This window comes from Lithobates pipiens, unplaced genomic scaffold (assembly GCF_037356315.1).
Source record: "Lithobates pipiens isolate NorthernLeopardFrog02 unplaced genomic scaffold, aLitPip1_a1.2 Scaffold_18, whole genome shotgun sequence".
Classification (NCBI taxonomy): domain Eukaryota; kingdom Metazoa; phylum Chordata; class Amphibia; order Anura; family Ranidae; genus Lithobates; species Lithobates pipiens.
The window spans coordinates 580439921-581448356 of NW_027507758.1; the positions used below are offsets into that span (position 1 = coordinate 580439921).

The following is a 1008436-nucleotide window of genomic DNA, read 5'->3' on the forward strand; positions in this document are numbered from 1 at the left end:
CTCCATGGCCAAGAGACAATATTTCATTAGCGCAAAAGGTGCCAGTGCCATGCTTACGCTGAGAGCTTTGGACTCGTTGAATCACCTGAATCAGGTTCAACTTCTCTTTGTGTGCGAAAGAAAGGCCTTTGGGCCCGCACGCAAGCAAATATCGATTGGCATAGGAAAGGGCAACGTAGCAGAGGATGGTTTCGATCCATCGACCTCTGGGTTATGGGCCCAGCACGCTTCCGCTGCGCCACTCTGCTCTTGTCGCTGACCAACCTCAACAACCACATGTGGATGTAGTTTGCCAGCGATTCCCACGGGGAGTGGGTCCATGTGGCAAAGTCACAATGTAGACGACTAGGCGTTTCCATTGATTTTCGACCAGCGAATCCCAAGTCAAGCGTGGGCGAGAGCTGGACTCTCCTAGACCAGCTGAGCGAGGGTGGTGGCAAGTGGCCCGGCGTGGAGCATTGGTGGTTCAGTGGTAGAATTCTCGCCTGCCACGCGGGAGGCCCGGGTTCGATTCCCGGCCAATGCAATTATGGGCTCTTTGTGTTTGCAGCGCTCTCCCCCAATTTCCAGCCCCGTGGAGTGCATCAAGGCACAAGGTGTTTCTTGTCGAGAATGTACTAGGCGGTGTGAGTGCTTTTTGAAACCAGCCTTCTCCCAATTACATCATTGAAACCCATGGGGCCATACCTCTGAAGGGGCTCAGTTGTCAAAGGTCGTAGGAGGGAAAAAAAAGGGGGGTGCAAACCTTCTACGCTAGGAAAGCGGGTGGCTCTCCTGGTGTCTAGCGGCCAGAGCAGGTTGTGGATTTCGCAAAACTGACTATATTTTACACATAGCCCAGGAGAGGACAGGGATCAGCCATAGCGCAAGCAACACACTCGAGCAAAGGGGGATTAGCTCAAGTGGCAGAGCGCTCGCTTTGCATGCGAGAGGTAGCGGGATCGATGCCCGCATTCTCCAAACGCAGCTTTCCTGGTTTCACGGGAGGCACCTTGCTTTTGTGTTTGATGTTGAAGCTTGGAACCGAGCGCCGTGAGCAACATGGGAAGCCGGAGTGCTCCTCATAACATGTGCCAAGGCATTGCCACGTTTTTGTGGTGGCATCTGTGGCTTCAGCCAAAGTCACGTAGGCAGTATTGGACAAAAGCAATCAATTAAAGAAAGCACGACCAGGCTTCCATGGCCAAGAGACAATATTCCATTAGGGGGAAAGGTGCCAGTGCCATGCTTACGCTGAGAGCTTTGGACTCGTTGAATCACCTGAATCAGGTTCAACTTCTCTTTGTGTGCGAAAGAAAGGCCTTTGGGCCCGCAAGCAAATATCGATTGGCATAGGAAAAGGCAACGTAGCAGAGGATGGTTTCGATCCATCGACCTCTGGGTTATGGGCCCAGCACGCTTCCGCTGTGCCACTCTGCTCTTGTCGCTGACCATCCTCATGGATTTCGACAAGCGAATCCCAAGTCAAGCGTGGGCGAGAGCTGGACTCTCCTAGGCCAGCTGAGCGAGGGTGGTGGCGCCTGGCCCGGCGTGGAGCATTGGTGGTTCAGTGGTAGAATTCTCGCCTGCCACGCGGGAGGCCCGGGTTCGATTCCCGGCCAATGCAATTATGGGCTCTTGGTGTTTGTAGCTCTCTCCCCCAATTTCCAGCCCCATGGAATGCCTCAAGGCACAAGGTGTTTCTTGTCGAGAATGTATTAGGCGGTGTGAGTGCTTTTTGAAACCACCTTCTCCCAATGACATCATTGAAACCCATGGGGCCATACTTCAGAAGGGGCTCAGTTGTCCAAGGTCTTGGGGGAGTGGCTCTCCTGGTGTCTAGCGGCCAGAGCAAGTTGTGGATTTAGCAAAACTGCCTATAGTTTACACATAGCCCAGGAGAGGACAGGGATCAGCCATAGCACAAGCAACAACCTCAAGCAAAGGGGGATTAGCTCAAATGGTAGAGCGCTCGCTTAGCATGCGAGAGGTAGCGGGATCGATGCCCGCATTCTCCAAATGCAGCTTTCCTGATTTGCCAGGAGACACCTTGCTTTTGTGTTTGATGTTGAAGCTTGGAACCGAGCGCCGTGAGCAACATGGGAAGCCGGAGTCCTCCTCATAACGCGTGCCAAGGCGTTGCCACGTTTTTGTGGTGGCAACTGTGGCTTCAGCCAAAGTCACGTAGGCAGTGTTGGACAAAAGCAATCTAGTAAACAAAGCACGAGCAGGCCTCCATGGCCAAGAGACAATATTTCATTAGCGCAAAAGGTGCCAGTGCCATGCTTACGCTGAGAGCTTTGGACTCGTTGAATCACCTGAATCAGGTTCAACTTCTCTTTGTGTGCGAAAGAAAGGCCTTTGGGCCCGCACGCAAGCAAATATCGATTGGCATAGGAAAAGGCAACGTAGCAGAGGATGGTTTCGATCCATCGACCTCTGGGTTATGGGCCCAGCACGCTTCCGCTGCGCCACTCTGCTCTTGTCGCTGACCAACCTCAACAACCACATGTGGATGTAGTTTGCCAGCGATTCCCACGGGGAGTGGGTCCATGTGGCAAAGTCACAATGTAGACGACTAGGCGTTTCCATTGATTTTCGACCAGCGAATCCCAAGTCAAGCGTGGGCGAGAGCTGGACTCTCCTAGACCAGCTGAGCGAGGGTGGTGGCAAGTGGCCCGGCGTGGAGCATTGGTGGTTCAGTGGTAGAATTCTCGCCTGCCACGCGGGAGGCCCGGGTTCGATTCCCGGGCAATGCAATTATGGGCTCTTTGTGTTTGCAGCGCTCTCCCCCAATTTCCAGCCCCGTGGAGTGCATCAAGGCACAAGGTGTTTCTTGTCGAGAATGTACTAGGCGGTGTGAGTGCTTTTTGAAACCAGCCTTCTCCCAATTACATCATTGAAACCCATGGGGCCATACCTCTGAAGGGGCTCAGTTGTCAAAGGTCGTAGGAGGGAAAAAAAAGGGGGGTGCAAACCTTCTACGCTAGGAAAGCGGGTGGCTCTCCTGGTGTCTAGCGGCCAGAGCAGGTTGTGGATTTCGCAAAACTGACTATATTTTACACATAGCCCAGGAGAGGACAGGGATCAGCCATAGCGCAAGCAACACACTCGAGCAAAGGGGGATTAGCTCAAGTGGCAGAGCGCTCGCTTTGCATGCGAGAGGTAGCGGGATCGATGCCCGCATTCTCCAAACGCAGCTTTCCTGGTTTCACGGGAGGCACCTTGCTTTTGTGTTTGATGTTGAAGCTTGGAACCGAGCGCCGTGAGCAACATGGGAAGCCGGAGTGCTCCTCATAACATGTGCCAAGGCATTGCCACGTTTTTGTGGTGGCATCTGTGGCTTCAGCCAAAGTCACGTAGGCAGTATTGGACAAAAGCAATCAATTAAAGAAAGCACGACCAGGCTTCCATGGCCAAGAGACAATATTCCATTAGGGGGAAAGGTGCCAGTGCCATGCTTACGCTGAGAGCTTTGGACTCGTTGAATCACCTGAATCAGGTTCAACTTCTCTTTGTGTGCGAAAGAAAGGCCTTTGGGCCCGCAAGCAAATATCGATTGGCATAGGAAAAGGCAACGTAGCAGAGGATGGTTTCGATCCATCGACCTCTGGGTTATGGGCCCAGCACGCTTCCGCTGCGCCACTCTGCTCTTGTCGCTGACCATCCTCATGGATTTCGACAAGCGAATCCCAAGTCAAGCGTGGGCGAGAGCTGGACTCTCCTAGGCCAGCTGAGCGAGGGTGGTGGCGCCTGGCCCGGCGTGGAGCATTGGTGGTTCAGTGGTAGAATTCTCGCCTGCCACGCGGGAGGCCCGGGTTCGATTCCCGGCCAATGCAATTATGGGCTCTTGGTGTTTGTAGCTCTCTCCCCCAATTTCCAGCCCCATGGAATGCCTCAAGGCACAAGGTGTTTCTTGTCGAGAATGTATTAGGCGGTGTGAGTGCTTTTTGAAACCACCTTCTCCCAATGACATCATTGAAACCCATGGGGCCATACTTCAGAAGGGGCTCAGTTGTCCAAGGTCTTGGGGGAGTGGCTCTCCTGGTGTCTAGCGGCCAGAGCAAGTTGTGGATTTAGCAAAACTGCCTATAGTTTACACATAGCCCAGGAGAGGACAGGGATCAGCCATAGCACAAGCAACAACCTCAAGCAAAGGGGGATTAGCTCAAATGGTAGAGCGCTCGCTTAGCATGCGAGAGGTAGCGGGATCGATGCCCGCATTCTCCAAATGCAGCTTTCCTGATTTGCCAGGAGACACCTTGCTTTTGTGTTTGATGTTGAAGCTTGGAACCGAGCGCCGTGAGCAACATGGGAAGCCGGAGTCCTCCTCATAACGCGTGCCAAGGCGTTGCCACGTTTTTGTGGTGGCAACTGTGGCTTCAGCCAAAGTCACGTAGGCAGTGTTGGACAAAAGCAATCTAGTAAACAAAGCACGAGCAGGCCTCCATGGCCAAGAGACAATATTTCATTAGCGCAAAAGGTGCCAGTGCCATGCTTACGCTGAGAGCTTTGGACTCGTTGAATCACCTGAATCAGGTTCAACTTCTCTTTGTGTGCGAAAGAAAGGCCTTTGGGCCCGCACGCAAGCAAATATCGATTGGCATAGGAAAGGGCAACGTAGCAGAGGATGGTTTCGATCCATCGACCTCTGGGTTATGGGCCCAGCACGCTTCCGCTGCGCCACTCTGCTCTTGTCGCTGACCAACCTCAACAACCACATGTGGATGTAGTTTGCCAGCGATTCCCACGGGGAGTGGGTCCATGTGGCAAAGTCACAATGTAGACGACTAGGCGTTTCCATTGATTTTCGACCAGCGAATCCCAAGTCAAGCGTGGGCGAGAGCTGGACTCTCCTAGACCAGCTGAGCGAGGGTGGTGGCAAGTGGCCCAGCGTGGAGCATTGGTGGTTCAGTGGTAGAATTCTCGCCTGCCACGCGGGAGGCCCGGGTTCGATTCCCGGCCAATGCAATTATGGGCTCTTTGTGTTTGCAGCGCTCTCCCCCAATTTCCAGCCCCGTGGAGTACATCAAGGCACAAGGTGTTTCTTGTCGAGAATGTACTAGGCGGTGTGAGTGCTTTTTGAAACCAGCCTTCTCCCAATTACATCATTGAAACCCATGGGGCCATACCTCTGAAGGGGCTCAGTTGTCAAAGGTCGTAGGAGGGAAAAAAAAGGGGGGTGCAAACCTTCTACGCTAGGAAAGCGGGTGGCTCTCCTGGTGTCTAGCGGCCAGAGCAGGTTGTGGATTTCGCAAAACTGACTATATTTTACACATAGCCCAGGAGAGGACAGGGATCAGCCATAGCGCAAGCAACACACTCGAGCAAAGGGGGATTAGCTCAAGTGGCAGAGCGCTCGCTTTGCATGCGAGAGGTAGCGGGATCGATGCCCGCATTCTCCAAACGCAGCTTTCCTGGTTTCACGGGAGGCACCTTGCTTTTGTGTTTGATGTTGAAGCTTGGAACCGAGCGCCGTGAGCAACATGGGAAGCCGGAGTGCTCCTCATAACATGTGCCAAGGCATTGCCACGTTTTTGTGGTGGCATCTGTGGCTTCAGCCAAAGTCACGTAGGCAGTATTGGACAAAAGCAATCAATTAAAGAAAGCACGACCAGGCTTCCATGGCCAAGAGACAATATTCCATTAGGGGGAAAGGTGCCAGTGCCATGCTTACGCTGAGAGCTTTGGACTCGTTGAATCACCTGAATCAGGTTCAACTTCTCTTTGTGTGCGAAAGAAAGGCCTTTGGGCCCGCAAGCAAATATCGATTGGCATAGGAAAAGGCAACGTAGCAGAGGATGGTTTCGATCCATCGACCTCTGGGTTATGGGCCCAGCACGCTTCCGCTGCGCCACTCTGCTCGTGTCGCTGGCCATCCTCATGGATTTCGACAAGCGAATCCCAAGTCAAGCGTGGGCGAGAGCTGGACTCTCCTAGGCCAGCTGAGCGAGGGTGGTGGCGCCTGGCCCGGCGTGGAGCATTGGTGGTTCAGTGGTAGAATTCTCGCCTGCCACGCGGGAGGCCCGGGTTCGATTCCCGGCCAATGCAATTATGGGCTCTTGGTGTTTGTAGCTCTCTCCCCCAATTTCCAGCCCCATGGAATGCCTCAAGGCACAAGGTGTTTCTTGTCGAGAATGTATTAGGCGGTGTGAGTGCTTTTTGAAACCACCTTCTCCCAATGACATCATTGAAACCCATGGGGCCATACTTCAGAAGGGGCTCAGTTGTCCAAGGTCTTGGGGGAGTGGCTCTCCTGGTGTCTAGCGGCCAGAGCAAGTTGTGGATTTAGCAAAACTGCCTATAGTTTACACATAGCCCAGGAGAGGACAGGGATCAGCCATAGCACAAGCAACAACCTCAAGCAAAGGGGGATTAGCTCAAATGGTAGAGCGCTCGCTTAGCATGCGAGAGGTAGCGGGATCGATGCCCGCATTCTCCAAATGCAGCTTTCCTGATTTGCCAGGAGACACCTTGCTTTTGTGTTTGCTTTTGTGTTTGATGTTGAAGCTTGGAACCGAGCGCCGTGAGCAACATGGGAAGCCGGAGTCCTCCTCATAACGCGTGCCAAGGCGTTGCCACGTTTTTGTGGTGGCAACTGTGGCTTCAGCCAAAGTCACGTAGGCAGTGTTGGACAAAAGCAATCTAGTAAACAAAGCACGAGCAGGCCTCCATGGCCAAGAGACAATATTTCATTAGCGCAAAAGGTGCCAGTGCCATGCTTACGCTGAGAGCTTTGGACTCGTTGAATCACCTGAATCAGGTTCAACTTCTCTTTGTGTGCGAAAGAAAGGCCTTTGGGCCCGCACGCAAGCAAATATCGATTGGCATAGGAAAGGGCAACGTAGCAGAGGATGGTTTCGATCCATCGACCTCTGGGTTATGGGCCCAGCACGCTTCCGCTGCGCCACTCTGCTCTTGTCGCTGACCAACCTCAACAACCACATGTGGATGTAGTTTGCCAGCGATTCCCACGGGGAGTGGGTCCATGTGGCAAAGTCACAATGTAGACGACTAGGCGTTTCCATTGATTTTCGACCAGCGAATCCCAAGTCAAGCGTGGGCGAGAGCTGGACTCTCCTAGACCAGCTGAGCGAGGGTGGTGGCAAGTGGCCCAGCGTGGAGCATTGGTGGTTCAGTGGTAGAATTCTCGCCTGCCACGCGGGAGGCCCGGGTTCGATTCCCGGCCAATGCAATTATGGGCTCTTTGTGTTTGCAGCGCTCTCCCCCAATTTCCAGCCCCGTGGAGTACATCAAGGCACAAGGTGTTTCTTGTCGAGAATGTACTAGGCGGTGTGAGTGCTTTTTGAAACCAGCCTTCTCCCAATTACATCATTGAAACCCATGGGGCCATACCTCTGAAGGGGCTCAGTTGTCAAAGGTCGTAGGAGGGAAAAAAAAGGGGGGTGCAAACCTTCTACGCTAGGAAAGCGGGTGGCTCTCCTGGTGTCTAGCGGCCAGAGCAGGTTGTGGATTTCGCAAAACTGACTATATTTTACACATAGCCCAGGAGAGGACAGGGATCAGCCATAGCGCAAGCAACACACTCGAGCAAAGGGGGATTAGCTCAAGTGGCAGAGCGCTCGCTTTGCATGCGATAGGTAGCGGGATCGATGCCCGCATTCTCCAAACGCAGCTTTCCTGGTTTCACGGGAGGCACCTTGCTTTTGTGTTTGATGTTGAAGCTTGGAACCGAGCGCCGTGAGCAACATGGGAAGCCGGAGTGCTCCTCATAACATGTGCCAAGGCATTGCCACGTTTTTGTGGTGGCATCTGTGGCTTCAGCCAAAGTCACGTAGGCAGTATTGGACAAAAGCAATCAATTAAAGAAAGCACGACCAGGCTTCCATGGCCAAGAGACAATATTCCATTAGGGGGAAAGGTGCCAGTGCCATGCTTACGCTGAGAGCTTTGGACTCGTTGAATCACCTGAATCAGGTTCAACTTCTCTTTGTGTGCGAAAGAAAGGCCTTTGGGCCCGCAAGCAAATATCGATTGGCATAGGAAAAGGCAACGTAGCAGAGGATGGTTTCGATCCATCGACCTCTGGGTTATGGGCCCAGCACGCTTCCGCTGCGCCACTCTGCTCGTGTCGCTGGCCATCCTCATGGATTTCGACAAGCGAATCCCAAGTCAAGCGTGGGCGAGAGCTGGACTCTCCTAGGCCAGCTGAGCGAGGGTGGTGGCGCCTGGCCCGGCGTGGAGCATTGGTGGTTCAGTGGTAGAATTCTCGCCTGCCACGCGGGAGGCCCGGGTTCGATTCCCGGCCAATGCAATTATGGGCTCTTGGTGTTTGTAGCTCTCTCCCCCAATTTCCAGCCCCATGGAATGCCTCAAGGCACAAGGTGTTTCTTGTCGAGAATGTATTAGGCGGTGTGAGTGCTTTTTGAAACCACCTTCTCCCAATGACATCATTGAAACCCATGGGGCCATACTTCAGAAGGGGCTCAGTTGTCCAAGGTCTTGGGGGAGTGGCTCTCCTGGTGTCTAGCGGCCAGAGCAAGTTGTGGATTTAGCAAAACTGCCTATAGTTTACACATAGCCCAGGAGAGGACAGGGATCAGCCATAGCACAAGCAACAACCTCAAGCAAAGGGGGATTAGCTCAAATGGTAGAGCGCTCGCTTAGCATGCGAGAGGTAGCGGGATCGATGCCCGCATTCTCCAAATGCAGCTTTCCTGATTTGCCAGGAGACACCTTGCTTTTGTGTTTGCTTTTGTGTTTGATGTTGAAGCTTGGAACCGAGCGCCGTGAGCAACATGGGAAGCCGGAGTCCTCCTCATAACGCGTGCCAAGGCGTTGCCACGTTTTTGTGGTGGCAACTGTGGCTTCAGCCAAAGTCACGTAGGCAGTGTTGGACAAAAGCAATCTAGTAAACAAAGCACGAGCAGGCCTCCATGGCCAAGAGACAATATTTCATTAGCGCAAAAGGTGCCAGTGCCATGCTTACGCTGAGAGCTTTGGACTCGTTGAATCACCTGAATCAGGTTCAACTTCTCTTTGTGTGCGAAAGAAAGGCCTTTGGGCCCGCACGCAAGCAAATATCGATTGGCATAGGAAAGGGCAACGTAGCAGAGGATGGTTTCGATCCATCGACCTCTGGGTTATGGGCCCAGCACGCTTCCGCTGCGCCACTCTGCTCTTGTCGCTGACCAACCTCAACAACCACATGTGGATGTAGTTTGCCAGCGATTCCCACGGGGAGTGGGTCCATGTGGCAAAGTCACAATGTAGACGACTAGGCGTTTCCATTGATTTTCGACCAGCGAATCCCAAGTCAAGCGTGGGCGAGAGCTGGACTCTCCTAGACCAGCTGAGCGAGGGTGGTGGCAAGTGGCCCAGCGTGGAGCATTGGTGGTTCAGTGGTAGAATTCTCGCCTGCCACGCGGGAGGCCCGGGTTCGATTCCCGGCCAATGCAATTATGGGCTCTTTGTGTTTGCAGCGCTCTCCCCCAATTTCCAGCCCCGTGGAGTACATCAAGGCACAAGGTGTTTCTTGTCGAGAATGTACTAGGCGGTGTGAGTGCTTTTTGAAACCAGCCTTCTCCCAATTACATCATTGAAACCCATGGGGCCATACCTCTGAAGGGGCTCAGTTGTCAAAGGTCGTAGGAGGGAAAAAAAAGGGGGGTGCAAACCTTCTACGCTAGGAAAGCGGGTGGCTCTCCTGGTGTCTAGCGGCCAGAGCAGGTTGTGGATTTCGCAAAACTGACTATATTTTACACATAGCCCAGGAGAGGACAGGGATCAGCCATAGCGCAAGCAACACACTCGAGCAAAGGGGGATTAGCTCAAGTGGCAGAGCGCTCGCTTTGCATGCGAGAGGTAGCGGGATCGATGCCCGCATTCTCCAAACGCAGCTTTCCTGGTTTCACGGGAGGCACCTTGCTTTTGTGTTTGATGTTGAAGCTTGGAACCGAGCGCCGTGAGCAACATGGGAAGCCGGAGTGCTCCTCATAACATGTGCCAAGGCATTGCCACGTTTTTGTGGTGGCATCTGTGGCTTCAGCCAAAGTCACGTAGGCAGTATTGGACAAAAGCAATCAATTAAAGAAAGCACGACCAGGCTTCCATGGCCAAGAGACAATATTCCATTAGGGGGAAAGGTGCCAGTGCCATGCTTACGCTGAGAGCTTTGGACTCGTTGAATCACCTGAATCAGGTTCAACTTCTCTTTGTGTGCGAAAGAAAGGCCTTTGGGCCCGCAAGCAAATATCGATTGGCATAGGAAAAGGCAACGTAGCAGAGGATGGTTTCGATCCATCGACCTCTGGGTTATGGGCCCAGCACGCTTCCGCTGCGCCACTCTGCTCTTGTCGCTGGCCATCCTCATGGATTTCGACAAGCGAATCCCAAGTCAAGCGTGGGCGAGAGCTGGACTCTCCTAGGCCAGCTGAGCGAGGGTGGTGGCGCCTGGCCCGGCGTGGAGCATTGGTGGTTCAGTGGTAGAATTCTCGCCTGCCACGCGGGAGGCCCGGGTTCGATTCCCGGCCAATGCAATTATGGGCTCTTGGTGTTTGTAGCTCTCTCCCCCAATTTCCAGCCCCATGGAATGCCTCAAGGCACAAGGTGTTTCTTGTCGAGAATGTATTAGGCGGTGTGAGTGCTTTTTGAAACCACCTTCTCCCAATGACATCATTGAAACCCATGGGGCCATACTTCAGAAGGGGCTCAGTTGTCCAAGGTCTTGGGGGAGTGGCTCTCCTGGTGTCTAGCGGCCAGAGCAAGTTGTGGATTTAGCAAAACTGCCTATAGTTTACACATAGCCCAGGAGAGGACAGGGATCAGCCATAGCACAAGCAACAACCTCAAGCAAAGGGGGATTAGCTCAAATGGTAGAGCGCTCGCTTAGCATGCGAGAGGTAGCGGGATCGATGCCCGCATTCTCCAAATGCAGCTTTCCTGATTTGCCAGGAGACACCTTGCTTTTGTGTTTGCTTTTGTGTTTGATGTTGAAGCTTGGAACCGAGCGCCGTGAGCAACATGGGAAGCCGGAGTCCTCCTCATAACGCGTGCCAAGGCGTTGCCACGTTTTTGTGGTGGCAACTGTGGCTTCAGCCAAAGTCACGTAGGCAGTGTTGGACAAAAGCAATCTAGTAAACAAAGCACGAGCAGGCCTCCATGGCCAAGAGACAATATTTCATTAGCGCAAAAGGTGCCAGTGCCATGCTTACGCTGAGAGCTTTGGACTCGTTGAATCACCTGAATCAGGTTCAACTTCTCTTTGTGTGCGAAAGAAAGGCCTTTGGGCCCGCACGCAAGCAAATATCGATTGGCATAGGAAAGGGCAACGTAGCAGAGGATGGTTTCGATCCATCGACCTCTGGGTTATGGGCCCAGCACGCTTCCGCTGCGCCACTCTGCTCTTGTCGCTGACCAACCTCAACAACCACATGTGGATGTAGTTTGCCAGCGATTCCCACGGGGAGTGGGTCCATGTGGCAAAGTCACAATGTAGACGACTAGGCGTTTCCATTGATTTTCGACCAGCGAATCCCAAGTCAAGCGTGGGCGAGAGCTGGACTCTCCTAGACCAGCTGAGCGAGGGTGGTGGCAAGTGGCCCAACGTGGAGCATTGGTGGTTCAGTGGTAGAATTCTCGCCTGCCACGCGGGAGGCCCGGGTTCGATTCCCGGCCAATGCAATTATGGGCTCTTTGTGTTTGCAGCGCTCTCCCCCAATTTCCAGCCCCGTGGAGTACATCAAGGCACAAGGTGTTTCTTGTCGAGAATGTACTAGGCGGTGTGAGTGCTTTTTGAAACCAGCCTTCTCCCAATTACATCATTGAAACCCATGGGGCCATACCTCTGAAGGGGCTCAGTTGTCAAAGGTCGTAGGAGGGAAAAAAAAGGGGGGTGCAAACCTTCTACGCTAGGAAAGCGGGTGGCTCTCCTGGTGTCTAGCGGCCAGAGCAGGTTGTGGATTTCGCAAAACTGACTATATTTTACACATAGCCCAGGAGAGGACAGGGATCAGCCATAGCGCAAGCAACACACTCGAGCAAAGGGGGATTAGCTCAAGTGGCAGAGCGCTCGCTTTGCATGCGAGAGGTAGCGGGATCGATGCCCGCATTCTCCAAACGCAGCTTTCCTGGTTTCACGGGAGGCACCTTGCTTTTGTGTTTGATGTTGAAGCTTGGAACCGAGCGCCGTGAGCAACATGGGAAGCCGGAGTGCTCCTCATAACATGTGCCAAGGCATTGCCACGTTTTTGTGGTGGCATCTGTGGCTTCAGCCAAAGTCACGTAGGCAGTATTGGACAAAAGCAATCAATTAAAGAAAGCACGACCAGGCTTCCATGGCCAAGAGACAATATTCCATTAGGGGGAAAGGTGCCAGTGCCATGCTTACGCTGAGAGCTTTGGACTCGTTGAATCACCTGAATCAGGTTCAACTTCTCTTTGTGTGCGAAAGAAAGGCCTTTGGGCCCGCAAGCAAATATCGATTGGCATAGGAAAAGGCAACGTAGCAGAGGATGGTTTCGATCCATCGACCTCTGGGTTATGGGCCCAGCACGCTTCCGCTGCGCCACTCTGCTCTTGTCGCTGGCCATCCTCATGGATTTCGACAAGCGAATCCCAAGTCAAGCGTGGCCGAGAGCTGGACTCTCCTAGGCCAGCTGAGCGAGGGTGGTGGCACCTGGCCCGGCGTGGAGCATTGGTGGTTCAGTGGTAGAATTCTCGCCTGCCACGCGGGAGGCCCGGGTTCGATTCCCGGCCAATGCAATTATGGGCTCTTGGTGTTTGTAGCTCTCTCCCCCAATTTCCAGCCCCATGGAATGCCTCAAGGCACAAGGTGTTTCTTGTCGAGAATGTATTAGGCGGTGTGAGTGCTTTTTGAAACCACCTTCTCCCAATGACATCATTGAAACCCATGGGGCCATACTTCAGAAGGGGCTCAGTTGTCCAAGGTCTTGGGGGAGTGGCTCTCCTGGTGTCTAGCGGCCAGAGCAAGTTGTGGATTTAGCAAAACTGCCTATAGTTTACACATAGCCCAGGAGAGGACAGGGATCAGCCATAGCACAAGCAACAACCTCAAGCAAAGGGGGATTAGCTCAAATGGTAGAGCGCTCGCTTAGCATGCGAGAGGTAGCGGGATCGATGCCCGCATTCTCCAAATGCAGCTTTCCTGATTTGCCAGGAGACACCTTGCTTTTGTGTTTGCTTTTGTGTTTGATGTTGAAGCTTGGAACCGAGCGCCGTGAGCAACATGGGAAGCCGGAGTCCTCCTCATAACGCGTGCCAAGGCGTTGCCACGTTTTTGTGGTGGCAACTGTGGCTTCAGCCAAAGTCACGTAGGCAGTGTTGGACAAAAGCAATCTAGTAAACAAAGCACGAGCAGGCCTCCATGGCCAAGAGACAATATTTCATTAGCGCAAAAGGTGCCAGTGCCATGCTTACGCTGAGAGCTTTGGACTCGTTGAATCACCTGAATCAGGTTCAACTTCTCTTTGTGTGCGAAAGAAAGGCCTTTGGGCCCGCACGCAAGCAAATATCGATTGGCATAGGAAAGGGCAACGTAGCAGAGGATGGTTTCGATCCATCGACCTCTGGGTTATGGGCCCAGCACGCTTCCGCTGCGCCACTCTGCTCTTGTCGCTGACCAACCTCAACAACCACATGTGGATGTAGTTTGCCAGCGATTCCCACGGGGAGTGGGTCCATGTGGCAAAGTCACAATGTAGACGACTAGGCGTTTCCATTGATTTTCGACCAGCGAATCCCAAGTCAAGCGTGGGCGAGAGCTGGACTCTCCTAGACCAGCTGAGCGAGGGTGGTGGCAAGTGGCCCGGCGTGGAGCATTGGTGGTTCAGTGGTAGAATTCTCGCCTGCCACGCGGGAGGCCCGGGTTCGATTCCCGGCCAATGCAATTATGGGCTCTTTGTGTTTGCAGCGCTCTCCCCCAATTTCCAGCCCCGTGGAGTGCATCAAGGCACAAGGTGTTTCTTGTCGAGAATGTACTAGGCGGTGTGAGTGCTTTTTGAAACCAGCCTTCTCCCAATTACATCATTGAAACCCATGGGGCCATACCTCTGAAGGGGCTCAGTTGTCAAAGGTCGTAGGAGGGAAAAAAAAGGGGGGTGCAAACCTTCTACGCTAGGAAAGCGGGTGGCTCTCCTGGTGTCTAGCGGCCAGAGCAGGTTGTGGATTTCGCAAAACTGACTATATTTTACACATAGCCCAGGAGAGGACAGGGATCAGCCATAGCGCAAGCAACACACTCGAGCAAAGGGGGATTAGCTCAAGTGGCAGAGCGCTCGCTTTGCATGCGAGAGGTAGCGGGATCGATGCCCGCATTCTCCAAACGCAGCTTTCCTGGTTTCACGGGAGGCACCTTGCTTTTGTGTTTGATGTTGAAGCTTGGAACCGAGCGCCGTGAGCAACATGGGAAGCCGGAGTGCTCCTCATAACATGTGCCAAGGCATTGCCACGTTTTTGTGGTGGCATCTGTGGCTTCAGCCAAAGTCACGTAGGCAGTATTGGACAAAAGCAATCAATTAAAGAAAGCACGACCAGGCTTCCATGGCCAAGAGACAATATTCCATTAGGGGGAAAGGTGCCAGTGCCATGCTTACGCTGAGAGCTTTGGACTCGTTGAATCACCTGAATCAGGTTCAACTTCTCTTTGTGTGCGAAAGAAAGGCCTTTGGGCCCGCAAGCAAATATCGATTGGCATAGGAAAAGGCAACGTAGCAGAGGATGGTTTCGATCCATCGACCTCTGGGTTATGGGCCCAGCACGCTTCCGCTGCGCCACTCTGCTCTTGTCGCTGGCCATCCTCATGGATTTCGACAAGCGAATCCCAAGTCAAGCGTGGGCGAGAGCTGGACTCTCCTAGGCCAGCTGAGCGAGGGTGGTGGCGCCTGGCCCGGCGTGGAGCATTGGTGGTTCAGTGGTAGAATTCTCGCCTGCCACGCGGGAGGCCCGGGTTCGATTCCCGGCCAATGCAATTATGGGCTCTTGGTGTTTGTAGCTCTCTCCCCCAATTTCCAGCCCCATGGAATGCCTCAAGGCACAAGGTGTTTCTTGTCGAGAATGTATTAGGCGGTGTGAGTGCTTTTTGAAACCACCTTCTCCCAATGACATCATTGAAACCCATGGGGCCATACTTCAGAAGGGGCTCAGTTGTCCAAGGTCTTGGGGGAGTGGCTCTCCTGGTGTCTAGCGGCCAGAGCAAGTTGTGGATTTAGCAAAACTGCCTATAGTTTACACATAGCCCAGGAGAGGACAGGGATCAGCCATAGCACAAGCAACAACCTCAAGCAAAGGGGGATTAGCTCAAATGGTAGAGCGCTCGCTTAGCATGCGAGAGGTAGCGGGATCGATGCCCGCATTCTCCAAATGCAGCTTTCCTGATTTGCCAGGAGACACCTTGCTTTTGTGTTTGATGTTGAAGCTTGGAACCGAGCGCCGTGAGCAACATGGGAAGCCGGAGTCCTCCTCATAACGCGTGCCAAGGCGTTGCCACGTTTTTGTGGTGGCAACTGTGGCTTCAGCCAAAGTCACGTAGGCAGTGTTGGACAAAAGCAATCTAGTAAACAAAGCACGAGCAGGCCTCCATGGCCAAGAGACAATATTTCATTAGCGCAAAAGGTGCCAGTGCCATGCTTACGCTGAGAGCTTTGGACTCGTTGAATCACCTGAATCAGGTTCAACTTCTCTTTGTGTGCGAAAGAAAGGCCTTTGGGCCCGCACGCAAGCAAATATCGATTGGCATAGAAAAAGGCAACGTAGCAGAGGATGGTTTCGATCCATCGACCTCTGGGTTATGGGCCCAGCACGCTTCCGCTGCGCCACTCTGCTCTTGTCGCTGACCAACCTCAACAACCACATGTGGATGTAGTTTGCCAGCGATTCCCACGGGGAGTGGGTCCATGTGGCAAAGTCACAATGTAGACGACTAGGCGTTTCCATTGATTTTCGACCAGCGAATCCCAAGTCAAGCGTGGGCGAGAGCTGGACTCTCCTAGACCAGCTGAGCGAGGGTGGTGGCAAGTGGCCCGGCGTGGAGCATTGGTGGTTCAGTGGTAGAATTCTCGCCTGCCACGCGGGAGGCCCGGGTTCGATTCCCGGCCAATGCAATTATGGGCTCTTTGTGTTTGCAGCGCTCTCCCCCAATTTCCAGCCCCGTGGAGTGCATCAAGGCACAAGGTGTTTCTTGTCGAGAATGTACTAGGCGGTGTGAGTGCTTTTTGAAACCAGCCTTCTCCCAATTACATCATTGAAACCCATGGGGCCATACCTCTGAAGGGGCTCAGTTGTCAAAGGTCGTAGGAGGGAAAAAAAAGGGGGGTGCAAACCTTCTACGCTAGGAAAGCGGGTGGCTCTCCTGGTGTCTAGCGGCCAGAGCAGGTTGTGGATTTCGCAAAACTGACTATATTTTACACATAGCCCAGGAGAGGACAGGGATCAGCCATAGCGCAAGCAACACACTCGAGCAAAGGGGGATTAGCTCAAGTGGCAGAGCGCTCGCTTTGCATGCGAGAGGTAGCGGGATCGATGCCCGCATTCTCCAAACGCAGCTTTCCTGGTTTCACGGGAGGCACCTTGCTTTTGTGTTTGATGTTGAAGCTTGGAACCGAGCGCCGTGAGCAACATGGGAAGCCGGAGTGCTCCTCATAACATGTGCCAAGGCATTGCCACGTTTTTGTGGTGGCATCTGTGGCTTCAGCCAAAGTCACGTAGGCAGTATTGGACAAAAGCAATCAATTAAAGAAAGCACGACCAGGCTTCCATGGCCAAGAGACAATATTCCATTAGGGGGAAAGGTGCCAGTGCCATGCTTACGCTGAGAGCTTTGGACTCGTTGAATCACCTGAATCAGGTTCAACTTCTCTTTGTGTGCGAAAGAAAGGCCTTTGGGCCCGCAAGCAAATATCGATTGGCATAGGAAAAGGCAACATAGCAGAGGATGGTTTCGATCCATCGACCTCTGGGTTATGGGCCCAGCACGCTTCCGCTGCGCCACTCTGCTCTTGTCGCTGACCATCCTCATGGATTTCGACAAGCGAATCCCAAGTCAAGCGTGGGCGAGAGCTGGACTCTCCTAGGCCAGCTGAGCGAGGGTGGTGGCGCCTGGCCCGGCGTGGAGCATTGGTGGTTCAGTGGTAGAATTCTCGCCTGCCACGCGGGAGGCCCGGGTTCGATTCCCGGCCAATGCAATTATGGGCTCTTGGTGTTTGTAGCTCTCTCCCCCAATTTCCAGCCCCATGGAATGCCTCAAGGCACAAGGTGTTTCTTGTCGAGAATGTATTAGGCGGTGTGAGTGCTTTTTGAAACCACCTTCTCCCAATGACATCATTGAAACCCATGGGGCCATACTTCAGAAGGGGCTCAGTTGTCCAAGGTCTTGGGGGAGTGGCTCTCCTGGTGTCTAGCGGCCAGAGCAAGTTGTGGATTTAGCAAAACTGCCTATAGTTTACACATAGCCCAGGAGAGGACAGGGATCAGCCATAGCACAAGCAACAACCTCAAGCAAAGGGGGATTAGCTCAAATGGTAGAGCGCTCGCTTAGCATGCGAGAGATAGCGGGATCGATGCCCGCATTCTCCAAATGCAGCTTTCCTGATTTGCCAGGAGACACCTTGCTTTTGTGTTTGATGTTGAAGCTTGGAACCGAGCGCCGTGAGCAACATGGGAAGCCGGAGTCCTCCTCATAACGCGTGCCAAGGCGTTGCCACGTTTTTGTGGTGGCAACTGTGGCTTCAGCCAAAGTCACGTAGGCAGTGTTGGACAAAAGCAATCTAGTAAACAAAGCACGAGCAGGCCTCCATGGCCAAGAGACAATATTTCATTAGCGCAAAAGGTGCCAGTGCCATGCTTACGCTGAGAGCTTTGGACTCGTTGAATCACCTGAATCAGGTTCAACTTCTCTTTGTGTGCGAAAGAAAGGCCTTTGGGCCCGCACGCAAGCAAATATCGATTGGCATAGAAAAAGGCAACGTAGCAGAGGATGGTTTCGATCCATCGACCTCTGGGTTATGGGCCCAGCACGCTTCCGCTGCGCCACTCTGCTCTTGTCGCTGACCAACCTCAACAACCACATGTGGATGTAGTTTGCCAGCGATTCCCACGGGGAGTGGGTCCATGTGGCAAAGTCACAATGTAGACGACTAGGCGTTTCCATTGATTTTCGACCAGCGAATCCCAAGTCAAGCGTGGGCGAGAGCTGGACTCTCCTAGACCAGCTGAGCGAGGGTGGTGGCAAGTGGCCCGGCGTGGAGCATTGGTGGTTCAGTGGTAGAATTCTCGCCTGCCACGCGGGAGGCCCGGGTTCGATTCCCGGCCAATGCAATTATGGGCTCTTTGTGTTTGCAGCGCTCTCCCCCAATTTCCAGCCCCGTGGAGTGCATCAAGGCACAAGGTGTTTCTTGTCGAGAATGTACTAGGCGGTGTGAGTGCTTTTTGAAACCAGCCTTCTCCCAATTACATCATTGAAACCCATGGGGCCATACCTCTGAAGGGGCTCAGTTGTCAAAGGTCGTAGGAGGGAAAAAAAAGGGGGGTGCAAACCTTCTACGCTAGGAAAGCGGGTGGCTCTCCTGGTGTCTAGCGGCCAGAGCAGGTTGTGGATTTCGCAAAACTGACTATATTTTACACATAGCCCAGGAGAGGACAGGGATCAGCCATAGCGCAAGCAACACACTCGAGCAAAGGGGGATTAGCTCAAGTGGCAGAGCGCTCGCTTTGCATGCGAGAGGTAGCGGGATCGATGCCCGCATTCTCCAAACGCAGCTTTCCTGGTTTCACGGGAGGCACCTTGCTTTTGTGTTTGATGTTGAAGCTTGGAACCGAGCGCCGTGAGCAACATGGGAAGCCGGAGTGCTCCTCATAACATGTGCCAAGGCATTGCCACGTTTTTGTGGTGGCATCTGTGGCTTCAGCCAAAGTCACGTAGGCAGTATTGGACAAAAGCAATCAATTAAAGAAAGCACGACCAGGCTTCCATGGCCAAGAGACAATATTCCATTAGGGGGAAAGGTGCCAGTGCCATGCTTACGCTGAGAGCTTTGGACTCGTTGAATCACCTGAATCAGGTTCAACTTCTCTTTGTGTGCGAAAGAAAGGCCTTTGGGCCCGCAAGCAAATATCGATTGGCATAGGAAAAGGCAACATAGCAGAGGATGGTTTCGATCCATCGACCTCTGGGTTATGGGCCCAGCACGCTTCCGCTGCGCCACTCTGCTCTTGTCGCTGACCATCCTCATGGATTTCGACAAGCGAATCCCAAGTCAAGCGTGGGCGAGAGCTGGACTCTCCTAGGCCAGCTGAGCGAGGGTGGTGGCGCCTGGCCCGGCGTGGAGCATTGGTGGTTCAGTGGTAGAATTCTCGCCTGCCACGCGGGAGGCCCGGGTTCGATTCCCGGCCAATGCAATTATGGGCTCTTGGTGTTTGTAGCTCTCTCCCCCAATTTCCAGCCCCATGGAATGCCTCAAGGCACAAGGTGTTTCTTGTCGAGAATGTATTAGGCGGTGTGAGTGCTTTTTGAAACCACCTTCTCCCAATGACATCATTGAAACCCATGGGGCCATACTTCAGAAGGGGCTCAGTTGTCCAAGGTCTTGGGGGAGTGGCTCTCCTGGTGTCTAGCGGCCAGAGCAAGTTGTGGATTTAGCAAAACTGCCTATAGTTTACACATAGCCCAGGAGAGGACAGGGATCAGCCATAGCACAAGCAACAACCTCAAGCAAAGGGGGATTAGCTCAAATGGTAGAGCGCTCGCTTAGCATGCGAGAGATAGCGGGATCGATGCCCGCATTCTCCAAATGCAGCTTTCCTGATTTGCCAGGAGACACCTTGCTTTTGTGTTTGATGTTGAAGCTTGGAACCGAGCGCCGTGAGCAACATGGGAAGCCGGAGTCCTCCTCATAACGCGTGCCAAGGCGTTGCCACGTTTTTGTGGTGGCAACTGTGGCTTCAGCCAAAGTCACGTAGGCAGTGTTGGACAAAAGCAATCTAGTAAACAAAGCACGAGCAGGCCTCCATGGCCAAGAGACAATATTTCATTAGCGCAAAAGGTGCCAGTGCCATGCTTACGCTGAGAGCTTTGGACTCGTTGAATCACCTGAATCAGGTTCAACTTCTCTTTGTGTGCAAAAGAAAGGCCTTTGGGCCCGCACGCAAGCAAATATCGATTGGCATAGGAAAGGGCAACGTAGCAGAGGATGGTTTCGATCCATCGACCTCTGGGTTATGGGCCCAGCACGCTTCCGCTGCGCCACTCTGCTCTTGTCGCTGACCAACCTCAACAACCACATGTGGATGTAGTTTGCCAGCGATTCCCACGGGGAGTGGGTCCATGTGGCAAAGTCACAATGTAGACGACTAGGCGTTTCCATTGATTTTCGACCAGCGAATCCCAAGTCAAGCGTGGGCGAGAGCTGGACTCTCCTAGACCAGCTGAGCGAGGGTGGTGGCAAGTGGCCCGGCGTGGAGCATTGGTGGTTCAGTGGTAGAATTCTCGCCTGCCACGCGGGAGGCCCGGGTTCGATTCCCGGCCAATGCAATTATGGGCTCTTTGTGTTTGCAGCGCTCTCCCCCAATTTCCAGCCCCGTGGAGTGCATCAAGGCACAAGGTGTTTCTTGTCGAGAATGTACTAGGCGGTGTGAGTGCTTTTTGAAACCAGCCTTCTCCCAATTACATCATTGAAACCCATGGGGCCATACCTCTGAAGGGGCTCAGTTGTCAAAGGTCGTAGGAGGGAAAAAAAAGGGGGGTGCAAACCTTCTACGCTAGGAAAGCGGGTGGCTCTCCTGGTGTCTAGCGGCCAGAGCAGGTTGTGGATTTCGCAAAACTGACTATATTTTACACATAGCCCAGGAGAGGACAGGGATCAGCCATAGCGCAAGCAACACACTCGAGCAAAGGGGGATTAGCTCAAGTGGCAGAGCGCTCGCTTTGCATGCGAGAGGTAGCGGGATCGATGCCCGCATTCTCCAAACGCAGCTTTCCTGGTTTCACGGGAGGCACCTTGCTTTTGTGTTTGATGTTGAAGCTTGGAACCGAGCGCCGTGAGCAACATGGGAAGCCGGAGTGCTCCTCATAACATGTGCCAAGGCATTGCCACGTTTTTGTGGTGGCATCTGTGGCTTCAGCCAAAGTCACGTAGGCAGTATTGGACAAAAGCAATCAATTAAAGAAAGCACGACCAGGCTTCCATGGCCAAGAGACAATATTCCATTAGGGGGAAAGGTGCCAGTGCCATGCTTACGCTGAGAGCTTTGGACTCGTTGAATCACCTGAATCAGGTTCAACTTCTCTTTGTGTGCGAAAGAAAGGCCTTTGGGCCCGCAAGCAAATATCGATTGGCATAGGAAAAGGCAACGTAGCAGAGGATGGTTTCGATCCATCGACCTCTGGGTTATGGGCCCAGCACGCTTCCGCTGCGCCACTCTGCTCTTGTCGCTGGCCATCCTCATGGATTTCGACAAGCGAATCCCAAGTCAAGCGTGGGCGAGAGCTGGACTCTCCTAGGCCAGCTGAGCGAGGGTGGTGGCGCCTGGCCCGGCGTGGAGCATTGGTGGTTCAGTGGTAGAATTCTCGCCTGCCACGCGGGAGGCCCGGGTTCGATTCCCGGCCAATGCAATTATGGGCTCTTGGTGTTTGTAGCTCTCTCCCCCAATTTCCAGCCCCATGGAATGCCTCAAGGCACAAGGTGTTTCTTGTCGAGAATGTATTAGGCGGTGTGAGTGCTTTTTGAAACCACCTTCTCCCAATGACATCATTGAAACCCATGGGGCCATACTTCAGAAGGGGCTCAGTTGTCCAAGGTCTTGGGGGAGTGGCTCTCCTGGTGTCTAGCGGCCAGAGCAAGTTGTGGATTTAGCAAAACTGCCTATAGTTTACACATAGCCCAGGAGAGGACAGGGATCAGCCATAGCACAAGCAACAACCTCAAGCAAAGGGGGATTAGCTCAAATGGTAGAGCGCTCGCTTAGCATGCGAGAGGTAGCGGGATCGATGCCCGCATTCTCCAAATGCAGCTTTCCTGATTTGCCAGGAGACACCTTGCTTTTGTGTTTGATGTTGAAGCTTGGAACCGAGCGCCGTGAGCAACATGGGAAGCCGGAGTCCTCCTCATAACGCGTGCCAAGGCGTTGCCACGTTTTTGTGGTGGCAACTGTGGCTTCAGCCAAAGTCACGTAGGCAGTGTTGGACAAAAGCAATCTAGTAAACAAAGCACGAGCAGGCCTCCATGGCCAAGAGACAATATTTCATTAGCGCAAAAGGTGCCAGTGCAATGCTTACGCTGAGAGCTTTGGACTCGTTGAATCACCTGAATCAGGTTCAACTTCTCTTTGTGTGCGAAAGAAAGGCCTTTGGGCCCGCACGCAAGCAAATATCGATTGGCATAGGAAAGGGCAATGTAGCAGAGGATGGTTTCGATCCATCGACCTCTGGGTTATGGGCCCAGCACGCTTCCGCTGCGCCACTCTGCTCTTGTCGCTGACCAACCTCAACAACCACATGTGGATGTAGTTTGCCAGCGATTCCCACGGGGAGTGGGTCCATGTGGCAAAGTCACAATGTAGACGACTAGGCGTTTCCATTGATTTTCGACCAGCGAATCCCAAGTCAAGCGTGGGCGAGAGCTGGACTCTCCTAGACCAGCTGAGCGAGGGTGGTGGCAAGTGGCCCGGCGTGGAGCATTGGTGGTTCAGTGGTAGAATTCTCGCCTGCCACGCGGGAGGCCCGGGTTCGATTCCCGGCCAATGCAATTATGGGCTCTTTGTGTTTGCAGCGCTCTCCCCCAATTTCCAGCCCCGTGGAGTGCATCAAGGCACAAGGTGTTTCTTGTCGAGAATGTACTAGGCGGTGTGAGTGCTTTTTGAAACCAGCCTTCTCCCAATTACATCATTGAAACCCATGGGGCCATACCTCTGAAGGGGCTCAGTTGTCAAAGGTCGTAGGAGGGAAAAAAAAGGGGGGTGCAAACCTTCTACGCTAGGAAAGCGGGTGGCTCTCCTGGTGTCTAGCGGCCAGAGCAGGTTGTGGATTTCGCAAAACTGACTATATTTTACACATAGCCCAGGAGAGGACAGGGATCAGCCATAGCGCAAGCAACACACTCGAGCAAAGGGGGATTAGCTCAAGTGGCAGAGCGCTCGCTTTGCATGCGAGAGGTAGCGGGATCGATGCCCGCATTCTCCAAACGCAGCTTTCCTGGTTTCACGGGAGGCACCTTGCTTTTGTGTTTGATGTTGAAGCTTGGAACCGAGCGCCGTGAGCAACATGGGAAGCCGGAGTGCTCCTCATAACATGTGCCAAGGCATTGCCACGTTTTTGTGGTGGCATCTGTGGCTTCAGCCAAAGTCACGTAGGCAGTATTGGACAAAAGCAATCAATTAAAGAAAGCACGACCAGGCTTCCATGGCCAAGAGACAATATTCCATTAGGGGGAAAGGTGCCAGTGCCATGCTTACGCTGAGAGCTTTGGACTCGTTGAATCACCTGAATCAGGTTCAACTTCTCTTTGTGTGCGAAAGAAAGGCCTTTGGGCCCGCAAGCAAATATCGATTGGCATAGGAAAAGGCAACGTAGCAGAGGATGGTTTCGATCCATCGACCTCTGGGTTATGGGCCCAGCACGCTTCCGCTGCGCCACTCTGCTCTTGTCGCTGGCCATCCTCATGGATTTCGACAAGCGAATCCCAAGTCAAGCGTGGGCGAGAGCTGGACTCTCCTAGGCCAGCTGAGCGAGGGTGGTGGCGCCTGGCCCGTCGTGGAGCATTGGTGGTTCAGTGGTAGAATTCTCGCCTGCCACGCGGGAGGCCCGGGTTCGATTCCCGGCCAATGCAATTATGGGCTCTTGGTGTTTGTAGCTCTCTCCCCCAATTTCCAGCCCCATGGAATGCCTCAAGGCACAAGGTGTTTCTTGTCGAGAATGTATTAGGCGGTGTGAGTGCTTTTTGAAACCACCTTCTCCCAATGACATCATTGAAACCCATGGGGCCATACTTCAGAAGGGGCTCAGTTGTCCAAGGTCTTGGGGGAGTGGCTCTCCTGGTGTCTAGCGGCCAGAGCAAGTTGTGGATTTAGCAAAACTGCCTATAGTTTACACATAGCCCAGGAGAGGACAGGGATCAGCCATAGCACAAGCAACAACCTCAAGCAAAGGGGGATTAGCTCAAATGGTAGAGCGCTCGCTTAGCATGCGAGAGGTAGCGGGATCGATGCCCGCATTCTCCAAATGCAGCTTTCCTGATTTGCCAGGAGACACCTTGCTTTTGTGTTTGATGTTGAAGCTTGGAACCGAGCGCCGTGAGCAACATGGGAAGCCGGAGTCCTCCTCATAACGCGTGCCAAGGCGTTGCCACGTTTTTGTGGTGGCAACTGTGGCTTCAGCCAAAGTCACGTAGGCAGTGTTGGACAAAAGCAATCTAGTAAACAAAGCACGAGCAGGCCTCCATGGCCAAGAGACAATATTTCATTAGCGCAAAAGGTGCCAGTGCCATGCTTACGCTGAGAGCTTTGGACTCGTTGAATCACCTGAATCAGGTTCAACTTCTCTTTGTGTGCGAAAGAAAGGCCTTTGGGCCCGCACGCAAGCAAATATCGATTGGCATAGAAAAAGGCAACGTAGCAGAGGATGGTTTCGATCCATCGACCTCTGGGTTATGGGCCCAGCACGCTTCCGCTGCGCCACTCTGCTCTTGTCGCTGACCAACCTCAACAACCACATGTGGATGTAGTTTGCCAGCGATTCCCACGGGGAGTGGGTCCATGTGGCAAAGTCACAATGTAGACGACTAGGCGTTTCCATTGATTTTCGACCAGCGAATCCCAAGTCAAGCGTGGGCGAGAGCTGGACTCTCCTAGACCAGCTGAGCGAGGGTGGTGGCAAGTGGCCCGGCGTGGAGCATTGGTGGTTCAGTGGTAGAATTCTCGCCTGCCACGCGGGAGGCCCGGGTTCGATTCCCGGCCAATGCAATTATGGGCTCTTTGTGTTTGCAGCGCTCTCCCCCAATTTCCAGCCCCGTGGAGTGCATCAAGGCACAAGGTGTTTCTTGTCGAGAATGTACTAGGCGGTGTGAGTGCTTTTTGAAACCAGCCTTCTCCCAATTACATCATTGAAACCCATGGGGCCATACCTCTGAAGGGGCTCAGTTGTCAAAGGTCGTAGGAGGGAAAAAAAAGGGGGGTGCAAACCTTCTACGCTAGGAAAGCGGGTGGCTCTCCTGGTGTCTAGCGGCCAGAGCAGGTTGTGGATTTCGCAAAACTGACTATATTTTACACATAGCCCAGGAGAGGACAGGGATCAGCCATAGCGCAAGCAACACACTCGAGCAAAGGGGGATTAGCTCAAGTGGCAGAGCGCTCGCTTTGCATGCGAGAGGTAGCGGGATCGATGCCCGCATTCTCCAAACGCAGCTTTCCTGGTTTCACGGGAGGCACCTTGCTTTTGTGTTTGATGTTGAAGCTTGGAACCGAGCGCCGTGAGCAACATGGGAAGCCGGAGTGCTCCTCATAACATGTGCCAAGGCATTGCCACGTTTTTGTGGTGGCATCTGTGGCTTCAGCCAAAGTCACGTAGGCAGTATTGGACAAAAGCAATCAATTAAAGAAAGCACGACCAGGCTTCCATGGCCAAGAGACAATATTCCATTAGGGGGAAAGGTGCCAGTGCCATGCTTACGCTGAGAGCTTTGGACTCGTTGAATCACCTGAATCAGGTTCAACTTCTCTTTGTGTGCGAAAGAAAGGCCTTTGGGCCCGCAAGCAAATATCGATTGGCATAGGAAAAGGCAACGTAGCAGAGGATGGTTTCGATCCATCGACCTCTGGGTTATGGGCCCAGCACGCTTCCGCTGCGCCACTCTGCTCTTGTCGCTGACCATCCTCATGGATTTCGACAAGCGAATCCCAAGTCAAGCGTGGGCGAGAGCTGGACTCTCCTAGGCCAGCTGAGCGAGGGTGGTGGCGCCTGGCCCGGCGTGGAGCATTGGTGGTTCAGTGGTAGAATTCTCGCCTGCCACGCGGGAGGCCCGGGTTCGATTCCCGGCCAATGCAATTATGGGCTCTTGGTGTTTGTAGCTCTCTCCCCCAATTTCCAGCCCCATGGAATGCCTCAAGGCACAAGGTGTTTCTTGTCGAGAATGTATTAGGCGGTGTGAGTGCTTTTTGAAACCACCTTCTCCCAATGACATCATTGAAACCCATGGGGCCATACTTCAGAAGGGGCTCAGTTGTCCAAGGTCTTGGGGGAGTGGCTCTCCTGGTGTCTAGCGGCCAGAGCAAGTTGTGGATTTAGCAAAACTGCCTATAGTTTACACATAGCCCAGGAGAGGACAGGGATCAGCCATAGCACAAGCAACAACCTCAAGCAAAGGGGGATTAGCTCAAATGGTAGAGCGCTCGCTTAGCATGCGAGAGGTAGCGGGATCGATGCCCGCATTCTCCAAATGCAGCTTTCCTGATTTGCCAGGAGACACCTTGCTTTTGTGTTTGATGTTGAAGCTTGGAACCGAGCGCCGTGAGCAACATGGGAAGCCGGAGTCCTCCTCATAACGCGTGCCAAGGCGTTGCCACGTTTTTGTGGTGGCAACTGTGGCTTCAGCCAAAGTCACGTAGGCAGTGTTGGACAAAAGCAATCTAGTAAACAAAGCACGAGCAGGCCTCCATGGCCAAGAGACAATATTTCATTAGCGCAAAAGGTGCCAGTGCCATGCTTACGCTGAGAGCTTTGGACTCGTTGAATCACCTGAATCAGGTTCAACTTCTCTTTGTGTGCGAAAGAAAGGCCTTTGGGCCCGCACGCAAGCAAATATCGATTGGCATAGGAAAGGGCAACGTAGCAGAGGATGGTTTCGATCCATTGACCTCTGGGTTATGGGCCCAGCACGCTTCCGCTGCGCCACTCTGCTCTTGTCACTGACCAACCTCAACAACCACATGTGGATGTAGTTTGCCAGCGATTCCCACGGGGAGTGGGTCCATGTGGCAAAGTCACAATGTAGACGACTAGGCGTTTCCATTGATTTTCGACCAGCGAATCCCAAGTCAAGCGTGGGCGAGAGCTGGACTCTCCTAGACCAGCTGAGCGAGGGTGGTGGCAAGTGGCCCGGCGTGGAGCATTGGTGGTTCAGTGGTAGAATTCTCGCCTGCCACGCGGGAGGCCCGGGTTCGATTCCCGGCCAATGCAATTATGGGCTCTTTGTGTTTGCAGCGCTCTCCCCCAATTTCCAGCCCCGTGGAGTGCATCAAGGCACAAGGTGTTTCTTGTCGAGAATGTACTAGGCGGTGTGAGTGCTTTTTGAAACCAGCCTTCTCCCAATTACATCATTGAAACCCATGGGGCCATACCTCTGAAGGGGCTCAGTTGTCAAAGGTCGTAGGAGGGAAAAAAAAGGGGGGTGCAAACCTTCTACGCTAGGAAAGCGGGTGGCTCTCCTGGTGTCTAGCGGCCAGAGCAGGTTGTGGATTTCGCAAAACTGACTATATTTTACACATAGCCCAGGAGAGGACAGGGATCAGCCATAGCGCAAGCAACACACTCGAGCAAAGGGGGATTAGCTCAAGTGGCAGAGCGCTCGCTTTGCATGCGAGAGGTAGCGGGATCGATGCCCGCATTCTCCAAACGCAGCTTTCCTGGTTTCACGGGAGGCACCTTGCTTTTGTGTTTGATGTTGAAGCTTGGAACCGAGCGCCGTGAGCAACATGGGAAGCCGGAGTGCTCCTCATAACATGTGCCAAGGCATTGCCACGTTTTTGTGGTGGCATCTGTGGCTTCAGCCAAAGTCACGTAGGCAGTATTGGACAAAAGCAATCAATTAAAGAAAGCACGACCAGGCTTCCATGGCCAAGAGACAATATTCCATTAGGGGGAAAGGTGCCAGTGCCATGCTTACGCTGAGAGCTTTGGACTCGTTGAATCACCTGAATCAGGTTCAACTTCTCTTTGTGTGCGAAAGAAAGGCCTTTGGGCCCGCAAGCAAATATCGATTGGCATAGGAAAAGGCAACGTAGCAGAGGATGGTTTCGATCCATCGACCTCTGGGTTATGGGCCCAGCACGCTTCCGCTGCGCCACTCTGCTCTTGTCGCTGACCATCCTCATGGATTTCGACAAGCGAATCCCAAGTCAAGCGTGGGCGAGAGCTGGACTCTCCTAGGCCAGCTGAGCGAGGGTGGTGGCGCCTGGCCCGGCGTGGAGCATTGGTGGTTCAGTGGTAGAATTCTCGCCTGCCACGCGGGAGGCCCGGGTTCGATTCCCGGCCAATGCAATTATGGGCTCTTGGTGTTTGTAGCTCTCTCCCCCAATTTCCAGCCCCATGGAATGCCTCAAGGCACAAGGTGTTTCTTGTCGAGAATGTATTAGGCGGTGTGAGTGCTTTTTGAAACCACCTTCTCCCAATGACATCATTGAAACCCATGGGGCCATACTTCAGAAGGGGCTCAGTTGTCCAAGGTCTTGGGGGAGTGGCTCTCCTGGTGTCTAGCGGCCAGAGCAAGTTGTGGATTTAGCAAAACTGCCTATAGTTTACACATAGCCCAGGAGAGGACAGGGATCAGCCATAGCACAAGCAACAACCTCAAGCAAAGGGGGATTAGCTCAAATGGTAGAGCGCTCGCTTAGCATGCGAGAGGTAGCGGGATCGATGCCCGCATTCTCCAAATGCAGCTTTCCTGATTTGCCAGGAGACACCTTGCTTTTGTGTTTGATGTTGAAGCTTGGAACCGAGCGCCGTGAGCAACATGGGAAGCCGGAGTCCTCCTCATAACGCGTGCCAAGGCGTTGCCACGTTTTTGTGGTGGCAACTGTGGCTTCAGCCAAAGTCACGTAGGCAGTGTTGGACAAAAGCAATCTAGTAAACAAAGCACGAGCAGGCCTCCATGGCCAAGAGACAATATTTCATTAGCGCAAAAGGTGCCAGTGCCATGCTTACGCTGAGAGCTTTGGACTCGTTGAATCACCTGAATCAGGTTCAACTTCTCTTTGTGTGCGAAAGAAAGGCCTTTGGGCCCGCACGCAAGCAAATATCGATTGGCATAGGAAAGGGCAACGTAGCAGAGGATGGTTTCGATCCATCGACCTCTGGGTTATGGGCCCAGCACGCTTCCGCTGCGCCACTCTGCTCTTGTCGCTGACCAACCTCAACAACCACATGTGGATGTAGTTTGCCAGCGATTCCCACGGGGAGTGGGTCCATGTGGCAAAGTCACAATGTAGACGACTAGGCGTTTCCATTGATTTTCGACCAGCGAATCCCAAGTCAAGCGTGGGCGAGAGCTGGACTCTCCTAGACCAGCTGAGCGAGGGTGGTGGCAAGTGGCCCGGCGTGGAGCATTGGTGGTTCAGTGGTAGAATTCTCGCCTGCCACGCGGGAGGCCCGGGTTCGATTCCCGGCCAATGCAATTATGGGCTCTTTGTGTTTGCAGCGCTCTCCCCCAATTTCCAGCCCCGTGGAGTGCATCAAGGCACAAGGTGTTTCTTGTCGAGAATGTACTAGGCGGTGTGAGTGCTTTTTGAAACCAGCCTTCTCCCAATTACATCATTGAAACCCATGGGGCCATACCTCTGAAGGGGCTCAGTTGTCAAAGGTCGTAGGAGGGAAAAAAAAGGGGGGTGCAAACCTTCTACGCTAGGAAAGCGGGTGGCTCTCCTGGTGTCTAGCGGCCAGAGCAGGTTGTGGATTTCGCAAAACTGACTATATTTTACACATAGCCCAGGAGAGGACAGGGATCAGCCATAGCGCAAGCAACACACTCGAGCAAAGGGGGATTAGCTCAAGTGGCAGAGCGCTCGCTTTGCATGCGAGAGGTAGCGGGATCGATGCCCGCATTCTCCAAACGCAGCTTTCCTGGTTTCACGGGAGGCACCTTGCTTTTGTGTTTGATGTTGAAGCTTGGAACCGAGCGCCGTGAGCAACATGGGAAGCCGGAGTGCTCCTCATAACATGTGCCAAGGCATTGCCACATTTTTGTGGTGGCATCTGTGGCTTCAGCCAAAGTCACGTAGGCAGTATTGGACAAAAGCAATCAATTAAAGAAAGCACGACCAGGCTTCCATGGCCAAGAGACAATATTCCATTAGGGGGAAAGATGCCAGTGCCATGCTTACGCTGAGAGCTTTGGACTCGTTGAATCACCTGAATCAGGTTCAACTTCTCTTTGTGTGCGAAAGAAAGGCCTTTGGGCCCGCAAGCAAATATCGATTGGCATAGGAAAAGGCAACGTAGCAGAGGATGGTTTCGATCCATCGACCTCTGGGTTATGGGCCCAGCACGCTTCCGCTGCGCCACTCTGCTCTTGTCGCTGGCCATCCTCATGGATTTCGACAAGCGAATCCCAAGTCAAGCGTGGGCGAGAGCTGGACTCTCCTAGGCCAGCTGAGCGAGGGTGGTGGCGCCTGGCCCGGCGTGGAGCATTGGTGGTTCAGTGGTAGAATTCTCGCCTGCCACGCGGGAGGCCCGGGTTCGATTCCCGGCCAATGCAATTATGGGCTCTTGGTGTTTGTAGCTCTCTCCCCCAATTTCCAGCCCCATGGAATGCCTCAAGGCACAAGGTGTTTCTTGTCGAGAATGTATTAGGCGGTGTGAGTGCTTTTTGAAACCACCTTCTCCCAATGACATCATTGAAACCCATGGGGCCATACTTCAGAAGGGGCTCAGTTGTCCAAGGTCTTGGGGGAGTGGCTCTCCTGGTGTCTAGCGGCCAGAGCAAGTTGTGGATTTAGCAAAACTGCCTATAGTTTACACATAGCCCAGGAGAGGACAGGGATCAGCCATAGCACAAGCAACAACCTCAAGCAACAACCTCAAGCAAAGGGGGATTAGCTCAAATGGTAGAGCGCTCGCTTAGCATGCGAGAGGTAGCGGGATCGATGCCCGCATTCTCCAAATGCAGCTTTCCTGATTTGCCAGGAGACACCTTGCTTTTGTGTTTGATGTTGAAGCTTGGAACCGAGCGCCGTGAGCAACATGGGAAGCCGGAGTCCTCCTCATAACGCGTGCCAAGGCGTTGCCACGTTTTTGTGGTGGCAACTGTGGCTTCAGCCAAAGTCACGTAGGCAGTGTTGGACAAAAGCAATCTAGTAAACAAAGCACGAGCAGGCCTCCATGGCCAAGAGACAATATTTCATTAGCGCAAAAGGTGCCAGTGCCATGCTTACGCTGAGAGCTTTGGACTCGTTGAATCACCTGAATCAGGTTCAACTTCTCTTTGTGTGCGAAAGAAAGGCCTTTGGGCCCGCACGCAAGCAAATATCGATTGGCATAGAAAAAGGCAACGTAGCAGAGGATGGTTTCGATCCATCGACCTCTGGGTTATGGGCCCAGCACGCTTCCGCTGCGCCACTCTGCTCTTGTCGCTGACCAACCTCAACAACCACATGTGGATGTAGTTTGCCAGCGATTCCCACGGGGAGTGGGTCCATGTGGCAAAGTCACAATGTAGACGACTAGGCGTTTCCATTGATTTTCGACCAGCGAATCCCAAGTCAAGCGTGGGCGAGAGCTGGACTCTCCTAGACCAGCTGAGCGAGGGTGGTGGCAAGTGGCCCGGCGTGGAGCATTGGTGGTTCAGTGGTAGAATTCTCGCCTGCCACGCGGGAGGCCCGGGTTCGATTCCCGGCCAATGCAATTATGGGCTCTTTGTGTTTGCAGCGCTCTCCCCCAATTTCCAGCCCCGTGGAGTGCATCAAGGCACAAGGTGTTTCTTGTCGAGAATGTACTAGGCGGTGTGAGTGCTTTTTGAAACCAGCCTTCTCCCAATTACATCATTGAAACCCATGGGGCCATACCTCTGAAGGGGCTCAGTTGTCAAAGGTCGTAGGAGGGAAAAAAAAGGGGGGTGCAAACCTTCTACGCTAGGAAAGCGGGTGGCTCTCCTGGTGTCTAGCGGCCAGAGCAGGTTGTGGATTTCGCAAAACTGACTATATTTTACACATAGCCCAGGAGAGGACAGGGATCAGCCATAGCGCAAGCAACACACTCGAGCAAAGGGGGATTAGCTCAAGTGGCAGAGCGCTCGCTTTGCATGCGAGAGGTAGCGGGATCGATGCCCGCATTCTCCAAACGCAGCTTTCCTGGTTTCACGGGAGGCACCTTGCTTTTGTGTTTGATGTTGAAGCTTGGAACCGAGCGCCGTGAGCAACATGGGAAGCCGGAGTGCTCCTCATAACATGTGCCAAGGCATTGCCACGTTTTTGTGGTGGCATCTGTGGCTTCAGCCAAAGTCACGTAGGCAGTATTGGACAAAAGCAATCAATTAAAGAAAGCACGACCAGGCTTCCATGGCCAAGAGACAATATTCCATTAGGGGGAAAGGTGCCAGTGCCATGCTTACGCTGAGAGCTTTGGACTCGTTGAATCACCTGAATCAGGTTCAACTTCTCTTTGTGTGCGAAAGAAAGGCCTTTGGGCCCGCAAGCAAATATCGATTGGCATAGGAAAAGGCAACGTAGCAGAGGATGGTTTCGATCCATCGACCTCTGGGTTATGGGCCCAGCACGCTTCCGCTGCGCCACTCTGCTCTTGTCGCTGGCCATCCTCATGGATTTCGACAAGCGAATCCCAAGTCAAGCGTGGGCGAGAGCTGGACTCTCCTAGGCCAGCTGAGCGAGGGTGGTGGCGCCTGGCCCGGCGTGGAGCATTGGTGGTTCAGTGGTAGAATTCTCGCCTGCCACGCGGGAGGCCCGGGTTCGATTCCCGGCCAATGCAATTATGGGCTCTTGGTGTTTGTAGCTCTCTCCCCCAATTTCCAGCCCCATGGAATGCCTCAAGGCACAAGGTGTTTCTTGTCGAGAATGTATTAGGCGGTGTGAGTGCTTTTTGAAACCACCTTCTCCCAATGACATCATTGAAACCCATGGGGCCATACTTCAGAAGGGGCTCAGTTGTCCAAGGTCTTGGGGGAGTGGCTCTCCTGGTGTCTAGCGGCCAGAGCAAGTTGTGGATTTAGCAAAACTGCCTATAGTTTACACATAGCCCAGGAGAGGACAGGGATCAGCCATAGCACAAGCAACAACCTCAAGCAAAGGGGGATTAGCTCAAATGGTAGAGTGCTCGCTTAGCATGCGAGAGGTAGCGGGATCGATGCCCGCATTCTCCAAATGCAGCTTTCCTGATTTGCCAGGAGACACCTTGCTTTTGTGTTTGATGTTGAAGCTTGGAACCGAGCGCCGTGAGCAACATGGGAAGCCGGAGTCCTCCTCATAACGCGTGCCAAGGCGTTGCCACGTTTTTGTGGTGGCAACTGTGGCTTCAGCCAAAGTCACGTAGGCAGTGTTGGACAAAAGCAATCTAGTAAACAAAGCACGAGCAGGCCTCCATGGCCAAGAGACAATATTTCATTAGCGCAAAAGGTGCCAGTGCCATGCTTACGCTGAGAGCTTTGGACTCGTTGAATCACCTGAATCAGGTTCAACTTCTCTTTGTGTGCGAAAGAAAGGCCTTTGGGCCCGCACGCAAGCAAATATCGATTGGCATAGAAAAAGGCAACGTAGCAGAGGATGGTTTCGATCCATCGACCTCTGGGTTATGGGCCCAGCACGCTTCCGCTGCGCCACTCTGCTCTTGTCGCTGACCAACCTCAACAACCACATGTGGATGTAGTTTGCCAGCGATTCCCACGGGGAGTGGGTCCATGTGGCAAAGTCACAATGTAGACGACTAGGCGTTTCCATTGATTTTCGACCAGCGAATCCCAAGTCAAGCGTGGGCGAGAGCTGGACTCTCCTAGACCAGCTGAGCGAGGGTGGTGGCAAGTGGCCCGGCGTGGAGCATTGGTGGTTCAGTGGTAGAATTCTCACCTGCCACGCGGGAGGCCCGGGTTCGATTCCCGGCCAATGCAATTATGGGCTCTTTGTGTTTGCAGCGCTCTCCCCCAATTTCCAGCCCCGTGGAGTGCATCAAGGCACAAGGTGTTTCTTGTCGAGAATGTACTAGGCGGTGTGAGTGCTTTTTGAAACCAGCCTTCTCCCAATTACATCATTGAAACCCATGGGGCCATACCTCTGAAGGGGCTCAGTTGTCAAAGGTCGTAGGAGGGAAAAAAAAGGGGGGTGCAAACCTTCTACGCTAGGAAAGCGGGTGGCTCTCCTGGTGTCTAGCGGCCAGAGCAGGTTGTGGATTTCGCAAAACTGACTATATTTTACACATAGCCCAGGAGAGGACAGGGATCAGCCATAGCGCAAGCAACACACTCGAGCAAAGGGGGATTAGCTCAAGTGGCAGAGCGCTCGCTTTGCATGCGAGAGGTAGCGGGATCGATGCCCGCATTCTCCAAACGCAGCTTTCCTGGTTTCACGGGAGGCACCTTGCTTTTGTGTTTGATGTTGAAGCTTGGAACCGAGCGCCGTGAGCAACATGGGAAGCCGGAGTGCTCCTCATAACATGTGCCAAGGCATTGCCACGTTTTTGTGGTGGCATCTGTGGCTTCAGCCAAAGTCACGTAGGCAGTATTGGACAAAAGCAATCAATTAAAGAAAGCACGACCAGGCTTCCATGGCCAAGAGACAATATTCCATTAGGGGGAAAGGTGCCAGTGCCATGCTTACGCTGAGAGCTTTGGACTCGTTGAATCACCTGAATCAGGTTCAACTTCTCTTTGTGTGCGAAAGAAAGGCCTTTGGGCCCGCAAGCAAATATCGATTGGCATAGGAAAAGGCAACGTAACAGAGGATGGTTTCGATCCATTGACCTCTGGGTTATGGGCCCAGCACGCTTCCGCTGCGCCACTCTGCTCTTGTCGCTGACCATCCTCATGGATTTCGACAAGCGAATCCCAAGTCAAGCGTGGGCGAGAGCTGGACTCTCCTAGGCCAGCTGAGCGAGGGTGGTGGCGCCTGGCCCGGCGTGGAGCATTGGTGGTTCAGTGGTAGAATTCTCGCCTGCCACGCGGGAGGCCCGGGTTCGATTCCTGGCCAATGCAATTATGGGCTCTTGGTGTTTGTAGCTCTCTCCCCCAATTTCCAGCCCCATGGAATGCCTCAAGGCACAAGGTGTTTCTTGTCGAGAATGTATTAGGCGGTGTGAGTGCTTTTTGAAACCACCTTCTCCCAATGACATCATTGAAACCCATGGGGCCATACTTCAGAAGGGGCTCAGTTGTCCAAGGTCTTGGGGGAGTGGCTCTCCTGGTGTCTAGCGGCCAGAGCAAGTTGTGGATTTAGCAAAACTGTCTATAGTTTACACATAGCCCAGGAGAGGACAGGGATCAGCCATAGCACAAGCAACAACCTCAAGCAAAGGGGGATTAGCTCAAATGGTAGAGCGCTCGCTTAGCATGCGAGAGGTAGCGGGATCGATGCCCGCATTCTCCAAATGCAGCTTTCCTGATTTGCCAGGAGACACCTTGCTTTTGTGTTTGATGTTGAAGCTTGGAACCGAGCGCCGTGAGCAACATGGGAAGCCGGAGTCCTCCTCATAACGCGTGCCAAGGCGTTGCCACGTTTTTGTGGTGGCAACTGTGGCTTCAGCCAAAGTCACGTAGGCAGTGTTGGACAAAAGCAATCTAGTAAACAAAGCACGAGCAGGCCTCCATGGCCAAGAGACAATATTTCATTAGCGCAAAAGGTGCCAGTGCCATGCTTACGCTGAGAGCTTTGGACTCGTTGAATCACCTGAATCAGGTTCAACTTCTCTTTGTGTGCGAAAGAAAGGCCTTTGGGCCCGCACGCAAGCAAATATCGATTGGCATAGAAAAAGGCAACGTAGCAGAGGATGGTTTCGATCCATCGACCTCTGGGTTATGGGCCCAGCACGCTTCCGCTGCGCCACTCTGCTCTTGTCGCTGACCAACCTCAACAACCACATGTGGATGTAGTTTGCCAGCGATTCCCACGGGGAGTGGGTCCATGTGGCAAAGTCACAATGTAGACGACTAGGCGTTTCCATTGATTTTCGACCAGCGAATCCCAAGTCAAGCGTGGGCGAGAGCTGGACTCTCCTAGACCAGCTGAGCGAGGGTGGTGGCAAGTGGCCCGGCGTGGAGCATTGGTGGTTCAGTGGTAGAATTCTCGCCTGCCACGCGGGAGGCCCGGGTTCGATTCCCGGCCAATGCAATTATGGGCTCTTTGTGTTTGCAGCGCTCTCCCCCAATTTCCAGCCCCGTGGAGTGCATCAAGGCACAAGGTGTTTCTTGTCGAGAATGTACTAGGCGGTGTGAGTGCTTTTTGAAACCAGCCTTCTCCCAATTACATCATTGAAACCCATGGGGCCATACCTCTGAAGGGGCTCAGTTGTCAAAGGTCGTAGGAGGGAAAAAAAAGGGGGGTGCAAACCTTCTACGCTAGGAAAGCGGGTGGCTCTCCTGGTGTCTAGCGGCCAGAGCAGGTTGTGGATTTCGCAAAACTGACTATATTTTACACATAGCCCAGGAGAGGACAGGGATCAGCCATAGCGCAAGCAACACACTCGAGCAAAGGGGGATTAGCTCAAGTGGCAGAGCGCTCGCTTTGCATGCGAGAGGTAGCGGGATCGATGCCCGCATTCTCCAAACGCAGCTTTCCTGGTTTCACGGGAGGCACCTTGCTTTTGTGTTTGATGTTGAAGCTTGGAACCGAGCGCCGTGAGCAACATGGGAAGCCGGAGTGCTCCTCATAACATGTGCCAAGGCATTGCCACGTTTTTGTGGTGGCATCTGTGGCTTCAGCCAAAGTCACGTAGGCAGTATTGGACAAAAGCAATCAATTAAAGAAAGCACGACCAGGCTTCCATGGCCAAGAGACAATATTCCATTAGGGGGAAAGGTGCCAGTGCCATGCTTACGCTGAGAGCTTTGGACTCGTTGAATCACCTGAATCAGGTTCAACTTCTCTTTGTGTGCGAAAGAAAGGCCTTTGGGCCCGCAAGCAAATATCGATTGGCATAGGAAAAGGCAACGTAGCAGAGGATGGTTTCGATCCATCGACCTCTGGGTTATGGGCCCAGCACGCTTCCGCTGCGCCACTCTGCTCTTGTCGCTGACCATCCTCATGGATTTCGACAAGCGAATCCCAAGTCAAGCGTGGGCGAGAGCTGGACTCTCCTAGGCCAGCTGAGCGAGGGTGGTGGCGCCTGGCCCGGCGTGGAGCATTGGTGGTTCAGTGGTAGAATTCTCGCCTGCCACGCGGGAGGCCCGGGTTCGATTCCCGGCCAATGCAATTATGGGCTCTTGGTGTTTGTAGCTCTCTCCCCCAATTTCCAGCCCCATGGAATGCCTCAAGGCACAAGGTGTTTCTTGTCGAGAATGTATTAGGCGGTGTGAGTGCTTTTTGAAACCACCTTCTCCCAATGACATCATTGAAACCCATGGGGCCATACTTCAGAAGGGGCTCAGTTGTCCAAGGTCTTGGGGGAGTGGCTCTCCTGGTGTCTAGCGGCCAGAGCAAGTTGTGGATTTAGCAAAACTGCCTATAGTTTACACATAGCCCAGGAGAGGACAGGGATCAGCCATAGCACAAGCAACAACCTCAAGCAAAGGGGGATTAGCTCAAATGGTAGAGCGCTCGCTTAGCATGCGAGAGGTAGCGGGATTGATGCCCGCATTCTCCAAATGCAGCTTTCCTGATTTGCCAGGAGACACCTTGCTTTTGTGTTTGATGTTGAAGCTTGGAACCGAGCGCCGTGAGCAACATGGGAAGCCGGAGTCCTCCTCATAACGCGTGCCAAGGCGTTGCCACGTTTTTGTGGTGGCAACTGTGGCTTCAGCCAAAGTCACGTAGGCAGTGTTGGACAAAAGCAATCTAGTAAACAAAGCACGAGCAGGCCTCCATGGCCAAGAGACAATATTTCATTAGCGCAAAAGGTGCCAGTGCCATGCTTACGCTGAGAGCTTTGGACTCGTTGAATCACCTGAATCAGGTTCAACTTCTCTTTGTGTGCGAAAGAAAGGCCTTTGGGCCCGCACGCAAGCAAATATCGATTGGCATAGGAAAGGGCAACGTAGCAGAGGATGGTTTCGATCCATTGACCTCTGGGTTATGGGCCCAGCACGCTTCCGCTGCGCCACTCTGCTCTTGTCACTGACCAACCTCAACAACCACATGTGGATGTAGTTTGCCAGCGATTCCCACGGGGAGTGGGTCCATGTGGCAAAGTCACAATGTAGACGACTAGGCGTTTCCATTGATTTTCGACCAGCGAATCCCAAGTCAAGCGTGGGCGAGAGCTGGACTCTCCTAGACCAGCTGAGCGAGGGTGGTGGCAAGTGGCCCGGCGTGGAGCATTGGTGGTTCAGTGGTAGAATTCTCGCCTGCCACGCGGGAGGCCCGGGTTCGATTCCCGGCCAATGCAATTATGGGCTCTTTGTGTTTGCAGCGCTCTCCCCCAATTTCCAGCCCCGTGGAGTGCATCAAGGCACAAGGTGTTTCTTGTCGAGAATGTACTAGGCGGTGTGAGTGCTTTTTGAAACCAGCCTTCTCCCAATTACATCATTGAAACCCATGGGGCCATACCTCTGAAGGGGCTCAGTTGTCAAAGGTCGTAGGAGGGAAAAAAAAGGGGGGTGCAAACCTTCTACGCTAGGAAAGCGGGTGGCTCTCCTGGTGTCTAGCGGCCAGAGCAGGTTGTGGATTTCGCAAAACTGACTATATTTTACACATAGCCCAGGAGAGGACAGGGATCAGCCATAGCGCAAGCAACACACTCGAGCAAAGGGGGATTAGCTCAAGTGGCAGAGCGCTCGCTTTGCATGCGAGAGGTAGCGGGATCGATGCCCGCATTCTCCAAACGCAGCTTTCCTGGTTTCACGGGAGGCACCTTGCTTTTGTGTTTGATGTTGAAGCTTGGAACCAAGCGCCGTGAGCAATATGGGAAGCCGGAGTGCTCCTCATAACATGTGCCAAGGCATTGCCACGTTTTTGTGGTGGCATCTGTGGCTTCAGCCAAAGTCACGTAGGCAGTATTGGACAAAAGCAATCAATTAAAGAAAGCACGACCAGGCTTCCATGGCCAAGAGACAATATTCCATTAGGGGGAAAGGTGCCAGTGCCATGCTTACGCTGAGAGCTTTGGACTCGTTGAATCACCTGAATCAGGTTCAACTTCTCTTTGTGTGCGAAAGAAAGGCCTTTGGGCCCGCAAGCAAATATCGATTGGCATAGGAAAAGGCAACGTAGCAGAGGATGGTTTCGATCCATCGACCTCTGGGTTATGGGCCCAGCACGCTTCCGCTGCGCCACTCTGCTCTTGTCGCTGACCATCCTCATGGATTTCGACAAGCGAATCCCAAGTCAAGCGTGGGCGAGAGCTGGACTCTCCTAGGCCAGCTGAGCGAGGGTGGTGGCGCCTGGCCCGGCGTGGAGCATTGGTGGTTCAGTGGTAGAATTCTCGCCTGCCACGCGGGAGGCCCGGGTTCGATTCCCGGCCAATGCAATTATGGGCTCTTGGTGTTTGTAGCTCTCTCCCCCAATTTCCAGCCCCATGGAATGCCTCAAGGCACAAGGTGTTTCTTGTCGAGAATGTATTAGGCGGTGTGAGTGCTTTTTGAAACCACCTTCTCCCAATGACATCATTGAAACCCATGGGGCCATACTTCAGAAGGGGCTCAGTTGTCCAAGGTCTTGGGGGAGTGGCTCTCCTGGTGTCTAGCGGCCAGAGCAAGTTGTGGATTTAGCAAAACTGCCTATAGTTTACACATAGCCCAGGAGAGGACAGGGATCAGCCATAGCACAAGCAACAACCTCAAGCAAAGGGGGATTAGCTCAAATGGTAGAGCGCTCGCTTAGCACGCGAGAGGTAGCGGGATCGATGCCCGCATTCTCCAAATGCAGCTTTCCTGATTTGCCAGGAGACACCTTGCTTTTGTGTTTGATGTTGAAGCTTGGAACCGAGCGCCGTGAGCAACATGGGAAGCCGGAGTCCTCCTCATAACGCGTGCCAAGGCGTTGCCACGTTTTTGTGGTGGCAACTGTGGCTTCAGCCAAAGTCACGTAGGCAGTGTTGGACAAAAGCAATCTAGTAAACAAAGCACGAGCAGGCCTCCATGGCCAAGAGACAATATTTCATTAGCGCAAAAGGTGCCAGTGCCATGCTTACGCTGAGAGCTTTGGACTCGTTGAATCACCTGAATCAGGTTCAACTTCTCTTTGTGTGCGAAAGAAAGGCCTTTGGGCCCGCACGCAAGCAAATATCGATTGGCATAGGAAAGGGCAACGTAGCAGAGGATGGTTTCGATCCATCGACCTCTGGGTTATGGGCCCAGCACGCTTCCGCTGCGCCACTCTGCTCTTGTCGCTGACCAACCTCAACAACCACATGTGGATGTAGTTTGCCAGCGATTCCCACGGGGAGTGGGTCCATGTGGCAAAGTCACAATGTAGACGACTAGGCGTTTCCATTGATTTTCGACCAGCGAATCCCAAGTCAAGCGTGGGCGAGAGCTGGACTCTCCTAGACCAGCTGAGCGAGGGTGGTGGCAAGTGGCCCGGCGTGGAGCATTGGTGGTTCAGTGGTAGAATTCTCACCTGCCACGCGGGAGGCCCGGGTTCGATTCCCGGCCAATGCAATTATGGGCTCTTTGTGTTTGCAGCGCTCTCCCCCAATTTCCAGCCCCGTGGAGTGCATCAAGGCACAAGGTGTTTCTTGTCGAGAATGTACTAGGCGGTGTGAGTGCTTTTTGAAACCAGCCTTCTCCCAATTACATCATTGAAACCCATGGGGCCATACCTCTGAAGGGGCTCAGTTGTCAAAGGTCGTAGGAGGGAAAAAAAAGGGGGGTGCAAACCTTCTACGCTAGGAAAGCGGGTGGCTCTCCTGGTGTCTAGCGGCCAGAGCAGGTTGTGGATTTCGCAAAACTGACTATATTTTACACATAGCCCAGGAGAGGACAGGGATCAGCCATAGCGCAAGCAACACACTCGAGCAAAGGGGGATTAGCTCAAGTGGCAGAGCGCTCGCTTTGCATGCGAGAGGTAGCGGGATCGATGCCCGCATTCTCCAAACGCAGCTTTCCTGGTTTCACGGGAGGCACCTTGCTTTTGTGTTTGATGTTGAAGCTTGGAACCGAGCGCCGTGAGCAACATGGGAAGCCGGAGTGCTCCTCATAACATGTGCCAAGGCATTGCCACATTTTTGTGGTGGCATCTGTGGCTTCAGCCAAAGTCACGTAGGCAGTATTGGACAAAAGCAATCAATTAAAGAAAGCACGACCAGGCTTCCATGGCCAAGAGACAATATTCCATTAGGGGGAAAGATGCCAGTGCCATGCTTACGCTGAGAGCTTTGGACTCGTTGAATCACCTGAATCAGGTTCAACTTCTCTTTGTGTGCGAAAGAAAGGCCTTTGGGCCCGCAAGCAAATATCGATTGGCATAGGAAAAGGCAACGTAGCAGAGGATGGTTTCGATCCATCGACCTCTGGGTTATGGGCCCAGCACGCTTCCGCTGCGCCACTCTGCTCTTGTCGCTGGCCATCCTCATGGATTTCGACAAGCGAATCCCAAGTCAAGCGTGGGCGAGAGCTGGACTCTCCTAGGCCAGCTGAGCGAGGGTGGTGGCGCCTGGCCCGGCGTGGAGCATTGGTGGTTCAGTGGTAGAATTCTCGCCTGCCACGCGGGAGGCCCGGGTTCGATTCCCGGCCAATGCAATTATGGGCTCTTGGTGTTTGTAGCTCTCTCCCCCAATTTCCAGCCCCATGGAATGCCTCAAGGCACAAGGTGTTTCTTGTCGAGAATGTATTAGGCGGTGTGAGTGCTTTTTGAAACCACCTTCTCCCAATGACATCATTGAAACCCATGGGGCCATACTTCAGAAGGGGCTCAGTTGTCCAAGGTCTTGGGGGAGTGGCTCTCCTGGTGTCTAGCGGCCAGAGCAAGTTGTGGATTTAGCAAAACTGCCTATAGTTTACACATAGCCCAGGAGAGGACAGGGATCAGCCATAGCACAAGCAACAACCTCAAGCAAAGGGGGATTAGCTCAAATGGTAGAGCGCTCGCTTAGCATGCGAGAGGTAGCGGGATCGATGCCCGCATTCTCCAAATGCAGCTTTCCTGATTTGCCAGGAGACACCTTGCTTTTGTGTTTGATGTTGAAGCTTGGAACCGAGCGCCGTGAGCAACATGGGAAGCCGGAGTCCTCCTCATAACGCGTGCCAAGGCGTTGCCACGTTTTTGTGGTGGCAACTGTGGCTTCAGCCAAAGTCACGTAGGCAGTGTTGGACAAAAGCAATCTAGTAAACAAAGCACGAGCAGGCCTCCATGGCCAAGAGACAATATTTCATTAGCGCAAAAGGTGCCAGTGCCATGCTTACGCTGAGAGCTTTGGACTCGTTGAATCACCTGAATCAGGTTCAACTTCTCTTTGTGTGCGAAAGAAAGGCCTTTGGGCCCGCACGCAAGCAAATATCGATTGGCATAGAAAAAGGCAACGTAGCAGAGGATGGTTTCGATCCATCGACCTCTGGGTTATGGGCCCAGCACGCTTCCGCTGCGCCACTCTGCTCTTGTCGCTGACCAACCTCAACAACCACATGTGGATGTAGTTTGCCAGCGATTCCCACGGGGAGTGGGTCCATGTGGCAAAGTCACAATGTAGACGACTAGGCGTTTCCATTGATTTTCGACCAGCGAATCCCAAGTCAAGCGTGGGCGAGAGCTGGACTCTCCTAGACCAGCTGAGCGAGGGTGGTGGCAAGTGGCCCGGCGTGGAGCATTGGTGGTTCAGTGGTAGAATTCTCACCTGCCACGCGGGAGGCCCGGGTTCGATTCCCGGCCAATGCAATTATGGGCTCTTTGTGTTTGCAGCGCTCTCCCCCAATTTCCAGCCCCGTGGAGTGCATCAAGGCACAAGGTGTTTCTTGTCGAGAATGTACTAGGCGGTGTGAGTGCTTTTTGAAACCAGCCTTCTCCCAATTACATCATTGAAACCCATGGGGCCATACCTCTGAAGGGGCTCAGTTGTCAAAGGTCGTAGGAGGGAAAAAAAAGGGGGGTGCAAACCTTCTACGCTAGGAAAGCGGGTGGCTCTCCTGGTGTCTAGCGGCCAGAGCAGGTTGTGGATTTCGCAAAACTGACTATATTTTACACATAGCCCAGGAGAGGACAGGGATCAGCCATAGCGCAAGCAACACACTCGAGCAAAGGGGGATTAGCTCAAGTGGCAGAGCGCTCGCTTTGCATGCGAGAGGTAGCGGGATCGATGCCCGCATTCTCCAAACGCAGCTTTCCTGGTTTCACGGGAGGCACCTTGCTTTTGTGTTTGATGTTGAAGCTTGGAACCGAGCGCCGTGAGCAACATGGGAAGCCGGAGTGCTCCTCATAACAGGTGCCAAGGCATTGCCACGTTTTTGTGGTGGCATCTGTGGCTTCAGCCAAAGTCACGTAGGCAGTATTGGACAAAAGCAATCAATTAAAGAAAGCACGACCAGGCTTCCATGGCCAAGAGACAATATTCCATTAGGGGGAAAGGTGCCAGTGCCATGCTTACGCTGAGAGCTTTGGACTCGTTGAATCACCTGAATCAGGTTCAACTTCTCTTTGTGTGCGAAAGAAAGGCCTTTGGGCCCGCAAGCAAATATCGATTGGCATAGGAAAAGGCAACGTAACAGAGGATGGTTTCGATCCATTGACCTCTGGGTTATGGGCCCAGCACGCTTCCGCTGCGCCACTCTGCTCTTGTCGCTGACCATCCTCATGGATTTCGACAAGCGAATCCCAAGTCAAGCGTGGGCGAGAGCTGGACTCTCCTAGGCCAGCTGAGCGAGGGTGGTGGCGCCTGGCCCGGCGTGGAGCATTGGTGGTTCAGTGGTAGAATTCTCGCCTGCCACGCGGGAGGCCCGGGTTCGATTCCCGGCCAATGCAATTATGGGCTCTTGGTGTTTGTAGCTCTCTCCCCCAATTTCCAGCCCCATGGAATGCCTCAAGGCACAAGGTGTTTCTTGTCGAGAATGTATTAGGCGGTGTGAGTGCTTTTTGAAACCACCTTCTCCCAATGACATCATTGAAACCCATGGGGCCATACTTCAGAAGGGGCTCAGTTGTCCAAGGTCTTGGGGGAGTGGCTCTCCTGGTGTCTAGCGGCCAGAGCAAGTTGTGGATTTAGCAAAACTGTCTATAGTTTACACATAGCCCAGGAGAGGACAGGGATCAGCCATAGCACAAGCAACAACCTCAAGCAACAACCTCAAGCAAAGGGGGATTAGCTCAAATGGTAGAGCGCTCGCTTAGCATGCGAGAGGTAGCAGGATCGATGCCCGCATTCTCCAAATGCAGCTTTCCTGATTTGCCAGGAGACACCTTGCTTTTGTGTTTGATGTTGAAGCTTGGAACCGAGCGCCGTGAGCAACATGGGAAGCCGGAGTCCTCCTCATAACGCGTGCCAAGGCGTTGCCACGTTTTTGTGGTGGCAACTGTGGCTTCAGCCAAAGTCACGTAGGCAGTGTTGGACAAAAGCAATCTAGTAAACAAAGCACGAGCAGGCCTCCATGGCCAAGAGACAATATTTCATTAGCGCAAAAGGTGCCAGTGCCATGCTTACGCTGAGAGCTTTGGACTCGTTGAATCACCTGAATCAGGTTCAACTTCTCTTTGTGTGCGAAAGAAAGGCCTTTGGGCCCGCACGCAAGCAAATATCGATTGGCATAGAAAAAGGCAACGTAGCAGAGGATGGTTTCGATCCATCGACCTCTGGGTTATGGGCCCAGCACGCTTCCGCTGCGCCACTCTGCTCTTGTCGCTGACCAACCTCAACAACCACATGTGGATGTAGTTTGCCAGCGATTCCCACGGGGAGTGGGTCCATGTGGCAAAGTCACAATGTAGACGACTAGGCGTTTCCATTGATTTTCGACCAGCGAATCCCAAGTCAAGCGTGGGCGAGAGCTGGACTCTCCTAGACCAGCTGAGCGAGGGTGGTGGCAAGTGGCCCGGCGTGGAGCATTGGTGGTTCAGTGGTAGAATTCTCGCCTGCCACGCGGGAGGTCCGGGTTCGATTCCCGGCCAATGCAATTATGGGCTCTTTGTGTTTGCAGCGCTCTCCCCCAATTTCCAGCCCCGTGGAGTGCATCAAGGCACAAGGTGTTTCTTGTCGAGAATGTACTAGGCGGTGTGAGTGCTTTTTGAAACCAGCCTTCTCCCAATTACATCATTGAAACCCATGGGGCCATACCTCTGAAGGGGCTCAGTTGTCAAAGGTCGTAGGAGGGAAAAAAAAGGGGGGTGCAAACCTTCTACGCTAGGAAAGCGGGTGGCTCTCCTGGTGTCTAGCGGCCAGAGCAGGTTGTGGATTTCGCAAAACTGACTATATTTTACACATAGCCCAGGAGAGGACAGGGATCAGCCATAGCGCAAGCAACACACTCGAGCAAAGGGGGATTAGCTCAAGTGGCAGAGCGCTCGCTTTGCATGCGAGAGGTAGCGGGATCGATGCCCGCATTCTCCAAACGCAGCTTTCCTGGTTTCACGGGAGGCACCTTGCTTTTGTGTTTGATGTTGAAGCTTGGAACCGAGCGCCGTGAGCAACATGGGAAGCCGGAGTGCTCCTCATAACATGTGCCAAGGCATTGCCACGTTTTTGTGGTGGCATCTGTGGCTTCAGCCAAAGTCACGTAGGCAGTATTGGACAAAAGCAATCAATTAAAGAAAGCACGACCAGGCTTCCATGGCCAAGAGACAATATTCCATTAGGGGGAAAGGTGCCAGTGCCATGCTTACGCTGAGAGCTTTGGACTCGTTGAATCACCTGAATCAGGTTCAACTTCTCTTTGTGTGCGAAAGAAAGGCCTTTGGGCCCGCAAGCAAATATCGATTGGCATAGGAAAAGGCAACGTAGCAGAGGATGGTTTCGATCCATCGACCTCTGGGTTATGGGCCCAGCACGCTTCCGCTGCGCCACTCTGCTCTTGTCGCTGACCATCCTCATGGATTTCGACAAGCGAATCCCAAGTCAAGCGTGGGCGAGAGCTGGACTCTCCTAGGCCAGCTGAGCGAGGGTGGTGGCGCCTGGCCCGGCGTGGAGCATTGGTGGTTCAGTGGTAGAATTCTCGCCTGCCACGCGGGAGGCCCGGGTTCGATTCCCGGCCAATGCAATTATGGGCTCTTGGTGTTTGTAGCTCTCTCCCCCAATTTCCAGCCCCATGGAATGCCTCAAGGCACAAGGTGTTTCTTGTCGAGAATGTATTAGGCAGTGTGAGTGCTTTTTGAAACCACCTTCTCCCAATGACATCATTGAAACCCATGGGGCCATACTTCAGAAGGGGCTCAGTTGTCCAAGGTCTTGGGGGAGTGGCTCTCCTGGTGTCTAGCGGCCAGAGCAAGTTGTGGATTTAGCAAAACTGCCTATAGTTTACACATAGCCCAGGAGAGGACAGGGATCAGCCATAGCACAAGCAACAACCTCAAGCAAAGGGGGATTAGCTCAAATGGTAGAGCGCTCGCTTAGCATGCGAGAGGTAGCGGGATCGATGCCCGCATTCTCCAAATGCAGCTTTCCTGATTTGCCAGGAGACACCTTGCTTTTGTGTTTGATGTTGAAGCTTGGAACCGAGCGCCGTGAGCAACATGGGAAGCCGGAGTCCTCCTCATAACGCGTGCCAAGGCGTTGCCACGTTTTTGTGGTGGCAACTGTGGCTTCAGCCAAAGTCACGTAGGCAGTGTTGGACAAAAGCAATCTAGTAAACAAAGCACGAGCAGGCCTCCATGGCCAAGAGACAATATTTCATTAGCGCAAAAGGTGCCAGTGCCATGCTTACGCTGAGAGCTTTGGACTCGTTGAATCACCTGAATCAGGTTCAACTTCTCTTTGTGTGCGAAAGAAAGGCCTTTGGGCCCGCACGCAAGCAAATATCGATTGGCATAGGAAAGGGCAACGTAGCAGAGGATGGTTTCGATCCATCGACCTCTGGGTTATGGGCCCAGCACGCTTCCGCTGCGCCACTCTGCTCTTGTCGCTGACCAACCTCAACAACCACATGTGGATGTAGTTTGCCAGCGATTCCCACGGGGAGTGGGTCCATGTGGCAAAGTCACAATGTAGACGACTAGGCGTTTCCAATGATTTTCGACCAGCGAATCCCAAGTCAAGCGTGGGCGAGAGCTGGACTCTCCTAGACCAGCTGAGCGAGGGTGGTGGCAAGCCCGGCGTGGAGCATTGGTGGTTCAGTGGTAGAATTCTTGCCTGCCACGCGGGAGGCCCGGGTTCGATTCCCGGCCAATGCAATTATGGGCTCTTTGTGTTTGCAGCGCTCTCCCCCAATTTCCAGCCCCGTGGAGTGCATCAAGGCACAAGGTGTTTCTTGTCGAGAATGTACTAGGCGGTGTGAGTGCTTTTTGAAACCAGCCTTCTCCCAATTACATCATTGAAACCCATGGGGCCATACCTCTGAAGGGGCTCAGTTGTCAAAGGTCGTAGGAGGGAAAAAAAAGGGGGGTGCAAACCTTCTACGCTAGGAAAGCGGGTGGCTCTCCTGGTGTCTAGCGGCCAGAGCAGGTTGTGGATTTCGCAAAACTGACTATATTTTACACATAGCCCAGGAGAGGACAGGGATCAGCCATAGCGCAAGCAACACACTCGAGCAAAGGGGGATTAGCTCAAGTGGCAGCGCGCTCGCTTTGCATGCGAGAGGTAGCGGGATCGATGCCCGCATTCTCCAAACGCAGCTTTCCTGGTTTCACGGGAGGCACCTTGCTTTTGTGTTTGATGTTGAAGCTTGGAACCGAGCGCCGTGAGCAACATGGGAAGCCGGAGTGCTCCTCATAACATGTGCCAAGGCATTGCCACGTTTTTGTGGTGGCATCTGTGGCTTCAGCCAAAGTCACGTAGGCAGTATTGGACAAAAGCAATCAATTAAAGAAAGCACGACCAGGCTTCCATGGCCAAGAGACAATATTCCATTAGGGGGAAAGGTGCCAGTGCCATGCTTACGCTGAGAGCTTTGGACTCGTTGAATCACCTGAATCAGGTTCAACTTCTCTTTGTGTGCGAAAGAAAGGCCTTTGGGCCCGCAAGCAAATATCGATTGGCATAGGAAAAGGCAACGTAGCAGAGGATGGTTTCGATCCATCGACCTCTGGGTTATGGGCCCAGCACGCTTCCGCTGCGCCACTCTGCTCTTGTCGCTGGCCATCCTCATGGATTTCGACAAGCGAATCCCAAGTCAAGCGTGGGCGAGAGCTGGACTCTCCTAGGCCAGCTAAACGAGGGTGGTGGCGCCTGGCCCGGCGTGGAGCATTGGTGGTTCAGTGGTAGAATTCTCGCCTGCCACGCGGGAGGCCCGGGTTCGATTCCCGGCCAATGCAATTATGGGCTCTTGGTGTTTGTAGCTCTCTCCCCCAATTTCCAGCCCCATGGAATGCCTCAAGGCACAAGGTGTTTCTTGTCGAGAATGTATTAGGCGGTGTGAGTGCTTTTTGAAACCACCTTCTCCCAATGACATCATTGAAACCCATGGGGCCATACTTCAGAAGGGGCTCAGTTGTCCAAGGTCTTGGGGGAGTGGCTCTCCTGGTGTCTAGCGGCCAGAGCAAGTTGTGGATTTAGCAAAACTGCCTATAGTTTACACATAGCCCAGGAGAGGACAGGGATCAGCCATAGCACAAGCAACAACCTCAAGCAACAACCTCAAGCAACAACCTCAAGCAAAGGGGGATTAGCTCAAATGGTAGAGCGCTCGCTTAGCATGCGAGAGGTAGCGGGATCGATGCCCGCATTCTCCAAATGCAGCTTTCCTGATTTGCCAGGAGACACCTTGCTTTTGTGTTTGATGTTGAAGCTTGGAACCGAGCGCCGTGAGCAACATGGGAAGCCGGAGTCCTCCTCATAACGCGTGCCAAGGCGTTGCCACGTTTTTGTGGTGGCAACTGTGGCTTCAGCCAAAGTCACGTAGGCAGTGTTGGACAAAAGCAATCTAGTAAACAAAGCACGAGCAGGCCTCCATGGCCAAGAGACAATATTTCATTAGCGCAAAAGGTGCCAGTGCCATGCTTACGCTGAGAGCTTTGGACTCGTTGAATCACCTGAATCAGGTTCAACTTCTCTTTGTGTGCGAAAGAAAGGCCTTTGGGCCCGCACGCAAGCAAATATCGATTGGCATAGAAAAAGGCAACGTAGCAGAGGATGGTTTCGATCCATCGACCTCTGGGTTATGGGCCCAGCACGCTTCCGCTGCGCCACTCTGCTCTTGTCGCTGACCAACCTCAACAACCACATGTGGATGTAGTTTGCCAGCGATTCCCACGGGGAGTGGGTCCATGTGGCAAAGTCACAATGTAGACGACTAGGCGTTTCCATTGATTTTCGACCAGCGAATCCCAAGTCAAGCGTGGGCGAGAGCTGGACTCTCCTAGACCAGCTGAGCGAGGGTGGTGGCAAGTGGCCCGGCGTGGAGCATTGGTGGTTCAGTGGTAGAATTCTCGCCTGCCACGCGGGAGGCCCGGGTTCGATTCCCGGCCAATGCAATTATGGGCTCTTTGTGTTTGCAGCGCTCTCCCCCAATTTCCAGCCCCGTGGAGTGCATCAAGGCACAAGGTGTTTCTTGTCGAGAATGTACTAGGCGGTGTGAGTGCTTTTTGAAACCAGCCTTCTCCCAATTACATCATTGAAACCCATGGGGCCATACCTCTGAAGGGGCTCAGTTGTCAAAGGTCGTAGGAGGGAAAAAAAAGGGGGGTGCAAACCTTCTACGCTAGGAAAGCGGGTGGCTCTCCTGGTGTCTAGCGGCCAGAGCAGGTTGTGGATTTCGCAAAACTGACTATATTTTACACATAGCCCAGGAGAGGACAGGGATCAGCCATAGCGCAAGCAACACACTTGAGCAAAGGGGGATTAGCTCAAGTGGCAGAGCGCTCGCTTTGCATGCGAGAGGTAGCGGGATCGATGCCCGCATTCTCCAAACGCAGCTTTCCTGGTTTCACGGGAGGCACCTTGCTTTTGTGTTTGATGTTGAAGCTTGGAACCGAGCGCCGTGAGCAACATGGGAAGCCGGAGTGCTCCTCATAACATGTGCCAAGGCATTGCCACGTTTTTGTGGTGGCATCTGTGGCTTCAGCCAAAGTCACGTAGGCAGTATTGGACAAAAGCAATCAATTAAAGAAAGCACGACCAGGCTTCCATGGCCAAGAGACAATATTCCATTAGGGGGAAAGGTGCCAGTGCCATGCTTACGCTGAGAGCTTTGGACTCGTTGAATCACCTGAATCAGGTTCAACTTCTCTTTGTGTGCGAAAGAAAGGCCTTTGGGCCCGCAAGCAAATATCGATTGGCATAGGAAAAGGCAACGTAGCAGAGGATGGTTTCGATCCATCGACCTCTGGGTTATGGGCCCAGCACGCTTCCGCTGCGCCACTCTGCTCTTGTCGCTGGCCATCCTCATGGATTTCGACAAGCGAATCCCAAGTCAAGCGTGGGCGAGAGCTGGACTCTCCTAGGCCAGCTGAGCGAGGGTGGTGGCGCCTGGCCCGGCGTGGAGCATTGGTGGTTCAGTGGTAGAATTCTCGCCTGCCACGCGGGAGGCCCGGGTTCGATTCCCGGCCAATGCAATTATGGGCTCTTGGTGTTTGTAGCTCTCTCCCCCAATTTCCAGCCCCATGGAATGCCTCAAGGCACAAGGTGTTTCTTGTCGAGAATGTATTAGGCGGTGTGAGTGCTTTTTGAAACCACCTTCTCCCAATGACATCATTGAAACCCATGGGGCCATACTTCAGAAGGGGCTCAGTTGTCCAAGGTCTTGGGGGAGTGGCTCTCCTGGTGTCTAGCGGCCAGAGCAAGTTGTGGATTTAGCAAAACTGCCTATAGTTTACGGAGAGGACAGGGATCAGCCATAGCACAAGCAACAACCTCAAGCAAAGGGGGATTAGCTCAAATGGTAGAGCGCTCGCTTAGCATGCGAGATGTAGCGGGATCGATGCCCGCATTCTCCAAATGCAGCTTTCCTGATTTGCCAGGAGACACCTTGCTTTTGTGTTTGATGTTGAAGCTTGGAACCGAGCGCCGTGAGCAACATGGGAAGCCGGAGTCCTCCTCATAACGCGTGCCAAGGCGTTGCCACGTTTTTGTGGTGGCAACTGTGGCTTCAGCCAAAGTCACGTAGGCAGTGTTGGACAAAAGCAATCTAGTAAACAAAGCACGAGCAGGCCTCCATGGCCAAGAGACAATATTTCATTAGCGCAAAAGGTGCCAGTGCCATGCTTACGCTGAGAGCTTTGGACTCGTTGAATCACCTGAATCAGGTTCAACTTCTCTTTGTGTGCGAAAGAAAGGCCTTTGGGCCCGCACGCAAGCAAATATCGATTGGCATAGAAAAAGGCAACGTAGCAGAGGATGGTTTCGATCCATCGACCTCTGGGTTATGGGCCCAGCACGCTTCCGCTGCGCCACTCTGCTCTTGTCGCTGACCAACCTCAACAACCACATGTGGATGTAGTTTGCCAGCGATTCCCACGGGGAGTGGGTCCATGTGGCAAAGTCACAATGTAGACGACTAGGCGTTTCCATTGATTTTCGACCAGCGAATCCCAAGTCAAGCGTGGGCGAGAGCTGGACTCTCCTAGACCAGCTGAGCGAGGGTGGTGGCAAGTGGCCCGGCGTGGAGCATTGGTGGTTCAGTGGTAGAATTCTTGCCTGCCACGCGGGAGGCCCGGGTTCGATTCCCGGCCAATGCAATTATGGGCTCTTTGTGTTTGCAGCGCTCTCCCCCAATTTCCAGCCCCGTGGAGTGCATCAAGGCACAAGGTGTTTCTTGTCGAGAATGTACTAGGCGGTGTGAGTGCTTTTTGAAACCAGCCTTCTCCCAATTACATCATTGAAACCTATGGGGCCATACCTCTGAAGGGGCTCAGTTGTCAAAGGTCGTAGGAGGGAAAAAAAAGGGGGGTGCAAACCTTCTACGCTAGGAAAGCGGGTGGCTCTCCTGGTGTCTAGCGGCCAGAGCAGGTTGTGGATTTCGCAAAACTGACTATATTTTACACATAGCCCAGGAGAGGACAGGGATCAGCCATAGCGCAAGCAACACACTCGAGCAAAGGGGGATTAGCTCAAGTGGCAGAGCGCTCGCTTTGCATGCGAGAGGTAGCGGGATCGATGCCCGCATTCTCCAAACGCAGCTTTCCTGGTTTCACAGGAGGCACCTTGCTTTTGTGTTTGATGTTGAAGCTTGGAACCGAGCGCCGTGAGCAACATGGGAAGCCGGAGTGCTCCTCATAACATGTGCCAAGGCATTGCCACGTTTTTGTGGTGGCATCTGTGGCTTCAGCCAAAGTCACGTAGGCAGTATTGGACAAAAGCAATCAATTAAAGAAAGCACGACCAGGCTTCCATGGCCAAGAGACAATATTCCATTAGGGGGAAAGGTGCCAGTGCCATGCTTACGCTGAGAGCTTTGGACTCGTTGAATCACCTGAATCAGGTTCAACTTCTCTTTGTGTGCGAAAGAAAGGCCTTTGGGCCCGCAAGCAAATATCGATTGGCATAGGAAAAGGCAACGTAGCAGAGGATGGTTTCGATCCATCGACCTCTGGGTTATGGGCCCAGCACGCTTCCGCTGCGCCACTCTGCTCTTGTCGCTGGCCATCCTCATGGATTTCGACAAGCGAATCCCAAGTCAAGCGTGGGCGAGAGCTGGACTCTCCTAGGCCAGCTGAGCGAGGGTGGTGGCGCCTGGCCCGGCGTGGAGCATTGGTGGTTCAGTGGTAGAATTCTCGCCTGCCACGCGGGAGGCCCGGGTTCGATTCCCGGCCAATGCAATTATGGGCTCTTGGTGTTTGTAGCTCTCTCCCCCAATTTCCAGCCCCATGGAATGCCTCAAGGCACAAGGTGTTTCTTGTCGAGAATGTATTAGGCGGTGTGAGTGCTTTTTGAAACCACCTTCTCCCAATGACATCATTGAAACCCATGGGGCCATACTTCAGAAGGGGCTCAGTTGTCCAAGGTCTTGGGGGAGTGGCTCTCCTGGTGTCTAGCGGCCAGAGCAAGTTGTGGATTTAGCAAAACTGCCTATAGTTTACACATAGCCCAGGAGAGGACAGGGATCAGCCATAGCACAAGCAACAACCTCAAGCAAAGGGGGATTAGCTCAAATGGTAGAGCGCTCGCTTAGCATGCGAGATGTAGCGGGATCGATGCCCGCATTCTCCAAATGCAGCTTTCCTGATTTGCCAGGAGACACCTTGCTTTTGTGTTTGATGTTGAAGCTTGGAACCGAGCGCCGTGAGCAACATGGGAAGCCGGAGTCCTCCTCATAACGCGTGCCAAGGCGTTGCCACGTTTTTGTGGTGGCAACTGTGGCTTCAGCCAAAGTCACGTAGGCAGTGTTGGACAAAAGCAATCTAGTAAACAAAGCACGAGCAGGCCTCCATGGCCAAGAGACAATATTTCATTAGCGCAAAAGGTGCCAGTGCAATGCTTACGCTGAGAGCTTTGGACTCGTTGAATCACCTGAATCAGGTTCAACTTCTCTTTGTGTGCGAAAGAAAGGCCTTTGGGCCCACACGCAAGCAAATATCGATTGGCATAGGAAAGGGCAACGTAGCAGAGGATGGTTTCGATCCATCGACCTCTGGGTTATGGGCCCAGCACGCTTCCGCTGCGCCACTCTGCTCTTGTCGCTGACCAACCTCAACAACCACATGTGGATGTAGTTTGCCAGCGATTCCCACGGGGAGTGGGTCCATGTGGCAAAGTCACAATGTAGACGACTAGGCGTTTCCATTGATTTTCGACCAGCGAATCCCAAGTCAAGCGTGGGCGAGAGCTGGACTCTCCTAGACCAGCTGAGCGAGGGTGGTGGCAAGTGGCCCGGCGTGGAGCATTGGTGGTTCAGTGGTAGAATTCTCGCCTGCCACACGGGAGGCCCGGGTTCGATTCCCGGCCAATGCAATTATGGGCTCTTTGTGTTTGCAGCGCTCTCCCCCAATTTCCAGCCCCGTGGAGTGCATCAAGGCACAAGGTGTTTCTTGTCGAGAATGTACTAGGCGGTGTGAGTGCTTTTTGAAACCAGCCTTCTCCCAATTACATCATTGAAACCCATGGGGCCATACCTCTGAAGGGGCTCAGTTGTCAAAGGTCGTAGGAGGGAAAAAAAAGGGGGGTGCAAACCTTCTACGCTAGGAAAGCGGGTGGCTCTCCTGGTGTCTAGCGGCCAGAGCAGGTTGTGGATTTCGCAAAACTGACTATATTTTACACATAGCCCAGGAGAGGACAGGGATCAGCCATAGCGCAAGCAACACACTCGAGCAAAGGGGGATTAGCTCAAGTGGCAGAGCGCTCGCTTTGCATGCGAGAGGTAGCGGGATCGATGCCCGCATTCTCCAAACGCAGCTTTCCTGGTTTCACGGGAGGCACCTTGCTTTTGTGTTTGATGTTGAAGCTTGGAACCGAGCGCCGTGAGCAACATGGGAAGCCGGAGTGCTCCTCATAACATGTGCCAAGGCATTGCCACGTTTTTGTGGTGGCATCTGTGGCTTCAGCCAAAGTCACGTAGGCAGTATTGGACAAAAGCAATCAATTAAAGAAAGCACGACCAGGCTTCCATGGCCAAGAGACAATATTCCATTAGGGGGAAAGGTGCCAGTGCCATGCTTACGCTGAGAGCTTTGGACTCGTTGAATCACCTGAATCAGGTTCAACTTCTCTTTGTGTGCGAAAGAAAGGCCTTTGGGCCCGCAAGCAAATATCGATTGGCATAGGAAAAGGCAACGTAGCAGAGGATGGTTTCGATCCATCGACCTCTGGGTTATGGGCCCAGCACGCTTCCGCTGCGCCACTCTGCTCTTGTCGCTGACCATCCTCATGGATTTCGACAAGCGAATCCCAAGTCAAGCGTGGGCGAGAGCTGGACTCTCCTAGGCCAGCTGAGCGAGGGTGGTGGCGCCTGGCCCGGCGTGGAGCATTGGTGGTTCAGTGGTAGAATTCTCGCCTGCCACGCGGGAGGCCCGGGTTCGATTCCCGGCCAATGCAATTATGGGCTCTTGGTGTTTGTAGCTCTCTCCCCCAATTTCCAGCCCCATGGAATGCCTCAAGGCACAAGGTGTTTCTTGTCGAGAATGTATTAGGCGGTGTGAGTGCTTTTTGAAACCACCTTCTCCCAATGACATCATTGAAACCCATGGGGCCATACTTCAGAAGGGGCTCAGTTGTCCAAGGTCTTGGGGGAGTGGCTCTCCTGGTGTCTAGCGGCCAGAGCAAGTTGTGGATTTAGCAAAACTGCCTATAGTTTACACATAGCCCAGGAGAGGACAGGGATCAGCCATAGCACAAGCAACAACCTCAAGCAACAACCTCAAGCAACAACCTCAAGCAAAGGGGGATTAGCTCAAATGGTAGAGCGCTCGCTTAGCATGCGAGAGGTAGTGGGATCGATGCCCGCATTCTCCAAATGCAGCTTTCCTGATTTGCCAGGAGACACCTTGCTTTTGTGTTTGATGTTGAAGCTTGGAACCGAGCGCCGTGAGCAACATGGGAAGCCGGAGTCCTCCTCATAACGCGTGCCAAGGCGTTGCCACGTTTTTGTGGTGGCAACTGTGGCTTCAGCCAAAGTCACGTAGGCAGTGTTGGACAAAAGCAATCTAGTAAACAAAGCACGAGCAGGCCTCCATGGCCAAGAGACAATATTTCATTAGCGCAAAAGGTGCCAGTGCCATGCTTACGCTGAGAGCTTTGGACTCGTTGAATCACCTGAATCAGGTTCAACTTCTCTTTGTGTGCGAAAGAAAGGCCTTTGGGCCCGCACGCAAGCAAATATCGATTGGCATAGGAAAGGGCAACGTAGCAGAGGATGGTTTCGATCCATCGACCTCTGGGTTATGGGCCCAGCACGCTTCCGCTGCGCCACTCTGCTCTTGTCGCTGACCAACCTCAACAACCACATGTGGATGTAGTTTGCCAGCGATTCCCACGGGGAGTGGGTCCATGTGGCAAAGTCACAATGTAGACGACTAGGCGTTTCCATTGATTTTCGACCAGCGAATCCCAAGTCAAGCGTGGGCGAGAGCTGGACTCTCCTAGACCAGCTGAGCGAGGGTGGTGGCAAGTGGCCCGGCGTGGAGCATTGGTGGTTCAGTGGTAGAATTCTCGCCTGCCACGCGGGAGGCCCGGGTTCGATTCCCGGCCAATGCAATTATGGGCTCTTTGTGTTTGCAGCGCTCTCCCCCAATTTCCAGCCCCGTGGAGTGCATCAAGGCACAAGGTGTTTCTTGTCGAGAATGTACTAGGCGGTGTGAGTGCTTTTTGAAACCAGCCTTCTCCCAATTACATCATTGAAACCCATGGGGCCATACCTCTGAAGGGGCTCAGTTGTCAAAGGTCGTAGGAGGGAAAAAAAAGGGGGGTGCAAACCTTCTACGCTAGGAAAGCGGGTGGCTCTCCTGGTGTCTAGCGGCCAGAGCAGGTTGTGGATTTCGCAAAACTGACTATATTTTACACATAGCCCAGGAGAGGACAGGGATCAGCCATAGCGCAAGCAACACACTCGAGCAAAGGGGGATTAGCTCAAGTGGCAGAGCGCTCGCTTTGCATGCGAGAGGTAGCGGGATCGATGCCCGCATTCTCCAAACGCAGCTTTCCTGGTTTCACGGGAGGCACCTTGCTTTGGTGTTTGATGTTGAAGCTTGGAACCGAGCGCCGTGAGCAACATGGGAAGCCGGAGTGCTCCTCATAACATGTGCCAAGGCATTGCCACGTTTTTGTGGTGGCATCTGTGGCTTCAGCCAAAGTCACGTAGGCAGTATTGGACAAAAGCAATCAATTAAAGAAAGCACGACCAGGCTTCCATGGCCAAGAGACAATATTCCATTAGGGGGAAAGGTGCCAGTGCCATGCTTACGCTGAGAGCTTTGGACTCGTTGAATCACCTGAATCAGGTTCAACTTCTCTTTGTGTGCGAAAGAAAGGCCTTTGGGCCCGCAAGCAAATATCGATTGGCATAGGAAAAGGCAACGTAGCAGAGGATGGTTTCGATCCATCGACCTCTGGGTTATGGGCCCAGCACGCTTCCGCTGCGCCACTCTGCTCTTGTCGCTGACCATCCTCATGGATTTCGACAAGCGAATCCCAAGTCAAGCGTGGGCGAGAGCTGGACTCTCCTAGGCCAGCTGAGCGAGGGTGGTGGCGCCTGGCCCGGCGTGGAGCATTGGTGGTTCAGTGGTAGAATTCTCGCCTGCCACGCGGGAGGCCCGGGTTCGATTCCCGGCCAATGCAATTATGGGCTCTTGGTGTTTGTAGCTCTCTCCCCCAATTTCCAGCCCCATGGAATGCCTCAAGGCACAAGGTGTTTCTTGTCGAGAATGTATTAGGCGGTGTGAGTGCTTTTTGAAACCACCTTCTCCCAATGACATCATTGAAACCCATGGGGCCATACTTCAGAAGGGGCTCAGTTGTCCAAGGTCTTGGGGGAGTGGCTCTCCTGGTGTCTAGCGGCCAGAGCAAGTTGTGGATTTAGCAAAACTGCCTATAGTTTACACATAGCCCAGGAGAGGACAGGGATCAGCCATAGCACAAGCAACAACCTCAAGCAAAGGGGGATTAGCTCAAATGGTAGAGCGCTCGCTTAGCATGCGAGAGGTAGCGGGATCGATGCCCGCATTCTCCAAATGCAGCTTTCCTGATTTGCCAGGAGACACCTTGCTTTTGTGTTTGATGTTGAAGCTTGGAACCGAGCGCCGTGAGCAACATGGGAAGCCGGAGTCCTCCTCATAACGCGTGCCAAGGCGTTGCCACGTTTTTGTGGTGGCAACTGTGGCTTCAGCCAAAGTCACGTAGGCAGTGTTGGACAAAAGCAATCTAGTAAACTAAGCACGAGCAGGCCTCCATGGCCAAGAGACAATATTTCATTAGCGCAAAAGGTGCCAGTGCCATGCTTACGCTGAGAGCTTTGGACTCGTTGAATCACCTGAATCAGGTTCAACTTCTCTTTGTGTGCGAAAGAAAGGCCTTTGGGCCCGCACGCAAGCAAATATCGATTGGCATAGGAAAGGGCAACGTAGCAGAGGATGGTTTCGATCCATCGACCTCTGGGTTATGGGCCCAGCACGCTTCCGCTGCGCCACTCTGCTCTTGTCGCTGACAGACCTCAACAACCACATGTGGATGTAGTTTGCCAGCGATTCCCACGGGGAGTGGGTCCATGTGGCAAAGTCACAATGTAGACGACTAGGCGTTTCCATTGATTTTCGACCAGCGAATCCCAAGTCAAGCGTGGGCGAGAGCTGGACTCTCCTAGACCAGCTGAGCGAGGGTGGTGGCAAGTGGCCCGGCGTGGAGCATTGGTGGTTCAGTGGTAGAATTCTCGCCTGCCACGCGGGAGGCCCGGGTTCGATTCCTGGCCAATGCAATTATGGGCTCTTTGTGTTTGCAGCGCTCTCCCCCAATTTCCAGCCCCGTGGAGTGCATCAAGGCACAAGGTGTTTCTTGTCGAGAATGTACTAGGCGGTGTGAGTGCTTTTTGAAACCAGCCTTCTCCCAATTACATCATTGAAACCCATGGGGCCATACCTCTGAAGGGGCTCAGTTGTCAAAGGTCGTAGGAGGGAAAAAAAAGGGGGGTGCAAACCTTCTACGCTAGGAAAGCGGGTGGCTCTCCTGGTGTCTAGCGGCCAGAGCAGGTTGTGGATTTCGCAAAACTGACTATATTTTACACATAGCCCAGGAGAGGACAGGGATCAGCCATAGCGCAAGCAACACACTCGAGCAAAGGGGGATTAGCTCAAGTGGCAGAGCGCTCGCTTTGCATGCGAGAGGTAGCGGGATCGATGCCCGCATTCTCCAAACGCAGCTTTCCTGGTTTCACGGGAGGCACCTTGCTTTTGTGTTTGATGTTGAAGCTTGGAACCGAGCGCCGTGAGCAACATGGGAAGCCGGAGTGCTCCTCATAACATGTGCCAAGGCATTGCCACGTTTTTGTGGTGGCATCTGTGGCTTCAGCCAAAGTCACGTAGGCAGTATTGGACAAAAGCAATCAATTAAAGAAAGCACGACCAGGCTTCCATGGCCAAGAGACAATATTCCATTAGGGGGAAAGGTGCCAGTGCCATGCTTACGCTGAGAGCTTTGGACTCGTTGAATCACCTGAATCAGGTTCAACTTCTCTTTGTGTGCGAAAGAAAGGCCTTTGGGCCCGCAAGCAAATATCGATTGGCATAGGAAAAGGCAACGTAGCAGAGGATGGTTTCGATCCATCGACCTCTGGGTTATGGGCCCAGCACGCTTCCGCTGCGCCACTCTGCTCTTGTCGCTGGCCATCCTCATGGATTTCGACAAGCGAATCCCAAGTCAAGCGTGGGCGAGAGCTGGACTCTCCTAGGCCAGCTGAGCGAGGGTGGTGGCGCCTGGCCCGGCGTGGAGCATTGGTGGTTCAGTGGTAGAATTCTCGCCTGCCACGCGGGAGGCCCGGGTTCGATTCCCGGCCAATGCAATTATGGGCTCTTGGTGTTTGTAGCTCTCTCCCCCAATTTCCAGCCCCATGGAATGCCTCAAGGCACAAGGTGTTTCTTGTCGAGAATGTATTAGGCGGTGTGAGTGCTTTTTGAAACCACCTTCTCCCAATGACATCATTGAAACCCATTGGGCCATACTTCAGAAGGGGCTCAGTTGTCCAAGGTCTTGGGGGAGTGGCTCTCCTGGTGTCTAGCGGCCAGAGCAAGTTGTGGATTTAGCAAAACTGCCTATAGTTTACACATAGCCCAGGAGAGGACAGGGATCAGCCATAGCACAAGCAACAACCTCAAGCAAAGGGGGATTAGCTCAAATGGTAGAGCGCTCGCTTAGCATGCGAGAGGTAGCGGGATCGATGCCCGCATTCTCCAAATGCAGCTTTCCTGATTTGCCAGGAGACACCTTGCTTTTGTGTTTGATGTTGAAGCTTGGAACCGAGCGCCGTGAGCAACATGGGAAGCCGGAGTCCTCCTCATAACGCGTGCCAAGGCGTTGCCACGTTTTTGTGGTGGCAACTGTGGCTTCAGCCAAAGTCACGTAGGCAGTGTTGGACAAAAGCAATCTAGTAAACAAAGCACGAGCAGGCCTCCATGGCCAAGAGACAATATTTCATTAGCGCAAAAGGTGCCAGTGCCATGCTTACGCTGAGAGCTTTGGACTCGTTGAATCACCTGAATCAGGTTCAACTTCTCTTTGTGTGCGAAAGAAAGGCCTTTGGGCCCGCACGCAAGCAAATATCGATTGGCATAGAAAAAGGCAACGTAGCAGAGGATGGTTTCGATCCATCGACCTCTGGGTTATGGGCCCAGCACGCTTCCGCTGCGCCACTCTGCTCTTGTCGCTGACCAACCTCAACAACCACATGTGGATGTAGTTTGCCAGCGATTCCCACGGGGAGTGGGTCCATGTGGCAAAGTCACAATGTAGACGACTAGGCGTTTCCATTGATTTTCGACCAGCGAATCCCAAGTCAAGCGTGGGCGAGAGCTGGACTCTCCTAGACCAGCTGAGCGAGGGTGGTGGCAAGTGGCCCGGCGTGGAGCATTGGTGGTTCAGTGGTAGAATTCTCGCCTGCCACGCGGGAGGCCCGGGTTCGATTCCCGGCCAATGCAATTATGGGCTCTTTGTGTTTGCAGCGCTCTCCCCCAATTTCCAGCCCCGTGGAGTGCATCAAGGCACAAGGTGTTTCTTGTCGAGAATGTACTAGGCGGTGTGAGTGCTTTTTGAAACCAGCCTTCTCCCAATTACATCATTGAAACCCATGGGGCCATACCTCTGAAGGGGCTCAGTTGTCAAAGGTCGTAGGAGGGAAAAAAAAGGGGGGTGCAAACCTTCTACGCTAGGAAAGCGGGTGGCTCTCCTGGTGTCTAGCGGCCAGAGCAGGTTGTGGATTTCGCAAAACTGACTATATTTTACACATAGCCCAGGAGAGGACAGGGATCAGCCATAGCGCAAGCAACACACTCGAGCAAAGGGGGATTAGCTCAAGTGGCAGAGCGCTCGCTTTGCATGCGAGAGGTAGCGGGATCGATGCCCGCATTCTCCAAACGCAGCTTTCCTGGTTTCACGGGAGGCACCTTGCTTTTGTGTTTGATGTTGAAGCTTGGAACCGAGCGCCGTGAGCAACATGGGAAGCCGGAGTGCTCCTCATAACATGTGCCAAGGCATTGCCACGTTTTTGTGGTGGCATCTGTGGCTTCAGCCAAAGTCACGTAGGCAGTATTGGACAAAAGCAATCAATTAAAGAAAGCACGACCAGGCTTCCATGGCCAAGAGACAATATTCCATTAGGGGGAAAGGTGCCAGTGCCATGCTTACGCTGAGAGCTTTGGACTCGTTGAATCACCTGAATCAGGTTCAACTTCTCTTTGTGTGCGAAAGAAAGGCCTTTGGGCCCGCAAGCAAATATCGATTGGCATAGGAAAAGGCAACGTAGCAGAGGATGGTTTCGATCCATCGACCTCTGGGTTATGGGCCCAGCACGCTTCCGCTGTGCCACTCTGCTCTTGTCGCTGACCATCCTCATGGATTTCGACAAGCGAATCCCAAGTCAAGCGTGGGCGAGAGCTGGACTCTCCTAGGCCAGCTGAGCGAGGGTGGTGGCGCCTGGCCCGGCGTGGAGCATTGGTGGTTCAGTGGTAGAATTCTCGCCTGCCACGCGGGAGGCCCGGGTTCGATTCCCGGCCAATGCAATTATGGGCTCTTGGTGTTTGTAGCTCTCTCCCCCAATTTCCAGCCCCATGGAATGCCTCAAGGCACAAGGTGTTTCTTGTCGAGAATGTATTAGGCGGTGTGAGTGCTTTTTGAAACCACCTTCTCCCAATGACATCATTGAAACCCATGGGGCCATACTTCAGAAGGGGCTCAGTTGTCCAAGGTCTTGGGGGAGTGGCTCTCCTGGTGTCTAGCAGCCAGAGCAAGTTGTGGATTTAGCAAAACTGCCTATAGTTTACACATAGCCCAGGAGAGGACAGGGATCAGCCATAGCACAAGCAACAACCTCAAGCAAAGGGGGATTAGCTCAAATGGTAGAGCGCTCGCTTAGCATGCGAGAGGTAGCGGGATCGATGCCCGCATTCTCCAAATGCAGCTTTCCTGATTTGCCAGGAGACACCTTGCTTTTGTGTTTGATGTTGAAGCTTGGAACCGAGCGCCGTGAGCAACATGGGAAGCCGGAGTCCTCCTCATAACGCGTGCCAAGGCGTTGCCACGTTTTTGTGGTGGCAACTGTGGCTTCAGCCAAAGTCACGTAGGCAGTGTTGGACAAAAGCAATCTAGTAAACTAAGCACGAGCAGGCCTCCATGGCCAAGAGACAATATTTCATTAGCGCAAAAGGTGCCAGTGCCATGCTTACGCTGAGAGCTTTGGACTCGTTGAATCACCTGAATCAGGTTCAACTTCTCTTTGTGTGCGAAAGAAAGGCCTTTGGGCCCGCACGCAAGCAAATATCGATTGGCATAGGAAAGGGCAACGTAGCAGAGGATGGTTTCGATCCATCAACCTCTGGGTTATGGGCCCAGCACGCTTCCGCTGCGCCACTCTGCTCTTGTCGCTAACCAACCTCAACAACCACATGTGGATGTAGTTTGCCAGCGATTCCCACGGGGAGTGGGTCCATGTGGCAAAGTCACAATGTAGACGACTAGGCGTTTCCATTGATTTTCGACCAGCGAATCCCAAGTCAAGCGTGGGCGAGAGCTGGACTCTCCTAGACCAGCTGAGCGAGGGTGGTGGCAAGTGGCCCGGCGTGGAGCATTGGTGGTTCAGTGGTAGAATTCTCGCCTGCCACGCGGGAGGCCCGGGTTCGATTCCCGGCCAATGCAATTATGGGCTCTTTGTGTTTGCAGCGCTCTCCCCCAATTTCCAGCCCCGTGGAGTGCATCAAGGCACAAGGTGTTTCTTGTCGAGAATGTACTAGGCGGTGTGAGTGCTTTTTGAAACCAGCCTTCTCCCAATTACATCATTGAAACCCATGGGGCCATACCTCTGAAGGGGCTCAGTTGTCAAAGGTCGTAGGAGGGAAAAAAAAGGGGGGTGCAAACCTTCTACGCTAGGAAAGCGGGTGGCTCTCCTGGTGTCTAGCGGCCAGAGCAGGTTGTGGATTTCGCAAAACTGACTATATTTTACACATAGCCCAGGAGAGGACAGGGATCAGCCATAGCGCAAGCAACACACTTGAGCAAAGGGGGATTAGCTCAAGTGGCAGAGCGCTCGCTTTGCATGCGAGAGGTAGCGGGATCGATGCCCGCATTCTCCAAACCCTGGTTTCACGGGAGGCACCTTGCTTTTGTGTTTGATGTTGAAGCTTGGAACCGAGCGCCGTGAGCAACATGGGAAGCCGGAGTGCTCCTCATAACATGTGCCAAGGCATTGCCACGTTTTTGTGGTGGCATCTGTGGCTTCAGCCAAAGTCACGTAGGCAGTATTGGACAAAAGCAATCAATTAAAGAAAGCACGACCAGGCTTCCATGGCCAAGAGACAATATTCCATTAGGGGGAAAGGTGCCAGTGCCATGCTTACGCTGAGAGCTTTGGACTCGTTGAATCACCTGAATCAGGTTCAACTTCTCTTTGTGTGCGAAAGAAAGGCCTTTGGGCCCGCAAGCAAATATCGATTGGCATAGGAAAAGGCAACGTAGCAGAGGATGGTTTCGATCCATCGACCTCTGGGTTATGGGCCCAGCACGCTTCCGCTGCGCCACTCTGCTCTTGTCGCTGGCCATCCTCATGGATTTCGACAAGCGAATCCCAAGTCAAGCGTGGGCGAGAGCTGGACTCTCCTAGGCCAGCTGAGCGAGGGTGGTGGCGCCTGGCCCGGCGTGGAGCATTGGTGGTTCAGTGGTAGAATTCTCGCCTGCCACGCGGGAGGCCCGGGTTCGATTCCCGGCCAATGCAATTATGGGCTCTTGGTGTTTGTAGCTCTCTCCCCCAATTTCCAGCCCCATGGAATGCCTCAAGGCACAAGGTGTTTCTTGTCGAGAATGTATTAGGCGGTGTGAGTGCTTTTTGAAACCACCTTCTCCCAATGACATCATTGAAACCCATGGGGCCATACTTCAGAAGGGGCTCAGTTGTCCAAGGTCTTGGGGGAGTGGCTCTCCTGGTGTCTAGCGGCCAGAGCAAGTTGTGGATTTAGCAAAACTGCCTATAGTTTACACATAGCCCAGGAGAGGACAGGGATCAGCCATAGCACAAGCAACAACCTCAAGCAAAGGGGGATTAGCTCAAATGGTAGAGCGCTCGCTTAGCATGCGAGAGGTAGCGGGATCGATGCCCGCATTCTCCAAATGCAGCTTTCCTGATTTGCCAGGAGACACCTTGCTTTTGTGTTTGATGTTGAAGCTTGGAACCGAGCGCTGTGAGCAACATGGGAAGCCGGAGTCCTCCTCATAACGCGTGCCAAGGCGTTGCCACGTTTTTGTGGTGGCAACTGTGGCTTCAGCCAAAGTCACGTAGGCAGTGTTGGACAAAAGCAATCTAGTAAACAAAGCACGAGCAGGCCTCCATGGCCAAGAGACAATATTTCATTAGCGCAAAAGGTGCCAGTGCCATGCTTACGCTGAGAGCTTTGGACTCGTTGAATCACCTGAATCAGGTTCAACTTCTCTTTGTGTGCGAAAGAAAGGCCTTTGGGCCCGCACGCAAGCAAATATCGATTGGCATAGAAAAAGGCAACGTAGCAGAGGATGGTTTCGATCCATCGACCTCTGGGTTATGGGCCCAGCACGCTTCCGCTGCGCCACTCTGCTCTTGTCGCTGACTAACCTCAACAACCACATGTGGATGTAGTTTGCCAGCGATTCCCACGGGGAGTGGGTCCATGTGGCAAAGTCACAATGTAGACGACTAGGCGTTTCCATTGATTTTCGACCAGCGAATCCCAAGTCAAGCGTGGGCGAGAGCTGGACTCTCCTAGACCAGCTGAGCGAGGGTGGTGGCAAGTGGCCCGGCGTGGAGCATTGGTGGTTCAGTGGTAGAATTCTCGCCTGCCACGCGGGAGGCCCGGGTTCGATTCCCGGCCAATGCAATTATGGGCTCTTTGTGTTTGCAGCGCTCTCCCCCAATTTCCAGCCCCGTGGAGTGCATCAAGGCACAAGGTGTTTCTTGTCGAGAATGTACTAGGCGGTGTGAGTGCTTTTTGAAACCAGCCTTCTCCCAATTACATCATTGAAACCCATGGGGCCATACCTCTGAAGGGGCTCAGTTGTCAAAGGTCGTAGGAGGGAAAAAAAAGGGGGGTGCAAACCTTCTACGCTAGGAAAGCGGGTGGCTCTCCTGGTGTCTAGCGGCCAGAGCAGGTTGTGGATTTCGCAAAACTGACTATATTTTACACATAGCCCAGGAGAGGACAGGGATCAGCCATAGCGCAAGCAACACACTCAAGCAAAGGGGGATTAGCTCAAGTGGCAGAGCGCTCGCTTTGCATGCGAGAGGTAGCGGGATCGATGCCCGCATTCTCCAAACGCAGCTTTCCTGGTTTCACGGGAGGCACCTTGCTTTTGTGTTTGATGTTGAAGCTTGGAACCGAGCGCCGTGAGCAACATGGGAAGCCGGAGTGCTCCTCATAACATGTGCCAAGGCATTGCCACGTTTTTGTGGTGGCATCTGTGGCTTCAGCCAAAGTCACGTAGGAAGTATTGGACAAAAGCAATCAATTAAAGAAAGCACGACCAGGCTTCCATGGCCAAGAGACAATATTCCATTAGGGGGAAAGGTGCCAGTGCCATGCTTACGCTGAGAGCTTTGGACTCGTTGAATCACCTGAATCAGGTTCAACTTCTCTTTGTGTGCGAAAGAAAGGCCTTTGGGCCCGCAAGCAAATATCGATTGGCATAGGAAAAGGCAACGTAGCAGAGGATGGTTTCGATCCATCGACCTCTGGGTTATGGGCCCAGCACGCTTCCGCTGCGCCACTCTGCTCTTGTCGCTGACCATCCTCATGGATTTCGACAAGCGAATCCCAAGTCAAGCGTGGGCGAGAGCTGGACTCTCCTAGGCCAGCTGAGCGAGGGTGGTGGCGCCTGGCCCGGCGTGGAGCATTGGTGGTTCAGTGGTAGAATTCTCGCCTGCCACGCGGGAGGCCCGGGTTCGATTCCCGGCCAATGCAATTATGGGCTCTTGGTGTTTGTAGCTCTCTCCCCCAATTTCCAGCCCCATGGAATGCCTCAAGGCACAAGGTGTTTCTTGTCGAGAATGTATTAGGCGGTGTGAGTGCTTTTTGAAACCACCTTCTCCCAATGACATCATTGAAACCCATGGGGCCATACTTCAGAAGGGGCTCAGTTGTCCAAGGTCTTGGGGGAGTGGCTCTCCTGGTGTCTAGCGGCCAGAGCAAGTTGTGGATTTAGCAAAACTGCCTATAGTTTACACATAGCCCAGGAGAGGACAGGGATCAGCCATAGCACAAGCAACAACCTCAAGCAAAGGGGGATTAGCTCAAATGGTAGAGCGCTCGCTTAGCATGCGAGAGGTAGCGGGATCGATGCCCGCATTCTCCAAATGCAGCTTTCCTGATTTGCCAGGAGACACCTTGCTTTTGTGTTTGATGTTGAAGCTTGGAACCGAGCGCCGTGAGCAACATGGGAAGCCGGAGTCCTCCTCATAACGCGTGCCAAGGCGTTGCCACGTTTTTGTGGTGGCAACTGTGGCTTCAGCCAAAGTCACGTAGGCAGTGTTGGACAAAAGCAATCTAGTAAACAAAGCACGAGCAGGCCTCCATGGCCAAGAGACAATATTTCATTAGCGCAAAAGGTGCCAGTGCCATGCTTACGCTGAGAGCTTTGGACTCGTTGAATCACCTGAATCAGGTTCAACTTCTCTTTGTGTGCGAAAGAAAGGCCTTTGGGCCCGCACGCAAGCAAATATCGATTGGCATAGGAAAGGGCAACGTAGCAGAGGATGGTTTCGATCCATCGACCTCTGGGTTATGGGCCCAGCACGCTTCCGCTGCGCCACTCTGCTCTTGTCGCTGACCAACCTCAACAACCACATGTGGATGTAGTTTGCCAGCGATTCCCACGGGGAGTGGGTCCATGTGGCAAAGTCACAATGTAGACGACTAGGCGTTTCCATTGATTTTCGACCAGCGAATCCCAAGTCAAGCGTGGGCGAGAGCTGGACTCTCCTAGACCAGCTGAGCGAGGGTGGTGGCAAGTGGCCCGGCGTGGAGCATTGGTGGTTCAGTGGTAGAATTCTCGCCTGCCACGCGGGAGGCCCGGGTTCGATTCCCGGCCAATGCAATTATGGGCTCTTTGTGTTTGCAGCGCTCTCCCCCAATTTCCAGCCCCGTGGAGTGCATCAAGGCACAAGGTGTTTCTTGTCGAGAATGTACTAGGCGGTGTGAGTGCTTTTTGAAACCAGCCTTCTCCCAATTACATCATTGAAACCCATGGGGCCATACCTCTGAAGGGGCTCAGTTGTCAAAGGTCGTAGGAGGGAAAAAAAAGGGGGGTGCAAACCTTCTACGCTAGGAAAGCGGGTGGCTCTCCTGGTGTCTAGCGGCCAGAGCAGGTTGTGGATTTCGCAAAACTGACTATATTTTACACATAGCCCAGGAGAGGACAGGGATCAGCCATAGCGCAAGCAACACACTCGAGCAAAGGGGGATTAGCTCAAGTGGCAGAGCGCTCGCTTTGCATGCGAGAGGTAGCGGGATCGATGCCCGCATTCTCCAAACGCAGCTTTCCTGGTTTCACGGGAGGCACCTTGCTTTTGTGTTTGATGTTGAAGCTTGGAACCGAGCGCCGTGAGCAACATGGGAAGCCGGAGTGCTCCTCATAACATGTGCCAAGGCATTGCCACGTTTTTGTGGTGGCATCTGTGGCTTCAGCCAAAGTCACGTAGGCAGTATTGGACAAAAGCAATCAATTAAAGAAAGCACGACCAGGCTTCCATGGCCAAGAGACAATATTCCATTAGGGGGAAAGGTGCCAGTGCCATGCTTACGTTGAGAGCTTTGGACTCGTTGAATCACCTGAATCAGGTTCAACTTCTCTTTGTGTGCGAAAGAAAGGCCTTTGGGCCCGCAAGCAAATATCGATTGGCATAGGAAAAGGCAACGTAGCAGAGGATGGTTTCGATCCATCGACCTCTGGGTTATGGGCCCAGCACGCTTCCGCTGCGCCACTCTGCTCTTGTCGCTGGCCATCCTCATGGATTTCGACAAGCGAATCCCAAGTCAAGCGTGGGCGAGAGCTGGACTCTCCTAGGCCAGCTGAGCGAGGGTGGTGGCGCCTGGCCCGGCGTGGAGCATTGGTGGTTCAGTGGTAGAATTCTCGCCTGCCACGCGGGAGGCCCGGGTTCGATTCCCGGCCAATGCAATTATGGGCTCTTGGTGTTTGTAGCTCTCTCCCCCAATTTCCAGCCCCATGGAATGCCTCAAGGCACAAGGTGTTTCTTGTCGAGAATGTATTAGGCGGTGTGAGTGCTTTTTGAAACCACCTTCTCCCAATGACATCATTGAAACCCATGGGGCCATACTTCAGAAGGGGCTCAGTTGTCCAAGGTCTTGGGGGAGTGGCTCTCCTGGTGTCTAGCGGCCAGAGCAAGTTGTGGATTTAGCAAAACTGCCTATAGTTTACACATAGCCCAGGAGAGGACAGGGATCAGCCATAGCACAAGCAACAACCTCAAGCAAAGGGGGATTAGCTCAAATGGTAGAGCGCTCGCTTAGCATGCGAGAGGTAGCGGGATCGATGCCCGCATTCTCCAAATGCAGCTTTCCTGATTTGCCAGGAGACACCTTGCTTTTGTGTTTGATGTTGAAGCTTGGAACCGAGCGCCGTGAGCAACATGGGAAGCCGGAGTCCTCCTCATAACGCGTGCCAAGGCGTTGCCACGTTTTTGTGGTGGCAACTGTGGCTTCAGCCAAAGTCACGTAGGCAGTGTTGGACAAAAGCAATCTAGTAAACAAAGCACGAGCAGGCCTCCATGGCCAAGAGACAATATTTCATTAGCGCAAAAGGTGCCAGTGCCATGCTTACGCTGAGAGCTTTGGACTCGTTGAATCACCTGAATCAGGTTCAACTTCTCTTTGTGTGCGAAAGAAAGGCCTTTGGGCCCGCACGCAAGCAAATATCGATTGGCATAGAAAAAGGCAACGTAGCAGAGGATGGTTTCGATCCATCGACCTCTGGGTTATGGGCCCAGCACGCTTCCGCTGCGCCACTCTGCTCTTGTCGCTGACCAACCTCAACAACCACATGTGGATGTAGTTTGCCAGCGATTCCCACGGGGAGTGGGTCCATGTGGCAAAGTCACAATGTAGACGACTAGGCGTTTCCATTGATTTTCGACCAGCGAATCCCAAGTCAAGCGTGGGCGAGAGCTGGACTCTCCTAGACCAGCTGAGCGAGGGTGGTGGCAAGTGGCCCGGCGTGGAGCATTGGTGGTTCAGTGGTAGAATTCTCGCCTGCCACGCGGGAGGCCCGGGTTCGATTCCCGGCCAATGCAATTATGGGCTCTTTGTGTTTGCAGCGCTCTCCCCCAATTTCCAGCCCCGTGGAGTGCATCAAGGCACAAGGTGTTTCTTGTCGAGAATGTACTAGGCGGTGTGAGTGCTTTTTGAAACCAGCCTTCTCCCAATTACATCATTGAAACCCATGGGGCCATACCTCTGAAGGGGCTCAGTTGTCAAAGGTCGTAGGAGGGGAAAAAAAGGGGGGTGCAAACCTTCTACGCTAGGAAAGCGGGTGGCTCTCCTGGTGTCTAGCGGCCAGAGCAGGTTGTGGATTTCGCAAAACTGACTATATTTTACACATAGCCCAGGAGAGGACAGGGATCAGCCATAGCGCAAGCAACACACTCGAGCAAAGGGGGATTAGCTCAAGTGGCAGAGCGCTCGCTTTGCATGCGAGAGGTAGCGGGATCGATGCCCGCATTCTCCAAACGCAGCTTACCTGGTTTCACGGGAGGCACCTTGCTTTTGTGTTTGATGTTGAAGCTTGGAACCGAGCGCCGTGAGCAACATGGGAAGCCGGAGTGCTCCTCATAACATGTGCCAAGGCATTGCCACGTTTTTGTGGTGGCATCTGTGGCTTCAGCCAAAGTCACGTAGGCAGTATTGGACAAAAGCAATCAATTAAAGAAAGCACGACCAGGCTTCCATGGCCAAGAGACAATATTCCATTAGGGGGAAAGGTGCCAGTGCCATGCTTACGCTGAGAGCTTTGGACTCGTTGAATCACCTGAATCAGGTTCAACTTCTCTTTGTGTGCGAAAGAAAGGCCTTTGGGCCCGCAAGCAAATATCGATTGGCATAGGAAAGGGCAACGTAGCAGAGGATGGTTTCGATCCATCGACCTCTGGGTTATTGGCCCAGCACGCTTCCGCTGCGCCACTCTGCTCTTGTCGCTGACCATCCTCATGGATTTCGACAAGCGAATCCCAAGTCAAGCGTGGGCGAGAGCTGGACTCTCCTAGGCCAGCTGAGCGAGGGTGGTGGCGCCTGGCCCGGCGTGGAGCATTGGTGGTTCAGTGGTAGAATTCTCGCCTGCCATGCGGGAGGCCCGGGTTCGATTCCCGGCCAATGCAATTATGGGCTCTTGGTGTTTGTAGCTCTCTCCCCCAATTTCCAGCCCCATGGAATGCCTCAAGGCACAAGGTGTTTCTTGTCGAGAATGTATTAGGCGGTGTGAGTGCTTTTTGAAACCACCTTCTCCCAATGACATCATTGAAACCCATTGGGCCATACTTCAGAAGGGGCTCAGTTGTCCAAGGTCTTGGGGGAGTGGCTCTCCTGGTGTCTAGCGGCCAGAGCAAGTTGTGGATTTAGCAAAACTGCCTATAGTTTACACATAGCCCAGGAGAGGACAGGGATCAGCCATAGCACAAGCAACAACCTCAAGCAAAGGGGGATTAGCTCAAATGGTAGAGCGCTCGCTTAGCATGCGAGAGGTAGCGGGATCGATGCCCGCATTCTCCAAATGCAGCTTTCCTGATTTGCCAGGAGACACCTTGCTTTTGTGTTTGATGTTGAAGCTTGGAACCGAGCGCCGTGAGCAACATGGGAAGCCGGAGTCCTCCTCATAACGCGTGCCAAGGCGTTGCCACGTTTTTGTGGTGGCAACTGTGGCTTCAGCCAAAGTCACGTAGGCAGTGTTGGACAAAAGCAATCTAGTAAACAAAGCACGAGCAGGCCTCCATGGCCAAGAGACAATATTTCATTAGCGCAAAAGGTGCCAGTGCCATGCTTACGCTGAGAGCTTTGGACTCGTTGAATCACCTGAATCAGGTTCAACTTCTCTTTGTGTGCGAAAGAAAGGCCTTTGGGCCCGCACGCAAGCAAATATCGATTGGCATAGAAAAAGGCAACGTAGCAGAGGATGGTTTCGATCCATCGACCTCTGGGTTATGGGCCCAGCACGCTTCCGCTGCGCCACTCTGCTCTTGTCGCTGACCAACCTCAACAACCACATGTGGATGTAGTTTGCCAGCGATTCCCACGGGGAGTGGGTCCATGTGGCAAAGTCACAATGTAGACGACTAGGCGTTTCCATTGATTTTCGACCAGCGAATCCCAAGTCAAGCGTGGGCGAGAGCTGGACTCTCCTAGACCAGCTGAGCGAGGGTGGTGGCAAGTGGCCCGGCGTGGAGCATTGGTGGTTCAGTGGTAGAATTCTCGCCTGCCACGCGGGAGGCCCGGGTTCGATTCCTGGCCAATGCAATTATGGGCTCTTTGTGTTTGCAGCGCTCTCCCCCAATTTCCAGCCCCGTGGAGTGCATCAAGGCACAAGGTGTTTCTTGTCGAGAATGTACTAGGCGGTGTGAGTGCTTTTTGAAACCAGCCTTCTCCCAATTACATCATTGAAACCCATGGGGCCATACCTCTGAAGGGGCTCAGTTGTCAAAGGTCGTAGGAGGGAAAAAAAAGGGGGGTGCAAACCTTCTACGCTAGGAAAGCGGGTGGCTCTCCTGGTGTCTAGCGGCCAGAGCAGGTTGTGGATTTCGTAAAACTGACTATATTTTACACATAGCCCAGGAGAGGACAGGGATCAGCCATAGCGCAAGCAACACACTCGAGCAAAGGGGGATTAGCTCAAGTGGCAGAGCGCTCGCTTTGCATGCGAGAGGTAGCGGGATCGATGCCCGCATTCTCCAAACGCAGCTTTCCTGGTTTCACGGGAGGCACCTTGCTTTTGTGTTTGATGTTGAAGCTTGGAACCGAGCGCCGTGAGCAACATGGGAAGCCGGAGTGCTCCTCATAACATGTGCCAAGGCATTGCCACGTTTTTGTGGTGGCATCTGTGGCTTCAGCCAAAGTCACGTAGGCAGTATTGGACAAAAGCAATCAATTAAAGAAAGCACGACCAGGCTTCCATGGCCAAGAGACAATATTCCATTAGGGGGAAAGGTGCCAGTGCCATGCTTACGCTGAGAGCTTTGGACTCGTTGAATCACCTGAATCAGGTTCAACTTCTCTTTGTGTGCGAAAGAAAGGCCTTTGGGCCCGCAAGCAAATATCGATTGGCATAGGAAAAGGCAACGTAGCAGAGGATGGTTTCGATCCATCGACCTCTGGGTTATGGGCCCAGCACGCTTCCGCTGCGCCACTCTGCTCTTGTCGCTGGCCATCCTCATGGATTTCGACAAGCGAATCCCAAGTCAAGCGTGGGCGAGAGCTGGACTCTCCTAGGCCAGCTGAGCGAGGGTGGTGGCGCCTGGCCCGGCGTGGAGCATTGGTGGTTCAGTGGTAGAATTCTCGCCTGCCACGCGGGAGGCCCGGGTTCGATTCCCGGCCAATGCAATTATGGGCTCTTGGTGTTTGTAGCTCTCTCCCCCAATTTCCAGCCCCATGGAATGCCTCAAGGCACAAGGTGTTTCTTGTCGAGAATGTATTAGGCGGTGTGAGTGCTTTTTGAAACCACCTTCTCCCAATGACATCATTGAAACCCATGGGGCCATACTTCAGAAGGGGCTCAGTTGTCCAAGGTCTTGGGGGAGTGGCTCTCCTGGTGTCTAGCGGCCAGAGCAAGTTGTGGATTTAGCAAAACTGCCTATAGTTTACACATAGCCCAGGAGAGGACAGGGATCAGCCATAGCACAAGCAACAACCTCAAGCAAAGGGGGATTAGCTCAAATGGTAGAGCGCTCGCTTAGCATGCGAGAGGTAGCGGGATCGATGCCCGCATTCTCCAAATGCAGCTTTCCTGATTTGCCAGGAGACACCTTGCTTTTGTGTTTGATGTTGAAGCTTGGAACCGAGCGCCGTGAGCAACATGGGAAGCCGGAGTCCTCCTCATAACGCGTGCCAAGGCGTTGCCACGTTTTTGTGGTGGCAACTGTGGCTTCAGCCAAAGTCACGTAGGCAGTGTTGGACAAAAGCAATCTAGTAAACAAAGCACGAGCAGGCCTCCATGGCCAAGAGACAATATTTCATTAGCGCAAAAGGTGCCAGTGCCATGCTTACGCTGAGAGCTTTGGACTCGTTGAATCACCTGAATCAGGTTCAACTTCTCTTTGTGTGCGAAAGAAAGGCCTTTGGGCCCGCACGCAAGCAAATATCGATTGGCATAGAAAAAGGCAACGTAGCAGAGGATGGTTTCGATCCATCGACCTCTGGGTTATGGGCCCAGCACGCTTCCGCTGCGCCACTCTGCTCTTGTCGCTGACCAACCTCAACAACCACATGTGGATGTAGTTTGCCAGCGATTCCCACGGGGAGTGGGTCCATGTGGCAAAGTCACAATGTAGACGACTAGGCGTTTCCATTGATTTTCGACCAGCGAATCCCAAGTCAAGCGTGGGCGAGAGCTGGACTCTCCTAGACCAGCTGAGCGAGGGTGGTGGCAAGTGGCCCGGCGTGGAGCATTGGTGGTTCAGTGGTAGAATTCTCGCCTGCCACGCGGGAGGCCCGGGTTCGATTCCCGGCCAATGCAATTATGGGCTCTTTGTGTTTGCAGCGCTCTCCCCCAATTTCCAGCCCCGTGGAGTGCATCAAGGCACAAGGTGTTTCTTGTCGAGAATGTACTAGGCGGTGTGAGTGCTTTTTGAAACCAGCCTTCTCCCAATTACATCATTGAAACCCATGGGGCCATACCTCTGAAGGGGCTCAGTTGTCAAAGGTCGTAGGAGGGGAAAAAAAGGGGGGTGCAAACCTTCTACGCTAGGAAAGCGGGTGGCTCTCCTGGTGTCTAGCGGCCAGAGCAGGTTGTGGATTTCGCAAAACTGACTATATTTTACACATAGCCCAGGAGAGGACAGGGATCAGCCATAGCGCAAGCAACACACTCGAGCAAAGGGGGATTAGCTCAAGTGGCAGAGCGCTCGCTTTGCATGCGAGAGGTAGCGGGATCGATGCCCGCATTCTCCAAACGCAGCTTTCCTGGTTTCACGGGAGGCACCTTGCTTTTGTGTTTGATGTTGAAGCTTGGAACCGAGCGCCGTGAGCAACATGGGAAGCCGGAGTGCTCCTCATAACATGTGCCAAGGCATTGCCACGTTTTTGTGGTGGCATCTGTGGCTTCAGCCAAAGTCACGTAGGCAGTATTGGACAAAAGCAATCAATTAAAGAAAGCACGACCAGGCTTCCATGGCCAAGAGACAATATTCCATTAGGGGGAAAGGTGCCAGTGCCATGCTTACGCTGAGAGCTTTGGACTCGTTGAATCACCTGAATCAGGTTCAACTTCTCTTTGTGTGCGAAAGAAAGGCCTTTGGGCCCGCAAGCAAATATCGATTGGCATAGGAAAAGGCAACGTAGCAGAGGATGGTTTTGATCCATCGACCTCTGGGTTATGGACCCAGCACGCTTCCGCTGCGCCACTCTGCTCTTGTCGCTGGCCATCCTCATGGATTTCGACAAGCGAATCCCAAGTCAAGCGTGGGCGAGAGCTGGACTCTCCTAGGCCAGCTGAGCGAGGGTGGTGGCGCCTGGCCCGGCGTGGAGCATTGGTGGTTCAGTGGTAGAATTCTCGCCTGCCACGCGGGAGGCCCGGGTTCGATTCCCGGCCAATGCAATTATGGGCTCTTGGTGTTTGTAGCTCTCTCCCCCAATTTCCAGCCCCATGGAATGCCTCAAGGCACAAGGTGTTTCTTGTCGAGAATGTATTAGGCGGTGTGAGTGCTTTTTGAAACCACCTTCTCCCAATGACATCATTGAAACCCATGGGGCCATACTTCAGAAGGGGCTCAGTTGTCCAAGGTCTTGGGGGAGTGGCTCTCCTGGTGTCTAGCGGCCAGAGCAAGTTGTGGATTTAGCAAAACTGCCTATAGTTTACACATAGCCCAGGAGAGGACAGGGATCAGCCATAGCACAAGCAACAACCTCAAGCAAAGGGGGATTAGCTCAAATGGTAGAGCGCTCGCTTAGCATGCGAGAGGTAGCGGGATCGATGCCCGCATTCTCCAAATGCAGCTTTCCTGATTTGCCAGGAGACACCTTGCTTTTGTGTTTGATGTTGAAGCTTGGAACCGAGCGCCGTGAGCAACATGGGAAGCCGGAGTCCTCCTCATAACGCGTGCCAAGGCGTTGCCACGTTTTTGTGGTGGCAACTGTGGCTTCAGCCAAAGTCACGTAGGCAGTGTTGGACAAAAGCAATCTAGTAAACAAAGCACGAGCAGGCCTCCATGGCCAAGAGACAATATTTCATTAGCGCAAAAGGTGCCAGTGCCATGCTTACGCTGAGAGCTTTGGACTCGTTGAATCACCTGAATCAGGTTCAACTTCTCTTTGTGTGCGAAAGAAAGGCCTTTGGGCCCGCACGCAAGCAAATATCGATTGGCATAGAAAAAGGCAACGTAGCAGAGGATGGTTTCGATCCATCGACCTCTGGGTTATGGGCCCAGCACGCTTCCGCTGCGCCACTCTGCTCTTGTCGCTGACCAACCTCAACAACCACATGTGGATGTAGTTTGCCAGCGATTCCCACGGGGAGTGGGTCCATGTGGCAAAGTCACAATGTAGACGACTAGGCGTTTCCATTGATTTTCGACCAGCGAATCCCAAGTCAAGCGTGGGCGAGAGCTGGACTCTCCTAGACCAGCTGAGCGAGGGTGGTGGCAAGTGGCCCGGCGTGGAGCATTGGTGGTTCAGTGGTAGAATTCTCGCCTGCCACGCGGGAGGCCCGGGTTCGATTCCCGGCCAATGCAATTATGGGCTCTTTGTGTTTGCAGCGCTCTCCCCCAATTTCCAGCCCCGTGGAGTGCATCAAGGCACAAGGTGTTTCTTGTCGAGAATGTACTAGGCGGTGTGAGTGCTTTTTGAAACCAGCCTTCTCCCAATTACATCATTGAAACCCATGGGGCCATACCTCTGAAGGGGCTCAGTTGTCAAAGGTCGTAGGAGGGAAAAAAAAGGGGGGTGCAAACCTTCTACGCTAGGAAAGCGGGTGGCTCTCCTGGTGTCTAGCGGCCAGAGCAGGTTGTGGATTTCGCAAAACTGACTATATTTTACACATAGCCCAGGAGAGGACAGGGATCAGCCATAGCGCAAGCAACACACTCGAGCAAAGGGGGATTAGCTCAAGTGGCAGAGCGCTCGCTTTGCATGCGAGAGGTAGCGGGATCGATGCCCGCATTCTCCAAACGCAGCTTTCCTGGTTTCACGGGAGGCACCTTGCTTTTGTGTTTGATGTTGAAGCTTGGAACCGAGCGCCGTGAGCAACTTTCAGCCAAAGTCACGTAGGCAGTATTGGACAAAAGCAATCAATTAAAGAAAGCACGACCAGGCTTCCATGGCCAAGAGACAATATTCCATTAGGGGGAAAGGTGCCAGTGCCATGCTTACGCTGAGAGCTTTGGACTCGTTGAATCACCTGAATCAGGTTCAACTTCTCTTTGTGTGCGAAAGAAAGGCCTTTGGGCCCGCAAGCAAATATCGATTGGCATAGGAAAAGGCAACGTAGCAGAGGATGGTTTCGATCCATCGACCTCTGGGTTATGGGCCCAGCACGCTTCCGCTGCGCCACTCTGCTCTTGTCGCTGACCATCCTCATGGATTTCGACAAGCGAATCCCAAGTCAAGCGTGGGCGAGAGCTGGACTCTCCTAGGCCAGCTGAGCGAGGGTGGTGGCGCCTGGCCCGGCGTGGAGCATTGGTGGTTCAGTGGTAGAATTCTCGCCTGCCACGCGGGAGGCCCGGGTTCGATTCCCGGCCAATGCAATTATGGGCTCTTGGTGTTTGTAGCTCTCTCCCCCAATTTCCAGCCCCATGGAATGCCTCAAGGCACAAGGTGTTTCTTGTCGAGAATGTATTAGGCGGTGTGAGTGCTTTTTGAAACCACCTTCTCCCAATGACATCATTGAAACCCATGGGGCCATACTTCAGAAGGGGCTCAGTTGTCCAAGGTCTTGGGGGAGTGGCTCTCCTGGTGTCTAGCGGCCAGAGCAAGTTGTGGATTTAGCAAAACTGCCTATAGTTTACACATAGCCCAGGAGAGGACAGGGATCAGCCATAGCACAAGCAACAACCTCAAGCAAAGGGGGATTAGCTCAAATGGTAGAGCGCTCGCTTAGCATGCGAGAGGTAGTGGGATCGATGCCCGCATTCTCCAAATGCAGCTTTCCTGATTTGCCCGGAGACACCTTGCTTTTGTGTTTGATGTTGAAGCTTGGAACCGAGCGCCGTGAGCAACATGGGAAGCCGGAGTCCTCCTCATAACGCGTGCCAAGGCGTTGCCACGTTTTTGTGGTGGCAACTGTGGCTTCAGCCAAAGTCACGTAGGCAGTGTTGGACAAAAGCAATCTAGTAAACAAAGCACGAGCAGGCCTCCATGGCCAAGAGACAATATTTCATTAGCGCAAAAGGTGCCAGTGCCATGCTTACGCTGAGAGCTTTGGACTCGTTGAATCACCTGAATCAGGTTCAACTTCTCTTTGTGTGCGAAAGAAAGGCCTTTGGGCCCGCACGCAAGCAAATATCGATTGGCATAGGAAAGGGCAACGTAGCAGAGGATGGTTTCGATCCATCGACCTCTGGGTTATGGGCCCAGCACGCTTCCGCTGCGCCACTCTGCTCTTGTCGCTGACCAACCTCAACAACCACATGTGGATGTAGTTTGCCAGCGATTCCCACGGGGAGTGGGTCCATGTGGCAAAGTCACAATGTAGACGACTAGGCGTTTCCATTGATTTTCGACCAGCGAATCCCAAGTCAAGCGTGGGCGAGAGCTGGACTCTCCTAGGCCAGCTGAGCGAGGGTGGTGGCGCCTGGCCCGGCGTGGAGCATTGGTGGTTCAGTGGTAGAATTCTCGCCTGCCACGCGGGAGGCCCGGGTTCGATTCCCGGCCAATGCAATTATGGGCTCTTGGTGTTTGTAGCTCTCTCCCCCAATTTCCAGCCCCATGGAATGCCTCAAGGCACAAGGTGTTTCTTGTCGAGAATGTATTAGGCGGTGTGAGTGCTTTTTGAAACCACCTTCTCCCAATGACATCATTGAAACCCATGGGGCCATACTTCAGAAGGGGCTCAGTTGTCCAAGGTCTTGGGGGAGTGGCTCTCCTGGTGTCTAGCGGCCAGAGCAAGTTGTGGATTTAGCAAAACTGCCTATAGTTTACACATAGCCCAGGAGAGGACAGGGATCAGCCATAGCACAAGCAACAACCTCAAGCAAAGGGGGATTAGCTCAAATGGTAGAGCGCTCGCTTAGCATGCGAGAGGTAGCGGGATCGATGCCCGCATTCTCCAAATGCAGCTTTCCTGATTTGCCAGGAGACACCTTGCTTTTGTGTTTGATGTTGAAGCTTGGAACCGAGCGCCGTGAGCAACATGGGAAGCCGGAGTCCTCCTCATAACGCGTGCCAAGGCGTTGCCACGTTTTTGTGGTGGCAACTGTGGCTTCAGCCAAAGTCACGTAGGCAGTGTTGGACAAAAGCAATCTAGTAAACAAAGCACGAGCAGGCCTCCATGGCCAAGAGACAATATTTCATTAGCGCAAAAGGTGCCAGTGCCATGCTTACGCTGAGAGCTTTGGACTCGTTGAATCACCTGAATCAGGTTCAACTTCTCTTTGTGTGCGAAAGAAAGGCCTTTGGGCCCGCACGCAAGCAAATATCGATTGGCATAGAAAAAGGCAACGTAGCAGAGGATGGTTTTGATCCATCGACCTCTGGGTTATGGGCCCAGCACGCTTCCGCTGCGCCACTCTGCTCTTGTCGCTGACCAACCTCAACAACCACATGTGGATGTAGTTTGCCAGCGATTCCCACGGGGAGTGGGTCCATGTGGCAAAGTCACAATGTAGACGACTAGGCGTTTCCATTGATTTTCGACCAGCGAATCCCAAGTCAAGCGTGGGCGAGAGCTGGACTCTCCTAGACCAGCTGAGCGAGGGTGGTGGCAAGTGGCCCGGCGTGGAGCATTGGTGGTTCAGTGGTAGAATTCTCGCCTGCCACGCGGGAGGCCCGGGTTCGATTCCCGGCCAATGCAATTATGGGCTCTTTGTGTTTGCAGCGCTCTCCCCCAATTTCCAGCCCCGTGGAGTGCATCAAGGCACAAGGTGTTTCTTGTCGAGAATGTACTAGGCGGTGTGAGTGCTTTTTGAAACCAGCCTTCTCCCAATTACATCATTGAAACCCATGGGGCCATACCTCTGAAGGGGCTCAGTTGTCAAAGGTCGTAGGAGGGAAAAAAAAGGGGGGTGCAAACCTTCTACGCTAGGAAAGCGGGTGGCTCTCCTGGTGTCTAGCGGCCAGAGCAGGTTGTGGATTTCGCAAAACTGACTATATTTTACACATAGCCCAGGAGAGGACAGGGATCAGCCATAGCGCAAGCAACACACTCGAGCAAAGTGGGATTAGCTCAAGTGGCAGAGCGCTCGCTTTGCATGCGAGAGGTAGCGGGATCGATGCCCGCATTCTCCAAACGCAGCTTTCCTGGTTTCACGGGAGGCACCTTGCTTTTGTGTTTGATGTTGAAGCTTGGAACCGAGCGCCGTGAGCAACTTTCAGCCAAAGTCACGTAGGCAGTATTGGACAAAAGCAATCAATTAAAGAAAGCACGACCAGGCTTCCATGGCCAAGAGACAATATTCCATTAGGGGGAAAGGTGCCAGTGCCATGCTTACGCTGAGAGCTTTGGACTCGTTGAATCACCTGAATCAGGTTCAACTTCTCTTTGTGTGCGAAAGAAAGGCCTTTGGGCCCGCAAGCAAATATCGATTGGCATAGGAAAAGGCAACGTAGCAGAGGATGGTTTCGATCCATCGACCTCTGGGTTATGGGCCCAGCACGCTTCCGCTGCGCCACTCTGCTCTTGTCGCTGACCATCCTCATGGATTTCGACAAGCGAATCCCAAGTCAAGCGTGGGCGAGAGCTGGACTCTCCTAGGCCAGCTGAGCGAGGGTGGTGGCGCCTGGCCCGGCGTGGAGCATTGGTGGTTCAGTGGTAGAATTCTTGCCTGCCACGCGGGAGGCCCGGGTTCGATTCCCGGCCAATGCAATTATGGGCTCTTGGTGTTTGTAGCTCTCTCCCCCAATTTCCAGCCCCATGGAATGCCTCAAGGCACAAGGTGTTTCTTGTCGAGAATGTATTAGGCGGTGTGAGTGCTTTTTGAAACCACCTTCTCCCAATGACATCATTGAAACCCATGGGGCCATACTTCAGAAGGGGCTCAGTTGTCCAAGGTCTTGGGGGAGTGGCTCTCCTGGTGTCTAGCGGCCAGAGCAAGTTGTGGATTTAGCAAAACTGCCTATAGTTTACACATAGCCCAGGAGAGGACAGGGATCAGCCATAGCACAAGCAACAACCTCAAGCAAAGGGGGATTAGCTCAAATGGTAGAGCGCTCGCTTAGCATGCGAGAGGTAGCGGGATCGATGCCCGCATTCTCCAAATGCAGCTTTCCTGATTTGCCCGGAGACACCTTGCTTTTGTGTTTGATGTTGAAGCTTGGAACCGAGCGCCGTGAGCAACATGGGAAGCCGGAGTCCTCCTCATAACGCGTGCCAAGGCGTTGCCACGTTTTTGTGGTGGCAACTGTGGCTTCAGCCAAAGTCACGTAGGCAGTGTTGGACAAAAGCAATCTAGTAAACAAAGCACGAGCAGGCCTCCATGGCCAAGAGACAATATTTCATTAGCGCAAAAGGTGCCAGTGCCATGCTTACGCTGAGAGCTTTGGACTCGTTGAATCACCTGAATCAGGTTCAACTTCTCTTTGTGTGCGAAAGAAAGGCCTTTGGGCCCGCACGCAAGCAAATATCGATTGGCATAGGAAAGGGCAACGTAGCAGAGGATGGTTTCGATCCATCGACCTCTGGGTTATGGGCCCAGCACGCTTCCGCTGCGCCACTCTGCTCTTGTCGCTGACCAACCTCAACAACCACATGTGGATGTAGTTTGCCAGCGATTCCCACGGGGAGTGGGTCCATGTGGCAAAGTCACAATGTAGACGACTAGGCGTTTCCATTGATTTTCGACCAGCGAATCCCAAGTCAAGCGTGCGCGAGAGCTGGACTCTCCTAGGCCAGCTGAGCGAGGGTGGTGGCGCCTGGCCCGGCGTGGAGCATTGGTGGTTCAGTGGTAGAATTCTCGCCTGCCACGCGGGAGGCCCGGGTTCGATTCCCGGCCAATGCAATTATGGGCTCTTGGTGTTTGTAGCTCTCTCCCCCAATTTCCAGCCCCATGGAATGCCTCAAGGCACAAGGTGTTTCTTGTCGAGAATGTATTAGGCGGTGTGAGTGCTTTTTGAAACCACCTTCTCCCAATGACATCATTGAAACCCATGGGGCCATACTTCAGAAGGGGCTCAGTTGTCCAAGGTCTTGGGGGAGTGGCTCTCCTGGTGTCTAGCGGCCAGAGCAAGTTGTGGATTTAGCAAAACTGCCTATAGTTTACACATAGCCCAGGAGAGGACAGGGATCAGCCATAGCACAAGCAACAACCTCAAGCAACAACCTCAAGCAAAGGGGGATTAGCTCAAATGGTAGAGCGCTCGCTTAGCATGCGAGAGGTAGCGGGATCGATGCCCGCATTCTCCAAATGCAGCTTTCCTGATTTGCCAGGAGACACCTTGCTTTTGTGTTTGATGTTGAAGCTTGGAACCGAGCGCCGTGAGCAACATGGGAAGCCGGAGTCCTCCTCATAACGCGTGCCAAGGCGTTGCCACGTTTTTGTGGTGGCAACTGTGGCTTCAGCCAAAGTCACGTAGGCAGTGTTGGACAAAAGCAATCTAGTAAACAAAGCACGAGCAGGCCTCCATGGCCAAGAGACAATATTTCATTAGCGCAAAAGGTGCCAGTGCCATGCTTACGCTGAGAGCTTTGGACTCGTTGAATCACCTGAATCAGGTTCAACTTCTCTTTGTGTGCGAAAGAAAGGCCTTTGGGCCCGCACGCAAGCAAATATCGATTGGCATAGAAAAAGGCAACGTAGCAGAGGATGGTTTCGATCCATCGACCTCTGGGTTATGGGCCCAGCACGCTTCCGCTGCGCCACTCTGCTCTTGTCGCTGACCAACCTCAACAACCACATGTGGATGTAGTTTGCCAGCGATTCCCACGGGGAGTGGGTCCATGTGGCAAAGTCACAATGTAGACGACTAGGCGTTTCCATTGATTTTCGACCAGCGAATCCCAAGTCAAGCGTGGGCGAGAGCTGGACTCTCCTAGACCAGCTGAGCGAGGGTGGTGGCAAGTGGCCCGGCGTGGAGCATTGGTGGTTCAGTGGTAGAATTCTCGCCTGCCACGCGGGAGGCCCGGGTTCGATTCCCGGCCAATGCAATTATGGGCTCTTTGAGTTTGCAGCGCTCTCCCCCAATTTCCAGCCCCGTGGAGTGCATCAAGGCACAAGGTGTTTCTTGTCGAGAATGTACTAGGCGGTGTGAGTGCTTTTTGAAACCAGCCTTCTCCCAATTACATCATTGAAACCCATGGGGCCATACCTCTGAAGGGGCTCAGTTGTCAAAGGTCGTAGGAGGGAAAAAAAAGGGGGGTGCAAACCTTCTACGCTAGGAAAGCGGGTGGCTCTCCTGGTGTCTAGCGGCCAGAGCAGGTTGTGGATTTCGCAAAACTGACTATATTTTACACATAGCCCAGGAGAGGACAGGGATCAGCCATAGCGCAAGCAACACACTCGAGCAAAGGGGGATTAGCTCAAGTGGCAGAGCGCTCGCTTTGCATGCGAGAGGTAGCGGGATCGATGCCCGCATTCTCCAAACGCAGCTTTCCTGGTTTCACGGGAGGCACCTTGCTTTTGTGTTTGATGTTGAAGCTTGGAACCGAGCGCCGTGAGCAACATGGGAAGCCGGAGTGCTCCTCATAACATGTGCCAAGGCATTGCCACGTTTTTGTGGTGGCATCTGTGGCTTCAGCCAAAGTCACGTAGGCAGTATTGGACAAAAGCAATCAATTAAAGAAAGCACGACCAGGCTTCCATGGCCAAGAGACAATATTCCATTAGGGGGAAAGGTGCCAGTGCCATGCTTACGCTGAGAGCTTTGGACTCGTTGAATCACCTGAATCAGGTTCAACTTCTCTTTGTGTGCGAAAGAAAGGCCTTTGGGCCCGCAAGCAAATATCGATTGGCATAGGAAAAGGCAACGTAGCAGAGGATGGTTTCGATCCATCGACCTCTGGGTTATGGGCCCAGCACGCTTCCGCTGCGCCACTCTGCTCTTGTCGCTGACCATCCTCATGGATTTCGACAAGCGAATCCCAAGTCAAGCGTGGGCGAGAGCTGGACTCTCCTAGGCCAGCTGAGCGAGGGTGGTGGCGCCTGGCCCGGCGTGGAGCATTGGTGGTTCAGTGGTAGAATTCTCGCCTGCCACGCGGGAGGCCCGGGTTCGATTCCCGGCCAATGCAATTATGGGCTCTTGGTGTTTGTAGCTCTCTCCCCCAATTTCCAGCCCCATGGAATGCCTCAAGGCACAAGGTGTTTCTTGTCGAGAATGTATTAGGCGGTGTGAGTGCTTTTTGAAACCACCTTCTCCCAATGACATCATTGAAACCCATGGGGCCATACTTCAGAAGGGGCTCAGTTGTCCAAGGTCTTGGGGGAGTGGCTCTCCTGGTGTCTAGCGGCCAGAGCAAGTTGTGGATTTAGCAAAACTGCCTATAGTTTACACATAGCCCAGGAGAGGACAGGGATCAGCCATAGCACAAGCAACAACCTCAAGCAAAGGGGGATTAGCTCAAATGGTAGAGCGCTCGCTTAGCATGCGAGAGGTAGCGGGATCGATGCCCGCATTCTCCAAATGCAGCTTTCCTGATTTGCCAGGAGACACCTTGCTTTTGTGTTTGATGTTGAAGCTTGGAACCGAGCGCCGTGAGCAACATGGGAAGCCGGAGTCCTCCTCATAACGCGTGCCAAGGCGTTGCCACGTTTTTGTGGTGGCAACTGTGGCTTCAGCCAAAGTCACGTAGGCAGTGTTGGACAAAAGCAATCTAGTAAACAAAGCACGAGCAGGCCTCCATGGCCAAGAGACAATATTTCATTAGCGCAAAAAGTGCCAGTGCCATGCTTACGCTGAGAGCTTTGGACTCGTTGAATCACCTGAATCAGGTTCAACTTCTCTTTGTGTGCGAAAGAAAGGCCTTTGGGCCCGCACGCAAGCAAATATGGATTGGCATAGAAAAAGGCAACGTAGCAGAGGATGGTTTCGATCCATCGACCTCTGGGTTATGGGCCCAGCACGCTTCCGCTGCGCCACTCTGCTCTTGTCGCTGACCAACCTCAACAACCACATGTGGATGTAGTTTGCCAGCGATTCCCACGGGGAGTGGGTCCATGTGGCAAAGTCACAATGTAGACGACTAGGCGTTTCCATTGATTTTCGACCAGCGAATCCCAAGTCAAGCGTGGGCGAGAGCTGGACTCTCCTAGACCAGCTGAGCGAGGGTGGTGGCAAGTGGCCCGGCGTGGAGCATTGGTGGTTCAGTGGTAGAATTCTCGCCTGCCACGCGGGAGGCCCGGGTTCGATTCCCGGCCAATGCAATTATGGGCTCTTTGTGTTTGCAGCGCTCTCCCCCAATTTCCAGCCCCGTGGAGTGCATCAAGGCACAAGGTGTTTCTTGTCGAGAATGTACTAGGCGGTGTGAGTGCTTTTTGAAACCAGCCTTCTCCCAATTACATCATTGAAACCCATGGGGCCATACCTCTGAAGGGGCTCAGTTGTCAAAGGTCGTAGGAGGGAAAAAAAAGGGGGGTGCAAACCTTCTACGCTAGGAAAGCGGGTGGCTCTCCTGGTGTCTAGCGGCCAGAGCAGGTTGTGGATTTCGCAAAACTGACTATATTTTACACATAGCCCAGGAGAGGACAGGGATCAGCCATAGCGCAAGCAACACACTCGAGCAAAGGGGGATTAGCTCAAGTGGCAGAGAGCTCGCTTTGCATGCGAGAGGTAGCGGGATCGATGCCCGCATTCTCCAAACGCAGCTTTCCTGGTTTCACGGGAGGCACCTTGCTTTTGTGTTTGATGTTGAAGCTTGGAACCGAGCGCCGTGAGCAACATGGGAAGCCGGAGTGCTCCTCATAACATGTGCCAAGGCATTGCCACGTTTTTGTGGTGGCATCTGTGGCTTCAGCCAAAGTCACGTAGGCAGTATTGGACAAAAGCAATCAATTAAAGAAAGCACGACCAGGCTTCCATGGCCAAGAGACAATATTCCATTAGGGGGAAAGGTGCCAGTGCCATGCTTACGCTGAGAGCTTTGGACTCGTTGAATCACCTGAATCAGGTTCAACTTCTCTTTGTGTGCGAAAGAAAGGCCTTTGGGCCCGCAAGCAAATATCGATTGGCATAGGAAAAGGCAACGTAGCAGAGGATGGTTTCGATCCATCGACCTCTGGGTTATGGGCCCAGCACGCTTCCGCTGCGCCACTCTGCTCTTGCCGCTGACCATCCTCATGGATTTCGACAAGCGAATCCCAAGTCAAGCGTGGGCGAGAGCTGGACTCTCCTAGGCCAGCTGAGCGAGGGTGGTGGCCCCTGGCCCGGCGTGGAGCATTGGTGGTTCAGTGGTAGAATTCTCGCCTGCCACGCGGGAGGCCCGGGTTCGATTCCCGGCCAATGCAATTATGGGCTCTTGGTGTTTGTAGCTCTCTCCCCCAATTTCCAGCCCCATGGAATGCCTCAAGGCACAAGGTGTTTCTTGTCGAGAATGTATTAGGCGGTGTGAGTGCTTTTTGAAACCACCTTCTCCCAATGACATCATTGAAACCCATGGGGCCATACTTCAGAAGGGGCTCAGTTGTCCAAGGTCTTGGGGGAGTGGCTCTCCTGGTGTCTAGCGGCCAGAGCAAGTTGTGGATTTAGCAAAACTGCCTATAGTTTACACATAGCCCAGGAGAGGACAGGGATCAGCCATAGCACAAGCAACAACCTCAAGCAAAGGGGGATTAGCTCAAATGGTAGAGCGCTCGCTTAGCATGCGAGAGGTAGCGGGATCGATGCCCGCATTCTCCAAATGCAGCTTTCCTGATTTGCCAGGAGACACCTTGCTTTTGTGTTTGATGTTGAAGCTTGGAACCGAGCGCCGTGAGCAACATGGGAAGCCGGAGTCCTCCTCATAACGCGTGCCAAGGCGTTGCCACGTTTTTGTGGTGGCAACTGTGGCTTCAGCCAAAGTCACGTAGGCAGTGTTGAACAAAAGCAATCTAGTAAACAAAGCACGAGCAGGCCTCCATGGCCAAGAGACAATATTTCATTAGCGCAAAAGGTGCCAGTGCCATGCTTACGCTGAGAGCTTTGGACTCGTTGAATCACCTGAATCAGGTTCAACTTCTCTTTGTGTGCGAAAGAAAGGCCTTTGGGCCTGCACGCAAGCAAATATCGATTGGCATAGGAAAGGGCAACGTAGCAGAGGATGGTTTCGATCCATCGACCTCTGGGTTATGGGCCCAGCACGCTTCCGCTGCGCCACTCTGCTCTTGTCGCTGACCAACCTCAACAACCACATGTGGATGTAGTTTGCCAGCGATTCCCACGGGGAGTGGGTCCATGTGGCAAAGTCACAATGTAGACGACTAGGCGTTTCCATTGATTTTCGACCAGCGAATCCCAAGTCAAGCGTGGGCGAGAGCTGGACTCTCCTAGACCAGCTGAGCGAGGGTGGTGGCAAGTGGCCCGGCGTGGAGCATTGGTGGTTCAGTGGTAGAATTCTCGCCTGCCACGCGGGAGGCCCGGGTTCGATTCCCGGCCAATGCAATTATGGGCTCTTTGTGTTTGCAGCGCTCTCCCCCAATTTCCAGCCCCGTGGAGTGCATCAAGGCACAAGGTGTTTCTTGTCGAGAATGTACTAGGCGGTGTGAGTGCTTTTTGAAACCAGCCTTCTCCCAATTACATCATTGAAACCCATGGGGCCATACCTCTGAAGGGGCTCAGTTGTCAAAGGTCGTAGGAGGGAAAAAAAAGGGGGGTGCAAACCTTCTACGCTAGGAAAGCGGGTGGCTCTCCTGGTGTCTAGCGGCCAGAGCAGGTTGTGGATTTCGCAAAACTGACTATATTTTACACATAGCCCAGGAGAGGACAGGGATCAGCCATAGCGCAAGCAACACACTCGAGCAAAGGGGGATTAGCTCAAGTGGCAGAGCGCTCGCTTTGCATGCGAGAGGTAGCGGGATCGATGCCCGCATTCTCCAAACGCAGCTTTCCTGGTTTCACGGGAGGCACCTTGCTTTTGTGTTTGATGTTGAAGCTTGGAACCGAGCGCCGTGAGCAACATGGGAAGCCGGAGTGCTCCTCATAACATGTGCCAAGGCATTGCCACGTTTTTGTGGTGGCATCTGTGGCTTCAGCCAAAGTCACGTAGGCAGTATTGGACAAAAGCAATCAATTAAAGAAAGCACGACCAGGCTTCCATGGCCAAGAGACAATATTCCATTAGGGGGAAAGGTGCCAGTGCCATGCTTACGCTGAGAGCTTTGGACTCGTTGAATCACCTGAATCAGGTTCAACTTCTCTTTGTGTGCGAAAGAAAGGCCTTTGGGCCCGCAAGCAAATATCGATTGGCATAGGAAAAGGCAACGTAGCAGAGGATGGTTTCGATCCATCGACCTCTGGGTTATGGGCCCAGCACGCTTCCGCTGCGCCACTCTGCTCTTGTCGCTGGCCATCCTCATGGATTTCGACAAGCGAATCCCAAGTCAAGCGTGGGCGAGAGCTGGACTCTCCTAGGCCAGCTGAGCGAGGGTGGTGGCGCCTGGCCCGGCGTGGAGCATTGGTGGTTCAGTGGTAGAATTCTCGCCTGCCACGCGGGAGGCCCGGGTTCGATTCCCGGCCAATGCAATTATGGGCTCTTGGTGTTTGTAGCTCTCTCCCCCAATTTCCAGCCCCATGGAATGCCTCAAGGCACAAGGTGTTTCTTGTCGAGAATGTATTAGGCGGTGTGAGTGCTTTTTGAAACCACCTTCTCCCAATGACATCATTGAAACCCATGGGGCCATACTTCAGAAGGGGCTCAGTTGTCCAAGGTCTTGGGGGAGTGGCTCTCCTGGTGTCTAGCGGCCAGAGCAAGTTGTGGATTTAGCAAAACTGCCTATAGTTTACACATAGCCCAGGAGAGGACAGGGATCAGCCATAGCACAAGCAACAACCTCAAGCAAAGGGGGATTAGCTCAAATGGTAGAGCGCTCGCTTAGCATGCGAGAGGTAGCGGGATCGATGCCCGCATTCTCCAAATGCAGCTTTCCTGATTTGCCAGGAGACACCTTGCTTTTGTGTTTGATGTTGAAGCTTGGAACCGAGCGCCGTGAGCAACATGGGAAGCCGGAGTCCTCCTCATAACGCGTGCCAAGGCGTTGCCACGTTTTTGTGGTGGCAACTGTGGCTTCAGCCAAAGTCACGTAGGCAGTGTTGGACAAAAGCAATCTAGTAAACAAAGCACGAGCAGGCCTCCATGGCCAAGAGACAATATTTCATTAGCGCAAAAGGTGCCAGTGCCATGCTTACGCTGAGAGCTTTGGACTCGTTGAATCACCTGAATCAGGTTCAACTTCTCTTTGTGTGCGAAAGAAAGGCCTTTGGGCCCGCACGCAAGCAAATATCGATTGGCATAGAAAAAGGCAACGTAGCAGAGGATGGTTTCGATCCATCGACCTCTGGGTTATGGGCCCAGCACGCTTCCGCTGCGCCACTCTGCTCTTGTCGCTGACCAACCTCAACAACCACATGTGGATGTAGTTTGCCAGCGATTCCCACGGGGAGTGGGTCCATGTGGCAAAGTCACAATGTAGACGACTAGGCGTTTCCATTGATTTTCGACCAGCGAATCCCAAGTCAAGCGTGGGCGAGAGCTGGACTCTCCTAGACCAGCTGAGCGAGGGTGGTGGCAAGTGGCCCGGCGTGGAGCATTGGTGGTTCAGTGGTAGAATTCTCGCCTGCCACGCGGGAGGCCCGGGTTCGATTCCCAGCCAATGCAATTATGGGCTCTTTGTGTTTGCAGCGCTCTCCCCCATTTTCCAGCCCCGTGGAGTGCATCAAGGCACAAGGTGTTTCTTGTCGAGAATGTACTAGGCGGTGTGAGTGCTTTTTGAAACCAGCCTTCTCCCAATTACATCATTGAAACCCATGGGGCCATACCTCTGAAGGGGCTCAGTTGTCAAAGGTCGTAGGAGGGAAAAAAAAGGGGGGTGCAAACCTTCTACGCTAGGAAAGCGGGTGGCTCTCCTGGTGTCTAGCGGCCAGAGCAGGTTGTGGATTTCGCAAAACTGACTATATTTTACACATAGCCCAGGAGAGGACAGGGATCAGCCATAGCGCAAGCAACACACTCGAGCAAAGGGGGATTAGCTCAAGTGGCAGAGCGCTTGCTTTGCATGCGAGAGGTAGCGGGATCGATGCCCGCATTCTCCAAACGCAGCTTTCCTGGTTTCACGGGAGGCACCTTGCTTTTGTGTTTGATGTTGAAGCTTGGAACCGAGCGCCGTGAGCAACATGGGAAGCCGGAGTGCTCCTCATAACATGTGCCAAGGCATTGCCACGTTTTTGTGGTGGCATCTGTGGCTTCAGCCAAAGTCACGTAGGCAGTATTGGACAAAAGCAATCAATTAAAGAAAGCACGACCAGGCTTCCATGGCCAAGAGACAATATTCCATTAGGGGGAAAGGTGCCAGTGCCATGCTTACGCTGAGAGCTTTGGACTCGTTGAATCACCTGAATCAGGTTCAACTTCTCTTTGTGTGCGAAAGAAAGGCCTTTGGGCCCGCAAGCAAATATCGATTGGCATAGGAAAAGGCAACGTAGCAGAGGATGGTTTCGATCCATCGACCTCTGGGTTATGGGCCCAGCACGCTTCCGCTGCGCCACTCTGCTCTTGTCGCTGACCATCCTCATGGATTTCGACAAGCGAATCCCAAGTCAAGCGTGGGCGAGAGCTGGACTCTCCTAGGCCAGCTGAGCGAGGGTGGTGGCGCCTGGCCCGGCGTGGAGCATTGGTGGTTCAGTGGTAGAATTCTCGCCTGCCACGCGGGAGGCCCGGGTTCGATTCCCGGCCAATGCAATTATGGGCTCTTGGTGTTTGTAGCTCTCTCCCCCAATTTCCAGCCCCATGGAATGCCTCAAGGCACAAGGTGTTTCTTGTCGAGAATGTATTAGGCGGTGTGAGTGCTTTTTGAAACCACCTTCTCCCAATGACATCATTGAAACCCATGGGGCCATACTTCAGAAGGGGCTCAGTTGTCCAAGGTCTTGGGGGAGTGGCTCTCCTGGTGTCTAGCGGCCAGAGCAAGTTGTGGATTTAGCAAAACTGCCTATAGTTTACACATAGCCCAGGAGAGGACAGGGATCAGCCATAGCACAAGCAACAACCTCAAGCAAAGGGGGATTAGCTCAAATGGTAGAGCGCTCGCTTAGCATGCGAGAGGTAGCGGGATCGATGCCCGCATTCTCCAAATGCAGCTTTCCTGATTTGCCAGGAGACACCTTGCTTTTGTGTTTGATGTTGAAGCTTGGAACCGAGCGCCGTGAGCAACATGGGAAGCCGGAGTCCTCCTCATAACGCGTGCCAAGGCGTTGCCACGTTTTTGTGGTGGCAACTGTGGCTTCAGCCAAAGTCACGTAGGCAGTGTTGGACAAAAGCAATCTAGTAAACAAAGCACGAGCAGGCCTCCATGGCCAAGAGACAATATTTCATTAGCGCAAAAGGTGCCAGTGCCATGCTTACGCTGAGAGCTTTGGACTCGTTGAATCACCTGAATCAGGTTCAACTTCTCTTTGTGTGCGAAAGAAAGGCCTTTGGGCCCGCACGCAAGCAAATATCGATTGGCATAGGAAAGGGCAACGTAGCAGAGGATGGTTTCGATCCATCGACCTCTGGGTTATGGGCCCAGCACGCTTCCGCTGCGCCACTCTGCTCTTGTCGCTGACCAACCTCAACAACCACATGTGGATGTAGTTTGCCAGCGATTCCCACGGGGAGTGGGTCCATGTGGCAAAGTCACAATGTAGACGACTAGGCGTTTCCATTGATTTTCGACCAGCGAATCCCAAGTCAAGCGTGGGCGAGAGCTGGACTCTCCTAGACCAGCTGAGCGAGGGTGGTGGCAAGTGGCCCGGCGTGGAGCATTGGTGGTTCAGTGGTAGAATTCTCGCCTGCCACGCGGGAGGCCCGGGTTCGATTCCCGGCCAATGCAATTATGGGCTCTTTGTGTTTGCAGCGCTCTCCCCCAATTTCCAGCCCCGTGGAGTGCATCAAGGCACAAGGTGTTTCTTGTCGAGAATGTACTAGGCGGTGTGAGTGCTTTTTGAAACCAGCCTTCTCCCAATTACATCATTGAAACCCATGGGGCCATACCTCTGAAGGGGCTCAGTTGTCAAAGGTCGTAGGAGGGAAAAAAAAGGGGGGTGCAAACCTTCTACGCTAGGAAAGCGGGTGGCTCTCCTGGTGTCTAGCGGCCAGAGCAGGTTGTGGATTTCGCAAAACTGACTATATTTTACACATAGCCCAGGAGAGGACAGGGATCAGCCATAGCGCAAGCAACACACTCGAGCAAAGGGGGATTAGCTCAAGTGGCAGAGCGCTCGCTTTGCATGCGAGAGGTAGCGGGATCGATGCCCGCATTCTCCAAACGCAGCTTTCCTGGTTTCACGGGAGGCACCTTGCTTTTGTGTTTGATGTTGAAGCTTGGAACCGAGCGCCGTGAGCAACATGGGAAGCCGGAGTGCTCCTCATAACATGTGCCAAGGCATTGCCACGTTTTTGTGGTGGCATCTGTGGCTTCAGCCAAAGTCACGTAGGCAGTATTGGACAAAAGCAATCAATTAAAGAAAGCACGACCAGGCTTCCATGGCCAAGAGACAATATTCCATTAGGGGGAAAGGTGCCAGTGCCATGCTTACGCTGAGAGCTTTGGACTCGTTGAATCACCTGAATCAGGTTCAACTTCTCTTTGTGTGCGAAAGAAAGGCCTTTGGGCCCGCAAGCAAATATCGATTGGCATAGGAAAAGGCAACGTAGCAGAGGATGGTTTCGATCCATCGACCTCTGGGTTATGGGCCCAGCACGCTTCCGCTGCGCCACTCTGCTCTTGTCGCTGGCCATCCTCATGGATTTCGACAAGCGAATCCCAAGTCAAGCGTGGGCGAGAGCTGGACTCTCCTAGGCCAGCTGAGCGAGGGTGGTGGCGCCTGGCCCGGCGTGGAGCATTGGTGGTTCAGTGGTAGAATTCTCGCCTGCCACGCGGGAGGCCCGGGTTCGATTCCCGGCCAATGCAATTATGGGCTCTTGGTGTTTGTAGCTCTCTCCCCCAATTTCCAGCCCCATGGAATGCCTCAAGGCACAAGGTGTTTCTTGTCGAGAATGTATTAGGCGGTGTGAGTGCTTTTTGAAACCACCTTCTCCCAATGACATCATTGAAACCCATGGGGCCATACTTCAGAAGGGGCTCAGTTGTCCAAGGTCTTGGGGGAGTGGCTCTCCTGGTGTCTAGTGGCCAGAGCAAGTTGTGGATTTAGCAAAACTGCCTATAGTTTACACATAGCCCAGGAGAGGACAGGGATCAGCCATAGCACAAGCAACAACCTCAAGCAAAGGGGGATTAGCTCAAATGGTAGAGTGCTCGCTTAGCATGCGAGAGGTAGCGGGATCGATGCCCGCATTCTCCAAATGCAGCTTTCCTGATTTGCCAGGAGACACCTTGCTTTTGTGTTTGATGTTGAAGCTTGGAACCGAGCGCCGTGAGCAACATGGGAAGCCGGAGTGCTCCTCATAACATGTGCCAAGGCATTGCCACGTTTTTGTGGTGGCATCTGTGGCTTCAGCCAAAGTCACGTAGGCAGTATTGGACAAAAGCAATCAATTAAAGAAAGCACGACCAGGCTTCCATGGCCAAGAGACAATATTCCATTAGGGGGAAAGGTGCCAGTGCCATGCTTACGCTGAGAGCTTTGGACTCGTTGAATCACCTGAATCAGGTTCAACTTCTCTTTGTGTGCGAAAGAAAGGCCTTTGGGCCCGCAAGCAAATATCGATTGGCATAGGAAAAGGCAACGTAGCAGAGGATGGTTTTGATCCATCGACCTCTGGGTTATGGGCCCAGCACGCTTCCGCTGCGCCACTCTGCTCTTGTCGCTGACCATCCTCATGGATTTCGACAAGCGAATCCCAAGTCAAGCGTGGGCGAGAGCTGGACTCTCCTAGGCCAGCTGAGCGAGGGTGGTGGCGCCTGGCCCGGCGTGGAGCATTGGTGGTTCAGTGGTAGAATTCTCGCCTGCCACGCGGGAGGCCCGGGTTCGATTCCCGGCCAATGCAATTATGGGCTCTTGGTGTTTGTAGCTCTCTCCCCCAATTTCCAGCCCCATGGAATGCCTCAAGGCACAAGGTGTTTCTTGTCGAGAATGTATTAGGCGGTGTGAGTGCTTTTTGAAACCACCTTCTCCCAATGACATCATTGAAACCCATGGGGCCATACTTCAGAAGGGGCTCAGTTGTCCAAGGTCTTGGGGGAGTGGCTCTCCTGGTGTCTAGCGGCCAGAGCAAGTTGTGGATTTAGCAAAACTGCCTATAGTTTACACATAGCCCAGGAGAGGACAGGGATCAGCCATAGCACAAGCAACAACCTCAAGCAAAGGGGGATTAGCTCAAATGGTAGAGCGCTCGCTTAGCATGCGAGAGGTAGCGGGATCGATGCCCGCATTCTCCAAATGCAGCTTTCCTGATTTGCCAGGAGACACCTTGCTTTTGTGTTTGATGTTGAAGCTTGGAACCGAGCGCCGTGAGCAACATGGGAAGCCGGAGTCCTCCTCATAACGCGTGCCAAGGCGTTGCCACGTTTTTGTGGTGGCAACTGTGGCTTCAGCCAAAGTCACGTAGGCAGTGTTGGACAAAAGCAATCTAGTAAACAAAGCACGAGCAGGCCTCCATGGCCAAGAGACAATATTTCATTAGCGCAAAAGGTGCCAGTGCCATGCTTACGCTGAGAGCTTTGGACTCGTTGAATCACCTGAATCAGGTTCAACTTCTCTTTGTGTGCGAAAGAAAGGCCTTTGGGCCCGCACGCAAGCAAATATCGATTGGCATAGGAAAGGGCAACGTAGCAGAGGATGGTTTCGATCCATCGACCTCTGGGTTATGGGCCCAGCACGCTTCCGCTGCGCCACTCTGCTCTTGTCGCTGACCAACCTCAACAACCACATGTGGATGTAGTTTGCCAGCGATTCCCACGGGGAGTGGGTCCATGTGGCAAAGTCACAATGTAGACGACTAGGCGTTTCCATTGATTTTCGACCAGCGAATCCCAAGTCAAGCGTGGGCGAGAGCTGGACTCTCCTAGACCAGCTGAGCGAGGGTGGTGGCAAGTGGCCCGGCGTGGAGCATTGGTGGTTAAGTGGTAGAATTCTCGCCTGCCACGCGGGAGGCCCGGGTTCGATTCCCGGCCAATGCAATTATGGGCTCTTTGTGTTTGCAGCGCTCTCCCCCAATTTCCAGCCCCGTGGAGTGCATCAAGGCACAAGGTGTTTCTTGTCGAGAATGTACTAGGCGGTGTGAGTGCTTTTTGAAACCAGCCTTCTCCCAATTACATCATTGAAACCCATGGGGCCATACCTCTGAAGGGGCTCAGTTGTCAAAGGTCGTAGGAGGGAAAAAAAAGGGGGGTGCAAACCTTCTACGCTAGGAAAGCGGGTGGCTCTCCTGGTGTCTAGCGGCCAGAGCAGGTTGGGGATTTCGCAAAACTGACTATATTTTACACATAGCCCAGGAGAGGACAGGGATCAGCCATAGCGCAAGCAACACACTCGAGCAAAGGGGGATTAGCTCAAGTGGCAGAGCGCTCGCTTTGCATGCGAGAGGTAGCGGGATCGATGCCCGCATTCTCCAAACGCAGCTTTCCTGGTTTCACGGGAGGCACCTTGCTTTTGTGTTTGATGTTGAAGCTTGGAACCGAGCGCCGTGAGCAACATGGGAAGCCGGAGTGCTCCTCATAACATGTGCCAAGGCATTGCCACGTTTTTGTGGTGGCATCTGTGGCTTCAGCCAAAGTCACGTAGGCAGTATTGGACAAAAGCAATCAATTAAAGAAAGCACGACCAGGCTTCCATGGCCAAGAGACAATATTCCATTAGGGGGAAAGGTGCCAGTGCCATGCTTACGCTGAGAGCTTTGGACTCGTTGAATCACCTGAATCAGGTTCAACTTCTCTTTGTGTGCGAAAGAAAGGCCTTTGGGCCCGCAAGCAAATATCGATTGGCATAGGAAAAGGCAACGTAGCAGAGGATGGTTTCGATCCATCGACCTCTGGGTTATGGGCCCAGCACGCTTCCGCTGCGCCACTCTGCTCTTGTCGCTGGCCATCCTCATGGATTTCGACAAGCGAATCCCAAGTCAAGCGTGGGCGAGAGCTGGACTCTCCTAGGCCAGCTGAGCGAGGGTGGTGGCGCCTGGCCCGGCGTGGAGCATTGGTGGTTCAGTGGTAGAATTCTCGCCTGCCACGCGGGAGGCCCGGGTTCGATTCCCGGCCAATGCAATTATGGGCTCTTGGTGTTTGTAGCTCTCTCCCCCAATTTCCAGCCCCATGGAATGCCTCAAGGCACAAGGTGTTTCTTGTCGAGAATGTATTAGGCAGTGTGAGTGCTTTTTGAAACCACCTTCTCCCAATGACATCATTGAAACCCATGGGGCCATACTTCAGAAGGGGCTCAGTTGTCCAAGGTCTTGGGGGAGTGGCTCTCCTGGTGTCTAGCGGCCAGAGCAAGTTGTGGATTTAGCAAAACTGCCTATAGTTTACACATAGCCCAGGAGAGGACAGGGATCAGGCATAGCACAAGCAACAACCTCAAGCAAAGGGGGATTAGCTCAAATGGTAGAGCGCTCGCTTAGCATGCGAGAGGTAGCGGGATCGATGCCCGCATTCTCCAAATGCAGCTTTCCTGATTTGCCAGGAGACACCTTGCTTTTGTGTTTGATGTTGAAGCTTGGAACCGAGCGCCGTGAGCAACATGGGAAGCCGGAGTCCTCCTCATAACGCGTGCCAAGGCGTTGCCACGTTTTTGTGGTGGCAACTGTGGCTTCAGCCAAAGTCACGTAGGCAGTGTTGGACAAAAGCAATCTAGTAAACAAAGCACGAGCAGGCCTCCATGGCCAAGAGACAATATTTCATTAGCGCAAAAGGTGCCAGTGCCATGCTTACGCTGAGAGCTTTGGACTCGTTGAATCACCTGAATCAGGTTCAACTTCTCTTTGTGTGCGAAAGAAAGGCCTTTGGGCCCGCACGCAAGCAAATATCGATTGGCATAGAAAAAGGCAACGTAGCAGAGGATGGTTTCGATCCATCGACCTCTGGGTTATGGGCCCAGCACGCTTCCGCTGCGCCACTCTGCTCTTGTCGCTGACCAACCTCAACAACCACATGTGGATGTAGTTTGCCAGCGATTCCCACGGGGAGTGGGTCCATGTGGCAAAGTCACAATGTAGACGACTAGGCGTTTCCATTGATTTTCGACCAGCGAATCCCAAGTCAAGCGTGGGCGAGAGCTGGACTCTCCTAGACCAGCTGAGCGAGGGTGGTGGCAAGTGGCCCGGCGTGGAGCATTGGTGGTTCAGTGGTAGAATTCTCGCCTGCCACGCGGGAGGCCCGGGTTCGATTCCCGGCCAATGCAATTATGGGCTCTTTGTGTTTGCAGCGCTCTCCCCCAATTTCCAGCCCCGTGGAGTGCATCAAGGCACAAGGTGTTTCTTGTCGAGAATGTACTAGGCGGTGTGAGTGCTTTTTGAAACCAGCCTTCTCCCAATTACATCATTGAAACCCATGGGGCCATACCTCTGAAGGGGCTCAGTTGTCAAAGGTCGTAGGAGGGAAAAAAAAGGGGGGTGCAAACCTTCTACGCTAGGAAAGCGGGTGGCTCTCCTGGTGTCTAGCGGCCAGAGCAGGTTGTGGATTTCGCAAAACTGACTATATTTTACACATAGCCCAGGAGAGGACAGGGATCAGCCATAGCGCAAGCAACACACTCGAGCAAAGGGGGATTAGCTCAAGTGGCAGAGCGCTCGCTTTGCATGCGAGAGGTAGCGGGATCGATGCCCGCATTCTCCAAACGCAGCTTTCCTGGTTTCACGGGAGGCACCTTGCTTTTGTGTTTGATGTTGAAGCTTGGAACCGAGCGCCGTGAGCAACATGGGAAGCCGGAGTGCTCCTCATAACATGTGCCAAGGCATTGCCACATTTTTGTGGTGGCATCTGTGGCTTCAGCCAAAGTCACGTAGGCAGTATTGGACAAAAGCAATCAATTAAAGAAAGCACGACCAGGCTTCCATGGCCAAGAGACAATATTCCATTAGGGGGAAAGGTGCCAGTGCCATGCTTACGCTGAGAGCTTTGGACTCGTTGAATCACCTGAATCAGGTTCAACTTCTCTTTGTGTGCGAAAGAAAGGCCTTTGGGCCCGCAAGCAAATATCGATTGGCATAGGAAAAGGCAACGTAGCAGAGGATGGTTTCGATCCATCGACCTCTGGGTTATGGGCCCAGCACGCTTCCGCTGCGCCACTCTGCTCTTGTCGCTGACCATCCTCATGGATTTCGACAAGCGAATCCCAAGTCAAGCGTGGGCGAGAGCTGGACTCTCCTAGGCCAGCTGAGCGAGGGTGGTGGCGCCTGGCCCGGCGTGGAGCATTGGTGGTTCAGTGGTAGAATTCTCGCCTGCCACGCGGGAGGCCCGGGTTCGATTCCCGGCCAATGCAATTATGGGCTCTTGGTGTTTGTAGCTCTCTCCCCCAATTTCCAGCCCCATGGAATGCCTCAAGGCACAAGGTGTTTCTTGTCGAGAATGTATTAGGCGGTGTGAGTGCTTTTTGAAACCACCTTCTCCCAATGACATCATTGAAACCCATGGGGCCATACTTCAGAAGGGGCTCAGTTGTCCAAGGTCTTGGGGGAGTGGCTCTCCTGGTGTCTAGCGGCCAGAGCAAGTTGTGGATTTAGCAAAACTGCCTATAGTTTACACATAGCCCAGGAGAGGACAGGGATCAGCCATAGCACAAGCAACAACCTCAAGCAAAGGGGGATTAGCTCAAATGGTAGAGCGCTCGCTTAGCATGCGAGAGGTAGCGGGATCGATGCCCGCATTCTCCAAATGCAGCTTTCCTGATTTGCCAGGAGACACCTTGCTTTTGTGTTTGATGTTGAAGCTTGGAACCGAGCGCCGTGAGCAACATGGGAAGCCGGAGTCCTCCTCATAACGCGTGCCAAGGCGTTGCCACGTTTTTGTGGTGGCAACTGTGGCTTCAGCCAAAGTCACGTAGGCAGTGTTGGACAAAAGCAATCTAGTAAACAAAGCACGAGCAGGCCTCCATGGCCAAGAGACAATATTTCATTAGCGCAAAAGGTGCCAGTGCCATGCTTACGCTGAGAGCTTTGGACTCGTTGAATCACCTGAATCAGGTTCAACTTCTCTTTGTGTGCGAAAGAAAGGCCTTTGGGCCCGCACGCAAGCAAATATCGATTGGCATAGGAAAGGGCAACGTAGCAGAGGATGGTTTCGATCCATCGACCTCTGGGTTATGGGCCCAGCACGCTTCCGCTGCGCCACTCTGCTCTTGTCGCTGACCAACCTCAACAACCACATGTGGATGTAGTTTGCCAGCGATTCCCACGGGGAGTGGGTCCATGTGGCAAAGTCACAATGTAGACGACTAGGCGTTTCCATTGATTTTCGACCAGCGAATCCCAAGTCAAGCGTGGGCGAGAGCTGGACTCTCCTAGACCAGCTGAGCGAGGGTGGTGGCAAGTGGCCCGGCGTGGAGCATTGGTGGTTCAGTGGTAGAATTCTCGCCTGCCACGCGGGAGGCCCGGGTTCGATTCCCGGCCAATGCAATTATGGGCTCTTTGTGTTTGCAGCGCTCTCCCCCAATTTCCAGCCCCGTGGAGTGCATCAAGGCACAAGGTGTTTCTTGTCGAGAATGTACTAGGCGGTGTGAGTGCTTTTTGAAACCAGCCTTCTCCCAATTACATCATTGAAACCCATGGGGCCATACCTCTGAAGGGGCTCAGTTGTCAAAGGTCGTAGGAGGGAAAAAAAAGGGGGGTGCAAACCTTCTACGCTAGGAAAGCGGGTGGCTCTCCTGGTGTCTAGCGGCCAGAGCAGGTTGTGGATTTCGCAAAACTGACTATATTTTACACATAGCCCAGGAGAGGACAGGGATCAGCCATAGCGCAAGCAACACACTCGAGCAAAGGGGGATTAGCTCAAGTGGCAGAGCGCTCGCTTTGCATGCGAGAGGTAGCGGGATCGATGCCCGCATTCTCCAAACGCAGCTTTCCTGGTTTCACGGGAGGCACCTTGCTTTTGTGTTTGATGTTGAAGCTTGGAACCGAGCGCCGTGAGCAACATGGGAAGCCGGAGTGCTCCTCATAACATGTGCCAAGGCATTGCCACGTTTTTGTGGTGGCATCTGTGGCTTCAGCCAAAGTCACGTAGGCAGTATTGGACAAAAGCAATCAATTAAAGAAAGCACGACCAGGCTTCCATGGCCAAGAGACAATATTCCATTAGGGGGAAAGGTGCCAGTGCCATGCTTACGCTGAGAGCTTTGGACTCGTTGAATCACCTGAATCAGGTTCAACTTCTCTTTGTGTGCGAAAGAAAGGCCTTTGGGCCCGCAAGCAAATATCGATTGGCATAGGAAAAGGCAACGTAGCAGAGGATGGTTTCGATCCATCGACCTCTGGGTTATGGGCCCAGCACGCTTCCGCTGCGCCACTCTGCTCTTGTCGCTGACCATCCTCATGGATTTCGACAAGCGAATCCCAAGTCAAGCGTGGGCGAGAGCTGGACTCTCCTAGGCCAGCTGAGTGAGGGTGGTGGCGCCTGGCCCGGCGTGGAGCATTGGTGGTTCAGTGGTAGAATTCTCGCCTGCCACGCGGGAGGCCCGGGTTCGATTCCCGGCCAATGCAATTATGGGCTCTTGGTGTTTGTAGCTCTCTCCCCCAATTTCCAGCCCCATGGAATGCCTCAAGGCACAAGGTGTTTCTTGTCGAGAATGTATTAGGCGGTGTGAGTGCTTTTTGAAACCACCTTCTCCCAATGACATCATTGAAACCCATGGGGCCATACTTCAGAAGGGGCTCAGTTGTCCAAGGTCTTGGGGGAGTGGCTCTCCTGGTGTCTAGCGGCCAGAGCAAGTTGTGGATTTAGCAAAACTGCCTATAGTTTACACATAGCCCAGGAGAGGACAGGGATCAGCCATAGCACAAGCAACAACCTCAAGCAAAGGGGGATTAGCTCAAATGGTAGAGTGCTCGCTTAGCATGCGAGAGGTAGCGGGATCGATGCCCGCATTCTCCAAATGCAGCTTTCCTGATTTGCCAGGAGACACCTTGCTTTTGTGTTTGATGTTGAAGCTTGGAACCGAGCGCCGTGAGCAACATGGGAAGCCGGAGTCCTCCTCATAACGCGTGCCAAGGCGTTGCCACGTTTTTGTGGTGGCAACTGTGGCTTCAGCCAAAGTCACGTAGGCAGTGTTGGACAAAAGCAATCTAGTAAACAAAGCACGAGCAGGCCTCCATGGCCAAGAGACAATATTTCATTAGCGCAAAAGGTGCCAGTGCCATGCTTACGCTGAGAGCTTTGGACTCGTTGAATCACCTGAATCAGGTTCAACTTCTCTTTGTGTGCGAAAGAAAGGCCTTTGGGCCCGCACGCAAGCAAATATCGATTGGCATAGGAAAGGGCAACGTAGCAGAGGATGGTTTCGATCCATCGACCTCTGGGTTATGGGCCCAGCACGCTTCCGCTGCGCCACTCTGCTCTTGTCGCTGACCAACCTCAACAACCACATGTGGATGTAGTTTGCCAGCGATTCCCACGGGGAGTGGGTCCATGTGGCAAAGTCACAATGTAGACGACTAGGCGTTTCCATTGATTTTCGACCAGCGAATCCCAAGTCAAGCGTGGGCGAGAGCTGGACTCTCCTAGACCAGCTGAGCGAGGGTGGTGGCAAGTGGCCCGGCGTGGAGCATTGGTGGTTCAGTGGTAGAATTCTCGCCTGCCACGCGGGAGGCCCGGGTTCGATTCCCGGCCAATGCAATTATGGGCTCTTTGTGTTTGCAGCGCTCTCCCCCAATTTCCAGCCCCGTGGAGTGCATCAAGGCACAAGGTGTTTCTTGTCGAGAATGTACTAGGCGGTGTGAGTGCTTTTTGAAACCAGCCTTCTCCCAATTACATCATTGAAACCCATGGGGCCATACCTCTGAAGGGGCTCAGTTGTCAAAGGTCGTAGGAGGGAAAAAAAAGGGGGGTGCAAACCTTCTACGCTAGGAAAGCGGGTGGCTCTCCTGGTGTCTAGCGGCCAGAGCAGGTTGTGGATTTCGCAAAACTGACTATATTTTACACATAGCCCAGGAGAGGACAGGGATCAGCCATAGCGCAAGCAACACACTCGAGCAAAGGGGGATTAGCTCAAGTGGCAGAGCGCTCGCTTTGCATGCGAGAGGTAGCGGGATCGATGCCCGCATTCTCCAAACGCAGCTTTCCTGGTTTCACGGGAGGCACCTTGCTTTTGTGTTTGATGTTGAAGCTTGGAACCGAGCGCCGTGAGCAACATGGGAAGCCGGAGTGCTCCTCATAACATGTGCCAAGGCATTGCCACGTTTTTGTGGTGGCATCTGTGGCTTCAGCCAAAGTCATGTAGGCAGTATTGGACAAAAGCAATCAATTAAAGAAAGCACGACCAGGCTTCCATGGCCAAGAGACAATATTCCATTAGGGGGAAAGGTGCCAGTGCCATGCTTACGCTGAGAGCTTTGGACTCGTTGAATCACCTGAATCAGGTTCAACTTCTCTTTGTGTGCGAAAGAAAGGCCTTTGGGCCCGCAAGCAAATATCGATTGGCATAGGAAAAGGCAACGTAGCAGAGGATGGTTTCGATCCATCGACCTCTGGGTTATGGGCCCAGCACGCTTCCGCTGCGCCACTCTGCTCTTGTCGCTGGCCATCCTCATGGATTTCGACAAGCGAATCCCAAGTCAAGCGTGGGCGAGAGCTGGACTCTCCTAGGCCAGCTGAGCGAGGGTGGTGGCGCCTGGCCCGGCGTGGAGCATTGGTGGTTCAGTGGTAGAATTCTCGCCTGCCACGCGGGAGGCCCGGGTTCGATTCCCGGCCAATGCAATTATGGGCTCTTGGTGTTTGTAGCTCTCTCCCCCAATTTCCAGCCCCATGGAATGCCTCAAGGCACAAGGTGTTTCTTGTCGAGAATGTATTAGGCGGTGTGAGTGCTTTTTGAAACCACCTTCTCCCAATGACATCATTGAAACCCATGGGGCCATACTTCAGAAGGGGCTCAGTTGTCCAAGGTCTTGGGGGAGTGGCTCTCCTGGTGTCTAGCGGCCAGAGCAAGTTGTGGATTTAGCAAAACTGCCTATAGTTTACACATAGCCCAGGAGAGGACAGGGATCAGCCATAGCACAAGCAACAACCTCAAGCAAAGGGGGATTAGCTCAAATGGTAGAGCGCTCGCTTAGCATGCGAGAGGTAGCGGGATCGATGCCTGCATTCTCCAAATGCAGCTTTCCTGATTTGCCAGGAGACACCTTGCTTTTGTGTTTGATGTTGAAGCTTGGAACCGAGCGCCGTGAGCAACATGGGAAGCCGGAGTCCTCCTCATAACGCGTGCCAAGGCGTTGCCACGTTTTTGTGGTGGCAACTGTGGCTTCAGCCAAAGTCACGTAGGCAGTGTTGGACAAAAGCAATCTAGTAAACAAAGCACGAGCAGGCCTCCATGGCCAAGAGACAATATTTCATTAGCGCAAAAGGTGCCAGTGCCATGCTTACGCTGAGAGCTTTGGACTCGTTGAATCACCTGAATCAGGTTCAACTTCTCTTTGTGTGCGAAAGAAAGGCCTTTGGGCCCGCACGCAAGCAAATATCGATTGGCATAGAAAAAGGCAACGTAGCAGAGGATGGTTTCGATCCATCGACCTCTGGGTTATGGGCCCAGCACGCTTCCGCTGCGCCACTCTGCTCTTGTCGCTGACCAACCTCAACAACCACATGTGGATGTAGTTTGCCAGCGATTCCCACGGGGAGTGGGTCCATGTGGCAAAGTCACAATGTAGACGACTAGGCGTTTCCATTGATTTTCGACCAGCGAATCCCAAGTCAAGCGTGGGCGAGAGCTGGACTCTCCTAGACCAGCTGAGCGAGGGTGGTGGCAAGTGGCCCGGCGTGGAGCATTGGTGGTTCAGTGGTAGAATTCTCGCCTGCCACGCGGGAGGCCCGGGTTCGATTCCCGGCCAATGCAATTATGGGCTCTTTGTGTTTGCAGCGCTCTCCCCCAATTTCCAGCCCCGTGGAGTGCATCAAGGCACAAGGTGTTTCTTGTCGAGAATGTACTAGGCGGTGTGAGTGCTTTTTGAAACCAGCCTTCTCCCAATTACATCATTGAAACCCATGGGGCCATACCTCTGAAGGGGCTCAGTTGTCAAAGGTCGTAGGAGGGAAAAAAAAGGGGGGTGCAAACCTTCTACGCTAGGAAAGCGGGTGGCTCTCCTGGTGTCTAGCGGCCAGAGCAGGTTGTGGATTTTGCAAAACTGACTATATTTTACACATAGCCCAGGAGAGGACAGGGATCAGCCATAGCGCAAGCAACACACTCGAGCAAAGGGGGATTAGCTCAAGTGGCAGAGCGCTCGCTTTGCATGCGAGAGGTAGCGGGATCGATGCCCGCATTCTCCAAACGCAGCTTTCCTGGTTTCACGGGAGGCACCTTGCTTTTGTGTTTGATGTTGAAGCTTGGAACCGAGCGCCGTGAGCAACATGGGAAGCCGGAGTGCTCCTCATAACATGTGCCAAGGCATTGCCACGTTTTTGTGGTGGCATCTGTGGCTTCAGCCAAAGTCACGTAGGCAGTATTGGACAAAAGCAATCAATTAAAGAAAGCACGACCAGGCTTCCATGGCCAAGAGACAATATTCCATTAGGGGGAAAGGTGCCAGTGCCATGCTTACGCTGAGAGCTTTGGACTCGTTGAATCACCTGAATCAGGTTCAACTTCTCTTTGTGTGCGAAAGAAAGGCCTTTGGGCCCGCAAGCAAATATCGATTGGCATAGGAAAAGGCAACGTAGCAGAGGATGGTTTCGATCCATCGACCTCTGGGTTATGGGCCCAGCACGCTTCCGCTGCGCCACTCTGCTCTTGTCGCTGGCCATCCTCATGGATTTCGACAAGCGAATCCCAAGTCAAGCGTGGGCGAGAGCTGGACTCTCCTAGGCCAGCTGAGCGAGGGTGGTGGCGCCTGGCCCGGCGTGGAGCATTGGTGGTTCAGTGGTAGAATTCTCGCCTGCCACGCGGGAGGCCCGGGTTCGATTCCCGGCCAATGCAATTATGGGCTCTTGGTGTTTGTAGCTCTCTCCCCCAATTTCCAGCCCCATGGAATGCCTCAAGGCACAAGGTGTTTCTTGTCGAGAATGTATTAGGCGGTGTGAGTGCTTTTTGAAACCACCTTCTCCCAATGACATCATTGAAACCCATGGGGCCATACTTCAGAAGGGGCTCAGTTGTCCAAGGTCTTGGGGGAGTGGCTCTCCTGGTGTCTAGCGGCCAGAGCAAGTTGTGGATTTAGCAAAACTGCCTATAGTTTACACATAGCCCAGGAGAGGACAGGGATCAGCCATAGCACAAGCAACAACCTCAAGCAAAGGGGGATTAGCTCAAATGGTAGAGCGCTCGCTTAGCATACGAGAGGTAGCGGGATCGATGCCCGCATTCTCCAAATGCAGCTTTCCTGATTTGCCAGGAGACACCTTGCTTTTGTGTTTGATGTTGAAGCTTGGAACCGAGCGCCGTGAGCAACATGGGAAGCCGGAGTCCTCCTCATAACGCGTGCCAAGGCGTTGCCACGTTTTTGTGGTGGCAACTGTGGCTTCAGCCAAAGTCACGTAGGCAGTGTTGGACAAAAGCAATCTAGTAAACAAAGCACGAGCAGGCCTCCATGGCCAAGAGACAATATTTCATTAGCGCAAAAGGTGCCAGTGCCATGCTTACGCTGAGAGCTTTGGACTCGTTGAATCACCTGAATCAGGTTCAACTTCTCTTTGTGTGCGAAAGAAAGGCCTTTGGGCCCGCACGCAAGCAAATATCGATTGGCATAGGAAAGGGCAACGTAGCAGAGGATGGTTTCGATCCATCGACCTCTGGGTTATGGGCCCAGCACGCTTCCACTGCGCCACTCTGCTCTTGTCGCTGACCAACCTCAACAACCACATGTGGATGTAGTTTGCCAGCGATTCCCACGGGGAGTGGGTCCATGTGGCAAAGTCACAATGTAGACGACTAGGCGTTTCCATTGATTTTCGACCAGCGAATCCCAAGTCAAGCGTGGGCGAGAGCTGGACTCTCCTAGACCAGCTGAGCGAGGGTGGTGGCAAGTGGCCCGGCGTGGAGCATTGGTGGTTAAGTGGTAGAATTCTCGCCTGCCACGCGGGAGGCCCGGGTTCGATTCCCGGCCAATGCAATTATGGGCTCTTTGTGTTTGCAGCGCTCTCCCCCAATTTCCAGCCCCGTGGAGTGCATCAAGGCACAAGGTGTTTCTTGTCGAGAATGTACTAGGCGGTGTGAGTGCTTTTTGAAACCAGCCTTCTCCCAATTACATCATTGAAACCCATGGGGCCATACCTCTGAAGGGGCTCAGTTGTCAAAGGTCGTAGGAGGGAAAAAAAAGGGGGGTGCAAACCTTCTACGCTAGGAAAGCGGGTGGCTCTCCTGGTGTCTAGCGGCCAGAGCAGGTTGTGGATTTCGCAAAACTGACTATATTTTACACATAGCCCAGGAGAGGACAGGGATCAGCCATAGCGCAAGCAACACACTCGAGCAAAGGGGGATTAGCTCAAGTGGCAGAGCGCTCGCTTTGCATGCGAGAGGTAGCGGGATCGATGCCCGCATTCTCCAAACGCAGCTTTCCTGGTTTCACGGGAGGCACCTTGCTTTTGTGTTTGATGTTGAAGCTTGGAACCGAGCGCCGTGAGCAACATGGGAAGCCGGAGTGCTCCTCATAACATGTGCCAAGGCATTGCCACGTTTTTGTGGTGGCATCTGTGGCTTCAGCCAAAGTCACGTAGGCAGTATTGGACAAAAGCAATCAATTAAAGAAAGCACGACCAGGCTTCCATGGCCAAGAGACAATATTCCATTAGGGGGAAAGGTGCCAGTGCCATGCTTACGCTGAGAGCTTTGGACTCGTTGAATCACCTGAATCAGGTTCAACTTCTCTTTGTGTGCGAAAGAAAGGCCTTTGGGCCCGCAAGCAAATATCGATTGGCATAGGAAAAGGCAACGTAGCAGAGGATGGTTTCGATCCATCGACCTCTGGGTTATGGGCCCAGCACGCTTCCGCTGCGCCACTCTGCTCTTGTCGCTGGCCATCCTCATGGATTTCGACAAGCGAATCCCAAGTCAAGCGTGGGCGAGAGCTGGACTCTCCTAGGCCAGCTGAGCGAGGGTGGTGGCGCCTGGCCCGGCGTGGAGCATTGGTGGTTCAGTGGTAGAATTCTCGCCTGCCACGCGGGAGGCCCGGGTTCGATTCCCGGCCAATGCAATTATGGGCTCTTGGTGTTTGTAGCTCTCTCCCCCAATTTCCAGCCCCATGGAATGCCTCAAGGCACAAGGTGTTTCTTGTCGAGAATGTATTAGGCGGTGTGAGTGCTTTTTGAAACCACCTTCTCCCAATGACATCATTGAAACCCATGGGGCCATACTTCAGAAGGGGCTCAGTTGTCCAAGGTCTTGGGGGAGTGGCTCTCCTGGTGTCTAGCGGCCAGAGCAAGTTGTGGATTTAGCAAAACTGCCTATAGTTTACACATAGCCCAGGAGAGGACAGGGATCAGCCATAGCACAAGCAACAACCTCAAGCAAAGGGGGATTAGCTCAAATGGTAGAGCGCTCGCTTAGCATACGAGAGGTAGCGGGATCGATGCCCGCATTCTCCAAATGCAGCTTTCCTGATTTGCCAGGAGACACCTTGCTTTTGTGTTTGATGTTGAAGCTTGGAACCGAGCGCCGTGAGCAACATGGGAAGCCGGAGTCCTCCTCATAACGCGTGCCAAGGCGTTGCCACGTTTTTGTGGTGGCAACTGTGGCTTCAGCCAAAGTCACGTAGGCAGTGTTGGACAAAAGCAATCTAGTAAACAAAGCACGAGCAGGCCTCCATGGCCAAGAGACAATATTTCATTAGCGCAAAAGGTGCCAGTGCCATGCTTACGCTGAGAGCTTTGGACTCGTTGAATCACCTGAATCAGGTTCAACTTCTCTTTGTGTGCGAAAGAAAGGCCTTTGGGCCCGCACGCAAGCAAATATCGATTGGCATAGGAAAGGGCAACGTAGCAGAGGATGGTTTCGATCCATCGACCTCTGGGTTATGGGCCCAGCACGCTTCCACTGCGCCACTCTGCTCTTGTCGCTGACCAACCTCAACAACCACATGTGGATGTAGTTTGCCAGCGATTCCCACGGGGAGTGGGTCCATGTGGCAAAGTCACAATGTAGACGACTAGGCGTTTCCATTGATTTTCGACCAGCGAATCCCAAGTCAAGCGTGGGCGAGAGCTGGACTCTCCTAGACCAGCTGAGCGAGGGTGGTGGCAAGTGGCCCGGCGTGGAGCATTGGTGGTTAAGTGGTAGAATTCTCGCCTGCCACGCGGGAGGCCCGGGTTCGATTCCCGGCCAATGCAATTATGGGCTCTTTGTGTTTGCAGCGCTCTCCCCCAATTTCCAGCCCCGTGGAGTGCATCAAGGCACAAGGTGTTTCTTGTCGAGAATGTACTAGGCGGTGTGAGTGCTTTTTGAAACCAGCCTTCTCCCAATTACATCATTGAAACCCATGGGGCCATACCTCTGAAGGGGCTCAGTTGTCAAAGGTCGTAGGAGGGAAAAAAAAGGGGGGTGCAAACCTTCTACGCTAGGAAAGCGGGTGGCTCTCCTGGTGTCTAGCGGCCAGAGCAGGTTGTGGATTTCGCAAAACTGACTATATTTTACACATAGCCCAGGAGAGGACAGGGATCAGCCATAGCGCAAGCAACACACTCGAGCAAAGGGGGATTAGCTCAAGTGGCAGAGCGCTCGCTTTGCATGCGAGAGGTAGCGGGATCGATGCCCGCATTCTCCAAACGCAGCTTTCCTGGTTTCACGGGAGGCACCTTGCTTTTGTGTTTGATGTTGAAGCTTGGAACCGAGCGCCGTGAGCAACATGGGAAGCCGGAGTGCTCCTCATAACATGTGCCAAGGCATTGCCACGTTTTTGTGGTGGCATCTGTGGCTTCAGCCAAAGTCACGTAGGCAGTATTGGACAAAAGCAATCAATTAAAGAAAGCACGACCAGGCTTCCATGGCCAAGAGACAATATTCCATTAGGGGGAAAGGTGCCAGTGCCATGCTTACGCTGAGAGCTTTGGACTCGTTGAATCACCTGAATCAGGTTCAACTTCTCTTTGTGTGCGAAAGAAAGGCCTTTGGGCCCGCAAGCAAATATCGATTGGCATAGGAAAAGGCAACGTAGCAGAGGATGGTTTCGATCCATCGACCTCTGGGTTATGGGCCCAGCACGCTTCCGCTGCGCCACTCTGCTCTTGTCGCTGGCCATCCTCATGGATTTCGACAAGCGAATCCCAAGTCAAGCGTGGGCGAGAGCTGGACTCTCCTAGGCCAGCTGAGCGAGGGTGGTGGCGCCTGGCCCGGCGTGGAGCATTGGTGGTTCAGTGGTAGAATTCTCGCCTGCCACGCGGGAGGCCCGGGTTCGATTCCCGGCCAATGCAATTATGGGCTCTTGGTGTTTGTAGCTCTCTCCCCCAATTTCCAGCCCCATGGAATGCCTCAAGGCACAAGGTGTTTCTTGTCGAGAATGTATTAGGCGGTGTGAGTGCTTTTTGAAACCACCTTCTCCCAATGACATCATTGAAACCCATGGGGCCATACTTCAGAAGGGGCTCAGTTGTCCAAGGTCTTGGGGGAGTGGCTCTCCTGGTGTCTAGCGGCCAGAGCAAGTTGTGGATTTAGCAAAACTGCCTATAGTTTACACATAGCCCAGGAGAGGACAGGGATCAGCCATAGCACAAGCAACAACCTCAAGCAAAGGGGGATTAGCTCAAATGGTAGAGCGCTCGCTTAGCATGCGAGAGGTAGCGGGATCGATGCCCGCATTCTCCAAATGCAGCTTTCCTGATTTGCCAGGAGACACCTTGCTTTTGTGTTTGATGTTGAAGCTTGGAACCGAGCGCCGTGAGCAACATGGGAAGCCGGAGTCCTCCTCATAACGCGTGCCAAGGCGTTGCCACGTTTTTGTGGTGGCAACTGTGGCTTCAGCCAAAGTCACGTAGGCAGTGTTGGACAAAAGCAATCTAGTAAACAAAGCACGAGCAGGCCTCCATGGCCAAGAGACAATATTTCATTAGCGCAAAAGGTGCCAGTGCCATGCTTACGCTGAGAGCTTTGGACTCGTTGAATCACCTGAATCAGGTTCAACTTCTCTTTGTGTGCGAAAGAAAGGCCTTTGGGCCCGCACGCAAGCAAATATCGATTGGCATAGAAAAAGGCAACGTAGCAGAGGATGGTTTCGATCCATCGACCTCTGGGTTATGGGCCCAGCACGCTTCCGCTGCGCCACTCTGCTCTTGTCGCTGACCAACCTCAACAACCACATGTGGATGTAGTTTGCCAGCGATTCCCACGGGGAGTGGGTCCATGTGGCAAAGTCACAATGTAGACGACTAGGCGTTTCCATTGATTTTCGACCAGCGAATCCCAAGTCAAGCGTGGGCGAGAGCTGGACTCTCCTAGACCAGCTGAGCAAGGGTGGTGGCAAGTGGCCCGGCGTGGAGCATTGGTGGTTCAGTGGTAGAATTCTCGCCTGCCACGCGGGAGGCCCGGGTTCGATTCCCGGCCAATGCAATTATGGGCTCTTTGTGTTTGCAGCGCTCTCCCCCAATTTCCAGCCCCGTGGAGTGCATCAAGGCACAAGGTGTTTCTTGTCGAGAATGTACTAGGCGGTGTGAGTGCTTTTTGAAACCAGCCTTCTCCCAATTACATCATTGAAACCCATGGGGCCATACCTCTGAAGGGGCTCAGTTGTCAAAGGTCGTAGGAGGGGAAAAAAAGGGGGGTGCAAACCTTCTACGCTAGGAAAGCGGGTGGCTCTCCTGGTGTCTAGCGGCCAGAGCAGGTTGTGGATTTCGCAAAACTGACTATATTTTACACATAGCCCAGGAGAGGACAGGGATCAGCCATAGCGCAAGCAACACACTCGAGCAAAGGGGGATTAGCTCAAGTGGCAGAGCGCTCGCTTTGCATGCGAGAGGTAGCGGGATCGATGCCCGCATTCTCCAAACGCAGCTTTCCTGGTTTCACGGGAGGCACCTTGCTTTTGTGTTTGATGTTGAAGCTTGGAACCGAGCGCCGTGAGCAACATGGGAAGCCGGAGTGCTCCTCATAACATGTGCCAAGGCATTGCCACGTTTTTGTGGTGGCATCTGTGGCTTCAGCCAAAGTCACGTAGGCAGTATTGGACAAAAGCAATCAATTAAAGAAAGCACGACCAGGCTTCCATGGCCAAGAGACAATATTCCATTAGGGGGAAAGGTGCCAGTGCCATGCTTACGCTGAGAGCTTTGGACTCGTTGAATCACCTGAATCAGGTTCAACTTCTCTTTGTGTGCGAAAGAAAGGCCTTTGGGCCCGCAAGCAAATATCGATTGGCATAGGAAAAGGCAACGTAGCAGAGGATGGTTTCGATCCATCGACCTCTGGGTTATGGGCCCAGCACGCTTCCGCTGCGCCACTCTGCTCTTGTCGCTGACCATCCTCATGGATTTCGACAAGCGAATCCCAAGTCAAGCGTGGGCGAGAGCTGGACTCTCCTAGGCCAGCTGAGCGAGGGTGGTGGCGCCTGGCCCGGCGTGGAGCATTGGTGGTTCAGTGGTAGAATTCTCGCCTGCCACGCGGGAGGCCCGGGTTCGATTCCCGGCCAATGCAATTATGGGCTCTTGGTGTTTGTAGCTCTCTCCCCCAATTTCCAGCCCCATGGAATGCCTCAAGGCACAAGGTGTTTCTTGTCGAGAATGTATTAGGCGGTGTGAGTGCTTTTTGAAACCACCTTCTCCCAATGACATCATTGAAACCCATGGGGCCATACTTCAGAAGGGGCTCAGTTGTCCAAGGTCTTGGGGGAGTGGCTCTCCTGGTGTCTAGCGGCCAGAGCAAGTTGTGGATTTAGCAAAACTGCCTATAGTTTACACATAGCCCAGGAGAGGACAGGGATCAGCCATAGCACAAGCAACAACCTCAAGCAAAGGGGGATTAGCTCAAATGGTAGAGCGCTCGCTTAGCATGCGAGAGGTAGCGGGATCGATGCCCGCATTCTCCAAATGCAGCTTTCCTGATTTGCCAGGAGACACCTTGCTTTTGTGTTTGATGTTGAAGCTTGGAACCGAGCGCCGTGAGCAACATGGGAAGCCGGAGTCCTCCTCATAACGCGTGCCAAGGCGTTGCCACGTTTTTGTGGTGGCAACTGTGGCTTCAGCCAAAGTCACGTAGGCAGTGTTGGACAAAAGCAATCTAGTAAACAAAGCACGAGCAGGCCTCCATGGCCAAGAGACAATATTTCATTAGCGCAAAAGGTGCCAGTGCCATGCTTACGCTGAGAGCTTTGGACTCGTTGAATCACCTGAATCAGGTTCAACTTCTCTTTGTGTGCGAAAGAAAGGCCTTTGGGCCCGCACGCAAGCAAATATCGATTGGCATAGGAAAGGGCAACGTAGCAGAGGATGGTTTCGATCCATCGACCTCTGGGTTATGGGCCCAGCACGCTTCCGCTGCGCCACTCTGCTCTTGTCGCTGACCAACCTCAACAACCACATGTGGATGTAGTTTGCCAGCGATTCCCACGGGGAGTGGGTCCATGTGGCAAAGTCACAATGTAGACGACTAGGCGTTTCCATTGATTTTCGACCAGCGAATCCCAAGTCAAGCGTGGGCGAGAGCTGGACTCTCCTAGACCAGCTGAGCGAGGGTGGTGGCAAGTGGCCCGGCGTGGAGCATTGGTGGTTCAGTGGTAGAATTCTCGCCTGCCACGCGGGAGGCCCGGGTTCGATTCCCGGCCAATGCAATTATGGGCTCTTTGTGTTTGCAGCGCTCTCCCCCAATTTCCAGCCCCGTGGAGTGCATCAAGGCACAAGGTGTTTCTTGTCGAGAATGTACTAGGCGGTGTGAGTGCTTTTTGAAACCAGCCTTCTCCCAATTACATCATTGAAACCCATGGGGCCATACCTCTGAAGGGGCTCAGTTGTCAAAGGTCGTAGGAGGGAAAAAAAAGGGGGGTGCAAACCTTCTACGCTAGGAAAGCGGGTGGCTCTCCTGGTGTCTAGCGGCCAGAGCAGGTTGTGGATTTCGCAAAACTGACTATATTTTACACATAGCCCAGGAGAGGACAGGGATCAGCCATAGCGCAAGCAACACACTCGAGCAAAGGGGGATTAGCTCAAGTGGCAGAGCGCTCGCTTTGCATGCGAGAGGTAGCGGGATCGATGCCCGCATTCTCCAAACGCAGCTTTCCTGGTTTCACGGGAGGCACCTTGCTTTTGTGTTTGATGTTGAAGCTTGGAACCGAGCGCCGTGAGCAACATGGGAAGCCGGAGTGCTCCTCATAACATGTGCCAAGGCATTGCCACGTTTTTGTGGTGGCATCTGTGGCTTCAGCCAAAGTCACGTAGGCAGTATTGGACAAAAGCAATCAATTAAAGAAAGCACGACCAGGCTTCCATGGCCAAGAGACAATATTCCATTAGGGGGAAAGGTGCCAGTGCCATGCTTACGCTGAGAGCTTTGGACTCGTTGAATCACCTGAATCAGGTTCAACTTCTCTTTGTGTGCGAAAGAAAGGCCTTTGGGCCCGCAAGCAAATATCGATTGGCATAGGAAAAGGCAACGTAGCAGAGGATGGTTTCGATCCATCGACCTCTGGGTTATGGGCCCAGCACGCTTCCGCTGCGCCACTCTGCTCTTGTCGCTGGCCATCCTCATGGATTTCGACAAGCGAATCCCAAGTCAAGCGTGGGCGAGAGCTGGACTCTCCTAGGCCAGCTGAGCGAGGGTGGTGGCGCCTGGCCCGGCGTGGAGCATTGGTGGTTCAGTGGTAGAATTCTCGCCTGCCACGCGGGAGGCCCGGGTTCGATTCCCGGCCAATGCAATTATGGGCTCTTGGTGTTTGTAGCTCTCTCCCCCAATTTCCAGCCCCATGGAATGCCTCAAGGCACAAGGTGTTTCTTGTCGAGAATGTATTAGGCGGTGTGAGTGCTTTTTGAAACCACCTTCTCCCAATGACATCATTGAAACCCATGGGGCCATACTTCAGAAGGGGCTCAGTTGTCCAAGGTCTTGGGGGAGTGGCTCTCCTGGTGTCTAGCGGCCAGAGCAAGTTGTGGATTTAGCAAAACTGCCTATAGTTTACACATAGCCCAGGAGAGGACAGGGATCAGCCATAGCACAAGCAACAACCTCAAGCAAAGGGGGATTAGCTCAAATGGTAGAGCGCTCGCTTAGCATGCGAGAGGTAGCGGGATCGATGCCCGCATTCTCCAAATGCAGCTTTCCTGATTTGCCAGGAGACACCTTGCTTTTGTGTTTGATGTTGAAGCTTGGAACCGAGCGCCGTGAGCAACATGGGAAGCCGGAGTCCTCCTCATAACGCGTGCCAAGGCGTTGCCACGTTTTTGTGGTGGCAACTGTGGCTTCAGCCAAAGTCACGTAGGCAGTGTTGGACAAAAGCAATCTAGTAAACAAAGCACGAGCAGGCCTCCATGGCCAAGAGACAATATTTCATTAGCGCAAAAGGTGCCAGTGCCATGCTTACGCTGAGAGCTTTGGACTCGTTGAATCACCTGAATCAGGTTCAACTTCTCTTTGTGTGCGAAAGAAAGGCCTTTGGGCCCGCACGCAAGCAAATATCGATTGGCATAGAAAAAGGCAACGTAGCAGAGGATGGTTTCGATCCATCGACCTCTGGGTTATGGGCCCAGCACGCTTCCGCTGCGCCACTCTGCTCTTGTCGCTGACCAACCTCAACAACCACATGTGGATGTAGTTTGCCAGCGATTCCCACGGGGAGTGGGTCCATGTGGCAAAGTCACAATGTAGACGACTAGGCGTTTCCATTGATTTTCGACCAGCGAATCCCAAGTCAAGCGTGGGCGAGAGCTGGACTCTCCTAGACCAGCTGAGCGAGGGTGGTGGCAAGTGGCCCGGCGTGGAGCATTGGTGGTTCAGTGGTAGAATTCTCGCCTGCCACGCGGGAGGCCCGGGTTCGATTCCCGGCCAATGCAATTATGGGCTCTTTGTGTTTGCAGCGCTCTCCCCCAATTTCCAGCCCCGTGGAGTGCATCAAGGCACAAGGTGTTTCTTGTCGAGAATGTACTAGGCGGTGTGAGTGCTTTTTGAAACCAGCCTTCTCCCAATTACATCATTGAAACCCATGGGGCCATACCTCTGAAGGGGCTCAGTTGTCAAAGGTCGTAGGAGGGAAAAAAAAGGGGGGTGCAAACCTTCTACGCTAGGAAAGCGGGTGGCTCTCCTGGTGTCTAGCGGCCAGAGCAGGTTGTGGATTTCGCAAAACTGACTATATTTTACACATAGCCCAGGAGAGGACAGGGATCAGCCATAGCGCAAGCAACACACTCGAGCAAAGGGGGATTAGCTCAAGTGGCAGAGCGCTCGCTTTGCATGCGAGAGGTAGCGGGATCGATGCCCGCATTCTCCAAACGCAGCTTTCCTGGTTTCACGGGAGGCACCTTGCTTTTGTGTTTGATGTTGAAGCTTGGAACCGAGCGCCGTGAGCAACATGGGAAGCCGGAGTGCTCCTCATAACATGTGCCAAGGCATTGCCACGTTTTTGTGGTGGCATCTGTGGCTTCAGCCAAAGTCACGTAGGCAGTATTGGACAAAAGCAATCAATTAAAGAAAGCACGACCAGGCTTCCATGGCCAAGAGACAATATTCCATTAGGGGGAAAGGTGCCAGTGCCATGCTTACGCTGAGAGCTTTGGACTCGTTGAATCACCTGAATCAGGTTCAACTTCTCTTTGTGTGCGAAAGAAAGGCCTTTGGGCCCGCAAGCAAATATCGATTGGCATAGGAAAAGGCAACGTAGCAGAGGATGGTTTCGATCCATCGACCTCTGGGTTATGGGCCCAGCACGCTTCCGCTGCGCCACTCTGCTCTTGTCGCTGACCATCCTCATGGATTTCGACAAGCGAATCCCAAGTCAAGCGTGGGCGAGAGCTGGACTCTCCTAGGCCAGCTGAGCGAGGGTGGTGGCGCCTGGCCCGGCGTGGAGCATTGGTGGTTCAGTGGTAGAATTCTCGCCTGCCACGCGGGAGGCCCGGGTTCGATTCCCGGCCAATGCAATTATGGGCTCTTGGTGTTTGTAGCTCTCTCCCCCAATTTCCAGCCCCATGGAATGCCTCAAGGCACAAGGTGTTTCTTGTCGAGAATGTATTAGGCGGTGTGAGTGCTTTTTGAAACCACCTTCTCCCAATGACATCATTGAAACCCATGGGGCCATACTTCAGAAGGGGCTCAGTTGTCCAAGGTCTTGGGGGAGTGGCTCTCCTGGTGTCTAGCGGCCAGAGCAAGTTGTGGATTTAGCAAAACTGCCTATAGTTTACACATAGCCCAGGAGAGGACAGGGATCAGCCATAGCACAAGCAACAACCTCAAGCAAAGGGGGATTAGCTCAAATGGTAGAGCGCTCGCTTAGCATGCGAGAGGTAGCGGGATCGATGCCCGCATTCTCCAAATGCAGCTTTCCTGATTTGCCAGGAGACACCTTGCTTTTGTGTTTGATGTTGAAGCTTGGAACCGAGCGACGTGAGCAACATGGGAAGCCGGAGTCCTCCTCATAACGCGTGCCAAGGCGTTGCCACGTTTTTGTGGTGGCAACTGTGGCTTCAGCCAAAGTCACGTAGGCAGTGTTGGACAAAAGCAATCTAGTAAACAAAGCACGAGCAGGCCTCCATGGCCAAGAGACAATATTTCATTAGCGCAAAAGGTGCCAGTGCCATGCTTACGCTGAGAGCTTTGGACTCGTTGAATCACCTGAATCAGGTTCAACTTCTCTTTGTGTGCGAAAGAAAGGCCTTTGGGCCCGCACGCAAGCAAATATCGATTGGCATAGGAAAGGGCAACGTAGCAGAGGATGGTTTCGATCCATCGACCTCTGGGTTATGGGCCCAGCACGCTTCCGCTGCGCCACTCTGCTCTTGTCGCTGACCAACCTCAACAACCACATGTGGATGTAGTTTGCCAGCGATTCCCACGGGGAGTGGGTCCATGTGGCAAAGTCACAATGTAGACGACTAGGCGTTTCCATTGATTTTCGACCAGCGAATCCCAAGTCAAGCGTGGGCGAGAGCTGGACTCTCCTAGACCAGCTGAGCGAGGGTGGTGGCAAGTGGCCCGGCGTGGAGCATTGGTGGTTCAGTGGTAGAATTCTCGCCTGCCACGCGGGAGGCCCGGGTTCGATTCCCGGCCAATGCAATTATGGGCTCTTTGTGTTTGCAGCGCTCTCCCCCAATTTCCAGCCCCGTGGAGTGCATCAAGGCACAAGGTGTTTCTTGTCGAGAATGTACTAGGCGGTGTGAGTGCTTTTTGAAACCAGCCTTCTCCCAATTACATCATTGAAACCCATGGGGCCATACCTCTGAAGGGGCTCAGTTGTCAAAGGTCGTAGGAGGGAAAAAAAAGGGGGGTGCAAACCTTCTACGCTAGGAAAGCGGGTGGCTCTCCTGGTGTCTAGCGGCCAGAGCAGGTTGTGGATTTCGCAAAACTGACTATATTTTACACATAGCCCAGGAGAGGACAGGGATCAGCCATAGCGCAAGCAACACACTCGAGCAAAGGGGGATTAGCTCAAGTGGCAGAGCGCTCGCTTTGCATGCGAGAGGTAGCGGGATCGATGCCCGCATTCTCCAAACGCAGCTTTCCTGGTTTCACGGGAGGCACCTTGCTTTTGTGTTTGATGTTGAAGCTTGGAACCGAGCGCCGTGAGCAACATGGGAAGCCGGAGTGCTCCTCATAACATGTGCCAAGGCATTGCCACGTTTTTGTGGTGGCATCTGTGGCTTCAGCCAAAGTCACGTAGGCAGTATTGGACAAAAGCAATCAATTAAAGAAAGCACGACCAGGCTTCCATGGCCAAGAGACAATATTCCATTAGGGGGAAAGGTGCCAGTGCCATGCTTACGCTGAGAGCTTTGGACTCGTTGAATCACCTGAATCAGGTTCAACTTCTCTTTGTGTGCGAAAGAAAGGCCTTTGGGCCCGCAAGCAAATATCGATTGGCATAGGAAAAGGCAACGTAGCAGAGGATGGTTTCGATCCATCGACCTCTGGGTTATGGGCCCAGCACGCTTCCGCTGCGCCACTCTGCTCTTGTCGCTGACCATCCTCATGGATTTCGACAAGCGAATCCCAAGTCAAGCGTGGGCGAGAGCTGGACTCTCCTAGGCCAGCTGAGCGAGGGTGGTGGCGCCTGGCCCGGCGTGGAGCATTGGTGGTTCAGTGGTAGAATTCTCGCCTGCCACGCGGGAGGCCCGGGTTCGATTCCCGGCCAATGCAATTATGGGCTCTTGGTGTTTGTAGCTCTCTCCCCCAATTTCCAGCCCCATGGAATGCCTCAAGGCACAAGGTGTTTCTTGTCGAGAATGTATTAGGCGGTGTGAGTGCTTTTTGAAACCACCTTCTCCCAATGACATCATTGAAACCCATGGGGCCATACTTCAGAAGGGGCTCAGTTGTCCAAGGTCTTGGGGGAGTGGCTCTCCTGGTGTCTAGCGGCCAGAGCAAGTTGTGGATTTAGCAAAACTGCCTATAGTTTACACATAGCCCAGGAGAGGACAGGGATCAGCCATAGCACAAGCAACAACCTCAAGCAAAGGGGGATTAGCTCAAATGGTAGAGCGCTCGCTTAGCATGCGAGAGGTAGCGGGATCGATGCCCGCATTCTCCAAATGCAGCTTTCCTGATTTGCCAGGAGACACCTTGCTTTTGTGTTTGATGTTGAAGCTTGGAACCGAGCGACGTGAGCAACATGGGAAGCCGGAGTCCTCCTCATAACGCGTGCCAAGGCGTTGCCACGTTTTTGTGGTGGCAACTGTGGCTTCAGCCAAAGTCACGTAGGCAGTGTTGGACAAAAGCAATCTAGTAAACAAAGCACGAGCAGGCCTCCATGGCCAAGAGACAATATTTCATTAGCGCAAAAGGTGCCAGTGCCATGCTTACGCTGAGAGCTTTGGACTCGTTGAATCACCTGAATCAGGTTCAACTTCTCTTTGTGTGCGAAAGAAAGGCCTTTGGGCCCGCACGCAAGCAAATATCGATTGGCATAGGAAAGGGCAACGTAGCAGAGGATGGTTTCGATCCATCGACCTCTGGGTTATGGGCCCAGCACGCTTCCGCTGCGCCACTCTGCTCTTGTCGCTGACCAACCTCAACAACCACATGTGGATGTAGTTTGCCAGCGATTCCCACGGGGAGTGGGTCCATGTGGCAAAGTCACAATGTAGACGACTAGGCGTTTCCATTGATTTTCGACCAGCGAATCCCAAGTCAAGCGTGGGCGAGAGCTGGACTCTCCTAGACCAGCTGAGCGAGGGTGGTGGCAAGTGGCCCGGCGTGGAGCATTGGTGGTTCAGTGGTAGAATTCTCGCCTGCCACGCGGGAGGCCCGGGTTCGATTCCCGGCCAATGCAATTATGGGCTCTTTGTGTTTGCAGCGCTCTCCCCCAATTTCCAGCCCCGTGGAGTGCATCAAGGCACAAGGTGTTTCTTGTCGAGAATGTACTAGGCGGTGTGAGTGCTTTTTGAAACCAGCCTTCTCCCAATTACATCATTGAAACCCATGGGGCCATACCTCTGAAGGGGCTCAGTTGTCAAAGGTCGTAGGAGGGAAAAAAAAGGGGGGTGCAAACCTTCTACGCTAGGAAAGCGGGTGGCTCTCCTGGTGTCTAGCGGCCAGAGCAGGTTGTGGATTTCGCAAAACTGACTATATTTTACACATAGCCCAGGAGAGGACAGGGATCAGCCATAGCGCAAGCAACACACTCGAGCAAAGGGGGATTAGCTCAAGTGGCAGAGCGCTTGCTTTGCATGCGAGAGGTAGCGGGATCGATGCCCGCATTCTCCAAACGCAGCTTTCCTGGTTTCACGGGAGGCACCTTGCTTTTGTGTTTGATGTTGAAGCTTGGAACCGAGCGCCGTGAGCAACATGGGAAGCCGGAGTGCTCCTCATAACATGTGCCAAGGCATTGCCACGTTTTTGTGGTGGCATCTGTGGCTTCAGCCAAAGTCACGTAGGCAGTATTGGACAAAAGCAATCAATTAAAGAAAGCACGACCAGGCTTCCATGGCCAAGAGACAATATTCCATTAGGGGGAAAGGTGCCAGTGCCATGCTTACGCTGAGAGCTTTGGACTCGTTGAATCACCTGAATCAGGTTCAACTTCTCTTTGTGTGCGAAAGAAAGGCCTTTGGGCCCGCAAGCAAATATCGATTGGCATAGGAAAAGGCAACGTAGCAGAGGATGGTTTCGATCCATCGACCTCTGGGTTATGGGCCCAGCACGCTTCCGCTGCGCCACTCTGCTCTTGTCGCTGACCATCCTCATGGATTTCGACAAGCGAATCCCAAGTCAAGCGTGGGCGAGAGCTGGACTCTCCTAGGCCAGCTGAGCGAGGGTGGTGGCGCCTGGCCCGGCGTGGAGCATTGGTGGTTCAGTGGTAGAATTCTCGCCTGCCACGCGGGAGGCCCGGGTTCGATTCCCGGCCAATGCAATTATGGGCTCTTGGTGTTTGTAGCTCTCTCCCCCAATTTCCAGCCCCATGGAATGCCTCAAGGCACAAGGTGTTTCTTGTCGAGAATGTATTAGGCGGTGTGAGTGCTTTTTGAAACCACCTTCTCCCAATGACATCATTGAAACCCATGGGGCCATACTTCAGAAGGGGCTCAGTTGTCCAAGGTCTTGGGGGAGTGGCTCTCCTGGTGTCTAGCGGCCAGAGCAAGTTGTGGATTTAGCAAAACTGCCTATAGTTTACACAGAGCCCAGGAGAGGACAGGGATCAGCCATAGCACAAGCAACAACCTCAAGCAAAGGGGGATTAGCTCAAATGGTAGAGCGCTCGCTTAGCATGCGAGAGGTAGCGGGATCGATGCCCGCATTCTCCAAATGCAGCTTTCCTGATTTGCCGGGAGACACCTTGCTTTTGTGTTTGATGTTGAAGCTTGGAACCGAGCGCCGTGAGCAACATGGGAAGCCGGAGTCCTCCTCATAACGCGTGCCAAGGCGTTGCCACGTTTTTGTGGTGGCAACTGTGGCTTCAGCCAAAGTCACGTAGGCAGTGTTGGACAAAAGCAATCTAGTAAACAAAGCACGAGCAGGCCTCCATGGCCAAGAGACAATATTTCATTAGTGCAAAAGGTGCCAGTGCCATGCTTACGCTGAGAGCTTTGGACTCGTTGAATCACCTGAATCAGGTTCAACTTCTCTTTGTGTGCGAAAGAAAGGCCTTTGGGCCCGCACGCAAGCAAATATCGATTGGCATAGGAAAGGGCAACGTAGCAGAGGATGGTTTCGATCCATCGACCTCTGGGTTATGGTCCCAGCACGCTTCCGCTGCGCCACTCTGCTCTTGTCGCTGACCAACCTCAACAACCACATGTGGATGTAGTTTGCCAGCGATTCCCACGGGGAGTGGGTCCATGTGGCAAAGTCACAATGTAGACGACTAGGCGTTTCCATTGATTTTCGACCAGCGAATCCCAAGTCAAGCGTGGGCGAGAGCTGGACTCTCCTAGACCAGCTGAGCGAGGGTGGTGGCAAGTGGCCCGGCGTGGAGCATTGGTGGTTCAGTGGTAGAATTCTCGCCTGCCACGCGGGAGGCCCGGGTTCGATTCCCGGCCAATGCAATTATGGGCTCTTTGTGTTTGCAGCGCTCTCCCCCAATTTCCAGCCCCGTGGAGTGCATCAAGGCACAAGGTGTTTCTTGTCGAGAATGTACTAGGCGGTGTGAGTGCTTTTTGAAACCAGCCTTCTCCCAATTACATCATTGAAACCCATGGGGCCATACCTCTGAAGGGGCTCAGTTGTCAAAGGTCGTAGGAGGGAAAAAAAAGGGGGGTGCAAACCTTCTACGCTAGGAAAGCGGGTGGCTCTCCTGGTGTCTAGCGGCCAGAGCAGGTTGTGGATTTCGCAAAACTGACTATATTTTACACATAGCCCAGGAGAGGACAAGGATCAGCCATAGCGCAAGCAACACACTCGAGCAAAGGGGGATTAGCTCAAGTGGCAGAGCGCTCGCTTTGCATGCGAGAGGTAGCGGGATCGATGCCCGCATTCTCCAAACGCAGCTTTCCTGGTTTCACGGGAGGCACCTTGCTTTTGTGTTTGATGTTGAAGCTTGGAACCGAGCGCCGTGAGCAACATGGGAAGCCGGAGTGCTCCTCATAACATGTGCCAAGGCATTGCCACGTTTTTGTGGTGGCATCTGTGGCTTCAGCCAAAGTCACGTAGGCAGTATTGGACAAAAGCAATCAATTAAAGAAAGCACGACCAGGCTTCCATGGCCAAGAGACAATATTCCATTAGGGGGAAAGGTGCCAGTGCCATGCTTACGCTGAGAGCTTTGGACTCGTTGAATCACCTGAATCAGGTTCAACTTCTCTTTGTGTGCGAAAGAAAGGCCTTTGGGCCCGCAAGCAAATATCGATTGGCATAGGAAAAGGCAACGTAGCAGAGGATGGTTTCGATCCATCGACCTCTGGGTTATGGGCCCAGCACGCTTCCGCTGCGCCACTCTGCTCTTGTCGCTGGCCATCCTCATGGATTTCGACAAGCGAATCCCAAGTCAAGCGTGGGCGAGAGCTGGACTCTCCTAGGCCAGCTGAGCGAGGGTGGTGGCGCCTGGCCCGGCGTGGAGCATTGGTGGTTCAGTGGTAGAATTCTCGCCTGCCACGCGGGAGGCCCGGGTTCGATTCCCGGCCAATGCAATTATGGGCTCTTGGTGTTTGTAGCTCTCTCCCCCAATTTCCAGCCCCATGGAATGCCTCAAGGCACAAGGTGTTTCTTGTCGAGAATGTATTAGGCGGTGTGAGTGCTTTTTGAAACCACCTTCTCCCAATGACATCATTGAAACCCATGGGGCCATACTTCAGAAGGGGCTCAGTTGTCCAAGGTCTTGGGGGAGTGGCTCTCCTGGTGTCTAGCGGCCAGAGCAAGTTGTGGATTTAGCAAAACTGCCTATAGTTTACACAGAGCCCAGGAGAGGACAGGGATCAGCCATAGCACAAGCAACAACCTCAAGCAAAGGGGGATTAGCTCAAATGGTAGAGCGCTCGCTTAGCATGCGAGAGGTAGCGGGATCGATGCCCGCATTCTCCAAATGCAGCTTTCCTGATTTGCCGGGAGACACCTTGCTTTTGTGTTTGATGTTGAAGCTTGGAACCGAGCGCCGTGAGCAACATGGGAAGCCGGAGTCCTCCTCATAACGCGTGCCAAGGCGTTGCCACGTTTTTGTGGTGGCAACTGTGGCTTCAGCCAAAGTCACGTAGGCAGTGTTGGACAAAAGCAATCTAGTAAACAAAGCACGAGCAGGCCTCCATGGCCAAGAGACAATATTTCATTAGTGCAAAAGGTGCCAGTGCCATGCTTACGCTGAGAGCTTTGGACTCGTTGAATCACCTGAATCAGGTTCAACTTCTCTTTGTGTGCGAAAGAAAGGCCTTTGGGCCCGCACGCAAGCAAATATCGATTGGCATAGGAAAGGGCAACGTAGCAGAGGATGGTTTCGATCCATCGACCTCTGGGTTATGGTCCCAGCACGCTTCCGCTGCGCCACTCTGCTCTTGTCGCTGACCAACCTCAACAACCACATGTGGATGTAGTTTGCCAGCGATTCCCACGGGGAGTGGGTCCATGTGGCAAAGTCACAATGTAGACGACTAGGCGTTTCCATTGATTTTCGACCAGCGAATCCCAAGTCAAGCGTGGGCGAGAGCTGGACTCTCCTAGACCAGCTGAGCGAGGGTGGTGGCAAGTGGCCCGGCGTGGAGCATTGGTGGTTCAGTGGTAGAATTCTCGCCTGCCACGCGGGAGGCCCGGGTTCGATTCCCGGCCAATGCAATTATGGGCTCTTTGTGTTTGCAGCGCTCTCCCCCAATTTCCAGCCCCGTGGAGTGCATCAAGGCACAAGGTGTTTCTTGTCGAGAATGTACTAGGCGGTGTGAGTGCTTTTTGAAACCAGCCTTCTCCCAATTACATCATTGAAACCCATGGGGCCATACCTCTGAAGGGGCTCAGTTGTCAAAGGTCGTAGGAGGGAAAAAAAAGGGGGGTGCAAACCTTCTACGCTAGGAAAGCGGGTGGCTCTCCTGGTGTCTAGCGGCCAGAGCAGGTTGTGGATTTCGCAAAACTGACTATATTTTACACATAGCCCAGGAGAGGACAGGGATCAGCCATAGCGCAAGCAACACACTCGAGCAAAGGGGGATTAGCTCAAGTGGCAGAGCGCTCGCTTTGCATGCGAGAGGTAGCGGGATCGATGCCCGCATTCTCCAAACGCAGCTTTCCTGGTTTCACGGGAGGCACCTTGCTTTTGTGTTTGATGTTGAAGCTTGGAACCGAGCGCCGTGAGCAACATGGGAAGCCGGAGTGCTCCTCATAACATGTGCCAAGGCATTGCCACGTTTTTGTGGTGGCATCTGTGGCTTCAGCCAAAGTCACGTAGGCAGTATTGGACAAAAGCAATCAATTAAAGAAAGCACGACCAGGCTTCCATGGCCAAGAGACAATATTCCATTAGGGGGAAAGGTGCCAGTGCCATGCTTACGCTGAGAGCTTTGGACTCGTTGAATCACCTGAATCAGGTTCAACTTCTCTTTGTGTGCGAAAGAAAGGCCTTTGGGCCCGCAAGCAAATATCGATTGGCATAGGAAAAGGCAACGTAGCAGAGGATGGTTTCGATCCATCGACCTCTGGGTTATGGGCCCAGCACGCTTCCGCTGCGCCACTCTGCTCTTGTCGCTGGCCATCCTCATGGATTTCGACAAGCGAATCCCAAGTCAAGCGTGGGCGAGAGCTGGACTCTCCTAGGCCAGCTGAGCGAGGGTGGTGGCGCCTGGCCCGGCGTGGAGCATTGGTGGTTCAGTGGTAGAATTCTCGCCTGCCACGCGGGAGGCCCGGGTTCGATTCCCGGCCAATGCAATTATGGGCTCTTGGTGTTTGTAGCTCTCTCCCCCAATTTCCAGCCCCATGGAATGCCTCAAGGCACAAGGTGTTTCTTGTCGAGAATGTATTAGGCGGTGTGAGTGCTTTTTGAAACCACCTTCTCCCAATGACATCATTGAAACCCATGGGGCCATACTTCAGAAGGGGCTCAGTTGTCCAAGGTCTTGGGGGAGTGGCTCTCCTGGTGTCTAGCGGCCAGAGCAAGTTGTGGATTTAGCAAAACTGCCTATAGTTTACACATAGCCCAGGAGAGGACAGGGATCAGCCATAGCACAAGCAACAACCTCAAGCAAAGGGGGATTAGCTCAAATGGTAGAGCGCTCGCTTAGCATGCGAGAGGTAGCGGGATCGATGCCCGCATTCTCCAAATGCAGCTTTCCTGATTTGCCAGGAGACACCTTGCTTTTGTGTTTGATGTTGAAGCTTGGAACCGAGCGCCGTGAGCAACATGGGAAGCCGGAGTCCTCCTCATAACGCGTGCCAAGGCGTTGCCACGTTTTTGTGGTGGCAACTGTGGCTTCAGCCAAAGTCACGTAGGCAGTGTTGGACAAAAGCAATCTAGTAAACAAAGCACGAGCAGGCCTCCATGGCCAAGAGACAATATTTCATTAGCGCAAAAGGTGCCAGTGCCATGCTTACGCTGAGAGCTTTGGACTCGTTGAATCACCTGAATCAGGTTCAACTTCTCTTTGTGTGCGAAAGAAAGGCCTTTGGGCCCGCACGCAAGCAAATATCGATTGGCATAGGAAAGGGCAACGTAGCAGAGGATGGTTTCGATCCATCGACCTCTGGGTTATGGGCCCAGCACGCTTCCGCTGCGCCACTCTGCTCTTGTCGCTGACCAACCTCAACAACCACATGTGGATGTAGTTTGCCAGCGATTCCCACGGGGAGTGGGTCCATGTGGCAAAGTCACAATGTAGACGACTAGGCGTTTCCATTGATTTTCGACCAGCGAATCCCAAGTCAAGCGTGGGCGAGAGCTGGACTCTCCTAGACCAGCTGAGCGAGGGTGGTGGCAAGTGGCCCGGCGTGGAGCATTGGTGGTTCAGTGGTAGAATTCTCGCCTGCCACGCGGGAGGCCCGGGTTCGATTCCCGGCCAATGCAATTATGGGCTCTTTGTGTTTGCAGCGCTCTCCACCAATTTCCAGCCCCGTGGAGTGCATCAAGGCACAAGGTGTTTCTTGTCGAGAATGTACTAGGCGGTGTGAGTGCTTTTTGAAACCAGCCTTCTCCCAATTACATCATTGAAACCCATGGGGCCATACCTCTGAAGGGGCTCAGTTGTCAAAGGTCGTAGGAGGGAAAAAAAAGGGGGGTGCAAACCTTCTACGCTAGGAAAGCGGGTGGCTCTCCTGGTGTCTAGCGGCCAGAGCAGGTTGTGGATTTCGCAAAACTGACTATATTTTACACATAGCCCAGGAGAGGACAGGGATCAGCCATAGCGCAAGCAACACACTCGAGCAAAGGGGGATTAGCTCAAGTGGCAGAGCGCTCGCTTTGCATGCGAGAGGTAGCGGGATCGATGCCCGCATTCTCCAAACGCAGCTTTCCTGGTTTCACGGGAGGCACCTTGCTTTTGTGTTTGATGTTGAAGCTTGGAACCGAGCGCCGTGAGCAACATGGGAAGCCGGAGTGCTCCTCATAACATGTGCCAAGGCATTGCCACGTTTTTGTGGTGGCATCTGTGGCTTCAGCCAAAGTCACGTAGGCAGTATTGGACAAAAGCAATCAATTAAAGAAAGCACGACCAGGCTTCCATGGCCAAGAGACAATATTCCATTAGGGGGAAAGGTGCCAGTGCCATGCTTACGCTGAGAGCTTTGGACTCGTTGAATCACCTGAATCAGGTTCAACTTCTCTTTGTGTGCGAAAGAAAGGCCTTTGGGCCCGCAAGCAAATATCGATTGGCATAGGAAAAGGCAACGTAGCAGAGGATGGTTTCGATCCATCGACCTCTGGGTTATGGGCCCAGCACGCTTCCGCTGCGCCACTCTGCTCTTGTCGCTGGCCATCCTCATGGATTTCGACAAGCGAATCCCAAGTCAAGCGTGGGCGAGAGCTGGACTCTCCTAGGCCAGCTGAGCGAGGGTGGTGGCGCCTGGCCCGGCGTGGAGCATTGGTGGTTCAGTGGTAGAATTCTCGCCTGCCACGCGGGAGGCCCGGGTTCGATTCCCGGCCAATGCAATTATGGGCTCTTGGTGTTTGTAGCTCTCTCCCCCAATTTCCAGCCCCATGGAATGCCTCAAGGCACAAGGTGTTTCTTGTCGAGAATGTATTAGGCGGTGTGAGTGCTTTTTGAAACCACCTTCTCCCAATGACATCATTGAAACCCATGGGGCCATACTTCAGAAGGGGCTCAGTTGTCCAAGGTCTTGGGGGAGTGGCTCTCCTGGTGTCTAGCGGCCAGAGCAAGTTGTGGATTTAGCAAAACTGCCTATAGTTTACACATAGCCCAGGAGAGGACAGGGATCAGCCATAGCACAAGCAACAACCTCAAGCAAAGGGGGATTAGCTCAAATGGTAGAGCGCTCGCTTAGCATGCGAGAGGTAGCGGGATCGATGCCCGCATTCTCCAAATGCAGCTTTCCTGATTTGCCAGGAGACACCTTGCTTTTGTGTTTGATGTTGAAGCTTGGAACCGAGCGCCGTGAGCAACATGGGAAGCCGGAGTCCTCCTCATAACGCGTGCCAAGGCGTTGCCACGTTTTTGTGGTGGCAACTGTGGCTTCAGCCAAAGTCACGTAGGCAGTGTTGGACAAAAGCAATCTAGTAAACAAAGCACGAGCAGGCCTCCATGGCCAAGAGACAATATTTCATTAGCGCAAAAGGTGCCAGTGCCATGCTTACGCTGAGAGCTTTGGACTCGTTGAATCACCTGAATCAGGTTCAACTTCTCTTTGTGTGCGAAAGAAAGGCCTTTGGGCCCGCACGCAAGCAAATATCGATTGGCATAGAAAAAGGCAACGTAGCAGAGGATGGTTTCGATCCATCGACCTCTGGGTTATGGGCCCAGCACGCTTCCGCTGCACCACTCTGCTCTTGTCGCTGACCAACCTCAACAACCACATGTGGATGTAGTTTGCCAGCGATTCCCACGGGGAGTGGGTCCATGTGGCAAAGTCACAATGTAGACGACTAGGCGTTTCCATTGATTTTCGACCAGCGAATCCCAAGTCAAGCGTGGGCGAGAGCTGGACTCTCCTAGACCAGCTGAGCGAGGGTGGTGGCAAGTGGCCCGGCGTGGAGCATTGGTGGTTCAGTGGTAGAATTCTCGCCTGCCACGCGGGAGGCCCGGGTTCGATTCCCGGCCAATGCAATTATGGGCTCTTTGTGTTTGCAGCGCTCTCCCCCAATTTCCAGCCCCGTGGAGTGCATCAAGGCACAAGGTGTTTCTTGTCGAGAATGTACTAGGCGGTGTGAGTGCTTTTTGAAACCAGCCTTCTCCCAATTACATCATTGAAACCCATGGGGCCATACCTCTGAAGGGGCTCAGTTGTCAAAGGTCGTAGGAGGGAAAAAAAAGGGGGGTGCAAACCTTCTACGCTAGGAAAGCGGGTGGCTCTCCCGGTGTCTAGCGGCCAGAGCAGGTTGTGGATTTCGCAAAACTGACTATATTTTACACATAGCCCAGGAGAGGACAGGGATCAGCCATAGCGCAAGCAACACACTCGAGCAAAGGGGGATTAGCTCAAGTGGCAGAGCGCTCGCTTTGCATGCGAGAGGTAGCGGGATCGATGCCCGCATTCTCCAAACGCAGCTTTCCTGGTTTCACGGGAGGCACCTTGCTTTTGTGTTTGATGTTGAAGCTTGGAACCGAGCGCCGTGAGCAACATGGGAAGCCGGAGTGCTCCTCATAACATGTGCCAAGGCATTGCCACGTTTTTGTGGTGGCATCTGTGGCTTCAGCCAAAGTCACGTAGGCAGTATTGGACAAAAGCAATCAATTAAAGAAAGCACGACCAGGCTTCCATGGCCAAGAGACAATATTCCATTAGGGGGAAAGGTGCCAGTGCCATGCTTACGCTGAGAGCTTTGGACTCGTTGAATCACCTGAATCAGGTTCAACTTCTCTTTGTGTGCGAAAGAAAGGCCTTTGGGCCCGCAAGCAAATATCGATTGGCATAGGAAAAGGCAACGTAGCAGAGGATGGTTTCGATCCATCGACCTCTGGGTTATGGGCCCAGCACGCTTCCGCTGCGCCACTCTGCTCTTGTCGCTGACCATCCTCATGGATTTCGACAAGCGAATCCCAAGTCAAGCGTGGGCGAGAGCTGGACTCTCCTAGGCCAGCTGAGCGAGGGTGGTGGCGCCTGGCCCGGCGTGGAGCATTGGTGGTTCAGTGGTAGAATTCTCGCCTGCCACGCGGGAGGCCCGGGTTCGATTCCCGGCCAATGCAATTATGGGCTCTTGGTGTTTGTAGCTCTCTCCCCCAATTTCCAGCCCCATGGAATGCCTCAAGGCACAAGGTGTTTCTTGTCGAGAATGTATTAGGCGGTGTGAGTGCTTTTTGAAACCACCTTCTCCCAATGACATCATTGAAACCCATGGGGCCATACTTCAGAAGGGGCTCAGTTGTCCAAGGTCTTGGGGGAGTGGCTCTCCTGGTGTCTAGCGGCCAGAGCAAGTTGTGGATTTAGCAAAACTGCCTATAGTTTACACATAGCCCAGGAGAGGACAGGGATCAGCCATAGCACAAGCAACAACCTCAAGCAAAGGGGGATTAGCTCAAATGGTAGAGCGCTCGCTTAGCATGCGAGAGGTAGCGGGATCGATGCCCGCATTCTCCAAATGCAGCTTTCCTGATTTGCCGGAGACACCTTGCTTTTGTGTTTGATGTTGAAGCTTGGAACCGAGCGCCGTGAGCAACATGGGAAGCCGGAGTCCTCCTCATAACGCGTGCCAAGGCGTTGCCACGTTTTTGTGGTGGCAACTGTGGCTTCAGCCAAAGTCACGTAGGCAGTGTTGGACAAAAGCAATCTAGTAAACAAAGCACGAGCAGGCCTCCATGGCCAAGAGACAATATTTCATTAGCGCAAAAGGTGCCAGTGCCATGCTTACGCTGAGAGCTTTGGACTCGTTGAATCACCTGAATCAGGTTCAACTTCTCTTTGTGTGCGAAAGAAAGGCCTTTGGGCCCACACGCAAGCAAATATCGATTGGCATAGGAAAGGGCAACGTAGCAGAGGATGGTTTCGATCCATCGACCTCTGGGTTATGGGCCCAGCACGCTTCCGCTGCGCCACTCTGCTCTTGTCGCTGACCAACCTCAACAACCACATGTGGATGTAGTTTGCCAGCGATTCCCACGGGGAGTGGGTCCATGTGGCAAAGTCACAATGTAGACGACTAGGCGTTTCCATTGATTTTCGACCAGCGAATCCCAAGTCAAGCGTGGGCGAGAGCTGGACTCTCCTAGACCAGCTGAGCGAGGGTGGTGGCAAGTGGCCCGGCGTGGAGCATTGGTGGTTAAGTGGTAGAATTCTCGCCTGCCACGCGGGAGGCCCGGGTTCGATTCCCGGCCAATGCAATTATGGGCTCTTTGTGTTTGCAGCGCTCTCCCCCAATTTCCAGCCCCGTGGAGTGCATCAAGGCACAAGGTGTTTCTTGTCGAGAATGTACTAGGCGGTGTGAGTGCTTTTTGAAACCAGCCTTCTCCCAATTACATCATTGAAACCCATGGGGCCATACCTCTGAAGGGGCTCAGTTGTCAAAGGTCGTAGGAGGGAAAAAAAAGGGGGGTGCAAACCTTCTACGCTAGGAAAGCGGGTGGCTCTCCTGGTGTCTAGCGGCCAGAGCAGGTTGTGGATTTCGCAAAACTGACTATATTTTACACATAGCCCAGGAGAGGACAGGGATCAGCCATAGCGCAAGCAACACACTCGAGCAAAGGGGGATTAGCTCAAGTGGCAGAGCGCTCGCTTTGCATGCGAGAGGTAGCGGGATCGATGCCCGCATTCTCCAAACGCAGCTTTCCTGGTTTCACGGGAGGCACCTTGCTTTTGTGTTTGATGTTGAAGCTTGGAACCGAGCGCCGTGAGCAACATGGGAAGCCGGAGTGCTCCTCATAACATGTGCCAAGGCATTGCCACGTTTTTGTGGTGGCATCTGTGGCTTCAGCCAAAGTCACGTAGGCAGTATTGGACAAAAGCAATCAATTAAAGAAAGCACGACCAGGCTTCCATGGCCAAGAGACAATATTCCATTAGGGGGAAAGGTGCCAGTGCCATGCTTACGCTGAGAGCTTTGGACTCGTTGAATCACCTGAATCAGGTTCAACTTCTCTTTGTGTGCGAAAGAAAGGCCTTTGGGCCCGCAAGCAAATATCGATTGGCATAGGAAAAGGCAACGTAGCAGAGGATGGTTTCGATCCATCGACCTCTGGGTTATGGGCCCAGCACGCTTCCGCTGCGCCACTCTGCTCTTGTCGCTGGCCATCCTCATGGATTTCGACAAGCGAATCCCAAGTCAAGCGTGGGCGAGAGCTGGACTCTCCTAGGCCAGCTGAGCGAGGGTGGTGGCGCCTGGCCCGGCGTGGAGCATTGGTGGTTCAGTGGTAGAATTCTCGCCTGCCACGCGGGAGGCCCGGGTTCGATTCCCGGCCAATGCAATTATGGGCTCTTGGTGTTTGTAGCTCCCTCCCCCAATTTCCAGCCCCATGGAATGCCTCAAGGCACAAGGTGTTTCTTGTCGAGAATGTATTAGGCGGTGTGAGTGCTTTTTGAAACCACCTTCTCCCAATGACATCATTGAAACCCATGGGGCCATACTTCAGAAGGGGCTCAGTTGTCCAAGGTCTTGGGGGAGTGGCTCTCCTGGTGTCTAGCGGCCAGAGCAAGTTGTGGATTTAGCAAAACTGCCTATAGTTTACACATAGCCCAGGAGAGGACAGGGATCAGCCATAGCACAAGCAACAACCTCAAGCAAAGGGGGATTAGCTCAAATGGTAGAGCGCTCGCTTAGCATGCGAGAGGTAGCGGGATCGATGCCCGCATTCTCCAAATGCAGCTTTCCTGATTTGCCAGGAGACACCTTGCTTTTGTGTTTGATGTTGAAGCTTGGAACCGAGCGCCGTGAGCAACATGGGAAGCCGGAGTCCTCCTCATAACGCGTGCCAAGGCGTTGCCACGTTTTTGTGGTGGCAACTGTGGCTTCAGCCAAAGTCACGTAGGCAGTGTTGGACAAAAGCAATCTAGTAAACAAAGCACGAGCAGGCCTCCATGGCCAAGAGACAATATTTCATTAGCGCAAAAGGTGCCAGTGCCATGCTTACGCTGAGAGCTTTGGACTCGTTGAATCACCTGAATCAGGTTCAACTTCTCTTTGTGTGCGAAAGAAAGGCCTTTGGGCCCGCACGCAAGCAAATATCGATTGGCATAGAAAAAGGCAACGTAGCAGAGGATGGTTTCGATCCATCGACCTCTGGGTTATGGGCCCAGCACGCTTCCGCTGCGCCACTCTGCTCTTGTCGCTGACCAACCTCAACAACCACATGTGGATGTAGTTTGCCAGCGATTCCCACGGGGAGTGGGTCCATGTGGCAAAGTCACAATGTAGACGACTAGGCGTTTCCATTGATTTTCGACCAGCGAATCCCAAGTCAAGCGTGGGCGAGAGCTGGACTCTCCTAGACCAGCTGAGCGAGGGTGGTGGCAAGTGGCCCGGCGTGGAGCATTGGTGGTTCAGTGGTAGAATTCTCGCCTGCCACGCGGGAGGCCCGGGTTCGATTCCCGGCCAATGCAATTATGGGCTCTTTGTGTTTGCAGCGCTCTCCCCCAATTTCCAGCCCCGTGGAGTGCATCAAGGCACAAGGTGTTTCTTGTCGAGAATGTACTAGGCGGTGTGAGTGCTTTTTGAAACCAGCCTTCTCCCAATTACATCATTGAAACCCATGGGGCCATACCTCTGAAGGGGCTCAGTTGTCAAAGGTCGTAGGAGGGAAAAAAAAGGGGGGTGCAAACCTTCTACGCTAGGAAAGCGGGTGGCTCTCCTGGTGTCTAGCGGCCAGAGCAGGTTGTGGATTTCGCAAAACTGACTATATTTTACACATAGCCCAGGAGAGGACAGGGATCAGCCATAGCGCAAGCAACACACTCGAGCAAAGGGGGATTAGCTCAAGTGGCAGAGCGCTCGCTTTGCATGCGAGAGGTAGCGGGATCGATGCCCGCATTCTCCAAACGCAGCTTTCCTGGTTTCACGGGAGGCACCTTGCTTTTGTGTTTGATGTTGAAGCTTGGAACCGAGCGCCGTGAGCAACATGGGAAGCCGGAGTGCTCCTCATAACATGTGCCAAGGCATTGCCACGTTTTTGTGGTGGCATCTGTGGCTTCAGCCAAAGTCACGTAGGCAGTATTGGACAAAAGCAATCAATTAAAGAAAGCACGACCAGGCTTCCATGGCCAAGAGACAATATTCCATTAGGGGGAAAGGTGCCAGTGCCATGCTTACGCTGAGAGCTTTGGACTCGTTGAATCACCTGAATCAGGTTCAACTTCTCTTTGTGTGCGAAAGAAAGGCCTTTGGGCCCGCAAGCAAATATCGATTGGCATAGGAAAAGGCAACGTAGCAGAGGATGGTTTCGATCCATCGACCTCTGGGTTATGGGCCCAGCACGCTTCCGCTGCGCCACTCTGCTCTTGTCGCTGACCATCCTCATGGATTTCGACAAGCGAATCCCAAGTCAAGCGTGGGCGAGAGCTGGACTCTCCTAGGCCAGCTGAGCGAGGGTGGTGGCGCCTGGCCCGGCGTGGAGCATTGGTGGTTCAGTGGTAGAATTCTCGCCTGCCACGCGGGAGGCCCGGGTTCGATTCCCGGCCAATGCAATTATGGGCTCTTGGTGTTTGTAGCTCTCTCCCCCAATTTCCAGCCCCATGGAATGCCTCAAGGCACAAGGTGTTTCTTGTCGAGAATGTATTAGGCGGTGTGAGTGCTTTTTGAAACCACCTTCTCCCAATGACATCATTGAAACCCATGGGGCCATACTTCAGAAGGGGCTCAGTTGTCCAAGGTCTTGGGGGAGTGGCTCTCCTGGTGTCTAGCGGCCAGAGCAAGTTGTGGATTTAGCAAAACTGCCTATAGTTTACACATAGCCCAGGAGAGGACAGGGATCAGCCATAGCACAAGCAACAACCTCAAGCAAAGGGGGATTAGCTCAAATGGTAGAGCGCTCGCTTAGCATGCGAGAGGTAGCGGGATCGATGCCCGCATTCTCCAAATGCAGCTTTCCTGATTTGCCAGGAGACACCTTGCTTTTGTGTTTGATGTTGAAGCTTGGAACCGAGCGCCGTGAGCAACATGGGAAGCCGGAGTCCTCCTCATAACGCGTGCCAAGGCGTTGCCACGTTTTTGTGGTGGCAACTGTGGCTTCAGCCAAAGTCACGTAGGCAGTGTTGGACAAAAGCAATCTAGTAAACAAAGCACGAGCAGGCCTCCATGGCCAAGAGACAATATTTCATTAGCGCAAAAGGTGCCAGTGCCATGCTTACGCTGAGAGCTTTGGACTCGTTGAATCACCTGAATCAGGTTCAACTTCTCTTTGTGTGCGAAAGAAAGGCCTTTGGGCCCGCACGCAAGCAAATATCGATTGGCATAGGAAAGGGCAACGTAGCAGAGGATGGTTTCGATCCATCGACCTCTGGGTTATGGGCCCAGCACGCTTCCGCTGCGCCACTCTGCTCTTGTCGCTGACCAACCTCAACAACCACATGTGGATGTAGTTTGCCAGCGATTCCCACGGGGAGTGGGTCCATGTGGCAAAGTCACAATGTAGACGACTAGGCGTTTCCATTGATTTTCGACCAGCGAATCCCAAGTCAAGCGTGGGCGAGAGCTGGACTCTCCTAGACCAGCTGAGCGAGGGTGGTGGCAAGTGGCCCGGCGTGGAGCATTGGTGGTTCAGTGGTAGAATTCTCGCCTGCCACGCGGGAGGCCCGGGTTCGATTCCCGGCCAATGCAATTATGGGCTCTTTGTGTTTGCAGCGCTCTCCCCCAATTTCCAGCCCCGTGGAGTGCATCAAGGCACAAGGTGTTTCTTGTCGAGAATGTACTAGGCGGTGTGAGTGCTTTTTGAAACCAGCCTTCTCCCAATTACATCATTGAAACCCATGGGGCCATACCTCTGAAGGGGCTCAGTTGTCAAAGGTCGTAGGAGGGAAAAAAAAGGGGGGTGCAAACCTTCTACGCTAGGAAAGCGGGTGGCTCTCCTGGTGTCTAGCGGCCAGAGCAGGTTGTGGATTTCGCAAAACTGACTATATTTTACACATAGCCCAGGAGAGGACAGGGATCAGCCATAGCGCAAGCAACACACTCGAGCAAAGGGGGATTAGCTCAAGTGGCAGAGCGCTCGCTTTGCATGCGAGAGGTAGCGGGATCGATGCCCGCATTCTCCAAACGCAGCTTTCCTGGTTTCACGGGAGGCACCTTGCTTTTGTGTTTGATGTTGAAGCTTGGAACCGAGCGCCGTGAGCAACATGGGAAGCCGGAGTGCTCCTCATAACATGTGCCAAGGCATTGCCACGTTTTTGTGGTGGCATCTGTGGCTTCAGCCAAAGTCACGTAGGCAGTATTGGACAAAAGCAATCAATTAAAGAAAGCACGACCAGGCTTCCATGGCCAAGAGACAATATTCCATTAGGGGGAAAGGTGCCAGTGCCATGCTTACGCTGAGAGCTTTGGACTCGTTGAATCACCTGAATCAGGTTCAACTTCTCTTTGTGTGCGAAAGAAAGGCCTTTGGGCCCGCAAGCAAATATCGATTGGCATAGGAAAAGGCAACGTAGCAGAGGATGGTTTCGATCCATCGACCTCTGGGTTATGGGCCCAGCACGCTTCCGCTGCGCCACTCTGCTCTTGTCGCTGACCATCCTCATGGATTTCGACAAGCGAATCCCAAGTCAAGCGTGGGCGAGAGCTGGACTCTCCTAGGCCAGCTGAGCGAGGGTGGTGGCGCCTGGCCCGGCGTGGAGCATTGGTGGTTCAGTGGTAGAATTCTCGCCTGCCACGCGGGAGGCCCGGGTTCGATTCCCGGCCAATGCAATTATGGGCTCTTGGTGTTTGTAGCTCTCTCCCCCAATTTCCAGCCCCATGGAATGCCTCAAGGCACAAGGTGTTTCTTGTCGAGAATGTATTAGGCGGTGTGAGTGCTTTTTGAAACCACCTTCTCCCAATGACATCATTGAAACCCATGGGGCCATACTTCAGAAGGGGCTCAGTTGTCCAAGGTCTTGGGGGAGTGGCTCTCCTGGTGTCTAGCGGCCAGAGCAAGTTGTGGATTTAGCAAAACTGCCTATAGTTTACACATAGCCCAGGAGAGGACAGGGATCAGCCATAGCACAAGCAACAACCTCAAGCAAAGGGGGATTAGCTCAAATGGTAGAGCGCTCGCTTAGCATGCGAGAGGTAGCGGGATCGATGCCCGCATTCTCCAAATGCAGCTTTCCTGATTTGCCAGGAGACACCTTGCTTTTGTGTTTGATGTTGAAGCTTGGAACCGAGCGCCGTGAGCAACATGGGAAGCCGGAGTCCTCCTCATAACGCGTGCCAAGGCGTTGCCACGTTTTTGTGGTGGCAACTGTGGCTTCAGCCAAAGTCACGTAGGCAGTGTTGGACAAAAGCAATCTAGTAAACAAAGCACGAGCAGGCCTCCATGGCCAAGAGACAATATTTCATTAGCGCAAAAGGTGCCAGTGCCATGCTTACGCTGAGAGCTTTGGACTCGTTGAATCACCTGAATCAGGTTCAACTTCTCTTTGTGTGCGAAAGAAAGGCCTTTGGGCCCGCACGCAAGCAAATATCGATTGGCATAGAAAAAGGCAACGTAGCAGAGGATGGTTTCGATCCATCGACCTCTGGGTTATGGGCCCAGCACGCTTCCGCTGCGCCACTCTGCTCTTGTCGCTGACCAACCTCAACAACCACATGTGGATGTAGTTTGCCAGCGATTCCCACGGGGAGTGGGTCCATGTGGCAAAGTCACAATGTAGACGACTAGGCGTTTCCATTGATTTTCGACCAGCGAATCCCAAGTCAAGCGTGGGCGAGAGCTGGACTCTCCTAGACCAGCTGAGCGAGGGTGGTGGCAAGTGGCCCGGCGTGGAGCATTGGTGGTTCAGTGGTAGAATTCTCGCCTGCCACGCGGGAGGCCCGGGTTCGATTCCCGGCCAATGCAATTATGGGCTCTTTGTGTTTGCAGCGCTCTCCCCCAATTTCCAGCCCCGTGGAGTGCATCAAGGCACAAGGTGTTTCTTGTCGAGAATGTACTAGGCGGTGTGAGTGCTTTTTGAAACCAGCCTTCTCCCAATTACATCATTGAAACCCATGGGGCCATACCTCTGAAGGGGCTCAGTTGTCAAAGGTCGTAGGAGGGAAAAAAAAGGGGGGTGCAAACCTTCTACGCTAGGAAAGCGGGTGGCTCTCCTGGTGTCTAGCGGCCAGAGCAGGTTGTGGATTTCGCAAAACTGACTATATTTTACACATAGCCCAGGAGAGGACAGGGATCAGCCATAGCGCAAGCAACACACTCGAGCAAAGGGGGATTAGCTCAAGTGGCCGAGCACTCGCTTTGCATGCGAGAGGTAGCGGGATCGATGCCCGCATTCTCCAAACGCAGCTTTCCTGGTTTCACGGGAGGCACCTTGCTTTTGTGTTTGATGTTGAAGCTTGGAACCGAGCGCCGTGAGCAACATGGGAAGCCGGAGTGCTCCTCATAACATGTGCCAAGGCATTGCCACGTTTTTGTGGTGGCATCTGTGGCTTCAGCCAAAGTCACGTAGGCAGTATTGGACAAAAGCAATCAATTAAAGAAAGCACGACCAGGCTTCCATGGCCAAGAGACAATATTCCATTAGGGGGAAAGGTGCCAGTGCCATGCTTACGCTGAGAGCTTTGGACTCGTTGAATCACCTGAATCAGGTTCAACTTCTCTTTGTGTGCGAAAGAAAGGCCTTTGGGCCCGCAAGCAAATATCGATTGGCATAGGAAAAGGCAACGTAGCAGAGGATGGTTTCGATCCATCGACCTCTGGGTTATGGGCCCAGCACGCTTCCGCTGCGCCACTCTGCTCTTGTCGCTGGCCATCCTCATGGATTTTGACAAGCGAATCCCAAGTCAAGCGTGGGCGAGAGCTGGACTCTCCTAGGCCAGCTGAGCGAGGGTGGTGGCGCCTGGCCCGGCGTGGAGCATTGGTGGTTCAGTGGTAGAATTCTCGCCTGCCACGCGGGAGGCCCGGGTTCGATTCCCGGCCAATGCAATTATGGGCTCTTGGTGTTTGTAGCTCTCTCCCCCAATTTCCAGCCCCATGGAATGCCTCAAGGCACAAGGTGTTTCTTGTCGAGAATGTATTAGGCGGTGTGAGTGCTTTTTGAAACCACCTTCTCCCAATGACATCATTGAAACCCATGGGGCCATACTTCAGAAGGGGCTCAGTTGTCCAAGGTCTTGGGGGAGTGGCTCTCCTGGTGTCTAGCGGCCAGAGCAAGTTGTGGATTTAGCAAAACTGCCTATAGTTTACACATAGCCCAGGAGAGGACAGGGATCAGCCATAGCACAAGCAACAACCTCAAGCAAAGGGGGATTAGCTCAAATGGTAGAGCGCTCGCTTAGCATGCGAGAGGTAGCGGGATCGATGCCCGCATTCTCCAAATGCAGCTTTCCTGATTTGCCAGGAGACACCTTGCTTTTGTGTTTGATGTTGAAGCTTGGAACCGAGCGCCGTGAGCAACATGGGAAGCCGGAGTCCTCCTCATAACGCGTGCCAAGGCGTTGCCACGTTTTTGTGGTGGCAACTGTGGCTTCAGCCAAAGTCACGTAGGCAGTGTTGGACAAAAGCAATCTAGTAAACAAAGCACGAGCAGGCCTCCATGGCCAAGAGACAATATTTCATTAGCGCAAAAGGTGCCAGTGCCATGCTTACGCTGAGAGCTTTGGACTCGTTGAATCACCTGAATCAGGTTCAACTTCTCTTTGTGTGCGAAAGAAAGGCCTTTGGGCCCGCACGCAAGCAAATATCGATTGGCATAGAAAAAGGCAACGTAGCAGAGGATGGTTTCGATCCATCGACCTCTGGGTTATGGGCCCAGCACGCTTCCGCTGCGCCACTCTGCTCTTGTCGCTGACCAACCTCAACAACCACATGTGGATGTAGTTTGCCAGCGATTCCCACGGGGAGTGGGTCCATGTGGCAAAGTCACAATGTAGACGACTAGGCGTTTCCATTGATTTTCGACCAGCGAATCCCAAGTCAAGCGTGGGCGAGAGCTGGACTCTCCTAGACCAGCTGAGCGAGGGTGGTGGCAAGTGGCCCGGCGTGGAGCATTGGTGGTTCAGTGGTAGAATTCTCGCCTGCCACGCGGGAGGCCCGGGTTCGATTCCCGGCCAATGCAATTATGGGCTCTTTGTGTTTGCAGCGCTCTCCCCCAATTTCCAGCCCCGTGGAGTGCATCAAGGCACAAGGTGTTTCTTGTCGAGAATGTACTAGGCGGTGTGAGTGCTTTTTGAAACCAGCCTTCTCCCAATTACATCATTGAAACCCATGGGGCCATACCTCTGAAGGGGCTCAGTTGTCAAAGGTCGTAGGAGGGAAAAAAAAGGGGGGTGCAAACCTTCTACGCTAGGAAAGCGGGTGGCTCTCCTGGTGTCTAGCGGCCAGAGCAGGTTGTGGATTTCGCAAAACTGACTATATTTTACACATAGCCCAGGAGAGGACAGGGATCAGCCATAGCGCAAGCAACACACTCGAGCAAAGGGGGATTAGCTCAAGTGGCAGAGCGCTCGCTTTGCATGCGAGAGGTAGCGGGATCGATGCCCGCATTCTCCAAACGCAGCTTTCCTGGTTTCACGGGAGGCACCTTGCTTTTGTGTTTGATGTTGAAGCTTGGAACCGAGCGCCGTGAGCAACATGGGAAGCCGGAGTGCTCCTCATAACATGTGCCAAGGCATTGCCACGTTTTTGTGGTGGCATCTGTGGCTTCAGCCAAAGTCACGTAGGCAGTATTGGACAAAAGCAATCAATTAAAGAAAGCACGACCAGGCTTCCATGGCCAAGAGACAATATTCCATTAGGGGGAAAGGTGCCAGTGCCATGCTTACGCTGAGAGCTTTGGACTCGTTGAATCACCTGAATCAGGTTCAACTTCTCTTTGTGTGCGAAAGAAAGGCCTTTGGGCCCGCAAGCAAATATCGATTGGCATAGGAAAAGGCAACGTAGCAGAGGATGGTTTCGATCCATCGACCTCTGGGTTATGGGCCCAGCACGCTTCCGCTGCGCCACTCTGCTCTTGTCGCTGACCATCCTCATGGATTTCGACAAGCGAATCCCAAGTCAAGCGTGGGCGAGAGCTGGACTCTCCTAGGCCAGCTGAGCGAGGGTGGTGGCGCCTGGCCCGGCGTGGAGCATTGGTGGTTCAGTGGTAGAATTCTCGCCTGCCACGCGGGAGGCCCGGGTTCGATTCCCGGCCAATGCAATTATGGGCTCTTGGTGTTTGTAGCTCTCTCCCCCAATTTCCAGCCCCATGGAATGCCTCAAGGCACAAGGTGTTTCTTGTCGAGAATGTATTAGGCGGTGTGAGTGCTTTTTGAAACCACCTTCTCCCAATGACATCATTGAAACCCATGGGGCCATACTTCAGAAGGGGCTCAGTTGTCCAAGGTCTTGGGGGAGTGGCTCTCCTGGTGTCTAGCGGCCAGAGCAAGTTGTGGATTTAGCAAAACTGCCTATAGTTTACACATAGCCCAGGAGAGGACAGGGATCAGCCATAGCACAAGCAACAACCTCAAGCAAAGGGGGATTAGCTCAAATGGTAGAGTGCTCGCTTAGCATGCGAGAGGTAGCGGGATCGATGCCCGCATTCTCCAAATGCAGCTTTCCTGATTTGCCAGGAGACACCTTGCTTTTGTGTTTGATGTTGAAGCTTGGAACCGAGCGCCGTGAGCAACATGGGAAGCCGGAGTCCTCCTCATAACGCGTGCCAAGGCGTTGCCACGTTTTTGTGGTGGCAACTGTGGCTTCAGCCAAAGTCACGTAGGCAGTGTTGGACAAAAGCAATCTAGTAAACAAAGCACGAGCAGGCCTCCATGGCCAAGAGACAATATTTCATTAGCGCAAAAGGTGCCAGTGCCATGCTTACGCTGAGAGCTTTGGACTCGTTGAATCACCTGAATCAGGTTCAACTTCTCTTTGTGTGCGAAAGAAAGGCCTTTGGGCCCACACGCAAGCAAATATCGATTGGCATAGGAAAGGGCAACGTAGCAGAGGATGGTTTCGATCCATCGACCTCTGGGTTATGGGCCCAGCACGCTTCCGCTGCGCCACTCTGCTCTTGTCACTGACCAACCTCAACAACCACATGTGGATGTAGTTTGCCAGCGATTCCCACGGGGAGTGGGTCCATGTGGCAAAGTCACAATGTAGACGACTAGGCGTTTCCATTGATTTTCGACCAGCGAATCCCAAGTCAAGCGTGGGCGAGAGCTGGACTCTCCTAGACCAGCTGAGCGAGGGTGGTGGCAAGTGGCCCGGCGTGGAGCATTGGTGGTTAAGTGGTAGAATTCTCGCCTGCCACGCGGGAGGCCCGGGTTCGATTCCCGGCCAATGCAATTATGGGCTCTTTGTGTTTGCAGCGCTCTCCCCCAATTTCCAGCCCCGTGGAGTGCATCAAGGCACAAGGTGTTTCTTGTCGAGAATGTACTAGGCGGTGTGAGTGCTTTTTGAAACCAGCCTTCTCCCAATTACATCATTGAAACCCATGGGGCCATACCTCTGAAGGGGCTCAGTTGTCAAAGGTCGTAGGAGGGAAAAAAAAGGGGGGTGCAAACCTTCTACGCTAGGAAAGCGGGTGGCTCTCCTGGTGTCTAGCGGCCAGAGCAGGTTGTGGATTTCGCAAAACTGACTATATTTTACACATAGCCCAGGAGAGGACAGGGATCAGCCATAGCGCAAGCAACACACTCGAGCAAAGGGGGATTAGCTCAAGTGGCAGAGCGCTCGCTTTGCATGCGAGAGGTAACGGGATCGATGCCCGCATTCTCCAAACGCAGCTTTCCTGGTTTCACGGGAGGCACCTTGCTTTTGTGTTTGATGTTGAAGCTTGGAACCGAGCGCCGTGAGCAACATGGGAAGCCGGAGTGCTCCTCATAACATGTGCCAAGGCATTGCCACGTTTTTGTGGTGGCATCTGTGGCTTCAGCCAAAGTCACGTAGGCAGTATTGGACAAAAGCAATCAATTAAAGAAAGCACGACCAGGCTTCCATGGCCAAGAGACAATATTCCATTAGGGGGAAAGGTGCCAGTGCCATGCTTACGCTGAGAGCTTTGGACTCGTTGAATCACCTGAATCAGGTTCAACTTCTCTTTGTGTGCGAAAGAAAGGCCTTTGGGCCCGCAAGCAAATATCGATTGGCATAGGAAAAGGCAACGTAGCAGAGTATGGTTTCGATCCATCGACCTCTGGGTTATGGGCCCAGCACGCTTCCGCTGCACCACTCTGCTCTTGTCGCTGGCCATCCTCATGGATTTCGACAAGCGAATCCCAAGTCAAGCGTGGGCGAGAGCTGGACTCTCCTAGGCCAGCTGAGCGAGGGTGGTGGCGCCTGGCCCGGCGTGGAGCATTGGTGGTTCAGTGGTAGAATTCTCGCCTGCCACGCGGGAGGCCCGGGTTCGATTCCCGGCCAATGCAATTATGGGCTCTTGGTGTTTGTAGCTCTCTCCCCCAATTTCCAGCCCCATGGAATGCCTCAAGGCACAAGGTGTTTCTTGTCGAGAATGTATTAGGCGGTGTGAGTGCTTTTTGAAACCACCTTCTCCCAATGACATCATTGAAACCCATGGGGCCATACTTCAGAAGGGGCTCAGTTGTCCAAGGTCTTGGGGGAGTGGCTCTCCTGGTGTCTAGCGGCCAGAGCAAGTTGTGGATTTAGCAAAACTGCCTATAGTTTACACATAGCCCAGGAGAGGACAGGGATCAGCCATAGCACAAGCAACAACCTCAAGCAAAGGGGGATTAGCTCAAATGGTAGAGCGCTCGCTTAGCATGCGAGAGGTAGCGGGATCGATGCCCGCATTCTCCAAATGCAGCTTTCCTGATTTGCCAGGAGACACCTTGCTTTTGTGTTTGATGTTGAAGCTTGGAACCGAGCGCCGTGAGCAACATGGGAAGCCGGAGTCCTCCTCATAACGCGTGCCAAGGCGTTGCCACGTTTTTGTGGTGGCAACTGTGGCTTCAGCCAAAGTCACGTAGGCAGTGTTGGACAAAAGCAATCTAGTAAACAAAGCACGAGCAGGCCTCCATGGCCAAGAGACAATATTTCATTAGCGCAAAAGGTGCCAGTGCCATGCTTACGCTGAGAGCTTTGGACTCGTTGAATCACCTGAATCAGGTTCAACTTCTCTTTGTGTGCGAAAGAAAGGCCTTTGGGCCCGCACGCAAGCAAATATCGATTGGCATAGGAAAGGGCAACGTAGCAGAGGATGGTTTCGATCCATCGACCTCTGGGTTATGGGCCCAGCACGCTTCCGCTGCGCCACTCTGCTCTTGTCGCTGACCAACCTCAACAACCACATGTGGATGTAGTTTGCCAGCGATTCCCACGGGGAGTGGGTCCATGTGGCAAAGTCACAATGTAGACGACTAGGCGTTTCCATTGATTTTCGACCAGCGAATCCCAAGTCAAGCGTGGGCGAGAGCTGGACTCTCCTAGACCAGCTGAGCGAGGGTGGTGGCAAGTGGCCCGGCGTGGAGCATTGGTGGTTCAGTGGTAGAATTCTCGCCTGCCACGCGGGAGGCCCGGGTTCGATTCCCGGCCAATGCAATTATGGGCTCTTTGTGTTTGCAGCGCTCTCCCCCAATTTCCAGCCCCGTGGAGTGCATCAAGGCACAAGGTGTTTCTTGTCGAGAATGTACTAGGCGGTGTGAGTGCTTTTTGAAACCAGCCTTCTCCCAATTACATCATTGAAACCCATGGGGCCATACCTCTGAAGGGGCTCAGTTGTCAAAGGTCGTAGGAGGGAAAAAAAAGGGGGGTGCAAACCTTCTACGCTAGGAAAGCGGGTGGCTCTCCTGGTGTCTAGCGGCCAGAGCAGGTTGTGGATTTCGCAAAACTGACTATATTTTACACATAGCCCAGGAGAGGACAGGGATCAGCCATAGCGCAAGCAACACACTCGAGCAAAGGGGGATTAGCTCAAGTGGCAGAGCGCTCGCTTTGCATGCGAGAGGTAGCGGGATCGATGCCCGCATTCTCCAAACGCAGCTTTCCTGGTTTCACGGGAGGCACCTTGCTTTTGTGTTTGATGTTGAAGCTTGGAACCGAGCGCCGTGAGCAACATGGGAAGCCGGAGTGCTCCTCATAACATGTGCCAAGGCATTGCCACGTTTTTGTGGTGGCATCTGTGGCTTCAGCCAAAGTCACGTAGGCAGTATTGGACAAAAGCAATCAATTAAAGAAAGCACGACCAGGCTTCCATGGCCAAGAGACAATATTCCATTAGGGGGAAAGGTGCCAGTGCCATGCTTACGCTGAGAGCTTTGGACTCGTTGAATCACCTGAATCAGGTTCAACTTCTCTTTGTGTGCGAAAGAAAGGCCTTTGGGCCCGCAAGCAAATATCGATTGGCATAGGAAAAGGCAACGTAGCAGAGGATGGTTTCGATCCATCGACCTCTGGGTTATGGGCCCAGCACGCTTCCGCTGCGCCACTCTGCTCTTGTCGCTGGCCATCCTCATGGATTTCGACAAGCGAATCCCAAGTCAAGCGTGGGCGAGAGCTGGACTCTCCTAGGCCAGCTGAGCGAGGGTGGTGGCGCCTGGCCCGGCGTGGAGCATTGGTGGTTCAGTGGTAGAATTCTCGCCTGCCACGCGGGAGGCCCGGGTTCGATTCCCGGCCAATGCAATTATGGGCTCTTGGTGTTTGTAGCTCTCTCCCCCAATTTCCAGCCCCATGGAATGCCTCAAGGCACAAGGTGTTTCTTGTCGAGAATCTATTAGGCGGTGTGAGTGCTTTTTGAAACCACCTTCTCCCAATGACATCATTGAAACCCATGGGGCCATACTTCAGAAGGGGCTCAGTTGTCCAAGGTCTTGGGGGAGTGGCTCTCCTGGTGTCTAGCGGCCAGAGCAAGTTGTGGATTTAGCAAAACTGCCTATAGTTTACACATAGCCCAGGAGAGGACAGGGATCAGCCATAGCACAAGCAACAACCTCAAGCAAAGGGGGATTAGCTCAAATGGTAGAGCGCTCGCTTAGCATGCGAGAGGTAGCGGGATTGATGCCCGCATTCTCCAAATGCAGCTTTCCTGATTTGCCAGGAGACACCTTGCTTTTGTGTTTGATGTTGAAGCTTGGAACCGAGCGCCGTGAGCAACATGGGAAGCCGGAGTCCTCCTCATAACGCGTGCCAAGGCGTTGCCACGTTTTTGTGGTGGCAACTGTGGCTTCAGCCAAAGTCACGTAGGCAGTGTTGGACAAAAGCAATCTAGTAAACAAAGCACGAGCAGGCCTCCATGGCCAAGAGACAATATTTCATTAGCGCAAAAGGTGCCAGTGCCATGCTTACGCTGAGAGCTTTGGACTCGTTGAATCACCTGAATCAGGTTCAACTTCTCTTTGTGTGCGAAAGAAAGGCCTTTGGGCCCGCACGCAAGCAAATATCGATTGGCATAGGAAAGGGCAACGTAGCAGAGGATGGTTTCGATCCATCGACCTCTGGGTTATGGGCCCAGCACGCTTCCGCTGCGCCACTCTGCTCTTGTCGCTGACCAACCTCAACAACCACATGTGGATGTAGTTTGCCAGCGATTCCCACGGGGAGTGGGTCCATGTGGCAAAGTCACAATGTAGACGACTAGGCGTTTCCATTGATTTTCGACCAGCGAATCCCAAGTCAAGCGTGGGCGAGAGCTGGACTCTCCTAGACCAGCTGAGCGAGGGTGGTGGCAAGTGGCCCGGCGTGGAGCATTGGTGGTTAAGTGGTAGAATTCTCGCCTGCCACGCGGGAGGCCCGGGTTCGATTCCCGGCCAATGCAATTATGGGCTCTTTGTGTTTGCAGCGCTCTCCCCCAATTTCCAGCCCCGTGGAGTGCATCAAGGCACAAGGTGTTTCTTGTCGAGAATGTACTAGGCGGTGTGAGTGCTTTTTGAAACCAGCCTTCTCCCAATTACATCATTGAAACCCATGGGGCCATACCTCTGAAGGGGCTCAGTTGTCAAAGGTCGTAGGAGGGAAAAAAAAGGGGGGTGCAAACCTTCTACGCTAGGAAAGCGGGTGGCTCTCCTGGTGTCTAGCGGCCAGAGCAGGTTGTGGATTTCGCAAAACTGACTATATTTTACACATAGCCCAGGAGAGGACAGGGATCAGCCATAGCGCAAGCAACACACTCGAGCAAAGGGGGATTAGCTCAAGTGGCAGAGCGCTCGCTTTGCATGCGAGAGGTAGCGGGATCGATGCCCGCATTCTCCAAACGCAGCTTTCCTGGTTTCACGGGAGGCACCTTGCTTTTGTGTTTGATGTTGAAGCTTGGAACCGAGCGCCGTGAGCAACATGGGAAGCCGGAGTGCTCCTCATAACATGTGCCAAGGCATTGCCACGTTTTTGTGGTGGCATCTGTGGCTTCAGCCAAAGTCACGTAGGCAGTATTGGACAAAAGCAATCAATTAAAGAAAGCACGACCAGGCTTCCATGGCCAAGAGACAATATTCCATTAGGGGGAAAGGTGCCAGTGCCATGCTTACGCTGAGAGCTTTGGACTCGTTGAATCACCTGAATCAGGTTCAACTTCTCTTTGTGTGCGAAAGAAAGGCCTTTGGGCCCGCAAGTAAATATCGATTGGCATAGGAAAAGGCAACGTAGCAGAGGATGGTTTCGATCCATCGACCTCTGGGTTATGGGCCCAGCACGCTTCCGCTGCGCCACTCTGCTCTTGTCGCTGGCCATCCTCATGGATTTCGACAAGCGAATCCCAAGTCAAGCGTGGGCGAGAGCTGGACTCTCCTAGGCCAGCTGAGCGAGGGTGGTGGCGCCTGGCCCGGCGTGGAGCATTGGTGGTTCAGTGGTAGAATTCTCGCCTGCCACGCGGGAGGCCCGGGTTCGATTCCCGGCCAATGCAATTATGGGCTCTTGGTGTTTGTAGCTCTCTCCCCCAATTTCCAGCCCCATGGAATGCCTCAAGGCACAAGGTGTTTCTTGTCGAGAATCTATTAGGCGGTGTGAGTGCTTTTTGAAACCACCTTCTCCCAATGACATCATTGAAACCCATGGGGCCATACTTCAGAAGGGGCTCAGTTGTCCAAGGTCTTGGGGGAGTGGCTCTCCTGGTGTCTAGCGGCCAGAGCAAGTTGTGGATTTAGCAAAACTGCCTATAGTTTACACATAGCCCAGGAGAGGACAGGGATCAGCCATAGCACAAGCAACAACCTCAAGCAAAGGGGGATTAGCTCAAATGGTAGAGCGCTCGCTTAGCATGCGAGAGGTAGCGGGATCGATGCCCGCATTCTCCAAATGCAGCTTTCCTGATTTGCCAGGAGACACCTTTCTTTTGTGTTTGATGTTGAAGCTTGGAACCGAGCGCCGTGAGCAACATGGGAAGCCGGAGTCCTCCTCATAACGCGTGCCAAGGCGTTGCCACGTTTTTGTGGTGGCAACTGTGGCTTCAGCCAAAGTCACGTAGGCAGTGTTGGACAAAAGCAATCTAGTAAACAAAGCACGAGCAGGCCTCCATGGCCAAGAGACAATATTTCATTAGCGCAAAAGGTGCCAGTGCCATGCTTACGCTGAGAGCTTTGGACTCGTTGAATCACCTGAATCAGGTTCAACTTCTCTTTGTGTGCGAAAGAAAGGCCTTTGGGCCCGCACGCAAGCAAATATCGATTGGCATAGGAAAGTGCAACGTAGCAGAGGATGGTTTCGATCCATCGACCTCTGGGTTATGGGCCCAGCATGCTTCCGCTGCGCCACTCTGCTCTTGTCGCTGACCAACCTCAACAACCACATGTGGATGTAGTTTGCCAGCGATTCCCACGGGGAGTGGGTCCATGTGGCAAAGTCACAATGTAGACGACTAGGCGTTTCCATTGATTTTCGACCAGCGAATCCCAAGTCAAGCGTGGGCGAGAGCTGGACTCTCCTAGACCAGCTGAGCGAGGGTGGTGGCAAGTGGCCCGGCGTGGAGCATTGGTGGTTCAGTGTTAGAATTCTCGCCTGCCACGTGGGAGGCCCGGGTTCGATTCCCGGCCAATGCAATTATGGGCTCTTTGTGTTTGCAGCGCTCTCCCCCAATTTCCAGCCCCGTGGAGTGCATCAAGGCACAAGGTGTTTCTTGTCGAGAATGTACTAGGCGGTGTGAGTGCTTTTTGAAACCAGCCTTCTCCCAATTACATCATTGAAACCCATGGGGCCATACCTCTGAAGGGGCTCAGTTGTCAAAGGTCGTAGGAGGGAAAAAAAAGGGGGGTGCAAACCTTCTACGCTAGGAAAGCGGGTGGCTCTCCTGGTGTCTAGCGGCCAGAGCAGGTTGTGGATTTCGCAAAACTGACTATATTTTACACATAGCCCAGGAGAGGACAGGGATCAGCCATAGCGCAAGCAACACACTCGAGCAAAGGGGGATTAGCTCAAGTGGCAGAGCGCTCGCTTTGCATGCGAGAGGTAGCGGGATCGATGCCCGCATTCTCCAAACGCAGCTTTCCTGGTTTCACGGGAGGCACCTTGCTTTTGTGTTTGATGTTGAAGCTTGGAACCGAGCGCCGTGAGCAACATGGGAAGCCGGAGTGCTCCTCATAACATGTGCCAAGGCATTGCCACGTTTTTGTGGTGGCATCTGTGGCTTCAGCCAAAGTCACGTAGGCAGTATTGGACAAAAGCAATCAATTAAAGAAAGCACGACCAGGCTTCCATGGCCAAGAGACAATATTCCATTAGGGGGAAAGGTGCCAGTGCCATGCTTACGCTGAGAGCTTTGGACTCGTTGAATCACCTGAATCAGGTTCAACTTCTCTTTGTGTGCGAAAGAAAGGCCTTTGGGCCCGCAAGCAAATATCGATTGGCATAGGAAAAGGCAACGTAGCAGAGGATGGTTTCGATCCATCGACCTCTGGGTTATGGGCCCAGCACGCTTCCGCTGCGCCACTCTGCTCTTGTCGCTGGCCATCCTCATGGATTTCGACAAGCGAATCCCAAGTCAAGCGTGGGCGAGAGCTGGACTCTCCTAGGCCAGCTGAGCGAGGGTGGTGGCGCCTGGCCCGGCGTGGAGCATTGGTGGTTCAGTGGTAGAATTCTCGCCTGCCACGCGGGAGGCCCGGGTTCGATTCCCGGCCAATGCAATTATGGGCTCTTGGTGTTTGTAGCTCTCTCCCCCAATTTCCAGCCCCATGGAATGCCTCAAGGCACAAGGTGTTTCTTGTCGAGAATGTATTAGGCGGTGTGAGTGCTTTTTGAAACCACCTTCTCCCAATGACATCATTGAAACCCATGGGGCCATACTTCAGAAGGGGCTCAGTTGTCCAAGGTCTTGGGGGAGTGGCTCTCCTGGTGTCTAGCGGCCAGAGCAAGTTGTGGATTTAGCAAAACTGCCTATAGTTTACACATAGCCCAGGAGAGGACAGGGATCAGCCATAGCACAAGCAACAACCTCAAGCAAAGGGGGATTAGCTCAAATGGTAGAGCGCTCGCTTAGCATGCGAGAGGTAGCGGGATCGATGCCCGCATTCTCCAAATGCAGCTTTCCTGATTTGCCAGGAGACACCTTGCTTTTGTGTTTGATGTTGAAGCTTGGAACCGAGCGCCGTGAGCAACATGGGAAGCCGGAGTCCTCCTCATAACGCGTGCCAAGGCGTTGCCACGTTTTTGTGGTGGCAACTGTGGCTTCAGCCAAAGTCACGTAGGCAGTGTTGGACAAAAGCAATCTAGTAAACAAAGCACGAGCAGGCCTCCATGGCCAAGAGACAATATTTCATTAGCGCAAAAGGTGCCAGTGCCATGCTTACGCTGAGAGCTTTGGACTCGTTGAATCACCTGAATCAGGTTCAACTTCTCTTTGTGTGCGAAAGAAAGGCCTTTGGGCCCGCACGCAAGCAAATATCGATTGGCATAGGAAAGGGCAACGTAGCAGAGGATGGTTTCGATCCATCGACCTCTGGGTTATGGGCCCAGCACGCTTCCGCTGCGCCACTCTGCTCTTGTCGCTGACCAACCTCAACAACCACATGTGGATGTAGTTTGCCAGCGATTCCCACGGGGAGTGGGTCCATGTGGCAAAGTCACAATGTAGACGACTAGGCGTTTCCATTGATTTTCGACCAGCGAATCCCAAGTCAAGCGTGGGCGAGAGCTGGACTCTCCTAGACCAGCTGAGCGAGGGTGGTGGCAAGTGGCCCGGCGTGGAGCATTGGTGGTTCAGTGGTAGAATTCTCGCCTGCCACGCGGGAGGCCCGGGTTCGATTCCCGGCCAATGCAATTATGGGCTCTTTGTGTTTGCAGCGCTCTCCCCCAATTTCCAGCCCCGTGGAGTGCATCAAGGCACAAGGTGTTTCTTGTCGAGAATGTACTAGGCGGTGTGAGTGCTTTTTGAAACCAGCCTTCTCCCAATTACATCATTGAAACCCATGGGGCCATACCTCTGAAGGGGCTCAGTTGTCAAAGGTCGTAGGAGGGAAAAAAAAGGGGGGTGCAAACCTTCTACGCTAGGAAAGCGGGTGGCTCTCCTGGTGTCTAGCGGCCAGAGCAGGTTGTGGATTTCGCAAAACTGACTATATTTTACACATAGCCCAGGAGAGGACAGGGATCAGCCATAGCGCAAGCAACACACTCGAGCAAAGGGGGATTAGCTCAAGTGGCAGAGCGCTCGCTTTGCATGCGAGAGGTAGCGGGATCGATGCCCGCATTCTCCAAACGCAGCTTTCCTGGTTTCACGGGAGGCACCTTGCTTTTGTGTTTGATGTTGAAGCTTGGAACCGAGCGCCGTGAGCAACATGGGAAGCCGGAGTGCTCCTCATAACATGTGCCAAGGCATTGCCACGTTTTTGTGGTGGCATCTGTGGCTTCAGCCAAAGTCACGTAGGCAGTATTGGACAAAAGCAATCAATTAAAGAAAGCACGACCAGGCTTCCATGGCCAAGAGACAATATTCCATTAGGGGGAAAGGTGCCAGTGCCATGCTTACGCTGAGAGCTTTGGACTCGTTGAATCACCTGAATCAGGTTCAACTTCTCTTTGTGTGCGAAAGAAAGGCCTTTGGGCCCGCAAGCAAATATCGATTGGCATAGGAAAAGGCAACGTAGCAGAGGATGGTTTCGATCCATCGACCTCTGGGTTATGGGCCCAGCACGCTTCCGCTGCGCCACTCTGCTCTTGTCGCTGGCCATCCTCATGGATTTCGACAAGCGAATCCCAAGTCAAGCGTGGGCGAGAGCTGGACTCTCCTAGGCCAGCTGAGCGAGGGTGGTGGCGCCTGGCCCGGCGTGGAGCATTGGTGGTTCAGTGGTAGAATTCTCGCCTGCCACGCGGGAGGCCCGGGTTCGATTCCCGGCCAATGCAATTATGGGCTCTTGGTGTTTGTAGCTCTCTCCCCCAATTTCCAGCCCCATGGAATGCCTCAAGGCACAAGGTGTTTCTTGTCGAGAATGTATTAGGCGGTGTGAGTGCTTTTTGAAACCACCTTCTCCCAATGACATCATTGAAACCCATGGGGCCATACTTCAGAAGGGGCTCAGTTGTCCAAGGTCTTGGGGGAGTGGCTCTCCTGGTGTCTAGCGGCCAGAGCAAGTTGTGGATTTAGCAAAACTGCCTATAGTTTACACATAGCCCAGGAGAGGACAGGGATCAGCCATAGCACAAGCAACAACCTCAAGCAAAGGGGGATTAGCTCAAATGGTAGAGCGCTCGCTTAGCATGCGAGAGGTAGCGGGATCGATGCCCGCATTCTCCAAATGCAGCTTTCCTGATTTGCCAGGAGACACCTTGCTTTTGTGTTTGATGTTGAAGCTTGGAACCGAGCGCCGTGAGCAACATGGGAAGCCGGAGTCCTCCTCATAACGCGTGCCAAGGCGTTGCCACGTTTTTGTGGTGGCAACTGTGGCTTCAGCCAAAGTCACGTAGGCAGTGTTGGACAAAAGCAATCTAGTAAACAAAGCACGAGCAGGCCTCCATGGCCAAGAGACAATATTTCATTAGCGCAAAAGGTGCCAGTGCCATGCTTACGCTGAGAGCTTTGGACTCGTTGAATCACCTGAATCAGGTTCAACTTCTCTTTGTGTGCGAAAGAAAGGCCTTTGGGCCCGCACGCAAGCAAATATCGATTGGCATAGGAAAGGGCAACGTAGCAGAGGATGGTTTCGATCCATCGACCTCTGGGTTATGGGCCCAGCACGCTTCCGCTGCGCCACTCTGCTCTTGTCGCTGACCAACCTCAACAACCACATGTGGATGTAGTTTGCCAGCGATTCCCACGGGGAGTGGGTCCATGTGGCAAAGTCACAATGTAGACGACTAGGCGTTTCCATTGATTTTCGACCAGCGAATCCCAAGTCAAGCGTGGGCGAGAGCTGGACTCTCCTAGACCAGCTGAGCGAGGGTGGTGGCAAGCGGCCCGGCGTGGAGCATTGGTGGTTCAGTGGTAGAATTCTCGCCTGCCACGCGGGAGGCCCGGGTTCGATTCCCGGCCAATGCAATTATGGGCTCTTTGTGTTTGCAGCGCTCTCCCCCAATTTCCAGCCCCGTGGAGTGCATCAAGGCACAAGGTGTTTCTTGTCGAGAATGTACTAGGCGGTGTGAGTGCTTTTTGAAACCAGCCTTCTCCCAATTACATCATTGAAACCCATGGGGCCATACCTCTGAAGGGGCTCAGTTGTCAAAGGTCGTAGGAGGGAAAAAAAAGGGGGGTGCAAACCTTCTACGCTAGGAAAGCGGGTGGCTCTCCTGGTGTCTAGCGGCCAGAGCAGGTTGTGGATTTCGCAAAACTGACTATATTTTACACATAGCCCAGGAGAGGACAGGGATCAGCCATAGCGCAAGCAACACACTCGAGCAAAGGGGGATTAGCTCAAGTGGCAGAGCGCTCGCTTTGCATGCGAGAGGTAGCGGGATCGATGCCCGCATTCTCCAAACGCAGCTTTCCTGGTTTCACGGGAGGCACCTTGCTTTTGTGTTTGATGTTGAAGCTTGGAACCGAGCGCCGTGAGCAACATGGGAAGCCGGAGTGCTCCTCATAACATGTGCCAAGGCATTGCCACGTTTTTGTGGTGGCATCTGTGGCTTCAGCCAAAGTCACGTAGGCAGTATTGGACAAAAGCAATCAATTAAAGAAAGCACGACCAGGCTTCCATGGCCAAGAGACAATATTCCATTAGGGGGAAAGGTGCCAGTGCCATGCTTACGCTGAGAGCTTTGGACTCGTTGAATCACCTGAATCAGGTTCAACTTCTCTTTGTGTGCGAAAGAAAGGCCTTTGGGCCCGCAAGCAAATATCGATTGGCATAGGAAAAGGCAACGTAGCAGAGGATGGTTTCGATCCATCGACCTCTGGGTTATGGGCCCAGCACGCTTCCGCTGCGCCACTCTGCTCTTGTCGCTGGCCATCCTCATGGATTTCGACAAGCGAATCCCAAGTCAAGCGTGGGCGAGAGCTGGACTCTCCTAGGCCAGCTGAGCGAGGGTGGTGGCGCCTGGCCTGGCCCGGCGTGGAGCATTGGTGGTTCAGTGGTAGAATTCTCGCCTGCCACGCGGGAGGTCCGGGTTCGATTCCCGGCCAATGCAATTATGGGCTCTTGGTGTTTGTAGCTCTCTCCCCCAATTTCCAGCCCCATGGAATGCCTCAAGGCACAAGGTGTTTCTTGTCGAGAATGTATTAGGCGGTGTGAGTGCTTTTTGAAACCACCTTCTCCCAATGACATCATTGAAACCCATGGGGCCATACTTCAGAAGGGGCTCAGTTGTCAAAGGTCGTAGGAGGGAAAAAAAAGGGGGGTGCAAACCTTCTACGCTAGGAAAGCGGGTGGCTCTCCTGGTGTCTAGCGGCCAGAGCAGGTTGTGGATTTCGCAAAACTGACTATATTTTACACATAGCCCAGGAGAGGACAGGGATCAGCCATAGCGCAAGCAACACACTCGAGCAAAGGGGGATTAGCTCAAGTGGCAGAGCGCTCGCTTTGCATGCGAGAGGTAGCGGGATCGATGCCCGCATTCTCCAAACGCAGCTTTCCTGGTTTCACGGGAGGCACCTTGCTTTTGTGTTTGATGTTGAAGCTTGGAACCGAGCGCCGTGAGCAACATGGGAAGCCGGAGTGCTCCTCATAACATGTGCCAAGGCATTGCCACGTTTTTGTGGTGGCATCTGTGGCTTCAGCCAAAGTCACGTAGGCAGTATTGGACAAAAGCAATCAATTAAAGAAAGCACGACCAGGCTTCCATGGCCAAGAGACAATATTCCATTAGGGGGAAAGGTGCCAGTGCCATGCTTACGCTGAGAGCTTTGGACTCGTTGAATCACCTGAATCAGGTTCAACTTCTCTTTGTGTGCGAAAGAAAGGCCTTTGGGCCCGCAAGCAAATATCGATTGGCATAGGAAAAGGCAACGTAGCAGAGGATGGTTTCGATCCATCGACCTCTGGGTTATGGGCCCAGCACGCTTCCGCTGCGCCACTCTGCTCTTGTCGCTGGCCATCCTCATGGATTTCGACAAGCGAATCCCAAGTCAAGCGTGGGCGAGAGCTGGACTCTCCTAGGCCAGCTGAGCGAGGGTGGTGGCGCCTGGCCTGGCGTGGAGCATTGGTGGTTCAGTGGTAGAATTCTCGCCTGCCACGCGGGAGGCCCGGGTTCGATTCCCGGCCAATGCAATTATGGGCTCTTGGTGTTTGTAGCTCTCTCCCCCAATTTCCAGCCCCATGGAATGCCTCAAGGCACAAGGTGTTTCTTGTCGAGAATGTATTAGGCGGTGTGAGTGCTTTTTGAAACCACCTTCTCCCAATGACATCATTGAAACCCATGGGGCCATACTTCAGAAGGGGCTCAGTTGTCCAAGGTCTTGGGGGAGTGGCTCTCCTGGTGTCTAGCGGCCAGAGCAAGTTGTGGATTTAGCAAAACTGCCTATAGTTTACACATAGCCCAGGAGAGGACAGGGATCAGCCATAGCACAAGCAACAACCTCAAGCAAAGGGGGATTAGCTCAAATGGTAGAGCGCTCGCTTAGCATGCGAGAGGTAGCGGGATCGATGCCCGCATTCTCCAAATGCAGCTTTCCTGATTTGCCAGGAGACACCTTGCTTTTGTGTTTGATGTTGAAGCTTGGAACCGAGCGCCGTGAGCAACATGGGAAGCCGGAGTCCTCCTCATAACGCGTGCCAAGGCATTGCCACGTTTTTGTGGTGGCAACTGTGGCTTCAGCCAAAGTCACGTAGGCAGTGTTGGACAAAAGCAATCTAGTAAACAAAGCACGAGCAGGCCTCCATGGCCAAGAGACAATATTTCATTAGCGCAAAAGGTGCCAGTGCCATGCTTACGCTGAGAGCTTTGGACTCGTTGAATCACCTGAATCAGGTTCAACTTCTCTTTGTGTGCGAAAGAAAGGCCTTTGGGCCCGCACGCAAGCAAATATCGATTGGCATAGGAAAGGGCAACGTAGCAGAGGATGGTTTCGATCCATCGACCTCTGGGTTATGGGCCCAGCACGCTTCCGCTGCGCCACTCTGCTCTTGTCGCTGACCAACCTCAACAACCACATGTGGATGTAGTTTGCCAGCGATTCCCACGGGGAGTGGGTCCATGTGGCAAAGTCACAATGTAGACGACTAGGCGTTTCCATTGATTTTCGACCAGCGAATCCCAAGTCAAGCGTGGGCGAGAGCTGGACTCTCCTAGACCAGCTGAGCGAGGGTGGTGGCAAGTGGCCCGGCGTGGAGCATTGGTGGTTCAGTGGTAGAATTCTCGCCTGCCACGCGGGAGGCCCGGGTTCGATTCCCGGCCAATGCAATTATGGGCTCTTTGTGTTTGCAGCGCTCTCCCCCAATTTCCAGCCCCGTGGAGTGCATCAAGGCACAAGGTGTTTCTTGTCGAGAATGTACTAGGCGGTGTGAGTGCTTTTTGAAACCAGCCTTCTCCCAATTACATCATTGAAACCCATGGGGCCATACCTCTGAAGGGGCTCAGTTGTCAAAGGTCGTAGGAGGGAAAAAAAAGGGGGGTGCAAACCTTCTACGCTAGGAAAGCGGGTGGCTCTCCTGGTGTCTAGCGGCCAGAGCAGGTTGTGGATTTCGCAAAACTGACTATATTTTACACATAGCCCAGGAGAGGACAGGGATCAGCCATAGCGCAAGCAAAACACTCGAGCAAAGGGGGATTAGCTCAAGTGGCAGAGCGCTCGCTTTGCATGCGAGAGGTAGCGGGATCGATGCCCGCATTCTCCAAACGCAGCTTTCCTGGTTTCACGGGAGGCACCTTGCTTTTGTGTTTGATGTTGAAGCTTGGAACCGAGCGCCGTGAGCAACATGGGAAGCCGGAGTGCTCCTCATAACATGTGCCAAGGCATTGCCACGTTTTTGTGGTGGCATCTGTGGCTTCAGCCAAAGTCACGTAGGCAGTATTGGACAAAAGCAATCAATTAAAGAAAGCACGACCAGGCTTCCATGGCCAAGAGACAATATTCCATTAGGGGGAAAGGTGCCAGTGCCATGCTTACGCTGAGAGCTTTGGACTCGTTGAATCACCTGAATCAGGTTCAACTTCTCTTTGTGTGCGAAAGAAAGGCCTTTGGGCCCGCAAGCAAATATCGATTGGCATAGGAAAAGGCAACGTAGCAGAGGATGGTTTCGATCCATCGACCTCTGGGTTATGGGCCCAGCACGCTTCCGCTGCGCCACTCTGCTCTTGTCGCTGGCCATCCTCATGGATTTCGACAAGCGAATCCCAAGTCAAGCGTGGGCGAGAGCTGGACTCTCCTAGGCCAGCTGAGCGAGGGTGGTGGCGCCTGGCCCGGCGTGGAGCATTGGTGGTTCAGTGGTAGAATTCTCGCCTGCCACGCGGGAGGCCCGGGTTCGATTCCCGGCCAATGCAATTATGGGCTCTTGGTGTTTGTAGCTCTCTCCCCCAATTTCCAGCCCCATGGAATGCCTCAAGGCACAAGGTGTTTCTTGTCGAGAATGTATTAGGCGGTGTGAGTGCTTTTTGAAACCACCTTCTCCCAATGACATCATTGAAACCCATGGGGCCATACTTCAGAAGGGGCTCAGTTGTCCAAGGTCTTGGGGGAGTGGCTCTCCTGGTGTCTAGCGGCCAGAGCAAGTTGTGGATTTAGCAAAACTGCCTATAGTTTACACATAGCCCAGGAGAGGACAGGGATCAGCCATAGCACAAGCAACAACCTCAAGCAAAGGGGGATTAGCTCAAATGGTAGAGCGCTCGCTTAGCATGCGAGAGGTAGCGGGATCGATGCCCGCATTCTCCAAATGCAGCTTTCCTGATTTGCCAGGAGACACCTTGCTTTTGTGTTTGATGTTGAAGCTTGGAACCGAGCGCCGTGAGCAACATGGGAAGCCGGAGTCCTCCTCATAACGCGTGCCAAGGCGTTGCCACGTTTTTGTGGTGGCAACTGTGGCTTCAGCCAAAGTCACGTAGGCAGTGTTGGACAAAAGCAATCTAGTAAACAAAGCACGAGCAGGCCTCCATGGCCAAGAGACAATATTTCATTAGCGCAAAAGGTGCCAGTGCCATGCTTACGCTGAGAGCTTTGGACTCGTTGAATCACCTGAATCAGGTTCAACTTCTCTTTGTGTGCGAAAGAAAGGCCTTTGGGCCCGCACGCAAGCAAATATCGATTGGCATAGGAAAGGGCAACGTAGCAGAGGATGGTTTCGATCCATCGACCTCTGGGTTATGGGCCCAGCACGCTTCCGCTGCGCCACTCTGCTCTTGTCGCTGACCAACCTCAACAACCACATGTGGATGTAGTTTGCCAGCGATTCCCACGGGGAGTGGGTCCATGTGGCAAAGTCACAATGTAGACGACTAGGCGTTTCCATTGATTTTCGACCAGCGAATCCCAAGTCAAGCGTGGGCGAGAGCTGGACTCTCCTAGACCAGCTGAGCGAGGGTGGTGGCAAGTGGCCCGGCGTGGAGCATTGGTGGTTCAGTGGTAGAATTCTCGCCTGCCACGCGGGAGGCCCGGGTTCGATTCCCGGCCAATGCAATTATGGGCTCTTTGTGTTTGCAGCGCTCTCCCCCAATTTCCAGCCCCGTGGAGTGCATCAAGGCACAAGGTGTTTCTTGTCGAGAATGTACTAGGCGGTGTGAGTGCTTTTTGAAACCAGCCTTCTCCCAATTACATCATTGAAACCCATGGGGCCATACCTCTGAAGGGGCTCAGTTGTCAAAGGTCGTAGGAGGGAAAAAAAAGGGGGGTGCAAACCTTCTACGCTAGGAAAGCGGGTGGCTCTCCTGGTGTCTAGCGGCCAGAGCAGGTTGTGGATTTCGCAAAACTGACTATATTTTACACATAGCCCAGGAGAGGACAGGGATCAGCCATAGCGCAAGCAACACACTCGAGCAAAGGGGGATTAGCTCAAGTGGCAGAGCGCTCGCTTTGCATGCGAGAGGTAGCGGGATCGATGCCCGCATTCTCCAAACGCAGCTTTCCTGGTTTCACGGGAGGCACCTTGCTTTTGTGTTTGATGTTGAAGCTTGGAACCGAGCGCCGTGAGCAACATGGGAAGCCGGAGTGCTCCTCATAACATGTGCCAAGGCATTGCCACGTTTTTGTGGTGGCATCTGTGGCTTCAGCCAAAGTCACGTAGGCAGTATTGGACAAAAGCAATCAATTAAAGAAAGCACGACCAGGCTTCCATGGCCAAGAGACAATATTCCATTAGGGGGAAAGGTGCCAGTGCCATGCTTACGCTGAGAGCTTTGGACTCGTTGAATCACCTGAATCAGGTTCAACTTCTCTTTGTGTGCGAAAGAAAGGCCTTTGGGCCCGCAAGCAAATATCGATTGGCATAGGAAAAGGCAACGTAGCAGAGGATGGTTTCGATCCATCGACCTCTGGGTTATGGGCCCAGCACGCTTCCGCTGCGCCACTCTGCTCTTGTCGCTGGCCATCCTCATGGATTTCGACAAGCGAATCCCAAGTCAAGCGTGGGCGAGAGCTGGACTCTCCTAGGCCAGCTGAGCGAGGGTGGTGGCGCCTGGCCCGGCGTGGAGCATTGGTGGTTCAGTGGTAGAATTCTCGCCTGCCACGCGGGAGGCCCGGGTTCGATTCCCGGCCAATGCAATTATGGGCTCTTGGTGTTTGTAGCTCTCTCCCCCAATTTCCAGCCCCATGGAATGCCTCAAGGCACAAGGTGTTTCTTGTCGAGAATGTATTAGGCGGTGTGAGTGCTTTTTGAAACCACCTTCTCCCAATGACATCATTGAAACCCATGGGGCCATACTTCAGAAGGGGCTCAGTTGTCCAAGGTCTTGGGGGAGTGGCTCTCCTGGTGTCTAGCGGCCAGAGCAAGTTGTGGATTTAGCAAAACTGCCTATAGTTTACACATAGCCCAGGAGAGGACAGGGATCAGCCATAGCACAAGCAACAACCTCAAGCAAAGGGGGATTAGCTCAAATGGTAGAGCGCTCGCTTAGCATGCGAGAGGTAGCGGGATCGATGCCCGCATTCTCCAAATGCAGCTTTCCTGATTTGCCAGGAGACACCTTGCTTTTGTGTTTGATGTTGAAGCTTGGAACCGAGCGCCGTGAGCAACATGGGAAGCCGGAGTCCTCCTCATAACGCGTGCCAAGGCGTTGCCACGTTTTTGTGGTGGCAACTGTGGCTTCAGCCAAAGTCACGTAGGCAGTGTTGGACAAAAGCAATCTAGTAAACAAAGCACGAGCAGGCCTCCATGGCCAAGAGACAATATTTCATTAGCGCAAAAGGTGCCAGTGCCATGCTTACGCTGAGAGCTTTGGACTCGTTGAATCACCTGAATCAAGTTCAACTTCTCTTTGTGTGCGAAAGAAAGGCCTTTGGGCCCGCACGCAAGCAAATATCGATTGGCATAGGAAAGGGCAACGTAGCAGAGGATGGTTTCGATCCATCGACCTCTGGGTTATGGGCCCAGCACGCTTCCGCTGCGCCACTCTGCTCTTGTCGCTGACCAACCTCAACAACCACATGTGGATGTAGTTTGCCAGCGATTCCCACGGGGAGTGGGTCCATGTGGCAAAGTCACAATGTAGACGACTAGGCGTTTCCATTGATTTTCGACCAGCGAATCCCAAGTCAAGCGTGGGCGAGAGCTGGACTCTCCTAGACCAGCTGAGCGAGGGTGGTGGCAAGTGGCCCGGCGTGGAGCATTGGTGGTTAAGTGGTAGAATTCTCGCCTGCCACGCGGGAGGCCCGGGTTCGATTCCCGGCCAATGCAATTATGGGCTCTTTGTGTTTGCAGCGCTCTCCCCCAATTTCCAGCCCCGTGGAGTGCATCAAGGCACAAGGTGTTTCTTGTCGAGAATGTACTAGGCGGTGTGAGTGCTTTTTGAAACCAGCCTTCTCCCAATTACATCATTGAAACCCATGGGGCCATACCTCTGAAGGGGCTCAGTTGTCAAAGGTCGTAGGAGGGAAAAAAAAGGGGGGTGCAAACCTTCTACGCTAGGAAAGCGGGTGGCTCTCCTGGTGTCTAGCGGCCAGAGCAGGTTGTGGATTTCGCAAAACTGACTATATTTTACACATAGCCCAGGAGAGGACAGGGATCAGCCATAGCGCAAGCAACACACTCGAGCAAAGGGGGATTAGCTCAAGTGGCAGAGTGCTCGCTTTGCATGCGAGAGGTAGCGGGATCGATGCCCGCATTCTCCAAACGCAGCTTTCCTGGTTTCACGGGAGGCACCTTGCTTTTGTGTTTGATGTTGAAGCTTGGAACCGAGCGCCGTGAGCAACATGGGAAGCCGGAGTGCTCCTCATAACATGTGCCAAGGCATTGCCACGTTTTTGTGGTGGCATCTGTGGCTTCAGCCAAAGTCACGTAGGCAGTATTGGACAAAAGCAATCAATTAAAGAAAGCACGACCAGGCTTCCATGGCCAAGAGACAATATTCCATTAGGGGGAAAGGTGCCAGTGCCATGCTTACGCTGAGAGCTTTGGACTCGTTGAATCACCTGAATCAGGTTCAACTTCTCTTTGTGTGCGAAAGAAAGGCCTTTGGGCCCGCAAGCAAATATCGATTGGCATAGGAAAAGGCAACGTAGCAGAGGATGGTTTCGATCCATCGACCTCTGGGTTATGGGCCCAGCACGCTTCCGCTGCGCCACTCTGCTCTTGTCGCTGGCCATCCTCATGGATTTCGACAAGCGAATCCCAAGTCAAGCGTGGGCGAGAGCTGGACTCTCCTAGGCCAGCTGAGCGAGGGTGGTGGCGCCTGGCCCGGCGTGGAGCATTGGTGGTTCAGTGGTAGAATTCTCGCCTGCCACGCGGGAGGCCCGGGTTCGATTCCCGGCCAATGCAATTATGGGCTCTTGGTGTTTGTAGCTCTCTCCCCCAATTTCCAGCCCCATGGAATGCCTCAAGGCACAAGGTGTTTCTTGTCGAGAATGTATTAGGCGGTGTGAGTGCTTTTTGAAACCACCTTCTCCCAATGACATCATTGAAACCCATGGGGCCATACTTCAGAAGGGGCTCAGTTGTCCAAGGTCTTGGGGGAGTGGCTCTCCTGGTGTCTAGCGGCCAGAGCAAGTTGTGGATTTAGCAAAACTGCCTATAGTTTACACATAGCCCAGGAGAGGACAGGGATCAGCCATAGCACAAGCAACAACCTCAAGCAAAGGGGGATTAGCTCAAATGGTAGAGCGCTCGCTTAGCATGCGAGAGGTAGCGGGATCGATGCCCGCATTCTCCAAATGCAGCTTTCCTGATTTGCCAGGAGACACCTTGCTTTTGTGTTTGATGTTGAAGCTTGGAACCGAGCGCCGTGAGCAACATGGGAAGCCGGAGTCCTCCTCATAACGCGTGCCAAGGCGTTGCCACGTTTTTGTGGTGGCAACTGTGGCTTCAGCCAAAGTGACGTAGGCAGTGTTGGACAAAAGCAATCTAGTAAACAAAGCACGAGCAGGCCTCCATGGCCAAGAGACAATATTTCATTAGCGCAAAAGGTGCCAGTGCCATGCTTACGCTGAGAGCTTTGGACTCGTTGAATCACCTGAATCAGGTTCAACTTCTCTTTGTGTGCGAAAGAAAGGCCTTTGGGCCCGCACGCAAGCAAATATCGATTGGCATAGGAAAGGGCAACATAGCAGAGGATGGTTTCGATCCATCGACCTCTGGGTTATGGGCCCAGCACGCTTCCGCTGCGCCACTCTGCTCTTGTCGCTGACCAACCTCAACAACCACATGTGGATGTAGTTTGCCAGCGATTCCCACGGGGAGTGGGTCCATGTGGCAAAGTCACAATGTAGACGACTAGGCGTTTCCATTGATTTTCGACCAGCGAATCCCAAGTCAAGCGTGGGCGAGAGCTGGACTCTCCTAGACCAGCTGAGCGAGGGTGGTGGCAAGTGGCCCGGCGTGGAGCATTGGTGGTTAAGTGGTAGAATTCTCGCCTGCCACGCGGGAGGCCCGGGTTCGATTCCCGGCCTATGCAATTATGGGCTCTTTGTGTTTGCAGCGCTCTCCCCCAATTTCCAGCCCCGTGGAGTGCATCAAGGCACAAGGTGTTTCTTGTCGAGAATGTACTAGGCGGTGTGAGTGCTTTTTGAAACCAGCCTTCTCCCAATTACATCATTGAAACCCATGGGGCCATACCTCTGAAGGGGCTCAGTTGTCAAAGGTCGTAGGAGGGAAAAAAAAGGGGGGTGCAAACCTTCTACGCTAGGAAAGCGGGTGGCTCTCCTGGTGTCTAGCGGCCAGAGCAGGTTGTGGATTTCGCAAAACTGACTATATTTTACACATAGCCCAGGAGAGGACAGGGATCAGCCATAGCGCAAGCAACACACTCGAGCAAAGGGGGATTAGCTCAAGTGGCAGAGCGCTCGCTTTGCATGCGAGAGGTAGCGGGATCGATGCCCGCATTCTCCAAACGCAGCTTTCCTGGTTTCACGGGAGGCACCTTGCTTTTGTGTTTGATGTTGAAGCTTGGAACCGAGCGCCGTGAGCAACATGGGAAGCCGGAGTGCTCCTCATAACATGTGCCAAGGCATTGCCACGTTTTTGTGGTGGCATCTGTGGCTTCAGCCAAAGTCACGTAGGCAGTATTGGACAAAAGCAATCAATTAAAGAAAGCACGACCAGGCTTCCATGGCCAAGAGACAATATTCCATTAGGGGGAAAGGTGCCAGTGCCATGCTTACGCTGAGAGCTTTGGACTCGTTGAATCACCTGAATCAGGTTCAACTTCTCTTTGTGTGCGAAAGAAAGGCCTTTGGGCCCGCAAGCAAATATCGATTGGCATAGGAAAAGGCAACGTAGCAGAGGATGGTTTCGATCCATCGACCTCTGGGTTATGGGCCCAGCACGCTTCCGCTGCGCCACTCTGCTCTTGTCGCTGGCCATCCTCATGGATTTCGACAAGCGAATGCCAAGTCAAGCGTGGGCGAGAGCTGGACTCTCCTAGGCCAGCTGAGCGAGGGTGGTGGCGCCTGGCCCGGCGTGGAGCATTGGTGGTTCAGTGGTAGAATTCTCGCCTGCCACGCGGGAGGCCCGGGTTCGATTCCCGGCCAATGCAATTATGGGCTCTTGGTGTTTGTAGCTCTCTCCCCCAATTTCCAGCCCCATGGAATGCCTCAAGGCACAAGGTGTTTCTTGTCGAGAATGTATTAGGCGGTGTGAGTGCTTTTTGAAACCACCTTCTCCCAATGACATCATTGAAACCCATGGGGCCATACTTCAGAAGGGGCTCAGTTGTCCAAGGTCTTGGGGGAGTGGCTCTCCTGGTGTCTAGCGGCCAGAGCAAGTTGTGGATTTAGCAAAACTGCCTATAGTTTACACATAGCCCAGGAGAGGACAGGGATCAGCCATAGCACAAGCAACAACCTCAAGCAAAGGGGGATTAGCTCAAATGGTAGAGCGCTCGCTTAGCATGCGAGAGGTAGCGGGATCGATGCCCGCATTCTCCAAATGCAGCTTTCCTGATTTGCCAGGAGACACCTTGCTTTTGTGTTTGATGTTGAAGCTTGGAACCGAGCGCCGTGAGCAACATGGGAAGCCGGAGTCCTCCTCATAACGCGTGCCAAGGCGTTGCCACGTTTTTGTGGTGGCAACTGTGGCTTCAGCCAAAGTCACGTAGGCAGTGTTGGACAAAAGCAATCTAGTAAACAAAGCACGAGCAGGCCTCCATGGCCAAGAGACAATATTTCATTAGCGCAAAAGGTGCCAGTGCCATGCTTACGCTGAGAGCTTTGGACTCGTTGAATCACCTGAATCAGGTTCAACTTCTCTTTGTGTGCGAAAGAAAGGCCTTTGGGCCCGCACGCAAGCAAATATCGATTGGCATAGGAAAGGGCAACGTAGCAGAGGATGGTTTCGATCCATCGACCTCTGGGTTATGGGCCCAGCACGCTTCCGCTGCGCCACTCTGCTCTTGTCGCTGACCAACCTCAACAACCACATGTGGATGTAGTTTGCCAGCGATTCCCACGGGGAGTGGGTCCATGTGGCAAAGTCACAATGTAGACGACTAGGCGTTTCCATTGATTTTCGACCAGCGAATCCCAAGTCAAGCGTGGGCGAGAGCTGGACTCTCCTAGACCAGCTGAGCGAGGGTGGTGGCAAGTGGCCCGGCGTGGAGCATTGGTGGTTAAGTGGTAGAATTCTCGCCTGCCACGCGGGAGGCCCGGGTTCGATTCCCGGCCAATGCAATTATGGGCTCTTTGTGTTTGCAGCGCTCTCCCCCAATTTCCAGCCCCGTGGAGTGCATCAAGGCACAAGGTGTTTCTTGTCGAGAATGTACTAGGCGGTGTGAGTGCTTTTTGAAACCAGCCTTCTCCCAATTACATCATTGAAACCCATGGGGCCATACCTCTGAAGGGGCTCAGTTGTCAAAGGTCGTAGGAGGGAAAAAAAAGGGGGGTGCAAACCTTCTACGCTAGGAAAGCGGGTGGCTCTCCTGGTGTCTAGCGGCCAGAGCAGGTTGTGGATTTCGCAAAACTGACTATATTTTACACATAGCCCAGGAGAGGACAGGGATCAGCCATAGCGCAAGCAACACACTCGAGCAAAGGGGGATTAGCTCAAGTGGCAGAGCGCTCGCTTTGCATGCGAGAGGTAGCGGGATCGATGCCCGCATTCTCCAAACGCAGCTTTCCTGGTTTCACGGGAGGCACCTTGCTTTTGTGTTTGATGTTGAAGCTTGGAACCGAGCGCCGTGAGCAACATGGGAAGCCGGAGTGCTCCTCATAACATGTGCCAAGGCATTGCCACGTTTTTGTGGTGGCATCTGTGGCTTCAGCCAAAGTCACGTAGGCAGTATTGGACAAAAGCAATCAATTAAAGAAAGCACGACCAGGCTTCCATGGCCAAGAGACAATATTCCATTAGGGGGAAAGGTGCCAGTGCCATGCTTACGCTGAGAGCTTTGGACTCGTTGAATCACCTGAATCAGGTTCAACTTCTCTTTGTGTGCGAAAGAAAGGCCTTTGGGCCCGCAAGCAAATATCGATTGGCATAGGAAAAGGCAACGTAGCAGAGGATGGTTTCGATCCATCGACCTCTGGGTTATGGGCCCAGCACGCTTCCGCTGCGCCACTCTGCTCTTGTCGCTGGCCATCCTCATGGATTTCGACAAGCGAATCCCAAGTCAAGCGTGGGCGAGAGCTGGACTCTCCTAGGCCAGCTGAGCGAGGGTGGTGGCGCCTGGCCCGGCGTGGAGCATTGGTGGTTCAGTGGTAGAATTCTCGCCTGCCACGCGGGAGGCCCGTGTTCGATTCCCGGCCAATGCAATTATGGGCTCTTGGTGTTTGTAGCTCTCTCCCCCAATTTCCAGCCCCATGGAATGCCTCAAGGCACAAGGTGTTTCTTGTCGAGAATGTATTAGGCGGTGTGAGTGCTTTTTGAAACCACCTTCTCCCAATGACATCATTGAAACCCATGGGGCCATACTTCAGAAGGGGCTCAGTTGTCCAAGGTCTTGGGGGAGTGGCTCTCCTGGTGTCTAGCGGCCAGAGCAAGTTGTGGATTTAGCAAAACTGCCTATAGTTTACACATAGCCCAGGAGAGGACAGGGATCAGCCATAGCACAAGCAACAACCTCAAGCAAAGGGGGATTAGCTCAAATGGTAGAGCGCTCGCTTAGCATGCGAGAGGTAGCGGGATCGATGCCCGCATTCTCCAAATGCAGCTTTCCTGATTTGCCAGGAGACACCTTGCTTTTGTGTTTGATGTTGAAGCTTGGAACCGAGCGCCGTGAGCAACATGGGAAGCCGGAGTCCTCCTCATAACGCGTGCCAAGGCGTTGCCACGTTTTTGTGGTGGCAACTGTGGCTTCAGCCAAAGTCACGTAGGCAGTGTTGGACAAAAGCAATCTAGTAAACAAAGCACGAGCAGGCCTCCATGGCCAAGAGACAATATTTCATTAGCGCAAAAGGTGCCAGTGCCATGCTTACGCTGAGAGCTTTGGACTCGTTGAATCACCTGAATCAGGTTCAACTTCTCTTTGTGTGCGAAAGAAAGGCCTTTGGGCCCGCACGCAAGCAAATATCGATTGGCATAGGAAAGGGCAACGTAGCAGAGGATGGTTTCGATCCATCGACCTCTGGGTTATGGGCCCAGCACGCTTCCGCTGCGCCACTCTGCTCTTGTCGCTGACCAACCTCAACAACCACATGTGGATGTAGTTTGCCAGCGATTCCCACGGGGAGTGGGTCCATGTGGCAAAGTCACAATGTAGACGACTAGGCGTTTCCATTGATTTTCGACCAGCGAATCCCAAGTCAAGCGTGGGCGAGAGCTGGACTCTCCTAGACCAGCTGAGCGAGGGTGGTGGCAAGTGGCCCGGCGTGGAGCATTGGTGGTTCAGTGGTAGAATTCTCGCCTGCCACGCGGGAGGCCCGGGTTCGATTCCCGGCCAATGCAATTATGGGCTCTTTGTGTTTGCAGCGCTCTCCCCCAATTTCCAGCCCCGTGGAGTGCATCAAGGCACAAGGTGTTTCTTGTCGAGAATGTACTAGGCGGTGTGAGTGCTTTTTGAAACCAGCCTTCTCCCAATTACATCATTGAAACCCATGGGGGCCATACCTCTGAAGGGGCTCAGTTGTCAAAGGTCGTAGGAGGGAAAAAAAAGGGGGGTGCAAACCTTCTACGCTAGGAAAGCGGGTGGCTCTCCTGGTGTCTAGCGGCCAGAGCAGGTTGTGGATTTCGCAAAACTGACTATATTTTACACATAGCCCAGGAGAGGACAGGGATCAGCCATAGCGCAAGCAACACACTCGAGCAAAGGGGGATTAGCTCAAGTGGCAGAGCGCTCGCTTTGCATGCGAGAGGTAGCGGGATCGATGCCTGCATTCTCCAAACGCAGCTTTCCTGGTTTCACGGGAGGCACCTTGCTTTTGTGTTTGATGTTGAAGCTTGGAACCGAGCGCCGTGAGCAACATGGGAAGCCGGAGTGCTCCTCATAACATGTGCCAAGGCATTGCCACGTTTTTGTGGTGGCATCTGTGGCTTCAGCCAAAGTCACGTAGGCAGTATTGGACAAAAGCAATCAATTAAAGAAAGCACGACCAGGCTTCCATGGCCAAGAGACAATATTCCATTAGGGGGAAAGGTGCCAGTGCCATGCTTACGCTGAGAGCTTTGGACTCGTTGAATCACCTGAATCAGGTTCAACTTCTCTTTGTGTGCGAAAGAAAGGCCTTTGGGCCCGCAAGCAAATATCGATTGGCATAGGAAAAGGCAACGTAGCAGAGGAAGGTTTCGATCCATCGACCTCTGGGTTATGGGCCCAGCACGCTTCCGCTGCGCCACTCTGCTCTTGTCGCTGGCCATCCTCATGGATTTCGACAAGCGAATCCCAAGTCAAGCGTGGGCGAGAGCTGGACTCTCCTAGGCCAGCTGAGCGAGGGTGGTGGCGCCTGGCCCGGCGTGGAGCATTGGTGGTTCAGTGGTAGAATTCTCGCCTGCCACGCGGGAGGCCCGGGTTCGATTCCCGGCCAATGCAATTATGGGCTCTTGGTGTTTGTAGCTCTCTCCCCCAATTTCCAGCCCCATGGAATGCCTCAAGGCACAAGGTGTTTCTTGTCGAGAATGTATTAGGCGGTGTGAGTGCTTTTTGAAACCACCTTCTCCCAATGACATCATTGAAACCCATGGGGCCATACTTCAGAAGGGGCTCAGTTGTCCAAGGTCTTGGGGGAGTGGCTCTCCTGGTGTCTAGCGGCCAGAGCAAGTTGTGGATTTAGCAAAACTGCCTATAGCTTACACATAGCCCAGGAGAGGACAGGGATCAGCCATAGCACAAGCAACAACCTCAAGCAACAACCTCAAGCAACAACCTCAAGCAAAGGGGGATTAGCTCAAATGGTAGAGCGCTCGCTTAGCATGCGAGAGGTAGCGGGATCGATGCCCGCATTCTCCAAATGCAGCTTTCCTGATTTGCCAGGAGACACCTTGCTTTTGTGTTTGATGTTGAAGCTTGGAACCGAGCGCCGTGAGCAACATGGGAAGCCGGAGTCCTCCTCATAACGCGTGCCAAGGCGTTGCCACGTTTTTGTGGTGGCAACTGTGGCTTCAGCCAAAGTCACGTAGGCAGTGTTGGACAAAAGCAATCTAGTAAACAAAGCACGAGCAGGCCTCCATGGCCAAGAGACAATATTTCATTAGCGCAAAAGGTGCCAGTGCCATGCTTACGCTGAGAGCTTTGGACTCGTTGAATCACCTGAATCAGGTTCAACTTCTCTTTGTGTGCGAAAGAAAGGCCTTTGGGCCCGCCCGCACGCAAGCAAATATCGATTGGCATAGGAAAGGGCAACGTAGCAGAGGATGGTTTCGATCCATCGACCTCTGGGTTATGGGCCCAGCACGCTTCCGCTGCGCCACTCTGCTCTTGTCGCTGACCAACCTCAACAACCACATGTGGATGTAGTTTGCCAGCGATTCCCACGGGGAGTGGGTCCATGTGGCAAAGTCACAATGTAGACGACTAGGCGTTTCCATTGATTTTCGACCAGCGAATCCCAAGTCAAGCGTGGGCGAGAGCTGGACTCTCCTAGACCAGCTGAGCGAGGGTGGTGGCAAGTGGCCCGGCGTGGAGCATTGGTGGTTCAGTGGTAGAATTCTCACCTGCCACGCGGGAGGCCCGGGTTCGATTCCCGGCCAATGCAATTATGGGCTCTTTGTGTTTGCAGCGCTCTCCCCCAATTTCCAGCCCCGTGGAGTGCATCAAGGCACAAGGTGTTTCTTGTCGAGAATGTACTAGGCGGTGTGAGTGCTTTTTGAAACCAGCCTTCTCCCAATTACATCATTGAAACCCATGGGGCCATACCTCTGAAGGGGCTCAGTTGTCAAAGGTCGTAGGAGGGAAAAAAAAGGGGGGTGCAAACCTTCTACGCTAGGAAAGCGGGTGGCTCTCCTGGTGTCTAGCGGCCAGAGCAGGTTGTGGATTTCGCAAAACTGACTATATTTTACACATAGCCCAGGAGAGGACAGGGATCAGCCATAGCGCAAGCAACACACTCGAGCAAAGGGGGATTAGCTCAAGTGGCAGAGCGCTCGCTTTGCATGCGAGAGGTAGCGGGATCGATGCCCGCATTCTCCAAACGCAGCTTTCCTGGTTTCACGGGAGGCACCTTGCTTTTGTGTTTGATGTTGAAGCTTGGAACCGAGCGCCGTGAGCAACATGGGAAGCCGGAGTGCTCCTCATAACATGTGCCAAGGCATTGCCACGTTTTTGTGGTGGCATCTGTGGCTTCAGCCAAAGTCACGTAGGCAGTATTGGACAAAAGCAATCAATTAAAGAAAGCACGACCAGGCTTCCATGGCCAAGAGACAATATTCCATTAGGGGGAAAGGTGCCAGTGCCATGCTTACGCTGAGAGCTTTGGACTCGTTGAATCACCTGAATCAGGTTCAACTTCTCTTTGTGTGCGAAAGAAAGGCCTTTGGGCCCGCAAGCAAATATCGATTGGCATAGGAAAAGGCAACGTAGCAGAGGATGGTTTCGATCCATCGACCTCTGGGTTATGGGCCCAGCACGCTTCCGCTGCGCCACTCTGCTCTTGTCGCTGACCATCCTCATGGATTTCGACAAGCGAATCCCAAGTCAAGCGTGGGCGAGAGCTGGACTCTCCTAGGCCAACTGAGCGAGGGTGGTGGCGCCTGGCCCGGCGTGGAGCATTGGTGGTTCAGTGGTAGAATTCTCGCCTGCCACGCGGGAGGCCCGGGTTCGATTCCCGGCCAATGCAATTATGGGCTCTTGGTGTTTGTAGCTCTCTCCCCCAATTTCCAGCCCCATGGAATGCCTCAAGGCACAAGGTGTTTCTTGTCGAGAATGTATTAGGCGGTGTGAGTGCTTTTTGAAACCACCTTCTCCCAATGACATCATTGAAACCCATGGGGCCATACTTCAGAAGGGGCTCAGTTGTCCAAGGTCTTGGGGGAGTGGCTCTCCTGGTGTCTAGCGGCCAGAGCAAGTTGTGGATTTAGCAAAACTGCCTATAGTTTACACATAGCCCAGGAGAGGACAGGGATCAGCCATAGCACAAGCAACAACCTCAAGCAAAGGGGGATTAGCTCAAATGGTAGAGCGCTCGCTTAGCATGCGAGAGGTAGCGGGATCGATGCCCGCATTCTCCAAATGCAGCTTTCCTGATTTGCCAGGAGACACCTTGCTTTTGTGTTTGATGTTGAAGCTTGGAACCGAGCGCCGTGAGCAACATGGGAAGCCGGAGTCCTCCTCATAACGCGTGCCAAGGCGTTGCCACGTTTTTGTGGTGGCAACTGTGGCTTCAGCCAAAGTCACGTAGGCAGTGTTGGACAAAAGCAATCTAGTAAACAAAGCACGAGCAGGCCTCCATGGCCAAGAGACAATATTTCATTAGCGCAAAAGGTGCCAGTGCCATGCTTACGCTGAGAGCTTTGGACTCGTTGAATCACCTGAATCAGGTTCAACTTCTCTTTGTGTGCGAAAGAAAGGCCTTTGGGCCCGCACGCAAGCAAATATCGATTGGCATAGGAAAGGGCAACGTAGCAGAGGATGGTTTCGATCCATCGACCTCTGGGTTATGGGCCCAGCACGCTTCCGCTGCGCCACTCTGCTCTTGTCGCTGACCAACCTCAACAACCACATGTGGATGTAGTTTGCCAGCGATTCCCACGGGGAGTGGGTCCATGTGGCAAAGTCACAATGTAGACGACTAGGCGTTTCCATTGATTTTCGACCAGCGAATCCCAAGTCAAGCGTGGGCGAGAGCTGGACTCTCCTAGACCAGCTGAGCGAGGGTGGTGGCAAGTGGCCCGGCGTGGAGCATTGGTGGTTCAGTGGTAGAATTCTCGCCTGCCACGCGGGAGGCCCGGGTTCGATTCCCGGCCAATGCAATTATGGGCTCTTTGTGTTTGCAGCGCTCTCCCCCAATTTCCAGCCCCGTGGAGTGCATCAAGGCACAAGGTGTTTCTTGTCGAGAATGTACTAGGCGGTGTGAGTGCTTTTTGAAACCAGCCTTCTCCCAATTACATCATTGAAACCCATGGGGCCATACCTCTGAAGGGGCTCAGTTGTCAAAGGTCGTAGGAGGGAAAAAAAAGGGGGGTGCAAACCTTCTACGCTAGGAAAGCGGGTGGCTCTCCTGGTGTCTAGCGGCCAGAGCAGGTTGTGGATTTCGCAAAACTGACTATATTTTACACATAGCCCAGGAGAGGACAGGGATCAGCCATAGCGCAAGCAACACATTCGAGCAAAGGGGGATTAGCTCAAGTGGCAGAGCGCTCGCTTTGCATGCGAGAGGTAGCGGGATCGATGCCCGCATTCTCCAAACGCAGCTTTCCTGGTTTCACGGGAGGCACCTTGCTTTTGTGTTTGATGTTGAAGCTTGGAACCGAGCGCCGTGAGCAACATGGGAAGCCGGAGTGCTCCTCATAACATGTGCCAAGGCATTGCCACGTTTTTGTGGTGGCATCTGTGGCTTCAGCCAAAGTCACGTAGGCAGTATTGGACAAAAGCAATCAATTAAAGAAAGCACGACCAGGCTTCCATGGCCAAGAGACAATATTCCATTAGGGGGAAAGGTGCCAGTGCCATGCTTACGCTGAGAGCTTTGGACTCGTTGAATCACCTGAATCAGGTTCAACTTCTCTTTGTGTGCGAAAGAAAGGCCTTTGGGCCCGCAAGCAAATATCGATTGGCATAGGAAAAGGCAACGTAGCAGAGGATGGTTTCGATCCATCGACCTCTGGGTTATGGGCCCAGCACGCTTCCGCTGCGCCACTCTGCTCTTGTCGCTGGCCATCCTCATGGATTTCGACAAGCGAATCCCAAGTCAAGCGTGGGCGAGAGCTGGACTCTCCTAGGCCAGCTGAGCGAGGGTGGTGGCGCCTGGCCCGGCGTGGAGCATTGGTGGTTCAGTGGTAGAATTCTCGCCTGCCACGCGGGAGGCCCGGGTTCGATTCCCGGCCAATGCAATTATGGGCTCTTGGTGTTTGTAGCTCTCTCCCCCAATTTCCAGCCCCATGGAATGCCTCAAGGCACAAGGTGTTTCTTGTCGAGAATGTATTAGGCGGTGTGAGTGCTTTTTGAAACCACCTTCTCCCAATGACATCATTGAAACCCATGGGGCCATACTTCAGAAGGGGCTCAGTTGTCCAAGGTCTTGGGGGAGTGGCTCTCCTGGTGTCTAGCGGCCAGAGCAAGTTGTGGATTTAGCAAAACTGCCTATAGTTTACACATAGCCCAGGAGAGGACAGGGATCAGCCATAGCACAAGCAACAACCTCAAGCAAAGGGGGATTAGCTCAAATGGTAGAGCGCTCGCTTAGCATGCGAGAGGTAGCGGGATCGATGCCCGCATTCTCCAAATGCAGCTTTCCTGATTTGCCAGGAGACACCTTGCTTTTGTGTTTGATGTTGAAGCTTGGAACCGAGCGCCGTGAGCAACATGGGAAGCCGGAGTCCTCCTCATAACGCGTGCCAAGGCGTTGCCACGTTTTTGTGGTGGCAACTGTGGCTTCAGCCAAAGTCACGTAGGCAGTGTTGGACAAAAGCAATCTAGTAAACAAAGCACGAGCAGGCCTCCATGGCCAAGAGACAATATTTCATTAGCGCAAAAGGTGCCAGTGCCATGCTTACGCTGAGAGCTTTGGACTCGTTGAATCACCTGAATCAGGTTCAACTTCTCTTTGTGTGCGAAAGAAAGGCCTTTGGGCCCGCACGCAAGCAAATATCGATTGGCATAGAAAAAGGCAACGTAGCAGAGGATGGTTTCGATCCATCGACCTCTGGGTTATGGGCCCAGCACGCTTCCGCTGCGCCACTCTGCTCTTGTCGCTGACCAACCTCAACAACCACATGTGGATGTAGTTTGCCAGCGATTCCCACGGGGAGTGGGTCCATGTGGCAAAGTCACAATGTAGACGACTAGGCGTTTCCATTGATTTTCGACCAGCGAATCCCAAGTCAAGCGTGGGCGAGAGCTGGACTCTCCTAGACCAGCTGAGCGAGGGTGGTGGCAAGTGGCCCGGCGTGGAGCATTGGTGGTTCAGTGGTAGAATTCTCGCCTGCCACGCGGGAGGCCCGGGTTCGATTCCCGGCCAATGCAATTATGGGCTCTTTGTGTTTGCAGCGCTCTCCCCCAATTTCCAGCCCCGTGGAGTGCATCAAGGCACAAGGTGTTTCTTGTCGAGAATGTACTAGGCGGTGTGAGTGCTTTTTGAAACCAGCCTTCTCCCAATTACATCATTGAAACCCATGGGGCCATACCTCTGAAGGGGCTCAGTTGTCAAAGGTCATAGGAGGGAAAAAAAAGGGGGGTGCAAACCTTCTACGCTAGGAAAGCGGGTGGCTCTCCTGGTGTCTAGCGGCCAGAGCAGGTTGTGGATTTCGCAAAACTGACTATATTTTACACATAGCCCAGGAGAGGACAGGGATCAGCCATAGCGCAAGCAACACACTCGAGCAAAGGGGGATTAGCTCAAGTGGCAGAGCGCTCGCTTTGCATGCGAGAGGTAGCGGGATCGATGCCCGCATTCTCCAAACGCAGCTTTCCTGGTTTCACGGGAGGCACCTTGCTTTTGTGTTTGATGTTGAAGCTTGGAACCGAGCGCCGTGAGCAACATGGGAAGCCGGAGTGCTCCTCATAACATGTGCCAAGGCATTGCCACGTTTTTGTGGTGGCATCTGTGGCTTCAGCCAAAGTCACGTAGGCAGTATTGGACAAAAGCAATCAATTAAAGAAAGCACGACCAGGCTTCCATGGCCAAGAGACAATATTCCATTAGGGGGAAAGGTGCCAGTGCCATGCTTACGCTGAGAGCTTTGGACTCGTTGAATCACCTGAATCAGGTTCAACTTCTCTTTGTGTGCGAAAGAAAGGCCTTTGGGCCCGCAAGCAAATATCGATTGGCATAGGAAAAGGCAACGTAGCAGAGGATGGTTTCGATCCATCGACCTCTGGGTTATGGGCCCAGCACGCTTCCGCTGCGCCACTCTGCTCTTGTCGCTGACCATCCTCATGGATTTCGACAAGCGAATCCCAAGTCAAGCGTGGGCGAGAGCTGGACTCTCCTAGGCCAGCTGAGCGAGGGTGGTGGCGCCTGGCCCGGCGTGGAGCATTGGTGGTTCAGTGGTAGAATTCTCGCCTGCCACGCGGGAGGCCCGGGTTCGATTCCCGGCCAATGCAATTATGGGCTCTTGGTGTTTGTAGCTCTCTCCCCCAATTTCCAGCCCCATGGAATGCCTCAAGGCACAAGGTGTTTCTTGTCGAGAATGTATTAGGCGGTGTGAGTGCTTTTTGAAACCACCTTCTCCCAATGACATCATTGAAACCCATGGGGCCATACTTCAGAAGGGGCTCAGTTGTCCAAGGTCTTGGGGGAGTGGCTCTCCTGGTGTCTAGCGGCCAGAGCAAGTTGTGGATTTAGCAAAACTGCCTATAGTTTACACATAGCCCAGGAGAGGACAGGGATCAGCCATAGCACAAGCAACAACCTCAAGCAAAGGGGGATTAGCTCAAATGGTAGAGCGCTTGCTTAGCATGCGAGAGGTAGCGGGATCGATGCCCGCATTCTCCAAATGCAGCTTTCCTGATTTGCCAGGAGACACCTTGCTTTTGTGTTTGATGTTGAAGCTTGGAACCGAGCGCCGTGAGCAACATGGGAAGCCGGAGTCCTCCTCATAACGCGTGCCAAGGCGTTGCCACGTTTTTGTGGTGGCAACTGTGGCTTCAGCCAAAGTCACGTAGGCAGTGTTGGACAAAAGCAATCTAGTAAACAAAGCACGAGCAGGCCTCCATGGCCAAGAGACAATATTTCATTAGCGCAAAAGGTGCCAGTGCCATGCTTACGCTGAGAGCTTTGGACTCGTTGAATCACCTGAATCAGGTTCAACTTCTCTTTGTGTGCGAAAGAAAGGCCTTTGGGCCCGCACGCAAGCAAATATCGATTGGCATAGGAAAGGGCAACGTAGCAGAGGATGGTTTCGATCCATCGACCTCTGGGTTATGGGCCCAGCACGCTTCCGCTGCGCCACTCTGCTCTTGTCGCTGACCAACCTCAACAACCACATGTGGATGTAGTTTGCCAGCGATTCCCACGGGGAGTGGGTCCATGTGGCAAAGTCACAATGTAGACGACTAGGCGTTTCCATTGATTTTCGACCAGCGAATCCCAAGTCAAGCGTGGGCGAGAGCTGGACTCTCCTAGACCAGCTGAGCGAGGGTGGTGGCAAGTGGCCCGGCGTGGAGCATTGGTGGTTAAGTGGTAGAATTCTCGCCTGCCACGCGGGAGGCCCGGGTTCGATTCCCGGCCAATGCAATTATGGGCTCTTTGTGTTTGCAGCGCTCTCCCCCAATTTCCAGCCCCGTGGAGTGCATCAAGGCACAAGGTGTTTCTTGTCGAGAATGTACTAGGCGGTGTGAGTGCTTTTTGAAACCAGCCTTCTCCCAATTACATCATTGAAACCCATGGGGCCATACCTCTGAAGGGGCTCAGTTGTCAAAGGTCGTAGGAGGGAAAAAAAAGGGGGGTGCAAACCTTCTACGCTAGGAAAGCGGGTGGCTCTCCTGGTGTCTAGCGGCCAGAGCAGGTTGTGGATTTCGCAAAACTGACTATATTTTACACATAGCCCAGGAGAGGACAGGGATCAGCCATAGCGCAAGCAACACACTCGAGCAAAGGGGGATTAGCTCAAGTGGCAGAGCGCTCGCTTTGCATGCGAGAGGTAGCGGGATCGATGCCCGCATTCTCCAAACGCAGCTTTCCTGGTTTCACGGGAGGCACCTTGCTTTTGTGTTTGATGTTGAAGCTTGGAACCGAGCGCCGTGAGCAACATGGGAAGCCGGAGTGCTCCTCATAACATGTGCCAAGGCATTGCCACGTTTTTGTGGTGGCATCTGTGGCTTCAGCCAAAGTCACGTAGGCAGTATTGGACAAAAGCAATCAATTAAAGAAAGCACGACCAGGCTTCCATGGCCAAGAGACAATATTCCATTAGGGGGAAAGGTGCCAGTGCCATGCTTACGCTGAGAGCTTTGGACTCGTTGAATCACCTGAATCAGGTTCAACTTCTCTTTGTGTGCGAAAGAAAGGCCTTTGGGCCCGCAAGCAAATATCGATTGGCATAGGAAAAGGCAACGTAGCAGAGGATGGTTTCGATCCATCGACCTCTGGGTTATGGGCCCAGCACGCTTCCGCTGCGCCACTCTGCTCTTGTCGCTGGCCATCCTCATGGATTTCGACAAGCGAATCCCAAGTCAAGCGTGGGCGAGAGCTGGACTCTCCTAGGCCAGCTGAGCGAGGGTGGTGGCGCCTGGCCCGGCGTGGAGCATTGGTGGTTCAGTGGTAGAATTCTCGCCTGCCACGCGGGAGGCCCGGGTTCGATTCCCGGCCAATGCAATTATGGGCTCTTGGTGTTTGTAGCTCTCTCCCCCAATTTCCAGCCCCATGGAATGCCTCAAGGCACAAGGTGTTTCTTGTCGAGAATGTATTAGGCGGTGTGAGTGCTTTTTGAAACCACCTTCTCCCAATGACATCATTGAAACCCATGGGGCCATACTTCAGAAGGGGCTCAGTTGTCCAAGGTCTTGGGGGAGTGGCTCTCCTGGTGTCTAGCGGCCAGAGCAAGTTGTGGATTTAGCAAAACTGCCTATAGTTTACACATAGCCCAGGAGAGGACAGGGATCAGCCATAGCACAAGCATCAACCTCAAGCAAAGGGGGATTAGCTCAAATGGTGGAGCGCTCGCTTAGCATGCGAGAGGTAGCGGGATCGATGCCCGCATTCTCCAAATGCAGCTTTCCTGATTTGCCAGGAGACACCTTGCTTTTGTGTTTGATGTTGAAGCTTGGAACCGAGCGCCGTGAGCAACATGGGAAGCCGGAGTCCTCCTCATAACGCGTGCCAAGGCGTTGCCACGTTTTTGTGGTGGCAACTGTGGCTTCAGCCAAAGTCACGTAGGCAGTGTTGGACAAAAGCAATCTAGTAAACAAAGCACGAGCAGGCCTCCATGGCCAAGAGACAATATTTCATTAGCGCAAAAGGTGCCAGTGCCATGCTTACGCTGAGAGCTTTGGACTCGTTGAATCACCTGAATCAGGTTCAACTTCTCTTTGTGTGCGAAAGAAAGGCCTTTGGGCCCGCACGCAAGCAAATATCGATTGGCATAGGAAAGGGCAACGTAGCAGAGGATGGTTTCGATCCATCGACCTCTGGGTTATGGGCCCAGCACGCTTCCGCTGCGCCACTCTGCTCTTGTCGCTGACCAACCTCAACAACCACATGTGGATGTAGTTTGCCAGCGATTCCCACGGGGAGTGGGTCCATGTGGCAAAGTCACAATGTAGACGACTAGGCGTTTCCATTGATTTTCGACCAGCGAATCCCAAGTCAAGCGTGGGCGAGAGCTGGACTCTCCTAGACCAGCTGAGCGAGGGTGGTGGCAAGTGGCCCGGCGTGGAGCATTGGTGGTTCAGTGGTAGAATTCTCGCCTGCCACGCGGGAGGCCCGGGTTCGATTCCCGGCCAATGCAATTATGGGCTCTTTGTGTTTGCAGCGCTCTCCCCCAATTTCCAGCCCCGTGGAGTGCATCAAGGCACAAGGTGTTTCTTGTCGAGAATGTACTAGGCGGTGTGAGTGCTTTTTGAAACCAGCCTTCTCCCAATTACATCATTGAAACCCATGGGGCCATACCTCTGAAGGGGCTCAGTTGTCAAAGGTCGTAGGAGGGAAAAAAAAGGGGGGTGCAAACCTTCTACGCTAGGAAAGCGGGTGGCTCTCCTGGTGTCTAGCGGCCAGAGCAGGTTGTGGATTTCGCAAAACTGACTATATTTTACACATAGCCCAGGAGAGGACAGGGATCAGCCATAGCGCAAGCAACACACTCGAGCAAAGGGGGATTAGCTCAAGTGGCAGAGCGCTCGCTTTGCATGCGAGAGGTAGCGGGATCGATGCCCGCATTCTCCAAACGCAGCTTTCCTGGTTTCACGGGAGGCACCTTGCTTTTGTGTTTGATGTTGAAGCTTGGAACCGAGCGCCGTGAGCAACATGGGAAGCCGGAGTGCTCCTCATAACATGTGCCAAGGCATTGCCACGTTTTTGTGGTGGCATCTGTGGCTTCAGCCAAAGTCACGTAGGCAGTATTGGACAAAAGCAATCAATTAAAGAAAGCACGACCAGGCTTCCATGGCCAAGAGACAATATTCCATTAGGGGGAAAGGTGCCAGTGCCATGCTTACGCTGAGAGCTTTGGACTCGTTGAATCACCTGAATCAGGTTCAACTTCTCTTTGTGTGCGAAAGAAAGGCCTTTGGGCCCGCAAGCAAATATCGATTGGCATAGGAAAAGGCAACGTAGCAGAGGATGGTTTCGATCCATCGACCTCTGGGTTATGGGCCCAGCACGCTTCCGCTGCGCCACTCTGCTCTTGTCGCTGACCATCCTCATGGATTTCGACAAGCGAATCCCAAGTCAAGCGTGGGCGAGAGCTGGACTCTCCTAGGCCAGCTGAGCGAGGGTGGTGGCGCCTGGCCCGGCGTGGAGCATTGGTGGTTCAGTGGTAGAATTCTCGCCTGCCACGCGGGAGGCCCGGGTTCGATTCCCGGCCAATGCAATTATGGGCTCTTGGTGTTTGTAGCTCTCTCCCCCAATTTCCAGCCCCATGGAATGCCTCAAGGCACAAGGTGTTTCTTGTCGAGAATGTATTAGGCGGTGTGAGTGCTTTTTGAAACCACCTTCTCCCAATGACATCATTGAAACCCATGGGGCCATACTTCAGAAGGGGCTCAGTTGTCCAAGGTCTTGGGGGAGTGGCTCTCCTGGTGTCTAGCGGCCAGAGCAAGTTGTGGATTTAGCAAAACTGCCTATAGTTTACACATAGCCCAGGAGAGGACAGGGATCAGCCATAGCACAAGCAACAACCTCAAGCAAAGGGGGATTAGCTCAAATGGTAGAGCGCTTGCTTAGCATGCGAGAGGTAGCGGGATCGATGCCCGCATTCTCCAAATGCAGCTTTCCTGATTTGCCAGGAGACACCTTGCTTTTGTGTTTGATGTTGAAGCTTGGAACCGAGCGCCGTGAGCAACATGGGAAGCCGGAGTCCTCCTCATAACGCGTGCCAAGGCGTTGCCACGTTTTTGTGGTGGCAACTGTGGCTTCAGCCAAAGTCACGTAGGCAGTGTTGGACAAAAGCAATCTAGTAAACAAAGCACGAGCAGGCCTCCATGGCCAAGAGACAATATTTCATTAGCGCAAAAGGTGCCAGTGCCATGCTTACGCTGAGAGCTTTGGACTCGTTGAATCACCTGAATCAGGTTCAACTTCTCTTTGTGTGCGAAAGAAAGGCCTTTGGGCCCGCACGCAAGCAAATATCGATTGGCATAGGAAAGGGCAACGTAGCAGAGGATGGTTTCGATCCATCGACCTCTGGGTTATGGGCCCAGCACGCTTCCGCTGCGCCACTCTGCTCTTGTCGCTGACCAACCTCAACAACCACATGTGGATGTAGTTTGCCAGCGATTCCCACGGGGAGTGGGTCCATGTGGCAAAGTCACAATGTAGACGACTAGGCGTTTCCATTGATTTTCGACCAGCGAATCCCAAGTCAAGCGTGGGCGAGAGCTGGACTCTCCTAGACCAGCTGAGCGAGGGTGGTGGCAAGTGGCCCGGCGTGGAGCATTGGTGGTTAAGTGGTAGAATTCTCGCCTGCCACGCGGGAGGCCCGGGTTCGATTCCCGGCCAATGCAATTATGGGCTCTTTGTGTTTGCAGCGCTCTCCCCCAATTTCCAGCCCCGTGGAGTGCATCAAGGCACAAGGTGTTTCTTGTCGAGAATGTACTAGGCGGTGTGAGTGCTTTTTGAAACCAGCCTTCTCCCAATTACATCATTGAAACCCATGGGGCCATACCTCTGAAGGGGCTCAGTTGTCAAAGGTCGTAGGAGGGAAAAAAAAGGGGGGTGCAAACCTTCTACGCTAGGAAAGCGGGTGGCTCTCCTGGTGTCTAGCGGCCAGAGCAGGTTGTGGATTTCGCAAAACTGACTATATTTTACACATAGCCCAGGAGAGGACAGGGATCAGCCATAGCGCAAGCAACACACTCGAGCAAAGGGGGATTAGCTCAAGTGGCAGAGCGCTCGCTTTGCATGCGAGAGGTAGCGGGATCGATGCCCGCATTCTCCAAACGCAGCTTTCCTGGTTTCACGGGAGGCACCTTGCTTTTGTGTTTGATGTTGAAGCTTGGAACCGAGCGCCGTGAGCAACATGGGAAGCCGGAGTGCTCCTCATAACATGTGCCAAGGCATTGCCACGTTTTTGTGGTGGCATCTGTGGCTTCAGCCAAAGTCACGTAGGCAGTATTGGACAAAAGCAATCAATTAAAGAAAGCACGACCAGGCTTCCATGGCCAAGAGACAATATTCCATTAGGGGGAAAGGTGCCAGTGCCATGCTTACGCTGAGAGCTTTGGACTCGTTGAATCACCTGAATCAGGTTCAACTTCTCTTTGTGTGCGAAAGAAAGGCCTTTGGGCCCGCAAGCAAATATCGATTGGCATAGGAAAAGGCAACGTAGCAGAGGATGGTTTCGATCCATCGACCTCTGGGTTATGGGCCCAGCACGCTTCCGCTGCGCCACTCTGCTCTTGTCGCTGGCCATCCTCATGGATTTCGACAAGCGAATCCCAAGTCAAGCGTGGGCGAGAGCTGGACTCTCCTAGGCCAGCTGAGCGAGGGTGGTGGCGCCTGGCCCGGCGTGGAGCATTGGTGGTTCAGTGGTAGAATTCTCACCTGCCACGCGGGAGGCCCGGGTTTGATTCCCGGCCAATGCAATTATGGGCTCTTGGTGTTTGTAGCTCTCTCCCCCAATTTCCAGCCCCATGGAATGCCTCAAGGCACAAGGTGTTTCTTGTCGAGAATGTATTAGGCGGTGTGAGTGCTTTTTGAAACCACCTTCTCCCAATGACATCATTGAAACCCATGGGGCCATACTTCAGAAGGGGCTCAGTTGTCCAAGGTCTTGGGGGAGTGGCTCTCCTGGTGTCTAGCGGCCAGAGCAAGTTGTGGATTTAGCAAAACTGCCTATAGTTTACACATAGCCCAGGAGAGGACAGGGATCAGCCATAGCACAAGCAACAACCTCAAGCAAAGGGGGATTAGCTCAAATGGTAGAGCGCTCGCTTAGCATGCGAGAGGTAGCGGGATCGATGCCCGCATTCTCCAAATGCAGCTTTCCTGATTTGCCAGGAGACACCTTGCTTTTGTGTTTGATGTTGAAGCTTGGAACCGAGCGCCGTGAGCAACATGGGAAGCCGGAGTCCTCCTCATAACGCGTGCCAAGGCGTTGCCACGTTTTTGTGGTGGCAACTGTGGCTTCAGCCAAAGTCACGTAGGCAGTGTTGGACAAAAGCAATCTAGTAAACAAAGCACGAGCAGGCCTCCATGGCCAAGAGACAATATTTCATTAGCGCAAAAGGTGCCAGTGCCATGCTTACGCTGAGAGCTTTGGACTCGTTGAATCACCTGAATCAGGTTCAACTTCTCTTTGTGTGCGAAAGAAAGGCCTTTGGGCCCGCACGCAAGCAAATATCGATTGGCATAGGAAAGGGCAACGTAGCAGAGGATGGTTTCGATCCATCGACCTCTGGGTTATGGGCCCAGCACGCTTCCGCTGCGCCACTCTGCTCTTGTCGCTGACCAACCTCAACAACCACATGTGGATGTAGTTTGCCAGCGATTCCCACGGGGAGTGGGTCCATGTGGCAAAGTCACAATGTAGACGACTAGGCGTTTCCATTGATTTTCGACCAGCGAATCCCAAGTCAAGCGTGGGCGAGAGCTGGACTCTCCTAGACCAGCTGAGCGAGGGTGGTGGCAAGTGGCCCGGCGTGGAGCATTGGTGGTTAAGTGGTAGAATTCTCGCCTGCCACGCGGGAGGCCCGGGTTCGATTCCCGGCCAATGCAATTATGGGCTCTTTGTGTTTGCAGCGCTCTCCCCCAATTTCCAGCCCCGTGGAGTGCATCAAGGCACAAGGTGTTTCTTGTCGAGAATGTACTAGGCGGTGTGAGTGCTTTTTGAAACCAGCCTTCTCCCAATTACATCATTGAAACCCATGGGGCCATACCTCTGAAGGGGCTCAGTTGTCAAAGGTCGTAGGAGGGAAAAAAAAGGGGGGTGCAAACCTTCTACGCTAGGAAAGCGGGTGGCTCTCCTGGTGTCTAGCGGCCAGAGCAGGTTGTGGATTTCGCAAAACTGACTATATTTTACACATAGCCCAGGAGAGGACAGGGATCAGCCATAGCGCAAGCAACACACTCGAGCAAAGGGGGATTAGCTCAAGTGGCAGAGCGCTCGCTTTGCATGCGAGAGGTAGCGGGATCGATGCCCGCATTCTCCAAACGCAGCTTTCCTGGTTTCACGGGAGGCACCTTGCTTTTGTGTTTGATGTTGAAGCTTGGAACCGAGCGCCGTGAGCAACATGGGAAGCCGGAGTGCTCCTCATAACATGTGCCAAGGCATTGCCACGTTTTTGTGGTGGCATCTGTGGCTTCAGCCAAAGTCACGTAGGCAGTATTGGACAAAAGCAATCAATTAAAGAAAGCACGACCAGGCTTCCATGGCCAAGAGACAATATTCCATTAGGGGGAAAGGTGCCAGTGCCATGCTTACGCTGAGAGCTTTGGACTCGTTGAATCACCTGAATCAGGTTCAACTTCTCTTTGTGTGCGAAAGAAAGGCCTTTGGGCCCGCAAGCAAATATCGATTGGCATAGGAAAAGGCAACGTAGCAGAGGATGGTTTCGATCCATCGACCTCTGGGTTATGGGCCCAGCACGCTTCCGCTGCGCCACTCTGCTCTTGTCGCTGGCCATCCTCATGGATTTCGACAAGCGAATCCCAAGTCAAGCGTGGGCGAGAGCTGGACTCTCCTAGGCCAGCTGAGCGAGGGTGGTGGCGCCTGGCCCGGCGTGGAGCATTGGTGGTTCAGTGGTAGAATTCTCACCTGCCACGCGGGAGGCCCGGGTTTGATTCCCGGCCAATGCAATTATGGGCTCTTGGTGTTTGTAGCTCTCTCCCCCAATTTCCAGCCCCATGGAATGCCTCAAGGCACAAGGTGTTTCTTGTCGAGAATGTATTAGGCGGTGTGAGTGCTTTTTGAAACCACCTTCTCCCAATGACATCATTGAAACCCATGGGGCCATACTTCAGAAGGGGCTCAGTTGTCCAAGGTCTTGGGGGAGTGGCTCTCCTGGTGTCTAGCGGCCAGAGCAAGTTGTGGATTTAGCAAAACTGCCTATAGTTTACACATAGCCCAGGAGAGGACAGGGATCAGCCATAGCACAAGCAACAACCTCAAGCAAAGGGGGATTAGCTCAAATGGTAGAGCGCTCGCTTAGCATGCGAGAGGTAGCGGGATCGATGCCCGCATTCTCCAAATGCAGCTTTCCTGATTTGCCAGGAGACACCTTGCTTTTGTGTTTGATGTTGAAGCTTGGAACCGAGCGCCGTGAGCAACATGGGAAGCCGGAGTCCTCCTCATAACGCGTGCCAAGGCGTTGCCACGTTTTTGTGGTGGCAACTGTGGCTTCAGCCAAAGTCACGTAGGCAGTGTTGGACAAAAGCAATCTAGTAAACAAAGCACGAGCAGGCCTCCATGGCCAAGAGACAATATTTCATTAGCGCAAAAGGTGCCAGTGCCATGCTTACGCTGAGAGCTTTGGACTCGTTGAATCACCTGAATCAGGTTCAACTTCTCTTTGTGTGCGAAAGAAAGGCCTTTGGGCCCGCACGCAAGCAAATATCAATTGGCATAGGAAAGGGCAACGTAGCAGAGGATGGTTTCGATCCATCGACCTCTGGGTTATGGGCCCAGCACGCTTCCGCTGCGCCACTCTGCTCTTGTCGCTGACCAACCTCAACAACCACATGTGGATGTAGTTTGCCAGCGATTCCCACGGGGAGTGGGTCCATGTGGCAAAGTCACAATGTAGACGACTAGGCGTTTCCATTGATTTTCGACCAGCGAATCCCAAGTCAAGCGTGGGCGAGAGCTGGACTCTCCTAGACCAGCTGAGCGAGGGTGGTGGCAAGTGGCCCGGCGTGGAGCATTGGTGGTTCAGTGGTAGAATTCTCGCCTGCCACGCGGGAGGCCCGGGTTCGATTCCCGGCCAATGCAATTATGGGCTCTTTGTGTTTGCAGCGCTCTCCCCCAATTTCCAGCCCCGTGGAGTGCATCAAGGCACAAGGTGTTTCTTGTCGAGAATGTACTAGGCGGTGTGAGTGCTTTTTGAAACCAGCCTTCTCCCAATTACATCATTGAAACCCATGGGGCCATACCTCTGAAGGGGCTCAGTTGTCAAAGGTCGTAGGAGGGAAAAAAAAGGGGGGTGCAAACCTTCTACGCTAGGAAAGCGGGTGGCTCTCCTGGTGTCTAGCGGCCAGAGCAGGTTGTGGATTTCGCAAAACTGACTATATTTTACACATAGCCCAGGAGAGGACAGGGATCAGCCATAGCGCAAGCAACACACTCGAGCAAAGGGGGATTAGCTCAAGTGGCAGAGCGCTCGCTTTGCATGCGAGAGGTAGCGGGATCGATGCCCGCATTCTCCAAACGCAGCTTTCCTGGTTTCACGGGAGGCACCTTGCTTTTGTGTTTGATGTTGAAGCTTGGAACCGAGCGCCGTGAGCAACATGGGAAGCCGGAGTGCTCCTCATAACATGTGCCAAGGCATTGCCACGTTTTTGTGGTGGCATCTGTGGCTTCAGCCAAAGTCACGTAGGCAGTATTGGACAAAAGCAATCAATTAAAGAAAGCACGACCAGGCTTCCATGGCCAAGAGACAATATTCCATTAGGGGGAAAGGTGCCAGTGCCATGCTTACGCTGAGAGCTTTGGACTCGTTGAATCACCTGAATCAGGTTCAACTTCTCTTTGTGTGCGAAAGAAAGGCCTTTGGGCCCGCAAGCAAATATCGATTGGCATAGGAAAAGGCAACGTAGCAGAGGATGGTTTCGATCCATCGACCTCTGGGTTATGGGCCCAGCACGCTTCCGCTGCGCCACTCTGCTCTTGTCGCTGGCCATCCTCATGGATTTCGACAAGCGAATCCCAAGTCAAGCGTGGGCGAGAGCTGGACTCTCCTAGGCCAGCTGAGCGAGGGTGGTGGCGCCTGGCCCGGCGTGGAGCATTGGTGGTTCAGTGGTAGAATTCTCGCCTGCCACGCGGGAGGCCCGGGTTCGATTCCCGGCCAATGCAATTATGGGCTCTTGGTGTTTGTAGCTCTCTCCCCCAATTTCCAGCCCCATGGAATGCCTCAAGGCACAAGGTGTTTCTTGTCGAGAATGTATTAGGCGGTGTGAGTGCTTTTTGAAACCACCTTCTCCCAATGACATCATTGAAACCCATGGGGCCATACTTCAGAAGGGGCTCAGTTGTCCAAGGTCTTGGGGGAGTGGCTCTCCTGGTGTCTAGCGGCCAGAGCAAGTTGTGGATTTAGCAAAACTGCCTATAGTTTACACATAGCCCAGGAGAGGACAGGGATCAGCCATAGCACAAGCAACAACCTCAAGCAAAGGGGGATTAGCTCAAATGGTAGAGCGCTCGCTTAGCATGCGAGAGGTAGCGGGATCGATGCCCGCATTCTCCAAATGCAGCTTTCCTGATTTGCCAGGAGACACCTTGCTTTTGTGTTTGATGTTGAAGCTTGGAACCGAGCGCCGTGAGCAACATGGGAAGCCGGAGTCCTCCTCATAACGCGTGCCAAGGCGTTGCCACGTTTTTGTGGTGGCAACTGTGGCTTCAGCCAAAGTCACGTAGGCAGTGTTGGACAAAAGCAATCTAGTAAACAAAGCACGAGCAGGCCTCCATGGCCAAGAGACAATATTTCATTAGCGCAAAAGGTGCCAGTGCCATGCTTACGCTGAGAGCTTTGGACTCGTTGAATCACCTGAATCAGGTTCAACTTCTCTTTGTGTGCGAAAGAAAGGCCTTTGGGCCCGCACGCAAGCAAATATCGATTGGCATAGGAAAGGGCAACGTAGCAGAGGATGGTTTCGATCCATCGACCTCTGGGTTATGGGCCCAGCACGCTTCCGCTGCGCCACTCTGCTCTTGTCGCTGACCAACCTCAACAACCACATGTGGATGTAGTTTGCCAGCGATTCCCACGGGGAGTGGGTCCATGTGGCAAAGTCACAATGTAGACGACTAGGCGTTTCCATTGATTTTCGACCAGCGAATCCCAAGTCAAGCGTGGGCGAGAGCTGGACTCTCCTAGACCAGCTGAGCGAGGGTGGTGGCAAGTGGCCCGGCGTGGAGCATTGGTGGTTCAGTGGTAGAATTCTCGCCTGCCACGCGGGAGGCCCGGGTTCGATTCCCGGCCAATGCAATTATGGGCTCTTTGTGTTTGCAGCGCTCTCCCCCAATTTCCAGCCCCGTGGAGTGCATCAAGGCACAAGGTGTTTCTTGTCGAGAATGTACTAGGCGGTGTGAGTGCTTTTTGAAACCAGCCTTCTCCCAATTACATCATTGAAACCCATGGGGCCATACCTCTGAAGGGGCTCAGTTGTCAAAGGTCGTAGGAGGGAAAAAAAAGGGGGGTGCAAACCTTCTACGCTAGGAAAGCGGGTGGCTCTCCTGGTGTCTAGCGGCCAGAGCAGGTTGTGGATTTCGCAAAACTGACTATATTTTACACATAGCCCAGGAGAGGACAGGGATCAGCCATAGCACAAGCAACACACTCAAGCAAAGGGGGATTAGCTCAAGTGGCAGAGCGCTCGCTTTGCATGCGAGAGGTAGCGGGATCGATGCCCGCATTCTCCAAACGCAGCTTTCCTGGTTTCACGGGAGGCACCTTGCTTTTGTGTTTGATGTTGAAGCTTGGAACCGAGCGCCGTGAGCAACATGGGAAGCCGGAGTGCTCCTCATAACATGTGCCAAGGCATTGCCACGTTTTTGTGGTGGCATCTGTGGCTTCAGCCAAAGTCACGTAGGCAGTATTGGACAAAAGCAATCAATTAAAGAAAGCACGACCAGGCTTCCATGGCCAAGAGACAATATTCCATTAGGGGGAAAGGTGCCAGTGCCATGCTTACGCTGAGAGCTTTGGACTCGTTGAATCACCTGAATCAGGTTCAACTTCTCTTTGTGTGTGAAAGAAAGGCCTTTGGGCCCGCAAGCAAATATCGATTGGCATAGGAAAAGGCAACGTAGCAGAGGATGGTTTCGATCCATCGACCTCTGGGTTATGGGCCCAGCACGCTTCCGCTGCGCCACTCTGCTCTTGTCGCTGGCCATCCTCATGGATTTCGACAAGCGAATCCCAAGTCAAGCGTGGGCGAGAGCTGGACTCTCCTAGGCCAGCTGAGCGAGGGTGGTGGCGCCTGGCCCGGCGTGGAGCATTGGTGGTTCAGTGGTAGAATTCTCGCCTGCCACGCGGGAGGCCCGGGTTCGATTCCCGGCCAATGCAATTATGGGCTCTTGGTGTTTGTAGCTCTCTCCCCCAATTTCCAGCCCCATGGAATGCCTCAAGGCACAAGGTGTTTCTTGTCGAGAATGTATTAGGCGGTGTGAGTGCTTTTTGAAACCACCTTCTCCCAATGACATCATTGAAACCCATGGGGCCATACTTCAGAAGGGGCTCAGTTGTCCAAGGTCTTGGGGGAGTGGCTCTCCTGGTGTCTAGCGGCCAGAGCAAGTTGTGGATTTAGCAAAACTGCCTATAGTTTACACATAGCCCAGGAGAGGACAGGGATCAGCCATAGCACAAGCAACAACCTCAAGCAAAGGGGGATTAGCTCAAATGGTAGAGCGCTCGCTTAGCATGCGAGAGGTAGCGGGATCGATGCCCGCATTCTCCAAATGCAGCTTTCCTGATTTGCCAGGAGACACCTTGCTTTTGTGTTTGATGTTGAAGCTTGGAACCGAGCGCCGTGAGCAACATGGGAAGCCGGAGTCCTCCTCATAACGCGTGCCAAGGCGTTGCCACGTTTTTGTGGTGGCAACTGTGGCTTCAGCCAAAGTCACGTAGGCAGTGTTGGACAAAAGCAATCTAGTAAACAAAGCACGAGCAGGCCTCCATGGCCAAGAGACAATATTTCATTAGCGCAAAAGGTGCCAGTGCCATGCTTACGCTGAGAGCTTTGGACTCGTTGAATCACCTGAATCAGGTTCAACTTCTCTTTGTGTGCGAAAGAAAGGCCTTTGGGCCCGCACGCAAGCAAATATCGATTGGCATAGGAAAGGGCAACGTAGCAGAGGATGGTTTCGATCCATCGACCTCTGGGTTATGGGCCCAGCACGCTTCCGCTGCGCCACTCTGCTCTTGTCGCTGACCAACCTCAACAACCACATGTGGATGTAGTTTGCCAGCGATTCCCACGGGGAGTGGGTCCATGTGGCAAAGTCACAATGTAGACGACTAGGCGTTTCCATTGATTTTCGACCAGCGAATCCCAAGTCAAGCGTGGGCGAGAGCTGGACTCTCCTAGACCAGCTGAGCGAGGGTGGTGGCAAGTGGCCCGGCGTGGAGCATTGGTGGTTCAGTGGTAGAATTCTCGCCTGCCACGCGGGAGGCCCTGGGTTCGATTCCCGGCCAATGCAATTATGGGCTCTTTGTGTTTGCAGCGCTCTCCCCCAATTTCCAGCCCCGTGGAGTGCATCAAGGCACAAGGTGTTTCTTGTCGAGAATGTACTAGGCGGTGTGAGTGCTTTTTGAAACCAGCCTTCTCCCAATTACATCATTGAAACCCATGGGGCCATACCTCTGAAGGGGCTCAGTTGTCAAAGGTCGTAGGAGGGAAAAAAAAGGGGGGTGCAAACCTTCTACGCTAGGAAAGCGGGTGGCTCTCCTGGTGTCTAGCGGCCAGAGCAGGTTGTGGATTTCGCAAAACTGACTATATTTTACACATAGCCCAGGAGAGGACAGGGATCAGCCATAGCGCAAGCAACACACTCGAGCAAAGGGGGATTAGCTCAAGTGGCAGAGCGCTCGCTTTGCATGCGAGAGGTAGCGGGATCGATGCCCGCATTCTCCAAACGCAGCTTTCCTGGTTTCACGGGAGGCACCTTGCTTTTGTGTTTGATGTTGAAGCTTGGAACCGAGCGCCGTGAGCAACATGGGAAGCCGGAGTGCTCCTCATAACATGTGCCAAGGCATTGCCACGTTTTTGTGGTGGCATCTGTGGCTTCAGCCAAAGTCACGTAGGCAGTATTGGACAAAAGCAATCAATTAAAGAAAGCACGACCAGGCTTCCATGGCCAAGAGACAATATTCCATTAGGGGGAAAGGTGCCAGTGCCATGCTTACGCTGAGAGCTTTGGACTCGTTGAATCACCTGAATCAGGTTCAACTTCTCTTTGTGTGCGAAAGAAAGGCCTTTGGGCCCGCAAGCAAATATCGATTGGCATAGGAAAAGGCAACGTAGCAGAGGATGGTTTCGATCCATCGACCTCTGGGTTATGGGCCCAGCACGCTTCCGCTGCGCCACTCTGCTCTTGTCGCTGACCATCCTCATGGATTTCGACAAGCGAATCCCAAGTCAAGCGTGGGCGAGAGCTGGACTCTCCTAGGCCAGCTGAGCGAGGGTGGTGGCGCCTGGCCCGGCGTGGAGCATTGGTGGTTCAGTGGTAGAATTCTCGCCTGCCACGCGGGAGGCCCGGGTTCGATTCCCGGCCAATGCAATTATGGGCTCTTGGTGTTTGTAGCTCTCTCCCCCAATTTCCAGCCCCATGGAATGCCTCAAGGCACAAGGTGTTTCTTGTCGAGAATGTATTAGGCGGTGTGAGTGCTTTTTGAAACCACCTTCTCCCAATGACATCATTGAAACCCATGGGGCCATACTTCAGAAGGGGCTCAGTTGTCCAAGGTCTTGGGGGAGTGGCTCTCCTGGTGTCTAGCGGCCAGAGCAAGTTGTGGATTTAGCAAAACTGCCTATAGTTTACACATAGCCCAGGAGAGGACAGGGATCAGCCATAGCACAAGCAACAACCTCAAGCAAAGGGGGATTAGCTCAAATGGTAGAGCGCTCGCTTAGCATGCGAGAGGTAGCGGGATCGATGCCCGCATTCTCCAAATGCAGCTTTCCTGATTTGCCAGGAGACACCTTGCTTTTGTGTTTGATGTTGAAGCTTGGAACCGAGCGCCGTGAGCAACATGGGAAGCCGGAGTCCTCCTCATAACGCGTGCCAAGGCGTTGCCACGTTTTTGTGGTGGCAACTGTGGCTTCAGCCAAAGTCACGTAGGCAGTGTTGGACAAAAGCAATCTAGTAAACAAAGCACGAGCAGGCCTCCATGGCCAAGAGACAATATTTCATTAGCGCAAAAGGTGCCAGTGCCATGCTTACGCTGAGAGCTTTGGACTCGTTGAATCACCTGAATCAGGTTCAACTTCTCTTTGTGTGCGAAAGAAAGGCCTTTGGGCCCGCACGCAAGCAAATATCGATTGGCATAGGAAAGGGCAACGTAGCAGAGGATGGTTTCGATCCATCGACCTCTGGGTTATGGGCCCAGCACGCTTCCGCTGCGCCACTCTGCTCTTGTCGCTGACCAACCTCAACAACCACATGTGGATGTAGTTTGCCAGCGATTCCCACGGGGAGTGGGTCCATGTGGCAAAGTCACAATGTAGACGACTAGGCGTTTCCATTGATTTTCGACCAGCGAATCCCAAGTCAAGCGTGGGCGAGAGCTGGACTCTCCTAGACCAGCTGAGCGAGGGTGGTGGCAAGTGGCCCGGCGTGGAGCATTGGTGGTTAAGCGGTAGAATTCTCGCCTGCCACGCGGGAGGCCCGGGTTCAATTCCCGGCCAATGCAATTATGGGCTCTTTGTGTTTGCAGCGCTCTCCCCCAATTTCCAGCCCCGTGGAGTGCATCAAGGCACAAGGTGTTTCTTGTCGAGAATGTACTAGGCGGTGTGAGTGCTTTTTGAAACCAGCCTTCTCCCAATTACATCATTGAAACCCATGGGGCCATACCTCTGAAGGGGCTCAGTTGTCAAAGGTCGTAGGAGGGAAAAAAAAGGGGGGTGCAAACCTTCTACGCTAGGAAAGCGGGTGGCTCTCCTGGTGTCTAGCGGCCAGAGCAGGTTGTGGATTTCGCAAAACTGACTATATTTTACACATAGCCCAGGAGAGGACAGGGATCAGCCATAGCGCAAGCAACACACTCGAGCAAAGGGGGATTAGCTCAAGTGGCAGAGCGCTCGCTTTGCATGCGAGAGGTAGCGGGATCGATGCCCGCATTCTCCAAACGCAGCTTTCCTGGTTTCACGGGAGGCACCTTGCTTTTGTGTTTGATGTTGAAGCTTGGAACCGAGCGCCGTGAGCAACATGGGAAGCCGGAGTGCTCCTCATAACATGTGCCAAGGCATTGCCACGTTTTTGTGGTGGCATCTGTGGCTTCAGCCAAAGTCACGTAGGCAGTATTGGACAAAAGCAATCAATTAAAGAAAGCACGACCAGGCTTCCATGGCCAAGAGACAATATTCCATTAGGGGGAAAGGTGCCAGTGCCTTGCTTACGCTGAGAGCTTTGGACTCGTTGAATCACCTGAATCAGGTTCAACTTCTCTTTGTGTGCGAAAGAAAGGCCTTTGGGCCCGCAAGCAAATATCGATTGGCATAGGAAAAGGCAACGTAGCAGAGGATGGTTTCGATCCATCGACCTCTGGGTTATGGGCCCAGCACGCTTCCGCTGCGCCACTCTGCTCTTGTCGCTGGCCATCCTCATGGATTTCGACAAGCGAATCCCAAGTCAAGCGTGGGCGAGAGCTGGACTCTCCTAGGCCAGCTGAGCGAGGGTGGTGGCGCCTGGCCCGGCGTGGAGCATTGGTGGTTCAGTGGTAGAATTCTCGCCTGCCACGCGGGAGGCCCGGGTTCGATTCCCGGCCAATGCAATTATGGGCTCTTGGTGTTTGTAGCTCTCTCCCCCAATTTCCAGCCCCATGGAATGCCTCAAGGCACAAGGTGTTTCTTGTCGAGAATGTATTAGGCGGTGTGAGTGCTTTTTGAAACCACCTTCTCCCAATGACATCATTGAAACCCATGGGGCCATACTTCAGAAGGGGCTCAGTTGTCCAAGGTCTTGGGGGAGTGGCTCTCCTGGTGTCTAGCGGCCAGAGCAAGTTGTGGATTTAGCAAAACTGCCTATAGTTTACACATAGCCCAGGAGAGGACAGGGATCAGCCATAGCACAAGCAACAACCTCAAGCAAAGGGGGATTAGCTCAAATGGTAGAGCGCTCGCTTAGCATGCGAGAGGTAGCGGGATCGATGCCCGCATTCTCCAAATGCAGCTTTCCTGGTTTGCCAGGAGACACCTTGCTTTTGTGTTTGATGTTGAAGCTTGGAACCGAGCGCCGTGAGCAACATGGGAAGCCGGAGTCCTCCTCATAACGCGTGCCAAGGCGTTGCCACGTTTTTGTGGTGGCAACTGTGGCTTCAGCCAAAGTCACGTAGGCAGTGTTGGACAAAAGCAATCTAGTAAACAAAGCACGAGCAGGCCTCCATGGCCAAGAGACAATATTTCATTAGCGCAAAAGGTGCCAGTGCCATGCTTACGCTGAGAGCTTTGGACTCGTTGAATCACCTGAATCAGGTTCAACTTCTCTTTGTGTGCGAAAGAAAGGCCTTTGGGCCCGCACGCAAGCAAATATCGATTGGCATAGGAAAGGGCAACGTAGCAGAGGATGGTTTCGATCCATCGACCTCTGGGTTATGGGCCCAGCACGCTTCCGCTGCGCCACTCTGCTCTTGTCGCTGACCAACCTCAACAACCACATGTGGATGTAGTTTGCCAGCGATTCCCACGGGGAGTGGGTCCATGTGGCAAAGTCACAATGTAGACGACTAGGCGTTTCCATTGATTTTCGACCAGCGAATCCCAAGTCAAGCGTGGGCGAGAGCTGGACTCTCCTAGACCAGCTGAGCGAGGGTGGTGGCAAGTGGCCCGGCGTGGAGCATTGGTGGTTAAGTGGTAGAATTCTCGCCTGCCACGCGGGAGGCCCGGGTTCGATTCCCGGCCAATGCAATTATGGGCTCTTTGTGTTTGCAGCGCTCTCCCCCAATTTCCAGCCCCGTGGAGTGCATCAAGGCACAAGGTGTTTCTTGTCGAGAATGTACTAGGCGGTGTGAGTGCTTTTTGAAACCAGCCTTCTCCCAATTACATCATTGAAACCCATGGGGCCATACCTCTGAAGGGGCTCAGTTGTCAAAGGTCGTAGGAGGGAAAAAAAAGGGGGGTGCAAACCTTCTACGCTAGGAAAGCGGGTGGCTCTCCTGGTGTCTAGCGGCCAGAGCAGGTTGTGGATTTCGCAAAACTGACTATATTTTACACATAGCCCAGGAGAGGACAGGGATCAGCCATAGCGCAAGCAACACACTCGAGCAAAGGGGGATTAGCTCAAGTGGCAGAGCGCTCGCTTTGCATGCGAGAGGTAGCGGGATCGATGCCCGCATTCTCCAAACGCAGCTTTCCTGGTTTCACGGGAGGCACCTTGCTTTTGTGTTTGATGTTGAAGCTTGGAACCGAGCGCCGTGAGCAACATGGGAAGCCGGAGTGCTCCTCATAACATGTGCCAAGGCATTGCCACGTTTTTGTGGTGGCATCTGTGGCTTCAGCCAAAGTCACGTAGGCAGTATTGGACAAAAGCAATCAATTAAAGAAAGCACGACCAGGCTTCCATGGCCAAGAGACAATATTCCATTAGGGGGAAAGGTGCCAGTGCCATGCTTACGCTGAGAGCTTTGGACTCGTTGAATCACCTGAATCAGGTTCAACTTCTCTTTGTGTGCGAAAGAAAGGCCTTTGGGCCCGCAAGCAAATATCGATTGGCATAGGAAAAGGCAACGTAGCAGAGGATGGTTTCGATCCATCGACCTCTGGGTTATGGGCCCAGCACGCTTCCGCTGCGCCACTCTGCTCTTGTCGCTGGCCATCCTCATGGATTTCGACAAGCGAATCCCAAGTCAAGCGTGGGCGAGAGCTGGACTCTCCTAGGCCAGCTGAGCGAGGGTGGTGGCGCCTGGCCCGGCGTGGAGCATTGGTGGTTCAGTGGTAGAATTCTCGCCTGCCACGCGGGAGGCCCGGGTTCGATTCCCGGCCAATGCAATTATGGGCTCTTGGTGTTTGTAGCTCTCTCCCCCAATTTCCAGCCCCATGGAATGCCTCAAGGCACAAGGTGTTTCTTGTCGAGAATGTATTAGGCGGTGTGAGTGCTTTTTGAAACCACCTTCTCCCAATGACATCATTGAAACCCATGGGGCCATACTTCAGAAGGGGCTCAGTTGTCCAAGGTCTTGGGGGAGTGGCTCTCCTGGTGTCTAGCGGCCAGAGCAAGTTGTGGATTTAGCAAAACTGCCTATAGTTTACACATAGCCCAGGAGAGGACAGGGATCAGCCATAGCACAAGCAACAACCTCAAGCAAAGGGGGATTAGCTCAAATGGTAGAGTGCTCGCTTAGCATGCGAGAGGTAGCGGGATCGATGCCCGCATTCTCCAAATGCAGCTTTCCTGATTTGCCAGGAGACACCTTGCTTTTGTGTTTGATGTTGAAGCTTGGAACCGAGCGCCGTGAGCAACATGGGAAGCCGGAGTCCTCCTCATAACGCGTGCCAAGGCGTTGCCACGTTTTTGTGGTGGCAACTGTGGCTTCAGCCAAAGTCACGTAGGCAGTGTTGGACAAAAGCAATCTAGTAAACAAAGCACGAGCAGGCCTCCATGGCCAAGAGACAATATTTCATTAGCGCAAAAGGTGCCAGTGCCATGCTTACGCTGAGAGCTTTGGACTCGTTGAATCACCTGAATCAGGTTCAACTTCTCTTTGTGTGCGAAAGAAAGGCCTTTGGGCCCGCACGCAAGCAAATATCGATTGGCATAGGAAAGGGCAACGTAGCAGAGGATGGTTTCGATCCATCGACCTCTGGGTTATGGGCCCAGCACGCTTCCGCTGCGCCACTCTGCTCTTGTCGCTGACCAACCTCAACAACCACATGTGGATGTAGTTTGCCAGCGATTCCCACGGGGAGTGGGTCCATGTGGCAAAGTCACAATGTAGACGACTAGGCGTTTCCATTGATTTTCGACCAGCGAATCCCAAGTCAAGCGTGGGCGAGAGCTGGACTCTCCTAGACCAGCTGAGCGAGGGTGGTGGCAAGTGGCCCGGCGTGGAGCATTGGTGGTTCAGTGGTAGAATTCTCGCCTGCCACGCGGGAGGCCCGGGTTCGATTCCCGGCCAATGCAATTATGGGCTCTTTGTGTTTGCAGCGCTCTCCCCCAATTTCCAGCCCCGTGGAGTGCATCAAGGCACAAGGTGTTTCTTGTCGAGAATGTACTAGGCGGTGTGAGTGCTTTTTGAAACCAGCCTTCTCCCAATTACATCATTGAAACCCATGGGGCCATACCTCTGAAGGGGCTCAGTTGTCAAAGGTCGTAGGAGGGAAAAAAAAGGGGGGTGCAAACCTTCTACGCTAGGAAAGCGGGTGGCTCTCCTGGTGTCTAGCGGCCAGAGCAGGTTGTGGATTTCGCAAAACTGACTATATTTTACACATAGCCCAGGAGAGGACAGGGATCAGCCATAGCGCAAGCAACACACTCGAGCAAAGGGGGATTAGCTCAAGTGGCAGAGCGCTCGCTTTGCATGCGAGAGGTAGCGGGATCGATGCCCGCATTCTCCAAACGCAGCTTTCCTGGTTTCACGGGAGGCACCTTGCTTTTGTGTTTGATGTTGAAGCTTGGAACCGAGCGCCGTGAGCAACATGGGAAGCCGGAGTGCTCCTCATAACATGTGCCAAGGCATTGCCACGTTTTTGTGGTGGCATCTGTGGCTTCAGCCAAAGTCACGTAGGCAGTATTGGACAAAAGCAATCAATTAAAGAAAGCACGACCAGGCTTCCATGGCCAAGAGACAATATTCCATTAGGGGGAAAGGTGCCAGTGCCATGCTTACGCTGAGAGCTTTGGACTCGTTGAATCACCTGAATCAGGTTCAACTTCTCTTTGTGTGCGAAAGAAAGGCCTTTGGGCCCGCAAGCAAATATCGATTGGCATAGGAAAAGGCAACGTAGCAGAGGATGGTTTCGATCCATCGACCTCTGGGTTATGGGCCCAGCACGCTTCCGCTGCGCCACTCTGCTCGTGTCGCTGGCCATCCTCATGGATTTCGACAAGCGAATCCCAAGTCAAGCGTGGGCGAGAGCTGGACTCTCCTAGGCCAGCTGAGCGAGGGTGGTGGCGCCTGGCCCGGCGTGGAGCATTGGTGGTTCAGTGGTAGAATTCTCGCCTGCCACGCGGGAGGCCCGGGTTCGATTCCCGGCCAATGCAATTATGGGCTCTTGGTGTTTGTAGCTCTCTCCCCCAATTTCCAGCCCCATGGAATGCCTCAAGGCACAAGGTGTTTCTTGTCGAGAATGTATTAGGCGGTGTGAGTGCTTTTTGAAACCACCTTCTCCCAATGACATCATTGAAACCCATGGGGCCATACTTCAGAAGGGGCTCAGTTGTCCAAGGTCTTGGGGGAGTGGCTCTCCTGGTGTCTAGCGGCCAGAGCAAGTTGTGGATTTAGCAAAACTGCCTATAGTTTACACATAGCCCAGGAGAGGACAGGGATCAGCCATAGCACAAGCAACAACCTCAAGCAAAGGGGGATTAGCTCAAATGGTAGAGTGCTCGCTTAGCATGCGAGAGGTAGCGGGATCGATGCCCGCATTCTCCAAATGCAGCTTTCCTGATTTGCCAGGAGACACCTTGCTTTTGTGTTTGATGTTGAAGCTTGGAACCGAGCGCCGTGAGCAACATGGGAAGCCGGAGTCCTCCTCATAACGCGTGCCAAGGCGTTGCCACGTTTTTGTGGTGGCAACTGTGGCTTCAGCCAAAGTCACGTAGGCAGTGTTGGACAAAAGCAATCTAGTAAACAAAGCACGAGCAGGCCTCCATGGCCAAGAGACAATATTTCATTAGCGCAAAAGGTGCCAGTGCCATGCTTACGCTGAGAGCTTTGGACTCGTTGAATCACCTGAATCAGGTTCAACTTCTCTTTGTGTGCGAAAGAAAGGCCTTTGGGCCCGCACGCAAGCAAATATCGATTGGCATAGGAAAGGGCAACGTAGCAGAGGATGGTTTCGATCCATCGACCTCTGGGTTATGGGCCCAGCACGCTTCCGCTGCGCCACTCTGCTCTTGTCGCTGACCAACCTCAACAACCACATGTGGATGTAGTTTGCCAGCGATTCCCACGGGGAGTGGGTCCATGTGGCAAAGTCACAATGTAGACGACTAGGCGTTTCCATTGATTTTCGACCAGCGAATCCCAAGTCAAGCGTGGGCGAGAGCTGGACTCTCCTAGACCAGCTGAGCGAGGGTGGTGGCAAGTGGCCCGGCGTGGAGCATTGGTGGTTCAGTGGTAGAATTCTCGCCTGCCACGCGGGAGGCCCGGGTTCGATTCCCGGCCAATGCAATTATGGGCTCTTTGTGTTTGCAGCGCTCTCCCCCAATTTCCAGCCCCGTGGAGTGCATCAAGGCACAAGGTGTTTCTTGTCGAGAATGTACTAGGCGGTGTGAGTGCTTTTTGAAACCAGCCTTCTCCCAATTACATCATTGAAACCCATGGGGCCATACCTCTGAAGGGGCTCAGTTGTCAAAGGTCGTAGGAGGGAAAAAAAAGGGGGGTGCAAACCTTCTACGCTAGGAAAGCGGGTGGCTCTCCTGGTGTCTAGCGGCCAGAGCAGGTTGTGGATTTCGCAAAACTGACTATATTTTACACATAGCCCAGGAGAGGACAGGGATCAGCCATAGCGCAAGCAACACACTCGAGCAAAGGGGGATTAGCTCAAGTGGCAGAGCGCTCGCTTTGCATGCGAGAGGTAGCGGGATCGATGCCCGCATTCTCCAAACGCAGCTTTCCTGGTTTCACGGGAGGCACCTTGCTTTTGTGTTTGATGTTGAAGCTTGGAACCGAGCGCCGTGAGCAACATGGGAAGCCGGAGTGCTCCTCATAACATGTGCCAAGGCATTGCCACGTTTTTGTGGTGGCATCTGTGGCTTCAGCCAAAGTCACGTAGGCAGTATTGGACAAAAGCAATCAATTAAAGAAAGCACGACCAGGCTTCCATGGCCAAGAGACAATATTCCATTAGGGGGAAAGGTGCCAGTGCCATGCTTACGCTGAGAGCTTTGGACTCGTTGAATCACCTGAATCAGGTTCAACTTCTCTTTGTGTGCGAAAGAAAGGCCTTTGGGCCCGCAAGCAAATATCGATTGGCATAGGAAAAGGCAACGTAGCAGAGGATGGTTTCGATCCATCGACCTCTGGGTTATGGGCCCAGCACGCTTCCGCTGCGCCACTCTGCTCTTGTCGCTGGCCATCCTCATGGATTTCGACAAGCGAATCCCAAGTCAAGCGTGGGCGAGAGCTGGACTCTCCTAGGCCAGCTGAGCGAGGGTGGTGGCGCCTGGCCCGGCGTGGAGCATTGGTGGTTCAGTGGTAGAATTCTCGCCTGCCACGCGGGAGGCCCGGGTTCGATTCCCGGCCAATGCAATTATGGGCTCTTGGTGTTTGTAGCTCTCTCCCCCAATTTCCAGCCCCATGGAATGCCTCAAGGCACAAGGTGTTTCTTGTCGAGAATGTATTAGGCGGTGTGAGTGCTTTTTGAAACCACCTTCTCCCAATGACATCATTGAAACCCATGGGGCCATACTTCAGAAGGGGCTCAGTTGTCCAAGGTCTTGGGGGAGTGGCTCTCCTGGTGTCTAGCGGCCAGAGCAAGTTGTGGATTTAGCAAAACTGCCTATAGTTTACACATAGCCCAGGAGAGGACAGGGATCAGCCATAGCACAAGCAACAACCTCAAGCAAAGGGGGATTAGCTCAAATGGTAGAGCGCTCGCTTAGCATGCGAGAGGTAGCGGGACCGATGCCCGCATTCTCCAAATGCAGCTTTCCTGATTTGCCAGGAGACACCTTGCTTTTGTGTTTGATGTTGAAGCTTGGAACCGAGCGCCGTGAGCAACATGGGAAGCCGGAGTCCTCCTCATAACGCGTGCCAAGGCGTTGCCACGTTTTTGTGGTGGCAACTGTGGCTTCAGCCAAAGTCACGTAGGCAGTGTTGGACAAAAGCAATCTAGTAAACAAAGCACGAGCAGGCCTCCATGGCCAAGAGACAATATTTCATTAGCGCAAAAGGTGCCAGTGCCATGCTTACGCTGAGAGCTTTGGACTCGTTGAATCACCTGAATCAGGTTCAACTTCTCTTTGTGTGCGAAAGAAAGGCCTTTGGGCCCGCACGCAAGCAAATATCGATTGGCATAGGAAAGGGCAACGTAGCAGAGGATGGTTTCGATCCATCGACCTCTGGGTTATGGGCCCAGCACGCTTCCGCTGCGCCACTCTGCTCTTGTCGCTGACCAACCTCAACAACCACATGTGGATGTAGTTTGCCAGCGATTCCCACGGGGAGTGGGTCCATGTGGCAAAGTCACAATGTAGACGACTAGGCGTTTCCATTGATTTTCGACCAGCGAATCCCAAGTCAAGCGTGGGCGAGAGCTGGACTCTCCTAGACCAGCTGAGCGAGGGTGGTGGCAAGTGGCCCGGCGTGGAGCATTGGTGGTTCAGTGGTAGAATTCTCACCTGCCACGCGGGAGGCCCGGGTTCGATTCCCGGCCAATGCAATTATGGGCTCTTTGTGTTTGCAGCGCTCTCCCCCAATTTCCAGCCCCGTGGAGTGCATCAAGGCACAAGGTGTTTCTTGTCGAGAATGTACTAGGCGGTGTGAGTGCTTTTTGAAACCAGCCTTCTCCCAATTACATCATTGAAACCCATGGGGCCATACCTCTGAAGGGGCTCAGTTGTCAAAGGTCGTAGGAGGGAAAAAAAAGGGGGGTGCAAACCTTCTACGCTAGGAAAGCGGGTGGCTCTCCTGGTGTCTAGCGGCCAGAGCAGGTTGTGGATTTCGCAAAACTGACTATATTTTACACATAGCCCAGGAGAGGACAGGGATCAGCCATAGCGCAAGCAACACACTCGAGCAAAGGGGGATTAGCTCAAGTGGCAGAGCGCTCGCTTTGCATGCGAGAGGTAGCGGGATCGATGCCCGCATTCTCCAAACGCAGCTTTCCTGGTTTCACGGGAGGCACCTTGCTTTTGTGTTTGATGTTGAAGCTTGGAACCGAGCGCCGTGAGCAACATGGGAAGCCGGAGTGCTCCTCATAACATGTGCCAAGGCATTGCCACGTTTTTGTGGTGGCATCTGTGGCTTCAGCCAAAGTCACGTAGGCAGTATTGGACAAAAGCAATCAATTAAAGAAAGCACGACCAGGCTTCCATGGCCAAGAGACAATATTCCATTAGGGGGAAAGGTGCCAGTGCCATGCTTACGCTGAGAGCTTTGGACTCGTTGAATCACCTGAATCAGGTTCAACTTCTCTTTGTGTGCGAAAGAAAGGCCTTTGGGCCCGCAAGCAAATATCGATTGGCATAGGAAAAGGCAACGTAGCAGAGGATGGTTTCGATCCATCGACCTCTGGGTTATGGGCCCAGCACGCTTCCGCTGCGCCACTCTGCTCTTGTCGCTGGCCATCCTCATGGATTTCGACAAGCGAATCCCAAGTCAAGCGTGGGCGAGAGCTGGACTCTCCTAGGCCAGCTGAGCGAGGGTGGTGGCGCCTGGCCCGGCGTGGAGCATTGGTGGTTCAGTGGTAGAATTCTCGCCTGCCACGCGGGAGGCCCGGGTTCGATTCCCGGCCAATGCAATTATGGGCTCTTGGTGTTTGTAGCTCTCTCCCCCAATTTCCAGCCCCATGGAATGCCTCAAGGCACAAGGTGTTTCTTGTCGAGAATGTATTAGGCGGTGTGAGTGCTTTTTGAAACCACCTTCTCCCAATGACATCATTGAAACCCATGGGGCCATACTTCAGAAGGGGCTCAGTTGTCCAAGGTCTTGGGGGAGTGGCTCTCCTGGTGTCTAGCGGCCAGAGCAAGTTGTGGATTTAGCAAAACTGCCTATAGTTTACACATAGCCCAGGAGAGGACAGGGATCAGCCATAGCACAAGCAACAACCTCAAGCAAAGGGGGATTAGCTCAAATGGTAGAGCGCTCGCTTAGCATGCGAGAGGTAGCGGGATCGATGCCCGCATTCTCCAAATGCAGCTTTCCTGATTTGCCAGGAGACACCTTGCTTTTGTGTTTGATGTTGAAGCTTGGAACCGAGCGCCGTGAGCAACATGGGAAGCCGGAGTCCTCCTCATAACGCGTGCCAAGGCGTTGCCACGTTTTTGTGGTGGCAACTGTGGCTTCAGCCAAAGTCACGTAGGCAGTGTTGGACAAAAGCAATCTAGTAAACAAAGCACGAGCAGGCCTCCATGGCCAAGAGACAATATTTCATTAGCGCAAAAGGTGCCAGTGCCATGCTTACGCTGAGAGCTTTGGACTCGTTGAATCACCTGAATCAGGTTCAACTTCTCTTTGTGTGCGAAAGAAAGGCCTTTGGGCCCGCACGCAAGCAAATATCGATTGGCATAGGAAAGGGCAACGTAGCAGAGGATGGTTTCGATCCATCGACCTCTGGGTTATGGGCCCAGCACGCTTCCGCTGCGCCACTCTGCTCTTGTCGCTGACCAACCTCAACAACCACATGTGGATGTAGTTTGCCAGCGATTCCCACGGGGAGTGGGTCCATGTGGCAAAGTCACAATGTAGACGACTAGGCGTTTCCATTGATTTTCGACCAGCGAATCCCAAGTCAAGCGTGGGCGAGAGCTGGACTCTCCTAGACCAGCTGAGCGAGGGTGGTGGCAAGTGGCCCGGCGTGGAGCATTGGTGGTTCAGTGGTAGAATTCTCGCCTGCCACGCGGGAGGCCCGGGTTCGATTCCCGGCCAATGCAATTATGGGCTCTTTGTGTTTGCAGCGCTCTCCCCCAATTTCCAGCCCCGTGGAGTGCATCAAGGCACAAGGTGTTTCTTGTCGAGAATGTACTAGGCGGTGTGAGTGCTTTTTGAAACCAGCCTTCTCCCAATTACATCATTGAAACCCATGGGGCCATACCTCTGAAGGGGCTCAGTTGTCAAAGGTCGTAGGAGGGAAAAAAAAGGGGGGTGCAAACCTTCTACGCTAGGAAAGCGGGTGGCTCTCCTGGTGTCTAGCGGCCAGAGCAGGTTGTGGATTTCGCAAAACTGACTATATTTTACACATAGCCCAGGAGAGGACAGGGATCAGCCATAGCGCAAGCAACACACTCGAGCAAAGGGGGATTAGCTCAAGTGGCAGAGCGCTCGCTTTGCATGCGAGAGGTAGCGGGATCGATGCCCGCATTCTCCAAACGCAGCTTTCCTGGTTTCACGGGAGGCACCTTGCTTTTGTGTTTGATGTTGAAGCTTGGAACCGAGCGCCGTGAGCAACATGGGAAGCCGGAGTGCTCCTCATAACATGTGCCAAGGCATTGCCACGTTTTTGTGGTGGCATCTGTGGCTTCAGCCAAAGTCACGTAGGCAGTATTGGACAAAAGCAATCAATTAAAGAAAGCACGACCAGGCTTCCATGGCCAAGAGACAATATTCCATTAGGGGGAAAGGTGCCAGTGCCATGCTTACGCTGAGAGCTTTGGACTCGTTGAATCACCTGAATCAGGTTCAACTTCTCTTTGTGTGCGAAAGAAAGGCCTTTGGGCCCGCAAGCAAATATCGATTGGCATAGGAAAAGGCAACGTAGCAGAGGATGGTTTCGATCCATCGACCTCTGGGTTATGGGCCCAGCACGCTTCCGCTGCGCCACTCTGCTCTTGTCGCTGACCATCCTCATGGATTTCGACAAGCGAATCCCAAGTCAAGCGTGGGCGAGAGCTGGACTCTCCTAGGCCAGCTGAGCGAGGGTGGTGGCGCCTGGCCCGGCGTGGAGCATTGGTGGTTCAGTGGTAGAATTCTCGCCTGCCACGCGGGAGGCCCGGGTTCGATTCCCGGCCAATGCAATTATGGGCTCTTGGTGTTTGTAGCTCTCTCCCCCAATTTCCAGCCCCATGGAATGCCTCAAGGCACAAGGTGTTTCTTGTCGAGAATGTATTAGGCGGTGTGAGTGCTTTTTGAAACCACCTTCTCCCAATGACATCATTGAAACCCATGGGGCCATACTTCAGAAGGGGCTCAGTTGTCCAAGGTCTTGGGGGAGTGGCTCTCCTGGTGTCTAGCGGCCAGAGCAAGTTGTGGATTTAGCAAAACTGCCTATAGTTTACACATAGCCCAGGAGAGGACAGGGATCAGCCATAGCACAAGCAACAACCTCAAGCAACAACCTCAAGCAACAACCTCAAGCAAAGGGGGATTAGCTCAAATGGTAGAGCGCTCGCTTAGCATGCGAGAGGTAGCGGGATCGATGCCCGCATTCTCCAAATGCAGCTTTCCTGATTTGCCAGGAGACACCTTGCTTTTGTGTTTGATGTTGAAGCTTGGAACCGAGCGCCGTGAGCAACATGGGAAGCCGGAGTCCTCCTCATAACGCGTGCCAAGGCGTTGCCACGTTTTTGTGGTGGCAACTGTGGCTTCAGCCAAAGTCACGTAGGCAGTGTTGGACAAAAGCAATCTAGTAAACAAAGCACGAGCAGGCCTCCATGGCCAAGAGACAATATTTCATTAGCGCAAAAGGTGCCAGTGCCATGCTTACGCTGAGAGCTTTGGACTCGTTGAATCACCTGAATCAGGTTCAACTTCTCTTTGTGTGCGAAAGAAAGGCCTTTGGGCCCGCACGCAAGCAAATATCGATTGGCATAGGAAAGGGCAACGTAGCAGAGGATGGTTTCGATCCATCGACCTCTGGGTTATGGGCCCAGCACGCTTCCGCTGCGCCACTCTGCTCTTGTCGCTGACCAACCTCAACAACCACATGTGGATGTAGTTTGCCAGCGATTCCCACGGGGAGTGGGTCCATGTGGCAAAGTCACAATGTAGACGACTAGGCGTTTCCATTGATTTTCGACCAGCGAATCCCAAGTCAAGCGTGGGCGAGAGCTGGACTCTCCTAGACCAGCTGAGCGAGGGTGGTGGCAAGTGGCCCGGCGTGGAGCATTGGTGGTTCAGTGGTAGAATTCTCGCCTGCCACGCGGGAGGCCCGGGTTCGATTCCCGGCCAATGCAATTATGGGCTCTTTGTGTTTGCAGCGCTCTCCCCCAATTTCCAGCCCTGTGGAGTGCATCAAGGCACAAGGTGTTTCTTGTCGAGAATGTACTAGGCGGTGTGAGTGCTTTTTGAAACCAGCCTTCTCCCAATTACATCATTGAAACCCATGGGGCCATACCTCTGAAGGGGCTCAGTTGTCAAAGGTCGTAGGAGGGAAAAAAAAGGGGGGTGCAAACCTTCTACGCTAGGAAAGCGGGTGGCTCTCCTGGTGTCTAGCGGCCAGAGCAGGTTGTGGATTTCGCAAAACTGACTATATTTTACACATAGCCCAGGAGAGGACAGGGATCAGCCATAGTGCAAGCAACACACTCGAGCAAAGGGGGATTAGCTCAAGTGGCAGAGCGCTCGCTTTGCATGCGAGAGGTAGCGGGATCGATGCCCGCATTCTCCAAACGCAGCTTTCCTGGTTTCACGGGAGGCACCTTGCTTTTGTGTTTGATGTTGAAGCTTGGAACCGAGCGCCGTGAGCAACACGGGAAGCCGGAGTGCTCCTCATAACATGTGCCAAGGCATTGCCACGTTTTTGTGGTGGCATCTGTGGCTTCAGCCAAAGTCACGTAGGCAGTATTGGACAAAAGCAATCAATTAAAGAAAGCACGACCAGGCTTCCATGGCCAAGAGACAATATTCCATTAGGGGGAAAGGTGCCAGTGCCATGCTTACGCTGAGAGCTTTGGACTCGTTGAATCACCTGAATCAGGTTCAACTTCTCTTTGTGTGCGAAAGAAAGGCCTTTGGGCCCGCAAGCAAATATCGATTGGCATAGGAAAAGGCAACGTAGCAGAGGATGGTTTCGATCCATCGACCTCTGGGTTATGGGCCCAGCACGCTTCCGCTGCGCCACTCTGCTCTTGTCGCTGGCCATCCTCATGGATTTCGACAAGCGAATCCCAAGTCAAGCGTGGGCGAGAGCTGGACTCTCCTAGGCCAGCTGAGCGAGGGTGGTGGCGCCTGGCCCGGCGTGGAGCATTGGTGGTTCAGTGGTAGAATTCTCGCCTGCCACGCGGGAGGCCCGGGTTCGATTCCCGGCCAATGCAATTATGGGCTCTTGGTGTTTGTAGCTCTCTCCCCCAATTTCCAGCCCCATGGAATGCCTCAAGGCACAAGGTGTTTCTTGTCGAGAATGTATTAGGCGGTGTGAGTGCTTTTTGAAACCACCTTCTCCCAATGACATCATTGAAACCCATGGGGCCATACTTCAGAAGGGGCTCAGTTGTCCAAGGTCTTGGGGGAGTGGCTCTCCTGGTGTCTAGCGGCCAGAGCAAGTTGTGGATTTAGCAAAACTGCCTATAGTTTACACATAGCCCAGGAGAGGACAGGGATCAGCCATAGCACAAGCAACAACCTCAAGCAAAGGGGGATTAGCTCAAATGGTAGAGCGCTCGCTTAGCATGCGAGAGGTAGCGGGATCGATGCCCGCATTCTCCAAATGCAGCTTTCCTGATTTGCCAGGAGACACCTTGCTTTTGTGTTTGATGTTGAAGCTTGGAACCGAGCGCCGTGAGCAACATGGGAAGCCGGAGTCCTCCTCATAACGCGTGCCAAGGCGTTGCCACGTTTTTGTGGTGGCAACTGTGGCTTCAGCCAAAGTCACGTAGGCAGTGTTGGACAAAAGCAATCTAGTAAACAAAGCACGAGCAGGCCTCCATGGCCAAGAGACAATATTTCATTAGCGCAAAAGGTGCCAGTGCCATGCTTACGCTGAGAGCTTTGGACTCGTTGAATCACCTGAATCAGGTTCAACTTCTCTTTGTGTGTGAAAGAAAGGCCTTTGGGCCCGCACGCAAGCAAATATCGATTGGCATAGGAAAGGGCAACGTAGCAGAGGATGGTTTCAATCCATCGACCTCTGGGTTATGGGCCCAGCACGCTTCCGCTGCGCCACTCTGCTCTTGTCGCTGACCAACCTCAACAACCACATGTGGATGTAGTTTGCCAGCGATTCCCACGGGGAGTGGGTCCATGTGGCAAAGTCACAATGTAGACGACTAGGCGTTTCCATTGATTTTCGACCAGCGAATCCCAAGTCAAGCGTGGGCGAGAGCTGGACTCTCCTAGACCAGCTGAGCGAGGGTGGTGGCAAGTGGCCCGGCGTGGAGCATTGGTGGTTCAGTGGTAGAATTCTCGCCTGCCACGCGGGAGGCCCGGGTTCGATTCCCGGCCAATGCAATTATGGGCTCTTTGTGTTTGCAGCGCTCTCCCCCAATTTCCAGCCCCGTGGAGTGCATCAAGGCACAAGGTGTTTCTTGTCGAGAATGTACTAGGCGGTGTGAGTGCTTTTTGAAACCAGCCTTCTCCCAATTACATCATTGAAACCCATGGGGCCATACCTCTGAAGGGGCTCAGTTGTCAAAGGTCGTAGGAGGGAAAAAAAAGGGGGGTGCAAACCTTCTACGCTAGGAAAGCGGGTGGCTCTCCTGGTGTCTAGCGGCCAGAGCAGGTTGTGGATTTCGCAAAACTGACTATATTTTACACATAGCCCAGGAGAGGACAGGGATCAGCCATAGCGCAAGCAACACACTCGAGCAAAGGGGGATTAGCTCAAGTGGCAGAGCGCTCGCTTTGCATGCGAGAGGTAGCGGGATCGATGCCCGCATTCTCCAAACGCAGCTTTCCTGGTTTCACGGGAGGCACCTTGCTTTTGTGTTTGATGTTGAAGCTTGGAACCGAGCGCCGTGAGCAACATGGGAAGCCGGAGTGCTCCTCATAACATGTGCCAAGGCATTGCCACGTTTTTGTGGTGGCATCTGTGGCTTCAGCCAAAGTCACGTAGGCAGTATTGGACAAAAGCAATCAATTAAAGAAAGCACGACCAGGCTTCCATGGCCAAGAGACAATATTCCATTAGGGGGAAAGGTGCCAGTGCCATGCTTACGCTGAGAGCTTTGGACTCGTTGAATCACCTGAATCAGGTTCAACTTCTCTTTGTGTGCGAAAGAAAGGCCTTTGGGCCCGCAAGCAAATATCGATTGGCATAGGAAAAGGCAACGTAGCAGAGGATGGTTTCGATCCATCGACCTCTGGGTTATGGGCCCAGCACGCTTCCGCTGCGCCACTCTGCTCTTGTCGCTGACCATCCTCATGGATTTCGACAAGCGAATCCCAAGTCAAGCGTGGGCGAGAGCTGGACTCTCCTAGGCCAGCTGAGCGAGGGTGGTGGCGCCTGGCCCGGCGTGGAGCATTGGTGGTTCAGTGGTAGAATTCTCGCCTGCCACGCGGGAGGCCCGGGTTCGATTCCCGGCCAATGCAATTATGGGCTCTTGGTGTTTGTAGCTCTCTCCCCCAATTTCCAGCCCCATGGAATGCCTCAAGGCACAAGGTGTTTCTTGTCGAGAATGTATTAGGCGGTGTGAGTGCTTTTTGAAACCACCTTCTCCCAATGACATCATTGAAACCCATGGGGCCATACTTCAGAAGGGGCTCAGTTGTCCAAGGTCTTGGGGGAGTGGCTCTCCTGGTGTCTAGCGGCCAGAGCAAGTTGTGGATTTAGCAAAACTGCCTATAGTTTACACATAGCCCAGGAGAGGACAGGGATCAGCCATAGCACAAGCAACAACCTCAAGCAAAGGGGGATTAGCTCAAATGGTAGAGCGCTCGCTTAGCATGCGAGAGGTAGCGGGATCGATGCCCGCATTCTCCAAATGCAGCTTTCCTGATTTGCCAGGAGACACCTTGCTTTTGTGTTTGATGTTGAAGCTTGGAACCGAGCGCCGTGAGCAACATGGGAAGCCGGAGTCCTCCTCATAACGCGTGCCAAGGCGTTGCCACGTTTTTGTGGTGGCAACTGTGGCTTCAGCCAAAGTCACGTAGGCAGTGTTGGACAAAAGCAATCTAGTAAACAAAGTACGAGCAGGCCTCCATGGCCAAGAGACAATATTTCATTAGCGCAAAAGGTACCAGTGCCATGCTTACGCTGAGAGCTTTGGACTCGTTGAATCACCTGAATCAGGTTCAACTTCTCTTTGTGTGCGAAAGAAAGGCCTTTGGGCCCGCACGCAAGCAAATATCGATTGGCATAGGAAAGGGCAACGTAGCAGAGGATGGTTTCGATCCATCGACCTCTGGGTTATGGGCCCAGCACGCTTCCGCTGCGCCACTCTGCTCTTGTCGCTGACCAACCTCAACAACCACATGTGGATGTAGTTTGCCAGCGATTCCCACGGGGAGTGGGTCCATGTGGCAAAGTCACAATGTAGACGACTAGGCGTTTCCATTGATTTTCGACCAGCGAATCCCAAGTCAAGCGTGGGCGAGAGCTGGACTCTCCTAGACCAGCTGAGCGAGGGTGGTGGCAAGTGGCCCGGCGTGGAGCATTGGTGGTTCAGTGGTAGAATTCTCGCCTGCCACGCGGGAGGCCCGGGTTCGATTCCCGGCCAATGCAATTATGGGCTCTTTGTGTTTGCAGCGCTCTCCCCCAATTTCCAGCCCCGTGGAGTGCATCAAGGCACAAGGTGTTTCTTGTCGAGAATGTACTAGGCGGTGTGAGTGCTTTTTGAAACCAGCCTTCTCCCAATTACATCATTGAAACCCATGGGGCCATACCTCTGAAGGGGCTCAGTTGTCAAAGGTCGTAGGAGGGAAAAAAAAGGGGGGTGCAAACCTTCTACGCTAGGAAAGCGGGTGGCTCTCCTGGTGTCTAGCGGCCAGAGCAGGTTGTGGATTTCGCAAAACTGACTATATTTTACACATAGCCCAGGAGAGGACAGGGATCAGCCATAGCGCAAGCAACACACTCGAGCAAAGGGGGATTAGCTCAAGTGGCAGAGCGCTCGCTTTGCATGCGAGAGGTAGCGGGATCGATGCCCGCATTCTCCAAACGCAGCTTTCCTGGTTTCACGGGAGGCACCTTGCTTTTGTGTTTGATGTTGAAGCTTGGAACCGAGCGCCGTGAGCAACATGGGAAGCCGGAGTGCTCCTCATAACATGTGCCAAGGCATTGCCACGTTTTTGTGGTGGCATCTGTGGCTTCAGCCAAAGTCACGTAGGCAGTATTGGACAAAAGCAATCAATTAAAGAAAGCACGACCAGGCTTCCATGGCCAAGAGACAATATTCCATTAGGGGGAAAGGTGCCAGTGCCATGCTTACGCTGAGAGCTTTGGACTCGTTGAATCACCTGAATCAGGTTCAACTTCTCTTTGTGTGCGAAAGAAAGGCCTTTGGGCCCGCAAGCAAATATCGATTGGCATAGGAAAAGGCAACGTAGCAGAGGATGGTTTCGATCCATCGACCTCTGGGTTATGGGCCCAGCACGCTTCCGCTGCGCCACTCTGCTCTTGTCGCTGGCCATCCTCATGGATTTCGACAAGCGAATCCCAAGTCAAGCGTGGGCGAGAGCTGGACTCTCCTAGGCCAGCTGAGCGAGGGTGGTGGCGCCTGGCCCGGCGTGGAGCATTGGTGGTTCAGTGGTAGAATTCTCGCCTGCCACGCGGGAGGCCCGGGTTCGATTCCCGGCCAATGCAATTATGGGCTCTTGGTGTTTGTAGCTCTCTCCCCCAATTTCCAGCCCCATGGAATGCCTCAAGGCACAAGGTGTTTCTTGTCGAGAATGTATTAGGCGGTGTGAGTGCTTTTTGAAACCACCTTCTCCCAATGACATCATTGAAACCCATGGGGCCATACTTCAGAAGGGGCTCAGTTGTCCAAGGTCTTGGGGGAGTGGCTCTCCTGGTGTCTAGCGGCCAGAGCAAGTTGTGGATTTAGCAAAACTGCCTATAGTTTACACATAGCCCAGGAGAGGACAGGGATCAGCCATAGCACAAGCAACAACCTCAAGCAAAGGGGGATTAGCTCAAATGGTAGAGTGCTCGCTTAGCATGCGAGAGGTAGCGGGATTGATGCCCGCATTCTCCAAATGCAGCTTTCCTGATTTGCCAGGAGACACCTTGCTTTTGTGTTTGATGTTGAAGCTTGGAACCGAGCGCCGTGAGCAACATGGGAAGCCGGAGTCCTCCTCATAACGCGTGCCAAGGCGTTGCCACGTTTTTGTGGTGGCAACTGTGGCTTCAGCCAAAGTCACGTAGGCAGTGTTGGACAAAAGCAATCTAGTAAACAAAGCACGAGCAGGCCTCCATGGCCAAGAGACAATATTTCATTAGCGCAAAAGGTGCCAGTGCCATGCTTACGCTGAGAGCTTTGGACTCGTTGAATCACCTGAATCAGGTTCAACTTCTCTTTGTGTGCGAAAGAAAGGCCTTTGGGCCCGCACGCAAGCAAATATCGATTGGCATAGGAAAGGGCAACGTAGCAGAGGATGGTTTCGATCCATCGACCTCTGGGTTATGGGCCCAGCACGCTTCCGCTGCGCCACTCTGCTCTTGTCGCTGACCAACCTCAACAACCACATGTGGATGTAGTTTGCCAGCGATTCCCACGGGGAGTGGGTCCATGTGGCAAAGTCACAATGTAGACGACTAGGCGTTTCCATTGATTTTCGACCAGCGAATCCCAAGTCAAGCGTGGGCGAGAGCTGGACTCTCCTAGACCAGCTGAGCGAGGGTGGTGGCAAGTGGCCCGGCGTGGAGCATTGGTGGTTCAGTGGTAGAATTCTCGCCTGCCACGCGGGAGGCCCGGGTTCGATTCCCGGCCAATGCAATTATGGGCTCTTTGTGTTTGCAGCGCTCTCCCCCAATTTCCAGCCCCGTGGAGTGCATCAAGGCACAAGGTGTTTCTTGTCGAGAATGTACTAGGCGGTGTGAGTGCTTTTTGAAACCAGCCTTCTCCCAATTACATCATTGAAACCCATGGGGCCATACCTCTGAAGGGGCTCAGTTGTCAAAGGTCGTAGGAGGGAAAAAAAGGGGGGTGCAAACCTTCTACGCTAGGAAAGCGGGTGGCTCTCCTGGTGTCTAGCGGCCAGAGCAGGTTGTGGATTTCGCAAAACTGACTATATTTTACACATAGCCCAGGAGAGGACAGGGATCAGCCATAGCTCAAGCAACACACTCGAGCAAAGGGGGATTAGCTCAAGTGGCAGAGCGCTCGCTTTGCATGCGAGAGGTAGCGGGATCGATGCCCGCATTCTCCAAACGCAGCTTTCCTGGTTTCACGGGAGGCACCTTGCTTTTGTGTTTGATGTTGAAGCTTGGAACCGAGCGCCGTGAGCAACATGGGAAGCCGGAGTGCTCCTCATAACATGTGCCAAGGCATTGCCACGTTTTTGTGGTGGCATCTGTGGCTTCAGCCAAAGTCACGTAGGCAGTATTGGACAAAAGCAATCAATTAAAGAAAGCACGACCAGGCTTCCATGGCCAAGAGACAATATTCCATTAGGGGGAAAGGTGCCAGTGCCATGCTTACGCTGAGAGCTTTGGACTCGTTGAATCACCTGAATCAGGTTCAACTTCTCTTTGTGTGCGAAAGAAAGGCCTTTGGGCCCGCAAGCAAATATCGATTGGCATAGGAAAAGGCAACGTAGCAGAGGATGGTTTCGATCCATCGACCTCTGGGTTATGGGCCCAGCACGCTTCCGCTGCGCCACTCTGCTCTTGTCGCTGACCATCCTCATGGATTTCGACAAGCGAATCCCAAGTCAAGCGTGGGCGAGAGCTGGACTCTCCTAGGCCAGCTGAGCGAGGGTGGTGGCGCCTGGCCCGGCGTGGAGCATTGGTGGTTCAGTGGTAGAATTCTCGCCTGCCACGCGGGAGGCCCGGGTTCGATTCCCGGCCAATGCAATTATGGGCTCTTGGTGTTTGTAGCTCTCTCCCCCAATTTCCAGCCCCATGGAATGCCTCAAGGCACAAGGTGTTTCTTGTCGAGAATGTATTAGGCGGTGTGAGTGCTTTTTGAAACCACCTTCTCCCAATGACATCATTGAAACCCATGGGGCCATACTTCAGAAGGGGCTCAGTTGTCCAAGGTCTTGGGGAGTGGCTCTCCTGGTGTCTAGCGGCCAGAGCAAGTTGTGGATTTAGCAAAACTGCCTATAGTTTACACATAGCCCAGGAGAGGACAGGGATCAGCCATAGCACAAGCAACAACCTCAAGCAAAGGGGGATTAGCTCAAATGGTAGAGCGCTCGCTTAGCATGCGAGAGGTAGCGGGATCGATGCCCGCATTCTCCAAATGCAGCTTTCCTGATTTGCCAGGAGACACCTTGCTTTTGTGTTTGATGTTGAAGCTTGGAACCGAGCGCCGTGAGCAACATGGGAAGCCGGAGTCCTCCTCATAACGCGTGCCAAGGCGTTGCCACGTTTTTGTGGTGGCAACTGTGGCTTCAGCCAAAGTCACGTAGGCAGTGTTGGACAAAAGCAATCTAGTAAACAAAGCACGAGCAGGCCTCCATGGCCAAGAGACAATATTTCATTAGCGCAAAAGGTGCCAGTGCCATGCTTACGCTGAGAGCTTTGGACTCGTTGAATCACCTGAATCAGGTTCAACTTCTCTTTGTGTGCGAAAGAAAGGCCTTTGGGCCCGCACGCAAGCAAATATCGATTGGCATAGGAAAGGGCAACGTAGCAGAGGATGGTTTCGATCCATCGACCTCTGGGTTATGGGCCCAGCACGCTTCCGCTGCGCCACTCTGCTCTTGTCGCTGACCAACCTCAACAACCACATGTGGATGTAGTTTGCCAGCGATTCCCACGGGGAGTGGGTCCATGTGGCAAAGTCACAATGTAGACGACTAGGCGTTTCCATTGATTTTCGACCAGCGAATCCCAAGTCAAGCGTGGGCGAGAGCTGGACTCTCCTAGACCAGCTGAGCGAGGGTGGTGGCAAGTGGCCCGGCGTGGAGCATTGGTGGTTCAGTGGTAGAATTCTCGCCTGCCACGCGGGAGGCCCGGGTTCGATTCCCGGCCAATGCAATTATGGGCTCTTTGTGTTTGCAGCGCTCTCCCCCAATTTCCAGCCCCGTGGAGTGCATCAAGGCACAAGGTGTTTCTTGTCGAGAATGTACTAGGCGGTGTGAGTGCTTTTTGAAACCAGCCTTCTCCCAATTACATCATTGAAACCCATGGGGCCATACCTCTGAAGGGGCTCAGTTGTCAAAGGTCGTAGGAGGGAAAAAAAAGGGGGGTGCAAACCTTCTACGCTAGGAAAGCGGGTGGCTCTCCTGGTGTCTAGCGGCCAGAGCAGGTTGTGGATTTCGCAAAACTGACTATATTTTACACATAGCCCAGGAGAGGACAGGGATCAGCCATAGCGCAAGCAACACACTCGAGCAAAGGGGGATTAGCTCAAGTGGCAGAGCGCTCGCTTTGCATGCGAGAGGTAGCGGGATCGATGCCCGCATTCTCCAAACGCAGCTTTCCTGGTTTCACGGGAGGCACCTTGCTTTTGTGTTTGATGTTGAAGCTTGGAACCGAGCGCCGTGAGCAACATGGGAAGCCGGAGTGCTCCTCATAACATGTGCCAAGGCATTGCCACGTTTTTGTGGTGGCATCTGTGGCTTCAGCCAAAGTCACGTAGGCAGTATTGGACAAAAGCAATCAATTAAAGAAAGCACGACCAGGCTTCCATGGCCAAGAGACAATATTCCATTAGGGGGAAAGGTGCCAGTGCCATGCTTACGCTGAGAGCTTTGGACTCGTTGAATCACCTGAATCAGGTTCAACTTCTCTTTGTGTGCGAAAGAAAGGCCTTTGGGCCCGCAAGCAAATATCGATTGGCATAGGAAAAGGCAACGTAGCAGAGGATGGTTTCGATCCATCGACCTCTGGGTTATGGGCCCAGCACGCTTCCGCTGCGCCACTCTGCTCTTGTCGCTGACCATCCTCATGGATTTCGACAAGCGAATCCCAAGTCAAGCGTGGGCGAGAGCTGGACTCTCCTAGGCCAGCTGAGCGAGGGTGGTGGCGCCTGGCCCGGCGTGGAGCATTGGTGGTTCAGTGGTAGAATTCTCGCCTGCCACGCGGGAGGCCCGGGTTCGATTCCCGGCCAATGCAATTATGGGCTCTTGGTGTTTGTAGCTCTCTCCCCCAATTTCCAGCCCCATGGAATGCCTCAAGGCACAAGGTGTTTCTTGTCGAGAATGTATTAGGCGGTGTGAGTGCTTTTTGAAACCACCTTCTCCCAATGACATCATTGAAACCCATGGGGCCATACTTCAGAAGGGGCTCAGTTGTCCAAGGTCTTGGGGGAGTGGCTCTCCTGGTGTCTAGCGGCCAGAGCAAGTTGTGGATTTAGCAAAACTGCCTATAGTTTACACATAGCCCAGGAGAGGACAGGGATCAGCCATAGCACAAGCAACAACCTCAAGCAAAGGGGGATTAGCTCAAATGGTAGAGCGCTCGCTTAGCATGCGAGAGGTAGCGGGATCGATGCCCGCATTCTCCAAATGCAGCTTTCCTGATTTGCCAGGAGACACCTTGCTTTTGTGTTTGATGTTGAAGCTTGGAACCGAGCGCCGTGAGCAACATGGGAAGCCGGAGTCCTCCTCATAACGCGTGCCAAGGCGTTGCCACGTTTTTGTGGTGGCAACTGTGGCTTCAGCCAAAGTCACGTAGGCAGTGTTGGACAAAAGCAATCTAGTAAACAAAGCACGAGCAGGCCTCCATGGCCAAGAGACAATATTTCATTAGCGCAAAAGGTGCCAGTGCCATGCTTACGCTGAGAGCTTTGGACTCGTTGAATCACCTGAATCAGGTTCAACTTCTCTTTGTGTGCGAAAGAAAGGCCTTTGGGCCCACACGCAAGCAAATATCGATTGGCATAGGAAAGGGCAACGTAGCAGAGGATGGTTTCGATCCATCAACCTCTGGGTTATGGGCCCAGCACGCTTCCGCTGCGCCACTCTGCTCTTGTCGCTGACCAACCTCAACAACCACATGTGGATGTAGTTTGCCAGCGATTCCCACGGGGAGTGGGTCCATGTGGCAAAGTCACAATGTAGACGACTAGGCGTTTCCATTGATTTTCGACCAGCGAATCCCAAGTCAAGCGTGGGCGAGAGCTGGACTCTCCTAGACCAGCTGAGCGAGGGTGGTGGCAAGTGGCCCGGCGTGGAGCATTGGTGGTTCAGTGGTAGAATTCTCGCCTGCCACGCGGGAGGCCCGGGTTCGATTCCCGGCCAATGCAATTATGGGCTCTTTGTGTTTGCAGCGCTCTCCCCCAATTTCCAGCCCCGTGGAGTGCATCAAGGCACAAGGTGTTTCTTGTCGAGAATGTACTAGGCGGTGTGAGTGCTTTTTGAAACCAGCCTTCTCCCAATTACATCATTGAAACCCATGGGGCCATACCTCTGAAGGGGCTCAGTTGTCAAAGGTCTTAGGAGGGAAAAAAAAGGGGGGTGCAAACCTTCTACGCTAGGAAAGCGGGTGGCTCTCCTGGTGTCTAGCGGCCAGAGCAGGTTGTGGATTTCGCAAAACTGACTATATTTTACACATAGCCCAGGAGAGGACAGGGATCAGCCATAGCGCAAGCAACACACTCGAGCAAAGGGGGATTAGCTCAAGTGGCAGAGCGCTCGCTTTGCATGCGAGAGGTAGCGGGATCGATGCCCGCATTCTCCAAACGCAGCTTTCCTGGTTTCACGGGAGGCACCTTGCTTTTGTGTTTGATGTTGAAGCTTGGAACCGAGCGCCGTGAGCAACATGGGAAGCCGGAGTGCTCCTCATAACATGTGCCAAGGCATTGCCACGTTTTTGTGGTGGCATCTGTGGCTTCAGCCAAAGTCACGTAGGCAGTATTGGACAAAAGCAATCAATTAAAGAAAGCACGACCAGGCTTCCATGGCCAAGAGACAATATTCCATTAGGGGGAAAGGTGCCAGTGCCATGCTTACGCTGAGAGCTTTGGACTCGTTGAATCACCTGAATCAGGTTCAACTTCTCTTTGTGTGCGAAAGAAAGGCCTTTGGGCCCGCAAGCAAATATCGATTGGCATAGGAAAAGGCAACGTAGCAGAGGATGGTTTCGATCCATCGACCTCTGGGTTATGGGCCCAGCACGCTTCCGCTGCGCCACTCTGCTCTTGTCGCTGACCATCCTCATGGATTTCGACAAGCGAATCCCAAGTCAAGCGTGGGCGAGAGCTGGACTCTCCTAGGCCAGCTGAGCGAGGGTGGTGGCGCCTGGCCCGGCGTGGAGCATTGGTGGTTCAGTGGTAGAATTCTCGCCTGCCACGCGGGAGGCCCGGGTTCGATTCCCGGCCAATGCAATTATGGGCTCTTGGTGTTTGTAGCTCTCTCCCCCAATTTCCAGCCCCATGGAATGCCTCAAGGCACAAGGTGTTTCTTGTCGAGAATGTATTAGGCGGTGTGAGTGCTTTTTGAAACCACCTTCTCCCAATGACATCATTGAAACCCATGGGGCCATACTTCAGAAGGGGCTCAGTTGTCCAAGGTCTTGGGGGAGTGGCTCTCCTGGTGTCTAGCGGCCAGAGCAAGTTGTGGATTTAGCAAAACTGCCTATAGTTTACACATAGCCCAGGAGAGGACAGGGATCAGCCATAGCACAAGCAACAACCTCAAGCAAAGGGGGATTAGCTCAAATGGTAGAGCGCTCGCTTAGCATGCGAGAGGTAGCGGGGTCGATGCCCGCATTCTCCAAATGCAGCTTTCCTGATTTGCCAGGAGACACCTTGCTTTTGTGTTTGATGTTGAAGCTTGGAACCGAGCGCCGTGAGCAACATGGGAAGCCGGAGTCCTCCTCATAACGCGTGCCAAGGCGTTGCCACGTTTTTGTGGTGGCAACTGTGGCTTCAGCCAAAGTCACGTAGGCAGTGTTGGACAAAAGCAATCTAGTAAACAAAGCACGAGCAGGCCTCCATGGCCAAGAGACAATATTTCATTAGCGCAAAAGGTGCCAGTGCCATGCTTACGCTGAGAGCTTTGGACTCGTTGAATCACCTGAATCAGGTTCAACTTCTCTTTGTGTGCGAAAGAAAGGCCTTTGGGCCCGCACGCAAGCAAATATCGATTGGCATAGGAAAGGGCAACGTAGCAGAGGATGGTTTCGATCCATCGACCTCTGGGTTATGGGCCCAGCACGCTTCCGCTGCGCCACTCTGCTCTTGTCGCTGACCAACCTCAACAACCACATGTGGATGTAGTTTGCCAGCGATTCCCACGGGGAGTGGGTCCATGTGGCAAAGTCACAATGTAGACGACTAGGCGTTTCCATTGATTTTCGACCAGCGAATCCCAAGTCAAGCGTGGGCGAGAGCTGGACTCTCCTAGACCAGCTGAGCGAGGGTGGTGGCAAGTGGCCCGGCGTGGAGCATTGGTGGTTCAGTGGTAGAATTCTCGCCTGCCACGCGGGAGGCCCGGGTTCGATTCCCGGCCAATGCAATTATGGGCTCTTTGTGTTTGCAGCGCTCTCCCCCAATTTCCAGCCCCGTGGAGTGCATCAAGGCACAAGGTGTTTCTTGTCGAGAATGTACTAGGCGGTGTGAGTGCTTTTTGAAACCAGCCTTCTCCCAATTACATCATTGAAACCCATGGGGCCATACCTCTGAAGGGGCTCAGTTGTCAAAGGTCGTAGGAGGGAAAAAAAAGGGGGGTGCAAACCTTCTACGCTAGGAAAGCGGGTGGCTCTCCTGGTGTCTAGCGGCCAGAGCAGGTTGTGGATTTCGCAAAACTGACTATATTTTACACATAGCCCAGGAGAGGACAGGGATCAGCCATAGCGCAAGCAACACACTCGAGCAAAGGGGGATTAGCTCAAGTGGCAGAGCGCTCGCTTTGCATGCGAGAGGTAGCGGGATCGATGCCCGCATTCTCCAAACGCAGCTTTCCTGGTTTCACGGGAGGCACCTTGCTTTTGTGTTTGATGTTGAAGCTTGGAACCGAGCGCCGTGAGCAACATGGGAAGCCGGAGTGCTCCTCATAACATGTGCCAAGGCATTGCCACGTTTTTGTGGTGGCATCTGTGGCTTCAGCCAAAGTCACGTAGGCAGTATTGGACAAAAGCAATCAATTAAAGAAAGCACGACCAGGCTTCCATGGCCAAGAGACAATATTCCATTAGGGGGAAAGGTGCCAGTGCCATGCTTACGCTGAGAGCTTTGGACTCGTTGAATCACCTGAATCAGGTTCAACTTCTCTTTGTGTGCGAAAGAAAGGCCTTTGGGCCCGCAAGCAAATATCGATTGGCATAGGAAAAGGCAACGTAGCAGAGGATGGTTTCGATCCATCGACCTCTGGGTTATGGGCCCAGCACGCTTCCGCTGCGCCACTCTGCTCTTGTCGCTGGCCATCCTCATGGATTTCGACAAGCGAATCCCAAGTCAAGCGTGGGCGAGAGCTGGACTCTCCTAGGCCAGCTGAGCGAGGGTGGTGGCGCCTGGCCCGGCGTGGAGCATTGGTGGTTCAGTGGTAGAATTCTCGCCTGCCACGCGGGAGGCCCGGGTTCGATTCCCGGCCAATGCAATTATGGGCTCTTGGTGTTTGTAGCTCTCTCCCCCAATTTCCAGCCCCATGGAATGCCTCAAGGCACAAGGTGTTTCTTGTCGAGAATGTATTAGGCGGTGTGAGTGCTTTTTGAAACCACCTTCTCCCAATGACATCATTGAAACCCATGGGGCCATACTTCAGAAGGGGCTCAGTTGTCCAAGGTCTTGGGGGAGTGGCTCTCCTGGTGTCTAGCGGCCAGAGCAAGTTGTGGATTTAGCAAAACTGCCTATAGTTTACACATAGCCCAGGAGAGGACAGGGATCAGCCATAGCACAAGCAACAACCTCAAGCAAAGGGGGATTAGCTCAAATGGTAGAGCGCTCGCTTAGCATGCGAGAGGTAGCGGGATCGATGCCCGCATTCTCCAAATGCAGCTTTCCTGATTTGCCAGGAGACACCTTGCTTTTGTGTTTGATGTTGAAGCTTGGAACCGAGCGCCGTGAGCAACATGGGAAGCCGGAGTCCTCCTCATAACGCGTGCCAAGGCGTTGCCACGTTTTTGTGGTGGCAACTGTGGCTTCAGCCAAAGTCACGTAGGCAGTGTTGGACAAAAGCAATCTAGTAAACAAAGCACGAGCAGGCCTCCATGGCCAAGAGACAATATTTCATTAGCGCAAAAGGTGCCAGTGCCATGCTTACGCTGAGAGCTTTGGACTCGTTGAATCACCTGAATCAGGTTCAACTTCTCTTTGTGTGCGAAAGAAAGGCCTTTGGGCCCGCACGCAAGCAAATATCGATTGGCATAGGAAAGGGCAACGTAGCAGAGGATGGTTTCGATCCATCGACCTCTGGGTTATGGGCCCAGCACGCTTCCGCTGCGCCACTCTGCTCTTGTCGCTGACCAACCTCAACAACCACATGTGGATGTAGTTTGCCAGCGATTCCCACGGGGAGTGGGTCCATGTGGCAAAGTCACAATGTAGACGACTAGGCGTTTCCATTGATTTTCGACCAGCGAATCCCAAGTCAAGCGTGGGCGAGAGCTGGACTCTCCTAGACCAGCTGAGCGAGGGTGGTGGCAAGTGGCCCGGCGTGGAGCATTGGTGGTTCAGTGGTAGAATTCTCGCCTGCCACGCGGGAGGCCCGGGTTCGATTCCCGGCCAATGCAATTATGGGCTCTTTGTGTTTGCAGCGCTCTCCCCCAATTTCCAGCCCCGTGGAGTGCATCAAGGCACAAGGTGTTTCTTGTCGAGAATGTACTAGGCGGTGTGAGTGCTTTTTGAAACCAGCCTTCTCCCAATTACATCATTGAAACCCATGGGGCCATACCTCTGAAGGGGCTCAGTTGTCAAAGGTCGTAGGAGGGAAAAAAAAGGGGGGTGCAAACCTTCTACGCTAGGAAAGCGGGTGGCTCTCCTGGTGTCTAGCGGCCAGAGCAGGTTGTGGATTTCGCAAAACTGACTATATTTTACACATAGCCCAGGAGAGGACAGGGATCAGCCATAGCGCAAGCAACACACTCGAGCAAAGGGGGATTAGCTCAAGTGGCAGAGCGCTCGCTTTGCATGCGAGAGGTAGCGGGATTGATGCCCGCATTCTCCAAACGCAGCTTTCCTGGTTTCACGGGAGGCACCTTGCTTTTGTGTTTGATGTTGAAGCTTGGAACCGAGCGCCGTGAGCAACATGGGAAGCCGGAGTGCTCCTCATAACATGTGCCAAGGCATTGCCACGTTTTTGTGGTGGCATCTGTGGCTTCAGCCAAAGTCACGTAGGCAGTATTGGACAAAAGCAATCAATTAAAGAAAGCACGACCAGGCTTCCATGGCCAAGAGACAATATTCCATTAGGGGGAAAGGTGCCAGTGCCATGCTTACGCTGAGAGCTTTGGACTCGTTGAATCACCTGAATCAGGTTCAACTTCTCTTTGTGTGCGAAAGAAAGGCCTTTGGGCCCGCAAGCAAATATCGATTGGCATAGGAAAAGGCAACGTAGCAGAGGATGGTTTCGATCCATCGACCTCTGGGTTATGGGCCCAGCACGCTTCCGCTGCGCCACTCTGCTCTTGTCGCTGGCCATCCTCATGGATTTCGACAAGCGAATCCCAAGTCAAGCGTGGGCGAGAGCTGGACTCTCCTAGGCCAGCTGAGCGAGGGTGGTGGCGCCTGGCCCGGCGTGGAGCATTGGTGGTTCAGTGGTAGAATTCTCGCCTGCCACGCGGGAGGCCCGGGTTCGATTCCCGGCCAATGCAATTATGGGCTCTTGGTGTTTGTAGCTCTCTCCCCCAATTTCCAGCCCCATGGAATGCCTCAAGGCACAAGGTGTTTCTTGTCGAGAATGTATTAGGCGGTGTGAGTGCTTTTTGAAACCACCTTCTCCCAATGACATCATTGAAACCCATGGGGCCATACTTCAGAAGGGGCTCAGTTGTCCAAGGTCTTGGGGGAGTGGCTCTCCTGGTGTCTAGCGGCCAGAGCAAGTTGTGGATTTAGCAAAACTGCCTATAGTTTACACATAGCCCAGGAGAGGACAGGGATCAGCCATAGCACAAGCAACAACCTCAAGCAAAGGGGGATTAGCTCAAATGGTAGAGCGCTCGCTTAGCATGCGAGAGGTAGCGGGATCGATGCCCGCATTCTCCAAATGCAGCTTTCCTGATTTGCCAGGAGACACCTTGCTTTTGTGTTTGATGTTGAAGCTTGGAACCGAGCGCCGTGAGCAACATGGGAAGCCGGAGTCCTCCTCATAACGCGTGCCAAGGCGTTGCCACGTTTTTGTGGTGGCAACTGTGGCTTCAGCCAAAGTCACGTAGGCAGTGTTGGACAAAAGCAATCTAGTAAACAAAGCACGAGCAGGCCTCCATGGCCAAGAGACAATATTTCATTAGCGCAAAAGGTGCCAGTGCCATGCTTACGCTGAGAGCTTTGGACTCGTTGAATCACCTGAATCAGGTTCAACTTCTCTTTGTGTGCGAAAGAAAGGCCTTTGGGCCCGCACGCAAGCAAATATCGATTGGCATAGGAAAGGGCAACGTAGCAGAGGATGGTTTCGATCCATCGACCTCTGGGTTATGGGCCCAGCACGCTTCCGCTGCGCCACTCTGCTCTTGTCGCTGACCAACCTCAACAACCACATGTGGATGTAGTTTGCCAGCGATTCCCACGGGGAGTGGGTCCATGTGGCAAAGTCACAATGTAGACGACTAGGCGTTTCCATTGATTTTCGACCAGCGAATCCCAAGTCAAGCGTGGGCGAGAGCTGGACTCTCCTAGACCAGCTGAGCGAGGGTGGTGGCAAGTGGCCCGGCGTGGAGCATTGGTGGTTCAGTGGTAGAATTCTCGCCTGCCACGCGGGAGGCCCGGGTTCGATTCCCGGCCAATGCAATTATGGGCTCTTTGTGTTTGCAGCGCTCTCCCCCAATTTCCAGCCCCGTGGAGTGCATCAAGGCACAAGGTGTTTCTTGTCGAGAATGTACTAGGCGGTGTGAGTGCTTTTTGAAACCAGCCTTCTCCCAATTACATCATTGAAACCCATGGGGCCATACCTCTGAAGGGGCTCAGTTGTCAAAGGTCGTAGGAGGGAAAAAAAAGGGGGGTGCAAACCTTCTACGCTAGGAAAGCGGGTGGCTCTCCTGGTGTCTAGCGGCCAGAGCAGGTTGTGGATTTCGCAAAACTGACTATATTTTACACATAGCCCAGGAGAGGACAGGGATCAGCCATAGCGCAAGCAACACACTCGAGCAAAGGGGGATTAGCTCAAGTGGCAGAGCGCTCGCTTTGCATGCGAGAGGTAGCGGGATCGATGCCCGCATTCTCCAAACGCAGCTTTCCTGGTTTCACGGGAGGCACCTTGCTTTTGTGTTTGATGTTGAAGCTTGGAACCGAGCGCCGTGAGCAACATGGGAAGCCGGAGTGCTCCTCATAACATGTGCCAAGGCATTGCCACGTTTTTGTGGTGGCATCTGTGGCTTCAGCCAAAGTCACGTAGGCAGTATTGGACAAAAGCAATCAATTAAAGAAAGCACGACCAGGCTTCCATGGCCAAGAGACAATATTCCATTAGGGGGAAAGGTGCCAGTGCCATGCTTACGCTGAGAGCTTTGGACTCGTTGAATCACCTGAATCAGGTTCAACTTCTCTTTGTGTGCGAAAGAAAGGCCTTTGGGCCCGCAAGCAAATATCGATTGGCATAGGAAAAGGCAACGTAGCAGAGGATGGTTTCGATCCATCGACCTCTGGGTTATGGGCCCAGCACGCTTCCGCTGCGCCACTCTGCTCTTGTCGCTGGCCATCCTCATGGATTTCGACAAGCGAATCCCAAGTCAAGCGTGGGCGAGAGCTGGACTCTCCTAGGCCAGCTGAGCGAGGGTGGTGGCGCCTGGCCCGGCGTGGAGCATTGGTGGTTCAGTGGTAGAATTCTCGCCTGCCACACGGGAGGCCCGGGTTCGATTCCCGGCCAATGCAATTATGGGCTCTTGGTGTTTGTAGCTCTCTCCCCCAATTTCCAGCCCCATGGAATGCCTCAAGGCACAAGGTGTTTCTTGTCGAGAATGTATTAGGCGGTGTGAGTGCTTTTTGAAACCACCTTCTCCCAATGACATCATTGAAACCCATGGGGCCATACTTCAGAAGGGGCTCAGTTGTCCAAGGTCTTGGGGGAGTGGCTCTCCTGGTGTCTAGCGGCCAGAGCAAGTTGTGGATTTAGCAAAACTGCCTATAGTTTACACATAGCCCAGGAGAGGACAGGGATCAGCCATAGCACAAGCAACAACCTCAAGCAAAGGGGGATTAGCTCAAATGGTAGAGCGCTCGCTTAGCATGCGAGAGGTAGCGGGATCGATGCCCGCATTCTCCAAATGCAGCTTTCCTGATTTGCCAGGAGACACCTTGCTTTTGTGTTTGATGTTGAAGCTTGGAACCGAGCGCCGTGAGCAACATGGGAAGCCGGAGTCCTCCTCATAACGCGTGCCAAGGCGTTGCCACGTTTTTGTGGTGGCAACTGTGGCTTCAGCCAAAGTCACGTAGGCAGTGTTGGACAAAAGCAATCTAGTAAACAAAGCACGAGCAGGCCTCCATGGCCAAGAGACAATATTTCATTAGCGCAAAAGGTGCCAGTGCCATGCTTACGCTGAGAGCTTTGGACTCGTTGAATCACCTGAATCAGGTTCAACTTCTCTTTGTGTGCGAAAGAAAGGCCTTTGGGCCCGCACGCAAGCAAATATCGATTGGCATAGGAAAGGGCAACGTAGCAGAGGATGGTTTCGATCCATCGACCTCTGGGTTATGGGCCCAGCACGCTTCCGCTGCGCCACTCTGCTCTTGTCGCTGACCAACCTCAACAACCACATGTGGATGTAGTTTGCCAGCGATTCCCACGGGGAGTGGGTCCATGTGGCAAAGTCACAATGTAGACGACTAGGCGTTTCCATTGATTTTCGACCAGCGAATCCCAAGTCAAGCGTGGGCGAGAGCTGGACTCTCCTAGACCAGCTGAGCGAGGGTGGTGGCAAGTGGCCCGGCGTGGAGCATTGGTGGTTCAGTGGTAGAATTCTCGCCTGCCACGCGGGAGGCCCTGGGTTCGTTTCCCGGCCAATGCAATTATGGGCTCTTTGTGTTTGCAGCGCTCTCCCCCAATTTCCAGCCCCGTGGAGTGCATCAAGGCACAAGGTGTTTCTTGTCGAGAATGTACTAGGCGGTGTGAGTGCTTTTTGAAACCAGCCTTCTCCCAATTACATCATTGAAACCCATGGGGCCATACCTCTGAAGGGGCTCAGTTGTCAAAGGTCGTAGGAGGGAAAAAAAAGGGGGGTGCAAACCTTCTACGCTAGGAAAGCGGGTGGCTCTCCTGGTGTCTAGCGGCCAGAGCAGGTTGTGGATTTCGCAAAACTGACTATATTTTACACATAGCCCAGGAGAGGACAGGGATCAGCCATAGCGCAAGCAACACACTCGAGCAAAGGGGGATTAGCTCAAGTGGCAGAGCGCTCGCTTTGCATGCGAGAGGTAGCGGGATCGATGCCCGCATTCTCCAAACGCAGCTTTCCTGGTTTCACGGGAGGCACCTTGCTTTTGTGTTTGATGTTGAAGCTTGGAACCGAGCGCCGTGAGCAACATGGGAAGCCGGAGTGCTCCTCATAACATGTGCCAAGGCATTGCCACGTTTTTGTGGTGGCATCTGTGGCTTCAGCCAAAGTCACGTAGGCAGTATTGGACAAAAGCAATCAATTAAAGAAAGCACGACCAGGCTTCCATGGCCAAGAGACAATATTCCATTAGGGGGAAAGGTGCCAGTGCCATGCTTACGCTGAGAGCTTTGGACTCGTTGAATCACCTGAATCAGGTTCAACTTCTCTTTGTGTGCGAAAGAAAGGCCTTTGGGCCCGCAAGCAAATATCGATTGGCATAGGAAAAGGCAACGTAGCAGAGGATGGTTTCGATCCATCGACCTCTGGGTTATGGGCCCAGCACGCTTCCGCTGCGCCACTCTGCTCTTGTCGCTGGCCATCCTCATGGATTTCGACAAGCGAATCCCAAGTCAAGCGTGGGCGAGAGCTGGACTCTCCTAGGCCAGCTGAGCGAGGGTGGTGGCGCCTGGCCCGGCGTGGAGCATTGGTGGTTCAGTGGTAGAATTCTCGCCTGCCACGCGGGAGGCCCGGGTTCGATTCCCGGCCAATGCAATTATGGGCTCTTGGTGTTTGTAGCTCTCTCCCCCAATTTCCAGCCCCATGGAATGCCTCAAGGCACAAGGTGTTTCTTGTCGAGAATGTATTAGGCGGTGTGAGTGCTTTTTGAAACCACCTTCTCCCAATGACATCATTGAAACCCATGGGGCCATACTTCAGAAGGGGCTCAGTTGTCCAAGGTCTTGGGGGAGTGGCTCTCCTGGTGTCTAGCGGCCAGAGCAAGTTGTGGATTTAGCAAAACTGCCTATAGTTTACACATAGCCCAGGAGAGGACAGGGATCAGCCATAGCACAAGCAACAACCTCAAGCAAAGGGGGATTAGCTCAAATGGTAGAGCACTCGCTTAGCATGCGAGAGGTAGCGGGATCGATGCCCGCATTCTCCAAATGCAGCTTTCCTGATTTGCCAGGAGACACCTTGCTTTTGTGTTTGATGTTGAAGCTTGGAACCGAGCGCCGTGAGCAACATGGGAAGCCGGAGTCCTCCTCATAACGCGTGCCAAGGCGTTGCCACGTTTTTGTGGTGGCAACTGTGGCTTCAGCCAAAGTCACGTAGGCAGTGTTGGACAAAAGCAATCTAGTAAACAAAGCACGAGCAGGCCTCCATGGCCAAGAGACAATATTTCATTAGCGCAAAAGGTGCCAGTGCCATGCTTACGCTGAGAGCTTTGGACTCGTTGAATCACCTGAATCAGGTTCAACTTCTCTTTGTGTGCGAAAGAAAGGCCTTTGGGCCCGCACGCAAGCAAATATCGATTGGCATAGGAAAGGGCAACGTAGCAGAGGATGGTTTCGATCCATCGACCTCTGGGTTATGGGCCCAGCACGCTTCCGCTGCGCCACTCTGCTCTTGTCGCTGACCAACCTCAACAACCACATGTGGATGTAGTTTGCCAGCGATTCCCACGGGGAGTGGGTCCATGTGGCAAAGTCACAATGTAGACGACTAGGCGTTTCCATTGATTTTCGACCAGCGAATCCCAAGTCAAGCGTGGGCGAGAGCTGGACTCTCCTAGACCAGCTGAGCGAGGGTGGTGGCAAGTGGCCCGGCGTGGAGCATTGGTGGTTCAGTGGTAGAATTCTCGCCTGCCACGCGGGAGGCCCGGGTTCGATTCCCGGCCAATGCAATTATGGGCTCTTTGTGTTTGCAGCGCTCTCCCCCAATTTCCAGCCCCGTGGAGTGCATCAAGGCACAAGGTGTTTCTTGTCGAGAATGTACTAGGCGGTGTGAGTGCTTTTTGAAACCAGCCTTCTCCCAATTACATCATTGAAACCCATGGGGCCATACCTCTGAAGGGGCTCAGTTGTCAAAGGTCGTAGGAGGGAAAAAAAAGGGGGGTGCAAACCTTCTACGCTAGGAAAGCGGGTGGCTCTCCTGGTGTCTAGCGGCCAGAGCAGGTTGTGGATTTCGCAAAACTGACTATATTTTACACATAGCCCAGGAGAGGACAGGGATCAGCCATAGCGCAAGCAACACACTCGAGCAAAGGGGGATTAGCTCAAGTGGCAGAGCGCTCGCTTTGCATGCGAGAGGTAGCGGGATCGATGCCCGCATTCTCCAAACGCAGCTTTCCTGGTTTCACGGGAGGCACCTTGCTTTTGTGTTTGATGTTGAAGCTTGGAACCGAGCGCCGTGAGCAACATGGGAAGCCGGAGTGCTCCTCATAACATGTGCCAAGGCATTGCCACGTTTTTGTGGTGGCATCTGTGGCTTCAGCCAAAGTCACGTAGGCAGTATTGGACAAAAGCAATCAATTAAAGAAAGCACGACCAGGCTTCCATGGCCAAGAGACAATATTCCATTAGGGGGAAAGGTGCCAGTGCCATGCTTACGCTGAGAGCTTTGGACTCGTTGAATCACCTGAATCAGGTTCAACTTCTCTTTGTGTGCGAAAGAAAGGCCTTTGGGCCCGCAAGCAAATATCGATTGGCATAGGAAAAGGCAACGTAGCAGAGGATGGTTTCGATCCATCGACCTCTGGGTTATGGGCCCAGCACGCTTCCGCTGCGCCACTCTGCTCTTGTCGCTGGCCATCCTCATGGATTTCGACAAGCGAATCCCAAGTCAAGCGTGGGCGAGAGCTGGACTCTCCTAGGCCAGCTGAGCGAGGGTGGTGGCGCCTGGCCCGGCGTGGAGCATTGGTGGTTCAGTGGTAGAATTCTCGCCTGCCACGCGGGAGGCCCGGGTTCGATTCCCGGCCAATGCAATTATGGGCTCTTGGTGTTTGTAGCTCTCTCCCCCAATTTCCAGCCCCATGGAATGCCTCAAGGCACAAGGTGTTTCTTGTCGAGAATGTATTAGGCGGTGTGAGTGCTTTTTGAAACCACCTTCTCCCAATGACATCATTGAAACCCATGGGGCCATACTTCAGAAGGGGCTCAGTTGTCCAAGGTCTTGGGGGAGTGGCTCTCCTGGTGTCTAGCGGCCAGAGCAAGTTGTGGATTTAGCAAAACTGCCTATAGTTTACACATAGCCCAGGAGAGGACAGGGATCAGCCATAGCACAAGCAACAACCTCAAGCAAAGGGGGATTAGCTCAAATGGTAGAGCGCTCGCTTAGCATGCGAGAGGTAGCGGGATTGATGCCCGCATTCTCCAAATGCAGCTTTCCTGATTTGCCAGGAGACACCTTGCTTTTGTGTTTGATGTTGAAGCTTGGAACCGAGCGCCGTGAGCAACATGGGAAGCCGGAGTCCTCCTCATAACGCGTGCCAAGGCGTTGCCACGTTTTTGTGGTGGCAACTGTGGCTTCAGCCAAAGTCACGTAGGCAGTGTTGGACAAAAGCAATCTAGTAAACAAAGCACGAGCAGGCCTCCATGGCCAAGAGACAATATTTCATTAGCGCAAAAGGTGCCAGTGCCATGCTTACGCTGAGAGCTTTGGACTCGTTGAATCACCTGAATCAGGTTCAACTTCTCTTTGTGTGCGAAAGAAAGGCCTTTGGGCCCGCACGCAAGCAAATATCGATTGGCATAGGAAAGGGCAACGTAGCAGAGGATGGTTTCGATCCATCGACCTCTGGGTTATGGGCCCAGCACGCTTCCGCTGCGCCACTCTGCTCTTGTCGCTGACCAACCTCAACAACCACATGTGGATGTAGTTTGCCAGCGATTCCCACGGGGAGTGGGTCCATGTGGCAAAGTCACAATGTAGACGACTAGGCGTTTCCATTGATTTTCGACCAGCGAATCCCAAGTCAAGCGTGGGCGAGAGCTGGACTCTCCTAGACCAGCTGAGCGAGGGTGGTGGCAAGTGGCCCGGCGTGGAGCATTGGTGGTTCAGTGGTAGAATTCTCGCCTGCCACGCGGGAGGCCCGGGTTCGATTCCCGGCCAATGCAATTATGGGCTCTTTGTGTTTGCAGCGCTCTCCCCCAATTTCCAGCCCCGTGGAGTGCATCAAGGCACAAGGTGTTTCTTGTCGAGAATGTACTAGGCGGTGTGAGTGCTTTTTGAAACCAGCCTTCTCCCAATTACATCATTGAAACCCATGGGGCCATACCTCTGAAGGGGCTCAGTTGTCAAAGGTCGTAGGAGGGAAAAAAAAGGGGGGTGCAAACCTTCTACGCTAGGAAAGCGGGTGGCTCTCCTGGTGTCTAGCGGCCAGAGCAGGTTGTGGATTTCGCAAAACTGACTATATTTTACACATAGCCCAGGAGAGGACAGGGATCAGCCATAGCGCAAGCAACACACTCGAGCAAAGGGGGATTAGCTCAAGTGGCAGAGCGCTCGCTTTGCATGCGAGAGGTAGCGGGATCGATGCCCGCATTCTCCAAACGCAGCTTTCCTGGTTTCACGGGAGGCACCTTGCTTTTGTGTTTGATGTTGAAGCTTGGAACCGAGCGCCGTGAGCAACATGGGAAGCCGGAGTGCTCCTCATAACATGTGCCAAGGCATTGCCACGTTTTTGTGGTGGCATCTGTGGCTTCAGCCAAAGTCACGTAGGCAGTATTGGACAAAAGCAATCAATTAAAGAAAGCACGACCAGGCTTCCATGGCCAAGAGACAATATTCCATTAGGGGGAAAGGTGCCAGTGCCATGCTTACGCTGAGAGCTTTGGACTCGTTGAATCACCTGAATCAGGTTCAACTTCTCTTTGTGTGCGAAAGAAAGGCCTTTGGGCCCGCAAGCAAATATCGATTGGCATAGGAAAAGGCAACGTAGCAGAGGATGGTTTCGATCCATCGACCTCTGGGTTATGGGCCCAGCACGCTTCCGCTGCGCCACTCTGCTCTTGTCGCTGGCCATCCTCATGGATTTCGACAAGCGAATCCCAAGTCAAGCGTGGGCGAGAGCTGGACTCTCCTAGGCCAGCTGAGCGAGGGTGGTGGCGCCTGGCCCGGCGTGGAGCATTGGTGGTTCAGTGGTAGAATTCTCGCCTGCCACGCGGGAGGCCCGGGTTCGATTCCCGGCCAATGCAATTATGGGCTCTTGGTGTTTGTAGCTCTCTCCCCCAATTTCCAGCCCCATGGAATGCCTCAAGGCACAAGGTGTTTCTTGTCGAGAATGTATTAGGCGGTGTGAGTGCTTTTTGAAACCACCTTCTCCCAATGACATCATTGAAACCCATGGGGCCATACTTCAGAAGGGGCTCAGTTGTCCAAGGTCTTGGGGGAGTGGCTCTCCTGGTGTCTAGCGGCCAGAGCAAGTTGTGGATTTAGCAAAACTGCCTATAGTTTACACATAGCCCAGGAGAGGACAGGGATCAGCCATAGCACAAGCAACAACCTCAAGCAAAGGGGGATTAGCTCAAATGGTAGAGCGCTCGCTTAGCATGCGAGAGGTAGCGGGATCGATGCCCGCATTCTCCAAATGCAGCTTTCCTGATTTGCCAGGAGACACCTTGCTTTTGTGTTTGATGTTGAAGCTTGGAACCGAGCGCCGTGAGCAACATGGGAAGCCGGAGTCCTCCTCATAACGCGTGCCAAGGCGTTGCCACGTTTTTGTGGTGGCAACTGTGGCTTCAGCCAAAGTCACGTAGGCAGTGTTGGACAAAAGCAATCTAGTAAACAAAGCACGAGCAGGCCTCCATGGCCAAGAGACAATATTTCATTAGCGCAAAAGGTGCCAGTGCCATGCTTACGCTGAGAGCTTTGGACTCGTTGAATCACCTGAATCAGGTTCAACTTCTCTTTGTGTGCGAAAGAAAGGCCTTTGGGCCCGCACGCAAGCAAATATCAATTGGCATAGGAAAGGGCAACGTAGCAGAGGATGGTTTCGATCCATCAACCTCTGGGTTATGGGCCCAGCACGCTTCCGCTGCGCCACTCTGCTCTTGTCGCTGACCAACCTCAACAACCACATGTGGATGTAGTTTGCCAGCGATTCCCACGGGGAGTGGGTCCATGTGGCAAAGTCACAATGTAGACGACTAGGCGTTTCCATTGATTTTCGACCAGCGAATCCCAAGTCAAGCGTGGGTGAGAGCTGGACTCTCCTAGACCAGCTGAGCGAGGGTGGTGGCAAGTGGCCCGGCGTGGAGCATTGGTGGTTCAGTGGTAGAATTCTCGCCTGCCACGCGGGAGGCCCGGGTTCGATTCCCGGCCAATGCAATTATGGGCTCTTTGTGTTTGCAGCGCTCTCCCCCAATTTCCAGCCCCGTGGAGTGCATCAAGGCACAAGGTGTTTCTTGTCGAGAATGTACTAGGCGGTGTGAGTGCTTTTTGAAACCAGCCTTCTCCCAATTACATCATTGAAACCCATGGGGCCATACCTCTGAAGGGGCTCAGTTGTCAAAGGTCGTAGGAGGGAAAAAAAAGGGGGGTGCAAACCTTCTACGCTAGGAAAGCGGGTGGCTCTCCTGGTGTCTAGCGGCCAGAGCAGGTTGTGGATTTCGCAAAACTGACTATATTTTACACATAGCCCAGGAGAGGACAGGGATCAGCCATAGCGCAAGCAACACACTCGAGCAAAGGGGGATTAGCTCAAGTGGCAGAGCGCTCGCTTTGCATGCGAGAGGTAGCGGGATCGATGCCCGCATTCTCCAAACGCAGCTTTCCTGGTTTCACGGGAGGCACCTTGCTTTTGTGTTTGATGTTGAAGCTTGGAACCGAGCGCCGTGAGCAACATGGGAAGCCGGAGTGCTCCTCATAACATGTGCCAAGGCATTGCCACGTTTTTGTGGTGGCATCTGTGGCTTCAGCCAAAGTCACGTAGGCAGTATTGGACAAAAGCAATCAATTAAAGAAAGCACGACCAGGCTTCCATGGCCAAGAGACAATATTCCATTAGGGGGAAAGGTGCCAGTGCCATGCTTACGCTGAGAGCTTTGGACTCGTTGAATCACCTGAATCAGGTTCAACTTCTCTTTGTGTGCGAAAGAAAGGCCTTTGGGCCCGCAAGCAAATATCGATTGGCATAGGAAAAGGCAACGTAGCAGAGGATGGTTTCGATCCATCGACCTCTGGGTTATGGGCCCAGCATGCTTCCGCTGCGCCACTCTGCTCTTGTCGCTGGCCATCCTCATGGATTTCGACAAGCGAATCCCAAGTCAAGCGTGGGCGAGAGCTGGACTCTCCTAGGCCAGCTGAGCGAGGGTGGTGGCGCCTGGCCCGGCGTGGAGCATTGGTGGTTCAGTGGTAGAATTCTCGCCTGCCACGCGGGAGGCCCGGGTTCGATTCCCGGCCAATGCAATTATGGGCTCTTGGTGTTTGTAGCTCTCTCCCCCAATTTCCAGCCCCATGGAATGCCTCAAGGCACAAGGTGTTTCTTGTCGAGAATGTATTAGGCGGTGTGAGTGCTTTTTGAAACCACCTTCTCCCAATGACATCATTGAAACCCATGGGGCCATACTTCAGAAGGGGCTCAGTTGTCCAAGGTCTTGGGGGAGTGGCTCTCCTGGTGTCTAGCGGCCAGAGCAAGTTGTGGATTTAGCAAAACTGCCTATAGTTTACACATAGCCCAGGAGAGGACAGGGATCAGCCATAGCACAAGCAACAACCTCAAGCAAAGGGGGATTAGCTCAAATGGTAGAGCGCTCGCTTAGCATGCGAGAGGTAGCGGGATCGATGCCCGCATTCTCCAAATGCAGCTTTCCTGATTTGCCAGGAGACACCTTGCTTTTGTGTTTGATGTTGAAGCTTGGAACCGAGCGCCGTGAGCAACATGGGAAGCCGGAGTCCTCCTCATAACGCGTGCCAAGGCGTTGCCACGTTTTTGTGGTGGCAACTGTGGCTTCAGCCAAAGTCACGTAGGCAGTGTTGGACAAAAGCAATCTAGTAAACAAAGCACGAGCAGGCCTCCATGGCCAAGAGACAATATTTCATTAGTGCAAAAGGTGCCAGTGCCATGCTTACGCTGAGAGGTTTGGACTCGTTGAATCACCTGAATCAGGTTCAACTTCTCTTTGTGTGCGAAAGAAAGGCCTTTGGGCCCGCACGCAAGCAAATATCGATTGGCATAGGAAAGGGCAACGTAGCAGAGGATGGTTTCGATCCATCGACCTCTGGGTTATGGGCCCAGCACGCTTCCGCTGCGCCACTCTGCTCTTGTCGCTGACCAACCTCAACAACCACATGTGGATGTAGTTTGCCAGCGATTCCCACGGGGAGTGGGTCCATGTGGCAAAGTCACAATGTAGACGACTAGGCGTTTCCATTGATTTTCGACCAGCGAATCCCAAGTCAAGCGTGGGCGAGAGCTGGACTCTCCTAGACCAGCTGAGCGAGGGTGGTGGCAAGTGGCCCGTCGTGGAGCATTGGTGGTTCAGTGGTAGAATTCTCGCCTGCCACGCGGGAGGCCCGGGTTCGATTCCCGGCCAATGCAATTATGGGCTCTTTGTGTTTGCAGCGCTCTCCCCCAATTTCCAGCCCCGTGGAGTGCATCAAGGCACAAGGTGTTTCTTGTCGAGAATGTACTAGGCGGTGTGAGTGCTTTTTGAAACCAGCCTTCTCCCAATTACATAATTGAAACCCATGGGGCCATACCTCTGAAGGGGCTCAGTTGTCAAAGGTCGTAGGAGGGAAAAAAAAGGGGGGTGCAAACCTTCTACGCTAGGAAAGCGGGTGGCTCTCCTGGTGTCTAGCGGCCAGAGCAGGTTGTGGATTTCGCAAAACTGACTATATTTTACACATAGCCCAGGAGAGGACAGGGATCAGCCATAGCGCAAGCAACACACTCGAGCAAAGGGGGATTAGCTCAAGTGGCAGAGCGCTCGCTTTGCATGCGAGAGGTAGCGGGATCGATGCCCGCATTCTCCAAACGCAGCTTTCCTGGTTTCACGGGAGGCACCTTGCTTTTGTGTTTGATGTTGAAGCTTGGAACCGAGCGCCGTGAGCAACATGGGAAGCCGGAGTGCTCCTCATAACATGTGCCAAGGCATTGCCACGTTTTTGTGGTGGCATCTGTGGCTTCAGCCAAAGTCACGTAGGCAGTATTGGACAAAAGCAATCAATTAAAGAAAGCACGACCAGGCTTCCATGGCCAAGAGACAATATTCCATTAGGGGGAAAGGTGCCAGTGCCATGCTTACGCTGAGAGCTTTGGACTCGTTGAATCACCTGAATCAGGTTCAACTTCTCTTTGTGTGCGAAAGAAAGGCCTTTGGGCCCGCAAGCAAATATCGATTGGCATAGGAAAAGGCAACGTAGCAGAGGATGGTTTCGATCCATCGACCTCTGGGTTATGGGCCCAGCACGCTTCCGCTGCGCCACTCTGCTCTTGTCGCTGGCCATCCTCATGGATTTCGACAAGCGAATCCCAAGTCAAGCGTGGGCGAGAGCTGGACTCTCCTAGGCCAGCTGAGCGAGGGTGGTGGCGCCTGGCCCGGCGTGGAGCATTGGTGGTTCAGTGGTAGAATTCTCGCCTGCCACGCGGGAGGCCCGGGTTCGATTCCCGGCCAATGCAATTATGGGCTCTTGGTGTTTGTAGCTCTCTCCCCCAATTTCCAGCCCCATGGAATGCCTCAAGGCACAAGGTGTTTCTTGTCGAGAATGTATTAGGCGGTGTGAGTGCTTTTTGAAACCACCTTCTCCCAATGACATCATTGAAACCCATGGGGCCATACTTCAGAAGGGGCTCAGTTGTCCAAGGTCTTGGGGGAGTGGCTCTCCTGGTGTCTAGCGGCCAGAGCAAGTTGTGGATTTAGCAAAACTGCCTATAGTTTACACATAGCCCAGGAGAGGACAGGGATCAGCCATAGCACAAGCAACAACCTCAAGCAAAGGGGGATTAGCTCAAATGGTAGAGCGCTCGCTTAGCATGCGAGAGGTAGCGGGATCGATGCCCGCATTCTCCAAATGCAGCTTTCCTGATTTGCCAGGAGACACCTTGCTTTTGTGTTTGATGTTGAAGCTTGGAACCGAGCGCCGTGAGCAACATGGGAAGCCGGAGTCCTCCTCATAACGCGTGCCAAGGCGTTGCCACGTTTTTGTGGTGGCAACTGTGGCTTCAGCCAAAGTCACGTAGGCAGTGTTGGACAAAAGCAATCTAGTAAACAAAGCACGAGCAGGCCTCCATGGCCAAGAGACAATATTTCATTAGCGCAAAAGGTGCCAGTGCCATGCTTACGCTGAGAGCTTTGGACTCGTTGAATCACCTGAATCAGGTTCAACTTCTCTTTGTGTGCGAAAGAAAGGCCTTTGGGCCCGCACGCAAGCAAATATCGATTGGCATAGGAAAGGGCAACGTAGCAGAGGATGGTTTCGATCCATCGACCTCTGGGTTATGGGCCCAGCACGCTTCCGCTGCGCCACTCTGCTCTTGTCGCTGACCAACCTCAACAACCACATGTGGATGTAGTTTGCCAGCGATTCCCACGGGGAGTGGGTCCATGTGGCAAAGTCACAATGTAGACGACTAGGCGTTTCCATTGATTTTCGACCAGCGAATCCCAAGTCAAGCGTGGGCGAGAGCTGGACTCTCCTAGACCAGCTGAGCGAGGGTGGTGGCAAGTGGCCCGGCGTGGAGCATTGGTGGTTCAGTGGTAGAATTCTCGCCTGCCACGCGGGAGGCCCGGGTTCGATTCCCGGCCAATGCAATTATGGGCTCTTTGTGTTTGCAGCGCTCTCCCCCAATTTCCAGCCCCGTGGAGTGCATCAAGGCACAAGGTGTTTCTTGTCGAGAATGTACTAGGCGGTGTGAGTGCTTTTTGAAACCAGCCTTCTCCCAATTACATCATTGAAACCCATGGGGCCATACCTCTGAAGGGGCTCAGTTGTCAAAGGTCGTAGGAGGGAAAAAAAAGGGGGGTGCAAACCTTCTACGCTAGGAAAGCGGGTGGCTCTCCTGGTGTCTAGCGGCCAGAGCAGGTTGTGGATTTCGCAAAACTGACTATATTTTACACATAGCCCAGGAGAGGACAGGGATCAGCCATAGCGCAAGCAACAAACTCGAGCAAAGGGGGATTAGCTCAAGTGGCAGAGCGCTCGCTTTGCATGCGAGAGGTAGCGGGATCGATGCCCGCATTCTCCAAACGCAGCTTTCCTGGTTTCACGGGAGGCACCTTGCTTTTGTGTTTGATGTTGAAGCTTGGAACCGAGCGCCGTGAGCAACATGGGAAGCCGGAGTGCTCCTCATAACATGTGCCAAGGCATTGCCACGTTTTTGTGGTGGCATCTGTGGCTTCAGCCAAAGTCACGTAGGCAGTATTGGACAAAAGCAATCAATTAAAGAAAGCACGACCAGGCTTCCATGGCCAAGAGACAATATTCCATTAGGGGGAAAGGTGCCAGTGCCATGCTTACGCTGAGAGCTTTGGACTCGTTGAATCACCTGAATCAGGTTCAACTTCTCTTTGTGTGCGAAAGAAAGGCCTTTGGGCCCGCAAGCAAATATCGATTGGCATAGGAAAAGGCAACGTAGCAGAGGATGGTTTCGATCCATCGACCTCTGGGTTATGGGCCCAGCACGCTTCCGCTGCGCCACTCTGCTCTTGTCGCTGGCCATCCTCATGGATTTCGACAAGCGAATCCCAAGTCAAGCGTGGGCGAGAGCTGGACTCTCCTAGGCCAGCTGAGCGAGGGTGGTGGCGCCTGGCCCGGCGTGGAGCATTGGTGGTTCAGTGGTAGAATTCTCGCCTGCCACGCGGGAGGCCCGGGTTCGATTCCCGGCCAATGCAATTATGGGCTCTTGGTGTTTGTAGCTCTCTCCCCCAATTTCCAGCCCCATGGAATGCCTCAAGGCACAAGGTGTTTCTTGTCGAGAATGTATTAGGCGGTGTGAGTGCTTTTTGAAACCACCTTCTCCCAATGACATCATTGAAACCCATGGGGCCATACTTCAGAAGGGGCTCAGTTGTCCAAGGTCTTGGGGGAGTGGCTCTCCTGGTGTCTAGCGGCCAGAGCAAGTTGTGGATTTAGCAAAACTGCCTATAGTTTACACATAGCCCAGGAGAGGACAGGGATCAGCCATAGCACAAGCAACAACCTCAAGCAAAGGGGGATTAGCTCAAATGGTAGAGCGCTCGCTTAGCATGCGAGAGGTAGCGGGATCGATGCCCGCATTCTCCAAATGCAGCTTTCCTGATTTGCCAGGAGACACCTTGCTTTTGTGTTTGATGTTGAAGCTTGGAACCGAGCGCCGTGAGCAACATGGGAAGCCGGAGTACTCCTCATAACGCGTGCCAAGGCGTTGCCACGTTTTTGTGGTGGCAACTGTGGCTTCAGCCAAAGTCACGTAGGCAGTGTTGGACAAAAGCAATCTAGTAAACAAAGCACGAGCAGGCCTCCATGGCCAAGAGACAATATTTCATTAGCGCAAAAGGTGCCAGTGCCATGCTTACGCTGAGAGCTTTGGACTCGTTGAATCACCTGAATCAGGTTCAACTTCTCTTTGTGTGCGAAAGAAAGGCCTTTGGGCCCGCACGCAAGCAAATATCGATTGGCATAGGAAAGGGCAACGTAGCAGAGGATGGTTTCGATCCATCGACCTCTGGGTTATGGGCCCAGCACGCTTCCGCTGCGCCACTCTGCTCTTGTCGCTGACCAACCTCAACAACCACATGTGGATGTAGTTTGCCAGCGATTCCCACGGGGAGTGGGTCCATGTGGCAAAGTCACAATGTAGACGACTAGGCGTTTCCATTGATTTTCGACCAGCGAATCCCAAGTCAAGCGTGGGCGAGAGCTGGACTCTCCTAGACCAGCTGAGCGAGGGTGGTGGCAAGTGGCCCGGCGTGGAGCATTGGTGGTTCAGTGGTAGAATTCTCGCCTGCCACGTGGGAGGCCCGGGTTCGATTCCCGGCCAATGCAATTATGGGCTCTTTGTGTTTGCAGCGCTCTCCCCCAATTTCCAGCCCCGTGGAGTGCATCAAGGCACAAGGTGTTTCTTGTCGAGAATGTACTAGGCGGTGTGAGTGCTTTTTGAAACCAGCCTTCTCCCAATTACATCATTGAAACCCATGGGGCCATACCTCTGAAGGGGATCAGTTGTCAAAGGTCGTAGGAGGGAAAAAAAAGGGGGGTGCAAACCTTCTACGCTAGGAAAGCGGGTGGCTCTCCTGGTGTCTAGCGGCCAGAGCAGGTTGTGGATTTCGCAAAACTGACTATATTTTACACATAGCCCAGGAGAGGACAGGGATCAGCCATAGCGCAAGCAACACACTCGAGCAAAGGGGGATTAGCTCAAGTGGCAGAGCGCTCGCTTTGCATGCGAGAGGTAGCGGGATCGATGCCCGCATTCTCCAAACGCAGCTTTCCTGGTTTCACGGGAGGCACCTTGCTTTTGTGTTTGATGTTGAAGCTTGGAACCGAGCGCCGTGAGCAACATGGGAAGCCGGAGTGCTCCTCATAACATGTGCCAAGGCATTGCCACGTTTTTGTGGTGGCATCTGTGGCTTCAGCCAAAGTCACGTAGGCAGTATTGGACAAAAGCAATCAATTAAAGAAAGCACGACCAGGCTTCCATGGCCAAGAGACAATATTCCATTAGGGGGAAAGGTGCCAGTGCCATGCTTACGCTGAGAGCTTTGGACTCGTTGAATCACCTGAATCAGGTTCAACTTCTCTTTGTGTGCGAAAGAAAGGCCTTTGGGCCCGCAAGCAAATATCGATTGGCATAGGAAAAGGCAACGTAGCAGAGGATGGTTTCGATCCATCGACCTCTGGGTTATGGGCCCAGCACGCTTCCGCTGCGCCACTCTGCTCTTGTCGCTGACCATCCTCATGGATTTCGACAAGCGAATCCCAAGTCAAGCGTGGGCGAGAGCTGGACTCTCCTAGGCCAGCTGAGCGAGAGTGGTGGCGCCTGGCCCGGCGTGGAGCATTGGTGGTTCAGTGGTAGAATTCTCGCCTGCCACGCGGGAGGCCCGGGTTCGATTCCCGGCCAATGCAATTATGGGCTCTTGGTGTTTGTAGCTCTCTCCCCCAATTTCCAGCCCCATGGAATGCCTCAAGGCACAAGGTGTTTCTTGTCGAGAATGTATTAGGCGGTGTGAGTGCTTTTTGAAACCACCTTCTCCCAATGACATCATTGAAACCCATGGGGCCATACTTCAGAAGGGGCTCAGTTGTCCAAGGTCTTGGGGGAGTGGCTCTCCTGGTGTCTAGCGGCCAGAGCAAGTTGTGGATTTAGCAAAACTGCCTATAGTTTACACATAGCCCAGGAGAGGACAGGGATCAGCCATAGCACAAGCAACAACCTCAAGCAAAGGGGGATTAGCTCAAATGGTAGAGCGCTCGCTTAGCATGTGAGAGGTAGCGGGATCGATGCCCGCATTCTCCAAATGCAGCTTTCCTGATTTGCCAGGAGACACCTTGCTTTTGTGTTTGATGTTGAAGCTTGGAACCGAGCGCCGTGAGCAACATGGGAAGCCGGAGTCCTCCTCATAACGCGTGCCAAGGCGTTGCCACGTTTTTGTGGTGGCAACTGTGGCTTCAGCCAAAGTCACGTAGGCAGTGTTGGACAAAAGCAATCTAGTAAACAAAGCACGAGCAGGCCTCCATGGCCAAGAGACAATATTTCATTAGCGCAAAAGGTGCCAGTGCCATGCTTACGCTGAGAGCTTTGGACTCGTTGAATCACCTGAATCAGGTTCAACTTCTCTTTGTGTGCGAAAGAAAGGCCTTTGGGCCCGCACGCAAGCAAATATCGATTGGCATAGGAAAGGGCAACGTAGCAGAGGATGGTTTCGATCCATCGACCTCTGGGTTATGGGCCCAGCACGCTTCCGCTGCGCCACTCTGCTCTTGTCGCTGACCAACCTCAACAACCACATGTGGATGTAGTTTGCCAGCGATTCCCACGGGGAGTGGGTCCATGTGGCAAAGTCACAATGTAGACGACTAGGCGTTTCCATTGATTTTCGACCAGCGAATCCCAAGTCAAGCGTGGGCGAGAGCTGGACTCTCCTAGACCAGCTGAGCGAGGGTGGTGGCAAGTGGCCCGGCGTGGAGCATTGGTGGTTCAGTGGTAGAATTCTCGCCTGCCACGCGGGAGGCCCGGGTTCGATTCCCGGCCAATGCAATTATGGGCTCTTTGTGTTTGCAGCGCTCTCCCCCAATTTCCAGCCCCGTGGAGTGCATCAAGGCACAAGGTGTTTCTTGTCGAGAATGTACTAGGCGGTGTGAGTGCTTTTTGAAACCAGCCTTCTCCCAATTACATCATTGAAACCCATGGGGCCATACCTCTGAAGGGGCTCAGTTGTCAAAGGTCGTAGGAGGGAAAAAAAAGGGGGGTGCAAACCTTCTACGCTAGGAAAGCGGGTGGCTCTCCTGGTGTCTAGCGGCCAGAGCAGGTTGTGGATTTCGCAAAACTGACTATATTTTACACATAGCCCAGGAGAGGACAGGGATCAGCCATAGCGCAAGCAACACACTCGAGCAAAGGGGGATTAGCTCAAGTGGCAGAGCGCTCGCTTTGCATGCGAGAGGTAGCGGGATCGATGCCCGCATTCTCCAAACGCAGCTTTCCTGGTTTCACGGAAGGCACCTTGCTTTTGTGTTTGATGTTGAAGCTTGGAACCGAGCGCCGTGAGCAACATGGGAAGCCGGAGTGCTCCTCATAACATGTGCCAAGGCATTGCCACGTTTTTGTGGTGGCATCTGTGGCTTCAGCCAAAGTCACGTAGGCAGTATTGGACAAAAGCAATCAATTAAAGAAAGCACGACCAGGCTTCCATGGCCAAGAGACAATATTCCATTAGGGGGAAAGGTGCCAGTGCCATGCTTACGCTGAGAGCTTTGGACTCGTTGAATCACCTGAATCAGGTTCAACTTCTCTTTGTGTGCGAAAGAAAGGCCTTTGGGCCCGCAAGCAAATATCGATTGGCATAGGAAAAGGCAACGTAGCAGAGGATGGTTTCGATCCATCGACCTCTGGGTTATGGGCCCAGCACGCTTCCGCTGCGCCACTCTGCTCTTGTCGCTGGCCATCCTCATGGATTTCGACAAGCGAATCCCAAGTCAAGCGTGGGCGAGAGCTGGACTCTCCTAGGCCAGCTGAGCGAGGGTGGTGGCGCCTGGCCCGGCGTGGAGCATTGGTGGTTCAGTGGTAGAATTCTCGCCTGCCACGCGGGAGGCCCGGGTTCGATTCCCGGCCAATGCAATTATGGGCTCTTGGTGTTTGTAGCTCTCTCCCCCAATTTCCAGCCCCATGGAATGCCTCAAGGCACAAGGTGTTTCTTGTCGAGAATGTATTAGGCGGTGTGAGTGCTTTTTGAAACCACCTTCTCCCAATGACATCATTGAAACCCATGGGGCCATACTTCAGAAGGGGCTCAGTTGTCCAAGGTCTTGGGGGAGTGGCTCTCCTGGTGTCTAGCGGCCAGAGCAAGTTGTGGATTTAGCAAAACTGCCTATAGTTTACACATAGCCCAGGAGAGGACAGGGATCAGCCATAGCACAAGCAACAACCTCAAGCAAAGGGGGATTAGCTCAAATGGTAGAGCGCTCGCTTAGCATGCGAGAGGTAGCGGGATCGATGCCCGCATTCTCCAAATGCAGCTTTCCTGATTTGCCAGGAGACACCTTGCTTTTGTGTTTGATGTTGAAGCTTGGAACCGAGCGCCGTGAGCAACATGGGAAGCCGGAGTCCTCCTCATAACGCGTGCCAAGGCGTTGCCACGTTTTTGTGGTGGCAACTGTGGCTTCAGCCAAAGTCACGTAGGCAGTGTTGGACAAAAGCAATCTAGTAAACAAAGCACGAGCAGGCCTCCATGGCCAAGAGACAATATTTCATTAGCGCAAAAGGTGCCAGTGCCATGCTTACGCTGAGAGCTTTGGACTCGTTGAATCACCTGAATCAGGTTCAACTTCTCTTTGTGTGCGAAAGAAAGGCCTTTGGGCCCGCACGCAAGCAAATATCGATTGGCATAGGAAAGGGCAACGTAGCAGAGGATGGTTTCGATCCATCGACCTCTGGGTTATGGGCCCAGCACGCTTCCGCTGCGCCACTCTGCTCTTGTCGCTGACCAACCTCAACAACCACATGTGGATGTAGTTTGCCAGCGATTCCCACGGGGAGTGGGTCCATGTGGCAAAGTCACAATGTAGACGACTAGGCGTTTCCATTGATTTTCGACCAGCGAATCCCAAGTCAAGCGTGGGCGAGAGCTGGACTCTCCTAGACCAGCTGAGCGAGGGTGGTGGCAAGTGGCCCGGCGTGGAGCATTGGTGGTTCAGTGGTAGAATTCTCGCCTGCCACGCGGGAGGCCCGGGTTCGATTCCCGGCCAATGCAATTATGGGCTCTTTGTGTTTGCAGCGCTCTCCCCCAATTTCCAGCCCCGTGGAGTGCATCAAGGCACAAGGTGTTTCTTGTCGAGAATGTACTAGGCGGTGTGAGTGCTTTTTGAAACCAGCCTTCTCCCAATTACATCATTGAAACCCATGGGGCCATACCTCTGAAGGGGCTCAGTTGTCAAAGGTCGTAGGAGGGAAAAAAAAGGGGGGTGCAAACCTTCTACGCTAGGAAAGCGGGTGGCTCTCCTGGTGTCTAGCGGCCAGAGCAGGTTGTGGATTTCGCAAAACTGACTATATTTTACACATAGCCCAGGAGAGGACAGGGATCAGCCATAGCGCAAGCAACACACTCGAGCAAAGGGGGATTAGCTCAAGTGGCAGAGCGCTCGCTTTGCATGCGAGAGGTAGCGGGATCGATGCCCGCATTCTCCAAACGCAGCTTTCCTGGTTTCACGGGAGGCACCTTGCTTTTGTGTTTGATGTTGAAGCTTGGAACCGAGCGCCGTGAGCAACATGGGAAGCCGGAGTGCTCCTCATAACATGTGCCAAGGCATTGCCACGTTTTTGTGGTGGCATCTGTGGCTTCAGCCAAAGTCACGTAGGCAGTATTGGACAAAAGCAATCAATTAAAGAAAGCACGACCAGGCTTCCATGGCCAAGAGACAATATTCCATTAGGGGGAAAGGTGCCAGTGCCATGCTTACGCTGAGAGCTTTGGACTCGTTGAATCACCTGAATCAGGTTCAACTTCTCTTTGTGTGCGAAAGAAAGGCCTTTGGGCCCGCAAGCAAATATCGATTGGCATAGGAAAAGGCAACGTAGCAGAGGATGGTTTTGATCCATCGACCTCTGGGTTATGGGCCCAGCACGCTTCCGCTGCGCCACTCTGCTCTTGTCGCTGGCCATCCTCATGGATTTCGACAAGCGAATCCCAAGTCAAGCGTGGGCGAGAGCTGGACTCTCCTAGGCCAGCTGAGCGAGGGTGGTGGCGCCTGGCCCGGCGTGGAGCATTGGTGGTTCAGTGGTAGAATTCTCGCCTGCCACGCGGGAGGCCCGGGTTCGATTCCCGGCCAATGCAATTATGGGCTCTTGGTGTTTGTAGCTCTCTCCCCCAATTTCCAGCCCCATGGAATGCCTCAAGGCACAAGGTGTTTCTTGTCGAGAATGTATTAGGCGGTGTGAGTGCTTTTTGAAACCACCTTCTCCCAATGACATCATTGAAACCCATGGGGCCATACTTCAGAAGGGGCTCAGTTGTCCAAGGTCTTGGGGGAGTGGCTCTCCTGGTGTCTAGCGGCCAGAGCAAGTTGTGGATTTAGCAAAACTGCCTATAGTTTACACATAGCCCAGGAGAGGACAGGGATCAGCCATAGCACAAGCAACAACCTCAAGCAAAGGGGGATTAGCTCAAATGGTAGAGCGCTCGCTTAGCATGCGAGAGGTAGCGGGATCGATGCCCGCATTCTCCAAATGCAGCTTTCCTGATTTGCCAGGAGACACCTTGCTTTTGTGTTTGATGTTGAAGCTTGGAACCGAGCGCCGTGAGCAACATGGGAAGCCGGAGTCCTCCTCATAACGCGTGCCAAGGCGTTGCCACGTTTTTGTGGTGGCAACTGTGGCTTCAGCCAAAGTCACGTAGGCAGTGTTGGACAAAAGCAATCTAGTAAACAAAGCACGAGCAGGCCTCCATGGCCAAGAGACAATATTTCATTAGCGCAAAAGGTGCCAGTGCCATGCTTACGCTGAGAGCTTTGGACTCGTTGAATCACCTGAATCAGGTTCAACTTCTCTTTGTGTGCGAAAGAAAGGCCTTTGGGCCCGCACGCAAGCAAATATCGATAGGAAAGGGCAACGTAGCAGAGGATGGTTTCGATCCATCGACCTCTGGGTTATGGGCCCAGCACGCTTCCGCTGCGCCACTCTGCTCTTGTCGCTGACCAACCTCAACAACCACATGTGGATGTAGTTTGCCAGCGATTCCCACGGGGAGTGGGTCCATGTGGCAAAGTCACAATGTAGACGACTAGGCGTTTCCATTGATTTTCGACCAGCGAATCCCAAGTCAAGCGTGGGCGAGAGCTGGACTCTCCTAGGCCAGCTGAGCGAGGGTGGTGGCAAGTGGCCCGGCGTGGAGCATTGGTGGTTCAGTGGTAGAATTCTCGCCTGCCACGCGGGAGGCCCGGGTTCGATTCCCGGCCAATGCAATTATGGGCTCTTGGTGTTTGTAGCTCTCTCCCCCAATTTCCAGCCCCATGGAATGCCTCAAGGCACAAGGTGTTTCTTGTCGAGAATGTATTAGGCGGTGTGAGTGCTTTTTGAAACCACCTTCTCCCAATGACATCATTGAAACCCATGGGGCCATACTTCAGAAGGGGCTCAGTTGTCCAAGGTCTTGGGGGAGTGGCTCTCCTGGTGTCTAGCGGCCAGAGCAAGTTGTGGATTTAGCAAAACTGCCTATAGTTTACACATAGCCCAGGAGAGGACAGGGATCAGCCATAGCACAAGCAACAACCTCAAGCAAAGGGGGATTAGCTCAAATGGTAGAGCGCTCGCTTAGCATGCGAGAGGTAGCGGGATCGATGCCCGCATTCTCCAAATGCAGCTTTCCTGATTTGCCAGGAGACACCTTGCTTTTGTGTTTGATGTTGAAGCTTGGAACCGAGCGCCGTGAGCAACATGGGAAGCCGGAGTCCTCCTCATAACGCGTGCCAAGGCGTTGCCACGTTTTTGTGGTGGCAACTGTGGCTTCAGCCAAAGTCACGTAGGCAGTGTTGGACAAAAGCAATCTAGTAAACAAAGCACGAGCAGGCCTCCATGGCCAAGAGACAAATATCGATAGGAAAGGGCAACGTAGCAGAGGATGGTTTCGATCCATCGACCTCTGGGTTATGGGCCCAGCACGCTTCCGCTGCGCCACTCTGCTCTTGTCGCTGACCAACCTCAACAACCACATGTGGATGTAGTTTGCCAGCGATTCCCACGGGGAGTGGGTCCATGTGGCAAAGTCACAATGTAGACGACTAGGCGTTTCCATTGATTTTCGACCAGCGAATCCCAAGTCAAGCGTGGGCGAGAGCTGGACTCTCCTAGACCAGCTGAGCGAGGGTGGTGGCAAGTGGCCCGGCGTGGAGCATTGGTGGTTCAGTGGTAGAATTCTCGCCTGCCACGCGGGAGGCCCGGGTTCGATTCCCGGCCAATGCAATTATGGGCTCTTTGTGTTTGCAGCGCTCTCCCCCAATTTCCAGCCCCGTGGAGTGCATCAAGGCACAAGGTGTTTCTTGTCGAGAATGTACTAGGCGGTGTGAGTGCTTTTTGAAACCAGCCTTCTCCCAATTACATCATTGAAACCCATGGGGCCATACCTCTGAAGGGGCTCAGTTGTCAAAGGTCGTAGGAGGGAAAAAAAAGGGGGGTGCAAACCTTCTACGCTAGGAAAGCGGGTGGCTCTCCTGGTGTCTAGCGGCCAGAGCAGGTTGTGGATTTCGCAAAACTGACTATATTTTACACATAGCCCAGGAGAGGACAGGGATCAGCCATAGCGCAAGCAACACACTCGAGCAAAGGGGGATTAGCTCAAGTGGCAGAGCGCTCGCTTTGCATGCGAGAGGTAGCGGGATCGATGCCCGCATTCTCCAAACGCAGCTTTCCTGGTTTCACGGGAGGCACCTTGCTTTTGTGTTTGATGTTGAAGCTTGGAACCGAGCGCCGTGAGCAACATGGGAAGCCGGAGTGCTCCTCATAACATGTGCCAAGGCATTGCCACGTTTTTGTGGTGGCATCTGTGGCTTCAGCCAAAGTCACGTAGGCAGTATTGGACAAAAGCAATCAATTAAAGAAAGCACGACCAGGCTTCCATGGCCAAGAGACAATATTCCATTAGGGGGAAAGGTGCCAGTGCCATGCTTACGCTGAGAGCTTTGGACTCGTTGAATCACCTGAATCAGGTTCAACTTCTCTTTGTGTGCGAAAGAAAGGCCTTTGGGCCCGCAAGCAAATATCGATTGGCATAGGAAAAGGCAACGTAGCAGAGGATGGTTTCGATCCATCGACCTCTGGGTTATGGGCCCAGCACGCTTCCGCTGCGCCACTCTGCTCTTGTCGCTGGCCATCCTCATGGATTTCGACAAGCGAATCCCAAGTCAAGCGTGGGCGAGAGCTGGACTCTCCTAGGCCAGCTGAGCGAGGGTGGTGGCGCCTGGCCCGGCGTGGAGCATTGGTGGTTCAGTGGTAGAATTCTCGCCTGCCACGCGGGAGGCCCGGGTTCGATTCCCGGCCAATGCAATTATGGGCTCTTGGTGTTTGTAGCTCTCTCCCCCAATTTCCAGCCCCATGGAATGCCTCAAGGCACAAGGTGTTTCTTGTCGAGAATGTATTAGGCGGTGTGAGTGCTTTTTGAAACCACCTTCTCCCAATGACATCATTGAAACCCATGGGGCCATACTTCAGAAGGGGCTCAGTTGTCCAAGGTCTTGGGGGAGTGGCTCTCCTGGTGTCTAGCGGCCAGAGCAAGTTGTGGATTTAGCAAAACTGCCTATAGTTTACACATAGCCCAGGAGAGGACAGGGATCAGCCATAGCACAAGCAACAACCTCAAGCAAAGGGGGATTAGCTCAAATGGTAGAGCGCTCGCTTAGCATGCGAGAGGTAGCGGGATCGATGCCCGCATTCTCCAAATGCAGCTTTCCTGATTTGCCAGGAGACACCTTGCTTTTGTGTTTGATGTTGAAGCTTGGAACCGAGCGCCGTGAGCAACATGGGAAGCCGGAGTCCTCCTCATAACGCGTGCCAAGGCGTTGCCACGTTTTTGTGGTGGCAACTGTGGCTTCAGCCAAAGTCACGTAGGCAGTGTTGGACAAAAGCAATCTAGTAAACAAAGCACGAGCAGGCCTCCATGGCCAAGAGACAATATTTCATTAGCGCAAAAGGTGCCAGTGCCATGCTTACGCTGAGAGCTTTGGACTCGTTGAATCACCTGAATCAGGTTCAACTTCTCTTTGTGTGCGAAAGAAAGGCCTTTGGGCCCGCACGCAAGCAAATATCGATTGGCATAGGAAAGGGCAACGTAGCAGAGGATGGTTTCGATCCATCGACCTCTGGGTTATGGGCCCAGCACGCTTCCGCTGCGCCACTCTGCTCTTGTCGCTGACCAACCTCAACAACCACATGTGGATGTAGTTTGCCAGCGATTCCCACGGGGAGTGGGTCCATGTGGCAAAGTCACAATGTAGACGACTAGGCGTTTCCATTGATTTTCGACCAGCGAATCCCAAGTCAAGCGTGGGCGAGAGCTGGACTCTCCTAGACCAGCTGAGCGAGGGTGGTGGCAAGTGGCCCGGCGTGGAGCATTGGTGGTTCAGTGGTAGAATTCTCGCCTGCCACGCGGGAGGCCCGGGTTCGATTCCCGGCCAATGCAATTATGGGCTCTTTGTGTTTGCAGCGCTCTCCCCCAATTTCCAGCCCCGTGGAGTGCATCAAGGCACAAGGTGTTTCTTGTCGAGAATGTACTAGGCGGTGTGAGTGCTTTTTGAAACCAGCCTTCTCCCAATTACATCATTGAAACCCATGGGGCCATACCTCTGAAGGGGCTCAGTTGTCAAAGGTCGTAGGAGGGAAAAAAAAGGGGGGTGCAAACCTTCTACGCTAGGAAAGCGGGTGGCTCTCCTGGTGTCTAGCGGCCAGAGCAGGTTGTGGATTTCGCAAAACTGACTATATTTTACACATAGCCCAGGAGAGGACAGGGATCAGCCATAGCGCAAGCAACGCACTCGAGCAAAGGGGGATTAGCTCAAGTGGCAGAGCGCTCGCTTTGCATGCGAGAGGTAGCGGGATCGATGCCCGCATTCTCCAAACGCAGCTTTCCTGGTTTCACGGGAGGCACCTTGCTTTTGTGTTTGATGTTGAAGCTTGGAACCGAGCGCCGTGAGCAACATGGGAAGCCGGAGTGCTCCTCATAACATGTGCCAAGGCATTGCCACGTTTTTGTGGTGGCATCTGTGGCTTCAGCCAAAGTCACGTAGGCAGTATTGGACAAAAGCAATCAATTAAAGAAAGCACGACCAGGCTTCCATGGCCAAGAGACAATATTCCATTAGGGGGAAAGGTGCCAGTGCCATGCTTACGCTGAGAGCTTTGGACTCGTTGAATCACCTGAATCAGGTTCAACTTCTCTTTGTGTGCGAAAGAAAGGCCTTTGGGCCCGCAAGCAAATATCGATTGGCAAAGGAAAAGGCAACGTAGCAGAGGATGGTTTCGATCCATCGACCTCTGGGTTATGGGCCCAGCACGCTTCCGCTGCGCCACTCTGCTCTTGTCGCTGGCCATCCTCATGGATTTCGACAAGCGAATCCCAAGTCAAGCGTGGGCGAGAGCTGGACTCTCCTAGGCCAGCTGAGCGAGGGTGGTGGCGCCTGGCCCGGCGTGGAGCATTGGTGGTTCAGTGGTAGAATTCTCGCCTGCCACGCGGGAGGCCCGGGTTCGATTCCCGGCCAATGCAATTATGGGCTCTTGGTGTTTGTAGCTCTCTCCCCCAATTTCCAGCCCCATGGAATGCCTCAAGGCACAAGGTGTTTCTTGTCGAGAATGTATTAGGCGGTGTGAGTGCTTTTTGAAACCACCTTCTCCCAATGACATCATTGAAACCCATGGGGCCATACTTCAGAAGGGGCTCAGTTGTCCAAGGTCTTGGGGGAGTGGCTCTCCTGGTGTCTAGCGGCCAGAGCAAGTTGTGGATTTAGCAAAACTGCCTATAGTTTACACATAGCCCAGGAGAGGACAGGGATCAGCCATAGCACAAGCAACAACCTCAAGCAAAGGGGGATTAGCTCAAATGGTAGAGCGCTCGCTTAGCATGCGAGAGGTAGCGGGATCGATGCCCGCATTCTCCAAATGCAGCTTTCCTGATTTGCCAGGAGACACCTTGCTTTTGTGTTTGATGTTGAAGCTTGGAACCGAGCGCCGTGAGCAACATGGGAAGCCGGAGTCCTCCTCATAACGCGTGCCAAGGCGTTGCCACGTTTTTGTGGTGGCAACTGTGGCTTCAGCCAAAGTCACGTAGGCAGTGTTGGACAAAAGCAATCTAGTAAACAAAGCACGAGCAGGCCTCCATGGCCAAGAGACAATATTTCATTAGCGCAAAAGGTGCCAGTGCCATGCTTACGCTGAGAGCTTTGGACTCGTTGAATCACCTGAATCAGGTTCAACTTCTCTTTGTGTGCGAAAGAAAGGCCTTTGGGCCCGCACGCAAGCAAATATCGATTGGCATAGGAAAGGGCAACGTAGCAGAGGATGGTTTCGATCCATCGACCTCTGGGTTATGGGCCCAGCACGCTTCCGCTGCGCCACTCTGCTCTTGTCGCTGACCAACCTCAACAACCACATGTGGATGTAGTTTGCCAGCGATTCCCACGGGGAGTGGGTCCATGTGGCAAAGTCACAATGTAGACGACTAGGCGTTTCCATTGATTTTCGACCAGCGAATCCCAAGTCAAGCGTGGGCGAGAGCTGGACTCTCCTAGACCAGCTGAGCGAGGGTGGTGGCAAGTGGCCCGGCGTGGAGCATTGGTGGTTCAGTGGTAGAATTCTCGCCTGCCACGCGGGAGGCCCGGGTTCGATTCCCGGCCAATGCAATTATGGGCTCTTTGTGTTTGCAGCGCTCTCCCCCAATTTCCAGCCCCGTGGAGTGCATCAAGGCACAAGGTGTTTCTTGTCGAGAATGTACTAGGCGGTGTGAGTGCTTTTTGAAACCAGCCTTCTCCCAATTACATCATTGAAACCCATGGGGCCATACCTCTGAAGGGGCTCAGTTGTCAAAGGTCGTAGGAGGGAAAAAAAAGGGGGGTGCAAACCTTCTACGCTAGGAAAGCGGGTGGCTCTCCTGGTGTCTAGCGGCCAGAGCAGGTTGTGGATTTCGCAAAACTGACTATATTTTACACATAGCCCAGGAGAGGACAGGGATCAGCCATAGCGCAAGCAACACACTCGAGCAAAGGGGGATTAGCTCAAGTGGCAGAGCGCTCGCTTTGCATGCGAGAGGTAGCGGGATCGATGCCCGCATTCTCCAAACGCAGCTTTCCTGGTTTCACGGGAGGCACCTTGCTTTTGTGTTTGATGTTGAAGCTTGGAACCGAGCGCCGTGAGCAACATGGGAAGCCGGAGTGCTCCTCATAACATGTGCCAAGGCATTGCCACGTTTTTGTGGTGGCATCTGTGGCTTCAGCCAAAGTCACGTAGGCAGTATTGGACAAAAGCAATCAATTAAAGAAAGCACGACCAGGCTTCCATGGCCAAGAGACAATATTCCATTAGGGGGAAAGGTGCCAGTGCCATGCTTACGCTGAGAGCTTTGGACTCGTTGAATCACCTGAATCAGGTTCAACTTCTCTTTGTGTGCGAAAGAAAGGCCTTTGGGCCCGCAAGCAAATATCGATTGGCATAGGAAAAGGCAACGTAGCAGAGGATGGTTTCGATCCATCGACCTCTGGGTTATGGGCCCAGCACGCTTCCGCTGCGCCACTCTGCTCTTGTCGCTGACCATCCTCATGGATTTCGACAAGCGAATCCCAAGTCAAGCGTGGGCGAGAGCTGGACTCTCCTAGGCCAGCTGAGCGAGGGTGGTGGCGCCTGGCCTGGCGTGGAGCATTGGTGGTTCAGTGGTAGAATTCTCGCCTGCCACGCGGGAGGCCCGGGTTCGATTCCCGGCCAATGCAATTATGGGCTCTTGGTGTTTGTAGCTCTCTCCCCCAATTTCCAGCCCCATGGAATGCCTCAAGGCACAAGGTGTTTCTTGTCGAGAATGTATTAGGCGGTGTGAGTGCTTTTTGAAACCACCTTCTCCCAATGACATCATTGAAACCCATGGGGCCATACTTCAGAAGGGGCTCAGTTGTCCAAGGTCTTGGGGGAGTGGCTCTCCTGGTGTCTAGCGGCCAGAGCAAGTTGTGGATTTAGCAAAACTGCCTATAGTTTACACATAGCCCAGGAGAGGACAGGGATCAGCCATAGCACAAGCAACAACCTCAAGCAAAGGGGGATTAGCTCAAATGGTAGAGCGCTCGCTTAGCATGCGAGAGGTAGCGGGATCGATGCCCGCATTCTCCAAATGCAGCTTTCCTGATTTGCCAGGAGACACCTTGCTTTTGTGTTTGATGTTGAAGCTTGGAACCGAGCGCCGTGAGCAACATGGGAAGCCGGAGTCCTCCTCATAACGCGTGCCAAGGCGTTGCCATGTTTTTGTGGTGGCAACTGTGGCTTCAGCCAAAGTCACGTAGGCAGTGTTGGACAAAAGCAATCTAGTAAACAAAGCACGAGCAGGCCTCCATGGCCAAGAGACAATATTTCATTAGCGCAAAAGGTGCCAGTGCCATGCTTACGCTGAGAGCTTTGGACTCGTTGAATCACCTGAATCAGGTTCAACTTCTCTTTGTGTGCGAAAGAAAGGCCTTTGGGCCCGCAAGCAAATATCGATTGGCATAGGAAAAGGCAACGTAGCAGAGGATGGTTTCGATCCATCGACCTCTGGGTTATGGGCCCAGCACGCTTCCGCTGCGCCACTCTGCTCTTGTCGCTGGCCATCCTCATGGATTTCGACAAGCGAATCCCAAGTCAAGCGTGGGCGAGAGCTGGACTCTCCTAGGCCAGCTGAGCGAGGGTGGTGGCGCCTGGCCCGGCGTGGAGCATTGGTGGTTCAGTGGTAGAATTCTCGCCTGCCACGCGGGAGGCCCGGGTTCGATTCCCGGCCAATGCAATTATGGGCTCTTGGTGTTTGTAGCTCTCTCCCCCAATTTCCAGCCCCATGGAATGCCTCAAGGCACAAGGTGTTTCTTGTCGAGAATGTATTAGGCGGTGTGAGTGCTTTTTGAAACCACCTTCTCCCAATGACATCATTGAAACCCATGGGGCCATACTTCAGAAGGGGCTCAGTTGTCCAAGGTCTTGGGGGAGTGGCTCTCCTGGTGTCTAGCGGCCAGAGCAAGTTGTGGATTTAGCAAAACTGCCTATAGTTTACACATAGCCCAGGAGAGGACAGGGATCAGCCATAGCACAAGCAACAACCTCAAGCAAAGGGGGATTAGCTCAAATGGTAGAGCGCTCGCTTAGCATGCGAGAGGTAGCGGGATCGATGCCCGCATTCTCCAAATGCAGCTTTCCTGATTTGCCAGGAGACACCTTGCTTTTGTGTTTGATGTTGAAGCTTGGAACCGAGCGCCGTGAGCAACATGGGAAGCCGGAGTCCTCCTCATAACGCGTGCCAAGGCGTTGCCACGTTTTTGTGGTGGCAACTGTGGCTTCAGCCAAAGTCACGTAGGCAGTGTTGGACAAAAGCAATCTAGTAAACAAAGCACGAGCAGGCCTCCATGGCCAAGAGACAATATTTCATTAGCGCAAAAGGTGCCAGTGCCATGCTTACGCTGAGAGCTTTGGACTCGTTGAATCACCTGAATCAGGTTCAACTTCTCTTTGTGTGCGAAAGAAAGGCCTTTGGGCCCGCACGCAAGCAAATATCGATTGGCATAGGAAAGGGCAACGTAGCAGAGGATGGTTTCGATCCATCGACCTCTGGGTTATGGGCCCAGCACGCTTCCGCTGCGCCACTCTGCTCTTGTCGCTGACCAACCTCAACAACCACATGTGGATGTAGTTTGCCAGCGATTCCCACGGGGAGTGGGTCCATGTGGCAAAGTCACAATGTAGACGACTAGGCGTTTCCATTGATTTTCGACCAGCGAATCCCAAGTCAAGCGTGGGCGAGAGCTGGACTCTCCTAGACCAGCTGAGCGAGGGTGGTGGCAAGTGGCCCGGCGTGGAGCATTGGTGGTTCAGTGGTAGAATTCTCGCCTGCCACGCGGGAGGCCCGGGTTCGATTCCCGGCCAATGCAATTATGGGCTCTTTGTGTTTGCAGCGCTCTCCCCCAATTTCCAGCCCCGTGGAGTGCATCAAGGCACAAGGTGTTTCTTGTCGAGAATGTACTAGGCGGTGTGAGTGCTTTTTGAAACCAGCCTTCTCCCAATTACATCATTGAAACCCATGGGGCCATACCTCTGAAGGGGCTCAGTTGTCAAAGGTCGTAGGAGGGAAAAAAAAGGGGGGTGCAAACCTTCTACGCTAGGAAAGCGGGTGGCTCTCCTGGTGTCTAGCGGCCAGAGCAGGTTGTGGATTTCGCAAAACTGACTATATTTTACACATAGCCCAGGAGAGGACAGGGATCAGCCATAGCGCAAGCAACGCACTCGAGCAAAGGGGGATTAGCTCAAGTGGCAGAGCGCTCGCTTTGCATGCGAGAGGTAGCGGGATCGATGCCCGCATTCTCCAAACGCAGCTTTCCTGGTTTCACGGGAGGCACCTTGCTTTTGTGTTTGATGTTGAAGCTTGGAACCGAGCGCCGTGAGCAACATGGGAAGCCGGAGTGCTCCTCATAACATGTGCCAAGGCATTGCCACGTTTTTGTGGTGGCATCTGTGGCTTCAGCCAAAGTCACGTAGGCAGTATTGGACAAAAGCAATCAATTAAAGAAAGCACGACCAGGCTTCCATGGCCAAGAGACAATATTCCATTAGGGGGAAAGGTGCCAGTGCCATGCTTACGCTGAGAGCTTTGGACTCGTTGAATCACCTGAATCAGGTTCAACTTCTCTTTGTGTGCGAAAGAAAGGCCTTTGGGCCCGCAAGCAAATATCGATTGGCAAAGGAAAAGGCAACGTAGCAGAGGATGGTTTCGATCCATCGACCTCTGGGTTATGGGCCCAGCACGCTTCCGCTGCGCCACTCTGCTCTTGTCGCTGGCCATCCTCATGGATTTCGACAAGCGAATCCCAAGTCAAGCGTGGGCGAGAGCTGGACTCTCCTAGGCCAGCTGAGCGAGGGTGGTGGCGCCTGGCCCGGCGTGGAGCATTGGTGGTTCAGTGGTAGAATTCTCGCCTGCCACGCGGGAGGCCCGGGTTCGATTCCCGGCCAATGCAATTATGGGCTCTTGGTGTTTGTAGCTCTCTCCCCCAATTTCCAGCCCCATGGAATGCCTCAAGGCACAAGGTGTTTCTTGTCGAGAATGTATTAGGCGGTGTGAGTGCTTTTTGAAACCACCTTCTCCCAATGACATCATTGAAACCCATGGGGCCATACTTCAGAAGGGGCTCAGTTGTCCAAGGTCTTGGGGGAGTGGCTCTCCTGGTGTCTAGCGGCCAGAGCAAGTTGTGGATTTAGCAAAACTGCCTATAGTTTACACATAGCCCAGGAGAGGACAGGGATCAGCCATAGCACAAGCAACAACCTCAAGCAAAGGGGGATTAGCTCAAATGGTAGAGCGCTCGCTTAGCATGCGAGAGGTAGCGGGATCGATGCCCGCATTCTCCAAATGCAGCTTTCCTGATTTGCCAGGAGACACCTTGCTTTTGTGTTTGATGTTGAAGCTTGGAACCGAGCGCCGTGAGCAACATGGGAAGCCGGAGTCCTCCTCATAACGCGTGCCAAGGCGTTGCCACGTTTTTGTGGTGGCAACTGTGGCTTCAGCCAAAGTCACGTAGGCAGTGTTGGACAAAAGCAATCTAGTAAACAAAGCACGAGCAGGCCTCCATGGCCAAGAGACAATATTTCATTAGCGCAAAAGGTGCCAGTGCCATGCTTACGCTGAGAGCTTTGGACTCGTTGAATCACCTGAATCAGGTTCAACTTCTCTTTGTGTGCGAAAGAAAGGCCTTTGGGCCCGCACGCAAGCAAATATCGATTGGCATAGGAAAGGGCAACGTAGCAGAGGATGGTTTCGATCCATCGACCTCTGGGTTATGGGCCCAGCACGCTTCCGCTGCGCCACTCTGCTCTTGTCGCTGACCAACCTCAACAACCACATGTGGATGTAGTTTGCCAGCGATTCCCACGGGGAGTGGGTCCATGTGGCAAAGTCACAATGTAGACGACTAGGCGTTTCCATTGATTTTCGACCAGCGAATCCCAAGTCAAGCGTGGGCGAGAGCTGGACTCTCCTAGACCAGCTGAGCGAGGGTGGTGGCAAGTGGCCCGGCGTGGAGCATTGGTGGTTCAGTGGTAGAATTCTCGCCTGCCACGCGGGAGGCCCGGGTTCGATTCCCGGCCAATGCAATTATGGGCTCTTTGTGTTTGCAGCGCTCTCCCCCAATTTCCAGCCCCGTGGAGTGCATCAAGGCACAAGGTGTTTCTTGTCGAGAATGTACTAGGCGGTGTGAGTGCTTTTTGAAACCAGCCTTCTCCCAATTACATCATTGAAACCCATGGGGCCATACCTCTGAAGGGGCTCAGTTGTCAAAGGTCGTAGGAGGGAAAAAAAAGGGGGGTGCAAACCTTCTACGCTAGGAAAGCGGGTGGCTCTCCTGGTGTCTAGCGGCCAGAGCAGGTTGTGGATTTCGCAAAACTGACTATATTTTACACATAGCCCAGGAGAGGACAGGGATCAGCCATAGCGCAAGCAACACACTCGAGCAAAGGGGGATTAGCTCAAGTGGCAGAGCGCTCGCTTTGCATGCGAGAGGTAGCGGGATCGATGCCCGCATTCTCCAAACGCAGCTTTCCTGGTTTCACGGGAGGCACCTTGCTTTTGTGTTTGATGTTGAAGCTTGGAACCGAGCGCCGTGAGCAACATGGGAAGCCGGAGTGCTCCTCATAACATGTGCCAAGGCATTGCCACGTTTTTGTGGTGGCATCTGTGGCTTCAGCCAAAGTCACGTAGGCAGTATTGGACAAAAGCAATCAATTAAAGAAAGCACGACCAGGCTTCCATGGCCAAGAGACAATATTCCATTAGGGGGAAAGGTGCCAGTGCCATGCTTACGCTGAGAGCTTTGGACTCGTTGAATCACCTGAATCAGGTTCAACTTCTCTTTGTGTGCGAAAGAAAGGCCTTTGGGCCCGCAAGCAAATATCGATTGGCATAGGAAAAGGCAACGTAGCAGAGGATGGTTTCGATCCATCGACCTCTGGGTTATGGGCCCAGCACGCTTCCGCTGCGCCACTCTGCTCTTGTCGCTGACCATCCTCATGGATTTCGACAAGCGAATCCCAAGTCAAGCGTGGGCGAGAGCTGGACTCTCCTAGGCCAGCTGAGCGAGGGTGGTGGCGCCTGGCCCGGCGTGGAGCATTGGTGGTTCAGTGGTAGAATTCTCGCCTGCCACGCGGGAGGCCCGGGTTCGATTCCCGGCCAATGCAATTATGGGCTCTTGGTGTTTGTAGCTCTCTCCCCCAATTTCCAGCCCCATGGAATGCCTCAAGGCACAAGGTGTTTCTTGTCGAGAATGTATTAGGCGGTGTGAGTGCTTTTTGAAACCACCTTCTCCCAATGACATCATTGAAACCCATGGGGCCATACTTCAGAAGGGGCTCAGTTGTCCAAGGTCTTGGGGGAGTGGCTCTCCTGGTGTCTAGCGGCCAGAGCAAGTTGTGGATTTAGCAAAACTGCCTATAGTTTACACATAGCCCAGGAGAGGACAGGGATCAGCCATAGCACAAGCAACAACCTCAAGCAAAGGGGGATTAGCTCAAATGGTAGAGCGCTCGCTTAGCATGCGAGAGGTAGCGGGATCGATGCCCGCATTCTCCAAATGCAGCTTTCCTGATTTGCCAGGAGACACCTTGCTTTTGTGTTTGATGTTGAAGCTTGGAACCGAGCGCCGTGAGCAACATGGGAAGCCGGAGTCCTCCTCATAACGCGTGCCAAGGCGTTGCCACGTTTTTGTGGTGGCAACTGTGGCTTCAGTCAAAGTCACGTAGGCAGTGTTGGACAAAAGCAATCTAGTAAACAAAGCACGAGCAGGCCTCCATGGCCAAGAGACAATATTTCATTAGCGCAAAAGGTGCCAGTGCCATGCTTACGCTGAGAGCTTTGGACTCGTTGAATCACCTGAATCAGGTTCAACTTCTCTTTGTGTGCGAAAGAAAGGCCTTTGGGCCCGCACGCAAGCAAATATCGATTGGCATAGGAAAGGGCAACGTAGCAGAGGATGGTTTCGATCCATCGACCTCTGGGTTATGGGCCCAGCACGCTTCCGCTGCGCCACTCTGCTCTTGTCGCTGACCAACCTCAACAACCACATGTGGATGTAGTTTGCCAGCGATTCCCACGGGGAGTGGGTCCATGTGGCAAAGTCACAATGTAGACGACTAGGCGTTTCCATTGATTTTCGACCAGCGAATCCCAAGTCAAGCGTGGGCGAGAGCTGGACTCTCCTAGACCAGCTGAGCGAGGGTGGTGGCAAGTGGCCCGGCGTGGAGCATTGGTGGTTCAGTGGTAGAATTCTCGCCTGCCACGCGGGAGGCCCGGGTTCGATTCCCGGCCAATGCAATTATGGGCTCTTTGTGTTTGCAGCGCTCTCCCCCAATTTCCAGCCCCGTGGAGTGCATCAAGGCACAAGGTGTTTCTTGTCGAGAATGTACTAGGCGGTGTGAGTGCTTTTTGAAACCAGCCTTCTCCCAATTACATCATTGAAACCCATGGGGCCATACCTCTGAAGGGGCTCAGTTGTCAAAGGTCGTAGGAGGGAAAAAAAAGGGGGGTGCAAACCTTCTACGCTAGGAAAGCGGGTGGCTCTCCTGGTGTCTAGCGGCCAGAGCAGGTTGTGGATTTCGCAAAACTGACTATATTTTACACATAGCCCAGGAGAGGACAGGGATCAGCCATAGCGCAAGCAACACACTCGAGCAAAGGGGGATTAGCTCAAGTGGCAGAGCGCTCGCTTTGCATGCGAGAGGTAGCGGGATCGATGCCCGCATTCTCCAAACGCAGCTTTCCTGGTTTCACGGGAGGCACCTTGCTTTTGTGTTTGATGTTGAAGCTTGGAACCGAGCGCCGTGAGCAACATGGGAAGCCGGAGTGCTCCTCATAACATGTGCCAAGGCATTGCCACGTTTTTGTGGTGGCATCTGTGGCTTCAGCCAAAGTCACGTAGGCAGTATTGGACAAAAGCAATCAATTAAAGAAAGCACGACCAGGCTTCCATGGCCAAGAGACAATATTCCATTAGGGGGAAAGGTGCCAGTGCCATGCTTACGCTGAGAGCTTTGGACTCGTTGAATCACCTGAATCAGGTTCAACTTCTCTTTGTGTGCGAAAGAAAGGCCTTTGGGCCCGCAAGCAAATATCGATTGGCATAGGAAAAGGCAACGTAGCAGAGGATGGTTTCGATCCATCGACCTCTGGGTTATGGGCCCAGCACGCTTCCGCTGCGCCACTCTGCTCTTGTCGCTGGCCATCCTCATGGATTTCGACAAGCGAATCCCAAGTCAAGCGTGGGCGAGAGCTGGACTCTCCTAGGCCAGCTGAGCAAGGGTGGTGGCGCCTGGCCCGGCGTGGAGCATTGGTGGTTCAGTGGTAGAATTCTCGCCTGCCACGCGGGAGGCCCGGGTTCGATTCCCGGCCAATGCAATTATGGGCTCTTGGTGTTTGTAGCTCTCTCCCCCAATTTCCAGCCCCATGGAATGCCTCAAGGCACAAGGTGTTTCTTGTCGAGAATGTATTAGGCGGTGTGAGTGCTTTTTGAAACCACCTTCTCCCAATGACATCATTGAAACCCATGGGGCCATACTTCAGAAGGGGCTCAGTTGTCCAAGGTCTTGGGGGAGTGGCTCTCCTGGTGTCTAGCGGCCAGAGCAAGTTGTGGATTTAGCAAAACTGCCTATAGTTTACACATAGCCCAGGAGAGGACAGGGATCAGCCATAGCACAAGCAACAACCTCAAGCAAAGGGGGATTAGCTCAAATGGTAGAGCGCTCGCTTAGCATGCGAGAGGTAGCGGGATCGATGCCCGCATTCTCCAAATGCAGCTTTCCTGATTTGCCAGGAGACACCTTGCTTTTGTGTTTGATGTTGAAGCTTGGAACCGAGCGCCGTGAGCAACATGGGAAGCCGGAGTCCTCCTCATAACGCGTGCCAAGGCGTTGCCACGTTTTTGTGGTGGCAACTGTGGCTTCAGCCAAAGTCACGTAGGCAGTGTTGGACAAAAGCAATCTAGTAAACAAAGCACGAGCAGGCCTCCATGGCCAAGAGACAATATTTCATTAGCGCAAAAGGTGCCAGTGCCATGCTTACGCTGAGAGCTTTGGACTCGTTGAATCACCTGAATCAGGTTCAACTTCTCTTTGTGTGCGAAAGAAAGGCCTTTGGGCCCGCACGCAAGCAAATATCGATTGGCATAGGAAAGGGCAACGTAGCAGAGGATGGTTTCGATCCATCGACCTCTGGGTTATGGGCCCAGCACGCTTCCGCTGCACCACTCTGCTCTTGTCGCTGACCAACCTCAACAACCACATGTGGATGTAGTTTGCCAGCGATTCCCACGGGGAGTGGGTCCATGTGGCAAAGTCACAATGTAGACGACTAGGCGTTTCCATTGATTTTCGACCAGCGAATCCCAAGTCAAGCGTGGGCGAGAGCTGGACTCTCCTAGACCAGCTGAGCGAGGGTGGTGGCAAGTGGCCCGGCGTGGAGCATTGGTGGTTCAGTGGTAGAATTCTCGCCTGCCACGCGGGAGGCCCGGGTTCGATTCCCGGCCAATGCAATTATGGGCTCTTTGTGTTTGCAGCGCTCTCCCCCAATTTCCAGCCCCGTGGAGTGCATCAAGGCACAAGGTGTTTCTTGTCGAGAATGTACTAGGCGGTGTGAGTGCTTTTTGAAACCAGCCTTCTCCCAATTACATCATTGAAACCCATGGGGCCATACCTCTGAAGGGGCTCAGTTGTCAAAGGTCGTAGGAGGGAAAAAAAAGGGGGGTGCAAACCTTCTACGCTAGGAAAGCGGGTGGCTCTCCTGGTGTCTAGCGGCCAGAGCAGGTTGTGGATTTCGCAAAACTGACTATATTTTACACATAGCCCAGGAGAGGACAGGGATCAGCCATAGCGCAAGCAACACACTCGAGCAAAGGGGGATTAGCTCAAGTGGCAGAGCGCTCGCTTTGCATGCGAGAGGTAGCGGGATCGATGCCCGCATTCTCCAAACGCAGCTTTCCTGGTTTCACGGGAGGCACCTTGCTTTTGTGTTTGATGTTGAAGCTTGGAACCGAGCGCCGTGAGCAACATGGGAAGCCGGAGTGCTCCTCATAACATGTGCCAAGGCATTGCCACGTTTTTGTGGTGGCATCTGTGGCTTCAGCCAAAGTCACGTAGGCAGTATTGGACAAAAGCAATCAATTAAAGAAAGCACGACCAGGCTTCCATGGCCAAGAGACAATATTCCATTAGGGGGAAAGGTGCCAGTGCCATGCTTACGCTGAGAGCTTTGGACTCGTTGAATCACCTGAATCAGGTTCAACTTCTCTTTGTGTGCGAAAGAAAGGCCTTTGGGCCCGCAAGCAAATATCGATTGGCATAGGAAAAGGCAACGTAGCAGAGGATGGTTTCGATCCATCGACCTCTGGGTTATGGGCCCAGCACGCTTCCGCTGCGCCACTCTGCTCTTGTCGCTGGCCATCCTCATGGATTTCGACAAGCGAATCCCAAGTCAAGCGTGGGCGAGAGCTGGACTCTCCTAGGCCAGCTGAGCGAGGGTGGTGGCGCCTGGCCCGGCGTGGAGCATTGGTGGTTCAGTGGTAGAATTCTCGCCTGCCACGCGGGAGGCCCGGGTTCGATTCCCGGCCAATGCAATTATGGGCTCTTGGTGTTTGTAGCTCTCTCCCCCAATTTCCAGCCCCATGGAATGCCTCAAGGCACAAGGTGTTTCTTGTCGAGAATGTATTAGGCGGTGTGAGTGCTTTTTGAAACCACCTTCTCCCAATGACATCATTGAAACCCATGGGGCCATACTTCAGAAGGGGCTCAGTTGTCCAAGGTCTTGGGGGAGTGGCTCTCCTGGTGTCTAGCGGCCAGAGCAAGTTGTGGATTTAGCAAAACTGCCTATAGTTTACACATAGCCCAGGAGAGGACAGGGATCAGCCATAGCACAAGCAACAACCTCAAGCAAAGGGGGATTAGCTCAAATGGTAGAGCGCTCGCTTAGCATGCGAGAGGTAGCGGGATCGATGCCCGCATTCTCCAAATGCAGCTTTCCTGATTTGCCAGGAGACACCTTGCTTTTGTGTTTGATGTTGAAGCTTGGAACCGAGCGCCGTGAGCAACATGGGAAGCCGGAGTCCTCCTCATAACGCGTGCCAAGGCGTTGCCACGTTTTTGTGGTGGCAACTGTGGCTTCAGCCAAAGTCACGTAGGCAGTGTTGGACAAAAGCAATCTAGTAAACAAAGCACGAGCAGGCCTCCATGGCCAAGAGACAATATTTCATTAGCGCAAAAGGTGCCAGTGCCATGCTTACGCTGAGAGCTTTGGACTCGTTGAATCACCTGAATCAGGTTCAACTTCTCTTTGTGTGCGAAAGAAAGGCCTTTGGGCCCGCACGCAAGCAAATATCGATTGGCATAGGAAAGGGCAACGTAGCAGAGGATGGTTTCGATCCATCGACCTCTGGGTTATGGGCCCAGCACGCTTCCGCTGCGCCACTCTGCTCTTGTCGCTGACCAACCTCAACAACCACATGTGGATGTAGTTTGCCAGCGATTCCCACGGGGAGTGGGTCCATGTGGCAAAGTCACAATGTAGACGACTAGGCGTTTCCATTGATTTTCGACCAGCGAATCCCAAGTCAAGCGTGGGCGAGAGCTGGACTCTCCTAGACCAGCTGAGCGAGGGTGGTGGCAAGTGGCCCGGCGTGGAGCATTGGTGGTTCAGTGGTAGAATTCTCGCCTGCCACGCGGGAGGCCCGGGTTCGATTCCCGGCCAATGCAATTATGGGCTCTTTGTGTTTGCAGCGCTCTCCCCCAATTTCCAGCCCCGTGGAGTGCATCAAGGCACAAGGTGTTTCTTGTCGAGAATGTACTAGGCGGTGTGAGTGCTTTTTGAAACCAGCCTTCTCCCAATTACATCATTGAAACCCATGGGGCCATACCTCTGAAGGGGCTCAGTTGTCAAAGGTCGTAGGAGGGAAAAAAAAGGGGGGTGCAAACCTTCTACGCTAGGAAAGCGGGTGGCTCTCCTGGTGTCTAGCGGCCAGAGCAGGTTGTGGATTTCGCAAAACTGACTATATTTTACACATAGCCCAGGAGAGGACAGGGATCAGCCATAGCGCAAGCAACACACTCGAGCAAAGGGGGATTAGCTCAAGTGGCAGAGCGCTCGCTTTGCATGCGAGAGGTAGCGGGATCGATGCCCGCATTCTCCAAACGCAGCTTTCCTGGTTTCACGGGAGGCACCTTGCTTTTGTGTTTGATGTTGAAGCTTGGAACCGAGCGCCGTGAGCAACATGGGAAGCCGGAGTGCTCCTCATAACATGTGCCAAGGCATTGCCACGTTTTTGTGGTGGCATCTGTGGCTTCAGCCAAAGTCACGTAGGCAGTATTGGACAAAAGCAATCAATTAAAGAAAGCACGACCAGGCTTCCATGGCCAAGAGACAATATTCCATTAGGGGGAAAGGTGCCAGTGCCATGCTTACGCTGAGAGCTTTGGACTCGTTGAATCACCTGAATCAGGTTCAACTTCTCTTTGTGTGCGAAAGAAAGGCCTTTGGGCCCGCAAGCAAATATCGATTGGCATAGGAAAAGGCAACGTAGCAGAGGATGGTTTCGATCCATCGACCTCTGGGTTATGGGCCCAGCACGCTTCCGCTGCGCCACTCTGCTCTTGTCGCTGGCCATCCTCATGGATTTCGACAAGCGAATCCCAAGTCAAGCGTGGGCGAGAGCTGGACTCTCCTAGGCCAGCTGAGCGAGGGTGGTGGCGCCTGGCCCGGCGTGGAGCATTGGTGGTTCAGTGGTAGAATTCTCGCCTGCCACGCGGGAGGCCCGGGTTCGATTCCCGGCCAATGCAATTATGGGCTCTTGGTGTTTGTAGCTCTCTCCCCCAATTTCCAGCCCCATGGAATGCCTCAAGGCACAAGGTGTTTCTTGTCGAGAATGTATTAGGCGGTGTGAGTGCTTTTTGAAACCACCTTCTCCCAATGACATCATTGAAACCCATGGGGCCATACTTCAGAAGGGGCTCAGTTGTCCAAGGTCTTGGGGGAGTGGCTCTCCTGGTGTCTAGCGGCCAGAGCAAGTTGTGGATTTAGCAAAACTGCCTATAGTTTACACATAGCCCAGGAGAGGACAGGGATCAGCCATAGCACAAGCAACAACCTCAAGCAAAGGGGGATTAGCTCAAATGGTAGAGCGCTCGCTTAGCATGCGAGAGGTAGCGGGATCGATGCCCGCATTCTCCAAATGCAGCTTTCCTGATTTGCCAGGAGACACCTTGCTTTTGTGTTTGATGTTGAAGCTTGGAACCGAGCGCCGTGAGCAACATGGGAAGCCGGAGTCCTCCTCATAACGCGTGCCAAGGCGTTGCCACGTTTTTGTGGTGGCAACTGTGGCTTCAGCCAAAGTCACGTAGGCAGTGTTGGACAAAAGCAATCTAGTAAACAAAGCACGAGCAGGCCTCCATGGCCAAGAGACAATATTTCATTAGCGCAAAAGGTGCCAGTGCCATGCTTACGCTGAGAGCTTTGGACTCGTTGAATCACCTGAATCAGGTTCAACTGCTCTTTGTGTGCGAAAGAAAGGCCTTTGGGCCCGCACGCAAGCAAATATCGATTGGCATAGGAAAGGGCAACGTAGCAGAGGATGGTTTCGATCCATCGACCTCTGGGTTATGGGCCCAGCACGCTTCCGCTGCGCCACTCTGCTCTTGTCGCTGACCAACCTCAACAACCACATGTGGATGTAGTTTGCCAGCGATTCCCACGGGGAGTGGGTCCATGTGGCAAAGTCACAATGTAGACGACTAGGCGTTTCCATTGATTTTCGACCAGCGAATCCCAAGTCAAGCGTGGGCGAGAGCTGGACTCTCCTAGACCAGCTGAGCGAGGGTGGTGGCAAGTGGCCCGGCGTGGAGCATTGGTGGTTCAGTGGTAGAATTCTCGCCTGCCACGCGGGAGGCCCGGGTTCGATTCCCGGCCAATGCAATTATGGGCTCTTTGTGTTTGCAGCGCTCTCCCCCAATTTCCAGCCCCGTGGAGTGCATCAAGGCACAAGGTGTTTCTTGTCGAGAATGTACTAGGCGGTGTGAGTGCTTTTTGAAACCAGCCTTCTCCCAATTACATCATTGAAACCCATGGGGCCATACCTCTGAAGGGGCTCAGTTGTCAAAGGTCGTAGGAGGGAAAAAAAAGGGGGGTGCAAACCTTCTACGCTAGGAAAGCGGGTGGCTCTCCTGGTGTCTAGCGGCCAGAGCAGGTTGTGGATTTCGCAAAACTGACTATATTTTACACATAGCCCAGGAGAGGACAGGGATCAGCCATAGCGCAAGCAACACACTCGAGCAAAGGGGGATTAGCTCAAGTGGCAGAGCGCTCGCTTTGCATGCGAGAGGTAGCGGGATCGATGCCCGCATTCTCCAAACGCAGCTTTCCTGGTTTCACGGGAGGCACCTTGCTTTTGTGTTTGATGTTGAAGCTTGGAACCGAGCGCCGTGAGCAACATGGGAAGCCGGAGTGCTCCTCATAACATGTGCCAAGGCATTGCCACGTTTTTGTGGTGGCATCTGTGGCTTCAGCCAAAGTCACGTAGGCAGTATTGGACAAAAGCAATCAATTAAAGAAAGCACGACCAGGCTTCCATGGCCAAGAGACAATATTCCATTAGGGGGAAAGGTGCCAGTGCCATGCTTACGCTGAGAGCTTTGGACTCGTTGAATCACCTGAATCAGGTTCAACTTCTCTTTGTGTGCGAAAGAAAGGCCTTTGGGCCCGCAAGCAAATATCGATTGGCATAGGAAAAGGCAACGTAGCAGAGGATGGTTTCGATCCATCGACCTCTGGGTTATGGGCCCAGCACGCTTCCGCTGCGCCACTCTGCTCTTGTCGCTGGCCATCCTCATGGATTTCGACAAGCGAATCCCAAGTCAAGCGTGGGCGAGAGCTGGACTCTCCTAGGCCAGCTGAGCGAGGGTGGTGGCGCCTGGCCCGGCGTGGAGCATTGGTGGTTCAGTGGTAGAATTCTCGCCTGCCACGCGGGAGGCCCGGGTTCGATTCCCGGCCAATGCAATTATGGGCTCTTGGTGTTTGTAGCTCTCTCCCCCAATTTCCAGCCCCATGGAATGCCTCAAGGCACAAGGTGTTTCTTGTCGAGAATGTATTAGGCGGTGTGAGTGCTTTTTGAAACCACCTTCTCCCAATGACATCATTGAAACCCATGGGGCCATACTTCAGAAGGGGCTCAGTTGTCCAAGGTCTTGGGGGAGTGGCTCTCCTGGTGTCTAGCGGCCAGAGCAAGTTGTGGATTTAGCAAAACTGCCTATAGTTTACACATAGCCCAGGAGAGGACAGGGATCAGCCATAGCACAAGCAACAACCTCAAGCAAAGGGGGATTAGCTCAAATGGTAGAGCGCTCGCTTAGCATGCGAGAGGTAGCGGGATCGATGCCCGCATTCTCCAAATGCAGCTTTCCTGATTTGCCAGGAGACACCTTGCTTTTGTGTTTGATGTTGAAGCTTGGAACCGAGCGCCGTGAGCAACATGGGAAGCCGGAGTCCTCCTCATAACGCGTGCCAAGGCGTTGCCACGTTTTTGTGGTGGCAACTGTGGCTTCAGCCAAAGTCACGTAGGCAGTGTTGGACAAAAGCAATCTAGTAAACAAAGCACGAGCAGGCCTCCATGGCCAAGAGACAATATTTCATTAGCGCAAAAGGTGCCAGTGCCATGCTTACGCTGAGAGCTTTGGACTCGTTGAATCACCTGAATCAGGTTCAACTTCTCTTTGTGTGCGAAAGAAAGGCCTTTGGGCCCGCACGCAAGCAAATATCGATTGGCATAGGAAAGGGCAACGTAGCAGAGGATGGTTTCGATCCATCGACCTCTGGGTTATGGGCCCAGCACGCTTCCGCTGCGCCACTCTGCTCTTGTCGCTGACCAACCTCAACAACCACATGTGGATGTAGTTTGCCAGCGATTCCCACGGGGAGTGGGTCCATGTGGCAAAGTCACAATGTAGACGACTAGGCGTTTCCATTGATTTTCGACCAGCGAATCCCAAGTCAAGCGTGGGCGAGAGCTGGACTCTCCTAGACCAGCTGAGCGAGGGTGGTGGCAAGTGGCCCGGCGTGGAGCATTGGTGGTTCAGTGGTAGAATTCTCGCCTGCCACGCGGGAGGCCCGGGTTCGATTCCCGGCCAATGCAATTATGGGCTCTTTGTGTTTGCAGCGCTCTCCCCCAATTTCCAGCCCCGTGGAGTGCATCAAGGCACAAGGTGTTTCTTGTCGAGAATGTACTAGGCGGTGTGAGTGCTTTTTGAAACCAGCCTTCTCCCAATTACATCATTGAAACCCATGGGGCCATACCTCTGAAGGGGCTCAGTTGTCAAAGGTCGTAGGAGGGAAAAAAAAGGGGGGTGCAAACCTTCTACGCTAGGAAAGCGGGTGGCTCTCCTGGTGTCTAGCGGCCAGAGCAGGTTGTGGATTTCGCAAAACTGACTATATTTTACACATAGCCCAGGAGAGGACAGGGATCAGCCATAGCGCAAGCAACACACTCGAGCAAAGGGGGATTAGCTCAAGTGGCAGAGCGCTCGCTTTGCATGCGAGAGGTAGCGGGATCGATGCCCGCATTCTCCAAACGCAGCTTTCCTGGTTTCACGGGAGGCACCTTGCTTTTGTGTTTGATGTTGAAGCTTGGAACCGAGCGCCGTGAGCAACATGGGAAGCCGGAGTGCTCCTCATAACATGTGCCAAGGCATTGCCACGTTTTTGTGGTGGCATCTGTGGCTTCAGCCAAAGTCACGTAGGCAGTATTGGACAAAAGCAATCAATTAAAGAAAGCACGACCAGGCTTCCATGGCCAAGAGACAATATTCCATTAGGGGGAAAGGTGCCAGTGCCATGCTTACGCTGAGAGCTTTGGACTCGTTGAATCACCTGAATCAGGTTCAACTTCTCTTTGTGTGCGAAAGAAAGGCCTTTGGGCCCGCAAGCAAATATCGATTGGCATAGGAAAAGGCAACGTAGCAGAGGATGGTTTCGATCCATCGACCTCTGGGTTATGGGCCCAGCACGCTTCCGCTGCGCCACTCTGCTCTTGTCGCTGGCCATCCTCATGGATTTCGACAAGCGAATCCCAAGTCAAGCGTGGGCGAGAGCTGGACTCTCCTAGGCCAGCTGAGCGAGGGTGGTGGCGCCTGGCCCGGCGTGGAGCATTGGTGGTTCAGTGGTAGAATTCTCGCCTGCCACGCGGGAGGCCCGGGTTCGATTCCCGGCCAATGCAATTATGGGCTCTTGGTGTTTGTAGCTCTCTCCCCCAATTTCCAGCCCCATGGAATGCCTCAAGGCACAAGGTGTTTCTTGTCGAGAATGTATTAGGCGGTGTGAGTGCTTTTTGAAACCACCTTCTCCCAATGACATCATTGAAACCCATGGGGCCATACTTCAGAAGGGGCTCAGTTGTCCAAGGTCTTGGGGGAGTGGCTCTCCTGGTGTCTAGCGGCCAGAGCAAGTTGTGGATTTAGCAAAACTGCCTATAGTTTACACATAGCCCAGGAGAGGACAGGGATCAGCCATAGCACAAGCAACAACCTCAAGCAAAGGGGGATTAGCTCAAATGGTAGAGCGCTTGCTTAGCATGCGAGAGGTAGCGGGATCGATGCCCGCGTTCTCCAAATGCAGCTTTCCTGATTTGCCAGGAGACACCTTGCTTTTGTGTTTGATGTTGAAGCTTGGAACCGAGCGCCGTGAGCAACATGGGAAGCCGGAGTCCTCCTCATAACGCGTGCCAAGGCGTTGCCACGTTTTTGTGGTGGCAACTGTGGCTTCAGCCAAAGTCACGTAGGCAGTGTTGGACAAAAGCAATCTAGTAAACAAAGCACGAGCAGGCCTCCATGGCCAAGAGACAATATTTCATTAGCGCAAAAGGTGCCAGTGCCATGCTTACGCTGAGAGCTTTGGACTCGTTGAATCACCTGAATCAGGTTCAACTTCTCTTTGTGTGCGAAAGAAAGGCCTTTGGGCCCGCACGCAAGCAAATATCGATTGGCATAGGAAAGGGCAACGTAGCAGAGGATGGTTTCGATCCATCGACCTCTGGGTTATGGGCCCAGCACGCTTCCGCTGCGCCACTCTGCTCTTGTCGCTGACCAACCTCAACAACCACATGTGGATGTAGTTTGCCAGCGATTCCCACGGGGAGTGGGTCCATGTGGCAAAGTCACAATGTAGACGACTAGGCGTTTCCATTGATTTTCGACCAGCGAATCCCAAGTCAAGCGTGGGCGAGAGCTGGACTCTCCTAGACCAGCTGAGCGAGGGTGGTGGCAAGTGGCCCGGCGTGGAGCATTGGTGGTTAAGTGGTAGAATTCTCGCCTGCCACGCGGGAGGCCCGGGTTCGATTCCCGGCCAATGCAATTATGGGCTCTTTGTGTTTGCAGCGCTCTCCCCCAATTTCCAGCCCCGTGGAGTGCATCAAGGCACAAGGTGTTTCTTGTCGAGAATGTACTAGGCGGTGTGAGTGCTTTTTGAAACCAGCCTTCTCCCAATTACATCATTGAAACCCATGGGGCCATACCTCTGAAGGGGCTCAGTTGTCAAAGGTCGTAGGAGGGAAAAAAAAGGGGGGTGCAAACCTTCTACGCTAGGAAAGCGGGTGGCTCTCCTGGTGTCTAGCGGCCAGAGCAGGTTGTGGATTTCGCAAAACTGACTATATTTTACACATAGCCCAGGAGAGGACAGGGATCAGCCATAGCGCAAGCAACACACTCGAGCAAAGGGGGATTAGCTCAAGTGGCAGAGCGCTTGCTTTGCATGCGAGAGGTAGCGGGATCGATGCCCGCATTCTCCAAACGCAGCTTTCCTGGTTTCACGGGAGGCACCTTGCTTTTGTGTTTGATGTTGAAGCTTGGAACCGAGCGCCGTGAGCAACATGGGAAGCCGGAGTGCTCCTCATAACATGTGCCAAGGCATTGCCACGTTTTTGTGGTGGCATCTGTGGCTTCAGCCAAAGTCACGTAGGCAGTATTGGACAAAAGCAATCAATTAAAGAAAGCACGACCAGGCTTCCATGGCCAAGAGACAATATTCCATTAGGGGGAAAGGTGCCAGTGCCATGCTTACGCTGAGAGCTTTGGACTCGTTGAATCACCTGAATCAGGTTCAACTTCTCTTTGTGTGCGAAAGAAAGGCCTTTGGGCCCGCAAGCAAATATCGATTGGCATGGAAAAGGCAACGTAGCAGAGGATGGTTTCGATCCATCGACCTCTGGGTTATGGGCCCAGCACGCTTCCGCTGCGCCACTCTGCTCTTGTCGCTGGCCATCCTCATGGATTTCGACAAGCGAATCCCAAGTCAAGCGTGGGCGAGAGCTGGACTCTCCTAGGCCAGCTGAGCGAGGGTGGTGGCGCCTGGCCCGGCGTGGAGCATTGGTGGTTCAGTGGTAGAATTCTCGCCTGCCACGCGGGAGGCCCGGGTTCGATTCCCGGCCAATGCAATTATGGGCTCTTGGTGTTTGTAGCTCTCTCCCCCAATTTCCAGCCCCATGGAATGCCTCAAGGCACAAGGTGTTTCTTGTCGAGAATGTATTAGGCGGTGTGAGTGCTTTTTGAAACCACCTTCTCCCAATGACATCATTGAAACCCATGGGGCCATACTTCAGAAGGGGCTCAGTTGTCCAAGGTCTTGGGGGAGTGGCTCTCCTGGTGTCTAGCGGCCAGAGCAAGTTGTGGATTTAGCAAAACTGCCTATAGTTTACACATAGCCCAGGAGAGGACAGGGATCAGCCATAGCACAAGCAACAACCTCAAGCAAAGGGGGATTAGCTCAAATGGTAGAGCGCTCGCTTAGCATGCGAGAGGTAGCGGGATCGATGCCCGCATTCTCCAAATGCAGCTTTCCTGATTTGCCAGGAGACACCTTGCTTTTGTGTTTGATGTTGAAGCTTGGAACCGAGCGCCGTGAGCAACATGGGAAGCCGGAGTCCTCCTCATAACGCGTGCCAAGGCGTTGCCACGTTTTTGTGGTGGCAACTGTGGCTTCAGCCAAAGTCACGTAGGCAGTGTTGGACAAAAGCAATCTAGTAAACAAAGCACGAGAAGGCCTCCATGGCCAAGAGACAATATTTCATTAGCGCAAAAGGTGCCAGTGCCATGCTTACGCTGAGAGCTTTGGACTCGTTGAATCACCTGAATCAGGTTCAACTTCTCTTTGTGTGCGAAAGAAAGGCCTTTGGGCCCGCACGCAAGCAAATATCGATTGGCATAGGAAAGGGCAACGTAGCAGAGGATGGTTTCGATCCATCGACCTCTGGGTTATGGGCCCAGCACGCTTCCGCTGCGCCACTCTGCTCTTGTCGCTGACCAACCTCAACAACCACATGTGGATGTAGTTTGCCAGCGATTCCCACGGGGAGTGGGTCCATGTGGCAAAGTCACAATGTAGACGACTAGGCGTTTCCATTGATTTTCGACCAGCGAATCCCAAGTCAAGCGTGGGCGAGAGCTGGACTCTCCTAGACCAGCTGAGCGAGGGTGGTGGCAAGTGGCCCGGCGTGGAGCATTGGTGGTTCAGTGGTAGAATTCTCGCCTGCCACGCGGGAGGCCCGGGTTCGATTCCCGGCCAATGCAATTATGGGCTCTTTGTGTTTGCAGCGCTCTCCCCCAATTTCCAGCCCCGTGGAGTGCATCAAGGCACAAGGTGTTTCTTGTCGAGAATGTACTAGGCGGTGTGAGTGCTTTTTGAAACCAGCCTTCTCCCAATTACATCATTGAAACCCATGGGGCCATACCTCTGAAGGGGCTCAGTTGTCAAAGGTCGTAGGAGGGAAAAAAAAGGGGGGTGCAAACCTTCTACGCTAGGAAAGCGGGTGGCTCTCCTGGTGTCTAGCGGCCAGAGCAGGTTGTGGATTTCGCAAAACTGACTATATTTTACACATAGCCCAGGAGAGGACAGGGATCAGCCATAGCGCAAGCAACACACTCGAGCAAAGGGGGATTAGCTCAAGTGGCAGAGCGCTCGCTTTGCATGCGAGAGGTAGCGGGATCGATGCCCGCATTCTCCAAACGCAGCTTTCCTGGTTTCACGGGAGGCACCTTGCTTTTGTGTTTGATGTTGAAGCTTGGAACCGAGCGCCGTGAGCAACATGGGAAGCCGGAGTGCTCCTCATAACATGTGCCAAGGCATTGCCACGTTTTTGTGGTGGCATCTGTGGCTTCAGCCAAAGTCACGTAGGCAGTATTGGACAAAAGCAATCAATTAAAGAAAGCACGACCAGGCTTCCATGGCCAAGAGACAATATTCCATTAGGGGGAAAGGTGCCAGTGCCATGCTTACGCTGAGAGCTTTGGACTCGTTGAATCACCTGAATCAGGTTCAACTTCTCTTTGTGTGCGAAAGAAAGGCCTTTGGGCCCGCAAGCAAATATCGATTGGCATAGGAAAAGGCAACGTAGCAGAGGATGGTTTCGATCCATCGACCTCTGGGTTATGGGCCCAGCACGCTTCCGCTGCGCCACTCTGCTCTTGTCGCTGGCCACCCTCATGGATTTCGACAAGCGAATCCCAAGTCAAGCGTGGGCGAGAGCTGGACTCTCCTAGGCCAGCTGAGCGAGGGTGGTGGCGCCTGGCCCGGCGTGGAGCATTGGTGGTTCAGTGGTAGAATTCTCGCCTGCCACGCGGGAGGCCCGGGTTCGATTCCCGGCCAATGCAATTATGGGCTCTTGGTGTTTGTAGCTCTCTCCCCCAATTTCCAGCCCCATGGAATGCCTCAAGGCACAAGGTGTTTCTTGTCGAGAATGTATTAGGCGGTGTGAGTGCTTTTTGAAACCACCTTCTCCCAATGACATCATTGAAACCCATGGGGCCATACTTCAGAAGGGGCTCAGTTGTCCAAGGTCTTGGGGGAGTGGCTCTCCTGGTGTCTAGCGGCCAGAGCAAGTTGTGGATTTAGCAAAACTGCCTATAGTTTACACATAGCCCAGGAGAGGACAGGGATCAGCCATAGCACAAGCAACAACCTCAAGCAAAGGGGGATTAGCTCAAATGGTAGAGCGCTTGCTTAGCATGCGAGAGGTAGCGGGATCGATGCCCGCATTCTCCAAATGCAGCTTTCCTGATTTGCCAGGAGACACCTTGCTTTTGTGTTTGATGTTGAAGCTTGGAACCGAGCGCCGTGAGCAACATGGGAAGCCGGAGTCCTCCTCATAACGCGTGCCAAGGCGTTGCCACGTTTTTGTGGTGGCAACTGTGGCTTCAGCCAAAGTCACGTAGGCAGTGTTGGACAAAAGCAATCTAGTAAACAAAGCACGAGCAGGCCTCCATGGCCAAGAGACAATATTTCATTAGCGCAAAAGGTGCCAGTGCCATGCTTACGCTGAGAGCTTTGGACTCGTTGAATCACCTGAATCAGGTTCAACTTCTCTTTGTGTGCGAAAGAAAGGCCTTTGGGCCCGCACGCAAGCAAATATCGATTGGCATAGAAAAAGGCAACGTAGCAGAGGATGGTTTCGATCCATCGACCTCTGGGTTATGGGCCCAGCACGCTTCCGCTGCGCCACTCTGCTCTTGTCGCTGACCAACCTCAACAACCACATGTGGATGTAGTTTGCCAGCGATTCCCACGGGGAGTGGGTCCATGTGGCAAAGTCACAATGTAGACGACTAGGCGTTTCCATTGATTTTCGACCAGCGAATCCCAAGTCAAGCGTGGGCGAGAGCTGGACTCTCCTAGACCAGCTGAGCGAGGGTGGTGGCAAGTGGCCCGGCGTGGAGCATTGGTGGTTCAGTGGTAGAATTCTCGCCTGCCACGCGGGAGGCCCGGGTTCGATTCCCGGCCAATGCAATTATGGGCTCTTTGTGTTTGCAGCGCTCTCCCCCAATTTCCAGCCCCGTGGAGTGCATCAAGGCACAAGGTGTTTCTTGTCGAGAATGTACTAGGCGGTGTGAGTGCTTTTTGAAACCAGCCTTCTCCCAATTACATCATTGAAACCCATGGGGCCATACCTCTGAAGGGGCTCAGTTGTCAAAGGTCGTAGGAGGGAAAAAAAAGGGGGGTGCAAACCTTCTACGCTAGGAAAGCGGGTGGCTCTCCTGGTGTCTAGCGGCCAGAGCAGGTTGTGGATTTCGCAAAACTGACTATATTTTACACATAGCCCAGGAGAGGACAGGGATCAGCCATAGCGCAAGCAACACACTCGAGCAAAGGGGGATTAGCTCAAGTGGCAGAGCGCTCGCTTTGCATGCGAGAGGTAGCGGGATCGATGCCCGCATTCTCCAAACGCAGCTTTCCTGGTTTCACGGGAGGCACCTTGCTTTTGTGTTTGATGTTGAAGCTTGGAACCGAGCGCCGTGAGCAACATGGGAAGCCGGAGTGCTCCTCATAACATGTGCCAAGGCATTGCCACGTTTTTGTGGTGGCATCTGTGGCTTCAGCCAAAGTCACGTAGGCAGTATTGGACAAAAGCAATCAATTAAAGAAAGCACGACCAGGCTTCCATGGCCAAGAGACAATATTCCATTAGGGGGAAAGGTGCCAGTGCCATGCTTACGCTGAGAGCTTTGGACTCGTTGAATCACCTGAATCAGGTTCAACTTCTCTTTGTGTGCGAAAGAAAGGCCTTTGGGCCCGCAAGCAAATATCGATTGGCATAGGAAAAGGCAACGTAGCAGAGGATGGTTTCGATCCATCGACCTCTGGGTTATGGGCCCAGCACGCTTCCGCTGCGCCACTCTGCTCTTGTCGCTGGCCATCCTCATGGATTTCGACAAGCGAATCCCAAGTCAAGCGTGGGCGAGAGCTGGACTCTCCTAGGCCAGCTGAGCGAGGGTGGTGGCGCCTGGCCCGGCGTGGAGCATTGGTGGTTCAGTGGTAGAATTCTCGCCTGCCACGCGGGAGGCCCGGGTTCGATTCCCGGCCAATGCAATTATGGGCTCTTGGTGTTTGTAGCTCTCTCCCCCAATTTCCAGCCCCATGGAATGCCTCAAGGCACAAGGTGTTTCTTGTCGAGAATGTATTAGGCGGTGTGAGTGCTTTTTGAAACCACCTTCTCCCAATGACATCATTGAAACCCATGGGGCCATACTTCAGAAGGGGCTCAGTTGTCCAAGGTCTTGGGGGAGTGGCTCTCCTGGTGTCTAGCGGCCAGAGCAAGTTGTGGATTTAGCAAAACTGCCTATAGTTTACACATAGCCCAGGAGAGGACAGGGATCAGCCATAGCACAAGCAACAACCTCAAGCAAAGGGGGATTAGCTCAAATGGTAGAGCGCTCGCTTAGCATGCGAGAGGTAGCGGGATCGATGCCCGCATTCTCCAAATGCAGCTTTCCTGATTTGCCAGGAGACACCTTGCTTTTGTGTTTGATGTTGAAGCTTGGAACCGAGCGCCGTGAGCAACATGGGAAGCCGGAGTCCTCCTCATAACGCGTGCCAAGGCGTTGCCACGTTTTTGTGGTGGCAACTGTGGCTTCAGCCAAAGTCACGTAGGCAGTGTTGGACAAAAGCAATCTAGTAAACAAAGCACGAGCAGGCCTCCATGGCCAAGAGACAATATTTCATTAGCGCAAAAGGTGCCAGTGCCATGCTTACGCTGAGAGCTTTGGACTCGTTGAATCACCTGAATCAGGTTCAACTTCTCTTTGTGTGCGAAAGAAAGGCCTTTGGGCCCGCACGCAAGCAAATATCGATTGGCATAGGAAAGGGCAACGTAGCAGAGGATGGTTTCGATCCATCGACCTCTGGGTTATGGGCCCAGCACGCTTCCGCTGCGCCACTCTGCTCTTGTCGCTGACCAACCTCAACAACCACATGTGGATGTAGTTTGCCAGCGATTCCCACGGGGAGTGGGTCCATGTGGCAAAGTCACAATGTAGACGACTAGGTGTTTCCATTGATTTTCGACCAGCGAATCCCAAGTCAAGCGTGGGCGAGAGCTGGACTCTCCTAGACCAGCTGAGCGAGGGTGGTGGCAAGTGGCCCGGCGTGGAGCATTGGTGGTTCAGTGGTAGAATTCTCGCCTGCCACGCGGGAGGCCCGGGTTCGATTCCCGGCCAATGCAATTATGGGCTCTTTGTGTTTGCAGCGCTCTCCCCCAATTTCCAGCCCCGTGGAGTGCATTAAGGCACAAGGTGTTTCTTGTCGAGAATGTACTAGGCGGTGTGAGTGCTTTTTGAAACCAGCCTTCTCCCAATTACATCATTGAAACCCATGGGGCCATACCTCTGAAGGGGCTCAGTTGTCAAAGGTCGTAGGAGGGAAAAAAAAGGGGGGTGCAAACCTTCTACGCTAGGAAAGCGGGTGGCTCTCCTGGTGTCTAGCGGCCAGAGCAGGTTGTGGATTTCGCAAAACTGACTATATTTTACACATAGCCCAGGAGAGGACAGGGATCAGCCATAGCGCAAGCAACACACTCGAGCAAAGGGGGATTAGCTCAAGTGGCAGAGCGCTCGCTTTGCATGCGAGAGGTAGCGGGATCGATGCCCGCATTCTCCAAACGCAGCTTTCCTGGTTTCACGGGAGGCACCTTGCTTTTGTGTTTGATGTTGAAGCTTGGAACCGAGCGCCGTGAGCAACATGGGAAGCCGGAGTGCTCCTCATAACATGTGCCAAGGCATTGCCACGTTTTTGTGGTGGCATCTGTGGCTTCAGCCAAAGTCACGTAGGCAGTATTGGACAAAAGCAATCAATTAAAGAAAGCACGACCAGGCTTCCATGGCCAAGAGACAATATTCCATTAGGGGGAAAGGTGCCAGTGCCATGCTTACGCTGAGAGCTTTGGACTCGATGAATCACCTGAATCAGGTTCAACTTCTCTTTGTGTGCGAAAGAAAGGCCTTTGGGCCCGCAAGCAAATATCGATTGGCATAGGAAAAGGCAACGTAGCAGAGGATGGTTTCGATCCATCGACCTCTGGGTTATGGGCCCAGCACGCTTCCGCTGCGCCACTCTGCTCTTGTCGCTGGCCATCCTCATGGATTTCGACAAGCGAATCCCAAGTCAAGCGTGGGCGAGAGCTGGACTCTCCTAGGCCAGCTGAGCGAGGGTGGTGGCGCCTGGCCCGGCGTGGAGCATTGGTGGTTCAGTGGTAGAATTCTCGCCTGCCACGCGGGAGGCCCGGGTTCGATTCCCGGCCAATGCAATTATGGGCTCTTGGTGTTTGTAGCTCTCTCCCCCAATTTCCAGCCCCATGGAATGCCTCAAGGCACAAGGTGTTTCTTGTCGAGAATGTATTAGGCGGTGTGAGTGCTTTTTGAAACCACCTTCTCCCAATGACATCATTGAAACCCATGGGGCCATACTTCAGAAGGGGCTCAGTTGTCCAAGGTCTTGGGGGAGTGGCTCTCCTGGTGTCTAGCGGCCAGAGCAAGTTGTGGATTTAGCAAAACTGCCTATAGTTTACACATAGCCCAGGAGAGGACAGGGATCAGCCATAGCACAAGCAACAACCTCAAGCAAAGGGGGATTAGCTCAAATGGTAGAGCGCTCGCTTAGCATGCGAGAGGTAGCGGGATCGATGCCCGCATTCTCCAAATGCAGCTTTCCTGATTTGCCAGGAGACACCTTGCTTTTGTGTTTGATGTTGAAGCTTGGAACCGAGCGCCGTGAGCAACATGGGAAGCCGGAGTCCTCCTCATAACGCGTGCCAAGGCGTTGCCACGTTTTTGTGGTGGCAACTGTGGCTTCAGCCAAAGTCACGTAGGCAGTGTTGGACAAAAGCAATCTAGTAAACAAAGCACGAGCAGGGCTCCATGGCCAAGAGACAATATTTCATTAGCGCAAAAGGTGCCAGTGCCATGCTTACGCTGAGAGCTTTGGACTCGTTGAATCACCTGAATCAGGTTCAACTTCTCTTTGTGTGCGAAAGAAAGGCCTTTGGGCCCGCACGCAAGCAAATATCGATTGGCATAGGAAAGGGCAACGTAGCAGAGGATGGTTTCGATCCATCGACCTCTGGGTTATGGGCCCAGCACGCTTCCGCTGCGCCACTCTGCTCTTGTCGCTGACCAACCTCAACAACCACATGTGGATGTAGTTTGCCAGCGATTCCCACGGGGAGTGGGTCCATGTGGCAAAGTCACAATGTAGACGACTAGGCGTTTCCATTGATTTTCGACCAGCGAATCCCAAGTCAAGCGTGGGCGAGAGCTGGACTCTCCTAGACCAGCTGAGCGAGGGTGGTGGCAAGTGGCCCGGCGTGGAGCATTGGTGGTTAAGTGGTAGAATTCTCGCCTGCCACGCGGGAGGCCCGGGTTCGATTCCCGGCCAATGCAATTATGGGCTCTTTCTGTTTGCAGCGCTCTCCCCCAATTTCCAGCCCCGTGGAGTGCATCAAGGCACAAGGTGTTTCTTGTCGAGAATGTACTAGGCGGTGTGAGTGCTTTTTGAAACCAGCCTTCTCCCAATTACATCATTGAAACCCATGGGGCCATACCTCTGAAGGGGCTCAGTTGTCAAAGGTCGTAGGAGGGAAAAAAAAGGGGGGTGCAAACCTTCTACGCTAGGAAAGCGGGTGGCTCTCCTGGTGTCTAGCGGCCAGAGCAGGTTGTGGATTTCGCAAAACTGACTATATTTTACACATAGCCCAGGAGAGGACAGGGATCAGCCATAGCGCAAGCAACACACTCGAGCAAAGGGGGATTAGCTCAAGTGGCAGAGCGCTCGCTTTGCATGCGAGAGGTAGCGGGATCGATGCCCGCATTCTCCAAACGCAGCTTTCCTGGTTTCACGGGAGGCACCTTGCTTTTGTGTTTGATGTTGAAGCTTGGAACCGAGCGCCGTGAGCAACATGGGAAGCCGGAGTGCTCCTCATAACATGTGCCAAGGCATTGCCACGTTTTTGTGGTGGCATCTGTGGCTTCAGCCAAAGTCACGTAGGCAGTATTGGACAAAAGCAATCAATTAAAGAAAGCACGACCAGGCTTCCATGGCCAAGAGACAATATTCCATTAGGGGGAAAGGTGCCAGTGCCATGCTTACGCTGAGAGCTTTGGACTCGTTGAATCACCTGAATCAGGTTCAACTTCTCTTTGTGTGCGAAAGAAAGGCCTTTGGGCCCGCAAGCAAATATCGATTGGCATAGGAAAAGGCAACGTAGCAGAGGATGGTTTCGATCCATCGACCTCTGGGTTATGGGCCCAGCACGCTTCCGCTGCGCCACTCTGCTCTTGTCGCTGGCCATCCTCATGGATTTCGACAAGCGAATCCCAAGTCAAGCGTGGGCGAGAGCTGGACTCTCCTAGGCCAGCTGAGCGAGGGTGGTGGCGCCTGGCCCGGCGTGGAGCATTGGTGGTTCAGTGGTAGAATTCTCGCCTGCCACGCGGGAGGCCCGGGTTCGATTCCCGGCCAATGCAATTATGGGCTCTTGGTGTTTGTAGCTCTCTCCCCCAATTTCCAGCCCCATGGAATGCCTCAAGGCACAAGGTGTTTCTTGTCGAGAATGTATTAGGCGGTGTGAGTGCTTTTTGAAACCACCTTCTCCCAATGACATCATTGAAACCCATGGGGCCATACTTCAGAAGGGGCTCAGTTGTCCAAGGTCTTGGGGGAGTGGCTCTCCTGGTGTCTAGCGGCCAGAGCAAGTTGTGGATTTAGCAAAACTGCCTATAGTTTACACATAGCCCAGGAGAGGACAGGGATCAGCCATAGCACAAGCAACAACCTCAAGCAAAGGGGGATTAGCTCAAATGGTAGAGCGCTCGCTTAGCATGCGAGAGGTAGCGGGATCGATGCCCGCATTCTCCAAATGCAGCTTTCCTGATTTGCCAGGAGACACCTTGCTTTTGTGTTTGATGTTGAAGCTTGGAACCGAGCGCCGTGAGCAACATGGGAAGCCGGAGTCCTCCTCATAACGCGTGCCAAGGCGTTGCCACGTTTTTGTGGTGGCAACTGTGGCTTCAGCCAAAGTCACGTAGGCAGTGTTGGACAAAAGCAATCTAGTAAACAAAGCACGAGCAGGCCTCCATGGCCAAGAGACAATATTTCATTAGCGCAAAAGGTGCCAGTGCCAGTGCCATGCTTACGCTGAGAGCTTTGGACTCGTTGAATCACCTGAATCAGGTTCAACTTCTCTTTGTGTGCGAAAGAAAGGCCTTTGGGCCCGCACGCAAGCAAATATCGATTGGCATAGGAAAGGGCAACGTAGCAGAGGATGGTTTCGATCCATCGACCTCTGGGTTATGGGCCCAGCACGCTTCCGCTGCGCCACTCTGCTCTTGTCGCTGACCAACCTCAACAACCACATGTGGATGTAGTTTGCCAGCGATTCCCACGGGGAGTGGGTCCATGTGGCAAAGTCACAATGTAGACGACTAGGCGTTTCCATTGATTTTCGACCAGCGAATCCCAAGTCAAGCGTGGGCGAGAGCTGGACTCTCCTAGACCAGCTGAGCGAGGGTGGTGGCAAGTGGCCCGGCGTGGAGCATTGGTGGTTCAGTGGTAGAATTCTCGCCTGCCACGCGGGAGGCCCGGGTTCGATTCCCGGCCAATGCAATTATGGGCTCTTTGTGTTTGCAGCGCTCTCCCCCAATTTCCAGCCCCGTGGAGTGCATCAAGGCACAAGGTGTTTCTTGTCGAGAATGTACTAGGCGGTGTGAGTGCTTTTTGAAACCAGCCTTCTCCCAATTACATCATTGAAACCCATGGGGCCATGCCTCTGAAGGGGCTCAGTTGTCAAAGGTCGTAGGAGGGAAAAAAAAGGGGGGTGCAAACCTTCTACGCTAGGAAAGTGGGTGGCTCTCCTGGTGTCTAGCGGCCAGAGCAGGTTGTGGATTTCGCAAAACTGACTATATTTTACACATAGCCCAGGAGAGGACAGGGATCAGCCATAGCGCAAGCAACACACTCGAGCAAAGGGGGATTAGCTCAAGTGGCAGAGCGCTCGCTTTGCATGCGAGAGGTAGCGGGATCGATGCCCGCATTCTCCAAACGCAGCTTTCCTGGTTTCACGGGAGGCACCTTGCTTTTGTGTTTGATGTTGAAGCTTGGAACCGAGCGCCGTGAGCAACATGGGAAGCCGGAGTGCTCCTCATAACATGTGCCAAGGCATTGCCACGTTTTTGTGGTGGCATCTGTGGCTTCAGCCAAAGTCACGTAGGCAGTATTGGACAAAAGCAATCAATTAAAGAAAGCACGACCAGGCTTCCATGGCCAAGAGACAATATTCCATTAGGGGGAAAGGTGCCAGTGCCATGCTTACGCTGAGAGCTTTGGACTCGTTGAATCACCTGAATCAGGTTCAACTTCTCTTTGTGTGCGAAAGAAAGGCCTTTGGGCCCGCAAGCAAATATCGATTGGCATAGGAAAAGGCAACGTAGCAGAGGATGGTTTCGATCCATCGACCTCTGGGTTATGGGCCCAGCACGCTTCCGCTGCGCCACTCTGCTCTTGTCGCTGGCCATCCTCATGGATTTCGACAAGCGAATCCCAAGTCAAGCGTGGGCGAGAGCTGGACTCTCCTAGGCCAGCTGAGCGAGGGTGGTGGCGCCTGGCCCGGCGTGGAGCATTGGTGGTTCAGTGGTAGAATTCTTGCCTGCCACGCGGGAGGCCCGGGTTCGATGCCCGGGTTCGATTCCCGGCCAATGCAATTATGGGCTCTTGGTGTTTGTAGCTCTCTCCCCCAATTTCCAGCCCCATGGAATGCCTCAAGGCACAAGGTGTTTCTTGTCGAGAATGTATTAGGCGGTGTGAGTGCTTTTTGAAACCACCTTCTCCCAATGACATCATTGAAACCCATGGGGCCATACTTCAGAAGGGGCTCAGTTGTCCAAGGTCTTGGGGGAGTGGCTCTCCTGGTGTCTAGCGGCCAGAGCAAGTTGTGGATTTAGCAAAACTGCCTATAGTTTACACATAGCCCAGGAGAGGACAGGGATCAGCCATAGCACAAGCAACAACCTCAAGCAAAGGGGGATTAGCTCAAATGGTAGAGCGCTCGCTTAGCATGCGAGAGGTAGCGGGATCGATGCCCGCATTCTCCAAATGCAGCTTTCCTGATTTGCCAGGAGACACCTTGCTTTTGTGTTTGATGTTGAAGCTTGGAACCGAGCGCCGTGAGCAACATGGGAAGCCGGAGTCCTCCTCATAACGCGTGCCAAGGCGTTGCCACGTTTTTGTGGTGGCAACTGTGGCTTCAGCCAAAGTCACGTAGGCAGTGTTGGACAAAAGCAATCTAGTAAACAAAGCACGAGCAGGCCTCCATGGCCAAGAGACAATATTTCATTAGCGCAAAAGGTGCCAGTGCCATGCTTACGCTGAGAGCTTTGGACTCGTTGAATCACCTGAATCAGGTTCAACTTCTCTTTGTGTGCGAAAGAAAGGCCTTTGGGCCCGCACGCAAGCAAATATCGATTGGCATAGGAAAGGGCAACGTAGCAGAGGATGGTTTCGATCCATCGACCTCTGGGTTATGGGCCCAGCACGCTTCCGCTGCGCCACTCTGCTCTTGTCGCTGACCAACCTCAACAACCACATGTGGATGTAGTTTGCCAGCGATTCCCACGGGGAGTGGGTCCATGTGGCAAAGTCACAATGTAGACGACTAGGCGTTTCCATTGATTTTCGACCAGCGAATCCCAAGTCAAGCGTGGGCGAGAGCTGGACTCTCCTAGACCAGCTGAGCGAGGGTGGTGGCAAGTGGCCCGGCGTGGAGCATTGGTGGTTCAGTGGTAGAATTCTCGCCTGCCACGCGGGAGGCCCGGGTTCGATTCCCGGCCAATGCAATTATGGGCTCTTTGTGTTTGCAGCGCTCTCCCCCAATTTCCAGCCCCGTGGAGTGCATCAAGGCACAAGGTGTTTCTTGTCGAGAATGTACTAGGCGGTGTGAGTGCTTTTTGAAACCAGCCTTCTCCCAATTACATCATTGAAACCCATGGGGCCATACCTCTGAAGGGGCTCAGTTGTCAAAGGTCGTAGGAGGGAAAAAAAAGGGGGGTGCAAACCTTCTACGCTAGGAAAGCGGGTGGCTCTCCTGGTGTCTAGCGGCCAGAGCAGGTTGTGGATTTCGCAAAACTGACTATATTTTACACATAGCCCAGGAGAGGACAGGGATCAGCCATAGCGCAAGCAACACACTCGAGCAAAGGGGGATTAGCTCAAGTGGCAGAGCGCTCGCTTTGCATGCGAGAGGTAGCGGGATCGATGCCCGCATTCTCCAAACGCAGCTTTCCTGGTTTCATGGGAGGCACCTTGCTTTTGTGTTTGATGTTGAAGCTTGGAACCGAGCGCCGTGAGCAACATGGGAAGCCGGAGTGCTCCTCATAACATGTGCCAAGGCATTGCCACGTTTTTGTGGTGGCATCTGTGGCTTCAGCCAAAGTCACGTAGGCAGTATTGGACAAAAGCAATCAATTAAAGAAAGCACGACCAGGCTTCCATGGCCAAGAGACAATATTCCATTAGGGGGAAAGGTGCCAGTGCCATGCTTACGCTGAGAGCTTTGGACTCGTTGAATCACCTGAATCAGGTTCAACTTCTCTTTGTGTGCGAAAGAAAGGCCTTTGGGCCCGCAAGCAAATATCGATTGGCATAGGAAAAGGCAACGTAGCAGAGGATGGTTTCGATCCATCGACCTCTGGGTTATGGGCCCAGCACGCTTCCGCTGCGCCACTCTGCTCTTGTCGCTGACCATCCTCATGGATTTCGACAAGCGAATCCCAAGTCAAGCGTGGGCGAGAGCTGGACTCTCCTAGGCCAGCTGAGCGAGGGTGGTGGCGCATGGCCCGGCGTGGAGCATTGGTGGTTCAGTGGTAGAATTCTCGCCTGCCACGCGGGAGGCCCGGGTTCGATTCCCGGCCAATGCAATTATGGGCTCTTGGTGTTTGTAGCTCTCTCCCCCAATTTCCAGCCCCATGGAATGCCTCAAGGCACAAGGTGTTTCTTGTCGAGAATGTATTAGGCGGTGTGAGTGCTTTTTGAAACCACCTTCTCCCAATGACATCATTGAAACCCATGGGGCCATACTTCAGAAGGGGCTCAGTTGTCCAAGGTCTTGGGGGAGTGGCTCTCCTGGTGTCTAGCGGCCAGAGCAAGTTGTGGATTTAGCAAAACTGCCTATAGTTTACACATAGCCCAGGAGAGGACAGGGATCAGCCATAGCACAAGCAACAACCTCAAGCAAAGGGGGATTAGCTCAAATGGTAGAGCGCTCGCTTAGCATGCGAGAGGTAGCGGGATCGATGCCCGCATTCTCCAAATGCAGCTTTCCTGATTTGCCAGGAGACACCTTGCTTTTGTGTTTGATGTTGAAGCTTGGAACCGAGCGCCGTGAGCAACATGGGAAGCCGGAGTCCTCCTCATAACGCGTGCCAAGGCGTTGCCACGTTTTTGTGGTGGCAACTGTGGCTTCAGCCAAAGTCACGTAGGCAGTGTTGGACAAAAGCAATCTAGTAAACAAAGCACGAGCAGGCCTCCATGGCCAAGAGACAATATTTCATTAGCGCAAAAGGTGCCAGTGCCATGCTTACGCTGAGAGCTTTGGACTCGTTGAATCACCTGAATCAGGTTCAACTTCTCTTTGTGTGCGAAAGAAAGGCCTTTGGGCCCGCACGCAAGCAAATATCGATTGGCATAGGAAAGGGCAACGTAGCAGAGGATGGTTTCGATCCATCGACCTCTGGGTTATGGGCCCAGCACGCTTCCGCTGCGCCACTCTGCTCTTGTCGCTGACCAACCTCAACAACCACATGTGGATGTAGTTTGCCAGCGATTCCCACGGGGAGTGGGTCCATGTGGCAAAGTCACAATGTAGACGACTAGGCGTTTCCATTGATTTTCGACCAGCGAATCCCAAGTCAAGCGTGGGCGAGAGCTGGACTCTCCTAGACCAGCTGAGCGAGGGTGGTGGCAAGTGGCCCGGCGTGGAGCATTGGTGGTTCAGTGGTAGAATTCTCGCCTGCCACGCGGGAGGCCCGGGTTCGATTCCCGGCCAATGCAATTATGGGCTCTTTGTGTTTGCAGCGCTCTCCCCCAATTTCCAGCCCCGTGGAGTGCATCAAGGCACAAGGTGTTTCTTGTCGAGAATGTACTAGGCGGTGTGAGTGCTTTTTGAAACCAGCCTTCTCCCAATTACATCATTGAAACCCATGGGGCCATACCTCTGAAGGGGCTCAGTTGTCAAAGGTCGTAGGAGGGAAAAAAAAGGGGGGTGCAAACCTTCTACGCTAGGAAAGCGGGTGGCTCTCCTGGTGTCTAGCGGCCAGAGCAGGTTGTGGATTTCGCAAAACTGACTATATTTTACACATAGCCCAGGAGAGGACAGGGATCAGCCATAGCGCAAGCAACACACTCGAGCAAAGGGGGATTAGCTCAAGTGGCAGAGCGCTCGCTTTGCATGCGAGAGGTAGCGGGATCGATGCCCGCATTCTCCAAACGCAGCTTTCCTGGTTTCACGGGAGGCACCTTGCTTTTGTGTTTGATGTTGAAGCTTGGAACCGAGCGCCGTGAGCAACATGGGAAGCCGGAGTGCTCCTCATAACATGTGCCAAGGCATTGCCACGTTTTTGTGGTGGCATCTGTGGCTTCAGCCAAAGTCACGTAGGCAGTATTGGACAAAAGCAATCAATTAAAGAAAGCACGACCAGGCTTCCATGGCCAAGAGACAATATTCCATTAGGGGGAAAGGTGCCAGTGCCATGCTTACGCTGAGAGCTTTGGACTCGTTGAATCACCTGAATCAGGTTCAACTTCTCTTTGTGTGCGAAAGAAAGGCCTTTGGGCCCGCAAGCAAATATCGATTGGCATAGGAAAAGGCAACGTAGCAGAGGATGGTTTCGATCCATCAACCTCTGGGTTATGGGCCCAGCACGCTTCCGCTGCGCCACTCTGCTCTTGTCGCTGGCCATCCTCATGGATTTCGACAAGCGAATCCCAAGTCAAGCGTGGGCGAGAGCTGGACTCTCCTAGGCCAGCTGAGCGAGGGTGGTGGCGCCTGGCCCGGCGTGGAGCATTGGTGGTTCAGTGGTAGAATTCTCGCCTGCCACGCAGGAGGCCCGGGTTCGATTCCCGGCCAATGCAATTATGGGCTCTTGGTGTTTGTAGCTCTCTCCCCCAATTTCCAGCCCCATGGAATGCCTCAAGGCACAAGGTGTTTCTTGTCGAGAATGTATTAGGCGGTGTGAGTGCTTTTTGAAACCACCTTCTCCCAATGACATCATTGAAACCCATGGGGCCATACTTCAGAAGGGGCTCAGTTGTCCAAGGTCTTGGGGGAGTGGCTTTCCTGGTGTCTAGCGGCCAGAGCAAGTTGTGGATTTAGCAAAACTGCCTATAGTTTACACATAGCCCAGGAGAGGACAGGGATCAGCCATAGCACAAGCAACAACCTCAAGCAACAACCTCAAGCAACAACCTCAAGCAAAGGGGGATTAGCTCAAATGGTAGAGCGCTCGCTTAGCATGCGAGAGGTAGCGGGATCGATGCCCGCATTCTCCAAATGCAGCTTTCCTGATTTGCCAGGAGACACCTTGCTTTTGTGTTTGATGTTGAAGCTTGGAACCGAGCGCCGTGAGCAACATGGGAAGCCGGAGTCCTCCTCATAACGCGTGCCAAGGCGTTGCCACGTTTTTGTGGTGGCAACTGTGGCTTCAGCCAAAGTCACGTAGGCAGTGTTGGACAAAAGCAATCTAGTAAACAAAGCACGAGCAGGCCTCCATGGCCAAGAGACAATATTTCATTAGCGCAAAAGGTGCCAGTGCCATGCTTACGCTGAGAGCTTTGGACTCGTTGAATCACCTGAATCAGGTTCAACTTCTCTTTGTGTGCGAAAGAAAGGCCTTTGGGCCCGCACGCAAGCAAATATCGATTGGCATAGGAAAGGGCAACGTAGCAGAGGATGGTTTCGATCCATCGACCTCTGGGTTATGGGCCCAGCACGCTTCCGCTGCGCCACTCTGCTCTTGTCGCTGACCAACCTCAACAACCACATGTGGATGTAGTTTGCCAGCGATTCCCACGGGGAGTGGGTCCATGTGGCAAAGTCACAATGTAGACGACTAGGCGTTTCCATTGATTTTCGACCAGCGAATCCCAAGTCAAGCGTGGGCGAGAGCTGGACTCTCCTAGACCAGCTGAGCGAGGGTGGTGGCAAGTGGCCCGGCGTGGAGCATTGGTGGTTAAGTGGTAGAATTCTCGCCTGCCACGCGGGAGGCCCGGGTTCGATTCCCGGCCAATGCAATTATGGGCTCTTTGTGTTTGCAGCGCTCTCCCCCAATTTCCAGCCCCGTGGAGTGCATCAAGGCACAAGGTGTTTCTTGTCGAGAATGTACTAGGCGGTGTGAGTGCTTTTTGAAACCAGCCTTCTCCCAATTACATCATTGAAACCCATGGGGCCATACCTCTGAAGGGGCTCAGTTGTCAAAGGTCGTAGGAGGGAAAAAAAAGGGGGGTGCAAACCTTCTACGCTAGGAAAGCGGGTGGCTCTCCTGGTGTCTAGCGGCCAGAGCAGGTTGTGGATTTCGCAAAACTGACTATATTTTACACATAGCCCAGGAGAGGACAGGGATCAGCCATAGCGCAAGCAACACACTCGAGCAAAGGGGGATTAGCTCAAGTGGCAGAGCGCTCGCTTTGCATGCGAGAGGTAGCGGGATCGATGCCCGCATTCTCCAAACGCAGCTTTCCTGGTTTCACGGGAGGCACCTTGCTTTTGTGTTTGATGTTGAAGCTTGGAACCGAGCGCCGTGAGCAACATGGGAAGCCGGAGTGCTCCTCATAACATGTGCCAAGGCATTGCCACGTTTTTGTGGTGGCATCTGTGGCTTCAGCCAAAGTCACGTAGGCAGTATTGGACAAAAGCAATCAATTAAAGAAAGCACGACCAGGCTTCCATGGCCAAGAGACAATATTCCATTAGGGGGAAAGGTGCCAGTGCCATGCTTACGCTGAGAGCTTTGGACTCGTTGAATCACCTGAATCAGGTTCAACTTCTCTTTGTGTGCGAAAGAAAGGCCTTTGGGCCCGCAAGCAAATATCGATTGGCATAGGAAAAGGCAACGTAGCAGAGGATGGTTTCGATCCATCGACCTCTGGGTTATGGGCCCAGCACGCTTCCGCTGCGCCACTCTGCTCTTGTCGCTGGCCATCCTCATGGATTTCGACAAGCGAATCCCAAGTCAAGCGTGGGCGAGAGCTGGACTCTCCTAGGCCAGCTGAGCGAGGGTGGTGGCGCCTGGCCCGGCGTGGAGCATTGGTGGTTCAGTGGTAGAATTCTCGCCTGCCACGCGGGAGGCCCGGGTTCGATTCCCGGCCAATGCAATTATGGGCTCTTGGTGTTTGTAGCTCTCTCCCCCAATTTCCAGCCCCATGGAATGCCTCAAGGCACAAGGTGTTTCTTGTCGAGAATGTATTAGGCGGTGTGAGTGCTTTTTGAAACCACCTTCTCCCAATGACATCATTGAAACCCATGGGGCCATACTTCAGAAGGGGCTCAGTTGTCCAAGGTCTTGGGGGAGTGGCTCTCCTGGTGTCTAGCGGCCAGAGCAAGTTGTGGATTTAGCAAAACTGCCTATAGTTTACACATAGCCCAGGAGAGGACAGGGATCAGCCATAGCACAAGCAACAACCTCAAGCAAAGGGGGATTAGCTCAAATGGTAGAGCGCTCGCTTAGCATGCGAGAGGTAGCGGGATCGATGCCCGCATTCTCCAAATGCAGCTTTCCTGATTTGCCAGGAGACACCTTGCTTTTGTGTTTGATGTTGAAGCTTGGAACCGAGCGCCGTGAGCAACATGGGAAGCCGGAGTCCTCCTCATAACGCGTGCCAAGGCGTTGCCACGTTTTTGTGGTGGCAACTGTGGCTTCAGCCAAAGTCACGTAGGCAGTGTTGGACAAAAGCAATCTAGTAAACAAAGCACGAGCAGGCCTCCATGGCCAAGAGACAATATTTCATTAGCGCAAAAGGTGCCAGTGCCATGCTTACGCTGAGAGCTTTGGACTCGTTGAATCACCTGAATCAGGTTCAACTTCTCTTTGTGTGCGAAAGAAAGGCCTTTGGGCCCACACGCAAGCAAATATCGATTGGCATAGGAAAGGGCAACGTAGCAGAGGATGGTTTCGATCCATCGACCTCTGGGTTATGGGCCCAGCACGCTTCCGCTGCGCCACTCTGCTCTTGTCGCTGACCAACCTCAACAACCACATGTGGATGTAGTTTGCCAGCGATTCCCACGGGGAGTGGGTCCATGTGGCAAAGTCACAATGTAGACGACTAGGCGTTTCCATTGATTTTCGACCAGCGAATCCCAAGTCAAGCGTGGGCGAGAGCTGGACTCTCCTAGACCAGCTGAGCGAGGGTGGTGGCAAGTGGCCCGGCGTGGAGCATTGGTGGTTCAGTGGTAGAATTCTCGCCTGCCACGCGGGAGGCCCGGGTTCGATTCCCGGCCAATGCAATTATGGGCTCTTTGTGTTTGCAGCGCTCTCCCCCAATTTCCAGCCCCGTGGAGTGCATCAAGGCACAAGGTGTTTCTTGTCGAGAATGTACTAGGCGGTGTGAGTGCTTTTTGAAACCAGCCTTCTCCCAATTACATCATTGAAACCCATGGGGCCATACCTCTGAAGGGGCTCAGTTGTCAAAGGTCGTAGGAGGGAAAAAAAAGGGGGGTGCAAACCTTCTACGCTAGGAAAGCGGGTGGCTCTCCTGGTGTCTAGCGGCCAGAGCAGGTTGTGGATTTCGCAAAACTGACTATATTTTACACATAGCCCAGGAGAGGACAGGGATCAGCCATAGCGCAAGCAACACACTCGAGCAAAGGGGGATTAGCTCAAGTGGCAGAGCGCTCGCTTTGCATGCGAGAGGTAGCGGGATCGATGCCCGCATTCTCCAAACGCAGCTTTCCTGGTTTCACGGGAGGCACCTTGCTTTTGTGTTTGATGTTGAAGCTTGGAACCGAGCGCCGTGAGCAACATGGGAAGCCGGAGTGCTCCTCATAACATGTGCCAAGGCATTGCCACGTTTTTGTGGTGGCATCTGTGGCTTCAGCCAAAGTCACGTAGGCAGTATTGGACAAAAGCAATCAATTAAAGAAAGCACGACCAGGCTTCCATGGCCAAGAGACAATATTCCATTAGGGGGAAAGGTGCCAGTGCCATGCTTACGCTGAGAGCTTTGGACTCGTTGAATCACCTGAATCAGGTTCAACTTCTCTTTGTGTGCGAAAGAAAGGCCTTTGGGCCCGCAAGCAAATATCGATTGGCATGGAAAAGGCAACGTAGCAGAGGATGGTTTCGATCCATCGACCTCTGGGTTATGGGCCCAGCACGCTTCCGCTGCGCCACTCTGCTCTTGTCGCTGGCCATCCTCATGGATTTCGACAAGCGAATCCCAAGTCAAGCGTGGGCGAGAGCTGGACTCTCCTAGGCCAGCTGAGCGAGGGTGGTGGCGCCTGGCCCGGCGTGGAGCATTGGTGGTTCAGTGGTAGAATTCTCGCCTGCCACGCGGGAGGCCCGGGTTCGATTCCCGGCCAATGCAATTATGGGCTCTTGGTGTTTGTAGCTCTCTCCCCCAATTTCCAGCCCCATGGAATGCCTCAAGGCACAAGGTGTTTCTTGTCGAGAATGTATTAGGCGGTGTGAGTGCTTTTTGAAACCACCTTCTCCCAATGACATCATTGAAACCCATGGGGCCATACTTCAGAAGGGGCTCAGTTGTCCAAGGTCTTGGGGGAGTGGCTCTCCTGGTGTCTAGCGGCCAGAGCAAGTTGTGGATTTAGCAAAACTGCCTATAGTTTACACATAGCCCAGGAGAGGACAGGGATCAGCCATAGCACAAGCAACAACCTCAAGCAAAGGGGGATTAGCTCAAATGGTAGAGCGCTCGCTTAGCATGCGAGAGGTAGCGGGATCGATGCCCGCATTCTCCAAATGCAGCTTTCCTGATTTGCCAGGAGACACCTTGCTTTTGTGTTTGATGTTGAAGCTTGGAACCGAGCGCCGTGAGCAACATGGGAAGCCGGAGTCCTCCTCATAACGCGTGCCAAGGCGTTGCCACGTTTTTGTGGTGGCAACTGTGGCTTCAGCCAAAGTCACGTAGGCAGTGTTGGACAAAAGCAATCTAGTAAACAAAGCACGAGAAGGCCTCCATGGCCAAGAGACAATATTTCATTAGCGCAAAAGGTGCCAGTGCCATGCTTACGCTGAGAGCTTTGGACTCGTTGAATCACCTGAATCAGGTTCAACTTCTCTTTGTGTGCGAAAGAAAGGCCTTTGGGCCCGCACGCAAGCAAATATCGATTGGCATAGGAAAGGGCAACGTAGCAGAGGATGGTTTCGATCCATCGACCTCTGGGTTATGGGCCCAGCACGCTTCCGCTGCGCCACTCTGCTCTTGTCGCTGACCAACCTCAACAACCACATGTGGATGTAGTTTGCCAGCGATTCCCACGGGGAGTGGGTCCATGTGGCAAAGTCACAATGTAGACGACTAGGCGTTTCCATTGATTTTCGACCAGCGAATCCCAAGTCAAGCGTGGGCGAGAGCTGGACTCTCCTAGACCAGCTGAGCGAGGGTGGTGGCAAGTGGCCCGGCGTGGAGCATTGGTGGTTCAGTGGTAGAATTCTCGCCTGCCACGCGGGAGGCCCGGGTTCGATTCCCGGCCAATGCAATTATGGGCTCTTTGTGTTTGCAGCGCTCTCCCCCAATTTCCAGCCCCGTGGAGTGCATCAAGGCACAAGGTGTTTCTTGTCGAGAATGTACTAGGCGGTGTGAGTGCTTTTTGAAACCAGCCTTCTCCCAATTACATCATTGAAACCCATGGGGCCATACCTCTGAAGGGGCTCAGTTGTCAAAGGTCGTAGGAGGGAAAAAAAAGGGGGGTGCAAACCTTCTACGCTAGGAAAGCGGGTGGCTCTCCTGGTGTCTAGCGGCCAGAGCAGGTTGTGGATTTCGCAAAACTGACTATATTTTACACATAGCCCAGGAGAGGACAGGGATCAGCCATAGCGCAAGCAACACACTCGAGCAAAGGGGGATTAGCTCAAGTGGCAGAGCGCTCGCTTTGCATGCGAGAGGTAGCGGGATCGATGCCCGCATTCTCCAAACGCAGCTTTCCTGGTTTCACGGGAGGCACCTTGCTTTTGTGTTTGATGTTGAAGCTTGGAACCGAGCGCCGTGAGCAACATGGGAAGCCGGAGTGCTCCTCATAACATGTGCCAAGGCATTGCCACGTTTTTGTGGTGGCATCTGTGGCTTCAGCCAAAGTCACGTAGGCAGTATTGGACAAAAGCAATCAATTAAAGAAAGCACGACCAGGCTTCCATGGCCAAGAGACAATATTCCATTAGGGGGAAAGGTGCCAGTGCCATGCTTACGCTGAGAGCTTTGGACTCGTTGAATCACCTGAATCAGGTTCAACTTCTCTTTGTGTGCGAAAGAAAGGCCTTTGGGCCCGCAAGCAAATATCGATTGGCATAGGAAAAGGCAACGTAGCAGAGGATGGTTTCGATCCATCGACCTCTGGGTTATGGGCCCAGCACGCTTCCGCTGCGCCACTCTGCTCTTGTCGCTGGCCATCCTCATGGATTTTGACAAGCGAATCCCAAGTCAAGCGTGGGCGAGAGCTGGACTCTCCTAGGCCAGCTGAGCGAGGGTGGTGGCGCCTGGCCCGGCGTGGAGCATTGGTGGTTCAGTGGTAGAATTCTCGCCTGCCACGCGGGAGGCCCGGGTTCGATTCCCGGCCAATGCAATTATGGGCTCTTGGTGTTTGTAGCTCTCTCCCCCAATTTCCAGCCCCATGGAATGCCTCAAGGCACAAGGTGTTTCTTGTCGAGAATGTATTAGGCGGTGTGAGTGCTTTTTGAAACCACCTTCTCCCAATGACATCATTGAAACCCATGGGGCCATACTTCAGAAGGGGCTCAGTTGTCCAAGGTCTTGGGGGAGTGGCTCTCCTGGTGTCTAGCGGCCAGAGCAAGTTGTGGATTTAGCAAAACTGCCTATAGTTTACACATAGCCCAGGAGAGGACAGGGATCAGCCATAGCACAAGCAACAACCTCAAGCAAAGGGGGATTAGCTCAAATGGTAGAGCGCTCGCTTAGCATGCGAGAGGTAGCGGGATCGATGCCCGCATTCTCCAAATGCAGCTTTCCTGATTTGCCAGGAGACACCTTGCTTTTGTGTTTGATGTTGAAGCTTGGAACCGAGCGCCGTGAGCAACATGGGAAGCCGGAGTCCTCCTCATAACGCGTGCCAAGGCGTTGCCACGTTTTTGTGGTGGCAACTGTGGCTTCAGCCAAAGTCACGTAGGCAGTGTTGGACAAAAGCAATCTAGTAAACAAAGCACGAGCAGGCCTCCATGGCCAAGAGACAATATTTCATTAGCGCAAAAGGTGCCAGTGCCATGCTTACGCTGAGAGCTTTGGACTCGTTGAATCACCTGAATCAGGTTCAACTTCTCTTTGTGTGCGAAAGAAAGGCCTTTGGGCCCGCACGCAAGCAAATATCGATTGGCATAGGAAAGGGCAACGTAGCAGAGGATGGTTTCGATCCATCGACCTCTGGGTTATGGGCCCAGCACGCTTCCGCTGCGCCACTCTGCTCTTGTCGCTGACCAACCTCAACAACCACATGTGGATGTAGTTTGCCAGCGATTCCCACGGGGAGTGGGTCCATGTGGCAAAGTCACAATGTAGACGACTAGGCGTTTCCATTGATTTTCGACCAGCGAATCCCAAGTCAAGCGTGGGCGAGAGCTGGACTCTCCTAGACCAGCTGAGCGAGGGTGGTGGCAAGTGGCCCGGCGTGGAGCATTGGTGGTTCAGTGGTAGAATTCTCGCCTGCCATGCGGGAGGCCCTGGGTTCGATTCCCGGCCAATGCAATTATGGGCTCTTTGTGTTTGCAGCGCTCTCCCCCAATTTCCAGTCCCGTGGAGTGCATCAAGGCACAAGGTGTTTCTTGTCGAGAATGTACTAGGCGGTGTGAGTGCTTTTTGAAACCAGCCTTCTCCCAATTACATCATTGAAACCCATGGGGCCATACCTCTGAAGGGGCTCAGTTGTCAAAGGTCGTAGGAGGGAAAAAAAAGGGGGGTGCAAACCTTCTACGCTAGGAAAGCGGGTGGCTCTCCTGGTGTCTAGCGGCCAGAGCAGGTTGTGGATTTCGCAAAACTGACTATATTTTACACATAGCCCAGGAGAGGACAGGGATCAGCCATAGCGCAAGCAACACACTCGAGCAAAGGGGGATTAGCTCAAGTGGCAGAGCGCTCGCTTTGCATGCGAGAGGTAGCGGGATCGATGCCCGCATTCTCCAAACGCAGCTTTCCTGGTTTCACGGGAGGCACCTTGCTTTTGTGTTTGATGTTGAAGCTTGGAACCGAGCGCCGTGAGCAACATGGGAAGCCGGAGTGCTCCTCATAACATGTGCCAAGGCATTGCCACGTTTTTGTGGTGGCATCTGTGGCTTCAGCCAAAGTCACGTAGGCAGTATTGGACAAAAGCAATCAATTAAAGAAAGCACGACCAGGCTTCCATGGCCAAGAGACAATATTCCATTAGGGGGAAAGGTGCCAGTGCCATGCTTACGCTGAGAGCTTTGGACTCGTTGAATCACCTGAATCAGGTTCAACTTCTCTTTGTGTGCGAAAGAAAGGCCTTTGGGCCCGCAAGCAAATATCGATTGGCATAGGAAAAGGCAACGTAGCAGAGGATGGTTTCGATCCATCGACCTCTGGGTTATGGGCCCAGCACGCTTCCGCTGCGCCACTCTGCTCTTGTCGCTGGCCATCCTCATGGATTTCGACAAGCGAATCCCAAGTCAAGCGTGGGCGAGAGCTGGACTCTCCTAGGCCAGCTGAGCGAGGGTGGTGGCGCCTGGCCCGGCGTGGAGCATTGGTGGTTCAGTGGTAGAATTCTCGCCTGCCACGCGGGAGGCCCGGGTTCGATTCCCGGCCAATGCAATTATGGGCTCTTGGTGTTTGTAGCTCTCTCCCCCAATTTCCAGCCCCATGGAATGCCTCAAGGCACAAGGTGTTTCTTGTCGAGAATGTATTAGGCGGTGTGAGTGCTTTTTGAAACCACCTTCTCCCAATGACATCATTGAAACCCATGGGGCCATACTTCAGAAGGGGCTCAGTTGTCCAAGGTCTTGGGGGAGTGGCTCTCCTGGTGTCTAGCGGCCAGAGCAAGTTGTGGATTTAGCAAAACTGCCTATAGTTTACACATAGCCCAGGAGAGGACAGGGATCAGCCATAGCACAAGCAACAACCTCAAGCAAAGGGGGATTAGCTCAAATGGTAGAGCGCTTGCTTAGCATGCGAGAGGTAGCGGGATCGATGCCCGCATTCTCCAAATGCAGCTTTCCTGATTTGCCAGGAGACACCTTGCTTTTGTGTTTGATGTTGAAGCTTGGAACCGAGCGCCGTGAGCAACATGGGAAGCCGGAGTCCTCCTCATAACGCGTGCCAAGGCGTTGCCACGTTTTTGTGGTGGCAACTGTGGCTTCAGCCAAAGTCACGTAGGCAGTGTTGGACAAAAGCAATCTAGTAAACAAAGCACGAGCAGGCCTCCATGGCCAAGAGACAATATTTCATTAGCGCAAAAGGTGCCAGTGCCATGCTTACGCTGAGAGCTTTGGACTCGTTGAATCACCTGAATCAGGTTCAACTTCTCTTTGTGTGCGAAAGAAAGGCCTTTGGGCCCGCACGCAAGCAAATATCGATTGGCATAGGAAAGGGCAACGTAGCAGAGGATGGTTTCGATCCATCGACCTCTGGGTTATGGGCCCAGCACGCTTCCGCTGCGCCACTCTGCTCTTGTCGCTGACCAACCTCAACAACCACATGTGGATGTAGTTTGCCAGCGATTCCCACGGGGAGTGGGTCCATGTGGCAAAGTCACAATGTAGACGACTAGGCGTTTCCATTGATTTTCGACCAGCGAATCCCAAGTCAAGCGTGGGCGAGAGCTGGACTCTCCTAGACCAGCTGAGCGAGGGTGGTGGCAAGTGGCCCGGCGTGGAGCATTGGTGGTTAAGTGGTAGAATTCTCGCCTGCCACGCGGGAGGCCCGGGTTCGATTCCCGGCCAATGCAATTATGGGCTCTTTGTGTTTGCAGCGCTCTCCCCCAATTTCCAGCCCCGTGGAGTGCATCAAGGCACAAGGTGTTTCTTGTCGAGAATGTACTAGGCGGTGTGAGTGCTTTTTGAAACCAGCCTTCTCCCAATTACATCATTGAAACCCATGGGGCCATACCTCTGAAGGGGCTCAGTTTTCAAAGGTCGTAGGAGGGAAAAAAAAGGGGGGTGCAAACCTTCTACGCTAGGAAAGCGGGTGGCTCTCCTGGTGTCTAGCGGCCAGAGCAGGTTGTGGATTTCGCAAAACTGACTATATTTTACACATAGCCCAGGAGAGGACAGGGATCAGCCATAGCGCAAGCAACACACTCGAGCAAAGGGGGATTAGCTCAAGTGGCAGAGCGCTCGCTTTGCATGCGAGAGGTAGCGGGATCGATGCCCGCATTCTCCAAACGCAGCTTTCCTGGTTTCACGGGAGGCACCTTGCTTTTGTGTTTGATGTTGAAGCTTGGAACCGAGCGCCGTGAGCAACATGGGAAGCCGGAGTGCTCCTCATAACATGTGCCAAGGCATTGCCACGTTTTTGTGGTGGCATCTGTGGCTTCAGCCAAAGTCACGTAGGCAGTATTGGACAAAAGCAATCAATTAAAGAAAGCACGACCAGGCTTCCATGGCCAAGAGACAATATTCCATTAGGGGGAAAGGTGCCAGTGCCATGCTTACGCTGAGAGCTTTGGACTCGTTGAATCACCTGAATCAGGTTCAACTTCTCTTTGTGTGCGAAAGAAAGGCCTTTGGGCCCGCAAGCAAATATCGATTGGCATAGGAAAAGGCAACGTAGCAGAGGATGGTTTCGATCCATCGACCTCTGGGTTATGGGCCCAGCACGCTTCCGCTGCGCCACTCTGCTCTTGTCGCTGGCCATCCTCATGGATTTCGACAAGCGAATCCCAAGTCAAGCGTGGGCGAGAGCTGGACTCTCCTAGGCCAGCTGAGCGAGGGTGGTGGCGCCTGGCCCGGCGTGGAGCATTGGTGGTTCAGTGGTAGAATTCTCGCCTGCCACGCGGGAGGCCCGGGTTCGATTCCCGGCCAATGCAATTATGGGCTCTTGGTGTTTGTAGCTCTCTCCCCCAATTTCCAGCCCCATGGAATGCCTCAAGGCACAAGGTGTTTCTTGTCGAGAATGTATTAGGCGGTGTGAGTGCTTTTTGAAACCACCTTCTCCCAATGACATCATTGAAACCCATGGGGCCATACTTCAGAAGGGGCTCAGTTGTCCAAGGTCTTGGGGGAGTGGCTCTCCTGGTGTCTAGCGGCCAGAGCAAGTTGTGGATTTAGCAAAACTGCCTATAGTTTACACATAGCCCAGGAGAGGACAGGGATCAGCCATAGCACAAGCAACAACCTCAAGCAAAGGGGGATTAGCTCAAATGGTAGAGCGCTCGCTTAGCATGCGAGAGGTAGCGGGATCGATGCCCGCATTCTCCAAATGCAGCTTTCCTGATTTGCCAGGAGACACCTTGCTTTTGTGTTTGATGTTGAAGCTTGGAACCGAGCGCCGTGAGCAACATGGGAAGCCGGAGTCCTCCTCATAACGCGTGCCAAGGCGTTGCCACGTTTTTGTGGTGGCAACTGTGGCTTCAGCCAAAGTCACGTAGGCAGTGTTGGACAAAAGCAATCTAGTAAACAAAGCACGAGCAGGCCTCCATGGCCAAGAGACAATATTTCATTAGCGCAAAAGGTGCCAGTGCCATGCTTACGCTGAGAGCTTTGGACTCGTTGAATCACCTGAATCAGGTTCAACTTCTCTTTGTGTGCGAAAGAAAGGCCTTTGGGCCTGCACGCAAGCAAATATCGATTGGCATAGGAAAGGGCAACGTAGCAGAGGATGGTTTCGATCCATCGACCTCTGGGTTATGGGCCCAGCACGCTTCCGCTGCGCCACTCTGCTCTTGTCGCTGACCAACCTCAACAACCACATGTGGATGTAGTTTGCCAGCGATTCCCACGGGGAGTGGGTCCATGTGGCAAAGTCACAATGTAGACGACTAGGCGTTTCCATTGATTTTCGACCAGCGAATCCCAAGTCAAGCGTGGGCGAGAGCTGGACTCTCCTAGACCAGCTGAGCGAGGGTGGTGGCAAGTGGCCCGGCGTGGAGCATTGGTGGTTAAGTGGTAGAATTCTCGCCTGCCACGCGGGAGGCCCGGGTTCGATTCCCGGCCAATGCAATTATGGGCTCTTTGTGTTTGCAGCGCTCTCCCCCAATTTCCAGCCCCGTGGAGTGCATCAAGGCACAAGGTGTTTCTTGTCGAGAATGTACTAGGCGGTGTGAGTGCTTTTTGAAACCAGCCTTCTCCCAATTACATCATTGAAACCCATGGGGCCATACCTCTGAAGGGGCTCAGTTGTCAAAGGTCGTAGGAGGGAAAAAAAGGGGGGTGCAAACCTTCTACGCTAGGAAAGCGGGTGGCTCTCCTGGTGTCTAGCGGCCAGAGCAGGTTGTGGATTTCGCAAAACTGACTATATTTTACACATAGCCCAGGAGAGGACAGGGATCAGCCATAGCGCAAGCAACACACTCGAGCAAAGGGGGATTAGCTCAAGTGGCAGAGCGCTCGCTTTGCATGCGAGAGGTAGCGGGATCGATGCCCGCATTCTCCAAACGCAGCTTTCCTGGTTTCACGGGAGGCACCTTGCTTTTGTGTTTGATGTTGAAGCTTGGAACCGAGCGCCGTGAGCAACATGGGAAGCCGGAGTGCTCCTCATAACATGTGCCAAGGCATTGCCACGTTTTTGTGGTGGCATCTGTGGCTTCAGCCAAAGTCACGTAGGCAGTATTGGACAAAAGCAATCAATTAAAGAAAGCACGACCAGGCTTCCATGGCCAAGAGACAATATTCCATTAGGGGGAAAGGTGCCAGTGCCATGCTTACGCTGAGAGCTTTGGACTCGTTGAATCACCTGAATCAGGTTCAACTTCTCTTTGTGTGCGAAAGAAAGGCCTTTGGGCCCGCAAGCAAATATCGATTGGCATAGGAAAAGGCAACGTAGCAGAGGATGGTTTCGATCCATCGACCTCTGGGTTATGGGCCCAGCACGCTTCCGCTGCGCCACTCTGCTCTTGTCGCTGGCCATCCTCATGGATTTCGACAAGCGAATCCCAAGTCAAGCGTGGGCGAGAGCTGGACTCTCCTAGGCCAGCTGAGCGAGGGTGGTGGCGCCTGGCCCGGCGTGGAGCATTGGTGGTTCAGTGGTAGAATTCTCGCCTGCCACGCGGGAGGCCCGGGTTCGATTCCCGGCCAATGCAATTATGGGCTCTTGGTGTTTGTAGCTCTCTCCCCCAATTTCCAGCCCCATGGAATGCCTCAAGGCACAAGGTGTTTCTTGTCGAGAATGTATTAGGCGGTGTGAGTGCTTTTTGAAACCACCTTCTCCCAATGACATCATTGAAACCCATGGGGCCATACTTCAGAAGGGGCTCAGTTGTCCAAGGTCTTGGGGGAGTGGCTCTCCTGGTGTCTAGCGGCCAGAGCAAGTTGTGGATTTAGCAAAACTGCCTATAGTTTACACATAGCCCAGGAGAGGACAGGGATCAGCCATAGCACAAGCAACAACCTCAAGCAAAGGGGGATTAGCTCAAATGGTAGAGCGCTCGCTTAGCATGCGAGAGGTAGCGGGATCGATGCCCGCATTCTCCAAATGCAGCTTTCCTGATTTGCCAGGAGACACCTTGCTTTTGTGTTTGATGTTGAAGCTTGGAACCGAGCGCCGTGAGCAACATGGGAAGCCGGAGTCCTCCTCATAACGCGTGCCAAGGCGTTGCCACGTTTTTGTGGTGGCAACTGTGGCTTCAGCCAAAGTCACGTAGGCAGTGTTGGACAAAAGCAATCTAGTAAACAAAGCACGAGCAGGCCTCCATGGCCAAGAGACAATATTTCATTAGCGCAAAAGGTGCCAGTGCCATGCTTACGCTGAGAGCTTTGGACTCGTTGAATCACCTGAATCAGGTTCAACTTCTCTTTGTGTGCGAAAGAAAGGCCTTTGGGCCCGCACGCAAGAAAATATCGATTGGCATAGGAAAGGGCAACGTAGCAGAGGATGGTTTCGATCCATCGACCTCTGGGTTATGGGCCCAGCACGCTTCCGCTGCGCCACTCTGCTCTTGTCGCTGACCAACCTCAACAACCACATGTGGATGTAGTTTGCCAGCGATTCCCACGGGGAGTGGGTCCATGTGGCAAAGTCACAATGTAGACGACTAGGCGTTTCCATTGATTTTCGACCAGCGAATCCCAAGTCAAGCGTGGGCGAGAGCTGGACTCTCCTAGACCAGCTGAGCGAGGGTGGTGGCAAGTGGCCCGGCGTGGAGCATTGGTGGTTCAGTGGTAGAATTCTCGCCTGCCACGCGGGAGGCCCGGGTTCGATTCCCGGCCAATGCAATTATGGGCTCTTTGTGTTTGCAGCGCTCTCCCCCAATTTCCAGCCCCGTGGAGTGCATCAAGGCACAAGGTGTTTCTTGTCGAGAATGTACTAGGCGGTGTGAGTGCTTTTTGAAACCAGCCTTCTCCCAATTACATCATTGAAACCCATGGGGCCATACCTCTGAAGGGGCTCAGTTGTCAAAGGTCGTAGGAGGGAAAAAAAAGGGGGGTGCAAACCTTCTACGCTAGGAAAGCGGGTGGCTCTCCTGGTGTCTAGCGGCCAGAGCAGGTTGTGGATTTCGCAAAACTGACTATATTTTACACATAGCCCAGGAGAGGACAGGGATCAGCCATAGCGCAAGCAACACACTCGAGCAAAGGGGGATTAGCTCAAGTGGCAGAGCGCTCGCTTTGCATGCGAGAGGTAGCGGGATCGATGCCCGCATTCTCCAAACGCAGCTTTCCTGGTTTCACGGGAGGCACCTTGCTTTTGTGTTTGATGTTGAAGCTTGGAACCGAGCGCCGTGAGCAACATGGGAAGCCGGAGTGCTCCTCATAACATGTGCCAAGGCATTGCCACGTTTTTGTGGTGGCATCTGTGGCTTCAGCCAAAGTCACGTAGGCAGTATTGGACAAAAGCAATCAATTAAAGAAAGCACGACCAGGCTTCCATGGCCAAGAGACAATATTCCATTAGGGGGAAAGGTGCCAGTGCCATGCTTACGCTGAGAGCTTTGGACTCGTTGAATCACCTGAATCAGGTTCAACTTCTCTTTGTGTGCGAAAGAAAGGCCTTTGGGCCCGCAAGCAAATATCGATTGGCATAGGAAAAGGCAACGTAGCAGAGGATGGTTTCGATCCATCGACCTCTGGGTTATGGGCCCAGCACGCTTCCGCTGCGCCACTCTGCTCTTGTCGCTGACCATCCTCATGGATTTCGACAAGCGAATCCCAAGTCAAGCGTGGGCGAGAGCTGGACTCTCCTAGGCCAGCTGAGCGAGGGTGGTGGCGCCTGGCCCGGCGTGGAGCATTGGTGGTTCAGTGGTAGAATTCTCGCCTGCCACGCGGGAGGCCCGGGTTCGATTCCCGGCCAATGCAATTATGGGCTCTTGGTGTTTGTAGCTCTCTCCCCCAATTTCCAGCCCCATGGAATGCCTCAAGGCACAAGGTGTTTCTTGTCGAGAATGTATTAGGCGGTGTGAGTGCTTTTTGAAACCACCTTCTCCCAATGACATCATTGAAACCCATGGGGCCATACTTCAGAAGGGGCTCAGTTGTCCAAGGTCTTGGGGGAGTGGCTCTCCTGGTGTCTAGCGGCCAGAGCAAGTTGTGGATTTAGCAAAACTGCCTATAGTTTACACATAGCCCAGGAGAGGACAGGGATCAGCCATAGCACAAGCAACAACCTCAAGCAAAGGGGGATTAGCTCAAATGGTAGAGCGCTCGCTTAGCATGCGAGAGGTAGCGGGATCGATGCCCGCATTCTCCAAATGCAGCTTTCCTGATTTGCCAGGAGACACCTTGCTTTTGTGTTTGATGTTGAAGCTTGGAACCGAGCGCCGTGAGCAACATGGGAAGCCGGAGTCCTCCTCATAACGCGTGCCAAGGCGTTGCCACGTTTTTGTGGTGGCAACTGTGGCTTCAGCCAAAGTCACGTAGGCAGTGTTGGACAAAAGCAATCTAGTAAACAAAGCACGAGCAGGCCTCCATGGCCAAGAGACAATATTTCATTAGCGCAAAAGGTGCCAGTGCCATGCTTACGCTGAGAGCTTTGGACTCGTTGAATCACCTGAATCAGGTTCAACTTCTCTTTGTGTGCGAAAGAAAGGCCTTTGGGCCCGCACGCAAGCAAATATCGATTGGCATAGGAAAGGGCAACGTAGCAGAGGATGGTTTCGATCCATCGACCTCTGGGTTATGGGCCCAGCACGCTTCCGCTGCGCCACTCTGCTCTTGTCGCTGACCAACCTCAACAACCACATGTGGATGTAGTTTGCCAGCGATTCCCACGGGGAGTGGGTCCATGTGGCAAAGTCACAATGTAGACGACTAGGCGTTTCCATTGATTTTCGACCAGCGAATCCCAAGTCAAGCGTGGGCGAGAGCTGGACTCTCCTAGACCAGCTGAGCGAGGGTGGTGGCAAGTGGCCCGGCGTGGAGCATTGGTGGTTAAGTGGTAGAATTCTCGCCTGCCACGCGGGAGGCCCGGGTTCGATTCCCGGCCAATGCAATTATGGGCTCTTTGTGTTTGCAGCGCTCTCCCCCAATTTCCAGCCCCGTGGAGTGCATCAAGGCACAAGGTGTTTCTTGTCGAGAATGTACTAGGCGGTGTGAGTGCTTTTTGAAACCAGCCTTCTCCCAATTACATCATTGAAACCCATGGGGCCATACCTCTGAAGGGGCTCAGTTGTCAAAGGTCGTAGGAGGGAAAAAAAAGGGGGGTGCAAACCTTCTACGCTAGGAAAGCGGGTGGCTCTCCTGGTGTCTAGCGGCCAGAGCAGGTTGTGGATTTCGCAAAACTGACTATATTTTACACATAGCCCAGGAGAGGACAGGGATCAGCCATAGCGCAAGCAACACACTCGAGCAAAGGGGGATTAGCTCAAGTGGCAGAGCGCTCGCTTTGCATGCGAGAGGTAGCGGGATCGATGCCCGCATTCTCCAAACGCAGCTTTCCTGGTTTCACGGGAGGCACCTTGCTTTTGTGTTTGATGTTGAAGCTTGGAACCGAGCGCCGTGAGCAACATGGGAAGCCGGAGTGCTCCTCATAACATGTGCCAAGGCATTGCCACGTTTTTGTGGTGGCATCTGTGGCTTCAGCCAAAGTCACGTAGGCAGTATTGGACAAAAGCAATCAATTAAAGAAAGCACGACCAGGCTTCCATGGCCAAGAGACAATATTCCATTAGGGGGAAAGGTGCCAGTGCCATGCTTACGCTGAGAGCTTTGGACTCGTTGAATCACCTGAATCAGGTTCAACTTCTCTTTGTGTGCGAAAGAAAGGCCTTTGGGCCCGCAAGCAAATATCGATTGGCATAGGAAAAGGCAACGTAGCAGAGGATGGTTTCGATCCATCGACCTCTGGGTTATGGGCCCAGCACGCTTCCGCTGCGCCACTCTGCTCTTGTCGCTGGCCATCCTCATGGATTTCGACAAGCGAATCCCAAGTCAAGCGTGGGCGAGAGCTGGACTCTCCTAGGCCAGCTGAGCGAGGGTGGTGGCGCCTGGCCCGGCGTGGAGCATTGGTGGTTCAGTGGTAGAATTCTCGCCTGCCACGCGGGAGGCCCGGGTTCGATTCCCGGCCAATGCAATTATGGGCTCTTGGTGTTTGTAGCTCTCTCCCCCAATTTCCAGCCCCATGGAATGCCTCAAGGCACAAGGTGTTTCTTGTCGAGAATGTATTAGGCGGTGTGAGTGCTTTTTGAAACCACCTTCTCCCAATGACATCATTGAAACCCATGGGGCCATACTTCAGAAGGGGCTCAGTTGTCCAAGGTCTTGGGGGAGTGGCTCTCCTGGTGTCTAGCGGCCAGAGCAAGTTGTGGATTTAGCAAAACTGCCTATAGTTTACACATAGCCCAGGAGAGGACAGGGATCAGCCATAGCACAAGCAACAACCTCAAGCAAAGGGGGATTAGCTCAAATGGTAGAGCGCTCGCTTAGCATGCGAGAGGTAGCGGGATCGATGCCCGCATTCTCCAAATGCAGCTTTCCTGATTTGCCAGGAGACACCTTGCTTTTGTGTTTGATGTTGAAGCTTGGAACCGAGCGCCGTGAGCAACATGGGAAGCCGGAGTCCTCCTCATAACGCGTGCCAAGGCGTTGCCACGTTTTTGTGGTGGCAACTGTGGCTTCAGCCAAAGTCACGTAGGCAGTGTTGGACAAAAGCAATCTAGTAAACAAAGCACGAGCAGGCCTCCATGGCCAAGAGACAATATTTCATTAGCGCAAAAGGTGCCAGTGCCATGCTTACGCTGAGAGCTTTGGACTCGTTGAATCACCTGAATCAGGTTCAACTTCTCTTTGTGTGCGAAAGAAAGGCCTTTGGGCCCGCACGCAAGCAAATATCGATTGGCATAGGAAAGGGCAACGTAGCAGAGGATGGTTTCGATCCATCGACCTCTGGGTTATGGGCCCAGCACGCTTCCGCTGCGCCACTCTGCTCTTGTCGCTGACCAACCTCAACAACCACATGTGGATGTAGTTTGCCAGCGATTCCCACGGGGAGTGGGTCCATGTGGCAAAGTCACAATGTAGACGACTAGGCGTTTCCATTGATTTTCGACCAGCGAATCCCAAGTCAAGCGTGGGCGAGAGCTGGACTCTCCTAGACCAGCTGAGCGAGGGTGGTGGCAAGTGGCCCGGCGTGGAGCATTGGTGGTTCAGTGGTAGAATTCTCGCCTGCCACGCGGGAGGCCCGGGTTCGATTCCCGGCCAATGCAATTATGGGCTCTTTGTGTTTGCAGCGCTCTCCCCCAATTTCCAGCCCCGTGGAGTGCATCAAGGCACAAGGTGTTTCTTGTCGAGAATGTACTAGGCGGTGTGAGTGCTTTTTGAAACCAGCCTTCTCCCAATTACATCATTGAAACCCATGGGGCCATACCTCTGAAGGGGCTCAGTTGTCAAAGGTCGTAGGAGGGAAAAAAAAGGGGGGTGCAAACCTTCTACGCTAGGAAAGCGGGTGGCTCTCCTGGTGTCTAGCGGCCAGAGCAGGTTGTGGATTTCGCAAAACTGACTATATTTTACACATAGCCCAGGAGAGGACAGGGATCAGCCATAGCGCAAGCAACACACTCGAGCAAAGGGGGATTAGCTCAAGTGGCAGAGCGCTCGCTTTGCATGCGAGAGGTAGCGGGATCGATGCCCGCATTCTCCAAACGCAGCTTTCCTGGTTTCACGGGAGGCACCTTGCTTTTGTGTTTGATGTTGAAGCTTGGAACCGAGCGCCGTGAGCAACATGGGAAGCCGGAGTGCTCCTCATAACATGTGCCAAGGCATTGCCACGTTTTTGTGGTGGCATCTGTGGCTTCAGCCAAAGTCACGTAGGCAGTATTGGACAAAAGCAATCAATTAAAGAAAGCACGACCAGGCTTCCATGGCCAAGAGACAATATTCCATTAGGGGGAAAGGTGCCAGTGCCATGCTTACGCTGAGAGCTTTGGACTCGTTGAATCACCTGAATCAGGTTCAACTTCTCTTTGTGTGCGAAAGAAAGGCCTTTGGGCACGCAAGCAAATATCGATTGGCATAGGAAAAGGCAACGTAGCAGAGGATGGTTTCGATCCATCGACCTCTGGGTTATGGGCCCAGCACGCTTCCGCTGCGCCACTCTGCTCTTGTCGCTGGCCATCCTCATGGATTTCGACAAGCGAATCCCAAGTCAAGCGTGGGCGAGAGCTGGACTCTCCTAGGCCAGCTGAGCGAGGGTGGTGGCGCCTGGCCCGGCGTGGAGCATTGGTGGTTCAGTGGTAGAATTCTCGCCTGCCACGCGGGAGGCCCGGGTTCGATTCCCGGCCAATGCAATTATGGGCTCTTGGTGTTTGTAGCTCTCTCCCCCAATTTCCAGCCCCATGGAATGCCTCAAGGCACAAGGTGTTTCTTGTCGAGAATGTATTAGGCGGTGTGAGTGCTTTTTGAAACCACCTTCTCCCAATGACATCATTGAAACCCATGGGGCCATACTTCAGAAGGGGCTCAGTTGTCCAAGGTCTTGGGGGAGTGGCTCTCCTGGTGTCTAGCGGCCAGAGCAAGTTGTGGATTTAGCAAAACTGCCTATAGTTTACACATAGCCCAGGAGAGGACAGGGATCAGCCATAGCACAAGCAACAACCTCAAGCAAAGGGGGATTAGCTCAAATGGTAGAGCGCTCGCTTAGCATGCGAGAGGTAGCGGGATCGATGCCCGCATTCTCCAAATGCAGCTTTCCTGATTTGCCAGGAGACACCTTGCTTTTGTGTTTGATGTTGAAGCTTGGAACCGAGCGCCGTGAGCAACATGGGAAGCCGGAGTCCTCCTCATAACGCGTGCCAAGGCGTTGCCACGTTTTTGTGGTGGCAACTGTGGCTTCAGCCAAAGTCACGTAGGCAGTGTTGGACAAAAGCAATCTAGTAAACAAAGCACGAGCAGGCCTCCATGGCCAAGAGACAATATTTCATTAGCGCAAAAGGTGCCAGTGCCATGCTTACGCTGAGAGCTTTGGACTCGTTGAATCACCTGAATCAGGTTCAACTTCTCTTTGTGTGCGAAAGAAAGGCCTTTGGGCCCGCACGCAAGCAAATATCGATTGGCATAGGAAAGGGCAACGTAGCAGAGGATGGTTTCGATCCATCGACCTCTGGGTTATGGGCCCAGCACGCTTCCGCTGCGCCACTCTGCTCTTGTCGCTGACCAACCTCAACAACCACATGTGGATGTAGTTTGCCAGCGATTCCCACGGGGAGTGGGTCCATGTGGCAAAGTCACAATGTAGACGACTAGGCGTTTCCATTGATTTTCGACCAGCGAATCCCAAGTCAAGCGTGGGCGAGAGCTGGACTCTCCTAGACCAGCTGAGCGAGGGTGGTGGCAAGTGGCCCGGCGTGGAGCATTGGTGGTTCAGTGGTAGAATTCTCGCCTGCCACGCGGGAGGCCCGGGTTCGATTCCCGGCCAACGCAATTATGGGCTCTTTGTGTTTGCAGCGCTCTCCCCCAATTTCCAGCCCCGTGGAGTGCATCAAGGCACAAGGTGTTTCTTGTCGAGAATGTACTAGGCGGTGTGAGTGCTTTTTGAAACCAGCCTTCTCCCAATTACATCATTGAAACCCATGGGGCCATACCTCTGAAGGGGCTCAGTTGTCAAAGGTCGTAGGAGGGAAAAAAAAGGGGGGTGCAAACCTTCTACGCTAGGAAAGCGGGTGGCTCTCCTGGTGTCTAGCGGCCAGAGCAGGTTGTGGATTTCGCAAAACTGACTATATTTTACACATAGCCCAGGAGAGGACAGGGATCAGCCATAGCGCAAGCAACACACTCGAGCAAAGGGGGATTAGCTCAAGTGGCAGAGCGCTCGCTTTGCATGCGAGAGGTAGCGGGATTGATGCCCGCATTCTCCAAACGCAGCTTTCCTGGTTTCACGGGAGGCACCTTGCTTTTGTGTTTGATGTTGAAGCTTGGAACCGAGCGCCGTGAGCAACATGGGAAGCCGGAGTGCTCCTCATAACATGTGCCAAGGCATTGCCACGTTTTTGTGGTGGCATCTGTGGCTTCAGCCAAAGTCACGTAGGCAGTATTGGACAAAAGCAATCAATTAAAGAAAGCACGACCAGGCTTCCATGGCCAAGAGACAATATTCCATTAGGGGGAAAGGTGCCAGTGCCATGCTTACGCTGAGAGCTTTGGACTCGTTGAATCACCTGAATCAGGTTCAACTTCTCTTTGTGTGCGAAAGAAAGGCCTTTGGGCCCGCAAGCAAATATCGATTGGCATAGGAAAAGGCAACGTAGCAGAGGATGGTTTCGATCCATCGACCTCTGGGTTATGGGCCCAGCACGCTTCCGCTGCGCCACTCTGCTCTTGTCGCTGGCCATCCTCATGGATTTCGACAAGCGAATCCCAAGTCAAGCGTGGGCGAGAGCTGGACTCTCCTAGGCCAGCTGAGCGAGGGTGGTGGCGCCTGGCCCGGCGTGGAGCATTGGTGGTTCAGTGGTAGAATTCTCGCCTGCCACGCGGGAGGCCCGGGTTCGATTCCCGGCCAATGCAATTATGGGCTCTTGGTGTTTGTAGCTCTCTCCCCCAATTTCCAGCCCCATGGAATGCCTCAAGGCACAAGGTGTTTCTTGTCGAGAATGTATTAGGCGGTGTGAGTGCTTTTTGAAACCACCTTCTCCCAATGACATCATTGAAACCCATGGGGCCATACTTCAGAAGGGGCTCAGTTGTCCAAGGTCTTGGGGGAGTGGCTCTCCTGGTGTCTAGCGGCCAGAGCAAGTTGTGGATTTAGCAAAACTGCCTATAGTTTACACATAGCCCAGGAGAGGACAGGGATCAGCCATAGCACAAGCAACAACCTCAAGCAAAGGGGGATTAGCTCAAATGGTAGAGCGCTCGCTTAGCATGCGAGAGGTAGCGGGATCGATGCCCGCATTCTCCAAATGCAGCTTTCCTGATTTGCCAGGAGACACCTTGCTTTTGTGTTTGATGTTGAAGCTTGGAACCGAGCGCCGTGAGCAACATGGGAAGCCGGAGTCCTCCTCATAACGCGTGCCAAGGCGTTGCCACGTTTTTGTGGTGGCAACTGTGGCTTCAGCCAAAGTCACGTAGGCAGTGTTGGACAAAAGCAATCTAGTAAACAAAGCACGAGCAGGCCTCCATGGCCAAGAGACAATATTTCATTAGCGCAAAAGGTGCCAGTGCCATGCTTACGCTGAGAGCTTTGGACTCGTTGAATCACCTGAATCAGGTTCAACTTCTCTTTGTGTGCGAAAGAAAGGCCTTTGGGCCCGCACGCAAGCAAATATCGATTGGCATAGGAAAGGGCAACGTAGCAGAGGATGGTTTCGATCCATCGACCTCTGGGTTATGGGCCCAGCACGCTTCCGCTGCGCCACTCTGCTCTTGTCGCTGACCAACCTCAACAACCACATGTGGATGTAGTTTGCCAGCGATTCCCACGGGGAGTGGGTCCATGTGGCAAAGTCACAATGTAGACGACTAGGCGTTTCCATTGATTTTCGACCAGCGAATCCCAAGTCAAGCGTGGGCGAGAGCTGGACTCTCCTAGACCAGCTGAGCGAGGGTGGTGGCAAGTGGCCCGGCGTGGAGCATTGGTGGTTCAGTGGTAGAATTCTCGCCTGCCACGCGGGAGGCCCGGGTTCGATTCCCGGCCAATGCAATTATGGGCTCTTTGTGTTTGCAGCGCTCTCCCCCAATTTCCAGCCCCGTGGAGTGCATCAAGGCACAAGGTGTTTCTTGTCGAGAATGTACTAGGCGGTGTGAGTGCTTTTTGAAACCAGCCTTCTCCCAATTACATCATTGAAACCCATGGGGCCATACCTCTGAAGGGGCTCAGTTGTCAAAGGTCGTAGGAGGGAAAAAAAAGGGGGGTGCAAACCTTCTACGCTAGGAAAGCGGGTGGCTCTCCTGGTGTCTAGCGGCCAGAGCAGGTTGTGGATTTCGCAAAACTGACTATATTTTACACATAGCCCAGGAGAGGACAGGGATCAGCCATAGCGCAAGCAACACACTCGAGCAAAGGGGGATTAGCTCAAGTGGCAGAGCGCTCGCTTTGCATGCGAGAGGTAGCGGGATCGATGCCCGCATTCTCCAAACGCAGCTTTCCTGGTTTCACGGGAGGCACCTTGCTTTTGTGTTTGATGTTGAAGCTTGGAACCGAGCGCCGTGAGCAACATGGGAAGCCGGAGTGCTCCTCATAACATGTGCCAAGGCATTGCCACGTTTTTGTGGTGGCATCTGTGGCTTCAGCCAAAGTCACGTAGGCAGTATTGGACAAAAGCAATCAATTAAAGAAAGCACGACCAGGCTTCCATGGCCAAGAGACAATATTCCATTAGGGGGAAAGGTGCCAGTGCCATGCTTACGCTGAGAGCTTTGGACTCGTTGAATCACCTGAATCAGGTTCAACTTCTCTTTGTGTGCGAAAGAAAGGCCTTTGGGCCCGCAAGCAAATATCGATTGGCATAGGAAAAGGCAACGTAGCAGAGGATGGTTTCGATCCATCGACCTCTGGGTTATGGGCCCAGCACGCTTCCGCTGCGCCACTCTGCTCTTGTCGCTGGCCATCCTCATGGATTTCGACAAGCGAATCCCAAGTCAAGCGTGGGCGAGAGCTGGACTCTCCTAGGCCAGCTGAGCGAGGGTGGTGGCGCCTGGCCCGGCGTGGAGCATTGGTGGTTCAGTGGTAGAATTCTCGCCTGCCACGCGGGAGGCCCGGGTTCGATTCCCGGCCAATGCAATTATGGGCTCTTGGTGTTTGTAGCTCTCTCCCCCAATTTCCAGCCCCATGGAATGCCTCAAGGCACAAGGTGTTTCTTGTCGAGAATGTATTAGGCGGTGTGAGTGCTTTTTGAAACCACCTTCTCCCAATGACATCATTGAAACCCATGGGGCCATACTTCAGAAGGGGCTCAGTTGTCCAAGGTCTTAGGGGAGTGGCTCTCCTGGTGTCTAGCGGCCAGAGCAAGTTGTGGATTTAGCAAAACTGCCTATAGTTTACACATAGCCCAGGAGAGGACAGGGATCAGCCATAGCACAAGCAACAACCTCAAGCAACAACCTCAAGCAACAACCTCAAGCAAAGGGGGATTAGCTCAAATGGTAGAGCGCTCGCTTAGCATGCGAGAGGTAGCGGGATCGATGCCCGCATTCTCCAAATGCAGCTTTCCTGATTTGCCAGGAGACACCTTGCTTTTGTGTTTGATGTTGAAGCTTGGAACCGAGCGCCGTGAGCAACATGGGAAGCCGGAGTCCTCCTCATAACGCGTGCCAAGGCGTTGCCACGTTTTTGTGGTGGCAACTGTGGCTTCAGCCAAAGTCACGTAGGCAGTGTTGGACAAAAGCAATCTAGTAAACAAAGCACGAGCAGGCCTCCATGGCCAAGAGACAATATTTCATTAGCGCAAAAGGTGCCAGTGCCATGCTTACGCTGAGAGCTTTGGACTCGTTGAATCACCTGAATCAGGTTCAACTTCTCTTTGTGTGCGAAAGAAAGGCCTTTGGGCCCGCACGCAAGCAAATATCGATTGGCATAGGAAAGGGCAACGTAGCAGAGGATGGTTTCGATCCATCGACCTCTGGGTTATGGGCCCAGCACGCTTCCGCTGCACCACTCTGCTCTTGTCGCTGACCAACCTCAACAACCACATGTGGATGTAGTTTGCCAGCGATTCCCACGGGGAGTGGGTCCATGTGGCAAAGTCACAATGTAGACGACTAGGCGTTTCCATTGATTTTCGACCAGCGAATCCCAAGTCAAGCGTGGGCGAGAGCTGGACTCTCCTAGACCAGCTGAGCGAGGGTGGTGGCAAGTGGCCCGGCGTGGAGCATTGGTGGTTCAGTGGTAGAATTCTCGCCTGCCACGCGGGAGGCCCGGGTTCGATTCCCGGCCAATGCAATTATGGGCTCTTTGTGTTTGCAGCGCTCTCCCCCAATTTCCAGCCCCGTGGAGTGCATCAAGGCACAAGGTGTTTCTTGTCGAGAATGTACTAGGCGGTGTGAGTGCTTTTTGAAACCAGCCTTCTCCCAATTACATCATTGAAACCCATGGGGCCATACCTCTGAAGGGGCTCAGTTGTCAAAGGTCGTAGGAGGGAAAAAAAAGGGGGGTGCAAACCTTCTACGCTAGGAAAGCGGGTGGCTCTCCTGGTGTCTAGCGGCCAGAGCAGGTTGTGGATTTCGCAAAACTGACTATATTTTACACATAGCCCAGGAGAGGACAGGGATCAGCCATAGCGCAAGCAACACACTCGAGCAAAAGGGGATTAGCTCAAGTGGCAGAGCGCTCGCTTTGCATGCGAGAGGTAGCGGGATCGATGCCCGCATTCTCCAAACGCAGCTTTCCTGGTTTCACGGGAGGCACCTTGCTTTTGTGTTTGATGTTGAAGCTTGGAACCGAGCGCCGTGAGCAACATGGGAAGCCGGAGTGCTCCTCATAACATGTGCCAAGGCATTGCCACGTTTTTGTGGTGGCATCTGTGGCTTCAGCCAAAGTCACGTAGGCAGTATTGGACAAAAGCAATCAATTAAAGAAAGCACGACCAGGCTTCCATGGCCAAGAGACAATATTCCATTAGGGGGAAAGGTGCCAGTGCCATGCTTACGCTGAGAGCTTTGGACTCGTTGAATCACCTGAATCAGGTTCAACTTCTCTTTGTGTGCGAAAGAAAGGCCTTTGGGCCCGCAAGCAAATATCGATTGGCATAGGAAAAGGCAACGTAGCAGAGGATGGTTTCGATCCATCGACCTCTGGGTTATGGGCCCAGCACGCTTCTGCTGCGCCACTCTGCTCTTGTCGCTGGCCATCCTCATGGATTTCGACAAGCGAATCCCAAGTCAAGCGTGGGCGAGAGCTGGACTCTCCTAGGCCAGCTGAGCGAGGGTGGTGGCGCCTGGCCCGGCGTGGAGCATTGGTGGTTCAGTGGTAGAATTCTCGCCTGCCACGCGGGAGGCCCGGGTTCGATTCCCGGCCAATGCAATTATGGGCTCTTGGTGTTTGTAGCTCTCTCCCCCAATTTCCAGCCCCATGGAATGCCTCAAGGCACAAGGTGTTTCTTGTCGAGAATGTATTAGGCGGTGTGAGTGCTTTTTGAAACCACCTTCTCCCAATGACATCATTGAAACCCATGGGGCCATACTTCAGAAGGGGCTCAGTTGTCCAAGGTCTTGGGGGAGTGGCTCTCCTGGTGTCTAGCGGCCAGAGCAAGTTGTGGATTTAGCAAAACTGCCTATAGTTTACACATAGCCCAGGAGAGGACAGGGATCAGCCATAGCACAAGCAACAACCTCAAGCAAAGGGGGATTAGCTCAAATGGTAGAGCGCTCGCTTAGCATGCGAGAGGTAGCGGGATCGATGCCCGCATTCTCCAAATGCAGCTTTCCTGATTTGCCAGGAGACACCTTGCTTTTGTGTTTGATGTTGAAGCTTGGAACCGAGCGCCGTGAGCAACATGGGAAGCCGGAGTCCTCCTCATAACGCGTGCCAAGGCGTTGCCACGTTTTTGTGGTGGCAACTGTGGCTTCAGCCAAAGTCACGTAGGCAGTGTTGGACAAAAGCAATCTAGTAAACAAAGCACGAGCAGGCCTCCATGGCCAAGAGACAATATTTCATTAGCGCAAAAGGTGCCAGTGCCATGCTTACGCTGAGAGCTTTGGACTCGTTGAATCACCTGAATCAGGTTCAACTTCTCTTTGTGTGCGAAAGAAAGGCCTTTGGGCCCGCACGCAAGCAAATATCGATTGGCATAGGAAAGGGCAACGTAGCAGAGGATGGTTTCGATCCATCGACCTCTGGGTTATGGGCCCAGCACGCTTCCGCTGCGCCACTCTGCTCTTGTCGCTGACCAACCTCAACAACCACATGTGGATGTAGTTTGCCAGCGATTCCCACGGGGAGTGGGTCCATGTGGCAAAGTCACAATGTAGACGACTAGGCGTTTCCATTGATTTTCGACCAGCGAATCCCAAGTCAAGCGTGGGCGAGAGCTGGACTCTCCTAGACCAGCTGAGCGAGGGTGGTGGCAAGTGGCCCGGCGTGGAGCATTGGTGGTTCAGTGGTAGAATTCTCGCCTGCCACGCGGGAGGCCCGGGTTCGATTCCCGGCCAATGCAATTATGGGCTCTTTGTGTTTGCAGCGCTCTCCCCCAATTTCCAGCCCCGTGGAGTGCATCAAGGCACAAGGTGTTTCTTGTCGAGAATGTACTAGGCGGTGTGAGTGCTTTTTGAAACCAGCCTTCTCCCAATTACATCATTGAAACCCATGGGGCCATACCTCTGAAGGGGCTCAGTTGTCAAAGGTCGTAGGAGGGAAAAAAAAGGGGGGTGCAAACCTTCTACGCTAGGAAAGCGGGTGGCTCTCCTGGTGTCTAGCGGCCAGAGCAGGTTGTGGATTTCGCAAAACTGACTATATTTTACACATAGCCCAGGAGAGGACAGGGATCAGCCATAGCGCAAGCAACACACTCGAGCAAAGGGGGATTAGCTCAAGTGGCAGAGCGCTCGCTTTGCATGCGAGAGGTAGCGGGATCGATGCCCGCATTCTCCAAACGCAGCTTTCCTGGTTTCACGGGAGGCACCTTGCTTTTGTGTTTGATGTTGAAGCTTGGAACCGAGCGCCGTGAGCAACATGGGAAGCCGGAGTGCTCCTCATAACATGTGCCAAGGCATTGCCACGTTTTTGTGGTGGCATCTGTGGCTTCAGCCAAAGTCACGTAGGCAGTATTGGACAAAAGCAATCAATTAAAGAAAGCACGACCAGGCTTCCATGGCCAAGAGACAATATTCCATTAGGGGGAAAGGTGCCAGTGCCATGCTTACGCTGAGAGCTTTGGACTCGTTGAATCACCTGAATCAGGTTCAACTTCTCTTTGTGTGCGAAAGAAAGGCCTTTGGGCCCGCAAGCAAATATCGATTGGCATAGGAAAAGGCAACGTAGCAGAGGATGGTTTCGATCCATCGACCTCTGGGTTATGGGCCCAGCACGCTTCCGCTGCGCCACTCTGCTCTTGTCGCTGACCATCCTCATGGATTTCGACAAGCGAATCCCAAGTCAAGCGTGGGCGAGAGCTGGACTCTCCTAGGCCAGCTGAGCGAGGGTGGTGGCGCCTGGCCCGGCGTGGAGCATTGGTGGTTCAGTGGTAGAATTCTCGCCTGCCACGCGGGAGGCCCGGGTTCGATTCCCGGCCAATGCAATTATGGGCTCTTGGTGTTTGTAGCTCTCTCCCCCAATTTCCAGCCCCATGGAATGCCTCAAGGCACAAGGTGTTTCTTGTCGAGAATGTATTAGGCGGTGTGAGTGCTTTTTGAAACCACCTTCTCCCAATGACATCATTGAAACCCATGGGGCCATACTTCAGAAGGGGCTCAGTTGTCCAAGGTCTTGGGGGAGTGGCTCTCCTGGTGTCTAGCGGCCAGAGCAAGTTGTGGATTTAGCAAAACTGCCTATAGTTTACACATAGCCCAGGAGAGGACAGGGATCAGCCATAGCACAAGCAACAACCTCAAGCAACAACCTCAAGCAACAACCTCAAGCAAAGGGGGATTAGCTCAAATGGTAGAGCGCTCGCTTAGCATGCGAGAGGTAGCGGGATCGATGCCCGCATTCTCCAAATGCAGCCTTCCTGATTTGCCAGGAGACACCTTGCTTTTGTGTTTGATGTTGAAGCTTGGAACCGAGCGCCGTGAGCAACATGGGAAGCCGGAGTCCTCCTCATAACGCGTGCCAAGGCGTTGCCACGTTTTTGTGGTGGCAACTGTGGCTTCAGCCAAAGTCACGTAGGCAGTGTTGGACAAAAGCAATCTAGTAAACAAAGCACGAGCAGGCCTCCATGGCCAAGAGACAATATTTCATTAGCGCAAAAGGTGCCAGTGCCATGCTTACGCTGAGAGCTTTGGACTCGTTGAATCACCTGAATCAGGTTCAACTTCTCTTTGTGTGCGAAAGAAAGGCCTTTGGGCCCGCACGCAAGCAAATATCGATTGGCATAGGAAAGGGCAACGTAGCAGAGGATGGTTTCGATCCATCGACCTCTGGGTTATGGGCCCAGCACGCTTCCGCTGCGCCACTCTGCTCTTGTCGCTGACCAACCTCAACAACCACATGTGGATGTAGTTTGCCAGCGATTCCCACGGGGAGTGGGTCCATGTGGCAAAGTCACAATGTAGACGACTAGGCGTTTCCATTGATTTTCGACCAGCGAATCCCAAGTCAAGCGTGGGCGAGAGCTGGACTCTCCTAGACCAGCTGAGCGAGGGTGGTGGCAAGTGGCCCGGCGTGGAGCATTGGTGGTTAAGTGGTAGAATTCTCGCCTGCCACGCGGGAGGCCCGGGTTCGATTCCCGGCCAATGCAATTATGGGCTCTTTGTGTTTGCAGCGCTCTCCCCCAATTTCCAGCCCCGTGGAGTGCATCAAGGCACAAGGTGTTTCTTGTCGAGAATGTACTAGGCGGTGTGAGTGCTTTTTGAAACCAGCCTTCTCCCAATTACATCATTGAAACCCATGGGGCCATACCTCTGAAGGGGCTCAGTTGTCAAAGGTCGTAGGAGGGAAAAAAAAGGGGGGTGCAAACCTTCTACGCTAGGAAAGCGGGTGGCTCTCCTGGTGTCTAGCGGCCAGAGCAGGTTGTGGATTTCGCAAAACTGACTATATTTTACACATAGCCCAGGAGAGGACAGGGATCAGCCATAGCGCAAGCAACACACTCGAGCAAAGGGGGATTAGCTCAAGTGGCAGAGCGCTCGCTTTGCATGCGAGAGGTAGCGGGATCGATGCCCGCATTCTCCAAATGCAGCTTTCCTGGTTTCACGGGAGGCACCTTGCTTTTGTGTTTGATGTTGAAGCTTGGAACCGAGCGCCGTGAGCAACATGTGAAGCCGGAGTGCTCCTCATAACATGTGCCAAGGCATTGCCACGTTTTTGTGGTGGCATCTGTGGCTTCAGCCAAAGTCACGTAGGCAGTATTGGACAAAAGCAATCAATTAAAGAAAGCACGACCAGGCTTCCATGGCCAAGAGACAATATTCCATTAGGGGGAAAGGTGCCAGTGCCATGCTTACGCTGAGAGCTTTGGACTCGTTGAATCACCTGAATCAGGTTCAACTTCTCTTTGTGTGCGAAAGAAAGGCCTTTGGGCCCGCAAGCAAATATCGATTGGCATAGGAAAAGGCAACGTAGCAGAGGATGGTTTCGATCCATCGACCTCTGGGTTATGGGCCCAGCACGCTTCCGCTGCGCCACTCTGCTCTTGTCGCTGGCCATCCTCATGGATTTCGACAAGCGAATCCCAAGTCAAGCGTGGGCGAGAGCTGGACTCTCCTAGGCCAGCTGAGCGAGGGTGGTGGCGCCTGGCCCGGCGTGGAGCATTGGTGGTTCAGTGGTAGAATTCTCGCCTGCCACGCGGGAGGCCCGGGTTCGATTCCCGGCCAATGCAATTATGGGCTCTTGGTGTTTGTAGCTCTCTCCCCCAATTTCCAGCCCCATGGAATGCCTCAAGGCACAAGGTGTTTCTTGTCGAGAATGTATTAGGCGGTGTGAGTGCTTTTTGAAACCACCTTCTCCCAATGACATCATTGAAACCCATGGGGCCATACTTCAGAAGGGGCTCAGTTGTCCAAGGTCTTGGGGGAGTGGCTCTCCTGGTGTCTAGCGGCCAGAGCAAGTTGTGGATTTAGCAAAACTGCCTATAGTTTACACATAGCCCAGGAGAGGACAGGGATCAGCCATAGCACAAGCAACAACCTCAAGCAAAGGGGGATTAGCTCAAATGGTAGAGCGCTCGCTTAGCATGCGAGAGGCAGCGGGATCGATGCCCGCATTCTCCAAATGCAGCTTTCCTGATTTGCCAGGAGACACCTTGCTTTTGTGTTTGATGTTGAAGCTTGGAACCGAGCGCCGTGAGCAACATGGGAAGCCGGAGTCCTCCTCATAACGCGTGCCAAGGCGTTGCCACGTTTTTGTGGTGGCAACTGTGGCTTCAGCCAAAGTCACGTAGGCAGTGTTGGACAAAAGCAATCTAGTAAACAAAGCACGAGCAGGCCTCCATGGCCAAGAGACAATATTTCATTAGCGCAAAAGGTGCCAGTGCCATGCTTACGCTGAGAGCTTTGGACTCGTTGAATCACCTGAATCAGGTTCAACTTCTCTTTGTGTGCGAAAGAAAGGCCTTTGGGCCCGCACGCAAGCAAATATCGATTGGCATAGGAAAGGGCAACGTAGCAGAGGATGGTTTCGATCCATCGACCTCTGGGTTATGGGCCCAGCACGCTTCCGCTGCGCCACTCTGCTCTTGTCGCTGACCAACCTCAACAACCACATGTGGATGTAGTTTGCCAGCGATTCCCACGGGGAGTGGGTCCATGTGGCAAAGTCACAATGTAGACGACTAGGCGTTTCCATTGATTTTCGACCAGCGAATCCCAAGTCAAGCGTGGGCGAGAGCTGGACTCTCCTAGACCAGCTGAGCGAGGGTGGTGGCAAGTGGCCCGGCGTGGAGCATTGGTGGTTAAGTGGTAGAATTCTCGCCTGCCACGCGGGAGGCCCGGGTTCGATTCCCGGCCAATGCAATTATGGGCTCTTTGTGTTTGCAGCGCTCTCCCCCAATTTCCAGCCCCGTGGAGTGCATCAAGGCACAAGGTGTTTCTTGTCGAGAATGTACTAGGCGGTGTGAGTGCTTTTTGAAACCAGCCTTCTCCCAATTACATCATTGAAACCCATGGGGCCATACCTCTGAAGGGGCTCAGTTGTCAAAGGTCGTAGGAGGGAAAAAAAAGGGGGGTGCAAACCTTCTACGCTAGGAAAGCGGGTGGCTCTCCTGGTGTCTAGCGGCCAGAGCAGGTTGTGGATTTCGCAAAACTGACTATATTTTACACATAGCCCAGGAGAGGACAGGGATCAGCCATAGCGCAAGCAACACACTCGAGCAAAGGGGGATTAGCTCAAGTGGCAGAGCGCTCGCTTTGCATGCGAGAGGTAGCGGGATCGATGCCCGCATTCTCCAAACGCAGCTTTCCTGGTTTCACGGGAGGCACCTTGCTTTTGTGTTTGATGTTGAAGCTTGGAACCGAGCGCCGTGAGCAACATGGGAAGCCGGAGTGCTCCTCATAACATGTGCCAAGGCATTGCCACGTTTTTGTGGTGGCATCTGTGGCTTCAGCCAAAGTCACGTAGGCAGTATTGGACAAAAGCAATCAATTAAAGAAAGCACGACCAGGCTTCCATGGCCAAGAGACAATATTCCATTAGGGGGAAAGGTGCCAGTGCCATGCTTACGCTGAGAGCTTTGGACTCGTTGAATCACCTGAATCAGGTTCAACTTCTCTTTGTGTGCGAAAGAAAGGCCTTTGGGCCCGCAAGCAAATATCGATTGGCATAGGAAAAGGCAACGTAGCAGAGGATGGTTTCGATCCATCGACCTCTGGGTTATGGGCCCAGCACGCTTCCGCTGCGCCACTCTGCTCTTGTCGCTGGCCATCCTCATGGATTTCGACAAGCGAATCCCAAGTCAAGCGTGGGCGAGAGCTGGACTCTCCTAGGCCAGCTGAGCGAGGGTGGTGGCGCCTGGCCCGGCGTGGAGCATTGGTGGTTCAGTGGTAGAATTCTCGCCTGCCACGCGGGAGGCCCGGGTTCGATTCCCGGCCAATGCAATTATGGGCTCTTGGTGTTTGTAGCTCTCTCCCCCAATTTCCAGCCCCATGGAATGCCTCAAGGCACAAGGTGTTTCTTGTCGAGAATGTATTAGGCGGTGTGAGTGCTTTTTGAAACCACCTTCTCCCAATGACATCATTGAAACCCATGGGGCCATACTTCAGAAGGGGCTCAGTTGTCCAAGGTCTTGGGGGAGTGGCTCTCCTGGTGTCTAGCGGCCAGAGCAAGTTGTGGATTTAGCAAAACTGCCTATAGTTTACACATAGCCCAGGAGAGGACAGGGATCAGCCATAGCACAAGCAACAACCTCAAGCAAAGGGGGATTAGCTCAAATGGTAGAGTGCTCGCTTAGCATGCGAGAGGTAGCGGGATCGATGCCCGCATTCTCCAAATGCAGCTTTCCTGATTTGCCAGGAGACACCTTGCTTTTGTGTTTGATGTTGAAGCTTGGAACCGAGCGCCGTGAGCAACATGGGAAGCCGGAGTCCTCCTCATAACGCGTGCCAAGGCGTTGCCACGTTTTTGTGGTGGCAACTGTGGCTTCAGCCAAAGTCACGTAGGCAGTGTTGGACAAAAGCAATCTAGTAAACAAAGCACGAGCAGGCCTCCATGGCCAAGAGACAATATTTCATTAGCGCAAAAGGTGCCAGTGCCATGCTTACGCTGAGAGCTTTGGACTCGTTGAATCACCTGAATCAGGTTCAACTTCTCTTTGTGTGCGAAAGAAAGGCCTTTGGGCCCGCACGCAAGCAAATATCGATTGGCATAGGAAAGGGCAACGTAGCAGAGGATGGTTTCAATCCATCGACCTCTGGGTTATGGGCCCAGCACGCTTCCGCTGCGCCACTCTGCTCTTGTCGCTGACCAACCTCAACAACCACATGTGGATGTAGTTTGCCAGCGATTCCCACGGGGAGTGGGTCCATGTGGCAAAGTCACAATGTAGACGACTAGGCGTTTCCATTGATTTTCGACCAGCGAATCCCAAGTCAAGCGTGGGCGAGAGCTGGACTCTCCTAGACCAGCTGAGCGAGGGTGGTGGCAAGTGGCCCGGCGTGGAGCATTGGTGGTTAAGTGGTAGAATTCTCGCCTGCCACGCGGGAGGCCCGGGTTCGATTCCCGGCCAATGCAATTATGGGCTCTTTGTGTTTGCAGCGCTCTCCCCCAATTTCCAGCCCCGTGGAGTGCATCAAGGCACAAGGTGTTTCTTGTCGAGAATGTACTAGGCGGTGTGAGTGCTTTTTGAAACCAGCCTTCTCCCAATTACATCATTGAAACCCATGGGGCCATACCTCTGAAGGGGCTCAGTTGTCAAAGGTCGTAGGAGGGAAAAAAAAGGGGGGTGCAAACCTTCTACGCTAGGAAAGCGGGTGGCTCTCCTGGTGTCTAGCGGCCAGAGCAGGTTGTGGATTTCGCAAAACTGACTATATTTTACACATAGCCCAGGAGAGGACAGGGATCAGCCATAGCGCAAGCAACATACTCGAGCAAAGGGGGATTAGCTCAAGTGGCAGAGCGCTCGCTTTGCATGCGAGAGGTAGCGGGATCGATGCCCGCATTCTCCAAACGCAGCTTTCCTGGTTTCACGGGAGGCACCTTGCTTTTGTGTTTGATGTTGAAGCTTGGAACCGAGCGCCGTGAGCAACATGGGAAGCCGGAGTGCTCCTCATAACATGTGCCAAGGCATTGCCACGTTTTTGTGGTGGCATCTGTGGCTTCAGCCAAAGTCACGTAGGCAGTATTGGACAAAAGCAATCAATTAAAGAAAGCACGACCAGGCTTCCATGGCCAAGAGACAATATTCCATTAGGGGGAAAGGTGCCAGTGCCATGCTTACGCTGAGAGCTTTGGACTCGTTGAATCACCTGAATCAGGTTCAACTTCTCTTTGTGTGCGAAAGAAAGGCCTTTGGGCCCGCAAGCAAATATCGATTGGCATAGGAAAAGGCAACGTAGCAGAGGATGGTTTCGATCCATCGACCTCTGGGTTATGGGCCCAGCACGCTTCCGCTGCGCCACTCTGCTCTTGTCGCTGGCCATCCTCATGGATTTCGACAAGCGAATCCCAAGTCAAGCGTGGGCGAGAGCTGGACTCTCCTAGGCCAGCTGAGCGAGGGTGGTGGCGCCTGGCCCGGCGTGGAGCATTGGTGGTTCAGTGGTAGAATTCTCGCCTGCCACGCGGGAGGCCCGGGTTCGATTCCCGGCCAATGCAATTATGGGCTCTTGGTGTTTGTAGCTCTCTCCCCCAATTTCCAGCCCCATGGAATGCCTCAAGGCACAAGGTGTTTCTTGTCGAGAATGTATTAGGCGGTGTGAGTGCTTTTTGAAACCACCTTCTCCCAATGACATCATTGAAACCCATGGGGCCATACTTCAGAAGGGGCTCAGTTGTCCAAGGTCTTGGGGGAGTGGCTCTCCTGGTGTCTAGCGGCCAGAGCAAGTTGTGGATTTAGCAAAACTGCCTATAGTTTACACATAGCCCAGGAGAGGACAGGGATCAGCCATAGCACAAGCAACAACCTCAAGCAAAGGGGGATTAGCTCAAATGGTAGAGCGCTCGCTTAGCATGCGAGAGGTAGCGGGATCGATGCCCGCATTCTCCAAATGCAGCTTTCCTGATTTGCCAGGAGACACCTTGCTTTTGTGTTTGATGTTGAAGCTTGGAACCGAGCGCCGTGAGCAACATGGGAAGCCGGAGTCCTCCTCATAACGCGTGCCAAGGCGTTGCCACGTTTTTGTGGTGGCAACTGTGGCTTCAGCCAAAGTCACGTAGGCAGTGTTGGACAAAAGCAATCTAGTAAACAAAGCACGAGCAGGCCTCCATGGCCAAGAGACAATATTTCATTAGCGCAAAAGGTGCCAGTGCCATGCTTACGCTGAGAGCTTTGGACTCGTTGAATCACCTGAATCAGGTTCAACTTCTCTTTGTGTGCGAAAGAAAGGCCTTTGGGCCCGCACGCAAGCAAATATCGATTGGCATAGGAAAGGGCAACGTAGCAGAGGATGGTTTCGATCCATCGACCTCTGGGTTATGGGCCCAGCACGCTTCCGCTGCGCCACTCTGCTCTTGTCGCTGACCACCCTCAACAACCACATGTGGATGTAGTTTGCCAGCGATTCCCACGGGGAGTGGGTCCATGTGGCAAAGTCACAATGTAGACGACTAGGCGTTTCCATTGATTTTCGACCAGCGAATCCCAAGTCAAGCGTGGGCGAGAGCTGGACTCTCCTAGACCAGCTGAGCGAGGGTGGTGGCAAGTGGCCCGGCGTGGAGCATTGGTGGTTCAGTGGTAGAATTCTCGCCTGCCACGCGGGAGGCCCGGGTTCGATTCCCGGCCAATGCAATTATGGGCTCTTTGTGTTTGCAGCGCTCTCCCCCAATTTCCAGCCCCGTGGAGTGCATCAAGGCACAAGGTGTTTCTTGTCGAGAATGTACTAGGCGGTGTGAGTGCTTTTTGAAACCAGCCTTCTCCCAATTACATCATTGAAACCCATGGGGCCATACCTCTGAAGGGGCTCAGTTGTCAAAGGTCGTAGGAGGGAAAAAAAAGGGGGGTGCAAACCTTCTACGCTAGGAAAGCGGGTGGCTCTCCTGGTGTCTAGCGGCCAGAGCAGGTTGTGGATTTCGCAAAACTGACTATATTTTACACATAGCCCAGGAGAGGACAGGGATCAGCCATAGCGCAAGCAACACACTCGAGCAAAGGGGGATTAGCTCAAGTGGCAGAGCGCTCGCTTTGCATGCGAGAGGTAGCGGGATCGATGCCCGCATTCTCCAAACGCAGCTTTCCTGGTTTCACGGGAGGCACCTTGCTTTTGTGTTTGATGTTGAAGCTTGGAACCGAGCGCCGTGAGCAACATGGGAAGCCGGAGTGCTCCTCATAACATGTGCCAAGGCATTGCCACGTTTTTGTGGTGGCATCTGTGGCTTCAGCCAAAGTCACGTAGGCAGTATTGGACAAAAGCAATCAATTAAAGAAAGCACGACCAGGCTTCCATGGCCAAGAGACAATATTCCATTAGGGGGAAAGGTGCCAGTGCCATGCTTACGCTGAGAGCTTTGGACTCGTTGAATCACCTGAATCAGGTTCAACTTCTCTTTGTGTGCGAAAGAAAGGCCTTTGGGCCCGCAAGCAAATATCGATTGGCATAGGAAAAGGCAACGTAGCAGAGGATGGTTTCGATCCATCGACCTCTGGGTTATGGGCCCAGCACGCTTCCGCTGCGCCACTCTGCTCTTGTCGCTGGCCATCCTCATGGATTTCGACAAGCGAATCCCAAGTCAAGCGTGGGCGAGAGCTGGACTCTCCTAGGCCAGCTGAGCGAGGGTGGTGGCGCCTGGCCCGGCGTGGAGCATTGGTGGTTCAGTGGTAGAATTCTCGCCTGCCACGCGGGAGGCCCGGGTTCGATTCCCGGCCAATGCAATTATGGGCTCTTGGTGTTTGTAGCTCTCTCCCCCAATTTCCAGCCCCATGGAATGCCTCAAGGCACAAGGTGTTTCTTGTCGAGAATGTATTAGGCGGTGTGAGTGCTTTTTGAAACCACCTTCTCCCAATGACATCATTGAAACCCATGGGGCCATACTTCAGAAGGGGCTCAGTTGTCCAAGGTCTTGGGGGAGTGGCTCTCCTGGTGTCTAGCGGCCAGAGCAAGTTGTGGATTTAGCAAAACTGCCTATAGTTTACACATAGCCCAGGAGAGGACAGGGATCAGCCATAGCACAAGCAACAACCTCAAGCAAAGGGGGATTAGCTCAAATGGTAGAGCGCTCGCTTAGCATGCGAGAGGTAGCGGGATCGATGCCCGCATTCTCCAAATGCAGCTTTCCTGATTTGCCAGGAGACACCTTGCTTTTGTGTTTGATGTTGAAGCTTGGAACCGAGCGCCGTGAGCAACATGGGAAGCCGGAGTCCTCCTCATAACGCGTGCCAAGGCGTTGCCACGTTTTTGTGGTGGCAACTGTGGCTTCAGCCAAAGTCACGTAGGCAGTGTTGGACAAAAGCAATCTAGTAAACAAAGCACGAGCAGGCCTCCATGGCCAAGAGACAATATTTCATTAGCGCAAAAGGTGCCAGTGCCATGCTTACGCTGAGAGCTTTGGACTCGTTGAATCACCTGAATCAGGTTCAACTTCTCTTTGTGTGCGAAAGAAAGGCCTTTGGGCCCGCACGCAAGCAAATATCGATTGGCATAGGAAAGGGCAACGTAGCAGAGGATGGTTTCGATCCATCGACCTCTGGGTTATGGGCCCAGCACGCTTCCGCTGCGCCACTCTGCTCTTGTCGCTGACCACCCTCAACAACCACATGTGGATGTAGTTTGCCAGCGATTCCCACGGGGAGTGGGTCCATGTGGCAAAGTCACAATGTAGACGACTAGGCGTTTCCATTGATTTTCGACCAGCGAATCCCAAGTCAAGCGTGGGCGAGAGCTGGACTCTCCTAGACCAGCTGAGCGAGGGTGGTGGCAAGTGGCCCGGCGTGGAGCATTGGTGGTTCAGTGGTAGAATTCTCGCCTGCCACGCGGGAGGCCCGGGTTCGATTCCCGGCCAATGCAATTATGGGCTCTTTGTGTTTGCAGCGCTCTCCCCCAATTTCCAGCCCCGTGGAGTGCATCAAGGCACAAGGTGTTTCTTGTCGAGAATGTACTAGGCGGTGTGAGTGCTTTTTGAAACCAGCCTTCTCCCAATTACATCATTGAAACCCATGGGGCCATACCTCTGAAGGGGCTCAGTTGTCAAAGGTCGTAGGAGGGAAAAAAAAGGGGGGTGCAAACCTTCTACGCTAGGAAAGCGGGTGGCTCTCCTGGTGTCTAGCGGCCAGAGCAGGTTGTGGATTTCGCAAAACTGACTATATTTTACACATAGCCCAGGAGAGGACAGGGATCAGCCATAGCGCAAGCAACACACTCGAGCAAAGGGGGATTAGCTCAAGTGGCAGAGCGCTCGCTTTGCATGCGAGAGGTAGCGGGATCGATGCCCGCATTCTCCAAACGCAGCTTTCCTGGTTTCACGGGAGGCACCTTGCTTTTGTGTTTGATGTTGAAGCTTGGAACCGAGCGCCGTGAGCAACATGGGAAGCCGGAGTGCTCCTCATAACATGTGCCAAGGCATTGCCACGTTTTTGTGGTGGCATCTGTGGCTTCAGCCAAAGTCACGTAGGCAGTATTGGACAAAAGCAATCAATTAAAGAAAGCACGACCAGGCTTCCATGGCCAAGAGACAATATTCCATTAGGGGGAAAGGTGCCAGTGCCATGCTTACGCTGAGAGCTTTGGACTCGTTGAATCACCTGAATCAGGTTCAACTTCTCTTTGTGTGCGAAAGAAAGGCCTTTGGGCCCGCAAGCAAATATCGATTGGCATAGGAAAAGGCAACGTAGCAGAGGATGGTTTCGATCCATCGACCTCTGGGTTATGGGCCCAGCACGCTTCCGCTGCGCCACTCTGCTCTTGTCGCTGGCCATCCTCATGGATTTCGACAAGCGAATCCCAAGTCAAGCGTGGGCGAGAGCTGGACTCTCCTAGGCCAGCTGAGCGAGGGTGGTGGCGCCTGGCCCGGCGTGGAGCATTGGTGGTTCAGTGGTAGAATTCTCGCCTGCCACGCGGGAGGCCCGGGTTCGATTCCCGGCCAATGCAATTATGGGCTCTTGGTGTTTGTAGCTCTCTCCCCCAATTTCCAGCCCCATGGAATGCCTCAAGGCACAAGGTGTTTCTTGTCGAGAATGTATTAGGCGGTGTGAGTGCTTTTTGAAACCACCTTCTCCCAATGACATCATTGAAACCCATGGGGCCATACTTCAGAAGGGGCTCAGTTGTCCAAGGTCTTGGGGGAGTGGCTCTCCTGGTGTCTAGCGGCCAGAGCAAGTTGTGGATTTAGCAAAACTGCCTATAGTTTACACATAGCCCAGGAGAGGACAGGGATCAGCCATAGCACAAGCAACAACCTCAAGCAAAGGGGGATTAGCTCAAATGGTAGAGCGCTCGCTTAGCATGCGAGAGGTAGCGGGATCGATGCCCGCATTCTCCAAATGCAGCTTTCCTGATTTGCCAGGAGACACCTTGCTTTTGTGTTTGATGTTGAAGCTTGGAACCGAGCGCCGTGAGCAACATGGGAAGCCGGAGTCCTCCTCATAACGCGTGCCAAGGCGTTGCCACGTTTTTGTGGTGGCAACTGTGGCTTCAGCCAAAGTCACGTAGGCAGTGTTGGACAAAAGCAATCTAGTAAACAAAGCACGAGCAGGCCTCCATGGCCAAGAGACAATATTTCATTAGCGCAAAAGGTGCCAGTGCCATGCTTACGCTGAGAGCTTTGGACTCGTTGAATCACCTGAATCAGGTTCAACTTCTCTTTGTGTGCGAAAGAAAGGCCTTTGGGCCCGCACGCAAGCAAATATCGATTGGCATAGAAAAAGGCAACGTAGCAGAGGATGGTTTCGATCCATCGACCTCTGGGTTATGGGCCCAGCACGCTTCCGCTGCGCCACTCTGCTCTTGTCACTGACCAACCTCAACAACCACATGTGGATGTAGTTTGCCAGCGATTCCCACGGGGAGTGGGTCCATGTGGCAAAGTCACAATGTAGACGACTAGGCGTTTCCATTGATTTTCGACCAGCGAATCCCAAGTCAAGCGTGGGCGAGAGCTGGACTCTCCTAGACCAGCTGAGCGAGGGTGGTGGCAAGTGGCCCGGCGTGGAGCATTGGTGGTTCAGTGGTAGAATTCTCGCCTGCCACGCGGGAGGCCCGGGTTCGATTCCCGGCCAATGCAATTATGGGCTCTTTGTGTTTGCAGCGCTCTCCCCCAATTTCCAGCCCCGTGGAGTGCATCAAGGCACAAGGTGTTTCTTGTCGAGAATGTACTAGGCGGTGTGAGTGATGTGATTTCGCAAAACTGACTATATTTTACACATAGCCCAGGAGAGGACAGGGATCAGCCATAGCGCAAGCAACACACTCGAGCAAAGGGGGATTAGCTCAAGTGGCAGAGCGCTCGCTTTGCATGCGAGAGGTAGCGGGATCGATGCCCGCATTCTCCAAACGCAGCTTTCCTGGTTTCACGGGAGGCACCTTGCTTTTGTGTTTGATGTTGAAGCTTGGAACCGAGCGCCGTGAGCAACATGGGAAGCCGGAGTGCTCCTCATAACATGTGCCAAGGCATTGCCACGTTTTTGTGGTGGCATCTGTGGCTTCAGCCAAAGTCACGTAGGCAGTATTGGACAAAAGCAATCAATTAAAGAAAGCACGACCAGGCTTCCATGGCCAAGAGACAATATTCCATTAGGGGGAAAGGTGCCATGCTTACGCTGAGAGCTTTGGACTCGTTGAATCACCTGAATCAGGTTCAACTTCTCTTTGTGTGCGAAAGAAAGGCCTTTGGGCCCGCAAGCAAATATCGATTGGCATAGGAAAAGGCAACGTAGCAGAGGATGGTTTCGATCCATCGACCTCTGGGTTATGGGCCCAGCACGCTTCCGCTGCGCCACTCTGCTCTTGTCGCTGGCCATCCTCATGGATTTCGACAAGCGAATCCCAAGTCAAGCGTGGGCGAGAGCTGGACTCTCCTAGGCCAGCTGAGCGAGGGTGGTGGCGCCTGGCCCGGCGTGGAGCATTGGTGGTTCAGTGGTAGAATTCTCGCCTGCCACGCGGGAGGCCCGGGTTCGATTCCCGGCCAATGCAATTATGGGCTCTTGGTGTTTGTAGCTCTCTCCCCCAATTTCCAGCCCCATGGAATGCCTCAAGGCACAAGGTGTTTCTTGTCGAGAATGTATTAGGCGGTGTGAGTGCTTTTTGAAACCACCTTCTCCCAATGACATCATTGAAACCCATGGGGCCATACTTCAGAAGGGGCTCAGTTGTCCAAGGTCTTGGGGGAGTGGCTCTCCTGGTGTCTAGCGGCCAGAGCAAGTTGTGGATTTAGCAAAACTGCCTATAGTTTACACATAGCCCAGGAGAGGACAGGGATCAGCCATAGCACAAGCAACAACCTCAAGCAAAGGGGGATTAGCTCAAATGGTAGAGCGCTCGCTTAGCATGCGAGAGGTAGCGGGATCGATGCCCGCATTCTCCAAATGCAGCTTTCCTGATTTGCCAGGAGACACCTTGCTTTTGTGTTTGATGTTGAAGCTTGGAACCGAGCGCCGTGAGCAACATGGGAAGCCGGAGTCCTCCTCATAACGCGTGCCAAGGCGTTGCCACGTTTTTGTGGTGGCAACTGTGGCTTCAGCCAAAGTCACGTAGGCAGTGTTGGACAAAAGCAATCTAGTAAACAAAGCACGAGCAGGCCTCCATGGCCAAGAGACAATATTTCATTAGCGCAAAAGGTGCCAGTGCCATGCTTACGCTGAGAGCTTTGGACTCGTTGAATCACCTGAATCAGGTTCAACTTCTCTTTGTGTGCGAAAGAAAGGCCTTTGGGCCCGCACGCAAGCAAATATCGATTGGCATAGGAAAGGGCAACGTAGCAGAGGATGGTTTCGATCCATCGACCTCTGGGTTATGGGCCCAGCACGCTTCCGCTGCGCCACTCTGCTCTTGTCGCTGACCAACCTCAACAACCACATGTGGATGTAGTTTGCCAGCGATTCCCACGGGGAGTGGGTCCATGTGGCAAAGTCACAATGTAGACGACTAGGCGTTTCCATTGATTTTCGACCAGCGAATCCCAAGTCAAGCGTGGGCGAGAGCTGGACTCTCCTAGACCAGCTGAGCGAGGGTGGTGGCAAGTGGCCCGGCGTGGAGCATTGGTGGTTCAGTGGTAGAATTCTCGCCTGCCACGCGGGAGGCCCGGGTTCGATTCCCGGCCAATGCAATTATGGGCTCTTTGTGTTTGCAGCGCTCTCCCCCAATTTCCAGCCCCGTGGAGTGCATCAAGGCACAAGGTGTTTCTTGTCGAGAATGTACTAGGCGGTGTGAGTGCTTTTTGAAACCAGCCTTCTCCCAATTACATCATTGAAACCCATGGGGCCATACCTCTGAAGGGGCTCAGTTGTCAAAGGTCGTAGGAGGGAAAAAAAAGGGGGGTTCAAACCTTCTACGCTAGGAAAGCGGGTGGCTCTCCTGGTGTCTAGCGGCCAGAGCAGGTTGTGGATTTCGCAAAACTGACTATATTTTACACATAGCCCAGGAGAGGACAGGGATCAGCCATAGCGCAAGCAACACACTCGAGCAAAGGGGGATTAGCTCAAGTGGCAGAGCGCTCGCTTTGCATGCGAGAGGTAGCGGGATCGATGCCCGCATTCTCCAAACGCAGCTTTCCTGGTTTCACGGGAGGCACCTTGCTTTTGTGTTTGATGTTGAAGCTTGGAACCGAGCGCCGTGAGCAACATGGGAAGCCGGAGTGCTCCTCATAACATGTGCCAAGGCATTGCCACGTTTTTGTGGTGGCATCTGTGGCTTCAGCCAAAGTCACGTAGGCAGTATTGGACAAAAGCAATCAATTAAAGAAAGCACGACCAGGCTTCCATGGCCAAGAGACAATATTCCATTAGGGGGAAAGGTGCCAGTGCCATGCTTACGCTGAGAGCTTTGGACTCGTTGAATCACCTGAATCAGGTTCAACTTCTCTTTGTGTGCGAAAGAAAGGCCTTTGGGCCCGCAAGCAAATATCGATTGGCATAGGAAAAGGCAACGTAGCAGAGGATGGTTTCGATCCATCGACCTCTGGGTTATGGGCCCAGCACGCTTCCGCTGCGCCACTCTGCTCTTGTCGCTGGCCATCCTCATGGATTTCGACAAGCGAATCCCAAGTCAAGCGTGGGCGAGAGCTGGACTCTCCTAGGCCAGCTGAGCGAGGGTGGTGGCGCCTGGCCCGGCGTGGAGCATTGGTGGTTCAGTGGTAGAATTCTCGCCTGCCACGCGGGAGGCCCGGGTTCGATTCCCGGCCAATGCAATTATGGGCTCTTGGTGTTTGTAGCTCTCTCCCCCAATTTCCAGCCCCATGGAATGCCTCAAGGCACAAGGTGTTTCTTGTCGAGAATGTATTAGGCGGTGTGAGTGCTTTTTGAAACCACCTTCTCCCAATGACATCATTGAAACCCATGGGGCCATACTTCAGAAGGGGCTCAGTTGTCCAAGGTCTTGGGGGAGTGGCTCTCCTGGTGTCTAGCGGCCAGAGCAAGTTGTGGATTTAGCAAAACTGCCTATAGTTTACACATAGCCCAGGAGAGGACAGGGATCAGCCATAGCACAAGCAACAACCTCAAGCAAAGGGGGATTAGCTCAAATGGTAGAGCGCTCGCTTAGCATGCGAGAGGTAGCGGGATCGATGCCCGCATTCTCCAAATGCAGCTTTCCTGATTTGCCAGGAGACACCTTGCTTTTGTGTTTGATGTTGAAGCTTGGAACCGAGCGCCGTGAGCAACATGGGAAGCCGGAGTCCTCCTCATAACGCGTGCCAAGGCGTTGCCACGTTTTTGTGGTGGCAACTGTGGCTTCAGCCAAAGTCACGTAGGCAGTGTTGGACAAAAGCAATCTAGTAAACAAAGCACGAGCAGGCCTCCATGGCCAAGAGACAATATTTCATTAGCGCAAAAGGTGCCAGTGCCATGCTTACGCTGAGAGCTTTGGACTCGTTGAATCACCTGAATCAGGTTCAACTTCTCTTTGTGTGCGAAAGAAAGGCCTTTGGGCCCGCACGCAAGCAAATATCGATTGGCATAGGAAAGGGCAACGTAGCAGAGGATGGTTTCGATCCATCGACCTCTGGGTTATGGGCCCAGCACGCTTCCGCTGCGCCACTCTGCTCTTGTCGCTGACCAACCTCAACAACCACATGTGGATGTAGTTTGCCAGCGATTCCCACGGGGAGTGGGTCCATGTGGCAAAGTCACAATGTAGACGACTAGGCGTTTCCATTGATTTTCGACCAGCGAATCCCAAGTCAAGCGTGGGCGAGAGCTGGACTCTCCTAGACCAGCTGAGCGAGGGTGGTGGCAAGTGGCCCGGCGTGGAGCATTGGTGGTTCAGTGGTAGAATTCTCGCCTGCCACGCGGGAGGCCCGGGTTCGATTCCCGGCCAATGCAATTATGGGCTCTTTGTGTTTGCAGCGCTCTCCCCCAATTTCCAGCCCCGTGGAGTGCATCAAGGCACAAGGTGTTTCTTGTCGAGAATGTACTAGGCGGTGTGAGTGCTTTTTGAAACCAGCCTTCTCCCAATTACATCATTGAAACCCATGGGGCCATACCTCTGAAGGGGCTCAGTTGTCAAAGGTCGTAGGAGGGAAAAAAAAGGGGGGTGCAAACCTTCTACGCTAGGAAAGCGGGTGGCTCTCCTGGTGTCTAGCGGCCAGAGCAGGTTGTGGATTTCGCAAAACTGACTATATTTTACACATAGCCCAGGAGAGGACAGGGATCAGCCATAGCGCAAGCAACACACTCGAGCAAAGGGGGATTAGCTCAAGTGGCAGAGCGCTCGCTTTGCATGCGAGAGGTAGCGGGATCGATGCCCGCATTCTCCAAACGCAGCTTTCCTGGTTTCACGGGAGGCACCTTGCTTTTGTGTTTGATGTTGAAGCTTGGAACCGAGCGCCGTGAGCAACATGGGAAGCCGGAGTGCTCCTCATAACATGTGCCAAGGCATTGCCACGTTTTTGTGGTGGCATCTGTGGCTTCAGCCAAAGTCACGTAGGCAGTATTGGACAAAAGCAATCAATTAAAGAAAGCACGACCAGGCTTCCATGGCCAAGAGACAATATTCCATTAGGGGGAAAGGTGCCAGTGCCATGCTTACGCTGAGAGCTTTGGACTCGTTGAATCACCTGAATCAGGTTCAACTTCTCTTTGTGTGCGAAAGAAAGGCCTTTGGGCCCGCAAGCAAATATCGATTGGCATAGGAAAAGGCAACGTAGCAGAGGATGGTTTCGATCCATCGACCTCTGGGTTATGGGCCCAGCACGCTTCCGCTGCGCCACTCTGCTCTTGTCGCTGGCCATCCTCATGGATTTCGACAAGCGAATCCCAAGTCAAGCGTGGGCGAGAGCTGGACTCTCCTAGGCCAGCTGAGCGAGGGTGGTGGCGCCTGGCCCGGCGTGGAGCATTGGTGGTTCAGTGGTAGAATTCTCGCCTGCCACGCGGGAGGCCCGGGTTCGATTCCCGGCCAATGCAATTATGGGCTCTTGGTGTTTGTAGCTCTCTCCCCCAATTTCCAGCCCCATGGAATGCCTCAAGGCACAAGGTGTTTCTTGTCGAGAATGTATTAGGCGGTGTGAGTGCTTTTTGAAACCACCTTCTCCCAATGACATCATTGAAACCCATGGGGCCATACTTCAGAAGGGGCTCAGTTGTCCAAGGTCTTGGGGGAGTGGCTCTCCTGGTGTCTAGCGGCCAGAGCAAGTTGTGGATTTAGCAAAACTGCCTATAGTTTACACATAGCCCAGGAGAGGACAGGGATCAGCCATAGCACAAGCAACAACCTCAAGCAAAGGGGGATTAGCTCAAATGGTAGAGCGCTCGCTTAGCATGCGAGAGGTAGCGGGATCGATGCCCGCATTCTCCAAATGCAGCTTTCCTGATTTGCCAGGAGACACCTTGCTTTTGTGTTTGATGTTGAAGCTTGGAACCGAGCGCCGTGAGCAACATGGGAAGCCGGAGTCCTCCTCATAACGCGTGCCAAGGCGTTGCCACGTTTTTGTGGTGGCAACTGTGGCTTCAGCCAAAGTCACGTAGGCAGTGTTGGACAAAAGCAATCTAGTAAACAAAGCACGAGCAGGCCTCCATGGCCAAGAGACAATATTTCATTAGCGCAAAAGGTGCCAGTGCCATGCTTACGCTGAGAGCTTTGGACTCGTTGAATCACCTGAATCAGGTTCAACTTCTCTTTGTGTGCGAAAGAAAGGCCTTTGGGCCCGCACGCAAGCAAATATCGATTGGCATAGGAAAGGGCAACGTAGCAGAGGATGGTTTCGATCCATCGACCTCTGGGTTATGGGCCCAGCACGCTTCCGCTGCGCCACTCTGCTCTTGTCGCTGACCAACCTCAACAACCACATGTGGATGTAGTTTGCCAGCGATTCCCACGGGGAGTGGGTCCATGTGGCAAAGTCACAATGTAGACGACTAGGCGTTTCCATTGATTTTCGACCAGCGAATCCCAAGTCAAGCATGGGCGAGAGCTGGACTCTCCTAGACCAGCTGAGCGAGGGTGGTGGCAAGTGGCCCGGCGTGGAGCATTGGTGGTTAAGTGGTAGAATTCTCGCCTGCCACGCGGGAGGCCCGGGTTCGATTCCCGGCCAATGCAATTATGGGCTCTTTGTGTTTGCAGCGCTCTCCCCCAATTTCCAGCCCCGTGGAGTGCATCAAGGCACAAGGTGTTTCTTGTCGAGAATGTACTAGGCGGTGTGAGTGCTTTTTGAAACCAGCCTTCTCCCAATTACATCATTGAAACCCATGGGGCCATACCTCTGAAGGGGCTCAGTTGTCAAAGGTCGTAGGAGGGAAAAAAAAGGGGGGTGCAAACCTTCTACGCTAGGAAAGCGGGTGGCTCTCCTGGTGTCTAGCGGCCAGAGCAGGTTGTGGATTTCGCAAAACTGACTATATTTTACACATAGCCCAGGAGAGGACAGGGATCAGCCATAGCGCAAGCAACACACTCGAGCAAAGGGGGATTAGCTCAAGTGGCAGAGCGCTCGCTTTGCATGCGAGAGGTAGCGGGATCGATGCCCGCATTCTCCAAACGCAGCTTTCCTGGTTTCACGGGAGGCACCTTGCTTTTGTGTTTGATGTTGAAGCTTGGAACCGAGCGCCGTGAGCAACATGGGAAGCCGGAGTGCTCCTCATAACATGTGCCAAGGCATTGCCACGTTTTTGTGGTGGCATCTGTGGCTTCAGCCAAAGTCACGTAGGCAGTATTGGACAAAAGCAATCAATTAAAGAAAGCACGACCAGGCTTCCATGGCCAAGAGACAATATTCCATTAGGGGGAAAGGTGCCAGTGCCATGCTTACGCTGAGAGCTTTGGACTCGTTGAATCACCTGAATCAGGTTCAACTTCTCTTTGTGTGCGAAAGAAAGGCCTTTGGGCCCGCAAGCAAATATCGATTGGCATAGGAAAAGGCAACGTAGCAGAGGATGGTTTCGATCCATCGACCTCTGGGTTATGGGCCCAGCACGCTTCCGCTGCGCCACTCTGCTCTTGTCGCTGGCCATCCTCATGGATTTCGACAAGCGAATCCCAAGTCAAGCGTGGGCGAGAGCTGGACTCTCCTAGGCCAGCTGAGCGAGGGTGGTGGCGCCTGGCCCGGCGTGGAGCATTGGTGGTTCAGTGGTAGAATTCTCGCCTGCCACGCGGGAGGCCCGGGTTCGATTCCCGGCCAATGCAATTATGGGCTCTTGGTGTTTGTAGCTCTCTCCCCCAATTTCCAGCCCCATGGAATGCCTCAAGGCACAAGGTGTTTCTTGTCGAGAATGTATTAGGCGGTGTGAGTGCTTTTTGAAACCACCTTCTCCCAATGACATCATTGAAACCCATGGGGCCATACTTCAGAAGGGGCTCAGTTGTCCAAGGTCTTGGGGGAGTGGCTCTCCTGGTGTCTAGCGGCCAGAGCAAGTTGTGGATTTAGCAAAACTGCCTATAGTTTACACATAGCCCAGGAGAGGACAGGGATCAGCCATAGCACAAGCAACAACCTCAAGCAAAGGGGGATTAGCTCAAATGGTAGAGCGCTCGCTTAGCATGCGAGAGGTAGCGGGATCGATGCCCGCATTCTCCAAATGCAGCTTTCCTGATTTGCCAGGAGACACCTTGCTTTTGTGTTTGATGTTGAAGCTTGGAACCGAGCGCCGTGAGCAACATGGGAAGCCGGAGTCCTCCTCATAACGCGTGCCAAGGCGTTGCCACGTTTTTGTGGTGGCAACTGTGGCTTCAGCCAAAGTCACGTAGGCAGTGTTGGACAAAAGCAATCTAGTAAACAAAGCACGAGCAGGCCTCCATGGCCAAGAGACAATATTTCATTAGCGCAAAAGGTGCCAGTGCCATGCTTACGCTGAGAGCTTTGGACTCGTTGAATCACCTGAATCAGGTTCAACTTCTCTTTGTGTGCGAAAGAAAGGCCTTTGGGCCCGCACGCAAGCAAATATCGATTGGCATAGGAAAGGGCAACGTAGCAGAGGATGGTTTCGATCCATCGACCTCTGGGTTATGGGCCCAGCACGCTTCCGCTGCGCCACTCTGCTCTTGTCGCTGACCAACCTCAACAACCACATGTGGATGTAGTTTGCCAGCGATTCCCACGGGGAGTGGGTCCATGTGGCAAAGTCACAATGTAGACGACTAGGCGTTTCCATTGATTTTCGACCAGCGAATCCCAAGTCAAGCGTGGGCGAGAGCTGGACTCTCCTAGACCAGCTGAGCGAGGGTGGTGGCAAGTGGCCCGGCGTGGAGCATTGGTGGTTCAGTGGTAGAATTCTCGCCTGCCACGCGGGAGGCCCGGGTTCGATTCCCGGCCAATGCAATTATGGGCTCTTTGTGTTTGCAGCGCTCTCCCCCAATTTCCAGCCCCGTGGAGTGCATCAAGGCACAAGGTGTTTCTTGTCGAGAATGTACTAGGCGGTGTGAGTGCTTTTTGAAACCAGCCTTCTCCCAATTACATCATTGAAACCCATGGGGCCATACCTCTGAAGGGGCTCAGTTGTCAAAGGTCGTAGGAGGGAAAAAAAAGGGGGGTGCAAACCTTCTACGCTAGGAAAGCGGGTGGCTCTCCTGGTGTCTAGCGGCCAGAGCAGGTTGTGGATTTCGCAAAACTGACTATATTTTACACATAGCCCAGGAGAGGACAGGGATCAGCCATAGCGCAAGCAACACACTCGAGCAAAGGGGGATTAGCTCAAGTGGCAGAGCGCTCGCTTTGCATGCGAGAGGTAGCGGGATCGATGCCCGCATTCTCCAAACGCAGCTTTCCTGGTTTCACGGGAGGCACCTTGCTTTTGTGTTTGATGTTGAAGCTTGGAACCGAGCGCCGTGAGCAACATGGGAAGCTGGAGTGCTCCTCATAACATGTGCCAAGGCATTGCCACGTTTTTGTGGTGGCATCTGTGGCTTCAGCCAAAGTCACGTAGGCAGTATTGGACAAAAGCAATCAATTAAAGAAAGCACGACCAGGCTTCCATGGCCAAGAGACAATATTCCATTAGGGGGAAAGGTGCCAGTGCCATGCTTACGCTGAGAGCTTTGGACTCGTTGAATCACCTGAATCAGGTTCAACTTCTCTTTGTGTGCGAAAGAAAGGCCTTTGGGCCCGCAAGCAAATATCGATTGGCATAGGAAAAGGCAACGTAGCAGAGGATGGTTTCGATCCATCGACCTCTGGGTTATGGGCCCAGCACGCTTCCGCTGCGCCACTCTGCTCTTGTCACTGGCCATCCTCATGGATTTCGACAAGCGAATCCCAAGTCAAGCGTGGGCGAGAGCTGGACTCTCCTAGGCCAGCTGAGCGAGGGTGGTGGCGCCTGGCCCGGCGTGGAGCATTGGTGGTTCAGTGGTAGAATTCTCGCCTGCCACGCGGGAGGCCCGGGTTCGATTCCCGGCCAATGCAATTATGGGCTCTTGGTGTTTGTAGCTCTCTCCCCCAATTTCCAGCCCCATGGAATGCCTCAAGGCACAAGGTGTTTCTTGTCGAGAATGTATTAGGCGGTGTGAGTGCTTTTTGAAACCACCTTCTCCCAATGACATCATTGAAACCCATGGGGCCATACTTCAGAAGGGGCTCAGTTGTCCAAGGTCTTGGGGGAGTGGCTCTCCTGGTGTCTAGCGGCCAGAGCAAGTTGTGGATTTAGCAAAACTGCCTATAGTTTACACATAGCCCAGGAGAAGACAGGGATCAGCCATAGCACAAGCAAAGGGGGATTAGCTCAAATGGTAGAGCGCTCGCTTAGCATGCGAGAGGTAGCGGGATCGATGCCCGCATTCTCCAAATGCAGCTTTCCTGATTTGCCAGGAGACACCTTGCTTTTGTGTTTGATGTTGAAGCTTGGAACCGAGCGCCGTGAGCAACATGGGAAGCCGGAGTCCTCCTCATAACGCGTGCCAAGGCGTTGCCACGTTTTTGTGGTGGCAACTGTGGCTTCAGCCAAAGTCACGTAGGCAGTGTTGGACAAAAGCAATCTAGTAAACAAAGCACGAGCAGGCCTCCATGGCCAAGAGACAATATTTCATTAGCGCAAAAGGTGCCAGTGCCATGCTTACGCTGAGAGCTTTGGACTCGTTGAATCACCTGAATCAGGTTCAACTTCTCTTTGTGTGCGAAAGAAAGGCCTTTGGGCCCGCACGCAAGCAAATATCGATTGGCATAGGAAAGGGCAACGTAGCAGAGGATGGTTTCGATCCATCGACCTCTGGGTTATGGGCCCAGCACGCTTCCGCTGCGCCACTCTGCTCTTGTCGCTGACCAACCTCAACAACCACATGTGGATGTAGTTTGCCAGCGATTCCCACGGGGAGTGGGTCCATGTGGCAAAGTCACAATGTAGACGACTAGGCGTTTCCATTGATTTTCGACCAGCGAATCCCAAGTCAAGCGTGGGCGAGAGCTGGACTCTCCTAGACCAGCTGAGCGAGGGTGGTGGCAAGTGGCCCGGCGTGGAGCATTGGTGGTTCAGTGGTAGAATTCTCGCCTGCCACGCGGGAGGCCCTGGGTTCGATTCCCGGCCAATGCAATTATGGGCTCTTTGTGTTTGCAGCGCTCTCCCCCAATTTCCAGCCCCGTGGAGTGCATCAAGGCACAAGGTGTTTCTTGTCGAGAATGTACTAGGCGGTGTGAGTGCTTTTTGAAACCAGCCTTCTCCCAATTACATCATTGAAACCCATGGGGCCATACCTCTGAAGGGGCTCAGTTGTCAAAGGTCGTAGGAGGGAAAAAAAAGGGGGGTGCAAACCTTCTACGCTAGGAAAGCGGGTGGCTCTCCTGGTGTCTAGCGGCCAGAGCAGGTTGTGGATTTCGCAAAACTGACTATATTTTACACATAGCCCAGGAGAGGACAGGGATCAGCCATAGCGCAAGCAACACACTCGAGCAAAGGGGGATTAGCTCAAGTGGCAGAGCGCTCGCTTTGCATGCGAGAGGTAGCGGGATCGATGCCCGCATTCTCCAAACGCAGCTTTCCTGGTTTCACGGGAGGCACCTTGCTTTTGTGTTTGATGTTGAAGCTTGGAACCGAGCGCCGTGAGCAACATGGGAAGCCGGAGTGCTCCTCATAACATGTGCCAAGGCATTGCCACGTTTTTGTGGTGGCATCTGTGGCTTCAGCCAAAGTCACATAGGCAGTATTGGACAAAAGCAATCAATTAAAGAAAGCACGACCAGGCTTCCATGGCCAAGAGACAATATTCCATTAGGGGGAAAGGTGCCAGTGCCATGCTTACGCTGAGAGCTTTGGACTCGTTGAATCACCTGAATCAGGTTCAACTTCTCTTTGTGTGCGAAAGAAAGGCCTTTGGGCCCGCAAGCAAATATCGATTGGCATAGGAAAAGGCAACGTAGCAGAGGATGGTTTCGATCCATCGACCTCTGGGTTATGGGCCCAGCACGCTTCCGCTGCGCCACTCTGCTCTTGTCGCTGGCCATCCTCATGGATTTCGACAAGCGAATCCCAAGTCAAGCGTGGGCGAGAGCTGGACTCTCCTAGGCCAGCTGAGCGAGGGTGGTGGCGCCTGGCCCGGCGTGGAGCATTGGTGGTTCAGTGGTAGAATTCTCGCCTGCCACGCGGGAGGCCCGGGTTCGATTCCCGGCCAATGCAATTATGGGCTCTTGGTGTTTGTAGCTCTCTCCCCCAATTTCCAGCCCCATGGAATGCCTCAAGGCACAAGGTGTTTCTTGTCGAGAATGTATTAGGCGGTGTGAGTGCTTTTTGAAACCACCTTCTCCCAATGACATCATTGAAACCCATGGGGCCATACTTCAGAAGGGGCTCAGTTGTCCAAGGTCTTGGGGGAGTGGCTCTCCTGGTGTCTAGCGGCCAGAGCAAGTTGTGGATTTAGCAAAACTGCCTATAGTTTACACATAGCCCAGGAGAGGACAGGGATCAGCCATAGCACAAGCAACAACCTCAAGCAAAGGGGGATTAGCTCAAATGGTAGAGCGCTCGCTTAGCATGCGAGAGGTAGCGGGATCGATGCCCGCATTCTCCAAATGCAGCTTTCCTGATTTGCCAGGAGACACCTTGCTTTTGTGTTTGATGTTGAAGCTTTGAACCGAGCGCCGTGAGCAACATGGGAAGCCGGAGTCCTCCTCATAACGCGTGCCAAGGCGTTGCCACGTTTTTGTGGTGGCAACTGTGGCTTCAGCCAAAGTCACGTAGGCAGTGTTGGACAAAAGCAATCTAGTAAACAAAGCACGAGCAGGCCTCCATGGCCAAGAGACAATATTTCATTAGCGCAAAAGGTGCCAGTGCCATGCTTACGCTGAGAGCTTTGGACTCGTTGAATCACCTGAATCAGGTTCAACTTCTCTTTGTGTGCGAAAGAAAGGCCTTTGGGCCCGCACGCAAGCAAATATCGATTGGCATAGAAAAAGGCAACGTAGCAGAGGATGGTTTCGATCCATCGACCTCTGGGTTATGGGCCCAGCACGCTTCCGCTGCGCCACTCTGCTCTTGTCGCTGACCAACCTCAACAACCACATGTGGATGTAGTTTGCCAGCGATTCCCACGGGGAGTGGGTCCATGTGGCAAAGTCACAATGTAGACGACTAGGCGTTTCCATTGATTTTCGACCAGCGAATCCCAAGTCAAGCGTGGGCGAGAGCTGGACTCTCCTAGACCAGCTGAGCGAGGGTGGTGGCAAGTGGCCCGGCGTGGAGCATTGGTGGTTCAGTGGTAGAATTCTCGCCTGCCACGCGGGAGGCCCGGGTTCGATTCCCGGCCAATGCAATTATGGGCTCTTTGTGTTTGCAGCGCTCTCCCCCAATTTCCAGCCCCGTGGAGTGCATCAAGGCACAAGGTGTTTCTTGTCGAGAATGTACTAGGCGGTGTGAGTGCTTTTTGAAACCAGCCTTCTCCCAATTACATCATTGAAACCCATGGGGCCATACCTCTGAAGGGGCTCAGTTGTCAAAGGTCGTAGGAGGGAAAAAAAAGGGGGGTGCAAACCTTCTACGCTAGGAAAGCGGGTGGCTCTCCTGGTGTCTAGCGGCCAGAGCAGGTTGTGGATTTCGCAAAACTGACTATATTTTACACATAGCCCAGGAGAGGACAGGGATCAGCCATAGCGCAAGCAACACACTCGAGCAAAGGGGGATTAGCTCAAGTGGCAGAGCGCTCGCTTTGCATGCGAGAGGTAGCAGGATCGATGCCCGCATTCTCCAAACGCAGCTTTCCTGGTTTCACGGGAGGCACCTTGCTTTTGTGTTTGATGTTGAAGCTTGGAACCGAGCGCCGTGAGCAACATGGGAAGCCGGAGTGCTCCTCATAACATGTGCCAAGGCATTGCCACGTTTTTGTGGTGGCATCTGTGGCTTCAGCCAAAGTCACGTAGGCAGTATTGGACAAAAGCAATCAATTAAAGAAAGCACGACCAGGCTTCCATGGCCAAGAGACAATATTCCATTAGGGGGAAAGGTGCCAGTGCCATGCTTACGCTGAGAGCTTTGGACTCGTTGAATCACCTGAATCAGGTTCAACTTCTCTTTGTGTGCGAAAGAAAGGCCTTTGGGCCCGCAAGCAAATATCGATTGGCATAGGAAAAGGCAACGTAGCAGAGGATGGTTTCGATCCATCGACCTCTGGGTTATGGGCCCAGCACGCTTCCGCTGCGCCACTCTGCTCTTGTCGCTGGCCATCCTCATGGATTTCGACAAGCGAATCCCAAGTCAAGCGTGGGCGAGAGCTGGACTCTCCTAGGCCAGCTGAGCGAGGGTGGTGGCGCCTGGCCCGGCGTGGAGCATTGGTGGTTCAGTGGTAGAATTCTCGCCTGCCACGCAGGAGGCCCGGGTTCGATTCCCGGCCAATGCAATTATGGGCTCTTGGTGTTTGTAGCTCTCTCCCCCAATTTCCAGCCCCATGGAATGCCTCAAGGCACAAGGTGTTTCTTGTCGAGAATGTATTAGGCGGTGTGAGTGCTTTTTGAAACCACCTTCTCCCAATGACATCATTGAAACCCATGGGGCCATACTTCAGAAGGGGCTCAGTTGTCCAAGGTCTTGGGGGAGTGGCTCTCCTGGTGTCTAGCGGCCAGAGCAAGTTGTGGATTTAGCAAAACTGCCTATAGTTTACACATAGCCCAGGAGAGGACAGGGATCAGCCATAGCACAAGCAACAACCTCAAGCAAAGGGGGATTAGCTCAAATGGTAGAGCGCTCGCTTAGCATGCGAGAGGTAGCGGGATCGATGCCCGCATTCTCCAAATGCAGCTTTCCTGATTTGCCAGGAGACACCTTGCTTTTGTGTTTGATGTTGAAGCTTGGAACCGAGCGCCGTGAGCAACATGGGAAGCCGGAGTCCTCCTCATAACGCGTGCCAAGGCGTTGCAACGTTTTTGTGGTGGCAACTGTGGCTTCAGCCAAAGTCACGTAGGCAGTGTTGGACAAAAGCAATCTAGTAAACAAAGCACGAGCAGGCCTCCATGGCCAAGAGACAATATTTCATTAGCGCAAAAGGTGCCAGTGCCATGCTTACGCTGAGAGCTTTGGACTCGTTGAATCACCTGAATCAGGTTCAACTTCTCTTTGTGTGCGAAAGAAAGGCCTTTGGGCCCGCACGCAAGCAAATATCGATTGGCATAGGAAAGGGCAACGTAGCAGAGGATGGTTTCGATCCATCGACCTCTGGGTTATGGGCCCAGCACGCTTCCGCTGCGCCACTCTGCTCTTGTCGCTGACCAACCTCAACAACCACATGTGGATGTAGTTTGCCAGCGATTCCCACGGGGAGTGGGTCCATGTGGCAAAGTCACAATGTAGACGACTAGGCGTTTCCATTGATTTTCGACCAGCGAATCCCAAGTCAAGCGTGGGCGAGAGCTGGACTCTCCTAGACCAGCTGAGCGAGGGTGGTGGCAAGTGACCCGGCGTGGAGCATTGGTGGTTCAGTGGTAGAATTCTCGCCTGCCACGCGGGAGGCCCGGGTTCGATTCCCGGCCAATGCAATTATGGGCTCTTTGTGTTTGCAGCGCTCTCCCCCAATTTCCAGCCCCGTGGAGTGCATCAAGGCACAAGGTGTTTCTTGTCGAGAATGTACTAGGCGGTGTGAGTGCTTTTTGAAACCAGCCTTCTCCCAATTACATCATTGAAACCCATGGGGCCATACCTCTGAAGGGGCTCAGTTGTCAAAGGTCGTGGGAGGGAAAAAAAAGGGGGGTGCAAACCTTCTACGCTAGGAAAGCGGGTGGCTCTCCTGGTGTCTAGCGGCCAGAGCAGGTTGTGGATTTCGCAAAACTGACTATATTTTACACATAGCCCAGGAGAGGACAGGGATCAGCCATAGCGCAAGCAACACACTCGAGCAAAGGGGGATTAGCTCAAGTGGCAGAGCGCTCGCTTTGCATGCGAGAGGTAGCGGGATCGATGCCCGCATTCTCCAAACGCAGCTTTCCTGGTTTCACGGGAGGCACCTTGCTTTTGTGTTTGATGTTGAAGCTTGGAACCGAGCGCCGTGAGCAACATGGGAAGCCGGAGTGCTCCTCATAACATGTGCCAAGGCATTGCCACGTTTTTGTGGTGGCATCTGTGGCTTCAGCCAAAGTCACGTAGGCAGTATTGGACAAAAGCAATCAATTAAAGAAAGCACGACCAGGCTTCCATGGCCAAGAGACAATATTCCATTAGGGGGAAAGGTGCCAGTGCCATGCTTACGCTGAGAGCTTTGGACTCGTTGAATCACCTGAATCAGGTTCAACTTCTCTTTGTGTGCGAAAGAAAGGCCTTTGGGCCCGCAAGCAAATATCGATTGGCATAGGAAAAGGCAACGTAGCAGAGGATGGTTTCGATCCATCGACCTCTGGGTTATGGGCCCAGCACGCTTCCGCTGCGCCACTCTGCTCTTGTCGCTGACCATCCTCATGGATTTCGACAAGCGAATCCCAAGTCAAGCGTGGGCGAGAGCTGGACTCTCCTAGGCCAGCTGAGCGAGGGTGGTGGCGCCTGGCCCGGCGTGGAGCATTGGTGGTTCAGTGGTAGAATTCTCGCCTGCCACGCGGGAGGCCCGGGTTCGATTCCCGGCCAATGCAATTATGGGCTCTTGGTGTTTGTAGCTCTCTCCCCCAATTTCCAGCCCCATGGAATGCCTCAAGGCACAAGGTGTTTCTTGTCGAGAATGTATTAGGCGGTGTGAGTGCTTTTTGAAACCACCTTCTCCCAATGACATCATTGAAACCCATGGGGCCATACTTCAGAAGGGGCTCAGTTGTCCAAGGTCTTGGGGGAGTGGCTCTCCTGGTGTCTAGCGGCCAGAGCAAGTTGTGGATTTAGCAAAACTGCCTATAGTTTACACATAGCCCAGGAGAGGACAGGGATCAGCCATAGCACAAGCAACAACCTCAAGCAAAGGGGGATTAGCTCAAATGGTAGAGCGCTCGCTTAGCATGCGAGAGGTAGCGGGATCGATGCCCGCATTCTCCAAATGCAGCTTTCCTGATTTGCCAGGAGACACCTTGCTTTTGTGTTTGATGTTGAAGCTTGGAACCGAGCGCCGTGAGCAACATGGGAAGCCGGAGTCCTCCTCATAACGCGTGCCAAGGCGTTGCCACGTTTTTGTGGTGGCAACTGTGGCTTCAGCCAAAGTCACGTAGGCAGTGTTGGACAAAAGCAATCTAGTAAACAAAGCACGAGCAGGCCTCCATGGCCAAGAGACAATATTTCATTAGCGCAAAAGGTGCCAGTGCCATGCTTACGCTGAGAGCTTTGGACTCGTTGAATCACCTGAATCAGGTTCAACTTCTCTTTGTGTGCGAAAGAAAGGCCTTTGGGCCCGCACGCAAGCAAATATCGATTGGCATAGGAAAGGGCAACGTAGCAGAGGATGGTTTCGATCCATCGACCTCTGGGTTATGGGCCCAGCACGCTTCCGCTGCGCCACTCTGCTCTTGTCGCTGACCAACCTCAACAACCACATGTGGATGTAGTTTGCCAGCGATTCCCACGGGGAGTGGGTCCATGTGGCAAAGTCACAATGTAGACGACTAGGCGTTTCCATTGATTTTCGACCAGCGAATCCCAAGTCAAGCGTGGGCGAGAGCTGGACTCTCCTAGACCAGCTGAGCGAGGGTGGTGGCAAGTGGCCCGGCGTGGAGCATTGGTGGTTCAGTGGTAGAATTCTCGCCTGCCACGCGGGAGGCCCGGGTTCGATTCCCGGCCAATGCAATTATGGGCTCTTTGTGTTTGCAGCGCTCTCCCCCAATTTCCAGCCCCGTGGAGTGCATCAAGGCACAAGGTGTTTCTTGTCGAGAATGTACTAGGCGGTGTGAGTGCTTTTTGAAACCAGCCTTCTCCCAATTACATCATTGAAACCCATGGGGCCATACCTCTGAAGGGGCTCAGTTGTCAAAGGTCGTAGGAGGGAAAAAAAAGGGGGGTGCAAACCTTCTACGCTAGGAAAGCGGGTGGCTCTCCTGGTGTCTAGCGGCCAGAGCAGGTTGTGGATTTCGCAAAACTGACTATATTTTACACATAGCCCAGGAGAGGACAGGGATCAGCCATAGCGCAAGCAACACACTCGAGCAAAGGGGGATTAGCTCAAGTGGCAGAGCGCTCGCTTTGCATGCGAGAGGTAGCGGGATCGATGCCCGCATTCTCCAAACGCAGCTTTCCTGGTTTCACGGGAGGCACCTTGCTTTTGTGTTTGATGTTGAAGCTTGGAACCGAGCGCCGTGAGCAACATGGGAAGCCGGAGTGCTCCTCATAACATGTGCCAAGGCATTGCCACGTTTTTGTGGTGGCATCTGTGGCTTCAGCCAAAGTCACGTAGGCAGTATTGGACAAAAGCAATCAATTAAAGAAAGCACGACCAGGCTTCCATGGCCAAGAGACAATATTCCATTAGGGGGAAAGGTGCCAGTGCCATGCTTACGCTGAGAGCTTTGGACTCGTTGAATCACCTGAATCAGGTTCAACTTCTCTTTGTGTGCGAAAGAAAGGCCTTTGGGCCCGCAAGCAAATATCGATTGGCATAGGAAAAGGCAACGTAGCAGAGGATGGTTTCGATCCATCGACCTCTGGGTTATGGGCCCAGCACGCTTCCGCTGCGCCACTCTGCTCTTGTCGCTGGCCATCCTCATGGATTTCGACAAGCGAATCCCAAGTCAAGCGTGGGCGAGAGCTGGACTCTCCTAGGCCAGCTGAGCGAGGGTGGTGGCGCCTGGCCCGGCGTGGAGCATTGGTGGTTCAGTGGTAGAATTCTCGCCTGCCACGCGGGAGGCCCGGGTTCGATTCCCGGCCAATGCAATTATGGGCTCTTGGTGTTTGTAGCTCTCTCCCCCAATTTCCAGCCCCATGGAATGCCTCAAGGCACAAGGTGTTTCTTGTCGAGAATGTATTAGGCGGTGTGAGTGCTTTTTGAAACCACCTTCTCCCAATGACATCATTGAAACCCATGGGGCCATACTTCAGAAGGGGCTCAGTTGTCCAAGGTCTTGGGGGAGTGGCTCTCCTGGTGTCTAGCGGCCAGAGCAAGTTGTGGATTTAGCAAAACTGCCTATAGTTTACACATAGCCCAGGAGAGGACAGGGATCAGCCATAGCACAAGCAACAACCTCAAGCAAAGGGGGATTAGCTCAAATGGTAGAGCGCTCGCTTAGCATGCGAGTGGTAGCGGGATCGATGCCCGCATTCTCCAAATGCAGCTTTCCTGATTTGCCAGGAGACACCTTGCTTTTGTGTTTGATGTTGAAGCTTGGAACCGAGCGCCGTGAGCAACATGGGAAGCCGGAGTCCTCCTCATAACGCGTGCCAAGGCGTTGCCACATTTTTGTGGTGGCAACTGTGGCTTCAGCCAAAGTCACGTAGGCAGTGTTGGACAAAAGCAATCTAGTAAACAAAGCACGAGCAGGCCTCCATGGCCAAGAGACAATATTTCATTAGCGCAAAAGGTGCCAGTGCCATGCTTACGCTGAGAGCTTTGGACTCGTTGAATCACCTGAATCAGGTTCAACTTCTCTTTGTGTGCGAAAGAAAGGCCTTTGGGCCCGCACGCAAGCAAATATCGATTGGCATAGGAAAGGGCAACGTAGCAGAGGATGGTTTCGATCCATCGACCTCTGGGTTATGGGCCCAGCACGCTTCCGCTGCGCCACTCTGCTCTTGTCGCTGACCAACCTCAACAACCACATGTGGATGTAGTTTGCCAGCGATTCCCACGGGGAGTGGGTCCATGTGGCAAAGTCACAATGTAGACGACTAGGCGTTTCCATTGATTTTCGACCAGCGAATCCCAAGTCAAGCGTGGGCGAGAGCTGGACTCTCCTAGACCAGCTGAGCGAGGGTGGTGGCAAGTGGCCCGGCGTGGAGCATTGGTGGTTCAGTGGTAGAATTCTCGCCTGCCACACGGGAGGCCCGGGTTCGATTCCCGGCCAATGCAATTATGGGCTCTTTGTGTTTGCAGCGCTCTCCCCCAATTTCCAGCCCCGTGGAGTGCATCAAGGCACAAGGTGTTTCTTGTCGAGAATGTACTAGGCGGTGTGAGTGCTTTTTGAAACCAGCCTTCTCCCAATTACATCATTGAAACCCATGGGGCCATACCTCTGAAGGGGCTCAGTTGTCAAAGGTCGTAGGAGGGAAAAAAAAGGGGGGTGCAAACCTTCTACGCTAGGAAAGCGGGTGGCTCTCCTGGTGTCTAGCGGCCAGAGCAGGTTGTGGATTTCGCAAAACTGACTATATTTTACACATAGCCCAGGAGAGGACAGGGATCAGCCATAGCGCAAGCAACACACTCGAGCAAAGGGGGATTAGCTCAAGTGGCAGAGCGCTCGCTTTGCATGCGAGAGGTAGCGGGATCGATGCCCGCATTCTCCAAACGCAGCTTTCCTGGTTTCACGGGAGGCACCTTGCTTTTGTGTTTGATGTTGAAGCTTGGAACCGAGCGCCGTGAGCAACATGGGAAGCCGGAGTGCTCCTCATAACATGTGCCAAGGCATTGCCACGTTTTTGTGGTGGCATCTGTGGCTTCAGCCAAAGTCACGTAGGCAGTATTGGACAAAAGCAATCAATTAAAGAAAGCACGACCAGGCTTCCATGGCCAAGAGACAATATTCCATTAGGGGGAAAGGTGCCAGTGCCATGCTTACGCTGAGAGCTTTGGACTCGTTGAATCACCTGAATCAGGTTCAACTTCTCTTTGTGTGCGAAAGAAAGGCCTTTGGGCCCGCAAGCAAATATCGATTGGCATAGGAAAAGGCAACGTAGCAGAGGATGGTTTCGATCCATCGACCTCTGGGTTATGGGCCCAGCACGCTTCCGCTGCGCCACTCTGCTCTTGTCGCTGGCCATCCTCATGGATTTCGACAAGCGAATCCCAAGTCAAGCGTGGGCGAGAGCTGGACTCTCCTAGGCCAGCTGAGCGAGGGTGGTGGCGCCTGGCCCGGCGTGGAGCATTGGTGGTTCAGTGGTAGAATTCTCGCCTGCCACGCGGGAGGCCCGGGTTCGATTCCCAGCCAATGCAATTATGGGCTCTTGGTGTTTGTAGCTCTCTCCCCCAATTTCCAGCCCCATGGAATGCCTCAAGGCACAAGGTGTTTCTTGTCGAGAATGTATTAGGCGGTGTGAGTGCTTTTTGAAACCACCTTCTCCCAATGACATCATTGAAACCCATGGGGCCATACTTCAGAAGGGGCTCAGTTGTCCAAGGTCTTGGGGGAGTGGCTCTCCTGGTGTCTAGCGGCCAGAGCAAGTTGTGGATTTAGCAAAACTGCCTATAGTTTACACATAGCCCAGGAGAGGACAGGGATCAGCCATAGCACAAGCAACAACCTCAAGCAACAACCTCAAGCAAAGGGGGATTAGCTCAAATGGTAGAGCGCTCGCTTAGCATGCGAGAGGTAGCGGGATCGATGCCCGCATTCTCCAAATGCAGCTTTCCTGATTTGCCAGGAGACACCTTGCTTTTGTGTTTGATGTTGAAGCTTGGAACCGAGCGCCGTGAGCAACATGGGAAGCCGGAGTCCTCCTCATAACGCGTGCCAAGGCGTTGCCATGTTTTTGTGGTGGCAACTGTGGCTTCAGCCAAAGTCACGTAGGCAGTGTTGGACAAAAGCAATCTAGTAAACAAAGCACGAGCAGGCCTCCATGGCCAAGAGACAATATTTCATTAGCGCAAAAGGTGCCAGTGCCATGCTTACGCTGAGAGCTTTGGACTCGTTGAATCACCTGAATCAGGTTCAACTTCTCTTTGTGTGCGAAAGAAAGGCCTTTGGGCCCGCACGGAAGCAAATATCGATTGGCATAGGAAAGGGCAACGTAGCAGAGGATGGTTTCGATCCATCGACCTCTGGGTTATGGGCCCAGCACGCTTCCGCTGCGCCACTCTGCTCTTGTCGCTGACCAACCTCAACAACCACATGTGGATGTAGTTTGCCAGCGATTCCCACGGGGAGTGGGTCCATGTGGCAAAGTCACAATGTAGACGACTAGGCGTTTCCATTGATTTTCGACCAGCGAATCCCAAGTCAAGCGTGGGCGAGAGCTGGACTCTCCTAGACCAGCTGAGCGAGGGTGGTGGCAAGTGGCCCGGCGTGGAGCATTGGTGGTTCAGTGGTAGAATTCTCGCCTGCCACGCGGGAGGCCCGGGTTCGATTCCCGGCCAATGCAATTATGGGCTCTTTGTGTTTGCAGCGCTCTCCCCCAATTTCCAGCCCCGTGGAGTGCATCAAGGCACAAGGTGTTTCTTGTCGAGAATGTACTAGGCGGTGTGAGTGCTTTTTGAAACCAGCCTTCTCCCAATTACATCATTGAAACCCATGGGGCCATACCTCTGAAGGGGCTCAGTTGTCAAAGGTCGTAGGAGGGAAAAAAAAGGGGGGTGCAAACCTTCTACGCTAGGAAAGCGGGTGGCTCTCCTGGTGTCTAGCGGCCAGAGCAGGTTGTGGATTTCGCAAAACTGACTATATTTTACACATAGCCCAGGAGAGGACAGGGATCAGCCATAGCGCAAGCAACACACTCGAGCAAAGGGGGATTAGCTCAAGTGGCAGAGCGCTCGCTTTGCATGCGAGAGGTAGCGGGATCGATGCCCGCATTCTCCAAACGCAGCTTTCCTGGTTTCACGGGAGGCACCTTGCTTTTGTGTTTGATGTTGAAGCTTGGAACCGAGCGCCGTGAGCAACATGGGAAGCCGGAGTGCTCCTCATAACATGTGCCAAGGCATTGCCACGTTTTTGTGGTGGCATCTGTGGCTTCAGCCAAAGTCACGTAGGCAGTATTGGACAAAAGCAATCAATTAAAGAAAGCACGACCAGGCTTCCATGGCCAAGAGACAATATTCCATTAGGGGGAAAGGTGCCAGTGCCATGCTTACGCTGAGAGCTTTGGACTCGTTGAATCACCTGAATCAGGTTCAACTTCTCTTTGTGTGCGAAAGAAAGGCCTTTGGGCCCGCAAGCAAATATCGATTGGCATAGGAAAAGGCAACGTAGCAGAGGATGGTTTCGATCCATCGACCTCTGGGTTATGGGCCCAGCACGCTTCCGCTGCGCCACTCTGCTCTTGTCGCTGGCCATCCTCATGGATTTCGACAAGCGAATCCCAAGTCAAGCGTGGGCGAGAGCTGGACTCTCCTAGGCCAGCTGAGCGAGGGTGGTGGCGCCTGGCCCGGCGTGGAGCATTGGTGGTTCAGTGGTAGAATTCTCGCCTGCCACGCGGGAGGCCCGGGTTCGATTCCCGGCCAATGCAATTATGGGCTCTTGGTGTTTGTAGCTCTCTCCCCCAATTTCCAGCCCCATGGAATGCCTCAAGGCACAAGGTGTTTCTTGTCGAGAATGTATTAGGCGGTGTGAGTGCTTTTTGAAACCACCTTCTCCCAATGACATCATTGAAACCCATGGGGCCATACTTCAGAAGGGGCTCAGTTGTCCAAGGTCTTGGGGGAGTGGCTCTCCTGGTGTCTAGCGGCCAGAGCAAGTTGTGGATTTAGCAAAACTGCCTATAGTTTACACATAGCCCAGGAGAGGACAGGGATCAGCCATAGCACAAGCAACAACCTCAAGCAAAGGGGGATTAGCTCAAATGGTAGAGCGCTCGCTTAGCATGCGAGAGGTAGCGGGATCGATGCCCGCATTCTCCAAATGCAGCTTTCCTGATTTGCCAGGAGACACCTTGCTTTTGTGTTTGATGTTGAAGCTTGGAACCGAGCGCCGTGAGCAACATGGGAAGCCGGAGTCCTCCTCATAACGCGTGCCAAGGCGTTGCCACGTTTTTGTGGTGGCAACTGTGGCTTCAGCCAAAGTCACGTAGGCAGTGTTGGACAAAAGCAATCTAGTAAACAAAGCACGAGCAGGCCTCCATGGCCAAGAGACAATATTTCATTAGCGCAAAAGGTGCCAGTGCCATGCTTACGCTGAGAGCTTTGGACTCGTTGAATCACCTGAATCAGGTTCAACTTCTCTTTGTGTGCGAAAGAAAGGCCTTTGGGCCCGCACACAAGCAAATATCGATTGGCATAGGAAAGGGCAACGTAGCAGAGGATGGTTTCGATCCATCGACCTCTGGGTTATGGGCCCAGCACGCTTCCGCTGCGCCACTCTGCTCTTGTCGCTGACCAACCTCAACAACCACATGTGGATGTAGTTTGCCAGCGATTCCCACGGGGAGTGGGTCCATGTGGCAAAGTCACAATGTAGACGACTAGGCGTTTCCATTGATTTTCGACCAGCGAATCCCAAGTCAAGCGTGGGCGAGAGCTGGACTCTCCTAGACCAGCTGAGCGAGGGTGGTGGCAAGTGGCCCGGCGTGGAGCATTGGTGGTTCAGTGGTAGAATTCTCGCCTGCCACGCGGGAGGCCCGGGTTCGATTCCCGGCCAATGCAATTATGGGCTCTTTGTGTTTGCAGCGCTCTCCCCCAATTTCCAGCCCCGTGGAGTGCATCAAGGCACAAGGTGTTTCTTGTCGAGAATGTACTAGGCGGTGTGAGTGCTTTTTGAAACCAGCCTTCTCCCAATTACATCATTGAAACCCATGGGGCCATACCTCTGAAGGGGCTCAGTTGTCAAAGGTCGTAGGAGGGAAAAAAAAGGGGGGTGCAAACCTTCTACGCTAGGAAAGCGGGTGGCTCTCCTGGTGTCTAGCGGCCAGAGCAGGTTGTGGATTTCGCAAAACTGACTATATTTTACACATAGCCCAGGAGAGGACAGGGATCAGCCATAGCGCAAGCAACACACTCGAGCAAAGGGGGATTAGCTCAAGTGGCAGAGCGCTCGCTTTGCATGCGAGAGGTAGCGGGATCGATGCCCGCATTCTCCAAACGCAGCTTTCCTGGTTTCACGGGAGGCACCTTGCTTTTGTGTTTGATGTTGAAGCTTGGAACCGAGCGCCGTGAGCAACATGGGAAGCCGGAGTGCTCCTCATAACATGTGCCAAGGCATTGCCACGTTTTTGTGGTGGCATCTGTGGCTTCAGCCAAAGTCACGTAGGCAGTATTGGACAAAAGCAATCAATTAAAGAAAGCACGACCAGGCTTCCATGGCCAAGAGACAATATTCCATTAGGGGGAAAGGTGCCAGTGCCATGCTTACGCTGAGAGCTTTGGACTCGTTGAATCACCTGAATCAGGTTCAACTTCTCTTTGTGTGCGAAAGAAAGGCCTTTGGGCCCGCAAGCAAATATCGATTGGCATAGGAAAAGGCAACGTAGCAGAGGATGGTTTCGATCCATCGACCTCTGGGTTATGGGCCCAGCACTCTTCCGCTGCGCCACTCTGCTCTTGTCGCTGGCCATCCTCATGGATTTCGACAAGCGAATCCCAAGTCAAGCGTGGGCGAGAGCTGGACTCTCCTAGGCCAGCTGAGCGAGGGTGGTGGCGCCTGGCCCGGCGTGGAGCATTGGTGGTTCAGTGGTAGAATTCTCGCCTGCCACGCGGGAGGCCCGGGTTCGATTCCCGGCCAATGCAATTATGGGCTCTTGGTGTTTGTAGCTCTCTCCCCCAATTTCCAGCCCCATGGAATGCCTCAAGGCACAAGGTGTTTCTTGTCGAGAATGTATTAGGCGGTGTGAGTGCTTTTTGAAACCACCTTCTCCCAATGACATCATTGAAACCCATGGGGCCATACTTCAGAAGGGGCTCAGTTGTCCAAGGTCTTGGGGGAGTGGCTCTCCTGGTGTCTAGCGGCCAGAGCAAGTTGTGGATTTAGCAAAACTGCCTATAGTTTACACATAGCCCAGGAGAGGACAGGGATCAGCCATAGCACAAGCAACAACCTCAAGCAAAGGGGGATTAGCTCAAATGGTAGAGCGCTCGCTTAGCATGCGAGAGGTAGCGGGATCGATGCCTGCATTCTCCAAATGCAGCTTTCCTGATTTGCCAGGAGACACCTTGCTTTTGTGTTTGATGTTGAAGCTTGGAACCGAGCGCCGTGAGCAACATGGGAAGCCGGAGTCCTCCTCATAACGCGTGCCAAGGCGTTGCCACGTTTTTGTGGTGGCAACTGTGGCTTCAGCCAAAGTCACGTAGGCAGTGTTGGACAAAAGCAATCTAGTAAACAAAGCACGAGCAGGCCTCCATGGCCAAGAGACAATATTTCATTAGCGCAAAAGGTGCCAGTGCCATGCTTACGCTGAGAGCTTTGGACTCATTGAATCACCTGAATCAGGTTCAACTTCTCTTTGTGTGCGAAAGAAAGGCCTTTGGGCCCGCACGCAAGCAAATATCGATTGGCATAGGAAAGGGCAACGTAGCAGAGGATGGTTTCGATCCATCGACCTCTGGGTTATGGGCCCAGCACGCTTCCGCTGCGCCACTCTGCTCTTGTCGCTGACCAACCTCAACAACCACATGTGGATGTAGTTTGCCAGCGATTCCCACGGGGAGTGGGTCCATGTGGCAAAGTCACAATGTAGACGACTAGGCGTTTCCATTGATTTTCGACCAGCGAATCCCAAGTCAAGCGTGGGCGAGAGCTGGACTCTCCTAGACCAGCTGAGCGAGGGTGGTGGCAAGTGGCCCGGCGTGGAGCATTGGTGGTTAAGTGGTAGAATTCTCGCCTGCCACGCGGGAGGCCCGGGTTCGATTCCCGGCCAATGCAATTATGGGCTCTTTGTGTTTGCAGCGCTCTCCCCCAATTTCCAGCCCCGTGGAGTGCATCAAGGCACAAGGTGTTTCTTGTCGAGAATGTACTAGGCGGTGTGAGTGCTTTTTGAAACCAGCCTTCTCCCAATTACATCATTGAAACCCATGGGGCCATACCTCTGAAGGGGCTCAGTTGTCAAAGGTCGTAGGAGGGAAAAAAAAGGGGGGTGCAAACCTTCTACGCTAGGAAAGCGGGTGGCTCTCCTGGTGTCTAGCGGCCAGAGCAGGTTGTGGATTTCGCAAAACTGACTATATTTTACACATAGCCCAGGAGAGGACAGGGATCAGCCATAGCGCAAGCAACACACTCGAGCAAAGGGGGATTAGCTCAAGTGGCAGAGCGCTCGCTTTGCATGCGAGAGGTAGCGGGATCGATGCCCGCATTCTCCAAACGCAGCTTTCCTGGTTTCACGGGAGGCACCTTGCTTTTGTGTTTGATGTTGAAGCTTGGAACCGAGCGCCGTGAGCAACATGGGAAGCCGGAGTGCTCCTCATAACATGTGCCAAGGCATTGCCACGTTTTTGTGGTGGCATCTGTGGCTTCAGCCAAAGTCACGTAGGCAGTATTGGACAAAAGCAATCAATTAAAGAAAGCACGACCAGGCTTCCATGGCCAAGAGACAATATTCCATTAGGGGGAAAGGTGCCAGTGCCATGCTTACGCTGAGAGCTTTGGACTCGTTGAATCACCTGAATCAGGTTCAACTTCTCTTTGTGTGCGAAAGAAAGGCCTTTGGGCCCGCAAGCAAATATCGATTGGCATAGGAAAAGGCAACGTAGCAGAGGATGGTTTCGATCCATCGACCTCTGGGTTATGGGCCCAGCACGCTTCCGCTGCGCCACTCTGCTCTTGTCGCTGGCCATCCTCATGGATTTCGACAAGCGAATCCCAAGTCAAGCGTGGGCGAGAGCTGGACTCTCCTAGGCCAGCTGAGCGAGGGTGGTGGCGCCTGGCCCGGCGTGGAGCATTGGTGGTTCAGTGGTAGAATTCTCGCCTGCCACGCGGGAGGCCCGGGTTCGATTCCCGGCCAATGCAATTATGGGCTCTTGGTGTTTGTAGCTCTCTCCCCCAATTTCCAGCCCCATGGAATGCCTCAAGGCACAAGGTGTTTCTTGTCGAGAATGTATTAGGCGGTGTGAGTGCTTTTTGAAACCACCTTCTCCCAATGACATCATTGAAACCCATGGGGCCATACTTCAGAAGGGGCTCAGTTGTCCAAGGTCTTGGGGGAGTGGCTCTCCTGGTGTCTAGCGGCCAGAGCAAGTTGTGGATTTAGCAAAACTGCCTATAGTTTACACATAGCCCAGGAGAGGACAGGGATCAGCCATAGCACAAGCAACAACCTCAAGCAAAGGGGGATTAGCTCAAATGGTAGAGCGCTCGCTTAGCATGCGAGAGGTAGCGGGATCGATGCCCGCATTCTCCAAATGCAGCTTTCCTGATTTGCCAGGAGACACCTTGCTTTTGTGTTTGATGTTGAAGCTTGGAACCGAGCGCCGTGAGCAACATGGGAAGCCGGAGTCCTCCTCATAACGCGTGCCAAGGCGTTGCCACGTTTTTGTGGTGGCAACTGTGGCTTCAGCCAAAGTCACGTAGGCAGTGTTGGACAAAAGCAATCTAGTAAACAAAGCACGAGCAGGCCTCCATGGCCAAGAGACAATATTTCATTAGCGCAAAAGGTGCCAGTGCCATGCTTACGCTGAGAGCTTTGGACTCGTTGAATCACCTGAATCAGGTTCAACTTCTCTTTGTGTGCGAAAGAAAGGCCTTTGGGCCCGCACGCAAGCAAATATCGATTGGCATAGGAAAGGGCAACGTAGCAGAGGATGGTTTCGATCCATCGACCTCTGGGTTATGGGCCCAGCACGCTTCCGCTGCGCCACTCTGCTCTTGTCGCTGACCAACCTCAACAACCACATGTGGATGTAGTTTGCCAGCGATTCCCACGGGGAGTGGGTCCATGTGGCAAAGTCACAATGTAGACGACTAGGCGTTTCCATTGATTTTCGACCAGCGAATCCCAAGTCAAGCGTGGGCGAGAGCTGGACTCTCCTAGACCAGCTGAGCGAGGGTGGTGGCAAGTGGCCCGGCGTGGAGCATTGGTGGTTCAGTGGTAGAATTCTCGCCTGCCACGCGGGAGGCCCGGGTTCGATTCCCGGCCAATGCAATTATGGGCTCTTTGTGTTTGCAGCGCTCTCCCCCAATTTCCAGCCCCGTGGAGTGCATCAAGGCACAAGGTGTTTCTTGTCGAGAATGTACTAGGCGGTGTGAGTGCTTTTTGAAACCAGCCTTCTCCCAATTACATCATTGAAACCCATGGGGCCATACCTCTGAAGGGGCTCAGTTGTCAAAGGTCGTAGGAGGGAAAAAAAAGGGGGGTGCAAACCTTCTACGCTAGGAAAGCGGGTGGCTCTCCTGGTGTCTAGCGGCCAGAGCAGGTTGTGGATTTCGCAAAACTGACTATATTTTACACATAGCCCAGGAGAGGACAGGGATCAGCCATAGCGCAAGCAACACACTCGAGCAAAGGGGGATTAGCTCAAGTGGCAGAGCGCTCGCTTTGCATGCGAGAGGTAGCGGGATCGATGCCCGCATTCTCCAAACGCAGCTTTCCTGGTTTCACGGGAGGCACCTTGCTTTTGTGTTTGATGTTGAAGCTTGGAACCGAGCGCCGTGAGCAACATGGGAAGCCGGAGTGCTCCTCATAACATGTGCCAAGGCATTGCCACGTTTTTGTGGTGGCATCTGTGGCTTCAGCCAAAGTCACGTAGGCAGTATTGGACAAAAGCAATCAATTAAAGAAAGCACGACCAGGCTTCCATGGCCAAGAGACAATATTCCATTAGGGGGAAAGGTGCCAGTGCCATGCTTACGCTGAGAGCTTTGGACTCGTTGAATCACCTGAATCAGGTTCAACTTCTCTTTGTGTGCGAAAGAAAGGCCTTTGGGCCCGCAAGCAAATATCGATTGGCATAGGAAAAGGCAACGTAGCAGAGGATGGTTTCGATCCATCGACCTCTGGGTTATGGGCCCAGCACGCTTCCGCTGCGCCACTCTGCTCTTGTCGCTGGCCATCCTCATGGATTTCGACAAGCGAATCCCAAGTCAAGCGTGGGCGAGAGCTGGACTCTCCTAGGCCAGCTGAGCGAGGGTGGTGGCGCCTGGCCCGGCGTGGAGCATTGGTGGTTCAGTGGTAGAATTCTCGCCTGCCACGCGGGAGGCCCGGGTTCGATTCCCGGCCAATGCAATTATGGGCTCTTGGTGTTTGTAGCTCTCTCCCCCAATTTCCAGCCCCATGGAATGCCTCAAGGCACAAGGTGTTTCTTGTCGAGAATGTATTAGGCGGTGTGAGTGCTTTTTGAAACCACCTTCTCCCAATGACATCATTGAAACCCATGGGGCCATACTTCAGAAGGGGCTCAGTTGTCCAAGGTCTTGGGGGAGTGGCTCTCCTGGTGTCTAGCGGCCAGAGCAAGTTGTGGATTTAGCAAAACTGCCTATAGTTTACACATAGCCCAGGAGAGGACAGGGATCAGCCATAGCACAAGCAACAACCTCAAGCAAAGGGGGATTAGCTCAAATGGTAGAGCGCTCGCTTAGCATGCGAGAGGTAGCGGGATCGATGCCCGCATTCTCCAAATGCAGCTTTCCTGATTTGCCAGGAGACACCTTGCTTTTGTGTTTGATGTTGAAGCTTGGAACCGAGCGCCGTGAGCAACATGGGAAGCCGGAGTCCTCCTCATAACGCGTGCCAAGGCGTTGCCACGTTTTTGTGGTGGCAACTGTGGCTTCAGCCAAAGTCACGTAGGCAGTGTTGGACAAAAGCAATCTAGTAAACAAAGCACGAGCAGGCCTCCATGGCCAAGAGACAATATTTCATTAGCGCAAAAGGTGCCAGTGCCATGCTTACGCTGAGAGCTTTGGACTCGTTGAATCACCTGAATCAGGTTCAACTTCTCTTTGTGTGCGAAAGAAAGGCCTTTGGGCCCGCACGCAAGCAAATATCGATTGGCATAGGAAAGGGCAACGTAGCAGAGGATGGTTTCGATCCATCGACCTCTGGGTTATGGGCCCAGCACGCTTCCGCTGCGCCACTCTGCTCTTGTCGCTGACCAACCTCAACAACCACATGTGGATGTAGTTTGCCAGCGATTCCCACGGGGAGTGGGTCCATGTGGCAAAGTCACAATGTAGACGACTAGGCGTTTCCATTGATTTTCGACCAGCGAATCCCAAGTCAAGCGTGGGCGAGAGCTGGACTCTCCTAGACCAGCTGAGCGAGGGTGGTGGCAAGTGGCCCGGCGTGGAGCATTGGTGGTTCAGTGGTAGAATTCTCGCCTGCCACGCGGGAGGCCCGGGTTCGATTCCCGGCCAATGCAATTATGGGCTCTTTGTGTTTGCAGCGCTCTCCCCCAATTTCCAGCCCCGTGGAGTGCATCAAGGCACAAGGTGTTTCTTGTCGAGAATGTACTAGGCGGTGTGAGTGCTTTTTGAAACCAGCCTTCTCCCAATTACATCATTGAAACCCATGGGGCCATACCTCTGAAGGGGCTCAGTTGTCAAAGGTCGTAGGAGGGAAAAAAAAGGGGGGTGCAAACCTTCTACGCTAGGAAAGCGGGTGGCTCTCCTGGTGTCTAGCGGCCAGAGCAGGTTGTGGATTTCGCAAAACTGACTATATTTTACACATAGCCCAGGAGAGGACAGGGATCAGCCATAGCGCAAGCAACACACTCGAGCAAAGGGGGATTAGCTCAAGTGGCAGAGCGCTTGCTTTGCATGCGAGAGGTAGCGGGATCGATGCCCGCATTCTCCAAACGCAGCTTTCCTGGTTTCACGGGAGGCACCTTGCTTTTGTGTTTGATGTTGAAGCTTGGAACCGAGCGCCGTGAGCAACATGGGAAGCCGGAGTGCTCCTCATAACATGTGCCAAGGCATTGCCACGTTTTTGTGGTGGCATCTGTGGCTTCAGCCAAAGTCACGTAGGCAGTATTGGACAAAAACAATCAATTAAAGAAAGCACGACCAGGCTTCCATGGCCAAGAGACAATATTCCATTAGGGGGAAAGGTGCCAGTGCCATGCTTACGCTGAGAGCTTTGGACTCGTTGAATCACCTGAATCAGGTTCAACTTCTCTTTGTGTGCGAAAGAAAGGCCTTTGGGCCCGCAAGCAAATATCGATTGGCATAGGAAAAGGCAACGTAGCAGAGGATGGTTTCGATCCATCGACCTCTGGGTTATGGGCCCAGCACGCTTCCGCTGCGCCACTCTGCTCTTGTCGCTGGCCATCCTCATGGATTTCGACAAGCGAATCCCAAGTCAAGCGTGGGCGAGAGCTGGACTCTCCTAGGCCAGCTGAGCGAGGGTGGTGGCGCCTGGCCCGGCGTGGAGCATTGGTGGTTCAGTGGTAGAATTCTCGCCTGCCACGCGGGAGGCCCGGGTTCGATTCCCGGCCAATGCAATTATGGGCTCTTGGTGTTTGTAGCTCTCTCCCCCAATTTCCAGCCCCATGGAATGCCTCAAGGCACAAGGTGTTTCTTGTCGAGAATGTATTAGGCGGTGTGAGTGCTTTTTGAAACCACCTTCTCCCAATGACATCATTGAAACCCATGGGGCCATACTTCAGAAGGGGCTCAGTTGTCCAAGGTCTTGGGGGAGTGGCTCTCCTGGTGTCTAGCGGCCAGAGCAAGTTGTGGATTTAGCAAAACTGCCTATAGTTTACACATAGCCCAGGAGAGGACAGGGATCAGCCATAGCACAAGCAACAACCTCAAGCAAAGGGGGATTAGCTCAAATGGTAGAGCGCTCGCTTAGCATGCGAGAGGTAGCGGGATCGATGCCCGCATTCTCCAAATGCAGCTTTCCTGATTTGCCAGGAGACACCTTGCTTTTGTGTTTGATGTTGAAGCTTGGAACCGAGCGCCGTGAGCAACATGGGAAGCCGGAGTCCTCCTCATAACGCGTGCCAAGGCGTTGCCACGTTTTTGTGGTGGCAACTGTGGCTTCAGCCAAAGTCACGTAGGCAGTGTTGGACAAAAGCAATCTAGTAAACAAAGCACGAGCAGGCCTCCATGGCCAAGAGACAATATTTCATTAGCGCAAAAGGTGCCAGTGCCATGCTTACGCTGAGAGCTTTGGACTCGTTGAATCACCTGAATCAGGTTCAACTTCTCTTTGTGTGCGAAAGAAAGGCCTTTGGGCCCGCACGCAAGCAAATATCGATTGGCATAGGAAAGGGCAACGTAGCAGAGGATGGTTTCGATCCATCGACCTCTGGGTTATGGGCCCAGCACGCTTCCGCTGCGCCACTCTGCTCTTGTCGCTGACCAACCTCAACAACCACATGTGGATGTAGTTTGCCAGCGATTCCCACGGGGAGTGGGTCCATGTGGCAAAGTCACAATGTAGACGACTAGGCGTTTCCATTGATTTTCGACCAGCGAATCCCAAGTCAAGCGTGGGCGAGAGCTGGACTCTCCTAGACCAGCTGAGCGAGGGTGGTGGCAAGTGGCCCGGCGTGGAGCATTGGTGGTTCAGTGGTAGAATTCTCGCCTGCCACGCGGGAGGCCCGGGTTCGATTCCCGGCCAATGCAATTATGGGCTCTTTGTGTTTGCAGCGCTCTCCCCCAATTTCCAGCCCCGTGGAGTGCATCAAGGCACAAGGTGTTTCTTGTCGAGAATGTACTAGGCGGTGTGAGTGCTTTTTGAAACCAGCCTTCTCCCAATTACATCATTGAAACCCATGGGGCCATACCTCTGAAGGGGCTCAGTTGTCAAAGGTCGTAGGAGGGAAAAAAAAGGGGGGTGCAAACCTTCTACGCTAGGAAAGCGGGTGGCTCTCCTGGTGTCTAGCGGCCAGAGCAGGTTGTGGATTTCGCAAAACTGACTATATTTTACACATAGCCCAGGAGAGGACAGGGATCAGCCATAGCGCAAGCAACACACTCGAGCAAAGGGGGATTAGCTCAAGTGGCAGAGCGCTCGCTTTGCATGCGAGAGGTAGCGGGATCGATGCCCGCATTCTCCAAACGCAGCTTTCCTGGTTTCACGGGAGGCACCTTGCTTTTGTGTTTGATGTTGAAGCTTGGAACCGAGCGCCGTGAGCAACATGGGAAGCTGGAGTGCTCCTCATAACATGTGCCAAGGCATTGCCACGTTTTTGTGGTGGCATCTGTGGCTTCAGCCAAAGTCACGTAGGCAGTATTGGACAAAAGCAATCAATTAAAGAAAGCACGACCAGGCTTCCATGGCCAAGAGACAATATTCCATTAGGGGGAAAGGTGCCAGTGCCATGCTTACGCTGAGAGCTTTGGACTCGTTGAATCACCTGAATCAGGTTCAACTTCTCTTTGTGTGCGAAAGAAAGGCCTTTGGGCCCGCAAGCAAATATCGATTGGCATAGGAAAAGGCAACGTAGCAGAGGATGGTTTCGATCCATCGACCTCTGGGTTATGGGCCCAGCACGCTTCCGCTGCGCCACTCTGCTCTTGTCGCTGGCCATCCTCATGGATTTCGACAAGCGAATCCCAAGTCAAGCGTGGGCGAGAGCTGGACTCTCCTAGGCCAGCTGAGCGAGGGTGGTGGCGCCTGGCCCGGCGTGGAGCATTGGTGGTTCAGTGGTAGAATTCTCGCCTGCCACGCGGGAGGCCCGGGTTCGATTCCCGGCCAATGCAATTATGGGCTCTTGGTGTTTGTAGCTCTCTCCCCCAATTTCCAGCCCCATGGAATGCCTCAAGGCACAAGGTGTTTCTTGTCGAGAATGTATTAGGCGGTGTGAGTGCTTTTTGAAACCACCTTCTCCCAATGACATCATTGAAACCCATGGGGCCATACTTCAGAAGGGGCTCAGTTGTCCAAGGTCTTGGGGGAGTGGCTCTCCTGGTGTCTAGCGGCCAGAGCAAGTTGTGGATTTAGCAAAACTGCCTATAGTTTACACATAGCCCAGGAGAGGACAGGGATCAGCCATAGCACAAGCAACAACCTCAAGCAACAACCTCAAGCAAAGGGGGATTAGCTCAAATGGTAGAGCGCTCGCTTAGCATGCGAGAGGTAGCGGGATCGATGCCCGCATTCTCCAAATGCAGCTTTCCTGATTTGCCAGGAGACACCTTGCTTTTGTGTTTGATGTTGAAGCTTGGAACCGAGCGCCGTGAGCAACATGGGAAGCCGGAGTCCTCCTCATAACGCGTGCCAAGGCGTTGCCACGTTTTTGTGGTGGCAACTGTGGCTTCAGCCAAAGTCACGTAGGCAGTGTTGGACAAAAGCAATCTAGTAAACAAAGCACGAGCAGGCCTCCATGGCCAAGAGACAATATTTCATTAGCGCAAAAGGTGCCAGTGCCATGCTTACGCTGAGAGCTTTGGACTCGTTGAATCACCTGAATCAGGTTCAACTTCTCTTTGTGTGCGAAAGAAAGGCCTTTGGGCCCGCACGCAAGCAAATATCGATTGGCATAGGAAAGGGCAACGTAGCAGAGGATGGTTTCGATCCATCGACCTCTGGGTTATGGGCCCAGCACGCTTCCGCTGCGCCACTCTGCTCTTGTCGCTGACCAACCTCAACAACCACATGTGGATGTAGTTTGCCAGCGATTCCCACGGGGAGTGGGTCCATGTGGCAAAGTCACAATGTAGACGACTAGGCGTTTCCATTGATTTTCGACCAGCGAATCCCAAGTCAAGCGTGGGCGAGAGCTGGACTCTCCTAGACCAGCTGAGCGAGGGTGGTGGCAAGTGGCCCGGCGTGGAGCATTGGTGGTTCAGTGGTAGAATTCTCGCCTGCCACGCGGGAGGCCCGGGTTCGATTCCCGGCCAATGCAATTATGGGCTCTTTGTGTTTGCAGCGCTCTCCCCCAATTTCCAGCCCCGTGGAGTGCATCAAGGCACAAGGTGTTTCTTGTCGAGAATGTACTAGGCGGTGTGAGTGCTTTTTGAAACCAGCCTTCTCCCAATTACATCATTGAAACCCATGGGGCCATACCTCTGAAGGGGCTCAGTTGTCAAAGGTCGTAGGAGGGAAAAAAAAGGGGGGTGCAAACCTTCTACGCTAGGAAAGCGGGTGGCTCTCCTGGTGTCTAGCGGCCAGAGCAGGTTGTGGATTTCGCAAAACTGACTATATTTTACACATAGCCCAGGAGAGGACAGGGATCAGCCATAGCGCAAGCAACACACTCGAGCAAAGGGGGATTAGCTCAAGTGGCAGAGCGCTCGCTTTGCATGCGAGAGGTAGCGGGATCGATGCCCGCATTCTCCAAACGCAGCTTTCCTGGTTTCACGGGAGGCACCTTGCTTTTGTGTTTGATGTTGAAGCTTGGAACCGAGCGCCGTGAGCAACATGGGAAGCCGGAGTGCTCCTCATAACATGTGCCAAGGCATTGCCACGTTTTTGTGGTGGCATCTGTGGCTTCAGCCAAAGTCACGTAGGCAGTATTGGACAAAAGCAATCAATTAAAGAAAGCACGACCAGGCTTCCATGGCCAAGAGACAATATTCCATTAGGGGGAAAGGTGCCAGTGCCATGCTTACGCTGAGAGCTTTGGACTCGTTGAATCACCTGAATCAGGTTCAACTTCTCTTTGTGTGCGAAAGAAAGGCCTTTGGGCCCGCAAGCAAATATCGATTGGCATAGGAAAAGGCAACGTAGCAGAGGATGGTTTCGATCCATCGACCTCTGGGTTATGGGCCCAGCACGCTTCCGCTGCGCCACTCTGCTCTTGTCGCTGACCATCCTCATGGATTTCGACAAGCGAATCCCAAGTCAAGCGTGGGCGAGAGCTGGACTCTCCTAGGCCAGCTGAGCGAGGGTGGTGGCGCCTGGCCCGGCGTGGAGCATTGGTGGTTCAGTGGTAGAATTCTCGCCTGCCACGCGGGAGGCCCGGGTTCGATTCCCGGCCAATGCAATTATGGGCTCTTGGTGTTTGTAGCTCTCTCCCCCAATTTCCAGCCCCATGGAATGCCTCAAGGCACAAGGTGTTTCTTGTCGAGAATGTATTAGGCGGTGTGAGTGCTTTTTGAAACCACCTTCTCCCAATGACATCATTGAAACCCATGGGGCCATACTTCAGAAGGGGCTCAGTTGTCCAAGGTCTTGGGGGAGTGGCTCTCCTGGTGTCTAGCGGCCAGAGCAAGTTGTGGATTTAGCAAAACTGCCTATAGTTTACACATAGCCCAGGAGAGGACAGGGATCAGCCATAGCACAAGCAACAACCTCAAGCAAAGGGGGATTAGCTCAAATGGTAGAGCGCTCGCTTAGCATGCGAGAGGTAGTGGGATCGATGCCCGCATTCTCCAAATGCAGCTTTCCTGATTTGCCAGGAGACACCTTGCTTTTGTGTTTGATGTTGAAGCTTGGAACCGAGCGCCGTGAGCAACATGGGAAGCCGGAGTCCTCCTCATAACGCGTGCCAAGGCGTTGCCACGTTTTTGTGGTGGCAACTGTGGCTTCAGCCAAAGTCACGTAGGCAGTGTTGGACAAAAGCAATCTAGTAAACAAAGCACGAGCAGGCCTCCATGGCCAAGAGACAATATTTCATTAGCGCAAAAGGTGCCAGTGCCATGCTTACGCTGAGAGCTTTGGACTCGTTGAATCACCTGAATCAGGTTCAACTTCTCTTTGTGTGCGAAAGAAAGGCCTTTGGGCCCGCACGCAAGCAAATATCGATTGGCATAGGAAAGGGCAACGTAGCAGAGGATGGTTTCGATCCATCGACCTCTGGGTTATGGGCCCAGCACGCTTCCGCTGCGCCACTCTGCTCTTGTCGCTGACCAACCTCAACAACCACATGTGGATGTAGTTTGCCAGCGATTCCCACGGGGAGTGGGTCCATGTGGCAAAGTCACAATGTAGACGACTAGGCGTTTCCATTGATTTTCGACCAGCGAATCCCAAGTCAAGCGTGGGCGAGAGCTGGACTCTCCTAGACCAGCTGAGCGAGGGTGGTGGCAAGTGGCCCGGCGTGGAGCATTGGTGGTTAAGTGGTAGAATTCTCGCCTGCCACGCGGGAGGCCCGGGTTCGATTCCCGGCCAATGCAATTATGGGCTCTTTGTGTTTGCAGCGCTCTCCCCCAATTTCCAGCCCTGTGGAGTGCATCAAGGCACAAGGTGTTTCTTGTCGAGAATGTACTAGGCGGTGTGAGTGCTTTTTGAAACCAGCCTTCTCCCAATTACATCATTGAAACCCATGGGGCCATACCTCTGAAGGGGCTCAGTTGTCAAAGGTCGTAGGAGGGAAAAAAAAGGGGGGTGCAAACCTTCTACGCTAGGAAAGCGGGTGGCTCTCCTGGTGTCTAGCGGCCAGAGCAGGTTGTGGATTTCGCAAAACTGACTATATTTTACACATAGCCCAGGAGAGGACAGGGATCAGCCATAGCGCAAGCAACACACTCGAGCAAAGGGGGATTAGCTCAAGTGGCAGAGCGCTCGCTTTGCATGCGAGAGGTAGCGGGATCGATGCCCGCATTCTCCAAACGCAGCTTTCCTGGTTTCACGGGAGGCACCTTGCTTTTGTGTTTGATGTTGAAGCTTGGAACCGAGCGCCGTGAGCAACATGGGAAGCCGGAGTGCTCCTCATAACATGTGCCAAGGCATTGCCACGTTTTTGTGGTGGCATCTGTGGCTTCAGCCAAAGTCACGTAGGCAGTATTGGACAAAAGCAATCAATTAAAGAAAGCACGACCAGGCTTCCATGGCCAAGAGACAATATTCCATTAGGGGGAAAGGTGCCAGTGCCATGCTTACGCTGAGAGCTTTGGACTCGTTGAATCACCTGAATCAGGTTCAACTTCTCTTTGTGTGCGAAAGAAAGGCCTTTGGGCCCGCAAGCAAATATCGATTGGCATAGGAAAAGGCAACGTAGCAGAGGATGGTTTCGATCCATCGACCTCTGGGTTATGGGCCCAGCACGCTTCCGCTGCGCCACTCTGCTCTTGTCGCTGGCCTTCCTCATGGATTTCGACAAGCGAATCCCAAGTCAAGCGTGGGCGAGAGCTGGACTCTCCTAGGCCAGCTGAGCGAGGGTGGTGGCGCCTGGCCCGGCGTGGAGCATTGGTGGTTCAGTGGTAGAATTCTCGCCTGCCACGCGGGAGGCCCGGGTTCGATTCCCGGCCAATGCAATTATGGGCTCTTGGTGTTTGTAGCTCTCTCCCCCAATTTCCAGCCCCATGGAATGCCTCAAGGCACAAGGTGTTTCTTGTCGAGAATGTATTAGGCGGTGTGAGTGCTTTTTGAAACCACCTTCTCCCAATGACATCATTGAAACCCATGGGGCCATACTTCAGAAGGGGCTCAGTTGTCCAAGGTCTTGGGGGAGTGGCTCTCCTGGTGTCTAGCGGCCAGAGCAAGTTGTGGATTTAGCAAAACTGCCTATAGTTTACACATAGCCCAGGAGAGGACAGGGATCAGCCATAGCACAAGCAACAACCTCAAGCAAAGGGGGATTAGCTCAAATGGTAGAGCGCTCGCTTAGCATGCGAGAGGTAGCGGGATCGATGCCCGCATTCTCCAAATGCAGCTTTCCTGATTTGCCAGGAGACACCTTGCTTTTGTGTTTGATGTTGAAGCTTGGAACCGAGCGCCGTGAGCAACATGGGAAGCCGGAGTCCTCCTCATAACGCGTGCCAAGGCGTTGCCACGTTTTTGTGGTGGCAACTGTGGCTTCAGCCAAAGTCACGTAGGCAGTGTTGGACAAAAGCAATCTAGTAAACAAAGCACGAGCAGGCCTCCATGGCCAAGAGACAATATTTCATTAGCGCAAAAGGTGCTAGTGCCATGCTTACGCTGAGAGCTTTGGACTCGTTGAATCACCTGAATCAGGTTCAACTTCTCTTTGTGTGCGAAAGAAAGGCCTTTGGGCCCGCACGCAAGCAAATATCGATTGGCATAGGAAAGGGCAACGTAGCAGAGGATGGTTTCGATCCATCGACCTCTGGGTTATGGGCCCAGCACGCTTCCGCTGCGCCACTCTGCTCTTGTCGCTGACCAACCTCAACAACCACATGTGGATGTAGTTTGCCAGCGATTCCCACGGGGAGTGGGTCCATGTGGCAAAGTCACAATGTAGACGACTAGGCGTTTCCATTGATTTTCGACCAGCGAATCCCAAGTCAAGCGTGGGCGAGAGCTGGACTCTCCTAGACCAGCTGAGCGAGGGTGGTGGCAAGTGGCCCGGCGTGGAGCATTGGTGGTTCAGTGGTAGAATTCTCGCCTGCCACGCGGGAGGCCCGGGTTCGATTCCCGGCCAATGCAATTATGGGCTCTTTGTGTTTGCAGCGCTCTCCCCCAATTTCCAGCCCCGTGGAGTGCATCAAGGCACAAGGTGTTTCTTGTCGAGAATGTACTAGGCGGTGTGAGTGCTTTTTGAAACCAGCCTTCTCCCAATTACATCATTGAAACCCATGGGGCCATACCTCTGAAGGGGCTCAGTTGTCAAAGGTCGTAGGAGGGAAAAAAAAGGGGGGTGCAAACCTTCTACGCTAGGAAAGCGGGTGGCTCTCCTGGTGTCTAGCGGCCAGAGCAGGTTGTGGATTTCGCAAAACTGACTATATTTTACACATAGCCCAGGAGAGGACAGGGATCAGCCATAGCGCAAGCAACACACTCGAGCAAAGGGGGATTAGCTCAAGTGGCAGAGCGCTCGCTTTGCATGCGAGAGGTAGCGGGATCGATGCCCGCATTCTCCAAACGCAGCTTTCCTGGTTTCACGGGAGGCACCTTGCTTTTGTGTTTGATGTTGAAGCTTGGAACCGAGCGCCGTGAGCAACATGGGAAGCCGGAGTGCTCCTCATAACATGTGCCAAGGCATTGCCACGTTTTTGTGGTGGCATCTGTGGCTTCAGCCAAAGTCACGTAGGCAGTATTGGACAAAAGCAATCAATTAAAGAAAGCACGACCAGGCTTCCATGGCCAAGAGACAATATTCCATTAGGGGGAAAGGTGCCAGTGCCATGCTTACGCTGAGAGCTTTGGACTCGTTGAATCACCTGAATCAGGTTCAACTTCTCTTTGTGTGCGAAAGAAAGGCCTTTGGGCCCGCAAGCAAATATCGATTGGCATAGGAAAAGGCAACGTAGCAGAGGATGGTTTCGATCCATCGACCTCTGGGTTATGGGCCCAGCACGCTTCCGCTGCGCCACTCTGCTCTTGTCGCTGGCCATCCTCATGGATTTCGACAAGCGAATCCCAAGTCAAGCGTGGGCGAGAGCTGGACTCTCCTAGGCCAGCTGAGCGAGGGTGGTGGCGCCTGGCCCGGCGTGGAGCATTGGTGGTTCAGTGGTAGAATTCTCGCCTGCCACGCGGGAGGCCCGGGTTCGATTCCCGGCCAATGCAATTATGGGCTCTTGGTGTTTGTAGCTCTCTCCCCCAATTTCCAGCCCCATGGAATGCCTCAAGGCACAAGGTGTTTCTTGTCGAGAATGTATTAGGCGGTGTGAGTGCTTTTTGAAACCACCTTCTCCCAATGACATCATTGAAACCCATGGGGCCATACTTCAGAAGGGGCTCAGTTGTCCAAGGTCTTGGGGGAGTGGCTCTCCTGGTGTCTAGCGGCCAGAGCAAGTTGTGGATTTAGCAAAACTGCCTATAGTTTACACATAGCCCAGGAGAGGACAGGGATCAGCCATAGCACAAGCAACAACCTCAAGCAAAGGGGGATTAGCTCAAATGGTAGAGCGCTCGCTTAGCATGCGAGAGGTAGCGGGATCGATGCCCGCATTCTCCAAATGCAGCTTTCCTGATTTGCCAGGAGACACCTTGCTTTTGTGTTTGATGTTGAAGCTTGGAACCGAGCGCCGTGAGCAACATGGGAAGCCGGAGTCCTCCTCATAACGCGTGCCAAGGCGTTGCCACGTTTTTGTGGTGGCAACTGTGGCTTCAGCCAAAGTCACGTAGGCAGTGTTGGACAAAAGCAATCTAGTAAACAAAGCACGAGCAGGCCTCCATGGCCAAGAGACAATATTTCATTAGCGCAAAAGGTGCCAGTGCCATGCTTACGCTGAGAGCTTTGGACTCGTTGAATCACCTGAATCAGGTTCAACTTCTCTTTGTGTGCGAAAGAAAGGCCTTTGGGCCCGCACGCAAGCAAATATCGATTGGCATAGGAAAGGGCAACGTAGCAGAGGATGGTTTCGATCCATCAACCTCTGGGTTATGGGCCCAGCACGCTTCCGCTGCGCCACTCTGCTCTTGTCGCTGACCAACCTCAACAACCACATGTGGATGTAGTTTGCCAGCGATTCCCACGGGGAGTGGGTCCATGTGGCAAAGTCACAATGTAGACGACTAGGCGTTTCCATTGATTTTCGACCAGCGAATCCCAAGTCAAGCGTGGGCGAGAGCTGGACTCTCCTAGACCAGCTGAGCGAGGGTGGTGGCAAGTGGCCCGGCGTGGAGCATTGGTGGTTAAGTGGTAGAATTCTCGCCTGCCACGCGGGAGGCCCGGGTTCGATTCCCGGCCAATGCAATTATGGGCTCTTTGTGTTTGCAGCGCTCTCCCCCAATTTCCAGCCCTGTGGAGTGCATCAAGGCACAAGGTGTTTCTTGTCGAGAATGTACTAGGCGGTGTGAGTGCTTTTTGAAACCAGCCTTCTCCCAATTACATCATTGAAACCCATGGGGCCATACCTCTGAAGGGGCTCAGTTGTCAAAGGTCGTAGGAGGGAAAAAAAAGGGGGGTGCAAACCTTCTACGCTAGGAAAGCGGGTGGCTCTCCTGGTGTCTAGCGGCCAGAGCAGGTTGTGGATTTCGCAAAACTGACTATATTTTACACATAGCCCAGGAGAGGACAGGGATCAGCCATAGCGCAAGCAACACACTCGAGCAAAGGGGGATTAGCTCAAGTGGCAGAGCGCTCGCTTTGCATGCGAGAGGTAGCGGGATCGATGCCCGCATTCTCCAAACGCAGCTTTCCTGGTTTCACGGGAGGCACCTTGCTTTTGTGTTTGATGTTGAAGCTTGGAACCGAGCGCCGTGAGCAACATGGGAAGCCGGAGTGCTCCTCATAACATGTGCCAAGGCATTGCCACGTTTTTGTGGTGGCATCTGTGGCTTCAGCCAAAGTCACGTAGGCAGTATTGGACAAAAGCAATCAATTAAAGAAAGCACGACCAGGCTTCCATGGCCAAGAGACAATATTCCATTAGGGGGAAAGGTGCCAGTGCCATGCTTACGCTGAGAGCTTTGGACTCGTTGAATCACCTGAATCAGGTTCAACTTCTCTTTGTGTGCGAAAGAAAGGCCTTTGGGCCCGCAAGCAAATATCGATTGGCATAGGAAAAGGCAACGTAGCAGAGGATGGTTTCGATCCATCGACCTCTGGGTTATGGGCCCAGCACGCTTCCGCTGCGCCACTCTGCTCTTGTCGCTGGCCTTCCTCATGGATTTCGACAAGCGAATCCCAAGTCAAGCGTGGGCGAGAGCTGGACTCTCCTAGGCCAGCTGAGCGAGGGTGGTGGCGCCTGGCCCAGCGTGGAGCATTGGTGGTTCAGTGGTAGAATTCTCGCCTGCCACGCGGGAGGCCCGGGTTCGATTCCCGGCCAATGCAATTATGGGCTCTTGGTGTTTGTAGCTCTCTCCCCCAATTTCCAGCCCCATGGAATGCCTCAAGGCACAAGGTGTTTCTTGTCGAGAATGTATTAGGCGGTGTGAGTGCTTTTTGAAACCACCTTCTCCCAATGACATCATTGAAACCCATGGGGCCATACTTCAGAAGGGGCTCAGTTGTCCAAGGTCTTGGGGGAGTGGCTCTCCTGGTGTCTAGCGGCCAGAGCAAGTTGTGGATTTAGCAAAACTGCCTATAGTTTACACATAGCCCAGGAGAGGACAGGGATCAGCCATAGCACAAGCAACAACCTCAAGCAAAGGGGGATTAGCTCAAATGGTAGAGCGCTCGCTTAGCATGCGAGAGGTAGCGGGATCGATGCCCGCATTCTCCAAATGCAGCTTTCCTGATTTGCCAGGAGACACCTTGCTTTTGTGTTTGATGTTGAAGCTTGGAACCGAGCGCCGTGAGCAACATGGGAAGCCGGAGTCCTCCTCATAACGCGTGCCAAGGCGTTGCCACGTTTTTGTGGTGGCAACTGTGGCTTCAGCCAAAGTCACGTAGGCAGTGTTGGACAAAAGCAATCTAGTAAACAAAGCACGAGCAGGCCTCCATGGCCAAGAGACAATATTTCATTAGCGCAAAAGGTGCTAGTGCCATGCTTACGCTGAGAGCTTTGGACTCGTTGAATCACCTGAATCAGGTTCAACTTCTCTTTGTGTGCGAAAGAAAGGCCTTTGGGCCCGCACGCAAGCAAATATCGATTGGCATAGGAAAGGGCAACGTAGCAGAGGATGGTTTCGATCCATCGACCTCTGGGTTATGGGCCCAGCACGCTTCCGCTGCGCCACTCTGCTCTTGTCGCTGACCAACCTCAACAACCACATGTGGATGTAGTTTGCCAGCGATTCCCACGGGGAGTGGGTCCATGTGGCAAAGTCACAATGTAGACGACTAGGCGTTTCCATTGATTTTCGACCAGCGAATCCCAAGTCAAGCGTGGGCGAGAGCTGGACTCTCCTAGACCAGCTGAGCGAGGGTGGTGGCAAGTGGCCCGGCGTGGAGCATTGGTGGTTCAGTGGTAGAATTCTCGCCTGCCACGCGGGAGGCCCGGGTTCGATTCCCGGCCAATGCAATTATGGGCTCTTTGTGTTTGCAGCGCTCTCCCCCAATTTCCAGCCCCGTGGAGTGCATCAAGGCACAAGGTGTTTCTTGTCGAGAATGTACTAGGCGGTGTGAGTGCTTTTTGAAACCAGCCTTCTCCCAATTACATCATTGAAACCCATGGGGCCATACCTCTGAAGGGGCTCAGTTGTCAAAGGTCGTAGGAGGGAAAAAAAAGGGGGGTGCAAACCTTCTACGCTAGGAAAGCGTGTGGCTCTCCTGGTGTCTAGCGGCCAGAGCAGGTTGTGGATTTCGCAAAACTGACTATATTTTACACATAGCCCAGGAGAGGACAGGGATCAGCCATAGCGCAAGCAACACACTCGAGCAAAGGGGGATTAGCTCAAGTGGCAGAGCGCTCGCTTTGCATGCGAGAGGTAGCGGGATCGATGCCCGCATTCTCCAAACGCAGCTTTCCTGGTTTCACGGGAGGCACCTTGCTTTTGTGTTTGATGTTGAAGCTTGGAACCGAGCGCCGTGAGCAACATGGGAAGCCGGAGTGCTCCTCATAACATGTGCCAAGGCATTGCCACGTTTTTGTGGTGGCATCTGTGGCTTCAGCCAAAGTCACGTAGGCAGTATTGGACAAAAGCAATCAATTAAAGAAAGCACGACCAGGCTTCCATGGCCAAGAGACAATATTCCATTAGGGGGAAAGGTGCCAGTGCCATGCTTACGCTGAGAGCTTTGGACTCGTTGAATCACCTGAATCAGGTTCAACTTCTCTTTGTGTGCGAAAGAAAGGCCTTTGGGCCCGCAAGCAAATATCGATTGGCATAGGAAAAGGCAACGTAGCAGAGGATGGTTTCGATCCATCGACCTCTGGGTTATGGGCCCAGCACGCTTCCGCTGCGCCACTCTGCTCTTGTCGCTGGCCATCCTCATGGATTTCGACAAGCGAATCCCAAGTCAAGCGTGGGCGAGAGCTGGACTCTCCTAGGCCAGCTGAGCGAGGGTGGTGGCGCCTGGCCCGGCGTGGAGCATTGGTGGTTCAGTGGTAGAATTCTCGCCTGCCACGCGGGAGGCCCGGGTTCGATTCCCGGCCAATGCAATTATGGGCTCTTGGTGTTTGTAGCTCTCTCCCCCAATTTCCAGCCCCATGGAATGCCTCAAGGCACAAGGTGTTTCTTGTCGAGAATGTATTAGGCGGTGTGAGTGCTTTTTGAAACCACCTTCTCCCAATGACATCATTGAAACCCATGGGGCCATACTTCAGAAGGGGCTCAGTTGTCCAAGGTCTTGGGGGAGTGGCTCTCCTGGTGTCTAGCGGCCAGAGCAAGTTGTGGATTTAGCAAAACTGCCTATAGTTTACACATAGCCCAGGAGAGGACAGGGATCAGCCATAGCACAAGCAACAACCTCAAGCAAAGGGGGATTAGCTCAAATGGTAGAGCGCTCGCTTAGCATGCGAGAGGTAGCGGGATCGATGCCCGCATTCTCCAAATGCAGCTTTCCTGATTTGCCAGGAGACACCTTGCTTTTGTGTTTGATGTTGAAGCTTGGAACCGAGCGCCGTGAGCAACATGGGAAGCCGGAGTCCTCCTCATAACGCGTGCCAAGGCGTTGCCACGTTTTTGTGGTGGCAACTGTGGCTTCAGCCAAAGTCACGTAGGCAGTGTTGGACAAAAGCAATCTAGTAAACAAAGCACGAGCAGGCCTCCATGGCCAAGAGACAATATTTCATTAGCGCAAAAGGTGCCAGTGCCATGCTTACGCTGAGAGCTTTGGACTCGTTGAATCACCTGAATCAGGTTCAACTTCTCTTTGTGTGCGAAAGAAAGGCCTTTGGGCCCGCACGCAAGCAAATATCGATTGGCATAGGAAAGGGCAACGTAGCAGAGGATGGTTTCGATCCATCGACCTCTGGGTTATGGGCCCAGCACGCTTCCGCTGCGCCACTCTGCTCTTGTCGCTGACCAACCTCAACAACCACATGTGGATGTAGTTTGCCAGCGATTCCCACGGGGAGTGGGTCCATGTGGCAAAGTCACAATGTAGACGACTAGGCGTTTCCATTGATTTTCGACCAGCGAATCCCAAGTCAAGCGTGGGCGAGAGCTGGACTCTCCTAGACCAGCTGAGCGAGGGTGGTGGCAAGTGGCCCGGCGTGGAGCATTGGTGGTTCAGTGGTAGAATTCTCGCCTGCCACGCGGGAGGCCCGGGTTCGATTCCCGGCCAATGCAATTATGGGCTCTTTGTGTTTGCAGCGCTCTCCCCCAATTTCCAGCCCCGTGGAGTGCATCAAGGCACAAGGTGTTTCTTGTCGAGAATGTACTAGGCGGTGTGAGTGCTTTTTGAAACCAGCCTTCTCCCAATTACATCATTGAAACCCATGGGGCCATACCTCTGAAGGGGCTCAGTTGTCAAAGGTCGTAGGAGGGAAAAAAAAGGGGGGTGCAAACCTTCTACGCTAGGAAAGCGGGTGGCTCTCCTGGTGTCTAGCGGCCAGAGCAGGTTGTGGATTTCGCAAAACTGACTATATTTTACACATAGCCCAGGAGAGGACAGGGATCAGCCATAGCGCAAGCAACACACTCGAGCAAAGGGGGATTAGCTCAAGTGGCAGAGCGCTCGCTTTGCATGCGAGAGGTAGCGGGATCGATGCCCGCATTCTCCAAACGCAGCTTTCCTGGTTTCACGGGAGGCACCTTGCTTTTGTGTTTGATGTTGAAGCTTGGAACCGAGCGCCGTGAGCAACATGGGAAGCCGGAGTGCTCCTCATAACATGTGCCAAGGCATTGCCACGTTTTTGTGGTGGCATCTGTGGCTTCAGCCAAAGTCACGTAGGCAGTATTGGACAAAAGCAATCAATTAAAGAAAGCACGACCAGGCTTCCATGGCCAAGAGACAATATTCCATTAGGGGGAAAGGTGCCAGTGCCATGCTTACGCTGAGAGCTTTGGACTCGTTGAATCACCTGAATCAGGTTCAACTTCTCTTTGTGTGCGAAAGAAAGGCCTTTGGGCCCGCAAGCAAATATCGATTGGCATAGGAAAAGGCAACGTAGCAGAGGATGGTTTCGATCCATCGACCTCTGGGTTATGGGCCCAGCACGCTTCCGCTGCGCCACTCTGCTCTTGTCGCTGGCCATCCTCATGGATTTCGACAAGCGAATCCCAAGTCAAGCGTGGGCGAGAGCTGGACTCTCCTAGGCCAGCTGAGCGAGGGTGGTGGCGCCTGGCCCGGCGTGGAGCATTGGTGGTTCAGTGGTAGAATTCTCGCCTGCCACGCGGGAGGCCCGGGTTCGATTCCCGGCCAATGCAATTATGGGCTCTTGGTGTTTGTAGCTCTCTCCCCCAATTTCCAGCCCCATGGAATGCCTCAAGGCACAAGGTGTTTCTTGTCGAGAATGTATTAGGCGGTGTGAGTGCTTTTTGAAACCACCTTCTCCCAATGACATCATTGAAACCCATGGGGCCATACTTCAGAAGGGGCTCAGTTGTCCAAGGTCTTGGGGGAGTGGCTCTCCTGGTGTCTAGCGGCCAGAGCAAGTTGTGGATTTAGCAAAACTGCCTATAGTTTACACATAGCCCAGGAGAGGACAGGGATCAGCCATAGCACAAGCAACAACCTCAAGCAAAGGGGGATTAGCTCAAATGGTAGAGCGCTCGCTTAGCATGCGAGAGGTAGCGGGATCGATGCCCGCATTCTCCAAATGCAGCTTTCCTGATTTGCCAGGAGACACCTTGCTTTTGTGTTTGATGTTGAAGCTTGGAACCGAGCGCCGTGAGCAACATGGGAAGCCGGAGTCCTCCTCATAACGCGTGCCAAGGCGTTGCCACGTTTTTGTGGTGGCAACTGTGGCTTCAGCCAAAGTCACGTAGGCAGTGTTGGACAAAAGCAATCTAGTAAACAAAGCACGAGCAGGCCTCCATGGCCAAGAGACAATATTTCATTAGCGCAAAAGGTGCCAGTGCCATGCTTACGCTGAGAGCTTTGGACTCGTTGAATCACCTGAATCAGGTTCAACTTCTCTTTGTGTGCGAAAGAAAGGCCTTTGGGCCCGCACGCAAGCAAATATCGATTGGCATAGAAAAAGGCAACGTAGCAGAGGATGGTTTCGATCCATCGACCTCTGGGTTATGGGCCCAGCACGCTTCCGCTGCGCCACTCTGCTCTTGTCGCTGACCAACCTCAACAACCACATGTGGATGTAGTTTGCCAGCGATTCCCACGGGGAGTGGGTCCATGTGGCAAAGTCACAATGTAGACGACTAGGCGTTTCCATTGATTTTCGACCAGCGAATCCCAAGTCAAGCGTGGGCGAGAGCTGGACTCTCCTAGACCAGCTGAGCGAGGGTGGTGGCAAGTGGCCCGGCGTGGAGCATTGGTGGTTCAGTGGTAGAATTCTCGCCTGCCACGCGGGAGGCCCGGGTTCGATTCCCGGCCAATGCAATTATGGGCTCTTTGTGTTTGCAGCGCTCTCCCCCAATTTCCAGCCCCGTGGAGTGCATCAAGGCACAAGGTGTTTCTTGTCGAGAATGTACTAGGCGGTGTGAGTGCTTTTTGAAACCAGCCTTCTCCCAATTACATCATTGAAACCCATGGGGCCATACCTCTGAAGGGGCTCAGTTGTCAAAGGTCGTAGGAGGGAAAAAAAAGGGGGGTGCAAACCTTCTACGCTAGGAAAGCGGGTGGCTCTCCTGGTGTCTAGCGGCCAGAGCAGGTTGTGGATTTCGCAAAACTGACTATATTTTACACATAGCCCAGGAGAGGACAGGGATCAGCCATAGCGCAAGCAACACACTCGAGCAAAGGGGGATTAGCTCAAGTGGCAGAGCGCTCGCTTTGCATGCGAGAGGTAGCGGGATCGATGCCCGCATTCTCCAAACGCAGCTTTCCTGGTTTCACGGGAGGCACCTTGCTTTTGTGTTTGATGTTGAAGCTTGGAACCGAGCGCCGTGAGCAACATGGGAAGCCGGAGTGCTCCTCATAACATGTGCCAAGGCATTGCCACGTTTTTGTGGTGGCATCTGTGGCTTCAGCCAAAGTCACGTAGGCAGTATTGGACAAAAGCAATCAATTAAAGAAAGCACGACCAGGCTTCCATGGCCAAGAGACAATATTCCATTAGTGGGAAAGGTGCCAGTGCCATGCTTACGCTGAGAGCTTTGGACTCGTTGAATCACCTGAATCAGGTTCAACTTCTCTTTGTGTGCGAAAGAAAGGCCTTTGGGCCCGCAAGCAAATATCGATTGGCATAGGAAAAGGCAACGTAGCAGAGGATGGTTTCGATCCATCGACCTCTGGGTTATGGGCCCAGCACGCTTCCGCTGCGCCACTCTGCTCTTGTCGCTGGCCATCCTCATGGATTTCGACAAGCGAATCCCAAGTCAAGCGTGGGCGAGAGCTGGACTCTCCTAGGCCAGCTGAGCGAGGGTGGTGGCGCCTGGCCCGGCGTGGACCATTGGTGGTTCAGTGGTAGAATTCTCGCCTGCCACGCGGGAGGCCCGGGTTCGATTCCCGGCCAATGCAATTATGGGCTCTTGGTGTTTGTAGCTCTCTCCCCCAATTTCCAGCCCCATGGAATGCCTCAAGGCACAAGGTGTTTCTTGTCGAGAATGTATTAGGCGGTGTGAGTGCTTTTTGAAACCACCTTCTCCCAATGACATCATTGAAACCCATGGGGCCATACTTCAGAAGGGGCTCAGTTGTCCAAGGTCTTGGGGGAGTGGCTCTCCTGGTGTCTAGCGGCCAGAGCAAGTTGTGGATTTAGCAAAACTGCCTATAGTTTACACATAGCCCAGGAGAGGACAGGGATCAGCCATAGCACAAGCAACAACCTCAAGCAAAGGGGGATTAGCTCAAATGGTAGAGCGCTCGCTTAGCATGCGAGAGGTAGCGGGATCGATGCCCGCATTCTCCAAATGCAGCTTTCCTGATTTGCCAGGAGACACCTTGCTTTTGTGTTTGATGTTGAAGCTTGGAACCGAGCGCCGTGAGCAACATGGGAAGCCGGAGTCCTCCTCATAACGCGTGCCAAGGCGTTGCCACGTTTTTGTGGTGGCAACTGTGGCTTCAGCCAAAGTCACGTAGGCAGTGTTGGACAAAAGCAATCTAGTAAACAAAGCACGAGCAGGCCTCCATGGCCAAGAGACAATATTTCATTAGCGCAAAAGGTGCCAGTGCCATGCTTACGCTGAGAGCTTTGGACTCGTTGAATCACCTGAATCAGGTTCAACTTCTCTTTGTGTGCGAAAGAAAGGCCTTTGGGCCCGCACGCAAGCAAATATCGATTGGCATAGGAAAGGGCAACGTAGCAGAGGATGGTTTCGATCCATCGACCTCTGGGTTATGGGCCCAGCACGCTTCCGCTGCGCCACTCTGCTCTTGTCGCTGACCAACCTCAACAACCACATGTGGATGTAGTTTGCCAGCGATTCCCACGGGGAGTGGGTCCATGTGGCAAAGTCACAATGTAGACGACTAGGCGTTTCCATTGATTTTCGACCAGCGAATCCCAAGTCAAGCGTGGGCGAGAGCTGGACTCTCCTAGACCAGCTGAGCGAGGGTGGTGGCAAGTGGCCCGGCGTGGAGCATTGGTGGTTCAGTGGTAGAATTCTCGCCTGCCACGCGGGAGGCCCGGGTTCGATTCCCGGCCAATGCAATTATGGGCTCTTTGTGTTTGCAGCGCTCTCCCCCAATTTCCAGCCCCGTGGAGTGCATCAAGGCACAAGGTGTTTCTTGTCGAGAATGTACTAGGCGGTGTGAGTGCTTTTTGAAACCAGCCTTCTCCCAATTACATCATTGAAACCCATGGGGCCATACCTCTGAAGGGGCTCAGTTGTCAAAGGTCGTAGGAGGGAAAAAAAAGGGGGGTGCAAACCTTCTACGCTAGGAAAGCGGGTGGCTCTCCTGGTGTCTAGCGGCCAGAGCAGGTTGTGGATTTCGCAAAACTGACTATATTTTACACATAGCCCAGGAGAGGACAGGGATCAGCCATAGCGCAAGCAACACACTCGAGCAAAGGGGGATTAGCTCAAGTGGCAGAGCGCTCGCTTTGCATGCGAGAGGTAGCGGGATCGATGCCCGCATTCTCCAAACGCAGCTTTCCTGGTTTCACGGGAGGCACCTTGCTTTTGTGTTTGATGTTGAAGCTTGGAACCGAGCGCCGTGAGCAACATGGGAAGCCGGAGTGCTCCTCATAACATGTGCCAAGGCATTGCCACGTTTTTGTGGTGGCATCTGTGGCTTCAGCCAAAGTCACGTAGGCAGTATTGGACAAAAGCAATCAATTAAAGAAAGCACGACCAGGCTTCCATGGCCAAGAGACAATATTCCATTAGGGGGAAAGGTGCCAGTGCCATGCTTACGCTGATAGCTTTGGACTCGTTGAATCACCTGAATCAGGTTCAACTTCTCTTTGTGTGCGAAAGAAAGGCCTTTGGGCCCGCAAGCAAATATCGATTGGCATAGGAAAAGGCAACGTAGCAGAGGATGGTTTAGATCCATCGACCTCTGGGTTATGGGCCCAGCACGCTTCCGCTGCGCCACTCTGCTCTTGTCGCTGACCATCCTCATGGACTTCGACAAGCGAATCCCAAGTCAAGCGTGGGCGAGAGCTGGACTCTCCTAGGCCAGCTGAGCGAGGGTGGTGGCGCCTGGCCCGGCGTGGAGCATTGGTGGTTCAGTGGTAGAATTCTCGCCTGCCACGCGGGAGGCCCGGGTTCGATTCCCGGCCAATGCAATTATGGGCTCTTGGTGTTTGTAGCTCTCTCCCCCAATTTCCAGCCCCATGGAATGCCTCAAGGCACAAGGTGTTTCTTGTCGAGAATGTATTAGGCGGTGTGAGTGCTTTTTGAAACCACCTTCTCCCAATGACATCATTGAAACCCATGGGGCCATACTTCAGAAGGGGCTCAGTTGTCCAAGGTCTTGGGGGAGTGGCTCTCCTGGTGTCTAGCGGCCAGAGCAAGTTGTGGATTTAGCAAAACTGCCTATAGTTTACACATAGCCCAGGAGAGGACAGGGATCAGCCATAGCACAAGCAACAACCTCAAGCAAAGGGGGATTAGCTCAAATGGTAGAGCGCTCGCTTAGCATGCGAGAGGTAGCGGGATCGATGCCCGCATTCTCCAAATGCAGCTTTCCTGATTTGCCAGGAGACACCTTGCTTTTGTGTTTGATGTTGAAGCTTGGAACCGAGCGCCGTGAGCAACATGGGAAGCCGGAGTCCTCCTCATAACGCGTGCCAAGGCGTTGCCACGTTTTTGTGGTGGCAACTGTGGCTTCAGCCAAAGTCACGTAGGCAGTGTTGGACAAAAGCAATCTAGTAAACAAAGCACGAGCAGGCCTCCATGGCCAAGAGACAATATTTCATTAGCGCAAAAGGTGCCAGTGCCATGCTTACGCTGAGAGCTTTGGACTCGTTGAATCACCTGAATCAGGTTCAACTTCTCTTTGTGTGCGAAAGAAAGGCCTTTGGGCCCGCACGCAAGCAAATATCGATTGGCATAGGAAAGGGCAACGTAGCAGAGGATGGTTTCGATCCATCGACCTCTGGGTTATGGGCCCAGCACGCTTCCGCTGCGCCACTCTGCTCTTGTCGCTGACCAACCTCAACAACCACATGTGGATGTAGTTTGCCAGCGATTCCCACGGGGAGTGGGTCCATGTGGCAAAGTCACAATGTAGACGACTAGGCGTTTCCATTGATTTTCGACCAGCGAATCCCAAGTCAAGCGTGGGCGAGAGCTGGACTCTCCTAGACCAGCTGAGCGAGGGTGGTGGCAAGTGGCCCGGCGTGGAGCATTGGTGGTTCAGTGGTAGAATTCTCGCCTGCCACGCGGGAGGCCCGGGTTCGATTCCCGGCCAATGCAATTATGGGCTCTTTGTGTTTGCAGCGCTCTCCCCCAATTTCCAGCCCCGTGGAGTGCATCAAGGCACAAGGTGTTTCTTGTCGAGAATGTACTAGGCGGTGTGAGTGCTTTTTGAAACCAGCCTTCTCCCAATTACATCATTGAAACCCATGGGGCCATACCTCTGAAGGGGCTCAGTTGTCAAAGGTCGTAGGAGGGAAAAAAAAGGGGGGTGCAAACCTTCTACGCTAGGAAAGCGGGTGGCTCTCCTGGTGTCTAGCGGCCAGAGCAGGTTGTGGATTTCGCAAAACTGACTATATTTTACACATAGCCCAGGAGAGGACAGGGATCAGCCATAGCGCAAGCAACACACTCGAGCAAAGGGGGATTAGCTCAAGTGGCAGAGCGCTCGCTTTGCATGCGAGAGGTAGCGGGATCGATGCCCGCATTCTCCAAACGCAGCTTTCCTGGTTTCACGGGAGGCACCTTGCTTTTGTGTTTGATGTTGAAGCTTGGAACCGAGCGCCGTGAGCAACATGGGAAGCCGGAGTGCTCCTCATAACATGTGCCAAGGCATTGCCACGTTTTTGTGGTGGCATCTGTGGCTTCAGCCAAAGTCACGTAGGCAGTATTGGACAAAAGCAATCAATTAAAGAAAGCACGACCAGGCTTCCATGGCCAAGAGACAATATTCCATTAGGGGGAAAGGTGCCAGTGCCATGCTTACGCTGATAGCTTTGGACTCGTTGAATCACCTGAATCAGGTTCAACTTCTCTTTGTGTGCGAAAGAAAGGCCTTTGGGCCCGCAAGCAAATATCGATTGGCATAGGAAAAGGCAACGTAGCAGAGGATGGTTTAGATCCATCGACCTCTGGGTTATGGGCCCAGCACGCTTCCGCTGCGCCACTCTGCTCTTGTCGCTGACCATCCTCATGGACTTCGACAAGCGAATCCCAAGTCAAGCGTGGGCGAGAGCTGGACTCTCCTAGGCCAGCTGAGCGAGGGTGGTGGCGCCTGGCCCGGCGTGGAGCATTGGTGGTTCAGTGGTAGAATTCTCGCCTGCCACGCGGGAGGCCCGGGTTCGATTCCCGGCCAATGCAATTATGGGCTCTTGGTGTTTGTAGCTCTCTCCCCCAATTTCCAGCCCCATGGAATGCCTCAAGGCACAAGGTGTTTCTTGTCGAGAATGTATTAGGCGGTGTGAGTGCTTTTTGAAACCACCTTCTCCCAATGACATCATTGAAACCCATGGGGCCATACTTCAGAAGGGGCTCAGTTGTCCAAGGTCTTGGGGGAGTGGCTCTCCTGGTGTCTAGCGGCCAGAGCAAGTTGTGGATTTAGCAAAACTGCCTATAGTTTACACATAGCCCAGGAGAGGACAGGGATCAGCCATAGCACAAGCAACAACCTCAAGCAAAGGGGGATTAGCTCAAATGGTAGAGCGCTCGCTTAGCATGCGAGAGGTAGCGGGATCGATGCCCGCATTCTCCAAATGCAGCTTTCCTGATTTGCCAGGAGACACCTTGCTTTTGTGTTTGATGTTGAAGCTTGGAACCGAGCGCCGTGAGCAACATGGGAAGCCGGAGTCCTCCTCATAACGCGTGCCAAGGCGTTGCCACGTTTTTGTGGTGGCAACTGTGGCTTCAGCCAAAGTCACGTAGGCAGTGTTGGACAAAAGCAATCTAGTAAACAAAGCACGAGCAGGCCTCCATGGCCAAGAGACAATATTTCATTAGCGCAAAAGGTGCCAGTGCCATGCTTACGCTGAGAGCTTTGGACTCGTTGAATCACCTGAATCAGGTTCAACTTCTCTTTGTGTGCGAAAGAAAGGCCTTTGGGCCCGCACGCAAGCAAATATCGATTGGCATAGGAAAGGGCAACGTAGCAGAGGATGGTTTCGATCCATCGACCTCTGGGTTATGGGCCCAGCACGCTTCCGCTGCGCCACTCTGCTCTTGTCGCTGACCAACCTCAACAACCACATGTGGATGTAGTTTGCCAGCGATTCCCACGGGGAGTGGGTCCATGTGGCAAAGTCACAATGTAGACGACTAGGCGTTTCCATTGATTTTCGACCAGCGAATCCCAAGTCAAGCGTGGGCGAGAGCTGGACTCTCCTAGACCAGCTGAGCGAGGGTGGTGGCAAGTGGCCCGGCGTGGAGCATTGGTGGTTCAGTGGTAGAATTCTCGCCTGCCACGCGGGAGGCCCGGGTTCGATTCCCGGCCAATGCAATTATGGGCTCTTTGTGTTTGCAGCGCTCTCCCCCAATTTCCAGCCCCGTGGAGTGCATCAAGGCACAAGGTGTTTCTTGTCGAGAATGTACTAGGCGGTGTGAGTGCTTTTTGAAACCAGCCTTCTCCCAATTACATCATTGAAACCCATGGGGCCATACCTCTGAAGGGGCTCAGTTGTCAAAGGTCGTAGGAGGGAAAAAAAAGGGGGGTGCAAACCTTCTACGCTAGGAAAGCGGGTGGCTCTCCTGGTGTCTAGCGGCCAGAGCAGGTTGTGGATTTCGCAAAACTGACTATATTTTACACATAGCCCAGGAGAGGACAGGGATCAGCCATAGCGCAAGCAACACACTCGAGCAAAGGGGGATTAGCTCAAGTGGCAGAGCGCTCGCTTTGCATGCGAGAGGTAGCGGGATCGATGCCCGCATTCTCCAAACGCAGCTTTCCTGGTTTCACGGGAGGCACCTTGCTTTTGTGTTTGATGTTGAAGCTTGGAACCGAGCGCCGTGAGCAACATGGGAAGCCGGAGTGCTCCTCATAACATGTGCCAAGGCATTGCCACGTTTTTGTGGTGGCATCTGTGGCTTCAGCCAAAGTCACGTAGGCAGTATTGGACAAAAGCAATCAATTAAAGAAAGCACGACCAGGCTTCCATGGCCAAGAGACAATATTCCATTAGGGGGAAAGGTGCCAGTGCCATGCTTACGCTGAGAGCTTTGGACTCGTTGAATCACCTGAATCAGGTTCAACTTCTCTTTGTGTGCGAAAGAAAGGCCTTTGGGCCCGCAAGCAAATATCGATTGGCATAGGAAAAGGCAACGTAGCAGAGGATGGTTTCGATCCATCGACCTCTGGGTTATGGGCCCAGCACGCTTCCGCTGCGCCACTCTGCTCTTGTCGCTGGCCATCCTCATGGATTTCGACAAGCGAATCCCAAGTCAAGCGTGGGCGAGAGCTGGACTCTCCTAGGCCAGCTGAGCGAGGGTGGTGGCGCCTGGCCCGGCGTGGAGCATTGGTGGTTCAGTGGTAGAATTCTCGCCTGCCACGCGGGAGGCCCGGGTTCGATTCCCGGCCAATGCAATTATGGGCTCTTGGTGTTTGTAGCTCTCTCCCCCAATTTCCAGCCCCATGGAATGCCTCAAGGCACAAGGTGTTTCTTGTCGAGAATGTATTAGGCGGTGTGAGTGCTTTTTGAAACCACCTTCTCCCAATGACATCATTGAAACCCATGGGGCCATACTTCAGAAGGGGCTCAGTTGTCCAAGGTCTTGGGGGAGTGGCTCTCCTGGTGTCTAGCGGCCAGAGCAAGTTGTGGATTTAGCAAAACTGCCTATAGTTTACACATAGCCCAGGAGAGGACAGGGATCAGCCATAGCACAAGCAACAACCTCAAGCAACAACCTCAAGCAAAGGGGGATTAGCTCAAATGGTAGAGCGCTCGCTTAGCATGCGAGAGGTAGCGGGATCGATGCCCGCATTCTCCAAATGCGGCTTTCCTGATTTGCCAGGAGACACCTTGCTTTTGTGTTTGATGTTGAAGCTTGGAACCGAGCGCCGTGAGCAACATGGGAAGCCGGAGTCCTCCTCATAACGCGTGCCAAGGCGTTGCCACGTTTTTGTGGTGGCAACTGTGGCTTCAGCCAAAGTCACGTAGGCAGTGTTGGACAAAAGCAATCTAGTAAACAAAGCACGAGCAGGCCTCCATGGCCAAGAGACAATATTTCATTAGCGCAAAAGGTGCCAGTGCCATGCTTACGCTGAGAGCTTTGGACTCGTTGAATCACCTGAATCAGGTTCAACTTCTCTTTGTGTGCGAAAGAAAGGCCTTTGGGCCCGCACGCAAGCAAATATCGATTGGCATAGGAAAGGGCAACGTAGCAGAGGATGGTTTCGATCCATCGACCTCTGGGTTATGGGCCCAGCACGCTTCCGCTGCGCCACTCTGCTCTTGTCGCTGACCAACCTCAACAACCACATGTGGATGTAGTTTGCCAGCGATTCCCACGGGGAGTGGGTCCATGTGGCAAAGTCACAATGTAGACGACTAGGCGTTTCCATTGATTTTCGACCAGCGAATCCCAAGTCAAGCGTGGGCGAGAGCTGGACTCTCCTAGACCAGCTGAGCGAGGGTGGTGGCAAGTGGCCCGGCGTGGAGCATTGGTGGTTCAGTGGTAGAATTCTCGCCTGCCACGCGGGAGGCCCGGGTTCGATTCCCGGCCAATGCAATTATGGGCTCTTTGTGTTTGCAGCGCTCTCCCCCAATTTCCAGCCCCGTGGAGTGCATCAAGGCACAAGGTGTTTCTTGTCGAGAATGTACTAGGCGGTGTGAGTGCTTTTTGAAACCAGCCTTCTCCCAATTACATCATTGAAACCCATGGGGCCATACCTCTGAAGGGGCTCAGTTGTCAAAGGTCGTAGGAGGGAAAAAAAAGGGGGGTGCAAACCTTCTACGCTAGGAAAGCGGGTGGCTCTCCTGGTGTCTAGCGGCCAGAGCAGGTTGTGGATTTCGCAAAACTGACTATATTTTACACATAGCCCAGGAGAGGACAGGGATCAGCCATAGCGCAAGCAACACACTCGAGCAAAGGGGGATTAGCTCAAGTGGCAGAGCGCTCGCTTTGCATGCGAGAGGTAGCGGGATCGATGCCCGCATTCTCCAAACGCAGCTTTCCTGGTTTCACGGGAGGCACCTTGCTTTTGTGTTTGATGTTGAAGCTTGGAACCGAGCGCCGTGAGCAACATGGGAAGCCGGAGTGCTCCTCATAACATGTGCCAAGGCATTGCCACGTTTTTGTGGTGGCATCTGTGGCTTCAGCCAAAGTCACGTAGGCAGTATTGGACAAAAGCAATCAATTAAAGAAAGCACGACCAGGCTTCCATGGCCAAGAGACAATATTCCATTAGGGGGAAAGGTGCCAGTGCCATGCTTACGCTGAGAGCTTTGGACTCGTTGAATCACCTGAATCAGGTTCAACTTCTCTTTGTGTGCGAAAGAAAGGCCTTTGGGCCCGCAAGCAAATATCGATTGGCATAGGAAAAGGCAACGTAGCAGAGGATGGTTTCGATCCATCGACCTCTGGGTTATGGGCCCAGCACGCTTCCGCTGCGCCACTCTGCTCTTGTCGCTGGCCATCCTCATGGATTTCGACAAGCGAATCCCAAGTCAAGCGTGGGCGAGAGCTGGACTCTCCTAGGCCAGCTGAGCGAGGGTGGTGGCGCCTGGCCCGGCGTGGAGCATTGGTGGTTCAGTGGTAGAATTCTCGCCTGCCACGCGGGAGGCCTGGGTTCGATTCCCGGCCAATGCAATTATGGGCTCTTGGTGTTTGTAGCTCTCTCCCCCAATTTCCAGCCCCATGGAATGCCTCAAGGCACAAGGTGTTTCTTGTCGAGAATGTATTAGGCGGTGTGAGTGCTTTTTGAAACCACCTTCTCCCAATGACATCATTGAAACCCATGGGGCCATACTTCAGAAGGGGCTCAGTTGTCCAAGGTCTTGGGGGAGTGGCTCTCCTGGTGTCTAGCGGCCAGAGCAAGTTGTGGATTTAGCAAAACTGCCTATAGTTTACACATAGCCCAGGAGAGGACAGGGATCAGCCATAGCACAAGCAACAACCTCAAGCAAAGGGGGATTAGCTCAAATGGTAGAGCGCTCGCTTAGCATGCGAGAGGTAGCGGGATCGATGCCCGCATTCTCCAAATGCAGCTTTCCTGATTTGCCAGGAGACACCTTGCTTTTGTGTTTGATGTTGAAGCTTGGAACCGAGCGCCGTGAGCAACATGGGAAGCCGGAGTCCTCCTCATAACGCGTGCCAAGGCGTTGCCACGTTTTTGTGGTGGCAACTGTGGCTTCAGCCAAAGTCACGTAGGCAGTGTTGGACAAAAGCAATCTAGTAAACAAAGCACGAGCAGGCCTCCATGGCCAAGAGACAATATTTCATTAGCGCAAAAGGTGCCAGTGCCATGCTTACGCTGAGAGCTTTGGACTCGTTGAATCACCTGAATCAGGTTCAACTTCTCTTTGTGTGCGAAAGAAAGGCCTTTGGGCCCGCACGCAAGCAAATATCGATTGGCATAGGAAAGGGCAACGTAGCAGAGGATGGTTTCGATCCATCGACCTCTGGGTTATGGGCCCAGCACGCTTCCGCTGCGCCACTCTGCTCTTGTCGCTGACCAACCTCAACAACCACATGTGGATGTAGTTTGCCAGCGATTCCCACGGGGAGTGGGTCCATGTGGCAAAGTCACAATGTAGACGACTAGGCGTTTCCATTGATTTTCGACCAGCGAATCCCAAGTCAAGCGTGGGCGAGAGCTGGACTCTCCTAGACCAGCTGAGCGAGGGTGGTGGCAAGTGGCCCGGCGTGGAGCATTGGTGGTTCAGTGGTAGAATTCTCACCTGCCACGCGGGAGGCCCGGGTTCGATTCCCGGCCAATGCAATTATGGGCTCTTTGTGTTTGCAGCGCTCTCCCCCAATTTCCAGCCCCGTGGAGTGCATCAAGGCACAAGGTGTTTCTTGTCGAGAATGTACTAGGCGGTGTGAGTGCTTTTTGAAACCAGCCTTCTCCCAATTACATCATTGAAACCCATGGGGCCATACCTCTGAAGGGGCTCAGTTGTCAAAGGTCGTAGGAGGGAAAAAAAAGGGGGGTGCAAACCTTCTACGCTAGGAAAGCGGGTGGCTCTCCTGGTGTCTAGCGGCCAGAGCAGGTTGTGGATTTCGCAAAACTGACTATATTTTACACATAGCCCAGGAGAGGACAGGGATCAGCCATAGCGCAAGCAACACACTCGAGCAAAGGGGGATTAGCTCAAGTGGCAGAGCGCTCGCTTTGCATGCGAGAGGTAGCGGGATCGATGCCCGCATTCTCCAAACGCAGCTTTCCTGGTTTCACGGGAGGCACCTTGCTTTTGTGTTTGATGTTGAAGCTTGGAACCGAGCGCCGTGAGCAACATGGGAAGCCGGAGTGCTCCTCATAACATGTGCCAAGGCATTGCCACGTTTTTGTGGTGGCATCTGTGGCTTCAGCCAAAGTCACGTAGGCAGTATTGGACAAAAGCAATCAATTAAAGAAAGCACGACCAGGCTTCCATGGCCAAGAGACAATATTCCATTAGGGGGAAAGGTGCCAGTGCCATGCTTACGCTGAGAGCTTTGGACTCGTTGAATCACCTGAATCAGGTTCAACTTCTCTTTGTGTGCGAAAGAAAGGCCTTTGGGCCCGCAAGCAAATATCGATTGGCATAGGAAAAGGCAACGTAGCAGAGGATGGTTTCGATCCATCGACCTCTGGGTTATGGGCCCAGCACGCTTCCGCTGCGCCACTCTGCTCTTGTCGCTGGCCATCCTCATGGATTTCGACAAGCGAATCCCAAGTCAAGCGTGGGCGAGAGCTGGACTCTCCTAGGCCAGCTGAGCGAGGGTGGTGGCGCCTGGCCCGGCGTGGAGCATTGGTGGTTCAGTGGTAGAATTCTCGCCTGCCACGCGGGAGGCCCGGGTTCGATTCCCGGCCAATGCAATTATGGGCTCTTGGTGTTTGTAGCTCTCTCCCCCAATTTCCAGCCCCATGGAATGCCTCAAGGCACAAGGTGTTTCTTGTCGAGAATGTATTAGGCGGTGTGAGTGCTTTTTGAAACCACCTTCTCCCAATGACATCATTGAAACCCATGGGGCCATACTTCAGAAGGGGCTCAGTTGTCCAAGGTCTTGGGGGAGTGGCTCTCCTGGTGTCTAGCGGCCAGAGCAAGTTGTGGATTTAGCAAAACTGCCTATAGTTTACACATAGCCCAGGAGAGGACAGGGATCAGCCATAGCACAAGCAACAACCTCAAGCAAAGGGGGATTAGCTCAAATGGTAGAGCGCTCGCTTAGCATGCGAGAGGTAGCGGGATCGATGCCCGCATTCTCCAAATGCAGCTTTCCTGATTTGCCAGGAGACACCTTGCTTTTGTGTTTGATGTTGAAGCTTGGAACCGAGCGCCGTGAGCAACATGGGAAGCCGGAGTCCTCCTCATAACGCGTGCCAAGGCGTTGCCACGTTTTTGTGGTGGCAACTGTGGCTTCAGCCAAAGTCACGTAGGCAGTGTTGGACAAAAGCAATCTAGTAAACAAAGCACGAGCAGGCCTCCATGGCCAAGAGACAATATTTCATTAGCGCAAAAGGTGCCAGTGCCATGCTTACGCTGAGAGCTTTGGACTCGTTGAATCACCTGAATCAGGTTCAACTTCTCTTTGTGTGCGAAAGAAAGGCCTTTGGGCCCGCACGCAAGCAAATATCGATTGGCATAGGAAAGGGCAACGTAGCAGAGGATGGTTTCGATCCATCGACCTCTGGGTTATGGGCCCAGCACGCTTCCGCTGCGCCACTCTGCTCTTGTCGCTGACCAACCTCAACAACCACATGTGGATGTAGTTTGCCAGCGATTCCCACGGGGAGTGGGTCCATGTGGCAAAGTCACAATGTAGACGACTAGGCGTTTCCATTGATTTTCGACCAGCGAATCCCAAGTCAAGCGTGGGCGAGAGCTGGACTCTCCTAGACCAGCTGAGCGAGGGTGGTGGCAAGTGGCCCGGCGTGGAGCATTGGTGGTTAAGTGGTAGAATTCTCGCCTGCCACGCGGGAGGCCCGGGTTCGATTCCCGGCCAATGCAATTATGGGCTCTTTGTGTTTGCAGCGCTCTCCCCCAATTTCCAGCCCCGTGGAGTGCATCAAGGCACAAGGTGTTTCTTGTCGAGAATGTACTAGGCGGTGTGAGTGCTTTTTGAAACCAGCCTTCTCCCAATTACATCATTGAAACCCATGGGGCCATACCTCTGAAGGGGCTCAGTTGTCAAAGGTCGTAGGAGGGAAAAAAAAGGGGGGTGCAAACCTTCTACGCTAGGAAAGCGGGTGGCTCTCCTGGTGTCTAGCGGCCAGAGCAGGTTGTGGATTTCGCAAAACTGACTATATTTTACACATAGCCCAGGAGAGGACAGGGATCAGCCATAGCGCAAGCAACACACTCGAGCAAAGGGGGATTAGCTCAAGTGGCAGAGCGCTCGCTTTGCATGCGAGAGGTAGCGGGATCGATGCCCGCATTCTCCAAACGCAGCTTTCCTGGTTTCACGGGAGGCACCTTGCTTTTGTGTTTGATGTTGAAGCTTGGAACCGAGCGCCGTGAGCAACATGGGAAGCCGGAGTGCTCCTCATAACATGTGCCAAGGCATTGCCACGTTTTTGTGGTGGCATCTGTGGCTTCAGCCAAAGTCACGTAGGCAGTATTGGACAAAAGCAATCAATTAAAGAAAGCACGACCAGGCTTCCATGGCCAAGAGACAATATTCCATTAGGGGGAAAGGTGCCAGTGCCATGCTTACGCTGAGAGCTTTGGACTCGTTGAATCACCTGAATCAGGTTCAACTTCTCTTTGTGTGCGAAAGAAAGGCCTTTGGGCCCGCAAGCAAATATCGATTGGCATAGGAAAAGGCAACGTAGCAGAGGATGGTTTCGATCCATCGACCTCTGGGTTATGGGCCCAGCACGCTTACGCTGCGCCACTCTGCTCTTGTCGCTGGCCATCCTCATGGATTTCGACAAGCGAATCCCAAGTCAAGCGTGGGCGAGAGCTGGACTCTCCTAGGCCAGCTGAGCGAGGGTGGTGGCGCCTGGCCCGGCGTGGAGCATTGGTGGTTCAGTGGTAGAATTCTCGCCTGCCACGCGGGAGGCCCGGGTTCGATTCCCGGCCAATGCAATTATGGGCTCTTGGTGTTTGTAGCTCTCTCCCCCAATTTCCAGCCCCATGGAATGCCTCAAGGCACAAGGTGTTTCTTGTCGAGAATGTATTAGGCGGTGTGAGTGCTTTTTGAAACCACCTTCTCCCAATGACATCATTGAAACCCATGGGGCCATACTTCAGAAGGGGCTCAGTTGTCCAAGGTCTTGGGGGAGTGGCTCTCCTGGTGTCTAGCGGCCAGAGCAAGTTGTGGATTTAGCAAAACTGCCTATAGTTTACACATAGCCCAGGAGAGGACAGGGATCAGCCATAGCACAAGCAACAACCTCAAGCAAAGGGGGATTAGCTCAAATGGTAGAGCGCTCGCTTAGCATGCGAGAGGTAGCGGGATCGATGCCCGCATTCTCCAAATGCAGCTTTCCTGATTTGCCAGGAGACACCTTGCTTTTGTGTTTGATGTTGAAGCTTGGAACCGAGTGCCGTGAGCAACATGGGAAGCCGGAGTCCTCCTCATAACGCGTGCCAAGGCGTTGCCACGTTTTTGTGGTGGCAACTGTGGCTTCAGCCAAAGTCACGTAGGCAGTGTTGGACAAAAGCAATCTAGTAAACAAAGCACGAGCAGGCCTCCATGGCCAAGAGACAATATTTCATTAGCGCAAAAGGTGCCAGTGCCATGCTTACGCTGAGAGCTTTGGACTCGTTGAATCACCTGAATCAGGTTCAACTTCTCTTTGTGTGCAAAAGAAAGGCCTTTGGGCCCGCACGCAAGCAAATATCGATTGGCATAGGAAAGGGCAACGTAGCAGAGGATGGTTTCGATCCATCGACCTCTGGGTTATGGGCCCAGCACGCTTCCGCTGCGCCACTCTGCTCTTGTCGCTGACCAACCTCAACAACCACATGTGGATGTAGTTTGCCAGCGATTCCCACGGGGAGTGGGTCCATGTGGCAAAGTCACAATGTAGACGACTAGGCGTTTCCATTGATTTTCGACCAGCGAATCCCAAGTCAAGCGTGGGCGAGAGCTGGACTCTCCTAGACCAGCTGAGCGAGGGTGGAGGCAAGTGGCCCGGCGTGGAGCATTGGTGGTTAAGTGGTAGAATTCTCGCCTGCCACGCGGGAGGCCCGGGTTCGATTCCCGGCCAATGCAATTATGGGCTCTTTGTGTTTGCAGCGCTCTCCCCCAATTTCCAGCCCCGTGGAGTGCATCAAGGCACAAGGTGTTTCTTGTCGAGAATGTACTAGGCGGTGTGAGTGCTTTTTGAAACCAGCCTTCTCCCAATTACATCATTGAAACCCATGGGGCCATACCTCTGAAGGGGCTCAGTTGTCAAAGGTCGTAGGAGGGAAAAAAAAGGGGGGTGCAAACCTTCTACGCTAGGAAAGCGGGTGGCTCTCCTGGTGTCTAGCGGCCAGAGCAGGTTGTGGATTTCGCAAAACTGACTATATTTTACACATAGCCCAGGAGAGGACAGGGATCAGCCATAGCGCAAGCAACACACTCGAGCAAAGGGGGATTAGCTCAAGTGGCAGAGCGCTCGCTTTGCATGCGAGAGGTAGCGGGATCGATGCCCGCATTCTCCAAACGCAGCTTTCCTGGTTTCACGGGAGGCACCTTGCTTTTGTGTTTGATGTTGAAGCTTGGAACCGAGCGCCGTGAGCAACATGGGAAGCCGGAGTGCTCCTCATAACATGTGCCAAGGCATTGCCACGTTTTTGTGGTGGCATCTGTGGCTTCAGCCAAAGTCACGTAGGCAGTATTGGACAAAAGCAATCAATTAAAGAAAGCACGACCAGGCTTCCATGGCCAAGAGACAATATTCCATTAGGGGGAAAGGTGCCAGTGCCATGCTTACGCTGAGAGCTTTGGACTCGTTGAATCACCTGAATCAGGTTCAACTTCTCTTTGTGTGCGAAAGAAAGGCCTTTGGGCCCGCAAGCAAATATCGATTGGCATAGGAAAAGGCAACGTAGCAGAGGATGGTTTCGATCCATCGACCTCTGGGTTATGGGCCCAGCACGCTTCCGCTGCGCCACTCTGCTCTTGTCGCTGGCCATCCTCATGGATTTCGACAAGCGAATCCCAAGTCAAGCGTGGGCGAGAGCTGGACTCTCCTAGGCCAGCTGAGCGAGGGTGGTGGCGCCTGGCCCGGCGTGGAGCATTGGTGGTTCAGTGGTAGAATTCTCGCCTGCCACGCGGGAGGCCCGGGTTCGATTCCCGGCCAATGCAATTATGGGCTCTTGGTGTTTGTAGCTCTCTCCCCCAATTTCCAGCCCCATGGAATGCCTCAAGGCACAAGGTGTTTCTTGTCGAGAATGTATTAGGCGGTGTGAGTGCTTTTTGAAACCACCTTCTCCCAATGACATCATTGAAACCCATGGGGCCATACTTCAGAAGGGGCTCAGTTGTCCAAGGTCTTGGGGGAGTGGCTCTCCTGGTGTCTAGCGGCCAGAGCAAGTTGTGGATTTAGCAAAACTGCCTATAGTTTACACATAGCCCAGGAGAGGACAGGGATCAGCCATAGCACAAGCAACAACCTCAAGCAAAGGGGGATTAGCTCAAATGGTAGAGCGCTCGCTTAGCATGCGAGAGGTAGCGGGATCGATGCCCGCATTCTCCAAATGCAGCTTTCCTGATTTGCCAGGAGACACCTTGCTTTTGTGTTTGATGTTGAAGCTTGGAACCGAGCGCCGTGAGCAACATGGGAAGCCGGAGTCCTCCTCATAACGCGTGCCAAGGCGTTGCCACGTTTTTGTGGTGGCAACTGTGGCTTCAGCCAAAGTCACGTAGGCAGTGTTGGACAAAAGCAATCTAGTAAACAAAGCACGAGCAGGCCTCCATGGCCAAGAGACAATATTTCATTAGCGCAAAAGGTGCCAGTGCCATGCTTACGCTGAGAGCTTTGGACTCGTTGAATCACCTGAATCAGGTTCAACTTCTCTTTGTGTGCGAAAGAAAGGCCTTTGGGCCCGCACGCAAGCAAATATCGATTGGCATAGGAAAGGGCAACGTAGCAGAGGATGGTTTCGATCCATCGACCTCTGGGTTATGGGCCCAGCACGCTTCCGCTGCACCACTCTGCTCTTGTCGCTGACCAACCTCAACAACCACATGTGGATGTAGTTTGCCAGCGATTCCCACGGGGAGTGGGTCCATGTGGCAAAGTCACAATGTAGACGACTAGGCGTTTCCATTGATTTTCGACCAGCGAATCCCAAGTCAAGCGTGGGCGAGAGCTGGACTCTCCTAGACCAGCTGAGCGAGGGTGGTGGCAAGTGGCCCGGCGTGGAGCATTGGTGGTTCAGTGGTAGAATTCTCGCCTGCCACGCGGGAGGCCCGGGTTCGATTCCCGGCCAATGCAATTATGGGCTCTTTGTGTTTGCAGCGCTCTCCCCCAATTTCCAGCCCCGTGGAGTGCATCAAGGCACAAGGTGTTTCTTGTCGAGAATGTACTAGGCGGTGTGAGTGCTTTTTGAAACCAGCCTTCTCCCAATTACATCATTGAAACCCATGGGGCCATACCTCTGAAGGGGCTCAGTTGTCAAAGGTCGTAGGAGGGAAAAAAAAGGGGGGTGCAAACCTTCTACGCTAGGAAAGCGGGTGGCTCTCCTGGTGTCTAGCGGCCAGAGCAGGTTGTGGATTTCGCAAAACTGACTATATTTTACACATAGCCCAGGAGAGGACAGGGATCAGCCATAGCGCAAGCAACACACTCGAGCAAAGGGGGATTAGCTCAAGTGGCAGAGCGCTCGCTTTGCATGCGAGAGGTAGCGGGATCGATGCCCGCATTCTCCAAACGCAGCTTTCCTGGTTTCACGGGAGGCACCTTGCTTTTGTGTTTGATGTTGAAGCTTGGAACCGAGCGCCGTGAGCAACATGGGAAGCCGGAGTGCTCCTCATAACATGTGCCAAGGCATTGCCACGTTTTTGTGGTGGCATCTGTGGCTTCAGCCAAAGTCACGTAGGCAGTATTGGACAAAAGCAATCAATTAAAGAAAGCACGACCAGGCTTCCATGGCCAAGAGACAATATTCCATTAGGGGGAAAGGTGCCAGTGCCATGCTTACGCTGAGAGCTTTGGACTCGTTGAATCACCTGAATCAGGTTCAACTTCTCTTTGTGTGCGAAAGAAAGGCCTTTGGGCCCGCAAGCAAATATCGATTGGCATAGGAAAAGGCAACGTAGCAGAGGATGGTTTCGATCCATCGACCTCTGGGTTATGGGCCCAGCACGCTTCCGCTGCACCACTCTGCTCTTGTCGCTGGCCATCCTCATGGATTTCGACAAGCGAATCCCAAGTCAAGCGTGGGCGAGAGCTGGACTCTCCTAGGCCAGCTGAGCGAGGGTGGTGGCGCCTGGCCCGGCGTGGAGCATTGGTGGTTCAGTGGTAGAATTCTCGCCTGCCACGCGGGAGGCCCGGGTTCGATTCCCGGCCAATGCAATTATGGGCTCTTGGTGTTTGTAGCTCTCTCCCCCAATTTCCAGCCCCATGGAATGCCTCAAGGCACAAGGTGTTTCTTGTCGAGAATGTATTAGGCGGTGTGAGTGCTTTTTGAAACCACCTTCTCCCAATGACATCATTGAAACCCATGGGGCCATACTTCAGAAGGGGCTCAGTTGTCCAAGGTCTTGGGGGAGTGGCTCTCCTGGTGTCTAGCGGCCAGAGCAAGTTGTGGATTTAGCAAAACTGCCTATAGTTTACACATAGCCCAGGAGAGGACAGGGATCAGCCATAGCACAAGCAACAACCTCAAGCAAAGGGGGATTAGCTCAAATGGTAGAGCGCTCGCTTAGCATGCGAGAGGTAGCGGGATCGATGCCCGCATTCTCCAAATGCAGCTTTCCTGATTTGCCAGGAGACACCTTGCTTTTGTGTTTGATGTTGAAGCTTGGAACCGAGCGCCGTGAGCAACATGGGAAGCCGGAGTCCTCCTCATAACGCGTGCCAAGGCGTTGCCACGTTTTTGTGGTGGCAACTGTGGCTTCAGCCAAAGTCACGTAGGCAGTGTTGGACAAAAGCAATCTAGTAAACAAAGCACGAGCAGGCCTCCATGGCCAAGAGACAATATTTCATTAGCGCAAAAGGTGCCAGTGCCATGCTTACGCTGAGAGCTTTGGACTCGTTGAATCACCTGAATCAGGTTCAACTTCTCTTTGTGTGCGAAAGAAAGGCCTTTGGGCCCGCACGCAAGCAAATATCGATTGGCATAGAAAAAGGCAACGTAGCAGAGGATGGTTTCGATCCATCGACCTCTGGGTTATGGGCCCAGCACGCTTCCGCTGCGCCACTCTGCTCTTGTCGCTGACCAACCTCAACAACCACATGTGGATGTAGTTTGCCAGCGATTCCCACGGGGAGTGGGTCCATGTGGCAAAGTCACAATGTAGACGACTAGGCGTTTCCATTGATTTTCGACCAGCGAATCCCAAGTCAAGCGTGGGCGAGAGCTGGACTCTCCTAGACCAGCTGAGCGAGGGTGGTGGCAAGTGGCCCGGCGTGGAGCATTGGTGGTTCAGTGGTAGAATTCTCGCCTGCCACGCGGGAGGCCCGGGTTCGATTCCCGGCCAATGCAATTATGGGCTCTTTGTGTTTGCAGCGCTCTCCCCCAATTTCCAGCCCCGTGGAGTGCATCAAGGCACAAGGTGTTTCTTGTCGAGAATGTACTAGGCGGTGTGAGTGCTTTTTGAAACCAGCCTTCTCCCAATTACATCATTGAAACCCATGGGGCCATACCTCTGAAGGGGCTCAGTTGTCAAAGGTCGTAGGAGGGAAAAAAAAGGGGGGTGCAAACCTTCTACGCTAGGAAAGCGGGTGGCTCTCCTGGTGTCTAGCGGCCAGAGCAGGTTGTGGATTTCGCAAAACTGACTATATTTTACACATAGCCCAGGAGAGGACAGGGATCAGCCATAGCGCAAGCAACACACTCGAGCAAAGGGGGATTAGCTCAAGTGGCAGAGCGCTCGCTTTGCATGCGAGAGGTAGCGGGATCGATGCCCGCATTCTCCAAACGCAGCTTTCCTGGTTTCACGGGAGGCACCTTGCTTTTGTGTTTGATGTTGAAGCTTGGAACCGAGCGCCGTGAGCAACATGGGAAGCCGGAGTGCTCCTCATAACATGTGCCAAGGCATTGCCACGTTTTTGTGGTGGCATCTGTGGCTTCAGCCAAAGTCACGTAGGCAGTATTGGACAAAAGCAATCAATTAAAGAAAGCACGACCAGGCTTCCATGGCCAAGAGACAATATTCCATTAGGGGGAAAGGTGCCAGTGCCATGCTTACGCTGAGAGCTTTGGACTCGTTGAATCACCTGAATCAGGTTCAACTTCTCTTTGTGTGCGAAAGAAAGGCCTTTGGGCCCGCAAGCAAATATCGATTGGCATAGGAAAAGGCAACGTAGCAGAGGATGGTTTCGATCCATCGACCTCTGGGTTATGGGCCCAGCACGCTTCCGCTGCGCCACTCTGCTCTTGTCGCTGGCCATCCTCATGGATTTCGACAAGCGAATCCCAAGTCAAGCGTGGGCGAGAGCTGGACTCTCCTAGGCCAGCTGAGCGAGGGTGGTGGCGCCTGGCCCGGCGTGGAGCATTGGTGGTTCAGTGGTAGAATTCTCGCCTGCCACGCGGGAGGCCCGGGTTTGATTCCCGGCCAATGCAATTATGGGCTCTTGGTGTTTGTAGCTCTCTCCCCCAATTTCCAGCCCCATGGAATGCCTCAAGGCACAAGGTGTTTCTTGTCGAGAATGTATTAGGCGGTGTGAGTGCTTTTTGAAACCACCTTCTCCCAATGACATCATTGAAACCCATGGGGCCATACTTCAGAAGGGGCTCAGTTGTCCAAGGTCTTGGGGGAGTGGCTCTCCTGGTGTCTAGCGGCCAGAGCAAGTTGTGGATTTAGCAAAACTGCCTATAGTTTACACATAGCCCAGGAGAGGACAGGGATCAGCCATAGCACAAGCAACAACCTCAAGCAAAGGGGGATTAGCTCAAATGGTAGAGCGCTCGCTTAGCATGCGAGAGGTAGCGGGATCGATGCCCGCATTCTCCAAATGCAGCTTTCCTGATTTGCCAGGAGACACCTTGCTTTTGTGTTTGATGTTGAAGCTTGGAACCGAGCGCCGTGAGCAACATGGGAAGCCGGAGTCCTCCTCATAACGCGTGCCAAGGCGTTGCCACGTTTTTGTGGTGGCAACTGTGGCTTCAGCCAAAGTCACGTAGGCAGTGTTGGACAAAAGCAATCTAGTAAACAAAGCACGAGCAGGCCTCCATGGCCAAGAGACAATATTTCATTAGCGCAAAAGGTGCCAGTGCCATGCTTACGCTGAGAGCTTTGGACTCGTTGAATCACCTGAATCAGGTTCAACTTCTCTTTGTGTGCGAAAGAAAGGCCTTTGGGCCCGCACGCAAGCAAATATCGATTGGCATAGGAAAGGGCAACGTAGCAGAGGATGGTTTCGATCCATCGACCTCTGGGTTATGGGCCCAGCACGCTTCCGCTGCGCCACTCTGCTCTTGTCGCTGACCAACCTCAACAACCACATGTGGATGTAGTTTGCCAGCGATTCCCACGGGGAGTGGGTCCATGTGGCAAAGTCACAATGTAGACGACTAGGCGTTTCCATTGATTTTCGACCAGCGAATCCCAAGTCAAGCGTGGGCGAGAGCTGGACTCTCCTAGACCAGCTGAGCGAGGGTGGTGGCAAGTGGCCCGGCGTGGAGCATTGGTGGTTCAGTGGTAGAATTCTCGCCTGCCACGCGGGAGGCCCGGGTTCGATTCCCGGCCAATGCAATTATGGGCTCTTTGTGTTTGCAGCGCTCTCCCCCAATTTCCAGCCCCGTGGAGTGCATCAAGGCACAAGGTGTTTCTTGTCGAGAATGTACTAGGCGGTGTGAGTGCTTTTTGAAACCAGCCTTCTCCCAATTACATCATTGAAACCCATGGGGCCATACCTCTGAAGGGGCTCAGTTGTCAAAGGTCGTAGGAGGGAAAAAAAAGGGGGGTGCAAACCTTCTACGCTAGGAAAGCGGGTGGCTCTCCTGGTGTCTAGCGGCCAGAGCAGGTTGTGGATTTCGCAAAACTGACTATATTTTACACATAGCCCAGGAGAGGACAGGGATCAGCCATAGCGCAAGCAACACACTCGAGCAAAGGGGGATTAGCTCAAGTGGCAGAGCGCTCGCTTTGCATGCGAGAGGTAGCGGGATCGATGCCCGCATTCTCCAAACGCAGCTTTCCTGGTTTCACGGGAGGCACCTTGCTTTTGTGTTTGATGTTGAAGCTTGGAACCGAGCGCCGTGAGCAACATGGGAAGCCGGAGTGCTCCTCATAACATGTGCCAAGGCATTGCCACGTTTTTGTGGTGGCATCTGTGGCTTCAGCCAAAGTCACGTAGGCAGTATTGGACAAAAGCAATCAATTAAAGAAAGCACGACCAGGCTTCCATGGCCAAGAGACAATATTCCATTAGGGGGAAAGGTGCCAGTGCCATGCTTACGCTGAGAGCTTTGGACTCGTTGAATCACCTGAATCAGGTTCAACTTCTCTTTGTGTGCGAAAGAAAGGCCTTTGGGCCCGCAAGCAAATATCGATTGGCATAGGAAAAGGCAACGTAGCAGAGGATGGTTTCGATCCATCGACCTCTGGGTTATGGGCCCAGCACGCTTCCGCTGCGCCACTCTGCTCTTGTCGCTGGCCATCCTCATGGATTTCGACAAGCGAATCCCAAGTCAAGCGTGGGCGAGAGCTGGACTCTCCTAGGCCAGCTGAGCGAGGGTGGTGGCGCCTGGCCCGGCGTGGAGCATTGGTGGTTCAGTGGTAGAATTCTCGCCTGCCACGCGGGAGGCCCGGGTTCGATTCCCGGCCAATGCAATTATGGGCTCTTGGTGTTTGTAGCTCTCTCCCCCAATTTCCAGCCCCATGGAATGCCTCAAGGCACAAGGTGTTTCTTGTCGAGAATGTATTAGGCGGTGTGAGTGCTTTTTGAAACCACCTTCTCCCAATGACATCATTGAAACCCATGGGGCCATACTTCAGAAGGGGCTCAGTTGTCCAAGGTCTTGGGGGAGTGGCTCTCCTGGTGTCTAGCGGCCAGAGCAAGTTGTGGATTTAGCAAAACTGCCTATAGTTTACACATAGCCCAGGAGAGGACAGGGATCAGCCATAGCACAAGCAACAACCTCAAGCAAAGGGGGATTAGCTCAAATGGTAGAGCGCTCGCTTAGCATGCGAGAGGTAGCGGGATCGATGCCCGCATTCTCCAAATGCAGCTTTCCTGATTTGCCAGGAGACACCTTGCTTTTGTGTTTGATGTTGAAGCTTGGAACCGAGCGCCGTGAGCAACATGGGAAGCCGGAGTCCTCCTCATAACGCGTGCCAAGGCGTTGCCACGTTTTTGTGGTGGCAACTGTGGCTTCAGCCAAAGTCACGTAGGCAGTGTTGGACAAAAGCAATCTAGTAAACAAAGCACGAGCAGGCCTCCATGGCCAAGAGACAATATTTCATTAGCGCAAAAGGTGCCAGTGCCATGCTTACGCTGAGAGCTTTGGACTCGTTGAATCACCTGAATCAGGTTCAACTTCTCTTTGTGTGCGAAAGAAAGGCCTTTGGGCCCGCACGCAAGCAAATATCGATTGGCATAGGAAAGGGCAACGTAGCAGAGGATGGTTTCGATCCATCGACCTCTGGGTTATGGGCCCAGCACGCTTCCGCTGCGCCACTCTGCTCTTGTCGCTGACCAACCTCAACAACCACATGTGGATGTAGTTTGCCAGCGATTCCCACGGGGAGTGGGTCCATGTGGCAAAGTCACAATGTAGACGACTAGGCGTTTCCATTGATTTTCGACCAGCGAATCCCAAGTCAAGCGTGGGCGAGAGCTGGACTCTCCTAGACCAGCTGAGCGAGGGTGGTGGCAAGTGGCCCGGCGTGGAGCATTGGTGGTTCAGTGGTAGAATTCTCGCCTGCCACGCGGGAGGCCCGGGTTCGATTCCCGGCCAATGCAATTATGGGCTCTTTGTGTTTGCAGCGCTCTCCCCCAATTTCCAGCCCCGTGGAGTGCATCAAGGCACAAGGTGTTTCTTGTCGAGAATGTACTAGGCGGTGTGAGTGCTTTTTGAAACCAGCCTTCTCCCAATTACATCATTGAAACCCATGGGGCCATACCTCTGAAGGGGCTCAGTTGTCAAAGGTCGTAGGAGGGAAAAAAAAGGGGGGTGCAAACCTTCTACGCTAGGAAAGCGGGTGGCTCTCCTGGTGTCTAGCGGCCAGAGCAGGTTGTGGATTTCGCAAAACTGACTATATTTTACACATAGCCCAGGAGAGGACAGGGATCAGCCATAGCGCAAGCAACACACTCGAGCAAAGGGGGATTAGCTCAAGTGGCAGAGCGCTCGCTTTGCATGCGAGAGGTAGCGGGATCGATGCCCGCATTCTCCAAACGCAGCTTTCCTGGTTTCACGGGAGGCACCTTGCTTTTGTGTTTGATGTTGAAGCTTGGAACCGAGCGCCGTGAGCAACATGGGAAGCCGGAGTGCTCCTCATAACATGTGCCAAGGCATTGCCACGTTTTTGTGGTGGCATCTGTGGCTTCAGCCAAAGTCACGTAGGCAGTATTGGACAAAAGCAATCAATTAAAGAAAGCACGACCAGGCTTCCATGGCCAAGAGACAATATTCCATTAGGGGGAAAGGTGCCAGTGCCATGCTTACGCTGAGAGCTTTGGACTCGTTGAATCACCTGAATCAGGTTCAACTTCTCTTTGTGTGCGAAAGAAAGGCCTTTGGGCCCGCAAGCAAATATCGATTGGCATAGGAAAAGGCAACGTAGCAGAGGATGGTTTCGATCCATCGACCTCTGGGTTATGGGCCCAGCACGCTTCCGCTGCGCCACTCTGCTCTTGTCGCTGGCCATCCTCATGGATTTCGACAAGCGAATCCCAAGTCAAGCGTGGGCGAGAGCTGGACTCTCCTAGGCCAGCTGAGCGAGGGTGGTGGCGCCTGGCCCGGCGTGGAGCATTGGTGGTTCAGTGGTAGAATTCTCGCCTGCCACGCGGGAGGCCCGGGTTCGATTCCCGGCCAATGCAATTATGGGCTCTTGGTGTTTGTAGCTCTCTCCCCCAATTTCCAGCCCCATGGAATGCCTCAAGGCACAAGGTGTTTCTTGTCGAGAATGTATTAGGCGGTGTGAGTGCTTTTTGAAACCACCTTCTCCCAATGACATCATTGAAACCCATGGGGCCATACTTCAGAAGGGGCTCAGTTGTCCAAGGTCTTGGGGGAGTGGCTCTCCTGGTGTCTAGCGGCCAGAGCAAGTTGTGGATTTAGCAAAACTGCCTATAGTTTACACATAGCCCAGGAGAGGACAGGGATCAGCCATAGCACAAGCAACAACCTCAAGCAAAGGGGGATTAGCTCAAATGGTAGAGCGCTCGCTTAGCATGCGAGAGGTAGTGGGATCGATGCCCGCATTCTCCAAATGCAGCTTTCCTGATTTGCCAGGAGACACCTTGCTTTTGTGTTTGATGTTGAAGCTTGGAACCGAGCGCCGTGAGCAACATGGGAAGCCGGAGTCCTCCTCATAACGCGTGCCAAGGCGTTGCCACGTTTTTGTGGTGGCAACTGTGGCTTCAGCCAAAGTCACGTAGGCAGTGTTGGACAAAAGCAATCTAGTAAACAAAGCACGAGCAGGCCTCCATGGCCAAGAGACAATATTTCATTAGCGCAAAAGGTGCCAGTGCCATGCTTACGCTGAGAGCTTTGGACTCGTTGAATCACCTGAATCAGGTTCAACTTCTCTTTGTGTGCGAAAGAAAGGCCTTTGGGCCCGCACGCAAGCAAATATCGATTGGCATAGGAAAGGGCAACGTAGCAGAGGATGGTTTCGATCCATCGACCTCTGGGTTATGGGCCCAGCACGCTTCCGCTGCGCCACTCTGCTCTTGTCGCTGACCAACCTCAACAACCACATGTGGATGTAGTTTGCCAGCGATTCCCACGGGGAGTGGGTCCATGTGGCAAAGTCACAATGTAGACGACTAGGCGTTTCCATTGATTTTCGACCAGCGAATCCCAAGTCAAGCGTGGGCGAGAGCTGGACTCTCCTAGACCAGCTGAGCGAGGGTGGTGGCAAGTGGCCCGGCGTGGAGCATTGGTGGTTCAGTGGTAGAATTCTCGCCTGCCACGCGGGAGGCCCGGGTTCGATTCCCGGCCAATGCAATTATGGGCTCTTTGTGTTTGCAGCGCTCTCCCCCAATTTCCAGCCCCGTGGAGTGCATCAAGGCACAAGGTGTTTCTTGTCGAGAATGTACTAGGCGGTGTGAGTGCTTTTTGAAACCAGCCTTCTCCCAATTACATCATTGAAACCCATGGGGCCATACCTCTGAAGGGGCTCAGTTGTCAAAGGTCGTAGGAGGGAAAAAAAAGGGGGGTGCAAACCTTCTACGCTAGGAAAGCGGGTGGCTCTCCTGGTGTCTAGCGGCCAGAGCAGGTTGTGGATTTCGCAAAACTGACTATATTTTACACATAGCCCAGGAGAGGACAGGGATCAGCCATAGCGCAAGCAACACACTCGAGCAAAGGGGGATTAGCTCAAGTGGCAGAGCGCTCGCTTTGCATGCGAGAGGTAGCGGGATCGATGCCCGCATTCTCCAAACGCAGCTTTCCTGGTTTCACGGGAGGCACCTTGCTTTTGTGTTTGATGTTGAAGCTTGGAACCGAGCGCCGTGAGCAACATGGGAAGCCGGAGTGCTCCTCATAACATGTGCCAAGGCATTGCCACGTTTTTGTGGTGGCATCTGTGGCTTCAGCCAAAGTCACGTAGGCAGTATTGGACAAAAGCAATCAATTAAAGAAAGCACGACCAGGCTTCCATGGCCAAGAGACAATATTCCATTAGGGGGAAAGGTGCCAGTGCCATGCTTACGCTGAGAGCTTTGGACTCGTTGAATCACCTGAATCAGGTTCAACTTCTCTTTGTGTGCGAAAGAAAGGCCTTTGGGCCCGCAAGCAAATATCGATTGGCATAGGAAAAGGCAACGTAGCAGAGGATGGTTTCGATCCATCGACCTCTGGGTTATGGGCCCAGCACGCTTCCGCTGCGCCACTCTGCTCTTGTCGCTGGCCATCCTCATGGATTTCGACAAGCGAATCCCAAGTCAAGCGTGGGCGAGAGCTGGACTCTCCTAGGCCAGCTGAGCGAGGGTGGTGGCGCCTGGCCCGGCGTGGAGCATTGGTGGTTCAGTGGTAGAATTCTCGCCTGCCACGCGGGAGGCCCGGGTTCGATTCCCGGCCAATGCAATTATGGGCTCTTGGTGTTTGTAGCTCTCTCCCCCAATTTCCAGCCCCATGGAATGCCTCAAGGCACAAGGTGTTTCTTGTCGAGAATGTATTAGGCGGTGTGAGTGCTTTTTGAAACCACCTTCTCCCAATGACATCATTGAAACCCATGGGGCCATACTTCAGAAGGGGCTCAGTTGTCCAAGGTCTTGGGGGAGTGGCTCTCCTGGTGTCTAGCGGCCAGAGCAAGTTGTGGATTTAGCAAAACTGCCTATAGTTTACACATAGCCCAGGAGAGGACAGGGATCAGCCATAGCACAAGCAACAACCTCAAGCAAAGGGGGATTAGCTCAAATGGTAGAGCGCTCGCTTAGCATGCGAGAGGTAGCGGGATCGATGCCCGCATTCTCCAAATGCAGCTTTCCTGATTTGCCAGGAGACACCTTGCTTTTGTGTTTGATGTTGAAGCTTGGAACCGAGCGCCGTGAGCAACATGGGAAGCCGGAGTCCTCCTCATAACGCGTGCCAAGGCGTTGCCACGTTTTTGTGGTGGCAACTGTGGCTTCAGCCAAAGTCACGTAGGCAGTGTTGGACAAAAGCAATCTAGTAAACAAAGCACGAGCAGGCCTCCATGGCCAAGAGACAATATTTCATTAGCGCAAAAGGTGCCAGTGCCATGCTTACGCTGAGAGCTTTGGACTCGTTGAATCACCTGAATCAGGTTCAACTTCTCTTTGTGTGCGAAAGAAAGGCCTTTGGGCCCGCACGCAAGCAAATATCGATTGGCATAGGAAAGGGCAACGTAGCAGAGGATGGTTTCGATCCATCGACCTCTGGGTTATGGGCCCAGCACGCTTCCGCTGCGCCACTCTGCTCTTGTCGCTGACCAACCTCAACAACCACATGTGGATGTAGTTTGCCAGCGATTCCCACGGGGAGTGGGTCCATGTGGCAAAGTCACAATGTAGACGACTAGGCGTTTCCATTGATTTTCGACCAGCGAATCCCAAGTCAAGCGTGGGCGAGAGCTGGACTCTCCTAGACCAGCTGAGCGAGGGTGGTGGCAAGTGGCCCGGCGTGGAGCATTGGTGGTTCAGTGGTAGAATTCTCGCCTGCCACGCGGGAGGCCCGGGTTCGATTCCCGGCCAATGCAATTATGGGCTCTTTGTGTTTGCAGCGCTCTCCCCCAATTTCCAGCCCCGTGGAGTGCATCAAGGCACAAGGTGTTTCTTGTCGAGAATGTACTAGGCGGTGTGAGTGCTTTTTGAAACCAGCCTTCTCCCAATTACATCATTGAAACCCATGGGGCCATACCTCTGAAGGGGCTCAGTTGTCAAAGGTCGTAGGAGGGAAAAAAAAGGGGGGTGCAAACCTTCTATGCTAGGAAAGCGGGTGGCTCTCCTGGTGTCTAGCGGCCAGAGCAGGTTGTGGATTTCGCAAAACTGACTATATTTTACACATAGCCCAGGAGAGGACAGGGATCAGCCATAGCGCAAGCAACACACTCGAGCAAAGGGGGATTAGCTCAAGTGGCAGAGCGCTCGCTTTGCATGCGAGAGGTAGCGGGATCGATGCCCGCATTCTCCAAACGCAGCTTTCCTGGTTTCACGGGAGGCACCTTGCTTTTGTGTTTGATGTTGAAGCTTGGAACCGAGCGCCGTGAGCAACATGGGAAGCCGGAGTGCTCCTCATAACATGTGCCAAGGCATTGCCACGTTTTTGTGGTGGCATCTGTGGCTTCAGCCAAAGTCACGTAGGCAGTATTGGACAAAAGCAATCAATTAAAGAAAGCACGACCAGGCTTCCATGGCCAAGAGACAATATTCCATTAGGGGGAAAGGTGCCAGTGCCATGCTTACGCTGAGAGCTTTGGACTCGTTGAATCACCTGAATCAGGTTCAACTTCTCTTTGTGTGCGAAAGAAAGGCCTTTGGGCCCGCAAGCAAATATCGATTGGCATAGGAAAAGGCAACGTAGCAGAGGATGGTTTCGATCCATCGACCTCTGGGTTATGGGCCCAGCACGCTTCCGCTGCGCCACTCTGCTCTTGTCGCTGGCCATCCTCATGGATTTCGACAAGCGAATCCCAAGTCAAGCGTGGGCGAGAGCTGGACTCTCCTAGGCCAGCTGAGCGAGGGTGGTGGCGCCTGGCCTGGCGTGGAGCATTGGTGGTTCAGTGGTAGAATTCTCGCCTGCCACGCGGGAGGCCCGGGTTCGATTCCCGGCCAATGCAATTATGGGCTCTTGGTGTTTGTAGCTCTCTCCCCCAATTTCCAGCCCCATGGAATGCCTCAAGGCACAAGGTGTTTCTTGTCGAGAATGTATTAGGCGGTGTGAGTGCTTTTTGAAACCACCTTCTCCCAATGACATCATTGAAACCCATGGGGCCATACTTCAGAAGGGGCTCAGTTGTCCAAGGTCTTGGGGGAGTGGCTCTCCTGGTGTCTAGCGGCCAGAGCAAGTTGTGGATTTAGCAAAACTGCCTATAGTTTACACATAGCCCAGGAGAGGACAGGGATCAGCCATAGCACAAGCAACAACCTCAAGCAAAGGGGGATTAGCTCAAATGGTAGAGCGCTCGCTTAGCATGCGAGAGGTAGCGGGATCGATGCCCGCATTCTCCAAATGCAGCTTTCCTGATTTGCCAGGAGACACCTTGCTTTTGTGTTTGATGTTGAAGCTTGGAACCGAGCGCCGTGAGCAACATGGGAAGCCGGAGTCCTCCTCATAACGCGTGCCAAGGCGTTGCCACGTTTTTGTGGTGGCAACTGTGGCTTCAGCCAAAGTCACGTAGGCAGTGTTGGACAAAAGCAATCTAGTAAACAAAGCACGAGCAGGCCTCCATGGCCAAGAGACAATATTTCATTAGCGCAAAAGGTGCCAGTGCCATGCTTACGCTGAGAGCTTTGGACTCGTTGAATCACCTGAATCAGGTTCAACTTCTCTTTGTGTGCGAAAGAAAGGCCTTTGGGCCCGCACGCAAGCAAATATCGATTGGCATAGGAAAGGGCAACGTAGCAGAGGATGGTTTCGATCCATCGACCTCTGGGTTATGGGCCCAGCACGCTTCCGCTGCGCCACTCTGCTCTTGTCGCTGACCAACCTCAACAACCACATGTGGATGTAGTTTGCCAGCGATTCCCACGGGGAGTGGGTCCATGTGGCAAAGTCACAATGTAGACGACTAGGCGTTTCCATTGATTTTCGACCAGCGAATCCCAAGTCAAGCGTGGGCGAGAGCTGGACTCTCCTAGACCAGCTGAGCGAGGGTGGTGGCAAGTGGCCCGGCGTGGAGCATTGGTGGTTCAGTGGTAGAATTCTCGCCTGCCACGCGGGAGGCCCGGGTTCGATTCCCGGCCAATGCAATTATGGGCTCTTTGTGTTTGCAGCGCTCTCCCCCAATTTCCAGCCCCGTGGAGTGCATCAAGGCACAAGGTGTTTCTTGTCGAGAATGTACTAGGCGGTGTGAGTGCTTTTTGAAACCAGCCTTCTCCCAATTACATCATTGAAACCCATGGGGCCATACCTCTGAAGGGGCTCAGTTGTCAAAGGTCGTAGGAGGGAAAAAAAAGGGGGGTGCAAACCTTCTACGCTAGGAAAGCGGGTGGCTCTCCTGGTGTCTAGCGGCCAGAGCAGGTTGTGGATTTCGCAAAACTGACTATATTTTACACATAGCCCAGGAGAGGACAGGGATCAGCCATAGCGCAAGCAACACACTCGAGCAAAGGGGGATTAGCTCAAGTGGCAGAGCGCTCGCTTTGCATGCGAGAGGTAGCGGGATCGATGCCCGCATTCTCCAAACGCAGCTTTCCTGGTTTCACGGGAGGCACCTTGCTTTTGTGTTTGATGTTGAAGCTTGGAACCGAGCGCCGTGAGCAACATGGGAAGCCGGAGTGCTCCTCATAACATGTGCCAAGGCATTGCCACGTTTTTGTGGTGGCATCTGTGGCTTCAGCCAAAGTCACGTAGGCAGTATTGGACAAAAGCAATCAATTAAAGAAAGCACGACCAGGCTTCCATGGCCAAGAGACAATATTCCATTAGGGGGAAAGGTGCCAGTGCCATGCTTACGCTGAGAGCTTTGGACTCGTTGAATCACCTGAATCAGGTTCAACTTCTCTTTGTGTGCGAAAGAAAGGCCTTTGGGCCCGCAAGCAAATATCGATTGGCATAGGAAAAGGCAACGTAGCAGAGGATGGTTTCGATCCATCGACCTCTGGGTTATGGGCCCAGCACGCTTCCGCTGCGCCACTCTGCTCTTGTCGCTGACCATCCTCATGGATTTCGACAAGCGAATCCCAAGTCAAGCGTGGGCGAGAGCTGGACTCTCCTAGGCCAGCTGAGCGAGGGTGGTGGCGCCTGGCCCGGCGTGGAGCATTGGTGGTTCAGTGGTAGAATTCTCGCCTGCCACGCGGGAGGCCCGGGTTCGATTCCCGGCCAATGCAATTATGGGCTCTTGGTGTTTGTAGCTCTCTCCCCCAATTTCCAGCCCCATGGAATGCCTCAAGGCACAAGGTGTTTCTTGTCGAGAATGTATTAGGCGGTGTGAGTGCTTTTTGAAACCACCTTCTCCCAATGACATCATTGAAACCCATGGGGCCATACTTCAGAAGGGGCTCAGTTGTCCAAGGTCTTGGGGGAGTGGCTCTCCTGGTGTCTAGCGGCCAGAGCAAGTTGTGGATTTAGCAAAACTGCCTATAGTTTACACATAGCCCAGGAGAGGACAGGGATCAGCCATAGCACAAGCAACAACCTCAAGCAAAGGGGGATTAGCTCAAATGGTAGAGCGCTCGCTTAGCATGCGAGAGGTAGCGGGATCGATGCCCGCATTCTCCAAATGCAGCTTTCCTGATTTGCCAGGAGACACCTTGCTTTTGTGTTTGATGTTGAAGCTTGGAACCGAGCGCCGTGAGCAACATGGGAAGCCGGAGTCCTCCTCATAACGCGTGCCAAGGCGTTGCCACGTTTTTGTGGTGGCAACTGTGGCTTCAGCCAAAGTCACGTAGGCAGTGTTGGACAAAAGCAATCTAGTAAACAAAGCACGAGCAGGCCTCCATGGCCAAGAGACAATATTTCATTAGCGCAAAAGGTGCCAGTGCCATGCTTACGCTGAGAGCTTTGGACTCGTTGAATCACCTGAATCAGGTTCAACTTCTCTTTGTGTGCGAAAGAAAGGCCTTTGGGCCCGCACGCAAGCAAATATCGATTGGCATAGAAAAAGGCAACGTAGCAGAGGATGGTTTCGATCCATCGACCTCTGGGTTATGGGCCCAGCACGCTTCCGCTGCGCCACTCTGCTCTTGTCGCTGACCAACCTCAACAACCACATGTGGATGTAGTTTGCCAGCGATTCCCACGGGGAGTGGGTCCATGTGGCAAAGTCACAATGTAGACGACTAGGCGTTTCCATTGATTTTCGACCAGCGAATCCCAAGTCAAGCGTGGGCGAGAGCTGGACTCTCCTAGACCAGCTGAGCGAGGGTGGTGGCAAGTGGCCCGGCGTGGAGCATTGGTGGTTCAGTGGTAGAATTCTCGCCTGCCACGCGGGAGGCCCGGGTTCGATTCCCGGCCAATGCAATTATGGGCTCTTTGTGTTTGCAGCGCTCTCCCCCAATTTCCAGCCCCGTGGAGTGCATCAAGGCACAAGGTGTTTCTTGTCGAGAATGTACTAGGCGGTGTGAGTGCTTTTTGAAACCAGCCTTCTCCCAATTACATCATTGAAACCCATGGGGCCATACCTCTGAAGGGGCTCAGTTGTCAAAGGTCGTAGGAGGGAAAAAAAAGGGGGGTGCAAACCTTCTACGCTAGGAAAGCGGGTGGCTCTCCTGGTGTCTAGCGGCCAGAGCAGGTTGTGGATTTCGCAAAACTGACTATATTTTACACATAGCCCAGGAGAGGACAGGGATCAGCCATAGCGCAAGCAACACACTCGAGCAAAGGGGGATTAGCTCAAGTGGCAGAGCGCTCGCTTTGCATGCGAGAGGTAGCGGGATCGATGCCCGCATTCTCCAAACGCAGCTTTCCTGGTTTCACGGGAGGCACCTTGCTTTTGTGTTTGATGTTGAAGCTTGGAACCGAGCGCCGTGAGCAACATGGGAAGCCGGAGTGCTCCTCATAACATGTGCCAAGGCATTGCCACGTTTTTGTGGTGGCATCTGTGGCTTCAGCCAAAGTCACGTAGGCAGTATTGGACAAAAGCAATCAATTAAAGAAAGCACGACCAGGCTTCCATGGCCAAGAGACAATATTCCATTAGGGGGAAAGGTGCCAGTGCCATGCTTACGCTGAGAGCTTTGGACTCGTTGAATCACCTGAATCAGGTTCAACTTCTCTTTGTGTGCGAAAGAAAGGCCTTTGGGCCCGCAAGCAAATATCGATTGGCATAGGAAAAGGCAACGTAGCAGAGGATGGTTTCGATCCATCGACCTCTGGGTTATGGGCCCAGCACGCTTCCGCTGCGCCACTCTGCTCTTGTCGCTGGCCATCCTCATGGATTTCGACAAGCGAATCCCAAGTCAAGCGTGGGCGAGAGCTGGACTCTCCTAGGCCAGCTGAGCGAGGGTGGTGGCGCCTGGCCCGGCGTGGAGCATTGGTGGTTCAGTGGTAGAATTCTCGCCTGCCACGCGGGAGGCCCGGGTTCGATTCCCGGCCAATGCAATTATGGGCTCTTGGTGTTTGTAGCTCTCTCCCCCAATTTCCAGCCCCATGGAATGCCTCAAGGCACAAGGTGTTTCTTGTCGAGAATGTATTAGGCGGTGTGAGTGCTTTTTGAAACCACCTTCTCCCAATGACATCATTGAAACCCATGGGGCCATACTTCAGAAGGGGCTCAGTTGTCCAAGGTCTTGGGGGAGTGGCTCTCCTGGTGTCTAGCGGCCAGAGCAAGTTGTGGATTTAGCAAAACTGCCTATAGTTTACACATAGCCCAGGAGAGGACAGGGATCAGCCATAGCACAAGCAACAACCTCAAGCAAAGGGGGATTAGCTCAAATGGTAGAGCGCTCGCTTAGCATGCGAGAGGTAGCGGGATCGATGCCCGCATTCTCCAAATGCAGCTTTCCTGATTTGCCAGGAGACACCTTGCTTTTGTGTTTGATGTTGAAGCTTGGAACCGAGCGCCGTGAGCAACATGGGAAGCCGGAGTCCTCCTCATAACGCGTGCCAAGGCGTTGCCACGTTTTTGTGGTGGCAACTGTGGCTTCAGCCAAAGTCACGTAGGCAGTGTTGGACAAAAGCAATCTAGTAAACAAAGCACGAGCAGGCCTCCATGGCCAAGAGACAATATTTCATTAGCGCAAAAGGTGCCAGTGCCATGCTTACGCTGAGAGCTTTGGACTCGTTGAATCACCTGAATCAGGTTCAACTTCTCTTTGTGTGCGAAAGAAAGGCCTTTGGGCCCGCACGCAAGCAAATATCGATTGGCATAGGAAAGGGCAACGTAGCAGAGGATGGTTTCGATCCATCGACCTCTGGGTTATGGGCCCAGCACGCTTCCGCTGCGCCACTCTGCTCTTGTCGCTGACCAACCTCAACAACCACATGTGGATGTAGTTTGCCAGCGATTCCCACGGGGAGTGGGTCCATGTGGCAAAGTCACAATGTAGACGACTAGGCGTTTCCATTGATTTTCGACCAGCGAATCCCAAGTCAAGCGTGGGCGAGAGCTGGACTCTCCTAGACCAGCTGAGCGAGGGTGGTGGCAAGTGGCCCGGCGTGGAGCATTGGTGGTTCAGTGGTAGAATTCTCGCCTGCCACGCGGGAGGCCCGGGTTCGATTCCCGGCCAATGCAATTATGGGCTCTTTGTGTTTGCAGCGCTCTCCCCCAATTTCCAGCCCCGTGGAGTGCATCAAGGCACAAGGTGTTTCTTGTCGAGAATGTACTAGGCGGTGTGAGTGCTTTTTGAAACCAGCCTTCTCCCAATTACATCATTGAAACCCATGGGGCCATACCTCTGAAGGGGCTCAGTTGTCAAAGGTCGTAGGAGGGAAAAAAAAGGGGGGTGCAAACCTTCTACGCTAGGAAAGCGGGTGGCTCTCCTGGTGTCTAGCGGCCAGAGCAGGTTGTGGATTTCGCAAAACTGACTATATTTTACACATAGCCCAGGAGAGGACAGGGATCAGCCATAGCGCAAGCAACACACTCGAGCAAAGGGGGATTAGCTCAAGTGGCAGAGCACTCGCTTTGCATGCGAGAGGTAGCGGGATCGATGCCCGCATTCTCCAAACGCAGCTTTCCTGGTTTCACGGGAGGCACCTTGCTTTTGTGTTTGATGTTGAAGCTTGGAACCGAGCGCCGTGAGCAACATGGGAAGCCGGAGTGCTCCTCATAACATGTGCCAAGGCATTGCCACGTTTTTGTGGTGGCATCTGTGGCTTCAGCCAAAGTCACGTAGGCAGTATTGGACAAAAGCAATCAATTAAAGAAAGCACGACCAGGCTTCCATGGCCAAGAGACAATATTCCATTAGGGGGAAAGGTGCCAGTGCCATGCTTACGCTGAGAGCTTTGGACTCGTTGAATCACCTGAATCAGGTTCAACTTCTCTTTGTGTGCGAAAGAAAGGCCTTTGGGCCCGCAAGCAAATATCGATTGGCATAGGAAAAGGCAACGTAGCAGAGGATGGTTTCGATCCATCGACCTCTGGGTTATGGGCCCAGCACGCTTCCGCTGCGCCACTCTGCTCTTGTCGCTGACCATCCTCATGGATTTCGACAAGCGAATCCCAAGTCAAGCGTGGGCGAGAGCTGGACTCTCCTAGGCCAGCTGAGCGAGGGTGGTGGCGCCTGGCCCGGCGTGGAGCATTGGTGGTTCAGTGGTAGAATTCTCGCCTGCCACGCGGGAGGCCCGGGTTCGATTCCCGGCCAATGCAATTATGGGCTCTTGGTGTTTGTAGCTCTCTCCCCCAATTTCCAGCCCCATGGAATGCCTCAAGGCACAAGGTGTTTCTTGTCGAGAATGTATTAGGCGGTGTGAGTGCTTTTTGAAACCACCTTCTCCCAATGACATCATTGAAACCCATGGGGCCATACTTCAGAAGGGGCTCAGTTGTCCAAGGTCTTGGGGGAGTGGCTCTCCTGGTGTCTAGCGGCCAGAGCAAGTTGTGGATTTAGCAAAACTGCCTATAGTTTACACATAGCCCAGGAGAGGACAGGGATCAGCCATAGCACAAGCAACAACCTCAAGCAAAGGGGGATTAGCTCAAATGGTAGAGCGCTCGCTTAGCATGCGAGAGGTAGCGGGATCGATGCCCGCATTCTCCAAATGCAGCTTTCCTGATTTGCCAGGAGACACCTTGCTTTTGTGTTTGATGTTGAAGCTTGGAACCGAGCGCCGTGAGCAACATGGGAAGCCGGAGTCCTCCTCATAACGCGTGCCAAGGCGTTGCCACGTTTTTGTGGTGGCAACTGTGGCTTCAGCCAAAGTCACGTAGGCAGTGTTGGACAAAAGCAATCTAGTAAACAAAGCACGAGCAGGCCTCCATGGCCAAGAGACAATATTTCATTAGCGCAAAAGGTGCCAGTGCCATGCTTACGCTGAGAGCTTTGGACTCGTTGAATCACCTGAATCAGGTTCAACTTCTCTTTGTGTGCGAAAGAAAGGCCTTTGGGCCCGCACGCAAGCAAATATCGATTGGCATAGAAAAAGGCAACGTAGCAGAGGATGGTTTCGATCCATCGACCTCTGGGTTATGGGCCCAGCACGCTTCCGCTGCGCCACTCTGCTCTTGTCGCTGACCAACCTCAACAACCACATGTGGATGTAGTTTGCCAGCGATTCCCACGGGGAGTGGGTCCATGTGGCAAAGTCACAATGTAGACGACTAGGCGTTTCCATTGATTTTCGACCAGCGAATCCCAAGTCAAGCGTGGGCGAGAGCTGGACTCTCCTAGACCAGCTGAGCGAGGGTGGTGGCAAGTGGCCCGGCGTGGAGCATTGGTGGTTCAGTGGTAGAATTCTCGCCTGCCACGCGGGAGGCCCGGGTTCGATTCCCGGCCAATGCAATTATGGGCTCTTTGTGTTTGCAGCGCTCTCCCCCAATTTCCAGCCCCGTGGAGTGCATCAAGGCACAAGGTGTTTCTTGTCGAGAATGTACTAGGCGGTGTGAGTGCTTTTTGAAACCAGCCTTCTCCCAATTACATCATTGAAACCCATGGGGCCATACCTCTGAAGGGGCTCAGTTGTCAAAGGTCGTAGGAGGGAAAAAAAAGGGGGGTGCAAACCTTCTACGCTAGGAAAGCGGGTGGCTCTCCTGGTGTCTAGCGGCCAGAGCAGGTTGTGGATTTCGCAAAACTGACTATATTTTACACATAGCCCAGGAGAGGACAGGGATCAGCCATAGCGCAAGCAACACACTCGAGCAAAGGGGGATTAGCTCAAGTGGCAGAGCGCTCGCTTTGCATGCGAGAGGTAGCGGGATCGATGCCCGCATTCTCCAAACGCAGCTTTCCTGGTTTCACGGGAGGCACCTTGCTTTTGTGTTTGATGTTGAAGCTTGGAACCGAGCGCCGTGAGCAACATGGGAAGCCGGAGTGCTCCTCATAACATGTGCCAAGGCATTGCCACGTTTTTGTGGTGGCATCTGTGGCTTCAGCCAAAGTCACGTAGGCAGTATTGGACAAAAGCAATCAATTAAAGAAAGCACGACCAGGCTTCCATGGCCAAGAGACAATATTCCATTAGGGGGAAAGGTGCCAGTGCCATGCTTACGCTGAGAGCTTTGGACTCGTTGAATCACCTGAATCAGGTTCAACTTCTCTTTGTGTGCGAAAGAAAGGCCTTTGGGCCCGCAAGCAAATATCGATTGGCATAGGAAAAGGCAACGTAGCAGAGGATGGTTTCGATCCATCGACCTCTGGGTTATGGGCCCAGCACGCTTCCGCTGCGCCACTCTGCTCTTGTCGCTGGCCATCCTCATGGATTTCGACAAGCGAATCCCAAGTCAAGCGTGGGCGAGAGCTGGACTCTCCTAGGCCAGCTGAGCGAGGGTGGTGGCGCCTGGCCCGGCGTGGAGCATTGGTGGTTCAGTGGTAGAATTCTCGCCTGCCACGCGGGAGGCCCGGGTTCGATTCCCGGCCAATGCAATTATGGGCTCTTGGTGTTTGTAGCTCTCTCCCCCAATTTCCAGCCCCATGGAATGCCTCAAGGCACAAGGTGTTTCTTGTCGAGAATGTATTAGGCGGTGTGAGTGCTTTTTGAAACCACCTTCTCCCAATGACATCATTGAAACCCATGGGGCCATACTTCAGAAGGGGCTCAGTTGTCCAAGGTCTTGGGGGAGTGGCTCTCCTGGTGTCTAGCGGCCAGAGCAAGTTGTGGATTTAGCAAAACTGCCTATAGTTTACACATAGCCCAGGAGAGGACAGGGATCAGCCATAGCACAAGCAACAACCTCAAGCAAAGGGGGATTAGCTCAAATGGTAGAGCGCTCGCTTAGCATGCGAGAGGTAGCGGGATCGATGCCCGCATTCTCCAAATGCAGCTTTCCTGATTTGCCAGGAGACACCTTGCTTTTGTGTTTGATGTTGAAGCTTGGAACCGAGCGCCGTGAGCAACATGGGAAGCCGGAGTCCTCCTCATAACGCGTGCCAAGGCGTTGCCACGTTTTTGTGGTGGCAACTGTGGCTTCAGCCAAAGTCACGTAGGCAGTGTTGGACAAAAGCAATCTAGTAAACAAAGCACGAGCAGGCCTCCATGGCCAAGAGACAATATTTCATTAGCGCAAAAGGTGCCAGTGCCATGCTTACGCTGAGAGCTTTGGACTCGTTGAATCACCTGAATCAGGTTCAACTTCTCTTTGTGTGCGAAAGAAAGGCCTTTGGGCCCGCAAGCAAATATCGATTGGCATAGGAAAAGGCAACGTAGCAGAGGATGGTTTCGATCCATCGACCTCTGGGTTATGGGCCCAGCACGCTTCCGCTGCGCCACTCTGCTCTTGTCGCTGGCCATCCTCATGGATTTCGACAAGCGAATCCCAAGTCAAGCGTGGGCGAGAGCTGGACTCTCCTAGGCCAGCTGAGCGAGGGTGGTGGCGCCTGGCCCGGCGTGGAGCATTGGTGGTTCAGTGGTAGAATTCTCGCCTGCCACGCGGGAGGCCCGGGTTCGATTCCCGGCCAATGCAATTATGGGCTCTTGGTGTTTGTAGCTCTCTCCCCCAATTTCCAGCCCCATGGAATGCCTCAAGGCACAAGGTGTTTCTTGTCGAGAATGTATTAGGCGGTGTGAGTGCTTTTTGAAACCACCTTCTCCCAATGACATCATTGAAACCCATGGGGCCATACTTCAGAAGGGGCTCAGTTGTCCAAGGTCTTGGGGGAGTGGCTCTCCTGGTGTCTAGCGGCCAGAGCAAGTTGTGGATTTAGCAAAACTGCCTATAGTTTACACATAGCCCAGGAGAGGACAGGGATCAGCCATAGCACAAGCAACAACCTCAAGCAAAGGGGGATTAGCTCAAATGGTAGAGCGCTCGCTTAGCATGCGAGAGGTAGCGGGATCGATGCCCGCATTCTCCAAATGCAGCTTTCCTGATTTGCCAGGAGACACCTTGCTTTTGTGTTTGATGTTGAAGCTTGGAACCGAGCGCCGTGAGCAACATGGGAAGCCGGAGTCCTCCTCATAACGCGTGCCAAGGCGTTGCCACGTTTTTGTGGTGGCAACTGTGGCTTCAGCCAAAGTCACGTAGGCAGTGTTGGACAAAAGCAATCTAGTAAACAAAGCACGAGCAGGCCTCCATGGCCAAGAGACAATATTTCATTAGCGCAAAAGGTGCCAGTGCCATGCTTACGCTGAGAGCTTTGGACTCGTTGAATCACCTGAATCAGGTTCAACTTCTCTTTGTGTGCGAAAGAAAGGCCTTTGGGCCCGCACGCAAGCAAATATCGATTGGCATAGGAAAGGGCAACGTAGCAGAGGATGGTTTCGATCCATCGACCTCTGGGTTATGGGCCCAGCACGCTTCCGCTGCGCCACTCTGCTCTTGTCGCTGACCAACCTCAACAACCACATGTGGATGTAGTTTGCCAGCGATTCCCACGGGGAGTGGGTCCATGTGGCAAAGTCACAATGTAGACGACTAGGCGTTTCCATTGATTTTCGACCAGCGAATCCCAAGTCAAGCGTGGGCGAGAGCTGGACTCTCCTAGACCAGCTGAGCGAGGGTGGTGGCAAGTGGCCCGGCGTGGAGCATTGGTGGTTCAGTGGTAGAATTCTCGCCTGCCACGCGGGAGGCCCGGGTTCGATTCCCGGCCAATGCAATTATGGGCTCTTTGTGTTTGCAGCGCTCTCCCCCAATTTCCAGCCCCGTGGAGTGCATCAAGGCACAAGGTGTTTCTTGTCGAGAATGTACTAGGCGGTGTGAGTGCTTTTTGAAACCAGCCTTCTCCCAATTACATCATTGAAACCCATGGGGCCATACCTCTGAAGGGGCTCAGTTGTCAAAGGTCGTAGGAGGGAAAAAAAAGGGGGGTGCAAACCTTCTACGCTAGGAAAGCGGGTGGCTCTCCTGGTGTCTAGCGGCCAGAGCAGGTTGTGGATTTCGCAAAACTGACTATATTTTACACATAGCCCAGGAGAGGACAGGGATCAGCCATAGCGCAAGCAACACACTCGAGCAAAGGGGGATTAGCTCAAGTGGCAGAGCGCTCGCTTTGCATGCGAGAGGTAGCGGGATCGATGCCCGCATTCTCCAAACGCAGCTTTCCTGGTTTCACGGGAGGCACCTTGCTTTTGTGTTTGATGTTGAAGCTTGGAACCGAGCGCCGTGAGCAACATGGGAAGCCGGAGTGCTCCTCATAACATGTGCCAAGGCATTGCCACGTTTTTGTGGTGGCATCTGTGGCTTCAGCCAAAGTCACGTAGGCAGTATTGGACAAAAGCAATCAATTAAAGAAAGCACGACCAGGCTTCCATGGCCAAGAGACAATATTCCATTAGGGGGAAAGGTGCCAGTGCCATGCTTACGCTGAGAGCTTTGGACTCGTTGAATCACCTGAATCAGGTTCAACTTCTCTTTGTGTGCGAAAGAAAGGCCTTTGGGCCCGCAAGCAAATATCGATTGGCATAGGAAAAGGCAACGTAGCAGAGGATGGTTTCGATCCATCGACCTCTGGGTTATGGGCCCAGCACGCTTCCGCTGCGCCACTCTGCTCTTGTCGCTGACCATCCTCATGGATTTCGACAAGCGAATCCCAAGTCAAGCGTGGGCGAGAGCTGGACTCTCCTAGGCCAGCTGAGCGAGGGTGGTGGCGCCTGGCCCGGCGTGGAGCATTGGTGGTTCAGTGGTAGAATTCTCGCCTGCCACGCGGGAGGCCCGGGTTCGATTCCCGGCCAATGCAATTATGGGCTCTTGGTGTTTGTAGCTCTCTCCCCCAATTTCCAGCCCCATGGAATGCCTCAAGGCACAAGGTGTTTCTTGTCGAGAATGTATTAGGCGGTGTGAGTGCTTTTTGAAACCACCTTCTCCCAATGACATCATTGAAACCCATGGGGCCATACTTCAGAAGGGGCTCAGTTGTCCAAGGTCTTGGGGGAGTGGCTCTCCTGGTGTCTAGCGGCCAGAGCAAGTTGTGGATTTAGCAAAACTGCCTATAGTTTACACATAGCCCAGGAGAGGACAGGGATCAGCCATAGCACAAGCAACAACCTCAAGCAAAGGGGGATTAGCTCAAATGGTAGAGCGCTTGCTTAGCATGCGAGAGGTAGCGGGATCGATGCCCGCATTCTCCAAATGCAGCTTTCCTGATTTGCCAGGAGACACCTTGCTTTTGTGTTTGATGTTGAAGCTTGGAACCGAGCGCCGTGAGCAACATGGGAAGCCGGAGTCCTCCTCATAACGCGTGCCAAGGCGTTGCCACGTTTTTGTGGTGGCAACTGTGGCTTCAGCCAAAGTCACGTAGGCAGTGTTGGACAAAAGCAATCTAGTAAACAAAGCACGAGCAGGCCTCCATGGCCAAGAGACAATATTTCATTAGCGCAAAAGGTGCCAGTGCCATGCTTACGCTGAGAGCTTTGGACTCGTTGAATCACCTGAATCAGGTTCAACTTCTCTTTGTGTGCGAAAGAAAGGCCTTTGGGCCCGCACGCAAGCAAATATCGATTGGCATAGGAAAGGGCAACGTAGCAGAGGATGGTTTCGATCCATCAACCTCTGGGTTATGGGCCCAGCACGCTTCCGCTGCGCCACTCTGCTCTTGTCGCTGACCAACCTCAACAACCACATGTGGATGTAGTTTGCCAGCGATTCCCACGGGGAGTGGGTCCATGTGGCAAAGTCACAATGTAGACGACTAGGCGTTTCCATTGATTTTCGACCAGCGAATCCCAAGTCAAGCGTGGGCGAGAGCTGGACTCTCCTAGACCAGCTGAGCGAGGGTGGTGGCATGTGGCCCGGCGTGGAGCATTGGTGGTTCAGTGGTAGAATTCTCGCCTGCCACGCGGGAGGCCCGGGTTCGATTCCCGGCCAATGCAATTATGGGCTCTTTGTGTTTGCAGCGCTCTCCCCCAATTTCCAGCCCCGTGGAGTGCATCAAGGCACAAGGTGTTTCTTGTCGAGAATGTACTAGGCGGTGTGAGTGCTTTTTGAAACCAGCCTTCTCCCAATTACATCATTGAAACCCATGGGGCCATACCTCTGAAGGGGCTCAGTTGTCAAAGGTCGTAGGAGGGAAAAAAAAGGGGGGTGCAAACCTTCTACGCTAGGAAAGCGGGTGGCTCTCCTGGTGTCTAGCGGCCAGAGCAGGTTGTGGATTTCGCAAAACTGACTATATTTTACACATAGCCCAGGAGAGGACAGGGATCAGCCATAGCGCAAGCAACACACTCGAGCAAAGGGGGATTAGCTCAAGTGGCAGAGCGCTCGCTTTGCATGCGAGAGGTAGCGGGATCGATGCCCGCATTCTCCAAACGCAGCTTTCCTGGTTTCACGGGAGGCACCTTGCTTTTGTGTTTGATGTTGAAGCTTGGAACCGAGCGCCGTGAGCAACATGGGAAGCCGGAGTGCTCCTCATAACATGTGCCAAGGCATTGCCACGTTTTTGTGGTGGCATCTGTGGCTTCAGCCAAAGTCACGTAGGCAGTATTGGACAAAAGCAATCAATTAAAGAAAGCACGACCAGGCTTCCATGGCCAAGAGACAATATTCCATTAGGGGGAAAGGTGCCAGTGCCATGCTTACGCTGAGAGCTTTGGACTCGTTGAATCACCTGAATCAGGTTCAACTTCTCTTTGTGTGCGAAAGAAAGGCCTTTGGGCCCGCAAGCAAATATCGATTGGCATAGGAAAAGGCAACGTAGCAGAGGATGGTTTCGATCCATCGACCTCTGGGTTATGGGCCCAGCACGCTTCCGCTGCGCCACTCTGCTCTTGTCGCTGACCATCCTCATGGATTTCGACAAGCGAATCCCAAGTCAAGCGTGGGCGAGAGCTGGACTCTCCTAGGCCAGCTGAGCGAGGGTGGTGGCGCCTGGCCCGGCGTGGAGCATTGGTGGTTCAGTGGTAGAATTCTCGCCTGCCACGCGGGAGGCCCGGGTTCGATTCCCGGCCAATGCAATTATGGGCTCTTGGTGTTTGTAGCTCTCTCCCCCAATTTCCAGCCCCATGGAATGCCTCAAGGCACAAGGTGTTTCTTGTCGAGAATGTATTAGGCGGTGTGAGTGCTTTTTGAAACCACCTTCTCCCAATGACATCATTGAAACCCATGGGGCCATACTTCAGAAGGGGCTCAGTTGTCCAAGGTCTTGGGGGAGTGGCTCTCCTGGTGTCTAGCGGCCAGAGCAAGTTGTGGATTTAGCAAAACTGCCTATAGTTTACACATAGCCCAGGAGAGGACAGGGATCAGCCATAGCACAAGCAACAACCTCAAGCAAAGGGGGATTAGCTCAAATGGTAGAGCGCTCGCTTAGCATGCGAGAGGTAGCGGGATCGATGCCCGCATTCTCCAAATGCAGCTTTCCTGATTTGCCAGGAGACACCTTGCTTTTGTGTTTGATGTTGAAGCTTGGAACCGAGCGCCGTGAGCAACATGGGAAGCCGGAGTCCTCCTCATAACGCGTGCCAAGGCGTTGCCACGTTTTTGTGGTGGCAACTGTGGCTTCAGCCAAAGTCACGTAGGCAGTGTTGGACAAAAGCAATCTAGTAAACAAAGCACGAGCAGGCCTCCATGGCCAAGAGACAATATTTCATTAGCGCAAAAGGTGCCAGTGCCATGCTTACGCTGAGAGCTTTGGACTCGTTGAATCACCTGAATCAGGTTCAACTTCTCTTTGTGTGCGAAAGAAAGGCCTTTGGGCCCGCACGCAAGCAAATATCGATTGGCATAGGAAAGGGCAACGTAGCAGAGGATGGTTTCGATCCATCGACCTCTGGGTTATGGGCCCAGCACGCTTCCGCTGCGCCACTCTGCTCTTGTCGCTGACCAACCTCAACAACCACATGTGGATGTAGTTTGCCAGCGATTCCCACGGGGAGTGGGTCCATGTGGCAAAGTCACAATGTAGACGACTAGGCGTTTCCATTGATTTTCGACCAGCGAATCCCAAGTCAAGCGTGGGCGAGAGCTGGACTCTCCTAGACCAGCTGAGCGAGGGTGGTGGCAAGTGGCCCGGCGTGGAGCATTGGTGGTTCAGTGGTAGAATTCTCGCCTGCCACGCGGGAGGCCCGGGTTCGATTCCCGGCCAATGCAATTATGGGCTCTTTGTGTTTGCAGCGCTCTCCCCCAATTTCCAGCCCCGTGGAGTGCATCAAGGCACAAGGTGTTTCTTGTCGAGAATGTACTAGGCGGTGTGAGTGCTTTTTGAAACCAGCCTTCTCCCAATTACATCATTGAAACCCATGGGGCCATACCTCTGAAGGGGCTCAGTTGTCAAAGGTCGTAGGAGGGAAAAAAAAGGGGGGTGCAAACCTTCTACGCTAGGAAAGCGGGTGGCTCTCCTGGTGTCTAGCGGCCAGAGCAGGTTGTGGATTTCGCAAAACTGACTATATTTTACACATAGCCCAGGAGAGGACAGGGATCAGCCATAGCGCAAGCAACACACTCGAGCAAAGGGGGATTAGCTCAAGTGGCAGAGCGCTCGCTTTGCATGCGAGAGGTAGCGGGATCGATGCCCGCATTCTCCAAACGCAGCTTTCCTGGTTTCACGGGAGGCACCTTGCTTTTGTGTTTGATGTTGAAGCTTGGAACCGAGCGCCGTGAGCAACATGGGAAGCCGGAGTGCTCCTCATAACATGTGCCAAGGCATTGCCACGTTTTTGTGGTGGCATCTGTGGCTTCAGCCAAAGTCACGTAGGCAGTATTGGACAAAAGCAATCAATTAAAGAAAGCACGACCAGGCTTCCATGGCCAAGAGACAATATTCCATTAGGGGGAAAGGTGCCAGTGCCATGCTTACGCTGAGAGCTTTGGACTCGTTGAATCACCTGAATCAGGTTCAACTTCTCTTTGTGTGCGAAAGAAAGGCCTTTGGGCCCGCAAGCAAATATCGATTGGCATAGGAAAAGGCAACGTAGCAGAGGATGGTTTCGATCCATCGACCTCTGGGTTATGGGCCCAGCACGCTTCCGCTGCGCCACTCTGCTCTTGTCGCTGGCCATCCTCATGGATTTCGACAAGCGAATCCCAAGTCAAGCGTGGGCGAGAGCTGGACTCTCCTAGGCCAGCTGAGCGAGGGTGGTGGCGCCTGGCCCGGCGTGGAGCATTGGTGGTTCAGTGGTAGAATTCTCGCCTGCCACGCGGGAGGCCCGGGTTCGATTCCCGGCCAATGCAATTATGGGCTCTTGGTGTTTGTAGCTCTCTCCCCCAATTTCCAGCCCCATGGAATGCCTCAAGGCACAAGGTGTTTCTTGTCGAGAATGTATTAGGCGGTGTGAGTGCTTTTTGAAACCACCTTCTCCCAATGACATCATTGAAACCCATGGGGCCATACTTCAGAAGGGGCTCAGTTGTCCAAGGTCTTGGGGGAGTGGCTCTCCTGGTGTCTAGCGGCCAGAGCAAGTTGTGGATTTAGCAAAACTGCCTATAGTTTACACATAGCCCAGGAGAGGACAGGGATCAGCCATAGCACAAGCAACAACCTCAAGCAAAGGGGGATTAGCTCAAATGGTAGAGCGCTCGCTTAGCATGCGAGAGGTAGCAGGATCGATGCCCGCATTCTCCAAATGCAGCTTTCCTGATTTGCCAGGAGACACCTTGCTTTTGTGTTTGATGTTGAAGCTTGGAACCGAGCGCCGTGAGCAACATGGGAAGCCGGAGTCCTCCTCATAACGCGTGCCAAGGCGTTGCCACGTTTTTGTGGTGGCAACTGTGGCTTCAGCCAAAGTCACGTAGGCAGTGTTGGACAAAAGCAATCTAGTAAACAAAGCACGAGCAGGCCTCCATGGCCAAGAGACAATATTTCATTAGCGCAAAAGGTGCCAGTGCCATGCTTACGCTGAGAGCTTTGGACTCGTTGAATCACCTGAATCAGGTTCAACTTCTCTTTGTGTGCGAAAGAAAGGCCTTTGGGCCCGCACGCAAGCAAATATCGATTGGCATAGGAAAGGGCAACGTAGCAGAGGATGGTTTCGATCCATCGACCTCTGGGTTATGGGCCCAGCACGCTTCCGCTGCGCCACTCTGCTCTTGTCGCTGACCAACCTCAACAACCACATGTGGATGTAGTTTGCCAGCGATTCCCACGGGGAGTGGGTCCATGTGGCAAAGTCACAATGTAGACGACTAGGCGTTTCCATTGATTTTCGACCAGCGAATCCCAAGTCAAGCGTGGGCGAGAGCTGGACTCTCCTAGACCAGCTGAGCGAGGGTGGTGGCAAGTGGCCCGGCGTGGAGCATTGGTGGTTCAGTGGTAGAATTCTCGCCTGCCACGCGGGAGCCCCGGGTTCGATTCCCGGCCAATGCAATTATGGGCTCTTTGTGTTTGCAGCGCTCTCCCCCAATTTCCAGCCCCGTGGAGTGCATCAAGGCACAAGGTGTTTCTTGTCGAGAATGTACTAGGCGGTGTGAGTGCTTTTTGAAACCAGCCTTCTCCCAATTACATCATTGAAACCCATGGGGCCATACCTCTGAAGGGGCTCAGTTGTCAAAGGTCGTAGGAGGGAAAAAAAAGGGGGGTGCAAACCTTCTACGCTAGGAAAGCGGGTGGCTCTCCTGGTGTCTAGCGGCCAGAGCAGGTTGTGGATTTCGCAAAACTGACTATATTTTACACATAGCCCAGGAGAGGACAGGGATCAGCCATAGCGCAAGCAACACACTCGAGCAAAGGGGGATTAGCTCAAGTGGCAGAGCGCTCGCTTTGCATGCGAGAGGTAGCGGGATCGATGCCCGCATTCTCCAAACGCAGCTTTCCTGGTTTCACGGGAGGCACCTTGCTTTTGTGTTTGATGTTGAAGCTTGGAACCGAGCGCCGTGAGCAACATGGGAAGCCGGAGTGCTCCTCATAACATGTGCCAAGGCATTGCCACGTTTTTGTGGTGGCATCTGTGGCTTCAGCCAAAGTCACGTAGGCAGTATTGGACAAAAGCAATCAATTAAAGAAAGCACGACCAGGCTTCCATGGCCAAGAGACAATATTCCATTAGGGGGAAAGGTGCCAGTGCCATGCTTACGCTGAGAGCTTTGGACTCGTTGAATCACCTGAATCAGGTTCAACTTCTCTTTGTGTGCGAAAGAAAGGCCTTTGGGCCCGCAAGCAAATATCGATTGGCATAGGAAAAGGCAACGTAGCAGAGGATGGTTTCGATCCATCGACCTCTGGGTTATGGGCCCAGCACGCTTCCGCTGCGCCACTCTGCTCTTGTCGCTGGCCATCCTCATGGATTTCGACAAGCGAATCCCAAGTCAAGCGTGGGCGAGAGCTGGACTCTCCTAGGCCAGCTGAGCGAGGGTGGTGGCGCCTGGCCCGGCGTGGAGCATTGGTGGTTCAGTGGTAGAATTCTCGCCTGCCACGCGGGAGGCCCGGGTTCGATTCCCGGCCAATGCAATTATGGGCTCTTGGTGTTTGTAGCTCTCTCCCCCAATTTCCAGCCCCATGGAATGCCTCAAGGCACAAGGTGTTTCTTGTCGAGAATGTATTAGGCGGTGTGAGTGCTTTTTGAAACCACCTTCTCCCAATGACATCATTGAAACCCATGGGGCCATACTTCAGAAGGGGCTCAGTTGTCCAAGGTCTTGGGGGAGTGGCTCTCCTGGTGTCTAGCGGCCAGAGCAAGTTGTGGATTTAGCAAAACTGCCTATAGTTTACACATAGCCCAGGAGAGGACAGGGATCAGCCATAGCACAAGCAACAACCTCAAGCAAAGGGGGATTAGCTCAAATGGTAGAGCGCTCGCTTAGCATGCGAGAGGTAGCGGGATCGATGCCCGCATTCTCCAAATGCAGCTTTCCTGATTTGCCAGGAGACACCTTGCTTTTGTGTTTGATGTTGAAGCTTGGAACCGAGCGCCGTGAGCAACATGGGAAGCCGGAGTCCTCCTCATAACGCGTGCCAAGGCGTTGCCACGTTTTTGTGGTGGCAACTGTGGCTTCAGCCAAAGTCACGTAGGCAGTGTTGGACAAAAGCAATCTAGTAAACAAAGCACGAGCAGGCCTCCATGGCCAAGAGACAATATTTCATTAGCGCAAAAGGTGCCAGTGCCATGCTTACGCTGAGAGCTTTGGACTCGTTGAATCACCTGAATCAGGTTCAACTTCTCTTTGTGTGCGAAAGAAAGGCCTTTGGGCCCGCACGCAAGCAAATATCGATTGGCATAGGAAAGGGCAACGTAGCAGAGGATGGTTTCGATCCATCGACCTCTGGGTTATGGGCCCAGCACGCTTCCGCTGCGCCACTCTGCTCTTGTCGCTGACCAACCTCAACAACCACATGTGGATGTAGTTTGCCAGCGATTCCCACGGGGAGTGGGTCCATGTGGCAAAGTCACAATGTAGACGACTAGGCGTTTCCATTGATTTTCGACCAGCGAATCCCAAGTCAAGCGTGGGCGAGAGCTGGACTCTCCTAGACCAGCTGAGCGAGGGTGGTGGCAAGTGGCCCGGCGTGGAGCATTGGTGGTTCAGTGGTAGAATTCTCGCCTGCCACGCGGGAGCCCCGGGTTCGATTCCCGGCCAATGCAATTATGGGCTCTTTGTGTTTGCAGCGCTCTCCCCCAATTTCCAGCCCCGTGGAGTGCATCAAGGCACAAGGTGTTTCTTGTCGAGAATGTACTAGGCGGTGTGAGTGCTTTTTGAAACCAGCCTTCTCCCAATTACATCATTGAAACCCATGGGGCCATACCTCTGAAGGGGCTCAGTTGTCAAAGGTCGTAGGAGGGAAAAAAAAGGGGGGTGCAAACCTTCTACGCTAGGAAAGCGGGTGGCTCTCCTGGTGTCTAGCGGCCAGAGCAGGTTGTGGATTTCGCAAAACTGACTATATTTTACACATAGCCCAGGAGAGGACAGGGATCAGCCATAGCGCAAGCAACACACTCGAGCAAAGGGGGATTAGCTCAAGTGGCAGAGCGCTCGCTTTGCATGCGAGAGGTAGCGGGATCGATGCCCGCATTCTCCAAACGCAGCTTTCCTGGTTTCACGGGAGGCACCTTGCTTTTGTGTTTGATGTTGAAGCTTGGAACCGAGCGCCGTGAGCAACATGGGAAGCCGGAGTGCTCCTCATAACATGTGCCAAGGCATTGCCACGTTTTTGTGGTGGCATCTGTGGCTTCAGCCAAAGTCACGTAGGCAGTATTGGACAAAAGCAATCAATTAAAGAAAGCACGACCAGGCTTCCATGGCCAAGAGACAATATTCCATTAGGGGGAAAGGTGCCAGTGCCATGCTTACGCTGAGAGCTTTGGACTCGTTGAATCACCTGAATCAGGTTCAACTTCTCTTTGTGTGCGAAAGAAAGGCCTTTGGGCCCGCAAGCAAATATCGATTGGCATAGGAAAAGGCAACGTAGCAGAGGATGGTTTCGATCCATCGACCTCTGGGTTATGGGCCCAGCACGCTTCCGCTGCGCCACTCTGCTCTTGTCGCTGGCCATCCTCATGGATTTCGACAAGCGAATCCCAAGTCAAGCGTGGGCGAGAGCTGGACTCTCCTAGGCCAGCTGAGCGAGGGTGGTGGCGCCTGGCCCGGCGTGGAGCATTGGTGGTTCAGTGGTAGAATTCTCGCCTGCCACGTGGGAGGCCCGGGTTCGATTCCCGGCCAATGCAATTATGGGCTCTTGGTGTTTGTAGCTCTCTCCCCCAATTTCCAGCCCCATGGAATGCCTCAAGGCACAAGGTGTTTCTTGTCGAGAATGTATTAGGCGGTGTGAGTGCTTTTTGAAACCACCTTCTCCCAATGACATCATTGAAACCCATGGGGCCATACTTCAGAAGGGGCTCAGTTGTCCAAGGTCTTGGGGGAGTGGCTCTCCTGGTGTCTAGCGGCCAGAGCAAGTTGTGGATTTAGCAAAACTGCCTATAGTTTACACATAGCCCAGGAGAGGACAGGGATCAGCCATAGCACAAGCAACAACCTCAAGCAAAGGGGGATTAGCTCAAATGGTAGAGCGCTCGCTTAGCATGCGAGAGGTAGCGGGATCGATGCCCGCATTCTCCAAATGCAGCTTTCCTGATTTGCCAGGAGACACCTTGCTTTTGTGTTTGATGTTGAAGCTTGGAACCGAGCGCCGTGAGCAACATGGGAAGCCGGAGTCCTCCTCATAACGCGTGCCAAGGCGTTGCCACGTTTTTGTGGTGGCAACTGTGGCTTCAGCCAAAGTCACGTAGGCAGTGTTGGACAAAAGCAATCTAGTAAACAAAGCACGAGCAGGCCTCCATGGCCAAGAGACAATATTTCATTAGCGCAAAAGGTGCCAGTGCCATGCTTACGCTGAGAGCTTTGGACTCGTTGAATCACCTGAATCAGGTTCAACTTCTCTTTGTGTGCGAAAGAAAGGCCTTTGGGCCCGCACGCAAGCAAATATCGATTGGCATAGAAAAAGGCAACGTAGCAGAGGATGGTTTCGATCCATCGACCTCTGGGTTATGGGCCCAGCACGCTTCCGCTGCGCCACTCTGCTCTTGTCGCTGACCAACCTCAACAACCACATGTGGATGTAGTTTGCCAGCGATTCCCACGGGGAGTGGGTCCATGTGGCAAAGTCACAATGTAGACGACTAGGCGTTTCCATTGATTTTCGACCAGCGAATCCCAAGTCAAGCGTGGGCGAGAGCTGGACTCTCCTAGACCAGCTGAGCGAGGGTGGTGGCAAGTGGCCCGGCGTGGAGCATTGGTGGTTCAGTGGTAGAATTCTCGCCTGCCACGCGGGAGGCCCGGGTTCGATTCCCGGCCAATGCAATTATGGGCTCTTTGTGTTTGCAGCGCTCTCCCCCAATTTCCAGCCCCGTGGAGTGCATCAAGGCACAAGGTGTTTCTTGTCGAGAATGTACTAGGCGGTGTGAGTGCTTTTTGAAACCAGCCTTCTCCCAATTACATCATTGAAACCCATGGGGCCATACCTCTGAAGGGGCTCAGTTGTCAAAGGTCGTAGGAGGGAAAAAAAAGGGGGGTGCAAACCTTCTACGCTAGGAAAGCGGGTGGCTCTCCTGGTGTCTAGCGGCCAGAGCAGGTTGTGGATTTCGCAAAACTGACTATATTTTACACATAGCCCAGGAGAGGACAGGGATCAGCCATAGCGCAAGCAACACACTCGAGCAAAGGGGGATTAGCTCAAGTGGCAGAGCGCTCGCTTTGCATGCGAGAGGTAGCGGGATCGATGCCCGCATTCTCCAAACGCAGCTTTCCTGGTTTCACGGGAGGCACCTTGCTTTTGTGTTTGATGTTGAAGCTTGGAACCGAGCGCCGTGAGCAACATGGGAAGCCGGAGTGCTCCTCATAACATGTGCCAAGGCATTGCCACGTTTTTGTGGTGGCATCTGTGGCTTCAGCCAAAGTCACGTAGGCAGTATTGGACAAAAGCAATCAATTAAAGAAAGCACGACCAGGCTTCCATGGCCAAGAGACAATATTCCATTAGGGGGAAAGGTGCCAGTGCCATGCTTACGCTGAGAGCTTTGGACTCGTTGAATCACCTGAATCAGGTTCAACTTCTCTTTGTGTGCGAAAGAAAGGCCTTTGGGCCCGCAAGCAAATATCGATTGGCATAGGAAAAGGCAACGTAGCAGAGGATGGTTTCGATCCATCGACCTCTGGGTTATGGGCCCAGCACGCTTCCGCTGCGCCACTCTGCTCTTGTCGCTGGCCATCCTCATGGATTTCGACAAGCGAATCCCAAGTCAAGCGTGGGCGAGAGCTGGACTCTCCTAGGCCAGCTGAGCGAGGGTGGTGGCGCCTGGCCCGGCCCGGCGTGGAGCATTGGTGGTTCAGTGGTAGAATTCTCGCCTGCCACGCGGGAGGCCCGGGTTCGATTCCCGGCCAATGCAATTATGGGCTCTTGGTGTTTGTAGCTCTCTCCCCCAATTTCCAGCCCCATGGAATGCCTCAAGGCACAAGGTGTTTCTTGTCGAGAATGTATTAGGCGGTGTGAGTGCTTTTTGAAACCACCTTCTCCCAATGACATCATTGAAACCCATGGGGCCATACTTCAGAAGGGGCTCAGTTGTCCAAGGTCTTGGGGGAGTGGCTCTCCTGGTGTCTAGCGGCCAGAGCAAGTTGTGGATTTAGCAAAACTGCCTATAGTTTACACATAGCCCAGGAGAGGACAGGGATCAGCCATAGCACAAGCAACAACCTCAAGCAAAGGGGGATTAGCTCAAATGGTAGAGCGCTCGCTTAGCATGCGAGAGGTAGCAGGATCGATGCCCGCATTCTCCAAATGCAGCTTTCCTGATTTGCCAGGAGACACCTTGCTTTTGTGTTTGATGTTGAAGCTTGGAACCGAGCGCCGTGAGCAACATGGGAAGCCGGAGTCCTCCTCATAACGCGTGCCAAGGCGTTGCCACGTTTTTGTGGTGGCAACTGTGGCTTCAGCCAAAGTCACGTAGGCAGTGTTGGACAAAAGCAATCTAGTAAACAAAGCACGAGCAGGCCTCCATGGCCAAGAGACAATATTTCATTAGCGCAAAAGGTGCCAGTGCCATGCTTACGCTGAGAGCTTTGGACTCGTTGAATCACCTGAATCAGGTTCAACTTCTCTTTGTGTGCGAAAGAAAGGCCTTTGGGCCCGCACGCAAGCAAATATCGATTGGCATAGGAAAGGGCAACGTAGCAGAGGATGGTTTCGATCCATCGACCTCTGGGTTATGGGCCCAGCACGCTTCCGCTGCGCCACTCTGCTCTTGTCGCTGACCAACCTCAACAACCACATGTGGATGTAGTTTGCCAGCGATTCCCACGGGGAGTGGGTCCATGTGGCAAAGTCACAATGTAGACGACTAGGCGTTTCCATTGATTTTCGACCAGCGAATCCCAAGTCAAGCGTGGGCGAGAGCTGGACTCTCCTAGACCAGCTGAGCGAGGGTGGTGGCAAGTGGCCCGGCGTGGAGCATTGGTGGTTCAGTGGTAGAATTCTCGCCTGCCACGCGGGAGGCCCGGGTTCGATTCCCGGCCAATGCAATTATGGGCTCTTTGTGTTTGCAGCGCTCTCCCCCAATTTCCAGCCCCGTGGAGTGCATCAAGGCACAAGGTGTTTCTTGTCGAGAATGTACTAGGCGGTGTGAGTGCTTTTTGAAACCAGCCTTCTCCCAATTACATCATTGAAACCCATGGGGCCATACCTCTGAAGGGGCTCAGTTGTCAAAGGTCGTAGGAGGGAAAAAAAAGGGGGGTGCAAACCTTCTACGCTAGGAAAGCGGGTGGCTCTCCTGGTGTCTAGCGGCCAGAGCAGGTTGTGGATTTCGCAAAACTGACTATATTTTACACATAGCCCAGGAGAGGACAGGGATCAGCCATAGCGCAAGCAACACACTCGAGCAAAGGGGGATTAGCTCAAGTGGCAGAGCGCTCGCTTTGCATGCGAGAGGTAGCGGGATCGATGCCCGCATTCTCCAAACGCAGCTTTCCTGGTTTCACGGGAGGCACCTTGCTTTTGTGTTTGATGTTGAAGCTTGGAACCGAGCGCCGTGAGCAACATGGGAAGCCGGAGTGCTCCTCATAACATGTGCCAAGGCATTGCCACGTTTTTGTGGTGGCATCTGTGGCTTCAGCCAAAGTCACGTAGGCAGTATTGGACAAAAGCAATCAATTAAAGAAAGCACGACCAGGCTTCCATGGCCAAGAGACAATATTCCATTAGGGGGAAAGGTGCCAGTGCCATGCTTACGCTGAGAGCTTTGGACTCGTTGAATCACCTGAATCAGGTTCAACTTCTCTTTGTGTGCGAAAGAAAGGCCTTTGGGCCCGCAAGCAAATATCGATTGGCATAGGAAAAGGCAACGTAGCAGAGGATGGTTTCGATCCATCGACCTCTGGGTTATGGGCCCAGCACGCTTCCGCTGCGCCACTCTGCTCTTGTCGCTGGCCATCCTCATGGATTTCGACAAGCGAATCCCAAGTCAAGCGTGGGCGAGAGCTGGACTCTCCTAGGCCAGCTGAGCGAGGGTGGTGGCGCCTGGCCCGGCGTGGAGCATTGGTGGTTCAGTGGTAGAATTCTCGCCTGCCACGCGGGAGGCCCGGGTTCGATTCCTGGCCAATGCAATTATGGGCTCTTGGTGTTTGTAGCTCTCTCCCCCAATTTCCAGCCCCATGGAATGCCTCAAGGCACAAGGTGTTTCTTGTCGAGAATGTATTAGGCGGTGTGAGTGCTTTTTGAAACCACCTTCTCCCAATGACATCATTGAAACCCATGGGGCCATACTTCAGAAGGGGCTCAGTTGTCCAAGGTCTTGGGGGAGTGGCTCTCCTGGTGTCTAGCGGCCAGAGCAAGTTGTGGATTTAGCAAAACTGCCTATAGTTTACACATAGCCCAGGAGAGGACAGGGATCAGCCATAGCACAAGCAACAACCTCAAGCAAAGGGGGATTAGCTCAAATGGTAGAGCGCTCGCTTAGCATGCGAGAGGTAGCGGGATCGATGCCCGCATTCTCCAAATGCAGCTTTCCTGATTTGCCAGGAGACACCTTGCTTTTGTGTTTGATGTTGAAGCTTGGAACCGAGCGCCGTGAGCAACATGGGAAGCCGGAGTCCTCCTCATAACGCGTGCCAAGGCGTTGCCACGTTTTTGTGGTGGCAACTGTGGCTTCAGCCAAAGTCACGTAGGCAGTGTTGGACAAAAGCAATCTAGTAAACAAAGCACGAGCAGGCCTCCATGGCCAAGAGACAATATTTCATTAGCGCAAAAGGTGCCAGTGCCATGCTTACGCTGAGAGCTTTGGACTCGTTGAATCACCTGAATCAGGTTCAACTTCTCTTTGTGTGCGAAAGAAAGGCCTTTGGGCCCGCACGCAAGCAAATATCGATTGGCATAGGAAAGGGCAACGTAGCAGAGGATGGTTTCGATCCATCGACCTCTGGGTTATGGGCCCAGCACGCTTCCGCTGCGCCACTCTGCTCTTGTCGCTGACCAACCTCAACAACCACATGTGGATGTAGTTTGCCAGCGATTCCCACGGGGAGTGGGTCCATGTGGCAAAGTCACAATGTAGACGACTAGGCGTTTCCATTGATTTTCGACCAGCGAATCCCAAGTCAAGCGTGGGCGAGAGCTGGACTCTCCTAGACCAGCTGAGCGAGGGTGGTGGCAAGTGGCCCGGTGTGGAGCATTGGTGGTTCAGTGGTAGAATTCTCGCCTGCCACGCGGGAGGCCCGGGTTCGATTCCCGGCCAATGCAATTATGGGCTCTTTGTGTTTGCAGCGCTCTCCCCCAATTTCCAGCCCCGTGGAGTGCATCAAGGCACAAGGTGTTTCTTGTCGAGAATGTACTAGGCGGTGTGAGTGCTTTTTGAAACCAGCCTTCTCCCAATTACATCATTGAAACCCATGGGGCCATACCTCTGAAGGGGCTCAGTTGTCAAAGGTCGTAGGAGGGAAAAAAAAGGGGGGTGCAAACCTTCTACGCTAGGAAAGCGGGTGGCTCTCCTGGTGTCTAGCGGCCAGAGCAGGTTGTGGATTTCGCAAAACTGACTATATTTTACACATAGCCCAGGAGAGGACAGGGATCAGCCATAGCGCAAGCAACACACTCGAGCAAAGGGGGATTAGCTCAAGTGGCAGAGCGCTCGCTTTGCATGCGAGAGGTAGCGGGATCGATGCCCGCATTCTCCAAACGCAGCTTTCCTGGTTTCACGGGAGGCACCTTGCTTTTGTGTTTGATGTTGAAGCTTGGAACCGAGCGCCGTGAGCAACATGGGAAGCCGGAGTGCTCCTCATAACATGTGCCAAGGCATTGCCACGTTTTTGTGGTGGCATCTGTGGCTTCAGCCAAAGTCACGTAGGCAGTATTGGACAAAAGCAATCAATTAAAGAAAGCACGACCAGGCTTCCATGGCCAAGAGACAATATTCCATTAGGGGGAAAGGTGCCAGTGCCATGCTTACGCTGAGAGCTTTGGACTCGTTGAATCACCTGAATCAGGTTCAACTTCTCTTTGTGTGCGAAAGAAAGGCCTTTGGGCCCGCAAGCAAATATCGATTGGCATAGGAAAAGGCAACGTAGCAGAGGATGGTTTCGATCCATCGACCTCTGGGTTATGGGCCCAGCACGCTTCCGCTGCGCCACTCTGCTCTTGTCGCTGACCATCCTCATGGATTTCGACAAGCGAATCCCAAGTCAAGCGTGGGCGAGAGCTGGACTCTCCTAGGCCAGCTGAGCGAGGGTGGTGGCGCCTGGCCCGGCGTGGAGCATTGGTGGTTCAGTGGTAGAATTCTCGCCTGCCACGCGGGAGGCCCGGGTTCGATTCCCAGCCAATGCAATTATGGGCTCTTGGTGTTTGTAGCTCTCTCCCCCAATTTCCAGCCCCATGGAATGCCTCAAGGCACAAGGTGTTTCTTGTCGAGAATGTATTAGGCGGTGTGAGTGCTTTTTGAAACCACCTTCTCCCAATGACATCATTGAAACCCATGGGGCCATACTTCAGAAGGGGCTCAGTTGTCCAAGGTCTTGGGGGAGTGGCTCTCCTGGTGTCTAGCGGCCAGAGCAAGTTGTGGATTTAGCAAAACTGCCTATAGTTTACACATAGCCCAGGAGAGGACAGGGATCAGCCATAGCACAAGCAACAACCTCAAGCAAAGGGGGATTAGCTCAAATGGTAGAGCGCTCGCTTAGCATGCGAGAGGTAGCGGGATCGATGCCCGCATTCTCCAAATGCAGCTTTCCTGATTTGCCAGGAGACACCTTGCTTTTGTGTTTGATGTTGAAGCTTGGAACCGAGCGCCGTGAGCAACATGGGAAGCCGGAGTCCTCCTCATAACGCGTGCCAAGGCGTTGCCACGTTTTTGTGGTGGCAACTGTGGCTTCAGCCAAAGTCACGTAGGCAGTGTTGGACAAAAGCAATCTAGTAAACAAAGCACGAGCAGGCCTCCATGGCCAAGAGACAATATTTCATTAGCGCAAAAGGTGCCAGTGCCATGCTTACGCTGAGAGCTTTGGACTCGTTGAATCACCTGAATCAGGTTCAACTTCTCTTTGTGTGCGAAAGAAAGGCCTTTGGGCCCGCACGCAAGCAAATATCGATTGGCATAGGAAAGGGCAACGTAGCAGAGGATGGTTTCGATCCATCGACCTCTGGGTTATGGGCCCAGCACGCTTCCGCTGCGCCACTCTGCTCTTGTCGCTGACCAACCTCAACAACCACATGTGGATGTAGTTTGCCAGCGATTCCCACGGGGAGTGGGTCCATGTGGCAAAGTCACAATGTAGACGACTAGGCGTTTCCATTGATTTTCGACCAGCGAATCCCAAGTCAAGCGTGGGCGAGAGCTGGACTCTCCTAGACCAGCTGAGCGAGGGTGGTGGCAAGTGGCCCGGCGTGGAGCATTGGTGGTTCAGTGGTAGAATTCTCGCCTGCCACGCGGGAGGCCCGGGTTCGATTCCCGGCCAATGCAATTATGGGCTCTTTGTGTTTGCAGCGCTCTCCCCCAATTTCCAGCCCCGTGGAGTGCATCAAGGCACAAGGTGTTTCTTGTCGAGAATGTACTAGGCGGTGTGAGTGCTTTTTGAAACCAGCCTTCTCCCAATTACATCATTGAAACCCATGGGGCCATACCTCTGAAGGGGCTCAGTTGTCAAAGGTCGTAGGAGGGAAAAAAAAGGGGGGTGCAAACCTTCTACGCTAGGAAAGCGGGTGGCTCTCCTGGTGTCTAGCGGCCAGAGCAGGTTGTGGATTTCGCAAAACTGACTATATTTTACACATAGCCCAGGAGAGGACAGGGATCAGCCATAGCGCAAGCAACACACTCGAGCAAAGGGGATTAGCTCAAGTGGCAGAGCGCTCGCTTTGCATGCGAGAGGTAGCGGGATCGATGCCCGCATTCTCCAAACGCAGCTTTCCTGGTTTCACGGGAGGCACCTTGCTTTTGTGTTTGATGTTGAAGCTTGGAACCGAGCGCCGTGAGCAACATGGGAAGCCGGAGTGCTCCTCATAACATGTGCCAAGGCATTGCCACGTTTTTGTGGTGGCATCTGTGGCTTCAGCCAAAGTCACGTAGGCAGTATTGGACAAAAGCAATCAATTAAAGAAAGCACGACCAGGCTTCCATGGCCAAGAGACAATATTCCATTAGGGGGAAAGGTGCCAGTGCCATGCTTACGCTGAGAGCTTTGGACTCGTTGAATCACCTGAATCAGGTTCAACTTCTCTTTGTGTGCGAAAGAAAGGCCTTTGGGCCCGCAAGCAAATATCGATTGGCATAGGAAAAGGCAACGTAGCAGAGGATGGTTTCGATCCATCGACCTCTGGGTTATGGGCCCAGCACGCTTCCGCTGCGCCACTCTGCTCTTGTCGCTGGCCATCCTCATGGATTTCGACAAGCGAATCCCAAGTCAAGCGTGGGCGAGAGCTGGACTCTCCTAGGCCAGCTGAGCGAGGGTGGTGGCGCCTGGCCCGGCGTGGAGCATTGGTGGTTCAGTGGTAGAATTCTCGCCTGCCACGCGGGAGGCCCGGGTTCGATTCCCGGCCAATGCAATTATGGGCTCTTGGTGTTTGTAGCTCTCTCCCCCAATTTCCAGCCCCATGGAATGCCTCAAGGCACAAGGTGTTTCTTGTCGAGAATGTATTAGGCGGTGTGAGTGCTTTTTGAAACCACCTTCTCCCAATGACATCATTGAAACCCATGGGGCCATACTTCAGAAGGGGCTCAGTTGTCCAAGGTCTTGGGGGAGTGGCTCTCCTGGTGTCTAGCGGCCAGAGCAAGTTGTGGATTTAGCAAAACTGCCTATAGTTTACACATAGCCCAGGAGAGGACAGGGATCAGCCATAGCACAAGCAACAACCTCAAGCAAAGGGGGATTAGCTCAAATGGTAGAGCGCTCGCTTAGCATGCGAGAGGTAGCGGGATCGATGCCCGCATTCTCCAAATGCAGCTTTCCTGATTTGCCAGGAGACACCTTGCTTTTGTGTTTGATGTTGAAGCTTGGAACCGAGCGCCGTGAGCAACATGGGAAGCCGGAGTCCTCCTCATAACGCGTGCCAAGGCGTTGCCACGTTTTTGTGGTGGCAACTGTGGCTTCAGCCAAAGTCACGTAGGCAGTGTTGGACAAAAGCAATCTAGTAAACAAAGCACGAGCAGGCCTCCATGGCCAAGAGACAATATTTCATTAGCGCAAAAGGTGCCAGTGCCATGCTTACGCTGAGAGCTTTGGACTCGTTGAATCACCTGAATCAGGTTCAACTTCTCTTTGTGTGGGAAAGAAAGGCCTTTGGGCCCGCACGCAAGCAAATATCGATTGGCATAGGAAAGGGCAACGTAGCAGAGGATGGTTTCGATCCATCGACCTCTGGGTTATGGGCCCAGCACGCTTCCGCTGCGCCACTCTGCTCTTGTCGCTGACCAACCTCAACAACCACATGTGGATGTAGTTTGCCAGCGATTCCCACGGGGAGTGGGTCCATGTGGCAAAGTCACAATGTAGACGACTAGGCGTTTCCATTGATTTTCGACCAGCGAATCCCAAGTCAAGCGTGGGCGAGAGCTGGACTCTCCTAGACCAGCTGAGCGAGGGTAGTGGCAAGTGGCCCGGCGTGGAGCATTGGTGGTTCAGTGGTAGAATTCTCGCCTGCCACGCGGGAGGCCCGGGTTCGATTCCCGGCCAATGCAATTATGGGCTCTTTGTGTTTGCAGCGCTCTCCCCCAATTTCCAGCCCCGTGGAGTGCATCAAGGCACAAGGTGTTTCTTGTCGAGAATGTACTAGGCGGTGTGAGTGCTTTTTGAAACCAGCCTTCTCCCAATTACATCATTGAAACCCATGGGGCCATACCTCTGAAGGGGCTCAGTTGTCAAAGGTCGTAGGAGGGAAAAAAAAGGGGGGTGCAAACCTTCTACGCTAGGAAAGCGGGTGGCTCTCCTGGTGTCTAGCGGCCAGAGCAGGTTGTGGATTTCGCAAAACTGACTATATTTTACACATAGCCCAGGAGAGGACAGGGATCAGCCATAGCGCAAGCAACACACTCGAGCAAAGGGGGATTAGCTCAAGTGGCAGAGCGCTCGCTTTGCATGCGAGAGGTAGCGGGATCGATGCCCGCATTCTCCAAACGCAGCTTTCCTGGTTTCACGGGAGGCACCTTGCTTTTGTGTTTGATGTTGAAGCTTGGAACCGAGCGCCGTGAGCAACATGGGAAGCCGGAGTGCTCCTCATAACATGTGCCAAGGCATTGCCACGTTTTTGTGGTGGCATCTGTGGCTTCAGCCAAAGTCACGTAGGCAGTATTGGACAAAAGCAATCAATTAAAGAAAGCACGACCAGGCTTCCATGGCCAAGAGACAATATTCCATTAGGGGGAAAGGTGCCAGTGCCATGCTTACGCTGAGAGCTTTGGACTCGTTGAATCACCTGAATCAGGTTCAACTTCTCTTTGTGTGCGAAAGAAAGGCCTTTGGGCCCGCAAGCAAATATCGATTGGCATAGGAAAAGGCAACGTAGCAGAGGATGGTTTCGATCCATCGACCTCTGGGTTATGGGCCCAGCACGCTTCCGCTGCGCCACTCTGCTCTTGTCGCTGGCCATCCTCATGGATTTCGACAAGCGAATCCCAAGTCAAGCGTGGGCGAGAGCTGGACTCTCCTAGGCCAGCTGAGCGAGGGTGGTGGCGCCTGGCCCGGCGTGGAGCATTGGTGGTTCAGTGGTAGAATTCTCGCCTGCCACGCGGGAGGCCCGGGTTCGATTCCCGGCCAATGCAATTATGGGCTCTTGGTGTTTGTAGCTCTCTCCCCCAATTTCCAGCCCCATGGAATGCCTCAAGGCACAAGGTGTTTCTTGTCGAGAATGTATTAGGCGGTGTGAGTGCTTTTTGAAACCACCTTCTCCCAATGACATCATTGAAACCCATGGGGCCATACTTCAGAAGGGGCTCAGTTGTCCAAGGTCTTGGGGGAGTGGCTCTCCTGGTGTCTAGCGGCCAGAGCAAGTTGTGGATTTAGCAAAACTGCCTATAGTTTACACATAGCCCAGGAGAGGACAGGGATCAGCCATAGCACAAGCAACAACCTCAAGCAAAGGGGGATTAGCTCAAATGGTAGAGCGCTCGCTTAGCATGCGAGAGGTAGCGGGATCGATGCCCGCATTCTCCAAATGCAGCTTTCCTGATTTGCCAGGAGACACCTTGCTTTTGTGTTTGATGTTGAAGCTTGGAACCGAGCGCCGTGAGCAACATGGGAAGCCGGAGTCCTCCTCATAACGCGTGCCAAGGCGTTGCCACGTTTTTGTGGTGGCAACTGTGGCTTCAGCCAAAGTCACGTAGGCAGTGTTGGACAAAAGCAATCTAGTAAACAAAGCACGAGCAGGCCTCCATGGCCAAGAGACAATATTTCATTAGCGCAAAAGGTGCCAGTGCCATGCTTACGCTGAGAGCTTTGGACTCGTTGAATCACCTGAATCAGGTTCAACTTCTCTTTGTGTGCGAAAGAAAGGCCTTTGGGCCCGCACGCAAGCAAATATCGATTGGCATAGGAAAGGGCAACGTAGCAGAGGATGGTTTCGATCCATCGACCTCTGGGTTATGGGCCCAGCACGCTTCCGCTGCGCCACTCTGCTCTTGTCGCTGACCAACCTCAACAACCACATGTGGATGTAGTTTGCCAGCGATTCCCACGGGGAGTGGGTCCATGTGGCAAAGTCACAATGTAGACGACTAGGCGTTTCCATTGATTTTCGACCAGCGAATCCCAAGTCAAGCGTGGGCTAGAGCTGGACTCTCCTAGACCAGCTGAGCGAGGGTGGTGGCAAGTGGCCCGGCGTGGAGCATTGGTGGTTCAGTGGTAGAATTCTCGCCTGCCACGCGGGAGGCCCGGGTTCGATTCCCGGCCAATGCAATTATGGGCTCTTTGTGTTTGCAGCGCTCTCCCCCAATTTCCAGCCCCGTGGAGTGCATCAAGGCACAAGGTGTTTCTTGTCGAGAATGTACTAGGCGGTGTGAGTGCTTTTTGAAACCAGCCTTCTCCCAATTACATCATTGAAACCCATGGGGCCATACCTCTGAAGGGGCTCAGTTGTCAAAGGTCGTAGGAGGGAAAAAAAAGGGGGGTGCAAACCTTCTACGCTAGGAAAGCGGGTGGCTCTCCTGGTGTCTAGCGGCCAGAGCAGGTTGTGGATTTCGCAAAACTGACTATATTTTACACATAGCCCAGGAGAGGACAGGGATCAGCCATAGCGCAAGCGACACACTCGAGCAAAGGGGGATTAGCTCAAGTGGCAGAGCGCTCGCTTTGCATGCGAGAGGTAGCGGGATCGATGCCCGCATTCTCCAAACGCAGCTTTCCTGGTTTCACGGGAGGCACCTTGCTTTTGTGTTTGATGTTGAAGCTTGGAACCGAGCGCCGTGAGCAACATGGGAAGCCGGAGTGCTCCTCATAACATGTGCCAAGGCATTGCCACGTTTTTGTGGTGGCATCTGTGGCTTCAGCCAAAGTCACGTAGGCAGTATTGGACAAAAGCAATCAATTAAAGAAAGCACGACCAGGCTTCCATGGCCAAGAGACAATATTCCATTAGGGGGAAAGGTGCCAGTGCCATGCTTACGCTGAGAGCTTTGGACTCGTTGAATCACCTGAATCAGGTTCAACTTCTCTTTGTGTGCGAAAGAAAGGCCTTTGGGCCCGCAAGCAAATATCGATTGGCATAGGAAAAGGCAACGTAGCAGAGGATGGTTTCGATCCATCGACCTCTGGGTTATGGGCCCAGCACGCTTCCGCTGCGCCACTCTGCTCTTGTCGCTGACCATCCTCATGGATTTCGACAAGCGAATCCCAAGTCAAGCGTGGGCGAGAGCTGGACTCTCCTAGGCCAGCTGAGCGAGGGTGGTGGCGCCTGGCCCGGCGTGGAGCATTGGTGGTTCAGTGGTAGAATTCTCGCCTGCCACGCGGGAGGCCCGGGTTCGATTCCCGGCCAATGCAATTATGGGCTCTTGGTGTTTGTAGCTCTCTCCCCCAATTTCCAGCCCCATGGAATGCCTCAAGGCACAAGGTGTTTCTTGTCGAGAATGTATTAGGCGGTGTGAGTGCTTTTTGAAACCACCTTCTCCCAATGACATCATTGAAACCCATGGGGCCATACTTCAGAAGGGGCTCAGTTGTCCAAGGTCTTGGGGGAGTGGCTCTCCTGGTGTCTAGCGGCCAGAGCAAGTTGTGGATTTAGCAAAACTGCCTATAGTTTACACATAGCCCAGGAGAGGACAGGGATCAGCCATAGCACAAGCAACAACCTCAAGCAAAGGGGGATTAGCTCAAATGGTAGAGCGCTCGCTTAGCATGCGAGAGGTAGCGGGATCGATGCCCGCATTCTCCAAATGCAGCTTTCCTGATTTGCCAGGAGACACCTTGCTTTTGTGTTTGATGTTGAAGCTTGGAACCGAGCGCCGTGAGCAACATGGGAAGCCGGAGTCCTCCTCATAACGCGTGCCAAGGCGTTGCCACGTTTTTGTGGTGGCAACTGTGGCTTCAGCCAAAGTCACGTAGGCAGTGTTGGACAAAAGCAATCTAGTAAACAAAGCACGAGCAGGCCTCCATGGCCAAGAGACAATATTTCATTAGCGCAAAAGGTGCCAGTGCCATGCTTACGCTGAGAGCTTTGGACTCGTTGAATCACCTGAATCAGGTTCAACTTCTCTTTGTGTGCGAAAGAAAGGCCTTTGGGCCCGCACGCAAGCAAATATCGATTGGCATAGAAAAAGGCAACGTAGCAGAGGATGGTTTCGATCCATCGACCTCTGGGTTATGGGCCCAGCACGCTTCCGCTGCGCCACTCTGCTCTTGTCGCTGACCAACCTCAACAACCACATGTGGATGTAGTTTGCCAGCGATTCCCACGGGGAGTGGGTCCATGTGGCAAAGTCACAATGTAGACGACTAGGCGTTTCCATTGATTTTCGACCAGCGAATCCCAAGTCAAGCGTGGGCGAGAGCTGGACTCTCCTAGACCAGCTGAGCGAGGGTGGTGGCAAGTGGCCCGGCGTGGAGCATTGGTGGTTCAGTGGTAGAATTCTCGCCTGCCACGCGGGAGGCCCGGGTTCGATTCCCGGCCAATGCAATTATGGGCTCTTTGTGTTTGCAGCGCTCTCCCCCAATTTCCAGCCCCGTGGAGTGCATCAAGGCACAAGGTGTTTCTTGTCGAGAATGTACTAGGCGGTGTGAGTGCTTTTTGAAACCAGCCTTCTCCCAATTACATCATTGAAACCCATGGGGCCATACCTCTGAAGGGGCTCAGTTGTCAAAGGTCGTAGGAGGGAAAAAAAAGGGGGGTGCAAACCTTCTACGCTAGGAAAGCGGGTGGCTCTCCTGGTGTCTAGCGGCCAGAGCAGGTTGTGGATTTCGCAAAACTGACTATATTTTACACATAGCCCAGGAGAGGACAGGGATCAGCCATAGCGCAAGCAACACACTCGAGCAAAGGGGGATTAGCTCAAGTGGCAGAGCGCTCGCTTTGCATGCGAGAGGTAGCGGGATCGATGCCCGCATTCTCCAAACGCAGCTTTCCTGGTTTCACGGGAGGCACCTTGCTTTTGTGTTTGATGTTGAAGCTTGGAACCGAGCGCCGTGAGCAACATGGGAAGCCGGAGTGCTCCTCATAACATGTGCCAAGGCATTGCCACGTTTTTGTGGTGGCATCTGTGGCTTCAGCCAAAGTCACGTAGGCAGTATTGGACAAAAGCAATCAATTAAAGAAAGCACGACCAGGCTTCCATGGCCAAGAGACAATATTCCATTAGGGGGAAAGGTGCCAGTGCCATGCTTACGCTGAGAGCTTTGGACTCGTTGAATCACCTGAATCAGGTTCAACTTCTCTTTGTGTGCGAAAGAAAGGCCTTTGGGCCCGCAAGCAAATATCGATTGGCATAGGAAAAGGCAACGTAGCAGAGGATGGTTTCGATCCATCGACCTCTGGGTTATGGGCCCAGCACGCTTCCGCTGCGCCACTCTGCTCTTGTCGCTGACCATCCTCATGGATTTCGACAAGCGAATCCCAAGTCAAGCGTGGGCGAGAGCTGGACTCTCCTAGGCCAGCTGAGCGAGGGTGGTGGCGCCTGGCCCGGCATGGAGCATTGGTGGTTCAGTGGTAGAATTCTCGCCTGCCACGCGGGAGGCCCGGGTTCGATTCCCGGCCAATGCAATTATGGGCTCTTGGTGTTTGTAGCTCTCTCCCCCAATTTCCAGCCCCATGGAATGCCTCAAGGCACAAGGTGTTTCTTGTCGAGAATGTATTAGGCGGTGTGAGTGCTTTTTGAAACCACCTTCTCCCAATGACATCATTGAAACCCATGGGGCCATACTTCAGAAGGGGCTCAGTTGTCCAAGGTCTTGGGGGAGTGGCTCTCCTGGTGTCTAGCGGCCAGAGCAAGTTGTGGATTTAGCAAAACTGCCTATAGTTTACACATAGCCCAGGAGAGGACAGGGATCAGCCATAGCACAAGCAACAACCTCAAGCAAAGGGGGATTAGCTCAAATGGTAGAGCGCTTGCTTAGCATGCGAGAGGTAGCGGGATCGATGCCCGCATTCTCCAAATGCAGCTTTCCTGATTTGCCAGGAGACACCTTGCTTTTGTGTTTGATGTTGAAGCTTGGAACCGAGCGCCGTGAGCAACATGGGAAGCCGGAGTCCTCCTCATAACGCGTGCCAAGGCGTTGCCACGTTTTTGTGGTGGCAACTGTGGCTTCAGCCAAAGTCACGTAGGCAGTGTTGGACAAAAGCAATCTAGTAAACAAAGCACGAGCAGGCCTCCATGGCCAAGAGACAATATTTCATTAGCGCAAAAGGTGCCAGTGCCATGCTTACGCTGAGAGCTTTGGACTCGTTGAATCACCTGAATCAGGTTCAACTTCTCTTTGTGTGCGAAAGAAAGGCCTTTGGGCCCGCACGCAAGCAAATATCGATTGGCATAGGAAAGGGCAACGTAGCAGAGGATGGTTTCGATCCATCGACCTCTGGGTTATGGGCCCAGCACGCTTCCGCTGCGCCACTCTGCTCTTGTCGCTGACCAACCTCAACAACCACATGTGGATGTAGTTTGCCAGCGATTCCCACGGGGAGTGGGTCCATGTGGCAAAGTCACAATGTAGACGACTAGGCGTTTCCATTGATTTTCGACCAGCGAATCCCAAGTCAAGCGTGGGCGAGAGCTGGACTCTCCTAGACCAGCTGAGCGAGGGTGGTGGCAAGTGGCCCGGCGTGGAGCATTGGTGGTTCAGTGGTAGAATTCTCGCCTGCCACGCGGGAGGCCCGGGTTCGATTCCCGGCCAATGCAATTATGGGCTCTTTGTGTTTGCAGCGCTCTCCCCCAATTTCCAGCCCCGTGGAGTGCATCAAGGCACAAGGTGTTTCTTGTCGAGAATGTACTAGGCGGTGTGAGTGCTTTTTGAAACCAGCCTTCTCCCAATTACATCATTGAAACCCATGGGGCCATACCTCTGAAGGGGCTCAGTTGTCAAAGGTCGTAGGAGGGAAAAAAAAGGGGGGTGCAAACCTTCTACGCTAGGAAAGCGGGTGGCTCTCCTGGTGTCTAGCGGCCAGAGCAGGTTGTGGATTTCGCAAAACTGACTATATTTTACACATAGCGCAGGAGAGGACAGGGATCAGCCATAGCGCAAGCAACACACTCGAGCAAAGGGGGATTAGCTCAAGTGGCAGAGCGCTCGCTTTGCATGCGAGAGGTAGCGGGATCGATGCCCGCATTCTCCAAACGCAGCTTTCCTGGTTTCACGGGAGGCACCTTGCTTTTGTGTTTGATGTTGAAGCTTGGAACCGAGCGCCGTGAGCAACATGGGAAGCCGGAGTGCTCCTCATAACATGTGCCAAGGCATTGCCACGTTTTTGTGGTGGCATCTGTGGCTTCAGCCAAAGTCACGTAGGCAGTATTGGACAAAAGCAATCAATTAAAGAAAGCACGACCAGGCTTCCATGGCCAAGAGACAATATTCCATTAGGGGGAAAGGTGCCAGTGCCATGCTTACGCTGAGAGCTTTGGACTCGTTGAATCACCTGAATCAGGTTCAACTTCTCTTTGTGTGCGAAAGAAAGGCCTTTGGGCCCGCAAGCAAATATCGATTGGCATAGGAAAAGGCAACGTAGCAGAGGATGGTTTCGATCCATCGACCTCTGGGTTATGGGCCCAGCACGCTTCCGCTGCGCCACTCTGCTCTTGTCGCTGACCATCCTCATGGATTTCGACAAGCGAATCCCAAGTCAAGCGTGGGCGAGAGCTGGACTCTCCTAGGCCAGCTGAGCGAGGGTGGTGGCGCCTGGCCCGGCGTGGAGCATTGGTGGTTCAGTGGTAGAATTCTCGCCTGCCACGCGGGAGGCCCGGGTTCGATTCCCGGCCAATGCAATTATGGGCTCTTGGTGTTTGTAGCTCTCTCCCCCAATTTCCAGCCCCATGGAATGCCTCAAGGCACAAGGTGTTTCTTGTCGAGAATGTATTAGGCGGTGTGAGTGCTTTTTGAAACCACCTTCTCCCAATGACATCATTGAAACCCATGGGGCCATACTTCAGAAGGGGCTCAGTTGTCCAAGGTCTTGGGGGAGTGGCTCTCCTGGTGTCTAGCGGCCAGAGCAAGTTGTGGATTTAGCAAAACTGCCTATAGTTTACACATAGCCCAGGAGAGGACAGGGATCAGCCATAGCACAAGCAACAACCTCAAGCAAAGGGGGATTAGCTCAAATGGTAGAGCGCTCGCTTAGCATGCGAGAGGTAGCGGGATCGATGCCCGCATTCTCCAAATGCAGCTTTCCTGATTTGCCAGGAGACACCTTGCTTTTGTGTTTGATGTTGAAGCTTGGAACCGAGCGCCGTGAGCAACATGGGAAGCCAGAGTCCTCCTCATAACGCGTGCCAAGGCGTTGCCACGTTTTTGTGGTGGCAACTGTGGCTTCAGCCAAAGTCACGTAGGCAGTGTTGGACAAAAGCAATCTAGTAAACAAAGCACGAGCAGGCCTCCATGGCCAAGAGACAATATTTCATTAGCGCAAAAGGTGCCAGTGCCATGCTTACGCTGAGAGCTTTGGACTCGTTGAATCACCTGAATCAGGTTCAACTTCTCTTTGTGTGCGAAAGAAAGGCCTTTGGGCCCGCACGCAAGCAAATATCGATTGGCATAGAAAAAGGCAACGTAGCAGAGGATGGTTTCGATCCATCGACCTCTGGGTTATGGGCCCAGCACGCTTCCGCTGCGCCACTCTGCTCTTGTCGCTGACCAACCTCAACAACCACATGTGGATGTAGTTTGCCAGCGATTCCCACGGGGAGTGGGTCCATGTGGCAAAGTCACAATGTAGACGACTAGGCGTTTCCATTGATTTTCGACCAGCGAATCCCAAGTCAAGCGTGGGCGAGAGCTGGACTCTCCTAGACCAGCTGAGCGAGGGTGGTGGCAAGTGGCCCGGCGTGGAGCATTGGTGGTTCAGTGGTAGAATTCTCGCCTGCCACGCGGGAGGCCCGGGTTCGATTCCCGGCCAATGCAATTATGGGCTCTTTGTGTTTGCAGCGCTCTCCCCCAATTTCCAGCCCCGTGGAGTGCATCAAGGCACAAGGTGTTTCTTGTCGAGAATGTACTAGGCGGTGTGAGTGCTTTTTGAAACCAGCCTTCTCCCAATTACATCATTGAAACCCATGGGGCCATACCTCTGAAGGGGCTCAGTTGTCAAAGGTCGTAGGAGGGAAAAAAAAGGGGGGTGCAAACCTTCTACGCTAGGAAAGCGGGTGGCTCTCCTGGTGTCTAGCGGCCAGAGCAGGTTGTGGATTTCGCAAAACTGACTATATTTTACACATAGCCCAGGAGAGGACAGGGATCAGCCATAGCGCAAGCAACACACTCGAGCAAAGGGGGATTAGCTCAAGTGGCAGAGCGCTCGCTTTGCATGCGAGAGGTAGCGGGATCGATGCCCGCATTCTCCAAACGCAGCTTTCCTGGTTTCACGGGAGGCACCTTGCTTTTGTGTTTGATGTTGAAGCTTGGAACCGAGCGCCGTGAGCAACATGGGAAGCCGGAGTGCTCCTCATAACATGTGCCAAGGCATTGCCACGTTTTTGTGGTGGCATCTGTGGCTTCAGCCAAAGTCACGTAGGCAGTATTGGACAAAAGCAATCAATTAAAGAAAGCACGACCAGGCTTCCATGGCCAAGAGACAATATTCCATTAGGGGGAAAGGTGCCAGTGCCATGCTTACGCTGAGAGCTTTGGACTCGTTGAATCACCTGAATCAGGTTCAACTTCTCTTTGTGTGCGAAAGAAAGGCCTTTGGGCCCGCAAGCAAATATCGATTGGCATAGGAAAAGGCAACGTAGCAGAGGATGGTTTCGATCCATCGACCTCTGGGTTATGGGCCCAGCACGCTTCCGCTGCGCCACTCTGCTCTTGTCGCTGGCCATCCTCATGGATTTCGACAAGCGAATCCCAAGTCAAGCGTGGGCGAGAGCTGGACTCTCCTAGGCCAGCTGAGCGAGGGTGGTGGCGCCTGGCCCGGCGTGGAGCATTGGTGGTTCAGTGGTAGAATTCTCGCCTGCCACGCGGGAGGCCCGGGTTCGATTCCCGGCCAATGCAATTATGGGCTCTTGGTGTTTGTAGCTCTCTCCCCCAATTTCCAGCCCCATGGAATGCCTCAAGGCACAAGGTGTTTCTTGTCGAGAATGTATTAGGCGGTGTGAGTGCTTTTTGAAACCACCTTCTCCCAATGACATCATTGAAACCCATGGGGCCATACTTCAGAAGGGGCTCATTTGTCCAAGGTCTTGGGGGAGTGGCTCTCCTGGTGTCTAGCGGCCAGAGCAAGTTGTGGATTTAGCAAAACTGCCTATAGTTTACACATAGCCCAGGAGAGGACAGGGATCAGCCATAGCACAAGCAACAACCTCAAGCAAAGGGGGATTAGCTCAAATGGTAGAGCGCTCGCTTAGCATGCGAGAGGTAGCGGGATCGATGCCCGCATTCTCCAAATGCAGCTTTCCTGATTTGCCAGGAGACACCTTGCTTTTGTGTTTGATGTTGAAGCTTGGAACCGAGCGCCGTGAGCAACATGGGAAGCCGGAGTCCTCCTCATAACGCGTGCCAAGGCGTTGCCACGTTTTTGTGGTGGCAACTGTGGCTTCAGCCAAAGTCACGTAGGCAGTGTTGGACAAAAGCAATCTAGTAAACAAAGCACGAGCAGGCCTCCATGGCCAAGAGACAATATTTCATTAGCGCAAAAGGTGCCAGTGCCATGCTTACGCTGAGAGCTTTGGACTCGTTGAATCACCTGAATCAGGTTCAACTTCTCTTTGTGTGCGAAAGAAAGGCCTTTGGGCCCGCACGCAAGCAAATATCGATTGGCATAGGAAAGGGCAACGTAGCAGAGGATGGTTTCGATCCATCGACCTCTGGGTTATGGGCCCAGCACGCTTCCGCTGCGCCACTCTGCTCTTGTCGCTGACCAACCTCAACAACCACATGTGGATGTAGTTTGCCAGCGATTCCCACGGGGAGTGGGTCCATGTGGCAAAGTCACAATGTAGACGACTAGGCGTTTCCATTGATTTTCGACCAGCGAATCCCAAGTCAAGCGTGGGCGAGAGCTGGACTCTCCTAGACCAGCTGAGCGAGGGTGGTGGCAAGTGGCCCGGCGTGGAGCATTGGTGGTTCAGTGGTAGAATTCTCGCCTGCCACGCGGGAGGCCCGGGTTCGATTCCCGGCCAATGCAATTATGGGCTCTTTGTGTTTGCAGCGCTCTCCCCCAATTTCCAGCCCCGTGGAGTGCATCAAGGCACAAGGTGTTTCTTGTCGAGAATGTACTAGGCGGTGTGAGTGCTTTTTGAAACCAGCCTTCTCCCAATTACATCATTGAAACCCATGGGGCCATACCTCTGAAGGGGCTCAGTTGTCAAAGGTCGTAGGAGGGAAAAAAAAGGGGGGTGCAAACCTTCTACGCTAGGAAAGCGGGTGGCTCTCCTGGTGTCTAGCAGCCAGAGCAGGTTGTGGATTTCGCAAAACTGACTATATTTTACACATAGCCCAGGAGAGGACAGGGATCAGCCATAGCGCAAGCAACACACTCGAGCAAAGGGGGATTAGCTCAAGTGGCAGAGCGCTCGCTTTGCATGCGAGAGGTAGCGGGATCGATGCCCGCATTCTCCAAACGCAGCTTTCCTGGTTTCACGGGAGGCACCTTGCTTTTGTGTTTGATGTTGAAGCTTGGAACCGAGCGCCGTGAGCAACATGGGAAGCCGGAGTGCTCCTCATAACATGTGCCAAGGCATTGCCACGTTTTTGTGGTGGCATCTGTGGCTTCAGCCAAAGTCACGTAGGCAGTATTGGACAAAAGCAATCAATTAAAGAAAGCACGACCAGGCTTCCATGGCCAAGAGACAATATTCCATTAGGGGGAAAGGTGCCAGTGCCATGCTTACGCTGAGAGCTTTGGACTCGTTGAATCACCTGAATCAGGTTCAACTTCTCTTTGTGTGCGAAAGAAAGGCCTTTGGGCCCGCAAGCAAATATCGATTGGCATAGGAAAAGGCAACGTAGCAGAGGATGGTTTCGATCCATCGACCTCTGGGTTATGGGCCCAGCACGCTTCCGCTGCGCCACTCTGCTCTTGTCGCTGACCATCCTCATGGATTTCGACAAGCGAATCCCAAGTCAAGCGTGGGCGAGAGCTGGACTCTCCTAGGCCAGCTGAGCGAGGGTGGTGGCGCCTGGCCCGGCGTGGAGCATTGGTGGTTCAGTGGTAGAATTCTCGCCTGCCACGCGGGAGGCCCGGGTTCGATTCCCGGCCAATGCATTTATGGGCTCTTGGTGTTTGTAGCTCTCTCCCCCAATTTCCAGCCCCATGGAATGCCTCAAGGCACAAGGTGTTTCTTGTCGAGAATGTATTAGGCGGTGTGAGTGCTTTTTGAAACCACCTTCTCCCAATGACATCATTGAAACCCATGGGGCCATACTTCAGAAGGGGCTCAGTTGTCCAAGGTCTTGGGGGAGTGGCTCTCCTGGTGTCTAGCGGCCAGAGCAAGTTGTGGATTTAGCAAAACTGCCTATAGTTTACACATAGCCCAGGAGAGGACAGGGATCAGCCATAGCACAAGCAACAACCTCAAGCAAAGGGGGATTAGCTCAAATGGTAGAGCGCTCGCTTAGCATGCGAGAGGTAGCGGGATCGATGCCCGCATTCTCCAAATGCAGCTTTCCTGATTTGCCAGGAGACACCTTGCTTTTGTGTTTGATGTTGAAGCTTGGAACCGAGCGCCGTGAGCAACATGGGAAGCCGGAGTCCTCCTCATAACGCGTGCCAAGGCGTTGCCACGTTTTTGTGGTGGCAACTGTGGCTTCAGCCAAAGTCACGTAGGCAGTGTTGGACAAAAGCAATCTAGTAAACAAAGCACGAGCAGGCCTCCATGGCCAAGAGACAATATTTCATTAGCGCAAAAGGTGCCAGTGCCATGCTTACGCTGAGAGCTTTGGACTCGTTGAATCACCTGAATCAGGTTCAACTTCTCTTTGTGTGCGAAAGAAAGGCCTTTGGGCCCGCACGCAAGCAAATATCGATTGGCATAGGAAAGGGCAACGTAGCAGAGGATGGTTTCGATCCATCGACCTCTGGGTTATGGGCCCAGCACGCTTCCGCTGCGCCACTCTGCTCTTGTCGCTGACCAACCTCAACAACCACATGTGGATGTAGTTTGCCAGCGATTCCCACGGGGAGTGGGTCCATGTGGCAAAGTCACAATGTAGACGACTAGGCGTTTCCATTGATTTTCGACCAGCGAATCCCAAGTCAAGCGTGGGCGAGAGCTGGACTCTCCTAGACCAGCTGAGCGAGGGTGGTGGCAAGTGGCCCGGCGTGGAGCATTGGTGGTTCAGTGGTAGAATTCTCGCCTGCCACGCGGGAGGCCCGGGTTCGATTCCCGGCCAATGCAATTATGGGCTCTTTGTGTTTGCAGCGCTCTCCCCCAATTTCCAGCCCCGTGGAGTGCATCAAGGCACAAGGTGTTTCTTGTCGAGAATGTACTAGGCGGTGTGAGTGCTTTTTGAAACCAGCCTTCTCCCAATTACATCATTGAAACCCATGGGGCCATACCTCTGAAGGGGCTCAGTTGTCAAAGGTCGTAGGAGGGAAAAAAAAGGGGGGTGCAAACCTTCTACGCTAGGAAAGCGGGTGGCTCTCCTGGTGTCTAGCGGCCAGAGCAGGTTGTGGATTTCGCAAAACTGACTATATTTTACACATAGCCCAGGAGAGGACAGGGATCAGCCATAGCGCAAGCAACACACTCGAGCAAAGGGGGATTAGCTCAAGTGGCAGAGCGCTCGCTTTGCATGCGAGAGGTAGCGGGATCGATGCCCGCATTCTCCAAACGCAGCTTTCCTGGTTTCACGGGAGGCACCTTGCTTTTGTGTTTGATGTTGAAGCTTGGAACCGAGCGCCGTGAGCAACATGGGAAGCCGGAGTGCTCCTCATAACATGTGCCAAGGCATTGCCACGTTTTTGTGGTGGCATCTGTGGCTTCAGCCAAAGTCACGTAGGCAGTATTGGACAAAAGCAATCAATTAAAGAAAGCACGACCAGGCTTCCATGGCCAAGAGACAATATTCCATTAGGGGGAAAGGTGCCAGTGCCATGCTTACGCTGAGAGCTTTGGACTCGTTGAATCACCTGAATCAGGTTCAACTTCTCTTTGTGTGCGAAAGAAAGGCCTTTGGGCCCGCAAGCAAATATCGATTGGCATAGGAAAAGGCAACGTAGCAGAGGATGGTTTCGATCCATCGACCTCTGGGTTATGGGCCCAGCACGCTTCCGCTGCGCCACTCTGCTCTTGTCGCTGACCATCCTCATGGATTTCGACAAGCGAATCCCAAGTCAAGCGTGGGCGAGAGCTGGACTCTCCTAGGCCAGCTGAGCGAGGGTGGTGGCGCCTGGCCCGGCGTGGAGCATTGGTGGTTCAGTGGTAGAATTCTCGCCTGCCACGCGGGAGGCCCGGGTTCGATTCCCGGCCAATGCAATTATGGGCTCTTGGTGTTTGTAGCTCTCTCCCCCAATTTCCAGCCCCATGGAATGCCTCAAGGCACAAGGTGTTTCTTGTCGAGAATGTATTAGGCGGTGTGAGTGCTTTTTGAAACCACCTTCTCCCAATGACATCATTGAAACCCATGGGGCCATACTTCAGAAGGGGCTCAGTTGTCCAAGGTCTTGGGGGAGTGGCTCTCCTGGTGTCTAGCGGCCAGAGCAAGTTGTGGATTTAGCAAAACTGCCTATAGTTTACACATAGCCCAGGAGAGGACAGGGATCAGCCATAGCACAAGCAACAACCTCAAGCAAAGGGGGATTAGCTCAAATGGTAGAGCGCTCGCTTAGCATGCGAGAGGTAGCGGGATCGATGCCCGCATTCTCCAAATGCAGCTTTCCTGATTTGCCAGGAGACACCTTGCTTTTGTGTTTGATGTTGAAGCTTGGAACCGAGCGCCGTGAGCAACATGGGAAGCCGGAGTCCTCCTCATAACGCGTGCCAAGGCGTTGCCACGTTTTTGTGGTGGCAACTGTGGCTTCAGCCAAAGTCACGTAGGCAGTGTTGGACAAAAGCAATCTAGTAAACAAAGCACGAGCAGGCCTCCATGGCCAAGAGACAATATTTCATTAGCGCAAAAGGTGCCAGTGCCATGCTTACGCTGAGAGCTTTGGACTCGTTGAATCACCTGAATCAGGTTCAACTTCTCTTTGTGTGCGAAAGAAAGGCCTTTGGGCCCGCACGCAAGCAAATATCGATTGGCATAGAAAAAGGCAACGTAGCAGAGGATGGTTTCGATCCATCGACCTCTGGGTTATGGGCCCAGCACGCTTCCGCTGCGCCACTCTGCTCTTGTCGCTGACCAACCTCAACAACCACATGTGGATGTAGTTTGCCAGCGATTCCCACGGGGAGTGGGTCCATGTGGCAAAGTCACAATGTAGACGACTAGGCGTTTCCATTGATTTTCGACCAGCGAATCCCAAGTCAAGCGTGGGCGAGAGCTGGACTCTCCTAGACCAGCTGAGCGAGGGTGGTGGCAAGTGGCCCGGCGTGGAGCATTGGTGGTTCAGTGGTAGAATTCTCGCCTGCCACGCGGGAGGCCCGGGTTCGATTCCCGGCCAATGCAATTATGGGCTCTTTGTGTTTGCAGCGCTCTCCCCCAATTTCCAGCCCCGTGGAGTGCATCAAGGCACAAGGTGTTTCTTGTCGAGAATGTACTAGGCGGTGTGAGTGCTTTTTGAAACCAGCCTTCTCCCAATTACATCATTGAAACCCATGGGGCCATACCTCTGAAGGGGCTCAGTTGTCAAAGGTCGTAGGAGGGAAAAAAAAAGGGGGGTGCAAACCTTCTACGCTAGGAAAGCGGGTGGCTCTCCTGGTGTCTAGCGGCCAGAGCAGGTTGTGGATTTCGCAAAACTGACTATATTTTACACATAGCCCAGGAGAGGACAGGGATCAGCCATAGCGCAAGCAACACACTCGAGCAAAGGGGGATTAGCTCAAGTGGCAGAGCGCTCGCTTTGCATGCGAGAGGTAGCGGGATCGATGCCCGCATTCTCCAAACGCAGCTTTCCTGGTTTCACGGGAGGCACCTTGCTTTTGTGTTTGATGTTGAAGCTTGGAACCGAGCGCCGTGAGCAACATGGGAAGCCGGAGTGCTCCTCATAACATGTGCCAAGGCATTGCCACGTTTTTGTGGTGGCATCTGTGGCTTCAGCCAAAGTCACGTAGGCAGTATTGGACAAAAGCAATCAATTAAAGAAAGCACGACCAGGCTTCCATGGCCAAGAGACAATATTCCATTAGGGGGAAAGGTGCCAGTGCCATGCTTACGCTGAGAGCTTTGGACTCGTTGAATCACCTGAATCAGGTTCAACTTCTCTTTGTGTGCGAAAGAAAGGCCTTTGGGCCCGCAAGCAAATATCGATTGGCATAGGAAAAGGCAACGTAGCAGAGGATGGTTTCGATCCATCGACCTCTGGGTTATGGGCCCAGCACGCTTCCGCTGCGCCACTCTGCTCTTGTCGCTGACCATCCTCATGGATTTCGACAAGCGAATCCCAAGTCAAGCGTGGGCGAGAGCTGGACTCTCCTAGGCCAGCTGAGCGAGGGTGGTGGCGCCTGGCCCGGCGTGGAGCATTGGTGGTTCAGTGGTAGAATTCTCGCCTGCCACGCGGGAGGCCCGGGTTCGATTCCCGGCCAATGCAATTATGGGCTCTTGGTGTTTGTAGCTCTCTCCCCCAATTTCCAGCCCCATGGAATGCCTCAAGGCACAAGGTGTTTCTTGTCGAGAATGTATTAGGCGGTGTGAGTGCTTTTTGAAACCACCTTCTCCCAATGACATCATTGAAACCCATGGGGCCATACTTCAGAAGGGGCTCAGTTGTCCAAGGTCTTGGGGGAGTGGCTCTCCTGGTGTCTAGCGGCCAGAGCAAGTTGTGGATTTAGCAAAACTGCCTATAGTTTACACATAGCCCAGGAGAGGACAGGGATCAGCCATAGCACAAGCAACAACCTCAAGCAAAGGGGGATTAGCTCAAATGGTAGAGCGCTCGCTTAGCATGCGAGAGGTAGCGGGATCGATGCCCGCATTCTCCAAATGCAGCTTTCCTGATTTGCCAGGAGACACCTTGCTTTTGTGTTTGATGTTGAAGCTTGGAACCGAGCGCCGTGAGCAACATGGGAAGCCGGAGTCCTCCTCATAACGCGTGCCAAGGCGTTGCCACGTTTTTGTGGTGGCAACTGTGGCTTCAGCCAAAGTCACGTAGGCAGTGTTGGACAAAAGCAATCTAGTAAACAAAGCACGAGCAGGCCTCCATGGCCAAGAGACAATATTTCATTAGCGCAAAAGGTGCCAGTGCCATGCTTACGCTGAGAGCTTTGGACTCGTTGAATCACCTGAATCAGGTTCAACTTCTCTTTGTGTGCGAAAGAAAGGCCTTTGGGCCCGCACGCAAGCAAATATCGATTGGCATAGGAAAGGGCAACGTAGCAGAGGATGGTTTCGATCCATCGACCTCTGGGTTATGGGCCCAGCACGCTTCCGCTGCGCCACTCTGCTCTTGTCGCTGACCAACCTCAACAACCACATGTGGATGTAGTTTGCCAGCGATTCCCACGGGGAGTGGGTCCATGTGGCAAAGTCACAATGTAGACGACTAGGCGTTTCCATTGATTTTCGACCAGCGAATCCCAAGTCAAGCGTGGGCGAGAGCTGGACTCTCCTAGACCAGCTGAGCGAGGGTGGTGGCAAGTGGCCCGGCGTGGAGCATTGGTGGTTCAGTGGTAGAATTCTCGCCTGCCACGCGGGAGGCCCGGGTTCGATTCCCGGCCAATGCAATTATGGGCTCTTTGTGTTTGCAGCGCTCTCCCCCAATTTCCAGCCCCGTGGAGTGCATCAAGGCACAAGGTGTTTCTTGTCGAGAATGTACTAGGCGGTGTGAGTGCTTTTTGAAACCAGCCTTCTCCCAATTACATCATTGAAACCCATGGGGCCATACCTCTGAAGGGGCTCAGTTGTCAAAGGTCGTAGGAGGGAAAAAAAAGGGGGGTGCAAACCTTCTACGCTAGGAAAGCGGGTGGCTCTCCTGGTGTCTAGCGGCCAGAGCAGGTTGTGGATTTCGCAAAACTGACTATATTTTACACATAGCCCAGGAGAGGACAGGGATCAGCCATAGCGCAAGCAACACACTCGAGCAAAGGGGGATTAGCTCAAGTGGCAGAGCGCTCGCTTTGCATGCGAGAGGTAGCGGGATCGATGCCCGCATTCTCCAAACGCAGCTTTCCTGGTTTCACGGGAGGCACCTTGCTTTTGTGTTTGATGTTGAAGCTTGGAACCGAGCGCCGTGAGCAACATGGGAAGCCGGAGTGCTCCTCATAACATGTGCCAAGGCATTGCCACGTTTTTGTGGTGGCATCTGTGGCTTCAGCCAAAGTCACGTAGGCAGTATTGGACAAAAGCAATCAATTAAAGAAAGCACGACCAGGCTTCCATGGCCAAGAGACAATATTCCATTAGGGGGAAAGGTGCCAGTGCCATGCTTACGCTGAGAGCTTTGGACTCGTTGAATCACCTGAATCAGGTTCAACTTCTCTTTGTGTGCGAAAGAAAGGCCTTTGGGCCCGCAAGCAAATATCGATTGGCATAGGAAAAGGCAACGTAGCAGAGGATGGTTTCGATCCATCGACCTCTGGGTTATGGGCCCAGCACGCTTCCGCTGCGCCACTCTGCTCTTGTCGCTGACCATCCTCATGGATTTCGACAAGCGAATCCCAAGTCAAGCGTGGGCGAGAGCTGGACTCTCCTAGGCCAGCTGAGCGAGGGTGGTGGCGCCTGGCCCGGCGTGGAGCATTGGTGGTTCAGTGGTAGAATTCTCGCCTGCCACGCGGGAGGCCCGGGTTCGATTCCCGGCCAATGCAATTATGGGCTCTTGGTGTTTGTAGCTCTCTCCCCCAATTTCCAGCCCCATGGAATGCCTCAAGGCACAAGGTGTTTCTTGTCGAGAATGTATTAGGCGGTGTGAGTGCTTTTTGAAACCACCTTCTCCCAATGACATCATTGAAACCCATGGGGCCATACTTCAGAAGGGGCTCAGTTGTCCAAGGTCTTGGGGGAGTGGCTCTCCTGGTGTCTAGCGGCCAGAGCAAGTTGTGGATTTAGCAAAACTGCCTATAGTTTACACATAGCCCAGGAGAGGACAGGGATCAGCCATAGCACAAGCAACAACCTCAAGCAAAGGGGGATTAGCTCAAATGGTAGAGCGCTCGCTTAGCATGCGAGAGGTAGCGGGATCGATGCCCGCATTCTCCAAATGCAGCTTTCCTGATTTGCCAGGAGACACCTTGCTTTTGTGTTTGATGTTGAAGCTTGGAACCGAGCGCCGTGAGCAACATGGGAAGCCGGAGTCCTCCTCATAACGCGTGCCAAGGCGTTGCCACGTTTTTGTGGTGGCAACTGTGGCTTCAGCCAAAGTCACGTAGGCAGTGTTGGACAAAAGCAATCTAGTAAACAAAGCACGAGCAGGCCTCCATGGCCAAGAGACAATATTTCATTAGCGCAAAAGGTGCCAGTGCCATGCTTACGCTGAGAGCTTTGGACTCGTTGAATCACCTGAATCAGGTTCAACTTCTCTTTGTGTGCGAAAGAAAGGCCTTTGGGCCCGCACGCAAGCAAATATCGATTGGCATAGAAAAAGGCAACGTAGCAGAGGATGGTTTCGATCCATCGACCTCTGGGTTATGGGCCCAGCACGCTTCCGCTGCGCCACTCTGCTCTTGTCGCTGACCAACCTCAACAACCACATGTGGATGTAGTTTGCCAGCGATTCCCACGGGGAGTGGGTCCATGTGGCAAAGTCACAATGTAGACGACTAGGCGTTTCCATTGATTTTCGACCAGCGAATCCCAAGTCAAGCGTGGGCGAGAGCTGGACTCTCCTAGACCAGCTGAGCGAGGGTGGTGGCAAGTGGCCCGGCGTGGAGCATTGGTGGTTCAGTGGTAGAATTCTCGCCTGCCACGCGGGAGGCCCGGGTTCGATTCCCGGCCAATGCAATTATGGGCTCTTTGTGTTTGCAGCGCTCTCCCCCAATTTCCAGCCCCGTGGAGTGCATCAAGGCACAAGGTGTTTCTTGTCGAGAATGTACTAGGCGGTGTGAGTGCTTTTTGAAACCAGCCTTCTCCCAATTACATCATTGAAACCCATGGGGCCATACCTCTGAAGGGGCTCAGTTGTCAAAGGTCGTAGGAGGGAAAAAAAAGGGGGGTGCAAACCTTCTACGCTAGGAAAGCGGGTGGCTCTCCTGGTGTCTAGCGGCCAGAGCAGGTTGTGGATTTCGCAAAACTGACTATATTTTACACATAGCCCAGGAGAGGACAGGGATCAGCCATAGCGCAAGCAACACACTCGAGCAAAGGGGGATTAGCTCAAGTGGCAGAGCGCTCGCTTTGCATGCGAGAGGTAGCGGGATCGATGCCCGCATTCTCCAAACGCAGCTTTCCTGGTTTCACGGGAGGCACCTTGCTTTTGTGTTTGATGTTGAAGCTTGGAACCGAGCGCCGTGAGCAACATGGGAAGCCGGAGTGCTCCTCATAACATGTGCCAAGGCATTGCCACGTTTTTGTGGTGGCATCTGTGGCTTCAGCCAAAGTCACGTAGGCAGTATTGGACAAAAGCAATCAATTAAAGAAAGCACGACCAGGCTTCCATGGCCAAGAGACAATATTCCATTAGGGGGAAAGGTGCCAGTGCCATGCTTACGCTGAGAGCTTTGGACTCGTTGAATCACCTGAATCAGGTTCAACTTCTCTTTGTGTGCGAAAGAAAGGCCTTTGGGCCCGCAAGCAAATATCGATTGGCATAGGAAAAGGCAACGTAGCAGAGGATGGTTTCGATCCATCGACCTCTGGGTTATGGGCCCAGCACGCTTCCGCTGCGCCACTCTGCTCTTGTCGCTGGCCATCCTCATGGATTTCGACAAGCGAATCCCAAGTCAAGCGTGGGCGAGAGCTGGACTCTCCTAGGCCAGCTGAGCGAGGGTGGTGGCGCCTGGCCCGGCGTGGAGCATTGGTGGTTCAGTGGTAGAATTCTCGCCTGCCACGCGGGAGGCCCGGGTTCGATTCCCGGCCAATGCAATTATGGGCTCTTGGTGTTTGTAGCTCTCTCCCCCAATTTCCAGCCCCATGGAATGCCTCAAGGCACAAGGTGTTTCTTGTCGAGAATGTATTAGGCGGTGTGAGTGCTTTTTGAAACCACCTTCTCCCAATGACATCATTGAAACCCATGGGGCCATACTTCAGAAGGGGCTCAGTTGTCCAAGGTCTTGGGGGAGTGGCTCTCCTGGTGTCTAGCGGCCAGAGCAAGTTGTGGATTTAGCAAAACTGCCTATAGTTTACACATAGCCCAGGAGAGGACAGGGATCAGCCATAGCACAAGCAACAACCTCAAGCAAAGGGGGATTAGCTCAAATGGTAGAGCGCTCGCTTAGCATGCGAGAGGTAGCGGGATCGATGCCCGCATTCTCCAAATGCAGCTTTCCTGATTTGCCAGGAGACACCTTGCTTTTGTGTTTGATGTTGAAGCTTGGAACCGAGCGCCGTGAGCAACATGGGAAGCCGGAGTCCTCCTCATAACGCGTGCCAAGGCGTTGCCACGTTTTTGTGGTGGCAACTGTGGCTTCAGCCAAAGTCACGTAGGCAGTGTTGGACAAAAGCAATCTAGTAAACAAAGCACGAGCAGGCCTCCATGGCCAAGAGACAATATTTCATTAGCGCAAAAGGTGCCAGTGCCATGCTTACGCTGAGAGCTTTGGACTCGTTGAATCACCTGAATCAGGTTCAACTTCTCTTTGTGTGCGAAAGAAAGGCCTTTGGGCCCGCACGCAAGCAAATATCGATTGGCATAGGAAAGGGCAACGTAGCAGAGGATGGTTTCGATCCATCGACCTCTGGGTTATGGGCCCAGCACGCTTCCGCTGCGCCACTCTGCTCTTGTCGCTGACCAACCTCAACAACCACATGTGGATGTAGTTTGCCAGCGATTCCCACGGGGAGTGGGTCCATGTGGCAAAGTCACAATGTAGACGACTAGGCGTTTCCATTGATTTTCGACCAGCGAATCCCAAGTCAAGCGTGGGCGAGAGCTGGACTCTCCTAGACCAGCTGAGCGAGGGTGGTGGCAAGTGGCCCGGCGTGGAGCATTGGTGGTTCAGTGGTAGAATTCTCGCCTGCCACGCGGGAGGCCCGGGTTCGATTCCCGGCCAATGCAATTATGGGCTCTTTGTGTTTGCAGCGCTCTCCCCCAATTTCCAGCCCCGTGGAGTGCATCAAGGCACAAGGTGTTTCTTGTCGAGAATGTACTAGGCGGTGTGAGTGCTTTTTGAAACCAGCCTTCTCCCAATTACATCATTGAAACCCATGGGGCCATACCTCTGAAGGGGCTCAGTTGTCAAAGGTCGTAGGAGGGAAAAAAAAGGGGGGTGCAAACCTTCTACGCTAGGAAAGCGGGTGGCTCTCCTGGTGTCTAGCGGCCAGAGCAGGTTGTGGATTTCGCAAAACTGACTATATTTTACACATAGCCCAGGAGAGGACAGGGATCAGCCATAGCGCAAGCAACACACTCGAGCAAAGGGGGATTAGCTCAAGTGGCAGAGCGCTCGCTTTGCATGCGAGAGGTAGCGGGATCGATGCCCGCATTCTCCAAACGCAGCTTTCCTGGTTTCACGGGAGGCACCTTGCTTTTGTGTTTGATGTTGAAGCTTGGAACCGAGCGCCGTGAGCAACATGGGAAGCCGGAGTGCTCCTCATAACATGTGCCAAGGCATTGCCACGTTTTTGTGGTGGCATCTGTGGCTTCAGCCAAAGTCACGTAGGCAGTATTGGACAAAAGCAATCAATTAAAGAAAGCACGACCAGGCTTCCATGGCCAAGAGACAATATTCCATTAGGGGGAAAGGTGCCAGTGCCATGCTTACGCTGAGAGCTTTGGACTCGTTGAATCACCTGAATCAGGTTCAACTTCTCTTTGTGTGCGAAAGAAAGGCCTTTGGGCCCGCAAGCAAATATCGATTGGCATAGGAAAAGGCAACGTAGCAGAGGATGGTTTCGATCCATCGACCTCTGGGTTATGGGCCCAGCACGCTTCCGCTGCGCCACTCTGCTCTTGTCGCTGACCATCCTCATGGATTTCGACAAGCGAATCCCAAGTCAAGCGTGGGCGAGAGCTGGACTCTCCTAGGCCAGCTGAGCGAGGGTGGTGGCGCCTGGCCCAGCGTGGAGCATTGGTGGTTCAGTGGTAGAATTCTCGCCTGCCACGCGGGAGGCCCGGGTTCGATTCCCGGCCAATGCAATTATGGGCTCTTGGTGTTTGTAGCTCTCTCCCCCAATTTCCAGCCCCATGGAATGCCTCAAGGCACAAGGTGTTTCTTGTCGAGAATGTATTAGGCGGTGTGAGTGCTTTTTGAAACCACCTTCTCCCAATGACATCATTGAAACCCATGGGGCCATACTTCAGAAGGGGCTCAGTTGTCCAAGGTCTTGGGGGAGTGGCTCTCCTGGTGTCTAGCGGCCAGAGCAAGTTGTGGATTTAGCAAAACTGCCTATAGTTTACACATAGCCCAGGAGAGGACAGGGATCAGCCATAGCACAAGCAACAACCTCAAGCAAAGGGGGATTAGCTCAAATGGTAGAGCGCTCGCTTAGCATGCGAGAGGTAGCGGGATCGATGCCCGCATTCTCCAAATGCAGCTTTCCTGATTTGCCAGGAGACACCTTGCTTTTGTGTTTGATGTTGAAGCTTGGAACCGAGCGCCGTGAGCAACATGGGAAGCCGGAGTCCTCCTCATAACGCGTGCCAAGGCGTTGCCACGTTTTTGTGGTGGCAACTGTGGCTTCAGCCAAAGTCACGTAGGCAGTGTTGGACAAAAGCAATCTAGTAAACAAAGCACGAGCAGGCCTCCATGGCCAAGAGACAATATTTCATTAGCGCAAAAGGTGCCAGTGCCATGCTTACGCTGAGAGCTTTGGACTCGTTGAATCACCTGAATCAGGTTCAACTTCTCTTTGTGTGCGAAAGAAAGGCCTTTGGGCCCGCACGCAAGCAAATATCGATTGGCATAGAAAAAGGCAACGTAGCAGAGGATGGTTTCGATCCATCGACCTCTGGGTTATGGGCCCAGCACGCTTCCGCTGCGCCACTCTGCTCTTGTCGCTGACCAACCTCAACAACCACATGTGGATGTAGTTTGCCAGCGATTCCCACGGGGAGTGGGTCCATGTGGCAAAGTCACAATGTAGACGACTAGGCGTTTCCATTGATTTTCGACCAGCGAATCCCAAGTCAAGCGTGGGCGAGAGCTGGACTCTCCTAGACCAGCTGAGCGAGGGTGGTGGCAAGTGGCCCGGCGTGGAGCATTGGTGGTTCAGTGGTAGAATTCTCGCCTGCCACGCGGGAGGCCCGGGTTCGATTCCCGGCCAATGCAATTATGGGCTCTTTGTGTTTGCAGCGCTCTCCCCCAATTTCCAGCCCCGTGGAGTGCATCAAGGCACAAGGTGTTTCTTGTCGAGAATGTACTAGGCGGTGTGAGTGCTTTTTGAAACCAGCCTTCTCCCAATTACATCATTGAAACCCATGGGGCCATACCTCTGAAGGGGCTCAGTTGTCAAAGGTCGTAGGAGGGAAAAAAAAGGGGGGTGCAAACCTTCTACGCTAGGAAAGCGGGTGGCTCTCCTGGTGTCTAGCGGCCAGAGCAGGTTGTGGATTTCGCAAAACTGACTATATTTTACACATAGCCCAGGAGAGGACAGGGATCAGCCATAGCGCAAGCAACACACTCGAGCAAAGGGGGATTAGCTCAAGTGGCAGAGCGCTCGCTTTGCATGCGAGAGGTAGCGGGATCGATGCCCGCATTCTCCAAACGCAGCTTTCCTGGTTTCACGGGAGGCACCTTGCTTTTGTGTTTGATGTTGAAGCTTGGAACCGAGCGCCGTGAGCAACATGGGAAGCCGGAGTGCTCCTCATAACATGTGCCAAGGCATTGCCACGTTTTTGTGGTGGCATCTGTGGCTTCAGCCAAAGTCACGTAGGCAGTATTGGACAAAAGCAATCAATTAAAGAAAGCACGACCAGGCTTCCATGGCCAAGAGACAATATTCCATTAGGGGGAAAGGTGCCAGTGCCATGCTTACGCTGAGAGCTTTGGACTCGTTGAATCACCTGAATCAGGTTCAACTTCTCTTTGTGTGCGAAAGAAAGGCCTTTGGGCCCGCAAGCAAATATCGATTGGCATAGGAAAAGGCAACGTAGCAGAGGATGGTTTCGATCCATCGACCTCTGGGTTATGGGCCCAGCACGCTTCCGCTGCGCCACTCTGCTCTTGTCGCTGGCCATCCTCATGGATTTCGACAAGCGAATCCCAAGTCAAGCGTGGGCGAGAGCTGGACTCTCCTAGGCCAGCTGAGCGAGGGTGGTGGCGCCTGGCCCGGCGTGGAGCATTGGTGGTTCAGTGGTAGAATTCTCGCCTGCCACGCGGGAGGCCCGGGTTCGATTCCCGGCCAATGCAATTATGGGCTCTTGGTGTTTGTAGCTCTCTCCCCCAATTTCCAGCCCCATGGAATGCCTCAAGGCACAAGGTGTTTCTTGTCGAGAATGTATTAGGCGGTGTGAGTGCTTTTTGAAACCACCTTCTCCCAATGACATCATTGAAACCCATGGGGCCATACTTCAGAAGGGGCTCAGTTGTCCAAGGTCTTGGGGGAGTGGCTCTCCTGGTGTCTAGCGGCCAGAGCAAGTTGTGGATTTAGCAAAACTGCCTATAGTTTACACATAGCCCAGGAGAGGACAGGGATCAGCCATAGCACAAGCAACAACCTCAAGCAAAGGGGGATTAGCTCAAATGGTAGAGCGCTCGCTTAGCATGCGAGAGGTAGCGGGATCGATGCCCGCATTCTCCAAATGCAGCTTTCCTGATTTGCCAGGAGACACCTTGCTTTTGTGTTTGATGTTGAAGCTTGGAACCGAGCGCCGTGAGCAACATGGGAAGCCGGAGTCCTCCTCATAACGCGTGCCAAGGCGTTGCCACGTTTTTGTGGTGGCAACTGTGGCTTCAGCCAAAGTCACGTAGGCAGTGTTGGACAAAAGCAATCTAGTAAACAAAGCACGAGCAGGCCTCCATGGCCAAGAGACAATATTTCATTAGCGCAAAAGGTGCCAGTGCCATGCTTACGCTGAGAGCTTTGGACTCGTTGAATCACCTGAATCAGGTTCAACTTCTCTTTGTGTGCGAAAGAAAGGCCTTTGGGCCCGCACGCAAGCAAATATCGATTGGCATAGGAAAGGGCAACGTAGCAGAGGATGGTTTCGATCCATCGACCTCTGGGTTATGGGCCCAGCACGCTTCCGCTGCGCCACTCTGCTCTTGTCGCTGACCAACCTCAACAACCACATGTGGATGTAGTTTGCCAGCGATTCCCACGGGGAGTGTGTCCATGTGGCAAAGTCACAATGTAGACGACTAGGCGTTTCCATTGATTTTCGACCAGCGAATCCCAAGTCAAGCGTGGGCGAGAGCTGGACTCTCCTAGACCAGCTGAGCGAGGGTGGTGGCAAGTGGCCCGGCGTGGAGCATTGGTGGTTCAGTGGTAGAATTCTCGCCTGCCACGCGGGAGGCCCGGGTTCGATTCCCGGCCAATGCAATTATGGGCTCTTTGTGTTTGCAGCGCTCTCCCCCAATTTCCAGCCCCGTGGAGTGCATCAAGGCACAAGGTGTTTCTTGTCGAGAATGTACTAGGCGGTGTGAGTGCTTTTTGAAACCAGCCTTCTCCCAATTACATCATTGAAACCCATGGGGCCATACCTCTGAAGGGGCTCAGTTGTCAAAGGTCGTAGGAGGGAAAAAAAAGGGGGGTGCAAACCTTCTACGCTAGGAAAGCGGGTGGCTCTCCTGGTGTCTAGCGGCCAGAGCAGGTTGTGGATTTCGCAAAACTGACTATATTTTACACATAGCCCAGGAGAGGACAGGGATCAGCCATAGCGCAAGCAACACACTCGAGCAAAGGGGGATTAGCTCAAGTGGCAGAGCGCTCGCTTTGCATGCGAGAGGTAGCGGGATCGATGCCCGCATTCTCCAAACGCAGCTTTCCTGGTTTCACGGGAGGCACCTTGCTTTTGTGTTTGATGTTGAAGCTTGGAACCGAGCGCCGTGAGCAACATGGGAAGCCGGAGTGCTCCTCATAACATGTGCCAAGGCATTGCCACGTTTTTGTGGTGGCATCTGTGGCTTCAGCCAAAGTCTCGTAGGCAGTATTGGACAAAAGCAATCAATTAAAGAAAGCACGACCAGGCTTCCATGGCCAAGAGACAATATTCCATTAGGGGGAAAGGTGCCAGTGCCATGCTTACGCTGAGAGCTTTGGACTCGTTGAATCACCTGAATCAGGTTCAACTTCTCTTTGTGTGCGAAAGAAAGGCCTTTGGGCCCGCAAGCAAATATCGATTGGCATAGGAAAAGGCAACGTAGCAGAGGATGGTTTCGATCCATCGACCTCTGGGTTATGGGCCCAGCACGCTTCCGCTGCGCCACTCTGCTCTTGTCGCTGACCATCCTCATGGATTTCGACAAGCGAATCCCAAGTCAAGCGTGGGCGAGAGCTGGACTCTCCTAGGCCAGCTGAGCGAGGGTGGTGGCGCCTGGCCCGGCGTGGAGCATTGGTGGTTCAGTGGTAGAATTCTCGCCTGCCACGCGGGAGGCCCGGGTTCGATTCCCGGCCAATGCAATTATGGGCTCTTGGTGTTTGTAGCTCTCTCCCCCAATTTCCAGCCCCATGGAATGCCTCAAGGCACAAGGTGTTTCTTGTCGAGAATGTATTAGGCGGTGTGAGTGCTTTTTGAAACCACCTTCTCCCAATGACATCATTGAAACCCATGGGGCCATACTTCAGAAGGGGCTCAGTTGTCCAAGGTCTTGGGGGAGTGGCTCTCCTGGTGTCTAGCGGCCAGAGCAAGTTGTGGATTTAGCAAAACTGCCTATAGTTTACACATAGCCCAGGAGAGGACAGGGATCAGCCATAGCACAAGCAACAACCTCAAGCAAAGGGGGATTAGCTCAAATGGTAGAGCGCTCGCTTAGCATGCGAGAGGTAGCGGGATCGATGCCCGCATTCTCCAAATGCAGCTTTCCTGATTTGCCAGGAGACACCTTGCTTTTGTGTTTGATGTTGAAGCTTGGAACCGAGCGCCGTGAGCAACATGGGAAGCCGGAGTCCTCCTCATAACGCGTGCCAAGGCGTTGCCACGTTTTTGTGGTGGCAACTGTGGCTTCAGCCAAAGTCACGTAGGCAGTGTTGGACAAAAGCAATCTAGTAAACAAAGCACGAGCAGGCCTCCATGGCCAAGAGACAATATTTCATTAGCGCAAAAGGTGCCAGTGCCATGCTTACGCTGAGAGCTTTGGACTCGTTGAATCACCTGAATCAGGTTCAACTTCTCTTTGTGTGCGAAAGAAAGGCCTTTGGGCCCGCACGCAAGCAAATATCGATTGGCATAGGAAAGGGCAACGTAGCAGAGGATGGTTTCGATCCATCGACCTCTGGGTTATGGGCCCAGCACGCTTCCGCTGCGCCACTCTGCTCTTGTCGCTGACCAACCTCAACAACCACATGTGGATGTAGTTTGCCAGCGATTCCCACGGGGAGTGGGTCCATGTGGCAAAGTCACAATGTAGACGACTAGGCGTTTCCATTGATTTTCGACCAGCGAATCCCAAGTCAAGCGTGGGCGAGAGCTGGACTCTCCTAGACCAGCTGAGCGAGGGTGGTGGCAAGTGGCCCGGCGTGGAGCATTGGTGGTTCAGTGGTAGAATTCTCGCCTGCCACGCGGGAGGCCCGGGTTCGATTCCCGGCCAATGCAATTATGGGCTCTTTGTGTTTGCAGCGCTCTCCCCCAATTTCCAGCCCCGTGGAGTGCATCAAGGCACAAGGTGTTTCTTGTCGAGAATGTACTAGGCGGTGTGAGTGCTTTTTGAAACCAGCCTTCTCCCAATTACATCATTGAAACCCATGGGGCCATACCTCTGAAGGGGCTCAGTTGTCAAAGGTCGTAGGAGGGAAAAAAAAGGGGGGTGCAAACCTTCTACGCTAGGAAAGCGGGTGGCTCTCCTGGTGTCTAGCGGCCAGAGCAGGTTGTGGATTTCGCAAAACTGACTATATTTTACACATAGCCCAGGAGAGGACAGGGATCAGCCATAGCGCAAGCAACACACTCGAGCAAAGGGGGATTAGCTCAAGTGGCAGAGCGCTCGCTTTGCATGCGAGAGGTAGCGGGATCGATGCCCGCATTCTCCAAACGCAGCTTTCCTGGTTTCACGGGAGGCACCTTGCTTTTGTGTTTGATGTTGAAGCTTGGAACCGAGCGCCGTGAGCAACATGGGAAGCCGGAGTGCTCCTCATAACATGTGCCAAGGCATTGCCACGTTTTTGTGGTGGCATCTGTGGCTTCAGCCAAAGTCACGTAGGCAGTATTGGACAAAAGCAATCAATTAAAGAAAGCACGACCAGGCTTCCATGGCCAAGAGACAATATTCCATTAGGGGGAAAGGTGCCAGTGCCATGCTTACGCTGAGAGCTTTGGACTCGTTGAATCACCTGAATCAGGTTCAACTTCTCTTTGTGTGCGAAAGAAAGGCCTTTGGGCCCGCAAGCAAATATCGATTGGCATAGGAAAAGGCAACGTAGCAGAGGATGGTTTCGATCCATCGACCTCTGGGTTATGGGCCCAGCACGCTTCCGCTGCGCCACTCTGCTCTTGTCGCTGACCATCCTCATGGATTTCGACAAGCGAATCCCAAGTCAAGCGTGGGCGAGAGCTGGACTCTCCTAGGCCAGCTGAGCGAGGGTGGTGGCGCCTGGCCCGGCGTGGAGCATTGGTGGTTCAGTGGTAGAATTCTCGCCTGCCACGCGGGAGGCCCGGGTTCGATTCCCGGCCAATGCAATTATGGGCTCTTGGTGTTTGTAGCTCTCTCCCCCAATTTCCAGCCCCATGGAATGCCTCAAGGCACAAGGTGTTTCTTGTCGAGAATGTATTAGGCGGTGTGAGTGCTTTTTGAAACCACCTTCTCCCAATGACATCATTGAAACCCATGGGGCCATACTTCAGAAGGGGCTCAGTTGTCCAAGGTCTTGGGGGAGTGGCTCTCCTGGTGTCTAGCGGCCAGAGCAAGTTGTGGATTTAGCAAAACTGCCTATAGTTTACACATAGCCCAGGAGAGGACAGGGATCAGCCATAGCACAAGCAACAACCTCAAGCAAAGGGGGATTAGCTCAAATGGTAGAGCGCTCGCTTAGCATGCGAGAGGTAGCGGGATCGATGCCCGCATTCTCCAAATGCAGCTTTCCTGATTTGCCAGGAGACACCTTGCTTTTGTGTTTGATGTTGAAGCTTGGAACCGAGCGCCGTGAGCAACATGGGAAGCCGGAGTCCTCCTCATAACGCGTGCCAAGGCGTTGCCACGTTTTTGTGGTGGCAACTGTGGCTTCAGCCAAAGTCACGTAGGCAGTGTTGGACAAAAGCAATCTAGTAAACAAAGCACGAGCAGGCCTCCATGGCCAAGAGACAATATTTCATTAGCGCAAAAGGTGCCAGTGCCATGCTTACGCTGAGAGCTTTGGACTCGTTGAATCACCTGAATCAGGTTCAACTTCTCTTTGTGTGCGAAAGAAAGGCCTTTGGGCCCGCACGCAAGCAAATATCGATTGGCATAGGAAAGGGCAACGTAGCAGAGGATGGTTTCGATCCATCGACCTCTGGGTTATGGGCCCAGCACGCTTCCGCTGCGCCACTCTGCTCTTGTCGCTGACCAACCTCAACAACCACATGTGGATGTAGTTTGCCAGCGATTCCCACGGGGAGTGGGTCCATGTGGCAAAGTCACAATGTAGACGACTAGGCGTTTCCATTGATTTTCGACCAGCGAATCCCAAGTCAAGCGTGGGCGAGAGCTGGACTCTCCTAGACCAGCTGAGCGAGGGTGGTGGCAAGTGGCCCGGCGTGGAGCATTGGTGGTTCAGTGGTAGAATTCTCGCCTGCCACGCGGGAGGCCCGGGTTCGATTCCCGGCCAATGCAATTATGGGCTCTTTGTGTTTGCAGCGCTCTCCCCCAATTTCCAGCCCCGTGGAGTGCATCAAGGCACAAGGTGTTTCTTGTCGAGAATGTACTAGGCGGTGTGAGTGCTTTTTGAAACCAGCCTTCTCCCAATTACATCATTGAAACCCATGGGGCCATACCTCTGAAGGGGCTCAGTTGTCAAAGGTCGTAGGAGGGAAAAAAAAGGGGGGTGCAAACCTTCTACGCTAGGAAAGCGGGTGGCTCTCCTGGTGTCTAGCGGCCAGAGCAGGTTGTGGATTTCGCAAAACTGACTATATTTTACACATAGCCCAGGAGAGGACAGGGATCAGCCATAGCGCAAGCAACACACTCGAGCAAAGGGGGATTAGCTCAAGTGGCAGAGCGCTCGCTTTGCATGCGAGAGGTAGCGGGATCGATGCCCGCATTCTCCAAACGCAGCTTTCCTGGTTTCACGGGAGGCACCTTGCTTTTGTGTTTGATGTTGAAGCTTGGAACCGAGCGCCGTGAGCAACATGGGAAGCCGGAGTGCTCCTCATAACATGTGCCAAGGCATTGCCACGTTTTTGTGGTGGCATCTGTGGCTTCAGCCAAAGTCACGTAGGCAGTATTGGACAAAAGCAATCAATTAAAGAAAGCACGACCAGGCTTCCATGGCCAAGAGACAATATTCCATTAGGGGGAAAGGTGCCAGTGCCATGCTTACGCTGAGAGCTTTGGACTCGTTGAATCACCTGAATCAGGTTCAACTTCTCTTTGTGTGCGAAAGAAAGGCCTTTGGGCCCGCAAGCAAATATCGATTGGCATAGGAAAAGGCAACGTAGCAGAGGATGGTTTCGATCCATCGACCTCTGGGTTATGGGCCCAGCACGCTTCCGCTGCGCCACTCTGCTCTTGTCGCTGACCATCCTCATGGATTTCGACAAGCGAATCCCAAGTCAAGCGTGGGCGAGAGCTGGACTCTCCTAGGCCAGCTGAGCGAGGGTGGTGGCGCCTGGCCCGGCGTGGAGCATTGGTGGTTCAGTGGTAGAATTCTCGCCTGCCACGCGGGAGGCCCGGGTTCGATTCCCGGCCAATGCAATTATGGGCTCTTGGTGTTTGTAGCTCTCTCCCCCAATTTCCAGCCCCATGGAATGCCTCAAGGCACAAGGTGTTTCTTGTCGAGAATGTATTAGGCGGTGTGAGTGCTTTTTGAAACCACCTTCTCCCAATGACATCATTGAAACCCATGGGGCCATACTTCAGAAGGGGCTCAGTTGTCCAAGGTCTTGGGGGAGTGGCTCTCCTGGTGTCTAGCGGCCAGAGCAAGTTGTGGATTTAGCAAAACTGCCTATAGTTTACACATAGCCCAGGAGAGGACAGGGATCAGCCATAGCACAAGCAACAACCTCAAGCAAAGGGGGATTAGCTCAAATGGTAGAGCGCTCGCTTAGCATGCGAGAGGTAGCGGGATCGATGCCCGCATTCTCCAAATGCAGCTTTCCTGATTTGCCAGGAGACACCTTGCTTTTGTGTTTGATGTTGAAGCTTGGAACCGAGCGCCGTGAGCAACATGGGAAGCCGGAGTCCTCCTCATAACGCGTGCCAAGGCGTTGCCACGTTTTTGTGGTGGCAACTGTGGCTTCAGCCAAAGTCACGTAGGCAGTGTTGGACAAAAGCAATCTAGTAAACAAAGCACGAGCAGGCCTCCATGGCCAAGAGACAATATTTCATTAGCGCAAAAGGTGCCAGTGCCATGCTTACGCTGAGAGCTTTGGACTCGTTGAATCACCTGAATCAGGTTCAACTTCTCTTTGTGTGCGAAAGAAAGGCCTTTGGGCCCGCACGCAAGCAAATATCGATTGGCATAGGAAAGGGCAACGTAGCAGAGGATGGTTTCGATCCATCGACCTCTGGGTTATGGGCCCAGCACGCTTCCGCTGCGCCACTCTGCTCTTGTCGCTGACCAACCTCAACAACCACATGTGGATGTAGTTTGCCAGCGATTCCCACGGGGAGTGGGTCCATGTGGCAAAGTCACAATGTAGACGACTAGGCGTTTCCATTGATTTTCGACCAGCGAATCCCAAGTCAAGCGTGGGCGAGAGCTGGACTCTCCTAGACCAGCTGAGCGAGGGTGGTGGCAAGTGGCCCGGCGTGGAGCATTGGTGGTTCAGTGGTAGAATTCTCGCCTGCCACGCGGGAGGCCCGGGTTCGATTCCCGGCCAATGCAATTATGGGCTCTTTGTGTTTGCAGCGCTCTCCCCCAATTTCCAGCCCCGTGGAGTGCATCAAGGCACAAGGTGTTTCTTGTCGAGAATGTACTAGGCGGTGTGAGTGCTTTTTGAAACCAGCCTTCTCCCAATTACATCATTGAAACCCATGGGGCCATACCTCTGAAGGGGCTCAGTTGTCAAAGGTCGTAGGAGGGAAAAAAAAGGGGGGTGCAAACCTTCTACGCTAGGAAAGCGGGTGGCTCTCCTGGTGTCTAGCGGCCAGAGCAGGTTGTGGATTTCGCAAAACTGACTATATTTTACACATAGCCCAGGAGAGGACAGGGATCAGCCATAGCGCAAGCAACACACTCGAGCAAAGGGGGATTAGCTCAAGTGGCAGAGCGCTCGCTTTGCATGCGAGAGGTAGCGGGATCGATGCCCGCATTCTCCAAACGCAGCTTTCCTGGTTTCACGGGAGGCACCTTGCTTTTGTGTTTGATGTTGAAGCTTGGAACCGAGCGCCGTGAGCAACATGGGAAGCCGGAGTGCTCCTCATAACATGTGCCAAGGCATTGCCACGTTTTTGTGGTGGCATCTGTGGCTTCAGCCAAAGTCACGTAGGCAGTATTGGACAAAAGCAATCAATTAAAGAAAGCACGACCAGGCTTCCATGGCCAAGAGACAATATTCCATTAGGGGGAAAGGTGCCAGTGCCATGCTTACGCTGAGAGCTTTGGACTCGTTGAATCACCTGAATCAGGTTCAACTTCTCTTTGTGTGCGAAAGAAAGGCCTTTGGGCCCGCAAGCAAATATCGATTGGCATAGGAAAAGGCAACGTAGCAGAGGATGGTTTCGATCCATCGACCTCTGGGTTATGGGCCCAGCACGCTTCCGCTGCGCCACTCTGCTCTTGTCGCTGACCATCCTCATGGATTTCGACAAGCGAATCCCAAGTCAAGCGTGGGCGAGAGCTGGACTCTCCTAGGCCAGCTGAGCGAGGGTGGTGGCGCCTGGCCCAGCGTGGAGCATTGGTGGTTCAGTGGTAGAATTCTCGCCTGCCACGCGGGAGGCCCGGGTTCGATTCCCGGCCAATGCAATTATGGGCTCTTGGTGTTTGTAGCTCTCTCCCCCAATTTCCAGCCCCATGGAATGCCTCAAGGCACAAGGTGTTTCTTGTCGAGAATGTATTAGGCGGTGTGAGTGCTTTTTGAAACCACCTTCTCCCAATGACATCATTGAAACCCATGGGGCCATACTTCAGAAGGGGCTCAGTTGTCCAAGGTCTTGGGGGAGTGGCTCTCCTGGTGTCTAGCGGCCAGAGCAAGTTGTGGATTTAGCAAAACTGCCTATAGTTTACACATAGCCCAGGAGAGGACAGGGATCAGCCATAGCACAAGCAACAACCTCAAGCAAAGGGGGATTAGCTCAAATGGTAGAGCGCTCGCTTAGCATGCGAGAGGTAGCGGGATCGATGCCCGCATTCTCCAAATGCAGCTTTCCTGATTTGCCAGGAGACACCTTGCTTTTGTGTTTGATGTTGAAGCTTGGAACCGAGCGCCGTGAGCAACATGGGAAGCCGGAGTCCTCCTCATAACGCGTGCCAAGGCGTTGCCACGTTTTTGTGGTGGCAACTGTGGCTTCAGCCAAAGTCACGTAGGCAGTGTTGGACAAAAGCAATCTAGTAAACAAAGCACGAGCAGGCCTCCATGGCCAAGAGACAATATTTCATTAGCGCAAAAGGTGCCAGTGCCATGCTTACGCTGAGAGCTTTGGACTCGTTGAATCACCTGAATCAGGTTCAACTTCTCTTTGTGTGCGAAAGAAAGGCCTTTGGGCCCGCACGCAAGCAAATATCGATTGGCATAGAAAAAGGCAACGTAGCAGAGGATGGTTTCGATCCATCGACCTCTGGGTTATGGGCCCAGCACGCTTCCGCTGCGCCACTCTGCTCTTGTCGCTGACCAACCTCAACAACCACATGTGGATGTAGTTTGCCAGCGATTCCCACGGGGAGTGGGTCCATGTGGCAAAGTCACAATGTAGACGACTAGGCGTTTCCATTGATTTTCGACCAGCGAATCCCAAGTCAAGCGTGGGCGAGAGCTGGACTCTCCTAGACCAGCTGAGCGAGGGTGGTGGCAAGTGGCCCGGCGTGGAGCATTGGTGGTTCAGTGGTAGAATTCTCGCCTGCCACGCGGGAGGCCCGGGTTCGATTCCCGGCCAATGCAATTATGGGCTCTTTGTGTTTGCAGCGCTCTCCCCCAATTTCCAGCCCCGTGGAGTGCATCAAGGCACAAGGTGTTTCTTGTCGAGAATGTACTAGGCGGTGTGAGTGCTTTTTGAAACCAGCCTTCTCCCAATTACATCATTGAAACCCATGGGGCCATACCTCTGAAGGGGCTCAGTTGTCAAAGGTCGTAGGAGGGAAAAAAAAGGGGGGTGCAAACCTTCTACGCTAGGAAAGCGGGTGGCTCTCCTGGTGTCTAGCGGCCAGAGCAGGTTGTGGATTTCGCAAAACTGACTATATTTTACACATAGCCCAGGAGAGGACAGGGATCAGCCATAGCGCAAGCAACACACTCGAGCAAAGGGGGATTAGCTCAAGTGGCAGAGCGCTCGCTTTGCATGCGAGAGGTAGCGGGATCGATGCCCGCATTCTCCAAACGCAGCTTTCCTGGTTTCACGGGAGGCACCTTGCTTTTGTGTTTGATGTTGAAGCTTGGAACCGAGCGCCGTGAGCAACATGGGAAGCCGGAGTGCTCCTCATAACATGTGCCAAGGCATTGCCACGTTTTTGTGGTGGCATCTGTGGCTTCAGCCAAAGTCACGTAGGCAGTATTGGACAAAAGCAATCAATTAAAGAAAGCACGACCAGGCTTCCATGGCCAAGAGACAATATTCCATTAGGGGGAAAGGTGCCAGTGCCATGCTTACGCTGAGAGCTTTGGACTCGTTGAATCACCTGAATCAGGTTCAACTTCTCTTTGTGTGCGAAAGAAAGGCCTTTGGGCCCGCAAGCAAATATCGATTGGCATAGGAAAAGGCAACGTAGCAGAGGATGGTTTCGATCCATCGACCTCTGGGTTATGGGCCCAGCACGCTTCCGCTGCGCCACTCTGCTCTTGTCGCTGGCCATCCTCATGGATTTCGACAAGCGAATCCCAAGTCAAGCGTGGGCGAGAGCTGGACTCTCCTAGGCCAGCTGAGCGAGGGTGGTGGCGCCTGGCCCGGCGTGGAGCATTGGTGGTTCAGTGGTAGAATTCTCGCCTGCCACGCGGGAGGCCCGGGTTCGATTCCCGGCCAATGCAATTATGGGCTCTTGGTGTTTGTAGCTCTCTCCCCCAATTTCCAGCCCCATGGAATGCCTCAAGGCACAAGGTGTTTCTTGTCGAGAATGTATTAGGCGGTGTGAGTGCTTTTTGAAACCACCTTCTCCCAATGACATCATTGAAACCCATGGGGCCATACTTCAGAAGGGGCTCAGTTGTCCAAGGTCTTGGGGGAGTGGCTCTCCTGGTGTCTAGCGGCCAGAGCAAGTTGTGGATTTAGCAAAACTGCCTATAGTTTACACATAGCCCAGGAGAGGACAGGGATCAGCCATAGCACAAGCAACAACCTCAAGCAAAGGGGGATTAGCTCAAATGGTAGAGCGCTCGCTTAGCATGCGAGAGGTAGCGGGATCGATGCCCGCATTCTCCAAATGCAGCTTTCCTGATTTGCCAGGAGACACCTTGCTTTTGTGTTTGATGTTGAAGCTTGGAACCGAGCGCCGTGAGCAACATGGGAAGCCGGAGTCCTCCTCATAACGCGTGCCAAGGCGTTGCCACGTTTTTGTGGTGGCAACTGTGGCTTCAGCCAAAGTCACGTAGGCAGTGTTGGACAAAAGCAATCTAGTAAACAAAGCACGAGCAGGCCTCCATGGCCAAGAGACAATATTTCATTAGCGCAAAAGGTGCCAGTGCCATGCTTACGCTGAGAGCTTTGGACTCGTTGAATCACCTGAATCAGGTTCAACTTCTCTTTGTGTGCGAAAGAAAGGCCTTTGGGCCCGCACGCAAGCAAATATCGATTGGCATAGGAAAGGGCAACGTAGCAGAGGATGGTTTCGATCCATCGACCTCTGGGTTATGGGCCCAGCACGCTTCCGCTGCGCCACTCTGCTCTTGTCGCTGACCAACCTCAACAACCACATGTGGATGTAGTTTGCCAGCGATTCCCACGGGGAGTGGGTCCATGTGGCAAAGTCACAATGTAGACGACTAGGCGTTTCCATTGATTTTCGACCAGCGAATCCCAAGTCAAGCGTGGGCGAGAGCTGGACTCTCCTAGACCAGCTGAGCGAGGGTGGTGGCAAGTGGCCCGGCGTGGAGCATTGGTGGTTCAGTGGTAGAATTCTCGCCTGCCACGCGGGAGGCCCGGGTTCGATTCCCGGCCAATGCAATTATGGGCTCTTTGTGTTTGCAGCGCTCTCCCCCAATTTCCAGCCCCGTGGAGTGCATCAAGGCACAAGGTGTTTCTTGTCGAGAATGTACTAGGCGGTGTGAGTGCTTTTTGAAACCAGCCTTCTCCCAATTACATCATTGAAACCCATGGGGCCATACCTCTGAAGGGGCTCAGTTGTCAAAGGTCGTAGGAGGGAAAAAAAAGGGGGGTGCAAACCTTCTACGCTAGGAAAGCGGGTGGCTCTCCTGGTGTCTAGCGGCCAGAGCAGGTTGTGGATTTCGCAAAACTGACTATATTTTACACATAGCCCAGGAGAGGACAGGGATCAGCCATAGCGCAAGCAACACACTCGAGCAAAGGGGGATTAGCTCAAGTGGCAGAGCGCTCGCTTTGCATGCGAGAGGTAGCGGGATCGATGCCCGCATTCTCCAAACGCAGCTTTCCTGGTTTCACGGGAGGCACCTTGCTTTTGTGTTTGATGTTGAAGCTTGGAACCGAGCGCCGTGAGCAACATGGGAAGCCGGAGTGCTCCTCATAACATGTGCCAAGGCATTGCCACGTTTTTGTGGTGGCATCTGTGGCTTCAGCCAAAGTCACGTAGGCAGTATTGGACAAAAGCAATCAATTAAAGAAAGCACGACCAGGCTTCCATGGCCAAGAGACAATATTCCATTAGGGGGAAAGGTGCCAGTGCCATGCTTACGCTGAGAGCTTTGGACTCGTTGAATCACCTGAATCAGGTTCAACTTCTCTTTGTGTGCGAAAGAAAGGCCTTTGGGCCCGCAAGCAAATATCGATTGGCATAGGAAAAGGCAACGTAGCAGAGGATGGTTTCGATCCATCGACCTCTGGGTTATGGGCCCAGCACGCTTCCACTGCGCCACTCTGCTCTTGTCGCTGGCCATCCTCATGGATTTCGACAAGCGAATCCCAAGTCAAGCGTGGGCGAGAGCTGGACTCTCCTAGGCCAGCTGAGCGAGGGTGGTGGCGCCTGGCCCGGCGTGGAGCATTGGTGGTTCAGTGGTAGAATTCTCGCCTGCCACGCGGGAGGCCCGGGTTCGATTCCCGGCCAATGCAATTATGGGCTCTTGGTGTTTGTAGCTCTCTCCCCCAATTTCCAGCCCCATGGAATGCCTCAAGGCACAAGGTGTTTCTTGTCGAGAATGTATTAGGCGGTGTGAGTGCTTTTTGAAACCACCTTCTCCCAATGACATCATTGAAACCCATGGGGCCATACTTCAGAAGGGGCTCAGTTGTCCAAGGTCTTGGGGGAGTGGCTCTCCTGGTGTCTAGCGGCCAGAGCAAGTTGTGGATTTAGCAAAACTGCCTATAGTTTACACATAGCCCAGGAGAGGACAGGGATCAGCCATAGCACAAGCAACAACCTCAAGCAAAGGGGGATTAGCTCAAATGGTAGAGCGCTCGCTTAGCATGCGAGAGGTAGCGGGATCGATGCCCGCATTCTCCAAATGCAGCTTTCCTGATTTGCCAGGAGACACCTTGCTTTTGTGTTTGATGTTGAAGCTTGGAACCGAGCGCCGTGAGCAACATGGGAAGCCGGAGTCCTCCTCATAACGCGTGCCAAGGCGTTGCCACGTTTTTGTGGTGGCAACTGTGGCTTCAGCCAAAGTCACGTAGGCAGTGTTGGACAAAAGCAATCTAGTAAACAAAGCACGAGCAGGCCTCCATGGCCAAGAGACAATATTTCATTAGCGCAAAAGGTGCCAGTGCCATGCTTACGCTGAGAGCTTTGGACTCGTTGAATCACCTGAATCAGGTTCAACTTCTCTTTGTGTGCGAAAGAAAGGCCTTTGGGCCCGCACGCAAGCAAATATCGATTGGCATAGGAAAGGGCAACGTAGCAGAGGATGGTTTCGATCCATCGACCTCTGGGTTATGGGCCCAGCACGCTTCCGCTGCGCCACTCTGCTCTTGTCGCTGACCAACCTCAACAACCACATGTGGATGTAGTTTGCCAGCGATTCCCACGGGGAGTGGGTCCATGTGGCAAAGTCACAATGTAGACGACTAGGCGTTTCCATTGATTTTCGACCAGCGAATCCCAAGTCAAGCGTGGGCGAGAGCTGGACTCTCCTAGACCAGCTGAGCGAGGGTGGTGGCAAGTGGCCCGGCGTGGAGCATTGGTGGTTCAGTGGTAGAATTCTCGCCTGCCACGCGGGAGGCCCGGGTTCGATTCCCGGCCAATGCAATTATGGGCTCTTTGTGTTTGCAGCGCTCTCCCCCAATTTCCAGCCCCGTGGAGTGCATCAAGGCACAAGGTGTTTCTTGTCGAGAATGTACTAGGCGGTGTGAGTGCTTTTTGAAACCAGCCTTCTCCCAATTACATCATTGAAACCCATGGGGCCATACCTCTGAAGGGGCTCAGTTGTCAAAGGTCGTAGGAGGGAAAAAAAAGGGGGGTGCAAACCTTCTACGCTAGGAAAGCGGGTGGCTCTCCTGGTGTCTAGCGGCCAGAGCAGGTTGTGGATTTCGCAAAACTGACTATATTTTACACATAGCCCAGGAGAGGACAGGGATCAGCCATAGCGCAAGCAACACACTCGAGCAAAGGGGGATTAGCTCAAGTGGCAGAGCGCTCGCTTTGCATGCGAGAGGTAGCGGGATCGATGCCCGCATTCTCCAAACGCAGCTTTCCTGGTTTCACGGGAGGCACCTTGCTTTTGTGTTTGATGTTGAAGCTTGGAACCGAGCGCCGTGAGCAACATGGGAAGCCGGAGTGCTCCTCATAACATGTGCCAAGGCATTGCCACGTTTTTGTGGTGGCATCTGTGGCTTCAGCCAAAGTCACGTAGGCAGTATTGGACAAAAGCAATCAATTAAAGAAAGCACGACCAGGCTTCCATGGCCAAGAGACAATATTCCATTAGGGGGAAAGGTGCCAGTGCCATGCTTACGCTGAGAGCTTTGGACTCGTTGAATCACCTGAATCAGGTTCAACTTCTCTTTGTGTGCGAAAGAAAGGCCTTTGGGCCCGCAAGCAAATATCGATTGGCATAGGAAAAGGCAACGTAGCAGAGGATGGTTTCGATCCATCGACCTCTGGGTTATGGGCCCAGCACGCTTCCGCTGCGCCACTCTGCTCTTGTCGCTGACCATCCTCATGGATTTCGACAAGCGAATCCCAAGTCAAGCGTGGGCGAGAGCTGGACTCTCCTAGGCCAGCTGAGCGAGGGTGGTGGCGCCTGGCCCGGCGTGGAGCATTGGTGGTTCAGTGGTAGAATTCTCGCCTGCCACGCGGGAGGCCCGGGTTCGATTCCCGGCCAATGCAATTATGGGCTCTTGGTGTTTGTAGCTCTCTCCCCCAATTTCCAGCCCCATGGAATGCCTCAAGGCACAAGGTGTTTCTTGTCGAGAATGTATTAGGCGGTGTGAGTGCTTTTTGAAACCACCTTCTCCCAATGACATCATTGAAACCCATGGGGCCATACTTCAGAAGGGGCTCAGTTGTCCAAGGTCTTGGGGGAGTGGCTCTCCTGGTGTCTAGCGGCCAGAGCAAGTTGTGGATTTAGCAAAACTGCCTATAGTTTACACATAGCCCAGGAGAGGACAGGGATCAGCCATAGCACAAGCAACAACCTCAAGCAAAGGGGGATTAGCTCAAATGGTAGAGCGCTCGCTTAGCATGCGAGAGGTAGCGGGATCGATGCCCGCATTCTCCAAATGCAGCTTTCCTGATTTGCCAGGAGACACCTTGCTTTTGTGTTTGATGTTGAAGCTTGGAACCGAGCGCCGTGAGCAACATGGGAAGCCGGAGTCCTCCTCATAACGCGTGCCAAGGCGTTGCCACGTTTTTGTGGTGGCAACTGTGGCTTCAGCCAAAGTCACGTAGGCAGTGTTGGACAAAAGCAATCTAGTAAACAAAGCACGAGCAGGCCTCCATGGCCAAGAGACAATATTTCATTAGCGCAAAAGGTGCCAGTGCCATGCTTACGCTGAGAGCTTTGGACTCGTTGAATCACCTGAATCAGGTTCAACTTCTCTTTGTGTGCGAAAGAAAGGCCTTTGGGCCCGCACGCAAGCAAATATCGATTGGCATAGGAAAGGGCAACGTAGCAGAGGATGGTTTCGATCCATCGACCTCTGGGTTATGGGCCCAGCACGCTTCCGCTGCGCCACTCTGCTCTTGTCGCTGACCAACCTCAACAACCACATGTGGATGTAGTTTGCCAGCGATTCCCACGGGGAGTGGGTCCATGTGGCAAAGTCACAATGTAGACGACTAGGCGTTTCCATTGATTTTCGACCAGCGAATCCCAAGTCAAGCGTGGGCGAGAGCTGGACTCTCCTAGACCAGCTGAGCGAGGGTGGTGGCAAGTGGCCCGGCGTGGAGCATTGGTGGTTCAGTGGTAGAATTCTCGCCTGCCACGCGGGAGGCCCGGGTTCGATTCCCGGCCAATGCAATTATGGGCTCTTTGTGTTTGCAGCGCTCTCCCCCAATTTCCAGCCCCGTGGAGTGCATCAAGGCACAAGGTGTTTCTTGTCGAGAATGTACTAGGCGGTGTGAGTGCTTTTTGAAACCAGCCTTCTCCCAATTACATCATTGAAACCCATGGGGCCATACCTCTGAAGGGGCTCAGTTGTCAAAGGTCGTAGGAGGGAAAAAAAAGGGGGGTGCAAACCTTCTACGCTAGGAAAGCGGGTGGCTCTCCTGGTGTCTAGCGGCCAGAGCAGGTTGTGGATTTCGCAAAACTGACTATATTTTACACATAGCCCAGGAGAGGACAGGGATCAGCCATAGCGCAAGCAACACACTCGAGCAAAGGGGGATTAGCTCAAGTGGCAGAGCGCTCGCTTTGCATGCGAGAGGTAGCGGGATCGATGCCCGCATTCTCCAAACGCAGCTTTCCTGGTTTCACGGGAGGCACCTTGCTTTTGTGTTTGATGTTGAAGCTTGGAACCGAGCGCCGTGAGCAACATGGGAAGCCGGAGTGCTCCTCATAACATGTGCCAAGGCATTGCCACGTTTTTGTGGTGGCATCTGTGGCTTCAGCCAAAGTCACGTAGGCAGTATTGGACAAAAGCAATCAATTAAAGAAAGCACGACCAGGCTTCCATGGCCAAGAGACAATATTCCATTAGGGGGAAAGGTGCCAGTGCCATGCTTACGCTGAGAGCTTTGGACTCGTTGAATCACCTGAATCAGGTTCAACTTCTCTTTGTGTGCGAAAGAAAGGCCTTTGGGCCCGCAAGCAAATATCGATTGGCATAGGAAAAGGCAACGTAGCAGAGGATGGTTTCGATCCATCGACCTCTGGGTTATGGGCCCAGCACGCTTCCGCTGCGCCACTCTGCTCTTGTCGCTGACCATCCTCATGGATTTCGACAAGCGAATCCCAAGTCAAGCGTGGGCGAGAGCTGGACTCTCCTAGGCCAGCTGAGCGAGGGTGGTGGCGCCTGGCCCGGCGTGGAGCATTGGTGGTTCAGTGGTAGAATTCTCGCCTGCCACGCGGGAGGCCCGGGTTCGATTCCCGGCCAATGCAATTATGGGCTCTTGGTGTTTGTAGCTCTCTCCCCCAATTTCCAGCCCCATGGAATGCCTCAAGGCACAAGGTGTTTCTTGTCGAGAATGTATTAGGCGGTGTGAGTGCTTTTTGAAACCACCTTCTCCCAATGACATCATTGAAACCCATGGGGCCATACTTCAGAAGGGGCTCAGTTGTCCAAGGTCTTGGGGGAGTGGCTCTCCTGGTGTCTAGCGGCCAGAGCAAGTTGTGGATTTAGCAAAACTGCCTATAGTTTACACATAGCCCAGGAGAGGACAGGGATCAGCCATAGCACAAGCAACAACCTCAAGCAAAGGGGGATTAGCTCAAATGGTAGAGCGCTCGCTTAGCATGCGAGAGGTAGCGGGATCGATGCCCGCATTCTCCAAATGCAGCTTTCCTGATTTGCCAGGAGACACCTTGCTTTTGTGTTTGATGTTGAAGCTTGGAACCGAGCGCCGTGAGCAACATGGGAAGCCGGAGTCCTCCTCATAACGCGTGCCAAGGCGTTGCCACGTTTTTGTGGTGGCAACTGTGGCTTCAGCCAAAGTCACGTAGGCAGTGTTGGACAAAAGCAATCTAGTAAACAAAGCACGAGCAGGCCTCCATGGCCAAGAGACAATATTTCATTAGCGCAAAAGGTGCCAGTGCCATGCTTACGCTGAGAGCTTTGGACTCGTTGAATCACCTGAATCAGGTTCAACTTCTCTTTGTGTGCGAAAGAAAGGCCTTTGGGCCCGCACGCAAGCAAATATCGATTGGCATAGAAAAAGGCAACGTAGCAGAGGATGGTTTCGATCCATCGACCTCTGGGTTATGGGCCCAGCACGCTTCCGCTGCGCCACTCTGCTCTTGTCGCTGACCAACCTCAACAACCACATGTGGATGTAGTTTGCCAGCGATTCCCACGGGGAGTGGGTCCATGTGGCAAAGTCACAATGTAGACGACTAGGCGTTTCCATTGATTTTCGACCAGCGAATCCCAAGTCAAGCGTGGGCGAGAGCTGGACTCTCCTAGACCAGCTGAGCGAGGGTGGTGGCAAGTGGCCCGGCGTGGAGCATTGGTGGTTCAGTGGTAGAATTCTCGCCTGCCACGCGGGAGGCCCGGGTTCGATTCCCGGCCAATGCAATTATGGGCTCTTTGTGTTTGCAGCGCTCTCCCCCAATTTCCAGCCCCGTGGAGTGCATCAAGGCACAAGGTGTTTCTTGTCGAGAATGTACTAGGCGGTGTGAGTGCTTTTTGAAACCAGCCTTCTCCCAATTACATCATTGAAACCCATGGGGCCATACCTCTGAAGGGGCTCAGTTGTCAAAGGTCGTAGGAGGGAAAAAAAAGGGGGGTGCAAACCTTCTACGCTAGGAAAGCGGGTGGCTCTCCTGGTGTCTAGCGGCCAGAGCAGGTTGTGGATTTCGCAAAACTGACTATATTTTACACATAGCCCAGGAGAGGACAGGGATCAGCCATAGCGCAAGCAACACACTCGAGCAAAGGGGGATTAGCTCAAGTGGCAGAGCGCTCGCTTTGCATGCGAGAGGTAGCGGGATCGATGCCCGCATTCTCCAAACGCAGCTTTCCTGGTTTCACGGGAGGCACCTTGCTTTTGTGTTTGATGTTGAAGCTTGGAACCGAGCGCCGTGAGCAACATGGGAAGCCGGAGTGCTCCTCATAACATGTGCCAAGGCATTGCCACGTTTTTGTGGTGGCATCTGTGGCTTCAGCCAAAGTCACGTAGGCAGTATTGGACAAAAGCAATCAATTAAAGAAAGCACGACCAGGCTTCCATGGCCAAGAGACAATATTCCATTAGGGGGAAAGGTGCCAGTGCCATGCTTACGCTGAGAGCTTTGGACTCGTTGAATCACCTGAATCAGGTTCAACTTCTCTTTGTGTGCGAAAGAAAGGCCTTTGGGCCCGCAAGCAAATATCGATTGGCATAGGAAAAGGCAACGTAGCAGAGGATGGTTTCGATCCATCGACCTCTGGGTTATGGGCCCAGCACGCTTCCGCTGCGCCACTCTGCTCTTGTCGCTGGCCATCCTCATGGATTTCGACAAGCGAATCCCAAGTCAAGCGTGGGCGAGAGCTGGACTCTCCTAGGCCAGCTGAGCGAGGGTGGTGGCGCCTGGCCCGGCGTGGAGCATTGGTGGTTCAGTGGTAGAATTCTCGCCTGCCACGCGGGAGGCCCGGGTTCGATTCCCGGCCAATGCAATTATGGGCTCTTGGTGTTTGTAGCTCTCACCCCCAATTTCCAGCCCCATGGAATGCCTCAAGGCACAAGGTGTTTCTTGTCGAGAATGTATTAGGCGGTGTGAGTGCTTTTTGAAACCACCTTCTCCCAATGACATCATTGAAACCCATGGGGCCATACTTCAGAAGGGGCTCAGTTGTCCAAGGTCTTGGGGGAGTGGCTCTCCTGGTGTCTAGCGGCCAGAGCAAGTTGTGGATTTAGCAAAACTGCCTATAGTTTACACATAGCCCAGGAGAGGACAGGGATCAGCCATAGCACAAGCAACAACCTCAAGCAAAGGGGGATTAGCTCAAATGGTAGAGCGCTCGCTTAGCATGCGAGAGGTAGCGGGATCGATGCCCGCATTCTCCAAATGCAGCTTTCCTGATTTGCCAGGAGACACCTTGCTTTTGTGTTTGATGTTGAAGCTTGGAACCGAGCGCCGTGAGCAACATGGGAAGCCGGAGTCCTCCTCATAACGCGTGCCAAGGCGTTGCCACGTTTTTGTGGTGGCAACTGTGGCTTCAGCCAAAGTCACGTAGGCAGTGTTGGACAAAAGCAATCTAGTAAACAAAGCACGAGCAGGCCTCCATGGCCAAGAGACAATATTTCATTAGCGCAAAAGGTGCCAGTGCCATGCTTACGCTGAGAGCTTTGGACTCGTTGAATCACCTGAATCAGGTTCAACTTCTCTTTGTGTGCGAAAGAAAGGCCTTTGGGCCCGCACGCAAGCAAATATCGATTGGCATAGGAAAGGGCAACGTAGCAGAGGATGGTTTCGATCCATCGACCTCTGGGTTATGGGCCCAGCACGCTTCCGCTGCGCCACTCTGCTCTTGTCGCTGACCAACCTCAACAACCACATGTGGATGTAGTTTGCCAGCGATTCCCACGGGGAGTGGGTCCATGTGGCAAAGTCACAATGTAGACGACTAGGCGTTTCCATTGATTTTCGACCAGCGAATCCCAAGTCAAGCGTGGGCGAGAGCTGGACTCTCCTAGACCAGCTGAGCGAGGGTGGTGGCAAGTGGCCCGGCGTGGAGCATTGGTGGTTCAGTGGTAGAATTCTCGCCTGCCACGCGGGAGGCCCGGGTTCGATTCCCGGCCAATGCAATTATGGGCTCTTTGTGTTTGCAGCGCTCTCCCCCAATTTCCAGCCCCGTGGAGTGCATCAAGGCACAAGGTGTTTCTTGTCGAGAATGTACTAGGCGGTGTGAGTGCTTTTTGAAACCAGCCTTCTCCCAATTACATCATTGAAACCCATGGGGCCATACCTCTGAAGGGGCTCAGTTGTCAAAGGTCGTAGGAGGGAAAAAAAAGGGGGGTGCAAACCTTCTACGCTAGGAAAGCGGGTGGCTCTCCTGGTGTCTAGCGGCCAGAGCAGGTTGTGGATTTCGCAAAACTGACTATATTTTACACATAGCCCAGGAGAGGACAGGGATCAGCCATAGCGCAAGCAACACACTCGAGCAAAGGGGGATTAGCTCAAGTGGCAGAGCGCTCGCTTTGCATGCGAGAGGTAGCGGGATCGATGCCCGCATTCTCCAAACGCAGCTTTCCTGGTTTCACGGGAGGCACCTTGCTTTTGTGTTTGATGTTGAAGCTTGGAACCGAGCGCCGTGAGCAACATGGGAAGCCGGAGTGCTCCTCATAACATGTGCCAAGGCATTGCCACGTTTTTGTGGTGGCATCTGTGGCTTCAGCCAAAGTCACGTAGGCAGTATTGGACAAAAGCAATCAATTAAAGAAAGCACGACCAGGCTTCCATGGCCAAGAGACAATATTCCATTAGGGGGAAAGGTGCCAGTGCCATGCTTACGCTGAGAGCTTTGGACTCGTTGAATCACCTGAATCAGGTTCAACTTCTCTTTGTGTGCGAAAGAAAGGCCTTTGGGCCCGCAAGCAAATATCGATTGGCATAGGAAAAGGCAACGTAGCAGAGGATGGTTTCGATCCATCGACCTCTGGGTTATGGGCCCAGCACGCTTCCGCTGCGCCACTCTGCTCTTGTCGCTGACCATCCTCATGGATTTCGACAAGCGAATCCCAAGTCAAGCGTGGGCGAGAGCTGGACTCTCCTAGGCCAGCTGAGCGAGGGTGGTGGCGCCTGGCCCGGCGTGGAGCATTGGTGGTTCAGTGGTAGAATTCTCGCCTGCCACGCGGGAGGCCCGGGTTCGATTCCCGGCCAATGCAATTATGGGCTCTTGGTGTTTGTAGCTCTCTCCCCCAATTTCCAGCCCCATGGAATGCCTCAAGGCACAAGGTGTTTCTTGTCGAGAATGTATTAGGCGGTGTGAGTGCTTTTTGAAACCACCTTCTCCCAATGACATCATTGAAACCCATGGGGCCATACTTCAGAAGGGGCTCAGTTGTCCAAGGTCTTGGGGGAGTGGCTCTCCTGGTGTCTAGCGGCCAGAGCAAGTTGTGGATTTAGCAAAACTGCCTATAGTTTACACATAGCCCAGGAGAGGACAGGGATCAGCCATAGCACAAGCAATAACCTCAAGCAAAGGGGGATTAGCTCAAATGGTAGAGCGCTCGCTTAGCATGCGAGAGGTAGCGGGATCGATGCCCGCATTCTCCAAATGCAGCTTTCCTGATTTGCCAGGAGACACCTTGCTTTTGTGTTTGATGTTGAAGCTTGGAACCGAGCGCCGTGAGCAACATGGGAAGCCGGAGTCCTCCTCATAACGCGTGCCAAGGCGTTGCCACGTTTTTGTGGTGGCAACTGTGGCTTCAGCCAAAGTCACGTAGGCAGTGTTGGACAAAAGCAATCTAGTAAACAAAGCACGAGCAGGCCTCCATGGCCAAGAGACAATATTTCATTAGCGCAAAAGGTGCCAGTGCCATGCTTACGCTGAGAGCTTTGGACTCGTTGAATCACCTGAATCAGGTTCAACTTCTCTTTGTGTGCGAAAGAAAGGCCTTTGGGCCCGCACGCAAGCAAATATCGATTGGCATAGGAAAGGGCAACGTAGCAGAGGATGGTTTCGATCCATCGACCTCTGGGTTATGGGCCCAGCACGCTTCCGCTGCGCCACTCTGCTCTTGTCGCTGACCAACCTCAACAACCACATGTGGATGTAGTTTGCCAGCGATTCCCACGGGGAGTGGGTCCATGTGGCAAAGTCACAATGTAGACGACTAGGCGTTTCCATTGATTTTCGACCAGCGAATCCCAAGTCAAGCGTGGGCGAGAGCTGGACTCTCCTAGACCAGCTGAGCGAGGGTGGTGGCAAGTGGCCCGGCGTGGAGCATTGGTGGTTCAGTGGTAGAATTCTCGCCTGCCACGCGGGAGGCCCGGGTTCGATTCCCGGCCAATGCAATTATGGGCTCTTTGTGTTTGCAGCGCTCTCCCCCAATTTCCAGCCCCGTGGAGTGCATCAAGGCACAAGGTGTTTCTTGTCGAGAATGTACTAGGCGGTGTGAGTGCTTTTTGAAACCAGCCTTCTCCCAATTACATCATTGAAACCCATGGGGCCATACCTCTGAAGGGGCTCAGTTGTCAAAGGTCGTAGGAGGGAAAAAAAAGGGGGGTGCAAACCTTCTACGCTAGGAAAGCGGGTGGCTCTCCTGGTGTCTAGCGGCCAGAGCAGGTTGTGGATTTCGCAAAACTGACTATATTTTACACATAGCCCAGGAGAGGACAGGGATCAGCCATAGCGCAAGCAACACACTCGAGCAAAGGGGGATTAGCTCAAGTGGCAGAGCGCTCGCTTTGCATGCGAGAGGTAGCGGGATCGATGCCCGCATTCTCCAAACGCAGCTTTCCTGGTTTCACGGGAGGCACCTTGCTTTTGTGTTTGATGTTGAAGCTTGGAACCGAGCGCCGTGAGCAACATGGGAAGCCGGAGTGCTCCTCATAACATGTGCCAAGGCATTGCCACGTTTTTGTGGTGGCATCTGTGGCTTCAGCCAAAGTCACGTAGGCAGTATTGGACAAAAGCAATCAATTAAAGAAAGCACGACCAGGCTTCCATGGCCAAGAGACAATATTCCATTAGGGGGAAAGGTGCCAGTGCCATGCTTACGCTGAGAGCTTTGGACTCGTTGAATCACCTGAATCAGGTTCAACTTCTCTTTGTGTGCGAAAGAAAGGCCTTTGGGCCCGCAAGCAAATATCGATTGGCATAGGAAAAGGCAACGTAGCAGAGGATGGTTTCGATCCATCGACCTCTGGGTTATGGGCCCAGCACGCTTCCGCTGCGCCACTCTGCTCTTGTCGCTGACCATCCTCATGGATTTCGACAAGCGAATCCCAAGTCAAGCGTGGGCGAGAGCTGGACTCTCCTAGGCCAGCTGAGCGAGGGTGGTGGCGCCTGGCCCGGCGTGGAGCATTGGTGGTTCAGTGGTAGAATTCTCGCCTGCCACGCGGGAGGCCCGGGTTCGATTCCCGGCCAATGCAATTATGGGCTCTTGGTGTTTGTAGCTCTCTCCCCCAATTTCCAGCCCCATGGAATGCCTCAAGGCACAAGGTGTTTCTTGTCGAGAATGTATTAGGCGGTGTGAGTGCTTTTTGAAACCACCTTCTCCCAATGACATCATTGAAACCCATGGGGCCATACTTCAGAAGGGGCTCAGTTGTCCAAGGTCTTGGGGGAGTGGCTCTCCTGGTGTCTAGCGGCCAGAGCAAGTTGTGGATTTAGCAAAACTGCCTATAGTTTACACATAGCCCAGGAGAGGACAGGGATCAGCCATAGCACAAGCAATAACCTCAAGCAAAGGGGGATTAGCTCAAATGGTAGAGCGCTCGCTTAGCATGCGAGAGGTAGCGGGATCGATGCCCGCATTCTCCAAATGCAGCTTTCCTGATTTGCCAGGAGACACCTTGCTTTTGTGTTTGATGTTGAAGCTTGGAACCGAGCGCCGTGAGCAACATGGGAAGCCGGAGTCCTCCTCATAACGCGTGCCAAGGCGTTGCCACGTTTTTGTGGTGGCAACTGTGGCTTCAGCCAAAGTCACGTAGGCAGTGTTGGACAAAAGCAATCTAGTAAACAAAGCACGAGCAGGCCTCCATGGCCAAGAGACAATATTTCATTAGCGCAAAAGGTGCCAGTGCCATGCTTACGCTGAGAGCTTTGGACTCGTTGAATCACCTGAATCAGGTTCAACTTCTCTTTGTGTGCGAAAGAAAGGCCTTTGGGCCCGCACGCAAGCAAATATCGATTGGCATAGGAAAGGGCAACGTAGCAGAGGATGGTTTCGATCCATCGACCTCTGGGTTATGGGCCCAGCACGCTTCCGCTGCGCCACTCTGCTCTTGTCGCTGACCAACCTCAACAACCACATGTGGATGTAGTTTGCCAGCGATTCCCACGGGGAGTGGGTCCATGTGGCAAAGTCACAATGTAGACGACTAGGCGTTTCCATTGATTTTCGACCAGCGAATCCCAAGTCAAGCGTGGGCGAGAGCTGGACTCTCCTAGACCAGCTGAGCGAGGGTGGTGGCAAGTGGCCCGGCGTGGAGCATTGGTGGTTCAGTGGTAGAATTCTCGCCTGCCACGCGGGAGGCCCGGGTTCGATTCCCGGCCAATGCAATTATGGGCTCTTTGTGTTTGCAGCGCTCTCCCCCAATTTCCAGCCCCGTGGAGTGCATCAAGGCACAAGGTGTTTCTTGTCGAGAATGTACTAGGCGGTGTGAGTGCTTTTTGAAACCAGCCTTCTCCCAATTACATCATTGAAACCCATGGGGCCATACCTCTGAAGGGGCTCAGTTGTCAAAGGTCGTAGGAGGGAAAAAAAAGGGGGGTGCAAACCTTCTACGCTAGGAAAGCGGGTGGCTCTCCTGGTGTCTAGCGGCCAGAGCAGGTTGTGGATTTCGCAAAACTGACTATATTTTACACATAGCCCAGGAGAGGACAGGGATCAGCCATAGCGCAAGCAACACACTCGAGCAAAGGGGGATTAGCTCAAGTGGCAGAGCGCTCGCTTTGCATGCGAGAGGTAGCGGGATCGATGCCCGCATTCTCCAAACGCAGCTTTCCTGGTTTCACGGGAGGCACCTTGCTTTTGTGTTTGATGTTGAAGCTTGGAACCGAGCGCCGTGAGCAACATGGGAAGCCGGAGTGCTCCTCATAACATGTGCCAAGGCATTGCCACGTTTTTGTGGTGGCATCTGTGGCTTCAGCCAAAGTCACGTAGGCAGTATTGGACAAAAGCAATCAATTAAAGAAAGCACGACCAGGCTTCCATGGCCAAGAGACAATATTCCATTAGGGGGAAAGGTGCCAGTGCCATGCTTACGCTGAGAGCTTTGGACTCGTTGAATCACCTGAATCAGGTTCAACTTCTCTTTGTGTGCGAAAGAAAGGCCTTTGGGCCCGCAAGCAAATATCGATTGGCATAGGAAAAGGCAACGTAGCAGAGGATGGTTTCGATCCATCGACCTCTGGGTTATGGGCCCAGCACGCTTCCGCTGCGCCACTCTGCTCTTGTCGCTGACCATCCTCATGGATTTCGACAAGCGAATCCCAAGTCAAGCGTGGGCGAGAGCTGGACTCTCCTAGGCCAGCTGAGCGAGGGTGGTGGCGCCTGGCCCGGCGTGGAGCATTGGTGGTTCAGTGGTAGAATTCTCGCCTGCCACGCGGGAGGCCCGGGTTCGATTCCCGGCCAATGCAATTATGGGCTCTTGGTGTTTGTAGCTCTCTCCCCCAATTTCCAGCCCCATGGAATGCCTCAAGGCACAAGGTGTTTCTTGTCGAGAATGTATTAGGCGGTGTGAGTGCTTTTTGAAACCACCTTCTCCCAATGACATCATTGAAACCCATGGGGCCATACTTCAGAAGGGGCTCAGTTGTCCAAGGTCTTGGGGGAGTGGCTCTCCTGGTGTCTAGCGGCCAGAGCAAGTTGTGGATTTAGCAAAACTGCCTATAGTTTACACATAGCCCAGGAGAGGACAGGGATCAGCCATAGCACAAGCAACAACCTCAAGCAAAGGGGGATTAGCTCAAATGGTAGAGCGCTCGCTTAGCATGCGAGAGGTAGCGGGATCGATGCCCGCATTCTCCAAATGCAGCTTTCCTGATTTGCCAGGAGACACCTTGCTTTTGTGTTTGATGTTGAAGCTTGGAACCGAGCGCCGTGAGCAACATGGGAAGCCGGAGTCCTCCTCATAACGCGTGCCAAGGCGTTGCCACGTTTTTGTGGTGGCAACTGTGGCTTCAGCCAAAGTCACGTAGGCAGTGTTGGACAAAAGCAATCTAGTAAACAAAGCACGAGCAGGCCTCCATGGCCAAGAGACAATATTTCATTAGCGCAAAAGGTGCCAGTGCCATGCTTACGCTGAGAGCTTTGGACTCGTTGAATCACCTGAATCAGGTTCAACTTCTCTTTGTGTGCAAAAGAAAGGCCTTTGGGCCCGCACGCAAGCAAATATCGATTGGCATAGAAAAAGGCAACGTAGCAGAGGATGGTTTCGATCCATCGACCTCTGGGTTATGGGCCCAGCACGCTTCCGCTGCGCCACTCTGCTCTTGTCGCTGACCAACCTCAACAACCACATGTGGATGTAGTTTGCCAGCGATTCCCACGGGGAGTGGGTCCATGTGGCAAAGTCACAATGTAGACGACTAGGCGTTTCCATTGATTTTCGACCAGCGAATCCCAAGTCAAGCGTGGGCGAGAGCTGGACTCTCCTAGACCAGCTGAGCGAGGGTGGTGGCAAGTGGCCCGGCGTGGAGCATTGGTGGTTCAGTGGTAGAATTCTCGCCTGCCACGCGGGAGGCCCGGGTTCGATTCCCGGCCAATGCAATTATGGGCTCTTTGTGTTTGCAGCGCTCTCCCCCAATTTCCAGCCCCGTGGAGTGCATCAAGGCACAAGGTGTTTCTTGTCGAGAATGTACTAGGCGGTGTGAGTGCTTTTTGAAACCAGCCTTCTCCCAATTACATCATTGAAACCCATGGGGCCATACCTCTGAAGGGGCTCAGTTGTCAAAGGTCGTAGGAGGGAAAAAAAAGGGGGGTGCAAACCTTCTACGCTAGGAAAGCGGGTGGCTCTCCTGGTGTCTAGCGGCCAGAGCAGGTTGTGGATTTCGCAAAACTGACTATATTTTACACATAGCCCAGGAGAGGACAGGGATCAGCCATAGCGCAAGCAACACACTCGAGCAAAGGGGGATTAGCTCAAGTGGCAGAGCGCTCGCTTTGCATGCGAGAGGTAGCGGGATCGATGCCCGCATTCTCCAAACGCAGCTTTCCTGGTTTCACGGGAGGCACCTTGCTTTTGTGTTTGATGTTGAAGCTTGGAACCGAGCGCCGTGAGCAACATGGGAAGCCGGAGTGCTCCTCATAACATGTGCCAAGGCATTGCCACGTTTTTGTGGTGGCATCTGTGGCTTCAGCCAAAGTCACGTAGGCAGTATTGGACAAAAGCAATCAATTAAAGAAAGCACGACCAGGCTTCCATGGCCAAGAGACAATATTCCATTAGGGGGAAAGGTGCCAGTGCCATGCTTACGCTGAGAGCTTTGGACTCGTTGAATCACCTGAATCAGGTTCAACTTCTCTTTGTGTGCGAAAGAAAGGCCTTTGGGCCCGCAAGCAAATATCGATTGGCATAGGAAAAGGCAACGTAGCAGAGGATGGTTTCGATCCATCGACCTCTGGGTTATGGGCCCAGCACGCTTCCGCTGCGCCACTCTGCTCTTGTCGCTGGCCATCCTCATGGATTTCGACAAGCGAATCCCAAGTCAAGCGTGGGCGAGAGCTGGACTCTCCTAGGCCAGCTGAGCGAGGGTGGTGGCGCCTGGCCCGGCGTGGAGCATTGGTGGTTCAGTGGTAGAATTCTCGCCTGCCACGCGGGAGGCCCGGGTTCGATTCCCGGCCAATGCAATTATGGGCTCTTGGTGTTTGTAGCTCTCTCCCCCAATTTCCAGCCCCATGGAATGCCTCAAGGCACAAGGTGTTTCTTGTCGAGAATGTATTAGGCGGTGTGAGTGCTTTTTGAAACCACCTTCTCCCAATGACATCATTGAAACCCATGGGGCCATACTTCAGAAGGGGCTCAGTTGTCCAAGGTCTTGGGGGAGTGGCTCTCCTGGTGTCTAGCGGCCAGAGCAAGTTGTGGATTTAGCAAAACTGCCTATAGTTTACACATAGCCCAGGAGAGGACAGGGATCAGCCATAGCACAAGCAACAACCTCAAGCAAAGGGGGATTAGCTCAAATGGTAGAGCGCTCGCTTAGCATGCGAGAGGTAGCGGGATCGATGCCCGCATTCTCCAAATGCAGCTTTCCTGATTTGCCAGGAGACACCTTGCTTTTGTGTTTGATGTTGAAGCTTGGAACCGAGCGCCGTGAGCAACATGGGAAGCCGGAGTCCTCCTCATAACGCGTGCCAAGGCGTTGCCACGTTTTTGTGGTGGCAACTGTGGCTTCAGCCAAAGTCACGTAGGCAGTGTTGGACAAAAGCAATCTAGTAAACAAAGCACGAGCAGGCCTCCATGGCCAAGAGACAATATTTCATTAGCGCAAAAGGTGCCAGTGCCATGCTTACGCTGAGAGCTTTGGACTCGTTGAATCACCTGAATCAGGTTCAACTTCTCTTTGTGTGCGAAAGAAAGGCCTTTGGGCCCGCACGCAAGCAAATATCGATTGGCATAGGAAAGGGCAACGTAGCAGAGGATGGTTTCGATCCATCGACCTCTGGGTTATGGGCCCAGCACGCTTCCGCTGTGCCACTCTGCTCTTGTCGCTGACCAACCTCAACAACCACATGTGGATGTAGTTTGCCAGCGATTCCCACGGGGAGTGGGTCCATGTGGCAAAGTCACAATGTAGACGACTAGGCGTTTCCATTGATTTTCGACCAGCGAATCCCAAGTCAAGCGTGGGCGAGAGCTGGACTCTCCTAGACCAGCTGAGCGAGGGTGGTGGCAAGTGGCCCGGCGTGGAGCATTGGTGGTTCAGTGGTAGAATTCTCGCCTGCCACGCGGGAGGCCCAGGTTCGATTCCCGGCCAATGCAATTATGGGCTCTTTGTGTTTGCAGCGCTCTCCCCCAATTTCCAGCCCCGTGGAGTGCATCAAGGCACAAGGTGTTTCTTGTCGAGAATGTACTAGGCGGTGTGAGTGCTTTTTGAAACCAGCCTTCTCCCAATTACATCATTGAAACCCATGGGGCCATACCTCTGAAGGGGCTCAGTTGTCAAAGGTCGTAGGAGGGAAAAAAAAGGGGGGTGCAAACCTTCTACGCTAGGAAAGCGGGTGGCTCTCCTGGTGTCTAGCGGCCAGAGCAGGTTGTGGATTTCGCAAAACTGACTATATTTTACACATAGCCCAGGAGAGGACAGGGATCAGCCATAGCGCAAGCAACACACTCGAGCAAAGGGGGATTAGCTCAAGTGGCAGAGCGCTCGCTTTGCATGCGAGAGGTAGCGGGATCGATGCCCGCATTCTCCAAACGCAGCTTTCCTGGTTTCACGGGAGGCACCTTGCTTTTGTGTTTGATGTTGAAGCTTGGAACCGAGCGCCGTGAGCAACATGGGAAGCCGGAGTGCTCCTCATAACATGTGCCAAGGCATTGCCACGTTTTTGTGGTGGCATCTGTGGCTTCAGCCAAAGTCACGTAGGCAGTATTGGACAAAAGCAATCAATTAAAGAAAGCACGACCAGGCTTCCATGGCCAAGAGACAATATTCCATTAGGGGGAAAGGTGCCAGTGCCATGCTTACGCTGAGAGCTTTGGACTCGTTGAATCACCTGAATCAGGTTCAACTTCTCTTTGTGTGCGAAAGAAAGGCCTTTGGGCCCGCAAGCAAATATCGATTGGCATAGGAAAAGGCAACGTAGCAGAGGATGGTTTCGATCCATCGACCTCTGGGTTATGGGCCCAGCACGCTTCCGCTGCGCCACTCTGCTCTTGTCGCTGACCATCCTCATGGATTTCGACAAGCGAATCCCAAGTCAAGCGTGGGCGAGAGCTGGACTCTCCTAGGCCAGCTGAGCGAGGGTGGTGGCGCCTGGCCCGGCGTGGAGCATTGGTGGTTCAGTGGTAGAATTCTCGCCTGCCACGCGGGAGGCCCGGGTTCGATTCCCGGCCAATGCAATTATGGGCTCTTGGTGTTTGTAGCTCTCTCCCCCAATTTCCAGCCCCATGGAATGCCTCAAGGCACAAGGTGTTTCTTGTCGAGAATGTATTAGGCGGTGTGAGTGCTTTTTGAAACCACCTTCTCCCAATGACATCATTGAAACCCATGGGGCCATACTTCAGAAGGGGCTCAGTTGTCCAAGGTCTTGGGGGAGTGGCTCTCCTGGTGTCTAGCGGCCAGAGCAAGTTGTGGATTTAGCAAAACTGCCTATAGTTTACACATAGCCCAGGAGAGGACAGGGATCAGCCATAGCACAAGCAACAACCTCAAGCAAAGGGGGATTAGCTCAAATGGTAGAGCGCTTGCTTAGCATGCGAGAGGTAGCGGGATCGATGCCCGCATTCTCCAAATGCAGCTTTCCTGATTTGCCAGGAGACACCTTGCTTTTGTGTTTGATGTTGAAGCTTGGAACCGAGCGCCGTGAGCAACATGGGAAGCCGGAGTCCTCCTCATAACGCGTGCCAAGGCGTTGCCACGTTTTTGTGGTGGCAACTGTGGCTTCAGCCAAAGTCACGTAGGCAGTGTTGGACAAAAGCAATCTAGTAAACAAAGCACGAGCAGGCCTCCATGGCCAAGAGACAATATTTCATTAGCGCAAAAGGTGCCAGTGCCATGCTTACGCTGAGAGCTTTGGACTCGTTGAATCACCTGAATCAGGTTCAACTTCTCTTTGTGTGCGAAAGAAAGGCCTTTGGGCCCGCACGCAAGCAAATATCGATTGGCATAGAAAAAGGCAACGTAGCAGAGGATGGTTTCGATCCATCGACCTCTGGGTTATGGGCCCAGCACGCTTCCGCTGCGCCACTCTGCTCTTGTCGCTGACCAACCTCAACAACCACATGTGGATGTAGTTTGCCAGCGATTCCCACGGGGAGTGGGTCCATGTGGCAAAGTCACAATGTAGACGACTAGGCGTTTCCATTGATTTTCGACCAGCGAATCCCAAGTCAAGCGTGGGCGAGAGCTGGACTCTCCTAGACCAGCTGAGCGAGGGTGGTGGCAAGTGGCCCGGCGTGGAGCATTGGTGGTTCAGTGGTAGAATTCTCGCCTGCCACGCGGGAGGCCCGGGTTCGATTCCCGGCCAATGCAATTATGGGCTCTTTGTGTTTGCAGCGCTCTCCCCCAATTTCCAGCCCCGTGGAGTGCATCAAGGCACAAGGTGTTTCTTGTCGAGAATGTACTAGGCGGTGTGAGTGCTTTTTGAAACCAGCCTTCTCCCAATTACATCATTGAAACCCATGGGGCCATACCTCTGAAGGGGCTCAGTTGTCAAAGGTCGTAGGAGGGAAAAAAAAGGGGGGTGCAAACCTTCTACGCTAGGAAAGCGTGTGGCTCTCCTGGTGTCTAGCGGCCAGAGCAGGTTGTGGATTTCGCAAAACTGACTATATTTTACACATAGCCCAGGAGAGGACAGGGATCAGCCATAGCGCAAGCAACACACTCGAGCAAAGGGGGATTAGCTCAAGTGGCAGAGCGCTCGCTTTGCATGCGAGAGGTAGCGGGATCGATGCCCGCATTCTCCAAACGCAGCTTTCCTGGTTTCACGGGAGGCACCTTGCTTTTGTGTTTGATGTTGAAGCTTGGAACCGAGCGCCGTGAGCAACATGGGAAGCCGGAGTGCTCCTCATAACATGTGCCAAGGCATTGCCACGTTTTTGTGGTGGCATCTGTGGCTTCAGCCAAAGTCACGTAGGCAGTATTGGACAAAAGCAATCAATTAAAGAAAGCACGACCAGGCTTCCATGGCCAAGAGACAATATTCCATTAGGGGGAAAGGTGCCAGTGCCATGCTTACGCTGAGAGCTTTGGACTCGTTGAATCACCTGAATCAGGTTCAACTTCTCTTTGTGTGCGAAAGAAAGGCCTTTGGGCCCGCAAGCAAATATCGATTGGCATAGGAAAAGGCAACGTAGCAGAGGATGGTTTCGATCCATCGACCTCTGGGTTATGGGCCCAGCACGCTTCCGCTGCGCCACTCTGCTCTTGTCGCTGGCCATCCTCATGGATTTCGACAAGCGAATCCCAAGTCAAGCGTGGGCGAGAGCTGGACTCTCCTAGGCCAGCTGAGCGAGGGTGGTGGCGCCTGGCCCGGCGTGGAGCATTGGTGGTTCAGTGGTAGAATTCTCGCCTGCCACGCGGGAGGCCCGGGTTCGATTCCCGGCCAATGCAATTATGGGCTCTTGGTGTTTGTAGCTCTCTCCCCCAATTTCCAGCCCCATGGAATGCCTCAAGGCACAAGGTGTTTCTTGTCGAGAATGTATTAGGCGGTGTGAGTGCTTTTTGAAACCACCTTCTCCCAATGACATCATTGAAACCCATGGGGCCATACTTCAGAAGGGGCTCAGTTGTCCAAGGTCTTGGGGGAGTGGCTCTCCTGGTGTCTAGCGGCCAGAGCAAGTTGTGGATTTAGCAAAACTGCCTATAGTTTACACATAGCCCAGGAGAGGACAGGGATCAGCCATAGCACAAGCAACAACCTCAAGCAAAGGGGGATTAGCTCAAATGGTAGAGCGCTCGCTTAGCATGCGAGAGGTAGCGGGATCGATGCCCGCATTCTCCAAATGCAGCTTTCCTGATTTGCCAGGAGACACCTTGCTTTTGTGTTTGATGTTGAAGCTTGGAACCGAGCGCCGTGAGCAACATGGGAAGCCGGAGTCCTCCTCATAACGCGTGCCAAGGCGTTGCCACGTTTTTGTGGTGGCAACTGTGGCTTCAGCCAAAGTCACGTAGGCAGTGTTGGACAAAAGCAATCTAGTAAACAAAGCACGAGCAGGCCTCCATGGCCAAGAGACAATATTTCATTAGCGCAAAAGGTGCCAGTGCCATGCTTACGCTGAGAGCTTTGGACTCGTTGAATCACCTGAATCAGGTTCAACTTCTCTTTGTGTGCGAAAGAAAGGCCTTTGGGCCCGCACGCAAGCAAATATCGATTGGCATAGGAAAGGGCAACGTAGCAGAGGATGGTTTCGATCCATCGACCTCTGGGTTATGGGCCCAGCACGCTTCCGCTGCGCCACTCTGCTCTTGTCGCTGACCAACCTCAACAACCACATGTGGATGTAGTTTGCCAGCGATTCCCACGGGGAGTGGGTCCATGTGGCAAAGTCACAATGTAGACGACTAGGCGTTTCCATTGATTTTCGACCAGCGAATCCCAAGTCAAGCGTGGGCGAGAGCTGGACTCTCCTAGACCAGCTGAGCGAGGGTGGTGGCAAGTGGCCCGGCGTGGAGCATTGGTGGTTCAGTGGTAGAATTCTCGCCTGCCACGCGGGAGGCCCGGGTTCGATTCCCGGCCAATGCAATTATGGGCTCTTTGTGTTTGCAGCGCTCTCCCCCAATTTCCAGCCCCGTGGAGTGCATCAAGGCACAAGGTGTTTCTTGTCGAGAATGTACTAGGCGGTGTGAGTGCTTTTTGAAACCAGCCTTCTCCCAATTACATCATTGAAACCCATGGGGCCATACCTCTGAAGGGGCTCAGTTGTCAAAGGTCGTAGGAGGGAAAAAAAAGGGGGGTGCAAACCTTCTACGCTAGGAAAGCGGGTGGCTCTCCTGGTGTCTAGCGGCCAGAGCAGGTTGTGGATTTCGCAAAACTGACTATATTTTACACATAGCCCAGGAGAGGACAGGGATCAGCCATAGCGCAAGCAACACACTCGAGCAAAGGGGGATTAGCTCAAGTGGCAGAGCGCTCGCTTTGCATGCGAGAGGTAGCGGGATCGATGCCCGCATTCTCCAAACGCAGCTTTCCTGGTTTCACGGGAGGCACCTTGCTTTTGTGTTTGATGTTGAAGCTTGGAACCGAGCGCCGTGAGCAACATGGGAAGCCGGAGTGCTCCTCATAACATGTGCCAAGGCATTGCCACGTTTTTGTGGTGGCATCTGTGGCTTCAGCCAAAGTCTCGTAGGCAGTATTGGACAAAAGCAATCAATTAAAGAAAGCACGACCAGGCTTCCATGGCCAAGAGACAATATTCCATTAGGGGGAAAGGTGCCAGTGCCATGCTTACGCTGAGAGCTTTGGACTCGTTGAATCACCTGAATCAGGTTCAACTTCTCTTTGTGTGCGAAAGAAAGGCCTTTGGGCCCGCAAGCAAATATCGATTGGCATAGGAAAAGGCAACGTAGCAGAGGATGGTTTCGATCCATCGACCTCTGGGTTATGGGCCCAGCACGCTTCCGCTGCGCCACTCTGCTCTTGTCGCTGGCCATCCTCATGGATTTCGACAAGCGAATCCCAAGTCAAGCGTGGGCGAGAGCTGGACTCTCCTAGGCCAGCTGAGTGAGGGTGGTGGCGCCTGGCCCGGCGTGGAGCATTGGTGGTTCAGTGGTAGAATTCTCGCCTGCCACGCGGGAGGCCCGGGTTCGATTCCCGGCCAATGCAATTATGGGCTCTTGGTGTTTGTAGCTCTCTCCCCCAATTTCCAGCCCCATGGAATGCCTCAAGGCACAAGGTGTTTCTTGTCGAGAATGTATTAGGCGGTGTGAGTGCTTTTTGAAACCACCTTCTCCCAATGACATCATTGAAACCCATGGGGCCATACTTCAGAAGGGGCTCAGTTGTCCAAGGTCTTGGGGGAGTGGCTCTCCTGGTGTCTAGCGGCCAGAGCAAGTTGTGGATTTAGCAAAACTGCCTATAGTTTACACATAGCCCAGGAGAGGACAGGGATCAGCCATAGCACAAGCAACAACCTCAAGCAAAGGGGGATTAGCTCAAATGGTAGAGCGCTCGCTTAGCATGCGAGAGGTAGCGGGATCGATGCCCGCATTCTCCAAATGCAGCTTTCCTGATTTGCCAGGAGACACCTTGCTTTTGTGTTTGATGTTGAAGCTTGGAACCGAGCGCCGTGAGCAACATGGGAAGCCGGAGTCCTCCTCATAACGCGTGCCAAGGCGTTGCCACGTTTTTGTGGTGGCAACTGTGGCTTCAGCCAAAGTCACGTAGGCAGTGTTGGACAAAAGCAATCTAGTAAACAAAGCACGAGCAGGCCTCCATGGCCAAGAGACAATATTTCATTAGCGCAAAAGGTGCCAGTGCCATGCTTACGCTGAGAGCTTTGGACTCGTTGAATCACCTGAATCAGGTTCAACTTCTCTTTGTGTGCGAAAGAAAGGCCTTTGGGCCCGCACGCAAGCAAATATCGATTGGCATAGGAAAGGGCAACGTAGCAGAGGATGGTTTCGATCCATCGACCTCTGGGTTATGGGCCCAGCACGCTTCCGCTGCGCCACTCTGCTCTTGTCGCTGACCAACCTCAACAACCACATGTGGATGTAGTTTGCCAGCGATTCCCACGGGGAGTGGGTCCATGTGGCAAAGTCACAATGTAGACGACTAGGCGTTTCCATTGATTTTCGACCAGCGAATCCCAAGTCAAGCGTGGGCGAGAGCTGGACTCTCCTAGACCAGCTGAGCGAGGGTGGTGGCAAGTGGCCCGGCGTGGAGCATTGGTGGTTCAGTGGTAGAATTCTCGCCTGCCACGCGGGAGGCCCGGGTTCGATTCCCGGCCAATGCAATTATGGGCTCTTTGTGTTTGCAGCGCTCTCCCCCAATTTCCAGCCCCGTGGAGTGCATCAAGGCACAAGGTGTTTCTTGTCGAGAATGTACTAGGCGGTGTGAGTGCTTTTTGAAACCAGCCTTCTCCCAATTACATCATTGAAACCCATGGGGCCATACCTCTGAAGGGGCTCAGTTGTCAAAGGTCGTAGGAGGGAAAAAAAAGGGGGGTGCAAACCTTCTACGCTAGGAAAGCGGGTGGCTCTCCTGGTGTCTAGCGGCCAGAGCAGGTTGTGGATTTCGCAAAACTGACTATATTTTACACATAGCCCAGGAGAGGACAGGGATCAGCCATAGCGCAAGCAACACACTCGAGCAAAGGGGGATTAGCTCAAGTGGCAGAGCGCTCGCTTTGCATGCGAGAGGTAGCGGGATCGATGCCCGCATTCTCCAAACGCAGCTTTCCTGGTTTCACGGGAGGCACCTTGCTTTTGTGTTTGATGTTGAAGCTTGGAACCGAGCGCCGTGAGCAACATGGGAAGCCGGAGTGCTCCTCATAACATGTGCCAAGGCATTGCCACGTTTTTGTGGTGGCATCTGTGGCTTCAGCCAAAGTCACGTAGGCAGTATTGGACAAAAGCAATCAATTAAAGAAAGCACGACCAGGCTTCCATGGCCAAGAGACAATATTCCATTAGGGGGAAAGGTGCCAGTGCCATGCTTACGCTGAGAGCTTTGGACTCGTTGAATCACCTGAATCAGGTTCAACTTCTCTTTGTGTGCGAAAGAAAGGCCTTTGGGCCCGCAAGCAAATATCGATTGGCATAGGAAAAGGCAACGTAGCAGAGGATGGTTTCGATCCATCGACCTCTGGGTTATGGGCCCAGCACGCTTCCGCTGCGCCACTCTGCTCTTGTCGCTGACCATCCTCATGGATTTCGACAAGCGAATCCCAAGTCAAGCGTGGGCGAGAGCTGGACTCTCCTAGGCCAGCTGAGCGAGGGTGGTGGCGCCTGGCCCGGCATGGAGCATTGGTGGTTCAGTGGTAGAATTCTCGCCTGCCACGCGGGAGGCCCGGGTTCGATTCCCGGCCAATGCAATTATGGGCTCTTGGTGTTTGTAGCTCTCTCCCCCAATTTCCAGCCCCATGGAATGCCTCAAGGCACAAGGTGTTTCTTGTCGAGAATGTATTAGGCGGTGTGAGTGCTTTTTGAAACCACCTTCTCCCAATGACATCATTGAAACCCATGGGGCCATACTTCAGAAGGGGCTCAGTTGTCCAAGGTCTTGGGGGAGTGGCTCTCCTGGTGTCTAGCGGCCAGAGCAAGTTGTGGATTTAGCAAAACTGCCTATAGTTTACACATAGCCCAGGAGAGGACAGGGATCAGCCATAGCACAAGCAACAACCTCAAGCAAAGGGGGATTAGCTCAAATGGTAGAGCGCTCGCTTAGCATGCGAGAGGTAGCGGGATCGATGCCCGCATTCTCCAAATGCAGCTTTCCTGATTTGCCAGGAGACACCTTGCTTTTGTGTTTGATGTTGAAGCTTGGAACCGAGCGCCGTGAGCAACATGGGAAGCCGGAGTCCTCCTCATAACGCGTGCCAAGGCGTTGCCACGTTTTTGTGGTGGCAACTGTGGCTTCAGCCAAAGTCACGTAGGCAGTGTTGGACAAAAGCAATCTAGTAAACAAAGCACGAGCAGGCCTCCATGGCCAAGAGACAATATTTCATTAGCGCAAAAGGTGCCAGTGCCATGCTTACGCTGAGAGCTTTGGACTCGTTGAATCACCTGAATCAGGTTCAACTTCTCTTTGTGTGCGAAAGAAAGGCCTTTGGGCCCGCACGCAAGCAAATATCGATTGGCATAGAAAAAGGCAACGTAGCAGAGGATGGTTTCGATCCATCGACCTCTGGGTTATGGGCCCAGCACGCTTCCGCTGCGCCACTCTGCTCTTGTCGCTGACCAACCTCAACAACCACATGTGGATGTAGTTTGCCAGCGATTCCCACGGGGAGTGGGTCCATGTGGCAAAGTCACAATGTAGACGACTAGGCGTTTCCATTGATTTTCGACCAGCGAATCCCAAGTCAAGCGTGGGCGAGAGCTGGACTCTCCTAGACCAGCTGAGCGAGGGTGGTGGCAAGTGGCCCGGCGTGGAGCATTGGTGGTTCAGTGGTAGAATTCTCGCCTGCCACGCGGGAGGCCCGGGTTCGATTCCCGGCCAATGCAATTATGGGCTCTTTGTGTTTGCAGCGCTCTCCCCCAATTTCCAGCCCCGTGGAGTGCATCAAGGCACAAGGTGTTTCTTGTCGAGAATGTACTAGGCGGTGTGAGTGCTTTTTGAAACCAGCCTTCTCCCAATTACATCATTGAAACCCATGGGGCCATACCTCTGAAGGGGCTCAGTTGTCAAAGGTCGTAGGAGGGAAAAAAAAGGGGGGTGCAAACCTTCTACGCTAGGAAAGCGGGTGGCTCTCCTGGTGTCTAGCGGCCAGAGCAGGTTGTGGATTTCGCAAAACTGACTATATTTTACACATAGCCCAGGAGAGGACAGGGATCAGCCATAGCGCAAGCAACACACTCGAGCAAAGGGGGATTAGCTCAAGTGGCAGAGCGCTCGCTTTGCATGCGAGAGGTAGCGGGATCGATGCCCGCATTCTCCAAACGCAGCTTTCCTGGTTTCACGGGAGGCACCTTGCTTTTGTGTTTGATGTTGAAGCTTGGAACCGAGCGCCGTGAGCAACATGGGAAGCCGGAGTGCTCCTCATAACATGTGCCAAGGCATTGCCACGTTTTTGTGGTGGCATCTGTGGCTTCAGCCAAAGTCACGTAGGCAGTATTGGACAAAAGCAATCAATTAAAGAAAGCACGACCAGGCTTCCATGGCCAAGAGACAATATTCCATTAGGGGGAAAGGTGCCAGTGCCATGCTTACGCTGAGAGCTTTGGACTCGTTGAATCACCTGAATCAGGTTCAACTTCTCTTTGTGTGCGAAAGAAAGGCCTTTGGGCCCGCAAGCAAATATCGATTGGCATAGGAAAAGGCAACGTAGCAGAGGATGGTTTCGATCCATCGACCTCTGGGTTATGGGCCCAGCACGCTTCCGCTGCGCCACTCTGCTCTTGTCGCTGGCCATCCTCATGGATTTCGACAAGCGAATCCCAAGTCAAGCGTGGGCGAGAGCTGGACTCTCCTAGGCCAGCTGAGCGAGGGTGGTGGCGCCTGGCCCGGCGTGGAGCATTGGTGGTTCAGTGGTAGAATTCTCGCCTGCCACGCGGGAGGCCCGGGTTCGATTCCCGGCCAATGCAATTATGGGCTCTTGGTGTTTGTAGCTCTCTCCCCCAATTTCCAGCCCCATGGAATGCCTCAAGGCACAAGGTGTTTCTTGTCGAGAATGTATTAGGCGGTGTGAGTGCTTTTTGAAACCACCTTCTCCCAATGACATCATTGAAACCCATGGGGCCATACTTCAGAAGGGGCTCAGTTGTCCAAGGTCTTGGGGGAGTGGCTCTCCTGGTGTCTAGCGGCCAGAGCAAGTTGTGGATTTAGCAAAACTGCCTATAGTTTACACATAGCCCAGGAGAGGACAGGGATCAGCCATAGCACAAGCAACAACCTCAAGCAAAGGGGGATTAGCTCAAATGGTAGAGCGCTCGCTTAGCATGCGAGAGGTAGCGGGATCGATGCCCGCATTCTCCAAATGCAGCTTTCCTGATTTGCCAGGAGACACCTTGCTTTTGTGTTTGATGTTGAAGCTTGGAACCGAGCGCCGTGAGCAACATGGGAAGCCGGAGTCCTCCTCATAACGCGTGCCAAGGCGTTGCCACGTTTTTGTGGTGGCAACTGTGGCTTCAGCCAAAGTCACGTAGGCAGTGTTGGACAAAAGCAATCTAGTAAACAAAGCACGAGCAGGCCTCCATGGCCAAGAGACAATATTTCATTAGCGCAAAAGGTGCCAGTGCCATGCTTACGCTGAGAGCTTTGGACTCGTTGAATCACCTGAATCAGGTTCAACTTCTCTTTGTGTGCGAAAGAAAGGCCTTTGGGCCCGCACGCAAGCAAATATCGATTGGCATAGGAAAGGGCAACGTAGCAGAGGATGGTTTCGATCCATCGACCTCTGGGTTATGGGCCCAGCACGCTTCCGCTGCGCCACTCTGCTCTTGTCGCTGACCAACCTCAACAACCACATGTGGATGTAGTTTGCCAGCGATTCCCACGGGGAGTGGGTCCATGTGGCAAAGTCACAATGTAGACGACTAGGCGTTTCCATTGATTTTCGACCAGCGAATCCCAAGTCAAGCGTGGGCGAGAGCTGGACTCTCCTAGACCAGCTGAGCGAGGGTGGTGGCAAGTGGCCCGGCGTGGAGCATTGGTGGTTCAGTGGTAGAATTCTCGCCTGCCACGCGGGAGGCCCGGGTTCGATTCCCGGCCAATGCAATTATGGGCTCTTTGTGTTTGCAGCGCTCTCCCCCAATTTCCAGCCCCGTGGAGTGCATCAAGGCACAAGGTGTTTCTTGTCGAGAATGTACTAGGCGGTGTGAGTGCTTTTTGAAACCAGCCTTCTCCCAATTACATCATTGAAACCCATGGGGCCATACCTCTGAAGGGGCTCAGTTGTCAAAGGTCGTAGGAGGGAAAAAAAAGGGGGGTGCAAACCTTCTACGCTAGGAAAGCGGGTGGCTCTCCTGGTGTCTAGCGGCCAGAGCAGGTTGTGGATTTCGCAAAACTGACTATATTTTACACATAGCCCAGGAGAGGACAGGGATCAGCCATAGCGCAAGCAACACACTCGAGCAAAGGGGGATTAGCTCAAGTGGCAGAGCGCTCGCTTTGCATGCGAGAGGTAGCGGGATCGATGCCCGCATTCTCCAAACGCAGCTTTCCTGGTTTCACGGGAGGCACCTTGCTTTTGTGTTTGATGTTGAAGCTTGGAACCGAGCGCCGTGAGCAACATGGGAAGCCGGAGTGCTCCTCATAACATGTGCCAAGGCATTGCCACGTTTTTGTGGTGGCATCTGTGGCTTCAGCCAAAGTCACGTAGGCAGTATTGGACAAAAGCAATCAATTAAAGAAAGCACGACCAGGCTTCCATGGCCAAGAGACAATATTCCATTAGGGGGAAAGGTGCCAGTGCCATGCTTACGCTGAGAGCTTTGGACTCGTTGAATCACCTGAATCAGGTTCAACTTCTCTTTGTGTGCGAAAGAAAGGCCTTTGGGCCCGCAAGCAAATATCGATTGGCATAGGAAAAGGCAACGTAGCAGAGGATGGTTTCGATCCATCGACCTCTGGGTTATGGGCCCAGCACGCTTCCGCTGCGCCACTCTGCTCTTGTCGCTGACCATCCTCATGGATTTCGACAAGCGAATCCCAAGTCAAGCGTGGGCGAGAGCTGGACTCTCCTAGGCCAGCTGAGCGAGGGTGGTGGCGCCTGGCCCGGCGTGGAGCATTGGTGGTTCAGTGGTAGAATTCTCGCCTGCCACGCGGGAGGCCCGGGTTCGATTCCCGGCCAATGCAATTATGGGCTCTTGGTGTTTGTAGCTCTCTCCCCCAATTTCCAGCCCCATGGAATGCCTCAAGGCACAAGGTGTTTCTTGTCGAGAATGTATTAGGCGGTGTGAGTGCTTTTTGAAACCACCTTCTCCCAATGACATCATTGAAACCCATGGGGCCATACTTCAGAAGGGGCTCAGTTGTCCAAGGTCTTGGGGGAGTGGCTCTCCTGGTGTCTAGCGGCCAGAGCAAGTTGTGGATTTAGCAAAACTGCCTATAGTTTACACATAGCCCAGGAGAGGACAGGGATCAGCCATAGCACAAGCAACAACCTCAAGCAAAGGGGGATTAGCTCAAATGGTAGAGCGCTCGCTTAGCATGCGAGAGGTAGCGGGATCGATGCCCGCATTCTCCAAATGCAGCTTTCCTGATTTGCCAGGAGACACCTTGCTTTTGTGTTTGATGTTGAAGCTTGGAACCGAGCGCCGTGAGCAACATGGGAAGCCGGAGTCCTCCTCATAACGCGTGCCAAGGCGTTGCCACGTTTTTGTGGTGGCAACTGTGGCTTCAGCCAAAGTCACGTAGGCAGTGTTGGACAAAAGCAATCTAGTAAACAAAGCACGAGCAGGCCTCCATGGCCAAGAGACAATATTTCATTAGCGCAAAAGGTGCCAGTGCCATGCTTACGCTGAGAGCTTTGGACTCGTTGAATCACCTGAATCAGGTTCAACTTCTCTTTGTGTGCGAAAGAAAGGCCTTTGGGCCCGCACGCAAGCAAATATCGATTGGCATAGGAAAGGGCAACGTAGCAGAGGATGGTTTCGATCCATCGACCTCTGGGTTATGGGCCCAGCACGCTTCCGCTGCGCCACTCTGCTCTTGTCGCTGACCAACCTCAACAACCACATGTGGATGTAGTTTGCCAGCGATTCCCACGGGGAGTGGGTCCATGTGGCAAAGTCACAATGTAGACGACTAGGCGTTTCCATTGATTTTCGACCAGCGAATCCCAAGTCAAGCGTGGGCGAGAGCTGGACTCTCCTAGACCAGCTGAGCGAGGGTGGTGGCAAGTGGCCCGGCGTGGAGCATTGGTGGTTCAGTGGTAGAATTCTCGCCTGCCACGCGGGAGGCCCGGGTTCGATTCCCGGCCAATGCAATTATGGGCTCTTTGTGTTTGCAGCGCTCTCCCCCAATTTCCAGCCCCGTGGAGTGCATCAAGGCACAAGGTGTTTCTTGTCGAGAATGTACTAGGCGGTGTGAGTGCTTTTTGAAACCAGCCTTCTCCCAATTACATCATTGAAACCCATGGGGCCATACCTCTGAAGGGGCTCAGTTGTCAAAGGTCGTAGGAGGGAAAAAAAAGGGGGGTGCAAACCTTCTACGCTAGGAAAGCGGGTGGCTCTCCTGGTGTCTAGCGGCCAGAGCAGGTTGTGGATTTCGCAAAACTGACTATATTTTACACATAGCCCAGGAGAGGACAGGGATCAGCCATAGCGCAAGCAACACACTCGAGCAAAGGGGGATTAGCTCAAGTGGCAGAGCGCTCGCTTTGCATGCGAGAGGTAGCGGGATCGATGCCCGCATTCTCCAAACGCAGCTTTCCTGGTTTCACGGGAGGCACCTTGCTTTTGTGTTTGATGTTGAAGCTTGGAACCGAGCGCCGTGAGCAACATGGGAAGCCGGAGTGCTCCTCATAACATGTGCCAAGGCATTGCCACGTTTTTGTGGTGGCATCTGTGGCTTCAGCCAAAGTCACGTAGGCAGTATTGGACAAAAGCAATCAATTAAAGAAAGCACGACCAGGCTTCCATGGCCAAGAGACAATATTCCATTAGGGGGAAAGGTGCCAGTGCCATGCTTACGCTGAGAGCTTTGGACTCGTTGAATCACCTGAATCAGGTTCAACTTCTCTTTGTGTGCGAAAGAAAGGCCTTTGGGCCCGCAAGCAAATATCGATTGGCATAGGAAAAGGCAACGTAGCAGAGGATGGTTTCGATCCATCGACCTCTGGGTTATGGGCCCAGCACGCTTCCGCTGCGCCACTCTGCTCTTGTCGCTGACCATCCTCATGGATTTCGACAAGCGAATCCCAAGTCAAGCGTGGGCGAGAGCTGGACTCTCCTAGGCCAGCTGAGCGAGGGTGGTGGCGCCTGGCCCGGCGTGGAGCATTGGTGGTTCAGTGGTAGAATTCTCGCCTGCCACGCGGGAGGCCCGGGTTCGATTCCCGGCCAATGCAATTATGGGCTCTTGGTGTTTGTAGCTCTCTCCCCCAATTTCCAGCCCCATGGAATGCCTCAAGGCACAAGGTGTTTCTTGTCGAGAATGTATTAGGCGGTGTGAGTGCTTTTTGAAACCACCTTCTCCCAATGACATCATTGAAACCCATGGGGCCATACTTCAGAAGGGGCTCAGTTGTCCAAGGTCTTGGGGGAGTGGCTCTCCTGGTGTCTAGCGGCCAGAGCAAGTTGTGGATTTAGCAAAACTGCCTATAGTTTACACATAGCCCAGGAGAGGACAGGGATCAGCCATAGCACAAGCAACAACCTCAAGCAAAGGGGGATTAGCTCAAATGGTAGAGCGCTCGCTTAGCATGCGAGAGGTAGCGGGATCGATGCCCGCATTCTCCAAATGCAGCTTTCCTGATTTGCCAGGAGACACCTTGCTTTTGTGTTTGATGTTGAAGCTTGGAACCGAGCGCCGTGAGCAACATGGGAAGCCGGAGTCCTCCTCATAACGCGTGCCAAGGCGTTGCCACGTTTTTGTGGTGGCAACTGTGGCTTCAGCCAAAGTCACGTAGGCAGTGTTGGACAAAAGCAATCTAGTAAACAAAGCACGAGCAGGCCTCCATGGCCAAGAGACAATATTTCATTAGCGCAAAAGGTGCCAGTGCCATGCTTACGCTGAGAGCTTTGGACTCGTTGAATCACCTGAATCAGGTTCAACTTCTCTTTGTGTGCGAAAGAAAGGCCTTTGGGCCCGCACGCAAGCAAATATCGATTGGCATAGAAAAAGGCAACGTAGCAGAGGATGGTTTCGATCCATCGACCTCTGGGTTATGGGCCCAGCACGCTTCCGCTGCGCCACTCTGCTCTTGTCGCTGACCAACCTCAACAACCACATGTGGATGTAGTTTGCCAGCGATTCCCACGGGGAGTGGGTCCATGTGGCAAAGTCACAATGTAGACGACTAGGCGTTTCCATTGATTTTCGACCAGCGAATCCCAAGTCAAGCGTGGGCGAGAGCTGGACTCTCCTAGACCAGCTGAGCGAGGGTGGTGGCAAGTGGCCCGGCGTGGAGCATTGGTGGTTCAGTGGTAGAATTCTCGCCTGCCACGCGGGAGGCCCGGGTTCGATTCCCGGCCAATGCAATTATGGGCTCTTTGTGTTTGCAGCGCTCTCCCCCAATTTCCAGCCCCGTGGAGTGCATCAAGGCACAAGGTGTTTCTTGTCGAGAATGTACTAGGCGGTGTGAGTGCTTTTTGAAACCAGCCTTCTCCCAATTACATCATTGAAACCCATGGGGCCATACCTCTGAAGGGGCTCAGTTGTCAAAGGTCGTAGGAGGGAAAAAAAAGGGGGGTGCAAACCTTCTACGCTAGGAAAGCGGGTGGCTCTCCTGGTGTCTAGCGGCCAGAGCAGGTTGTGGATTTCGCAAAACTGACTATATTTTACACATAGCCCAGGAGAGGACAGGGATCAGCCATAGCGCAAGCAACACACTCGAGCAAAGGGGGATTAGCTCAAGTGGCAGAGCGCTCGCTTTGCATGCGAGAGGTAGCGGGATCGATGCCCGCATTCTCCAAACGCAGCTTTCCTGGTTTCACGGGAGGCACCTTGCTTTTGTGTTTGATGTTGAAGCTTGGAACCGAGCGCCGTGAGCAACATGGGAAGCCGGAGTGCTCCTCATAACATGTGCCAAGGCATTGCCACGTTTTTGTGGTGGCATCTGTGGCTTCAGCCAAAGTCACGTAGGCAGTATTGGACAAAAGCAATCAATTAAAGAAAGCACGACCAGGCTTCCATGGCCAAGAGACAATATTCCATTAGGGGGAAAGGTGCCAGTGCCATGCTTACGCTGAGAGCTTTGGACTCGTTGAATCACCTGAATCAGGTTCAACTTCTCTTTGTGTGCGAAAGAAAGGCCTTTGGGCCCGCAAGCAAATATCGATTGGCATAGGAAAAGGCAACGTAGCAGAGGATGGTTTCGATCCATCGACCTCTGGGTTATGGGCCCAGCACGCTTCCGCTGCGCCACTCTGCTCTTGTCGCTGACCATCCTCATGGATTTCGACAAGCGAATCCCAAGTCAAGCGTGGGCGAGAGCTGGACTCTCCTAGGCCAGCTGAGCGAGGGTGGTGGCGCCTGGCCCGGCGTGGAGCATTGGTGGTTCAGTGGTAGAATTCTCGCCTGCCACGCGGGAGGCCCGGGTTCGATTCCCGGCCAATGCAATTATGGGCTCTTGGTGTTTGTAGCTCTCTCCCCCAATTTCCAGCCCCATGGAATGCCTCAAGGCACAAGGTGTTTCTTGTCGAGAATGTATTAGGCGGTGTGAGTGCTTTTTGAAACCACCTTCTCCCAATGACATCATTGAAACCCATGGGGCCATACTTCAGAAGGGGCTCAGTTGTCCAAGGTCTTGGGGGAGTGGCTCTCCTGGTGTCTAGCGGCCAGAGCAAGTTGTGGATTTAGCAAAACTGCCTATAGTTTACACATAGCCCAGGAGAGGACAGGGATCAGCCATAGCACAAGCAACAACCTCAAGCAAAGGGGGATTAGCTCAAATGGTAGAGCGCTCGCTTAGCATGCGAGAGGTAGCGGGATCGATGCCCGCATTCTCCAAATGCAGCTTTCCTGATTTGCCAGGAGACACCTTGCTTTTGTGTTTGATGTTGAAGCTTGGAACCGAGCGCCGTGAGCAACATGGGAAGCCGGAGTCCTCCTCATAACGCGTGCCAAGGCGTTGCCACGTTTTTGTGGTGGCAACTGTGGCTTCAGCCAAAGTCACGTAGGCAGTGTTGGACAAAAGCAATCTAGTAAACAAAGCACGAGCAGGCCTCCATGGCCAAGAGACAATATTTCATTAGCGCAAAAGGTGCCAGTGCCATGCTTACGCTGAGAGCTTTGGACTCGTTGAATCACCTGAATCAGGTTCAACTTCTCTTTGTGTGCGAAAGAAAGGCCTTTGGGCCCGCACGCAAGCAAATATCGATTGGCATAGAAAAAGGCAACGTAGCAGAGGATGGTTTCGATCCATCGACCTCTGGGTTATGGGCCCAGCACGCTTCCGCTGCGCCACTCTGCTCTTGTCGCTGACCAACCTCAACAACCACATGTGGATGTAGTTTGCCAGCGATTCCCACGGGGAGTGGGTCCATGTGGCAAAGTCACAATGTAGACGACTAGGCGTTTCCATTGATTTTCGACCAGCGAATCCCAAGTCAAGCGTGGGCGAGAGCTGGACTCTCCTAGACCAGCTGAGCGAGGGTGGTGGCAAGTGGCCCGGCGTGGAGCATTGGTGGTTCAGTGGTAGAATTCTCGCCTGCCACGCGGGAGGCCCGGGTTCGATTCCCGGCCAATGCAATTATGGGCTCTTTGTGTTTGCAGCGCTCTCCCCCAATTTCCAGCCCCGTGGAGTGCATCAAGGCACAAGGTGTTTCTTGTCGAGAATGTACTAGGCGGTGTGAGTGCTTTTTGAAACCAGCCTTCTCCCAATTACATCATTGAAACCCATGGGGCCATACCTCTGAAGGGGCTCAGTTGTCAAAGGTCGTAGGAGGGAAAAAAAAGGGGGGTGCAAACCTTCTACGCTAGGAAAGCGGGTGGCTCTCCTGGTGTCTAGCGGCCAGAGCAGGTTGTGGATTTCGCAAAACTGACTATATTTTACACATAGCCCAGGAGAGGACAGGGATCAGCCATAGCGCAAGCAACACACTCGAGCAAAGGGGGATTAGCTCAAGTGGCAGAGCGCTCGCTTTGCATGCGAGAGGTAGCGGGATCGATGCCCGCATTCTCCAAACGCAGCTTTCCTGGTTTCACGGGAGGCACCTTGCTTTTGTGTTTGATGTTGAAGCTTGGAACCGAGCGCCGTGAGCAACATGGGAAGCCGGAGTGCTCCTCATAACATGTGCCAAGGCATTGCCACGTTTTTGTGGTGGCATCTGTGGCTTCAGCCAAAGTCACGTAGGCAGTATTGGACAAAAGCAATCAATTAAAGAAAGCACGACCAGGCTTCCATGGCCAAGAGACAATATTCCATTAGGGGGAAAGGTGCCAGTGCCATGCTTACGCTGAGAGCTTTGGACTCGTTGAATCACCTGAATCAGGTTCAACTTCTCTTTGTGTGCGAAAGAAAGGCCTTTGGGCCCGCAAGCAAATATCGATTGGCATAGGAAAAGGCAACGTAGCAGAGGATGGTTTCGATCCATCGACCTCTGGGTTATGGGCCCAGCACGCTTCCGCTGCGCCACTCTGCTCTTGTCGCTGGCCATCCTCATGGATTTCGACAAGCGAATCCCAAGTCAAGCGTGGGCGAGAGCTGGACTCTCCTAGGCCAGCTGAGCGAGGGTGGTGGCGCCTGGCCCGGCGTGGAGCATTGGTGGTTCAGTGGTAGAATTCTCGCCTGCCACGCGGGAGGCCCGGGTTCGATTCCCGGCCAATGCAATTATGGGCTCTTGGTGTTTGTAGCTCTCTCCCCCAATTTCCAGCCCCATGGAATGCCTCAAGGCACAAGGTGTTTCTTGTCGAGAATGTATTAGGCGGTGTGAGTGCTTTTTGAAACCACCTTCTCCCAATGACATCATTGAAACCCATGGGGCCATACTTCAGAAGGGGCTCAGTTGTCCAAGGTCTTGGGGGAGTGGCTCTCCTGGTGTCTAGCGGCCAGAGCAAGTTGTGGATTTAGCAAAACTGCCTATAGTTTACACATAGCCCAGGAGAGGACAGGGATCAGCCATAGCACAAGCAACAACCTCAAGCAAAGGGGGATTAGCTCAAATGGTAGAGCGCTCGCTTAGCATGCGAGAGGTAGCGGGATCGATGCCCGCATTCTCCAAATGCAGCTTTCCTGATTTGCCAGGAGACACCTTGCTTTTGTGTTTGATGTTGAAGCTTGGAACCGAGCGCCGTGAGCAACATGGGAAGCCGGAGTCCTCCTCATAACGCGTGCCAAGGCGTTGCCACGTTTTTGTGGTGGCAACTGTGGCTTCAGCCAAAGTCACGTAGGCAGTGTTGGACAAAAGCAATCTAGTAAACAAAGCACGAGCAGGCCTCCATGGCCAAGAGACAATATTTCATTAGCGCAAAAGGTGCCAGTGCCATGCTTACGCTGAGAGCTTTGGACTCGTTGAATCACCTGAATCAGGTTCAACTTCTCTTTGTGTGCGAAAGAAAGGCCTTTGGGCCCGCACGCAAGCAAATATCGATTGGCATAGGAAAGGGCAACGTAGCAGAGGATGGTTTCGATCCATCAACCTCTGGGTTATGGGCCCAGCACGCTTCCGCTGCGCCACTCTGCTCTTGTCGCTGACCAACCTCAACAACCACATGTGGATGTAGTTTGCCAGCGATTCCCACGGGGAGTGGGTCCATGTGGCAAAGTCACAATGTAGACGACTAGGCGTTTCCATTGATTTTCGACCAGCGAATCCCAAGTCAAGCGTGGGCGAGAGCTGGACTCTCCTAGACCAGCTGAGCGAGGGTGGTGGCAAGTGGCCCGGCGTGGAGCATTGGTGGTTCAGTGGTAGAATTCTCGCCTGCCACGCGGGAGGCCCGGGTTCGATTCCCGGCCAATGCAATTATGGGCTCTTTGTGTTTGCAGCGCTCTCCCCCAATTTCCAGCCCCGTGGAGTGCATCAAGGCACAAGGTGTTTCTTGTCGAGAATGTACTAGGCGGTGTGAGTGCTTTTTGAAACCAGCCTTCTCCCAATTACATCATTGAAACCCATGGGGCCATACCTCTGAAGGGGCTCAGTTGTCAAAGGTCGTAGGAGGGAAAAAAAAGGGGGGTGCAAACCTTCTACGCTAGGAAAGCGGGTGGCTCTCCTGGTGTCTAGCGGCCAGAGCAGGTTGTGGATTTCGCAAAACTGACTATATTTTACACATAGCCCAGGAGAGGACAGGGATCAGCCATAGCGCAAGCAACACACTCGAGCAAAGGGGGATTAGCTCAAGTGGCAGAGCGCTCGCTTTGCATGCGAGAGGTAGCGGGATCGATGCCCGCATTCTCCAAACGCAGCTTTCCTGGTTTCACGGGAGGCACCTTGCTTTTGTGTTTGATGTTGAAGCTTGGAACCGAGCGCCGTGAGCAACATGGGAAGCCGGAGTGCTCCTCATAACATGTGCCAAGGCATTGCCACGTTTTTGTGGTGGCATCTGTGGCTTCAGCCAAAGTCACGTAGGCAGTATTGGACAAAAGCAATCAATTAAAGAAAGCACGACCAGGCTTCCATGGCCAAGAGACAATATTCCATTAGGGGGAAAGGTGCCAGTGCCATGCTTACGCTGAGAGCTTTGGACTCGTTGAATCACCTGAATCAGGTTCAACTTCTCTTTGTGTGCGAAAGAAAGGCCTTTGGGCCCGCAAGCAAATATCGATTGGCATAGGAAAAGGCAACGTAGCAGAGGATGGTTTCGATCCATCGACCTCTGGGTTATGGGCCCAGCACGCTTCCGCTGCGCCACTCTGCTCTTGTCGCTGACCATCCTCATGGATTTCGACAAGCGAATCCCAAGTCAAGCGTGGGCGAGAGCTGGACTCTCCTAGGCCAGCTGAGCGAGGGTGGTGGCGCCTGGCCCGGCGTGGAGCATTGGTGGTTCAGTGGTAGAATTCTCGCCTGCCACGCGGGAGGCCCGGGTTCGATTCCCGGCCAATGCAATTATGGGCTCTTGGTGTTTGTAGCTCTCTCCCCCAATTTCCAGCCCCATGGAATGCCTCAAGGCACAAGGTGTTTCTTGTCGAGAATGTATTAGGCGGTGTGAGTGCTTTTTGAAACCACCTTCTCCCAATGACATCATTGAAACCCATGGGGCCATACTTCAGAAGGGGCTCAGTTGTCCAAGGTCTTGGGGGAGTGGCTCTCCTGGTGTCTAGCGGCCAGAGCAAGTTGTGGATTTAGCAAAACTGCCTATAGTTTACACATAGCCCAGGAGAGGACAGGGATCAGCCATAGCACAAGCAAGAACCTCAAGCAAAGGGGGATTAGCTCAAATGGTAGAGCGCTCGCTTAGCATGCGAGAGGTAGCGGGATCGATGCCCGCATTCTCCAAATGCAGCTTTCCTGATTTGCCAGGAGACACCTTGCTTTTGTGTTTGATGTTGAAGCTTGGAACCGAGCGCCGTGAGCAACATGGGAAGCCGGAGTCCTCCTCATAACGCGTGCCAAGGCGTTGCCACGTTTTTGTGGTGGCAACTGTGGCTTCAGCCAAAGTCACGTAGGCAGTGTTGGACAAAAGCAATCTAGTAAACAAAGCACGAGCAGGCCTCCATGGCCAAGAGACAATATTTCATTAGCGCAAAAGGTGCCAGTGCCATGCTTACGCTGAGAGCTTTGGACTCGTTGAATCACCTGAATCAGGTTCAACTTCTCTTTGTGTGCGAAAGAAAGGCCTTTGGGCCCGCACGCAAGCAAATATCGATTGGCATAGGAAAGGGCAACGTAGCAGAGGATGGTTTCGATCCATCGACCTCTGGGTTATGGGCCCAGCACGCTTCCGCTGCGCCACTCTGCTCTTGTCGCTGACCAACCTCAACAACCACATGTGGATGTAGTTTGCCAGCGATTCCCACGGGGAGTGGGTCCATGTGGCAAAGTCACAATGTAGACGACTAGGCGTTTCCATTGATTTTCGACCAGCGAATCCCAAGTCAAGCGTGGGCGAGAGCTGGACTCTCCTAGACCAGCTGAGCGAGGGTGGTGGCAAGTGGCCCGGCGTGGAGCATTGGTGGTTCAGTGGTAGAATTCTCGCCTGCCACGCGGGAGGCCCGGGTTCGATTCCCGGCCAATGCAATTATGGGCTCTTTGTGTTTGCAGCGCTCTCCCCCAATTTCCAGCCCCGTGGAGTGCATCAAGGCACAAGGTGTTTCTTGTCGAGAATGTACTAGGCGGTGTGAGTGCTTTTTGAAACCAGCCTTCTCCCAATTACATCATTGAAACCCATGGGGCCATACCTCTGAAGGGGCTCAGTTGTCAAAGGTCGTAGGAGGGAAAAAAAAGGGGGGTGCAAACCTTCTACGCTAGGAAAGCGGGTGGCTCTCCTGGTGTCTAGCGGCCAGAGCAGGTTGTGGATTTCGCAAAACTGACTATATTTTACACATAGCCCAGGAGAGGACAGGGATCAGCCATAGCGCAAGCAACACACTCGAGCAAAGGGGGATTAGCTCAAGTGGCAGAGCGCTCGCTTTGCATGCGAGAGGTAGCGGGATCGATGCCCGCATTCTCCAAACGCAGCTTTCCTGGTTTCACGGGAGGCACCTTGCTTTTGTGTTTGATGTTGAAGCTTGGAACCGAGCGCCGTGAGCAACATGGGAAGCCGGAGTGCTCCTCATAACATGTGCCAAGGCATTGCCACGTTTTTGTGGTGGCATCTGTGGCTTCAGCCAAAGTCACGTAGGCAGTATTGGACAAAAGCAATCAATTAAAGAAAGCACGACCAGGCTTCCATGGCCAAGAGACAATATTCCATTAGGGGGAAAGGTGCCAGTGCCATGCTTACGCTGAGAGCTTTGGACTCGTTGAATCACCTGAATCAGGTTCAACTTCTCTTTGTGTGCGAAAGAAAGGCCTTTGGGCCCGCAAGCAAATATCGATTGGCATAGGAAAAGGCAACGTAGCAGAGGATGGTTTCGATCCATCGACCTCTGGGTTATGGGCCCAGCACGCTTCCGCTGCGCCACTCTGCTCTTGTCGCTGACCATCCTCATGGATTTCGACAAGCGAATCCCAAGTCAAGCGTGGGCGAGAGCTGGACTCTCCTAGGCCAGCTGAGCGAGGGTGGTGGCGCCTGGCCCGGCGTGGAGCATTGGTGGTTCAGTGGTAGAATTCTCGCCTGCCACGCGGGAGGCCCGGGTTCGATTCCCGGCCAATGCAATTATGGGCTCTTGGTGTTTGTAGCTCTCTCCCCCAATTTCCAGCCCCATGGAATGCCTCAAGGCACAAGGTGTTTCTTGTCGAGAATGTATTAGGCGGTGTGAGTGCTTTTTGAAACCACCTTCTCCCAATGACATCATTGAAACCCATGGGGCCATACTTCAGAAGGGGCTCAGTTGTCCAAGGTCTTGGGGGAGTGGCTCTCCTGGTGTCTAGCGGCCAGAGCAAGTTGTGGATTTAGCAAAACTGCCTATAGTTTACACATAGCCCAGGAGAGGACAGGGATCAGCCATAGCACAAGCAACAACCTCAAGCAAAGGGGGATTAGCTCAAATGGTAGAGCGCTCGCTTAGCATGCGAGAGGTAGCGGGATCGATGCCCGCATTCTCCAAATGCAGCTTTCCTGATTTGCCAGGAGACACCTTGCTTTTGTGTTTGATGTTGAAGCTTGGAACCGAGCGCCGTGAGCAACATGGGAAGCCGGAGTCCTCCTCATAACGCGTGCCAAGGCGTTGCCACGTTTTTGTGGTGGCAACTGTGGCTTCAGCCAAAGTCACGTAGGCAGTGTTGGACAAAAGCAATCTAGTAAACAAAGCACGAGCAGGCCTCCATGGCCAAGAGACAATATTTCATTAGCGCAAAAGGTGCCAGTGCCATGCTTACGCTGAGAGCTTTGGACTCGTTGAATCACCTGAATCAGGTTCAACTTCTCTTTGTGTGCGAAAGAAAGGCCTTTGGGCCCGCACGCAAGCAAATATCGATTGGCATAGAAAAAGGCAACGTAGCAGAGGATGGTTTCGATCCATCGACCTCTGGGTTATGGGCCCAGCACGCTTCCGCTGCGCCACTCTGCTCTTGTCGCTGACCAACCTCAACAACCACATGTGGATGTAGTTTGCCAGCGATTCCCACGGGGAGTGGGTCCATGTGGCAAAGTCACAATGTAGACGACTAGGCGTTTCCATTGATTTTCGACCAGCGAATCCCAAGTCAAGCGTGGGCGAGAGCTGGACTCTCCTAGACCAGCTGAGCGAGGGTGGTGGCAAGTGGCCCGGCGTGGAGCATTGGTGGTTCAGTGGTAGAATTCTCGCCTGCCACGCGGGAGGCCCGGGTTCGATTCCCGGCCAATGCAATTATGGGCTCTTTGTGTTTGCAGCGCTCTCCCCCAATTTCCAGCCCCGTGGAGTGCATCAAGGCACAAGGTGTTTCTTGTCGAGAATGTACTAGGCGGTGTGAGTGCTTTTTGAAACCAGCCTTCTCCCAATTACATCATTGAAACCCATGGGGCCATACCTCTGAAGGGGCTCAGTTGTCAAAGGTCGTAGGAGGGAAAAAAAAGGGGGGTGCAAACCTTCTACGCTAGGAAAGCGGGTGGCTCTCCTGGTGTCTAGCGGCCAGAGCAGGTTGTGGATTTCGCAAAACTGACTATATTTTACACATAGCCCAGGAGAGGACAGGGATCAGCCATAGCGCAAGCAACACACTCGAGCAAAGGGGGATTAGCTCAAGTGGCAGAGCGCTCGCTTTGCATGCGAGAGGTAGCGGGATCGATGCCCGCATTCTCCAAACGCAGCTTTCCTGGTTTCACGGGAGGCACCTTGCTTTTGTGTTTGATGTTGAAGCTTGGAACCGAGCGCCGTGAGCAACATGGGAAGCCGGAGTGCTCCTCATAACATGTGCCAAGGCATTGCCACGTTTTTGTGGTGGCATCTGTGGCTTCAGCCAAAGTCACGTAGGCAGTATTGGACAAAAGCAATCAATTAAAGAAAGCACGACCAGGCTTCCATGGCCAAGAGACAATATTCCATTAGGGGGAAAGGTGCCAGTGCCATGCTTACGCTGAGAGCTTTGGACTCGTTGAATCACCTGAATCAGGTTCAACTTCTCTTTGTGTGCGAAAGAAAGGCCTTTGGGCCCGCAAGCAAATATCGATTGGCATAGGAAAAGGCAACGTAGCAGAGGATGGTTTCGATCCATCGACCTCTGGGTTATGGGCCCAGCACGCTTCCGCTGCGCCACTCTGCTCTTGTCGCTGGCCATCCTCATGGATTTCGACAAGCGAATCCCAAGTCAAGCGTGGGCGAGAGCTGGACTCTCCTAGGCCAGCTGAGCGAGGGTGGTGGCGCCTGGCCCGGCGTGGAGCATTGGTGGTTCAGTGGTAGAATTCTCGCCTGCCACGCGGGAGGCCCGGGTTCGATTCCCGGCCAATGCAATTATGGGCTCTTGGTGTTTGTAGCTCTCTCCCCCAATTTCCAGCCCCATGGAATGCCTCAAGGCACAAGGTGTTTCTTGTCGAGAATGTATTAGGCGGTGTGAGTGCTTTTTGAAACCACCTTCTCCCAATGACATCATTGAAACCCATGGGGCCATACTTCAGAAGGGGCTCAGTTGTCCAAGGTCTTGGGGGAGTGGCTCTCCTGGTGTCTAGCGGCCAGAGCAAGTTGTGGATTTAGCAAAACTGCCTATAGTTTACACATAGCCCAGGAGAGGACAGGGATCAGCCATAGCACAAGCAACAACCTCAAGCAAAGGGGGATTAGCTCAAATGGTAGAGCGCTCGCTTAGCATGCGAGAGGTAGCGGGATCGATGCCCGCATTCTCCAAATGCAGCTTTCCTGATTTGCCAGGAGACACCTTGCTTTTGTGTTTGATGTTGAAGCTTGGAACCGAGCGCCGTGAGCAACATGGGAAGCCGGAGTCCTCCTCATAACGCGTGCCAAGGCGTTGCCACGTTTTTGTGGTGGCAACTGTGGCTTCAGCCAAAGTCACGTAGGCAGTGTTGGACAAAAGCAATCTAGTAAACAAAGCACGAGCAGGCCTCCATGGCCAAGAGACAATATTTCATTAGCGCAAAAGGTGCCAGTGCCATGCTTACGCTGAGAGCTTTGGACTCGTTGAATCACCTGAATCAGGTTCAACTTCTCTTTGTGTGCGAAAGAAAGGCCTTTGGGCCCGCACGCAAGCAAATATCGATTGGCATAGGAAAGGGCAACGTAGCAGAGGATGGTTTCGATCCATCGACCTCTGGGTTATGGGCCCAGCACGCTTCCGCTGCGCCACTCTGCTCTTGTCGCTGACCAACCTCAACAACCACATGTGGATGTAGTTTGCCAGCGATTCCCACGGGGAGTGGGTCCATGTGGCAAAGTCACAATGTAGACGACTAGGCGTTTCCATTGATTTTCGACCAGCGAATCCCAAGTCAAGCGTGGGCGAGAGCTGGACTCTCCTAGACCAGCTGAGCGAGGGTGGTGGCAAGTGGCCCGGCGTGGAGCATTGGTGGTTCAGTGGTAGAATTCTCGCCTGCCACGCGGGAGGCCCGGGTTCGATTCCCGGCCAATGCAATTATGGGCTCTTTGTGTTTGCAGCGCTCTCCCCCAATTTCCAGCCCCGTGGAGTGCATCAAGGCACAAGGTGTTTCTTGTCGAGAATGTACTAGGCGGTGTGAGTGCTTTTTGAAACCAGCCTTCTCCCAATTACATCATTGAAACCCATGGGGCCATACCTCTGAAGGGGCTCAGTTGTCAAAGGTCGTAGGAGGGAAAAAAAAGGGGGGTGCAAACCTTCTACGCTAGGAAAGCGGGTGGCTCTCCTGGTGTCTAGCGGCCAGAGCAGGTTGTGGATTTCGCAAAACTGACTATATTTTACACATAGCCCAGGAGAGGACAGGGATCAGCCATAGCGCAAGCAACACACTCGAGCAAAGGGGGATTAGCTCAAGTGGCAGAGCGCTCGCTTTGCATGCGAGAGGTAGCGGGATCGATGCCCGCATTCTCCAAACGCAGCTTTCCTGGTTTCACGGGAGGCACCTTGCTTTTGTGTTTGATGTTGAAGCTTGGAACCGAGCGCCGTGAGCAACATGGGAAGCCGGAGTGCTCCTCATAACATGTGCCAAGGCATTGCCACGTTTTTGTGGTGGCATCTGTGGCTTCAGCCAAAGTCACGTAGGCAGTATTGGACAAAAGCAATCAATTAAAGAAAGCACGACCAGGCTTCCATGGCCAAGAGACAATATTCCATTAGGGGGAAAGGTGCCAGTGCCATGCTTACGCTGAGAGCTTTGGACTCGTTGAATCACCTGAATCAGGTTCAACTTCTCTTTGTGTGCGAAAGAAAGGCCTTTGGGCCCGCAAGCAAATATCGATTGGCATAGGAAAAGGCAACGTAGCAGAGGATGGTTTCGATCCATCGACCTCTGGGTTATGGGCCCAGCACGCTTCCGCTGCGCCACTCTGCTCTTGTCGCTGGCCATCCTCATGGATTTCGACAAGCGAATCCCAAGTCAAGCGTGGGCGAGAGCTGGACTCTCCTAGGCCAGCTGAGCGAGGGTGGTGGCGCCTGGCCCGGCGTGGAGCATTGGTGGTTCAGTGGTAGAATTCTCGCCTGCCACGCGGGAGGCCCGGGTTCGATTCCCGGCCAATGCAATTATGGGCTCTTGGTGTTTGTAGCTCTCTCCCCCAATTTCCAGCCCCATGGAATGCCTCAAGGCACAAGGTGTTTCTTGTCGAGAATGTATTAGGCGGTGTGAGTGCTTTTTGAAACCACCTTCTCCCAATGACATCATTGAAACCCATGGGGCCATACTTCAGAAGGGGCTCAGTTGTCCAAGGTCTTGGGGGAGTGGCTCTCCTGGTGTCTAGCGGCCAGAGCAAGTTGTGGATTTAGCAAAACTGCCTATAGTTTACACATAGCCCAGGAGAGGACAGGGATCAGCCATAGCACAAGCAACAACCTCAAGCAAAGGGGGATTAGCTCAAATGGTAGAGCGCTCGCTTAGCATGCGAGAGGTAGCGGGATCGATGCCCGCATTCTCCAAATGCAGCTTTCCTGATTTGCCAGGAGACACCTTGCTTTTGTGTTTGATGTTGAAGCTTGGAACCGAGCGCCGTGAGCAACATGGGAAGCCGGAGTCCTCCTCATAACGCGTGCCAAGGCGTTGCCACGTTTTTGTGGTGGCAACTGTGGCTTCAGCCAAAGTCACGTAGGCAGTGTTGGACAAAAGCAATCTAGTAAACAAAGCACGAGCAGGCCTCCATGGCCAAGAGACAATATTTCATTAGCGCAAAAGGTGCCAGTGCCATGCTTACGCTGAGAGCTTTGGACTCGTTGAATCACCTGAATCAGGTTCAACTTCTCTTTGTGTGCGAAAGAAAGGCCTTTGGGCCCGCACGCAAGCAAATATCGATTGGCATAGGAAAGGGCAACGTAGCAGAGGATGGTTTCGATCCATCGACCTCTGGGTTATGGGCCCAGCACGCTTCCGCTGCGCCACTCTGCTCTTGTCGCTGACCAACCTCAACAACCACATGTGGATGTAGTTTGCCAGCGATTCCCACGGGGAGTGGGTCCATGTGGCAAAGTCACAATGTAGACGACTAGGCGTTTCCATTGATTTTCGACCAGCGAATCCCAAGTCAAGCGTGGGCGAGAGCTGGACTCTCCTAGACCAGCTGAGCGAGGGTGGTGGCAAGTGGCCCGGCGTGGAGCATTGGTGGTTCAGTGGTAGAATTCTCGCCTGCCACGCGGGAGGCCCGGGTTCGATTCCCGGCCAATGCAATTATGGGCTCTTTGTGTTTGCAGCGCTCTCCCCCAATTTCCAGCCCCGTGGAGTGCATCAAGGCACAAGGTGTTTCTTGTCGAGAATGTACTAGGCGGTGTGAGTGCTTTTTGAAACCAGCCTTCTCCCAATTACATCATTGAAACCCATGGGGCCATACCTCTGAAGGGGCTCAGTTGTCAAAGGTCGTAGGAGGGAAAAAAAAGGGGGGTGCAAACCTTCTACGCTAGGAAAGCGGGTGGCTCTCCTGGTGTCTAGCGGCCAGAGCAGGTTGTGGATTTCGCAAAACTGACTATATTTTACACATAGCCCAGGAGAGGACAGGGATCAGCCATAGCGCAAGCAACACACTCGAGCAAAGGGGGATTAGCTCAAGTGGCAGAGCGCTCGCTTTGCATGCGAGAGGTAGCGGGATCGATGCCCGCATTCTCCAAACGCAGCTTTCCTGGTTTCACGGGAGGCACCTTGCTTTTGTGTTTGATGTTGAAGCTTGGAACCGAGCGCCGTGAGCAACATGGGAAGCCGGAGTGCTCCTCATAACATGTGCCAAGGCATTGCCACGTTTTTGTGGTGGCATCTGTGGCTTCAGCCAAAGTCTCGTAGGCAGTATTGGACAAAAGCAATCAATTAAAGAAAGCACGACCAGGCTTCCATGGCCAAGAGACAATATTCCATTAGGGGGAAAGGTGCCAGTGCCATGCTTACGCTGAGAGCTTTGGACTCGTTGAATCACCTGAATCAGGTTCAACTTCTCTTTGTGTGCGAAAGAAAGGCCTTTGGGCCCGCAAGCAAATATCGATTGGCATAGGAAAAGGCAACGTAGCAGAGGATGGTTTCGATCCATCGACCTCTGGGTTATGGGCCCAGCACGCTTCCGCTGCGCCACTCTGCTCTTGTCGCTGGCCATCCTCATGGATTTCGACAAGCGAATCCCAAGTCAAGCGTGGGCGAGAGCTGGACTCTCCTAGGCCAGCTGAGCGAGGGTGGTGGCGCCTGGCCCGGCGTGGAGCATTGGTGGTTCAGTGGTAGAATTCTCGCCTGCCACGCGGGAGGCCCGGGTTCGATTCCCGGCCAATGCAATTATGGGCTCTTGGTGTTTGTAGCTCTCTCCCCCAATTTCCAGCCCCATGGAATGCCTCAAGGCACAAGGTGTTTCTTGTCGAGAATGTATTAGGCGGTGTGAGTGCTTTTTGAAACCACCTTCTCCCAATGACATCATTGAAACCCATGGGGCCATACTTCAGAAGGGGCTCAGTTGTCCAAGGTCTTGGGGGAGTGGCTCTCCTGGTGTCTAGCGGCCAGAGCAAGTTGTGGATTTAGCAAAACTGCCTATAGTTTACACATAGCCCAGGAGAGGACAGGGATCAGCCATAGCACAAGCAACAACCTCAAGCAAAGGGGGATTAGCTCAAATGGTAGAGCGCTCGCTTAGCATGCGAGAGGTAGCGGGATCGATGCCCGCATTCTCCAAATGCAGCTTTCCTGATTTGCCAGGAGACACCTTGCTTTTGTGTTTGATGTTGAAGCTTGGAACCGAGCGCCGTGAGCAACATGGGAAGCCGGAGTCCTCCTCATAACGCGTGCCAAGGCGTTGCCACGTTTTTGTGGTGGCAACTGTGGCTTCAGCCAAAGTCACGTAGGCAGTGTTGGACAAAAGCAATCTAGTAAACAAAGCACGAGCAGGCCTCCATGGCCAAGAGACAATATTTCATTAGCGCAAAAGGTGCCAGTGCCATGCTTACGCTGAGAGCTTTGGACTCGTTGAATCACCTGAATCAGGTTCAACTTCTCTTTGTGTGCGAAAGAAAGGCCTTTGGGCCCGCACGCAAGCAAATATCGATTGGCATAGGAAAGGGCAACGTAGCAGAGGATGGTTTCGATCCATCGACCTCTGGGTTATGGGCCCAGCACGCTTCCGCTGCGCCACTCTGCTCTTGTCGCTGACCAACCTCAACAACCACATGTGGATGTAGTTTGCCAGCGATTCCCACGGGGAGTGGGTCCATGTGGCAAAGTCACAATGTAGACGACTAGGCGTTTCCATTGATTTTCGACCAGCGAATCCCAAGTCAAGCGTGGGCGAGAGCTGGACTCTCCTAGACCAGCTGAGCGAGGGTGGTGGCGCCTGGCCCGGCGTGGAGCATTGGTGGTTCAGTGGTAGAATTCTCGCCTGCCACGCGGGAGGCCCGGGTTCGATTCCCGGCCAATGCAATTATGGGCTCTTTGTGTTTGCAGCGCTCTCCCCCAATTTCCAGCCCCGTGGAGTGCATCAAGGCACAAGGTGTTTCTTGTCGAGAATGTACTAGGCGGTGTGAGTGCTTTTTGAAACCAGCCTTCTCCCAATTACATCATTGAAACCCATGGGGCCATACCTCTGAAGGGGCTCAGTTGTCAAAGGTCGTAGGAGGGAAAAAAAAGGGGGGTGCAAACCTTCTACGCTAGGAAAGCGGGTGGCTCTCCTGGTGTCTAGCGGCCAGAGCAGGTTGTGGATTTCGCAAAACTGACTATATTTTACACATAGCCCAGGAGAGGACAGGGATCAGCCATAGCGCAAGCAACACACTCGAGCAAAGGGGGATTAGCTCAAGTGGCAGAGCGCTCGCTTTGCATGCGAGAGGTAGCGGGATCGATGCCCGCATTCTCCAAACGCAGCTTTCCTGGTTTCACGGGAGGCACCTTGCTTTTGTGTTTGATGTTGAAGCTTGGAACCGAGCGCCGTGAGCAACATGGGAAGCCGGAGTGCTCCTCATAACATGTGCCAAGGCATTGCCACGTTTTTGTGGTGGCATCTGTGGCTTCAGCCAAAGTCACGTAGGCAGTATTGGACAAAAGCAATCAATTAAAGAAAGCACGACCAGGCTTCCATGGCCAAGAGACAATATTCCATTAGGGGGAAAGGTGCCAGTGCCATGCTTACGCTGAGAGCTTTGGACTCGTTGAATCACCTGAATCAGGTTCAACTTCTCTTTGTGTGCGAAAGAAAGGCCTTTGGGCCCGCAAGCAAATATCGATTGGCATAGGAAAAGGCAACGTAGCAGAGGATGGTTTCGATCCATCGACCTCTGGGTTATGGGCCCAGCACGCTTCCGCTGCGCCACTCTGCTCTTGTCGCTGACCATCCTCATGGATTTCGACAAGCGAATCCCAAGTCAAGCGTGGGCGAGAGCTGGACTCTCCTAGGCCAGCTGAGCGAGGGTGGTGGCGCCTGGCCCGGCGTGGAGCATTGGTGGTTCAGTGGTAGAATTCTCGCCTGCCACGCGGGAGGCCCGGGTTCGATTCCCGGCCAATGCAATTATGGGCTCTTGGTGTTTGTAGCTCTCTCCCCCAATTTCCAGCCCCATGGAATGCCTCAAGGCACAAGGTGTTTCTTGTCGAGAATGTATTAGGCGGTGTGAGTGCTTTTTGAAACCACCTTCTCCCAATGACATCATTGAAACCCATGGGGCCATACTTCAGAAGGGGCTCAGTTGTCCAAGGTCTTGGGGGAGTGGCTCTCCTGGTGTCTAGCGGCCAGAGCAAGTTGTGGATTTAGCAAAACTGCCTATAGTTTACACATAGCCCAGGAGAGGACAGGGATCAGCCATAGCACAAGCAACAACCTCAAGCAAAGGGGGATTAGCTCAAATGGTAGAGCGCTCGCTTAGCATGCGAGAGGTAGCGGGATCGATGCCCGCATTCTCCAAATGCAGCTTTCCTGATTTGCCAGGAGACACCTTGCTTTTGTGTTTGATGTTGAAGCTTGGAACCGAGCGCCGTGAGCAACATGGGAAGCCGGAGTCCTCCTCATAACGCGTGCCAAGGCGTTGCCACGTTTTTGTGGTGGCAACTGTGGCTTCAGCCAAAGTCACGTAGGCAGTGTTGGACAAAAGCAATCTAGTAAACAAAGCACGAGCAGGCCTCCATGGCCAAGAGACAATATTTCATTAGCGCAAAAGGTGCCAGTGCCATGCTTACGCTGAGAGCTTTGGACTCGTTGAATCACCTGAATCAGGTTCAACTTCTCTTTGTGTGCGAAAGAAAGGCCTTTGGGCCCGCACGCAAGCAAATATCGATTGGCATAGAAAAAGGCAACGTAGCAGAGGATGGTTTCGATCCATCGACCTCTGGGTTATGGGCCCAGCACGCTTCCGCTGCGCCACTCTGCTCTTGTCGCTGACCAACCTCAACAACCACATGTGGATGTAGTTTGCCAGCGATTCCCACGGGGAGTGGGTCCATGTGGCAAAGTCACAATGTAGACGACTAGGCGTTTCCATTGATTTTCGACCAGCGAATCCCAAGTCAAGCGTGGGCGAGAGCTGGACTCTCCTAGACCAGCTGAGCGAGGGTGGTGGCAAGTGGCCCGGCGTGGAGCATTGGTGGTTCAGTGGTAGAATTCTCGCCTGCCACGCGGGAGGCCCGGGTTCGATTCCCGGCCAATGCAATTATGGGCTCTTTGTGTTTGCAGCGCTCTCCCCCAATTTCCAGCCCCGTGGAGTGCATCAAGGCACAAGGTGTTTCTTGTCGAGAATGTACTAGGCGGTGTGAGTGCTTTTTGAAACCAGCCTTCTCCCAATTACATCATTGAAACCCATGGGGCCATACCTCTGAAGGGGCTCAGTTGTCAAAGGTCGTAGGAGGGAAAAAAAAGGGGGGTGCAAACCTTCTACGCTAGGAAAGCGGGTGGCTCTCCTGGTGTCTAGCGGCCAGAGCAGGTTGTGGATTTCGCAAAACTGACTATATTTTACACATAGCCCAGGAGAGGACAGGGATCAGCCATAGCGCAAGCAACACACTCGAGCAAAGGGGGATTAGCTCAAGTGGCAGAGCGCTCGCTTTGCATGCGAGAGGTAGCGGGATCGATGCCCGCATTCTCCAAACGCAGCTTTCCTGGTTTCACGGGAGGCACCTTGCTTTTGTGTTTGATGTTGAAGCTTGGAACCGAGCGCCGTGAGCAACATGGGAAGCCGGAGTGCTCCTCATAACATGTGCCAAGGCATTGCCACGTTTTTGTGGTGGCATCTGTGGCTTCAGCCAAAGTCACGTAGGCAGTATTGGACAAAAGCAATCAATTAAAGAAAGCACGACCAGGCTTCCATGGCCAAGAGACAATATTCCATTAGGGGGAAAGGTGCCAGTGCCATGCTTACGCTGAGAGCTTTGGACTCGTTGAATCACCTGAATCAGGTTCAACTTCTCTTTGTGTGCGAAAGAAAGGCCTTTGGGCCCGCAAGCAAATATCGATTGGCATAGGAAAAGGCAACGTAGCAGAGGATGGTTTCGATCCATCGACCTCTGGGTTATGGGCCCAGCACGCTTCCGCTGCGCCACTCTGCTCTTGTCGCTGACCATCCTCATGGATTTCGACAAGCGAATCCCAAGTCAAGCGTGGGCGAGAGCTGGACTCTCCTAGGCCAGCTGAGCGAGGGTGGTGGCGCCTGGCCCGGCGTGGAGCATTGGTGGTTCAGTGGTAGAATTCTCGCCTGCCACGCGGGAGGCCCGGGTTCGATTCCCGGCCAATGCAATTATGGGCTCTTGGTGTTTGTAGCTCTCTCCCCCAATTTCCAGCCCCATGGAATGCCTCAAGGCACAAGGTGTTTCTTGTCGAGAATGTATTAGGCGGTGTGAGTGCTTTTTGAAACCACCTTCTCCCAATGACATCATTGAAACCCATGGGGCCATACTTCAGAAGGGGCTCAGTTGTCCAAGGTCTTGGGGGAGTGGCTCTCCTGGTGTCTAGCGGCCAGAGCAAGTTGTGGATTTAGCAAAACTGCCTATAGTTTACACATAGCCCAGGAGAGGACAGGGATCAGCCATAGCACAAGCAACAACCTCAAGCAAAGGGGGATTAGCTCAAATGGTAGAGCGCTCGCTTAGCATGCGAGAGGTAGCGGGATCGATGCCCGCATTCTCCAAATGCAGCTTTCCTGATTTGCCAGGAGACACCTTGCTTTTGTGTTTGATGTTGAAGCTTGGAACCGAGCGCCGTGAGCAACATGGGAAGCCGGAGTCCTCCTCATAACGCGTGCCAAGGCGTTGCCACGTTTTTGTGGTGGCAACTGTGGCTTCAGCCAAAGTCACGTAGGCAGTGTTGGACAAAAGCAATCTAGTAAACAAAGCACGAGCAGGCCTCCATGGCCAAGAGACAATATTTCATTAGCGCAAAAGGTGCCAGTGCCATGCTTACGCTGAGAGCTTTGGACTCGTTGAATCACCTGAATCAGGTTCAACTTCTCTTTGTGTGCGAAAGAAAGGCCTTTGGGCCCGCACGCAAGCAAATATCGATTGGCATAGAAAAAGGCAACGTAGCAGAGGATGGTTTCGATCCATCGACCTCTGGGTTATGGGCCCAGCACGCTTCCGCTGCGCCACTCTGCTCTTGTCGCTGACCAACCTCAACAACCACATGTGGATGTAGTTTGCCAGCGATTCCCACGGGGAGTGGGTCCATGTGGCAAAGTCACAATGTAGACGACTAGGCGTTTCCATTGATTTTCGACCAGCGAATCCCAAGTCAAGCGTGGGCGAGAGCTGGACTCTCCTAGACCAGCTGAGCGAGGGTGGTGGCAAGTGGCCCGGCGTGGAGCATTGGTGGTTCAGTGGTAGAATTCTCGCCTGCCACGCGGGAGGCCCGGGTTCGATTCCCGGCCAATGCAATTATGGGCTCTTTGTGTTTGCAGCGCTCTCCCCCAATTTCCAGCCCCGTGGAGTGCATCAAGGCACAAGGTGTTTCTTGTCGAGAATGTACTAGGCGGTGTGAGTGCTTTTTGAAACCAGCCTTCTCCCAATTACATCATTGAAACCCATGGGGCCATACCTCTGAAGGGGCTCAGTTGTCAAAGGTCGTAGGAGGGAAAAAAAAGGGGGGTGCAAACCTTCTACGCTAGGAAAGCGGGTGGCTCTCCTGGTGTCTAGCGGCCAGAGCAGGTTGTGGATTTCGCAAAACTGACTATATTTTACACATAGCCCAGGAGAGGACAGGGATCAGCCATAGCGCAAGCAACACACTCGAGCAAAGGGGGATTAGCTCAAGTGGCAGAGCGCTCGCTTTGCATGCGAGAGGTAGCGGGATCGATGCCCGCATTCTCCAAACGCAGCTTTCCTGGTTTCACGGGAGGCACCTTGCTTTTGTGTTTGATGTTGAAGCTTGGAACCGAGCGCCGTGAGCAACATGGGAAGCCGGAGTGCTCCTCATAACATGTGCCAAGGCATTGCCACGTTTTTGTGGTGGCATCTGTGGCTTCAGCCAAAGTCACGTAGGCAGTATTGGACAAAAGCAATCAATTAAAGAAAGCACGACCAGGCTTCCATGGCCAAGAGACAATATTCCATTAGGGGGAAAGGTGCCAGTGCCATGCTTACGCTGAGAGCTTTGGACTCGTTGAATCACCTGAATCAGGTTCAACTTCTCTTTGTGTGCGAAAGAAAGGCCTTTGGGCCCGCAAGCAAATATCGATTGGCATAGGAAAAGGCAACGTAGCAGAGGATGGTTTCGATCCATCGACCTCTGGGTTATGGGCCCAGCACGCTTCCGCTGCGCCACTCTGCTCTTGTCGCTGGCCATCCTCATGGATTTCGACAAGCGAATCCCAAGTCAAGCGTGGGCGAGAGCTGGACTCTCCTAGGCCAGCTGAGCGAGGGTGGTGGCGCCTGGCCCGGCGTGGAGCATTGGTGGTTCAGTGGTAGAATTCTCGCCTGCCACGCGGGAGGCCCGGGTTCGATTCCCGGCCAATGCAATTATGGGCTCTTGGTGTTTGTAGCTCTCTCCCCCAATTTCCAGCCCCATGGAATGCCTCAAGGCACAAGGTGTTTCTTGTCGAGAATGTATTAGGCGGTGTGAGTGCTTTTTGAAACCACCTTCTCCCAATGACATCATTGAAACCCATGGGGCCATACTTCAGAAGGGGCTCAGTTGTCCAAGGTCTTGGGGGAGTGGCTCTCCTGGTGTCTAGCGGCCAGAGCAAGTTGTGGATTTAGCAAAACTGCCTATAGTTTACACATAGCCCAGGAGAGGACAGGGATCAGCCATAGCACAAGCAACAACCTCAAGCAAAGGGGGATTAGCTCAAATGGTAGAGCGCTCGCTTAGCATGCGAGAGGTAGCGGGATCGATGCCCGCATTCTCCAAATGCAGCTTTCCTGATTTGCCAGGAGACACCTTGCTTTTGTGTTTGATGTTGAAGCTTGGAACCGAGCGCCGTGAGCAACATGGGAAGCCGGAGTCCTCCTCATAACGCGTGCCAAGGCGTTGCCACGTTTTTGTGGTGGCAACTGTGGCTTCAGCCAAAGTCACGTAGGCAGTGTTGGACAAAAGCAATCTAGTAAACAAAGCACGAGCAGGCCTCCATGGCCAAGAGACAATATTTCATTAGCGCAAAAGGTGCCAGTGCCATGCTTACGCTGAGAGCTTTGGACTCGTTGAATCACCTGAATCAGGTTCAACTTCTCTTTGTGTGCGAAAGAAAGGCCTTTGGGCCCGCACGCAAGCAAATATCGATTGGCATAGGAAAGGGCAACGTAGCAGAGGATGGTTTCGATCCATCGACCTCTGGGTTATGGGCCCAGCACGCTTCCGCTGCGCCACTCTGCTCTTGTCGCTGACCAACCTCAACAACCACATGTGGATGTAGTTTGCCAGCGATTCCCACGGGGAGTGGGTCCATGTGGCAAAGTCACAATGTAGACGACTAGGCGTTTCCATTGATTTTCGACCAGCGAATCCCAAGTCAAGCGTGGGCGAGAGCTGGACTCTCCTAGACCAGCTGAGCGAGGGTGGTGGCAAGTGGCCCGGCGTGGAGCATTGGTGGTTCAGTGGTAGAATTCTCGCCTGCCACGCGGGAGGCCCGGGTTCGATTCCCGGCCAATGCAATTATGGGCTCTTTGTGTTTGCAGCGCTCTCCCCCAATTTCCAGCCCCGTGGAGTGCATCAAGGCACAAGGTGTTTCTTGTCGAGAATGTACTAGGCGGTGTGAGTGCTTTTTGAAACCAGCCTTCTCCCAATTACATCATTGAAACCCATGGGGCCATACCTCTGAAGGGGCTCAGTTGTCAAAGGTCGTAGGAGGGAAAAAAAAGGGGGGTGCAAACCTTCTACGCTAGGAAAGCGGGTGGCTCTCCTGGTGTCTAGCGGCCAGAGCAGGTTGTGGATTTCGCAAAACTGACTATATTTTACACATAGCCCAGGAGAGGACAGGGATCAGCCATAGCGCAAGCAACACACTCGAGCAAAGGGGGATTAGCTCAAGTGGCAGAGCGCTCGCTTTGCATGCGAGAGGTAGCGGGATCGATGCCCGCATTCTCCAAACGCAGCTTTCCTGGTTTCACGGGAGGCACCTTGCTTTTGTGTTTGATGTTGAAGCTTGGAACCGAGCGCCGTGAGCAACATGGGAAGCCGGAGTGCTCCTCATAACATGTGCCAAGGCATTGCCACGTTTTTGTGGTGGCATCTGTGGCTTCAGCCAAAGTCTCGTAGGCAGTATTGGACAAAAGCAATCAATTAAAGAAAGCACGACCAGGCTTCCATGGCCAAGAGACAATATTCCATTAGGGGGAAAGGTGCCAGTGCCATGCTTACGCTGAGAGCTTTGGACTCGTTGAATCACCTGAATCAGGTTCAACTTCTCTTTGTGTGCGAAAGAAAGGCCTTTGGGCCCGCAAGCAAATATCGATTGGCATAGGAAAAGGCAACGTAGCAGAGGATGGTTTCGATCCATCGACCTCTGGGTTATGGGCCCAGCACGCTTCCGCTGCGCCACTCTGCTCTTGTCGCTGGCCATCCTCATGGATTTCGACAAGCGAATCCCAAGTCAAGCGTGGGCGAGAGCTGGACTCTCCTAGGCCAGCTGAGTGAGGGTGGTGGCGCCTGGCCCGGCGTGGAGCATTGGTGGTTCAGTGGTAGAATTCTCGCCTGCCACGCGGGAGGCCCGGGTTCGATTCCCGGCCAATGCAATTATGGGCTCTTGGTGTTTGTAGCTCTCTCCCCCAATTTCCAGCCCCATGGAATGCCTCAAGGCACAAGGTGTTTCTTGTCGAGAATGTATTAGGCGGTGTGAGTGCTTTTTGAAACCACCTTCTCCCAATGACATCATTGAAACCCATGGGGCCATACTTCAGAAGGGGCTCAGTTGTCCAAGGTCTTGGGGGAGTGGCTCTCCTGGTGTCTAGCGGCCAGAGCAAGTTGTGGATTTAGCAAAACTGCCTATAGTTTACACATAGCCCAGGAGAGGACAGGGATCAGCCATAGCACAAGCAACAACCTCAAGCAAAGGGGGATTAGCTCAAATGGTAGAGCGCTCGCTTAGCATGCGAGAGGTAGCGGGATCGATGCCCGCATTCTCCAAATGCAGCTTTCCTGATTTGCCAGGAGACACCTTGCTTTTGTGTTTGATGTTGAAGCTTGGAACCGAGCGCCGTGAGCAACATGGGAAGCCGGAGTCCTCCTCATAACGCGTGCCAAGGCGTTGCCACGTTTTTGTGGTGGCAACTGTGGCTTCAGCCAAAGTCACGTAGGCAGTGTTGGACAAAAGCAATCTAGTAAACAAAGCACGAGCAGGCCTCCATGGCCAAGAGACAATATTTCATTAGCGCAAAAGGTGCCAGTGCCATGCTTACGCTGAGAGCTTTGGACTCGTTGAATCACCTGAATCAGGTTCAACTTCTCTTTGTGTGCGAAAGAAAGGCCTTTGGGCCTGCACGCAAGCAAATATCGATTGGCATAGGAAAGGGCAACGTAGCAGAGGATGGTTTCGATCCATCGACCTCTGGGTTATGGGCCCAGCACGCTTCCGCTGCGCCACTCTGCTCTTGTCGCTGACCAACCTCAACAACCACATGTGGATGTAGTTTGCCAGCGATTCCCACGGGGAGTGGGTCCATGTGGCAAAGTCACAATGTAGACGACTAGGCGTTTCCATTGATTTTCGACCAGCGAATCCCAAGTCAAGCGTGGGCGAGAGCTGGACTCTCCTAGACCAGCTGAGCGAGGGTGGTGGCAAGTGGCCCGGCGTGGAGCATTGGTGGTTCAGTGGTAGAATTCTCGCCTGCCACGCGGGAGGCCCGGGTTCGATTCCCGGCCAATGCAATTATGGGCTCTTTGTGTTTGCAGCGCTCTCCCCCAATTTCCAGCCCCGTGGAGTGCATCAAGGCACAAGGTGTTTCTTGTCGAGAATGTACTAGGCGGTGTGAGTGCTTTTTGAAACCAGCCTTCTCCCAATTACATCATTGAAACCCATGGGGCCATACCTCTGAAGGGGCTCAGTTGTCAAAGGTCGTAGGAGGGAAAAAAAAGGGGGGTGCAAACCTTCTACGCTAGGAAAGCGGGTGGCTCTCCTGGTGTCTAGCGGCCAGAGCAGGTTGTGGATTTCGCAAAACTGACTATATTTTACACATAGCCCAGGAGAGGACAGGGATCAGCCATAGCGCAAGCAACACACTCGAGCAAAGGGGGATTAGCTCAAGTGGCAGAGCGCTCGCTTTGCATGCGAGAGGTAGCGGGATCGATGCCCGCATTCTCCAAACGCAGCTTTCCTGGTTTCACGGGAGGCACCTTGCTTTTGTGTTTGATGTTGAAGCTTGGAACCGAGCGCCGTGAGCAACATGGGAAGCCGGAGTGCTCCTCATAACATGTGCCAAGGCATTGCCACGTTTTTGTGGTGGCATCTGTGGCTTCAGCCAAAGTCACGTAGGCAGTATTGGACAAAAGCAATCAATTAAAGAAAGCACGACCAGGCTTCCATGGCCAAGAGACAATATTCCATTAGGGGGAAAGGTGCCAGTGCCATGCTTACGCTGAGAGCTTTGGACTCGTTGAATCACCTGAATCAGGTTCAACTTCTCTTTGTGTGCGAAAGAAAGGCCTTTGGGCCCGCAAGCAAATATCGATTGGCATAGGAAAAGGCAACGTAGCAGAGGATGGTTTCGATCCATCGACCTCTGGGTTATGGGCCCAGCACGCTTCCGCTGCGCCACTCTGCTCTTGTCGCTGACCATCCTCATGGATTTCGACAAGCGAATCCCAAGTCAAGCGTGGGCGAGAGCTGGACTCTCCTAGGCCAGCTGAGCGAGGGTGGTGGCGCCTGGCCCGGCGTGGAGCATTGGTGGTTCAGTGGTAGAATTCTCGCCTGCCACGCGGGAGGCCCGGGTTCGATTCCCGGCCAATGCAATTATGGGCTCTTGGTGTTTGTAGCTCTCTCCCCCAATTTCCAGCCCCATGGAATGCCTCAAGGCACAAGGTGTTTCTTGTCGAGAATGTATTAGGCGGTGTGAGTGCTTTTTGAAACCACCTTCTCCCAATGACATCATTGAAACCCATGGGGCCATACTTCAGAAGGGGCTCAGTTGTCCAAGGTCTTGGGGGAGTGGCTCTCCTGGTGTCTAGCGGCCAGAGCAAGTTGTGGATTTAGCAAAACTGCCTATAGTTTACACATAGCCCAGGAGAGGACAGGGATCAGCCATAGCACAAGCAACAACCTCAAGCAAAGGGGGATTAGCTCAAATGGTAGAGCGCTCGCTTAGCATGCGAGAGGTAGCGGGATCGATGCCCGCATTCTCCAAATGCAGCTTTCCTGATTTGCCAGGAGACACCTTGCTTTTGTGTTTGATGTTGAAGCTTGGAACCGAGCGCCGTGAGCAACATGGGAAGCCGGAGTCCTCCTCATAACGCGTGCCAAGGCGTTGCCACGTTTTTGTGGTGGCAACTGTGGCTTCAGCCAAAGTCACGTAGGCAGTGTTGGACAAAAGCAATCTAGTAAACAAAGCACGAGCAGGCCTCCATGGCCAAGAGACAATATTTCATTAGCGCAAAAGGTGCCAGTGCCATGCTTACGCTGAGAGCTTTGGACTCGTTGAATCACCTGAATCAGGTTCAACTTCTCTTTGTGTGCGAAAGAAAGGCCTTTGGGCCCGCACGCAAGCAAATATCGATTGGCATAGAAAAAGGCAACGTAGCAGAGGATGGTTTCGATCCATCGACCTCTGGGTTATGGGCCCAGCACGCTTCCGCTGCGCCACTCTGCTCTTGTCGCTGACCAACCTCAACAACCACATGTGGATGTAGTTTGCCAGCGATTCCCACGGGGAGTGGGTCCATGTGGCAAAGTCACAATGTAGACGACTAGGCGTTTCCATTGATTTTCGACCAGCGAATCCCAAGTCAAGCGTGGGCGAGAGCTGGACTCTCCTAGACCAGCTGAGCGAGGGTGGTGGCAAGTGGCCCGGCGTGGAGCATTGGTGGTTCAGTGGTAGAATTCTCGCCTGCCACGCGGGAGGCCCGGGTTCGATTCCCGGCCAATGCAATTATGGGCTCTTTGTGTTTGCAGCGCTCTCCCCCAATTTCCAGCCCCGTGGAGTGCATCAAGGCACAAGGTGTTTCTTGTCGAGAATGTACTAGGCGGTGTGAGTGCTTTTTGAAACCAGCCTTCTCCCAATTACATCATTGAAACCCATGGGGCCATACCTCTGAAGGGGCTCAGTTGTCAAAGGTCGTAGGAGGGAAAAAAAAGGGGGGTGCAAACCTTCTACGCTAGGAAAGCGGGTGGCTCTCCTGGTGTCTAGCGGCCAGAGCAGGTTGTGGATTTCGCAAAACTGACTATATTTTACACATAGCCCAGGAGAGGACAGGGATCAGCCATAGCGCAAGCAACACACTCGAGCAAAGGGGGATTAGCTCAAGTGGCAGAGCGCTCGCTTTGCATGCGAGAGGTAGCGGGATCGATGCCCGCATTCTCCAAACGCAGCTTTCCTGGTTTCACGGGAGGCACCTTGCTTTTGTGTTTGATGTTGAAGCTTGGAACCGAGCGCCGTGAGCAACATGGGAAGCCGGAGTGCTCCTCATAACATGTGCCAAGGCATTGCCACGTTTTTGTGGTGGCATCTGTGGCTTCAGCCAAAGTCACGTAGGCAGTATTGGACAAAAGCAATCAATTAAAGAAAGCACGACCAGGCTTCCATGGCCAAGAGACAATATTCCATTAGGGGGAAAGGTGCCAGTGCCATGCTTACGCTGAGAGCTTTGGACTCGTTGAATCACCTGAATCAGGTTCAACTTCTCTTTGTGTGCGAAAGAAAGGCCTTTGGGCCCGCAAGCAAATATCGATTGGCATAGGAAAAGGCAACGTAGCAGAGGATGGTTTCGATCCATCGACCTCTGGGTTATGGGCCCAGCACGCTTCCGCTGCGCCACTCTGCTCTTGTCGCTGGCCATCCTCATGGATTTCGACAAGCGAATCCCAAGTCAAGCGTGGGCGAGAGCTGGACTCTCCTAGGCCAGCTGAGCGAGGGTGGTGGCGCCTGGCCCGGCGTGGAGCATTGGTGGTTCAGTGGTAGAATTCTCGCCTGCCACGCGGGAGGCCCGGGTTCGATTCCCGGCCAATGCAATTATGGGCTCTTGGTGTTTGTAGCTCTCTCCCCCAATTTCCAGCCCCATGGAATGCCTCAAGGCACAAGGTGTTTCTTGTCGAGAATGTATTAGGCGGTGTGAGTGCTTTTTGAAACCACCTTCTCCCAATGACATCATTGAAACCCATGGGGCCATACTTCAGAAGGGGCTCAGTTGTCCAAGGTCTTGGGGGAGTGGCTCTCCTGGTGTCTAGCGGCCAGAGCAAGTTGTGGATTTAGCAAAACTGCCTATAGTTTACACATAGCCCAGGAGAGGACAGGGATCAGCCATAGCACAAGCAACAACCTCAAGCAAAGGGGGATTAGCTCAAATGGTAGAGCGCTCGCTTAGCATGCGAGAGGTAGCGGGATCGATGCCCGCATTCTCCAAATGCAGCTTTCCTGATTTGCCAGGAGACACCTTGCTTTTGTGTTTGATGTTGAAGCTTGGAACCGAGCGCCGTGAGCAACATGGGAAGCCGGAGTCCTCCTCATAACGCGTGCCAAGGCGTTGCCACGTTTTTGTGGTGGCAACTGTGGCTTCAGCCAAAGTCACGTAGGCAGTGTTGGACAAAAGCAATCTAGTAAACAAAGCACGAGCAGGCCTCCATGGCCAAGAGACAATATTTCATTAGCGCAAAAGGTGCCAGTGCCATGCTTACGCTGAGAGCTTTGGACTCGTTGAATCACCTGAATCAGGTTCAACTTCTCTTTGTGTGCGAAAGAAAGGCCTTTGGGCCCGCACGCAAGCAAATATCGATTGGCATAGGAAAGGGCAACGTAGCAGAGGATGGTTTCGATCCATCGACCTCTGGGTTATGGGCCCAGCACGCTTCCGCTGCGCCACTCTGCTCTTGTCGCTGACCAACCTCAACAACCACATGTGGATGTAGTTTGCCAGCGATTCCCACGGGGAGTGGGTCCATGTGGCAAAGTCACAATGTAGACGACTAGGCGTTTCCATTGATTTTCGACCAGCGAATCCCAAGTCAAGCGTGGGCGAGAGCTGGACTCTCCTAGACCAGCTGAGCGAGGGTGGTGGCAAGTGGCCCGGCGTGGAGCATTGGTGGTTCAGTGGTAGAATTCTCGCCTGCCACGCGGGAGGCCCGGGTTCGATTCCCGGCCAATGCAATTATGGGCTCTTTGTGTTTGCAGCGCTCTCCCCCAATTTCCAGCCCCGTGGAGTGCATCAAGGCACAAGGTGTTTCTTGTCGAGAATGTACTAGGCGGTGTGAGTGCTTTTTGAAACCAGCCTTCTCCCAATTACATCATTGAAACCCATGGGGCCATACCTCTGAAGGGGCTCAGTTGTCAAAGGTCGTAGGAGGGAAAAAAAAGGGGGGTGCAAACCTTCTACGCTAGGAAAGCGGGTGGCTCTCCTGGTGTCTAGCGGCCAGAGCAGGTTGTGGATTTCGCAAAACTGACTATATTTTACACATAGCCCAGGAGAGGACAGGGATCAGCCATAGCGCAAGCAACACACTCGAGCAAAGGGGGATTAGCTCAAGTGGCAGAGCGCTCGCTTTGCATGCGAGAGGTAGCGGGATCGATGCCCGCATTCTCCAAACGCAGCTTTCCTGGTTTCACGGGAGGCACCTTGCTTTTGTGTTTGATGTTGAAGCTTGGAACCGAGCGCCGTGAGCAACATGGGAAGCCGGAGTGCTCCTCATAACATGTGCCAAGGCATTGCCACGTTTTTGTGGTGGCATCTGTGGCTTCAGCCAAAGTCACGTAGGCAGTATTGGACAAAAGCAATCAATTAAAGAAAGCACGACCAGGCTTCCATGGCCAAGAGACAATATTCCATTAGGGGGAAAGGTGCCAGTGCCATGCTTACGCTGAGAGCTTTGGACTCGTTGAATCACCTGAATCAGGTTCAACTTCTCTTTGTGTGCGAAAGAAAGGCCTTTGGGCCCGCAAGCAAATATCGATTGGCATAGGAAAAGGCAACGTAGCAGAGGATGGTTTCGATCCATCGACCTCTGGGTTATGGGCCCAGCACGCTTCCGCTGCGCCACTCTGCTCTTGTCGCTGACCATCCTCATGGATTTCGACAAGCGAATCCCAAGTCAAGCGTGGGCGAGAGCTGGACTCTCCTAGGCCAGCTGAGCGAGGGTGGTGGCGCCTGGCCCGGCGTGGAGCATTGGTGGTTCAGTGGTAGAATTCTCGCCTGCCACGCGGGAGGCCCGGGTTCGATTCCCGGCCAATGCAATTATGGGCTCTTGGTGTTTGTAGCTCTCTCCCCCAATTTCCAGCCCCATGGAATGCCTCAAGGCACAAGGTGTTTCTTGTCGAGAATGTATTAGGCGGTGTGAGTGCTTTTTGAAACCACCTTCTCCCAATGACATCATTGAAACCCATGGGGCCATACTTCAGAAGGGGCTCAGTTGTCCAAGGTCTTGGGGGAGTGGCTCTCCTGGTGTCTAGCGGCCAGAGCAAGTTGTGGATTTAGCAAAACTGCCTATAGTTTACACATAGCCCAGGAGAGGACAGGGATCAGCCATAGCACAAGCAACAACCTCAAGCAAAGGGGGATTAGCTCAAATGGTAGAGCGCTCGCTTAGCATGCGAGAGGTAGCGGGATCGATGCCCGCATTCTCCAAATGCAGCTTTCCTGATTTGCCAGGAGACACCTTGCTTTTGTGTTTGATGTTGAAGCTTGGAACCGAGCGCCGTGAGCAACATGGGAAGCCGGAGTCCTCCTCATAACGCGTGCCAAGGCGTTGCCACGTTTTTGTGGTGGCAACTGTGGCTTCAGCCAAAGTCACGTAGGCAGTGTTGGACAAAAGCAATCTAGTAAACAAAGCACGAGCAGGCCTCCATGGCCAAGAGACAATATTTCATTAGCGCAAAAGGTGCCAGTGCCATGCTTACGCTGAGAGCTTTGGACTCGTTGAATCACCTGAATCAGGTTCAACTTCTCTTTGTGTGCGAAAGAAAGGCCTTTGGGCCCGCACGCAAGCAAATATCGATTGGCATAGGAAAGGGCAACGTAGCAGAGGATGGTTTCGATCCATCGACCTCTGGGTTATGGGCCCAGCACGCTTCCGCTGCGCCACTCTGCTCTTGTCGCTGACCAACCTCAACAACCACATGTGGATGTAGTTTGCCAGCGATTCCCACGGGGAGTGGGTCCATGTGGCAAAGTCACAATGTAGACGACTAGGCGTTTCCATTGATTTTCGACCAGCGAATCCCAAGTCAAGCGTGGGCGAGAGCTGGACTCTCCTAGACCAGCTGAGCGAGGGTGGTGGCAAGTGGCCCGGCGTGGAGCATTGGTGGTTCAGTGGTAGAATTCTCGCCTGCCACGCGGGAGGCCCGGGTTCGATTCCCGGCCAATGCAATTATGGGCTCTTTGTGTTTGCAGCGCTCTCCCCCAATTTCCAGCCCCGTGGAGTGCATCAAGGCACAAGGTGTTTCTTGTCGAGAATGTACTAGGCGGTGTGAGTGCTTTTTGAAACCAGCCTTCTCCCAATTACATCATTGAAACCCATGGGGCCATACCTCTGAAGGGGCTCAGTTGTCAAAGGTCGTAGGAGGGAAAAAAAAGGGGGGTGCAAACCTTCTACGCTAGGAAAGCGGGTGGCTCTCCTGGTGTCTAGCGGCCAGAGCAGGTTGTGGATTTCGCAAAACTGACTATATTTTACACATAGCCCAGGAGAGGACAGGGATCAGCCATAGCGCAAGCAACACACTCGAGCAAAGGGGGATTAGCTCAAGTGGCAGAGCGCTCGCTTTGCATGCGAGAGGTAGCGGGATCGATGCCCGCATTCTCCAAACGCAGCTTTCCTGGTTTCACGGGAGGCACCTTGCTTTTGTGTTTGATGTTGAAGCTTGGAACCGAGCGCCGTGAGCAACATGGGAAGCCGGAGTGCTCCTCATAACATGTGCCAAGGCATTGCCACGTTTTTGTGGTGGCATCTGTGGCTTCAGCCAAAGTCACGTAGGCAGTATTGGACAAAAGCAATCAATTAAAGAAAGCACGACCAGGCTTCCATGGCCAAGAGACAATATTCCATTAGGGGGAAAGGTGCCAGTGCCATGCTTACGCTGAGAGCTTTGGACTCGTTGAATCACCTGAATCAGGTTCAACTTCTCTTTGTGTGCGAAAGAAAGGCCTTTGGGCCCGCAAGCAAATATCGATTGGCATAGGAAAAGGCAACGTAGCAGAGGATGGTTTCGATCCATCGACCTCTGGGTTATGGGCCCAGCACGCTTCCGCTGCGCCACTCTGCTCTTGTCGCTGACCATCCTCATGGATTTCGACAAGCGAATCCCAAGTCAAGCGTGGGCGAGAGCTGGACTCTCCTAGGCCAGCTGAGCGAGGGTGGTGGCGCCTGGCCCGGCGTGGAGCATTGGTGGTTCAGTGGTAGAATTCTCGCCTGCCACGCGGGAGGCCCGGGTTCGATTCCCGGCCAATGCAATTATGGGCTCTTGGTGTTTGTAGCTCTCTCCCCCAATTTCCAGCCCCATGGAATGCCTCAAGGCACAAGGTGTTTCTTGTCGAGAATGTATTAGGCGGTGTGAGTGCTTTTTGAAACCACCTTCTCCCAATGACATCATTGAAACCCATGGGGCCATACTTCAGAAGGGGCTCAGTTGTCCAAGGTCTTGGGGGAGTGGCTCTCCTGGTGTCTAGCGGCCAGAGCAAGTTGTGGATTTAGCAAAACTGCCTATAGTTTACACATAGCCCAGGAGAGGACAGGGATCAGCCATAGCACAAGCAACAACCTCAAGCAAAGGGGGATTAGCTCAAATGGTAGAGCGCTCGCTTAGCATGCGAGAGGTAGCGGGATCGATGCCCGCATTCTCCAAATGCAGCTTTCCTGATTTGCCAGGAGACACCTTGCTTTTGTGTTTGATGTTGAAGCTTGGAACCGAGCGCCGTGAGCAACATGGGAAGCCGGAGTCCTCCTCATAACGCGTGCCAAGGCGTTGCCACGTTTTTGTGGTGGCAACTGTGGCTTCAGCCAAAGTCACGTAGGCAGTGTTGGACAAAAGCAATCTAGTAAACAAAGCACGAGCAGGCCTCCATGGCCAAGAGACAATATTTCATTAGCGCAAAAGGTGCCAGTGCCATGCTTACGCTGAGAGCTTTGGACTCGTTGAATCACCTGAATCAGGTTCAACTTCTCTTTGTGTGCGAAAGAAAGGCCTTTGGGCCCGCACGCAAGCAAATATCGATTGGCATAGAAAAAGGCAACGTAGCAGAGGATGGTTTCGATCCATCGACCTCTGGGTTATGGGCCCAGCACGCTTCCGCTGCGCCACTCTGCTCTTGTCGCTGACCAACCTCAACAACCACATGTGGATGTAGTTTGCCAGCGATTCCCACGGGGAGTGGGTCCATGTGGCAAAGTCACAATGTAGACGACTAGGCGTTTCCATTGATTTTCGACCAGCGAATCCCAAGTCAAGCGTGGGCGAGAGCTGGACTCTCCTAGACCAGCTGAGCGAGGGTGGTGGCAAGTGGCCCGGCGTGGAGCATTGGTGGTTCAGTGGTAGAATTCTCGCCTGCCACGCGGGAGGCCCGGGTTCGATTCCCGGCCAATGCAATTATGGGCTCTTTGTGTTTGCAGCGCTCTCCCCCAATTTCCAGCCCCGTGGAGTGCATCAAGGCACAAGGTGTTTCTTGTCGAGAATGTACTAGGCGGTGTGAGTGCTTTTTGAAACCAGCCTTCTCCCAATTACATCATTGAAACCCATGGGGCCATACCTCTGAAGGGGCTCAGTTGTCAAAGGTCGTAGGAGGGAAAAAAAAGGGGGGTGCAAACCTTCTACGCTAGGAAAGCGGGTGGCTCTCCTGGTGTCTAGCGGCCAGAGCAGGTTGTGGATTTCGCAAAACTGACTATATTTTACACATAGCCCAGGAGAGGACAGGGATCAGCCATAGCGCAAGCAACACACTCGAGCAAAGGGGGATTAGCTCAAGTGGCAGAGCGCTCGCTTTGCATGCGAGAGGTAGCGGGATCGATGCCCGCATTCTCCAAACGCAGCTTTCCTGGTTTCACGGGAGGCACCTTGCTTTTGTGTTTGATGTTGAAGCTTGGAACCGAGCGCCGTGAGCAACATGGGAAGCCGGAGTGCTCCTCATAACATGTGCCAAGGCATTGCCACGTTTTTGTGGTGGCATCTGTGGCTTCAGCCAAAGTCACGTAGGCAGTATTGGACAAAAGCAATCAATTAAAGAAAGCACGACCAGGCTTCCATGGCCAAGAGACAATATTCCATTAGGGGGAAAGGTGCCAGTGCCATGCTTACGCTGAGAGCTTTGGACTCGTTGAATCACCTGAATCAGGTTCAACTTCTCTTTGTGTGCGAAAGAAAGGCCTTTGGGCCCGCAAGCAAATATCGATTGGCATAGGAAAAGGCAACGTAGCAGAGGATGGTTTCGATCCATCGACCTCTGGGTTATGGGCCCAGCACGCTTCCGCTGCGCCACTCTGCTCTTGTCGCTGACCATCCTCATGGATTTCGACAAGCGAATCCCAAGTCAAGCGTGGGCGAGAGCTGGACTCTCCTAGGCCAGCTGAGCGAGGGTGGTGGCGCCTGGCCCGGCATGGAGCATTGGTGGTTCAGTGGTAGAATTCTCGCCTGCCACGCGGGAGGCCCGGGTTCGATTCCCGGCCAATGCAATTATGGGCTCTTGGTGTTTGTAGCTCTCTCCCCCAATTTCCAGCCCCATGGAATGCCTCAAGGCACAAGGTGTTTCTTGTCGAGAATGTATTAGGCGGTGTGAGTGCTTTTTGAAACCACCTTCTCCCAATGACATCATTGAAACCCATGGGGCCATACTTCAGAAGGGGCTCAGTTGTCCAAGGTCTTGGGGGAGTGGCTCTCCTGGTGTCTAGCGGCCAGAGCAAGTTGTGGATTTAGCAAAACTGCCTATAGTTTACACATAGCCCAGGAGAGGACAGGGATCAGCCATAGCACAAGCAACAACCTCAAGCAAAGGGGGATTAGCTCAAATGGTAGAGCGCTCGCTTAGCATGCGAGAGGTAGCGGGATCGATGCCCGCATTCTCCAAATGCAGCTTTCCTGATTTGCCAGGAGACACCTTGCTTTTGTGTTTGATGTTGAAGCTTGGAACCGAGCGCCGTGAGCAACATGGGAAGCCGGAGTCCTCCTCATAACGCGTGCCAAGGCGTTGCCACGTTTTTGTGGTGGCAACTGTGGCTTCAGCCAAAGTCACGTAGGCAGTGTTGGACAAAAGCAATCTAGTAAACAAAGCACGAGCAGGCCTCCATGGCCAAGAGACAATATTTCATTAGCGCAAAAGGTGCCAGTGCCATGCTTACGCTGAGAGCTTTGGACTCGTTGAATCACCTGAATCAGGTTCAACTTCTCTTTGTGTGCGAAAGAAAGGCCTTTGGGCCCGCACGCAAGCAAATATCGATTGGCATAGGAAAGGGCAACGTAGCAGAGGATGGTTTCGATCCATCGACCTCTGGGTTATGGGCCCAGCACGCTTCCGCTGCGCCACTCTGCTCTTGTCGCTGACCAACCTCAACAACCACATGTGGATGTAGTTTGCCAGCGATTCCCACGGGGAGTGGGTCCATGTGGCAAAGTCACAATGTAGACGACTAGGCGTTTCCATTGATTTTCGACCAGCGAATCCCAAGTCAAGCGTGGGCGAGAGCTGGACTCTCCTAGACCAGCTGAGCGAGGGTGGTGGCAAGTGGCCCGGCGTGGAGCATTGGTGGTTCAGTGGTAGAATTCTCGCCTGCCACGCGGGAGGCCCGGGTTCGATTCCCGGCCAATGCAATTATGGGCTCTTTGTGTTTGCAGCGCTCTCCCCCAATTTCCAGCCCCGTGGAGTGCATCAAGGCACAAGGTGTTTCTTGTCGAGAATGTACTAGGCGGTGTGAGTGCTTTTTGAAACCAGCCTTCTCCCAATTACATCATTGAAACCCATGGGGCCATACCTCTGAAGGGGCTCAGTTGTCAAAGGTCGTAGGAGGGAAAAAAAAGGGGGGTGCAAACCTTCTACGCTAGGAAAGCGGGTGGCTCTCCTGGTGTCTAGCGGCCAGAGCAGGTTGTGGATTTCGCAAAACTGACTATATTTTACACATAGCCCAGGAGAGGACAGGGATCAGCCATAGCGCAAGCAACACACTCGAGCAAAGGGGGATTAGCTCAAGTGGCAGAGCGCTCGCTTTGCATGCGAGAGGTAGCGGGATCGATGCCTGCATTCTCCAAACGCAGCTTTCCTGGTTTCACGGGAGGCACCTTGCTTTTGTGTTTGATGTTGAAGCTTGGAACCGAGCGCCGTGAGCAACATGGGAAGCCGGAGTGCTCCTCATAACATGTGCCAAGGCATTGCCACGTTTTTGTGGTGGCATCTGTGGCTTCAGCCAAAGTCACGTAGGCAGTATTGGACAAAAGCAATCAATTAAAGAAAGCACGACCAGGCTTCCATGGCCAAGAGACAATATTCCATTAGGGGGAAAGGTGCCAGTGCCATGCTTACGCTGAGAGCTTTGGACTCGTTGAATCACCTGAATCAGGTTCAACTTCTCTTTGTGTGCGAAAGAAAGGCCTTTGGGCCCGCAAGCAAATATCGATTGGCATAGGAAAAGGCAACGTAGCAGAGGATGGTTTCGATCCATCGACCTCTGGGTTATGGGCCCAGCACGCTTCCGCTGCGCCACTCTGCTCTTGTCGCTGACCATCCTCATGGATTTCGACAAGCGAATCCCAAGTCAAGCGTGGGCGAGAGCTGGACTCTCCTAGGCCAGCTGAGCGAGGGTGGTGGCGCCTGGCCCGGCGTGGAGCATTGGTGGTTCAGTGGTAGAATTCTCGCCTGCCACGCGGGAGGCCCGGGTTCGATTCCCGGCCAATGCAATTATGGGCTCTTGGTGTTTGTAGCTCTCTCCCCCAATTTCCAGCCCCATGGAATGCCTCAAGGCACAAGGTGTTTCTTGTCGAGAATGTATTAGGCGGTGTGAGTGCTTTTTGAAACCACCTTCTCCCAATGACATCATTGAAACCCATGGGGCCATACTTCAGAAGGGGCTCAGTTGTCCAAGGTCTTGGGGGAGTGGCTCTCCTGGTGTCTAGCGGCCAGAGCAAGTTGTGGATTTAGCAAAACTGCCTATAGTTTACACATAGCCCAGGAGAGGACAGGGATCAGCCATAGCACAAGCAACAACCTCAAGCAAAGGGGGATTAGCTCAAATGGTAGAGCGCTCGCTTAGCATGCGAGAGGTAGCGGGATCGATGCCCGCATTCTCCAAATGCAGCTTTCCTGATTTGCCAGGAGACACCTTGCTTTTGTGTTTGATGTTGAAGCTTGGAACCGAGCGCCGTGAGCAACATGGGAAGCCGGAGTCCTCCTCATAACGCGTGCCAAGGCGTTGCCACGTTTTTGTGGTGGCAACTGTGGCTTCAGCCAAAGTCACGTAGGCAGTGTTGGACAAAAGCAATCTAGTAAACAAAGCACGAGCAGGCCTCCATGGCCAAGAGACAATATTTCATTAGCGCAAAAGGTGCCAGTGCCATGCTTACGCTGAGAGCTTTGGACTCGTTGAATCACCTGAATCAGGTTCAACTTCTCTTTGTGTGCGAAAGAAAGGCCTTTGGGCCCGCACGCAAGCAAATATCGATTGGCATAGGAAAGGGCAACGTAGCAGAGGATGGTTTCGATCCATCGACCTCTGGGTTATGGGCCCAGCACGCTTCCGCTGCGCCACTCTGCTCTTGTCGCTGACCAACCTCAACAACCACATGTGGATGTAGTTTGCCAGCGATTCCCACGGGGAGTGGGTCCATGTGGCAAAGTCACAATGTAGACGACTAGGCGTTTCCATTGATTTTCGACCAGCGAATCCCAAGTCAAGCGTGGGCGAGAGCTGGACTCTCCTAGACCAGCTGAGCGAGGGTGGTGGCAAGTGGCCCGGCGTGGAGCATTGGTGGTTCAGTGGTAGAATTCTCGCCTGCCACGCGGGAGGCCCGGGTTCGATTCCCGGCCAATGCAATTATGGGCTCTTTGTGTTTGCAGCGCTCTCCCCCAATTTCCAGCCCCGTGGAGTGCATCAAGGCACAAGGTGTTTCTTGTCGAGAATGTACTAGGCGGTGTGAGTGCTTTTTGAAACCAGCCTTCTCCCAATTACATCATTGAAACCCATGGGGCCATACCTCTGAAGGGGCTCAGTTGTCAAAGGTCGTAGGAGGGAAAAAAAAGGGGGGTGCAAACCTTCTACGCTAGGAAAGCGGGTGGCTCTCCTGGTGTCTAGCGGCCAGAGCAGGTTGTGGATTTCGCAAAACTGACTATATTTTACACATAGCCCAGGAGAGGACAGGGATCAGCCATAGCGCAAGCAACACACTCGAGCAAAGGGGGATTAGCTCAAGTGGCAGAGCGCTCGCTTTGCATGCGAGAGGTAGCGGGATCGATGCCCGCATTCTCCAAACGCAGCTTTCCTGGTTTCACGGGAGGCACCTTGCTTTTGTGTTTGATGTTGAAGCTTGGAACCGAGCGCCGTGAGCAACATGGGAAGCCGGAGTGCTCCTCATAACATGTGCCAAGGCATTGCCACGTTTTTGTGGTGGCATCTGTGGCTTCAGCCAAAGTCACGTAGGCAGTATTGGACAAAAGCAATCAATTAAAGAAAGCACGACCAGGCTTCCATGGCCAAGAGACAATATTCCATTAGGGGGAAAGGTGCCAGTGCCATGCTTACGCTGAGAGCTTTGGACTCGTTGAATCACCTGAATCAGGTTCAACTTCTCTTTGTGTGCGAAAGAAAGGCCTTTGGGCCCGCAAGCAAATATCGATTGGCATAGGAAAAGGCAACGTAGCAGAGGATGGTTTCGATCCATCGACCTCTGGGTTATGGGCCCAGCACGCTTCCGCTGCGCCACTCTGCTCTTGTCGCTGACCATCCTCATGGATTTCGACAAGCGAATCCCAAGTCAAGCGTGGGCGAGAGCTGGACTCTCCTAGGCCAGCTGAGCGAGGGTGGTGGCGCCTGGCCCGGCGTGGAGCATTGGTGGTTCAGTGGTAGAATTCTCGCCTGCCACGCGGGAGGCCCGGGTTCGATTCCCGGCCAATGCAATTATGGGCTCTTGGTGTTTGTAGCTCTCTCCCCCAATTTCCAGCCCCATGGAATGCCTCAAGGCACAAGGTGTTTCTTGTCGAGAATGTATTAGGCGGTGTGAGTGCTTTTTGAAACCACCTTCTCCCAATGACATCATTGAAACCCATGGGGCCATACTTCAGAAGGGGCTCAGTTGTCCAAGGTCTTGGGGGAGTGGCTCTCCTGGTGTCTAGCGGCCAGAGCAAGTTGTGGATTTAGCAAAACTGCCTATAGTTTACACATAGCCCAGGAGAGGACAGGGATCAGCCATAGCACAAGCAACAACCTCAAGCAAAGGGGGATTAGCTCAAATGGTAGAGCGCTCGCTTAGCATGCGAGAGGTAGCGGGATCGATGCCCGCATTCTCCAAATGCAGCTTTCCTGATTTGCCAGGAGACACCTTGCTTTTGTGTTTGATGTTGAAGCTTGGAACCGAGCGCCGTGAGCAACATGGGAAGCCGGAGTCCTCCTCATAACGCGTGCCAAGGCGTTGCCACGTTTTTGTGGTGGCAACTGTGGCTTCAGCCAAAGTCACGTAGGCAGTGTTGGACAAAAGCAATCTAGTAAACAAAGCACGAGCAGGCCTCCATGGCCAAGAGACAATATTTCATTAGCGCAAAAGGTGCCAGTGCCATGCTTACGCTGAGAGCTTTGGACTCGTTGAATCACCTGAATCAGGTTCAACTTCTCTTTGTGTGCGAAAGAAAGGCCTTTGGGCCCGCACGCAAGCAAATATCGATTGGCATAGAAAAAGGCAACGTAGCAGAGGATGGTTTCGATCCATCGACCTCTGGGTTATGGGCCCAGCACGCTTCCGCTGCGCCACTCTGCTCTTGTCGCTGACCAACCTCAACAACCACATGTGGATGTAGTTTGCCAGCGATTCCCACGGGGAGTGGGTCCATGTGGCAAAGTCACAATGTAGACGACTAGGCGTTTCCATTGATTTTCGACCAGCGAATCCCAAGTCAAGCGTGGGCGAGAGCTGGACTCTCCTAGACCAGCTGAGCGAGGGTGGTGGCAAGTGGCCCGGCGTGGAGCATTGGTGGTTCAGTGGTAGAATTCTCGCCTGCCACGCGGGAGGCCCGGGTTCGATTCCCGGCCAATGCAATTATGGGCTCTTTGTGTTTGCAGCGCTCTCCCCCAATTTCCAGCCCCGTGGAGTGCATCAAGGCACAAGGTGTTTCTTGTCGAGAATGTACTAGGCGGTGTGAGTGCTTTTTGAAACCAGCCTTCTCCCAATTACATCATTGAAACCCATGGGGCCATACCTCTGAAGGGGCTCAGTTGTCAAAGGTCGTAGGAGGGAAAAAAAAGGGGGGTGCAAACCTTCTACGCTAGGAAAGCGGGTGGCTCTCCTGGTGTCTAGCGGCCAGAGCAGGTTGTGGATTTCGCAAAACTGACTATATTTTACACATAGCCCAGGAGAGGACAGGGATCAGCCATAGCGCAAGCAACACACTCGAGCAAAGGGGGATTAGCTCAAGTGGCAGAGCGCTCGCTTTGCATGCGAGAGGTAGCGGGATCGATGCCCGCATTCTCCAAACGCAGCTTTCCTGGTTTCACGGGAGGCACCTTGCTTTTGTGTTTGATGTTGAAGCTTGGAACCGAGCGCCGTGAGCAACATGGGAAGCCGGAGTGCTCCTCATAACATGTGCCAAGGCATTGCCACGTTTTTGTGGTGGCATCTGTGGCTTCAGCCAAAGTCACGTAGGCAGTATTGGACAAAAGCAATCAATTAAAGAAAGCACGACCAGGCTTCCATGGCCAAGAGACAATATTCCATTAGGGGGAAAGGTGCCAGTGCCATGCTTACGCTGAGAGCTTTGGACTCGTTGAATCACCTGAATCAGGTTCAACTTCTCTTTGTGTGCGAAAGAAAGGCCTTTGGGCCCGCAAGCAAATATCGATTGGCATAGGAAAAGGCAACGTAGCAGAGGATGGTTTCGATCCATCGACCTCTGGGTTATGGGCCCAGCACGCTTCCGCTGCGCCACTCTGCTCTTGTCGCTGGCCATCCTCATGGATTTCGACAAGCGAATCCCAAGTCAAGCGTGGGCGAGAGCTGGACTCTCCTAGGCCAGCTGAGCGAGGGTGGTGGCGCCTGGCCCGGCGTGGAGCATTGGTGGTTCAGTGGTAGAATTCTCGCCTGCCACGCGGGAGGCCCGGGTTCGATTCCCGGCCAATGCAATTATGGGCTCTTGGTGTTTGTAGCTCTCTCCCCCAATTTCCAGCCCCATGGAATGCCTCAAGGCACAAGGTGTTTCTTGTCGAGAATGTATTAGGCGGTGTGAGTGCTTTTTGAAACCACCTTCTCCCAATGACATCATTGAAACCCATGGGGCCATACTTCAGAAGGGGCTCAGTTGTCCAAGGTCTTGGGGGAGTGGCTCTCCTGGTGTCTAGCGGCCAGAGCAAGTTGTGGATTTAGCAAAACTGCCTATAGTTTACACATAGCCCAGGAGAGGACAGGGATCAGCCATAGCACAAGCAACAACCTCAAGCAAAGGGGGATTAGCTCAAATGGTAGAGCGCTCGCTTAGCATGCGAGAGGTAGCGGGATCGATGCCCGCATTCTCCAAATGCAGCTTTCCTGATTTGCCAGGAGACACCTTGCTTTTGTGTTTGATGTTGAAGCTTGGAACCGAGCGCCGTGAGCAACATGGGAAGCCGGAGTCCTCCTCATAACGCGTGCCAAGGCGTTGCCACGTTTTTGTGGTGGCAACTGTGGCTTCAGCCAAAGTCACGTAGGCAGTGTTGGACAAAAGCAATCTAGTAAACAAAGCACGAGCAGGCCTCCATGGCCAAGAGACAATATTTCATTAGCGCAAAAGGTGCCAGTGCCATGCTTACGCTGAGAGCTTTGGACTCGTTGAATCACCTGAATCAGGTTCAACTTCTCTTTGTGTGCGAAAGAAAGGCCTTTGGGCCCGCACGCAAGCAAATATCGATTGGCATAGGAAAGGGCAACGTAGCAGAGGATGGTTTCGATCCATCGACCTCTGGGTTATGGGCCCAGCACGCTTCCGCTGCGCCACTCTGCTCTTGTCGCTGACCAACCTCAACAACCACATGTGGATGTAGTTTGCCAGCGATTCCCACGGGGAGTGGGTCCATGTGGCAAAGTCACAATGTAGACGACTAGGCGTTTCCATTGATTTTCGACCAGCGAATCCCAAGTCAAGCGTGGGCGAGAGCTGGACTCTCCTAGACCAGCTGAGCGAGGGTGGTGGCAAGTGGCCCGGCGTGGAGCATTAGTGGTTCAGTGGTAGAATTCTCGCCTGCCACGCGGGAGGCCCGGGTTCGATTCCCGGCCAATGCAATTATGGGCTCTTTGTGTTTGCAGCGCTCTCCCCCAATTTCCAGCCCCGTGGAGTGCATCAAGGCACAAGGTGTTTCTTGTCGAGAATGTACTAGGCGGTGTGAGTGCTTTTTGAAACCAGCCTTCTCCCAATTACATCATTGAAACCCATGGGGCCATACCTCTGAAGGGGCTCAGTTGTCAAAGGTCGTAGGAGGGAAAAAAAAGGGGGGTGCAAACCTTCTACGCTAGGAAAGCGGGTGGCTCTCCTGGTGTCTAGCGGCCAGAGCAGGTTGTGGATTTCGCAAAACTGACTATATTTTACACATAGCCCAGGAGAGGACAGGGATCAGCCATAGCGCAAGCAACACACTCGAGCAAAGGGGGATTAGCTCAAGTGGCAGAGCGCTCGCTTTGCATGCGAGAGGTAGCGGGATCGATGCCCGCATTCTCCAAACGCAGCTTTCCTGGTTTCACGGGAGGCACCTTGCTTTTGTGTTTGATGTTGAAGCTTGGAACCGAGCGCCGTGAGCAACATGGGAAGCCGGAGTGCTCCTCATAACATGTGCCAAGGCATTGCCACGTTTTTGTGGTGGCATCTGTGGCTTCAGCCAAAGTCACGTAGGCAGTATTGGACAAAAGCAATCAATTAAAGAAAGCACGACCAGGCTTCCATGGCCAAGAGACAATATTCCATTAGGGGGAAAGGTGCCAGTGCCATGCTTACGCTGAGAGCTTTGGACTCGTTGAATCACCTGAATCAGGTTCAACTTCTCTTTGTGTGCGAAAGAAAGGCCTTTGGGCCCGCAAGCAAATATCGATTGGCATAGGAAAAGGCAACGTAGCAGAGGATGGTTTCGATCCATCGACCTCTGGGTTATGGGCCCAGCACGCTTCCGCTGCGCCACTCTGCTCTTGTCGCTGACCATCCTCATGGATTTCGACAAGCGAATCCCAAGTCAAGCGTGGGCGAGAGCTGGACTCTCCTAGGCCAGCTGAGCGAGGGTGGTGGCGCCTGGCCCGGCGTGGAGCATTGGTGGTTCAGTGGTAGAATTCTCGCCTGCCACGCGGGAGGCCCGGGTTCGATTCCCGGCCAATGCAATTATGGGCTCTTGGTGTTTGTAGCTCTCTCCCCCAATTTCCAGCCCCATGGAATGCCTCAAGGCACAAGGTGTTTCTTGTCGAGAATGTATTAGGCGGTGTGAGTGCTTTTTGAAACCACCTTCTCCCAATGACATCATTGAAACCCATGGGGCCATACTTCAGAAGGGGCTCAGTTGTCCAAGGTCTTGGGGGAGTGGCTCTCCTGGTGTCTAGCGGCCAGAGCAAGTTGTGGATTTAGCAAAACTGCCTATAGTTTACACATAGCCCAGGAGAGGACAGGGATCAGCCATAGCACAAGCAACAACCTCAAGCAAAGGGGGATTAGCTCAAATGGTAGAGCGCTCGCTTAGCATGCGAGAGGTAGCGGGATCGATGCCCGCATTCTCCAAATGCAGCTTTCCTGATTTGCCAGGAGACACCTTGCTTTTGTGTTTGATGTTGAAGCTTGGAACCGAGCGCCGTGAGCAACATGGGAAGCCGGAGTCCTCCTCATAACGCGTGCCAAGGCGTTGCCACGTTTTTGTGGTGGCAACTGTGGCTTCAGCCAAAGTCACGTAGGCAGTGTTGGACAAAAGCAATCTAGTAAACAAAGCACGAGCAGGCCTCCATGGCCAAGAGACAATATTTCATTAGCGCAAAAGGTGCCAGTGCCATGCTTACGCTGAGAGCTTTGGACTCGTTGAATCACCTGAATCAGGTTCAACTTCTCTTTGTGTGCGAAAGAAAGGCCTTTGGGCCCGCACGCAAGCAAATATCGATTGGCATAGAAAAAGGCAACGTAGCAGAGGATGGTTTCGATCCATCGACCTCTGGGTTATGGGCCCAGCACGCTTCCGCTGCGCCACTCTGCTCTTGTCGCTGACCAACCTCAACAACCACATGTGGATGTAGTTTGCCAGCGATTCCCACGGGGAGTGGGTCCATGTGGCAAAGTCACAATGTAGACGACTAGGCGTTTCCATTGATTTTCGACCAGCGAATCCCAAGTCAAGCGTGGGCGAGAGCTGGACTCTCCTAGACCAGCTGAGCGAGGGTGGTGGCAAGTGGCCCGGCGTGGAGCATTGGTGGTTCAGTGGTAGAATTCTCGCCTGCCACGCGGGAGGCCCGGGTTCGATTCCCGGCCAATGCAATTATGGGCTCTTTGTGTTTGCAGCGCTCTCCCCCAATTTCCAGCCCCGTGGAGTGCATCAAGGCACAAGGTGTTTCTTGTCGAGAATGTACTAGGCGGTGTGAGTGCTTTTTGAAACCAGCCTTCTCCCAATTACATCATTGAAACCCATGGGGCCATACCTCTGAAGGGGCTCAGTTGTCAAAGGTCGTAGGAGGGAAAAAAAAGGGGGGTGCAAACCTTCTACGCTAGGAAAGCGGGTGGCTCTCCTGGTGTCTAGCGGCCAGAGCAGGTTGTGGATTTCGCAAAACTGACTATATTTTACACATAGCCCAGGAGAGGACAGGGATCAGCCATAGCGCAAGCAACACACTCGAGCAAAGGGGGATTAGCTCAAGTGGCAGAGCGCTCGCTTTGCATGCGAGAGGTAGCGGGATCGATGCCCGCATTCTCCAAACGCAGCTTTCCTGGTTTCACGGGAGGCACCTTGCTTTTGTGTTTGATGTTGAAGCTTGGAACCGAGCGCCGTGAGCAACATGGGAAGCCGGAGTGCTCCTCATAACATGTGCCAAGGCATTGCCACGTTTTTGTGGTGGCATCTGTGGCTTCAGCCAAAGTCACGTAGGCAGTATTGGACAAAAGCAATCAATTAAAGAAAGCACGACCAGGCTTCCATGGCCAAGAGACAATATTCCATTAGGGGGAAAGGTGCCAGTGCCATGCTTACGCTGAGAGCTTTGGACTCGTTGAATCACCTGAATCAGGTTCAACTTCTCTTTGTGTGCGAAAGAAAGGCCTTTGGGCCCGCAAGCAAATATCGATTGGCATAGGAAAGGGCAACGTAGCAGAGGATGGTTTCGATCCATCGACCTCTGGGTTATGGGCCCAGCACGCTTCCGCTGCGCCACTCTGCTCTTGTCGCTGACCAACCTCAACAACCACATGTGGATGTAGTTTGCCAGCGATTCCCACGGGGAGTGGGTCCATGTGGCAAAGTCACAATGTAGACGACTAGGCGTTTCCATTGATTTTCGACCAGCGAATCCCAAGTCAAGCGTGGGCGAGAGCTGGACTCTCCTAGACCAGCTGAGCGAGGGTGGTGGCAAGTGGCCCGGCGTGGAGCATTGGTGGTTCAGTGGTAGAATTCTCGCCTGCCACGCGGGAGGCCCGGGTTCGATTCCCGGCCAATGCAATTATGGGCTCTTTGTGTTTGCAGCGCTCTCCCCCAATTTCCAGCCCCGTGGAGTGCATCAAGGCACAAGGTGTTTCTTGTCGAGAATGTACTAGGCGGTGTGAGTGCTTTTTGAAACCAGCCTTCTCCCAATTACATCATTGAAACCCATGGGGCCATACCTCTGAAGGGGCTCAGTTGTCAAAGGTCGTAGGAGGGAAAAAAAAGGGGGGTGCAAACCTTCTACGCTAGGAAAGCGGGTGGCTCTCCTGGTGTCTAGCGGCCAGAGCAGGTTGTGGATTTCGCAAAACTGACTATATTTTACACATAGCCCAGGAGAGGACAGGGATCAGCCATAGCGCAAGCAACACACTCGAGCAAAGGGGGATTAGCTCAAGTGGCAGAGCGCTCGCTTTGCATGCGAGAGGTAGCGGGATCGATGCCCGCATTCTCCAAACGCAGCTTTCCTGGTTTCACGGGAGGCACCTTGCTTTTGTGTTTGATGTTGAAGCTTGGAACCGAGCGCCGTGAGCAACATGGGAAGCCGGAGTGCTCCTCATAACATGTGCCAAGGCATTGCCACGTTTTTGTGGTGGCATCTGTGGCTTCAGCCAAAGTCTCGTAGGCAGTATTGGACAAAAGCAATCAATTAAAGAAAGCACGACCAGGCTTCCATGGCCAAGAGACAATATTCCATTAGGGGGAAAGGTGCCAGTGCCATGCTTACGCTGAGAGCTTTGGACTCGTTGAATCACCTGAATCAGGTTCAACTTCTCTTTGTGTGCGAAAGAAAGGCCTTTGGGCCCGCAAGCAAATATCGATTGGCATAGGAAAAGGCAACGTAGCAGAGGATGGTTTCGATCCATCGACCTCTGGGTTATGGGCCCAGCACGCTTCCGCTGCGCCACTCTGCTCTTGTCGCTGGCCATCCTCATGGATTTCGACAAGCGAATCCCAAGTCAAGCGTGGGCGAGAGCTGGACTCTCCTAGGCCAGCTGAGCGAGGGTGGTGGCGCCTGGCCCGGCGTGGAGCATTGGTGGTTCAGTGGTAGAATTCTCGCCTGCCACGCGGGAGGCCCGGGTTCGATTCCCGGCCAATGCAATTATGGGCTCTTGGTGTTTGTAGCTCTCTCCCCCAATTTCCAGCCCCATGGAATGCCTCAAGGCACAAGGTGTTTCTTGTCGAGAATGTATTAGGCGGTGTGAGTGCTTTTTGAAACCACCTTCTCCCAATGACATCATTGAAACCCATGGGGCCATACTTCAGAAGGGGCTCAGTTGTCCAAGGTCTTGGGGGAGTGGCTCTCCTGGTGTCTAGCGGCCAGAGCAAGTTGTGGATTTAGCAAAACTGCCTATAGTTTACACATAGCCCAGGAGAGGACAGGGATCAGCCATAGCACAAGCAACAACCTCAAGCAAAGGGGGATTAGCTCAAATGGTAGAGCGCTCGCTTAGCATGCGAGAGGTAGCGGGATCGATGCCCGCATTCTCCAAATGCAGCTTTCCTGATTTGCCAGGAGACACCTTGCTTTTGTGTTTGATGTTGAAGCTTGGAACCGAGCGCCGTGAGCAACATGGGAAGCCGGAGTCCTCCTCATAACGCGTGCCAAGGCGTTGCCACGTTTTTGTGGTGGCAACTGTGGCTTCAGCCAAAGTCACGTAGGCAGTGTTGGACAAAAGCAATCTAGTAAACAAAGCACGAGCAGGCCTCCATGGCCAAGAGACAATATTTCATTAGCGCAAAAGGTGCCAGTGCCATGCTTACGCTGAGAGCTTTGGACTCGTTGAATCACCTGAATCAGGTTCAACTTCTCTTTGTGTGCGAAAGAAAGGCCTTTGGGCCCGCACGCAAGCAAATATCGATTGGCATAGGAAAGGGCAACGTAGCAGAGGATGGTTTCGATCCATCGACCTCTGGGTTATGGGCCCAGCACGCTTCCGCTGCGCCACTCTGCTCTTGTCGCTGACCAACCTCAACAACCACATGTGGATGTAGTTTGCCAGCGATTCCCACGGGGAGTGGGTCCATGTGGCAAAGTCACAATGTAGACGACTAGGCGTTTCCATTGATTTTCGACCAGCGAATCCCAAGTCAAGCGTGGGCGAGAGCTGGACTCTCCTAGACCAGCTGAGCGAGGGTGGTGGCGCCTGGCCCGGCGTGGAGCATTGGTGGTTCAGTGGTAGAATTCTCGCCTGCCACGCGGGAGGCCCGGGTTCGATTCCCGGCCAATGCAATTATGGGCTCTTTGTGTTTGCAGCGCTCTCCCCCAATTTCCAGCCCCGTGGAGTGCATCAAGGCACAAGGTGTTTCTTGTCGAGAATGTACTAGGCGGTGTGAGTGCTTTTTGAAACCAGCCTTCTCCCAATTACATCATTGAAACCCATGGGGCCATACCTCTGAAGGGGCTCAGTTGTCAAAGGTCGTAGGAGGGAAAAAAAAGGGGGGTGCAAACCTTCTACGCTAGGAAAGCGGGTGGCTCTCCTGGTGTCTAGCGGCCAGAGCAGGTTGTGGATTTCGCAAAACTGACTATATTTTACACATAGCCCAGGAGAGGACAGGGATCAGCCATAGCGCAAGCAACACACTCGAGCAAAGGGGGATTAGCTCAAGTGGCAGAGCGCTCGCTTTGCATGCGAGAGGTAGCGGGATCGATGCCCGCATTCTCCAAACGCAGCTTTCCTGGTTTCACGGGAGGCACCTTGCTTTTGTGTTTGATGTTGAAGCTTGGAACCGAGCGCCGTGAGCAACATGGGAAGCCGGAGTGCTCCTCATAACATGTGCCAAGGCATTGCCACGTTTTTGTGGTGGCATCTGTGGCTTCAGCCAAAGTCACGTAGGCAGTATTGGACAAAAGCAATCAATTAAAGAAAGCACGACCAGGCTTCCATGGCCAAGAGACAATATTCCATTAGGGGGAAAGGTGCCAGTGCCATGCTTACGCTGAGAGCTTTGGACTCGTTGAATCACCTGAATCAGGTTCAACTTCTCTTTGTGTGCGAAAGAAAGGCCTTTGGGCCCGCAAGCAAATATCGATTGGCATAGGAAAAGGCAACGTAGCAGAGGATGGTTTCGATCCATCGACCTCTGGGTTATGGGCCCAGCACGCTTCCGCTGCGCCACTCTGCTCTTGTCGCTGACCATCCTCATGGATTTCGACAAGCGAATCCCAAGTCAAGCGTGGGCGAGAGCTGGACTCTCCTAGGCCAGCTGAGCGAGGGTGGTGGCGCCTGGCCCGGCGTGGAGCATTGGTGGTTCAGTGGTAGAATTCTCGCCTGCCACGCGGGAGGCCCGGGTTCGATTCCCGGCCAATGCAATTATGGGCTCTTGGTGTTTGTAGCTCTCTCCCCCAATTTCCAGCCCCATGGAATGCCTCAAGGCACAAGGTGTTTCTTGTCGAGAATGTATTAGGCGGTGTGAGTGCTTTTTGAAACCACCTTCTCCCAATGACATCATTGAAACCCATGGGGCCATACTTCAGAAGGGGCTCAGTTGTCCAAGGTCTTGGGGGAGTGGCTCTCCTGGTGTCTAGCGGCCAGAGCAAGTTGTGGATTTAGCAAAACTGCCTATAGTTTACACATAGCCCAGGAGAGGACAGGGATCAGCCATAGCACAAGCAACAACCTCAAGCAAAGGGGGATTAGCTCAAATGGTAGAGCGCTCGCTTAGCATGCGAGAGGTAGCGGGATCGATGCCCGCATTCTCCAAATGCAGCTTTCCTGATTTGCCAGGAGACACCTTGCTTTTGTGTTTGATGTTGAAGCTTGGAACCGAGCGCCGTGAGCAACATGGGAAGCCGGAGTCCTCCTCATAACGCGTGCCAAGGCGTTGCCACGTTTTTGTGGTGGCAACTGTGGCTTCAGCCAAAGTCACGTAGGCAGTGTTGGACAAAAGCAATCTAGTAAACAAAGCACGAGCAGGCCTCCATGGCCAAGAGACAATATTTCATTAGCGCAAAAGGTGCCAGTGCCATGCTTACGCTGAGAGCTTTGGACTCGTTGAATCACCTGAATCAGGTTCAACTTCTCTTTGTGTGCGAAAGAAAGGCCTTTGGGCCCGCACGCAAGCAAATATCGATTGGCATAGAAAAAGGCAACGTAGCAGAGGATGGTTTCGATCCATCGACCTCTGGGTTATGGGCCCAGCACGCTTCCGCTGCGCCACTCTGCTCTTGTCGCTGACCAACCTCAACAACCACATGTGGATGTAGTTTGCCAGCGATTCCCACGGGGAGTGGGTCCATGTGGCAAAGTCACAATGTAGACGACTAGGCGTTTCCATTGATTTTCGACCAGCGAATCCCAAGTCAAGCGTGGGCGAGAGCTGGACTCTCCTAGACCAGCTGAGCGAGGGTGGTGGCAAGTGGCCCGGCGTGGAGCATTGGTGGTTCAGTGGTAGAATTCTCGCCTGCCACGCGGGAGGCCCGGGTTCGATTCCCGGCCAATGCAATTATGGGCTCTTTGTGTTTGCAGCGCTCTCCCCCAATTTCCAGCCCCGTGGAGTGCATCAAGGCACAAGGTGTTTCTTGTCGAGAATGTACTAGGCGGTGTGAGTGCTTTTTGAAACCAGCCTTCTCCCAATTACATCATTGAAACCCATGGGGCCATACCTCTGAAGGGGCTCAGTTGTCAAAGGTCGTAGGAGGGAAAAAAAAGGGGGGTGCAAACCTTCTACGCTAGGAAAGCGGGTGGCTCTCCTGGTGTCTAGCGGCCAGAGCAGGTTGTGGATTTCGCAAAACTGACTATATTTTACACATAGCCCAGGAGAGGACAGGGATCAGCCATAGCGCAAGCAACACACTCGAGCAAAGGGGGATTAGCTCAAGTGGCAGAGCGCTCGCTTTGCATGCGAGAGGTAGCGGGATCGATGCCCGCATTCTCCAAACGCAGCTTTCCTGGTTTCACGGGAGGCACCTTGCTTTTGTGTTTGATGTTGAAGCTTGGAACCGAGCGCCGTGAGCAACATGGGAAGCCGGAGTGCTCCTCATAACATGTGCCAAGGCATTGCCACGTTTTTGTGGTGGCATCTGTGGCTTCAGCCAAAGTCACGTAGGCAGTATTGGACAAAAGCAATCAATTAAAGAAAGCACGACCAGGCTTCCATGGCCAAGAGACAATATTCCATTAGGGGGAAAGGTGCCAGTGCCATGCTTACGCTGAGAGCTTTGGACTCGTTGAATCACCTGAATCAGGTTCAACTTCTCTTTGTGTGCGAAAGAAAGGCCTTTGGGCCCGCAAGCAAATATCGATTGGCATAGGAAAAGGCAACGTAGCAGAGGATGGTTTCGATCCATCGACCTCTGGGTTATGGGCCCAGCACGCTTCCGCTGCGCCACTCTGCTCTTGTCGCTGGCCATCCTCATGGATTTCGACAAGCGAATCCCAAGTCAAGCGTGGGCGAGAGCTGGACTCTCCTAGGCCAGCTGAGCGAGGGTGGTGGCGCCTGGCCCGGCGTGGAGCATTGGTGGTTCAGTGGTAGAATTCTCGCCTGCCACGCGGGAGGCCCGGGTTCGATTCCCGGCCAATGCAATTATGGGCTCTTGGTGTTTGTAGCTCTCTCCCCCAATTTCCAGCCCCATGGAATGCCTCAAGGCACAAGGTGTTTCTTGTCGAGAATGTATTAGGCGGTGTGAGTGCTTTTTGAAACCACCTTCTCCCAATGACATCATTGAAACCCATGGGGCCATACTTCAGAAGGGGCTCAGTTGTCCAAGGTCTTGGGGGAGTGGCTCTCCTGGTGTCTAGCGGCCAGAGCAAGTTGTGGATTTAGCAAAACTGCCTATAGTTTACACATAGCCCAGGAGAGGACAGGGATCAGCCATAGCACAAGCAACAACCTCAAGCAAAGGGGGATTAGCTCAAATGGTAGAGCGCTCGCTTAGCATGCGAGAGGTAGCGGGATCGATGCCCGCATTCTCCAAATGCAGCTTTCCTGATTTGCCAGGAGACACCTTGCTTTTGTGTTTGATGTTGAAGCTTGGAACCGAGCGCCGTGAGCAACATGGGAAGCCGGAGTCCTCCTCATAACGCGTGCCAAGGCGTTGCCACGTTTTTGTGGTGGCAACTGTGGCTTCAGCCAAAGTCACGTAGGCAGTGTTGGACAAAAGCAATCTAGTAAACAAAGCACGAGCAGGCCTCCATGGCCAAGAGACAATATTTCATTAGCGCAAAAGGTGCCAGTGCCATGCTTACGCTGAGAGCTTTGGACTCGTTGAATCACCTGAATCAGGTTCAACTTCTCTTTGTGTGCGAAAGAAAGGCCTTTGGGCCCGCACGCAAGCAAATATCGATTGGCATAGGAAAGGGCAACGTAGCAGAGGATGGTTTCGATCCATCGACCTCTGGGTTATGGGCCCAGCACGCTTCCGCTGCGCCACTCTGCTCTTGTCGCTGACCAACCTCAACAACCACATGTGGATGTAGTTTGCCAGCGATTCCCACGGGGAGTGGGTCCATGTGGCAAAGTCACAATGTAGACGACTAGGCGTTTCCATTGATTTTCGACCAGCGAATCCCAAGTCAAGCGTGGGCGAGAGCTGGACTCTCCTAGACCAGCTGAGCGAGGGTGGTGGCAAGTGGCCCGGCGTGGAGCATTGGTGGTTCAGTGGTAGAATTCTCGCCTGCCACGCGGGAGGCCCGGGTTCGATTCCCGGCCAATGCAATTATGGGCTCTTTGTGTTTGCAGCGCTCTCCCCCAATTTCCAGCCCCGTGGAGTGCATCAAGGCACAAGGTGTTTCTTGTCGAGAATGTACTAGGCGGTGTGAGTGCTTTTTGAAACCAGCCTTCTCCCAATTACATCATTGAAACCCATGGGGCCATACCTCTGAAGGGGCTCAGTTGTCAAAGGTCGTAGGAGGGAAAAAAAAGGGGGGTGCAAACCTTCTACGCTAGGAAAGCGGGTGGCTCTCCTGGTGTCTAGCGGCCAGAGCAGGTTGTGGATTTCGCAAAACTGACTATATTTTACACATAGCCCAGGAGAGGACAGGGATCAGCCATAGCGCAAGCAACACACTCGAGCAAAGGGGGATTAGCTCAAGTGGCAGAGCGCTCGCTTTGCATGCGAGAGGTAGCGGGATCGATGCCCGCATTCTCCAAACGCAGCTTTCCTGGTTTCACGGGAGGCACCTTGCTTTTGTGTTTGATGTTGAAGCTTGGAACCGAGCGCCGTGAGCAACATGGGAAGCCGGAGTGCTCCTCATAACATGTGCCAAGGCATTGCCACGTTTTTGTGGTGGCATCTGTGGCTTCAGCCAAAGTCTCGTAGGCAGTATTGGACAAAAGCAATCAATTAAAGAAAGCACGACCAGGCTTCCATGGCCAAGAGACAATATTCCATTAGGGGGAAAGGTGCCAGTGCCATGCTTACGCTGAGAGCTTTGGACTCGTTGAATCACCTGAATCAGGTTCAACTTCTCTTTGTGTGCGAAAGAAAGGCCTTTGGGCCCGCAAGCAAATATCGATTGGCATAGGAAAAGGCAACGTAGCAGAGGATGGTTTCGATCCATCGACCTCTGGGTTATGGGCCCAGCACGCTTCCGCTGCGCCACTCTGCTCTTGTCGCTGGCCATCCTCATGGATTTCGACAAGCGAATCCCAAGTCAAGCGTGGGCGAGAGCTGGACTCTCCTAGGCCAGCTGAGTGAGGGTGGTGGCGCCTGGCCCGGCGTGGAGCATTGGTGGTTCAGTGGTAGAATTCTCGCCTGCCACGCGGGAGGCCCGGGTTCGATTCCCGGCCAATGCAATTATGGGCTCTTGGTGTTTGTAGCTCTCTCCCCCAATTTCCAGCCCCATGGAATGCCTCAAGGCACAAGGTGTTTCTTGTCGAGAATGTATTAGGCGGTGTGAGTGCTTTTTGAAACCACCTTCTCCCAATGACATCATTGAAACCCAAGGGGCCATACTTCAGAAGGGGCTCAGTTGTCCAAGGTCTTGGGGGAGTGGCTCTCCTGGTGTCTAGCGGCCAGAGCAAGTTGTGGATTTAGCAAAACTGCCTATAGTTTACACATAGCCCAGGAGAGGACAGGGATCAGCCATAGCACAAGCAACAACCTCAAGCAAAGGGGGATTAGCTCAAATGGTAGAGCGCTCGCTTAGCATGCGAGAGGTAGCGGGATCGATGCCCGCATTCTCCAAATGCAGCTTTCCTGATTTGCCAGGAGACACCTTGCTTTTGTGTTTGATGTTGAAGCTTGGAACCGAGCGCCGTGAGCAACATGGGAAGCCGGAGTCCTCCTCATAACGCGTGCCAAGGCGTTGCCACGTTTTTGTGGTGGCAACTGTGGCTTCAGCCAAAGTCACGTAGGCAGTGTTGGACAAAAGCAATCTAGTAAACAAAGCACGAGCAGGCCTCCATGGCCAAGAGACAATATTTCATTAGCGCAAAAGGTGCCAGTGCCATGCTTACGCTGAGAGCTTTGGACTCGTTGAATCACCTGAATCAGGTTCAACTTCTCTTTGTGTGCGAAAGAAAGGCCTTTGGGCCCGCACGCAAGCAAATATCGATTGGCATAGGAAAGGGCAACGTAGCAGAGGATGGTTTCGATCCATCGACCTCTGGGTTATGGGCCCAGCACGCTTCCGCTGCGCCACTCTGCTCTTGTCGCTGACCAACCTCAACAACCACATGTGGATGTAGTTTGCCAGCGATTCCCACGGGGAGTGGGTCCATGTGGCAAAGTCACAATGTAGACGACTAGGCGTTTCCATTGATTTTCGACCAGCGAATCCCAAGTCAAGCGTGGGCGAGAGCTGGACTCTCCTAGACCAGCTGAGCGAGGGTGGTGGCAAGTGGCCCGGCGTGGAGCATTGGTGGTTCAGTGGTAGAATTCTCGCCTGCCACGCGGGAGGCCCGGGTTCGATTCCCGGCCAATGCAATTATGGGCTCTTTGTGTTTGCAGCGCTCTCCCCCAATTTCCAGCCCCGTGGAGTGCATCAAGGCACAAGGTGTTTCTTGTCGAGAATGTACTAGGCGGTGTGAGTGCTTTTTGAAACCAGCCTTCTCCCAATTACATCATTGAAACCCATGGGGCCATACCTCTGAAGGGGCTCAGTTGTCAAAGGTCGTAGGAGGGAAAAAAAAGGGGGGTGCAAACCTTCTACGCTAGGAAAGCGGGTGGCTCTCCTGGTGTCTAGCGGCCAGAGCAGGTTGTGGATTTCGCAAAACTGACTATATTTTACACATAGCCCAGGAGAGGACAGGGATCAGCCATAGCGCAAGCAACACACTCGAGCAAAGGGGGATTAGCTCAAGTGGCAGAGCGCTCGCTTTGCATGCGAGAGGTAGCGGGATCGATGCCCGCATTCTCCAAACGCAGCTTTCCTGGTTTCACGGGAGGCACCTTGCTTTTGTGTTTGATGTTGAAGCTTGGAACCGAGCGCCGTGAGCAACATGGGAAGCCGGAGTGCTCCTCATAACATGTGCCAAGGCATTGCCACGTTTTTGTGGTGGCATCTGTGGCTTCAGCCAAAGTCACGTAGGCAGTATTGGACAAAAGCAATCAATTAAAGAAAGCACGACCAGGCTTCCATGGCCAAGAGACAATATTCCATTAGGGGGAAAGGTGCCAGTGCCATGCTTACGCTGAGAGCTTTGGACTCGTTGAATCACCTGAATCAGGTTCAACTTCTCTTTGTGTGCGAAAGAAAGGCCTTTGGGCCCGCAAGCAAATATCGATTGGCATAGGAAAAGGCAACGTAGCAGAGGATGGTTTCGATCCATCGACCTCTGGGTTATGGGCCCAGCACGCTTCCGCTGCGCCACTCTGCTCTTGTCGCTGGCCATCCTCATGGATTTCGACAAGCGAATCCCAAGTCAAGCGTGGGCGAGAGCTGGACTCTCCTAGGCCAGCTGAGCGAGGGTGGTGGCGCCTGGCCCGGCGTGGAGCATTGGTGGTTCAGTGGTAGAATTCTCGCCTGCCACGCGGGAGGCCCGGGTTCGATTCCCGGCCAATGCAATTATGGGCTCTTGGTGTTTGTAGCTCTCTCCCCCAATTTCCAGCCCCATGGAATGCCTCAAGGCACAAGGTGTTTCTTGTCGAGAATGTATTAGGCGGTGTGAGTGCTTTTTGAAACCACCTTCTCCCAATGACATCATTGAAACCCATGGGGCCATACTTCAGAAGGGGCTCAGTTGTCCAAGGTCTTGGGGGAGTGGCTCTCCTGGTGTCTAGCGGCCAGAGCAAGTTGTGGATTTAGCAAAACTGCCTATAGTTTACACATAGCCCAGGAGAGGACAGGGATCAGCCATAGCACAAGCAACAACCTCAAGCAAAGGGGGATTAGCTCAAATGGTAGAGCGCTCGCTTAGCATGCGAGAGGTAGCGGGATCGATGCCCGCATTCTCCAAATGCAGCTTTCCTGATTTGCCAGGAGACACCTTGCTTTTGTGTTTGATGTTGAAGCTTGGAACCGAGCGCCGTGAGCAACATGGGAAGCCGGAGTCCTCCTCATAACGCGTGCCAAGGCGTTGCCACGTTTTTGTGGTGGCAACTGTGGCTTCAGCCAAAGTCACGTAGGCAGTGTTGGACAAAAGCAATCTAGTAAACAAAGCACGAGCAGGCCTCCATGGCCAAGAGACAATATTTCATTAGCGCAAAAGGTGCCAGTGCCATGCTTACGCTGAGAGCTTTGGACTCGTTGAATCACCTGAATCAGGTTCAACTTCTCTTTGTGTGCGAAAGAAAGGCCTTTGGGCCCGCACGCAAGCAAATATCGATTGGCATAGGAAAGGGCAACGTAGCAGAGGATGGTTTCGATCCATCGACCTCTGGGTTATGGGCCCAGCACGCTTCCGCTGCGCCACTCTGCTCTTGTCGCTGACCAACCTCAACAACCACATGTGGATGTAGTTTGCCAGCGATTCCCACGGGGAGTGGGTCCATGTGGCAAAGTCACAATGTAGACGACTAGGCGTTTCCATTGATTTTCGACCAGCGAATCCCAAGTCAAGCGTGGGCGAGAGCTGGACTCTCCTAGACCAGCTGAGCGAGGGTGGTGGCAAGTGGCCCGGCGTGGAGCATTGGTGGTTCAGTGGTAGAATTCTCGCCTGCCACGCGGGAGGCCCGGGTTCGATTCCCGGCCAATGCAATTATGGGCTCTTTGTGTTTGCAGCGCTCTCCCCCAATTTCCAGCCCCGTGGAGTGCATCAAGGCACAAGGTGTTTCTTGTCGAGAATGTACTAGGCGGTGTGAGTGCTTTTTGAAACCAGCCTTCTCCCAATTACATCATTGAAACCCATGGGGCCATACCTCTGAAGGGGCTCAGTTGTCAAAGGTCGTAGGAGGGAAAAAAAAGGGGGGTGCAAACCTTCTACGCTAGGAAAGCGGGTGGCTCTCCTGGTGTCTAGCGGCCAGAGCAGGTTGTGGATTTCGCAAAACTGACTATATTTTACACATAGCCCAGGAGAGGACAGGGATCAGCCATAGCGCAAGCAACACACTCGAGCAAAGGGGGATTAGCTCAAGTGGCAGAGCGCTCGCTTTGCATGCGAGAGGTAGCGGGATCGATGCCCGCATTCTCCAAACGCAGCTTTCCTGGTTTCACGGGAGGCACCTTGCTTTTGTGTTTGATGTTGAAGCTTGGAACCGAGCGCCGTGAGCAACATGGGAAGCCGGAGTGCTCCTCATAACATGTGCCAAGGCATTGCCACGTTTTTGTGGTGGCATCTGTGGCTTCAGCCAAAGTCACGTAGGCAGTATTGGACAAAAGCAATCAATTAAAGAAAGCACGACCAGGCTTCCATGGCCAAGAGACAATATTCCATTAGGGGGAAAGGTGCCAGTGCCATGCTTACGCTGAGAGCTTTGGACTCGTTGAATCACCTGAATCAGGTTCAACTTCTCTTTGTGTGCGAAAGAAAGGCCTTTGGGCCCACAAGCAAATATCGATTGGCATAGGAAAAGGCAACGTAGCAGAGGATGGTTTCGATCCATCGACCTCTGGGTTATGGGCCCAGCACGCTTCCGCTGCGCCACTCTGCTCTTGTCGCTGACCATCCTCATGGATTTCGACAAGCGAATCCCAAGTCAAGCGTGGGCGAGAGCTGGACTCTCCTAGGCCAGCTGAGCGAGGGTGGTGGCGCCTGGCCCGGCGTGGAGCATTGGTGGTTCAGTGGTAGAATTCTCGCCTGCCACGCGGGAGGCCCGGGTTCGATTCCCGGCCAATGCAATTATGGGCTCTTGGTGTTTGTAGCTCTCTCCCCCAATTTCCAGCCCCATGGAATGCCTCAAGGCACAAGGTGTTTCTTGTCGAGAATGTATTAGGCGGTGTGAGTGCTTTTTGAAACCACCTTCTCCCAATGACATCATTGAAACCCATGGGGCCATACTTCAGAAGGGGCTCAGTTGTCCAAGGTCTTGGGGGAGTGGCTCTCCTGGTGTCTAGCGGCCAGAGCAAGTTGTGGATTTAGCAAAACTGCCTATAGTTTACACATAGCCCAGGAGAGGACAGGGATCAGCCATAGCACAAGCAACAACCTCAAGCAAAGGGGGATTAGCTCAAATGGTAGAGCGCTCGCTTAGCATGCGAGAGGTAGCGGGATCGATGCCCGCATTCTCCAAATGCAGCTTTCCTGATTTGCCAGGAGACACCTTGCTTTTGTGTTTGATGTTGAAGCTTGGAACCGAGCGCCGTGAGCAACATGGGAAGCCGGAGTCCTCCTCATAACGCGTGCCAAGGCGTTGCCACGTTTTTGTGGTGGCAACTGTGGCTTCAGCCAAAGTCACGTAGGCAGTGTTGGACAAAAGCAATCTAGTAAACAAAGCACGAGCAGGCCTCCATGGCCAAGAGACAATATTTCATTAGCGCAAAAGGTGCCAGTGCCATGCTTACGCTGAGAGCTTTGGACTCGTTGAATCACCTGAATCAGGTTCAACTTCTCTTTGTGTGCGAAAGAAAGGCCTTTGGGCCCGCACGCAAGCAAATATCGATTGGCATAGGAAAGGGCAACGTAGCAGAGGATGGTTTCGATCCATCGACCTCTGGGTTATGGGCCCAGCACGCTTCCGCTGCGCCACTCTGCTCTTGTCGCTGACCAACCTCAACAACCACATGTGGATGTAGTTTGCCAGCGATTCCCACGGGGAGTGGGTCCATGTGGCAAAGTCACAATGTAGACGACTAGGCGTTTCCATTGATTTTCGACCAGCGAATCCCAAGTCAAGCGTGGGCGAGAGCTGGACTCTCCTAGACCAGCTGAGCGAGGGTGGTGGCAAGTGGCCCGGCGTGGAGCATTGGTGGTTCAGTGGTAGAATTCTCGCCTGCCACGCGGGAGGCCCGGGTTCGATTCCCGGCCAATGCAATTATGGGCTCTTTGTGTTTGCAGCGCTCTCCCCCAATTTCCAGCCCCGTGGAGTGCATCAAGGCACAAGGTGTTTCTTGTCGAGAATGTACTAGGCGGTGTGAGTGCTTTTTGAAACCAGCCTTCTCCCAATTACATCATTGAAACCCATGGGGCCATACCTCTGAAGGGGCTCAGTTGTCAAAGGTCGTAGGAGGGAAAAAAAAGGGGGGTGCAAACCTTCTACGCTAGGAAAGCGGGTGGCTCTCCTGGTGTCTAGCGGCCAGAGCAGGTTGTGGATTTCGCAAAACTGACTATATTTTACACATAGCCCAGGAGAGGACAGGGATCAGCCATAGCGCAAGCAACACACTCGAGCAAAGGGGGATTAGCTCAAGTGGCAGAGCGCTCGCTTTGCATGCGAGAGGTAGCGGGATCGATGCCCGCATTCTCCAAACGCAGCTTTCCTGGTTTCACGGGAGGCACCTTGCTTTTGTGTTTGATGTTGAAGCTTGGAACCGAGCGCCGTGAGCAACATGGGAAGCCGGAGTGCTCCTCATAACATGTGCCAAGGCATTGCCACGTTTTTGTGGTGGCATCTGTGGCTTCAGCCAAAGTCACGTAGGCAGTATTGGACAAAAGCAATCAATTAAAGAAAGCACGACCAGGCTTCCATGGCCAAGAGACAATATTCCATTAGGGGGAAAGGTGCCAGTGCCATGCTTACGCTGAGAGCTTTGGACTCGTTGAATCACCTGAATCAGGTTCAACTTCTCTTTGTGTGCGAAAGAAAGGCCTTTGGGCCCGCAAGCAAATATCGATTGGCATAGGAAAAGGCAACGTAGCAGAGGATGGTTTCGATCCATCGACCTCTGGGTTATGGGCCCAGCACGCTTCCGCTGCGCCACTCTGCTCTTGTCGCTGACCATCCTCATGGATTTCGACAAGCGAATCCCAAGTCAAGCGTGGGCGAGAGCTGGACTCTCCTAGGCCAGCTGAGCGAGGGTGGTGGCGCCTGGCCCGGCGTGGAGCATTGGTGGTTCAGTGGTAGAATTCTCGCCTGCCACGCGGGAGGCCCGGGTTCGATTCCCGGCCAATGCAATTATGGGCTCTTGGTGTTTGTAGCTCTCTCCCCCAATTTCCAGCCCCATGGAATGCCTCAAGGCACAAGGTGTTTCTTGTCGAGAATGTATTAGGCGGTGTGAGTGCTTTTTGAAACCACCTTCTCCCAATGACATCATTGAAACCCATGGGGCCATACTTCAGAAGGGGCTCAGTTGTCCAAGGTCTTGGGGGAGTGGCTCTCCTGGTGTCTAGCGGCCAGAGCAAGTTGTGGATTTAGCAAAACTGCCTATAGTTTACACATAGCCCAGGAGAGGACAGGGATCAGCCATAGCACAAGCAACAACCTCAAGCAAAGGGGGATTAGCTCAAATGGTAGAGCGCTCGCTTAGCATGCGAGAGGTAGCGGGATCGATGCCCGCATTCTCCAAATGCAGCTTTCCTGATTTGCCAGGAGACACCTTGCTTTTGTGTTTGATGTTGAAGCTTGGAACCGAGCGCCGTGAGCAACATGGGAAGCCGGAGTCCTCCTCATAACGCGTGCCAAGGCGTTGCCACGTTTTTGTGGTGGCAACTGTGGCTTCAGCCAAAGTCACGTAGGCAGTGTTGGACAAAAGCAATCTAGTAAACAAAGCACGAGCAGGCCTCCATGGCCAAGAGACAATATTTCATTAGCGCAAAAGGTGCCAGTGCCATGCTTACGCTGAGAGCTTTGGACTCGTTGAATCACCTGAATCAGGTTCAACTTCTCTTTGTGTGCGAAAGAAAGGCCTTTGGGCCCGCACGCAAGCAAATATCGATTGGCATAGAAAAAGGCAACGTAGCAGAGGATGGTTTCGATCCATCGACCTCTGGGTTATGGGCCCAGCACGCTTCCGCTGCGCCACTCTGCTCTTGTCGCTGACCAACCTCAACAACCACATGTGGATGTAGTTTGCCAGCGATTCCCACGGGGAGTGGGTCCATGTGGCAAAGTCACAATGTAGACGACTAGGCGTTTCCATTGATTTTCGACCAGCGAATCCCAAGTCAAGCGTGGGCGAGAGCTGGACTCTCCTAGACCAGCTGAGCGAGGGTGGTGGCAAGTGGCCCGGCGTGGAGCATTGGTGGTTCAGTGGTAGAATTCTCGCCTGCCACGCGGGAGGCCCGGGTTCGATTCCCGGCCAATGCAATTATGGGCTCTTTGTGTTTGCAGCGCTCTCCCCCAATTTCCAGCCCCGTGGAGTGCATCAAGGCACAAGGTGTTTCTTGTCGAGAATGTACTAGGCGGTGTGAGTGCTTTTTGAAACCAGCCTTCTCCCAATTACATCATTGAAACCCATGGGGCCATACCTCTGAAGGGGCTCAGTTGTCAAAGGTCGTAGGAGGGAAAAAAAAGGGGGGTGCAAACCTTCTACGCTAGGAAAGCGGGTGGCTCTCCTGGTGTCTAGCGGCCAGAGCAGGTTGTGGATTTCGCAAAACTGACTATATTTTACACATAGCCCAGGAGAGGACAGGGATCAGCCATAGCGCAAGCAACACACTCGAGCAAAGGGGGATTAGCTCAAGTGGCAGAGCGCTCGCTTTGCATGCGAGAGGTAGCGGGATCGATGCCCGCATTCTCCAAACGCAGCTTTCCTGGTTTCACGGGAGGCACCTTGCTTTTGTGTTTGATGTTGAAGCTTGGAACCGAGCGCCGTGAGCAACATGGGAAGCCGGAGTGCTCCTCATAACATGTGCCAAGGCATTGCCACGTTTTTGTGGTGGCATCTGTGGCTTCAGCCAAAGTCACGTAGGCAGTATTGGACAAAAGCAATCAATTAAAGAAAGCACGACCAGGCTTCCATGGCCAAGAGACAATATTCCATTAGGGGGAAAGGTGCCAGTGCCATGCTTACGCTGAGAGCTTTGGACTCGTTGAATCACCTGAATCAGGTTCAACTTCTCTTTGTGTGCGAAAGAAAGGCCTTTGGGCCCGCAAGCAAATATCGATTGGCATAGGAAAAGGCAACGTAGCAGAGGATGGTTTCGATCCATCGACCTCTGGGTTATGGGCCCAGCACGCTTCCGCTGCGCCACTCTGCTCTTGTCGCTGGCCATCCTCATGGATTTCGACAAGCGAATCCCAAGTCAAGCGTGGGCGAGAGCTGGACTCTCCTAGGCCAGCTGAGCGAGGGTGGTGGCGCCTGGCCCGGCGTGGAGCATTGGTGGTTCAGTGGTAGAATTCTCGCCTGCCACGCGGGAGGCCCGGGTTCGATTCCCGGCCAATGCAATTATGGGCTCTTGGTGTTTGTAGCTCTCTCCCCCAATTTCCAGCCCCATGGAATGCCTCAAGGCACAAGGTGTTTCTTGTCGAGAATGTATTAGGCGGTGTGAGTGCTTTTTGAAACCACCTTCTCCCAATGACATCATTGAAACCCATGGGGCCATACTTCAGAAGGGGCTCAGTTGTCCAAGGTCTTGGGGGAGTGGCTCTCCTGGTGTCTAGCGGCCAGAGCAAGTTGTGGATTTAGCAAAACTGCCTATAGTTTACACATAGCCCAGGAGAGGACAGGGATCAGCCATAGCACAAGCAACAACCTCAAGCAAAGGGGGATTAGCTCAAATGGTAGAGCGCTCGCTTAGCATGCGAGAGGTAGCGGGATCGATGCCCGCATTCTCCAAATGCAGCTTTCCTGATTTGCCAGGAGACACCTTGCTTTTGTGTTTGATGTTGAAGCTTGGAACCGAGCGCCGTGAGCAACATGGGAAGCCGGAGTCCTCCTCATAACGCGTGCCAAGGCGTTGCCACGTTTTTGTGGTGGCAACTGTGGCTTCAGCCAAAGTCACGTAGGCAGTGTTGGACAAAAGCAATCTAGTAAACAAAGCACGAGCAGGCCTCCATGGCCAAGAGACAATATTTCATTAGCGCAAAAGGTGCCAGTGCCATGCTTACGCTGAGAGCTTTGGACTCGTTGAATCACCTGAATCAGGTTCAACTTCTCTTTGTGTGCGAAAGAAAGGCCTTTGGGCCCGCACGCAAGCAAATATCGATTGGCATAGGAAAGGGCAACGTAGCAGAGGATGGTTTCGATCCATCGACCTCTGGGTTATGGGCCCAGCACGCTTCCGCTGCGCCACTCTGCTCTTGTCGCTGACCAACCTCAACAACCACATGTGGATGTAGTTTGCCAGCGATTCCCACGGGGAGTGGGTCCATGTGGCAAAGTCACAATGTAGACGACTAGGCGTTTCCATTGATTTTCGACCAGCGAATCCCAAGTCAAGCGTGGGCGAGAGCTGGACTCTCCTAGACCAGCTGAGCGAGGGTGGTGGCAAGTGGCCCGGCGTGGAGCATTGGTGGTTCAGTGGTAGAATTCTCGCCTGCCACGCGGGAGGCCCGGGTTCGATTCCCGGCCAATGCAATTATGGGCTCTTTGTGTTTGCAGCGCTCTCCCCCAATTTCCAGCCCCGTGGAGTGCATCAAGGCACAAGGTGTTTCTTGTCGAGAATGTACTAGGCGGTGTGAGTGCTTTTTGAAACCAGCCTTCTCCCAATTACATCATTGAAACCCATGGGGCCATACCTCTGAAGGGGCTCAGTTGTCAAAGGTCGTAGGAGGGAAAAAAAAGGGGGGTGCAAACCTTCTACGCTAGGAAAGCGGGTGGCTCTCCTGGTGTCTAGCGGCCAGAGCAGGTTGTGGATTTCGCAAAACTGACTATATTTTACACATAGCCCAGGAGAGGACAGGGATCAGCCATAGCGCAAGCAACACACTCGAGCAAAGGGGGATTAGCTCAAGTGGCAGAGCGCTCGCTTTGCATGCGAGAGGTAGCGGGATCGATGCCCGCATTCTCCAAACGCAGCTTTCCTGGTTTCACGGGAGGCACCTTGCTTTTGTGTTTGATGTTGAAGCTTGGAACCGAGCGCCGTGAGCAACATGGGAAGCCGGAGTGCTCCTCATAACATGTGCCAAGGCATTGCCACGTTTTTGTGGTGGCATCTGTGGCTTCAGCCAAAGTCACGTAGGCAGTATTGGACAAAAGCAATCAATTAAAGAAAGCACGACCAGGCTTCCATGGCCAAGAGACAATATTCCATTAGGGGGAAAGGTGCCAGTGCCATGCTTACGCTGAGAGCTTTGGACTCGTTGAATCACCTGAATCAGGTTCAACTTCTCTTTGTGTGCGAAAGAAAGGCCTTTGGGCCCGCAAGCAAATATCGATTGGCATAGGAAAAGGCAACGTAGCAGAGGATGGTTTCGATCCATCGACCTCTGGGTTATGGGCCCAGCACGCTTCCGCTGCGCCACTCTGCTCTTGTCGCTGGCCATCCTCATGGATTTCGACAAGCGAATCCCAAGTCAAGCGTGGGCGAGAGCTGGACTCTCCTAGGCCAGCTGAGCGAGGGTGGTGGCGCCTGGCCCGGCGTGGAGCATTGGTGGTTCAGTGGTAGAATTCTCGCCTGCCACGCGGGAGGCCCGGGTTCGATTCCCGGCCAATGCAATTATGGGCTCTTGGTGTTTGTAGCTCTCTCCCCCAATTTCCAGCCCCATGGAATGCCTCAAGGCACAAGGTGTTTCTTGTCGAGAATGTATTAGGCGGTGTGAGTGCTTTTTGAAACCACCTTCTCCCAATGACATCATTGAAACCCATGGGGCCATACTTCAGAAGGGGCTCAGTTGTCCAAGGTCTTGGGGGAGTGGCTCTCCTGGTGTCTAGCGGCCAGAGCAAGTTGTGGATTTAGCAAAACTGCCTATAGTTTACACATAGCCCAGGAGAGGACAGGGATCAGCCATAGCACAAGCAACAACCTCAAGCAAAGGGGGATTAGCTCAAATGGTAGAGCGCTCGCTTAGCATGCGAGAGGTAGCGGGATCGATGCCCGCATTCTCCAAATGCAGCTTTCCTGATTTGCCAGGAGACACCTTGCTTTTGTGTTTGATGTTGAAGCTTGGAACCGAGCGCCGTGAGCAACATGGGAAGCCGGAGTCCTCCTCATAACGCGTGCCAAGGCGTTGCCACGTTTTTGTGGTGGCAACTGTGGCTTCAGCCAAAGTCACGTAGGCAGTGTTGGACAAAAGCAATCTAGTAAACAAAGCACGAGCAGGCCTCCATGGCCAAGAGACAATATTTCATTAGCGCAAAAGGTGCCAGTGCCATGCTTACGCTGAGAGCTTTGGACTCGTTGAATCACCTGAATCAGGTTCAACTTCTCTTTGTGTGCGAAAGAAAGGCCTTTGGGCCCGCACGCAAGCAAATATCGATTGGCATAGGAAAGGGCAACGTAGCAGAGGATGGTTTCGATCCATCGACCTCTGGGTTATGGGCCCAGCACGCTTCCGCTGCGCCACTCTGCTCTTGTCGCTGACCAACCTCAACAACCACATGTGGATGTAGTTTGCCAGCGATTCCCACGGGGAGTGGGTCCATGTGGCAAAGTCACAATGTAGACGACTAGGCGTTTCCATTGATTTTCGACCAGCGAATCCCAAGTCAAGCGTGGGCGAGAGCTGGACTCTCCTAGACCAGCTGAGCGAGGGTGGTGGCAAGTGGCCCGGCGTGGAGCATTGGTGGTTCAGTGGTAGAATTCTCGCCTGCCACGCGGGAGGCCCGGGTTCGATTCCCGGCCAATGCAATTATGGGCTCTTTGTGTTTGCAGCGCTCTCCCCCAATTTCCAGCCCCGTGGAGTGCATCAAGGCACAAGGTGTTTCTTGTCGAGAATGTACTAGGCGGTGTGAGTGCTTTTTGAAACCAGCCTTCTCCCAATTACATCATTGAAACCCATGGGGCCATACCTCTGAAGGGGCTCAGTTGTCAAAGGTCGTAGGAGGGAAAAAAAAGGGGGGTGCAAACCTTCTACGCTAGGAAAGCGGGTGGCTCTCCTGGTGTCTAGCGGCCAGAGCAGGTTGTGGATTTCGCAAAACTGACTATATTTTACACATAGCCCAGGAGAGGACAGGGATCAGCCATAGCGCAAGCAACACACTCGAGCAAAGGGGGATTAGCTCAAGTGGCAGAGCGCTCGCTTTGCATGCGAGAGGTAGCGGGATCGATGCCCGCATTCTCCAAACGCAGCTTTCCTGGTTTCACGGGAGGCACCTTGCTTTTGTGTTTGATGTTGAAGCTTGGAACCGAGCGCCGTGAGCAACATGGGAAGCCGGAGTGCTCCTCATAACATGTGCCAAGGCATTGCCACGTTTTTGTGGTGGCATCTGTGGCTTCAGCCAAAGTCACGTAGGCAGTATTGGACAAAAGCAATCAATTAAAGAAAGCACGACCAGGCTTCCATGGCCAAGAGACAATATTCCATTAGGGGGAAAGGTGCCAGTGCCATGCTTACGCTGAGAGCTTTGGACTCGTTGAATCACCTGAATCAGGTTCAACTTCTCTTTGTGTGCGAAAGAAAGGCCTTTGGGCCCGCAAGCAAATATCGATTGGCATAGGAAAAGGCAACGTAGCAGAGGATGGTTTCGATCCATCGACCTCTGGGTTATGGGCCCAGCACGCTTCCGCTGCGCCACTCTGCTCTTGTCGCTGACCATCCTCATGGATTTCGACAAGCGAATCCCAAGTCAAGCGTGGGCGAGAGCTGGACTCTCCTAGGCCAGCTGAGCGAGGGTGGTGGCGCCTGGCCCGGCGTGGAGCATTGGTGGTTCAGTGGTAGAATTCTCGCCTGCCACGCGGGAGGCCCGGGTTCGATTCCCGGCCAATGCAATTATGGGCTCTTGGTGTTTGTAGCTCTCTCCCCCAATTTCCAGCCCCATGGAATGCCTCAAGGCACAAGGTGTTTCTTGTCGAGAATGTATTAGGCGGTGTGAGTGCTTTTTGAAACCACCTTCTCCCAATGACATCATTGAAACCCATGGGGCCATACTTCAGAAGGGGCTCAGTTGTCCAAGGTCTTGGGGGAGTGGCTCTCCTGGTGTCTAGCGGCCAGAGCAAGTTGTGGATTTAGCAAAACTGCCTATAGTTTACACATAGCCCAGGAGAGGACAGGGATCAGCCATAGCACAAGCAACAACCTCAAGCAAAGGGGGATTAGCTCAAATGGTAGAGCGCTCGCTTAGCATGCGAGAGGTAGCGGGATCGATGCCCGCATTCTCCAAATGCAGCTTTCCTGATTTGCCAGGAGACACCTTGCTTTTGTGTTTGATGTTGAAGCTTGGAACCGAGCGCCGTGAGCAACATGGGAAGCCGGAGTCCTCCTCATAACGCGTGCCAAGGCGTTGCCACGTTTTTGTGGTGGCAACTGTGGCTTCAGCCAAAGTCACGTAGGCAGTGTTGGACAAAAGCAATCTAGTAAACAAAGCACGAGCAGGCCTCCATGGCCAAGAGACAATATTTCATTAGCGCAAAAGGTGCCAGTGCCATGCTTACGCTGAGAGCTTTGGACTCGTTGAATCACCTGAATCAGGTTCAACTTCTCTTTGTGTGCGAAAGAAAGGCCTTTGGGCCCGCACGCAAGCAAATATCGATTGGCATAGGAAAGGGCAACGTAGCAGAGGATGGTTTCGATCCATCGACCTCTGGGTTATGGGCCCAGCACGCTTCCGCTGCGCCACTCTGCTCTTGTCGCTGACCAACCTCAACAACCACATGTGGATGTAGTTTGCCAGCGATTCCCACGGGGAGTGGGTCCATGTGGCAAAGTCACAATGTAGACGACTAGGCGTTTCCATTGATTTTCGACCAGCGAATCCCAAGTCAAGCGTGGGCGAGAGCTGGACTCTCCTAGACCAGCTGAGCGAGGGTGGTGGCAAGTGGCCCGGCGTGGAGCATTGGTGGTTCAGTGGTAGAATTCTCGCCTGCCACGCGGGAGGCCCGGGTTCGATTCCCGGCCAATGCAATTATGGGCTCTTTGTGTTTGCAGCGCTCTCCCCCAATTTCCAGCCCCGTGGAGTGCATCAAGGCACAAGGTGTTTCTTGTCGAGAATGTACTAGGCGGTGTGAGTGCTTTTTGAAACCAGCCTTCTCCCAATTACATCATTGAAACCCATGGGGCCATACCTCTGAAGGGGCTCAGTTGTCAAAGGTCGTAGGAGGGAAAAAAAAGGGGGGTGCAAACCTTCTACGCTAGGAAAGCGGGTGGCTCTCCTGGTGTCTAGCGGCCAGAGCAGGTTGTGGATTTCGCAAAACTGACTATATTTTACACATAGCCCAGGAGAGGACAGGGATCAGCCATAGCGCAAGCAACACACTCGAGCAAAGGGGGATTAGCTCAAGTGGCAGAGCGCTCGCTTTGCATGCGAGAGGTAGCGGGATCGATGCCCGCATTCTCCAAACGCAGCTTTCCTGGTTTCACGGGAGGCACCTTGCTTTTGTGTTTGATGTTGAAGCTTGGAACCGAGCGCCGTGAGCAACATGGGAAGCCGGAGTGCTCCTCATAACATGTGCCAAGGCATTGCCACGTTTTTGTGGTGGCATCTGTGGCTTCAGCCAAAGTCACGTAGGCAGTATTGGACAAAAGCAATCAATTAAAGAAAGCACGACCAGGCTTCCATGGCCAAGAGACAATATTCCATTAGGGGGAAAGGTGCCAGTGCCATGCTTACGCTGAGAGCTTTGGACTCGTTGAATCACCTGAATCAGGTTCAACTTCTCTTTGTGTGCGAAAGAAAGGCCTTTGGGCCCGCAAGCAAATATCGATTGGCATAGGAAAAGGCAACGTAGCAGAGGATGGTTTCGATCCATCGACCTCTGGGTTATGGGCCCAGCACGCTTCCGCTGCGCCACTCTGCTCTTGTCGCTGACCATCCTCATGGATTTCGACAAGCGAATCCCAAGTCAAGCGTGGGCGAGAGCTGGACTCTCCTAGGCCAGCTGAGCGAGGGTGGTGGCGCCTGGCCCGGCGTGGAGCATTGGTGGTTCAGTGGTAGAATTCTCGCCTGCCACGCGGGAGGCCCGGGTTCGATTCCCGGCCAATGCAATTATGGGCTCTTGGTGTTTGTAGCTCTCTCCCCCAATTTCCAGCCCCATGGAATGCCTCAAGGCACAAGGTGTTTCTTGTCGAGAATGTATTAGGCGGTGTGAGTGCTTTTTGAAACCACCTTCTCCCAATGACATCATTGAAACCCATGGGGCCATACTTCAGAAGGGGCTCAGTTGTCCAAGGTCTTGGGGGAGTGGCTCTCCTGGTGTCTAGCGGCCAGAGCAAGTTGTGGATTTAGCAAAACTGCCTATAGTTTACACATAGCCCAGGAGAGGACAGGGATCAGCCATAGCACAAGCAACAACCTCAAGCAAAGGGGGATTAGCTCAAATGGTAGAGCGCTCGCTTAGCATGCGAGAGGTAGCGGGATCGATGCCCGCATTCTCCAAATGCAGCTTTCCTGATTTGCCAGGAGACACCTTGCTTTTGTGTTTGATGTTGAAGCTTGGAACCGAGCGCCGTGAGCAACATGGGAAGCCGGAGTCCTCCTCATAACGCGTGCCAAGGCGTTGCCACGTTTTTGTGGTGGCAACTGTGGCTTCAGCCAAAGTCACGTAGGCAGTGTTGGACAAAAGCAATCTAGTAAACAAAGCACGAGCAGGCCTCCATGGCCAAGAGACAATATTTCATTAGCGCAAAAGGTGCCAGTGCCATGCTTACGCTGAGAGCTTTGGACTCGTTGAATCACCTGAATCAGGTTCAACTTCTCTTTGTGTGCGAAAGAAAGGCCTTTGGGCCCGCACGCAAGCAAATATCGATTGGCATAGGAAAGGGCAACGTAGCAGAGGATGGTTTCGATCCATCGACCTCTGGGTTATGGGCCCAGCACGCTTCCGCTGCGCCACTCTGCTCTTGTCGCTGACCAACCTCAACAACCACATGTGGATGTAGTTTGCCAGCGATTCCCACGGGGAGTGGGTCCATGTGGCAAAGTCACAATGTAGACGACTAGGCGTTTCCATTGATTTTCGACCAGCGAATCCCAAGTCAAGCGTGGGCGAGAGCTGGACTCTCCTAGACCAGCTGAGCGAGGGTGGTGGCAAGTGGCCCGGCGTGGAGCATTGGTGGTTCAGTGGTAGAATTCTCGCCTGCCACGCGGGAGGCCCGGGTTCGATTCCCGGCCAATGCAATTATGGGCTCTTTGTGTTTGCAGCGCTCTCCCCCAATTTCCAGCCCCGTGGAGTGCATCAAGGCACAAGGTGTTTCTTGTCGAGAATGTACTAGGCGGTGTGAGTGCTTTTTGAAACCAGCCTTCTCCCAATTACATCATTGAAACCCATGGGGCCATACCTCTGAAGGGGCTCAGTTGTCAAAGGTCGTAGGAGGGAAAAAAAAGGGGGGTGCAAACCTTCTACGCTAGGAAAGCGGGTGGCTCTCCTGGTGTCTAGCGGCCAGAGCAGGTTGTGGATTTCGCAAAACTGACTATATTTTACACATAGCCCAGGAGAGGACAGGGATCAGCCATAGCGCAAGCAACACACTCGAGCAAAGGGGGATTAGCTCAAGTGGCAGAGCGCTCGCTTTGCATGCGAGAGGTAGCGGGATCGATGCCCGCATTCTCCAAACGCAGCTTTCCTGGTTTCACGGGAGGCACCTTGCTTTTGTGTTTGATGTTGAAGCTTGGAACCGAGCGCCGTGAGCAACATGGGAAGCCGGAGTGCTCCTCATAACATGTGCCAAGGCATTGCCACGTTTTTGTGGTGGCATCTGTGGCTTCAGCCAAAGTCACGTAGGCAGTATTGGACAAAAGCAATCAATTAAAGAAAGCACGACCAGGCTTCCATGGCCAAGAGACAATATTCCATTAGGGGGAAAGGTGCCAGTGCCATGCTTACGCTGAGAGCTTTGGACTCGTTGAATCACCTGAATCAGGTTCAACTTCTCTTTGTGTGCGAAAGAAAGGCCTTTGGGCCCGCAAGCAAATATCGATTGGCATAGGAAAAGGCAACGTAGCAGAGGATGGTTTCGATCCATCGACCTCTGGGTTATGGGCCCAGCACGCTTCCGCTGCGCCACTCTGCTCTTGTCGCTGGCCATCCTCATGGATTTCGACAAGCGAATCCCAAGTCAAGCGTGGGCGAGAGCTGGACTCTCCTAGGCCAGCTGAGCGAGGGTGGTGGCGCCTGGCCCGGCGTGGAGCATTGGTGGTTCAGTGGTAGAATTCTCGCCTGCCACGCGGGAGGCCCGGGTTCGATTCCCGGCCAATGCAATTATGGGCTCTTGGTGTTTGTAGCTCTCTCCCCCAATTTCCAGCCCCATGGAATGCCTCAAGGCACAAGGTGTTTCTTGTCGAGAATGTATTAGGCGGTGTGAGTGCTTTTTGAAACCACCTTCTCCCAATGACATCATTGAAACCCATGGGGCCATACTTCAGAAGGGGCTCAGTTGTCCAAGGTCTTGGGGGAGTGGCTCTCCTGGTGTCTAGCGGCCAGAGCAAGTTGTGGATTTAGCAAAACTGCCTATAGTTTACACATAGCCCAGGAGAGGACAGGGATCAGCCATAGCACAAGCAACAACCTCAAGCAAAGGGGGATTAGCTCAAATGGTAGAGCGCTCGCTTAGCATGCGAGAGGTAGCGGGATCGATGCCCGCATTCTCCAAATGCAGCTTTCCTGATTTGCCAGGAGACACCTTGCTTTTGTGTTTGATGTTGAAGCTTGGAACCGAGCGCCGTGAGCAACATGGGAAGCCGGAGTCCTCCTCATAACGCGTGCCAAGGCGTTGCCACGTTTTTGTGGTGGCAACTGTGGCTTCAGCCAAAGTCACGTAGGCAGTGTTGGACAAAAGCAATCTAGTAAACAAAGCACGAGCAGGCCTCCATGGCCAAGAGACAATATTTCATTAGCGCAAAAGGTGCCAGTGCCATGCTTACGCTGAGAGCTTTGGACTCGTTGAATCACCTGAATCAGGTTCAACTTCTCTTTGTGTGCGAAAGAAAGGCCTTTGGGCCCGCACGCAAGCAAATATCGATTGGCATAGGAAAGGGCAACGTAGCAGAGGATGGTTTCGATCCATCGACCTCTGGGTTATGGGCCCAGCACGCTTCCGCTGCGCCACTCTGCTCTTGTCGCTGACCAACCTCAACAACCACATGTGGATGTAGTTTGCCAGCGATTCCCACGGGGAGTGGGTCCATGTGGCAAAGTCACAATGTAGACGACTAGGCGTTTCCATTGATTTTCGACCAGCGAATCCCAAGTCAAGCGTGGGCGAGAGCTGGACTCTCCTAGACCAGCTGAGCGAGGGTGGTGGCAAGTGGCCCGGCGTGGAGCATTGGTGGTTCAGTGGTAGAATTCTCGCCTGCCACGCGGGAGGCCCGGGTTCGATTCCCGGCCAATGCAATTATGGGCTCTTTGTGTTTGCAGCGCTCTCCCCCAATTTCCAGCCCCGTGGAGTGCATCAAGGCACAAGGTGTTTCTTGTCGAGAATGTACTAGGCGGTGTGAGTGCTTTTTGAAACCAGCCTTCTCCCAATTACATCATTGAAACCCATGGGGCCATACCTCTGAAGGGGCTCAGTTGTCAAAGGTCGTAGGAGGGAAAAAAAAGGGGGGTGCAAACCTTCTACGCTAGGAAAGCGGGTGGCTCTCCTGGTGTCTAGCGGCCAGAGCAGGTTGTGGATTTCGCAAAACTGACTATATTTTACACATAGCCCAGGAGAGGACAGGGATCAGCCATAGCGCAAGCAACACACTCGAGCAAAGGGGGATTAGCTCAAGTGGCAGAGCGCTCGCTTTGCATGCGAGAGGTAGCGGGATCGATGCCCGCATTCTCCAAACGCAGCTTTCCTGGTTTCACGGGAGGCACCTTGCTTTTGTGTTTGATGTTGAAGCTTGGAACCGAGCGCCGTGAGCAACATGGGAAGCCGGAGTGCTCCTCATAACATGTGCCAAGGCATTGCCACGTTTTTGTGGTGGCATCTGTGGCTTCAGCCAAAGTCACGTAGGCAGTATTGGACAAAAGCAATCAATTAAAGAAAGCACGACCAGGCTTCCATGGCCAAGAGACAATATTCCATTAGGGGGAAAGGTGCCAGTGCCATGCTTACGCTGAGAGCTTTGGACTCGTTGAATCACCTGAATCAGGTTCAACTTCTCTTTGTGTGCGAAAGAAAGGCCTTTGGGCCCGCAAGCAAATATCGATTGGCATAGGAAAAGGCAACGTAGCAGAGGATGGTTTCGATCCATCGACCTCTGGGTTATGGGCCCAGCACGCTTCCGCTGCGCCACTCTGCTCTTGTCGCTGACCATCCTCATGGATTTCGACAAGCGAATCCCAAGTCAAGCGTGGGCGAGAGCTGGACTCTCCTAGGCCAGCTGAGCGAGGGTGGTGGCGCCTGGCCCGGCGTGGAGCATTGGTGGTTCAGTGGTAGAATTCTCGCCTGCCACGCGGGAGGCCCGGGTTCGATTCCCGGCCAATGCAATTATGGGCTCTTGGTGTTTGTAGCTCTCTCCCCCAATTTCCAGCCCCATGGAATGCCTCAAGGCACAAGGTGTTTCTTGTCGAGAATGTATTAGGCGGTGTGAGTGCTTTTTGAAACCACCTTCTCCCAATGACATCATTGAAACCCATGGGGCCATACTTCAGAAGGGGCTCAGTTGTCCAAGGTCTTGGGGGAGTGGCTCTCCTGGTGTCTAGCGGCCAGAGCAAGTTGTGGATTTAGCAAAACTGCCTATAGTTTACACATAGCCCAGGAGAGGACAGGGATCAGCCATAGCACAAGCAACAACCTCAAGCAAAGGGGGATTAGCTCAAATGGTAGAGCGCTCGCTTAGCATGCGAGAGGTAGCGGGATCGATGCCCGCATTCTCCAAATGCAGCTTTCCTGATTTGCCAGGAGACACCTTGCTTTTGTGTTTGATGTTGAAGCTTGGAACCGAGCGCCGTGAGCAACATGGGAAGCCGGAGTCCTCCTCATAACGCGTGCCAAGGCGTTGCCACGTTTTTGTGGTGGCAACTGTGGCTTCAGCCAAAGTCACGTAGGCAGTGTTGGACAAAAGCAATCTAGTAAACAAAGCACGAGCAGGCCTCCATGGCCAAGAGACAATATTTCATTAGCGCAAAAGGTGCCAGTGCCATGCTTACGCTGAGAGCTTTGGACTCGTTGAATCACCTGAATCAGGTTCAACTTCTCTTTGTGTGCGAAAGAAAGGCCTTTGGGCCCGCACGCAAGCAAATATCGATTGGCATAGGAAAGGGCAACGTAGCAGAGGATGGTTTCGATCCATCGACCTCTGGGTTATGGGCCCAGCACGCTTCCGCTGCGCCACTCTGCTCTTGTCGCTGACCAACCTCAACAACCACATGTGGATGTAGTTTGCCAGCGATTCCCACGGGGAGTGGGTCCATGTGGCAAAGTCACAATGTAGACGACTAGGCGTTTCCATTGATTTTCGACCAGCGAATCCCAAGTCAAGCGTGGGCGAGAGCTGGACTCTCCTAGACCAGCTGAGCGAGGGTGGTGGCAAGTGGCCCGGCGTGGAGCATTGGTGGTTCAGTGGTAGAATTCTCGCCTGCCACGCGGGAGGCCCGGGTTCGATTCCCGGCCAATGCAATTATGGGCTCTTTGTGTTTGCAGCGCTCTCCCCCAATTTCCAGCCCCGTGGAGTGCATCAAGGCACAAGGTGTTTCTTGTCGAGAATGTACTAGGCGGTGTGAGTGCTTTTTGAAACCAGCCTTCTCCCAATTACATCATTGAAACCCATGGGGCCATACCTCTGAAGGGGCTCAGTTGTCAAAGGTCGTAGGAGGGAAAAAAAAGGGGGGTGCAAACCTTCTACGCTAGGAAAGCGGGTGGCTCTCCTGGTGTCTAGCGGCCAGAGCAGGTTGTGGATTTCGCAAAACTGACTATATTTTACACATAGCCCAGGAGAGGACAGGGATCAGCCATAGCGCAAGCAACACACTCGAGCAAAGGGGGATTAGCTCAAGTGGCAGAGCGCTCGCTTTGCATGCGAGAGGTAGCGGGATCGATGCCCGCATTCTCCAAACGCAGCTTTCCTGGTTTCACGGGAGGCACCTTGCTTTTGTGTTTGATGTTGAAGCTTGGAACCGAGCGCCGTGAGCAACATGGGAAGCCGGAGTGCTCCTCATAACATGTGCCAAGGCATTGCCACGTTTTTGTGGTGGCATCTGTGGCTTCAGCCAAAGTCACGTAGGCAGTATTGGACAAAAGCAATCAATTAAAGAAAGCACGACCAGGCTTCCATGGCCAAGAGACAATATTCCATTAGGGGGAAAGGTGCCAGTGCCATGCTTACGCTGAGAGCTTTGGACTCGTTGAATCACCTGAATCAGGTTCAACTTCTCTTTGTGTGCGAAAGAAAGGCCTTTGGGCCCGCAAGCAAATATCGATTGGCATAGGAAAAGGCAACGTAGCAGAGGATGGTTTCGATCCATCGACCTCTGGGTTATGGGCCCAGCACGCTTCCGCTGCGCCACTCTGCTCTTGTCGCTGACCATCCTCATGGATTTCGACAAGCGAATCCCAAGTCAAGCGTGGGCGAGAGCTGGACTCTCCTAGGCCAGCTGAGCGAGGGTGGTGGCGCCTGGCCCGGCGTGGAGCATTGGTGGTTCAGTGGTAGAATTCTCGCCTGCCACGCGGGAGGCCCGGGTTCGATTCCCGGCCAATGCAATTATGGGCTCTTGGTGTTTGTAGCTCTCTCCCCCAATTTCCAGCCCCATGGAATGCCTCAAGGCACAAGGTGTTTCTTGTCGAGAATGTATTAGGCGGTGTGAATGCTTTTTGAAACCACCTTCTCCCAATGACATCATTGAAACCCATGGGGCCATACTTCAGAAGGGGCTCAGTTGTCCAAGGTCTTGGGGGAGTGGCTCTCCTGGTGTCTAGCGGCCAGAGCAAGTTGTGGATTTAGCAAAACTGCCTATAGTTTACACATAGCCCAGGAGAGGACAGGGATCAGCCATAGCACAAGCAACAACCTCAAGCAAAGGGGGATTAGCTCAAATGGTAGAGCGCTCGCTTAGCATGCGAGAGGTAGCGGGATCGATGCCCGCATTCTCCAAATGCAGCTTTCCTGATTTGCCAGGAGACACCTTGCTTTTGTGTTTGATGTTGAAGCTTGGAACCGAGCGCCGTGAGCAACATGGGAAGCCGGAGTCCTCCTCATAACGCGTGCCAAGGCGTTGCCACGTTTTTGTGGTGGCAACTGTGGCTTCAGCCAAAGTCACGTAGGCAGTGTTGGACAAAAGCAATCTAGTAAACAAAGCACGAGCAGGCCTCCATGGCCAAGAGACAATATTTCATTAGCGCAAAAGGTGCCAGTGCCATGCTTACGCTGAGAGCTTTGGACTCGTTGAATCACCTGAATCAGGTTCAACTTCTCTTTGTGTGCGAAAGAAAGGCCTTTGGGCCCGCACGCAAGCAAATATCGATTGGCATAGAAAAAGGCAACGTAGCAGAGGATGGTTTCGATCCATCGACCTCTGGGTTATGGGCCCAGCACGCTTCCGCTGCGCCACTCTGCTCTTGTCGCTGACCAACCTCAACAACCACATGTGGATGTAGTTTGCCAGCGATTCCCACGGGGAGTGGGTCCATGTGGCAAAGTCACAATGTAGACGACTAGGCGTTTCCATTGATTTTCGACCAGCGAATCCCAAGTCAAGCGTGGGCGAGAGCTGGACTCTCCTAGACCAGCTGAGCGAGGGTGGTGGCAAGTGGCCCGGCGTGGAGCATTGGTGGTTCAGTGGTAGAATTCTCGCCTGCCACGCGGGAGGCCCGGGTTCGATTCCCGGCCAATGCAATTATGGGCTCTTTGTGTTTGCAGCGCTCTCCCCCAATTTCCAGCCCCGTGGAGTGCATCAAGGCACAAGGTGTTTCTTGTCGAGAATGTACTAGGCGGTGTGAGTGCTTTTTGAAACCAGCCTTCTCCCAATTACATCATTGAAACCCATGGGGCCATACCTCTGAAGGGGCTCAGTTGTCAAAGGTCGTAGGAGGGAAAAAAAAGGGGGGTGCAAACCTTCTACGCTAGGAAAGCGGGTGGCTCTCCTGGTGTCTAGCGGCCAGAGCAGGTTGTGGATTTCGCAAAACTGACTATATTTTACACATAGCCCAGGAGAGGACAGGGATCAGCCATAGCGCAAGCAACACACTCGAGCAAAGGGGGATTAGCTCAAGTGGCAGAGCGCTCGCTTTGCATGCGAGAGGTAGCGGGATCGATGCCCGCATTCTCCAAACGCAGCTTTCCTGGTTTCACGGGAGGCACCTTGCTTTTGTGTTTGATGTTGAAGCTTGGAACCGAGCGCCGTGAGCAACATGGGAAGCCGGAGTGCTCCTCATAACATGTGCCAAGGCATTGCCACGTTTTTGTGGTGGCATCTGTGGCTTCAGCCAAAGTCACGTAGGCAGTATTGGACAAAAGCAATCAATTAAAGAAAGCACGACCAGGCTTCCATGGCCAAGAGACAATATTCCATTAGGGGGAAAGGTGCCAGTGCCATGCTTACGCTGAGAGCTTTGGACTCGTTGAATCACCTGAATCAGGTTCAACTTCTCTTTGTGTGCGAAAGAAAGGCCTTTGGGCCCGCAAGCAAATATCGATTGGCATAGGAAAAGGCAACGTAGCAGAGGATGGTTTCGATCCATCGACCTCTGGGTTATGGGCCCAGCACGCTTCCGCTGCGCCACTCTGCTCTTGTCGCTGGCCATCCTCATGGATTTCGACAAGCGAATCCCAAGTCAAGCGTGGGCGAGAGCTGGACTCTCCTAGGCCAGCTGAGCGAGGGTGGTGGCGCCTGGCCCGGCGTGGAGCATTGGTGGTTCAGTGGTAGAATTCTCGCCTGCCACGCGGGAGGCCCGGGTTCGATTCCCGGCCAATGCAATTATGGGCTCTTGGTGTTTGTAGCTCTCTCCCCCAATTTCCAGCCCCATGGAATGCCTCAAGGCACAAGGTGTTTCTTGTCGAGAATGTATTAGGCGGTGTGAGTGCTTTTTGAAACCACCTTCTCCCAATGACATCATTGAAACCCATGGGGCCATACTTCAGAAGGGGCTCAGTTGTCCAAGGTCTTGGGGGAGTGGCTCTCCTGGTGTCTAGCGGCCAGAGCAAGTTGTGGATTTAGCAAAACTGCCTATAGTTTACACATAGCCCAGGAGAGGACAGGGATCAGCCATAGCACAAGCAACAACCTCAAGCAAAGGGGGATTAGCTCAAATGGTAGAGCGCTCGCTTAGCATGCGAGAGGTAGCGGGATCGATGCCCGCATTCTCCAAATGCAGCTTTCCTGATTTGCCAGGAGACACCTTGCTTTTGTGTTTGATGTTGAAGCTTGGAACCGAGCGCCGTGAGCAACATGGGAAGCCGGAGTCCTCCTCATAACGCGTGCCAAGGCGTTGCCACGTTTTTGTGGTGGCAACTGTGGCTTCAGCCAAAGTCACGTAGGCAGTGTTGGACAAAAGCAATCTAGTAAACAAAGCACGAGCAGGCCTCCATGGCCAAGAGACAATATTTCATTAGCGCAAAAGGTGCCAGTGCCATGCTTACGCTGAGAGCTTTGGACTCGTTGAATCACCTGAATCAGGTTCAACTTCTCTTTGTGTGCGAAAGAAAGGCCTTTGGGCCCGCACGCAAGCAAATATCGATTGGCATAGGAAAGGGCAACGTAGCAGAGGATGGTTTCGATCCATCGACCTCTGGGTTATGGGCCCAGCACGCTTCCGCTGCGCCACTCTGCTCTTGTCGCTGACCAACCTCAACAACCACATGTGGATGTAGTTTGCCAGCGATTCCCACGGGGAGTGGGTCCATGTGGCAAAGTCACAATGTAGACGACTAGGCGTTTCCATTGATTTTCGACCAGCGAATCCCAAGTCAAGCGTGGGCGAGAGCTGGACTCTCCTAGACCAGCTGAGCGAGGGTGGTGGCAAGTGGCCCGGCGTGGAGCATTGGTGGTTCAGTGGTAGAATTCTCGCCTGCCACGCGGGAGGCCCGGGTTCGATTCCCGGCCAATGCAATTATGGGCTCTTTGTGTTTGCAGCGCTCTCCCCCAATTTCCAGCCCCGTGGAGTGCATCAAGGCACAAGGTGTTTCTTGTCGAGAATGTACTAGGCGGTGTGAGTGCTTTTTGAAACCAGCCTTCTCCCAATTACATCATTGAAACCCATGGGGCCATACCTCTGAAGGGGCTCAGTTGTCAAAGGTCGTAGGAGGGAAAAAAAAGGGGGGTGCAAACCTTCTACGCTAGGAAAGCGGGTGGCTCTCCTGGTGTCTAGCGGCCAGAGCAGGTTGTGGATTTCGCAAAACTGACTATATTTTACACATAGCCCAGGAGAGGACAGGGATCAGCCATAGCGCAAGCAACACACTCGAGCAAAGGGGGATTAGCTCAAGTGGCAGAGCGCTCGCTTTGCATGCGAGAGGTAGCGGGATCGATGCCCGCATTCTCCAAACGCAGCTTTCCTGGTTTCACGGGAGGCACCTTGCTTTTGTGTTTGATGTTGAAGCTTGGAACCGAGCGCCGTGAGCAACATGGGAAGCCGGAGTGCTCCTCATAACATGTGCCAAGGCATTGCCACGTTTTTGTGGTGGCATCTGTGGCTTCAGCCAAAGTCACGTAGGCAGTATTGGACAAAAGCAATCAATTAAAGAAAGCACGACCAGGCTTCCATGGCCAAGAGACAATATTCCATTAGGGGGAAAGGTGCCAGTGCCATGCTTACGCTGAGAGCTTTGGACTCGTTGAATCACCTGAATCAGGTTCAACTTCTCTTTGTGTGCGAAAGAAAGGCCTTTGGGCCCGCAAGCAAATATCGATTGGCATAGGAAAAGGCAACGTAGCAGAGGATGGTTTCGATCCATCGACCTCTGGGTTATGGGCCCAGCACGCTTCCGCTGCGCCACTCTGCTCTTGTCGCTGACCATCCTCATGGATTTCGACAAGCGAATCCCAAGTCAAGCGTGGGCGAGAGCTGGACTCTCCTAGGCCAGCTGAGCGAGGGTGGTGGTGCCTGGCCCGGCGTGGAGCATTGGTGGTTCAGTGGTAGAATTCTCGCCTGCCACGCGGGAGGCCCGGGTTCGATTCCCGGCCAATGCAATTATGGGCTCTTGGTGTTTGTAGCTCTCTCCCCCAATTTCCAGCCCCATGGAATGCCTCAAGGCACAAGGTGTTTCTTGTCGAGAATGTATTAGGCGGTGTGAGTGCTTTTTGAAACCACCTTCTCCCAATGACATCATTGAAACCCATGGGGCCATACTTCAGAAGGGGCTCAGTTGTCCAAGGTCTTGGGGGAGTGGCTCTCCTGGTGTCTAGCGGCCAGAGCAAGTTGTGGATTTAGCAAAACTGCCTATAGTTTACACATAGCCCAGGAGAGGACAGGGATCAGCCATAGCACAAGCAACAACCTCAAGCAAAGGGGGATTAGCTCAAATGGTAGAGCGCTCGCTTAGCATGCGAGAGGTAGCGGGATCGATGCCCGCATTCTCCAAATGCAGCTTTCCTGATTTGCCAGGAGACACCTTGCTTTTGTGTTTGATGTTGAAGCTTGGAACCGAGCGCCGTGAGCAACATGGGAAGCCGGAGTCCTCCTCATAACGCGTGCCAAGGCGTTGCCACGTTTTTGTGGTGGCAACTGTGGCTTCAGCCAAAGTCACGTAGGCAGTGTTGGACAAAAGCAATCTAGTAAACAAAGCACGAGCAGGCCTCCATGGCCAAGAGACAATATTTCATTAGCGCAAAAGGTGCCAGTGCCATGCTTACGCTGAGAGCTTTGGACTCGTTGAATCACCTGAATCAGGTTCAACTTCTCTTTGTGTGCGAAAGAAAGGCCTTTGGGCCCGCACGCAAGCAAATATCGATTGGCATAGGAAAGGGCAACGTAGCAGAGGATGGTTTCGATCCATCGACCTCTGGGTTATGGGCCCAGCACGCTTCCGCTGCGCCACTCTGCTCTTGTCGCTGACCAACCTCAACAACCACATGTGGATGTAGTTTGCCAGCGATTCCCACGGGGAGTGGGTCCATGTGGCAAAGTCACAATGTAGACGACTAGGCGTTTCCATTGATTTTCGACCAGCGAATCCCAAGTCAAGCGTGGGCGAGAGCTGGACTCTCCTAGACCAGCTGAGCGAGGGTGGTGGCAAGTGGCCCGGCGTGGAGCATTGGTGGTTCAGTGGTAGAATTCTCGCCTGCCACGCGGGAGGCCCGGGTTCGATTCCCGGCCAATGCAATTATGGGCTCTTTGTGTTTGCAGCGCTCTCCCCCAATTTCCAGCCCCGTGGAGTGCATCAAGGCACAAGGTGTTTCTTGTCGAGAATGTACTAGGCGGTGTGAGTGCTTTTTGAAACCAGCCTTCTCCCAATTACATCATTGAAACCCATGGGGCCATACCTCTGAAGGGGCTCAGTTGTCAAAGGTCGTAGGAGGGAAAAAAAAGGGGGGTGCAAACCTTCTACGCTAGGAAAGCGGGTGGCTCTCCTGGTGTCTAGCGGCCAGAGCAGGTTGTGGATTTCGCAAAACTGACTATATTTTACACATAGCCCAGGAGAGGACAGGGATCAGCCATAGCGCAAGCAACACACTCGAGCAAAGGGGGATTAGCTCAAGTGGCAGAGCGCTCGCTTTGCATGCGAGAGGTAGCGGGATCGATGCCCGCATTCTCCAAACGCAGCTTTCCTGGTTTCACGGGAGGCACCTTGCTTTTGTGTTTGATGTTGAAGCTTGGAACCGAGCGCCGTGAGCAACATGGGAAGCCGGAGTGCTCCTCATAACATGTGCCAAGGCATTGCCACGTTTTTGTGGTGGCATCTGTGGCTTCAGCCAAAGTCACGTAGGCAGTATTGGACAAAAGCAATCAATTAAAGAAAGCACGACCAGGCTTCCATGGCCAAGAGACAATATTCCATTAGGGGGAAAGGTGCCAGTGCCATGCTTACGCTGAGAGCTTTGGACTCGTTGAATCACCTGAATCAGGTTCAACTTCTCTTTGTGTGCGAAAGAAAGGCCTTTGGGCCCGCAAGCAAATATCGATTGGCATAGGAAAAGGCAACGTAGCAGAGGATGGTTTCGATCCATCGACCTCTGGGTTATGGGCCCAGCACGCTTCCGCTGCGCCACTCTGCTCTTGTCGCTGACCATCCTCATGGATTTCGACAAGCGAATCCCAAGTCAAGCGTGGGCGAGAGCTGGACTCTCCTAGGCCAGCTGAGCGAGGGTGGTGGCGCCTGGCCCGGCGTGGAGCATTGGTGGTTCAGTGGTAGAATTCTCGCCTGCCACGCGGGAGGCCCGGGTTCGATTCCCGGCCAATGCAATTATGGGCTCTTGGTGTTTGTAGCTCTCTCCCCCAATTTCCAGCCCCATGGAATGCCTCAAGGCACAAGGTGTTTCTTGTCGAGAATGTATTAGGCGGTGTGAGTGCTTTTTGAAACCACCTTCTCCCAATGACATCATTGAAACCCATGGGGCCATACTTCAGAAGGGGCTCAGTTGTCCAAGGTCTTGGGGGAGTGGCTCTCCTGGTGTCTAGCGGCCAGAGCAAGTTGTGGATTTAGCAAAACTGCCTATAGTTTACACATAGCCCAGGAGAGGACAGGGATCAGCCATAGCACAAGCAACAACCTCAAGCAAAGGGGGATTAGCTCAAATGGTAGAGCGCTCGCTTAGCATGCGAGAGGTAGCGGGATCGATGCCCGCATTCTCCAAATGCAGCTTTCCTGATTTGCCAGGAGACACCTTGCTTTTGTGTTTGATGTTGAAGCTTGGAACCGAGCGCCGTGAGCAACATGGGAAGCCGGAGTCCTCCTCATAACGCGTGCCAAGGCGTTGCCACGTTTTTGTGGTGGCAACTGTGGCTTCAGCCAAAGTCACGTAGGCAGTGTTGGACAAAAGCAATCTAGTAAACAAAGCACGAGCAGGCCTCCATGGCCAAGAGACAATATTTCATTAGCGCAAAAGGTGCCAGTGCCATGCTTACGCTGAGAGCTTTGGACTCGTTGAATCACCTGAATCAGGTTCAACTTCTCTTTGTGTGCGAAAGAAAGGCCTTTGGGCCCGCACGCAAGCAAATATCGATTGGCATAGAAAAAGGCAACGTAGCAGAGGATGGTTTCGATCCATCGACCTCTGGGTTATGGGCCCAGCACGCTTCCGCTGCGCCACTCTGCTCTTGTCGCTGACCAACCTCAACAACCACATGTGGATGTAGTTTGCCAGCGATTCCCACGGGGAGTGGGTCCATGTGGCAAAGTCACAATGTAGACGACTAGGCGTTTCCATTGATTTTCGACCAGCGAATCCCAAGTCAAGCGTGGGCGAGAGCTGGACTCTCCTAGACCAGCTGAGCGAGGGTGGTGGCAAGTGGCCCGGCGTGGAGCATTGGTGGTTCAGTGGTAGAATTCTCGCCTGCCACGCGGGAGGCCCGGGTTCGATTCCCGGCCAATGCAATTATGGGCTCTTTGTGTTTGCAGCGCTCTCCCCCAATTTCCAGCCCCGTGGAGTGCATCAAGGCACAAGGTGTTTCTTGTCGAGAATGTACTAGGCGGTGTGAGTGCTTTTTGAAACCAGCCTTCTCCCAATTACATCATTGAAACCCATGGGGCCATACCTCTGAAGGGGCTCAGTTGTCAAAGGTCGTAGGAGGGAAAAAAAAGGGGGGTGCAAACCTTCTACGCTAGGAAAGCGGGTGGCTCTCCTGGTGTCTAGCGGCCAGAGCAGGTTGTGGATTTCGCAAAACTGACTATATTTTACACATAGCCCAGGAGAGGACAGGGATCAGCCATAGCGCAAGCAACACACTCGAGCAAAGGGGGATTAGCTCAAGTGGCAGAGCGCTCGCTTTGCATGCGAGAGGTAGCGGGATCGATGCCCGCATTCTCCAAACGCAGCTTTCCTGGTTTCACGGGAGGCACCTTGCTTTTGTGTTTGATGTTGAAGCTTGGAACCGAGCGCCGTGAGCAACATGGGAAGCCGGAGTGCTCCTCATAACATGTGCCAAGGCATTGCCACGTTTTTGTGGTGGCATCTGTGGCTTCAGCCAAAGTCACGTAGGCAGTATTGGACAAAAGCAATCAATTAAAGAAAGCACGACCAGGCTTCCATGGCCAAGAGACAATATTCCATTAGGGGGAAAGGTGCCAGTGCCATGCTTACGCTGAGAGCTTTGGACTCGTTGAATCACCTGAATCAGGTTCAACTTCTCTTTGTGTGCGAAAGAAAGGCCTTTGGGCCCGCAAGCAAATATCGATTGGCATAGGAAAAGGCAACGTAGCAGAGGATGGTTTCGATCCATCGACCTCTGGGTTATGGGCCCAGCACGCTTCCGCTGCGCCACTCTGCTCTTGTCGCTGGCCATCCTCATGGATTTCGACAAGCGAATCCCAAGTCAAGCGTGGGCGAGAGCTGGACTCTCCTAGGCCAGCTGAGCGAGGGTGGTGGCGCCTGGCCCGGCGTGGAGCATTGGTGGTTCAGTGGTAGAATTCTCGCCTGCCACGCGGGAGGCCCGGGTTCGATTCCCGGCCAATGCAATTATGGGCTCTTGGTGTTTGTAGCTCTCTCCCCCAATTTCCAGCCCCATGGAATGCCTCAAGGCACAAGGTGTTTCTTGTCGAGAATGTATTAGGCGGTGTGAGTGCTTTTTGAAACCACCTTCTCCCAATGACATCATTGAAACCCATGGGGCCATACTTCAGAAGGGGCTCAGTTGTCCAAGGTCTTGGGGGAGTGGCTCTCCTGGTGTCTAGCGGCCAGAGCAAGTTGTGGATTTAGCAAAACTGCCTATAGTTTACACATAGCCCAGGAGAGGACAGGGATCAGCCATAGCACAAGCAACAACCTCAAGCAAAGGGGGATTAGCTCAAATGGTAGAGCGCTCGCTTAGCATGCGAGAGGTAGCGGGATCGATGCCCGCATTCTCCAAATGCAGCTTTCCTGATTTGCCAGGAGACACCTTGCTTTTGTGTTTGATGTTGAAGCTTGGAACCGAGCGCCGTGAGCAACATGGGAAGCCGGAGTCCTCCTCATAACGCGTGCCAAGGCGTTGCCACGTTTTTGTGGTGGCAACTGTGGCTTCAGCCAAAGTCACGTAGGCAGTGTTGGACAAAAGCAATCTAGTAAACAAAGCACGAGCAGGCCTCCATGGCCAAGAGACAATATTTCATTAGCGCAAAAGGTGCCAGTGCCATGCTTACGCTGAGAGCTTTGGACTCGTTGAATCACCTGAATCAGGTTCAACTTCTCTTTGTGTGCGAAAGAAAGGCCTTTGGGCCCGCACGCAAGCAAATATCGATTGGCATAGGAAAGGGCAACGTAGCAGAGGATGGTTTCGATCCATCGACCTCTGGGTTATGGGCCCAGCACGCTTCCGCTGCGCCACTCTGCTCTTGTCGCTGACCAACCTCAACAACCACATGTGGATGTAGTTTGCCAGCGATTCCCACGGGGAGTGGGTCCATGTGGCAAAGTCACAATGTAGACGACTAGGCGTTTCCATTGATTTTCGACCAGCGAATCCCAAGTCAAGCGTGGGCGAGAGCTGGACTCTCCTAGACCAGCTGAGCGAGGGTGGTGGCAAGTGGCCCGGCGTGGAGCATTGGTGGTTCAGTGGTAGAATTCTCGCCTGCCACGCGGGAGGCCCGGGTTCGATTCCCGGCCAATGCAATTATGGGCTCTTTGTGTTTGCAGCGCTCTCCCCCAATTTCCAGCCCCGTGGAGTGCATCAAGGCACAAGGTGTTTCTTGTCGAGAATGTACTAGGCGGTGTGAGTGCTTTTTGAAACCAGCCTTCTCCCAATTACATCATTGAAACCCATGGGGCCATACCTTTGAAGGGGCTCAGTTGTCAAAGGTCGTAGGAGGGAAAAAAAAGGGGGGTGCAAACCTTCTACGCTAGGAAAGCGGGTGGCTCTCCTGGTGTCTAGCGGCCAGAGCAGGTTGTGGATTTCGCAAAACTGACTATATTTTACACATAGCCCAGGAGAGGACAGGGATCAGCCATAGCGCAAGCAACACACTCGAGCAAAGGGGGATTAGCTCAAGTGGCAGAGCGCTCGCTTTGCATGCGAGAGGTAGCGGGATCGATGCCCGCATTCTCCAAACGCAGCTTTCCTGGTTTCACGGGAGGCACCTTGCTTTTGTGTTTGATGTTGAAGCTTGGAACCGAGCGCCGTGAGCAACATGGGAAGCCGGAGTGCTCCTCATAACATGTGCCAAGGCATTGCCACGTTTTTGTGGTGGCATCTGTGGCTTCAGCCAAAGTCTCGTAGGCAGTATTGGACAAAAGCAATCAATTAAAGAAAGCACGACCAGGCTTCCATGGCCAAGAGACAATATTCCATTAGGGGGAAAGGTGCCAGTGCCATGCTTACGCTGAGAGCTTTGGACTCGTTGAATCACCTGAATCAGGTTCAACTTCTCTTTGTGTGCGAAAGAAAGGCCTTTGGGCCCGCAAGCAAATATCGATTGGCATAGGAAAAGGCAACGTAGCAGAGGATGGTTTCGATCCATCGACCTCTGGGTTATGGGCCCAGCACGCTTCCGCTGCGCCACTCTGCTCTTGTCGCTGGCCATCCTCATGGATTTCGACAAGCGAATCCCAAGTCAAGCGTGGGCGAGAGCTGGACTCTCCTAGGCCAGCTGAGCGAGGGTGGTGGCGCCTGGCCCGGCGTGGAGCATTGGTGGTTCAGTGGTAGAATTCTCGCCTGCCACGCGGGAGGCCCGGGTTCGATTCCCGGCCAATGCAATTATGGGCTCTTGGTGTTTGTAGCTCTCTCCCCCAATTTCCAGCCCCATGGAATGCCTCAAGGCACAAGGTGTTTCTTGTCGAGAATGTATTAGGCGGTGTGAGTGCTTTTTGAAACCACCTTCTCCCAATGACATCATTGAAACCCATGGGGCCATACTTCAGAAGGGGCTCAGTTGTCCAAGGTCTTGGGGGAGTGGCTCTCCTGGTGTCTAGCGGCCAGAGCAAGTTGTGGATTTAGCAAAACTGCCTATAGTTTACACATAGCCCAGGAGAGGACAGGGATCAGCCATAGCACAAGCAACAACCTCAAGCAAAGGGGGTTTAGCTCAAATGGTAGAGCGCTCGCTTAGCATGCGAGAGGTAGCGGGATCGATGCCCGCATTCTCCAAATGCAGCTTTCCTGATTTGCCAGGAGACACCTTGCTTTTGTGTTTGATGTTGAAGCTTGGAACCGAGCGCCGTGAGCAACATGGGAAGCCGGAGTCCTCCTCATAACGCGTGCCAAGGCGTTGCCACGTTTTTGTGGTGGCAACTGTGGCTTCAGCCAAAGTCACGTAGGCAGTGTTGGACAAAAGCAATCTAGTAAACAAAGCACGAGCAGGCCTCCATGGCCAAGAGACAATATTTCATTAGCGCAAAAGGTGCCAGTGCCATGCTTACGCTGAGAGCTTTGGACTCGTTGAATCACCTGAATCAGGTTCAACTTCTCTTTGTGTGCGAAAGAAAGGCCTTTGGGCCCGCACGCAAGCAAATATCGATTGGCATAGGAAAGGGCAACGTAGCAGAGGATGGTTTCGATCCATCGACCTCTGGGTTATGGGCCCAGCACGCTTCCGCTGCGCCACTCTGCTCTTGTCGCTGACCAACCTCAACAACCACATGTGGATGTAGTTTGCCAGCGATTCCCACGGGGAGTGGGTCCATGTGGCAAAGTCACAATGTAGACGACTAGGCGTTTCCATTGATTTTCGACCAGCGAATCCCAAGTCAAGCGTGGGCGAGAGCTGGACTCTCCTAGACCAGCTGAGCGAGGGTGGTGGCAAGTGGCCCGGCGTGGAGCATTGGTGGTTCAGTGGTAGAATTCTCGCCTGCCACGCGGGAGGCCCGGGTTCGATTCCCGGCCAATGCAATTATGGGCTCTTTGTGTTTGCAGCGCTCTCCCCCAATTTCCAGCCCCGTGGAGTGCATCAAGGCACAAGGTGTTTCTTGTCGAGAATGTACTAGGCGGTGTGAGTGCTTTTTGAAACCAGCCTTCTCCCAATTACATCATTGAAACCCATGGGGCCATACCTTTGAAGGGGCTCAGTTGTCAAAGGTCGTAGGAGGGAAAAAAAAGGGGGGTGCAAACCTTCTACGCTAGGAAAGCGGGTGGCTCTCCTGGTGTCTAGCGGCCAGAGCAGGTTGTGGATTTCGCAAAACTGACTATATTTTACACATAGCCCAGGAGAGGACAGGGATCAGCCATAGCGCAAGCAACACACTCGAGCAAAGGGGGATTAGCTCAAGTGGCAGAGCGCTCGCTTTGCATGCGAGAGGTAGCGGGATCGATGCCCGCATTCTCCAAACGCAGCTTTCCTGGTTTCACGGGAGGCACCTTGCTTTTGTGTTTGATGTTGAAGCTTGGAACCGAGCGCCGTGAGCAACATGGGAAGCCGGAGTGCTCCTCATAACATGTGCCAAGGCATTGCCACGTTTTTGTGGTGGCATCTGTGGCTTCAGCCAAAGTCTCGTAGGCAGTATTGGACAAAAGCAATCAATTAAAGAAAGCACGACCAGGCTTCCATGGCCAAGAGACAATATTCCATTAGGGGGAAAGGTGCCAGTGCCATGCTTACGCTGAGAGCTTTGGACTCGTTGAATCACCTGAATCAGGTTCAACTTCTCTTTGTGTGCGAAAGAAAGGCCTTTGGGCCCGCAAGCAAATATCGATTGGCATAGGAAAAGGCAACGTAGCAGAGGATGGTTTCGATCCATCGACCTCTGGGTTATGGGCCCAGCACGCTTCCGCTGCGCCACTCTGCTCTTGTCGCTGGCCATCCTCATGGATTTCGACAAGCGAATCCCAAGTCAAGCGTGGGCGAGAGCTGGACTCTCCTAGGCCAGCTGAGCGAGGGTGGTGGCGCCTGGCCCGGCGTGGAGCATTGGTGGTTCAGTGGTAGAATTCTCGCCTGCCACGCGGGAGGCCCGGGTTCGATTCCCGGCCAATGCAATTATGGGCTCTTGGTGTTTGTAGCTCTCTCCCCCAATTTCCAGCCCCATGGAATGCCTCAAGGCACAAGGTGTTTCTTGTCGAGAATGTATTAGGCGGTGTGAGTGCTTTTTGAAACCACCTTCTCCCAATGACATCATTGAAACCCATGGGGCCATACTTCAGAAGGGGCTCAGTTGTCCAAGGTCTTGGGGGAGTGGCTCTCCTGGTGTCTAGCGGCCAGAGCAAGTTGTGGATTTAGCAAAACTGCCTATAGTTTACACATAGCCCAGGAGAGGACAGGGATCAGCCATAGCACAAGCAACAACCTCAAGCAAAGGGGGATTAGCTCAAATGGTAGAGCGCTCGCTTAGCATGCGAGAGGTAGCGGGATCGATGCCCGCATTCTCCAAATGCAGCTTTCCTGATTTGCCAGGAGACACCTTGCTTTTGTGTTTGATGTTGAAGCTTGGAACCGAGCGCCGTGAGCAACATGGGAAGCCGGAGTCCTCCTCATAACGCGTGCCAAGGCGTTGCCACGTTTTTGTGGTGGCAACTGTGGCTTCAGCCAAAGTCACGTAGGCAGTGTTGGACAAAAGCAATCTAGTAAACAAAGCACGAGCAGGCCTCCATGGCCAAGAGACAATATTTCATTAGCGCAAAAGGTGCCAGTGCCATGCTTACGCTGAGAGCTTTGGACTCGTTGAATCACCTGAATCAGGTTCAACTTCTCTTTGTGTGCGAAAGAAAGGCCTTTGGGCCCGCACGCAAGCAAATATCGATTGGCATAGGAAAGGGCAACGTAGCAGAGGATGGTTTCGATCCATCGACCTCTGGGTTATGGGCCCAGCACGCTTCCGCTGCGCCACTCTGCTCTTGTCGCTGACCAACCTCAACAACCACATGTGGATGTAGTTTGCCAGCGATTCCCACGGGGAGTGGGTCCATGTGGCAAAGTCACAATGTAGACGACTAGGCGTTTCCATTGATTTTCGACCAGCGAATCCCAAGTCAAGCGTGGGCGAGAGCTGGACTCTCCTAGACCAGCTGAGCGAGGGTGGTGGCGCCTGGCCCGGCGTGGAGCATTGGTGGTTCAGTGGTAGAATTCTCGCCTGCCACGCGGGAGGCCCGGGTTCGATTCCCGGCCAATGCAATTATGGGCTCTTTGTGTTTGCAGCGCTCTCCCCCAATTTCCAGCCCCGTGGAGTGCATCAAGGCACAAGGTGTTTCTTGTCGAGAATGTACTAGGCGGTGTGAGTGCTTTTTGAAACCAGCCTTCTCCCAATTACATCATTGAAACCCATGGGGCCATACCTCTGAAGGGGCTCAGTTGTCAAAGGTCGTAGGAGGGAAAAAAAAGGGGGGTGCAAACCTTCTACGCTAGGAAAGCGGGTGGCTCTCCTGGTGTCTAGCGGCCAGAGCAGGTTGTGGATTTCGCAAAACTGACTATATTTTACACATAGCCCAGGAGAGGACAGGGATCAGCCATAGCGCAAGCAACACACTCGAGCAAAGGGGGATTAGCTCAAGTGGCAGAGCGCTCGCTTTGCATGCGAGAGGTAGCGGGATCGATGCCCGCATTCTCCAAACGCAGCTTTCCTGGTTTCACGGGAGGCACCTTGCTTTTGTGTTTGATGTTGAAGCTTGGAACCGAGCGCCGTGAGCAACATGGGAAGCCGGAGTGCTCCTCATAACATGTGCCAAGGCATTGCCACGTTTTTGTGGTGGCATCTGTGGCTTCAGCCAAAGTCACGTAGGCAGTATTGGACAAAAGCAATCAATTAAAGAAAGCACGACCAGGCTTCCATGGCCAAGAGACAATATTCCATTAGGGGGAAAGGTGCCAGTGCCATGCTTACGCTGAGAGCTTTGGACTCGTTGAATCACCTGAATCAGGTTCAACTTCTCTTTGTGTGCGAAAGAAAGGCCTTTGGGCCCGCAAGCAAATATCGATTGGCATAGGAAAAGGCAACGTAGCAGAGGATGGTTTCGATCCATCGACCTCTGGGTTATGGGCCCAGCACGCTTCCGCTGCGCCACTCTGCTCTTGTCGCTGGCCATCCTCATGGATTTCGACAAGCGAATCCCAAGTCAAGCGTGGGCGAGAGCTGGACTCTCCTAGGCCAGCTGAGCGAGGGTGGTGGCGCCTGGCCCGGCGTGGAGCATTGGTGGTTCAGTGGTAGAATTCTCGCCTGCCACGCGGGAGGCCCGGGTTCGATTCCCGGCCAATGCAATTATGGGCTCTTGGTGTTTGTAGCTCTCTCCCCCAATTTCCAGCCCCATGGAATGCCTCAAGGCACAAGGTGTTTCTTGTCGAGAATGTATTAGGCGGTGTGAGTGCTTTTTGAAACCACCTTCTCCCAATGACATCATTGAAACCCATGGGGCCATACTTCAGAAGGGGCTCAGTTGTCCAAGGTCTTGGGGGAGTGGCTCTCCTGGTGTCTAGCGGCCAGAGCAAGTTGTGGATTTAGCAAAACTGCCTATAGTTTACACATAGCCCAGGAGAGGACAGGGATCAGCCATAGCACAAGCAACAACCTCAAGCAAAGGGGGATTAGCTCAAATGGTAGAGCGCTCGCTTAGCATGCGAGAGGTAGCGGGATCGATGCCCGCATTCTCCAAATGCAGCTTTCCTGATTTGCCAGGAGACACCTTGCTTTTGTGTTTGATGTTGAAGCTTGGAACCGAGCGCCGTGAGCAACATGGGAAGCCGGAGTCCTCCTCATAACGCGTGCCAAGGCGTTGCCACGTTTTTGTGGTGGCAACTGTGGCTTCAGCCAAAGTCACGTAGGCAGTGTTGGACAAAAGCAATCTAGTAAACAAAGCACGAGCAGGCCTCCATGGCCAAGAGACAATATTTCATTAGCGCAAAAGGTGCCAGTGCCATGCTTACGCTGAGAGCTTTGGACTCGTTGAATCACCTGAATCAGGTTCAACTTCTCTTTGTGTGCGAAAGAAAGGCCTTTGGGCCCGCACGCAAGCAAATATCGATTGGCATAGGAAAGGGCAACGTAGCAGAGGATGGTTTCGATCCATCGACCTCTGGGTTATGGGCCCAGCACGCTTCCGCTGCGCCACTCTGCTCTTGTCGCTGACCAACCTCAACAACCACATGTGGATGTAGTTTGCCAGCGATTCCCACGGGGAGTGGGTCCATGTGGCAAAGTCACAATGTAGACGACTAGGCGTTTCCATTGATTTTCGACCAGCGAATCCCAAGTCAAGCGTGGGCGAGAGCTGGACTCTCCTAGACCAGCTGAGCGAGGGTGGTGGCAAGTGGCCCGGCGTGGAGCATTGGTGGTTCAGTGGTAGAATTCTCGCCTGCCACGCGGGAGGCCCGGGTTCGATTCCCGGCCAATGCAATTATGGGCTCTTTGTGTTTGCAGCGCTCTCCCCCAATTTCCAGCCCCGTGGAGTGCATCAAGGCACAAGGTGTTTCTTGTCGAGAATGTACTAGGCGGTGTGAGTGCTTTTTGAAACCAGCCTTCTCCCAATTACATCATTGAAACCCATGGGGCCATACCTCTGAAGGGGCTCAGTTGTCAAAGGTCGTAGGAGGGAAAAAAAAGGGGGGTGCAAACCTTCTACGCTAGGAAAGCGGGTGGCTCTCCTGGTGTCTAGCGGCCAGAGCAGGTTGTGGATTTCGCAAAACTGACTATATTTTACACATAGCCCAGGAGAGGACAGGGATCAGCCATAGCGCAAGCAACACACTCGAGCAAAGGGGGATTAGCTCAAGTGGCAGAGCGCTCGCTTTGCATGCGAGAGGTAGCGGGATCGATGCCCGCATTCTCCAAACGCAGCTTTCCTGGTTTCACGGGAGGCACCTTGCTTTTGTGTTTGATGTTGAAGCTTGGAACCGAGCGCCGTGAGCAACATGGGAAGCCGGAGTGCTCCTCATAACATGTGCCAAGGCATTGCCACGTTTTTGTGGTGGCATCTGTGGCTTCAGCCAAAGTCACGTAGGCAGTATTGGACAAAAGCAATCAATTAAAGAAAGCACGACCAGGCTTCCATGGCCAAGAGACAATATTCCATTAGGGGGAAAGGTGCCAGTGCCATGCTTACGCTGAGAGCTTTGGACTCGTTGAATCACCTGAATCAGGTTCAACTTCTCTTTGTGTGCGAAAGAAAGGCCTTTGGGCCCGCAAGCAAATATCGATTGGCATAGGAAAAGGCAACGTAGCAGAGGATGGTTTCGATCCATCGACCTCTGGGTTATGGGCCCAGCACGCTTCCGCTGCGCCACTCTGCTCTTGTCGCTGGCCATCCTCATGGATTTCGACAAGCGAATCCCAAGTCAAGCGTGGGCGAGAGCTGGACTCTCCTAGGCCAGCTGAGCGAGGGTGGTGGCGCCTGGCCCGGCGTGGAGCATTGGTGGTTCAGTGGTAGAATTCTCGCCTGCCACGCGGGAGGCCCGGGTTCGATTCCCGGCCAATGCAATTATGGGCTCTTGGTGTTTGTAGCTCTCTCCCCCAATTTCCAGCCCCATGGAATGCCTCAAGGCACAAGGTGTTTCTTGTCGAGAATGTATTAGGCGGTGTGAGTGCTTTTTGAAACCACCTTCTCCCAATGACATCATTGAAACCCATGGGGCCATACTTCAGAAGGGGCTCAGTTGTCCAAGGTCTTGGGGGAGTGGCTCTCCTGGTGTCTAGCGGCCAGAGCAAGTTGTGGATTTAGCAAAACTGCCTATAGTTTACACATAGCCCAGGAGAGGACAGGGATCAGCCATAGCACAAGCAACAACCTCAAGCAAAGGGGGATTAGCTCAAATGGTAGAGCGCTCGCTTAGCATGCGAGAGGTAGCGGGATCGATGCCCGCATTCTCCAAATGCAGCTTTCCTGATTTGCCAGGAGACACCTTGCTTTTGTGTTTGATGTTGAAGCTTGGAACCGAGCGCCGTGAGCAACATGGGAAGCCGGAGTCCTCCTCATAACGCGTGCCAAGGCGTTGCCACGTTTTTGTGGTGGCAACTGTGGCTTCAGCCAAAGTCACGTAGGCAGTGTTGGACAAAAGCAATCTAGTAAACAAAGCACGAGCAGGCCTCCATGGCCAAGAGACAATATTTCATTAGCGCAAAAGGTGCCAGTGCCATGCTTACGCTGAGAGCTTTGGACTCGTTGAATCACCTGAATCAGGTTCAACTTCTCTTTGTGTGCGAAAGAAAGGCCTTTGGGCCCGCACGCAAGCAAATATCGATTGGCATAGGAAAGGGCAACGTAGCAGAGGATGGTTTCGATCCATCGACCTCTGGGTTATGGGCCCAGCACGCTTCCGCTGCGCCACTCTGCTCTTGTCGCTGACCAACCTCAACAACCACATGTGGATGTAGTTTGCCAGCGATTCCCACGGGGAGTGGGTCCATGTGGCAAAGTCACAATGTAGACGACTAGGCGTTTCCATTGATTTTCGACCAGCGAATCCCAAGTCAAGCGTGGGCGAGAGCTGGACTCTCCTAGACCAGCTGAGCGAGGGTGGTGGCAAGTGGCCCGGCGTGGAGCATTGGTGGTTCAGTGGTAGAATTCTCGCCTGCCACGCGGGAGGCCCGGGTTCGATTCCCGGCCAATGCAATTATGGGCTCTTTGTGTTTGCAGCGCTCTCCCCCAATTTCCAGCCCCGTGGAGTGCATCAAGGCACAAGGTGTTTCTTGTCGAGAATGTACTAGGCGGTGTGAGTGCTTTTTGAAACCAGCCTTCTCCCAATTACATCATTGAAACCCATGGGGCCATACCTCTGAAGGGGCTCAGTTGTCAAAGGTCGTAGGAGGGAAAAAAAAGGGGGGTGCAAACCTTCTACGCTAGGAAAGCGGGTGGCTCTCCTGGTGTCTAGCGGCCAGAGCAGGTTGTGGATTTCGCAAAACTGACTATATTTTACACATAGCCCAGGAGAGGACAGGGATCAGCCATAGCGCAAGCAACACACTCGAGCAAAGGGGGATTAGCTCAAGTGGCAGAGCGCTCGCTTTGCATGCGAGAGGTAGCGGGATCGATGCCCGCATTCTCCAAACGCAGCTTTCCTGGTTTCACGGGAGGCACCTTGCTTTTGTGTTTGATGTTGAAGCTTGGAACCGAGCGCCGTGAGCAACATGGGAAGCCGGAGTGCTCCTCATAACATGTGCCAAGGCATTGCCACGTTTTTGTGGTGGCATCTGTGGCTTCAGCCAAAGTCACGTAGGCAGTATTGGACAAAAGCAATCAATTAAAGAAAGCACGACCAGGCTTCCATGGCCAAGAGACAATATTCCATTAGGGGGAAAGGTGCCAGTGCCATGCTTACGCTGAGAGCTTTGGACTCGTTGAATCACCTGAATCAGGTTCAACTTCTCTTTGTGTGCGAAAGAAAGGCCTTTGGGCCCGCAAGCAAATATCGATTGGCATAGGAAAAGGCAACGTAGCAGAGGATGGTTTCGATCCATCGACCTCTGGGTTATGGGCCCAGCACGCTTCCGCTGCGCCACTCTGCTCTTGTCGCTGACCATCCTCATGGATTTCGACAAGCGAATCCCAAGTCAAGCGTGGGCGAGAGCTGGACTCTCCTAGGCCAGCTGAGCGAGGGTGGTGGCGCCTGGCCCGGCGTGGAGCATTGGTGGTTCAGTGGTAGAATTCTCGCCTGCCACGCGGGAGGCCCGGGTTCGATTCCCGGCCAATGCAATTATGGGCTCTTGGTGTTTGTAGCTCTCTCCCCCAATTTCCAGCCCCATGGAATGCCTCAAGGCACAAGGTGTTTCTTGTCGAGAATGTATTAGGCGGTGTGAGTGCTTTTTGAAACCACCTTCTCCCAATGACATCATTGAAACCCATGGGGCCATACTTCAGAAGGGGCTCAGTTGTCCAAGGTCTTGGGGGAGTGGCTCTCCTGGTGTCTAGCGGCCAGAGCAAGTTGTGGATTTAGCAAAACTGCCTATAGTTTACACATAGCCCAGGAGAGGACAGGGATCAGCCATAGCACAAGCAACAACCTCAAGCAAAGGGGGATTAGCTCAAATGGTAGAGCGCTCGCTTAGCATGCGAGAGGTAGCGGGATCGATGCCCGCATTCTCCAAATGCAGCTTTCCTGATTTGCCAGGAGACACCTTGCTTTTGTGTTTGATGTTGAAGCTTGGAACCGAGCGCCGTGAGCAACATGGGAAGCCGGAGTCCTCCTCATAACGCGTGCCAAGGCGTTGCCACGTTTTTGTGGTGGCAACTGTGGCTTCAGCCAAAGTCACGTAGGCAGTGTTGGACAAAAGCAATCTAGTAAACAAAGCACGAGCAGGCCTCCATGGCCAAGAGACAATATTTCATTAGCGCAAAAGGTGCCAGTGCCATGCTTACGCTGAGAGCTTTGGACTCGTTGAATCACCTGAATCAGGTTCAACTTCTCTTTGTGTGCGAAAGAAAGGCCTTTGGGCCCGCACGCAAGCAAATATCGATTGGCATAGGAAAGGGCAACGTAGCAGAGGATGGTTTCGATCCATCGACCTCTGGGTTATGGGCCCAGCACGCTTCCGCTGCGCCACTCTGCTCTTGTCGCTGACCAACCTCAACAACCACATGTGGATGTAGTTTGCCAGCGATTCCCACGGGGAGTGGGTCCATGTGGCAAAGTCACAATGTAGACGACTAGGCGTTTCCATTGATTTTCGACCAGCGAATCCCAAGTCAAGCGTGGGCGAGAGCTGGACTCTCCTAGACCAGCTGAGCGAGGGTGGTGGCAAGTGGCCCGGCGTGGAGCATTGGTGGTTCAGTGGTAGAATTCTCGCCTGCCACGCGGGAGGCCCGGGTTCGATTCCCGGCCAATGCAATTATGGGCTCTTTGTGTTTGCAGCGCTCTCCCCCAATTTCCAGCCCCGTGGAGTGCATCAAGGCACAAGGTGTTTCTTGTCGAGAATGTACTAGGCGGTGTGAGTGCTTTTTGAAACCAGCCTTCTCCCAATTACATCATTGAAACCCATGGGGCCATACCTCTGAAGGGGCTCAGTTGTCAAAGGTCGTAGGAGGGAAAAAAAAGGGGGGTGCAAACCTTCTACGCTAGGAAAGCGGGTGGCTCTCCTGGTGTCTAGCGGCCAGAGCAGGTTGTGGATTTCGCAAAACTGACTATATTTTACACATAGCCCAGGAGAGGACAGGGATCAGCCATAGCGCAAGCAACACACTCGAGCAAAGGGGGATTAGCTCAAGTGGCAGAGCGCTCGCTTTGCATGCGAGAGGTAGTGGGATCGATGCCCGCATTCTCCAAACGCAGCTTTCCTGGTTTCACGGGAGGCACCTTGCTTTTGTGTTTGATGTTGAAGCTTGGAACCGAGCGCCGTGAGCAACATGGGAAGCCGGAGTGCTCCTCATAACATGTGCCAAGGCATTGCCACGTTTTTGTGGTGGCATCTGTGGCTTCAGCCAAAGTCACGTAGGCAGTATTGGACAAAAGCAATCAATTAAAGAAAGCACGACCAGGCTTCCATGGCCAAGAGACAATATTCCATTAGGGGGAAAGGTGCCAGTGCCATGCTTACGCTGAGAGCTTTGGACTCGTTGAATCACCTGAATCAGGTTCAACTTCTCTTTGTGTGCGAAAGAAAGGCCTTTGGGCCCGCAAGCAAATATCGATTGGCATAGGAAAAGGCAACGTAGCAGAGGATGGTTTCGATCCATCGACCTCTGGGTTATGGGCCCAGCACGCTTCCGCTGCGCCACTCTGCTCTTGTCGCTGACCATCCTCATGGATTTCGACAAGCGAATCCCAAGTCAAGCGTGGGCGAGAGCTGGACTCTCCTAGGCCAGCTGAGCGAGGGTGGTGGCGCCTGGCCCGGCGTGGAGCATTGGTGGTTCAGTGGTAGAATTCTCGCCTGCCACGCGGGAGGCCCGGGTTCGATTCCCGGCCAATGCAATTATGGGCTCTTGGTGTTTGTAGCTCTCTCCCCCAATTTCCAGCCCCATGGAATGCCTCAAGGCACAAGGTGTTTCTTGTCGAGAATGTATTAGGCGGTGTGAATGCTTTTTGAAACCACCTTCTCCCAATGACATCATTGAAACCCATGGGGCCATACTTCAGAAGGGGCTCAGTTGTCCAAGGTCTTGGGGGAGTGGCTCTCCTGGTGTCTAGCGGCCAGAGCAAGTTGTGGATTTAGCAAAACTGCCTATAGTTTACACATAGCCCAGGAGAGGACAGGGATCAGCCATAGCACAAGCAACAACCTCAAGCAAAGGGGGATTAGCTCAAATGGTAGAGCGCTCGCTTAGCATGCGAGAGGTAGCGGGATCGATGCCCGCATTCTCCAAATGCAGCTTTCCTGATTTGCCAGGAGACACCTTGCTTTTGTGTTTGATGTTGAAGCTTGGAACCGAGCGCCGTGAGCAACATGGGAAGCCGGAGTCCTCCTCATAACGCGTGCCAAGGCGTTGCCACGTTTTTGTGGTGGCAACTGTGGCTTCAGCCAAAGTCACGTAGGCAGTGTTGGACAAAAGCAATCTAGTAAACAAAGCACGAGCAGGCCTCCATGGCCAAGAGACAATATTTCATTAGCGCAAAAGGTGCCAGTGCCATGCTTACGCTGAGAGCTTTGGACTCGTTGAATCACCTGAATCAGGTTCAACTTCTCTTTGTGTGCGAAAGAAAGGCCTTTGGGCCCGCACGCAAGCAAATATCGATTGGCATAGAAAAAGGCAACGTAGCAGAGGATGGTTTCGATCCATCGACCTCTGGGTTATGGGCCCAGCACGCTTCCGCTGCGCCACTCTGCTCTTGTCGCTGACCAACCTCAACAACCACATGTGGATGTAGTTTGCCAGCGATTCCCACGGGGAGTGGGTCCATGTGGCAAAGTCACAATGTAGACGACTAGGCGTTTCCATTGATTTTCGACCAGCGAATCCCAAGTCAAGCGTGGGCGAGAGCTGGACTCTCCTAGACCAGCTGAGCGAGGGTGGTGGCAAGTGGCCCGGCGTGGAGCATTGGTGGTTCAGTGGTAGAATTCTCGCCTGCCACGCGGGAGGCCCGGGTTCGATTCCCGGCCAATGCAATTATGGGCTCTTTGTGTTTGCAGCGCTCTCCCCCAATTTCCAGCCCCGTGGAGTGCATCAAGGCACAAGGTGTTTCTTGTCGAGAATGTACTAGGCGGTGTGAGTGCTTTTTGAAACCAGCCTTCTCCCAATTACATCATTGAAACCCATGGGGCCATACCTCTGAAGGGGCTCAGTTGTCAAAGGTCGTAGGAGGGAAAAAAAAGGGGGGTGCAAACCTTCTACGCTAGGAAAGCGGGTGGCTCTCCTGGTGTCTAGCGGCCAGAGCAGGTTGTGGATTTCGCAAAACTGACTATATTTTACACATAGCCCAGGAGAGGACAGGGATCAGCCATAGCGCAAGCAACACACTCGAGCAAAGGGGGATTAGCTCAAGTGGCAGAGCGCTCGCTTTGCATGCGAGAGGTAGCGGGATCGATGCCCGCATTCTCCAAACGCAGCTTTCCTGGTTTCACGGGAGGCACCTTGCTTTTGTGTTTGATGTTGAAGCTTGGAACCGAGCGCCGTGAGCAACATGGGAAGCCGGAGTGCTCCTCATAACATGTGCCAAGGCATTGCCACGTTTTTGTGGTGGCATCTGTGGCTTCAGCCAAAGTCACGTAGGCAGTATTGGACAAAAGCAATCAATTAAAGAAAGCACGACCAGGCTTCCATGGCCAAGAGACAATATTCCATTAGGGGGAAAGGTGCCAGTGCCATGCTTACGCTGAGAGCTTTGGACTCGTTGAATCACCTGAATCAGGTTCAACTTCTCTTTGTGTGCGAAAGAAAGGCCTTTGGGCCCGCAAGCAAATATCGATTGGCATAGGAAAAGGCAACGTAGCAGAGGATGGTTTCGATCCATCGACCTCTGGGTTATGGGCCCAGCACGCTTCCGCTGCGCCACTCTGCTCTTGTCGCTGGCCATCCTCATGGATTTCGACAAGCGAATCCCAAGTCAAGCGTGGGCGAGAGCTGGACTCTCCTAGGCCAGCTGAGCGAGGGTGGTGGCGCCTGGCCCGGCGTGGAGCATTGGTGGTTCAGTGGTAGAATTCTCGCCTGCCACGCGGGAGGCCCGGGTTCGATTCCCGGCCAATGCAATTATGGGCTCTTGGTGTTTGTAGCTCTCTCCCCCAATTTCCAGCCCCATGGAATGCCTCAAGGCACAAGGTGTTTCTTGTCGAGAATGTATTAGGCGGTGTGAGTGCTTTTTGAAACCACCTTCTCCCAATGACATCATTGAAACCCATGGGGCCATACTTCAGAAGGGGCTCAGTTGTCCAAGGTCTTGGGGGAGTGGCTCTCCTGGTGTCTAGCGGCCAGAGCAAGTTGTGGATTTAGCAAAACTGCCTATAGTTTACACATAGCCCAGGAGAGGACAGGGATCAGCCATAGCACAAGCAACAACCTCAAGCAAAGGGGGATTAGCTCAAATGGTAGAGCGCTCGCTTAGCATGCGAGAGGTAGCGGGATCGATGCCCGCATTCTCCAAATGCAGCTTTCCTGATTTGCCAGGAGACACCTTGCTTTTGTGTTTGATGTTGAAGCTTGGAACCGAGCGCCGTGAGCAACATGGGAAGCCGGAGTCCTCCTCATAACGCGTGCCAAGGCGTTGCCACGTTTTTGTGGTGGCAACTGTGGCTTCAGCCAAAGTCACGTAGGCAGTGTTGGACAAAAGCAATCTAGTAAACAAAGCACGAGCAGGCCTCCATGGCCAAGAGACAATATTTCATTAGCGCAAAAGGTGCCAGTGCCATGCTTACGCTGAGAGCTTTGGACTCGTTGAATCACCTGAATCAGGTTCAACTTCTCTTTGTGTGCGAAAGAAAGGCCTTTGGGCCCGCACGCAAGCAAATATCGATTGGCATAGGAAAGGGCAACGTAGCAGAGGATGGTTTCGATCCATCGACCTCTGGGTTATGGGCCCAGCACGCTTCCGCTGCGCCACTCTGCTCTTGTCGCTGACCAACCTCAACAACCACATGTGGATGTAGTTTGCCAGCGATTCCCACGGGGAGTGGGTCCATGTGGCAAAGTCACAATGTAGACGACTAGGCGTTTCCATTGATTTTCGACCAGCGAATCCCAAGTCAAGCGTGGGCGAGAGCTGGACTCTCCTAGACCAGCTGAGCGAGGGTGGTGGCAAGTGGCCCGGCGTGGAGCATTGGTGGTTCAGTGGTAGAATTCTCGCCTGCCACGCGGGAGGCCCGGGTTCGATTCCCGGCCAATGCAATTATGGGCTCTTTGTGTTTGCAGCGCTCTCCCCCAATTTCCAGCCCCGTGGAGTGCATCAAGGCACAAGGTGTTTCTTGTCGAGAATGTACTAGGCGGTGTGAGTGCTTTTTGAAACCAGCCTTCTCCCAATTACATCATTGAAACCCATGGGGCCATACCTCTGAAGGGGCTCAGTTGTCAAAGGTCGTAGGAGGGAAAAAAAAGGGGGGTGCAAACCTTCTACGCTAGGAAAGCGGGTGGCTCTCCTGGTGTCTAGCGGCCAGAGCAGGTTGTGGATTTCGCAAAACTGACTATATTTTACACATAGCCCAGGAGAGGACAGGGATCAGCCATAGCGCAAGCAACACACTCGAGCAAAGGGGGATTAGCTCAAGTGGCAGAGCGCTCGCTTTGCATGCGAGAGGTAGCGGGATCGATGCCCGCATTCTCCAAACGCAGCTTTCCTGGTTTCACGGGAGGCACCTTGCTTTTGTGTTTGATGTTGAAGCTTGGAACCGAGCGCCGTGAGCAACATGGGAAGCCGGAGTGCTCCTCATAACATGTGCCAAGGCATTGCCACGTTTTTGTGGTGGCATCTGTGGCTTCAGCCAAAGTCACGTAGGCAGTATTGGACAAAAGCAATCAATTAAAGAAAGCACGACCAGGCTTCCATGGCCAAGAGACAATATTCCATTAGGGGGAAAGGTGCCAGTGCCATGCTTACGCTGAGAGCTTTGGACTCGTTGAATCACCTGAATCAGGTTCAACTTCTCTTTGTGTGCGAAAGAAAGGCCTTTGGGCCCGCAAGCAAATATCGATTGGCATAGGAAAAGGCAACGTAGCAGAGGATGGTTTCGATCCATCGACCTCTGGGTTATGGGCCCAGCACGCTTCCGCTGCGCCACTCTGCTCTTGTCGCTGACCATCCTCATGGATTTCGACAAGCGAATCCCAAGTCAAGCGTGGGCGAGAGCTGGACTCTCCTAGGCCAGCTGAGCGAGGGTGGTGGCGCCTGGCCCGGCGTGGAGCATTGGTGGTTCAGTGGTAGAATTCTCGCCTGCCACGCGGGAGGCCCGGGTTCGATTCCCGGCCAATGCAATTATGGGCTCTTGGTGTTTGTAGCTCTCTCCCCCAATTTCCAGCCCCATGGAATGCCTCAAGGCACAAGGTGTTTCTTGTCGAGAATGTATTAGGCGGTGTGAGTGCTTTTTGAAACCACCTTCTCCCAATGACATCATTGAAACCCATGGGGCCATACTTCAGAAGGGGCTCAGTTGTCCAAGGTCTTGGGGGAGTGGCTCTCCTGGTGTCTAGCGGCCAGAGCAAGTTGTGGATTTAGCAAAACTGCCTATAGTTTACACATAGCCCAGGAGAGGACAGGGATCAGCCATAGCACAAGCAACAACCTCAAGCAAAGGGGGATTAGCTCAAATGGTAGAGCGCTCGCTTAGCATGCGAGAGGTAGCGGGATCGATGCCCGCATTCTCCAAATGCAGCTTTCCTGATTTGCCAGGAGACACCTTGCTTTTGTGTTTGATGTTGAAGCTTGGAACCGAGCGCCGTGAGCAACATGGGAAGCCGGAGTCCTCCTCATAACGCGTGCCAAGGCGTTGCCACGTTTTTGTGGTGGCAACTGTGGCTTCAGCCAAAGTCACGTAGGCAGTGTTGGACAAAAGCAATCTAGTAAACAAAGCACGAGCAGGCCTCCATGGCCAAGAGACAATATTTCATTAGCGCAAAAGGTGCCAGTGCCATGCTTACGCTGAGAGCTTTGGACTCGTTGAATCACCTGAATCAGGTTCAACTTCTCTTTGTGTGCGAAAGAAAGGCCTTTGGGCCCACACGCAAGCAAATATCGATTGGCATAGGAAAGGGCAACGTAGCAGAGGATGGTTTCGATCCATCGACCTCTGGGTTATGGGCCCAGCACGCTTCCGCTGCGCCACTCTGCTCTTGTCGCTGACCAACCTCAACAACCACATGTGGATGTAGTTTGCCAGCGATTCCCACGGGGAGTGGGTCCATGTGGCAAAGTCACAATGTAGACGACTAGGCGTTTCCATTGATTTTCGACCAGCGAATCCCAAGTCAAGCGTGGGCGAGAGCTGGACTCTCCTAGACCAGCTGAGCGAGGGTGGTGGCAAGTGGCCCGGCGTGGAGCATTGGTGGTTCAGTGGTAGAATTCTCGCCTGCCACGCGGGAGGCCCGGGTTCGATTCCCGGCCAATGCAATTATGGGCTCTTTGTGTTTGCAGCGCTCTCCCCCAATTTCCAGCCCCGTGGAGTGCATCAAGGCACAAGGTGTTTCTTGTCGAGAATGTACTAGGCGGTGTGAGTGCTTTTTGAAACCAGCCTTCTCCCAATTACATCATTGAAACCCATGGGGCCATACCTCTGAAGGGGCTCAGTTGTCAAAGGTCGTAGGAGGGAAAAAAAAGGGGGGTGCAAACCTTCTACGCTAGGAAAGCGGGTGGCTCTCCTGGTGTCTAGCGGCCAGAGCAGGTTGTGGATTTCGCAAAACTGACTATATTTTACACATAGCCCAGGAGAGGACAGGGATCAGCCATAGCGCAAGCAACACACTCGAGCAAAGGGGGATTAGCTCAAGTGGCAGAGCGCTCGCTTTGCATGCGAGAGGTAGCGGGATCGATGCCCGCATTCTCCAAACGCAGCTTTCCTGGTTTCACGGGAGGCACCTTGCTTTTGTGTTTGATGTTGAAGCTTGGAACCGAGCGCCGTGAGCAACATGGGAAGCCGGAGTGCTCCTCATAACATGTGCCAAGGCATTGCCACGTTTTTGTGGTGGCATCTGTGGCTTCAGCCAAAGTCACGTAGGCAGTATTGGACAAAAGCAATCAATTAAAGAAAGCACGACCAGGCTTCCATGGCCAAGAGACAATATTCCATTAGGGGGAAAGGTGCCAGTGCCATGCTTACGCTGAGAGCTTTGGACTCGTTGAATCACCTGAATCAGGTTCAACTTCTCTTTGTGTGCGAAAGAAAGGCCTTTGGGCCCGCAAGCAAATATCGATTGGCATAGGAAAAGGCAACGTAGCAGAGGATGGTTTCGATCCATCGACCTCTGGGTTATGGGCCCAGCACGCTTCCGCTGCGCCACTCTGCTCTTGTCGCTGACCATCCTCATGGATTTCGACAAGCGAATCCCAAGTCAAGCGTGGGCGAGAGCTGGACTCTCCTAGGCCAGCTGAGCGAGGGTGGTGGCGCCTGGCCCGGCGTGGAGCATTGGTGGTTCAGTGGTAGAATTCTCGCCTGCCACGCGGGAGGCCCGGGTTCGATTCCCGGCCAATGCAATTATGGGCTCTTGGTGTTTGTAGCTCTCTCCCCCAATTTCCAGCCCCATGGAATGCCTCAAGGCACAAGGTGTTTCTTGTCGAGAATGTATTAGGCGGTGTGAGTGCTTTTTGAAACCACCTTCTCCCAATGACATCATTGAAACCCATGGGGCCATACTTCAGAAGGGGCTCAGTTGTCCAAGGTCTTGGGGGAGTGGCTCTCCTGGTGTCTAGCGGCCAGAGCAAGTTGTGGATTTAGCAAAACTGCCTATAGTTTACACATAGCCCAGGAGAGGACAGGGATCAGCCATAGCACAAGCAACAACCTCAAGCAAAGGGGGATTAGCTCAAATGGTAGAGCGCTCGCTTAGCATGCGAGAGGTAGCGGGATCGATGCCCGCATTCTCCAAATGCAGCTTTCCTGATTTGCCAGGAGACACCTTGCTTTTGTGTTTGATGTTGAAGCTTGGAACCGAGCGCCGTGAGCAACATGGGAAGCCGGAGTCCTCCTCATAACGCGTGCCAAGGCGTTGCCACGTTTTTGTGGTGGCAACTGTGGCTTCAGCCAAAGTCACGTAGGCAGTGTTGGACAAAAGCAATCTAGTAAACAAAGCACGAGCAGGCCTCCATGGCCAAGAGACAATATTTCATTAGCGCAAAAGGTGCCAGTGCCATGCTTACGCTGAGAGCTTTGGACTCGTTGAATCACCTGAATCAGGTTCAACTTCTCTTTGTGTGCGAAAGAAAGGCCTTTGGGCCCGCACGCAAGCAAATATCGATTGGCATAGAAAAAGGCAACGTAGCAGAGGATGGTTTCGATCCATCGACCTCTGGGTTATGGGCCCAGCACGCTTCCGCTGCGCCACTCTGCTCTTGTCGCTGACCAACCTCAACAACCACATGTGGATGTAGTTTGCCAGCGATTCCCACGGGGAGTGGGTCCATGTGGCAAAGTCACAATGTAGACGACTAGGCGTTTCCATTGATTTTCGACCAGCGAATCCCAAGTCAAGCGTGGGCGAGAGCTGGACTCTCCTAGACCAGCTGAGCGAGGGTGGTGGCAAGTGGCCCGGCGTGGAGCATTGGTGGTTCAGTGGTAGAATTCTCGCCTGCCACGCGGGAGGCCCGGGTTCGATTCCCGGCCAATGCAATTATGGGCTCTTTGTGTTTGCAGCGCTCTCCCCCAATTTCCAGCCCCGTGGAGTGCATCAAGGCACAAGGTGTTTCTTGTCGAGAATGTACTAGGCGGTGTGAGTGCTTTTTGAAACCAGCCTTCTCCCAATTACATCATTGAAACCCATGGGGCCATACCTCTGAAGGGGCTCAGTTGTCAAAGGTCGTAGGAGGGAAAAAAAAGGGGGGTGCAAACCTTCTACGCTAGGAAAGCGGGTGGCTCTCCTGGTGTCTAGCGGCCAGAGCAGGTTGTGGATTTCGCAAAACTGACTATATTTTACACATAGCCCAGGAGAGGACAGGGATCAGCCATAGCGCAAGCAACACACTCGAGCAAAGGGGGATTAGCTCAAGTGGCAGAGCGCTCGCTTTGCATGCGAGAGGTAGCGGGATCGATGCCCGCATTCTCCAAACGCAGCTTTCCTGGTTTCACGGGAGGCACCTTGCTTTTGTGTTTGATGTTGAAGCTTGGAACCGAGCGCCGTGAGCAACATGGGAAGCCGGAGTGCTCCTCATAACATGTGCCAAGGCATTGCCACGTTTTTGTGGTGGCATCTGTGGCTTCAGCCAAAGTCACGTAGGCAGTATTGGACAAAAGCAATCAATTAAAGAAAGCACGACCAGGCTTCCATGGCCAAGAGACAATATTCCATTAGGGGGAAAGGTGCCAGTGCCATGCTTACGCTGAGAGCTTTGGACTCGTTGAATCACCTGAATCAGGTTCAACTTCTCTTTGTGTGCGAAAGAAAGGCCTTTGGGCCCGCAAGCAAATATCGATTGGCATAGGAAAAGGCAACGTAGCAGAGGATGGTTTCGATCCATCGACCTCTGGGTTATGGGCCCAGCACGCTTCCGCTGCGCCACTCTGCTCTTGTCGCTGGCCATCCTCATGGATTTCGACAAGCGAATCCCAAGTCAAGCGTGGGCGAGAGCTGGACTCTCCTAGGCCAGCTGAGCGAGGGTGGTGGCGCCTGGCCCGGCGTGGAGCATTGGTGGTTCAGTGGTAGAATTCTCGCCTGCCACGCGGGAGGCCCGGGTTCGATTCCCGGCCAATGCAATTATGGGCTCTTGGTGTTTGTAGCTCTCTCCCCCAATTTCCAGCCCCATGGAATGCCTCAAGGCACAAGGTGTTTCTTGTCGAGAATGTATTAGGCGGTGTGAGTGCTTTTTGAAACCACCTTCTCCCAATGACATCATTGAAACCCATGGGGCCATACTTCAGAAGGGGCTCAGTTGTCCAAGGTCTTGGGGGAGTGGCTCTCCTGGTGTCTAGCGGCCAGAGCAAGTTGTGGATTTAGCAAAACTGCCTATAGTTTACACATAGCCCAGGAGAGGACAGGGATCAGCCATAGCACAAGCAACAACCTCAAGCAAAGGGGGATTAGCTCAAATGGTAGAGCGCTCGCTTAGCATGCGAGAGGTAGCGGGATCGATGCCCGCATTCTCCAAATGCAGCTTTCCTGATTTGCCAGGAGACACCTTGCTTTTGTGTTTGATGTTGAAGCTTGGAACCGAGCGCCGTGAGCAACATGGGAAGCCGGAGTCCTCCTCATAACGCGTGCCAAGGCGTTGCCACGTTTTTGTGGTGGCAACTGTGGCTTCAGCCAAAGTCACGTAGGCAGTGTTGGACAAAAGCAATCTAGTAAACAAAGCACGAGCAGGCCTCCATGGCCAAGAGACAATATTTCATTAGCGCAAAAGGTGCCAGTGCCATGCTTACGCTGAGAGCTTTGGACTCGTTGAATCACCTGAATCAGGTTCAACTTCTCTTTGTGTGCGAAAGAAAGGCCTTTGGGCCCGCACGCAAGCAAATATCGATTGGCATAGAAAAAGGCAACGTAGCAGAGGATGGTTTCGATCCATCGACCTCTGGGTTATGGGCCCAGCACGCTTCCGCTGCGCCACTCTGCTCTTGTCGCTGACCAACCTCAACAACCACATGTGGATGTAGTTTGCCAGCGATTCCCACGGGGAGTGGGTCCATGTGGCAAAGTCACAATGTAGACGACTAGGCGTTTCCATTGATTTTCGACCAGCGAATCCCAAGTCAAGCGTGGGCGAGAGCTGGACTCTCCTAGACCAGCTGAGCGAGGGTGGTGGCAAGTGGCCCGGCGTGGAGCATTGGTGGTTCAGTGGTAGAATTCTCGCCTGCCACGCGGGAGGCCCGGGTTCGATTCCCGGCCAATGCAATTATGGGCTCTTTGTGTTTGCAGCGCTCTCCCCCAATTTCCAGCCCCGTGGAGTGCATCAAGGCACAAGGTGTTTCTTGTCGAGAATGTACTAGGCGGTGTGAGTGCTTTTTGAAACCAGCCTTCTCCCAATTACATCATTGAAACCCATGGGGCCATACCTCTGAAGGGGCTCAGTTGTCAAAGGTCGTAGGAGGGAAAAAAAAGGGGGGTGCAAACCTTCTACGCTAGGAAAGCGGGTGGCTCTCCTGGTGTCTAGCGGCCAGAGCAGGTTGTGGATTTCGCAAAACTGACTATATTTTACACATAGCCCAGGAGAGGACAGGGATCAGCCATAGCGCAAGCAACACACTCGAGCAAAGGGGGATTAGCTCAAGTGGCAGAGCGCTCGCTTTGCATGCGAGAGGTAGCGGGATCGATGCCCGCATTCTCCAAACGCAGCTTTCCTGGTTTCACGGGAGGCACCTTGCTTTTGTGTTTGATGTTGAAGCTTGGAACCGAGCGCCGTGAGCAACATGGGAAGCCGGAGTGCTCCTCATAACATGTGCCAAGGCATTGCCACGTTTTTGTGGTGGCATCTGTGGCTTCAGCCAAAGTCACGTAGGCAGTATTGGACAAAAGCAATCAATTAAAGAAAGCACGACCAGGCTTCCATGGCCAAGAGACAATATTCCATTAGGGGGAAAGGTGCCAGTGCCATGCTTACGCTGAGAGCTTTGGACTCGTTGAATCACCTGAATCAGGTTCAACTTCTCTTTGTGTGCGAAAGAAAGGCCTTTGGGCCCGCAAGCAAATATCGATTGGCATAGGAAAAGGCAACGTAGCAGAGGATGGTTTCGATCCATCGACCTCTGGGTTATGGGCCCAGCACGCTTCCGCTGCGCCACTCTGCTCTTGTCGCTGGCCATCCTCATGGATTTCGACAAGCGAATCCCAAGTCAAGCGTGGGCGAGAGCTGGACTCTCCTAGGCCAGCTGAGCGAGGGTGGTGGCGCCTGGCCCGGCGTGGAGCATTGGTGGTTCAGTGGTAGAATTCTCGCCTGCCACGCGGGAGGCCCGGGTTCGATTCCCGGCCAATGCAATTATGGGCTCTTGGTGTTTGTAGCTCTCTCCCCCAATTTCCAGCCCCATGGAATGCCTCAAGGCACAAGGTGTTTCTTGTCGAGAATGTATTAGGCGGTGTGAGTGCTTTTTGAAACCACCTTCTCCCAATGACATCATTGAAACCCATGGGGCCATACTTCAGAAGGGGCTCAGTTGTCCAAGGTCTTGGGGGAGTGGCTCTCCTGGTGTCTAGCGGCCAGAGCAAGTTGTGGATTTAGCAAAACTGCCTATAGTTTACACATAGCCCAGGAGAGGACAGGGATCAGCCATAGCACAAGCAACAACCTCAAGCAAAGGGGGATTAGCTCAAATGGTAGAGCGCTCGCTTAGCATGCGAGAGGTAGCGGGATCGATGCCCGCATTCTCCAAATGCAGCTTTCCTGATTTGCCAGGAGACACCTTGCTTTTGTGTTTGATGTTGAAGCTTGGAACCGAGCGCCGTGAGCAACATGGGAAGCCGGAGTCCTCCTCATAACGCGTGCCAAGGCGTTGCCACGTTTTTGTGGTGGCAACTGTGGCTTCAGCCAAAGTCACGTAGGCAGTGTTGGACAAAAGCAATCTAGTAAACAAAGCACGAGCAGGCCTCCATGGCCAAGAGACAATATTTCATTAGCGCAAAAGGTGCCAGTGCCATGCTTACGCTGAGAGCTTTGGACTTGTTGAATCACCTGAATCAGGTTCAACTTCTCTTTGTGTGCGAAAGAAAGGCCTTTGGGCCCGCACGCAAGCAAATATCGATTGGCATAGGAAAGGGCAACGTAGCAGAGGATGGTTTCGATCCATCGACCTCTGGGTTATGGGCCCAGCACGCTTCCGCTGCGCCACTCTGCTCTTGTCGCTGACCAACCTCAACAACCACATGTGGATGTAGTTTGCCAGCGATTCCCACGGGGAGTGGGTCCATGTGGCAAAGTCACAATGTAGACGACTAGGCGTTTCCATTGATTTTCGACCAGCGAATCCCAAGTCAAGCGTGGGCGAGAGCTGGACTCTCCTAGACCAGCTGAGCGAGGGTGGTGGCAAGTGGCCCGGCGTGGAGCATTGGTGGTTCAGTGGTAGAATTCTCGCCTGCCACGCGGGAGGCCCGGGTTCGATTCCCGGCCAATGCAATTATGGGCTCTTTGTGTTTGCAGCGCTCTCCCCCAATTTCCAGCCCCGTGGAGTGCATCAAGGCACAAGGTGTTTCTTGTCGAGAATGTACTAGGCGGTGTGAGTGCTTTTTGAAACCAGCCTTCTCCCAATTACATCATTGAAACCCATGGGGCCATACCTCTGAAGGGGCTCAGTTGTCAAAGGTCGTAGGAGGGAAAAAAAAGGGGGGTGCAAACCTTCTACGCTAGGAAAGCGGGTGGCTCTCCTGGTGTCTAGCGGCCAGAGCAGGTTGTGGATTTCGCAAAACTGACTATATTTTACACATAGCCCAGGAGAGGACAGGGATCAGCCATAGCGCAAGCAACACACTCGAGCAAAGGGGGATTAGCTCAAGTGGCAGAGCGCTCGCTTTGCATGCGAGAGGTAGCGGGATCGATGCCCGCATTCTCCAAACGCAGCTTTCCTGGTTTCACGGGAGGCACCTTGCTTTTGTGTTTGATGTTGAAGCTTGGAACCGAGCGCCGTGAGCAACATGGGAAGCCGGAGTGCTCCTCATAACATGTGCCAAGGCATTGCCACGTTTTTGTGGTGGCATCTGTGGCTTCAGCCAAAGTCTCGTAGGCAGTATTGGACAAAAGCAATCAATTAAAGAAAGCACGACCAGGCTTCCATGGCCAAGAGACAATATTCCATTAGGGGGAAAGGTGCCAGTGCCATGCTTACGCTGAGAGCTTTGGACTCGTTGAATCACCTGAATCAGGTTCAACTTCTCTTTGTGTGCGAAAGAAAGGCCTTTGGGCCCGCAAGCAAATATCGATTGGCATAGGAAAAGGCAACGTAGCAGAGGATGGTTTCGATCCATCGACCTCTGGGTTATGGGCCCAGCACGCTTCCGCTGCGCCACTCTGCTCTTGTCGCTGGCCATCCTCATGGATTTCGACAAGCGAATCCCAAGTCAAGCGTGGGCGAGAGCTGGACTCTCCTAGGCCAGCTGAGCGAGGGTGGTGGCGCCTGGCCCGGCGTGGAGCATTGGTGGTTCAGTGGTAGAATTCTCGCCTGCCACGCGGGAGGCCCGGGTTCGATTCCCGGCCAATGCAATTATGGGCTCTTGGTGTTTGTAGCTCTCTCCCCCAATTTCCAGCCCCATGGAATGCCTCAAGGCACAAGGTGTTTCTTGTCGAGAATGTATTAGGCGGTGTGAGTGCTTTTTGAAACCACCTTCTCCCAATGACATCATTGAAACCCATGGGGCCATACTTCAGAAGGGGCTCAGTTGTCCAAGGTCTTGGGGGAGTGGCTCTCCTGGTGTCTAGCGGCCAGAGCAAGTTGTGGATTTAGCAAAACTGCCTATAGTTTACACATAGCCCAGGAGAGGACAGGGATCAGCCATAGCACAAGCAACAACCTCAAGCAAAGGGGGATTAGCTCAAATGGTAGAGCGCTCGCTTAGCATGCGAGAGGTAGCGGGATCGATGCCCGCATTCTCCAAATGCAGCTTTCCTGATTTGCCAGGAGACACCTTGCTTTTGTGTTTGATGTTGAAGCTTGGAACCGAGCGCCGTGAGCAACATGGGAAGCCGGAGTCCTCCTCATAACGCGTGCCAAGGCGTTGCCACGTTTTTGTGGTGGCAACTGTGGCTTCAGCCAAAGTCACGTAGGCAGTGTTGGACAAAAGCAATCTAGTAAACAAAGCACGAGCAGGCCTCCATGGCCAAGAGACAATATTTCATTAGCGCAAAAGGTGCCAGTGCCATGCTTACGCTGAGAGCTTTGGACTCGTTGAATCACCTGAATCAGGTTCAACTTCTCTTTGTGTGCGAAAGAAAGGCCTTTGGGCCCGCACGCAAGCAAATATCGATTGGCATAGGAAAGGGCAACGTAGCAGAGGATGGTTTCGATCCATCGACCTCTGGGTTATGGGCCCAGCACGCTTCCGCTGCGCCACTCTGCTCTTGTCGCTGACCAACCTCAACAACCACATGTGGATGTAGTTTGCCAGCGATTCCCACGGGGAGTGGGTCCATGTGGCAAAGTCACAATGTAGACGACTAGGCGTTTCCATTGATTTTCGACCAGCGAATCCCAAGTCAAGCGTGGGCGAGAGCTGGACTCTCCTAGACCAGCTGAGCGAGGGTGGTGGCGCCTGGCCCGGCGTGGAGCATTGGTGGTTCAGTGGTAGAATTCTCGCCTGCCACGCGGGAGGCCCGGGTTCGATTCCCGGCCAATGCAATTATGGGCTCTTTGTGTTTGCAGCGCTCTCCCCCAATTTCCAGCCCCGTGGAGTGCATCAAGGCACAAGGTGTTTCTTGTCGAGAATGTACTAGGCGGTGTGAGTGCTTTTTGAAACCAGCCTTCTCCCAATTACATCATTGAAACCCATGGGGCCATACCTCTGAAGGGGCTCAGTTGTCAAAGGTCGTAGGAGGGAAAAAAAAGGGGGGTGCAAACCTTCTACGCTAGGAAAGCGGGTGGCTCTCCTGGTGTCTAGCGGCCAGAGCAGGTTGTGGATTTCGCAAAACTGACTATATTTTACACATAGCCCAGGAGAGGACAGGGATCAGCCATAGCGCAAGCAACACACTCGAGCAAAGGGGGATTAGCTCAAGTGGCAGAGCGCTCGCTTTGCATGCGAGAGGTAGCGGGATCGATGCCCGCATTCTCCAAACGCAGCTTTCCTGGTTTCACGGGAGGCACCTTGCTTTTGTGTTTGATGTTGAAGCTTGGAACCGAGCGCCGTGAGCAACATGGGAAGCCGGAGTGCTCCTCATAACATGTGCCAAGGCATTGCCACGTTTTTGTGGTGGCATCTGTGGCTTCAGCCAAAGTCACGTAGGCAGTATTGGACAAAAGCAATCAATTAAAGAAAGCACGACCAGGCTTCCATGGCCAAGAGACAATATTCCATTAGGGGGAAAGGTGCCAGTGCCATGCTTACGCTGAGAGCTTTGGACTCGTTGAATCACCTGAATCAGGTTCAACTTCTCTTTGTGTGCGAAAGAAAGGCCTTTGGGCCCGCAAGCAAATATCGATTGGCATAGGAAAAGGCAACGTAGCAGAGGATGGTTTCGATCCATCGACCTCTGGGTTATGGGCCCAGCACGCTTCCGCTGCGCCACTCTGCTCTTGTCGCTGACCATCCTCATGGATTTCGACAAGCGAATCCCAAGTCAAGCGTGGGCGAGAGCTGGACTCTCCTAGGCCAGCTGAGCGAGGGTGGTGGCGCCTGGCCCGGCGTGGAGCATTGGTGGTTCAGTGGTAGAATTCTCGCCTGCCACGCGGGAGGCCCGGGTTCGATTCCCGGCCAATGCAATTATGGGCTCTTGGTGTTTGTAGCTCTCTCCCCCAATTTCCAGCCCCATGGAATGCCTCAAGGCACAAGGTGTTTCTTGTCGAGAATGTATTAGGCGGTGTGAGTGCTTTTTGAAACCACCTTCTCCCAATGACATCATTGAAACCCATGGGGCCATACTTCAGAAGGGGCTCAGTTGTCCAAGGTCTTGGGGGAGTGGCTCTCCTGGTGTCTAGCGGCCAGAGCAAGTTGTGGATTTAGCAAAACTGCCTATAGTTTACACATAGCCCAGGAGAGGACAGGGATCAGCCATAGCACAAGCAACAACCTCAAGCAAAGGGGGATTAGCTCAAATGGTAGAGCGCTCGCTTAGCATGCGAGAGGTAGCGGGATCGATGCCCGCATTCTCCAAATGCAGCTTTCCTGATTTGCCAGGAGACACCTTGCTTTTGTGTTTGATGTTGAAGCTTGGAACCGAGCGCCGTGAGCAACATGGGAAGCCGGAGTCCTCCTCATAACGCGTGCCAAGGCGTTGCCACGTTTTTGTGGTGGCAACTGTGGCTTCAGCCAAAGTCACGTAGGCAGTGTTGGACAAAAGCAATCTAGTAAACAAAGCACGAGCAGGCCTCCATGGCCAAGAGACAATATTTCATTAGCGCAAAAGGTGCCAGTGCCATGCTTACGCTGAGAGCTTTGGACTCGTTGAATCACCTGAATCAGGTTCAACTTCTCTTTGTGTGCGAAAGAAAGGCCTTTGGGCCCGCACGCAAGCAAATATCGATTGGCATAGAAAAAGGCAACGTAGCAGAGGATGGTTTCGATCCATCGACCTCTGGGTTATGGGCCCAGCACGCTTCCGCTGCGCCACTCTGCTCTTGTCGCTGACCAACCTCAACAACCACATGTGGATGTAGTTTGCCAGCGATTCCCACGGGGAGTGGGTCCATGTGGCAAAGTCACAATGTAGACGACTAGGCGTTTCCATTGATTTTCGACCAGCGAATCCCAAGTCAAGCGTGGGCGAGAGCTGGACTCTCCTAGACCAGCTGAGCGAGGGTGGTGGCAAGTGGCCCGGCGTGGAGCATTGGTGGTTCAGTGGTAGAATTCTCGCCTGCCACGCGGGAGGCCCGGGTTCGATTCCCGGCCAATGCAATTATGGGCTCTTTGTGTTTGCAGCGCTCTCCCCCAATTTCCAGCCCCGTGGAGTGCATCAAGGCACAAGGTGTTTCTTGTCGAGAATGTACTAGGCGGTGTGAGTGCTTTTTGAAACCAGCCTTCTCCCAATTACATCATTGAAACCCATGGGGCCATACCTCTGAAGGGGCTCAGTTGTCAAAGGTCGTAGGAGGGAAAAAAAAGGGGGGTGCAAACCTTCTACGCTAGGAAAGCGGGTGGCTCTCCTGGTGTCTAGCGGCCAGAGCAGGTTGTGGATTTCGCAAAACTGACTATATTTTACACATAGCCCAGGAGAGGACAGGGATCAGCCATAGCGCAAGCAACACACTCGAGCAAAGGGGGATTAGCTCAAGTGGCAGAGCGCTCGCTTTGCATGCGAGAGGTAGCGGGATCGATGCCCGCATTCTCCAAACGCAGCTTTCCTGGTTTCACGGGAGGCACCTTGCTTTTGTGTTTGATGTTGAAGCTTGGAACCGAGCGCCGTGAGCAACATGGGAAGCCGGAGTGCTCCTCATAACATGTGCCAAGGCATTGCCACGTTTTTGTGGTGGCATCTGTGGCTTCAGCCAAAGTCACGTAGGCAGTATTGGACAAAAGCAATCAATTAAAGAAAGCACGACCAGGCTTCCATGGCCAAGAGACAATATTCCATTAGGGGGAAAGGTGCCAGTGCCATGCTTACGCTGAGAGCTTTGGACTCGTTGAATCACCTGAATCAGGTTCAACTTCTCTTTGTGTGCGAAAGAAAGGCCTTTGGGCCCGCAAGCAAATATCGATTGGCATAGGAAAAGGCAACGTAGCAGAGGATGGTTTCGATCCATCGACCTCTGGGTTATGGGCCCAGCACGCTTCCGCTGCGCCACTCTGCTCTTGTCGCTGGCCATCCTCATGGATTTCGACAAGCGAATCCCAAGTCAAGCGTGGGCGAGAGCTGGACTCTCCTAGGCCAGCTGAGCGAGGGTGGTGGCGCCTGGCCCGGCGTGGAGCATTGGTGGTTCAGTGGTAGAATTCTCGCCTGCCACGCGGGAGGCCCGGGTTCGATTCCCGGCCAATGCAATTATGGGCTCTTGGTGTTTGTAGCTCTCTCCCCCAATTTCCAGCCCCATGGAATGCCTCAAGGCACAAGGTGTTTCTTGTCGAGAATGTATTAGGCGGTGTGAGTGCTTTTTGAAACCACCTTCTCCCAATGACATCATTGAAACCCATGGGGCCATACTTCAGAAGGGGCTCAGTTGTCCAAGGTCTTGGGGGAGTGGCTCTCCTGGTGTCTAGCGGCCAGAGCAAGTTGTGGATTTAGCAAAACTGCCTATAGTTTACACATAGCCCAGGAGAGGACAGGGATCAGCCATAGCACAAGCAACAACCTCAAGCAACAACCTCAAGCAAAGGGGGATTAGCTCAAATGGTAGAGCGCTCGCTTAGCATGCGAGAGGTAGCGGGATCGATGCCCGCATTCTCCAAATGCAGCTTTCCTGATTTGCCAGGAGACACCTTGCTTTTGTGTTTGATGTTGAAGCTTGGAACCGAGCGCCGTGAGCAACATGGGAAGCCGGAGTCCTCCTCATAACGCGTGCCAAGGCGTTGCCACGTTTTTGTGGTGGCAACTGTGGCTTCAGCCAAAGTCACGTAGGCAGTGTTGGACAAAAGCAATCTAGTAAACAAAGCACGAGCAGGCCTCCATGGCCAAGAGACAATATTTCATTAGTGCAAAAGGTGCCAGTGCCATGCTTACGCTGAGAGCTTTGGACTCGTTGAATCACCTGAATCAGGTTCAACTTCTCTTTGTGTGCGAAAGAAAGGCCTTTGGGCCCGCACGCAAGCAAATATCGATTGGCATAGGAAAGGGCAACGTAGCAGAGGATGGTTTCGATCCATCGACCTCTGGGTTATGGGCCCAGCACGCTTCCGCTGCGCCACTCTGCTCTTGTCGCTGACCAACCTCAACAACCACATGTGGATGTAGTTTGCCAGCGATTCCCACGGGGAGTGGGTCCATGTGGCAAAGTCACAATGTAGACGACTAGGCGTTTCCATTGATTTTCGACCAGCGAATCCCAAGTCAAGCGTGGGCGAGAGCTGGACTCTCCTAGACCAGCTGAGCGAGGGTGGTGGCAAGTGGCCCGGCGTGGAGCATTGGTGGTTCAGTGGTAGAATTCTCGCCTGCCACGCGGGAGGCCCGGGTTCGATTCCCGGCCAATGCAATTATGGGCTCTTTGTGTTTGCAGCGCTCTCCCCCAATTTCCAGCCCCGTGGAGTGCATCAAGGCACAAGGTGTTTCTTGTCGAGAATGTACTAGGCGGTGTGAGTGCTTTTTGAAACCAGCCTTCTCCCAATTACATCATTGAAACCCATGGGGCCATACCTCTGAAGGGGCTCAGTTGTCAAAGGTCGTAGGAGGGAAAAAAAAGGGGGGTGCAAACCTTCTACGCTAGGAAAGCGGGTGGCTCTCCTGGTGTCTAGCGGCCAGAGCAGGTTGTGGATTTCGCAAAACTGACTATATTTTACACATAGCCCAGGAGAGGACAGGGATCAGCCATAGCGCAAGCAACACACTCGAGCAAAGGGGGATTAGCTCAAGTGGCAGAGCGCTCGCTTTGCATGCGAGAGGTAGCGGGATCGATGCCCGCATTCTCCAAACGCAGCTTTCCTGGTTTCACGGGAGGCACCTTGCTTTTGTGTTTGATGTTGAAGCTTGGAACCGAGCGCCGTGAGCAACATGGGAAGCCGGAGTGCTCCTCATAACATGTGCCAAGGCATTGCCACGTTTTTGTGGTGGCATCTGTGGCTTCAGCCAAAGTCACGTAGGCAGTATTGGACAAAAGCAATCAATTAAAGAAAGCACGACCAGGCTTCCATGGCCAAGAGACAATATTCCATTAGGGGGAAAGGTGCCAGTGCCATGCTTACGCTGAGAGCTTTGGACTCGTTGAATCACCTGAATCAGGTTCAACTTCTCTTTGTGTGCGAAAGAAAGGCCTTTGGGCCCGCAAGCAAATATCGATTGGCATAGGAAAAGGCAACGTAGCAGAGGATGGTTTCGATCCATCGACCTCTGGGTTATGGGCCCAGCACGCTTCCGCTGCGCCACTCTGCTCTTGTCGCTGGCCATCCTCATGGATTTCGACAAGCGAATCCCAAGTCAAGCGTGGGCGAGAGCTGGACTCTCCTAGGCCAGCTGAGCGAGGGTGGTGGCGCCTGGCCCGGCGTGGAGCATTGGTGGTTCAGTGGTAGAATTCTCGCCTGCCACGCGGGAGGCCCGGGTTCGATTCCCGGCCAATGCAATTATGGGCTCTTGGTGTTTGTAGCTCTCTCCCCCAATTTCCAGCCCCATGGAATGCCTCAAGGCACAAGGTGTTTCTTGTCGAGAATGTATTAGGCGGTGTGAGTGCTTTTTGAAACCACCTTCTCCCAATGACATCATTGAAACCCATGGGGCCATACTTCAGAAGGGGCTCAGTTGTCCAAGGTCTTGGGGGAGTGGCTCTCCTGGTGTCTAGCGGCCAGAGCAAGTTGTGGATTTAGCAAAACTGCCTATAGTTTACACATAGCCCAGGAGAGGACAGGGATCAGCCATAGCACAAGCAACAACCTCAAGCAAAGGGGGATTAGCTCAAATGGTAGAGCGCTCGCTTAGCATGCGAGAGGTAGCGGGATCGATGCCCGCATTCTCCAAATGCAGCTTTCCTGATTTGCCAGGAGACACCTTGCTTTTGTGTTTGATGTTGAAGCTTGGAACCGAGCGCCGTGAGCAACATGGGAAGCCGGAGTCCTCCTCATAACGCGTGCCAAGGCGTTGCCACGTTTTTGTGGTGGCAACTGTGGCTTCAGCCAAAGTCACGTAGGCAGTGTTGGACAAAAGCAATCTAGTAAACAAAGCACGAGCAGGCCTCCATGGCCAAGAGACAATATTTCATTAGCGCAAAAGGTGCCAGTGCCATGCTTACGCTGAGAGCTTTGGACTCGTTGAATCACCTGAATCAGGTTCAACTTCTCTTTGTGTGCGAAAGAAAGGCCTTTGGGCCCGCACGCAAGCAAATATCGATTGGCATAGGAAAGGGCAACGTAGCAGAGGATGGTTTCGATCCATCGACCTCTGGGTTATGGGCCCAGCACGCTTCCGCTGCGCCACTCTGCTCTTGTCGCTGACCAACCTCAACAACCACATGTGGATGTAGTTTGCCAGCGATTCCCACGGGGAGTGGGTCCATGTGGCAAAGTCACAATGTAGACGACTAGGCGTTTCCATTGATTTTCGACCAGCGAATCCCAAGTCAAGCGTGGGCGAGAGCTGGACTCTCCTAGACCAGCTGAGCGAGGGTGGTGGCAAGTGGCCCGGCGTGGAGCATTGGTGGTTCAGTGGTAGAATTCTCGCCTGCCACGCGGGAGGCCCGGGTTCGATTCCCGGCCAATGCAATTATGGGCTCTTTGTGTTTGCAGCGCTCTCCCCCAATTTCCAGCCCCGTGGAGTGCATCAAGGCACAAGGTGTTTCTTGTCGAGAATGTACTAGGCGGTGTGAGTGCTTTTTGAAACCAGCCTTCTCCCAATTACATCATTGAAACCCATGGGGCCATACCTCTGAAGGGGCTCAGTTGTCAAAGGTCGTAGGAGGGAAAAAAAAGGGGGGTGCAAACCTTCTACGCTAGGAAAGCGGGTGGCTCTCCTGGTGTCTAGCGGCCAGAGCAGGTTGTGGATTTCGCAAAACTGACTATATTTTACACATAGCCCAGGAGAGGACAGGGATCAGCCATAGCGCAAGCAACACACTCGAGCAAAGGGGGATTAGCTCAAGTGGCAGAGCGCTCGCTTTGCATGCGAGAGGTAGCGGGATCGATGCCCGCATTCTCCAAACGCAGCTTTCCTGGTTTCACGGGAGGCACCTTGCTTTTGTGTTTGATGTTGAAGCTTGGAACCGAGCGCCGTGAGCAACATGGGAAGCCGGAGTGCTCCTCATAACATGTGCCAAGGCATTGCCACGTTTTTGTGGTGGCATCTGTGGCTTCAGCCAAAGTCTCGTAGGCAGTATTGGACAAAAGCAATCAATTAAAGAAAGCACGACCAGGCTTCCATGGCCAAGAGACAATATTCCATTAGGGGGAAAGGTGCCAGTGCCATGCTTACGCTGAGAGCTTTGGACTCGTTGAATCACCTGAATCAGGTTCAACTTCTCTTTGTGTGCGAAAGAAAGGCCTTTGGGCCCGCAAGCAAATATCGATTGGCATAGGAAAAGGCAACGTAGCAGAGGATGGTTTCGATCCATCGACCTCTGGGTTATGGGCCCAGCACGCTTCCGCTGCGCCACTCTGCTCTTGTCGCTGGCCATCCTCATGGATTTCGACAAGCGAATCCCAAGTCAAGCGTGGGCGAGAGCTGGACTCTCCTAGGCCAGCTGAGCGAGGGTGGTGGCGCCTGGCCCGGCGTGGAGCATTGGTGGTTCAGTGGTAGAATTCTCGCCTGCCACGCGGGAGGCCCGGGTTCGATTCCCGGCCAATGCAATTATGGGCTCTTGGTGTTTGTAGCTCTCTCCCCCAATTTCCAGCCCCATGGAATGCCTCAAGGCACAAGGTGTTTCTTGTCGAGAATGTATTAGGCGGTGTGAGTGCTTTTTGAAACCACCTTCTCCCAATGACATCATTGAAACCCATGGGGCCATACTTCAGAAGGGGCTCAGTTGTCCAAGGTCTTGGGGGAGTGGCTCTCCTGGTGTCTAGCGGCCAGAGCAAGTTGTGGATTTAGCAAAACTGCCTATAGTTTACACATAGCCCAGGAGAGGACAGGGATCAGCCATAGCACAAGCAACAACCTCAAGCAAAGGGGGATTAGCTCAAATGGTAGAGCGCTCGCTTAGCATGCGAGAGGTAGCGGGATCGATGCCCGCATTCTCCAAATGCAGCTTTCCTGATTTGCCAGGAGACACCTTGCTTTTGTGTTTGATGTTGAAGCTTGGAACCGAGCGCCGTGAGCAACATGGGAAGCCGGAGTCCTCCTCATAACGCGTGCCAAGGCGTTGCCACGTTTTTGTGGTGGCAACTGTGGCTTCAGCCAAAGTCACGTAGGCAGTGTTGGACAAAAGCAATCTAGTAAACAAAGCACGAGCAGGCCTCCATGGCCAAGAGACAATATTTCATTAGCGCAAAAGGTGCCAGTGCCATGCTTACGCTGAGAGCTTTGGACTCGTTGAATCACCTGAATCAGGTTCAACTTCTCTTTGTGTGCGAAAGAAAGGCCTTTGGGCCCGCACGCAAGCAAATATCGATTGGCATAGGAAAGGGCAACGTAGCAGAGGATGGTTTCGATCCATCGACCTCTGGGTTATGGGCCCAGCACGCTTCCGCTGCGCCACTCTGCTCTTGTCGCTGACCAACCTCAACAACCACATGTGGATGTAGTTTGCCAGCGATTCCCACGGGGAGTGGGTCCATGTGGCAAAGTCACAATGTAGACGACTAGGCGTTTCCATTGATTTTCGACCAGCGAATCCCAAGTCAAGCGTGGGCGAGAGCTGGACTCTCCTAGACCAGCTGAGCGAGGGTGGTGGCGCCTGGCCCGGCGTGGAGCATTGGTGGTTCAGTGGTAGAATTCTCGCCTGCCACGCGGGAGGCCCGGGTTCGATTCCCGGCCAATGCAATTATGGGCTCTTTGTGTTTGCAGCGCTCTCCCCCAATTTCCAGCCCCGTGGAGTGCATCAAGGCACAAGGTGTTTCTTGTCGAGAATGTACTAGGCGGTGTGAGTGCTTTTTGAAACCAGCCTTCTCCCAATTACATCATTGAAACCCATGGGGCCATACCTCTGAAGGGGCTCAGTTGTCAAAGGTCGTAGGAGGGAAAAAAAAGGGGGGTGCAAACCTTCTACGCTAGGAAAGCGGGTGGCTCTCCTGGTGTCTAGCGGCCAGAGCAGGTTGTGGATTTCGCAAAACTGACTATATTTTACACATAGCCCAGGAGAGGACAGGGATCAGCCATAGCGCAAGCAACACACTCGAGCAAAGGGGGATTAGCTCAAGTGGCAGAGCGCTCGCTTTGCATGCGAGAGGTAGCGGGATCGATGCCCGCATTCTCCAAACGCAGCTTTCCTGGTTTCACGGGAGGCACCTTGCTTTTGTGTTTGATGTTGAAGCTTGGAACCGAGCGCCGTGAGCAACATGGGAAGCCGGAGTGCTCCTCATAACATGTGCCAAGGCATTGCCACGTTTTTGTGGTGGCATCTGTGGCTTCAGCCAAAGTCACGTAGGCAGTATTGGACAAAAGCAATCAATTAAAGAAAGCACGACCAGGCTTCCATGGCCAAGAGACAATATTCCATTAGGGGGAAAGGTGCCAGTGCCATGCTTACGCTGAGAGCTTTGGACTCGTTGAATCACCTGAATCAGGTTCAACTTCTCTTTGTGTGCGAAAGAAAGGCCTTTGGGCCCGCAAGCAAATATCGATTGGCATAGGAAAAGGCAACGTAGCAGAGGATGGTTTCGATCCATCGACCTCTGGGTTATGGGCCCAGCACGCTTCCGCTGCGCCACTCTGCTCTTGTCGCTGACCATCCTCATGGATTTCGACAAGCGAATCCCAAGTCAAGCGTGGGCGAGAGCTGGACTCTCCTAGGCCAGCTGAGCGAGGGTGGTGGCGCCTGGCCCGGCGTGGAGCATTGGTGGTTCAGTGGTAGAATTCTCGCCTGCCACGCGGGAGGCCCGGGTTCGATTCCCGGCCAATGCAATTATGGGCTCTTGGTGTTTGTAGCTCTCTCCCCCAATTTCCAGCCCCATGGAATGCCTCAAGGCACAAGGTGTTTCTTGTCGAGAATGTATTAGGCGGTGTGAGTGCTTTTTGAAACCACCTTCTCCCAATGACATCATTGAAACCCATGGGGCCATACTTCAGAAGGGGCTCAGTTGTCCAAGGTCTTGGGGGAGTGGCTCTCCTGGTGTCTAGCGGCCAGAGCAAGTTGTGGATTTAGCAAAACTGCCTATAGTTTACACATAGCCCAGGAGAGGACAGGGATCAGCCATAGCACAAGCAACAACCTCAAGCAAAGGGGGATTAGCTCAAATGGTAGAGCGCTCGCTTAGCATGCGAGAGGTAGCGGGATCGATGCCCGCATTCTCCAAATGCAGCTTTCCTGATTTGCCAGGAGACACCTTGCTTTTGTGTTTGATGTTGAAGCTTGGAACCGAGCGCCGTGAGCAACATGGGAAGCCGGAGTCCTCCTCATAACGCGTGCCAAGGCGTTGCCACGTTTTTGTGGTGGCAACTGTGGCTTCAGCCAAAGTCACGTAGGCAGTGTTGGACAAAAGCAATCTAGTAAACAAAGCACGAGCAGGCCTCCATGGCCAAGAGACAATATTTCATTAGCGCAAAAGGTGCCAGTGCCATGCTTACGCTGAGAGCTTTGGACTCGTTGAATCACCTGAATCAGGTTCAACTTCTCTTTGTGTGCGAAAGAAAGGCCTTTGGGCCCGCACGCAAGCAAATATCGATTGGCATAGGAAAGGGCAACGTAGCAGAGGATGGTTTCGATCCATCGACCTCTGGGTTATGGGCCCAGCACGCTTCCGCTGCGCCACTCTGCTCTTGTCGCTGACCAACCTCAACAACCACATGTGGATGTAGTTTGCCAGCGATTCCCACGGGGAGTGGGTCCATGTGGCAAAGTCACAATGTAGACGACTAGGCGTTTCCATTGATTTTCGACCAGCGAATCCCAAGTCAAGCGTGGGCGAGAGCTGGACTCTCCTAGACCAGCTGAGCGAGGGTGGTGGCAAGTGGCCCGGCGTGGAGCATTGGTGGTTCAGTGGTAGAATTCTCGCCTGCCACGCGGGAGGCCCGGGTTCGATTCCCGGCCAATGCAATTATGGGCTCTTTGTGTTTGCAGCGCTCTCCCCCAATTTCCAGCCCCGTGGAGTGCATCAAGGCACAAGGTGTTTCTTGTCGAGAATGTACTAGGCGGTGTGAGTGCTTTTTGAAACCAGCCTTCTCCCAATTACATCATTGAAACCCATGGGGCCATACCTCTGAAGGGGCTCAGTTGTCAAAGGTCGTAGGAGGGAAAAAAAAGGGGGGTGCAAACCTTCTACGCTAGGAAAGCGGGTGGCTCTCCTGGTGTCTAGCGGCCAGAGCAGGTTGTGGATTTCGCAAAACTGACTATATTTTACACATAGCCCAGGAGAGGACAGGGATCAGCCATAGCGCAAGCAACACACTCGAGCAAAGGGGGATTAGCTCAAGTGGCAGAGCGCTCGCTTTGCATGCGAGAGGTAGCGGGATCGATGCCCGCATTCTCCAAACGCAGCTTTCCTGGTTTCACGGGAGGCACCTTGCTTTTGTGTTTGATGTTGAAGCTTGGAACCGAGCGCCGTGAGCAACATGGGAAGCCGGAGTGCTCCTCATAACATGTGCCAAGGCATTGCCACGTTTTTGTGGTGGCATCTGTGGCTTCAGCCAAAGTCACGTAGGCAGTATTGGACAAAAGCAATCAATTAAAGAAAGCACGACCAGGCTTCCATGGCCAAGAGACAATATTCCATTAGGGGGAAAGGTGCCAGTGCCATGCTTACGCTGAGAGCTTTGGACTCGTTGAATCACCTGAATCAGGTTCAACTTCTCTTTGTGTGCGAAAGAAAGGCCTTTGGGCCCGCAAGCAAATATCGATTGGCATAGGAAAAGGCAACGTAGCAGAGGATGGTTTCGATCCATCGACCTCTGGGTTATGGGCCCAGCACGCTTCCGCTGCGCCACTCTGCTCTTGTCGCTGGCCATCCTCATGGATTTCGACAAGCGAATCCCAAGTCAAGCGTGGGCGAGAGCTGGACTCTCCTAGGCCAGCTGAGCGAGGGTGGTGGCGCCTGGCCCGGCGTGGAGCATTGGTGGTTCAGTGGTAGAATTCTCGCCTGCCACGCGGGAGGCCCGGGTTCGATTCCCGGCCAATGCAATTATGGGCTCTTGGTGTTTGTAGCTCTCTCCCCCAATTTCCAGCCCCATGGAATGCCTCAAGGCACAAGGTGTTTCTTGTCGAGAATGTATTAGGCGGTGTGAGTGCTTTTTGAAACCACCTTCTCCCAATGACATCATTGAAACCCATGGGGCCATACTTCAGAAGGGGCTCAGTTGTCCAAGGTCTTGGGGGAGTGGCTCTCCTGGTGTCTAGCGGCCAGAGCAAGTTGTGGATTTAGCAAAACTGCCTATAGTTTACACATAGCCCAGGAGAGGACAGGGATCAGCCATAGCACAAGCAACAACCTCAAGCAAAGGGGGATTAGCTCAAATGGTAGAGCGCTCGCTTAGCATGCGAGAGGTAGCGGGATCGATGCCCGCATTCTCCAAATGCAGCTTTCCTGATTTGCCAGGAGACACCTTGCTTTTGTGTTTGATGTTGAAGCTTGGAACCGAGCGCCGTGAGCAACATGGGAAGCCGGAGTCCTCCTCATAACGCGTGCCAAGGCGTTGCCACGTTTTTGTGGTGGCAACTGTGGCTTCAGCCAAAGTCACGTAGGCAGTGTTGGACAAAAGCAATCTAGTAAACAAAGCACGAGCAGGCCTCCATGGCCAAGAGACAATATTTCATTAGCGCAAAAGGTGCCAGTGCCATGCTTACGCTGAGAGCTTTGGACTCGTTGAATCACCTGAATCAGGTTCAACTTCTCTTTGTGTGCGAAAGAAAGGCCTTTGGGCCCGCACGCAAGCAAATATCGATTGGCATAGGAAAGGGCAACGTAGCAGAGGATGGTTTCGATCCATCGACCTCTGGGTTATGGGCCCAGCACGCTTCCGCTGCGCCACTCTGCTCTTGTCGCTGACCAACCTCAACAACCACATGTGGATGTAGTTTGCCAGCGATTCCCACGGGGAGTGGGTCCATGTGGCAAAGTCACAATGTAGACGACTAGGCGTTTCCATTGATTTTCGACCAGCGAATCCCAAGTCAAGCGTGGGCGAGAGCTGGACTCTCCTAGACCAGCTGAGCGAGGGTGGTGGCAAGTGGCCCGGCGTGGAGCATTGGTGGTTCAGTGGTAGAATTCTCGCCTGCCACGCGGGAGGCCCGGGTTCGATTCCCGGCCAATGCAATTATGGGCTCTTTGTGTTTGCAGCGCTCTCCCCCAATTTCCAGCCCCGTGGAGTGCATCAAGGCACAAGGTGTTTCTTGTCGAGAATGTACTAGGCGGTGTGAGTGCTTTTTGAAACCAGCCTTCTCCCAATTACATCATTGAAACCCATGGGGCCATACCTCTGAAGGGGCTCAGTTGTCAAAGGTCGTAGGAGGGAAAAAAAAGGGGGGTGCAAACCTTCTACGCTAGGAAAGCGGGTGGCTCTCCTGGTGTCTAGCGGCCAGAGCAGGTTGTGGATTTCGCAAAACTGACTATATTTTACACATAGCCCAGGAGAGGACAGGGATCAGCCATAGCGCAAGCAACACACTCGAGCAAAGGGGGATTAGCTCAAGTGGCAGAGCGCTCGCTTTGCATGCGAGAGGTAGCGGGATCGATGCCCGCATTCTCCAAACGCAGCTTTCCTGGTTTCACGGGAGGCACCTTGCTTTTGTGTTTGATGTTGAAGCTTGGAACCGAGCGCCGTGAGCAACATGGGAAGCCGGAGTGCTCCTCATAACATGTGCCAAGGCATTGCCACGTTTTTGTGGTGGCATCTGTGGCTTCAGCCAAAGTCTCGTAGGCAGTATTGGACAAAAGCAATCAATTAAAGAAAGCACGACCAGGCTTCCATGGCCAAGAGACAATATTCCATTAGGGGGAAAGGTGCCAGTGCCATGCTTACGCTGAGAGCTTTGGACTCGTTGAATCACCTGAATCAGGTTCAACTTCTCTTTGTGTGCGAAAGAAAGGCCTTTGGGCCCGCAAGCAAATATCGATTGGCATAGGAAAAGGCAACGTAGCAGAGGATGGTTTCGATCCATCGACCTCTGGGTTATGGGCCCAGCACGCTTCCGCTGCGCCACTCTGCTCTTGTCGCTGGCCATCCTCATGGATTTCGACAAGCGAATCCCAAGTCAAGCGTGGGCGAGAGCTGGACTCTCCTAGGCCAGCTGAGCGAGGGTGGTGGCGCCTGGCCCGGCGTGGAGCATTGGTGGTTCAGTGGTAGAATTCTCGCCTGCCACGCGGGAGGCCCGGGTTCGATTCCCGGCCAATGCAATTATGGGCTCTTGGTGTTTGTAGCTCTCTCCCCCAATTTCCAGCCCCATGGAATGCCTCAAGGCACAAGGTGTTTCTTGTCGAGAATGTATTAGGCGGTGTGAGTGCTTTTTGAAACCACCTTCTCCCAATGACATCATTGAAACCCATGGGGCCATACTTCAGAAGGGGCTCAGTTGTCCAAGGTCTTGGGGGAGTGGCTCTCCTGGTGTCTAGCGGCCAGAGCAAGTTGTGGATTTAGCAAAACTGCCTATAGTTTACACATAGCCCAGGAGAGGACAGGGATCAGCCATAGCACAAGCAACAACCTCAAGCAAAGGGGGATTAGCTCAAATGGTAGAGCGCTCGCTTAGCATGCGAGAGGTAGCGGGATCGATGCCCGCATTCTCCAAATGCAGCTTTCCTGATTTGCCAGGAGACACCTTGCTTTTGTGTTTGATGTTGAAGCTTGGAACCGAGCGCCGTGAGCAACATGGGAAGCCGGAGTCCTCCTCATAACGCGTGCCAAGGCGTTGCCACGTTTTTGTGGTGGCAACTGTGGCTTCAGCCAAAGTCACGTAGGCAGTGTTGGACAAAAGCAATCTAGTAAACAAAGCACGAGCAGGCCTCCATGGCCAAGAGACAATATTTCATTAGCGCAAAAGGTGCCAGTGCCATGCTTACGCTGAGAGCTTTGGACTCGTTGAATCACCTGAATCAGGTTCAACTTCTCTTTGTGTGCGAAAGAAAGGCCTTTGGGCCCGCACGCAAGCAAATATCGATTGGCATAGGAAAGGGCAACGTAGCAGAGGATGGTTTCGATCCATCGACCTCTGGGTTATGGGCCCAGCACGCTTCCGCTGCGCCACTCTGCTCTTGTCGCTGACCAACCTCAACAACCACATGTGGATGTAGTTTGCCAGCGATTCCCACGGGGAGTGGGTCCATGTGGCAAAGTCACAATGTAGACGACTAGGCGTTTCCATTGATTTTCGACCAGCGAATCCCAAGTCAAGCGTGGGCGAGAGCTGGACTCTCCTAGACCAGCTGAGCGAGGGTGGTGGCGCCTGGCCCGGCGTGGAGCATTGGTGGTTCAGTGGTAGAATTCTCGCCTGCCACGCGGGAGGCCCGGGTTCGATTCCCGGCCAATGCAATTATGGGCTCTTTGTGTTTGCAGCGCTCTCCCCCAATTTCCAGCCCCGTGGAGTGCATCAAGGCACAAGGTGTTTCTTGTCGAGAATGTACTAGGCGGTGTGAGTGCTTTTTGAAACCAGCCTTCTCCCAATTACATCATTGAAACCCATGGGGCCATACCTCTGAAGGGGCTCAGTTGTCAAAGGTCGTAGGAGGGAAAAAAAAGGGGGGTGCAAACCTTCTACGCTAGGAAAGCGGGTGGCTCTCCTGGTGTCTAGCGGCCAGAGCAGGTTGTGGATTTCGCAAAACTGACTATATTTTACACATAGCCCAGGAGAGGACAGGGATCAGCCATAGCGCAAGCAACACACTCGAGCAAAGGGGGATTAGCTCAAGTGGCAGAGCGCTCGCTTTGCATGCGAGAGGTAGCGGGATCGATGCCCGCATTCTCCAAACGCAGCTTTCCTGGTTTCACGGGAGGCACCTTGCTTTTGTGTTTGATGTTGAAGCTTGGAACCGAGCGCCGTGAGCAACATGGGAAGCCGGAGTGCTCCTCATAACATGTGCCAAGGCATTGCCACGTTTTTGTGGTGGCATCTGTGGCTTCAGCCAAAGTCACGTAGGCAGTATTGGACAAAAGCAATCAATTAAAGAAAGCACGACCAGGCTTCCATGGCCAAGAGACAATATTCCATTAGGGGGAAAGGTGCCAGTGCCATGCTTACGCTGAGAGCTTTGGACTCGTTGAATCACCTGAATCAGGTTCAACTTCTCTTTGTGTGCGAAAGAAAGGCCTTTGGGCCCGCAAGCAAATATCGATTGGCATAGGAAAAGGCAACGTAGCAGAGGATGGTTTCGATCCATCGACCTCTGGGTTATGGGCCCAGCACGCTTCCGCTGCGCCACTCTGCTCTTGTCGCTGACCATCCTCATGGATTTCGACAAGCGAATCCCAAGTCAAGCGTGGGCGAGAGCTGGACTCTCCTAGGCCAGCTGAGCGAGGGTGGTGGCGCCTGGCCCGGCGTGGAGCATTGGTGGTTCAGTGGTAGAATTCTCGCCTGCCACGCGGGAGGCCCGGGTTCGATTCCCGGCCAATGCAATTATGGGCTCTTGGTGTTTGTAGCTCTCTCCCCCAATTTCCAGCCCCATGGAATGCCTCAAGGCACAAGGTGTTTCTTGTCGAGAATGTATTAGGCGGTGTGAGTGCTTTTTGAAACCACCTTCTCCCAATGACATCATTGAAACCCATGGGGCCATACTTCAGAAGGGGCTCAGTTGTCCAAGGTCTTGGGGGAGTGGCTCTCCTGGTGTCTAGCGGCCAGAGCAAGTTGTGGATTTAGCAAAACTGCCTATAGTTTACACATAGCCCAGGAGAGGACAGGGATCAGCCATAGCACAAGCAACAACCTCAAGCAAAGGGGGATTAGCTCAAATGGTAGAGCGCTCGCTTAGCATGCGAGAGGTAGCGGGATCGATGCCCGCATTCTCCAAATGCAGCTTTCCTGATTTGCCAGGAGACACCTTGCTTTTGTGTTTGATGTTGAAGCTTGGAACCGAGCGCCGTGAGCAACATGGGAAGCCGGAGTCCTCCTCATAACGCGTGCCAAGGCGTTGCCACGTTTTTGTGGTGGCAACTGTGGCTTCAGCCAAAGTCACGTAGGCAGTGTTGGACAAAAGCAATCTAGTAAACAAAGCACGAGCAGGCCTCCATGGCCAAGAGACAATATTTCATTAGCGCAAAAGGTGCCAGTGCCATGCTTACGCTGAGAGCTTTGGACTCGTTGAATCACCTGAATCAGGTTCAACTTCTCTTTGTGTGCGAAAGAAAGGCCTTTGGGCCCGCACGCAAGCAAATATCGATTGGCATAGAAAAAGGCAACGTAGCAGAGGATGGTTTCGATCCATCGACCTCTGGGTTATGGGCCCAGCACGCTTCCGCTGCGCCACTCTGCTCTTGTCGCTGACCAACCTCAACAACCACATGTGGATGTAGTTTGCCAGCGATTCCCACGGGGAGTGGGTCCATGTGGCAAAGTCACAATGTAGACGACTAGGCGTTTCCATTGATTTTCGACCAGCGAATCCCAAGTCAAGCGTGGGCGAGAGCTGGACTCTCCTAGACCAGCTGAGCGAGGGTGGTGGCAAGTGGCCCGGCGTGGAGCATTGGTGGTTCAGTGGTAGAATTCTCGCCTGCCACGCGGGAGGCCCGGGTTCGATTCCCGGCCAATGCAATTATGGGCTCTTTGTGTTTGCAGCGCTCTCCCCCAATTTCCAGCCCCGTGGAGTGCATCAAGGCACAAGGTGTTTCTTGTCGAGAATGTACTAGGCGGTGTGAGTGCTTTTTGAAACCAGCCTTCTCCCAATTACATCATTGAAACCCATGGGGCCATACCTCTGAAGGGGCTCAGTTGTCAAAGGTCGTAGGAGGGAAAAAAAAGGGGGGTGCAAACCTTCTACGCTAGGAAAGCGGGTGGCTCTCCTGGTGTCTAGCGGCCAGAGCAGGTTGTGGATTTCGCAAAACTGACTATATTTTACACATAGCCCAGGAGAGGACAGGGATCAGCCATAGCGCAAGCAACACACTCGAGCAAAGGGGGATTAGCTCAAGTGGCAGAGCGCTCGCTTTGCATGCGAGAGGTAGCGGGATCGATGCCCGCATTCTCCAAACGCAGCTTTCCTGGTTTCACGGGAGGCACCTTGCTTTTGTGTTTGATGTTGAAGCTTGGAACCGAGCGCCGTGAGCAACATGGGAAGCCGGAGTGCTCCTCATAACATGTGCCAAGGCATTGCCACGTTTTTGTGGTGGCATCTGTGGCTTCAGCCAAAGTCACGTAGGCAGTATTGGACAAAAGCAATCAATTAAAGAAAGCACGACCAGGCTTCCATGGCCAAGAGACAATATTCCATTAGGGGGAAAGGTGCCAGTGCCATGCTTACGCTGAGAGCTTTGGACTCGTTGAATCACCTGAATCAGGTTCAACTTCTCTTTGTGTGCGAAAGAAAGGCCTTTGGGCCCGCAAGCAAATATCGATTGGCATAGGAAAAGGCAACGTAGCAGAGGATGGTTTCGATCCATCGACCTCTGGGTTATGGGCCCAGCACGCTTCCGCTGCGCCACTCTGCTCTTGTCGCTGGCCATCCTCATGGATTTCGACAAGCGAATCCCAAGTCAAGCGTGGGCGAGAGCTGGACTCTCCTAGGCCAGCTGAGCGAGGGTGGTGGCGCCTGGCCCGGCGTGGAGCATTGGTGGTTCAGTGGTAGAATTCTCGCCTGCCACGCGGGAGGCCCGGGTTCGATTCCCGGCCAATGCAATTATGGGCTCTTGGTGTTTGTAGCTCTCTCCCCCAATTTCCAGCCCCATGGAATGCCTCAAGGCACAAGGTGTTTCTTGTCGAGAATGTATTAGGCGGTGTGAGTGCTTTTTGAAACCACCTTCTCCCAATGACATCATTGAAACCCATGGGGCCATACTTCAGAAGGGGCTCAGTTGTCCAAGGTCTTGGGGGAGTGGCTCTCCTGGTGTCTAGCGGCCAGAGCAAGTTGTGGATTTAGCAAAACTGCCTATAGTTTACACATAGCCCAGGAGAGGACAGGGATCAGCCATAGCACAAGCAACAACCTCAAGCAAAGGGGGATTAGCTCAAATGGTAGAGCGCTCGCTTAGCATGCGAGAGGTAGCGGGATCGATGCCCGCATTCTCCAAATGCAGCTTTCCTGATTTGCCAGGAGACACCTTGCTTTTGTGTTTGATGTTGAAGCTTGGAACCGAGCGCCGTGAGCAACATGGGAAGCCGGAGTCCTCCTCATAACGCGTGCCAAGGCGTTGCCACGTTTTTGTGGTGGCAACTGTGGCTTCAGCCAAAGTCACGTAGGCAGTGTTGGACAAAAGCAATCTAGTAAACAAAGCACGAGCAGGCCTCCATGGCCAAGAGACAATATTTCATTAGCGCAAAAGGTGCCAGTGCCATGCTTACGCTGAGAGCTTTGGACTCGTTGAATCACCTGAATCAGGTTCAACTTCTCTTTGTGTGCGAAAGAAAGGCCTTTGGGCCCGCACGCAAGCAAATATCGATTGGCATAGGAAAGGGCAACGTAGCAGAGGATGGTTTCGATCCATCGACCTCTGGGTTATGGGCCCAGCACGCTTCCGCTGCGCCACTCTGCTCTTGTCGCTGACCAACCTCAACAACCACATGTGGATGTAGTTTGCCAGCGATTCCCACGGGGAGTGGGTCCATGTGGCAAAGTCACAATGTAGACGACTAGGCGTTTCCATTGATTTTCGACCAGCGAATCCCAAGTCAAGCGTGGGCGAGAGCTGGACTCTCCTAGACCAGCTGAGCGAGGGTGGTGGCGCCTGGCCCGGCGTGGAGCATTGGTGGTTCAGTGGTAGAATTCTCGCCTGCCACGCGGGAGGCCCGGGTTCGATTCCCGGCCAATGCAATTATGGGCTCTTTGTGTTTGCAGCGCTCTCCCCCAATTTCCAGCCCCGTGGAGTGCATCAAGGCACAAGGTGTTTCTTGTCGAGAATGTACTAGGCGGTGTGAGTGCTTTTTGAAACCAGCCTTCTCCCAATTACATCATTGAAACCCATGGGGCCATACCTCTGAAGGGGCTCAGTTGTCAAAGGTCGTAGGAGGGAAAAAAAAGGGGGGTGCAAACCTTCTACGCTAGGAAAGCGGGTGGCTCTCCTGGTGTCTAGCGGCCAGAGCAGGTTGTGGATTTCGCAAAACTGACTATATTTTACACATAGCCCAGGAGAGGACAGGGATCAGCCATAGCGCAAGCAACACACTCGAGCAAAGGGGATTAGCTCAAGTGGCAGAGCGCTCGCTTTGCATGCGAGAGGTAGCGGGATCGATGCCCGCATTCTCCAAACGCAGCTTTCCTGGTTTCACGGGAGGCACCTTGCTTTTGTGTTTGATGTTGAAGCTTGGAACCGAGCGCCGTGAGCAACATGGGAAGCCGGAGTGCTCCTCATAACATGTGCCAAGGCATTGCCACGTTTTTGTGGTGGCATCTGTGGCTTCAGCCAAAGTCACGTAGGCAGTATTGGACAAAAGCAATCAATTAAAGAAAGCACGACCAGGCTTCCATGGCCAAGAGACAATATTCCATTAGGGGGAAAGGTGCCAGTGCCATGCTTACGCTGAGAGCTTTGGACTCGTTGAATCACCTGAATCAGGTTCAACTTCTCTTTGTGTGCGAAAGAAAGGCCTTTGGGCCCGCAAGCAAATATCGATTGGCATAGGAAAAGGCAACGTAGCAGAGGATGGTTTCGATCCATCGACCTCTGGGTTATGGGCCCAGCACGCTTCCGCTGCGCCACTCTGCTCTTGTCGCTGACCATCCTCATGGATTTCGACAAGCGAATCCCAAGTCAAGCGTGGGCGAGAGCTGGACTCTCCTAGGCCAGCTGAGCGAGGGTGGTGGCGCCTGGCCCGGCGTGGAGCATTGGTGGTTCAGTGGTAGAATTCTCGCCTGCCACGCGGGAGGCCCGGGTTCGATTCCCGGCCAATGCAATTATGGGCTCTTGGTGTTTGTAGCTCTCTCCCCCAATTTCCAGCCCCATGGAATGCCTCAAGGCACAAGGTGTTTCTTGTCGAGAATGTATTAGGCGGTGTGAGTGCTTTTTGAAACCACCTTCTCCCAATGACATCATTGAAACCCATGGGGCCATACTTCAGAAGGGGCTCAGTTGTCCAAGGTCTTGGGGGAGTGGCTCTCCTGGTGTCTAGCGGCCAGAGCAAGTTGTGGATTTAGCAAAACTGCCTATAGTTTACACATAGCCCAGGAGAGGACAGGGATCAGCCATAGCACAAGCAACAACCTCAAGCAAAGGGGGATTAGCTCAAATGGTAGAGCGCTCGCTTAGCATGCGAGAGGTAGCGGGATCGATGCCCGCATTCTCCAAATGCAGCTTTCCTGATTTGCCAGGAGACACCTTGCTTTTGTGTTTGATGTTGAAGCTTGGAACCGAGCGCCGTGAGCAACATGGGAAGCCGGAGTCCTCCTCATAACGCGTGCCAAGGCGTTGCCACGTTTTTGTGGTGGCAACTGTGGCTTCAGCCAAAGTCACGTAGGCAGTGTTGGACAAAAGCAATCTAGTAAACAAAGCACGAGCAGGCCTCCATGGCCAAGAGACAATATTTCATTAGCGCAAAAGGTGCCAGTGCCATGCTTACGCTGAGAGCTTTGGACTCGTTGAATCACCTGAATCAGGTTCAACTTCTCTTTGTGTGCGAAAGAAAGGCCTTTGGGCCCGCACGCAAGCAAATATCGATTGGCATAGAAAAAGGCAACGTAGCAGAGGATGGTTTCGATCCATCGACCTCTGGGTTATGGGCCCAGCACGCTTCCGCTGCGCCACTCTGCTCTTGTCGCTGACCAACCTCAACAACCACATGTGGATGTAGTTTGCCAGCGATTCCCACGGGGAGTGGGTCCATGTGGCAAAGTCACAATGTAGACGACTAGGCGTTTCCATTGATTTTCGACCAGCGAATCCCAAGTCAAGCGTGGGCGAGAGCTGGACTCTCCTAGACCAGCTGAGCGAGGGTGGTGGCAAGTGGCCCGGCGTGGAGCATTGGTGGTTCAGTGGTAGAATTCTCGCCTGCCACGCGGGAGGCCCGGGTTCGATTCCCGGCCAATGCAATTATGGGCTCTTTGTGTTTGCAGCGCTCTCCCCCAATTTCCAGCCCCGTGGAGTGCATCAAGGCACAAGGTGTTTCTTGTCGAGAATGTACTAGGCGGTGTGAGTGCTTTTTGAAACCAGCCTTCTCCCAATTACATCATTGAAACCCATGGGGCCATACCTCTGAAGGGGCTCAGTTGTCAAAGGTCGTAGGAGGGAAAAAAAAGGGGGGTGCAAACCTTCTACGCTAGGAAAGCGGGTGGCTCTCCTGGTGTCTAGCGGCCAGAGCAGGTTGTGGATTTCGCAAAACTGACTATATTTTACACATAGCCCAGGAGAGGACAGGGATCAGCCATAGCGCAAGCAACACACTCGAGCAAAGGGGGATTAGCTCAAGTGGCAGAGCGCTCGCTTTGCATGCGAGAGGTAGCGGGATCGATGCCCGCATTCTCCAAACGCAGCTTTCCTGGTTTCACGGGAGGCACCTTGCTTTTGTGTTTGATGTTGAAGCTTGGAACCGAGCGCCGTGAGCAACATGGGAAGCCGGAGTGCTCCTCATAACATGTGCCAAGGCATTGCCACGTTTTTGTGGTGGCATCTGTGGCTTCAGCCAAAGTCACGTAGGCAGTATTGGACAAAAGCAATCAATTAAAGAAAGCACGACCAGGCTTCCATGGCCAAGAGACAATATTCCATTAGGGGGAAAGGTGCCAGTGCCATGCTTACGCTGAGAGCTTTGGACTCGTTGAATCACCTGAATCAGGTTCAACTTCTCTTTGTGTGCGAAAGAAAGGCCTTTGGGCCCGCAAGCAAATATCGATTGGCATAGGAAAAGGCAACGTAGCAGAGGATGGTTTCGATCCATCGACCTCTGGGTTATGGGCCCAGCACGCTTCCGCTGCGCCACTCTGCTCTTGTCGCTGGCCATCCTCATGGATTTCGACAAGCGAATCCCAAGTCAAGCGTGGGCGAGAGCTGGACTCTCCTAGGCCAGCTGAGCGAGGGTGGTGGCGCCTGGCCCGGCGTGGAGCATTGGTGGTTCAGTGGTAGAATTCTCGCCTGCCACGCGGGAGGCCCGGGTTCGATTCCCGGCCAATGCAATTATGGGCTCTTGGTGTTTGTAGCTCTCTCCCCCAATTTCCAGCCCCATGGAATGCCTCAAGGCACAAGGTGTTTCTTGTCGAGAATGTATTAGGCGGTGTGAGTGCTTTTTGAAACCACCTTCTCCCAATGACATCATTGAAACCCATGGGGCCATACTTCAGAAGGGGCTCAGTTGTCCAAGGTCTTGGGGGAGTGGCTCTCCTGGTGTCTAGCGGCCAGAGCAAGTTGTGGATTTAGCAAAACTGCCTATAGTTTACACATAGCCCAGGAGAGGACAGGGATCAGCCATAGCACAAGCAACAACCTCAAGCAAAGGGGGATTAGCTCAAATGGTAGAGCGCTCGCTTAGCATGCGAGAGGTAGCGGGATCGATGCCCGCATTCTCCAAATGCAGCTTTCCTGATTTGCCAGGAGACACCTTGCTTTTGTGTTTGATGTTGAAGCTTGGAACCGAGCGCCGTGAGCAACATGGGAAGCCGGAGTCCTCCTCATAACGCGTGCCAAGGCGTTGCCACGTTTTTGTGGTGGCAACTGTGGCTTCAGCCAAAGTCACGTAGGCAGTGTTGGACAAAAGCAATCTAGTAAACAAAGCACGAGCAGGCCTCCATGGCCAAGAGACAATATTTCATTAGTGCAAAAGGTGCCAGTGCCATGCTTACGCTGAGAGCTTTGGACTCGTTGAATCACCTGAATCAGGTTCAACTTCTCTTTGTGTGCGAAAGAAAGGCCTTTGGGCCCGCACGCAAGCAAATATCGATTGGCATAGGAAAGGGCAACGTAGCAGAGGATGGTTTCGATCCATCGACCTCTGGGTTATGGGCCCAGCACGCTTCCGCTGCGCCACTCTGCTCTTGTCGCTGACCAACCTCAACAACCACATGTGGATGTAGTTTGCCAGCGATTCCCACGGGGAGTGGGTCCATGTGGCAAAGTCACAATGTAGACGACTAGGCGTTTCCATTGATTTTCGACCAGCGAATCCCAAGTCAAGCGTGGGCGAGAGCTGGACTCTCCTAGACCAGCTGAGCGAGGGTGGTGGCAAGTGGCCCGGCGTGGAGCATTGGTGGTTCAGTGGTAGAATTCTCGCCTGCCACGCGGGAGGCCCGGGTTCGATTCCCGGCCAATGCAATTATGGGCTCTTTGTGTTTGCAGCGCTCTCCCCCAATTTCCAGCCCCGTGGAGTGCATCAAGGCACAAGGTGTTTCTTGTCGAGAATGTACTAGGCGGTGTGAGTGCTTTTTGAAACCAGCCTTCTCCCAATTACATCATTGAAACCCATGGGGCCATACCTCTGAAGGGGCTCAGTTGTCAAAGGTCGTAGGAGGGAAAAAAAAGGGGGGTGCAAACCTTCTACGCTAGGAAAGCGGGTGGCTCTCCTGGTGTCTAGCGGCCAGAGCAGGTTGTGGATTTCGCAAAACTGACTATATTTTACACATAGCCCAGGAGAGGACAGGGATCAGCCATAGCGCAAGCAACACACTCGAGCAAAGGGGGATTAGCTCAAGTGGCAGAGCGCTCGCTTTGCATGCGAGAGGTAGCGGGATCGATGCCCGCATTCTCCAAACGCAGCTTTCCTGGTTTCACGGGAGGCACCTTGCTTTTGTGTTTGATGTTGAAGCTTGGAACCGAGCGCCGTGAGCAACATGGGAAGCCGGAGTGCTCCTCATAACATGTGCCAAGGCATTGCCACGTTTTTGTGGTGGCATCTGTGGCTTCAGCCAAAGTCACGTAGGCAGTATTGGACAAAAGCAATCAATTAAAGAAAGCACGACCAGGCTTCCATGGCCAAGAGACAATATTCCATTAGGGGGAAAGGTGCCAGTGCCATGCTTACGCTGAGAGCTTTGGACTCGTTGAATCACCTGAATCAGGTTCAACTTCTCTTTGTGTGCGAAAGAAAGGCCTTTGGGCCCGCAAGCAAATATCGATTGGCATAGGAAAAGGCAACGTAGCAGAGGATGGTTTCGATCCATCGACCTCTGGGTTATGGGCCCAGCACGCTTCCGCTGCGCCACTCTGCTCTTGTCGCTGGCCATCCTCATGGATTTCGACAAGCGAATCCCAAGTCAAGCGTGGGCGAGAGCTGGACTCTCCTAGGCCAGCTGAGCGAGGGTGGTGGCGCCTGGCCCGGCGTGGAGCATTGGTGGTTCAGTGGTAGAATTCTCGCCTGCCACGCGGGAGGCCCGGGTTCGATTCCCGGCCAATGCAATTATGGGCTCTTGGTGTTTGTAGCTCTCTCCCCCAATTTCCAGCCCCATGGAATGCCTCAAGGCACAAGGTGTTTCTTGTCGAGAATGTATTAGGCGGTGTGAGTGCTTTTTGAAACCACCTTCTCCCAATGACATCATTGAAACCCATGGGGCCATACTTCAGAAGGGGCTCAGTTGTCCAAGGTCTTGGGGGAGTGGCTCTCCTGGTGTCTAGCGGCCAGAGCAAGTTGTGGATTTAGCAAAACTGCCTATAGTTTACACATAGCCCAGGAGAGGACAGGGATCAGCCATAGCACAAGCAACAACCTCAAGCAAAGGGGGATTAGCTCAAATGGTAGAGCGCTCGCTTAGCATGCGAGAGGTAGCGGGATCGATGCCCGCATTCTCCAAATGCAGCTTTCCTGATTTGCCAGGAGACACCTTGCTTTTGTGTTTGATGTTGAAGCTTGGAACCGAGCGCCGTGAGCAACATGGGAAGCCGGAGTCCTCCTCATAACGCGTGCCAAGGCGTTGCCACGTTTTTGTGGTGGCAACTGTGGCTTCAGCCAAAGTCACGTAGGCAGTGTTGGACAAAAGCAATCTAGTAAACAAAGCACGAGCAGGCCTCCATGGCCAAGAGACAATATTTCATTAGCGCAAAAGGTGCCAGTGCCATGCTTACGCTGAGAGCTTTGGACTCGTTGAATCACCTGAATCAGGTTCAACTTCTCTTTGTGTGCGAAAGAAAGGCCTTTGGGCCCGCACGCAAGCAAATATCGATTGGCATAGGAAAGGGCAACGTAGCAGAGGATGGTTTCGATCCATCGACCTCTGGGTTATGGGCCCAGCACGCTTCCGCTGCGCCACTCTGCTCTTGTCGCTGACCAACCTCAACAACCACATGTGGATGTAGTTTGCCAGCGATTCCCACGGGGAGTGGGTCCATGTGGCAAAGTCACAATGTAGACGACTAGGCGTTTCCATTGATTTTCGACCAGCGAATCCCAAGTCAAGCGTGGGCGAGAGCTGGACTCTCCTAGACCAGCTGAGCGAGGGTGGTGGCAAGTGGCCCGGCGTGGAGCATTGGTGGTTCAGTGGTAGAATTCTCGCCTGCCACGCGGGAGGCCCGGGTTCGATTCCCGGCCAATGCAATTATGGGCTCTTTGTGTTTGCAGCGCTCTCCCCCAATTTCCAGCCCCGTGGAGTGCATCAAGGCACAAGGTGTTTCTTGTCGAGAATGTACTAGGCGGTGTGAGTGCTTTTTGAAACCAGCCTTCTCCCAATTACATCATTGAAACCCATGGGGCCATACCTCTGAAGGGGCTCAGTTGTCAAAGGTCGTAGGAGGGAAAAAAAAGGGGGGTGCAAACCTTCTACGCTAGGAAAGCGGGTGGCTCTCCTGGTGTCTAGCGGCCAGAGCAGGTTGTGGATTTCGCAAAACTGACTATATTTTACACATAGCCCAGGAGAGGACAGGGATCAGCCATAGCGCAAGCAACACACTCGAGCAAAGGGGGATTAGCTCAAGTGGCAGAGCGCTCGCTTTGCATGCGAGAGGTAGCGGGATCGATGCCCGCATTCTCCAAACGCAGCTTTCCTGGTTTCACGGGAGGCACCTTGCTTTTGTGTTTGATGTTGAAGCTTGGAACCGAGCGCCGTGAGCAACATGGGAAGCCGGAGTGCTCCTCATAACATGTGCCAAGGCATTGCCACGTTTTTGTGGTGGCATCTGTGGCTTCAGCCAAAGTCACGTAGGCAGTATTGGACAAAAGCAATCAATTAAAGAAAGCACGACCAGGCTTCCATGGCCAAGAGACAATATTCCATTAGGGGGAAAGGTGCCAGTGCCATGCTTACGCTGAGAGCTTTGGACTCGTTGAATCACCTGAATCAGGTTCAACTTCTCTTTGTGTGCGAAAGAAAGGCCTTTGGGCCCGCAAGCAAATATCGATTGGCATAGGAAAAGGCAACGTAGCAGAGGATGGTTTCGATCCATCGACCTCTGGGTTATGGGCCCAGCACGCTTCCGCTGCGCCACTCTGCTCTTGTCGCTGACCATCCTCATGGATTTCGACAAGCGAATCCCAAGTCAAGCGTGGGCGAGAGCTGGACTCTCCTAGGCCAGCTGAGCGAGGGTGGTGGCGCCTGGCCCGGCGTGGAGCATTGGTGGTTCAGTGGTAGAATTCTCGCCTGCCACGCGGGAGGCCCGGGTTCGATTCCCGGCCAATGCAATTATGGGCTCTTGGTGTTTGTAGCTCTCTCCCCCAATTTCCAGCCCCATGGAATGCCTCAAGGCACAAGGTGTTTCTTGTCGAGAATGTATTAGGCGGTGTGAGTGCTTTTTGAAACCACCTTCTCCCAATGACATCATTGAAACCCATGGGGCCATACTTCAGAAGGGGCTCAGTTGTCCAAGGTCTTGGGGGAGTGGCTCTCCTGGTGTCTAGCGGCCAGAGCAAGTTGTGGATTTAGCAAAACTGCCTATAGTTTACACATAGCCCAGGAGAGGACAGGGATCAGCCATAGCACAAGCAACAACCTCAAGCAAAGGGGGATTAGCTCAAATGGTAGAGCGCTCGCTTAGCATGCGAGAGGTAGCGGGATCGATGCCCGCATTCTCCAAATGCAGCTTTCCTGATTTGCCAGGAGACACCTTGCTTTTGTGTTTGATGTTGAAGCTTGGAACCGAGCGCCGTGAGCAACATGGGAAGCCGGAGTCCTCCTCATAACGCGTGCCAAGGCGTTGCCACGTTTTTGTGGTGGCAACTGTGGCTTCAGCCAAAGTCACGTAGGCAGTGTTGGACAAAAGCAATCTAGTAAACAAAGCACGAGCAGGCCTCCATGGCCAAGAGACAATATTTCATTAGCGCAAAAGGTGCCAGTGCCATGCTTACGCTGAGAGCTTTGGACTCGTTGAATCACCTGAATCAGGTTCAACTTCTCTTTGTGTGCGAAAGAAAGGCCTTTGGGCCCGCACGCAAGCAAATATCGATTGGCATAGAAAAAGGCAACGTAGCAGAGGATGGTTTCGATCCATCGACCTCTGGGTTATGGGCCCAGCACGCTTCCGCTGCGCCACTCTGCTCTTGTCGCTGACCAACCTCAACAACCACATGTGGATGTAGTTTGCCAGCGATTCCCACGGGGAGTGGGTCCATGTGGCAAAGTCACAATGTAGACGACTAGGCGTTTCCATTGATTTTCGACCAGCGAATCCCAAGTCAAGCGTGGGCGAGAGCTGGACTCTCCTAGACCAGCTGAGCGAGGGTGGTGGCAAGTGGCCCGGCGTGGAGCATTGGTGGTTCAGTGGTAGAATTCTCGCCTGCCACGCGGGAGGCCCGGGTTCGATTCCCGGCCAATGCAATTATGGGCTCTTTGTGTTTGCAGCGCTCTCCCCCAATTTCCAGCCCCGTGGAGTGCATCAAGGCACAAGGTGTTTCTTGTCGAGAATGTACTAGGCGGTGTGAGTGCTTTTTGAAACCAGCCTTCTCCCAATTACATCATTGAAACCCATGGGGCCATACCTCTGAAGGGGCTCAGTTGTCAAAGGTCGTAGGAGGGAAAAAAAAGGGGGGTGCAAACCTTCTACGCTAGGAAAGCGGGTGGCTCTCCTGGTGTCTAGCGGCCAGAGCAGGTTGTGGATTTCGCAAAACTGACTATATTTTACACATAGCCCAGGAGAGGACAGGGATCAGCCATAGCGCAAGCAACACACTCGAGCAAAGGGGGATTAGCTCAAGTGGCAGAGCGCTCGCTTTGCATGCGAGAGGTAGCGGGATCGATGCCCGCATTCTCCAAACGCAGCTTTCCTGGTTTCACGGGAGGCACCTTGCTTTTGTGTTTGATGTTGAAGCTTGGAACCGAGCGCCGTGAGCAACATGGGAAGCCGGAGTGCTCCTCATAACATGTGCCAAGGCATTGCCACGTTTTTGTGGTGGCATCTGTGGCTTCAGCCAAAGTCACGTAGGCAGTATTGGACAAAAGCAATCAATTAAAGAAAGCACGACCAGGCTTCCATGGCCAAGAGACAATATTCCATTAGGGGGAAAGGTGCCAGTGCCATGCTTACGCTGAGAGCTTTGGACTCGTTGAATCACCTGAATCAGGTTCAACTTCTCTTTGTGTGCGAAAGAAAGGCCTTTGGGCCCGCAAGCAAATATCGATTGGCATAGGAAAAGGCAACGTAGCAGAGGATGGTTTCGATCCATCGACCTCTGGGTTATGGGCCCAGCACGCTTCCGCTGCGCCACTCTGCTCTTGTCGCTGGCCATCCTCATGGATTTCGACAAGCGAATCCCAAGTCAAGCGTGGGCGAGAGCTGGACTCTCCTAGGCCAGCTGAGCGAGGGTGGTGGCGCCTGGCCCGGCGTGGAGCATTGGTGGTTCAGTGGTAGAATTCTCGCCTGCCACGCGGGAGGCCTGGGTTCGATTCCCGGCCAATGCAATTATGGGCTCTTGGTGTTTGTAGCTCTCTCCCCCAATTTCCAGCCCCATGGAATGCCTCAAGGCACAAGGTGTTTCTTGTCGAGAATGTATTAGGCGGTGTGAGTGCTTTTTGAAACCACCTTCTCCCAATGACATCATTGAAACCCATGGGGCCATACTTCAGAAGGGGCTCAGTTGTCCAAGGTCTTGGGGGAGTGGCTCTCCTGGTGTCTAGCGGCCAGAGCAAGTTGTGGATTTAGCAAAACTGCCTATAGTTTACACATAGCCCAGGAGAGGACAGGGATCAGCCATAGCACAAGCAACAACCTCAAGCAAAGGGGGATTAGCTCAAATGGTAGAGCGCTCGCTTAGCATGCGAGAGGTAGCGGGATCGATGCCCGCATTCTCCAAATGCAGCTTTCCTGATTTGCCAGGAGACACCTTGCTTTTGTGTTTGATGTTGAAGCTTGGAACCGAGCGCCGTGAGCAACATGGGAAGCCGGAGTCCTCCTCATAACGCGTGCCAAGGCGTTGCCACGTTTTTGTGGTGGCAACTGTGGCTTCAGCCAAAGTCACGTAGGCAGTGTTGGACAAAAGCAATCTAGTAAACAAAGCACGAGCAGGCCTCCATGGCCAAGAGACAATATTTCATTAGTGCAAAAGGTGCCAGTGCCATGCTTACGCTGAGAGCTTTGGACTCGTTGAATCACCTGAATCAGGTTCAACTTCTCTTTGTGTGCGAAAGAAAGGCCTTTGGGCCCGCACGCAAGCAAATATCGATTGGCATAGGAAAGGGCAACGTAGCAGAGGATGGTTTCGATCCATCGACCTCTGGGTTATGGGCCCAGCACGCTTCCGCTGCGCCACTCTGCTCTTGTCGCTGACCAACCTCAACAACCACATGTGGATGTAGTTTGCCAGCGATTCCCACGGGGAGTGGGTCCATGTGGCAAAGTCACAATGTAGACGACTAGGCGTTTCCATTGATTTTCGACCAGCGAATCCCAAGTCAAGCGTGGGCGAGAGCTGGACTCTCCTAGACCAGCTGAGCGAGGGTGGTGGCGCGTGGCCCGGCGTGGAGCATTGGTGGTTCAGTGGTAGAATTCTCGCCTGCCACGCGGGAGGCCCGGGTTCGATTCCCGGCCAATGCAATTATGGGCTCTTTGTGTTTGCAGCGCTCTCCCCCAATTTCCAGCCCCGTGGAGTGCATCAAGGCACAAGGTGTTTCTTGTCGAGAATGTACTAGGCGGTGTGAGTGCTTTTTGAAACCAGCCTTCTCCCAATTACATCATTGAAACCCATGGGGCCATACCTCTGAAGGGGCTCAGTTGTCAAAGGTCGTAGGAGGGAAAAAAAAGGGGGGTGCAAACCTTCTACGCTAGGAAAGCGGGTGGCTCTCCTGGTGTCTAGCGGCCAGAGCAGGTTGTGGATTTCGCAAAACTGACTATATTTTACACATAGCCCAGGAGAGGACAGGGATCAGCCATAGCGCAAGCAACACACTCGAGCAAAGGGGGATTAGCTCAAGTGGCAGAGCGCTCGCTTTGCATGCGAGAGGTAGCGGGATCGATGCCCGCATTCTCCAAACGCAGCTTTCCTGGTTTCACGGGAGGCACCTTGCTTTTGTGTTTGATGTTGAAGCTTGGAACCGAGCGCCGTGAGCAACATGGGAAGCCGGAGTGCTCCTCATAACATGTGCCAAGGCATTGCCACGTTTTTGTGGTGGCATCTGTGGCTTCAGCCAAAGTCACGTAGGCAGTATTGGACAAAAGCAATCAATTAAAGAAAGCACGACCAGGCTTCCATGGCCAAGAGACAATATTCCATTAGGGGGAAAGGTGCCAGTGCCATGCTTACGCTGAGAGCTTTGGACTCGTTGAATCACCTGAATCAGGTTCAACTTCTCTTTGTGTGCGAAAGAAAGGCCTTTGGGCCCGCAAGCAAATATCGATTGGCATAGGAAAAGGCAACGTAGCAGAGGATGGTTTCGATCCATCGACCTCTGGGTTATGGGCCCAGCACGCTTCCGCTGCGCCACTCTGCTCTTGTCGCTGGCCATCCTCATGGATTTCGACAAGCGAATCCCAAGTCAAGCGTGGGCGAGAGCTGGACTCTCCTAGGCCAGCTGAGCGAGGGTGGTGGCGCCTGGCCCGGCGTGGAGCATTGGTGGTTCAGTGGTAGAATTCTCGCCTGCCACGCGGGAGGCCCGGGTTCGATTCCCGGCCAATGCAATTATGGGCTCTTGGTGTTTGTAGCTCTCTCCCCCAATTTCCAGCCCCATGGAATGCCTCAAGGCACAAGGTGTTTCTTGTCGAGAATGTATTAGGCGGTGTGAGTGCTTTTTGAAACCACCTTCTCCCAATGACATCATTGAAACCCATGGGGCCATACTTCAGAAGGGGCTCAGTTGTCCAAGGTCTTGGGGGAGTGGCTCTCCTGGTGTCTAGCGGCCAGAGCAAGTTGTGGATTTAGCAAAACTGCCTATAGTTTACACATAGCCCAGGAGAGGACAGGGATCAGCCATAGCACAAGCAACAACCTCAAGCAAAGGGGGATTAGCTCAAATGGTAGAGCGCTCGCTTAGCATGCGAGAGGTAGCGGGATCGATGCCCGCATTCTCCAAATGCAGCTTTCCTGATTTGCCAGGAGACACCTTGCTTTTGTGTTTGATGTTGAAGCTTGGAACCGAGCGCCGTGAGCAACATGGGAAGCCGGAGTCCTCCTCATAACGCGTGCCAAGGCGTTGCCACGTTTTTGTGGTGGCAACTGTGGCTTCAGCCAAAGTCACGTAGGCAGTGTTGGACAAAAGCAATCTAGTAAACAAAGCACGAGCAGGCCTCCATGGCCAAGAGACAATATTTCATTAGCGCAAAAGGTGCCAGTGCCATGCTTACGCTGAGAGCTTTGGACTCGTTGAATCACCTGAATCAGGTTCAACTTCTCTTTGTGTGCGAAAGAAAGGCCTTTGGGCCCGCACGCAAGCAAATATCGATTGGCATAGGAAAGGGCAACGTAGCAGAGGATGGTTTCGATCCATCGACCTCTGGGTTATGGGCCCAGCACGCTTCCGCTGCGCCACTCTGCTCTTGTCGCTGACCAACCTCAACAACCACATGTGGATGTAGTTTGCCAGCGATTCCCACGGGGAGTGGGTCCATGTGGCAAAGTCACAATGTAGACGACTAGGCGTTTCCATTGATTTTCGACCAGCGAATCCCAAGTCAAGCGTGGGCGAGAGCTGGACTCTCCTAGACCAGCTGAGCGAGGGTGGTGGCAAGTGGCCCGGCGTGGAGCATTGGTGGTTCAGTGGTAGAATTCTCGCCTGCCACGCGGGAGGCCCGGGTTCGATTCCCGGCCAATGCAATTATGGGCTCTTTGTGTTTGCAGCGCTCTCCCCCAATTTCCAGCCCCGTGGAGTGCATCAAGGCACAAGGTGTTTCTTGTCGAGAATGTACTAGGCGGTGTGAGTGCTTTTTGAAACCAGCCTTCTCCCAATTACATCATTGAAACCCATGGGGCCATACCTCTGAAGGGGCTCAGTTGTCAAAGGTCGTAGGAGGGAAAAAAAAGGGGGGTGCAAACCTTCTACGCTAGGAAAGCGGGTGGCTCTCCTGGTGTCTAGCGGCCAGAGCAGGTTGTGGATTTCGCAAAACTGACTATATTTTACACATAGCCCAGGAGAGGACAGGGATCAGCCATAGCGCAAGCAACACACTCGAGCAAAGGGGGATTAGCTCAAGTGGCAGAGCGCTCGCTTTGCATGCGAGAGGTAGCGGGATCGATGCCCGCATTCTCCAAACGCAGCTTTCCTGGTTTCACGGGAGGCACCTTGCTTTTGTGTTTGATGTTGAAGCTTGGAACCGAGCGCCGTGAGCAACATGGGAAGCCGGAGTGCTCCTCATAACATGTGCCAAGGCATTGCCACGTTTTTGTGGTGGCATCTGTGGCTTCAGCCAAAGTCTCGTAGGCAGTATTGGACAAAAGCAATCAATTAAAGAAAGCACGACCAGGCTTCCATGGCCAAGAGACAATATTCCATTAGGGGGAAAGGTGCCAGTGCCATGCTTACGCTGAGAGCTTTGGACTCGTTGAATCACCTGAATCAGGTTCAACTTCTCTTTGTGTGCGAAAGAAAGGCCTTTGGGCCCGCAAGCAAATATCGATTGGCATAGGAAAAGGCAACGTAGCAGAGGATGGTTTCGATCCATCGACCTCTGGGTTATGGGCCCAGCACGCTTCCGCTGCGCCACTCTGCTCTTGTCGCTGGCCATCCTCATGGATTTCGACAAGCGAATCCCAAGTCAAGCGTGGGCGAGAGCTGGACTCTCCTAGGCCAGCTGAGCGAGGGTGGTGGCGCCTGGCCCGGCGTGGAGCATTGGTGGTTCAGTGGTAGAATTCTCGCCTGCCACGCGGGAGGCCCGGGTTCGATTCCCGGCCAATGCAATTATGGGCTCTTGGTGTTTGTAGCTCTCTCCCCCAATTTCCAGCCCCATGGAATGCCTCAAGGCACAAGGTGTTTCTTGTCGAGAATGTATTAGGCGGTGTGAGTGCTTTTTGAAACCACCTTCTCCCAATGACATCATTGAAACCCATGGGGCCATACTTCAGAAGGGGCTCAGTTGTCCAAGGTCTTGGGGGAGTGGCTCTCCTGGTGTCTAGCGGCCAGAGCAAGTTGTGGATTTAGCAAAACTGCCTATAGTTTACACATAGCCCAGGAGAGGACAGGGATCAGCCATAGCACAAGCAACAACCTCAAGCAAAGGGGGATTAGCTCAAATGGTAGAGCGCTCGCTTAGCATGCGAGAGGTAGCGGGATCGATGCCCGCATTCTCCAAATGCAGCTTTCCTGATTTGCCAGGAGACACCTTGCTTTTGTGTTTGATGTTGAAGCTTGGAACCGAGCGCCGTGAGCAACATGGGAAGCCGGAGTCCTCCTCATAACGCGTGCCAAGGCGTTGCCACGTTTTTGTGGTGGCAACTGTGGCTTCAGCCAAAGTCACGTAGGCAGTGTTGGACAAAAGCAATCTAGTAAACAAAGCACGAGCAGGCCTCCATGGCCAAGAGACAATATTTCATTAGCGCAAAAGGTGCCAGTGCCATGCTTACGCTGAGAGCTTTGGACTCGTTGAATCACCTGAATCAGGTTCAACTTCTCTTTGTGTGTGAAAGAAAGGCCTTTGGGCCCGCACGCAAGCAAATATCGATTGGCATAGGAAAGGGCAACGTAGCAGAGGATGGTTTCGATCCATCGACCTCTGGGTTATGGGCCCAGCACGCTTCCGCTGCGCCACTCTGCTCTTGTCGCTGACCAACCTCAACAACCACATGTGGATGTAGTTTGCCAGCGATTCCCACGGGGAGTGGGTCCATGTGGCAAAGTCACAATGTAGACGACTAGGCGTTTCCATTGATTTTCGACCAGCGAATCCCAAGTCAAGCGTGGGCGAGAGCTGGACTCTCCTAGACCAGCTGAGCGAGGGTGGTGGCGCGTGGCCCGGCGTGGAGCATTGGTGGTTCAGTGGTAGAATTCTCGCCTGCCACGCGGGAGGCCCGGGTTCGATTCCCGGCCAATGCAATTATGGGCTCTTTGTGTTTGCAGCGCTCTCCCCCAATTTCCAGCCCCGTGGAGTGCATCAAGGCACAAGGTGTTTCTTGTCGAGAATGTACTAGGCGGTGTGAGTGCTTTTTGAAACCAGCCTTCTCCCAATTACATCATTGAAACCCATGGGGCCATACCTCTGAAGGGGCTCAGTTGTCAAAGGTCGTAGGAGGGAAAAAAAAGGGGGGTGCAAACCTTCTACGCTAGGAAAGCGGGTGGCTCTCCTGGTGTCTAGCGGCCAGAGCAGGTTGTGGATTTCGCAAAACTGACTATATTTTACACATAGCCCAGGAGAGGACAGGGATCAGCCATAGCGCAAGCAACACACTCGAGCAAAGGGGGATTAGCTCAAGTGGCAGAGCGCTCGCTTTGCATGCGAGAGGTAGCGGGATCGATGCCCGCATTCTCCAAACGCAGCTTTCCTGGTTTCACGGGAGGCACCTTGCTTTTGTGTTTGATGTTGAAGCTTGGAACCGAGCGCCGTGAGCAACATGGGAAGCCGGAGTGCTCCTCATAACATGTGCCAAGGCATTGCCACGTTTTTGTGGTGGCATCTGTGGCTTCAGCCAAAGTCACGTAGGCAGTATTGGACAAAAGCAATCAATTAAAGAAAGCACGACCAGGCTTCCATGGCCAAGAGACAATATTCCATTAGGGGGAAAGGTGCCAGTGCCATGCTTACGCTGAGAGCTTTGGACTCGTTGAATCACCTGAATCAGGTTCAACTTCTCTTTGTGTGCGAAAGAAAGGCCTTTGGGCCCGCAAGCAAATATCGATTGGCATAGGAAAAGGCAACGTAGCAGAGGATGGTTTCGATCCATCGACCTCTGGGTTATGGGCCCAGCACGCTTCCGCTGCGCCACTCTGCTCTTGTCGCTGACCATCCTCATGGATTTCGACAAGCGAATCCCAAGTCAAGCGTGGGCGAGAGCTGGACTCTCCTAGGCCAGCTGAGCGAGGGTGGTGGCGCCTGGCCCGGCGTGGAGCATTGGTGGTTCAGTGGTAGAATTCTCGCCTGCCACGCGGGAGGCCCGGGTTCGATTCCCGGCCAATGCAATTATGGGCTCTTGGTGTTTGTAGCTCTCTCCCCCAATTTCCAGCCCCATGGAATGCCTCAAGGCACAAGGTGTTTCTTGTCGAGAATGTATTAGGCGGTGTGAGTGCTTTTTGAAACCACCTTCTCCCAATGACATCATTGAAACCCATGGGGCCATACTTCAGAAGGGGCTCAGTTGTCCAAGGTCTTGGGGGAGTGGCTCTCCTGGTGTCTAGCGGCCAGAGCAAGTTGTGGATTTAGCAAAACTGCCTATAGTTTACACATAGCCCAGGAGAGGACAGGGATCAGCCATAGCACAAGCAACAACCTCAAGCAAAGGGGGATTAGCTCAAATGGTAGAGCGCTCGCTTAGCATGCGAGAGGTAGCGGGATCGATGCCCGCATTCTCCAAATGCAGCTTTCCTGATTTGCCAGGAGACACCTTGCTTTTGTGTTTGATGTTGAAGCTTGGAACCGAGCGCCGTGAGCAACATGGGAAGCCGGAGTCCTCCTCATAACGCGTGCCAAGGCGTTGCCACGTTTTTGTGGTGGCAACTGTGGCTTCAGCCAAAGTCACGTAGGCAGTGTTGGACAAAAGCAATCTAGTAAACAAAGCACGAGCAGGCCTCCATGGCCAAGAGACAATATTTCATTAGCGCAAAAGGTGCCAGTGCCATGCTTACGCTGAGAGCTTTGGACTCGTTGAATCACCTGAATCAGGTTCAACTTCTCTTTGTGTGCGAAAGAAAGGCCTTTGGGCCCGCACGCAAGCAAATATCGATTGGCATAGAAAAAGGCAACGTAGCAGAGGATGGTTTCGATCCATCGACCTCTGGGTTATGGGCCCAGCACGCTTCCGCTGCGCCACTCTGCTCTTGTCGCTGACCAACCTCAACAACCACATGTGGATGTAGTTTGCCAGCGATTCCCACGGGGAGTGGGTCCATGTGGCAAAGTCACAATGTAGACGACTAGGCGTTTCCATTGATTTTCGACCAGCGAATCCCAAGTCAAGCGTGGGCGAGAGCTGGACTCTCCTAGACCAGCTGAGCGAGGGTGGTGGCAAGTGGCCCGGCGTGGAGCATTGGTGGTTCAGTGGTAGAATTCTCGCCTGCCACGCGGGAGGCCCGGGTTCGATTCCCGGCCAATGCAATTATGGGCTCTTTGTGTTTGCAGCGCTCTCCCCCAATTTCCAGCCCCGTGGAGTGCATCAAGGCACAAGGTGTTTCTTGTCGAGAATGTACTAGGCGGTGTGAGTGCTTTTTGAAACCAGCCTTCTCCCAATTACATCATTGAAACCCATGGGGCCATACCTCTGAAGGGGCTCAGTTGTCAAAGGTCGTAGGAGGGAAAAAAAAGGGGGGTGCAAACCTTCTACGCTAGGAAAGCGGGTGGCTCTCCTGGTGTCTAGCGGCCAGAGCAGGTTGTGGATTTCGCAAAACTGACTATATTTTACACATAGCCCAGGAGAGGACAGGGATCAGCCATAGCGCAAGCAACACACTCGAGCAAAGGGGGATTAGCTCAAGTGGCAGAGCGCTCGCTTTGCATGCGAGAGGTAGCGGGATCGATGCCCGCATTCTCCAAACGCAGCTTTCCTGGTTTCACGGGAGGCACCTTGCTTTTGTGTTTGATGTTGAAGCTTGGAACCGAGCGCCGTGAGCAACATGGGAAGCCGGAGTGCTCCTCATAACATGTGCCAAGGCATTGCCACGTTTTTGTGGTGGCATCTGTGGCTTCAGCCAAAGTCACGTAGGCAGTATTGGACAAAAGCAATCAATTAAAGAAAGCACGACCAGGCTTCCATGGCCAAGAGACAATATTCCATTAGGGGGAAAGGTGCCAGTGCCATGCTTACGCTGAGAGCTTTGGACTCGTTGAATCACCTGAATCAGGTTCAACTTCTCTTTGTGTGCGAAAGAAAGGCCTTTGGGCCCGCAAGCAAATATCGATTGGCATAGGAAAAGGCAACGTAGCAGAGGATGGTTTCGATCCATCGACCTCTGGGTTATGGGCCCAGCACGCTTCCGCTGCGCCACTCTGCTCTTGTCGCTGGCCATCCTCATGGATTTCGACAAGCGAATCCCAAGTCAAGCGTGGGCGAGAGCTGGACTCTCCTAGGCCAGCTGAGCGAGGGTGGTGGCGCCTGGCCCGGCGTGGAGCATTGGTGGTTCAGTGGTAGAATTCTCGCCTGCCACGCGGGAGGCCCGGGTTCGATTCCCGGCCAATGCAATTATGGGCTCTTGGTGTTTGTAGCTCTCTCCCCCAATTTCCAGCCCCATGGAATGCCTCAAGGCACAAGGTGTTTCTTGTCGAGAATGTATTAGGCGGTGTGAGTGCTTTTTGAAACCACCTTCTCCCAATGACATCATTGAAACCCATGGGGCCATACTTCAGAAGGGGCTCAGTTGTCCAAGGTCTTGGGGGAGTGGCTCTCCTGGTGTCTAGCGGCCAGAGCAAGTTGTGGATTTAGCAAAACTGCCTATAGTTTACACATAGCCCAGGAGAGGACAGGGATCAGCCATAGCACAAGCAACAACCTCAAGCAAAGGGGGATTAGCTCAAATGGTAGAGCGCTCGCTTAGCATGCGAGAGGTAGCGGGATCGATGCCCGCATTCTCCAAATGCAGCTTTCCTGATTTGCCAGGAGACACCTTGCTTTTGTGTTTGATGTTGAAGCTTGGAACCGAGCGCCGTGAGCAACATGGGAAGCCGGAGTCCTCCTCATAACGCGTGCCAAGGCGTTGCCACGTTTTTGTGGTGGCAACTGTGGCTTCAGCCAAAGTCACGTAGGTAGTGTTGGACAAAAGCAATCTAGTAAACAAAGCACGAGCAGGCCTCCATGGCCAAGAGACAATATTTCATTAGTGCAAAAGGTGCCAGTGCCATGCTTACGCTGAGAGCTTTGGACTCGTTGAATCACCTGAATCAGGTTCAACTTCTCTTTGTGTGCGAAAGAAAGGCCTTTGGGCCCGCACGCAAGCAAATATCGATTGGCATAGGAAAGGGCAACGTAGCAGAGGATGGTTTCGATCCATCGACCTCTGGGTTATGGGCCCAGCACGCTTCCGCTGCGCCACTCTGCTCTTGTCGCTGACCAACCTCAACAACCACATGTGGATGTAGTTTGCCAGCGATTCCCACGGGGAGTGGGTCCATGTGGCAAAGTCACAATGTAGACGACTAGGCGTTTCCATTGATTTTCGACCAGCGAATCCCAAGTCAAGCGTGGGCGAGAGCTGGACTCTCCTAGACCAGCTGAGCGAGGGTGGTGGCAAGTGGCCCGGCGTGGAGCATTGGTGGTTCAGTGGTAGAATTCTCGCCTGCCACGCGGGAGGCCCGGGTTCGATTCCCGGCCAATGCAATTATGGGCTCTTTGTGTTTGCAGCGCTCTCCCCCAATTTCCAGCCCCGTGGAGTGCATCAAGGCACAAGGTGTTTCTTGTCGAGAATGTACTAGGCGGTGTGAGTGCTTTTTGAAACCAGCCTTCTCCCAATTACATCATTGAAACCCATGGGGCCATACCTCTGAAGGGGCTCAGTTGTCAAAGGTCGTAGGAGGGAAAAAAAAGGGGGGTGCAAACCTTCTACGCTAGGAAAGCGGGTGGCTCTCCTGGTGTCTAGCGGCCAGAGCAGGTTGTGGATTTCGCAAAACTGACTATATTTTACACATAGCCCAGGAGAGGACAGGGATCAGCCATAGCGCAAGCAACACACTCGAGCAAAGGGGGATTAGCTCAAGTGGCAGAGCGCTCGCTTTGCATGCGAGAGGTAGCGGGATCGATGCCCGCATTCTCCAAACGCAGCTTTCCTGGTTTCACGGGAGGCACCTTGCTTTTGTGTTTGATGTTGAAGCTTGGAACCGAGCGCCGTGAGCAACATGGGAAGCCGGAGTGCTCCTCATAACATGTGCCAAGGCATTGCCACGTTTTTGTGGTGGCATCTGTGGCTTCAGCCAAAGTCTCGTAGGCAGTATTGGACAAAAGCAATCAATTAAAGAAAGCACGACCAGGCTTCCATGGCCAAGAGACAATATTCCATTAGGGGGAAAGGTGCCAGTGCCATGCTTACGCTGAGAGCTTTGGACTCGTTGAATCACCTGAATCAGGTTCAACTTCTCTTTGTGTGCGAAAGAAAGGCCTTTGGGCCCGCAAGCAAATATCGATTGGCATAGGAAAAGGCAACGTAGCAGAGGATGGTTTCGATCCATCGACCTCTGGGTTATGGGCCCAGCACGCTTCCGCTGCGCCACTCTGCTCTTGTCGCTGGCCATCCTCATGGATTTCGACAAGCGAATCCCAAGTCAAGCGTGGGCGAGAGCTGGACTCTCCTAGGCCAGCTGAGCGAGGGTGGTGGCGCCTGGCCCGGCGTGGAGCATTGGTGGTTCAGTGGTAGAATTCTCGCCTGCCACGCGGGAGGCCCGGGTTCGATTCCCGGCCAATGCAATTATGGGCTCTTGGTGTTTGTAGCTCTCTCCCCCAATTTCCAGCCCCATGGAATGCCTCAAGGCACAAGGTGTTTCTTGTCGAGAATGTATTAGGCGGTGTGAGTGCTTTTTGAAACCACCTTCTCCCAATGACATCATTGAAACCCATGGGGCCATACTTCAGAAGGGGCTCAGTTGTCCAAGGTCTTGGGGGAGTGGCTCTCCTGGTGTCTAGCGGCCAGAGCAAGTTGTGGATTTAGCAAAACTGCCTATAGTTTACACATAGCCCAGGAGAGGACAGGGATCAGCCATAGCACAAGCAACAACCTCAAGCAAAGGGGGATTAGCTCAAATGGTAGAGCGCTCGCTTAGCATGCGAGAGGTAGCGGGATCGATGCCCGCATTCTCCAAATGCAGCTTTCCTGATTTGCCAGGAGACACCTTGCTTTTGTGTTTGATGTTGAAGCTTGGAACCGAGCGCCGTGAGCAACATGGGAAGCCGGAGTCCTCCTCATAACGCGTGCCAAGGCGTTGCCACGTTTTTGTGGTGGCAACTGTGGCTTCAGCCAAAGTCACGTAGGCAGTGTTGGACAAAAGCAATCTAGTAAACAAAGCACGAGCAGGCCTCCATGGCCAAGAGACAATATTTCATTAGCGCAAAAGGTGCCAGTGCCATGCTTACGCTGAGAGCTTTGGACTCGTTGAATCACCTGAATCAGGTTCAACTTCTCTTTGTGTGCGAAAGAAAGGCCTTTGGGCCCGCACGCAAGCAAATATCGATTGGCATAGGAAAGGGCAACGTAGCAGAGGATGGTTTCGATCCATCGACCTCTGGGTTATGGGCCCAGCACGCTTCCGCTGCGCCACTCTGCTCTTGTCGCTGACCAACCTCAACAACCACATGTGGATGTAGTTTGCCAGCGATTCCCACGGGGAGTGGGTCCATGTGGCAAAGTCACAATGTAGACGACTAGGCGTTTCCATTGATTTTCGACCAGCGAATCCCAAGTCAAGCGTGGGCGAGAGCTGGACTCTCCTAGACCAGCTGAGCGAGGGTGGTGGCGCCTGGCCCGGCGTGGAGCATTGGTGGTTCAGTGGTAGAATTCTCGCCTGCCACGCGGGAGGCCCGGGTTCGATTCCCGGCCAATGCAATTATGGGCTCTTTGTGTTTGCAGCGCTCTCCCCCAATTTCCAGCCCCGTGGAGTGCATCAAGGCACAAGGTGTTTCTTGTCGAGAATGTACTAGGCGGTGTGAGTGCTTTTTGAAACCAGCCTTCTCCCAATTACATCATTGAAACCCATGGGGCCATACCTCTGAAGGGGCTCAGTTGTCAAAGGTCGTAGGAGGGAAAAAAAAGGGGGGTGCAAACCTTCTACGCTAGGAAAGCGGGTGGCTCTCCTGGTGTCTAGCGGCCAGAGCAGGTTGTGGATTTCGCAAAACTGACTATATTTTACACATAGCCCAGGAGAGGACAGGGATCAGCCATAGCGCAAGCAACACACTCGAGCAAAGGGGGATTAGCTCAAGTGGCAGAGCGCTCGCTTTGCATGCGAGAGGTAGCGGGATCGATGCCCGCATTCTCCAAACGCAGCTTTCCTGGTTTCACGGGAGGCACCTTGCTTTTGTGTTTGATGTTGAAGCTTGGAACCGAGCGCCGTGAGCAACATGGGAAGCCGGAGTGCTCCTCATAACATGTGCCAAGGCATTGCCACGTTTTTGTGGTGGCATCTGTGGCTTCAGCCAAAGTCACGTAGGCAGTATTGGACAAAAGCAATCAATTAAAGAAAGCACGACCAGGCTTCCATGGCCAAGAGACAATATTCCATTAGGGGGAAAGGTGCCAGTGCCATGCTTACGCTGAGAGCTTTGGACTCGTTGAATCACCTGAATCAGGTTCAACTTCTCTTTGTGTGCGAAAGAAAGGCCTTTGGGCCCGCAAGCAAATATCGATTGGCATAGGAAAAGGCAACGTAGCAGAGGATGGTTTCGATCCATCGACCTCTGGGTTATGGGCCCAGCACGCTTCCGCTGCGCCACTCTGCTCTTGTCGCTGACCATCCTCATGGATTTCGACAAGCGAATCCCAAGTCAAGCGTGGGCGAGAGCTGGACTCTCCTAGGCCAGCTGAGCGAGGGTGGTGGCGCCTGGCCCGGCGTGGAGCATTGGTGGTTCAGTGGTAGAATTCTCGCCTGCCACGCGGGAGGCCCGGGTTCGATTCCCGGCCAATGCAATTATGGGCTCTTGGTGTTTGTAGCTCTCTCCCCCAATTTCCAGCCCCATGGAATGCCTCAAGGCACAAGGTGTTTCTTGTCGAGAATGTATTAGGCGGTGTGAGTGCTTTTTGAAACCACCTTCTCCCAATGACATCATTGAAACCCATGGGGCCATACTTCAGAAGGGGCTCAGTTGTCCAAGGTCTTGGGGGAGTGGCTCTCCTGGTGTCTAGCGGCCAGAGCAAGTTGTGGATTTAGCAAAACTGCCTATAGTTTACACATAGCCCAGGAGAGGACAGGGATCAGCCATAGCACAAGCAACAACCTCAAGCAAAGGGGGATTAGCTCAAATGGTAGAGCGCTCGCTTAGCATGCGAGAGGTAGCGGGATCGATGCCCGCATTCTCCAAATGCAGCTTTCCTGATTTGCCAGGAGACACCTTGCTTTTGTGTTTGATGTTGAAGCTTGGAACCGAGCGCCGTGAGCAACATGGGAAGCCGGAGTCCTCCTCATAACGCGTGCCAAGGCGTTGCCACGTTTTTGTGGTGGCAACTGTGGCTTCAGCCAAAGTCACGTAGGCAGTGTTGGACAAAAGCAATCTAGTAAACAAAGCACGAGCAGGCCTCCATGGCCAAGAGACAATATTTCATTAGCGCAAAAGGTGCCAGTGCCATGCTTACGCTGAGAGCTTTGGACTCGTTGAATCACCTGAATCAGGTTCAACTTCTCTTTGTGTGCGAAAGAAAGGCCTTTGGGCCCGCACGCAAGCAAATATCGATTGGCATAGAAAAAGGCAACGTAGCAGAGGATGGTTTCGATCCATCGACCTCTGGGTTATGGGCCCAGCACGCTTCCGCTGCGCCACTCTGCTCTTGTCGCTGACCAACCTCAACAACCACATGTGGATGTAGTTTGCCAGCGATTCCCACGGGGAGTGGGTCCATGTGGCAAAGTCACAATGTAGACGACTAGGCGTTTCCATTGATTTTCGACCAGCGAATCCCAAGTCAAGCGTGGGCGAGAGCTGGACTCTCCTAGACCAGCTGAGCGAGGGTGGTGGCAAGTGGCCCGGCGTGGAGCATTGGTGGTTCAGTGGTAGAATTCTCGCCTGCCACGCGGGAGGCCCGGGTTCGATTCCCGGCCAATGCAATTATGGGCTCTTTGTGTTTGCAGCGCTCTCCCCCAATTTCCAGCCCCGTGGAGTGCATCAAGGCACAAGGTGTTTCTTGTCGAGAATGTACTAGGCGGTGTGAGTGCTTTTTGAAACCAGCCTTCTCCCAATTACATCATTGAAACCCATGGGGCCATACCTCTGAAGGGGCTCAGTTGTCAAAGGTCGTAGGAGGGAAAAAAAAGGGGGGTGCAAACCTTCTACGCTAGGAAAGCGGGTGGCTCTCCTGGTGTCTAGCGGCCAGAGCAGGTTGTGGATTTCGCAAAACTGACTATATTTTACACATAGCCCAGGAGAGGACAGGGATCAGCCATAGCGCAAGCAACACACTCGAGCAAAGGGGGATTAGCTCAAGTGGCAGAGCGCTCGCTTTGCATGCGAGAGGTAGCGGGATCGATGCCCGCATTCTCCAAACGCAGCTTTCCTGGTTTCACGGGAGGCACCTTGCTTTTGTGTTTGATGTTGAAGCTTGGAACCGAGCGCCGTGAGCAACATGGGAAGCCGGAGTGCTCCTCATAACATGTGCCAAGGCATTGCCACGTTTTTGTGGTGGCATCTGTGGCTTCAGCCAAAGTCACGTAGGCAGTATTGGACAAAAGCAATCAATTAAAGAAAGCACGACCAGGCTTCCATGGCCAAGAGACAATATTCCATTAGGGGGAAAGGTGCCAGTGCCATGCTTACGCTGAGAGCTTTGGACTCGTTGAATCACCTGAATCAGGTTCAACTTCTCTTTGTGTGCGAAAGAAAGGCCTTTGGGCCCGCAAGCAAATATCGATTGGCATAGGAAAAGGCAACGTAGCAGAGGATGGTTTCGATCCATCGACCTCTGGGTTATGGGCCCAGCACGCTTCCGCTGCGCCACTCTGCTCTTGTCGCTGGCCATCCTCATGGATTTCGACAAGCGAATCCCAAGTCAAGCGTGGGCGAGAGCTGGACTCTCCTAGGCCAGCTGAGCGAGGGTGGTGGCGCCTGGCCCGGCGTGGAGCATTGGTGGTTCAGTGGTAGAATTCTCGCCTGCCACGCGGGAGGCCCGGGTTCGATTCCCGGCCAATGCAATTATGGGCTCTTGGTGTTTGTAGCTCTCTCCCCCAATTTCCAGCCCCATGGAATGCCTCAAGGCACAAGGTGTTTCTTGTCGAGAATGTATTAGGCGGTGTGAGTGCTTTTTGAAACCACCTTCTCCCAATGACATCATTGAAACCCATGGGGCCATACTTCAGAAGGGGCTCAGTTGTCCAAGGTCTTGGGGGAGTGGCTCTCCTGGTGTCTAGCGGCCAGAGCAAGTTGTGGATTTAGCAAAACTGCCTATAGTTTACACATAGCCCAGGAGAGGACAGGGATCAGCCATAGCACAAGCAACAACCTCAAGCAAAGGGGGATTAGCTCAAATGGTAGAGCGCTCGCTTAGCATGCGAGAGGTAGCGGGATCGATGCCCGCATTCTCCAAATGCAGCTTTCCTGATTTGCCAGGAGACACCTTGCTTTTGTGTTTGATGTTGAAGCTTGGAACCGAGCGCCGTGAGCAACATGGGAAGCCGGAGTCCTCCTCATAACGCGTGCCAAGGCGTTGCCACGTTTTTGTGGTGGCAACTGTGGCTTCAGCCAAAGTCACGTAGGCAGTGTTGGACAAAAGCAATCTAGTAAACAAAGCACGAGCAGGCCTCCATGGCCAAGAGACAATATTTCATTAGTGCAAAAGGTGCCAGTGCCATGCTTACGCTGAGAGCTTTGGACTCGTTGAATCACCTGAATCAGGTTCAACTTCTCTTTGTGTGCGAAAGAAAGGCCTTTGGGCCCGCACGCAAGCAAATATCGATTGGCATAGGAAAGGGCAACGTAGCAGAGGATGGTTTCGATCCATCGACCTCTGGGTTATGGGCCCAGCACGCTTCCGCTGCGCCACTCTGCTCTTGTCGCTGACCAACCTCAACAACCACATGTGGATGTAGTTTGCCAGCGATTCCCACGGGGAGTGGGTCCATGTGGCAAAGTCACAATGTAGACGACTAGGCGTTTCCATTGATTTTCGACCAGCGAATCCCAAGTCAAGCGTGGGCGAGAGCTGGACTCTCCTAGACCAGCTGAGCGAGGGTGGTGGCAAGTGGCCCGGCGTGGAGCATTGGTGGTTCAGTGGTAGAATTCTCGCCTGCCACGCGGGAGGCCCGGGTTCGATTCCCGGCCAATGCAATTATGGGCTCTTTGTGTTTGCAGCGCTCTCCCCCAATTTCCAGCCCCGTGGAGTGCATCAAGGCACAAGGTGTTTCTTGTCGAGAATGTACTAGGCGGTGTGAGTGCTTTTTGAAACCAGCCTTCTCCCAATTACATCATTGAAACCCATGGGGCCATACCTCTGAAGGGGCTCAGTTGTCAAAGGTCGTAGGAGGGAAAAAAAAGGGGGGTGCAAACCTTCTACGCTAGGAAAGCGGGTGGCTCTCCTGGTGTCTAGCGGCCAGAGCAGGTTGTGGATTTCGCAAAACTGACTATATTTTACACATAGCCCAGGAGAGGACAGGGATCAGCCATAGCGCAAGCAACACACTCGAGCAAAGGGGGATTAGCTCAAGTGGCAGAGCGCTCGCTTTGCATGCGAGAGGTAGCGGGATCGATGCCCGCATTCTCCAAACGCAGCTTTCCTGGTTTCACGGGAGGCACCTTGCTTTTGTGTTTGATGTTGAAGCTTGGAACCGAGCGCCGTGAGCAACATGGGAAGCCGGAGTGCTCCTCATAACATGTGCCAAGGCATTGCCACGTTTTTGTGGTGGCATCTGTGGCTTCAGCCAAAGTCACGTAGGCAGTATTGGACAAAAGCAATCAATTAAAGAAAGCACGACCAGGCTTCCATGGCCAAGAGACAATATTCCATTAGGGGGAAAGGTGCCAGTGCCATGCTTACGCTGAGAGCTTTGGACTCGTTGAATCACCTGAATCAGGTTCAACTTCTCTTTGTGTGCGAAAGAAAGGCCTTTGGGCCCGCAAGCAAATATCGATTGGCATAGGAAAAGGCAACGTAGCAGAGGATGGTTTCGATCCATCGACCTCTGGGTTATGGGCCCAGCACGCTTCCGCTGCGCCACTCTGCTCTTGTCGCTGGCCATCCTCATGGATTTCGACAAGCGAATCCCAAGTCAAGCGTGGGCGAGAGCTGGACTCTCCTAGGCCAGCTGAGCGAGGGTGGTGGCGCCTGGCCCGGCGTGGAGCATTGGTGGTTCAGTGGTAGAATTCTCGCCTGCCACGCGGGAGGCCCGGGTTCGATTCCCGGCCAATGCAATTATGGGCTCTTGGTGTTTGTAGCTCTCTCCCCCAATTTCCAGCCCCATGGAATGCCTCAAGGCACAAGGTGTTTCTTGTCGAGAATGTATTAGGCGGTGTGAGTGCTTTTTGAAACCACCTTCTCCCAATGACATCATTGAAACCCATGGGGCCATACTTCAGAAGGGGCTCAGTTGTCCAAGGTCTTGGGGGAGTGGCTCTCCTGGTGTCTAGCGGCCAGAGCAAGTTGTGGATTTAGCAAAACTGCCTATAGTTTACACATAGCCCAGGAGAGGACAGGGATCAGCCATAGCACAAGCAACAACCTCAAGCAAAGGGGGATTAGCTCAAATGGTAGAGCGCTCGCTTAGCATGCGAGAGGTAGCGGGATCGATGCCCGCATTCTCCAAATGCAGCTTTCCTGATTTGCCAGGAGACACCTTGCTTTTGTGTTTGATGTTGAAGCTTGGAACCGAGCGCCGTGAGCAACATGGGAAGCCGGAGTCCTCCTCATAACGCGTGCCAAGGCATTGCCACGTTTTTGTGGTGGCAACTGTGGCTTCAGCCAAAGTCACGTAGGCAGTGTTGGACAAAAGCAATCTAGTAAACAAAGCACGAGCAGGCCTCCATGGCCAAGAGACAATATTTCATTAGCGCAAAAGGTGCCAGTGCCATGCTTACGCTGAGAGCTTTGGACTCGTTGAATCACCTGAATCAGGTTCAACTTCTCTTTGTGTGCGAAAGAAAGGCCTTTGGGCCCGCACGCAAGCAAATATCGATTGGCATAGGAAAGGGCAACGTAGCAGAGGATGGTTTCGATCCATCGACCTCTGGGTTATGGGCCCAGCACGCTTCCGCTGCGCCACTCTGCTCTTGTCGCTGACCAACCTCAACAACCACATGTGGATGTAGTTTGCCAGCGATTCCCACGGGGAGTGGGTCCATGTGGCAAAGTCACAATGTAGACGACTAGGCGTTTCCATTGATTTTCGACCAGCGAATCCCAAGTCAAGCGTGGGCGAGAGCTGGACTCTCCTAGACCAGCTGAGCGAGGGTGGTGGCAAGTGGCCCGGCGTGGAGCATTGGTGGTTCAGTGGTAGAATTCTCGCCTGCCACGCGGGAGGCCCGGGTTCGATTCCCGGCCAATGCAATTATGGGCTCTTTGTGTTTGCAGCGCTCTCCCCCAATTTCCAGCCCCGTGGAGTGCATCAAGGCACAAGGTGTTTCTTGTCGAGAATGTACTAGGCGGTGTGAGTGCTTTTTGAAACCAGCCTTCTCCCAATTACATCATTGAAACCCATGGGGCCATACCTCTGAAGGGGCTCAGTTGTCAAAGGTCGTAGGAGGGAAAAAAAAGGGGGGTGCAAACCTTCTACGCTAGGAAAGCGGGTGGCTCTCCTGGTGTCTAGCGGCCAGAGCAGGTTGTGGATTTCGCAAAACTGACTATATTTTACACATAGCCCAGGAGAGGACAGGGATCAGCCATAGCGCAAGCAACACACTCGAGCAAAGGGGGATTAGCTCAAGTGGCAGAGCGCTCGCTTTGCATGCGAGAGGTAGCGGGATCGATGCCCGCATTCTCCAAACGCAGCTTTCCTGGTTTCACGGGAGGCACCTTGCTTTTGTGTTTGATGTTGAAGCTTGGAACCGAGCGCCGTGAGCAACATGGGAAGCCGGAGTGCTCCTCATAACATGTGCCAAGGCATTGCCACGTTTTTGTGGTGGCATCTGTGGCTTCAGCCAAAGTCTCGTAGGCAGTATTGGACAAAAGCAATCAATTAAAGAAAGCACGACCAGGCTTCCATGGCCAAGAGACAATATTCCATTAGGGGGAAAGGTGCCAGTGCCATGCTTACGCTGAGAGCTTTGGACTCGTTGAATCACCTGAATCAGGTTCAACTTCTCTTTGTGTGCGAAAGAAAGGCCTTTGGGCCCGCAAGCAAATATCGATTGGCATAGGAAAAGGCAACGTAGCAGAGGATGGTTTCGATCCATCGACCTCTGGGTTATGGGCCCAGCACGCTTCCGCTGCGCCACTCTGCTCTTGTCGCTGGCCATCCTCATGGATTTCGACAAGCGAATCCCAAGTCAAGCGTGGGCGAGAGCTGGACTCTCCTAGGCCAGCTGAGCGAGGGTGGTGGCGCCTGGCCCGGCGTGGAGCATTGGTGGTTCAGTGGTAGAATTCTCGCCTGCCACGCGGGAGGCCCGGGTTCGATTCCCGGCCAATGCAATTATGGGCTCTTGGTGTTTGTAGCTCTCTCCCCCAATTTCCAGCCCCATGGAATGCCTCAAGGCACAAGGTGTTTCTTGTCGAGAATGTATTAGGCGGTGTGAGTGCTTTTTGAAACCACCTTCTCCCAATGACATCATTGAAACCCATGGGGCCATACTTCAGAAGGGGCTCAGTTGTCCAAGGTCTTGGGGGAGTGGCTCTCCTGGTGTCTAGCGGCCAGAGCAAGTTGTGGATTTAGCAAAACTGCCTATAGTTTACACATAGCCCAGGAGAGGACAGGGATCAGCCATAGCACAAGCAACAACCTCAAGCAAAGGGGGATTAGCTCAAATGGTAGAGCGCTCGCTTAGCATGCGAGAGGTAGCGGGATCGATGCCCGCATTCTCCAAATGCAGCTTTCCTGATTTGCCAGGAGACACCTTGCTTTTGTGTTTGATGTTGAAGCTTGGAACCGAGCGCCGTGAGCAACATGGGAAGCCGGAGTCCTCCTCATAACGCGTGCCAAGGCGTTGCCACGTTTTTGTGGTGGCAACTGTGGCTTCAGCCAAAGTCACGTAGGCAGTGTTGGACAAAAGCAATCTAGTAAACAAAGCACGAGCAGGCCTCCATGGCCAAGAGACAATATTTCATTAGCGCAAAAGGTGCCAGTGCCATGCTTACGCTGAGAGCTTTGGACTCGTTGAATCACCTGAATCAGGTTCAACTTCTCTTTGTGTGCGAAAGAAAGGCCTTTGGGCCCGCACGCAAGCAAATATCGATTGGCATAGGAAAGGGCAACGTAGCAGAGGATGGTTTCGATCCATCGACCTCTGGGTTATGGGCCCAGCACGCTTCCGCTGCGCCACTCTGCTCTTGTCGCTGACCAACCTCAACAACCACATGTGGATGTAGTTTGCCAGCGATTCCCACGGGGAGTGGGTCCATGTGGCAAAGTCACAATGTAGACGACTAGGCGTTTCCATTGATTTTCGACCAGCGAATCCCAAGTCAAGCGTGGGCGAGAGCTGGACTCTCCTAGACCAGCTGAGCGAGGGTGGTGGCGCCTGGCCCGGCGTGGAGCATTGGTGGTTCAGTGGTAGAATTCTCGCCTGCCACGCGGGAGGCCCGGGTTCGATTCCCGGCCAATGCAATTATGGGCTCTTTGTGTTTGCAGCGCTCTCCCCCAATTTCCAGCCCCGTGGAGTGCATCAAGGCACAAGGTGTTTCTTGTCGAGAATGTACTAGGCGGTGTGAGTGCTTTTTGAAACCAGCCTTCTCCCAATTACATCATTGAAACCCATGGGGCCATACCTCTGAAGGGGCTCAGTTGTCAAAGGTCGTAGGAGGGAAAAAAAAGGGGGGTGCAAACCTTCTACGCTAGGAAAGCGGGTGGCTCTCCTGGTGTCTAGCGGCCAGAGCAGGTTGTGGATTTCGCAAAACTGACTATATTTTACACATAGCCCAGGAGAGGACAGGGATCAGCCATAGCGCAAGCAACACACTCGAGCAAAGGGGGATTAGCTCAAGTGGCAGAGCGCTCGCTTTGCATGCGAGAGGTAGCGGGATCGATGCCCGCATTCTCCAAACGCAGCTTTCCTGGTTTCACGGGAGGCACCTTGCTTTTGTGTTTGATGTTGAAGCTTGGAACCGAGCGCCGTGAGCAACATGGGAAGCCGGAGTGCTCCTCATAACATGTGCCAAGGCATTGCCACGTTTTTGTGGTGGCATCTGTGGCTTCAGCCAAAGTCACGTAGGCAGTATTGGACAAAAGCAATCAATTAAAGAAAGCACGACCAGGCTTCCATGGCCAAGAGACAATATTCCATTAGGGGGAAAGGTGCCAGTGCCATGCTTACGCTGAGAGCTTTGGACTCGTTGAATCACCTGAATCAGGTTCAACTTCTCTTTGTGTGCGAAAGAAAGGCCTTTGGGCCCGCAAGCAAATATCGATTGGCATAGGAAAAGGCAACGTAGCAGAGGATGGTTTCGATCCATCGACCTCTGGGTTATGGGCCCAGCACGCTTCCGCTGCGCCACTCTGCTCTTGTCGCTGACCATCCTCATGGATTTCGACAAGCGAATCCCAAGTCAAGCGTGGGCGAGAGCTGGACTCTCCTAGGCCAGCTGAGCGAGGGTGGTGGCGCCTGGCCCGGCGTGGAGCATTGGTGGTTCAGTGGTAGAATTCTCGCCTGCCACGCGGGAGGCCCGGGTTCGATTCCCGGCCAATGCAATTATGGGCTCTTGGTGTTTGTAGCTCTCTCCCCCAATTTCCAGCCCCATGGAATGCCTCAAGGCACAAGGTGTTTCTTGTCGAGAATGTATTAGGCGGTGTGAGTGCTTTTTGAAACCACCTTCTCCCAATGACATCATTGAAACCCATGGGGCCATACTTCAGAAGGGGCTCAGTTGTCCAAGGTCTTGGGGGAGTGGCTCTCCTGGTGTCTAGCGGCCAGAGCAAGTTGTGGATTTAGCAAAACTGCCTATAGTTTACACATAGCCCAGGAGAGGACAGGGATCAGCCATAGCACAAGCAACAACCTCAAGCAAAGGGGGATTAGCTCAAATGGTAGAGCGCTCGCTTAGCATGCGAGAGGTAGCGGGATCGATGCCCGCATTCTCCAAATGCAGCTTTCCTGATTTGCCAGGAGACACCTTGCTTTTGTGTTTGATGTTGAAGCTTGGAACCGAGCGCCGTGAGCAACATGGGAAGCCGGAGTCCTCCTCATAACGCGTGCCAAGGCGTTGCCACGTTTTTGTGGTGGCAACTGTGGCTTCAGCCAAAGTCACGTAGGCAGTGTTGGACAAAAGCAATCTAGTAAACAAAGCACGAGCAGGCCTCCATGGCCAAGAGACAATATTTCATTAGCGCAAAAGGTGCCAGTGCCATGCTTACGCTGAGAGCTTTGGACTCGTTGAATCACCTGAATCAGGTTCAACTTCTCTTTGTGTGCGAAAGAAAGGCCTTTGGGCCCGCACGCAAGCAAATATCGATTGGCATAGGAAAGGGCAACGTAGCAGAGGATGGTTTCGATCCATCGACCTCTGGGTTATGGGCCCAGCACGCTTCCGCTGCGCCACTCTGCTCTTGTCGCTGACCAACCTCAACAACCACATGTGGATGTAGTTTGCCAGCGATTCCCACGGGGAGTGGGTCCATGTGGCAAAGTCACAATGTAGACGACTAGGCGTTTCCATTGATTTTCGACCAGCGAATCCCAAGTCAAGCGTGGGCGAGAGCTGGACTCTCCTAGACCAGCTGAGCGAGGGTGGTGGCAAGTGGCCCGGCGTGGAGCATTGGTGGTTCAGTGGTAGAATTCTCGCCTGCCACGCGGGAGGCCCGGGTTCGATTCCCGGCCAATGCAATTATGGGCTCTTTGTGTTTGCAGCGCTCTCCCCCAATTTCCAGCCCCGTGGAGTGCATCAAGGCACAAGGTGTTTCTTGTCGAGAATGTACTAGGCGGTGTGAGTGCTTTTTGAAACCAGCCTTCTCCCAATTACATCATTGAAACCCATGGGGCCATACCTCTGAAGGGGCTCAGTTGTCAAAGGTCGTAGGAGGGAAAAAAAAGGGGGGTGCAAACCTTCTACGCTAGGAAAGCGGGTGGCTCTCCTGGTGTCTAGCGGCCAGAGCAGGTTGTGGATTTCGCAAAACTGACTATATTTTACACATAGCCCAGGAGAGGACAGGGATCAGCCATAGCGCAAGCAACACACTCGAGCAAAGGGGGATTAGCTCAAGTGGCAGAGCGCTCGCTTTGCATGCGAGAGGTAGCGGGATCGATGCCCGCATTCTCCAAACGCAGCTTTCCTGGTTTCACGGGAGGCACCTTGCTTTTGTGTTTGATGTTGAAGCTTGGAACCGAGCGCCGTGAGCAACATGGGAAGCCGGAGTGCTCCTCATAACATGTGCCAAGGCATTGCCACGTTTTTGTGGTGGCATCTGTGGCTTCAGCCAAAGTCACGTAGGCAGTATTGGACAAAAGCAATCAATTAAAGAAAGCACGACCAGGCTTCCATGGCCAAGAGACAATATTCCATTAGGGGGAAAGGTGCCAGTGCCATGCTTACGCTGAGAGCTTTGGACTCGTTGAATCACCTGAATCAGGTTCAACTTCTCTTTGTGTGCGAAAGAAAGGCCTTTGGGCCCGCAAGCAAATATCGATTGGCATAGGAAAAGGCAACGTAGCAGAGGATGGTTTCGATCCATCGACCTCTGGGTTATGGGCCCAGCACGCTTCCGCTGCGCCACTCTGCTCTTGTCGCTGGCCATCCTCATGGATTTCGACAAGCGAATCCCAAGTCAAGCGTGGGCGAGAGCTGGACTCTCCTAGGCCAGCTGAGCGAGGGTGGTGGCGCCTGGCCCGGCGTGGAGCATTGGTGGTTCAGTGGTAGAATTCTCGCCTGCCACGCGGGAGGCCCGGGTTCGATTCCCGGCCAATGCAATTATGGGCTCTTGGTGTTTGTAGCTCTCTCCCCCAATTTCCAGCCCCATGGAATGCCTCAAGGCACAAGGTGTTTCTTGTCGAGAATGTATTAGGCGGTGTGAGTGCTTTTTGAAACCACCTTCTCCCAATGACATCATTGAAACCCATGGGGCCATACTTCAGAAGGGGCTCAGTTGTCCAAGGTCTTGGGGGAGTGGCTCTCCTGGTGTCTAGCGGCCAGAGCAAGTTGTGGATTTAGCAAAACTGCCTATAGTTTACACATAGCCCAGGAGAGGACAGGGATCAGCCATAGCACAAGCAACAACCTCAAGCAAAGGGGGATTAGCTCAAATGGTAGAGCGCTCGCTTAGCATGCGAGAGGTAGCGGGATCGATGCCCGCATTCTCCAAATGCAGCTTTCCTGATTTGCCAGGAGACACCTTGCTTTTGTGTTTGATGTTGAAGCTTGGAACCGAGCGCCGTGAGCAACATGGGAAGCCGGAGTCCTCCTCATAACGCGTGCCAAGGCGTTGCCACGTTTTTGTGGTGGCAACTGTGGCTTCAGCCAAAGTCACGTAGGCAGTGTTGGACAAAAGCAATCTAGTAAACAAAGCACGAGCAGGCCTCCATGGCCAAGAGACAATATTTCATTAGCGCAAAAGGTGCCAGTGCCATGCTTACGCTGAGAGCTTTGGACTCGTTGAATCACCTGAATCAGGTTCAACTTCTCTTTGTGTGCGAAAGAAAGGCCTTTGGGCCCGCACGCAAGCAAATATCGATTGGCATAGGAAAGGGCAACGTAGCAGAGGATGGTTTCGATCCATCGACCTCTGGGTTATGGGCCCAGCACGCTTCCGCTGCGCCACTCTGCTCTTGTCGCTGACCAACCTCAACAACCACATGTGGATGTAGTTTGCCAGCGATTCCCACGGGGAGTGGGTCCATGTGGCAAAGTCACAATGTAGACGACTAGGCGTTTCCATTGATTTTCGACCAGCGAATCCCAAGTCAAGCGTGGGCGAGAGCTGGACTCTCCTAGACCAGCTGAGCGAGGGTGGTGGCAAGTGGCCCGGCGTGGAGCATTGGTGGTTCAGTGGTAGAATTCTCGCCTGCCACGCGGGAGGCCCGGGTTCGATTCCCGGCCAATGCAATTATGGGCTCTTTGTGTTTGCAGCGCTCTCCCCCAATTTCCAGCCCCGTGGAGTGCATCAAGGCACAAGGTGTTTCTTGTCGAGAATGTACTAGGCGGTGTGAGTGCTTTTTGAAACCAGCCTTCTCCCAATTACATCATTGAAACCCATGGGGCCATACCTCTGAAGGGGCTCAGTTGTCAAAGGTCGTAGGAGGGAAAAAAAAGGGGGGTGCAAACCTTCTACGCTAGGAAAGCGGGTGGCTCTCCTGGTGTCTAGCGGCCAGAGCAGGTTGTGGATTTCGCAAAACTGACTATATTTTACACATAGCCCAGGAGAGGACAGGGATCAGCCATAGCGCAAGCAACACACTCGAGCAAAGGGGGATTAGCTCAAGTGGCAGAGCGCTCGCTTTGCATGCGAGAGGTAGCGGGATCGATGCCCGCATTCTCCAAACGCAGCTTTCCTGGTTTCACGGGAGGCACCTTGCTTTTGTGTTTGATGTTGAAGCTTGGAACCGAGCGCCGTGAGCAACATGGGAAGCCGGAGTGCTCCTCATAACATGTGCCAAGGCATTGCCACGTTTTTGTGGTGGCATCTGTGGCTTCAGCCAAAGTCTCGTAGGCAGTATTGGACAAAAGCAATCAATTAAAGAAAGCACGACCAGGCTTCCATGGCCAAGAGACAATATTCCATTAGGGGGAAAGGTGCCAGTGCCATGCTTACGCTGAGAGCTTTGGACTCGTTGAATCACCTGAATCAGGTTCAACTTCTCTTTGTGTGCGAAAGAAAGGCCTTTGGGCCCGCAAGCAAATATCGATTGGCATAGGAAAAGGCAACGTAGCAGAGGATGGTTTCGATCCATCGACCTCTGGGTTATGGGCCCAGCACGCTTCCGCTGCGCCACTCTGCTCTTGTCGCTGGCCATCCTCATGGATTTCGACAAGCGAATCCCAAGTCAAGCGTGGGCGAGAGCTGGACTCTCCTAGGCCAGCTGAGCGAGGGTGGTGGCGCCTGGCCCGGCGTGGAGCATTGGTGGTTCAGTGGTAGAATTCTCGCCTGCCACGCGGGAGGCCCGGGTTCGATTCCCGGCCAATGCAATTATGGGCTCTTGGTGTTTGTAGCTCTCTCCCCCAATTTCCAGCCCCATGGAATGCCTCAAGGCACAAGGTGTTTCTTGTCGAGAATGTATTAGGCGGTGTGAGTGCTTTTTGAAACCACCTTCTCCCAATGACATCATTGAAACCCATGGGGCCATACTTCAGAAGGGGCTCAGTTGTCCAAGGTCTTGGGGGAGTGGCTCTCCTGGTGTCTAGCGGCCAGAGCAAGTTGTGGATTTAGCAAAACTGCCTATAGTTTACACATAGCCCAGGAGAGGACAGGGATCAGCCATAGCACAAGCAACAACCTCAAGCAAAGGGGGATTAGCTCAAATGGTAGAGCGCTCGCTTAGCATGCGAGAGGTAGCGGGATCGATGCCCGCATTCTCCAAATGCAGCTTTCCTGATTTGCCAGGAGACACCTTGCTTTTGTGTTTGATGTTGAAGCTTGGAACCGAGCGCCGTGAGCAACATGGGAAGCCGGAGTCCTCCTCATAACGCGTGCCAAGGCGTTGCCACGTTTTTGTGGTGGCAACTGTGGCTTCAGCCAAAGTCACGTAGGCAGTGTTGGACAAAAGCAATCTAGTAAACAAAGCACGAGCAGGCCTCCATGGCCAAGAGACAATATTTCATTAGCGCAAAAGGTGCCAGTGCCATGCTTACGCTGAGAGCTTTGGACTCGTTGAATCACCTGAATCAGGTTCAACTTCTCTTTGTGTGCGAAAGAAAGGCCTTTGGGCCCGCACGCAAGCAAATATCGATTGGCATAGGAAAGGGCAACGTAGCAGAGGATGGTTTCGATCCATCGACCTCTGGGTTATGGGCCCAGCACGCTTCCGCTGCGCCACTCTGCTCTTGTCGCTGACCAACCTCAACAACCACATGTGGATGTAGTTTGCCAGCGATTCCCACGGGGAGTGGGTCCATGTGGCAAAGTCACAATGTAGACGACTAGGCGTTTCCATTGATTTTCGACCAGCGAATCCCAAGTCAAGCGTGGGCGAGAGCTGGACTCTCCTAGACCAGCTGAGCGAGGGTGGTGGCGCCTGGCCCGGCGTGGAGCATTGGTGGTTCAGTGGTAGAATTCTCGCCTGCCACGCGGGAGGCCCGGGTTCGATTCCCGGCCAATGCAATTATGGGCTCTTTGTGTTTGCAGCGCTCTCCCCCAATTTCCAGCCCCGTGGAGTGCATCAAGGCACAAGGTGTTTCTTGTCGAGAATGTACTAGGCGGTGTGAGTGCTTTTTGAAACCAGCCTTCTCCCAATTACATCATTGAAACCCATGGGGCCATACCTCTGAAGGGGCTCAGTTGTCAAAGGTCGTAGGAGGGAAAAAAAAGGGGGGTGCAAACCTTCTACGCTAGGAAAGCGGGTGGCTCTCCTGGTGTCTAGCGGCCAGAGCAGGTTGTGGATTTCGCAAAACTGACTATATTTTACACATAGCCCAGGAGAGGACAGGGATCAGCCATAGCGCAAGCAACACACTCGAGCAAAGGGGGATTAGCTCAAGTGGCAGAGCGCTCGCTTTGCATGCGAGAGGTAGCGGGATCGATGCCCGCATTCTCCAAACGCAGCTTTCCTGGTTTCACGGGAGGCACCTTGCTTTTGTGTTTGATGTTGAAGCTTGGAACCGAGCGCCGTGAGCAACATGGGAAGCCGGAGTGCTCCTCATAACATGTGCCAAGGCATTGCCACGTTTTTGTGGTGGCATCTGTGGCTTCAGCCAAAGTCACGTAGGCAGTATTGGACAAAAGCAATCAATTAAAGAAAGCACGACCAGGCTTCCATGGCCAAGAGACAATATTCCATTAGGGGGAAAGGTGCCAGTGCCATGCTTACGCTGAGAGCTTTGGACTCGTTGAATCACCTGAATCAGGTTCAACTTCTCTTTGTGTGCGAAAGAAAGGCCTTTGGGCCCGCAAGCAAATATCGATTGGCATAGGAAAAGGCAACGTAGCAGAGGATGGTTTCGATCCATCGACCTCTGGGTTATGGGCCCAGCACGCTTCCGCTGCGCCACTCTGCTCTTGTCGCTGACCATCCTCATGGATTTCGACAAGCGAATCCCAAGTCAAGCGTGGGCGAGAGCTGGACTCTCCTAGGCCAGCTGAGCGAGGGTGGTGGCGCCTGGCCCGGCGTGGAGCATTGGTGGTTCAGTGGTAGAATTCTCGCCTGCCACGCGGGAGGCCCGGGTTCGATTCCCGGCCAATGCAATTATGGGCTCTTGGTGTTTGTAGCTCTCTCCCCCAATTTCCAGCCCCATGGAATGCCTCAAGGCACAAGGTGTTTCTTGTCGAGAATGTATTAGGCGGTGTGAGTGCTTTTTGAAACCACCTTCTCCCAATGACATCATTGAAACCCATGGGGCCATACTTCAGAAGGGGCTCAGTTGTCCAAGGTCTTGGGGGAGTGGCTCTCCTGGTGTCTAGCGGCCAGAGCAAGTTGTGGATTTAGCAAAACTGCCTATAGTTTACACATAGCCCAGGAGAGGACAGGGATCAGCCATAGCACAAGCAACAACCTCAAGCAAAGGGGGATTAGCTCAAATGGTAGAGCGCTCGCTTAGCATGCGAGAGGTAGCGGGATCGATGCCCGCATTCTCCAAATGCAGCTTTCCTGATTTGCCAGGAGACACCTTGCTTTTGTGTTTGATGTTGAAGCTTGGAACCGAGCGCCGTGAGCAACATGGGAAGCCGGAGTCCTCCTCATAACGCGTGCCAAGGCGTTGCCACGTTTTTGTGGTGGCAACTGTGGCTTCAGCCAAAGTCACGTAGGCAGTGTTGGACAAAAGCAATCTAGTAAACAAAGCACGAGCAGGCCTCCATGGCCAAGAGACAATATTTCATTAGCGCAAAAGGTGCCAGTGCCATGCTTACGCTGAGAGCTTTGGACTCGTTGAATCACCTGAATCAGGTTCAACTTCTCTTTGTGTGCGAAAGAAAGGCCTTTGGGCCCGCACGCAAGCAAATATCGATTGGCATAGAAAAAGGCAACGTAGCAGAGGATGGTTTCGATCCATCGACCTCTGGGTTATGGGCCCAGCACGCTTCCGCTGCGCCACTCTGCTCTTGTCGCTGACCAACCTCAACAACCACATGTGGATGTAGTTTGCCAGCGATTCCCACGGGGAGTGGGTCCATGTGGCAAAGTCACAATGTAGACGACTAGGCGTTTCCATTGATTTTCGACCAGCGAATCCCAAGTCAAGCGTGGGCGAGAGCTGGACTCTCCTAGACCAGCTGAGCGAGGGTGGTGGCAAGTGGCCCGGCGTGGAGCATTGGTGGTTCAGTGGTAGAATTCTCGCCTGCCACGCGGGAGGCCCGGGTTCGATTCCCGGCCAATGCAATTATGGGCTCTTTGTGTTTGCAGCGCTCTCCCCCAATTTCCAGCCCCGTGGAGTGCATCAAGGCACAAGGTGTTTCTTGTCGAGAATGTACTAGGCGGTGTGAGTGCTTTTTGAAACCAGCCTTCTCCCAATTACATCATTGAAACCCATGGGGCCATACCTCTGAAGGGGCTCAGTTGTCAAAGGTCGTAGGAGGGAAAAAAAAGGGGGGTGCAAACCTTCTACGCTAGGAAAGCGGGTGGCTCTCCTGGTGTCTAGCGGCCAGAGCAGGTTGTGGATTTCGCAAAACTGACTATATTTTACACATAGCCCAGGAGAGGACAGGGATCAGCCATAGCGCAAGCAACACACTCGAGCAAAGGGGGATTAGCTCAAGTGGCAGAGCGCTCGCTTTGCATGCGAGAGGTAGCGGGATCGATGCCCGCATTCTCCAAACGCAGCTTTCCTGGTTTCACGGGAGGCACCTTGCTTTTGTGTTTGATGTTGAAGCTTGGAACCGAGCGCCGTGAGCAACATGGGAAGCCGGAGTGCTCCTCATAACATGTGCCAAGGCATTGCCACGTTTTTGTGGTGGCATCTGTGGCTTCAGCCAAAGTCACGTAGGCAGTATTGGACAAAAGCAATCAATTAAAGAAAGCACGACCAGGCTTCCATGGCCAAGAGACAATATTCCATTAGGGGGAAAGGTGCCAGTGCCATGCTTACGCTGAGAGCTTTGGACTCGTTGAATCACCTGAATCAGGTTCAACTTCTCTTTGTGTGCGAAAGAAAGGCCTTTGGGCCCGCAAGCAAATATCGATTGGCATAGGAAAAGGCAACGTAGCAGAGGATGGTTTCGATCCATCGACCTCTGGGTTATGGGCCCAGCACGCTTCCGCTGCGCCACTCTGCTCTTGTCGCTGGCCATCCTCATGGATTTCGACAAGCGAATCCCAAGTCAAGCGTGGGCGAGAGCTGGACTCTCCTAGGCCAGCTGAGCGAGGGTGGTGGCGCCTGGCCCGGCGTGGAGCATTGGTGGTTCAGTGGTAGAATTCTCGCCTGCCACGCGGGAGGCCCGGGTTCGATTCCCGGCCAATGCAATTATGGGCTCTTGGTGTTTGTAGCTCTCTCCCCCAATTTCCAGCCCCATGGAATGCCTCAAGGCACAAGGTGTTTCTTGTCGAGAATGTATTAGGCGGTGTGAGTGCTTTTTGAAACCACCTTCTCCCAATGACATCATTGAAACCCATGGGGCCATACTTCAGAAGGGGCTCAGTTGTCCAAGGTCTTGGGGGAGTGGCTCTCCTGGTGTCTAGCGGCCAGAGCAAGTTGTGGATTTAGCAAAACTGCCTATAGTTTACACATAGCCCAGGAGAGGACAGGGATCAGCCATAGCACAAGCAACAACCTCAAGCAAAGGGGGATTAGCTCAAATGGTAGAGCGCTCGCTTAGCATGCGAGAGGTAGCGGGATCGATGCCCGCATTCTCCAAATGCAGCTTTCCTGATTTGCCAGGAGACACCTTGCTTTTGTGTTTGATGTTGAAGCTTGGAACCGAGCGCCGTGAGCAACATGGGAAGCCGGAGTCCTCCTCATAACGCGTGCCAAGGCGTTGCCACGTTTTTGTGGTGGCAACTGTGGCTTCAGCCAAAGTCACGTAGGCAGTGTTGGACAAAAGCAATCTAGTAAACAAAGCACGAGCAGGCCTCCATGGCCAAGAGACAATATTTCATTAGCGCAAAAGGTGCCAGTGCCATGCTTACGCTGAGAGCTTTGGACTCGTTGAATCACCTGAATCAGGTTCAACTTCTCTTTGTGTGCGAAAGAAAGGCCTTTGGGCCCGCACGCAAGCAAATATCGATTGGCATAGGAAAGGGCAACGTAGCAGAGGATGGTTTCGATCCATCGACCTCTGGGTTATGGGCCCAGCACGCTTCCGCTGCGCCACTCTGCTCTTGTCGCTGACCAACCTCAACAACCACATGTGGATGTAGTTTGCCAGCGATTCCCACGGGGAGTGGGTCCATGTGGCAAAGTCACAATGTAGACGACTAGGCGTTTCCATTGATTTTCGACCAGCGAATCCCAAGTCAAGCGTGGGCGAGAGCTGGACTCTCCTAGACCAGCTGAGCGAGGGTGGTGGCGCCTGGCCCGGCGTGGAGCATTGGTGGTTCAGTGGTAGAATTCTCGCCTGCCACGCGGGAGGCCCGGGTTCGATTCCCGGCCAATGCAATTATGGGCTCTTTGTGTTTGCAGCGCTCTCCCCCAATTTCCAGCCCCGTGGAGTGCATCAAGGCACAAGGTGTTTCTTGTCGAGAATGTACTAGGCGGTGTGAGTGCTTTTTGAAACCAGCCTTCTCCCAATTACATCATTGAAACCCATGGGGCCATACCTCTGAAGGGGCTCAGTTGTCAAAGGTCGTAGGAGGGAAAAAAAAGGGGGGTGCAAACCTTCTACGCTAGGAAAGCGGGTGGCTCTCCTGGTGTCTAGCGGCCAGAGCAGGTTGTGGATTTCGCAAAACTGACTATATTTTACACATAGCCCAGGAGAGGACAGGGATCAGCCATAGCGCAAGCAACACACTCGAGCAAAGGGGATTAGCTCAAGTGGCAGAGCGCTCGCTTTGCATGCGAGAGGTAGCGGGATCGATGCCCGCATTCTCCAAACGCAGCTTTCCTGGTTTCACGGGAGGCACCTTGCTTTTGTGTTTGATGTTGAAGCTTGGAACCGAGCGCCGTGAGCAACATGGGAAGCCGGAGTGCTCCTCATAACATGTGCCAAGGCATTGCCACGTTTTTGTGGTGGCATCTGTGGCTTCAGCCAAAGTCACGTAGGCAGTATTGGACAAAAGCAATCAATTAAAGAAAGCACGACCAGGCTTCCATGGCCAAGAGACAATATTCCATTAGGGGGAAAGGTGCCAGTGCCATGCTTACGCTGAGAGCTTTGGACTCGTTGAATCACCTGAATCAGGTTCAACTTCTCTTTGTGTGCGAAAGAAAGGCCTTTGGGCCCGCAAGCAAATATCGATTGGCATAGGAAAAGGCAACGTAGCAGAGGATGGTTTCGATCCATCGACCTCTGGGTTATGGGCCCAGCACGCTTCCGCTGCGCCACTCTGCTCTTGTCGCTGACCATCCTCATGGATTTCGACAAGCGAATCCCAAGTCAAGCGTGGGCGAGAGCTGGACTCTCCTAGGCCAGCTGAGCGAGGGTGGTGGCGCCTGGCCCGGCGTGGAGCATTGGTGGTTCAGTGGTAGAATTCTCGCCTGCCACGCGGGAGGCCCGGGTTCGATTCCCGGCCAATGCAATTATGGGCTCTTGGTGTTTGTAGCTCTCTCCCCCAATTTCCAGCCCCATGGAATGCCTCAAGGCACAAGGTGTTTCTTGTCGAGAATGTATTAGGCGGTGTGAGTGCTTTTTGAAACCACCTTCTCCCAATGACATCATTGAAACCCATGGGGCCATACTTCAGAAGGGGCTCAGTTGTCCAAGGTCTTGGGGGAGTGGCTCTCCTGGTGTCTAGCGGCCAGAGCAAGTTGTGGATTTAGCAAAACTGCCTATAGTTTACACATAGCCCAGGAGAGGACAGGGATCAGCCATAGCACAAGCAACAACCTCAAGCAAAGGGGGATTAGCTCAAATGGTAGAGCGCTCGCTTAGCATGCGAGAGGTAGCGGGATCGATGCCCGCATTCTCCAAATGCAGCTTTCCTGATTTGCCAGGAGACACCTTGCTTTTGTGTTTGATGTTGAAGCTTGGAACCGAGCGCCGTGAGCAACATGGGAAGCCGGAGTCCTCCTCATAACGCGTGCCAAGGCGTTGCCACGTTTTTGTGGTGGCAACTGTGGCTTCAGCCAAAGTCACGTAGGCAGTGTTGGACAAAAGCAATCTAGTAAACAAAGCACGAGCAGGCCTCCATGGCCAAGAGACAATATTTCATTAGCGCAAAAGGTGCCAGTGCCATGCTTACGCTGAGAGCTTTGGACTCGTTGAATCACCTGAATCAGGTTCAACTTCTCTTTGTGTGCGAAAGAAAGGCCTTTGGGCCCGCACGCAAGCAAATATCGATTGGCATAGAAAAAGGCAACGTAGCAGAGGATGGTTTCGATCCATCGACCTCTGGGTTATGGGCCCAGCACGCTTCCGCTGCGCCACTCTGCTCTTGTCGCTGACCAACCTCAACAACCACATGTGGATGTAGTTTGCCAGCGATTCCCACGGGGAGTGGGTCCATGTGGCAAAGTCACAATGTAGACGACTAGGCGTTTCCATTGATTTTCGACCAGCGAATCCCAAGTCAAGCGTGGGCGAGAGCTGGACTCTCCTAGACCAGCTGAGCGAGGGTGGTGGCAAGTGGCCCGGCGTGGAGCATTGGTGGTTCAGTGGTAGAATTCTCGCCTGCCACGCGGGAGGCCCGGGTTCGATTCCCGGCCAATGCAATTATGGGCTCTTTGTGTTTGCAGCGCTCTCCCCCAATTTCCAGCCCCGTGGAGTGCATCAAGGCACAAGGTGTTTCTTGTCGAGAATGTACTAGGCGGTGTGAGTGCTTTTTGAAACCAGCCTTCTCCCAATTACATCATTGAAACCCATGGGGCCATACCTCTGAAGGGGCTCAGTTGTCAAAGGTCGTAGGAGGGAAAAAAAAGGGGGGTGCAAACCTTCTACGCTAGGAAAGCGGGTGGCTCTCCTGGTGTCTAGCGGCCAGAGCAGGTTGTGGATTTCGCAAAACTGACTATATTTTACACATAGCCCAGGAGAGGACAGGGATCAGCCATAGCGCAAGCAACACACTCGAGCAAAGGGGGATTAGCTCAAGTGGCAGAGCGCTCGCTTTGCATGCGAGAGGTAGCGGGATCGATGCCCGCATTCTCCAAACGCAGCTTTCCTGGTTTCACGGGAGGCACCTTGCTTTTGTGTTTGATGTTGAAGCTTGGAACCGAGCGCCGTGAGCAACATGGGAAGCCGGAGTGCTCCTCATAACATGTGCCAAGGCATTGCCACGTTTTTGTGGTGGCATCTGTGGCTTCAGCCAAAGTCACGTAGGCAGTATTGGACAAAAGCAATCAATTAAAGAAAGCACGACCAGGCTTCCATGGCCAAGAGACAATATTCCATTAGGGGGAAAGGTGCCAGTGCCATGCTTACGCTGAGAGCTTTGGACTCGTTGAATCACCTGAATCAGGTTCAACTTCTCTTTGTGTGCGAAAGAAAGGCCTTTGGGCCCGCAAGCAAATATCGATTGGCATAGGAAAAGGCAACGTAGCAGAGGATGGTTTCGATCCATCGACCTCTGGGTTATGGGCCCAGCACGCTTCCGCTGCGCCACTCTGCTCTTGTCGCTGGCCATCCTCATGGATTTCGACAAGCGAATCCCAAGTCAAGCGTGGGCGAGAGCTGGACTCTCCTAGGCCAGCTGAGCGAGGGTGGTGGCGCCTGGCCCGGCGTGGAGCATTGGTGGTTCAGTGGTAGAATTCTCGCCTGCCACGCGGGAGGCCCGGGTTCGATTCCCGGCCAATGCAATTATGGGCTCTTGGTGTTTGTAGCTCTCTCCCCCAATTTCCAGCCCCATGGAATGCCTCAAGGCACAAGGTGTTTCTTGTCGAGAATGTATTAGGCGGTGTGAGTGCTTTTTGAAACCACCTTCTCCCAATGACATCATTGAAACCCATGGGGCCATACTTCAGAAGGGGCTCAGTTGTCCAAGGTCTTGGGGGAGTGGCTCTCCTGGTGTCTAGCGGCCAGAGCAAGTTGTGGATTTAGCAAAACTGCCTATAGTTTACACATAGCCCAGGAGAGGACAGGGATCAGCCATAGCACAAGCAACAACCTCAAGCAAAGGGGGATTAGCTCAAATGGTAGAGCGCTCGCTTAGCATGCGAGAGGTAGCGGGATCGATGCCCGCATTCTCCAAATGCAGCTTTCCTGATTTGCCAGGAGACACCTTGCTTTTGTGTTTGATGTTGAAGCTTGGAACCGAGCGCCGTGAGCAACATGGGAAGCCGGAGTCCTCCTCATAACGCGTGCCAAGGCGTTGCCACGTTTTTGTGGTGGCAACTGTGGCTTCAGCCAAAGTCACGTAGGCAGTGTTGGACAAAAGCAATCTAGTAAACAAAGCACGAGCAGGCCTCCATGGCCAAGAGACAATATTTCATTAGTGCAAAAGGTGCCAGTGCCATGCTTACGCTGAGAGCTTTGGACTCGTTGAATCACCTGAATCAGGTTCAACTTCTCTTTGTGTGCGAAAGAAAGGCCTTTGGGCCCGCACGCAAGCAAATATCGATTGGCATAGGAAAGGGCAACGTAGCAGAGGATGGTTTCGATCCATCGACCTCTGGGTTATGGGCCCAGCACGCTTCCGCTGCGCCACTCTGCTCTTGTCGCTGACCAACCTCAACAACCACATGTGGATGTAGTTTGCCAGCGATTCCCACGGGGAGTGGGTCCATGTGGCAAAGTCACAATGTAGACGACTAGGCGTTTCCATTGATTTTCGACCAGCGAATCCCAAGTCAAGCGTGGGCGAGAGCTGGACTCTCCTAGACCAGCTGAGCGAGGGTGGTGGCAAGTGGCCCGGCGTGGAGCATTGGTGGTTCAGTGGTAGAATTCTCGCCTGCCACGCGGGAGGCCCGGGTTCGATTCCCGGCCAATGCAATTATGGGCTCTTTGTGTTTGCAGCGCTCTCCCCCAATTTCCAGCCCCGTGGAGTGCATCAAGGCACAAGGTGTTTCTTGTCGAGAATGTACTAGGCGGTGTGAGTGCTTTTTGAAACCAGCCTTCTCCCAATTACATCATTGAAACCCATGGGGCCATACCTCTGAAGGGGCTCAGTTGTCAAAGGTCGTAGGAGGGAAAAAAAAGGGGGGTGCAAACCTTCTACGCTAGGAAAGCGGGTGGCTCTCCTGGTGTCTAGCGGCCAGAGCAGGTTGTGGATTTCGCAAAACTGACTATATTTTACACATAGCCCAGGAGAGGACAGGGATCAGCCATAGCGCAAGCAACACACTCGAGCAAAGGGGGATTAGCTCAAGTGGCAGAGCGCTCGCTTTGCATGCGAGAGGTAGCGGGATCGATGCCCGCATTCTCCAAACGCAGCTTTCCTGGTTTCACGGGAGGCACCTTGCTTTTGTGTTTGATGTTGAAGCTTGGAACCGAGCGCCGTGAGCAACATGGGAAGCCGGAGTGCTCCTCATAACATGTGCCAAGGCATTGCCACGTTTTTGTGGTGGCATCTGTGGCTTCAGCCAAAGTCACGTAGGCAGTATTGGACAAAAGCAATCAATTAAAGAAAGCACGACCAGGCTTCCATGGCCAAGAGACAATATTCCATTAGGGGGAAAGGTGCCAGTGCCATGCTTACGCTGAGAGCTTTGGACTCGTTGAATCACCTGAATCAGGTTCAACTTCTCTTTGTGTGCGAAAGAAAGGCCTTTGGGCCCGCAAGCAAATATCGATTGGCATAGGAAAAGGCAACGTAGCAGAGGATGGTTTCGATCCATCGACCTCTGGGTTATGGGCCCAGCACGCTTCCGCTGCGCCACTCTGCTCTTGTCGCTGGCCATCCTCATGGATTTCGACAAGCGAATCCCAAGTCAAGCGTGGGCGAGAGCTGGACTCTCCTAGGCCAGCTGAGCGAGGGTGGTGGCGCCTGGCCCGGCGTGGAGCATTGGTGGTTCAGTGGTAGAATTCTCGCCTGCCACGCGGGAGGCCCGGGTTCGATTCCCGGCCAATGCAATTATGGGCTCTTGGTGTTTGTAGCTCTCTCCCCCAATTTCCAGCCCCATGGAATGCCTCAAGGCACAAGGTGTTTCTTGTCGAGAATGTATTAGGCGGTGTGAGTGCTTTTTGAAACCACCTTCTCCCAATGACATCATTGAAACCCATGGGGCCATACTTCAGAAGGGGCTCAGTTGTCCAAGGTCTTGGGGGAGTGGCTCTCCTGGTGTCTAGCGGCCAGAGCAAGTTGTGGATTTAGCAAAACTGCCTATAGTTTACACATAGCCCAGGAGAGGACAGGGATCAGCCATAGCACAAGCAACAACCTCAAGCAAAGGGGGATTAGCTCAAATGGTAGAGCGCTCGCTTAGCATGCGAGAGGTAGCGGGATCGATGCCCGCATTCTCCAAATGCAGCTTTCCTGATTTGCCAGGAGACACCTTGCTTTTGTGTTTGATGTTGAAGCTTGGAACCGAGCGCCGTGAGCAACATGGGAAGCCGGAGTCCTCCTCATAACGCGTGCCAAGGCGTTGCCACGTTTTTGTGGTGGCAACTGTGGCTTCAGCCAAAGTCACGTAGGCAGTGTTGGACAAAAGCAATCTAGTAAACAAAGCACGAGCAGGCCTCCATGGCCAAGAGACAATATTTCATTAGCGCAAAAGGTGCCAGTGCCATGCTTACGCTGAGAGCTTTGGACTCGTTGAATCACCTGAATCAGGTTCAACTTCTCTTTGTGTGCGAAAGAAAGGCCTTTGGGCCCGCACGCAAGCAAATATCGATTGGCATAGGAAAGGGCAACGTAGCAGAGGATGGTTTCGATCCATCGACCTCTGGGTTATGGGCCCAGCACGCTTCCGCTGCGCCACTCTGCTCTTGTCGCTGACCAACCTCAACAACCACATGTGGATGTAGTTTGCCAGCGATTCCCACGGGGAGTGGGTCCATGTGGCAAAGTCACAATGTAGACGACTAGGCGTTTCCATTGATTTTCGACCAGCGAATCCCAAGTCAAGCGTGGGCGAGAGCTGGACTCTCCTAGACCAGCTGAGCGAGGGTGGTGGCAAGTGGCCCGGCGTGGAGCATTGGTGGTTCAGTGGTAGAATTCTCGCCTGCCACGCGGGAGGCCCGGGTTCGATTCCCGGCCAATGCAATTATGGGCTCTTTGTGTTTGCAGCGCTCTCCCCCAATTTCCAGCCCCGTGGAGTGCATCAAGGCACAAGGTGTTTCTTGTCGAGAATGTACTAGGCGGTGTGAGTGCTTTTTGAAACCAGCCTTCTCCCAATTACATCATTGAAACCCATGGGGCCATACCTCTGAAGGGGCTCAGTTGTCAAAGGTCGTAGGAGGGAAAAAAAAGGGGGGTGCAAACCTTCTACGCTAGGAAAGCGGGTGGCTCTCCTGGTGTCTAGCGGCCAGAGCAGGTTGTGGATTTCGCAAAACTGACTATATTTTACACATAGCCCAGGAGAGGACAGGGATCAGCCATAGCGCAAGCAACACACTCGAGCAAAGGGGGATTAGCTCAAGTGGCAGAGCGCTCGCTTTGCATGCGAGAGGTAGCGGGATCGATGCCCGCATTCTCCAAACGCAGCTTTCCTGGTTTCACGGGAGGCACCTTGCTTTTGTGTTTGATGTTGAAGCTTGGAACCGAGCGCCGTGAGCAACATGGGAAGCCGGAGTGCTCCTCATAACATGTGCCAAGGCATTGCCACGTTTTTGTGGTGGCATCTGTGGCTTCAGCCAAAGTCACGTAGGCAGTATTGGACAAAAGCAATCAATTAAAGAAAGCACGACCAGGCTTCCATGGCCAAGAGACAATATTCCATTAGGGGGAAAGGTGCCAGTGCCATGCTTACGCTGAGAGCTTTGGACTCGTTGAATCACCTGAATCAGGTTCAACTTCTCTTTGTGTGCGAAAGAAAGGCCTTTGGGCCCGCAAGCAAATATCGATTGGCATAGGAAAAGGCAACGTAGCAGAGGATGGTTTCGATCCATCGACCTCTGGGTTATGGGCCCAGCACGCTTCCGCTGCGCCACTCTGCTCTTGTCGCTGACCATCCTCATGGATTTCGACAAGCGAATCCCAAGTCAAGCGTGGGCGAGAGCTGGACTCTCCTAGGCCAGCTGAGCGAGGGTGGTGGCGCCTGGCCCGGCGTGGAGCATTGGTGGTTCAGTGGTAGAATTCTCGCCTGCCACGCGGGAGGCCCGGGTTCGATTCCCGGCCAATGCAATTATGGGCTCTTGGTGTTTGTAGCTCTCTCCCCCAATTTCCAGCCCCATGGAATGCCTCAAGGCACAAGGTGTTTCTTGTCGAGAATGTATTAGGCGGTGTGAGTGCTTTTTGAAACCACCTTCTCCCAATGACATCATTGAAACCCATGGGGCCATACTTCAGAAGGGGCTCAGTTGTCCAAGGTCTTGGGGGAGTGGCTCTCCTGGTGTCTAGCGGCCAGAGCAAGTTGTGGATTTAGCAAAACTGCCTATAGTTTACACATAGCCCAGGAGAGGACAGGGATCAGCCATAGCACAAGCAACAACCTCAAGCAAAGGGGGATTAGCTCAAATGGTAGAGCGCTCGCTTAGCATGCGAGAGGTAGCGGGATCGATGCCCGCATTCTCCAAATGCAGCTTTCCTGATTTGCCAGGAGACACCTTGCTTTTGTGTTTGATGTTGAAGCTTGGAACCGAGCGCCGTGAGCAACATGGGAAGCCGGAGTCCTCCTCATAACGCGTGCCAAGGCGTTGCCACGTTTTTGTGGTGGCAACTGTGGCTTCAGCCAAAGTCACGTAGGCAGTGTTGGACAAAAGCAATCTAGTAAACAAAGCACGAGCAGGCCTCCATGGCCAAGAGACAATATTTCATTAGCGCAAAAGGTGCCAGTGCCATGCTTACGCTGAGAGCTTTGGACTCGTTGAATCACCTGAATCAGGTTCAACTTCTCTTTGTGTGCGAAAGAAAGGCCTTTGGGCCCGCACGCAAGCAAATATCGATTGGCATAGAAAAAGGCAACGTAGCAGAGGATGGTTTCGATCCATCGACCTCTGGGTTATGGGCCCAGCACGCTTCCGCTGCGCCACTCTGCTCTTGTCGCTGACCAACCTCAACAACCACATGTGGATGTAGTTTGCCAGCGATTCCCACGGGGAGTGGGTCCATGTGGCAAAGTCACAATGTAGACGACTAGGCGTTTCCATTGATTTTCGACCAGCGAATCCCAAGTCAAGCGTGGGCGAGAGCTGGACTCTCCTAGACCAGCTGAGCGAGGGTGGTGGCAAGTGGCCCGGCGTGGAGCATTGGTGGTTCAGTGGTAGAATTCTCGCCTGCCACGCGGGAGGCCCGGGTTCGATTCCCGGCCAATGCAATTATGGGCTCTTTGTGTTTGCAGCGCTCTCCCCCAATTTCCAGCCCCGTGGAGTGCATCAAGGCACAAGGTGTTTCTTGTCGAGAATGTACTAGGCGGTGTGAGTGCTTTTTGAAACCAGCCTTCTCCCAATTACATCATTGAAACCCATGGGGCCATACCTCTGAAGGGGCTCAGTTGTCAAAGGTCGTAGGAGGGAAAAAAAAGGGGGGTGCAAACCTTCTACGCTAGGAAAGCGGGTGGCTCTCCTGGTGTCTAGCGGCCAGAGCAGGTTGTGGATTTCGCAAAACTGACTATATTTTACACATAGCCCAGGAGAGGACAGGGATCAGCCATAGCGCAAGCAACACACTCGAGCAAAGGGGGATTAGCTCAAGTGGCAGAGCGCTCGCTTTGCATGCGAGAGGTAGCGGGATCGATGCCCGCATTCTCCAAACGCAGCTTTCCTGGTTTCACGGGAGGCACCTTGCTTTTGTGTTTGATGTTGAAGCTTGGAACCGAGCGCCGTGAGCAACATGGGAAGCCGGAGTGCTCCTCATAACATGTGCCAAGGCATTGCCACGTTTTTGTGGTGGCATCTGTGGCTTCAGCCAAAGTCACGTAGGCAGTATTGGACAAAAGCAATCAATTAAAGAAAGCACGACCAGGCTTCCATGGCCAAGAGACAATATTCCATTAGGGGGAAAGGTGCCAGTGCCATGCTTACGCTGAGAGCTTTGGACTCGTTGAATCACCTGAATCAGGTTCAACTTCTCTTTGTGTGCGAAAGAAAGGCCTTTGGGCCCGCAAGCAAATATCGATTGGCATAGGAAAAGGCAACGTAGCAGAGGATGGTTTCGATCCATCGACCTCTGGGTTATGGGCCCAGCACGCTTCCGCTGCGCCACTCTGCTCTTGTCGCTGGCCATCCTCATGGATTTCGACAAGCGAATCCCAAGTCAAGCGTGGGCGAGAGCTGGACTCTCCTAGGCCAGCTGAGCGAGGGTGGTGGCGCCTGGCCCGGCGTGGAGCATTGGTGGTTCAGTGGTAGAATTCTCGCCTGCCACGCGGGAGGCCCGGGTTCGATTCCCGGCCAATGCAATTATGGGCTCTTGGTGTTTGTAGCTCTCTCCCCCAATTTCCAGCCCCATGGAATGCCTCAAGGCACAAGGTGTTTCTTGTCGAGAATGTATTAGGCGGTGTGAGTGCTTTTTGAAACCACCTTCTCCCAATGACATCATTGAAACCCATGGGGCCATACTTCAGAAGGGGCTCAGTTGTCCAAGGTCTTGGGGGAGTGGCTCTCCTGGTGTCTAGCGGCCAGAGCAAGTTGTGGATTTAGCAAAACTGCCTATAGTTTACACATAGCCCAGGAGAGGACAGGGATCAGCCATAGCACAAGCAACAACCTCAAGCAAAGGGGGATTAGCTCAAATGGTAGAGCGCTCGCTTAGCATGCGAGAGGTAGCGGGATCGATGCCCGCATTCTCCAAATGCAGCTTTCCTGATTTGCCAGGAGACACCTTGCTTTTGTGTTTGATGTTGAAGCTTGGAACCGAGCGCCGTGAGCAACATGGGAAGCCGGAGTCCTCCTCATAACGCGTGCCAAGGCGTTGCCACGTTTTTGTGGTGGCAACTGTGGCTTCAGCCAAAGTCACGTAGGCAGTGTTGGACAAAAGCAATCTAGTAAACAAAGCACGAGCAGGCCTCCATGGCCAAGAGACAATATTTCATTAGTGCAAAAGGTGCCAGTGCCATGCTTACGCTGAGAGCTTTGGACTCGTTGAATCACCTGAATCAGGTTCAACTTCTCTTTGTGTGCGAAAGAAAGGCCTTTGGGCCCGCACGCAAGCAAATATCGATTGGCATAGGAAAGGGCAACGTAGCAGAGGATGGTTTCGATCCATCGACCTCTGGGTTATGGGCCCAGCACGCTTCCGCTGCGCCACTCTGCTCTTGTCGCTGACCAACCTCAACAACCACATGTGGATGTAGTTTGCCAGCGATTCCCACGGGGAGTGGGTCCATGTGGCAAAGTCACAATGTAGACGACTAGGCGTTTCCATTGATTTTCGACCAGCGAATCCCAAGTCAAGCGTGGGCGAGAGCTGGACTCTCCTAGACCAGCTGAGCGAGGGTGGTGGCGCGTGGCCCGGCGTGGAGCATTGGTGGTTCAGTGGTAGAATTCTCGCCTGCCACGCGGGAGGCCCGGGTTCGATTCCCGGCCAATGCAATTATGGGCTCTTTGTGTTTGCAGCGCTCTCCCCCAATTTCCAGCCCCGTGGAGTGCATCAAGGCACAAGGTGTTTCTTGTCGAGAATGTACTAGGCGGTGTGAGTGCTTTTTGAAACCAGCCTTCTCCCAATTACATCATTGAAACCCATGGGGCCATACCTCTGAAGGGGCTCAGTTGTCAAAGGTCGTAGGAGGGAAAAAAAAGGGGGGTGCAAACCTTCTACGCTAGGAAAGCGGGTGGCTCTCCTGGTGTCTAGCGGCCAGAGCAGGTTGTGGATTTCGCAAAACTGACTATATTTTACACATAGCCCAGGAGAGGACAGGGATCAGCCATAGCGCAAGCAACACACTCGAGCAAAGGGGGATTAGCTCAAGTGGCAGAGCGCTCGCTTTGCATGCGAGAGGTAGCGGGATCGATGCCCGCATTCTCCAAACGCAGCTTTCCTGGTTTCACGGGAGGCACCTTGCTTTTGTGTTTGATGTTGAAGCTTGGAACCGAGCGCCGTGAGCAACATGGGAAGCCGGAGTGCTCCTCATAACATGTGCCAAGGCATTGCCACGTTTTTGTGGTGGCATCTGTGGCTTCAGCCAAAGTCACGTAGGCAGTATTGGACAAAAGCAATCAATTAAAGAAAGCACGACCAGGCTTCCATGGCCAAGAGACAATATTCCATTAGGGGGAAAGGTGCCAGTGCCATGCTTACGCTGAGAGCTTTGGACTCGTTGAATCACCTGAATCAGGTTCAACTTCTCTTTGTGTGCGAAAGAAAGGCCTTTGGGCCCGCAAGCAAATATCGATTGGCATAGGAAAAGGCAACGTAGCAGAGGATGGTTTCGATCCATCGACCTCTGGGTTATGGGCCCAGCACGCTTCCGCTGCGCCACTCTGCTCTTGTCGCTGGCCATCCTCATGGATTTCGACAAGCGAATCCCAAGTCAAGCGTGGGCGAGAGCTGGACTCTCCTAGGCCAGCTGAGCGAGGGTGGTGGCGCCTGGCCCGGCGTGGAGCATTGGTGGTTCAGTGGTAGAATTCTCGCCTGCCACGCGGGAGGCCCGGGTTCGATTCCCGGCCAATGCAATTATGGGCTCTTGGTGTTTGTAGCTCTCTCCCCCAATTTCCAGCCCCATGGAATGCCTCAAGGCACAAGGTGTTTCTTGTCGAGAATGTATTAGGCGGTGTGAGTGCTTTTTGAAACCACCTTCTCCCAATGACATCATTGAAACCCATGGGGCCATACTTCAGAAGGGGCTCAGTTGTCCAAGGTCTTGGGGGAGTGGCTCTCCTGGTGTCTAGCGGCCAGAGCAAGTTGTGGATTTAGCAAAACTGCCTATAGTTTACACATAGCCCAGGAGAGGACAGGGATCAGCCATAGCACAAGCAACAACCTCAAGCAAAGGGGGATTAGCTCAAATGGTAGAGCGCTCGCTTAGCATGCGAGAGGTAGCGGGATCGATGCCCGCATTCTCCAAATGCAGCTTTCCTGATTTGCCAGGAGACACCTTGCTTTTGTGTTTGATGTTGAAGCTTGGAACCGAGCGCCGTGAGCAACATGGGAAGCCGGAGTCCTCCTCATAACGCGTGCCAAGGCGTTGCCACGTTTTTGTGGTGGCAACTGTGGCTTCAGCCAAAGTCACGTAGGCAGTGTTGGACAAAAGCAATCTAGTAAACAAAGCACGAGCAGGCCTCCATGGCCAAGAGACAATATTTCATTAGCGCAAAAGGTGCCAGTGCCATGCTTACGCTGAGAGCTTTGGACTCGTTGAATCACCTGAATCAGGTTCAACTTCTCTTTGTGTGCGAAAGAAAGGCCTTTGGGCCCGCACGCAAGCAAATATCGATTGGCATAGGAAAGGGCAACGTAGCAGAGGATGGTTTCGATCCATCGACCTCTGGGTTATGGGCCCAGCACGCTTCCGCTGCGCCACTCTGCTCTTGTCGCTGACCAACCTCAACAACCACATGTGGATGTAGTTTGCCAGCGATTCCCACGGGGAGTGGGTCCATGTGGCAAAGTCACAATGTAGACGACTAGGCGTTTCCATTGATTTTCGACCAGCGAATCCCAAGTCAAGCGTGGGCGAGAGCTGGACTCTCCTAGACCAGCTGAGCGAGGGTGGTGGCAAGTGGCCCGGCGTGGAGCATTGGTGGTTCAGTGGTAGAATTCTCGCCTGCCACGCGGGAGGCCCGGGTTCGATTCCCGGCCAATGCAATTATGGGCTCTTTGTGTTTGCAGCGCTCTCCCCCAATTTCCAGCCCCGTGGAGTGCATCAAGGCACAAGGTGTTTCTTGTCGAGAATGTACTAGGCGGTGTGAGTGCTTTTTGAAACCAGCCTTCTCCCAATTACATCATTGAAACCCATGGGGCCATACCTCTGAAGGGGCTCAGTTGTCAAAGGTCGTAGGAGGGAAAAAAAAGGGGGGTGCAAACCTTCTACGCTAGGAAAGCGGGTGGCTCTCCTGGTGTCTAGCGGCCAGAGCAGGTTGTGGATTTCGCAAAACTGACTATATTTTACACATAGCCCAGGAGAGGACAGGGATCAGCCATAGCGCAAGCAACACACTCGAGCAAAGGGGGATTAGCTCAAGTGGCAGAGCGCTCGCTTTGCATGCGAGAGGTAGCGGGATCGATGCCCGCATTCTCCAAACGCAGCTTTCCTGGTTTCACGGGAGGCACCTTGCTTTTGTGTTTGATGTTGAAGCTTGGAACCGAGCGCCGTGAGCAACATGGGAAGCCGGAGTGCTCCTCATAACATGTGCCAAGGCATTGCCACGTTTTTGTGGTGGCATCTGTGGCTTCAGCCAAAGTCTCGTAGGCAGTATTGGACAAAAGCAATCAATTAAAGAAAGCACGACCAGGCTTCCATGGCCAAGAGACAATATTCCATTAGGGGGAAAGGTGCCAGTGCCATGCTTACGCTGAGAGCTTTGGACTCGTTGAATCACCTGAATCAGGTTCAACTTCTCTTTGTGTGCGAAAGAAAGGCCTTTGGGCCCGCAAGCAAATATCGATTGGCATAGGAAAAGGCAACGTAGCAGAGGATGGTTTCGATCCATCGACCTCTGGGTTATGGGCCCAGCACGCTTCCGCTGCGCCACTCTGCTCTTGTCGCTGGCCATCCTCATGGATTTCGACAAGCGAATCCCAAGTCAAGCGTGGGCGAGAGCTGGACTCTCCTAGGCCAGCTGAGCGAGGGTGGTGGCGCCTGGCCCGGCGTGGAGCATTGGTGGTTCAGTGGTAGAATTCTCGCCTGCCACGCGGGAGGCCCGGGTTCGATTCCCGGCCAATGCAATTATGGGCTCTTGGTGTTTGTAGCTCTCTCCCCCAATTTCCAGCCCCATGGAATGCCTCAAGGCACAAGGTGTTTCTTGTCGAGAATGTATTAGGCGGTGTGAGTGCTTTTTGAAACCACCTTCTCCCAATGACATCATTGAAACCCATGGGGCCATACTTCAGAAGGGGCTCAGTTGTCCAAGGTCTTGGGGGAGTGGCTCTCCTGGTGTCTAGCGGCCAGAGCAAGTTGTGGATTTAGCAAAACTGCCTATAGTTTACACATAGCCCAGGAGAGGACAGGGATCAGCCATAGCACAAGCAACAACCTCAAGCAAAGGGGGATTAGCTCAAATGGTAGAGCGCTCGCTTAGCATGCGAGAGGTAGCGGGATCGATGCCCGCATTCTCCAAATGCAGCTTTCCTGATTTGCCAGGAGACACCTTGCTTTTGTGTTTGATGTTGAAGCTTGGAACCGAGCGCCGTGAGCAACATGGGAAGCCGGAGTCCTCCTCATAACGCGTGCCAAGGCGTTGCCACGTTTTTGTGGTGGCAACTGTGGCTTCAGCCAAAGTCACGTAGGCAGTGTTGGACAAAAGCAATCTAGTAAACAAAGCACGAGCAGGCCTCCATGGCCAAGAGACAATATTTCATTAGCGCAAAAGGTGCCAGTGCCATGCTTACGCTGAGAGCTTTGGACTCGTTGAATCACCTGAATCAGGTTCAACTTCTCTTTGTGTGTGAAAGAAAGGCCTTTGGGCCCGCACGCAAGCAAATATCGATTGGCATAGGAAAGGGCAACGTAGCAGAGGATGGTTTCGATCCATCGACCTCTGGGTTATGGGCCCAGCACGCTTCCGCTGCGCCACTCTGCTCTTGTCGCTGACCAACCTCAACAACCACATGTGGATGTAGTTTGCCAGCGATTCCCACGGGGAGTGGGTCCATGTGGCAAAGTCACAATGTAGACGACTAGGCGTTTCCATTGATTTTCGACCAGCGAATCCCAAGTCAAGCGTGGGCGAGAGCTGGACTCTCCTAGACCAGCTGAGCGAGGGTGGTGGCGCGTGGCCCGGCGTGGAGCATTGGTGGTTCAGTGGTAGAATTCTCGCCTGCCACGCGGGAGGCCCGGGTTCGATTCCCGGCCAATGCAATTATGGGCTCTTTGTGTTTGCAGCGCTCTCCCCCAATTTCCAGCCCCGTGGAGTGCATCAAGGCACAAGGTGTTTCTTGTCGAGAATGTACTAGGCGGTGTGAGTGCTTTTTGAAACCAGCCTTCTCCCAATTACATCATTGAAACCCATGGGGCCATACCTCTGAAGGGGCTCAGTTGTCAAAGGTCGTAGGAGGGAAAAAAAAGGGGGGTGCAAACCTTCTACGCTAGGAAAGCGGGTGGCTCTCCTGGTGTCTAGCGGCCAGAGCAGGTTGTGGATTTCGCAAAACTGACTATATTTTACACATAGCCCAGGAGAGGACAGGGATCAGCCATAGCGCAAGCAACACACTCGAGCAAAGGGGGATTAGCTCAAGTGGCAGAGCGCTCGCTTTGCATGCGAGAGGTAGCGGGATCGATGCCCGCATTCTCCAAACGCAGCTTTCCTGGTTTCACGGGAGGCACCTTGCTTTTGTGTTTGATGTTGAAGCTTGGAACCGAGCGCCGTGAGCAACATGGGAAGCCGGAGTGCTCCTCATAACATGTGCCAAGGCATTGCCACGTTTTTGTGGTGGCATCTGTGGCTTCAGCCAAAGTCACGTAGGCAGTATTGGACAAAAGCAATCAATTAAAGAAAGCACGACCAGGCTTCCATGGCCAAGAGACAATATTCCATTAGGGGGAAAGGTGCCAGTGCCATGCTTACGCTGAGAGCTTTGGACTCGTTGAATCACCTGAATCAGGTTCAACTTCTCTTTGTGTGCGAAAGAAAGGCCTTTGGGCCCGCAAGCAAATATCGATTGGCATAGGAAAAGGCAACGTAGCAGAGGATGGTTTCGATCCATCGACCTCTGGGTTATGGGCCCAGCACGCTTCCGCTGCGCCACTCTGCTCTTGTCGCTGACCATCCTCATGGATTTCGACAAGCGAATCCCAAGTCAAGCGTGGGCGAGAGCTGGACTCTCCTAGGCCAGCTGAGCGAGGGTGGTGGCGCCTGGCCCGGCGTGGAGCATTGGTGGTTCAGTGGTAGAATTCTCGCCTGCCACGCGGGAGGCCCGGGTTCGATTCCCGGCCAATGCAATTATGGGCTCTTGGTGTTTGTAGCTCTCTCCCCCAATTTCCAGCCCCATGGAATGCCTCAAGGCACAAGGTGTTTCTTGTCGAGAATGTATTAGGCGGTGTGAGTGCTTTTTGAAACCACCTTCTCCCAATGACATCATTGAAACCCATGGGGCCATACTTCAGAAGGGGCTCAGTTGTCCAAGGTCTTGGGGGAGTGGCTCTCCTGGTGTCTAGCGGCCAGAGCAAGTTGTGGATTTAGCAAAACTGCCTATAGTTTACACATAGCCCAGGAGAGGACAGGGATCAGCCATAGCACAAGCAACAACCTCAAGCAAAGGGGGATTAGCTCAAATGGTAGAGCGCTCGCTTAGCATGCGAGAGGTAGCGGGATCGATGCCCGCATTCTCCAAATGCAGCTTTCCTGATTTGCCAGGAGACACCTTGCTTTTGTGTTTGATGTTGAAGCTTGGAACCGAGCGCCGTGAGCAACATGGGAAGCCGGAGTCCTCCTCATAACGCGTGCCAAGGCGTTGCCACGTTTTTGTGGTGGCAACTGTGGCTTCAGCCAAAGTCACGTAGGCAGTGTTGGACAAAAGCAATCTAGTAAACAAAGCACGAGCAGGCCTCCATGGCCAAGAGACAATATTTCATTAGCGCAAAAGGTGCCAGTGCCATGCTTACGCTGAGAGCTTTGGACTCGTTGAATCACCTGAATCAGGTTCAACTTCTCTTTGTGTGCGAAAGAAAGGCCTTTGGGCCCGCACGCAAGCAAATATCGATTGGCATAGAAAAAGGCAACGTAGCAGAGGATGGTTTCGATCCATCGACCTCTGGGTTATGGGCCCAGCACGCTTCCGCTGCGCCACTCTGCTCTTGTCGCTGACCAACCTCAACAACCACATGTGGATGTAGTTTGCCAGCGATTCCCACGGGGAGTGGGTCCATGTGGCAAAGTCACAATGTAGACGACTAGGCGTTTCCATTGATTTTCGACCAGCGAATCCCAAGTCAAGCGTGGGCGAGAGCTGGACTCTCCTAGACCAGCTGAGCGAGGGTGGTGGCAAGTGGCCCGGCGTGGAGCATTGGTGGTTCAGTGGTAGAATTCTCGCCTGCCACGCGGGAGGCCCGGGTTCGATTCCCGGCCAATGCAATTATGGGCTCTTTGTGTTTGCAGCGCTCTCCCCCAATTTCCAGCCCCGTGGAGTGCATCAAGGCACAAGGTGTTTCTTGTCGAGAATGTACTAGGCGGTGTGAGTGCTTTTTGAAACCAGCCTTCTCCCAATTACATCATTGAAACCCATGGGGCCATACCTCTGAAGGGGCTCAGTTGTCAAAGGTCGTAGGAGGGAAAAAAAAGGGGGGTGCAAACCTTCTACGCTAGGAAAGCGGGTGGCTCTCCTGGTGTCTAGCGGCCAGAGCAGGTTGTGGATTTCGCAAAACTGACTATATTTTACACATAGCCCAGGAGAGGACAGGGATCAGCCATAGCGCAAGCAACACACTCGAGCAAAGGGGGATTAGCTCAAGTGGCAGAGCGCTCGCTTTGCATGCGAGAGGTAGCGGGATCGATGCCCGCATTCTCCAAACGCAGCTTTCCTGGTTTCACGGGAGGCACCTTGCTTTTGTGTTTGATGTTGAAGCTTGGAACCGAGCGCCGTGAGCAACATGGGAAGCCGGAGTGCTCCTCATAACATGTGCCAAGGCATTGCCACGTTTTTGTGGTGGCATCTGTGGCTTCAGCCAAAGTCACGTAGGCAGTATTGGACAAAAGCAATCAATTAAAGAAAGCACGACCAGGCTTCCATGGCCAAGAGACAATATTCCATTAGGGGGAAAGGTGCCAGTGCCATGCTTACGCTGAGAGCTTTGGACTCGTTGAATCACCTGAATCAGGTTCAACTTCTCTTTGTGTGCGAAAGAAAGGCCTTTGGGCCCGCAAGCAAATATCGATTGGCATAGGAAAAGGCAACGTAGCAGAGGATGGTTTCGATCCATCGACCTCTGGGTTATGGGCCCAGCACGCTTCCGCTGCGCCACTCTGCTCTTGTCGCTGGCCATCCTCATGGATTTCGACAAGCGAATCCCAAGTCAAGCGTGGGCGAGAGCTGGACTCTCCTAGGCCAGCTGAGCGAGGGTGGTGGCGCCTGGCCCGGCGTGGAGCATTGGTGGTTCAGTGGTAGAATTCTCGCCTGCCACGCGGGAGGCCCGGGTTCGATTCCCGGCCAATGCAATTATGGGCTCTTGGTGTTTGTAGCTCTCTCCCCCAATTTCCAGCCCCATGGAATGCCTCAAGGCACAAGGTGTTTCTTGTCGAGAATGTATTAGGCGGTGTGAGTGCTTTTTGAAACCACCTTCTCCCAATGACATCATTGAAACCCATGGGGCCATACTTCAGAAGGGGCTCAGTTGTCCAAGGTCTTGGGGGAGTGGCTCTCCTGGTGTCTAGCGGCCAGAGCAAGTTGTGGATTTAGCAAAACTGCCTATAGTTTACACATAGCCCAGGAGAGGACAGGGATCAGCCATAGCACAAGCAACAACCTCAAGCAAAGGGGGATTAGCTCAAATGGTAGAGCGCTCGCTTAGCATGCGAGAGGTAGCGGGATCGATGCCCGCATTCTCCAAATGCAGCTTTCCTGATTTGCCAGGAGACACCTTGCTTTTGTGTTTGATGTTGAAGCTTGGAACCGAGCGCCGTGAGCAACATGGGAAGCCGGAGTCCTCCTCATAACGCGTGCCAAGGCGTTGCCACGTTTTTGTGGTGGCAACTGTGGCTTCAGCCAAAGTCACGTAGGTAGTGTTGGACAAAAGCAATCTAGTAAACAAAGCACGAGCAGGCCTCCATGGCCAAGAGACAATATTTCATTAGTGCAAAAGGTGCCAGTGCCATGCTTACGCTGAGAGCTTTGGACTCGTTGAATCACCTGAATCAGGTTCAACTTCTCTTTGTGTGCGAAAGAAAGGCCTTTGGGCCCGCACGCAAGCAAATATCGATTGGCATAGGAAAGGGCAACGTAGCAGAGGATGGTTTCGATCCATCGACCTCTGGGTTATGGGCCCAGCACGCTTCCGCTGCGCCACTCTGCTCTTGTCGCTGACCAACCTCAACAACCACATGTGGATGTAGTTTGCCAGCGATTCCCACGGGGAGTGGGTCCATGTGGCAAAGTCACAATGTAGACGACTAGGCGTTTCCATTGATTTTCGACCAGCGAATCCCAAGTCAAGCGTGGGCGAGAGCTGGACTCTCCTAGACCAGCTGAGCGAGGGTGGTGGCAAGTGGCCCGGCGTGGAGCATTGGTGGTTCAGTGGTAGAATTCTCGCCTGCCACGCGGGAGGCCCGGGTTCGATTCCCGGCCAATGCAATTATGGGCTCTTTGTGTTTGCAGCGCTCTCCCCCAATTTCCAGCCCCGTGGAGTGCATCAAGGCACAAGGTGTTTCTTGTCGAGAATGTACTAGGCGGTGTGAGTGCTTTTTGAAACCAGCCTTCTCCCAATTACATCATTGAAACCCATGGGGCCATACCTCTGAAGGGGCTCAGTTGTCAAAGGTCGTAGGAGGGAAAAAAAAGGGGGGTGCAAACCTTCTACGCTAGGAAAGCGGGTGGCTCTCCTGGTGTCTAGCGGCCAGAGCAGGTTGTGGATTTCGCAAAACTGACTATATTTTACACATAGCCCAGGAGAGGACAGGGATCAGCCATAGCGCAAGCAACACACTCGAGCAAAGGGGGATTAGCTCAAGTGGCAGAGCGCTCGCTTTGCATGCGAGAGGTAGCGGGATCGATGCCCGCATTCTCCAAACGCAGCTTTCCTGGTTTCACGGGAGGCACCTTGCTTTTGTGTTTGATGTTGAAGCTTGGAACCGAGCGCCGTGAGCAACATGGGAAGCCGGAGTGCTCCTCATAACATGTGCCAAGGCATTGCCACGTTTTTGTGGTGGCATCTGTGGCTTCAGCCAAAGTCACGTAGGCAGTATTGGACAAAAGCAATCAATTAAAGAAAGCACGACCAGGCTTCCATGGCCAAGAGACAATATTCCATTAGGGGGAAAGGTGCCAGTGCCATGCTTACGCTGAGAGCTTTGGACTCGTTGAATCACCTGAATCAGGTTCAACTTCTCTTTGTGTGCGAAAGAAAGGCCTTTGGGCCCGCAAGCAAATATCGATTGGCATAGGAAAAGGCAACGTAGCAGAGGATGGTTTCGATCCATCGACCTCTGGGTTATGGGCCCAGCACGCTTCCGCTGCGCCACTCTGCTCTTGTCGCTGGCCATCCTCATGGATTTCGACAAGCGAATCCCAAGTCAAGCGTGGGCGAGAGCTGGACTCTCCTAGGCCAGCTGAGCGAGGGTGGTGGCGCCTGGCCCGGCGTGGAGCATTGGTGGTTCAGTGGTAGAATTCTCGCCTGCCACGCGGGAGGCCCGGGTTCGATTCCCGGCCAATGCAATTATGGGCTCTTGGTGTTTGTAGCTCTCTCCCCCAATTTCCAGCCCCATGGAATGCCTCAAGGCACAAGGTGTTTCTTGTCGAGAATGTATTAGGCGGTGTGAGTGCTTTTTGAAACCACCTTCTCCCAATGACATCATTGAAACCCATGGGGCCATACTTCAGAAGGGGCTCAGTTGTCCAAGGTCTTGGGGGAGTGGCTCTCCTGGTGTCTAGCGGCCAGAGCAAGTTGTGGATTTAGCAAAACTGCCTATAGTTTACACATAGCCCAGGAGAGGACAGGGATCAGCCATAGCACAAGCAACAACCTCAAGCAAAGGGGGATTAGCTCAAATGGTAGAGCGCTCGCTTAGCATGCGAGAGGTAGCGGGATCGATGCCCGCATTCTCCAAATGCAGCTTTCCTGATTTGCCAGGAGACACCTTGCTTTTGTGTTTGATGTTGAAGCTTGGAACCGAGCGCCGTGAGCAACATGGGAAGCCGGAGTCCTCCTCATAACGCGTGCCAAGGCGTTGCCACGTTTTTGTGGTGGCAACTGTGGCTTCAGCCAAAGTCACGTAGGCAGTGTTGGACAAAAGCAATCTAGTAAACAAAGCACGAGCAGGCCTCCATGGCCAAGAGACAATATTTCATTAGTGCAAAAGGTGCCAGTGCCATGCTTACGCTGAGAGCTTTGGACTCGTTGAATCACCTGAATCAGGTTCAACTTCTCTTTGTGTGCGAAAGAAAGGCCTTTGGGCCCGCACGCAAGCAAATATCGATTGGCATAGGAAAGGGCAACGTAGCAGAGGATGGTTTCGATCCATCGACCTCTGGGTTATGGGCCCAGCACGCTTCCGCTGCGCCACTCTGCTCTTGTCGCTGACCAACCTCAACAACCACATGTGGATGTAGTTTGCCAGCGATTCCCACGGGGAGTGGGTCCATGTGGCAAAGTCACAATGTAGACGACTAGGCGTTTCCATTGATTTTCGACCAGCGAATCCCAAGTCAAGCGTGGGCGAGAGCTGGACTCTCCTAGACCAGCTGAGCGAGGGTGGTGGCAAGTGGCCCGGCGTGGAGCATTGGTGGTTCAGTGGTAGAATTCTCGCCTGCCACGCGGGAGGCCCGGGTTCGATTCCCGGCCAATGCAATTATGGGCTCTTTGTGTTTGCAGCGCTCTCCCCCAATTTCCAGCCCCGTGGAGTGCATCAAGGCACAAGGTGTTTCTTGTCGAGAATGTACTAGGCGGTGTGAGTGCTTTTTGAAACCAGCCTTCTCCCAATTACATCATTGAAACCCATGGGGCCATACCTCTGAAGGGGCTCAGTTGTCAAAGGTCGTAGGAGGGAAAAAAAAGGGGGGTGCAAACCTTCTACGCTAGGAAAGCGGGTGGCTCTCCTGGTGTCTAGCGGCCAGAGCAGGTTGTGGATTTCGCAAAACTGACTATATTTTACACATAGCCCAGGAGAGGACAGGGATCAGCCATAGCGCAAGCAACACACTCGAGCAAAGGGGGATTAGCTCAAGTGGCAGAGCGCTCGCTTTGCATGCGAGAGGTAGCGGGATCGATGCCCGCATTCTCCAAACGCAGCTTTCCTGGTTTCACGGGAGGCACCTTGCTTTTGTGTTTGATGTTGAAGCTTGGAACCGAGCGCCGTGAGCAACATGGGAAGCCGGAGTGCTCCTCATAACATGTGCCAAGGCATTGCCACGTTTTTGTGGTGGCATCTGTGGCTTCAGCCAAAGTCACGTAGGCAGTATTGGACAAAAGCAATCAATTAAAGAAAGCACGACCAGGCTTCCATGGCCAAGAGACAATATTCCATTAGGGGGAAAGGTGCCAGTGCCATGCTTACGCTGAGAGCTTTGGACTCGTTGAATCACCTGAATCAGGTTCAACTTCTCTTTGTGTGCGAAAGAAAGGCCTTTGGGCCCGCAAGCAAATATCGATTGGCATAGGAAAAGGCAACGTAGCAGAGGATGGTTTCGATCCATCGACCTCTGGGTTATGGGCCCAGCACGCTTCCGCTGCGCCACTCTGCTCTTGTCGCTGGCCATCCTCATGGATTTCGACAAGCGAATCCCAAGTCAAGCGTGGGCGAGAGCTGGACTCTCCTAGGCCAGCTGAGCGAGGGTGGTGGCGCCTGGCCCGGCGTGGAGCATTGGTGGTTCAGTGGTAGAATTCTCGCCTGCCACGCGGGAGGCCCGGGTTCGATTCCCGGCCAATGCAATTATGGGCTCTTGGTGTTTGTAGCTCTCTCCCCCAATTTCCAGCCCCATGGAATGCCTCAAGGCACAAGGTGTTTCTTGTCGAGAATGTATTAGGCGGTGTGAGTGCTTTTTGAAACCACCTTCTCCCAATGACATCATTGAAACCCATGGGGCCATACTTCAGAAGGGGCTCAGTTGTCCAAGGTCTTGGGGGAGTGGCTCTCCTGGTGTCTAGCGGCCAGAGCAAGTTGTGGATTTAGCAAAACTGCCTATAGTTTACACATAGCCCAGGAGAGGACAGGGATCAGCCATAGCACAAGCAACAACCTCAAGCAAAGGGGGATTAGCTCAAATGGTAGAGCGCTCGCTTAGCATGCGAGAGGTAGCGGGATCGATGCCCGCATTCTCCAAATGCAGCTTTCCTGATTTGCCAGGAGACACCTTGCTTTTGTGTTTGATGTTGAAGCTTGGAACCGAGCGCCGTGAGCAACATGGGAAGCCGGAGTCCTCCTCATAACGCGTGCCAAGGCGTTGCCACGTTTTTGTGGTGGCAACTGTGGCTTCAGCCAAAGTCACGTAGGCAGTGTTGGACAAAAGCAATCTAGTAAACAAAGCACGAGCAGGCCTCCATGGCCAAGAGACAATATTTCATTAGCGCAAAAGGTGCCAGTGCCATGCTTACGCTGAGAGCTTTGGACTCGTTGAATCACCTGAATCAGGTTCAACTTCTCTTTGTGTGCGAAAGAAAGGCCTTTGGGCCCGCACGCAAGCAAATATCGATTGGCATAGGAAAGGGCAACGTAGCAGAGGATGGTTTCGATCCATCGACCTCTGGGTTATGGGCCCAGCACGCTTCCGCTGCGCCACTCTGCTCTTGTCGCTGACCAACCTCAACAACCACATGTGGATGTAGTTTGCCAGCGATTCCCACGGGGAGTGGGTCCATGTGGCAAAGTCACAATGTAGACGACTAGGCGTTTCCATTGATTTTCGACCAGCGAATCCCAAGTCAAGCGTGGGCGAGAGCTGGACTCTCCTAGACCAGCTGAGCGAGGGTGGTGGCAAGTGGCCCGGCGTGGAGCATTGGTGGTTCAGTGGTAGAATTCTCGCCTGCCACGCGGGAGGCCCGGGTTCGATTCCCGGCCAATGCAATTATGGGCTCTTTGTGTTTGCAGCGCTCTCCCCCAATTTCCAGCCCCGTGGAGTGCATCAAGGCACAAGGTGTTTCTTGTCGAGAATGTACTAGGCGGTGTGAGTGCTTTTTGAAACCAGCCTTCTCCCAATTACATCATTGAAACCCATGGGGCCATACCTCTGAAGGGGCTCAGTTGTCAAAGGTCGTAGGAGGGAAAAAAAAGGGGGGTGCAAACCTTCTACGCTAGGAAAGCGGGTGGCTCTCCTGGTGTCTAGCGGCCAGAGCAGGTTGTGGATTTCGCAAAACTGACTATATTTTACACATAGCCCAGGAGAGGACAGGGATCAGCCATAGCGCAAGCAACACACTCGAGCAAAGGGGGATTAGCTCAAGTGGCAGAGCGCTCGCTTTGCATGCGAGAGGTAGCGGGATCGATGCCCGCATTCTCCAAACGCAGCTTTCCTGGTTTCACGGGAGGCACCTTGCTTTTGTGTTTGATGTTGAAGCTTGGAACCGAGCGCCGTGAGCAACATGGGAAGCCGGAGTGCTCCTCATAACATGTGCCAAGGCATTGCCACGTTTTTGTGGTGGCATCTGTGGCTTCAGCCAAAGTCTCGTAGGCAGTATTGGACAAAAGCAATCAATTAAAGAAAGCACGACCAGGCTTCCATGGCCAAGAGACAATATTCCATTAGGGGGAAAGGTGCCAGTGCCATGCTTACGCTGAGAGCTTTGGACTCGTTGAATCACCTGAATCAGGTTCAACTTCTCTTTGTGTGCGAAAGAAAGGCCTTTGGGCCCGCAAGCAAATATCGATTGGCATAGGAAAAGGCAACGTAGCAGAGGATGGTTTCGATCCATCGACCTCTGGGTTATGGGCCCAGCACGCTTCCGCTGCGCCACTCTGCTCTTGTCGCTGGCCATCCTCATGGATTTCGACAAGCGAATCCCAAGTCAAGCGTGGGCGAGAGCTGGACTCTCCTAGGCCAGCTGAGCGAGGGTGGTGGCGCCTGGCCCGGCGTGGAGCATTGGTGGTTCAGTGGTAGAATTCTCGCCTGCCACGCGGGAGGCCCGGGTTCGATTCCCGGCCAATGCAATTATGGGCTCTTGGTGTTTGTAGCTCTCTCCCCCAATTTCCAGCCCCATGGAATGCCTCAAGGCACAAGGTGTTTCTTGTCGAGAATGTATTAGGCGGTGTGAGTGCTTTTTGAAACCACCTTCTCCCAATGACATCATTGAAACCCATGGGGCCATACTTCAGAAGGGGCTCAGTTGTCCAAGGTCTTGGGGGAGTGGCTCTCCTGGTGTCTAGCGGCCAGAGCAAGTTGTGGATTTAGCAAAACTGCCTATAGTTTACACATAGCCCAGGAGAGGACAGGGATCAGCCATAGCACAAGCAACAACCTCAAGCAAAGGGGGATTAGCTCAAATGGTAGAGCGCTCGCTTAGCATGCGAGAGGTAGCGGGATCGATGCCCGCATTCTCCAAATGCAGCTTTCCTGATTTGCCAGGAGACACCTTGCTTTTGTGTTTGATGTTGAAGCTTGGAACCGAGCGCCGTGAGCAACATGGGAAGCCGGAGTCCTCCTCATAACGCGTGCCAAGGCGTTGCCACGTTTTTGTGGTGGCAACTGTGGCTTCAGCCAAAGTCACGTAGGCAGTGTTGGACAAAAGCAATCTAGTAAACAAAGCACGAGCAGGCCTCCATGGCCAAGAGACAATATTTCATTAGCGCAAAAGGTGCCAGTGCCATGCTTACGCTGAGAGCTTTGGACTCGTTGAATCACCTGAATCAGGTTCAACTTCTCTTTGTGTGTGAAAGAAAGGCCTTTGGGCCCGCACGCAAGCAAATATCGATTGGCATAGGAAAGGGCAACGTAGCAGAGGATGGTTTCGATCCATCGACCTCTGGGTTATGGGCCCAGCACGCTTCCGCTGCGCCACTCTGCTCTTGTCGCTGACCAACCTCAACAACCACATGTGGATGTAGTTTGCCAGCGATTCCCACGGGGAGTGGGTCCATGTGGCAAAGTCACAATGTAGACGACTAGGCGTTTCCATTGATTTTCGACCAGCGAATCCCAAGTCAAGCGTGGGCGAGAGCTGGACTCTCCTAGACCAGCTGAGCGAGGGTGGTGGCGCGTGGCCCGGCGTGGAGCATTGGTGGTTCAGTGGTAGAATTCTCGCCTGCCACGCGGGAGGCCCGGGTTCGATTCCCGGCCAATGCAATTATGGGCTCTTTGTGTTTGCAGCGCTCTCCCCCAATTTCCAGCCCCGTGGAGTGCATCAAGGCACAAGGTGTTTCTTGTCGAGAATGTACTAGGCGGTGTGAGTGCTTTTTGAAACCAGCCTTCTCCCAATTACATCATTGAAACCCATGGGGCCATACCTCTGAAGGGGCTCAGTTGTCAAAGGTCGTAGGAGGGAAAAAAAAGGGGGGTGCAAACCTTCTACGCTAGGAAAGCGGGTGGCTCTCCTGGTGTCTAGCGGCCAGAGCAGGTTGTGGATTTCGCAAAACTGACTATATTTTACACATAGCCCAGGAGAGGACAGGGATCAGCCATAGCGCAAGCAACACACTCGAGCAAAGGGGGATTAGCTCAAGTGGCAGAGCGCTCGCTTTGCATGCGAGAGGTAGCGGGATCGATGCCCGCATTCTCCAAACGCAGCTTTCCTGGTTTCACGGGAGGCACCTTGCTTTTGTGTTTGATGTTGAAGCTTGGAACCGAGCGCCGTGAGCAACATGGGAAGCCGGAGTGCTCCTCATAACATGTGCCAAGGCATTGCCACGTTTTTGTGGTGGCATCTGTGGCTTCAGCCAAAGTCACGTAGGCAGTATTGGACAAAAGCAATCAATTAAAGAAAGCACGACCAGGCTTCCATGGCCAAGAGACAATATTCCATTAGGGGGAAAGGTGCCAGTGCCATGCTTACGCTGAGAGCTTTGGACTCGTTGAATCACCTGAATCAGGTTCAACTTCTCTTTGTGTGCGAAAGAAAGGCCTTTGGGCCCGCAAGCAAATATCGATTGGCATAGGAAAAGGCAACGTAGCAGAGGATGGTTTCGATCCATCGACCTCTGGGTTATGGGCCCAGCACGCTTCCGCTGCGCCACTCTGCTCTTGTCGCTGACCATCCTCATGGATTTCGACAAGCGAATCCCAAGTCAAGCGTGGGCGAGAGCTGGACTCTCCTAGGCCAGCTGAGCGAGGGTGGTGGCGCCTGGCCCGGCGTGGAGCATTGGTGGTTCAGTGGTAGAATTCTCGCCTGCCACGCGGGAGGCCCGGGTTCGATTCCCGGCCAATGCAATTATGGGCTCTTGGTGTTTGTAGCTCTCTCCCCCAATTTCCAGCCCCATGGAATGCCTCAAGGCACAAGGTGTTTCTTGTCGAGAATGTATTAGGCGGTGTGAGTGCTTTTTGAAACCACCTTCTCCCAATGACATCATTGAAACCCATGGGGCCATACTTCAGAAGGGGCTCAGTTGTCCAAGGTCTTGGGGGAGTGGCTCTCCTGGTGTCTAGCGGCCAGAGCAAGTTGTGGATTTAGCAAAACTGCCTATAGTTTACACATAGCCCAGGAGAGGACAGGGATCAGCCATAGCACAAGCAACAACCTCAAGCAAAGGGGGATTAGCTCAAATGGTAGAGCGCTCGCTTAGCATGCGAGAGGTAGCGGGATCGATGCCCGCATTCTCCAAATGCAGCTTTCCTGATTTGCCAGGAGACACCTTGCTTTTGTGTTTGATGTTGAAGCTTGGAACCGAGCGCCGTGAGCAACATGGGAAGCCGGAGTCCTCCTCATAACGCGTGCCAAGGCGTTGCCACGTTTTTGTGGTGGCAACTGTGGCTTCAGCCAAAGTCACGTAGGCAGTGTTGGACAAAAGCAATCTAGTAAACAAAGCACGAGCAGGCCTCCATGGCCAAGAGACAATATTTCATTAGCGCAAAAGGTGCCAGTGCCATGCTTACGCTGAGAGCTTTGGACTCGTTGAATCACCTGAATCAGGTTCAACTTCTCTTTGTGTGCGAAAGAAAGGCCTTTGGGCCCGCACGCAAGCAAATATCGATTGGCATAGAAAAAGGCAACGTAGCAGAGGATGGTTTCGATCCATCGACCTCTGGGTTATGGGCCCAGCACGCTTCCGCTGCGCCACTCTGCTCTTGTCGCTGACCAACCTCAACAACCACATGTGGATGTAGTTTGCCAGCGATTCCCACGGGGAGTGGGTCCATGTGGCAAAGTCACAATGTAGACGACTAGGCGTTTCCATTGATTTTCGACCAGCGAATCCCAAGTCAAGCGTGGGCGAGAGCTGGACTCTCCTAGACCAGCTGAGCGAGGGTGGTGGCAAGTGGCCCGGCGTGGAGCATTGGTGGTTCAGTGGTAGAATTCTCGCCTGCCACGCGGGAGGCCCGGGTTCGATTCCCGGCCAATGCAATTATGGGCTCTTTGTGTTTGCAGCGCTCTCCCCCAATTTCCAGCCCCGTGGAGTGCATCAAGGCACAAGGTGTTTCTTGTCGAGAATGTACTAGGCGGTGTGAGTGCTTTTTGAAACCAGCCTTCTCCCAATTACATCATTGAAACCCATGGGGCCATACCTCTGAAGGGGCTCAGTTGTCAAAGGTCGTAGGAGGGAAAAAAAAGGGGGGTGCAAACCTTCTACGCTAGGAAAGCGGGTGGCTCTCCTGGTGTCTAGCGGCCAGAGCAGGTTGTGGATTTCGCAAAACTGACTATATTTTACACATAGCCCAGGAGAGGACAGGGATCAGCCATAGCGCAAGCAACACACTCGAGCAAAGGGGGATTAGCTCAAGTGGCAGAGCGCTCGCTTTGCATGCGAGAGGTAGCGGGATCGATGCCCGCATTCTCCAAACGCAGCTTTCCTGGTTTCACGGGAGGCACCTTGCTTTTGTGTTTGATGTTGAAGCTTGGAACCGAGCGCCGTGAGCAACATGGGAAGCCGGAGTGCTCCTCATAACATGTGCCAAGGCATTGCCACGTTTTTGTGGTGGCATCTGTGGCTTCAGCCAAAGTCACGTAGGCAGTATTGGACAAAAGCAATCAATTAAAGAAAGCACGACCAGGCTTCCATGGCCAAGAGACAATATTCCATTAGGGGGAAAGGTGCCAGTGCCATGCTTACGCTGAGAGCTTTGGACTCGTTGAATCACCTGAATCAGGTTCAACTTCTCTTTGTGTGCGAAAGAAAGGCCTTTGGGCCCGCAAGCAAATATCGATTGGCATAGGAAAAGGCAACGTAGCAGAGGATGGTTTCGATCCATCGACCTCTGGGTTATGGGCCCAGCACGCTTCCGCTGCGCCACTCTGCTCTTGTCGCTGGCCATCCTCATGGATTTCGACAAGCGAATCCCAAGTCAAGCGTGGGCGAGAGCTGGACTCTCCTAGGCCAGCTGAGCGAGGGTGGTGGCGCCTGGCCCGGCGTGGAGCATTGGTGGTTCAGTGGTAGAATTCTCGCCTGCCACGCGGGAGGCCCGGGTTCGATTCCCGGCCAATGCAATTATGGGCTCTTGGTGTTTGTAGCTCTCTCCCCCAATTTCCAGCCCCATGGAATGCCTCAAGGCACAAGGTGTTTCTTGTCGAGAATGTATTAGGCGGTGTGAGTGCTTTTTGAAACCACCTTCTCCCAATGACATCATTGAAACCCATGGGGCCATACTTCAGAAGGGGCTCAGTTGTCCAAGGTCTTGGGGGAGTGGCTCTCCTGGTGTCTAGCGGCCAGAGCAAGTTGTGGATTTAGCAAAACTGCCTATAGTTTACACATAGCCCAGGAGAGGACAGGGATCAGCCATAGCACAAGCAACAACCTCAAGCAAAGGGGGATTAGCTCAAATGGTAGAGCGCTCGCTTAGCATGCGAGAGGTAGCGGGATCGATGCCCGCATTCTCCAAATGCAGCTTTCCTGATTTGCCAGGAGACACCTTGCTTTTGTGTTTGATGTTGAAGCTTGGAACCGAGCGCCGTGAGCAACATGGGAAGCCGGAGTCCTCCTCATAACGCGTGCCAAGGCGTTGCCACGTTTTTGTGGTGGCAACTGTGGCTTCAGCCAAAGTCACGTAGGTAGTGTTGGACAAAAGCAATCTAGTAAACAAAGCACGAGCAGGCCTCCATGGCCAAGAGACAATATTTCATTAGTGCAAAAGGTGCCAGTGCCATGCTTACGCTGAGAGCTTTGGACTCGTTGAATCACCTGAATCAGGTTCAACTTCTCTTTGTGTGCGAAAGAAAGGCCTTTGGGCCCGCACGCAAGCAAATATCGATTGGCATAGGAAAGGGCAACGTAGCAGAGGATGGTTTCGATCCATCGACCTCTGGGTTATGGGCCCAGCACGCTTCCGCTGCGCCACTCTGCTCTTGTCGCTGACCAACCTCAACAACCACATGTGGATGTAGTTTGCCAGCGATTCCCACGGGGAGTGGGTCCATGTGGCAAAGTCACAATGTAGACGACTAGGCGTTTCCATTGATTTTCGACCAGCGAATCCCAAGTCAAGCGTGGGCGAGAGCTGGACTCTCCTAGACCAGCTGAGCGAGGGTGGTGGCAAGTGGCCCGGCGTGGAGCATTGGTGGTTCAGTGGTAGAATTCTCGCCTGCCACGCGGGAGGCCCGGGTTCGATTCCCGGCCAATGCAATTATGGGCTCTTTGTGTTTGCAGCACTCTCCCCCAATTTCCAGCCCCGTGGAGTGCATCAAGGCACAAGGTGTTTCTTGTCGAGAATGTACTAGGCGGTGTGAGTGCTTTTTGAAACCAGCCTTCTCCCAATTACATCATTGAAACCCATGGGGCCATACCTCTGAAGGGGCTCAGTTGTCAAAGGTCGTAGGAGGGAAAAAAAAGGGGGGTGCAAACCTTCTACGCTAGGAAAGCGGGTGGCTCTCCTGGTGTCTAGCGGCCAGAGCAGGTTGTGGATTTCGCAAAACTGACTATATTTTACACATAGCCCAGGAGAGGACAGGGATCAGCCATAGCGCAAGCAACACACTCGAGCAAAGGGGGATTAGCTCAAGTGGCAGAGCGCTCGCTTTGCATGCGAGAGGTAGCGGGATCGATGCCCGCATTCTCCAAACGCAGCTTTCCTGGTTTCACGGGAGGCACCTTGCTTTTGTGTTTGATGTTGAAGCTTGGAACCGAGCGCCGTGAGCAACATGGGAAGCCGGAGTGCTCCTCATAACATGTGCCAAGGCATTGCCACGTTTTTGTGGTGGCATCTGTGGCTTCAGCCAAAGTCACGTAGGCAGTATTGGACAAAAGCAATCAATTAAAGAAAGCACGACCAGGCTTCCATGGCCAAGAGACAATATTCCATTAGGGGGAAAGGTGCCAGTGCCATGCTTACGCTGAGAGCTTTGGACTCGTTGAATCACCTGAATCAGGTTCAACTTCTCTTTGTGTGCGAAAGAAAGGCCTTTGGGCCCGCAAGCAAATATCGATTGGCATAGGAAAAGGCAACGTAGCAGAGGATGGTTTCGATCCATCGACCTCTGGGTTATGGGCCCAGCACGCTTCCGCTGCGCCACTCTGCTCTTGTCGCTGGCCATCCTCATGGATTTCGACAAGCGAATCCCAAGTCAAGCGTGGGCGAGAGCTGGACTCTCCTAGGCCAGCTGAGCGAGGGTGGTGGCGCCTGGCCCGGCGTGGAGCATTGGTGGTTCAGTGGTAGAATTCTCGCCTGCCACGCGGGAGGCCCGGGTTCGATTCCCGGCCAATGCAATTATGGGCTCTTGGTGTTTGTAGCTCTCTCCCCCAATTTCCAGCCCCATGGAATGCCTCAAGGCACAAGGTGTTTCTTGTCGAGAATGTATTAGGCGGTGTGAGTGCTTTTTGAAACCACCTTCTCCCAATGACATCATTGAAACCCATGGGGCCATACTTCAGAAGGGGCTCAGTTGTCCAAGGTCTTGGGGGAGTGGCTCTCCTGGTGTCTAGCGGCCAGAGCAAGTTGTGGATTTAGCAAAACTGCCTATAGTTTACACATAGCCCAGGAGAGGACAGGGATCAGCCATAGCACAAGCAACAACCTCAAGCAAAGGGGGATTAGCTCAAATGGTAGAGCGCTCGCTTAGCATGCGAGAGGTAGCGGGATCGATGCCCGCATTCTCCAAATGCAGCTTTCCTGATTTGCCAGGAGACACCTTGCTTTTGTGTTTGATGTTGAAGCTTGGAACCGAGCGCCGTGAGCAACATGGGAAGCCGGAGTCCTCCTCATAACGCGTGCCAAGGCGTTGCCACGTTTTTGTGGTGGCAACTGTGGCTTCAGCCAAAGTCACGTAGGCAGTGTTGGACAAAAGCAATCTAGTAAACAAAGCACGAGCAGGCCTCCATGGCCAAGAGACAATATTTCATTAGCGCAAAAGGTGCCAGTGCCATGCTTACGCTGAGAGCTTTGGACTCGTTGAATCACCTGAATCAGGTTCAACTTCTCTTTGTGTGCGAAAGAAAGGCCTTTGGGCCCGCACGCAAGCAAATATCGATTGGCATAGGAAAGGGCAACGTAGCAGAGGATGGTTTCGATCCATCGACCTCTGGGTTATGGGCCCAGCACGCTTCCGCTGCGCCACTCTGCTCTTGTCGCTGACCAACCTCAACAACCACATGTGGATGTAGTTTGCCAGCGATTCCCACGGGGAGTGGGTCCATGTGGCAAAGTCACAATGTAGACGACTAGGCGTTTCCATTGATTTTCGACCAGCGAATCCCAAGTCAAGCGTGGGCGAGAGCTGGACTCTCCTAGACCAGCTGAGCGAGGGTGGTGGCAAGTGGCCCGGCGTGGAGCATTGGTGGTTCAGTGGTAGAATTCTCGCCTGCCACGCGGGAGGCCCGGGTTCGATTCCCGGCCAATGCAATTATGGGCTCTTTGTGTTTGCAGCGCTCTCCCCCAATTTCCAGCCCCGTGGAGTGCATCAAGGCACAAGGTGTTTCTTGTCGAGAATGTACTAGGCGGTGTGAGTGCTTTTTGAAACCAGCCTTCTCCCAATTACATCATTGAAACCCATGGGGCCATACCTCTGAAGGGGCTCAGTTGTCAAAGGTCGTAGGAGGGAAAAAAAAGGGGGGTGCAAACCTTCTACGCTAGGAAAGCGGGTGGCTCTCCTGGTGTCTAGCGGCCAGAGCAGGTTGTGGATTTCGCAAAACTGACTATATTTTACACATAGCCCAGGAGAGGACAGGGATCAGCCATAGCGCAAGCAACACACTCGAGCAAAGGGGGATTAGCTCAAGTGGCAGAGCGCTCGCTTTGCATGCGAGAGGTAGCGGGATCGATGCCCGCATTCTCCAAACGCAGCTTTCCTGGTTTCACGGGAGGCACCTTGCTTTTGTGTTTGATGTTGAAGCTTGGAACCGAGCGCCGTGAGCAACATGGGAAGCCGGAGTGCTCCTCATAACATGTGCCAAGGCATTGCCACGTTTTTGTGGTGGCATCTGTGGCTTCAGCCAAAGTCACGTAGGCAGTATTGGACAAAAGCAATCAATTAAAGAAAGCACGACCAGGCTTCCATGGCCAAGAGACAATATTCCATTAGGGGGAAAGGTGCCAGTGCCATGCTTACGCTGAGAGCTTTGGACTCGTTGAATCACCTGAATCAGGTTCAACTTCTCTTTGTGTGCGAAAGAAAGGCCTTTGGGCCCGCAAGCAAATATCGATTGGCATAGGAAAAGGCAACGTAGCAGAGGATGGTTTCGATCCATCGACCTCTGGGTTATGGGCCCAGCACGCTTCCGCTGCGCCACTCTGCTCTTGTCGCTGGCCATCCTCATGGATTTCGACAAGCGAATCCCAAGTCAAGCGTGGGCGAGAGCTGGACTCTCCTAGGCCAGCTGAGCGAGGGTGGTGGCGCCTGGCCCGGCGTGGAGCATTGGTGGTTCAGTGGTAGAATTCTCGCCTGCCACGCGGGAGGCCCGGGTTCGATTCCCGGCCAATGCAATTATGGGCTCTTGGTGTTTGTAGCTCTCTCCCCCAATTTCCAGCCCCATGGAATGCCTCAAGGCACAAGGTGTTTCTTGTCGAGAATGTATTAGGCGGTGTGAGTGCTTTTTGAAACCACCTTCTCCCAATGACATCATTGAAACCCATGGGGCCATACTTCAGAAGGGGCTCAGTTGTCCAAGGTCTTGGGGGAGTGGCTCTCCTGGTGTCTAGCGGCCAGAGCAAGTTGTGGATTTAGCAAAACTGCCTATAGTTTACACATAGCCCAGGAGAGGACAGGGATCAGCCATAGCACAAGCAACAACCTCAAGCAAAGGGGGATTAGCTCAAATGGTAGAGCGCTCGCTTAGCATGCGAGAGGTAGCGGGATCGATGCCCGCATTCTCCAAATGCAGCTTTCCTGATTTGCCAGGAGACACCTTGCTTTTGTGTTTGATGTTGAAGCTTGGAACCGAGCGCCGTGAGCAACATGGGAAGCCGGAGTCCTCCTCATAACGCGTGCCAAGGCGTTGCCACGTTTTTGTGGTGGCAACTGTGGCTTCAGCCAAAGTCACGTAGGCAGTGTTGGACAAAAGCAATCTAGTAAACAAAGCACGAGCAGGCCTCCATGGCCAAGAGACAATATTTCATTAGCGCAAAAGGTGCCAGTGCCATGCTTACGCTGAGAGCTTTGGACTCGTTGAATCACCTGAATCAGGTTCAACTTCTCTTTGTGTGCGAAAGAAAGGCCTTTGGGCCCGCACGCAAGCAAATATCGATTGGCATAGGAAAGGGCAACGTAGCAGAGGATGGTTTCGATCCATCGACCTCTGGGTTATGGGCCCAGCACGCTTCCGCTGCGCCACTCTGCTCTTGTCGCTGACCAACCTCAACAACCACATGTGGATGTAGTTTGCCAGCGATTCCCACGGGGAGTGGGTCCATGTGGCAAAGTCACAATGTAGACGACTAGGCGTTTCCATTGATTTTCGACCAGCGAATCCCAAGTCAAGCGTGGGCGAGAGCTGGACTCTCCTAGACCAGCTGAGCGAGGGTGGTGGCAAGTGGCCCGGCGTGGAGCATTGGTGGTTCAGTGGTAGAATTCTCGCCTGCCACGCGGGAGGCCCGGGTTCGATTCCCGGCCAATGCAATTATGGGCTCTTTGTGTTTGCAGCGCTCTCCCCCAATTTCCAGCCCCGTGGAGTGCATCAAGGCACAAGGTGTTTCTTGTCGAGAATGTACTAGGCGGTGTGAGTGCTTTTTGAAACCAGCCTTCTCCCAATTACATCATTGAAACCCATGGGGCCATACCTCTGAAGGGGCTCAGTTGTCAAAGGTCGTAGGAGGGAAAAAAAAGGGGGGTGCAAACCTTCTACGCTAGGAAAGCGGGTGGCTCTCCTGGTGTCTAGCGGCCAGAGCAGGTTGTGGATTTCGCAAAACTGACTATATTTTACACATAGCCCAGGAGAGGACAGGGATCAGCCATAGCGCAAGCAACACACTCGAGCAAAGGGGGATTAGCTCAAGTGGCAGAGCGCTCGCTTTGCATGCGAGAGGTAGCGGGATCGATGCCCGCATTCTCCAAACGCAGCTTTCCTGGTTTCACGGGAGGCACCTTGCTTTTGTGTTTGATGTTGAAGCTTGGAACCGAGCGCCGTGAGCAACATGGGAAGCCGGAGTGCTCCTCATAACATGTGCCAAGGCATTGCCACGTTTTTGTGGTGGCATCTGTGGCTTCAGCCAAAGTCTCGTAGGCAGTATTGGACAAAAGCAATCAATTAAAGAAAGCACGACCAGGCTTCCATGGCCAAGAGACAATATTCCATTAGGGGGAAAGGTGCCAGTGCCATGCTTACGCTGAGAGCTTTGGACTCGTTGAATCACCTGAATCAGGTTCAACTTCTCTTTGTGTGCGAAAGAAAGGCCTTTGGGCCCGCAAGCAAATATCGATTGGCATAGGAAAAGGCAACGTAGCAGAGGATGGTTTCGATCCATCGACCTCTGGGTTATGGGCCCAGCACGCTTCCGCTGCGCCACTCTGCTCTTGTCGCTGGCCATCCTCATGGATTTCGACAAGCGAATCCCAAGTCAAGCGTGGGCGAGAGCTGGACTCTCCTAGGCCAGCTGAGCGAGGGTGGTGGCGCCTGGCCCGGCGTGGAGCATTGGTGGTTCAGTGGTAGAATTCTCGCCTGCCACGCGGGAGGCCCGGGTTCGATTCCCGGCCAATGCAATTATGGGCTCTTGGTGTTTGTAGCTCTCTCCCCCAATTTCCAGCCCCATGGAATGCCTCAAGGCACAAGGTGTTTCTTGTCGAGAATGTATTAGGCGGTGTGAGTGCTTTTTGAAACCACCTTCTCCCAATGACATCATTGAAACCCATGGGGCCATACTTCAGAAGGGGCTCAGTTGTCCAAGGTCTTGGGGGAGTGGCTCTCCTGGTGTCTAGCGGCCAGAGCAAGTTGTGGATTTAGCAAAACTGCCTATAGTTTACACATAGCCCAGGAGAGGACAGGGATCAGCCATAGCACAAGCAACAACCTCAAGCAAAGGGGGATTAGCTCAAATGGTAGAGCGCTCGCTTAGCATGCGAGAGGTAGCGGGATCGATGCCCGCATTCTCCAAATGCAGCTTTCCTGATTTGCCAGGAGACACCTTGCTTTTGTGTTTGATGTTGAAGCTTGGAACCGAGCGCCGTGAGCAACATGGGAAGCCGGAGTCCTCCTCATAACGCGTGCCAAGGCGTTGCCACGTTTTTGTGGTGGCAACTGTGGCTTCAGCCAAAGTCACGTAGGCAGTGTTGGACAAAAGCAATCTAGTAAACAAAGCACGAGCAGGCCTCCATGGCCAAGAGACAATATTTCATTAGCGCAAAAGGTGCCAGTGCCATGCTTACGCTGAGAGCTTTGGACTCGTTGAATCACCTGAATCAGGTTCAACTTCTCTTTGTGTGTGAAAGAAAGGCCTTTGGGCCCGCACGCAAGCAAATATCGATTGGCATAGGAAAGGGCAACGTAGCAGAGGATGGTTTCGATCCATCGACCTCTGGGTTATGGGCCCAGCACGCTTCCGCTGCGCCACTCTGCTCTTGTCGCTGACCAACCTCAACAACCACATGTGGATGTAGTTTGCCAGCGATTCCCACGGGGAGTGGGTCCATGTGGCAAAGTCACAATGTAGACGACTAGGCGTTTCCATTGATTTTCGACCAGCGAATCCCAAGTCAAGCGTGGGCGAGAGCTGGACTCTCCTAGACCAGCTGAGCGAGGGTGGTGGCGCGTGGCCCGGCGTGGAGCATTGGTGGTTCAGTGGTAGAATTCTCGCCTGCCACGCGGGAGGCCCGGGTTCGATTCCCGGCCAATGCAATTATGGGCTCTTTGTGTTTGCAGCGCTCTCCCCCAATTTCCAGCCCCGTGGAGTGCATCAAGGCACAAGGTGTTTCTTGTCGAGAATGTACTAGGCGGTGTGAGTGCTTTTTGAAACCAGCCTTCTCCCAATTACATCATTGAAACCCATGGGGCCATACCTCTGAAGGGGCTCAGTTGTCAAAGGTCGTAGGAGGGAAAAAAAAGGGGGGTGCAAACCTTCTACGCTAGGAAAGCGGGTGGCTCTCCTGGTGTCTAGCGGCCAGAGCAGGTTGTGGATTTCGCAAAACTGACTATATTTTACACATAGCCCAGGAGAGGACAGGGATCAGCCATAGCGCAAGCAACACACTCGAGCAAAGGGGGATTAGCTCAAGTGGCAGAGCGCTCGCTTTGCATGCGAGAGGTAGCGGGATCGATGCCCGCATTCTCCAAACGCAGCTTTCCTGGTTTCACGGGAGGCACCTTGCTTTTGTGTTTGATGTTGAAGCTTGGAACCGAGCGCCGTGAGCAACATGGGAAGCCGGAGTGCTCCTCATAACATGTGCCAAGGCATTGCCACGTTTTTGTGGTGGCATCTGTGGCTTCAGCCAAAGTCACGTAGGCAGTATTGGACAAAAGCAATCAATTAAAGAAAGCACGACCAGGCTTCCATGGCCAAGAGACAATATTCCATTAGGGGGAAAGGTGCCAGTGCCATGCTTACGCTGAGAGCTTTGGACTCGTTGAATCACCTGAATCAGGTTCAACTTCTCTTTGTGTGCGAAAGAAAGGCCTTTGGGCCCGCAAGCAAATATCGATTGGCATAGGAAAAGGCAACGTAGCAGAGGATGGTTTCGATCCATCGACCTCTGGGTTATGGGCCCAGCACGCTTCCGCTGCGCCACTCTGCTCTTGTCGCTGACCATCCTCATGGATTTCGACAAGCGAATCCCAAGTCAAGCGTGGGCGAGAGCTGGACTCTCCTAGGCCAGCTGAGCGAGGGTGGTGGCGCCTGGCCCGGCGTGGAGCATTGGTGGTTCAGTGGTAGAATTCTCGCCTGCCACGCGGGAGGCCCGGGTTCGATTCCCGGCCAATGCAATTATGGGCTCTTGGTGTTTGTAGCTCTCTCCCCCAATTTCCAGCCCCATGGAATGCCTCAAGGCACAAGGTGTTTCTTGTCGAGAATGTATTAGGCGGTGTGAGTGCTTTTTGAAACCACCTTCTCCCAATGACATCATTGAAACCCATGGGGCCATACTTCAGAAGGGGCTCAGTTGTCCAAGGTCTTGGGGGAGTGGCTCTCCTGGTGTCTAGCGGCCAGAGCAAGTTGTGGATTTAGCAAAACTGCCTATAGTTTACACATAGCCCAGGAGAGGACAGGGATCAGCCATAGCACAAGCAACAACCTCAAGCAAAGGGGGATTAGCTCAAATGGTAGAGCGCTCGCTTAGCATGCGAGAGGTAGCGGGATCGATGCCCGCATTCTCCAAATGCAGCTTTCCTGATTTGCCAGGAGACACCTTGCTTTTGTGTTTGATGTTGAAGCTTGGAACCGAGCGCCGTGAGCAACATGGGAAGCCGGAGTCCTCCTCATAACGCGTGCCAAGGCGTTGCCACGTTTTTGTGGTGGCAACTGTGGCTTCAGCCAAAGTCACGTAGGCAGTGTTGGACAAAAGCAATCTAGTAAACAAAGCACGAGCAGGCCTCCATGGCCAAGAGACAATATTTCATTAGCGCAAAAGGTGCCAGTGCCATGCTTACGCTGAGAGCTTTGGACTCGTTGAATCACCTGAATCAGGTTCAACTTCTCTTTGTGTGCGAAAGAAAGGCCTTTGGGCCCGCACGCAAGCAAATATCGATTGGCATAGAAAAAGGCAACGTAGCAGAGGATGGTTTCGATCCATCGACCTCTGGGTTATGGGCCCAGCACGCTTCCGCTGCGCCACTCTGCTCTTGTCGCTGACCAACCTCAACAACCACATGTGGATGTAGTTTGCCAGCGATTCCCACGGGGAGTGGGTCCATGTGGCAAAGTCACAATGTAGACGACTAGGCGTTTCCATTGATTTTCGACCAGCGAATCCCAAGTCAAGCGTGGGCGAGAGCTGGACTCTCCTAGACCAGCTGAGCGAGGGTGGTGGCAAGTGGCCCGGCGTGGAGCATTGGTGGTTCAGTGGTAGAATTCTCGCCTGCCACGCGGGAGGCCCGGGTTCGATTCCCGGCCAATGCAATTATGGGCTCTTTGTGTTTGCAGCGCTCTCCCCCAATTTCCAGCCCCGTGGAGTGCATCAAGGCACAAGGTGTTTCTTGTCGAGAATGTACTAGGCGGTGTGAGTGCTTTTTGAAACCAGCCTTCTCCCAATTACATCATTGAAACCCATGGGGCCATACCTCTGAAGGGGCTCAGTTGTCAAAGGTCGTAGGAGGGAAAAAAAAGGGGGGTGCAAACCTTCTACGCTAGGAAAGCGGGTGGCTCTCCTGGTGTCTAGCGGCCAGAGCAGGTTGTGGATTTCGCAAAACTGACTATATTTTACACATAGCCCAGGAGAGGACAGGGATCAGCCATAGCGCAAGCAACACACTCGAGCAAAGGGGGATTAGCTCAAGTGGCAGAGCGCTCGCTTTGCATGCGAGAGGTAGCGGGATCGATGCCCGCATTCTCCAAACGCAGCTTTCCTGGTTTCACGGGAGGCACCTTGCTTTTGTGTTTGATGTTGAAGCTTGGAACCGAGCGCCGTGAGCAACATGGGAAGCCGGAGTGCTCCTCATAACATGTGCCAAGGCATTGCCACGTTTTTGTGGTGGCATCTGTGGCTTCAGCCAAAGTCACGTAGGCAGTATTGGACAAAAGCAATCAATTAAAGAAAGCACGACCAGGCTTCCATGGCCAAGAGACAATATTCCATTAGGGGGAAAGGTGCCAGTGCCATGCTTACGCTGAGAGCTTTGGACTCGTTGAATCACCTGAATCAGGTTCAACTTCTCTTTGTGTGCGAAAGAAAGGCCTTTGGGCCCGCAAGCAAATATCGATTGGCATAGGAAAAGGCAACGTAGCAGAGGATGGTTTCGATCCATCGACCTCTGGGTTATGGGCCCAGCACGCTTCCGCTGCGCCACTCTGCTCTTGTCGCTGGCCATCCTCATGGATTTCGACAAGCGAATCCCAAGTCAAGCGTGGGCGAGAGCTGGACTCTCCTAGGCCAGCTGAGCGAGGGTGGTGGCGCCTGGCCCGGCGTGGAGCATTGGTGGTTCAGTGGTAGAATTCTCGCCTGCCACGCGGGAGGCCCGGGTTCGATTCCCGGCCAATGCAATTATGGGCTCTTGGTGTTTGTAGCTCTCTCCCCCAATTTCCAGCCCCATGGAATGCCTCAAGGCACAAGGTGTTTCTTGTCGAGAATGTATTAGGCGGTGTGAGTGCTTTTTGAAACCACCTTCTCCCAATGACATCATTGAAACCCATGGGGCCATACTTCAGAAGGGGCTCAGTTGTCCAAGGTCTTGGGGGAGTGGCTCTCCTGGTGTCTAGCGGCCAGAGCAAGTTGTGGATTTAGCAAAACTGCCTATAGTTTACACATAGCCCAGGAGAGGACAGGGATCAGCCATAGCACAAGCAACAACCTCAAGCAAAGGGGGATTAGCTCAAATGGTAGAGCGCTCGCTTAGCATGCGAGAGGTAGCGGGATCGATGCCCGCATTCTCCAAATGCAGCTTTCCTGATTTGCCAGGAGACACCTTGCTTTTGTGTTTGATGTTGAAGCTTGGAACCGAGCGCCGTGAGCAACATGGGAAGCCGGAGTCCTCCTCATAACGCGTGCCAAGGCGTTGCCACGTTTTTGTGGTGGCAACTGTGGCTTCAGCCAAAGTCACGTAGGTAGTGTTGGACAAAAGCAATCTAGTAAACAAAGCACGAGCAGGCCTCCATGGCCAAGAGACAATATTTCATTAGTGCAAAAGGTGCCAGTGCCATGCTTACGCTGAGAGCTTTGGACTCGTTGAATCACCTGAATCAGGTTCAACTTCTCTTTGTGTGCGAAAGAAAGGCCTTTGGGCCCGCACGCAAGCAAATATCGATTGGCATAGGAAAGGGCAACGTAGCAGAGGATGGTTTCGATCCATCGACCTCTGGGTTATGGGCCCAGCACGCTTCCGCTGCGCCACTCTGCTCTTGTCGCTGACCAACCTCAACAACCACATGTGGATGTAGTTTGCCAGCGATTCCCACGGGGAGTGGGTCCATGTGGCAAAGTCACAATGTAGACGACTAGGCGTTTCCATTGATTTTCGACCAGCGAATCCCAAGTCAAGCGTGGGCGAGAGCTGGACTCTCCTAGACCAGCTGAGCGAGGGTGGTGGCGCGTGGCCCGGCGTGGAGCATTGGTGGTTCAGTGGTAGAATTCTCGCCTGCCACGCGGGAGGCCCGGGTTCGATTCCCGGCCAATGCAATTATGGGCTCTTTGTGTTTGCAGCGCTCTCCCCCAATTTCCAGCCCCGTGGAGTGCATCAAGGCACAAGGTGTTTCTTGTCGAGAATGTACTAGGCGGTGTGAGTGCTTTTTGAAACCAGCCTTCTCCCAATTACATCATTGAAACCCATGGGGCCATACCTCTGAAGGGGCTCAGTTGTCAAAGGTCGTAGGAGGGAAAAAAAAGGGGGGTGCAAACCTTCTACGCTAGGAAAGCGGGTGGCTCTCCTGGTGTCTAGCGGCCAGAGCAGGTTGTGGATTTCGCAAAACTGACTATATTTTACACATAGCCCAGGAGAGGACAGGGATCAGCCATAGCGCAAGCAACACACTCGAGCAAAGGGGGATTAGCTCAAGTGGCAGAGCGCTCGCTTTGCATGCGAGAGGTAGCGGGATCGATGCCCGCATTCTCCAAACGCAGCTTTCCTGGTTTCACGGGAGGCACCTTGCTTTTGTGTTTGATGTTGAAGCTTGGAACCGAGCGCCGTGAGCAACATGGGAAGCCGGAGTGCTCCTCATAACATGTGCCAAGGCATTGCCACGTTTTTGTGGTGGCATCTGTGGCTTCAGCCAAAGTCACGTAGGCAGTATTGGACAAAAGCAATCAATTAAAGAAAGCACGACCAGGCTTCCATGGCCAAGAGACAATATTCCATTAGGGGGAAAGGTGCCAGTGCCATGCTTACGCTGAGAGCTTTGGACTCGTTGAATCACCTGAATCAGGTTCAACTTCTCTTTGTGTGCGAAAGAAAGGCCTTTGGGCCCGCAAGCAAATATCGATTGGCATAGGAAAAGGCAACGTAGCAGAGGATGGTTTCGATCCATCGACCTCTGGGTTATGGGCCCAGCACGCTTCCGCTGCGCCACTCTGCTCTTGTCGCTGGCCATCCTCATGGATTTCGACAAGCGAATCCCAAGTCAAGCGTGGGCGAGAGCTGGACTCTCCTAGGCCAGCTGAGCGAGGGTGGTGGCGCCTGGCCCGGCGTGGAGCATTGGTGGTTCAGTGGTAGAATTCTCGCCTGCCACGCGGGAGGCCCGGGTTCGATTCCCGGCCAATGCAATTATGGGCTCTTGGTGTTTGTAGCTCTCTCCCCCAATTTCCAGCCCCATGGAATGCCTCAAGGCACAAGGTGTTTCTTGTCGAGAATGTATTAGGCGGTGTGAGTGCTTTTTGAAACCACCTTCTCCCAATGACATCATTGAAACCCATGGGGCCATACTTCAGAAGGGGCTCAGTTGTCCAAGGTCTTGGGGGAGTGGCTCTCCTGGTGTCTAGCGGCCAGAGCAAGTTGTGGATTTAGCAAAACTGCCTATAGTTTACACATAGCCCAGGAGAGGACAGGGATCAGCCATAGCACAAGCAACAACCTCAAGCAAAGGGGGATTAGCTCAAATGGTAGAGCGCTCGCTTAGCATGCGAGAGGTAGCGGGATCGATGCCCGCATTCTCCAAATGCAGCTTTCCTGATTTGCCAGGAGACACCTTGCTTTTGTGTTTGATGTTGAAGCTTGGAACCGAGCGCCGTGAGCAACATGGGAAGCCGGAGTCCTCCTCATAACGCGTGCCAAGGCGTTGCCACGTTTTTGTGGTGGCAACTGTGGCTTCAGCCAAAGTCACGTAGGCAGTGTTGGACAAAAGCAATCTAGTAAACAAAGCACGAGCAGGCCTCCATGGCCAAGAGACAATATTTCATTAGCGCAAAAGGTGCCAGTGCCATGCTTACGCTGAGAGCTTTGGACTCGTTGAATCACCTGAATCAGGTTCAACTTCTCTTTGTGTGCGAAAGAAAGGCCTTTGGGCCCGCACGCAAGCAAATATCGATTGGCATAGGAAAGGGCAACGTAGCAGAGGATGGTTTCGATCCATCGACCTCTGGGTTATGGGCCCAGCACGCTTCCGCTGCGCCACTCTGCTCTTGTCGCTGACCAACCTCAACAACCACATGTGGATGTAGTTTGCCAGCGATTCCCACGGGGAGTGGGTCCATGTGGCAAAGTCACAATGTAGACGACTAGGCGTTTCCATTGATTTTCGACCAGCGAATCCCAAGTCAAGCGTGGGCGAGAGCTGGACTCTCCTAGACCAGCTGAGCGAGGGTGGTGGCAAGTGGCCCGGCGTGGAGCATTGGTGGTTCAGTGGTAGAATTCTCGCCTGCCACGCGGGAGGCCCGGGTTCGATTCCCGGCCAATGCAATTATGGGCTCTTTGTGTTTGCAGCGCTCTCCCCCAATTTCCAGCCCCGTGGAGTGCATCAAGGCACAAGGTGTTTCTTGTCGAGAATGTACTAGGCGGTGTGAGTGCTTTTTGAAACCAGCCTTCTCCCAATTACATCATTGAAACCCATGGGGCCATACCTCTGAAGGGGCTCAGTTGTCAAAGGTCGTAGGAGGGAAAAAAAAGGGGGGTGCAAACCTTCTACGCTAGGAAAGCGGGTGGCTCTCCTGGTGTCTAGCGGCCAGAGCAGGTTGTGGATTTCGCAAAACTGACTATATTTTACACATAGCCCAGGAGAGGACAGGGATCAGCCATAGCGCAAGCAACACACTCGAGCAAAGGGGGATTAGCTCAAGTGGCAGAGCGCTCGCTTTGCATGCGAGAGGTAGCGGGATCGATGCCCGCATTCTCCAAACGCAGCTTTCCTGGTTTCACGGGAGGCACCTTGCTTTTGTGTTTGATGTTGAAGCTTGGAACCGAGCGCCGTGAGCAACATGGGAAGCCGGAGTGCTCCTCATAACATGTGCCAAGGCATTGCCACGTTTTTGTGGTGGCATCTGTGGCTTCAGCCAAAGTCTCGTAGGCAGTATTGGACAAAAGCAATCAATTAAAGAAAGCACGACCAGGCTTCCATGGCCAAGAGACAATATTCCATTAGGGGGAAAGGTGCCAGTGCCATGCTTACGCTGAGAGCTTTGGACTCGTTGAATCACCTGAATCAGGTTCAACTTCTCTTTGTGTGCGAAAGAAAGGCCTTTGGGCCCGCAAGCAAATATCGATTGGCATAGGAAAAGGCAACGTAGCAGAGGATGGTTTCGATCCATCGACCTCTGGGTTATGGGCCCAGCACGCTTCCGCTGCGCCACTCTGCTCTTGTCGCTGGCCATCCTCATGGATTTCGACAAGCGAATCCCAAGTCAAGCGTGGGCGAGAGCTGGACTCTCCTAGGCCAGCTGAGCGAGGGTGGTGGCGCCTGGCCCGGCGTGGAGCATTGGTGGTTCAGTGGTAGAATTCTCGCCTGCCACGCGGGAGGCCCGGGTTCGATTCCCGGCCAATGCAATTATGGGCTCTTGGTGTTTGTAGCTCTCTCCCCCAATTTCCAGCCCCATGGAATGCCTCAAGGCACAAGGTGTTTCTTGTCGAGAATGTATTAGGCGGTGTGAGTGCTTTTTGAAACCACCTTCTCCCAATGACATCATTGAAACCCATGGGGCCATACTTCAGAAGGGGCTCAGTTGTCCAAGGTCTTGGGGGAGTGGCTCTCCTGGTGTCTAGCGGCCAGAGCAAGTTGTGGATTTAGCAAAACTGCCTATAGTTTACACATAGCCCAGGAGAGGACAGGGATCAGCCATAGCACAAGCAACAACCTCAAGCAAAGGGGGATTAGCTCAAATGGTAGAGCGCTCGCTTAGCATGCGAGAGGTAGCGGGATCGATGCCCGCATTCTCCAAATGCAGCTTTCCTGATTTGCCAGGAGACACCTTGCTTTTGTGTTTGATGTTGAAGCTTGGAACCGAGCGCCGTGAGCAACATGGGAAGCCGGAGTCCTCCTCATAACGCGTGCCAAGGCGTTGCCACGTTTTTGTGGTGGCAACTGTGGCTTCAGCCAAAGTCACGTAGGCAGTGTTGGACAAAAGCAATCTAGTAAACAAAGCACGAGCAGGCCTCCATGGCCAAGAGACAATATTTCATTAGCGCAAAAGGTGCCAGTGCCATGCTTACGCTGAGAGCTTTGGACTCGTTGAATCACCTGAATCAGGTTCAACTTCTCTTTGTGTGTGAAAGAAAGGCCTTTGGGCCCGCACGCAAGCAAATATCGATTGGCATAGGAAAGGGCAACGTAGCAGAGGATGGTTTCGATCCATCGACCTCTGGGTTATGGGCCCAGCACGCTTCCGCTGCGCCACTCTGCTCTTGTCGCTGACCAACCTCAACAACCACATGTGGATGTAGTTTGCCAGCGATTCCCACGGGGAGTGGGTCCATGTGGCAAAGTCACAATGTAGACGACTAGGCGTTTCCATTGATTTTCGACCAGCGAATCCCAAGTCAAGCGTGGGCGAGAGCTGGACTCTCCTAGACCAGCTGAGCGAGGGTGGTGGCGCGTGGCCCGGCGTGGAGCATTGGTGGTTCAGTGGTAGAATTCTCGCCTGCCACGCGGGAGGCCCGGGTTCGATTCCCGGCCAATGCAATTATGGGCTCTTTGTGTTTGCAGCGCTCTCCCCCAATTTCCAGCCCCGTGGAGTGCATCAAGGCACAAGGTGTTTCTTGTCGAGAATGTACTAGGCGGTGTGAGTGCTTTTTGAAACCAGCCTTCTCCCAATTACATCATTGAAACCCATGGGGCCATACCTCTGAAGGGGCTCAGTTGTCAAAGGTCGTAGGAGGGAAAAAAAAGGGGGGTGCAAACCTTCTACGCTAGGAAAGCGGGTGGCTCTCCTGGTGTCTAGCGGCCAGAGCAGGTTGTGGATTTCGCAAAACTGACTATATTTTACACATAGCCCAGGAGAGGACAGGGATCAGCCATAGCGCAAGCAACACACTCGAGCAAAGGGGGATTAGCTCAAGTGGCAGAGCGCTCGCTTTGCATGCGAGAGGTAGCGGGATCGATGCCCGCATTCTCCAAACGCAGCTTTCCTGGTTTCACGGGAGGCACCTTGCTTTTGTGTTTGATGTTGAAGCTTGGAACCGAGCGCCGTGAGCAACATGGGAAGCCGGAGTGCTCCTCATAACATGTGCCAAGGCATTGCCACGTTTTTGTGGTGGCATCTGTGGCTTCAGCCAAAGTCACGTAGGCAGTATTGGACAAAAGCAATCAATTAAAGAAAGCACGACCAGGCTTCCATGGCCAAGAGACAATATTCCATTAGGGGGAAAGGTGCCAGTGCCATGCTTACGCTGAGAGCTTTGGACTCGTTGAATCACCTGAATCAGGTTCAACTTCTCTTTGTGTGCGAAAGAAAGGCCTTTGGGCCCGCAAGCAAATATCGATTGGCATAGGAAAAGGCAACGTAGCAGAGGATGGTTTCGATCCATCGACCTCTGGGTTATGGGCCCAGCACGCTTCCGCTGCGCCACTCTGCTCTTGTCGCTGACCATCCTCATGGATTTCGACAAGCGAATCCCAAGTCAAGCGTGGGCGAGAGCTGGACTCTCCTAGGCCAGCTGAGCGAGGGTGGTGGCGCCTGGCCCGGCGTGGAGCATTGGTGGTTCAGTGGTAGAATTCTCGCCTGCCACGCGGGAGGCCCGGGTTCGATTCCCGGCCAATGCAATTATGGGCTCTTGGTGTTTGTAGCTCTCTCCCCCAATTTCCAGCCCCATGGAATGCCTCAAGGCACAAGGTGTTTCTTGTCGAGAATGTATTAGGCGGTGTGAGTGCTTTTTGAAACCACCTTCTCCCAATGACATCATTGAAACCCATGGGGCCATACTTCAGAAGGGGCTCAGTTGTCCAAGGTCTTGGGGGAGTGGCTCTCCTGGTGTCTAGCGGCCAGAGCAAGTTGTGGATTTAGCAAAACTGCCTATAGTTTACACATAGCCCAGGAGAGGACAGGGATCAGCCATAGCACAAGCAACAACCTCAAGCAAAGGGGGATTAGCTCAAATGGTAGAGCGCTCGCTTAGCATGCGAGAGGTAGCGGGATCGATGCCCGCATTCTCCAAATGCAGCTTTCCTGATTTGCCAGGAGACACCTTGCTTTTGTGTTTGATGTTGAAGCTTGGAACCGAGCGCCGTGAGCAACATGGGAAGCCGGAGTCCTCCTCATAACGCGTGCCAAGGCGTTGCCACGTTTTTGTGGTGGCAACTGTGGCTTCAGCCAAAGTCACGTAGGCAGTGTTGGACAAAAGCAATCTAGTAAACAAAGCACGAGCAGGCCTCCATGGCCAAGAGACAATATTTCATTAGCGCAAAAGGTGCCAGTGCCATGCTTACGCTGAGAGCTTTGGACTCGTTGAATCACCTGAATCAGGTTCAACTTCTCTTTGTGTGCGAAAGAAAGGCCTTTGGGCCCGCACGCAAGCAAATATCGATTGGCATAGAAAAAGGCAACGTAGCAGAGGATGGTTTCGATCCATCGACCTCTGGGTTATGGGCCCAGCACGCTTCCGCTGCGCCACTCTGCTCTTGTCGCTGACCAACCTCAACAACCACATGTGGATGTAGTTTGCCAGCGATTCCCACGGGGAGTGGGTCCATGTGGCAAAGTCACAATGTAGACGACTAGGCGTTTCCATTGATTTTCGACCAGCGAATCCCAAGTCAAGCGTGGGCGAGAGCTGGACTCTCCTAGACCAGCTGAGCGAGGGTGGTGGCAAGTGGCCCGGCGTGGAGCATTGGTGGTTCAGTGGTAGAATTCTCGCCTGCCACGCGGGAGGCCCGGGTTCGATTCCCGGCCAATGCAATTATGGGCTCTTTGTGTTTGCAGCGCTCTCCCCCAATTTCCAGCCCCGTGGAGTGCATCAAGGCACAAGGTGTTTCTTGTCGAGAATGTACTAGGCGGTGTGAGTGCTTTTTGAAACCAGCCTTCTCCCAATTACATCATTGAAACCCATGGGGCCATACCTCTGAAGGGGCTCAGTTGTCAAAGGTCGTAGGAGGGAAAAAAAAGGGGGGTGCAAACCTTCTACGCTAGGAAAGCGGGTGGCTCTCCTGGTGTCTAGCGGCCAGAGCAGGTTGTGGATTTCGCAAAACTGACTATATTTTACACATAGCCCAGGAGAGGACAGGGATCAGCCATAGCGCAAGCAACACACTCGAGCAAAGGGGGATTAGCTCAAGTGGCAGAGCGCTCGCTTTGCATGCGAGAGGTAGCGGGATCGATGCCCGCATTCTCCAAACGCAGCTTTCCTGGTTTCACGGGAGGCACCTTGCTTTTGTGTTTGATGTTGAAGCTTGGAACCGAGCGCCGTGAGCAACATGGGAAGCCGGAGTGCTCCTCATAACATGTGCCAAGGCATTGCCACGTTTTTGTGGTGGCATCTGTGGCTTCAGCCAAAGTCACGTAGGCAGTATTGGACAAAAGCAATCAATTAAAGAAAGCACGACCAGGCTTCCATGGCCAAGAGACAATATTCCATTAGGGGGAAAGGTGCCAGTGCCATGCTTACGCTGAGAGCTTTGGACTCGTTGAATCACCTGAATCAGGTTCAACTTCTCTTTGTGTGCGAAAGAAAGGCCTTTGGGCCCGCAAGCAAATATCGATTGGCATAGGAAAAGGCAACGTAGCAGAGGATGGTTTCGATCCATCGACCTCTGGGTTATGGGCCCAGCACGCTTCCGCTGCGCCACTCTGCTCTTGTCGCTGGCCATCCTCATGGATTTCGACAAGCGAATCCCAAGTCAAGCGTGGGCGAGAGCTGGACTCTCCTAGGCCAGCTGAGCGAGGGTGGTGGCGCCTGGCCCGGCGTGGAGCATTGGTGGTTCAGTGGTAGAATTCTCGCCTGCCACGCGGGAGGCCCGGGTTCGATTCCCGGCCAATGCAATTATGGGCTCTTGGTGTTTGTAGCTCTCTCCCCCAATTTCCAGCCCCATGGAATGCCTCAAGGCACAAGGTGTTTCTTGTCGAGAATGTATTAGGCGGTGTGAGTGCTTTTTGAAACCACCTTCTCCCAATGACATCATTGAAACCCATGGGGCCATACTTCAGAAGGGGCTCAGTTGTCCAAGGTCTTGGGGGAGTGGCTCTCCTGGTGTCTAGCGGCCAGAGCAAGTTGTGGATTTAGCAAAACTGCCTATAGTTTACACATAGCCCAGGAGAGGACAGGGATCAGCCATAGCACAAGCAACAACCTCAAGCAAAGGGGGATTAGCTCAAATGGTAGAGCGCTCGCTTAGCATGCGAGAGGTAGCGGGATCGATGCCCGCATTCTCCAAATGCAGCTTTCCTGATTTGCCAGGAGACACCTTGCTTTTGTGTTTGATGTTGAAGCTTGGAACCGAGCGCCGTGAGCAACATGGGAAGCCGGAGTCCTCCTCATAACGCGTGCCAAGGCGTTGCCACGTTTTTGTGGTGGCAACTGTGGCTTCAGCCAAAGTCACGTAGGTAGTGTTGGACAAAAGCAATCTAGTAAACAAAGCACGAGCAGGCCTCCATGGCCAAGAGACAATATTTCATTAGTGCAAAAGGTGCCAGTGCCATGCTTACGCTGAGAGCTTTGGACTCGTTGAATCACCTGAATCAGGTTCAACTTCTCTTTGTGTGCGAAAGAAAGGCCTTTGGGCCCGCACGCAAGCAAATATCGATTGGCATAGGAAAGGGCAACGTAGCAGAGGATGGTTTCGATCCATCGACCTCTGGGTTATGGGCCCAGCACGCTTCCGCTGCGCCACTCTGCTCTTGTCGCTGACCAACCTCAACAACCACATGTGGATGTAGTTTGCCAGCGATTCCCACGGGGAGTGGGTCCATGTGGCAAAGTCACAATGTAGACGACTAGGCGTTTCCATTGATTTTCGACCAGCGAATCCCAAGTCAAGCGTGGGCGAGAGCTGGACTCTCCTAGACCAGCTGAGCGAGGGTGGTGGCAAGTGGCCCGGCGTGGAGCATTGGTGGTTCAGTGGTAGAATTCTCGCCTGCCACGCGGGAGGCCCGGGTTCGATTCCCGGCCAATGCAATTATGGGCTCTTTGTGTTTGCAGCGCTCTCCCCCAATTTCCAGCCCCGTGGAGTGCATCAAGGCACAAGGTGTTTCTTGTCGAGAATGTACTAGGCGGTGTGAGTGCTTTTTGAAACCAGCCTTCTCCCAATTACATCATTGAAACCCATGGGGCCATACCTCTGAAGGGGCTCAGTTGTCAAAGGTCGTAGGAGGGAAAAAAAAGGGGGGTGCAAACCTTCTACGCTAGGAAAGCGGGTGGCTCTCCTGGTGTCTAGCGGCCAGAGCAGGTTGTGGATTTCGCAAAACTGACTATATTTTACACATAGCCCAGGAGAGGACAGGGATCAGCCATAGCGCAAGCAACACACTCGAGCAAAGGGGGATTAGCTCAAGTGGCAGAGCGCTCGCTTTGCATGCGAGAGGTAGCGGGATCGATGCCCGCATTCTCCAAACGCAGCTTTCCTGGTTTCACGGGAGGCACCTTGCTTTTGTGTTTGATGTTGAAGCTTGGAACCGAGCGCCGTGAGCAACATGGGAAGCCGGAGTGCTCCTCATAACATGTGCCAAGGCATTGCCACGTTTTTGTGGTGGCATCTGTGGCTTCAGCCAAAGTCACGTAGGCAGTATTGGACAAAAGCAATCAATTAAAGAAAGCACGACCAGGCTTCCATGGCCAAGAGACAATATTCCATTAGGGGGAAAGGTGCCAGTGCCATGCTTACGCTGAGAGCTTTGGACTCGTTGAATCACCTGAATCAGGTTCAACTTCTCTTTGTGTGCGAAAGAAAGGCCTTTGGGCCCGCAAGCAAATATCGATTGGCATAGGAAAAGGCAACGTAGCAGAGGATGGTTTCGATCCATCGACCTCTGGGTTATGGGCCCAGCACGCTTCCGCTGCGCCACTCTGCTCTTGTCGCTGGCCATCCTCATGGATTTCGACAAGCGAATCCCAAGTCAAGCGTGGGCGAGAGCTGGACTCTCCTAGGCCAGCTGAGCGAGGGTGGTGGCGCCTGGCCCGGCGTGGAGCATTGGTGGTTCAGTGGTAGAATTCTCGCCTGCCACGCGGGAGGCCCGGGTTCGATTCCCGGCCAATGCAATTATGGGCTCTTGGTGTTTGTAGCTCTCTCCCCCAATTTCCAGCCCCATGGAATGCCTCAAGGCACAAGGTGTTTCTTGTCGAGAATGTATTAGGCGGTGTGAGTGCTTTTTGAAACCACCTTCTCCCAATGACATCATTGAAACCCATGGGGCCATACTTCAGAAGGGGCTCAGTTGTCCAAGGTCTTGGGGGAGTGGCTCTCCTGGTGTCTAGCGGCCAGAGCAAGTTGTGGATTTAGCAAAACTGCCTATAGTTTACACATAGCCCAGGAGAGGACAGGGATCAGCCATAGCACAAGCAACAACCTCAAGCAAAGGGGGATTAGCTCAAATGGTAGAGCGCTCGCTTAGCATGCGAGAGGTAGCGGGATCGATGCCCGCATTCTCCAAATGCAGCTTTCCTGATTTGCCAGGAGACACCTTGCTTTTGTGTTTGATGTTGAAGCTTGGAACCGAGCGCCGTGAGCAACATGGGAAGCCGGAGTCCTCCTCATAACGCGTGCCAAGGCGTTGCCACGTTTTTGTGGTGGCAACTGTGGCTTCAGCCAAAGTCACGTAGGCAGTGTTGGACAAAAGCAATCTAGTAAACAAAGCACGAGCAGGCCTCCATGGCCAAGAGACAATATTTCATTAGTGCAAAAGGTGCCAGTGCCATGCTTACGCTGAGAGCTTTGGACTCGTTGAATCACCTGAATCAGGTTCAACTTCTCTTTGTGTGCGAAAGAAAGGCCTTTGGGCCCGCACGCAAGCAAATATCGATTGGCATAGGAAAGGGCAACGTAGCAGAGGATGGTTTCGATCCATCGACCTCTGGGTTATGGGCCCAGCACGCTTCCGCTGCGCCACTCTGCTCTTGTCGCTGACCAACCTCAACAACCACATGTGGATGTAGTTTGCCAGCGATTCCCACGGGGAGTGGGTCCATGTGGCAAAGTCACAATGTAGACGACTAGGCGTTTCCATTGATTTTCGACCAGCGAATCCCAAGTCAAGCGTGGGCGAGAGCTGGACTCTCCTAGACCAGCTGAGCGAGGGTGGTGGCAAGTGGCCCGGCGTGGAGCATTGGTGGTTCAGTGGTAGAATTCTCGCCTGCCACGCGGGAGGCCCGGGTTCGATTCCCGGCCAATGCAATTATGGGCTCTTTGTGTTTGCAGCGCTCTCCCCCAATTTCCAGCCCCGTGGAGTGCATCAAGGCACAAGGTGTTTCTTGTCGAGAATGTACTAGGCGGTGTGAGTGCTTTTTGAAACCAGCCTTCTCCCAATTACATCATTGAAACCCATGGGGCCATACCTCTGAAGGGGCTCAGTTGTCAAAGGTCGTAGGAGGGAAAAAAAAGGGGGGTGCAAACCTTCTACGCTAGGAAAGCGGGTGGCTCTCCTGGTGTCTAGCGGCCAGAGCAGGTTGTGGATTTCGCAAAACTGACTATATTTTACACATAGCCCAGGAGAGGACAGGGATCAGCCATAGCGCAAGCAACACACTCGAGCAAAGGGGGATTAGCTCAAGTGGCAGAGCGCTCGCTTTGCATGCGAGAGGTAGCGGGATCGATGCCCGCATTCTCCAAACGCAGCTTTCCTGGTTTCACGGGAGGCACCTTGCTTTTGTGTTTGATGTTGAAGCTTGGAACCGAGCGCCGTGAGCAACATGGGAAGCCGGAGTGCTCCTCATAACATGTGCCAAGGCATTGCCACGTTTTTGTGGTGGCATCTGTGGCTTCAGCCAAAGTCACGTAGGCAGTATTGGACAAAAGCAATCAATTAAAGAAAGCACGACCAGGCTTCCATGGCCAAGAGACAATATTCCATTAGGGGGAAAGGTGCCAGTGCCATGCTTACGCTGAGAGCTTTGGACTCGTTGAATCACCTGAATCAGGTTCAACTTCTCTTTGTGTGCGAAAGAAAGGCCTTTGGGCCCGCAAGCAAATATCGATTGGCATAGGAAAAGGCAACGTAGCAGAGGATGGTTTCGATCCATCGACCTCTGGGTTATGGGCCCAGCACGCTTCCGCTGCGCCACTCTGCTCTTGTCGCTGGCCATCCTCATGGATTTCGACAAGCGAATCCCAAGTCAAGCGTGGGCGAGAGCTGGACTCTCCTAGGCCAGCTGAGCGAGGGTGGTGGCGCCTGGCCCGGCGTGGAGCATTGGTGGTTCAGTGGTAGAATTCTCGCCTGCCACGCGGGAGGCCCGGGTTCGATTCCCGGCCAATGCAATTATGGGCTCTTGGTGTTTGTAGCTCTCTCCCCCAATTTCCAGCCCCATGGAATGCCTCAAGGCACAAGGTGTTTCTTGTCGAGAATGTATTAGGCGGTGTGAGTGCTTTTTGAAACCACCTTCTCCCAATGACATCATTGAAACCCATGGGGCCATACTTCAGAAGGGGCTCAGTTGTCCAAGGTCTTGGGGGAGTGGCTCTCCTGGTGTCTAGCGGCCAGAGCAAGTTGTGGATTTAGCAAAACTGCCTATAGTTTACACATAGCCCAGGAGAGGACAGGGATCAGCCATAGCACAAGCAACAACCTCAAGCAAAGGGGGATTAGCTCAAATGGTAGAGCGCTCGCTTAGCATGCGAGAGGTAGCGGGATCGATGCCCGCATTCTCCAAATGCAGCTTTCCTGATTTGCCAGGAGACACCTTGCTTTTGTGTTTGATGTTGAAGCTTGGAACCGAGCGCCGTGAGCAACATGGGAAGCCGGAGTCCTCCTCATAACGCGTGCCAAGGCGTTGCCACGTTTTTGTGGTGGCAACTGTGGCTTCAGCCAAAGTCACGTAGGCAGTGTTGGACAAAAGCAATCTAGTAAACAAAGCACGAGCAGGCCTCCATGGCCAAGAGACAATATTTCATTAGCGCAAAAGGTGCCAGTGCCATGCTTACGCTGAGAGCTTTGGACTCGTTGAATCACCTGAATCAGGTTCAACTTCTCTTTGTGTGCGAAAGAAAGGCCTTTGGGCCCGCACGCAAGCAAATATCGATTGGCATAGGAAAGGGCAACGTAGCAGAGGATGGTTTCGATCCATCGACCTCTGGGTTATGGGCCCAGCACGCTTCCGCTGCGCCACTCTGCTCTTGTCGCTGACCAACCTCAACAACCACATGTGGATGTAGTTTGCCAGCGATTCCCACGGGGAGTGGGTCCATGTGGCAAAGTCACAATGTAGACGACTAGGCGTTTCCATTGATTTTCGACCAGCGAATCCCAAGTCAAGCGTGGGCGAGAGCTGGACTCTCCTAGACCAGCTGAGCGAGGGTGGTGGCAAGTGGCCCGGCGTGGAGCATTGGTGGTTCAGTGGTAGAATTCTCGCCTGCCACGCGGGAGGCCCGGGTTCGATTCCCGGCCAATGCAATTATGGGCTCTTTGTGTTTGCAGCGCTCTCCCCCAATTTCCAGCCCCGTGGAGTGCATCAAGGCACAAGGTGTTTCTTGTCGAGAATGTACTAGGCGGTGTGAGTGCTTTTTGAAACCAGCCTTCTCCCAATTACATCATTGAAACCCATGGGGCCATACCTCTGAAGGGGCTCAGTTGTCAAAGGTCGTAGGAGGGAAAAAAAAGGGGGGTGCAAACCTTCTACGCTAGGAAAGCGGGTGGCTCTCCTGGTGTCTAGCGGCCAGAGCAGGTTGTGGATTTCGCAAAACTGACTATATTTTACACATAGCCCAGGAGAGGACAGGGATCAGCCATAGCGCAAGCAACACACTCGAGCAAAGGGGGATTAGCTCAAGTGGCAGAGCGCTCGCTTTGCATGCGAGAGGTAGCGGGATCGATGCCCGCATTCTCCAAACGCAGCTTTCCTGGTTTCACGGGAGGCACCTTGCTTTTGTGTTTGATGTTGAAGCTTGGAACCGAGCGCCGTGAGCAACATGGGAAGCCGGAGTGCTCCTCATAACATGTGCCAAGGCATTGCCACGTTTTTGTGGTGGCATCTGTGGCTTCAGCCAAAGTCTCGTAGGCAGTATTGGACAAAAGCAATCAATTAAAGAAAGCACGACCAGGCTTCCATGGCCAAGAGACAATATTCCATTAGGGGGAAAGGTGCCAGTGCCATGCTTACGCTGAGAGCTTTGGACTCGTTGAATCACCTGAATCAGGTTCAACTTCTCTTTGTGTGCGAAAGAAAGGCCTTTGGGCCCGCAAGCAAATATCGATTGGCATAGGAAAAGGCAACGTAGCAGAGGATGGTTTCGATCCATCGACCTCTGGGTTATGGGCCCAGCACGCTTCCGCTGCGCCACTCTGCTCTTGTCGCTGGCCATCCTCATGGATTTCGACAAGCGAATCCCAAGTCAAGCGTGGGCGAGAGCTGGACTCTCCTAGGCCAGCTGAGCGAGGGTGGTGGCGCCTGGCCCGGCGTGGAGCATTGGTGGTTCAGTGGTAGAATTCTCGCCTGCCACGCGGGAGGCCCGGGTTCGATTCCCGGCCAATGCAATTATGGGCTCTTGGTGTTTGTAGCTCTCTCCCCCAATTTCCAGCCCCATGGAATGCCTCAAGGCACAAGGTGTTTCTTGTCGAGAATGTATTAGGCGGTGTGAGTGCTTTTTGAAACCACCTTCTCCCAATGACATCATTGAAACCCATGGGGCCATACTTCAGAAGGGGCTCAGTTGTCCAAGGTCTTGGGGGAGTGGCTCTCCTGGTGTCTAGCGGCCAGAGCAAGTTGTGGATTTAGCAAAACTGCCTATAGTTTACACATAGCCCAGGAGAGGACAGGGATCAGCCATAGCACAAGCAACAACCTCAAGCAAAGGGGGATTAGCTCAAATGGTAGAGCGCTCGCTTAGCATGCGAGAGGTAGCGGGATCGATGCCCGCATTCTCCAAATGCAGCTTTCCTGATTTGCCAGGAGACACCTTGCTTTTGTGTTTGATGTTGAAGCTTGGAACCGAGCGCCGTGAGCAACATGGGAAGCCGGAGTCCTCCTCATAACGCGTGCCAAGGCGTTGCCACGTTTTTGTGGTGGCAACTGTGGCTTCAGCCAAAGTCACGTAGGCAGTGTTGGACAAAAGCAATCTAGTAAACAAAGCACGAGCAGGCCTCCATGGCCAAGAGACAATATTTCATTAGCGCAAAAGGTGCCAGTGCCATGCTTACGCTGAGAGCTTTGGACTCGTTGAATCACCTGAATCAGGTTCAACTTCTCTTTGTGTGTGAAAGAAAGGCCTTTGGGCCCGCACGCAAGCAAATATCGATTGGCATAGGAAAGGGCAACGTAGCAGAGGATGGTTTCGATCCATCGACCTCTGGGTTATGGGCCCAGCACGCTTCCGCTGCGCCACTCTGCTCTTGTCGCTGACCAACCTCAACAACCACATGTGGATGTAGTTTGCCAGCGATTCCCACGGGGAGTGGGTCCATGTGGCAAAGTCACAATGTAGACGACTAGGCGTTTCCATTGATTTTCGACCAGCGAATCCCAAGTCAAGCGTGGGCGAGAGCTGGACTCTCCTAGACCAGCTGAGCGAGGGTGGTGGCGCGTGGCCCGGCGTGGAGCATTGGTGGTTCAGTGGTAGAATTCTCGCCTGCCACGCGGGAGGCCCGGGTTCGATTCCCGGCCAATGCAATTATGGGCTCTTTGTGTTTGCAGCGCTCTCCCCCAATTTCCAGCCCCGTGGAGTGCATCAAGGCACAAGGTGTTTCTTGTCGAGAATGTACTAGGCGGTGTGAGTGCTTTTTGAAACCAGCCTTCTCCCAATTACATCATTGAAACCCATGGGGCCATACCTCTGAAGGGGCTCAGTTGTCAAAGGTCGTAGGAGGGAAAAAAAAGGGGGGTGCAAACCTTCTACGCTAGGAAAGCGGGTGGCTCTCCTGGTGTCTAGCGGCCAGAGCAGGTTGTGGATTTCGCAAAACTGACTATATTTTACACATAGCCCAGGAGAGGACAGGGATCAGCCATAGCGCAAGCAACACACTCGAGCAAAGGGGGATTAGCTCAAGTGGCAGAGCGCTCGCTTTGCATGCGAGAGGTAGCGGGATCGATGCCCGCATTCTCCAAACGCAGCTTTCCTGGTTTCACGGGAGGCACCTTGCTTTTGTGTTTGATGTTGAAGCTTGGAACCGAGCGCCGTGAGCAACATGGGAAGCCGGAGTGCTCCTCATAACATGTGCCAAGGCATTGCCACGTTTTTGTGGTGGCATCTGTGGCTTCAGCCAAAGTCACGTAGGCAGTATTGGACAAAAGCAATCAATTAAAGAAAGCACGACCAGGCTTCCATGGCCAAGAGACAATATTCCATTAGGGGGAAAGGTGCCAGTGCCATGCTTACGCTGAGAGCTTTGGACTCGTTGAATCACCTGAATCAGGTTCAACTTCTCTTTGTGTGCGAAAGAAAGGCCTTTGGGCCCGCAAGCAAATATCGATTGGCATAGGAAAAGGCAACGTAGCAGAGGATGGTTTCGATCCATCGACCTCTGGGTTATGGGCCCAGCACGCTTCCGCTGCGCCACTCTGCTCTTGTCGCTGACCATCCTCATGGATTTCGACAAGCGAATCCCAAGTCAAGCGTGGGCGAGAGCTGGACTCTCCTAGGCCAGCTGAGCGAGGGTGGTGGCGCCTGGCCCGGCGTGGAGCATTGGTGGTTCAGTGGTAGAATTCTCGCCTGCCACGCGGGAGGCCCGGGTTCGATTCCCGGCCAATGCAATTATGGGCTCTTGGTGTTTGTAGCTCTCTCCCCCAATTTCCAGCCCCATGGAATGCCTCAAGGCACAAGGTGTTTCTTGTCGAGAATGTATTAGGCGGTGTGAGTGCTTTTTGAAACCACCTTCTCCCAATGACATCATTGAAACCCATGGGGCCATACTTCAGAAGGGGCTCAGTTGTCCAAGGTCTTGGGGGAGTGGCTCTCCTGGTGTCTAGCGGCCAGAGCAAGTTGTGGATTTAGCAAAACTGCCTATAGTTTACACATAGCCCAGGAGAGGACAGGGATCAGCCATAGCACAAGCAACAACCTCAAGCAAAGGGGGATTAGCTCAAATGGTAGAGCGCTCGCTTAGCATGCGAGAGGTAGCGGGATCGATGCCCGCATTCTCCAAATGCAGCTTTCCTGATTTGCCAGGAGACACCTTGCTTTTGTGTTTGATGTTGAAGCTTGGAACCGAGCGCCGTGAGCAACATGGGAAGCCGGAGTCCTCCTCATAACGCGTGCCAAGGCGTTGCCACGTTTTTGTGGTGGCAACTGTGGCTTCAGCCAAAGTCACGTAGGCAGTGTTGGACAAAAGCAATCTAGTAAACAAAGCACGAGCAGGCCTCCATGGCCAAGAGACAATATTTCATTAGCGCAAAAGGTGCCAGTGCCATGCTTACGCTGAGAGCTTTGGACTCGTTGAATCACCTGAATCAGGTTCAACTTCTCTTTGTGTGCGAAAGAAAGGCCTTTGGGCCCGCACGCAAGCAAATATCGATTGGCATAGAAAAAGGCAACGTAGCAGAGGATGGTTTCGATCCATCGACCTCTGGGTTATGGGCCCAGCACGCTTCCGCTGCGCCACTCTGCTCTTGTCGCTGACCAACCTCAACAACCACATGTGGATGTAGTTTGCCAGCGATTCCCACGGGGAGTGGGTCCATGTGGCAAAGTCACAATGTAGACGACTAGGCGTTTCCATTGATTTTCGACCAGCGAATCCCAAGTCAAGCGTGGGCGAGAGCTGGACTCTCCTAGACCAGCTGAGCGAGGGTGGTGGCAAGTGGCCCGGCGTGGAGCATTGGTGGTTCAGTGGTAGAATTCTCGCCTGCCACGCGGGAGGCCCGGGTTCGATTCCCGGCCAATGCAATTATGGGCTCTTTGTGTTTGCAGCGCTCTCCCCCAATTTCCAGCCCCGTGGAGTGCATCAAGGCACAAGGTGTTTCTTGTCGAGAATGTACTAGGCGGTGTGAGTGCTTTTTGAAACCAGCCTTCTCCCAATTACATCATTGAAACCCATGGGGCCATACCTCTGAAGGGGCTCAGTTGTCAAAGGTCGTAGGAGGGAAAAAAAAGGGGGGTGCAAACCTTCTACGCTAGGAAAGCGGGTGGCTCTCCTGGTGTCTAGCGGCCAGAGCAGGTTGTGGATTTCGCAAAACTGACTATATTTTACACATAGCCCAGGAGAGGACAGGGATCAGCCATAGCGCAAGCAACACACTCGAGCAAAGGGGGATTAGCTCAAGTGGCAGAGCGCTCGCTTTGCATGCGAGAGGTAGCGGGATCGATGCCCGCATTCTCCAAACGCAGCTTTCCTGGTTTCACGGGAGGCACCTTGCTTTTGTGTTTGATGTTGAAGCTTGGAACCGAGCGCCGTGAGCAACATGGGAAGCCGGAGTGCTCCTCATAACATGTGCCAAGGCATTGCCACGTTTTTGTGGTGGCATCTGTGGCTTCAGCCAAAGTCACGTAGGCAGTATTGGACAAAAGCAATCAATTAAAGAAAGCACGACCAGGCTTCCATGGCCAAGAGACAATATTCCATTAGGGGGAAAGGTGCCAGTGCCATGCTTACGCTGAGAGCTTTGGACTCGTTGAATCACCTGAATCAGGTTCAACTTCTCTTTGTGTGCGAAAGAAAGGCCTTTGGGCCCGCAAGCAAATATCGATTGGCATAGGAAAAGGCAACGTAGCAGAGGATGGTTTCGATCCATCGACCTCTGGGTTATGGGCCCAGCACGCTTCCGCTGCGCCACTCTGCTCTTGTCGCTGGCCATCCTCATGGATTTCGACAAGCGAATCCCAAGTCAAGCGTGGGCGAGAGCTGGACTCTCCTAGGCCAGCTGAGCGAGGGTGGTGGCGCCTGGCCCGGCGTGGAGCATTGGTGGTTCAGTGGTAGAATTCTCGCCTGCCACGCGGGAGGCCCGGGTTCGATTCCCGGCCAATGCAATTATGGGCTCTTGGTGTTTGTAGCTCTCTCCCCCAATTTCCAGCCCCATGGAATGCCTCAAGGCACAAGGTGTTTCTTGTCGAGAATGTATTAGGCGGTGTGAGTGCTTTTTGAAACCACCTTCTCCCAATGACATCATTGAAACCCATGGGGCCATACTTCAGAAGGGGCTCAGTTGTCCAAGGTCTTGGGGGAGTGGCTCTCCTGGTGTCTAGCGGCCAGAGCAAGTTGTGGATTTAGCAAAACTGCCTATAGTTTACACATAGCCCAGGAGAGGACAGGGATCAGCCATAGCACAAGCAACAACCTCAAGCAAAGGGGGATTAGCTCAAATGGTAGAGCGCTCGCTTAGCATGCGAGAGGTAGCGGGATCGATGCCCGCATTCTCCAAATGCAGCTTTCCTGATTTGCCAGGAGACACCTTGCTTTTGTGTTTGATGTTGAAGCTTGGAACCGAGCGCCGTGAGCAACATGGGAAGCCGGAGTCCTCCTCATAACGCGTGCCAAGGCGTTGCCACGTTTTTGTGGTGGCAACTGTGGCTTCAGCCAAAGTCACGTAGGTAGTGTTGGACAAAAGCAATCTAGTAAACAAAGCACGAGCAGGCCTCCATGGCCAAGAGACAATATTTCATTAGTGCAAAAGGTGCCAGTGCCATGCTTACGCTGAGAGCTTTGGACTCGTTGAATCACCTGAATCAGGTTCAACTTCTCTTTGTGTGCGAAAGAAAGGCCTTTGGGCCCGCACGCAAGCAAATATCGATTGGCATAGGAAAGGGCAACGTAGCAGAGGATGGTTTCGATCCATCGACCTCTGGGTTATGGGCCCAGCACGCTTCCGCTGCGCCACTCTGCTCTTGTCGCTGACCAACCTCAACAACCACATGTGGATGTAGTTTGCCAGCGATTCCCACGGGGAGTGGGTCCATGTGGCAAAGTCACAATGTAGACGACTAGGCGTTTCCATTGATTTTCGACCAGCGAATCCCAAGTCAAGCGTGGGCGAGAGCTGGACTCTCCTAGACCAGCTGAGCGAGGGTGGTGGCAAGTGGCCCGGCGTGGAGCATTGGTGGTTCAGTGGTAGAATTCTCGCCTGCCACGCGGGAGGCCCGGGTTCGATTCCCGGCCAATGCAATTATGGGCTCTTTGTGTTTGCAGCGCTCTCCCCCAATTTCCAGCCCCGTGGAGTGCATCAAGGCACAAGGTGTTTCTTGTCGAGAATGTACTAGGCGGTGTGAGTGCTTTTTGAAACCAGCCTTCTCCCAATTACATCATTGAAACCCATGGGGCCATACCTCTGAAGGGGCTCAGTTGTCAAAGGTCGTAGGAGGGAAAAAAAAGGGGGGTGCAAACCTTCTACGCTAGGAAAGCGGGTGGCTCTCCTGGTGTCTAGCGGCCAGAGCAGGTTGTGGATTTCGCAAAACTGACTATATTTTACACATAGCCCAGGAGAGGACAGGGATCAGCCATAGCGCAAGCAACACACTCGAGCAAAGGGGGATTAGCTCAAGTGGCAGAGCGCTCGCTTTGCATGCGAGAGGTAGCGGGATCGATGCCCGCATTCTCCAAACGCAGCTTTCCTGGTTTCACGGGAGGCACCTTGCTTTTGTGTTTGATGTTGAAGCTTGGAACCGAGCGCCGTGAGCAACATGGGAAGCCGGAGTGCTCCTCATAACATGTGCCAAGGCATTGCCACGTTTTTGTGGTGGCATCTGTGGCTTCAGCCAAAGTCACGTAGGCAGTATTGGACAAAAGCAATCAATTAAAGAAAGCACGACCAGGCTTCCATGGCCAAGAGACAATATTCCATTAGGGGGAAAGGTGCCAGTGCCATGCTTACGCTGAGAGCTTTGGACTCGTTGAATCACCTGAATCAGGTTCAACTTCTCTTTGTGTGCGAAAGAAAGGCCTTTGGGCCCGCAAGCAAATATCGATTGGCATAGGAAAAGGCAACGTAGCAGAGGATGGTTTCGATCCATCGACCTCTGGGTTATGGGCCCAGCACGCTTCCGCTGCGCCACTCTGCTCTTGTCGCTGGCCATCCTCATGGATTTCGACAAGCGAATCCCAAGTCAAGCGTGGGCGAGAGCTGGACTCTCCTAGGCCAGCTGAGCGAGGGTGGTGGCGCCTGGCCCGGCGTGGAGCATTGGTGGTTCAGTGGTAGAATTCTCGCCTGCCACGCGGGAGGCCCGGGTTCGATTCCCGGCCAATGCAATTATGGGCTCTTGGTGTTTGTAGCTCTCTCCCCCAATTTCCAGCCCCATGGAATGCCTCAAGGCACAAGGTGTTTCTTGTCGAGAATGTATTAGGCGGTGTGAGTGCTTTTTGAAACCACCTTCTCCCAATGACATCATTGAAACCCATGGGGCCATACTTCAGAAGGGGCTCAGTTGTCCAAGGTCTTGGGGGAGTGGCTCTCCTGGTGTCTAGCGGCCAGAGCAAGTTGTGGATTTAGCAAAACTGCCTATAGTTTACACATAGCCCAGGAGAGGACAGGGATCAGCCATAGCACAAGCAACAACCTCAAGCAAAGGGGGATTAGCTCAAATGGTAGAGCGCTCGCTTAGCATGCGAGAGGTAGCGGGATCGATGCCCGCATTCTCCAAATGCAGCTTTCCTGATTTGCCAGGAGACACCTTGCTTTTGTGTTTGATGTTGAAGCTTGGAACCGAGCGCCGTGAGCAACATGGGAAGCCGGAGTCCTCCTCATAACGCGTGCCAAGGCGTTGCCACGTTTTTGTGGTGGCAACTGTGGCTTCAGCCAAAGTCACGTAGGCAGTGTTGGACAAAAGCAATCTAGTAAACAAAGCACGAGCAGGCCTCCATGGCCAAGAGACAATATTTCATTAGTGCAAAAGGTGCCAGTGCCATGCTTACGCTGAGAGCTTTGGACTCGTTGAATCACCTGAATCAGGTTCAACTTCTCTTTGTGTGCGAAAGAAAGGCCTTTGGGCCCGCACGCAAGCAAATATCGATTGGCATAGGAAAGGGCAACGTAGCAGAGGATGGTTTCGATCCATCGACCTCTGGGTTATGGGCCCAGCACGCTTCCGCTGCGCCACTCTGCTCTTGTCGCTGACCAACCTCAACAACCACATGTGGATGTAGTTTGCCAGCGATTCCCACGGGGAGTGGGTCCATGTGGCAAAGTCACAATGTAGACGACTAGGCGTTTCCATTGATTTTCGACCAGCGAATCCCAAGTCAAGCGTGGGCGAGAGCTGGACTCTCCTAGACCAGCTGAGCGAGGGTGGTGGCAAGTGGCCCGGCGTGGAGCATTGGTGGTTCAGTGGTAGAATTCTCGCCTGCCACGCGGGAGGCCCGGGTTCGATTCCCGGCCAATGCAATTATGGGCTCTTTGTGTTTGCAGCGCTCTCCCCCAATTTCCAGCCCCGTGGAGTGCATCAAGGCACAAGGTGTTTCTTGTCGAGAATGTACTAGGCGGTGTGAGTGCTTTTTGAAACCAGCCTTCTCCCAATTACATCATTGAAACCCATGGGGCCATACCTCTGAAGGGGCTCAGTTGTCAAAGGTCGTAGGAGGGAAAAAAAAGGGGGGTGCAAACCTTCTACGCTAGGAAAGCGGGTGGCTCTCCTGGTGTCTAGCGGCCAGAGCAGGTTGTGGATTTCGCAAAACTGACTATATTTTACACATAGCCCAGGAGAGGACAGGGATCAGCCATAGCGCAAGCAACACACTCGAGCAAAGGGGGATTAGCTCAAGTGGCAGAGCGCTCGCTTTGCATGCGAGAGGTAGCGGGATCGATGCCCGCATTCTCCAAACGCAGCTTTCCTGGTTTCACGGGAGGCACCTTGCTTTTGTGTTTGATGTTGAAGCTTGGAACCGAGCGCCGTGAGCAACATGGGAAGCCGGAGTGCTCCTCATAACATGTGCCAAGGCATTGCCACGTTTTTGTGGTGGCATCTGTGGCTTCAGCCAAAGTCACGTAGGCAGTATTGGACAAAAGCAATCAATTAAAGAAAGCACGACCAGGCTTCCATGGCCAAGAGACAATATTCCATTAGGGGGAAAGGTGCCAGTGCCATGCTTACGCTGAGAGCTTTGGACTCGTTGAATCACCTGAATCAGGTTCAACTTCTCTTTGTGTGCGAAAGAAAGGCCTTTGGGCCCGCAAGCAAATATCGATTGGCATAGGAAAAGGCAACGTAGCAGAGGATGGTTTCGATCCATCGACCTCTGGGTTATGGGCCCAGCACGCTTCCGCTGCGCCACTCTGCTCTTGTCGCTGGCCATCCTCATGGATTTCGACAAGCGAATCCCAAGTCAAGCGTGGGCGAGAGCTGGACTCTCCTAGGCCAGCTGAGCGAGGGTGGTGGCGCCTGGCCCGGCGTGGAGCATTGGTGGTTCAGTGGTAGAATTCTCGCCTGCCACGCGGGAGGCCCGGGTTCGATTCCCGGCCAATGCAATTATGGGCTCTTGGTGTTTGTAGCTCTCTCCCCCAATTTCCAGCCCCATGGAATGCCTCAAGGCACAAGGTGTTTCTTGTCGAGAATGTATTAGGCGGTGTGAGTGCTTTTTGAAACCACCTTCTCCCAATGACATCATTGAAACCCATGGGGCCATACTTCAGAAGGGGCTCAGTTGTCCAAGGTCTTGGGGGAGTGGCTCTCCTGGTGTCTAGCGGCCAGAGCAAGTTGTGGATTTAGCAAAACTGCCTATAGTTTACACATAGCCCAGGAGAGGACAGGGATCAGCCATAGCACAAGCAACAACCTCAAGCAAAGGGGGATTAGCTCAAATGGTAGAGCGCTCGCTTAGCATGCGAGAGGTAGCGGGATCGATGCCCGCATTCTCCAAATGCAGCTTTCCTGATTTGCCAGGAGACACCTTGCTTTTGTGTTTGATGTTGAAGCTTGGAACCGAGCGCCGTGAGCAACATGGGAAGCCGGAGTCCTCCTCATAACGCGTGCCAAGGCGTTGCCACGTTTTTGTGGTGGCAACTGTGGCTTCAGCCAAAGTCACGTAGGCAGTGTTGGACAAAAGCAATCTAGTAAACAAAGCACGAGCAGGCCTCCATGGCCAAGAGACAATATTTCATTAGCGCAAAAGGTGCCAGTGCCATGCTTACGCTGAGAGCTTTGGACTCGTTGAATCACCTGAATCAGGTTCAACTTCTCTTTGTGTGCGAAAGAAAGGCCTTTGGGCCCGCACGCAAGCAAATATCGATTGGCATAGGAAAGGGCAACGTAGCAGAGGATGGTTTCGATCCATCGACCTCTGGGTTATGGGCCCAGCACGCTTCCGCTGCGCCACTCTGCTCTTGTCGCTGACCAACCTCAACAACCACATGTGGATGTAGTTTGCCAGCGATTCCCACGGGGAGTGGGTCCATGTGGCAAAGTCACAATGTAGACGACTAGGCGTTTCCATTGATTTTCGACCAGCGAATCCCAAGTCAAGCGTGGGCGAGAGCTGGACTCTCCTAGACCAGCTGAGCGAGGGTGGTGGCAAGTGGCCCGGCGTGGAGCATTGGTGGTTCAGTGGTAGAATTCTCGCCTGCCACGCGGGAGGCCCGGGTTCGATTCCCGGCCAATGCAATTATGGGCTCTTTGTGTTTGCAGCGCTCTCCCCCAATTTCCAGCCCCGTGGAGTGCATCAAGGCACAAGGTGTTTCTTGTCGAGAATGTACTAGGCGGTGTGAGTGCTTTTTGAAACCAGCCTTCTCCCAATTACATCATTGAAACCCATGGGGCCATACCTCTGAAGGGGCTCAGTTGTCAAAGGTCGTAGGAGGGAAAAAAAAGGGGGGTGCAAACCTTCTACGCTAGGAAAGCGGGTGGCTCTCCTGGTGTCTAGCGGCCAGAGCAGGTTGTGGATTTCGCAAAACTGACTATATTTTACACATAGCCCAGGAGAGGACAGGGATCAGCCATAGCGCAAGCAACACACTCGAGCAAAGGGGGATTAGCTCAAGTGGCAGAGCGCTCGCTTTGCATGCGAGAGGTAGCGGGATCGATGCCCGCATTCTCCAAACGCAGCTTTCCTGGTTTCACGGGAGGCACCTTGCTTTTGTGTTTGATGTTGAAGCTTGGAACCGAGCGCCGTGAGCAACATGGGAAGCCGGAGTGCTCCTCATAACATGTGCCAAGGCATTGCCACGTTTTTGTGGTGGCATCTGTGGCTTCAGCCAAAGTCTCGTAGGCAGTATTGGACAAAAGCAATCAATTAAAGAAAGCACGACCAGGCTTCCATGGCCAAGAGACAATATTCCATTAGGGGGAAAGGTGCCAGTGCCATGCTTACGCTGAGAGCTTTGGACTCGTTGAATCACCTGAATCAGGTTCAACTTCTCTTTGTGTGCGAAAGAAAGGCCTTTGGGCCCGCAAGCAAATATCGATTGGCATAGGAAAAGGCAACGTAGCAGAGGATGGTTTCGATCCATCGACCTCTGGGTTATGGGCCCAGCACGCTTCCGCTGCGCCACTCTGCTCTTGTCGCTGGCCATCCTCATGGATTTCGACAAGCGAATCCCAAGTCAAGCGTGGGCGAGAGCTGGACTCTCCTAGGCCAGCTGAGCGAGGGTGGTGGCGCCTGGCCCGGCGTGGAGCATTGGTGGTTCAGTGGTAGAATTCTCGCCTGCCACGCGGGAGGCCCGGGTTCGATTCCCGGCCAATGCAATTATGGGCTCTTGGTGTTTGTAGCTCTCTCCCCCAATTTCCAGCCCCATGGAATGCCTCAAGGCACAAGGTGTTTCTTGTCGAGAATGTATTAGGCGGTGTGAGTGCTTTTTGAAACCACCTTCTCCCAATGACATCATTGAAACCCATGGGGCCATACTTCAGAAGGGGCTCAGTTGTCCAAGGTCTTGGGGGAGTGGCTCTCCTGGTGTCTAGCGGCCAGAGCAAGTTGTGGATTTAGCAAAACTGCCTATAGTTTACACATAGCCCAGGAGAGGACAGGGATCAGCCATAGCACAAGCAACAACCTCAAGCAAAGGGGGATTAGCTCAAATGGTAGAGCGCTCGCTTAGCATGCGAGAGGTAGCGGGATCGATGCCCGCATTCTCCAAATGCAGCTTTCCTGATTTGCCAGGAGACACCTTGCTTTTGTGTTTGATGTTGAAGCTTGGAACCGAGCGCCGTGAGCAACATGGGAAGCCGGAGTCCTCCTCATAACGCGTGCCAAGGCGTTGCCACGTTTTTGTGGTGGCAACTGTGGCTTCAGCCAAAGTCACGTAGGCAGTGTTGGACAAAAGCAATCTAGTAAACAAAGCACGAGCAGGCCTCCATGGCCAAGAGACAATATTTCATTAGCGCAAAAGGTGCCAGTGCCATGCTTACGCTGAGAGCTTTGGACTCGTTGAATCACCTGAATCAGGTTCAACTTCTCTTTGTGTGTGAAAGAAAGGCCTTTGGGCCCGCACGCAAGCAAATATCGATTGGCATAGGAAAGGGCAACGTAGCAGAGGATGGTTTCGATCCATCGACCTCTGGGTTATGGGCCCAGCACGCTTCCGCTGCGCCACTCTGCTCTTGTCGCTGACCAACCTCAACAACCACATGTGGATGTAGTTTGCCAGCGATTCCCACGGGGAGTGGGTCCATGTGGCAAAGTCACAATGTAGACGACTAGGCGTTTCCATTGATTTTCGACCAGCGAATCCCAAGTCAAGCGTGGGCGAGAGCTGGACTCTCCTAGACCAGCTGAGCGAGGGTGGTGGCGCGTGGCCCGGCGTGGAGCATTGGTGGTTCAGTGGTAGAATTCTCGCCTGCCACGCGGGAGGCCCGGGTTCGATTCCCGGCCAATGCAATTATGGGCTCTTTGTGTTTGCAGCGCTCTCCCCCAATTTCCAGCCCCGTGGAGTGCATCAAGGCACAAGGTGTTTCTTGTCGAGAATGTACTAGGCGGTGTGAGTGCTTTTTGAAACCAGCCTTCTCCCAATTACATCATTGAAACCCATGGGGCCATACCTCTGAAGGGGCTCAGTTGTCAAAGGTCGTAGGAGGGAAAAAAAAGGGGGGTGCAAACCTTCTACGCTAGGAAAGCGGGTGGCTCTCCTGGTGTCTAGCGGCCAGAGCAGGTTGTGGATTTCGCAAAACTGACTATATTTTACACATAGCCCAGGAGAGGACAGGGATCAGCCATAGCGCAAGCAACACACTCGAGCAAAGGGGGATTAGCTCAAGTGGCAGAGCGCTCGCTTTGCATGCGAGAGGTAGCGGGATCGATGCCCGCATTCTCCAAACGCAGCTTTCCTGGTTTCACGGGAGGCACCTTGCTTTTGTGTTTGATGTTGAAGCTTGGAACCGAGCGCCGTGAGCAACATGGGAAGCCGGAGTGCTCCTCATAACATGTGCCAAGGCATTGCCACGTTTTTGTGGTGGCATCTGTGGCTTCAGCCAAAGTCACGTAGGCAGTATTGGACAAAAGCAATCAATTAAAGAAAGCACGACCAGGCTTCCATGGCCAAGAGACAATATTCCATTAGGGGGAAAGGTGCCAGTGCCATGCTTACGCTGAGAGCTTTGGACTCGTTGAATCACCTGAATCAGGTTCAACTTCTCTTTGTGTGCGAAAGAAAGGCCTTTGGGCCCGCAAGCAAATATCGATTGGCATAGGAAAAGGCAACGTAGCAGAGGATGGTTTCGATCCATCGACCTCTGGGTTATGGGCCCAGCACGCTTCCGCTGCGCCACTCTGCTCTTGTCGCTGACCATCCTCATGGATTTCGACAAGCGAATCCCAAGTCAAGCGTGGGCGAGAGCTGGACTCTCCTAGGCCAGCTGAGCGAGGGTGGTGGCGCCTGGCCCGGCGTGGAGCATTGGTGGTTCAGTGGTAGAATTCTCGCCTGCCACGCGGGAGGCCCGGGTTCGATTCCCGGCCAATGCAATTATGGGCTCTTGGTGTTTGTAGCTCTCTCCCCCAATTTCCAGCCCCATGGAATGCCTCAAGGCACAAGGTGTTTCTTGTCGAGAATGTATTAGGCGGTGTGAGTGCTTTTTGAAACCACCTTCTCCCAATGACATCATTGAAACCCATGGGGCCATACTTCAGAAGGGGCTCAGTTGTCCAAGGTCTTGGGGGAGTGGCTCTCCTGGTGTCTAGCGGCCAGAGCAAGTTGTGGATTTAGCAAAACTGCCTATAGTTTACACATAGCCCAGGAGAGGACAGGGATCAGCCATAGCACAAGCAACAACCTCAAGCAAAGGGGGATTAGCTCAAATGGTAGAGCGCTCGCTTAGCATGCGAGAGGTAGCGGGATCGATGCCCGCATTCTCCAAATGCAGCTTTCCTGATTTGCCAGGAGACACCTTGCTTTTGTGTTTGATGTTGAAGCTTGGAACCGAGCGCCGTGAGCAACATGGGAAGCCGGAGTCCTCCTCATAACGCGTGCCAAGGCGTTGCCACGTTTTTGTGGTGGCAACTGTGGCTTCAGCCAAAGTCACGTAGGCAGTGTTGGACAAAAGCAATCTAGTAAACAAAGCACGAGCAGGCCTCCATGGCCAAGAGACAATATTTCATTAGCGCAAAAGGTGCCAGTGCCATGCTTACGCTGAGAGCTTTGGACTCGTTGAATCACCTGAATCAGGTTCAACTTCTCTTTGTGTGCGAAAGAAAGGCCTTTGGGCCCGCACGCAAGCAAATATCGATTGGCATAGAAAAAGGCAACGTAGCAGAGGATGGTTTCGATCCATCGACCTCTGGGTTATGGGCCCAGCACGCTTCCGCTGCGCCACTCTGCTCTTGTCGCTGACCAACCTCAACAACCACATGTGGATGTAGTTTGCCAGCGATTCCCACGGGGAGTGGGTCCATGTGGCAAAGTCACAATGTAGACGACTAGGCGTTTCCATTGATTTTCGACCAGCGAATCCCAAGTCAAGCGTGGGCGAGAGCTGGACTCTCCTAGACCAGCTGAGCGAGGGTGGTGGCAAGTGGCCCGGCGTGGAGCATTGGTGGTTCAGTGGTAGAATTCTCGCCTGCCACGCGGGAGGCCCGGGTTCGATTCCCGGCCAATGCAATTATGGGCTCTTTGTGTTTGCAGCGCTCTCCCCCAATTTCCAGCCCCGTGGAGTGCATCAAGGCACAAGGTGTTTCTTGTCGAGAATGTACTAGGCGGTGTGAGTGCTTTTTGAAACCAGCCTTCTCCCAATTACATCATTGAAACCCATGGGGCCATACCTCTGAAGGGGCTCAGTTGTCAAAGGTCGTAGGAGGGAAAAAAAAGGGGGGTGCAAACCTTCTACGCTAGGAAAGCGGGTGGCTCTCCTGGTGTCTAGCGGCCAGAGCAGGTTGTGGATTTCGCAAAACTGACTATATTTTACACATAGCCCAGGAGAGGACAGGGATCAGCCATAGCGCAAGCAACACACTCGAGCAAAGGGGGATTAGCTCAAGTGGCAGAGCGCTCGCTTTGCATGCGAGAGGTAGCGGGATCGATGCCCGCATTCTCCAAACGCAGCTTTCCTGGTTTCACGGGAGGCACCTTGCTTTTGTGTTTGATGTTGAAGCTTGGAACCGAGCGCCGTGAGCAACATGGGAAGCCGGAGTGCTCCTCATAACATGTGCCAAGGCATTGCCACGTTTTTGTGGTGGCATCTGTGGCTTCAGCCAAAGTCACGTAGGCAGTATTGGACAAAAGCAATCAATTAAAGAAAGCACGACCAGGCTTCCATGGCCAAGAGACAATATTCCATTAGGGGGAAAGGTGCCAGTGCCATGCTTACGCTGAGAGCTTTGGACTCGTTGAATCACCTGAATCAGGTTCAACTTCTCTTTGTGTGCGAAAGAAAGGCCTTTGGGCCCGCAAGCAAATATCGATTGGCATAGGAAAAGGCAACGTAGCAGAGGATGGTTTCGATCCATCGACCTCTGGGTTATGGGCCCAGCACGCTTCCGCTGCGCCACTCTGCTCTTGTCGCTGGCCATCCTCATGGATTTCGACAAGCGAATCCCAAGTCAAGCGTGGGCGAGAGCTGGACTCTCCTAGGCCAGCTGAGCGAGGGTGGTGGCGCCTGGCCCGGCGTGGAGCATTGGTGGTTCAGTGGTAGAATTCTCGCCTGCCACGCGGGAGGCCCGGGTTCGATTCCCGGCCAATGCAATTATGGGCTCTTGGTGTTTGTAGCTCTCTCCCCCAATTTCCAGCCCCATGGAATGCCTCAAGGCACAAGGTGTTTCTTGTCGAGAATGTATTAGGCGGTGTGAGTGCTTTTTGAAACCACCTTCTCCCAATGACATCATTGAAACCCATGGGGCCATACTTCAGAAGGGGCTCAGTTGTCCAAGGTCTTGGGGGAGTGGCTCTCCTGGTGTCTAGCGGCCAGAGCAAGTTGTGGATTTAGCAAAACTGCCTATAGTTTACACATAGCCCAGGAGAGGACAGGGATCAGCCATAGCACAAGCAACAACCTCAAGCAAAGGGGGATTAGCTCAAATGGTAGAGCGCTCGCTTAGCATGCGAGAGGTAGCGGGATCGATGCCCGCATTCTCCAAATGCAGCTTTCCTGATTTGCCAGGAGACACCTTGCTTTTGTGTTTGATGTTGAAGCTTGGAACCGAGCGCCGTGAGCAACATGGGAAGCCGGAGTCCTCCTCATAACGCGTGCCAAGGCGTTGCCACGTTTTTGTGGTGGCAACTGTGGCTTCAGCCAAAGTCACGTAGGTAGTGTTGGACAAAAGCAATCTAGTAAACAAAGCACGAGCAGGCCTCCATGGCCAAGAGACAATATTTCATTAGTGCAAAAGGTGCCAGTGCCATGCTTACGCTGAGAGCTTTGGACTCGTTGAATCACCTGAATCAGGTTCAACTTCTCTTTGTGTGCGAAAGAAAGGCCTTTGGGCCCGCACGCAAGCAAATATCGATTGGCATAGGAAAGGGCAACGTAGCAGAGGATGGTTTCGATCCATCGACCTCTGGGTTATGGGCCCAGCACGCTTCCGCTGCGCCACTCTGCTCTTGTCGCTGACCAACCTCAACAACCACATGTGGATGTAGTTTGCCAGCGATTCCCACGGGGAGTGGGTCCATGTGGCAAAGTCACAATGTAGACGACTAGGCGTTTCCATTGATTTTCGACCAGCGAATCCCAAGTCAAGCGTGGGCGAGAGCTGGACTCTCCTAGACCAGCTGAGCGAGGGTGGTGGCAAGTGGCCCGGCGTGGAGCATTGGTGGTTCAGTGGTAGAATTCTCGCCTGCCACGCGGGAGGCCCGGGTTCGATTCCCGGCCAATGCAATTATGGGCTCTTTGTGTTTGCAGCGCTCTCCCCCAATTTCCAGCCCCGTGGAGTGCATCAAGGCACAAGGTGTTTCTTGTCGAGAATGTACTAGGCGGTGTGAGTGCTTTTTGAAACCAGCCTTCTCCCAATTACATCATTGAAACCCATGGGGCCATACCTCTGAAGGGGCTCAGTTGTCAAAGGTCGTAGGAGGGAAAAAAAAGGGGGGTGCAAACCTTCTACGCTAGGAAAGCGGGTGGCTCTCCTGGTGTCTAGCGGCCAGAGCAGGTTGTGGATTTCGCAAAACTGACTATATTTTACACATAGCCCAGGAGAGGACAGGGATCAGCCATAGCGCAAGCAACACACTCGAGCAAAGGGGGATTAGCTCAAGTGGCAGAGCGCTCGCTTTGCATGCGAGAGGTAGCGGGATCGATGCCCGCATTCTCCAAACGCAGCTTTCCTGGTTTCACGGGAGGCACCTTGCTTTTGTGTTTGATGTTGAAGCTTGGAACCGAGCGCCGTGAGCAACATGGGAAGCCGGAGTGCTCCTCATAACATGTGCCAAGGCATTGCCACGTTTTTGTGGTGGCATCTGTGGCTTCAGCCAAAGTCACGTAGGCAGTATTGGACAAAAGCAATCAATTAAAGAAAGCACGACCAGGCTTCCATGGCCAAGAGACAATATTCCATTAGGGGGAAAGGTGCCAGTGCCATGCTTACGCTGAGAGCTTTGGACTCGTTGAATCACCTGAATCAGGTTCAACTTCTCTTTGTGTGCGAAAGAAAGGCCTTTGGGCCCGCAAGCAAATATCGATTGGCATAGGAAAAGGCAACGTAGCAGAGGATGGTTTCGATCCATCGACCTCTGGGTTATGGGCCCAGCACGCTTCCGCTGCGCCACTCTGCTCTTGTCGCTGGCCATCCTCATGGATTTCGACAAGCGAATCCCAAGTCAAGCGTGGGCGAGAGCTGGACTCTCCTAGGCCAGCTGAGCGAGGGTGGTGGCGCCTGGCCCGGCGTGGAGCATTGGTGGTTCAGTGGTAGAATTCTCGCCTGCCACGCGGGAGGCCCGGGTTCGATTCCCGGCCAATGCAATTATGGGCTCTTGGTGTTTGTAGCTCTCTCCCCCAATTTCCAGCCCCATGGAATGCCTCAAGGCACAAGGTGTTTCTTGTCGAGAATGTATTAGGCGGTGTGAGTGCTTTTTGAAACCACCTTCTCCCAATGACATCATTGAAACCCATGGGGCCATACTTCAGAAGGGGCTCAGTTGTCCAAGGTCTTGGGGGAGTGGCTCTCCTGGTGTCTAGCGGCCAGAGCAAGTTGTGGATTTAGCAAAACTGCCTATAGTTTACACATAGCCCAGGAGAGGACAGGGATCAGCCATAGCACAAGCAACAACCTCAAGCAAAGGGGGATTAGCTCAAATGGTAGAGCGCTCGCTTAGCATGCGAGAGGTAGCGGGATCGATGCCCGCATTCTCCAAATGCAGCTTTCCTGATTTGCCAGGAGACACCTTGCTTTTGTGTTTGATGTTGAAGCTTGGAACCGAGCGCCGTGAGCAACATGGGAAGCCGGAGTCCTCCTCATAACGCGTGCCAAGGCGTTGCCACGTTTTTGTGGTGGCAACTGTGGCTTCAGCCAAAGTCACGTAGGCAGTGTTGGACAAAAGCAATCTAGTAAACAAAGCACGAGCAGGCCTCCATGGCCAAGAGACAATATTTCATTAGCGCAAAAGGTGCCAGTGCCATGCTTACGCTGAGAGCTTTGGACTCGTTGAATCACCTGAATCAGGTTCAACTTCTCTTTGTGTGCGAAAGAAAGGCCTTTGGGCCCGCACGCAAGCAAATATCGATTGGCATAGGAAAGGGCAACGTAGCAGAGGATGGTTTCGATCCATCGACCTCTGGGTTATGGGCCCAGCACGCTTCCGCTGCGCCACTCTGCTCTTGTCGCTGACCAACCTCAACAACCACATGTGGATGTAGTTTGCCAGCGATTCCCACGGGGAGTGGGTCCATGTGGCAAAGTCACAATGTAGACGACTAGGCGTTTCCATTGATTTTCGACCAGCGAATCCCAAGTCAAGCGTGGGCGAGAGCTGGACTCTCCTAGACCAGCTGAGCGAGGGTGGTGGCAAGTGGCCCGGCGTGGAGCATTGGTGGTTCAGTGGTAGAATTCTCGCCTGCCACGCGGGAGGCCCGGGTTCGATTCCCGGCCAATGCAATTATGGGCTCTTTGTGTTTGCAGCGCTCTCCCCCAATTTCCAGCCCCGTGGAGTGCATCAAGGCACAAGGTGTTTCTTGTCGAGAATGTACTAGGCGGTGTGAGTGCTTTTTGAAACCAGCCTTCTCCCAATTACATCATTGAAACCCATGGGGCCATACCTCTGAAGGGGCTCAGTTGTCAAAGGTCGTAGGAGGGAAAAAAAAGGGGGGTGCAAACCTTCTACGCTAGGAAAGCGGGTGGCTCTCCTGGTGTCTAGCGGCCAGAGCAGGTTGTGGATTTCGCAAAACTGACTATATTTTACACATAGCCCAGGAGAGGACAGGGATCAGCCATAGCGCAAGCAACACACTCGAGCAAAGGGGGATTAGCTCAAGTGGCAGAGCGCTCGCTTTGCATGCGAGAGGTAGCGGGATCGATGCCCGCATTCTCCAAACGCAGCTTTCCTGGTTTCACGGGAGGCACCTTGCTTTTGTGTTTGATGTTGAAGCTTGGAACCGAGCGCCGTGAGCAACATGGGAAGCCGGAGTGCTCCTCATAACATGTGCCAAGGCATTGCCACGTTTTTGTGGTGGCATCTGTGGCTTCAGCCAAAGTCTCGTAGGCAGTATTGGACAAAAGCAATCAATTAAAGAAAGCACGACCAGGCTTCCATGGCCAAGAGACAATATTCCATTAGGGGGAAAGGTGCCAGTGCCATGCTTACGCTGAGAGCTTTGGACTCGTTGAATCACCTGAATCAGGTTCAACTTCTCTTTGTGTGCGAAAGAAAGGCCTTTGGGCCCGCAAGCAAATATCGATTGGCATAGGAAAAGGCAACGTAGCAGAGGATGGTTTCGATCCATCGACCTCTGGGTTATGGGCCCAGCACGCTTCCGCTGCGCCACTCTGCTCTTGTTGCTGGCCATCCTCATGGATTTCGACAAGCGAATCCCAAGTCAAGCGTGGGCGAGAGCTGGACTCTCCTAGGCCAGCTGAGTGAGGGTGGTGGCGCCTGGCCCGGCGTGGAGCATTGGTGGTTCAGTGGTAGAATTCTCGCCTGCCACGCGGGAGGCCCGGGTTCGATTCCCGGCCAATGCAATCATGGGCTCTTCCAGGGCTCAGTGGGTGGAGTTGTGATATCAGTAGACTCCCCGGTCCACATCTACACTCCCCTTGTCAAGATGCATATTCTCCTGTGTATTTCTAACACTGAACTTCTGCTATGATCTCTAACATCCAGTGAAAAGACAGGAAAGTAACCACATGACTTTAGCATGCCAAATCATGCTGAAGTGGGGACTATCCAGTTCTGGCAGAGCAGCAGAAGAAAGGAGTGGGAGGGAATTCAAAAAATAATGCTGGACTCTTAGGCTAGTGCATGAGATATGTAAATCACCTGTCACTCACTGCAAGGGGGGAGGATTTGCTCACCAATAAAAGAGGATTGCTCAGAGATGGAATAACTCTTTGTGGCAAGACTGGGCTCAAATGATAGGAAATCTTGTGCTCTACATTATGGCATAAAAAATTGGGTTTACATCCACTTTAAGTCTCAAAAGAAGTGTGGGATAGAAAGGCAGATTTAGTAAGTTCTTATAAAGTTCTCTGTGGGGTAGAAGGAATCTAGCACCTTGATCTTTCTGTCCACTAGGTCTGGGTGAAACAGTCAAGTGGAGGCCACAATGGTAGATGCAGAGTCATTCTTTTGAAGTTAGATGTAACTAATGATATGTAGGTTAATATAATGAGAGACAAAAGTACAGAGACATCAAAGAGCTACAGCGGGGAAAAAAGACCCAGCTGTTTATTCAGCCTACTCCTTATTTTATTTGTATTAATATACATTTTTCTACTTTATTATCTGAATATACATTTATAATTGTTTCAAGCATGTTTGAATCTACTTACTGTTGACTTATTTCTTCTGCTGGGAGTTTTATCCAATCAACAATTAAATTTTCAATAAAGTACATTTCCAATAAGGATATTTTTAAACTTTTGCTCCTGCTAGTTTTAGGTCATGTTTGTTGGGGTTCAGTTATTCTAGACTGGAGTCTGATTTCCCTTCGTCCTATACCGACAGGCCTGGAGATATACTCATCACAAATGATGACACAGATAGACTGCTTTGGTTTGGTCAGAGTAGATCTGATAAGCTTTTATTCTTCTAACACTTATATAGGAAACAGATTATTATACAATGCTATACAATGCCCCATGTGCGTCATGGGACTTTTCATAGTTATGCAGAACAATTATGTTCCAGACATATAATTCATAACAATAACTATACTACATAACACATCTAGCTTATTTACAGTACAACTGTATCTATTCCTCAGAAATCACAGAACAAGCTAATCTTAACAGAAATAGCTTCATGGAAATCTGCGGAGGAAAACACAGGCAAGTTATGTTTGACTATATGCATACTGACAAAATGGATACTAATCATAAAATCGAGTCCCATTGGCTCTAGGGAATTTACATATTCCTTCAATGTTCCTGTGTTTTTCATATTGAAAATATTTCACTTCTAAACTGTATTTGCCTCTCTCATGTCTGGATGGACAAAGGTGAGTTGGTTACAGGCAAAGTGTACATTTTAGAGAGCACATGAGAATAGAGTTGGCTATTTTAATAGTAGGTGTAAAGAGTTTAAACTAAATGGATTGTGACTGTTGCCAGAGCAGTGGCAGTGAGATACTGGAGGGTCAGGATTTTGGGGAGATATCTCCGAGATATTGAGAAGAGGGATGGTGAGGAAAGTAAGATGGGGTTGGATTTATATAAATGCACATACCTCATTTTGTTGGTCCTTAATACGTTGGTTAAGTATTTGCTGCAGGTGATGAGTGCAGTATTAGGAAGAGGGAAGGACTGAAGGTGAGGATTGAAGTTGGAGTGGTAGATAAGCAGTGAAGTAATGAGAATTTGAATACAGAAGATACTAATGTGAGCAGGAAGGATTGAGAGAATGTAATATAGGCTAAAGTTATTAGGCATCTGACCCGAAAAGAGATGTTTTGCAAAATGTTGGTTTGTTTGCAGTCTGTACGGAGTGATGAATCGTTTTTCTTTGTTCTGCTTCGGGTTAACTGCTGTGTTTAACTGCTTAATACTTGTGCAAAAAATACTTCGGTAAAAAATACCCTGACTGTGACTTGCCCCCGTCTGTGACTTCCCCCATAAAATGATCTAAATTTATAGGGAGATAGGGCGGGGAGATATTAATTAACTGATCAATTAGGCCTGATAAGAGACACCTGAATGGGGAATAGCCAAGGACCAGACCAGTCACAAACACAAACCAAAGTAATAATAGATCATTGATTCTTTAATCACAAAAGGAGGTGAGAATCAATCACCAAAATATGGACAGGTTTAACCCTTTTGCTGACAAAGCTGTGTTTGCATTTTTGCACACGTTTAAAAAATAATTTAAGCCCTGAAGCTTGCATAAAACCCCCAAAACATTAAATATTTTCTGAAAGCAGACTATAATATAAGAAAGGGCATGTCAATGGACATGGTGGCTCCTCTGGATGAATTTCTGTGCACAGGCTTTGTGCTTGCAGAAATGATGCACTTGCTAATGCAAATGGGCACTAAATGGGGTATTTAAATTTGACCAGTGCTCAGGATTAGTGCTGCTTTGTCTTGAGCCTCCTGTATATCATGTGTTCCTGTGATCTTGTATCCTGATCCCAATTGCTGACCCGGCTTGTCTTGACCACTCTCTGAACTCTATCTCCAATGACCTTAGTTTGTCCCCTGACCTCCGCTTTCATTTGCTCTCTCATTTGCTTCTCGTATTGGTTCCAGCACATCTGCAGCACACAAGGAGTTTTCTATTAGTTCATAGCACATTCTTTTAAGATTGGTTCAAAGCAAGTTTGCACCTTGTAATACAACACATTTCAGGGCTTGAGTTTGCCATAGGTTGCACTGTCTGTATTCTGCAGTTCCACTTTAGACATGATGGAAGAGGCACCACGACCTTGTGAAAAAAAAACCTCACAAAGTTAGGCTTTGTTCTTTTGTTGCTGCTTGGCTGACAGACGTTGAGTTCAAATTCTCCTTAAGAGCAGATGCTGAATCAAAACAAAATGCAAAGTGTGCGTGGTGCAAAAAAGTCTTCAGCATTGGATATGATGGTGTTTGTGATGTACGCAGTCATTGCACAAGTTCTAAACACAAGGCTATTGCTGCAGCTAGGCAAGCCAGTGCTGGCATTGTTATATTTGCTAAGCAAACACTACCAGATCCAGTAGTGTTGGCTCATAAGAAAAGGACTTTCGAAAGTGAGCTACAAATGGTAAATTTTATTGCACAAAAATTTTTAGCATTAAGCCTGTTAGATGATCTTACCAGTGTTGTTATTAAAATGGTATTTCTACATACCTGACAAAGACCAGCTAGGTATAATTACGGCAATTACCACACTTACGAAACCTGCTTAGCACTGCAGACTAAGGAGACAGCATCTTGCTGAACACAAGAAGAGATGAGTCAAGATTGGTGTTCAGGGGTTGTCTGGTTTATTCTGGGAGGGTCTACAATTTATATGCACCATTATCAGCCAATCATTGCATAGAACATGGGTGTGGTTAATACAGAGGTGTACATTACATACCATTACATATCATTAATTATGTCATCTGCTTTCATGAGTCACAGTCATGAGTCTTGTGGCCCAGACATATTGTGACACAATTTCTTTATTTAGACAGTACAGAATAAAACTGCTTATGCAAGCTATATTTTCTGATATGTATGCTTTATAGGAAAACTGCTACAGTCTGTACATACAGAGTTTAAACTAACTAATAGGTTAACCCAAGTTAATCTTATATTTACTTATAAAGATGGAGTCACTCTGGTTCAGCCAGATCACAACAACCAGTAATGTCACTGACTGGTTTCCAGGCTCCAAAATCACAATATCCATCAATTATAAGCGAACTAAAGGTTCCATGTTGGTTAAGAATGTCACTGGCAAGTGTCTCAAAGAGGAGTTGTGCAAAAGGCTTACATATTGTCACGTTTCCTTACTGATGAAACTACTGACATATCAACAAGCAAAAACTTAGATATGGTTGTCATTTATTTTGATGAATAAGCTGGTAGAACCAAATACCAGTTATACCGCCTCCTTGATCTTACTGAAGCAATTGCTGATGCTATTTTGGAGAAGATTAAACAACCTTTTCTGAAAGATGGTAGACCTCTAAGAAATGTAATGGCTCTTGGTACAGATGGTGCAAGTGTAAGAGTTGGTCCTAGAAACTCTGTACTGTCCCGCTTCAAAGTAGAGCAGCCTTATATTTTTCACATTCATTGTACCTGCCATGTTGCTGCCTTGTGTGCTGAAGATGCCTGTAAAGCCATACCAAAAACTATTGCACATAGTTGTAAACGTTTACAGTTGTATCATGAATTTCAGGAATTTGTAGATGCAGATTGTCTAAAGATTCTGCAACTTTGTTCTAGCACATGGCTTTCAATGTTTGATTGTGTCAACCGCATTCTAAATCAATATGATGCCCTCTTAAGTTATTTTCAGTCAAGTCATGATTCAGATCGCTTGGTAACTGTTGACAGAATAAACATTAAGCTACAGGATCCTATCACTAAGTGCTACATTTTGATTCTTCAAGCAGTTTTGCCAAATTTCGCATGGTTCAATAACATTTTCCAGAGTAATTCACCTATGTTACCTGACTTGTACTTCAAGTATTGGCAACTGCTGAAAAGTCTCATGGGCTACTTTATCAAGCCAGAGCTGTTGGTTTCCCTTCACAATGATGCACTGATTGGATTTGACCACACTAATAGTGTAAACTTCAAATCGACAGATGACATTTTTATTGGATACCAAACAAAAGAACATTTGTCTACAGTAGATGATTTGTCAGCTGTTCACCAGTTCATGGTGCAAGTAATTACATTTTACACAAAAGCTGTAACTGCAATTAAAAAACAAATGCCTATTGGAAACCGAATCATTCAGCTGTTGGCTTTACTAAAACCCTTAAACAGGTGTACTGCCAATTCTGGGGACATTGTAGAACTTGCCAAGCATTTTCCTCAAATTGTTCCCACATCTGAATTTTATGCACTGCATACTGAATTTATAGAATACCAAGTGACAGATTTTAGTGATCCTGACACTCACACTTATGATTCTTTTTGGCACATGGTAGGACAAAGCTGCAGTATCGATCTGGACAATCTGAAAGTACCTAAATTCCCACATCTGGTTAAATTTGCAAAAAATATGCTTTCCATTCCCCATGGGACAGCTGAGGTAGAACGTGTGTTCCCTTCTGTAAAGTTAATTAAATCTGATCATAGGAATAAACTTTCCCCTCCAATGTTGGAATTACTGCTGTCAATAAAGAGTGGCCCAGGAAAGATTACTCAGCACATGATTGAAAAGGTTGACGTTACAATGTATGACCATAAGGTTGAAACTTTATCAAACCGTAAACATAAGCCACTGTGTGTCTTCTGCTGCAGGCAAGGACAAAGATGATCTGGTGGTGGAAGAAGAGGAATAACTACAGAAGTTTGATTCCTTTCTGATGTAATTGTACAACACATTTTAGACAGGAATATTCTGTTACAATTACATTTTCTCACATGGATTACTGTTGTGAAAATGATGGGGATAACTTTGTCTCCACAAAAGCAGCTAAATGTGTCCTTAACAAAAAATTGTAATTTTGCTTCAGGTTTTTGGAAGCTGTTTGTCACTGTTAGGAAAGTTTACACTTGTATTGTCAAAGGGACAAAAATTACATATTGGCAAAATAGCAGTTGTCATTGGAACTGGAGGTGAAGCCAAACCTTCACATGGGGACACCTGTTCCATTGTCCACTGCTGCAAGGTTGAAGTACATTCTTTCTCACTTTTGTAAAAATACATTTCTATTTTGCCAGTTATGTTGAAAATAGAGTTGAGCGGACACCTGGATGTTCGGGTTTGACGGGTTCGGCCAAACTTCGGAAAAAAGAACTTGACCCCGAACCCCAATGAAGTCAATGGGGACCCAAACTTTTGAGGACTAAAATGGCTCTAAAAAAGTAATGGAAAGGGCTAAAGGGCTGCAAATGGCAACAACATGTTGTTAAGAGCATGGCAAGTGCTCTGCAAACAAATGGGAATATGTAAACAACTTAAAATAACATAAAATAAATAAAAAAAATATATATATGCTGGAGGCCCCCTTCTCAGAAGAAGAGGTACAGGAAGTGATTAAGAACCTCAGAAACTCAATGGCACGATGCCACACATATGCTGGGAATGCCCCAGAATACGCCCTTTCTGGAAAAAAATATTAAATTTAATGGATAAGCTAGTGGGAAAATAAAATACTTTGAAATTTAAAAAATTAAAAATTATAATCTTGACCTAGGAGGACGAGGTCCATATGGAGTAGGAGGTTGAGGTAGCGGTGGAGGCGGCGGTGTAGGTGGAAGCAGCGGTGGAGGAGGATGAGGTAGCCAAGACTGGTTCAAAAATACAACAATGGCTGGGTAAGGCCGGTGATGTGTTGAATTCTGTCCCCGTCGGATAGTGTCCACCCTGTGCTGCACTTACTCAGTATGTAGGACAAGGGGATTTCAAAAATCCCCAAAGACAAACAGCGCTGCGTGGTGAGTCCAGGTTCAAGCCACACCATCCAAGGTTCAAGCCGAGCAAAGCGAGGCCATGCCCGAAGCGTGGCGAGCGAAGCAAGCCCGAAAGGGGCCCTGTTACCATGTGCTACTGTATGACCACTTGGATGGTGGGGCTTGAACCTGCACTTACGGTGCAGGCGCCGTTCATCTTCCGAGATTTTTGGAATCTCCTCGTCCTTGGGCCAGACACTATCCGATGGCCAGACAGTTTTTGTCAGGACACCGGTATACATGTCTATTCTGAACATGGTACGGACAAGTCCTGTGGGATCCATGCCTGGTTCATTTTAATGAATTGGCTCTGGACAGGTGGCTGCGCTTGTTTGTGATAACACCCCCTGCCGTGCTAAATACATGTTCAGATAATACACTGGCTGCAGGGCAGGCCAGCGCCTCCAAGGCGTAAAGGGCAAACTCAGGCCATATGCACAATTTGGAGACCCAGAAGTTGAAGGGGCAGACCCATCATTCAGTACGTGTAAGCGTGTGCACACATACTGCTCCACCATGTTGGTGAAATGCTGCCTCCTGCTAAGATGTTTCATCTCAGCTGGTGGTGCTGGTTGTTGTGGAGTGCTGAAAAAGCTTTTCCACATTTTGGCCATGCTAACTGAGTTGCTGGTGGTGCCCCGGCTGCATTGGGGACCTCTTCCTCCTCTGCCTTCGCCTTGTGCTTCCACCGTACCCCCGCTGTCAGGTGGGAATGCCACCAGCAGCGCGTCTACCAGCGTGCACTTGTACTTGCGCATCTTACAGTCACACTACAGTGAGGGAATTAAGGATGGTACGTTGTCCTTGTAACAGGGATCCAGCAGGGTGGCTACCCAGTAATCAGCACCAGTTAGAATGTGGGCAATGTAACGGCACCCCTAATATAAAGGGGGTTAACGCCGTTTACGATGTTCCCTCTCCTAGACACACATCCACTCGCTACCAATATCCACAGCTAAACGACCCTTTCCTATAGGAGCCGACCCCTCTGGCAAAAAGACGAGACGCACTCTGTCTCTTCTGTAGTAGGAATGACTTTATTATTGAGAAACATTGTAACTTTATACACAATTCAAGGCACATGCTTTAACATGAACAAGGGCCCAGCTCCACCCACACATCCCAAGACTCAACACCTCATCCTGACGTCTGCTAGGCTTCAAACGATCCCACCCAATACACATCTTTTCACAAAGGGTTGGCAGCCAGTCTGTCTGGCACTTTACAATACACACAAGGACAGACTTAAATGAACAATAGAAATGCAAAACAACTTAATTCCTCACAGCAATGATACTTAACCCCCATATACAGTATACATCCAATCTATATACAATGTATATACAGCCTTGAATATGGCTATCACAGACCATATCGGGGGTTTCTTTTATTCACCCTGTGTCCAAAGTGACCCCACTGCCACAGTGGGCAACTCAGCGGTCGTTGCAGAGACACTGCAGCATGTAATCGCTCATGTGTGCCAGGCTGCCCAGAGTCAATGCTGCCCTCTGTGGGAGGTGTATCATCTGTGTCCTCTGTATCCCCCCACCCACGCACCAGGGATGTCCATGAGCTGGTCCAGGTGCCACCCTGCTGTGAACATGGTTCCTCTTCCTCTATCTCCTCCTCCTCATCCTCTACTTCGTCATCCTCCAGAACTGTGCCCTTGCTGCCAGACAATTGTGTACCTGGAGTTTGTTGGTGCAGGAACCCACCCTCATAGCCACTTGTGAATGACTGCCCTGAAAGCCTTGGAAATTATCCCCCTTTCTCCTCCTCCTATACCACATCCTCTTCCATCATCGCCTGAAGTGTTTTTTCAAGGAGGCATAGAACTGGGATAGTAATGCTGAGAACAGCATCATCGGCACTGGCCATGTTGGTGGAGTACTCGAAACAGCACAACAAAGCACACAGGTCTCGCATGGATGCCCAGTTATTGGTGGTGAAGTGGGGCTGTTCCGCAGACCGACTCACGCGTGCGTGCTTCAGCTGAAACTCTACTATTGCCTGCTGCTGCTTGCACAGTCTGGCCAGCATGTGCAAGGTGGAGTTCCACTTTGTGGGAACATCACATATGAGGCGGTGAGCGGGAAGGCCGAAGTTACGCTGCAGCGCTGACAGGCGAGCAGCAGCAGGATGAGAACACTGAAAGTGCGCACAGATGGCCCACACTTTCTGCAGCAGCTCTGGCATATCAGGGTAATTTTTAAGGAACCTCTGGACCACCAAGTTCAGCACATGCGCCAGGCAAGGGATGTGCGTCAAACCGGCTAGGCCCAGAGCTGCTATGAGATTTCGGCCATTATTGCACACCACCAGGCCGGGCTTGAGGCTCACTGCCACCAACCACTCATCGTTCTGTTGTTCCATGTCCCTCCACAACTCCTGCGCGATGTGGGTTTTTTCCCCCAAACAGGAAAGTTTTAAAACTGCCTGCTGTCATTTACCCCTGGCTGTGCTGAAGTTGGTGGTGAAGATGTTACGCTGACCAGATGAGAAGGCGGTAGAGGATGAGGAAGCGGAGTAGGATGAGTTAGCAACAGGAGGAAAACTGAAGCACCCTGCAATCCTCGGTGGTGGAAGAACATGTGCCAAACTGCTATCTGCCTCAGGCCCAACTGCCACTGCATTTACCCAGTGTGCTGTTAGGGAGATATAACGTCCCTGACCATGCTTACTGGTCCACGCATCCGTAGTTAGGTGGACCTTGCCACAGATGGCGTTGCGCAGTGCACACCTGATTTTGTCCCCCACTTGGTTGTGTAGGGAAGGGATGGCTCGCCTGGAAAAGTAGTGGCGGCTGGCACGACATACTGTGGGACAGCCAATGCCATCAGGCTTTTAAAACTCTGCATCTCCACCAGACGGAATGACAGCATTTCAAAGGCGAGGAATTTGGAAATGCTGGCATTCAGGGCCAGGGATCGCGGGTGGCTAGGGGGGTACTTCCTCTTCCGCTCCAGTGTTTGGGAGATAGAGAGCTGAACGCTTCCATGGGACATTGTGGAGATGGTTGGTGACCCAGGTGGTAGTGTTGCTGGCAGATCCTCTGTTTGCGGGTTGGCAGGTGCCACTGTCACTACAGAGGTGGATGAAGAGGCCGAGACTGCAGAAGAAGAGGAAGCAGGAGGAGCCAGAGACCTTTCTGGGTTTTTGAGGTGTCTACTCCACTGCAGCTTGTGCTTTGCACTTAGATGCCTGCTCGTGCAGGTTGTGCTCAGGTTGAGAACGTTTATGCCTCGCTTCAGGCTCTGATTGCACAGTGTGTCTTGTCATCAGCACATTGTCTGAAGAACTGCCACGCTAGGGAACTCCTTGGACCTGGCTTTGGTGTGCTCAGTCCCTTGCTGTGTTGGGCAGTAGCAGGCGTACTGTCTAGGGGATGGACGCTCCAATTTTGCACCCTGCTCCCTCTTCTGCTGTGCTGGTGGCTCTGTGCAACCACCGCCTCTTCCTCCAAACTACACTGGTCACCTGCATGACGTTGATTCCACGTGGGGTCCAGGACCTCATCGTCCTCCACATTATCTTCCACCCAGTCTTCACCCCTGTCCTCCTTGTCAGTCTGTACAATTGCGAAAGCAGCAGCAGTTGGCACCTTTGTTTCGTCATCATCCGAGACATGCTGTGATGGTCCTTCCATGTACTCATCGTGAAACAAAAGTGGTTGGGCATCGGAGCACACAATCTCTTCCACTTCTGTGGCAGGGCTAGGTGGATGGCCCTAGGAAACCCTGTTAACAGAGTCATCAAAAAGCAGAAGAGACTGCTGCATGATTTGGGGCTCAGACTGCTTGGCTGATTTGCAAGGGGGTGATGTGAAAGACTGATGGACATCGGCTGCAGGTGCCAACTTTGATCTTTCATCAGGAGACTGGGTGGGAGACAATGTCAAGGAACCGGAGGCACTGTCAGCAACTCAATCTACTATCGCCCGTACTTGTCCTGGCCTCAAGATTCATACAGCCGCAATAGGCCCGACCAAATACCACTGCAGGCTCTATCGTCTACTTGCACCTGAGGAAGGTGTTTCACTTGTGCGTGTAGCTGGCACAGATCGACCACGTCCTCTCCCTGCAACAGGAGCTCCACCAGCAGCACCACGACCGGAGTCACGTCCCTTCTTTGACATTCTCCTCATATTTTCCAAATTTAGGATCTTGCCCTAAATGGGTATTTTTGCAATAGCAGAATACACCCAGAGTATGTACACGGTGTATCTCAGAGCTACAGAAATGCCGAAAATGCTATTCAAAAAAAATGTTTTTGCCCTAAAAAAAATTTTGTGACTAGCACAATAGAAGAAAAATATATAAATTGTGTAACTCACACCTCCACATATGCAGAAAACACTGCAAAATATTTTTTTTGCCCTAAATGGGTGTTTTTGGAAGAGCAGAATACACCCACAGTATGTACAGGGTGTATTTCACAGTAACATATGCAGTGCTGGTGCACTGAGCTTGCAGATAAAAGTTAGATTTTCTCTGGCACTGGGCTCATGGCAGTGTAAAAAGACTGTGCACTGCAACCCAACCAGGTAAATCTATGTAGATCGCTGAGTTATTAGAATAGATTTCTGAATCTGGACTCCTAGATAATTCTCTCTCCCTCAAAGCAGCAACAGGAACCTTGCCCTACACCGTCTATCTTTTCTCTCAGTGCAGTGTAAAAAGCTTGTGCACTGCACCCACACAACTAAATCAATGTAGATCGCTGACTAATTAGAATAGATTTCAGAATCAGGACTCCTATCATGTAATTCTCTCCCTCACAGCAGCAGCAGCCAGGAACCTTTCCTTACACTGACTAAAGCAGAGTGACGTGCTGTGCTGTGTGCCTCTAGCTTAAATAGAGGCTGGGTCACATGCTGCACTGGCCAATCACAGCCATGCCATTAGTAGGCATGGCTGTGATGGCTTCTAAGGGCACACCAGTTAAACAAATGTTGATTGGCTGCTGCAGGGCTTTTTAAAATGTGCCATTATGTTGCCAAACACTGGACCTGAACCCAAACATACAGTCAATTGTTCGGGTTCGGGACCCAAAAATCCAAAAGTCCGGTACGAACCCGAACTTTTCAGTTCGGGTTCGCTCAACCCTAGTTGAAAAGGCTATTTGTTGTTATTGCTGTTTGTAACAGTTAGGGAGAGTTATTTTCTATTTTTGTTCTATTTACTTCTATCACCAAAAGAGAACTTGATTCCAGAACAGGAATAGAGGTGAATGTTCAAAATTTTGTGTGACCATATATGGTGTATTGAAAAGAATCAACTCTCTTTAAAATCACATTTTGTTGCTTAGTGTGAAATGAAGACAGTGAGTTTTCATTTTATCCAGCTGTATTTACTCATAGCATCCAAGTGAAGGATATAACACCATGTCAGAAAATAAAGCAAAAACCGAATCGGTGAGTTGGAAACGATCATACATACCCTTGTCAGAGTTTAAATGTGCAACATTGGTAGAGACATATCCTAACAGACCAAAGGCTGGAATTAAATCAAAAAAGGTGGTTCAACAAAATACGGTTCCTTTTCCAACTCAGTGCTTCTGTTTGAGTTTTTTTTGGTTGGTGCTTTTGGCTGACATCTTCTAAGAGGGGATGTTACTGAGGCTCCCCACTGACAACCAATGTAAGGATGTTATTGGGGTTCCCCATTGACAAGTTCAACCAGTGTAAGGGGGGTGGTACTGGGGCTCCTCACTGATAACCATGGGGATGTTACTGGGAAACCAATGTTAGTGGAAAAACCCCAGTACAATCCCCTCTTACTGGGGTTTTCCCACTGACAGCCAATGTAAGAGGGTAATGGGAAATGTTACTGGGGATTTCCCACTGACAGCCAATGTAACATTTCCCATTACCCTCTTACATTGGCTGTCAGTGGGGAAAACTCCAGTGCCACCACCCCACTTACATTGGCTGTCAGAGGGGAATGTTACTGGGGTTTTCCCACTGACCGCCAATGTAAGGGGATGGTACTGGGGTTTTCCCCACTGACAGCCAATTTAAGAAGGTAATGGGAAATGTTACTGGGGTCTTCCCACTGATAGCCAATGTAACATTTCCCATTAGCCTCTTATATTGGCTGTCAGTGGGAAAACCCCAGTAAGAGGGAATGGTACTGGGTTTTTCCCACTGATAGCCAATGTAAGAGGGGATGGTACTGGGGGAAGACTTGATATAAGAGGAAATTTTAATGTAAGGGATGAGTGGGGACTTTAATGTAAAGAGGACGCATACAGGGACAATGATGTGAGTACTTTGATGCAAGGATGGATGCTGATGTAAGTGGGATTTTTTTTCAGTTGGATGTTTATAAGTTGCACTAAGTAAATGCAGCTGGCTAAAACTGCATCGGTCTTCATTTCAGTTTTTTTTTTAAGGGGGAGTGATTCTATTCTATACCCACTGCAGGTGACAAAAAGATGGGTTATATTAACCCGCTCTTACTATTTAACAAATATTCTTTTATTTTTGATCTTGAAATCTCCTCTATATTACATTGTTTTATTAGTTTATAGCATAAATACATAAATTTGCATTAAAAATGTAGTTTTGTGAAGTTTTGGAAATGCCAGTAAAAAATTTGGTTTTGCCAGTAAAATTTGGGTGCTGTGCCAGTGAATTTTATTCTGGTAGGTTGGCAACACTGTTATACAGAATTGTGGTTTATGTGGTGTTGTTTCATTGGATAGCATGTGTTCCTAAGTGTGCATTCTCAATTGTGTGGTGAGATTACATACTTTTCAGTGGAACTGTTCCTAAAGTGTATGTTTTAAGTTGTGCTTTTTCATGTAACTTTAACACTTTTAAATGTGCTGTTTGGTTGGCCAAGGTCCCTAGTGGTATGTAGAGGGAAATGGTTTAAGTGTTCATTTGGTATCTCAAATGTGTAATTTTGTGGGGAGAAGTTTGTGTAGCTAAGTGAAGAACCCTTTTTTTTGCGGGAAAAACTACTGCATTTGGCTACCATTTTCTTTTGTAGTCTGCCATGGGACCAGGGTCAGTGACCATTTTGAGGACCTGTGCGTCTTCCTATAGGGGAAGGTGCAGACACCATTCCCTTGTGTGTGAAACCATGTGACATGAGCCACCATCTTGTTTATAGGCATCATTTCTGTTTTCCTTTAAGTGAATGAAAGCTATTGTAGGTTAGCTGTGTGTGTACTTTTTATCAACTTTTCAGTATAAGAGTGGCGATTTTTGTATTGGATTTAGATTTTGGCGGGAAAATTGCCATTTTGTGGTGGCCTGCCTTTTGTTGTAGCCACCATGAGGTCATGATCTGCAGCCATTTTAAGAGGTGCCAATTTAAGGATTTTGTGCTTTTCAGCTTGTAAATCATCCATAAGTGGAAACTGCTCCAATTCCTTTGTGTGTGTAGCCATGTGGTCTGGGCCATCGCCTTCTCTCTAGGCGCCATTTCCTTTTAAGTGAATTCTATTTTTGTACTTTTTACACACATTTCAGTAAAGCTATTGCATTTTCTGTATTGAATTTCTGTTTTCAGTGCAAATCTCTACTTTGCACTGGGTTTCAGTGGATAGTGAAATGATCTTTAACTGATACAATATAGTAGATTAGAGTATCCCCGCGCTATCACCAAGGGCCTAAGCTATTTGTAAGGGTAGGTTGCAGCAAACCACCGACAGAGGTATAAACCCTAACCCCCAGATAATAAATTTAAAAATCAAATAAATGGTGTTGCGCTACCTGAACTAAATTAAAATTAAAGTGCCTTATGCTTATGTAAATAATAACAATGTTATTAAGTGATAATAGATAATGGTAGATGGTGTTGCACTACCTGAAAACGTTAGGCTAAACTATACTGAATTAAAATTAAAGTGCCTTGTGCTTATGTGAAAGATAACAGTGTTAATGAATGACCCACTCCCGAGAGCAGTGTCTCCTTCTATTGAGTGGTATTTGTTCCTTTTGGGTAAATATATGTGATAGAAAAAAATATAAGAACTCCAATGTTGTACAATTAAATATTATGCACAATAAAAAATATGAAAATAATCCAAAACTGTGAAGTATCTCCAACAGATTAATCCTTGAATAATCAATGAAATAAAATATCCAATCTGTTACAAATCATAAACCAAAAGTGTCATGTGCTTTGAATATTCAAATGAATATCTCCAAGAAAAAAACTCATAAAATATTTTTCCTTATACTAAAACGTGCAACACACAATGCATGCTTAAACAAGAAAGCTATGTAATAAAGTCTTTGGTGAAATAAAATAAAATACGGTGACCAGTGGCTATTTTTCAGTGATCTTCTTAATAAGAAGAATAAAATAATAAAGTCTATATGTGAGCTGAAATGGGTAAAGTGACCAGTGGCTTATTCAGTGCTTCTCAAAAACAGGTGCCGGCAACCGTGTTTTGTGATTCCTGTATCTCCAGTGTTCACGGCACACCAGGTAGAGTGGCCCCTTACCTTACTGCTGTAAGGTAAACAGCAAACCAAACAAACGACAGGGTCCAGGGGTTATGCCCTAATTCCTGGTAGATGGGTACTGGCCCCCTCGGCTGGAATTTTTCACCTCAGATAATTTCCATATGGATCTTAAGCCTCAATACCATCCACAAAGGTCTCATAGGAAAGAGAGAGGTATACTCCGATGGTGAAGTACGTTCGTAAATTTTATTAAAGAAATGTATTGAAAAGGTACTCACAAACAGGTAGTAAAAACACAGCTTTAAAAATGAACGCTCGTTACTGATGTACTACGTAGTTTTTCAGCTCTTTAGCCCCATCCTTTGGGCTCCTTCTGCTAATTTCGTGTTAGTAGAAGTTTTGGTGAGTGTTGATTCACACTTTTCATTTCACGCTTTTCATTTTGAGCTTTCCAGTTATCTTCTGAATGGCTGTTTGTCAACCAGACATGTTGCAGAATCGGAGGAGATAACCTGTTATTTATTATTGGCCTTGGAGTTATTGCTTTAACTGAAGTCCAGTGCAGGAACAGGAGGAGTTCTTGGACCAAAAATTGGTTGCTTTATTAATCGTGACCATTTATGTCATATGCCTTTGCTGTGGGAGCTCCAGGAGAATAATCCAGATGATTTTCAGAATTATGTCCGGAAGAAGCAGAACACATGCATGAGACTATTATTTTATTTTTTGGTGGAATAATAATGATTTGAATTGGTATATTTTCTATAATTTTGGATGCATAGAATGCACTTTTTAATTAAGTTATATTGGCAGATAGATAGCATGTCTAATTTTATTTGTTTTCTTTTTTAATGCACAATAACAAAAATTGTGTAGAATAATACTTGGCTATGTGTTTTACTTTAAATGACAGTTTGGGAGTAGGCAGTTACATTTAAAAAAAATACAATGTAAAATGAACATGGGACACCAACATAGTTGTATCTTTGATCTTAAAAACCAAGGGATAATCGTGTTGTAGTAACTTGCCCAATTAAAAAAAAGCATAATAATATTATTCTTGATATAACTTTTTTTTTTGAAAAAAAAAAGCCTTTGAAAATTAGTTTGCAATAACTCCATCAGTATCATCAGAAAATGTAAAATTTGCCCCAATTAGCCATTTTCCCCTCCCCGGTGTCACGTGACTCGTTAGTGTTACAAGGTCTCAGGTGTGAATGGAGAGCAGGTGTGTTAAATTTAGTGTTATCACTCTCATTCTGGTCACTGGAAGTTCAACATGGCACCTCTTGGCAAAGAACTCTCTGAGGATCTGAAAAAAGGGGTGTACTCAGTTTTGTGAGATACTGTATAAATATATTAATTATAATTATACAAAAAATTGCAGGTTAAAAAATGTGCATTTATAATTATTTTAAACAGGAGCCTGCAAAGTATTGAATCTACGACCACAGGTGTAATGTCAGACTCCTTTACACTATGCAGAATACCTGACCCTAATGCCGTGTACACACAACTGGACTTTTCGAGGGACTAGGTCCAACAGACTTTCGACGGAGTTCTGACAGAGTTCTGACGGACTTTCCGAATGAACGGACTTGGCCACACACAATCACACCAAAGTCCGACGGATTCGAACGTGATGACGTACGACCGGACTAGAATAAGGAAGTTCATAGCCAGTAGCCAATAGCTGCCCTCGCATCTGTTTTTGTCCGTCGGACTAGCATACACACGAGCGGATTTCTCGGTAGGAACTGGGTCCGGCGGAGTTCTGGTGGAAAAATTTGAAACATGTTCCATTTCTAAAGTCTGTCAGACTTTTGCAAATCAAAAGTCCGCTGCAGCCCACACACGATCGAATGGTCTGCCGGAATCGTTCCGTCGGACCTTTGATGTTGAAAAGTCCGGTCGTGTGTAGGCGGCATAAGCCATTCAACAGCGATGAATTTTATTTAGCTCTCTTGTAATTAGTTCAAGGAGCAGCTATGACTATTGCACATGCAGGAGCTATTCAACAAATCTCTACACCAGGGCATATGATGTTCAGATGTGTGAGTATTTAGCAGATTATTATTATTATACAGAATTTATATAGGGCCAACAGTTGTGCAGCGCTTTAGAAAATGAAGGCAGAAAGTACAGATACAATACAATTCAATACGGAAGTACCGTATATACTCGAGTATAGGCCGACCCGAATATAAGCCGAGGCCCCCAATTTACCCCCAAAAAAACTGGCAAACTTATTGACTCGTGTATAAGCCGAGGGTGAGACATGCCTGTCCATCCCTGTGTGTGTGTCCGTCCATCCCTGTGTGTCCGTCCATCCCTGTGTGTCCGTCCATCCCTGTGTGTCCGTCCATCCATCCCTGTGTGTGTGTGTGTCCATCCATCCATCCATCCCTGTGTGTGTGTGTCTCCATCCATCCATCCATCCATCCCTGTGTGTGTGTGTCTCCATCCATCCATCCATCCCTGTGTGTGTGTGTCTCCATCCATCCATCCATCCCTGTGTGTGTCTCCATCCATCCACCCATCCCTGTGTGTGTCTCCATCCATCCACCCATCCCTGTGTGTGTGTGTATCCATGTGTGTGTGTGTGTGTGTGTGTGTGTGTGTGTGTGTGTGTGTGTGTGTGTGTGTGTGTGTGTGTGTGTGTCCAGCCTACCTTTGTCCCGAGCCTCCGTCCCGTGCCTTGCCTCCTTGCCTCCGTTCCGTCCCGTGCCGTCCCGTGCCGTGCCGTGCCTTGCCGTCGTGTCGTGCCTTGCCTTGCCCCCGTCCCGTGCCGTGCCGTGCCTTGCCTTGCCTTGCCTTGCCTTGCCTCCGTCCCGTGCCCTCTTCGGCGGCCATTGTAAAATTCAAAAGCCGCGCCTCCTCCTTCGCCTGTGATAGGCGGAACACTGAATTTCCCAGCAGCCTGTGTTCCGCCTATCACTGACGTCGTATCATCCTCGTCCGTAGTACGAGGATGATACGATGTCCGTGATAGGCGGAACACAGGCTGCTGGGAAATTCAGTGTTCCGCCTATCACAGGCGAAGGCGGAGCCGGAGGCGCGGCTTTTGAATAGAATGGCCGCTGTCTGTCTGCTCGACACGCTGATCGAGCGGGCAGACAGCGATGACTCGAGTATAAGCCGAGGGGGGCACTTTCAGCCTCAAAAAAGAGGCTGAAAATCTCGGCTTATACTCGAGTATATACGGTAAACAGAGGGCCCTGCTTGTTAGAGCTTACAATCTAAATGGGAAGGTCAAGTGATACAAAAGGTAATAACCGTGGGGGATGAGCTGATGGAGAAAATAAAACTTCAGTTGGTAAGGGGACTCCAAAGAAGAAAAAAACATCAGAGGGGCGCTGGGACTTTGAAATTAGTTCAAACAAAGTAGTGAGAGGGCAAAAAATTCAGAGAGCTCACTGACTTAGGTTAGGCTTGTGGGCGGGGCCTAACTAGCCGGGTGCACACATGGCCTTTTTGTTCTCTCTCGCTCTGCCCCTTCCTTCGGACTTTCACTACTGTCCAGGGCTTTGTTCATGTGACATCAACATTATGGCAGTACCCCTTCTTAGAAGTGAGCAGTACACCCCATTGTCTCTGTATCATAACCTGGCGCTGTCATATAGGTGTCACCTGCTCAGGATGCGATATTATGAAGGAGACAACACAGAGCAGTGTCCCATTCCACCACTCCAGTTTGACTCTGCCACCTCTCTCCCAGTGACAGAACGGGGTCCCACCAGGCACTCCATGAGCGCACATTATTTTCTCTCCATACCATGTGGCTATGTCACTAGGGTCACCGCCATGTTGGTCTGGTCCTGATTACTGGGGCACTGACTGCTTACTTCACTGTGCGTGAGACCTGTCACCCCTGACGGTACCACTCTCTCACTGTCTGGTTGTTACCTCATCCTCCTCTGGTACTTGTTAGTTGGTTAGCAACGGCATGTCTCTACTACACCCATGTGTGCATTACAGGCCCTGTTCGCTCATACACCATCCACCCCTTTAGGTAACTTCAGAACAGGCAAGACAAAGTTTCAAAAGCTTTCATGGAAATTCTAAGGCTAAGAGTTTCAAAACAAAGTGCACAGTCTTTTCCCTGAACTAATACCTGTAGCTGTCCCAGCATATCTATACAAGCAGGAGTCCATACACAATGAAGTTCAGTGGCAGATCCTAAGAGCTGGTGTTCTTCAGGGAGGACTGCAGGTCCCAGCAATCCTCCTACATGTGGAAGGTTCCTATAGGCAGACAAGTAGCTCTGTGATGTGGCTGGAGAGTACATGCTGTGTCCTGTCTGTGTCTTCTCTGTAATTACTAAAACCTTGGATGCAGATGTCATCTGAACTAAATGAAAGCTATTGTCAATCATCTTTGACTCCCTCTACACCATTTTAAAGGGGTTGGAAACCCTTACAACACACTTTGATCTACAGGTAAGCCTAGATTAAGGCTTACCCGTAGGTCCAAGAAATATAGGTTTAGGAGATATTTGCCCGAAGACAGGCACCGCTGTCTGCGGCGCATGCGCCGTAGACAGCGGTGCGCAGGCGCACTGAGCACGGCATCTTCAACGACGGAGATGCCGCGCGTGTTGGCTCCCATGCGCATGCGCGGGAGTTACGTCATCGCGGCTTCGCCGAATGACAGCTGCGGAGCTGCGAGACCCCACCGAGAAGATGGATGCGCCGGACTACAGGGGACAGCGGTGACATCGCTGGCTCCTGTGTCAGGTAAGTGACACATAATGGACTACTATGCGATGCATAGTAGTCCATTATGCTTTGCCTTTGCAGGGAATGAAAGAGGAAGTAAACCCATCAGGGTTTACTTCCTCTTTAATGCCCAAAAAATACACAGTTGATGTCTAGAGGACATTCAGACTATGCTTGTGCACCTGATTATACCTCCTATAATATCATATCAGGAGGCCAGGTTACCTACATATCTGAAGTGGGGATCCACAGTTGTTCATAGTAATGAAAGTGCCTCAAAAAACCTTTAGAGCATGACTGGGAATGGCTATATAATTGGTTTCTAAAATGTATTTATGCTGGCCAGTAAGTGAATGTTTAACCCTTGGATCATCTGTGCCATTGGAGCAACTGAGAGATCTGCATAACCTTGAGCTTTTGTGACCACTCTATAACAAGAGGGTCCTTGAAATTTGGTAAGAGGCTTGGGTTGATCACCTTGGTGCTGAGTGTTGTCTTTCATCACATTTTTTTTTCCCCACAGGAAATACATTCTTATTTATTCACACTTCTAATACAGGAGAGTTGTACAGGGAGAACAATTACTACATATAAAGAGCCTGGAAATCATTATTGGGGGATCTGGTCATCTTACAGAGATCGATCGTCATTGCCCTTCACACTTTAGTTCTGCTGAATTTATTAAAAATCAGAAATCATTAAGTGCCAAAACAAGGATCACCTTCCCCAGGAACACAGATCTCCAAATTCTCGTATTATGGGGAAGGGGGGAATTCCGAATGGATTGGCTTAATTTTTTTATTACTCTTTATCCTTTTTATTTTCCTTTTGCCAAAATCCACTTTATACAAAATCATACAATAAAATCCAAAATTTAACAATTTCATTAACCAGTCACATAAGCAATATTTCACCATTATTCCTACTACCCTCCCCCCCCCCTTCCCTACCTTCCCTTCCCTCCCATATTAATTTCCCCTATGCTATTTATCCCCTTTTCCAACCTCGCTATTTATGTATCTCTAAGGGGCGATCACTTGGCTAGAGGCATTCATTTTTTGCAGCCAAGGGTTCCATATTTTATAAAGTTGCTATAATTTCCTTGTTTAGTTAGGATTGCTTTTTCTAACCATACTACTTCATTCATAGTTTTCTCCCAGTCCTCCGGGGTTGGGGGGGTCGGTGATTGCCATTTTTGTGCCACTAATTTTCTTGCCTGATATAAGCTCCTTACTACCACACTCAATGCACAGGTTGGTCCATCCTCCTTCCTGACAAAGCCCAGCACACATGTTCTGGGTTCCAAATCGAGGCTCATACTGAATTTAGAATTGATTATTTTTACTATCATAGTCCAAAATCGATACAGCTTTGGACATCTCCAGAACATGTGCACAAGGTCTCCAGTCTCAATGCATCTAGGACACTTGTCATCTAAGCGGCAGCCAAACATGTGCATTTTCTTAGGTATGTAATAAGCTCTATATAAAAGGAATAAATTAGATACTTTTTGCGAGGGGGAGACCAAAACTAATGGTCCCAGTTCTAAAATTCTTGCCCATTGTTCTACTGTTATTTCTCCCACATCCTCGTCCCATCTTATTTTTTTTTTTAATGCAAATTTTCATTTCTATCTTTTTTCCCCATTATTTGCGAATACACTAACGATATCAGCCCCTTATTGGAGTCAGCTTTAATTACTCTCTGAAGAAGGGGAATCTCACTCCGATCCAGAGTACCATTGTTAAACTGTTTGCCCATAGCGTGCCTTATCTGTAAGTAACTGTAAAACACCTTATTTGGTATCTCATATTCTTGTTTAAGCTCTTAAATGATTTTAGGTTGTTGCCCTCGTAGAGTTGGGTTACCTGACATACTCCATGTTTTTCCCATTCCTTGTTTTTTTCTATGTTAAGGAGTTCATGCAAGTTTTTATTTTTCCAAATAGGTGAATATTCAGTTACTCACTTGTACCCCATTATTCTCTTAATTATTTGCGATATTTTTGTTATCAATTTTGACGTTGGCCGTCTGCAATCCAATGATCCAGCCTCTAGTGCTTCTACTATAGAGCTATGGGGGGAGTCCAGCAACAGCAACTTGTTGCCCGTCTTCCCCCCTCCCGCTATTGCACATCCTCCCAAGTGTTGCAGCTGGGCAACAAAGTAGTAAATATACGGTTAAGGGACGGCTAAGCCTCCCTCCCTTATAGGACTTTGCAGGGCTTTTAAGCTAATCCTAGCCTGATCTTTCTTCCAAATAAATTTTTTAAAGAGGGTTTTTATTTTTTTAAACCACTTTTCCCTAATTAATATTGGGGAATTGTGAAATAAATAAAGCAGCTGTGGCATCCAGATCAATGTAATCAAATTGGCTCGTCCGGCCACTGATAGAGGGAGCCTGCTCCAGATGTCACATTTCTGTTTAAATTTTTGGAGTAAGGGAACTAAATTATCAAAAATATATTGATTTGGATCTTTTGACAACACTATCCCCAGATATTTCATTTTTTCAACTATTTTTAACTGGGGAATTCCTATTGGAATAGGGTTAACTGCCAATTCATCTGGCATAAGAGATTACTTCTCCCAGTTAATATTCAAACCTGAGAAACTACCAAACTCCTCCACTATATGCATAACCTCAATTAATGACCCTTCAGTGTCACCCAGAAAGAACAGGACGTCATCTGCGTACAGAGCTATCCTCTCCTCCCCACTCTTCCTTTGAAAACCATGCAGCACCCTTGATGACCTAACTGCGCACGCCAGGGGTTCCATCACTAATACAAATAGTAAGGGTGACAACAGGCACCCCTGTCTTGTCCCTCTCTCCAACGAGATCCTATCCGAGTACTCATTGATTTTTAACTTTGCTGTTGGGTGTTTATATAGGATTTTTAGCAATTGAATAAATTGCTTGCCAAATCCAAACTTTTCCAGGACCTGCCAGAGGTAGCCCCACTTGAGGCTATCAAACACCTTGGCAGTATCCAAAGACAAGACAGCTCTCGAGTTGGTGACCTCTGTCGGGACCTGGAGGTTCATGTAGACCCTTCTTATGTTGATGCTAGTGGATTTTCCCAGTACAAACCCTGATTGGTCCTCATGGATGAGTTTTGATATGCATTTATTCAACCTAGATGCCAACACCTTTGCCACTATTTTAATATCTGAGCACAATAAAGATATTGGTCTGTACGCGGATGCCTCCAGAGGGTCCTCCCCCTCCTTCTGTAGAACTATAATGGTGGCTTCTGACATCGATAGTGGCAGCCTTCCCCCCTCAGTTACCCACCTTAATGTCTTTAAGAGTTCTGGAAGCAAAACACCCCCAAATTGTTTATAAATTTCTAATGGCAGCCCGTCTGGGCCGGAGGCCTTGCCATTGGGCATGTCCGCTACTACCCGTGTCAGTTCCTCCAACTCTATCGGGGCATCAAGCATATTCCTATCTTTTTCCAAAAGAACAGGTAGATCTATTTTCCCCAGGAACCTTTCCATCCCTCCACTGTCTAAGCTCTGTCGTGACTTATACAGTTCTCCTTAATTCGTGATTAGTCCAGGGTCAGATGTAACCTCTCCCTGAGGGGTCCTATTCAGAGGTATACTCAAGGAAGTGGAATTATTCCTCACCAGAAGTGCCAGTAGAAGGCCAATTTTTTTCCCCTTCTCCAAAGGAGTTCTGTCTCCAAATAAGTCTCCTATTTTCAGCATTTCTTGTTACAGCCTCCTTGTATCCCTGCTGCTTAGCGAGCCAAATTTTTAGATTCTCTGGGGATGGGTCTATTACATATTGTCTCTCTAGTTCCATCACTTCCTTTCTTAGATCTTCTTCCCCGCCTTAGATTTCTTCTTGATTCTTGTTACCTGTTCTATCAACAACCCCCTAAGAAAGGCTTTAAGGGTATCCCAAATCACCCCTGCTGGTGCTGTCCCTTCATTGATTTCCGCAAATTCCCTCAATTTCTGCATTATTTCTTCAGGCTTTTCTATTAATTCTAGCCATAGTGGGTTAATGTTCTACCTTGCCGGTGTCTTCCTGACCCTTAAGTTTACAGTAATAACTAGGGGAGAGTGGTCCGATACTCCCCTTGGCCAGTACTCTATATTTTTTATTACCTGGGATACCTCACTATTACCTATTACCAAATCTATGCGAGAGAGTGTATGATATGTACTAGAGAAACAAGAGTATTGACGAGTGTCTGGATTTCTGACTCTCTATAAATCCTACCAGCCCACTTCCTCCAAAAATTGACTCAACTGACCTTCTGCTGGTCTATCTGTCCCATTCCCTGGTGGGAACCTGTCCTGGCTATTATTAAGGACTGCATTAAAATCTCCCATAATTAATATCGGGATATTCACCTTATCCACTACAAACTTTAATAACTGATGTAGGATCTCAAGTTTGAACGGAGGGGGGATATACACATTCGCTAAGACATATGGTTTGCTCTCTATCAAACAATCTAGAAAAATGTAACAACCATGCGGGTCTATAATGACATCTCTGCAGGAGAATGACACCTCCTTCTTAACCAGTATGCTCACCCCTCTAGAGTATGAGGAGTACACTGAGTGAAATTGTCTTGTAAACTGCTTCCCATTTAATCGTGTAGTGTTTAGTTAAATGTGTCTCCTGCAGACATATCAGTCCCACCTTCTGGGCTTCCAATGCTGATAATACAGTAACCTTTTTAATGGGGTCGCCCATCCCCCGCATATTCCAAGAACCTATTTTAAAAGTTTTAGACATCATCCTATAAATAAAAAAAGCAAAAAATTGTACTGTTCAAACTTTTCCCCCATAACTGAGGTAAGAACACTCCCAGCCATAATATAAAACTTAGACCCCAAGATAAGAAGAAAAAAGAAAAAGGGAACCCTATCTGTGTACCTGTTTACCATATTTAATACTCACTCCCTTTCCCTTCTCCCAAATTTTTTCCTTTCTTTGCCCTACATGCAGAAAAATTTTCTTTATCAACTTTAAACCAAAACACACTTTACCTCCTGTGTTTGTACTAATACACTTCACTACCTCAAAGCAAGTGCCCAATTTGTCCACGCTTAATTTTTGACCTCTCTTACTTATTAAGTTTGTTTTTCCATTCCTTTTCCCCTCCTCTCTACCCCCTCCCCCCCAGCCTTCTGTGTTTATACTCGCTATGTGCTTATCTCCCCCCCCCCATTTTCCTAATACCCGCCATCCTCTCATATTCCCAACTATCCTTACTCTCCCCTCCGGCTCTTAAGAATTTTTTTTTTTTTTCCAATATTATAAACTATAACAGAGCATTACATATCAATCCACCGATATGCCCTTATAAGTGTCATGGTTATGCAGTGATCTTCCTGTGTTTGCTTACCTCCCCTCATGTCTTCAGACTAAGAAGCCAGCCACTTCCACCTGGTGGTTTTTATAACCTCTCCTCTAAGCATGGCTCCACCCCAGGACCTATCAGGGAGCCCTATATTAACCTGTGCATTGCAGGCCATCAGTGCTGATCAACTATTGTGTATTCCTTTGTGTGTTAGCTTCCTGTTTCCTGCCGTGTGCTCTGCTACTGTTTTCCGTTACCGACTTTGGCGTGTCTTTGACTATCCTTGTTTGCCTGTGATCCTGACCTTTTGGCGTGTACCCGACTATTCTTGTCTGCTTGTGGCCCCGACCTTGGCTTTGTCCCTCACCATCCCTATCCTCCTGTTGCCTGCTGTGGGTGTGAGCTGGGGGACCCTGGGGGTCGCGACCTGGAGCCAGTTGCAGCCAAGTCCATCCTCACCACCAGAGGCGCTGGTGAACACCTGCTGGCTCTTAGACTCTGCGCCCCAGGGAATCTTACGCTCTAACCCCAGTGGGATCTGTCCCCCGTCTGCAGCAGTCAGCCGTAGGGTCCACAACCTTGCGGTGCACTCCTGATCCCTACAGTGTGCACCTGTCACCTCGCCTCAAGGTGACCTGACAATAAGTCCTTTTTATTCTCTTCCATCCATTTTGTGGCTCCTCCAGCGGAATCAAAAAAGTGGGTAGTACCCAATGCAGTTACACGTAAAGGAGCTGGATACAGTAATGCATATGCAATCTTGTGGTCCCATAAACTGCGTTTAATATGTGAAAACTCTGCCCCGCGTCTTTGTAAATCCGGTGAGTAGTCTGGGTATAAAGAGATCCTAGATCCATTATAAAAAATGTCCCCCATTTCTCTAGCTTTCTGTAACACAGCCGACTTGTCCTTATAATTCAACACTTTCATTATCAATGATCTAGGGCTTCCGCCTGATGTAGATGCTCTAGTTGGCATCCTATGAGCTCTCTCAATCGCAAAGGAATGTGAGAATGTCTCTGCCCCAAATGTGTCCCTGAGCCATTTTTCCATAAATTCTACTATGTGAGTGCCCTCACTACGTTCTGGCAAACCTACCACCCTTATGTTGTTCCTTCTGAGCCTATTTTCCATTTTGTCCATTTTGACTTTATAAGTGTCCAAATACTGTTGCATGATTTTGAACTCCTGTTTCATTGGGTATAGGCTATCCTCGATCTGACTTAGCCTCTCCTCCAATATAGTTGTTCTTTCCATTGTTTTTTGTAACTCTTGGCTCATTGAAGTTAAATCTACCTTAATATCTTTTAATTGGTCGCTCGGGTTGCCCAGCGAGTTTTTACATTTACAGCAATTAACACATCTTTAAGTGTTGGTTCTGCTTCATTAGAAACATTTAAATCGAAATCAGAGGGAAGTGCAGTCCCGATTCCTGGAGTGGCCCTCTCCAAAGATTTAGTACTACCTGTTTTTGCTGAAGGCATTGGAGGTTATGCCGATGTTGTGCCCTGGCTCCTTCTGTCTCCGGTGCCCCCTGTCTGAAGTTTTGCTTGTTGTTTCGCTGGCGATTGCCCGGAAGTGTGTGCGTACTTCTCTAATTTGGCCGCCACCGCTGTCTGGCCCCCTTTTTCCTTTGTTAAGCGGGTATTTTGAGAGGCCGAGTTCTCCTGCTGCTGTGGCTTCTCCTTTCTTTCCCCTTGTCATGGCCGGTCTACTGCTCACACTCCAGTTAATTAATTAATTAATTGAAAAAGTGCTGGAGAGTTAAGGTAAGTAAATATACAAAAATGGCAAAAGTTAGAGAGCCTGCCTGGCTTATGCAGCCCGCTTGGAATATGTACTGTATTCAATTCAAAGTCCTCTGCCATCTGTCTCCTGCCACACACCGACTGACCTGTCCCAGAGTGTTCCTTCCTCCAATGGACCACCAGGCTCCAGGATGTCCCAGCTGCCACCTCCCCTCCGTGCCAACACCCAAGGAAAAAGGCCAGTCTCAAGTATCAAGCCCGGCAAAAAGAAAGCAAAAACCAATCGTACATGTCTCACCACCTCCGCCGCTCTCTCCGATCATATCAGCTTCGGCCTCAGCTGTTCCTCTCCTCCTCTCGCAAGACTGGGCTTAGGAGAGTTACCACGGAGACCAGATGCCAGCGGGACCGCGTCACCGCTCTCCTCATCCTCTCCTTCGCTCAGCTCAGCAGTTCCCGGCTTCACAGCTCACGGAAATACCCCGGTAAGGAACCTCGGGGGGAATGAAGGCAGGCACAGGCAGGCTCAGGGCGGACACAAGCGGGCACAGGGCGCACACCGATACGCTAGTGCACTAGTTACCGATCACTGAGATGCTAGCGCAAGGTCCTAAGGAAGGAGCCGGAGTGGACTCCACACACCTGCACTCACTACCTCATCCGACCACGCCTCCCCTTTCATACGCAATTTAAAGCCAGTGTTGGGTTCTTCTGTTTCATCTCTATATGGATCAAGTAGTTTGACAAATTGAAATGTATATGGACTATTTATTATCATCGTTAGCAGTGCAATATTTAGTATTTCATATTGATCACCTGCAATTTCCGGTTGAATGTCTAACCAGCCTCACGACTATCCTTCCTTGTCGCAGTCACTCAGTCCCAGACAGCCTGGCCAGGAGCTATAGAATCATATTCTAAGGCCTGAGGACAACCAAGTACCAGTAAGCCAGCTTTCCTGAAGGGAACGGTGGCTGCTGTATCCAGAGGAAATACCAGCCAGCTAAAGTTCCTGATCTAGACATCAGGTTTCAGGTTGTGCATCACAGATAGGACAAAATTGCATCAGAGATGGTGTGTCCAAATCCTTTCCAGATATGAAATTGAGAATGTAGGCTGCTAAAACAAAACAGTTCAAAAACAACTTTTCCAACACTACTGGTCTCCATTGTTCATGTAATGATGTTCTGGGCTATATAAGCCATTACATGTCACATTCAGACAGCTATGATACATTGGGGTTGATTTACTAAAACTGAAGAGTGAAAAATCTGGTGCAGCTCTGCATAGAAACCAGCTTCCAGGTTGCTTTGTCAAAGCTTAATTGAACAAGCTGAATTTAGAAGCTGATTAGCTACCATGCACAGCTGCAGCAGATTTTGTACTCTCCAGTTTTAGTAAATCACCCCCATTAAATCATCCCTACTCTCATATTTTTCAAAACTAATGCCAGTGGACCACTCTCAGATGTTTTTAAGAACTACAACAAGATTTGTAAATCTAAGCCCATAGCTCCAGCACCTCCATGGACTTTCATTGGATGTATGTCTGGCCAAATATACATACATATATATGTTATGTACACAGTGAGCATAAAATATGTTGTACTGCACTAAAATCCCAAGCAGTGTTATCAGCTCTGCCAGACTACTGAAAATAATTTTGTTCATACTCTTTAATAGGCAGAAGGCATGCCTATTGTCTAAACATTGTGTGCTGTCTCTAGCCCATTGGGGCAGGTGAGGAGGTATGACCATGATGTTCATGTGACTTGTGTGCAGTGAAATAATTTAAGCAATTTCTGTACAGGAGAGGAGCTTGTTCGGTATAATACTAAACATAAGAGGTCATTTACATCAGCAGGTGCACATTTTGCTCTGTATAATGTATCCACTGGTAGCCATTACGTAGGGTGAGCGTGATGCATTGTTTACTCTTTCCTTTTTTAACTTTATTAAAATGTCAAAAAATGCAACCTGTCTTACCTTTTTCAGCACAAACCAACAGTGCACACAAATTTCACTGCAATAGGTAATGTTGTCCAACGCAACCTAAAAATCCGGGTATGAATGAGCCCTAAGGCTGGAATACATCATTGAAGATTAGCTAAATGATGCCTAGTGAAGGAGCAGTATGGAGTCTTCAGTGTAAATATTACTAACCCATATGATTTCCCCACACTGATTTGTTCACACAGTGGGGTGTCCTTGTGAAACCCATCAAATTAGCATGTACACTATATGGTCACACTTATATAAGCCTGTATGACATCTAATTCTAAAACCATAGGTATTAATATAGAGTTGACTCCCCTTTTGTGACTATAACAGCCTCAAGTCATCTGGGAAGTTTTTGGACTGCATGGAAATTTGTTCCTGAGTATTGTGTACTTCTGTTGGATCAGAAAGTCGTGGCTCATATTCATAGTTCAATTCATCCCAACAGTGTTCAGTAGGGTTGAGCTCAGGACTCTGTGAAGGCCACTCAAGTTCCTCCACACCAAACTTACTAAACCATGTCTTTATGAAAGTGGTTGTAAACCCATTACAACCACTTTAACCTACAGGTAAGCCTAGATTAAGGCTTACCTGTAGGTGCAAGAAATATCTCCCAAACCTAAAAGGTTTAGAAGATATTTGCAGAAATAGCAGCACTGAGCATGCAGTTTCTAACAGTCTGTCGGGTGAGCATGCTGGAAAACCAGCATCCAACCTACCCTCGATCGATGCTCTCAGCCAATGGCGGAGAGCGCTGATTGGAGTATTCTGGCAAGGGGGCCACCCCCTCTGTGAGAACATAACAGCTCAGCGGGGAAGATCGCTGCACTTTCTTTGCATAGTGAGTACAGCGGCTCCACCTGGAGCACACAATTTTTTTTTTGTTCAACCAGCTGGAATGAACAGTAAAAAAACTAACAGTGTGTACCAGGCTTTACCTAAAGCAATCCTATCATGCAAACAAACATTTTTGTTTGCTGTACAGTATATTAAAAAATATGCATCTGTGCAAATTCACATTCTGCAAATTCTGCAGGATCTACCTGCAGAATCAACAGGTAATAACACTATGCTACAGGGGGACTCAGAAAAATGAAAACTGTTGTGTTCTAATGACAGTCTGCATCATATACAGCATATCATACATAATTTTGCCCTGTGTTAAATGTAACAAGAGGATCTTCTGAGATGACTCAACAATTTTTTATTCTTAGACCATGGAATTTACAATAACCTAGCCACACTTTAACCACCTCATGACCGGCTAATGTAACTAAATGGATTGTTGGTGTAAGCTCAAATTCCACTGCTGGAGCAAATTGCATCATGCTTTGCTGGGTTTTTTTTTCTTACCTTCCTCTGGATCAACTCTAGGTATAGGATTGTGTATATAGGATTGTGTATATAGGATTGTAAAAAAAAAAAAAAAAGTTTACCTTTTATTGCTTGTACTAGATAGACTTGTGTCTTTTTTCAACCAGACTATGCACTGTAACTTTGCAATTTTATTTCCATCCATCATGGGTAGAAGGAAAGAAAATCACACGATTCCCCCAGTTACTGTTAATGGGGAATGCCTCCCATAGTGCTATTGTGTTCTGCTGGGGGAGGGCTTTAGCCACCGGCAGTAATGGAATATAAAAAATAAGACAGGCTGGTTGTACCCAAGTCACTCAATGGATAGACTTGGGTACAATAAGCCTGCCCATAAATGGATCAAATCTCGGCCAGTTCAGCAATTCCAATCCATGTATGTCCCGCTTTATTCTGAGATGTTTTTAAAAATCATTGTTTGCAATATACATGCAGGCACCAGATGAGCTCACAATGTCTGTGATTGTGCTGCCATTAGATCACAGGCAAATTAAAGAATAGCTCTGTGCCTTGTGATCGCTGTGAACCAATCAAAGCCATTACAAGTAGTAAACAGTGGGGGTTATTTACTAAAGGCAAATCCACTTTGCACTACAAGTGCAAAGTGCACTTGGAAGTGCAGTCACTTTAGATCTGAGGGGGACATGCAAGGAAAATAAAAAACAGTATTTTAGCTTGCACATGATTGGATAATAAAATCAGCAGAGCTTCCCCTCATTTCAGATCTACCCCTCAAATTTACAGAGATTTACAGATTTACAGAGACTGCACTTCCAAGTGCACTTTCAGTGCAATTTCAAGTGCACTTGTAGTGCAAAGTGGATTTGCCTTTTGTAAATAACCCCCATCGTCTGTGATCATCAGCTAGCCCCCTGCCCCATCCTCTCACAAAAACGCTGTGTGAAAAGAAAAGAGAATTGCTGGTGATCAGTTTTATCTGAGAACTTGTAGAGGAGTATTTAGAGTGTATGGAACCCATTAGGGGTTATTTACTAAAGGAAATCCACTTTGCACTGCAAGTGCACTTGAAAGTAAAGTTGCTGTAGATCGGAGGGGGACATGTAAGGAAAATAAAAAACACCATTTTAACTTGCACATGATTGGATGATAAAATCAGCAAAGCTTCCACTCATTTCAGATCTACCCCTTAAATTTAGAACGACTGCACTTCCAAGTGCACTTTCAGTGCAAAGTGGATTTACCTTTCGTAAATAACCCCCTTTGATCTCTATGCAGTAATAATCCCCTACCAGCTTTGATTGGCTGCTATGGGGATAAAGCGTCTGTTTTTAAACAGAAAACACACTCCATATACAATCCAATTCTCTATGTAAGCAAAAATGGAAACACAATGGAGGAAAGACAATCCCTACTGCGATGTACTTTTCAATCATCTGTTTCCAAATTAGCAAAATTTCCCAATGTCTAGTTCTGTTCTTTTTTGGAGAAAGCAGAAATTCGGGAGTCACTCTGAGCTCGGAAGTCTTCAAGCAGATCCCGTTTATTTTTCTAGCAGAACCATCCCCGGTTGCAATCCACACCGGCAACACAAATGGTTAATTTACAACAAACAAAATCAAAAATAAATAAGCTGTTTCCCCTTCTCTTTTCGACACATAGAAATCCCATTACAGATATGGACGTCTGGAATAAAAGACTGGGATCCCTTGGGAAAAAAATAAATAAATAATTATCTCAAGGTGGCACATCAACCACTATAACATAGTCTGGGTTACAGTGACCACCTGCCATCTGAGCTAAACAGTTTTCAACTGGTCTGGTTTCTTAGCAAAATAATGATTTAGGATTATTAGTTCACATTATTGATAGATTCTTTTGGACTCCAATATTTATCGTTGCTAAAATTGTCATCTCAAACAGCAAAGCCAGCAAATTAATTGGTCCTGCAAAATGGTACAAATTTACTATAGATGTGACGCTCAAAGATCACCAGACTTCTCTGAAAGGGAACCTGTCATAAAGCAATCAGAAGCCTGAACTCCTGGTTTGCATACTTTCTCCAAGGCGGTGATGCCATTAATATTTGAACTTGCAGCGAAGCTGAATACGTTAGGCTTTACTGACCTGGGACTAGTATGTAGCTTTTGGAGTCTGCAAACTTTCACCTGAAGCTTCTCATGAAGGCAATTTGCTCTTGACATATTCCTTTTAAAGTGTATGTCTGGGCAAAAAAAATAATAAAAAAATAAAAATAATATATATATATATACATATATATATATATACATATATACACATATATATATATATATATATATATATATATATATATATATATATATATATATATATATATATATATATATTCAGTACAGCTCTGCGATACATGCACATTTTCCCAGGTCACCCAGAAATCCAGTGAGCTCCTAACTTCCATTAATGAGCTGACAACACTGTAGACCAAGCAGCATTGTCAGCCCTGCCTACGTTTTCCCCTTGTTGAGTACAGAACACCCCCTCTTTTTCTTAATCTCCATAACATAAGGCGGCGCTGTTCTATAGTCCACACAGATGAATGAGGCAGGCATGGAAACCCTGCTTGAGATTTTATTGCAACAAAGGCACTGTGTTGTCAGCCCAAAGTTAGGAACCCTTTGGATTTCTGTCAGATCAACAGGTATTCTGTAATTGCAGCATTTTTACAGAGACAAATTATGGGAAAAATTTGCATATTGCAGAGATGTATTGAATATGTTTCTTTTTAAATTATGTTCAGGTATACACTTTAATTCACCAGAAAATCCTAATATTTAACTTTCCCATTCAAATATGTGAAAAACAGTTATAATTCATCTGTTGGCATGCTCTCTGGCTGCGAGAAGTCGATGTACAGATCCCATTACTACAGAGGTCTATTCAATTCACATTCTTTTCACAGAAGACTTCTTTAGTGTCGAGAAAAAGAATTTGGGGAAAAAAGTGCATGAAAAATTCTATTAAAAAATATACATATTTGAACTCCCAAAGGGGACCGCCCCACCGCCATGGTCACTACCGGCTTGGTAGCAGCAACTGAATATAAAACAATAGACATGTAACCTGGGGACAAGGAAGACAGCACAAGACACTCCAGAAAAGATGAAGGCAAGAAGACGGATGAGGACACGAGAGAAGAATAGAAATAGCATATTTACAATGGATTCCACAAGTTGGCTTGTGGTTGTTGACCTTATGGTTGGACATTCACAGAGTTTGGCAAGGGATTAGGTGAGTGAGGAAAGGGGTGCATGAGATATAGAACCATATAAATAACCAGAAGAGCTGACTAACCACTAGAAGGTCCTGCACCATAGATTTTCTATGTAGAGTCTGTTTCGGTACAATTAACTACATAAAAGCCAGGTAATTAGGCAAAAGACAATTGTTTTTAATGGCTTTTTATGCATAACAAAATGGTCTTCTAAGCCTAATTTTCAGAATCAAAGGGTAGGTTTATCATTTAGTTTTGAGTAGACTTATGCCTGGTATGCACAATGAGATTATCGGACAAATGATCGTCCATTTTATTTTGCATGCTAGTTTAATATCAAAAATGAAGAGTTTACTGAAGTGCCGAAAATTCTCATACAACACAATAAAAATTTGGAAGTGATGTAATTGTAGTGTATTTGTATTGTATTTTTCAAACGAAAACTGTACTGAAGGAATGAAAATCATACAATCTGGTACAGTACGAGAAACATTTTCATTCTTGTCCCATATACGATTGGGTGAACTGTCGTGGTCGGCTCTAGAAAGCTGTGTACTAATGATCAGATTATCGTACGATCGCTTCAAAAAGTGTTATTTTTCATACAATTTTCTGATTGTGTGTACAGGCCATTAGTGATGGTTTTCTAACCTGGTGACTTGTTAAGGAACTTCAAAACCTCAGGTGGATGTCTTTTCATTCCTGGCCCCACCCCATAGGTTTCTGCTTCTGTATGCAGTCCAGAAGAATCCAGGAGCTGAGAGAGACGACACAAATGCTCAGCATGATGCCAAGTGAAGTCTCAATTGCAGCACAACCAGAAGGTCTGCTCAAAGTGACCCCAGAAGCTTTTTAATAAGTCTGCAAGCAAAGGCATTAAACATAGCCTACAAAAAGCTCAATAATTAACATTGGGTGGGTTTGCCCTTTAAATGAAACCTATCATGAACCAAATTGAGTATACAGAAAAAGATGCAGAGGTTGTCTTCAATGAAACCACATGCCACAAACCAATAGTAGATCCAGATGCATAAAAAGTTGAAAGACCAAGCCTGTAAAACAAGGTTTATGCTTTGTGTGGTGTGTCAAATCATAACAAAAGCTATGGGTGCCACTGCTATCCGACACTTTCTGGTGTGTCAGATAGTGCATCCTCTGCTGTGTGCTGTGGTTCCTTCCACTGGCTGCTAAGCCACAACAGGTCAAGGTTGTGATGTAGGTGTTGGTGGAAGAAACCACAGGACACAGCAGGGGTCATGCTATAAAACCCCTAAAGCCCCGTACACACGATCGGATCGGAAATCTCTCCAGCAAAAGTCCAATGAGAGCTTTTGGTTGGAAATTCCAACCATGTGTATGCTCCATCGGACTTTTGAAGAATTTCTGCCAGAAAAAGATTGAGAACAGGTTCTCTATTTTTCTGACGCAATTCCATCGCGCAAAATTCCTATGTATGCTCAGAAACAATTCGAGCATGCTCGGAAGCATTAAACTTCATTTTCTCGGCTCGTTGTAGTGTTGTACGTCACCGCGTTTTTGACAGTCAAAAGTTCAGAGAACTTTTGTGTGACCGTGTGTATGCAAGCCAAGCTTGAGCGGAATTCCGTCGGAAAAACCATCCAAGATTTTCCGATGAAAACTAAAATTGTGTGTACGTGACATAAGTGTCAAACAGCTGTGGCACTTGTAGCCTATTACAGGCTGGGTCTCTCAAATTGTTAACAGAGAAAGGGTTGGTTGGCAATTCCTATAAACGTAAAGCTCTCTTTGCCTCTTTCTACCTCCCAAGTCGCCCTATTGGACCTTTAATGTGATAGACTGTTTAAGTATCTATTAAAGAGGCAATCGAGGTGGAAGAGGCAGTGTCAAGCTTACATTTTACAGGAAAAGTGGAGATTTCCATATAACTTTGGCTACTGATATATCTGGATCTTCTGATTGCTATAAGGCATTCACCAAAGGTTATTTATGCACATTTGTCTTCATATGTTTAATTTGAGTTGCTCATGTCAGTGACAAGTTTATTTTAGGGTTCTATATAATTCATTTAAGGCTTTATAATTAATACACAAATGCCCACCAATGTGTTGTCCATTCCAAATACACTATTTCAGGAAAATAAAATAGAATTAGGAATAAAGGACAAGGAGATGAAATGACCATATAACAGGAAGACAGGTCTAAAGGTATAAAAACACAACAAGCATAATCCCAGGTGGGTCATTCAATCAGAGCTCAAGTTAAAAAGGGGTTAACAGGGCAACAAAGACAAATGATATCAGCTATAAATTCCCCGAAGAGGGGCCGGTAATGATCTCCCAATAAATAAATGAAGTGCCATGTTCAGCAAAAGCAAAAAAATCCATGCCCTAGGAGACGTCACTTCCACATTCGCCACTGCAAAGTTCACGCTTCGCGAATATGTGGCCCGAAGGGGGGAGAAGTGAGGGATGCCCAATAGATTGCGATGATAAATGACAGTGCAGGAGCGGATGTGCTGATCCCAACCTAAAATGTTCATACTGCAAAATGGCTGATGGGTGATGGGCAACAAGAAGCCTCCCCGGATGATGCAGCAGGGCCACGGCGACCAGGAGGAAGAGGTGCAAAGATGTATGGTTAATATTCATCCTGATCCTCTGGCTGATGCTCATCATTTTCATCCTCATCTGGGGGAGCGAACCCTTCCTGTGGAGAAACATACAAAACAGCTTAAATGGACATCAAAATGAAAATATTCAGTATATCTACAGTTGTGTACATACCCTGGATTTATGATTTATTGGCCATTATTCAAAAAATATGAATGATAACACGAAAAACATTTCTCTCACTCATGGTTAGTGTTTGGCTGAAGCCATTTATTATCAATCAACTGTGTTTACTCTTTTTAAATCATAATAACAGAAACTATCCAAATGATCGTGATCAAAAGTATACATACCCTGGTGATTTTGGCCTGATAACATGCACACAAGTTGACACAAAGGGGTTTGAATAGCTATTAAAGGTAACCATTCTCACCTGTGATCTGTTTGCTTGTAATTAGTGTGTGTGTATAAAGGGTCAATGAGTTTCTGGACTCCAGACAGACCCTTGCATCTTTCATCCAGTCCTGCACTGACGTTTCTGGATTCTGTGCCATAGAGAAAGCAGGAAAAGGTAGTTGAACTGTATAAAATAGGAAATGGATATAAAAAGATATCCAAGGAATTGAGAATGCCAATTAGCAGTGTTCAAACGCTAATTAAGAAGTGGAAAATGAGGGGTTCTGTTGAAACCAAACCACGGTCAGGTAGACCAACTAAAAAGTCAGCCACAACTGCCAGAAAAATAGTTTGGGATGCAAAGAAAAACCCACAAATAACTTCAGGTGAAACACAGGACTCTCTGAAAACATGTGGTGTGGCTGTTTCAAGATGCACAATAAGGAGGCACTTGAAGAAAGATGGGCTGCATGGTCGTGTCGCAAGAAGAAAGCCATTACTATGCACATGCCACAAAGTATCCCGCTTAGAATATGCCAAACAGCCCAGAGACAAGCCTCAAACCTTCATGCACAAAGTAATTTGGAGTGATGAGATCAAAATTTAGCTTTTTGGCCACAACCATAAACACTACATTTGGAGAGGAGTCAACAAGGCCTAAGATGAAAGACACACCATTCCTACTGTGAAAAACAGAGTTAGATCGCTGATGTTTTAGAAATGTGTGAGCTACAAAGGCACAGGAAATTTGGTAAAAATTTATGTCAAGATGAATGCAGTATGTTATCAAAAAATACTGGAGGAACATTTGCATTCATCAGCCAGGAAGCTGCTCATGGGACATACTTGGACATTCCAACATGACAATGTTCCAAAATACAAGGCCAAGTCGACCTGTCATTGGCTACAGCAGAATAAAGTGAAGGTTCTGGAGTGGCCATCTCAGTCTCCTGACTGACACATTGAGCCACTCTGGGGAGATCTCAAATGTGCAGTTCATGCAAGACAGCCCACAAATTTACAGGAACTGTGGCTTTTCGCCAAGAGGAATGGGCAGCTTTACCATCTGAGAAGATAAAGAGCCTCATCCACAGATACCACAAAAGACTTCAAGCTGTCATTGATGTTAAAGGGGGCAATACACGGTATTAAGAACTGGGGTATGTAAACTTTTGAACAGGGTCATTTTGGTAGTTTCTGTTGTCATTATGATTTAAAAAAAACACAGCTGATTGATAATAAATGGCTTCAGCCAAAGACTAACCATGAGTGAAAGAAAAGTTTTTGTGTTATCATTCATATTCCCTGAAAAATGGACAAGAAATCATAAATTCTGCCAGGGTATGTAAACTTATGTGCATAACTGTATCTAGCACACCTGTCTCTCAACCACAAATGTATTTCAAATCAAGTATTTCTAAGGAGACCTAGCATCAGATATATTTTCTCTTGCAAATCAGATTTTATTGAAGCACAGGTTATACAACATTACAGAGGGCATGTGTACACGTATATTTATTCCAGTCATCAAAATATCAATACATTAAAAGGGAACCTAGGTTACAAAAAACAGGATTTTTCAGGGGAAACAGAGGCATAGTACTTCCTATGTGGGATGTCTCATAGCAATGGCAACTGAAGGTAGGGAGACACAACGAAAAAAGAGGAGGCCAGAGGACTCATACTGCAGCCTGCAGTACACTGCACCCAAAGGCAGTATCCTCATGACCTTTAACATCGATTTGATAGAATCTGGTAAATGTATGAACGAAAAACCAAGTTCCAGCCTTACAGTTCTGAGCCACAGAGGCCTGATGATGCACCGCTCAAGAGGCACTAATCGCCCTGGTTGAGTGTACTTTAACATGAAAAGGAGGAATTTTCTTCTTTAAGCCATAAGCCTGAATAATGACTTGAATCCATTTTGAAATAGTCGATTTTTATGCTGCCTGTCCCCTTTTTGTATCTTCTGGCAGCACAAACAAAACATCTGTTTTGCGAACCTGAGTGGTCGACAATAAATACGCTCTGATCACTCTAACTACATCAAGGGAATATAGAGCCTTCTCTTCCCTAGATAGAGGTTCTGGGAAGAAAGAAGGAAAAACAATATCCTGGTTTAAATGAAAGCCTGTCACCACCTTTAGTAGGAAATCAGGGTGAGGACGTAAAACCACCTTATCCTTATGCATGATCAAATATGGCTCTTTACAAGAAAGAGCCGCTATTTCCGATAATCTTCTAGCAGAAGAGATAGCAACCAGAAAGATTAACTTTCTAGTCAAAAGAACCAAGGGAATTTCCCGTAAAGGTTCAAACGGCTGATTCTGCAAAGCCGATAAGGCCAAATTTAAATCCCAAGGATTTAGAAGTGCCTTGATAGGGGGATTAATCTGTGTTACCCCCTGAAGAAAGCTACGCACCAGAGAGTGTGAAGAAAGAGGCCATTGAAAAAATACTGACAAGTCCGAGATCTGGCCCTTGATAGTACTCAAGGCCAACTTCATTTCTAATCCCATTTGCAGGAAATCAAGGATCCTACCTGTGCCAACCCCTGGATCCACACCAAGAAACATATGCCTTCCAGACACTATAGTAAATGATTCTGTAAGCCGACTTCCTGGCATTAATCAAGGTAGACACTACCGAAGGAGACAACCCACGACCCTTTAGAATGTGGGTCTCAATAGCCAAACCGTTAAATTTAGCGCCTGTAAGGTAGGGTGGAATACCGGACCTTGTGCGAAAAGGTCTGGCCATAATGGCAGAGTCCAAGGGACTCCTACCGCCATCTTTATGATCTCAGCAAACCAAGATTTTCTGGGCAACGCTGGGGCCACCAGAATTACCTCCTTTCGATCCTGCTTGATCCTGTGAAGAAGACGTGGAAGTAGCAGAACTAGAGGAAACGCATAGATCAGTGAAAACTGATCCCATGGGAAGACTAATGCGTCTGTTCCGCATGCTAGCGGATCCCTCGTTCTCGACACTGTTGTTGAATCTGGTTGCGAACAGGTCCACATCCAGAAAACCCTATTTCTGACATATTGCTAGGAAGATGTCGGGGTGAAGAGACCATTCCTCCCGAAATAATTGTTGGCGATTCAAGTAGTCCGCCTGCCAATTCTCTATTCCTGGAATTAATATTGCCGACAGGCAAGGAATGTTGTGTTCTGCCCAAGCTAGAACATGATTCACCTCTTTTTGGGCTGCACGACTTTTCGTGCCCCCCTGGTGATTGATGTAGGCCACAGCCATGGCATTGTTGGACTGAATCCTGACAGGACAATCCCTGAGTCTGACCGTCCAAGACTTTAGAGCCAGACGTACTGCCCGAATCTCTGAAATGTTGACAGGCAAGGTCCTCTCTAACTTGGGCCATCTTCCCTGGACAGAATCTTCTTCCAGGACTGCTCCCCAGCCTAGAAGGCTGGCATCTGTTGTCACCACTTTCCAGGAAACTGGTAGAAACGATTTTCCCTGTTGAAGATTGCTGGATATCAACCACCAATTTAGGCTCTGACGTACATTGGGAGCCAAGCGTATTGGAAAATCCAAGGCCTGAACATTTTTATTCCAGGACGACAGGATGGTGCTTTGAAGCAGTCGTGAGTGAAACTGCGCATAAGGGACGGCCTCGAAGGAGGCCACCACTTTCCCCAATAATCTCATGCACAACTGAATGGAAAGATTTTTCTTTGCTTTAATAAGTTGAATTAGTCCTATAATGGAACTGATTCTTGTCTGGGGTAAGAATACCTTTTTCTGTACAGTATCTATGACCAGCCCCAAGTACTGTAATCTCCTTGATGGTTTTAAGGAGGATTTTTCTAGGTTTAGTATCCAGCCTAGAGATTCCAGGTAGTTTACAGCTGTGACCAGACTCCGGTTTAGACCTGAGACTGAATGATCTATTAAAAGTAGATTGTCTAAATGGGCTAGGATCGTTATGCCTTGAGCCCTTAATCTGGCTAAAAGAGGGAACACCCGTGGTGCTGTGGCTAGACCGAATGACAGGGCCACAAACTTGGCAAATCTACGTTTTATTTTATTTTGTGATAACATTTTGTTTTTATGCTATGGTTTTTATGACCTTTCTAAATAAACCCAATGGTTATCGTCTGACCTGCACCATTTGGAGCCTTCTTTCTTTTTCCTTTTTGTGAATCTCTTTTTATGATCCACCTCATTTGGGATGGCACCCCAATGTGAATAACTGGACCCTGCTGACCTGGGAGACGCATGTTACAGCTTTTGATACTGGGAGTCCATGAAATCCGGAGATAGAGCGGTGACTCACGTGGATCTACCACCAACATATAATACCTGATTGACATCAGCTGGAACTACAAGCGCAGTTGACCCACTGTTATACGACAGATGTGTCCATTTTTTCTGGTAAGAGTATTTATTTCTCTCTGAAATTACTCCAGACAAGTCGCTGTTCCCGGTTCAACTGAATTGTGGGTTACCTGATCTTTTGGTTGGGGAGACCAACATTGACACCCTTTCACTACCCAATATATGTGGGCTGTTCCGTTGGGACTTTTATTCCAGTCACTGACATTCACCAAGATTTATGTGCACATATATATATATTGTATATCCACATATCTAGAGAATTAATATTCGTATTTTGTTTTTATGCATTTTTTCACACACTCTGTCACATGTATGTGTTATAGTGTTAATTTTACTACTATCACCCCTTAACATATAACTTTTAGAGTTAGCATTTCATTTACTCACTAGCGCTACACTATTATTTCCAAATTCACTGAGAACACCTACTAATTGCCTAACAAGACACATCCAATGAGAAGAAATTAACCAAATGTATTGGGCGTGCGCTATTATCAGTGAGAAAACTGCAGTTACCCTAGCACCAGTTGCAGTTTACATATTATTATCGTGAGCGTGCGCCAGTTTGCACGTTCAATTACTTTTTCGGCGCGCCAATTAACGTGTGAACCGGCGCAGCGTATTAGTCTTAGTAAATCACCCCCATAGTCTTATATTGGAGATTAGTCATAATGACAATATTTCTCCCATTGTCTGCTTGTTTTATTGTTAGATGGTGTTGATTAATAAAAGTTTCAATGGCTTTTTTGTTCTTGAGTGGACTTGTTATATGTCATATTGAGGCGGATATTAAGGTTTTTAATTTATCTAGTAGTCATGGCTAGAAACGCCCCTAAATTGACGTTAGAATGTATCGAGGGAAATTTGTCTGATTTCGTTTTAAGCTTAGATTTAATTTATTCATTTATTCATTTATCATCCTTAGTAGTGATGCTTTCATTAAGGAGTGTTTCTACATCAAGTCTGTTGATTAGATTCGTCCCATCCTGTTCATCGAGTAAATCGATGAGATTTCTAAAGATTTTTCATTTTGTGTTTTCTCTTCTGCGTCCCCTCAAAAGGAGGGTTTGGTGCAAGGTTTAGAAGCGTTTTAGACCCAGGGTTTCTTCTGGCCCTGGTAGTCAGCTTGCCCCTGGCTCTAGTGCCCTGTTGGAGGCATAGGGCTATGATTAAGCACTACAGCTAGTGCGAAACGTCAGCAATTATTCCTTGTTCGCTGTGTTTGTTGAGCTGTGATGTGATTTTCCAATAAAAGAAAGTGGTTTTCTGAAGAGTGCGGCAGTCCAGAGCTTGTTTGTAGACACCAATTGCTGTGACAGCTGGCTGAATAGCTGAAGTGGCTAAAGAAAAGGAAGATCTTAATATTGACTCCAGTTTCTTGTCAAAAGGGTCCTTCAAGCCCTGTGTGCTATCCACCAGACAAGTTAAGTTCTTATTTAAGGAAGAGACTGCCAAATCTATGGCTGTCATGCTCCACTTCTTAACAAACTTTTCCTCCAAGGGATATAAAAGGGAGAACCTCTTAGGAGGAACAAAAATCCTGTCAGGATGTTCCCAATCAGCATACACCGCCTGTTCCAACAGTGGGTGCAAGGGGAAAGCCTGCGCGCCTGAGGAGGCCTATAGGGACCCCAAAGAGGACCAGGGGGCTTAGAAACCTCTGCAGGAGGTAACTTAAAGGCAGAACAAACCATCTTGGTAAGAGTCTGGATCAAAAGCCTCTGCAACTGAGAGGCAGATACCAATTGGACATCTTCTTGCCCAGATTGCTTAGAAGCAGACTCATCTGCCAGGTCCTCCACAGAATCCTTGGCATTTAGCTCTTCCCCATCATCAACTCATTCCTGCTCCAAGATAGGAGGCTCAGGGGAGGGGGGATCTGTCATGTTTCTCACCACCCTGTGGGATGGAGGTAATCACGCCAGCAATCCTTTCCTCTAACCCGGCTAGGGCTGAGGACAGATCATCTCTGGTGATAAAAGCAGCAATGTTGACCGTAGGTACAATATAAAGCCTTGTACACACGGTCGGAGAATCCGTCGGAATGTGTCCTATCGGACCATGTCGTCGGATAATCTGACTGTGTGTGGTATGCATCGGACTGATTCCGTCCGAATCTCCGTCGGACCCAATTTTCCAACATGTTGGAAATATTTCCCGACCAATTGGGCCGATCGGACATACTCCGATCATGTGTAGAGAATTTTGATCGGACCAAGTGCCACGCATGCTCAGATCAAATTTCTACATCAAAGCTATTGGCTACTAGCCTGAACGTAGTCCCATCGTAACGAAATTATGTCATCACGTTCTGAAAGATCGGATTTTTCGCCAACTTTGTCCGACCGTGTGTATGCAACAGTTTCGGACAAGATCCGACAGACAAAATCCGACGGGCTAAATCCGATGGATTTGGTTGTGGAAATCTCCGACCGTGTGTACAGGGGCTAAGACAGGCACAGCGGCTCAGATTGCCGGAAGCCGCTGGTCTTTCAGGGGATACAACACTTGGGTTTCGACTAGGCTCCTCAGGAGCCACTGATGACACAGACGTGCCCTTCCCGGTAGTGTTAGTCCCACTCCTCTTTTTTGAAGACATTGCAAGCCACAAAAAGGGAGTACCAGGGTTTAATATTTACACCCCCCCTTTAATATGGCTCACCAAGCCCCTATGCACCTTATGCCGACCAACACCTGATGACTCATTTGACCCGGGTAAGGAGAAATTAACTGCTGAAAGTGAATGGTTCAGAGCCTGCTCTATGTCCCACAGCTGTCCCCTGGAAGCGCCGCATGTCAGCTTTCTCTGTTTAAATAAGATGGCTGTGCACTGGGACGCTCTGCGCATGTGTGCGCAATCATGTGCGTGGTGCCGGCGTATGCACATGGCTGTATTCGCACATTATGCAAATCTTCATGAGCCAAGATCAGGCTACGGCACATGCACAGCTCCGAATGTGCACAACATATGTGACAAAGCTGCGTGTGCCATGGCCACCAAAGGCCACGAATACTCATGCACTCTGGTGAATGCTTGTATGCCATGGTGAACCAAGATGCGCAATGATGCACCCTCGTAGGCGGACCAGCCATTAAGGAAAAAACAGCAGAGACAACAAGAAAAAAAAGGAACTCTTTGCAAACACCCACAGCTAGTTTAGAACTCCATCCTGTGGTCGCCACACACAGGTGTCCAGCCTCTAGCTAGCTTGACTGATTGTTACAATCACTGGGGCACCCCACAATAAGTAAATAAGGGGGCTTCACTTACCCGTCCAGGCACAGGGCAGCCTTAGAAACTAAGAGCCCAATCTTCACCCATCATGGTGTGTTGTCACTTGTGGACCTTCAAGGACTGGGTAACCTTTCAGTTTTAGGGTCCACTTTCTTGGACCTGTACAGCACCCTGCAGGAATGCCTTAGCTCTGTGGTGTCCAGAGTTCCACTAGGCAGGGTCCAGCGCCCGAAGGCTGCGTTACATGCAAAACCTCGCAGGATCCTTTCGTCTTCTTTGCAAGGCATGGGTACCATTTATTTAAGCATACAGTATCTCACAAAAGTGAGTACACCCCTCCACATTTTTGTAAATATTTTATTATATATCTTTTCATGTGACAACACTAAAGAAATAACACTTTGCTACAATGTAAAGTAGTGACTGTAAAGCTTGTATAACCGTGTAAATTTGCTGTCCCTTTCCCTCAAAATAACGCAAAACACAGCCATTAAAAGGGTTTTTAACCCATATAACAAACTCTGTCAGACTCTCTATTATAGCCTGGCAGAGCACACTGTACCTTTCTTATAGAGAAATTAGTATTGTAAATACTGCTTTTGAGCTGTCTTCAGGCCTGGGTCACATGACTCTCGGCCGCTGTACAGCTCCGATGGAAGCATACTGCTGGAGGGGCTCTGACATTAGCCGGGGAGATCACATGGCCGCTCAGTCACTCCTGCAGTAGCCATGGATACCGGTTGAGAGTCACGTGACTGGCCTGAAGACAGCACTAAAATGGTACTTACAGCGCTTGTTTTTCTAAAAGAAAGGTACAGTGTGCTCTGCCAGGATATGAAAGAGTATCTGACAGTGAGCAAAAAATATGGAGACACAGACAAAAGCTGACATGCAGGAAGGAGGGGGAGACAGGAGAGCAGAGTGTATGACAGAGGCCCGCAATTAGACCACAGTGATCAAGGCGGAGCTGCCCTGATTTTCGTGGTCTGTTTAGAGAGGGGATACAGGAAGTGCCAGTTTCAGTTTTTTTTTTTACAGTTTAGAGGGGGGGCAGATTACACAGCACAGGCACTGGGCTGTTTAATTTGCTTTAAGGTACAAGAAAATCTATTTTTTGGGGGTTAACAAACGCTTTAATGTCTAAACCACTGGCAACAAAAGTGAGTACACCCTTAAGTGCAAATCTCAAAATTGGGCACAAAGAGTTAATATTTTGAGTGGCCACCATTATTTTCTAGCACTGCCTTAACCCTCTTGGGCATGGAGTTCATCAGAGCTTCACAGGTTGCCACTGGAGTCCTCTTCCACTAATCATGGAGCTGGTGGATGTTATAGACCTTGCGCTCCTCCACCTTCCATTTGAGGATGCCCCACAGATGCTCAATAGGTTTTAGGTCTGGAGACATGCTTGGCCAGCCCATCACCTTTACCCTCAGCCTCTTTAGCATGGCAGTTGTCATCTTGGAGGTGTGTTTGGGGTCGTTATCATGTTGGAATACTGCCCTGCGGCCCAGTCTCCGAAGGGAGGGGATCATGCTCTGCTTCAGTATGTCACAGTACATGCTGGCATTCATGGTTCCCTCAATGAACTGTAGCTTCCTAGTGCTGGCAGCAATCATGCAGCCCAAGACCATGGCACTTCCACCACCATGCTTGACTGTAGGCAAAACACATTTGTCTTTGTACGCCTCACCTGGTTGCCGCCACACATGCTTGACACCATCTGTACCAAATAAGTTTATCTTGGTCTCATCATACCACAGGACATGTTTCCTGTAATCCACATCTTTAGTCGCTTATCTTCAGCAAACTGTTTGTGGGCTTTCTTCTGCATCATCTTTCTTCTGGGATGACAGCCATGCAGACCAATTTGATGAAGTGTGTGGCGTATGGTCTGAGCACTAACAGGCTAACAGGCAGAGCCACCCCCCCCCACACCTCTTCAAGCTCTCCAGCAATGCTGGCAGCACTCATACACCTATTTCCCAAAGACAACCTCCGGATATGACGCTGAGCATGTGCACTCAACTTGGCAAGGCCTGTTCTGAGTGGAACCTGTACTGTTAAACCCCTGTATGGTCTTGGCCACCATGCTGCAGCTCAGTTTCAGGGTCTTGCCATTCTTCTTATAGCCTAGGCCATCTTTATGTACAGCAACAATTCCTTTTTTTCAGATCCTCAGAGAGTTCTTTGCCATCAGGTGCCATGTTGAACTTCCAATGACCAGTATGAGAGAGTGAGAGTGATACCAAATTTAACACACCTGCTCCCCATTCACACCTGAGACCTTGTAACACTAATGAGTCACATGACACTGGGTAATGGTTAATTGGCCCAATTTGGACATTTTCACTTAGGGGTGTACTCACTTAATGGCTGTGTGTTGAGTTATTTTGAGGGGACCGAAAATGTACACTGTTATACAAGCTGTACACTCACTATATTACATTGTAAGTGTAATTTCTTCAGTGTTGTCACATGAAAAGATATAATAAATAATTCATAAAAATATGAGGGGTGTACTCACTTTTGAGAGATACCGTATAAGCTTTTTTTCAAATTTATCTGATCGGTCAATCCCTTAATTCATTTAAGAACTGTTTTGGAAATAAAGACCTGGAGCTCTAGAGAGCTCAAACAAACATGCCCATCCACCTTGCAGAAACTGGCATAAAACTGAAGTACTTCCTGTATGTGAGAGGTTATATAGGGGTGGACTTTCTGTCTAAGACTTTGTCTACCAGTGTCCATTCACCTAGAAATGGCGTATAACCCAGTAGGTAATGAATATTAGCCTAACTCTGTGTCCTGTGATGTATGATAAAGAAATATGCTCTCCCACAGCAACCCGCACCAGGAAAAAATCCCCGCTGCCCCAGCAAAGCCTCCATTAGTAAAAACCCTCTCTCTCAGCAAAACCTCGTTCACTGTAAGCCCCCTCCTTCCACTGAGTTGAGACACCTACCAGACCTCCGATACAGTGCTGTCCGGCAGAACAGGGGAGAGCCTCCTAAGCTTCCCCTTAACTCTGACATGTGAAAGGTCAGAGCCGAGGAACTAAATCCTCCCATCTTTTACAGACAAGGAAGCTGCCATCTTAGACCCCTTTCACACGATCAGACTGATGGGATCCACCTGTCCGTTTTTCAGGCGGATCCGATCGGGCCACCCATTGACTTCTATTCTATCCTTGGATGTCAGCGGATATGTGTCCGCTGACACCTGCCTGGCATCCGATTCAACAAGATCTGCTGAAAACACACGTATGGCGATACGTTCGCCATCCGTCCAGTGGGTCGAATCGGATGAAAACAGAGAGGCGGTCCGTTTTCATCCGATCTCCCCCATACAGGAGAGCGGGGCTCTGACAGGTCCATCTCAGCACAGTGAGTGGAGACGGACCTGTCATTCACCTGCTAGTCTCTGTTTGATCTGCAACTGCCATGGTGATGCACATGAGATTAGTTATGACATGAGCCATTTGATAGCTTGACCGTTTGATTGAGAGTGTAAAGCCACTGTAACAGTTATCATTTACAGCATACCTTGAATTTATCAGCTTTGGGAAACAGTTAAAGGGTATCTCCACTTTTGTGGGGGAAAAAAAATTAGCAAATAAAAAATAATAATAATATAGTGTATACAAATGCGACTCACGTCATATTAATAGTGAATGTTATTAAAAATTACCTTTCCTTTGCAATTTTCAGCGCTGTAATTTTCTGTATAATGCAAAGCAATATGGCTATCTGGAGGTGTTCTGAAAATGTCATTTCCTGCTTGTGTGATTGGCTTACTGATTTTCCCAGAAGTCTGCACTAAGATACAAGTCAGATTTTTGACACCCCCTGCAACAAAAATGTCATTTTTGGTGAGATACTCCCAAATGGAAATCACGTCTAAAGGGACGCAGACCCTGCCAATGTCCTCATTAGGGCCCTGCAGATGCAGCAGCTGATTGTTAATTATAAAAGCACTCCCATACAGATTTACTGTGCACATGGACAAACAAACAGCTATTTCTTCAAAATAACAAAACGTAGGAATCTGCAACAAAGTTTGTTAAAATGCTTGCAATGTACATAGATCACGCAGCAGGGAATGTTCCTTTCTCAACAAAAGTGGAGTTACTCTTTAAGACCACTTTCACAAGAGCTGAATCCACCAGTGGATCTGCCTACTCAGCGTGGATCAGTCCACTGATCCCCACTGAGCAGACAGATGACAGGTCAATCCGCTTATGCAGAGCAGACACAGCCTGCTTTCCTCTATGAACAGTCAGATGTAAACAGACCGCATGTCTGTTTACATCTGACTGTCAACCGATCTAATACACCAGATGGATGGGGAATGGATCTCCCATCTATCTGTTTTAGGGCAGATAAGATCGGATCCAATGTCCATTCACATCTGCCGCTCCATAGAGGAAATGGATTGGCCAATCAGGCCCACATAAAAAAACAGACAGGCAGACTGATCGGTCCAGCCCGTGTGGAAGAGCCTTAAATCAGTGGGTTAAGTTCTGCTCACCTCAGCTCTGTGCCACTGATGAATCTAAATCTGGACAGGGTAGCAAGGGGTGGCCCTACATAGAGCATCCCTAACATGGCTGTACCTGAGGTGGACAACCCAACAAATCTCTGGGTACACCAATGGAAGAAAAACTAAAGATCATTCATTTAGGGGTTACATTTGTAAGACTGCTTTAAGCAATGCCTCCACCTGCCTTAATAAGTTTCTTTCTAGGATTGGTCATACAGATGCAGAACCCACCTCTGTGGCGTACAGGATGTTGATGATTTTGGACAAGATGCCATTGCTCTCACTCTCATGCTCCTGACAGATCAGCTCGATGTCTCGCAGCTTACTGAAGTAGAAATCTCGTTCTTTCTCCAGCCCATCCACTGTCAGCTTCAGCTCCATTAACTGGATAGACAGTAAAAGATCATTTTTTTTTTTTTTTATATATAATCTTTATTTTAATTTTCAATAAGAAAGGGATGACATACATTAAGAATCAAACCAATAAGAGACAAAGGGCATACAAGAAATGGGGGCACTGGACCATTCGTTTAAGAAGGTACTTTGATACATACAGTTGCAGACTTCACATAACTCAATAAAAGATAAATGTTAATCAAAATCTCAAGATCTTTAAAGGGAGGGACTAATGTGTGTATATATATATATTTGTAGTCAGAGTCTTCAAGCGGGAAATGCGATACTCCTAAGAACCAAGGCCTGAGGTGTGCCTTGGCCTAGCTGGTCAGTATGCCTGAGAAGAGGGCATACCCTGAATGTAAGAATAAGAACAAAATACTATGAGAATGTATGAAAGTGGGGAACGGGTGGGTGGGAACCCAGAAAACCTACCGACACTGGCCCTGACAGAGGAGGAGGTTTAAATAGCCCTCTCAGGCTCCTCCTACAAATACAGGCTGGCCTGCGGCCAGCCTTACAACTTGTAGTCAGAGTCTTCAAGCGGGAAATGCGATACTCCTAAGAACCAAGGCCTGAGGTGTGCCTTGGCCTAGCTGGTCAGTATGCCTGAGAAGAGGGCAAAAAGACACAAAATTTAGGTGAAGAAGGGAAGGTAATGAACCATCAAGGATAAAGGTGTGCTCCCGGACGGCAGCAGTACGCATCCAGTAAGTAACTGGAAAGCGTTTGCCATGGCAAAAGATCACAATGACTCCTGACTTGGCGATGAGACGGAACCCCCTATCGAACCTGTGACACTACCCTAAACCCAACTGAACATCCCCTGAAAGATTGAATTGAGCCGGATGCCCGCGACACCCAGACCTGAGAATGAACTGCTTGTGAAATGAGAGGATACGAGAGGGGAAAGGAACAAGGTCTGGCCCGAGGAACCCCCTGCAAAAGATCGCAAAATACCCCAATGAACACCAGTGAAATAGCCCAGAGACATACCCCCCCAAGAGGGTGAGTGGCAAAAACACCACTAACAGGAGTGCTAAAAGCTAGAAACCTGATGGATGTGACGGAGTAAGTGGACAAGGCCCATGCCCATGGCAATAATACTGTCAACCTGGAAAAACCATACCGGGCGCAGGACCCAGGTCCCACCGGATAAGATCGGGTCATGCTACAGCCTGAACCCAACAGCTGGGACAGAACCCTGAACCAAGGAGGGCCAAAACCCCCTCTCAGGGAAACAGTCCCCATGGCATGCAACTGACATACCCGAGCCCCCCCTATTTGGAACAAGCTGGGGATCGGAAAAGACGACTGGACTGATGTCCCTAAGTGGGACTCCAGGCAATAAGTTCAAACAAGATCAGAGCCAAGAGTGGAATCCAAAACCATTGTGACGTCTGCCCAACCTACCCCCCAAGGACCGTCACGTGGACGTGGCTTAACAAACACCCTGAGAGAGACTATACGTCCCTGGGCAGTAACCAGGGCTTCAACACAACAGGACATCAACTGAAGGAAAATGTTTTCGACTGCTTCTGATCCAAGGGTGAGCCCCGTGGTGAAATGACATCAGCACCAATCCACTAGCCCCTAACAACGGACGGGCTGAAGGAAGTGATAGCAAGCATGGATGCTATCGGTATGAATGCCAAGACGGCCCAACCTGAAACACAATACTAGAGAAAAGACAGACAACCAGACAATGAGAACAAAAATACCCCCTGCCTAACTAAGAATGAAACATGAGCAGAAAAGTCAAGACCACTGTGCGTGAAAAGAACCCCCCCCCCCCCCACCCAACATGTAAAATGGTAAGTGAGCCCGAGTAACCTGCAGTGCAGAGGCAGGTAATTAACTGAAAACTCAGGGCTAGTGTACCCACGGACCGTGGTGGGTAGTCATATAGATGTGGTGAATGAACATGCAACGTATGACGTATGGTATACGGGCGAGAAGATTGAGGACAACAATCAATTAACAAACGAAAACCTCAGCCCGTATGGATCTATAGACGTGACAGATCCTGACGTGTGAGCCCTAGCTACCTGACCCAGGTACAAACATGACACAGACACGATGAGACATGACAATCAACAAGGACGAACGACTACCAGAGTATGCCATGAGTGGACAATGCCCCTCTGAGAAACTCTGAGACTGAACACCAAGTCTGAAATACCAAGACAGGCATGCTGGCAGCAACACAAAAACAGAAAAACGCTGAGACAGAAAACGCTGAGACAGAAAACGCTGAGACAGAAAACGCTGAGACAGAAAACGCTGAGACAGAAAACGCTAAGACAGAAAACGCTAAGACAGAAAACGCTAAGACAGAAAACGCAACATGCCATGATGAAAAAACACCATGACAGAAAACACTGAAACTCCATGCTGAAGAAGAAACAAGGTGACAGAAATGGAGGCAAAACGCAATGACAGCAACAACCAAGACTGAAACGCTGAGGCATAAATGAAAAGCCAGAAAACCTGGGCCAGAAATGCTATAACAGAAAAACTGCGACAGCAACGCAACAGCAGAATCCTGGCCAGAAATGCAAAAAGCCAAAAAACACGCTGAGACTGAATGCAAAGACAGAAATCCTGGTTCAGAACGCCATGACAGAAATCCTGGTTCAGAACGCCATGACAGAAATCTTGGTTCAGAACGCCATGACAGAAAACCTGGTTCAGAATGCCATGACAGAAATCCTGGTTCAGAACGCCACAGCAGTCCAGGGGCAGACAGAAGTCCAAGGGCAGAACGCTACGACAGAAATCCCGGGGCAGAAAGCTACGACAGAAATCCCGGGGCAGAACACTACGACAGAAATCCCGGGGCAGAACGCTATCAGGCATCCAGGCAGGAACGCTATGACAATAATGCCGGACAGACCACTGACAGGAGATGCTGCGCAGAACGCTGTGACGGAAATGCAGCGCAGAACGCTGTGACGGAAACGCAGCGCAGAAACGCTGTGACGGAAACACAGCGCAGAAACGCTGTGACGGAAAGGCGCAGAACGCTGTGACGGAAAAGCAGCGCAGAGCGCTGTGACGGAAAAGCAGCACAGAACGCTGAGACAGAAACGCTGAGACAGAAATGACACGTGGAGCTAAGGCGGGGGGGAAGACCCGCCACATGAAGCTCAGGCGGGTGGGGAGACCCGCCACGTGGAGCTCAGGCGGGTGAGGAGACAGAAAGCTACAACAGAAATCCCGGGGCAGAAAGCTACAACAGAAATCCCGGGGCAGAAAGCTACAACAGAAATCCCGGGGCAGAACGCTGGCATCCAGGCAGGAACGCTATGACAATAATGCCGGACAGACCGCTGACAGGAGATGCTGCGCAAACGCTGTGACGGAAAAGCAGCGCAGAAACGCTGTGACGGAAATGCAGCGCAGAAACGCTGTGACGGAAATGCAGCGCAAGAAACGCTGTGACGGAAATGCAGCGCAAGAAACGCTGTGACGGAAATGCAGCGCAAGAAACGCTGTGACGGAAATGCAGCGCAAGAAACGCTGTGACGGAAATGCAGCGCAAGAAACGCTGTGACGGAAATGCAGCGCAAGAAACGCTGTGACGGAAATGCAGCGCAAGAAACGCTGTGACGGAAATGCAGCGCAGAAACGCTGTGACGGAAATGCAGCGCAAGAAACGCTGTGACGGAAATGCAGCGCAAGAAACGCTGTGACGGAAATGCAGCGCAAGAAACGCTGTGACGGAAATGCAGCGCAAGAAACGCTGTGACGGAAATGCAGCGCAGAAACCGCTGTGACGGAAATGCAGCGCAGAAACGCTGTGACGGAAATGCAGCGCAAGAAACGCTGTGACGGAAATGCAGCGCAGAAACGCTGTGACGGAAATGCAGCGCAAGAAACGCTGTGACGGAAATGCAGCGCAAGAAACGCTGTGACGGAAATGCAGCGCAAGAAACGCTGTGACGGAAATGCAGAGCAAGAAACGCTGTGACGGAAATGCAGCGCAGAAACCGCTGTGACGGAAATGCAGCGCAGAAACCGCTGTGACAGAAAAGCAGCGCAGAAATCGCTGTGACGGAAATGCAGCGCAGAAATCGCTGTGACGGAAATGCAGCGCAGAAATCGCTGTGACGGAAATGCAGCGCAGAAATCGCTGTGACGGAAATGCAGCGCAGAACGCTGAAACGGAAAAGCGCAGAGCGCTGTGACGGAAAAGCAGCGCAGAAACGACGTGACGGAAAAGCAGCACAGAACGCTGAGACAGAAACGCTGCGACAGAAATGTCACGTGGAGCTAAGGCGGGGGGACGACCCGCCACATGGAGCTCAGGCGGGTGGGGAGACCCGCCACATGGAGCTCAGGCGGGTGAGGAGACCCGCCACGTGGAGCTCAGGCGGGTGGGGAGACCCGCCACATGGAGCTCAGGCGGGTGAGGAGACCCGCCACGTGGAGCGCAAGAAACGCTGTGACGGAAATGCAGCGCAAGAAACGCTGTGACGGAAATGCAGCGCAAGAAACGCTGTGACGGAAATGCAGCGCAAGAAACGCTGTGACGGAAATGCAGCGCAAGAAACGCTGTGACGGAAATGCAGCGCAGAAACGCTGTGACGGAAATGCAGCGCAAGAAACGCTGTGACGGAAATGCAGCGCAAGAAACGCTGTGACGGAAATGCAGCGCAAGAAACGCTGTGACGGAAATGCAGCGCAAGAAACGCTGTGACGGAAATGCAGCGCAGAAACCGCTGTGACGGAAATGCAGCGCAGAAACGCTGTGACGGAAATGCAGCGCAAGAAACGCTGTGACGGAAATGCAGCGCAGAAACGCTGTGACGGAAATGCAGCGCAAGAAACGCTGTGACGGAAATGCAGCGCAAGAAACGCTGTGACGGAAATGCAGCGCAAGAAACGCTGTGACGGAAATGCAGAGCAAGAAACGCTGTGACGGAAATGCAGCGCAGAAACCGCTGTGACGGAAATGCAGCGCAGAAACCGCTGTGACAGAAAAGCAGCGCAGAAATCGCTGTGACGGAAATGCAGCGCAGAAATCGCTGTGACGGAAATGCAGCGCAGAAATCGCTGTGACGGAAATGCAGCGCAGAAATCGCTGTGACGGAAATGCAGCGCAGAACGCTGAAACGGAAAAGCGCAGAGCGCTGTGACGGAAAAGCAGCGCAGAAACGACGTGACGGAAAAGCAGCACAGAACGCTGAGACAGAAACGCTGCGACAGAAATGTCACGTGGAGCTAAGGCGGGGGGACGACCCGCCACATGGAGCTCAGGCGGGTGGGGAGACCCGCCACATGGAGCTCAGGCGGGTGAGGAGACCCGCCACGTGGAGCTCAGGCGGGTGGGGAGACCCGCCACATGGAGCTCAGGCGGGTGAGGAGACCCGCCACGTGGAGCTCAGGTCGGGTGAGGAGACCCGCCACGTGGAGCTCAGGCGGGTGAGGAGACCCGCCACGTGGAGCTCAGGCGGGTGAGGAGACCCGCCACGTGGAGCTCAGGCGGGTGAGGAGACCCGCCACGTGGAGCTCAGGCGGGTGGGGAGGAGGAAGCTCAGGAGGCCCACCCCGTGGAGCTCAGAGGGGGGGAGGGGGGAGACCCAACACGTGGAGCTCAGGAGGCCCACCACGTGGAGCTCAGAGGGGGGGGAGGGGGAGACCCAGCACGTGGAGCTCAGGAGGCCCACCACGTGGAGCTCAGAGGGGGGGGGGGGAGGGGGAGACCCAACACGGCAGTTCCATGTAAATGTAGTTTATGTATATCTTTCGAGAACTTTTTTCATTTATATTGATCAGGTAGTGGTTAGGACCCTTGTTAGGTTTTTCTCTCCATGTGTCTACAGGGATGCAAGGATTAATTTGAAGACTAAAAGGCACTGTAGGGTCCGTGCACTTCAGTGCAGCCCTAGACTAAGAGATGTAGCAAGGCGGAGGACAACCGCCCCTCCCCACCCGGTGGGAAACCGGGGGGAGGGGCGGACTGCACGTAGGAGAGCTGAGGGAGGGGAGGATGTGGGCGAAGAAACGGCCGATCACCTCCCCCCTGGCAGGAAACACCGAGCGGACTGCCTGCTGGAGAGCTGAGGGAGGGGAGATTGAAGGATGGCCGAATCCGCCGGTGTACTGCATATGGGGGGGACGGCAGCGCGGCGCGGCCGTTTACCTCCCCCACCAGGAGAACCGGCGGGTGCACAGCATAATGTGGGGGGGGAGGGGGAGCCGGCGCGGCCGATTACCTCCCCCTCCCCCCTGCCAGGAGAATCGGCGGAACACGGCATATGTGAGGGGGGGGGGCAGCGCGGGCGATTATCTCCCCCCCACGAGGAGAAACGGCGGGTGCTTGGTACCTGCGAGGGGGAGGCCGACTATCTCCACCTCCCCTCACCAGGAGACACATGTCCGAGACCCACCAGGCATGCGGCTCCCTAGTGGAATGATGCCTGGAGAGCGGAGCTGGCGGGCGATCCCCAGGCGGGTGGCTCCCTCATGGAGCTACATGCAAGGGGAGTAGTTGAACAACCCCCCCCCCGATGCGAGGCGGAACATAACGGAAGGACCCCCCCCCCCTCTCCCCCCGGCATGAGTACCAGGAGAAGGGGGCGGGCGGCATGCCAGCCAGAGCTGTGGGTGGTGAAGGGAGGAAGTAGGACGAACGGATGGATGCATGAACTGTCCCCCCCCCCACCCAAACGCCGGGAGAAGCAACCGCCGACGGCCGCCACCCCCCTCCCCGCTGGAACATGGTTGAACAAAAGGGGGGGGGTGACGGCAGAGCGGCCACCACCAGCCAGGGGACGGAGGGAGGGAGGGAGGGAGGCGGCCGACCGCCGCTCTGAAAAGACATGCTCCCCACCCAGAAAACCTACCGACACTGGCCCTGACAGAGGAGGAGGTTTAAATAGCCCTCTCAGGCTCCTCCTACAAATACAGGCTGGCCTGCGGCCAGCCTTACAACATATATATATATATATATATATATATATATATATATATATATATATATATATATATATATATATATATATATATATATATATATATATATATATATATATATATATATATATATATATATATATATATATATATATATAGTCCCTCCCTCTAAAGTTTAGAAGAGCCATGATCACATGGGAACCCTGTGTCAAAGGTGTTGCCTCTATTAAAACCATATTTGTCAAACATGCATTTCCTAGTCATACAGTACAGGACACAGAACTTTCAGTGATTACTATGGGTTTTATGCAGTTACCTATAAGTGACAAAAAGAAAGCTGCAGTAACATCCCCTAGTTAACCTTGGAAGCTCCCAGCTCCCAGATAGCCTAAGTTCTTAGGTGATGGACTTCTACTGAGAGACACTTACCTCTTTCCTAATGAAGTTTTTTCTCTGATCATTCTATCAATTTCCCTGGCTACACAGATCCTACTGCTGTTTCTGGATTAGTTCACTCCTCGGCTCTGCCCTGGAAGGCTATATCTGGACCTCACTGGATTAAGGCTCTATTCGCACTTGTGCGACTTGTCATGCACGACAAGTCGTTCCCCATGTTTTCCCAATGGTAACTATTCATATATGTGCGACTTAAAGTTGCAACAACTTCAAAGTAGTTAATGCACTATTTTGGTCTGACTTCCATGCAACTTGAGGGCCATAGACTTCAATGGTAACCCTCAAACGTTGCATGAAAGTCATACCTGAATGTTATACAATGCAACAGTTGTCCAACAGTAGTCCATTATCACTGGTCAAAGCCAAATTTGTATCCAAGTTGCACCCATCCAAAGTTGTGTCAAAGTTGTGGCCAAAGCCAGGATGGGGTCAGGAACAAAAAATGTAAAAAAAAATGTAGCTTACAGTCTTAGTTTTTTTTCAAGCTAAGAACATTTTCAACAAATACAGAAAATATCTGTTGATCTTGCCAGAAATATTGTGTCCTTGTCACTTCCTGTGAACTGTACAGATAAATATTTTTCTAGCTATCTTCTCTAAACCACCAATTGTCCCGCCCCACCATGTAAGTAATACAAACATGTTTGTAGTCCATATCAGGAAATCAGCCTAGGGTGACAACCACAGCTCCCTCCATAGATACAGTGGAGGATCGACGTAGCCACCCAGAGACAAATGTGTGTTACAACATATAAAGACATTTTAGAACAATAGTTCATCTCCAACCTTGTGTTAGAAATTTGGAGAAGGTCCTTTTCTGTTCCAGCATGACTGCACCCCTGTACACAAAGCCAGCTCCATAAAGGCATGGTTTAATGAGTTTGGTGTTGAAGAACTCGGGTTGCCTGCACAGAGTCATGGCCTCAAATTTACTAAACACTTTTGGGACAAATTAGAGCACCAATTGTGAGCCAGGTCTCATCCAACATCAGTACTTGACTTCACAAATGCCCTTTTGGCTGAATGGGCGTTATTCCCACAGACACACTGTAAAATGATGTGGAAAGTCTTCTAGTGTAGGACGCAACACCTGAGTGGTCTGCACAGGACCCTGACCTCGACCCTGACTGACTGAAGACCGTTTGGATGAACTGGAACATTGATTGCGAGCCAGGTCTACTCATCCCTCATCAGAACCAGACCTCCCAAATATTCTTCTGGCTGAATGAGCACAAATTTCCAAGCACTCCAAAATTTTATAGAAAGCCCTCCCAAAAGAGTGGAAGCTGGTATATTCAAAAACTCCATAAATAATGCCCTTGGTTTTTGAATGGGATGTCTAATACATATAGGTTTGTCCATATGATTTACGTATGTATGTCCCCATTTCCCAAATACAATTACCAAAGGGTTAAGTCTTTTCACTACACATCTGATTTTGTGGGATTAAAGTTGAATGCCATCAAAAAGGTTGGGAAAATCTATATGTTTCCACGCTGATCTATAATGTATGGAGCTGTCTTCGGATTGTGAAATGAACGTTACAAAGTGAAAGGTAAATGTACCATTTATTTTATATCGACCAATTACTTCAGACATCTGTTCAAATAATACACCTGGACTAAGGACAATTGCATCAAATGTGTGTATGGCCTAACTTTACATTATTCTATCAGCCTATATTTGCAGGAGGAGGTGAAACTGGGCTCTGACACTAAAGTTTCGTCCTCTTACCTGCTGGTGGAGTTCTACAATCCGCAAATCCAAGTCATTGCCACCGTTCCGGGTAATGGGTGGGTTTTTCCGTACATGGTGGGTGACATTTGGCAATCGTGCTGGGGGCTGCATTGTCTTGGGGCCCGTAGGGGAGGTTCTTTGGGGCACTGTGGAAGACAGTGAGAAGGAACACATTACAGAGATAAGCCAAATAACTAATCGCCACATCTAACTGGTCAGTCTCTACCCCTGATAATGCCAATCATGTCACCAAATCAGTTTCCATATCTGGACAACTAGACTACTGCTCATGTCTGCTTGTTGAATAAAAGGAATGTATAGCATTTAGCATGCTTATAATGTTTTGTATTTCTTACAATCCCCACTGCAAAAAAGTTGGAAAGTTGGGACTCTGTGTAAAATCTATATAAAACAGAATGCAATGATCTGCAAATCTCATAAACCCATAAAATGTCAAATGTCTAAACTAAGAAAATTTGCCATTTCAGGCTGGTTTCACACCTCTGACAGATGCGGCTCACAGCAGGGGTCCGGTGTGTCCCTGTTCTCCGGTGGCTGAATTTTTGCCTGAATTCGGCCCTGAAATGGAGCCAAAGACGCACAACATTCCTGTGCAAGTCGCTCCACAGCCACAATGGAGATATGTGAACCGGCTCCATAGAGAGCTGGTCACAATCTCCTGTCATGCGAATTGGATTCTGAGAAACCCACATCTAATTAGCATAGGTGTAAATCCCGCCTTAAGAAAAAAATAAGGTAATTTTGAAATCAATGGCAGCAACATGTCCCAAAAATTTGGGACAGGGCAACAAAAAGATGGCAAAGTAAGTGGTACTAAGAAGGAAGAGTTGGAAGAACATACTAATCAGGTTAACATAACATGACTGGGTATAGGAAAGAGCATCTTAAAGAGTCAGAGTGTCTCAAAAGTAAAGATGGGCAGAGGTTCATCAAGCTGTGTCTAAAATTGTCAAACTATTTTAGAATAATGTTCCTCAGCATCTACAGTACATAATATCATCAAATCTCTGCATAAGGGATATGGACAAAACGCAATATTGGATGCCCGTGATCTAAGGGACTCTCAGATAGCACTGCCTTAAAAACAGGCTTGATTGTGGGGTGTGGCCTGACGCACTGAGTAGGATGCACTTCCACAAAGCTCCGTCCATTGCTCCTGCATTTAAGCTAATCCTGTGACCCTGTGGCAACCTGATCAAACTTGGACCACCTGTGAAGGACCCCTCATTTTGCACAGACATGTCCCCATCGAAATCTCAGAAAGCTGCCGTGGTTAAACTCAAGCAATACCGCTGACAAGACAAGGACAGCCCTGGGGAAGATGGCGACGCTGCACATGAGAAGAAGGACTCGGCTGGGGACACAGACAGGCTCCTCGAGGTGATTATGTTTTGCAGAACCTCCCTCACTGCTCAAATCGAGGAGGTGAACGTAGATATCTAATCCGACAGGACTTCCAGAAACTCCGTGTTTGAGTGAAGATGGCTGAGAACTGCCTGGGTGCTGTGGAAGATGTCATCCCGCCACTGCAGACAGGGGCTGACCATATGCAACTGCAGATTAACCAGCTTCTCACAAAGCAGGATGACATGGAAAACAGACTCAGGAGATGTAACCTCTGCTTCATTGGTCTCCCTGAGGGGGCGGAAGGTAAGGACCCAACCACATTCCTGGAGCAGTTGTTCATTACTACTTATGCCGTGAGGCCTCCTCCCCAACCCTTGCAGTGGAGAGAGCACACCACATGCCTGCTAGGCCTCCTCCCCAGGGGAGCCTCCCCACCCCCCATGCACGTTCATAGCCAAGCTCCTTAACTATAAGGACTGGGATGCTGCCCTGCACCATGCCAGGGAGAAGGGCAATATTCCATTTGGGAATGTTAAAGTGGCCATTTTTCATGATTTTTCAGCGGAGGTCCAGAGTCACCGTCAGAGCTTCACGGAAGCTAAAAGACGCCTGAGAATCAAACACCTTAAATACTCCATGTTGTTTCCTCCACACCTTAGAGTGGAGAATAATGTTCTTTGAACATCCTGAGGACGTTATAGCCTGGCTAGAGAGGCATGATGTTTCTGAACGGGCAGTGGATTAAATGGCTGACATATAACTCTAGCTTTCCAAACTGTGACTTCAAGCTATACAATCAGATGGGTATGATTGCACCGTGCTGTGGGGTGATGCCCTGCCTGATGATTTCCTTCCCTGGCTGTTACTTCATACCGGGATACCCATCTACTTAAACCTGGCTGAGCATTTACTCTGGCACTTCCTCACTGCTTGGAGGAGGTTTCACTATTCTGAAATGCTGTCGGCTAATTGCCAGCTCTCATCCCTCTCCACAGTTACCAGCTGTTCCTGATCATGCTTGTCTGACCTGCCTACTTAAAGCCGTCCAGCTCACTTCACCTCTGCCTTTGCCTCCTGGGTTTCATCCTCGGACGTACATGCCCCTGTCCTCCTCCGCAAGTTCCATAGACGGTTTCCCCTCAAGCCCGATGGCCCTCCCAGGGAGAGGGGTCATTGAGGAGGGGTACCGTCAGGGCTAGCTTAGCCCTTCCTTCTCTGGGCTGGCTGCTCAGCTGTCGGCTAATTGCCAGCTCTCCTCTCTCTCCACAGTTACCAGCTGTTACTGATCATGCTCGTCTGACCTGCCTACTTAAAGCTGTCCAGCTCACTTCACCTCTGCCTTCGCCTTGGTCACATCACAAGAAACCATCTCCTGTGGTTCTGTTTAAAGACTGGCTTGCTGACATCCCTTCTGGCTCCTTATCCTGCTTCCTGTTGCTCTACTTGGATCCTTGACTTCTGGCCTGGCTGATTACCCAATCTGGTTATTGAACTCTGGCCTGGCTGACTACTCGATCCGGTTACTGGACTCTGCCTATGCTTTGACTATGCTTTTTCTATTTAGCTTTTTATTTTTATTTAATAAACAAGTGTGATTTAATTGTACTTCTGTCTCGGTCTGATTCATGGTTTCTGACAACACCTCCCCAGAGGACCCGCAAGTTTTGCCCAGAGGAGTCCCATTCCCATGACATGACACTCTTCCTTCGAGCCCCCCTTGTCACGTCTCTTTGTTTTCGCCTTAAAGTCGTGTTCCACCCCAAAAAAATAAATGCATAAATGTGCCTAAAAAAAAATTGCCCCTTCCCTCTTGTCAATCATCTGGGACACATGACAGGTCCCAGATGATTGCCTGGCCAATCACGGCGCACGGCGCCGCTCGCGCATGCGCACTGAGTGCCCGGCTGTGAAGTCACACCCAGGTGCCCACAGTTACAATGCCGACACCGCCGAACGGAGGGGGAGACTAGCGGGGCTTCGATCCCCCACATCGCTGGACCCTGGGACAGGTAAGTGTCCGATTATTAAAAGTCAGCAGCTGCAGTATTTGTAGCTGCTGACTTTTAATTTTTTTTTATAATGGGAACACCTCTTTTAAGTACCACGGATTCTATTCTTTTTGGAGCCAAAATAGTCCTACAAATCACATGTAAAGTGCAGCAAATTCCCCCCCCCCCCCCCCCCCTCAACTAGGAGATATGGTCATGGTGGCGAGGATGTTTGCAGGACTATACTCATCAGCCTGTACAAGTCCCAAGCCTGGTATGGCTGCTTTCTTTTTGAGGAACTTCAACCAGCAACTTTGTATGCTCTAACTGCTCATTACACTTTTGTTTTTTTGCTCCTGGATCATCATTTTTTTCTAGTTGATTGTTCTACTATGTTTTGGCAGTATGCCTGCACCAGTTGGAGTGGGTGTAGGGCAGGGGGGGGGGTTATTTTGTTAATAGATGGCAATACAGATGATAAAGGTACATTTAAGATGCTATGTAGATGTGTGCTTTCTGATTTATGCTTAGCAATTTGGATTCTTCTACTGCTGACACCTGGCGGGCCACTGTAGGGACCCTTTTAATTTGCAAATGGTGGGGTGGTGGTGGTATAATGATCTTCTATTTGATTATAAAAAAATTTTGACATGGCGTCTATAAAATTTCTTACCTGAAATGTGAGGAGTTTGCGCGATAAGGTTAAACGATCGGCAACCCTCTCCTTCCTTAAAGTGACACTAAAGGTTAATTTTTTTTTTAAAATAACAAACATGTCATACTTACCTACACTGTTCAGCTCGTTTTGCACAGAGTGGCCCTGAACCTCGTCTTCTGTGGTCCCTCGGCGGCTCTTCCCCACAGCAGAAAACCCCCTGGGAGAAGCACTCTCCCAGGGGGTTACCTTGAGGGCACACTCCCGAGTCCAGCATTCGGTGTCCATAGACGCCGAATGCAGGACTTGGCCCCACCCCCCGGAGGCCATGTCATTGGATTTGATTGGCAGCAGAGGCAGCCAATGGCTGCATTGCTATTAATCTCTCCAATCAACAGCCAATAACTCCCTAGCAGAGAGACAGCGCGTCCCCGTGGGACAAGTTCAAGGGCTCAGGTAAGTAAAACAGGTGGCTGGGGGGTCGGTCACTGACAGGTGTTTTTTTACCTTAATGCATAGGATGCATTAAGGTGAAAAAACACAAACCTTTACAACCCCTTTAAGAAGCAACGTGCAGATGTAGTGTGCTGGTTGAGACCCATGTAGAGGGGCGACTACAGCTGCCTCTCTGCCACCCATGGGTTGGGTGGGCCTTTCATTCAACCCACACAACCCATGCACAGGGAGTTTCAGTTCTTATAGCCAAGTCAATACATTTTGAGTTGTGTGATGTCTCCTCTGACTCCCAGGGGCGATATGTCTTTTTGTCTGTCAAACTGTATGGGGAACCTTTTCTTTTATTAGCCTGCTACATTCCCCCACAATTTTGTACTGCTGTTCTTACAGAAGGGTTTGCATTTGTGGCTCGCTATCCTTCGATTCAGGCCACTTGGATGTGAGACTTTAATACCACAATGGATCCCAGTCTAGATAGAACCCAACCGGGGGTGCCACCTTCAGGGGCTGCGCATGAAACCAGATTCTCTAAATTGATGTCTACTTTTAATTTAATTGACACGTGGCATCATAAGTACCCACTCGCCCTAGCTTATGCATGTTTTTCATCCACACGCAACACCTTTTCACGTATAGATTTAATTATGATATCCCGTATACTTGCTCCACATTTGAAGAAATCTGCCTTTTGCCCTAGGATTCTCTCTGATCATAGCCCTGGATTACCCTGACCGCCCTGGATGATAAACCACCCCGCTCCTGGTGCCTAAACCCGTATTGGTTATTACTGTTGCCAGAGGATGGGGAGCTCATGAATATCTGGAAACTATATTTCACGGTAAATGATCAGTCTGTTTCCCCATCTGCAGTGTGAGAATATTTTAAGGTACATGTTCGTTCTACTCTGATTTCCCACATTAATAGGTTGAAGGCTAGCTCTGCTGCTGCCGCTGATAAGGCAATAGCGGAGTTATCCTCTACTGAAAAGTCCTATGCACGTGACCCCACACCAGCCCAAGCTGACTTGCTCAAGCTGCAAACTAGAGTGGTGAACCAGTTACACTATGAGATGGCTAGGCGAAAACTCATTTTTTCCAAACAAAAACGATTTGATCACGATGAGCACTACTAGCATAGTTAGTACATAGTGAAGATAGGCCACCAGTTGTAATATCACTTCATGGTGATGGGGGAGAACAGATTACTGACCCTGCTAGGGTAACTGATAAATTTAGAGACTTCTTTGCAGAATTATACACGTCTACAACCACAGAACGTCTACAACCACAGAAGATGGGGATTTGATTAATCTCTTTTTCGAAAGAATCACCTTCCCGCAACTTACAGACGATCACTGTTAGAGGCCCCTCTCACGACCAAATTAGAGAGGCACTTGCTAGCTTCGCTAGATCCAAGTCTCCAGGCTCAGATGGCCTACCCATCCCATCAAATTTTATTTAAAGTACGGTGAGATACTTACCCCTAAACTGCTAGCTCTTTATAACTATGCCTTTGAATCCTTTAAATTACCTCCCTCTATGAGAGAGGCGATTATAATTTTGAGACTGAAGCCAGGAAAGGACCTGGGACAACCCGCCTCTTTTACCCTTTTACAGGCCGATATCAAGATCCTAGCTAAGGTTCTTGCTCTCCGCCTCAACCAAGTTATCTTGACCCTGGTACATGCAGACTAGGCAGGTTTCATGCCAGGGCGTAGCACCTCATTTAATCTAAGAAGACTGTACATTAACCTGCAAGCCCCACATGAGGAGGTTGGTTCACTGATGGTAGTGATTCTGGATATGGCTAAAGCATTTGACTCGGTGGAGTGGAGGTATTTGTGGAAATGCTTGGAGTGCTATGGATTTGGGCCTAAGATTATCAAATGGATCCAATTATTGTATCGGGACTCGCAGGCCAAGGTGGTGGCTAATGGATGGCCCTCCCCCGCGTTTTGCCTCGCGATAGGTAGGAGACAGGGCTGTCTGTTATCCCCATTGCTATATGTATTGGCAGCGGAACCCCTTGCTATCTGTATACGGGAGAACCCAGAGATCCATGGGTGGCTTAAATGCATTACGGACAATAGAACAATTTGGATAATTTTCTGGGCTTAAGATCAACTGGGAAAAGTCGCAAATCCTACCTCTTGATAGCTTCCCACCATCTGAGGTCCAGGCCAGTCTCCAATACAAAGAGTGTCTCTCATTAAATACCTAGGAGTACATGTATCTAGGATCCCAGCTGATTACATCTCTCTCAATGTGGAACCTCCCCGCTCAATCAGCGCTGCTGTGGATGGGGGGATTCCAGTTTATTTTTGTTGAATGGAAAAAAAAACAAAAAAACCTGACCCTTCTATGGCAAGCCTTACACAAAAAGGAAACACTCCTCCCTCCTCTTTCCCACTTTCCCAGATAATACAAACAAACCTTATAACTAATTAATCTCTATGCAGGAAGCTTCTATAAAAGCAGTGCTGAGCAGAGCTTTCTTAAATACGCACCACAGAGGCACCCTGTATATATATATATATATATATATATATATATATATATATATATATATATAATTATTATTATTATTTTTTTAACAAAAAGGTTACAATTGAAAACCAAAAATAACAGTTTATTTAAAAAAAACACATCAACAACAGAAAAATATAATCATACCTGCTGTGCCGATTGGTTTCTTGGGCTTGTTGAAGACCTGGTCTCCTGGGTTAGGTGGGGGCGCTACGTCTTGTCCTTGTCTGGCCAATAGGGGGTCGTAATCCTTGCCATCATAATTTGCATCAAATAATTTCTTAAACCACTGGATGAATTCAAAGTTGTCCTGGAACTTTCCCTTTACTAGTTTCTCTACTGGAATAATCTGTAGAGAGGTAGAGATTATTTGTGTCTGTACTGGGATTGAGTCTGACATTGACACATCACAGCAAAGGATCCAGGTAATACAGTACATGAATGATCCAAAAATGAGATGAAAGTGTATCTATAGCCAAAACCGTTTTATTAGCTTGCACAGAGTAGTAAACATGTAGGACCGCTGTTAGGGTTCAATTACTGCCTGTATGCTTACTGGGGAGATTCGCTTGCTGTAATTGTTGTGGCGACTACTGAAAAGTGGAGGGAAAATCATAAATTTTGAGTTGTCACTAAAATAGAAAAAGATGGGAAATCCTCCAGTTGGGACACATGTTCCAATGACAACTGCCCAAGCCATTTTGGAGATATTTCTTCTTACTTCCAAATTTGTCTATAAGGCAGGAAGACAAAAGAAATCTCTCAAATAGGATTCAGAAGGAAAACAAAAAACAGCAGAGGTGTTTAACGTGGAACTTCTCTAATTCCTCTGGTGGAGGCAGAAGGTGGTCATTCTTTCAGACTTGGGCAGCACTAACGTCATGACTTATGAGTGCATCTTAGTCCTGGAATACTTTGAATCCAGCTTTCGTAAATGATACGACCCCTAGGGGGCAACAGGCTGGGTTCATAGAAAATAGGCAGAATTATATGAGGTTGTCTTGGTAAATAGACGTATGAGTGCTGCCAGCATTGCTGCAGAGGTTGAAGGGTTGGACTATTGAGCATCTGTGGGGCATCCTCAAACAGAAGGTGGGTGGGCACAAAGTCTCTAACATCCACTTTAACATCAACCAGCTCTGTGATGTCGTCATGGAGAAGTAGAAGAGGACTCCAGTGGAAACCTGTGAAGCTCTGGTGAACTCCATGCCCAAGAGGGTTAATGCCATGCTGGAAAATAATGGTGGCCACACAAAATATTGACACTTTGGGCCCAATTTGGACATTTTCACTTAGGGGTGTACTCACTTTTTTTGCCAGCAGTTTAGACATTAATGGCTGTGTGGTGAGTTATTTTGAGGGGACAGGAAATTTACACTGTTATATAAACTGTACCCTCACTACTTTACATTGTAGCAAAGTATCATTTCTTCAGTGTTGTCACATGAAAAGATATAATAAAATATTTACAAAAATGTGAGGGGTGTACTCACTTTTGTGAGATACTGTATATTTCACAGTTTTTTTCATGGCTTAAATTTTTATTTTATACTATTGTATTATTACCGAATTCATACTAAAGGATGTAAATTAATATTCACGGTTCTATGCTTTTTTGGGTGGTATTTGGTTAAAGGTTGGCGCAGTCATCCACTAAAATTAATGTATTGCACATCCCATACCACTGGAATTTATGATTACAGCAGACCTAGCACACAAATGCTAAAGAAACAGACTAATTTATTAGTTCATTTAATTTTGGGCCGGTGACACAAACTCACACATAATGTGGAGAGCTGTCTACATTAAGTTTGGCAATTCAGTAACTGTGATGGTCAGGTATCCACAAAACCTTGGTATTACATTCTACCATAAATTACTGTGACCACTGCAACGTAAATGAATATACGGTCCCCCACACACTGGATACAGCAAACTTACTTTGTCTACGCCCATCTTCTTGAAGCCAGCCTGTAAGACTTTGAAGTTGTGGATGTATTCATGTTCCAGCTTGGCCTGAAATTTCACCTTTTTCAGTAAGATACAGCCGGGGAAGAGCATGTCCATAAACTGACAGTAGGCTGCACCTGTAGAGAGACGACAACTGCTACAGAACCACTTTATTGCCTTTACCCTCCTAAATACTAATTCAGTCCAAGCACTGATAGTTCTAGTAAGATCTTGTATAGCACTAATAGTAGCACTGATTATTTGTCCTTTCTACTTGATTATTTTTTTCACCTACATGTCTGTCTCACTCTATTAGACCTGTCTAGTCTCTCATTAGAGGCCCCTTTCACTTCATTAGTGCCATAAAGAATAGGGCCCTTATGATGAGGGCTGGTCTATTTAAACCACATTTAAAAGTGGAACCCACCACACATTTTCTGCTATTATAGCAATTCCACTTAAAAAGTTTTATTTTAGGTATAGGTGGAGCCCAGTGGGTTGTTTCAGTCTTTTGGAGTCTTCTATGTAATCATTAGTCCAAAAGTGAGATCCCTCAGTCATAATTTTGGCTCTGTTCCAGTCAACCTGCGAGTCCTGGGTGTCCGTAGCCACCTTTGTGTATTCCAACTACCACTGGTACATTCTCCATAACAGTAAAAAAATAAATAGCAATCCAGCACTTATGGTGGTCATCAGATAACAAATCACCAGGTGGGCAACTCTAACACAAGGAAGTAAATAAAGCCCTGCCTCTACCAAGATGGCTGCCTCCAACCAGGCAATGCAGAACCAGGCATGGTAAGTCATTAATGGTGGAAAGATGAGCTGTAGGGAGAAAAGAGGTAATACTGGTGACTAGTTCTTTGCCCTCTGCTTAGCCTTTTTGGGCACACCTTCCACCTTCCACAACAAGCGAACCTTAAGAGACTTTTGGTATATGAAGCTTCAACTAGATTCCCATTAGATGTATTTTAACAGGGACATCGGCATCTGAAATCTTTGGAAGTGTCCAATGGACATAAAATGACAGGCTGCAGTGCTGGAACAGCAGGGGGTTAAGAGACATGGGACATTGGAGAGATGAGTTTAAGAACCCTTCTACTGCAGGGGGATTGACCTTTTGGAATTTCAATAATGCTGACAGGATCGCTTTAAATTAAGTATTTTTTTAAAGAAAAATTCAGGGTGTGGATATTGGTCCAGCTTGGACCAATGTAAATATCTACATACCATACCTATGGGATCTCTCTAGAAGCTGGAAATCACTGTCCGCTACTCCAGTGATTTCCACAAGCTTCCATATCCTGTGTAGAGCGGCTTCTCTGCTGCTGCATTCTCAACAAAGGAGGTTGGCCACTTGGCTTCGGTGCCGTTAAGAGATCACATTGTATCTTCTCTAAGCCCTTGTACACACGGTCGGACATTCAGACAACAAAATCCGTCGGCTTTTGTCAGACGGATTTTGTCCGAAACTTGTGTTGCATACACAAGGTTGGACAAAGTTGTCGGAAAATCCGATCGTACGTAACGTGATGACGTTATTTCGTTACAACGGGACTACGTTCAGGCTAGTACCCAATAGCTTTGGTCTAGGAATTTGATCTGAGCATGCGTGGCACTTTGTCCGATCGGAATTCTCTACACACAAACGGACAAAGTCCGATCGGATCATGTTGTCGGAAAGTTTTATAGCCCAGCTCTAAAACTTTATCCGTCGGATATTCCGACGGAAACAGTCCGATGGAGCCCACATACTGTCGGATTATCCAACAACACGGTCCGATCGGACATTTTCCGTCGGAATGTCCGACCATGTGTACAAGGGCTAACAATGCAAAATGTTCTCTGACTGGACTTGTCCAATCAGAGAATACATTTCATTCAATGAGAAAATGCAAACCAATCTCTGAATGGCACAAATGCCCAGCAGCTGACCTCCTTTTTTCAAAATGTAGCTGAGCAGGTACTCTGCACGGGACGTGGAAGCAAGTGGAGATCAGGGAGATTCATCATCTTTATTCGTCATGTTTACCATTATCACCAAAAGTGAAAGCAAAAGGAAAACCTAAATTTTGGTTGTCCCAGAAAAGTATTAATGGGGAAATTTTCCAATGTAGATACTAGCTCTGGTGATCCTGGTGACAACCAGGGTTCCCTTTCTTTGGAGGGATTTCATCTTACTCCCTGTGTTGGCTATGGGACAGGAAGTGAAGGAAAATCTCCCCTATGGGACACAGAGAGCAAAAATAAAATTGAAAGGCGTTATTACCCTATCATATTCTATTTAAATTGCAAAAAAAAGGTTTTGCATTTAGTTCTACTTTAAAATAAGTACAGATATCTAATAAAAAGTGTCCCTTATGTCTTTGACAAACCTTATAATGCTAGCTTTGTCTGTGACTACCTTTCACCAAAGCAAAAGAAAATATGGATTCTGTCCTACCTGAGCACAGTTGCTCTATTTTGGTGTAGCTGAGTTGTAAAGAGTCGTTGACCCATGCCAGCATGTCATGACGACTCAGGTTCTCGCTGGTCACAGAGGTGGAATAAACATTGACCGCCATCCCCCAGCTGAAATATAAAATTGTTGTCATTAGTGGTGATATGGGCTGTTCATCCTTGAGACTGATCAATAACACAATTCTTGTTGCACAGTGTTACATTAATAACTTCCTGAAAGCACCAAATGCATCCCTTATAACTGATCATAGCCCTGCCTTTCACTGCAAAAAAGAAACCTTGAGGTCCGAAGAAGGGCCCACACATGCGGAGTCCAATCACTTGTTTGCAATTTACTTACCCAAGGAAAACTAAAATATCAGTTTTGGATGGACTGATCATTTAAAGTTCGCAGCAGGAAGGATATGTCTTAGGTAGGAGAGATGAGGGAAGCTTGAAGGACAACTGATATAGAGGATGTGCTGAAAACAGTAAATCAGTTTTCAGAGACAGATGCGGTTTTGATGCAGAACTCACGTAAAGGACAGAAATGCCCTGTCTGACACACTACCACCCCCTGTAACTCAACGCTAACCCTCCCTGTAACCCTAACACTAACCATCAAACTCTGCTACCTGTACACTACCCCTCCTGTAAACAAAACACTTACCTGCCATGACAATTCAACCTTAGTCCTCTCAGTAACCCTTGATACTTACCCTCCCAGTAACCTAACCCTCCCTGTAACCTCAACACTATCCCTTCCTGTATACGAAACACTTACCTGCCCTGAAACTTCAATGTCGCGTACACATGATCGGAAATTCGGCCAGCAAAAGACGAGAGCTTTTGGTCATAAAATGCGATCGTGTGTATGCTTCATCTGACTTTTGCTGGCCGAATTTAAATTTTTCGGTCGGAAAAAGTTCCTATCCAAAAATGCATTTGTGTCTATGCAATTCCTACGCGCAAAAACTCACGCATGCTCAGATTCAATGACGAGACAGAAGCTATATGCTAATGGCTATTGAACTTCCTTTTTCTAGTCCCGTCGTACGTGTTGTACTTCACCGTGTTCTTGACGGTCGGAATTTGGTGTGACCGTGTGTATGCAAGACAGCTTGAGTGAAATCCTGTCGGAATTCCGTCAGGAAAACCATCAGAGCTTTTTCTGACCAAAATTCCGATCGTGTCTACCCGGCATAACACTAAACCTCCCAGTAACCTCAGCACTAACCCTCTCAGTAACCTCAGCACTAACCCTCCCAGTAACCTCAACACTATCCCTACCAGTAACCTCAACACTATCCCTATCAGTAACCTCAGCACTAACCCTCCCAGTAACCTCAACACTATCCCTATCAGTAACCTCAACACTATCCCTCCCAGTAACCTCAGCACTAACCCTCCCAGTAACCTCAACACTATCCCTCCCAGTAACCTCAACACTATCCCTATCAGTAACCTCAACACTATCCCTCCCAGTAACCTCAGCACTAACCCTCCCAGTAACCTCAACACTATCCCTCCCAGTAACCTCAACACTATCCCTCCCAGTAACCTCAACACTAACCTTCCCTGTAACCCTGTAACCCTCATATTAGCAATACCTGTAAACATGAAAACTATTTGCAACCCTAGTACTAACCCTTCTTGTAACTCCAACTCTAATCTTTCCTGGAAACTCAATACCAACCTGTCCTCTAATTCCAACATTAACCCTCCCTGTAAACCTAAAACTTACCTGTCCTGCAATTTCAACATTAACCCTCCCTGTAAACCCCAACAATAAACCCCCCTGTAACCACAACATTTACCTACCTTGTAACCCCAACACTAATCTACATTGAAACCCCAACAGTAACCCTTCCTTTAACCTCAACACTTATCTTTCCTGTACATTCCACACTAATCCTCCCTGTAACCCTAATACCGCGTACACGCGGTCAGATTTTCAAACAACAAATGTTCGATGTGAGCTTTTTGTCAGAAATTCCGACCGTGTGTAGGCTCCATCGGACATTTTCCATCAGAATTTCCGACAAACAAAATTTGAGATCTGGATTTCAAATTTTCCGACAACAGAATCCATTGTCAGAAATTGCGATCATGTGTACACAATTCCGATGCACAAAGTTCCACGCATGCTCGGAATCAAGCAGAAGAGCCGCACTGGCTATTGAACTTCATTTTTCTTGGCTCCTCGTACGTGTTGTAAATCACCGCGTTCTTGGCGATCGGAATCTCCGACAAGATTTGTGTGAACGTGTGTATGCAAGATAAGTTTGAGCCACCATCCGTCGGGAAAAAAAACATGGATTTGTTGTCGCAATGTGCGATCGTGTGTATGCAGCATAACACTAAATCTCCCTTTAATAAACTGAATCCCTTAGCACAAGAAATTTCCATTGTTAAAGTAAATTTGGTTATCTACCTACTTTGCACTCGCACTATAGCCGAAAGACTGCTACAGATCGGCCTTAAAATGCCGGGAGGGCGAACATGGACGTAATCCCGTTTTTCCGTTGTCCGTGGCGTGCTATGTGATCGCTGAGTCCTTGGGACTCAGCTGATCATAGATTGGGTAAAGGGTCAATCACAGTGGGCCCTTTACCACGTGATCAGCTGTCAGCCAATGACAGCTGATCACGGATGAAAACAGAAGTCAGTTATGAGCTTTTTTCCTTACGCTGTCAGCGTGAAGAAAAGAAGAAAGCCGTTACCAGCTTCTGTTAGGGGGACATTGGTCCCACACAGTGCACATCAGTGCTGCTAATCAGTGTCCTGCAGTTCTGCTAATTAGTGCCATCTCTCAGTGTCCAGCCAGTGCCTTATCATCAGTGTCACTTATCGGTGCTGTCTACCAGTGCCCATCAGTGGCACTTATCAGTGCCACCACTCTGTGCCACCAATCAGTTCCCATCAGTCCCATCCATCAGTGCAGCCTCATCAGTGCCTCCAGATCAGTGCCCACCAGTGCCGACTCATCAGTGCCACCTCATCAGTACAGTCTATCAGTGCCCATCAGTGCCGCCTCATCAGCGCACATCAATGAAGGACAAATATTACCTGTTTGCCAAATTATATAACAAAATATGAATAACATTTATTTTTCAACATTTTCGGTCTTAGTGGTGATTAAATAACAACAAAAAAAAGCTCTGTTTGTGTGGAAAAAAAAGATAAACATTTCATATAGGTATAGTGTTGCATGACCGCGCAATTGCCATTCAAAGTGTGAGAGCGGGCCTGGGTAGGAACAGGGGTATAAGTGCCCAGTAAGCAAGTGGTTAATAACTTGCATTATTCACTTTATAACTTGACAGGGCCTCCTTAACCACTCTATACAGCCTCACTGATACAAGTTAATCGTTTGCATCTCTGGCAAATACCATTATGTGTGTAGTATAATGCAGCGTACACACGATTGGAATTTTGGTCGGAAAAAGCTCTGATGGTTTTCCCAACGGAATTCCGACGGGCTTTCGCTCAAGCTGTCTTGCATACACACAGTCACACCAAATTCTGACCGGCAAGAACACGGTGACGCGGTGACGTACAACATGTACGACGGGACTAGAAAAAGGAAGTTCAATAGGCAGTAGCCAATAGCTTCCATCTCTTAGTTGAATCTGAGCATGCGTGTCGGAATTGCATACACACGATTGGAATTTCCATCGGAAAAATTGAGAACCTGCTCTGAATCCATCAGAATTTTGCTGGCTGAATTTCCGCCTGCAACATTCTGATGGAGCATACACACGGTCGCATTTTCCGAAGAAAAGCTCTCATCTGTCTTTTGCTGGCCGAAATTCCGACCGTGTGTATGCGGCATAAGTCTATACTTCCAATCAAAGTCTGGTGTGAAATCCCTGTACAGTGGCAGCATAAAAAAAAATGTATGCTTAATTTTAAAGACAAAGGGTCACCATACACATTACAATAACATTTTTCAGTGCAACACATGTAAACGCACTGCAACATGCATAAATGTAAGAATCTAAAAAAAAGTCTGAAGTTTTCTCTAAAAAAATGTATATCAGCGCAACGCAGAGCATGTAAAAATGCAACCTTGCATGCCACTGCCTGTACGTTTACCTGCACTCAATGCACACATTACAGTGTGAATGGACTCTGTTAGTAGCTAAGGATAACAGCTTCACTTTTGGTCTGCTGTTTGGTGAATCAGCCCCAACATGCCAGAAATCACATTTGTCTCACTGGTTTGGAGTTTCTGTGATTACAGTTTGTGGTTCCAACATCTCCACCATCTGTTCCTTCATCAAATATTTTTATACAATATTCCTTTTCTTAGATGGTAGAGCCAGAGACTGGCACACGTACCAACAGATGGTCTGTGCCAACTAAAAAAAAATCTTCACAAGACTCCATAACAGGACTGAAAACAGAGTCAAATTTATATTGCCCTGCCGCAAATCAATATGATTAACACAGTGAAGACCATTGCCAGATGATGGATACACACCAAGTGATCAGTTAAGTATTTACGGAATTAACACCAAACTGGCATTTCAATTGGAGCAACCATTTTCAACTAGTGTAAGAAGATTGTTCTTTAAATTGGTCAGTGGGAAAAATGATCCCTACGTTTGTGGTCAGTAGGAAGAATACTCTACATTGGTGGTCAGTGAGAAGAATGCTCCTTACATTGGTGGTCACTGAGAATAATGCTCCTTACATTGGTGGTCAGTGAGAAGGATGTACCTTAAATTGGCAGTCAGTGAGAAGAATGTTCCTTACATTTCTGGCCAATTTGAAGAATGTTCCTTACATTGGTGGTCAGAGAGAGGAATGTTCCTTACATTGGTGATCAGCGAGAAGAATGTTCCTTAAATTGGTGGTCAGTGAGAAAAATGTTCCTTACATTGGTGGTCAGAGAGAGGAATGTTCCTTACATTGGTGATCAGCGAGAAGAATGTTCCTTAAATTGGTGGTCAGTGAGAAAAATGTTCCTTACATTGGTGGTTAGTGGAAAGATTGTTCCCTACATTGGTGGTCAGTGAGAAGAATGCTCCTTACATTGGTAGTCACTGAGAAGAATATTTCTTACGTTGGTGATTAGTGAGAAGAAGGTTGCTTACATTGGGGGTCAAAAAGAATAATGTTCCTTACATGGGTTGTCAGTGAGAAGAATGTTCTTTAAATTGGTGGTCAGCAAGAAGGATGTTCCTTACATTGGTGGTCAGTGAGAAGAATGTTTCTTACATTGGTGGTCAGTGAGAAGAATGCTCCTTGCCTTGGTGGTCAGTGAGAAGAATGTTCTTTACATTGGTGGTCAGTGAGAAGAATGTTTCTTACATTGGTGGTCAGTGAGAAGAATGTTCCTTAAATTGGTGGTCAGCAAGAAGAATGTTTCTTACATTGGTGGTCAGTGAGAAGAATGTTCCTTACATTGGTGGTCAGTGAGAAGAATGTTCCTTACATTGGTGGTCAGTGAGAAGAATGTTCCTTACATTGGTGGTCGGTGAGAAGAATGTTCCATACAATGGTGGTCAGTGAGAGGAATGTTCCTTACATTGGTGGCCAATGAGAACAATGTTCCAAACGTTGGCGGCCAGTGAGAAGAATGTTTATTAAATTGGTGGTCAGTGAGAAGAATGTTCCTTAAATTGGTGGTCAGTGAGAAAAATGTTCCTTACATTGGTGGTTAGTGGAAAGATTGTTCCCTACATTGGTGGTCAGTGAGAAGAATGCTCCTTACATTGGTAGTCACTGAGAAGAATATTTCTTACGTTGGTGATTAGTGAGAAGAAGGTTGCTTACATTGGGGGTCAAAAAGAATAATGTTCCTTACATGGGTTGTCAGTGAGAAGAATGTTCTTTAAATTGGTGGTCAGCAAGAAGGATGTTCCTTACATTGGTGGTCAGTGAGAAGAATGTTTCTTACATTGGTGGTCAGTGAGAAGAATGCTCCTTGCCTTGGTGGTCAGTGAGAAGAATGTTCTTTACATTGGTGGTCAGTGAGAAGAATGTTTCTTACATTGGTGGTCAGTGAGAAGAATGTTCCTTAAATTGGTGGTCAGCAAGAAGAATGTTTCTTACATTGGTGGTCAGTGAGAAGAATGTTCCTTACATTGGTGGTCAGTGAGAAGAATGTTCCTTACATTGGTGGTCAGTGAGAAGAATGTTCCTTACATTGGTGGTCGGTGAGAAGAATGTTCCATACAATGGTGGTCAGTGAGAGGAATGTTCCTTACATTGGTGGCCAATGAGAACAATGTTCCAAACATTGGCGGCCAGTGAGAAGAATGTTTATTAAATTGGTGGTCAGTGAGAAGAATGTTCCTTAAATTGGTGGTCTGTGAGAAGAATGTTCCATACAATGGTGGTCAGTGAGAGGAATGTTCCTTACATTGGTAGCCCTTGAGAAGAATGTTCCAAACATTGGCGGCCAGTGAGAAGAATGTTTATTAAATTGGTGATCAGTGAGAAGAATGTTCCTTAAATTGGTGGTCAGTGAGAAAAATGTTCCTTACATTGGTGGTTAGTGGAAAGATTGTTCCCTACATTGGTGGTCAGTGAGAAGAATGCTCCTTACATTGGTAGTCACTGAGAAGAATATTTCTTACGTTGGTGATTAGTGAGAAGAAGGTTGCTTACATTGGGGGTCAAAAAGAATAATGTTCCTTACATGGGTTGTCAGTGAGAAGAATGTTCTTTAAATTGGTGGTCAGCAAGAAGGATGTTTCTTACATTGGTGGTCAGTGAGAAGAATGTTCCTTAAATTGGTGGTCAGCAAGAAGAATGTTTCTTACATTGGTGGTCAGTGAGAAGAATGTTTCTTACATTGGTGGTCAGTGAGAAGAATGTTTCTTACATTGGTGGTCAGTGAGAAGAATGTTCCTTACATTGGTGGTCGGTGAGAAGAATGTTCCTTACATTGGTGGTCGGTGAGAAGAATGTTCCATACAATGGTGGTCAGTGAGAGGAATTTTCCTTACTTTGGTGGCCAATGAGAACAATGTTCCAAACATTGGCGGCAAGTGAGAAGAATGTTTATTAAATTGGTGGTCAGTGAGAAGAATGTTCCTTACATTGGTGGTCAGTGAGAAGAATGTTCCATACAATGGTGGTCAGTGAGAGGAATGTTCCTTACATTGGTGGTCGGTGAGAAGAATGTTCCTTACATTGGTGGTCGGTGAGAAGAATGTTCCATACAATGGTGGTCAGTGAGAGGAATTTTCCTTACATTGGTGGCCAATGAGAACAATGTTCCAAACATTGGCGGCCAGTGAGAAGAATGTTTATTAAATTGGTGGTCAGTGAGAAGAATGTTCCTTACATTGGTGGTCAGTGAGAAGAATGTTCCATACAATGGTGGTCAGTGAGAGGAATGTTCCTTACATTGGTAGCCCTTGAGAAGAATGTTCCAAACATTGGTGGTCAGTGAGAAGAATGTTCCATACAATGGTGGTCAGTGAGAAGAATGTTCCATACAATGGTGGTCAGTGAGAGGAATGTTCCTTACATTGGTAGCCCTTGAGAAGAATGTTCCAAACATTGGCGGCCAGTGAGAAGAATGTTCCTTACATTGGTGGTCAGTGAGAGGAATGTTCCTTACATTGGTGGCCAGTGAGAAGAATGTTCCTTACATTGGTGGTCAGTGAGAGGAATGTTCCTTACATTGGTGGCCAGTGAGAAGAATGTTCCTTACATTGGTGGCCAGTGAGAAGAATGTTCCTTACATTGGTGGCCAGTGAAAGGAATGTTCCCTAGATTGGCGGTCAGTGAGAAGAATGTTCCTTACATTGGTGGTTACTGAGAAGAATGTTCCTGACATTGGTGGTTACTAAGAAGAATGTTCCTTAAATTGGCGGTCAGTGGGGAGAATGTTCCTGCTTGCATTTCACATCAGCCATGATCTGCCTAAATTGCCTAGAGAGGCACAGAGACCCACTGATGAAGTCAGATGAGCGGGGTTGGAAACAAAGAAGCAGGAAAGGCAAAATATAGCATATATAAAACTTCAGCTTTAAAGAGTAACTCTACATTCATGACAAATCTGATAGGTGTAGGAAGCCTAAAGCTGGCCATACACTAGAAGAATTTTGTTTAAAAACTTGGAAAAAAAAGGACCGTTCAAACCGTTAGTGAGGTCAAATCTACATTGGTTTTCAGCTGCAGTGACTAAATTCGAAAGAGCAGGATAGAATTTTTTTTAAACAAATGAATTTTTAATAAGTATGTGATTTCCCAAATCTAATGTTGAAAGCAAAAAATTTTTGAAAAGTACTTTGGAACAACATCCATCAAGTCATCGAATGTAGAGTGAGAATTTCCACATGAATGTTCCTTCATGAATTTACTAGTATATGAGCAGCTTTTAGTATCCTGTGTGTCGGAGTGTAGAAGTCATAGTGCTGGATAAAGAGAGTGCACTGATGCTGCGTGCTGATGCTGTAACGGTTAAGCGGTCACAGTGAACATCTGTCCGTCGCTCCGCAGCACTCTCACCATTAATCCTCACAATTTTATTTTATGGTTTTCTGCTAAATAAATCCTGCCAGAGGCAATCGTGTTATCCTGAGCTCTCCCTGACCCACTTCCCTCCTGACACAACGCTGAGCTAACACTGCGTCTTTCATCAGAGACCAACCTCAAATACCCCTGTGTGCCCCATCCCCCCCATCGTAATGCTGAAGATCCCCAAACTGGGCTGAACAATACAACCCCAATTTTAAAAAAAAGAAAAAAAAAACCCTGCAAGGCAATGGCATAATGCGTGTTAGTATGCATCGTATACTACGGTAGCACATTATAAAAATACTCACCCTGGAACAAAGCTCTCCAGAGTCACCGCTGAGAGGGCTGACCTGTCTGCCTTCCAGGTTTGCGATCTTCGATTGGCTGGCGCCGCAATGATGTCACTCCAGCGCATGCACGCAGGAGCTGCCGTTTCCAGCACTGGCTCTGCAGGCCCAGCAATGTAAGCCGGACCTTCAGAGCGCATGTACCAATGATGTCATCGGCTGCATGCACTCTGAATATCTCCTAAACCAGTGATTCTAAAACAGGGTTCCGTGGAACCCTAGGGTTCCTCCAGAGGTTGCTAGAGGTTCCTTCAGCGTTGGGAAATTTCTGCCTCTCAGATAAGTTCCCACCGACACCATTGATCTTTTTAGCTCTCTGTAAGGAGGTAATTCTTCCCAATGACCACAAGTGTGAGGACCTTTCTTCCCACTGACCATCACACTAATGTATCATGAGTTGTAGATTTCAAATTTTTAGCAGGGGTTCCCTGAGACCGGAGAACTATTTCAAGGGTTCCTCTGTGTTGAAAAGGTGGAGAGAGGCTGTCCTAAACTGTGCAAGTTTAGGAGATATTCACAGTACCTACAGGCAAGCCTTATTGTAGGCTTACCTGTAGGTACAAGTGGTAGTACAGAGTTTACTACCACTTTAAGAAAATAAATAAGGTAATTTTAAAAATGATGGCAGCAACATGTCTCAAAAAAGTTGGGACAAGTCAGCAAAACGTTAGCAAAGTATTATTAACCAGCAAGAGCTGCAAAAACATACTAATTAGGTTAACTGGCAACAGGTCCGTGCCATTATTGGGTATAAAACGAGCATCTAGACAGACTCAGAGTGTCTCAGAAGTAAAGAAGGGCAGAGGTGCACCAATCTGTGAAAAAGTGCGTCTATAATTGTCGAACAATTTCAAAATAATTTTCTTCAATGTAAAATTACAAAGACTTTAAATATATTATCTACAGTACATAATATCGGCCAACGGTTCTGAGAATCTGGAGAAACCTATGTGCACAAGGCTGACTGAATATTGGGTTATATTTGGACCCTCAGATGGGACTGCATTAAAACAGGCATAACATCACTGCATGGGCTCAGGAATACATCCAAAAATCACTGTTTGTGAACACAGTTTACCATGCCATACAAAAATGCATGGTAAAGCTCTATTATAAAAAGGAGAAGCCATAGCTGAACACGATCCAGAAACGCTGCGATTATCTATGGGCCAAAGCTCAATTAAAATGGTCTGTTGCAAAGTGGAAAACTGTTCTGTGGGCAGACTAATCAAAATTTCACATCCTTTTTGGCAACCATGAGCGTCACATCTTCGGGCTAAAGAGGAGAAAGACTTTTTGGCTTGTTATCAGCACTCAGTTTAAAAGCCTGCAACTCTGATGGTATGAAGGTCTGTTTGCAAATCTGGAATGGGCAGTTTGCAAATCTGGAAAGGTACCATCAATGCTGAAAGATTTATCCAGAGTCCTCTGCATGTTAGACAACAACAGAAAATTGGGGGGCGAATTTTCCAGGAGCTGAGGGACTTTTTTCAAGTTAATTAATGGTTTGGACATCTGAGTGCTGAAGACCAATTTTAATATCTCTGTACAGCGCTGTGGAATATGTCAGAGCTATATACATGTATAATAATAGTGTGTGTGACTGTGGTGGGTACATTAGAATGTAAGCTCTTCTGGTGCATAAACTGAAGTGACTGTCTCAGTGTTCTCTGTACAGCACTGTGGTATATGTCAGAGCTATATTAATGTATAATAGTGTGTGACTGTGGTGGGACATTAGAGTGTAAATTTTTGTTTATTAAAAAATCATACAAACATACAGCTTATTAATAAAAACATATTTAAATAAAAAGAAACAACAACTAAACAAAAACAAGCGTTCTTACATCAGCAAGTAAAGAAAATTTCCTGACAAGATAACATAGAAAGAAACATATTTAACCACATGCCGACCGGGCCATAGCCAAAAGACGGCTACAGCATGGTCGGCTTATTCTGGGTGAACGTCTGTGGGACATCCTTACAGAATCACGCTCCCAAGCGCCCCTGGGAATATCCGTGACCGCCGGGGGACCCGGCGCATCACGGATCACAGTAAATGCCCGCTGATAGTGGCCGTTTACCATGTCATCGCTCCGTCAAATGACGGAGCATCACTTGTAAACCAACCGGCGTCATGTCATGACACCAGTTCCTCCCTCCCCTCCCTGTACTGATCGGTACAGTGTGAGAGGAGAGGGGAGAGATCGTTTTCATCACGGTGGGCACTACAGATCTAGCCCACAGCACTGCTCAGTGCCCATATTCTGCCAGTACTCTGCAATACTCTGGAAATACTCGCCAATACTCTGCCAATACTCTGCAATAAATTTTAACAGAAAGAAATAATTTTTTTACCAAATTGACTTATAGTGCAAAAATTTTTTTTAAAAACAGCGGTGATTAAATACCACCAAAAGAAAGCTCTATTTGTGTGAACAAAAGGACAAAAATTTCATATGGGTACAGTTTTGCATGACTGAGTAATTGTCATTCAAATTGTGAGAGCACCGAAAGCTGAAAATTGGTCTGGTTAGAAAGGGGGTTTAAGTGTCCAGTGGTCAAGAAGTTAATGACAACAAAAAAGAGACTACAAACCCAGAGCCTCGACTTAAACACAATCCAGGCTAAGAAACATTTTAAGATTTAATCGCCATCAGGATGCAATTCCAAAACCCCCCCATTAACCCCTCCCCCCACATCATTCATTCCGACTTCCACATCATTCACCTTGTATTCTGCACCAGCCACTCTCATTCTCTTACCACCTCCCCTCACCCCCACCCAATTCATCACTCACTCCACCCCTCGATGTCTGCTGACCTTCAGCCACACTTTGGCCATACTGAGGAGGAGGGGTTGGCACCACCATACACACTGGTCCAGCACCCTCCACTGCCTTCACTACACTAGGAGAAACAATAGGTGCAGACACAGACTTGACAACCACACTTTCTGACACTGACTAGGTAACCACAGACTGGGGGGACACTGACACCACAGAGGGCCTCACAGACACAGATTCTAATGGGACAGAGACACTAGGATTCCCTGTGTTGTAGAATCTCATATTATGTATTTAATATTATTCACATTGATTTGCATATGTTTTATTGATAATATAATTATTGTTATTATTATTGTATAGTAGTGCTCTTATCAATACTATTGTTATATAGCAAAACAATAATTATTAATTTTTATTAATGTATAAATATAGAGAAAGTTTTAAATGCTGAACTTTAGATGACCTCTCTGCTTCTTTCTCATACTTTTTATAAGATAGTTTACTGGGTGAAAGTTCATTAGAATAGATTTAAGTTATATAGAACTGTCCCAAGTCTTTGAAATACATATAAATCAAACAGATACGATAACAAAACAGGTGATTAAAATAACTATGTGGAATACGGGAAAGTTATGTACAGAACATTAAAGCGGGATTCCACCCTAAAGTGGAACCTCCGCTGATCGGATCCCTCCCCCCCTCCGGTGTCACAATTGACACCTTTCAGGGGGGAGGGGGGTGGAGATACCTGTCAAAGACAGGTATTTTCACCCACTTCCGGGCATAGACTCCCGTGGGAGTCTACGCCATTTCCTGCCCTGCCGCGCTGTCTGCTGGGACACACACGGGTCCCAGTGACAGCGCGGAGATTTCCTATTGCGCGGCGCGGCTCGCGCATGCGCAGTAGGGAACTGGGAAGTGAAGCCGATTCGCTTCACTTCCTGATTCCCTCACCTAGAATGGTGACTGCAGCAGCCGAGAGATCGATCGGCCTCGGCTGCCGGCATCGCTGGAACCCGGGACAGGTGAGTGTCCATTTATTAAAAGTCAGCAGCTGTAGTATTTATAGCTGCTGGCTTTTAATATTTTTTTTTGGGTGGAATCCCTCTTTAAGTTTGACAGGGTCAAACAAAGGTCTGTTTGTGCCCTCATTAAAACTGTTAAAATACATACATATAACACATCTGGTAGGGTTATTGAAAGTTCATTCTCCCAAAAGTCATAAATCTGTAATTCTTGAACTTAGTTAAATCTTATCAAGATGAGGAGAGTTTGATAACACAATATCAATACCTATATCTAATATGCTTGCATTGTAAGAAACTGTAGAAATTAGACCTGTATCTTGTAATACTTTGAACATAAACCTGTATGTTATCAGCTGTTAATAAACCTGCATTGCTGAAGTTCTCCCTGGTTTGATACTTTAATATTCTAATTCACCTGGTACAACCTCCACCAACCCAGACTCAGTTCGGAAGAATTCCTCCACTAATTTAGGCTTATTGTGCAAAGCCTCAGGGTACTAGGTATAAGGGTGACCAACCTTATCATATAGGTTATATTAATGATGTTACAGTCCCTTGCCAAATGCCCCAGTTCTTGGTACAAAGGAAACTTCTGTTCTGGACAGAGGAGAAGTGTCCCTTGACTCCACATTTATGGCACACCTTAGGGTGACCAGGGTAGAAGATGGTAATTCTATCTCTACCAATAAAGGCAGAGGAGGACAAATGCTTGACCACATTCCCACACACACTCAACCTCATTGACACTGACCACCTGTCCAGATTCCTCTATCATCCAAAATCTTTTTTAACGGACACAAAGTTTCACCAAACCACCTCAACCAGACCCATAAATCCTCGGGGGGTATAGACCTCATTCCTACCTCATTCAGGATAGTCACATTCTTAATCAAGGGCTGATGTGAGACAACTTTGGGGACAAGCCCCTTCCAGTCCGGCTGGCCCCTAAATACATGCTCAAATCGCTCCCAAAACAGATCCAGCAATTCTGGATGCAAAAATGACAAATCATATTCATAGGAACCAGCTGGACTGATAAGAGCATAAATATCCTCTGCCTTAAATCCCATGGTTAGGATCTTATCCACAATCACCCTCTTGATAGGTAGAATATCTTCCCCTTCCCACCTGAGCTGTACCACATTCCTGTGTTTAATGGAAGGTGTGTAAGGTGAAAGTCACACAACTGGCTCCCTTCCACCTGCAGCATGATTTTGTCTCGACACAGCCTTAGCATAATTCCTAACTGGGACAGATGACACATTAATTGGCTGCATAGGAACCCCTTAAATCTGGTTTGGTAAATTACCAACCCCTTGATCCTCCCTCCTCCCCTCCAGCACAACAGTCCTGCTCACCATAGTGCCAGAAGTACCACAGTTACCAGCAGTCCCATCATCAAGTAAAGTATTACATTTGGAAAAAACACCAGCTGTTTCAGCGTTCATACAACCCTCCTGCTTTGCAGTTTCCATGTTCATGTGACATTCCTGCTCTACACTGTTATTGTCCATGTGGGACTCCTCGCAGCCAGCAGAAACTTCTCTGTCTGGATAAACGCCATCTCATCTTGCATTCCCTACCGATTGCAAGGATCTGTTGTCAAGTGCAATCTCAGGAAAGTCCTCGACACACTGAGAGAGATTTTCAGCAAGAACTCCTTTACCATGATCCTCCTCTGATGAGTCGGTGCCACTCAAGGGAGATTCCATTTCTGTAATAGCCTGCAGTAAACCGTCATTTTCCTCAACCTCCTCCTGAGATGACCCAGGCTGCTGGGGAGGGAGGGGGGCAAATACATGACAGATCCTGAGAAAGGGGTAGTACTGGGGCCACCATGTGAAGCCCCTTACTTACCCCCCATCCATACTGTCGCTGTTGGTACTTTCCTTCATCTGTTGGAATCTCTCCTCATTCTCACACTTTACTCTGAACACACTTCTGCTCTCCTTCAGAGAGGCAACCAACTTCTCCTGCTTTTTCAATGCCTCTTCCAGAGACTTTAGCTTGGAGACTTCCCTCTTAGTGTTTCCAGACTTACTGTGCAGGAAATTCTTTTTCCTGAGATCTCCTTTCATGACAGCAAGTTTCTGTTCCTCCTTAGCAACGTGGTGAAGTCTGTTCACCACTTTCTCCTGGAAGACTGGTAAGGACTCCTCTTGCATGGGGATAGGCCCAGGATCCATTTCAGCTTGAGCACATGGAGTAGGCATCAGTGCCTCTGGAGAGCCTCCACCTTTGTCTCCCCCCACCCATTGCATGGTGGTTGGGGGAGAAGCCTGCAGGACAGGCCCAGGCTTGATGTTTCCTCCAACTGAGAGCAAAGCAAAGTGCGCCAACAGCACCTTGCAAAACAGCACCACCTGGTGGAGAAGCTCCTCTGGTGCAGAGACTGATGTGACTGGCTCAGTGTTCTCTGTACAGCACTGTGGTATATGTCAGAGCTATATAAATGTATAATACTGTGTGACTGCGGTGGGACATTAGAGTGTAAACTCCTCTGCTGAAAAGACTTATGTGATTGATGCAGTGTTCTCTGAACAGCACTGTGGTATATGTCAGAGCTATATTAATGTATGATAGTGTGTGACCATAGTGGGACATTAAATTGTAAGCTCCTCTGCTGCAGACACTGATGTAATCAGTGCAGTGTTTTCTGTACAGCACTGTGATATATGTCAGAGCTTTATAAATGTATAATAATAGTGTGTGTGACTGTGGTGGGTACATTAGAATGTAAACTCTTCTGGTGCATAAACTGAAGTGACTGGCTCAGTGTTTTCTGTACAGCACTGTGGTATATGTCAGAGCTATATAAATGTATAATAATAGTGTGTGACTGTGGTGGGGACATTAGAATGTAAGCTCCTCTGGTGCATAAACGGAAGTGACTGGCTCAGTGTTCTGTGTACAGCACTGTGATATATGTCAGACTATATAAATGTATAATAGTGTGTGACTGTGGTGGAACATAAGAGTGTAAGCTCCTCTGGTGCATAAAATACCAAAGGTGGGTAGGAGGCACCATATTACAGGTAGTGGAGTCTCTTCCGTTTCTAGCTCTCTGAGCCCAGAGCTCTTTTTTAGACCAGAAAGGAATGCCATTAGTATCTCAGGCTACATTGTATTTGAAGTATGTGTTACATAAGAGCAAACAATTACATAACAGCGTTCTGCACCGACTCTTCTCCCCAGACGCTGAGAACAATTCTGAGTTAATGCTGCTGAATTACACTAAGCTACAACAGTGATTTTCTGCCTCTGTTCCCAATTGCTTTCTATTTCAAGGGCCAGAAACAACAAAATTAATTTTATATTAGGACCTACCTGATATAATCAATTTGTATCCAATGAGGTATGTCCATGCATTACATAGCTGCTGGTAGATTTAATGGTGGCCATACATAACTGATTGATTTATTTTCTGATCATTCTCTTATGATAGGAATAATCAATCTATAGCTGCCAATCCATTCGATCGATATGCCATACATGGGGACAGGGCCGCTGATAGGGGGGGCCCACCAGTCCCCCTGTAGGGGGCCCGGGCAGATAGGGGGCCCTGGACAGCAGAGGAAATCGGTGTGGTCGGACAGAGGGGCAAATAAAGAAGGATGCCCTGTGCGGCTCTCTGCAGCAGCTGAAAGCCAATTTCTCCCTCTCCTGCCAGCTTTTAGCTGCTACAAGGAGAGATACAGACACAGGGCATTGTTTCCTGTCATTTCTTCCCCCACAACAATCTCCCTCACTGTTCTGCCTGCTCTGCCCCCTGTCACTGTGCTGCTGCCCCATCCCCCCCCCCCCCCCCCCCGCAACGCTGACAGATTTCCTGTCCCTTAACAAATTATAAAAAAAAAGTTTAAAATTGTAAAATAAAATAATTTAAAAAATGTAAACATTGTTTTAAAAAATTATAAACAAAATGTTTAAAGAATGTAAACAAATATTTTTAAAAAGGGCTAATTCACACAGTATCACTTTAAGCTGCAGAGGCGGCGGATTCGGGTCTTTACCTGGCGTGGTCATGATGTGCTGCATCTACGGCAAAAATTCCTGGTGCACTTGGTACAACCACCTAATGCGACTCATTCAAGCTGATGCAATGCACGCGGTTGCAGCGTATTGGTGCAGCATTTATTGGGTTAAAACAGGCGACAAGGAAGCGTCACATGACCTTGTCACCACCGGTCAAACCACTTTCAAAAGCAGTCCGAATGTAGATTGACAGTGAGATTTCAGAGAAACAGTTTAGATACATGTCTTAAGTTAGCCATATGCCCCGTACACACGATCGGACATTGATCGGACATTCCGACAACAAAATCCATGGATTTTTTCCGACGGATGTTGGCTCAAACTTGTCTTGCATACACACGGTCACACAAAGTTGGTCGGAAATTGCTAACGTCAAGAATGCGGTGACGCACAACACGTAAAATTAAGTTCAATAGCCACTGCGGCTCTTCTGCTTGATTCTGAGCATGCGTGGAATTTTGTGCATCAGAATTGTGTACACACGATCGGAATTTCCAACGACGGATTTTGTTTTCGGAAAATTTGAGATCCAGATTTCAAATTTCGCGTGACGGAAATTCCAATGGAGCCTACACACGGTCAGAATTTCCAACAAAAAGGTCCCATCGAACATTTTCCGTCGGAAAATCTGACCGCGTGTACGGAGCATAAGAGGGGATTTCCCTTCACTTTGGGGAGATTTTCTCTCACGTCCTGTTTTGTCTCTGGGATAGGAGGTTGAGAAAAATCTCCCCAAAGGGACACAGGCAGCAATGAAAACCTCATCGGGGTTGAACACCCTTCCCACATTCCATCCAAAACCAACAACAAGAAGCTTGTCTTTCGATCTCCTTTCTGAGCTGCGGGTTTCCTGTACATAGAGTAGGAGGTTGCGGGTCTCCTTACCGACGCTGCTGCTGGAAAATGATCGCATCGCTGGAATTGGGTTACTCGTGTCTTATTTATGAAGAGGGATTTCAGCACTAGGTGATGATGGAAAGCAGCAAAGGATGGGGATTATGTAACACAATCCACACACTGACCCTGCTTCCTTCCATCTTATTATATAGCCAAGGCTTTCATGTCGTCTCCCACCTACAACCCCCTGATTTTCACCTCTCGGACACTATTGATTGTTCCCATAAAGTAGATTCGATAAAATCGATATATTGGATAAATAAATGCGACTTTCCCAGCACTTGGGACCATAAACATCAAATCATAAAAGCCATAAACATTTATTGACAGCATTATTTCTAAAGCTCATCATACACTATACAATCTCCTTTAAGGCTACTGTCAACTATGTAGTGTAAGGGCCTGTCTGATTGGATACTAATGAAATGGATTGTTTAGGTAGGTCCTTATATTACATAGTTTTGGTAAAGCCAGCCATACATGGATTAAAGCGTATTAAACCCACAACAGTAAAATCAGTCTGTATATGCAGTAAAGCATGTATGTTATACTCACTGTGGAATATAAGGGGTTAATCCTCTGCATTGTGTAAAAAGGCTGTTTGATTCTGTCTTCTCTGATGCTCCCCTTCTTCCACTGTCCCCAATCCATCTCCTGATAGAACAGAGCCTTGAGGGCACTCTGCACATGCTCAGTTTGGTGTGTATTGCTAGAGAGTTTTTCTTTTTTTCTGGGGGGGGGGTGCACGTTACAAAGTTACATAGTTGGTAAGGTTGAAAAAAGACACAACTCCATCAAGTCCAACTTGTGTGTGTGCTTTTTGTTTATCAATGTGCATGTGCATGTGATCAGCACAGGGCCAATCAGCACTGTCCAGACAGAGGATCAGGGGTCCTGCAACCTCATAGGACAGTCAGAGCAAAATGAAAACTCCTCCTACAAGCTTTAAGCAGACACTGATAGAAGTAACAAGACTGCTAGATACTGCTGATGAGAAAAGGTATTTAGACGTTTATATTTACTAAAATAATTACACTTCCATGTTCTGTGTGCCGTGGGAGACCAGATATAGTGAATGCAGGGTCCTGGTTTAGTAGCACTTTAAAATTAGGCCGGTCCTTGCTGAACCAGACGTATTTCGATCCATGCATAGGTGGGAGGTTTAAAGACGTGATCTACCAATTGGCTTCGGAACAACCATCCTATTGGGTTTTCCCTGCTTGATCAACTCTGCAGGCTACAGCGCTGATCAGTGTGTTCTGATGATGGGGAAGTCTCCTCACTGTTAGAATACAACAGCTCATCAGGAGTGTATGACTAGGGGAATCAAGTCAGCTTGTTTCATTCAACCCACTGGTTGAACAAAATAAATGGACTCATGTATGGGCTGCTTAAGTCTGAAGGAAAAAATGGGGGGAGGGTGGGACTTTGAATGAAGCATGTGTGGCGAGACCAAGGAAATACACATGGATATAAAAAGCATATTTATTTATTAAACAGCAGAAAAATGATATGTGGTAATGTATATAAACATTATAGCATATAGCACCATATACATGTAAGATACGAAAGCAGCATGGCACAGATACAGTAAATAGAGTATGACCATCCCAGATATGGAGGGCTCAATAAGGACACATAATGGAAATATGGTCTGATAGAGATAGAGACAGAGAGATAGAGATAGAGAGTATTATGATGCACCCAAAGAGCTTGACGCGTTTCGTGTATCAACCACTTCATCAGGAGAAATGCATCGAATTTCTAAAGAAAATATATACAAATAAATTACCAATATATTCCAATGTATGGACCAACCATATGGGAACATGGTTGGGGATGGCCATACTCTATTTACTGTATCTGTGCCATGCTGCTTTCATATCTTGCATGTATATGGTGCTATATGCTATAATGTTTATATACATTGCCATATGTCATTTTTTTCTGTTTAATAAATAAATATGTTTTTTATATCCATGTGTATTTCCTTGTTCTCGCCACACATGCCTCACTCAAAGTCCCACCCTCCCCCCATTTTTTTTATTTGATAGGGATGGAGGCGTACAGCTATCCTATCGTCTCATTCAAAGTCCCACTTTATTCCCCCCTTTTCATTAAGTCTGAAGAAGATTTACGCAGATTGTACAATCTGATTGTACAGAGTATGTGATATTGCCATGACCCTCGTCCCCTCTAACAATTGTACATATATATATTTTTTTAACTAATTTCTTTTATTTGTGCTGCAAAGCAGCAGTTCTAAGTTTCTTGCCTAGGCGAGAGTTACATTTTTTCCTCTGCCCCCTGTGCATGCGCAGATGTGCCACAGGGCTTTGAGTCCTGAGCGAGCCCTACAGCACAGCTGCGCACATGAGGGTATTCCTGGCCATCTGCACAGAACCGATTATTAGGAAAGTTCCAAACCTTTGCTGTCTTCGCGCATGCGCACAAAATGACCTGCGCATATTCAGATAAGCTGAGCGGATTTGCTAGGTGTTGGTGGCTTCAGGTGAGAGAGGGGGGAAGGGGCAACCTAAGGGCACGGACTGAAGGTGTTAAGCTAAAACAGCTAAAAATACACTGGTGGAGATTTACTAAAACTGCTGCACACAGAATCTATTACAGATGTGCAAAGAAACCAATCAGCTTCTAACTTCATCTTGTTCAATTAAGCTTTGACGATAAAACCTGGAAGCTGATTGGTTACTGTGCACAGCTGCATCAGATTCTATGTGCACAAATTCTATGTGCACCAATCCATTGATAATTTAATATTACTTTACCAAAACAATGCAAGAATGTGCACAACTCATTTTGTGGACAATGCCTGCTTCATCAGGATCAAACAATCAGCAAAACCCATAAGACTTTAATTAGTTATCTCTATACATATCTCTAGTGAATAACCAGCATTATATTTATTGATTATGGTGTTTGTTATCCACTATATATATATATATATATATATATATATATAGAGAGAGAGAGAGAGAGAGAGAGAGAGAGAGGGAGAAGTGACTACAATCATACTTGGTCCTGAAGAAGTGGAAATTGTCCCTGAAACGCGTACTGGTCTGCACACCCATGCTGCCACTGGGACATGAAGCTCAAGGCCACTAGATCTGGCTGCACAGCAATGACAATGCTGGGAGCCAATCCTACGAGCCCCCAATCGATGGTAGTTATCTTTGAGCTGTTGGCGCCAAGTCAGTCGAAGTTCTCCTTTCGGTGAATACAAATTTCCATATGAACATCAGGTCAGGCTCAGATTATATATGAGAAGAGACAAGGACAATTATTTTGCAGAACCCGATACTTTTACAGAACCTGATACCTGTAGATTTATCAAGTGGAAGATCCAAGTTATTCGATTTCAGTGACAAGATAGATAAAGTAGTATTAATATAGATGAAATGAATGGATTATTGAATCCACTCAGTGACATTTCACTCACAGGTGGAATTACTCTTTGACTTCTAAAATTTCTTAGAGACACCGCTGGCAGGATCTTCCCCTGTACTTCCTGGTTTTATTCCCACCCACCCTGGGATGCTTCTGCTCCTTCTGTTAAATTCTACATAATTTAACTTTCTAAACCAACAGGGATGGTAGGAACACCTTATAATGAGCACAGCAGGTGTACAGACCTGGGAACACAGTAGAGGGATGGTGGGAACCCCTCATAATGGGCAGAGCAGGTGTACAGATCAGGGAATCCAGCACAGGGATGGTGGGAACCCTCATAATGGACACAGTAGGTGTACAGCCCTGTGAACTGAGCACAAGGATGGTGGAAATCCCTCATAATGGGCACATCAGGTGTGCAGCCCTGGGAACTCAGCACAGGGATGGTGGGAACCCATCATAATGGGCATAGCAGGTGTGCAGACCTGGGAACTGAGGACAGGGATAGTGGGAACCTCTCATAGTGGGCATAGCAGGTGTGCAGACCAGGGAACTCAGCACAGCCCCAGGGATGGACGGAACCCTTCATAATGGGCACAGCAGGTGTACAGCCCCAGGAGCTCCCCACAGAGATGGTGGGAACCCCTCATAATGGGCACAGCAAGTGTACAGCCCCTGGAACTCCACAAAAGTATGGTGGGAACCCCTCATAATGGGGACAGCAGGTGTATAGACCTGGGAACTCAGCACAGGGATAGTGGGAATCCCTTTTAATGGGCACAGCAAGTGTGCAGACCTGGTAATGTAGTACTGGGATAGTGGAGATCCCTCATAATTGGTACAGCAGGTGTACATACCTGGGAACCCAGCACGGGATGGTGAGAACCCCTCATAATGGGCACAGCAGGTGTACAGAACTGAGAACTCCCCACATGGTTTGTAGGAACCCCTCATAATGGGCACAGCAGGTGTACAGAACTGAGAACTCCACACATGGTTTGTGGGAACCCCTCGTAATGGGCACAGCAGGTGTACAGAACTGAGAACTTCCCACATGGTTTGTAGGAACCCCTCCTAATGGGCACAGCAGGTGTAAGAAACTGAGAACTCCCCACATGGTTTGTGGGAACCCCTCGTAATGGGCACAGCAGGTGTACAGAACTGAGAACTCCACACATGGTTTGTGGGCCCCCTATATAATGGGTACAGCGGGTTTGCAGAACTGAGAACTCCATACAGGTTTGGAGGAAACTCTTCATAATGGGCACAGCAGGTATGAAGAATCAAAAACTCATAGCAGAGATCTCACCAACAGTTCCTGAGAGACAGAAAGCACTTTAACACTACAATTTCTACCAAACAAGAAAACGTAATTTTGGGTGGGCTGACCCTTTAAAAAAAATAACATTTGAAGAAGAACTGTTCATGAGCAACTGGCCAGAAAACAATCTGATTAGTCATGCTGGATAATCGGCACCCGTTGTCTCAGCATATCCTATTAGCCTAACATGCTGGGACTTGTAGTTCCTCATCAGTCATCAGGACACAACTACAGACAAAGGGGAGCTCTCCTGGTATCAGAGATGGTGGCCAGAAATCCGTATTTTAGCCCTCCTGTACCTTGCTCTCTTTATTCATCTCCTATTAATGAGGATCTCTCTGCAGAGATGGGGATCAGCTTAAACAGACACACAATACAGGTAACATGTCCAATGGGGACACCCTGCCCAGGCTGAGAGAGACCTACCTGTACCATCGCTCCTCCCTGACAACGTGCTTTCTGAAGGGGATAATTCGATGCTCCTCTGGGCTGCAGCGGCCTCGGGAGGGCAGGAGCGGGGAGGGCATTGGGTGTGGAGGAGGCTCAGCTGCAGTGTGCAGAGGATGGAGTACACAGACGTCTGGCTGAACTGTATACAGAGAGAGAAGAGAAAGCAGACTAGAGAGGAGGAGGGGCCCCAGCAACACACACTGACCGACTCTATGCCAGCCTGATGGCAGAATGCAAGGGTCCGCACTCTGTGCCAGCCTAATGGGAATGTACTACAGGTCTTCTCTAGGTGCCAGCCTGATAGCAGCATGTTACAGGTCTTCACTAGGTGCCAGCCTGATAGCAGCATGTTACAGGTCTTCACTAAGTGCCAGCCTGATAGAAGCATGTTACAGGTCTTCACTAGGTGCCAGCCTGATAGCAGAATATTACAGGTCTTCACTAAGTGCCAGCCTGATAGCAGCATGTTACAGGTCCTCACTCTGTGTCAGCCAGATAGCAGTATATTAGAGGTCCTCACTCTGTGCCAGCCTGTTGGCAGAACTCTATGGGTCACTTTGGGTCCTTACTCTGTGCCAGTCTGATAATAATATATTACATATCCTCTCTCTGTGCCAGCCAGATGTCAATTTACTACAGGTTTTCAATAGGTGTCAGTCTGATAGCAGCATATTACATGTCCTCACTCTGTGCCAGTCAGATGGCAGAATTCTATGAGTCACTATGGTTCCTCGCTTCCAGTCTGTTGGGAAAGCAGGACAGGTCTTCACTAGGTGCCAGCTTGATAGCAACATATTACAGGTCCCATCTTTTTGCAAGCCTGATAGCTGAATGCTATGGTTCCTCACTGCCAGCCTGATGGGGATGTACGACAAGTTTTCACTTTCCCAGCCTGATAGCAACATATTAAATGTCCTCACTCAGTGTCAACCTATTGACAGATTGCTAGGGGTCACTATGGGTCTTCAACGCAAGCCTGATGGGGATGCAGGCTTCAACAGGGAACAGGTCTCACTGTACCAGTCTGACAGCAACATATTACAGGTCCTCACTTTGTGGCAGTCTTATGGAAGAATGTTGTTGGTCCTCACCCTGTGCCAGACAAATGGAAATGTATAAAGGTATACACTACAGGTCTTTACTATGTGCCAGCTTTATAGGTATACAATACAAGTTTTTACTATGTGCCAAAACCAGCATTTAACCTGAGAACCCTCATAATGGGCACAGAACGTGCACCGACCTGGGAACTCTGCACAGAAATGGTAGAAACCCCTCATAATGGGCACAGCATGTATGGAAACCTGGGAATTCAGCACATGGATAGTGGGAACCTCTCATAATGGGCACAGGACATATGCAGTCCCGGGAACTCAGCACAGGGATGGTGGGAAACTGCCATTCCACTCCGTGAGAGGTTGCTAGTCCCTTTGCTCCTGTGCTTCCAGAGACCAGGGGCTAGAGTTACTCCTCTGCCACAGGAAGGATGCTGGATCCTGGGGAGGACCCTGGCGGGGGCCCCCTGGATAGGCCTCAACCTGTGGAAGATTCTGGGCCTGGCCCAAGGAAGGATGAATCTCTGTCTGCCTTTAGACGGAGGATTGTGGAAACACTGAAGCGGATTGAGAAGGAAGAGGAGAAGTTGGGAGCTTTGAAATCTGAATTTAAAAAGAAAAAGCAGATTTGTGCCAAAGTCTTCAGTAAGAAAAGACCGGCTCTGAGGCCTGAATTGAAGGACCTGGAACAAGCTCTGCGGAAGCAGAAGGAATTGGTGAGTTCTCTGAAGGAGAATAGTGGAGCATTTAAAGAGAAATATAAAAATGAGGAGCGATTTAACCAAATGAGGAAAGGAGCCTCTTCCTGCATGGAGAGCGAGGAGATGCAAGCAGAGAGTGAGAAAGTGGGCCCGGAGGATGAGCCCAGCTGTTCAACATCTCAGACACCTGCTGAGCCCTCAATGGCGGAGGCCTCTGTCCCCTTCCCTCCCCAGCAATGTGGAACATCTGAGCCGGAGGATGAAGGTTCTGACATGTTGGATTTGATCAACAAACTGGAGACCAGTCCTAATGCAGCTCCCCAGGAAGGTGAGGAGAAGATGGACACCGTTCCTAGCCCTGTGGAAGAAAGACCTGTGGAGAGAGCAGGTGCAGGTACTGTGTGTGTGCAGGATGGTGGTATCTTTAATAACAATGGGCCTGCTGAGGGTTGTAGTACTACAGACAGTCAGCCCAGACCCATAGACAATGTACAGCAAGCAATAACATCTGCTAATAACTGTCAGCTTCAGTCTGCAGAGAGGTCCATGGACAATACAGTGACTTTGCCTGGACCAGGCACAGCGACTGTTCCTGTGTATGGTGGAGGAGATGCTGGGAGTAGTAGTACTACAGCTCTCCAGGAGTCTGCAGCAGCCAAGACTGTGATGGCTCCCAGGATTGAAGCAGAGTGTTCGGGGGAGGGGGTGGGTCCTGCTAATCATAAGACTGCTATCCCAGCTGATTCAGACTCTCTGCCAGCAGGTTTGAATGTATCTGAGGACAAGACTGCAAAAGCTGGTGGTGGAAGAAAAACTTATGCTGGTGTTGCTGCCACAGGATCTGGGAAGGGGGAACAAGCAGGGAAGGAGCATGGGGATGTTCTATCTTCCTCCCTGTTTAAAAGGAGGAATGTTGTACAATTGAAATGGGAAGGTGATGGAAACCCCCCACATAGGAGGACAGTGGTGGATAAAATCCTGCAGATGGGGTTTAGGCCTGCAGATATCTTCGCCCTGATCAGTCCGGCAGGTTCCTATGAATATGATTTGTCCTTTATTCGTCCGGAGTCTTTGGACATATTTTGGGAGAAGTTTGAACATGTGTGTAGGGGCCTGCCGGACTGGAAAGGGCTCATCCCCAAGCTTATATCGCGCCAGCCCCTCATTAAAATGGTGACAATACTTGTGCGCAATGAATCCATACCCCAAGGGGATCTGACTGTATGGTTGAGGAGGTATGGGGACGTCCTGAGCCCCCTAAGAAAAATTTTGGATGATCGGGGAATATGGACAGGGGGATGGTCTGTGCAGCTGAAACTAAAGGTTATTGACAATGTTGTCCAACATCTGCCATCCTCAGCTTTCCTGGGGAGGGACAGGCTGACCATCTTCTACCCGGGCCAGCCAAAGCTCTGCAATAAATGTGGAGATAAAGGGCATCTTGCATCCTCCTGTCCAGTAATGAAGTGCTCTCTGTGTCAGGGTATAGGACATTTGGCAAAGAACTGTAATATCATCAGGTGTAATCTGTGCAATGCAGTGGGACATCCTTATAGTCAGTGTCCTGAGGCAATGCACAACAAGCCTGAGCTCATGAGGGAGTTTTTCCGTCTGGACATGGAGGGTGCACAGAGCTCATCAGCTGGAGGACCTGTGATTCCATCTGAGTCTGTGCCAATACCCAATGTGTCTCCCCAGTCTGTGCCCATACCCAATGTGTCTGTGTCTCCCCAGTCTGTGCCAATACCCAATGTGTCTGTATCTCCCCAGTCTGTGCCAATACCCAATGTGTCTGTGTCTCCCCAGTCTGTGCTGCCCCAGTCTGTGCCAATACCCAATGTGTCTGTGTCTCCCCAGTCTGTGCCAATACCCAATGTGTCTGTGTCTCCCCAGTCTGTGCGTGTACCTAGTGTGCCTGTGTCTTCCCAGTCTGTATGTAAAGTTTCAGTTGCCAAGAATGTGTCCAATCCTTCTGTGTCTTCTAAAATTGCAGAGGCAGCAAGAGGTGCTGAGGCTGGTGCATCAGGTGTGGTGCCAGTTAGAGGTCGACCGATATGGGTTTTTCTCTGGCCGATGCCGATGCCGATATTTAGAAATCATGGTGGCCGATAGCCGATATATGATGCCGATTTTTTAGGGCCGATATGTTAGGCCGATTTTATTTTATTTATTTATTTATTTTTAATCCCCCTTGATCTAACACACCTTTCCCACTGGGGCGTTTTAAGGCGCTTTTGGGCTAAAAATAGAGCCTGTAAAGTGCCTGCAAAATGGCTCCCCTGCAGTCTGTGTGAAAGACAGAGTGCTTTCACACTGAGGCGATGCGCTGGCAGGATCTTAAAAAAAAGTCCTGCAAGCAGCACGTTTGGAGTGGTGTATACCGCTCCTCCACCACTCCTGCCCATTGATATGAATGGGCACCACTGCCGAAGCGCATGCAATGCGATTTGGCAGCGGTGCTTCATGGGCGCATTTAACCTCTTCCTTGGCCGCTAGCTGGGTTATATGTGCCCCACTAGCAGCCAAATAGCACCGCTAAAATGATGGTAAAGAGCCGCTAAAACTTGCGTTTTACCATCAACGCCTGCCCGCTCCAGTGTGTTAGCGGCCTTCATAAGTGATACAGAAAATTTCTTACACTTAAACATTTATTAAACAAAACAAACCTCCAATCAGTTTACTTGTATGTATGATTTAGATAAAAAAAAAATATATATATATATATATTAAATAAAAACAGGTAGTCAAAACTTTTGGACAAAAAAAATATGGGCTAACTTTACTGTTTTTATTTTATTTTTATTTTTTAAATGGTGTATTTTTTTCCCAAAAAAATGCATTTGAAAGACCTCTGTGCAAATGCCGTGTGACATAAAATATTGCAACAACCGCTATTTTATTCCCTTGGATCTCTGCTAAAAAAATATATATCATTTTTGGGGGGTCTAAGTGATTTTCTGGCAGAAAATACAGGATTTTTACTTGTAAGCAACAAGTGTCAGAAAAGATTTAGTCTTTAAATGGTTAAACTGAGAACTTCTACACACAGAGATGACTTCATTCATTCAAGTGTAAACATTGTATCTTTCTGTTCTTTTCTTGGCAGTCTGCCCAGAGAGGAGGAAAGGGTTGCTATGACGACTCAGTCAACTTAGACTGACTTCTATACAGAAGTCATTTCAAAGTCCCGCTGTAGTTCTAAATCGGCTTTTTATCAGCACAAATCGGCCGATGCCGATTATTTAAAAAACGGCAAATATCGGCCGATATATCGGTCGACCTCTAGTGCCAGTCCCCCTCCCCCGACGCTGCAGGGTTTCTATTGCAGATCGTGGGGTGCAGAGGAGTGGGGAAAATAGTGGGGAGGCTGGCCTGGTGGTAGATAAGGGAAGGGAGAGTGGGGGGGAGGGGGTTGAAGGGGAGGATAGGTGTGGGGAGGCTGGTTGTGGTTTATCCAAAAATGATATGGAGTGGTTGGAGGATAGGAGGAGGAGGGGCAAAATAAGGAAAAAAAGGGGTTCAGTTCCCTTCAATCCTGAAGTTTTGTCTTTGAAAAATAAGTTTAAGGTCCTGTCGGACGATGATGATGATTGGGACTCGTTCAGTTCAGCGTCCTCCATGGATGATGAGTGCCAGGGCGCAACAAAGCGTGCTGGTTCTCCAGGGAGAGGGAGTAGTCAGGCTAAGAAACGTCTGCCTCAATTACCCTAATGGCAGTTCCCACTCCGTTAAAAGTGGCAACCATTAATGTTGCCAGCTTGAGATCAGTAAGCGCTCGTCATATGGCCTTATTTTTGCTCAGCGAGTTTGATGCTGACATTTTGTTTTTACAAGAGACCCATCTGAGTAGTCTGGCCGATATACATCTGGCAAAGAAGGAGTGGAGACGTGGTCCTTTATTTTGGTCTCTTGCGGCCAAGCCTTACAGCGGGGTTGCAGTCCTTTTTTCTGGTATGGTAACGTGCCGGCGGGTAATTGAGGTAGAGATTGGGAGATGCATGGTCTTGGACGTCTCTGTAAGGGGGCAGGACTTGCGCCTGATTAACATCTATGGTCCCCAGACGAAGTGGGACAGGAAATGCCTCTTTACAAAGATTAAGCCTTTTCTTTTTACGGCCCAGCAGGTTATCTTTGGAGGTGATTTTAACACCATTACTAGGTCTAAAGACAGGAGAGGTTTCAGAGATAAGCTGGGCTATGACACCCTTTTTCTCAATGCGATAGTTAGGGAAGCAGGTCTGGTAGATGCGCACATTAAGCGTTGCCCAGACAGCACGGGGTTCACTTTTCAGAGAGATAGTAGTCAGAGTAGGATAGATAGGTTTTTTTTAAAGGGAGACTCTGCTTTTTCGGCACCTGTGTGTCGGGCAGTGGAGTTTTCTGACCACTGTATTCTATCTGTGACTCTGAATGCCTCAGACATGCCACCTAGGGGGAGGGGTATCTGGAGATTGAATTCGGCCCTCCTGGAAGACGAGAGAGTAAGACAATCCTTTGAGGACTTTTTTCAAGCACAGGTAACGATCCTAGACTTTTGCAACAGCAAGTCAGAATGGTGGGAGCTTGTAAAACAGCGGACTGTTAGGCTTTTCAAGGCCATAGGAAGAAAGAAGCAGCAAGATAAGTATATCACCTACCAGCGTTTGCGGAGGAAACTTGACCGCCTTGTTTCGAATGGAGGAGATTGTGGGCGATCTCTGAGGTGAAGCTCCTCCTTAGGAGACATGAATATGACCGGCACGCCTCTTTGGTTCAGGAGAGGGATTACGGGAAATACCATTCGCCTGACCCTTACCAGAACTGTAAACAGAGCGTAGCAGTTAAGACGGTCCATGGCCTGAAGGACAGTACGGGCTCTCTGACGAAGTCTAGGTCAGGGATCCTGGAGGTGGTCAGGTCACACTATGCCGATCTCCTGGGAGGAAGGAACCTTGATCGGACAAGGATGTTGGGTTTTTTGGACTCTACACCAGGACTGGAAAGTAATGTTCCTTTGATGAATTTGACAGATGAAATCACTGCAGATGAGGTAGTCCAGGCTATTGATAAACTGGCCATCAAGAAAACGCCAGGGCCAGATGGGTTGACAGCTGAGTTTTATAAATGTTTTAAGACGATCCTGGCTCCCTACCTTGCGGAGGTTTTTAATAGCTGTTTGTATGAGGGTTCTCTCCCTCCCTCCATGAGGCAATCTGCAGTGATCCTTCTGTCAAAGGGTAAAGATCCTTCGATGATTGAGAATTGGCGCCCCATTAGCCTTCTTAATGTCGATAGAAAGATACTGGCAAAGATTTTTTTCTGGCGATTATCGCCAGTGGCAGGCAGTTTGTTATCCCACCACCAGCACTGTTCGGTCCAAGGTAGAAGCACTTTCTCAGCAGTGTTAGCCGTCCAGGAGGCCTTGGAGCGTTATAGGGCTGCTGGTTGGGGTACATTTTTTCTGACATTGGGCTAAGGCCTTTGATCGGGTTAATCATGAGTACTTATGGCTCCTTCTTGGCAGATATGGCCTGGAGGGGGGTTTCATTGATTGGCTCAAGATTTTGTACAAAGGGGCTGAAAGCTTTCCGCTAGTTAATGGTTGGGTCGGGCAACCCTTTGTGGTCGGCTCGGGTGTGCGTCAGGGGTGCCCATTGAGTCCTCTGTTATATGCATTTGCAATTGACCCCTTCATCAAAAGGCTGGAGAATGGGCCATTGTGTGGGGTACCTTTGGGCATCGCTGGTGAGCCTCCTTTGAAAGTTGTGGCCTATGCTGATGATGTTTCTGTTTTTGTCTCTGGGACTGGGGAGGCGCAGGAGGTGGTCTCAGTGATAACACAGTATTCAGAGGCATCAGGTTCAAAGGTCAACCAGGACAAGTGTGAAGCTTTCTGGATGGGCGTGGAAGGTGAGAGCTTTGTTCTCCCGGATGACTTCCCGGAGCCCCAGCAAAAAATTTTAGTTCTAGGCATTGAATTTGGCCCAGGTGACTATGGTCATGCAAATTGGGTGAACAGGCTGGAGAATGCTGATGCCAAGGTGGCAAGCAGGAAAGGTTGGCAGCTTTCCTTGAGGGAAAAGGTTGATCTGATCAAGACTTACCTGATTCCGATTTTTCTATATGTCAGTTTTGTTTGCGTTTTGCCAGCTTCTCTCTATACCAGGGTCTATACTTGTTTCTTCCAGCTGTTATGGGGGAACAGAATAAACCTTGTCAAAAGGAATGTGACTTACCTTTCTAGGCGGGAGGATGGTCTAGGGATGATCAACCCTGTAGTCTTTTTCTCTCTGAAGTTTGTGAAGTACAATCTTGGTAACATGTTGGCAGAGAGACCGCCTGGGTGGGTTGGTATTTTCCAGTCCTGGTTTAGACCCTTTCTGCGAGACTGGGAAAATGGTGGGCCAGTGAAAAGCCTGAGGGTCAAGCATGATAAGCTCCCGGCTTATGTTGCCCCGTGTTTGAAAATGCTTCGGCAGTGGCAAGTAACGGCAGGAGAAGTCAGATCTCTTCCAAGGAAACTTCTTGAGAAGCGGATCATGAGCTCTGTTTTTTGCGAGCCACTGGCCTTGAGGGATTGCCCAAGCCTGGTTTTGGGGGTGGGTTTGCGGTTGATTAATTTGGAGAGAATCCCAATGAAGTTTAGGGATCAGGCTTGGCTTGCCTTTCATGGAAAACTATATGTGAAGGGCAACTTGAAGTTTCTTTCCATGAGTGATCGGGGCTGCCCGAGAGTGGAGTGTGGAGGAGTGGTGGAGTCCATGGATCACTTTCTACTTCAGTGCCCTTTTAATATAGAGGTGTACAAGAGGGTGGGGAGGGCTCTGAGTATACCCTTCCTCCCCCATATGAGTTATGCAGAGTGGGTGTATGGGGCTTTCCAGACTCGTCGGGATTATGATTTGGAAACACTTTTTTTAGTTAGTTTAGTAGTCCGTTATTTCACGTGGAGTGCACGGTGTCAGGTATCCTTACGGGGTAAAATCCTCCCTGTGGAAGTGGTGGTGCAGAACATTCTGGGTGAGGTTGGGAAGATTCGGGGTCTTGAGAAAGACAGGTGGCAGCAGGAGGCCTGGATAAAGGCGTGGAGGAATATCAGGGCTCTGTAGCGGCTGCCTGTTGATCTCGGGGTGTGCGGCTTTCTTTGTATTCTTCTTTCACTCCCTTAGATTTTCAGATCCAATACAATTTTGATAAAAGGCTACATGCATGGTGACGGTGATGTTCCTTAGTCTGGCTCTCCCGTAGGTATTATGTAATGCGCAATTTGTTTTGCACTGTTTATTTTGTTCTTGTTCTTTCTGGTTTGTATAGTCATATTCAATTATTTTGTAAATATGTTTTATTTATTTATTATGGTTTTATTGTATATAAGTTGTTGTTTGTAAGATTTTCAATAAACAAAATTAACCCCTCATAATGGGCAGAGCACATATGCAGACCCAGGAACTCAGCACAAGGATGGCAGAAACCCCTTATAATGGGCACACCAGGTGTACAGACCTGGGAACTCAGCACAGAGATAGTGGGAACCCCTCATAATGGGCACATCACGTATGGAGTCCTGGGAACTCAGCACAGGGATGATGGAAACCCCTCATAATGGGCACATCACGTATGGAGTCCTGGGAACTCAGCACAGGGATGATGGAAACCCCTCATAATGGGCAGAGCACAAATGCAGACCCGGGAACTCAGCAAAAGGATGACGGAACCCCTTATATTGGGCACAACAGGTATACAGACCTGGGAACTCAGCACAGAGATAGTCGGAACCCCTCATAATGGGCACAGCACATATGGAGACCTGGTAACTCAGCACAGGGATGGTGGTAACCCCTCATAATGAGCACAGTAGGTGTTCAGATCCAGGAACTCAGCACAGGGATGGTGAGAACACCTCATAATGGGCACAGTAGTTGTTCAGACCCAAGAACTCAGAACAGAGATGGTGGCAATCCCTCATAATGAGCACAGCAGTTGTGCAGAGCCAGGAACCCAGCACAGGAATGGTGAGAGCCCCTTATATTGGACACAGCAAGTGTGTGGTCTGATGGCAGAATATTATAGGTCCTTAGTCTGTTCTACCTGAATGACAGAATTATGTGCCAGCCTAATATTACAGGTCCTTCCTCTGTGCCAGGCTAATATATTGCACTACATGTCCTTACTCAGTGCCAGACTGATGGCAGAATGCTATAGATCTTTACTCTGTGACATCTTAATGGCAATGTACTACAGTTCCTTACTCTGAGCAAGTTTGATAGCAGCATATTACAGGTCCTCACTCTGATCCACTCTGATAGCAGCATATTACAGGTCCTCACTCTGATCCACTCTGATAGCAGCATATTACAGGTTCTCACTCTGATCCACTCTGATAGCAGCTTATTACACGTCCTCACTCCAATCCAGTCTGATATTAGCATATTACAGCTCTGTGCTATGTGCCCTCTGTAGATATGGGCTATCGTAACACACATATGACACTGTGCCAGAATCTGATACCAGCACATCACAATGCACCTCACTCATTGCAACATATTACACTGATCTCATCACTTATATCAGCATAGTATATTGCAATAATTCAAGATATCACCATACTGTACCCAGCTAACCACAAATATCAGCATATTACATTGCACCAGTCCATGATACAAATGTATTACATTGTGTTAGGCTCTGATAGAAACAGATTACAATCTGCAAGTCCATGGTACCAACATGTTACACTGTTCCAATCTAATACAAACATATTACACCGTGCCAGGGTGCCAGCACAATATTACACTGTACCTGCCTCTGCTACTGGCATATTACATCAAGCCCCTCTATCATACCACCACATTACACATTTGCCAGTCTAACACTGGGTACACACACTACCCTGTGCTGTTTCCCAATAGTAGCATATTACAGGATTCACAGTATGTAAACTTCCTATAAGAGCAAACACTTTTTTACACTGAGAATTCAGAGAAGTTACTTAGAAAGCTCTACTGAAGTATCTACACTAATGTGTACACATACATGTGACCAGCAGATGGAGCTACTGCAGCAGAATATAATGTACGATGAGGTGTACTGCAAGAACCCATCTCCTTGTGGTCTTTTCGTTATGTGAAAAGCTGCAAACTCAGAAAGAGCCGCTAGATGGAGCAGTTGTAACTGCAAATAGTCATTTTCAATCATTGTCTTTTAGAGAGAGTTGGAACAAGAAGCGCTCACAATCCGGGTTGTACACAGCTTTTTCCTTGTCACTGTTCTAAAATAGCAATTCTCTACTTTTACAGATAGATGTCTGCTGATGTTCTTCAAGCACCAGACATGATCAAACGTCCAGGGTTTTTTCTTTTTAAATAATGATTCATTGGAATATGCAGTCACTACATTTTATCTATTCTGTATATGTGTGCCAAACCTACATGCTCATTTGCATTTCTGTGTGAACACGGGGATATGGGTATTTAAAAAAAAAAAAAAAAAAAATATATATATATATATATATATATATATATATATATATATATAATTATTTATTTTATTTACATTATTTAAACTTTTTTCATTGAACTTTAGTGGAAGCTCAAGGAGTGAATAAGCCCTTAAGCCCTTTCTGATAGCTTTACGCCATGACAGGTACTCTTTATTGAGACCCTTGATGTCTCCCCTGCCCTTTAAAGGATCTGATCAAACACAAATTGTGCTTGACCAGTGCTTGCTTGGCTGTACAAGACAGGATATGACAGCACTGAAACCGATAATGACAAATTCCTTATCACTTCCGGCTTCATTCATTTCCCTATGGAACGGGAATCCTGAAAATGGAGGCAGGCAGTGCTTGGGGGGACTTTTCGAGCACAATAAATGTTTTCTGGGTGTGACAGACCTAGCCGGGACCAAGGCTTTTGGAGGGGACTGAATGCAAGCCTCTTGCCCACCGATTATGGGCCCTGGCATTCGGGGGAACGGTGCTTTTTGAGCTGTATGCCTGGGGACCCCTGAGGTGGTGTTACTTGGGTTCAGGTCCGTGTCCCCCCCCCCCAAGACACACAGACTCTGGATATGTATTTGCCATATTACCAATAGTGACTGAATCATACTGTTGGGACACAAACTGTTAGATGCTAATGTCATCAACTCCAGCCACCTGTCTGTTGTGGAAATGAGTCTAGTGTGGCTTGTAAGCATATTCCACACATTGTTGTTTGTGCTAATTAACCCTGTGTTCGTGTTTATGGTAATGTGTATTGAATAGTAAGTCAGTGAGCTAGGAGACACAAAGTCTTACCCTGAAAAGTCTATCTCTCAGACAACTAGTCTGGGTTAATGTTTAGATAATTAGCTCATGCTAATTAGGTTAGGTTTTAGTCATCCTGCTGTATATATTTGTGGGAGATCTCAAATAAAAGGCTATTCCTGATGTACTCCAAGACTGGTGTTGTCTAGTTCTTGGGGGTTCCTATAGCCAGATCCATTGGCGTCGTCCAGGACTTAGGAAGCGGTATACTGACGGAAGCACTCAAGCGGAGTGTGGGGGATAGGTTCCGTCACACTGGGCATCTGTAAAGCTGGCCGATTGCTGGCTGAAGAAACCCGTGCCAGGATCATGCCTGCAGCTACTGGTATAACGGCTTGCTGCAGAGGCCTCATATATACAGCCTCTGGGGAGCAAGCAGTTATGGTGAAGTTTAATCTGCTTATATTTTGCCTTTCCTGGTTCTTCCCTCCCCTCTTATCGAGGGGAGGGAAGAACAATGTTTTTAAATAAAACCTGTACCTGTTTCATTACATCAGGGTTTGGCTCTGAGGAAGTGGACTCGATCCTTGAAACGAGTTAGCCTGTCGGACCTTGTTCCTGTGTGTGATGTGATGTACCAAGGTTTTTGAATCTGCTTCTATTCTGACAAGCTTTTACTTAGTGAGTATATCACTTATTATTGGATTTCATTAAGAAGATATCTTCTAGGGGGAATGCACTAGGCTGGTGCACCTTCTGTTTGCTTTATGGTTTGGTTACATCATCTCTGGGTCTTTGCGTTTCTCTATGTAATGCAAGCAGATCATGGCTGGTGGGAAGGGCTGGCCGGCCTTAGTATTCCTTTCACGAGCCCTCAGCCCTGATATAAGCAGTGGGATGGCTCCTGAGAGGAGGTATGTAAATGCCTTGATGGGTGGCCAACAAGGGACACTTTGCAGTACTGAATTAGTGGTCACCCGCAACCTGGAACAGTGCCAGTGAGGAACCTTGACCTAAGTATAATTTGCTTATTGAGGTAAGGTAAAATAGAAGCTCTGCAGGATAGGTTTGAGTGGGTGAGAGGGAATATGATGCCCGTAGTGAGGCTCTAGTTTTTACAGGAACAAGTGTCCTTATTGAGAGATTTCCTCTATGTGCTTGTTTTGGTGATAATTCAAGATGTGACAAGATAAGACATTCAGAGAGGGCAACTCTTCCTAGCAGTGACATAAATACCTAAAAGCCCCATATACTTACCTGAACCGTAGTCACGTGACTGTCTTGTGATATGTACACCTCCTACTGGATAACAATGTCCATCGCTTGGTGCTCACAGGATCCTGAAGACCTTCACTAGCAGTGATGCCATGATGTCACAATGAGGGGAGACAAAAAGACCAGCCAGCAGGCTAAGGCTACAGCAGTGGATCACGGGTCCACACTCCCAGATAAGTGGAGAATTATGTGTCCAGAGGCTCCAGTATGTAAAAACGGGGTGTTAAAAAATCCTGATATAGAAAATTTGTAATTGGGGGGGAGTTGCTGCTCAGAGATGGGCTTTATCTTTAAACTGGTGAGCTGTGAAAGTTTGTAATTCTTCTGTCTAAAATATTGGATATTATAGGTTTTCAGATGACTTGGAGCCTAGATATAATTGTTTTTTCCCAACCCAACACAGTCTACTGTTTTATATATAAAGAACAATTCATAGATTACCCACTTCCCGACCACCCGCCCCCAATGTATTGCAGATGGGCGGGTGGTGTAGGGAAAGTGACACACCTGTAGATCACTGCCTACCTCTGGGGTTGGGGAGCACCCGCAAGTACCCACTGTCATTGTACACAGCGCGAGTTTGTCAGCAAGTCCCAGCCAATGATTCACAGCCGGGACCTGATGATCCACTGTGTACATTCACAGCCCAGAGCTCTGTACTGACAGTTAACACAGAGCTCTCTACAGAGAAAATGATCTCTCTGTTTTTGAAACTTAGAGGTCTGTTAGTAAAAGCAGCACACTTTACACACATTACACATAGTTAGGCACACATTTAACCCTTTGAACACACTAGATGTTAACCCTTTCCATGTCTGTGTCATTAGTACAGTGATAGTGTATAATATTATCACTGATCACTGTATTTATGTAAGTGGGGTGTCAGTAACAGTTAGTCCCCCCCCACGTCTGTTATCTTCACATTAGTCGCCACACTATTGCAGTTTCATTCTAAGTCACCGCCATTAGTTATATATGCTTTATGGCAGAAATATGATTTTTTATTAGGATTACAAAATTTTTCTTCTCTATGTCCTCTGCTGTCTTCGTATTCTTTTGTTTCATGTTTCCAGCTGACAATGTGCATATTAGTATTTACATAACACTTTAAAAAAAAATGTCGTCTTGAAAGGGTTAAAGTAAAACTGTGGAGAAATAAATACTGGACCTACCCTAAATGACCCATTCCCAAGAAAGCTTGCACCGTTTCTATGCATGCACTTCTATCTGCATCGACCAGCTGTGGGTGCCGGCAAACCTGGGGCTCTCCTGTCCCTCTGCAATCTAAATGTCACAAATGGAGATGATCACTCCACTTTCTTCAGGGTATAAATAACCTAATTATTCACAGTGCTCACAACGCATCAGGCCTTTTACTGACGCATTTCACACAAAACTTTGACTTAATAATCTCAAGCGTTGGGTGACAATCTCAAAACAAAAAGAAATGGACTTCCATTTTGCTGGCTCAGTGGCCGTCACCCTGGCTTTATATGTTCCTACACACACACTTTAGGCTACTGCACTTCTCATCTATACATGGTGACCAGGACCGGATGGCTGAACTAACAAGTCCAGAAAGACTACTAGTCACTGTAGGCACAGGGACTGATGAGAGCTGAGGCTCTTGCTGCTGCTTAGCAGAGGATACTCAATGTCATCGTTGGTGCTCCTTGGTGGGTCTTGTCCGGTTGCTTCATACAGCAAACAGGAGTCAGAAAGCAGATGCTAAGGCACTGCCAAAGGCTGGCCATTCCTTTCTCTTCCAGTAAAAGATCCCACTTGCAGGGGTGCTGTGATAAGCGGAAAACTTGGCAACTGCCTTTGAGTAGAGACGAAAGGTGGAAACCTCAGAACCTGCACAGGCCTACTTCGCAATTTTAGGAAATGAAGGATCTGAGACCCAAGAGTCACTGCTACGACTCACCTCTAGTCTCTAGGCCAGGGGTAGGCAACCTTAAAGAGGTGGAGATCTACGTGAACAACATGGAAGAAGTCAAAGATCTTCGGGCACAGGGAGTACAGTGTGGCCTCCTCACACCTGATTTAAAACTCTAATTGCCGTACTACCGTGTTGCAATTACATGCATTCAGGAGATCGCCTCCTCACCACCTGTTAACATACACAAAACATCACTTTTGCAGCAATGAGTCCTTAGTTGCATTGGGCAGCGGCACCTTTAGGGCCCATTCACACAAAAAGTTTGGGGGTGGTAAAATAGCAGGATATATTAGAAGTCTATAGCTGCAGGTACTCTGCACTGCATCCGCCGTGTGGTTAAACCACAGCACATCAGTGTGAAAGCAGCCCTATACTATTATCATGGTCAAAGAGACCATGCGATTTCCCTGCGGCAGCGTTTTTGGAAAGATGCATGAATCTTTTTTTTTTTGTGGAAACGCAGGCACATTCATTTAAATGGGCTGATGTGCCCTCGCAAACGCGGGCCGCACACAACGCGCATATGTGAACTTAGCCCTAACAGAAGATGGAGGTGTCAATATTATGGGGTGATATGAGGAAGTTTAGTAACAACTGCCCAAGTAACAAATATGCCCAAAATAGAATGAGAAAGTAACTTTTTCAGAGCAAGCCTGCTATGCCTGCAAGTACGTTTAGAACTGCGCTGTTGCGCTTGTTCAAATGCGTATGTTCACTGCGCGGCCAAAATCTTAGTAAATGTCAAGCAACGTAAATGCAATTGCATGGGTTTTTTTTTTACGTTGGTTCACTTTTATGTATTTTTTTTTTAAGGATATTTACACACAGGTCATGTTAGCATGTTACGTTGCCAACATGTGACATGCTCCTTGTTAAAATTATGTAAAAAAACTCTCGCTCCTCTAGCTCCTCCCAAAAGGGCATTTAACCTTCCCCTTCTAATGCATATGATTTCCTTGGTCTAGCTTTTGCTTTTAAAAGGGAACTCCAATGCGCTTGTCTCCCCCTTCTAATGCATATGATTTAATTCGGCTAACATTTGCCCGTAATCACTTGCTGACCATCCGCCGTAGTTGTACTGCAGAATAATGGCATGGCTGGGCAAATCGAAGTTATGTACCGTCGCTTCGCCCTGTGGCCAGGCGTCCCCTGCTCGCCCATGGAGCCGTTGCAAGTTCCCGGTTGTCGTGATCACCGCTGGGCTCCAGCAATCGCTCGGGGCAAACAGAGAAGCGGGATCTGTGTGTTTAAACACACAGTTTCCGATTCTCTGAGAGGAGAACAGACAGATCGTCTGTTCATACAGAGTATGAACAGCGATCTGTCATCTTCCCTGCACAGTCCCCTCCCCCCTTCAGTTAGAACACACAATAGGGAACACATTAACCCTTTGATTGCCCCCTAGTGGTTAACCCCTTCACTGCCGGTCACATTTTTACAATAATCAATGCATTTTCATAGCCCTGATCGCTGTAAAAATGCCCCAAAACTGTGTCAAAATTGTCCGACGTGTCTGCCATAATGATGCAGTCATGATAAAAATCATAGATCGCTGCCATTACCAGTAAAAAAAAAAAAATTTATAATAAAAATGCCATAAAACTATGCCCTATTTTGTAGACACTATAACTTTTGTGAAAACCAATTAATATCCACTTATTGCGATTTTTTTTTTAATGCGAAAAATATGTAGAAGAATACATATCGGCTTACACTGAGGAAAAAAAAAATTATTTAATATTTTTTTGCGGGATATTAATTATAGCAAAAAGTAAAACTTTTTTTGGTAATAGTGCAAATACCACCAAAAGAAAGTTCTATTTGTGGGGAAAAAAGGACGGCAACTTTGTTTGGGTGCAACCTCGCACGACCGCACAATTGTCAGTTAAAGCGACACAGTGCCGAATCACAAAAAGTGCTCTGGTCAGGAAGGGGGTAAAATCTTCCGGGGCTGAAGCGGTTAAAGGGGAACTCCACACTCCACTCCATTCTCCAAAGGCTGGGAGCACCTTCACCAATACAAACCACATCCTTTTTCAGAGCATACAACAGGGCCAGCTAGGAGAGCGATCGGTCAATGATCGCGCAACCCCCTCCTCAACCATACAAGGCCACATGCACTCAACATAGGTGGCCGCCTTTGGGGCATGTTGGGCTTAGCCCAATACCAACCACAAAGCACCTTGTACCCACTAGTTTAAAGGGGCTCTCCACATTCCGTAAAGCCCCCTGTCTGCAGCCCCCCACAACCCCAGCCTAGGGTTGTGTGGAAGAGGCCCCTGTCCCCCTGAATACGGGAACAAGGTGGTTGACTTTTGGTGTGCTCAAGCCCCTCCTGTCCGCAAGGCTTGCTGTGTGTTTTTCTAGGGTTTTTTCCATTTGGGGTGGGATTTTTCATGTGGGGGTTCTCATTATAAGCCTTAACAGACCCAAATAACCTTGCCTGTATTGGGGGGGGGGGGGCAAGCTATTTTTTATTTTATTTTTTAAACCTTTCAGCTGCAATGTAGATTTGTAACTTTTCTCTAAAGCTGTACATCTTTGAAGTAGAATTCTGGATACATGGTACAGATGCACCACTTTACAGGCAGAGTAAGCCCCCCCCCCCCCCCCCCCCCGTTACTAGCTTTTCAGCAATTTTGCATTTTTATGGCACTTCTCCTTATTTAGTTTTTGGGGTTGTCCAAATTGGTGACATTGATTTATGTCCCTTAGGGTGGGCCCTGGGCCCCCATACCCATTTTGGGGCCAATAACTAGATAGCAAAATTAACAAGTCAGTTCCCATAGACTGCACTGGTATTTGTTGTCTAACTTTTGCCCATGTTAGGCTCTTTGTTTGCCCCCCTGGCACGGGGGGGGGGGGGGTGTTTGTCCCATCTGTAATTTTGTAGCATGCTGGATGATGTGCTTAATTGTGCAACCATTGAAATCTCTGAGTCGAAGATGACTCCGAGACTTTTGGCTTTGGTGCTTGGGGAGATGGTCTGTCCAAGGATGGTGAGTGGAGTCCATGGGGTCTTAGTTTTTGAATTTCGGTTTGCATTGAGAAGAAGTTCTGTTTTGGATCCATTGAGTTTGAGGGAGCTTATGGTCATCCAGTCATCTATCAATGTAAGGCATTTTTCTAGTTCCTGATATTGGTCTTTTTGTCCGGTGATGCAAAAATAGAATTGAGTGTCATCAGCGTATGAGTAGAAGCCTAGGTCCGATTTGCTGCTGATTTTGAGGAGTGGACGGATGTAGATGTTGAAGAGCATGGGTGACAAGGGTCATCCTTGAGGGACTCCATAAGAAATTGCTTGAGTTTCAGAGGTGAAGGCTCCTAGTTTCACTGTCTGTGAATGATTTCTTAAGAAGGAAGCGAACCATGGTAGATCTGAATCTGTGACTCCTGCCACTTCTTTGAGGCGGATGAGAAGAGTATTGTGGTCCACTGTGTCGAAAGCTGCACTGAGGTCCAGCAGTACCAGCACACATGATTGTCTATCATCTGCTGCTTCAAGGGCGTTGTCCCATATTTTAAGAAGTGCTGTTTCTGTGCCATGGCCTGGGCGGAAGCCTGACTGAAGTGGGTCCAAGAGTTTGTGTGTGTCCATATGGAGTTGTAGTTGTTGTACTACTGCTTCCTCCATAATCTTGGAGATGGTGTTCAGGCTTGTTACCAGTCTGTGGTGGTTAGGGTCTTTGGGGTCGAGGTTGGGTTTCTTTAGGAGGGGTTTGACTATGCCTTGCTTGAGGGCGTTCGGAACAATCCCTTCTTTGAACGACTAATTTACGAGATGAGTAATAGTAGGAGCCAAGATGTCGGAACATTCTTTCAGGAGTTTTGTGGGAATGATGTCATTAGGTGATGTGCTGTCTCGGAGGCTTCTGATGATGTTTTTGGTGGTGTGAGTGGTGATCGTGATTGTATTCTTTTTGTTTGTGAACAGCACTTGGATGTTTCTGGGCATGCTCAGAGAGTATGTTTTTTGGGTTAGTAATTTAAGGACATCCTTAACAGGTGTAGCCACTTTTAAGTTCTATGTCTACAATGGGTGGACTTGCATTCTGACCCCTTTCACACTGGGCCGCTTTGCAGGCAATACAGCACTAAAAATAGCACCTGCAAAGTGCCCTGAAAGAGACGCTCCTCACACTCCAGTGTGAAACCCCCGAGGGCTTTCACACTGGAGCGGTGCACTGGCAGGATGGTAAAAAAAGTCCTGCTAGCAGCATCTTTGGAGCGGTGAAGGAGCAGTGTTTATACCACTCCTTCAATGTAATGAAAGGGGAAGCGTGGCTATACCGCCCGCAAAGCGCCGCTGCAGCAGCGCTTGTCGGTGGTTTTAACCCTTTCTCGGCTGCTAGCAGGGGGGTAAAACCGCTCCTCTAGCGGCCAAATACCGCCACTAAAACGACGGTACAGCGGTGCTAAAAATAGCGCCGTTTTACCGCCGGTGCCTGTACCACCCCAGTGTGAAAGGAGCCTTTGTGCGTTTCATGGACTGTACATGTGTTTAAATTGCCTCCTTGGCACGCAGACCTATGTTATATAAAGCTTGCAGATAGCGCTCTTTACCTTGCCCAGCAAAGAGGCAAGATTGTGTGTGTGGGGCCGGCAAGAGAGTACATTTGGGTGTCCTTATAGACTTTGGAACACGTATTTTTGCTTTGTATTTTTTTTTGTTGTCTTTGCAAAACAGATGTGTTTTAGAGCAAGTTTTTTTTACTTTGGTTTATTGTATTTTTTTTGGGGGGGGGGGGTATTTTCCACAAAAATATTTTTGATGTTGTCAATGTGTGTCGTAGGTTGTTTCACTTTGATTTAATTGTCTGTGCTGCATTATTTAGCAAAATCTTCCTCAAGATGTGACTAATGTTAAAATCCTTAATAGATGTGTGTGGGCACACTCCTATTAATTTCCTTTGCAAAATGGTCAGACCTCCAAACCAAATTCTGTTAGTTTCTCAAATTAACATACATGTGTTTTTTTTTTTTCTTTCCTTGCTCTTTGTCAAGTCCTGTTTTGTTGACCAATAAAATTTGTAGGAAAAGTTTATGTTTTATGTGTTTTCATTTTCATGGAACAGATTTCCCAGCTGCAGCTTAACTAGGCTGATTGGCATGGCAAATCAAAAAAAGGTGTGATTTGTCTCAAAGCTATTTTCCTCGTGCCTTCATGGTAGCATATGCATGGATTGTGCGCATGCTGCCACGGATAGTCACCAGGAAAGGAAAATTAGAGAGGTAAGTATTACATTTTACATTTTAGCACAGTGGTTCTCAGCCTCAGTACTCAAGAACCCTCGACAGGACATGTTTTGGGAATTTATCTTAGCTAAAATAGCTGTCCAAAATATCAAGCCATTGAGTGATTTAAAGCACCTGGGCAAGATAAAGGAAAATCTGCAATTATGGCCTGTTGTGGGTATTTGAGCACAGGGTTGAGAACCAATGATCTAGAGCACTGAGCTAAAATCGAGCTCCAGACAATCCTATTCTTATTGTGGGCATTTGAGGGAAACCAAGTGAGTGCTAGAACCCCTGCTTGTCATCCAATGAGATGAAATTAACCAACTGTATTGGGCATCCGCTATTATCAATGAGAAAACCACAGTTACCCTAACACCAGTTGCAGTTTACATATTTATTTTCATGTTGCGTGTCTGCGTGCACCGGTTCGCACGTTCAATCAATGATTTTTCCGGCGCACCAATTAAGGTGTGAAGCGGTGCAGTGCATTTGTCTTAGTAAATCACCCCCTATGTATGATTTAAAAACAACAATGTTTTATTACAAAGAAATATTTTAAAAAAACTTGCCTGGGGTGTCATGGGATAGCCTTAAGTCTATGTCTTATTGTGTGGATGTTTCTACAGTGCCTTGAAAAAGTATTCAGCCCTAGGGGGCTTCCCCTGGTTCATTCATGGGGAATACCTTACCTACTTTCGAACGTGGGCAAGAGATGGGGAGGTACGATGTGGAAGGTTCATACATGCTCAGGGCTTAGTCTCTTTGGACTGGCTTTGTTCTCAATTTAGCTAATTCCCGATGGATGATTGGCATTCTAGACAGTTACATAATTTTAGTCACAGTCTACCTCAAGCCATTAGGCCCCCATCCTCTTTGACTCCTTTCTAGAAATTATGTATGTCGCTACTCCTATCCCTCACTCTCTCGGTTCTCTATGAGATGTTACAGTCTGTCAAATCCCAGAGAAAGCCAATCTATATACAGGAGTGGGAAAGAGACTTGCGGCATACGTACACGGAGACTCAATTGGATCACCTATATAGCCTTACCCATAAGAGTTCTGTGGACACAAAGATGCAGGAGAATGGCTTTAAGCTTTTGACCCAGTGCCCAGTGGTACAGAGTTCCTGCCACCTTGGCTAGGATTTATCCGATAACACCGAATTTCTGTTGGAGGGGTTGCGGGCTTCGGGGCACATTATATATATATATATATATATATATATATGCATATATACAGTGGGGATGGAAAGTATTCAGACCCCCTTACATTTTTCACTCTTTGTTATATTGCAGCCATTTGCTAAAATCATTTAAAGTTAATTTTTTTCCTCATTAATGTACACACAGCACCCCATATTGACAGAAAAACACAGAATTATTGTCATTTTTGCAGATTTATTAAAAAAAGGAAAAACTGAAATATGACATGGCCCTAAGTATTCAGACATATTGCTCAGTATTTAGTAGAAGCACCCTTTTGATCTAATACAGCCATGAGTCTTTTTGGGAAAGATGCAACAAGTTTTTCACACCTGAATTTGAGGATCCTCTGCCATTCCTCCTTGCAGATCCTCTCCAGTTCTCTCAGGTTGGATGGTACACGTTGGTGGACAGCCATTTTTAGGTCTCTCCAAGGATACTCAATTGGGTTTAAGTCAGGGCTCTGGCTGGGCCATTCAAGAACAGTCACAGAGTTGTTGTGAAGCCACTCCTTCGTTATTTTATCTGTGTGCTTAGGGTCATTGTCTTATTGGAAGGTAAACCTTCGGCCCAGTCTGAGGTCCTAAGCACGCTGGAGAAGGTTTTCATCCAGGATATCCCTGTACTTGGCCGCATTCATCTTTCCCGCGATTGCAACCAGTTGTCCTGTCCCTGCAGCTGAAAAACACCCCCACAGCATGATGCTGCCACCACCATGCTTCACTGTTGGGACTGTATTGGACAGGTGATGAGCAGTGCCTGGTTTTCTCCACACATACAATTTAGAATTAGGGCCAAAAAGTTCTATCTTGGTCTCATCAGACCTTGGAGTCCTTCAGGTGTTTTTTTAGCAAACTCCATGTGGGCTCTCATGTGTCTTGCTTCCGTCGGGCCACTCTGACATAAAGCCCCGACTGGTAGAGGGCTGCAGTGATGGTTGACTTTCTACAACTTTCTCCCATCTCCCGACCACATCTCTGGAGCTCAGCCACAGTGATCTTTGGGTTCTTCTTTACCTCTCTCACCAAGGCTCTTCTCCCCCAATAGCTCAGTTTGGCCGGACGGCCAGCTCTAGGAAGGGTTCTGGTCATCCCAAATGTCTTCCATTTAAGGATTATGGAAGCCACTGTGCTCTTAGGAACCTTAAGTGCAGCAGAATTTTTTTGTAACCATGGCCAGATCTGTGCCTTGCCACAATTCTGTCTCTGAGCTCTTCAGGCAGTTCCTTTGACCTCATGATTCTAATTTGCTCTGACATGCACTGTGAGCTGTAAGGTCTTATATACACAGGTATGTGGCTTTCCTAATCAAGTCCAATTAGTATAATCAAACACAGCTGGACTCAAATGAAGGTATAGAACCATCTCATGGATGATCAGAAGAAATGGACAGCACCTGAATTAAATATATGTGTCACAGCAAAGGGTCTGAATACTTAGGAGCATGTGATATTTCAGTTTTTCTTTTTAATAAAAATGTCAACAATTCTGTGTTTTTCTGCCAATATGGGGTGCTGTGTGTACATTAATGAGGAAAAAAAAAGGGGTTAAAACTGCTCTTTTTAGATTGTAGACTTGCTCAAGGCTGGAATGGGCTACAAGACCATCAGCAAGAAGCTTGGTGAGAAGGAGACAACTGTTGGAGTGATTATTTGCAAATGAGATGAGACCAAAATTGAGCTCTTTGGCATTAACTCAACTCACCGTTTTTGGAGGAAGAAAAATGCTGACTATGACCTTATATCACTACAAGCATGGAGGTGGAAAAATCATGCTTTTTGGCTGTTTCTCTGCTAAAGTTACAGGCTGACTTTGCCGCATTGAGGGGCCAATGGACAGGGCCATGTATTGTAAAATCTTGGATGAGAACCTTCTTCCCTAAGCCAGAACACTGAAGATGAGTCAAGGAAGGGTCTTCCAGCATGACAATGACCCAAAACATACCACTAAGGCAACAAAGGAGTTGCTCAAGGAGAAACACATTAAGGTCATGGAGTGGCCGAGCCAGTCTCCAGACCTTAATCCTATAGAAAATCTATGGAGGGAGCTGAAACTTTGAGTTGCCAAGTCACAGCCAAGAAACATTAAGGATTTAGAGAACATCTGTACAGCAAAGTGGACCAAAATCCTCCTGAGATGTGTGCAAACCTGGTCACCAACTTCAAGAAATGTCTTACCTCTGTGCTTGCCAACTAGGGTTTCTCCACAGAGTACTAAGTCATGTTTTGCTTGGGGATCAAATACTTATTTTACTCACTGAACTGCAACTACCTTTATATAACATTTGCATCATGTGTTTTTTTCTGGATTTTTGGTTGATATTCTGTCTCTATCATTTAAACTACACCTATGACAAAAATGATAGACCCTTCATTAGTGAGCAAACTTACAAGATCTGCAGGGGATCCAATAATTATTTCCCCCACTGTATACATAATGTTGTCATGATTTTGGTGGTACCAAAAAGTCCATATTGTCTTAATTCTACACTTTTTTCTATACTTTGGGAAATACTTTGTTGTGATTTTCCCATAGTAGTATCTACAATTGGTCCTTTGCAACCAGTAAAAATCAGACCTCATCACATGCGCCTCACATTCCATCCCATCACGCAGATGCACCAAGTCTGCATAGAGATAAACATGAGAAATAATAAATGCATACAACGCCATCATGCCATACGTTTGGAAAAGGACCAGAATACATTAAAGCAAAATTTCCTTCTGCAGAATTCTAGAGCAGCAGCAAATCAGCCAATACAGCCAACTGCAATGGAGCAATGTGCCAGTCGTTTGCTGCATATAAAACGCCATCACAGGAAAGATTATGGACAGGCACAGAATATAGAAGCAAGACACTTAGACGGATGATGTGACACAGAAAATGACATTGCGCACAGGCGGTCCAAGCAAACGGACACGACACAAGAAGCATAGACATCAGATTTACAGCTAATGAGGAGAACCACCCGGAGATCTAAGAGGTCAAGAAAACCATCAACTTATAATCCTCAGCAGGAACAAAACAGATGTCTCCAAAGTCCTTCTGCTTTTTCCTGTAGACCTATAATTCAGTTCTATGACTAAAATGATCCATATATTCTTCAGCAAGTATATTACGACTACAAATCAGTCCAAGTGTCCCTGAACATAACAGCTCCCATACCAAGTCAATCCATTTGTTAAATCAGTGCAATAAAATATATGTATCATATTCTTGCTAAGGAGATTTATTTTAACGTGATTTTCAAGTACGTTTTTTTAAAATAACAAACATGTTACACTTAACTGCTCTGTGTAATGGTATTGCACAGAGTAGCCCCGATCCTCCTCTTCTGGGGTCCCCCACCTGCACTCTAAGCTACTCCTCTTCTCCATGTACCACCATAGGAAGCAACTTCCCATAACAAGCCGGAGCTGGTGGGGGACACGAGAAGAGGAGGATCGGGGCTGCTCTATGCAATACCACTGCACAGAGCAGGTGAGTATAACATGTTTGTTATTAAAAATAAATAAAAAATCTAGGTTTAAAAAAAAAACTAACATAGAGCACGAGCTATGCGTTTTTCAAAGTTAAAGTTATGCCTGAACTGCAGTTTGGTTTGGGTACAATTGTCTAAATTTAAACTTCAGCATCAGTCTGACTGGACTGTGAGATGTTCAGCCTGGCCACAGGGGGCACTGTCTCTTCTGGCAGGCATGGAACTATGGTCTGGTTAGGTGCTTAAGTTACTCTCTCTCGGAGCCCGCCCAGTGGGAGTTGCGCTCTCGCTGTGCTTTCTGGGAAAGGGTATTTAAGATGCGGACGTCACCTGGTTCGGGGGTTCCAGTCCAGAATGATGTACTGACTTCATGGTCCTTGTCCTCCTGACCAGCCCCCAGGAAGGCTATGGCCTGGGGTGCGGATCCACGCGATTTTGATGTCTCGGGGATGGCTAGCCCGAGGCAAGGAAACTAAAAGAGGATTCTGAGGTGGTTGGGTGCCGTCTCTGGGTTTGGGAGAGACCCAATGACTTCAAGCATTCCAGGGGAAGACTCTTCAGAAGACCACGTACAGGTTGGTTTCTTAGTAAGAGCCTGAAAGGGCTGAAGTACCCAAGAGAATCCGTGGATATCGCCAAGCTGGCTGAAAGATCCAGGTATCCTACGAGTGTTTTTCAAGTTTAGTTTCCCTACGTGTTCTACAACAACGTCTGTGGCAGAGACATATCTTGTATGTTCTACAACAACGTCTGTGGCAGAGACATATCTTGTATGTTCTACAACGTCTGTGGCAGAGACTTGTTCCTGAGTAAGTACCTTGTTGGCTGCTAGGCCTTGTGAGAGAGGGACTGTCCAACTTGAGTGAACATCCAGTTTGCGAATAGCTATTCTCTGGATGCAAAGTAAGCAAGTTCTTCAACATTTTGACTTTACACTAAGGGTACCTGAACTTCCTTTCCAACCCTCTGATCCCAATTTAAGAGACTGTTCATTGTCTACGTTTTGCAAATAAAATCCATTTAAGTGGATCTGTTGTCAGTCTTTTGAGTTACTGGGCCATTTACCACGGGACACCCCTAGACGTGAAACAAGGAGAACAGAAGGTAACGGTAAGCCCAAATCTAATCAGCAGCTCCTTCGGGGGTAGTGCTACATTTATATTTAACTTACTAATTTTATTTAATTTAGATTTCACTTTAACTTCTTGTCTTGAAGATGCAACAGAAAGTGAGAGGAAATCCCAAATTGATGGGAATTCCATTCTAAGCCCTTGTACACACGGTCGGAGATTCCGACGGAATGTGTCCTATCGGACCGTTTAGTCGGATATTCCCACTCTGTGTGGTCCCCATCGGACTGTTTCCGTCGGAATATCCGACGGAACAACTTTTCCAACTTGCCGGTAACATTTTCAGACAAAATGCTCCGATCGGACATACTCCGTTCATGTGTAGCCTACTCCGACAGACAAAGTGCCACGCATGCTCAGATCAAATTCCTAGACCAAAGCTATTGGATACTAGCCTGAACGTAGTCCCATCGTAACAAAATAACGTCATTATGTTATGTACAATCGGATTTTCCGACAACTTTGTCCGACCGTGTGTATGCAACAGTTTCGGACAAAATCCGTCGGACTAAATCCAATGGATTTGGTTGTCAGAATGTCCGACCGTGTGTACAAGGGCTTAGACGTCAAATTTTTTCCCCATTGGAATATTCTTCCTCACCGCTTGCTCTCAAGACAAATTTTCAGATTTCCCCTTACTTTTTGTTTTTAAGTGACAGCGGTCACCTGTACAAATAAAAGGGTGAATCTACCCGGAGGAGACCAAGGTAGTAGAAAAACGATCTGGGTAACCAAAACTCTAAGCAAGGTCTAAACTCTACCCTATAAATCTGGAAAAAATGTTTTTTCCTTACATACACTGTCAGTCAGTCTGGGTATGTATGAATAGGGAAATTACAACCTAAGCAAGCCAGTTGGGTGTTTCTCAATGGGTAAAGTAAAGCCCCCCAGGTCAAATTAGTCTGACAATTCCTGAGCAGGTAAAGTACCAAAACCTGGACATGCCAGTCACAGTGTATGTAGTAACACCCATACAAGTCTTTCCATGTGTTCCTGAAGTTGCTTACAACTCAATGACTAAACAAGTGCCATCGTTCTTCAGTGGGGACTTTACCAAAATCCAAACCAATCAGTTTAGATAGTCCTGAATATAAATCAGTCTAGGTGTTGGTTGTTAGTTATAATACAACCCCAAGTTCAAGGGAACCTAGTTGGTGTTACACAGTTGTTACTATACAGTTGTTATAATACATTTATTCTACCTGGGCAAGTGTGGTATCCCTAAATATCAAACAACCTTCTGACCAAGTAACTCCAGGTGCTCCTTATCAGCTATGGTATAAATGATTCCAGGTATTTCTAAACAGGTTCAGTACCTCTGCCAGAACAAATATGTCTGGGTGTTCCAAAACAGGTAATAGTACCACTACCAGAATTCACAGGAACAGGTTAATTCCCCTTTATTATCTAAAGCTAAGATAAAAATGCTCTACAGTAGGCACCTATTCTATGAATTTGTCATCAAAGCAGGCAGGTTCCTCACGCACTTCCTCCACACTACTTCCTTACAGGTTTCCATCCCTAGTACCAGAACAAGGCAGGCTGTTTTTCCCTGAACCGATATTGTAGCACTACTAGAATCATTTTCCAAATAGGTATAAAAAGCATTACCTAAGAGTGTCAACCTGGGTGTTCCCAAACAGCTATAGTACTACTACTACCAGAATAACCAAGTCTGGATGTTCCCAGATATAGTACCACTACCAGAACCAATCAGTCTGGCTATTTCTCAACAGATACAATACAGTTTCTTGGGGGGCCTGTTTGCCCAAAATCAATCTTTCTTGAACAACTGCAATTAGTGGTCAGGTCTTCTGTTGACTACAGCCAGCTTACGTAAGCTTGGGTTTTCGGAGCAGGTAACACTTATTTTTTCTGACCAAACCACCCAGGAGTTCTAAAAAAGGCTTCAAATACTGACAACTGACTAAGTCATTCTGGGGCTTCCTACACTGGTTAGGAAGAGTTCTACCACCATGTCATTCTGCGTTTTCTTCCTCTACCTGATAAAGTTAGTCTAGTGATTCCTAAACTTGTAATATACAGTCACTATAGGAGCTTTTGAACAATACTGATACCTTATTAAGCCAGTCTAGGTGTTCTTTAACATGAAAAGCACAGCTTTCTGCTGTCTGGGGCTGTGTAGGACACCAGAAACAAAACTGAAAATCCTGGAGCCACCATGGAACACATAGACTGTACAAGCCTGGAAGTGATGTCACACTTGGTGGGCCGCAGCGTGGGAAGCATGGCTAAATGTTTCAGAGCATAACTGATCCTTTTCCAAGCCTGTAGCTCCACATATGATTTTTAATAAAGTGTTCTGCAATAAACGTCACTTAGTTGGTGCCCTCTGCTATTTACTTTATACATTTTAGAGATTACAGATATCTTTGGATCTATGGTCTTTTTAAAGCACATGCATTATTATGTTGTAGTTTAGCTTTATCCCCATCTGCACCATTCTTGATAATTCCCTGAAGAAGTACAGGCATAGGCCGCTTTAAGTACACTCACTTTACGTACACTCGGGAGTACGGACATACCTGCGAGTGTACGTGAAGTACCTCGCAAGTACAGTAAACCCGCACAGCCGCAGTATGGCCTGGAAGAGCTGGAGCTGCCACCCAACGCTGTCACCAGAGAATAGGCCACAAGTGAAGAGGCAAAGTTCCTGCAAGTCAGCCCAGAGTTGCCCGCCAACCAGCCCAGTTACCCTCCAGTCAGCCAAGTTACCCGCCAGCCAGCCAAGTTACCCGCCAGCCAGCCCAGAGTTACTGCCTAAACATAAGTCGATTACTGTATAGTATTGTACAGTACTATAAACTTCACTCCCTGACCCCCCACCCCCCACTACAGCCCATGGCCCTCCACTATAGGTGCTGATCCCTCCACCACAGACCTTGGACCCCCAGAAGTAAAAAAAGGTATTGTTCCCCTTTAAGTACATTTTCGTTTAACATCCATGCTCTGGTCCCATTGTGTACTTAAAAGCGGGGTACGCCTGTAATGTACTGCTCACTAAGTCAGTCTGGGTGCTCCGAAACAAGTAAAGTACATCTCTCCCACCAAGTCATTCTGGGTGTTCCTGAACAAGAAAAGATTGCTCTCCCACCACGTTATCCAATAAGCTTCTAAATAGCCATCAAGACTAAAGGCCCATACACACGATCTGACTTTTTGACAACAGCGGTCCGACAGACGTGTTTTATCGGACAATTGGACCGAGTGTATGCTCCATCGGACAATTGTTTTCGGTTTTTCATCAGACAAATGTTCGCTGTGAATGCTCTCAAACTTTCCGGCAACAAATATCCAATGGAGGATAATCCGATCATGTGTACACAAGTCCATCAGACTAAAGTCCAAAGTACAAACACGCATACACAGAACCAATGCTAAAGATCAAAAAACAATAGCAGAAGTTGCCCAAAGGGTGGTGGTAAAGAGCTGAAAAAACACGTGATTTGGGGAATGTTGGCTGAAAAAGTTCTGCCGTGTGTATGCAGAACAAGTTCACGGCCAACACCCATTCAGACAAAAATCCTCGCAAAAGTCCGATCATGTGTTAATACCCAATCAAGCCAGTCCAAGTTTATCTCAGCAAGTTACATGAACAAGTCAACCCAGGTCTTCCTGGACTATTAAAGAATAGCTCCCTAACTAAGTTGTTCTGTGAGTTCCTCACTAGTTATGCGGACAAGTCAGTCCAGGTGTTTCTGAATAGGTAAGTTACAGTTCTCTCACCAAGTCAGTCTGAATGTTCCTTAACTAGCTACCTGGCCAAGTCAGAGCCGGAGTTCTTGAAAATCTAAAATACAACTTTTTGAAAAGGTCATTCCTTAACAGGCACCTAATATTGACTCCTGATGAAATCAGTCTGGGGTTCCCAAACAAGTATACCATAGGTACCTGAACAAGTCAATCCAGGCATTCCTGAGCCTATTACAATAGGTGTCCCCAAACAAATACAATCCAGTTCTCTGACCACCTTACTCTGGGTGTTCTGGAACACACAGCAAACACAAGAGACCTGCACATGGTCTGCTCCTTCTAAACACAAAGCTAATACGGGAGTTCCACACAAATCAGCTGGCTATGGCTGAACACGAGCAGGTAACACAGGTTCATGCAGGGCAGCTGGTTCTGAACATAGTGCACCTGACTGGTGATCCAGAAGATTTCCTCCACTTTGGGAATGTATGGCTGGAAGAAGATGAAGAATGGGTGCTCATGATGATACCTGATTGATGACCTCCAAGCTGAGTTCTGGCACCACCCAGAGGACTCTATGGAGTTAAAAAAACAATAATGACCTACAGAACTGCAATTATTGTCTACATTGCACGTGTTACAGCTGCTGATCTTTTCTATGTTACCATTCAAGAATGGTTTAAGGCATGACTATTTCAAAACCTTCTGGCCAGAATAATGAATAAAAGCTTTATTTAAAGTGGTTGTAAAACCCTTACATATACCCAGTGAAGGGACTGGCCTCAGGTGATACACAGAGATGAAACAAATTCCCCTATAAAAGTTGTACCTGTTTATGTGCAGTCTTCTCTTCTTCACATGCTTTCAATGTGCTGAATTTATAACGCTTGTCTGAGAGTTCAGAAAAAAGGGGGTGGAGAGATGAAGTTATGCTCAGTGCGGAGAGCACTGAGAGCTGATTGGAGGGAAGAGACACACCCCCTTCACGCAGCACACAGGAACAGACACAAGGCTGTCAATCTGCTGGAGGTCCCTACCCTGTCACCATTTTTCTAGTGGTGTCAGGAAAACCTGTCAGAAGTGATTCATGCTGATAGCAGAGGAACAAAGCAGCAGACAGAGATGAACGTTAGTGCTCTGGATTGAGGCAAGTACACACTATAGAGGGATATACTTTGTTCATATTTCATATCTGAGGTTTACAACCACTTTAAAGCATAACTCCACTTGTCCAGCAAAAAAAAACATTCCCCTCTGGGTGATCTATGTACATTGCAAGGATTATAACAACCTTTGTTGCAGATTCCTACCTTTTGTTATTCTGAAGAAATCCCTGTGTGTTTGTCTGTGTCTCTGATCTGAGTGAGTCTAATGGGAGTGGTTTCATAATTATCAGTCAGCTGTGGCAGCTAAAGAGTACCAATGAGGAAATCTGCTGGGTCTGCATCCCTTTAGACGTGTTCCTATTGGGAGTATCTCATCAAAAATGAAATTTTTGTTGCAGGGGATGCCTGAAATCTGACTTATAGGCAGACTTCTGGGAAAATTGGTGAGCCAATCACACAAGCCGGAAATTATGTTTCTGGGGAGTGGTCAATACACAGAACAACTCCAGGTAGCCATATTGAATTGCATTTCACAGAAAATTACAGCGGCTTCAGATTGAAAAGGAAAGGTCATTTTTAATAACATTCAATTACAATAGGACTTGTGTCACAATTGTATACGCTATATTATTTTTTCTTTATTTGCTATTTTTTTTCCCCATGAAAGTGGATTTACCCTTTAACCGCTTCCCGGCCGCCTCACGCTGATATACTGCGGCGGAAGGACATGTACAGGCAGATTAACGTGCCTGTATGTTGCCCTTTAAGAGGCGGCTCACACACGCGCACATCGGGAGCTCAGTTAGGAAGAACAGGGAGATGCTAATGTAAACAAGCATCTCCCAGTTCTGCCAAATGACACTGTCACTGATCAGCTCTCCCTGTAATCGGGAGTGCTGATCAGTGATGTGTCACACACAGCCCCCCCCACAGTTAGAATCACTCCCTAGGACAAACTTAACCCCTACAGTGCCACCTAGTGGTTAAACCCTTCACTGCCAGTTAAATTTTTACAGTAATCAATGCAATTTTTTAGCATTGATCACTTTATTAATGCCAATGGTCCCAAAAATGTGTCAAAATTGTCCGATGTGTCCGCCATAATGTCGCAGTCATGATAAAAATCACAGATCGCCGCCATTACTAGTTAAAAAAATTTATCAATAAAAATGCCACAAAACTATCCCCTTACTTTGTGCAAACCAATCAATAAACTCTTATTGGGATCTTTTTTTTACCAAAAATATATAGAATACGTATCGGCCTAAACTGAGGAAAAAAAAACATTTTAAAATATATTTTGGGGATATTTATTATAGCAAAAAGTAAAAAATATTGCTTTTTTTTAAATTGTTGCTTTTTTTGTTTATAGCGCAAAAAATATAAGACACAGAGGTGATCAAATACCACCAAAATAAAGCTCTATTTGTGGGAAAAAAAAGGACATCAATTTTGTTTGGGAGCCACGTCGCATGACCACAATTGTCAGTTAAAGCGATACAGTGCCGAATCGAAAAAAGTGCTCTGGTCAGAAAGGGGGTAAATTAGAGCTGGGCGATTAAAAAAAAAAAAAAAAAATCTGCTGCAGGCAGGAGTTTTAGGCAAGGCCGCGGCTTCGGCCTAGTCCGCGGCGTCCGGCCCCTGGTGAAAAAAAAAATCTAAAAAGATCAATTTGCTGAAATTTTGAATCAATTTGACCTCTCAACTCGATTCAAGATTTAAATTGATTTTTTCCCCAGCCCTAGGGTAAATCCTTCCGGGGCTGAAGTGGTTAATAGCTGTGAAACGCAAGACTCCAGTGGGTGCATAAGGATGTCCTCTTGCCGACTTCTAACTCCAGGCTTACCTACGAGTGTGGGTGTACCAAGATGGCCGCAAGGCAAAGTCAATTAGGCTGTGCACCGCACATGCGCAGTAGGCCGGGTAGCATCTTTGTGATGGGTAGCGGCTATCTGATAGAACACAGGCATTTAGGAATCAATGCAGCAGTACTATTCTACTGGGAGAGAGATCAATGTGTCTATGTGAGTTTTGGCAGATCAACGGTTATTTTTCTATATATGCAATGGTGTTGATTTACAAAAACTGGATGCAAGCTGTGCATGGTAGCCAATCGACTTCCAACTTCAGCTTGTTCCAATAAACTTTGACAAGAAAAATAAAAAATTAAAATGGAAGCTGATTGGTTTCTATGCAGAGCTGCACCAGATTTTGTACTCTTCAGTTTTAGTAAATCAACCCGACTGTGTTTAAAGTGGAGTTCCGCCAAATTTTTTTTTTTTAAGTCAGCAGCTACAAATACAAAATTTTACCAAATACCAAACCAAATACTAATTTTAATACTTAAAATATGGACACTTACCTATCCAGGATGCCCGCGATGTTGGCACCCGAAGCCAATCTGTTCCTCGGCTCCCGGGTGGACGCACCACCACCATCTTTGGTAAGGGAATCAGGAAGTAAAGCCTTGCGGCCTGGTTCCCTACTGTGCGTGCGTGAGTCGAGCTGCGCGATCCCTGCTGTCTTCTGGGATCTGTGTGTCTCCCAGAAGACAGCGGCGGGGGGTGCAGGAGGCACTGGATATGGCATAGATATCTGCGGATACTGTGTCTATCTATGCCCGGAAGTGGGAGCAAATACCTGGATTATACAGGTATCTGCTCCCCCCTCCCCCCGAAACGTGCCAAATGTGACACCGGAGGGGGGTAGGAATCCGAAAAGCGGAATTTCCATTTTGGGTGGAACTCCGCTTTAACCTCTTGCCGAACTGCCTCACGTATATATACTGCGGAGCGGTGGCTCTTCTGATCAAAATCACGTAAAGGGATGTGATTTTGCGCTTCTGGGTCTGTAGCATTCAGACGCACTGTCATCGACCAGCTTCCACTGTGATTATACACAGCAGGAGCCAATCTGCAGGTCTGGCAGACCCGATTTCTGCCGGGACCCGCCAATCTCTCCCAAGAGAGGCAGAACTGCGGTCTACCTATATAAACAAGACAGAGAAAAAAAATCTCCCCTAGGCTCAAAGAACCCCGCAAAGGTCAGGAATAATAGTATTAAATATATTGTATTTATTAGTATCAAAAAAAGTATTGAAAAGAAATTAACAGTATAAAACATACATACAAAAGACATGAAAAATGTGGTCTGTGACCACAAGGCAAAAAAAAAAAAAAAACACTAAATGGGAGTACAAATATTTTATGTAAACCAATCGCCTATATAAACAAGGCAGACCACCATTCTGTGAAAAGAGAAGACAGAGATCCTGTGTTTCTGCAAAGCAGGAACGCGGATCTCTGTTTTCTCACCGTTAAAGCACTTCCCCCACACAGTTAGAAAGCACTCCCTAGGGACACATTTAAGCCTTTGATTGCCCATGATGTTAACCCCTTCCTTGCCATTGCCATTAGTACAATGACAGTGCATATTTTTTAGCACTGATCACTGTATTAGTGTCACTGATCTCCAAAAAAGTGTCCGATTTATCCGCCGCAATTTCGCAGTCTTGCTATAAGTCGCTGATCACCGCCATTACTAGTAAAAATTAATTCATTAAATAAAAATTCCATAAAAATATCCCATAGTTTGTAGATGCTATAACTTTTGCGCATACCAATCAATTTACGCTTATTAGGATTTTTTTTTTTTTACCAAAAACAAGTAGCAGAATACATACTGGCCTAAATTGATGAAGAAATCTGACTTTTTTTTACATTTTGTTACATCATTGGATGTGTTTTATAGGAGAAAGTAAAATATATTGAGTTTTTTTTCAAAAATGTTGTTGGACTAGATGCCCATTTTTCAGAAACATGAAAAATGTAACGCGAGAGATCCATATACTAAGTCACTATATGAAGCTACGGAGAAGGAGAGGAGTCGTGACCTGAATCGTACAGAGCAGTGAAAGAGGTGTTCTAAGAATCTAGAAGCTTCCAAGAATGGATATGACATCAGCAATTACCACCCTAGGTGGAAATCATTGTAGCAGATGTCCATACATTGCAAAAATCTGCTCTATGAAAAGACTACTATGCCTGCAATGAAAAACATACATGGTAGACTTAGAGCATTATCTTCATTTTATATACAATCTTTTTGTCACGGTACATTTGGACACAAACAGTGGGGCAGATAACAACATTCCATCTGGGAGAAAGCCAAGATTGGCCATAAAAAGGAAATTGTTGCATTTCTATACATGTAGAGGTAAATACGCTACGAGTGTCCTAAACCTAACTCATAACTCCATGCCTTAAATTACCTCCTAAACCTAACAATTAAAAGTAGAAAAATGTGGAAAGTGCCATGATTGGCGTAATCAGAGTCAAACATCACCTGCTGACCATCAACTGTCCGACCTCACTCACTGTCTCCAAGCTTCTAAATGAGAGGTCAGGCAGTCGATGGGCAGCAACTGTTGGACTTCAGGTAACTTCTGGTTGCCCCTCTCTGAACTTTCTAAATAAAGTGTCAAACTCTGGTAAAGGTCCTAAAGATAAATATTTAGAAAATATAAAAAAGCAATCTTGAAAGCTGGCCGAACATGAAGCTCAGCCCTTCCTCCTCTGAGCTGGCCGCTCAGCTGTCGGCTAATTGCCAGCTCCTATCTCTCCACAGTTACTCAGCTGTTGATATCCTGCTCGTCAGTCCTGCCTACTTAAGCCGTCCAGTCCAGAGGATCTCTGCCTTGGTCAACATCACAGAAACTATCTCCTGCGATCCTGATCCTTGCTTTTCTGACATCCCTTCTGGCTCCAGATCCTACTTGCTGTTCCACTACATCCCTGACTTCTGGCTTGGCTGACTCTCCGTTCCGGCTACTGAACTTTGGCTATGTTTTGACTACGTTTGTTCTTTTTACTTTTATTATCAAACAAGTGTGATTTAACTGTACTTCCGTCTTGGCCTGATTTCATGGTTTCTGACAAGCAATTATTAGGCAACTTCAACCGTTTCAGTGGTAATACAAAAAAAATTATTGAAAGAACTAAAATAACCTACTACTAAAGAAATGATTGACCTGCAAACACTCAGTTCTATGGAATAAAAGAGGATTTTATACATTGAAAGGAAGATTCAAATTACATAGAAAGAATACATGAATACTATCTAGTAATCTGATAGAAAACAATCAGATCTTCCACCATGTTTAAATGCAATTTCTTCAACTCAGATTCCCACAAATCAACCAAGAAAAGGTGGACTATTCATTTAATTATTTTCACTGGCAAATAGAATCTATAAGGAGATCCCATTGCAACATGTATGGAAATATAGAGTTCAACCCCAAGCCGAAAAAAATTCACAAATTAATCTGATGGGTTATTTTTTGCCAAATGTTCCAAGTCAAATTATTGGAGCAAAATGTCATTCAGGGGAATGCAATAAAGTAATAATTTCACCTTTCTGGTGGTATAGCTTCTTTAACACAGCCTTCACTTCATTAATGAATAGCATTGCACCAGTTTTAGTACCAGTACCGTCACATGTGCCACATTCAGGTAGCTCTTACTAACACCACTTTTAGAATCTGTCACCATGGCTGTGATGGTTTCTCAAAGAACTACCAGCAGTAGTAATCAGGAGAAATCTTCCTGCGTAGAAGTGCAAATAAGTAATATGTAGATATCCACTCACCAGATGTTCTAGATCCTACTACCATACAGCAGAAAGGATCATAAGGATCATAAAACGGACACCTCGTATTGTGATACAGTAGGGTATTTTATTAAAAGCCTCAATGGCTACAAATGCAAGTAAAATAATAAAACTATGTATCCTCCTTTGCGAACCACCACAAATGACAGACGCGATGAAAGCGACGAGACGCACAGTAGAGTGTGTTCCACCAGGTCATGACATAGCCCAACGTGTGTTCCATTCTTATGCGTTTCTTCATCTAACGTGACGTCATCAGAAGCTTCTGATGACATCTCGTTAGATGACAAAACGCGTCATCCAAGGGTCATTTAAAGACCCTTGGATGACGCGGGAGACCCCACAAGCACTTATGATCCTTTCTGCCATATGGTAGTACAACATCTGGTGAGTGGATATCTACATATTACTTGTTTGCACCATCCATGCAGGAAGATTTCTCTTCACTTGAATCATCCAGGATCTTGTTTGGAACTTTGTTTTTCATACTTTTTCACAATAAATGTTTCACGGTTTCGTTTTTTAGTAGTTACCATTCACATCAAATGTTTCCTAGTCACGTGGTTTACATTTATTTATGATTATCCTTTCCATTTCTAATACATATATTTAATAACTTTTGGAGATTGGCAAGCACTGTTTGCACAATAGGCTGTGCACATTTACATACAATTTATTGGATTTGAATGGCAGCTGCTGCCATATTATTTGTATGGTTTAAATTGGTTCTCTGGTGGGGGTGGTTTGATTTACATGGCAGTAATTAAGACCAACTATAAATTGGAGTACAGAGAGGTGGTATGTGAATGTGACAGCTTCCTACAAAAGGCTAGTGGTTGCCGGGATGCTGGAGGCTGCCAGCTTCCTAGCACCTGATGACTTATCTCCAGCTCTGTTCAGCTGTATCTAGGAGATTCTTTGGCCTACAGCTGAAAGTAAACAAAGGGGCAGGGTGCTTTCTAACATCCTTGCCCAAACATGGCAATGGCTATACCCGAGTAATGATAGGAATCGCCCAACTGGCAGCCAAATGGGGCCAGGGATACGTACTTTGTTGCTAGGGCACTGCACAGCCGACGGCATCATAGAAACCAAGTGCACAGTGCTTTGGAGATGAATCTGTGCTGAGTATCCATGGTATAGATACTCCTACCTCAGTGCCACCCCCACTACGCCTCTGATAAATACATGTAACTGTCTCAATCTGACAGGATGCAGTCACTGTTTGCCCCGTTCTACAAAAGTTGATTTTAAGGCCTCAGGCACACTGGGGCTCTTCTAAATGCTTTTCTCCTGGCAGGGGAAAAGCAGCTGCAAAAACGCTCCTAAGCTTGATGTTTTCAAGCACGTTTTGGAATGTTTAGGCATGTCAAACACTTGGGCGTTTATGCATTTCATTGGCCAGAATATTAACAAATTCTGGCCACTGAAATGAAATAGCAAAATGCTCAAGAGCTAAAAGCGTCTAACACTAATGTGCATTTAGACGTATTTACCCGCATTTAGGCGTGTCAACCTTTTTGTTATAATCAAAAGCTCCTCTCCTGAATGCATAAGTGATGGGGGTTCTTTCTACCTGTAAACTCTTCTGCCTCTAAACTTCTGAAATTTTCTATAGTTTGCATGGACACATTGGGGTTGATTTACTAAAGGCAAATAGACTCTGCAATTGCAGTTGCTCCAGAGCTTAATAAATGAGGTAAGGATTCCCTATGAAAAGAATACCCAATCACATGCAAGGAAAATAAAAAATAAATGAAAAAAAACAGCATTTTTGCTTGCACGTGATTGGATGATGGAAGTCAGCAGAGCTTCTGCCCATTTACTAAGCTCTGGAGCAAGTGCTCTTGCAGTGTGCAAAGTGCACAGTCTATTTGCCTTTAGTAAATCTACCACATAGGCAAACATGGAAGGGATGTCGCCGCAATGTCGCAGTCACGCTAAAAAAAAAATCGCAGATCGATAATAATCGATAAATAATATATAAAAAAAAAAACTTGTCCCTAAATCTATCCCGTAGTTTGTAGATGCAATAACTTTTGCGCAAACCAATCAATATACGCCTATTGCAATTTTTTTTTACCAAAAATATGTAGCAGATTATATATTGGCCTCAACTGATGAATCCTTTTTTTTTTTTTGGACATGTATTATAGCTTAAAGTAAAAAAAAAAAAAAAAATAAAAAGATTTTTTCTTAAATTGTTGTTCTTTTTTTGTTTGTAGCGAAAAAAATAAAAACCGCAGAGGTGTTCAAATACCACCAAAAGAAAGCTCGATTCGTGGGTAAAAAAGGGATGTCAATTTTGTTTGGATACACCATTGCACAATTGTGCGAATTTTCAGTTAAAGCGATGCAGTGCCGTATCGCTAAAATATGGCCTGGTCATTTAGGGTGCAAATCCTTCCAGGGCTGAAGTGGTTAAGGGGGGCAATAAAAGTTACTTTTTGAGTAAAAAATACATATAGTACTTGAATAAAATATATTTTTTAAACCAGAGTTTAGTGTCACTTTAAACTTTATGAATGAAGTGGTTGTGTATACTGTTTAATCAGCTTATGGTTACATAGCGAATTACAATTTAGCTTTAGACGCAGAAAATACGGAAGCACCCCATGAAATGGTAAAGTACAAAGAACACCATTACCACCAATAAAAACAAAACATGTATATATAATAAAGAGGCTTACATTTCTGCATATAGAGGCTTCTAGTCACCAGACAGCAGAAATTCCTGCAGAGGAAACACAAATCATTGCAATTAGACACACCAACATATACCGACAATATAACAAATCCAATATATGAATACATATATATATATATATATATATATATATATAGGCAAATAAACAAAAGGCATATGGATGTCCACCGCTGTATGGTCTTGGCCACTATGCTGCAGCTCAGTTTCAGGGTCTTGGCAATCTTCTTATAGCCTAGGCCAGTGATGGTGAACCTTGGCACTCCAGATGTTTTGGAACTACATTTCCCATGATGCTCCGGCACTCTGCAGTGATGTTGAGCATCATGGGAAATGTAGTTCCAAAACATCTGGGGTGCCCTGGTTCGCCATCACTGGCCTAGGCCATCTTTATGTAGAGCAACAATTCTTTTTTTCAGATCCTCAGAGAGTTCTTTGCCATGAGGTGTCATGTTGAACTTCCAGTGACCAGTATGAGAGAGTGAGAGCGATAACACCAAATTTAACACACCTGCTCCCCATTCACACCTGAGACCTTGTAATACTAACAAGTCACATGACACCGGGGAGGGAAAATGGCTAATTGGGCCCAATTTGGACATTTTTACTTAGGGGTGTACTCACTTTTGTTGCCAGCGGTTTAGACGTTAATGGTTGAGTGTTGAGTTATTTTGAGGGGACTGTAAATTTACACTGTTATACAAGCTGTACACTCACTACTTTACATTGTAGCAAAGTGTCATTTCTTCAGTGTTGTCACATGAAAAGATAGAATAACATATTCACAAAAATGTAAGGGGTGTACTCACTTTTGTAAGACACTGTGTATGTTTGCACTAGATTTGAAATTGGATTATTGTAATAGAATGTGCAATAAATTATAATTTTACACGATTTGTATCTCATTAAGTGACCTGCCTCATTTAAAGTCCAATGACCGCTGTCCAATGTTTGTCTGAAAAACAACGTACTTCTCTTTTCAAGTCCAGGCTGTTTATAAACAGCCTTTAGACGGTAAGTGGTTAACCTACCAGCATGCCTTTGAAATGTGTAAGGAAACCCATGCAAACTCCATGCATACTGTCCTTTCTGACCCTCAACCCCCAGTTCTGCAAGGCATAAGTGCTCATCACTAAGACGTGTCATAGGGCCGGTTAATGCCAATGGCAACCCATGAAAATGTATAATTGTATACGCAGGTATAAACGTACTCCGTATCGGAAGTCTTCATTGGTTACACACAAACGCTGTTAATGGGTAGCGCTATATATATCCTAATCTGACATTTGGGCCCAACACTTCACGTGCCGCACTTGGCTCAGCGATCGCTTTACAGGCAAAATTTCTACCCAGGGCACGGAATAACTGTGGAGGGGGGTGAGGGGGTGATATTCACTAAACTCATAGAGCCTCATAAGATTCTTTCATGTCAGCAGATATTACCATAAAGCATCCCAGGAGGGACAATTACAGTGAACGTTACAAGCCACCAGCTTCCTGCCATCACAACAAAGAAGCAGCGAAGGGCGAGACTGAGGCTTTGAAGTGGGAGCTTTGTGAGTCCAGAGCCCCCTGATCAGCCTTGAGAGAGGCCCCTCTGTCCTGTGTACCCACAGGGGGGGGGGGGGCACTGCCATAGACTGCCTTGAAAGGGATTTGACTCTGAGAGTTTATGTCATTTTCAAGGTTTATTAACATTCTTTATATTTAAAGCTGGACTTTAGGATTAAAAAAAATTCCCTTCTCAGTAAATCACCCGAAGAGTTAAAGTGGAACTAAACCTTCACATCTTTTACAGCCAAGGAAGCTGCCATTTTAGCCTCTGTTTGATCTGCAGGTGCCATAGTGCTGCATATGCGACCAGTTCTGACACCAACCATTTGAAGACTTAAAGCGGAGTTCCAGTAATTTTTCTGTTAATTAAAAATCAGCAGCCACAAAAAAAGTGTAGCTGCCGACTTTTATTAAACAGCCAATCACCTGTCCCACGATCCAGCAGTGCACTCACTCCAGCCGTGTTCTTCCCATCTCCTCCCTCGGCGGCACCGGTATCTTCACTATAGGCACCCAGCTATGAAAGCTTGCGGCTTAACAGCCGGGTATACATTGTGCATGCACAAGTGGCGCTGTGCTCTGTAACTGAATGCAGCACCTAGCATTGCCAGGAATGCAGCACCCCTATTGCCATGAATGCAGCACCCCCATTGCCATGAATGCAGCACCCACCATTGCCAGAAATGCAGCACCCACCATTGCCAGGAATACAGCACCCACCATTGCCATGAATGCAGCACCCACCATTGCCATGAATGCAGCACCCACCATTGCCATGAATGCAGCACCCACCATTGCCAGGAATGCAGCACCTAGCATTGCCAGGAATACAGCCCCCAGCATTGCCAGGAATGCAGCACCCCCCATTGCCATGAATGCAGCACCCCCATTGCCAGGAATGCAGCATCCACCATTGCCATGAATACAGCACCCAGCATTGCCAGGAATGCATCAGCCAGCACTGCCAGGAATACAGCGCCCAGCATTGCCAGGAATACAGCACCCAGCATTGCCAGGAATGCAGCACCTACCATTGCCAGGAATGTATCACCCAGCACTGCCAGGAATACAGCACCCCCCATTGCCAGGAATGTATCACCCAGCACTGCCAGGAATACAGCACCCAGCATTGCCAGGAATACAGCACCCCCCATTGCCAGGAATGTATCACCCAGCACTGCCAGGAATACAGCACCCAGCATTGCCAGGAATACAGCACCCCCCATTGCCAGGAATGTATCACCCAGCACTGCCAGGAATACAGCACCCAGCATTGCCAGGAATACAGCACCCCCCATTGCCAGGAATGTATCACCCAGCACTGCCAGGAATACAGCACCCAGCATTGCCAGGAATACAGCACCCCCCATTGCCAGGAATGCAGCACCCCCATTGCCAGGAATGCAGCATCCACCATTGCCATGAATGCAGTACCTACCATTGCCAGGAATACAGCACCCAGCACTGCCAGGAATACAGCACCCCCCATTGCCAGGAATGCAGCACCCCCCATTGCCAGGAATGCAGCATCCACCATTGCCATGAATGCAGTACCTACCATTGCCAGGAATACAGCACCCAGCATTGCCAGGAATACAGTACCCAGCATTGCCAGGAATGCAGCACCCACCATTGCCAGGAATGTAGCACCTACCATTGCCAGGAATGCATCACCCAGCACTGCCAGGAATGCATCACCCAGCACTGCCAGGAATACAGCACCCAGCATTGCCAGGAATACAGCACCCAGCATTGCCAGGAATGCAGCACCTACCGTTGCCAGGAATGCATCACCCAGCACTGCCAGGAATACAGCACCCAGCATTGCCAGGAATACAGCACCCAGCATTGCCAGGAATGCAGCACCTACCATTGCCAGGAATGCATCACCCAGCACTGCCAGGAATACAGCGCCCAGCACTGCCAAGAATACAGCACCCAGCATTGCCAGGAATGCAGCACCCCCCATTGCCATGAATGCAGCACCCCTATTGCCAGGAATGCAGCACCCCCATTGCCAGGAATGCAGCAGCCACCATTGCCATGAATGCAGTACCTACCATTGCCAGGAATGCAGCACCCCCATTGCCAGGAATGCAGCAGCCACCATTGCCATGAATGCAGTACCTACCATTGCCAGGAATGCAGCACCTAGCATTGCCAGGAATACAGCACCCACCATTGCCATGAATGCAGTACCTACCATTGCCAGGAATGCAGCACCTACCATTGCCAGGAATGCAGCACCCAGCACTGCCAGGAATACAGCGCCCAGCACTGCCAGGAATACAGCACCCAGCATTGCCAGGAATGCAGCACCCATCATTGCCATGAATGCAGCACCCAGCATTCCCATGAATGCAGCACCCACCATTGCCAAGAATGCAGCACCAACCATTGCCACGAATGCAGCACCCAGCATTCCCATGAATGCAGCACTCACCATTGCCAGGAATGCAGCACCTCCCATTGCCAGGAATGCTGTACCTACCATTGCCAGGAATGCAGCACCCACCATTGCCATGAATGGAGCACCCAGCATTCCCATGAATGCAGCACTCACCATTGCCAGGAATGCAGCACCCAGCATTGCCATGAATGCAGCACCCCCATTGCCAGGGATGCAGCACCCAGCATTGCCATGAATGCAGCACCCCCATTGCCAGGATGCTGTACCTACCATTCCCATGAATGCAGCACCCACCATTGCCATAAATGCAGAACCTACTATTGCCAGGAATGCAGCACCCAGCACTGCCAAGAATACAGCACCCAGCACTGCCAGGAATACAGCACCCAGCACTGCCAGGAATGCAGCACCCCCTTTGCCAGGAATGCAGCACCCCCATTGCCAGGAATGCAGCACCCAGCATTCCCATGAATGCAGCACTCACCATTGCCAGAAATGCAGCACCCAGCATTGCCAGGAATACAGCAACCAGCACTGCCAGGAATACAGCACCCCCATTGCCATGAATGCAGCACCCCCATTGCCAGGAATGCAGCACCCACCATTGCCATGAATGCACCACCTACCATTGCCAGGAATGCAGCACCCACCATTGCCAGGAATGCAGCACCCAGCACTGCCAGGAATACAGCACCCACCATTGCCAGGAATGCAGCACCCCCATTGCCAGGAATGCTGTAGCTACCATTGCCAGGAATGCAGCACCTACCATTGCCAGGAATGCAGCACCCAGCACTGCCAGGAATACAGCACCCACCATTGCCAGGAATGCAGCACCCCCATTGCCAGGAATGCTGTAGCTACCATTGCCAGGAATGCAGCACCTACCATTGCCAGGAATGCAGCACCCAGCACTGCCAGGAATACAGCACCCACCATTGCCAGGAATGCAGCACCCCCATTGCCAGGAATGCTGTAGCTACCATTGCCAGGAATGCAGCACCCACCATTGCCACAAATGCAGCACCCCCATTGCCAGGAATGCAGCACCCACCATTGCCATGAATGCACCACCTACCATTGCCAGGAATGCAGCACCCACCATTGCCATGAATGCAGCACCTACCATTGCCAGGAATGCAGCACCCAGCACTGCCAGGAATACAGCACCCACCATTGCCAGGAATGCAGCAACCCCATTGCCAGGAATGCTGTAGCTACCATTGCCAGGAATGCAGCACCCACCATTGCCACAAATGCAGCACCCAGCATTCTCATGAATGCAGAACTCACCATTGCCAGGAATGCAGCACCCAGCATTGCCATGAATGCAGCACCCCCATTGCCAGGAATGCTGTACCTACCATTGCCACGAATGCAGCACCCACCATTGCCACGAATGCAGCACCCAGCATTCCCATGAATGCAGCATCCACCATTGCCAGGAATGCAGCACCCAGCATTGCCATGAATGCAGCACCCACCATTCCCATCAATGCAGCACCCACCATTCCCATCAATGCAGCACCCACCATTCCCATCAATGCAGCACCCAGCATTGCCATGAATGCAGTACCCAGCATTGCCAGGAATGCAGCACCTAGCATTGCCAGGAATGCAGACCCCCCATTGCCAGTAATGCAGGATCCATCATTTCCAGGAATGCAGAACCCCCATCGCCATGAATGCAGCACCCCCATTGCCATGAATGCAGACTCAGCATTGCCATCAGTGGGTGCCGGCCAATAGATTAGCGCTGACACCCTTCGATCGTATGGAACATACACAGGACAGGCCTCTGCCTATGTAAACAAAGCAGAGCTCTGTCCTGTCAGTGGGGAAGGAATGGATTTACTTCCCTAGTAAAAGCAGCACACTGTGTACACATAAACACTGTCTAGGCACACATTTAACCCTTTGATCACCCCTGTTTAATCCCTTCCCAGCCAGTGTCATTGTACAGTGACAGTGCATATTTAGTTGCACATATTTAAGTGTCAGAATATCCGCTGCAATATCACAGTCTGGATAAGTCGCTGAATGCCGCCATTACTAGTAAAAAATAAATTTAAAAAATCTCATAGTCTGTAGGTGCTATAAAGTTTGCTTTTACCAAAAATAAGTAGCAGGATACATATTGGCCTAAATTTATGAAGAAATTTGATTTGTTTAAATTCTTTTATTGGATATGTTTTACAGCATAAGGTAAAAAATATTGTTGTTTTTTTCCCCCAAAATTGTCAGTCTTTTTTTTTTGTAGTACAAAAAAAAACAATGCAGAGGTGATCAAATACCACCAAAAGAAAGCTCTATTTGTGGGGGAAAAAAGGGCATACATTTTATTTGGGTACAGCGTTGATCGCGCAATTGTCAGTTAAACCATCGCAATGTCGTTTTGCAAAAAATGGCCTGGTCATGAAGGGGGGTAAATCTTAAGGAGGTTACGTGGTTACTTGCCCCAGCAAGCTTCCACTACTTCCTGTGACCAGTCCCTCAAAGTCTCCTCTTTTCGGTGGCCTGGATGGTGGCCATTTAGATAGCGAGGTCCCACCCACCATGGCTGCTGTTAGAAATCACTGGGCCCCGTACCGCCCACCTGACCCGCTCTTCATCCTGAAGTGATCCCCCGTACCCTGCAGCAGCCGGCAGGAGGGAGAGGAGAAGAAGCCATCAGCCCTGCTGGAGGGGCACACAAGAGAGGCCCAGCTGCAAGGGGAAAAGATTATCTACAGGAGGGGTGATCTGTGTGATGAGGGGCATTTACTAGAACAGATCCCCTGTAGTTCCTCCCTGCAGTAGCTAAAAACTGGTGGGAGGGAGAGGAGATGAAGCTGCTACAGGGAGAGCCATTCAGGGGATTGCTTCCTGTAATCCCCCCTCCCCCCACTGCACCTGTCACTCCCTCCTGTCTATAATCCGATTCCTCCTGTTGCCTGGGCCCCCCCCCTCTGAACTGATGGGGCCTGCCCCCCCCCCCATAGGACAACCGCTGGTACCCCCTTATCAGCAGCCCAGCTGCCCACATCCTGGAACACCAGAGGCCAAAAGAGAGCGCCAGAGCCAGGAATTATTCTTCTACCCCTAGACAATACTAGATAAAATTAAGTTAAAGCGTTTGTTACCCCAACACGTCATATTCCTGATATGTGCCTGCTGTGCCATGTACTTGTATGAGAAGGTCTCCTGTTCTCTTTGTATTGCTTCCTTTGTGTGTAATCTCTGGTGTTCCTTCCACTCCTATTAAAAACTGACCACACTAGGCAGGAGAGCACACCGTGGTCAGTTCTCTAGCTGTGCTGGGAACTCAGTCTGCTCTCCTCTGATGATAAGACTTGTCCTGACACGCCCTCAGCTGAACAGCCATTCACGGGGAAGATCAGTGTGCTGTTCCGTCTTTCCCCCCCCCAGCTTTATTGAAGCTGAGAACAGAGGGAATGTGATCACTTTTAAAAAAAGGGAAAAAAGGTATTTATAATGTTTTTGTTTTAAATCTATATAAAAATGTTTTGCCTTTCATTTCGATTTTAACCTGAATGTGAGGCTGGGGAAAAAATCGATTTGAATCTTGAATCGAGTTGAGAGGTCAAATCGATTCAAATTTTCAGCAAATCAATTTTTTAGATTTTTTTTTTTCACCAGGATTGGCGCTGACACTAGGCCAAAGCCGTGGCCTCGCCTATAAAACTCCTGCCCGCAGCTCCGTAGGACAGGCGCTGTGTCCATCAAAAAAAAGACTGCCAGACACCCGGACACATCATTCTGACTGCATACTTGCCAGTGAGATGTTCCCAGTGCCAGCCACCAATGTGTCTTCCCCTCATCTCTTTCCCCAGTCCAGACTCCAGAGACCACCAACTGCCCCCACTTACAACTGCTGGCCTCTGTTCCCTCACTGATGTTCAGTTTACACATCAAGGCTTTAGGTTCCCAAAATGACAGGCACCTCTGAGGACAGCCCACCACCAGCTAAAGGACCCCTCTTCTCCTTGCGTGTCTCCTGGGCTGACAGGATCATCCAGCTTCACAGGAGCCAAGCAGAAAGAGGCATCAAGTGCAGCCAATCAGCCCCAGTAGGGGGAGCAACCTACAGCTTACAGGACAGGACAGGAGACATGCAGTCCACCACTGAGCACCACTGTTTCCTTAATGTCCACCCTGCTGCCCCAGAGTCCACTCCACTCCCCCCCCCAGTCCATCCCGCTACCCCCCAGTCCACCCTGCTGACTACCAGTCCACCCCACTGCCCCCCCCAATCCACCCCGCTGCCCCCCCATCCACTCTGCCCCTTCTCCTCCACCCTGCTGCCCCTCTCCCCCACCCTGCTGCCCCTCTCCCCCTTGTTCACCCTGCTGCCCCGTGTCCACCTCACTGCCCCCCATCCACTCCACTACCCCCCAGTACACCCTGTTGCCCCCCTATCCACTCCACTACCCCCAGTCCACCCCACTGCCTCCCAGTCCCCCACACAACCCCCAGTCCAACCTGCTGTCCCCATGTCCATCCCGCTGTCCCCATGTCCATCCCGCTGTCCGGCCTGGTGCCTCCCTGTCCACTCCACTTCCTCCCAGTCCACCCTGCTGCCCCCCCTCTCCAGTCCACCCTGCTGCACCACAGTCCACCCTGCTGCACCACAGTCCACCCTGCTGCCCCCCCCAGTCAACCCTGCTGCACCACAGTTCAACCTGCTGTCCCTCTGTCCTGCTGCCTCCCTGTTCATCCTGCTGCCCCCAGTTCACTCCTCTACCTCCAAGTCCATCCTTGGTGCCCCCCAGTCCACTCCACTACCCCCCAGTCCATCCTGCTTCTCCCCAGTCCACCTCGCTGCCTCCCAGTCCACTCCACTACCCCTAGTCTAACCTGCTGCCCCATCTATCCTGTTACCCCCCCAGTCTACCCTGCTATCTCCCTGTCCGCCCTACTGCCCCCTAGTCCACTCCACTACCCCCCAGTCCCCCTCCCCCGCTGCCTCCCTGTCCACCCTACTGCCTCCTATTCCACTCCACTACCCCCCAGTCCCCCTCCCCCGCTGCCTCCCTGTCCACCCTACTGCCTCCTGGTCCACTCCACTACCCCCCAGTCCACCCCGCTGCCTCCCTGGCCACCCTGCTGCCCCCCAGTCCACTCCAATCCTCTACCCCCCTGTCTATCCCACTGCCCCCCCACTCCCCTTTGGAGTGCTGTGGTTAGGGTGGTCCACTTTCGGGTGCCTTGGATATACTTATTGGGGTGTTGTAGATAGAATACACCACTTTGGTGTGGATAGTGTAGGTAGGGCGGGCTAATTTTTACTGTCACTAGAAGGCTGGGCTGCTTTGGAATGCCGTAGTTAGTAAGGGGTGCTGTAGGTAAGGTAGGCTACTTTAGGCCCCTCCCACTGTTAACACAATTTAGCTACACCCCCTGTTCGTTGTGGTGTCCTGTGCACGCCACATTACTACTTTTACAATCTTTATTGTCTATAGTGTATACTAAAAATAAAAAAAATGATATGCACCACTAAAGTGTTCGGGTTTGGCTTCAAGAAAAAGTTGGCAAGCCTACCGTAGCTAAGTGTACACCCATGCCAGGACCATGTTTGTCTTCATGGGATACACAGGTGTTCCACAGGCTGATAGATGGACAATACCTATAAGGTCACGGGTACACTGGGTGTTTAGCTCCTGTGCGTCCAATCCTGGCGTTTTAGTGCACCCAGGAGGCACAGGTGCCGTGTCCAAACCTGCCGTCTCTCAAAGATTTGCTGTCACTGGACGCTGTACTAATTGGTACTCAAGTTTGCCCAGGGCGCAGATATTCAGCATTCCAGAATATGTTCCTTCCAGTGTCCAGGCACAGAGGATTTTAACCTGTCATAGATTTTGACGGCCTCTGGATGTGGGACGGGGCGCCATACCTGTGCACAGGATTGGGTGCATAGGGGCTAGGGGTGAGCTCGGGCATGTTCGCACACTCCACGTGCAGAGCCCGCCAGGAAGTCGGCACGGCGCTGCGCTAATCACAGGCAATGAGACATTCAGAGATTGGGCAATGTCTCACTGCCTGTGATTAGCGCAGCGCGGTGCCGACTTCCTGGCGGGCTCTGCACGTGGAGTGTGCGAACACGCCCGAGCTCATGCTTAATAGGGGCTAAACACCTAGTTACTGAGCATGCGTGGTACGGACACACTGTTACTACCCTTCTGCCTTTACTGAGCATGCATAGTGCTGACACAATTGGGTTGATTTACTAAAACTGGAGCACTCAGAAACTGGTGCAGCTGTGCATGGTAGCCAATCGGCTTCTAACTTCAGCTTGCGCAAATAAACTTTGGCAATAAAACCTGGAAAATTGTTGGCTTCTATGTAGAGCTGCACCAGATTTTGCACTCTGCAGTTTTAGTAAATAACCCCCAATTCTGACTACCCTTCTGCCTCTACTGAGCATGCGTAGTACTGACACAATGTCACTACCCTTCTGCCTCTACTGAGCATGCGTAGTACTGACACAGTGTCACTACCCTTCTGCCTCTACTGAGCATGCGTAGTACTGACACAGTGTCACTACCCTTCTGCCTCTACTGAGCATGCGTAGTACTGACACAGTGTCACTACCCTTCTGCCTCTACTGAGCATGCGTAGTACTGACACAGTGTCACTACCCTTCTGCCTCTACTGAGCATGCGTAGTACTGACACAGTGTCACTACCCTTCTGCCTCTACTGAGCATGCGTAGTACTGACACAGTGTCACTACCCTTCTGCCTCTTCTGAGCATGCGTAGTACTGACACAGTGTCACTACCCTTCTGCCTCTACTGAGCATGCGTAGTACTGACACAGTGTCACTACCCTTCTGCCTCTACTGAGCATGCGTAGTACTGACACAATGTCACTACCCTTCTGCCTCTACTGAGCATGCGTAGTACTGACACAGTGTCACTACCCTTCTGCCTCTACTGAGCATGCGTAGTACTGATACAGTGTGTCAGGCAAATCCACTTTGCACTGAAAGTGCACTAGGAAGTGCAGTCGCTCTAAATCTGAAGGGGTAGATCTGAAATGAGTGGAAGCTCTGCTGATTTTATCATCCAATCATGTGCAAGCTAAGATGATGTTTTTTTATTTTCTTTGCATGTCCCCCTCGGATCTATGGCGACTGCACTTGTAGTGCAAAGTTGATTTGCCTTTCGTAAATAACCCCCAATGCTACTACCCTTCTGCCTCTACTGAGCATGCTTAGTATAAACGCAATGGGGTTTATTTACTAAAACTGGAGAGTGCAAAACCTGGTGCAGCTGTGCATGGTAGCCAATCAGCTTCTCACTTCAGCTTGTTCAATTAAGCTTTGACAATAAAATCTGGAAGCTGATTGGCCGCCATGTACAGCTGCACCAGATTTTGCACTCTCCAGTTTTAAATCAACCCTAATGTTACTATCCTTCTGCCTCTACTGTGCATGTGCCAGGTATTGGCGCCATTTTGGGTTACCCCAGAGACTTCACAGTACCCCCATTTAGTACCAATGCTGCTGATTTCCTCTTTGCAAGGGGTGGCAACCAAAAGGTCTACTAATAACTTATTTGTGGCCCCTACATGTCATATATCTACAGAAGAGAGCTGTAAATAAGTTACAATAGCAGACTGATTGTTGTATAGGGATTGCAGGAGGTTAGAAGAGATCAACAGTCCTATCACTGAACATCAGGTCCTGGTCCCACTTACTCCGCATACGCAGTAGAACCCCATAGACTTCTATGGGTGTGGAGACAGACCAGCCTATTCGGATGTACTTTCCCATAGGTGTTTCCATAGAGCTAATGGCAATTTTTGATGCAGTTATCGTTTCTACACAAAGCAGCAATGTGTACTGAACGAGGTGCCTGTCCCACACCCAATGAAGTCCCAGAAAAAGGAGGAATACAATAAACTACAGACCTGTCCATAAGCATTCCTCTGTGTAATGAGTAACACTGGCCTATCAGTCATGTGATGTGTGTGTCCCTATACACCGTCACATAGGGGCCCTTATAGCAGCACCGTCCAATCACAGCTCGGCCCTGGTTTCCTGGTGCAGGTTAGAGGACACATCGGCTTTGTGGGCTGATAAGACGATTGCAAGTCAGTAAAGTGTATTTTAAAGGCAAAGGGTGACAATATGTGCTGTACTGTAACCTATGGCAGCCAGATTCAAGTCCCCAAAGCGTCTCACCGCACCACAACTACTGCTTCTTCCAACAATCCTGGGGAACTTTTTCACCTTTTTTTTTTTTGATTGCACCGACCTACAACTTTTATCAAATAGGTGGAAAGTTATAAAACTTTTATCAAAGTTAAAGTAGCCCTCATACTAAAAGCAAGTTCTTTATTTACATGCATTTAACCACTTGACCTCCGAAAAGGTTTTACCCCACTTCCTGGCTATTCCTATTTTAACTGATAATTGCACGGTCGCGCTACGCTGTACCCAGATAAAATGTATGTCCTCTTTTTACCAGAAATAGAGCTTTCTTTTGGTGGTATTTGATCTTTTTTTGTGCTATAAACAAAAAAAAAAAAAAAAAAGCGCAATTTTGAAAAAAAATATATATATTTCTTACTTTCTGCTATAAAACATATCCAATAAAAAAACTAAAAAAAATCTAATTTCTTCATCAATTTAGGGCAATGTGTATTCTTCTACATATTTTTGGACAGGAAATGAAGGGAAATCTCCCCAATGTAATGACCAGTGTATGAATTCCTGGTATGGCAATTTTCCATACATCTTGGACCAGTGTCCCTCCTCCCATCCTCCCAATATCTGACTTGTTACATCCAACTGCTCTGTGTGCCGACATGTGGCGCAGAAGGGAAATTCAAACCTTGAGAAACGGAGTTCCACCGAGGGCCCGCTCCCGCTGTGATTATACACATCGGAAGCTGATTGGCGGGTACCGTAGAATCGATGTCCGCTGGCGATCATTCGTTACAAAGGCAGAATGGCAGTCTGCCAATGTACACAAGGCAGATTGCCGTTCTTTGCAGTTCATGGAATTCATATACTGGTCCAAGCTTTATGGAAAATTGCCATACCTGGAATTCCTAAACTGGTCTACGCTGTATGGAAAATTACCATACCTTGAATTCATACACTGGTCCAAGCTGCATGGAAAATTGCCAAACCTGAAATTCATACACTGGTCCTAGCTGTATGGAAAATTGCCATACCTGGAATTCCTACACTGGTCCAAGCTGTATGGAAAATTGCCATACCTGGAATTCATTCACTGGTCCAAGCTGTATGGAAAATTGCCATACCTGGAATTCATTCACTGGTCCCGTCTGTATGGAAAATTGCCATACCTGGAATTCATTCACTGGTCCCGGCTGTAAGGAAAATTGCCAAACCTGGAATTCCTACACTGGTCCAAGCTGTATGGAAAATTGCCATACCTGGAATTCATTCACTGGTCCCGGCTGTAAGGAAAATTGCCAAACCTGGAATTCATACACTGGTCCAAGCTGCATGGAAAATTGCCAAACCTGGAATTCATACACTGGTCCAAGCTGCATGGAAAATTGCCATACCTTGAATTCCTACACTGGTCCAAGCTGTATGGAAAATTGCCATACCTGGAATTCATTCACTGGTCCCATCTGTATGGAAAATTGCCATACCTGGAATTCATTCACTGGTCCCGTCTGTATGGAAAATTGCCATACCTGGAATTCATTCACTGGTCCCGGCTGTAAGGAAAATTGCCAAACCTGGAATTCCTACACTGGTCCAAGCTGTATGGAAAATTGCCATACCTGGAATTCATTCACTGGTCCCGGCTGTAAGGAAAATTGCCAAACCTGGAATTCATACACTGGTCCAAGCTGCATGGAAAATTGCCAAACCTGGAATTCATACACTGGTCCAAGCTGCATGGAAAATTGCCATACCTGGAATTCCTACACTGGTCCAAGCTGTATGGAAAATTGCCATACCTGGAATTCATTCACTGGTTCCGGCTGTAAGGAAAATTGCCAAACCTGGAATTCCTACACTGGTCCAAGCTGTATGGAAAATTGCCATACCTGGAATTCATTCACTGGTCCCGGCTGTATGGAAAATTGCCATACCTGGAATTCATTCACTGGTCCCGGCTGTAAGGAAAATTGGCCAACCTGGAATTCCTACATTGGTCCAAGCTGTATGGAAAATTGCCATACCTGGAATTCATACACGGCCCAGGCTGTATGGAAAATTACCATACCTGGAATTAATTCACTAGTCCCGGCTATATGGAAAATTGCCATACCTCGAATTCATACACGGCCCAGGCTGTATGGAAAACTGCCATACAGCCACAAGATGTCCTCAGTAGCCTCTACAGGTGGAGGTATTTAGTATGCAGGCAGAGAGCAGGGGCTAGAAGCAGGTGGGTACCCCTTGGGGTGCCACTATCAGTTGCCTGTCTCATTCAATCTGCAGTCACCTTGAGTATATGCAAGACTGACAGCAAATCATTTTTGCATGGAGGGGCCTGTACAATATTGGTGGAAGAATCTCCCCCCAGAACTGTCACTTCCCGACCATGTGGTTGGCTCACTAATGTTTTCTCTTTTTAAATGCAACAACTCAGCACACAGGAGGAGCGAGTGGAACCCATGGAAGAGTTCTGATACAAAATAGCAGGAGGTAGCAATGAGGTTTACAAAGATCACTGCAGTACAGGTACCCGACCAGCAGAGGGCTGATTTCATTTCATTCATAACTCCAAAGCGGAGTTATACTTTAAATTGTTTAAAGTTAGTATAAGTGCCTCTGTGTGTCCTTACTTTAGCTTCCTATCATCCCCTCCATGCCAGGACTGTCTGTCAGGAGAAAGCATGGATCAGAATTAAAGGTGTACACACTCACTGGTCTAGCAAGACCAGTCAGTTCCCTGTCCAATCAGCAGACTCTGAGTGGGCCAATGACGGATCTCAATTGCTTAAAATTGAGGTCACTGACCAGGCTGTGCCATCTGGCAGGAGTGCTTGCATCACAAGAATGGCTGATAAGAATGACAAATATTTTCCAGGTAATACAGTCCCCATACATACCATGTTTTTATTGGGCTTTAGCTGCTTACCCCGGGGTGTATCTTTACCACTTACGCACACACGACCGGACTTTTCGACGGACTTGGTCCGGCGAACTGGAATCCATTGGACAATTCGATCGTGTGTGGGCTCCAGCAGACTTTTTCTTCCCAAAAGTCCGGCGGACCTAGAAATAAAACTTGCTTCAAATCTTTTAGACGGACTCGAGTCCAGTCGGAACTAAAGCCGATACTAGGGCAGCTATTGGCTACTGGCTATGAACTTCCTTATTCTACGTCATCACGTTCCAATCTGTCTGACTTTTGGAGTGATCGTGTGTGGCCAAGTCCATTCGCTTGAAAGTCCAGTGGACCTCAGCTGCAAAGTCCGTCGGATTATCCGCCGGACCAAGTCCGTCGAAAAGTCCGGTAATGCGTACGCGGCATTAGGCTCCATGCACACTGGACGTTAAAACGAGGATCTAACAACGCCAGTAGCTTTGCAGTCTTTCAATATTTTTTAGTTTTTGCAATAGCGTTTATTCGGGTTTTTTTTTTTTTAGAGTATTTTTTCTTTTTTTTAATGGATCAAAAACTTTAAAAAACACTGGTGAGTCACGTTTTTTGAGCGTTTATCGACGTTTGTCAGCGTTTAAAGTTTTTACGCATTTTTTGTGGTCAGAAAAACAGAGCCTGAACGCGATTTTAGGGCATTCAGACAACAGCCCATAAACGTCCAAAAAACATCCATATGTGCATGGACACATAGGATAACATAGAGGGGAGTTTATGGGCTGCTAAAAGAAACGCCCAAATTCCCAAAAATTGCCATTTAGGAGCTTCAGTGTGCATGAAGCCTTAAAGGGAGTCCACAATTTAAACTGTTTAAAGTGATCGTAAAGGTTTTTTTTTTTTTTTTTTCTTTAGAATAACAAACATGTCATACTTACCTCGGGACCACTGTGCAAAACGAGCTGCACAGTGGTCCCGATCCTCCTCTTCCGGGGTCCCCCCGGCGGCTCTTGTGGCTCCTCCCTACATCAGATAAACCCCTAGGAGAAGCGTTCTCCCAGGGGGGTTACCTTACAGGCGCGCTCCCGATTCCAGCATTTGCAGCCACAGACACGAATTTTGGACTCAGCCCCCGCCCCCCCCCCCCTGCCCGTGCCATTGGATTTGATTGACAGTAGCGGGAGCCAATGTCTGCGCTGCTATCAATCTATCCAAGCAAGAGCCGGATATATATAGGATGCATTAAGGTGAAAAAACACGAGGGTTTACGAGCCCTTTAAACTCACCATACACTATACAATGTGATTGTATGGTCTTCTTTAGACCTACCATCTTCTATGTAGTACAAAGGCCTGCTTGGTTGGGCACAAATTGATTCACTAGATTAGGTAGGTTCTCATATGATATTGTTTTGGGAAATCTAAAGTTGGTTGTGCAAAAACTGTACGGCCAGATTGTAATGTGTGTGGTTGGCCTTACTGTCACATGCTGGTTCTTCCTTAGTTTGAATTCTGTAGCTCATGATTGGATGCCCAGTGATCATCTGAATACCAAGAAGTGTAATCAGCACCGATGTTGAACAATTTCCAATTTAAAATCAATTAGCCAGTTTGAGTAGACTGTCATGCAAGCCATAGACTATGCAATTTTCTTTTCCTGCAACACACAAATATTGCTCAAATCCCTCCCGCAGCACTATTGTGTTCTGTCGGTGGGGAGCCTTCCCAACAGGCAGAACGTGATGATTAGTGCTGGCAGGGATCACATGCAAAAAATCAGACAGGTTCATTGTACTAAAGTCGATCGGTGCACCAATTTGGATACTTTCAGCCTGCCCATACGGCATACGGATAAAATTATTTTTTTGCAGGTGATCCCTGCCAGCACTGATCATTTTGTTCTGCCTGTCGAGAAGGTTCCCCACCAATAGAACACAATAGTGCTGCGGGAGGGGCATCATCACTGGGTCCCTGTGCTTCTCTATGCAATGCAGGCAGATCATGGCTGGTGGGAGGGGTGAGCAGGATGCTGTACTTCGCTTCCTGAAAACATCCCAGCCCCCTGCCCCAGTGCAGCTCTCAAAAGCTCTCAGCCCTGATGTAAGAAGTGGGCTGGCTCTTGGGAGTATCAAAATGCCCTGATTGGTGGGTGTCTGGAGGAGTGGGCGTTTCTAGCAGCATGCATTTGCATAAGCGCTGCCCGAAGTGTTGATTCTATATAAATCCTGTGTGATGGTAATAATAAGGCCGACCACCCTATAATTTTACATACAGTGCCTTGAAAAAGTATTCATACCCCAAAACGAGAGGGACAAAAATGCCAATCATCTGTCGTGTCACCAATGGGGGGGGCTCACATCAAACATTTGTTGTGCAGAGGAAAAACTTGGACAGTTACAGTGCCTTGAAAAAGTATTCATACCCCAAAACGAGAGGGACAAAAATGCCAATCATCTGTCGTGTCACCAATGGGGGGGGCTCACATCAAACATTTGTTGTGCAGAGGAAAAACTTGGACAGTTACAGTGCCTTGAAAAAGTATTCATACCCCTTGAGATTTTGCACATTTCGTCATGTTACAACCAAAAACGTAAAAGTATTTTATTGGGATTTTATGTGATAGACCAACACAAAGTGTAAGGAAAATTATAAATGGTTTTCAACACTTTTTTTTTTTTACAAATAAATATGTGAAAAGTGTGGTGTGCATTGGAATTCAGCCCCCTTTACTCTGATACCCCTAGCTAAAATATAGTGGAACCAATTGCCTTCAGAAGTCACCTAATTAATAGTCCACCTGTGTGTAATTTAATCTCAGTATAAATACAGCTGTTCTGTGAAGCCCTCAGAGGTTTGTTAGAGAACCTTAGTGAACAAACAGCATCACGAAGGCCAAGGAACACACCAGACAGGTCAGGGATAAAGTTGTGGAGAAGTTTAAAGCAGGGTTAGGTTATAAAAAAATATCCCAAGCTTTGAACATCTCACAAAGCACTGTTCAATCCATCATTCAAAAATGGAAAGAGTATGGCACAACTGAAAACCTACCAAGACATGGCCGTCCACCTAACCTGGCAGGCTGGGCAAGGAAAATATTCATCAGAGAAGCAGCCAAGAGGCCCATGGTAACTCTGGAGGAGCTGCAGAGATCCACAGCTCAGGTGGGAGAGTCTGTACACAGGACAACTATTAGTCGTGCTCTTCACAAATCTGTGGCAAGAAGAAAGCCATTGTTGAAAGAAAACCATAAGAAGTCCAGTTTGCAGTTTGTGAGAAGCCATGTGGGGGACACAGCAAGCATGTGGAAGAAGGTTCTCTGGTCAGATGAGGGTCAGAATTGAACTTTTTGGTGTAAAAGCAAAACACTATGTGTGGCAGAAAACGAACACTGCACATCACCCTGAACACACCATCCCCACCGTGAAACATGGTGGCGGAAGTATCATGTTGTGGGGATGCTTTTCTTCAGCAGGGACAGGGAAGCTGGTCAGAGTTGATGGGAAGATGGATGGAGCCAAACACAGGCAATCTTAGAAGAAAACCTGTTAAGCCCCATACATACTATCACATTTTCTGCTGATTTTTTCCTTCAGATTTACCAAAACCATATAATATGAGGCCAAACCTTAGGAGTTCCAATTTGTATGCAATCAGACAGGCCCTTGCACTGCATGGTTTTGGTAAATCTGATCGTGTGTATGGTGCTTAGAGTCTGCAAAAGACTTGAGACTGGGGCGGAGGTTCACCTTCCAGGAGGACAACGACCCTAAACATACAGCCAGAGCTACAATGGAATGGTTTAGATCAAAGCATATTCATGTGTTAGAATGGCCCAGTCAAAGTCAAGACCTAAATCCTAATGACAATCTGTGGAAAGACTTGAAAATTGCTGTTCACAGACGCTCTCCATCCAATCTGATAGAACTTGAGCTATTTTGCAAAGAAGAATGGGCAAAAATTGTCACTCTCTAGATGTGCAAAGCTGGTAGAGACATCCCCAAAAAGACTTGTAGCTGTAATTGCAGTGAAAGGTGGTTCTACAAAGTATTTACTCAGGGTGGTGTGTGTGGAGGGTGTCAAAGTGGGCAGTATGTACAGGACAGGAGTGTGGAGGGTGTCACAGTGGGCTGTATGTACAGAAGAGGAATGTGGAGAGTATGACAGTGAGCAGTATGTACAGGAGAGGAGTGTCGATTTTATGACAGTGGGCAGTATGTATAGGAGAGAAGTGTGGAGGGGATGACAGCTGGCTCTATGTATAGGAGAGGGGTGTTGAGGGTATGACCATGGGCAGTATGTACAGGAGAGGAATGTGGAGGGTATGACAGTGAGTAGTATGTATAGAAGAGGAGTGTGGAGGGTATGACAGTGGGCACTATGTATAGGAGAGGAGTGTGGAGGGTATGACAGTGGGTACTATGTATAGGAGAGGAGTATGTAGGGTATGACAGTGGGCACTATCTATAGGAGGGTCGTGTGGAGGGTATGACAGTGGCCTCTATGTATTAGAGATCAGTGTGGAGGGTATGACAGTGGGCACTATGTATAGGAGAGGAGTGTGGAGGGTATGACAGTGGGTACTATGTATAGGAGAGGAGTATGTAGGGTATGACAGTGGGCACTATCTATAGGAGGGTCGTGTGGAGGGTATGACAGTGGCCTCTATGTATAGGAGAGGAGTGTGGAGGGCATGACAGTGGGCACTATGTATAGGAGAGGAGTGTGAAGGGTATGACAGTGAGCAGTATGTACAGGAGAGGAGTGTGGAGGGTATGACAGTGAGCAGTATGTACAGGAGAGGAGTGTGGAGGGTATCACAGTGGGCTCTATGTATAGCAGAAGAGTGTGGAGGGTATGACAGTGGGCACTATGTATAGGAGAGGAGTGTGGAGGGTATGACAGTGAGCAGTATGTACAGGAGAGGAGTGTGGAGGGTATGACAGTGAGCAGTATGTATAGGAGAGGAGTGTGGAGGGTATGACAGTGGGCACTATGTATAGGAGAGGAGGATGTAGGAATCTGGGAAGGAAAAATGTAAAGGTTTGTTGAAGGATGTTTAGGGACTGCGTGGTGGTTAAGCGGGCCATACATGAATTTAAATTAAGCCAACTAAGCAGAGACCAGCTATAGTCGATCTATGTATGGGCTAGCTGGTTGTACACAAGTCAATCTATTAATCGATTTGAGTACAACCAGCCTGTTAATCAGGGCTACCAGCTATAGTAAGCAACACTGATCTTTGTATTCTGTGGGTAGGGAAGGCTCCCCACTGGCAGAACACAATAACACTGCGGAGTGATTCCCCCATCCACAGGTCAGCAGGTGAGAGGTGTGTGGGGACAGGCTGGGGAGGGAGGTCTGTCAGCAGGGGGGGTGTGGGGTGGTCATGGAGGGATATCAATCAGCAGGTGGGGGGGGGGGGGAGTAACTGGTAGTGATATTGTTTAGAGTAGGATCTGTCATCTGCAGGTTGGGAAATGGTCACCTGTTATATAAATTGAAGGGATGTGGCTAACATGGGAAGTGGCTGGGGGGTGACCTGGTTGGTGGTGAGTGTGAAATGGATGATGTGTTTCAAGTTTCTTTCACATTAGCAGTAATGCTTACTGCCCTCTGAAAAGTGATCTGTGGTGTATTGCTTTTCAATGAGTGGTATAGCAGCAGCTGACAGGCATTCATGAGGTGCAATTGCTGCCTCCTTTTTTTTTGTTTTTTACATTGCTGGATGGCAGTTTTACATTGTTGGACTATGCTGCTACTGCGAGCGAGTTTGACAGATGGTGCTGCCTGTCATACTCTGCAGGCTCCGAGCTGTCCATTGATCTCAGTGCCTCTGACAAGAAGTGAGGAGAGGCTCTGTGAGCTCACCCTATCAGTCTGCTGCAAACAGAGTGTGACAGCCTGTATTTAAACTGGCCGCTCTGTATGTAGCTTCTGACAGGCTGTGCAAGGAGCCCCATATCTCCAGGACCATAGGTGATAGGAGCCCCACATTTTAACCAGTAGTGGGGTAGACCTACCTACCCCCTAAATTTGGGCTCTATGAGACCTCTGATCCCTGAGCCATGACCCTCAAAGTCAATCTTTTTTGTGATTTTTTTTTTTTTTTTTAAAGGGGCCTAGCTTAAGGTAAGGGGCCTGGAGCTGCAGCTCTAATAGCCCCTTGTTAATCCGGCCCTGCATAAAATTCCAATAAAATAAATTTACGTTTTTAGTTGTAACGTGACAAAATGTGGAAAATCAAGGGGTATGAATACTTTTTCGGAGCACTGTCATATATATATATATATATATATATAAAATCATATATCTCTCTCTCTCTATATATATATAGATAGATAGATAGATAGATAGATAGATAGATAGATAGATAGATAGATAGATAGATAGATAGATAGATAGATAGATAGATAGATAGATAGATAGATCTATAAATATTATATATATATATATATATATATATATATATATATATATATATATATAGTAATACTGAGCCTCCATGACTGAGATTCTAGGACAGTCAGGCCCGGGAGGAAAAAGCTAGTAGACGCTGGACATCCTCAAGCCAGAAAACGAGATGGGCTCTGACTTGCTGCAGCTTCTGATGCACATTATGAGAAGCTCACAGTGTGCAGAGAAATCCGAGTAAGTCAATTCACTCCAGGAGAGGCACCAGTACAACTGAAAGGAAGGCTGGAGATCAGATATATTCATTGCTTGCTCCCTTAGAAGACAACAGATTAGCAAGGATGTGGAATTCCCTTCCACAGGCGGTGGTCTCAGCGGGGAGCATTGACAGATTCAAGAAACTATTAGATAACACCTGAACGACCACAACGTACAGGGATATACAATGTAATACTGACATATAATCACACACATAGGTTGGACTTGATGGACTTGTGTCTTTTTTCAGCCTCACCTACTATGTAACTATGTAACAGCAGCAAGTTTCCATAAGCCCACCAGTCAAGGAGTCTCACTACTTTAGTTGCAAAAATAAGAGTCTCAATTCACCAGCTGCAGCCTACTAAGCAGTGAATGGGCTGACCCTTTAAGGTTTGATGAAGTCCAGATTGGACTGCTGAACAATCATGGCTTGTGATTGGCCGGTTCGTGGGATCACAACGACAGCTCTTCACCAATATCCTCCACTCTGCCCCTCCCATGTCCTCCATACATGATACAACTGCTTCATCCATTCCTTACAATGCTGACCAATCAATGCACACACATCGTTCAATCCCCCCCCCCCCCCCCCACACATGGAGATGATGTCTGATCGGTCATGCCGCCCCATACAGTGCAATCAGATCCAGATCTCCCAATCAGTATGCATGTTGGGCGCCATGGTGGATTGTACGCCTCACTGATCGCGTTTTATACATCACAAGTGATCAAACAAGTGGAATATGGAAAAGTCCCCGGAGAACCCTCTAGGCTGGACAGGTGAGGTGGGCGGTGAGCCCCAGCGCTGGTCATTTCCCAATAGTCCCCCAGCATGACACCTACCGGCAGTGTCACCTACACTGAGAGGAGCAGGCCGATCGGCGAGGAGTGGAGATGAATGCACAGAGGAGGAGGACGATGGATTCTGTCTTCTACAGAGAAGGCCGTCTGGTGGAAATATCATCCGTCATCCGCCTGCTCACCACGTCCCGTCCCTAGTAACACTGCGGAGGGGATCCCTGGAGGACGGCGACGGCAACGCACACACACGGCAAGACGGAGAGCTATTTAAAGAGGAAGGAGAATGGATGCTCTGTGCAGATGCCGGGGCCGTCCTCCAGATTTAAAGGAGAACTCCATCCTTCCCACAGAAATACCGGATCCACTAAGGATCCATTCACATTTGTGCGACTTCGGTCTATTCTTTTCAGTGGCACCCGTTCAGATCGGTTATGACTTAAAGCCGCAGCGACTTTTTGCTCCATTCACTCTTGTGCGACTTCTCATGCGACATATACAAGAAAGTCACGTGACAAGTCGCACCCCATGTTTTTCAATGACAACTATTCAAATATCTACGACTTAAAGTCGCAGCAACTTTTAAAAAAAAGGTTTCCGCACTACTTTGGCCCGACTTTCATGCGCTTTGAGCGCCATAGACTGCAATGTAAACCTTCAAAAGTCACACCTGAATGTTATACATGTGACAGTTGTGCAACAGTTGTCCATTATTATTGGTCACAGCCAAAGTCGCATTCCAAGTTGCACCCATCCAAAGTTGCTTTAGGCTGGGTTCACACCATTGCAAATTGGATGTGGGTTTCCCGCATCCAATTCTCAATAGCAGCAGGTTTTGACCGGCTCACTATGGAGCCGGTTCATATATCTTCGCAGCGGCTCTGGTGCGTTTTTGCGTGTGCGTCTTTTGTCCATTTCAGGTCCGAACTCAGCCCAAAATCGGGCTGAAATTGGACCTGAAACGTTGAACGAGGGCGCACCGGATCCCTGCTGCGAGCCCCATGCAGCTCATATGTGAACCGAGCCTTAGCCTTGGTGTACGTTGATGCTACTTTGAAGTCGTGCTACTTCAAGTGAAATAGCACAATTTCAGGTGCCTCCTGCAAAGATGTCTAATGAAGTTGCACCCGAAATTGGCAAAAGTAGTGCAGGAACTCATTTTTCGAATCGGTGCGGCGATACAAAGTCAGCATCGCACCAATCAGAACATTGCCTGCAATAGGCTGTGACTTGTCATGCGATTTGACCTGTCAAATCTCATGAGAAATCGCTCCAATGGGAACGAGGGCTTAAAGTTGCGTCAAAGTTGCACTCCAAAGTTGCACGACTTACTCGCTGGACCTAAGTCGCATTAAAAGTTACATCAACGCAGTACAGGCACCTTTTTAAAGGCTTCATTCACATTTGGAGTGCAAATTTGGTGCAACTTTGAGGGTCATGCACACTTGTGCGACTTGTCATGCAACCTTGGACATCAAAGTTGCATGACAAGTCGTTCCCCGTGTTTTCCAATGATAACCATTCATATAAGCGCAACTTAAAGTTGCAGCAACTTCCAAGTAGTTCATGCACTACTTTGGTCCGACTTTCATGCAACTTGAGGGCCATAGACTTCAATGTTAACCCTCAGAAGTCGCATGGAACTCGCACCCGAATGTTATACAATACAACTTGTGTCCAACAGTTGTCCATTATCACTGGTCAAAGCCAGTTGAGTCAAAGTTGAACTCCACAGTTGGCACAACTTTGGAGTCGTACAAGTGTGAATGGAGCCTAAGGCCCCTCTCACACATGCGCGACCTGAAAATCGCACGATTTTGCTGCGACTTTGGTGCAATTTTCATGTGGCTTGAAGCAACATCTGTGTAATGTTGAGGTCTATGGACCTCAAGTCGCATCAAAGTCAGACCAAAATAGTACAGGGACTTTGATGTCACACAGATATGAATGGCACTCATTGAAAATCATGGGGTACGACTTGTCATGCGACTTTGCAGTCACAAGTCGCACAAGTGTAAAAGGGGCCTTGGATTGCGACTTTGCCTTTGACCAATGATAATGGACAACTGTTGCACAACTGTCGCATGTATAACATTCAGGTACGACTTCCAATGCGACTACGAGGGTTTACATTGCGGTCTCTGGTACTCAATTTGCATGAAGGTCGAACCAAATTAGTGTAGAAACCTTTTTAAAGTTGAAGTGACTTGAAGTCGCCCATATTTAAACAGTTGTCATTGAAAAAACATGGGGTGCGACTTTCTTGTCCAAAGTCACACGACAAGTCGCACACGTGTGAATGGAGCATAAAGTCGCATCAAAGTCACACTCCAAAGTCACATCAGAAATCGTGCAACTTTGGAGTCGTGTGAATGAAGCCCTACTCTGATATCACTGCACACTGTGAGCGGCTCACAATGTGCATTAGAAGCTGCGGCAAGTGACATAGAGTCTGCCTCATTTCCTGGCTAGCCCACTGTATAGGAGTTCTTTGAATCATGGAGGCTCGGCATCACATGGGGGGGCATTACCTCTGTGTGCAGACACACTCCCTCCTACAGATTGACATCCACTCAAGTCATTTTAATATTTGCATAACTCCTCCCACTGCTGACATCACAGCTGAGAGCAGTACTGAGGCAGGGTGCTGGGAGATATGTACAGCACCCTGCTGGCCCCTCCCATCAGCCACGATCTGCCTGCATTGCATAGAGAAGCACAGAGACCCAGTGACTACAGGAAAGGAGGAACCATGGAAGACAAAACTTCAGCTTTAAGATGGACTGACTCTTGAAATCCTGCACTGTGTGTATGGCTGAAATGGACTGTGTAGCTAGGCTCCCTCCAGCACCCCCCCCCCCCCCCCTCCCGGGGGGTTCTGTGTTTACTGTACAGAGAGGACTCTCCCTCATCGCGGCGTCACTACAAACAAGACAAGCTGTGTTACCCAATGTTTACATAAGAAGGATCCTGGCCCAGGTCCCCCAACCACATAATCACCCAGTGTGTCAGATACACACAACGCATGCATGGTAACCGGCCCCGACACGCGCTTCCAGCACTCCATCCAATCCATGCCTTCCTATAAGAGCTGCTCCACCAAGAGTTCAGAAATAAACACTATACGCAGTATATGGAGCACTGAGTATAAATCTCACCACTACATACAATGTTTCTCCATTTCACCCTTTTCTGTCTGTGCAAAACGATCATTGGCAGCTGAGCTTCTGTCATCAATTGTTAACCACTTGCCGACCTCCCACCGTACATATACTTCAGCAGGGAGGCCGCTCTATGCCGGATCACGTACCTAGTACGTGACTCGACACTTCCGAATATGAGGCACGCATGCACAGTTCTCGAAGCCGGACAGGCTCGGTCACCATTCTGCAAAGTTCTCCTTTATATCAATATTCCCCTTTACATTAAAGTTCAGTTTTACATTAGGTTACGCAGAGTTCCTCTTTACATCAGGGCCAGCAGAGTTCCCCCTTACATTGTAAGGGGCGAACACTGCTGACTGATGTAAAGGGGAGCTCTGATGTAAAGGGAGAACTTTGTGGCATGTGATCTAAAGGGGAACTCTGATGTACGGGAGAACTTTGCAGACTGTGATCTAAAGGGGAACTCTGATGTAAGGGAGAACTTTGTGGCATGTGATGTAAAGGGGAACTCTGTGGACTCTGATGTAAGAGAGAACTTTGCAGACTGTGATGTAAAGGGGAACTCTGTGGACTTTGATGTAAAGGAGAACTTTGCAGACTGTGATGTAAAGGGGAACTCTGTGGACTCTGATGTAAGGGAGAACTTTGTGGACTATGATGCAAAGGGGAACTCTGTAGACTGATGTAAGGGGGAACCCTGCAGACTCTGATGTAAAGGGAACTCCGGTGTGGGGGGGAAACTTTACTGTGATCTAAAGGGGAACTCTGATGTAAGGGGGAACTTTGCAGACTGTGATCTAAAGGGGAACTCTGATGTAAGGGAGAACTTTGTGGCATGTGATGTAAAGGGGAACTCTGTGGACACTGATGTAAGGGAGAACTTTGTGGACTGTGGTTCAAAGGGGAACTCTGGAGTCTGATGTAAGGGGGAACCCTGCGCACTCTGATGTAAGAGAGAACTTTGCAGACTGTGAAGTAAAGGGGAACTCTGTGGACTCTGATGTAAGGGAGAACTTTGCAGACTGTGATGTAAAGGGGAACTCTGTGGACTCTGATGTAAGGGAGAGCTTTGTGGACTGTGATGCAAAGGGGAACTCTGGAGACTGATGTAAGGGGGAACCCTGCGGACTCTGATGTAAAGGGGAACTCTGTGGACTATGACGTAAGGGAGAACTTTGTGGTATGTGATGTAAAGGGGAACTCTGATGTAAGGGAGAACTTTGAAAACTGTGAGCTAAAGGGGAACTCTGATGTAAGGGAGAACTTTGCAGACAGTGATGTAAAGGGGAACTCTGTGGACTCTGATGTAAGGGAGAACTTTGCACACTATGATGTAAAGGGGAACTCTTTGCCTTCCGATGTAAGGGAGAACATGTGGCATGCGATGTAAAGGGGAACTCTGATATAAGGGGGAACTTTGCAGTCTGTGATGTAAAGGGGTACTATAGCTTTAGGAAATGGTTTGGGACTTTGTGTGAAGCATGTGGCCGAAATGAGTGTCTGGCGGATGTATATTACAGGGTATCATCACATTCTGTCAAGTCATAGCACTGTATCATAACATAGACAAATACATAAAACACAGCCGGACACGTGCTTCACACAAAGTCCCAAACCATTTCCCCATACTAGTAGCAAATAGAGATGGAGGAACTTGACGTTCTATGCCTTGGCCTTATATAAAGTCCCACACTCTGTTTTCCTTATAAAGGGGAACTCCAATGTAAGGAAGAACTTTTCAGACTGTGATGTAAAAGGGAACTTTGCGGACTGTGATGTAGGGCAGAACTTTGCGGAGTGTGATGTAGGGCAGAACTTTGCGGAGTGTGATGTAGGGCAGAACTTTGCGGACTGTGATGTATGGCAGAACTTTGCGGACTGTGATGTAGGGTAGAACTTTGCAGACTGTGATGTAGGGCAGAATGTTGCGGCCTGTGATGTAGGGCAGAACTTTGCGGACTGTGATGTAGGGCAGAACTTTGTGGACTGTGATGTAGGGTAGAACTTTGCGGAGTGTGATGTAGGGCAGAACTTTGCGGACTGTGATGTAGGGCAGAACTTTGCGGACTGTGATGTAGGGTAGAACTTTGCGGACTGTGATGTAGGGCAGAACTTTGTGGACTGTGATGTAGGGCAGAACTTTGCTGACTGTGATGTAGGGCAGAACTTTGCGGACTGTGATGTAGGGTAGAACTTTGCGGACTGTGATGTAGGGTAGAACTTTGCAGACTGTGATGTAGGGCAGAACTTTGCGGACTGTGATGTAGGGCAGAACTTTGCGGACTGTGATGTAGGGCAGAACTTTGTAGACTGTGATGTAGGGTAGAACTTTGCGGAGTGTGATGTAGGGCAGAACTTTGCGGACTGTGATGTAGGGCAGAACTTTGCGGACTGTGATGTAGGGTAGAACTTTGCGGACTGTGATGTAGGGCAGAACTTTGCGGACTGTGATGTAGGGCAGAATTTGTGGACTGTGATGTAGGGTAGAACTTTGCGGAGTGTGATGTAGGGCAGAACTTTGCGGACTGTGATGTAGGGCAGAACTTTGCGGACTGTGATGTAGGGCAGAACTTTGCGGACTGTGATGTAGGGCAGAACTTTGTGGACTGTGATGTAGGGTAGAACTTTGCGGAGTGTGATGTAGGGCAGAACTTTGCGGAGTGTGATGTAGGGCAGAACTTTGCGGACTGTGATGTATGGTAGAACTTTGCTGACTGTGATGTAGGGCAGAACTTTGTGGACTGTGATGTAGGGTAGAACTTTGCGGACTGTGATGTAGGGTAGAACTTTGCTGACTGTGATGTAGGGCAGAACTTTGCTGACTGTGATGTAGGGCAGAACTTTGTGGACTGTGATGTAGGGTAGAACTTTGCGGAGTGTGATGTAGGGTAGAACTTTGTGGACTGTGATGTAGGGTAGAACTTTGCGGACTGTGATGTAGGGTAGAACTTTGCGGAGTGTGATGTAGGGTAGAACTTTGCGGACTGTGATGTATGGTAGAACTTTGCTGACTGTGATGTAGGGCAGAACTTTGTGGACTGTGATGTAGGGTAGAACTTTGCGGACTGTGATGTAGGGTAGAACTTTGCGGACTGTGATGTATGGTAGAACTTTGCTGACTGTGATGTAGGGCAGAACTTTGTGGACTGTGATGTAGGGTAGAACTTTGCGGAGTGTGATGTAGGGTAGAACTTTGCTGACTGTGATGTAGGGCAGAACTTTGCGGACTGTGATGTATGGTAGAACTTTGCTGACTGTGATGTAGGGCAGAACTTTGTGGACTGTGATGTAGGGTAGAACTTTGCGGAGTGTGATGTAGGGCAGAACTTTGCTGACTGTGATGTAGGGCAGAACTTTGCGGACTGTGATGTATGGTAGAACATTGCTGACTGTGATGTAGGGCAGAACTTTGTGGACTGTGATGTAGGGTAGAACTTTGCGGAGTGTGATGTAGGGCAGAACTTTGCTGACTGTGATGTAGGGCAGAACTTTGCGGACTGTGATGTAGGGTAGAACTTTGCGGACTGTGATGTAGGGTAGAACTTTGCGGACTGTGATGTAGGGTAGAACTTTGCAGACTGTGATGTAGGGCAGAACTTTGCGGACTGTGATGTAGGGCAGAACTTTGCGGACTGTGATGTAGGGCAGAACTTTGTAGACTGTGATGTAGGGTAGAACTTTGCGGAGTGTGATGTAGGGCAGAACTTTGCGGACTGTGATGTAGGGCAGAACTTTGGGGACTGTGATGTAGGGTAGAACTTTGCGGACTGTGATGTAGGGCAGAACTTTGCGGACTGTGATGTAGGGCAGAATTTGTGGACTGTGATGTAGGGTAGAACTTTGCGGAGTGTGATGTAGGGCAGAACTTTGCGGACTGTGATGTAGGGCAGAACTTTGCGGACTGTGATGTAGGGCAGAACTTTGCGGACTGTGATGTAGGGCAGAACTTTGTGGACTGTGATGTAGGGTAGAACTTTGCGGAGTGTGATGTAGGGCAGAACTTTGCGGAGTGTGATGTAGGGCAGAACTTTGCGGACTGTGATGTATGGTAGAACTTTGCTGACTGTGATGTAGGGCAGAACTTTGTGGACTGTGATGTAGGGTAGAACTTTGCGGACTGTGATGTAGGGTAGAACTTTGCTGACTGTGATGTAGGGCAGAACTTTGCTGACTGTGATGTAGGGCAGAACTTTGTGGACTGTGATGTAGGGTAGAACTTTGCGGAGTGTGATGTAGGGTAGAACTTTGTGGACTGTGATGTAGGGTAGAACTTTGCGGACTGTGATGTAGGGTAGAACTTTGCGGAGTGTGATGTAGGGTAGAACTTTGCGGACTGTGATGTATGGTAGAACTTTGCTGACTGTGATGTAGGGCAGAACTTTGTGGACTGTGATGTAGGGTAGAACTTTGCGGACTGTGATGTAGGGTAGAACTTTGCGGACTGTGATGTATGGTAGAACTTTGCTGACTGTGATGTAGGGCAGAACTTTGTGGACTGTGATGTAGGGTAGAACTTTGCGGAGTGTGATGTAGGGTAGAACTTTGCTGACTGTGATGTAGGGCAGAACTTTGCGGACTGTGATGTATGGTAGAACTTTGCTGACTGTGATGTAGGGCAGAACTTTGTGGACTGTGATGTAGGGTAGAACTTTGCGGAGTGTGATGTAGGGCAGAACTTTGCTGACTGTGATGTAGGGCAGAACTTTGCGGACTGTGATGTATGGTAGAACTTTGCTGACTGTGATGTAGGGCAGAACTTTGTGGACTGTGATGTAGGGTAGAACTTTGCGGAGTGTGATGTAGGGCAGAACTTTGCTGACTGTGATGTAGGGCAGAACTTTGCGGACTGTGATGTAGGGTAGAACTTTGCGGACTGTGATGTAGGGTAGAACTTTGCGGACTGTGATGTAGGGTAGAACTTTGCAGACTGTGATGTAGGGCAGAACTTTGCGGACTGTGATGTAGGGCAGAACTTTGCGGACTGTGATGTAGGGCAGAACTTTGTAGACTGTGATGTAGGGTAGAACTTTGCGGAGTGTGATGTAGGGCAGAACTTTGCGGACTGTGATGTAGGGCAGAACTTTGCGGACTGTGATGTAGGGTAGAACTTTGCGGACTGTGATGTAGGGCAGAACTTTGCGGACTGTGATGTAGGGCAGAATTTGTGGACTGTGATGTAGGGTAGAACTTTGCGGAGTGTGATGTAGGGCAGAACTTTGCGGACTGTGATGTAGGGCAGAACTTTGCGGACTGTGATGTAGGGCAGAACTTTGCGGACTGTGATGTAGGGCAGAACTTTGTGGACTGTGATGTAGGGTAGAACTTTGCGGAGTGTGATGTAGGGCAGAACTTTGCGGAGTGTGATGTAGGGCAGAACTTTGCGGACTGTGATGTATGGTAGAACTTTGCTGACTGTGATGTAGGGCAGAACTTTGTGGACTGTGATGTAGGGTAGAACTTTGCGGACTGTGATGTAGGGTAGAACTTTGCTGACTGTGATGTAGGGCAGAACTTTGCTGACTGTGATGTAGGGCAGAACTTTGTGGACTGTGATGTAGGGTAGAACTTTGCGGAGTGTGATGTAGGGTAGAACTTTGTGGACTGTGATGTAGGGTAGAACTTTGCGGACTGTGATGTAGGGTAGAACTTTGCGGAGTGTGATGTAGGGTAGAACTTTGCGGACTGTGATGTATGGTAGAACTTTGCTGACTGTGATGTAGGGCAGAACTTTGTGGACTGTGATGTAGGGTAGAACTTTGCGGACTGTGATGTAGGGTAGAACTTTGCGGACTGTGATGTATGGTAGAACTTTGCTGACTGTGATGTAGGGCAGAACTTTGTGGACTGTGATGTAGGGTAGAACTTTGCGGAGTGTGATGTAGGGTAGAACTTTGCTGACTGTGATGTAGGGCAGAACTTTGCGGACTGTGATGTATGGTAGAACTTTGCTGACTGTGATGTAGGGCAGAACTTTGTGGACTGTGATGTAGGGTAGAACTTTGCGGAGTGTGATGTAGGGCAGAACTTTGCTGACTGTGATGTAGGGCAGAACTTTGCGGACTGTGATGTAGGGTAGAACTTTGCGGACTGTGATGTAGGGTAGAACTTTGCGGAGTGTGATGTAGGGCAGAACTTTGCTGACTGTGATGTAGGGCAGAACTTTGCGGACTGTGATGTAGGGTAGAACTTTGCGGAGTGTGATGTAGGGCAGAACTTTGCGGACTGTGATGTAGGGTAGAACTTTGCGGACTGTGATGTAGGGCAGAACTTTGCAGACTGTGATGTAGGGTAGAACCTTGCTGACTGTGATGTAAGGTAAAACTTTGCGGAGTGTGATGTAGGGTAGAACTTTGCGGAGTGTGACGTAGGGCAGAACTTTGCGGACTGTGATGTAGGGCAGAACTTTGCGGAGTGTGATGTAAGGTAGAACTTTGCGGAGATGTGACGTAGGGTAGAACTTTGCAGAGTGTGATGTAAGGCAGAACTTTGCGGAGTGTGATGTAGGGCAGAACTTTGCGGAGTGTGATGTAGGGCAGAACTTTGCGGACTGTGATTTAGGGTAGAACTTTGCGGACTGTGATGTAGGGCAGAACTTTGCTGACTGTGATGTAGGGCAGAACTTTGCTGACTGTGATGTAGGGCAGAACTTTGTGGACTGTGATGTAGGGCAGAACTTTGCGGACTGTGATGTAGGGCAGAACTTTGCGGCCTGTGATGTAGGGCAGAACTTGGTGGACTGTGATTCAAAGGGGAACTCTGGAGTCTGATGTAACGGGAAGCCCTGCTGACTCTGATGTAATGGGAACTCTGATGTAAGGGAGAACTTTGCATACTGTGGTGTAAAGGGGAACTCTCAGAACTCTGATGTAAGGGGGACCTATGTGGACTGTGATGTACAGGGGAGCTCTGTGTACTCTTGTGTAAGGAGGGGGCTCTGTTGACCAAAGACCTCCTTACATCAGTTTCCTTTTGCACCAGAGTCTGCAGCATCCCCCCTTACATCAGACTCCACAGATTTCTCCTTTACATCATAATCCAGTGTTTCCTTTTACATCGTGGTCTGCAGAGTTCCCCCTGGCACAGTAAAGGGGACTCTGATGTAAGGGGGAACTCTTTGCAAGGTTATGTTACCCTGACCTTCATGTAAAAGGAGAAATATGTTTTTTGCATTTGTTATACCTTAACCACTTCCCGCCCCCCGAAGACCCCCCCCCCCCACCCTTACCCATGAATGAGTGCAGGGATCAATCTTCACTGCAGCCATTTCCACATTTAAAATCAGTGTGGCTGCACAGGTCTCCGCCCACAGATCCATGTCATACATCTGCACAGATCTGTGAATGAATAAACTACAAGTTGTGATGGCAACGTCAGAAGTGTGTGGCACTGCGCCGCACATACGGCGCATGCGCGAGAAGGGGCGGTGCATGCTGGTCACTCAGCTGCACCATATCCCGGAACAGTATGCTTGTGGGCTTTACATGCCCACAAAGCAAGATGGGAACGGCCGGGACAAAAGAATAAAACTTAATTTTTTCGAATAAAGCGGACATCGGAAGGACAAAATTTCTAAAACAAGTGAGTGCTAAAAGTAAATGTTCTGATCTTAAGAAATGTTTTGAAAAAATAAATAAATGAATACATTTCGGTGGAACTCCGCTTTATAAGTGCATCCTGCATTTTTGGATTCAGCTTCGGCACCAAAATTTCCATTCAGTGCACTTCTAGTACACAATAATAAAGACTGAAAACTCCGGACGGAGCCACTGTACTAACAGCCCAGTGTTAGTACAGCAATTTACCCGGCTAAGCTGATGTGTTCTGACAGGGAGACCCCCCATTTGCTAGAACACTCTGGTCAGCGCTCTTAACCATTGGCTGATAGCACTGATCGGGAGCTGGTCAGCTGCTGGTTCTCCTGCATATCTCATCCATGAGAAGCCGGCCAAACAGCCCCAATGTTGGACTTTTTCTTGAACTGGCCGAAGTCTCCCAACAGTCGTCCCGTGTGTAGTAGGCAATATTCACACTTCTTCCAGCTCAGCTACTGAAAGCATGACACTACATCCGTTATTCCCCGATCATGGGTGCAATGCTCTGCAGGCTCTGGGGTGGGGGAAATCATAATAATAAATACACATTTGTTTTCCCTGCAAAAATATGCGCAATAATAATTTTTTTTCCTAAAGGTGAACTTATCCAAACAAGTATTGTAGAAGAATACTACTTACACAGGAAGTCAGCCTGGCCTCGTGTAGAGCGGTGTGAGTCCTGGTGACCCCTGTGTGTACTGTTACTATGTGACCCAGGAATGTGCTCTGCCTTCTTCTGTCACTGACAGCAAACTCATCTGTCACTGTGCTAAGGAATGACCCTACACCCAGGAGACTGATTACACTCCATACTCTGCCCTACCTGCCAGGGAGTATTCTGGGATAGACACAAGGCGTGCTGGCTCCAGGAAAGGTCATACATGGAAAGATAAAGCAGTGTGTACAATTTAGAGGGAACCTGTCAGAAGAAAGGATTGTAGGCTGCCATTATGGAGACCTCTTTTTCCATTGTGACCAACTAAAACCTCCTCATACTCAGATATAATACTCACTTTCCAAAAAGTTACCCTATTGGTATTTAAAAAAACAAATGTGTTTATTGTTTTATTGCTTATTAATATGAGAATTGGCTGTAAATAGTTGAGTCCTGGATTTCTGATCTTCTAATCTCATCATTCAGACACAGTAAATGTAATTTAAATACAGTAAATAAAGGCAGCAGAGCAAGGAACACAGCCTTGGTCCACATGGATGAGAGAGTGAAGGAGCAGAGCAAGGAACACAACCTTGGTCCACATGGAGGAGAGAGTGAAGGAGCAGAGCAAGGAACACAGCCATGGTCCACACGGAGGAGAGAGTGAAGGAGCAGAGCAAGGAACACAACCATGGTCCACACAGAGGAGAGAGTGAAGGAGCAGAGCAAGGAACACAACCATGGTCCACACAGAGGAGAGAGTGAAGGAGCAGAGCAAGGAACACAACCTTGGTCCACACAGAGGAGAGAGAGAAGGAGCAGAGCAAGGAACACAACCTTGGTCCACATGGAGGAGAGAGTGAAGCAGTAGAGCCAGGAACACAACCTTGGTCCACACGGAGGAGAGAGTGAAGGAGCAGAGCAATGAACACAGCCATGGTCCACATTGAGGAGAGAGTGAAGGAGCAGAGCAAGGAACACAGCCATGGTCCACATTGAGGAGAGAGTGAAGGAGCAGAGCAAGGAATACAGCCTTGGTCCACATTGAGGAGAGAGTGAAGCAGCAGAGACAGGAACACAACCTTGGTCCACACGGGGAAGAGAGTGAAGGAGCAGAGCACGGAACACAGCCATGGTCCACATGGAGGAGAGAGTAAAGGAGCAGAGCAAGGAACACAACCTTGGCCCACATGGAGGAGAGAGTGAAGCAGCAGAGCAAGGAACACAACCTTGGTCCACACGGAGGAGAAAGTGAAGGAGCAGAGCCAGGAACACAGCCATGGTCCACATGGAGGAGAGAGTGAAGGAGCAGAGCAAGGAACACAGCCATGGTGCACATGGAGGAGAGAGTGAAGCAGCAGAGCAAGGAACACAGCCATGGTCCACATGGAGGAGAGAGTGAAGCAGCAGAGCAAGGAACACAACCTTGGCCCACATGGAGGAGAGAGTGAAGCAGCAGAGCAAGGAACACAACCTTGGTCCACACGGAGGAGAGAGTGAAGGAGCAGAGCCAGGAACACAGCAATGGTCCGCTTGGGGAGAGAGAGTAAAGGAGCACAGCAGATAATACAGTCAAGGTCCTCAAGGAGGAGAGAGTACAAGAGCAGAGCAAGGAGCATAGCCATGGAGGAGAAAGGGTAAAGGAACAGAGCAAGGAACAAAGCCATGGTCCACATTGGGGGAGAGAGTAAAGGAGCAGAGCAGAAAACAAAGCCATAGTCTGCATGGAGGAGAGAGAGAGTAAAGCAGGGCAGGGAACACAGCCATGGTCCACATGGAGGAGAGTAAAGGAGCAGAGCAGGGAAGACAGCCATGGTCCACATGGAGGAGAGTAAAGGAGAAGAGCAGGGAACACAACCATGGCCCGCAAGGAGGAGAGAGAGTGAAGGAGCAGTGCAGAGAACACAGCCATGGTCCACATGGAGGATAGAGAGTGAAGGGGCAGAGCAAGGAACACAACCTTGGTCCACATGGAGGAGAGAGTGAAGGAACAGAGCAAGGAACACAACCTTGGTCCACATGGAGGGGAGAGTGAAGGAGCAGAGCCATGAACACAGCCATGGTCCTCATGGAGGAGAGAGTGAAGGAGCAGAGCAAGGAACACAGCCATGGTCCTCATGGAGGAGAGAGTGAAGGAGCAGAGCAAGGAACACAGCCATGGTCCACATGGAGGAGAGAGTGAAGCAGCAGAGCAAGGAACACAACCTTGGCCCACATGGAGGAGAGAGTGAAGCAGCAGAACAAGGAACACAGCCATGGTCCACATGGAGGAGAGAGTGAAGGAGCAGAGCAAGGAACACAACCATGGTCCACATGGAGGAAAGAGTGAAGGAGCAGAACAAGGAACACAACCATGGTCCACACAGAGGAGAGAGAGAAGGAGCAGAGCAAGGAACACAACCATGGTCTACATGGAGGAGAGAGTGAAGGAGCAGAGCAAGGAACACAACCTTGGTCCACATGGGGAAGAGAGTGAAGGAGCAGAGCAAGGAACACAGCCATGGTCCCCATGGAGGAGAGAGTGAAGGAGCAGAGCAAGGAACACAGCCATGGTCCACATGGAGGAGAGAGTGAAGCAGCAGAGCAAGGAACACAGCCATGGTCCACATGGAGGAGAGAGTGAAGCAGCAGAGCAAGGAACACAACCTTGGCCCACATGGAGGAGAGAGTGAAGCAGCAGAGCAAGGAACACAACCTTGGTCCACACGGAGGAGAAAGTGAAGGAGCAGAGCCAGGAACACAGCCTTGGTCCACATAAAGGAGAGAGTGAAGGAGCAGAGCAAGGAACACAGCCATGGTCCACATGGAGGAGAGAGTGAAGCAGCAGAGCAAGGAACACAGCCATGGTCCACATGGAGGAGAGAGTGAAGCAGCAGAGCAAGGAACACAACCTTGGCCCACATGGAGGAGAGAGTGAAGCAGCAGAGCAAGGAACACAGCCATGGTCCACATGGAGGAGAGAGTGAAGCAGCAGAGCAAGGAACACAACCTTGGCCCACATGGAGGAGAGAGTGAAGCAGCAGAGCAAGGAACACAACCTTGGTCCACACGGAGGAGAAAGTGAAGGAGCAGAGCCAGGAACACAGCCATGGTCCACATAAAGGAGAGAGTGAAGGAGCAGAGCAAGGAACACAGCCATGGTCCACATGGAGGAGAGAGTGAAGCAGCAGAGCAAGGAACACAGCCATGGTCCACATGGAGGAGAGAGTGAAGCAGCAGAGCAAGGAACACAACCTTGGCCCACATGGAGGAGAGAGTGAAGCAGCAGAGCAAGGAACACAACCTTGGTCCACACGGAGGAGAGAGTGAAGGAGCAGAGCCAGGAACACAGCAATGGTCCGCTTGGGGAGAGAGAGTAAAGGAGCACAGCAGATAATACAGTCAAGGTCCTCAAGGAGGAGAGAGTACAAGAGCAGAGCAAGGAGCATAGCCATGGAGGAGAAAGGGTAAAGGAACAGAGCAAGGAACAAAGCCATGGTCCGCATTGGGGGAGAGAGTAAAGGAGCAGAGCAGAAAACAAAGCCATAGTCTGCATGGAGGAGAGAGAGAGTAAAGCAGGGCAGGGAACACAGCCATGGTCCACATGGAGGAGAGTAAAGGAGCAGAGCAGGGAACACAGCCATGGTCCACATGGAGGAGAGTAAAGGAGAAGAGCAGGGAACACAACCATGGCCCGCAAGGAGGAGAGAGAGTGAAGGAGCAGTGCAGAGAACACAGCCATGGTCCACATGGAGGATAGAGAGTGAAGGGGCAGAGCAGGGAATGCAGCCATGGTCCACATGGAGGATAGAGAGTGAAGGAGCAGAGCAGGGAACGCAGCCATGGTCCGCAAGGCGGAGAGAGTGAAGCAGGAGAAGAGCAGGGAACATAGCCATGGTCTGCATGGAGGAAAGAGTGAAGGAGAAGAGCAGGGAACTTAGCCGTGGTCCGCATGAAGGAGAGAGTGAAGGAGTAGAGCAGGGAACATAGCCATGGTCCACATGGAGGAGAGAGTGAATGAGAAGAGCAGAGAACACAGTCATGTCTGTATGGAAGAGAAAAGGTAAAAGGAGCAGAGCAGGGAACACAGCCATGGTCCACATGGAGGAGAAAGACAGAGGGAAAAAAATAACCAGGACCACAGCCAGACCCTGCTGCCCCTTTTATTATAAATTGATCTATTTCTCTTCATATACTCTTTCTGATTCCAGTTTGGCTACACACAAGGTGATGAGGGAAAGTGTCAGACTATACCACCAGGTAGGTGCATCCAGCAGCCTGCTCCTCTCAGAGAACTACAAGTGCCAGATGTGACTTTGGTGATAAACTGCCCAGGGTGACTGAGGTAGGAGACGTAAAATGCTGACTACGAAGATCGCAATGGGATCAATAACCAGCACAGCAGAAAAAGTTCCTAGTCGGCATGTTCAGCACATCTGTGCTATACTAACCCCCTGTATGCCAACACTGCAGAGGAGCTTGCACTCACAAAGGAGGCAAATCTGAAGAGACTGACAAGAATATATAGTACCGCTATGTATAAAAGTAATAATAATATAGTTGCTAAACCCTCAAATATTTGACAATGTATGTGCAATGTCACTTTAAATGTACATCTAGCCTAGATTGCAATGACAGATGGAGTGGAGAAGGGATAAAACCTCTGCCAGATTTGTATTGCTTTTTGTGTCCCCGTTGGTGAGATTCTCCCTCTATCTATCCTGGCCTCACAGGAAGCAATGGCAAGTTCACAACTTTACAGTTGTTACCAGAACAGGAATCGAGGGGAAATGTTTCGAATGGGGACACTAGTTCTGATGACAATTGTGTTAGATGGAACCCCCTTTCTGTTGAAGATTTCATGTGACTTCCTGTTGTGTCGTCAGGACAGACAGCAATCAGCAAAATAAAAGGATCTGTAGAACTACTCATTTCCTTTTACTTTCTGTGTGGTCACAGGGAAAGGGAATTATGAATCCCCCCAACAAGGACACAACTTAGAAGAGGTTCCAAGCCTTACTTCTAGAGTTCCTCTTAAATGACACCCATGACAGGTCCTTATTTATAATTATTCTCTATTTAAATGCACCTGCTGCCTGCTCAATACAGATCCATTCATGTCAGCTACGACGTAGGGGGTGGGTGGTGGAGCGGTGGAGTGTACTGGATACCGAACAATGCTCAGGAGATGGGAATTAATTAGTGTCACCTCATCAATAATGGATATAACAGCAAAAAGGTAAAGAAAGATACTCGCTGTTGCCTGACACCTCCAGGCCCCCGGTGCCCTTTCTTCCCCTCCACTGGCCCAAATGGATTTATTAATGCCAAGTGATCCTTCCGCAGAGGATCACTTTCACCGCCACACTAACCAGATGCTATGGTGGCAGGAATCAAACATGAGGAAGGGACATAAGCCTGTAGAGAGGAGAACAAGAATCCAGCTTGTGGAAACACTCATAGGGCTTGGCAGGAAGTTTGGAAGAATAATGTTGGACCCTAAAAAGGATCATCTTCTCTGCTGTAAGCAAAGTGTGAGACCTGAGCCATTAAAATTGTGGTGATCCTGCCATGAAGGTCCTAGTTCCGGCACTTCCGGTTTTAGGCTTCATGGACACCATGGACACAGGACGTTTGAAAACCTCTTCTGAGCGCTGGAAACTTGACAGCTAGTAACCAACAATTAAAAACATCTGTTTTGCCACTTTCATATACCACGATTATGCGCATTTAGCGGCATTTATCTCTCCATCCCCCTCTCTCTCGGTCTCCCCCCTCTCTCTCTCTCTGTCTCCCCCTTTCTCCCTCCTCTCTCTCCATCCCTCTCTCTTTCCCATGCCTCTCCCCACCCCCCCTCTCTCTCCCTCTCCGTCTCTCTGCCCTCTCTCGTTCTCCCTCTCTCTCTCTCCCTCTTTCTCTCTCCCCCTCCTTCTCGCCCTCCCTCTCTCTCCCCCCCTTTCTTTCTCCCCTCCCTCTCTCTCTTCTCTCCCCCTCTCTCTTTCCCCCTCCCCTCCCTCTCTCCCTCCCTCTCTCTTTCTCTCTCGCTCCCTCCTCTCCCTCTCTATCTCTCCCCCCCCTCTCCTCTCTCTCTCCCCCCTCTCCCCCTCCCTCTTTTCCCTCTCTATCTCTCCCTCCCCCTCTCCTCTCTCTCTCCCCCCTCTCCCCCTCCCTTTTTCTCCTCTCTCTCCATCCCTATCCCCCTCTCTCTGTCTCCCCCTCTCTTTCCCATTCTCTCTCTCCCCCTCCCTCCTCTCTCCCCCTCCCTCCTCTCTCTCTTCATCCCTCTCTCTTTCCATCTCTCACTCCCCCATCCCCCCTCTCTCTCTCTCCATCCCTCTCTCTCCTTCTCCCTCTTTCTCTCTACCCTCTTTCTCGTCCTCCCTCTCTCTCCCCCGTCTCCTCTCCCCCTCTCCCTCCCCCCTCTCTCTCCCTCTCTCTCCCCCTTTCTCCCTACCCTCCTCTCTCCCCTTCCCCTTTCTCCCCCTCCCCCTTTCTCTCTCCCCCTCTTCTTCTTCCCTCTCTCCTCCCTCTCTCTCCCCCCTCTCCCTTCCCTCTCTCTCCCCCCTCTCCCCCTTTCTCTCCCCCCTCTCCCCCTACTCTCCCTCTCTCTCCCCTTCCTCTCTCTCCCCCACCCCTCCCTCTCTCTCCTCCTTTTCTCCCCCTTCGTCTCTCCCCTTTCTCTCCCCCTCCCCTCCCTCTCTCCCCTTCCCCTTTCTCTCTCCCCCTCCCCTCCCTCTCTCTACCCCTCCCCCTTTCTCTCCCCCACCCCTCCCTCTCTCCCCTTCCACTCCTAATCTCCCCTCCCCTCCCTCTCTCTCCCCCCTCTCTCTCCCCTTTCTCTTCCCCCTTCTCTCTATTCCTCCCCTGCCTCTCTCTCTATCCCTCCCTCTCCCCCTCCCTCCTCTCTCTCCCCTCCCCTTTCTCTCTCTCTCCCTCCCTCTCCCCCCTCTCTCTCCCCTCCCTCCTCTCTCTCTCCCCTCCCCTTTCTCTCTCTCTCCCCCTTTCTCTCCCCTCCCCTCCCTCTCTATCCCCTTTCTCTCCCCTCCCCACCCATCCCTCTCTCCCCTCCCTCTCTCCCCCTCCCCTTCCTCTCTCCTCTCCCTCTCTCCCTCCCCCTCTCTCCCCTTTCTCTCCTCGCCTCCCTCTCTCTCCCCTTTCTCTCCTCCTTCTCTCCCCCTGCCCTCCCTTTCTCTCCCCCCTTCTCACTCCCTGCCCTCCCTTCCTCTCCCCCCTTCTCACTCCCTTTCTCCTTGCTTGCAGGCAACAGCATGTGGTAAAAATTGTGTTCTTTCCACATTTCACATATTCCTCTTTAAAAAGCTTAGAAACGCAAATGCAGGTTACCGCGTTTACACATGTTTAAAAGCATTTAGCACTTATAGTGCCGGTAAACTGAATGCAATTGTTATGCTTTCAAAAGAACTTCAGTAAACTCAACTGCCTCTAAACTCCTATAAACGACCCTGTGTACATGTACACATAAGAGAACATAGAGAGCTCAGGGGCTGCGAAAAAATACTCCACTGCTCCTTAGGCTTAATGTACACAGAACATTTTCACAACCTCTCCTGAGTGATTTGACAGATAGTAACCCGCGTTTAAAACGTCAATTTTGCTGTGTTTACATGCCGTGTTTAGTGGCGTTTTGCCACGTTTGCATTTAGCATTTGAACATTTTTTTATTTTTTTTCAAAATAGCCAAAAACAAAAAACGCCTGTAAACAAAACACAGCTAAACGCGAGTTACCGCATTTAGCCACGTTTAGAAGCATTTGGCGCTTGAAATGCATCTGAACAAATTTTTTTGCTTTCCAAAAAAGGCCTCTAAACTCAACTGCCTAAAAACGACTTTAAACAAGCCTGTGTACATAAGATAACATTGGATGAGTTCAGGGGCAGCTAAAAAAAAAGCATCCAACTGCCTCTGAATGTCCGTTTACCAGCAGCACTGTACCTGAGGTCTAAGCGTGAACTTGGCAGCTGCGGTGTACATGAGCCCTCAGCGTAACAACGCTCTGTCCCTGTGTCCCGACTGTGCTTCTGTGTTGTCACCCTGTCCCACGGGCTCCTGATGGAGACTACAAGTGTCTATGTTATCATTCGTTACTCAGGCATGGTCCTCTGTTGTCACCCTCAGGAAACCCACCCTGAGAAATGTCATACAGCCATCGCAGGAGATCAGCAGCAGTCTCATGTAACAAAGAATGAAAAAAAAATGTCAAAACAGGATTTTCTTAAAGGTTTTACGTATAACACATAGAGCAGTGGTTCTCAACCTCGGTCTTCAAGTACCCCCAATGGGCCATGTTTTGGGAACTTCCCTTAGATAAAATAGCTCTTATCAATACCATGTTATTGATAGTGATTTAACCACTTATGGACCACCGCACACCGATATACGTCCTATGTTTGAAGGGGAATATCCTTGTTATGGTAGCAGCTAGCTGCCACAACGCCGGTATCCTCTTCTTTGGCCAGCGGTCCACTTTCCGATAAAAGTGGTCTCTGCAGCGTATTCGCCGCAAGATCACTTTTATCGGCAGCGGTAGAGGGCCCCTTCCCACGATGCTCCGGTGCCCTCCACCGCTTACCGGAGCCATCAGCAGCAGCGGAGGCGATCAGATGTTTTCCCTGACTGGGTATTGAGATGAGTGAGGGGAAGATGGCCACCCATCTCCATAACATTGCAGGACGGAAGCAATGTCAAAACGTCACTTCCGCCCATAGCGCTTTTTATTTAAATTACAATTTTTTTTTTATTGCATTTTTGTGTAAATTTGAAATCTGAGGTCTTTTTGACCCCACATCTCATATTTAAGAGGTCCTGTCATGCTTTTGCTCTATTACAAGGGATGTTTACATTCCTTGTAATAGGAATAAAAGTGACACAATTTGTTTTTTCTTTTAAAGAAAAGTGTAAAAAATAAAAATAAAAGGTAAAATAAATAAGTAAAAAAAAATTTTTAAACGCGCCCGTCCTGCCAAGTTCGCATGCAGAAGGAAACGCATACATGAGCAACGCCTGCATATAAAAACAATGTTCAAACCACACTTGTGAGGTATCGCCGCGATTGGTAGAGCAAGAGCAATCATTTTAGCTCAAGACCTCCACTGTAACTCGAAACTTGCAACCTGTAAAATTTTTTAAACGTCGCCTATGGAGATTTTAAAAGGTAAAAGTTTGTCGCCATTCCACGAGCGGGCGCAATTTTGACTCGTGACATGTTGGGTATCAATTTACTCGGCGTAACATTATCTTTCACAATATAAAAATAATGGGCTAACTTAAAGCGGGAGTCCGCCGGGACTCCGCGTTTTTTTTTTTTTTTTAAGTCAGCAGCTACAAATACTGCAGCTGCTGACTTTTAAAATAGTGACACTTACCTGTCCAGCGCGCCCGCGATGTCGGCACCCGAAGCCGATCTCTAGATCGACACTCGAGTGCTGCCGCCGCCATCTTGAGTATGGGAATCAGGAAATGGAGCCTTTCGGCTTCATTTCCCGGTTCCCTACTGCGCATGCGCGAGCCGCGCTGCGCAATGAGGACGGTCCCCGCTGCCTCTGGGATCTGTGTGTTTCCCAGCAGGCAGCGGGGCACTTGCCGAAGGGGGCGGGCACTTGCGGAAAGGGGCGTAATGTACGCCCCTTTCCGCAGAGAGCTAGCCCGGAAGTGGGTGCAGTTACCTGGATTATCCAGGTAACTGCACCCCCCTCCCCCCTGAAAGGTGCCAATCGTGGCGCCGGAGGGGGGGAGGAATCCGATGAGCGGAAGGTCCATTTTAGGATGGACCTCCGCTTTAACTGTTATCTTATTTTTTCATTCAAAAAAGTATATTTTTTCCAAAAAAGTGTAAGACCACTGCGCAAATACAGTGTGACAGAAAGTATTGCGATGACCGCCGTTTTATTTTCTAGGGTGTTAGAAAAAAAAAATGTATACTGTTTGGGGGTTCTGCGTAATTTTCGAGCAAAAAAATATATTTTTAACTTGTAAACAACAAATCTCAAGAAGAGGCTCGGGCCTTAAGTGGTTAAAGCAGCTGTGTAAAGTAAAGGAAAACCTGAAAACATGGCCTGTCGGGGGTACTTGAGGACTGAGATCGAGAACCACTGACATAGAGGTCACATCCATGTTAACAGTCCACTGACTGGCATCATTACTATCTCTAAATATAATAACACACATATCCAGGCTCCAGAAGGCCACACCAGTTCAGGCCGAGCCCCCCCAGAGTGTCTGTGTCCTGAGAGTTACATTGTAAACACAATTGTGGAGGACAATGCGGTCTCGGCCTTGTTTACTGACCTCCAAACCGTCCCCCTAGTGTGAGAACCGCCGCGTCCAGGGAGAGCAAAACAAAAAACACCAAGACATGGTGCCAACTCATCACATTCCCGGGGAAGAGGAGGGAGCCATGCCAGGAATACCCGCACACGTTAATTAAAGCAAAAATAATGAAGGCAGCCACACAACTATCCGCTGACCAACCGCATTTCAGCCTGACCTCGTTCCCACTGCCGTTGGATGTGCCTACTTCCATTAGATGGGCTCTTCATCATCTAATGCAGAGAATACAAAACCAAGACGACGCTGGGGACCAAGAAATGTCACTAAGGGCTGGTTCACACCATAGAAACACAGTCTAGATACGTTCCAGATGCTTTTCTGCATGCGCGTTTTTGATGCAGTCCAGTGCATTTTTCCCCCTCTTTTTTCTTAACTTAAGGACTTATGTTCCAGTGCAGTTTTGGTGGGTTCCAGGGCATTTTTGATGTGTTTTACAGCGTTCCAGTACAGTCCAGTGTAGGAACAATGCAGTATGTTCTACTTTTTTTTCCTGGAACTAAAACTTACTGGAACTGCAAGCACTGGTCTGAACTATGCCGTTGAGAATCCATATTACCCTACTTTCCAATGTGTTTTTGATGCAGAAAAAAAAGCACTAGACTGCATGTGCTGTGAACTGGCCCTTAATGTTCAGCAAACAGTTTTTGTGCATCATTCATGCTTTTGCTGTCCCATATTTCTTTTTTTAATCATATTTTCTATCTGTATTTCAGACAATGAAATTAGCACCCATACTGAACAGCTTATAATATAACATTAGGTAATCATTCACATTTTCACCCAGTCACAGAACACTGACAGGCGTATACTAGGATGGAAGAAATAATATGTCTGATTTGTGGGATTCCAATATAGCTGTTCCACAGACACCCTCATCTCTGTGTTGAGTTCAAAGGGTCTGTACACCTGCTGTGTCCATTATGAGGGGTTTCCAGGTCTGTACATTTGCTGTGCCCATTATGAGGGGTTTCCACCATCCCTGAGCTGGGTTTCCAGGTCTGTACATTTGCTGTGCCCATTATGAGGGGTTTCCACCATCCCTGAGCTGGGTTTCCAGGTCTGTACATTTGCTGTGCCCATTATGAGGGATTTCCACCATCCCTGTGCTGAATTTCCAGGTCTGTGCACCTGCTGTGCCCATTATTAGGGGTTCCCACCATCCCTGCGTTGAACTTCCAGATTTGTACACATACTGTGCCCATTATGAGGGGTTCCCACATCCCTGTGTTGAACTTCCAGATTTGTATACTTGCTGTGCCCATTATGGGTGGTTCCCACATCCCTGTGCTGAGTTAACGGGTCTGTAACCTGCTGTGCCCATTACGAGGGGTTCCCACCATCCCTGAGCCAAGTTCCTGGTTCTGCCCCCATTCAAACATTTGTTCTAATGCTCCTGATCATGTCTGCATTTTTTATACTATTTGCAGCCACATGAGTATATGTCATCAGTGTAGCTATAACTATTGCTTTGTGGAGTTCTCCTTTAAATAGTTCGATTTTCAACAAGATTCACCTTCCTAATGGGCACAGGGCTCAGACGGTGGCGCGTTGCACAGCCCAGGCGTGTCAAAGGCGTGCCACCATCAGTGCACATTGTATCACTATCCTGGCTGTATGTAGCTCAGCACTGCCCAGGGCTGTACAGATCACCTGGCACAATATATAACGATGATCATATATAACACTAAGTGCCAGGAACCGCCCACAGAATACAGAATTTTCACCATGTGACACCCTCTAATTATCAGCTAATTGTTACAGTGTTGTGGCTGAAAACCTGAAACACCAGGACTGCCGTCTGCTCTACCTTCTACTATAGGCAAACCTGCCAAGTGCTACTGATATGTAATATGAAAATGTTATAAAACGCAGATGTATGAAAAACATCTGTGCAAGTCTGAAGGAAGGCTGAAGTTCATACTTAAAGTGTATGTAAAGTTAAAATGTCTTCAGCGGTCTTCTGTGAACCAAGACCCCTCTATTTCATGGAGATGGAGACAGGAGAGATGTTTGTAGTCCAAATCAGGGGAGCAGCCTTGGGTGACAACGCTGCTCCTCCATAGATAGCATGCAGAGTGAGCGTTGTCACCCTAAAGCCTCGTACACACAATTGGATTTTCCGCAGACAAAACCTCTGACTTTTGTCCGAAGGGCGTGGGCGAGGAACTTGCATGCAAACGAAAAGGAATTGTCGGCCAACAAACACGAAAGTAGTGGCATACTAAGTGTTTTTTCTGCTCTTTAGCGCCACCCTTATGCTAATTTGGTGTTAGAAGATTGGTGAGTGTTGATTCGCGCTTTTCATTTCGCGCTTTTCATTTAGCGCTTCTCAGTTTGTTTCTGAACAGCCGTTCTCCAACCAGCCATGTTGCGGAATTGGAGGAGCTAATGTGTTTATTATTGGCCTTGGAGTTATTGCTTTGACCCAAGTCCAGTCCAGGAACAGGAGGATGAGGATTTCTTGGACCAAAAATTGGTTGCTTTATTATTCATGACCAATTATGTCATATGCCTTTGCTGCGGGAGCTCCAGGAGAATAATCCGCATGATTTTCGGAAATATCTCCGGATGACGGACCCCTGCTTTCACCAACTCTTGGCATTGTTGGCTTCCTATATTAAGAAGCAGGACACATGCATGAGGCTTTATTTTATTTTTTGGTTGAATAATAATGATTTGATTTGGTGTATTTTCTATATTTTTTGATGCATAGAATGCACTTTTTGGTTACGTTCTATTGGCAGATAGATAGCATGTCTAATTTGACTTGCTTTCTTTTTTTAATGCACAATAAAAAAATTGTGTAGAATAATACTTGGCTATGTGTTTTACTTCAAATGACAGTTTGGGAGTAGGCAGGTACATTTAAAAAAATACAATGTATGAATTAACAAGGGACAAATACAATGTAAAATTGACACGGGACAAATACAATGTAAAATTGACAAGGGACAAATACAATGTAAACCTGACAAGGGGCACAACATAGTTGTATCTTTGATCTTAACCACTTGCTTACTGGGCACTTAAACACCCTTCCTGCCCAGACCAATTTTCAGCTTTCGGTGCTCTCACACTTTGAATGACAATTACTCAGTCATGCAACACTGTACCCAAATGAATTTTTTGTCCTTTTTTCCCCACAAATAGAGCTTTCTTTTGGTGGTATTTGATCACCTCTGGGGTTTTTATTTTTTGCGCTATAAATGAAATAAGACTGAAAATTTTGAAAAAAAACGCATATTTCTTTGTTTCTGTGACAGAATTATGCAAATTATTCATTTTTCTTCATAAATTTTGGCCACAATTTATACTGCTACATATCTTTGGTAAAAATAACCCAAATTAGTGGATATTATTTGGTCTTTGTGAAAGTTAGAGAGTCTACAAGCTGTGGTGCGAATCGCACAAAATTGATCACATCTGATGTACTGGTGGCCTATCTCACTTCTTGTGACCCAAACAAGTCAGAAAAGTACAAATACCCCCCAAATTACCCCTTTTTGGAAAGTAGACATTCCAATGTATTTAGTAAGAGGCATAGTGAGCTTTTTGATGTTGTAATTTTTTTCCCACAATTCTTTGCAAAATTAAGATTTTTCATTTTTTTTTCTCCACAAAATTGTCATTGTAATAGGTTATTTCTCTCACGTGGCATGTGTATACCACAAATGACACCCCCCAAAAAATTCTGCTACTCCTCCTGAGTATTACAATACCACATGTGTGGGACTTTTTTACAGCCTGGCCACATAGAGAGGCCCAACATGCAGGTAGCGCCATCATGTGTTCTAGAAACATAAATTACACATCTAACTTGTTGACTATTTATTACACTTTTGAAGCACCAGGACAATGACACGTGACACTGATGACAGATGGCACTGATACGTGGAAATGATGACACTTATACGTGGCACTGATGACACGTGGCACTGATGACAGATGGCACTAATATGTGGCACTGATGACAGATGGCACTAATATGTGGCACTGATGACACGTGGCACTTATACGTGGCACTGATGACACGTGGCACTAATACGTGGCACTGAAGACACGTGGCACTAATACGTGGCACTGATGACAGATGGCACTAATACGTGGCACTAATACGTGCCACCGATGACAGATGGCACTAATACATGGCACCGATGACGCGTGACACTGATGACAGATGGCACTGATAAGTGGCATTGATGACACGTGACACTGACAACAGATGGCACGTGACACTGACAGGTGGCACTGTTGACAAATGGCACTGATATATGGCACTGATGATAGATGGCACTAATACGTGGCACTGATGACAGATGGCACTATGTGGCACCGATGACAGATGGCACTGATGACAGATGGCACTTATACGTGGCACTGATGACAGATGGCACTGGGGACAAATGGCACTGACAACAGGTGGCACTGGGGGCAGGTGGCACTGGGGGCAGGTAGCACTGGGGGCAGGTAGCACTGGGGTGGATGGCACTGGGGGCAGGTGGCACTGGGGTGGATGGCACTGGGGCGGATGGCACTGGGGCGGATGGCACTGCTGGGGGAGGATGGCACTGCTGGGGGAGGATGGCACTTTTTTTTTTATCAACTCCAGGCAGAACAGGTGCCGCTGCAGCCGTTCATCTCTCCCCTCTCACACTGTCTGTGTGAGGAGGGAGAGTGGCGCTGAGAGATGATCTCATATGTTTACATATGAGATCATCTCCCATTGGACACGCCGATCACGCTGTAAACGGCCGCTGTGATTGGCCGTTTACAGCGATCTGTGTTTGCCTGTCCCCGGGGGACACGGCGAACACAGAACTTCCGCGATGCGTGCCCGTGGCGGCGCGCATCGCGGGAGTAAACATTAGGACATCCAGGGACGGCCTCCCGGACGAACGCGCCTGCTCTACGGCCGTCATTCGGCTATAGGGCGGGCGCGAGGTGGTTAAAAACCATGGGATAATGGTGTTGTGGTAACTTGTACCAAAAAAAAACAAACAAGCATAATAATATTATTCTTGATATCACAAAAAAAAAGCCTTTGAAAAAATCTTTTGCAATAACTCCATCAGTATCACCAGCAAAGCAGCTTAATTATTATCCCATTAAAGAAGAAGAGAATGTGCGCTGCATTTTGAGACTTCATAATTTGCCACGTCACAAATGTTAATTCTTTATTACAAACACTAGTTTACAAGACCGGCCGCTTCTGGCTCGTCCTTGCTTCCGAGCATGCATGTTTGTACTTTTGGACTTTTGTCCGACGGACTTGTGTACACACGCTCGGAAAATCCGACAACAGACATTTGTCCGCTGAAAATTTTAAAGCCTGCCATCCAACATTTGCCCACGGAAAATCCGACAATTGTCCGATGGAGCGTACAAACGGTCGGATTTTGTGCCTACAGCCTGTCATCACACATTTCCAGTCGGAAAATCTGATCTTGTGTACGAGGCTTAAAGCCCCATACACACTATCAGATTTTCTGCAGATTTTTGTCTTCAGATTTACCAAAACCATGTAGTGCAGGGGCCTGTCTGATTGCATACAAATTGGAACTCCTAAGGTCTGACCTCATATTATATGGTTTTGGTAAATCTGAAGGGAAAACTCTGCAGAAAATCTGATAGTGTGTATGGGGCTTTAGACAGGAAGTTTGTTACTGGAGGATCACCAGGTGACAAGGGAAACAGAGCCTAGAAAGAGGAAACGAATGACAGGTAATCTGCAATATATGGAATGTTTGGTTTAGATACACTTTATTGGTATAAAAATATGTGAGATCAGAGAATAGTACATTGGAACCCCTCTGGTACAAGAGTCATTTTACATGTCTGAAAAAAAACCACATCAAATCTGCTTAAAGAGAACTACAAATCCCAGCACGGTCTACAACTAGAAGGTTGGTGTTCCTCGTTGGTGTTCCTCTCTGTATTGGCAGTCTCTGCCCTGTCATCATTATTAGCTCTGGCTGCCTGATCCCTATAATCCCAGCACAGTGCAGGCCAAGGCTGGACACAATGCAGAGGATTCGATGTGTATGGAGCAGGGATCAGCATAGAGGATTCCCGAATGTTCATGTGTGTGGTCCTTTCTTCTGTGTTTGTCCACTGAGATCCCTGATTGTATAGGACAAGGGGGGCCATAAACCGCCAGCAGATAGATAGATAGATAGATAGATAGAGTAGATAGCAATATATGTATAATATATAAATATAAAAGAAAGAAACCACTAGCTCTTCAATAGATAGACACATCGATATATAGATAAAATGTAGAAAGGGAGAATGTATATAGATATAAAGACGATAAAAAAAGATAGGTAGGAGAAAGAAAAGGACCATGAGATGGCTCTTATGGTGTGAAAAAAAGATAGATGAGATGGCTCTCACCACCGATTCACTCCAGTGCAATTTGTAATGCAATTTGACAGTTCAAAATTGCACAAGTCGCACCCATTGGAACCGTTGAAATCGTTGTGACTTAAAGGGGTTGTAAAGGTTCGTGTTTCTTTTATCACCTGTCAGTGACCGCCCGCCCCCCCCCCCCCCCGTTTTACTTACCTGAGCCCTCGAACTTGTCCCATGGGGTGGGATTGGTCTTGATTGGATAGATTGATAGCAGTGCATCCACTGGCTCCCACTGCTGTCAATCAAATCCAATGACGCGGGCGCCAGGGGGCCTGGCCGAGTCCTGCATTTGGCATCTATGGACGCCAAATGCTGGACTCGGGAGTGCGCCCTCAAGGTAACCCCCCTGTTAGAGCGCTTCTACCAGGGGGCTATCTGAGACAGGGAGGAGCCGCAAAAGAGCCACCGGGGGACCCCAGAAGACGAGGTTCGGGCCCACTCTGTGCAAAACGAGCTGCTTACTGGAGGCAAGTATGATATGTTTGTTATTTTATTTTTTTAAACCCAAACCTTTAGTATCACTTTAAGTCGTAGCAACTTTGAAAAAGGTTCCTGCACTACTGATTTCATTGCGACTTGAACTGACTTCTGTTAAATGAGGTTGCAAGCTGCAGTGAAATCGGTGGTCTGTTCTGCAGCTTTGAAATCACACTGAAAGCGGTTGTATACCCGCATGCGCGTGAGAGAGACTTCTTTCCGGGGGTCTTGTCTAATAACGTCCTCCATCGGATAGTGTCCGCTGTGTACTGCGCATGCGCAGTACACAGCAACACAGATTCCGAAAATTGCCGAGGATGAACGGCGCCTGCGCCGTGAGTCCAGGTTCTATCCCCACTATCCAAGTGGACATAGAGTAGGAATAAAAAAGAGCCGAGCGCAGCGAGGCCGAGCCTGAAGCGTGGCGAGCGAAGCTCGCCCGCGAGGGGCCCTTTAATACTCACAACCCTATGTCCGCTTGGATGGTGGGGCTACCACCTCCACTCACGGCGCAGGCGCCGTTCAGCTTCGGAAATTTTCCGAAGCTTCGTCTGCTCCGTACTGCGCATGCGCAGTACGGGGCGGACGCTATATGATGGCCGGACACTATACGGCAGAACACCGGCAAGATCCGGCATCTGCCGGGCTTTCAGCTGAGAAGCCCCTGTGTGCATGCGCCGCTGCAGTCAGCGGCTCATTTCGAGGGGAATATCTCCTAAACCATACAGGTTGTATGTAAACCAACACAGATTCCGAAAATTGCCGAGGATGAACGGCGCCTGCGCCGTGAGTCCAGGTTCTATCCCCACTATCCAAGTGGACATAGAATATCTCCTAAACCATACAGGTTTAGGAGACACTTCTTTTACCTACAGGTAATGCTTATTATAGGCTTTCCTGTAGGTAAATGTTACAAATCTGACTATACAACCACTTGAAATAGTGTGATTTCAAAGCCACACTGGTGTGAACCAGGACTTATGGTAAACCCCCCCCCCCCCCCCCAAAAAAAATAAGAACATAGATAGATAGATAGATAGATAGATAGATAGATAGATAGATAGCAATATATATAAAGATGATAAAATGAAAGAAGGAAACCACCAGCTCTTCAATAGATAGGCACATAGATAAGTATTAAATATAATGTGCAGTGCTAAAAGTGAATAACTCAGATAATATCACTTAAATGAGCAAAAATACAAATAAAATAAATATAAAATATAAAAAATATAAAGAAAGTCCCAAAAAGGCCAAGGAAAAAAAAATGTTCAGAGCCGTGTTGATTAGTAGGACTCCTATAGGAACCCGGTGACACCACACACGCTCAGATCCTGCTTACCAGAAATCCAGTGACCCCCTTTAAGGCTCAGTTCACATATGAGCCGCATTCGTTGCACAACAGGGGTCCGGTGCATGCTGATTCACAGTTTCAGGTCCGATTTCAGCCCGAATTTTGGGCTGAATTCAGACCTGAAATGGACCAAAAAAGGCATACGTTTTTCCTGCAAAATGCACCGGACCTGCCGGGGAGATATGTAAACCAGCTCCATAGAGAGCCAGTCACATTCTCTTGCTATGCGAATTGGATGCGGAACCCACATCCAATTTGCATAGGTGTGAACCCAGGCTTAGGCCGCGTACACACGTGGCGGATTGTCTGCCCAACTAAGTTCGTCAGACAATCCGACAGACAGTCCGTCCAAACTTTTGAATGAACGGACTTGCCCACACACGGCACTTTTTGAGCGGACTAATACGGCGGACTAAGTCCGCCATACAATCCGCTCTACTTTTGAAATGAACGGACTCGCCCACACACGCGGAGGAAAGTCCGCTCATTTCGAGCGCGTCTCCAGGTAGGCGGGGCCCGCCAAGGAGACGTCGCTGGCCCCGCCGCCTGGAATGGACTTAAAGGGGAACCCCAACGCCGAAAAAAATCGGCGTGGGGGTCCCCCCCAAGTCCACAACAGACCCTTGTCCGAGCACGCTACCCGGCCGGCCAGGAAAGGGGGGCGAGCGAGCGCCCCCCCCCCCCCCCTCCTGAGCCGTACCAGGCCGCGTGCCCTCAACATGGGGGGTGCCTTGGGGAAGGGGGGGCCGCGCGGCCCCCCCACCCCAAAGCACCTTGTCCCGATGTTGATGAGGACAAGGGCCTCTTCCCGACAACCCTGGCCGTTGGTTGTCGGGGTCTGCGGGCGGGGGGCTTATCGGAATTCGGGAGCCCCCTTTAATAAGGGGGCCCCCGGATACCGGCCCCCCACCCTATGTGAATGAGTATGGGGTACAATGTACCCCTACCCATTCACCTGTGAAAAAAAGTACAAAAAAAACACAACACAGGGTTAAAATATTTTATTGCATAGCTCCGGGGGTCTTCCGTCTTCGGGGGTCTTCTCGCCGGACTCCTCCGCTATCTTCTTGTAGCTCTTTTGCTAGCGGAGGAGTCCGGCTTTCTTCCTCGCCGCCGGCCTCTTCTCCCGACTTCGGGGGTCTTGTCCCCCTCTTCGGTTCTTCTGCCGGGCCACCGCGCCTTCTTATAGCTCTTTTACAGGCGGTGGCCCGGTCTTCTGTCGCCGCCGTCGCCTTCCGTTCTTCTTCTTCTTCTTCTTCTCCAGGAGATGTTGCCTCGACGATCTCTCCGGCCGGAATGCCAGAGCCGCGCTGCGTGGCCACTTGTATAGTGACAATGGGGCGGTGTCACATGGTATATGTCACATGGGCTGGTCACATGGGTTGATGTTACATGGGGACTATGACATCGTAAGGGGGCGGGGTCACCATGTGACACCAACCCATGTGACATATACCATGTGACACCGCCCCATTGTCACTATATAAGTGGCCGCACAGCGCGGCTCTGGCATTCCGGCCGGAGAGATCGTCGAGGCAACATCTCCTGGAGAAGAAGAAGAACGGAAGGCGGCGGCGGCGACAGAAGACCGGGCCACCGCCTGTAAAAGAGCTATAAGAAGGCGCGGTGGCCCGGCAGAAGAACCGAAGAGGGGGACAAGACCCCCGAAGTCGGGGGAAGAGGCCGGCGGCGAGGAAGAAAGCCGGACTCCTCCGCTAGCAAAAGAGCTACAAGAAGATAGCGGAGGAGTCCGGCGAGAAGACCCCCGAAGACGGAAGACCCCCGGAGCTGTGCAATAAAATATTTTAACCCTGTGTTGTGTTTTTTTTGTACTTTTTTTCACAGGTGAATGGGTAGGGGTACATTGTACCCCATACTCATTCACATAGGGTGGGGGGCCGGTATCCGGGGGCCCCCTTATTAAAGGGGGCTCCCGGATTCCGATAAGCCCCCCGCCCACAGACCCCGACAACCAACGGCCAGGGTTGTCGGGAAGAGGCCCTTGTCCTCATCAACATGGGGACAAGGTGCTTTGGGGTGGGGGGGCCGCGCGGCCCCCCCTTCCCCAAGGCACCCCCCATGTTGACGGCACGCGGCCTGGTACGGCTCAGGAGGGGGGGGGGCGCTCGCTCGCCCCCCTTTCCTGGCCGGCCGGGTAGCGTGCTCGGACAAGGGTCTGTTGTGGACTTGGGGGGGACCCCCACGCCGATTTTTTTCGGCGTTGGGGTTCCCCTTTAAGTCCATACCAGGCGGCGGGGCCCGCGATGTCTCCGTCGCGGGCCCCGCCTACCTGGATACCCGCTCGAAATGAGCGGACTTTTCTCCGGGCGGGAAAAGTCCACTCATTTCAAAAGTAGGGCGGACTGGCACACACACGGGCGGACTGTCCGCTGAAATGCGAGTCCGACGGACAGTCTTTCCAACATTCCGAAAGACTTAGTCCGCCAGACTGTCCGCTGAAAAAGTCCGCTGAAGCCCACACACGAGCGGACTGTCCACTGAAATGTGTTTCGGCAGACTAAGTTGGGCAGACAGTCCGCCCGTGTGTACGCGGCCTTAGAGTGGTCAATCTGCGCCTGTGTGTATTCCAGTTCACCAGCATAGATCAAGTGATCACTTTCCAGCGTGTGACACCATCCACTATATAATATGACCACGAGATGGAAATCACAAAAGGGTATATTCCAAAACACTCCAGAGCTCCAGACAGATTCAGTATAAAAGGCAAAGATGATATGATACATTGCCGTATGGTACTTGTATCCAACTTATCTGGTAAGAGTGTTTTATCTCTCTATCCGATTTCCACCTGTGAAGCTACCGAGATTGATTCAAGACTCACTATGACTACAACTTTGGGCGATTGAGTTACTGATCACTTGACTGGACTATTCATTGTGTGGGATTTTCTGTTTTATCACCACAACTTTGGGCAATTGAATGACAGATCACTTGATTGGACTATTCACTGTGTGGGACTTTTTATTTTAATATCATTGTGGGAAATTCCCTATACAGTGTATGCATGTATATTTGTTTATATACACTGATTTCTGATCTGGGATAAGCATTGCATATACTGCTGGAATTTACACATTGTCCTTGTCTGAGCACATTGACGCTTCATTATTATTTTCTTTGCAGTATTCACCATTTTATCTTATCATCACTGTTTGAGTACTTTGATATATTGTTTGCAGTAATAACCGCTACACTTTCTTTTTGTTCTTGTAATTTGTATGCATGCTGTCATTTGGATGCACAGTGTCATTTGTATGCATGCTGTCATTTGGATGCACAGTGTCATTTGTATGCATGCTGTCATTTGGATGCACAGTGTAATTTGGATTCATGCTGTCATTTGGATGCACAGTGTCATTTGGATTCATGCTGTCATTTGGATGCACAGTGTCATTTGGATTCATGCTGTCATTTGGATGCACAGCTTCATTTGGATGCATGCAATACAAAACAAAATCGCCCATGGGACTTTGAATGAGTGTTCATTGAGGTCATAGCAAATAAGTGTAGTACATTCATGAAGATTTTATTTGCGTTTCACAGACATAGTCATAGATGAATATAGAAACCATCATGAACCATAGCTTCCTCAGGAGTAGATGTATATGTGAAGTATCTAAAAAGACAGTAAGTATCGGTAAGATATGGCAGACAGTAATAATTATGTTAGAGAAGAAGCATGTGTTACTGTCTGCCATATCTTACCGATACTTACTGTCTTTTCAGATACTTCACATATACATCTACTCCTGAGGAAGCGAGCAGAGCTCGCGAAACGCATCAAGTATATAAGCTGTATATGTATTTTATGTACTGTTAATATTGTAACAAATATGTTTATGGTTAAGCTATGGTTCATGATGGTTTCTATATTCATCTATGACTATGTCTGTGAAACGCAAATAAAATCTTTATGAATGTACTACACTTATTTGTTATGACCTCTATGAACAACTCATTCAAAGTCCCATGGGCGATTTTGTTTTTTATTATATTTATTAGGGAAGGAGTTGTATCATATATAGTATCCAGACCGCCGCCCCCCCTTTTTTTGGATGCATGCTGTCATTTGGATTCATGATGTCATTTGGATGCATAGCGTCATTTGAATGCATGCTGTCATTTGGATGCACAGCGTCATTTGGATGCATGCTGTCATTTGGATTCATGCTGTCATTTGGATGCATGCTGTCATTTGGATGCATGCTGTCATTTGGATTCATGCTGTCATTTGGATGCACAGCGTCATTTGGATGCATGCTGTTATTTGGATGCATTCTGTCATTTAGGGACACAGTAGCTCCACCTCAAACGGCAATGCACCTGCACGGATGTGAAGGAGGCCTTAATCATTAATTGCATTTATATGCAGTTAGAAATGTCCTCTAAATCTAAACACAGGTTTGATAGTTCATAAAGCCTATAAAGAGATGAGATCTGAGATTTCGCAGTGTTGGTCATCTCTTCTATTTTGGTTCCTATTTTTCTCTGAGACCCCATTTGTGAGATTCCCTCCCTTCCTCTCCCTGACAGGGATGTGGTTGTCACAGGACAGGAAGGCACTGAGGTAAATAATAAGGCTACTTTCACACTGAGGTGTTTTACAGGCGTTTTTGCGCTACAAGTAGCACCTGAAAAAAACGCCTCAGTGTGAAAGTAGCCTTATTATTTACCTTGGTGCCTTCCTGTCCTGTGACAACCACATCCCTGTCATGGAGAGGAAAGGGAGGGAATCTCACAAATGGGGTCACAGACACAAATAGGAAACAAAATAGAACTGCCTCTCCTGCAGCCCCAGTGTGAACGCCCGAGTGCTTTCACACTGGGGCGATGGGAGAAAAAGTCCTGCAAGCGGCACTTGCAGGCGCTTTTAACCCTCTATTCAGCCGCTAGCAGGGGTTAAAAGCGCCCCACTAGCGGACGAAAAGTGCCTCTATTACAGCCGTAAAGCACTGCTAAAACTAGCACCACTTTACCGCTATCGCCCCGCCGCAGTATGAAAGTAGGCTAACAAAGCCGGACATTATAACGCTTCTTCACTCAACTAAAATTCATTTTTGTTGCCTTGAAGAGATTTGCCATCACTTCCTGTCCTGACAGGAAATTAAAACTTCCACACACACACACAGGGGCTGATTTACTAAAGGCAAATAGACTGTGCACTTTGCATAGTCTAGTTGCACTCTCCATAGCAAATGCTCATAAGCTTAGTAAATAAGTAGAAGCTCTGCTGACTTTCATCATCCAATCATGTGCAAGCAAAACTGCATTTTTTTTATTTTCCTTGCGCGTGAACGGGTGTTCTTTGCAAAGTGAAACTTTACCACATTTACTAAGCTCTGGAGCAACTGCACTTGCAGAGTGCAACTACACTTTGGAAAGTGCACAACCTATTTGCCTTTAGTAAATCAACCCCTTTGTGTGTGTGTGTGTGTGTGTGTGTGTGTGTGTGTGTGTGTGTGTGTGTGTGTGTGTGTGTGTGTGTGTAAGTTTTAATTTCCTGTCAGGACAGGAAGTGGTGGCAAATCTCTTCAAGGTGACAAAAATAAATTTTATTAACTAATTCTATTTGCCTTTAGTAAATCAACCCCACAGTGTTTAAATAAAGTTTTGCATGGAGTTCAGCTTTAATGTATAACTAAAGGCAATTTTTTTTAGATTTGGATAGCGTGGAGAGGGATTAGAAACCCTGTCAGGATTTTATTACTGTCTGTGTCCCCATTATGGAATCTCACCCTCTCTATTTGTCATGTTTACTGTTATCACCGAGAGTGGAAGTGGAAGAAAATTACAAATTTTGGGTGGTCATCAGAACAGAAATAGAGGGGAAATCTTCCAACTGAGAGACTAGTTCTGGTGATTCCCTGACTTTGGAGGGATTTCTAATTCACTTCCTGTTTTCACTAAGGGACAGGAAGTGAAAGTGAAATCTCTTCAATGGGATGCAGATGACAAAAAGAAAACTGACGGGAGTTAAAACCCTACCCCTACTTTATCCAAAATGAAAAAAAGTTTTGCCTTTCGTTCTACTTTAAAGCGGTTGTATAGTCATTTTAATAAGTTTTACCTACAGGTAAGCCTACAATAAGGCTTACCTGTAGGTAAAAAAAATATCTCCTAAACCTGTACGGTTTAGGAAATATTACCCTCGCAATGCACCGGTGACTGCAGCGGCGCATGCGCACAGGGGATTCTCGGCTGAAAGTTCGGCAGACGCTAGACCCTGCCGGAAAGAAATCTCCCGCGCGCATGCGCGGGAGTGATGATATCGCGGCTCCAGTCACTCACAGCGCCGGAGCCGCGATACCTGGAAGACACGCCAAGGGAACATGTCAGCTCCCTCGGCGTGGATCGGGCCAGATGTCAGGGCCTCGTTCTAAGGTAAGTATTTCATTATGAGCTAGTATGCGGTGCAAAAGTGGGTCTAAAGTGGTTGTAAACCCTTCTGTTTTTTCAACTTAATGCATCCTATGCATTAAAGTGAAAAAAATTCTGACAGTGACCACCCCATTTTACTCACCTGAGCCCGTTCGTTCCCTCAGCGGAGACACGGTCTACCTCTCTGCCTGTTGTCTCAGCTCTTGATTGGATAGATTGAAAGCAATGCAGCCATTGGCTCCCGCTGCTGTTAATCAAATCCTATGACACGGCGCCGGGGGGGGGTCGAGGCCGAGTCCTGCATTCTGTGTGAATGTACAGAGAAACCAACGGGAGCACGCCCGTATGGGTGTCCACCTTAGGACAGCCTTCTCCAACATGGGCACAAGATGCGAAGGAGCTACCAGTGCTGCTGAGGGACCCCAGAAGAGGAGAATCGGGGCCACTCTGTGCAAAACGAGCTACACAGTGGAAGTAAGTATGACATGTTGGTTATTTAAAAAAAAAAACAAGGGTTTACAACCCCTTTAATCCTTTTACTGCCTCTGGTGTACAGCATGAGTTTGTTGACATTCTCTAAGCGGACTTTGGGCCTTCTTGTGGAAGTTATTTGAGTGTAATACATGCTCCCCCTGGCGCATGCAGTGATCTCTCCCACTACCTCGTATCTTCTGTATTAAAGTAGGGAGAAACCAATGCATGGAGGGGAGGTGCAGGTATTTACAGAACCAAAAGTGTTTAATACCTGACGGGGTCGGGGAGCAGTGAAGTGGTGAAGTTGACAATCACAGGCCACCAGAAAGCCTCCAATTATCCCAGGTGTATAAAGGGTCACATTATGCTGCAGGTTCTTTCACTGCATGAGGTAATAACGCCACAAACATTCATGGAATATAAACAAGGACAGGATGATTGGTTTGCAATTAATAATATTCAGATTTCTAATTACTGAAGGCAGAGAGATCAATACATTGATCTGAATTATTTCCTCCTGCCTGACCACACTAATGACAATTGGGGGGTAGATTTGGTTTAATCTGGATGGAAATCGAAGTGACGAATTTGATGGATGTTGGTGCTTTAACCACTTTAAGACCAAGCCTTTTTCCAACATTTGTTGTTTACAAGTTAAAATCTGTATTTTTTACTAGAAAATTACAAAACATTATATTTTTTTTTTTTTGCAGAGACTCTGGAGAATAAAATGGCGATATTTTATTTCACACAGTATTTGCGCAGCGGTCTTTCAAATGCAATTTTGGGAAAAAATACATTTCAATTAATTAAAAAAAATTTAAAAATAAAGTTAGCCCAATTTTTTGTATAATGTGAAAGATGATGTTACGCCGAGTAACTAGATACCTAACATGTCATGTTTTTAAAATTATGCACACTCGTGGAATGGCAACACACTACGGTACTTCATAGGAAACGCAACGTATACAGGTTACATGTTTAGAGTTACAGAGGAGCTCTAGTGCTAGAATTATTACTCTCGCTCTAACGATTGTAATGATACCTCACATGTGTGGTTTGAACACCGTTTACATACGCGGGCACGACTTACATACGCATTTGCTTCTGCGTGAGCATGGAGGGATGGGGCGCTATATCTTGCACTGAGTAAATACAGCTGGATAAAACAAAACACACACACAGACAACGAGCTTGCTGTAAATAGTGTGAACATGGCCGGGGAACATACCTGAACAAAGCCGTACATATCTTTAACACAGCCGTACATACCTGAATATGGCCTTACATACCTGTAAACACCCTACATAATGGAACACGGCCTTACATACCTGAACAAGGCCTTACATACCTGAACAAGGCCTTACATACCTGAACAAGGCCTTAAATATCTGAACACCGCCTTACATAACTGAACACCGCCTTACATACCCGAACAAGGCCTTACATACCCGAACAAGGCCTTAAATACCTGAACAAGGCCTTAAATACCTGAACAAGGCCTTAAATACCTGAACAAGGCCTTACATAACTGAACACCGCCTTACATACCCGAACAAGGCCTTAAATACCTGAACAAGGCCTTAAATACCTGAACAAGGCCTTAAATACCTAAACAAGGCCTTAAATATCTGAACAAGGCCTTACATAACTGAACACCGCCTTACATACCCGAACAAGGCCTTCCATACCTGAACACAGCCTTACATACCAGAACACAGCCTGACATACCTGAACAAAATCTTACATACCTAACACAGTCTTACATACCCGAAAAGAACCTTACATACCTGAACATAACCTTACATACTGGAACACAACCTTACATACCGGAACAAAACCCATCATTCATGAATACAGCCCACCATACATGAACACAGCCCATCATACCTGAGCACAGCCTTACATACCGGAACACAGCCCATCATACATGAGCACAGCCCATCATACCTGAGCACAGCCTTACATACCTGAGCACAGCCTTACATACCAGAACACAGCCCATCATACACTAACACAGCCCACCATACATGAACACAGCCCATCATACCTGAGCACAACCTTACATACCTGAACACAGCCCACCATACCTGAACACAACCCATCATACCTGAACACAGCCCACGTTACCTGAACACAGCCCACGTTACCTGAACACAGCCCACCTTACCTGAACACAGCCCACCTTACCTGAACACAGCCCACCTTACCTGAACACAGCCCACCTTACCTGAACATAGCCCACCTTACCTGAACATAGCCCACCTTACCTGAACTCAGCCTTCTATACCAAAACACAGCCCACTATGCCTGAACACAGCCCACTATGCCTGAACACAGCCCACTATGCCTGAACACTGCCCACTATGCCTGAACACTGCCCACTATGCCTGAACACTGCCCACTATACCTGAACACTGCCCACTATACCTGAACACTGCCCACTATACCTGAACACTGCCCACTATACCTGAACACTGCCCACTATTCCTGAACACTGCCCACTATACCTGAACACTGCCCACTATACTCGAACACAGCCCATAATACCTGAACACAGCTTATCATACCTGAACCCAACCTTACATACCAGAACACAGCCCATCATACCAGAACACAGCCCATCATACCAGAACACAGCCCATCATACCTGAACACAGCCCATCATACCTGAACACAGCCCATCATACCTGAACACAGCCCACCATATCTGAACACAGCCCACCATACATGAACATAGACCACCATACATGAACATAGACCACCATACCTGAACACAACCTTACATACCTGAACATAGACCACCATACCTGAACATAGACCACCATACCTGAACACAGCCCACCATACCTGAACACAGCCCACCATACCTGAACATAGACCACCATACCTGAACACAACCTTACATACCAGAACACAACCCACCATACCTGAACATAGCCCACCATACCTGAACACAACCTTACATAATAGAACACAACCCACCATACCTGAACATAGCCCACCATACCTGAACACAGCCCACCATACCTGAACACAGCCCACCATACCTGAACATAGACCACCATACCTGAACACAGCCCACCATACCTGAACACAGCCCACCATACCTGAACACAGCCCATCATACCTGAACACAGCCCACCATACATGAACATAGACCACCATACATGAACATAGACCACCATACCTGAACACAACCTTACATACCAGAACACAACCCACCATACCTGAACATAGCCCACCATACCTGAACACAGCCCACCATACCTGAACACAGCCCACCATACCTGAACATAGACCACCATACCTGAACACAACCTTACATACCAGAACACAACCCACCATACCTGAACATAGCCCACCATACCTGAACACAACCTTACATACCAGAACACAACCCACCATACCTGAACACAGCCCACCATACCTGAACACAGCCCACCATACCTGAACACAGCCCACCATACCTGAACATAGACCACCATACCTGAACACAACCTTACATACCAGAACACAACCCACCATACCTGAACATAGCCCACCATACCTGAACACAGCCCACCATACCTGAACACAGCCCACCATACCCGAACACAGCCCACCATACCCGAACACAGCCCACCATACCTGAACACAGCCCACCATACCTGAACACAGCCCACCTTACCTGAATATAGCCCACCATACCTGAACACAGCCCACCATACCTGAACACAGCCCACCTTACCTGAACATAGCCCACCATACCTGAACACAGCCCACCATACCTGAACACAGCCCACCATACCTGAACATAGCCCACCATACCTGAACATAGCCCACCATACCTGAACACAGCCCACCATACCTGAACACAGCCCACCATACCTGAACATAGCCCACCATACCTGAACATAGCCCACCATACCTGAACACAGCCCACCTTACCTGAACACAGCCCACCATACCTGAACATAGACCACCATACCTGAACACAACCTTACATACCAGAACACAACCCACCATACCTGAACATAGCCCACCATACCTGAACACAGCCCACCATACCTGAACACAGCCCACCATACCCGAACACAGCCCACCATACCCGAACACAGCCCACCATACCTGAACACAGCCCACCTTACCTGAACATAGCCCACCATACCTGAACACAGCCCACCATACCTGAACATAGCCCACCATACCTGAACATAGACCACCATACCTGAACACAGCCCACCTTACCTGAACACAGCCCACCATACCTGAACATAGACCACCATACCCGAACACAGCCCACCATACCTGAACACAGCCCACCTTACCTGAACATAGCCCACCATACCTGAACACAGCCCACCATACCTGAACATAGCCCACCATACCTGAACATAGACCACCATACCTGAACACAGCCCACCTTACCTGAACACAGCCCACCATACCTGAACATAGACCACCATACCCGAACACAGCCCACCATACCTGAACACAGCCCACCTTACCTGAACATAGCCCACCATACCTGAACACAGCCCACCTTACCTGAACACAGCCCACCATACCTGAACATAGACCACCATACCTGAACACAACCTTACATACCAGAACACAACCCACCATACCTGAACATAGACCAACATACCTGAACATAGACCACCATACATGAACACAGCCCATCATACCTGAACATAGACCAACATACTTGAACACAGGCTTATGTCCAGTACACACAACAAGAAAAATATGCACAGACATTTCTGTAAGAGGAATGAGTCAATTATCTGTTCGTTAATATAGTGCTTTTGACAGCCAATTCCGACTGTTTAGCTGAAAAAAACAAAAAAGAAAAGTTGCAAGCTAGAAAACAGTTATAGTAAGGGAAGGGTCATGTACACTATATCACCTCCTCTGTACATAGATACATTTGCCTCTATTTGCCTTTGTAGTTTGAGAATTTTCGTACACGTTAATATCATTCTCGGTTACAACACCTTCGTGGAAAATCTAATTTTTCGTCTGATTTTCACATAGTGCGCACCAGGCTTTACCTCCCTGAACACAACCTGACATACAACCAGAACACCACGGATCCCCCAAGAGTTATTATTCTGTATTCTGACCCAGAGCTCTGGAAACAATGTTACAATATGAGACCACACAGGACTGGTTCTGGATACAAGCGCACCATCGGATTCTAAGCCCTTGTACATGCGGTCGGACATTCCGACGGAATATGTCCGATCGGACCGTGTTGTCGGATAATCCGACCGTGTGTGGGTTTCATCAGACTTTTTCCGTCGGAATGTCCGACCAACAAAGTTTGAGAGCTGGATATAAAAAATTTCCGACAACATGATCTGATCAGACTTTATCCGATCGTTTGTAGAGAATTCCGATCGGACAAAATGCCCCGCATGCTCAGATCAAATTCCTAGACCAAAGCTATTGGCTACTAGCCTGAACGTAGTCCCGTCATAACTAAATAACCTCATCACGTTATGAACGATCGGATTTTCTGACAACTTGGTTCGACCGTGTGTATGCAACACCAGTTTCGGACAAAATCCAACGGATTTTGTTGTTGGAATGTCCGACCGTGTGTACAAGGGCTAAGAGTTACAAAGTTTCTCTTCCAGGGACCATCCTGGTGTCAGGGAATCGTCCCTGGGAATGTTACGCCAATCACAATAAAATCTTTCTTTCAATCATTTCTATTTTCTATTAGTTTCACTCATTACAGAGATGATTCCTCAACTATGAAATGGACAAGATGTCATTCTAGATTAGATAATCAAGAAAACAATCAGAGGCTCTGAGGAGTTCATGCGATAAGTTTAATGACTGAGTGCAAAGTGCGATAATCTGCAGCAGCCAATCAGATGTTATCCTTCAAGGATCACCTGAACTGTAATATGTGTCACACCTCCTGGCCGCCTTTTTTTTTCTTCTAAATCAGTGGTCTCCAAACTGCAGCCCGGGGGCTGGATGTGGCCCTTTGCTGGCCTTTGGTCCTTGCATAACTATTCTGTCCACTGACACCAACTGCAGGACACTATTCTTCCCACTGACACCAATGATGGGGCACTGACCCCAACAATGGGATAATATTCCTCCCACTGACACCAACAATGGGACACTATTCCTCCCACTGACACCAACAATGGGACACCATTCCTCCCACTGACACCAACAATGGGATACTATTCTTACCTCTGACACCAACAATGGGACACTACTCCTCCCACTGACACCAACAATGGGATACTATTCTTCCCACTGACACCAATGGCAGGACACTATTCCTCCCACTGACACCAACAATGTGATGCTATTCTTCCCACTGACACCAATGATGGGGCACTGACCCCAACAATAGGATAATATTCCCCCCACTGACACTAACAATGGGGCACTATTCCTCCCACTGACACCAACAATGGGATACTATTCTTCCCACTGACACCAACAATGGGACACTATTCTTCCCACTGACACCAACAATGGGACACTATCCTTCCCACTGACACCAACAATGGGTTACTATTCTTCCCACTGACACCAACAATGGAACACTATTCCTCCTACTGACACCAACAATGGGGCACTATTCCTCCCACTGACACCAACAATGGGACACTATTCCTCCCACTGACACCAACAATGGGACACTATTCCCCCCACTGACACCAACAAGGGATACTATTCCTCTCACTGACGCCAACAATGGGACACTATTCCTCCCACTGACACCAACAATGGGACACTATTCCTCCCACTGACACCAACAATGGGACACTATTCTTCCCACTGACAACAAAAATGGTACACTATTCTTCCCACTGACACCAACAATGGGACACTATTCCCCCCACTGACACCAACAAGGGATACTATTCCTCTCACTGACGCCAACAATGGGACACTATTCCTCCCACTGACACCAACAATGGGACACTATTCCCCCCCACTGACACCAACAAGGGATACTATTCCTCCCACTGACGCCAACAATGGGACACTATTCCTCCCACTGACACCAACAATGGGACACTATTCCTCCCACTGACACCAACAATGGGACACTATTCTTCCCACTGACAACAAAAATGGTACACTATTCTTCCCACTGACACCAACAATGGGACACTATTCTTCCAACGAATACTAATGATGAGGCACTGTTTACTCCCATTGAAGCCAGGGAATTTTCTACTCTCACTTGCCACAGTCTGACCCCCTCAAGGTCTGAAGGACAGTAAACTGGCCCTTTGTTTAAAACCTTTGGAGACCTCTATTCTAGAATATAATAGTAATCTGCATTTAATACAAACTAAAGGCAGAATTGTTTTTCATTTTGGATAGAGTAAGCAAGGAATAGAACCTGTGCCAGTTTTTTTTTTTTTTTACCATTTGTGTGCCAATGGAGAGATTTCTCTTCACTTCCTGTCCCATAATCATAAAAGGAAGTGAGATCCATCCAAAGTGAGGGAATCCTTGGTTGTCACCAGAACGTGTGTCCTCATTGGAAGATTTCCCCTCTTTTCCTGTTTTGGAGACAGCCTAAAATGTGGGATTTTCTTTCACTCAATAGGGACAAATGAGAAGGGTGATTTTCCCTAAGGGCAACACAGACAGCAATAAAAACCTGACAGGAGTTCTAATCCATCTCCCCTCTATCCAAAACATAAACAACAAAATAAAAGTTTTGCTTTTAGCTATACTTTAAATCAGTGTTTCCTACCTAGACTGAGAGCATTAAAGAGGACCTGTAGTGGGGATGTATGCACTGCCATGGCTGAACCCTTGTGCCTGGATATCATCCTAAGCCAACAGTTTCAGAGCAGAGTTCCTTTTAGGCCCAGGAACACGTTATATTTCTTTTTATATTTATTATCTAGCAAGTATTATGCAAACAGAGGAGGAGGAAGAAAATGGGGATCCTAGAGGAACCCCACGTGGGCCAGCAGTATGTATAGTATGACATTGTATGACTATGGGCCAAGCTTGGATGATGTTTAGGAATTCTATACTATGGGGTATACAGTATGGTGTACAGATCTATGCGGTATACAGTATGATGTACAGATCTATGGAGTATACAGTATGATGTAGAGATCTATGGAGTATACAGTGTGGTGTAGAGATCTATGGGGTATACAAACTTTTTTGTGGAAGGGAGTTTAACAAGACTTGTGGCCAGTCATTAAAATTAGAAGAAAAGAGGTTTAACCATAAACTATGTAGAGGGTTCTTTACTGTAATAGCGGCAAGGATGTGGAATTCCCTTCCACAGGTGGTGGTCTCAGCGGGGGACATCGATAGCTTCAAGAAACTATTAGATAAGCACCTGAATGACTGCAACATACAGGGATATACAATGTAATACTGACATATAATCACACATATAGGTTGGACTTGATGGACTTGTGTCTTTTTTTTCAACCTCACCTACTACAGATCTATGGGGTATACAGTATGGGGTACAGATCTATGGGGTATACAGTATGGAGTACAGATCTATGGGGTATACAGTATGGGGTACAGATCTATGGGGTATACAGTATGGAGTACAGATCTATGGGGTATACAGTATGGGGTACAGATCTATGGGGTATACAGTATGGAGTACAGATCTATGAGGTTTACAGTATGGTGTACAGATCTATGGGGTATACAGTATGGGGTACAGATCTATGGGGTATACAGTATGGAGTACAGATCTATGGGGTATACAGTATGGGGTACAGATCTATGGGGTATACAGTATGGGGTACAGATCTATGGGGTATACAGTATGGGGTACAGATTTATGGGAATACATATATGTACTGGAGCAGTGCTAATATCGTGAATATGTTGGTTTGTTTTTTAAGAAAAAAGCTTCTGTGCCCAAGATACAATAAAGATAAATGGATTTTATAATTTGGTGATTTATTAAGTATAGTACACCAAAGTCCCAACGATTTCCCTTGACAGCATTTTTTGGTCCAATCATTTATATCACACCTCTATAAGTCACACACCCCTATAAAAAGGATTAGATATGATCCATACAGCCCCCCAATCATCTGTACACCTCAAAGTGATATATAGGAGGTGAGAGAAATATCTGCCTGGATAATATACAATTATATCAGACACATCATAACAAGTCAATATTATAGACTACAGAGACATATACAATCTGTATGAGACAAGAATTATACAATGATAACAAGAATACAATTAGAACAATGTTATAGATATAGGGAGAAAGAAAGAAAGAAAGAAAGAAAGAAAGAAAGAAAGAAAGAAAGAAAGAAAGAAAGAAAGAAAGAAAGAAAGAAAGAAAGAAAGAAAGAAAGAAAGAAAGAAAGAAGGGAAAAGAAAGAAAGAAAGAAAGAAAGAAAGAGGAAAAAAAAGAGAAAGAAAGAAGGGAAAAGAGAGAGAAAGAAAGAAAAAAAGAAAGAAAGAAAGAGAGAGAGAGAGAGAGAGAAAGAAATGCAGTTGAAGAATAGAGCAATGTTACAGATAACTGAGATACGGGTAAAAGAAGGAACGAAGAAGGAAGGGAAGAAAGAAGGAAGCGACAAGGAGGAAGAAAAGGGGAAAAGGGAATAAGTAGCAATGAGGGAGGAAAGAAAGGAGGAAAAAAGAAAGAAGGAAGGAAAGAGTAGAATGGAAGGGGTGGAAGGAGGGAGTGAAGGGAAGACAAGGAGAAAGGAAGAAGAAAAAAGATGAAATATGGAAGAAGGAAAGAAAAAGGAAAGCGGGAAGAATGAAGGAAGAAGAATAGAGCAATGCTACAAATAACTGAAATACAGGAAAAAGAAAGAAAGAAGATGAAAAAGAGAGAAGGGAGAAACTACTAGGAAGTAAGGAAATTAATAAATAAAGAGATGAAGTAAAAGAAGAGAGAGGAAGAGAAGGGGAAGAAAGAAGGAAAGAAGAAACAATTAGGAAGGAAATGAAGAAATAAAGAGAGGAAGGAAAGAATGAATGAAGAAAGGAAGGAAAGAAAGAATGAATGAAGAAAAAACAATTAGGAAGGAATGAAATAAAGAAGAAGGAAGTAAGGAAGGAATGAAATAAAGGAAGGAACTTGGAAGAAAGACGGAAGGAAGAAACAATTAGGAAGGAAATGAAGAAATAAAGAGACAAAGGAAAGGGATGGAGAGGAAGAGAAGGGGAAGAATGAAGGAATGTAGGAAGAAATAATTAGGAAGGAAATAAAGAAATAAAGAGAGGAATGGAAGGAATGGAAGTAAGGAAAGAAAGAAGGAAGGAAGGAAGGAAGAAGAAAGGAAGGAAATAAAGGAAGGAAGGGGAAGAAGGAAGGAATGAAATAAAGAAGAAGGAAGGAAGGAAAAAAATAGGAAGGAAGGAATGAAATAAAGAAGGAAAGAAGGAAGGAAGGAACGAAATGAAGGAAGGGGAAGAAGGAAGGAAGGAATGAAATAAAGAAGCAAGGAAGGAACGAAATGAAGGAAGGGGAAGAAGGAAGGAAGGAATGAAATAAAGGAGAACAAGGAAGGAAGGAAATAAAGAAGAAGGAAGGAAGGAAATAAAGAAGAAGGAAGGAAGGTGGAGAAGGATGAAGGGAGGATAGAAGGAAATTAAGAAATAAAAAGGAAGGAAGAGAAGGAGAAAGAAAAGAAGAAAGGAAAGAAGAGGTAGTGAGGGAAGGGAAGAAGAAGGGATGATATTAGAGATCAGAGGGATATCACAGAGGTGTGGGCCGGGACAAATGACATGTATACAGAGAAGAGATGTGGGGGATCTGGGCAGACATGATCTCCTTAGGATTGATGGGATAGATATGAAGGAGATGGATACACAGCGATCTCCTGCACACCTATGGTCAGTGCACCGAGGTGTGGTAGGTGATCGGTCGGGGACGGTGGGTCCGGGGATGATGCTGTGTCATGCTGGCTGTCATGCAGTACGGATCGGTGTGTTGGGGTGGTCGGGCGGTGTGTGTACAGGGTCTGCCTGTACTCTCGGTGTTCGGTACTCACCGTACAATGTGTGTCAGTCTCCCCCCATACACCGATCACCTCCACCGTACACCTCGCACAGATCAGGCCGCCGCACTGTGCGGCTCCAGTACCACCGACACCGCACTGCGCATGTCCCGACACCGTCCGGGGGGGAGAGAGCGAGAGAGAGCGACACAGGGAGGGCGGGGGAGAGAGGTACGGAGACCGGGGAGGAGAGAGAATGGAGAGGAGAGAGACAGAAGAGAGACTGGGAGCAGAGACTAGAGGGGAAAAGAGAAATGAGGAATAGAAAATGTTTCAATTAACCACTTCAGCCTGGAAGGATTTACCCCTTAATGACCAGGCCATTTTTAGCGATTCGGCACTGCGTCGCTTTACCTGACAATCACGCAGGTCCTGCGACGCTGTACCCAAATAAAATCAATTACATTTTTTCCCACAATTAGAGCTTTCTTTTGGTGGTATTTGATCACCTCTGCGGTTTTTATTTTTTGCGTTGTAAACAAAATAAGAACGACAATTTTGAAAAAAACGCAATCATTTTAACTTTCTCCAATAAAAAAAAAAAAAATCGAATTTCTGTATTAATTTAGGCCAATATGTATTCTGCTACATATTTTTGGTAAAAAAATCCCAGTAAGTGTATAGTGACTGGTTTGCGGAAAACGTTATAGCGTCTACAAACTACGGGAGCTTTTTAATTATTATTTATTTTTTGTACTAGTAATTGCGGTGATCAGCCATCCCTTCCCCCTTGTCAGAATTCCAATCTGCCTTAGCCATATATTATATTATTTAGTATTATTATATTATATATTATTTAGTCTGTGTGAAAGTTATACAGTCTACAAGCTATGGTGCCAATCACTGAAAATTGATCACATCTGATGTACTGGTGGCCTATCTCAATTCTTGAGACCCTAACAAGCCAGGAGAGTACAAATACCCCCCAAATGACCCCTTTGTGGAAAGTAGCCATGCTTAGTTTTTTTAAGTTGTCATTTTTTCCCACAATTCTTTGCAAAATTAAGATTTTTTTTCACACCAAATTGTCATTATAACAGGTTATTTCTCTCACATGGTATGTACATTCTGCAAGTGACCCAAATATTCTGTTACTCCTTCTGAGTATGGCGATACCACATGTGTGAGACTTTTACACAGCCTGGCCACATACAGAGGCCCAACATTGAAGTAGCACCTTCAGGCGTTCTAGAAGCATAAATCTAATCTCTCAACCACTTATTACCCTTTTGAAGGCCCTGGAGTACCAGGACAAGGGAAACGCCCACAAAAAGAACACATTTTGGAAAGTAAACACCCCAGTGTATAATCTATGAGGCATAATGAGTCTTTTGAAGGGTTCATTTTTTTTCAGAAGTTTTTAGAAATGTTGAAAAAAAATTAAAACGCTATTTTGTTGCACAAAATTGTCCATTTATAAGATATTTCCAACACATAGCATGTACATAGCAAAAATGACACCCCCAATATATATTCTGCTACTACTCCTGAGTATGGAAATACCACATGTCTGAGACTTTTACACAGCCTGGCCACATACAGAGACCCAACATTGAAGTAGCACATTCAAGCGTTCTAGGAGCATAAATTACACATCTAATTTCCTTACAATCTATGACATTTTTGAAGGCCCTTAATATTTCTAACACATAGCATGAACATACCAAGAATTACACCCTAAAATACAATCTGCTGAGCAAAGGGTAAACAAAAGATTACCCGTGGTTTTAGTAGTGTGGTTGTCCACAGGAGGAGAGCCTTGATCCAGGCAACAGACAGGGACGTGGTCTGCGACAGTGAATGGAATTGTCCAGGCAGCAGGCAGGAATATTGTCCATAGTCAGTACAGGCAGGGATACTGTCCATATACAGTCCAGGGTCAGTGCAAGTAGAGACATTGCCTGCAATGCCAAAATATTGGCCCTGGTAGTAAGCAGGAACATGGTCCACGTAGCAGACCAGGAAAGAATGGGTACAGGGGTAGAGGCTTCTCCCACCCAAATCTCTTTGAAGCCTCCGAGTCTGCAGACCCTAATCCGGGAATGAGAAAATTAAAAAATTAGTTTTCTTCATCCAGAAAAACAATTCTGGAGCCCCTCACATATGTTAGACCCCTGTGTTCCCACTAGCATATCAGGGTAAAAGATCAGTCCAAGAGGCAGGCAAAAAATGTGGTCAAACAATCTAGGGTTAGTGCCAGAGCAGGCACAGTTTAGCATTAGGCTTGGTTGTATAACAGGCCAGGGTCAGTTTTGAAGAAGGCAAAGGTTGCCATGGTCCCTACCATGCCATGCAGACAGCCAGGCGTGGTTGCACCCCAAGTGGCTCAAGGAGGTATTGAACCTATGACTACCTGCTTGGTGCTTCTGTTGCTTTGCCTCTGAGCCACACCCCAGTTCCTTGCAGGCTACTTTTCAGCTTTGCCTAGTTCTGCATGAAATACTAGGGCCATACTACTTGTTCCAATTTTTACCTGTCTCTTCTGGTTCAGCTGAGGCAGTTTATCCAATCAGCCAGATATAAAACACTGCCTCACTCTGAGGGCTTTGTCAGTTCATTGTTTCCTGTTTTGCCTAAGGTGCCAGTATTCCTGTGTTCTAGTTAAAGCGTTCCAAGACTGACTCTGGCTTCTGGCCCTGCTTATCATTTATTCTGTCTTCTGGAATCCCTGACTACGGCTTTACCTCGACTATCCTTTGGCAAATTCCTGTCAAGCCCCGTGCACAGATTCACAGCCCAGGTAGCTTATTACCCTATTACCTAGGGCTGTGTGTATTTGCAAGGGTGAGCATACATCTCTGCATCATGGACTCCAACTTAGGTAAGCCGTTACAGAGGTATGTTTAGCAGTAGGCAGAAGCTTGGTCATATAACAAGGCAGGGTCGGTTCCAGAGAAGACAGAGGTATGTACAGTTCAATGCAATGGCATAAGGGGTGTAGCACCGGCTCCCGAAGAGCACGCGCTATGTGTTTTTTCTCTATTTAACGTTCCTAGAACCGCAGTTTGGTTTTGGGTTTAATTATACCAAATTATGGTTTCACTACCAGTCTAGCTGGATTGCACTGTGTTCTGCTTGGCCATAGATGGTGCTGTCATCACTGACAGGTGTGAGAATGCAGTTCAGCTGGGTTCATTGAGTACCATTCCTTCTTGAAACCAACCCAGTGGGAGTATCATTCTGCTGTGCACTCTGGGAGAGGGTACTTAAGGTACTGAGATCACGTGTTTCAGGGTTCTGGTCCAGAAGATTTTTCTGTCTGTTTGGCCCTGGCCCTCCTGATCAGCCCCCATGGCTCTCATGGCCTGGGGTGCGGATCCATCAAATTCCAAGTCTCGGAGCTGGCTAGCCAGAGGCCAAGTGACTGGAGGAAGGATTCGGAGGTGGTCCGGTGCAGTCTCATCTGTGGAGAGGTCCAGCAACTGAAGAAGTAACCAGGGGAGGACTCTTCGGGAGAAGGCCACGCTGCAGGCTGGCTTCTCAGAAAGAGCCTGGAGGCTTCGTTGAAAGACCCCAAGTGAATCTACACTCGTACGGTATCGCCGGGCCTGCTGCAAGATACTGGTACCGTATGAGGGGTCTCTAAATTGGTCTACATCCTTCAGTTTACTACAAGTGTTCTACAACAAGTCTGTGGCAGAGACTTTACTACAAGTGTTCTACAACAAGTCTGTGTCAGAGACTTCGCTTTATCTGAACACTCTATCGACTGCTAGGCCTAGTGAGAGAAGGTCTGTCCGATAGTGGTGAGGATCCAGTTGTGAATGGCTATTCTCTGGATTGTTATAGTGAAAGACTACCTACTTTGAATAAGTTCCAAGAGTACCTGAACTTTCCACCTGAAACCCTCTAACCCTTATCGAGAGAGTGTGTTTTGTTTATTCCCTTTTTTGCAAATAAAAATCCCTAAGGGGCGACTCGTCAAGCGACTTACCCGCCTGACAAGTCGCGTCCCGCTCTGTGCAATGGGACCGTTCTAATCGGAGCGACTCAAGTCGCTCCGACTTAGAAAAAGGTTCCTGTACGACTTTAGAGGCGACTTGCATTGACTTGCATTGACTTCTATCGCCACAGTGGTCGGGTCCAGGTTGCCTGAGGCAGTCGCGCTATAAGTCATGCTTTTCTAACTCTTCCTCTGGAGCACACTCAGAATTTCTTCTGATGTCTGTGGCCTATTTCATGGGGGGGGGGGGGGTGGTATGTTCTCAGGAAAGTGGCGTTTATGGAGTCTGCTCATGGAATCAAAGTGAATATTTTCTGGTGGGCTTTCAGGGTACAAAAGGGCGGAGATAACTTGTTCCTGGTAGTGCAGATAGGCTACGGGGGTCTCAGTAGATTTTTGGTAAATAACATAGGTGTTATACATGGCCAAACTGAAAAAATAAATGGACACTTTTTTATACCAATGGTGGGATTTTCTTGTGGGTTCAATCATCTGATCATTCCACTCCCCCATAAACAAATTATAGTCATAGATCTGGTAGTTATAGAGCTGGTTTCTGGATTGGGCCGTTTCTTCTGGAGACTTCCACATACTGTAGGTGTCGTTATGGATTGATGTGAGCATGTGGACGTTTCGTCTGTCCCTCCACTTGACAGCCAATAGCTCCTGGTTCCACAAAGACGCCATCTCCCCTTGTCGTAGCCTTTCATTGGTGAGTTTTTGCTGGAAGCCCTTTCTATTGGCTCTTACTGTACCACATGCTGGTGTGTCCCTATGGTGAAGATTACGTAAGAGAGGCAATCTCATATAAAAATTATCCACATAAAGATGCCCTTTCCAAGGAGTAGATAGACAAGCTCCCAGACAACTTTGCTGCTGGCTCCAATATATTATTATTTAGGATTTATATAGCGCCAGCAATTTACGCAGCGCTTTACAATATAAAAAGGAGACAATACAGTTACAATACAATAAAATATAAGAGGATTAAGAGGGTCCTGCTCAGAAGAGCTTACAATTTAATAGGGTGGAGCAGGTGGTACAAAAGGTTATAACTGTGGGCATGAGCTGATGGAAGTTGTACGAGATTAGTTGGAGACATGATAGGCTTCCCTGAATAGATGAGTTTTCAGGGATCGCCTGAAGGTAGCAAGAGTAGGGGATAGCCGGATCGGTGGAGGTAGCGAGTTCCAGAGGATAGGAGAGGCTCTGGAGAAATCCTGGAGACGAGCAAGGGAGGAGGAGACAAGAGAGCTTGAGAGTAGGAGGTCTTGAGAAGAACGGAGGGGACGATTACGGTGATATTTGGAGACAAGATTGGTGATGTAGCTCGGGGCAGAGTTGTGAATGGCTTTGTATGTTGTGGTTAGTATTTTGAATTTAATTCGCTGGGTGATTGGGAGCCATTGTAGGGATTGGAGGAGAGGGTTGGCAGACACTGAGCGGTTGGTAAGGTGGATAAGTCTGGCAGCAGCATTCATGATAGACTGAAGAGGGGATAGCCTATGGAATGGCAGGCCAATGAGAGGGGAGTTGCAATAGTCAAGGCGAGAGATAACAAGGGAGTGAATGAGGAGCTTGGTGGTTTCATTTGTTAAAAAAGGGCGAATTTTAGAGATGTTACAGAGGTGAATTGTGCAAACTTTTGACAACTATTGGACTTGGGGCTGAAATGACAAGTCAGAGTCTAGGATTACACCTAGTACCCTGGCATGAGGGGAGGGCCTGATGGTTGCATTGTTGATTTTGATGGAAAAGTCATGGAGGGGGGCATGTGCAGGGGGGAATATTAATAGCTCAGTTTTAAAGAGATTTAGTTTAAGTGGGGTGACATCCATGCTGATATGTCAGTTAGCAAGTTAGTAATGTGAAAGGAGACTGAAGGAGTGAGATGAGGAATAGGCAGATCGATTTGGGTGTCATCGGCGTATAAGTGGTATTGGAAGCCGTGGGCGGTTATCAAGTGACCAATATACTCTGGACATTCAGGGGGGTGCAGTTGGGAGTCTTTCCCTTCATACACCAGGAAGGCTGGAGGGCCACCAGTTTGAGACCCCTGGCGTAGATGTACCCCGTGGCTCGGTCACAAAGTTTGTACATTTTAACCCCATATTGGGCCCTTTTGCTGGGAATAAACTGTTTGATGCCCAGCCTGCCTGAGAATTTTTTACAAGGGACTCATCCACAGAGATATTCTGGTCAGGGGTATATAACTGGGGGAATTTTTCAGAGAAATTATTTATTTCGGGGAGGGCACTGGGTGTTGTCAATTATAGTAGAGGAAATATATAATCATAAGGTATCTTGATCTTGGCATAATGGATGAGAAGAGCGGCACGTGGTGGATGGGGTTGGTAGACTAATAGGAGTAAAAAAAAATTTTTTTTTATTTTTGTGAGTCCCGTGGTAAAAGTTAAGCCTAAAAAAAGGTTGAATTCCTCTATGGTAAGCTCGCTCCACTCAAAGGGATGGGCATAACTAGAACCAGGGTTGCTTATTATGTACTGCTGTGCATAGAGGTTGCACTGGGCCACAATGAACGATAGTAAGTCTTCCGTGAAAATCAAATGAAAAAAATCAAGCATGGCAAAATCATGTGGACACCTGGCTGGGCGGTGAAAGGGGGGATTTTTGGTGCTCTGGAATTAGGAGGAAGCCACAGGGGGTTTTGAAGGGCATAGGGCAGGCTGACATGGCCTCTATCCCTTTGGGGATGAGATGAAACCCTACTGGTGTTTGGCCTTTGTTGCAGTGGCACTGTGCTTGAGGTGGACGGCTCTGCGCTTGAGGTGAATGGCCCTGCGCTGCTAGTAGTAGGCTGCTGCTCCATGCCAGAACGCCTTCTTTTCATGGTCACACATTCCTTTTCCTCTGTAGAAGACCCACTGCTTGTAACCGGTTCATAGGCCGAATCAGAATTGGACTGAGACTCGGAGAGCACCCCGCTGCTCCTGTCACTCAGGCTGAGAATCTGGTAGGCCTCCTCGCTGGTAAAATATCTTTTTGCCATACTGGTGACTGCGTTGCGATTCTAGAGACAGGTGAGGATACACTGCTGGGTGCTGATGAGGATACACTGCTGGGTGCTGGTGAGGCTGCACTGCAATTTGCTGGTGAGGCTGCACTGCAGAGTACTGATGTCCACTATTGGGCACTAATCGGTGGCACAAATGGGCACAGTAGTGGCACAGATTGTACTGTAGTGGCACTGATGGTACAAATGAGCACTGTGGTGGCACTGGTGGGCACAGGCAGCATTGGTGGGCACTGGTGTGGCACAGATGAGCACTGCAGTGGCACAGTGGTAGCACTGCTGGGCACAATTATTATTATAAAAACTCACAGTAAACTCGATCGCTCTCCTCTCCACTGACGCTGTATCGGTGTGAGGAGCCTTGAACCTCTAGTGACCCTGCAGTGTTTACATTTGTGATCGCTCCATCATTGGACAGAGTGATTACATGGTAAAGGGCTGCTGTCATTGGCCCTTTACCACGATCCGCGTTGCACCAGGCCCCGTCGACCCAGCAAGCATGGATGTTCCCGTGTGCGCGCCCGCAGGGGGGGGCGGGAGCGCAAATCTGGGAGGACGTCAATGTACGCCGTCCCAGAGTTATTAAGCCACACTGTAGCCGTAATTCGGCTATAGTGCGGTCGGTAATAGGTTAATTACATAGGCTGATCGCAGTTCTGTCTCTCTGCTGATGATCGAGGGGTGCCAGGGGACATTGCTTACTCGGAACCTACTGATGGGCTTCTGCTGTGTGTAATCGCAGTAAAGCGAGTCGCCAGCAGCGCGCACACGGGCCCCCTACCTGGAAGTGCAGAATTATATTTTTATATACATACATACATACATACAGTGCCTTGTGAAAGTATTCGCCCCCTTGAACTTTTCAACCTTTTGCCACATTTCAGGCTTCAAACATAAAGATATAACATTTTTATTTTTTGTGAAGAATCACCAACAAGTGGGACACAATTGTGAAGTGGAATGAAATCTATTGTATTTTTTAAACTTTTTTTAACTAATAAAAAAAATGAAAAGTGGGGCGTGCAAAATTAATCGCCCCCCTTGCGTTAATACTTTGTAAAGCCACCTTTTGCTGCGATTACAGCTGCAAGTCGCTTGGGGTATGTCTCTATCAGTTTTGCACATCGAGAGACTGAAATTCTTGCACATTTTTCCTTGCAAAACAGCTCAAGCTCAGTGAAGTTGGATGGAGAGCGTTTGTGAACAGCAGTTTTCAGGTCTTTCCACAGATTCTCGATTGGATTCAGGTCTGGACTTTGACTTGGCCATTCTAACACCTGGATACCTTTATTTGTGAACCATTCCTTTGTAGATTTTGCTGTATGTTTGGGATCATTGTCTTGTTGGAAGATAAATCTCCGTCCCAGTTTCAGGTCTTTTGCCGACTCCAACAGGTTTTCATCCAGAATGGTCCTGTATTTGGCTGCATCCATCTTCCCCTCAATTTTAACCATCTTCCCTGTCCCTGCTGAAGAAAAGCAGGCCCAAACCATGATGCTGCCACCACCATGTTTGACAGTGGGGATGGTGTGTTGAGAGTGATGAGCTGTGTTGCTTTTACTCCAAACATATCGTTTTGCATTGTGGGCAAAAAGTTGGATTTTGGTTTCATCTGACCAGAGCACCTTCTCCCACATGTTTGGTGTGTCTCCCAGGTGGCTTGTGGCAAACTTTAGATGAGACTTTTTATGGATATTTTTGAGAAATGGCTTTCTTCTGGTCACTCTTCCATAAAGGCCAGATTTGTGCAGTGTACGACTGTTGTTCTATGGACAGACTCTCCCACCTCAGCTGTAGTTCTCTGCAGTTCATCCAGAGTGATCATGGGCCTCTTGGCTGCATCTCTGATCAGTCTTCTCCATGTCTGAGCTGAAAGTTTAGAGGGACGGCCAGGTCTTGGTAGATTTGCAGTGGTCTGATACTCCTTTTATTTCAAAGTGATCGCTTGCACAGTGCTCCTTGGGATGTTTAAAGCTTGGGAAATCTTTTTGTATCTTTTTGTATCCAAATCCAGCTTTAAACTTCTCCACAACAGTATTACGGACCTGCCTGGTGTGTTCCTTGGTCTTCATGATGCTCCCATAAGAAGCTTGCGAGAAACTTTCAACAATGGCTTTCTTCTTGTCACTCTTCCATAAAGGCCAGATTTGTGGAGTGCATGACTAATATTGTTGTGCTGGGGACAGATTCTCCCACCTGAGATGTGGATCTCTGCAGCTCCTCCAGTGTTATCATGGGCCTCTTGGCTGCTTCTCTGATTAATGCTTTCCTTTCTCGGCCTGTCAGTTTAGGTGGACAGCCATGTCCTGGTAGGTTTGCAGTTGTGCCATACTGTTAGGTGTGACCTCAACAAGTCACCTATTTGTCAGGTTATGTTACCGTTTCCCAATTGTTAGTTAGAGTTCTTATCCGAGCAAAGAGACACAGAGGTATTCAGTATTTCTGCTCAGAAGTCCGTCGTTAACTCTGACTGTCTCTGACTGACTGTGGCTCTGAGGCTTCTTTATTACATCTTTTATAGACAGAAAAGGGCAAACATCAGCAAATGTAAAAAAAACAACATTTTCAAAGTAAAGACAATTCTCCGGGTGTTATCAGCTGATAAGACACTCTTCTGGGCGTAGACTGCTTTTTAGGGCTGATGCGGCCTCTTCTTGATGAGTACGTGACAATAGATGACTGAGTCCTTATTTTACAGAGAAGGATAGAAAAATACAAGTATTTAGTAAGACATAAGGTCAACTATTTTATTTAGACACCCCTTAATCCTTACATTTCCCCCTTTGACATCACCCCTCCCTCTTGCCCTGGGTCCACCTGAACAAGTTCTAGTCGGCCTATATCCAGAGTACTCTCCCTGACCGCGAGTTGTCAGAGGGGTATACACCCATCCCCCTGGACAGTACCAACATCTAAAATTCAGGAAGAGTGGCTTTTCTGACAGATGGGTGATGTCAAGAAACTAAATCTACCTATCTTCACAAAAGTTCCATCTTTTCCACATCATTTACCTTGGCTTTCTTGCAAAAGCACATAAACAACTTAAAGCATGCATAAAAGAAAAATACGAATAAGAGCACCACTATAATCGTCATTGCTGCCTTCTTAACCCAAGAGAATAACCCTGAGAAACTAAAAGTTCCACCAAACGGATCCCAGTCGCGACCAATATTTCGGGCCTTCTCTTGTAAATTCTTTACTTCCATACGGTGTTGTGCAATGATGTCATAATAATCAGGTACCTCAATGCTGGTGTTATGTATCCAAGTACAGCACTCATAGTCCTCAGTAGTTTCACAGAGTCCTGTCAGTGCTGCACTCATACTTTCAATTGCTAATTCATGTAATTCTAATTGTTGTCTGATGGCTCTGGTCTCCAGATTTAACTTAGTAATGTCATCAGAGTTTTTCTCCAAAACATCATTAATAATTCCTGTATAGTTATTTAGTCGTTTCATTAAGTCTATACCCCATCCTGTCCAGGACGGGAACCAAACTATTAGCCAGAATTACTGAAACAATAAAAAGATACATGTTGTCATTTGCCAACTGGCTCCTTTTTACAATGAGAAGCGTGGATCCAGGTAGGTTTCCCTTCCAATTTCACTGAGGTTGCTGTAATCAATAGCACCTGGAAAGGACCTTCAAACCTTGGTTCCAGTGTCTTTCTGGTATGTTTCTTTACATACACATAGTCTCCTGGTTGTAGATCGTGTGTACCTGTGACAGAATTAGGGTCTGGAAGAGAAGAATACACACTCTTGTGGATTTTAGTCAGACGTTGTTGCAACTGTATTACATACGTAGTTAAACTATCACATTGTAATTGCATACTTTGAGGAAAATATAAACCTAATCTAGGTGCACTTCCAAACAGTATTTCATATGGGGATAACCCTGTTTTTCCTGTTGGGGTGTACCTAATAGAGAACAAAGCTAAAGCTAGGCACTCAGGCCATGGTTTGTTCAACTCCTGCATAGCTTTTTGTATTTTCAGCTTGATTGTACCATTTACTCTTTCTACTGATCCTGAACTCTGTGGGTGGTAAGGAGTATGAAAACTTTGTTGAACCCCTAACATTGCCATCACATTTTGCATTATTTCTCCCGTGAAATGTGTCCCCCTATCTGATTCTATTGTTTCTGGGAGACCAAACCTAGGTATCAGTAATCAGTTTCTTGGCGGTGGCTTTTGCCGTAGCTGATTTTACAAGATAACTTTCGGGCCAGCCTGAAAATAGGCAGATGCACACGAGAACAAATTCAAAGGGGCCGCTCTTAGGCATTTGTATGTAGTCAATCTGCAGTCTCTGAAAGGGATATTGGGCCCGGACCTGATGTTTACGTGGGGTTTTCACTCTCTGTCCTGGGTTATTAATCAGACAGATTTGGCATGCAGCACAGTAGTTCCTTGCAGTACTACTGAATCCAGGGGCTAGCCATCCTTGGCTTACAATCCTATACATAGAATTGGAGCTGACATGAGTGGGTAAGTGAACAGCCGCTGCCATTGCTGGGTATAGAGAAGCAGGTAGGCATATTCTGCCTCCTTCCCTCCATGTATTGTCAAGGCCTGGTGCAGCTCCCTCCTTAACCCAACGGTCCTTCTCAATAGCCCCTGCTTGTTCCTGTAGTTCCATTAGCTGCTGCCATGTGGTTTCGGGCATACTCACCTGTACCGTGGCTAAGGTCTCAGGGCTTACTTCCCCTAGAGCTGCCTTCTTTGCAGTTAAATCTGCAAATGCGTTTCCTTTTGCCTCAGTTGTTTTTGCGCTCGTGTGTGCCGCTATCTTCATGATGGCTACTCTTATAACCTTTTGAAGATTGTTCAGGACTCTTTTGATTCCTTCACCATGTTTAACCACTTGCCGACCGCCTCACGCCGATGTACGTCATCAGAATGGCACGGGCAGGCATAAGCACATATATGTACGTCCTTTGCCTCCCGCGGGTCGGGGGCCCGATCGGGCCCCCGCCCGGTGCCTGCGGCGGTCGGTTTTCGTTCGGGAGCGATCCCGGACGAGGGGACGGCCATTCATTCATGGCCACCCCCTCGCGATCGCTCCCGACGAATGGAAATCCCCGGTGACATCACTTCCTCTCCTGTAATGTAAACACAGGAGAGGAAGTGATGTATTCTCTCCTCCGTGTCGGTATTTTTCGTTCCGACACGGAGGAGAGCGGATCAGTGAGTTGCACCAACACATCCCACACACAGTAGAACATGCCAGGCACACTCACACCCCCCCTTTACCCCCCGATCACCCCCCCAATTACCCCTGCCCCCCAGTCACAGTGACACCAATGTCATTTTTTTTTTTTTTTTTTTGCATTGGTGTCATTTGTGACTGTAATAACTGTTAGGGCAGTTAGGGTTAGCCCCCTTTAGTTCTAATGTACCCCCCTAACCCCCCCAATAAAGGTTTAACCCCCGTGATCACCCCCCGTCGCCAGTGTCACTAAGGCTGGGTTCACATTGCAGCGGTTTATGAGAACGAATGTGATTCGCACCGCACTGCAGTGCAAATCACATCCGATCTCTGTGCGATTCGAGTTCAGCCATTCGCCGCACCCGCCGCACCCGCCACACCCGCCGCACCCGCCGCAAATTCGCACGGGACCCTTTTTTTGGCCCGCAGCAGAATCGGATCGCATGGGTGTTCACACCATGCGATCCGAGTTTGCAGATCGCACTGCGATATGCGAACTGATCTGGGGGTGTCAGTAACATTTCACTGACACTCCCAGCAGTTCGCATAGGGCAGTGTGAACTGCCGCCGGGAGGCATGCGATGCGGGAACCCGCCGCGGATTCGCGGCGTTTCCGCATCGCTCCAGTGTGAACCCAGCCTAATAAGCGATCATTTTTCTGATCGCCGTATTAGTGTCACAGGTGACGCTAGTTAGGCAGGTAGGTATTTAGGTTCGCCGCAGCTTTTTATAGCGCTAGGGACCCCCATATACTACCGCATAAAGCCCCCTGATTGCCCCCTAGTTAACCCTTTCACCAGTGATCACCATATAACTGTTACAGGTGACGCTGGTTGGTTAGTTATTTTTTTATAGTTTCAGGGCACCCGCCATTTATTACCTAATAAAGGTTTAACCCCCTGATCACCCGGCAGGTGTCATTTGTGACTAATAACTGTTAGGGCAGTTAGGGTTAGCCCCCTTTAGTTCTAAGGTACCCCCCTAACCCCCCCCAATAAAGGTTTAACCCCGTGATCACCCCCCGTCGCCAGTGTCACTAAGGCTGGGTTCACATTGCAGCGGTTTATGAGAACGGATGTGATTCGCACCGCACTGCAGTGCAAATCACATCCGATCTCTGTGCGATTCGAGTTCAGCTATACAGATAGTATGGCTGAATTCGTGTCGCACCCGCCGCAAACTCGCACGGGACCCTTTTTTTGGTCCGCAGCAGAATCGGATCGCATGGGTGTTCACACCATGCGATCCAAGTTTGCAGATCGCACTGCGATATGCGAACTGATCTGGGGGTGTCATTAACATTTCACTGACACTCCCAGCAGTTCGCATAGGGCAGTGTGAACTGCCGCCGGGAGGCATGCGATGCGGGAACCCGCCGCGCATTCGTGGCGTTCCCGCATCGCTCCAGTGTGAACCCAGCCTAATAAGCGATCGTTTTTCTGATCGCTGTATTAGTGTCACAGGTGACGCTAGTTAGGCAGGTAGGTATTTAGGTTCGCCGCAGCTTTTTATAGCGCCAGGGACCCCCATATACTACCGCATAAAGCCCCCTGATTGCCCCCTAGTTAACCCTTTCACCAGTGATCACCATATAACTGTTACAGGTGACGCTGGTTGGTTAGTTATTTTTTTATAGTTTCAGGGCACCCGCCATTTATTACCTAGTCTCACTAGTGTACCCCTAAATTTAGGGGTGTCTACTTTCTAAAATGGGGTCATTTGGGGGGGGGGGGTTTGTGCCATCTTGGCATTTTATGGCCTTCAAAACTGTAACGCCCTTAGAAAGCCTGAAGGCGGTGCTTGGTTTTTGGGGCCCCGTACGCGGCTAGGCTCCCAAAAAGTCCCACATATGTGGTATCCCCGTACTCAGGAGAAGCAGCAGAATTTATTTTGGGGTGTCATTTCACATATGCCCATGGCATGCGTGAGCAATATATCATTTAGTGACAACTTTGTGAAAAAAAAAAAAAGTTTGTAATTTTCCCGCAACTTGTGGCAAAATATAAAATATTCCATGGACTCAACATGCCTCTCAGCAAATAGCTTGGGGTGTCTACTTTCTAAAATGGGGTCATTTGTGGGGGTTTTGTGCCATCTTGGCATTTTATGGCCTTCAAAACTGTAATAGGTAGTGAGAAGTGAACTCAAAAAATTACGCCCTTAGAAAGCCTGAAGGCGGTGCTTGGTTTTCGGGGCCCCGTACGCGGCTAGGCTCCCAAAAAGTCCCACATATGTGGTATCCCCGTACTCAGGAGAAGCAGCAGAATTTATTTTGGGGTGTCATTTCACATATGCCCATGGCATGCATGAGCAATATATCATTTAGTGACAACTTTGTGAAAGAAAAAAAAAAAAAAAAAAGTTTGTAATTTTCCCGCAACTTGTGGCAAAATATAAAATATTCCATGGACTCAACATGCCTCTCAGCAAATAGCTTGGGGTGTCTACTTTCTAAAATGGGGTCATTTGTGGGGGTTTTGTGCCATCTTGGCATTTTATGGCCTTCAAAACTGTAATAGGTAGTGAGGCGTGAAATCAAAAATTGACGCCCTTAGAAAGCCTGAAGGCGGTGCTTGGTTTTCGGGGCCCTGTACGCGGCTAGGCTCCCAAAAAGTCCCACATATGTGGTATCCCCGTACTCAGGAGAAGCAGCAGAATTTATTTTGGGGTGTCATTTCACATACGCCCATAGCATGTGTGAGCAATATATCATTTAGTGACAACTTTGTGTAAAAAAAAAAAAAAAATTTTTTTTTTGTCATTATTCAATCGCTTGAGGCAAAAAAATAAAATATTCAATGGGCTCAACATGCCTCTTATCAATTTCCTTAGGGGGTCTACTTTCCAAAATGGGGTCATTTGGGGGGGTTTTGTACTGCCCTGTCATTTTAGCACCTCAAGAAATGAGATAGGCAGTCGTAAACTAAAAGCTGCGTAAATTCCAGAAAACGTACCTTAGTTTGTAGATGTGACAACTTTTGCGCAAACCAATAAATATACAATTATTGACTTTTTTTTTACCAAAGACATGTGGCTGAATACATTTTGTCCTAAATGTATGACTAAAATTGAGTTTATTGGATTTTTCTAATAACAAAAAGTAGAAAATATCATTTTTTTTCAAAATTTGCGGTCTTTTTACGTTTATATCGCAAAAAATAAAAATCGCAGAGGCAATCAAATACCATCAAAAGAAAGCTCTATTTGTGGGAAGAAAAGGACGCAAATTTTGTTTGGGTACAACATTGCATGACCGCGCAATTACCAGTTAAAGCAGCGCAGTGCCAAAGTGTAAAAAGACCTCTGGTCATTTACCAGCAAAATGGTCCGGTCTGAAAGTGGTTAACAGGTGTGCCTGCTGCTGTAAGGTAACCTCTAGCTTTCCATATGTGGCCATAATCATGTGCCACACCGTAGGCGTATGCGGAATCAGTGTAAATGTTCCCTTCTTGTCCCTCCAAGTGTTCTAGGGCTTTCTCTAGAGCGGTTAGTTCCGCTTCTTGTGCCGACATGTGTGCTGGTAGTGACTTTGCCTCAATTACCTGTGTGTCCGTTACCACAGCATAACCTGTGTGATATTTACCTTTGTCATCGGCAAATCTACTACCATCTATGTACAGTGTGTGTTCTGCATTTGCAATGGGTATGTCTGTGACATGTGGGAACCCCGTGGTTTCTTGTTCCATAAGTTGAAAACAATCGTGTTCATCAGATGTTATGTCATGAAATGAAAGTGTGTCAGAATCCTGAGTATCTTGTGCTGTATCTACACCATTATCATCATTACTCCCCCCTGTCAAATCTGTCTGAAATGGTAAAAGCTGTGCTAAGTTAAAAGAAGTGCATCGCTGAAAGGTAACATTGGGGGGTAGGAGCAAAGTGCATTGTAGACGCAGCTGCCTTGCCATTGATATGTGTTTTGGTTGGACCTGTGATAAGATGGCGTGTATGTCATGTGTGGTATGTACCACTACAGGATTGTCTAAGACAATTTCTGAGGATTTGTCAATGATAATTGACACTGCTGCAACTGCTCGTACACAGGACGGTGATCCTCTAGAGACAGGATCGAGAGCCGCCGAGAAGTATGCTACCGGCCTTTGTTTGATGTGTTGTTGTGTCAACACCCCTGTTGCGTGTCCCGTGATTTCAGCAATGTACAAATGAAATGTTTTGGTATAATCAGGGATCCCGATCGCAGGTGCCGAAATTAGTAACCTTTTTAAGGTGCTAAAAGATTCATGACCTGCTTCTGTGAGTACATAGGGTACTATTTTCAAGCAATCATATAATGGCTGCATCAGAGAACTGGCATGTGGTATCCATTGTCTACAATATGACACCATTCCCAGAAACATACGAAGTTGCTTAAAATTGCGTGGGATATTCATTTGTCTTATGGCCTGGACTCGGTCTTCAGTGAGGTGTCGAGTACCCTGGGATATACAGTGGCCCAAAAAGACAACCTTTTTCTGACATACCTGTAACTTAGTTCTATTCACCTTGCACCCTTTTTCAGCCAGGAATTGTAACAATGATAGAGTGGCTTTTAAACAAGTATCGTTATCTGGACAACATAACAATAGGTCATCTACATATTGCAACAATACACAAGTGTCAGGTGGTTGCCATTCCCCCTATTTTTACTTTTTAAGGTTTAGTCAGTGGGGCATCGGACAAAAGACCGTCATAACCACTTATGGGTATGGTGTCACGGGACGTCATGTGTGGAGGGACTACTGAATCAGACAACAGACTGCGTGACGCTCCTGTGTCAACCAAACAAGGAATATGTTTACCTTCCACCTTCATCAACATGTAGAGCATTTTGTTCTCTGATTCAGCTAGGACTGGGGCAAGTCATGCGGTCGGATCGTCCCTATCATTGGTACGCCTCTGTCTGTAGTCCCTCGTGTCTCTGTCCGTGTTTCCTTCCTGTTCGTCTTTTATCCTTTTCCTACAGTCTCTTTTTATATGTCCCACCTTGTTGCAGTAATAACAGGTAAGAGGTTTACGGGAGGAATTCCCTCCTTCATTGACCCGGGCAACAGTGTTAACTCCCGGTGTCCTTCTGGGTTTAGTTTCTGCTAAATCAGCCTCTATGCCTTGTGCTTTCTGCAACAATGTTCCTCTGTCCCGTATGGCTCTCCATTCGGGAGTACATGCCTTCAGTTTGTCACCTACTTGGGGTACTAGTCCTTCCATAAACTGTCGATTGAAAGCCCTAATGGTGACAGGTAAGGCTAAATCTAGACCTTCGTCAGCCATCATGCTTTCCATGTTGAGGTAAAATTCTGTAACAGTCTGACCTGGGGCCTGTTTTATGGGCGCTGTCGAACCCCTTTCCTGCTGTTTCCCTTGGCAAAATTCTCGTAACTGAGCAATAAACAGGGGTCTAGAGTCTATATGACGAGGGTGTACTCCTGGTGGATCTGCCGCTGGATCCCCTTGTGGTCTATGTGGAGCAATTTCATTCATAAATTGATTAAACATCGTCAGTGTCATTTTATGTCTACATATATCTTCTCCATCTTGCCAAGTTGCTTCATGTGTGTCTAGTAATTGTGTCACGAATCTACAGAATGCGGCAGGTTTTGCTACGGGATCAGGAGCATTCTGTATTAATGCCATAAGAGTGTCAGCCGACCAAGGTGTCCATGTCCTCAGAACGACTTGTCGGGTCACTGTAGGTGGCTGTCCTGCTTGACCCGCATTTGGATTATTTACTTGTATTACCCTAGTCCGACTATGGACTGGAGCTACGGGCTCTGGTCTTTGAGCGCCGCAATGTACACATTCCTGTGCCCAGTCTGTATTCTGGGTACCGCATACTCGGCATACCCATCCTCTTCCTCTTAAGGAAGGATAAAGTTTTGGTCTTTCATTACCTGGTGTGGTAGTGTTATAAGGAGGTGGAGTATCTTCCGTATTTACCCTATCGCCGGGAGCAGAAGGAAGACTTTTGTGTCGGACCTTCATATCCCATCCACCCTTTTCCTGACAATACTCCCATCCCTCCTCTTTAGCCCTGTTGGAAACCTTAATTAAACATCGTATTTGTGATACCCATCTCTTCTGCAATATCTCTCCCTGTCTGTCTTTCTTTATTTCTTCCCAACCTTCTACACTTAATCCATTTTCTCCATCCATCCCCAATTTCTTGAGAATCCTATTTGTGCCCTGTGCCTTATCCTTCCCATACAACATTGTAATTATGTCTTTAACAGCATAACATTTCTGAGATTCCTCCTGGGGTTTACCATGTGTCTGGCCCATTTTGACAGTCCTGCCTAGGTGGCGTTTGGATCACTTACTAAGTGTCTCGTTGCCTTCTCCTCCTAGGGTGCCAAAATACTAAAAAACCTCTCCTATATGAGATCGAATTACTTTATATGCTAGCCAACTGACAAATATTATGACCAGACTGACAGCTACAACATATACAAGCATTCCCTTTTGGTGGCCAAACACATATGACTAGGTCTCCGGGACTTTGTGGAGACCTTATTTCCCTTCCCATTACCATGGAATCTCTCAGCATTCGTTTCTTATTCCTGCTTTATTGAGGCAGTCAGGACTTATACTTTCAACCCGTTTTTAGGCTCATGAATCAAAAAGCGTATATCAAACTTAAGTGTCGGACCCCCAAAGTACTCTTACGAGTTAAGGGCGCATTCCGTTACCCATTGGGATGATATATGTTTCAATTCACACCATACAAACAGGGCTTATCTCATTCACAACAGACAGATGACAAGTAGACAGACAAGAAACAACGGTAACATAAGCCAAAATATTAAGTTCAAGACCCACTTACTACAGAGGTTGGTGTTTACCTGAAGAACAATTCAGACAGATCAGGTGGGCACAAATCTAAGAAGCACAGAGTTTATAAGAAAATAAAGCTTTTCTTACCTGCGCAGGATTTGTCTGTGGTTCTTTGATGTGCCCGACCATTTCGTTCCGTCCTTATGTTCGTTCGCCTCTTGTAGTTTCTTCAGCGAGTCCCTATTCGCGGCGCCAGAAATGTTAGGTGTGACCTCAACAAGTCACCTATTTGTCAGGTTATGTTACCGTTTCCCAATTGTTAGTTAGAGTTCTTATCCGAGCAAAGAGACACAGAGGTATTCAGTATTTCTGCTCAGAAGTCCGTCGTTAACTCTGACTGTCTCTGACTGACTGTGGCTCTGAGGCTTCTTTATTACATCTTTTATAGACAGAAAAGGGCAAACATCAGCAAATGTAAAAAAAACAACATTTTCAAAGTAAAGACAATTCTCCGGGTGTTATCAGCTGATAAGACACTCTTCTGGGCGTAGACTGCTTTTTAGGGCTGATGCGGCCTCTTCTTGATGAGTACGTGACAATAGATGACTGAGTCCTTATTTTACAGAGAAGGATAGAAAAATACAAGTATTTAGTAAGACATAAGGTCAACTATTTTATTTAGACACCCCTTAATCCTTACAATACTCTTTCCGTTTTCGGATGACGGATTGAACAGTGCTCTATGAGATGTTCAAAGCTTGGTATTTTTTTATAACCTTACCCTGCTTAAGACTGGGTTCACACTGGTGTGAATTCGCATGTCGGGAGACTGTGACCGGCTCTCAATGGACCTGGTTCACACAACTCTGTGATGGCTGCGGAGTGGTTTGCAGAAGAGTCTTTTGAGTCTTCTGGTCCATTTCAGGTTCGAATTAAGCCAAAAATTTGGACCCAATTCAAACCTGAAATGGTGAACAGGGATGTACCGAACCCCCTGCTGCGAGCCGTTCCACATACAGTGTGAACCCTGCTTTAAACTTCTCCACAACTTTATCCCTGACCTGTCTGGTGTGTTTCTTGGCCTTCATGATGCTGTTCACTTATGTTCTCTAACAAACCTCTAAGGCCGCGTACACACGCGCGGACTGTTCGCCCAACCTTGTTCGGCAAACAGTTTGTCAAACAGTCCGCTCAAAATTTGCATGAGCGGACTTGCCCACACACGAGCGGACTGTTTGACGAACAAGGTTGGGCAAACAGTTCGCTCAACTTTTGAAATGAACGGACTCGCCCACGTAAGGAGGAGGCAAATCCGCCCATTTCGAGCGCGTGTACAGGTAGGCGGGGCCCGCGAAGGAGACGTCGCGGGCTCCGCCGCCTGGAATGGGCTTAAAGGGGAACCCCAACGCCGAAAAAAATCGGCGTGGGGGTTCCCCCCAAGTCCACACCAGACCCTTGTCCGAGCACGCTACCCGGCCGGCCAGGAAAGGGGGGCGAGCGAGCGCGCCCCCCCTCCTGAGCCGTACCAGGCCGCGTGCCCTCAACATGGGGGGTGCCTTGGGGAAGGGGGGGCCGCGCGGCCCCCCCACCCCAAAGCACCTTGTCCCCATGTTGATGAGGACAAGGGCCTCTTCCCGACAACCCTGGCCGTTGGTTGTCGGGGTCTGCGGGCGGGGGGCTTATCGGAATCCGGGAGCCCCCTTTAAGAAGGGGGCCCCCGGATACCGGCCCCCCACCCTATGTGAATGAGTATGGGGTACAATGTACCCCTACCCATTCACCTGTGAAATAAAGTACAAATAAAAACACAACACAGGGGGAAAAAATATTTTATTGCACAGCCGGGGGTCTTCCGTCTTCGGGGGTCTTCTCGCCGGACTCCTCCGCTATGTGTGTGTAGCTCTTTTGCCAGCGGAGGAGTCCGGCTTTCTTCCTCCCCGCCGCCGGCCTCTTCTCCCGACTTCGGGGGTCTTGTCCCCCTCTTCGGTTCTTCTGCCGGGCCACCGCGCCTGGTCCGGTGGCCCGGTCTTCTGTCGCCGTCTTCCGTTCTTCTGTCGCCGCCTTCGGTTCTTCTGCCGGGCCACCGCGCCTTCTTGTAGCTCTTTTACAGGCGGTGGCCCGGTCTTCTGTCGCCGCTGTCGTCGCCGCAGCCGCCGCCTTCCGTTCTTGTTCTTCTTCTTGTTCTTCTTCTTCTTCTCCAGGCGATGTTGACACGTCGCTCCCTCCGGCCGGAATGCCAGAGCCGCCCTGCGCTGTGACTTATATAGTGACAATGTGGCGGGGTCACATGGTATATGTCACATGGGTTGATGTCACATGGTGACCCCGCCCCCTTACGATGTCATAGTCCCCATGTGACATCAACCCATGTGACCAACCCATGTGACATATACCATGTGACCCCGCCCCATTGTCCCTATACAGTGGTGTGAAAAAGTGTTTGCCCCCTTTCTCATTTCCTGTTCCTTTGCATGTTTGTCACACTTAAGTGTTTCGGAACATCAAACCAATTTAAACAATAGTCAAGGACAACACAAGTAAACACAAAATGCAATTTGTAAATGAAGGTGTTTATTATTAAAGGTGAAAAAAAATCCAAACCATCATGGCCCTGTGTGAAAAAGTGATTGCCCCCTAAACCTAATAACTGGTTGGGCCACCCTTAGCAGCCACAACTGCAACCAAGCGTTTGCGATAACGTGCAATGAGGCTTTTACAGCATCCTGGAGGAATTTTGGCCCACTCATCTTTGCAGAATTGTCCTAATTCAGTTACATTAGAGGGTTTTCGAGCATGAACGGCCTTTTTAAGGTCATACCACAACATCTCAATAGGATTCAGGTCAGGACTTTGGCTAGGCCACTCCAAAGTCTTCATTTTGTTTTTCTTCAGCCATTCGGTGGTGGACTTGCTGGTGTGTTTAGGATCATTGTCCTGCTGCAGAACCCAAGTTCGTTGCAGCTTGAGTACACGAACAGATGGTCAGACATTCTCCTTCAGGATCTCTTGGTAGACAGCAGAATTCATAGTTCCTTTTATCACGGCAAGTCTTCCAGGTCCTGAAGCAGCAAAACAGCCCCAGACCATCACACTACCACCACCATATTTTACTGTTGGTATAATGTTCTTTTTATGAAATGCAGTGTTCCTTCTACGCCAGATATACTTGGACACACACCTTCCAAAGAGTTCCACTTTTGTCTCATCGGTCCACAGAATGTTGTCCCAAAAGTCTTGGGGATCATCAAGATGTGTTGTGGAGAAACTGAGACGAGCTTTGATGTTCTTTTTGCTCAGCAGTGGTTTTCTCCTTGGAACTCTGCCATGCAGGCCATTTTTGCCCAGTCTTTTCCTGATGGTGGAGGCATGAACGCTGACCTTAACTGAGGCAAGTGAGGCCTGCAGTTCCTTGGACATTGTTGTGGGGTCTTTTGTGACCTCTTGGATGAGTCGTCGCTGCGCTCTTGGGGTAATTTTGGGCGGCCGGCCACTCCTGGGAAGTTTCACCACTGTTCCATGTCTTCGCCATTTGTGGATAATGGCTCTCACTGTGGTTCGCTGGATTCCCAAAGCTTTGGAAATGGCTTTATAACCCTTTCCAGACTGATAGATCTCAATTACGGTACTTTCTTTCTCAATTGTTCCTGAATTTCTTTGGGTCTCGGCATGATGTGTAGCTTTTAAGCATCTTCTGGTGGACCTTACTGTGTCAAGCAGTTCCTATTTAAGTGATGCCTTGATTGTGAACAGGTGTGGCAATAATCAGGCCTGGGTGTGGCTATAGAAATTGAACTCAGGTGTGGACAACCACAGTTATAGTATGTTTTAACAAGGGGGGCAATCACTTTTTCACACAAGGCCATGATGGTTTGGATTTTTTTTCACCTTTAATAATAAACACCTTCATTTACAAATTGCATTTTGTGTTTACTTGTGTTGTCCTTGACTATTGTTTAAATTGGTTTGATGTTCCGAAACACTTAAGTGTGACAAACATGCAAAGGAACAGGAAATGAGGAAGGGGGCAAACACTTTTTCACACCACTGTATAAGTGACCGCACAGCGCGTCCCCGGCATTCCGGCCGGAGAGCTCGTCGAGTCAACATCTCCAGGAGAAGAAGAAGAAGAACAAGAAGAAGAACAAGAACGGAAGGCGGCGGCTGCGGCGACGACAGCGGCGACAGAAGACCGGGCCACCGCCTGTAAAAGAGCTACAAGAAGGCGCGGTGGCCCGGCAGAAGAACCGAAGGCGGCGACAGAAGAACGGAAGACGGCGACAGAAGACCGGGCCACCGGACCAGGCGCGGTGGCCCGGCAGAAGAACCGAAGAGGGGGACAAGACCCCCGAAGTCGGGAGAAGAGGCCGGCGGCGGGGAGGAAGAAAGCCGGACTCCTCCGCTGGCAAAAGAGCTACACACACATAGCGGAGGAGTCCGGCGAGAAGACCCCCGAAGACGGAAGACCCCCGGCTGTGCAATAAAATATTTTTTCCCCCTGTGTTGTGTTTTTATTTGTACTTTATTTCACAGGTGAATGGGTAGGGGTACATTGTACCCCATACTCATTCACATAGGGTGGGGGGCCGGTATCCGGGGGCCCCCTTCTTAAAGGGGGCTCCCGGATTCCGATAAGCCCCCCGCCCGCAGACCCCGACAACCAACGGCCAGGGTTGTCGGGAAGAGGCCCTTGTCCTCATCAACATGGGGACAAGGTGCTTTGGGGTGGGGGGGCCGCGCGGCCCCCCCTTCCCCAAGGCACCCCCCCATGTTGAGGGCACGCGGCCTGGTACGGCTCAGGAGGGGGGGCGCGCTCGCTCGCCCCCCTTTCCTGGCCGGCCGGGTAGCGTGCTCGGACAAGGGTCTGGTGTGGACTTGGGGGGAACCCCCACGCCGATTTTTTTCGGCGTTGGGGTTCCCCTTTAAGCCCATTCCAGGCGGCGGAGCCCGCGACGTATCCTTCGCGGGCCCCGCCTACCTGTACACGCGCTCGAAATGGGCGGACTTTCCGAGCGGGAACAGTCCGCTCATTTCGAAAGTACAGCGGACAAGCCCACACACGGGCGGACTGTTCGCTCAAACACAGTTTCAGCGGACAGTTTTTCGGAATTTCCGAAAGACTTTGTCCGTCCAACTGTCCGCTGAAACTGTCCGCTGAAAGCCCACACACGAGCGGACTGTCCGCCCAAACACTGTTCAGCGGACAAGGTTGGGCGAACAGTCCGCCCGTGTGTACGCGGCCTAAGGGCTTTACAGAACCGCTGTATTTATACAGAGATTAAATTACACACAGGTGGACTTTATTTACTAATTAGGGGACTTCTGAAGGCAATTGTTTCCACTAGATTTTAGTTAGGGGTATCAGAGTAAAGGGGGCCGAATACAAATGCACACCACACTTTTCACATATTTATTTGTAAAAAAAATTGAAAACCATTTATCATTTTTCCTTCCACTTCACAATTATGTGCCACTTTGTGTTGGTCTATTACATAAAAATCCCAATGAAATATGTAGCTAGGAGCTGGATATTTACCTATGCCTTCAATCAGGATACACTGTGTGGCATTGTTCAGGGGGGAGCTGTTTCCCTCTAGTAATACATAGTTAGTAAGGTTGAATAAAGACACCAGTCCACCCTGAGTGAGTGTGCATGTCTACAATTATCCCTATACATTGCATCTCATTAAGATGCTCATCTATTATATTATTATTTATTTAAGGTACCCATATAGCACCATCAATTTACACATACATTGCACACTCACATCAGCCCTTACCCTCAAGGAGCCCACAATCCAAGGTCCCCAACCCACATTCATACACTAGGGCCAATTTTGGACAGAAGCCAATCAACCTACCAGCATGTCTTTGGCATGTGGGAGGAAACCCACACAGGCACAGGGAGGACATGCAAACTCCAGGCAGGTAGTGTCGTGGTTGGAATTCAAACCAGCAACCCTCTTTACTGCTAGGTGAGCGTGCTAACCTCTATACCACTGTGCCACTGACCTGTTTCCTTCTTAATCAGAGACAAGACAGAGCAATGCATCTTGGGACATGTACTACGTGTGGCTGGGATTCGCCCTTTGGCTAATTGATGTGGAACTACAAATACCAGCTGGCTGATGGGGAAGAACAGAATGCTGGGAGAGACTATAAGAGGGATGAATTGAAGCCTAGTGCGCTCTCTTGGGACCGGTGTGAATATGCATGCAGGGAGTCTGTGAGAGTGTGAGCTGCAGTTGAGTCGCGGCCTGCTCTAGCAGAACTATCCAGCGGATTTCTAGAGGGACACCCGTGGACAGCTCCCTTTAGCTGTTCAAATGTAGCCTGGAGCCTCCTCTTATACCATCAATTCTGGTTTCAGATTTGGGTAAACCGTGGTGCGGTGGAGGCCAGATGTCATCCCTTGAGCCACGTTCCTGAGAGATCATCATCATAACCATCATCATAGCCATCATCATCATCATCTCCTGTTCCAGTGTGAGATAAATTGTTGAAAAGATCTGGTCCCCAACCATCTATTAATAATATTACATTGTGAGGCCATCCATAACTTACACAGAATTAATAGGTGGATAACACACCTGGTACTTAGTGTGGATATCGATTCACGAACCGTGATGAGGCTTTGGCCTGCCCTGTTCGTGCCTCGATCTCCACACACTATTAAGTCCCGAGCATGTCCTTTCTTCCCTATTCTGGCATAAATAGGGAAGGGCCTCCTGACTCCCTCTATGTGCATTTAATCCTTTTTATGGTAATATCCATGACACCATTGTGTCTTGACATTTTTTTATAGCTTGTAATTATTGTATGCCATTGTTTATTTAGTTTATTTATGCCTTTATACTATGTACCATTGCACTGTTACAGGTTCTCCCCCCCTTCACCTGCCCCCCCCCCCTATAGACTTGGGTCATGGGTCCTTCTCCCGGCGATTGGTGGGGTTCTTGGGGGTGGGATGGGTGATGCATCATGGTTTTTGGTGCTCCGCCCCCTCTTTCCCCTTGCGTGTGTCCTGGCTAGACTTAGTTTGGCTGTGGGACGCAAGCACAGACGTGCGCGCGACTTTCCCGCGCGTGTGCAGCTCGGACCTGGTGCTGCACGGGCCTGCATGAGACAATGTTGCTCATGACGGGTGCTGTGCGCATAGAATGTGGCGGGCGCGTGCGCGTGCGCGCTGACTTTTGCCGCGCGTGCACTGTAGAACCCCTGACCCCATGACGCTGTGCGCCGGCGACGCGGTGCCGGGGTCAATTAGTGGGGTTGAGAGGTATTTATGGCGGTGTTCCACCGATATCCTGACACGCCGAGCTGATCCGGAGAACCTCCAGGGGTCACACTGCTAGTGGTGAGTGAGCATACTCCAGATAGGAAATTACACTTACATATTGAAATACATATACATTAATGCATTACCATGCTTATGTTTACGCAGATACTAGCTATACCCTAAGTGCCCTAATATCTGGATGTTCCTCTATCTCGCACACTGATCCCATTAATGAGGATGAGTCCCTTGTCCATCCGAGGATGGACAGCCTCATGCCCTTCTCCGGGTCTTAAAGACATGAGACTACCTAACCCATTGGTAACTCAATCAAATTATATAAAAAATTTTTGTTTCTGACACCCGGGCTTCATTAACACTCCACTAATCACGAATGACTTTTACTATCATTCATGGGTATCTCTCTTTGTGGTAACTTGCCTTTCTTCTAATCTAACTTTGTGCACTGCCACACTACAGTGAGTAACACACTCTTTGTACAATCTAATCAAATTAATTTTATATATCTCTTGACATATATAATTTACACCATTGACTGGGTCTCACTTTTTCATTCGCTTCTATTTCCCACTATTAGCATTGAATCTGCACATTTTTTCACCCGTGGGATATTACATTCACTTGTTTTTATTTATATTTATTTTTGTTTCCCCACTATGCTCATACCTTTAAATCCGCTTCGTCCTTCCTTTTCCCATTGTTGCTTATCTTTTTCCTTTTCTTTCCCCCCTCTTTTTTTGGGGGGTTTATTTTAGTCCCTTTTCACTGCACATGGTTTGTTTCACCTTAATGGTACTTCCAATTTTTCTAATCACACCGTTTTAACCCTGGTGATGGAGATAAATCTCACGCGTGGGTGTCACCCAAGAAAAGTCTTATGACAAGTACAAACCGTGATTCAACATAAATATCTCCATATAGATCTCGGTTGGTGTCAGGTACAATACCTCTCCCAGTCGCCGGGGGAGACTCCTCCTGGTTACCTGAGCTGTTTCGGGGACACTGGTGCTTGGGTAAGTCCCTGTGCAATGTTTCTTTCACATTGTATCTTTGTACTTTTCCCCATCGTATCTTTTGATAACATATTACCATTAACCACATATCTAATTGTGATTTCTACATATATTTTTAGACATATGTATTTCCTGAGGAAGCTGAAAAAGCGAAACTAGTCGAAATACGTAATTTCTTACACCATTTGTGGATCATTTGTACTGTCAAATGTTTTTATTTAAATAAATTGATATAATTTTTTATGTCTGTTTTTTTCAATGTTTTATATCTTGTGAACTGCACCGTAATAGTCCCCTCACTCTTTCTTTTTGGTTGACATCTCTGGTTGGGGACCAGATCTTTTCAACAATTTATCTCATACTTATTTGGGATGAAGGTGCTTTTTGTAACGTTCCAATTGTAATCTAATATTACATTGTGAGGCCATCCATAACTTTCCTGTTCCAGTGTGGTGAGCGGAGCAATAGCCCAGTCTTATAGACGCTGTATATAGATACCATTGCCTCCTACACCCTTATCTTCAGTGTCAAAGATCTAAACTTAAAGCGGTGCTCCACCCTAAAGTGGAGCTTCTGCTCATTGGAACCCTCCCCCCTCCGGCGCCACAATTGGCACCTTTCAGGGGGGAGGGGGGTGCAGATACCTGTATAGTACAGGTATTTGCACCCACTTCCGGCATAGATATTCGCAGAATCTGCGGATATTTACGCCACTTCCTGCGGGTCCCCCGCTGTCTGCAGGGAAACACACGGATCACAGAGACAGCAGGGACCATCCTTATTGCGCAGCGCGACTCGCGCATGCGCAGTAGGGAACTGGGAAGTGAAGCCGCAAGGCTCCACTTCCTGATTCCCATACCCAAGATGGCGGTGGCAGCACCCGAGAGCCGATCGAGAGATCGATTTCGGGTGCCGTCATCGCGGGCGTGCTGGGCGGGTAAGTTTCCTTATTTTAAATGTCAGCAGCTGCAGTATTTGTAACTGCTGACTTTAAAAAAAAAAACGGTGGAACTCCCGCTTTAAACACCATAGACACTATATATAGACTTATTTGCTCTCCATTGTTCTGCTGTTGCTTGTAGTTCCACAGAAAGTAACATCTTTAAGTCAGTAATCACTGTGAAGCCAGTTGCATTTTAATTTACACAGGAAGATTGTTTGCTGTTTATTTACAATTGATTGAGTTCATGTTACTTGCTTTACCATTCAAACTCTCCTTGCATGCAACTAAATATCAAAGAGCCTGCTGAAGATTAACCAGATTGCCACACAGCAACACAGGACTACTTATACCTCCCTCCCCACTTTTGGGATTCGTTTTACTGAAGCTCATCGAGCAATAATTCACCAAAGACTCTGTTAGAGCAGGTTGAATTGCAGTATAGTTCTCTTTGCTAAACATTTTACTTGTTATTTACTGTTCTGCATTTATATGTGAGGGAGCAGTATAGGGGGGTCTGACACCCATAGGAGCCATTCCTCTGCTCTCATGTAGCCTGTTCACATTATATGCACACCATTGAGAGATTATAGTGTTTACTAACAATTGTTTGTGTAGCACTAACCCCCGAAGGAGCTGCTGGTTATTTTTGGGCTTAGAGCCCATTCACACAGGGGCAACTCCTGATCCGACTTCAGGTCGCCCCTAGTCGCCTCAGGTCGGACAACATTTAAAAAGCAATGTAAGTGAATGAGAGCCGTCTTAATGCACACTACTGAAGTCGCTCCGACTTCAGAAAAGGTTCCTGTACTACTTCTATCCGACTTGTAGGCGACCGGTACCCATTGATTTCAATGGAGATCGCCTCCAAGTCGGATCTCCGTCTATACGGAGGCGACTTTGACAGAATTATCAGCTCTCAAGAGGGAACTCCACGGCAAATTTCTGAAAAAAATTTGGCATGGGTTCCCCCTCCGAGAGCATACCAGGCCCTTAGGTCTGGTATGGATTCCAAGGGGAACCCCCTACGCCGAAAAAACGGCGTGGGGGGTCCCCCCCAGATCCACACCAGACCCTTATCCGAGCACGCTACCCGGCCGGCCAGGAAAGGGGGTGGGGACGAGCGGGCGGCCCCCCCCTCCTGAGCCGTACCAGGCCGCGTGCCCTCAACATGGGGGGGTGCCTTGGGGGAGGGGGGGCGTGCGGCCCCCCCACCCCAAAGCACCTTGTCCCCATGTCGATGAGGACAAGGGCCTCTTCCCGACAACCAACGGCGTTGTCGGGGTCTGCGGGCGGGGGGCTTATCGGAATCCGGGAGCCCCCTTTAATAAGGGGGCCCCCGGATACCGGCCCCCCACCCTATGTGAATGAGTATGGGGTACAATGTACCCCTACCCATTCACCTGTGGAAAAAAAGTACAAAAAAAAAAAACACAACACACGAGATAAAATATTTTATTGCACAGCTCCGGGGGTCTTCCGTCTTCGGGGGTCTTCTCGCCGGACTCCTCCGCTATCTTCTTGTAGCTCTTTTGCTAGCGGAGGAGTCCGGCTTTCTTCCTCCCCGCCGCCGGCCTCTTCTCCCGACTTCGGGGGTCTTGTCCCCCTCTTCGGTTCTTCTGCCGGGCCACCGCGCCTTCTTATAGCTCTTTTGCAGGCGGTGGCCCGGTCTTCTGTCGCCGCCGCCGCCTTCCGTTCTTCTTCTTCTTCTTCTTCTTCAGGAGATGTTGACACGACGCTCTCTCCGGCCACAATGCCAGGGACGCGCTCTGCTGCCACTTATATAGGGACAATGGGGCGGTGTCACATGGGTTGATGTCACATGGGTTGGTCACATGGGTTGATGTCACATGGTGATGTCACAGAACGGAAGGCGGTGGCGGCGGCGACAGAAGACCGGGCCACCGCCTGCAAAAGAGCTATAAGAAGGCGCGGTGGCCCGGCAGAAGAACCGAAGAGGGGGACAAGACCTCCGAAGTCGGGAGAAGAGGCCGGCGGCGGGGAGGAAGAAAGCCGGACTCCTCCGCTAGCAAAAGAGCTACAAGAAGATAGCGGAGGAGTCCGGCGAGAAGACCCCCGAAGACGGAAGACCCCCGGAGCTGTGCAATAAAATATTTTTTCCCTGTGTTGTGTTTTTTTTTTTGTACTTTTTTTCCACAGGTGAATGGGTAGGGGTACATTGTACCCCATACTCATTCACATAGGGTGGGGGGCCGGTATCCGGAGGCCCCCTTATTAAAGGGGGCTCCCGGATTCCGATAAGCCCCCCGCCCGCAGACCCCGACAACCAACGGCCAGGGTTGTCGGGAAGAGGCCCTTGTCCTCATCGACATGGGGACAAGGTGCTTTGGGGTGGGGGGGCCGCACGCCCCCCCTCCCCCAAGGCACCCCCCCATGTTGAGGGCACGCGGCCTGGTACGGCTCAGGAGGGGGGGGGCGCCCGCTCGTCCCCACCCCCTTTCCTGGCCGGCCAGGTAGCGTGCTCGGATAAGGGTCTGGTGTGGATCTGGGGGGGACCCCCACGCCGTTTTATCGGCGTAGGGGGTTCCCCTTGGAATCCATACCAGACCTAAGGGCCTGGTATGCTCTCGGAGGGGGAACCCACGCCAAATTTTTTTTCAGAAATTTGCCGTGGAGTTCCACCTTGAGCTCATTCTCTGCTTGGCCTCGGCAAAAGTCGCCTGGCCTGGGGCGACTTGTAAGTCGTCCCAAGTCGCGCTTGAAGTCATCACAAGTCGTTTTGAAGTCGTCCCAAGTCGCGCTGTGATCTTAACTCAAGTCGTGTCAAAGTTGCCTCACTCAAGTCGCCTACAAGTCGTGTTGCCCCTGTGTGAATGGGCTCTTACCGTTAACTTCCGCTTCTCCTTGTTGCACGTCTAGGGGATGTCCCGTGGTAGATGGCCCAGTAACTTGAGACTGATAATAGATCCAGTTGAATGGATTTTATTTGCAAACTTCAACCATTGAACAGTCTTTCAACTTGGGGTCAGAGGGCTGGGAAAGAATTCAGGTACTCTCAATGTCAAAGTCTAGAAATGTTAAGGAACTTGCTTACTTTGACTGCATCCGGAGAATAGCCATTCACAGCTGGATGAGCACTCAGGTTGGACAGTCCCTCTCTCACAAGGCCTAGCAGCCAACCAGGTGTTTACTCAGGAACCAAGTCTTTATCACCAACATTGTTGCAGAACACGTAGGGAAACTAAGCTGTAGAACACTTGTAGGATACCTGGATCTTTCAGCCAGCTTGGCGATATCCACAAGACCGGATTCTCTCGGTTACTTCAGCCCTTCCAGGCTCTTGTTAAGAAAACCAAACTCACACATGGTATTCTTCTAAAGAGTCCTTCCCTGGAATGCCCGAAGTCCATTGGGTCTCTCCCAGACCGTAGACGTCCACCTCAGAATCCTCCTCTAGTTTCCATGCCTTGGGCTAGCCAGCCCTGAGGCATTAAAATCGAGTGGAACCGCACCCCAGGCCATAGCCTTCCTGGGGGCTGGTCAGGAGGACCATGTAATCAGCACAGCATACTGGACCAGAACCCCAAACCACATGACATCCACATCTTAAACACTTAAGGACCGCCGCATGTAAATCTACGTCAGCACAATAGCACAATGGCTGCGGCGGTCCGTTTCGCTTCAGGAGCAATCCGGGATTAGGGGATGGCTATTAGTTTCTGGCCATCCCCTCTCGATCGCTCCTGGCGAATGAGAAGCTTCCCCTGCCTGTGTAGTGTAAACACAGGCAGGGAGGAAGTGATGTCACTCTCATCGGGGCGGTCTTTTAGACCGGACTGTGAGGAAAACACATAGTAAGTGCACCAACAATACACTGACACATAGGTACACATAGTCACACAAATCAACCCCCTGATTTTAACCCCCTGATTGCCCCTAGTTAACCCTTTCACCAGCGATCACCGTATAAGTGCCACTGGTGACGCTGGTTAGCCAGTTAGTTATTTAGGTTCCCCGTCAGGTTTTTATATAGCGTCAGGGACCCCCATATACTACCTAATAAAGATTTTAACCCCCTGATTGCCCCTAGTTAACCCTTTCACCAGTGATCACCGTATAAGTGTTACGGGTGACTCTGGTTAGTTTGCTTTTTATAGCATCAGGGCACCCACCATTTATTACCCAATAAAGGTTTAACCCCCTGATCACCCGGCGGGTGATATCAATTAGGTTTTAGGGTCCGGGTCTGCTTCGCCCCAGGCAGCGCTAGGTTAGTGCCAGTACCGCTAACACCCACGCGCAAAGCATACACCTCCCGTAGTGGTATAGTATCTGAACAGATCAATATCTGGTCTGATCAGATCTATACTAGCGTCCCCAGCAGTTTAGGGTTCCAAAAAAACGCATTGTTGGTGGGATCAATCCAGATACCTGCTAGCACCCGCGTTTTGCCCCTCCGCCCAGCCCACCCAAGTGCAGTATCGATCGATCACTGTCACTTACAAAACACTAAACACATAACTGCAGCGTTAGCGATCACAGGGATCAGGCCTGACTCTGCGAACAGTTTTTTTGGTAGCGTTTTATATTTAAATCCTGAAGGCGGTGCTTGGTTTTCGGGGTTCTGTACGCGGCTAGGCTCCCAAAAAGTCCCTCATATGTGGTATCCACGTATTCGGGAGAAGCAGCAGAATTTATTTTGGGGTATAATTTCCCTTATGCCCATAGCATGTGTGAGCAATATATCATTTAGTGACAACTTTGTGCAAAAAAAAAAAAAAAGTTTGTAAGATTCCTGCAACTTGTGGCAAAATATAAAATATTTCATGGACTCAACATGCCTCTCAGTAAATATCTTGGGGTGTCTACTTTCCAAAATGGGGTCATTTGGGGAGGGGTTTTGTGCTATTTTGGCATTTTACGGCCTTCGAAACTGTGATAGGTAGTGAGGAGTGAAATAAAAAATTTGCACCCTTAGAAATCCTGGAGGCAGTGATTGGTTTTCAGGGTCCCGTACGCAGCTAGACTCCCAAAAAGTCCCACATATGTGGTATCCCCGTACTCAGGAGAAGCAGCAGAATATATTTTGTGGTGCAATTCCACATATAACTATGGCATGTGTGAGCAAAATATCATTTAGTGACAACTTTTTTGTAAACTTTTTTTTTTGTGTCATTATTCAATCACTTGGGACAAAAAAAAAAATTCAATAGGCTCAACATACCCCTCAGCAATTTCCTTGGGGTGTCTACTTTTCAAAATGGGGTCATTGGGGTGGGGGGGGGGGGGTTGTACTGCCCTGCCATTTTAGCATCTCAAGAAATGAGATAGGCAGTCATAAATTAAAAGCTGTGTAAATTCCAGAAAATGTACTCTAGTTTGTAGACGCTATAACTTTTGCGCAAACCAATAAATATACGCTTATTGACTGAAAAGACCTCTGGTCCTTAGGCTGACAATTGGTCCGGGGCTTAAGTGGTTAAATGCCTTCTCCCAGAGGGCACAGCGAGAGGGCCACTCCCACTGACCTGACTCCAAAAGAGAGTAACTTAAGCGCCTGACCAGACCATAGTTCCACGCCTGCCACCAGAGACAGCGCCCCCTGTGGCCAGGCTGAACATCTCACGGCTCAGTCAGACTGACACAGAAGTCAAATTTAGGCAACTGTAGTTTGGGTAAAGTTTTTTTGAAAAACATAGCGCATGCTCTTCAGGAGCCCGCCGCTACATTTGAATCCTATAGGTGATTGTTATTTAGTTATTAATGACATTCCTGTAGGAAACAACATGTTTAAAGTGGTTGTAAACCCTTACAACACACTTTGACCTACAGGTAAGCCTAGATTAAGGCTTACCTGTAGGTCCAAGAAATATCTCCTAAACCTACATGGTTTAGGAGATATTTTCCGAAAGACAGGCCCCTCTGTCTACGGCGCATACGCCGTAGACAGCGGCGCGCAGGCGCACTGAGCGCGGCACCCGTCAACGGCGATATGCCGCACATGGCGGCTCCCGTGCGCATTCGCGGGAGTGACGTCATCGCGGCTTCGCCGAATGACAGCGGTGGGGCAGCGAGACCCACCGAGAAGATGGATGCGCCGGACTACAGGGGACAGCGGTGACTTCGCTGGCTCCTGTGTCAGGTAAGTGACACATAATGGACTACTATACCATTATGCTTTACCTTTGCAGGGGATGAAAGAGGAAGTACTTCCTCTTTTAAGTGTAATGAAGTTGACTCTCTGATTTCCATTACTTCTATTTCATTTGTAAAGTTTTGCTGATTTAAACAATTCTGGTGTATTTTCTCCTCCTTGCTGTCATTTGAAGGGAAAGAGAAAAAAATGTAAGAACCCAGGGTGTCAGAGGTGTCAAAGGACTCACGGGTTCAGGGCAACCAGGGGGGTATTGATTTAGCTTGCGACCCTCAAGAGGGCATCACTACAAATACATTTACGTTTTTGGTTGTAGCATGATAAAATGTGGAAAATTTCAAGGGGTATAAATACTTTTTCAAGGCACTGTATAAGTAAAGAGGATAGGGATATGAAGAGAGACAAGTGGGGAGAGAGGGATGGGAATAATAGAGTAGAGTGATTAGAAAGATGGACGGAGTATTGCAGAAAGAAAGAGCAAGTCAACCGGGAGAGAGTTGGACAAAAAGGATAAGAGATAGGAATATGGAGAAAGAGAAAAGACAAGTGTGGTATGAGGGGAAAGTACTCAATGCACTTTCAGTCTGTATATACATGCACCATCATTGTTTGGACTGACTTCCTAGTGGTGACAACAATGGACAATTCCTAAGCAATGTGTGCCAGCATTGCTGCTTGTAGCCCCCACTAGGAGCACATTTTACAGGGTAACAATGTAGGACAGTGATGGCGAACCTTGGCGCCCCAGATGTTCTGGAACTACATTTCCCATGATGCTCTTGCACTCTGCAGTGTAGTTGAGCATTAGGGATGAGCCGAACACCCCCCTGTTCGGTTCGCACCAGAACCTGCGAACAGACCTAAACTTCGTGTGAACTTTAGAACCCTATTAAAGTCTATGGGACTCGAACGTTCACAATCTAAAGTGCTCATTTTAAAGGGTAATATGCAGGTTACTGTCCTAAAAAGTGTTTGGGGACCCGGGTCCTGCCCCAGGGGACATGGATCAATGCAAAAAAAAGTTTTAAAAACGGACGTTTTTTCAGGAGCAGTGATTTTAATAATGATTAAAGTGAAACAATAAAAGTGTAATATTCCTTTAAATTTCATAGCTGGGGGGTATCTATAGTATGCCTGTGAAGGGGTGCATGTTTCTGGTGCTTAGAACTGTCCCTGCACAAAATGTCATTTGTGCAGGAAAAAAAGTCTTTTAAAATCACTTGCGGCTATTGTCGGGTCCCGTAATACAGAGAACACTCAATGAGTGTTGTCTGCATTAGCCGACAATTCATTCATTCATTGATAAAAAAAAAAAGCGTGGGGGTTCCCCTAAATTCAATTACCAGGCCCTTCAGATCTGACATGGATATTAAGGGGAACCCCGTGTCAAATTAAAAAAAAAATTGACGTGGGGGTCCCCCTAAATATCCATAACCAGACCCTTCAGGTCTGATATGGATATTAAGGGGAACCCCGCATCAAATTTAAAAAAAAATTGACGTGGGGGTCCCCCTAAAAATCCATATCAGACCCTTTATCCGAGCACGCAACCTGGCAGGCCGCAGGAAAGGAGGGGGGGACGAGAGAGCGGCCCCCCCCTCCCTCCTGAACCGTACCAGGCCACATACCCTCAACATTGGGAGGATGCTTTGGGGGTCTGTGACCCCTCAAAGCACCTTGTCCCCATGTTGATGAGGACAAGGGCCTCATCCTCACAACCCTGGCCGTTGGTTGTGAGGGTCTGCGGGCGGGGGGCTTATCAGAATCTGGAAGCCCCCTTTAACAAGGGGACCCCCAGATCCCGGCCCCCCCCTGTTTGAAATGGTAAGGGGGTACAAAAGTACCCCTACCATTTCACAAAGAAAGTGTCAAAATGGTTAAATAAGACAAACACACTTTTGAAAAATTCCTTTATTAAAAATAAAAAAAATAAAAAAAAGATTCCAGCGGTGCTAATCCACTCTTGCTATCCAGCGACGGGTCTCCGGGGTCCAGCGATGGATGATCATATCCAGCGACGGGGGATCTCTCAGTCCAGCGCTGTCCATACATCCTTCTTCTGTCTCCACTCCGGAGACACTGCAGAGATCCCAGCGCTGACGTTTCTTATATTAGGAGGGCGGGGCCACCCGTCAACTGACCCCGCCCCTCTGACGCTGGAAAGGGAAGCCAGGGGTTCCCCAGTGACGTGTGGGTGACCCCGCCCCCTCTGATGTAATGGAAGCGTAAGGTTATTGCTTCTTCTTTCATTGAGACACACAAGAAGTCTTAAGCCCCCTTTCACACGGACGACGCAGCCACGGTAGCGGCGCTTTGCCCTCGTTTTAGAGCCGCTTTTCGGCTTTTAACCCCCGCTAGAAGCCGAATAAAGCGTTAAAAGAGCCAGCAAATCGCTGCTGCTTTTTTGTTAGTGTCCCAGGTGAATGGACGCTATTTCTTTGAAAGACTAACTTGTGGTTTTCTAGCAATCTTTTTTCCTTGTTAATTTCTTTCTTTAATCAAGATTCATCCCTATACAAGTACTGGAGGTTTCTCCACTCATCTTAAGCTGACTGGCATGGTTGTACTCAACCTGGCTTCTGGACTGCACCGCAGCTGGTCTGGATATTGTGGGGGCTATCTTGGAAGTGACCTTCGTGCACATGTATTCCTTTTCAGACTTAGTTCTGCTTAAGTTAGCCGTGGAATACTTTCCAGGTTCTGCTGGCATTGCCTTGTTTTTGAAGAGTCATCTAATAAGTAGGCCAATTAGGCCGAACACAGGAGCACCTGTTTTCTGCCAACTTTGCTGTGGAAGGGAACATTGTGGGACATGGCGTGGATGTCATCTGAGGTCAAAGCAGCTTAAGATGCAATCTTTGCTCAACGTGTTTTGCAGGCTGCTGTATGAGGTTCTAACCTATCTTGCTTTAGTTTGTTGGGTCTGTTGGCTTGTTTCTGTGTTGCTCTCCCCTCATATTCAGTGCTTTGGGACACCCCTTTTCATAATGAATATAGGGACAGTCTGTGTCCTGTGATGTACGATAGAGAAAATTGGATTTTTGGTTTACCTGTAAAAAAAAAAATTTTTTTTGTTAATGTCCAATCACCTGAAGGTGACAGCATAACTTTATTCATAAGGATGCTCTGTGTCCTGTGATGTACTCAATTCTTTACTAAGGCTGTAGGACTTTGACTCAAATTACCCAGTTATTTTCTGACCCTGATCAGAGAGACCATAAGCGCTCTTCCACATCCTCAGCAGATTCTGGCTGATTTACTTGCAACCTTAATGGTGTCTGGGCTATTGCCCGCTAAGCTCTGATGGATTCTGAGTCACTCAAGTCCCTGTTAGACAAGCTTACACCTAAGACACATAGCGGAGGAGAGCAAACAAATCCCAATAAATTCTTTAAGTATATAAACAGTAAAAGAGGGACCTTAGAGACCTTATTGGCCCCATAAAGAATGATGAAGGGAATCTGGTTACTAAGGATGGAGAGATGGCAAAGGTATTAAATTTATTCTTCTCCTTAGTCTTCACAAGGGAATCGGGGGGCTTCAGTAACCAAAACTACAGTGTTTATCCTCTTGACACATCTCAGGAAGAACCCTCATGGCTAACAGAGGACATCATTTGGAAAACGCAACATTAATAAGTCACTGGGGCCAGATGGCTTGCACCCGAGGGTCCTTAGGGAACTCAGTCAAGTAATTGCCAGACCATTGTTCCTAACTTTTACTGACAGTCTACTGACATGGTACCAGCTGATTGGAGAAAAGCCAATGTAGCACCAATATTTAAAAAAAGGAACAAAATACATCCCTGAGAATTTCAGACCAGTTAGCCTAACATCAATAGTATGCAAGCTCTTGGAGGGGATAATAAGGGACTATATAAAATTTTAGTAATGAAACCGGTATCATTAGCAGTAATCAGCATGGGTTCATGAAGAATCGTTCTTGCCAAACCCATCTACTAACCTTCTATGAGGAGGGGAGCTGCCATCTAGATAAAGGAAGGCCCGTAGACGTGGTGTATCTGAATTTTGCAAAAGCATTTGACACAATTCCCCATAAACGTTTACTGTACAAAGTAAGGTCCGTTGGCATGGACCATAGGGTGAGTACATGGATTGAAAACTGATTACAAGTGCGAGTTCAGAGGGTGGTGATAAATGGGGAGTACTTGGAATGGTCAGGGGTGGAAAGTAGAGTCCCCCAGAGTTCTGTGCTGGGACCAATCCTATTTAATTTGTTCATAAACGACCTGGAGGATGGGGTACAGTTCAATCTCTGTATTTGCGGACGATACTAAGCTAATGTCAGGGCTGGCTCAGCCCTTCCTTCTCTGAGCTGGCTGCTCAGCTGTCAGCTAATTGCCAGCTCTTATCTCTCTCCACAGTTCACCAGCTGTTATGGATCCGCTCTTCAGTCCCGCCTACTTAATGGTCTCCAGCTCACTTCATTCCTGCCTTCACCTTGGTCACATCACAAGAAACCATTTCCTGTGTTCCTGTTTAAAGACTGGCTTGCTGTTTCTCTACTTGGATCCCTGACTTCTGGCCTGGCTGATTACCCGATCTGGTTACTGAACTCTGGCTTGCCTGATTACCCGATCTGGCTACTGAACTCTGGCTTGGCTGACTACCCGATCTGGTTACTGGACTTTGGCTATGCTTTGACTATGCTTACTCTATTTACCTTTTTTATTTTTATTAAATAACAAGTTTTATTTCACTGTACTTCTGTCTCAGTCTGGTTCATGGTTTCTGACAGCTAAGCAGGGCAATAACTTCTCCGCAGAATGTGAAAACCTTGCAAGAAGACCCGAACAAATTAATGGGGTGAGCAACTACGTGGCAAAGGAGTTTTAATGTGGAAAAATATACAATAATGCATTTGGATGGCAAAAATATGAATGCAATCTACTCACTGGGGGGAGAACCTCTGGGGAAATCAAGGATGGGAAAAGGACCTGGGAGTCCTAGTAGATGATAGGCTCAAAAAAGCAAACAGAATATTGGAATGCATTAAAAAGGAGATAAAGATTCTCCCACTCTACAACACTCTAGTCTGGCCTCATCTAGAGTATGCTGTGCAGTTCTGGGCACCAGGCCTCAGGAAGGATGTACAGAGAAGGGCAACAAAGCTCATAAAGGGACTGGAGTATATTAGTTATGAAGAAAGGTTTACGAGCATTGAACATATTCTCTCTGGAGAAGAGACGCTTGAATTGACAAATACCATACTGGTGACCCCACAATAGGGATAAAACTTTTTTGCGGAAGGGAGTTTAATAAGACACATGGCCACTCATTGAAATTAGAAGAAAAGGAGTTTAACCTTAAACTGCGTAGAGGGTTCTTTACTGTAAGGCCGCGTACACACGCGGGGACTGTTCGGCCAACTTTGTCCGCTGAACAGTGTTTCGGCGGACAGTCCGCCCGTGTGTGGGCTTTCAGCGGACAGTTTCAGCGAACAGTCCGCTGAACAAGGTTTTTCGGAAATTCCGAAAAACTGTCCGCTGAAACTTTGTTTCAGCGAACAGTCCCCTCGTGTGTAGGCTTGTTCGTCAAACTAAGTTCCGCGCATGCTCAGAAAGGATTTACACGCCGAAAGTTATAATGCAGTGTATAGGACGTCGTATTTTTCGTCCCGTCGTACGTGCAGTTCACGTCATCGCGCACGGTTTCAGCAAACTGTTCGTTCGTCGTGTGTGGCCATGTCCGTCCATGCTAATTTTGAGCGGACTGTTTGCTGAAACTGTTTGACGGACAAAGTTGGGCGAACAGTCCCCGCGTGTGTACGCGGCCTAAGAACAGTAAGAATGTGGAATTCCCTTCCATAGGCGGTGGTTTCAGCAGGGAACATCGATAGTTTCAAAAAACTATTAGATAAGCACCTGAACGACCACAATATACATGGATATACAATGAAATACTGACATATAATCACACACATAGGTTGGACTTGAAGGACCTGTGTCTTTTTTTCAACCTCACCTACTGTGTAACTAAGGAGTCTACTTTATTACTCCCAAGGTAGCACTACTTCAGCCAAGTCTTACATATTTACTGATGGTTAGAGTAATCATTTTCCTCAGTGGAAGAAGCCTAGGGAGCAGACTGAACTCATCTCCCTCTCTGAGGATCAAGAAATATTCCTTTAGTTTATCCACTCCATTAACTTCCGCATGAAAGCCCCCCAAGCTTGGCTTCCTGTCCATCCGTAAAATCTGGCAGTCCAAATCTGCTAAGTTCTCAGGCAGGCCTTTATCCATATAAATATGCCCCGCCACTTTTAAGAGTGAGGGGATGTCTGTTGACCTTTGTGGAAGCTTGGATATTTTTAATTATGGTTGCTTGGGTGTAAGAGGTGGTGTCCCAGTGCTACCAACTTGAGTTTTGTTCTTGTGTCTCACTTCAAAACCTTCCTCTGTTTCCTCACAAATTGGCAGATCTCCATCAGGCTCTCTTAAGCCTACTTGGCCAAGTTATCTGACCTTTAGGGCCTGCTGTGGAGCAGTTCCAGGGATTTACTCCAACCCTTTGCTGTCCTATTCTTGACCTCAAAGCTTTGAATGTGATCTACTGTCCCAAGGGCTAAATTGCCATCCTGCTTCCTTGGTCACTGGCTTTAATGGCAAGAGACAGGAGCATCTTGAGTCTTTGTTTCCTACAACGCTCAAACCTATGAAGTCCACTCCCCGATCTACATCATTGGTCGCAGAAGACTTTCTTCATTTGGTGTGAGTCTAGGGGCTCTTACACCAAGAGTTTCTCTGTAGGACAAAATCTGTTCCTTCCTGCAATTGGGTTTGGTCCAGCATGTGGCTCTTGGCACCATCAATCTCAAGGCCCTGCTCTTCCCATTCTGTTTCAGAGACCATGATCTCTCACTTTTTAATTAAGACAGTTGTACAGGGGAGTCCTATGAGGTACCCCCTCATGGGACTCCTTGGGATCTGAATATGATTTCCTGTGCACTCCAGAAGCTGCTGTTTGTACCCGATTTGAGATAATAATCGCTCTGTCTGTGAGGCAAGTCTCTGAACTGGCAGCCTTATCTTACAAGGAACCCCTTTTAGTCTTGTCTGGGGACAAAGTAGTGTTAAGGCCCAGGACTTCCTTCTTGCCTAAGGTACCTTTCCTCTTAACTAGGGTATTGTTCTCCTGTCCCTTCATCTGGCTCCAGTTCATCAAGGGAAAATGCCATACATTGTCTCTAGGTGGCCCAGGCAGACCATCATTAAGCCTCGGTTCACACTTGTGCAAACACAGACATCGCATGTGATTCGCATCTGCACTGCGGTGCCGATCACAAGCGATGTCTGTGCAATGCGATTTTGGCCATACAGTTGTGCATTGGATTCGCAGGAAAATAGCGCAGGAACTTTTTTTTTCCCGCACTGGAATCGGATCGCGTGGGTGTTCTCACCCATGCAATCTGATTCCTGTGCAAGTTCACAGTTCACACTGTGATCTGTGAACCGATCTGAGGGTGCCATTAACATTGTATTGACACCTGCAGCAGTTCGCAGAGGACAGTGTGAACTGTCTGCGGGAGAAATGCGATGCAGGAACCGGCACTGTAATCGCACTGGTTATCTGCAGCTTCTCAAGGGGTCCCTCCTGATTATTTTCAAATGTTGCTATGATATGCTATTAATCTGGGCTGCAGAGTGTCAGTGCATCACTGTTTCAGGCCTCAGAATGTCAGTACCTCATGGTTCTGAGTCAATGGCCATTGTTTTGGGCCTCAGAGTCTCAGTCTGCCACTGGTCAGGGAATCCTGGTATCAGTGTGCCACTGTTCTGAGCATCCAAGTACCCGTGTGTCAGTGTTCTTTGCCTTAGAGGGTCAGTGTGCCCTTGTTCCTGAGTTTGCAAGTACCAGTTTACCATTGTTCTGCACCTCCAAGTATCAGTGTGCCACTGTACACTGTATAAATGTACAATTGTTCTGCAAGTATCAGTCTTTCACTTTTTGGAATTCAAAGAAAATGAGTTACTAAGACTGGCACAGCCAGAATTTGGAGCAGATGTGCATAGCAATCAATCAAAAGATAAAAGCTGATTGGTTACTATGCACAGTTGCTCTAGATTATGTTTGCTCCAGTTTAATAAATGTCCCCCATGTATAAGTGAGACACTTTTCTGGGCCTCCCATTATCTGTGTGTCATTGTTCTGTACGCATAAGTATCAGTGTTCTACTGCTCTGGGCCTCTAAGTATCAGTTTGCCATTGTTCCAAGCTTTCAAGTATCAGGGCTTAATTATTCTGGGCCTCCAAGTTGTAGTGCTTCATTGTTTTAGACCTCTAAATATCACTGTGCTACAGTTCTATGCCTCAGGCTCAGAGTATCAGTGTGCCACTATTTTGGGCCTCCATGTATGTGTGCCGCTGTTCTGGACCTTCAAACATGAACACATCACTGGGTTCTGAGTCTCAGAGTATCAGTTTACACTGTTCTGAGCCTCCAAGTATTAATGTACTATTATTCTGAGCCTCAGAATGTCACTGTTCTAATCCTTCAGGTATAAGTGGGCGATTTTCAAGTGTCAGTGTGACACTGTTCTGGGCCTCCAGGTATCAGTGTGTGCTATTGGTCTGAGCCTCAAAAGATTTAGTATGCCACTGCTCTGGACATCCAAGTATCAATGTGCCATTGTTCTGGGCCTTGGAGTGTTAGTATGCTCCAGTTCTAGATCTCCATACAGTGCTATGAAAAACAAATTGCCCTTCCTGATTTTTTATTCTTTTTCTATATGTCACTTAAATGATTCAGATCATCAAACAAATTTTATTATTACACAGAGATAACCCAAGTAAATACAAACTGCACTTTGTAAATGATGATTTAATTTTATTAAGGGAAAAAACTGCCCAAAGTGCCTGGCCCTATGTGAAAAAGATTTGTCCCCCTTGCTAAATCATGAATGAACTGTGATTAATAAAGTTTTTTGGAAAGCAGAGTTAAATTTCACTTGCCACACCCTGGCCTGATTACTGTGAGACCCGTTGAATCAAGAAGTAACTTAAATAGAAGCTGTCTGACAGTGAAACACGCTAAAAGATCTCAAAAAGCAATACACCATGCTGCAATTTAAAGAAATTTAAGAACAGATGAGAAACAAAGTAACCAACATGTATCAGTCTGGAAAGGGTTACAAAGCTGTCTATAAGGCTCTGGGGCTTCAGCAAACATTGGTGAGAGCCATTATACTCAAATGGAGAGCACTTGGAACAGTGATGAACCATCCCAGGAGGGGCCGGCCTCCTGGGATGGTTCAATGACAACTCATCCAGGAGATCATAAAAGAACCCAGAACAACATCTAAAGAACTGCTGGCCCCACTTGCCTCAGTTAATGTCAGTGTTCATGATTCAACAATAAGAGCCAAAAATGGTATCCATGGAAGACTTCCAAGGCTAAAGCCACTGCTGACCAAAAAGAACACAAAGGCTCATCTCACATTTGCCAAAAAACTTCTTAATTATCCCCAAGACTTTTGGGCAAATATTCTGTGGATTGATGAGACAAAAATGTAACTTTGTGGAAGATACACGTCCCGTTACATCTTAAGTACAATTAACACAGCATTTTATGAAAAGATCATAACAACAGTCAAATATGGTGGTGATAGTGTGATGATCTGGATGACTTGCCATATTTGTAGGAACCATGAATTCTTCGCTCTACCAGAAAACATGTCTGGCCCTCAGTTTGTGACCTCAAGTGGATTTGAGTTATGCAGCAGGAAAATGATTATAAACACACCAGTAAGTCCACCTCTAATTGGCTCAAAAAATAAATAAAAATGAAGGTTTTGATGTTAGGCGTAGTCAAAGTCCGGACTTAAATCTGATTGAGATACTGTGGCATGACCGTTCATACTTGAAAACCTTCCAATGTGGCTGCATTAAAACAATTCTCCATAAAGGAGTGGCCCAAAATTCCTCCACAGCGATATGAAACACTCATTGCTAGTGTTTCCCAGTTGTTGCCGCCATTGGGTGGCACAACCAGTTATTAGGTTTAGGGGGCAATTATTTTTTCACACAGGGCCAGGCAGGCCTGGACAGCTTTTTTCCAACAATAATTTAAATCATCATTTGAAAACTGCATTTTGTATTTACTCGGGTTATCTTTGTGTAATATTAAAATTTGTTTGATCTGAATCATTTAAATGTGACAAATATGCAAACCCCCCCAAAAAAATGAGGGGCAAATACTTTTTCACAGCGCTGTATATTGGTGTGCTTCTGCTCTGAGTCTCAGAGTATCGGTGTATTACTATTCTGGGCCTCCTTGTACTAGTGTGCCACTGCTGTGGGCCTCCAAGTATCAAAGTACCATTGTTCTGTTTCTTGTTAAAAAAAAAAAAAAGTACCATTGTTCTGAGCCTCAGAGAATCAGTCGCCCACTGTTATGCACCTCCTTGCCACTTTTCAGGCCTCCAAATATTAGTGTGCCACTATTTTGGGTCTCTAAGTATCAGTATGCCACTGGTATAGGCATACAAGTATCAGCGTTCAACAGTTTTGGGCCCCAGTGTGCCATAGTTCTGGGCCCTTGTTTGTCACAATGTATCCCAATGCTCAGTGTGCCATTTTTCTAAGTCACAAGACTAGGAATACAAGCCACAATATGTGACACATTTGAGTGTGTCATTAAATACGGATTTGTGTGTCAGTGTGGCATAACTCTGCACCCATGTCAATCTCAAGCAGAAAGGATGATATTAGTATCTTATATTGTACTTTCACAGCTAGATGCATGTTTTTTTTTGTGAAAAACACATACGGAAAGCCCATTCATTTGAATAGGCTGCCCTACGCACAACAAAAACACCAAAATAAGTTCCTCCACCTTTTTTGACACAGAACTTGGCACTTTTTTTGCTGCGTGTTTTAGTGCATTTGTCTTGCGCTTTGCTGTGCATAAAAACATTTGTTTAACTATTAAAGGCACTGCAAGCGTGACGCGCATTTTTCACACATTCCGTGAACGCGTGCAGAAACACTCACTCCAGGCACGTTTATTATTAATACTCAGACCACAAAAATAAGGGACTCAAGACAACACCAACAACATTCCGACTTGTAACATTTTAATGAAAATTTGTTCCAAAATCCACTATATTTTGCCCTGTCTTTGGCAAAGCCACAGGGCAGAACACTATATACGTTGGCACGGTGGTGGAGTGATGAGCTGGCAAGGGAAGAGGGTGCAAGTCATTGGAGTAGAACAGAAGCCAGAGAGAAAAACGGATGTATCGTGAAAATTAGTGCAACTCACTTTTAGCACCATTACATCGGCAGGATGAGGCATGTGATGGGTGCCACAGATGGGGGAGCACAAGGTTGGTGGTTGATGGGGTAGAGTTGGCGGGGTGACATTATTTTACCTATTAGCTGTGTCCCTCTTTCTTAAATAAATAAAACTGTACAGCAATGAAATATCGATACCAAAAATACCAGCTACAACACACACTGAACACCACAGCTCCAACATATGCACACACACTAAAAATGGGGAAACAATACAGCAAAAGATCACAGTGAAGGGACATCATAGTGCCTGCGCTGTATACGAAGGGGCCCAGCTAACCTGAGATCTGGAGGGACTACAAGTCACGGCATTCCCAGCCAGATCTTTCATGGATGCTTTATTTTTTGGGAACAATTTTAGCTTTTTTTTTTTTTTGCAAAAAAGTCTTTTATGCCTTAAGACTAAACAAAATGGTTCTAAATCCACACACAGGCTTATTCAATAAAGAAGAGAGCACCTGGCCAAGTGTAGCAACCTACAGAAACCAGAATTCACTTCTCTGAATTCCGACTGGCTGCGGATATTTGCTACAGGCACGTCCCCTTTGTTCTTTGCATTGCTTTACTGAACATGCCTGTGTTTCTCCCACACATTGCAATCATAGATCCCAAAATCCATTGTTTAAGAATAGTTTATTACAAGTTGTAAATTGCCTACTGTCTTAAAATGTTCTTCCCTTTCATAAGGGGTTACCATCTAGGACTACAACAAAATGCTTTTATATAAATTATTGTCTGAGAGAACCCCTACATTTATCTACTGATCTAATACTACAATTTCAAAAAGAACCCTTCCCTTTGTACAATGTAATCTTATCACCTTGTACTGCAGATTTAAGGCGAATCCCTCCTACTGCAATGACGTTTTCATAAATATTGTCTGAGTGCATCCTTTCATTTTAACATCCAGTGATCTTGTGCCAGTTTGGTAGCTATTGTATACCACGTCCAAAAAACGAGAAACTCTATCCCCTCTTATCGTCTCATCTTCCCTGTTTCCCCGAAAATAAGACCTAGCGTGATTGTCGGCGATGGCTGCAATATAAGCCCTACCCCCCAAATAAGCCCTACCCTGTTTCCCCAAAAATAAGACCTACAAGGACTTTAACTAGGGCTTATTTTGGGGGGGGGGTAGGGCTTATGTTTCAGCCATCACTAACAATCACGCTAGGTCTTATTTTCGGGGAAACAGGGTTGCATTACATTTGGTAAAGTATCCTTCCTATTGCATACTATGTTCACAGGTTCATGTCCATAATCAAAAGACTGCTTGCCCTCTTATCTTCTGATCTAGCACCACAGTTTAGTAAAGAATTCTTCCTTCTGCATAATAAACTCTGTTCCACATTCATGATCTGAGAAACTCCCTGCCTCTTATGTTCTGATCTAGTAGTACAGCTTAGTAAAGAGCCCTTCCTACTGCATACAAAAATCACAAAATCCACATCCATGGTCAGGGGAGAACCACTAACCTCTTATCTTCTGATCTAGTACTACAGTTTGGTAAAGAATCCTTCCTACTACATACTAAAATCACAGCTCTGTCTTTGTGGTCTGAGAGAATCATTCCTCTGGTATATTTTGCTCTAGAACCAAAGTTTCACGGAAAATCTATCAAGAAGTGCACACTGCCATCGCATCAAGGTTTTATATATATTTACTGCAAAGTTCCTTGCACTAATACATTAACCTATCACTACATTTTCAAAGAGAATCCTTCCCACTAAACACGCCAATCCTAGCTCTGTGTACAAAGTGAGTCTTCCCTGTATTATATCCACCACCTTGGTGGTACAAGCTACACAACAGTATTTCTTAACTTTATTAAGTTTGTACCCCTTCATAAAAGCCAATGCTTTTAAGGTGGCATTTTCCACCTTATCTCAAGTACTCTTGTCATTATAAGTGATCATTAACTAACCCAGTGTTAGTTTCATGGATATTTCTCACAGAATGCTGACGACTGAAATTCATAAATCACAGGTACGGATATATAAATAATTTTTTTCTGTACACCCACTGGTTCATGTATAAGGTTTCACAGAGAATCCTTTCCACTGTAAAATGCAATTACACCTCTTACCCCCTTGGAAAGCACCATGAAGAGCATTCTTTACCTCTCCCCATCCACTGATCCGATTCTACAGTTTAATGAAGAATTCTTCCTACAGCAGGCTGCAATCATTACAATTTATACAAAGAGAATCCTTACCCTCTCTATATCTGTTGATCGGACACTAAAGTTTCATAGAGAATCCTTCCAAATGTATAATGCAATTACACCTCCATCTACAGAGAGAAACCTCCCCCCCTCTGATCTGACTCCACAATTTAATAGAGAATTCTGCCTACTGAATACTGACATCACACCATCATACAGTATATGAAGAGAATACTCTTTTCTATATCTACTTATCTACTGTTTTATAAAGAATCTTTCATACTGTACGCTGCCACCACACCATTTTTACAAAGAGAATCTTTCTTCTCTCTTTTTTCCATTGATCTGTTTGATAGAAAATAATTCCTACGCGTTTCATCACACATCTTTATTCTCACTGTCCAAGTTATATTATCCAGTTTTGCAGACAGTATTCATATTCATTGTACAGTAGATAGACCTCATTTATAATGGAGAGAAGTAGGAACTCCAAGTACTTTGAGATGGTCTAACTGCTCTTTATTTAGCTATTTTTTCTGTCTACTTTTCACTATTGTTTAAACCGTTGTTACAGCTTTTCATATCAAACTTTAATGAAACATGCATAAGAATGTTCTCACTCCAGGCCATCTAACAGATCATCCACTGGCCACTGGCGCAAACCCACTGGGATCTGTTACTTCCCAAAGTACTCAGGTACAAACGGCACTTCTGCTGTTATTTCCTAACACCCAACAAGCTTCCATGCAAGTAGTACAAACTCTCAAAGCCATAATATAGCACGTCATTCACTGCCAGACCGTCTTCTACTTCTTCAAGATGTTTCCCTCTAATAGGGGCCCAGTTGTGAGACTTCAGACTATGCCCTAATCCTACTCCTTTACCAGACCCTCTCCATCTCCTACAAAGAGTTTCTCCCTGAAAGAGGCTCAGCCATAAACCAGCTGAGTGAACCCATCTCCTACTCCTTTGCCAGACCCTCTCTCTCCAACTCCTTCAAAGAGTTTCTCCCCAAAAGTGTCTCAGTCATAAATCTGCTGAGTGAACCCATCTCCTACTCCTTTGCCAGACCCTCTCTCTCCAACTCCTTCAAAGAGTTTCTCCCCAAAAGTGTCTCAGTCATAAATCTGCTGAGTGAACCCATCTCCTACTCCTTTGCCAGACCCTCTCTCTCCAACTCCTTCAAAGAGTTTCTCCCCAAAAGAGGCTCAGTCATAAACCTGCTAAGTGAACCCATCTCCTACTCCTTTGCTAGACCCTCTCCAACGCCCTCAAAGCATTTCTCCCCAAAAGGGGCTCAGCCATAAACCTGCTGAGTGAACCCATCTCCTACTCCTTTGCCAGACCCTCTCCTACTCCTTCAAAATGTTGGCCCAGTCATAAAACATTAGACTGTGCCCCTATCCTACTCATTAACCAGAGCCACTCCAGCGTCTTCAATTTGTTTTTTCACAAAAGAGGCCCAGTCATAAAACTTTAGATATGTTCCTATCCTACTTATTACCCAGACACTCTGCTGCTTCTTCAAGATCTTTTTTCACAAAAGAGGCCCAGTCCTGAAACCTTAGATGTGCTCCTATCGTACTCATTAACCAGACACTCTCCTGCTTCTTCAAGATGTTTTTTCCCAAAAGAGGCCCAGTCATGAAAATTCAGACTGCGCCCCTATCCTACTCATTACCCTGAGCCTCTCCTGCTTTTTCAAGACGTTTTTTAACACAAGAGGCCCAGTCATGAAACATCAGACTGTGCCCCTATCCTACTCACTACCCAGAGCCTCTCCTGCTTTTTTAAGAAATTTTTTTCACAAAGGGGCCCTTGTCTTGAAACTTCAGGCTGCACCCCTATCCTACTTCTTCCCCAGACCCTCTCTTGGTTTTTCAAAGCATCTCTCCCCATAAGTCATGAACCTGCAGATTGAAACACTCCCCCCCCCCGTCCTTCTACACACTTCTCCTCAATAGGGGCCCAGTAATGAACGTTCAGATTGAGCCCCAATCTTACTCCTACGCCAAACCCTCTCCTACTCCAACAAGTTTCTCCCCAGTAGGATACCAGTCATGAACCTTAACCTCCCTAGCGATATGAGTATGTCAGATTTTTGCATCTCAATTTTTGTGCCCAAACAAGAGATTAGTAGATATCCCGGGTATGATAAAGTTTAAACATAAAATCATAAATTCTAATATAATAAATAACTATAAAGAATTATAAAAAATAATAAAATTAATTTCCCCCACGATTCACTATTGCTCAATTCTGCAAGTGTTCTAATTTTATTATCGCTGTTTTCTAGCTGGTCTAAAACCACTTTTGATGCATCGGGCAGATGACAGAGCCTGCAGACACAGCGGGGATACATCACAGGATCCTGGGGACAAGGCAAGTATATTGCACCAGGATCCTGCAATGCAATCCTGAGTGTGGCTCGGGGTTACCGCTAATGGTATTGAAATTTAACCCTGAGCCACACTCGGAGAAAACCGTCAGGGAGGTTAAAGAGGATGTAAACCCTCACATATACCCAGTGAAGTGAACAGCCTCAGATGATACACAGAGATGAAACAAATCCTCCTACATAAGTTTTACATGTATATCTGCTGTCTTGAGCTTTATATACTGTTTAGAAAGTGCACATCCTGTTAGAATATTCTCTTCCTGATTCACCTGTGGGTGTGGATTCTTGCCATACACTGTGAGACAGCTGATTGAAGGAAAGGAACACACCCCCTCTCCACATAGGTAGAGACTTGCAGAACTGTGCTGTGAACAGACCAGTTCTCTGCTAACCTATTTATAGCACCCACCCTGACACAAAATTCAGCCTGGTTTTATCACAGTTGACGGGAGAACTTGTCAGAAGTTATCATGCTGATAACAGAAAAATGAAGAAGGAGAAAGCCACGGGACTTAGGGCTTTGAGAGATAGAGAGATAAGAAAACACTGCAGATATATGTGCCCAGCTCAAATTTCATGAATGGGGTGTAGGTCCACTTTAGGATTAAGGCCTATTCTACTTCTTTTGCCAGACCCTCTTTTACTCCTTTGACAGGATTCTGCCC

The 1008436-nt window shown here is 51.3% G+C and overlaps 1 protein-coding gene and 1035 non-coding genes across 1041 annotated transcripts; 1035 read left to right on the forward strand and 1 right to left on the reverse strand.

The window, feature by feature from the left end:
• The first annotated feature begins 1924 nt into the window (after positions 1 to 1924).
• On the forward strand, positions 1925 to 1997 carry TRNAA-AGC (transfer RNA alanine (anticodon AGC)). Its single transcript has one exon. It is a non-coding gene; the product is annotated as a tRNA-Ala (tRNA).
• Positions 1998 to 4136: 2139 nt separating this feature from the next.
• On the forward strand, positions 4137 to 4209 carry TRNAA-AGC (transfer RNA alanine (anticodon AGC)). The gene has a single exon. It is a non-coding gene; the product is annotated as a tRNA-Ala (tRNA).
• A 2139-nt stretch (positions 4210 to 6348) lies between these two features.
• On the forward strand, positions 6349 to 6421 carry TRNAA-AGC (transfer RNA alanine (anticodon AGC)). The gene has a single exon. It is a non-coding gene; the product is annotated as a tRNA-Ala (tRNA).
• A 2151-nt stretch (positions 6422 to 8572) lies between these two features.
• On the forward strand, positions 8573 to 8645 carry TRNAA-AGC (transfer RNA alanine (anticodon AGC)). The gene has a single exon. It is a non-coding gene; the product is annotated as a tRNA-Ala (tRNA).
• A 2151-nt stretch (positions 8646 to 10796) lies between these two features.
• Positions 10797 to 10869, forward strand: TRNAA-AGC (transfer RNA alanine (anticodon AGC)). Its single transcript has one exon. It is a non-coding gene; the product is annotated as a tRNA-Ala (tRNA).
• A 2151-nt stretch (positions 10870 to 13020) lies between these two features.
• Positions 13021 to 13093, forward strand: TRNAA-AGC (transfer RNA alanine (anticodon AGC)). Its single transcript has one exon. It is a non-coding gene; the product is annotated as a tRNA-Ala (tRNA).
• A 2151-nt stretch (positions 13094 to 15244) lies between these two features.
• On the forward strand, positions 15245 to 15317 carry TRNAA-AGC (transfer RNA alanine (anticodon AGC)). The gene has a single exon. It is a non-coding gene; the product is annotated as a tRNA-Ala (tRNA).
• A 6563-nt stretch (positions 15318 to 21880) lies between these two features.
• On the forward strand, positions 21881 to 21953 carry TRNAA-AGC (transfer RNA alanine (anticodon AGC)). Its single transcript has one exon. It is a non-coding gene; the product is annotated as a tRNA-Ala (tRNA).
• Positions 21954 to 24092: 2139 nt separating this feature from the next.
• TRNAA-AGC (transfer RNA alanine (anticodon AGC)) lies at positions 24093 to 24165 on the forward strand. Its single transcript has one exon. It is a non-coding gene; the product is annotated as a tRNA-Ala (tRNA).
• Positions 24166 to 26304: 2139 nt separating this feature from the next.
• TRNAA-AGC (transfer RNA alanine (anticodon AGC)) lies at positions 26305 to 26377 on the forward strand. Its single transcript has one exon. It is a non-coding gene; the product is annotated as a tRNA-Ala (tRNA).
• A 2139-nt stretch (positions 26378 to 28516) lies between these two features.
• On the forward strand, positions 28517 to 28589 carry TRNAA-AGC (transfer RNA alanine (anticodon AGC)). The gene has a single exon. It is a non-coding gene; the product is annotated as a tRNA-Ala (tRNA).
• Positions 28590 to 30741: 2152 nt separating this feature from the next.
• TRNAA-AGC (transfer RNA alanine (anticodon AGC)) lies at positions 30742 to 30814 on the forward strand. The gene has a single exon. It is a non-coding gene; the product is annotated as a tRNA-Ala (tRNA).
• Positions 30815 to 35165: 4351 nt separating this feature from the next.
• Positions 35166 to 35238, forward strand: TRNAA-AGC (transfer RNA alanine (anticodon AGC)). The gene has a single exon. It is a non-coding gene; the product is annotated as a tRNA-Ala (tRNA).
• Positions 35239 to 39589: 4351 nt separating this feature from the next.
• On the forward strand, positions 39590 to 39662 carry TRNAA-AGC (transfer RNA alanine (anticodon AGC)). The gene has a single exon. It is a non-coding gene; the product is annotated as a tRNA-Ala (tRNA).
• A 2139-nt stretch (positions 39663 to 41801) lies between these two features.
• TRNAA-AGC (transfer RNA alanine (anticodon AGC)) lies at positions 41802 to 41874 on the forward strand. Its single transcript has one exon. It is a non-coding gene; the product is annotated as a tRNA-Ala (tRNA).
• A 4364-nt stretch (positions 41875 to 46238) lies between these two features.
• TRNAA-AGC (transfer RNA alanine (anticodon AGC)) lies at positions 46239 to 46311 on the forward strand. The gene has a single exon. It is a non-coding gene; the product is annotated as a tRNA-Ala (tRNA).
• A 2162-nt stretch (positions 46312 to 48473) lies between these two features.
• Positions 48474 to 48546, forward strand: TRNAA-AGC (transfer RNA alanine (anticodon AGC)). The gene has a single exon. It is a non-coding gene; the product is annotated as a tRNA-Ala (tRNA).
• Positions 48547 to 57337: 8791 nt separating this feature from the next.
• Positions 57338 to 57410, forward strand: TRNAA-AGC (transfer RNA alanine (anticodon AGC)). Its single transcript has one exon. It is a non-coding gene; the product is annotated as a tRNA-Ala (tRNA).
• A 2139-nt stretch (positions 57411 to 59549) lies between these two features.
• Positions 59550 to 59622, forward strand: TRNAA-AGC (transfer RNA alanine (anticodon AGC)). The gene has a single exon. It is a non-coding gene; the product is annotated as a tRNA-Ala (tRNA).
• A 2139-nt stretch (positions 59623 to 61761) lies between these two features.
• On the forward strand, positions 61762 to 61834 carry TRNAA-AGC (transfer RNA alanine (anticodon AGC)). The gene has a single exon. It is a non-coding gene; the product is annotated as a tRNA-Ala (tRNA).
• Positions 61835 to 63965: 2131 nt separating this feature from the next.
• Positions 63966 to 64038, forward strand: TRNAA-AGC (transfer RNA alanine (anticodon AGC)). The gene has a single exon. It is a non-coding gene; the product is annotated as a tRNA-Ala (tRNA).
• A 2139-nt stretch (positions 64039 to 66177) lies between these two features.
• Positions 66178 to 66250, forward strand: TRNAA-AGC (transfer RNA alanine (anticodon AGC)). Its single transcript has one exon. It is a non-coding gene; the product is annotated as a tRNA-Ala (tRNA).
• Positions 66251 to 68389: 2139 nt separating this feature from the next.
• TRNAA-AGC (transfer RNA alanine (anticodon AGC)) lies at positions 68390 to 68462 on the forward strand. Its single transcript has one exon. It is a non-coding gene; the product is annotated as a tRNA-Ala (tRNA).
• A 2139-nt stretch (positions 68463 to 70601) lies between these two features.
• TRNAA-AGC (transfer RNA alanine (anticodon AGC)) lies at positions 70602 to 70674 on the forward strand. The gene has a single exon. It is a non-coding gene; the product is annotated as a tRNA-Ala (tRNA).
• Positions 70675 to 72813: 2139 nt separating this feature from the next.
• Positions 72814 to 72886, forward strand: TRNAA-AGC (transfer RNA alanine (anticodon AGC)). Its single transcript has one exon. It is a non-coding gene; the product is annotated as a tRNA-Ala (tRNA).
• Positions 72887 to 75025: 2139 nt separating this feature from the next.
• Positions 75026 to 75098, forward strand: TRNAA-AGC (transfer RNA alanine (anticodon AGC)). Its single transcript has one exon. It is a non-coding gene; the product is annotated as a tRNA-Ala (tRNA).
• A 3202-nt stretch (positions 75099 to 78300) lies between these two features.
• Positions 78301 to 78373, forward strand: TRNAA-AGC (transfer RNA alanine (anticodon AGC)). The gene has a single exon. It is a non-coding gene; the product is annotated as a tRNA-Ala (tRNA).
• Positions 78374 to 80443: 2070 nt separating this feature from the next.
• Positions 80444 to 80516, forward strand: TRNAA-AGC (transfer RNA alanine (anticodon AGC)). The gene has a single exon. It is a non-coding gene; the product is annotated as a tRNA-Ala (tRNA).
• A 1072-nt stretch (positions 80517 to 81588) lies between these two features.
• TRNAA-AGC (transfer RNA alanine (anticodon AGC)) lies at positions 81589 to 81661 on the forward strand. Its single transcript has one exon. It is a non-coding gene; the product is annotated as a tRNA-Ala (tRNA).
• A 2139-nt stretch (positions 81662 to 83800) lies between these two features.
• On the forward strand, positions 83801 to 83873 carry TRNAA-AGC (transfer RNA alanine (anticodon AGC)). The gene has a single exon. It is a non-coding gene; the product is annotated as a tRNA-Ala (tRNA).
• A 2139-nt stretch (positions 83874 to 86012) lies between these two features.
• On the forward strand, positions 86013 to 86085 carry TRNAA-AGC (transfer RNA alanine (anticodon AGC)). The gene has a single exon. It is a non-coding gene; the product is annotated as a tRNA-Ala (tRNA).
• A 2139-nt stretch (positions 86086 to 88224) lies between these two features.
• Positions 88225 to 88297, forward strand: TRNAA-AGC (transfer RNA alanine (anticodon AGC)). Its single transcript has one exon. It is a non-coding gene; the product is annotated as a tRNA-Ala (tRNA).
• A 2139-nt stretch (positions 88298 to 90436) lies between these two features.
• TRNAA-AGC (transfer RNA alanine (anticodon AGC)) lies at positions 90437 to 90509 on the forward strand. The gene has a single exon. It is a non-coding gene; the product is annotated as a tRNA-Ala (tRNA).
• Positions 90510 to 93685: 3176 nt separating this feature from the next.
• On the forward strand, positions 93686 to 93758 carry TRNAA-AGC (transfer RNA alanine (anticodon AGC)). The gene has a single exon. It is a non-coding gene; the product is annotated as a tRNA-Ala (tRNA).
• Positions 93759 to 95897: 2139 nt separating this feature from the next.
• On the forward strand, positions 95898 to 95970 carry TRNAA-AGC (transfer RNA alanine (anticodon AGC)). Its single transcript has one exon. It is a non-coding gene; the product is annotated as a tRNA-Ala (tRNA).
• A 2139-nt stretch (positions 95971 to 98109) lies between these two features.
• TRNAA-AGC (transfer RNA alanine (anticodon AGC)) lies at positions 98110 to 98182 on the forward strand. Its single transcript has one exon. It is a non-coding gene; the product is annotated as a tRNA-Ala (tRNA).
• A 10987-nt stretch (positions 98183 to 109169) lies between these two features.
• TRNAA-AGC (transfer RNA alanine (anticodon AGC)) lies at positions 109170 to 109242 on the forward strand. The gene has a single exon. It is a non-coding gene; the product is annotated as a tRNA-Ala (tRNA).
• Positions 109243 to 111381: 2139 nt separating this feature from the next.
• Positions 111382 to 111454, forward strand: TRNAA-AGC (transfer RNA alanine (anticodon AGC)). Its single transcript has one exon. It is a non-coding gene; the product is annotated as a tRNA-Ala (tRNA).
• Positions 111455 to 113593: 2139 nt separating this feature from the next.
• On the forward strand, positions 113594 to 113666 carry TRNAA-AGC (transfer RNA alanine (anticodon AGC)). Its single transcript has one exon. It is a non-coding gene; the product is annotated as a tRNA-Ala (tRNA).
• Positions 113667 to 115805: 2139 nt separating this feature from the next.
• On the forward strand, positions 115806 to 115878 carry TRNAA-AGC (transfer RNA alanine (anticodon AGC)). The gene has a single exon. It is a non-coding gene; the product is annotated as a tRNA-Ala (tRNA).
• Positions 115879 to 118017: 2139 nt separating this feature from the next.
• Positions 118018 to 118090, forward strand: TRNAA-AGC (transfer RNA alanine (anticodon AGC)). Its single transcript has one exon. It is a non-coding gene; the product is annotated as a tRNA-Ala (tRNA).
• Positions 118091 to 120229: 2139 nt separating this feature from the next.
• TRNAA-AGC (transfer RNA alanine (anticodon AGC)) lies at positions 120230 to 120302 on the forward strand. The gene has a single exon. It is a non-coding gene; the product is annotated as a tRNA-Ala (tRNA).
• A 2139-nt stretch (positions 120303 to 122441) lies between these two features.
• TRNAA-AGC (transfer RNA alanine (anticodon AGC)) lies at positions 122442 to 122514 on the forward strand. Its single transcript has one exon. It is a non-coding gene; the product is annotated as a tRNA-Ala (tRNA).
• Positions 122515 to 124653: 2139 nt separating this feature from the next.
• On the forward strand, positions 124654 to 124726 carry TRNAA-AGC (transfer RNA alanine (anticodon AGC)). Its single transcript has one exon. It is a non-coding gene; the product is annotated as a tRNA-Ala (tRNA).
• Positions 124727 to 126865: 2139 nt separating this feature from the next.
• Positions 126866 to 126938, forward strand: TRNAA-AGC (transfer RNA alanine (anticodon AGC)). The gene has a single exon. It is a non-coding gene; the product is annotated as a tRNA-Ala (tRNA).
• Positions 126939 to 129077: 2139 nt separating this feature from the next.
• Positions 129078 to 129150, forward strand: TRNAA-AGC (transfer RNA alanine (anticodon AGC)). The gene has a single exon. It is a non-coding gene; the product is annotated as a tRNA-Ala (tRNA).
• A 2138-nt stretch (positions 129151 to 131288) lies between these two features.
• On the forward strand, positions 131289 to 131361 carry TRNAA-AGC (transfer RNA alanine (anticodon AGC)). The gene has a single exon. It is a non-coding gene; the product is annotated as a tRNA-Ala (tRNA).
• A 2139-nt stretch (positions 131362 to 133500) lies between these two features.
• TRNAA-AGC (transfer RNA alanine (anticodon AGC)) lies at positions 133501 to 133573 on the forward strand. Its single transcript has one exon. It is a non-coding gene; the product is annotated as a tRNA-Ala (tRNA).
• Positions 133574 to 135712: 2139 nt separating this feature from the next.
• TRNAA-AGC (transfer RNA alanine (anticodon AGC)) lies at positions 135713 to 135785 on the forward strand. Its single transcript has one exon. It is a non-coding gene; the product is annotated as a tRNA-Ala (tRNA).
• Positions 135786 to 137924: 2139 nt separating this feature from the next.
• TRNAA-AGC (transfer RNA alanine (anticodon AGC)) lies at positions 137925 to 137997 on the forward strand. Its single transcript has one exon. It is a non-coding gene; the product is annotated as a tRNA-Ala (tRNA).
• Positions 137998 to 142348: 4351 nt separating this feature from the next.
• TRNAA-AGC (transfer RNA alanine (anticodon AGC)) lies at positions 142349 to 142421 on the forward strand. The gene has a single exon. It is a non-coding gene; the product is annotated as a tRNA-Ala (tRNA).
• A 4351-nt stretch (positions 142422 to 146772) lies between these two features.
• Positions 146773 to 146845, forward strand: TRNAA-AGC (transfer RNA alanine (anticodon AGC)). The gene has a single exon. It is a non-coding gene; the product is annotated as a tRNA-Ala (tRNA).
• A 2139-nt stretch (positions 146846 to 148984) lies between these two features.
• Positions 148985 to 149057, forward strand: TRNAA-AGC (transfer RNA alanine (anticodon AGC)). Its single transcript has one exon. It is a non-coding gene; the product is annotated as a tRNA-Ala (tRNA).
• A 2139-nt stretch (positions 149058 to 151196) lies between these two features.
• On the forward strand, positions 151197 to 151269 carry TRNAA-AGC (transfer RNA alanine (anticodon AGC)). The gene has a single exon. It is a non-coding gene; the product is annotated as a tRNA-Ala (tRNA).
• Positions 151270 to 151939: 670 nt separating this feature from the next.
• TRNAG-GCC (transfer RNA glycine (anticodon GCC)) lies at positions 151940 to 152010 on the forward strand. Its single transcript has one exon. It is a non-coding gene; the product is annotated as a tRNA-Gly (tRNA).
• Positions 152011 to 154103: 2093 nt separating this feature from the next.
• Positions 154104 to 154174, forward strand: TRNAG-GCC (transfer RNA glycine (anticodon GCC)). Its single transcript has one exon. It is a non-coding gene; the product is annotated as a tRNA-Gly (tRNA).
• A 318-nt stretch (positions 154175 to 154492) lies between these two features.
• TRNAA-AGC (transfer RNA alanine (anticodon AGC)) lies at positions 154493 to 154565 on the forward strand. Its single transcript has one exon. It is a non-coding gene; the product is annotated as a tRNA-Ala (tRNA).
• Positions 154566 to 155235: 670 nt separating this feature from the next.
• On the forward strand, positions 155236 to 155306 carry TRNAG-GCC (transfer RNA glycine (anticodon GCC)). The gene has a single exon. It is a non-coding gene; the product is annotated as a tRNA-Gly (tRNA).
• A 1009-nt stretch (positions 155307 to 156315) lies between these two features.
• Positions 156316 to 156386, forward strand: TRNAG-GCC (transfer RNA glycine (anticodon GCC)). The gene has a single exon. It is a non-coding gene; the product is annotated as a tRNA-Gly (tRNA).
• A 318-nt stretch (positions 156387 to 156704) lies between these two features.
• On the forward strand, positions 156705 to 156777 carry TRNAA-AGC (transfer RNA alanine (anticodon AGC)). Its single transcript has one exon. It is a non-coding gene; the product is annotated as a tRNA-Ala (tRNA).
• A 670-nt stretch (positions 156778 to 157447) lies between these two features.
• Positions 157448 to 157518, forward strand: TRNAG-GCC (transfer RNA glycine (anticodon GCC)). Its single transcript has one exon. It is a non-coding gene; the product is annotated as a tRNA-Gly (tRNA).
• A 1009-nt stretch (positions 157519 to 158527) lies between these two features.
• TRNAG-GCC (transfer RNA glycine (anticodon GCC)) lies at positions 158528 to 158598 on the forward strand. Its single transcript has one exon. It is a non-coding gene; the product is annotated as a tRNA-Gly (tRNA).
• A 318-nt stretch (positions 158599 to 158916) lies between these two features.
• On the forward strand, positions 158917 to 158989 carry TRNAA-AGC (transfer RNA alanine (anticodon AGC)). The gene has a single exon. It is a non-coding gene; the product is annotated as a tRNA-Ala (tRNA).
• Positions 158990 to 160739: 1750 nt separating this feature from the next.
• Positions 160740 to 160810, forward strand: TRNAG-GCC (transfer RNA glycine (anticodon GCC)). The gene has a single exon. It is a non-coding gene; the product is annotated as a tRNA-Gly (tRNA).
• Positions 160811 to 161128: 318 nt separating this feature from the next.
• Positions 161129 to 161201, forward strand: TRNAA-AGC (transfer RNA alanine (anticodon AGC)). Its single transcript has one exon. It is a non-coding gene; the product is annotated as a tRNA-Ala (tRNA).
• A 1750-nt stretch (positions 161202 to 162951) lies between these two features.
• Positions 162952 to 163022, forward strand: TRNAG-GCC (transfer RNA glycine (anticodon GCC)). Its single transcript has one exon. It is a non-coding gene; the product is annotated as a tRNA-Gly (tRNA).
• A 318-nt stretch (positions 163023 to 163340) lies between these two features.
• Positions 163341 to 163413, forward strand: TRNAA-AGC (transfer RNA alanine (anticodon AGC)). Its single transcript has one exon. It is a non-coding gene; the product is annotated as a tRNA-Ala (tRNA).
• Positions 163414 to 165552: 2139 nt separating this feature from the next.
• TRNAA-AGC (transfer RNA alanine (anticodon AGC)) lies at positions 165553 to 165625 on the forward strand. Its single transcript has one exon. It is a non-coding gene; the product is annotated as a tRNA-Ala (tRNA).
• Positions 165626 to 166295: 670 nt separating this feature from the next.
• On the forward strand, positions 166296 to 166366 carry TRNAG-GCC (transfer RNA glycine (anticodon GCC)). Its single transcript has one exon. It is a non-coding gene; the product is annotated as a tRNA-Gly (tRNA).
• Positions 166367 to 167376: 1010 nt separating this feature from the next.
• Positions 167377 to 167447, forward strand: TRNAG-GCC (transfer RNA glycine (anticodon GCC)). Its single transcript has one exon. It is a non-coding gene; the product is annotated as a tRNA-Gly (tRNA).
• Positions 167448 to 167791: 344 nt separating this feature from the next.
• TRNAA-AGC (transfer RNA alanine (anticodon AGC)) lies at positions 167792 to 167864 on the forward strand. The gene has a single exon. It is a non-coding gene; the product is annotated as a tRNA-Ala (tRNA).
• Positions 167865 to 169618: 1754 nt separating this feature from the next.
• TRNAG-GCC (transfer RNA glycine (anticodon GCC)) lies at positions 169619 to 169689 on the forward strand. Its single transcript has one exon. It is a non-coding gene; the product is annotated as a tRNA-Gly (tRNA).
• Positions 169690 to 170007: 318 nt separating this feature from the next.
• TRNAA-AGC (transfer RNA alanine (anticodon AGC)) lies at positions 170008 to 170080 on the forward strand. The gene has a single exon. It is a non-coding gene; the product is annotated as a tRNA-Ala (tRNA).
• A 670-nt stretch (positions 170081 to 170750) lies between these two features.
• Positions 170751 to 170821, forward strand: TRNAG-GCC (transfer RNA glycine (anticodon GCC)). The gene has a single exon. It is a non-coding gene; the product is annotated as a tRNA-Gly (tRNA).
• A 1009-nt stretch (positions 170822 to 171830) lies between these two features.
• Positions 171831 to 171901, forward strand: TRNAG-GCC (transfer RNA glycine (anticodon GCC)). The gene has a single exon. It is a non-coding gene; the product is annotated as a tRNA-Gly (tRNA).
• Positions 171902 to 172219: 318 nt separating this feature from the next.
• On the forward strand, positions 172220 to 172292 carry TRNAA-AGC (transfer RNA alanine (anticodon AGC)). The gene has a single exon. It is a non-coding gene; the product is annotated as a tRNA-Ala (tRNA).
• Positions 172293 to 172962: 670 nt separating this feature from the next.
• Positions 172963 to 173033, forward strand: TRNAG-GCC (transfer RNA glycine (anticodon GCC)). Its single transcript has one exon. It is a non-coding gene; the product is annotated as a tRNA-Gly (tRNA).
• Positions 173034 to 174042: 1009 nt separating this feature from the next.
• On the forward strand, positions 174043 to 174113 carry TRNAG-GCC (transfer RNA glycine (anticodon GCC)). Its single transcript has one exon. It is a non-coding gene; the product is annotated as a tRNA-Gly (tRNA).
• A 2141-nt stretch (positions 174114 to 176254) lies between these two features.
• Positions 176255 to 176325, forward strand: TRNAG-GCC (transfer RNA glycine (anticodon GCC)). The gene has a single exon. It is a non-coding gene; the product is annotated as a tRNA-Gly (tRNA).
• A 1061-nt stretch (positions 176326 to 177386) lies between these two features.
• Positions 177387 to 177457, forward strand: TRNAG-GCC (transfer RNA glycine (anticodon GCC)). The gene has a single exon. It is a non-coding gene; the product is annotated as a tRNA-Gly (tRNA).
• Positions 177458 to 178466: 1009 nt separating this feature from the next.
• Positions 178467 to 178537, forward strand: TRNAG-GCC (transfer RNA glycine (anticodon GCC)). Its single transcript has one exon. It is a non-coding gene; the product is annotated as a tRNA-Gly (tRNA).
• A 2530-nt stretch (positions 178538 to 181067) lies between these two features.
• Positions 181068 to 181140, forward strand: TRNAA-AGC (transfer RNA alanine (anticodon AGC)). Its single transcript has one exon. It is a non-coding gene; the product is annotated as a tRNA-Ala (tRNA).
• A 2139-nt stretch (positions 181141 to 183279) lies between these two features.
• On the forward strand, positions 183280 to 183352 carry TRNAA-AGC (transfer RNA alanine (anticodon AGC)). The gene has a single exon. It is a non-coding gene; the product is annotated as a tRNA-Ala (tRNA).
• Positions 183353 to 184022: 670 nt separating this feature from the next.
• Positions 184023 to 184093, forward strand: TRNAG-GCC (transfer RNA glycine (anticodon GCC)). Its single transcript has one exon. It is a non-coding gene; the product is annotated as a tRNA-Gly (tRNA).
• A 1009-nt stretch (positions 184094 to 185102) lies between these two features.
• Positions 185103 to 185173, forward strand: TRNAG-GCC (transfer RNA glycine (anticodon GCC)). Its single transcript has one exon. It is a non-coding gene; the product is annotated as a tRNA-Gly (tRNA).
• A 318-nt stretch (positions 185174 to 185491) lies between these two features.
• On the forward strand, positions 185492 to 185564 carry TRNAA-AGC (transfer RNA alanine (anticodon AGC)). Its single transcript has one exon. It is a non-coding gene; the product is annotated as a tRNA-Ala (tRNA).
• A 670-nt stretch (positions 185565 to 186234) lies between these two features.
• On the forward strand, positions 186235 to 186305 carry TRNAG-GCC (transfer RNA glycine (anticodon GCC)). The gene has a single exon. It is a non-coding gene; the product is annotated as a tRNA-Gly (tRNA).
• Positions 186306 to 187314: 1009 nt separating this feature from the next.
• TRNAG-GCC (transfer RNA glycine (anticodon GCC)) lies at positions 187315 to 187385 on the forward strand. The gene has a single exon. It is a non-coding gene; the product is annotated as a tRNA-Gly (tRNA).
• Positions 187386 to 187703: 318 nt separating this feature from the next.
• On the forward strand, positions 187704 to 187776 carry TRNAA-AGC (transfer RNA alanine (anticodon AGC)). Its single transcript has one exon. It is a non-coding gene; the product is annotated as a tRNA-Ala (tRNA).
• A 1751-nt stretch (positions 187777 to 189527) lies between these two features.
• Positions 189528 to 189598, forward strand: TRNAG-GCC (transfer RNA glycine (anticodon GCC)). The gene has a single exon. It is a non-coding gene; the product is annotated as a tRNA-Gly (tRNA).
• A 318-nt stretch (positions 189599 to 189916) lies between these two features.
• On the forward strand, positions 189917 to 189989 carry TRNAA-AGC (transfer RNA alanine (anticodon AGC)). The gene has a single exon. It is a non-coding gene; the product is annotated as a tRNA-Ala (tRNA).
• Positions 189990 to 191739: 1750 nt separating this feature from the next.
• TRNAG-GCC (transfer RNA glycine (anticodon GCC)) lies at positions 191740 to 191810 on the forward strand. The gene has a single exon. It is a non-coding gene; the product is annotated as a tRNA-Gly (tRNA).
• A 318-nt stretch (positions 191811 to 192128) lies between these two features.
• On the forward strand, positions 192129 to 192201 carry TRNAA-AGC (transfer RNA alanine (anticodon AGC)). Its single transcript has one exon. It is a non-coding gene; the product is annotated as a tRNA-Ala (tRNA).
• A 1750-nt stretch (positions 192202 to 193951) lies between these two features.
• Positions 193952 to 194022, forward strand: TRNAG-GCC (transfer RNA glycine (anticodon GCC)). Its single transcript has one exon. It is a non-coding gene; the product is annotated as a tRNA-Gly (tRNA).
• Positions 194023 to 195083: 1061 nt separating this feature from the next.
• TRNAG-GCC (transfer RNA glycine (anticodon GCC)) lies at positions 195084 to 195154 on the forward strand. The gene has a single exon. It is a non-coding gene; the product is annotated as a tRNA-Gly (tRNA).
• Positions 195155 to 196163: 1009 nt separating this feature from the next.
• TRNAG-GCC (transfer RNA glycine (anticodon GCC)) lies at positions 196164 to 196234 on the forward strand. Its single transcript has one exon. It is a non-coding gene; the product is annotated as a tRNA-Gly (tRNA).
• A 1061-nt stretch (positions 196235 to 197295) lies between these two features.
• TRNAG-GCC (transfer RNA glycine (anticodon GCC)) lies at positions 197296 to 197366 on the forward strand. Its single transcript has one exon. It is a non-coding gene; the product is annotated as a tRNA-Gly (tRNA).
• Positions 197367 to 198375: 1009 nt separating this feature from the next.
• TRNAG-GCC (transfer RNA glycine (anticodon GCC)) lies at positions 198376 to 198446 on the forward strand. Its single transcript has one exon. It is a non-coding gene; the product is annotated as a tRNA-Gly (tRNA).
• Positions 198447 to 199939: 1493 nt separating this feature from the next.
• On the forward strand, positions 199940 to 200012 carry TRNAA-UGC (transfer RNA alanine (anticodon UGC)). Its single transcript has one exon. It is a non-coding gene; the product is annotated as a tRNA-Ala (tRNA).
• Positions 200013 to 200587: 575 nt separating this feature from the next.
• Positions 200588 to 200658, forward strand: TRNAG-GCC (transfer RNA glycine (anticodon GCC)). The gene has a single exon. It is a non-coding gene; the product is annotated as a tRNA-Gly (tRNA).
• Positions 200659 to 200976: 318 nt separating this feature from the next.
• Positions 200977 to 201049, forward strand: TRNAA-AGC (transfer RNA alanine (anticodon AGC)). The gene has a single exon. It is a non-coding gene; the product is annotated as a tRNA-Ala (tRNA).
• Positions 201050 to 201719: 670 nt separating this feature from the next.
• On the forward strand, positions 201720 to 201790 carry TRNAG-GCC (transfer RNA glycine (anticodon GCC)). Its single transcript has one exon. It is a non-coding gene; the product is annotated as a tRNA-Gly (tRNA).
• Positions 201791 to 202151: 361 nt separating this feature from the next.
• TRNAA-UGC (transfer RNA alanine (anticodon UGC)) lies at positions 202152 to 202224 on the forward strand. Its single transcript has one exon. It is a non-coding gene; the product is annotated as a tRNA-Ala (tRNA).
• A 575-nt stretch (positions 202225 to 202799) lies between these two features.
• TRNAG-GCC (transfer RNA glycine (anticodon GCC)) lies at positions 202800 to 202870 on the forward strand. Its single transcript has one exon. It is a non-coding gene; the product is annotated as a tRNA-Gly (tRNA).
• A 344-nt stretch (positions 202871 to 203214) lies between these two features.
• TRNAA-AGC (transfer RNA alanine (anticodon AGC)) lies at positions 203215 to 203287 on the forward strand. The gene has a single exon. It is a non-coding gene; the product is annotated as a tRNA-Ala (tRNA).
• Positions 203288 to 203957: 670 nt separating this feature from the next.
• TRNAG-GCC (transfer RNA glycine (anticodon GCC)) lies at positions 203958 to 204028 on the forward strand. The gene has a single exon. It is a non-coding gene; the product is annotated as a tRNA-Gly (tRNA).
• A 361-nt stretch (positions 204029 to 204389) lies between these two features.
• Positions 204390 to 204462, forward strand: TRNAA-UGC (transfer RNA alanine (anticodon UGC)). The gene has a single exon. It is a non-coding gene; the product is annotated as a tRNA-Ala (tRNA).
• A 575-nt stretch (positions 204463 to 205037) lies between these two features.
• TRNAG-GCC (transfer RNA glycine (anticodon GCC)) lies at positions 205038 to 205108 on the forward strand. Its single transcript has one exon. It is a non-coding gene; the product is annotated as a tRNA-Gly (tRNA).
• Positions 205109 to 205426: 318 nt separating this feature from the next.
• Positions 205427 to 205499, forward strand: TRNAA-AGC (transfer RNA alanine (anticodon AGC)). The gene has a single exon. It is a non-coding gene; the product is annotated as a tRNA-Ala (tRNA).
• A 670-nt stretch (positions 205500 to 206169) lies between these two features.
• On the forward strand, positions 206170 to 206240 carry TRNAG-GCC (transfer RNA glycine (anticodon GCC)). Its single transcript has one exon. It is a non-coding gene; the product is annotated as a tRNA-Gly (tRNA).
• A 361-nt stretch (positions 206241 to 206601) lies between these two features.
• TRNAA-UGC (transfer RNA alanine (anticodon UGC)) lies at positions 206602 to 206674 on the forward strand. Its single transcript has one exon. It is a non-coding gene; the product is annotated as a tRNA-Ala (tRNA).
• Positions 206675 to 207249: 575 nt separating this feature from the next.
• TRNAG-GCC (transfer RNA glycine (anticodon GCC)) lies at positions 207250 to 207320 on the forward strand. Its single transcript has one exon. It is a non-coding gene; the product is annotated as a tRNA-Gly (tRNA).
• Positions 207321 to 207638: 318 nt separating this feature from the next.
• TRNAA-AGC (transfer RNA alanine (anticodon AGC)) lies at positions 207639 to 207711 on the forward strand. The gene has a single exon. It is a non-coding gene; the product is annotated as a tRNA-Ala (tRNA).
• Positions 207712 to 208381: 670 nt separating this feature from the next.
• On the forward strand, positions 208382 to 208452 carry TRNAG-GCC (transfer RNA glycine (anticodon GCC)). Its single transcript has one exon. It is a non-coding gene; the product is annotated as a tRNA-Gly (tRNA).
• Positions 208453 to 208813: 361 nt separating this feature from the next.
• TRNAA-UGC (transfer RNA alanine (anticodon UGC)) lies at positions 208814 to 208886 on the forward strand. The gene has a single exon. It is a non-coding gene; the product is annotated as a tRNA-Ala (tRNA).
• Positions 208887 to 209461: 575 nt separating this feature from the next.
• On the forward strand, positions 209462 to 209532 carry TRNAG-GCC (transfer RNA glycine (anticodon GCC)). Its single transcript has one exon. It is a non-coding gene; the product is annotated as a tRNA-Gly (tRNA).
• A 1061-nt stretch (positions 209533 to 210593) lies between these two features.
• On the forward strand, positions 210594 to 210664 carry TRNAG-GCC (transfer RNA glycine (anticodon GCC)). Its single transcript has one exon. It is a non-coding gene; the product is annotated as a tRNA-Gly (tRNA).
• A 360-nt stretch (positions 210665 to 211024) lies between these two features.
• Positions 211025 to 211097, forward strand: TRNAA-UGC (transfer RNA alanine (anticodon UGC)). Its single transcript has one exon. It is a non-coding gene; the product is annotated as a tRNA-Ala (tRNA).
• Positions 211098 to 211672: 575 nt separating this feature from the next.
• On the forward strand, positions 211673 to 211743 carry TRNAG-GCC (transfer RNA glycine (anticodon GCC)). The gene has a single exon. It is a non-coding gene; the product is annotated as a tRNA-Gly (tRNA).
• A 317-nt stretch (positions 211744 to 212060) lies between these two features.
• On the forward strand, positions 212061 to 212133 carry TRNAA-AGC (transfer RNA alanine (anticodon AGC)). Its single transcript has one exon. It is a non-coding gene; the product is annotated as a tRNA-Ala (tRNA).
• A 670-nt stretch (positions 212134 to 212803) lies between these two features.
• On the forward strand, positions 212804 to 212874 carry TRNAG-GCC (transfer RNA glycine (anticodon GCC)). The gene has a single exon. It is a non-coding gene; the product is annotated as a tRNA-Gly (tRNA).
• Positions 212875 to 213235: 361 nt separating this feature from the next.
• On the forward strand, positions 213236 to 213308 carry TRNAA-UGC (transfer RNA alanine (anticodon UGC)). Its single transcript has one exon. It is a non-coding gene; the product is annotated as a tRNA-Ala (tRNA).
• Positions 213309 to 213883: 575 nt separating this feature from the next.
• On the forward strand, positions 213884 to 213954 carry TRNAG-GCC (transfer RNA glycine (anticodon GCC)). Its single transcript has one exon. It is a non-coding gene; the product is annotated as a tRNA-Gly (tRNA).
• Positions 213955 to 214272: 318 nt separating this feature from the next.
• On the forward strand, positions 214273 to 214345 carry TRNAA-AGC (transfer RNA alanine (anticodon AGC)). The gene has a single exon. It is a non-coding gene; the product is annotated as a tRNA-Ala (tRNA).
• Positions 214346 to 215015: 670 nt separating this feature from the next.
• TRNAG-GCC (transfer RNA glycine (anticodon GCC)) lies at positions 215016 to 215086 on the forward strand. Its single transcript has one exon. It is a non-coding gene; the product is annotated as a tRNA-Gly (tRNA).
• A 361-nt stretch (positions 215087 to 215447) lies between these two features.
• On the forward strand, positions 215448 to 215520 carry TRNAA-UGC (transfer RNA alanine (anticodon UGC)). Its single transcript has one exon. It is a non-coding gene; the product is annotated as a tRNA-Ala (tRNA).
• A 575-nt stretch (positions 215521 to 216095) lies between these two features.
• TRNAG-GCC (transfer RNA glycine (anticodon GCC)) lies at positions 216096 to 216166 on the forward strand. Its single transcript has one exon. It is a non-coding gene; the product is annotated as a tRNA-Gly (tRNA).
• A 1061-nt stretch (positions 216167 to 217227) lies between these two features.
• On the forward strand, positions 217228 to 217298 carry TRNAG-GCC (transfer RNA glycine (anticodon GCC)). The gene has a single exon. It is a non-coding gene; the product is annotated as a tRNA-Gly (tRNA).
• A 361-nt stretch (positions 217299 to 217659) lies between these two features.
• TRNAA-UGC (transfer RNA alanine (anticodon UGC)) lies at positions 217660 to 217732 on the forward strand. Its single transcript has one exon. It is a non-coding gene; the product is annotated as a tRNA-Ala (tRNA).
• Positions 217733 to 218307: 575 nt separating this feature from the next.
• TRNAG-GCC (transfer RNA glycine (anticodon GCC)) lies at positions 218308 to 218378 on the forward strand. Its single transcript has one exon. It is a non-coding gene; the product is annotated as a tRNA-Gly (tRNA).
• Positions 218379 to 218696: 318 nt separating this feature from the next.
• On the forward strand, positions 218697 to 218769 carry TRNAA-AGC (transfer RNA alanine (anticodon AGC)). The gene has a single exon. It is a non-coding gene; the product is annotated as a tRNA-Ala (tRNA).
• Positions 218770 to 219439: 670 nt separating this feature from the next.
• On the forward strand, positions 219440 to 219510 carry TRNAG-GCC (transfer RNA glycine (anticodon GCC)). The gene has a single exon. It is a non-coding gene; the product is annotated as a tRNA-Gly (tRNA).
• A 1009-nt stretch (positions 219511 to 220519) lies between these two features.
• Positions 220520 to 220590, forward strand: TRNAG-GCC (transfer RNA glycine (anticodon GCC)). The gene has a single exon. It is a non-coding gene; the product is annotated as a tRNA-Gly (tRNA).
• A 318-nt stretch (positions 220591 to 220908) lies between these two features.
• Positions 220909 to 220981, forward strand: TRNAA-AGC (transfer RNA alanine (anticodon AGC)). The gene has a single exon. It is a non-coding gene; the product is annotated as a tRNA-Ala (tRNA).
• A 670-nt stretch (positions 220982 to 221651) lies between these two features.
• Positions 221652 to 221722, forward strand: TRNAG-GCC (transfer RNA glycine (anticodon GCC)). Its single transcript has one exon. It is a non-coding gene; the product is annotated as a tRNA-Gly (tRNA).
• A 361-nt stretch (positions 221723 to 222083) lies between these two features.
• On the forward strand, positions 222084 to 222156 carry TRNAA-UGC (transfer RNA alanine (anticodon UGC)). The gene has a single exon. It is a non-coding gene; the product is annotated as a tRNA-Ala (tRNA).
• Positions 222157 to 223120: 964 nt separating this feature from the next.
• Positions 223121 to 223193, forward strand: TRNAA-AGC (transfer RNA alanine (anticodon AGC)). The gene has a single exon. It is a non-coding gene; the product is annotated as a tRNA-Ala (tRNA).
• A 1103-nt stretch (positions 223194 to 224296) lies between these two features.
• TRNAA-UGC (transfer RNA alanine (anticodon UGC)) lies at positions 224297 to 224369 on the forward strand. Its single transcript has one exon. It is a non-coding gene; the product is annotated as a tRNA-Ala (tRNA).
• A 575-nt stretch (positions 224370 to 224944) lies between these two features.
• TRNAG-GCC (transfer RNA glycine (anticodon GCC)) lies at positions 224945 to 225015 on the forward strand. The gene has a single exon. It is a non-coding gene; the product is annotated as a tRNA-Gly (tRNA).
• Positions 225016 to 226076: 1061 nt separating this feature from the next.
• TRNAG-GCC (transfer RNA glycine (anticodon GCC)) lies at positions 226077 to 226147 on the forward strand. The gene has a single exon. It is a non-coding gene; the product is annotated as a tRNA-Gly (tRNA).
• A 361-nt stretch (positions 226148 to 226508) lies between these two features.
• TRNAA-UGC (transfer RNA alanine (anticodon UGC)) lies at positions 226509 to 226581 on the forward strand. The gene has a single exon. It is a non-coding gene; the product is annotated as a tRNA-Ala (tRNA).
• Positions 226582 to 227156: 575 nt separating this feature from the next.
• TRNAG-GCC (transfer RNA glycine (anticodon GCC)) lies at positions 227157 to 227227 on the forward strand. The gene has a single exon. It is a non-coding gene; the product is annotated as a tRNA-Gly (tRNA).
• A 1061-nt stretch (positions 227228 to 228288) lies between these two features.
• On the forward strand, positions 228289 to 228359 carry TRNAG-GCC (transfer RNA glycine (anticodon GCC)). Its single transcript has one exon. It is a non-coding gene; the product is annotated as a tRNA-Gly (tRNA).
• Positions 228360 to 228720: 361 nt separating this feature from the next.
• On the forward strand, positions 228721 to 228793 carry TRNAA-UGC (transfer RNA alanine (anticodon UGC)). Its single transcript has one exon. It is a non-coding gene; the product is annotated as a tRNA-Ala (tRNA).
• A 575-nt stretch (positions 228794 to 229368) lies between these two features.
• On the forward strand, positions 229369 to 229439 carry TRNAG-GCC (transfer RNA glycine (anticodon GCC)). Its single transcript has one exon. It is a non-coding gene; the product is annotated as a tRNA-Gly (tRNA).
• A 318-nt stretch (positions 229440 to 229757) lies between these two features.
• On the forward strand, positions 229758 to 229830 carry TRNAA-AGC (transfer RNA alanine (anticodon AGC)). Its single transcript has one exon. It is a non-coding gene; the product is annotated as a tRNA-Ala (tRNA).
• Positions 229831 to 230500: 670 nt separating this feature from the next.
• Positions 230501 to 230571, forward strand: TRNAG-GCC (transfer RNA glycine (anticodon GCC)). The gene has a single exon. It is a non-coding gene; the product is annotated as a tRNA-Gly (tRNA).
• A 361-nt stretch (positions 230572 to 230932) lies between these two features.
• Positions 230933 to 231005, forward strand: TRNAA-UGC (transfer RNA alanine (anticodon UGC)). Its single transcript has one exon. It is a non-coding gene; the product is annotated as a tRNA-Ala (tRNA).
• Positions 231006 to 231580: 575 nt separating this feature from the next.
• TRNAG-GCC (transfer RNA glycine (anticodon GCC)) lies at positions 231581 to 231651 on the forward strand. Its single transcript has one exon. It is a non-coding gene; the product is annotated as a tRNA-Gly (tRNA).
• Positions 231652 to 231969: 318 nt separating this feature from the next.
• Positions 231970 to 232042, forward strand: TRNAA-AGC (transfer RNA alanine (anticodon AGC)). The gene has a single exon. It is a non-coding gene; the product is annotated as a tRNA-Ala (tRNA).
• A 670-nt stretch (positions 232043 to 232712) lies between these two features.
• On the forward strand, positions 232713 to 232783 carry TRNAG-GCC (transfer RNA glycine (anticodon GCC)). The gene has a single exon. It is a non-coding gene; the product is annotated as a tRNA-Gly (tRNA).
• A 361-nt stretch (positions 232784 to 233144) lies between these two features.
• TRNAA-UGC (transfer RNA alanine (anticodon UGC)) lies at positions 233145 to 233217 on the forward strand. Its single transcript has one exon. It is a non-coding gene; the product is annotated as a tRNA-Ala (tRNA).
• A 575-nt stretch (positions 233218 to 233792) lies between these two features.
• On the forward strand, positions 233793 to 233863 carry TRNAG-GCC (transfer RNA glycine (anticodon GCC)). The gene has a single exon. It is a non-coding gene; the product is annotated as a tRNA-Gly (tRNA).
• A 318-nt stretch (positions 233864 to 234181) lies between these two features.
• On the forward strand, positions 234182 to 234254 carry TRNAA-AGC (transfer RNA alanine (anticodon AGC)). Its single transcript has one exon. It is a non-coding gene; the product is annotated as a tRNA-Ala (tRNA).
• A 670-nt stretch (positions 234255 to 234924) lies between these two features.
• On the forward strand, positions 234925 to 234995 carry TRNAG-GCC (transfer RNA glycine (anticodon GCC)). The gene has a single exon. It is a non-coding gene; the product is annotated as a tRNA-Gly (tRNA).
• A 361-nt stretch (positions 234996 to 235356) lies between these two features.
• On the forward strand, positions 235357 to 235429 carry TRNAA-UGC (transfer RNA alanine (anticodon UGC)). The gene has a single exon. It is a non-coding gene; the product is annotated as a tRNA-Ala (tRNA).
• A 575-nt stretch (positions 235430 to 236004) lies between these two features.
• On the forward strand, positions 236005 to 236075 carry TRNAG-GCC (transfer RNA glycine (anticodon GCC)). Its single transcript has one exon. It is a non-coding gene; the product is annotated as a tRNA-Gly (tRNA).
• Positions 236076 to 236393: 318 nt separating this feature from the next.
• TRNAA-AGC (transfer RNA alanine (anticodon AGC)) lies at positions 236394 to 236466 on the forward strand. The gene has a single exon. It is a non-coding gene; the product is annotated as a tRNA-Ala (tRNA).
• Positions 236467 to 237568: 1102 nt separating this feature from the next.
• Positions 237569 to 237641, forward strand: TRNAA-UGC (transfer RNA alanine (anticodon UGC)). Its single transcript has one exon. It is a non-coding gene; the product is annotated as a tRNA-Ala (tRNA).
• A 575-nt stretch (positions 237642 to 238216) lies between these two features.
• TRNAG-GCC (transfer RNA glycine (anticodon GCC)) lies at positions 238217 to 238287 on the forward strand. Its single transcript has one exon. It is a non-coding gene; the product is annotated as a tRNA-Gly (tRNA).
• Positions 238288 to 239348: 1061 nt separating this feature from the next.
• Positions 239349 to 239419, forward strand: TRNAG-GCC (transfer RNA glycine (anticodon GCC)). The gene has a single exon. It is a non-coding gene; the product is annotated as a tRNA-Gly (tRNA).
• Positions 239420 to 239780: 361 nt separating this feature from the next.
• Positions 239781 to 239853, forward strand: TRNAA-UGC (transfer RNA alanine (anticodon UGC)). The gene has a single exon. It is a non-coding gene; the product is annotated as a tRNA-Ala (tRNA).
• A 575-nt stretch (positions 239854 to 240428) lies between these two features.
• On the forward strand, positions 240429 to 240499 carry TRNAG-GCC (transfer RNA glycine (anticodon GCC)). Its single transcript has one exon. It is a non-coding gene; the product is annotated as a tRNA-Gly (tRNA).
• A 318-nt stretch (positions 240500 to 240817) lies between these two features.
• TRNAA-AGC (transfer RNA alanine (anticodon AGC)) lies at positions 240818 to 240890 on the forward strand. The gene has a single exon. It is a non-coding gene; the product is annotated as a tRNA-Ala (tRNA).
• Positions 240891 to 241560: 670 nt separating this feature from the next.
• TRNAG-GCC (transfer RNA glycine (anticodon GCC)) lies at positions 241561 to 241631 on the forward strand. The gene has a single exon. It is a non-coding gene; the product is annotated as a tRNA-Gly (tRNA).
• A 361-nt stretch (positions 241632 to 241992) lies between these two features.
• On the forward strand, positions 241993 to 242065 carry TRNAA-UGC (transfer RNA alanine (anticodon UGC)). The gene has a single exon. It is a non-coding gene; the product is annotated as a tRNA-Ala (tRNA).
• A 575-nt stretch (positions 242066 to 242640) lies between these two features.
• Positions 242641 to 242711, forward strand: TRNAG-GCC (transfer RNA glycine (anticodon GCC)). Its single transcript has one exon. It is a non-coding gene; the product is annotated as a tRNA-Gly (tRNA).
• Positions 242712 to 243029: 318 nt separating this feature from the next.
• Positions 243030 to 243102, forward strand: TRNAA-AGC (transfer RNA alanine (anticodon AGC)). Its single transcript has one exon. It is a non-coding gene; the product is annotated as a tRNA-Ala (tRNA).
• Positions 243103 to 243766: 664 nt separating this feature from the next.
• TRNAG-GCC (transfer RNA glycine (anticodon GCC)) lies at positions 243767 to 243837 on the forward strand. Its single transcript has one exon. It is a non-coding gene; the product is annotated as a tRNA-Gly (tRNA).
• A 318-nt stretch (positions 243838 to 244155) lies between these two features.
• TRNAA-AGC (transfer RNA alanine (anticodon AGC)) lies at positions 244156 to 244228 on the forward strand. Its single transcript has one exon. It is a non-coding gene; the product is annotated as a tRNA-Ala (tRNA).
• Positions 244229 to 244763: 535 nt separating this feature from the next.
• Positions 244764 to 244834, forward strand: TRNAG-GCC (transfer RNA glycine (anticodon GCC)). The gene has a single exon. It is a non-coding gene; the product is annotated as a tRNA-Gly (tRNA).
• Positions 244835 to 245195: 361 nt separating this feature from the next.
• Positions 245196 to 245268, forward strand: TRNAA-UGC (transfer RNA alanine (anticodon UGC)). The gene has a single exon. It is a non-coding gene; the product is annotated as a tRNA-Ala (tRNA).
• Positions 245269 to 245843: 575 nt separating this feature from the next.
• On the forward strand, positions 245844 to 245914 carry TRNAG-GCC (transfer RNA glycine (anticodon GCC)). The gene has a single exon. It is a non-coding gene; the product is annotated as a tRNA-Gly (tRNA).
• A 318-nt stretch (positions 245915 to 246232) lies between these two features.
• On the forward strand, positions 246233 to 246305 carry TRNAA-AGC (transfer RNA alanine (anticodon AGC)). The gene has a single exon. It is a non-coding gene; the product is annotated as a tRNA-Ala (tRNA).
• Positions 246306 to 246975: 670 nt separating this feature from the next.
• On the forward strand, positions 246976 to 247046 carry TRNAG-GCC (transfer RNA glycine (anticodon GCC)). The gene has a single exon. It is a non-coding gene; the product is annotated as a tRNA-Gly (tRNA).
• Positions 247047 to 247407: 361 nt separating this feature from the next.
• Positions 247408 to 247480, forward strand: TRNAA-UGC (transfer RNA alanine (anticodon UGC)). The gene has a single exon. It is a non-coding gene; the product is annotated as a tRNA-Ala (tRNA).
• A 575-nt stretch (positions 247481 to 248055) lies between these two features.
• On the forward strand, positions 248056 to 248126 carry TRNAG-GCC (transfer RNA glycine (anticodon GCC)). The gene has a single exon. It is a non-coding gene; the product is annotated as a tRNA-Gly (tRNA).
• Positions 248127 to 248444: 318 nt separating this feature from the next.
• On the forward strand, positions 248445 to 248517 carry TRNAA-AGC (transfer RNA alanine (anticodon AGC)). Its single transcript has one exon. It is a non-coding gene; the product is annotated as a tRNA-Ala (tRNA).
• A 670-nt stretch (positions 248518 to 249187) lies between these two features.
• TRNAG-GCC (transfer RNA glycine (anticodon GCC)) lies at positions 249188 to 249258 on the forward strand. Its single transcript has one exon. It is a non-coding gene; the product is annotated as a tRNA-Gly (tRNA).
• Positions 249259 to 249619: 361 nt separating this feature from the next.
• On the forward strand, positions 249620 to 249692 carry TRNAA-UGC (transfer RNA alanine (anticodon UGC)). The gene has a single exon. It is a non-coding gene; the product is annotated as a tRNA-Ala (tRNA).
• Positions 249693 to 250267: 575 nt separating this feature from the next.
• Positions 250268 to 250338, forward strand: TRNAG-GCC (transfer RNA glycine (anticodon GCC)). The gene has a single exon. It is a non-coding gene; the product is annotated as a tRNA-Gly (tRNA).
• A 318-nt stretch (positions 250339 to 250656) lies between these two features.
• Positions 250657 to 250729, forward strand: TRNAA-AGC (transfer RNA alanine (anticodon AGC)). The gene has a single exon. It is a non-coding gene; the product is annotated as a tRNA-Ala (tRNA).
• A 575-nt stretch (positions 250730 to 251304) lies between these two features.
• On the forward strand, positions 251305 to 251375 carry TRNAG-GCC (transfer RNA glycine (anticodon GCC)). The gene has a single exon. It is a non-coding gene; the product is annotated as a tRNA-Gly (tRNA).
• A 318-nt stretch (positions 251376 to 251693) lies between these two features.
• On the forward strand, positions 251694 to 251766 carry TRNAA-AGC (transfer RNA alanine (anticodon AGC)). The gene has a single exon. It is a non-coding gene; the product is annotated as a tRNA-Ala (tRNA).
• Positions 251767 to 252436: 670 nt separating this feature from the next.
• TRNAG-GCC (transfer RNA glycine (anticodon GCC)) lies at positions 252437 to 252507 on the forward strand. Its single transcript has one exon. It is a non-coding gene; the product is annotated as a tRNA-Gly (tRNA).
• A 361-nt stretch (positions 252508 to 252868) lies between these two features.
• TRNAA-UGC (transfer RNA alanine (anticodon UGC)) lies at positions 252869 to 252941 on the forward strand. The gene has a single exon. It is a non-coding gene; the product is annotated as a tRNA-Ala (tRNA).
• Positions 252942 to 253516: 575 nt separating this feature from the next.
• TRNAG-GCC (transfer RNA glycine (anticodon GCC)) lies at positions 253517 to 253587 on the forward strand. The gene has a single exon. It is a non-coding gene; the product is annotated as a tRNA-Gly (tRNA).
• Positions 253588 to 253905: 318 nt separating this feature from the next.
• Positions 253906 to 253978, forward strand: TRNAA-AGC (transfer RNA alanine (anticodon AGC)). The gene has a single exon. It is a non-coding gene; the product is annotated as a tRNA-Ala (tRNA).
• A 670-nt stretch (positions 253979 to 254648) lies between these two features.
• On the forward strand, positions 254649 to 254719 carry TRNAG-GCC (transfer RNA glycine (anticodon GCC)). The gene has a single exon. It is a non-coding gene; the product is annotated as a tRNA-Gly (tRNA).
• Positions 254720 to 255080: 361 nt separating this feature from the next.
• Positions 255081 to 255153, forward strand: TRNAA-UGC (transfer RNA alanine (anticodon UGC)). The gene has a single exon. It is a non-coding gene; the product is annotated as a tRNA-Ala (tRNA).
• Positions 255154 to 255728: 575 nt separating this feature from the next.
• TRNAG-GCC (transfer RNA glycine (anticodon GCC)) lies at positions 255729 to 255799 on the forward strand. Its single transcript has one exon. It is a non-coding gene; the product is annotated as a tRNA-Gly (tRNA).
• A 318-nt stretch (positions 255800 to 256117) lies between these two features.
• Positions 256118 to 256190, forward strand: TRNAA-AGC (transfer RNA alanine (anticodon AGC)). The gene has a single exon. It is a non-coding gene; the product is annotated as a tRNA-Ala (tRNA).
• A 670-nt stretch (positions 256191 to 256860) lies between these two features.
• TRNAG-GCC (transfer RNA glycine (anticodon GCC)) lies at positions 256861 to 256931 on the forward strand. The gene has a single exon. It is a non-coding gene; the product is annotated as a tRNA-Gly (tRNA).
• A 361-nt stretch (positions 256932 to 257292) lies between these two features.
• TRNAA-UGC (transfer RNA alanine (anticodon UGC)) lies at positions 257293 to 257365 on the forward strand. The gene has a single exon. It is a non-coding gene; the product is annotated as a tRNA-Ala (tRNA).
• Positions 257366 to 257940: 575 nt separating this feature from the next.
• Positions 257941 to 258011, forward strand: TRNAG-GCC (transfer RNA glycine (anticodon GCC)). Its single transcript has one exon. It is a non-coding gene; the product is annotated as a tRNA-Gly (tRNA).
• A 318-nt stretch (positions 258012 to 258329) lies between these two features.
• Positions 258330 to 258402, forward strand: TRNAA-AGC (transfer RNA alanine (anticodon AGC)). The gene has a single exon. It is a non-coding gene; the product is annotated as a tRNA-Ala (tRNA).
• A 670-nt stretch (positions 258403 to 259072) lies between these two features.
• On the forward strand, positions 259073 to 259143 carry TRNAG-GCC (transfer RNA glycine (anticodon GCC)). Its single transcript has one exon. It is a non-coding gene; the product is annotated as a tRNA-Gly (tRNA).
• A 361-nt stretch (positions 259144 to 259504) lies between these two features.
• TRNAA-UGC (transfer RNA alanine (anticodon UGC)) lies at positions 259505 to 259577 on the forward strand. Its single transcript has one exon. It is a non-coding gene; the product is annotated as a tRNA-Ala (tRNA).
• A 575-nt stretch (positions 259578 to 260152) lies between these two features.
• Positions 260153 to 260223, forward strand: TRNAG-GCC (transfer RNA glycine (anticodon GCC)). The gene has a single exon. It is a non-coding gene; the product is annotated as a tRNA-Gly (tRNA).
• A 318-nt stretch (positions 260224 to 260541) lies between these two features.
• Positions 260542 to 260614, forward strand: TRNAA-AGC (transfer RNA alanine (anticodon AGC)). Its single transcript has one exon. It is a non-coding gene; the product is annotated as a tRNA-Ala (tRNA).
• Positions 260615 to 261284: 670 nt separating this feature from the next.
• On the forward strand, positions 261285 to 261355 carry TRNAG-GCC (transfer RNA glycine (anticodon GCC)). Its single transcript has one exon. It is a non-coding gene; the product is annotated as a tRNA-Gly (tRNA).
• A 361-nt stretch (positions 261356 to 261716) lies between these two features.
• On the forward strand, positions 261717 to 261789 carry TRNAA-UGC (transfer RNA alanine (anticodon UGC)). Its single transcript has one exon. It is a non-coding gene; the product is annotated as a tRNA-Ala (tRNA).
• Positions 261790 to 262364: 575 nt separating this feature from the next.
• TRNAG-GCC (transfer RNA glycine (anticodon GCC)) lies at positions 262365 to 262435 on the forward strand. The gene has a single exon. It is a non-coding gene; the product is annotated as a tRNA-Gly (tRNA).
• Positions 262436 to 262753: 318 nt separating this feature from the next.
• TRNAA-AGC (transfer RNA alanine (anticodon AGC)) lies at positions 262754 to 262826 on the forward strand. Its single transcript has one exon. It is a non-coding gene; the product is annotated as a tRNA-Ala (tRNA).
• A 670-nt stretch (positions 262827 to 263496) lies between these two features.
• Positions 263497 to 263567, forward strand: TRNAG-GCC (transfer RNA glycine (anticodon GCC)). Its single transcript has one exon. It is a non-coding gene; the product is annotated as a tRNA-Gly (tRNA).
• Positions 263568 to 263928: 361 nt separating this feature from the next.
• On the forward strand, positions 263929 to 264001 carry TRNAA-UGC (transfer RNA alanine (anticodon UGC)). The gene has a single exon. It is a non-coding gene; the product is annotated as a tRNA-Ala (tRNA).
• Positions 264002 to 264576: 575 nt separating this feature from the next.
• Positions 264577 to 264647, forward strand: TRNAG-GCC (transfer RNA glycine (anticodon GCC)). The gene has a single exon. It is a non-coding gene; the product is annotated as a tRNA-Gly (tRNA).
• Positions 264648 to 264965: 318 nt separating this feature from the next.
• Positions 264966 to 265038, forward strand: TRNAA-AGC (transfer RNA alanine (anticodon AGC)). The gene has a single exon. It is a non-coding gene; the product is annotated as a tRNA-Ala (tRNA).
• Positions 265039 to 265708: 670 nt separating this feature from the next.
• Positions 265709 to 265779, forward strand: TRNAG-GCC (transfer RNA glycine (anticodon GCC)). Its single transcript has one exon. It is a non-coding gene; the product is annotated as a tRNA-Gly (tRNA).
• Positions 265780 to 266140: 361 nt separating this feature from the next.
• TRNAA-UGC (transfer RNA alanine (anticodon UGC)) lies at positions 266141 to 266213 on the forward strand. Its single transcript has one exon. It is a non-coding gene; the product is annotated as a tRNA-Ala (tRNA).
• Positions 266214 to 266788: 575 nt separating this feature from the next.
• Positions 266789 to 266859, forward strand: TRNAG-GCC (transfer RNA glycine (anticodon GCC)). The gene has a single exon. It is a non-coding gene; the product is annotated as a tRNA-Gly (tRNA).
• Positions 266860 to 268999: 2140 nt separating this feature from the next.
• On the forward strand, positions 269000 to 269070 carry TRNAG-GCC (transfer RNA glycine (anticodon GCC)). Its single transcript has one exon. It is a non-coding gene; the product is annotated as a tRNA-Gly (tRNA).
• Positions 269071 to 269388: 318 nt separating this feature from the next.
• TRNAA-AGC (transfer RNA alanine (anticodon AGC)) lies at positions 269389 to 269461 on the forward strand. Its single transcript has one exon. It is a non-coding gene; the product is annotated as a tRNA-Ala (tRNA).
• A 670-nt stretch (positions 269462 to 270131) lies between these two features.
• TRNAG-GCC (transfer RNA glycine (anticodon GCC)) lies at positions 270132 to 270202 on the forward strand. The gene has a single exon. It is a non-coding gene; the product is annotated as a tRNA-Gly (tRNA).
• Positions 270203 to 270563: 361 nt separating this feature from the next.
• TRNAA-UGC (transfer RNA alanine (anticodon UGC)) lies at positions 270564 to 270636 on the forward strand. The gene has a single exon. It is a non-coding gene; the product is annotated as a tRNA-Ala (tRNA).
• Positions 270637 to 271211: 575 nt separating this feature from the next.
• On the forward strand, positions 271212 to 271282 carry TRNAG-GCC (transfer RNA glycine (anticodon GCC)). Its single transcript has one exon. It is a non-coding gene; the product is annotated as a tRNA-Gly (tRNA).
• A 1061-nt stretch (positions 271283 to 272343) lies between these two features.
• Positions 272344 to 272414, forward strand: TRNAG-GCC (transfer RNA glycine (anticodon GCC)). The gene has a single exon. It is a non-coding gene; the product is annotated as a tRNA-Gly (tRNA).
• A 361-nt stretch (positions 272415 to 272775) lies between these two features.
• TRNAA-UGC (transfer RNA alanine (anticodon UGC)) lies at positions 272776 to 272848 on the forward strand. The gene has a single exon. It is a non-coding gene; the product is annotated as a tRNA-Ala (tRNA).
• Positions 272849 to 273423: 575 nt separating this feature from the next.
• Positions 273424 to 273494, forward strand: TRNAG-GCC (transfer RNA glycine (anticodon GCC)). Its single transcript has one exon. It is a non-coding gene; the product is annotated as a tRNA-Gly (tRNA).
• A 318-nt stretch (positions 273495 to 273812) lies between these two features.
• TRNAA-AGC (transfer RNA alanine (anticodon AGC)) lies at positions 273813 to 273885 on the forward strand. Its single transcript has one exon. It is a non-coding gene; the product is annotated as a tRNA-Ala (tRNA).
• Positions 273886 to 274555: 670 nt separating this feature from the next.
• On the forward strand, positions 274556 to 274626 carry TRNAG-GCC (transfer RNA glycine (anticodon GCC)). The gene has a single exon. It is a non-coding gene; the product is annotated as a tRNA-Gly (tRNA).
• Positions 274627 to 274987: 361 nt separating this feature from the next.
• TRNAA-UGC (transfer RNA alanine (anticodon UGC)) lies at positions 274988 to 275060 on the forward strand. Its single transcript has one exon. It is a non-coding gene; the product is annotated as a tRNA-Ala (tRNA).
• A 575-nt stretch (positions 275061 to 275635) lies between these two features.
• TRNAG-GCC (transfer RNA glycine (anticodon GCC)) lies at positions 275636 to 275706 on the forward strand. The gene has a single exon. It is a non-coding gene; the product is annotated as a tRNA-Gly (tRNA).
• Positions 275707 to 276024: 318 nt separating this feature from the next.
• Positions 276025 to 276097, forward strand: TRNAA-AGC (transfer RNA alanine (anticodon AGC)). Its single transcript has one exon. It is a non-coding gene; the product is annotated as a tRNA-Ala (tRNA).
• Positions 276098 to 277199: 1102 nt separating this feature from the next.
• TRNAA-UGC (transfer RNA alanine (anticodon UGC)) lies at positions 277200 to 277272 on the forward strand. Its single transcript has one exon. It is a non-coding gene; the product is annotated as a tRNA-Ala (tRNA).
• A 575-nt stretch (positions 277273 to 277847) lies between these two features.
• TRNAG-GCC (transfer RNA glycine (anticodon GCC)) lies at positions 277848 to 277918 on the forward strand. Its single transcript has one exon. It is a non-coding gene; the product is annotated as a tRNA-Gly (tRNA).
• Positions 277919 to 278236: 318 nt separating this feature from the next.
• TRNAA-AGC (transfer RNA alanine (anticodon AGC)) lies at positions 278237 to 278309 on the forward strand. Its single transcript has one exon. It is a non-coding gene; the product is annotated as a tRNA-Ala (tRNA).
• Positions 278310 to 278985: 676 nt separating this feature from the next.
• TRNAG-GCC (transfer RNA glycine (anticodon GCC)) lies at positions 278986 to 279056 on the forward strand. Its single transcript has one exon. It is a non-coding gene; the product is annotated as a tRNA-Gly (tRNA).
• Positions 279057 to 279417: 361 nt separating this feature from the next.
• On the forward strand, positions 279418 to 279490 carry TRNAA-UGC (transfer RNA alanine (anticodon UGC)). Its single transcript has one exon. It is a non-coding gene; the product is annotated as a tRNA-Ala (tRNA).
• Positions 279491 to 280467: 977 nt separating this feature from the next.
• TRNAA-AGC (transfer RNA alanine (anticodon AGC)) lies at positions 280468 to 280540 on the forward strand. The gene has a single exon. It is a non-coding gene; the product is annotated as a tRNA-Ala (tRNA).
• Positions 280541 to 281210: 670 nt separating this feature from the next.
• Positions 281211 to 281281, forward strand: TRNAG-GCC (transfer RNA glycine (anticodon GCC)). Its single transcript has one exon. It is a non-coding gene; the product is annotated as a tRNA-Gly (tRNA).
• A 361-nt stretch (positions 281282 to 281642) lies between these two features.
• Positions 281643 to 281715, forward strand: TRNAA-UGC (transfer RNA alanine (anticodon UGC)). The gene has a single exon. It is a non-coding gene; the product is annotated as a tRNA-Ala (tRNA).
• Positions 281716 to 282290: 575 nt separating this feature from the next.
• On the forward strand, positions 282291 to 282361 carry TRNAG-GCC (transfer RNA glycine (anticodon GCC)). The gene has a single exon. It is a non-coding gene; the product is annotated as a tRNA-Gly (tRNA).
• Positions 282362 to 282679: 318 nt separating this feature from the next.
• Positions 282680 to 282752, forward strand: TRNAA-AGC (transfer RNA alanine (anticodon AGC)). Its single transcript has one exon. It is a non-coding gene; the product is annotated as a tRNA-Ala (tRNA).
• Positions 282753 to 283422: 670 nt separating this feature from the next.
• On the forward strand, positions 283423 to 283493 carry TRNAG-GCC (transfer RNA glycine (anticodon GCC)). Its single transcript has one exon. It is a non-coding gene; the product is annotated as a tRNA-Gly (tRNA).
• A 361-nt stretch (positions 283494 to 283854) lies between these two features.
• Positions 283855 to 283927, forward strand: TRNAA-UGC (transfer RNA alanine (anticodon UGC)). Its single transcript has one exon. It is a non-coding gene; the product is annotated as a tRNA-Ala (tRNA).
• Positions 283928 to 284917: 990 nt separating this feature from the next.
• Positions 284918 to 284990, forward strand: TRNAA-AGC (transfer RNA alanine (anticodon AGC)). Its single transcript has one exon. It is a non-coding gene; the product is annotated as a tRNA-Ala (tRNA).
• Positions 284991 to 286092: 1102 nt separating this feature from the next.
• On the forward strand, positions 286093 to 286165 carry TRNAA-UGC (transfer RNA alanine (anticodon UGC)). The gene has a single exon. It is a non-coding gene; the product is annotated as a tRNA-Ala (tRNA).
• Positions 286166 to 286740: 575 nt separating this feature from the next.
• Positions 286741 to 286811, forward strand: TRNAG-GCC (transfer RNA glycine (anticodon GCC)). Its single transcript has one exon. It is a non-coding gene; the product is annotated as a tRNA-Gly (tRNA).
• A 318-nt stretch (positions 286812 to 287129) lies between these two features.
• Positions 287130 to 287202, forward strand: TRNAA-AGC (transfer RNA alanine (anticodon AGC)). Its single transcript has one exon. It is a non-coding gene; the product is annotated as a tRNA-Ala (tRNA).
• Positions 287203 to 287872: 670 nt separating this feature from the next.
• On the forward strand, positions 287873 to 287943 carry TRNAG-GCC (transfer RNA glycine (anticodon GCC)). Its single transcript has one exon. It is a non-coding gene; the product is annotated as a tRNA-Gly (tRNA).
• A 361-nt stretch (positions 287944 to 288304) lies between these two features.
• TRNAA-UGC (transfer RNA alanine (anticodon UGC)) lies at positions 288305 to 288377 on the forward strand. The gene has a single exon. It is a non-coding gene; the product is annotated as a tRNA-Ala (tRNA).
• Positions 288378 to 288951: 574 nt separating this feature from the next.
• Positions 288952 to 289022, forward strand: TRNAG-GCC (transfer RNA glycine (anticodon GCC)). The gene has a single exon. It is a non-coding gene; the product is annotated as a tRNA-Gly (tRNA).
• A 318-nt stretch (positions 289023 to 289340) lies between these two features.
• TRNAA-AGC (transfer RNA alanine (anticodon AGC)) lies at positions 289341 to 289413 on the forward strand. Its single transcript has one exon. It is a non-coding gene; the product is annotated as a tRNA-Ala (tRNA).
• Positions 289414 to 290083: 670 nt separating this feature from the next.
• On the forward strand, positions 290084 to 290154 carry TRNAG-GCC (transfer RNA glycine (anticodon GCC)). The gene has a single exon. It is a non-coding gene; the product is annotated as a tRNA-Gly (tRNA).
• A 361-nt stretch (positions 290155 to 290515) lies between these two features.
• On the forward strand, positions 290516 to 290588 carry TRNAA-UGC (transfer RNA alanine (anticodon UGC)). Its single transcript has one exon. It is a non-coding gene; the product is annotated as a tRNA-Ala (tRNA).
• Positions 290589 to 291163: 575 nt separating this feature from the next.
• TRNAG-GCC (transfer RNA glycine (anticodon GCC)) lies at positions 291164 to 291234 on the forward strand. Its single transcript has one exon. It is a non-coding gene; the product is annotated as a tRNA-Gly (tRNA).
• A 318-nt stretch (positions 291235 to 291552) lies between these two features.
• TRNAA-AGC (transfer RNA alanine (anticodon AGC)) lies at positions 291553 to 291625 on the forward strand. Its single transcript has one exon. It is a non-coding gene; the product is annotated as a tRNA-Ala (tRNA).
• Positions 291626 to 292728: 1103 nt separating this feature from the next.
• On the forward strand, positions 292729 to 292801 carry TRNAA-UGC (transfer RNA alanine (anticodon UGC)). The gene has a single exon. It is a non-coding gene; the product is annotated as a tRNA-Ala (tRNA).
• A 575-nt stretch (positions 292802 to 293376) lies between these two features.
• TRNAG-GCC (transfer RNA glycine (anticodon GCC)) lies at positions 293377 to 293447 on the forward strand. The gene has a single exon. It is a non-coding gene; the product is annotated as a tRNA-Gly (tRNA).
• Positions 293448 to 294940: 1493 nt separating this feature from the next.
• TRNAA-UGC (transfer RNA alanine (anticodon UGC)) lies at positions 294941 to 295013 on the forward strand. The gene has a single exon. It is a non-coding gene; the product is annotated as a tRNA-Ala (tRNA).
• Positions 295014 to 295588: 575 nt separating this feature from the next.
• TRNAG-GCC (transfer RNA glycine (anticodon GCC)) lies at positions 295589 to 295659 on the forward strand. The gene has a single exon. It is a non-coding gene; the product is annotated as a tRNA-Gly (tRNA).
• A 318-nt stretch (positions 295660 to 295977) lies between these two features.
• Positions 295978 to 296050, forward strand: TRNAA-AGC (transfer RNA alanine (anticodon AGC)). Its single transcript has one exon. It is a non-coding gene; the product is annotated as a tRNA-Ala (tRNA).
• A 1101-nt stretch (positions 296051 to 297151) lies between these two features.
• Positions 297152 to 297224, forward strand: TRNAA-UGC (transfer RNA alanine (anticodon UGC)). Its single transcript has one exon. It is a non-coding gene; the product is annotated as a tRNA-Ala (tRNA).
• A 575-nt stretch (positions 297225 to 297799) lies between these two features.
• On the forward strand, positions 297800 to 297870 carry TRNAG-GCC (transfer RNA glycine (anticodon GCC)). Its single transcript has one exon. It is a non-coding gene; the product is annotated as a tRNA-Gly (tRNA).
• A 318-nt stretch (positions 297871 to 298188) lies between these two features.
• TRNAA-AGC (transfer RNA alanine (anticodon AGC)) lies at positions 298189 to 298261 on the forward strand. Its single transcript has one exon. It is a non-coding gene; the product is annotated as a tRNA-Ala (tRNA).
• A 670-nt stretch (positions 298262 to 298931) lies between these two features.
• On the forward strand, positions 298932 to 299002 carry TRNAG-GCC (transfer RNA glycine (anticodon GCC)). Its single transcript has one exon. It is a non-coding gene; the product is annotated as a tRNA-Gly (tRNA).
• A 361-nt stretch (positions 299003 to 299363) lies between these two features.
• TRNAA-UGC (transfer RNA alanine (anticodon UGC)) lies at positions 299364 to 299436 on the forward strand. The gene has a single exon. It is a non-coding gene; the product is annotated as a tRNA-Ala (tRNA).
• Positions 299437 to 300011: 575 nt separating this feature from the next.
• TRNAG-GCC (transfer RNA glycine (anticodon GCC)) lies at positions 300012 to 300082 on the forward strand. The gene has a single exon. It is a non-coding gene; the product is annotated as a tRNA-Gly (tRNA).
• Positions 300083 to 300400: 318 nt separating this feature from the next.
• TRNAA-AGC (transfer RNA alanine (anticodon AGC)) lies at positions 300401 to 300473 on the forward strand. The gene has a single exon. It is a non-coding gene; the product is annotated as a tRNA-Ala (tRNA).
• A 1102-nt stretch (positions 300474 to 301575) lies between these two features.
• Positions 301576 to 301648, forward strand: TRNAA-UGC (transfer RNA alanine (anticodon UGC)). Its single transcript has one exon. It is a non-coding gene; the product is annotated as a tRNA-Ala (tRNA).
• A 575-nt stretch (positions 301649 to 302223) lies between these two features.
• TRNAG-GCC (transfer RNA glycine (anticodon GCC)) lies at positions 302224 to 302294 on the forward strand. Its single transcript has one exon. It is a non-coding gene; the product is annotated as a tRNA-Gly (tRNA).
• A 318-nt stretch (positions 302295 to 302612) lies between these two features.
• Positions 302613 to 302685, forward strand: TRNAA-AGC (transfer RNA alanine (anticodon AGC)). Its single transcript has one exon. It is a non-coding gene; the product is annotated as a tRNA-Ala (tRNA).
• A 670-nt stretch (positions 302686 to 303355) lies between these two features.
• On the forward strand, positions 303356 to 303426 carry TRNAG-GCC (transfer RNA glycine (anticodon GCC)). The gene has a single exon. It is a non-coding gene; the product is annotated as a tRNA-Gly (tRNA).
• A 361-nt stretch (positions 303427 to 303787) lies between these two features.
• On the forward strand, positions 303788 to 303860 carry TRNAA-UGC (transfer RNA alanine (anticodon UGC)). Its single transcript has one exon. It is a non-coding gene; the product is annotated as a tRNA-Ala (tRNA).
• Positions 303861 to 304435: 575 nt separating this feature from the next.
• On the forward strand, positions 304436 to 304506 carry TRNAG-GCC (transfer RNA glycine (anticodon GCC)). Its single transcript has one exon. It is a non-coding gene; the product is annotated as a tRNA-Gly (tRNA).
• A 318-nt stretch (positions 304507 to 304824) lies between these two features.
• On the forward strand, positions 304825 to 304897 carry TRNAA-AGC (transfer RNA alanine (anticodon AGC)). The gene has a single exon. It is a non-coding gene; the product is annotated as a tRNA-Ala (tRNA).
• A 1750-nt stretch (positions 304898 to 306647) lies between these two features.
• TRNAG-GCC (transfer RNA glycine (anticodon GCC)) lies at positions 306648 to 306718 on the forward strand. Its single transcript has one exon. It is a non-coding gene; the product is annotated as a tRNA-Gly (tRNA).
• Positions 306719 to 307036: 318 nt separating this feature from the next.
• On the forward strand, positions 307037 to 307109 carry TRNAA-AGC (transfer RNA alanine (anticodon AGC)). The gene has a single exon. It is a non-coding gene; the product is annotated as a tRNA-Ala (tRNA).
• Positions 307110 to 307779: 670 nt separating this feature from the next.
• Positions 307780 to 307850, forward strand: TRNAG-GCC (transfer RNA glycine (anticodon GCC)). The gene has a single exon. It is a non-coding gene; the product is annotated as a tRNA-Gly (tRNA).
• Positions 307851 to 308211: 361 nt separating this feature from the next.
• Positions 308212 to 308284, forward strand: TRNAA-UGC (transfer RNA alanine (anticodon UGC)). The gene has a single exon. It is a non-coding gene; the product is annotated as a tRNA-Ala (tRNA).
• Positions 308285 to 308859: 575 nt separating this feature from the next.
• TRNAG-GCC (transfer RNA glycine (anticodon GCC)) lies at positions 308860 to 308930 on the forward strand. The gene has a single exon. It is a non-coding gene; the product is annotated as a tRNA-Gly (tRNA).
• A 344-nt stretch (positions 308931 to 309274) lies between these two features.
• On the forward strand, positions 309275 to 309347 carry TRNAA-AGC (transfer RNA alanine (anticodon AGC)). Its single transcript has one exon. It is a non-coding gene; the product is annotated as a tRNA-Ala (tRNA).
• Positions 309348 to 310017: 670 nt separating this feature from the next.
• Positions 310018 to 310088, forward strand: TRNAG-GCC (transfer RNA glycine (anticodon GCC)). Its single transcript has one exon. It is a non-coding gene; the product is annotated as a tRNA-Gly (tRNA).
• A 1009-nt stretch (positions 310089 to 311097) lies between these two features.
• Positions 311098 to 311168, forward strand: TRNAG-GCC (transfer RNA glycine (anticodon GCC)). Its single transcript has one exon. It is a non-coding gene; the product is annotated as a tRNA-Gly (tRNA).
• A 318-nt stretch (positions 311169 to 311486) lies between these two features.
• TRNAA-AGC (transfer RNA alanine (anticodon AGC)) lies at positions 311487 to 311559 on the forward strand. The gene has a single exon. It is a non-coding gene; the product is annotated as a tRNA-Ala (tRNA).
• Positions 311560 to 312229: 670 nt separating this feature from the next.
• Positions 312230 to 312300, forward strand: TRNAG-GCC (transfer RNA glycine (anticodon GCC)). Its single transcript has one exon. It is a non-coding gene; the product is annotated as a tRNA-Gly (tRNA).
• Positions 312301 to 312661: 361 nt separating this feature from the next.
• On the forward strand, positions 312662 to 312734 carry TRNAA-UGC (transfer RNA alanine (anticodon UGC)). Its single transcript has one exon. It is a non-coding gene; the product is annotated as a tRNA-Ala (tRNA).
• Positions 312735 to 313309: 575 nt separating this feature from the next.
• TRNAG-GCC (transfer RNA glycine (anticodon GCC)) lies at positions 313310 to 313380 on the forward strand. The gene has a single exon. It is a non-coding gene; the product is annotated as a tRNA-Gly (tRNA).
• A 344-nt stretch (positions 313381 to 313724) lies between these two features.
• Positions 313725 to 313797, forward strand: TRNAA-AGC (transfer RNA alanine (anticodon AGC)). The gene has a single exon. It is a non-coding gene; the product is annotated as a tRNA-Ala (tRNA).
• Positions 313798 to 314899: 1102 nt separating this feature from the next.
• Positions 314900 to 314972, forward strand: TRNAA-UGC (transfer RNA alanine (anticodon UGC)). The gene has a single exon. It is a non-coding gene; the product is annotated as a tRNA-Ala (tRNA).
• Positions 314973 to 315547: 575 nt separating this feature from the next.
• Positions 315548 to 315618, forward strand: TRNAG-GCC (transfer RNA glycine (anticodon GCC)). The gene has a single exon. It is a non-coding gene; the product is annotated as a tRNA-Gly (tRNA).
• Positions 315619 to 315936: 318 nt separating this feature from the next.
• Positions 315937 to 316009, forward strand: TRNAA-AGC (transfer RNA alanine (anticodon AGC)). The gene has a single exon. It is a non-coding gene; the product is annotated as a tRNA-Ala (tRNA).
• A 1102-nt stretch (positions 316010 to 317111) lies between these two features.
• TRNAA-UGC (transfer RNA alanine (anticodon UGC)) lies at positions 317112 to 317184 on the forward strand. Its single transcript has one exon. It is a non-coding gene; the product is annotated as a tRNA-Ala (tRNA).
• Positions 317185 to 317759: 575 nt separating this feature from the next.
• TRNAG-GCC (transfer RNA glycine (anticodon GCC)) lies at positions 317760 to 317830 on the forward strand. The gene has a single exon. It is a non-coding gene; the product is annotated as a tRNA-Gly (tRNA).
• Positions 317831 to 319323: 1493 nt separating this feature from the next.
• Positions 319324 to 319396, forward strand: TRNAA-UGC (transfer RNA alanine (anticodon UGC)). Its single transcript has one exon. It is a non-coding gene; the product is annotated as a tRNA-Ala (tRNA).
• A 575-nt stretch (positions 319397 to 319971) lies between these two features.
• On the forward strand, positions 319972 to 320042 carry TRNAG-GCC (transfer RNA glycine (anticodon GCC)). The gene has a single exon. It is a non-coding gene; the product is annotated as a tRNA-Gly (tRNA).
• Positions 320043 to 320360: 318 nt separating this feature from the next.
• TRNAA-AGC (transfer RNA alanine (anticodon AGC)) lies at positions 320361 to 320433 on the forward strand. The gene has a single exon. It is a non-coding gene; the product is annotated as a tRNA-Ala (tRNA).
• A 670-nt stretch (positions 320434 to 321103) lies between these two features.
• On the forward strand, positions 321104 to 321174 carry TRNAG-GCC (transfer RNA glycine (anticodon GCC)). The gene has a single exon. It is a non-coding gene; the product is annotated as a tRNA-Gly (tRNA).
• A 361-nt stretch (positions 321175 to 321535) lies between these two features.
• Positions 321536 to 321608, forward strand: TRNAA-UGC (transfer RNA alanine (anticodon UGC)). Its single transcript has one exon. It is a non-coding gene; the product is annotated as a tRNA-Ala (tRNA).
• Positions 321609 to 322183: 575 nt separating this feature from the next.
• Positions 322184 to 322254, forward strand: TRNAG-GCC (transfer RNA glycine (anticodon GCC)). Its single transcript has one exon. It is a non-coding gene; the product is annotated as a tRNA-Gly (tRNA).
• Positions 322255 to 322572: 318 nt separating this feature from the next.
• Positions 322573 to 322645, forward strand: TRNAA-AGC (transfer RNA alanine (anticodon AGC)). The gene has a single exon. It is a non-coding gene; the product is annotated as a tRNA-Ala (tRNA).
• Positions 322646 to 323315: 670 nt separating this feature from the next.
• Positions 323316 to 323386, forward strand: TRNAG-GCC (transfer RNA glycine (anticodon GCC)). The gene has a single exon. It is a non-coding gene; the product is annotated as a tRNA-Gly (tRNA).
• A 361-nt stretch (positions 323387 to 323747) lies between these two features.
• TRNAA-UGC (transfer RNA alanine (anticodon UGC)) lies at positions 323748 to 323820 on the forward strand. Its single transcript has one exon. It is a non-coding gene; the product is annotated as a tRNA-Ala (tRNA).
• A 575-nt stretch (positions 323821 to 324395) lies between these two features.
• Positions 324396 to 324466, forward strand: TRNAG-GCC (transfer RNA glycine (anticodon GCC)). The gene has a single exon. It is a non-coding gene; the product is annotated as a tRNA-Gly (tRNA).
• Positions 324467 to 324784: 318 nt separating this feature from the next.
• TRNAA-AGC (transfer RNA alanine (anticodon AGC)) lies at positions 324785 to 324857 on the forward strand. Its single transcript has one exon. It is a non-coding gene; the product is annotated as a tRNA-Ala (tRNA).
• Positions 324858 to 325527: 670 nt separating this feature from the next.
• TRNAG-GCC (transfer RNA glycine (anticodon GCC)) lies at positions 325528 to 325598 on the forward strand. Its single transcript has one exon. It is a non-coding gene; the product is annotated as a tRNA-Gly (tRNA).
• Positions 325599 to 325793: 195 nt separating this feature from the next.
• TRNAA-UGC (transfer RNA alanine (anticodon UGC)) lies at positions 325794 to 325866 on the forward strand. Its single transcript has one exon. It is a non-coding gene; the product is annotated as a tRNA-Ala (tRNA).
• A 569-nt stretch (positions 325867 to 326435) lies between these two features.
• TRNAG-GCC (transfer RNA glycine (anticodon GCC)) lies at positions 326436 to 326506 on the forward strand. Its single transcript has one exon. It is a non-coding gene; the product is annotated as a tRNA-Gly (tRNA).
• Positions 326507 to 326824: 318 nt separating this feature from the next.
• TRNAA-AGC (transfer RNA alanine (anticodon AGC)) lies at positions 326825 to 326897 on the forward strand. The gene has a single exon. It is a non-coding gene; the product is annotated as a tRNA-Ala (tRNA).
• Positions 326898 to 327567: 670 nt separating this feature from the next.
• On the forward strand, positions 327568 to 327638 carry TRNAG-GCC (transfer RNA glycine (anticodon GCC)). The gene has a single exon. It is a non-coding gene; the product is annotated as a tRNA-Gly (tRNA).
• Positions 327639 to 327999: 361 nt separating this feature from the next.
• On the forward strand, positions 328000 to 328072 carry TRNAA-UGC (transfer RNA alanine (anticodon UGC)). The gene has a single exon. It is a non-coding gene; the product is annotated as a tRNA-Ala (tRNA).
• Positions 328073 to 328647: 575 nt separating this feature from the next.
• Positions 328648 to 328718, forward strand: TRNAG-GCC (transfer RNA glycine (anticodon GCC)). The gene has a single exon. It is a non-coding gene; the product is annotated as a tRNA-Gly (tRNA).
• Positions 328719 to 329036: 318 nt separating this feature from the next.
• On the forward strand, positions 329037 to 329109 carry TRNAA-AGC (transfer RNA alanine (anticodon AGC)). Its single transcript has one exon. It is a non-coding gene; the product is annotated as a tRNA-Ala (tRNA).
• Positions 329110 to 329779: 670 nt separating this feature from the next.
• Positions 329780 to 329850, forward strand: TRNAG-GCC (transfer RNA glycine (anticodon GCC)). Its single transcript has one exon. It is a non-coding gene; the product is annotated as a tRNA-Gly (tRNA).
• A 361-nt stretch (positions 329851 to 330211) lies between these two features.
• Positions 330212 to 330284, forward strand: TRNAA-UGC (transfer RNA alanine (anticodon UGC)). Its single transcript has one exon. It is a non-coding gene; the product is annotated as a tRNA-Ala (tRNA).
• Positions 330285 to 330859: 575 nt separating this feature from the next.
• Positions 330860 to 330930, forward strand: TRNAG-GCC (transfer RNA glycine (anticodon GCC)). Its single transcript has one exon. It is a non-coding gene; the product is annotated as a tRNA-Gly (tRNA).
• Positions 330931 to 331248: 318 nt separating this feature from the next.
• TRNAA-AGC (transfer RNA alanine (anticodon AGC)) lies at positions 331249 to 331321 on the forward strand. The gene has a single exon. It is a non-coding gene; the product is annotated as a tRNA-Ala (tRNA).
• Positions 331322 to 332423: 1102 nt separating this feature from the next.
• On the forward strand, positions 332424 to 332496 carry TRNAA-UGC (transfer RNA alanine (anticodon UGC)). Its single transcript has one exon. It is a non-coding gene; the product is annotated as a tRNA-Ala (tRNA).
• Positions 332497 to 333071: 575 nt separating this feature from the next.
• On the forward strand, positions 333072 to 333142 carry TRNAG-GCC (transfer RNA glycine (anticodon GCC)). Its single transcript has one exon. It is a non-coding gene; the product is annotated as a tRNA-Gly (tRNA).
• A 318-nt stretch (positions 333143 to 333460) lies between these two features.
• Positions 333461 to 333533, forward strand: TRNAA-AGC (transfer RNA alanine (anticodon AGC)). Its single transcript has one exon. It is a non-coding gene; the product is annotated as a tRNA-Ala (tRNA).
• A 670-nt stretch (positions 333534 to 334203) lies between these two features.
• Positions 334204 to 334274, forward strand: TRNAG-GCC (transfer RNA glycine (anticodon GCC)). Its single transcript has one exon. It is a non-coding gene; the product is annotated as a tRNA-Gly (tRNA).
• Positions 334275 to 334635: 361 nt separating this feature from the next.
• On the forward strand, positions 334636 to 334708 carry TRNAA-UGC (transfer RNA alanine (anticodon UGC)). The gene has a single exon. It is a non-coding gene; the product is annotated as a tRNA-Ala (tRNA).
• A 575-nt stretch (positions 334709 to 335283) lies between these two features.
• On the forward strand, positions 335284 to 335354 carry TRNAG-GCC (transfer RNA glycine (anticodon GCC)). Its single transcript has one exon. It is a non-coding gene; the product is annotated as a tRNA-Gly (tRNA).
• Positions 335355 to 335659: 305 nt separating this feature from the next.
• TRNAA-AGC (transfer RNA alanine (anticodon AGC)) lies at positions 335660 to 335732 on the forward strand. The gene has a single exon. It is a non-coding gene; the product is annotated as a tRNA-Ala (tRNA).
• A 1103-nt stretch (positions 335733 to 336835) lies between these two features.
• TRNAA-UGC (transfer RNA alanine (anticodon UGC)) lies at positions 336836 to 336908 on the forward strand. Its single transcript has one exon. It is a non-coding gene; the product is annotated as a tRNA-Ala (tRNA).
• Positions 336909 to 337483: 575 nt separating this feature from the next.
• Positions 337484 to 337554, forward strand: TRNAG-GCC (transfer RNA glycine (anticodon GCC)). The gene has a single exon. It is a non-coding gene; the product is annotated as a tRNA-Gly (tRNA).
• A 318-nt stretch (positions 337555 to 337872) lies between these two features.
• On the forward strand, positions 337873 to 337945 carry TRNAA-AGC (transfer RNA alanine (anticodon AGC)). Its single transcript has one exon. It is a non-coding gene; the product is annotated as a tRNA-Ala (tRNA).
• Positions 337946 to 338615: 670 nt separating this feature from the next.
• TRNAG-GCC (transfer RNA glycine (anticodon GCC)) lies at positions 338616 to 338686 on the forward strand. The gene has a single exon. It is a non-coding gene; the product is annotated as a tRNA-Gly (tRNA).
• A 1398-nt stretch (positions 338687 to 340084) lies between these two features.
• TRNAA-AGC (transfer RNA alanine (anticodon AGC)) lies at positions 340085 to 340157 on the forward strand. Its single transcript has one exon. It is a non-coding gene; the product is annotated as a tRNA-Ala (tRNA).
• Positions 340158 to 340827: 670 nt separating this feature from the next.
• On the forward strand, positions 340828 to 340898 carry TRNAG-GCC (transfer RNA glycine (anticodon GCC)). The gene has a single exon. It is a non-coding gene; the product is annotated as a tRNA-Gly (tRNA).
• A 361-nt stretch (positions 340899 to 341259) lies between these two features.
• On the forward strand, positions 341260 to 341332 carry TRNAA-UGC (transfer RNA alanine (anticodon UGC)). The gene has a single exon. It is a non-coding gene; the product is annotated as a tRNA-Ala (tRNA).
• A 575-nt stretch (positions 341333 to 341907) lies between these two features.
• TRNAG-GCC (transfer RNA glycine (anticodon GCC)) lies at positions 341908 to 341978 on the forward strand. The gene has a single exon. It is a non-coding gene; the product is annotated as a tRNA-Gly (tRNA).
• A 318-nt stretch (positions 341979 to 342296) lies between these two features.
• On the forward strand, positions 342297 to 342369 carry TRNAA-AGC (transfer RNA alanine (anticodon AGC)). The gene has a single exon. It is a non-coding gene; the product is annotated as a tRNA-Ala (tRNA).
• Positions 342370 to 343039: 670 nt separating this feature from the next.
• On the forward strand, positions 343040 to 343110 carry TRNAG-GCC (transfer RNA glycine (anticodon GCC)). Its single transcript has one exon. It is a non-coding gene; the product is annotated as a tRNA-Gly (tRNA).
• A 361-nt stretch (positions 343111 to 343471) lies between these two features.
• TRNAA-UGC (transfer RNA alanine (anticodon UGC)) lies at positions 343472 to 343544 on the forward strand. Its single transcript has one exon. It is a non-coding gene; the product is annotated as a tRNA-Ala (tRNA).
• A 575-nt stretch (positions 343545 to 344119) lies between these two features.
• TRNAG-GCC (transfer RNA glycine (anticodon GCC)) lies at positions 344120 to 344190 on the forward strand. Its single transcript has one exon. It is a non-coding gene; the product is annotated as a tRNA-Gly (tRNA).
• Positions 344191 to 345683: 1493 nt separating this feature from the next.
• TRNAA-UGC (transfer RNA alanine (anticodon UGC)) lies at positions 345684 to 345756 on the forward strand. Its single transcript has one exon. It is a non-coding gene; the product is annotated as a tRNA-Ala (tRNA).
• Positions 345757 to 346733: 977 nt separating this feature from the next.
• On the forward strand, positions 346734 to 346806 carry TRNAA-AGC (transfer RNA alanine (anticodon AGC)). The gene has a single exon. It is a non-coding gene; the product is annotated as a tRNA-Ala (tRNA).
• Positions 346807 to 347476: 670 nt separating this feature from the next.
• Positions 347477 to 347547, forward strand: TRNAG-GCC (transfer RNA glycine (anticodon GCC)). The gene has a single exon. It is a non-coding gene; the product is annotated as a tRNA-Gly (tRNA).
• A 361-nt stretch (positions 347548 to 347908) lies between these two features.
• TRNAA-UGC (transfer RNA alanine (anticodon UGC)) lies at positions 347909 to 347981 on the forward strand. The gene has a single exon. It is a non-coding gene; the product is annotated as a tRNA-Ala (tRNA).
• A 575-nt stretch (positions 347982 to 348556) lies between these two features.
• TRNAG-GCC (transfer RNA glycine (anticodon GCC)) lies at positions 348557 to 348627 on the forward strand. The gene has a single exon. It is a non-coding gene; the product is annotated as a tRNA-Gly (tRNA).
• Positions 348628 to 348945: 318 nt separating this feature from the next.
• Positions 348946 to 349018, forward strand: TRNAA-AGC (transfer RNA alanine (anticodon AGC)). Its single transcript has one exon. It is a non-coding gene; the product is annotated as a tRNA-Ala (tRNA).
• Positions 349019 to 349688: 670 nt separating this feature from the next.
• Positions 349689 to 349759, forward strand: TRNAG-GCC (transfer RNA glycine (anticodon GCC)). The gene has a single exon. It is a non-coding gene; the product is annotated as a tRNA-Gly (tRNA).
• A 361-nt stretch (positions 349760 to 350120) lies between these two features.
• Positions 350121 to 350193, forward strand: TRNAA-UGC (transfer RNA alanine (anticodon UGC)). The gene has a single exon. It is a non-coding gene; the product is annotated as a tRNA-Ala (tRNA).
• A 575-nt stretch (positions 350194 to 350768) lies between these two features.
• On the forward strand, positions 350769 to 350839 carry TRNAG-GCC (transfer RNA glycine (anticodon GCC)). Its single transcript has one exon. It is a non-coding gene; the product is annotated as a tRNA-Gly (tRNA).
• Positions 350840 to 352332: 1493 nt separating this feature from the next.
• Positions 352333 to 352405, forward strand: TRNAA-UGC (transfer RNA alanine (anticodon UGC)). Its single transcript has one exon. It is a non-coding gene; the product is annotated as a tRNA-Ala (tRNA).
• A 575-nt stretch (positions 352406 to 352980) lies between these two features.
• TRNAG-GCC (transfer RNA glycine (anticodon GCC)) lies at positions 352981 to 353051 on the forward strand. The gene has a single exon. It is a non-coding gene; the product is annotated as a tRNA-Gly (tRNA).
• A 318-nt stretch (positions 353052 to 353369) lies between these two features.
• Positions 353370 to 353442, forward strand: TRNAA-AGC (transfer RNA alanine (anticodon AGC)). Its single transcript has one exon. It is a non-coding gene; the product is annotated as a tRNA-Ala (tRNA).
• Positions 353443 to 354112: 670 nt separating this feature from the next.
• TRNAG-GCC (transfer RNA glycine (anticodon GCC)) lies at positions 354113 to 354183 on the forward strand. The gene has a single exon. It is a non-coding gene; the product is annotated as a tRNA-Gly (tRNA).
• A 361-nt stretch (positions 354184 to 354544) lies between these two features.
• On the forward strand, positions 354545 to 354617 carry TRNAA-UGC (transfer RNA alanine (anticodon UGC)). Its single transcript has one exon. It is a non-coding gene; the product is annotated as a tRNA-Ala (tRNA).
• A 575-nt stretch (positions 354618 to 355192) lies between these two features.
• On the forward strand, positions 355193 to 355263 carry TRNAG-GCC (transfer RNA glycine (anticodon GCC)). Its single transcript has one exon. It is a non-coding gene; the product is annotated as a tRNA-Gly (tRNA).
• A 318-nt stretch (positions 355264 to 355581) lies between these two features.
• TRNAA-AGC (transfer RNA alanine (anticodon AGC)) lies at positions 355582 to 355654 on the forward strand. Its single transcript has one exon. It is a non-coding gene; the product is annotated as a tRNA-Ala (tRNA).
• Positions 355655 to 356324: 670 nt separating this feature from the next.
• Positions 356325 to 356395, forward strand: TRNAG-GCC (transfer RNA glycine (anticodon GCC)). The gene has a single exon. It is a non-coding gene; the product is annotated as a tRNA-Gly (tRNA).
• Positions 356396 to 357404: 1009 nt separating this feature from the next.
• Positions 357405 to 357475, forward strand: TRNAG-GCC (transfer RNA glycine (anticodon GCC)). Its single transcript has one exon. It is a non-coding gene; the product is annotated as a tRNA-Gly (tRNA).
• A 318-nt stretch (positions 357476 to 357793) lies between these two features.
• On the forward strand, positions 357794 to 357866 carry TRNAA-AGC (transfer RNA alanine (anticodon AGC)). Its single transcript has one exon. It is a non-coding gene; the product is annotated as a tRNA-Ala (tRNA).
• A 670-nt stretch (positions 357867 to 358536) lies between these two features.
• Positions 358537 to 358607, forward strand: TRNAG-GCC (transfer RNA glycine (anticodon GCC)). Its single transcript has one exon. It is a non-coding gene; the product is annotated as a tRNA-Gly (tRNA).
• A 361-nt stretch (positions 358608 to 358968) lies between these two features.
• On the forward strand, positions 358969 to 359041 carry TRNAA-UGC (transfer RNA alanine (anticodon UGC)). Its single transcript has one exon. It is a non-coding gene; the product is annotated as a tRNA-Ala (tRNA).
• A 575-nt stretch (positions 359042 to 359616) lies between these two features.
• Positions 359617 to 359687, forward strand: TRNAG-GCC (transfer RNA glycine (anticodon GCC)). The gene has a single exon. It is a non-coding gene; the product is annotated as a tRNA-Gly (tRNA).
• Positions 359688 to 360018: 331 nt separating this feature from the next.
• Positions 360019 to 360091, forward strand: TRNAA-AGC (transfer RNA alanine (anticodon AGC)). The gene has a single exon. It is a non-coding gene; the product is annotated as a tRNA-Ala (tRNA).
• A 670-nt stretch (positions 360092 to 360761) lies between these two features.
• On the forward strand, positions 360762 to 360832 carry TRNAG-GCC (transfer RNA glycine (anticodon GCC)). The gene has a single exon. It is a non-coding gene; the product is annotated as a tRNA-Gly (tRNA).
• Positions 360833 to 361193: 361 nt separating this feature from the next.
• TRNAA-UGC (transfer RNA alanine (anticodon UGC)) lies at positions 361194 to 361266 on the forward strand. The gene has a single exon. It is a non-coding gene; the product is annotated as a tRNA-Ala (tRNA).
• A 575-nt stretch (positions 361267 to 361841) lies between these two features.
• TRNAG-GCC (transfer RNA glycine (anticodon GCC)) lies at positions 361842 to 361912 on the forward strand. The gene has a single exon. It is a non-coding gene; the product is annotated as a tRNA-Gly (tRNA).
• Positions 361913 to 363405: 1493 nt separating this feature from the next.
• TRNAA-UGC (transfer RNA alanine (anticodon UGC)) lies at positions 363406 to 363478 on the forward strand. The gene has a single exon. It is a non-coding gene; the product is annotated as a tRNA-Ala (tRNA).
• A 575-nt stretch (positions 363479 to 364053) lies between these two features.
• TRNAG-GCC (transfer RNA glycine (anticodon GCC)) lies at positions 364054 to 364124 on the forward strand. Its single transcript has one exon. It is a non-coding gene; the product is annotated as a tRNA-Gly (tRNA).
• Positions 364125 to 364442: 318 nt separating this feature from the next.
• TRNAA-AGC (transfer RNA alanine (anticodon AGC)) lies at positions 364443 to 364515 on the forward strand. Its single transcript has one exon. It is a non-coding gene; the product is annotated as a tRNA-Ala (tRNA).
• Positions 364516 to 365185: 670 nt separating this feature from the next.
• TRNAG-GCC (transfer RNA glycine (anticodon GCC)) lies at positions 365186 to 365256 on the forward strand. Its single transcript has one exon. It is a non-coding gene; the product is annotated as a tRNA-Gly (tRNA).
• A 361-nt stretch (positions 365257 to 365617) lies between these two features.
• TRNAA-UGC (transfer RNA alanine (anticodon UGC)) lies at positions 365618 to 365690 on the forward strand. Its single transcript has one exon. It is a non-coding gene; the product is annotated as a tRNA-Ala (tRNA).
• A 575-nt stretch (positions 365691 to 366265) lies between these two features.
• TRNAG-GCC (transfer RNA glycine (anticodon GCC)) lies at positions 366266 to 366336 on the forward strand. The gene has a single exon. It is a non-coding gene; the product is annotated as a tRNA-Gly (tRNA).
• A 318-nt stretch (positions 366337 to 366654) lies between these two features.
• Positions 366655 to 366727, forward strand: TRNAA-AGC (transfer RNA alanine (anticodon AGC)). The gene has a single exon. It is a non-coding gene; the product is annotated as a tRNA-Ala (tRNA).
• Positions 366728 to 367829: 1102 nt separating this feature from the next.
• On the forward strand, positions 367830 to 367902 carry TRNAA-UGC (transfer RNA alanine (anticodon UGC)). Its single transcript has one exon. It is a non-coding gene; the product is annotated as a tRNA-Ala (tRNA).
• A 575-nt stretch (positions 367903 to 368477) lies between these two features.
• On the forward strand, positions 368478 to 368548 carry TRNAG-GCC (transfer RNA glycine (anticodon GCC)). Its single transcript has one exon. It is a non-coding gene; the product is annotated as a tRNA-Gly (tRNA).
• Positions 368549 to 368866: 318 nt separating this feature from the next.
• TRNAA-AGC (transfer RNA alanine (anticodon AGC)) lies at positions 368867 to 368939 on the forward strand. The gene has a single exon. It is a non-coding gene; the product is annotated as a tRNA-Ala (tRNA).
• Positions 368940 to 369609: 670 nt separating this feature from the next.
• TRNAG-GCC (transfer RNA glycine (anticodon GCC)) lies at positions 369610 to 369680 on the forward strand. The gene has a single exon. It is a non-coding gene; the product is annotated as a tRNA-Gly (tRNA).
• A 361-nt stretch (positions 369681 to 370041) lies between these two features.
• Positions 370042 to 370114, forward strand: TRNAA-UGC (transfer RNA alanine (anticodon UGC)). The gene has a single exon. It is a non-coding gene; the product is annotated as a tRNA-Ala (tRNA).
• Positions 370115 to 370689: 575 nt separating this feature from the next.
• TRNAG-GCC (transfer RNA glycine (anticodon GCC)) lies at positions 370690 to 370760 on the forward strand. Its single transcript has one exon. It is a non-coding gene; the product is annotated as a tRNA-Gly (tRNA).
• A 318-nt stretch (positions 370761 to 371078) lies between these two features.
• TRNAA-AGC (transfer RNA alanine (anticodon AGC)) lies at positions 371079 to 371151 on the forward strand. Its single transcript has one exon. It is a non-coding gene; the product is annotated as a tRNA-Ala (tRNA).
• Positions 371152 to 371821: 670 nt separating this feature from the next.
• Positions 371822 to 371892, forward strand: TRNAG-GCC (transfer RNA glycine (anticodon GCC)). Its single transcript has one exon. It is a non-coding gene; the product is annotated as a tRNA-Gly (tRNA).
• Positions 371893 to 372253: 361 nt separating this feature from the next.
• Positions 372254 to 372326, forward strand: TRNAA-UGC (transfer RNA alanine (anticodon UGC)). The gene has a single exon. It is a non-coding gene; the product is annotated as a tRNA-Ala (tRNA).
• A 575-nt stretch (positions 372327 to 372901) lies between these two features.
• TRNAG-GCC (transfer RNA glycine (anticodon GCC)) lies at positions 372902 to 372972 on the forward strand. The gene has a single exon. It is a non-coding gene; the product is annotated as a tRNA-Gly (tRNA).
• A 318-nt stretch (positions 372973 to 373290) lies between these two features.
• TRNAA-AGC (transfer RNA alanine (anticodon AGC)) lies at positions 373291 to 373363 on the forward strand. The gene has a single exon. It is a non-coding gene; the product is annotated as a tRNA-Ala (tRNA).
• A 670-nt stretch (positions 373364 to 374033) lies between these two features.
• Positions 374034 to 374104, forward strand: TRNAG-GCC (transfer RNA glycine (anticodon GCC)). Its single transcript has one exon. It is a non-coding gene; the product is annotated as a tRNA-Gly (tRNA).
• Positions 374105 to 374465: 361 nt separating this feature from the next.
• On the forward strand, positions 374466 to 374538 carry TRNAA-UGC (transfer RNA alanine (anticodon UGC)). Its single transcript has one exon. It is a non-coding gene; the product is annotated as a tRNA-Ala (tRNA).
• Positions 374539 to 375502: 964 nt separating this feature from the next.
• Positions 375503 to 375575, forward strand: TRNAA-AGC (transfer RNA alanine (anticodon AGC)). The gene has a single exon. It is a non-coding gene; the product is annotated as a tRNA-Ala (tRNA).
• A 670-nt stretch (positions 375576 to 376245) lies between these two features.
• TRNAG-GCC (transfer RNA glycine (anticodon GCC)) lies at positions 376246 to 376316 on the forward strand. The gene has a single exon. It is a non-coding gene; the product is annotated as a tRNA-Gly (tRNA).
• A 361-nt stretch (positions 376317 to 376677) lies between these two features.
• On the forward strand, positions 376678 to 376750 carry TRNAA-UGC (transfer RNA alanine (anticodon UGC)). The gene has a single exon. It is a non-coding gene; the product is annotated as a tRNA-Ala (tRNA).
• Positions 376751 to 377325: 575 nt separating this feature from the next.
• On the forward strand, positions 377326 to 377396 carry TRNAG-GCC (transfer RNA glycine (anticodon GCC)). Its single transcript has one exon. It is a non-coding gene; the product is annotated as a tRNA-Gly (tRNA).
• A 318-nt stretch (positions 377397 to 377714) lies between these two features.
• TRNAA-AGC (transfer RNA alanine (anticodon AGC)) lies at positions 377715 to 377787 on the forward strand. Its single transcript has one exon. It is a non-coding gene; the product is annotated as a tRNA-Ala (tRNA).
• A 670-nt stretch (positions 377788 to 378457) lies between these two features.
• Positions 378458 to 378528, forward strand: TRNAG-GCC (transfer RNA glycine (anticodon GCC)). The gene has a single exon. It is a non-coding gene; the product is annotated as a tRNA-Gly (tRNA).
• A 361-nt stretch (positions 378529 to 378889) lies between these two features.
• TRNAA-UGC (transfer RNA alanine (anticodon UGC)) lies at positions 378890 to 378962 on the forward strand. Its single transcript has one exon. It is a non-coding gene; the product is annotated as a tRNA-Ala (tRNA).
• Positions 378963 to 379537: 575 nt separating this feature from the next.
• On the forward strand, positions 379538 to 379608 carry TRNAG-GCC (transfer RNA glycine (anticodon GCC)). The gene has a single exon. It is a non-coding gene; the product is annotated as a tRNA-Gly (tRNA).
• A 318-nt stretch (positions 379609 to 379926) lies between these two features.
• On the forward strand, positions 379927 to 379999 carry TRNAA-AGC (transfer RNA alanine (anticodon AGC)). The gene has a single exon. It is a non-coding gene; the product is annotated as a tRNA-Ala (tRNA).
• A 670-nt stretch (positions 380000 to 380669) lies between these two features.
• On the forward strand, positions 380670 to 380740 carry TRNAG-GCC (transfer RNA glycine (anticodon GCC)). Its single transcript has one exon. It is a non-coding gene; the product is annotated as a tRNA-Gly (tRNA).
• Positions 380741 to 381101: 361 nt separating this feature from the next.
• TRNAA-UGC (transfer RNA alanine (anticodon UGC)) lies at positions 381102 to 381174 on the forward strand. Its single transcript has one exon. It is a non-coding gene; the product is annotated as a tRNA-Ala (tRNA).
• Positions 381175 to 381749: 575 nt separating this feature from the next.
• Positions 381750 to 381820, forward strand: TRNAG-GCC (transfer RNA glycine (anticodon GCC)). The gene has a single exon. It is a non-coding gene; the product is annotated as a tRNA-Gly (tRNA).
• A 331-nt stretch (positions 381821 to 382151) lies between these two features.
• TRNAA-AGC (transfer RNA alanine (anticodon AGC)) lies at positions 382152 to 382224 on the forward strand. Its single transcript has one exon. It is a non-coding gene; the product is annotated as a tRNA-Ala (tRNA).
• Positions 382225 to 382894: 670 nt separating this feature from the next.
• On the forward strand, positions 382895 to 382965 carry TRNAG-GCC (transfer RNA glycine (anticodon GCC)). Its single transcript has one exon. It is a non-coding gene; the product is annotated as a tRNA-Gly (tRNA).
• A 361-nt stretch (positions 382966 to 383326) lies between these two features.
• On the forward strand, positions 383327 to 383399 carry TRNAA-UGC (transfer RNA alanine (anticodon UGC)). The gene has a single exon. It is a non-coding gene; the product is annotated as a tRNA-Ala (tRNA).
• A 964-nt stretch (positions 383400 to 384363) lies between these two features.
• TRNAA-AGC (transfer RNA alanine (anticodon AGC)) lies at positions 384364 to 384436 on the forward strand. Its single transcript has one exon. It is a non-coding gene; the product is annotated as a tRNA-Ala (tRNA).
• A 1102-nt stretch (positions 384437 to 385538) lies between these two features.
• On the forward strand, positions 385539 to 385611 carry TRNAA-UGC (transfer RNA alanine (anticodon UGC)). The gene has a single exon. It is a non-coding gene; the product is annotated as a tRNA-Ala (tRNA).
• Positions 385612 to 386186: 575 nt separating this feature from the next.
• On the forward strand, positions 386187 to 386257 carry TRNAG-GCC (transfer RNA glycine (anticodon GCC)). Its single transcript has one exon. It is a non-coding gene; the product is annotated as a tRNA-Gly (tRNA).
• Positions 386258 to 386575: 318 nt separating this feature from the next.
• On the forward strand, positions 386576 to 386648 carry TRNAA-AGC (transfer RNA alanine (anticodon AGC)). The gene has a single exon. It is a non-coding gene; the product is annotated as a tRNA-Ala (tRNA).
• A 1102-nt stretch (positions 386649 to 387750) lies between these two features.
• TRNAA-UGC (transfer RNA alanine (anticodon UGC)) lies at positions 387751 to 387823 on the forward strand. Its single transcript has one exon. It is a non-coding gene; the product is annotated as a tRNA-Ala (tRNA).
• A 575-nt stretch (positions 387824 to 388398) lies between these two features.
• Positions 388399 to 388469, forward strand: TRNAG-GCC (transfer RNA glycine (anticodon GCC)). The gene has a single exon. It is a non-coding gene; the product is annotated as a tRNA-Gly (tRNA).
• Positions 388470 to 388787: 318 nt separating this feature from the next.
• On the forward strand, positions 388788 to 388860 carry TRNAA-AGC (transfer RNA alanine (anticodon AGC)). The gene has a single exon. It is a non-coding gene; the product is annotated as a tRNA-Ala (tRNA).
• Positions 388861 to 389962: 1102 nt separating this feature from the next.
• TRNAA-UGC (transfer RNA alanine (anticodon UGC)) lies at positions 389963 to 390035 on the forward strand. The gene has a single exon. It is a non-coding gene; the product is annotated as a tRNA-Ala (tRNA).
• A 575-nt stretch (positions 390036 to 390610) lies between these two features.
• On the forward strand, positions 390611 to 390681 carry TRNAG-GCC (transfer RNA glycine (anticodon GCC)). Its single transcript has one exon. It is a non-coding gene; the product is annotated as a tRNA-Gly (tRNA).
• A 318-nt stretch (positions 390682 to 390999) lies between these two features.
• Positions 391000 to 391072, forward strand: TRNAA-AGC (transfer RNA alanine (anticodon AGC)). Its single transcript has one exon. It is a non-coding gene; the product is annotated as a tRNA-Ala (tRNA).
• Positions 391073 to 391742: 670 nt separating this feature from the next.
• On the forward strand, positions 391743 to 391813 carry TRNAG-GCC (transfer RNA glycine (anticodon GCC)). Its single transcript has one exon. It is a non-coding gene; the product is annotated as a tRNA-Gly (tRNA).
• Positions 391814 to 392174: 361 nt separating this feature from the next.
• On the forward strand, positions 392175 to 392247 carry TRNAA-UGC (transfer RNA alanine (anticodon UGC)). The gene has a single exon. It is a non-coding gene; the product is annotated as a tRNA-Ala (tRNA).
• A 575-nt stretch (positions 392248 to 392822) lies between these two features.
• TRNAG-GCC (transfer RNA glycine (anticodon GCC)) lies at positions 392823 to 392893 on the forward strand. Its single transcript has one exon. It is a non-coding gene; the product is annotated as a tRNA-Gly (tRNA).
• Positions 392894 to 393211: 318 nt separating this feature from the next.
• Positions 393212 to 393284, forward strand: TRNAA-AGC (transfer RNA alanine (anticodon AGC)). The gene has a single exon. It is a non-coding gene; the product is annotated as a tRNA-Ala (tRNA).
• Positions 393285 to 393954: 670 nt separating this feature from the next.
• Positions 393955 to 394025, forward strand: TRNAG-GCC (transfer RNA glycine (anticodon GCC)). Its single transcript has one exon. It is a non-coding gene; the product is annotated as a tRNA-Gly (tRNA).
• Positions 394026 to 394386: 361 nt separating this feature from the next.
• Positions 394387 to 394459, forward strand: TRNAA-UGC (transfer RNA alanine (anticodon UGC)). The gene has a single exon. It is a non-coding gene; the product is annotated as a tRNA-Ala (tRNA).
• A 964-nt stretch (positions 394460 to 395423) lies between these two features.
• On the forward strand, positions 395424 to 395496 carry TRNAA-AGC (transfer RNA alanine (anticodon AGC)). The gene has a single exon. It is a non-coding gene; the product is annotated as a tRNA-Ala (tRNA).
• Positions 395497 to 396166: 670 nt separating this feature from the next.
• TRNAG-GCC (transfer RNA glycine (anticodon GCC)) lies at positions 396167 to 396237 on the forward strand. Its single transcript has one exon. It is a non-coding gene; the product is annotated as a tRNA-Gly (tRNA).
• Positions 396238 to 396598: 361 nt separating this feature from the next.
• TRNAA-UGC (transfer RNA alanine (anticodon UGC)) lies at positions 396599 to 396671 on the forward strand. The gene has a single exon. It is a non-coding gene; the product is annotated as a tRNA-Ala (tRNA).
• A 575-nt stretch (positions 396672 to 397246) lies between these two features.
• Positions 397247 to 397317, forward strand: TRNAG-GCC (transfer RNA glycine (anticodon GCC)). The gene has a single exon. It is a non-coding gene; the product is annotated as a tRNA-Gly (tRNA).
• Positions 397318 to 397635: 318 nt separating this feature from the next.
• TRNAA-AGC (transfer RNA alanine (anticodon AGC)) lies at positions 397636 to 397708 on the forward strand. Its single transcript has one exon. It is a non-coding gene; the product is annotated as a tRNA-Ala (tRNA).
• A 670-nt stretch (positions 397709 to 398378) lies between these two features.
• TRNAG-GCC (transfer RNA glycine (anticodon GCC)) lies at positions 398379 to 398449 on the forward strand. Its single transcript has one exon. It is a non-coding gene; the product is annotated as a tRNA-Gly (tRNA).
• Positions 398450 to 398810: 361 nt separating this feature from the next.
• TRNAA-UGC (transfer RNA alanine (anticodon UGC)) lies at positions 398811 to 398883 on the forward strand. The gene has a single exon. It is a non-coding gene; the product is annotated as a tRNA-Ala (tRNA).
• A 575-nt stretch (positions 398884 to 399458) lies between these two features.
• On the forward strand, positions 399459 to 399529 carry TRNAG-GCC (transfer RNA glycine (anticodon GCC)). Its single transcript has one exon. It is a non-coding gene; the product is annotated as a tRNA-Gly (tRNA).
• Positions 399530 to 400590: 1061 nt separating this feature from the next.
• Positions 400591 to 400661, forward strand: TRNAG-GCC (transfer RNA glycine (anticodon GCC)). The gene has a single exon. It is a non-coding gene; the product is annotated as a tRNA-Gly (tRNA).
• A 361-nt stretch (positions 400662 to 401022) lies between these two features.
• Positions 401023 to 401095, forward strand: TRNAA-UGC (transfer RNA alanine (anticodon UGC)). Its single transcript has one exon. It is a non-coding gene; the product is annotated as a tRNA-Ala (tRNA).
• A 575-nt stretch (positions 401096 to 401670) lies between these two features.
• On the forward strand, positions 401671 to 401741 carry TRNAG-GCC (transfer RNA glycine (anticodon GCC)). The gene has a single exon. It is a non-coding gene; the product is annotated as a tRNA-Gly (tRNA).
• Positions 401742 to 402059: 318 nt separating this feature from the next.
• On the forward strand, positions 402060 to 402132 carry TRNAA-AGC (transfer RNA alanine (anticodon AGC)). Its single transcript has one exon. It is a non-coding gene; the product is annotated as a tRNA-Ala (tRNA).
• Positions 402133 to 402802: 670 nt separating this feature from the next.
• On the forward strand, positions 402803 to 402873 carry TRNAG-GCC (transfer RNA glycine (anticodon GCC)). The gene has a single exon. It is a non-coding gene; the product is annotated as a tRNA-Gly (tRNA).
• A 361-nt stretch (positions 402874 to 403234) lies between these two features.
• Positions 403235 to 403307, forward strand: TRNAA-UGC (transfer RNA alanine (anticodon UGC)). The gene has a single exon. It is a non-coding gene; the product is annotated as a tRNA-Ala (tRNA).
• A 575-nt stretch (positions 403308 to 403882) lies between these two features.
• On the forward strand, positions 403883 to 403953 carry TRNAG-GCC (transfer RNA glycine (anticodon GCC)). Its single transcript has one exon. It is a non-coding gene; the product is annotated as a tRNA-Gly (tRNA).
• A 318-nt stretch (positions 403954 to 404271) lies between these two features.
• Positions 404272 to 404344, forward strand: TRNAA-AGC (transfer RNA alanine (anticodon AGC)). Its single transcript has one exon. It is a non-coding gene; the product is annotated as a tRNA-Ala (tRNA).
• Positions 404345 to 405014: 670 nt separating this feature from the next.
• TRNAG-GCC (transfer RNA glycine (anticodon GCC)) lies at positions 405015 to 405085 on the forward strand. The gene has a single exon. It is a non-coding gene; the product is annotated as a tRNA-Gly (tRNA).
• A 361-nt stretch (positions 405086 to 405446) lies between these two features.
• On the forward strand, positions 405447 to 405519 carry TRNAA-UGC (transfer RNA alanine (anticodon UGC)). Its single transcript has one exon. It is a non-coding gene; the product is annotated as a tRNA-Ala (tRNA).
• Positions 405520 to 406094: 575 nt separating this feature from the next.
• TRNAG-GCC (transfer RNA glycine (anticodon GCC)) lies at positions 406095 to 406165 on the forward strand. Its single transcript has one exon. It is a non-coding gene; the product is annotated as a tRNA-Gly (tRNA).
• Positions 406166 to 406483: 318 nt separating this feature from the next.
• TRNAA-AGC (transfer RNA alanine (anticodon AGC)) lies at positions 406484 to 406556 on the forward strand. Its single transcript has one exon. It is a non-coding gene; the product is annotated as a tRNA-Ala (tRNA).
• A 670-nt stretch (positions 406557 to 407226) lies between these two features.
• Positions 407227 to 407297, forward strand: TRNAG-GCC (transfer RNA glycine (anticodon GCC)). The gene has a single exon. It is a non-coding gene; the product is annotated as a tRNA-Gly (tRNA).
• Positions 407298 to 407658: 361 nt separating this feature from the next.
• Positions 407659 to 407731, forward strand: TRNAA-UGC (transfer RNA alanine (anticodon UGC)). Its single transcript has one exon. It is a non-coding gene; the product is annotated as a tRNA-Ala (tRNA).
• A 575-nt stretch (positions 407732 to 408306) lies between these two features.
• Positions 408307 to 408377, forward strand: TRNAG-GCC (transfer RNA glycine (anticodon GCC)). Its single transcript has one exon. It is a non-coding gene; the product is annotated as a tRNA-Gly (tRNA).
• Positions 408378 to 408695: 318 nt separating this feature from the next.
• Positions 408696 to 408768, forward strand: TRNAA-AGC (transfer RNA alanine (anticodon AGC)). Its single transcript has one exon. It is a non-coding gene; the product is annotated as a tRNA-Ala (tRNA).
• A 670-nt stretch (positions 408769 to 409438) lies between these two features.
• Positions 409439 to 409509, forward strand: TRNAG-GCC (transfer RNA glycine (anticodon GCC)). The gene has a single exon. It is a non-coding gene; the product is annotated as a tRNA-Gly (tRNA).
• A 1009-nt stretch (positions 409510 to 410518) lies between these two features.
• TRNAG-GCC (transfer RNA glycine (anticodon GCC)) lies at positions 410519 to 410589 on the forward strand. The gene has a single exon. It is a non-coding gene; the product is annotated as a tRNA-Gly (tRNA).
• Positions 410590 to 410907: 318 nt separating this feature from the next.
• TRNAA-AGC (transfer RNA alanine (anticodon AGC)) lies at positions 410908 to 410980 on the forward strand. Its single transcript has one exon. It is a non-coding gene; the product is annotated as a tRNA-Ala (tRNA).
• Positions 410981 to 411650: 670 nt separating this feature from the next.
• Positions 411651 to 411721, forward strand: TRNAG-GCC (transfer RNA glycine (anticodon GCC)). Its single transcript has one exon. It is a non-coding gene; the product is annotated as a tRNA-Gly (tRNA).
• A 361-nt stretch (positions 411722 to 412082) lies between these two features.
• Positions 412083 to 412155, forward strand: TRNAA-UGC (transfer RNA alanine (anticodon UGC)). Its single transcript has one exon. It is a non-coding gene; the product is annotated as a tRNA-Ala (tRNA).
• Positions 412156 to 412730: 575 nt separating this feature from the next.
• On the forward strand, positions 412731 to 412801 carry TRNAG-GCC (transfer RNA glycine (anticodon GCC)). The gene has a single exon. It is a non-coding gene; the product is annotated as a tRNA-Gly (tRNA).
• A 318-nt stretch (positions 412802 to 413119) lies between these two features.
• On the forward strand, positions 413120 to 413192 carry TRNAA-AGC (transfer RNA alanine (anticodon AGC)). The gene has a single exon. It is a non-coding gene; the product is annotated as a tRNA-Ala (tRNA).
• Positions 413193 to 413767: 575 nt separating this feature from the next.
• On the forward strand, positions 413768 to 413838 carry TRNAG-GCC (transfer RNA glycine (anticodon GCC)). Its single transcript has one exon. It is a non-coding gene; the product is annotated as a tRNA-Gly (tRNA).
• A 318-nt stretch (positions 413839 to 414156) lies between these two features.
• On the forward strand, positions 414157 to 414229 carry TRNAA-AGC (transfer RNA alanine (anticodon AGC)). Its single transcript has one exon. It is a non-coding gene; the product is annotated as a tRNA-Ala (tRNA).
• Positions 414230 to 414899: 670 nt separating this feature from the next.
• On the forward strand, positions 414900 to 414970 carry TRNAG-GCC (transfer RNA glycine (anticodon GCC)). Its single transcript has one exon. It is a non-coding gene; the product is annotated as a tRNA-Gly (tRNA).
• Positions 414971 to 415331: 361 nt separating this feature from the next.
• On the forward strand, positions 415332 to 415404 carry TRNAA-UGC (transfer RNA alanine (anticodon UGC)). The gene has a single exon. It is a non-coding gene; the product is annotated as a tRNA-Ala (tRNA).
• Positions 415405 to 415979: 575 nt separating this feature from the next.
• Positions 415980 to 416050, forward strand: TRNAG-GCC (transfer RNA glycine (anticodon GCC)). The gene has a single exon. It is a non-coding gene; the product is annotated as a tRNA-Gly (tRNA).
• A 1061-nt stretch (positions 416051 to 417111) lies between these two features.
• On the forward strand, positions 417112 to 417182 carry TRNAG-GCC (transfer RNA glycine (anticodon GCC)). The gene has a single exon. It is a non-coding gene; the product is annotated as a tRNA-Gly (tRNA).
• A 361-nt stretch (positions 417183 to 417543) lies between these two features.
• TRNAA-UGC (transfer RNA alanine (anticodon UGC)) lies at positions 417544 to 417616 on the forward strand. Its single transcript has one exon. It is a non-coding gene; the product is annotated as a tRNA-Ala (tRNA).
• A 575-nt stretch (positions 417617 to 418191) lies between these two features.
• TRNAG-GCC (transfer RNA glycine (anticodon GCC)) lies at positions 418192 to 418262 on the forward strand. The gene has a single exon. It is a non-coding gene; the product is annotated as a tRNA-Gly (tRNA).
• Positions 418263 to 418580: 318 nt separating this feature from the next.
• On the forward strand, positions 418581 to 418653 carry TRNAA-AGC (transfer RNA alanine (anticodon AGC)). The gene has a single exon. It is a non-coding gene; the product is annotated as a tRNA-Ala (tRNA).
• A 670-nt stretch (positions 418654 to 419323) lies between these two features.
• On the forward strand, positions 419324 to 419394 carry TRNAG-GCC (transfer RNA glycine (anticodon GCC)). Its single transcript has one exon. It is a non-coding gene; the product is annotated as a tRNA-Gly (tRNA).
• Positions 419395 to 419755: 361 nt separating this feature from the next.
• TRNAA-UGC (transfer RNA alanine (anticodon UGC)) lies at positions 419756 to 419828 on the forward strand. The gene has a single exon. It is a non-coding gene; the product is annotated as a tRNA-Ala (tRNA).
• Positions 419829 to 420403: 575 nt separating this feature from the next.
• Positions 420404 to 420474, forward strand: TRNAG-GCC (transfer RNA glycine (anticodon GCC)). Its single transcript has one exon. It is a non-coding gene; the product is annotated as a tRNA-Gly (tRNA).
• A 1493-nt stretch (positions 420475 to 421967) lies between these two features.
• Positions 421968 to 422040, forward strand: TRNAA-UGC (transfer RNA alanine (anticodon UGC)). Its single transcript has one exon. It is a non-coding gene; the product is annotated as a tRNA-Ala (tRNA).
• A 575-nt stretch (positions 422041 to 422615) lies between these two features.
• Positions 422616 to 422686, forward strand: TRNAG-GCC (transfer RNA glycine (anticodon GCC)). Its single transcript has one exon. It is a non-coding gene; the product is annotated as a tRNA-Gly (tRNA).
• A 318-nt stretch (positions 422687 to 423004) lies between these two features.
• Positions 423005 to 423077, forward strand: TRNAA-AGC (transfer RNA alanine (anticodon AGC)). Its single transcript has one exon. It is a non-coding gene; the product is annotated as a tRNA-Ala (tRNA).
• Positions 423078 to 424179: 1102 nt separating this feature from the next.
• TRNAA-UGC (transfer RNA alanine (anticodon UGC)) lies at positions 424180 to 424252 on the forward strand. Its single transcript has one exon. It is a non-coding gene; the product is annotated as a tRNA-Ala (tRNA).
• A 964-nt stretch (positions 424253 to 425216) lies between these two features.
• Positions 425217 to 425289, forward strand: TRNAA-AGC (transfer RNA alanine (anticodon AGC)). The gene has a single exon. It is a non-coding gene; the product is annotated as a tRNA-Ala (tRNA).
• A 670-nt stretch (positions 425290 to 425959) lies between these two features.
• TRNAG-GCC (transfer RNA glycine (anticodon GCC)) lies at positions 425960 to 426030 on the forward strand. The gene has a single exon. It is a non-coding gene; the product is annotated as a tRNA-Gly (tRNA).
• A 361-nt stretch (positions 426031 to 426391) lies between these two features.
• TRNAA-UGC (transfer RNA alanine (anticodon UGC)) lies at positions 426392 to 426464 on the forward strand. Its single transcript has one exon. It is a non-coding gene; the product is annotated as a tRNA-Ala (tRNA).
• Positions 426465 to 427044: 580 nt separating this feature from the next.
• TRNAG-GCC (transfer RNA glycine (anticodon GCC)) lies at positions 427045 to 427115 on the forward strand. The gene has a single exon. It is a non-coding gene; the product is annotated as a tRNA-Gly (tRNA).
• Positions 427116 to 428176: 1061 nt separating this feature from the next.
• TRNAG-GCC (transfer RNA glycine (anticodon GCC)) lies at positions 428177 to 428247 on the forward strand. The gene has a single exon. It is a non-coding gene; the product is annotated as a tRNA-Gly (tRNA).
• A 361-nt stretch (positions 428248 to 428608) lies between these two features.
• TRNAA-UGC (transfer RNA alanine (anticodon UGC)) lies at positions 428609 to 428681 on the forward strand. The gene has a single exon. It is a non-coding gene; the product is annotated as a tRNA-Ala (tRNA).
• Positions 428682 to 429645: 964 nt separating this feature from the next.
• On the forward strand, positions 429646 to 429718 carry TRNAA-AGC (transfer RNA alanine (anticodon AGC)). The gene has a single exon. It is a non-coding gene; the product is annotated as a tRNA-Ala (tRNA).
• A 670-nt stretch (positions 429719 to 430388) lies between these two features.
• Positions 430389 to 430459, forward strand: TRNAG-GCC (transfer RNA glycine (anticodon GCC)). The gene has a single exon. It is a non-coding gene; the product is annotated as a tRNA-Gly (tRNA).
• A 361-nt stretch (positions 430460 to 430820) lies between these two features.
• TRNAA-UGC (transfer RNA alanine (anticodon UGC)) lies at positions 430821 to 430893 on the forward strand. The gene has a single exon. It is a non-coding gene; the product is annotated as a tRNA-Ala (tRNA).
• A 964-nt stretch (positions 430894 to 431857) lies between these two features.
• Positions 431858 to 431930, forward strand: TRNAA-AGC (transfer RNA alanine (anticodon AGC)). Its single transcript has one exon. It is a non-coding gene; the product is annotated as a tRNA-Ala (tRNA).
• A 670-nt stretch (positions 431931 to 432600) lies between these two features.
• On the forward strand, positions 432601 to 432671 carry TRNAG-GCC (transfer RNA glycine (anticodon GCC)). The gene has a single exon. It is a non-coding gene; the product is annotated as a tRNA-Gly (tRNA).
• Positions 432672 to 433679: 1008 nt separating this feature from the next.
• TRNAG-GCC (transfer RNA glycine (anticodon GCC)) lies at positions 433680 to 433750 on the forward strand. The gene has a single exon. It is a non-coding gene; the product is annotated as a tRNA-Gly (tRNA).
• A 318-nt stretch (positions 433751 to 434068) lies between these two features.
• Positions 434069 to 434141, forward strand: TRNAA-AGC (transfer RNA alanine (anticodon AGC)). The gene has a single exon. It is a non-coding gene; the product is annotated as a tRNA-Ala (tRNA).
• A 670-nt stretch (positions 434142 to 434811) lies between these two features.
• On the forward strand, positions 434812 to 434882 carry TRNAG-GCC (transfer RNA glycine (anticodon GCC)). Its single transcript has one exon. It is a non-coding gene; the product is annotated as a tRNA-Gly (tRNA).
• A 361-nt stretch (positions 434883 to 435243) lies between these two features.
• TRNAA-UGC (transfer RNA alanine (anticodon UGC)) lies at positions 435244 to 435316 on the forward strand. The gene has a single exon. It is a non-coding gene; the product is annotated as a tRNA-Ala (tRNA).
• A 575-nt stretch (positions 435317 to 435891) lies between these two features.
• On the forward strand, positions 435892 to 435962 carry TRNAG-GCC (transfer RNA glycine (anticodon GCC)). The gene has a single exon. It is a non-coding gene; the product is annotated as a tRNA-Gly (tRNA).
• Positions 435963 to 436280: 318 nt separating this feature from the next.
• Positions 436281 to 436353, forward strand: TRNAA-AGC (transfer RNA alanine (anticodon AGC)). Its single transcript has one exon. It is a non-coding gene; the product is annotated as a tRNA-Ala (tRNA).
• Positions 436354 to 437023: 670 nt separating this feature from the next.
• On the forward strand, positions 437024 to 437094 carry TRNAG-GCC (transfer RNA glycine (anticodon GCC)). The gene has a single exon. It is a non-coding gene; the product is annotated as a tRNA-Gly (tRNA).
• A 361-nt stretch (positions 437095 to 437455) lies between these two features.
• TRNAA-UGC (transfer RNA alanine (anticodon UGC)) lies at positions 437456 to 437528 on the forward strand. The gene has a single exon. It is a non-coding gene; the product is annotated as a tRNA-Ala (tRNA).
• Positions 437529 to 438103: 575 nt separating this feature from the next.
• On the forward strand, positions 438104 to 438174 carry TRNAG-GCC (transfer RNA glycine (anticodon GCC)). Its single transcript has one exon. It is a non-coding gene; the product is annotated as a tRNA-Gly (tRNA).
• Positions 438175 to 438492: 318 nt separating this feature from the next.
• Positions 438493 to 438565, forward strand: TRNAA-AGC (transfer RNA alanine (anticodon AGC)). Its single transcript has one exon. It is a non-coding gene; the product is annotated as a tRNA-Ala (tRNA).
• A 670-nt stretch (positions 438566 to 439235) lies between these two features.
• Positions 439236 to 439306, forward strand: TRNAG-GCC (transfer RNA glycine (anticodon GCC)). The gene has a single exon. It is a non-coding gene; the product is annotated as a tRNA-Gly (tRNA).
• Positions 439307 to 439667: 361 nt separating this feature from the next.
• TRNAA-UGC (transfer RNA alanine (anticodon UGC)) lies at positions 439668 to 439740 on the forward strand. The gene has a single exon. It is a non-coding gene; the product is annotated as a tRNA-Ala (tRNA).
• A 575-nt stretch (positions 439741 to 440315) lies between these two features.
• On the forward strand, positions 440316 to 440386 carry TRNAG-GCC (transfer RNA glycine (anticodon GCC)). The gene has a single exon. It is a non-coding gene; the product is annotated as a tRNA-Gly (tRNA).
• A 1061-nt stretch (positions 440387 to 441447) lies between these two features.
• On the forward strand, positions 441448 to 441518 carry TRNAG-GCC (transfer RNA glycine (anticodon GCC)). Its single transcript has one exon. It is a non-coding gene; the product is annotated as a tRNA-Gly (tRNA).
• Positions 441519 to 441879: 361 nt separating this feature from the next.
• Positions 441880 to 441952, forward strand: TRNAA-UGC (transfer RNA alanine (anticodon UGC)). Its single transcript has one exon. It is a non-coding gene; the product is annotated as a tRNA-Ala (tRNA).
• A 575-nt stretch (positions 441953 to 442527) lies between these two features.
• On the forward strand, positions 442528 to 442598 carry TRNAG-GCC (transfer RNA glycine (anticodon GCC)). Its single transcript has one exon. It is a non-coding gene; the product is annotated as a tRNA-Gly (tRNA).
• Positions 442599 to 442916: 318 nt separating this feature from the next.
• On the forward strand, positions 442917 to 442989 carry TRNAA-AGC (transfer RNA alanine (anticodon AGC)). The gene has a single exon. It is a non-coding gene; the product is annotated as a tRNA-Ala (tRNA).
• Positions 442990 to 443659: 670 nt separating this feature from the next.
• On the forward strand, positions 443660 to 443730 carry TRNAG-GCC (transfer RNA glycine (anticodon GCC)). Its single transcript has one exon. It is a non-coding gene; the product is annotated as a tRNA-Gly (tRNA).
• A 361-nt stretch (positions 443731 to 444091) lies between these two features.
• On the forward strand, positions 444092 to 444164 carry TRNAA-UGC (transfer RNA alanine (anticodon UGC)). The gene has a single exon. It is a non-coding gene; the product is annotated as a tRNA-Ala (tRNA).
• Positions 444165 to 444739: 575 nt separating this feature from the next.
• On the forward strand, positions 444740 to 444810 carry TRNAG-GCC (transfer RNA glycine (anticodon GCC)). The gene has a single exon. It is a non-coding gene; the product is annotated as a tRNA-Gly (tRNA).
• Positions 444811 to 445128: 318 nt separating this feature from the next.
• On the forward strand, positions 445129 to 445201 carry TRNAA-AGC (transfer RNA alanine (anticodon AGC)). Its single transcript has one exon. It is a non-coding gene; the product is annotated as a tRNA-Ala (tRNA).
• Positions 445202 to 445871: 670 nt separating this feature from the next.
• On the forward strand, positions 445872 to 445942 carry TRNAG-GCC (transfer RNA glycine (anticodon GCC)). Its single transcript has one exon. It is a non-coding gene; the product is annotated as a tRNA-Gly (tRNA).
• A 361-nt stretch (positions 445943 to 446303) lies between these two features.
• Positions 446304 to 446376, forward strand: TRNAA-UGC (transfer RNA alanine (anticodon UGC)). The gene has a single exon. It is a non-coding gene; the product is annotated as a tRNA-Ala (tRNA).
• Positions 446377 to 446951: 575 nt separating this feature from the next.
• TRNAG-GCC (transfer RNA glycine (anticodon GCC)) lies at positions 446952 to 447022 on the forward strand. The gene has a single exon. It is a non-coding gene; the product is annotated as a tRNA-Gly (tRNA).
• Positions 447023 to 447340: 318 nt separating this feature from the next.
• Positions 447341 to 447413, forward strand: TRNAA-AGC (transfer RNA alanine (anticodon AGC)). The gene has a single exon. It is a non-coding gene; the product is annotated as a tRNA-Ala (tRNA).
• Positions 447414 to 448083: 670 nt separating this feature from the next.
• On the forward strand, positions 448084 to 448154 carry TRNAG-GCC (transfer RNA glycine (anticodon GCC)). Its single transcript has one exon. It is a non-coding gene; the product is annotated as a tRNA-Gly (tRNA).
• A 361-nt stretch (positions 448155 to 448515) lies between these two features.
• TRNAA-UGC (transfer RNA alanine (anticodon UGC)) lies at positions 448516 to 448588 on the forward strand. Its single transcript has one exon. It is a non-coding gene; the product is annotated as a tRNA-Ala (tRNA).
• A 575-nt stretch (positions 448589 to 449163) lies between these two features.
• Positions 449164 to 449234, forward strand: TRNAG-GCC (transfer RNA glycine (anticodon GCC)). Its single transcript has one exon. It is a non-coding gene; the product is annotated as a tRNA-Gly (tRNA).
• A 318-nt stretch (positions 449235 to 449552) lies between these two features.
• On the forward strand, positions 449553 to 449625 carry TRNAA-AGC (transfer RNA alanine (anticodon AGC)). Its single transcript has one exon. It is a non-coding gene; the product is annotated as a tRNA-Ala (tRNA).
• A 670-nt stretch (positions 449626 to 450295) lies between these two features.
• Positions 450296 to 450366, forward strand: TRNAG-GCC (transfer RNA glycine (anticodon GCC)). The gene has a single exon. It is a non-coding gene; the product is annotated as a tRNA-Gly (tRNA).
• Positions 450367 to 450728: 362 nt separating this feature from the next.
• TRNAA-UGC (transfer RNA alanine (anticodon UGC)) lies at positions 450729 to 450801 on the forward strand. The gene has a single exon. It is a non-coding gene; the product is annotated as a tRNA-Ala (tRNA).
• Positions 450802 to 451376: 575 nt separating this feature from the next.
• Positions 451377 to 451447, forward strand: TRNAG-GCC (transfer RNA glycine (anticodon GCC)). The gene has a single exon. It is a non-coding gene; the product is annotated as a tRNA-Gly (tRNA).
• Positions 451448 to 451765: 318 nt separating this feature from the next.
• Positions 451766 to 451838, forward strand: TRNAA-AGC (transfer RNA alanine (anticodon AGC)). Its single transcript has one exon. It is a non-coding gene; the product is annotated as a tRNA-Ala (tRNA).
• Positions 451839 to 452508: 670 nt separating this feature from the next.
• TRNAG-GCC (transfer RNA glycine (anticodon GCC)) lies at positions 452509 to 452579 on the forward strand. The gene has a single exon. It is a non-coding gene; the product is annotated as a tRNA-Gly (tRNA).
• Positions 452580 to 452940: 361 nt separating this feature from the next.
• TRNAA-UGC (transfer RNA alanine (anticodon UGC)) lies at positions 452941 to 453013 on the forward strand. The gene has a single exon. It is a non-coding gene; the product is annotated as a tRNA-Ala (tRNA).
• Positions 453014 to 453588: 575 nt separating this feature from the next.
• On the forward strand, positions 453589 to 453659 carry TRNAG-GCC (transfer RNA glycine (anticodon GCC)). The gene has a single exon. It is a non-coding gene; the product is annotated as a tRNA-Gly (tRNA).
• Positions 453660 to 453977: 318 nt separating this feature from the next.
• TRNAA-AGC (transfer RNA alanine (anticodon AGC)) lies at positions 453978 to 454050 on the forward strand. The gene has a single exon. It is a non-coding gene; the product is annotated as a tRNA-Ala (tRNA).
• A 670-nt stretch (positions 454051 to 454720) lies between these two features.
• Positions 454721 to 454791, forward strand: TRNAG-GCC (transfer RNA glycine (anticodon GCC)). Its single transcript has one exon. It is a non-coding gene; the product is annotated as a tRNA-Gly (tRNA).
• Positions 454792 to 455152: 361 nt separating this feature from the next.
• On the forward strand, positions 455153 to 455225 carry TRNAA-UGC (transfer RNA alanine (anticodon UGC)). Its single transcript has one exon. It is a non-coding gene; the product is annotated as a tRNA-Ala (tRNA).
• A 575-nt stretch (positions 455226 to 455800) lies between these two features.
• TRNAG-GCC (transfer RNA glycine (anticodon GCC)) lies at positions 455801 to 455871 on the forward strand. The gene has a single exon. It is a non-coding gene; the product is annotated as a tRNA-Gly (tRNA).
• A 318-nt stretch (positions 455872 to 456189) lies between these two features.
• On the forward strand, positions 456190 to 456262 carry TRNAA-AGC (transfer RNA alanine (anticodon AGC)). Its single transcript has one exon. It is a non-coding gene; the product is annotated as a tRNA-Ala (tRNA).
• A 670-nt stretch (positions 456263 to 456932) lies between these two features.
• On the forward strand, positions 456933 to 457003 carry TRNAG-GCC (transfer RNA glycine (anticodon GCC)). The gene has a single exon. It is a non-coding gene; the product is annotated as a tRNA-Gly (tRNA).
• Positions 457004 to 457364: 361 nt separating this feature from the next.
• Positions 457365 to 457437, forward strand: TRNAA-UGC (transfer RNA alanine (anticodon UGC)). Its single transcript has one exon. It is a non-coding gene; the product is annotated as a tRNA-Ala (tRNA).
• A 575-nt stretch (positions 457438 to 458012) lies between these two features.
• Positions 458013 to 458083, forward strand: TRNAG-GCC (transfer RNA glycine (anticodon GCC)). Its single transcript has one exon. It is a non-coding gene; the product is annotated as a tRNA-Gly (tRNA).
• Positions 458084 to 458401: 318 nt separating this feature from the next.
• TRNAA-AGC (transfer RNA alanine (anticodon AGC)) lies at positions 458402 to 458474 on the forward strand. The gene has a single exon. It is a non-coding gene; the product is annotated as a tRNA-Ala (tRNA).
• Positions 458475 to 459144: 670 nt separating this feature from the next.
• Positions 459145 to 459215, forward strand: TRNAG-GCC (transfer RNA glycine (anticodon GCC)). Its single transcript has one exon. It is a non-coding gene; the product is annotated as a tRNA-Gly (tRNA).
• Positions 459216 to 459576: 361 nt separating this feature from the next.
• TRNAA-UGC (transfer RNA alanine (anticodon UGC)) lies at positions 459577 to 459649 on the forward strand. Its single transcript has one exon. It is a non-coding gene; the product is annotated as a tRNA-Ala (tRNA).
• A 575-nt stretch (positions 459650 to 460224) lies between these two features.
• Positions 460225 to 460295, forward strand: TRNAG-GCC (transfer RNA glycine (anticodon GCC)). The gene has a single exon. It is a non-coding gene; the product is annotated as a tRNA-Gly (tRNA).
• Positions 460296 to 460613: 318 nt separating this feature from the next.
• On the forward strand, positions 460614 to 460686 carry TRNAA-AGC (transfer RNA alanine (anticodon AGC)). Its single transcript has one exon. It is a non-coding gene; the product is annotated as a tRNA-Ala (tRNA).
• Positions 460687 to 461356: 670 nt separating this feature from the next.
• Positions 461357 to 461427, forward strand: TRNAG-GCC (transfer RNA glycine (anticodon GCC)). The gene has a single exon. It is a non-coding gene; the product is annotated as a tRNA-Gly (tRNA).
• Positions 461428 to 461788: 361 nt separating this feature from the next.
• On the forward strand, positions 461789 to 461861 carry TRNAA-UGC (transfer RNA alanine (anticodon UGC)). The gene has a single exon. It is a non-coding gene; the product is annotated as a tRNA-Ala (tRNA).
• Positions 461862 to 462436: 575 nt separating this feature from the next.
• Positions 462437 to 462507, forward strand: TRNAG-GCC (transfer RNA glycine (anticodon GCC)). Its single transcript has one exon. It is a non-coding gene; the product is annotated as a tRNA-Gly (tRNA).
• Positions 462508 to 462825: 318 nt separating this feature from the next.
• Positions 462826 to 462898, forward strand: TRNAA-AGC (transfer RNA alanine (anticodon AGC)). The gene has a single exon. It is a non-coding gene; the product is annotated as a tRNA-Ala (tRNA).
• A 670-nt stretch (positions 462899 to 463568) lies between these two features.
• Positions 463569 to 463639, forward strand: TRNAG-GCC (transfer RNA glycine (anticodon GCC)). The gene has a single exon. It is a non-coding gene; the product is annotated as a tRNA-Gly (tRNA).
• Positions 463640 to 464000: 361 nt separating this feature from the next.
• Positions 464001 to 464073, forward strand: TRNAA-UGC (transfer RNA alanine (anticodon UGC)). The gene has a single exon. It is a non-coding gene; the product is annotated as a tRNA-Ala (tRNA).
• Positions 464074 to 464648: 575 nt separating this feature from the next.
• On the forward strand, positions 464649 to 464719 carry TRNAG-GCC (transfer RNA glycine (anticodon GCC)). The gene has a single exon. It is a non-coding gene; the product is annotated as a tRNA-Gly (tRNA).
• Positions 464720 to 465037: 318 nt separating this feature from the next.
• Positions 465038 to 465110, forward strand: TRNAA-AGC (transfer RNA alanine (anticodon AGC)). The gene has a single exon. It is a non-coding gene; the product is annotated as a tRNA-Ala (tRNA).
• A 670-nt stretch (positions 465111 to 465780) lies between these two features.
• On the forward strand, positions 465781 to 465851 carry TRNAG-GCC (transfer RNA glycine (anticodon GCC)). The gene has a single exon. It is a non-coding gene; the product is annotated as a tRNA-Gly (tRNA).
• Positions 465852 to 466212: 361 nt separating this feature from the next.
• On the forward strand, positions 466213 to 466285 carry TRNAA-UGC (transfer RNA alanine (anticodon UGC)). Its single transcript has one exon. It is a non-coding gene; the product is annotated as a tRNA-Ala (tRNA).
• A 575-nt stretch (positions 466286 to 466860) lies between these two features.
• On the forward strand, positions 466861 to 466931 carry TRNAG-GCC (transfer RNA glycine (anticodon GCC)). Its single transcript has one exon. It is a non-coding gene; the product is annotated as a tRNA-Gly (tRNA).
• A 318-nt stretch (positions 466932 to 467249) lies between these two features.
• TRNAA-AGC (transfer RNA alanine (anticodon AGC)) lies at positions 467250 to 467322 on the forward strand. Its single transcript has one exon. It is a non-coding gene; the product is annotated as a tRNA-Ala (tRNA).
• A 670-nt stretch (positions 467323 to 467992) lies between these two features.
• TRNAG-GCC (transfer RNA glycine (anticodon GCC)) lies at positions 467993 to 468063 on the forward strand. Its single transcript has one exon. It is a non-coding gene; the product is annotated as a tRNA-Gly (tRNA).
• Positions 468064 to 468424: 361 nt separating this feature from the next.
• TRNAA-UGC (transfer RNA alanine (anticodon UGC)) lies at positions 468425 to 468497 on the forward strand. Its single transcript has one exon. It is a non-coding gene; the product is annotated as a tRNA-Ala (tRNA).
• A 575-nt stretch (positions 468498 to 469072) lies between these two features.
• TRNAG-GCC (transfer RNA glycine (anticodon GCC)) lies at positions 469073 to 469143 on the forward strand. Its single transcript has one exon. It is a non-coding gene; the product is annotated as a tRNA-Gly (tRNA).
• Positions 469144 to 469461: 318 nt separating this feature from the next.
• TRNAA-AGC (transfer RNA alanine (anticodon AGC)) lies at positions 469462 to 469534 on the forward strand. Its single transcript has one exon. It is a non-coding gene; the product is annotated as a tRNA-Ala (tRNA).
• Positions 469535 to 470204: 670 nt separating this feature from the next.
• On the forward strand, positions 470205 to 470275 carry TRNAG-GCC (transfer RNA glycine (anticodon GCC)). Its single transcript has one exon. It is a non-coding gene; the product is annotated as a tRNA-Gly (tRNA).
• A 361-nt stretch (positions 470276 to 470636) lies between these two features.
• On the forward strand, positions 470637 to 470709 carry TRNAA-UGC (transfer RNA alanine (anticodon UGC)). The gene has a single exon. It is a non-coding gene; the product is annotated as a tRNA-Ala (tRNA).
• Positions 470710 to 471284: 575 nt separating this feature from the next.
• TRNAG-GCC (transfer RNA glycine (anticodon GCC)) lies at positions 471285 to 471355 on the forward strand. The gene has a single exon. It is a non-coding gene; the product is annotated as a tRNA-Gly (tRNA).
• A 318-nt stretch (positions 471356 to 471673) lies between these two features.
• TRNAA-AGC (transfer RNA alanine (anticodon AGC)) lies at positions 471674 to 471746 on the forward strand. The gene has a single exon. It is a non-coding gene; the product is annotated as a tRNA-Ala (tRNA).
• A 670-nt stretch (positions 471747 to 472416) lies between these two features.
• Positions 472417 to 472487, forward strand: TRNAG-GCC (transfer RNA glycine (anticodon GCC)). Its single transcript has one exon. It is a non-coding gene; the product is annotated as a tRNA-Gly (tRNA).
• Positions 472488 to 472848: 361 nt separating this feature from the next.
• Positions 472849 to 472921, forward strand: TRNAA-UGC (transfer RNA alanine (anticodon UGC)). The gene has a single exon. It is a non-coding gene; the product is annotated as a tRNA-Ala (tRNA).
• A 575-nt stretch (positions 472922 to 473496) lies between these two features.
• On the forward strand, positions 473497 to 473567 carry TRNAG-GCC (transfer RNA glycine (anticodon GCC)). The gene has a single exon. It is a non-coding gene; the product is annotated as a tRNA-Gly (tRNA).
• Positions 473568 to 473885: 318 nt separating this feature from the next.
• On the forward strand, positions 473886 to 473958 carry TRNAA-AGC (transfer RNA alanine (anticodon AGC)). Its single transcript has one exon. It is a non-coding gene; the product is annotated as a tRNA-Ala (tRNA).
• A 670-nt stretch (positions 473959 to 474628) lies between these two features.
• TRNAG-GCC (transfer RNA glycine (anticodon GCC)) lies at positions 474629 to 474699 on the forward strand. Its single transcript has one exon. It is a non-coding gene; the product is annotated as a tRNA-Gly (tRNA).
• Positions 474700 to 475060: 361 nt separating this feature from the next.
• TRNAA-UGC (transfer RNA alanine (anticodon UGC)) lies at positions 475061 to 475133 on the forward strand. Its single transcript has one exon. It is a non-coding gene; the product is annotated as a tRNA-Ala (tRNA).
• Positions 475134 to 475708: 575 nt separating this feature from the next.
• Positions 475709 to 475779, forward strand: TRNAG-GCC (transfer RNA glycine (anticodon GCC)). The gene has a single exon. It is a non-coding gene; the product is annotated as a tRNA-Gly (tRNA).
• Positions 475780 to 476097: 318 nt separating this feature from the next.
• TRNAA-AGC (transfer RNA alanine (anticodon AGC)) lies at positions 476098 to 476170 on the forward strand. The gene has a single exon. It is a non-coding gene; the product is annotated as a tRNA-Ala (tRNA).
• Positions 476171 to 476840: 670 nt separating this feature from the next.
• On the forward strand, positions 476841 to 476911 carry TRNAG-GCC (transfer RNA glycine (anticodon GCC)). Its single transcript has one exon. It is a non-coding gene; the product is annotated as a tRNA-Gly (tRNA).
• A 361-nt stretch (positions 476912 to 477272) lies between these two features.
• Positions 477273 to 477345, forward strand: TRNAA-UGC (transfer RNA alanine (anticodon UGC)). The gene has a single exon. It is a non-coding gene; the product is annotated as a tRNA-Ala (tRNA).
• A 575-nt stretch (positions 477346 to 477920) lies between these two features.
• TRNAG-GCC (transfer RNA glycine (anticodon GCC)) lies at positions 477921 to 477991 on the forward strand. The gene has a single exon. It is a non-coding gene; the product is annotated as a tRNA-Gly (tRNA).
• Positions 477992 to 478309: 318 nt separating this feature from the next.
• TRNAA-AGC (transfer RNA alanine (anticodon AGC)) lies at positions 478310 to 478382 on the forward strand. The gene has a single exon. It is a non-coding gene; the product is annotated as a tRNA-Ala (tRNA).
• Positions 478383 to 479052: 670 nt separating this feature from the next.
• On the forward strand, positions 479053 to 479123 carry TRNAG-GCC (transfer RNA glycine (anticodon GCC)). The gene has a single exon. It is a non-coding gene; the product is annotated as a tRNA-Gly (tRNA).
• A 361-nt stretch (positions 479124 to 479484) lies between these two features.
• Positions 479485 to 479557, forward strand: TRNAA-UGC (transfer RNA alanine (anticodon UGC)). Its single transcript has one exon. It is a non-coding gene; the product is annotated as a tRNA-Ala (tRNA).
• Positions 479558 to 480132: 575 nt separating this feature from the next.
• TRNAG-GCC (transfer RNA glycine (anticodon GCC)) lies at positions 480133 to 480203 on the forward strand. The gene has a single exon. It is a non-coding gene; the product is annotated as a tRNA-Gly (tRNA).
• A 318-nt stretch (positions 480204 to 480521) lies between these two features.
• Positions 480522 to 480594, forward strand: TRNAA-AGC (transfer RNA alanine (anticodon AGC)). Its single transcript has one exon. It is a non-coding gene; the product is annotated as a tRNA-Ala (tRNA).
• Positions 480595 to 481264: 670 nt separating this feature from the next.
• Positions 481265 to 481335, forward strand: TRNAG-GCC (transfer RNA glycine (anticodon GCC)). The gene has a single exon. It is a non-coding gene; the product is annotated as a tRNA-Gly (tRNA).
• Positions 481336 to 481696: 361 nt separating this feature from the next.
• Positions 481697 to 481769, forward strand: TRNAA-UGC (transfer RNA alanine (anticodon UGC)). The gene has a single exon. It is a non-coding gene; the product is annotated as a tRNA-Ala (tRNA).
• Positions 481770 to 482344: 575 nt separating this feature from the next.
• Positions 482345 to 482415, forward strand: TRNAG-GCC (transfer RNA glycine (anticodon GCC)). Its single transcript has one exon. It is a non-coding gene; the product is annotated as a tRNA-Gly (tRNA).
• Positions 482416 to 482733: 318 nt separating this feature from the next.
• On the forward strand, positions 482734 to 482806 carry TRNAA-AGC (transfer RNA alanine (anticodon AGC)). The gene has a single exon. It is a non-coding gene; the product is annotated as a tRNA-Ala (tRNA).
• Positions 482807 to 483476: 670 nt separating this feature from the next.
• TRNAG-GCC (transfer RNA glycine (anticodon GCC)) lies at positions 483477 to 483547 on the forward strand. The gene has a single exon. It is a non-coding gene; the product is annotated as a tRNA-Gly (tRNA).
• Positions 483548 to 483908: 361 nt separating this feature from the next.
• On the forward strand, positions 483909 to 483981 carry TRNAA-UGC (transfer RNA alanine (anticodon UGC)). Its single transcript has one exon. It is a non-coding gene; the product is annotated as a tRNA-Ala (tRNA).
• Positions 483982 to 484556: 575 nt separating this feature from the next.
• TRNAG-GCC (transfer RNA glycine (anticodon GCC)) lies at positions 484557 to 484627 on the forward strand. The gene has a single exon. It is a non-coding gene; the product is annotated as a tRNA-Gly (tRNA).
• Positions 484628 to 484945: 318 nt separating this feature from the next.
• Positions 484946 to 485018, forward strand: TRNAA-AGC (transfer RNA alanine (anticodon AGC)). Its single transcript has one exon. It is a non-coding gene; the product is annotated as a tRNA-Ala (tRNA).
• A 670-nt stretch (positions 485019 to 485688) lies between these two features.
• TRNAG-GCC (transfer RNA glycine (anticodon GCC)) lies at positions 485689 to 485759 on the forward strand. The gene has a single exon. It is a non-coding gene; the product is annotated as a tRNA-Gly (tRNA).
• Positions 485760 to 486120: 361 nt separating this feature from the next.
• On the forward strand, positions 486121 to 486193 carry TRNAA-UGC (transfer RNA alanine (anticodon UGC)). Its single transcript has one exon. It is a non-coding gene; the product is annotated as a tRNA-Ala (tRNA).
• Positions 486194 to 486768: 575 nt separating this feature from the next.
• Positions 486769 to 486839, forward strand: TRNAG-GCC (transfer RNA glycine (anticodon GCC)). The gene has a single exon. It is a non-coding gene; the product is annotated as a tRNA-Gly (tRNA).
• A 318-nt stretch (positions 486840 to 487157) lies between these two features.
• Positions 487158 to 487230, forward strand: TRNAA-AGC (transfer RNA alanine (anticodon AGC)). Its single transcript has one exon. It is a non-coding gene; the product is annotated as a tRNA-Ala (tRNA).
• Positions 487231 to 487900: 670 nt separating this feature from the next.
• On the forward strand, positions 487901 to 487971 carry TRNAG-GCC (transfer RNA glycine (anticodon GCC)). The gene has a single exon. It is a non-coding gene; the product is annotated as a tRNA-Gly (tRNA).
• A 361-nt stretch (positions 487972 to 488332) lies between these two features.
• On the forward strand, positions 488333 to 488405 carry TRNAA-UGC (transfer RNA alanine (anticodon UGC)). Its single transcript has one exon. It is a non-coding gene; the product is annotated as a tRNA-Ala (tRNA).
• A 575-nt stretch (positions 488406 to 488980) lies between these two features.
• On the forward strand, positions 488981 to 489051 carry TRNAG-GCC (transfer RNA glycine (anticodon GCC)). Its single transcript has one exon. It is a non-coding gene; the product is annotated as a tRNA-Gly (tRNA).
• A 318-nt stretch (positions 489052 to 489369) lies between these two features.
• Positions 489370 to 489442, forward strand: TRNAA-AGC (transfer RNA alanine (anticodon AGC)). The gene has a single exon. It is a non-coding gene; the product is annotated as a tRNA-Ala (tRNA).
• A 1102-nt stretch (positions 489443 to 490544) lies between these two features.
• TRNAA-UGC (transfer RNA alanine (anticodon UGC)) lies at positions 490545 to 490617 on the forward strand. Its single transcript has one exon. It is a non-coding gene; the product is annotated as a tRNA-Ala (tRNA).
• A 575-nt stretch (positions 490618 to 491192) lies between these two features.
• TRNAG-GCC (transfer RNA glycine (anticodon GCC)) lies at positions 491193 to 491263 on the forward strand. Its single transcript has one exon. It is a non-coding gene; the product is annotated as a tRNA-Gly (tRNA).
• A 1061-nt stretch (positions 491264 to 492324) lies between these two features.
• Positions 492325 to 492395, forward strand: TRNAG-GCC (transfer RNA glycine (anticodon GCC)). Its single transcript has one exon. It is a non-coding gene; the product is annotated as a tRNA-Gly (tRNA).
• A 361-nt stretch (positions 492396 to 492756) lies between these two features.
• On the forward strand, positions 492757 to 492829 carry TRNAA-UGC (transfer RNA alanine (anticodon UGC)). The gene has a single exon. It is a non-coding gene; the product is annotated as a tRNA-Ala (tRNA).
• Positions 492830 to 493404: 575 nt separating this feature from the next.
• Positions 493405 to 493475, forward strand: TRNAG-GCC (transfer RNA glycine (anticodon GCC)). The gene has a single exon. It is a non-coding gene; the product is annotated as a tRNA-Gly (tRNA).
• Positions 493476 to 493793: 318 nt separating this feature from the next.
• TRNAA-AGC (transfer RNA alanine (anticodon AGC)) lies at positions 493794 to 493866 on the forward strand. Its single transcript has one exon. It is a non-coding gene; the product is annotated as a tRNA-Ala (tRNA).
• A 670-nt stretch (positions 493867 to 494536) lies between these two features.
• TRNAG-GCC (transfer RNA glycine (anticodon GCC)) lies at positions 494537 to 494607 on the forward strand. The gene has a single exon. It is a non-coding gene; the product is annotated as a tRNA-Gly (tRNA).
• Positions 494608 to 494968: 361 nt separating this feature from the next.
• Positions 494969 to 495041, forward strand: TRNAA-UGC (transfer RNA alanine (anticodon UGC)). The gene has a single exon. It is a non-coding gene; the product is annotated as a tRNA-Ala (tRNA).
• A 575-nt stretch (positions 495042 to 495616) lies between these two features.
• Positions 495617 to 495687, forward strand: TRNAG-GCC (transfer RNA glycine (anticodon GCC)). The gene has a single exon. It is a non-coding gene; the product is annotated as a tRNA-Gly (tRNA).
• A 318-nt stretch (positions 495688 to 496005) lies between these two features.
• Positions 496006 to 496078, forward strand: TRNAA-AGC (transfer RNA alanine (anticodon AGC)). Its single transcript has one exon. It is a non-coding gene; the product is annotated as a tRNA-Ala (tRNA).
• Positions 496079 to 496748: 670 nt separating this feature from the next.
• TRNAG-GCC (transfer RNA glycine (anticodon GCC)) lies at positions 496749 to 496819 on the forward strand. Its single transcript has one exon. It is a non-coding gene; the product is annotated as a tRNA-Gly (tRNA).
• Positions 496820 to 497180: 361 nt separating this feature from the next.
• Positions 497181 to 497253, forward strand: TRNAA-UGC (transfer RNA alanine (anticodon UGC)). Its single transcript has one exon. It is a non-coding gene; the product is annotated as a tRNA-Ala (tRNA).
• A 575-nt stretch (positions 497254 to 497828) lies between these two features.
• Positions 497829 to 497899, forward strand: TRNAG-GCC (transfer RNA glycine (anticodon GCC)). Its single transcript has one exon. It is a non-coding gene; the product is annotated as a tRNA-Gly (tRNA).
• Positions 497900 to 498217: 318 nt separating this feature from the next.
• TRNAA-AGC (transfer RNA alanine (anticodon AGC)) lies at positions 498218 to 498290 on the forward strand. The gene has a single exon. It is a non-coding gene; the product is annotated as a tRNA-Ala (tRNA).
• Positions 498291 to 498960: 670 nt separating this feature from the next.
• On the forward strand, positions 498961 to 499031 carry TRNAG-GCC (transfer RNA glycine (anticodon GCC)). The gene has a single exon. It is a non-coding gene; the product is annotated as a tRNA-Gly (tRNA).
• Positions 499032 to 499392: 361 nt separating this feature from the next.
• Positions 499393 to 499465, forward strand: TRNAA-UGC (transfer RNA alanine (anticodon UGC)). The gene has a single exon. It is a non-coding gene; the product is annotated as a tRNA-Ala (tRNA).
• A 575-nt stretch (positions 499466 to 500040) lies between these two features.
• On the forward strand, positions 500041 to 500111 carry TRNAG-GCC (transfer RNA glycine (anticodon GCC)). The gene has a single exon. It is a non-coding gene; the product is annotated as a tRNA-Gly (tRNA).
• A 318-nt stretch (positions 500112 to 500429) lies between these two features.
• Positions 500430 to 500502, forward strand: TRNAA-AGC (transfer RNA alanine (anticodon AGC)). Its single transcript has one exon. It is a non-coding gene; the product is annotated as a tRNA-Ala (tRNA).
• Positions 500503 to 501172: 670 nt separating this feature from the next.
• Positions 501173 to 501243, forward strand: TRNAG-GCC (transfer RNA glycine (anticodon GCC)). The gene has a single exon. It is a non-coding gene; the product is annotated as a tRNA-Gly (tRNA).
• A 361-nt stretch (positions 501244 to 501604) lies between these two features.
• TRNAA-UGC (transfer RNA alanine (anticodon UGC)) lies at positions 501605 to 501677 on the forward strand. The gene has a single exon. It is a non-coding gene; the product is annotated as a tRNA-Ala (tRNA).
• Positions 501678 to 502252: 575 nt separating this feature from the next.
• On the forward strand, positions 502253 to 502323 carry TRNAG-GCC (transfer RNA glycine (anticodon GCC)). Its single transcript has one exon. It is a non-coding gene; the product is annotated as a tRNA-Gly (tRNA).
• A 318-nt stretch (positions 502324 to 502641) lies between these two features.
• Positions 502642 to 502714, forward strand: TRNAA-AGC (transfer RNA alanine (anticodon AGC)). The gene has a single exon. It is a non-coding gene; the product is annotated as a tRNA-Ala (tRNA).
• Positions 502715 to 503384: 670 nt separating this feature from the next.
• On the forward strand, positions 503385 to 503455 carry TRNAG-GCC (transfer RNA glycine (anticodon GCC)). The gene has a single exon. It is a non-coding gene; the product is annotated as a tRNA-Gly (tRNA).
• A 361-nt stretch (positions 503456 to 503816) lies between these two features.
• On the forward strand, positions 503817 to 503889 carry TRNAA-UGC (transfer RNA alanine (anticodon UGC)). The gene has a single exon. It is a non-coding gene; the product is annotated as a tRNA-Ala (tRNA).
• A 575-nt stretch (positions 503890 to 504464) lies between these two features.
• On the forward strand, positions 504465 to 504535 carry TRNAG-GCC (transfer RNA glycine (anticodon GCC)). Its single transcript has one exon. It is a non-coding gene; the product is annotated as a tRNA-Gly (tRNA).
• Positions 504536 to 504853: 318 nt separating this feature from the next.
• TRNAA-AGC (transfer RNA alanine (anticodon AGC)) lies at positions 504854 to 504926 on the forward strand. Its single transcript has one exon. It is a non-coding gene; the product is annotated as a tRNA-Ala (tRNA).
• Positions 504927 to 505596: 670 nt separating this feature from the next.
• On the forward strand, positions 505597 to 505667 carry TRNAG-GCC (transfer RNA glycine (anticodon GCC)). Its single transcript has one exon. It is a non-coding gene; the product is annotated as a tRNA-Gly (tRNA).
• Positions 505668 to 506028: 361 nt separating this feature from the next.
• On the forward strand, positions 506029 to 506101 carry TRNAA-UGC (transfer RNA alanine (anticodon UGC)). The gene has a single exon. It is a non-coding gene; the product is annotated as a tRNA-Ala (tRNA).
• A 575-nt stretch (positions 506102 to 506676) lies between these two features.
• On the forward strand, positions 506677 to 506747 carry TRNAG-GCC (transfer RNA glycine (anticodon GCC)). Its single transcript has one exon. It is a non-coding gene; the product is annotated as a tRNA-Gly (tRNA).
• A 318-nt stretch (positions 506748 to 507065) lies between these two features.
• On the forward strand, positions 507066 to 507138 carry TRNAA-AGC (transfer RNA alanine (anticodon AGC)). The gene has a single exon. It is a non-coding gene; the product is annotated as a tRNA-Ala (tRNA).
• A 670-nt stretch (positions 507139 to 507808) lies between these two features.
• Positions 507809 to 507879, forward strand: TRNAG-GCC (transfer RNA glycine (anticodon GCC)). Its single transcript has one exon. It is a non-coding gene; the product is annotated as a tRNA-Gly (tRNA).
• Positions 507880 to 508240: 361 nt separating this feature from the next.
• Positions 508241 to 508313, forward strand: TRNAA-UGC (transfer RNA alanine (anticodon UGC)). Its single transcript has one exon. It is a non-coding gene; the product is annotated as a tRNA-Ala (tRNA).
• A 575-nt stretch (positions 508314 to 508888) lies between these two features.
• On the forward strand, positions 508889 to 508959 carry TRNAG-GCC (transfer RNA glycine (anticodon GCC)). The gene has a single exon. It is a non-coding gene; the product is annotated as a tRNA-Gly (tRNA).
• A 318-nt stretch (positions 508960 to 509277) lies between these two features.
• On the forward strand, positions 509278 to 509350 carry TRNAA-AGC (transfer RNA alanine (anticodon AGC)). The gene has a single exon. It is a non-coding gene; the product is annotated as a tRNA-Ala (tRNA).
• A 670-nt stretch (positions 509351 to 510020) lies between these two features.
• TRNAG-GCC (transfer RNA glycine (anticodon GCC)) lies at positions 510021 to 510091 on the forward strand. The gene has a single exon. It is a non-coding gene; the product is annotated as a tRNA-Gly (tRNA).
• A 361-nt stretch (positions 510092 to 510452) lies between these two features.
• Positions 510453 to 510525, forward strand: TRNAA-UGC (transfer RNA alanine (anticodon UGC)). Its single transcript has one exon. It is a non-coding gene; the product is annotated as a tRNA-Ala (tRNA).
• A 575-nt stretch (positions 510526 to 511100) lies between these two features.
• On the forward strand, positions 511101 to 511171 carry TRNAG-GCC (transfer RNA glycine (anticodon GCC)). The gene has a single exon. It is a non-coding gene; the product is annotated as a tRNA-Gly (tRNA).
• Positions 511172 to 511489: 318 nt separating this feature from the next.
• TRNAA-AGC (transfer RNA alanine (anticodon AGC)) lies at positions 511490 to 511562 on the forward strand. The gene has a single exon. It is a non-coding gene; the product is annotated as a tRNA-Ala (tRNA).
• A 670-nt stretch (positions 511563 to 512232) lies between these two features.
• On the forward strand, positions 512233 to 512303 carry TRNAG-GCC (transfer RNA glycine (anticodon GCC)). Its single transcript has one exon. It is a non-coding gene; the product is annotated as a tRNA-Gly (tRNA).
• A 361-nt stretch (positions 512304 to 512664) lies between these two features.
• On the forward strand, positions 512665 to 512737 carry TRNAA-UGC (transfer RNA alanine (anticodon UGC)). Its single transcript has one exon. It is a non-coding gene; the product is annotated as a tRNA-Ala (tRNA).
• Positions 512738 to 513312: 575 nt separating this feature from the next.
• On the forward strand, positions 513313 to 513383 carry TRNAG-GCC (transfer RNA glycine (anticodon GCC)). Its single transcript has one exon. It is a non-coding gene; the product is annotated as a tRNA-Gly (tRNA).
• Positions 513384 to 513701: 318 nt separating this feature from the next.
• Positions 513702 to 513774, forward strand: TRNAA-AGC (transfer RNA alanine (anticodon AGC)). Its single transcript has one exon. It is a non-coding gene; the product is annotated as a tRNA-Ala (tRNA).
• A 670-nt stretch (positions 513775 to 514444) lies between these two features.
• Positions 514445 to 514515, forward strand: TRNAG-GCC (transfer RNA glycine (anticodon GCC)). Its single transcript has one exon. It is a non-coding gene; the product is annotated as a tRNA-Gly (tRNA).
• Positions 514516 to 514876: 361 nt separating this feature from the next.
• Positions 514877 to 514949, forward strand: TRNAA-UGC (transfer RNA alanine (anticodon UGC)). The gene has a single exon. It is a non-coding gene; the product is annotated as a tRNA-Ala (tRNA).
• Positions 514950 to 515524: 575 nt separating this feature from the next.
• On the forward strand, positions 515525 to 515595 carry TRNAG-GCC (transfer RNA glycine (anticodon GCC)). The gene has a single exon. It is a non-coding gene; the product is annotated as a tRNA-Gly (tRNA).
• A 318-nt stretch (positions 515596 to 515913) lies between these two features.
• On the forward strand, positions 515914 to 515986 carry TRNAA-AGC (transfer RNA alanine (anticodon AGC)). The gene has a single exon. It is a non-coding gene; the product is annotated as a tRNA-Ala (tRNA).
• Positions 515987 to 516656: 670 nt separating this feature from the next.
• Positions 516657 to 516727, forward strand: TRNAG-GCC (transfer RNA glycine (anticodon GCC)). The gene has a single exon. It is a non-coding gene; the product is annotated as a tRNA-Gly (tRNA).
• Positions 516728 to 517088: 361 nt separating this feature from the next.
• On the forward strand, positions 517089 to 517161 carry TRNAA-UGC (transfer RNA alanine (anticodon UGC)). Its single transcript has one exon. It is a non-coding gene; the product is annotated as a tRNA-Ala (tRNA).
• Positions 517162 to 517736: 575 nt separating this feature from the next.
• Positions 517737 to 517807, forward strand: TRNAG-GCC (transfer RNA glycine (anticodon GCC)). The gene has a single exon. It is a non-coding gene; the product is annotated as a tRNA-Gly (tRNA).
• A 318-nt stretch (positions 517808 to 518125) lies between these two features.
• On the forward strand, positions 518126 to 518198 carry TRNAA-AGC (transfer RNA alanine (anticodon AGC)). Its single transcript has one exon. It is a non-coding gene; the product is annotated as a tRNA-Ala (tRNA).
• A 670-nt stretch (positions 518199 to 518868) lies between these two features.
• TRNAG-GCC (transfer RNA glycine (anticodon GCC)) lies at positions 518869 to 518939 on the forward strand. Its single transcript has one exon. It is a non-coding gene; the product is annotated as a tRNA-Gly (tRNA).
• Positions 518940 to 519300: 361 nt separating this feature from the next.
• Positions 519301 to 519373, forward strand: TRNAA-UGC (transfer RNA alanine (anticodon UGC)). Its single transcript has one exon. It is a non-coding gene; the product is annotated as a tRNA-Ala (tRNA).
• Positions 519374 to 519948: 575 nt separating this feature from the next.
• On the forward strand, positions 519949 to 520019 carry TRNAG-GCC (transfer RNA glycine (anticodon GCC)). Its single transcript has one exon. It is a non-coding gene; the product is annotated as a tRNA-Gly (tRNA).
• Positions 520020 to 520337: 318 nt separating this feature from the next.
• TRNAA-AGC (transfer RNA alanine (anticodon AGC)) lies at positions 520338 to 520410 on the forward strand. The gene has a single exon. It is a non-coding gene; the product is annotated as a tRNA-Ala (tRNA).
• Positions 520411 to 521080: 670 nt separating this feature from the next.
• On the forward strand, positions 521081 to 521151 carry TRNAG-GCC (transfer RNA glycine (anticodon GCC)). The gene has a single exon. It is a non-coding gene; the product is annotated as a tRNA-Gly (tRNA).
• Positions 521152 to 521512: 361 nt separating this feature from the next.
• TRNAA-UGC (transfer RNA alanine (anticodon UGC)) lies at positions 521513 to 521585 on the forward strand. Its single transcript has one exon. It is a non-coding gene; the product is annotated as a tRNA-Ala (tRNA).
• A 575-nt stretch (positions 521586 to 522160) lies between these two features.
• On the forward strand, positions 522161 to 522231 carry TRNAG-GCC (transfer RNA glycine (anticodon GCC)). Its single transcript has one exon. It is a non-coding gene; the product is annotated as a tRNA-Gly (tRNA).
• Positions 522232 to 522549: 318 nt separating this feature from the next.
• Positions 522550 to 522622, forward strand: TRNAA-AGC (transfer RNA alanine (anticodon AGC)). The gene has a single exon. It is a non-coding gene; the product is annotated as a tRNA-Ala (tRNA).
• A 670-nt stretch (positions 522623 to 523292) lies between these two features.
• Positions 523293 to 523363, forward strand: TRNAG-GCC (transfer RNA glycine (anticodon GCC)). Its single transcript has one exon. It is a non-coding gene; the product is annotated as a tRNA-Gly (tRNA).
• Positions 523364 to 523724: 361 nt separating this feature from the next.
• On the forward strand, positions 523725 to 523797 carry TRNAA-UGC (transfer RNA alanine (anticodon UGC)). The gene has a single exon. It is a non-coding gene; the product is annotated as a tRNA-Ala (tRNA).
• Positions 523798 to 524372: 575 nt separating this feature from the next.
• On the forward strand, positions 524373 to 524443 carry TRNAG-GCC (transfer RNA glycine (anticodon GCC)). The gene has a single exon. It is a non-coding gene; the product is annotated as a tRNA-Gly (tRNA).
• Positions 524444 to 524761: 318 nt separating this feature from the next.
• TRNAA-AGC (transfer RNA alanine (anticodon AGC)) lies at positions 524762 to 524834 on the forward strand. The gene has a single exon. It is a non-coding gene; the product is annotated as a tRNA-Ala (tRNA).
• Positions 524835 to 525504: 670 nt separating this feature from the next.
• TRNAG-GCC (transfer RNA glycine (anticodon GCC)) lies at positions 525505 to 525575 on the forward strand. The gene has a single exon. It is a non-coding gene; the product is annotated as a tRNA-Gly (tRNA).
• A 361-nt stretch (positions 525576 to 525936) lies between these two features.
• On the forward strand, positions 525937 to 526009 carry TRNAA-UGC (transfer RNA alanine (anticodon UGC)). The gene has a single exon. It is a non-coding gene; the product is annotated as a tRNA-Ala (tRNA).
• Positions 526010 to 526584: 575 nt separating this feature from the next.
• Positions 526585 to 526655, forward strand: TRNAG-GCC (transfer RNA glycine (anticodon GCC)). Its single transcript has one exon. It is a non-coding gene; the product is annotated as a tRNA-Gly (tRNA).
• Positions 526656 to 526973: 318 nt separating this feature from the next.
• On the forward strand, positions 526974 to 527046 carry TRNAA-AGC (transfer RNA alanine (anticodon AGC)). The gene has a single exon. It is a non-coding gene; the product is annotated as a tRNA-Ala (tRNA).
• Positions 527047 to 527716: 670 nt separating this feature from the next.
• TRNAG-GCC (transfer RNA glycine (anticodon GCC)) lies at positions 527717 to 527787 on the forward strand. Its single transcript has one exon. It is a non-coding gene; the product is annotated as a tRNA-Gly (tRNA).
• A 361-nt stretch (positions 527788 to 528148) lies between these two features.
• Positions 528149 to 528221, forward strand: TRNAA-UGC (transfer RNA alanine (anticodon UGC)). The gene has a single exon. It is a non-coding gene; the product is annotated as a tRNA-Ala (tRNA).
• A 575-nt stretch (positions 528222 to 528796) lies between these two features.
• Positions 528797 to 528867, forward strand: TRNAG-GCC (transfer RNA glycine (anticodon GCC)). Its single transcript has one exon. It is a non-coding gene; the product is annotated as a tRNA-Gly (tRNA).
• Positions 528868 to 529185: 318 nt separating this feature from the next.
• On the forward strand, positions 529186 to 529258 carry TRNAA-AGC (transfer RNA alanine (anticodon AGC)). Its single transcript has one exon. It is a non-coding gene; the product is annotated as a tRNA-Ala (tRNA).
• A 670-nt stretch (positions 529259 to 529928) lies between these two features.
• On the forward strand, positions 529929 to 529999 carry TRNAG-GCC (transfer RNA glycine (anticodon GCC)). Its single transcript has one exon. It is a non-coding gene; the product is annotated as a tRNA-Gly (tRNA).
• Positions 530000 to 530360: 361 nt separating this feature from the next.
• Positions 530361 to 530433, forward strand: TRNAA-UGC (transfer RNA alanine (anticodon UGC)). The gene has a single exon. It is a non-coding gene; the product is annotated as a tRNA-Ala (tRNA).
• Positions 530434 to 531008: 575 nt separating this feature from the next.
• TRNAG-GCC (transfer RNA glycine (anticodon GCC)) lies at positions 531009 to 531079 on the forward strand. The gene has a single exon. It is a non-coding gene; the product is annotated as a tRNA-Gly (tRNA).
• A 318-nt stretch (positions 531080 to 531397) lies between these two features.
• On the forward strand, positions 531398 to 531470 carry TRNAA-AGC (transfer RNA alanine (anticodon AGC)). Its single transcript has one exon. It is a non-coding gene; the product is annotated as a tRNA-Ala (tRNA).
• A 670-nt stretch (positions 531471 to 532140) lies between these two features.
• TRNAG-GCC (transfer RNA glycine (anticodon GCC)) lies at positions 532141 to 532211 on the forward strand. Its single transcript has one exon. It is a non-coding gene; the product is annotated as a tRNA-Gly (tRNA).
• A 361-nt stretch (positions 532212 to 532572) lies between these two features.
• Positions 532573 to 532645, forward strand: TRNAA-UGC (transfer RNA alanine (anticodon UGC)). Its single transcript has one exon. It is a non-coding gene; the product is annotated as a tRNA-Ala (tRNA).
• Positions 532646 to 533220: 575 nt separating this feature from the next.
• TRNAG-GCC (transfer RNA glycine (anticodon GCC)) lies at positions 533221 to 533291 on the forward strand. Its single transcript has one exon. It is a non-coding gene; the product is annotated as a tRNA-Gly (tRNA).
• Positions 533292 to 533609: 318 nt separating this feature from the next.
• TRNAA-AGC (transfer RNA alanine (anticodon AGC)) lies at positions 533610 to 533682 on the forward strand. Its single transcript has one exon. It is a non-coding gene; the product is annotated as a tRNA-Ala (tRNA).
• A 670-nt stretch (positions 533683 to 534352) lies between these two features.
• On the forward strand, positions 534353 to 534423 carry TRNAG-GCC (transfer RNA glycine (anticodon GCC)). Its single transcript has one exon. It is a non-coding gene; the product is annotated as a tRNA-Gly (tRNA).
• Positions 534424 to 534784: 361 nt separating this feature from the next.
• Positions 534785 to 534857, forward strand: TRNAA-UGC (transfer RNA alanine (anticodon UGC)). The gene has a single exon. It is a non-coding gene; the product is annotated as a tRNA-Ala (tRNA).
• A 575-nt stretch (positions 534858 to 535432) lies between these two features.
• Positions 535433 to 535503, forward strand: TRNAG-GCC (transfer RNA glycine (anticodon GCC)). Its single transcript has one exon. It is a non-coding gene; the product is annotated as a tRNA-Gly (tRNA).
• A 318-nt stretch (positions 535504 to 535821) lies between these two features.
• TRNAA-AGC (transfer RNA alanine (anticodon AGC)) lies at positions 535822 to 535894 on the forward strand. The gene has a single exon. It is a non-coding gene; the product is annotated as a tRNA-Ala (tRNA).
• Positions 535895 to 536564: 670 nt separating this feature from the next.
• TRNAG-GCC (transfer RNA glycine (anticodon GCC)) lies at positions 536565 to 536635 on the forward strand. The gene has a single exon. It is a non-coding gene; the product is annotated as a tRNA-Gly (tRNA).
• A 361-nt stretch (positions 536636 to 536996) lies between these two features.
• TRNAA-UGC (transfer RNA alanine (anticodon UGC)) lies at positions 536997 to 537069 on the forward strand. Its single transcript has one exon. It is a non-coding gene; the product is annotated as a tRNA-Ala (tRNA).
• A 575-nt stretch (positions 537070 to 537644) lies between these two features.
• On the forward strand, positions 537645 to 537715 carry TRNAG-GCC (transfer RNA glycine (anticodon GCC)). The gene has a single exon. It is a non-coding gene; the product is annotated as a tRNA-Gly (tRNA).
• A 318-nt stretch (positions 537716 to 538033) lies between these two features.
• TRNAA-AGC (transfer RNA alanine (anticodon AGC)) lies at positions 538034 to 538106 on the forward strand. The gene has a single exon. It is a non-coding gene; the product is annotated as a tRNA-Ala (tRNA).
• Positions 538107 to 538776: 670 nt separating this feature from the next.
• Positions 538777 to 538847, forward strand: TRNAG-GCC (transfer RNA glycine (anticodon GCC)). Its single transcript has one exon. It is a non-coding gene; the product is annotated as a tRNA-Gly (tRNA).
• A 361-nt stretch (positions 538848 to 539208) lies between these two features.
• TRNAA-UGC (transfer RNA alanine (anticodon UGC)) lies at positions 539209 to 539281 on the forward strand. Its single transcript has one exon. It is a non-coding gene; the product is annotated as a tRNA-Ala (tRNA).
• Positions 539282 to 539856: 575 nt separating this feature from the next.
• TRNAG-GCC (transfer RNA glycine (anticodon GCC)) lies at positions 539857 to 539927 on the forward strand. The gene has a single exon. It is a non-coding gene; the product is annotated as a tRNA-Gly (tRNA).
• Positions 539928 to 540245: 318 nt separating this feature from the next.
• TRNAA-AGC (transfer RNA alanine (anticodon AGC)) lies at positions 540246 to 540318 on the forward strand. The gene has a single exon. It is a non-coding gene; the product is annotated as a tRNA-Ala (tRNA).
• A 670-nt stretch (positions 540319 to 540988) lies between these two features.
• Positions 540989 to 541059, forward strand: TRNAG-GCC (transfer RNA glycine (anticodon GCC)). The gene has a single exon. It is a non-coding gene; the product is annotated as a tRNA-Gly (tRNA).
• A 1009-nt stretch (positions 541060 to 542068) lies between these two features.
• On the forward strand, positions 542069 to 542139 carry TRNAG-GCC (transfer RNA glycine (anticodon GCC)). The gene has a single exon. It is a non-coding gene; the product is annotated as a tRNA-Gly (tRNA).
• A 318-nt stretch (positions 542140 to 542457) lies between these two features.
• On the forward strand, positions 542458 to 542530 carry TRNAA-AGC (transfer RNA alanine (anticodon AGC)). Its single transcript has one exon. It is a non-coding gene; the product is annotated as a tRNA-Ala (tRNA).
• A 670-nt stretch (positions 542531 to 543200) lies between these two features.
• Positions 543201 to 543271, forward strand: TRNAG-GCC (transfer RNA glycine (anticodon GCC)). The gene has a single exon. It is a non-coding gene; the product is annotated as a tRNA-Gly (tRNA).
• A 361-nt stretch (positions 543272 to 543632) lies between these two features.
• TRNAA-UGC (transfer RNA alanine (anticodon UGC)) lies at positions 543633 to 543705 on the forward strand. The gene has a single exon. It is a non-coding gene; the product is annotated as a tRNA-Ala (tRNA).
• Positions 543706 to 544280: 575 nt separating this feature from the next.
• TRNAG-GCC (transfer RNA glycine (anticodon GCC)) lies at positions 544281 to 544351 on the forward strand. Its single transcript has one exon. It is a non-coding gene; the product is annotated as a tRNA-Gly (tRNA).
• A 318-nt stretch (positions 544352 to 544669) lies between these two features.
• Positions 544670 to 544742, forward strand: TRNAA-AGC (transfer RNA alanine (anticodon AGC)). Its single transcript has one exon. It is a non-coding gene; the product is annotated as a tRNA-Ala (tRNA).
• A 670-nt stretch (positions 544743 to 545412) lies between these two features.
• On the forward strand, positions 545413 to 545483 carry TRNAG-GCC (transfer RNA glycine (anticodon GCC)). Its single transcript has one exon. It is a non-coding gene; the product is annotated as a tRNA-Gly (tRNA).
• A 361-nt stretch (positions 545484 to 545844) lies between these two features.
• TRNAA-UGC (transfer RNA alanine (anticodon UGC)) lies at positions 545845 to 545917 on the forward strand. Its single transcript has one exon. It is a non-coding gene; the product is annotated as a tRNA-Ala (tRNA).
• Positions 545918 to 546492: 575 nt separating this feature from the next.
• Positions 546493 to 546563, forward strand: TRNAG-GCC (transfer RNA glycine (anticodon GCC)). Its single transcript has one exon. It is a non-coding gene; the product is annotated as a tRNA-Gly (tRNA).
• Positions 546564 to 546881: 318 nt separating this feature from the next.
• Positions 546882 to 546954, forward strand: TRNAA-AGC (transfer RNA alanine (anticodon AGC)). The gene has a single exon. It is a non-coding gene; the product is annotated as a tRNA-Ala (tRNA).
• A 1102-nt stretch (positions 546955 to 548056) lies between these two features.
• Positions 548057 to 548129, forward strand: TRNAA-UGC (transfer RNA alanine (anticodon UGC)). Its single transcript has one exon. It is a non-coding gene; the product is annotated as a tRNA-Ala (tRNA).
• A 575-nt stretch (positions 548130 to 548704) lies between these two features.
• Positions 548705 to 548775, forward strand: TRNAG-GCC (transfer RNA glycine (anticodon GCC)). Its single transcript has one exon. It is a non-coding gene; the product is annotated as a tRNA-Gly (tRNA).
• Positions 548776 to 549093: 318 nt separating this feature from the next.
• TRNAA-AGC (transfer RNA alanine (anticodon AGC)) lies at positions 549094 to 549166 on the forward strand. The gene has a single exon. It is a non-coding gene; the product is annotated as a tRNA-Ala (tRNA).
• A 670-nt stretch (positions 549167 to 549836) lies between these two features.
• TRNAG-GCC (transfer RNA glycine (anticodon GCC)) lies at positions 549837 to 549907 on the forward strand. The gene has a single exon. It is a non-coding gene; the product is annotated as a tRNA-Gly (tRNA).
• A 361-nt stretch (positions 549908 to 550268) lies between these two features.
• TRNAA-UGC (transfer RNA alanine (anticodon UGC)) lies at positions 550269 to 550341 on the forward strand. The gene has a single exon. It is a non-coding gene; the product is annotated as a tRNA-Ala (tRNA).
• Positions 550342 to 551007: 666 nt separating this feature from the next.
• TRNAG-GCC (transfer RNA glycine (anticodon GCC)) lies at positions 551008 to 551078 on the forward strand. Its single transcript has one exon. It is a non-coding gene; the product is annotated as a tRNA-Gly (tRNA).
• Positions 551079 to 551439: 361 nt separating this feature from the next.
• TRNAA-UGC (transfer RNA alanine (anticodon UGC)) lies at positions 551440 to 551512 on the forward strand. The gene has a single exon. It is a non-coding gene; the product is annotated as a tRNA-Ala (tRNA).
• Positions 551513 to 552087: 575 nt separating this feature from the next.
• TRNAG-GCC (transfer RNA glycine (anticodon GCC)) lies at positions 552088 to 552158 on the forward strand. Its single transcript has one exon. It is a non-coding gene; the product is annotated as a tRNA-Gly (tRNA).
• Positions 552159 to 552476: 318 nt separating this feature from the next.
• On the forward strand, positions 552477 to 552549 carry TRNAA-AGC (transfer RNA alanine (anticodon AGC)). Its single transcript has one exon. It is a non-coding gene; the product is annotated as a tRNA-Ala (tRNA).
• A 670-nt stretch (positions 552550 to 553219) lies between these two features.
• On the forward strand, positions 553220 to 553290 carry TRNAG-GCC (transfer RNA glycine (anticodon GCC)). Its single transcript has one exon. It is a non-coding gene; the product is annotated as a tRNA-Gly (tRNA).
• A 361-nt stretch (positions 553291 to 553651) lies between these two features.
• TRNAA-UGC (transfer RNA alanine (anticodon UGC)) lies at positions 553652 to 553724 on the forward strand. Its single transcript has one exon. It is a non-coding gene; the product is annotated as a tRNA-Ala (tRNA).
• A 575-nt stretch (positions 553725 to 554299) lies between these two features.
• Positions 554300 to 554370, forward strand: TRNAG-GCC (transfer RNA glycine (anticodon GCC)). The gene has a single exon. It is a non-coding gene; the product is annotated as a tRNA-Gly (tRNA).
• Positions 554371 to 554688: 318 nt separating this feature from the next.
• On the forward strand, positions 554689 to 554761 carry TRNAA-AGC (transfer RNA alanine (anticodon AGC)). The gene has a single exon. It is a non-coding gene; the product is annotated as a tRNA-Ala (tRNA).
• Positions 554762 to 555431: 670 nt separating this feature from the next.
• On the forward strand, positions 555432 to 555502 carry TRNAG-GCC (transfer RNA glycine (anticodon GCC)). The gene has a single exon. It is a non-coding gene; the product is annotated as a tRNA-Gly (tRNA).
• Positions 555503 to 555863: 361 nt separating this feature from the next.
• Positions 555864 to 555936, forward strand: TRNAA-UGC (transfer RNA alanine (anticodon UGC)). Its single transcript has one exon. It is a non-coding gene; the product is annotated as a tRNA-Ala (tRNA).
• Positions 555937 to 556511: 575 nt separating this feature from the next.
• TRNAG-GCC (transfer RNA glycine (anticodon GCC)) lies at positions 556512 to 556582 on the forward strand. The gene has a single exon. It is a non-coding gene; the product is annotated as a tRNA-Gly (tRNA).
• A 318-nt stretch (positions 556583 to 556900) lies between these two features.
• Positions 556901 to 556973, forward strand: TRNAA-AGC (transfer RNA alanine (anticodon AGC)). Its single transcript has one exon. It is a non-coding gene; the product is annotated as a tRNA-Ala (tRNA).
• Positions 556974 to 557643: 670 nt separating this feature from the next.
• On the forward strand, positions 557644 to 557714 carry TRNAG-GCC (transfer RNA glycine (anticodon GCC)). The gene has a single exon. It is a non-coding gene; the product is annotated as a tRNA-Gly (tRNA).
• Positions 557715 to 558075: 361 nt separating this feature from the next.
• TRNAA-UGC (transfer RNA alanine (anticodon UGC)) lies at positions 558076 to 558148 on the forward strand. Its single transcript has one exon. It is a non-coding gene; the product is annotated as a tRNA-Ala (tRNA).
• A 575-nt stretch (positions 558149 to 558723) lies between these two features.
• Positions 558724 to 558794, forward strand: TRNAG-GCC (transfer RNA glycine (anticodon GCC)). Its single transcript has one exon. It is a non-coding gene; the product is annotated as a tRNA-Gly (tRNA).
• Positions 558795 to 559112: 318 nt separating this feature from the next.
• On the forward strand, positions 559113 to 559185 carry TRNAA-AGC (transfer RNA alanine (anticodon AGC)). Its single transcript has one exon. It is a non-coding gene; the product is annotated as a tRNA-Ala (tRNA).
• A 670-nt stretch (positions 559186 to 559855) lies between these two features.
• Positions 559856 to 559926, forward strand: TRNAG-GCC (transfer RNA glycine (anticodon GCC)). The gene has a single exon. It is a non-coding gene; the product is annotated as a tRNA-Gly (tRNA).
• Positions 559927 to 560287: 361 nt separating this feature from the next.
• TRNAA-UGC (transfer RNA alanine (anticodon UGC)) lies at positions 560288 to 560360 on the forward strand. The gene has a single exon. It is a non-coding gene; the product is annotated as a tRNA-Ala (tRNA).
• A 575-nt stretch (positions 560361 to 560935) lies between these two features.
• TRNAG-GCC (transfer RNA glycine (anticodon GCC)) lies at positions 560936 to 561006 on the forward strand. The gene has a single exon. It is a non-coding gene; the product is annotated as a tRNA-Gly (tRNA).
• Positions 561007 to 561324: 318 nt separating this feature from the next.
• TRNAA-AGC (transfer RNA alanine (anticodon AGC)) lies at positions 561325 to 561397 on the forward strand. Its single transcript has one exon. It is a non-coding gene; the product is annotated as a tRNA-Ala (tRNA).
• Positions 561398 to 562067: 670 nt separating this feature from the next.
• Positions 562068 to 562138, forward strand: TRNAG-GCC (transfer RNA glycine (anticodon GCC)). Its single transcript has one exon. It is a non-coding gene; the product is annotated as a tRNA-Gly (tRNA).
• A 361-nt stretch (positions 562139 to 562499) lies between these two features.
• On the forward strand, positions 562500 to 562572 carry TRNAA-UGC (transfer RNA alanine (anticodon UGC)). The gene has a single exon. It is a non-coding gene; the product is annotated as a tRNA-Ala (tRNA).
• A 575-nt stretch (positions 562573 to 563147) lies between these two features.
• On the forward strand, positions 563148 to 563218 carry TRNAG-GCC (transfer RNA glycine (anticodon GCC)). The gene has a single exon. It is a non-coding gene; the product is annotated as a tRNA-Gly (tRNA).
• Positions 563219 to 563536: 318 nt separating this feature from the next.
• On the forward strand, positions 563537 to 563609 carry TRNAA-AGC (transfer RNA alanine (anticodon AGC)). The gene has a single exon. It is a non-coding gene; the product is annotated as a tRNA-Ala (tRNA).
• A 670-nt stretch (positions 563610 to 564279) lies between these two features.
• TRNAG-GCC (transfer RNA glycine (anticodon GCC)) lies at positions 564280 to 564350 on the forward strand. Its single transcript has one exon. It is a non-coding gene; the product is annotated as a tRNA-Gly (tRNA).
• Positions 564351 to 564711: 361 nt separating this feature from the next.
• Positions 564712 to 564784, forward strand: TRNAA-UGC (transfer RNA alanine (anticodon UGC)). The gene has a single exon. It is a non-coding gene; the product is annotated as a tRNA-Ala (tRNA).
• A 575-nt stretch (positions 564785 to 565359) lies between these two features.
• Positions 565360 to 565430, forward strand: TRNAG-GCC (transfer RNA glycine (anticodon GCC)). Its single transcript has one exon. It is a non-coding gene; the product is annotated as a tRNA-Gly (tRNA).
• A 318-nt stretch (positions 565431 to 565748) lies between these two features.
• On the forward strand, positions 565749 to 565821 carry TRNAA-AGC (transfer RNA alanine (anticodon AGC)). The gene has a single exon. It is a non-coding gene; the product is annotated as a tRNA-Ala (tRNA).
• Positions 565822 to 566491: 670 nt separating this feature from the next.
• TRNAG-GCC (transfer RNA glycine (anticodon GCC)) lies at positions 566492 to 566562 on the forward strand. The gene has a single exon. It is a non-coding gene; the product is annotated as a tRNA-Gly (tRNA).
• Positions 566563 to 566923: 361 nt separating this feature from the next.
• On the forward strand, positions 566924 to 566996 carry TRNAA-UGC (transfer RNA alanine (anticodon UGC)). Its single transcript has one exon. It is a non-coding gene; the product is annotated as a tRNA-Ala (tRNA).
• Positions 566997 to 567571: 575 nt separating this feature from the next.
• TRNAG-GCC (transfer RNA glycine (anticodon GCC)) lies at positions 567572 to 567642 on the forward strand. The gene has a single exon. It is a non-coding gene; the product is annotated as a tRNA-Gly (tRNA).
• Positions 567643 to 567960: 318 nt separating this feature from the next.
• TRNAA-AGC (transfer RNA alanine (anticodon AGC)) lies at positions 567961 to 568033 on the forward strand. The gene has a single exon. It is a non-coding gene; the product is annotated as a tRNA-Ala (tRNA).
• Positions 568034 to 568703: 670 nt separating this feature from the next.
• On the forward strand, positions 568704 to 568774 carry TRNAG-GCC (transfer RNA glycine (anticodon GCC)). Its single transcript has one exon. It is a non-coding gene; the product is annotated as a tRNA-Gly (tRNA).
• A 361-nt stretch (positions 568775 to 569135) lies between these two features.
• On the forward strand, positions 569136 to 569208 carry TRNAA-UGC (transfer RNA alanine (anticodon UGC)). The gene has a single exon. It is a non-coding gene; the product is annotated as a tRNA-Ala (tRNA).
• Positions 569209 to 569783: 575 nt separating this feature from the next.
• TRNAG-GCC (transfer RNA glycine (anticodon GCC)) lies at positions 569784 to 569854 on the forward strand. The gene has a single exon. It is a non-coding gene; the product is annotated as a tRNA-Gly (tRNA).
• Positions 569855 to 570172: 318 nt separating this feature from the next.
• On the forward strand, positions 570173 to 570245 carry TRNAA-AGC (transfer RNA alanine (anticodon AGC)). Its single transcript has one exon. It is a non-coding gene; the product is annotated as a tRNA-Ala (tRNA).
• A 670-nt stretch (positions 570246 to 570915) lies between these two features.
• On the forward strand, positions 570916 to 570986 carry TRNAG-GCC (transfer RNA glycine (anticodon GCC)). The gene has a single exon. It is a non-coding gene; the product is annotated as a tRNA-Gly (tRNA).
• A 361-nt stretch (positions 570987 to 571347) lies between these two features.
• Positions 571348 to 571420, forward strand: TRNAA-UGC (transfer RNA alanine (anticodon UGC)). Its single transcript has one exon. It is a non-coding gene; the product is annotated as a tRNA-Ala (tRNA).
• A 575-nt stretch (positions 571421 to 571995) lies between these two features.
• TRNAG-GCC (transfer RNA glycine (anticodon GCC)) lies at positions 571996 to 572066 on the forward strand. Its single transcript has one exon. It is a non-coding gene; the product is annotated as a tRNA-Gly (tRNA).
• A 318-nt stretch (positions 572067 to 572384) lies between these two features.
• Positions 572385 to 572457, forward strand: TRNAA-AGC (transfer RNA alanine (anticodon AGC)). The gene has a single exon. It is a non-coding gene; the product is annotated as a tRNA-Ala (tRNA).
• A 670-nt stretch (positions 572458 to 573127) lies between these two features.
• Positions 573128 to 573198, forward strand: TRNAG-GCC (transfer RNA glycine (anticodon GCC)). Its single transcript has one exon. It is a non-coding gene; the product is annotated as a tRNA-Gly (tRNA).
• Positions 573199 to 573559: 361 nt separating this feature from the next.
• Positions 573560 to 573632, forward strand: TRNAA-UGC (transfer RNA alanine (anticodon UGC)). Its single transcript has one exon. It is a non-coding gene; the product is annotated as a tRNA-Ala (tRNA).
• A 575-nt stretch (positions 573633 to 574207) lies between these two features.
• Positions 574208 to 574278, forward strand: TRNAG-GCC (transfer RNA glycine (anticodon GCC)). Its single transcript has one exon. It is a non-coding gene; the product is annotated as a tRNA-Gly (tRNA).
• Positions 574279 to 574596: 318 nt separating this feature from the next.
• On the forward strand, positions 574597 to 574669 carry TRNAA-AGC (transfer RNA alanine (anticodon AGC)). The gene has a single exon. It is a non-coding gene; the product is annotated as a tRNA-Ala (tRNA).
• A 670-nt stretch (positions 574670 to 575339) lies between these two features.
• Positions 575340 to 575410, forward strand: TRNAG-GCC (transfer RNA glycine (anticodon GCC)). The gene has a single exon. It is a non-coding gene; the product is annotated as a tRNA-Gly (tRNA).
• Positions 575411 to 575771: 361 nt separating this feature from the next.
• On the forward strand, positions 575772 to 575844 carry TRNAA-UGC (transfer RNA alanine (anticodon UGC)). Its single transcript has one exon. It is a non-coding gene; the product is annotated as a tRNA-Ala (tRNA).
• Positions 575845 to 576419: 575 nt separating this feature from the next.
• TRNAG-GCC (transfer RNA glycine (anticodon GCC)) lies at positions 576420 to 576490 on the forward strand. The gene has a single exon. It is a non-coding gene; the product is annotated as a tRNA-Gly (tRNA).
• A 318-nt stretch (positions 576491 to 576808) lies between these two features.
• On the forward strand, positions 576809 to 576881 carry TRNAA-AGC (transfer RNA alanine (anticodon AGC)). The gene has a single exon. It is a non-coding gene; the product is annotated as a tRNA-Ala (tRNA).
• Positions 576882 to 577551: 670 nt separating this feature from the next.
• On the forward strand, positions 577552 to 577622 carry TRNAG-GCC (transfer RNA glycine (anticodon GCC)). Its single transcript has one exon. It is a non-coding gene; the product is annotated as a tRNA-Gly (tRNA).
• Positions 577623 to 577983: 361 nt separating this feature from the next.
• TRNAA-UGC (transfer RNA alanine (anticodon UGC)) lies at positions 577984 to 578056 on the forward strand. Its single transcript has one exon. It is a non-coding gene; the product is annotated as a tRNA-Ala (tRNA).
• Positions 578057 to 578631: 575 nt separating this feature from the next.
• TRNAG-GCC (transfer RNA glycine (anticodon GCC)) lies at positions 578632 to 578702 on the forward strand. The gene has a single exon. It is a non-coding gene; the product is annotated as a tRNA-Gly (tRNA).
• Positions 578703 to 579020: 318 nt separating this feature from the next.
• On the forward strand, positions 579021 to 579093 carry TRNAA-AGC (transfer RNA alanine (anticodon AGC)). Its single transcript has one exon. It is a non-coding gene; the product is annotated as a tRNA-Ala (tRNA).
• A 670-nt stretch (positions 579094 to 579763) lies between these two features.
• On the forward strand, positions 579764 to 579834 carry TRNAG-GCC (transfer RNA glycine (anticodon GCC)). The gene has a single exon. It is a non-coding gene; the product is annotated as a tRNA-Gly (tRNA).
• A 361-nt stretch (positions 579835 to 580195) lies between these two features.
• TRNAA-UGC (transfer RNA alanine (anticodon UGC)) lies at positions 580196 to 580268 on the forward strand. Its single transcript has one exon. It is a non-coding gene; the product is annotated as a tRNA-Ala (tRNA).
• A 575-nt stretch (positions 580269 to 580843) lies between these two features.
• Positions 580844 to 580914, forward strand: TRNAG-GCC (transfer RNA glycine (anticodon GCC)). Its single transcript has one exon. It is a non-coding gene; the product is annotated as a tRNA-Gly (tRNA).
• A 318-nt stretch (positions 580915 to 581232) lies between these two features.
• TRNAA-AGC (transfer RNA alanine (anticodon AGC)) lies at positions 581233 to 581305 on the forward strand. Its single transcript has one exon. It is a non-coding gene; the product is annotated as a tRNA-Ala (tRNA).
• A 670-nt stretch (positions 581306 to 581975) lies between these two features.
• TRNAG-GCC (transfer RNA glycine (anticodon GCC)) lies at positions 581976 to 582046 on the forward strand. The gene has a single exon. It is a non-coding gene; the product is annotated as a tRNA-Gly (tRNA).
• Positions 582047 to 582407: 361 nt separating this feature from the next.
• TRNAA-UGC (transfer RNA alanine (anticodon UGC)) lies at positions 582408 to 582480 on the forward strand. Its single transcript has one exon. It is a non-coding gene; the product is annotated as a tRNA-Ala (tRNA).
• A 575-nt stretch (positions 582481 to 583055) lies between these two features.
• TRNAG-GCC (transfer RNA glycine (anticodon GCC)) lies at positions 583056 to 583126 on the forward strand. The gene has a single exon. It is a non-coding gene; the product is annotated as a tRNA-Gly (tRNA).
• A 318-nt stretch (positions 583127 to 583444) lies between these two features.
• Positions 583445 to 583517, forward strand: TRNAA-AGC (transfer RNA alanine (anticodon AGC)). Its single transcript has one exon. It is a non-coding gene; the product is annotated as a tRNA-Ala (tRNA).
• Positions 583518 to 584187: 670 nt separating this feature from the next.
• On the forward strand, positions 584188 to 584258 carry TRNAG-GCC (transfer RNA glycine (anticodon GCC)). Its single transcript has one exon. It is a non-coding gene; the product is annotated as a tRNA-Gly (tRNA).
• A 361-nt stretch (positions 584259 to 584619) lies between these two features.
• TRNAA-UGC (transfer RNA alanine (anticodon UGC)) lies at positions 584620 to 584692 on the forward strand. The gene has a single exon. It is a non-coding gene; the product is annotated as a tRNA-Ala (tRNA).
• A 575-nt stretch (positions 584693 to 585267) lies between these two features.
• On the forward strand, positions 585268 to 585338 carry TRNAG-GCC (transfer RNA glycine (anticodon GCC)). Its single transcript has one exon. It is a non-coding gene; the product is annotated as a tRNA-Gly (tRNA).
• A 318-nt stretch (positions 585339 to 585656) lies between these two features.
• TRNAA-AGC (transfer RNA alanine (anticodon AGC)) lies at positions 585657 to 585729 on the forward strand. The gene has a single exon. It is a non-coding gene; the product is annotated as a tRNA-Ala (tRNA).
• Positions 585730 to 586399: 670 nt separating this feature from the next.
• On the forward strand, positions 586400 to 586470 carry TRNAG-GCC (transfer RNA glycine (anticodon GCC)). The gene has a single exon. It is a non-coding gene; the product is annotated as a tRNA-Gly (tRNA).
• Positions 586471 to 586831: 361 nt separating this feature from the next.
• Positions 586832 to 586904, forward strand: TRNAA-UGC (transfer RNA alanine (anticodon UGC)). Its single transcript has one exon. It is a non-coding gene; the product is annotated as a tRNA-Ala (tRNA).
• Positions 586905 to 587479: 575 nt separating this feature from the next.
• On the forward strand, positions 587480 to 587550 carry TRNAG-GCC (transfer RNA glycine (anticodon GCC)). Its single transcript has one exon. It is a non-coding gene; the product is annotated as a tRNA-Gly (tRNA).
• Positions 587551 to 587868: 318 nt separating this feature from the next.
• On the forward strand, positions 587869 to 587941 carry TRNAA-AGC (transfer RNA alanine (anticodon AGC)). Its single transcript has one exon. It is a non-coding gene; the product is annotated as a tRNA-Ala (tRNA).
• A 670-nt stretch (positions 587942 to 588611) lies between these two features.
• TRNAG-GCC (transfer RNA glycine (anticodon GCC)) lies at positions 588612 to 588682 on the forward strand. The gene has a single exon. It is a non-coding gene; the product is annotated as a tRNA-Gly (tRNA).
• A 361-nt stretch (positions 588683 to 589043) lies between these two features.
• Positions 589044 to 589116, forward strand: TRNAA-UGC (transfer RNA alanine (anticodon UGC)). Its single transcript has one exon. It is a non-coding gene; the product is annotated as a tRNA-Ala (tRNA).
• A 575-nt stretch (positions 589117 to 589691) lies between these two features.
• On the forward strand, positions 589692 to 589762 carry TRNAG-GCC (transfer RNA glycine (anticodon GCC)). The gene has a single exon. It is a non-coding gene; the product is annotated as a tRNA-Gly (tRNA).
• A 318-nt stretch (positions 589763 to 590080) lies between these two features.
• On the forward strand, positions 590081 to 590153 carry TRNAA-AGC (transfer RNA alanine (anticodon AGC)). The gene has a single exon. It is a non-coding gene; the product is annotated as a tRNA-Ala (tRNA).
• A 670-nt stretch (positions 590154 to 590823) lies between these two features.
• On the forward strand, positions 590824 to 590894 carry TRNAG-GCC (transfer RNA glycine (anticodon GCC)). The gene has a single exon. It is a non-coding gene; the product is annotated as a tRNA-Gly (tRNA).
• A 361-nt stretch (positions 590895 to 591255) lies between these two features.
• On the forward strand, positions 591256 to 591328 carry TRNAA-UGC (transfer RNA alanine (anticodon UGC)). The gene has a single exon. It is a non-coding gene; the product is annotated as a tRNA-Ala (tRNA).
• A 575-nt stretch (positions 591329 to 591903) lies between these two features.
• On the forward strand, positions 591904 to 591974 carry TRNAG-GCC (transfer RNA glycine (anticodon GCC)). The gene has a single exon. It is a non-coding gene; the product is annotated as a tRNA-Gly (tRNA).
• A 1061-nt stretch (positions 591975 to 593035) lies between these two features.
• TRNAG-GCC (transfer RNA glycine (anticodon GCC)) lies at positions 593036 to 593106 on the forward strand. The gene has a single exon. It is a non-coding gene; the product is annotated as a tRNA-Gly (tRNA).
• A 361-nt stretch (positions 593107 to 593467) lies between these two features.
• Positions 593468 to 593540, forward strand: TRNAA-UGC (transfer RNA alanine (anticodon UGC)). Its single transcript has one exon. It is a non-coding gene; the product is annotated as a tRNA-Ala (tRNA).
• A 575-nt stretch (positions 593541 to 594115) lies between these two features.
• On the forward strand, positions 594116 to 594186 carry TRNAG-GCC (transfer RNA glycine (anticodon GCC)). Its single transcript has one exon. It is a non-coding gene; the product is annotated as a tRNA-Gly (tRNA).
• A 318-nt stretch (positions 594187 to 594504) lies between these two features.
• On the forward strand, positions 594505 to 594577 carry TRNAA-AGC (transfer RNA alanine (anticodon AGC)). The gene has a single exon. It is a non-coding gene; the product is annotated as a tRNA-Ala (tRNA).
• A 670-nt stretch (positions 594578 to 595247) lies between these two features.
• On the forward strand, positions 595248 to 595318 carry TRNAG-GCC (transfer RNA glycine (anticodon GCC)). The gene has a single exon. It is a non-coding gene; the product is annotated as a tRNA-Gly (tRNA).
• A 361-nt stretch (positions 595319 to 595679) lies between these two features.
• On the forward strand, positions 595680 to 595752 carry TRNAA-UGC (transfer RNA alanine (anticodon UGC)). The gene has a single exon. It is a non-coding gene; the product is annotated as a tRNA-Ala (tRNA).
• Positions 595753 to 596327: 575 nt separating this feature from the next.
• TRNAG-GCC (transfer RNA glycine (anticodon GCC)) lies at positions 596328 to 596398 on the forward strand. The gene has a single exon. It is a non-coding gene; the product is annotated as a tRNA-Gly (tRNA).
• Positions 596399 to 596716: 318 nt separating this feature from the next.
• On the forward strand, positions 596717 to 596789 carry TRNAA-AGC (transfer RNA alanine (anticodon AGC)). Its single transcript has one exon. It is a non-coding gene; the product is annotated as a tRNA-Ala (tRNA).
• Positions 596790 to 597459: 670 nt separating this feature from the next.
• TRNAG-GCC (transfer RNA glycine (anticodon GCC)) lies at positions 597460 to 597530 on the forward strand. The gene has a single exon. It is a non-coding gene; the product is annotated as a tRNA-Gly (tRNA).
• Positions 597531 to 597891: 361 nt separating this feature from the next.
• TRNAA-UGC (transfer RNA alanine (anticodon UGC)) lies at positions 597892 to 597964 on the forward strand. The gene has a single exon. It is a non-coding gene; the product is annotated as a tRNA-Ala (tRNA).
• Positions 597965 to 598539: 575 nt separating this feature from the next.
• TRNAG-GCC (transfer RNA glycine (anticodon GCC)) lies at positions 598540 to 598610 on the forward strand. Its single transcript has one exon. It is a non-coding gene; the product is annotated as a tRNA-Gly (tRNA).
• Positions 598611 to 598928: 318 nt separating this feature from the next.
• TRNAA-AGC (transfer RNA alanine (anticodon AGC)) lies at positions 598929 to 599001 on the forward strand. Its single transcript has one exon. It is a non-coding gene; the product is annotated as a tRNA-Ala (tRNA).
• A 670-nt stretch (positions 599002 to 599671) lies between these two features.
• Positions 599672 to 599742, forward strand: TRNAG-GCC (transfer RNA glycine (anticodon GCC)). The gene has a single exon. It is a non-coding gene; the product is annotated as a tRNA-Gly (tRNA).
• A 361-nt stretch (positions 599743 to 600103) lies between these two features.
• TRNAA-UGC (transfer RNA alanine (anticodon UGC)) lies at positions 600104 to 600176 on the forward strand. The gene has a single exon. It is a non-coding gene; the product is annotated as a tRNA-Ala (tRNA).
• A 575-nt stretch (positions 600177 to 600751) lies between these two features.
• On the forward strand, positions 600752 to 600822 carry TRNAG-GCC (transfer RNA glycine (anticodon GCC)). Its single transcript has one exon. It is a non-coding gene; the product is annotated as a tRNA-Gly (tRNA).
• Positions 600823 to 601140: 318 nt separating this feature from the next.
• On the forward strand, positions 601141 to 601213 carry TRNAA-AGC (transfer RNA alanine (anticodon AGC)). The gene has a single exon. It is a non-coding gene; the product is annotated as a tRNA-Ala (tRNA).
• Positions 601214 to 601883: 670 nt separating this feature from the next.
• Positions 601884 to 601954, forward strand: TRNAG-GCC (transfer RNA glycine (anticodon GCC)). The gene has a single exon. It is a non-coding gene; the product is annotated as a tRNA-Gly (tRNA).
• A 1009-nt stretch (positions 601955 to 602963) lies between these two features.
• On the forward strand, positions 602964 to 603034 carry TRNAG-GCC (transfer RNA glycine (anticodon GCC)). The gene has a single exon. It is a non-coding gene; the product is annotated as a tRNA-Gly (tRNA).
• A 318-nt stretch (positions 603035 to 603352) lies between these two features.
• On the forward strand, positions 603353 to 603425 carry TRNAA-AGC (transfer RNA alanine (anticodon AGC)). The gene has a single exon. It is a non-coding gene; the product is annotated as a tRNA-Ala (tRNA).
• A 670-nt stretch (positions 603426 to 604095) lies between these two features.
• TRNAG-GCC (transfer RNA glycine (anticodon GCC)) lies at positions 604096 to 604166 on the forward strand. The gene has a single exon. It is a non-coding gene; the product is annotated as a tRNA-Gly (tRNA).
• A 361-nt stretch (positions 604167 to 604527) lies between these two features.
• On the forward strand, positions 604528 to 604600 carry TRNAA-UGC (transfer RNA alanine (anticodon UGC)). The gene has a single exon. It is a non-coding gene; the product is annotated as a tRNA-Ala (tRNA).
• A 575-nt stretch (positions 604601 to 605175) lies between these two features.
• Positions 605176 to 605246, forward strand: TRNAG-GCC (transfer RNA glycine (anticodon GCC)). The gene has a single exon. It is a non-coding gene; the product is annotated as a tRNA-Gly (tRNA).
• A 318-nt stretch (positions 605247 to 605564) lies between these two features.
• Positions 605565 to 605637, forward strand: TRNAA-AGC (transfer RNA alanine (anticodon AGC)). Its single transcript has one exon. It is a non-coding gene; the product is annotated as a tRNA-Ala (tRNA).
• Positions 605638 to 606307: 670 nt separating this feature from the next.
• On the forward strand, positions 606308 to 606378 carry TRNAG-GCC (transfer RNA glycine (anticodon GCC)). Its single transcript has one exon. It is a non-coding gene; the product is annotated as a tRNA-Gly (tRNA).
• Positions 606379 to 606739: 361 nt separating this feature from the next.
• Positions 606740 to 606812, forward strand: TRNAA-UGC (transfer RNA alanine (anticodon UGC)). The gene has a single exon. It is a non-coding gene; the product is annotated as a tRNA-Ala (tRNA).
• Positions 606813 to 607387: 575 nt separating this feature from the next.
• TRNAG-GCC (transfer RNA glycine (anticodon GCC)) lies at positions 607388 to 607458 on the forward strand. The gene has a single exon. It is a non-coding gene; the product is annotated as a tRNA-Gly (tRNA).
• A 318-nt stretch (positions 607459 to 607776) lies between these two features.
• TRNAA-AGC (transfer RNA alanine (anticodon AGC)) lies at positions 607777 to 607849 on the forward strand. Its single transcript has one exon. It is a non-coding gene; the product is annotated as a tRNA-Ala (tRNA).
• A 670-nt stretch (positions 607850 to 608519) lies between these two features.
• TRNAG-GCC (transfer RNA glycine (anticodon GCC)) lies at positions 608520 to 608590 on the forward strand. Its single transcript has one exon. It is a non-coding gene; the product is annotated as a tRNA-Gly (tRNA).
• Positions 608591 to 608951: 361 nt separating this feature from the next.
• TRNAA-UGC (transfer RNA alanine (anticodon UGC)) lies at positions 608952 to 609024 on the forward strand. Its single transcript has one exon. It is a non-coding gene; the product is annotated as a tRNA-Ala (tRNA).
• A 575-nt stretch (positions 609025 to 609599) lies between these two features.
• On the forward strand, positions 609600 to 609670 carry TRNAG-GCC (transfer RNA glycine (anticodon GCC)). Its single transcript has one exon. It is a non-coding gene; the product is annotated as a tRNA-Gly (tRNA).
• Positions 609671 to 609988: 318 nt separating this feature from the next.
• On the forward strand, positions 609989 to 610061 carry TRNAA-AGC (transfer RNA alanine (anticodon AGC)). Its single transcript has one exon. It is a non-coding gene; the product is annotated as a tRNA-Ala (tRNA).
• Positions 610062 to 610731: 670 nt separating this feature from the next.
• On the forward strand, positions 610732 to 610802 carry TRNAG-GCC (transfer RNA glycine (anticodon GCC)). Its single transcript has one exon. It is a non-coding gene; the product is annotated as a tRNA-Gly (tRNA).
• A 361-nt stretch (positions 610803 to 611163) lies between these two features.
• On the forward strand, positions 611164 to 611236 carry TRNAA-UGC (transfer RNA alanine (anticodon UGC)). Its single transcript has one exon. It is a non-coding gene; the product is annotated as a tRNA-Ala (tRNA).
• A 575-nt stretch (positions 611237 to 611811) lies between these two features.
• Positions 611812 to 611882, forward strand: TRNAG-GCC (transfer RNA glycine (anticodon GCC)). Its single transcript has one exon. It is a non-coding gene; the product is annotated as a tRNA-Gly (tRNA).
• A 318-nt stretch (positions 611883 to 612200) lies between these two features.
• Positions 612201 to 612273, forward strand: TRNAA-AGC (transfer RNA alanine (anticodon AGC)). Its single transcript has one exon. It is a non-coding gene; the product is annotated as a tRNA-Ala (tRNA).
• Positions 612274 to 612943: 670 nt separating this feature from the next.
• On the forward strand, positions 612944 to 613014 carry TRNAG-GCC (transfer RNA glycine (anticodon GCC)). The gene has a single exon. It is a non-coding gene; the product is annotated as a tRNA-Gly (tRNA).
• Positions 613015 to 613375: 361 nt separating this feature from the next.
• Positions 613376 to 613448, forward strand: TRNAA-UGC (transfer RNA alanine (anticodon UGC)). The gene has a single exon. It is a non-coding gene; the product is annotated as a tRNA-Ala (tRNA).
• Positions 613449 to 614023: 575 nt separating this feature from the next.
• On the forward strand, positions 614024 to 614094 carry TRNAG-GCC (transfer RNA glycine (anticodon GCC)). Its single transcript has one exon. It is a non-coding gene; the product is annotated as a tRNA-Gly (tRNA).
• A 318-nt stretch (positions 614095 to 614412) lies between these two features.
• On the forward strand, positions 614413 to 614485 carry TRNAA-AGC (transfer RNA alanine (anticodon AGC)). Its single transcript has one exon. It is a non-coding gene; the product is annotated as a tRNA-Ala (tRNA).
• Positions 614486 to 615155: 670 nt separating this feature from the next.
• TRNAG-GCC (transfer RNA glycine (anticodon GCC)) lies at positions 615156 to 615226 on the forward strand. Its single transcript has one exon. It is a non-coding gene; the product is annotated as a tRNA-Gly (tRNA).
• Positions 615227 to 615587: 361 nt separating this feature from the next.
• Positions 615588 to 615660, forward strand: TRNAA-UGC (transfer RNA alanine (anticodon UGC)). The gene has a single exon. It is a non-coding gene; the product is annotated as a tRNA-Ala (tRNA).
• Positions 615661 to 616235: 575 nt separating this feature from the next.
• Positions 616236 to 616306, forward strand: TRNAG-GCC (transfer RNA glycine (anticodon GCC)). The gene has a single exon. It is a non-coding gene; the product is annotated as a tRNA-Gly (tRNA).
• A 318-nt stretch (positions 616307 to 616624) lies between these two features.
• TRNAA-AGC (transfer RNA alanine (anticodon AGC)) lies at positions 616625 to 616697 on the forward strand. The gene has a single exon. It is a non-coding gene; the product is annotated as a tRNA-Ala (tRNA).
• A 670-nt stretch (positions 616698 to 617367) lies between these two features.
• Positions 617368 to 617438, forward strand: TRNAG-GCC (transfer RNA glycine (anticodon GCC)). The gene has a single exon. It is a non-coding gene; the product is annotated as a tRNA-Gly (tRNA).
• A 361-nt stretch (positions 617439 to 617799) lies between these two features.
• TRNAA-UGC (transfer RNA alanine (anticodon UGC)) lies at positions 617800 to 617872 on the forward strand. The gene has a single exon. It is a non-coding gene; the product is annotated as a tRNA-Ala (tRNA).
• A 575-nt stretch (positions 617873 to 618447) lies between these two features.
• On the forward strand, positions 618448 to 618518 carry TRNAG-GCC (transfer RNA glycine (anticodon GCC)). Its single transcript has one exon. It is a non-coding gene; the product is annotated as a tRNA-Gly (tRNA).
• A 318-nt stretch (positions 618519 to 618836) lies between these two features.
• Positions 618837 to 618909, forward strand: TRNAA-AGC (transfer RNA alanine (anticodon AGC)). The gene has a single exon. It is a non-coding gene; the product is annotated as a tRNA-Ala (tRNA).
• A 670-nt stretch (positions 618910 to 619579) lies between these two features.
• On the forward strand, positions 619580 to 619650 carry TRNAG-GCC (transfer RNA glycine (anticodon GCC)). Its single transcript has one exon. It is a non-coding gene; the product is annotated as a tRNA-Gly (tRNA).
• A 361-nt stretch (positions 619651 to 620011) lies between these two features.
• TRNAA-UGC (transfer RNA alanine (anticodon UGC)) lies at positions 620012 to 620084 on the forward strand. Its single transcript has one exon. It is a non-coding gene; the product is annotated as a tRNA-Ala (tRNA).
• A 575-nt stretch (positions 620085 to 620659) lies between these two features.
• Positions 620660 to 620730, forward strand: TRNAG-GCC (transfer RNA glycine (anticodon GCC)). Its single transcript has one exon. It is a non-coding gene; the product is annotated as a tRNA-Gly (tRNA).
• A 331-nt stretch (positions 620731 to 621061) lies between these two features.
• On the forward strand, positions 621062 to 621134 carry TRNAA-AGC (transfer RNA alanine (anticodon AGC)). Its single transcript has one exon. It is a non-coding gene; the product is annotated as a tRNA-Ala (tRNA).
• A 670-nt stretch (positions 621135 to 621804) lies between these two features.
• TRNAG-GCC (transfer RNA glycine (anticodon GCC)) lies at positions 621805 to 621875 on the forward strand. The gene has a single exon. It is a non-coding gene; the product is annotated as a tRNA-Gly (tRNA).
• Positions 621876 to 622236: 361 nt separating this feature from the next.
• TRNAA-UGC (transfer RNA alanine (anticodon UGC)) lies at positions 622237 to 622309 on the forward strand. Its single transcript has one exon. It is a non-coding gene; the product is annotated as a tRNA-Ala (tRNA).
• A 575-nt stretch (positions 622310 to 622884) lies between these two features.
• On the forward strand, positions 622885 to 622955 carry TRNAG-GCC (transfer RNA glycine (anticodon GCC)). The gene has a single exon. It is a non-coding gene; the product is annotated as a tRNA-Gly (tRNA).
• A 318-nt stretch (positions 622956 to 623273) lies between these two features.
• TRNAA-AGC (transfer RNA alanine (anticodon AGC)) lies at positions 623274 to 623346 on the forward strand. The gene has a single exon. It is a non-coding gene; the product is annotated as a tRNA-Ala (tRNA).
• A 670-nt stretch (positions 623347 to 624016) lies between these two features.
• TRNAG-GCC (transfer RNA glycine (anticodon GCC)) lies at positions 624017 to 624087 on the forward strand. Its single transcript has one exon. It is a non-coding gene; the product is annotated as a tRNA-Gly (tRNA).
• Positions 624088 to 624448: 361 nt separating this feature from the next.
• TRNAA-UGC (transfer RNA alanine (anticodon UGC)) lies at positions 624449 to 624521 on the forward strand. Its single transcript has one exon. It is a non-coding gene; the product is annotated as a tRNA-Ala (tRNA).
• Positions 624522 to 625096: 575 nt separating this feature from the next.
• On the forward strand, positions 625097 to 625167 carry TRNAG-GCC (transfer RNA glycine (anticodon GCC)). Its single transcript has one exon. It is a non-coding gene; the product is annotated as a tRNA-Gly (tRNA).
• Positions 625168 to 625485: 318 nt separating this feature from the next.
• TRNAA-AGC (transfer RNA alanine (anticodon AGC)) lies at positions 625486 to 625558 on the forward strand. Its single transcript has one exon. It is a non-coding gene; the product is annotated as a tRNA-Ala (tRNA).
• Positions 625559 to 626228: 670 nt separating this feature from the next.
• TRNAG-GCC (transfer RNA glycine (anticodon GCC)) lies at positions 626229 to 626299 on the forward strand. The gene has a single exon. It is a non-coding gene; the product is annotated as a tRNA-Gly (tRNA).
• Positions 626300 to 626660: 361 nt separating this feature from the next.
• TRNAA-UGC (transfer RNA alanine (anticodon UGC)) lies at positions 626661 to 626733 on the forward strand. Its single transcript has one exon. It is a non-coding gene; the product is annotated as a tRNA-Ala (tRNA).
• Positions 626734 to 627308: 575 nt separating this feature from the next.
• TRNAG-GCC (transfer RNA glycine (anticodon GCC)) lies at positions 627309 to 627379 on the forward strand. Its single transcript has one exon. It is a non-coding gene; the product is annotated as a tRNA-Gly (tRNA).
• Positions 627380 to 627697: 318 nt separating this feature from the next.
• Positions 627698 to 627770, forward strand: TRNAA-AGC (transfer RNA alanine (anticodon AGC)). Its single transcript has one exon. It is a non-coding gene; the product is annotated as a tRNA-Ala (tRNA).
• A 670-nt stretch (positions 627771 to 628440) lies between these two features.
• On the forward strand, positions 628441 to 628511 carry TRNAG-GCC (transfer RNA glycine (anticodon GCC)). The gene has a single exon. It is a non-coding gene; the product is annotated as a tRNA-Gly (tRNA).
• A 361-nt stretch (positions 628512 to 628872) lies between these two features.
• On the forward strand, positions 628873 to 628945 carry TRNAA-UGC (transfer RNA alanine (anticodon UGC)). The gene has a single exon. It is a non-coding gene; the product is annotated as a tRNA-Ala (tRNA).
• A 575-nt stretch (positions 628946 to 629520) lies between these two features.
• TRNAG-GCC (transfer RNA glycine (anticodon GCC)) lies at positions 629521 to 629591 on the forward strand. Its single transcript has one exon. It is a non-coding gene; the product is annotated as a tRNA-Gly (tRNA).
• A 318-nt stretch (positions 629592 to 629909) lies between these two features.
• Positions 629910 to 629982, forward strand: TRNAA-AGC (transfer RNA alanine (anticodon AGC)). Its single transcript has one exon. It is a non-coding gene; the product is annotated as a tRNA-Ala (tRNA).
• A 670-nt stretch (positions 629983 to 630652) lies between these two features.
• TRNAG-GCC (transfer RNA glycine (anticodon GCC)) lies at positions 630653 to 630723 on the forward strand. The gene has a single exon. It is a non-coding gene; the product is annotated as a tRNA-Gly (tRNA).
• A 361-nt stretch (positions 630724 to 631084) lies between these two features.
• Positions 631085 to 631157, forward strand: TRNAA-UGC (transfer RNA alanine (anticodon UGC)). Its single transcript has one exon. It is a non-coding gene; the product is annotated as a tRNA-Ala (tRNA).
• Positions 631158 to 631732: 575 nt separating this feature from the next.
• On the forward strand, positions 631733 to 631803 carry TRNAG-GCC (transfer RNA glycine (anticodon GCC)). Its single transcript has one exon. It is a non-coding gene; the product is annotated as a tRNA-Gly (tRNA).
• Positions 631804 to 632121: 318 nt separating this feature from the next.
• TRNAA-AGC (transfer RNA alanine (anticodon AGC)) lies at positions 632122 to 632194 on the forward strand. The gene has a single exon. It is a non-coding gene; the product is annotated as a tRNA-Ala (tRNA).
• A 670-nt stretch (positions 632195 to 632864) lies between these two features.
• TRNAG-GCC (transfer RNA glycine (anticodon GCC)) lies at positions 632865 to 632935 on the forward strand. The gene has a single exon. It is a non-coding gene; the product is annotated as a tRNA-Gly (tRNA).
• Positions 632936 to 633296: 361 nt separating this feature from the next.
• TRNAA-UGC (transfer RNA alanine (anticodon UGC)) lies at positions 633297 to 633369 on the forward strand. The gene has a single exon. It is a non-coding gene; the product is annotated as a tRNA-Ala (tRNA).
• Positions 633370 to 633944: 575 nt separating this feature from the next.
• Positions 633945 to 634015, forward strand: TRNAG-GCC (transfer RNA glycine (anticodon GCC)). Its single transcript has one exon. It is a non-coding gene; the product is annotated as a tRNA-Gly (tRNA).
• A 318-nt stretch (positions 634016 to 634333) lies between these two features.
• On the forward strand, positions 634334 to 634406 carry TRNAA-AGC (transfer RNA alanine (anticodon AGC)). Its single transcript has one exon. It is a non-coding gene; the product is annotated as a tRNA-Ala (tRNA).
• Positions 634407 to 635076: 670 nt separating this feature from the next.
• TRNAG-GCC (transfer RNA glycine (anticodon GCC)) lies at positions 635077 to 635147 on the forward strand. The gene has a single exon. It is a non-coding gene; the product is annotated as a tRNA-Gly (tRNA).
• Positions 635148 to 635508: 361 nt separating this feature from the next.
• On the forward strand, positions 635509 to 635581 carry TRNAA-UGC (transfer RNA alanine (anticodon UGC)). Its single transcript has one exon. It is a non-coding gene; the product is annotated as a tRNA-Ala (tRNA).
• Positions 635582 to 636156: 575 nt separating this feature from the next.
• Positions 636157 to 636227, forward strand: TRNAG-GCC (transfer RNA glycine (anticodon GCC)). The gene has a single exon. It is a non-coding gene; the product is annotated as a tRNA-Gly (tRNA).
• A 318-nt stretch (positions 636228 to 636545) lies between these two features.
• Positions 636546 to 636618, forward strand: TRNAA-AGC (transfer RNA alanine (anticodon AGC)). Its single transcript has one exon. It is a non-coding gene; the product is annotated as a tRNA-Ala (tRNA).
• Positions 636619 to 637288: 670 nt separating this feature from the next.
• TRNAG-GCC (transfer RNA glycine (anticodon GCC)) lies at positions 637289 to 637359 on the forward strand. The gene has a single exon. It is a non-coding gene; the product is annotated as a tRNA-Gly (tRNA).
• Positions 637360 to 638367: 1008 nt separating this feature from the next.
• Positions 638368 to 638438, forward strand: TRNAG-GCC (transfer RNA glycine (anticodon GCC)). Its single transcript has one exon. It is a non-coding gene; the product is annotated as a tRNA-Gly (tRNA).
• Positions 638439 to 638756: 318 nt separating this feature from the next.
• TRNAA-AGC (transfer RNA alanine (anticodon AGC)) lies at positions 638757 to 638829 on the forward strand. Its single transcript has one exon. It is a non-coding gene; the product is annotated as a tRNA-Ala (tRNA).
• Positions 638830 to 639499: 670 nt separating this feature from the next.
• Positions 639500 to 639570, forward strand: TRNAG-GCC (transfer RNA glycine (anticodon GCC)). Its single transcript has one exon. It is a non-coding gene; the product is annotated as a tRNA-Gly (tRNA).
• A 361-nt stretch (positions 639571 to 639931) lies between these two features.
• Positions 639932 to 640004, forward strand: TRNAA-UGC (transfer RNA alanine (anticodon UGC)). Its single transcript has one exon. It is a non-coding gene; the product is annotated as a tRNA-Ala (tRNA).
• Positions 640005 to 640579: 575 nt separating this feature from the next.
• On the forward strand, positions 640580 to 640650 carry TRNAG-GCC (transfer RNA glycine (anticodon GCC)). Its single transcript has one exon. It is a non-coding gene; the product is annotated as a tRNA-Gly (tRNA).
• Positions 640651 to 640968: 318 nt separating this feature from the next.
• TRNAA-AGC (transfer RNA alanine (anticodon AGC)) lies at positions 640969 to 641041 on the forward strand. Its single transcript has one exon. It is a non-coding gene; the product is annotated as a tRNA-Ala (tRNA).
• A 670-nt stretch (positions 641042 to 641711) lies between these two features.
• TRNAG-GCC (transfer RNA glycine (anticodon GCC)) lies at positions 641712 to 641782 on the forward strand. Its single transcript has one exon. It is a non-coding gene; the product is annotated as a tRNA-Gly (tRNA).
• A 361-nt stretch (positions 641783 to 642143) lies between these two features.
• Positions 642144 to 642216, forward strand: TRNAA-UGC (transfer RNA alanine (anticodon UGC)). Its single transcript has one exon. It is a non-coding gene; the product is annotated as a tRNA-Ala (tRNA).
• A 575-nt stretch (positions 642217 to 642791) lies between these two features.
• On the forward strand, positions 642792 to 642862 carry TRNAG-GCC (transfer RNA glycine (anticodon GCC)). Its single transcript has one exon. It is a non-coding gene; the product is annotated as a tRNA-Gly (tRNA).
• Positions 642863 to 643180: 318 nt separating this feature from the next.
• Positions 643181 to 643253, forward strand: TRNAA-AGC (transfer RNA alanine (anticodon AGC)). The gene has a single exon. It is a non-coding gene; the product is annotated as a tRNA-Ala (tRNA).
• Positions 643254 to 643923: 670 nt separating this feature from the next.
• Positions 643924 to 643994, forward strand: TRNAG-GCC (transfer RNA glycine (anticodon GCC)). Its single transcript has one exon. It is a non-coding gene; the product is annotated as a tRNA-Gly (tRNA).
• Positions 643995 to 644355: 361 nt separating this feature from the next.
• On the forward strand, positions 644356 to 644428 carry TRNAA-UGC (transfer RNA alanine (anticodon UGC)). Its single transcript has one exon. It is a non-coding gene; the product is annotated as a tRNA-Ala (tRNA).
• A 575-nt stretch (positions 644429 to 645003) lies between these two features.
• On the forward strand, positions 645004 to 645074 carry TRNAG-GCC (transfer RNA glycine (anticodon GCC)). The gene has a single exon. It is a non-coding gene; the product is annotated as a tRNA-Gly (tRNA).
• A 318-nt stretch (positions 645075 to 645392) lies between these two features.
• TRNAA-AGC (transfer RNA alanine (anticodon AGC)) lies at positions 645393 to 645465 on the forward strand. The gene has a single exon. It is a non-coding gene; the product is annotated as a tRNA-Ala (tRNA).
• A 670-nt stretch (positions 645466 to 646135) lies between these two features.
• On the forward strand, positions 646136 to 646206 carry TRNAG-GCC (transfer RNA glycine (anticodon GCC)). Its single transcript has one exon. It is a non-coding gene; the product is annotated as a tRNA-Gly (tRNA).
• A 361-nt stretch (positions 646207 to 646567) lies between these two features.
• On the forward strand, positions 646568 to 646640 carry TRNAA-UGC (transfer RNA alanine (anticodon UGC)). The gene has a single exon. It is a non-coding gene; the product is annotated as a tRNA-Ala (tRNA).
• Positions 646641 to 647604: 964 nt separating this feature from the next.
• TRNAA-AGC (transfer RNA alanine (anticodon AGC)) lies at positions 647605 to 647677 on the forward strand. The gene has a single exon. It is a non-coding gene; the product is annotated as a tRNA-Ala (tRNA).
• Positions 647678 to 648347: 670 nt separating this feature from the next.
• TRNAG-GCC (transfer RNA glycine (anticodon GCC)) lies at positions 648348 to 648418 on the forward strand. Its single transcript has one exon. It is a non-coding gene; the product is annotated as a tRNA-Gly (tRNA).
• A 361-nt stretch (positions 648419 to 648779) lies between these two features.
• TRNAA-UGC (transfer RNA alanine (anticodon UGC)) lies at positions 648780 to 648852 on the forward strand. Its single transcript has one exon. It is a non-coding gene; the product is annotated as a tRNA-Ala (tRNA).
• Positions 648853 to 649427: 575 nt separating this feature from the next.
• On the forward strand, positions 649428 to 649498 carry TRNAG-GCC (transfer RNA glycine (anticodon GCC)). The gene has a single exon. It is a non-coding gene; the product is annotated as a tRNA-Gly (tRNA).
• Positions 649499 to 649816: 318 nt separating this feature from the next.
• TRNAA-AGC (transfer RNA alanine (anticodon AGC)) lies at positions 649817 to 649889 on the forward strand. Its single transcript has one exon. It is a non-coding gene; the product is annotated as a tRNA-Ala (tRNA).
• Positions 649890 to 650559: 670 nt separating this feature from the next.
• TRNAG-GCC (transfer RNA glycine (anticodon GCC)) lies at positions 650560 to 650630 on the forward strand. The gene has a single exon. It is a non-coding gene; the product is annotated as a tRNA-Gly (tRNA).
• A 361-nt stretch (positions 650631 to 650991) lies between these two features.
• On the forward strand, positions 650992 to 651064 carry TRNAA-UGC (transfer RNA alanine (anticodon UGC)). The gene has a single exon. It is a non-coding gene; the product is annotated as a tRNA-Ala (tRNA).
• A 575-nt stretch (positions 651065 to 651639) lies between these two features.
• On the forward strand, positions 651640 to 651710 carry TRNAG-GCC (transfer RNA glycine (anticodon GCC)). The gene has a single exon. It is a non-coding gene; the product is annotated as a tRNA-Gly (tRNA).
• A 318-nt stretch (positions 651711 to 652028) lies between these two features.
• TRNAA-AGC (transfer RNA alanine (anticodon AGC)) lies at positions 652029 to 652101 on the forward strand. The gene has a single exon. It is a non-coding gene; the product is annotated as a tRNA-Ala (tRNA).
• Positions 652102 to 652771: 670 nt separating this feature from the next.
• On the forward strand, positions 652772 to 652842 carry TRNAG-GCC (transfer RNA glycine (anticodon GCC)). Its single transcript has one exon. It is a non-coding gene; the product is annotated as a tRNA-Gly (tRNA).
• A 361-nt stretch (positions 652843 to 653203) lies between these two features.
• TRNAA-UGC (transfer RNA alanine (anticodon UGC)) lies at positions 653204 to 653276 on the forward strand. The gene has a single exon. It is a non-coding gene; the product is annotated as a tRNA-Ala (tRNA).
• Positions 653277 to 653851: 575 nt separating this feature from the next.
• On the forward strand, positions 653852 to 653922 carry TRNAG-GCC (transfer RNA glycine (anticodon GCC)). The gene has a single exon. It is a non-coding gene; the product is annotated as a tRNA-Gly (tRNA).
• Positions 653923 to 654240: 318 nt separating this feature from the next.
• On the forward strand, positions 654241 to 654313 carry TRNAA-AGC (transfer RNA alanine (anticodon AGC)). Its single transcript has one exon. It is a non-coding gene; the product is annotated as a tRNA-Ala (tRNA).
• A 670-nt stretch (positions 654314 to 654983) lies between these two features.
• TRNAG-GCC (transfer RNA glycine (anticodon GCC)) lies at positions 654984 to 655054 on the forward strand. The gene has a single exon. It is a non-coding gene; the product is annotated as a tRNA-Gly (tRNA).
• Positions 655055 to 655415: 361 nt separating this feature from the next.
• TRNAA-UGC (transfer RNA alanine (anticodon UGC)) lies at positions 655416 to 655488 on the forward strand. Its single transcript has one exon. It is a non-coding gene; the product is annotated as a tRNA-Ala (tRNA).
• Positions 655489 to 656063: 575 nt separating this feature from the next.
• Positions 656064 to 656134, forward strand: TRNAG-GCC (transfer RNA glycine (anticodon GCC)). The gene has a single exon. It is a non-coding gene; the product is annotated as a tRNA-Gly (tRNA).
• A 318-nt stretch (positions 656135 to 656452) lies between these two features.
• On the forward strand, positions 656453 to 656525 carry TRNAA-AGC (transfer RNA alanine (anticodon AGC)). Its single transcript has one exon. It is a non-coding gene; the product is annotated as a tRNA-Ala (tRNA).
• Positions 656526 to 657195: 670 nt separating this feature from the next.
• Positions 657196 to 657266, forward strand: TRNAG-GCC (transfer RNA glycine (anticodon GCC)). The gene has a single exon. It is a non-coding gene; the product is annotated as a tRNA-Gly (tRNA).
• Positions 657267 to 657627: 361 nt separating this feature from the next.
• Positions 657628 to 657700, forward strand: TRNAA-UGC (transfer RNA alanine (anticodon UGC)). The gene has a single exon. It is a non-coding gene; the product is annotated as a tRNA-Ala (tRNA).
• Positions 657701 to 658275: 575 nt separating this feature from the next.
• TRNAG-GCC (transfer RNA glycine (anticodon GCC)) lies at positions 658276 to 658346 on the forward strand. The gene has a single exon. It is a non-coding gene; the product is annotated as a tRNA-Gly (tRNA).
• A 318-nt stretch (positions 658347 to 658664) lies between these two features.
• On the forward strand, positions 658665 to 658737 carry TRNAA-AGC (transfer RNA alanine (anticodon AGC)). The gene has a single exon. It is a non-coding gene; the product is annotated as a tRNA-Ala (tRNA).
• Positions 658738 to 659407: 670 nt separating this feature from the next.
• Positions 659408 to 659478, forward strand: TRNAG-GCC (transfer RNA glycine (anticodon GCC)). The gene has a single exon. It is a non-coding gene; the product is annotated as a tRNA-Gly (tRNA).
• A 361-nt stretch (positions 659479 to 659839) lies between these two features.
• On the forward strand, positions 659840 to 659912 carry TRNAA-UGC (transfer RNA alanine (anticodon UGC)). The gene has a single exon. It is a non-coding gene; the product is annotated as a tRNA-Ala (tRNA).
• Positions 659913 to 660487: 575 nt separating this feature from the next.
• On the forward strand, positions 660488 to 660558 carry TRNAG-GCC (transfer RNA glycine (anticodon GCC)). Its single transcript has one exon. It is a non-coding gene; the product is annotated as a tRNA-Gly (tRNA).
• A 318-nt stretch (positions 660559 to 660876) lies between these two features.
• On the forward strand, positions 660877 to 660949 carry TRNAA-AGC (transfer RNA alanine (anticodon AGC)). The gene has a single exon. It is a non-coding gene; the product is annotated as a tRNA-Ala (tRNA).
• Positions 660950 to 661619: 670 nt separating this feature from the next.
• Positions 661620 to 661690, forward strand: TRNAG-GCC (transfer RNA glycine (anticodon GCC)). The gene has a single exon. It is a non-coding gene; the product is annotated as a tRNA-Gly (tRNA).
• Positions 661691 to 662051: 361 nt separating this feature from the next.
• Positions 662052 to 662124, forward strand: TRNAA-UGC (transfer RNA alanine (anticodon UGC)). Its single transcript has one exon. It is a non-coding gene; the product is annotated as a tRNA-Ala (tRNA).
• Positions 662125 to 662699: 575 nt separating this feature from the next.
• On the forward strand, positions 662700 to 662770 carry TRNAG-GCC (transfer RNA glycine (anticodon GCC)). Its single transcript has one exon. It is a non-coding gene; the product is annotated as a tRNA-Gly (tRNA).
• Positions 662771 to 663088: 318 nt separating this feature from the next.
• On the forward strand, positions 663089 to 663161 carry TRNAA-AGC (transfer RNA alanine (anticodon AGC)). The gene has a single exon. It is a non-coding gene; the product is annotated as a tRNA-Ala (tRNA).
• Positions 663162 to 663831: 670 nt separating this feature from the next.
• Positions 663832 to 663902, forward strand: TRNAG-GCC (transfer RNA glycine (anticodon GCC)). The gene has a single exon. It is a non-coding gene; the product is annotated as a tRNA-Gly (tRNA).
• A 361-nt stretch (positions 663903 to 664263) lies between these two features.
• Positions 664264 to 664336, forward strand: TRNAA-UGC (transfer RNA alanine (anticodon UGC)). The gene has a single exon. It is a non-coding gene; the product is annotated as a tRNA-Ala (tRNA).
• Positions 664337 to 664911: 575 nt separating this feature from the next.
• TRNAG-GCC (transfer RNA glycine (anticodon GCC)) lies at positions 664912 to 664982 on the forward strand. Its single transcript has one exon. It is a non-coding gene; the product is annotated as a tRNA-Gly (tRNA).
• A 318-nt stretch (positions 664983 to 665300) lies between these two features.
• Positions 665301 to 665373, forward strand: TRNAA-AGC (transfer RNA alanine (anticodon AGC)). Its single transcript has one exon. It is a non-coding gene; the product is annotated as a tRNA-Ala (tRNA).
• Positions 665374 to 666043: 670 nt separating this feature from the next.
• On the forward strand, positions 666044 to 666114 carry TRNAG-GCC (transfer RNA glycine (anticodon GCC)). The gene has a single exon. It is a non-coding gene; the product is annotated as a tRNA-Gly (tRNA).
• Positions 666115 to 666475: 361 nt separating this feature from the next.
• TRNAA-UGC (transfer RNA alanine (anticodon UGC)) lies at positions 666476 to 666548 on the forward strand. Its single transcript has one exon. It is a non-coding gene; the product is annotated as a tRNA-Ala (tRNA).
• Positions 666549 to 667123: 575 nt separating this feature from the next.
• Positions 667124 to 667194, forward strand: TRNAG-GCC (transfer RNA glycine (anticodon GCC)). Its single transcript has one exon. It is a non-coding gene; the product is annotated as a tRNA-Gly (tRNA).
• Positions 667195 to 667512: 318 nt separating this feature from the next.
• On the forward strand, positions 667513 to 667585 carry TRNAA-AGC (transfer RNA alanine (anticodon AGC)). Its single transcript has one exon. It is a non-coding gene; the product is annotated as a tRNA-Ala (tRNA).
• Positions 667586 to 668255: 670 nt separating this feature from the next.
• Positions 668256 to 668326, forward strand: TRNAG-GCC (transfer RNA glycine (anticodon GCC)). The gene has a single exon. It is a non-coding gene; the product is annotated as a tRNA-Gly (tRNA).
• Positions 668327 to 668687: 361 nt separating this feature from the next.
• On the forward strand, positions 668688 to 668760 carry TRNAA-UGC (transfer RNA alanine (anticodon UGC)). The gene has a single exon. It is a non-coding gene; the product is annotated as a tRNA-Ala (tRNA).
• Positions 668761 to 669335: 575 nt separating this feature from the next.
• Positions 669336 to 669406, forward strand: TRNAG-GCC (transfer RNA glycine (anticodon GCC)). Its single transcript has one exon. It is a non-coding gene; the product is annotated as a tRNA-Gly (tRNA).
• Positions 669407 to 669724: 318 nt separating this feature from the next.
• Positions 669725 to 669797, forward strand: TRNAA-AGC (transfer RNA alanine (anticodon AGC)). The gene has a single exon. It is a non-coding gene; the product is annotated as a tRNA-Ala (tRNA).
• A 670-nt stretch (positions 669798 to 670467) lies between these two features.
• TRNAG-GCC (transfer RNA glycine (anticodon GCC)) lies at positions 670468 to 670538 on the forward strand. The gene has a single exon. It is a non-coding gene; the product is annotated as a tRNA-Gly (tRNA).
• A 361-nt stretch (positions 670539 to 670899) lies between these two features.
• On the forward strand, positions 670900 to 670972 carry TRNAA-UGC (transfer RNA alanine (anticodon UGC)). The gene has a single exon. It is a non-coding gene; the product is annotated as a tRNA-Ala (tRNA).
• A 575-nt stretch (positions 670973 to 671547) lies between these two features.
• Positions 671548 to 671618, forward strand: TRNAG-GCC (transfer RNA glycine (anticodon GCC)). Its single transcript has one exon. It is a non-coding gene; the product is annotated as a tRNA-Gly (tRNA).
• A 318-nt stretch (positions 671619 to 671936) lies between these two features.
• TRNAA-AGC (transfer RNA alanine (anticodon AGC)) lies at positions 671937 to 672009 on the forward strand. The gene has a single exon. It is a non-coding gene; the product is annotated as a tRNA-Ala (tRNA).
• Positions 672010 to 672679: 670 nt separating this feature from the next.
• TRNAG-GCC (transfer RNA glycine (anticodon GCC)) lies at positions 672680 to 672750 on the forward strand. The gene has a single exon. It is a non-coding gene; the product is annotated as a tRNA-Gly (tRNA).
• A 361-nt stretch (positions 672751 to 673111) lies between these two features.
• Positions 673112 to 673184, forward strand: TRNAA-UGC (transfer RNA alanine (anticodon UGC)). Its single transcript has one exon. It is a non-coding gene; the product is annotated as a tRNA-Ala (tRNA).
• Positions 673185 to 673759: 575 nt separating this feature from the next.
• TRNAG-GCC (transfer RNA glycine (anticodon GCC)) lies at positions 673760 to 673830 on the forward strand. The gene has a single exon. It is a non-coding gene; the product is annotated as a tRNA-Gly (tRNA).
• Positions 673831 to 674148: 318 nt separating this feature from the next.
• On the forward strand, positions 674149 to 674221 carry TRNAA-AGC (transfer RNA alanine (anticodon AGC)). The gene has a single exon. It is a non-coding gene; the product is annotated as a tRNA-Ala (tRNA).
• A 670-nt stretch (positions 674222 to 674891) lies between these two features.
• On the forward strand, positions 674892 to 674962 carry TRNAG-GCC (transfer RNA glycine (anticodon GCC)). The gene has a single exon. It is a non-coding gene; the product is annotated as a tRNA-Gly (tRNA).
• Positions 674963 to 675323: 361 nt separating this feature from the next.
• TRNAA-UGC (transfer RNA alanine (anticodon UGC)) lies at positions 675324 to 675396 on the forward strand. Its single transcript has one exon. It is a non-coding gene; the product is annotated as a tRNA-Ala (tRNA).
• A 575-nt stretch (positions 675397 to 675971) lies between these two features.
• On the forward strand, positions 675972 to 676042 carry TRNAG-GCC (transfer RNA glycine (anticodon GCC)). Its single transcript has one exon. It is a non-coding gene; the product is annotated as a tRNA-Gly (tRNA).
• A 318-nt stretch (positions 676043 to 676360) lies between these two features.
• TRNAA-AGC (transfer RNA alanine (anticodon AGC)) lies at positions 676361 to 676433 on the forward strand. The gene has a single exon. It is a non-coding gene; the product is annotated as a tRNA-Ala (tRNA).
• A 670-nt stretch (positions 676434 to 677103) lies between these two features.
• TRNAG-GCC (transfer RNA glycine (anticodon GCC)) lies at positions 677104 to 677174 on the forward strand. The gene has a single exon. It is a non-coding gene; the product is annotated as a tRNA-Gly (tRNA).
• A 361-nt stretch (positions 677175 to 677535) lies between these two features.
• Positions 677536 to 677608, forward strand: TRNAA-UGC (transfer RNA alanine (anticodon UGC)). The gene has a single exon. It is a non-coding gene; the product is annotated as a tRNA-Ala (tRNA).
• Positions 677609 to 678183: 575 nt separating this feature from the next.
• TRNAG-GCC (transfer RNA glycine (anticodon GCC)) lies at positions 678184 to 678254 on the forward strand. The gene has a single exon. It is a non-coding gene; the product is annotated as a tRNA-Gly (tRNA).
• A 318-nt stretch (positions 678255 to 678572) lies between these two features.
• On the forward strand, positions 678573 to 678645 carry TRNAA-AGC (transfer RNA alanine (anticodon AGC)). The gene has a single exon. It is a non-coding gene; the product is annotated as a tRNA-Ala (tRNA).
• Positions 678646 to 679315: 670 nt separating this feature from the next.
• Positions 679316 to 679386, forward strand: TRNAG-GCC (transfer RNA glycine (anticodon GCC)). The gene has a single exon. It is a non-coding gene; the product is annotated as a tRNA-Gly (tRNA).
• Positions 679387 to 680394: 1008 nt separating this feature from the next.
• TRNAG-GCC (transfer RNA glycine (anticodon GCC)) lies at positions 680395 to 680465 on the forward strand. The gene has a single exon. It is a non-coding gene; the product is annotated as a tRNA-Gly (tRNA).
• Positions 680466 to 680783: 318 nt separating this feature from the next.
• TRNAA-AGC (transfer RNA alanine (anticodon AGC)) lies at positions 680784 to 680856 on the forward strand. The gene has a single exon. It is a non-coding gene; the product is annotated as a tRNA-Ala (tRNA).
• A 670-nt stretch (positions 680857 to 681526) lies between these two features.
• TRNAG-GCC (transfer RNA glycine (anticodon GCC)) lies at positions 681527 to 681597 on the forward strand. The gene has a single exon. It is a non-coding gene; the product is annotated as a tRNA-Gly (tRNA).
• A 361-nt stretch (positions 681598 to 681958) lies between these two features.
• TRNAA-UGC (transfer RNA alanine (anticodon UGC)) lies at positions 681959 to 682031 on the forward strand. Its single transcript has one exon. It is a non-coding gene; the product is annotated as a tRNA-Ala (tRNA).
• Positions 682032 to 682606: 575 nt separating this feature from the next.
• Positions 682607 to 682677, forward strand: TRNAG-GCC (transfer RNA glycine (anticodon GCC)). The gene has a single exon. It is a non-coding gene; the product is annotated as a tRNA-Gly (tRNA).
• Positions 682678 to 682995: 318 nt separating this feature from the next.
• On the forward strand, positions 682996 to 683068 carry TRNAA-AGC (transfer RNA alanine (anticodon AGC)). Its single transcript has one exon. It is a non-coding gene; the product is annotated as a tRNA-Ala (tRNA).
• A 670-nt stretch (positions 683069 to 683738) lies between these two features.
• Positions 683739 to 683809, forward strand: TRNAG-GCC (transfer RNA glycine (anticodon GCC)). The gene has a single exon. It is a non-coding gene; the product is annotated as a tRNA-Gly (tRNA).
• A 361-nt stretch (positions 683810 to 684170) lies between these two features.
• On the forward strand, positions 684171 to 684243 carry TRNAA-UGC (transfer RNA alanine (anticodon UGC)). Its single transcript has one exon. It is a non-coding gene; the product is annotated as a tRNA-Ala (tRNA).
• Positions 684244 to 684818: 575 nt separating this feature from the next.
• On the forward strand, positions 684819 to 684889 carry TRNAG-GCC (transfer RNA glycine (anticodon GCC)). The gene has a single exon. It is a non-coding gene; the product is annotated as a tRNA-Gly (tRNA).
• A 318-nt stretch (positions 684890 to 685207) lies between these two features.
• TRNAA-AGC (transfer RNA alanine (anticodon AGC)) lies at positions 685208 to 685280 on the forward strand. The gene has a single exon. It is a non-coding gene; the product is annotated as a tRNA-Ala (tRNA).
• Positions 685281 to 685950: 670 nt separating this feature from the next.
• TRNAG-GCC (transfer RNA glycine (anticodon GCC)) lies at positions 685951 to 686021 on the forward strand. The gene has a single exon. It is a non-coding gene; the product is annotated as a tRNA-Gly (tRNA).
• A 361-nt stretch (positions 686022 to 686382) lies between these two features.
• On the forward strand, positions 686383 to 686455 carry TRNAA-UGC (transfer RNA alanine (anticodon UGC)). Its single transcript has one exon. It is a non-coding gene; the product is annotated as a tRNA-Ala (tRNA).
• A 575-nt stretch (positions 686456 to 687030) lies between these two features.
• On the forward strand, positions 687031 to 687101 carry TRNAG-GCC (transfer RNA glycine (anticodon GCC)). The gene has a single exon. It is a non-coding gene; the product is annotated as a tRNA-Gly (tRNA).
• A 318-nt stretch (positions 687102 to 687419) lies between these two features.
• TRNAA-AGC (transfer RNA alanine (anticodon AGC)) lies at positions 687420 to 687492 on the forward strand. The gene has a single exon. It is a non-coding gene; the product is annotated as a tRNA-Ala (tRNA).
• A 670-nt stretch (positions 687493 to 688162) lies between these two features.
• TRNAG-GCC (transfer RNA glycine (anticodon GCC)) lies at positions 688163 to 688233 on the forward strand. The gene has a single exon. It is a non-coding gene; the product is annotated as a tRNA-Gly (tRNA).
• Positions 688234 to 688594: 361 nt separating this feature from the next.
• Positions 688595 to 688667, forward strand: TRNAA-UGC (transfer RNA alanine (anticodon UGC)). Its single transcript has one exon. It is a non-coding gene; the product is annotated as a tRNA-Ala (tRNA).
• A 575-nt stretch (positions 688668 to 689242) lies between these two features.
• Positions 689243 to 689313, forward strand: TRNAG-GCC (transfer RNA glycine (anticodon GCC)). Its single transcript has one exon. It is a non-coding gene; the product is annotated as a tRNA-Gly (tRNA).
• A 318-nt stretch (positions 689314 to 689631) lies between these two features.
• On the forward strand, positions 689632 to 689704 carry TRNAA-AGC (transfer RNA alanine (anticodon AGC)). The gene has a single exon. It is a non-coding gene; the product is annotated as a tRNA-Ala (tRNA).
• Positions 689705 to 690374: 670 nt separating this feature from the next.
• On the forward strand, positions 690375 to 690445 carry TRNAG-GCC (transfer RNA glycine (anticodon GCC)). The gene has a single exon. It is a non-coding gene; the product is annotated as a tRNA-Gly (tRNA).
• A 361-nt stretch (positions 690446 to 690806) lies between these two features.
• Positions 690807 to 690879, forward strand: TRNAA-UGC (transfer RNA alanine (anticodon UGC)). Its single transcript has one exon. It is a non-coding gene; the product is annotated as a tRNA-Ala (tRNA).
• A 575-nt stretch (positions 690880 to 691454) lies between these two features.
• Positions 691455 to 691525, forward strand: TRNAG-GCC (transfer RNA glycine (anticodon GCC)). The gene has a single exon. It is a non-coding gene; the product is annotated as a tRNA-Gly (tRNA).
• Positions 691526 to 691843: 318 nt separating this feature from the next.
• TRNAA-AGC (transfer RNA alanine (anticodon AGC)) lies at positions 691844 to 691916 on the forward strand. The gene has a single exon. It is a non-coding gene; the product is annotated as a tRNA-Ala (tRNA).
• Positions 691917 to 692586: 670 nt separating this feature from the next.
• Positions 692587 to 692657, forward strand: TRNAG-GCC (transfer RNA glycine (anticodon GCC)). The gene has a single exon. It is a non-coding gene; the product is annotated as a tRNA-Gly (tRNA).
• Positions 692658 to 693018: 361 nt separating this feature from the next.
• TRNAA-UGC (transfer RNA alanine (anticodon UGC)) lies at positions 693019 to 693091 on the forward strand. Its single transcript has one exon. It is a non-coding gene; the product is annotated as a tRNA-Ala (tRNA).
• Positions 693092 to 693666: 575 nt separating this feature from the next.
• Positions 693667 to 693737, forward strand: TRNAG-GCC (transfer RNA glycine (anticodon GCC)). The gene has a single exon. It is a non-coding gene; the product is annotated as a tRNA-Gly (tRNA).
• Positions 693738 to 694055: 318 nt separating this feature from the next.
• On the forward strand, positions 694056 to 694128 carry TRNAA-AGC (transfer RNA alanine (anticodon AGC)). Its single transcript has one exon. It is a non-coding gene; the product is annotated as a tRNA-Ala (tRNA).
• Positions 694129 to 694798: 670 nt separating this feature from the next.
• TRNAG-GCC (transfer RNA glycine (anticodon GCC)) lies at positions 694799 to 694869 on the forward strand. The gene has a single exon. It is a non-coding gene; the product is annotated as a tRNA-Gly (tRNA).
• A 361-nt stretch (positions 694870 to 695230) lies between these two features.
• TRNAA-UGC (transfer RNA alanine (anticodon UGC)) lies at positions 695231 to 695303 on the forward strand. Its single transcript has one exon. It is a non-coding gene; the product is annotated as a tRNA-Ala (tRNA).
• Positions 695304 to 695878: 575 nt separating this feature from the next.
• On the forward strand, positions 695879 to 695949 carry TRNAG-GCC (transfer RNA glycine (anticodon GCC)). Its single transcript has one exon. It is a non-coding gene; the product is annotated as a tRNA-Gly (tRNA).
• A 318-nt stretch (positions 695950 to 696267) lies between these two features.
• Positions 696268 to 696340, forward strand: TRNAA-AGC (transfer RNA alanine (anticodon AGC)). The gene has a single exon. It is a non-coding gene; the product is annotated as a tRNA-Ala (tRNA).
• A 670-nt stretch (positions 696341 to 697010) lies between these two features.
• TRNAG-GCC (transfer RNA glycine (anticodon GCC)) lies at positions 697011 to 697081 on the forward strand. The gene has a single exon. It is a non-coding gene; the product is annotated as a tRNA-Gly (tRNA).
• Positions 697082 to 697442: 361 nt separating this feature from the next.
• On the forward strand, positions 697443 to 697515 carry TRNAA-UGC (transfer RNA alanine (anticodon UGC)). The gene has a single exon. It is a non-coding gene; the product is annotated as a tRNA-Ala (tRNA).
• A 575-nt stretch (positions 697516 to 698090) lies between these two features.
• On the forward strand, positions 698091 to 698161 carry TRNAG-GCC (transfer RNA glycine (anticodon GCC)). Its single transcript has one exon. It is a non-coding gene; the product is annotated as a tRNA-Gly (tRNA).
• Positions 698162 to 698479: 318 nt separating this feature from the next.
• Positions 698480 to 698552, forward strand: TRNAA-AGC (transfer RNA alanine (anticodon AGC)). The gene has a single exon. It is a non-coding gene; the product is annotated as a tRNA-Ala (tRNA).
• A 670-nt stretch (positions 698553 to 699222) lies between these two features.
• TRNAG-GCC (transfer RNA glycine (anticodon GCC)) lies at positions 699223 to 699293 on the forward strand. The gene has a single exon. It is a non-coding gene; the product is annotated as a tRNA-Gly (tRNA).
• A 361-nt stretch (positions 699294 to 699654) lies between these two features.
• Positions 699655 to 699727, forward strand: TRNAA-UGC (transfer RNA alanine (anticodon UGC)). The gene has a single exon. It is a non-coding gene; the product is annotated as a tRNA-Ala (tRNA).
• Positions 699728 to 700302: 575 nt separating this feature from the next.
• On the forward strand, positions 700303 to 700373 carry TRNAG-GCC (transfer RNA glycine (anticodon GCC)). The gene has a single exon. It is a non-coding gene; the product is annotated as a tRNA-Gly (tRNA).
• A 318-nt stretch (positions 700374 to 700691) lies between these two features.
• On the forward strand, positions 700692 to 700764 carry TRNAA-AGC (transfer RNA alanine (anticodon AGC)). The gene has a single exon. It is a non-coding gene; the product is annotated as a tRNA-Ala (tRNA).
• A 670-nt stretch (positions 700765 to 701434) lies between these two features.
• On the forward strand, positions 701435 to 701505 carry TRNAG-GCC (transfer RNA glycine (anticodon GCC)). Its single transcript has one exon. It is a non-coding gene; the product is annotated as a tRNA-Gly (tRNA).
• A 361-nt stretch (positions 701506 to 701866) lies between these two features.
• TRNAA-UGC (transfer RNA alanine (anticodon UGC)) lies at positions 701867 to 701939 on the forward strand. The gene has a single exon. It is a non-coding gene; the product is annotated as a tRNA-Ala (tRNA).
• A 575-nt stretch (positions 701940 to 702514) lies between these two features.
• TRNAG-GCC (transfer RNA glycine (anticodon GCC)) lies at positions 702515 to 702585 on the forward strand. The gene has a single exon. It is a non-coding gene; the product is annotated as a tRNA-Gly (tRNA).
• A 318-nt stretch (positions 702586 to 702903) lies between these two features.
• TRNAA-AGC (transfer RNA alanine (anticodon AGC)) lies at positions 702904 to 702976 on the forward strand. The gene has a single exon. It is a non-coding gene; the product is annotated as a tRNA-Ala (tRNA).
• Positions 702977 to 703646: 670 nt separating this feature from the next.
• Positions 703647 to 703717, forward strand: TRNAG-GCC (transfer RNA glycine (anticodon GCC)). Its single transcript has one exon. It is a non-coding gene; the product is annotated as a tRNA-Gly (tRNA).
• Positions 703718 to 704078: 361 nt separating this feature from the next.
• TRNAA-UGC (transfer RNA alanine (anticodon UGC)) lies at positions 704079 to 704151 on the forward strand. The gene has a single exon. It is a non-coding gene; the product is annotated as a tRNA-Ala (tRNA).
• A 575-nt stretch (positions 704152 to 704726) lies between these two features.
• TRNAG-GCC (transfer RNA glycine (anticodon GCC)) lies at positions 704727 to 704797 on the forward strand. Its single transcript has one exon. It is a non-coding gene; the product is annotated as a tRNA-Gly (tRNA).
• Positions 704798 to 705115: 318 nt separating this feature from the next.
• Positions 705116 to 705188, forward strand: TRNAA-AGC (transfer RNA alanine (anticodon AGC)). The gene has a single exon. It is a non-coding gene; the product is annotated as a tRNA-Ala (tRNA).
• Positions 705189 to 705858: 670 nt separating this feature from the next.
• Positions 705859 to 705929, forward strand: TRNAG-GCC (transfer RNA glycine (anticodon GCC)). The gene has a single exon. It is a non-coding gene; the product is annotated as a tRNA-Gly (tRNA).
• Positions 705930 to 706290: 361 nt separating this feature from the next.
• TRNAA-UGC (transfer RNA alanine (anticodon UGC)) lies at positions 706291 to 706363 on the forward strand. The gene has a single exon. It is a non-coding gene; the product is annotated as a tRNA-Ala (tRNA).
• A 575-nt stretch (positions 706364 to 706938) lies between these two features.
• TRNAG-GCC (transfer RNA glycine (anticodon GCC)) lies at positions 706939 to 707009 on the forward strand. Its single transcript has one exon. It is a non-coding gene; the product is annotated as a tRNA-Gly (tRNA).
• Positions 707010 to 707327: 318 nt separating this feature from the next.
• On the forward strand, positions 707328 to 707400 carry TRNAA-AGC (transfer RNA alanine (anticodon AGC)). Its single transcript has one exon. It is a non-coding gene; the product is annotated as a tRNA-Ala (tRNA).
• A 670-nt stretch (positions 707401 to 708070) lies between these two features.
• TRNAG-GCC (transfer RNA glycine (anticodon GCC)) lies at positions 708071 to 708141 on the forward strand. Its single transcript has one exon. It is a non-coding gene; the product is annotated as a tRNA-Gly (tRNA).
• Positions 708142 to 708502: 361 nt separating this feature from the next.
• TRNAA-UGC (transfer RNA alanine (anticodon UGC)) lies at positions 708503 to 708575 on the forward strand. Its single transcript has one exon. It is a non-coding gene; the product is annotated as a tRNA-Ala (tRNA).
• Positions 708576 to 709150: 575 nt separating this feature from the next.
• On the forward strand, positions 709151 to 709221 carry TRNAG-GCC (transfer RNA glycine (anticodon GCC)). Its single transcript has one exon. It is a non-coding gene; the product is annotated as a tRNA-Gly (tRNA).
• A 318-nt stretch (positions 709222 to 709539) lies between these two features.
• TRNAA-AGC (transfer RNA alanine (anticodon AGC)) lies at positions 709540 to 709612 on the forward strand. Its single transcript has one exon. It is a non-coding gene; the product is annotated as a tRNA-Ala (tRNA).
• Positions 709613 to 710282: 670 nt separating this feature from the next.
• On the forward strand, positions 710283 to 710353 carry TRNAG-GCC (transfer RNA glycine (anticodon GCC)). The gene has a single exon. It is a non-coding gene; the product is annotated as a tRNA-Gly (tRNA).
• Positions 710354 to 710714: 361 nt separating this feature from the next.
• TRNAA-UGC (transfer RNA alanine (anticodon UGC)) lies at positions 710715 to 710787 on the forward strand. Its single transcript has one exon. It is a non-coding gene; the product is annotated as a tRNA-Ala (tRNA).
• Positions 710788 to 711362: 575 nt separating this feature from the next.
• On the forward strand, positions 711363 to 711433 carry TRNAG-GCC (transfer RNA glycine (anticodon GCC)). The gene has a single exon. It is a non-coding gene; the product is annotated as a tRNA-Gly (tRNA).
• A 318-nt stretch (positions 711434 to 711751) lies between these two features.
• On the forward strand, positions 711752 to 711824 carry TRNAA-AGC (transfer RNA alanine (anticodon AGC)). Its single transcript has one exon. It is a non-coding gene; the product is annotated as a tRNA-Ala (tRNA).
• Positions 711825 to 712494: 670 nt separating this feature from the next.
• TRNAG-GCC (transfer RNA glycine (anticodon GCC)) lies at positions 712495 to 712565 on the forward strand. Its single transcript has one exon. It is a non-coding gene; the product is annotated as a tRNA-Gly (tRNA).
• Positions 712566 to 712926: 361 nt separating this feature from the next.
• Positions 712927 to 712999, forward strand: TRNAA-UGC (transfer RNA alanine (anticodon UGC)). Its single transcript has one exon. It is a non-coding gene; the product is annotated as a tRNA-Ala (tRNA).
• Positions 713000 to 713574: 575 nt separating this feature from the next.
• On the forward strand, positions 713575 to 713645 carry TRNAG-GCC (transfer RNA glycine (anticodon GCC)). Its single transcript has one exon. It is a non-coding gene; the product is annotated as a tRNA-Gly (tRNA).
• Positions 713646 to 713963: 318 nt separating this feature from the next.
• TRNAA-AGC (transfer RNA alanine (anticodon AGC)) lies at positions 713964 to 714036 on the forward strand. Its single transcript has one exon. It is a non-coding gene; the product is annotated as a tRNA-Ala (tRNA).
• Positions 714037 to 714706: 670 nt separating this feature from the next.
• On the forward strand, positions 714707 to 714777 carry TRNAG-GCC (transfer RNA glycine (anticodon GCC)). Its single transcript has one exon. It is a non-coding gene; the product is annotated as a tRNA-Gly (tRNA).
• Positions 714778 to 715138: 361 nt separating this feature from the next.
• On the forward strand, positions 715139 to 715211 carry TRNAA-UGC (transfer RNA alanine (anticodon UGC)). Its single transcript has one exon. It is a non-coding gene; the product is annotated as a tRNA-Ala (tRNA).
• A 575-nt stretch (positions 715212 to 715786) lies between these two features.
• On the forward strand, positions 715787 to 715857 carry TRNAG-GCC (transfer RNA glycine (anticodon GCC)). Its single transcript has one exon. It is a non-coding gene; the product is annotated as a tRNA-Gly (tRNA).
• Positions 715858 to 716175: 318 nt separating this feature from the next.
• TRNAA-AGC (transfer RNA alanine (anticodon AGC)) lies at positions 716176 to 716248 on the forward strand. The gene has a single exon. It is a non-coding gene; the product is annotated as a tRNA-Ala (tRNA).
• Positions 716249 to 716918: 670 nt separating this feature from the next.
• Positions 716919 to 716989, forward strand: TRNAG-GCC (transfer RNA glycine (anticodon GCC)). The gene has a single exon. It is a non-coding gene; the product is annotated as a tRNA-Gly (tRNA).
• A 361-nt stretch (positions 716990 to 717350) lies between these two features.
• Positions 717351 to 717423, forward strand: TRNAA-UGC (transfer RNA alanine (anticodon UGC)). The gene has a single exon. It is a non-coding gene; the product is annotated as a tRNA-Ala (tRNA).
• A 575-nt stretch (positions 717424 to 717998) lies between these two features.
• On the forward strand, positions 717999 to 718069 carry TRNAG-GCC (transfer RNA glycine (anticodon GCC)). Its single transcript has one exon. It is a non-coding gene; the product is annotated as a tRNA-Gly (tRNA).
• Positions 718070 to 718387: 318 nt separating this feature from the next.
• On the forward strand, positions 718388 to 718460 carry TRNAA-AGC (transfer RNA alanine (anticodon AGC)). The gene has a single exon. It is a non-coding gene; the product is annotated as a tRNA-Ala (tRNA).
• A 670-nt stretch (positions 718461 to 719130) lies between these two features.
• TRNAG-GCC (transfer RNA glycine (anticodon GCC)) lies at positions 719131 to 719201 on the forward strand. The gene has a single exon. It is a non-coding gene; the product is annotated as a tRNA-Gly (tRNA).
• A 361-nt stretch (positions 719202 to 719562) lies between these two features.
• On the forward strand, positions 719563 to 719635 carry TRNAA-UGC (transfer RNA alanine (anticodon UGC)). Its single transcript has one exon. It is a non-coding gene; the product is annotated as a tRNA-Ala (tRNA).
• Positions 719636 to 720210: 575 nt separating this feature from the next.
• Positions 720211 to 720281, forward strand: TRNAG-GCC (transfer RNA glycine (anticodon GCC)). The gene has a single exon. It is a non-coding gene; the product is annotated as a tRNA-Gly (tRNA).
• Positions 720282 to 720599: 318 nt separating this feature from the next.
• Positions 720600 to 720672, forward strand: TRNAA-AGC (transfer RNA alanine (anticodon AGC)). Its single transcript has one exon. It is a non-coding gene; the product is annotated as a tRNA-Ala (tRNA).
• Positions 720673 to 721342: 670 nt separating this feature from the next.
• TRNAG-GCC (transfer RNA glycine (anticodon GCC)) lies at positions 721343 to 721413 on the forward strand. Its single transcript has one exon. It is a non-coding gene; the product is annotated as a tRNA-Gly (tRNA).
• A 361-nt stretch (positions 721414 to 721774) lies between these two features.
• On the forward strand, positions 721775 to 721847 carry TRNAA-UGC (transfer RNA alanine (anticodon UGC)). The gene has a single exon. It is a non-coding gene; the product is annotated as a tRNA-Ala (tRNA).
• Positions 721848 to 722422: 575 nt separating this feature from the next.
• On the forward strand, positions 722423 to 722493 carry TRNAG-GCC (transfer RNA glycine (anticodon GCC)). Its single transcript has one exon. It is a non-coding gene; the product is annotated as a tRNA-Gly (tRNA).
• A 318-nt stretch (positions 722494 to 722811) lies between these two features.
• Positions 722812 to 722884, forward strand: TRNAA-AGC (transfer RNA alanine (anticodon AGC)). The gene has a single exon. It is a non-coding gene; the product is annotated as a tRNA-Ala (tRNA).
• A 670-nt stretch (positions 722885 to 723554) lies between these two features.
• On the forward strand, positions 723555 to 723625 carry TRNAG-GCC (transfer RNA glycine (anticodon GCC)). Its single transcript has one exon. It is a non-coding gene; the product is annotated as a tRNA-Gly (tRNA).
• A 361-nt stretch (positions 723626 to 723986) lies between these two features.
• Positions 723987 to 724059, forward strand: TRNAA-UGC (transfer RNA alanine (anticodon UGC)). Its single transcript has one exon. It is a non-coding gene; the product is annotated as a tRNA-Ala (tRNA).
• Positions 724060 to 724634: 575 nt separating this feature from the next.
• Positions 724635 to 724705, forward strand: TRNAG-GCC (transfer RNA glycine (anticodon GCC)). The gene has a single exon. It is a non-coding gene; the product is annotated as a tRNA-Gly (tRNA).
• Positions 724706 to 725023: 318 nt separating this feature from the next.
• Positions 725024 to 725096, forward strand: TRNAA-AGC (transfer RNA alanine (anticodon AGC)). Its single transcript has one exon. It is a non-coding gene; the product is annotated as a tRNA-Ala (tRNA).
• A 670-nt stretch (positions 725097 to 725766) lies between these two features.
• Positions 725767 to 725837, forward strand: TRNAG-GCC (transfer RNA glycine (anticodon GCC)). Its single transcript has one exon. It is a non-coding gene; the product is annotated as a tRNA-Gly (tRNA).
• Positions 725838 to 726198: 361 nt separating this feature from the next.
• Positions 726199 to 726271, forward strand: TRNAA-UGC (transfer RNA alanine (anticodon UGC)). The gene has a single exon. It is a non-coding gene; the product is annotated as a tRNA-Ala (tRNA).
• Positions 726272 to 726846: 575 nt separating this feature from the next.
• Positions 726847 to 726917, forward strand: TRNAG-GCC (transfer RNA glycine (anticodon GCC)). Its single transcript has one exon. It is a non-coding gene; the product is annotated as a tRNA-Gly (tRNA).
• Positions 726918 to 727235: 318 nt separating this feature from the next.
• TRNAA-AGC (transfer RNA alanine (anticodon AGC)) lies at positions 727236 to 727308 on the forward strand. Its single transcript has one exon. It is a non-coding gene; the product is annotated as a tRNA-Ala (tRNA).
• A 670-nt stretch (positions 727309 to 727978) lies between these two features.
• Positions 727979 to 728049, forward strand: TRNAG-GCC (transfer RNA glycine (anticodon GCC)). The gene has a single exon. It is a non-coding gene; the product is annotated as a tRNA-Gly (tRNA).
• A 361-nt stretch (positions 728050 to 728410) lies between these two features.
• TRNAA-UGC (transfer RNA alanine (anticodon UGC)) lies at positions 728411 to 728483 on the forward strand. The gene has a single exon. It is a non-coding gene; the product is annotated as a tRNA-Ala (tRNA).
• Positions 728484 to 729058: 575 nt separating this feature from the next.
• TRNAG-GCC (transfer RNA glycine (anticodon GCC)) lies at positions 729059 to 729129 on the forward strand. The gene has a single exon. It is a non-coding gene; the product is annotated as a tRNA-Gly (tRNA).
• A 318-nt stretch (positions 729130 to 729447) lies between these two features.
• Positions 729448 to 729520, forward strand: TRNAA-AGC (transfer RNA alanine (anticodon AGC)). Its single transcript has one exon. It is a non-coding gene; the product is annotated as a tRNA-Ala (tRNA).
• Positions 729521 to 730190: 670 nt separating this feature from the next.
• TRNAG-GCC (transfer RNA glycine (anticodon GCC)) lies at positions 730191 to 730261 on the forward strand. The gene has a single exon. It is a non-coding gene; the product is annotated as a tRNA-Gly (tRNA).
• A 361-nt stretch (positions 730262 to 730622) lies between these two features.
• Positions 730623 to 730695, forward strand: TRNAA-UGC (transfer RNA alanine (anticodon UGC)). Its single transcript has one exon. It is a non-coding gene; the product is annotated as a tRNA-Ala (tRNA).
• A 575-nt stretch (positions 730696 to 731270) lies between these two features.
• Positions 731271 to 731341, forward strand: TRNAG-GCC (transfer RNA glycine (anticodon GCC)). Its single transcript has one exon. It is a non-coding gene; the product is annotated as a tRNA-Gly (tRNA).
• A 318-nt stretch (positions 731342 to 731659) lies between these two features.
• Positions 731660 to 731732, forward strand: TRNAA-AGC (transfer RNA alanine (anticodon AGC)). Its single transcript has one exon. It is a non-coding gene; the product is annotated as a tRNA-Ala (tRNA).
• Positions 731733 to 732402: 670 nt separating this feature from the next.
• Positions 732403 to 732473, forward strand: TRNAG-GCC (transfer RNA glycine (anticodon GCC)). Its single transcript has one exon. It is a non-coding gene; the product is annotated as a tRNA-Gly (tRNA).
• Positions 732474 to 732834: 361 nt separating this feature from the next.
• TRNAA-UGC (transfer RNA alanine (anticodon UGC)) lies at positions 732835 to 732907 on the forward strand. The gene has a single exon. It is a non-coding gene; the product is annotated as a tRNA-Ala (tRNA).
• A 575-nt stretch (positions 732908 to 733482) lies between these two features.
• Positions 733483 to 733553, forward strand: TRNAG-GCC (transfer RNA glycine (anticodon GCC)). The gene has a single exon. It is a non-coding gene; the product is annotated as a tRNA-Gly (tRNA).
• A 318-nt stretch (positions 733554 to 733871) lies between these two features.
• On the forward strand, positions 733872 to 733944 carry TRNAA-AGC (transfer RNA alanine (anticodon AGC)). Its single transcript has one exon. It is a non-coding gene; the product is annotated as a tRNA-Ala (tRNA).
• A 670-nt stretch (positions 733945 to 734614) lies between these two features.
• On the forward strand, positions 734615 to 734685 carry TRNAG-GCC (transfer RNA glycine (anticodon GCC)). Its single transcript has one exon. It is a non-coding gene; the product is annotated as a tRNA-Gly (tRNA).
• Positions 734686 to 735046: 361 nt separating this feature from the next.
• TRNAA-UGC (transfer RNA alanine (anticodon UGC)) lies at positions 735047 to 735119 on the forward strand. Its single transcript has one exon. It is a non-coding gene; the product is annotated as a tRNA-Ala (tRNA).
• Positions 735120 to 735694: 575 nt separating this feature from the next.
• Positions 735695 to 735765, forward strand: TRNAG-GCC (transfer RNA glycine (anticodon GCC)). Its single transcript has one exon. It is a non-coding gene; the product is annotated as a tRNA-Gly (tRNA).
• A 318-nt stretch (positions 735766 to 736083) lies between these two features.
• Positions 736084 to 736156, forward strand: TRNAA-AGC (transfer RNA alanine (anticodon AGC)). Its single transcript has one exon. It is a non-coding gene; the product is annotated as a tRNA-Ala (tRNA).
• Positions 736157 to 736826: 670 nt separating this feature from the next.
• Positions 736827 to 736897, forward strand: TRNAG-GCC (transfer RNA glycine (anticodon GCC)). Its single transcript has one exon. It is a non-coding gene; the product is annotated as a tRNA-Gly (tRNA).
• A 361-nt stretch (positions 736898 to 737258) lies between these two features.
• TRNAA-UGC (transfer RNA alanine (anticodon UGC)) lies at positions 737259 to 737331 on the forward strand. The gene has a single exon. It is a non-coding gene; the product is annotated as a tRNA-Ala (tRNA).
• A 575-nt stretch (positions 737332 to 737906) lies between these two features.
• TRNAG-GCC (transfer RNA glycine (anticodon GCC)) lies at positions 737907 to 737977 on the forward strand. Its single transcript has one exon. It is a non-coding gene; the product is annotated as a tRNA-Gly (tRNA).
• Positions 737978 to 738295: 318 nt separating this feature from the next.
• TRNAA-AGC (transfer RNA alanine (anticodon AGC)) lies at positions 738296 to 738368 on the forward strand. Its single transcript has one exon. It is a non-coding gene; the product is annotated as a tRNA-Ala (tRNA).
• Positions 738369 to 739038: 670 nt separating this feature from the next.
• TRNAG-GCC (transfer RNA glycine (anticodon GCC)) lies at positions 739039 to 739109 on the forward strand. The gene has a single exon. It is a non-coding gene; the product is annotated as a tRNA-Gly (tRNA).
• Positions 739110 to 739470: 361 nt separating this feature from the next.
• TRNAA-UGC (transfer RNA alanine (anticodon UGC)) lies at positions 739471 to 739543 on the forward strand. The gene has a single exon. It is a non-coding gene; the product is annotated as a tRNA-Ala (tRNA).
• A 575-nt stretch (positions 739544 to 740118) lies between these two features.
• TRNAG-GCC (transfer RNA glycine (anticodon GCC)) lies at positions 740119 to 740189 on the forward strand. Its single transcript has one exon. It is a non-coding gene; the product is annotated as a tRNA-Gly (tRNA).
• Positions 740190 to 740507: 318 nt separating this feature from the next.
• Positions 740508 to 740580, forward strand: TRNAA-AGC (transfer RNA alanine (anticodon AGC)). The gene has a single exon. It is a non-coding gene; the product is annotated as a tRNA-Ala (tRNA).
• Positions 740581 to 741250: 670 nt separating this feature from the next.
• On the forward strand, positions 741251 to 741321 carry TRNAG-GCC (transfer RNA glycine (anticodon GCC)). Its single transcript has one exon. It is a non-coding gene; the product is annotated as a tRNA-Gly (tRNA).
• Positions 741322 to 741682: 361 nt separating this feature from the next.
• Positions 741683 to 741755, forward strand: TRNAA-UGC (transfer RNA alanine (anticodon UGC)). The gene has a single exon. It is a non-coding gene; the product is annotated as a tRNA-Ala (tRNA).
• Positions 741756 to 742330: 575 nt separating this feature from the next.
• TRNAG-GCC (transfer RNA glycine (anticodon GCC)) lies at positions 742331 to 742401 on the forward strand. The gene has a single exon. It is a non-coding gene; the product is annotated as a tRNA-Gly (tRNA).
• A 318-nt stretch (positions 742402 to 742719) lies between these two features.
• Positions 742720 to 742792, forward strand: TRNAA-AGC (transfer RNA alanine (anticodon AGC)). Its single transcript has one exon. It is a non-coding gene; the product is annotated as a tRNA-Ala (tRNA).
• A 670-nt stretch (positions 742793 to 743462) lies between these two features.
• Positions 743463 to 743533, forward strand: TRNAG-GCC (transfer RNA glycine (anticodon GCC)). The gene has a single exon. It is a non-coding gene; the product is annotated as a tRNA-Gly (tRNA).
• A 361-nt stretch (positions 743534 to 743894) lies between these two features.
• On the forward strand, positions 743895 to 743967 carry TRNAA-UGC (transfer RNA alanine (anticodon UGC)). The gene has a single exon. It is a non-coding gene; the product is annotated as a tRNA-Ala (tRNA).
• Positions 743968 to 744542: 575 nt separating this feature from the next.
• TRNAG-GCC (transfer RNA glycine (anticodon GCC)) lies at positions 744543 to 744613 on the forward strand. The gene has a single exon. It is a non-coding gene; the product is annotated as a tRNA-Gly (tRNA).
• Positions 744614 to 744931: 318 nt separating this feature from the next.
• Positions 744932 to 745004, forward strand: TRNAA-AGC (transfer RNA alanine (anticodon AGC)). Its single transcript has one exon. It is a non-coding gene; the product is annotated as a tRNA-Ala (tRNA).
• Positions 745005 to 745674: 670 nt separating this feature from the next.
• TRNAG-GCC (transfer RNA glycine (anticodon GCC)) lies at positions 745675 to 745745 on the forward strand. The gene has a single exon. It is a non-coding gene; the product is annotated as a tRNA-Gly (tRNA).
• A 361-nt stretch (positions 745746 to 746106) lies between these two features.
• Positions 746107 to 746179, forward strand: TRNAA-UGC (transfer RNA alanine (anticodon UGC)). The gene has a single exon. It is a non-coding gene; the product is annotated as a tRNA-Ala (tRNA).
• A 575-nt stretch (positions 746180 to 746754) lies between these two features.
• TRNAG-GCC (transfer RNA glycine (anticodon GCC)) lies at positions 746755 to 746825 on the forward strand. Its single transcript has one exon. It is a non-coding gene; the product is annotated as a tRNA-Gly (tRNA).
• Positions 746826 to 747143: 318 nt separating this feature from the next.
• On the forward strand, positions 747144 to 747216 carry TRNAA-AGC (transfer RNA alanine (anticodon AGC)). The gene has a single exon. It is a non-coding gene; the product is annotated as a tRNA-Ala (tRNA).
• Positions 747217 to 747886: 670 nt separating this feature from the next.
• TRNAG-GCC (transfer RNA glycine (anticodon GCC)) lies at positions 747887 to 747957 on the forward strand. The gene has a single exon. It is a non-coding gene; the product is annotated as a tRNA-Gly (tRNA).
• Positions 747958 to 748318: 361 nt separating this feature from the next.
• TRNAA-UGC (transfer RNA alanine (anticodon UGC)) lies at positions 748319 to 748391 on the forward strand. Its single transcript has one exon. It is a non-coding gene; the product is annotated as a tRNA-Ala (tRNA).
• A 575-nt stretch (positions 748392 to 748966) lies between these two features.
• Positions 748967 to 749037, forward strand: TRNAG-GCC (transfer RNA glycine (anticodon GCC)). Its single transcript has one exon. It is a non-coding gene; the product is annotated as a tRNA-Gly (tRNA).
• A 318-nt stretch (positions 749038 to 749355) lies between these two features.
• Positions 749356 to 749428, forward strand: TRNAA-AGC (transfer RNA alanine (anticodon AGC)). Its single transcript has one exon. It is a non-coding gene; the product is annotated as a tRNA-Ala (tRNA).
• Positions 749429 to 750098: 670 nt separating this feature from the next.
• TRNAG-GCC (transfer RNA glycine (anticodon GCC)) lies at positions 750099 to 750169 on the forward strand. Its single transcript has one exon. It is a non-coding gene; the product is annotated as a tRNA-Gly (tRNA).
• Positions 750170 to 750530: 361 nt separating this feature from the next.
• TRNAA-UGC (transfer RNA alanine (anticodon UGC)) lies at positions 750531 to 750603 on the forward strand. Its single transcript has one exon. It is a non-coding gene; the product is annotated as a tRNA-Ala (tRNA).
• Positions 750604 to 751178: 575 nt separating this feature from the next.
• Positions 751179 to 751249, forward strand: TRNAG-GCC (transfer RNA glycine (anticodon GCC)). The gene has a single exon. It is a non-coding gene; the product is annotated as a tRNA-Gly (tRNA).
• Positions 751250 to 751567: 318 nt separating this feature from the next.
• On the forward strand, positions 751568 to 751640 carry TRNAA-AGC (transfer RNA alanine (anticodon AGC)). Its single transcript has one exon. It is a non-coding gene; the product is annotated as a tRNA-Ala (tRNA).
• Positions 751641 to 752310: 670 nt separating this feature from the next.
• TRNAG-GCC (transfer RNA glycine (anticodon GCC)) lies at positions 752311 to 752381 on the forward strand. The gene has a single exon. It is a non-coding gene; the product is annotated as a tRNA-Gly (tRNA).
• Positions 752382 to 752742: 361 nt separating this feature from the next.
• On the forward strand, positions 752743 to 752815 carry TRNAA-UGC (transfer RNA alanine (anticodon UGC)). Its single transcript has one exon. It is a non-coding gene; the product is annotated as a tRNA-Ala (tRNA).
• A 575-nt stretch (positions 752816 to 753390) lies between these two features.
• TRNAG-GCC (transfer RNA glycine (anticodon GCC)) lies at positions 753391 to 753461 on the forward strand. The gene has a single exon. It is a non-coding gene; the product is annotated as a tRNA-Gly (tRNA).
• A 318-nt stretch (positions 753462 to 753779) lies between these two features.
• TRNAA-AGC (transfer RNA alanine (anticodon AGC)) lies at positions 753780 to 753852 on the forward strand. The gene has a single exon. It is a non-coding gene; the product is annotated as a tRNA-Ala (tRNA).
• Positions 753853 to 754522: 670 nt separating this feature from the next.
• On the forward strand, positions 754523 to 754593 carry TRNAG-GCC (transfer RNA glycine (anticodon GCC)). Its single transcript has one exon. It is a non-coding gene; the product is annotated as a tRNA-Gly (tRNA).
• A 361-nt stretch (positions 754594 to 754954) lies between these two features.
• On the forward strand, positions 754955 to 755027 carry TRNAA-UGC (transfer RNA alanine (anticodon UGC)). The gene has a single exon. It is a non-coding gene; the product is annotated as a tRNA-Ala (tRNA).
• Positions 755028 to 755602: 575 nt separating this feature from the next.
• On the forward strand, positions 755603 to 755673 carry TRNAG-GCC (transfer RNA glycine (anticodon GCC)). Its single transcript has one exon. It is a non-coding gene; the product is annotated as a tRNA-Gly (tRNA).
• A 31638-nt stretch (positions 755674 to 787311) lies between these two features.
• On the reverse strand, positions 787312 to 957727 carry MAPRE3 (microtubule associated protein RP/EB family member 3). 6 transcript variants are annotated; one of them, XR_013276970.1, is made up of 8 exons: positions 847803 to 847952; positions 825073 to 825200; positions 822621 to 822766; positions 820827 to 821028; positions 813685 to 813833; positions 804409 to 804561; positions 803326 to 803483; positions 787312 to 791739 (listed from the first exon to the last, which is right to left on the reverse strand). XR_013276970.1 is itself a non-coding variant. In XM_077489103.1 (8 exons), exons 3-8 carry the CDS (start codon positions 825191 to 825193, stop codon positions 791671 to 791673), a joined length of 840 nt encoding a protein of 279 aa, XP_077345229.1. In that variant the 5' UTR covers positions 825194 to 825200; positions 887250 to 887293; positions 957575 to 957727; the 3' UTR covers positions 787312 to 791670. The 6 variants fall into 6 exon arrangements, 5 of the variants coding, with proteins under 5 accessions (XP_077345229.1, XP_077345231.1, XP_077345230.1 ...); XM_077489103.1 differs by lacking the exons at positions 803326 to 803483; positions 847803 to 847952 and adding exons at positions 887250 to 887293; positions 957575 to 957727; XM_077489105.1 differs by lacking the exons at positions 803326 to 803483; positions 847803 to 847952 and adding exons at positions 887250 to 887293; positions 921132 to 921153.
• Between the last annotated feature and the right edge of the window lie 50709 nt (positions 957728 to 1008436).

What these genes read in the sequence shown, in the direction of transcription:
- MAPRE3 (XM_077489101.1), bottom strand. Translation starts at nt 847,903, where the DNA reads ATGCCCTCCCCGCTCCTGCCCTCCCGAGGCCGCTGCAGCCCAGAGGAG. An exon ending in AGGGAGGAGCGATGGTACAG is followed by an intron (nt 825,201 to 847,802) that starts GTAGGTCTCTCT and finishes TTTATATTTCAG; the next exon opens with CTGGGGGATGGCGGTCAATG. An exon ending in AATAGAGCAACTGTGCTCAG is followed by an intron (nt 822,767 to 825,072) that starts GTAGGACAGAAT and finishes GTCTCTCTACAG; the next exon opens with GTGCAGCCTACTGTCAGTTT.